The sequence below is a fragment of the Macaca nemestrina genome, chromosome 16 (assembly GCF_043159975.1).
Source record: "Macaca nemestrina isolate mMacNem1 chromosome 16, mMacNem.hap1, whole genome shotgun sequence".
In the NCBI taxonomy this organism is placed as follows: domain Eukaryota; kingdom Metazoa; phylum Chordata; class Mammalia; order Primates; family Cercopithecidae; genus Macaca; species Macaca nemestrina.
Genome location: NC_092140.1, coordinates 32,291,284 through 33,444,716, shown reverse-complemented (window position 1 = coordinate 33,444,716; position 1,153,433 = coordinate 32,291,284). Strand labels below are relative to the sequence as shown.

At 36.6% G+C, this 1,153,433-nt stretch overlaps 1 protein-coding gene, 2 long non-coding RNA genes and 4 pseudogenes across 6 annotated transcripts; 4 read left to right on the top strand and 3 right to left on the bottom strand.

Annotated features, from left to right (window-relative positions):
* Positions 1-176,628: 176,628 nt before the first annotated feature.
* LOC105481698 (sprouty RTK signaling antagonist 2) lies at positions 176,629-181,858 on the bottom strand. Of its 4 annotated transcripts, none has more exons than XM_011741394.2 (2): positions 181,354-181,858; positions 176,629-178,407 (listed from the first exon to the last, which is right to left on the bottom strand). In XM_011741394.2, exon 2 carries the CDS (start codon positions 178,354-178,356, stop codon positions 177,409-177,411), a length of 948 nt encoding a protein of 315 aa, XP_011739696.1. In that variant the 5' UTR covers positions 178,357-178,407; positions 181,354-181,858; the 3' UTR covers positions 176,629-177,408. The 4 variants fall into 4 exon arrangements, with proteins under 4 accessions (XP_011739696.1, XP_011739699.1, XP_011739697.1 ...); XM_011741397.2 differs by lacking the exon at positions 181,354-181,858 and adding an exon at positions 180,592-180,845; XM_011741395.3 differs by lacking the exon at positions 181,354-181,858 and adding an exon at positions 179,421-180,395.
* Positions 181,859-193,266: 11,408 nt separating this feature from the next.
* Positions 193,267-915,372, top strand: LOC105481693 (uncharacterized). The gene is made up of 24 exons (XR_011614711.1): positions 193,267-193,713; positions 194,567-194,652; positions 195,374-195,467; positions 196,092-196,218; positions 223,863-223,989; positions 434,423-434,551; positions 446,152-446,269; positions 491,209-491,318; positions 522,430-522,580; positions 525,366-525,507; positions 534,202-534,380; positions 582,846-583,012; positions 613,634-613,776; positions 613,870-614,080; positions 733,057-733,914; positions 759,928-760,025; positions 829,586-829,638; positions 832,201-832,375; positions 846,864-846,902; positions 860,707-860,907; positions 900,717-900,875; positions 910,677-910,976; positions 912,773-912,959; positions 914,735-915,372. It is a non-coding gene; the product is annotated as an uncharacterized lncRNA (long non-coding RNA).
* On the bottom strand, positions 250,719-251,377 carry LOC105481696 (large ribosomal subunit protein uL13 pseudogene; annotated as a pseudogene).
* Positions 471,741-493,880, bottom strand: LOC139359085 (uncharacterized). Its single transcript, XR_011614712.1, has 3 exons — positions 493,812-493,880; positions 472,118-472,284; positions 471,741-471,808 (listed from the first exon to the last, which is right to left on the bottom strand). It is a non-coding gene; the product is annotated as an uncharacterized lncRNA (long non-coding RNA).
* On the top strand, positions 494,196-501,561 carry LOC105481692 (PWWP domain-containing protein 2A pseudogene; annotated as a pseudogene).
* A 190,643-nt stretch (positions 915,373-1,106,015) lies between the features above and the next one.
* LOC112426657 (U6 spliceosomal RNA) lies at positions 1,106,016-1,106,115 on the top strand (annotated as a pseudogene).
* A 7,488-nt stretch (positions 1,106,116-1,113,603) lies between these two features.
* On the top strand, positions 1,113,604-1,113,892 carry LOC105481774 (HIG1 domain family member 1A, mitochondrial pseudogene; annotated as a pseudogene).
* The last annotated feature ends 39,541 nt before the right edge of the window (positions 1,113,893-1,153,433 follow it).

Here is a 1,153,433-nt window from a genome sequence, read left to right as displayed (position 1 = left end):
CATTGAAAGTTAGTGCTCTTGCACCAAACAGCCAAGTTGTGAAGGCAAAGGAAAGGTTCTTGAAGGAAATTAAAAGTGCTACTCCTGTGAACACATTAATGATAAGAGAGTGAAATAGACTTATTGCTGACAGAGGTGGAGCATCTCAAATCCAAACATTCAAAATGTGAAATGTTCTAAAATCTGAAAAATGTTGAGTGCCAACATTATGCTCAAAGCAATGCTCACTGGAGCATTTGAGATCTCAGATTTTTAAATTTGGGATGTTCAACAGATAAGTATGATGCAAATATTCCAAAATCTGGAAAACTCTGAAATCCAAAATGCTTCTGATCCCATGGATTCCAAATAAGGGATACTCAACTTGTATGGAGAAAATTATAGTGGTCTGGATAGATGAAAGGAACCATGACATCCCTTAAGTCAAAGCCTACTCCCGAGCAAGGCCCTAACTCTCTTCAACTGAAAGTTGACAAAGAAGCTGCAGCAAGTTACCCAACAGATCCAGCTAAGATCATTGATGAAGGGGGCTACACTAAACAACAGATTTTCAATGACGATGAAGCAGCCTTATATTGGAAAAGATACCATCTAGGACTTTGTAGCTAGAGAGGAGAAGACAATGGCTGACTTCAAAGCTTCAAAAGTCAGGCCAATTTTCTTGTTAGGGGCTAATACAGCTAGTGACTTTAAGTTGAAGCCAATGCTCATTTAATATTCTGAAAATCTTAGGACCCTTAAGAACTATGCTGCCTCTACTCTGTGCTTTATAAATGGAACAACAAAACCTGAATGATAGCACATCGATTTACATATAAAACAAAACATTCATTCTATGATATAATTGAAATCCATTTGGAGTTCCTATCTGAAAACATTCTACTAAGCACTACAAGAGACACAGAGAGAAGTAAACACATAGGCAAGCACAGGCTCTACTGAGGTTAGAATTAAAATGACTGTTGTATAAGAAATGAAAATGTTTACTTAAGTCACCATAAGGCCATTAAAACAAAATAATATTTTAAAGGAAGGGATTTGAAAAAAAAAATCCAAAACTAAACCAAATGCTATGGAGAATAAAAGGAAGAGTGGATTATAAATAATTGAGGGAATGTTGCAAGGCTCCATAGAGGAGGTGGTTTGGGATGGCCTTAAAGGATAGTTAGAATTTTTTTTTCTTGTTTTTGTTTTGTTTTGTTTTGTTTTTAATGTCCATAGGTTTCTATTCTCACCATCTTTCTTTTTGTTACAGGCAACAGGAATTTTAGAGAACTTTTCTAATCACAAGTTCTCCAGAGTCCACCTACAATGCCATGTATTCACTAGACCTGATCCTGATTCTATTAAAGTTAGCATACTGCCTAGAAAGAAAGTGCTCATCAGTTTGACGCAATTTTCTCAGATTGGGCAGCTACAATTAGAGTAAATACAATTGTATCCTAGAGACCCAAGGCCAGCTCCCTATGACTTTCCCTTGGTGTTGCCACAACTGCCAAATAGGAATGACTACAAATCTTGCTCCTTCCCACAAAATGACTCTTATGAACTATAATGATAAAATATTGACAAAACATTTTTGAATTTGTGGTTAAGATATTCCTGGAATATCTCAATGAATGCAGAGTTTTGGGTTTAAAGATCAAAGAATGAGGTCTAATAAATGATGTATTTCAGTTTAAGGCTTAAATTATATCTTTCAGCCTCCACGATTCCTGGAATTATTCTTTATATTCAGTTTTCTGCTAACAACTATTTGTGTGGTAGTTTTTTGAGAAACCATATTACTGGATTCTTAAATATCTTGTAAACTGTTCTCTGCCTGCTAGTAAAGTTCTTCAGTGGTGATTGGATTAGATATGTCTGAATATTTAATGTCAGCAATACCCTTCATCGGTGGTAGTGAAATGCAAGGCAGGAGAAAAAATCCCTCTCACTGACTGTACAACTAAGTCTTCTGACTGGTACCAACTGCCCCACTGAAACAGAAACTCAACAGATGCTTGGTAATCTCCATCTTTCTATAATATCAACAAATATATCTTAAAACTTAGATAATTCTTATATGGTTTCTTTCACCCAAATAGCCATCAGAGAACTAGAGGCATATCTTGGAGATATTTAAAGTTCCTTTCCAGTCCACTGGAAGAAAGCAAATATCACAATAAAACATCAGACAAATTTTTATCTAATTCTAACCTCAGTAGAGCCTATGCTTGCCTATGTGTTTGCTTCTCTCTGTGTCTCTTGTAGTGCTTAGTAGAATGTTTTCATATAGGAACTCCAAATGTACTTCAACTATATCATAGAATGAGTGTTAAAGGATTTGGTCTGTCAATCAAAAAACAATTCCCAATTACGTTAATTCATAGTAATTAACTCCTTCTAAGGAGCTGAAAATTTAAAATAGTCTATAAATAATGTTATTAATTTATTTACTTATCCAGCAGATTTTCTTGAACATTTATATAAGCCGGAGAGTGGGAATACAGCAGAGTATAAAAAATAAAAGGTGGCTTTGTTTTGTTTCATTTCGTTTGTTTCCTTGGGTAATTAGAAATCCTAACATAGTCAGTCCAGGGCTCTTCTATGGAGTAAAGCCTTGTCTAATTCAAACTTATAAATCAATGCTGTAGCTCAATGTGTACCATTCATTAGATTGATGATTTGGAATGTCCAAGGTAGAAACAAAATCTGATAGTAGTTTAGCCATTGTGAGGTGTAGATTTTCAATAGGGAAGGCATAACTTAGCAGTGACATCATAAATGGTTCCTAGGCAGAAAAAAAAAAAAGAAACGAAATGACTTTCACCAGTCTAGTCTATGTTTTTTTATTATGAAAATGGTAGATTTCTTGGAAGGTCCTCCCAAGAATATTCCAGTATATCTCATTGCCAGAAATGGATCCTATGGGAACCTGATGTGGCAAAAAGGGTCTGAGGAGATAATAAATTTTCATTGAGTATGTGATTATTCCGAACAAAATTTATTTTTGTTTTGTTTTGTTTTAAGAAAGAAAGGGAGTGGGTAGGGTACAGGTTAAGGTGCTATAATTGAAAGCCTCAAAGTGCAATGGTATAAAAGTCTAGAGGTAAGTGGATACTCTAAGGCTAGTGGCATGTCTGTCTTCTTTAACTTATGGCCCCTACTTGTAGACCTAAGATGGCATTTCAGTCTAATTCTAAGCATCTGGAAAGAGAGAAGAAATCAGGAAAGTACACAAACAGTTATTTTAAGGACAAATCTCACAAATGACACCCATTAATTTTATTTACAAAGTATTTTCCAGAACTTAGTCATATGGCCATTTCTAGCTGCAAGGGAAGCTGGGAAATATAGTATTTAGCTGGGCATCCATGTGTCCAGCTAAATCACCATTAATTTGGAAGAAAGAGAAACATGAAGATGGGGGTGGGAGGACCAGAAGTTTTACCAAAGACATCTCTTTTCCTTTCATGCACTCAGGGATCCTGCAGTCAGCAACCCCTAGACAAAATCATTCAACAATCCAAAACACGATTGTGTTGGCACCTAGCTTCTGGTTCTCTGTCTTATACAAATAAATAGTCAATGAGGAAAGAATAGGCTCATTTGCTCCTTATAGCTAATCATTAAATACTTACCTAGCCCCAAATTCCCAGCTAAAACCCAAAGAACCAAGATCTAAAGAGGAGAACATTGCAGAAAGATGAGCACAAACAGCACATGAAGGTATGAAAGGTCAAATGAACTCAGAGGAGGATAAAATTGGTTTGAGGTCTCCTATGGGGAAAAGACTTAAAGAAAGGTTAGAAACAGCTGTGGGCTGGGTGCAGTGGCTCACACCTGTAATCCCAGCACTTTGGGAGGCCGATGTGGGTGGATCACCTTCGGTCAGGAGTTCAAGACCAGCCTGACCAACATGGTGAAACCCCATCTCTATTAAAAATACAAAAATCAGGCCGGGCACAGTGGCTAATGCCTGTAATCCCAGCACTTTGGGAGGCCAAGGCGGGCAGATCACGAGGTCAGGAGATTGAGACCATCCTGGCAAACATGGCGAAACCTGTCTCTACTAAAAGTACAAAAAATTAGCTGGGCGTGGTGGCAGGCGCCTGTAGTCCCAGCTACTCAGGAGGCTGAGGCAGGAGAATGGCATGAACCTGGGAGGTGGAGCTTGCAGTGAGCCGAGATTGTGCCACTGCACTCCAGCCTGGACAATAGAGCAAGACTTTGTGGCAAAAAAAAAAAAAAAAAAAAAAAAAAATTAGCCAGGAGTGGTGGTACATGCCTATAATCCCAACTACTTGGGAGGCTGAAGCAGGAGAATTGCTTGAACCCAGGAAGTGGAGGTTGCAGTGAGCCAAGATTGCACCACTGCACTCCAGACTGGGCAACAAGAGTGAAACTCTGTCTCAAACAAAACAAAACAAAAACAAAACAAAACAAACTATGGAGTTGGAATTTATTTCTTTAAGCTATACAAAGCTATAAAAATTTTATAAATATGAGACAGCATTATCTGAACATGTGTTTTTGGAAGATTACCCTGCCAGTAGTGCAAATACTTGCTGCTGAGTGGAACTGAGGTTGAGCAGGGACTCATAGCATTACAATGATCCATGTGGGAGGTGATGAGGGACTGCAGTTGGGAGGAAGAAGGCAAAAGTGGGAGATGCATACCAGGGACAGAACTTAGCAACTCACTCTATCTGAGGAAACAGAAGATGAAGCTAATCAGACTGGCTAATCTGTGTGACTTGGGGTCTGGTACTGATACTGAGTAGAAGGTAGAAACACAGAAAAAACAGGTGTATGGCGAAAATGGTGAGTTCAGTCTTTAAGTTTGAGATCTCGTGAGGTGTGTGTGCAATAACTACAATATGTAACTAATAAAAATGAGCATTTTATGCTCTTTCACAGTTTGTAGCAACTGTGGGTATTTTCACATGGTTCTGGGCAAGTCTCCCAACTCAACATTTGCCTGCAGTCATTGTAAGCCCTCGAGAGTCATTCAGGAAATTCCGTGTGCTTATGACTCTACTTTAAAGTGCACACCCAGGAAAAGATATGTCATAATTCACTTTGTAAAGTCAGGGCTCTACTATGCTGACAATAGGCCTGAAGAAGCCTGCAGCCCTCCAAGGACTTGCTCTAGGATACACCATACGTAGGCATAGATTCCGTGAGGAATACAAACAAACCTAAGGGCAAATTTGGAACTTGTACCCAACAGTACAGGATATAGTGACATCCAGCTGAAAGAGAAAAAGGAAGGAAGGAAGGGAGGGAGGGAGGGAGGGAGGGACAAAGGAAGGAAGGAAGGAAAGAAGGAAGGAAGGAAGGAAGGAAGGAAGGAAAGAAGGAAGGAAGGAAGGAAGGAAGGAAGGAAGGAAGGAAGGAAGGAAGGAAGGAAGGAAGGAAGGAAGGAAGGAAGGTCAGTCAAGAACACACCAAAAACTCAGCAAGCTAGTTGTGTCTCTAGGAACCCAGTGGATAGTTTTATAATAATACTGCATCAAATTTCATTAAACTCAAGATCTAAAAATCATCAACAATTTCATCATAATATGGAATTTGAGGCTGGGTCCAGTGGCTCATGCCTGTAATCCCAGTACTTTGGGAGGCCGAGGCGGGTGGATCACCTGAGGTCAGGAGTCAGAGACCAACCTGGCCAACATGGTGAAACTCCGTCTCTACTAAAAATATGAAAATTAGCCAGGCATGATTGTGGGCACCTGTAATCCCAACTACTTGGGAGGCTGAGGCAGGAGAATCGCTTGAACCCTGGAGGCAGAGGTTGCAGTGAGTTGAGATCATACCACTGTACTCCAGCCTAGGCGATAGAGCGAGACTCCACCAAAAAAAAAAAAAAAAAAGATGGAATTTGAGACTCAGCCCCTAAAAGTCAGGAACACTGAACCTATACATAAATGTGTACCATAATAGAAGACCAACATCAAAGAGGATTTATCCTAAATCAACCTTTCTCTTCCTTCATATGTCTTCACATACTGTATCTGACTTAAGTCATGTTCCTTTTGACATTTCCTTGTCTATTCTTCTGTTTTTCCTATCCCTTTCCAACTTAGGCATTTCTGTTTTCCCTTACGGGTGGAGTGGCATTCTAGCTTATCCTGGGTCTTTCTCTGTCTGGTTGGCTGCATTTGGAAGAAGCTTGCTGAACTTGACCTCTGGTTATGCTCTGAAACTGTTCTCTTAAAAAGCTACCATGGAGTGGTCCTGCCAGCCCTGGCAATTTGTCTCCCCACTTGTGCATCAGTGCCAGCCAAGTTGGAAGATAGGATGGATGTCTGCACACTTAAATTTTTAATTGTTGACATCTCTCAGCTTGGAAGTAATTTTGTCAATAATGTATTACAGTTATATAGCTAGATTTTTCTACAGTAAGTCTATGGGATATACTGAGTTTATTTTATTCAACAAATTGTATAATAAACACAGATCCAGAAATGGTGTTGAGCGATGAAATTATATTGATGACAAGACACAGTGATTGCCCTCAAAGAGATCATAACCCAGTATGACAATATTTAAGAATTGCAATACATCGTGTTAAGTTTCATAATAGGAGTTTGCAGTTTTTGTCACCTTCTCACCTTTCTCACTTGCCTCAGATAACAGACAAAACATAGTCTCCAGTAGATTCACTATATTTGTTATAATTGATTAGAAAACTTGATAATGACAGAAGTCCAAACATGCTACTTTTCATGAGCTTTGTTTTTCTAATTAAACATGCGTCATACTATATCAGTGACTAAACCAGCAATTTTTAATATTTGTTCAGAGGCTGGGTGCGGTGGCACATGCCTGTAGGCCCGGCACTTTGGGAAGCTGAGGTGGGCAGATTGCATGAACCCAGGAATTAGAGTCCAGCATGGGCAACATGGCAAAACCCCAACTCTACAAAAATACAAAAATTAGCTGGGTGCGGTGGCTTGGGCCTGTATCCCAGTTACCTGGAAGGCTAACATAGCGGGGTACTCTGAGCCAGGGAGGTCGAGGCTGCAGTGAGCTTGTGCCACTGCACTCCAACCTGGGTGACAGAGTGAGACCTTGTCTAAATAAAATAAAATAAAATAAAGTTTGTTCAGGAACCTCAGTAGGTGCGGGGAAGGGAGTCTTCCAATGTATTTGAGAGGATCTTCAGATCAATACCATTTTCATGATCAGACTTTTTTTTTGACATTTTCTCTCTCCTCCTTAGTGCCATGTTTATTCAACAAATTTTATAATAAATACAGATCCAGGAATGGTATTGGACAATGATATAAACCTGATAATATGTAGCGGTTTTCCAGAGACCATGTGAAGTGTGATATTGTTTAAAAAAAAAATAATGCAGAATAGTTTTGAGACATTACCTATTAGCTAGACAGTAAAGGGATTTTTCAAAAATGTTAATAAGCTTGTTTTCACATAAAGGAAGGAGAGAGAATAAAATTATATTTCTTGACAATCTGGAAAAACTTCCAGGAGGGGGTGAGGACCAGATTCTTTGACCTTTGGTATGTCACTAACTAGATATTATAGTTCATATATATCTACTTCCCTGGAATCAACAGTGCAACATAAGAAGTCTCTAAAATAGTAAGTAGGAAGCAAATGGAGATTCCTTTAAGTTCAATAGTCAAAGGGCAAATAAGAGGTCAATGCTGACCCCCCAGGCAGAGCCCCAGTGAGATGCTTTTTGATCTGAACAATAACTCTATTGTAATTAACACAATTGCTGCATATATTCTTTTCGCAATTTATGGGCACAAGTCACATGAAGTTAAAGGGACTTCAGTGCATGTGTCAAGGGAATACCATAGTAGCCTGAATTATTAACATATATATTTATCAAAGCCTTCTTACAAAGGGCTCTCTATATTTTTTAAATTTGTATAACTTTGCAATTTTATATTTCAAATAAAAAGTTTTATTTGCACCTCTCTATAATAAGAAACATTGCAAATTCTTTTGAAATGAGGTTGTATATTGACAACATTCAGAGTATGCTGAATTTATGCATTAACTCCATAATTGTTCCCAAGAAATCAATAAACAGATATTGCTCTTACATGAAACAGAAATTTCTCATGAAAGCCAGAATGATTTTAACATTCGAATAATGAAAGTTTCTATTTAAATGCCATATTGCAGTTCAAATAGCTCTTTAAGTCTGTAGAAAAACTATGAATATTCATAGCAGCTATATTCACAATAGCCAAAAATAGAAAATGATCCAAATGTCCATCAACAGGTGAATGCGTGAAATATACATCCATATAATGGAACACTACTCAGCAATTTAAAAAGTATCGCTGTTACAACAAATAAACAAATTTCAAAGTCATCATGCTGCATAAAAGGAGCCAGACACAAATAGTACATATGGTATGATTTCATTTATATAAAACTCTAGAAAATGTAAACTAATCTATACTGATAGAAAGAAGATTGGTGATTTCACGGGGGTAAGGGGAGGAGGAGCAGAAGGAAGGATGAACTGCAACGGAGTACAAGGAATCTTTTGGAGTGATGAAAATATCCTATAAATTATGGCAACAGTTTCACAGGTGCAAACCTTGTCAGAACTCATCAAATTATGCTCTTTAAATGGATTCAGTTTATTGGGCATAACTTTGTATCAGGCCATTCTTTCATTGCTATAAAGAAATACCTGGGACAGTAATTTACAAAGAAAAGAAGTGTAATTGGCTCATCCTTCTGCAGGCTTTACAAGAAGCATGGTTGCTGGCACCTGCTTGGCTTCTAGCAGGCTTTCAATCATGGTGGAAGGCAAAAGGGGGAGCAGGCACATAACTCAGAGAAAGCAAGAGAGAGAGAAAGAGAATGGTGGGGGGAAGTGCCATACACGTTTAAATGACCAGAACTCATGAGAACTCACTCTTACGAAGACAGAAGCAGGTCATGAGGGATCTGCCCAGATGACCCAAACACCTCCCAGAGGCCCCACTTCCACCCAGCACTTGGGATTACAATTCAACATGAGATTTGGGTGGGGATAAATATCCAAACTATATCAACTTATGCTTCAATAACGTTGATTTTTTTAATGCACTTTAACACAAATAAACTCATTTGATCATCTAAACAATCCTGTGACATAGGAAAGAAAAACCGTAATCTTATTTTGTGAATAGATAAACTGGGTCTTGAGAGATGCAATGGCTTGGCCACGGCTAATAACTCTCAGAGTTTCAGAAGATAGTTGTAAGAGATGGTGACTTTTAAATGTTTTCATGTGAATTTTTTCTTTTGGTTATTTTTGTCAAGTGTAATATTCTATAGAAACCCACTGTATAAAACAGGAAAAGCTGGGTTGCTCTAATTGGAGCAGAGATGGCTATGAGTGGGGCTGGAAGTGCTGCCCCTTCCAGGGAAGGCAGGGCAGGGATGGTGCCACAGGGTCCTACACGATTTGAACTCCCTGAGGTGATGGAACGAACATGGATTCTGCTCACAGACTTCTACTCTGTCGCTTTCTAGCTGAAAGTCTATGTTTGCAAATCAGGTAAGTGTATTCACAGGATTAGTCACAGAATTTTTCAGTGCTTATGGTATTTTCTTTTTTCTTTCTTTCTTTTTTCTTTTTCCTTTTCTTTTTTTGAGACAGAATCTCACTCTTGCCCCGCCTGGAGTGCAGTGGTGTGATCTTGGCTCACTGCAACCTCTGCCGCCCAGGTTCAAGTGATTCTCCTGCCTCAGCCTCCCAAGTAGCTGGAATTATAGGCGCCTGCTACCATGCCTGGCTAATTTTTGTATTTTCAATAGAGACAGGGTTTCACCATGTTGGCCAGACTGGTCTTGAACTCCTGACCTCATGATTCAGTCACCTCGGCCTCCCAAAGTGCTGGGATTACAGGAGTGACCCAAAGTGCCTGGCCACTTATGCCATTTCCTTAGTTCCTGTTTTATATAGTTTATGTCTTTTATTTTGTCATTCTGTTTTAATTTACTGCTTAACATAATATAATAGTATCTGAGCATTGGATATTTTGAATACTCCCAAGAATGCTGGAGATAAAGAAAATCCCACTCAACAATGTTCCATGAAACTAATTACCTGGGAGAATTCATGAAAGTTGGGCCAGTGGTGTTACATCAGCAACAGTAGGAAAATCACTAAGCAAAATCCTGAACCATATCTTTGACTCCTATGCCTCCCATGTCTAGTCAGTTACTGCAACAAATTCACCCAACTGATTTTCACTTGAGTAGTTCAAATTGTCTTTATCTCCATGGTCATCGCCATCATTTAGACCAAACAATGTCCTTCTTCTCTATGACAGCCAAGGTCCAGCTTCAATCCACATACAGTTTACTCCCTACAGTACAGCGAAAATAATCATTCCAAAAATGCAATCAATTCCTGCTGGTCCTCGTTGTAAAATCTTCTCAGGGCTCTCAATTCCCTTCAGGAAAATCTCCAAGCATTTTCTTAGAGTTTGCAAGGTCCTAGTGAATGAGACTTTACTTATCTCTCAGCAACATCCTTTTTGTTTTTTTTTTTTAGACAGAGTCTCACTCTGTCACCCAGGCTGGAGTGCAGTGGTACCATCTTGGTTCACTGCAACCCTCTGCCTTTTGGGTCCAAGTGATTCTCCTGCCTCAGCCTCCCGACTAGCTGGGACTACAGGTGTCCACCACTACGCATGGCTAATTTTTTTATTTTTAGTAGAGACAGGGTTTCACCATGTTGGCCAGGCTGGTCTCAAACTCCTGACCTTGTGATCCACCCACCTTGGCCTCCCAAAGTGCTGGGATTACAGGTGTGAGCCATCGTGCCCAGCCTCAGCAACATCTTTTATCACATGCAACCTTACACTTTATCCTTCTGGCAAAACGAAACCTTTTTGTTTCCTCAAACATGTGACTTATTGGCTTCCCAACGTGCTACTACTTCCTCCCCAAAACATGCCACCTACCTCCTCTTCATCTGGCCTATCTCCTCTTCATCACCAATTCATGCTTCACCTTAGCTCTCACTTCTTTTGGAGGCCTTCCTTCCTGCCCTTTATCTCAGCCCCAAGCTCCTCCTAAGACTGAATTCTTTTTTGCAGCATAGTATTTATAGCCACATTGTAATTAGCCATTTGTTAATTATAATACTCTTTGTGCCCATGTTATCTCCCTCAGAATTATAAACTCCTCGACAGAAACACATCTTGCTTTTTCATCATTTTCTCCCCAACATCTAGCATAGAACCTGACACAGAGTAAGCACCCAATAACTATTTCTCGAGTGAATTGACTGAATAAGCCATACAAATGGCCAGAGTGGATGACCCTAGACTGCTTGATGGTGCCAGATTTAGCTAACATACGTGCTGTAGATGGGCCACATTGCTTTCTTCCAAAATGAAGGTAACTGAAAATAAGTGTGGGTTCATGATTCAACATCTCTTCTGGCTGAATATTACATGGAATCAGTGAATCTAGTTCAAACCCCAGAGTTTTAATCCTTGTAAGAATATACAGAAACAGTGTCATTTTCCAAGATATTCTTTCCCTGACAAGAAGGATTTTCTGGCACTTTAATCCATAAAGCACCTCTGTGATTAAGTTTCAGATTCACTGTTGGTGAAAAAGGCCCTATCCAAGGAGACTAATGCACCAAGGTTAAAAACGAAAAATACTGGTTAAGTTTTAAGCATGTTAGGGTAATTGGGCTCAACATGCGTAAATTGCTTTCATATGAAAGGCTCTGAGCAATTGTTAAATTATAAACATTGAAAATACATTTTCTGCATCCAATCTAAAAAGAAAAGGTTTCCATTTGTACAGCAAATTAGATTCAGGTATTTCTATAGGTCAGCATTTTCTTTTCTTTTCTTTTCTTTTCTTTTTTTTTTTAAGCAGGGGAAGCTCTTCTGGTACTTGCTGTGTCTGATTCAAAGATGGAAAGGATTTGGTGACTGCGGAAGCCTTTGCCTTGCACTTGTCCCACAGCAATTACGTTGGAAGGGGTCCTAGACTTGTGGGGTGTGGGATGTGGGATAAATTTGGAGAAAGACCACAGTATGTAAACAAAACCTGCCGGTTTTCCAAAATACCTAACCACAAGACTTCACATTTTGGCAGCTTAGAAAGAGTCAAATATGCTTTATTCTGAGAACAAATTTTATTCTCAGCAGGGAGAAATATGAATCCCAGTTCAAGCAAGAAACTACCAATAACCAAAATTAAAGGAATTTAGAAATATAGCCTATGTAGAAAAACTTACCAAGCCCACATAGTGAGACAATATTAATCAAGAAACTGACAACATCAGTAGAATCCTTGAAGTGTGTGTAGATGTTAAAAATCCTTTAGGCTAAAATCTATGGAAGAAGAGCTATTTCTGGACAGATTATTAGCATTAAGCTGATTACTTTATGTTAATGAAATCTTCTAACTTGCAACATAAATCGAATGACAATGTTTGAGTCTTTAATAATATGATTTTTAAGTTTGTAATATTCTTAAAAGATTATATGTCATTGTTATATGGCTTGGCCCATCAGACACTTTAAAACAATTAGAAAGTCAAAAATAGATCATCTATTTGAAAACATGATTATATTTTCCTAGAATTTCAATATTGTTGCTGGTTAGGGAAAACAACTGGTTCAAATCCCAAATAGCTCTAAAGTTGTAGGATATCCATGCCCGTAGGTCTTACTGACAACCCACGTTTCAAGATGGTCAGGAAAAATGTTCATCTCTGCCTTTTGAAAGGAAATGGGCTGCAGGCTCTTCTTCCTGAACTGGAGCTGTCTCCCAGAGTTATCTTACCAAGTCTGGAGATCCAAGGAAAGGTAAAAGTTCAGTTGATTTAGGCATACTGATGGCATTGCTTTGATTCATTTTCAGTCAGAGCAAAGGGGAAGTATGGACTAAGTGGTGTATGGTACCTTTGCTAAAATTTGAGGTTCAGAAGGGGTCCTTTAAAAATCCCATGAAACAATCAGAGGGTAGGAGCATCTCCAGTTACTATCTCAGGAGGGACTTAGGAACTATAGGTTAGGAACTCTATAAATAGTATAGATTTCTTAAAATCCTATAATGATTAGAGATAAAATGCTTTTTTAAAATAGTACATTCATTCGCTGATTCTCCCACTATTCAAGAAATATTTGCTGAATACTTACTATCAGCCCTTGCCTGGTATTAACTCATCTGGCACTGAGGATACAACAGTGAACAAGAATGAGACATTCTCTACCCTCGTGGAACTAGTCACTGGTTTTTTGTTTGTTTGTTTTCTGTTTTGAGACAGAGTCTCACTGTGTCACCCAAGCTGGAGTGCAGTGGCACAATCTCAGCTCACTGCAGCCTCCGCCTCTCAGGTTCAAGGCTCCCACATAGCTGGGATTACAGGCATGCACCACCATGTCCAGCTATTTTTGTATTTTTAGTAGAGATGGGGTTTCTCCATGTTGCCTACACTGCTCTCAAACTCCTGGCCTCCAGCCATCTGCTCACTTTGGCCTCCCAAAGGGCTAGGATTACAGGCGTGAGTCACCGTGCCCAGTCTAGTCACTGTTATTGATGGCAGATGTGTTATATACATGCATGAGTGTATGTAGATAAAGATTTAGAGATAAAGAGACACAAACTCAGAATTTAAATACCCTCCCCTTATTGGCAGAAAACCTCAAAGTGTTGATGAAGAAGAGAGCCATGCTTCCCACCTTCCCACTATGGAAATTAAGGGGAAATAGTCATTCTTTTCCCATCTCCCAGCACCCAAGACCAGACATGCTCTACTCCAGGAATTTGAGCTTTGAGAGTGCATGACAATAGCTCAGAAGCAATAAAAACTCTTCAAGAATTTTGGTACTAAAAGGGTTCTGAATTCAGCAGTCTCAATGGGGAGGTTCTGAACAGACACGAACCCGGGTGTGGTCTGGCTTATCTCGCAGCTGCCTAGACTTGGGCTTTCTGCCAATTTCCCTTCCTTGATTTCTCAGCAATTTCATCCATCTCTCTCCTATACCTTTTAATGATCCAGTTTAACAAAGTTGCTGTTTGATGTTTGCCGCCAATAATAGTGACTAGTAGAAGGAGACATTAAACAAACAGTGATGGCAATATTAATTAATTCTAATAGTCATAAGTGCTATGAAGGAAAGGTGTTTTTGTTTTGTTTTGGTTTGGTGTTGGTAGCAAGCAAGAAGATATCTGAGAAGCCTGAGACCCATGCCACAGAGTGACTGGAGGAAAAGTTCTCCCAAAGGAGGAAGGGAATGCTGGAAGTTACTGAAGGAGAGCAAAGCGTGTAGAATCCCTGGATCCAAGGCAAAGGAAGAAAGAACAGCACTAGAATTCAATTTGAGTCTGCAAACATGGACCACAGGAAGACCTAGATAGGGTTTGGCATCCCTATCATGGTAACCTTTGCTACTCATGAACAGCAATTCACAAGAACCTCAGAAAATATTTGTATTGCTCCCTTAACTTCTACACCAAATGCTGATAGCTTATGACTCCTCCATTCACATGATCATAGCCCAGTGGAGGTCCCATCGCTTCTCCTCTGGAATCCCATCCCAGGTCCTGGCCTTCCACCTTTCAAATCTCTCCTTCTTTTTGCTAACCAAGAGATCACTCTAAAATACCTAGTATGTTCATGTTTGTGATCATGTCAATTCTCTTTCTTAAGTCCTTCAGGGCCACTCAATCACCTAAAGAAGTTCATGCTCCCTAAAAGACATAAAAGCACTCCCTAATGTGGTCCTGACTGCCTCCCCAGTCTTGCTTCTACCTCTCACCACCTGCAACTTTGCATTCTAGCAACATTGCACTGCTTGAAATTCTTCAACAAGACCAGGTGGTTCCATGCCTCTGTGCCTTTGCTCACGTACTAGATCCTCTGGACCTGAAACACCCTTTCTCCTACCCCTCTCCCTTCTCCCAACTAATTCATCTTTAACAAGTGAGCTCAGATTTCATCTTTTCATTCAAGAACTTTCTTGGAGCCCCTGGGTTGAATAAAGAGCTCCTTTAATAACATGTATATACTTCTATCATAACACCACATTTTATTGACAGAATCTTTTTATGTCTTGGACTTACCCATTAAACTATTAGTTCCTGAGGCGGGTGGGAGAAGGTTGTGCCTAATTTATTTTGATATTTCCAGCACCTAGCAAAGTTCCAGCTGAAAATTAGGCTCTTATAAAACATGCTAAACTAAATTATGTGTATAATGTTCTCATTAACCTCAGCTACCAAATTATAACTTCTGGCTTCACTGAGGGACTTGGCTTACATAATATGGATTCTTAGTGTTTCTTCAAGAATTGTCTCTTTCCCCCTTATTCTTTGACAATTTTAATGATCAATAGGATCTTCCTAGAAAAGTTAGGAGACAGAATTGATGGAGAAAATAGCAAGACAAGAAAAAGAAATATGAGGGAGTGATGCTGCTGTAAAAAAAGATGAGTCACAGATGGAGACATTTGCAAAATGCAGAAGGAAAGAGTAGGAAATGAGGAGGCTTAATTATGGTGCATGATTCAACCACAGATTAGACTGCTGTATCTTCCTTCCAGTTTTCTTCACTTCTATTTAAGCTATATAAATCTGGCTTCCTGATGTAATCTATTTCTAGTAATGTATATTTGGCCCTGACGTGTAATTCCTGTCATGGGCCACATCAACCTGTGAAAGACAAAAACCAGATTCCTGACAAGGTTTGGCATGGGAGCCCCTGCCTGAATTCCCTGGGCCACCAGCAAGTAAGCATCACAAAGGCCCTGGAAGAGGAGTAGGTCCCCAGCCAGCCACAAATGCTCAAGACTCAACTCCTTTCTGCACAAACTCTGCCAATAGTCCTCTATCTTTAACAGAGGAAGAAGGATTGAAAAGCCAATAGCAGAGGGTTTTGATACTAGATGTCCCAGAGTTAACCCCATTTGATCACTTCCCACTTTGCTTGACCTTGAGTATGTTGTTTTACTTCTCCAAGCCCAGTTTCCCCATCTCAGAAACAGGGAAGTAACAATGCTTTTTTTTAGTGACAAGTGAACATTGATGTATTTGTGCTGCTCTTAGCACTGTGCCAGGAACCTAATGAGTGCATTCAATAAATGATACACACTCATTAGTTCTTTCCAGCTGAAATAAATTCATTTTGGCCCATGATGACCCACTAGGTCTTGTAACATGAGGCCTGACCCCAATACCCTCCTTTTGTGTACCTTGTACTGTGTCTTTCAAGTAACCAAGGATGCAGCAAGCTCCTCTGCCCTGCCCTGCTCATCTTCCCAGAGATCATGACTCTCTCACTGTCTGGCCCACAGTATCACTGCCCCTCTGGAGCACTGGAATGATACTGCTAACACCTAGGAAGATCCTTCTCCAAAGTATGCTAGACTTACTGCACTTGCACTTTCAACCTTTAAGAGTTTGTATGCAGCTATGTGTGCTGCTACATGGCTCATGTGTAGAAGCAAGTACTTAACCAGTGAGTAAGCCTGACTGACTGTTCAATCTCTACATCTTAATTAGTATTTGTGAACTTACAGATTCTGGAATGTCTCAAAATGTTTCCTTTGCAAATGACAAGGGTACCATGTATGTAGAGCCCAGCCTTCCAAAAAAGCTCCATATGTCAACTATAAACAAATGTATCTTAACTGAATGAAGCTTGGAGGTTCCTGCATGAGGTTTCCACAAATGGGTTGTAGAAGGTCTTGGATTCTACAAGGTCTTGGTTTCTCTTAGGAGACCTTGGTCTCCTAAGGTCTAGTCATGACCCCTTTATGCTTCCTGCTGTTGGCAGATGTCATAGAAACCTAGCAAACAGTCAAATAGCACACTACCAAGACTGCCAGAGTAGGATTTATTTTTAAAATCCAACATTTCTGGGCACATTGCAAATGTCATCTCCTCTGTGACTGTGAAGTCCCCTCGGACTTTTCCCTTTTCTTTTTTTCTTTTCCTTCCTTCCTTCCTTCCTTCCTTCCTTCCTTCCTTCCTTCCTTCCTTCCTCTCTCTCTTCCTTCCTTCCTTCCTTCCTTCCTTCCTTCCTTCCTTTCTTTCTTTCTTTCTTTCTTTCTTTCTTTCTTTCTTTCTTTCTTTCTTTCTTTCTTTCTTTCCCTCCCTCCCTCCCTCCCTCCCTCCCTCCCTCCCTCCCTCCCTCCCTCCTTCTCTTTCTTTCTTTCTTTCTTTCTTTCTTTCTTTCTTTCTTTCTTTCTTTCTTTCTTTCTTTCTTTCTTTCTTTCTTTCTTTCTTTCTTTTTTTCTGAAACAGAGCTTTGCTCTTGTCACCCAGTCTGGAGTACGATGGCATGATCTCAGCTCTCTGCAACCTCCACCTCCCAGGTTCAAGCAATTCTCCTGCCTCAGCCTCCTAAGTGGCTGGGATCACAGGTGCCCACCACCACGCCAGGCTAATTTTTTTGCATTTTTAGTAGAGACAGGGTTTCACCAGGTTGGCCAGGCTGGTCTCGAACTCCTGACCTCAGATGATCCGCCCACCTCAGCCTCCCAAAGTGCTGGGATTACAGGCGTAAGCCACTGCGCCCAGCCAAACTTTTCTCAAATGGTGTTTGCTATTTCATCTCTGTGCTTCCAGAGCACTCCACACACAACCCATTCCAGCATTATGGCATTTTAGCTCTGGGTCTTTTAGTCAGGGTCATCCCAATAAAGACCACAGTGAGTGGATTATTAACAACAGAAATTTGTTTCTCACAGTTCTGGAAGCTGGAAGTCTGAGATCAAGGTGCCAGCATGGTTGGGCTCTGGTGAGGGCCCTCTTTCAGATCTCAGCCTGCCATCTTCTCATTTATACTCATGCTGGGGAAAGAGAACAAGAGAGGTCTCTGGGGTTCCTTTTACTACAGCTCTAATCCCCTTCCTGAAGGCTCCACCTTCATGACTAATTACTTCCCAAAGGCCCCATCACCTAATCACATCACATTGGGAGTTAGGATTTCAGCATACGAATTTGGGGGGAACACAAACGTTTAGTCTATAGCAGTCTCCTTCACCAGCCTTAGTTACTTGATAACAGAGACTCTATTTTAATCTTCATATCCCTAGTGCTTATCTTCTACAGTTTTTGGCATGTGGTTATTTCTTAATAATTTTTTGTCCCATAAGAATGAGCGAGGGAAGGGAGTACTCGCACTGTGCTAGCAATTCTCCAAGTCATACTTCTATGGAGTTGGGTAATACCTGCTAATTCCATAGAACAGAAAGTGGATAGATTACACAGCCCTAATTTTAGCTGCAGAGAGTTTTCCTAGACTCCTCTGCTATCATATAAGGGAATTCCCCCTAACCTTTCCTAGTGCCCCCTAGATTGACATCTCCTAATGTCTTAGTTTCTCTGGCAAAGTTAGTCCACAAGTCATGCTCTCATTATACTTCCTGCTGTGGGTAGATGTCATAAAAACCTAGCAAATGGTCAGGTAACACACTGCCAAGACTGTCAGAATAAGATTTATATTTTTTAAAAATTCTCAAAGATAGGAGCAAAAGCAGGTGTGCCATCCTCTCGTGGCCTGTCACATCCGAGGGCAGCACACGAAGACTCCCAAAAGTCTAGTCTCCAGAGGAAGAGCCTCAGACCTTTAAACTGAGTGACTGGGAAATATCAACCCCACCTCTGGCACAACCAGGGGCTGAGATCTCATAGCTACATGATGGACGAAACCTTCGATCCAACCCTGGTCCATCAACCAAGCACTTACCATTAGGGAAGCAAGTATTCTGGGGTCCAAACTGTATGGCTGCAGATATACAATATGGCAGGTCAGTGGCATGGTTTGTACTGCAGCATTCATGGCTGAAATAGCACCAGCCCCTCCTCTGGCATAATCAGGGAGCTTGAGATCACAGCTTACATGCTGTGGTAGGCAGGTGACCTTTTTGGCCACTTCAAGGTTCATGACCTGAATCACTCAACTGTGGCTGCTTTCACGTAGCTTTGCAGGAGGAAAGCCCAGGGGCGATTAGTACTGGTCAAGTTAAACCCTGGTCGTTCAATGGACTTAGTCAATCCTTGTACGGTCTTGACTCATTAGCATCTGCTAATCCCTCCGAGTTTCAGTAAAATTAATCGGTCAAATTCAGATTGAATTACTTCTTAAAAACAAAGTTATTAACACTCCTGTCTCTAAAATTAAAAGTGATCGTTAAGCCTGCAAGGGCAGCAGCACTGTCTAACAGCCCAATGCATCCCGAGTGCCTATGCTATTGCTTTTGTTGAGTGAATGAAAGAATATTTTTAATTATGGGAATTAGACATCATTTTGGTTTGTCTTTAAATAAAATGGGATTCAGATGTGTTTGTTATTTAAATGATCCTGACAACTATAATAGGGAGTAGTATTTAAAAGGTCATCATTTTTATATCCTACCTCTCTATTCACCCCAGCTATCAAATAGTACCCTAATATCTACTACCTCCTGTGTGTTCAGTTTATCTAGAATAAAGGGCCATGTATTTAGTGAGAATCTAAGAAATGACAGGAGCACACAGGTCCTGCTTCACTAAAGAAAATTCATCTCCAGGCTGGGCGCGGTGGCTCACGCCTGTAATCCCAGCACTTTGCGAGGGCAAGGCGGGCAGATCACTTGAGGTCAGGAGTTTGAGACCAGCCTGGCCAACATGGTGAAACCCTGCCTCTACTAAAAACACAAAACTTAGTCAAGAGTGGTGGTGGGTCCCTGTAATCCCAGCTACTCTGCAGGCTGAGGCCCAAGAATTTCTTGAACCTGGGAGGCAGAGGTTGCCGTGAGCCGAGATCACGCCACCGTACTCCAGCCTGGGTGAAAGAGAGAGAGACTCAGTCTTAAAAAACTCTGAAATTCATCTCCAATCATTGGAGGCACCACTGGAGGGCTTACTTAGGGTAGGAGCCTGCAAGGGGCATTTTCCAGACCTCCTGTCCTGACAGCATGTCCTTATAAGGTGGCACATTAGAATCAGTTGGAGATTTGATAAAAACAGACAAACCAACAAACAACAACCAGATTTAGACCCCATTCCTAAAGACTCTAATTTAATTAGTTTGGGGTGGGGTGGGGGTAAGACTGTAATCTGAAGGCAAACCATGTGTAACGGTGAATATGGTTTGTGCTGCTGCTGAGAATGACACAACACAAAGCATTGCCTCCGTCTTGATGCCAACGTGGGAACTGATTTTCACTGTTTATACAGAAATAAGGGAAATACAGAAACCCAGAGCCTTTGGAAATTTTTATAGCAAACTTACAGTAATTTATGTCTTTTAAATCTAATAAGATATCAAATATTATATTTTCTAGTCTCTTATTTTTCATATTATTTCATTTTTCTAGCAACAAAATTCCTTTGTGTTGTATTTAAAACAATACGAATTCATAATGGATTAAATATTAAAAAACAAAAAACCTAGCCCTTCACCTCAATTTGCTCTATCTCTGTCTCTGTTTCTCTCTCACTCTCTCTCTGTCTCACACACACACACACACCCTTACAGCAGAAATAGCAGGGGAGAGCAATAGTTGCCAGCCTTCCTTGAGAATTTAGTCTGCTCTTTATTGTTTTGTCCCTGACTCCCAGCAAAAACTAAAAAGGGAGAAAGAAGAAAAATAAAAGAGGAACAAAAGAAAAAAAAAAGAAATAAAAGGAAGAAAGGAGAGGAACAAAAGAAAAAGGAAGGAAAAAAGAAGGAAGGCAGAAGACAGGAAGTAAGGAAGGGAGGGAGGGCAGGGGAGGGAGGAAGGGAGTCATCGCACATTGATTGTGGCAATGCTGTGTAAATTGATGTTACAGGCATTTCTTCTCGCAGCCAGGAGAAGTTGCAGTCAATCTACATGCAGCATTTTTAGGGTTCTTATCTTCCCTCGCTCTGCACTTGTATTCTGATAGTTTCAAGTTATACTCCAATATGGTATTGACTCAAAACATTGACTCAGAGAACAGGATTAGAGGAAGTACATTGAACTGGGAACTGAAAGCCTTAAGTTCCAGTCTCACTTCTGCCATTAACCAGCAGTGTGATGTGAGAAAGCTGCCAGATTGGTGAACTCCAGCTTTTTCATCAGAAGATGAAAGAGTAGGGCTTGACCCTTTTTAAGCATTGTGCCACAGCTGTATTTTGTTCCAAGCTTTTACCTACCTTTTGTTTCTTAAATATAACTAATTATGAAAAAAAGAGCAAGATTAAAATCTAATATTGGCCTTCTGCTTTTAATTTATTTAGAATGAGACAAAGGTGAAGTTTTCGTTTTTGTTTTTGTTTTGGTTTTTGCACATAACCTTGGCTTCTTGGAATATAAATATAGTACATATCAAATCCTATCTCTTGAGCATTATTAAATGAGAGAATAAGTATGTAGTCAGCAGAGTGAGTAGTTCTCAATAAGTGGAAGCTATAATTATTATTCCAAAATTTAAAATATTGATTAATTGAATAAAGATTATTTATAAATGAAAAGCATCTAATAGATACCTGTTTTCCACATTTGCATGGTTCTTTATTCCATTAAAAAATTCTGAAGAGGCCGGGCATGGTGGTTCACACCTGTAATCCTGGCACTTTGGGAGGCTGAGGCAGTCAGATCACCTGAGGTCAGGAGTTTGAGACCAGCCTGACCAACACGGAGAAACCCCGTCTCTACTAAAAATACAAAATTAGCCAGGCATGGTGGCACATGCCTGTAACCCCAGCTACTTGGGAGGCTGAGGCAGGAGAATCTCTTGGACCCAGGAGGCAGAGGTTGTGGTGAGCCAAGATCGTGACATTGCACTGTAGCCTGGGCAACAAGAGTGAAACTCTACCTCAAAAAAAAAAAAAAGATTTAGAAGCTCAATGATGGTTGAGGTTGTAGTAATCTGGGAGAAACAGCTTTGGTTTGAGTTTTCAAGAGTTGCTTTGTTGATAAGAATATTTTAATAATGATTTTCCCATTAATCTTTCTAAATTGTTCAGATAATAAACATTGTTCCCATTGAATGTCTAATCAAAAGCCCGTTAGTTCTCTGACTACTCTTTAAAAAAGTCCTTTAGCTGTCTTAAGAGAATTTTACGGTAGAAAAATATATTCCTTTCTGTGCAAGACAGTTTGCTCCTCAGGGGAAGAATTCTTTCAAAGGCAAAACCAGAAACTTTACAATGTTATAGTGAAGACTAATTAACTCAATTTTTTTGTCTTTGTTGTTTTTGAGATGGAGTTTTCTTCTTGTTGCCCAGGCTGGAGTGCAATGGTGCGATCCTGGCTCACCGCAACCTCTGCCTCCTGGGTTCAAGCAATTCTCCCTGCCTCAGCCTCCTAAGTTGCTGGGATTACAGGAGCCCACCACCACACCTGGCTAATTTTTTTTTATTTTTAGTAGAGAAGGGGTTTTGGCATGTTGGCCAGACTGGTCTCGAACTCCTGACCTCAAGCAATCCACCCACCTCAGCCTCCCAAAGTGCTGGGATTATAGGCATGAGCCACCTCACCCAGCCAATTCACTCAATTTCTAATACAATTGTCCAATACAGTGAACCAGGGCTCATTGGAAAAGTAATTTACTATAGGGCTATGGTAGGAAATAAACACGGTAAGCCTCGGGCATTGTGTGGTACCCAAAAGTAAGGAACTGCTCAAAAAATAAGAAGATGAGGACATGTCAAAGAACACAGGAGCCAACTTAGAAGAGCCCCCAGTCTCCAAAGCTGTAACAGTTGGAGTGACAATAACATAATAATGGATGTCTAGCCCAAAATATAAATAAACATATATCAATTCTACAAAAAACTGATTAAATCAATAAGTGGAAGAGACCCATCTTCCTTACAGAAGAATTCCAAATAATATATATGTAGATATGCCCTCCTCCCAGAGATGGAGCTTCATTACTCCTTATCCCCCTCCCTTGAGTATGTGTTGGACTCATGAATCATTCAGTAAATAGAATATGGAAAGGGAAAAATAGTGACTTTACAGTGGAGAACACTGACAAACATTACCTTAACCAACTAATCAAGATTAACATCACCAGTGATTCAGCAGTTTGATACCATATCCTCTGTCTTAGTTTGGGCTGCTATAACAAATCACCATAGACTAGGCGGCTTAAAACACAAACATTTATTTCTCACAATTCTGGAGGCTGGAAATCTGAAATCATGGTGCCAGCACAGTCAGGTTCTGCTGAGGCTTCTCTTCCAGACTGCAGACTGCACAATGGCAGAAAAGGGGGTAAAGAGCTCTCTGGAACCTCTTTTATAAGGGCACTAATCCCATTCATGAGGGCTCCACCCTCATGAGCTAATCCCCTCCCAAAGGTCCCACCTCCTAATTCTGTCACATTGGGTGTTAGGATTTCAACATGAATTTTGAGGGGACACAAACATCTAGCTCATAACACCCTGTGATATACCATTGTGAGAAGGGCACATTACTTCCATGACATTATCTTCAGAACTCAATAACCTCAGTTTATGATAAAACACTGGACAAATACGCATTGAAGGATATTCTACAAACACCTCCCCAATACTCCTAAAAAATGCCAGGTGCGTTGGCTCACTCCTGTAATCCTGGCACTTTGAGAGGCTGAGGCAGGCCGATCACTTGAGTTCAAGATCAGTCTGGCCAACATGGTTAAACCTTGTTTCTACTAAAAATACAAAAATTAGCTGAGCACGGTGGGGTGCGCCTGTAGTCTCAGCTACTCAGATGGCTGAGGCAGGAGAATCACTTGATCCCAGGAGGCGGAGGTTGCAGTGAGCTGAGATTGCATGACTGCACTCCAGCATGGGCGACAGGAGCAAGATTCCGTTTCAAAAAATAAAAAAAAAAAAAGTCAAAAGTCATTACAAATAAAGAAAGTCTGAGAAACTATCAGAGCCAAGAGGAACCTGAGGAGACACGATTAAATGTAATGTGGTATCCTGAAGCAGAAAAACAGACATTAGGAAAAAACTCATGAAATGCAATGAAGTATGGAGTTTAGTTAACAGTAATGAACACATATCTGATTCCTTAGTAGTAATAAATGTATTATAGTAACATAAAAGGTTAACAATAGGGGAAACTGAATGAAGGGTATACAGGAACTCTTTGTCCAGGTACTATGTTTTCAACTTTTCTGTAGGTCTGAAACTATTTGTAAAATAGTTTACTTACTTTTTTTTACAGTGCTACTTGATAGTTTGTGTAAAGGTGTTTATTAGCCACTTGACTGAGAGCAGGCAGGAACACAGCACTGAAAACAAGGCTCATATACAGTAAGCAGTCAACAATCTCCATTGAATAAATTTAATAACCATCAAATATTTATACACAATATAAGCTATAAGCTATTTATTTGCAATGAAAAGGAGTTTTAAAAATTCTTAAATTTTAAGGTTATAGAAGAAATTAACAAAAAGGAGGAAAAAAAAATGTTTTCATTAACTGAAAGTTTCCAAAAGATACTCAAACCAGGGATAATTTAAGGAAAGTTACAGAGGAGGTGGCATATGCAATCAGTTAGGGAGCTGCCCAGCCAAATGGAACATTACTGAAAGGGAAAATGGAGAGGATCTGATTAAAAGTAGGTATGTTTTCTTCTGCGAACTTTAAAAATTGTTACCATTTCCTCTTCTGCCTCTTGTTTGTTGTGGTGAGCTCTAGGATTCTTCCTTCCTCTTGTTTCTTTTGTTTTTTTTTCTTTTCTTTATATGTATATGCATATTTTATAAATACATATTTATATATTTAAACATATAAAAATGTGTAAATGTAAATATATTATAAATATATAACTATAAACTATTTTAAAATATAAATATATTTATATATGTATTTATATATAACATATATAATACTGATTGACTTATATTTGATAACACTTGTCAATTGATTGACAGGTAGAACTTAATTTAGATACTGGCTGTGTCATATAATGGCTATGTAACCTTGGACCAATTTATATACACATTTTTTTTTTCCTTGTGGTCTGTCTCACATTTCATTTTTTTCTTTCTTACTTCTCTGATTTTCTTTTGTCTCTCCTTTCCCCTCCTTATGACCTGGTAGCCCCAGGCTGAAGCTTGCTTCTCTTTCATGTGAATTACTTAGCCCCTGTGTTCTGTTCTCAGGCACCTGGCTTGGGCCGTCCTTTGCTTACCAGCATTTTCTTTAAGGACACTTGCATGCATTTATGAAGTATTTTGCGATTCGCTCTTCATATGTTGTCTACATCTGAAAACAGATGCAGCTCATCGGTCTTGTTAATTCACAAATCTGGGAAACATTGTAGACTTCAGTGACAGAACTTATTTTCTAGGCGTAAAGTGATGTAACTTGTCCTTATTTAAAATATGTGAGAGCAGAATTATTAGGAAAAAAAAATTACTCTGCCAAATATTTTTATCCTTTTCTTTAGAATGTATTTTTTAAAGCTTCATCAGTTTTTACTTCATTTTTTCACCCCCAAAATCAGAAAACTTGACTTCTGGTCTCCTACCAGGGAGATTCTAGACAAGTCATATAGTTTTTCAAGTCTCCATGTACCTAGTTATAAAATGGAAATCATCTATAACACCCTACATGGCAGGAGAGACAGTCAATCCCAATTGACTAGATGGCCCTTCCAGATAGATATAAAATCTATTATTCTAAGTTGGAATTAGAATTTGACGGGCAACTCTATGTACATTTCCATTTATAGGATATGAAGCAAAATAAAATGCAAGATATAATCTCTGCCTTTCAGGAATTTTCCATTTGGTTTGGTATATAAGGCATTCACATAATATAGCAAAATACATTGTGATGAATTATATACTTGAATGTATGAGTTCCACAGATAGTAAGTGCTATAAAATTTGGAGAAGTTAGAGATCACTGAGGACTGAAATGGTTCCTGGGGATCTTTCGGAAGTTGAGAAGCCATCATGTTGCAAAACAATGTAAGCTTTACTCTCAAGTAGAATTAGATTCAGCTACTGGCTCTGTCATAGAATGGTTATATGACCTTGGATAAATTACACTTTTCTTACCTTCATGGAAATACAGATAAAGTCTTAGTGTGTAGAATTGTCATAGGATTAATTAAGAAATACTGTGATAGAACACAAGATTGTTTAGCAGAAGGACTAATAAACATGTTCTCTAGTTGGAAGTGGAGGATGATAGGAGGAATCAAAGATAAAGCAGAGTAGTGTAGATCCTTTTAATGAAAATGGGGAATCTTAAGCATTCAATTAAAAGAAAAGGAGATGAGTTTGATTTTGTCCGTGGTGAGTTTTAGGAAATAATAGGCATCCCAGTATGAGTTTGTCTGAAAAGAGCCAGAGAGATAATTCTGGGCTTAGAAAGAGGAACTCAAATTTTCACTTCATCTAAATTAATTTGAAATGAAACAAATATACTGGCCAGGCGCAGTGGTTCACACCTGTAATCGCAGCACTTTGGGAGGCTGAGGCAGGTGGATCACCTGAGGTCAGGAGTTCAAGACCAGCTTGGCCAACATGGTGAAACTCCGTATCTACTAAACAGTACAAAAATTAACCAGGCATGGCGGCAAGCACCTGTAATCCCAGCTACTCAGCAGGCTGAAGCAGAGAGAATTGCTTCAACCCGGGAGATGGAGATTACAGTGAGTCAAGATCACGCCACTGCACTCCAGGCTGGGTGACAGAGTAGTCTCAAAAAGACTCCGTCTCAAGAATAAATAAATTAATTAATTAAATAATATATATATACTTAATAGTAGTATTCTCATTTGTAAACTAAAAACTATATCCATCATGCATTTACTAAAAATTAAATCTATTAGGTATTTCTGAGTCTGAGCATTTTCTGACCATTTATAAATTGTTTCTGTTTTCATGGTACTTTCTGTCTTTTACCTCTCTTTCTCTCTCTCTCTCTCTCTCTCTCTCTCTTTCAGTCTCTTTCTCGCTGTCTGTCTCTCTCTGTCTCCTCTGTCTTCATTCCTTTCTTCTGATAGTGTTCAAGACATGCTACTTCCAGATATGGGATGTTGGCATCTGAAAAAAGCACAGAAGCAGGAAGGTTACCTTCCTCCACCCTTCTCACCTGAAGTGGGTCTTAAGAACCTCGTTTGAGAAGTATCCTTCCTAGCCCAAGTAAAGAATATCCTTTTTTCTGAAGGCACAAGAATGCAGGGAAGATTCTGAACAAAAGGGGCTTGCTAAATTTTCCCCCAGTTTATTTATATTAGCTCATATTTTATTATCCAATCATTTTTCTACATGACTACCTACTTTTAAAAAATCAAAGCTAGCATTAAAAATAGAGGGTTTACCCATTTCTTCAGGACTTCATTCCCTTATGAAGGTAGTGCCTGTGTTACATAAAACTTACACTAAATAAGCCGGGCGCGGTGGCTTACTCCTGTAATCCAGCACTTTGGGAGACCGAGGTGGGTAGATCATGAGGTCAGGAGATCGAGATCACCCTGGCTAACATGGTGAAACCCTGTCTCTACTAAAAATACAAAAATTAGCCGTGTGTGGTGGTGGGCGCCTGTCATCCCAGCTACTCGGGAGGCTGAGGCAGGAGAATGGAGTGAACCCGGGGGGCGGAGCTTGCAGTGAGCCGAGATCGCGCCACTGCACTCCGGCCTGGGAGACAGAGGGAGACTCCATCTCAAAAACAAAAAACAAAAACAAACAAATGAAAAAATTAGCCAGGTGTGGTGGTGGGCCCTGTAATCCCAGATACTCCGGAGGCTGAGACAGGAGAATCACTTGAATCCGGGAGGCAGAGTTTGCAAGATCGCCCCAGTGCCCTCTAGCCTGAGCAACAAAAGCGAAATTCCATCTCAAAAATGAATTAATTAATTTAATTAAACATATGAAATAAATTTGTATTCTTTTCTCCTATTACTCTGTCTTTTTTAATAAAGGCCTCAGCCATCAGCCATGAAACTAGGATGGGTGAGAAAAAAGACATTTCTAAACCATTACACTTCTTTCCTTTTGTCTTAAAGAAATATAATTCAGGAGAGTAGAGACACCTATCTTATTCCATGAAGCCCCCTAGTACATAGCATATTACCTTACACATGGTAAGCACTCAATAAATTTCTGTGCATAAAGGAATAAATAAATGAATTGTTTATTTTTTGACAAGCTGTTCTTTGACAGGTAGGCGTACTAAATGTTGGAAATTTCAGCAGGCAAGAAATACGAGAGAGAAGGTCCCAGCCTTCCTGACGTTTGTGTACAGCACAGGCAAGAAAATAAGCATGGTTCAGGCAAGTGTGAAGTCGACAGCTGGTTTGAAAGAGCAGCGCGAGTTCTGGGGAGATACAGGAAGCCCTGCTCTGGGAGATGAGATGGAAGGACTGAGCACGCTTCAGGCAGAGAGGTGACAGGAGGAAAGGCCCTGCCCTACGACACAGAATGGCACATTCCAGCATCTGAAACAAAGTCAGTGAAACTGGAAATGAGAGAATGGGAAGAGTGTCACTTGAAAAGGCTGAACACTCCAGCCTGGGCAACAGAGCGAGACTCCGTCTCAAAAAAAAAAAAAAAAAAGGCTGAAGAACTAACTAATCAGGGGACAGATGAAGTGCTTCAGGACACATGTTGCTAATTTTGCACCTTTTCTTAGGGACAAAGAAAAGCCACTAAATTGTTTTTAAAGAAAGAACAGACTCTGGAGTCAGACTGCCCAGGTTCATGTATCTGTCACTACATATTAACAGTGGAACATGGAGCAAATCACTTCCCTCATCTTTTCCTCAGTGTCATTATATGTAAAATGGGGATAATATTAGTACTCACAGCAAAAGGTTCTAAGAATTAAATCAGTGAGAACACACAAAAACCTGAGTTCCTGGGTATCATGAGCCCTATATAAAAGTTGATGTATACACATGCGCACACACACACACACACACACACTCATACATATACTCATACATATTTGTACAATTTCTTTTTCTTGTTTTTTTTTCTTTTTGAGACGAGTTTCGCTCTGTCGCCCAGGCTGGAGTGCAGTGGCGCAATCTCGGCTCACTGCAAGCTCCGCCTCCCGGGTTCACGCCATTCTCCTGCCTCACTGGCTGGGACTACAGGTGCCCGCCACCACACCCGGCTAATCTTTTGTGTGTTTTTAGTAGAGACGGAGTTTCACCGTGTTAGCCAGGATGGTCTCGATCTCCTGACCTCGTGATCCACCCCCCTCGGCCTCTCAAAATGCTGGGATTACAGGCGTGAGCCACCGCGCCCTGCAGTAATTTTTTAACAAAGAGAGGTATGATCACATTTTTATTTTTAAAGACACCACTCTGCTACTGTGGGGGGATCATATTGGAGGCAGGCCTGAGTGGATGCAAAGCTAGGCAAGCATCTAATGGATTGGTCTAGGGAAAGGAGGCTGCTCACTGCTCGACTGGGGTGGGTACTGGAGATGGAGAGAAATAGACTGATTGAAGACTTATATACTGGCAAAACACAAAGAGCATGTGATTGAATTGATATGGTGCAAGGGAAGGGGGAAATCATAGGGAAACAATCAAAACAAAGGTGACTTGCAAATTTCAAGTGATGCCATTGTGATGCCATTTCTGTTGGGAATGAGAGGGGAAAAGCAGAGTTTATGAGGAAAGTCAAGTTCAGTGGACAATGGAGATATAGATATAATATAGATATAGATAGATGGATATTTGGAGCTTAGAAGAAATTATCAGGCTAGAGATATAATTTGAGGGCCATTAACCATATTAAATATACGAGGAACTGAATCTACAAAAACAGATGATGTCATGTAAGTAAAAAATGAAGAATGAGAAGAAAAAAGGGCCTTCCCCTTCTGGGACTCCAACTACAAATGGTCCAAGACAGGAAAAAGGGTCAGACCTGGCAACTGATGTCAGTGTCTGGATCTTGACCTCACTAATACAGGTTTACCTAAAGAAGGCAGTGGTCACCCACCATGCACAAAATTATTGGGCTGTCTCTGTTATTACAAGAAGCGTATGACTTTATCAAGGCACCCAAAGGCAAACTGCTGATGAAACCTTCAAATCAAAGCAAGAATCTTGCCCCAATTGTATTAGCTACACACCATGTGCGTTCCTTGACAACAGGCATTTGTACTCTCAGTTCCATGCAGAAAATCCAGGATTCAAGTAAAAACCTGTTGTTGCTTGTTGAAATCTGGCTGACACCCAGCCCTAATCATAATTTTCAACTCAGTTCCTAGATTTATTTTTGCCTCCTATAAGAACAAATCTTTAATTTCAAGATTTCTGTCAATGGAAAACAATGTGATTTGAAAGGTAAAATCATTTTCTCTAACATAACATCAGGCAGTCAGAAATAAATGTAAAGTGTAATTCAAGATCCACGATTATACAGGTAGCTCCATCTAATATGGCATCTAATTGATAATGCCATTTTTAGCATTTTGGAAACCAAATGATAACTGAATTCTTTATGCATTCTTTCTTTCATTCAGCCAATGTTTATAACGTTATGTGGAGGCTAGGAAGAGAACTAATACAAAGGCCTCCAGGAGTTTATAAAATCAAGGTAAGGAGTAGGTAGGTAAATGAGCCATAATAACATAAAATGCTAATAGAGATAGGAAAAGGGAACTTTGCCTAAGGCCTGGGAGAAACTGATACTGCCTGAAGCTGTCTGAAAAGAGTTCCTAGAGCAAGATCTTTACATCTCAGTACGCAAATAGGTAGGAAAGAACATTCCAGAGATAAAGAATAGTAATGCAAAGTCACTAAGAATAAAGGGTGCAGCATATTCAAGGAACAAGAGAAAGTTTGTTGTAGTTAGAATTTAAAGTGAGAGGAAAAGACAGCAAAGGCCTGGGGATATGGGCCAATTTGTAAAAGACCTCATAGACTACTAGGTTTAAAAAGTCGTGGCTTTTCCTTTTTAGAATGGTTGGCAGCCAGAGTGATGTGATCCAATTTTTCTTCAGGATGACAACCTGAACAGCGTTTGGGAGAGCAGTTTGCAAGAGGAAGAGAATATCGGTAGAGGAACTATTTAGGAAACGTGTAATAATCCAGTTAAAAGCTGATGTGATGCCCATCATGGTGGCTCCCACCTGTAATCCCAGCACTTTGGGAGGCCAAGGAGGGCGGATCGCATGAGGTCAGGAGTTTGTGACCAGCCTGGCCAACATGGTAAAACCCCATCTCTACTAAAAACTATTAGACAGATGTGGTGGCGGGCACCTGTAATCCCAGCTACTCAGGAGACTGAGGCAGGAGAATTGCTTGATCCTGGGAGGCAGAGGTTGCAGTGAATTGCTGTCGATCCACTGCACTCCAGCCTAGGCAACAAGAGCAAAACTCCATTGCAAAAAAAAAAAAAAAAAAAAAAAAAACTGATGTGGCCTTTTCCAAGGCAATGCCACTGTGGGTAGAGAAGAAGCATTTTTCCAGAAAAAGTAGGATTTTATGTTCAATTAGATAAAGAGGAGTAAATAATAATTGGGAGATTCAGGGAGCTTCAGGGCTCCACGCAAATTTGATACACTTAAAGTGATGATACAGGTGTTAGGTCATATCATCCTTGGCCTAATGCTTTGTGCATTTCCTGAGACCAGGTTTCCATCTTAGTGAACGTATTAAACTTTGTACAGTCATGCATCACTTAATGACAAGAATACAGTCTGAGAAACGCATCCTTAGGTGATTCTGTCATTGTGCAAACATCGGAGTGTACCTACACAAACCTAGATGGGATAGCCTGCTACACACACACCTAGGCTACAAACCTGTATAGTGCGTGACTGTACTGAATACTGTGGGCAACTGTAACACAATGGTGTTTGTGTATCTAAACATATCCAAACGTGGAAAAGGTTTAAATACGATATTATAATCTTACGTGACCACTGTCATATATGCAGTCCATTGCTGACTGAAATGCTATGTGGTGCATTACTGTACATGATTATGTCAACTCACTGCTGATCCAGCTTGCTCTTTACCACTGCCTAACCTCTGCACAGGACAAAGCACTTCTATCTTTGGAGAGGGAAATGTCATTAAGAGTAATAGTGAGTAAGAGAGAAGGATTTGAGAGGCAAGGTGTGGTGAGAAGAAGGGAAAGAGATGCTCTTTTTTTTTTTTTTTTTTTTTTTTTTTTTTTTTTTTTTTTTTTAGCTATGCCCTCTCTCTAAAGTCAAGCACCAGTTCAATTGGAGACAGGGCTGACTTGTCAGTGACTATAGACAATGTGATTGTATGTCTCTGAGTCTCACCTCCAATCTGAGTCTAACCTTTGTGCTGATTAGCAATTGATATATTGGAGTCTCGGTTTTTGAAAGACCAAAATGTATGCTCAAATAGCAAGTGCAAATTCAGTTTTGGTCATTTCATGTAATTTACGTTACTATAATGACATCAATCTAAACAGAATATTCAAGAACCATTTATTTGTTTTGTTTTTTTGCTTTTTTGTTTTCGTTTTGTTTTGTTGAGACGGAGTCTCACTCTGTAGCCCAGGCTAGAGTGCAGTGGTGCGATCTCGGCTGACTGCAACCTCCACCTCCTGCCTCAAGTCTCCTGAGTAGCTGGGAGTTCAAACGATTCTCGTACCTCAGTCTCCCAAGTAGCTGGGATTACAGGCATGCACCACCACACCCAGCTCATTTTTATATTTTTAATAGAGACGCGCTTTCACCATGTTTGCCAGACTGGTCTCGAAGTCCTGACCTCAAGTGAGCCACCGCCTGTAATCTGTAAACTGACCTGAACCATTTATTTGTTACATTGATATTTGTATAATAAAGTGACAAGTCTTCTCTTTTATTTTCAGTCTCCCTCCCAAGCAGCTCTGAGGGTACATGGATAACACTTATAATCTCACAATCTGTGATTAAGTCAATAAATAGTGTTTTTAGCAGTCTTTCTCATTTTTAAACAAAATGGTAATTTCTTACACATATTTATTTTGGATAGTAAAGTATATAACTAACAATTGATGCAGTAGAAAGTGGAGAAATGTCTCAATGTTATTATTTCTTCTGTATGCACAAAATGACTTTTATTTTCGTCCTGCTGAGGCATACTTCTTCCTTCCCCAAAGGAGAAATGATCATAATATATTACTTTCCCTCATTGGACTTACTCTTAAGTGTTATTTGATTCAGTTCCCATGCTAATCCTGTGATAGATGGAACAATGCTATTATTCCCATTTAAAATAAGAGGGAGTAAGAATTTTATCTAGAAGCAAGTGATGGGAAAAATTGGAACCAACACAAATATTTAAACTTAAAGTAGTAGTCCACAAATGATGATGATCCATTTATTGGAATACTACACAGCCATTAAAGAGTAGTTCATAGAAACGTATTTGCGACTAATGTATATTTGATATTGAGAGACAGGACTAGCTGCATTTCCTAGGCCGACTAAGAATCCCTAAGCCCAGCTGGAAGATGACCACATCCACCTTTAAACACCGGGCTCGCAGCTTAGGTCACACCTGAGCAATCAGGTAGTAAAGAGAGCTCACTAAAATGCTAATTAGGCAACAACAGGAGGTAAAAAATAGCCAATCATCTATCGCCTGAGAGCACAGCGAGAGGGACAATGATCAGGATATAAACCCAGGCATTCGAGCTGGCAAGGGCTACCCTCTTTGGGTCCCCTCCCTTTGTATGGGAGCTCTGTTTTCACTCTATTAAATCTTGCAACTGCACTCTCTTCTGGTCCGTGTTTGTTATGGCTTGAGCTGAGCTTCCGCTTGCTGTCCACCGCTGTTTGCCACAGTGGCAGACTCCCCGCTGACTTCCATCCCTCTGGATCCCGCAGGGTGTCCGCTGTGCTCCTGATCCAGGAGCCGCGCATTGCCTCTAGGGATGGGGCTAAAGAATTGCCATTGTTCCTGCACAGCTAAGTGCCCGGGTTGGTCCTAATTGAGCTGAACACTAGTCATTGGGTTCCATGGTTCTCTTCTGTGACCCAGGGCTTCTAATAGAGCTACAACACTCAAGGCATGGTCCAAGATTCCATTCATCGGAATTCGTGAGGCCAAGAACCCCAGGTCAGAGAACACGAGGCTTGCAAGTGGCCTGCCACCATCTAGGGAGCTCTGGGAGCAAGGACCCCCGGTAACAATATGGAAAGATGTTTTCAATATATTGCTTAGTAAAAGCACAGATAATAAAATTATATGTCCAGAATACCCTATCTTGAAAATATTCACTTATGTATAGGTATATATGCCTAGAAATAAATACCTGGAAAGGTGTATTGGGAAATGAAACAATACAGCAAATAGATTAAGAGCATAAGTTTGCCATAAAACAAATTAAACTATAATATCCAACTTCACTACATAATAATTTACTACATAATTTTAAATTAGTTACTTGTTCACCCTAAGCCTATGTTCTACCTTGTAAAATATAGATAAAAGTGTGATACCCTCACAACAAAGTAATACAGTGAGGATCTAGTGAGATAATGCATGTAAAACCTTAAGACTAGTTTTCAGCACGTAGCAATCTTTCGATAAACTTTGCAATGTTAACATATATCCCTGGGTCACTGATTATGAATTATTTTAACATTGCTTTCCTTCTATGCATTTTCTTATTCCTTAATGTGGCTTTGAAACTTTTATCTTGTTTTGACATTGAAGAACACAATCAGAATGAGAACTGTGCATCTTGGCTCTGAGTGTAGTTTTATTTCCATATCATCCTGTATTGTTCAAGTGCAAATATGACTAGGGGCCTGGGCAGTGATTAAGAGCTTGGGCTGGGGACACACCTTGCCTGGGTTTTAATGATCACTGCACCATTCTATCTGTGCAACATTAGGCATGTTACCTTACTCCTGTAAGCCTCAGTTTGCTTATCTTTAAAATGGAGATAGTAGTAATCCTATCATACAATTATTAAGAGAATGGAATGGGATAAGACATGTATAGTGCTTAGTTGAGTGTTTGGCATATGGTAAATATTCAATCAAGGTTACTATTATAGTATTTATCTGGGTTCGTAGATGAACCATGGGAATCTGTGCATCTTCTGAAAGTCTAGGCGGAATGTAGTATGCATATGATTGCAGTTTTATATTTACATATTCCGAAGTCAAGGGTGAATAGTCAATGATTTTTCTTTTCTTTTTTTTTTTTTTTTTTTTTTTTTTTTCTTTTTTTTTGAGACGGAGTCTGGCTCTGTCGCCCGGGCTGGAGTGCAGTGGCCGGATCTCAGCTCACTGCAAGCTCCGCCCCCCGGGTTTACGCCATTCTCCTGCCTCAGCCTCCCGAGTAGCTGGGACTGCAGGCGCCCGCCGCCTCGCCCGGCTAGTTTTTTTGTATTTTTTTTAGTAGAGACGGGGTTTCACCGTGTTCGCCAGGATGGTCTCGATCTCCTGACCTCGTGATCCGCCCGTCTCGGCCTCCCAAAGTGCTGGGATTACAGGCTTGAGCCACCGCGCCCTTTTCTTTTCTTTTCTTTTGTTTTTTTGAGACAGAGTCTTACTTTCTCGCTCAGGCTGCAATGCAATGGCCTGATCTCGGTTCACTGCAACCTCCGCCTCCTGGGTTCAAGCGATTCTTCTGCCTCAGCCTCCCGAGTAAATGGGACTACAGGCATGCGCCACCATGCCTGACTAGTTTTTGTATTTTTAGCAGAGACGGGGTTTCACCATATTGACCAGGCTGGTCTCCAACTCCTGACCTCGTGATCCGTCTGCCTCGGCCTCCCAAAGGGCTGGGATTACAGGTGTGAGCCACTGCGCCCGGTCAATTATTTCTGAAAATCAATGATTTTTCAAAATGTTTCGTACACCCAGAAAAAGCTAAAAACCGTCGCTCTTAACCGTGGTATCTACAGGTGAATGGACGTAACTTTCTCTTCATTTTGGGAGAGTCAAGTGTCACTACATTAGGTTGCTCTTAAAAACACAGAGTCCTGGCCGGGCGCGGCGGCTTATGCCTGTAATCCCAGCACTTTGGGAGGCCCAGGCAGGCAGATCACGAGGTCAGGAGATTGAGACCATCCTGGCTAGCACGGTGAAACCCCATTTCTACTAAAAATACATAAGAATTAGCCGGGCGTGGTGGCTGGTGCCTGTAGTCCCAGCTAATCGGGAGGCTGAGCCAGGAGAATGGCATGAACCTGGGAGGTGGAACTTGCAGTGAGCCGAGATTGCAGCACTGCACTCCAGCCTGGGTGACAGAGCAAGACTCTGTCTCAACAAAAAAAACAAAAAACAAACAAACAAAAAAAACAGAGTCCTGTGAAAATTTAATAAAAAGCAAAAAGTAAAATGTATTATTTAATCTTTGCATCATTCCTGTTACTTGTAGGCCCTGGGCAGATGTGTCTGTGCAAACTTGCACGTCTCCTTCCAGGGCTCCTCATTTCCTGTACCTTGTGGCCTGGTTCCCTTTAATCAGAGAGTTTCTTTTGGCAGAAATGGCTGAAGCATGCACAGAGGTCTTAAGGGTTTCCAGAACCCCTGCCTGGGGAAGTTTTATGTAATTTCAAATATTATATAATTCAGGGTTTAAATAGCGTACATTTTGATTCCAAAAGATGTCTAAAGTCTGTTGAGTCTGAATTTGAGTATTGTAACATTATTTTACCCACTAGTAGAAAAAACAAATTTTAAAAATTGGCTTATATAGCTTTTTGTCTATGAGCTGGATGCTTCCTCATGTCCTGCTGCTAAGTTAGTCTTAGTTTTCATAAGGATGCACTTAAACAGAGGGTAAGCAGCATCCTGGATATTTAGGTAACCTGGACATAATTAAATATATGTATTCATGAGCTTCTCTATTTTCACTTTTCTTAGGATAAAGCCCAAACCCCATAGCATTTATTAGAAAACCTTTCTACCTTATCCCCCGCCACTATGCCACATGCAGATCACCACTCCTCCAAAGCTCCAACTATGAGATTCTTCAATATTCTCCAGGCTCCTTCTTGCTTCTGGGTTTCTATACATATTCCCTCTGCCGTGAACACCTTTTATTCATTTGTCTCACCCCACATTCCAACACAAAGCAGTGACTCCTGTTTATGCACAGGTCTCCACTTAAATATCACTTCCTCAGCAAAGTCTGCCTAACCCCAAGTATGACCTCTCTCCTTGTCTGGATCTACACTAACCTATAAATAATGATGGCAGGGTCTGTGTCTATGCCACAGTTGCACATGCTGCTATTACAGCACTTCATGTCATTTTAGGAATCCAGGGAATGAATAGTTATTGGATGAGTTATTTTTAGCTACTTATTTTCCATTGGTTCTTTGCTGGATAACAACATTTCTGGTGGGAAAGAAAGAAAAGAAGAGAAGAGAAAAAAGAAAAGAAAAAGAGACATCGAGGAGGAAGGGAAAGAGGGAGGGAAGTTGGGAGGGAGGGCAGAAGGAAGGAAAGAAGGGGAAAGAAAGAGAAGTAAAGAAAAAGAAAAGAGGAAGGAAGGAAAGGAGGGAGGAAGGGAGAAAAGAGGAGAAACAGAAGGTGGGATGGAGAAAGGTCAGTTATGTACGAGATTGTTTTGTAAGCAGGACAATTCGTTTTTGAAATATTAGGCATGAATTCCATCAAATTGTACTAAATTCTTTCAATGAAAGAATCAAGTACCGTTAATTCATCTTTGCTTCTCATATATAGAATCACAATTCTATAACTAGCTAAAATACTGGTTATATTGAATGTAACAGACTCTCAAAGTAAAAATGATCAAATAAATACATTTTATATTTTATTTATGTACCTCAGAACTGTTGTATAAAGTCTTTGAAGAATAGATTGATATTTCTTCTCCATTGAGGACTATTTTGAAGAGTCTGTACTGTACATAAATGTGTTCATATATATAATTTTTTACAGCTGTCTCATATTTGAAAGTGAACCATTTCCTTTCAAAATTAGACATCTATTCAAGACAGACAACTATTTTTAGTGGTAACAGATTTTGGAGCTATTCTAAAGCACTATTAATGCATTATTGATGCATGACTTGTGAGAAACTATACAAGATTGTTGAAAACACCAAATATCCATTTCCAAGTATAGGCTTTCACAGAACACAGCCTTGCTTTTATTACTAATGACACTTATATTCATCACTGAGACTTTTAAGAAGGTGTGTTTTGAGGAGATCTATGGGGCTTGGGAGTGTACTTCTTTATTGGGAGTTTAATAATGGAGGATTTAACAAGTCCATTAATATAGTTCTATAACTAGGGACATATTTTAGGTAAAATTGTGAAAAATTGTAAATTGACTTTGGTGCTCTTGCACTTCTCTTGCAGATTTAGTGTCTCTCCTAAGTGCTTAGGGCTTCTAGATTCTACTGCAACCCTGCCCCTGGGACCACCTCCCCCAGTCATGATCATATACTTCCCTTCTCCACGGCTAGTCCCTCAGCGTCAAAGCTGATGCTCACAAAAGAGCTACCGCTCCTTATCTCCCACCCCTGTAAAGACAGTAAAATTGTACCAGTGACACTAGTAATGCCCAAGTGAGGTGTACTCTCATCAGTTCCTGCCACCACAGCAAGCACAAAGACTATGAGAATGAGACAGAAACTGGCCTCAGTTACAGGGATCTTTCTGGGTTCTGGCACCTCAAATTTGTTCTCTGAAGATCTTTTTCCTACTTCAGTCCTATGTTTTTCTCTAGGTTCCTTACTGCTCCCTTGGACTTCAAGCCACCAATGTTTGGCCCTATTTCTTGTCTATCTGCTTCCCTTGACTCTGAAGATACTAGATATTGTAATTTGCCCCTTCTGTGCATGTCTCTCTCTTCCAGTCCCATGACCTTAATCAAACATCTGGACTTTATTTCTCAACCCTTGAGTTACACCTTGGCTATGAGTACTTCCGTTTTTATCCTATTTTCCTTATTAGTAACAGGATTAAGGTTGATTCCTTGCCCTGTAAGCCACAGATTACATTAGGCCAGCTAATTTGATGACCTGAGTTTTCTTTTTCTTTCTTTCTTTCTTTCTTTCTTTCTTTCTTTCTTTCTTTCTTTCTTTCTTTCTTTCTTTCTTTTCTTTTTTTTTTTTTTTTTTTTTAAAGAGATGGGGTCTTGTTTTGTTACCCAGGCTGAAGTGTGGTGGGGCAATCATGGCTCACTGCAGCCTCAAACTTCTGGGCTCAAGTGACTGTCCCACCTCAACCTCCCAAGTGGTTGAGACTACAGGCACATGTTACAGCATCAGCTATTTTTTTTTTTTTTTTTTTTTTTTTTTTAATTTTGCAGGCCAGCTCTAGTGGCTCACTCCTGTAATCCCAGCACTTTGGGAGGCTGAGGCAGGTGGATCAGTTGAGGTCAGAAGTTTCACCGGCCTGGACATCATGGTGAAACCCCGTCTCTACTAAAAATAGAAGAATTTGCTGGGTGTAGTGGCACATGCCTGTGGTCCCAGCTACTAGGGAGGCTGAGGCAAGAGAATCACTTGAACCCAGGAGGTGGAGGTGGCTGTGAGTCGAGATTGTACCACTGCACTCCAACCTGGGCGACAGAGCAGGTTGTTTGTTAAAAACAAAACAAACAAACAAAAAATTTGTAAAGATGAGGTCTTGCCATCTTGCCCAGGCTGGTCTCAAACTCCTGGGCTCAAGCAGTCCTCCCACTTTGGCTTCCCAATGTGTTGAAATGACAGGAGTGAACCACAGCACCCCACTAGCCTGACTTTAATATTTTCATGAGGCAATGCTTCAATGCTAACCTCCAATATAATTTCATGCATATTTTCAGGAAATACATGATGTTTTGCTATAAATAAGTTATTGGTGTTATCTGTTTCTACATTGCATATAGGGATGAAGAGCCAGCCATTGTTAGAAAGGCAACATGACTCAGAGGCAGGACAAAGATAAGATCCTTAGTCTCTGGTATTCAGAGCAGTTCCTCAATTTATGGAAATAGTGACATTGTTCCATCTTTCCCACATCCCAGTGAAAGTATTCAAGTGACTGTTTACACACAACTGGTGATGTTCACAATTGTAGCACTTTTGCCCTCAATGTGTTATATCTGTAAGAATTCGTATGTTGAAAGTTAGTAAGTGGAGATGCTTTTGTATTGAAATCCGATTTCTATCAACCAAGCGAAGAGGAAACTGAAGGGCTATTTATTCTAGTTTTAGACATACTCCTAAAATGTTTGGCTATCTGTTGTGCTCACAACACTAAAAACTAACAAATAAGTAGAAATAGTGCCTTAGAGGGAAATAGTGCCTTAGGGGGAAAGATCCAGAAAAAAAAGGAATAGAAGTTTAGGGTCATTTTGTATAAAGACAAAAAGTCTACTACGTCTCTCAAAAGACAATTATAACTTTCAAGTATAATTCCAGGGCATGGAAGCATTGCAAGACAATTCAATAACTGAGAGTAAATTAGGTTCATACTCTGAGGAGATAGGCAAGTTTGCAGTATATTTGAGACTCTTTGCAGCCTTTCTTCTTCCAAGTCCCTCCTCCACCCTGAAACCAGAGTCCTATTTCTAAGACACAAATGTCACCCTGTCATTCCCCTGATTAAAACCCTTCAATGATTCCTTCTCTTTTGTGTACAGGATAAAAATCTCAACTTCTTGGCTTGATGTACAAAGCTCTTCAAAGCCAGACTGTAATTTATATTATTTGTTCGCTGAACTCCTACCACCTCTCCACATGGCTTAGCCTACTATGCATCATGTTGAAGACCTAGAGAAAGCCTTAGAATAATAATCATACTTACATCCACTGACTGTTTGCTGTGTTCCAAGTATGAGGCTAAGAATTTCTTGAACACCATCTCATTTGTAGAATATTTAAGTGATAAATACTTATTGATTGTTTTACAGATAAGGAAACTGCTGCTCAAGTTAAGGTCAAAGTTAACTGACGCGTGTCCTATTTTACAGCCAGTAAGCAGCTAAGTTCAGTGTTACAGCCAGCCAGTCTGATTCCTAGTAGGTAGACCTCAGGCTTTTGCCTGAGAGCCCCACGGACACCAGCAGTCATTCTCTTATAAAAGAATGGCTCCCACCTTGCCATGTGTACATCAGGATTTCAAAAAACAAAATTCAGTAGGAGAGATTAAGATGATTCTGCATACTTCTCAGTAAAATTTAAATTTCATAGAGGCATTAGATAAATGTGTAACAATGTGTGATATCTTTTTGATGGAATAGACAGAAAACAGAGGTCTTGATCCACTTGGGGTAATTAAAGAGTCTGTGACACATCTTAAAAGTGAAGAGGTATGAATTCCGGGGCCCTGGCCAAATTCCAAACCACATAATTATATCTTCCTCTTATACCTAAAATTTTTCTCAGAGTTTCAGCTGAAAAATAAATTCTTTACTTCCCCTAGTAAATGTTACCACTCAAGCAGAAGCTTGTAAGATATCCTTAGGCCCCTTTAAGCAGGCCCTTCCTGTATTTCATTGAGGAGTCAAATTTCCTGGGCAAGATGGCCCAGAATAAAAGACACTGTTTTACATAACTTTCCATATTTTGTTGGATAAATATGGTAAGCATAAGCAACATATTTCAGGAGGGAAGTATAGGTTCACGGACAGATATAGACATTAGAAATATACTAAAATCAAAGTAACAGAATAATAAATATTGAACTTATTTGAATGACTGTTTGAATGCTTTATTTAAACTACAACTCACCTCTTGCAAAAATGGTGTTTCTGACTCCAGGGATGTTTGTAGACATGATGAAATAAAAGCAATGTTTTAACTTTAACTTAACAAAATAAAGCTCAAGGGTCACTTCCATGTGTCTCTCTGAACTGGATTATGCTTTGGGTTTCAAGTATAATTGCAATTTGTCACAAGTAATGATACTGGAAGTGTTGTAACACATAGTAATTGAAGTGGGTGTCTCTTTATTAAAACTGATGGCACCCTTTTTTATTACCACAAACATTCAGTAGAAATCCTCGCTAAATATTCATAGAGATGAAGTACAGAAACAGAAAGAAAGGAATCAGTGTTGGTCAAACTTTCATTTCAAATGAACCACTAATCAAGTTTGTTATAATTACATACTTTATTGAATTAGTGAACTGCTAACATTTATTGAATAATCTCCTCATCACTATGCTAAGTATTTTACATTCATCATTCCAGGAGGAACACTGTGAGCTACCACGAACTACCAAAGTGAAGAAACCACCTAGAGCACCCATATATCATATATTTTGCTCTTGAGGAGAAAGACTCAAGTTATTCCAACATTATTTTTTGAACTAACTGTTAAACATATTGTATAAAGGAATGACTTCAAGTTTTAAATTAATTTTTGGATAAAACACAACATTTCAGAGGAATTTTGCACCCGTAATGAGACTTAGTAGATTAAGAAGAGAAACTGATGGTCAAAATAACCACAAGTTGAATGACTGGTCTGTGTATAATAATTGCTTGAATAGTATAAAGCCATATCTCATTTCAGGTCAAAAAATCTCTAGGCTTTCAATTTTTAAAATCTGAAATATTAAAGTGTTCTAATCCATATTTAATAGAGTAATCCTGTTAACCAAAGTAAGACTCCTACTTGGTAAAAATAGCTTACTCTCTATAAAGCAAAGTAAATGGATATATTGGGAATTAAACTTATAATCTAATAATTATGTAATTATGAGTTCGAAGCCAGCCTGAGCCACAGAGCAAGACCTTCTCTCTAACAAAATAAGTAAAACAAATACAAATTTTTTATAAAAGGTCTACTCAATTCCAGTTCATTATAAACATATGGCAATGCCAAATCAGACTTTTTTTTTTTTTTTTTTTTTTTTTTGTATTTTTTAGTAGAGATAGGTTTTGCCAAGTTGGCCAGGTTGATCTTGAACTCCTGACCTCAGGTGATCCACCCGCCTCGGCCTCCCAAAGTGCTGGGATTACAGGCTTGAGCCACCGCGCCTGGCCGCCAGATCTGCCTTTTTAAAGAGAAGCCAGGATTTGTATTTTTTCTTAAAGTAACCAGGTTGGCAACATTTTCTGATATTATAAATCTACTTTAGGCCAACAGAATATGCCTACCGCCCATTTTTGGTGCATAAATTGCAAATTTGCAATCTCTCATTTATGTCTTCTGTTCTTCCCTCATTTATAAATTTGTAAAGAAATGTTACCTGATAATTACTACTTCCATTGGCTAAGACAGCAAGTGTTCATACTAAAATCAAGGTTATAACCAACTGTTTTTGCCATATTCCTTTCCCGTTTTTTGGTTCAATTTTCACTTCTATCTCCTCTCATCTCCTCCACTCATGGGGTTCATTTGGCAAGAAATGGTTGCTATCATTTAGCCCCAAATGGGCTCATACTTTAAACGTCTTCACCTGATTTGAGATCATCCTGAAACAGCTACTTCCTGTCACCCTGGGTCACACTAAAGGTGATCAAATGCAGGCACCAACCTGATAGAATACCTTCCTCTGCAAGGTTAAGATATTCTCTCTCATCCTATGAGTCATATCAGTAAGATAATGTTTAATTTTCACAAAAGCCACATCATGCTCTCATTTCACCCCCATCACTCAGTTTCAAGGCAATTCATGTGGACTTAGAATGATCTCTATTTTACCTTTTGAACCTTCCTTCTCTTCCTTTGGAGGGAAAAATCTGTGACTAATTCTAATCAACTTTGCCCTAACTCATGTTCGCATTCAAAAACAACATTTTTCTTCCTTTCACAGATCCTTCACAATTGGCATTGGCTATGAACTCAAGGTTCTAAGCCTAATTTCTATTAGGTATCACTCTAAAATAATGACTACATCTCTGCCTGAGCGGTATCCCCTGCTAACCCCACAAAGCATGTCTCTGTTCTTTAGTCCTGGCCCTGAAGACAAAAATGGCCTCTTCAGTGAGTCATTTGCCCCTACTGACCGCAGGTAAAGCAGTTACTGTCAGCATTGTTCATTCACTAGTCCCCTCAAACATTGGCTGAGTTTATATCTTTTTTTCCCCAGCCCTTTATTTCTTCTCCGAGACAAGTCATATGATACCTTTTTTTGTCACTTATATCCCAGGCTTCCTTTATTCCATTGTAAATCGGTTAGCTTTACTGTTGATTGCCTGAGAAATATTTGTGGATTTTGATTATCTAGTCCCTGATACCCAAAGCTGTTTGTGATGATAATGTTGTTTCCTGCGCAAGACTTTCAATGATAAAACTGGATAGTCCCAGGCAGTTGGGGAGAGTTGGTCACCTCACTGTCAGGGAGTTTATTGAAAGAACAGACTAGCAGAGAATGCTGAGAAAGCTTAATAAGGCCTCAGAAAACAAAATCACCAAGTGAGTCTTATGGCCCAGCTTCCTGATCCTCTCTGTGTCTTTCTTTCATGGTGTTCTTTTTCTTTTCCCTTCCCTTCCCTTCCCTTCCCTTCCCTTCCCTTCCCTTCCCTCCCCTCCCCTCCCCTCCCCTCCCCTCCCCTCCCCTCCCCTCCCCTCCGCTCCCCTCCCCTTCTTTCTTTTCTTTTCTTTCTTTTATTTTTTTGAGACAGAGTCTCACTTTGTCACCCAAGCTAGAGAGTGCAGTGGTGCAATCTTGACTCACTGCAACATCCACCTCCCGGGTTCAAGCGATTCTTCTGCCTCAGCCTCCCAAGTAACTAGGACTACAGGTGAACACCGCCATGCCCAGATAATTTTTGTATTTTTAGTAGAGACAGAGTTTCACCATATTGGCCAAGTTGGTCTCGAACTCCTAACCTCGTGATCCACCCGCCTCGGCCTCCCAAAGTACTGGGATTATAGGCGTGAGCCACCGCACCCCGGCCTTTGGTGTTTTTCTTCGTCTATCAACTCCATTCCCCTCTGCCCACCAACCAGTTTTCCTTGTTTAATCTTTGTTTCTCTTCCTGTACAACTTCATGCTAAAAGCCTGTCTTTAGAGGGAGGATACAGATTTGAACTCCAGGTGAGCCATGTACAAGCTATTCTTAGATCCGAATTAGCCATAGCCAGAGGTGGACAGAGAAGTAAGGTCATGTGTGACCAAATACTGGAATTTTGGAGAGCACAGCCTGTTAGTTTGGACGTATTCCTCAGATGAAGGTGTGAGTAGCACAAGTTTTTTCAATCTGTATCTGACATACCATTCTCACTACTACTCACCCTTTCCTCCATCAGTTCAAGTTTAGTCTCAGACGCAAGTTCACATACAAGTGTGAAACGCAAGTATAGAAATTCTCACTTTGTAGCCAAATGCCCTTGATAGACCTTAACTTAACACAACATAGCATATTCCTCCAGTAGACACGTTCAAAGCATCTGCAGCCTTCCTCGTGTCTCCTGCCATCTTGGTTCCAAACTTCATAGTCTTCTCTTAGAGGCTTTCAAACTGCCCTTTTAAAGAAGAAACGTAACATCAGAGCCTGTCCCAAGTTTCGTAATTCATTTATAAGACTTACTCCTTTACCAATAGAGTGACATCATCTGACTTGTTTGTACATCTTAAACTTCTGATTTTATCAAGTAGAAGGGAATCATTTCCAAAAACTTTGAAGAAAGAAAAAGCAACATAGCTTTCAACAGTTAAGCTTAAAACCTTGCATTACTCAAATTATCTCTGTAAAATGTATGATTCATCACTTAAATACTTAAAGGTAAGTGGGACGGGGGGGAAAACACAACTAGAACACCACAATAGAAACTTCTGACTTGGTAGTTCTTTCTGTATTTGAACTATGTAATTAAACCATACAACAATTTCTCTTTTAGCTGGAGAAGTCTATTACTTCCGTCTTTGAATAACGGGATTACCTGTCTTTTTCTGCCTCTCATCCTAGGGTTTTCATTTGCTTTTATTATTACATGGATTGATATAGTAGAATTAAATTTAGAAAATATTGTTTTAATAGAAGTTTATTTCCTTTACATATATATAAGAGACTGTCTGTAAAAAGAAAAGCATTCTCTGGGTTGGGCACAGTGGCTCATGCCTGTAATTCCCTGACTTTGGGAGGCAGAGGCAGGTGGATCACTTGAGCTCAGGGGTTCGAGACCAGCCTGGGCAACATGGCAAAACCCCGTCTCTACTAAAAATACAAGAAAAATTAGCTGGGCATGGAGGCACGTGCCTGTAATCCCAGCTACTAGGGAGGCTGAGGCAGGAGAATCACTTGAACCCGGGAGGTGGAGGTTGCAGTGAGCTGAGATCGAGCCACTGCACTCCTTCCTGGATAACAGAATGACACTCTGTCTCCAGGAAAAAAAAAGAGAAAAGTGTTCTCTGTAATTATATAATCGACAGATTTTATCTTTCATAAATATAAAAATGAATGACACCTTTCTTCCAAAGGGAATCCTTTAAATACACTTAAATTTCCATTTATCAAGAAAATCGGTGCAGCACAGCAACATGACACAAGTATACATATGTAACAAACCTGCACGTTATGCACATGTACCCTAGAACTTAAAGTATAATAATAATAAAAAAAATAGAATTAAAAAAAAAAGAAAGAAAGAAAATCCACCGCTATAGAATAAGCTGGATCCTTGTGCACTTGGTGTAAATTATAATTTCCTGGATTTCTACTGCTTTTCTTAAATAGCCATTGAAACTTTAATAAACGTATGACTTATATTCTGGCCTCCACTTAGAACGTATTAAACTAAGAGAGCTGATGTGACTCATTGATTCACAGAAGACACCCTCGGAAATATTCATTTTATAATCAGCTTGATACATTCAACCTTTGCATGTACTCATCATTAATCACTCAAAAGGGGATATAATTTTAAAAAGAACTTTTATTTATGATAAATATGAACATTAATCCATGTGTTTGTGATGCAGTTTTGTAAGCTTAAATTCACAATTTAAAATAAAAAATCTTCCTGAGCTGATAAATGAAAGTCTCCTGTCATATTAACCTTGTTATACATCCATCTTGTCCTGTTGAAATTTGGTTTCGCTTTATAATTAATATGTGTATGTTTCTCATATTTTTCTCTTCTTCACAGTTCTTACAGTGTTCCTGGTATAGACCTTCATCACTCTCAATTAGATTATTTCCCTCCTAAGTAGCAAAATTCTTTACCATTCCTTGCTTCTATAATTCACATAGTATATTCTGCCATGTCGTTCTTCTTAAAACTGTGTTTTTAATCTGTAATTCCTCCACCAATGGTCTCTAATTTTATGTTCAAAAAAGTCATCTTGAAATAGCAAAATTATGAAATCATAAACATCTTGGATTAGAAAATATCTTAGCAATATTTAGTCCAGCCTCCCAAATGATTCATAGTATGTGATTTGTTCATCTATTCCACAAATATTTATTGTATACCTACTGTATTTCAGACATGAGAACAGGCTGCAAAAATAATGACAGTGAAGATAAAAATACTACAGTTGCTCTCTTAAAATTCTAAGTGACAGAATGTTTTACATTCTAAGTGAGAGAGAAGAAAATAAACAAGAGAATAGACAAAAGAATCAAGTAGCGATGTGTCATGAAGAAAATAAAATGGTGATGGTAACTGCATGACTACTTTAGATTGGATGGTCAGGGAAGGTGTGTTAGTTTCCTAGGACTGCCACAAAAAAAAATTTCACATACATGGTGACCTAAAACAACATAAAAATATCCTTTCACTGTCCTGGAGGCCAGACATCCACAATCAAGATGTAAGCACACTTGTGCTCCCTCCAAAGGCTCTGAGGGAGACCCGTTTCTTGTCTCTTCCAGTTTCTGGTTGCTTAATGCATTTCTCAATTTGTGGCTGCCTGACTTCAATCTCTGCCTCTATCTTCACATGGCCTTCTCCTCAATCTGTGTCTCTTCTCTGTGTGTCTCATAAAGACACTTGTTATTGGATTTAAAGCCCACCTGTGTAATCTAGGGTCATCTTAATATTCTTAATTACATTAGCAAAGACTCCTTTTGAAAATAAGGTCATATTCACAGGTTCCAGGCATTAGGATGTGGACGTATCTTTTTGAGGACCACCATTTCAAACCACTACAGAAGGATTCTCTAAAGAGGTGACATTTCAGTTAAGACCTAACTTTGAGGGTTTCAGGTGACATGTGAAAAAGACCACAGGAAGGCCAGGTATGGTGGCTCATGCCTGTAATCCCAACACTTTGGGAGGCCGAGGTGGGCGGATCACAAGGTTAGGGGTTCGAGACCAGCCTGGCCAACATGGTGAAACCCCATCCCTACTAAAAATACAAAAATTAGTCGAGTGTGGTGGCGGGCCCTGTAATCCCAGCTACTCAGGAGGCTGAGGCAGGAGAATAGCTTGAACCCAGCAGGCAGAGATTGCGGTGAGCCAAGATCACGCCACTGCACTCCAGCCTGGGTGACAGACCAAGACTCCGTCTCAAACAAAACAAAACAAAACAAAACAAACAAAAAAGCTGTTCATGTAAAAAATTCAGGCAAGAGTCACAAGTGGCCACAGGTGGCTTTAATTAGGGAGAATAGTGTACTAATTCAGAATATATGTTACAGACATAGTTGATAGGATTTGCTGGTTGATTTCAACTAGAAAGATGAAAGCCGGACGCGGTGGCTCAGGCCTGTAATTCCAGCACTTTAGGAGGCTGAGGCGGGCGGATCACTTGAGGTCAGGAATTCATGACCAGCCTGGCCAACATGGGGAAACCCCATCTCTACTAAAAATACAAAAAATAGCTGGGCGTGGTGGTGGGTGCCTGTAATCCCAGCTAGTCGGGAAGCAAGGCAGGAGAATCACTTGAACCCAGGAGGTGGAGGTTGCAGTGAGCCGAGATTGCGCTACTCCACTGCAGCCTGGGCAACAAGAGCGAGACTTCGTCTCAAAAAAACAAAAAGGATGAGGAAAAGAGATGAATCATGATGGACCTCTGCGTCTTTGGTAGAAAGTGATACAGTTTCCTGAGATTAGAAAGATGGTGAGAGAAATCTGAGGTGGAAAAATCAAGAGTTTGGTTTTGGCCATCTTCCATGTGGAGATGTCAAATAATTGGATATAGGAGCCCAGCAATGGAGCAAAATGTAACAATTGCAGACATAACTCTGGCAGTTCTCTTACCTCTACTTGGATAGTATTGATGATGATTTAATCTTTAGGAAGTCAATTGTATTGTTAAACTTGTAATTTAGAGCCAGTTTATAAGCCATGAACACTCATTGCTCTCCTTAATGACTGCACACCCCCTGTGCCATGCTGTTCCCAATCAACAAGCACCACCAAAAGAGTATTATGCTAATTTGCCTAATTGATTCACTTTGTATATTACTCTTGTTTTCAATGAAATTACAAGGGTTCTGAAAGAAATTCTAAAAGAGGAATTCTAAATAGTGGGAATTATAGTGTTATAGTCATAATGGCTTATGTGGCTTCCCAAGACATCAAACTCCTCTGTAGAGAGCGGCACTCATTTGAATATTTTGTAAGTTTTAGAGTATTTTTAAAAATATTCTTGTGTGTGTGTGTGTGTGTGTGTGTGCACGCGCACGCCAGGTTCTCACTCTGTCACTGAGACTGGAGTGCAATGTTGCGATCTCAGCTCACTGCGACCTCTGCCTCCAAGGTTCAGGTGATTCTCCTGCCTCAGCCTCCCGAGTAGCTGGGATTAAAGGAGTGTGCCACCTTGCCCAGCAATTTTTCTGAAAATTTTTGGTAGATATGGGGTTTCATCACATTGGCTGGGCTGATCTTAAACTCCTGACCTCAAGTGATTCTCCCGCCTCGGCCTCCCAAAATATTGGGATTACAGGCATGAGTCACTGTGTCCAGCATAAAATATTCTTTACATTCGTATCTTACATAGATTTATATCTATGTATACTATGTATATGTGGTATGTATACATATGTAAACACAAATATACATGTATATGTAAGGCATGATCTAAATGTGCATGGAACAGATAATAGATATAGGTGGAACAGAAAAAATACATCACTGCTTTGAATGAGAACAACGTAGTCAGCAATGTGAAGAGCTTATAGCCTTGCTGCAAGAGTAACAAATGGCTCTGAAGGTTTTCTAATGACTAGAAAGTATGCACATAAACAAACACAAAAAACTCACAGTGCAAATTATGTGCTCTGTTACATGCTCCTGTAACTGCTACTCATTTTTGCCCAGCTTAACCATCCAGAAAACAGCTAAAAGTTCTATTCCAGGCTGGGCGCGGTGGCTCATGCCTGTAATCCCAGCACTTTGGGAGACTGAGGCAGGCGGATCGCCTGAGGTTGGGAGTTCGAGACTAGCACCGCCAACATGGTGAAACCCCGTCTCTACTAAAAATACAAAAAGTAGCCAGGCATGGCAGGGGGGCGCCTGTAATCCCAGCTACTCTGGAGACTGAGGCAGGAGAATCGCTTGAACCTGGGAGGTGAAGATTGTAGTGAGCTGAGATCACACTATTGCACTCCAGCCTAGGCAACAAGAGTGAAACTCCGTTTCAAAACAAACAAACAAACAAAAAAATTCTATTCTGTGTAGCAATATATTATAGCTCTTGGTGCTAGAGTGCTAAACCTCCCCTCCCGACCACCCCCCACCACCAACACACACACACCTTTTATTTTTCACTCTCCCCACATGAAAAGCAGTTAGTTTCAGGGCAAAGCCATGACTTGGAGTTGAGGATAAAATTAAGTTTAGTGATTAAGCAGTCTCTGTTATCTGATTTTGTCTGAGACCCTTCAGTTCCTATTTCTCAGAAACCATGGGATGCGTTGTTTCTAGGATGGGCAAACTGATAATCTAAAATTGCACAAAAGACTCTGAAGTACTAGGGCCTGGCGCGGTGGCTCACGCCTGTAATCCCAACACTTTGGAAGGCCGAGGCGGGCGGATCACGAGGTCAGGAGATCGAGACCATCCTGGCTAACACGGTGAAACCTCGTCTCTACTAAAAATACAAAAAACTAGCCAGGCGTGGTGGCGGGCGCCTGTAGTCCCAGCTACTGGGAGGCTGAGGCAGGAGAATGGCGTGAACCCGGGAGGCGGAGCTTGCAGTGAGATTGCGCCACTGCACTCCAGCCTGGGTGACAGAGCGAGATTCTGTCTCAAAAAAAAAAAAAAAAAAAAAAAAAAAGACTCTGAAATACCGAAGTAGAGAATACTCTGTTATAGAAACAAATAGCCCTGTGTAATTTTGCTGTCCCAGAATGATGACTGGGGTTGGGGGAGAGGCAGTTGCAACCTTCAGACCTACTTTGTCTCTCTGAGACACCCTGTGGTATTTGGACTTTCAACCAAAACACCTGGGTCTGAATCTGACTGTACTACTTAGTCATGTGTGACCTTATGGAATTTGTTTACGTCTCTGAATCTTAATTTGTTTTCATCTGTAAAATTTTAACAATGCCACCCCATGGGGGGTTGGCAAAAGTGATTTAAAGTATATTTGTATTGAATTTTTCTTAATTACCTTCAATATTAAAACCAACTTTTTTATGTTCTTAGAGGATTTGAATACACTGACATCGGTTTTAGGAATATGGGTCAAAAATAACTCTGGGAAGTTTCAGGTGTGTTGACATCACCCAGTCCTTGCTCTCAGCCTGGGGTTTCCTGCAGCATAAAAGTCAGTACACCCCAGAACCACCTCAGCTGCTCCAACTCTTGCTGATTTTTTTTTTAAGTTGAAAATTATATACATTTTCTTTCAGCTAGCATTTTTAGTGAAATAATTCCAGTTTATATTTAAGCTTTTTGATTTGACATGCAAAATATATCATTACAACCATTAAAAACTATTTCATGTAAAACAATAAATAAGTGGAATGACTGAGAAGCATGATGTAGGGAAAGGTGTTGGATCACAAAGGAAGATTAAAAGTCCTCCATGGGGGAGGAAGAGATGAGAAGAACTGTTTGGGACCTTCAGAAGAGAAAAAATGTGGACCTTGAGAAAAGAGAGAGAAAATAAAGAGTTTTAGTGTTAGTGTTAACTACCCTTATTGAGGGTAGTAGCCCTAGAGTGAAGTGGACCACTAGAAAAACAATATATTGAGAAGTCTGTAAATGACAAGTAAAGTAGCACAAAAAATAGTAATATCAAAGGTGAGTTAGGAAAATGAGAAGATGTGGACTTCTCTAAATTGATCAATGTTTTCGACATCATCAATTTATTTGCATAAGTTGAGATGTGTGCTTTACACTTACTTCAAGTATTTCTGATATTTACCACAAGAATTTTTCTCCACTAGATAGACTAGTTGTGAGTTTTTCACTGGCTAATTGTGTATTCTGTAAGATAAGAACACCGTGGGCCAAAGGTACTGCTGAAAAAAAGAAACAGAAAAATGGTGCAAATTAAAGATTATTATGGAGACGACATTGTCCTGATTCTTCATAGCAAGGGATCAACCAAACAACCACGGAAGCTAACTTAACTGTCTTCTGTTTGAAAGACTACCGAAAGGAAGAGTGAGGAAGGCAACTATTCACAGGAAGGAAAATAAAGAAGTTGCTTGAATAGGGTAACACATTTTTGGCTCCCAAATCTTTCACTGATCTATTGCTTTGCTATCCTTGTCTCAGAGGGGAAATCATGATTGCCATCAGCTAAATTCAGTGTGAATGGGGAAGTAGTATTGTGTGTGTTTAAAATTTTAGTGTGCCAGTGCTCCACATCCACTCAATTGAAGTGGAGCCAGTCCTGTCTCAGAAACAGTTCAGCAATTTGAGAAAGGCCAGATGAAGTTTCAAGTGAAATGATGCTCACGGAGGAACAAGGTTGAAACAGATTGTGGCCCACAGACATGCAGATGGGGGTTATTTTTAAAATACCATCAATGAATTCTGGATGCTTATACATCTGAATTGTGCGTCAGCTACTTACCTCCAGTTAATGCTCTGCAAATCATTAAAGAAGGAAAGAAAGTAATCAAATTAATTGTGCATTCATTAGCCCAAGAACTTTTAAATTGTACAAAATGGCTATAGACTATCAGCCTGATTGTATCAGCAGTGGGTTATGCCTTTGGTACCAGGGACTGCAGTCTTCATACTCTCAAGGCTAGATAGAGCATGCCTTCCCTAGAATGGCTTCTGGGAACCTAACTTTTCTTCTTTCTTACCTGAGTTGCTCTCCTCTTGAGGGAAAGCATCCATCTCTTCCTGGGGTGTTGTTCAGTATCCTGATTCATGCTTTCACCTGGTGCCACATCCCAAAGTAACTTGAATGTTACTGTTTTTGTCACCTCTTTTAATTATCATTTAACTTCGATTACATAGAAGAACATGGCTATAGAGTACTTTCTAACTGGACTAGAATCCTGTTTCTGTGCCTTACTACCTATGTGGCTTAGATTAAATCACTTCTCCTTCTCTAGGTCTAAATGGACCTTTTATAGGTGGACTCTGCTGCTTTTATCCCATAGGTGCTCTGTTAGTGATTGTTTCTTTGCTGTGCGGCAAGAACATTGCTACCAGTGGAGAAATTAGAAATAAGATGAACATTGTCTCTGAGGGGAAATCATGAGTTAAGGTTTGGATATGCTGGGATTGAATCAATATGAATTCAACCCATTGGTGTCTTCACTCATGGCTGATGCTTAAGGATCTAAAGCTAAATACCCCTGGGATGGTGTGTACATAACCTAAGCTTGTTCAATTTGTTCAATGCAGAGTGCTTTAAAATCTTCCATGACTCCCCGCTTTCTTCAGGCTAACATCCAAATATGACACAATTTTGTTTTTTTTTTCTTTGCGATGGAATCTTGCTCTGTCACTAGGCTGGACCACGGTGGCACGATCTCGCCTCACTGCAACCTCCGACTTCTGGGTTTGAGCAATTCTCCTGTCTCAGCCTCCTGAGTAGCTGGGACTATAGGTGTGTGACCCCATGCCCAGCTAAATTTTGTTCCCTTAGATTGTGTTAGTAATGTAAGATTTTAACAACTTTTTAGTGGAGGTATTTCTTTTTATCTGAATCTTCCATCAAATGCCAAGTGCTTTATGGGGAATCTAAAAAAGTCAAACTCATAGAAACAGAGAATAGAAGGGTGGTTACCAGGGGTTGAGGGATTCAGAAAATGGGGAGATGTTGGTCAAAGTGTGAGAAATTGCAGTTATAAAATAAATAAGTTTGGGAGACTTAATATACAGCATGGTGACTCTATTTAATAATAATGTACACAAGGCTGGGCGCAGTGGGTCATGTCTGTAATCCCAGCACTTTGGGAGGTGGAAGCAGAAGGATTGCTTGAGCCCAGGTGTTCCAGACATGCCAGGGCAATATAGTGAGAACCCATCTCTACAAAAAATCAAAAATATAGCCAGATTTGATGGTGCATGCCTGTGGTTCCAGCTACTTGGAAGGCTGAGGTGGGACAGTCACTTGAGCCTGGGAGGAGGAGGCTGCAGTGAGCCATGATAACACCACTGCACTCCAGCCTGGTGACAGACAAAGACCCTGTCGCAAATAAATGAATAAATAAAATTATAATAATATATACAGAATACTTGAAATTCCTTAAGTGAGTAAATCTTAACCATTCTTACTACACACACACAAAAAGGCAACCCTGTGAGGTGATGGATGTGTTAATTAACTTCATAATGGAAATCATTTCACAATGTATACACATATCAAAACATCACATTGCACACCTTGAATATATATAATTTTTGTCAATTATACTTTAATAAAGCTGGAGGAGAAAAGTCAAGTTCTATTTTATCACGAAGAGATATTACCTATTACAGGGGAAACAAAAGATGTGAAAACATGTCTTTGTTTAAATAACAGAACGGCCACATCCTGTTAAACAAAACAATATTCTACAGGATATTTATGATCTATGTAGAGTTAGTATTTCTATTCCATGTAGAATCCTGTTGCAATTCTACATCTATTTCAATCCTGCCTTTCAATAAAATGTTAAACTGCCATATTTGTCTTTTTTAACCTAATCTTCATACATTTTAAGAAAGCATCAGCTAACTTTATCTTAAAATCTTGATCTTTGCAGCATTCAAATATTGGTACAGATGACATATGGGTTCTACAGTAATCTTATTGTGGTTATCTTTATTATTTAAAACCAAATTACCTTTAAATGAATTCTGAAATCTTTGAGTACAGGCTGAGAAATAAAAAATAATCTTGTCTGGGAGACCATTGTGATTTCCCCCACAAATGATAGGAACCTCAAGTATGTGTTCAGGTCATTTAGGTAGGCTGTGTGTGTGTGTGTGTGTGTGTGTGTGTGTGTGTGTGTGTGTTTCATAATTCCACTTGACATTGCAGGAGTCTTTATTTTCTCTTTTAAAATATTGACCCTAAATTTGTTTTGAATTGCCTTATATTTACAACACTCCCATTAATATTTTTGACCTGGTCTAGTATTTCAGATAAATTCTTTACCCTGACACAAATCAATAATGAAGTGCAGTTTAGTTAAGGCTTCCATTAGGCCTGATTTTCTTAGGGATAATATGTGATATAGTAAACATCTTGCTTTTGCTTATGTGGTACTTCTGGGAGCGGAACAGTCTGCCCTCGGGCAAATGAATCCCAAGCCAAGGAGGGATGCACCCTTCATATTCTGTTAATTGATTGAAAGGGCAAATGATCTATAGGAAAAGTTGCATCATTAACTTAATTGAGGGCAAAGCCTAATTAGAGGGGAAATGGAGTAGACAGAGCCAGAGACACAGCAGGCCTTCATCTGTGATGTCAACAAACAGACCTTGTAACTAGAACCAGACAGAGACTGCAGGCCTTCATTTACATCTTCAGTTTCAATGTGAAAACATTCACTGTGTGAGTGTATGTGTGACAGTGTGTGTGTGTGTGTGTGTGTGTGTGTGTGTGTGTGTGTGTGTGTTTGGCCAGGGGAAAAGCAAAAGTTTACATACTTAGATAGAAATCAGTTCCTCCCAGGTGGAACTGCCTAGTGGGAATCAATATGTTTTAAACAAGTTAACTGAATTGTATATATTTGAGAGGTTAATCTGAAACACATTTAAGCTCTAAATCTGGAGGGAAGTGGGGGAGTTCCTATTCTTACTCATAGAGTGAATGTAGAAGTAAATCAACCAAACATAAAGATTTTTTTTCCAACTTGAGTATGGACAAATTACAATGGGGATTTATTTTGAACACGATTATATTACTGTAGGAACACATACCAAGTATTTGAACAATTTAAGTCAACACCAATTTATCCTATAATAAGTAGCCATTCCAAAATAGGTATAAAATTATACAGAATTACAAAAGACAGGAGATATTGATTCCATTATAATGCATGTTGCAAGTGAAGATACCCAGGTTGCCCTATATTTTGTAAATGAACTGCTTTCTAGCAACTCCTGGCTCCTTGATTGTCTTCTTAGAATCAGAAGCCACTGTATCATAAACAACAATGATACATTTAGATGCCTCTTAAGTGTTTTAAACTTTGGGTTCAAATCTGAGCTGAGACTGAGACAGGTGGTGATGGTCAGAACATGTGCTTTTTATTCTTTCAGAAAATTCCATGTCCAACTCGCCGATGAGTGCATTTTTCTCTGACTATAGCAAAACAAACAAAACCTTTTACAAGAAATTCCACTTATGAGAAATAAAGAATGTAAGCAGACATGTTTTGGCTACAGCACTAGTTGTTAAAATACATGGGTATTCTTTCAACTGTGGTCATTCATTGACTTTACAAAAGCTGGGCCCCATTTCTTACTTCTTATGAATACACAGATTTCTATATCTAAATTTTTTAAAGTATAGCAATCTTAATACATAGAATGAATGGATACTGAAATATTTCAGCTAAGAGAGAGAAAAGTCGCACATTAATTAACTAGAATTTTATTTGGTTCAGCATACCAACTAGGTGCTATATTTGAGAAATAAAATAAGCCCTTTTGTATATAAGAAAAAATTCCAGTGACTTTGGGTAGGAAACTAGTATTAACATTGTATTAATAGGTTGTCTTATTAGAGATCTGGATCAGTTCATTGTATTTTCAAATTTAGTTAGGAATTTTTTTTTCTATCATTTATTTCCCTGAATATTTATATCTCTTCTTCTCAAGTTTGATTTATCTGCAAACTCCTAAAGATTTTTTTTTTTCTTTTTTGAGACAGAGTTTCACTCTTGTCGCCCAGTCTGGAGTGCATATGGTGTGATCTCGGCTCACTGCAACCTCTGCCTCCTGGGTTCAAACTATTCTCCTGACTCAGCCTCAGCCTCCCGGGTAACTGGGATTACAGGTGCTTGCTACCAAGCTCGGCTAATTTTTGTGTTTTTAGTAGATACGGGTTTCACCATATTGGCCAGGCTGGTCTTGTCCTGACCTCAGGTGATCCACCCGCCTCAGCCTCCCAAAGTGCTAGGATTACAGGCATGAGCTACTGTGCCCAGCCGAGAAAAGGTGACTCTTATTGAAATTATAATTCAGACCTCTGCTAGAGTCATGGTTTTGGATTAACTAACTGGTTCTACATCTATACTGCATTTGCTTCTGGGGAACATGGCTGAAGGCCTTTGTCACCTAAAGGGCCTTGGAGCAGAATAAAAAGTCTAGGTGTCTTTGTGGCAGATATGCTTATATCTGAACTGGTAATAAACACTGCCTGGGACTGGTAAAAGAAGAGAACATGACACAGGTGTTCCAGTCTTAAGACTCAAAACCCTCCCTGTCATGGGTTCCATAACTATAGAATCCCAACACCATTACCAGCAATGCATAAAAAATCCAGACCTTACAGTTTTAAAAACCTCAGATAATAATCTTAGTAATTTGTCCATGTAGTGTTAAAATCTGTATAACTAATATTTTTTCTTCTAAATGCTTAATATTAAGTACTTATTATGTTTATCCTCATATCGAGTCCCTATTCTTGGATCTTAGAGGGAAAAATTGTGATTTTTTTATTAGAAAGATCTGAATTTGAATCCAGGCGTCATCACTTACTAGTCATGTGATCCAGACGTGTCAGTAAAGCTTTTCTTCGTTTTCACATGAAGAACTGGAATAGTAATATTTCCTTTGCAGGATAATTGTAAAACATAATATAAAATTAACAGAGACAGGAGGAGTAGGGGGATAGAGGGATGAACATTTTATTCTGAGCACAAAGTAAGTCTCTCTTAAGTCAAAACCCTTGCCCCCAGACCACATTAAAATGACTCAAAGGAAGTGGGAAAAAGAATAAACCGATAACAATAAAGGGAAGGGAGGAAGTAGGCATACTCACCGGCAGACAAGAGACTTCAACAAATTCTGGGTGGACAGGAGCAGCTGAAAGCTGCAGAGAAACAAAGGGCAAGAACCCACATTCCAGAGAATGCCCACAAGGAAGTTTAGCGGGCCATTCTCTTGGCAGTAGCTCTCTGGGCTCAGAGTTGACAACTAGGAGAGCAAGAGTGAGAAACGAAGCAAAAACAAGGGGCTTAAGACAACTTTCACCTACAGCCCCCCTCCACCCCTCCTGCAGGCAGAAAAACTGACACCACAGCCCAGCATTTATCTCCAGGCTAGTCATTGTAGGGCTTTATTTTCAAACAGCGAGCAAGCTTCCTGTTTAAAGCTAATCCTTCACTACAGACCAGGAGGATAAACTCACCTCACTCTGCAGTGGAGGGCCAAGCTGCTTTCTGGTCCTCTGCAGGTGAAGTCCGTCACTGGAGCTGATATACCTCCTTGGCAGCCTGAGCCGCTTTGGGGAGTGGAGGGAAGCAGGGAGAAATCACTGTGGAAGCTGACTTATGTACAGTACAGGTACCCATATCCACACTGACCACCTGTGATATAGGAAGCCTTCATTTTTCACTAAGAGCAGTTAATCATGAATCACTAGATCCATGTGGAAAACCATTAATTATAGCTATGATTTCTTAGTACTTCCTATATAGCAGATTTCATTCACTGTCTTGATTTTGTTGTTGTTTTTGTTGTTGTTTGTTTTTTGAAACAGAGTCTCGCTTTGTTGCCCAGGCTGGAGTGCAGCGGTGCAATCTCCGTTCATTGCAATCTCCATTCCCCGGGTTCAAGCTATTCTCCTGTCTCAGCCTCCCAAGTAGCTGGGACTGTGGTCACACGCCACCATGCCTGGCTAATTTTTGTATTTTTAGTAGAGACAGAGTTTTCCCATGTTGGACAGGCTGGTCTGGAACTCCTGACCTCAGGTGATCTGCCTGAACTCCCAAAGAGCTGGGATTACAGGCATGAGTCCTGGCCAACGTCTTGATATATTTAATTCATTTAATGCTACTAGGATTAAAATATGCTAAGCAGGTACTATACTTATCAATGTTTTATAATTGAGGAAACTAAACCACATAGAAGTTGAATTACTTGTCCAAAACTACATAGTTAATAAATGATAGGGCCGAAACTGAAACCCAGAAATCTGAGCCTCAGACTCTACATTCTTGAAAGCTATCCCATACTACCTTATATTTATTACTTAAAAAAAAAAAAAAAATTTTTAGTTTCAGGAGTACATAGGCAGGTTTGTTATATATAAACTCATGTCACGGAGTTTTGTTATATAGATTATTTCATCACCCAAGTACTAAGCCTAGTAGTCATCAGTTATTTTCCTAATCCTCTGTCCTCCCACTCTGCACCCTCCAAAAGGCCTCAGTATGTGTTGTTTCCCTGTTTGTGTCCATGAGTTCTCATTACTTAGCTCCCACTTATAAGTAAGAACACACAGTATTTGGTTTTCTGTTCCTGTATTAGTTTGGTAGGGACAGTGGCCTCCAGCTCCACCCATGTCCCTGTAAAGGACATGATTTCATTCTTTTTTAAGGCTGCATAGTATTCCATGGGTGTTCCTGTTCCACATTTTCTTTGTCTAGTCTGCCACTGATGGGCATTTAGGTTGATTCCATGTCTTCGTATAGTGCTGCAATAAACACATGTGTGCATGTGCCTTTATGGTAGAACAATTTATATTCCTTTGGGTGTATACCCAGCAGTGGGATTGCTGGGCCAAATGATAGGTCTGCTTTTAGCAATTTGGGGAATGGCCATACTGCTTTCCACAATAGCTGAACTAATTTACACTCCCACCAATGGTGTACAAGTGTTCCTTTTCTCCGTAACTTCGCCAGCATCTGTTATTTTTTGACTTTCATAATAGCTATTCTGACTGGTATGAGATGATAACTTACTGTCGCTTTGATTTGCCTTTTTTCATATGCTTGTTGGCCGCATGTATGTTTTCTTTAGAAAAGTGTCTGTTCATGTCCTTTGACCACTTTTTAATGGGATCGTTTGTTTGTTATTTTTCTTGTACATTTGTTTAAGTTCCTTATAGATGTTGGATATTAGACCTTGGTTAAATGCAGTTTGCAAACATTTTCTCCCTTTCTTGTACTACCTTGTATTTTAAAAAAGAAAGCCTTTTTTAAAAAGCAAGATAAAAAAATAAACATAATTCAGAGAACAGAAAAAAAGTGTTTTAATTACTATGCTCGAAGAAATTGGAGAGCTTATGTCATGACAGTCATGAAAATAGAAGCAGAAAAAAGAATGAGCTCTTAGAAATTAAAAATAAAATTGCCAAACTTAAAAGAAAAATCAAGAGAATGAGTGGAAGATAAAGTTATAGAAGAATTACAATGCTTTATGAAGTAAAACATCGAAAGAAAAAGATATGCAGCATAGAGAATCATTCCAAAAAGGCTAAAATTCAATTAATAGAAGTTCCAAAAAGATAGGAAATAGAAAATGGATGAGAGGAAATTATATAAGATATATTAGAACACTTGAAGTCTTGGTATTCGGTATTAAAAAGAAAAGGGGAGGAAAAAAAAAGATACACTAGAACAAAATGTCCCAGCACTGAATGTACAACTTTAGGTTGAAAAAGTCTGTCATGTCTTGAGAAAAATGAATTTTAAAATCCATATTCAAAATGTATCTTCATGAAATTTTCAGCACATTAAGTCTAAAGAGACGTGTTGAAAACTTCTAGGGAGAAGGGGAAAATGCCTATAAGGATGAAGGACCACACTGCAGACAGACAAGAGATTTTCCATCAGCTTTCCTGGATGCTAAGGAAACTTTGGGTCCAGCCTTTTCAAGTGCCGAGAAGTAATTTTCTCAAGGTTGAAATGCAGCGCCAATTCAACTATTAAGTCAAGGCTGGGGACAAAAGGGAGGCATTTTCACACTGAAATTGATCAAACAAGGTATAATGGTATAAGCATATTATTTGTATTTATCTATGTAACCACCAGAAAAACTAAACACATCCATAGTTGAAAGTGTAGGCCTGGGCAACATAGCAAAACCCCATCTCCACAAAAAAAATAGAAAAATTTGCTGGCCATGGTGGTGCAAGCCTGTGCTCCCAGCTATTCAGGAGGCTGAGGTGGGAGGATCAACTGAGCACAGGGAGGTCAAGGCTGCAGTGAGCTGTGGGCTGTGGTCACACCACTGCACTCCAGCCCAGGCAGGAGAGTAAGACCCTGTCTTTAAAAAAAACAAAAAAGGTATAATTCTAAGAAGTAAATATGGGGATGAGAAAGAAGCATGAGTCAGGAAAGTATTAATTTTTATTGCATGCCATTTTGTACTCTGATTTTTTAAAAATAATTTTCAAGTGTTAACTTGCATTTCTCTATTAAAATTGAAAAAAAAATAGTATCTAAGGCACCTAGTCATTAAATGCTGGTAACCCATTCTATATCAAGGTTCCATGTACTAAGTCTTGCTCCACCACGTTTTCTCGTTTTCTCTATAAGAGCTTGAATGAATTATTTAACTTTCCTCTGCCTCCATTGTGTCTTCTGTAAAATTGGAGAAAAGTAGTGAGCATTGAACTTAGATGTGCCTAGAACCTACCCACCATTCAATGTACAATAGGAATGATTAATGTTATCTTAGATCATATTAGTACCATGTACTAAACTGGCTCTCTTCTTTATGATTTTATAGAAATTTTACATTAGTTCATTGCTTCACAACTGAATTTAGAATATTCCTTACCAGGCTGGGCGTGGTGACTCACACCTGTAATCCCAGCACTTTGGGAGGCCGAGGTGGGTGGATCACGAGGTCAGGGATTCGAGACCAGCCTGACCAACATGGTGAAACCCCGTCTCTACTAAAAATACAAAAATTAGCCAGGCATGGTGGCAGGCGCCTGTAATCCCAGCTACTCAGGAGGCTGAGGCAGGAGAATTGCTTGAGCCTGGGAGGCTGAGGTTGCAGTGAGCCGAGATCGTGCCACTGCACTATAGCCTGGGCAACAGAGCGAGATTCTGTCTCAAAAAAAAGGAAAAGAAAAAAGAAAAATCCTTACCAGATATGCAACAAGGTCTAAACTAACTAAGAAGTAAGATGTTCAAATGTTAAACATAACCTACTTATAATTTCAAACAAGTTGAAACCATTTAATTTAAAATGTGAGTGTAGTCTGATTATTCAAAATTTTATATTCATACTAATATAGGGATTCCATATTTGTTTTATAATTGTAATAGTCCATTATTTAAAAATTTATGAAATCAAAATCACTGTATTTGCTTTGTAATTTTCCTAAAGATTGTCCCACAGATGTGATTATTTCTTTTTTTTTTTTTTTGAGATAGAGTCTAGCTCTGTCACACCCAGGCTGGAGGGCAGTGGCGCGATCTCGGTTCACTGCAACCTCCACCTCCTGGGTTCAAGCGATTCTCCTGCCTCAGCCTCCCGAATAGTTGGGCTTATAGGCACCTGCCACCACATCTGGCTAATTTTTGTATTTTTAGTAGAGAGGGGGTTTCACCATGTTGGCCAGGCTGGTCTCGAACTCCTGACCTCAGGTAATCTGCCCGCTTTGGCTTCTCAAAGTGCTGAGATTATAGGCATGAGCCACTGCTCCTGGCCGGGATGTGACTATGTTTTACATAAAGGTTGGCACACTGTGGTTTTAAAGTTGTGTTCAGAGGTATATGTCAACCTTGGAAGAAGTTTCGTCACAGGAAACACTTAACTTGGGTCTGCTATATCACTGCTTCAAGGATGATTGTTGAAATATAATGCTGAAGATGTGCATGATCTGAAAAAAGGACAAACCACTCGTCTCCAACAAAGTAGTGGTAATTAGGAAAATCAGATGCTGTTACTTCCTGAAGTTTCTATTTGAAATATGACTCCAAAATTCATTGAAGTCATTACCAAAACCACACCATTTTGTCTGAGACAACAGCATACTAGCTACAATGTTTTGGTGCAATATTGCTCAGTCTCATTGAAATTTGCTTGTAAGAGGATATGGTAAATGTTTTAGCTTGGTACTTATGCTACCAAGTGCCATACGTATGAATGGTAAATGTATTAGCTACTGTAACAGATTACTGCAAACTTTGTGACTGAAAACATTAATTTTTTATTTTACAGTTTTGGAGATCAGGAACCTGAAGTGGGTGTCACTGGGCCCAAATTAAGGTGTTGGCAGTGCTGATCTCCCCTGAAGGTTCTAAGAGAGAATTTGTTTCTTCACCTTTCCAGCTTGCATAGGCCACCCTCATTCCTCGACTAGCAGCCCCTCCCTCCACATGCAAAGTTCATCACTTCGACTTCCACTTCCATTGATTGCCACATCTCTTATCTGCCGCTCATCTTCCTGCCTCCCTCTTATAAGTTCCCCTGTGATGACACTGGGCCCAACCAGATCATTTAGGATAATCTCCCCATTTCAAGATCTTGAATTTGATCACATCTATCAAGGGCATCTTCCTGTGTAAGGTAATAATGAGTGCAGGAAATGCTACCCCAAAATATGGCACTTTGGCATACTGAGTGAGTATTTTAAGCCGAAAGAAATTGAGAAAACTACAGAAGCAGAAAGGTCATTCTCTGACCTTCTTTGCCTTTCTTCCCTGAGGCCATAGAAAGAATTGTTTTACCTACTTCCCCTGTTAGTAGGTTATAAGACCCTCCTTCCAGAGGGGTCCTGCCCTATACCTGGAGGTCAAGGAGAATCTGAGCAAAGAAGCCTTGGTAAATTTCCCCCAGTGTATTACCATTAGGTCAATCCCCCTTTTTTGTCCGATCATACTTCTACATGACTTCTCTCTTTTTTTTTTTTTTTTTTTTTTTTGAGATGGAGTCTCACTCTTGTCGCCCAGGTTGGAGTGCGTTGGTGCGATCTCGGCTCACTGTAACTTCCACCTCCCAGGTTCAAGTGATTCTCCTGCCTCAGCCTCCCAAGTAGCTGGGATTGCGGGTGCCCCCCACCAGCCCTGGCTAATTTTTGTATTTTTGGTAGAGATGGGGTTTCACCATGTTGGCCAGGCTGATCTCAAACCCCTTACCTCAGGTGATCCACCCACCTCGGCCTCCCGAAGTGCATGACTTTTCAATCTTCATCAAACCTAAGCATACAAATATACAGTTTTCCCTGAGTTTGGGGGGGTCTTCTTTTCTGAGGGCTTCCGTTTCCATAATTTTTTGTTTGTTTGTCGCCCAGGCTGGGGTGCAATGGCACAATCTCCACTCACTGCAATCTCCACCTCCCAGGTTCAAGCAATTCTCCTGCCTCAGCCTCTTGAGTAGGTGGGATTACAGGGGTGTACCACCATACCCGGCTAATTTTTGTATTTTTAGTAGAGATGGGGTTTGACCATGTTGATCAGGAAGGTCTGGAACTCCTGACCTCAGGTGATCCACCCTCCTCAGTCTCCCAATGTGCTGGAATTACAGGCACCCAGCCTGTAAAATTTTGTTAAGTAAATTTCTTGTACTTTTCTCTTATTAATTTGTCTTTTGTTTTAGGGGTGTCAGCCATGAACCTTGTGTTGGGTGAGAAGAATTCATTAATTTTTCTCTCCTACAAAAACATACTCAAAACTTTTAGAGATCAAGATGTGGATATCTTGTGGGAAAACATTATTCTGTCTACCACATTGAAGTATGAAATTAATCTCAATAGCCAGCGGGGCGTGGTGGCTCACGCCTGCAATCCCAGCACTTTGGGAGGCCGAGGCAGGTGGATCACAAGGTCAGGAGATCCAGACCATCCTGGCTAACACGGTGAAACCCCGTCTCTATTAAAAAATACAAAAAAATTAGCCGGACGTGGTGGCGGGCGCCTGTAGTCCCAGCTGCTGGGGAGGCTGAGGCAGGAGAATGGCGTGAACCTGGGAGGCGGAGCTTGCAGTGAGCTGAGATCGTGTCACTGCACTCCAGTCTGGTCGACAGAGCGAGACTCGTCTCAAAAAAAAAAAAAAAAAAGGAGAGAAAAAAAGAAAAAGAAATTAATCTCAGTGGTGTAGTAATCTAAGCACAAAAAAAACTTGAAAGAAACCGATAAACTTAATCAAAATGAATAAACCAATGATATACATTGAACCAGGCTTATTCTATTACTAACACCAAGAAGAGAAAACTCTACTTGACATATAGCTATTATATTTGATTGGCATAGTGACTCAGGAGTTCATGTTGTTAAAACTACTTTTACCTTCCTGAATACAATGCATTAATGAATACGTGGGAGGTAGGAGGAGGATGAGGAAGTTGGAGAAGGAGGGAATAAAGCACGAGGCATTTATCATTTTATGTCAAAATGACTCATGAAAGTCATTTTGACATAAAATGGAAACTTTGTTGTCCAATGAAGTCCGTAAAATGGAACCTCTGTTATCCAATGAAATAACTGAATTTTATATACACAAACCAAAGTAAAGGTCAAGGAAAAAAATTTTTTCTTTTTTTTTTTTGAGACAGAGTCTTACTCTGTCGCCCGGGGCGGAGTGCAGTGAGCAATCTCAGCTCAGCTGCTGAGTAGCTGGGACTACAGGCGCATGCTGCCACAGCCGGCTAATTTTTTGTATTTTAGCAGAGATGGGGTTTCACGGTGTTGCCCAGGCTGGTCTCAAACTCCTGAGCTCAGGCAATCTGCCCACCTCGGCCTCCCAAAGTGCTAGGATTACAGGCGTGAGCCACCGTGCCTGGCAACAAAGGGAATTTTAAAATAATAGATAGTGGAAAGAGAAGTTTTGGATCCAAGCTCCATCTCTTACCACATGAATTTGATCAAGTCACCTAACCTCTCTAAGATTTAGATGTGTTTCTGTGAAATGGAGCAATAATAGCTGCCTTGTAGTTTGGTATACCTCCATCAGTCTCGTAATGAACAATGAGTTATCTATAGTCTTCCCAAATCACAAACAACGCATTCACCTTCAATGTGTTATATAAAGTTTATATCTCATAAATTATGTCTCCAGATAACTACATCAGATACTCTTCTAGCTCAGGAGACAGTAAATTGAAGAGCCATCTTTATTATTTTGTATGGTGGTGTTAATTCTCAACAGACATGTCTCAGGTTAATTCTACCCGACCACCTAAGATTAATGTGAAAGCGTGTTGACAGATGTGACACATATGCAACTTTATTATATTTCTGTTTGCAGTGGTTGTGTCCAAATTTAGGACGAAGTGATTTTAAATATCTGCATGGCATCATCTTTTCTTCTGTGAAGTACTCTTCATCATCATTTCCAGGACTCCCCAATCCTCTCATGTATCCTAATAGTTACTTCACTATGATACAATACCTACCACATGTAATGGAATCCAAAGTACATATCGTCTACCTTTTCTCTCTCTCTCTCTCTTTTTTTTTTTTTTTTTTTTTTTTTTGAGACGGAGTCTTGCTCTGTCGCCCAGGCTGGAGTGCAGTGGCCGGATCTCGGCTCACTGCAAGCTCCGCCTCCCGGGTTCCCGCCATTCTCCTGCCTCAGCCTCCCCAGTAGCTGGGACTACAGGGGCCCGCCACCTCGCCCGGCTATTTTTTTGTATTTTTAGTAGAGACGGGGTTTCACTGTGTTAGCCAGGATGGTCTCGATCTCCTGACCTCGTGATCCGCCCGTCTCGGCCTCCCAAAGTGCTGGGATTACAGACGTGAGCCACCGTGCCCGGCCCCTTTTTTTCTCTTTAAATTTTTGAGACAAGTATTTACTTTCTATATCCCACATATTAGTTGGCCTGTATCATTGGTTTTGGCCCCAGAATCTCAACCAGATATTCAAGAAAAATAAATTCACATGAAATCATAGAATCCAGGTATTGGAAGTGCCCCTGGCAATCACTTAGTCTCACCTTTTAGCAATGTTTAAACTTGCCATGTGTTAATGGCACAGAGTATCGGTTTTTTTCTTCAGATGGAGTCTAGCTCTGTTGCCAGGCTGGAGTGCAATGGCGCCATCTCGGCTCACTGCAACCTCTGCCTCTCAGGTTCAAGTGACTCTCCAACCTCAGCCTCCCGAGTAGCTGGGACTACAGGTGTGCACCACCATGCTCAGCTAATTTTTTTGTATTTTTAATAGAGATGGGGTTTCACCATGTTTGCCAGGGTGGGTCTTGATCTCTTGAACTCACAATCCGCTCACCTCCGCCTCCCAAAGTGCTGGGATTACAGGTATGAGCCACCGCACCTGGCCCGAGTATCCATTTTTAAATAAAATGCATGATGATTACGGCTTGTTGGAGACAAGAGCTTCCGATTTTGTCATCTAACACACAGAAAATGTGGCATTTTTGAACTTGTCAAACCATGCTCAACAGATGACATAGCATCTATGTGCATATTTCAAAACTCTAAACTGGGGATTGGCAAACTATGGCCCCAGAATCAAATGCAGCCTGCCACCTTCCTTTATATGGCCTGTGAAACAAGAATGGGTTTTAAAAGTCAAAAGAATATTTTGTGTCACATAAAAATTATGCAAAAGTCAAATTTTAGTGTACATAAATGAAATTTCTCGAAGCACAGCCACACTCATTAATTTCCATATTGTCTATGGCTGCCTTCCCATTACAATGGCAGAGCTGAGTAGCTGTGACAGAGTCTGTAAGTGGTACCCCATTCACTTCACATTGCTGTTAAGCACAGTACTAATAACAATGTCATAGTCACAACTCAACAGATTTTCAAGTGTCATGTATGTCATTGTCCTGTGACATTTTATTTTAAAGTCCAGTTAAATATGACCAGTGCAAATCATGTCAAAACAAGAAAACAAAGTAAAAGTAGACTTTGAGTGTTACACCTTTAAGGAACAGTTGAGTGAAATTAGATGGCAAAGCATCATGTTTATTATGCAAAGACTTTTAGCTGTGCTAAAAGAATACAATATACTTAATTAACATCACTGGAGCTAGCAGTCATCGCAGTATCTCCAACTTGTGGGAGAGCAGCAATGAGGAAAATTAGGAAAGTTAAGACAAAATATATAGCAGAATTTCTTCACAAAAATAAAGAATTAAGCTGAAAACCAAAAAGGTGTTATTTGTTAGTTGTGCAAGGAAACCTGTTTACTAGTGGTTTCTAGTAAACCTGTAAACTAGTGGTTTACTAGTGGTAATTAAATTGTGTTTGACACAATTGCAAAGAAATGTGCCCAGAGAAAATAAATGTACTTAAGACTATTAGCCTCTGGGTGAGAACACTTGCTCAAAAAGTTGAGGACATTGAGAGCAGCATCAATGGTCAATTAAAATACAAGGCAAATAATTTTGAATAGTTTACCTTGGCTCTTCATGAACTGATGGATGTCAGAGATACCACTTGGTTGTTACTTATTCAAGGACACAATGCTGAGTTTAAAGTGATGGAAGAATTAGACTCTATGTATGCATGTAGTAACTACGGACAAGAATATTTTCAAAGAGGATGAGAGAACACTAATTCAATAAAATCTGGAAGGAAATCTGCTAAGATATGTTAAAACTGATAGTGTTAAAAAATACATATGGGGCAGAAAAACATTTAGTTGAACACATTTAGAAAGTTTGTGAAAATACAGTGTTTACAGCTGGTAATTATTTTTTATATTATTCACCAACAGGTGCTTTGCAGAAAGTAAATTAATCTACCATGTGCTTTTGAACTAGTATTATAAATTTCATATCCTCTTGTGAGCTAACCGTCATGAGTTCCATAATTTTATTTGGTCAAAAATAGAGCTAAATATTCCGACTTGCCCTACCACGCAGGAATTTGATGGTTTCGCAGTAAGAAAGTTTTACTGTGATTTTTTTGTAAAGCCCAGGACCAAGATTGACTTTTTTTCTGCAAGAAGAAGCACTCTCAAGCACTGTTATAAAAAGCCGAATAGCTTTGGAAGTTAGCCTTTGCTGCAGACTTGAAGATGTTTCTTAATAAACGCACCCTAACATTGCAAGGTCAAATGGCACTACATAAGAAGTTTATACTTCAGTAAAGACATTTTGACAAAAACTAACATTGTTTAAATCACCAGTAATGTTAAGCTACTTTATACATGTCCCATTCTGTCAAAGGTTAAAATAAAGAGCAAGATCTTCATTCCTACAAAAATACGTAGTGCATGTATGTTTTGACCCCCTACTGCAGTTCCAATAACATTTTCCAAACATAGTACAAGTATGAAGGAAATTTCTATGGTTCAAAAAATCCATTTAAATATATAATTTGGGAGCTTCTGCCTAGTACTCAACTTGAAGTTAATAATCTGCGATGTAATCACATGCTAAAATGCAAATATCAGGAAAAAACGTAATATAATTCTTATATAAATGATTTCCAAGTGATAAATAAGCTCAGTTAAAGTCAGATGCTAAAAATAAACATGTGTCTGTCTAAAAGTACATTTTCCAAGATGAAATAGATAAAATATCATACACGTTTTACAAATCAACATTAACAGATAAACATATGCAATCAATTTTGATCATAGGCAACACTAATTTTGAACCCCAATTAAATAAAATATCCCCACACAAGAATTGTATTCTTCTCATTAGTAGATATATGTTACACAAAAGTTATACTCAATTATTACTATGATATTTAAAATTTGATCAATAAAAAATTCATTAAAAATTTATTTTTTTATTATTCAAGAACAATTCTTCCCTCAGTCTCCACAGGGGATTGTTCCAGGACTCCCGTGGGTACCAAAGTCAGTGGATACTGAAGTTCTTGATATAAAAAGACACAGCATTTACAAATAATCTACCCACATCTTACCATATGCTTTAAATCCTCTCTAGATTGCGTCAAATACCTAATACCATGTCAATGCTATGTATTGTAGTCTGTTTTGTGTAGCTATAAAGGAATACCTGAGCCTGGGTAATTTATGAAGAAAAAAAGGTTTTTTGGCTCACAATTCTGATATCTGGAAAAGTTCAAGATTGGACATTTGCATCTGGTTAGGGCCTCAGGCTGTTTCCACTCATGGTAGAAGGTGGAAGGCAACTGGTGTCTGCAAAGATCACATGGTGAGAGGCACAGTGGAGGTCCGAGGCTCGTTTTAACAATTAGGTCAATAGATTGGTAACCAATGGGTAAGAATGGTCTCGTAATTATATGGCGATTTGCAATGAGTTGAGAAAGAACTTTTGATTGTTATGATGATGATAATTGTTATAATTTTGCTACAGTGTTATATAAGTTACTTTAAGTTACTCTTTAATACTCTTGGAAATAAACTCAATATAAATACATAATACAAGTAATTACAAACAATTTCTAACAAATTAATTCTACCAACTTTTCCATTAAGGGTTTGTAGATACAAGGAACATATGGATGTTAGAACATGTTTGTTTGTTTGCTTATTTGTTTCATGCAAGACTAAATTGTTTTCATCAAGCCTAATTTTAACACTGCATTTTAAATAAGCTTATTTTCTGATACATGTTTTTATTTCTAGTGGAAAATTGTATTCTAAAAAAATCAAAGTAAAATTAAATCATATTGTTAAGAATAATGTCATTTCCTGCATTGTATTTACATAATAGATTAAGCACAATTAGGCCATTTGAAGTACTTGTAAATTATCTGTTTCTCTTGTCTATTTTATACCTATCTATCTCTCTATTTTGTAACTGCCTCTCTCTCCATCCCTGCTTCCACTGTTTTATTCTTTAAAATCTTATTATTTTTCCTTGGAAATGAACTCTGAATCACTTTGATTGTACTCAATAAAGTTTTATTAAATGTTCAATGACTAAATCAGAACTGGGTCACTGTTGGAAGCACAATTATCAGGCTGGCTTCCCTCATTCCATTAACTGAACTCCCATCCATCCAAATATACAAAACGACCTTTCTAAAATCCTAAACAAATCTTGTCACTCCCTGATATAATAATCTATTTTCAGTGCCTTCCATTTAAAACCGTATGTCCTTAACATGACACATAAGACCCTTGTAATACCCAAGCCTACTTCAGCCTCATTTCCTGCAACTCCTGCATGTTTCCCCTGTAGCCATTCTCAGTGTCCCCAAAGCATCAGGATTTTTTTGTTGTTGTTTTTTCATTTGGTGTCTTTGCTCATATGTTCACTCTAGTTTTGTTCCGACCCTCTCTTTTTCCCTTTCACTTTTTGAATAACTCTTCTTTATTTTTAAAGGCCTTGTCATCTGAATAAATTTCTCTCTGTCTACGCTCTCTGCCCCCAATTTAAGTGATTTCTCATGGCTCATATTACACTAATGCATAAGCATATATTAACTCATCTGGCTCCTTTACCAGTTCATAGGCTCCTAGAAGGCATCCAGTCACTCTTTCGTTCATCCATTTATAAGTATTATGTCCCTACAGTTATATAATTCCTGGAATATAATTAGTTCTCAGCTAAATATTTTCTCAGTAAAAAAAATTGTAGTGAATGAGGCATTGGGTTCAGTGGACCAAAAAAAATAACTAATATTTACCCCAAACCTTCTCTGCTTAAAAATGTCTTTTCACAGTTTATCTTCACAGCAACACCATTAGATAGGTAGCATTGCTCCCATTTTACCAGATGAAGTACTGAAGTTGAGTGGTGGACTCAAGGTTACTTAGCAAGGGAGTGTTAGAACTAGGTCCAAAGACAAGTCTGTCAATCATACCTTTCTGCCCCACAAATCCACACACTTGAGCAATGGGCTTTGACAAACCTGTTACTTTTTGCCTTGGTTCCCAAATTCCTAAATCTGACTAATTTCATGAACTCACTTGGACCATGATGTTCATGAGCTTATCTGCTGCCACTCATTATCATTTTCCAGAGAATATGTTTTATCCCCAAGGAAGTATTCTAGGGTAGCTATTTTGAGCCAAATTGGGGATATATTTGGGAGTCGCCATAGTCTTTCAAAGTTCTAGGAATTAGGAAAGAAGCTGCCTGGTTCAGTTAGCAGGAGTCAGATGTGTGATCTTACATAAAAATTAACTCTAAGATTATACATTGGCAGGGCGTAGTGGCTCGTGCCTCTGCAGAGGCAGGAGAATTGCTTGAGCCTAGAAGTTTGAGACCAGCCTCAGCAACATAGTGAGACCTTATCTCTACAAAAAATAATAAAGTAGCTGGAATGGTGGCACATGCATGTACTCCCAGCTACTTAGGAGGCTGAGGTGGTAGAATCACTTGTGTCTAGGAGTTGGAGGCTGCTGTGAGCCATGACCGCACCACTGTACTCCAGCTTGGACAACAGAATGAGATTCTGTCTCAAAGAAAAGAAAATAAAAATTATATATTGACATTCTTACTAATAAATTGATGGCAACCATGAGGAATAGTACACAATCTATATAGCAGGCCCAGAATAAAGACAAGGACCACATCCTCAGACCTTTTTGCTAACGCTTCCCCCAGAAGTAAACAGAAATATTTTACAGAAAAAAAAAAAATTATGGTAACTGCCATTTGTAATATTAATGTCTACTTCATTCCTTATTTATTGAGCACTATGTGCTAGGTAATGTGGTAGGTGTTTATTTTTTACATAAACCTCTACAGGAGGTACTATTTTACAAATTACTTTGAACCCTGGAGTGGTCAAGTTTCAGTTTTAAAATGTGTAAAATCTGTATAATAACACTTCTACCAGGCCAGGCACTGTGGCTCACACCTGTAATCCCAGCACTTTGGGAGGCTGAGGTGGGAGGATCACAAGGTCAGGAGATCAAGACCATCCTGGCTAACACAGTGAAACTCCATCTCTGTTAAAAATACAAAAATGTGTCTGGGTGTGGTGGCAGGTGTTTGTAGTCCCAGCTATTCAGTAGGTTGAGGCAGGAGAATGGCGTGAACCCGCGAGGCAGAGGTTGCAGTGAGCCGAGATAGCGCCACTGCACTCCAGCCTGGCAACAGAGGGAGGCTCTGTCTCAAAAAAGAAAGAATAATTATACCTCTACCAGAGGATTGTGTGGAAGAGAAAGTGCCAAGCGTCACAGTCGATGCCTGAGTTGTTTCCAGTATTCCATGTTATAGGGTCTTAGCATTCCTAGAAAATGAAGCACCATTGATTAGAAATTTTGCACCATGGGAAGAGAAATGGAAGGGAAACATGTATACGGGTGTGCATGCATGTGTATATGTTTATGTGGTGTGTGTGTGTGTGTAGGAGTGAAAGACTACATCACAGTCAGGAGCTCTGGAAGTAATGGAATGTCTGATGGTGGCCCTGAGATGAGGCGATTTTACCTCTAGTTATCCTGCCTTCCTCTAGACCACCATCGTGAATGTGGAGGAGACACTCACATACCCTCAGAGCGTTTCTTGCTGTGGTGGGATGCAGCCAATGCTCTCAGTACCTCTTTCCACTTTTTATTAGAGAGAAATAAGAAGTTAGGTCCCTGTAGGCCGGGCGCGGTGGCTCACGCGTGTAATCCCAGGACTTTGGGAGACCGAAGCGGGCGGATCACGAAGTCAAAAGATCGAGACCATCCTGGCCAACAGGGTGAAATCCCGTCTCTACTAAAAATACAAAAATTAGCTGGGCATGGTGGCAGGCACCTGTAGTCCCAGCTACTCAGAAGGCTGAGGCAGGAGAATCACTTGAACCCAGGAGGCAGATGTTGCAGTGAGCCGAGATCATGCCACTGCACTCCAGCCTGGCAATAGAGTGAGACTCCATCTCAAAAAAAAAAAAAAGAAAGAAAGAAAGAAAGAAAGAAAAAAGAAAAAAAGAAAAGAAAAGAAAAGAAGTTAGGTCATTGCAGACCAGTTTCCACAGAATACCTCAGAGAGATGCAGTGCCCTCAGAAAGCACCCTCTTTCGGGTTTCTAATACAGTAGAATCAATGTATTTTTTTTTTTATTTTTTAGTTTTTAGATACAAGATTTTGCTACATTGCCCAGTCCTGGGCTCAAGGGATCCTCCAGCCTCCCCCATACCTGGGACTACAGGTGCACACCACCAAGTAGTGACACACAGCTTGGTGCCCGACCAAGAACCAATATATTATTGAAGAAATAAAGGATTCGTTGACAAGCATCACAGACTCACATCAAAAATTTGTAGACATAGATCATATATTTTTTAACCTTTTTGTTGTACTCCTCTGCCTTTAATTATAATTTTTAAAAATACTAAATGAATGATATGCTTGGGAAGAAAAGCAAATACTACCTAACTATGTAAGGCTAATGATGAAAATGGCTGCACCACCTTCCTCGTTCCTGTCTCCTCACCTACCACATCCTCAGGAATGGCCACTGCTCATGACCTGGTCCATAGCTCTCCAGCACACCTCTGTGTGTACATGAGCTTGCATAGATTTTTTTTAAATGATACTATTCTATACATATTATTTGCTGCTTGATCTTTTCATTCAAAAATGATCACAATGATCTTTCCTTGCATATAGATCCACCCCGTCTGTTTCTCTTTCCTTTTTCCTTTTTCTTAATGTAGTGCAACTTATTTAACTCTCTCTACTGATGTTTGTTTTATTTGTCTACAGCAGTGGTCCCCCACAGTTTTGGCAACAGGGACTGGTTTTGTGGAAGACAATTTTTCCATGAATGGGGGCAGGAGCAGGGAATAGTTTGGGGATGGTTCAAGCACATTACATTTATTGTGTACTTTATTATTATTATTATTACATTGTAATATATAATGAAATAATTCTGCAACTCACCATAATGTAGAATCAGTGGGAGGCCTGAACTTGTCTTCCTGCAAATAGATGGTCCCATCTGGGGGTGATGAGAGACCCTGACAGATCATCAGGCATTAGATTATCATAAGGGGTGCAAAATCTAGATCCCTCACATGCGCAGTTCACAATAGGATTCACTCTCCTATGAGAATCTAATGCCATCACTGATCTGACAGGAGACAGAGCTCAGACGCTAATGCAAGCCATGAGGACCAGCTGTAAATACAGATGAAGGTTTGCTTGCTAGCCCACCACTCACCTCCAGCTGTGCGGCCCAGTTACTAACAGGCCACGGATCACCACTGGTACGTGGCCTGGTTTTGGGGACCCCTGGTCTGCAGTATTTTATAATTTTAAAAAATCTGAGCAGAACCTATTTGAGCTCTGGATTTATCTTTGGATAAACGTTTCTAACAGGATTTATTGCTAAAAACAAAATTTCATGAACAAAGGATACTTGCAATTGAAATAAGATTTTCAAAGGTTTTAATATACATCTACATAAATGTTAGAAAAGGATCTCTGAGAAAATTTTTAAGTCCATAAGGATTATTTCTGTAAATGTTTACAAATATAATTTTGATAAATATAAGAAAGGTGAATAACAAAGACGTGCATGTAACCATTAGAAACAGAAAAAATATAATATATATAAACAGAAAAATAAGTCCTTTTTATTACCCTCATTTTTTCATTGTCATAATCTATTTCGCTTTTATAAACCAATAGTTTTTATAAACCTTTAAAATTTGATATATAAATCTGAGACTATCTTTAAATATAGCGGCTATATTCTTGAATCGAGTATCACAAATAAAGAATATTATATTTGTATTTTAGAGAGAATAGTATAAGCTATATTTAAGAAGACATTTCAGACAGTTAACAGTATTTATAATTTTATCTGGAGGAAACATTATTTTAAAGGTATTCATTACGAAATTTACTTAAAATGCTCCCAACGTAAAATATTCTAGAAAAACCTAGTCAGGCTTCTACAGAAAGTATTTAGTTTATACTGTAGCTACTATGACGGTTTACACATTACATTTATTTAAGATCACATCCTTACTGAGATGTAAATTGCTGTCACACTTTTTTTGGTCTTATTTATTTTTGCCTCTCCCATCTTCCACCACTGAATGAAATCAAGGCATCAAACATTGGTTTCATATATTTTTTATAACAAGAACTGTAGAAATTGTGTATGATGAAAAGGTCTTAACTACTGTTTAAAGAGAAAAAGAAATTGTGTGGCTTATTTTTAAAGTGTGCACTCACACGCACACAAAGTAATAGGGTTGAAAGGAGAGAAAAAAGAGTAAAAGTTCATTGGAACCCAATGATTTATTGGGAAAGGCTCAGCGAGCTCACATAAAAACCAAAGGGGGGAAGTGGTCGGACATTGGGTCAAATCTCCATTCACATGTTGTGTAATAAAAGGCTGACTGTAGCCTTTCAGCCTTGCTTCTAGTCATAGACAATGGCAATTGCAGAGCAAGACTAATAACAGGATTTAGCATAAATCCACCACAGGAAGTGAACAGTTGTACTGGCAAATAATTAGCCAGGAAACATTTTATAGCAGCATCAGGATGCGTCCGTGAGCTTTCAAACTCTCAATGCATTTGTGATCATGAAAACATAATTAGTTCTCAGCGATTGTAATTTTTGCGTGTGTTTGTTGTAAGATGGTTCCTTTCCCCTCCTTTCTTTTCACAAGCAGGCCTTATTTTTCCTATCCTAATTTAGCAGCCCCAGCGAGGGTTTTGAAGTCTCGAGGGAGGGGTTTAGAATGTTCTCTTTTTTCTCCTGCTGATGCTTTTTTATTGCAAGGTGGATGGTGTTTATTTTGCACAGCTAACAAGTGAGTTCAAAGCAGTACGTTGCTCTTGAACTTTTGCCAGATTCCCAAAGCTGAAAGCTCCCCTGCGTGGTAGAACCGACCTGTACTATCAAAGCCTGACTAATTTACAAAGGAATGTCAAAATGACTGGTGCACTGCATTTTCCACCACCCGCTTCATTTGACACTTAAAGGAAAGCTAAGTGGGAGTGTAAAAGGAAGGAAATTCATTCAAGGAAGCGTACCTATAATGTGTGAACTAATTTCAGAAGAGAATGGGAGCTCATTGCTGAGTACTTGCATTTTCATCTTCTGTGCTCTTTGTTTTAGTTACTGTTTTTGTAAGGGTTGCTAATAAACATTATGCTTCTGTTCTCACATCATCCATATTAGGAGGAAATGCTGTCATTAGACTTGGCTTTGAAATCCTTTGTGTCAAAGTGTCTACATGAAGCTGCTTCATCTGATTTAGTCACACCAGTCAAAGAGCGGCCTCAGGAACACAAACACTTGGTCCAGGGCGATATTTTTCGCCTTTCAACACTCCAAAAAATCATTTCCTCAGAACCAAGAGAATTACATATATGAACAAATATAAATTGTTTTTAGAGAAGACAAGACTGATAAAGTCCTAAACTTCACATTTAAAAGCATAATTCAGAGATATTTGAAAATGGAATTCAGTTCACCTAAAAATTACGCTGAAACAAAGGTCACAGAGAGTCAGATCAAAATAGGAGACTTTGATTGAATTTAGTCTAATTCTAATCTCTGTGTTCTAATAGAATTTTATAATCTCGAATTTTATTTAAAACTTATATTGAAAATACGACATTGACATATTCACCCAAGTAAGTTCATCTGCAAATCATTTCTTGAAGCATTGACCCTAAAATTTCATTACTATTTCTGATTGTTTTCCCAAGGAGTTTGCCGTGATTTATATAAATTGCCATTGTCATCACTCAGGTGAACAGAAATCTCACCTTCGAAGATTGTTTTCCTTGCCTGAGTTTTGACCATGCATTTCTTAATTTCTACCTAACACTGAACTCCATATCTCAACATGACTTTGACCACTAAAAGTGTACCTTATCTCTGTTACCAAAATCTGAGGTAATCTGGCAATGCGTCAGTTGCTTGGAAGTGAGCTACTAAGGTACAGTCATAACGTAGTTGTCTAAAAAGTGAATGAATGTCAAACTGAAGGCCATGCTGCTAAAGGATGAAGGCCAGAGTCAGATGGATCCAGGTTTGCATTACAACTTTAGCACTTACTAGTTCTGTGGCCACTGCTAATTAATGAACCTTTCAAAGGCTTTGCTTCCTCATGTGTAAAATGAGGCTAATTTTACCACCTAACTTGTGGTTTATTGTCCTCTGTACTGTGAATGTCAAACAATAAACACTTAATAAATGTTAGCTATTACAAAATCAAAGCAGTTTGGAAATAATATGCTGCAAGAATCAGGAATTCCCTCAAGTGGGCTTAAAATATAAGAAATATGGCCAAGCTTGGCTCACGCCTGTAATCCCAGCACTTTGGGAGGGTGAGGCGGGTGGATTACCTGTGGTCAGGAGTTCGAGACCAGCCTGGTCAACATAGTGAAACCCCGTCTCTACTGAAAATACAAACTTTGCCACATGTGATGGCATGCTCCCGTAATCCCAGCTATTTGGGAGGCTGAGGCAGGAGAATCACTTGAACCAGGGAGGTGGAGGTTTCAGTGAGCTAAGGTCACACCATTGCACTCCAGCCTGGGCAACAGGAGTGAAACTCCATCTCAAAAAAAAATAATAATAAAAAAATAAAAAAATTAAAAAAAAAATATATATATATATATATATATATATGAACAAAAATCTGGAGGTAAGGGAAACTTCGAGTTTGGTATCATCAAATTTCCAGCTTTGTCTTGCAATGTTCTTGGTCTTTCCTGAGTTAGTTTTGTCTTCAGGATAGTGCCTCTCATGGTTGCAAAATAGCTGCCAGCAACAACCAGAACAACGCATGTCTTTGTTCAAATCTACCAGAAGAGAGAGGGGAGGGAAGTGCTCTTCAACCATAAAATAAAACTCCGCGCAGTATGGCTGAGAAAAACTTAAGCTCCATACCCGTCATATGTGTCATGATGGCAGACACCAGAGAAATATTTTGCGCTGATTGTCTTAAGCTTGGTTTTCAGAGCTAGTTTCTAGCATGGGAGAAGAGATTTCTTTTTTCTTTCTTTCCTTTTTTTTTTTTGTTTTTTTTTTTTGTTTTTTTTGTTTGTTTTGAGACAGAGGCTCGCTCTGTCGCCAGGCTGGAGTACAGTGGTACCATCTCGGCTCACTGCAACTTCTCCCTCCCGGGTTCAGGCAATTCTCCTGCCTCAACCTGCCGAGTAGCTGGGACTAGAGATGACTGCCGCCACATCCGGCTACTTTTTTTTTTTATTTTAATTTTTTTTTTTTTTTTTTTTTTTTTTAGATTTTAGTAGAGACGGGGTTTCACACCATGTTGCCCAGCCTGGTCTCGAACTGAGCTCAGGCAATCCGCCCGCCTCAGCCCCCCAAAGTACTAAGATTACAGGCGTGAGTCACCGCACCTGGCCAGGAGAAGATATTTCTTCTTCTTTTTTTTTTTTTAAGATAGAATTTAGCTATTGTTGCCCAGGTTAGAGTGCAGTGGTGTGATCTCGGCTCACTGCAACCTCCACATCCTGGGTTCAAGCAATTCTCCTGTGTCAGCCTCCCGAGTAGCTGGGGTTACAGGCTCATGCCGCCACACCCGGCTAATTTTTGTATTTTTAGTAGAGATGGGATTTCATCATATTTGTCAAGCTGGTCTCAAACTCCTGGCCTCAGGAGATCTGCCCTCCTTGGCCTCCCAAAGTGCTGGGATTACAGGTGTGAGCCACCGTGCCCGGCTAGGGAGAAGAGATTTCTATGATTGATCTATACCATTGAGGATCTCACTGTAGAGCCGAATTGAAAGTCATCTTCCCCAGAGTCACATGGGCTAGATACAGAAGGGTAGATGCATAGACAGAGTTAGGATGTTATTAGGAAGATTGAAAAAAATTGTGGGGGTCTATTAGTCAGGGTCGCAGAAGAACAGAAATGGTGCATTCAAACTGAATAGTTCAATACATTTCTAATCACAAAGGTAAGGGCAGAGTTACTTCTTTTAGCAACAACAGCCAGGAACTGTTACCAAGCCTAAACCTGAAGGGGTAGGGGAAGAAGTAGTTAGCACAACTCAGGAATCAAATGACTGTGAATGAGGCCACCTGATAGGATTGTGACCTTTATCAGGTGACTCAGCCAGTCCCCTACTCATCCTAAATAACTTTACAGGGGTATTTCAAGGATTGCTGGGGTATCACTCTCCTTCCACCCCCTAATTTCTTCCCGGTGCCTCCTGTTGGTGGAACTCAACCAGAAGCTAGAGGGCTTGAAAGCCTGCGGGTGGAGTTCAGGGAGGTCAGCATCCCAGGCACAGAATGAGATGGGAGAAGAAAGGAAAGATAGCCAGAACAAGAACCTGGAACAGTCCACTTCTGGGTAAGCAAACAACAGAGTGCAAAAGTATGCTCTAAGATATCGCAGAAATAGAAAAGAGAGAAAGAGGGGGAAAACAAAAAATAGAAATATTAAAGAAGGGTAGAAGAAAAAAAAAGTTTTTGCTGAAATAGGTTGGAAACTCAAGATTTAAGTGTGATTGCAAACGTGCAAAGATTGCACATTTTGCTAAGGAGAAGGGGATTAATATTTTCAGAAGCTGGAGAAGGCAATCAAAAACAACCTCCCTGGAAAGTAATGCATTAATTCATCTTGCAAATATTTTTAAGTGCCTACTCAGAAAGGCAATATGGAGGGAAAGAGTACTTAAAAACTGGAATTTGGGGCCAGTTTTTCTGGTTTTGCATTGTGAAGTCACCACTTACTAGCAACCTCAAGCAAATTACTTCAACTCCCTGTGTCTCCACTTCCTCATCTGTCAAACAGTGATATTAATGATACATTTCTGTTGGGAATCTTTGAGAATTAGATGATCTAAAAATAAAACATGTAAAACACTTTGAACCACCCAGTACATACTAAATGTAAAATAGATGTTAGTTTTTCTTATTACACTGTGCTGGGTGCTGTGCTAGGTGTTATTTTAATCTTACCACCACCAAGTTTACTTTCTAGTAGAGACATATAAGACCTATAAATAAGTATCATGACATGCTATAGATGGTATGATAAAAATGTGGCCGTGTACAGATGGGTCAAAGAGAAAAAAGTGGTCAAGGAGTTTGGATAAGAGGTTTATTCAGGGAGTGATCTCTAACTTGAGTCTTGAATGAAGATTAAGAATTTGCTAGGCAGGTTAGACTGGAGAAAAAAGCACTGTAAACAGAGGACATTACATGAACAAAGACATAAAGACTCGAAATGACATGGCTTCTTGGAGCAACTGAGTACTAAAGTTGGAGGAAGAAGGGATAATTCTTTTTTTTTTTTCTTTGAGACAGTCTCGTTGTTGCCCAGGCTGGAGTGCAGCAGCATGATCTCGGCTCACTGCAACCTCTGCCGCCTGGGTTCAAGTGATTTTCCTGCTTCAGTCTCCCGAGTAGCTGAGATTACAGGCATGAACCACCACACCCAGCTAATTTTTGTATTTGTATTGTGTATTTCAAAGTAACTAGAAGAGAAGAATTTTAATTTTCTCAACACAAAGAAAAAAATGAATGTTTGTGGTAGTAGATATCCTAATTACTCTCATTTGATCATCACACATTGTATACATGTATCCAAATCTCACATGCACCCAAAACTATGTACAACTATTAATATGTCAAAAAAACTTTTTAATTCCAGGAAATAAAGATGATGGGTGGTTTAAAAACAAATAAATAATTTTGAAACGACAGCATGTTTAAATATTGCAGAGCCATTAAAATTGGGTGTCTATAAGAATATTTACTGATATCACATACATTGTAATAGCTAATTTTAAAAGTAAATTATAAAATTACATATATGATGTGATCCTTGTTATTAAAAATACATAAACATGTCCACACAAAGGTAATTCCAAGATAAATTTAAAATTGTCACGTACTCTAGTTGGTAAAATTTGGGGTTGTTTTCATTTTCTTTAAACATATACAGTCATGTGTCACATAACATTTTGGTCAACAATGGATCCCATATATGGCAGTAGTTCCATAATGTCACAGGATTCTCGGGGTGTCACTTTTCCAACTGGAAACCTCTTCAGCCAGTGGCTCCTTTGCCTGAGTTTTGCTAGGGCCCGCTGGGCCCGTTTCACCCACTCAGCCTGACAGGCTGAACTGGGCTCACACTACTGGCCTGGAAACCACAACTGCCAAGGGTGAGCCAGGTGTGGAGTGGTGAGGGATGTGTGAGTGAGTGAGCATGGGGTCCAGCCACTGAGCACCGCCAGGCAGCTCCAGATGCTGGTATGGGCACCTGTTCTCTGCAACGCTGTGGCTGGACCAGGAGTACCACAAGCAGCTTCCACGGCTATCAAAGGGAAACGCAATGGCGCCTGGAAGCCTGGAGATGCCAGGAGCCACAGAGTCCCAAAGAGGGTGTCACAGCCCTGGGTCAGAGAGCTAGGTCTGGGATCCCTGAGGGGCCACAGTTCTTCTCTCCTTCTTTCCTTCTCATTGCTCGCAACATGGTAGCACAACATTGTGTTAATGCTGGTATAAACAAACCTATTGCTCTCCCAGTAATATAAAAGTATAGCTCAAACAACTATGTACAGTACATAATACTTGAAATGATAATAAATGGCTGTTACTAGTTTATGTATTTGCTATACTATACTTTTAATTATTATTATTATTATTGTTTTTTGAGATGGAGTTTCACTCTTGTTGCCCAGGCTGGAGTGCAATGGTACCATCTCAGCTCACTGCAACCTCTACCTCCCTAGTTCAAGTGATTCTCCTGCCTCAGCCTCCTGAGTAGCTGGGATTACGGGCATGTGCCACCATGCCTGGCTAATTGTGTGTTTTTAGTAGAGATAAGGTTTCTCCATGTTGGTCAGGCTGGTCTCGAACTCCCAACCTCAGGTGATCCGCCCACCTCAGCCTCCCAAAGTGCTGGGATTACAGGCATGAGCCACCATGCCCAGCCTAATCATTATTTTAGAGTGTTCTCCTTCTACCTATAAAGTAATTAACTGTAAAGCAGCCTCAGGCAGGTCCCACAGGAGATATTCCAGAAGAAGTCTTCATCATAATAGGAGATGACAGTTCCATGCATGTTATTGCCCCTGAAGACCTTCCAGTGGAGCAAGATGTGAAGGTGCAAGACAGTGATACTGATGATCCTGGCCCTGTGGAGCCTAGGCTAAGGTATGTTTGCGTCTTAGTTTTTAACACAAATGTTGAAAAAATAAAATAAAATATTTAAAAATAGAAAAAAAGCCTATAGAATAAGTATATAAAGACGGAACCTATTTCTGTACAGCTTTGCACTATGTTTGTGTTTTGAGCTAAGTGTTAGTATGAAAGAGTTAAAAAGTTAAAAAAAATTAACTTTATAAACTTTATAAACTTTTACTTTATAAAGTTGATAAAGTAAAAAGGTTACAGTATGATAAAGTTAATTTATTATTGAAGAAAGGAAAATATTTTAAAATAAATTTAGTGTAGCCTGAGTGTACAGTGTTTATAAAATCTACAATAGTGTACATAATGTCCTAGGCCTTCACATGCACTCACTATTCACTCACTCACTCCCTCCCTCACCCAGAGCAAGTGCCAGTCCTTCAAATTCCATTCATGGTAAGTGCCCTACACAGGTGTAGCAGTTTTTATCTTTTATAGCATATTTTATGGTATCTTTTCCATCTTTAGATACACAAATACTTACCACTGCGTAACAATTGCCTATTCCCTTCAGTACAATAACATGCTGTACAGGATTATACCCTAGGAGCAATAGGCTATACTACATAGCCTGGGTGTATTGCAGGCTATGCCATATAGGTAAGGACACTCTATGATGTTCCCACAATGATTAAATCACCTAACAAAGGATTTATCAGAACATATTCTTATCGTTAAGTGATGCATGACTGTGCATAATTTCTAATTTTTCTACAGTGAATATGTACAATTTATAACCACAGAAATGATGAAAGTAACTTTGTAAAGATTAAGTTTCTGTTCTTTTATCCGGTTTTCATTTTTTGTAAAATTGTGTGTGTATGTAAGTACACATATATGTAAATTTATATCATGTTTTATCCTTATGATGTTTCTAAAACAATGGGAGAAAAGTTTTCTTCTATTCAGTTTATAAAAAATTAAAAGTCACTGATGCTATTTAAGAGACATTTCAAGAAATGGTTAATATTATAAATCACCAGTTACAACTTAAGTTTCAATTATTTTTAAAATTTATGTAGGTGCAATGGCTCATCTTTATGGTGAGTGATGAAGTGTGATGTAACTGTGGATAACAAGCAGATAAAGTATAATTTCACAGTCTCACATCAATTAATTTCACTCAGTAATAAAGGTGTTTTTAACTGGTCTCCTTTCTAGTTTACCTCTTTTTTCTTTAGACCATTGCAGGGGCTATTTCTCTCATGATTCTTGGTTCATGGGAAAGGATTAACATTTCTGTATGGACCTCTAATAATCAGACCTGGTCTAAATTGTTCTCCTCATAGCTATCAAATACCTAAGTTAGCATTTCTTTTCATACACCCATCCACAGAATTTTACTGAGTTGGTTTCTGCCATATTCAATTGAGTAAGTAATGATTAGATGTTTTTTATGTTTCAGCCATGGAATAAAGGGATAAACAAAACGATGCAATTATCTTTAAAGGGTTCACAAACATGTGAACAAATGTGAACACATAAGTAGATGTGTGTGTACACACACACACACACACACAGTGTTGAACTGAGACTGGGATGAGAATTCAGGAGTCAGAGAATGTTTCAGAACACAGATGGCATCAGAGTGGTACTTGAAGTCTGAGTAGTAGCTCATCCTACAAACAAGGTGGAGAGGGATATTTTAGTGAATGCCAACAGCTTGAACAAAGATATAGAAGCATTAAAAGACACGATGTGTGTAGGAGATAGTGGTAAATTTGGTAAGGACTTGGGCACATGGGAAGGTGCAATTTGAGATGAGTCCCATTGTATTTGATGTTACAAAATCAGATCTCTACATTGTAAGCAGTGAAGAGGCATTATCTGTCTTTAACCACCAAATCAGATGATTATTTGGAGGCCAGATTTTTGTGACAGAAAGAAAATTTTGGTGGTGCTAGAGGAGGAAACTGGGGGCAGACACAATGTCTAGAGGCTCTCGGGAAGAGGGAGATAATAACCTGAATCAGGATCCTGGCATGTAATTATGTAATAAATAGGACACATTTGAAAATGGTTCTTGGTGAACAGACTTATGAGAAAGGACAAAAGAGAAGTTAAGGGCAACACTGCTTTGTCACTGGATCCGTGCTGTCTAAGACATGTCCTCCACTCCTGAGGTCAGCAGTCATATATCTGCTTATATCTCCCAGACTTATGTCTTCAGGACAGACACACATTATCTAGTGTCTGCCTGTTATAACCACCTAGACCTGTACAGCCCATAAGCATTTCAAAGTCAACAAATTGAATTAAAGCAAACATTATAAACTTCTCCTCTAAATAACTTTTCTCGACTACACTCCGTTGCTCAAAAGGTGGCATCTTCCTGGAGTAATTCATGAGTTCTTTTACTCACCTCCACCACCCATCCACTTAATTACTAAGTCTGGTTGATTTTTATCATTGGAATTTTTTTTTTTTTTTCAAACATGCCCATGCCTTTCTCTCAATACTTTTCTCTACCTCAGAGTCATCAATTTCCCTGAAAACTACTCCTACCTTTACTCCACCCAATTCATTAAAAACCCCTGCCAATTTTACCTCCTAAAGGTTTATGTTAATTCCACCTTTTTTCAGGCCATCACCATTTCTCAGTTTGATTAGTCAATTGCTTTACAACCTGTAACCAGTTCAGTTCCTCAGAAATATTCGCCTGACCTATTAGCGCACCTTTAACGGGCTTCTCCACTTCCCATTCAGTTCAACTTCCACCCCTTCCTCCAAGCATGTCGTCAAACACAGATCAGCCCACTTCACACCTCTGTTTATCAACTTTCATAGCCTCTCTGTCACCAACAAGATAAAGGCTAAGATCATCAGCAGAGCTGACAATAAATTTCCTCTCAGCCCCCATTCCCTCCCCCACCATCAATTCCCACCACTCCAGGTTTCACTAAGTAGTTTCTAATTACATATATTAGAATAACCATAAATACAACTTACCAAAATCAAGGCTATTTAGTCATTTCCTGTTCTTTTATGAGCAACCCGTGGTTCTTCAATACCTCTAATTATTGAATTAGAATATATTACAACATTCTCCAAAGGACACACAGTAGTCAAGTAGTCTCAGATAATACTTATAAATGTAGTTCCAGAGCTCTGTATTAAGATATTGAAACTTTAATAGCATTTCCTCAATGGAATTACAAAACAATTACTATAACTCAAACTAATCTGGTTTATTTTTAAACCTAGCAAACAAAAATAACAATAATAATGATAATGATAGCTACCATTTATTGAAGACCAACAATGTCCCAGATGTTGATAATTGCTTCATCTGCATTAGAGGTTGAGTATCCCATATCCAAAATGCTTGGGACCAGAACTGTTTCAGATTTTGAATTTTTTAAGATTTGGGGATATTTGCACATATATCATGAGATATCTTGGGGATGGGACCCAAATCTAAATATGAAACTTATTTATGTTTGACATATGCCTTGTACACATAGAAGGAAGGTAACTTTATACAATTTTTTTTTTAAGATGGAGTTTCGCTCTTGTCTCCCAGGCTGGAGTGCAATGGCACGATCTCAGCTCACTACAACTTCCGCCTTCTGGGTTCAAGTGATTCTCCTACTTCAGCCTCCCGAGTAGCTGGGTCTACAGGCGTGCACCACCACACCCAGCTAATTTTTGTATTTTTAGTAGAGATGTGGTTTCACCATGTTGGCCAGGATGGTCTCAATCTCTTGACCTTGTAATCTGCCCGCCTTGGCCTTCCAGAGTGCTGGGATTACAGGCGTGAGTTACCACACCCGACCACTTTATACAATATTTTTGAATAATTATGTGCATGAAATGAAGTTTTGATTGCATTTGGCTGAGGTCGGGTGGGGGATCTTCCATGTGTGGCATCATGTAGGACTTTGGAGCATTTTGGATTTCAGATTTTCAGATTAGGGATACTCAACCTGTATCTCAACAGCTCTCAAACTATATATCGCTGTTGCCATTTTACAGACAAATATACTAAGTCTCAATAAGACTCAGGGTCTTCCCCAAAATGTTAATGCCAGAGCAGAGAGTCGACCCAAATCTTTCTGATTCCAAGGCTCATCCCCTTGCTACCATGACACACTACTTAATAAAAGAGTATTAAATGTATGAATATGTACATTAATGTTAAAAAGCATACAAAGTTATCTTTCATTCTATGCTTAATTTCATGCTTCGTGTTTACTTATTTTGTAAAAGCTTATAACATTTACAATCATGTTCAAGGGTAGCAACATAGTATCTTTAACTGTACACTTGACACTTGGCTATAGATATTCCCACTTGAATTAGTTGCATATCAAAAAATATCTTTTTTTTTTTTTTTTTTTTTAGACAGAGTCTTGCTCTTTCACCCAGGCACGATCTTGGCTCACTGCAACCTCCGCCTCCCAGGTTCAAGCAATTCTCCTGCCTCAGCCTCCCGAGTGGCTGGTATTGCAGGCATGCGCCACCATGCCCGGGAAATTTTTTGCATTTTTAGTGGAGATGGGGTTTCACCATTTTGGTCAGGCTGGTCTCGAACTCTTGACCTTGTGATCCACCCGCCTTGGCCTCCCAAAGTATTGGGATTACAGGTGTGAGCCACCGCGCCCAGCCCAAAAAATATCTTAAACATTCTTGTGCATCTAACTATGCCAAGCCTCAAGTAAGTCTGAAACAATTAAAAACTTCTCAGGGAAGACTTGGTTAACTTTCCTCTCCCCACACGCATAAGATTAGATCCCCCTTTTATACAACGTTGCAACACTCGATCTTCCTCTTTCATACCATTTTTAGCAATTAGAAATTTAATAAGCTTTTTTTCTTTTACAGTTATTTCTTCAGGAACTTCTTCCACAGAGAAAGTAAGAAGCCCACTGGAAGCAACAACTTGTTTACCTTCTTCACATTTTCTCCTATCATCTAGCCCTGTGCTTGGCACAGTATTTGTGCTTTGCACCTATCCGACGAGTAAATGCATGCATCAAAGAAGCAAGAAATACAGATATGTAAAAATAATCTCAATGTTAGGAGTCATCAAATATGGATTACAGATATTGAGGAAAGGGAGTTATTGAGAGAGGTAAAAATTCAGTTCCAGAAAACCATGGATGACATGAATAAGAGTTATAAACACTAATTAGTAGGCAGTACCATGAATAAAACAGTTTATTGAGTCTTACGATATAAAATAATAGATGATTAGTTTGATTAAGTTCCTAGTTATCTGAGCCTTTTTAAAATAGCTTGACAACAATTTGAAAATTTTCTGATAATTATCACATATTTTTTCATCTACTGGTTTGTCGATTAAAATCTTAACCAAATTTAAGCTCTGAGACAGCATTCACATGGCTCTCTCATATAACTTTTCTAAATCTCTACACCCATGAAATGAAAGGGCTTTGCAATCACAACTCTTCATCTCATAATTCCTGGCTGATACATAAGACAAGACTGGGGAACATACAGACATCATGCGAGAGGCACCACATTCTCTAAATAATGCCATAGTCCAATGTACCGTTGACAGGAATGGTACATTTGCAGTGGGCCTCCTTCATCTGAAAAACTAGCCAGTCATAAATTAAACAAACAAAAAAAAAAAAAAAGAAAAAAAAAAAACCTCATGAAATTCCGTAGCTTGGCTTTTTAAAACTTATACACTTTTATCATCATGTAGGAAGCAATGATTATAGAAAAAAATTGTAAAGAGCAAGAGATTCCGGTAGAGTGGAAAATTTACTGCCACAATTAAAGCTACAAAAGTATGGCTAAGAGCTATAGCAAGTCAGTTGTTTTCCAAGTTCTCAGTTATCTTTATATTATTTATTGCGGTGGCCTCCAAGATGGTTCCAGTGATCTTTACCATTTGGTATTCACATCCTTATGTAGTCCTCTCTCACACTGCACCAGGTTGGTCTGTGTGTTCAATAGCATACAGTAGAAGTAATAATATGTCACTTCTGATGTTAGGTTACAAAAAAGACAGTGGCTTTTTTCTTAGATTCCTCTCTTCTCCTCTCCTCTCCTCTCTCTCTTTCATACACACACACGCACACACACACACACACACACACACACACACAGAGCTGGGGTCACCCAGTTGACAATGACATTGTATCAGTCATTAGGGAAGCCATATGGCAAGAAATGGAAATCTCTGGCCAACAGAAAATGAAGTGAAGCCTGTCAGTAATGATGTTAGTGAACTTGGAAGCAGATCCTTCAGCCTAGTCAAGTCTTGAGATGACTACAACTCTAGCTGATATTTTGACTGCTACCCCGACCCTAACTCAGAACCAACTGGGTAAGCTACTTCCAGATTTTTGACTCTCAGAAATTAGGAGATAATAAATGTTTTAATGTGCTAAGGTTAGGAATAATTCTTTTTTTTTCTTTTTTTTTTAAGACGGAATTTCTCTCTTGTTGCCCAGGCTAGAGCGCAATGATGCAATCTCAGCTCACTGCAACTTCTACCTCCTAGGTTCAGGCAATTCTCATGCCTCAGCCTCCTGAGTAGCTGGGACTACAGGCACCAGCCATTATGCCCGGCTAATTTTTGTATTTTTTGTAGAGATAAGGTTTCACCCTGTTGGCCAGGCTGGTCTTGAACTCCTGACCTAGATGATCCACCCACCTCGGCCTCCCAAAATGCTGGGATTACAAGCATGAGCCACTGCGCCCGGCCGGAATAATTCTTACACATCACCTACTTCACAAAATTGTGATGAGGGTAAAATAAAAGAAAATGCTCAGAAAACTGATGTTTTAAAAAGTACTATCCAAAGGTCAACATATCGTCATGTGTGATTTCATCTCCCACTAACTCTGATGGTGGGCGTCTAAAGAAAGACTTCAGCATAATGAATTCAGCTATAAAAATGTTCTCCTCAAATTTCAGTAAAATAAAAGAACTCTGAAATATCACAAGCTGTGTTCATTGTTATGGATAACCTCCAATTCACTTTGTCCTACCTCACAATGAAAATTGAACTACAGTAATTTGCTTTCATAAGAAATTTTTTAAAAGAAATATTTAGTTTTCCTTATGGAGACATTACTCTTTAACAGTAAGAAGATAATTATCTTGTTGGGATAAAAAATGCCAATGTTACATTCATAATTTCAGCACTCAGTTTAAAATAGATTCAATGTGTGACCATCGCATATGCATAGCCAGAAATATTTCCAAGAGATATCTGTCTTTTAAAGTAGCTAACATTTTGGCATGATTCTTCCAAACTGAAACTGGTAATATCTTTAACAGTCACTCTGTAGGGAAAAAAATACTGTCATTCTCTAAGGTAACTTTGAGATGAAAAATTATAACAGCAGTTAATGCTTTATAGCTTTAAATTCCAGGATTAATATACTTCAGAAATGATTTAACCTTCAGGATTAATATAATTCTAAAAGTAGTTAAAAGAAAGCCATTACTGGCAAAAGATGGTCTACAATAATATATGCCTCATTTATGACTCATTTTCCACATAAAAATGTTTTGACAAATAGATTTAGATGAAGCAAAATGTAATAAATAAATCAAAGAAAAGAAAGTCCTTTATGAAACTGTAAAACACCATATAAATAACAAGTGTTATAATATTGGCAATGTTATTATGAAAGTAAACCAGAAAATGGCATGTGGGGAAAAACGTGGACATGGAGAAAATGAAAGCTAGATGAAAGAATGAGAGAGGAAATTTAGACTGTCATGTCAAGAGCAATGTCCTTCTTAACCCCTGGAGAAAAAAAAAAAAAAAAAAAAAACATTTCCATTAGAAGGGTAGACTTACGTGGTTTCACATTGGAAGACCATCATATTCTGAAGAATGGAAATCCATGAAAAGATCTATGAATAATAAAGGAATTGAAAATAGAATAAAGGGTGGAGAGAGGACAAGGGAGAAAAAACTGAGATAAAGGATGCTTCTTAACAATATGATTTGAATTTAAACCCAGAACATCTGCTTTTTGTAAAAATCTGTGTATTAGCTCATAATAAAGGAACTTGTTGACTTGCATCTTCAATTGCAAGAAAGAAAGAAAAAGATTATTATAAAAAAACTCGCCATGTCGAGGACAATAAAATTTCTCTGACTGAAAGGGAAGCTTCTTACAGGCCAATAGCAGCTGTATGTGCATCTTTCAAAGGACACTCTTGTGAAAGAATTTAAATCAGATTTAGTCCATTCATCTTTAGTAATAAAAAATTGTATCTATAAAGTGACGTTTGTTCTTATTTTTCAATCCTACCATAATTTAAGAACCTAGTGTGGCAAAAAAAAAAAAAAAAAAAAAAAAAGAATTCTTACTTAAAAAGTTAATTTTTGAATTAGCCTCTCCAAATGGGCATTAAGAAATATTTAATTCTTCTTAGTCAGCTGAAAAACACAAATCTAGATTCCAAAGTTTGTGAACTTCAGTTTTCTTCTTCATTCTAGGCAATGAATTCTTTTGGCAATAATTGATAACAGAGTATTTTATTTCTATAAAGGCAACTTTTAAACCATATTTTCTGGGAATTGTGTAATTTAGTTTCATTAATTTCTGGGAATGAAACACATTACTATAAACTTCTTTAAGTTCTGGGAAAAAAAATACCTAAAATAATGTTTACTTCCCGAGAAAACAGTTTTTCCCCTCAGAAAATTCTATTAGCCTCAGATACTTACTGGTTTTCTACATCTGGTTATATTTATCTTTGATTTTGCATCTAGAAAAATTATTATTTTCAAACTTGGCTTTACAAATTACTATTTATATGTTTGAATCCCCTTCCATGTTTCAAATGATTTAGAAAAACAGTCATCTTTCCTAGCATTTGAATACCCTGTGACCACATTACATCTCATGTGCATCAGGTTAGCACATCCTGGAATAAAGAATCTCACTAAAAGGATAGTGCAGAATAGGCACAAGGTGGAGCAACCCAACCCATCAGTTGCAGGTGCATTAAAGTTTTGCAGTTCTTCACTGGCATCATTCCAGCCAGGCCTACAAATTTCCAGCTAGCCTAAGTACTGTGATGGCTTCGATTGTCTACTTTACTGTCCAAATGATTGGCTACTTGCCAAACCACAACTTTGCTTTAGAAAGAGCTCCTCAAGTGAAGTGGAAAGTTAAGACAATCATTGAGATAATTCAGTCCAAAAGAAATGCATTGTGAAAAACCTGCCTTTTTTTGACTTTATCAGGATTGGTATTATCGACATGGATGAAACTCATTGCACAATTGTATTTTGCCTCCAAAGATGCTTTCTTTGTGTGGAGGAGACCCGACTTCATCCCGCCGTCTAATACTGAGCAGTTCTTAATTTAATTGCCTCTTAACAAAGCTTTTCAGAGATATATCTGTGTTAACACTGAAAAGAGATGGCTTTTTTGCTATCTACATAATTCATTGTGAAGTATTTGATGGAGTGGTTTTTCAAAAGCCAGAGTAGCTTGGTTGACTACGATAAAGGCCAGTTATTTTGTTTATATTATATAAAGATTATTTTATTTATTTATTTATTTATTTATTTATTTATTTATTTATTTATTTTTGAGATGGAGTTTTGCTCTTGTTGCCCAGGCCAGAGTGCAATGGCATGATTAAGATCAACCTCACTGCAACCTCCACCTCCCGTGTTCAAGCAATTCTTCTGCCTCAGCCTCCTAAGTAGCTGAGATTACAGGTGTGTACCACCACCCAAGGCTAATTTCGTATTTTTAGTAGAGACAGGGTTTCACTATGTTGGCCAAGCTGGACTTGAACTCCTGACCTCAGGTGATCCACCGGCCTCGGCCTCCCAAACTGCTGGGATTACAGGCATGAGCCACTGCACCCAGCCTTATTTATGGTCTTTTACAAGAAGAGTTAACATTCCATCTACAAAATATTTGGCTCTCTCTCTCTATATATATATATATAGTAATAATTTTATATTTATTTTATATGTTTTATATATAAATATATATTATATATAATTTATATATACATTTTGAATTTGTATGTGTGTGTGTGTTCTCAGAGTGGCAGAATTGATGTTTCTTCTCCAAGCTCTATTTTCATCAAAGAAAGGAAGGCAATGATTTCTTAAATTTGAAAATGGAATAGAGATAGCAACAATTTTATAAATATGGATATGAGCTGGAAATAGAATGATATAAATAAAATATAAAAATTTTACATAAGCCTTCCAGGGGCTATATTAGCCAAACATTGTCTCCATGTAAGTTATTAGTTCTCTAAAAATAATTATAGTATTAATTGATTATTTTTTAAATTTTAATTCATGTAATAGAGCTTACTCTATGCTTAAGTGTTATACAAATTTTCACAATAATCTATGAGGTAAGGGCTTTTATTATAGCTTGTTCCTTCCTCAAACATTCATAGTCACTAGAGATGTCCACAAATATTCTGATGTTTCTCCCTCCAAGCACATGGTAAGCTGGAAACAAACAAATTACCTGTTTGGCCACAGAAATATGTGCAGAAGTGGTGTCTGTCATTTCCATGAAAAAAATTGAAATATTTTTGTGTGATTCTTAACATCGCCTTCCCAATGCCTTGATGATTGCAGAAACACTTATCAAGATGGCATTTTCATGAACCTAAGTATCAGAGTAACCAACAGTAAAGCCCACATGCAAAACAGCTAGAGTAAATTTGGAAATAAAAATGTGTTGAGTGACTGAGATTTTGGAATTGTTTGTTGCTGCAACATAACTGAGTTTTTCCTGACTGATGCACCAATTATTTCTTCCAACTTGCTCTTCTTAGTCTAGAATAGCATAACCCTAATTTGTCTGTTTATTTTAAAAAATGAATGAAAGGAGGTGATGAGCTAAGGAATGGAGAAAAAGCGAGAGAAAGGTACCTTTGGCTGCTGTTGTTAATGCTTCTTACCTTTTTCTTCTTTGATTTTTCCATCTTCCTATGATAAACACTGAGCCACAAAATGGAATTTTACAGAATCAGGGTCAAGAATTGGGGCAGGTCATCTCTCAATACAGAAAATAAACATGGAAGCTTCCCATTTCAAGCTCAGTATAAGTATTCTTCTTTGCTATGGTGGGAAAACTCAGCTGATTCTAGGATATCAAGTATCTTCTCTTGTTCACTATTAAAAACTCTGAAGATTTAACCTGCATCCTGTGAAATTATCATTTTTATTAGTCAAAATGGGTGAATAGTTATAAAACACTTTCAAGATAGTCACCTTTAGCCCCTTAGTATAACATTGGAAAGTATATTAATTTCATAAGATACACTCACAAGTTACCTAGACTGAGAAGCTGTGTCAAGGGCATACTATTTCTGTATACATTTCCCGTTTCTATAATATAATAAGGCCAGAGTGAGGCCTGTTGTCTCAATCCATTGTCACAACAACTCTGTGCTCCATGTAGGACAGGGATCAGTTTCTCCCTCTCTTAGTGTAGAAACTGAGAAAGGTGACTAGATGAAGATTAGAGAGTAGAAAGCAATAAAGAACCGAGGTCATCAGTGCTAACACACAAGACACCTGTAATAAAAGATTGCATGCTTTCTGATGCAACGATGTGTTTTATTTTAAACTATGCATGATGCCAAAGTAACTATTTAATGTAAGCAGTCTCTTCAAGAATAAGAAAATAAATCAATTATTTAAAGTCTAGCTGTTTCAGTGAATTAACTAATTCAGTGCTAGTGATACTGCCACTTAGATACCATGTCAATTTCATAAAACACCTCTCCTTCCTGAACACTTCTAAACTCTCCCTGAAACTGCTTCATAGTTCAAAATTTCCATTTTAATTTTAAAGTCTCCAGGTTAACTTGAAGTTTATGAGGACAACCTAGACCAGGGTCTGGTAATTTGATATTTGTTAGTTTCATCTCTGTCTTACTAATCTCACTTTGTTTACTGATGTCCAGGAGATATGCTGTCTTGATTCTCCTCCTAATTCAAGGCTAGTATTCTTTGCTAGTTCATCTTTCTGACCTTCAAATGTTGAATGATCCCAAAGCTCAGTCCTAGAATCTTTTTTTTCTATCTGCACTCATTCTCTAACTGATCTGATACATTCTCATCTCTTTCTATATTCCAAACAGACTTACAAATTTTAGCTGCCATTTCAACCACTCCCCTGAACACCAAACTTATGTATCTAGTCACTTACTCCTCTTTAAAATTTGCACAGTTAATAAGTATCTCAAAATTAAGATATCAAAAAATCAACTTTCTGATTTCCCACCAAAACCTGCTCCTCCTACATGCTTCCCTATGCCTCCAGTTGCTCAAGCCAAAAGCCTCAGAATGTGCCTTGACTTGCCTCCCCCATCTTATATCCCAAGCCATCAAGGAATTCTGTCAGTTACACTGAAACAATTAATCCAGCATCCTACCATTTTAACAACCCCTCTACTTTTCCATCACTGACACTCTGAGCCACATCAGCTATTATTTGGATGTCTGTAACAGTTTCTTAAGTCCTTGTCAAGTAAGGTTTGGTATGTGTAGCAGGGGCCTGGGCATTACCTGGGAGCTTGTTAGCTGGGAGCTTGTTAGAAATGCAGAATCCGTCCTCATCTTAGGCCTATGAAAATGGAATCTTTCTTTAACATGATTCTCTGTGATTTGTATGCACAGTAGAATGTGAAAAACTTTATCCTAACTGCTCTTTCTGTTCCTTCTCTAGAACCTATATATCTCATTTTCAACATGGTGGCAGCCAGAGCAATCCTCTTAAAGTAGAAGTGATACTCTGTTTCTCTTCTGCTTAAAACCTTCAGATCTTCCTATCTCACTATAAGTAACAAGCAAAGTCCTTCCAGGGGCTACATGAACACCTGCATCATCTGGAGGCTGCTATGACTCAGTCCTCAATGCCTACAATATTCATGCATTAAGAACGTATTGAGTGGGTATGGAAAGTCTCTAAATCTGCTGGTGCACTCCTTAGCAAACATCTCTCAATACATTCTACTTCTACAGATGAGTAACTTCATTCCTGATGTTTTGTTTCTACTGATTTCGGTTTTTCACTGAGAAATTGAGCTTTACTTTTTCTTGTCTTTAAATTCTGGAAAACACCTACAAAATTTCCCAGACACTAACCACATTCCCCTAAATACTGGAACATCTGTAATTTTTTTAGAGACCTTAACTTTTACAGAGTTAATACTAGAATATTTACAAATGTCACTATATTATGGCTAGGATTTGTATCGAAATAATGGAGGTAGAGGTTCAGGAGTAGACAAGAGAAAAGACGAAACAAGCTTGGCCATAGGGCAGCTAGTTGTTAAGTACAGGAAGATTGCTTATGTTTTCCTTTTTTTTTTTTTTTTTTTTTGAGACGGAGTCTTGCTCTGTCGCCCAGGCTGGAGTGCAGTGGCACGATCTCGGCTCACTGCAAGCTCTGCCTCCCGGGTTCACGCCATTCTCCTGCCTCAGCCTCCCGAGTAGCTGGGACTACAGGCGCCCACAACCGCGCCCGGCTAATTTTTTTTTTTGTATTTTTAGTAGAGACGGGGTTTCACCGTGGTCTCGATCTCCTGACCTTGTGATCCGCCCGCCTCGGCCTCCCAAAGTGCTGGGATTACAGGCGTGAGCCACCGCGCCCGGCATGTTTTCCTATCAATTTTTGTATATGTTTGAAATTTGTTATAACAAAATATATTTTTTAATTTTTTACAAATGTGTTAAAATAATTTTCTTCTGTCTTTTGATATCTGAATAAAATTATATGATGTTAACATTTCACTTTGATGGTAAAAATGAATAACTAAGCTGAAATAATACCTTTTTTTTTCTTTTTTTATTTTGAGATTGAATCTCACTCTGTCACCCAGCCTGGAATACAGTGATGTGATCACAGCTCACTACAGTCTCAACCTCCCAGGCTCAAGTGATCCTCTCACCTCAGCCTCCTGAGTAGCTAGAATCACAAGTGTGTGCCACCTCACCTGGCTAGTAATTTTTTTTGTAGAGACAGTCTTACTATGTTGCCCAAGCTGCTTGTGAACTCTTGGGCTCAAGCAGTCCTCCCACCTCCACCTCCCAAAGTGCTGGGATTATAGGCATGAGTCACCATACCCAGCCTGAAGTAATACTTTAATAATTGAGCTTTATGCTTATGACTTTGTGTCTCCCTAACCTTTTCTAAATTGTATATCTTTGATAAAGGCTGTTTCTATTAGGTTTTCTCAACAGCAGAATATCTTAATGGAAAAGTTTGTCCTCCATAGAATTAGGAGAGATAAATAACTGTAACTACTAGTATTAGCCCATTCTCACACTGCTATAAAGAAATACCTGAGATTGGGTAATTTATAAAAAAAGGAGGTTTTACTTGGTTCACGGTTTCATAGGACAGGAAGCATGATGTTGGCATCTGCTTGGCTTTTATGGAAGCCTCAGGAAACTTACAATCATCTCAGAAGGTTAAGGAGAAGCCAGCACTTGACATGGCCAGAGGAGGAGAAAGTGAGGGACAGTGGGGAAGTGCTACACACTTTTAAACAACCAGATCTCATGACAACTCTATCATGAGACAGTACTAAGGGGATGGTGCTAAACCATTCATGAAGGATTCACCCACCATGATCCGATCACCTCCCACCAGGTCTCGTCTTCAATATTGGAGATCATAATTCAACATGAGATTTAGGTAGGGACACAGATCCAAACCATGTCACTCTTTCAGGTAGCACTAAATTTTGAGGAAAATTACTGTTTACAGTTTGTGAAAGAGTAATGATATCCTACCATTTAATGGAAAACATGGACTTTATCATTCACTTATTAGATTGTTTTCCTGGCATAGAATCTAGCACATAGTAGGCACTCAACAAGTATTAGTTGAATAAATTTTTAAAAAGGAATAAATGAATAAGTGAGCAAATTAATGTTGATGACTGTGTTAAGAAATAAAATTTAATTGAATCTTTCCTGCTGTTGAAATTGTATAATGGCCAAACTGAGTTTTCTCAAGTGATTGCATAACAAAGGAAATTTCTATTTCTCATCTGGTTAGGATGGCAAAGCAATGTTTGTTTTAGGTTGTATTCTCAGAGAAAATATTCTTAGATGGAAATTTGCATACAAGAGGTTGGTTGGAAAGTATAAAAGAGAACAGCAGCTGTTAGAGAGTAAGGGAAGCAGGACTGGGCAAAAGGAGATTTTGTACTGTGAAACAGTTGTGCCAGAGGCCTCAGCCACTCCTACCTGGAGTTCCGGAGCTGGAGGGCACTTCAGTTGTTCCAAATCAAGAAAAGGGAAGCAGGACTTTGTATCCCTTTCATAGAGCAGTAATTATGTGTGGACTGCCCCTGAATCTCTCCTCCAAGTGCAATGCCTGGAGAGAGGATGAACTGTGAGCCATCTGCAGCCAAGCTACAATGTCTACTATAATCATCATTTTCATACCCAGTAGAGGAAATTTCACCCAAAAAAGTATCCTATAATTATTTTCTTTTTGGAAAAACAACTTCAGCTTTTATTTTGGATTAAGGGGGTACATATGCAGGCTAATTAAGAAAGAAAATAATTATTGTCTTTCCAAGTATTTCTCAACGTGACCTATTCCCTTGCCATATGCTAAAACATTTCTGTGTAAACAAATATTGAACTTCTTCCAAAAAATGTCCTTCTTCCCTTAAATCTATTATTGTTTTTCCTTTCTTTTAGACCTCTTGTTCCTTATCCTTATATATTATTTTTTGTTTTATTTTACTTTGTAAACTCTTTCATTATGGCTAAAATATACACAACGTAATATTGTAGTATTTATCCTTTTTTTTTTTTTCTTAAAACAGGGTCTTGCTCTGTTACATAGACTGGAGTGCAGTTGCGTGAGCAGGGCTCCCTGCAGCCTCAACCGCTCAGGCTCTAGCGATTCTCCCACCTCAGCCTCCTGAGTAGCTGGGACTACAGATATTCACCACCACATCTGGCTAATTTTTTTTAAATTTTTTATAGAGACAGGGTTTGCTTTGTTGCTCAGGCTGGTCTTGAACTCCTGGCCTCAAGTGATTTTCCTGTCTCGGTTTCCCAAAGTGCTGTGATTACAGGCAGAGCCATTGTGCCTAGACTGTTTTACTTTCTGACTATGAATTTGCCTATTCTAAGTACCTCCACTAAGTGGAATTACACAAACTTTTGCTTCTGTGTTCTATGCCTGGCTTATTTCACTAAGGAAGATCCATCTATGTAACATAGTTTGGCAGTTCAGACAACACCTTCTCATAACTTTCCAGCATTGTGCTGCAGCATGGGAGACAGAGTGTGGAAAGTGTTGTAGAAGGTTACTAGAGATGACAGAAGAAACAGCATACTAGAAAAGTCAAAGTTAAAGATGTTGAAATGCCAATAAAGAGATTTTTTTTTTTTCCAGACTGAGTCTTGCTCTGTCACCCAGGCTGGAGTGGAGTGCTGCTATCATGGCCCATTGCAGCTTCTACCCCTCAGGCTTCAGCAATCCTCCCACCTTATCCTCCCAAGTGACTGGGACTACAGGCATGCACCACCATACCCAGCTATCTTTTTTTTTTTTTTTTTTTTTTGAGACGGAGTCTCGCTCTGTCTCCCAGGCTGGAGTGCAGTGACCGGATCTCGGCTCACTGCAAGCTCCGCCTCCCGGGTTCATGCCATTCTCCTGCCTCAGCCTCCCGAGTAGCTGGGACTACAGGCGCCCGCTACCGCGCCCGGCTCGTTTTTTGTCTTTTTTAAAGTAGAGACAGGGTTTCACCATGTTAGCCAGGATGGTCTCGATCTCCTGACCTCGTGATCCGCCCGTCTCGGCCTCCCAAAGTGCTGGGATTACAGGCGTGAGCCACCGCGTCCGGCCTTTTTGTATTTTTTCTAAAGACGAGGTTTCACCATGTTGCCCAGGCGGGTCTTCAGCTCCTGGGCTCAAGTGATCAATCTGCCTTGGCCTCCCAAAATGCTGAAATTATAAGCATGAGCCACTGCACCAGGTCCCCAATAAGGAGATTATTAAAGTCAATGCTGGGAATAAGAGGCTACTCCTATAACTTCATGGATCAGAGCCCTCTGCTCCCCTGAACTACCCACTATCTTGTGATTTTTGCATGGGAGAGGCAAGTCACTTTTGTTTATTTTGTTTTCTTTTGTCTCTGTTAAAGCAGTCAATTCAATAATTTATTCAGTCTAGAGTGCTGCTGCGTCACGGAAATGGTGTAAAGGTAATTAATGGGAAGAAACAGCTAAAATTCAACCATTGTGGGATTGTTTTTTCTTCTTATTTTGAAATAGAAATGGAAGGTGAAAGCAATCCACATTAAGAGTTTTATATAAGTTGACGCATGTTCTCACTTATAAGTGGGAGTTAAATGCTGAGTACACACCAACATAAAGATGTCGGTAATAGACATTGGGAACTACTGGGTGTGGGGGATGGTGGGAGGGGTCGAGGGTTGAAAAATCACCTATCGGGATCTAAGTTCACTACCTGAGTGGCAAGACCATTCATATAACAAACGTCAGTGACACACAATACACTCATGTAACAAACCTGCACATGTACTATCTGAAACAAAAATAAAAGTTAAAAAAAAAAATCTTAAAAGTTGAAAACAATCGGCTGGGCATGGTGGCTCATGCCTGTAATCCCAGCACTTTGGGAGGCCAAGGTGGGCAGATCACCTAAGGTCAGGAGTTCGAGACCAGCCTGACCAACACGGAGAAACCCCGTCTCTACTAAAATACAAAAATTAGCCTGGCGTGATGGCACGCACCTGTAATCCCAGCTACTCAGGAGGCTGAAGCAGGAGAATTACTTGAACCTGAGGGGCGGAGGCTGCAGTTAGCCGAGTTTGTGCCATTGCACTCCAGCCTGGGCAACAGAGCAAGGCATCTCAAAAAAAAAAAAAAATGTTGAAAACAGTCTTCCTATGAATCATCTGCAAAATAGTTGCTAAGACATCGATTCAAGAGCAGTGGATTTGCCAAGTCATGAGATTCATAACGTGCACTGTCAATCTACTGGACTGCTGAACTGATCTACAGTGTCTCCGCCTCCAAGGAGGAAGGTTCCCTATTCTTCAAACAGAACAATCACACCCCAATCACTGCATTCAGTTCTTGATGCATTCTTTTAATGAGATACTGACATTTTATGGATCCAGAGGACACTAATGGGAGAGTACAAAGGAGAAAACAAAGTTTTTCAGCTTAAACCAAACATTTTTGAAAATATTTCAATCACCTGGCACACGGAAGAAGAAAAGGATTTGGCTCTGTTGCAATAGGGGATTCTGAATAATTCATATAACTTTTAAAATCACATTAGGTAGCTATTTTAATAATATGTAGTAAATAAAACTCAAAAAGTATGAAGTTGTACCTAATAGTCTCTCTCTTTTATTTGAGCCTGGTTTCACCCTGTAGAAAAATCATCAGTAGTTTCTTGTGTATCTTTACAGAAAATCTCTGTGTTTAAATACTAACACATATGTTTACTTCAGGATATAAATGGTGATCATATTATATACACTGTTTTATGTCATGTGTTTTCACTTAAAAATACAGTTTGGCAAGCATTTAATATTTGTATACATAAAATTTATCTCGTCGGGCATGGTGGCTCATGCCTGTAATCCCATGACTTTGGGAGGCCAGGGCGGGCGGATCATCTGAGGTCAGGAGATTGAAACCAGCCTGACCAACATGGAGAAACCCTGTCTCTATTAAACATACAAAATTAGCCGGGCATGGTGTGCATGCCTGTAATCCCAGCTACTCGGGAAGCTGAGGCAGGAGAATCGCTTGAACCCGGGAGGCGAAGGTTGCAGTGAGTCAAAATCATGCCATTGCACTCCAGCCTGGGCAACAAGAGTGAAACTCCATCTCAAAAAAGAAGAAAAAAAATTATCTCAAACTTTTTTTTTTTTTCTTTTTGAGACAGTCTCACTCTGTCGCCCAAGCTGGAGTACAATGGCATGATCTCAGCTCACTGCAACCTCTGCCTAAATTCTCCTACCACAGCCTCCCAAGTAGCTGGGATTACAGGCGCCCACCAACACACCCGGATAATTTTTAGTATTTTTAGTAGAGACAGGGTTTCACCATGTTGGCCAGGCTGGTCTCCAACTCCTGGCCTCAAGTGATCCACCCACCTTGGCCTCCCAAAGTGCTGGGATTACAGGCATGAGCCACCACACCCAGCCTATATCAAACTTCTAAATTTCACATAGGTTTCCCTCATGGGAATGTGAATCAAAGCTTATTTTTTAGGTTGTTTTGAGTGTATTGCTATTATAAGACATCCTTGTTCATGTTTCCTTGTGAAACTCTGTGAATACACTCTTAGCCTAGATACACAGAAGTGGAATTGCCAAGTCATAATGCCAAGTCGCATTTCAACTTAGTAGTTTCATTTAAATTATTATTCAAAAAGTCTCATCAATTTATTCTCCCACCAACTTTGTATAAGACTGTTTCCCCACGTCTTCAGTAACACTATATTTTATCAAAATTGTTTAGACTTTACCAATTATGTTTAATTTTTTATTTTACTTTAATTATAAATGATGTTGAACATTATTTCAAGTTTTTTTAAGTGCCCAAGTCCTTTCTCAATTTTCTGCAATTTGGTCTATTTTTTAATGTTTTGTAGAGAAAGATAATTATCTTTCTCCCCTCTTATATACAATGCATATTATTTTCTCTGACTTCATGCTTGTATTTCCATAAATGGTTTTTTAATTGTTACATAGTCCAATTGATTAATCCTTTCTTTTATTGCCTCTAGATTTGGAGGATCTTACTTAAAATCACTTTCTCCATTCTAAAATATTTAGGTTATCGCCTAGTGTTTTTATGATTTCATATAACACTTTGAGTCATTAACAGAAAAGAAGTAGGATAGGGATCCAACTAAAATTTTTACTGATTAACTCAAATAAAGAAGCTCTTGTTATTATCATATCTAGTTTAAAGGGGAGAAGACAAATTCAGAAAGACTGTGTGTCTTGCCCAAGTTCAAACAACTAGTACTTAAATAAAACAATTAGATTGGGGTAACAGATTTGCCTTAACATGCCACATTTTTTGCATTTTACCATGATTCTTTCCAATGTTAAACTCATATATATATGTATGTTAGTTCCAAATGGGAGAGAAGAAAATCCAAAACTATCCAGAAATAAAACTGACATCACAAACTAGTGAATTCTCTCTAGGTGGTTTAATTCAAGTGAAAGTTGGAGAACTATTGGTTAAAAATATGAATAAAAAATTTTTACAATAAAAGGTATGGATTGTGTCATCTTTAAGGTCATTTTCTATTTTTAAGATTTTACACTCATAAGACTCAAAGAAAATGTAAAACTCTTAAGGAAGATGTCTTCTAAAGAGAAAATACACTAGTATCCTGGGATACCTAATAATTTAGCTTTTAAAAATATATATATCTCTAATACACAGTCTTATTTCATGCTTTAATCTCTACCTTCTCACTCCCCTATTCCCAACATCCCAATTACAGTGAACAGTAAGTTCAGATTAGAAGGAAATGGTTTCTTCTTATCCAAGGTGTATTAGTCCATTTTCACACTGCTGTAAAGATAGAACCTGAAACTGGGTAATTTATACACAAAAGAGGGATTTTGGGTTTTTTTTTTTTTGAGACTGAGTCTCGCCTTGTCACCCAGGCTTAAGTGCAGTGGCGCAATCTTGGCTCACTGCAGCCTCCTCCTCCTGGGTTCAAGTAATTCTTGTGCCTCAACCTCCTGAGTAGCTGAGATTACAGGTGCCTGCCACTATGCCTGGCTAATTTTTATATTTTTAGGCCACCAGGTAGGCCAGGCTGGTCTCAAACTTCTGACTTCAAGTGATCCACCCGCCTCAGCCTCCCAAAGTGTTGGGATTACAGGCTTGAGCCACCGCGCCCAGCCACAAAAGAGGTTTAATTGACTCACAGTTCCACATGGCTCAAGAGACCTCAGGAAACTTACAATCATGGCAGAAGGCAAATGGGAAACAGGCACCTTTTTACAGGTTATCAGGAGTGAGAGAAAGTGTCAACGTGTGAAGAAGGAACTGCCAAACACTTATAAAACCATTAGATCTCATGAGAACTCACTCACTATCATGAGAACAGCCTGTGGGAAACAGCCGCCATGATCCAATTACCTGCCTCCCTCAACAGGTGGGGATTACAGGTCCCTCCGTCAACACATGGGGGTTACAATTGGAGATGAGATTTTGTGGGGGACACAGAGCCAAACCATATTATTCCGCGCCTGGCTCCTCCCAAATCTCATGTCCTTTTCACATTTCAAAACTAATCATACCTTCCCTACAGTCCCCCAAAGTCTTAACTCATTCCACTGCTAACCTAAAAGTCTATTTCCAAAGTCTCATCTGAGACAAGGCCAGCCCTTTCTGCCTATCAGCCTGTAAAATCAAAAACAAGTTAATTACTTCCAAGAAACAAAGGGGGCACACGCATTGAATAAATGCTCCCGTTCCAAATGAAAGAAATTAGCCAAAACAAAGGAGCTACAAGCCCCATGCAAGTCTGAAATCCATCAGGCAGTTATTAAATCTTAAAGATACAAAATAATCTCCTTTGACTCCATGTCTCATATCTAGGGCACACTGATGCAGGAGGTGAATTCCCATGGCGTTGGGTGGCTCCACCCCGTGACTTTGCAGGGTACAGCCCCCCTCCCAGCTGCTTTCACAGGCTAGTGTTAAGTGTCCCCGTGGCTTTTCCAGGTGCATGGTGCAGGCTCTCAGTGGATCTACCATTCTGGGGTCAGGAGGGCAGTGGCCCTCTTCTCACATTTCCACTGGGAGGACTCCACCCATTTCCCTTTTGCACTGCCCTAGTACAGTTCTCCATGAGGACTCTGCTCCTGCAGCAAACTTCTGCCTGGATATCCAGGTGTTTTCATATATTCTCTGAAATCTAGGCACAGGTTCCCAAACATCAGTTCTTGACTTCTGTACACCTGCAGACCCAACACCACATGGAAGCGGCCGAGGCTTGGGGCTTACCCACTCTGAAGCAATGACTCAAGCTGTACCTTGGCCCCATTTAGCCACAACTGGAGCTGAAGCAGTTGGGATGCAGAGCACCATGTCCTGAGGCTGCACAGAGCACAGGGGGCCCTGAGTCTGGCCCATGAAACCATTTTTCTTTTCCCCAAAAGTTATTGCAGTACAAGTGGTAATTGGTTACATGAGTAAGTTCCTTAGTGGTGATTTGGGAGATTTTGGTGCAGCCATCCCCTGAGCAGTATACACTGCACCATATTTGTAGTCTTTTATCCCTTGTCCCCTCCCACTCTTCTCCCAAAGTCCCCAAAGTCCATAGTATCATTCTTATCTCTTTGCATCCTCATAGCTTAGTCCCCACGTATCAGTGAAAACATACGATGTTTGGTTTTCCACTCTTGAGTTACTTCACTTGGAATAATAGTCTCCAATCTCATCCAGGTCGCTGCGAATGCTGTTAAATCATTCCTTTTTATGGCTGCGTAGTATTCCATCATATATATATATGTGAGATATATATATATCTCACAGTTTCTTTATTCACTCACTGAAAGTTCCATGCGCCGTTGAATAGAATGTATGTTCTGCAGTTGTTGGGTAGAATGTTTTGTAAATATCTGTTAAGTCCATTTGTTTCAAGGTGTAGTTTAAATCCATTGTTTCTTTGTTGACTGTCTTGACTGTCTTCATTTTTTCTGTCTCAATGACCTGTCTAGTGCCGTCAGTGGAGTACTGAAGTCCCCCACTATTACGATGTTGTTGTCTCCCTCATTTCTTAGCTCTATTAGTAATTGTTTTATAAATTCAGGAGCTCCAGTGTTAGGTGCATATATGTTTAGGATTGTGATATTTTCCTGTTGGACAAGGCTTTTACCATTTTATAATGTCCCTCTTTGTCTCTTTTAACTGCTGTTGCTTCAAAGATTTTTGTTGTCTAATATAAGAATAGCTATCTCTGCTCACTTTTGGTGTCCATTGCATGAAATGCCTTTTTCCACCCCTTTCTTTTGAGTTTAATGAAAAGAAACAGCTAAAATTCAACCAGTATGGGATTTTTTTCCTTCCTATTTTGAAATAAAAATAGAAGGTGAAAGCACTCCATATTAGGAAAAACTACCTATCGGTTACTATGCTCACTACCTGGGTGTGCTAGGTGAGTCTCCTGAAGGTAGCAGACAGTTGGTTCATGAGTTCTTATCCATTCTGTGGTTCTGTATCTTGTAAGCGGAGCATTTAGGCCATTTACATTCAATGGTAGTATTGAAATGTGAGCATTCATCATCCTCTTTGTTGCCTGTGTACTTTGTTTTGTTTTGTTTTTACTTTTTAACTTGTATTTTTATTTTATAGGTCCTATGTGATTATGCTTTAAAGAGTTTCTGTTTCTGATATGTTTCCAGGATTTGTTTCAAGATTTAGAGCTCCTTTCAGCAGTTCTTGTAGTGTGGCTTGATAGTGGCAAATTCTCTCAGCATTTGTCTGTCTGCAAAAGACTGTATCTTTCCTTAATATATGATGCTTAGTTTCACTGGATACAGAATTCTTGGGTGATAGTTGCTTTGTTTGAGGAGACTGAAGATTGGGCCCCAATCACTTCCAGCTTGTTGGGTTTCTGCTGAGAAACCTGCTGTTGATCTGATAGGTTTTCCTTTATAGGTTACCTAGTGCTTCTGTCTCACAGCTCTTAAGATTTTTTCGTTCATCTTAACTTTAGATAATCTGAAGACAGTGTGTCTAGGTGAAAATCTTTTTGTGATCAATTTTCCGGGTGTTCTTTGTGCTTCTTGTTTTTGGATGTCTAGGTCTCTAGCAAGGCCAGGTAAGTGTTCCTTGATTTTTCCCCCAAATATGTTTTCCAAGCTTTTAGAATTCTCTTCTTCCTCAGGAACACCAATCGTTCTTAGGTTTGGTCATTTAACATAATCCTAGACTTCTAGGAGGGTTTGTTCATATTTATTCTTTTTTCTTTGTTAGATTGGGTTAATTTAAAGACCTTGTCTCTGAGTCCTGAATTTCTTTCTTCTACTTGTTCAATTCTTTTGCTGAGACTTCCAGAGCATTTCACATTTCTAAAAGTGTGTCCAAAGTTTCCTGAATTTTTGATAGTTTCTTCTTTAAGTCATCTATTTCCTTGAATATTTCTTCCTTCACTTCTTGTATCATTTTTTGGATTTCCTTGCATTAGGCTTCGCCTTACTTTGGTCCTTCCTTGATTAACTTAATAACTAACCTCCTGAATTCTTTTTCAGGTAAATCAGGGATTTCTTCTCGGTTTGGATCCATTGCTGGTGAACTAGTGTGATTTTTGGGGGGCGTTAAAGAGCCTTGTTTTGTCATATTACCACGGTTGGTTTTCTGGTTGCTTCTTATTTGGGTAGGCTCTGTCAGAGGGAAGGTCTAGGGCTGAAAGCTGTTGTTCAGATTCTTTCGCCCCACGGGGTGTTCCCTTGATGTCGTGGTTTCCCCCTTTTCCTATAGATGTGACTTCCTGTGAGCCAAACTGCAGTGATTGTTGTCTCTCTTTGTCTACACAGCTCTGGGCTGGTACTGGGAGTCGTCTGCCCAGAGTCCTGTGATGTGAACCATCTATGGGTCTCTCAGCCTTAATTACCAGCACCTGTTCCAGTCAAAGTGTCAGGGGTTGCAATGGACTCCTTGAGGTTTCTTAGCTTTGGTGGTTTAATGCTTTATTTTTGTGCTGGTTGGTCTCCAACGTGGCACTTTTCAGAGAACATCAGCTGTGGTAGTATGGGGAGGAACTGGCAGTGGGCGGAGCCCTAGAACTCCCTTTGTCTTTCACTACCAGGGTGGGTAGGGAAGGAACATCAGGTGGGGGCAGGGCTAGGCGTGTTTGAGCTCAGACTCTCCTTGGCCAGGTCTTGGTGTGGCTCATATGGGGAATGGGAGTGAGATTCCCAGGTCACAGGAGTTGTGTACTAAGGAAGATTATGGCTGCCTCTGCTGAGCCATGCAGATTGTCAGGGAAGTGGGGGAAAGCCAGCAGTCACAGACCTCACTGAGTTCCCACACAAACCAAAGGGTCAGTCTCACTCCCACCGTGCCCCTCCCAAAAGCCCCCAGTCTGTTTCCAGGTAGAAAGCAATACAGGCTGGAAAACCTGCATCAGGCTACCACCTCCCAGCTGTGAAAGAAAACAGCTTGGTTCTCACCCCACCTGTGGAGTCTGCACCAGATTTGCTCCCTCCCCCAAGTTCTGGCCAAGAGGCTTCTCACCCCGGTCTAATTGTTACTAAGTTCAGCTAGAGATATCCTTCTCCCTCTGTAGTTTTACCCCCTGCTCCTCTCCCATTGGATCCCTGTGGTGCCAGGCAGGAATGGCTTGCTAGGGGACCCAGCAAGCTCTCAGGGCCTTTCTGCTGCTTCCTCTACTCCTGTATTTTGTTCAGCTCTCCAAATTGACTCAGCTCCAGGTAAAGTTGGAAACTTCTCCCACAAACAGACCTTCTGCTTCTCCAGTGCGTGTGTGTGTTCGGGAGAGGAGGATCTTCCTTTCTCACTTCCACACTTGGGGCACTCACAGTATTGGGGGGTCTCCCAGGTCCTGCAGGAGCAGCCCACTTCCTTCAAAAGGCCTGTGGGCCCTCTCAGGATTCCTGGTTTTTTCTTGCAGTCTATCTGGAGATAAAATTCACGATATAAGCCCCCACCCGCTGCTCTGCCGGAGCTGCAATCTAGTTCTGCCTCCTGTCCTCCATGATGGCCAGCATGCTCCCCCATGTAACCTTCTTCATCCTAGGCCTCTGGGCCTGTGATGGGAGGGGCTGCCACCAAGATCTCTGATACGTCCTGGAGACATTTTCCCCATTGTCTTGGTAATTAACATTTGGCTCCTTGTTCATTATGCAAATGTCTGCAACCAGTTTGACTTTCCCCTCAGAAAATGGGTTTTTATTTTGTATATCATCATCAGGCTGCGAACTTTCCAAACTTTTATGTCTGCTTCCCCTTTAAACATAAGTTCCAATTTTAAACCATCTCTTTGTGAACGCATAAAACTGAATGCTGTCAAAATAATCTAGGTCACATCTTGAACGCTTGCTGCTTAGAAATTTCTTCCGACAGATACCCTAAATCCTGTCTCTCATGTTCACAGTTCCATAGATCTCTAGGGCAGGGCAAAATGCCACCACTCTCTTTGCTAAAGCATAGCATGAGTGACCTTTACTCCAGTTCCCAATAAGTTGCTCCCTGGACTTTATTGTTTACATCATTATCAGCATTTTGGTCAAAACAATTCAACAAGTCTCTAGGAAGCTCCAAACTTTCCCACATTTTCTGTCTTCTTCTGAGCCCTCCAAACTGTTCTAACCTCTGCCTGTTACCCAGTTCCAAAGTCACTTCAACATCTTCAAGTTATCTTTATAGGAGTGCCCTACTCCCAGTACCAATTTCCTGTATTAATCTATTTTCACTCTGCTATAAAGTTATTGCCTGTGACTTGGTAACTTATGAACAAAAGAGGTTTAATTGACTCACAGTTCCACATGGCTGAGAGACCTCAGGAAACTTACAGTCATGGCAGAAGATGAATAGGAAGCAGGCACCTCTTCACAAGGCAGCAGGAGAGACAGAAAGTATAAAGGAGGAACTGTAAAACACTTACAAAACCATCAGGACTCATGAGAACACATTCATTATCATGAGAATAGCATGTGGGAAACTGTCACCATGATCCAATCACCTCCCTCCTTTGACATGTGGGGACTGCAGTTCCCTCCCTTGAGACATGAAGATTACAACTCGAGATTTTGATGGGGACACAGAGTCAAACCATATCACAAGGTTTGCAAATATATCTGAAATATTGCAGATACAGGTGTGTGTGTGTGTGTGTGTGTGTGTGTGTGTATGTGTCTATAGAACTGCAAAAGGAATATGTTTTTCTAGTAATTTTTTTGTAGGCTGTAGATATAAGTAAAATAAAAACAAATTAAATTGAACAGATAGTAGGCCAGGCATGGTGGCTCACTCCTGTAATCCCAGCACTTTGGGAGGCCGAGGTGGGTGGATCACAAGGTCAAGAGATCAAGACCATCCTGGCCAACGTGGTGAAACCCCATCTCTATTAAAAACATAAAAATTAGCCAGGCATGGTGGCGGGTGCCTGTAGTCCCAGCTACTCGGGAGGCTGAGGCAGGAGAATCGCTTGAACCCGGGAGGTGGAGGTTGCAGTGAGCCGAGGTCATGCCATTGAACTCCAGCCTGGGCAACACAGCAAGATGCCATCTCAAAAAAATATTAAAAATAAAATTAAATTAAAATAAAAAAAATCGAACAGATGGTAATAAAAATTTGGTGCTGAGATTCTACATGTACAAGTTTCATAATTGGTCATTCCACTATTTTCTAAGAATGTCCTGCACTTATTTAAGCAGGAGTACTTATTGCATACTATAAGTGGTGTTTTCTTCAATAGACCCTGAGCTCTGTGGGCCCACCCAGTAACCTCATATCATATGTTCTCAAAGAATATTTACTGGGCTGGGCAAAGTGGGTCATGCCTGTAATCCCAGCACTTTGGCATGCCAAGGCAGTAGCATCACTGGAGTCCAGGAGTTCAAGACCAGCCTGAGCAACACACTGAGACTTTGTCTCTTAAAAGATAAAGTAAAATTTTTAATCATAATTACCAAATTGTTGAGTTAAATTTCACCCTTAATCATGGGCTCCCTAGAAACCCAAACCTCACCAATTATTCCATATATCCATGTAACAAACCTCCACATGTATCCTCTGAATCTATAATTTTTTTTCATTTCACCCTTCAGATAACATTAGTTCTTGTAAGTGATATCCTGAAGGAAAAGTTTTTAATTGCCTTTTGGTTTTCATACAATTTTATTACTCCTTTATGTAGCTCATGGTGTTTGAATGTTATGACTTTGCTTTGTTTTGTACCAGTTCCAAATCTGTAAAGAGAAATTAGTTACTCATTCCATCAGTTTTGCTATGTAGGAACAAATGAAACAAGATTTCAATATTTCAAATCATCTAAATCACAGCTACTTAAACATCTCAACAAAGTCCAATCCAACCAAAACTGCTGAGTTCTTTGCAGTTCTAGTTTCAGTACATGCATAGTCATGAAGTGAAAATTAGTAGTTTCATACAACTCTAATTAGTAACAGCGGTTTATAACTTCTTTGCAAATCTTCTTGCAGCAAGTTTTAGCTCGGTAAGTGGCCAGCTAAATTTCAGCTTGCAAGAACAGGAAGTCTACACTTTCTTTATAAGCCCGATGGTTCTATCCATGTGTGTTACCTATATTCCCCTATTGATGATTATTATCGTTTATACTTCTTATTTTTAAAATAGATTTGCTGTTTTTGTTTGTTAAAAAAAAAAAAAAAAAAAAAAAGGCAGTATAAGCTCACTGCAAAAAGAATAGGAAAATTCCAAAAAATACCATATTACCAAGAGATGACTACAGTAAAGTTTTGGTGAGTACACATCCAGAGAGCTCACAGTCTTTACCTATACATACCTACATACAGCTTTAAATGAAAGCCGTTATTTTATGCATGCTATCTTGTAACCTCTTTTTTTATTTTCTGATAGTTTATGGATCATTTTGTTCATGTCATTATGGATTAACGTGCCATATCTAGAACTATTATAATAAAAAAGGGATCCTTTGGGTGTTTCCCGAGTATTTAAAGGTTCCCTGCTAAGAGACCTAAAGCTTCTGTCCAGCCATTCCTTATTTAAAACAGTGCAGTCATTAAGATTAACATTCTTCACTTACTTTGTGACCACTGGCACAATTACCTTTTTAAGACCACTTCCTAAAAGTGGAACTGCTGTGTCAAAGACTATAATCATTTAATTTAAGGGGATCCCTTAAATTGTCTTTTCTGAAGGACAAAATTTTTTTGTCTTCCAGGAGAATTCACCGTTGTTTTTTGCTTTGCTTTGCTTTGTTTTGTTTTGTTCTCTTCTTTAACCAACTTAGAGTCCCATAAGCAGTCAATGAGAAAACCTGCTTCCCACATCCTTGGCAACTCTAGTATGATTGTCATTGCCATTGCCATTGCCAATCTGATCTGTGTGGAAAGTGGCATCCTGTACTTTTTAAATTTGCATTTAAAAATAGTAAGTGAGGTCTAATTTTTTTGTATGTGCATGCATAAGATAATTATATATCACATTTTGTGGTTTGTTTGTTCATTCCCTTTGATTATGTTTTTAAAAGGAGATAAAATGTTTATTAGCATTTTTTTTTCAGCGTCTCGTTCTATCACCCAGGCTGGAGTGCAGTGGCATGATCTTGGCTCGCTGCAAGCTCTGCCTCCCGGGTTCACACCATTCTCCTGCCTCAGCCTCCAGAGTAGCTGGGACTACAGGTGCCCACTACCACGCCCGGCTAATTTTTTGCATTTTTTAGTAGAGACGGGGTTTCACCATGTTAGCCAGGATGGTCTCGATCTCCTGACCTCATAATCCGCCCACCTCAGCCTCCCAAAGTGCTGGAATTACAGGTGTGAGCCACTGCACCCGGCCTTATTAGCATTTTTAAAAGATATAGATGTTGATTTTTTTCTATTTTTTAAATTTGATCTTTTATACAAATTTCCAGTTTGTCATTAGTCTTTTAACTTTTGTAAGCTTTTTTATGTTCATCTTATAGAAATTTTTATTTTTACTCACATACATATTCTTTTTTGTGTCTGGCACGTGTTTCAGGATATGTGTGACATTTTCTTACATATTCAGCTTACATAATCCCCTCATACTCTTAAGATTATTTTCCATTTATCCATATTAATTCCATACTGACTAAATTGTGAGTTGGAGTATCTAAATATATATATATCCTTTTCTAGAACTTATTTAACTTTCAAATGGCTATGCAGTCATTAACATTTATATAAGCTTTTATGGTAGATTAAATTGCGGAGAGAGACTCTCCCTAAATCATACCATTGCGTTGGGATTACTGCGTTTATGCATGTGTCAATCTCCCCTACTACACATAATGTCTATGTTGTATTTTGGATTAAAAAAGGTTAGATTACTATTTAAAAAGATTCACAGGGATAAATGAAAATAGTAGAAATTTTCTATGAATTTGTATGACACTTTCTGCCAAAAACTCACTGCATTTTTTTTAGTGCATTTAGTTTATCTACTTTTAAATATGCCAAAAATAACTAACACATTATAAAATGTCTTTTTTTTTGGTTTTGTTTGTTTGTTTGTTTCAGACAATGGCTCATTCTACTGTCCACACTAGAGTGCACTGGTATGATCCTAGCTCACCACAGCTTCAAAACTCCTGGCCTCAGGCAATCCTCCTACCTCAGCCTCCAAAAGCACTGGAATTACAGTCATGAGCTAACTAACCCGGTCAAAATCAGTCTTAAAAATAAAGACTACTACCACTGGGTGTGATGACTCACACCTGTAATCCCAGCACTTTGGGAGGTCAAGACAGGTGAATAACCTGAGGTCAGGAGTTTACGACCAGCCTGATCAACATGGTGAAACCCCATCTCTACTAAAAATACAAAAATTAGGCTGGACACAGCTGCCTACGCCTGTTATCCCAGCACTTCGGGAGGCTGAGGAGGGCAGATCACCTGAGTTTGGGAGTTTGAGACCAGCCTGACCAATATGGAGAAAATCTGTCTCTACTAAACATACAAAATTAGCTGGGAATGGTGGCACATGCCTGTAATCCCAGCTACTTGGGAGGCTGAGGCAGGAGAATTGCTTGAACCTGGGAGGCTGAGGTTGCGGTGAGCCAAAATCGTGCCATTGCACTCCAGCCTGGGCAACAATAGTGAAACTCTATCTCAAAAATAATAATAATAATAACAATAATAATACTAAGATAAAAACAAAAATTAGTTGGATGTGGTGGTGGGTGCTTATAATCCCAGCTACTTGGGAAGCTGAGGCAGAAGAATCGCTTGAACCCAGGAGACAGAGGTTGCAGTGAGCCGAGATTGCGCCATTGCACTCCAACCTGGGCAACAAAGAGCGAAACTCGGTCTCAAAATAAATAAATAAATAAAGACTGCTCTCATTTATAATGCTTTAACGATATAAACAGGACCTAATGTGTTTATTCCAAGCCTATAACCTTAAATTTCTAGTTATATGATAAAAATATGCATTTATTCTTTTAAGAATTTGTCAATTTTACTGGAAAATTCTAAGGATACTGTTTTAATAGTTCTTTAGACCACAGACACTGAAGTTTTTTTCTGAGAAAAATAATAATACATGCATATTTGACAGTAGACTAAAGTGGGGCAAACTGACACATTTATATTTTCTAAAGACAGAAGGCATCAAATACCAGATCCTTGTAGCCTTTTCCTTTCTCTTTTAAAAACGTTAATTCATTAAGTTGGTTATGGTGTCTCAAGTCTGTAATCTTAGCTACTGGAGAGGCTGAAGTGGGAGGATCACTTGAGACCAGGAGTTCAAGAACAGCCTGAGCAACATAGTGAGATTCCCATATCTAAGAAAAAAGCAATTAATTTATTACTAATCATTTAGGAGGCCATTGTGTTATAAATTAGATTTCTTCAATACATGAAAGAGAATTTAACTGAGAATTTCAAATGAGACCTCTTATAGGTAACAGCCTAATTTGTCATATGGAAATTCTTGTCACCCTTCTTCCCCTAAAAAGTCATTGCTACACCTTGGGCTTTCTGCAAAACTTGTGTAAACTGAGGCACACTGTTCAAGACTCCTCAATCTTACCAAATGTTTTGTAGAAATATCTTAGCCTTGGATATTTTTCCATTTTAAAGTAATATCAGTAATTTAAAATATCAGAAATATTGTGGAATCTTAATGATAGTGTACCAACTGCACTCAGAAATGTTCAATTCTGCCTTAAGATTTGAGTACTTATACTTCAACGAATTTCTTTATGCTTATCCATTATGAAGTATTTGCTTAGAGTTTAATTATTTTAGTTAGAGTCCTAGGAGGAAATGTAGATAAATCTTGATAGTTGTGAGAGCTCATGGTTCCATAGCAGTCTGATACCAAAACAGTTTTAAACAAATCTCCAAATTGATGAAGAGTCTGTTGTAGAAACCAATCTTTCTCTTGAAGATGTCTTCTAGAACTTTGTATCACAATCATGTTAAACTCTAATAAAGTTTCAATATGAAAGGACATTATAAATTCAAATAACTTAGAATTTCCAGAATAGATAGTAATTTTAACTTTAAAATAAAACGATTTAGTCATCTGCTAAAATGATTGAAACTATATTACTCCAGTTTTATAAATGAAATTTTAAACTTGTTATAAAATAATTGGAAAAGGGAAATAGAATTTCTGTTGATAAGAAGGTGCATTTTTAAGTCTTTTTTTTTTTTTTTTTTTTTTTTTGAGACAGAGTCTCGCTCTGTTGCCCAGGCTGGAGTGCTGTGGCCGGATCTCAGCTCACTGCAAGCTCCGCCTCCTGGGTTCCCGCCATTCTCCTGCCTCAGCCTCCCGAGTAGCTGGGACTACAGGCGCCCGCCACCTCGCCCGGCTAGTTTTTTGTATTTTTTAGTAGAGACGGGGTTTCACCGTGTTAGCCAGGATGGTCTCGATCTCCTGACCTCCTGATCCGCCCGTCTCGGCCTCCCAAAGTGCTGGGATTACAGGCTTGAGCCACCGAGCCTGGCATTTTTAAGTCTTAATATTATCAATTCATGTATTCAGTTCTAAACTATATGCTAATTATAAAATCCCCTAAAGTAATAAAATAGAAATTATGTGTTTTTATGTCTGTTTTCCCTTCACCTTTTCCAAGCTCTAAAGCCTGGTATTTTGATCACCTCTCATAAGAGAGATTTCTTAAAAGTGAGTTATTTGTTTGAGCCTGGTGGGAAACCCATGACCAATTTACTATGACTATTAGCTTCATTCTTCTTGATAGTTGCTTAGTCCAGAAATTCTTTGTAAAGAATATTCAACAGTGCAGAAAAGCAAATCCTTGAGAAAAGGGGCTGTTTGTTACCATAGGATCAATGCCTAGAATGAGACTGGACCAGTAAGTTCTAGTTCTGGTTGCAAACCTACTGTATGTTATGCATATATGGTATGCAACCAGAAGTAGAACTTACTTTGCATACCTACTATATGGTATGCAACCAGAACCAGAACTTACTTCAACAATTTTTGGAGTGTAGATCTGTTGAAAACAAATTCTCTCAGTTTTCCTCTTTCTGAAAGTTTTTATGTTGCCTTCATCTTGCAAGAAATATTTTACTAGGTGTAGAATTCAACATTGACAGATTTGGTTTCTTTTTATCATTTTAAAGATGTTATTCCATTTTCTTCTGGCTTGCCTAGTTTGCTACTGTCATTCTCATCTTTGTTCTGCTGTACATATTTCTTTTGCGTCCTGCTGATTTGAGATATTTTTTCCCATTGTCACTGGTTTTTAGCAGTTTAATTATAAAAAAAAAAAACCACAATTAATCAATGATCTATCTCTTTTTTTTTTTTTTTTTTTTTTGGAGACAGAGTCTTACTCTGTCACCCAGGCTGGAGAGCAGTGGTGCCATCTTGGCTTACTGCCAGCTCTGCCTCCCGGGTTCAGGCCATTGTCCTGCTTCAGCTTTCTGATTAGCTGGGACGACAGGCACCTGCCACCACGCCCAGCTAATTTTTTGTGTTTTTAGTAGAGATGGGGTTTCACCGTGTTAGCCAGGATGGTCTCGATCTCCTGACCTCATGATCTGCCCGCCTCAGCCTCCCAAAGTGCTGGGATTACAGGTGTGAAAGATACCGTGTCCGGCCTATTAATCGATATTTCTTTCTTTTTTTTTTTTTTTTTGAGATGGAGTCTCGCTCTGTCACCCAGGCTGGAGTGCAGTGGCCAGATCTCAGCTCACTGCAAGCTCCGCCTCCCGGGTTCACGCCATTCTCCTGCCTCAGCCTCCCGAATAGCTGGGACTACAGGCGCCCACCACCTCGCCTGGCTAATTTTTTGTATTTTTAGTAGAGATGGGGTTTCATCATGTTAGCCAGCATGGTCTCGATCTCCTGACCTCGTGATCCGCCCGTCTCGGCCTCCCAAAGTGCTGGTATTACAGGCTTGAGCCACCGCACCCGGCCTAATTGATATTTCTTGAAAAGGATTTTCTGTCCCTTGTCTCTATCTTCTACCTTTGAGGCTCCAATTACACCTTTGTTAGACACTTTAGATTACTCGAGGGTAAATGATACATTTTGTTTTTCTTTCTTCTATGTATGCTTTATATAATGTTGAACTAGATTTGCATATCAGGGATAAATCCCACTTGCTTGTGGCATATAATACTTTTTATACATAGTTGGATTTGATTTGCCAATAATTTGCTGAGGATTCTTGCATTTATATTTATGTAAGGCAATTGGTCTGTAGTTTTCTTTTTTGTAAAGTCTTTGGCTGAAAGATAATGCTGATCTCATAGAATAAATTAGAAAGTATTCCCTCTCTATCTATCTTTTGAAAGAAATTGCAGATAATTGGTATTAATTCTGCCTTAAATATTTGATAGAATTTACTAGTGAACCCATGTGGGGCTGGTGTTTTCAGTTTTGGGATGCCATTAACTGCTGATTCAACTTATTTAATAAATGTAGTCTTATTTAGATTGCCTATTTATTTTTGTGTGAGTTTTAGTGATTTGTATCTTTCAAACAATTGGTCCATTTCTTTTAGGTTGTTAGATTTGTGGCCATAGAGTTGTTCATAGTATTTCTTCATCTTTATTATCCTATTAATGTTCAAGGGATCTGTGGTGATGTCCCATCTTATTTCTAGTATTAGTAATTGCTGTCGTCTTTGTTTTTTCTTAGCCTGGTAAGAAACTTAACTATTTTATTGACTTTTTCAAAGAATGAGCTTTTGGTTTCATTGATTTTTCTCCATTAATTTCCTGTTTTTATTTTCATTGATTTCTGTTCTAATTTTTATGGTTTCTTTTCTTACTTTGGATTTACTATCCTCTTTTTTTTTTTATGTTTCCTAAGGTGATAGCTTAGATGACTGATTTTAGATATACTTTTTAACAAATGCACCTAATGCTATTAATTTTCCCTAAGCACTATTTTTAACGGATTCCACAAATTTTGATAAGTTGTATTTTTATTTCAATTTAGTTCAAAATATATTTTACATTCTCTTGAGACAACTTCTGTGACTCATGTTATTTAGAGTATGTTGTTTAATCTCCAAATGTTTTGGAGTAATTTCTTGTTATTAATTTCTAGTTTAATTCCACTGTGGTTTGAAAGCAAATATTGTTTGAAAGCAAATTCTTTTAAATTTGTCCAGGTGTATCTGATGACCCAAATGTAGTCAATATTGGTGAACATTTTATATGACTGTGAAAAGAATGTGTATTCTTCTGTTATTGATAAAGTAGGCTATAGATGTAGATTATGTATGGTTAATGGTGCTGTTGAGTTCAACTGCCTTACTGATTTTCTGTCTAATGGATCTGTCCAATTCTGATAGAGAATTGTTAAAGTTTCCAGCTATTACAGTGGAGTCACTATTTCTCTTCACAGATCTATCAGTTTTCACCTCATGTATTTTAATGGTCTCTTTTCAGGCACAGATACATTAAGGATTGTTATATCTTCTTGGAGAACTGACGTCTTTATCATTATGTAATGAACCCCTTTATCCCTGACAACTTTTCTTCCTCTGAAGTCTTCTCTGTATGAAATTATATATTAATATATATTAATATACATATTATATATAGTATATATTTATATATAATACATAGTATATATAATATATATACTATTAAAAATATATATATACACACACTATATAACTTATATAGTTAGGAGCAGTGGCTCACATCCGTAATCCCAGCATTTTGGGAGGCTGAGATGGGCAGATGACCTGAGGTCAAGAGTTCGAGACCAGCCTGGTCAACATGACAAAACTCCGTCTCCACTAAAAAAAAATACAAAAATCAGTCAGGCATAGTGGTGCATACCTGTAGTCCCAGTCACTGGGGAGGCTGATGCAGGAGAATCGCTTGAACCCACGGGTAGAAATTGCAGTGAGCCAAGATTGAGTGACTGCACACCAGCCTGGGTGACAGTGAGACTCCATCAAACAAACAAACAAATTAATATAACTTTCTTTTGATTAATGGTAGCATGGATATCTTTCTCCATCTTTTTAAATTTATTTTTATTTTTTTTTAGAGACAAGATCTTACTATGTTACCCAGGCTGGTCTCAAACTCTTGAGTCAATTGATCCTCCCACTTCAATTCAGCCTTTCAAGTAGCTGGGATTACAGGTTTGTGCCACTACTCCTTGCTCTCATCTCTTTACTTTTAATCAAATGTCCTTATATTCAAATATTCAAAATGAGTTCATTGTAGACAACATACAGCTGAATCTTGTTTTTTATTTTATTTTATTTTATTTTATTTTATTTATTTATTTTGAAACAGAGCTTCGCTCTTGTTGCCCAGGCTGGAGTGCAAGGGCGCCATCTCGGCTCACCGCAACCTCTGCCTCCTGGGTTCAAGCGATTCTCTTGTCTCAGCCTCCCGAGTAGCTGTGATTACAAGCATGTGCCCCCATGTTGGGCTAATTTTGTTTTTTTAGTAGAGATGAAGTTTCTCTATGTTGGTCAGGCTGGTCTCAAACTCCCAACCTCTGGGTACCCGCCTTGGCCTCCCAGAGTGCTGGGATTACAGGAATGAGCCACCGCACCTGGTGAGTCTCATTTTTTGATTCACTCTCACAATGTCTGTCTTTTAATTGGTATATTTAGAAAAATTTGTATTTAAAGTGAGTATTGATGTAGTTGGATTAATATCTATCATATTTGTTTCTGTTCTCTCTGGCTTGATATATTTCAGGTAAAGTTCATTTATATAGGATAGACAATCAATTTTGCTGACTTAGAGATTTAGGAAAAGCCCTTCTATGGCCTTGGTCTGAATCTTTGCAGGAGAAATTTGGTTAGTTGAAGATCCACTTTAGACTGTATTTTGTCCTCCTTTAGACCTGAGAATAACAGGTGCATTGTGAATTTATCTGAAGAAAAACAGTGATTTAGGCCAGGGTCTAGCCATTCCCTTTGCAATAGTAAAACATGATACTGCAAAGAGAAAAGGTTCTAACTCTTCCTAGGAGCAGATTTTCGGGGTTGACATCCTGCAACTCTTCCAATCAGGATCATACACATGGAAAAAACTGGTCCTTCATGTTTCTTCTCTGTCACAGATGGAACTGGATGAGCTGACCTTAGCTTTGAACAAATATATTGAAGTAGAACCCTAAACATCCAACTAAAGGTCCAGGGAACTTTAGAACTATGAGCAACATGATAAAAGCATTTTGTCCGAGGCTCTTATTTAACAGAGAAGCAAATTGCATTGAGAATTTGAGCTGTTTGTCTCAAATCACCATTTGGTGGAAATGCAGGAACAAGGCTTTCTGGATTTTAGATCCGGGCTTTCTAGATTCCCAGACTAATCTTGCTTTCTATTTTTGTCACCTAAAACTTCAGGGAATAAAGCTTTAGATGAAGGGCTATAGACAAAAATGTAAAGGAGGAAAAATCGTTTTTTTTCAGTGCTTTCCCTCTCACTCTGGTTACTTTTACTTCATTTTCAGTACCACTTTTTTATTACTCTGCTGGCTCCTGTGTTTTCACATTGGTTTATCTCCAGGAAGAGAGCCTAAAAATGAATTTCTTCTAAGAATAAGTGACCTTAACCCAAAGGAATGATTTAACCTAAAGGAATAACTTCATAGCAATGAAGTTTTGACACTGGGTTACCTGGGTAAATAGTTTTTCAAGAGTTAGATGCTCTCCAAGTCTCCCTATAAATCATAGCACAGGGAAATGACTAAGATTAGCTTGCCCTCAAGGAATTACTGTCTCTTGCTCTCAGCTTGTTAGAGCTCCCACCATTTTTCTAATAGCCCTCGCTTCATATCTTGATATCCTTAAGGAGTAGGACAAAACATATTCCCCATTCAAGTCCTCAATCTTTTCCTAAAGAACTACCTTTGACTTCTACTTGGGAAAAATTACAATGACCATATCAAATACTGACTTACTAATGAGAGGAATGGTGACACAGCCGAGAAGTACCTGGCATCATTATCGAACTTCTAAAAGTGGCAAATCAAAGAGAGATGGCTTCAAAATCGGTAGACAATAATAGGCCAATCTGAGCCCTGCTCTAAACTCTAGATATCTAGATTCACAAGCTAAACATAGGCCTCCCCTGCTCTGAGCTCTCTTGAAAGGAAATGTCCATTCAAACCAAATGAAAAAATTCCCTTAACTATGTTCCTTTGAAGATATCATCCAACCTTGAACACTGCCTCACTCCTTTAAAAGCTTCTGCCATGTCCCATATCTTAATGTTAAATTGTTTAGTAAAGTTTATGGCATAATTTCTTCGGAGATTATCAGAAGGTTCCCAAATAACCCAGGGTAATTTAAATTCCTCATGCCTTCTCAATTTTGTAAGATATAACTGTGATCATTACAGTTCCTTAGAACTCTTGTCAAAAATAAATAAATTTAAATCTCATTATAATGAAGGCGTCATTTTTCCCATAAAACTTAACTATACTCTTCAAATTTTGATTTTCAAATTTGTATTTCCCCTAAAATTCATATGTATCAGAAGAATAATCATATGAGATTTCAGTCTTTTAATAAATGTGTTTTAAAATTGTACTTAGAACTTGAGAGTTATGCTTAGGGAAAAAATCACACCCTGCTATAGCATTTGCTGCCAACTATAAATTTCTACTAACTGCTTCTTTGTGGCAATGACCCAAAGCTATAGTTTTCTGGAGAAACTTTTTAGACTTGGAAACTGTCAACAATTTAGAAACAGATATATCAATGACAAAATTGATTATATTTGTACAATAACTCTCAGCTGTTTATTAAATTTTCTTTCATACCTTGGTTACTCATTTTAATTGGTGGCTTTTTTTCCCCTCACCAGACTACATGTTACGATAATGTGATATTTTTCTAAGTACTTCACACATTTGATTATTACCCTAACCTTGTGAAATAAATAAGGTAGTGTCACTATCCTTACGCTTTAGCTAAAAAAGAAGAAAGAAAAACAAAACTAGAGTGAAGAGAGAGTAAAAGACTTGTCCAAAGACAGAGGGTTAGAGAGGTAGCAAATACCATCATTCAAAAATAACTGATCTCAAATTTTATTAGTGACATAAAATCTTTATTTCTTCCTAGTTTCACAATATATCTACAGAGAAAGCCTACTGCATAGCTATCCTTATTCCACTTCTAAAATGCGTGCATTCTCACCCAGGCTGACTCTTCTTTTCTACTTTGCTGTTAGAAAATGGATTCCATGAGAATGAGCCATAAATGCGTGTCATTGGACTGTATCAAAAATAAGTGAAAACCATAAAGAACCAGTTTCCATCCATCCCTGCCCCCTTTCCCAATGCCCACCAGGGGGAAAAAATAAAAACAGACGGGCTTGTAAGCACCTAGCTCTGGCCACAGAGCTGTTTGATTGCTTAAGCCGAGTGGCCAGACAATAGGACCAGAAAGAATGGCCGCTTCCTTCCTTCCTGTTGAGTGTTCTGCCTGAGTGAGCAAATTCAATAGCACTTTGCTTCACAGCAACACTAGGCTCTAGCACGAGGAAAATCAACAAAGAGCCATTCTAGGGCATTTCCAACCCCACCTAAGCCAAGCCTCTGAGCTATAGAACCATGGGGGAGGGGGTGTCCAGATTCAGGTGCTCCTGGGGCGTGTACAAGCATCTAGGTTACTGCTTATATTCAGGGCCACTGTGCATTTGTAATTGTCCAGTTTAGCTGTTATCATTTTCAACTTTCTAATCCACAATTCACTGCAATGTTTCAAAACTTTCCTGAAAGCTGGCTATTTCCTCGTGGCAACACAGTCAACATTGATATGGACAACTGTGATGACTGTAACTCCAGAATCATCTTAAATGCTCCTGCAATAAGTCATCCTTCTCTCCCCTCCACTGACTTTTCGATCTATGCCGAGTACGTACACTAATTTGGTCAATTTGGTAGTTAAGAACAGAACCAGAGAAGACTTAAGACTAAGACACATAGTTTTATGGATTATGTGTCAGACTTTCAGTGAACTTGTAACCCTGGGCTGTGAACTTTGCAAGTGCCTCTCGGCTTTTTTCCTATGCCTTTGATGGGACAGGATAGCTAAATGGGGCTGGAATTGGGTAATTTTCCCCCCAGATTAATTAGGCTACAGTAAAATCCCAATACGTTAGGCTCTGGTAAAATAGTTTCTCTTGAGGGCAAGCCTTGTTAAGAAGAACAGCATGGTCTGGTATTTTTTCAAACTGGTTACTTTCCTTCCCCACCGCAGGAAGCCAGAGGGGATTTTTTCCCTGTTATCCACTATCAGAACCCGGTTGGGCTCTAGGAAATAAAACTCAGACTTCCACTGTGTATGTCCTTCTAGAGTTTTTAACTCAGACTTGTCCACATTGAGTATCCAGAAATTTGCCATTTGCAGTTCATGTTTCCCACCCAGTACTGGTTTCTGGAGAGATTTCTGTTTGAGAGTTTCCTGTGAATATGAACATTTATTTTATCATCATTTGGTGTTGATTTGGTGACATGGTTTCCGCCACTGTAACATCCATAATGTTTGAATATTTCTGGCAGTAAAAGTATATGTGGGCTGGGTGCAGTGGCTCACGCCTGTAATCCTAGCATTTTGGGCGGTTGAGGTGGGTGGATCACCTGAGGTCAGGAGTTCGAGACCAGCCTGGCCAACATGGCAAAACCCCCATCTCTAATACAAAAATTAGCCGGGTGTGGTGGCAGGTGTCTATAATCCGAGCTACTCAGGAAGCTGAGGCAGAAGAATTGCTTGAACCCGGGGGGTGGGGGGTGTGGGACAGGGAGGTGAAGGTTGCAGTGAGCTGAGATCACGCCCCTGCACTCCAGCCTAAGTGACAGAGCGAAACTCTGTCTCAAAAAAAAAAAAAAAAAAAAGTATATGTGTATTTTTATACTCAGACATTTCCACAACTGGAATTTGGTGACATTCAACATGGTTATTAGAGGCATTAGAATACATTAAAACCATAATGTGATTAAACTAATTACATTATTCATCTGATTGATTTGAACCAGCACGTATCTTGGATTCAAAATTGAAAATGACAGATAAGAGTCTTTATTAGGCGATTAAAGAACTTATAATGCTTTATCTTTCAATATGAAAAATCTATCTCTACATGCATTCTAATTTGTAGTAATTCACACATGAACTAAAGCCCTTTATTTTATTCCATAAAAATAAGTGAGGAAAATGACTTCTAATTATTAACACGATTTTTTAACAATCAGAAATTCTATGAAGACCTTTTCAGATTTAAACTTTAAAACAACCCCTTTAAGAAGCTGCTAGTATTATAGCCCTTTCATGGAGAAAACACAGGCAGCTCAGAGAGGTTACAAGAGTTACCCAAGCTCACACAGCTAAGCTGGGATTTGAGCTAAGGCAACTTGACAACAGAATTCCATCTCTTTTTATTTTTAACAATATAAAGTATGATTTTTACATTTTAATTTAATATTTTAAATTTATTTAGAGACTGTGTCTTGCTCAGTCGCCCAGGTTGGAGTACAGTGGTGTGATCTTGGCTCACTGCAACATCCTCGACCCTCCCACCTGAAACCCCCCCAACCCCGAATCATTTACTTAAGAATCTGATCTGATGCCCCGACACCACAGCAGTCACCTCTTATCCATAGAGGATACATTCCAAAACCCCTAGTGGATGCCTGAAACCATAGATAGTACCTAACCCTATATATTACTATGTTTAATTCTACACATGCATAGTTATGATAAAGTTTAGTTTATAAATTAAGCACTGTAACAGATTAACAATAATATTAAAATAGAATAATTATAACAAATGTGGCAGCAGCTTCTTCATTGCCAGACACTGCCTTCTCCAGTAACTTCTACATTTTTCAGTCGAAAACTATTCCTGAATCTATGTAACCATCTCTTACAGCAAATGGCTTGGTGTCACTCATTTCAGGGGCTCCCTTGCTGAAGTTTTTATGCAGGCTTAATGCTTTCTGGTGCAACATATTGCTGTGACTAGAAACACATTTCTGTTCAGCTTTTCCACCCATAAATTTAATAATTTTTCCATCTTAACTAAGCGCTTATCACGCCCTGAGGCTGTAAGTTTTGCAGTTCGAGGTGTGACAGCAAAACTAGCACAAATTTATTTTTCCTTCTTAAAAATTTTATAGATAAAAGATTCATTCTTACCATAGATCTTAGCAACCTCAGCATATAATTTTGTTTTCTTTTCTTATTAAGTCGAGAACTTTCACCTTCTCACTTAAAGGAAGCACTTTACAGCTTCCCTTTGGCATATCTAAATTACCAGCATCACTACTCTTGCATTTGGGGACCATTATCAAGTGAAATAAGAATTACTTGAACACAAGCACTGTAATACCGTGACAGTCTACCTGATAACCAAGACAACTACTAAGTGGCTTATGGGTAAGGTGAGTAGACAGCAGGGATATGCTGGACAAGGGACAATTCACATCCTGAGCTGGATGAAGCAGGATAGCAAGGGATTTCATCCTGCTGCTAACAGTGCATAATGTAAAACTTATGAATTCTTTATTTTTGGAATTTTCCATTTAATATTTCTGGACCATGATTGATTACGGGTAACTAAAACACAGAAAGCAAAACAGCAGATAAGGGGGGATTACTGTATTTTGTACAAACAAGGACATTCTCTTGCATAAGCACAATAGAACCATCAAAGTCAGGAAGTTACCCTGATACATTACCACTATCTAATCCTCAGATTTCATTTAAGTTTTTCTCATTGACCCAATAATGTCTTTTTTATGAGAAATGGATCAGGTTCAGAATCACATATTGCTTTTAAATGTCAGCTCTCTTTAATCTCCTTCAATCTGGAATAGTTTCTCAGTTTGCTTAATTTTCAAAATGTTGGCACTTCTGAAAATTATGGGCCAGTTATTTTGCAGAATATTCCTCAGTTTCAGGGTTTTCTGTGTGGGTTTTGATTGGATTCAAGTTATTAATCTTTAACAGGTGAATCACAAAGCTGATGCTGTGTTCTCATTGCATCATATCCAGAGGCATACATTGATGTTCATGTTAATCTCTTAATTAAGGCGGCGTGTACAGATTTCTCTGCTATGAAGTTATTTTTGTTCCTTTTTAATTAAAATAATTTTAGGAGAGGTTATTTGAAGATATTAAATATCCTTTCTTCATTAAACTTTTAGTTTATTCATTTATTATTTATATCAGTATTATCTCATAGATTTCTACTTTAAGACTTAAAATCCACTACTATCATGATTTATTTCTATGTTTATTTTAGCCAGTGAAAGCTCATTTTTTTTTTTTTTTTTTTTTTTTTTTTTGAGACGGAGTCTCGCGCTGTTGCCCAGGCTGGAGTGCAGTGGCCGGATCTCAGCTCACTGCAAGCTCCGCCTCCCGGGTTTACGCCATTCTCCTGCCTCAGCCTCCCGAGTAACTGGGATTACAGGTGCCCGCCAACTCACCCGGCTAGTTTTTTGTATTTTTTTAGTAGAGACGGGGTTTCACCGTGTTCGCCAGGATGGTCTCGATCTCCTGACCTCGTGATCCACCCGCCTCGGCCTCCCAAAGTGCTGGGATTACAGGCTTGAGCCACCGCGCCCGGCCTGAAAGCTCATTTATGCTGGTTTCTGTGTTCATTTGACATGGTAACATCATTTTTTGGATCACTTTTTTACTGTTTGGTACAGTTGCTTTGAATCCGCCATTTCTTCCAGGTTCTCTGGTTCCTTTGAGTGGAGAAGAATATTTGGAAGCCCAGATTCAAGTGCTAGGTGTGCTCATTACTATTGAGGTTTTGTTCCTATATCTTTTCACAAAATGAGGAATATTGTATATACACTTCCCGAATACCTATTTTCATTTTTACTTTTATCTCTCTACATTGAAATATATCAATTCACACCAACACCTCCAATTCGAATCCAACACCCCAGAGTTAACTGTAATTTTTTCCCTTTCCTTGTTTGTAACTTCCTTCTCAGAAAGTTAGAGCCTATCTCAGATTATCTATTCTTTTGTCTATTTGATCAATCTGTATGCAATCTCCCATCTCCATTACAATCCCTCTCTTCACTCTTTTTATTATTTATTTTTATTTATTTATTTATTTATGTTTTGAGACAGAGTCTCACTCTGTCATCCAGGCTGGAGTGCAGTGGCCAGATCTCAGCTCACTGCAAGCTCCGCCTCCTGGGTTCAGGCCTTTCTCCTGCCTCAGCCTCCCAAGTAGCCAGGACTACAGGCGCCCACCACCACGCCTGGCTAACTTTTTTTTATTTTTATTTATTTTTTTGGTATTTTTTAGCACAGACGGGATTTCACCACGTTATCAGAACCCAACATTTGCCCTGGGACACTTCTCCACGTGAAAAATCTCTTCATCTACCTCAGCTCCAAAACTTCTCCAGGGCTTTTATCCACATGGATAATTTTATCACCTTGCTTGGACTCTACACCTTACACCAAGCTGAATATTCCTCTTGCCCCACAATATGTAGATGCCCTCATCACCACACTTGGACTAAACAAGCTAGCCAGCCTAACATGAATCCCCTTCCTAAAACTGACACCCAACACCAGTACACCCCGTGTGTGAATGCCTTCTTCACCCTGCGCTATGGTGTGAATGTTTGTGTCCCTTCAAAATTCATGTTGAAACTTAGTCTCGAATGTAATAGTAATAAGAGATGGAGCCTTGAGAAAGTGATTAAGCTGTGAGGGCTCCTCTCTAATTTGAATGCAATTAAGGTAAGAAACTTAGTTTTTTACCCTTCCTTCTTCTGCCATGTGGAGGCACAGCAACAAGATGCCTTTTTAGCAGGAGAGAGCAGCCCTCAACAGACACTGAATCTGCTGGTGCCTTGACCTTTGACTTCCTCTTCTCCAGAACTGGGAAATAAATTTCTGCTCTCTGTAAATTATTTAATCTCAGGTGTTTTATGACAGCAACACAAATGGACTCCGACAATCACATCAGACCTTTCTCCTGCAGAAAGTCTTTTTCACACTGGAGCCTAGTTCTTATCCACTCACATGAGCAAGGAGGAAAATGAGCCTATTACACTGAATCCACATTCTAATTTCATTTATAAGTATTTGTACCTCACATGATAAATAAAAGCTGTTATTAAATCTACCTGCCCAGGAAAAGAGAGAAGATTAAGTAATTCATTTTACCCTGATTTCCGAGATACCCTAATCAAAATAAAGCAGGTTACAGAATTCATTTCCCAGTGATTCCATCTTTCCGATCTTGCCCATCTTTCCTGGGACATGATATCTATCTCTTTGAGTAGCTTCTGTAAAGCATCAGGAAGATACAGACTTAATAAGCAGGACAAATTCCATTTTATTCTGACAGAAAATGCTGAAGCATTCAGCCTTTTAGGCTCTTAACTGCTTTAGTATCTGCTAGCATAGAGGATGAATTCCTTTCGTGGTAAGTTCTACTCTATACATAAAAAGACATCACTTTTAAATCAGCCTCCAATGTTATCATAATAGCTAATTATTTCATTTATGCCACTTTGTGCTCCCAACTAATTTAAAAGGTTCAAGAATCACATTGTATTCATCTTTGTATGTGTAGTGCTGAAACAACAACATAAGCACTTAAATTTTTAATGAATGATTGGATAACTGAGTAAATGAGTGAACAGAAGGAGCTATAAAATGAAACTTCTTTCAACCCTCACCATAATGCAAAGCAATGAAGGCTTCATAACCAAACCATCAGCACACATGTAAACACACACACACACACACACACACACACACACACACCCTATTTTGTTTACCAATACATGTTGCTATAAAGGACAAGCATTCTCATATTTCTTATGAAGGAACTGGGGTGACATGTGAGTCATTATAATTTCAAAGCCTTGGCCGGGCGCGGTGGCTCAAGCCTGTAATCCCAGCACTTTGGGAGGCCGAGACGGGCGGATCACGAGGTCAGGGTATCGAGACCATCCTGGCTAATACGGTGAAACCCCGTCTCTACTAAAAAATACAAAAAAACTAGCCGGGCGCGGTGGTGGGCGCCTATAGTCCCAGCTACTCAGGAGGCTGAGGCAGGAGAATGGCGTAAACCCAGGAGGCGGAGCTTGCAGTGAGCTGAGATCCGGCCACTGCACTCCAGCCTGGGTGACAGAGCGAGACTCCGTCTCAAAAAAAAAAAAAAAAAAAAAATTTCAAAGCCTCTTCCTTCTTAATCTTTGAAACATCTATCTATGATTATAAGACAAAGAGTCTCTTTTCATGTCTTCCCCTGTTCCATATCATACATTAGAGCACATAGGATCATCTTCAAGGTATGAGGTTGTGGATAAGCAAGAATTTATGTTTTTGCTTTAACAGACACACACAAACAGTAGTGAATAGGGATGTGCTAATTCTGATCACCAATCTATCAACACCTACGATCCGCATTCAGTATATATATAGTTCTAAACCACATAAATCTGTTCCTGTCTATACAAAATTTTATAATTCTAATACTCACTACTAATATCCAATATAATTTGAATAGCCAGTGAGTGCTGAACAAGAAATCTTTTAGGTCGGGTGCAGTGGCTCACACCTGCAATCCCAGCACTTTGGGAGGTCAAGGCAGGTGGATTGCCTGAACTCAGAAGTTTGAGACCAGCCTGGTCAACATGGTGAAACCCCGTCTTTACTAAAAATACAAAATTAGCTGGGCATGGTGGTGCATGCCTGTAATCCCAGCTATTCAGGAGGCTGAGGCAGGAAAATTTCTTGAACCGGGTAGCAGAGATTGTGGTGAGCCAAGATCATGCCATTGCACTCCAGCCTGGGCAACAAGAGCAAAACTCCATCAAAAAACAAAAACAAAAACAAAAACAAAAAACTATCAGCGAAGATATTACTAGTGAAAAACTTTAAATCAGCTATCTTAAATATGTTTAATTTAGATAAAAGAAACTATGGACAAAAATCAGGAGAACACTATATTAACAAACAAGAAATGCCAATTTAGAGATAGAAATTACAAAAAAAAGAATTAAATAGAAATTCTGAAGCCAAAAAATGCAATCACTGGAATTAGAAATTCACTAGATGGTTGGGGTTTTTTTGAGACGGAGTCTCGCTCTGTCGCCCAGGCTGGAGTGCGGTGGTGCGATCTCGGCTCACTGCAAGCTCCGCCTCCTGGGTTCACACTATTCTCCTGCCTCAGCCTCCCGAGTAGCTGGGACTACAGGCTCCCGCCACCACGCCCGGCTAATCTTTTGTAGTTTTAGTGGAGACGGGGTTTCACCATGTTTGCCAGGATGGTCTCGATTTCCTGACTTCATGATCTGCCCGCCTCAGCCTCCCAAAGTCCTGGGATTACATGCGTGAGCCACCACGCCGGGCCCACTAGATGATTTTAACAACAGATTTGAGCAAACGGTAGAAAGAAGCAGCAAATTTGAAGATAACGAAATAAAAAATTTCCAGATCGAGGAGCAGATAGAAAATTTTAAAATGAACAGAATCTGAGAACCTATAAGACACAATAAAACTTACAAACATATGGCCAGGCGCGGCGGCTCATGCCTGTAATCCCAGCACTTTGGGAGGCAAAGGTGGGCAGATCACGAGGTCAGGAAACTGAGACCATCCTGGCAAACACGGTGAAACCCCGTCTCTACTAAAAAATACAAAAAAGTAGGCAGGCGTGGTGGTGGGTGCTTGTATTTCCAGCTACTTGGGAGGCTGAGGCAGGAGAATGGCTTGAATCCGGGAGGCGGAGCTTGCAGTGAGCCGAGATCAGGTCACTGCACTCCAGCGTAGGTGACAGAGTGAGACTCAGTCTAAAAAATAAAAAAATAAAAAATAAATAAAAAAAACATACAAACATATACATCGTAAAAGTTCTAGAAGAAGAAGAAAGAGGCAGAAAAAATGTTGAGGAAATAATGGCCAATACTTCCTAAATTTGATGAAAGACATGAAAGTCTACCTCCTAGAAACTCAACAAACTCAGGACGGGATAAATGTGAACAGGGCCACATCAAGACATCAATTATTTTCAATTTGTTAAAAGCCAAAGAGAAAGAGAGAATCCTAAAAGCAGCAAGAGAGAAGAAACTCATTATGTACAAGGGGCCCTCAATAAAAATCACACTGATTTCCCATTTGAAATCATGAAGGTCAGAAGGCACTGAGAAAACCTACTTAGTGTGCTAAAAGAAAACAAAACTGTCAATCAGGAATTCTGTATCTGACAAAACTACCCTTCAAGAATGAAGGACAAATTAAGAGATTCACAGATAAATAAATGCTAAGAAAGTTTTTGTTATTAGTGGGCCTGTCCATGAAATTAAGGGACACTAGACAGTAACTCAAAGCCATAGGACAAAATACAGAACATTAGTAAAGGTAACTACTTAGGTATATTTAAGTCTGTATTCTTCTGTATTTGGTGAGTAAACTAATTTTTTCTTTATGACTTAAAAGGCCAATGCATTAAACAATAATTATAAATCTATGCTAATGGCCACACAATATATAAAGGTGTAATAACAATTTTAATATATTGTTACAATAACGATATAAAGAGGGGAAGAGGCAGAGACATGTTGCATACCATTAAAACTAAGTTAGTATTATTCAAGCTAGTTTGTTATAAGTTTAAGATGGTAGTTGTAAAGCCCAAGGTAATCACTAAAAAAAAAACAAAAATAAACAGAAAAAGAAAGAAGAAAATAAAAATAGTACATTACAAAATATCAAATAAGTGAAAAAAAAGTCAGTAATGGAGGAATTGAACAAAAAACAGATAGACATATAGAAAACCAATAACTAAATGTCAGAAGTTAGCCTTTCCTTACAACAACTACTTTAAACATAAACTCTCCAATTAAAATGAAGAAACTGTCAGAATAGATTTTATTTTATTTTTATTGTTTTTTTGTGACAGGATCTGACTGTCACTCAGACTCGAGTGCAGTAGCATGATCGCGGCCCACTGCAGCCTCAACCTCCCTGCCTCAGGTGATCCTCGAACTTCAGTCTCCCAAGCAGCTGGGACTACAGGTACGCACCACCATTCTGGCTAATTTTAAAATTTTTTGTAGAGGCAGAGTTTCACCAAGTTGTCCAGGCTGGTCTCAAACTCCCGGGCTCAAGAGATCCACCCACTTTGGCTTCCCAAAGTGCTGGGATTACAGGCATAAACTACCACACTCAGTCAGCAGAATAGATTTTAAAAATCTACCTATAATTATGTTCAAGAGACTTATTTATTTATTTATTTATTTATTTAATTTATTTAGAGACAGTTTTGCTCTTGTTGCCCAGGTTGGAGTGCAACGGCACAATCTCGGTTCACTGCAATCTCTGCTTCCCAGGTTCAAGCGATTCTTCTGCCTTGGCCTCCCAAGTAGCTGGAATTACAGGCATGTGCCACCATGCCCAGCTAATTTTTTGTATTTAGTAGAGACGGGGTTTCACCATGTTGGTCAGGCTGGTCTCAAACTCTTGACTTCAGGTGATCCACCGGCCTCAGCCTCCCAAAGTTCTGGGATTACAGGTTTGAGCCACCACATCTGGCCTAAGAGACTCATTTTAGATACAAAGAAACAAAGAGATTGAAAGCAAAAACATGTAAAATGATACTACATGCAAAGAGTGATGACAAGCGAGATGGAGTGGCTATATGATTATCAGACAAAATAGGTTTTCAAGTCAAAAAAGATTAAAAGAGACAAAGGATGACATTATGTCTTAATAAAAGATACAATCAATCAAAAAGATGTAAAAAAAGTTTTTTTTAGCATGTACCTAACAACTAAGCCCAAATATATGTAAAACAATAACTGGCAAAATTGAAAGTATAAATAGATATTTTTATGATAATAATTGGAAGTTTCAATACTCAATTTCAATAATTAGTAGAACAACCAGACAGAAGATCAATAAAGAAATAGAGAATTTCTAATAGGTTTATTATAATTTTAGAGCCTACAGACATACCAAATAGTCTACCCGAAAAAGTACCATATACATGTTCTTAAGTTCTCATGGAACAGTATCCACCATAGATCACATGTTAGGCCACAAAACAAATTTAAGTAAATTTTAAAAGACTGAAGTTAAACGAAATATATTTTTAACTACAATGGAATGAAACTGAATTTAAACAGAAGTGGAAATCTCACAAATATGTGGAAATTAAACAACGTATTCCTAAACAACCAATGAGTCAAAGAAATCATAAAGGAAGCTAGAAAATGTCTTGAGATAAGTGAAAATAACAACACAACATATGAAAACTCATGGGACACAGCAAAAGCAGTACTCAGAGAGAAATTTATATGACTATAATGAAAAAGAAAAATATCTCAAATTGATTCCCTAACTGTATACCTTGAAGTACTAGAAAAAGAAGAGCAAACTAAACTCAGAACTAGCAGAAGGAAGGAAATAACAAAAATTAAAGTGGAAATAAATGAAAAAGATAGAAAAACAATAGAAAATCAATAAAATCAAAAGTTTGTTCCTTGAAAATATCAACAAAATGGAAAAACCTTTAGCTAGAATGACTATTAATAAAAAGGAGAAGATTCAAATTACTGAAATTAGAACAAAAAGAGGAGACATTACAACTAACTTACAGAAGTGAAAAGGGTCATAAGAGAATACTGTGAACCATTGGCAGCTGCATGACAAGTTAGATAACCCAAATAAAATAGACAAATTCTTAGAAATGCATGAAATAAAGGGACTGTCTCAAGAAGAAATAGATGACCAGGAAGGGTGACTTATGCCTCTAATCCCAACACTTTGAGGGGCCAAGGTGTGAGGATCACTTGAGGCCAGAAGCTCAAAAGCAGCCTGGATAACATAGTGAGACCTCATTTCTACAAAAAAAAAAAAAAAAAAAAAAAAAAAAATTAGCTAGGTGTGGTGATGTGCACCTGTGGTCCTAGTTATTTAGGAATTTAAGGCAGGAGGATCTCTTGACTGGGAGGCTAAGGCTACAGTGAGCTCTAATTACACCACTGCCTCCAGCTTGGGTGACAGAGGAAAACTGTCTCAAAAAAAAAAAAAAAAAAAGGGAAGAAATAGACAATCTAAACAGGCCTAAAAAATAAAATCAGTAATCAAAATCAGTAATCAAAAATCTCACCAAACAAAAAAGGCTCAGGACCAGACTGTTTCACTGATAAGTTCTACCAAACACTAGAGGAATTAACACCACATAAATTCTTCTCAAAGGCTTTCAAAAAATTGAAGAGGAGATACTTTGTAACTCATTCTATGAGACTAGCATTACCCTGATACCAAAACAACAACAAAAACACCACAAGAAAAAAAGAAAAGCTATCCTTTATGGAGATAGATGAAAAAATACTTAATGAAACAACAGCAAAGTTAATTCAGCTGCATATTAAAAGGACTATACACCATTATCAAGTGGGATTTATTCCATTATTCATGGTTATTTAGCACACTAAAATCAATGTAATATACTATATCAATATAATGAAGAAAAACAAAAACACGTCATTTCAATTGATGCAGAAAAAAAGTACTTGATGAAATTCAACACCTTTGTATGGCAAAAACGCAGAATAAACTATTAACAGAAAGAACTTCCTTAAAATGGTAAAAGTCAGATGTGAAAAACCCACAGCTAACATCATATTCAATGTTGAAAAACTGAAAGTTTTTCTCATAATATCAGGAAGAAGATAGGATGTCTACTTTCACTACATCTATTCAATATAATACTTGAAGGTCTACTCAGAGTAATTAGGCAAGAAAAAGAAATAAAAGGCATTCAAATGGGAAAAAAGTAGTTAAAATGAATTCTATTCATAGATAGTTTAATCTTGTATGTAGAATGTCTTAAAGAATGTACAAGAAAAAAATGTTAAAGCTAATAAACATCTTCAGCAAAGTTGTAAGATACAAAATGAACATGCAAAAATCAGTTCATATACTACTGGTGAACAATCCAAAAACGAATTTTTTTTAAAAAAATCCACATACAGCCAGTTCACCATGGCTCACGCCTGTAATCCCAGCACACTGGGAAGCTGAGGCAAGAGAATGGTTTGAGCCCAGGAGTTCAAGACCAGCCTGGGCAACATAAGTGAGACTCTGTCTCAAAAATAATAACGATCATTATAATGAAATAAAATAAACATATACGTACAATAGAATAAATATTCAAGAATAAATTTAGGCCGGGCGCGGTGGCTCAAGCCTGTAATCCCAGCACTTTGGGAGGCCGAGGCAGGTGGATCACGAGGTCAGGAGATCGAGACTATCCTGGCTAACATGGTGAAACCCCGTCTCTACTAAAAATACAAAAAAAAAACTAGCCGGGCGTGGTGGCGGGCGCCTGTAGTCTCAGCTACTCGGGAGGCTGAGGCCGGAGAATGGCGTGAACCCGGGAGGCGGAGCTTGCAGTGAGCCGAGATCACGCCACTGCACTCCAGCCTGGGAGACACAGCGAGACTCCGTCTCAAAAAAAAAAAAAAAAAAAAAAAAAAAAAAGAATAAATTTAACCAAGAAGGATAACAACCAGCGTATGAAAGCTATAGAACATTGCTTATAGATATTAAATAAGACCTAGAAAAATGGAAAGACATCCCGTATTCATGAATTAGAAGACTTTGTATTATATTAGTATGACAGTATTACCCAAAAAGATACACAGATTCAGCCTGGCGCGGTGGCTTATGCCTGTAATTCCAGCACTTTGCGAGGCCAAGGCAGGTGGATCACTTGAAGCCAGGAGTTCGAAATTGGCCTGGCAACATGGCAAAACCCCATCTCTAATAAAAGTACAAAAATTAGCCAGGCATGGTAGCGCATGCCTGTAATTCCAGCTACTAGGGAGGCTGAGGGAGGAGAATTGCTGGAACCCAGGGAGCAGAGGTTGCAGTGAGCCAAGATCACGCCACTGCACTCCACCCTTGGTGACAAAGCGAGACTCCGAGACTCCGTCTCAAAAAAGAGATACACAGATTCAATATAATATGTATCAAAATCCCAACAACATATTTTCAGAAATGGAAAAATTCATCTAAAAATTCCTATGAAATTTCAAGGGACCCAAAATAACCAAAACAATATTAAACAGGTGAACAACATTGGAGGCCTCACAATTCCTGATTTCATCATTTACTGCAAAACTAAAACTACAGTAATCAAAATAGCATGGTACTGGCATAAGGATAAACATATACACCAACAGAATAGAGTTGAAAGACCAGAAATAAACTCCCATATCAATGATCAATTGATTTTTAACAATGTTGCTAATATCACATAATTGGGAAAAGAACAGTCTCTTTAACAAAGAGTGCTAGAAAAACTGGATAGTCCTAAGAAAAATAAAGGTAGTTGGACCTTTACCTTATACCACACACAAAAATTAACTCAAAACTGATCAAAGACTTAAATTTAAGAGCTAAAACTATGAACTCTTAGAAGAAAGCATAAGGGCAAATATGCATGGTCTTGGATTTGGCAATAGCTTCTTAAACATGATGCCAAATCCACAGAAAACAATAGAGTGAAAAACACAATCCATGGCTTGGGAGAAAATATTTGCAAATCATATATCTGATAAAGGTATAATATCCAGAATATGTAGACTCCTACAACTCAGAAACAAAAAGATGAATGTCACCCTCTCAGCATCTGATGTGCTCACCAACCAGTATGCTCTACTGAGCTTATATGCCCAGAGCTTTTTTGAGGTTTCATTTCTAGGCATGACTGATTAAATCATTGGCTACATGATTGAACTCAGTCTCCAGTCTGTCTCCCTTTCCTGGAAGTTCCATTTGGGAACGTCCCAACCGTTTTATACACATTTCTGGTGTGGGCAGACTCTCTCTTGAAACTATCAGAAGGAGGCCGGGCCTGGTGGCTCATGCCTGTAATCCCAGCACTCTGGGAGGCCAAGGTGGGTGGATCACCCGAGGTCAGGAGTTCAAGACCAGCCTGACCAACATGATGAAATCCCACCTCTATTAAAAATACGAAAATTAGCCTGGTGCGGTGGCGCACACCTGTAATCCCAGCTACTCTGGAGGCTGAGGCAGGAGAATTGCTTGAACTCAGGAGGCGGAGGTTGTGTTGAGCCAAAATCAGGCTTCGGCACTCCAGTCTAGGTGACAGAGCAAGATTCCCTCTCAAAAAATAAAATAAAATAAAATAAATAAAAAGAGCCTGGGCGTGGTGCTCACTTTGGGAGTCCGAGGTGGACTGATCACAAGGTCAGGAGATCGAGACCATCCTGGCTAACATGGTGAAACCCCGTCTCTACTAAAAATATAAAAAATTAGCCGGGCGAGGTGGCGGGCGCCTGTAGTCCCAGCTACTCGGGAGGCTGAGGCAGGAGAATGGTGTGAACCCAAGAGGCAGAGCTTGCAGTGAGCTGAGATCGTGCCACTACACTCCAGCCTGGGTGACAGAGTGAGACTCTGTCTCAAAAAAAAAAAAAAAAAAGAAAAAGAGAAAGAAAGAAACCATCAGAAGGTTCACTAGGAGCCACTGCATTAGCGTAAATTCAGGTATGGTTGTCGGACTTTCTTATAAATAGCAAGTGACACTCCTCTTATTGAGAAGACTCTAAGAGTTTGTATTTAAAATCTCTATGCCTGTGCCACCTGAAACCACAACAAAAAACAAATATTTTTACTTTTTTCCTCTTTTTTCTCTTCTCTCTTTCTTTCCTTCCTTCCTTCCTTCCTTCCTTCCTTCCTTCCTTCCTTCCTTCCTTCCTTCATTTTCTCTTTTGTATTCTTTTTTTTTTTCTGACAATGTCTGGGATCATGGCTCATTGCACCCTCAACCTCCCAGGCTCAAGTGATCCTCCCACCTCACCCCAAGTAGCTGGGACCACAGGCACATGCCACCATGCCCAACTAATTTTTAAATTTTGGTAGAGATGGAGTCTCCCTATGTTGCCCAGACTGGTCTCCAACCCCTGGCCTCCAGCAATCCTCCTGCCTTGGCCTCCCAAAGTGCTGGATAACAGGTGTGAGCCACCGTACCCAGCCTAGATATTTTTATTATACCACATATGTACCACATATGTAAGCAAGTACTTGCAACACTATAAACTAATTCTACGTGATAGAATTATGTTCAGAACCCAAGTCGTTCACTTCTGATTACACTTGATAGCTGATAATTTCCTCATCCTCCACCATCTCCACTCTCCCTTGATGTCTGATCACCCTGGCCTATCTTAAGCAAGAATTCTGTTAGGTTGGCTTAGCCAAAATCCCCCTTACTCTTTTTTTTTTTTTTTTTTTGAGATGGAGTCTCGCTCTGTCACCCAGGCTGGAGTGCAGTGGAGCGATCTCGGCTCACTGCAAGCTCTGCTTCCTGGGTTCACGCCATTCTCCCGCCTCAGCCTCCTGAGTAGCTGGAACTACAGGTGCCCGCCACCACACCCAGCTAATTTATTGTATTTTTAGTAGAGACGGGGTTTTACCGTGTTAGCCAGGATGGTCTCAATCTCCTGACCTCGTGATCGGCCCGCCTCAGCCTCCCAAAGTGCTAGGATTACAGGTGTTAGCCACTGTGCCCAGCCAAAATCACCCTTACTCTTAATAGTAGCTCTTAGTAATTTTCCACCCACTGACCCTCAGTCTGTTCTTTGGCTATCAATTGCCACTTGCACATGCCGTATTTGGAGTTGAGCCCAATTTCTGTCTCCCACTCTTGTGGTCCCTATGTGCAGGACTCTCTAACTGATCCTGAATAAAGTCTGCCTTATACTTACCAACATTTGTGCTTTGATAAGTATAATTGAATAACTTTTACTTTAACAAGGCCCTTGAAATTATGTACAACTGTCTCTAAGACAGTCTTTTTTATTAGACAGGGCTTCATTCTGTTGCCCAAGCTGATGTGATCACAGCTCACTGTAGCCTTGAATTCCTGGGTTCAAAGGATCTGCTCACCTCAGCGTCCCAAGTAGGAGGCTAATTTTTTATAGTTTTTTGGTAGAGATGATGTCTCTTTATGTTGCTCCGGCTGGTCTTGAACTCCCGACCTCAAGTGATCCTCCGACCTTGGCCCCCTAAAGCGCTGGGATTACAGGTGTGAGCCAATGTGCTCAACCAACTTTCTGGCTGTTTTGGAAAATGATGGTTATCAGGTTAACAGGAGACTTCAGACCTGAGCATTATTTGTCTCCATCTATTGTGAATCCCGGTATTTGTTACGTACAGTTCATTGTATTGGAAAATGAGACCATCAAGTGTGTTCTCAGGATGAAAATAAGCAGAGTTTGGGAGGACAGACAGTACTATGTCCAGTTAGTGAAACTGCAGAGAATTGGGAATAAATCAAATAATATGTGTTTTGTACTGTTAGTAGCAAGACAATATTCCCCTTTTTGATACTTTTTTAGTTATTTAAATTTTTAAAAATATTTTTGTTATTCTGTCTCTTAGAGTTAGCCTAATTTTAGAAATAAAGGAATTGAGACAGAGTTCAAGGACATGCCAAGTCATAGTCAATGCTTCCTTGAGAGGTTTGTACCAAATAGATGGATACAAAGTTCAAACAATGATCTCTGATTTCTGACCTTTTACTTCAAAACTCTGTTTGCTAGTTTTCTTTTATTATTATTATTTTATTTTTTCTTTTGAGACAGAGTCTTGCTCTGTTGTCCAGGCTGGAGTGCAGTGGCGCAATCTCGGCTCACTGCAACCTCTGCCTCCCAAGTTCGAGCAATTCTCCTGCTCCAGCCTTCTGAATAGCCAAGATTACAGGTGTGCACCACCACGCCTAGCTAAATTTTTTTTGGTATTTTTAGTAGAGACAGGGTTTTACCATGTTGGCCAGGCTGGTCTTGAACTCCTGATCTCGTGATCTGCCCGCCTTGGCCTCCCAAAGTCCTGGGAGTACAGGCGTGAGCCACTGTGCCTGGCCCTGTTTGCTAGTTTTCTATATGCTGAATTAATGCCTTTTTTCCCCAGGTTTCATTTTCATTCTCCTTCAGAAAATGTGATTAGGATTGCATTTTAATTTTTTTTATGTTGAATGACAGCATTTCCTAATTTTCTTTTTTTGTTTGTTTGAGATGGAGTCTCATTCTGTTGCCCAAGCTGGAGTGCAGTGGTGCGATCTCAGCTCACTGCAACCTCTGCCTCCTGGGTTCAAGCAATTCTTGTGTCTCAGCCTCCCGAATAGCTGGGATTACAGGCCCCTGCCACCACACATGGCTAATTTTTGTATTTTTTAGTAGAGGCAAGGTTTCACCATTTTGGCCAGGTTGGTCTCGAACTCCTGACCTCAAGTGATCCACCCACCTCAGCCTCCCAACGTGCTGGGATTACAGATGTGAGCCGCTGTCCCTGGCCTACTCATTTTCAAAAAGAGTGACACAACTTCTAACAATTGCTGATCAGATAAAGTCAGGGATGTTCTATACTTTCATTAGAAGGCTGAATTTGGAGAGAAAGCTGGGAGAAAAATGAGATTTTCCTGTAGCTCACTGGGTAATAAATATACCTCCAGGTGAAGGGAGTCACAGCGAGTATTTTGGCACCGCTTTTAGTTAATTAAAAGCTAGACTACACATACTAACTATTTGTAATTGGGCTATCTTCTTTGAACTGCTGTTTACTTAATTGTAAACATGAGAGTACACTGGTATTTTGCTTTACAAATGGAATATCAGAAGTATTGCATTCATTTAGTCTGATTGATTTGTGCCCTATGAAACAGAATGAAACATTGGGTAGCACTAAATCAGGGTATTAATATTTGTCTACTATCTTCTAATTAAAATGATTTTCTGTTAACATTTTGTTTCCCATGCTATTAATAGTGAAGGAAAAGACCGGGTGCGGTGGCTGTTGCCTGTAACCCCAGCATTTTGGGAGGTGGAGGCAGGTGGATCACCTGAGGTCAGGAGTTTGAGACCAGCCTGGCCAACATGGTGAAACGCTGTCTCTACTAAAATTACAAAAATTAGCCGGGCCTGGCAGTGGATGCCTGTAATCCCAGCTGCTTGGGAGGCTGAGGCAGGAGAATCACTTGAATCCATGAGGCGGAGGTTGCAATGAGCTGAGATCATGCCAGTGCACTCCAGCCTGGATGAGAAGTGAGACTCAAAATAACAAGGAGGAGGAGGAGTGGGGGAGGGGGGGGAAGGAGGAGAAAGAGAAGGGGGAGGAGGAGGAGAGGGGAAAAAACCGCTTCCTTTATGCTGGTAAAATGTTTAACATTTTTCTTCTTTCCTTCCCCCAGCCCCCAAAAGTCGTAATTCTATCCCTTTCATGATTTATAAGAGCTCTCCTGAGGCATTCATACGCATACTTTGAAGGTCTTGTGTGTTATTGTTCGTTAGTGATTCTTATAAATAATTAAATCATTTTCCTAAATCCAAATTTTACTTTTGACTAATCTATTTGGCTCTAATGTGTATATACACAGGAGTTTTCACAGGGTCCCCTATTCTCAAAATCAGCAACGCTTCTTTGGATGCTCTGCAAGAGGCATTCAAGGTTAAAAGTCAGCATGACTCTCCCAGCGAACCTTGTACCTTCATACCCACCCCCATCCCAGCCATGGAGGAGTTTCCTCCTCTCACTTCCCCCAGAGAAGGAAGCTCAACAATATTAGCACACAAATGCAAAATAACCAGCCAGGATTCTTCCTAGGAATACAAATTAGGGGCAGGTAGTTGAAGAGCTTAGAAAGCTGAAATTGTTCACTATGAAAGGATGAATAGATGTGAGACTGAAAGTGGGGTAAAGTGTTCAGCTTTTGTCATTTAAAGTGATGTATTTAACTCTTTGCCTTCTAGAGACTACCCTTTGCCAAATAATAGAGCTTTACAATCAAGAGTTCCTGGGTTTAAAAAAAAAAAAAAGGGTTTGAGCTTCCTTTTAAAAATTAGATATTGGTTTCACTAGAGCATAAGTCTGACAAAAAAATACAGTAGAGAGCTTTATGGCATTGAATAACTTATTAGCAGATCTTTTAATTTTTTTAAAAAAGAGAGTCTATATTAGCTGATTAGTGCATTTTCTTTTTTTTCTTTTGGCTGCCACTTTTAGCTAAACGCAAATCATGTTTTACTACATTTACATTTGGCCGAGTTTTAACTTGAGAGGTGTGTTTGGCTGAAAGCTTGAATTTTATTTTCTAATTAGATCTATCTTATTTAGTAGTCAATGGCATAGTCTTGCCACAGTTCTTCTGTAATAATTATAAGATGAATGCCCAAACAAGTCATTTTCTAGATTGCTGAAGCTTTGGGTACGTATCCTGGATATCCAGAAAGTAACATTATGGGGAGAGTAATCAACACTGTGCACACACATTCTCAAGCTAAAATCTGACTAGTTCAGCATGACGCTGCATCAGTGGCTAAAAACCGAACTTAAGGGCAGGATGATGCGTTAGTGTCTTATTATAAGACAACGGAGGAACACAAAAGTATAAAGTTAACTAATAGAACTCAGGGTTTCTACAACAACAGCATGTTTTGACCTTGAGCTAAATTTTTTTTTTTTTTTTTTTTTTTGAGACGGAGTCTCACGCTGTTGCCCAGGCTGGAGTGCAGTGGCGCGATCTCGGCTCACTGCAAGCTCCGCCTCCTGGGTTCACGCCATTCTCCTGCCTCAGCCTCCTGAGTAGCTAGGACTACAGGCGCCCGCCACCGCGCCCGGCTAATTTTTTGTATTTTTTTTTTTTTAGTAGAGACGGGGTTTCACTGTGGTCTCGGTCAAATTTTTGTTTGGTTTGCTTTTATTAAGAGAGTATTTCCTAGCTGGGCATAGTGGCACACACCTGTAGCCCCAGGTACTTGGGAGGCTGAGGCAGGAGGATCACATGAGTGCAGGAGGTCAAGTAAACCATGACTGTGCCTCTGCACTCCAGCCTGGGTGACAGAGCAAGACTGTCTCTCAAAAAAAAAAAAAAAAAAAAAGTATTTCTTCTTTTGGAGATACCAACCTTTGCTCTGATAGAGATCATAAATGATGTACGATATTTATGAAATCCCTTCTGTGTACCCTTCAACCAGACTGTGCTCATCTTTGGTAGGACAATTTGCACCAACAAGTTCTAATTGCTGAAGAAGATATAATGTCACTGAAGCACAGAGAAAGTATGTAAGACATAAATCCTAAGATATCCAAAATTGGTTTTTTTTTGGTGGTGGGGGGAGTGTACGGGGCGGCGAGGAAAGAGTTTCACTCTTGTTGCCCAGCCTGCAATCCAATGGTGCTATCTTGGCTCACCGCAACCTCTGCCTCCTGGGTTTAGGCTATTCTCTGACCTCAGCCTCCCGAGTAGCTGGGACTGCAGGCGCATGCCACAGTGACTGGCTAATTTTTGTATTTTTAGTAGAGATGGGGTTTTACCATGTTGGCCAGGTTGATCTCAAACTCCTGGACTCGGATGATCCACCCACCTCAGCCTCCCAAAGTGCTGGGATTATAGGTGTGAGCCACCGCGCCCAGCCTCAAAATAGTTTTTTATACAATGGTATTGGGGGAGGGTAGCTGGGAGATATACAAGTATTAGAGGATGTGGGCAGCCATGCATATAATGAGATTTTACATCTATTATGGCATTATATTTAGAATATTTCTACTGTATAGGAGGAAAGCCCAGAGAGTTATGGTTTTTTGCTTTACTTTTTTTTTTTTTTTTTTGAGTGCAGTGGTGTGATCTCTGCTCACTGCAAGCTCCGCCTCTGGGGTTCACACCATTCTCCTGCCTCAGCCTCCCGAGTAGCTGGGACTACAGGTGCACACCACAGCGCCCGGCTAATTTTTTGTATTCTTAGTAGAGACGGGGTTTCACGGTGTTAGTCAGGATAGTCTCGATCTCCTGATCTCGTGATCCGCCCGTCTTGGCCTCCCAAAGTGCTGGGATTACAGGCATGAGCCACGCGGACTGGCATTGCTTTACTTTTATAATGACACTTTTAACAAAAGCCAGTCCATTACCTTGCACACTTTTTTCTCCTGTTTCTCCAGTGATATACAGTTTTTTGAGGACAAAATGTCCTTTCCTTTCTCAGTGTCTTGAATAGTCCTGTTTACAATATTAGTGCTTAAAAATATCTTTAGGACAGGGTGTGGTAGCTCACACCTGTATTCTCAGCACTTTGGGAAGCTGAGACAGGAAAATAGCTTGAGACCAGGAGTTAGACCAGCCTAGTTAACATAGTGAGACCCTCTCTCTACTTTATATATAAATAAATAACAAAACAAACAAACAAATAAAATAAAAATACTTCTAGTGGCTTAAGGGTACCACACCAAATCCCTATGTCCTCATAGATAACACAGAGGTATTTATCTACCACCTTTGATTTCTGCTCTGCAATCTATCAATAGTAAAATCCACATATAAAATCTAGGAAATGATTATTTATATCAGATACAGTTCTAAGAAAGACACTCTATGAAAATTGTCATGATTTTTGTCACGGGATTTCCCTAGAAGGCTCCTTTGCAGTCTCCTTCTCTTTAGATTGACATTGGGATTGGAGAGTAGAAGCCTCTCACCATCCTTCTTGTTTTGTTTCTTGATTATTTTTGACATTTTTAAAGTAACCTTGTAAAATCATGATGAATACAGGGATAATAGGATGGAAGTTAGCCAACAAAGACTTAACTTTTGGAATTAGATAAAGTTTGAATAGAAGGAGGTTCTGCCGTTTGTTACTAGTTGTGTTATCTTCAACATTCCCTGACATCTTTGAGCTTTGGTAGATTATCTACAGATGAAGAAGAATAATATCTACTTCACAATAGGTTGTGAGGATTAAATGGAATCCTGTTTGTAGGTAGCATAGCCTAGTAACTGCTTAGTGTAGCTGTTCAATCCATGTTAAACCATGTTCTTCCAGAGAATGAGCAGAATTTGCTTGTTGTAGCTGGGTTTTTCATAGGGAGGATGACTTTAGGATGGATAAATCCAGGAGCTCAACCTACTATCAATGTGAGACTAAACTGGGTTTTGAGGAGGAAGCTGTTGAAGGATGCACACTAAAGACTGAAATTCAGAAAAGATCAAGGTAGACTTGTTTGAATAAGAGGCTCTCTGCTATTAACCCATTTTCTCTCTCAAACCCCTAGTTCTACCTTTCAGTAGACTATAAACTCTTGACTCTATCTCATTCCTGGATACTGAACTTCTATATCCAAGAGTTTCTGGACTCTGTTTGGATGTTCTACATACATCTCAAACCAAACATGCCCCAAACTGAATATATAATACAAAATTACATCTAGAAAGGAGAAATAAGTTCTAGTGTTCTATGGAATTGGAGGGTGACGGTAGTTAACAATTCATTGTGTATTTTCAGATAGCCAGAAGAGAAGATTTTGAATGAAGAAGTGATCAATGTTTTGGGTAATGAATATGCTAATTAAATTACCCTGAGTTGATCATTACACATTGTATATATGTACTGAAATATCACACTGTACTCCATGAATATATATTAAAATATATTTTGTCAATTGTGTCAATTAAAAATAAATAACTGAATGTTTGAATTTCTCCATCCAAATCCACTCTACATCTTGCATTCCCTAACTTTGTGATTAGTGTTGATATGTAACCTAGAAAACTGAATTGCATCATTCACTTGATCTTTGTCGAGTACCTTCAATCGGTCATTGGCTCATGTACACTCTTCTTCTTAAAGTCATTTGTTCTGAACCTTTAACATTACTCATATTTTAAACTCGTTCTTTAATGCACTCCTTAGCTTAGATATATACAATTCTCTTCACCTCAAATGCTATTCACTTCTCTTCTCCACCTCAGGAATAACTAGTCCTATTTCAAAAAGCAATTCCACTGTCCCCTCTGTTAAGCTTTTCTCAACCTGTTCAGTGGCAGCTTGCTCCCACTCTGTGATTCAGTAGCATCCATCTAAAGAGAGGAAATTTAGGATGTACTCCATCCTATTGTTTATTATTAATTTTTCATAAATGTCTCCATTTTTAAGTTATAAAACTAATCTTAATAGAAAAAAAACAAGAAAGTATTCATAATAAATGATTTAGCAATGTATGAAGTAAAAAGTAGAAGTCTTGCATATTCATTCCCAGAAAAAATTACCACACCTTCTTCTTTGAAACAGAGTCTCACTCTGTTGCCCAGGCTGGAGTGCAGTGGCACTATCATGGTTCATGTAGCCTTGACCTCCTAAGCTAAATTCATCCTCCCACCTCAGTGTCCCTAGTAGCTGGGACTACAGGCGCATGCCACCACATTTGGCTAATTTTTGTATTTTTTGTAGAGACAGGGTTTTGTCATGTTGCCCAGGCCAGCCTCCTACTCCTGGGCTCAAGCAATCTGCCCGCCGCAGCCTCCCAAAGTGTTGGGATTGTAGGAGTAAGCCACTGTGCCCAGCCAAAATCACCACTCTTAACCATTTGGTATGTATCCTTCTACCCTAAATAAAGAGAAACATACACATACACATTCACACATGTACATGAGTACAAATACACACATATTTGTAAGAATGAGACTTGAAATACAGATGATTCTAGTCTCTGGTTTTATATTTTTATATATTGCATAATATTAATTAATACTTGAATGTTTTAACTTACTCATATGGAATACATTTATATCTGGTAGAGCAATTATGTAACTTCTAAAACTTTTTTGCTAATTTTATGTTCTTACTTATTAGAGTTAGTGAATAAAGCTCAACAAAATTGTATTTTTATTGGGATGAAAACAAACTAATAAATAATTCATGAAGAACACGTATCTTTAAAAAATGTAGGTTTCTCATTCATAAATATGGTGTAATTTTTCACTTGCTAAAAATCTACTTATATTTTTAGACACTTTGAAGTTTTCTTGATACAGGTTTTATATATTTTTATTGTCAGTGCTCAATTTACTGATACTGTGAATAGAATATTTCTTCCCTTGTTTTGTTCTAACTGCTTTCTGCTTTCATAAAGAGAGCTATTGCTTTTTGTTTATATTTCTTATATCAACGTACCTTAATTGAACTGTTACTAAGTTTGAAAGTTATTTATAAGATACACTGATTTTCAGGTGGGGTGCGGTGGCTCACGCCTGTAATCCCGGCACTTTGGAAGGCCGAGGCGAGTGGATCACGAGGTCAGGAGATCGAGACCACGGTGAAACCCCATCTCTACTAAAAAAAAAAAAAAACTCAAAAAATTAGCCGGGCATGGTGGTGGGCGCCTATAGTCCCAGCTACTCGGGAGGCTGAGGCAGGAGAATGGCGTGAACCCGGGAGGCGGAGCTTGCACTTGTAGTGAGCCGAGATCGCGCCACTGTACTCCAGCCTGGGCAACAGCGCCGGACTGTAAAAAAAAAAAAAAAAAAAAGATACATTGATTTTCTCTTCTTTTTTTTTTCTTTTTTTTGAGACAGAGTCTTGCTCTGTCACCCAGGCTGGAGTGCAGTGGCACAATCTTGGCTCACTGCAACCTCCACCCGCCGGGTTCAAGCAATTCTCCTGCCTCAGCCTTCTGAGTAGCTGGGATTACAGGCACATGCCACCACGCCCAGCTAATTTTTGTGTTTTCAGTAGAGATGGGATTTCACCATGTTGGTGAGGCTGGTCTTGAACTCCTGACCTTGAGATCCGCCCACCTTGGCCTCCCAAAGTGCTGGGATTAAGGTGTGAGCCACCGTGCCTGGCCTGATACCCTGATTTTCTTAATAAACAGTCATGTCACCTGCAAATAAATGATATTGCCCCATACTTCCTATCCATTTTTTCCAGCTGAGTACACTGGATAGGATCTCTAGAACAATCTGGAAAAAGAAGCGCATTGGCAATATTCAGGAGGGTGCACGTATGCCCTGAGTAAGATGCTGCAGAACTGGCCTCAAGGCCTCTGTGGACGGATATAAAAGGAAACAGGTTTCAAAGGACGGTGCTCTAGGGCACCGTGTGCTCCATGGAAGACCCTTGTTCCTCGGCTTTGCTGGCATTCACAGTCTCAGATATAGCAACTTTCCTAAGAACCATCTGGAAAAATCCCATCATGTTCTTAACCACTGTTTTTGTCCCAGTCACGAGACATTTAAGACCGCCTGCTCATTCTTTATTCCCCAGACTCTAATCCCCAAAGAGTTTGGTAAAACACTTTTTCTGACCTCATCTCTTACTGTTCCTCATCTCCTTTCACCCTTTCACCATGCCGTCTGGAACTCCACATCATCTTCTGTGAAATTTTTGCCTTCTCACTCTGGAACCTAACCTTGTCCTGAAGCCGCCATTTTCCTAAGGTCCTTGCAAGAGACATCTGTTTTCTCTCTTACAGCCCTACTCTCACTAGGCCTGGCGGTAGATTAGGTATCCTGTGTTCTGGAATAGTTTGAATAACATAGGAATTATAATTTCTTAAAATTATTTTATATATAGAATAGCCTATAAATCTCAGGACTTGACATGCTTCTAGTTGTAAATCTTTAACAACCTTTTCAATGTTTCTGTGTTGCCCATCTATTCATATTTCAGTCTCCTTGAATAAATCTTGCAAATTCATATATTTTTAGGAAAGTTTCAATTTGATCCAGATTTTCAGATTGTTTAATAAACAACCCCAACGTATTAAAAGTTATGTTCTTTAGGCCAGGTGTGGTGGCTCATGCCTGTAGTTCCACTGCTTTGGGAGGCCGAGGCAGGGGGACAACTTGAGATCGGGGGTTTGAGACCAGCCTGGCCAATACAGTGAAACCCCGTCTCTACTAAAAAGGTATGAAACTAGGTGGATGTGGTGGTGCATGCCTGTAATCCCAGTTACTTGGAGACTGAGGCATGAGAATAGCCTGAATTGGGGAGGCGGAGGTTGCAGTGAGCCGAGATCGTGCCACTGGACTCCATCCAGGTCTGGGTTACAGAGCCAGACCCTGTCTCAAAAAAAAAAAAAAAAAAATATATATATATATATATATAAAATTATATATATCATGTTCTTTGAGTGCAGCATCATTAGTTTCCCTTTTCCTTTTTTTTTTTTTTTTTCCTGAGATGGAGTTTCGCTCTTGTTGCCCAGGCTGGAGTGCAATGGCCCGATCTCAGCTCACCGCAACCTCCGCCTCCTGGGTTCAAATGATTCTCCTGCCTCAGCCTCCTGAGTAGCTGGGATTATAGGCATATGCCATCACGCCCACCTAATTTTGTATTTTTAGTAGAGAAGGGGTTTCTCCATGTTGGTCGGGCTGGTCTGGAACTTCCAACCTCAGGTGATCCTCGCACCTTGGCCTCCCAAAGTGCTGGGATTATAGGCCTGAGCCACTGTGCTCAGTCCATTGGTTTCTCTTTAAGCCGATATCAAATTGAGGGAAACCACCTTGAAATCCCCTGTGTATCATAAAATTGAATTTTTTGCTTTATATACCTGATGGAGAAATAGAAGCGCTGAGGTCTTTGAAGACGTTTATGAGGGAGGGGATTGTGACCTATTTCTTTGACTTAGCTTATCACGTGTGTTAGAGGCATTGAACGCTCAAAAGGGGACTATATTGACTGTGCCAGATGGAGTCAGAATTTCTTCATTTCCTGCATAGGTTCGTTGGGTGTCAAACTAGGTACCTCACTTATCTCCTTTATTTTTCCTGTACTACCTACGTTGAGTATACCTATATATCTGTTCAAATCTTGGACAATCCTATATCCTGAAAGTATCAAAACAGGAGTACTCTGCCTTGCTATTATATTAAGACATTAAACCAATTAAATTGAGACCCTAATATGGACAGAATACTATACTGAGAAATATAAAGAAAAATGAGACATGGTCTTTGCTATCCAAGAACTGACAATCCAATTGGGAAAACGTGTGTTGAAGAAGCTCCAGTAAAAGTCAGTTTATAAAATAATTACTGGCTGGGCACGCCTGTAATCCCAGCACTTTGGGAGGCCGAGGTGGGTGGATCACGAGGTCAGGAGATGGAGACCATCCTGGCTAACATGGCGGAACCCCGTCTCTACTAAAAATACAAAAATTAAGTGGCACGTGCCTGCAATCCCAGCTCCTCGGGAGGCTGAGGCAGGAGAATCGCTTGAACCCAGGACGTGGAGGTTGCAGTGAGCCAAGATCGTGCCACCGCCCTCCAACCTGGGTAAGAGAGCGAGACTCCGTCTAAAAAGAAAAAAATTATGAAACATCACTATGGTATTATTCTATTCAATGTCGATCCAGTCAGTTTTCATAATGTCCAGTGCTATACTGGACATTATTTGTACAAAGACTAGTGGTCCTCAAGAAGCTAATGATTTAGCAGAGAATCTCAGATATATAAAATTAGCCACACTCTGATGTAATTTATTCATCTCTGTGATGAATAAAATGCCACGTGAGAGTCCAAAAGAAAGTTATGTCTCGGTAAGGAAATGAGTGGCTGAGAAGATGATGATAAATTTAACTAACACAGGAAATGCAGGCAAAATAGCTCATTTTAGTAGGATGCTCATTTTAGCGGTTGGAGCTGAAGATTAAATTTTGAAATCAGCTTCACTTTAATAATAACTAAAACACTGGGGACAAATGCCCTTGCCTGGGGAAAGAATTTGTAGTAGGATAAGATTTAAAAAAAAAAAAAAAAATCAGGCTAGAATCATGGGAAAAATTCAGGATGTGCTGACGTTCAAAACGGGTGCTGTGAGAGTCTAAGGAAGGCAAAGTTTCATTCTGGCTGAGATCATCAGGAAAGGTATTTTGGAGAAAGTGAGATTCACAATGGAATTTAAAAGTACAGATGAGGAGAGCAGTATAATATTATAGAAGATGGAAATTCTAGATCTAGAGACCTATTTGAAAAATAGTTGATGAATACTGCTTCAAAATGTAGTTTATACATAAGAGTAAAGCTGAGGAGAGTTGTAGAGAAATTGTACAATGATTGTTACAGCTGGTTATTTCAAGGCGTCAACTAGTGGGGGATATGTTTGGCTATGGAAGAATTTTGAGCAGAAGAGTTTCAGAATCAGTTGTGAGTTTCAGAAAGAAAGCTTTTGGAAAGCTCTCTGTGGAAAAGTAAGACCCTCTATCCTTTTGCAGGCCAGATCTCCAAATGGCCCTTGTGTTAGGGAACCAGGGAGAAATCTCTGTCTTTCCTAGGCAGAAAAAGGAGATGGAAGGATATTTTTTTTTCTCCAAGATCCTAGGTAATCTTTAACTCAGACCCCTATCTGACCCATGTACTAGAGAAGTAGACTCATTAATCATCTAATTATGAAAAATCTGGCTTTTAACTTGAGCAAATATATAAACTAGTTATGACAGGCTTTCAGAAGAAAAGTATCTTTCATCATCCCTGTAACTTAAAGAACAGAGTCTTAAATTGTGTATTATTTATAACATTGAAAACTTGGAAATTGTTCAAAAGTTTGTCACTGATGAATAAATTATTTGTGACTTTATAATTACATTTCAGATATGATATATTTGTTCTTACAAGTAGATAAAAAATGATTTTTTATCTATGAAATTCTGTAGCTTCCTTTATTTACACATCTCAGTGATTTATGAAACACATATTTATGCTTTTTTATTAAAAAAGAAGAAGAAGAAAAAATGGTTAAGAATTGTTATTCTTGGAAATAGTTCTGTTTATGCATGGCTTTTAAGTTTTTAAAAATCAATTTAAAGAGGGTCTTCCATTATACTTTACTTTTCATTTCACATTTTACATATTTTTTCCTGAAACACTAACATTGAAATGCTTTCGGTTGTAAATTTCCGGGGGAATATAGAAATGGCATTATTGAAAAGCATAAAGAAGATTAAAAAGAACCAGGAGAGATGCAAATGACATTTCAAATAAGGATGTCGAAAGCTTCTTCATGTCATTTGCTCTTTGCAGGAAGGGTGAGAAGTTTTGCTAGCTAATGTTGACAATTGTTTAGAAAACTTTTTACAAGAATTGGAAGGACACATGACTTTCCCATGAGGAGAAGAGAGCAAGTATTTCGCCAGGTTGACTTTAACCTCAAGTACCAGAGACAGAAATGAAACTTACTCTTCTGAGAGAGTTAGCAGTGGTGTTCAACATTTTGCAAACTCTCCCCAGAGTCTGTTGCAAAATTTGTGCCCAGCAATGTTCATACCTTATTCATGCTCCATAAAAGACAGGTCAAGGGATGTTAGAGTTTGTTGATTTCAACAGCCTGAGAATTTGAGTCCAGTGGGATTAAAATCCCCTCTTACTTCCTTTATGAAGCCACTGTGCTATTATTTGAATAAGTTGTCTGGGTATCTTTTTGATTTCTGTGAGGCACTACAGTAAGGAGAGGTGCCATGATGAGAATCAGAACTCACTTATTAAGCACACGTTTACTCTGGGCATAGACCTAGACACTGGAGGTTTCTATCAGCTAACTTGAACATTAATATTCACGACATACAGGCAGCAGAACAACATTAAGACAAAATATACATAATCGGAAAGGCAGTTTTCCTAAACTGTGTTTTGAGATACGTTCATATACGTTCCTTGAAAATAAACAGGTATAATATCCATTCAAAGTACAAGATGGATTAATAGATTTTCTTGTAATTAAGTATGAAAAGTTCATTGATATGATTTTGGATTCTATATTTCAACTAACCCTTAAGAAACTACCAGATGCTAAATTTCAGTATAGTACTATAGAATAACCACAATTTTCTGAAAATGTTATTTAGAAACTCCTGCTTTTTAAACTACATGTAATACCAGATTTTCTTCAACTACTTCATCCAAAACAACATTTCACAAGACTGCAATAGCAGATAGGAGTATTCAACTCTCTACTTTTAAGTCAGACATTAAAGTGATTTGCACAAATGTAAAACTATGCTACTGTTTTCATTGATTTTTGCTTTTTAAAACAGTTTTCATAAAAATATGTATATTAACACATTAGGGTATATGTATTGTAGCTATTTTATTTATCTATTTTTATTTTACTTATTTTTTTAAGCAGGATCTTGTTCTATCGTCCAGGCTGGAGTGCAGTGGTGTGATCACAGTTCACTACAGCCTTGACTTCCCAGGTTCCAACAATCCTGCCACCTCAGCCTCCCGAGTAGCTGGGACTACAGGTGTACACCACCACGCCCAGCTCGTTTTTATATTTTTACTGGATTCGGGGTTTCACCACATTGCCCAGGCTGGTCTCGAACTTTTTGGCTGAAGTGATCTGACAGCCTCAGTCTCCTGAAGTGCTGGGATTACAGGTGTCAGCCATTGTGTCTGGCTGTAGCTATTTTAAATTAATTAATTAATTAATAGTTTATAAATTTTAAAAATGGCTTTTAGGGTCAAATGCACTTGAGAAATGAAGATAGGATATTGAATGTCTTCAAATAAGAATAAGTCTCAATCGTATTAACAATACAAGAACAAATTGGTTCTTTTTTTTTTTTTTGAGACGGAGGAGTCTCACTCTGTCGCCCAGGCTGGAGTGCAGTGGCCCGATCTCAGGGGTTTACACCATTCTCCTGCCTCAGTCTCCCGAGTAGCTGGGACTACAGTCACCCACCACCTCACCTGGCTAGTTTTTTGTATTGTTTTAGTAGAGACGGGGTTTCACCGTGTTAGCCAGGATGGTCTTGATCTCCTGACCTTGTGATCTACCCGTCTCAGCCTCCCAAAGTGCTGGGATTACAGGCTTGAGTAACCGCACCTGGCCAACAAATTTGTTCTTATTGCAAATAGTAAAACCACCATCACTGAATATACCTGATTTTTAAATTAATTTAATGTTTTATGATACAGTGATTTAAAATTTTGATTCTAGATTTACTTAATATTGATCATTGGTGTGGCAGCTCTAAATGTTGGAAAAAAGACACATCACAATTACATAAAATAATGCTTTAGGTGTTTCATTGCTAACAATAGTAAATATTTCATCTATCTCCCTTCACTCCCATTTCCTCTCAGACTGATCTTTTTCCCTTGTATCATGACTGATAATGAACTTAGGCTTGGAATAGGAATATCAACTGTCATTTTCTTACTTCTCACCTATGCTTACATTATTAGAATTACAATTTTTGGTCTTTATTTAGACTGTGAGTATGAGGCTAAGGTTGGTTTAAACTAGTTGATATAATGGACAAACACACCTAACCCAGGACACATAACTGTCAAATGTTGGTACATACTGAAAGCAAAGTGGTCAGGCATGGTGGCTCATGCCTGTAATCCCAGCACTTTGGTAGACTGAGGCGGGCAAATCACCTGAGGTCAGGAGTTTGAGACCAGCCTGATCAACATGGAGAAACCCCATGTCTACTAAAAATACTAAATTAGCCGGGCTTGGTGGCACATACCTGTAATTCCAGCTATTCGGGAGGCTGAAGCAGGAAAATCACTTGAACCCAGCAGGCAGAGGTTGTGGTGAGCTGAGATCGCGCCATTGCACTCCAGCCTGGGCAACAAGACCAAAACTCCGTTTTTTAAAAAAAGAAAGAAAGAGAGGAAGGAAGGAAGAGAGGAAGGGAGGGAGGGAAGGAAGCAAAGCTTGAGTGAAAGAGCCATGACCAGCCCCTTTCCTCTCCATGAGGTGCAGCTCACCACACATGAATGCCTGGCACAAGGACCAGACCTTGTCATCACTAGTAGGTATCCCTATAATAAATATAATGAATGACACTTTGAGAGGCCAAGGCAGGTGGATCACTTGAATCCAGGAGTCCAAGACCAGCCTGGGAAACATAGCGAAACCTTGGCTCTACAAAACACACGCACATACCCATATTAGCTGGGTGTGGTGGCAGGTACCTGTAGCCCACCTACTTGGGAGGCTGAGGCAGGAGGCTGAGGCAGAGTTGCAGTGAGCTGTGATTGCACCCCTGCACTCCAGCCTGGGTGAAAAAGTGAGACTCTGTTTCAAAACAAAATAAAACAAAACAAAAACCCAATTATTTATTATTATTATTATCATCATCATTATTATTATTATTATTTGAGACGGAATTTAGCTCTTGTTGCCCAGGCTGGAATGCAATGGCACGATCTTGGCTCACTGCAACCTCTGCCTGCCGGGTTCAAGTGATTCTCCTGCCTCAGCCTCCTGAGGCAGGCACGTGCCACCACGTGATTACAGGCACGCGCCACCACGCCCAGCTAATTTTTGTATTTTTAGTAGAGACAGGGTTTCACCATATTGGTCAGGCTGATCTCGATCTCTTGACATTGTGATCCACCCACCTTGGCCTCCCAAAGTGCTGGGATTACAGGTGTGAGCCACCACGCCTGGCATAAACATAATTTTTGACTGATGAGGAAAACAATTTTATTACCTCTTGAAAATTAACAGCACTTTTGAATCATAAAAGGTGTGAATCACTTGAGGCCACGACTTCAAGACCAGTCTGTTCAAAGCCCCATTGCTACTAAAAACACAAACATTAGCTGGGCATGGTGGCTCGGGCCTGTAGACCCAGCTATTTGGGAGGCTGAGGCAAGAGAATTGTTTGAACCTGGGAGGTAGAGGTTGCAGTGAACCAAGATCACTCCACTGCACTCCATCCTGGGTGACAAGGCGAGACCCTGTCTCAAAAAAAAAAAAAAAAAAAAAAAAGGTTTTTTTATGCAATATAAGTTTATTTTGTAAGTAAGAACTATTCACTTGAGCAAATGTTATTCAAATTTACAGTCAGCCTGTCTTTACTCTTCTTTTAATCGTACATATAAATCTGGTGTAATGAACTCCGCAGGATATTTCTTCACTCTGTGTTGAAAATTGAGTTTCCTATGTTCGCAGAGAGCACAGAGGGTTGAGAGTACTTTTGGAATGATGGCAGTGGTTGAAAAAATAGAAGAATTGCTTCTTGGTGATTAGATAGAAAAACCATACAAGAGTTTAGCTATTGCCAAGTTCTACTTTTTTTTTCCTTTACTAAAATCAGAATCCATTATTGCTGGAAAAGACTTTAGTGACCAAGTAGGGCTAATCCAATTCTCCTACTTCACAAGAGGCAAAAATGAATTAAACGGCTTGCCTGCTGTTACACAGAGTGGCAGAATCAGGATCAGAATCCAGTTTTCCTCACTCTCAGTCCCTGGAATCCACATTCTCTCACTGAGGAAGACTGCCCCACAAGTGCTGTTTTTGCAGAGTAATAGTCCTGCAACCAAGGTGCAAACAAAGTACTTGTGCCGCCTCTGTTGTATAAGGCGCCCTTCCTTGAGGTGACATTTGTTGTCCAGAAATTTTATCTGTAAGCAATGTGTCTGCTGAACTGCTTCACAAAACTCCTAGTTTCCCTGACACACATTCTTATTATGCCTTTCAATGAGCCCTTTATACTCAGAAGCTTCAAACTCCTACAGGTGGTAAAAATGAAAACAGTAGCAAAAAGGAAGTAAAGCAGTGGTAATATAAGCAATATACTGACTTAGGATAGGATGTGCTCTAGGAAGAAGTGTTATGATTTAGCTTCCTCATGTTATTGCAGTAGACACAAGTCATGGCAACAGAAGCTAGCATGTGGCAGTGTATAAGAAAACAGGAAAAGCCAATACAGTTATAGAAGCTTCGTTTTAGGCTGAATGTTGCAGGAATGAATGCCCACCTGTATTTTATCTGTAAAATATGTCTCTGCTGAACTGCTTCACAAAACTCCAAGTTTCCAGCTGGCCATGGTGGCTCATGCCTGTAATCCCAGCACTCTGGGAGGCCGAGGAGGGTGGATCGCCTGAGGTCAGGAGTTCGAGACCAGCCTGGCCAACATGGTGAAACCCTGTCTCTACTAAAAATACAAAAATTAGCCAGGCATGGTGGCAGGCGCCTGTAATCCCAGCTACTTGGGAGGTTAAGGCAGGAGAATCACTTGAACCCTGGTGTCAGAGGTTGCAGTGAGTCAAGATCGTGCCACTGCATTCCAGCCTGGGCGACAGAGCAAGACTCTGTCTCGAAAAAAACACAAACAAAAAACAAAAAACAAAACAAAACAAAAACAAACCTGCAAAATTCCCTGATACACACATCCTTACCATGGTCTTTCAATGAACAATTTATATTCAGAATGCTGGTCTGCCATTGCTTTGCATGTGTGGCAGGTCTAATTGTACTAGAGCCTGGTCAATCATCTTGATGGAGCATGTCAAGGTCCTGGCCCCAAGTGTAGGGGAACGTTCTATTAGAAATGCCTCATTTGTCTTTTTAGGCCATACCATGATGATTACATCACAGAAAGGGAAAGGCTCTCATCAACTGGATTTTGCAGAGACTATGCAGAATATTAGGGTTATTAGAGCTTGGAGATCTTTTATCCCAGTGATCAGACCTAAGTTAATGCTGATGTCCTCAGCATCTCAAAACCTGCTTTCCGAGGTCTACCCAGAGTTTGGTCACAGTTGCCTTCTTGGTAGCTGAGCCGCTCAAGGAAATGCTGGTCACTCTGGCAGAGGGAGAAACAACGAGTCCTAAAAAGAGGTAACACATTTCATTATAGTCCTTCCTTCTGAGAAGGTTGAAAGGGGCACTCTAGTGGGAAGAGAATTAAAAGACAACTAACTATTCAGCCAGTACCTTGCTTAACCACAAATCAAAAGCTGACGCACCAAAACCATGGGTATCATGAGAAGCACAGGCTGTCATTTCAAAGGTGAATATGATTGGGGGAAAAGTGGGAGATATAAAGGAAGTAACATTTATCAGCCAGCCACCATGAGCTAGGTGCCATCCTTGGAAATGCATGTACCTTATCACAAATTCTTACAAAACTTGAGAGATAAGTATTACTTTGCCCTACTATAAGGGTGAAGAAAGTCAGAGAGGTTAAGACACTCACCCAGCGTCACATGGTTTGCATATGGTAGAGCAGGGCTCAAATTAGGTTATCTCTGACTCCAAAGTTCGTGTTCTTTCTGGGACGCTGCACCAGTGAATAAGTAGAATAAATAAATAAATGTAACTATTTGTTTTTATAGGATGTAACTCCCTTAGTAAAATAAACAAATAAACTAATGAATAAAATGAGTCAGAGGAGTCTTAGTTATAGGTGAGCTCCCTCCCCACATGTATATTCGCAGCAAAGGGATCAACCTACATTGATGACGTTGACATAATCTATGACAAAACCTAAATCTAATTTGTTCTTGTTCCATGTGGAAAAAGTGAAAGTGAGGAATCACTCAGTGAAGAAGAGAAGGGGAGAGAACTAGGCATCTGGCCCTTCCTTCCTAGATGCCTTCTTAGGCGTGGGCTAAGACACCTGGCAGGGTCATGTTACCTCATGCTTAGAGCAGAGGCTACCACTTGGGCATTGCCAGGGGATCCTGCTCTGAAAGAGATCCCCTAGAAATTTGTTTTAAAAATTTAGAAGTGATTTTTTTTCTGTGACAAAGCTTTTTCTTTCAGCAATTGTGATCATACTACATTTAAAAATGAATAAATATGCCGGGCAGGGTGGCTCACACCTGTAATCCCAGAACTTTGGGAGGCTTAGGGAGAATCATTTGAGTCCAGGAGTTCAAGACTATCCTGGGAAACAAAGTGAAATCCTGTCTCTACAAAAAGAAAAGAAAAATTCGCCAGTCGTGGTGGTGTGCACCTGTAGTCCCAGCTACTTGGGAGGCTGAGATGAGAGGGTTGCTTCAGCCAGGGAGGTTGAGACTGCAATGAGTCTTCCTTGTACCAGTGCACTCCAGCCTAGGCGACAGAGTGAGACCCTGTCACTAAAACAGAGACAACAAAAAAGGAAGAAATAAGCAAAATTTTATCCTCTATATAAATGCTCCATGTTTTTAATACCTGAAAAATAAACAAGGGTCAAAGATTCCAGGCAATGACTGTAGAACTAGTGGTAATTCACATTTGTAGAGAAAGGGACAAAAAAAAAAAAAAATCTCAAAACTCAATTGCCCTATTTAATGAATTATGCAATTAAACTCAAAATTGATAAGATGGACCTTTAGGCAAACCAGTTCATTACTTAGTTACTCTACTCCCATTTTCTTCTCTACTTTGGTTTAAAATAATACCAGCATGCTCAAGATGTGAGAACTCTGGCAAAAGAAGGCAAGGTAATGACAAGGCAGGATCAGCCTGACATCAATTCCTCTCAGCCCTGTCTAAGAACCACTGGGCAGGAAGAATCTGAGTTCTTGAATTCTGCTACAGTGGCTGAGATCAGTCTTTCAATGTGTCTAAATGGGAGATAAATCATTGTTAACTTAAAATGCAACATGGTGATTTAGCATGATTTTAATTGGATTTGGGCAATAAAAATACCCTTTGCTACTAAAAAAGAAAGGCAAAATTTGAAAATGGTGGTTATGTAACCTCTTTATGGCAAAAGAGCAGTCTTTTGAAAGATTGTCCTTCTCACAATAGAAGCTGATTTTATATTCCTAATGAGGCATGGGAGACACAATCTATTCTTGAAACGTTTCAGCTCTCCTCAGTGTTCCCTATTTAATTAGAATTGCTCCCTATACTAATCTCCCTAGCTAGCAATCTAATAGCCATTAGCAGAATTTATTTACTGTTTAAATTGCTACTTAAAGTTTAGGCTTGCTTCCAAGGATTTAAGCAGGTAACCAAGAGAAGGTTTGGCTTTTTAAGTCAAATCCTTGCCTCATTTCTTCCTTCAAATTATGCATAAGAAAATCCCTGTAAAAATAAATCAATAAAATCATAGCCCTAGTAAAGGAGACTTGTCTATTTTTGGGGGTGGGGGCAGAAGAGATGAGGAGGGAGGGTGCAAGCAGATAGTAATTATATATATCTGAATGCACCTGCAAATCTGTTGAAATTGGAAATGTTTATGTATTTGTTTTCTTTTTTTGGTAAGTGCATTTACAGATGTGAATCTTAGAGTTTCATACTCTGTGAGACAGCCAACATATTAAAACAATTAAAACAAATCTACCACACTTACCAGGTTAGCATATTTTACTTTCCTAAATGAGAGAAAAGAAAGTTACAGAAGTAACCAACCTAGAATTTGGGAGGTTCATAATGATAACTCCAGTACATTCCTGGGGAAACCTTACATTAGCCAGTTCTATGGAATTCAAATAGAATGTGAAATTTAGTATTAATAGTTTTGTTTTTAAATTCCTAGCTCTTTTTCTATTTTTAGATTAATCTAATTTAGAACAGCCATAAAATAATTACATTCCATAGTTATTAGGAATAGACATATCAATGAAGATAAAATGATACCTTCCTAAATGATAGTTGACCAGGGAATTAAATGGCAAACTTTGTGTAAAACATTAAATAAATTATTCTTAAATTTAAGGAACATGAGAAAACTCCCACAGATTGTTCAACTACTTTCTCACTTGTGATTCATTAAAATGCAACACATAGAAGGGATAGGAAATATATTTTCATGGATCTCCCTTTAGATATGTTTCCAAATCAAGCAAATTTATGTATCAAAAATAAGAAGGTTTACGTATTCTTTCATTATTTTATAGGATTAGAATTGCTGAAAAGTGGCCGGGCGCGGTGGCTCAAGCCTGTAATCCCAGCACTTTGGGAGGCCGAGGCGGGCGGATCACAAGGTCAGGAGATCGAGACCACAGTGAAACCCTGTCTCTACTAAAAATACAAAAAATTAGCCGGGCGCGGTGGCGGGCGCCTGTAGTCCCAGCTACTCAGGAGGCTGAGGCAGGAGAATGGCGGGAACCCGGGAGGCGGAGCTTGCAGTGAGCCGAGATCGCGCCACTGCACTCCAGCCTGGGCAACAGCGTGAGACTCCGTCTCAAAAAAAAAAAAAAAAAAAAAAAAAAAAAAAAAAAAAAAAAAGAATTGCTGAAAAGTCATTGGATATGATCTGCTACTAATCATTGACTTGAAAGAATAGTAACAATGCTAATAACAATTCCAACAACCAAAATTATAGTAGAACTCACACAAGAAGACAGCTTAGCTTAGAATAGCCTAACTTTTATTATTATTTTTTATTTTTTATTTTTTTACAATTTCACTCTGTTACCCAGACTGGAGTTGCAGTGGCATGACCTTGGCTCACTGCAACCTCTGCCTCCCAGATTCAAGTGATTCTTGCTCCTAAGCCTTCTGAGAAGCTGGGATTACAGGTGCACACCACCATGCCTGGCTAATTTTTATATTATTCATAGAGATGGGGTTTCACCATGTGGGCCAGGATGGTCTCTAACTCCTGACCTCAGGTGATCTGTCCGCCTTGTCCTCCCAAAGTGCTGGGATTACAAGCATCCTCCGTGCCCAGCCTAGAATAACCCAGTTTTAAATAGTACATGGTTGCCCAGGTATAAAAATGACAGAACAGAAATATCATCAGGTAACCAAGAATGCATTTAAGAAATATTTCTCTGTAAGCAGAGATAGAAGGAAACAACTATAAACAATCATAACATTGGTCTTGGAATCAAAAGTCTGGGCTTCAGTCAAAATATTTTCATTTGCATGCTATGTGATTTGGAGCAATTCTGTCACCTACAGAAACTCCAATTTCCTCTTATATAAAATCAGCGTATTAGTATCTGTCTTACATGCATCTCAGAGCCAACTGTGAGGATCAAAAGTCAAAATGAGACAATGGGGTGGACATAGTGGCTCATGCATGTAATCCCAGCACTTTGGGAGGCCGAGGTGGGCAGATCATTTGATCTTAGGAGATGAAGTCCAGCCTAAGCAACATGGCAAAATCCTGTCTTTACAAAAAGTACAAAAATTAGTTGGGCATGGTGGCACATGGCCTGTAGTTCCAGCTACTTTGGAGGCTGAGGCAAGAGGATCACTTGAGCCCAGGAGTTTGAGGCTGAAGTGAGGTGAGATCACGCCACTGCACTCCAGCCTGGGCAACAGAGTGAGACCCTGTTTCAAAAAAAAAAAAAAGCAAAACATAAAGCTACAAGTCAATAATATGGTACTGCGTCATAAAATGTAAATAATTACTATGATTCATACAAATATAGCCTCAGTTTTCATGTTAAGATCTGAGACTAGAGCTCAGAAATAAGATAGATCAAGGAGACATTAATATCCAATGAGGGTTAATCTTAGATGGTTTTATTTATATCCTGCTTCACCCTACAATGAAAGTAAAGTGGCTGTCAACCAAAGCTGCCATTTATGTAGTGCTTTGTTCATTGGCATGTACTCATGCCACAAATGTTGCAATTCAAGGCAGTGCTAGATGCTGGGGATAAAATATCCCTTGCCCTGCAGAGGAATATACAAACCAACTTAAAGAATACAGTAGTAATATAACATAGTTTTAATTATGAGATGTCCTATGAGAAAGCATTTTTAATCCCTCTTTTATATGTGAGTAAATTGATGCTCGGGAAAGTTAAGAAACAACCCCAAGGCTATTCAATAAATGGAGGTGCCATCTATAAAGTTCCAAAGTCAGTTGACTTGGGCTATTATATTTGTATTGTATCAAATCAAAAATTGTTGGTGCCTTTTTAAGAAATCCCTCTAAAGCTCTAATTGACAGTTTGTAAGTTTTCAGAAAAAAGTATATTCAATATGCTTGAATATGGTTTTCTGTTTAATACAAGAGGTTTAGTGTCCCACTTTGTTAAAGTCTCACCCACTTATCATCAGCAGGCAGCTAATTTATAATGTCTTGGTAAATCTAAAGAGATACAAAAACATACCCTTTTTTTTGTTGTTGTTGTTTTTGTTTTGAGACGGAGTCTCCATCTGTCTCCCAGACTGGAGTGCAGTGGCGCTATCTCAGCTCACTGTAACCTCTGCCTCTCAGGGTCAAACGATTCTCCTGCCTCAGCCTCCCAAGTAGCTGGAATTACAGGCACCCACCATCACACCTGGCTAATTTTTTTTTTTTTTTTTTTTTGGTATATTTAGAAGAGACGGGGTTTCACCATGTTGGCCACAATGGAGACCTATTTTAATTAAGAACCAAGTCTTTCCCTGTATCCTTGCTTCCTATGATGATTAATTTTATGTGGCAACTTAGTTGGGCCACGGTACCCAGATATGTGGTCAAACATTGAACATTTTGGGTGTTTCTGTGAGAGCGTGTCTGTGGATGATTTAAATTGGTGAACTTTAAGCAAAGCAGACTGCCCTCCATAATGTAGAGTATCCTCATTCCAGCAGTTGATGGTGTTACTAGAACAAAGACTAAACTCCCCTGAGCAAAGAGGAATGCTGACAGCAGACTGGTTTATTTTATTTATTTTTTAGATGGAGTCTCACTCTGTTGCCCAGGCTGGAGTGCAGTGGCGTGATATCAGCTCATTGCAACCTCTGCCTCCCAGGTTCAACAGTTCTCGTATCTCAGCCTCCTAAGTAGCTGGGATTACAGGAACATGCCACCACACCTGGCTAATTTTTATATTTTTGGTAGAAACAGGGTCTCGCCATGTTGGCCAGGCTGGTCTCAAACTCCTGGCCTCAAGTGATCCACCTGCCTCGGTCTCCCAAAGTGCTAGGATTATAGGCATGAGTCACTGTGCTTGGCCCATCCCTGTCTTTTAAAACCTTACCATCAGTTCAGTAGAAGCATAGATGTGTAAGTAAGAGCAGTAATATGATACAGGTGCCCCACCCAAATGACAATGAATCCAGTACTTTAGAGGAGAAGAAAGGAGAGGTAAGTTTTTCTTTAACTAGTTCTTGCATTTCTATTTCATTCCACCAAAACATTCATCTGAGTTTTTCAAAATAGCTACTTCCTCATATCCTTCCTTTCTTAGATGCCATCAGTATATCTTTACTCTCTGTTGAATTCATTCATTCATTCATTCATCAAATACTTATTGAGCTCTTCCTATGTTCCAGGTGATGGGCATGATCCTGGGAATCCAGATGTAAATCAAATAATAAAGGTCTAATGGAGACAAAGACATTAAACAAATAATCACACCGATAATTAAACTTCATTGCTAATATGTGTCATGAAAGAAAAAGACTGAAGAAGATGACAGGAAACCACGAAGGATTTTATCTAATCTGGACTAGGGGTTGGAAGCAGTTTTCCCGGGGAAGTGATATTTTTACTGAGTTATGGTTTGTTTGTTTGTTTGTTTGTTTTGAGATGGAGTCTCCCTCTGTTACCCAGACTGGAGTGCAGTGGCCGATCTTGGCTCACTGCAGCCTCCACCTCCCAGGTTCAAGCGATTTTTCTGCCTCAGCCTCCTGAGTAACTGGGCGCCTGCCACCACGCCCAACTAATTTTTGTATTTTTAGTAGAGAAGGGGGTTTCATCATGTTGGCCAGGCTGGTCTCAAACTCCTGAACTCAGGTGATCCGCCCACCTCGGCCTCCCAAAGTGCTGGGATGACAGGCGTGAGCCACCACGCCCAGCCTTTACTGAGTTTTAAAGGAAGACTAAGTTTATCAGGTGAATGGATGTGGGATGAGGGTTAAGGAAGGGGAGTTTCCAGGTAAAGACAACAGTATTGGGAAGGACACGTGGAGGAAAGGGATGAGACTTGAAGCTAAGAAATGAGACAGAAGGCAGAGCAGCTGTGGTGAGCATGTAAGGCTGGTAGGAGGATAGTTATTGGCATAGGGAAGAACCGGATCTTTATGGATCTTGAAAGAACTGGAACTTTGTTCAAAGAGCAAAAGGAAGTCATCAAATACATTCTTTTCAAAGGTCTAAATTCTTAGAATATATTCTTAAAACATCCCTCTCACAAACTGATTGAAAAATGTTATGGAAGGGCCAAAAATAGATTTGGGGAGATGCATTAGGATGAAGTCCAGGTTCTTTAGTTTGACTTTCAGGCTCCTTAGAATTGAGGCCAAACCATGAGAATTGCTTGAACCCAGAAGGCAGAAGTTGCAGTGAGCTGAGATCGTGCTACTGCACTGCAGTACAGCCTGGGCAACAGACCAAGACTTCGTCTAAAAAAATTAAAAAAAAAAATAAAATAAAATAAATAAATAAATAAATAATAGTAAAGAATTGAGACCAAACCTATCTTCACAGTTTTTTTGTTTGTTTGTTTGTTTGTTTGTTTTGAGATGGAGTTTCGCTCTTGTTACACAGGCTGGAGTGCAAGGGCATGATTTCAGCTCACTGCAACCTCCGCCTCCCAGGTTCAAGCAATTCTCCTGCCTCGGCCTCCTGAGTAGCTGCTATTACAGGCGCTCACTACCACATCCAGCTAATTTTTGTATTTTTAGTAGAGACGAGGTTTCACCATGTTGGCCAGGCTGGTCTCAAACTCCTGACCTCGGGTGATCCACCCGCCTCAGCCTCCCAAACTGCTGCTGAGATTACAGGCTTGAGCCACCGCACGCGGCCTATCTTTACAATCTTAAAACTTTTTCTTTCTTTCTTTTTTTTTTTTTTTTTTTGTGGCATGATCTCGGCTCACTGCAACCTCTGCCTCCGGGGCTCAAGCAATTCTCCCACCATCAGCCTTCAGAGTAGCTGGGATTACAGGCACGTGCCACCAGGCCCAGCTACATTTTTTTTTTTTTCCCCCATAGAGACGGGGTTTCGAACTCCTGAGCTCAAGCAGTCAGTCTGCCTTGGCCTCCCAAAGTACTGGGATTACAGGCGTGAGCCACTGTCCACCCTAATCTTCTTTTTCATTTCACTTTTACATGAATGTGCACTTCTGCCAGCCTGGTCCATTCACTGTCTCCTGAACAGGATTTTGCTCGATCCTGACTTTTGGCTTTCCAGAACACCTCCTCACTACCTATTTTTTAAGACTCAGACAAAATTTTGTCTGTCCTCAGTATCCAGGTTGACCATCATCATCCCTTTCTCTGAATATCCAAAGTGACTATGTATTTCTGCACATTTAAGATGCAACAGATTATAAGAAACTACATTATTTTTGAACTACGAAGAAAATAAAAGTATTGCCGATAAATTCATGACAAAATCTCAATGTTAGCCATTTGAGATACATAAATTGGTCACGCCAGCTTATCATTGACTTGAAATTTCTCTCATCTATTCATCTACTGTGGGGCCTCTCCCTTTCTTAGGTCCGATAAAGAGTTTAGTTGTTTTTTTGCAAGAAAAATTGGATTGCAATCCTTTCTCCAATAACAGATATTTGTTTTCTTACTGTTAAATTTAAGCCAAATAACCTAATATTAAATATTCTTGACTTTGGGCATATACGTTTACATTTTAAGGTATTTTATTTTATGTATTTATGTATTTAATTAACTAATTAATTAATTTTTTTGAGACAGAGTCTCACTCTTATTGCCCAGGCTGGAGTGCAATGACGCGATATCAGCTCCCTGCAACCTCCACCTCTTGGGCCCAAACGATTCTCCTGCCTCAGCCTCCTGAGTAGCTGCAATTACAGACCATGCCCAGCTAACTTTTGTATTTTTAGTAGAGATCGGTTTCGCCATGTTGGCCAGGCTAGTCTCGAATTTCCAACCTCGGGTGATTCACCCACCTGGGCCTCCCAAAGTGCTGGGATTAGAGGTGTGAGCCACTGCACCCAGCTGAATTGCCCAGTCTTAGGTATTCCGTTATAGTAACAGAAAATGGACTGAGATGATTGTAATATTCAACAGTAATAGGTCCACACACATTTCTTTTTAGACTTCTATCTTATTAATGGATAATCCAATTTAGAATTACTTGTAATATAAAAAATTTCATTGCATTGCCAAAGGAATTACCTATGTCTTTTTTTTCAATAGAAGTGTATTTTAAAGTCAATTACTTAGGTGAGTGGGCAGAAAATAACAAGTTAGCATCTATTAACAATCAAAGATGAGTGAGGAAAGGAAACAAAGGGCTTCTGAATATAACTTTAATCAATAATACAACTTTTAAAAATTGATTGTTACTTATAATGGTTTACATTCATCTGGGTGCGGTGGCTCACACCTGTAATCCCAGAACTTTGAGAGGCTGAGGTGGGCGGATCACGAAGTCAGGAGTTCAAGACCAGCCTGGCCAACATGGTGAAACTCCATCTCTACTAAAGGTACAAAAAATTAGCCAGGAATGGTGGTGCACACCTGTAATCCCAGCTACTTGGGAGGCTGAGGCAGGAGAATTGCTTGAACCCAGGAGGTGGAGGTTGCAGTGAGTTGAGATTGTGCCACTGCACTGCAGCCTGGGTGACAGGGCAAGACTCCATTTCAAAAAAAAAAAAAAAAAAGGTTTATACTCATGTTTGCTCTGAAAGTTTTCAAATAACTTAAAATAAATGAGAATATATACATCACAAATTGGAAATTGGCCAGGCGTGGTAGCTCATGCCTGTAATCCCAGCACTTTGGGAGGCCGAGGCGGGCGGATCACGAGGTCAGGAGTTTGAGATCATCCTGGTCAACATGGTGAAACCCCGTCTCTACTAGAAATACAAAAATTACCCGGGCCTGGTGGCACACACCTGTAGTCCCAGCTACTCGGGAGGCAGAGACAGTAGAATCGCTTGAACCTAGGAGGCAGAGGTTGTAATGAGCCAAGATCACGCCACTGTACTCCAGCCTAGGTGACAGAGCAGGACTCTGCTTCAAAAAAAAAAAAAAATATATATATATATATATACACATATACACACACACACACACACACACCCCACAGATTAATTAAAACTAGGGTAGACTAATAATTTTACTTAGTGGACCATTCTAAAAGTAGGGTTTTCATTTGGTGTTTGTTTATTTATTTATTTATTTATTTATTTATTTATTTATTTATTTGTATAGAGACTGAGTGAGTCTCACTGTGTTGCCCAGGCTGGTTTTGAACTCCTGGCCTCAAGTGATCTTCCTGACTTGGCCTCCCAAAGTGCTGGGATTACAAGCATGAGCCGTTACGCCCAGCCCATTTTGTGTGTTTTTTAGGGAACAAAGGGGTTTTGTGAATTTTATGGGACAGTTGACTAAGTTCTGCTATTCAAAACAAATTTACGTCCAGTAAGAAATATCAGGCCAGGCGCTGTGGCTCACACCTGTAATCCTAGCACTTTGGGAGGCTGAGGCGGGTGGATCACAAAGTCAAGAGATCGAAACCATCCTGGCCAACATGGTGAAACCCCGTCTCTAAAAATACAAAACTTAGCTGGGTGAGGTGGCACATGCTTGTAGTCCCAGCTACTCGGGAGGCTGAGGCAGGAGAATAGCTTGAACCCAGGAGGCAGAGGTTGCAGTGAGCCAAGATCGCACCAGTGCACTCCAGCCTGGTGACAAAGTGAGACTCTGTCTCAAAACCTCCCCCCCCCAAAAAAAAGGAAAAGGCCGGGCACGGTGGCTCATGGCTGTCATCCCAGCACTTTGGGAGGCTGAGGCGGGCGGATCATGAGGTCAGGAGATTGAGACCATCCTGGCTAACAAGGTGAAACTCCGTCTCTACTAAACATACAAAAAAATTAACCAGGCGTGGTGGTGGGCGCCTGTAGTCCCAGCTACCCGGGAGGCTGAGGCAGGAGAATGGCATGAACCCAGGAAGCACAGTTTGCAGTGAGCCAGAGATTGTGCCACTGCACTCCAACCTGGGCGACAGAGTGAGACTCCATCTCAACAACAACAACAACAAAAAGAAACATCAATAAATAACATTTATAACATCAACAAACTCTAAAAATGCACATCTCTTTATATATATGTGTGTGTGTGCAATTACTAGAAGCCATTATTTCAAAACTTAAATCTCTTATAAATAAACATTGATCTGAAATTTATTAATTCTTTTAGCTTCATATCACTTTTTTTCTTTTTTACAAGACCAAATTCCTTTCTCATCCATGCTTGGATGTCTGTGGACTCCTACCTACCACTTCATTTTTGGAAAATCATCCAAGTCCCTTTGTGACATTACCCTAAGAAACTTCCCTGATCCCACTTACCACACCCAAGATAGATAGTCACTTCCCCTTCATATGCATTTTAAGTCTTTTATCATGTTTCTTATACTCTATAGTAAATATGTATGTAGTTATCCTACAGACAACTTCCAGGAACGCAGATGATGTCTTATAATACTTCAGTATTTAAAACTGTGCCTGACAAGGGGAACTGCTAGGGGGTGGAATTCAACTGAAATAAGAAGTTAGAGTTACTGTTTCTTTAGTACTTACTTTGTACCAATCACAAAGGCTAATATTTCATGCACATCTTTTCACCCTTCACAGTAAGCTTTCAAGCAGGAACTATTATCTCTCAGTTGAAGACATTAGCCTTGAGAAAGTTGAGTAACTTGCCTTTGGCCGCACAGCTAATAAGTAACAGAGAAGGACGTTTGTACAGGGGCTTGTCACCAAGGCTAATGAACTTAAAGCACTATAGGAAAATAGGTGTATTGGACATATATTGATATTTTACAGATACAGGTCATTTTTCTTTTCTTTCTTTTTTTGAGACAGAGTTTTGCTCTTGTTGCCCAGGCTGGAGTGCAACGGCACAATCTTGGCTCACTGCAACCTCCACCTCCCAGGTTCAAACGATTCTCCTGCCTCAGCCTCCCAAGTAGCTGGGATAATAGGCATGTGCCACCACACTAGGCATGGGGTTTCATCGTGTTGGCCAGGCTGGTCTTGAACTCCTGACCTTGTGATTCACCCACTTCAGCCTGGGATTTCAGCGTGAACCACCGTGCCTGGCCCCTTTTTCTCATAGAATTTTAGAGGCTTAGCGCTTAGAATGGAAATTCCAAAGTTATGGTCACAGTAATCTCCACCTGTCCTTTGACCTCTTTCTCTCTCACACAGTCGACAGCCTTTCTTGCCGTGTATTGGAAGGATATATGAATATATTACATTCTCCTCACTACTCTCTCAGCTTTCTCTGTGGCAGGTTTCTTCTTCTTTTTTTTTTTTTTTCTTTTTCAAAGAGGGGGTCTTTTCTGTCTTATACTCACCATAACCTCAAATTCCTGGGCTCGGGTGATCCTCCCACTTCAGCCTCTTAAGTATTAGCTAACAAGTAACAGAGAAGGGCATTTGCACAGGGGCTTGTCTCCAAGGCTAATGAACTTAAAGCATTAGAGGAAAGTAGGCATGTTGGACATATATAGATACTTTACAGATATTATCATTCTTCTGATAGAAAAATTTTTCACGTGTAAGCTTACACTTCCAGTTCAAACAAAACTAAATCAATTAAGCTGTATCCTAATGGTGTAGGTCAGAGTCCAGGTGACATCCAGACCTAAATGCAAATGTTGATTGTGTGGTTGCTCATGTTCCTGGAGTCAGTTACTCACTACCAGAGTCATGGGTCAGAAGCAAACATCTCTTGGGGCATCCTAGCCATTAGCTTTGCCAACAGAGCAGGTACGAAATTTATCCAAAGGCTTTCTATGTGCTATTGCTTGATACATGCTAGGCTGCTTGGTCACTACATTTTATAATGTTCACAGTGGCCATTAGATATGCAAACTTTGTGTGTGTGTGTGTTTGTGACAGTCTTGCACTGTCGCCCAGGCTGGAGTGCAATGGCACGATCTCGGCTCATTGCAACCTCCGCCTCCCAGATTAACACGATTTTCCTGCCTTAGCCTCCCGAATAGTTGGGATTATAGGCGCACACCACTATACCCGGCTAATTATTTGTATTTTTAGTAGTGACAGGGTTTCACTATGTTGGCCAGACTGGTCTCAACCTCCTGACCTTGTGATCTGCCGGCCTTGGCCTCCCAAAGTGCTGGGATTACAGGCGTTAGCCACCGCACCCAGCCCAGATATGCAAACTTAAATGCTGTTCTGAACTTATAAAGATGACTTTCTAATAGGAATCTCCAGAGCAGCCTTCTAGTGTGAGTAGCTACAGATATATGTTGGCTATTTTATGGCTACTTTGGAGGAGGAAATCTGTGTTTGAGGCCAGAATGGGTGCACTATGCCTATTAAGAATCTGGAGAAATGAGAGATGATACAAGCATGATATTTATTGGAACGCTGCTTGACTGGAAACACTATTGATGCAAGTCAATTAACTAGATGTTATTTGGAGCAAAACCCATTCCAAAAATGAAAGTTGCATTGGCCTAGGAACTGGAGAGGGTCACATAAGTTTTGAGAGCCATGGGAACCTGAGCAGCCAGGTCTCTGGTGTTTTTTGGCAAGGGCAGAATTGCTCCAAAGCTCAATCACTTCTTTTCACAATATCATTTACACTTTTCTTTTTTTCTTTTTTTGTTTTGCCTTTATTATTTTTTGTTTTGCTCTTATTTCCAATTCATCCTTCTCTAGGTACAGAAGCAAGCTAAAATTACGGTTAATGACAAAAGGTAAATTCCAACAAGAACTGGAAGAACAAGAATAGACAGATCTTTTCAACTTGTTTCTTAGTTCTACATCTTGAAAAAGTATTTTTTTATTTATATTTTTTTAAGGGAAGGTTTTAGTGAGTCATGAATCTCAAAATTAAGAATAAACATAGTGACTGGGCGCGGTGGCTCACCCCTGTAATCCCAACACTTTGGGAAGACGAGGGCAGATCACCTGAGGTCAGGAGTTCCAGACCAGCCTGACCAATATGGAGAAACTCCGTCTCTACTAAAAATACAAAATTAGCCAGGCATGGTGGTGCATGCCTGTGATCCGAGCTACTCAAGAGGCTAAGGCGGGAGAATCACTTGAACCCAGGAGGTGGAGGTTGCGGTAAGCTGAGATCATGCCCCTACACTCCAGCCTAGCCAACAAGAGCGAAACTCCATCTCAAAAAAAAAAAAAAATGAACATAGCAACATACAGGTGTTCACATATTCATTAAACACCTCTACAATTCATTTTAGTAAGTAGTTATGAGGATGGTGAGCATAGTTTTATTTAATGAATGATGCTAATTCTGTTGTAACTGTCTTAGCAAAAATTCTTGGGATATTTAAGATTAATCTGAAACCATTGCAAAGACATGGTGATCAAATCAACTAATGAGACTGTATCAATGTTTCCCTCAATTTCTGTACTTACAGCATTTTGCTTGTACTTCTGTTGTAAGTCCTATCTTGCATTAGAGTTGCTGCCACTTTCCTTTTGCATTAGATCAACTAGCCCTGTAATTTGTAAGCAGTAGGCATCCAAAAACTAAGTTGAAATGCCAAATTTATAGTTCGGTACCCAAATTTTCTTCCAAGACTTAATTTGACTTAATAATAAGAATAATTAAGAATATTAGAATAAACATAGTGACTGGGTGCGGTGGTTCATAAAGTCAAATTATTTATTCTTCTCTGTGTATTAGCAACTGTTTTGAGAAATAAATTCGTAAGTGATGCTGAAGCCTTACATGTCTCATCTAGCCAAGCCACAGGCCAAGGCTTCTTTCTAATCTCCTCTAATAGTTTATTTAAAAAAAAAAAAAAAAAAGTATGAGTTGCCAAATAAGATTGACTTTTAAAAATTATTTAAGTCACTCAAAATGCACTAATAAAAATGTAAAACATTTGCTAGGCATGGAAAAAAGTTTACATGTTAATTTGTTCCTCTTTTGCTATATTTCTATCTCCATTTTTTCTTTGATTGTAAATTAAATGAAAGTGTTAAGTTAAATTTTGACCAGAGATGCAGTATCATCAGTGGTATTCACATTTTGCCTCTCATTATTCACAGTTGTCTCTTGTGGTGAAAGGGGAATGGCAGTGTGGCATACAAATAAAATCTACAGTATAAGACATATACAATCTGACTCTTATCCTCTTGTGAATGGCCAAACCCATGATGAAATACTCCAGATGTATAGCTTGACTCTGATGATCAGTTTTAGGTCAAATCGGACAGGCCTTGTTAAAATTCTAATCTGGACTTCACTCAATGGAGACCCACCCTTAGTATGTCATAAAGAAGTGAAGCATTAGACCAAATTAAAATAGAAATTAACATGACTTTTGTCTTAACGGATATTGCAAACCAGAGACTGGATACTGATACAATAACAATAATGATGTGACTAGTTAATAACCTACTATTGTATGTTTTCTTTGTGAAAATAATGTAAAATATTCTCCATAAGTTGACAGACCTGTTTTTGATCTGTACAATTAAGCCCATTTTCAAAGTTGAAACTTCTGTGTTTTTACCTTGGTCCTTGTGCACATTTAGGAGAGGAAGACAAATGGCCAATTGTGGGTATGACTTCAAGTGAAACTCTAAAACCATTAAACCTTTGAAAATTTTGACCTAAATGCTTAAAAGTTAATAAATTACATCAAACCCATCAACTGCGTATCAAATACCTTGCAGCACTGTGCAAGAGCAAATTCATTTATCTGACATCATCAGTACCTTAACTTACATATCCTGGAGTCAAGTAGTCCTTGAGACAGAAGTATACTGAAGAAAGAAGTTATGCAAAAAGTTTGGTTGGGATTACTTGCCTGGGTTTTGGCTTTCTTCTCTCACAGACAATCCCCAGAGCAAGCTACAACATAGCAGAAGTTTGGCAGGGACTTAAAATCTCCTCCTCAAAACACATAAATGAATGTTTTAAGTAACAACAATCAAGTTGTCATTCTTAAATGAATCTCAAATATAGAGCATCTACAGGTTTAAAAAAAAATTAAAAAGCAAGAAACCACAAAAATGTATTAAAATTCCCCTAAATGCTTAGCAGTTATGTTTGCATTATTATCATACTTCTACTCTATCACATCAAAATAATGGCCATTGGATTACAAATTTATCATGTTATAATTTTTCATGAACTTAAAATAGAGATTAAGAAATTGAGGTTATTCCTCCATATTTTTTCCCAAGTGAGATAATTTGCAACATTAAAAAAATTATTTTTGGCCAAATGTGATGGATCACCTGAGGTCAGGAGTTCGAGACCAGCTTGGTCAACATGGCGAAACACAACCTCTAATAAACATACAAAAATTAGCTAGGTGTGGTGGCGCGTCCCTGTAGTCCCACTTACTTGGGAGGCTGAGGCAGAATGGCTTGAACCTGGGAGGCAGAGGTTGCAGTGAGCCAAGATCCCACCACTGCACTCCAGTCTGGGCGACACAGCGAAATTCCACCTCAAAAAATTATAATAACATAAAAAATAAAATTGCCGGGTGCGGTGGCTCACACCTATAATCCCAGCACTTTGGGAGGCTGACGTGGGCAGATCACCTGAGGTCGGGTGTTCGAGACCAGCCTGACCAACATAGTGAAACCCTGTCTCTACAGAAAATACAAAAATTAGCGGGGCCTGGTGGTGCATGCCCGAATCCCAGCTACTCAGGAAGCTGAAATGAAGCAGGGGACTCTCTTGAACCCAGGACGCAGAGGTTGCAGTGAGTTGAGATCGCACCACTGCACTCCAGCCTGGGTGACAGAGCAAGACTTTGTCTCAAAAAATGAAAATAAAAAAAAGAGATTATTTTTAATGCAGTGAATGAGTGCCAGTTGTTTTTAATCTATTTAGATATAAGTATTTAATCTTCCAAATTTTGAAAGTTAATTCTATGCTGCTATATAGATAAAGCCAACATTTAACAGGTTAGTTGGAAGCTTCTTGAGAAATCCAATTTCCTTTTTTTTTTTTTTGGGAGACAGTCTTACTCTGTCCTCCAGGCTGGAGTACAGTGACACGATCTTGGCTCACTTCAACCTCCACCTCCCAAGTTCAAACAATTCTCCTGCCTCAGCCTCTCAAGTAGCTAGGATTATAGGTGCCTGCCACCACGCCCACTAATTTTTGTATTTTTAGAGATGGGGTTTCACCATGTTGGCCAGACTGGTCTCAAACTCCTGACTATTGGGGGCGGGTCCCACCGATATCCGTTCGGGGTCCCTGACTTCCCGCAACACCTGACCTCAAGTGATCCACTTGCCTCAGTCTCCCAAAGTGTTGGGATTACAGGTGTGAGCCACCATGCCTGGCCTCCCATTTTCTTATATATCTTTAAACAAATTATTTCATAGGACTTAATATACTTAATTCAAATCCTCTTCCAATTTCAGTTGACTATCACTTTATGCTCTATATTCGAACCAATGAGTTATACTTAAGATCAGAGCCCATTAAAAAACTGAATTAGAAAGCAATTGCTAGGTCAGTAGTTGCCATACTGCACATAATCACTTGTAGAATGATTAAAAATGCTAACTCCTAGGCCACACCATCAGATTCTGCCTCAGTAACTATGGGAAGAGGTTCTTACTTTTTCAATAAACACTCAATGGCATCTGATGCAATTTGCGTAAGAATACTTTCAAAGCCACTTATGCAGTGAAAAAAATATATATATATTTAACTCACAATTTCTATACCAAAAAGAGCTCTGTCAATGCACATGGCAGTTTTTGATGAACAAAGCTAATCAGTCAAACTTTTTGTGCTTTACAAATCTTGAAAACTATATAATAAATAAGAAACCCTACCCTATTTTCCAGCAATCGAATTCTTCCTTAGATCACCAGGGTGAAGTTTTAAAAGTGTTAGAATCGAAACATTCAGTAACTCAAAGTTGAAGCTCAGATCATTTCTAAATTAACTTAATCCTATGTTTCTTAGAGGAAGTCAGAGGAAACTGAAGGTCCTTAGAGCAATGTCTTAGTGTAGGAGGCTATATAGTTCCTTGAAAGCCAATTTTAAAAAACAAAACAGAAGACAACCTGTACTAAGACTTAACCTAATAAGAAGGAGCCTCAGAACAGGAAACAAGAGATTAAACAATAATGACAGGTAAATTATTTTCTAGACTTCCGGTGACTCTTGGCAGAAAAAGTTTGCACTTTTGGGAAAAAAAAATCATCAGCCACAAAGTGACTAATCAAGTGACTTAAAACCTAGTATTTGTCAAGATGGGCTTGCAGCAGCTTGCTGTACCTTTGCTTCTAAAAGACAACTCCAAGTACACTGACTCTCATGCTGCATCTTTTTCCCAGAGCAAAATTTAACAATTTTCTGAATAATCTGATTGAATAAGTCAGGGCCCTAAACTGGCTTTCTTTGGCTTGAGTAAGACCAATATTAGATCAAATTTTATGATACCAAATACCAGAATCAAAGCAAGTTCTTTTTTTCATGTCTTTTCTAACATAAGGAATTTGGTAAAATGGTGATGTTTCAGAGTCAAAAATTACATAGACTGGAAAAAACACTGCCACGATCAGCTAAGTCAAGAAAATATTTTTGACCTTAATTGTAAGAACTGATCTGTGGATACTGCATGTCTGAGACACAGGTGACATTCAATAAATGTTTGTTGAGCTAAACTCATTTCACTAGTCTTGAATTATCCTCATGGAATTAATCCTTGATACTGTATATAAAGAAAACACCTAACTGTTAATTTTTAAGGAAAGTCTCCTGAATAAATCAGTTCAAAGATTAAAAAAAAAAAAAAAAAAAAAAAAAAAAAAAAAAAACCTCTGCAAAATAAACACAAGTCAGATAATCTGCAAATATAAAAATAAAAAAAGGGCGGGGGAGAGAAGAACAAGAACAATTACATAGCTAAAATAAGCTCTCTTATAAGTATAGATATTAAGTCAAATGTTGTTAGTTCTGTTGATTGCTACAATTGTCTCTGAAAGTCATCAAATCCAGCTTACTTTAAAGCAGCAATCACAAAATAATTCTACAGAAAAGTGGTTAACTATTTCATTAAAACGTTACCCTTAACATAAAATGCAGTTTCTCACACTTGAAAGAAACAAAAGATAAAAGAAGACAAAACAGCTCAGTTTAATTTCAAACGTTAATATATTTTCTATTTTATATTGGACATATGCATCTGTAACCCCTCATTTGCAGCAACTATCACATCCTCATAAAAGGGGCAAAATTTGTAAGATGCCTCTTAAAATAAATATTCTTTTTTATAAAATAATAAAACTTCAAATAAATATTCTTTACACTAAACAATATGTTGAAAAAATTAGAAAATAAAGGTTGAATTTTACTGTAACTGTACAATATACATGAAGTCCAAAGGGAAATCAGAGTCTTACAATAAAGGCTTTCTGTAAGGCAAAATACAATCTAAAAACATACTGATTGATTCACATTCTTCCGAATGTACAACATATTAGTATAATATTTTGTGACTGTGCCATGTAGTATAGCACAACTTGTTTTTCACAGTTGCAAATATTATTGTATATACAAAAATATAGCACATTCTCTCTGGAGAAAACAATGGAAAAAAGTCATCTGCTAATTTACAAGTTTTGCAAGTACTATTCACAAACAAAAACTTTGCCTAGGAGTGTCTGTGTTGCTTTAGCTTATGCAATACATGGGTCACCAAGTTCTGTATCTCATACTTTGAGCTCCATTAGCTGAGTTCTAACAAGCATATCAGTTAAAATGGCACATGGACAAAAAGCATTTCACTGCAAACAGCAAAGACTATCCCAACTCTATTAACAGTGCCAAGGTTATAACTGTTTAGTTGGTTGCATATGTGTGTTAAAAAAAGAAAGAAAAAATCCTCATTACTGTAATATTCCTGATTAATGATGCTATGTTGGTTTTTCAAAGTTCCTGGGGGGGACAGTGGGAACTTTGCAGCAAACTGTGTTTGAGTTTTTACAACGGCATCCAGGCCTGTTAACCCGGTCATAACACCCCTGGCACAATTTAAGGCAACCCTTGGCTGGAAGGTAACACCATAAACAAGGCAAAAAGAGGGACATGACACCCATGGCCGACCATCGTGTACAACAGTGAGACTGGCTGCAAGAACATGGGTTGTCAGCACAGTTGTCCTCATCATCATTAGAACAGTGATAGAAGAGACCTTTCACACAGCATACACAAGTCCCATAGTCAATCACGTTCTGGGCCGAGCAAAGGCACTGCTTGTCGCAGATCCAGTCTGATGGCAGAGGCCTTGGGTAGGTGCACTCCTTACATTTGCACTTGCCACAGTCCTCACACCTGTAGGCATGCAGGCCCAAATCTTCCTTGCTCAGTGGCTTAAGCTCACCTGGCTTGAGCTCAGATTTGGGTTGCACCCGGATTATCCCATCAGCAACAGGCCCGGAGGAAAAGGATGATCCTAGCAGTCTCTGTTCAGAGGAGCTGCTGCTGGTACTTGTCCTCGTACTGCTCCGCGACCCTGAGCTGACCGTGCTTATGGATCTGGACAGAGGGGCTCGTGCAGAAGAATGGACCTGCGAGTGCTGGAGCCTAGGAGGCTGGCGGTGCTCGGGCAGCCCGTGGAGTCTCTCGTGTTTGTGCTGAGTGGAGGGGCGAGGAGCAGGCTTGAGCCCAGGTCTTGGGACGACAGTAGGCCCCTCTGTGTACTCATTGGTGTTTCGGATGGCTCTGATCTGATCCAGAGACAAGACATGTACCTGCTGGGTGAGGGCGTCTCTGGGGTCGGGCTCCCCACGCTGTCTGCCACCGTCACGGGGCGTCTGCAGCAAGGGCTGTGACCCGTTGCCACTCTGAGCTCTGGCCTCCATCAGGTCTTGGAAGTGTGGTCACTCCAGCAGGCTTAGAACACATCTGAACTCCTGAGGAAGCCAAGAGGAAAGAATGGTTGATACTCTAAGATACTTCCCACTCTCCACCCACCTGAATTGACTCCTCACTTCCCACTTTCCCTAGAGAAACAGGATTTGAAATGGAATGGCAGTGGGGAGGTATTAGCCATATGATCAACAACGCCTGTACCCAAAAGTAAAAATTACGACTGGCTACTGACAATTCTGCAATCCCGTGATGTACAACAACACAAAGCTGATCTTTGAGTCACTTAAGTAAGAACTCCTTATTCAAAGAAACATACAATTTGTAAGGCTCAGGTTCAATGTAAAAACCACAAGAAAGTATCACTGGAATATAACACTGCTACCAACGTTTTCAAGAGTTGAAAATCTTTTCAAAATTTGAAATAGGTTTCCATTTGTCATGGCCATTTTTGCCTTAAGATTCTTTCTGGTTCTTAGTTTTTACTTTTACATCAAACACTTTAACTGTGACGTATCCAGTATTCTGTAACTTTTTCAAACCCGGTAGAATTAATGTGGCATGCAAAAAAGTAAATACCCAAAATAGTTAAAAATTTTATAACAATCATGCCATTTTTAATTAATTGTATAGTAGCACAAAGTTATAGAACTAAAAGCAAATCAAATCCTATTAGGTGCCAGAAACACATTAAAGCAAACTTACACAACAAGAAGACAAGAATTTATTTTCAACTTCTCAACAACTTAAGAATTAAGTATTTTACAGTCTGATAGCCTAGAACACCACCTTAGATTCTGCTGCTAAAAGGTTGTTCTCCCTGTTTTAGAAATGAAGCATGTCAAAAGCTCAACTAATTTTCTGTTTTCAAAAAATTAATTGAGAACACAAACGAAATGATAACCAGAAAAGTGTTTTAAAAATTCAAATGTCACATTTCATATCTAGCATTCTGTCAAGGAATTCCTTAAACTATAGTCCTTCTTCAATTTCAAAACGATCACCCAATTTCCCAAGCCTATACGGCAATAAAAAGCATAAAACAGGCAAAGCGGACCTTTATCCAACCTCCGCTCTTTAGAATAGAGGCCACAGCGAACAAGGCAGGTGACAAACGTCTCCCAATTCGGAGCAAGGCAGCGCTGGAAACCAGGTCTCCTCACCTCCAAAAGAATGGCAGAAGACAACGCTGCCCTTTGCTTTCACTTAGTTCATCGCCTCTCTGTGCCCCAACACCGTCCCCAGCAGGTGGGACACAGCCGATCCCCAGGGTACGTTTCTCCAGGCGGACTGACGCTGTCCATGGGCCAGGCGGCCCCCCTGCTTACGATCCCAAGACTCACAGACAAGACTCACAGACAGGCGGGGGCCGCGGGCGCCTCCGAAGGGGACGTGTCACGAAATGCAGGAGCACACTTCCCCCGCCTCACTCTCCCCAGTCAAGATCTCCCCCAACTCAAGGGAACTGCCTCGCAGCCCCAAGGAGCCACTCCGCCCCGAGGCACAGGTTACGCTGCCCACTTCTAGGCTTTCTGCAAAGCCCCTCGGACATCCGGCACAGGTTTGCCACCCTGACACGGCGAGCACGAAAGCCCTGCCTGAGACACGCAGCCAGGACGCACAAGTCCAACCCACGCACACACAGCGACTCCACGCTGCACTGACCGAAGGGGGCATTGCCTGTAATCTGCACACGCCTATCTCCTTTTGGGTCGAGAGAGACCAAAAAAAAAAAAAAAAAAAAAAAAGATATCATATTTCTTAAAGTGAAAGAAAAATTGCCTTTTTTTTTTTTTTTTTTTTAAAAGGGCATTTTCCAGGGCCCCACTGCTCACTCCGGGCGCGCAGAACCCAGCTCCCGGAGCTGTAAACTTTTGGTGCAGATTTGCTTGCAGTCAAAGTAGCATCTTTGAAAGAAAAGGAGGCTTTTTTATTTTATTTTTTAAGTGATTTCTGCCGATCCGATCCCTGGCCTCCTTCTTCGAAGCTGGACTCCCCACCTCCGCCCCTCTTCTCTTTCCCAGTCCCCCCTCCCCTTTGAAAGTGCTTTGAAACCCCCATTAAGAACAGTGTGTGATCAGACTGAGGATTAGGGGAAAAGAACTTCAGCTCTAGGGTGGGGCAAACGGACACAGAAACTGCTTTGTAAAAAACACACAAGAATCCAAATTAAAACACAGCAACAACAACAATAAAAGGGAAAAAAAACTGCCTCTTTTGCCACCTACTTTCAGGTAATGGAAAATGATCGCGACCGCTTGATGACTTTCTTCCTGCGCTGGGTCAGCCTGAGCTTCCAAAAATAAAATAAGTGTGACCTAGGCTGACCACGAAGAACGGAAAAGAGAGAGAGCTGCACTTCCGAACCGCAGAGACCCGGCGCCAGGCAGGGCGACGCTCCCACCCGCTCCGGGCTAGACCGTCCACACTGAGCAGAGGCGGGGACTCCCTCCACCCGGCACTCTGCCTTTTTCTCACCCTGGGGGTCTCCTGCCCCCGAGGCGAGCAACCCGTGTACCCCAACCCCACCAGCGCCCCGCCTAGGGACAGCCTCTCTCCGGACTTTGCCTTCCACCAAGAGGAGGAACAGGTTAGAAATGCGGGCGCCTGCAAAGGCGACCTGGAAAATACAAAGTGTCTTTCTCTCCCTTTCTCGCTCTCAGCGCCGAATTCGCGGCCAGTGCACGGCTGTGAGCAGGCTGCGAGCTGTCCTCTGTCCCAACCCCCTAGAGCGCGGGCGCGCGGGGTCGCCTGCCGGGGACACTGCACCGGGTGCACACAGAAGTCCCCGCAGAGGCAGGCCGAGCCCGAGCCCCGGGCAAGGCAGGTTCGCGGGGAGCGCCCCGGATCCTCGCGAAGACCCTGCGGGATTTGAGAAGGGGAGGCTCGGGGAGAGACGGACCCAACTCCTGGTCCGGCTGCACCTACTCCATGTTGCCCACAACGCGCCGGCCACGGCGCCAGGAGGAGAAGAGCCAAACGTGCCTCACCGTGAACGCGGCTTTGCACCAACCCCTCTCCCTTGGATTCTCTTCTTTCTGCGATGTGCAAATAAATCCAATCTCGATGCAAACTTTTTTCCCTTTCTTTCCAACCTCTGCTTCAGTCCAACTTCCGAGCAATCGGCGGGAGAAAAAAGGAGGAGAATTCGGAGCCAAATTCCCCGCTGATGAACACTCTGGGGTGCGGGGCTGGAGACGACCCCCCTTCTAGAAGCGCACGCGGAGTATTTCCTCTTTTTTCTCAATGAACAAGAGGCCGAAGCGCCAACGGCAAGTCCCTTTTCCTGGCAGATGAGCGAATGGGAAAAGAAAACGGCCTTACGAAGAACCTAAAGCCAGATCGCCAAGTGGTGCGGCCGCAGCCGCGTCGTAGCCGAGGCTGCGCGGGGGCGCGGGCCGGGCCGGGCGGGCGCGGGGGCCTGGGCGCTGCGCGCTCCGCCGGCCCCTCTCCTCCGCTAGCGCTGCGGCGCGCAGCTCTCGGCGGTGCAGACTGGGCGTTGTGGAGGCGAGGCAGCGAGGCCGAGGCGGGGGCGGTGGGTGCGGAGGAGGAGGAGGAGGAGGAAGAGGAGGAGGAGGAGGAGGAGGGTCTGGGGCCCGCCCGGGGGGGGCTCGCCGTTGGCCTGCGCCCTCGCCTTTCCGGAGGAGGCAGGGAGCTCTGCGGCGGCCGCGGCAGCAGTAAATGGCGTCATGTGGATCCGAGGCGGAACAGAGCAGTTGTTGTCCCAGAGGATATATCGCATCCGGTCCCAGCTCATTGGCTCCGCGGGGCTACATTCACTCACACTCCAGCGCCCGCCAGCGCTCCGAGCCGCAGGAGGCATTCAAAAGGGCAACCGCGCCGCCCCGCGCGTCCCCAGGCCGGTCCTGCAGCTCGGGCGCCGTCACGCGGGGCGCCCGCGGGGCCGGGCTGGGCACTGCAGGGTCAGTTTATCTAGTTTCAAGGAAACACTGACCTTAAGGTTTCCCCAGAGGCAATGAGGACGAGCCAGAGGCTCGAGCTGACTTAGGGAACTTTCTCCTTGCCACCAGGAAAGGGGAATGAACATTTAAGACTAATCCAGGCCACGCAGTGTTAGCATGAAAAACAAGTTGCAGGTTTTAAGACTTTATCCGGAATCCATTTCAAGTCTACCTCTCCCCTTTTCTGTTCCCCTTCGCGGAGGGGGTGACGGGGGCTGGGGCGGGGGGAGAAGAAGGGGGAGGGGAAGGGGAGCGGGAAGTGAGGTGGGAGGGCTATTGGTTTATTCTTTGTCTACTGGATTAACCCGATTATACACCAGGCACTAGCACAAACCGCCTCCCCCACCTCCGAGCCTTGTACGGGAGGAGCGGAATGCAGATTCGAGTTTCAAGTACCTTCTGCTCTTGCTGGGATTGGCTTTTGATTGTGTCGACTTGTAGTTTTTCCGTTTATTAGAATTTCATTTTTAAGGGGGGTTATCTATGAATGGAGGCTTTTTGAAGAGCTTCCTTACTGTTTTGCTTCATGCAATAGCTAAAGTCTACAGTCTAAGCCCTTTAACTTAATTCATTAATAGACAGAAATATGATTACTCAGGGCGACAGCATGGGCTTCTGAAATGGGAGGGAGGGGGAGGGAAGGGTTGGCTCACTGTTTCCCTGCAGATTTCCTTCTTCCCTTAACTAAAAGTCATCCTTCATTTCCCACTTTTCTTGCCACCTAGAACGTTTCTTAAGATCCTGTTGTCCATGTTGAAGGTGTACTATTCTTTCCCATTAAAAAAAAATAAATAAACATAGAAAATGCATACATATGCACTGTCCTAGCTGCCGTTCCATTACTAAGAAATGTGCCTTCACGTGGGAGCACCAGTGGAAAATTAAAACTCGCGCATACACACGCCTAATACTGCATTCTGTCGAGCGACTTACAGAATGCTTTTACTTCACAGGGAATTACCTGCTTGTACGGTCAAAACTCCCGAATAGCACCTGTGATCTTGCCCCATGCGGGGTGTCCTTGAAAGCAGTGTTAGGAAAACATGGTGCTTCATTCGTCCAGCTTTAACCCAATCCATTCGCAGCTACCCTGGAACTAGCTGCCTTCTTCTGAGCTCTCGCTCTAGAACGTCCCCAGCGCGCTCTCTGCCTCGCTGCGCTCTCACCCTGACTTCTCCATGTTTCTCTAAGGCTCTCCTCTTTCTCTAGGGATTTGGAACCAGAGATGGCAAGGGACGTGGCATGCGTTATTTCCGGGCGCTGGCCTACGTCCCCCGACCCCTAAGATGAGGGTGGACGAGGCTACAAGGGCCTGCTGCCGAGCGTCCCGGGGCTGTGGGCGCAAGACAGCTGGGCCTCTACGGCCACAGCAGGACGCCAGACGCCCGAATCCCTTGAGCCGCCAGTGAACGCAGGCGCCGCTGTGCTCGCAGCCCATCTGGCCACCAGGGGTCGCGCGCCCGGCGCGGGCCTGAGGCGACTTTCTTCTCCGGGACTCGACGCTGACAGGCTGGGTTACCTTCCAAAACGTGTGTGCACTAGGCAGGTTGGTTTAAAATGAATACAAAGCTATTAATATAAACGACACAGAAGATAGCTTTCCCTCCTGTCTGCTCGAGAGGGTCAAAGCCTGGTTGTGCAAGGCTAGGCGGGAACGTGCTGCTGGTGTGCGGCCAGCAAGTCTCGAGCAGAGCAGGTGAAAGCAACGCCATCTCTTCGCCTCTCCAAACTCCTGCACTCGATGGCGGCTTTCTAGGAGACACTTGTGCCTTGCTCGTCTCCCAGCGCTACAGGAACTTTGCGAAGACACATTGTTAGGGATCAAAGCATGCAATGGAATTTAGATCGGGAATTTCCAGCTGTTTAGAGAACCTTATATTTTGGGGAAAATCTAGGAATTTATGTTATCTTCCATGAGCTATAAAGAATCTCAGGTCATCTAGCTCTTCCCCCTCACCCCCTTTCCTCACAATCTCCAGTTTGCTGGCTGGGAAAACGTTTAACCTGTAACTTAAGTTCAAGATAAACACAAGAATCCGTTTGATTCTTTCTAATTTACTCCTTAGTCTTTATATTAATTACTGCAATTGTTACTCTTTCTCAGAGAATGAAGTGTGTAAAGCTACCATGTTGTGCCTCCAAAGTTTACTTAGTGAATTATAATCCAAAAGAGGAACTATGTTTTTGTGTATGTGTGATGCATGCACAATGAAATGCCTACTGCAGCTACTGTAATGTGTCCCCAAACTGATTCTCATGTTACATTCCAAAATTATAACTGCGACTAATTTTGGAAGATACTTTAGAAGTATGATAAACCCAGCACTTTGGAAAGCTGAGGTGAGAGGATCACTTGAACCCAAGAGTGAGAGACCAGCCTGGGCAACATAGGGAGACCCCGTCTCTATAAAAAAAATAAAAAATTAGCCGAGTGTGGTATGGCACATGCCTGTGGTTCCAGCTTTCAGGACGCTGAGGTAGGAGGATCACTTGAGCCTGGGAGTTTGGGGCTACAGCGAGCTGTGGTTGCACCACTGCACTCCAGCCTGGGCAACAGAGTGAGACCCTGTCTCAAAAAAAAAAAAAAAGAAAGAAAAGAAAAGAAAAATTCATTGTAACATTGTTTGTTAGAACAAAAGTTAGAGAATAACCTAACTGTCCATCAATAGGAGATTAATAATACAGTTTTTCTCTGTTAAAAAGAATGAACTAAAATTGCATCTGTCAACATAAGTCTCAAAAAGTAGATTGAGTAAAAAAAAAGTACAATCAGTGTATAGCTAATTACTATGTATGTAAAGGTTAAATACATCAAATCCTACTGTATATTATTTGTGTATAAACATGCACGTGGGAGTGATACACTCAGCTTTAGAACAGTGATTGCCTCTGAGGTGGGAAGGAGGAGACAGGGATGAGGTATGAGGTAGATAGGCACTTCAGCTATATCTCAAACACTTTACTTCTCTCTCTTTTTTTTTCTTTTTTTTTTGAGACATGAGTCTCGCTCTGTTGCCCAGGCTGGAGTGCAGTGGCGCGCCTCGCTGCAAGCTCCGCCTCCTGGGTTCACACCATTCTCCTGCCTCAGCTTCCTGAGTAGCTGGGACTATAGGCGCACGCCACCACGCCCAGCTAAAAAAAAAAAAAAAAAAAAAAAAAGTATGATAGAATGGAAGGCAAAACTTCACACACACACACACACACACAGAGCTTATTTTCAAATGTGTTGTGGAAAGTTCTAGAGAGGCAACCCTGACACATGAACAGGTGTTGCCATTTGCCTAATGCTGGAAAATACAGAATCCATGGAAATCCATGCTGCACCAATAATTCACTTCTAAATTTTTTTCTTTCTTTTTTGAGATGCAGTTTCCCTCTTATTACCCAGGGTGGAGTGCAATGGTGATATCTTGGCTCACTGCAGCCTCAGCCTCCCGGTTTCAAGTGATTCTCCTACCTCAGTCTCCCGAGTAGCGGGGATTACAGGTATCCACCACCACGCCGGGCTGATTTTTTGTAATTTTTTCTTAGTAGAGATGGGGTTTCACCATGTTGGCTAGGCTGGTCTCGAACTCCTGACCTCAGGCAACCCACCCACCTCAGCCTTCCAAAGTGTTGGTATTACAGGCATGAACCATCGCGCTTGGCCCCAAGTTTCTAATACTCACCAAGTAACATACCTTCCTAGTACTTGTTAAATAGGATTCTGGTCACACACTGGGATCTGTCATCTCTGGCTTCATTTTATATTCTATATTCATTTATTTATAATTACTTCATCTTACAACTATAATCTCAACTTTTTCAATGAGACAGTACATCAAATATGTGAATTTGTTTTTCCCAATCTTTGGTTGAAGACAGCAATAGACATGTTTCTTTTCTAGTAGGTGTGTTGCGTGAGTTGAAGTGAGATATTTGTAAGATTGCACTTGCTGGCTGGTGTAAGCTTTGGATTTATGTTGTAGTAACGGGAGAGTGCAGCTTTTAGCAACTGTAGCTTGTTTCTTTCTGGGATTGAGCAAGCCACTTGGCCTTAATAGGTTTAGTCCTAGTACTGATATCTTGAAATGATATCACACATTCGTGAGAAAAAGAAGAATGAATAGCTATTTGGTTAGTTTGTTAGTTCTATTACCAAGGCAGTCTATTTGAAGATGGCACAGAACATAACAGTGCATGCTGCTTCCAGGACTAACAGTTTGGGGCTTTCAACCATTATTTCTCCTAACAGCCCAGTTGAAATAGTAAAATTAGTCTATGCATGGCCTCTTCAGGGACCTTCCTAAGACAAAGGGTTTTGTAATGATGGACCTTTTGTTTTGACAACCATGACTCTAGTCATTTCACTTTTGAATTTCCCAAATTCTGTTGATAATGCCTCTCGGAGGGAATTGCAGGGGGGTGAGGGGGGGGGGTTTAACAATAGATGCAAAGGAATTCAAAATAGACCACTTGAGTTCTTATCTAGATTGCTTGAAGGACTGGAAACAGTTATCTCTGGATCTAACCTTCTTTGGAGATATATTCTCCAAAGAAGTTGTTTTTTCCTCCACCTTCATAACTACGTTTCAAGTTATTACAAATCGTGATACTTTTTAAATCTAAGATAATATCAAATACCCTCCGTCAGCTTGCAGTACCTGAAGGGTAAGTACCTCTTCCATGTAGTCACTAGCATCATGGCTCAGCAGGTGTTATAAAAAGAACCAGCTGGGATCAGGAGGGATTTAGTATGCTTTCAGTAGTAGAGAATTTTAACAAAAATCTCTAGTATATTTTAATACCCATTTTTCATCAATTTATACGGAGTACTTTATGTTCCAGAATTATCCAGAAAAAAGTGCACATGTTCTTTTTTTCCTATAATTGCTCTCCAAATGGCAAATGGATTTATTTATCTTCTGAATTATATACTCACTGTATGGGGAAAAAAAAAAAAGAAACTCAAACAGTTCCTAAACTTATAAAAGCAAAAATCCCAGAAAGAATTCTGTAAGTATATTTGAGACATCATAGTGGCATTTCTGGTTAATATTTGGTGAATATTTACTTTAAAATTCCATATTGCTAGTCATTAGATTCCAGACATCTGGAGGTTTGGGGACAGGTTGCTTTGCTAGAAGAAATAGTGTTGTAATAAGCATGCTCCTTTATATTTGCACATGTGTGTTTTCTTAGGATACATTCATGAAAATAGAATTTGAATCAAATGTGTGCATATTTAAAATTTCTAATAATACTGCTAATATGCTCTCCAAAACATTATTCCAGTTTACTTTTCTAACCCGTCTGTGAGAGTGACTATTTCCCCAAACCCTGACCAATAGCAAGCTTTGTCAGAATTTTAAATCATTGCTTACCTGGTATGTGATGCAGAATATCTAATTGTTCCATTTTTTCTTTGTTTACTTCAGAAGTTGAGCATATTTTCTTATAGTCATTGGACATTTGCTTTTTTTTTTTCTTTTTGTGAATTCAAGTTCATATCCTTTTTCCATGTTCTAATTGAGAGGCTTGTCCTTCATTTATTTATTTTCTGATGTATCCTATTTAAAAATACAAATATTCTCCCATTTTCTATTTATCTTTCAAACCTACTTTCAGTATTTTTCCTTTTATTTTGTGTTTTGCCTTACAAGACATTTTCAACTTGTGTGAAAACTCATGCCTATCAATTTTTTCATTTGTGGTTTCTGGCTGTGTTCAGTTGCTTAAAATAGCTTCTTGTAGCCAAATTATAAAAATATTGGCCCTTCTAGTACATTTATAATTTAACATTATCATTCATACCAACTGGATTCCCGATAATTTTAAATTAGTGCTTAGGTCGGGCGCGGTGGCTCACGCCTGTAATCACAGAACTTTGGGAGGCCAAGGTGGGCGGATCACCTGAGGTCAGGAGTTCAAGACCATCCTGGACAACATGGTAAAGTCCCGTCTCTCCAAAAGAAAAAAAAAAAAAAAACCTGGGCATGATGCCAGGTGCCTGTAATTCCAGCTACTTGGGAGGCTGAGGCGGGAGAATCTCTGGAACCCAGGAGGCAGAGGTGGCAGTGAGCCAAGATCATACCACTGCACCCCAGCCTGGGTGAAAGAGAGACTCTATCTCAAAAATAAATAAATAAATGCTTATCTGGTAGATGAAGCAGAATATCTCGTTGTTTCATGTTTTTCTTTGTTTACTTCAGAAGTTTAGCATATTTTCTTATATTCATTGGACATTTGCATTTTTTTTTTTTTTTTTTTTGAGACAGAGTCTCGCTCTGTCCCCCTGGCTGGAGTGCAGTGGCGCGATCTCGGCTCACTGCAAGCTCCGTCTCCCGGGATCATGCCATTCTCCTGCCTCAGCCTCCTGAGTAGCTGGGACTACAGGCGCCCGCCACCGCGCCCGGCTAATTTTTTGTATTTTTAGTAGAGACGGGGTTTCACCGTGGTCTCTATCTCCTGACCTTGTGATCCGCCCGCCTCCGCCTCCCAAAGTGCTGGGATTACAGGCGTGAGCCACCGCGCCCAGCCTAACATTTGCATTTTTTTTTCTGTGAATCATCCAGAATTTATTTGGTATAAATGATAAAGCCAAGTTGCTTATTGGTATACTCTCAAGGCCAAGCGTGGTGGATGGACAAGTTTGGTTGATGAAAGATAATAAAGGAACATGATTTTATGTGACATTTTGATTCAAAGCATGACAATTCTCACCCCAAATTAATCTATAGTTGCCAGAGCTAACAAAAATGTAGAACAATCAGTTACATTTTTATTACAGCTAAACAACAGTTTCTTAGTATGTCTCATACTGTATTTTATCTGGTAACACAAAATTAAGTGGAATAAAAATCAGTGATATTTGAAATGACAGTCAGAAAGTCATTATAAAATTTACTGATACCTTATGAATTGAGATACTTAGGTTATTCAGAATTTTTTTTTTTTTTAGAAAACTATATTATATCCTAAAGATAACCCACATTCTCACTTCATTATTTCTACAGAGCTATTGTTTTTCAATGTATGATATGTTTCTACACAACCAAATAGAACTTTGAATCAAGGTTTATCCAAGACCTAACATATAGTTAATCACATGCAATAGGGATGTTATTATATTTTTTTCAAATAGCAAGGATTCTTGTTTTGTTAACTATGTTAATGGTTCTCAACCCTGGCCATATATTAGAATTACATGGGGAGATTTAAAAAAATAAGATAACAAGAACCTTCACATAGAGTATGATTTATGTTGATCTAGAAGGGGGCCTTTTATACATTATTCAATCTCCCAGTGCATCAGTTTCTTTACTAGTAAAGTGGGGGATAAAAGAATTTCCTATGTCAGAGCATCACTGTGAGGATTAAATGCTTAATGCGTGTGGTGTTTAGAAGATGTCTGACTTCTAATAACCCTTCAATAAATGAAAATCATTATATTATTACACTTTGAATTCATAATAGGGATTCATAGCTCACCGAAAACAAGAATAGAATGTAGACAAGACATGAAACAAAGTATGGATAGATGATGGTGGGTGCTAGAACAGGCTTATACTTGCTTGCAAGAGCTGAATATGTGCATCTCTTCCCATGTTTTTAGTAATGTCAGGTTCAAAAATTAGCCATGGTGGCCAGGCACAGTGGCTGATGCCTGGAATCCCCAAACTTTGAGAGGCTGAAGCTGGTGGATCATCTGTGGTCAGAAGTTTGAGACCAGCCTTACCAATGTGGTGAAACCTTATCTCTACTAAAAACACAAAAATTAGCCAGGCATGGTGGTGGGTGCCTGTAATCCCATCTACTTGGGAGGCTGAGACAGGAGAATTGCTTGAACCTGGGAGGCAGAGGTTGCAGTGAGCTGAGATCGTGCCATTGCACTCCACCCTGGGTGACAGAGCGAGACACCGTCTCAAAAAAAAGAAAAAAAAAAAAAAAAAAGGAAAAGAAAAGAGAATTAGCCGTGGTCAATGTGTTTACAACGTAGACATCCCCAGATGTTGAAATTTGTTTTTTTAATCCCAGGAAGCCAGTTATTAACATACACCACCAAAGAAGAGGATAGAGGTAGCTGATGGGGAAGTCTAAGAAGATACTAAAGGTTATTACCTTCACTTACTTCACGTTTTGACCTGAGCTTGGACTCAGCCAGTTGTGACATCTGTCATTCATGGAACAATTGCCTGAGCTTCAGGTTCCAGGTTCCAAGAGATAGTGGACAGAAGAGCATGGTGAGGCTTCACTTGGCTTTGAATATAGAATAACCAGGGTGTGCTTGAGCTTTCAATCTATCTTTATCCTAAGACTTGGGGTAAGTTATTTAATCCTTTTCTCAAAAACCTAAGGGTTTTTGTGAGGATATGCTCAGGTGGCACAGCAAGCCACAAGATGACATGGTCTATCTAACATTATTTCAATTTACATATACATATATTTATATATATATACACTTAAAATACAGATGAAATTAAATTAATAAATGATAATAATACAAGCCCACTAAAGGCCTACTTTAGGTTAGTGTTGGAACTCCTCAGCTATCTGTTCACTGGCCTTTGCTTTTGTTGCGTACTTAGATGGAAATGAATGGAAAGTACATGCCTCTGCTTCCCCACTGAACAGAACAGAATGGTTATCAGAATGAAAGGAAATCATGGATGTGGGCCATGGAGTAGTGGCAATAGCTCCTCTGTTTTTAGGAAGGTTTGTTGGGTCTGCTCATGGCTTAGGAATTTAGTGATCAGTAAGCACCCAACCCAGGGTCTGAACTTTGACCAAGGCCTCAGTAGCCCTAAGTGCTCCCTGAGAACGCAAATCCTAATAGACTAAACATGGAAAGAGCCAGAGTCTCATTGCCTGAAAAATTATTTTTGCCAATCTCTACAAAAATCAGCATTTGTTATTGTTCAATTATTGCCTTTATTTGACTTGCTTTAATGCAAGAAACATAGTAAAGATTTTCTACAAATGATTGAAAAATTCTTCACTTACGGAATTACATTTATTTATTTATTTTTTTGAGATGGAGTTTTGCTCTTGTTGCCCAGGCTAGAGTGCAGTGGTGCGATCTCGGCTCACTGCACCCTCTGCCTCCCGGGTTCAAGCGATTCTCTTGCCTCTGCCTCCCAAGTAGCTGGGATTACAGGTATGTGCCACCGTGCCTGGCTAATTTTTTATTTTTAGTAGAGATGGGGTTTCTCCATGTTGGTCAGGCTGGTCCTGAACTCCCAACCTCAGGTGATCCACCCGCCTCTGCCTCCCAAAGTGCTGGGATTACAGGTGTGAGCCACCACACCTGGCCAGAATTAAATTTTTTTAAAGCACCTTGTATCATTCTGCTAATTCACAATAGATTGCAAATATGCAATATTGCTATTTCAATTTTTTTCTATGAATCGTTGAACAAAATCATACATGAAAACTTCAATGTGACTTTTAATTGCTGAATTTAAAAAAAGAAAACACAATTTTACTATTTTTGCAAGAAAGATAAATCACATAAGACTTACCTATACAAATAATTCAACCATAAATTTACCTTTTTGCAAATTTTCTTCTTTGGAAGCAGCAGATATGTAAAATCATTACACATTATGTTCATGCTGTATATACATAAAATGGACTAGAGACCCCAAAAGTAAATTCTTTGGAGATTTGGTTCCAAAGGGGGAAAACAAACTCTCTTTTTCTGAACAGGTGAAAGGTACCAAAAAAGAGTGAAAACCAGTTTTCCCCTTTTTTTTGTTTTTTTATTTTATTTCTTTTGTTTTTGTAGGAGAACCAGCAGTGGAAGAAAAGATCACTTTCTTTGTAGACACTTTATAGGGTTTCGGATTCTGTAAACTCTGGCACATAACTCGACCTCAAAGTTAATGAAATCCTGATAGACTTTCCCTGCCCTCCTTCCTGCTTCCATCCTTCAGATTATCTCACCTTTTAAAAACTCAATTTCTATTTGTATACATGTGATCTTCATGTCATTGGCTTTTTATGCGGGCACTTTTCACCTACATCCTTTCCTTCCCTCATCTGGCAGCCAGTTGGGCTTCTTCCTGCCTTGAATACCAGATTCCCTAGTTTTTCAAGCTCAGTCATTAGCACCCTGTCCCCCTACTAAAATTATGAATGAAAAGCCTTGTTGTTCTTTACAAATAACTCAGGCTGCCTCAGTCAGTCAAATTCGAATGGAAGTGACTGCCAGACAAAGGGCCAGGATGATGGACAGTGCTCACAGCAAGTCATCAATGCCCACAGGAAGTTTTTTAAGCCACAATATAGGTAGAGAGGCTTGGGCGTTCCCGGAGGACAAGCTTACAGAAGGAGGCTGGGAGGTGGGGGGAGGGAGACTTTCTGTGTCTGTTGGGAACTTAGAAAAAACTTCCATGAAGCTCAGAGATAACAATGTACAGAGTCAGTTTTGCCCTAGCAAGAACTTAAAATTCCGGCCATGGAGACATCTACACCTTGCAGTAATTCTGGTTTGCACCGACACACACAGACAAAAGTGAAGGCACCAACCATTTACTTGGTTTTGAATGCTGAACGATGCAAGAGTGGGTTACATTCTTGGAGCTGCACAACTCCCTGCTGAGAAGTTGCATTGTCTTGGGCCCCTCTTTCACAACAGGGGAAAAGGTAATTGACAGCCCGATTGTTTGGCTGGGACCCCTGCTGTTATAAAATCCTAGAAGGCCCCAGTCACACGTTGTCAATAATAGCCGTCGGAGGTGAGGAGTGAAGAAGGGCTGTTCAGGAAACAGTTTGAGCCCTTCAAGTGGACAGGCCTCAGTGACTTCTGCACTCTGGCTGCCACAAGCAGCTCATTCAAAAATAACCTTAAAGTAATAAATCAAACTTGTTTCCTGAACTATACAAGGAACAGCTGGTTATTTTTCCTCATTTTTTTTTTTTTTTTCAAAAGCCAAAAAAAAAAAAAAAAAGAGGGAGATTTTACTACAGGAAACCAAGCATGTCAAAATTTGGCAAAGCAATTTGGATGATTTAACAGTTAAACACTTCTCTTTTTAATGTTATGCTTTCATCAGTCTTTTTTATTTAAGCTTTTCAGTTTTGCATTCTGTTTGCCGCAATTAGTGTCCCTTATCTGTTCACCCCCTACTTTTGAAAGGAAAATGAGTCTAGGATCCTGTCTTTAGAGTATTTTGCTGTGTAATTTCTAATGTACTGGTCAAGTAGCTCAACTTATTTTACAGGCAAAATTTGTTTTCTTCCACAGAGTTGAGCTTGGATTTAGATCTACAGCTCCACGTATTTGTTTCTCCTGAGACCCATATATTTTGGAGTTCTGACGACAAGGCAGTTTTTCTTCAGTCTATTGATTTAGGAACCCTGACCTAGGAGTGCATATGCTGTAACTGAAGTAGTCTGGTGTCTTAAGTAAGAACATTTTGCAATTTTTCTGTCTCTTTGGATCTCTGTCTGTGTCTTACTTTGTGTGCCTCTTTCTCTCTTTAAATATGTTGCACTCTAGATTCTGGAAAAAACTATCTTCTCATTGACTTTACAAATAATTAAAATACAGGCATAAATAAATAATATAAAATAATCTCCTTCACTAATGATTCCCTATGTATCTTTATTTTTATAGATGACTAATGTTTTGAACAGAAACCATTTTAAATGAAATTTTTTTTTATCAAAGTGTGCATCTTAGAGATGAATTTTTCACAACTTTTGGACATCTAAAATTAAGAATGAATGTGTCAGATTTTAATGCACTGTGTCTATTTCCATCAATTTAAATATGATTGAACTGGTAATATTAAAATGAAGTATAAGGTTATGTAAAACATCTCTTTTCACAGGATAGTTTGATCACTATAGAAGTGCTGGTCAGTTTAACAGTAAATGGAAAATTACAAGTTATACTTTGAGATATTGTTGTACATGTATGATTAATTTATTTTTCTCCTTTGATCATCCTTTCATAATAAAATGTTTGTAATGAAATGTATGCTTACAGGAAGATAATAAAATCCAATTTACAGTGGAATTAGGTCATGGTAGGCTTCATTTTCTTTTGTATTTGCAGTAAACAACCATGCCATAATAGCACAAGTAAATCTATCTTTATGCTATATGGTTAGACTAACACACTTGGTATACTTACAGTATCTTGGCTGATACAACTGTGAATCCATATGGGTGTGGCTTCCATATAAATGTTTCTTCCATATATGGTTGATATTCATACTGAACCTGTTTTGATACAATTTTTCTTCACTTTCAGCATTTTCAGCTTCAAACATGTGTTACGTGACTAGATGGAATTCCTTGAGAACTGTATTAACATGTTTCAAAGAGTTGAATTAACAGGTTAGTACCATGTCAGAAAAGAGTGTTGCTTGAAAAGCTGCACGGTAGTTATACAGACAGTTCACAATTATAAAATTCATAATTTATAAGTGAATTACACACAGAAAATATCATCTTTAAAGTAAATATTCAGTTCTATAGATGATTCATTTCTTTCTCATTAAGTCTCAGCCTTTTGTGGTGCTAAAGGATACTCAGGAATTGATGAACTAAGTGGACCCTCCTGCAGCCTCCCCTACTCCCTCCCTTGGCTTCTGTGGACTCTGGGCATTAGTAGGGACGAGATAGTGAGTGTAGACTGAAAGTGCTCTGTACAGACTTGCTTTCTGGCCTCCTGTTCAGCTGCCAGTCTCACAGCTTGCCCTGAGAATGGACTTCCTGTGCTGTCATTTACACTCAGTATCACACTAAGGGCTCTTTGTCACTCAGCCTTTGAGACAGAAGGGGGCGAGATAACAAATCTAGACTGCTTGTGTTGACTTTGTGGATAAAGTAAAGGGCTGGAGTCAAGAACTCTGGGTCTTATCCTAACTCTGCAACTGCCTTTCCTGTGACATTAAGTCAGCTTTTGACCTCTCCATTCCTCAGTTTTCCTCATCTATGAAATGAGGATCCCTATACTGTGTTCTCTTATTTTATCACAAATATGTGGTTTTGGAAAGAGTTTCTAAATGCTTAAAGCCCTTAGTAAAAGTTTTTTTTTTTTTTTTTTAACAAGCAGATGAAATGACCTTTTTCTGCTTTGGAGAGATGGGATGGATACTGCAGTTGATTAATTACTCCCTACTCCCAGAAATACTTCTCTTTAGAACCCTGTAAGTAGGGCCTTTCCCGTCTACCCTTGTAAGTTTTTTCTCATTATTTCCTTTTGCGTCCTGTCTCTTCCCTCTGCAATATTTCCTTCCTTTCTGTGTGGGAAACGATAGCCCCATGCTATGGGATCAGGGTACGTAGAAGTTGGTAAAGATGAAGTATACTTCTAAAAGGCTGTGTTCTGAAAGTGCATCTGCAGAGACGTGGAGGAAAATAAGGAGAGCATGCTGAGTGACAGGAATGGATGGGGATACGCAGTAAAGGCCATGGAAGCCTCGGCGAATTTATTGGCTTCAGAAACGTAAATCCACAAAAACAGCTACCACCTGGCTAGATGGGTCTCTGGGTCCTGGGCTCACTAATTTAGAAGGATCTTTTTGTAAAGAATGATGTTGGACAGGGTCAGAACCTATAGTGAAATTCAGGGATTCTGTCTATGGAGTGGGATGAAGTGTCTCCTCCACTGGTATCTGTGGTTATATTCTTTTGCTTATTTAATTCAATTACGTGAATAAATGGAATGGAAAGGGATTTGCTCTACTTCAGTTAGAATTTGTAAAACATTGTGAGGGTTTTTTGTTTGTTTGTTTGTTTTTCTGAGACGGAGTTTCGCTCTTGTTGTCCAGGCTGGAGTGCAAAGGCACGATCTCAGCTCACCTGCAACCTCCGCTTCCTGGGTTCAAATGATTCTCCTGCCTCAGCCTCCCGAGTAGCTGGGATTACAGGTGTGAGCCACCGTGCCCAGCCAGTATTGTGAGTTTTGAAGAATGCATTTTAATATATTTCACTTTTTAAAGCTCCTGAGTGGTTTTGTTGCTAATTTTTTTGTTTTATTTTGTGAGGAGATTGGTAACATAAATTGCAAACAGAAATTAATTCACCTAGTTTTCCTCATCACAGTTTAAGACAGATATTTGTATTCTGGTTTGCTTATTTGTTTTTCCAGGTCCACACATTCACTCGTACGTGTTTAGATTTTTCATTTGGAAGGCAGTGATATAATTTCAGGCCTATATGTTTTGACACTCTGTTCACACATGGTTGTTATATGGCCTGACATTGTGTTTACTTCACATTTCCTAATTTTCCACTGTATATCTGAGGATATTTCATGCTATTTTGTTACCTAAAGAGAGGCTACTCCTACATGGGAAGACATATATACATATATGTAGGAGTACACATATGTGTGCATGTGTGTATATTTATGTGTCTCTCCATGTAGCAGTACACATATATATGTGTATATATAATTTGTTTTTATGAGAAGGATGTGAAAAGATACACAAGTCTGTTTATAATACAGATCTGAAGGAAAGATAGGAAAATATTGATTAAAAAAAATTTTCCCCTGATTTGTTTCACTTCGTACAGCAAACAGGTATTACTTTCTTAATTAAAAGCATCAATAAATAAAATGTTTCAATACTGATTAATTAAAATCAGTTAAAGGGGAAATTTAACAGTGGCAAATAATATTTGTATTTTATAAGGGTTTTACCAGTCTTAACAAAGTATCTAGATATCCACTAAAAGACAATTCCTTTTGTTTTTCAGAGCACACATTTAAAAAAAAAAAAAAAAAAAAAAAAACCACAATGATTGGTGCTCCCTCTGCTGGTTTCCCTGCAACAGTTAGTTGGCTGGTTTGGGAGGATGAAAAGACAGTGAGGAAAATTCTGTTACTTTTGGTCTTTAAACACCATTTGTATAAACAAGTTTTATCCTTGATTGGTAGCAAATGTCAATGTTGTTTCTAAAAATTTATTCTTTTTGAAAATTTAATACTGATTCTGAAGTTGGGCTAGATAATTATAATCCTTTTAAAATTAATTCCTCCTTTCTTGTATCATGAAGTAGGACGCAAAACATAACGATTCTTATTTATTGGGATTTTCTTGGGTGAGAGTTAACCTTATATAACTAACTGTCAGTAACTTGACCTAGCAGTAGTAAAGTTGGCTGTTTGAACACCAAGCTGACACTCTAGTAAGCAAAAGAGAGGTTTGGCATGACATTATCACTGGAGAATTACATTTTGTAATTAAACACTTTGCTGTATCATTATTTTAGCCTACATCATCCTGTATGAAAGATATTTGGAAATTGCATAGTTGATTTAATTTATCTTGATATCCAAACTATAATTAAAGATTCTTAGAATTCTTTGGATTCATCAATTTGCTCTCTGGGAATTTGTACTTTCATTAATCAGAGTATGTTGATCCATATACAGTGTTCATTTAACTAATACTTGTATTAAATCACTTCTAAATGCTTATTATACCCTGTATTATAGTATTATATTCTGAGTCTTAAAGGTGCTTAATGTGAAGATTCTCTCTCTACATATTCAACTCTTACTAACTTTTGGCTTTAGGTAGAAATTAGTTAATGTATTATATGATAAAATAGGAAACTATTTCACTATGGATATTGGTATTCAGTAGGGAGCTTTGGAGACTCTATGAGCTTTTTCAGGAAGCGTTTTTAATAGTAGGTTTTAGGGAGAGTTTTTGTAGTAAGATAAAGTAGATGAGAAAGTGTTGCCTCTAAAAAATCAACAAGCTGGGAATGGGGTGCAGAATGAGGAGAACCCTAAGCAATAGGCAACAAGGAGTAAAATGAAGGAGGTGTCATTCATTGGGAAAGAAAAGGAACCGTATGTCCTCTACTGAGAGCTGCTATCTTCTTAAAAGCCATTTTTGTGAAGGCTGCTTGTTGAATGGTAAAACAGAAAGCAAAGTAGATGGTCAGATCTCCTAAATCAGCCTTACTCATCACTGGTGTGCAAAATACCATCATCAGATCATTTTAACGCTCTGGAAAATACCACAGAGAGGTTTAGTAAGTGACAATTAATATCAGGGAGAAGCAGTTTCTTTTCTTTTCTTTTTTTTTTTTTTGAGACGGAGTCTCACTGTGTCGCCCAGGCTGGAGTGCAGCTCCACCTCCCGGGTTCACGCCACTCTCCCGCCTCAGCCTCCGAGTAGCTGGGACTACAGGCGCCCGCCACCACGCCCGGCTAGTTTTTTGTATTTTTAGTAGAGACGGGGTTTCACCACGTTAGCCAGGATGGTCTCGATCTCCTGACCTCGTGATCCACCTGCCTCGGCCTCCCAAAGTGCTGGGATTACAGGCTTGAGCCACCGCACCCGGCCGAAGCAGTTTCTAATAAGGAGATCCAGCCATTGCTGCTGGAGTTTAGATGTGGAATTTCTAAGCTCTGGAAAGTGTAGAGGCAGAAATGAGGTGATTACTTTCCTCTCCATCATATGGATTATGGCTAACACCCCTGTAACAAAGAAAGGTTATCAAGAGAAAGGAATAATAAATTTATTTAAGCATAGTTTCATATGATATGGGAGGCTTCAGAATGAAGACCCAAAGATGCAGGGAAAACTTCCATTTTATGCTTATGTTCAATAAAGTATGGATAGCCATATAAAATATGATTGGACAAAAAGGATAAAATCTAATGCTCTAATGCTAATAGGCAGAGTCAGGAAACTCAGCAAAGCCTGTCCAGATTTTTCTTGGCCTTTCTATGTAGCATTATTTTGTTGACAAAAAAAGCCTAACTCTGTAAGATATTTGAAGAGGTTTATTCTGAGCCAAATATGAGTGGCAGGGCCTGTGAAACAGCCTCAGGAGGCCCTGAGAACATGCGCCTAAGAGGATTGTGTTACAGCTTGGTTTAATAGATTTTAGGGAGACAGAAGTTATAGGTATGTAAGGTATACACTGGTTTGGGCCAGAAAGGTGGGACATCTCAAAGTGAGGGGGCAAGATGGGGAAGGGGAGCTTCTGGGTCATAGATGGATTCAAAGATTTTCTGATTGACAATTGATTGAAATAATTAAGCTTGGTTTGGTGTGGTGGTTCACACCTGTAATCCCAGCACTTCAGGAGGTCAAGGAAGGTGGATTGCTTGAGCTCATGAGTTCAAGGCCAGCCTGGGCAACATGGCAAAAACCTGTCTCTACTAAAAATACAAACATTAGCTGGGTGTGGTGGCACATGCCTGTAATCCCAGCTACTTGGGAGGCTGAGATGGGAGTATTGCTGGAGCCTGGGAAGTCAAGGCTGCAGTGAGTTGTGATTGCACCACTGCACTCCAGCCTGGGTGACAGGGTGAGACCCTATCTCAAAAACAAAACAAAACAAAAATACTGATAATAATTAAGCTTTGCCTGATGACTTGAAGTCAGCATAAAGAAATGCTTGAGTTAAGATAAGGAGGGTTGTAGAAATCAAGGTTCTTATTTTGTAGGTGAAGCATCTAAATAATAGGCTTCAGAGAGAATAGATGTAAATGTCTCTTATGGGACATAAAAGATGCCAGACTCTTAGTTAAATCTCTCCTGGGTCAGGAAAAGACATGGAAAGGGAAGGGGATTATTTACTGAACGTAGATTTTCTCCACAAGAGACAACTTTGCAGGGCCATCTGAAAATATTTCAAAGACATATATTTTGGGGTAAAATACTTTGATTTTTTGGGGGGCCTGTTATTTGTCATGTGATACTATAAGAGGGTCAGGTTGAATTTGCTGTCTTACTGCTACAAAGAATCTGTTTTTTCAGCCTTATGATCTCCCCTCCCTCCCTCCCTCCCTCCCTCCCTCCCTCCCTCCCTTCCTTCCTTCCTTCCTTCCTTCCTTCCTTCCTTCCTTCCTTCCTTCCTTCCTTCCTTTCTTCCTTTCTTCTTTTCTTTCTTTCTTTTTTTTTTAGATGGAGTCTTGCTCTGTTGCCCAGGCTGGAGTGCAGTGGTGTGATCTCAGCTCACTGCAAACTCTGTCTCCTGGGTTCAAGCGATTCTCCTACCTCAGCCTTCTGAGTAGCTGGGATTACAGGTATCCACCATCATTCTCAGTTAATTTTTGTATTTTTGTAGAGACGGGGTTTTACCATGTTGGCCAGGCCGGTCTTGAACTCCTGACCTCAGGTGATCTGCCTGCCTCGGCCTCCCAAAGTGCTGAGATTACAGGCATGAGCCACCGCGCCATCATGCCTGGTGAATTTTTGTATTTTTGTAGAGACGGGGTTTTATCATGTTGGCCAGGCTGGTCTTGAACTCCTGACCTCAGGTGATCTGCCTACCTCGGCCTCCCACAGTGCTGAGATTACAGGCATAAGCCACCATGCCTGGCCTATGATCTCTATTTCAGTGTTAATGCTGGTCAGTGGTGTCTTAACTCCAAAGAGAACACAGTATAACAAGGCAGGTCAGACCCCACTTCTTGTCATGGCCTGAACTAGTTCTTCAGGTTTCTTTCAGCTCACCTTGGCATAGAGCGGGGTCTATTCTGCCAGTTGAGAGGCTTAGGATTTTAATTTTTGCTAACACATTCTTTTGGGATATGGAGCAGGACCCCTCTGGAATGAGGGTCTAACTTCTTTATGGCCAGGTATTACACACAAAGATGGGGGAAGAATAGAGTTGTATTTTTATTTTTATTTATTTATTTATTTATTTATTTATTTATTTATTTATTTATTTTTTGAGACGGAGTCTCGCTCTGTCGCCGGGGCTGGAGTGCAGTGGCCGAATCTCAGCTCACTGCAAGCTCCGCCTCCCGGGTTCACGCCATTCTCCTGCCTCAGCCTCCGGAGTAGCTGGGACTACAGGCGCCCGCCACCTCGCCCAGCTAGTTTTTTGTATGTTTTAGTAGAGACAGGGTTTCACCGTGTTAGCCAGGATGGTCTTGATCCCCTGACCTCGTGATCCGCCCGTCTCGGCCTCCCAAAGTGCTGGGATTGCAGGCTTGAGCCACCGCGCCCGGCTAGAGTTGTATTTTTAGTCTTTAGGACTGGCTTTAGAGAAAAAGGTTCTAATTTCTATGGCTTGTCTCAGCGAGAATGAGGGGCAAGAGACAGGAGAGCAGAAGGTTGGAGAGAAACTTTGCTTTGCAAGCCTTCACTTTGGAGTTTCATTTCCTGAACCCCAACATTTCTCATTCTGAAACTTCCTCAAGAAGTTTCACAGTCCAAAAATCGATTGATGGATTGTCTCATAAGCCATTGAATCAGTCTCTCAGTCTTGAGAATAGGCCAGTCTAGCTAAACAGTTAACAGTTGTGTCTCATTTCAGGCAATGGTGTTGCAGATGGGCTTCCATGAAAGTCGAGTATCACTTCCTGAGCCCCAACAAAGGACTTTAGAGAGTGCTGGGTGTGGATGTTGTGGAGGGGTTGGACTGAGGGGGCACAAATTCTTGGATTCCAGTGCTAGAGGACCTGGAGTCAACAGGGAGTGAATCACAGCGAAAACAAGACTCAATTTCTATGGCTGGGCTCTGAGGTCAGTAGGACTAATGGTAGGATCCCTGCTCTGGAAAGTAGGATGTGAGTGGCTATGGATAAGGCTGATTTGATACTAGCCCCAATATACTGCTACATTCCTTCATCTTGAGACTGAAGGGGGGTTGCACACATGAATGCATGTTCAGTTTAGGACCTAGAAGCACACAGATAACTGCACCAAAGGGAGGAATTTTAGGAGATATTATTGGATGAGAGGTCATGCCCCTTGCTTCACAAAGCATGATGTATGGGCTAATGCTTACTTAGCCTGCTCATAAAGTCATTCTGCATTAGAGGTTAGAGACTAAAGGTACCAGAACACGCATTCTTCAAACAACTTTTATATTTGCTATAAGGACCACATAATTGTTCTCTAACTTTTCATATATTTGTTTTCAGTTTTTTCTCTTCAGATGATATATTTCAAGTTTGTTCAATGCAGAAACGTTTTTTCAGAGCTTTTGCATTTCCCCAAGTACCTAACTTAAATTTTTACCTAGATTATTCTAAATGACAGAGCTGTTGAAGTTTTTGTTTTGTTTGTTTTTTTTTTTTTTTTTTTTGAGACGGAGTCTCGCTCTGTCACCCAGGCTGGAGTGCAGTGGCCGGATCTCAGCTCACTGCAAGCTCCGCCTCCCGGGTTCACGCCATTCTCCTGCCTCAGCCTCCCGAGTAGCTGGGACTACAGGCGCCCGCCACCTCGCTTGGCTAGTTTTTTGTATTTTTTAGTAGAGACGGGGTTTCACCGTGTTAACCAGGATGGTCTCGATCTCCTGACCTCGTGATCCGCCCGTCTCGGCCTCCCAAAGTGCTGGGATTACAGGCTTGAGCCACCGCGCCCGGCCTGTTTTGTTTGTTTGTTTTCAATGATGTTTCATAGAGCTGCAGGGAATCCACTGAGTTACTGCAGGAGGATGTGAGAGGGGAAAGATCTTTGATTTTACATATTTGGCCTTTGTATAGTTTTTCCCTTGAAGAAAGAATTGTCCTAAAAATTTCAGAAAACTGTAAGTGGATTTTGCTCATAATCCAGCTGATACTTGAAAACAATTGAACATAGGGAACTTTTCATTTAAGGTGTATATATATATATTTTTAAGGCAGAGTCTTACTCTGTCACCCAGGCTGCAGTGCAGTGGTGTGATCTCAGTTCACTGCAACCTATGCCTCCTGGGTTCAAGAGATTCTCCTGCCTCAGCCTCCCGAGTAGCTGGGATTACAGGCTTGTGCCACCACACCTGGCTAATTTTTGTATTTTTTGTAGAGATGGGGTTTCACCCTGTTGGCCAGGTCTCGAACTCCTGACCTCAAGTGATCTGCCCGCCTCGGACTCCCAAAGTGTTGAGATTCCAGGCGTGAGCCACCGTGCCTGGCCTGAAGGCCTGTATTTCTAAGATAGCTTTGTTATGAGCTGATTTCTTCTTTTTCTGAATTGGTTTCTTTATGAATAAATTCTTTTTCCCCTCAAAGTAATAGAGGCCTTTTATTGCATCATTAAAATATCACAAATATTTCTTAGGAATCATCTGGCATCTTGTTTCTATAGCTGGACAACTCTTAGCTCTTATTGCTCAACCTGCTGAACAACTGTTCCTTTTTCAGAGACATAGATACCGTCCCCAAATTTTCTCATATCGTTTTTTTTTTTTTTTTGAGACAGAGTCTCACTCTGTTGCCCAAGGACATGACCTCTGCTTACTGCTACCTCCGCCTACCGGGTGCAAGTGATTCTCCTGCCTCAGCCTCCCAAGTAGATGGGTCTACAGGTGTACACCACCATGACTGGCTGATGTTTGTATTTTTAGTAGAGACGGGGTTTCACCTTATTGGCCAGGCTGGTCTCTAACTCCTGACCTCAGGTGATCCGCCCACCTTGGCCTTCCAAAGTGTTGGGATTACAGGTGTGAACCACTACGCTCGGCCTCATATTGTTGTTTTTAATTGTTGTGGTTTGCTAAATCAAAGCAACTGAATTTGAAATAAGCTCAATGTCATTACCTTCAAGGATTAATGTATCTTTCTGGGCTTGAGATTCTAATCAAGTAACACTTGGCTTCATCCAAACCCTGAATCTGTATTTCTCACTCCAGGAATTTCAGATTTCAACAAGAGACCCATTCTCCTGGATAATGACACTGATAGGGAAGTGAGCCTACACAGACTTTATCTTAGAATAAAAGCCAGTGCAACACCCTGGATCACGTTCTGTACATGACCTCAAATAGTGTAAACAATAGCCAGTTCCTCTCCATTTCTCCAGCATTTGTTAACCCCTCCCCTCCTCTTTTTCTTTCCAACGAGACTGAGTTGTACATTGATGTGGTTGAAGTCCCTCCACAGGTTTTTCTGACACCCTTCACAATGGCTGTGTGTGTCCCTTCAGAGTGACGTCGGGAATGTTGACAGCCTGGCTGCAGAGAGTGGTCTCGATTCTTGCAATAGATGCAGCAAAGAATTATGAATAAATTCTTTATGAATTTATAGTCATGTATGAAACAACTAAAAATTAATTGTTTTTTTTTTCTTATTTTGTTGATGATACTTATTTATTTATTTATTTTTTTGAGATCGAGTTTTACTCTTTTTGCCCAGGCTGGAATGCAGTGGCACGATCTCAGCTCACTGCAACCTCCGCCTCCTGGGTTCAAGCAATTCTCCTGCCTCAACCTCCCGAGTATCTGGGATTACAGGCATGCGCCACCACGTCTGGCTAATTTTGTATTTTTTAGTAGAGACAGGGTTTCTCCATGTTGGCCAGGCTGGTCTCAAACTCCTGACCTCAGGTGATCCACCTGCCTCGACCTCCCAAAGTGTTGGAATTACAGGCCTGAGCCACCGTGCCTGGCCTTTCTTTTTCTTTCTTTTTTTTTTTTTTTGAGACACAGTCTTGCTCTGTTGCCAAGGCTGAAGTGTAGTGGCGTGCTATCAGCTCACTATGAGCTCCGCCTCCCGGATTCAAGGAATTCTGTCTCAGCCTCCTGAGTAGCTATGACTACAGCTGCACGCCACCATACCTGGCTAGATTTTTTTTTTTTTTTTGTACAAAAAACAGAGTTTCACCACGTTGGCCAGGATGGTGTCGATCCCCTGACCTTGTGATCCACCCGCCTTGGCCTCCCAAAATGCTAGGATTACGGGAGTGAGCCACTGGGCCCGGTCACTGATAGCTATTTTTAAAACTACTCTTTACATTGTTAGAAGAACTATTCTTTGAAAGAGTACTCATATGTTCTTAAGACTCTAGGAAATGCAGTTTGGAAAGGGAAAACTTTTATCCACATTCCCTAGGAGATCCACATGGAATAAGTTATGTGTTTAGATGGATGCGTGTGTCCCTCACCCTTGTACCACATGAAATCTGACACTAAGCAATGCATTCATCTAAATAAGGACAGGAAGCATATAAGATCTGTTGGAATTACTTCAAGCCTCACAGCTATCTTTTAGTTTTATTCATATTACTTGAGAAAAAAATGTGGACATTCTTTCTTGACCTCCATACCCTTCTGGTCAGAAGGATAGAGATCCTCCAGATCTACACTATTAATATAGTAGCGACCAGGCGCAGTGGCTCACGCCTGTATTTCCAGCATTTTGGGAGGCTGAAGTGGGAGGACTGTTTGGAGCCAAGAGTTTGAGACCAGCCTGGGCAACATAGCAATACTCCAACTCTACAAAAAAATGAAAAAATAAGCCGTGTGTGGTGGTGCGTGCCTGTAGTTCCAGCTCCTCAGGAGGCTGAAGTGGGAGGACTATTTGAGCCCACGGTGGTTGAGGCTGCAGTGAGCTGTGATTGCGCCACTGCCCTCCAACCCTGGTAGTAGAGCCAGACTCTATCTAAAATAAAACCAAAACCAAAACCAAGATATAGTAGCTATTATGCACATGGGGCTAGTAAGCACTTGAAATGTGCTGAAATATATACTGTGTTTCAAAGACTTAGTGCAAGGCCAGATGTGATGTCATACCTGTAATCTCAGCATTTTGGGAGGCTGAGGTGGGAGGATCACTTGAGCTTAGGAGTTCAAGGCTGCAGTAAGCTGTGATTCTGCCATTGCACTCTAGCCTGGGCAACAGAGCAAGACTCTGTCTCAAAAACAAAAACAAAAACAAAAAAAGGAAAAAAAAGTCAAAGCCTTGGTACAAAGAGAAAGAAAAAAAAAGAATGTGAAATATCTAATTAACTCTTAAAATACTGATGATATGCTGAAATGATATTGTTTGGATTAAATAAAATGCTAGTAAAGTTATTTTCACCTGTTTCTTTTTATTTTTTCACTATTCATAAATTTTTAGTTACTCACATGGCTTACGTTATATTTCTGTTGGACAGAGCTTCCCTAGGCCAACAGTTCTTAATCTTTCTTGATTAAATTTCTTTGAGTATAGGATAAAAGCTCTATAAATCATAAATACTGATAGATACTGTCAGTTCTGCTATACCCAGTATGTGTTCTTAAGATGTGTACTGTGCAATATCGTACAATAGAAACCACAGGACTGGAATTAGGGGAAAACATTCAAAATTTTGTAATTGATACATAAAGGGATAGGAACTTAATAAAAACAGTAGCACGGTAAATGGTGAAGATCCATATCAATGCTGTAATAAATGTAGCCCTTGAAAAGTATTTCATTTGTTTGTGGAATGGACATTTGCTACAACTGCTCTCAGACAGACACATGCCTTCCCTGTTTCCACACCCGCAGCCCTGTGTACAAGAGGAGATAGAAAAAGAATGAGGAAAAGGAGCAAAACAATGGAGAACACAGAGGAAAATGCAAAATAGGCTGAGAGGAAAGAAGGGAAAATTAAGGAGAGGGCAGGTGGCCACATGGCTGGTGTGCAGGATTGCAGCTTGCGAGTTATTGGAAAGTAAGGTGTACCTGCAGACATAGGAGGGTGTAGTCGCTCATTGTCCTTGTGCGGTGTGCGCATGTGAGGATTCCTGCATAGTTCAATTGGGCGCAGTTTTCCGTGTTGGCCTAGTGATGAGATTGGCAGATAAAACTGGCATAAGCAAATGTGAAGTAGCATTGTGCTAAAAGCTTTCCTAATATATCAGTCACATTGGACGAGATTTTCCAAACAAGCATTATAGCAGAACTGACTGTAGATACGTACACATATCACAGTAGATTCCTGCACAGCCCACACTGGCAACCTCCAGACTAGGGTGTCCGAGAAGGCCAAGCATTAGGCATCGATACTGGAATGCCAGCCTTAGATATGTTCAAGGCCTTGTAGCAATTTGTGGAGGCCATGTTGCTATATGTGATGGGGGTGGGATTTATGGCACTGGAAAGATTTGTTGATTTTGGGGGCAGAGAAGGTGAATTCATGTAGTGACCAACTGGGAATGACCCAGCTACACGCTCTTTCTAATCTGTGCCAAAGCTGTACAGAAAAAACTTATTTGTGAAGAGGACTGCCAAATTTGTTCCCAGTGACAGTAAATGAATACTTGGTGAGTAGGGAAATTCCAGTAGGTAACAGAGAAAATGGGCAGGTTCTGTCCTAATTTCCTGCTCCTACTTGTTCTGGGATTTAGTTGCAGTTCATAGCATCTGGTTCCTGTGCATTCACAGAAATAGGCCCAAGTACCTGTCAAAAGGAAATGAATTGAGAGAATCTTCAAGTCATTCAGAACAGTGAAGTAACTGAAAATTAAACCATTGAAGTTGATTGCCTATTAAACATGATAATGATAAGCTAACATTTATTAGACTTTTGGGATACACTAGGAACTACACTATGAGATTTTTGTGAACTATTTTATGTAAAGTTCCTGATATTTTGAGGTAGATTTTATTATTATCTCTTTTTATAGATATAAGTAACTCAGCCAACATCACATAGGTATCAAGGAGCAGAGCTGGGACTTGAACTCGGGAAGTCTAACTCAGGGTTTGCATGGGAACCACGGAACTCTTCGGTTTTATGAGTAGTATTACTGAGGCCTTTCATAGTCTACTGTGTACATATTCCCACTCTTGTTAAGTGTGTATAATGAAATTCTGTTACTTATATTATTTTTTTAAACAGGAGAAAAACACCAAAAATAAATAAATAAATAAATAAATAAATAAATAAATAAATAAATAAATGGATTTAAACAATGAAGGCTACCAAAAATGTTTTTATTGTTGTTTTTGAGATAGGATCTCACTCTCTTGCCCAGAGTGAAGTGAAGGCTGGAGTGAAGTGGCTCGATCACGGCTCTCTGCATTTTTGACCTCCCAGGCACAAGCAGTCCTCCTGCCTTAGCCTCCCAAGTAGCTGGGACACTACAGGCATATACCACCAGGCCTGACTAATATTTTAATCTTCCTGGAGACAGGGTCTCACTATGTTACTTAGATTGGTTTCAAACTTCTGGACTCAAGCAATTCTCCCGCCTCAGCCTCCCAAAGTTCTGGGGTTAGAGGCATGAGCCACCATACCCAGCCCCCAAAATGATTTTAAAGAATGGAAATCAACTTTGAAAGTCTACATCCAGTATTTTATAATGGATGTATTTCCACAGCATGACTTGAAAATGTACCTACTTTATACATGTGTGAAAGTTGCTTTCTACTCGTGTGTAGACTCTTAAGGGAGCTCCCTTTACTATCAAATGTGTGTATTATTACCACCCTTAAATTTCAGTAACTGCTGGTCATATAATCAATTTTAAGTTGATGTTCAGTTTTATAGAATAAATGTTTAATAGGCCGGGCGCGGTGGCTCAAGCCTGTAATCCCAGCACTTTGGGAGGCCGAGGCGGGCGGATCACAAGGTCAGGAGATCGAGACCACAGTGAAACCCCGTCTCTACTAAAAATACAAAAAATTAGCCGGGCGCGGTGGCGGGCGCCTGTAGTCCTAGCTACTCAGGAGGCTGAGGCAGGAGAATGGCGTGAACCCAGGAGGCGGAGCTTGCAGTGAGCCGAGATCGCGCCACTGCACTCCAGCCTGGGCAACAGCGTGAGACTCCGTCTCAAAAAAAAAAAAAAAAAAAAAAAGAATAAATGTTTAATATTAGACTACTAAAATATTGACAAGTGCCATTCATTATTTTTCAGGAATGAGTATAATACTAATTGTTTCACATGTCCAGTTAAATCTGTTTATGTGATGAAAGAGAATGCTATGCTGCACCAAATGTAACACATTGTTCTAAAACCCTGTGGTATATTTGTCAAAACTATTTTCCAGTTTATTATCTTTGCTCTAGAGTCTAATTTATAACTAGTATATGTAGTAAGGTATCTTATATTTAAGATATATCTATTATTAAATGAAAATATTTTTCATCAAGTGGTTATAGGTCATAGCTCATTTTATTTCCTTTGTTTTATAAATCTATTATTTTTCCAGTTACTTTTCCAGTTACTTGGTTCTCATGAGTAGATTTGAAATGGGAGATCTTGGCCGGGTGCAGTGGCTCACACCTGTAATCCCAGCACTTTGGGAGGCCGAGGCGGGCGGATCAGGAAGTCAGGAGTATGAGACCACCCTAACTAACACAGTGAAACCCCATCTCTACTAAAAATACAAAAATTAGCTGGGCATGGTGGCCTGAGCCTGTAATCCCAGCTACTCAGGAGGCTGAGGCAGGAGAATTGCTTGAACCTGGGAGGCGGAGGTTGCAATGAGCCGAGATTGCACCACTGCACCCTAGCCTGGGCGACAGAATAAGACTCCATCTCAAAAAAAAAAAAAAAAAAAAAAAAAAAAAAAATCTTCTCCCCTTTTTAAAACCCCAGTTTCAGATATTACAAGGTTCTAGCATGTTTTGTCACACTGTCTGTTGTGTGAAAGAAAATAAGAATACACATTTCCAAATGAGATTTCCCTAAAGAACTGTCTGCCTCTCTTTTTTAAAAAAGGAATCCTAGTAGGAGTACATTTCTCTTACTTTTGGATAATAAATACCACATGAGGCACTCTTTCTCTTCCTTGGATGCTTCTTCAGATTTTGATGGAGAAGAAACATGAACTGGGTTTGCTCTCTGCATTCCTTTGTCTGATTTCCCAAACGTTCTTGGTTGCACTTCCCAGAAAGATGGAATGTCTGGGACTACCCAGGGGAAAGTGTTAGGTGCAGCTGCTCTCCCCTCCAGTGCTGGCCATCGCTCAGTTCCCCTGAAGGGAATATTCCTACATGGCTTCTCCAGTGGTGTAACACAGCTCTTCTGCCAGCAGCCTCGGCCAGGGGCCAAAGGACCAGAAAGACAAGACAGGGAGGAGGTAGAGTCTCCTTAGCCATCCCAGAGGTATCTTCCTGCCCCGAGGACGTGAAGCAAACTTAGTGCATACCATAGTGTTTTAGACAAAAAGTAAGAGTGGCTTGTGAGAGCTAATCTTTAATAAAGAGCATGTTGTTCTGAAAAAAATGTGATACTAATAGTTTGTGCCAAAGTTTTAAGTTCTAGTGAAATAAAGTTAATGGCCATGTATTTGTGACCTCAAGCAATAGGTGGGCTATTTCCGTTTGAGTCTGGGAGAGTGCTAGCATTTTTCTTAGAGGCTGAGTCAACTTTCCAGTCTTGATCATGAATTGAGGCATTTCTTGGCTTCCCTGGCATTACCATTTAGCTTGTCCAGAGTACTGGGAAAATGGCGCATTACCAAACTCTTTCCTTGATGAGGGAAAACAAAAGTTGGTCACTGAATTGGAGGGATGATTTTCATTGCTCTCCCTTCATCCCTTCCTGCCATTTCTGCCTCTCTCACAGGTAAATATGTTCATGCTCACATTTAGGGTGGATGCCCTGGGACGCAGGCAGACATGGAGCAACATACTCGTGTCTGGCAGGGTTAAGCCTTACAAATCCCAGCACGTGTCCTTACAACTCATCTCGTCCCCATGACAACTGGGTGAGGAAGGGATTTGGGCTTATAGTTTCTTCAATATCTAAATAATGATTGGCTCTACCTCATCCTTTGGACACAAAATTTTATTTTATTTTTTGGAGCAGGGTCTTACTCTCTTGCCCAGGCTGGTGTACAGTGGCACAGTCATGGCTCACTGCAGCCTTGACTTTCCAGACTCAAGCAATCCTCCTGCCTCAAGCTCCCTAGTAGCTGGGACTACAGGCAAGGACTACAATGCCCTTTAATTAAAAAAAAATTTTTTTTGTGGAGATGGGGTCTCACTATGTTGCCCAGGTTGGTCTCCAACTCCTGGGCTCAAGGGATACTCCCACCTTGGCCTCCCAAAGTGTTGTGATTACACATGTGAGCCACCACCCCTGGCCTGGACACAAATTTTGAAACACAATAATAACTCTAGCACTATCTTCCCCTCACTCTAGTGGGTTTCTATGGATGGGTCGGGGGTGGTCGTTTTCCAGATCAACTTCTGTGTGCCCTAGAGAAAATAAGCTGTCATGCTTACAAAGTTATTAGGCATACCAAACATATCAATATATGTAATGAAGAAGGAGGCAATAAGTCCTTGAGTATTTAGGAAATATTTTATCCTACACATTAATCATTAAACAAATAAACAAAGCTCCCACATGAAGTAGAATGTGAGTTTCTGAGGCCAACCTGAAGTTTAGTGCTATTTTAGGGTAGGCAGGTCATGGGCTTCATTTGCTTCTGAGATTTTTCCATTAAAGAAATGTCTGTTCCTCTGAGGAAACCTGCAGCCATGGGTACCTCTGCAAGGTACAACTAAATGGAATACTGTAAAAAGCATAGTCCTCTGTGAAAAAATAATTATGAGGCAATCTCGAATTTTGAACACTGCGTATTAGTGATAATAAGAATTACTGTTAATTTTTTAGGTTATATAAATGTATTGCAGTTGTTTCAAAAAAGTGCTTATCAGCTGGGTGCAGTGGCTTACGCCTGTAATCTCTGTACTTTGGGAGGCAGAGGCAGGTGGATCACTTGAGCCCAGGGAGTTCAACACCAGCCTGGATAACATGGTGAAACCCCCATCCCTACAAAAAATACAAAAAACTAGCTGAGCGTGGTGGTGCCTGTCTGTCGTCCCAACTTCTCAGGAGGCTGAGGTGGGAGGATTGCCTGAGCTTGGGAGGTGGAGGCTCCAGTGAGACCGCACTACTGCTCTCTAGCCTGGGTGACACAGCCAGATCCTGTCTCAAAAAAAAAAAAAAAAAAAAAAAAGTCTTTATCATAATATACCTTAAAATATGTTAAAACTATGAACATATCTCTATATAAGTCTATATATTTAATGTATAATATAATTATACCACATGATTATAATTGACATTGTCATTTAACATATTTTACATTATATTATAAATATATTTATTATGTGTTTAATATATGTACATTTAATGAGTGAAATACTGTGATATCCAAGTTTACTTCAGAGCTATCCTGGTGTATGTGTGTGTGAGGTGGGGGTGGCAGTTAGGTGGTTCTTTTTTTTTTTAATTATTTTTTATTATTATTATACTTTAAGTTCTAGGGTACATGTGCATAACGTGCAGGTTTGTTACATATGTATACTTGTGCCATGTTGCTGTGCTGCACCCATCAACTCGTCAGCACCCATCAACTCGATTAACAGTGAATAGACAGATGGTGAAGTTGGGTGACAAACAGGACAGTTCAGGATAGCATTTTCTCCATTTTCCTATGTATATTAAAATTTTTTTATAATAAAGTGTCTTTATTTTTATTTTTATTTTTGTTTGTTTTGGCTGGGCGCCGTGGCTCACACCTTTAAATCCTAGCACTTTGCGAGGCTGAGGTAGGCAGATTGCCTGAGCTCAAGAGTTCGAGACTGGCCTGGGCAGCGTGGTGAAACCCTGTCTCTACTGAAAATACAGAAAATTAGCTGGGCATGGTGGTGTGCACCTGTAATCCCAGCTACTCAGGAGGCTGAGGCACAAGAATTGTTTGAACTTGGGAGGCGGAGGTTGCGGTGAGCCGAGATTGTGCCACTGCACTCTAGCATGGTTGACAGAGTGAGACTGTCTCAAAAAAAAAAAAAAAAAAAAGTTTTTTTTTTGAGAATAGACAAAGATAATTTTAATGTGTAAATTTGAAATGATTTCTCCAAAAAATGTAGACAATAAATCTACAGTAAAAATCACTGTGATCGTGGCATAATAAATCTACAGTAAAAATTACTGTGATCGTGGCATAGTGAAAACTTCCGTGTAGATGACAACAATTCCAAAAGGCCAACAATCGACAATAAAAACAAAAAGCTTAATCTTATGGGTAAACAGGAAAATGCAAATTAAAACAAAATTCATTTGACTGGGAAACTCAATAAGGCTAACATTTCCTTTTTTTTTTTTTTTTTCTTTTTTTAGAGACAGGGTCTCACTCTGTTGCTAGGCTGGAGTGCAGTGGCACAATTATGGGTCATTGCAGCTTTCACCTCCTGGTCTCAGGGGATCTTGCCACCTCAGACTCCTGAGTAGCTGGAATTACAAGCACATGCCACCATATCCGGCTAATTTTTGAACTTTTCGTAGACCCAGGGTTTTGCCATGTTGCCCAGGCTGGTCTCAAACTCCCGGGCTTAAGCAATCCACCTGCCTTGGCCTCCCAAGGTGTGTAATCACCACTGCTGGGATCACAGGTATGAGCCACCAGGTCAGGCAGCATTTCCAAATTTTGATAACAATTCAGAAATTACTAAATAGCATAAGCTGCTGCTGTGTGCATAGACTGGTAGAATCATTTTGGATAAATATTTGGCAGTATACATTACATTTAAACTTAAGTCTTCTCAAGAAAATGAATTCTTATCCTTGGTATACACGCCAGAGAAACGTGTGTTTATGTATGTATACCAAAAACCATGTAGCCATGTTTATAATTGCAAAAGTCATTGGGAATGAAACAAAAAGCCTTTAATAGGCAAAATATGTTTTTCTTCAAACCATCATAATGTGCTGTATACAAAAAAACAACCTTTTTTCTCCCTATTGTACTGCTTTTACTCACAACACTTTACTGCTGACAATAGATTATGTGGATTTTATTTCCTCACACCAAACAATTCTCCAGGACCAAGTGGGTGTCTAACAATTCAGTTCAATTCAGCTCAATTCTGTCACTAACCAGAGTCAGCACTGACCTCACTGATTAAAGGCTGAATCCCACTAGACTGCCTCCCACTTCACTTGCCAACTACAAGTAGTAGGTTCCCAGGTTACCCACAACTTCTGTCTGACTTGATTACAAATCAGAGGTTCTGATGACCCCCTCCCTTGGGTTCAGGAATTTGCTAGAGCGCCTCACAGAAATCAGAAAGACAGTTTACTTAGGTGAAAGTGGTGAGAAGCAAAATGGAGTCACTACTGTTGAGAAAATCCTGATAAATAGAGCTAGGGAAGGCCTCCAAGAGGGGGTTCTCATGCTTGTTTGCTTGATAACAAAAAAGACTCTGCAAAAACCACAACCTTGCACAAAGGCTATCACAATCTTACACAAAAAAAATACTTCTGCAGGGGCTTCTGCCCAGCGACTGCTTGTCCAGCTTCAGACTGTTGTCATCCTTGTTATTGATTTTTGTAGCCAAGAATAGATATTTCAAAACAATTATATAATCTTTGTGGTTTTTTTTTTTTTGAAGACCTTTGTCTTCCTTTACCTTCCTGAATATGCACATAGTTTACTAAGGCATGAGTGTTCCCATTGCAGTGTTTTATTCCCAGTTAAGTATCTTTCCCTCTAGCGAGGATCTCTCTGTTTGTTATTTAGGTTGACAATTACTATTGTGGATTTATAACACAGGATATTGTAAATAATACAAATGAGCAGCCAGATGAAGCAGGACATTGGACAAGGTCTGGAAGGATTTCAAGCACACGAGCTTCTGTCCCCGTGAAGTTGGGGTTAGTCACCCTCCTAACATGGGAATGTGTTCATCAAACTGAAAGCTCTCCAAATCCCTTACTCTTGGAATTTTTATGGAGGCTACATCATGTAGGCATGACTGATTGTTAACTACATGTCTAGCCCTTCTCCATTCTCCAGAGAATAGGGGATGGGGCTAAAAGTTCTAGGCTTTTATTCATGGCTTGCTCTTTCTGGTGATCAGCCCCATCCAGGAGATGAACAAGAGATGCCTCAGTAAAACAAAAGACACTCATATCACCCAGGAAATTCCAAAGTGTTTAAGAACTCTGTGTCAGATATTCCTATCACTAAGGAAATTTCAAAGGTCTTAGGAGCCATATGTCAGAAGCTGCATCAAAGTTTAACTATTAGAACAAAAGATTCTCCTAGAACCCCTATTTACAAGGTTTTTAGGAGCTCTGTGTTGGGAATCAGGGACAGAGACCAATGTATATATTTCCTGTTATTTCAGTGTTTACTCCTGGTCTCTGATCACAGACCCTCACCACAAAATGATCATATCTACCAGAACATTTACATTTAGTGTAGCATTTATAGAACAGATAGAAAGTAGTACCAATACATGCCTAACATTTGGAAGCCAGTATGGAGAAAGGATAGATTTAAATAAACAATTAAATTGTCCCATAAGGCTATTTCATATGTTTTCGTATTCTTTTTTTTTTTCTTTAAGAGACAGGGTTTGCTCTGTTGCCCAGACTTTAGTACAGTAGTACAATCTTGGCTCACTGCAGCCTCAAACTCCTGAGTTCAAGCAATCCTCCTACCTCAGCCTCCAGAGTTTCTGGGACTACAGTTGTGCACCACCATGCTTGGCTCATTTTTAAAAATTTTTTTGTAGACACAGGGTCTCAGTATGTTGCCCATTCTGGGGTCTGAAGTTCTTGGCCTCAAGTGATCCTCCTGCCTCAGCCTCTCAAAGTGCATTTGGATGTTCTTATAATAATATAATTATTCTTACCCCCTCCTCATCTACACCTGTTTTTGCCTTATGATAAGATTTTATAGATTTATTTAGCACAAGAATGAGCTGATGGTTAACTAGATAAAGTTATTCGACAAATCATTTTCCCTAGGTATTTCATCCTGAGGAGGCTTTAACCCAATCTTCCAATACACTTGATCATCAATATCAGATCATGAAACTTATTTACATGAGGTAGTTTAATCTTACCAACAATGCCAGTATTACATCTTTTTGTATTGTGACGATAGTCTAATTCAATTTCAAAAAACAGCAAGAATTTCAAAGGTATTTGCTCTTCCTTCCCAACAGAATCTACTCTTGCTCACACAAGGGCAAATGTCAGCACAATTAGACAGGACAGTTATTTCTGTAAATTAATTTGGAACAAAGCCAATCACCCCATCTTATCTCACAGGCTCGTACTGAGGTTGATTTCCATTGTGTGTTATTACACAGCAGGGCCCACCTCACACCTATGGGGAGGACACAGTAATATTTACAAGACATTGTATCCTTATTAACTGTCTCATGGGATGTATTTTAATATCAACCAGTTATGGATGTGAGAACAGTCCTGTTACATCTATGTAAATTACAAGTGTCCCCAGAGAACTTCCACATGTTTGGGGAGCCATAAGACTCACACAGGTGTGCCACTGGAGCCTCAGCAGCTAGAATAGAAGGCCATTGCCTCATGCCCACTTCAGTTTTCATTTGAATTAGTCATGAGGCTATGTTGGGTCCCAGCAGAGACCCATTTCCAACATTGGGTTTTAGCAGTGTCCAGCATTGTTTATTGAGTCTGCCTTACCCACTTTGCTAAAGCCTCATTATCTTCCCAGGCTGATACCCTTTGCCTTCTTCCCAAAAGAGCATTCTTTCTCTTCTAGTTAATACATCTTTTTCCTTTGAATGCTACTCCTCGTTAAAGAGCAAACACAACTCATCTTAGTATACCTAGCTTGGCATCTATCTACCCTGTAGCCTGTTTCTGTCTTGTGGGCCAGTGTTGTTTAAGCCACCACTAAACTATCAGTTACTATTGTGCACTAACGACACCAGTGCGATTACAATACATGTTTTGCATCCAGAAAGGCTGGGTCCCTCATACTAGGTGTAGTTGAGCAATCACACACAGAAGTAATTTAGTTTGAGTGTGTCATGAGGCCTCCCAGGATTTCCTTGTCTCAGTTTGGGGCCATTCTTTAGGGGTAATTTAGATCTACCAAGTGATGCCCCCTACTTTAATTCCATCAGAAAACACATCGTTTTTCCCCTTTTTTTCTTTTCTTTTTCTTTTCTTTTTTTTGAGACGGAGTCTCGCTCTGTCATCCAGGCTGGAGTGCAGTGGCGCAATCTCAGCTCACTGCAACCTCCGCCTCCCGGGTTCAAGCAATTTTCCTGCCTCAGTCTCCCGAGTAGCTGGGATTACAGGCACCCACCACCATGCCTAGCTAATTTTTGTATTTTTAGTAGAAAAAAAGAATATGAAAACACATGAAATAGCCTTATGGAACAATTTAATCGTGTATTTAGTTTCACCATGTTGGCCAGGCTGGTCTTGAACTCCTGACCTCAGATGATCCACCTGCCTCAGCCTCCCAAAGTGCTGGGATTTCCTCATACCTATGGGGAGGACACAGTAATATTTACAAGACCTCCTATCTTATTAACTGTCTCACGGGATATATTTTAATATCAACCAGTTATGGATGTGAGAACAGTCCGTGCCCAGCCTCCCCTTATTTTCTCTAATAGGTTTCCATCCACAGAAACAAGGTTGATACATAATTGTGCATGGAACATTGTGGGATATTGGCCATGCTGCATTATATTTCAAAGCCCAGTATAATAACCAGGGCATTTCTAACCATTCGATCATCAAGATTTATAGTTACACAGTGATTACTATGTTTGGAGCTGCATATTACATGGTTTGAAGTCCTAGCAGAAAGCAGTTCTAAGAAATTTCTTCCCAAATGGTATCTTTTGTAGTAGATGCCGTATTGGCTTTCATCCACAGGCCTTAATGCAGCAGCTGTCCAAACAGGATGCCATCCATTCATCTTGGATCCGCCATACTTAAACCAAGTGACTCTGTTGAATTGACAGCTGTTCATAGGGCACTGTCTATGTGGCAATAGATTCTGGCAGCTCCTCAGGTAGTTCCAAGGTCAGTCCTGAGCTGAATCCAGCAGCTCACCAGCCACCATAGGACACTGTGGGCAAAGGGGAGACCTGGGCATGGTGGTCCCTATCCTGGTTGTAGTGCTGGTCACCCTGTGTATTGCTGAGCCTCAGAACCACCTCAGTATGACAAAGGGCAGCAAGTCTGGTGATAAAGATGATGCAGAGCTAAAACAAAGAGTTTTTCTAAAATGTTGACATATCCATCAAATATATGTTGAGGGCAGAGACAAGCAGATTCTACTACATCACTGATTTTAAAAATATATATATTAAAGAATTGAATTTTTTTCATTTGTTCAGAATGTTTCCAATGAGGAATTAATTCTTTTGTAAAGATTTCCTCTTTCTGCATGTTGAAATTGCTAATTTAGTTGGTACAGTGGCTCATGCCTGTAATCCCAGTACTCTGGGAGGACGAGGTGGGAGGATCACTTGAGCTCAGGAGTTGGAAACCAGCCTGGGCAACATAGTGAGACCCCATCTCCATGAAAACTAAAAATAAAAAATTAGCCAGGAATGTTGGTATATGCCTGCAGTTCCAGCTACTTGGTAGGCTGAGGTGGGAGGATCCCTGAAGTCTGGGAAGTCAAGGATGTAGTGAGTTGTGATCATGCTACTGCACTCTGGCCTAAGTGGCAGAGCAAGACCTTGTCTCAAAAAAGAAAAAAGAAACTTCTTATTTAATAGTACTTTTTAATGGATACACTTTAAGATTAATTCAAATATTACATTCTCTGTGAAGTGTTGCTTAATTCTTTAGGCTGAGTTATTTGCTGCCTCTAAATTTTTCTTTTCCTCTGTTGATTTTTTTTTCTCCCATTTTATAACTTTATCCAAGCACTCATTCATTCATTCAGTAAATACTGAAAATCTACTAAGTGTTCATTAAATGTGTTAGATGCATATTTATAGTTATTTGTTTTCATATCTATTTTTTCCATTAGACTATGGAATTCAAACTCCAAGGACAGGATTTGTATTATCCTCTCTTGTGTTTACATTGCCTATAGCATTGCCTAGCACGTAGTAAATGCATAATGAATGACTGTTAAATGAATGACAGATTGACAATATATTGGAAAGCTAAACAGTTAGTTTCTCAATAAAACAATCACCATTTATAGAAACTTTTTGAATCTACCAAATCTTTTGATAGCAGAAATAGCTCCATATCTATATTCATATAATGGAATCGGATGTCACAAAAATATGAATTCTGCTCTGTTCATATAGGTGGGTATGTAATAAAAAAAGGAAGGAAACTTGCAAATGTTGTACCTCTGTACCAAAGCAATAATATTAACATATATTGAGCCTTTACTATGTGCTAGAGGTATTGAAACTCTTTAAATGCATTAACTCAGTTAATCCTCATAACAACCCTTCTTATTTAAGACATTAAAAATTGAGAGGCAGAGAATTTAAATAACTTGCTGAATGTCCCACTTAGTAAGTGAAGGATCCCAGATTTGAGCCCAGGCAGTGTATCTCCTGTTTGCTTTCTTAACTACTATGCTGTAACTATAAAGTATTAGAATGATTAATTATGCTCAACTCTTTCACATGCTTATGAACTCAGCTCCAATGCCTGTCGTTAGTGTAGCACCCCAAGCATTAGTTTAGCACTAAGCCTTGGGGTGTGCTAAGCTAAGCTCTGTGATGCTTGGCTCACAAACCAAGAGGGTGCCAAACTCATCGGGTATGCTGTAGACATCTCTCTCCTGTTTATTTTGTATCCCTATTTCCAGTCCCATACATTAATATGGTCTCCTGTGCCTAAAGAAAACACTTGAAGATTTAATATAAGTTATCCTGATTTGGTTAATATAATAAGCTCTAAAGAAGTCATACCTCAAGCCTAGGGAAAAAAAAGAATTGCATTAATGAGCCTTGAGCCCGACAATGGCCTCAAGATAACTAATCCCAAATGAATAGGTAGGAGATCCAACAGTCTTTACCATGAGAACTGTGGTTAGTTTGCTAGGGCTGTCATGGCAAAATGCCACAGATTGGGTGACTTAAATAACAGAAATTTATTTCTTACAGTTCTGGAGCCTGGAAGTCCAAGATCAAGGTGGTTTTTTTCCTAAGGTCTCTCTCCTGATGACCTCAATTTTTTTTTTTTTTTTTTGAGATGGAGTCTCGCTCTGTGGCCCAGGCTGGAGTGCAGTGGCCGGATCTCAGCTCACTGCAAGCTCCGCCTCCTGGGTTCACGCCATTCTCCTGGCTCAGCCTCCCGAGTAGCTGGGACTACAGGCACCTGCCACCTCCCCTGGCTAGTTTTTTATAATTTTTTTAGTAGAGACGGGGTTTCACCGTGTTAGCCAGGATGGTCTCGATCTCCTGACCTCGTGATCCACCCGTTTCGGCCTCCCAAAGTGCTGGGATTACAGGCTTGAGTCACCGCGCCTGGCCCCCTGATGGCCTCATTTTAACTTAATTACCCCTTTGAAGACCTTATCACCAAATGCAGTCATATTCTGAGGTCTTTTTTTAAATGTAACATTAAGTATAAAACTCCAACGTACTGTATACTGAGGTACAAGAGGTTAGGGCTTCAATGTGTGAATTTTGGGGAATAGGATTCTTTCTCTAAGATGACTAATTTTTCTTTGTTCTTCACTTAGAACACCCAAGCAATAATAGACTTGTACCCCAGGATTTTCTTTTGAAAGGCAGGATGGAGCACAAACTCTGAAGTTAGACTGCTAATGGTGTAAATCCCGACTTGATCACTTACTCCATTTTTTGTTTTGTGTTCTCTGGCACTCAATTTCCCCATTTGTAAAATCTGTGTAATATCTTCAAGAAAATGAGATAATCTGTGTAAAATTAGGTGACATATCTGTGTAAAATCACTGTGGCAACGATGTAGGCGGTAAGGTTAGTTCCATTTCTCTCCGTTCAAGGAGTAGGTTAAGGTTTCTGTTAGAATCTTTGGAAGATGTCCTTTACTTGCTCCTCTAGTGGGAATTCAATATTTTCCCAAGGGAAAGAAAACGCTGAGTATACTTGAGAGTAGTTGAAATACAACTTTTAGGTATACCATGGATTACTTAGGCTTTTGTGGGTTGGACTGGGGACTAATAATTATGTATAGCCCTTTATATTGGGGAATGATACTCAGTTTGGGAATAAGAAATAAGGTGTCAGGAGCTAAAGAAGGGCACAAAAAGATGTTTGGATGGGAAATTAAGGACCCAACTATATGGTTGCTGAATAAACTAATAGAGAAAAACTATCACTAAGATGAAGCAAACATAGAGGTGTTTCAGGGGCAGCTATAGCTCAGTGGGTTTCAAAGGAAACCACATTTGGGGCCACAAGACATGTCTCAGCTTGAACCTATTGGTGGAGCTCAGGCTTATGATATATTGTTAAGATGAACTGAGCAATATTCACTTGCAGTTAGAATCCTATAGAATTTGTTAGAGTAGGACCAGGAAGAGTAAGATTGGATAGTGGTCTGCCATTTGAGGCATTTCTAATAAGCATTTCCTGTGCATAATTACTGCTCACACACTTTGCCCTTTTATCTCATCAGAGAAATAGACTGAATAAGGTATAATTTATAGTTTATCACCATATTTCTTTGGCTTTCAGATCACTTCTAGAAAACATTTCTGATTATATGTATTTGTATGTGTGCATATATATTAGAATAATTATCATAATGGTTTACAGTGGAGCTGCATGAAAAAAAATAAAGGAATAAAGTTAGGTAGAAAATGCCAACATAGGCCGGGCGCGGTGGCTCAAGCCTGTAATCCCAGCACTTTGGGAGGCCGAGACGGGCGGATCATGAGGTCAGGAGATCGAGACCATCCTGGCTAATACGGTGAAACCCCGTCTCTACTAAAAAATACAAAAAACTAGCCGGGCGAAGTGGCGGGTGCCTGTAGTCCCAGCTACTCGGGAGGCTGAGGCAGGAGAATGGCGTGAACCTGAGAGGAGGAGCTTGCAGTGAGCTGAGATCCGGCCACTGCACTCCAGCCTGGGCGACAGAGCAAGACTCCGTCTCAAAAAAAAAAAAAAAAAAAAAAAAAAAGAAAAAGAAAATGCCAACATAGTGTGTACTGGTAATTTTCCACTACTTAGGAGAAAATGTAACTTTTCTCCCAAACAATCAACTTCTTACTCTTATCACCAATGTACATAACATGATTGATATTGCATATCTGCTATGTAAACATTGCTTTAATATTTTTCATTACTTTTGTCCAAATGACCTTGAGTAAATGTAGTATCTGGCACAAGGTGCTGGAGTTGTGGCACTGTTTGAAAGCCAGTGGCTTTGTTGCACAACATGAAACCCTCAGAACTTTGGCACAGCTAGAGTTTTTTAAAATTTTTTATTGGAAATTGCATTTTTATTATCCATGAAGCTCTATTGTCTAGTAATCAGACACTAAAGGCTAAAGGAAACCAAACAATTGATATAATTTTAACTCTCTCATGGGGTAATAATTTTAAAGATGCTATACACATGAATTGTACCCAGTAGTTGGCAAAGTGTTACCATACACACACACACACACACACACACCTTTTCAGTAGAAATAAGACTTTATTTTGACAAGAAACTTACTTTCCAGAAAAGAGGGAATGTTATCTCCTCATTATCTTTCAGTGAATGTCATCATATTGACTAATGTTAACATTTGCAGATAATTTTTTAAATCTCGAAGTCACAGTTGTATTATTGTTCAATGCAGACAATCTATCCACTATCTTCCTACTAAATCAGGTATCTTTCAAGAGTGTTTAGATTTCTATGTTATACCACTTAGAGTCAAAGTAAACAATATTTTTTTCATTATAGTGAGAAATTAAGTAGAAACTGTTCTGACACAATATTTAACAATCCATTTAAAAATAACTTTTATTTAATCTCCATGTCAAAAATGAAATGAGTGTATACACATTGAATGATCCTTTCTATGCTTACAAAGTATTTTATTATAATTTTTTTCTGAATAATTTTTAAAAATAAAAACTTAATGGATTGTTAAAAGAAACCTCTCAAATGTTAATCCATAGTGCTCACAATAAAATCATTAATTCTCTTAAAAATTAAAAAAATACACTAACATTATAAACAAGGTGGATATAAATTTTCATGATTGAAAAGCTAAAGCTGAATTAACAAACACATTGGAAATAATTGACACTTATTTTTCATCATCATCATCATCATCATCATCACCACCACAGCCACAGTCACTGCAGAATTTATTTTTCTGGATTTTGTCAAATACAGTTCTTCAACAGAAGCTTTTTCCCTATAAAAATATTCTGAAATCCTCATAAAACCCAAAGTAGTTCAGTTTTCTTGCCTCATGGAGGAAAATCTGTTTATCAAAAATTTAATCAGATAAAATGAGAAAGAATTTGAATGAAAAACAATGAATAAGCTATTGTTGTAGAGCTAGGCAATGATGTGAGTGCAGAGTTCTAGTTCCTGGCTTCTAGATTTCACTTTGCCACTTGAAAGCTGTGTGATCTTAGGTAAATCATTTAACCCTCCCACCCTCATTGCTTAGGGTCTTGGTTTCCACATCTGTAAAATGGAGCCTCAATACCTTATCCTGCTTACTTCACACTTACTACACTTTAAGATCAAATGAGATCATGCAAGTGAACTGCTATTGGTATTTCCAAGTGTTATGCAAATATAGTGGTCGTTATTATTTTTTTGAGTAAAGGTGGAAAACTTGGTGGACTTGCTCAGAAAACCTGAATCCAAGTTTCTGTTCTCTCACTTACTAGCTAGGTGGACTTGAAAATATTGGTGGAGCTTTCTCTAAACTGCTAAAAAGGACATAAAAATGCCAACTGCACATATAGAATATATACAATTTTTATGAAATTCAAGGTAGTCCAGCTTCTTCCTGGATAGAGGCAAAATTGTCTGTCATAATTTTATTGAAATGAGGTTTTTCTATAAAGCAAAAAAGAATTCAAGTAAGAGGTAATAAAGCATAAGCTCTATAAACTGTAAAAACAGTAAAAAGAATGTGTTTTCAAAACTGTTAAACTCATTGCAATGCTTAAATCCACCTGCTGACAGCCTCTGAATTTTTTTTATAGGATGAACTAGTGGAACGATCAGGCTTAAAACAGCAGCTGAATAGCCCATTACCTGAGAGTCAGCAAATATCCATGGTCCTCATCAAACAGTGCCAGAGAGAAGGCCCAGTAAGAGGTTAACTGGAAGGTACCAACTAACTCCCTCGTGTTGCTACTTTAACCCTTTGTTGAAAGTCAGGCAGAATGGTCTAGAATTTTTTTGAATGAAATAATAGAATCTAGCCCATTAAGAGATGACTTAGAAAACAATGAACATGTACATGAAAATCTTGAACTTTTTTTTTTGTTAACTAGAGCAGACTTTAAGAACTCAAATAGAAATGACTTCTGTGAAATAGAATAGGCAGTTGTTAATATAACCATATAGCAGCTTCAAACTCTAATGATTAGTAAGTTCTTGCTAATATCTCTCATATAGATTTTTATATTAGTAAGTCATCGCTAATGCTGCTTTTTATATGGCACAATTCAAAAGGACTAAGTGCCAGAAATATTTAATAAGCCCCATTCATTTGCATGGCTTTAAGCAGAGTTACGAAACTTCCACTATTTTCCTGGTTGTTTAGTTTTCCTCAGAAAGTGGCTCTCATTGCTCTCCAGTTCTGTAATCTTTCTACTTGAGCTCTTTAAATTAACTTGGTGCCAGCAATCAGTCTATTTGGCTTTTGGGATGTTTTAATAAATGTTACGCAGTTTAGCAATAGAAAGCAGGCAAAGAGTCAGACGACCTTCCACCAGATAGCCTTTTATGGTTATGAAAATACTACAGCTTTCCACACTCTTGCCTATTTCTGATAAAAAATTACTAAAGTGAGGGAAGAATTGCAAAGGACCCAAAAGATTCAAAAGAAGCCCTGTCCCTGAAGGTCAGTGCAACAGAGAAGGAGAGATGTCTGGGTTGGTAGTCATGGAAAACTTCCCTACTTGCTTTTCATAATTAAGTCAATGCAGTGTGCTTGGTGCACTTGCAAGGTGTCTATGGAAGGGGCATCCATCTGAAGCTCTGAATAACTTGTTTTGACAGATTAAAAAAAAAGGTAACATGAACACAGATTGACAGTTGTAGTGGCCAGAGAATAACAAATACTTTTCATTTTTTAGTGTATTGAGCTCTCCCAAGAAGAGTGAGTAGAACAAACTATCAATGCCCAATGCCAGATAGCATTGATACATACGTCTGACTAGAAAAGACATTTCCCAATCAGTTACCGGTTGAGAAAATTTTGTTCAGTAATTAATGTTGCACAACAACCATTGCCCCATCTTATGATAATAGCACTTTAACTTTGAGGGAACTTTTTTCTATCACCTGAGTCAGTTCGTGTGGATTGAGTGGAATGATGCTTCTTTGGAATGTGGAGGTATATTTAACTGAATCCTAGTGAATCAGGGCTTTTTATTCCCCTGGCTAAGGAATTTGTATTCCCCTGGCTAAGAAATGTGTGTACAAAGTAAGCCAAACTAATGAGACCAATTCCAGGATATTCTCTAGAACCACTGGAAAAGAGAAGCTCTTTTTGCTGGAGTTGCTAAGCTGGTAGAATGTAAACCAAGCACTTCTGGAATTCATCATGTAGAGAGAAACTGTGTAGGAAAACAAAGCAAGAGATAGAAAAAGTAACTTGAGTCCCGAGCACCTGGATTCAGAACTGCCTGAAGTGTAATTAATCTGGATTTTGCAATTATATGGGAGAATAAATTCTCTTCCATTTTTTCTTGTCAGTTTTTAAGACAGCTCTAGTGTATGATTTACATTTAAGAGACAGTCCAACTGATTTTCAAAGTGATGTATAATTTTATATTCCCACTAGCCTTGTATGAGAGTTTCAATTGTTCCACATCCTTGTCAACACTTAGTATTGTCTGTCTACTTAATTTTAGTCAATTGAATAGGTGTACGGTGATGCCTCTTTGTGGTTTGAATTTTCATTTCTCTAATGACTATGGATGTCTTTTCATGTGCTTATTGGTCATCTGTATATCTTTGTGGGTGAGAAGTGTGTTCAAATATTTTGTTCATTTCTTTATTGGGTTGCTTTCTTATTATTGAGTTTTGAGAGTTTTTTTTTTTAATATTCTAGATTCAAGTTCTTTAATAGAAATATACCTTGCCAATATTTTCTTCTAGCCTGTGAATTGTTATTTATTCTTTTAACAGTATCTTTTAAAAAGTAGAAGATTTTAATTTTGATGAAGTTCATCAATTTTTTCCTTAATAAATTGTGCTTTTTGTGTCATAGCTAAACCTTTGCCTAATCCAAGGTCACAAAGATTTTTATTATATATTTTTATAAAAGTTTCATAGTTTCAGATTTCATATTTAGGTAAATTATCCACTTTGAGTTAATTTCATATATATTGCAAGTGAAATTCATATTTTTGCATATGAATATCCAATTCTAGCACTATTTATTAAAAAGACTATCTTTTCTATATTAAATTATCTTTGCACTTCCGATTGTCAAAAACCAGTTGTCAATATAAGGGTGGATCTATTTCTGAATTTCCTACTCTGTTCTTTTGATATACTTGTTTATCTTTATACTAACACATTAGCAGCTTCATATTGTAGGTTTTGTTTGTTTGTTTGTTTATTTATTTATTTATTTATTTATTTTTTGAGATGGAGTCTCGCTCTGTTGCCAGGCTGGAGTGCAGTGGCGCAATCTTGACTCACTGCAACCTCTGCCTACCAGGTACAAGCGATTCTCCTGTCTCAGCCTCCCGAGTAGCTAGGACTACAGGCACATGCCACCAGGCCTAGCTAGTTTTTATATTTTTAGTAGAGACGGGGTTTCACCATGTTGGCCAGGATGGTCTCAATTTCTTGACCTCATGATCTGTCCTCCTCGGCCTCCCAAAGTGCTGGGATTACAGGCCTGAGCCACTGTGCCCAGCCCATATTGTAGTTTTTAAATAAATCTTGAAATTTGATAGTATTAGCCATCCAACTGTATTCTTCTTTTTCAAATTTGTTTTGACTATAAAATGTCTTTTTAATTTTCATGTAAGTTTTATAATCAGTATGTCAATTTCTCCAAAAAAAGCCTTCTGAAATCTTGAGAAGATTTATGTGTAACCTATTGATGAATTTGGAGAAATGAACATCTTAATACTGAGTCTGACTCATGAAGAGGATGTATCTCTTCATTTCTTTAGGTCATTACTTTCTTTTATCAGTTTTTTAGAATTTTCAGTGTATGGGTCTTACAAATTGTTGAATCAGATTTATGCCTAAGTACTTTGTATTTTTTTATGCTATTTCAAATAATACTGTTTAAAGTTTAAATTTCTGGCCAGGTGCGGTGGCTCATGCTTGTAATCCCAGCACTTTGGGAGCCTGAGGTGGGCAGATTGCTTGAGGTCAGCAGTTCAAGACTAGCCTGGCTGATATGGCGAAACACCATTTCTACTAAAAATACAAAAATTAGCTGGGTGTGGTGGCACACACTTATAATCCTAGCTACTCTGGAGGCTGAGCAGGAGAATCACTTGAAACCGAAAGGCAGAGGTTGCAGTGAGCCGAGATTGCACCACTGTACTCCAGCGTGTGAGACAGAGCGAGATTCCATCTCAAAAAAAAAAATAATAATTAATTTAAAAAAAGTTTAAATTTCTAATTGTTTAAGCAACTATATAAACATATAGTTGATCTGTATTTATTGATCTTGTATCATGCAACTGTGCTAAATTAATTAGTTTCAACACCTTTTTGTATATTTCATTTTTTCATAATCAAATCACTTGTGAATAAAGATAGTTTCCCTTCATTTCCAACTCCCTCCCTCCCTTCCTTCCTTCCCTCCCTCCTTCCTTCCTTCCTTCCTTCCTCCCTCCCTCCCTCCTTCCCTCCCTCCCTCCTTTCCCTTCTCTTCCCTTCCTTTCCCTTCTCTTCCCTTCCCTCCCTTTCCCCCCTTTCCCTCTTTCTCTTTCTTTTCTTTTCTTCTTTTTCTTTTCTCCTTCCTTCCTTCCTTCCTTCCTTCCTTCCTTCCTTCCTTCCTTCCTTCCTTCCTTCCTTCCTTCCTTCCCTCTCTCTCTTCTTTCTCTCTCTTTCTTTCTTTCTTTCTTTCTTTCTTTCTTTCTTTCTTTCTTTCTTTCTTTCTTTCTTTCTTTCTTTCTCTCTCTCTCTCTCTCTCTTTCTCTTTCTTTCTTTCCTTTTGGCACTGGCCAGAGCCCTCAGAAAATATTGAATAAAACTGATGAGAATAAAAATCTTTGTTTGTTTCTCATCTTAGGTTGAAAATATGCATTTTTAACTCAATAATGTTATCTATATTTTTGGTAGATGGTTTTTGTCATGCTGAGGAAGTTATCTTCTATTCCTAGTTTGCTGAGATTTTCTTAAAAATCAAATGGATATTGATATTGTCACTTTTTTTCCTGCATCTGTTGAGGCAATCATATGCCATTTTTTTGTAGTTGTTGTTAATGTAGTGAATTATATTTGTTTGTATTTGAATGTTAAAAATAAATTTGCATGTCTAGGATAAACATTACTTAAGCATGATATATTATCCTCTTAATATACTATGGTAGGCTGAATAGTAGAACTCCCAAATAACAAAGTCCAAAATCCCAGAACCTATCTATGTTACTTACATGGCAAAAGGGACTTTGTAGATGTGCACAGATTAAGGATACTGGGATGGGGAGATTATTCTGGATTGTCTGTGTGGGCCATACAGTTACTCTTCAGTGTTTTCATAACAGGAAGGCAGAGAAGATATTCTACAGAGAAAAGGTGATGTGATACTGGAAGCAGAGATAAGAGAGTTATGTTTTGAAGATGGAGGAAGGGACCACAAGTCAAGGAATATAGGTAGCCTCTAGAAACTGAAAAAAGCATAAATAAATAAATAAATAAATAAATAAATATAAATAAATAAAAATGGAGTTTCCCCTTGAGCCTCCAGAAGGAATCAGCACTGCTGACACTTTGACTTTAATTCAGTTAAACCGATTTCAGACTTCTGACCTCCAAAAGTGTAAGAGAATACATTGGTATTGTTTCAAGTCCCTAAGTTTGTGGTGATTTATTATAATAGCAATAGGAAACTCATACATATTTTGGGCATGTAGAAGTGAGATACGACTGTAACAAATCACCGAAAATGTAGATGTGGCATTGGAGTTGGATAATGGGTAGAGTCTGGAAGAATTCTAAGGCACATAATAGAAAAAGCCTACATTGCTTTGAACAGACTGTAAGTGGAAATGTAAATGTTAAAGACTCTTGGTGAGAGCTCATAAGGAAATAAGGAACATGTTTTGGAAACTGGATAAATATCTTTATTATATAATGACAGAAAGCTTAGCTGAATTATGTCTTGATGTTATGTGTAAAAATCTTGTAAATGATTAACATGGATATTTAGCTGAGGAAATTTCAAAGCAAAGTATTAAGATATTGTGTGTTTTCTTTTCTTTTTGCTGCTTATAGTCAAATGGGAGAGGAAAGAGATAAATTGAGGAGAGAATTATTAAGGCAAAAAGCAGCTAAGACTTGATAATTTGAAAAATTTTCAGTCTATCCAGATTGCAAAAGATGCCAAAATGAAAAGATTCACTGTCAGAAAAGAGTGCTCTTGAGAGCAATCCAAGAGAGTAAGTGGACAACTTTTTGCAAGTGCTTCAGAAGTATTGCAAGATTAAAGTATTCAGTCACACAGAAGTCTCTTTGAAAAGATGAGTCAAGTGACATATGGGTTCTAATACATACATAGGAGAACCACAAAGTTTTTGAGAATGATATATCAGCAGAAACTCTGTAAGCTTTTACTGAAAGGGACAGAGGGAAGAGGAAATAAAAGAAGGCTGTTGTAGTTCCAAAATTTTACAGGTAGGAAACAGGCTGATAAAGTTATTCAGCTGCAATCACATACTATCATTTATGAAGAAAAAGAAGGATTCAGAGGATGGAAGCTTGAGACACAAAAAGATAGCCTTGAAGTCTAATAGAGTTTGCTCAGTTGGATTTCAAATTTGCTTGGGATTGTGGACCCCTTTATTTCTTCTGTTTTTTTTTTTTTTCCTCCCAATTAGAATAGAAATGCCAGTAACTATTATCCCATACCTGTTTCAACTATTTTGACTTTAGCACAGTGAAACAGATCTCAGAATTCTGATCTCCAGGAATATAAGATAAATTTGGGTTTTTTTAAGTCTATAAATTTTTGGTAACTTGTTGCAAAAGCAATAGAAAGTTTATACAAATCTTGTTGTATTCGATCTTATACTTTGTTTTGCAGTGTTATGGGTACACAGATGGAGGGGGATTATGCTTTAGCACGGAGCATATCTAAAGACTGATTTATACCTAATTTATATAACTTAGATGATGAGATTTGGGATATCTGAGCTGATAATATTATTTACTTATTTGTTTTCTATTGATATATAATGTTTGTACATATGTAAGCAATACATGTGATATTTTGATGCATGCATGGAATGTGTAGTCATAAAATCATGGTATTTAGGGTATCTATTACTTTGAATATGTATCATTTTGTTTGTGTTGGGAATATTTCAAATGTTTTCCATTTATTTTGAAATATATAATGTACTGTTGTGTATCATATATTGTATAGTTACCCTACTATGCTATTGAACACTAGAACTTATTCTTTCTATCTAACTGTACATCTATATCTGCTAACCAACCTTTCTTCATGCCCTCCCATCCCATACCATTCTCAACCTCTGGTAACTCTCATTCTTTCTCTACCTCCTTGAATTGATAATATTTAGATGAGACTTTGGTCTTGAACTGATGTTGTAATAGGTTGAGACACTTGGGGAGGTTGGGATGCATTAAATGCATTTTGCATGTAGGGTGGATGTGAATCTTTGGCAGCCAGAGGGCAGACTGATAGGTTGAAAAATGGTCTGCCAAAATATCTACTTCTTTATCTCCAGAAACTGCAAACATTGTATGGCAAAAAGTATTTTGCAAAAGTGATTATGCTAAGAATCTTGAGATGACAGTAGGGAAGATATCCAGATAAACAACAAAAGTAACCACAAGTGCCTTTATAAGAAAAGAGCAGAAGGAGATTTGATTACACGGAGAAGAGGGTGATGTGATTATGGAAGCAGAGTCTTGGAATGATGCACTTTGAAGATGGAGGAAGATGCCACAAGTTAAAGAATACTGGCAGCCACTAGAAGCAAAAAAGACAGGTGAATGGATTCTCCCCTCAGAACCTTCAAGAAAAATTAACTCTGCGAATATTTTGAATTTAGCACAGTGAAAGAGATCTCAGAATTCTTACCTCCAGAAATATAAGACAAATTTGTGTTTTTTAAGTCTATAATATTTTGGTAATTTGTTGCAAAAGCAATAGAAAGTTTGTACAAATATTATTGTATTCGATCTTCTAAAATTTTGATTGGAATTTGTGCTTCTGTGTTCATTAAAGATATTAGTCTATAGTTTTTTTTTCTTAAATGTTTATTTATTTATTTATTTTTAAAATTATAACAATGGGCCGGGCATGGTGGCTCACGTGGGTAATCCCAGCACTTTGGGAGGCTGAGGCGGGCAGATCACAAGGTTAGGAGATCGAGACTATCCTAGCTAACATAGTGAAACCCCGTCTCTACTAAAAATACAAAAAATTAGCCAGGCGTGGTGGCGGGCGCCTATAGTCCCAGCTACTTGGGAGGCTGAGGCAGGAGAAGGGCATGAACCCAGGAGGCGAAGCTTGCAGTGAGCCAAGATTGTGCCACGGCACTCAGCCTGGGTGACAGAGTGAGACTTCGTCTCAAAAGAAAAAAAAAAAGAAAAAATTATAACAATGTATTATTCCTTCAGTTTCAAGGGTATAATGCCAGAGATTTTTTCCACTTTAATAATTTTATTTTATTGTGGCAAGAACACTTAACATAACATATACTCTTTTAACAAATTTCAAAGTGTACAATGCAGTAGTTTCAACTATAGAAGAATACCTTGGCGATCCTGCTGGTTTTGATTCTACACTATATCAAAAACATTAATATCACAATAAAATATCCTACTGATTTTTTTAAAAAAAACTATAGACTAATATCTTTAATAAAAGTATGCAAATAAAAGTATGTTTACATTATACTGTAGTCTATTGTGTGCAGTAGTATTATGCCTAAAAATGTACATACCTTAACTTAAAAATACTTTATTGCTAAAAAATGTTAAATATCATCTGAGCTGCAGTAAGGTGTAACCTTTGTGCTTGTGGCGGGTCTTGCCTCAATGTTGATGACTGCTGACTGATCAGGGTGGTGGTGTTGAAGGTTGGGGTGACTGTGGTAATTTCTTAAAATAAGACAACAGTGAGGTCTGCCACATCGATTCACTCTTCCTTTCATGGAAGAATTCTCTGAAGCAATGCTGTTTGATAGTGTTTTATTCACAGTAGAACTTCTTTCAAAACTGGAGATAGTCCTCTCAAATCCTGATACTGCTTTATCAGCTAAGTTTATGAAATAGTCTAAATCCTTTGTTGTTATTTCAACAATGTGCACAGTATGTTCATCGGGAGTGGATTCCATCTCAAAAAACCTATTTCTAGGTCAGGCACAGTGTAATCCCAGTGCTTTGAGTAGCTGAGGTGGGAGAACTGCTTGAGGCCAGGAGTTCGAGATTAGCATAGGCAACATAGTGAGACCCCTGTCTCTACTGAAAAGAAGAACAAGAAAAAGGAGAAGAAGAAGAAAGAAGGAGAAGGAGAAGAAGAAGGAGAAATCACTTTCTTTGAAGATTGCAGCAATTCTATCAAGCCTTCAGGCTGCACTTCTAATTCTAGTTCTCTTGCTATTTCCACCACATTTGCAGTTCCTTCCTCCACTAAAGTCATGAGCCTCTCAAAGTCATCCATGAAGACTGGAATAAATTTATTTCAAACTTCTGTTAATGCTGATATTTGGACCTCCTCCCATGAATCACCAATGTTCTTGATGGCATCTAGAATGGTGAATCCTTTCTATCAGGGTTTCGATTTACTTTGCCCAAATCTATCAGAAGAATCGCTATCTATGGCAGCTATGGCCTTACAAAATATATCTCTTAAATAATAAGATTTGACTGTCAAAATGACTTTTTGATCCATGGGCTGCAGAATGGATGTTTGTTGGAGACTGAAAGAACGAGAGTCATGACCAACTCAGTATACCACTGGAGGCTATATGAGTAAATAGCAAACTGTTCTCATGAAAGCAGGTTGTTGGTAAACTGACAAACTGCATCTGCTACCCAGAAGGAAGGCTGAGGGCCAGTCACACCTCAAACACAAGTGTTTCTTGTGATTAGGCACATCTGAAGCCTGTTAGCCATAATGTGAACCTGTGATCAATTAAGCAGCTGATCAATTGTTAACTCGTCCTCCCTGCTCTTTCTACCCAATAAATACGAAGGGATGTAGAAGCTCAGGAAGGCTGCCTTTGCTCACTAGGAGTAGCGAGCCGTTTTCTTTCCCTGGTCCTTTTCTTTAAAAACAGTTTCTTTTAAATTTTCATTTCTGTGTTCGTCCTTCGTTCAGTCCCATGGCAAACCGTGGCAAACTGTGGTAAGTGGCACCTGAACAGAGACTATGGGGACAGATAAGGACAGATGAAGATTAGTAGAGACTAGCAGAGAATTGCAGGGGCAGATAGGGACAAACAGGGACAGATAGGGTCTTATAGGGACATGAACGAAGAAGGTCTGCTGGAGCAGAAGTAAAACCAGATGAACCAGAAACACTGTAACAAGTCTGTCGGCAGCAATATAAGGTCAGTGCTCTAAAGAGGTACAGAGAACAGGAAGTTTTATGAATCAGGGTAACATGGGGAATAATTTGGCTATTTCTTTTCTCTTGTTTGTTTGGAGTTTGGTTTGTACTGTCTTTTTGTCATTATTTCGGGGTTTGAGATAATTTTTTGCCGCACCTACAGCACCTGTCAAGGGTGGTGAACAGGAGAGGGAGGATGAAAATTGGCTTGTACTGTCTTATTTTGTGGCTACAGAAAGGTTAACTTGACTTTTGAGAGTGCAAACATGGATTGTAAACATGCACTGGTACCTGTGAGATGTACAAAAAACCTGTGAGGTTTTCTCAGAGCTTGTCAAGATGTGAGAAGTGAGCTTCATTACTCTACAATGTTGGCTCAAACAATGGCTAATTTGGTAGTTGATAGATCTAAAAGGGGCCAAGGGTCAAGCATTAAAGTGGGAAAATGTTAAAAGTATAGCAAAATTGGACATTTTTAAGAGTGCCATCAGACCTCTGGGCAGAAGGGATCTTATAACACAGTTCCCCTCCAAACAGAAAAAAATGCCAGGACTTTGCCCTCGTTGCAATAAAGGAAATCACTGGGCTAATCAATGCCACTCAAAATTTCGTCAAAATGGCACCCCCCTGTCGGTAAACAAGAAGGCAGCCTGGACTGGGGCACCTCAAACAATGAGGGCACTCCTCGTCCAGGCCACAGCTCCGTTTCAGGGGTGGGTTTCTGCAGGCACATCGATTCTCCCTCTCCCCAGGAACAACTGGAAGCACAGGATCGCATCTCCCAGTCAGAGAACGGGTTACGTTAATTGGAGGAAACAAACTCACTCAGATTCCCGCTGGTGTTTGGGAACCTTTGCCAACAGGATACATGGGATTAATTTTGGGTAAAAGTCATCTTACAGGGCATTACTGCAGTCCCAGGAGTTGTTGATTTTGATTGTGAAGGAGAAAGGTGGTCGTGGTGTCACAAGATCTTTAGGTTTTTGAACCAGGGAGAATATATTGCTCCACCGTTGCTTATTTCCTGTAAATTGCACCCTTCTCCACAAAAGGAGAAACAAGAGAATCAGGGATTTGGAAGTACAACTACACAGGAAATTTATCTATCACAACCCATAGCATCTAGTAGACCCACTTGTGCAGTGCAAATTGAAGAAAAGTTTTGTGGGCTTATGGATACAGAAGCAAGAGGCTGATCTCTCATGTTAATAGATCTTGAGGGTTTTTTTTTTGTTTTTTGTTTGTGGTTTTTTTTTTTTTTTTTTGGCCATACTGTTGCACGAGAAAGATAAGCCTAGATTTGTTTTGTTTTCTCTGTGCTTTCTGTTAATCAGAAAGAGCCTGCCTCTCGTTATCAATGGAAAGTTTTACCCCGCGGTAGTTAACCAAAGAGGAAGAAGCTGAGTTGCAGCTTGTGGAGCAGATGCATTAGCAACAGCATGCCTCCGCCTACAGCCACAAAAGCCTTTGCCTTTGTTTCAATTAATTTGTTAACACGGGGACGAGGGTACGCTTGTGTTTTTGCAGGAGATGAACAAACTCTGTGGGTGCCCTCAGGGTATGCACTACCATGGAATGGGAGACTGGAGGGACCCATGAATCCTAACTGTGGGCCTGATTCCCCTAGTACGAGCCGAATGCAAAGACAGAAAGAACCAGCAATTGAAGGCTGCACATTTTGCAATTGCCTTTCTCAATTAATTCAAAAACACAAAGGGAGAGATGTTGGAGACCGAAAGAATGAGGGTTGTGACCAACTCAGTATACCACTGGAAGCTGTATGAGTAAACAGCAAACTGTTCTCAGAGGTTGGCAAACTGACAGTGTCTGCCACCCAGAAGGAATGCTAAGGGTGGTCACGCCCCAAGCACAAGTGTTTCTTGTGATTAGGGACATTTGAAGCCTGTTAGCAATAATGTGAACCTGTGATCAATTAAGCAGCTGACCAATCGTTACCTCCTCCTCCCTGGTCTTTCTACCCAATACAAAGGGCTGTAGAAGCTCAAGGGGGCTGCCTTTGCTCCCTGGAAGCAGGGAGCCTTCTTCCCCTGTTCCCTTTCTTTAAAACCGGTTAAGTTTTCATTTCTGCTTTTGTCCGCCTTTGTTCAGTCCCGAGGTAACCGTGGCAAACCGCAGCAGATGTTGTGTTAGGTATGAAAATAACTATCTCCTTGTACATATTCATCGGAATTCTTGGGCGACCAGATACACTGTTCATGAGCTGTAATATTTCGAAAAGAATCTTTTTTTTTTTGAGCAGTAAGTGTCAATATTTGGCCCACACTATTCACTAAACCATGCTGTAAACACATGTTCTGTCATCCAGGCTTTATTATCTCATTTATAGAGCATAGGTGGAATAGATTCAGCATAGTTCTAAAGCGCTATGAAATTTTCAGAATGGTAAACAAGCATTGGCTTCAGTTTAGTCACCAGCTGCATTAGTCCCTAACAAGGGAATCAGCCTGTGCTTTGAAACTTTGAAGCCAGACATTGACTTCCCCTCTCTAGTGATATAAATCCTAGATGGCATCATCTTCCACTGTAAGGCTGTTTAACCTACATATAAATTCTGTTTTTTAATGTAGTTACCTTCATCAATTACCTTAGCTCCATCTTCTGGATAACTTGCTGTAGCTTCTACATCAACGTTTGCTGCTCCACCTAGCACTTTTATGTTACGGAGATGGTTTCTTTTCTTAAACCTCATGAACCAACCTCTGCTAGCTTCCAACTTTTCTTCTGCAGCATTCTCACACTTCTCACCTTTAAGAAATTGAAGTGAGTTAGGGCCTTGCTCTGGATTAGGCTTTGGCATAAGGGAATGTTGTGGCTGCTTTGATTTTCCATCCAGATCACTAAAGCTTTCTTCATATCAACGATATGGCTATTTACTTTCTTATTCATGTGTTCACTGGAGTAGTAGTTTTAGTTTCCTTCAATAACTTTTCCTTTGCATTCACAACTTGGCTAAGTGGTTGTTGCAAAGGTTTAGTTTTTGGCCTATTCCTGCTTTTGACATACCTTCCTCAATAAGCTTAATTACTAGTAGCTTTTAACTTTAAATGAGAGATGTGAAACTCTTTTTTTCACTTGAACACTTAAAGGGCATTGCCAGCTTATTAATTGGCCTAATTTTAATATGACTGTTTCTTAGGGAGCAATGAGGCTAGTCAGCACAGCAGCCAGAACACGCATCATATTTATGGTAAGTTTGCTGTCTTCTCTTAATTTTCCAAAAATTTTTTTAAAATTTAAGTTTTTATAAAACTTTTATTTTAGGTTTAGGGTACATGTGAAGGTTTGTTACACAGGTGAACTCATGTCACAGGGATTTGTTGTATAGATTATTTCATCACCCAGGTATTATGCCCAGCACCCAATAGTTATCTTTTCTGTTCTTCTCCCTCCTCCCACCCTCCACTCTCAAGTAGACCCCGGTATCTGTTGTTCTCTTCTTTGTATTCATGAGTTCTCATCATTTAGCTCCCACTTATAAGTGAGAACATGCGATATTTGATTTTCTGCTCCTTTATTAGTTTGCTAAGGATAATAGCCTCCAGCTCCATTCATGTTTGTGCAAAAGACATGATCTCGTCCTTTTCTGTGGCTGCATAATCTGTGGTGCATATGTACCACATTTTGTTTATCCAATCTGCCATTGATGGGCATTTAGATTGATTCCATGTCTTTGCTGTTGCAAATAGTGCTGCAATGAACACACACATGCAAATGCCTTTATGGTAGAATGATTTATATTCCTCTGGGTATATACCCTGTAATGGGATTGCTGCGTTGAATGATAGTTCTGCTTTTAGTTTTTTGAGGAATCACCATACTGCTTTCCACAATGGTTGAACTAATTTACACTCCCATCAACAGCGTATAAGTGTTCTCTTTTCTTTGCCACCTCACCAGCATCTGCTTTTTTTTTTTTTTTTTGACTTTTTAATAATAGCCATTCTGACTGGTGTGAGATGGTATCTTATTGTGGTTTTGATTTGCATTTCTCTAATGATCAGTGATATTGAGCTTTTTTTTCCATATGCTTGTCAGCTGCATGTATGCCTTCTTTTGAAAAGTGTTCATGTTCTTGACCCACTTTTTAATGGGGTTTGTTTTTCTCTTGTAAATTTGTTTACATTCATTAGAGGTGCTGGATATTAGACCTTTGTCAGATGCATAGTTTGCAAAAATTTTCTCCCATTCTGTAGGTTGCTATTTACTCTGTTGATAATTTCTTTTGCTGTGCAGAAGCTAAGTTTAATTAGATCCCATTTGTCAATTTTTGTTCTTATTGCTATTGCTTTTGGTGTCTTTGTCATGAAATCTTTGCCTGTTGCTATGTTCAGAATGGTATTGCCTAGATTGTCTTCCAGGATTTTTGTACATTTAGGTTTTACATTTAAGTCTTTATCGTTGAGTTGATTTTTCTATATAGTGTAAGGTGGGGTCCAGCTTCAAACTTCTGCATATGGCTAGCCAGTTATCCCAGCACCATTGGTTAAATAGGGAGTCTTTTCCTTATTGCTTGTTTTTGTGAACTTTGTTGAAGATCAAATGGTCGTAGGCATGTGGCTTTATTTCTGGGCTCTCTATTCTGTTCCATTGGTCTGTTTTTGTAATAACAGTATGCTGTTTTGATTACTATAGTACTGTAGTTTAGTTTGAAGTTAAGCAATGTGGTGCCTCCTCTTTTGTTCTTTTTGCATAGGATTGCCTTGGCTATCTGGGCTCTTTTTTGTTCCAGATGAATTTTAAAATAGTTTTTTCTAGTTCCATGAAGAATGTCATTGGTAATTTGATAGGAATAGCATTGAAAATACGTTCATTACTTCGGGCAGGATGGCTGTTTTAATGATACTGATTTTTCCTATCCATGAGCATGGGATGATTTTTTCCTTTGTTTCTTTGATTTCTTTAAGGAGTGTTTAATTCTTATTATAGAGCTCTTTCACCTCCCTGTTTAGTGGTAGCCTTAGGTATTTTATTCTTTTTGTGGCAGTTGTGAATGGAATTGCCTTCCTGATTTGAGTCTTGGTTTGGCTGTAGTAGGAATACCAGTGATTTTTGTATATTAATTTTGTGTCCTGAAACTTTGTTGAAGTTGTTTACCAGCTAGCTGAAGGAGCTTTTGGGCCAAGAGTATGGGGTTTTCTAGATACAGAATCATGTCATCTGCAAACAGAGATAGTTTGACTTCTCTCCCTATTTGGATGCCTTTTCTTTCTGTTGCATGATGGCTCTGGCTAGAATTTCTAATACTATGCTAAATAGAAGAGTAAGAGAGGGCATCCTTTTCTTGTGTCGGTTTTCAAGGAAAATGTTTCTAGCTTTTGCCCTTTCAGTATAAAGCTGGCTGTGCGTTTGTTATAGATGGCTGTTCTTATTTTGATGTATACTCCTTCAATACTTAGTTTGTTGAGAATTTTTAACATAGTGTTCAATTTTATTGAAAACCTTTTCTGTGTCTTTTGAGATAATCATGATTTTTGTCTTTAGTTTTGCTTATGTGATGAATCACATGTGTTGATTTGCATATATTAAACCAATATTGCATCCCAGGGATGAAGTCTACTTGATCATGGTGGATTAACTTTTTGATGTGCTGTTGGATTTTGGTTGCGGGCATTTTTTTTTTTTTTTTTTTTTTTTGAGGAGTTTTGCATTGATGTTCACCAAAGATATTGGCCTAAAGTTTTCTTTTTTTGTTGTCTCTTCTAGGTTTCAGTACTAGGATGATGCTGGGCACTTAGAATGAGTTGGGGAGAAGTCCCTTCTCAATTATTCAGAATAGTTTTAGTAGGAATTATACCATCTCTTTGTGCATCCAGTAGAATTTGGCTATGAATTTATCAGGTCCTGGGCTTTTTTTTTTTTTTTTTTTTTTTTTGGTTGGTAGGCTATTTATTACTAATTCCATTTTGGAGCTTGTTATTGGTCTGTTTAGGGAATAAATTTCTTTCTGGTTCCCTGAGAGGGTGTATGTGTCTAGGAATTTATCCATCTCTTCTAGGGTTTCTAGTTTATGTGCATAGAGGTGTTTGTAGTAGTTTCTGATGGTTATTTTTATTTCTGTGGGGTCAGTGGTAACATTCCCTTTAACATTTCTAATTGTTTATTTGAATCTTTTCTTTATTAATCTAGTTAGTGGCCTATCTTAATTTTTTCAAAAAACCAACTGATGGATTTGTTCTTTCAAATGGTTTTTAGCATCCCAATTTCCTTCAGTTCAGCTCTGATTTTGGTTATTTCTTGTCTTCTGCTAGTTTTGGGGTTGATTTGCTCTTGCTTCTCGAATTCTTTGTTTTGATGTTAGGTTGTTAATTTGTGGTCTTTCTAACTTTTAGTACTATGAATTTCCCTCTTAACACTGCCTTAGCTGTGTCCCAGAGATTCTGGTATGTTGTATCTTTGTTCTTATTCATTTCAAATAACTTCTTGAATTCTGCCTTAATTTCATCATTTACCTAAAAGTCATTCAGGAGCATGTTGTTTAATTTCCATGTAATTGCATGGTTTTGAGCAATTTTCATAGTCTCTTACATTTTTATTGTGCTGTGGTCTGAGAGTGCATTTGATATGATTTTGGTTATTTTACATTTGTTGAGAATTGTTTTATGTACAATTATGTGGTTGGTTTTAGGGCATGTGGCAATGAGAAGAATGTATATTCTGTTGTTTTGAGGTGGGGAATTCTGTAGAAATCTGTTGGATCCATTTGGTCTAATGTTGAGTTCAAATCCTGAATATCTTTATTAATTTTCTGCCTTGATCTAATACTGTCAGTGGAGTGTTGAGGTCTTCCACTATTATTGTGTGGTAGTCTGTCTCTTTGTAGGTCTCTAGGAACTTGCTTTATGAATCTGGGCACTCCTGTGTTTCATGCATAGATATTTAGGACAGTTAGGTCTTCTTGTTGATTACATAATCATTATGTAATGTCTTTTTTTGTCTTTTTTGACCTTTGCTAGTTTAAAGTCTGTTTTGTCTGAAATTAGGATTGCATCCCCTGCTTATTTTCTGTTTTCCATTTGCTTGATAGATTTTCTTCCATTTTTTTGAGCCTATGGGTGTCATTACGTGTTATATGGGCCTCTTGAAGACAGCATACCATTGAGTCTTGCTTTTTAATTTTTATTTTTTTGAGATGGAGTTTTGTTCTTTTTGCCCAGGCAGGAGTGCAATGGTGCATTCTCAGCTCACTGCAACCTCCACCTCCCAGGTTCAAGCAGTTCTCCTGCCTCAGCCTCCCGAGTAGCTGGGATTACAGGCACCTGTCACCATGCCTGGCTACTTTTGTACTTTCAATAGAGACAGGGTTTCACCATATTGACCAGACTGGTCTTGAACTCCTGACCTCAGGCAATCCACCCACCTTGGTCTCCCAAAGTGCTGGGATTACGGATGTGAGCCACCATGCCCAGCCGGGTCTTGCCTTTTTACAGAGCTTGCCATTCTATGCCTCTTAAGTGGAGCCTTTAGCCCGTTTACATTCAAGGTTAGTCTTAATATGTGTGGATTTGATCCTGTCATTGTGTTATTAGCTGGTTATTATTCTGGCTTGTTTGTGTGGTTGCTTTATAGTATCACTAGTCTGTGTATTTAAGTGTGTTTTTTTATTAGCTGGTAGCAGTTTTTCCTTTCTATACATAGTGCTTCTTTCAAGATCTCCTGTAAGGCAGGTCTGGTAGTAACAAACTCCCTCAACATTTACTAATCTGAAAAGAATCTTATTTCTCCTTTAAAAAGGTTTTTGGCTGAATATGAAAATCTTGGGTAAAGGTTTTTTTTTAAGAATGTTGAATATAGATCACTAATCTCTTCTGGCTTGTAGGGTTTCAGCTGAGAGGTCAGCGGTGAGCTTGATTGGAGTTCCCTTTGTAGGTCACCTGCCTGTTCTCTCTAGCTGCCTTTAACATTCTTTCATTTCAACCTCGGAAAATCTGATGATTATATGTCTTGGGGATAATCTTCTTGTATAGAATTTTGTAGGAGTCCTCTGTCTCCAGAATTTGACTGCTGTCCTCTAGCAAGTTTCGGGAAGTTTTCTTGGACCATATCCTGAAATAAGTTTTTCAATTTGTTTGCTTTCTCCCCCTCCCTTTCAGGGATTTCAATGCTTCATAGATTTGGCCTCTTTATATAATCCTATATTTCTTAGGTTTTGTTCATTCTCTTATTTTTTCTTTATTTTTCTTCTTTTTTATTTTGACTCTCTTACTTCACAGAGCCAGTCTTCAAGTTCTGAGATTCGTTCCTCAGTTTGGTTTATTGTTAATACTTGTGATTGCATGGAAATTCTTGTGTTATTCAGCTCTGCCAGATTCATTAGGTTCTTTATTATGCTGGCTATTTTATCCTTTAGCTCCTGTATTATTTTATTGTGGTTCTTAGTTTCCCTGGATTGGATTTTGCCATTCTCCTGAATCTCAATGATCTTCCTTCCTATCTACATTCTGAATTTTATTTTTGTCTTTCCAGCCAGCTCAGCCTGGTTAAGAACTCTTGTTGGAGAACTGGTGTGGTCATTTTGAGGAGATACAACACTCTGGCCATTTGAGCTTCCAAAGTTCTTGCATTGGTTCTTTCTTATCTCTACCTGTGGGTGTTCCTTTAACTGTAGGGTAGATTGAGTACAGTCCATAGACTTGTTTTCTAGATATTTTCACTGGGCCAAGGTTTTGTGTAGGGTGTTTATTTGAAGCTGACTTCTCGTCTCTGGTTTGAGAGAGGGGCATGTTAGTGAGGTATTTTTGGTGCTGACACTTTGGGGTGTGATCTAGTAGGTGTTATTTAGGTGTATTTGTCAGTTGTAGACTGTTGCCCCAGTTGTGTGGCCCCTCCCTGTTTCCTCAGAGTTGCAGCCATGTTCCCTCCAAATGCTCTGAAAGTATAGGTTCCCCTCCTCTTTGAGTGCTGGCTGTAGATAATGGCTGGGCACTCCTGGGCTGCCCACTGCAGCTCAGGGGTGATCTTAGTGTTGCTTTTTTTTTTTTTTCTTTTTCTCTTTCCTCAACTTGGAGGCAGCAGAAGGGACCTTAATAGTGGTTTGTGGCCAAGGCTGCTTTGCTTGTCTCCCGCGGGCTCCACCTGGGAGAGATGCAGATCAGCAATCACTCAATGCAATCAGCTCAGAATGGGCCCACATTTGGGGTTCCCTGTCTGGTGACAAGCAGCAGGGGTGGGTGAGATCTGTGGGAGACAAGCTGGCCTCCTGTCCTTGGGTCGACTGCAGCTTGTTAGAGGTGTGGATAAGGCACTTAGGGTCTTTGCTCCTTCATTAGTCCAAGGGTAGCAAGTGCAATTCCACTGCAGAGGCAGTGACAGAGCCATTTAGTTTCCCCTGGGAGATCTGCCCAGGGAGTTGCAGAGCTGCTGCTGGCTCAGTAGCCCTGACAGGGAGTGGTTAGAGGGCCTGCCCAGTGAGGAGATATGAGAACAGACACCCATGTAACAGTCTGGCCACTTTTCCATAGGGCTCTGTGGTATGCTTGGGCTTGCTCCAGTCCTTGGTCACCTCAAATTTTCTAGTACCTGGAGGTATCAACAGTGAATGCCGCAAAACAACCAAGATGGTAGCCTGCTCTTTTCTCTGGGAGCTTGATTCCAGGGAGATACAGACTTGTTGCTGGCCCAAACACACCTGTGGGAGGTGGCTGGAGACTAACTTGGCTGGAGACTAACCAGTGAGGAGGAAAGGGACCAGGGACATGTTTTAAAAAGTAGTCTGGCCATGTTTTAGTACAGTAGCTGTGTTGTGCTAGGGGACTGCTTCAGCCCCTGGTTGGCTTGGACTCTCCAAAGTTGGGAGGCTGAAATGGCTAAATCACCCAAACAGCAAAGATGGTAGCCCACCTGTTCCTCTGGGACCTTCATCCCAAGGAGGTTTCAAATCTGTCAGTCAGAAAATACCAGCAGCGGTGGCTGGAGACCCTGCTTGGAGGTCTTGCACAGTGATTAGAAATGGGATTTGGGACTCGCTTAAAGTCTGGCCACATGTTTCTAGCGTGGCCACAGCTATGCTGTGCTGCAGGACTGCTTCTGCCCCACCTCAGCTTGTACTCCATCTCCAAAATCCAATGGCTCAACAGTTGAAATGGCCAAGTTGTTCTACAGCAAAGATGGTGGTCTGCCCCTTCCCCTGGGAGCTCTGTCTCAGGGACGTGCAACACCACCTGGTGGCTGGTCGGAATTCCAAGCCAGTGGGTCTTATCTTGTGAGGTGCCATGGAAGTGAGGCCTGCAGACCGTGGCTGCTCAGGACCCTGGGTTCAGCCACTTTCATGTGCCTGAGCAGCTGCTCTGCTGAGACTCCATGTAGCTCTGTGTGTCAGACTGAAGGCCTTGGTAGAATGGGTTCATTAGGGGGTTTCCTGACCCAACGGTTGCAATATGTGTGGGAGAAGCGTGGGCTCCTCGGTTCGCACATTCACTCACTGCTTCCCTGGGTGGGGTGTGGGGTTGCAGGAGGTTCCCCTGGTTCTGTGACTCCTGGGTGGGCTGTCATCCTGCCTTGCTTTTCTCTATTCTTCATGGGTCAAATTATTTCCTTGATTAGTCCCAATGGGTATACCTGGGACTAATCTTCATCACCTCCTGTGTTTGCTGTCTTAGGAGTGCAATTAGTGGTGCTCCAAAACAGTTACAATAATAACATCAAAAATCACTGATCATAGATCTCCATAAGACATAATAATAATGAAAAGGTTTGAAATGTTGCGAGAATTACCAAAATGGGACAGACATAAGTGAGCACAGCTGTTGGAAAAATGGTGCTGATAGATTGCCTTCACACAGGGTTGTCACAAACTTTCAATTTGTGACAACTTGCAATTTCATTTCTTGACCCACACTTCACACATTTAAAATTGGAAACAGATTTTTAACTTTTTAAAAAAATATTTCTTGTGTAACATTTGAAAAAGGTATGGAAAAGCACAAGGACAGAAGTGAAAGTACAACTAATCTCATCACCCAGTCTCTTTAATTTTACCTTTCTCCTAGTGGCTATATATTTTTTTCTGACTATAGGAGAAATACATATTCATGATAAAGTTTTCAAATAATAAAAAAAGTATGAGGAATAGAATAAAATTGACATAACTCCATTATCTTTAAATAACTACTGAAAATGAGTGCAATTTGTTTCAGTCTTTAAATGATTTTTGTTTGTTTGTTTTTTTTTTTTTTGAGATAGTCTCAGTTGCCCAGGCTGTAGTGCAGTGGTGTGACCTTGGCTCACTGCAACCTCCACCTCCCAGGTTCAAGTGATTTTCCAGCCTCAGCCTCCTGAGTAGCTGGGACCTGGGACTTATAGGCCTGTACCACCACACCTAGCTAATTTTTGTATATTTAGTAGAGGTGGGGTTTCACCATGTTGGCCAGGCTGGTCTTGAGCTCCTGACCTCAAGGGATCCACCTGCCTCAGCCTCCCAAAGTGCTGGGATTATAAGCATGAGCCACCACACCCAGCCTTGTTCCAGTGTTTTTTACTTACTTGGTCATGCAGTATATATGACCATATGTACGTATTTTTAAATAATCTTTTTATTTTAAGGTAATTGTAGAATCACATTCAGTGTTAAGAAATAATACAAAGAGATACCATGTACCATTTATTTGATTTTTCTTCAGTAGTGTGTATAACTGTAATGGAATATCACAACCAGGTAATGACGTTAATGAAGTGATACAGAATATTTCTATCACCACAAGGATCTGTCATGTTGCCCTTTTATAACCCCCTTCACTTCTTCCACCTTCTATTTTCCCTTAAGTTATAGAAACCAATAACTTCTTTCATTTATATACTTTAGTCATTTCAAGAATGTTATATAAATATAATCCATCTCTTTTAGGATTGACTTTTCACGCAGGATAATTCTCTAGAGACTTAGCTAAGTCTATGTTTATTAATAATTTGTTCTCTTTGTGCTCAGCAATACACAACATTACTATATCACAATTTGTTTTACCATTAAAAGACATCTATGTTCAACTTCTGAAATAAATATGAATAAAGCTGCAGTAAATATTCATGTGTAGTTTTCTTTTTTTCTTTTTTGTAAACACAAGTCTCCATTAAGTCCAGGGTAAATGCCCTGAATGAAATATCTGGGTCATATGATTGTTACACGTATAGTTTCAAAAGAAGCTGTGAAAATGTTTGGCAGAAGGGTTGTACCATTTTAAATTTTCACCAGCTATTTATGAGAAACTCAGTTTCTTTCCATCTTTGCTACCATTTGATGTTATCACTAGTTTGTGTTCTGGCCATTCTGATTAAGTGTCTCACTGGCCACTTGGATTAAGTATGTCACTGTGGCTCGAATGTGCATCTCCCTAAAGGCTCACAATGTTGAATATCTTTGCATATGTGTTTATTTTGCATATGTGTATTCACTTTAGTTAATCTGTTCATGTCTTTGCCCATTTTCTAATTGGATAGTTTGATATTGAACTACTGAGTTTTGAGAACTTTTTACCCATCCAGATACAAGTCCTTTGTCAGATATGTGGTTTGCAAGTGTTTCCTTCTAGTCTGTTGCTTGTATTTTCATCCTCTGAACAAGATTGTTCAGTTTTTAATTTTGATGATGTCAATTTTCCTTTAATGGATTATTCTTTGGTGTCAAGTCTAACAGCTCCTAGCCTAGCCCTAGAAACTTAAGAGTCTCTCCTGTTTTTTTCCCAATGGTTTCATAATTTTTTGTTTTATATTTCAGTTCATATTTCATTTTAAGTAAGTTTTTGTATAAGGTATGAAGTTTAGGTCAAATTCTATAGTTTTCACCTATCAATATCCAATTTTTCCAGGTTCATTTGTTGAAGAGACTGTGTATCTAAATTTTTTTTTTTTTGCACTTTGGTTAACAATTAATTGGGCATATTTATGTGTCTATTCTGGGATCTCTATTCCATTGATCTGTGTCTATACCTCCTCTAATAACATATCCTAATTACTACAGCTATAAATATGGTACACATAACACTGTGGAATACTATGCAAATCAGGTAGACTGATTCCTCCTCCTTTTTTTTTTTTTTTAAACTGTTCTAGCTATTATAGTTCCTTTACCATTTCATGAGCATTTTATAATTTTCTCTATATTTACAAAAATATTTTCTGGAATTTTGATAGAAATTATAAAACTTATAAAATTTTATAAAATTATAAAACTTCCAAATTGGAAGAATTTTCATCTTTACTGTCCTACAATCTATAAAGATGGTATGTCTCCATTTAGATCTTTCACCAGTGTTTTGTAGTTTACACCATACAAGTCCTGTCCATGATATGCCAGATTTACACGTAAATATTTCATCTTTTTAAGTGGTTGTAAATATTTTTTTCATTTTGGTTTCCATGTGTTCATTGCTAAGATGTAGAAGTGTTTTATTTTTCTAAGTTTATTTTCCATCCTGTAATCTTGCTAATTCTCTTATTCTATAATTAAAAAATATTTTCCTTATTTTTAAAAAATTTCTTTTTTTCTGTTTTCTTTTTTTTTTCGAGGGTGAGTCTTGCTCTGTTGCCCAGGTTTGAGTGCAGTGGCTCCATCACAGTTCACTGCAGCCTCTATTTCTCAGGATCAAACAATACTCCCACCTCAGCCTCTCAAGTAGCTGGTACTATAGCTCTGTGTCACTACACCTGGTTATTTTTTGTATTTTTTGTAGAGATTGGGTTTTGCCATCTTGCTCAAGCTGCTCTTGAATTCCTGGATTCAAGCAATCTACTTACCTCAGCCTCTCAAAGTGCTGGGATTATATGTGGAAACCACATATGCCCAATGCCCTCTGATTTTCTGCCTCGTCTGCAACTAGGGACAGTTTAAAAAATTATTTTCCAATCTATGTGTCTTATTTCCTTTTCACAGCTAGGATATTGACATTGATGAAGTTAAGATGCATAACTTTCTGATTATCACAGGATATTTTACCTTATCCTTTCGTAGTCACACCTCACTCCAGTATGTGGCTACAATTTCCAGTGTTATGTTAAATAAATTTGACGTCCTTGATCTTAGAAGTAAGCATTCAGTTTTTTACTCTTAAGTTTAGCATTCATAAAATAATAGCTTTCATTGTTAAAATATATACATTTACATTTGTTTTCAGTATAAGCTTTTAAGATCTGAGTTTAAAATATTACTGATTGAAAAAATAATTTTTAAGAAACATAGGCTAATTAAGGAATCCAGAAGGAAATTTGAATGACTATGAAAATACAGCAAGATAAAGACTTTTGTTGTATTTTTTGCATATGTTATTTAATAAGGTTTCCCTTTATTCTTATTTTCTGGAGAATATTTAGCCTAAATAGCATCAATTGATCATGCAGTTTTTCATCTTTTTAAGCCCTTGTTGCATCAATTGATATGATCATGCAGTTTTTCTTTAGCTTATTAATAGAATGGGTTCTGTTGATTAATTTTTTGAGTAGTAAACCAGCCTTGCATACCTGGAATAAACTCAACTTGCTCATGCAATATAATTTTTTAAACCATTGTTGAATTTTATCTGCTAACTGTTTTGATTTTTATACCGGGTCTTATTCTGTTACCCAGGTTGGAACTACAGGAATGCACCACCAGCCCCAGGCTTTTTTATTTATTTATGTATTTATTATTATTATTATTTTTAGTAGAGTTAGGGTTTTGCTATGTTACCTAGGCTAGTCTCAAACTCCTTGCCCTTGTCCTTACAAAGCACTGGGATTACAAGCATGAGCCACCATGCCTGGCCTATTTAACATTTTCATGAAACATTTTATGTTATATTCTTGAAATATGTTGATTTGTAGTTCTTTTTTTGTGCTGTCTTTGTCTGGTTTTGGCATAAGATTAATACTACATGATAGAATAAATTGAAATTGTCTTTATTTTCTGGAAGAGCTTATGCAGAATTTGTCTTAATTCTTCAAAGATTTGATAATTCTCCAGAACTACACCTGAACCTTGATGTGTATTTCTTGTGGAGTTTTAAAATTACAAATTCAAATTCCTTAATAGTTATAGGGCTATTCCAATTGTCTGTTTCACATTGGATAAAGTAAAATTGTTCGTGCTTTTCAAGGAATTGATCCATTTAAGTTGACAAATTTGTGTATAGAGACATTGATAGTATTAGTCATTTGATGTCTGCAAGGTCCGTAGTAATATCTCCAGTTTCATTCCTGGTATTATTTGTGTGTTATTTCGTTCTTATCTATTAGTCTTGCTAGAAGTTTCCTAATTTTATTAATTGTGTCACAGAATCAGTTTTCTTTTAATATTCTGTTTCTCATTTTTAAATTTTATTGATTTCTGCCTTTGTTTTATCTTCTTTATGATTGCTTTGACTTTACTTTGCCCTTTTTCTAGGTTCTTGAGGAAAGAGCTTAGATTATTTATTTGAGACTTTTTCCTGATATGAACATTTGTTACTATAAATGTCCCTCTCAACATTCTTTAGCTGTGTCCCAGAAATTTTAATATACTGTAGTTAAGTTTTCAGTTAGTTCAATGTATGTTTAGATTTCCTTTGTGACTTCCTCTTTTAACCATGTTATTTAGAAGTGTGACTTTTACTTTCCAAGTGTTTGTATGTTTGAGGATTTTTCTGTCTTATTTCTGTTATTGATTTCTAGTTTTATTCCACTGTGATCAGAGAACATACTCTACATCATCAAGCCTTTAAAACTTGTTGAAGCCTGTTTTTGGGCTAGAATATGGTCCATCTTGGTGTGTGTTACAACAAATCTTGAAAGGATGTCCATTCTGCTGTTGCTGGGTGGAATGTTCCATCAATGTTGAATAGCTCCTGTTGCTTGATGGTGTTTTTGAATTATTTTATATCCTTATACTGATTTTCTGTAGAGTCATTTTATTAACTGTTGAAAGAAGGGTGTTCAAAGGGAAATATAAATCATTCTACCAAAAAGACACATGGTAGAATGATTTATATTTTCATCCCATATGTTCATCACAGCATTATTCATAACAGCCAGGACATGGAATCAACCTAGATGTCCATCAGTGGTGGACTGGATCAAATATGGTACACATAACACCATGGAATACTATGCAGCCATTGCAAAAAAAATAAAAGAAATTATATCTTTTTCGCAACATGGATTCAGCAGGAGGCCATTATCCTAAGTGAATTAATGCAGCAACAGAAAACCAAATGCTGCATGTTCTTACTTATAAGTGGGAGCTAAACATTGAGTACACATGGACATGAGGAGCGGAACAGTAGACACCAGGGCCTACTTGAGAGAGGAGATTGGAAGGAGGGTAAAGATTGAAAAATTGTCTATAGAGTACTATACTTATTAGCTGGGTGACAATCTACACACCAAACCCTTTTGATATGCAGTTTACCTAGGTAACAAACCTGCACATGTACCTCATGATACTAAAAATTAAAGTTGAGAAAAGAAAAGAGGGGTGTTAAAATCCCTAACTATAGGCCGGGCGCGGTGGCTCAAGCCTGTAATCCCAGCACTTTGGGAGGCCGAGATGGGCGGATCACGAGGTCAGGAGATCGAGACCATCCTGGCTAACACGGTGAAACCCCGTCTCTACTAAAAAATACAAAAAACTAGCCGGGCGAGGTGGCGGGCGCCTGTAGTCCCAGCTACTTGGGAGGCTGAGGCAGGAGAATGGCGTAAACCCGGGAGGCCGAGCTTGCAGTGAGCTGAGATCCGGCCACTGCACTCCAGCTCGGGTGACAGAGCGAGACTCCGTCTCAAAAAAAAAAAAAAAAAAAAAAAAAAAAAAAAAAAAAAAATTCCCTAACTATAATTGTCAACTTATCTATTTTTTTATCTTATCGGTTTTTGCTTCAAATGCTTTGCAGCTCTGTTTGTTTTGGTGCATTCACATTTAGGATTGCTATGCCTCCTTGGTGTATTGAATATTTTTATCATTATGTAATGCCCTTCTCTGTCTCTGGTAATTTTCTTTGCTCTGAATTATATTTTAACTGACAATAATACACCTACGCCTGCTTCCTTTTAATTGATGTTTTATATGATATATCTTTTTAATACTTTTATTTTCAACCTACCTATATAATTATATTTGAAGTGGGTTTTTTATTTTATTTTATTTTATTTTTTGAGGAATTAACAGTCTTTATTGGGCTCAGACCAGGAGTCTGTGGGTCTTGAGGACCTGTGTGTATTTGTCAATTTTCTTCTCCACGTTCTTCTCGGCCTGTTTCCGCAGCCTCACGAGCTGCTGCTTCTTCCTGTAGTGGATCTTGTCTTTCTCTTTCCTCTTCTCCTCCAAGGTGGCTGTCACTGCCTGGTACTTCCAGCCAACCTCGTGAGCCAGGCGCCCCAGATAGGCAAACTTTCTTGTAGGCTTCAGACGCACGACCTTGAGGGCAGCAGGAACCACCATCCGCTTTTTCTTGTCGTAGGGCGGTGGGATGCCGTCAAACACCTTGAGGCGGTCCAGGGCGCCTCGCTTGGTCTTGTGAGGCAGCATGCCTCGCACGGTCCGCCAGAAGATGTGGCTGGGGGCCCGGAAGTGATAGGGGCCTCGGGAAGGGTTGGTGTTCATCCGCTTGCGGAGGAAAGCCAGGTACTTCAACTTGTTTCTGTAGAAATTGCCAGAAATGTTGATGCCTTCGCAGCGTACGACCACCACCTTCCGGCCCAGCAGTACCTGTTTAGCCACGATGGCCGCCAGGCGGCCCAGGAGATGGCCTCGACCATCGAGCACCAGGACCTGCACCTCCGCCATCTTCGGCAGCCGCCTGGGAAAGCTGAAGTGGGTTTTTAAAAACATGTAGCATATAGGTGAGTGTGTGTCTGTGTTTACTACTCTGCCAATCTGTTTATTAATTGGTGTATTTTGACTACATATATATTTTCATTATTTTACTTTAATCTACTTGTGTCTTTTTGTTTAAAATGCAAATTTTTTTCATCATTTCAACTTTTATTTTAGATCCAAGGGTACATGTGCAGGTTTGTTACCTGGGCATCTTGTGTGATCAAAATGCAAGTCCTACAGAAAGCATTGTGTTAGATCTATTTTTTGTCTAGTCTGACAATCTTTGCCTTTAATTGTACAGTTTGATTATTTACATTTAATGTACTTATGTGGCTGGATTTTGTTTTATTATCTTACTCTGATTTGTATTTCTGTCATCAATTTTTGTGTTCATTTTCCCCTCTTGCCTTCTTTTGAATACATTTTATTTAGCATTTTATTATATCATCTCTATTGACTTATTGGCTATTTTTTAAAAGTGGCTACTCTAAGGATTGCAATATAAAAATCTGGCTTACAATTGAATTTCAAGCAATATTATATGACTAGAAATAGAATTCTAGTTTGGTTATTTTCTTTAAAATACCTTAAATATTCCACTCTCTTCTTCCATGCACCGTTTTTTAACAATAAGCTCTTGTGATTCTTATCCTTGTTCCGTATAGAAGGGTGTCCCCCCAACTCCACACTGGCTCCTTTTAAGTTGTCTATTTGCTTTGGTATTCTCTAATTATGCCTATGCATGATTTTTTTAAAAAAATTTATTCTTGGTGTTCTCTGGCTGTTTGAATCTGTGGTTTGAAGTCTGTCATTCATTTTGGAAAATTCTCTGCCATTACTTCAAATATTTATTCTTCCCTATTCTATCTTTTCTCTCTGGTATTTTCATTATGCATATGTTATACCTTTTGAAATTTTCTAATGGTTCTTGACTGTTCAGCATTTTTTACTTTTATATTTTGCATTTCAGTTTGGGAAGTTTCTATATTGTCAGACTCAGACTCTTAAGCGGTTTTTAGTCTACTGATGAGCCCATCAAAGGCATTCCTCATTTATTGTACAGAATTTAAAAGAATTTCTGGTATTTCCTCATGATTATTAGAGTTTGTTTCTCTGCTTATGGTACTAATCTGTTCTTGCATATTGTCTCCTTATTTTTATTAGTTTTTTTTAAAATTTTTATTGAATATTGGCAAATTATAATGTATATATGTATAACCATAGTTATGTTTAATTGCTTTTCTAATCTCAACATCTGTATCATGTCTAAGTCTGGTTTTGAAGCTGACTTTGTTTCTTCAGACTGTGTGGGTTTCATTTTTCTTTGACTCGTAGCATGCCTTGTATTTCCTTGTTGAAAGCTGGATATCTGGTAGTGTGGCAAATTTTACTGAGGTAAATAAGTCTTTCGTATGAGGTTTTATGTTGATTTGGCTTAGAGTTAGACTGTGCTCATTGTTGTGGAGGTACATGCCATAGGCTTTCAGTTGCTCTAGTGTCCTTGTTTTTGTCTTCCCTGTTGACTTTGTGTTCCCCTAAGTACTCCTCCTCAGAATCTGTATTTGCAGCTCTTTCAGCTATGACCACTGTTATGATACTGGAACCCTGTTGATAATGGTGGCAAAGGGTTTTGGGGGAGGCATTCTGTAATTTTATTAAATCTCAGTCATTTAGCAGGCCTGTCTCCCTGGGCTGTAACTTCACTATTGTTTCTTTGCTTTATGACCCTCCTTTTCTCCATCTGGTAAGACAGGAAGGTTCCAGGGAGCTGGAGAGGGAGAAATGTCCTTCCCCCAGGTCAAATAAGGCTTTGGTAATGTATTTTTCACAGGAGAGTAAGCCTTTTAAAGGAGAATGCTCTCACTGTATCTCACAATTGTTACTCTTCCCCTTCTCTGAGCCACAAGACAATCTTTGAGAGCTCTTCACTGTGAGAACCTAGTGAAATTACTGGAGGTAAAAACCCATGACAGTGTGAGGGCCTCCCCTAACACCTTGGCTTCCCGGATTCTCTCACTCTCATACCAGTCCATATTCAGCCTCCAGCAATTTGTCAGAATTACTATTTAAGCATTCCTCCTATTTTAGGGCCCTCTTGGCCACTGCTTTAGATAGACAGATCTTAGCAGTGACTCTGGTGTTTCTTGTTTCTCCAGATTTTAGGGTGGCAGTTTTTCCTGTGACCTCAGTGTTTTGATGGGTCTGAAAAAAATCATTCATTTTTAGTTTGTTCAGGTTTTTCTATTGTCATAATGGCAGTGATTACTTCCAAGGTCTTTACATGTTGGACCTGACACCAGAAGTCTGCATCATTTTTGAAAGACATTTTGCTGGGTATAGAATTCAAGTTTGATGTGTTTTTCTTTCATAACTTTAAATGTGTTCTACTATTTTCTAGCTGCTATATTTTCCCATGAGAAATCATGCTTATCTTCATTTCCGTATATGTAGCAGGAGGTCTTGTTTGGTTATTTTTGCTTTGGGCTTTTAAGTTTTTCTCTTTAAGGTTTTGAGCAATTTGATTCTACTGAGCCTACTGTTCCTATTTTTGTTATTAATCTCTTCTTCCCTTGTCGCCTCCCCCTTGTCGCCTCCCCCTTGTCGCCTCCCCCTTGTCGCCTCCCCCTTGTCGCCTCCCCCTTGTCGCCTCCCCCTTGTCGCCTCCCCCTTGTCGCCTCCCCCTTGTCGCCTCCCCCTTGTCGCCTCCCCCTTGTCGCCTCCCCCTTGTCGCCTCCCCCTTGTCGCCTCCCCCTCTTTTGCCAGAGCACACAGAGGTAACCAGAACCTTTGACAAAGAAAAACAGATCCTAGCAGGTAGGCTGTGAACTGTTATAAGATGACAATCACACCAGTAGCCAGAACCACACTTATGAGCAGATTTCAGGGATGTCTTAGAATACAGCCTTAAATAGTTTTTAATGTGCACTTAGCTTTTTCTAAGCACATTAGCTGAAGTGTGATACATTAATTGCACTAGTAGTTTCTATGGCCTCTTGTATCCAAGCTCTTTTAATAGTGTTCTGATTCTGGGCTTGTCCACATGAATTTCTTTGGCCAATAGGATAATAGCAAACATGATTCAAGTAGAGGTTTGAGAAAGTGCTTGCATGATTCTACTTTTTTCCTTGGAAACCTAATATTGTTATGAAAACAAGCCTGTGTAGTTTGTTGGAGGATATGAGGCCATATGAAGCAGGAACATTTTTCCAGTGATTGCTAGTCTAGCTTACCTGACTTTTATGTCTTTAGGTGACTGAAAATCCATGCAGGAACCCAAATGAGAGCAGCTAAGTCCAATCTAGATTTTAAAAAAATCCAGCGGATATGTAGATTTATAAGAAGTTATAAATAGTTCTTATCTTAAGTCTAAGTTTTAGGATAGCTTGTTACACAGCAATAACTGCTACATGGATCAAAGTTCCAGAAACAGAGAAAGAGGGTTCCTTAGAGGCTTCTTAAGAATTTTTGTCCACTTCTCTACTTCCACAATTGGTTCACTTAAACTGTCAGGCAGATGAGATTTTTGGCTTTCATTCTTAATTTCAGACCCAAGTAGTTAGTGCTAGACAGACTCACACAAATTCAGCTGAATCTTTCTGAGAACAGAATAAAAAACACATTGGATAAAGAAATTATTCTGATTCTCATGGCCTGAAACATTGCGTGGGTACTTTCTTCACTAGGCTCAGTTTTAAGAAATATTAGTTACTTCATATTATGAATCTCAAGATTTTTTTCAGTTAAATGTGGAGGTAAGATGAAAACTTAATTAGGAGAACTGGCTTTATTTTTCTCTTAATTTTAAATGCCTAAGCTGTTGTTTAGCAAGGGATAACATCCATTGTGATATAAGGCTGAAGATGCCTGGTCACAAGAATTTGTGGATGCTATCTCAGAGAGAAACTATATTAAGTTTAGCACTGAGGTGAATGAAAACCAAGAGGTTTTGAGTGTGTTTTAAAGGGGGAAACAAGGTATCTCGAATAAAATCAGGAGACTGGAACTGTCTACTGTAAATTTCTATCTTTATAAGAAGCGGCATACACATTAGGATGCTCTACAGGAAAAACCAACCCCCAGTCTCAGTGGCTCTTAACACAACTGTATTAGTCTGTTTGTGTTACTATAGAGGAATACTTGAGACTGGGTAATTTATAAAGAAAAGTTTAATTTGCTCACAGTTTTGCAGTCTATATAGGAAGCATAGTGGCTTCTGCTTCTAGGGAGGCCTCAGGAAACATTCAGTCATGGCAGAAGGCAAAGGGGAAGCAGGCACATTCTACATGGCCAGAGCAGGAGGAAGAGAGAGTGAGGGGAGATGCTACACACTTTTAAACAACCAGATCTCTCCTGAGAACTCTATCATGAGAACAGCCCTAGGGGTAGAATGCTTAACCATTCGTGAGAAACCACCCCTATGATTCAGTCTCCTTCCACCAGGCCCCACGTCCAACACTGGGGAGTATGATCCAACATGAGATTTGGTAGGGGCACAGATCCAAATTGTATTACTCCACCCCTGACCCCTCCAAATCACATATCCTTCTCACATTGCAGAATCCAATCATGACTTCCCAACAGTACCCCAAAGTCTTAACTCATTCCAGCACTAACTTCAAAGTCCAAAATCCAGCATCTCATCCAGGCAAGGCTTGTCCCTTCTACCTATGAGCTCATAAAATCAGAAACAATTTAGTTACTCCCAAGATACAATGAGGGTACAAATACTCCTATTCCAAAGGGGATAAATTGGCCAAAAGAAAGGGGCTACATGCCCCGTACATGTCTGAAATCCAGCAGGGCAGTCATTAAACTTTAAAGCTCCAAAATGATCTTTGACTCTGTCCCACATCCAGGGCATACTGGTACAAGGGGTGGGCTCTAAGGCCTTTGGAAGCTCCACCGCTGCAGCTTTCCAGGGTTTAGCCCCCACGTCTGCCTTCAAGGGCTAGTGGTGAGCGCCTGCGACTTTTCCAGGAAAGGGTGCAAGCTGCTGGTGGATCCACTCTTCTGTTGTCTGAATGTATTAATCCATTTTCACTCAGCTACAAAGAACTACTTGAGACTGGGTAATTTATAAAGGAAAGAGGCTTAATTGACTCACAGTTCCACATGGCTTGGGAGACCTCAGGAAACTTATAATCATGGTGGAAGGCAAAGGGGGAGCAAGGCACATCTTTTTTTTTTTTTTTTTTTTTTAACTCTACTATACTTTAAGTTCAGAGATACATGTGCAGAACATGAAGGCTTGTTACATAGGCATTCATGTCCCATGATAGTTTGCTGTATCTACCGACCCATCTAGGTTTTAAGCCCCACATGCACTAGGTATTTGTCCTAATGCTCTCCCTCCCCTTGCCCCCCACCCCCTGACAGGCCCCTGTGTGTGATGTTCCCCGCCCTGTGACCCTGTGTTCTCATTGTTCAACTCCAACTTATGAGTCACAACATGCAGTGTTTGGTTTTCTGTTCCTGTGTTAGTTTGCTGAGAGTGATGGTTTCCAGCTTCATCCATGTCCCTGCAAAGGACCTGGACTCATTCTTTTTTACAGCTGCATAGTATTCCATGGTATATATGAAGGCACATCTTATATGACAGCAGGGGAGAGAGAGAGAGAGAGAGAGTGAACAGAAGGAAAGTGCCACATTTCAAAACCAATAGCTCTCATGAGAACTCACGCATCACCAGAACAGCATGGCGGAAACCACCCCCATGATTCAGTTGCATTCCACTAGGTCCCTCCCTCAACATGTGGGGATTACAATTCAGATTATAATTTGAGATGAGATTTGGGTGGGGATGCACTCATATCGTATGACTGGAGGATGGTGGCCCTCTTCTCAGAACTTCACTAGGCAGTGCCCCAGTGGGGACTCTGTGTGGGGGCTCCAACCTCATATTTCCCCTTCACACTGCACTAGTAGAGGTTCTTCACGAGGGCTCCACCCCTGCATTAACATTCAGGCATTTCCGTACATCTTTTGAAATCTAGGCAGAGGCTCCCAGGCCTCAATTGTGCTCTGTGTGCCCACAGGCTTAACACCACATGGCGGCCTGCAAGGCTTATGGGCTGCACCCTCTGGAACAGTAGCATGAACTGTACCTGGACCCTTTTGAGGTATGGCTGGAGCTGGAGTGGCTAGGATGCAGGGACTAGTGTCCTGAGGCTGTGAAGGGCAGCAGGGCCCTGGATCTGGCCTGGGAAACCATTCTGTTCTCCTAGTTCTTTAGGCCTGTGAGGGGAGGGGCTGCCACGAAGTTCTCTGAAATGCCTTTGGTTTTTTTTCCCCATTGTCTTGGATATTAGCAACTGGCTTATCTTTACTTATGCAAATTTCTGCTGCTGGCTTGAATTCCTCCTTAGAAAATGGGTTTTTCTTTTCTATCACATGGCCAGGCTGCAAATTTTCCAAAATTTTACATTCTGCTTTCCTTTTAAATATAAATTCCAGTTTCAGGTCATTTCTTTGCTCACACATATGAGTGTAGGTTGTTAGAGGCAGCCAGGTCACATTTTCAATACTTTGCTGCTTAGAAATTTCTTCCACCAGATGCCCTAAAATCATCACTGTCAAGTTCAAAGTTCCACAGATCCCTAGAGCAGGAGTACAATGCAGACAACTTCTTTGCTAAAGCATAACAAAAATATGCTCCAGTTCCCAATAAGATCTTCATCTCTGAGACCTCCTCAGCCTGGACTTCATCATCCATATCACTGTCAACGTTTTGGTCACAAGCATTCAGCAAGTCTCTAGGAACTTCCAAATTTTCCTTCATCTACCTGTCGTCTTCTGAGCTGTCCCTACTCTTCCAGCCTCTGCCTGTTATCCAGTTCCAAAGGTGCTTCCATATTTTCAGGTATCTTTATAGCAATGCCCCACTCCTTGGTACCATTTTTTAAAATTAGATTATTCTTGTACTGTCATAAATACTTAAGACTGGGAAATTTATAAAGGAAAGGGGTTTAATTGGCTTACAGTTCTGCAGGCTGTACAGAAAGCATAGCAGTTTCTGCTTTTGGGGACAGTTTCAGGAAACTTACAATCATGATGGAAGGTGAAGGGGAAGCAGTCACGTCTTACATGGCGAGAGCAGTAGGGAGAGAGAGAGAGGAGGTGGTACACACTTTTAAACAACCACATAGCATGAGAACTTTATCATGAGAACAGCGCTAGAGAGATGGTACTAAACCATTCATGAGAAACTATGTCCATGATTCAGTTACCTCCCACCAGGCCCCACCTCCATCACTGGGGATTACAATTTCACATGAGATTGGTGGGAATTCAGATCCAAACTGTATCACTTACAATCATGGCAGAGGTGAAGGGAGAGACAACCCATCACTTAGAGTGGGAACAACAGAGAGAGGGGAAGGAGGTCCTAGGCTTTTAAACAACCAGATTTTGCATGAACTGAGTGAGAGTTCACTTATCACCATGGGGATGGTGCTACATTACTCATGAGGAATCTGCTCATGATCCAGTAACCTCTCACCAGTACCACCTCAACATGGGGAATCACATTTCAATGTGAGGTTTGTAAAGGACAAACATCCAAATGATATCAACAACTTTACTTTTTTCACTTATCTTATGTCCTGTATGGCTCACATCAGTCTTTTAGGGACATAGCGTGAGAGATGCTGCGCCTCAACACTCACTTCCATAATTACCAAGTCAATAAGTAAATAAATAGGGCCTGTGAATTACATACTAGCTCTTAAAGCCACAACATGGAAAAACCATATGACACTTTCACATTTTTGTATCCTAAAAAAGTAGAGAAAGGGAAATAGAATCCTTTTGTTTGCCTGGAAAGAGAGGGAAACAAAACATATCTTAATATCTTCCACAGTTGTTCCGTGCAATAAAATATTTCTTTTAGTTTCTTTTTATGTGCAAAATACTCTTACTCCCACCCCAAAAGAAACAACCAAGAAGTCTCATAGAGCAGTGACACCAAATGCAAAGCCCAGAATACCTGGTGATATGCTGTAGTCTCTACAGCTGGTCTAGATGTGGTGCTTTTTGGTCTAGAGACTTTAGTAAGTTTTCTCTCCTTTACACATCAAATATACAATGATAGTATTGGATAATTACACTGAACTCTTTCCCACTTGGAAAAGGAACAATTGGGAAATGTACAGTAGAGCAATTCTAAAATCCCACTACACAGACATTTTGAGAGAGCTTTCACTGAGAGCACTGGCCCTCTTTTTATAATGCAGGTACAATTCATGTAATTCATGGCCTCTGTCCACCTCCTTACTCATTCTATCCAGAGAAAGTAGAGTGATTTGTCATTAATAAATTTTGAAAAATGAATTGGGGATGCTTACTTAGGTCAGCTCTGCCTTTCTTACTTATGGGAATGAGCCACCTCAGGTAACGAACATTCACCTGTGCTTCTCCCTGTCCATGATTTAGACTCCATCCTTCTATTAATACTTCTCAGGTGAAATGGTCTACTCTGATTTAGCATTGCCTAATGGATAAGGGAAGCCTGCCAAATACTGATTCAGACAGCATGTCTATTTAGCTGCACAACTAAGCTATATCTTCTGCCTTCAACAATAATGTAATAATGGTGATATTTTGATTTTTTAATCACTGACTTCTTTTTTCAGATGGGAATGATTAAACAGATTTATCTCAGAGAATTAAAGAATTGGGCTTTCTATGTTAGAAATTCCATTTAGCCTTATGTTTGAATGTGTTTTATCAGTATTTTCTCTAATTACTTTGATCCATTTGTTTTATCATGTGTCCATGACTTTTTCCAGGATGTTCTTTAATGTTAGGAGTAATATTTTTTGGATTCCTATTGTTTGTCTTTCTAATTTTTAAGTATTTAATAGTGTCATTTTAGTCCTAATTTTTTAAAAGTTATTTAATAGTGTCATTTTAGTCCGAAATTACTGTTTTTGCAGACGTCTCTTTTATACTGTTTTGCTGATATTTGAGTCACAGTCCAGATGTAGATGAAAGTCTACATTAATTTTTGCAGATCTTGACAAACCGAATAAGAGTGATGAGGGGATGGAAGTGTAAAGATAGCCCTTGAATGTCTGGCTTCAATAATTGGATGGTACTATTAATTGATATCAAGATTTCAGCAGGAGGAAAATATTTTGATTATAGAAAGAAATTTGTTTGCACATTAGACCTGATTGTTTTTCCAGAAACATTAGAAAAATTATACTTCAAAAATCAGACTTATTTTTCTTATACTTGAAAAATTAGACATTTTGATTAGCGAAAAAGGAAAAATGGATCACAGGGCAGAGCCGAGTGGGTTGTCTCTGTTTGGGTAGAGAAACGTAAGAGACCTGTAGACACTGAGTTTCTGTAGACAGTAGCTCTAAAATGTTAGGAAAGAGTGCTAAAAAGTATTGAAAAGGTGATGAAGAATAACTTAATAAGTTTCAGTAATTTATGTCAGTTTTTACAATCCTGAACTTCAGTAAAAAGGAAACCATGTTTCTTTTCATGGTTTCTTATTTGTATATATTATGATCCCAAGTTCCAGAATTCCATACTCTATAATACCATAATTTATTCCACCTTCTAGGTTAGTGGGCTAATATTAGAATCTAGGAGCTATTTATAACATAGGGAAAAAAGCTTCGATTTCCAAAAAGAAAACAATGTATGAGAAAGTGCTATTGAATTGCATGGAAGATAAAACAGGAATTTAAGAAAAAGGGCTGAGGGTTGGCTGTTCTTGGTCTCTCATCTCTACATCTTCCCATGCTTCAAGTCCATCTCCATGAGTTAGAGAACTTGGCTACTATCAGCTTAGGGGAATACTGAGTAGGAGGTTTTTATTCAGTATTATGAAACATAATGTAATATTAAAAAATCACCTAAAGGAAAAAGAAGACAATCACCAATACTTCCATCCCTTTAATGTAGTTATTGGAATGTTTTATTCATTTCTTTCTAGCCATATTCTGTAGATTTATATATATATTTTACATGGTTGCAATCTTAGATTGATTTTTTTCTCAATTAGTAACATAAGCATTTTTTAAAGTGTTATATAGTCCCCATACTTTTTAAAATGGCTTTTAAGTTTGTTTTTGAGGGGAGATATATTTGGACACTAAATTTTAACATTTTTGCCACTTTAAATAATGCTTTTATGATTATACTGACAGTGCTTAGGACATGCTGTCCTGAAATATGGCACCTTGGCTTTTGGAAGAAAAAAAAAAAGTACAGAAGCAGGAGAGTCACTTTGACCGTCTGCCACTCTTTGTCCTTGAAGCAGGCCATAAAACTTAGGAAGGTCACTCTCTGACACCTCTTCCTTTCTCCCCTTGAAGACCTTCATGTGACAAGTATCCTGCCCTACACTAGGAGAAAAGGAAATGTTACACAGGGATGCCAGTGAGAATCTGAACAAACAGATCTTGCTGAATTCCTCCCAGTTTATCACCACTGGACACTACTACCCTTTTGTTCTCCAGTCAACTTCTGGACTACTATTCATAAAAATATGCAATTTCCCATTTCTTTGGGTCTTCACTTCTGCAGACTGGCATGTCACGTATAACATATTAAATTAGTATGCTTTTCTCTTCTCAGTCTGTCTGTTATAAGGGTTTCAGCCCTGAACCTTGTGATAGGTGAGGAAAATACATTACTTTTTCTCTTCTACATTTTCTGGCACATAGAGTGACAGACATGCTACTGGCTCTGGAGTCTGCAAATGAGATCCTGGGAAAACTGACAGAAGGGTAAGAATTCTTCCCAAGGACGGCTCTCTCAGATCTCTGTAGCTCCCTGTAGAGACTGAAAGGTACTGCTTTTGTTTTTGTTTTTGTTTTTTTCCTTGGCTGGCACAATGGCTCATGCTTGGAATCCCAACACTGTGGGAAGCTGAAGTGGGAGGCAAGAGAATTGCTTGAGCCCAGAAGTTTGAGACCAGTCTGGGCAACATAGTGAGACCTTACCTCTACAAAAAGCTTAAAAAAATTAGTTGGGCATTGGCATGTACCTGTAGTTTCAGGTACTCAGGAGGCTGGGGCCAGAGGATTGCTTGAGCCCAGGAGGTTGAGGTTACAGTGAGCTCTGATCTTGCCACTAGAAAAAAATTTTTTCTTGTCCCCCCTTTTTTTTTTTTTTTTTAAGATTTAGATTAGCAGGTGAAATACTTTACACCCTCCACCTCAAATTGTGAAGTGTGTGAAGTATTTCACCTGCTAATTAATTTTTTAACTTTTTTCTTGTTAATCTGTCTTTTGTTATAGGAATCTCTGCCATGAACATTGTGACAGGTCAGAAAAATACTTTTGTCTCCTACAATACAAATATAGATAGGCCCTTTCTATTGGATTTTTACATAGAATAAAATTATCACAAAGGAGAGATTACTTGTAGAACAATGAATGTAATTCTTTTTAACCAAGTACTGGCAAATTGCTTTCCAAAAGTTTTCTTTTTTCTTTTTTTCTTTTTTTTTTTTTTGAGATGGAGTCTCGCTCTGTCGCCCAGGCTGGAGTGCAGTGGCCGGATCTTAGCTCACTGCAAGCTCCGCCTTCCAGGTTTATGCAATTCTTCTGCCTCAGCCTCCTGCCTGTAGTCCTGAGTAGCTGGGACTACAGGTGCCCGCCACGTCGCCCTGCTAGTTTTTTGTATTTTTTAGTAGAGACGGGGTTTCACTGTGTTAGCCAGGATGGTCTCGATCTCCTGACCTCGTAATCTACCCGTCTTGGCCTCCCAAAGTGCTGGGATTACAGGCTTGAGCCACTGCGCCCAGCCAAAACTTTTCTTTAATATATGTTGACATCAACATTGTGTGTATATTTTGTTAGTGTTACATGATCTAATTTTAAAGGCAACAATTATTAGTTTTTATTAGGCAGATGTTATATAATTTAAAAGTCAATAATGATTATTCATCATAAAATGTTACTGTTTTTAAAAATTGCCTATTTTTTGTTACCGGTGAGACCAAAACTTTTAATATTTTGTTTATGCATTGTATTTTTTTGTTAATTGATCATCTATATTTTTGTTCATTGAGCTGTCTGCCTTACCATTTAAATTATTTGGTTGTTCCTCAAAAGGTTTAAGTTTTTGTGGAATTAAATTTGTTAATTATTTCCTTTTGTTGTTTCTACTACCTTTAAACCTTTAAAAGTCATTACCTCTCCAAAGACATGAAAAATATTCTTTCCTAGGTTTTTTTTTTTTCTCTGAGACAGGGTCTCACTTTGTTGACCAGACTGGAATGCAGTGGCACAATCATGGCTCACTGCAGCTTCACCCTCCCTGGCTCAAGCGATCCTCCTGCCTCAGTCTCGCAAGTAGCTAGGACAACAGATGTGTACCACTATCCCTGGCTACTTTATTTTTAGTGGAGACGAGGTCTCCCTATGTTGCTCAGACTGGTTTCAAATTCCTGGGCTCAAGTGATCCTCCCACCTTGGCCTCTCAAAGTACTGGGATTACAGGTGAATCAATGTGCCCAGCCCTTTTCTAGTTTTCTATGATCATTGGATTTATAAAGGCAATGTACTCATTGATCTAACAAAAAATATTTTTGTGTAGAATGTAAGATATATCTCCATACCTTGTCTTTTGCCAAAATTTGAACCATTAATCCTGTGAAAGATTTTTTTTTTTTTTTTTTTTTTTTGAGACAGAGTCTTGCTCTGTCGCCCAGGCTGGGGTGCAGTGGCCGGATCTCAGCTCACTGCAAGCTCCGCCTCCCGGGTTTACACCATTCTCCTGCCTCAGCCTCCCGAGTAGCTGGGACTACAGGCGCCCGCCACCTCGCCCGGCTAGTTTTTTGTATTTTTTAGTAGAGACGGGGTTTCACCGTGTTAGCCAGGATGGTCTCGATCTCCTGACCTCGTGATCCGCCCGTCTCGGCCTCCCAAAGTGCTGGGATTACAGGCTTGAGCCACCGCGCCCGGCCAAGATTTTTTTATAGTAATCAGAGCTGTGCAGAAATGGAGCGGTTCACTAATCCTAGAGGAGGACCATATATTGGGCACTGATTATTGTGTATTTCAAGCTCCAAATGGGTTGAATTGAATTATTATTTACAGATAGGATCTTGCTATGTTGCCTAGGCTGGTCTTGAACTCCTGGCCTCAAGCGGTCTTCCTGCCTTGGCCTCACAAAGTGTTGGGAATTATAGACATGAGCCACCATGCCTGTCCTAGAAGATGTTTTAAGAACTCTTCAAACTTGAAGTTCAAAAAAAAGATGTGTTTAGATGGGAAATTAAATGTGTCTATTTCTCATTTATGAGAGATTTCCTAAGAAAAGTGAATTCTTTATTGCTTTCCAGATGACTAATTGCAGAGGATTGTGATGAAAGTTAATTTAAAAAACTGAACTAATGATTTATTTAGAAAGTATCTTCTATCGACAAGAAGTAATCTGCTTAAAGTCACAAGTCAAACTCCTCACACTTGATCAGTTGTTAGTCTTTACAAATGACTGAAAAATTCTTCCTACTGTTTGATTTGCCACAAAGAAGAGCTAACAATGTATCTTTTGGGTATGTAGAGAGAAAGCTTCTTCGGTCCTGTAATGAATTTGTTCTCTTAGTCAGGTACAAACCCCTCTTAAGTGGAAAGTAGTACTCAATTGTTCACAGTCTGAGTGGTTTCTGATGAAATTTTTTACAACCACTTTATTTTTTATTTTTTTGTGACAGAGCCTTACTCTGTTGACCAGACTGGAGTGTAGTAGTGTTCACTGGTCATCACAGCCTTGATGTCCTGGGCTAAAGTGCTCTTCCTGCTTCAGCCTCCCAGGTAGCTGGAACTACAGGCATGTGCCACCATTCCTGGCTAATGACTCTTCTTCTTTTTTTTTTTTTTTTGAGACAGAGTCTCGCTCTGTGGCCCGGGCTGGAGTGCAGTGGCACGATCTCAGCTCACTGCAAGCTCTGCCTCCCGGGTTCACACCATTCTCCTGCCTCAACCTCCCGAGTAGCTGGGACTACAGGCACCCGCCACCACGCGCGACCAATTTTTTTGTATTTTTAGCAGAGACAGTGTTTCACCATGTTAGCCAGGATGGTCTCAATCTCCTGACCTCGTGATCTGCCCGCCTCAGCCTCCCAAAGTGCTGGGATTACAGTCGTGAGCCGTTGCACCCGGCCTTTTTAATTTTTTTTTGTAGAGACGAGGTCTCTGTTTTCCAGGATGGTCTTGAATGCATGGGTTCACACAATCCTCCCATCTCAGCCACCTGAAGTGTTGGGATCACAGGCATAAGCTACTGTGCCCAGCCTATAGCCACTTTAAATTCTGCATTGACTACTGTTGTTCATTGTCTGCACAATGGCAGGCAAGGTTGTTTTGTACTGTTATTGGTGGAAGGTATCTGAGTTAGCAGCAAACCTATACATGTCTGCAGCAACCTCAGTTCTTGCCTCCTCAGAAGAAAAAATTTGACTAGGGGCATAAGGCAGAAAGAGACTGAGGCAAGTTTCAGAGCATAGAAGTTTAATTTAAAAGACTTTAAAACAAGAAAGAAAGGAAAGTACACTTGGAAGACACCCAAGCTGGCAACTTGAAGGACAAGTGCAATGTTTAATCTTGATCCTAGGACTTTCTAGGCTGTCCCACTTCTGGCATCTTGCACCTCTTTCCTGTGATTCTTCTCTTAAGGTGGGCTGCCCACATGCTTAGTGCCCTCCTTATCCTTGGAAAGTGAGCATGTACAGTGTGCTTAGGAAGCTGTACACATGCCCATCTGAGACTTCCCTTTTCAGGTAGAGTGCCCCCAGAAGGTCATATTCCACCATTTTGACTCTTAATGTACATGCCTGGCTAGTTGCTTCTCCCTGGTATCTATGCTTAATTAACACTTTAGTGCAACAAGTGTGGACCATCAGGAAATGGCCTTTCCCTGGCACCGGCTACCAATTTATCACTTTTAGAAAGGCAATGTGACAATTGCCAAACCATCACCCAACATGCTTGGTGGGTGGGGGAGAGCCCTCCCTTGCCCCACTCATGCCTCTACCTACCTGTAACAGTACCAGAAGTCTTTAGTTTCACAGTAACATATTTCCTTGTTAGACATCAAAATATGCCACACTAAAATATGGCTGAAACTTTTCATAAAACAAATTTACACCTATGAAGGGAATCTTCATTTGTAAGGTTGTCACTCTGTCCCCACACTGGGAAGAGAAGGATGACTAAATCTCTAGAGATTCCAAATCAGTGGTGAAGGTACTGACTTAAATCTGCAGTGCAAGTTTTTCTTTTGTTTAACGTGATTTACCTGCTCATTCTATTTTGATTAGGCATTTTCTCACATCCTTTTTTCTTTGTTTCACAAAATGGTACTTAAACTATACCTTTGAAATCAACTCTAAGGATTTACTAATTTCTCTGGTTATCTTTCATGTATATCTTCCTGGGAGATATACATATTATCAGACATACAGGAAGTGTACATGTTATTAAACTTCTATTTGCTTTTCTCGTGTCAACCTGTTTTTTGTTGCAGGGAGTCCCATTTAAGAACTATGAAAGGTAGACAAAAAATCATTTGTGTTTTCGTACACCTGTATCTGGAAACAGGATGGGGCAAAATATAAGATAGTTTACTCATTGGTGATGTTGGGGCTCACAAAACAGTATCCCACAATATGACAGTTTGTTATACTGAGTACTTTGAATTAATGGCAATTGAAAGGCCTCAGAACCAAAATCTCCCTAACTTTTGCCTGCCCCCATTTTCTTTCAATTCCAAAGTTCAGAAAGGGAGTCTCTCTGAAGTTTCCTTATCTGACAGAAGGAAGTTCCTCTAAAAGGAATGCAATTGTCACAAACCCTCTTTCTGGAATCTACAATAACCAGAAAAATTCTCTTTTATCGCAGGAGAGGAGACTAAAAGGCCTCCATACCAAGGCCCTATGCCCTGACAGACTTTTCACCAATTCTTCTAAGGGCTGCTCAGAACTGGTGAGAAGCCTGTCTGGGCATAGTGACCTAAGAGACTTTAACTGCATAATAAGACAACCTTTGTTCATCATGCATTTCCTTCCCTCACCCTCCACAGCTTGTGTCACCACCTCTCCAACGGAAGTCACCATTTTTTTTCTTTTGGTAGCTCAAAATGCTATTTAAAGTTGAACCATCTGACCCTTCTTTGAGTCTCATATTTTGTAGTACTACCATGCATATACACATAAGTTTGTATGTGTTTTCTTCTATTTAATCTGTCTACTGTCAAGTTTACTTCAGAAATTCAAATTATCAAACTTTCAGAAAATAGAGGAAAAGTTAAAAACATTCCTATGGAGAAAAAAAAGCACTAGTTATTATCTCTATTTACAAACAAAAACTGAATAGAAAAATTAATATCTGATCTATGTTGTCAGTAGAAGGGTAACTTATTTTATTTCACAATTACATAGTGATTATTAGGTGCCAGGTATAATTCAACCCTGTGAGGTTAGCATTATTTTTATTCCCATTTTAAGATAAGGAAGCTGAGGCGCAGAGAAGTTAAGTAACTAGCTCAAGTCAGAGTCTGGCTCCATAGACTGTCCTGTTCACCACTCAGTAAGGCTAGGACAAGAAAGAAAATCCTGACTTGTGGGGTTAATCCTCTTTCCAGTTAAGGTAAGTGCACATTCACTTATCTCATGAGTAATCAAAGCCATATTTATATTTCTGTCCAACGTATTCTTGAAAAAATCTCTTCCTTCTCTTCTAGGTTCATTGGCTTGTCTGTAAATTAAATTAAATTGATGTAAGGCAGATTAACAAGAGAAAAACGATTTTAATTACGTACACATGCATGAGAGTCCCACAAAAATATGAGATTCAAAGAAGCTACATGATTGAGGCTCACATATCATTCTGAGCTGCAGGGAGGGATAGAGGTTTGGAGTATCCTGGGAAATAATGGAGACACATTATGGGAGGGTGAAGAGAAAAGCCCAGTTAAGATGAGATGGCCAAGAAAAGCACCTTAAACAAATGTAAGGTTTCTCTATTCAATTAAGACTCTCTAGGGATTTAGTCATCTGTTTCTTTCTGGTGCAGAGGAGATGTCCTTACAAATGACGATTTCCCTTATAGATACAAATTTCTGACAAAATGGTAACTTTCCTGAGCTTCTGTATCTGCAGTTTATGAGAATAACCAGCTTAAAATAATCAATATGCCAAAGAGGCATACATTTTTTATTTTTTATTATACTTTAAGTTATGGGATAAATGTGCAGAACATGCAGGTTTGTTACATAGGTATACACATGCTATGGTGGTTTGCTGTACCCATCAACCTGTCATCTACGTTAGGTATTTCTCCTAATGCTGTCCCTCCCCTTCATCCCTACCCCCACCCCAACAGGCCCCGGTGTGTGATGTTCCCCTCCCTGTGTCCATGTGTTCTCATTGTTCAACTCCCACTTATGAGTGAGAACGTGTGGTGTTTGGTTTTCTGTTCCTGTGTTAGTTTGCTGAGAATGATTTCTAGCTTCATCCATGTTGCTGCAAAGGACATGAACTCATCCAAAGAGGCATATTTTAGCGGGGTATACTCTGGCCTCCTACCGTCATATTTTGAGATGGCATTTTCTGAACCCTGTCAATACATACTCTATCAATTGTTTCATTAGGTGCAACTACCAATCATGTTCCTTCACTTGATCTAATGCTTGTTTTATGTGACCCCACCATAAAGAAAAAATCAATTCCATTCTGTAATGAGATGAACTACTGGTACATAAGGTTAGAAAGTACTTGCAAATGAAAAATAAAACTCTAAGGCCTCTCAACCATGTGAATGGACTCCATCGTCTTGGCCAGGACACTCTAAAGTTAACCTGAAAGACTAGTTCAGGCCATGACAGAAAGTAGGGGTTGGGCATGCCTCATTATGCTCTCCTCTCCTTTGGAATTTAAGGAAAGCTGACCAGCATTTAATATCAAGACAGACCTTAAGTCTGATAAGAAACATGTATAATCTATTCTCTCAGAAGCCTGCTACCTGGAGGCTCCAACTGCCTGATAAAACTTTGGTTTCCACAACCTCTTGTTGTAACCCAGACATTTCTTTCTATTGATAACAACTCTTTCAACCAATTGCCCATCAGAAAATTTTTAAATCTACCTATAACCTGGAAGCACCTGCTTTGAGTTGTCCTGCCTTTCTGGACTGAACCAATATATATCTTAAGTGTATTTGACTGATGTCTCATATCTCCCTAAAATGTATAAAACCAAGTTGTGCCCCATCCACGTTGGACACATATCAGGATCTCCTGAGGTTGTGTCATGGGTGTCTCCTTAACCTTGGCAAAATAAACTTTCTAAATTGAGACCTGTCATAGATACTTTGGGTTTCACATACTGAAACTTTGAGCTGGAAGCCATATTCTTTAAAGGATACATGTATTAAAGCAGGATGTATTGGTTTGGCTGCTTCAAAGACATAAAAAGGAAATCGGACAAATGTGGTCAGGTTAAAAAGAATGGGAAGATCTTCTTGCATTCTCTCATATAGGAAGTTGGAAGATGACCACACTAATCTTGTTCTCATCACTAGGCTTGTTCACAAGTAATACAAAGGCAAGGATAACCCTTTGTCAACCAAAAGAGATAAGGAGACTATCTTAACATTACATTATTGAACTGACTATGAAATAGGATGCAGATAATTATTACAGTGATTTTCCCCACTTCTATTATAACCTGCATTCAATTGCTACAACTATAAAATATCAACTAACTTTGCTGTGACTCATAGAAGAGAAGGAATCATGAGCTTATAAAAATTATCTTCTATTTTTATTCTGTTGGATCTCTTAAATGAAATATACATTTTGAAGAATTATGCTAAAATGTCTGGTCATTTTGTGTTTCTTTGAAATATCTAATTTTTAGGTTTTCCTGATTTAAAAAATGAGAGAAAACAGAATACAACTTAAAATGTCAATGTTTGTAACAGATATCAATATTTTTATCAGTATGCCCTCTTCTCATAGTAAAATATTTAATTTTCTGTATAATGAACTCAAGAATTTCTTTAACCAGAACTTTGAGCTGCCTGCTTACAAAAACTGCAACAGATGGTTTTCCTCTTCCACTTCTTAATATTTTGGTCTCCAGTGAATCCACATACAAAAGCTTCCTTCCTCTAGCTGGAGTCCACAAATGAAAGGCTTTTCTTTTTCTGATTGTAGATTAGCCTGCCAAGAAACAAACACGAGCTGGAGAACATCACTTTAATTTATTGATGGGATACAGATGACACGGAAGTCGGTCCTCTTCTAGGCTTTTGGGAACACTTTAGGCTGACCCAGCACAGCTGAGTTCATACGGCAACGAGCTTTGGCCAAAAACCAAAGCCAATAGTCATTGCAAACCTCTGAACCAAAACATTCCTTAAGTGCTTGAATTTCCCTATAATTTGTGTAGGTTCCCTTTTTGTCAATGAAGCTAGCAGTGGGTAACTAGCTCAGCGCAATCAGACAAAACAACTGTACCATTCATTCAGTAATTAGATGATAGCTGTACTGCATGCTTTATGGTTTCCGTTCTTCATTCTTTCTTTTCAAGTCCTTGGAGACAAACTGGGATGTTTGGCAAAGCAGAAGTTCTTGTTGAAAAATATCCTGTCTTCAGGGTTGCTAATAAGTCCTATTCTCAGAGGCAAAACATGAGCTGCACACAGCAGGGGAGGATCAGCCAAGTTAAAAATTTGGTTCTTGTGTATATTATTACCTTTTGCCTCACTTTACAGTTCTGCCTTACTCAACACTGAAGAAGATTTCTTATATCTAACGGGATGTAAATGAATTTGATACATGAGCTAAATGCTTAGTCGATTTTACATAAATTTTAAGGTTTTCAGATATAAAAGTTTTAAGCACAAAGATAGAATAATTAAATGGAGAGGAAGGTTGTGTGATTAGAGTTAATCTGCTTTGAAGAGCACATGGCAGATTAAATTACTGCTTGTGAAATTGGGCTAAGAATGGTGAACTAATGCTTTTTCTTTTTTCCAAACTGTTTCTGAAACCACTAGAATAAAAAGGGAGGGAAACTTTCTACAAGACAACAGTAATACACTCTTAGATTTCGTTGCCATTACTGCCTTTAAGAAGTAAAGGTATCACATTCTTGATGCTGCCTGCTGCCTGCACTGAAGATTATCTGGTCTTATTAGTCAGAAGTCTTGGTTGCAAGTGACATAGCTTAAGCTAGTTGAAGGAAAAGAATTACAGTTTTGGCTTTTCTGTCTAAACCAGGAAGGGCAGGAGTGGAGCTGTCTTTAGGAATATCTCGAATCAGCGATCTAGGTCCTCATCAAAACTCTTTCTCCTTCCCTTCTCATCGCTGTTGCTGCTTTGGCTTGACCTCCTGGGGCCATCTGGAGCCATAGCTAGAAATGTGGCTAATGAAATATTCAGCCTCAATTACAGCTCTGAGATCAAACATTTGAAAATTTGAAACTCTTAAACTCCAGATGACCCAGGACAGTCCTATGATTTGCCTGGCTTAAAGATATGTCCCTTCTCTTGAATCTGCCACTTTGGACACTGAGATGAGACGTAACTGGCCCAGCATAGGTTGCAAACCCATCCCTGACTTTGATGCCAAGGGCTCAGGACATGTATCCAGAACAAGGAAAGGAGGACAGATCAAACAAAAATAAGAATCTCTAGAAATTTCTCACTGTTCCTCAGTTTGTCCCCTCAAAAATAGTATTTGATATTTGGAAATGTGTTGAGATTCTTCTCTGAAAACGTAGTATAACTGAGTATACCAAGAAGATTTTACTTGTAATATTGGGAGACAGGAGGTAGTCAACTGAATTGCAAAGGAAATGGTGTTGTAGTCCTTGATATATGAGCATGAGAAAGATTGTATACTTGGACTGAGGTTATGCTTCCCTTGTACTCTAAAGAAACATTTAAAATTTTTTTTCTAAGTTTACTCAATGGGAAAGTAGTACTTACAGTACATTACTGTTACATATAATCTAATTTGTCTCATTATTAAAGTGTATAAAACACATTGGCTTGAAGGTCAGGTTAGCCATAGTGTTCAGGAGAGGAAGGGGTGCATAAAACTGTCACCTTGCTCCAGAACAGGGGTTGTCAATTTTTTTCTATAAATGATCAGGTAATAAATATTTTTGGTTTTGCCAGGCATACAGTCTCTACTGCACCTATTCAAGTCTGATTTTGAAGTAGAAAAGCGGCCATATGTAGATGAATGTGTGTAGTTGTGTTCCAATAAAACTTTATTTACAAATACAGAATGTGGGCATTGTCAACCCTGATATTTATAATATATGTCAACGAGGTGTGCAAAAATATTAAAGAAATTCTATGTATTAGCATTTAAAGGTGTTCTTGAGTGACCTAAGAGTATAGTTATAGAAATAGCTTGATCTGGCCTGGTGTGGTGGCTCATGCCTTTAATCCCAGCACTGTGGGAGGCCGAGGTGGATGGATCACGTCAGGAGATCGAGACCATCCTGGCTAACACAGTGAAACGCCGTCTCTACAAAAATACAAAAAAATTAGCAGGGCATGGTGGCAGGGGCCTGTGGTCCCAGCTACTTGGGAGGCTGAGACAGGAGAATGGCCTGAACCCAGGAGGCGGAGCTTGCAGTGAGCGGAGATTGCACCACCGCACTCCAGCCTGGGTAACCAAGTGAGACTCCATCTCAAAAAAAAAAAAAAAAAAAGCTTGATCAGAAGATTGGCTATTAAATGTAGTAAACAGAAGTTTAAAAATGCTAATTCTTGAGTAAAAACATAATCACAATTAACCTATTTCCATTATTGGGGAGTGCTTGCAGATGAACTGCTTATTTTGTGTTAAAACATTTTTCAAGAATGAACATAGCATTGATTTGAAATTAAAACCTAAATAAATATTTGGAAATAAATGTGCTTTTTACAGTATCTGGGCATACCTAACTCTTCTGGGACAAATAGTTACTGGCAACATATATGGTGAGCAAATTAGTTCTTTTATTTGTAATGCTTGCAGTCATGTGGGTGTACCATTATTTGACATTTGAAATATGTCTCAATGGAAACGTGAAACTTTTTCATGAACTGAAAAAGTTGGAACTCCTTCAAGCAGAGGGTTATTTTTACAATGTAACATTCAATATTTCCATTATATTCCTTTTATTTTTAGGCATTTATTAGGTAGATATAAAAATCACTTTGGGGCCAATTTTGATATACTTCTTAAATATAATTATACCAAATGAGAAAACATTTTTCATATTTCATTAATTCTAAGGTGCACTTTTTTTTTTTTTTTTTTTTTTTTTACACATTTTAAGCTCTTTGATGTCAGGATTCTTCTAATGATGGAAAACAAAAACAACTTACAAATGGCTGTCTGCCAGGTTGCAGTAATGAAACAGTTGTGATTACCTGCATGAAATTAGTCTGAAAACCCTCCTTTGGAACTTTAGTGTAAGATTCAGAAAGTCAACACGAATATTTATGGTATGAGGAACCGGGTCATGGAAGAAAATTCTCCAGACCATGGGGGAGTATTCTTTTAAGGAATGTGCATAACACTGACATTGATTTAGCAGAGGAGAGTTGTGTGTGGAAAGTCATAGACACTGGTGATGCTCAATCAAACTTTGATTTAGAAGAGCAAGTTTTAAATGCAAAGCAGTTTGGAAATGCCTTTACTCATTTATTTTGCTACTATATTCATTATTCATTTTACATATACACAAAAGTAATATACAATAACTATATATAAAGAGGTCTAAAATAACTCTAACAAGTATAATCACTGTAAGTGATACAAAAGCATTCTGTCATTTAATTGGAAGCATTTTTTTTCTTAGTGGTATATAGGAAAATGAGGCTTCCTATAATCAATTATGTATTTGATGCAATGATATAAAGTAATATATACATATATTTAAATATTAAATGCCAACTTTATTTCCTATACTTAGTGACAATAATAAAAATCATATTACTGCTCTTATTAAATAAAATCTAACTTGTTAACAAAAAAAAAAAAACCACTGCAGCATCCATTTATTCATACATATGTCACTGACTCTTCCAAAACACAACTTGAAAAGATCCAGCATGAATGCTTAATTTCAGTACACTGAATTTAAGACCAAATATACGCTGTGTAAGTACCAAGGCTAAATTGTGATCAATACATTAGTTTGATTCTATATCTTTGCTCTTGTGAATAGTGCTACAACAAATGTGGGGATACAGGTATCTTTTTGATATATTGACTTTTTAACCCACTAGTGGGATTGCTGGATCGTGTGGTAGTTCTATTTTTAGTTTTTTGAGAACTCTCCACACCGTTTTCCATAATGATAGTAATTTACATTCCCACCAAAGTGTTTAAGAGTTCCTCCCTTTTTTTTCACATCCTCACCACCATCTGTTATTGTTTTCTTGATAATAGCCATTCTAGCTGGGGTGAAATGATATCACATTGTGGTTTTGATTTTAAGTTCTCTGATCATTAGTGATGTTAAGCATTTTTTCATATACTTGTTAGCCATTTGTATGTCGTCTTTTGAGAACTGTCTACTGGGATTATTTGTTGTTTTTCCTATTGAGTTGACTTCCTTGTATATTCTAGACACTAGTGGCTTGTCAGATAAATGGTTTACAAATATTTGTCTCTATTCAACAGGTTGTCTCTTTACTGTGCTGATAGTTTTCTTTGCTGTGCAGAAGGTTTTAGTTTAATTTAGTATCATTTCTCTATTTTTGTCGTTGCCTGTCCTTTTGAAGTCATACACATGAAACCTTCGCCTAGACTTATTTAAGTGTTTTCCCTAAGCTTCCTTCTGGTAGTTTTATAGTTTCAGGTCTTACATTTAAGTCTTCAACGTGTTTTGAACTGATTTTTGTATGTAGAAAGAGATAGAGGTCCAGTTTCATTCCTCTGGTTACAAATATTCAATTTTCCCAGCACCGTTTCTGGACAAGAATATCCTTTCCCCAATGTATGTTCTTGACACCTTTGTCAAAATCAATTGGCTGTAAATGCATGTATTTATTTTTGCATTCTCTATTCTGTTCCACTGGTTCATGTGTTTGTTTTTATGCTGGTACCCTGGTGTTTTGATTACTATAGCTTTCTAATATTTTGAAGTAAGGCAGTATGATGCCTCCAGATTTGTTCTTTTTGCTTAGGATTGCTTTGGATATTTGGGCTCTTCTTTGGTTCCATATGAATTTTAGGATAGTTTTTTTCTATTTCTGTGAAAAATGACATTGATATTTTGATAAGGATTAAATTGAATCTGTAGATTGCTTTGAGTAATACAACTGTAACAGTATTCTACTGATCCATAAGCATAGAATATTTTTCCATTTGTGTCCTCTTCAATTTCTTTCATCCGTGTTTTGTAGTTTTCTTTTTTTTTTTAAATAGAACAAGTATTAATCATTGTTTAATGGAGTGCCATGTGATTCTTAAAATAAGAATTACATAGACTGTATGAAAACATAAAAAACCTAATAATGATGAATAAAATATTCAAGATTTAATATACTAAAATTTACATAGTTTTATGTAGATTACAAACTTGTCAAACTTGATTCATACTTGGAGATAGTTGATTTACTTATGTAAAATATTCAAGGATCAAGTGCAGAAAATATAAATGTATACAATGTCTTTTGCCTTTTAAATGCTCAATATACATTTGATTGCAAAAAAAAAAGTGACTGAAATAATGGGAGTAATAGCTCAGCTTTTAAAATTGCGTTATAATGAAGCAGTGGTTCTTAACTGGGGGTAACTCCTCCCAACTCCATTTCCAACCCCAGGAACATTTTCAAGTGTCACAACTAGAAAACTGCAAGACAAGAGCTACTACTTACATCTAGTTAAAAGATGCCAGAGATACTGCTAAATATCATTCAGTGCACAGGATAGCTCCATACAACAAAGAATCACCCAGCTCAAAATGTCCACTGTGCTGCCCTTGAGAAACCTTGCAATATGGGTATACTACTCTTCCTGTTCATAGACAAAAGGACAAAGAAAGATCCTTAGAGTAGAACAAATAATCTTATGTTGTTACTGACAGATTTCTCCACAGTGAGCTATTTAGGCAATAAAGGGGAGATATCTAGAGACTTTGTGTCTAGAGTTACGTTGTACTCTATAGAATAGTGGTCAAATACACATGGACGCACATACACACATATACATGCACACACACACACATACATGTTTAACAGACAAAAACTAATCTGCAGGAAAACTATAATCTCCACTTTACAGATGTAGTTTTCTTTTTAGTGGTCTTTCACTTCAGTTAAATTTATTCCTAGTGTTTTACTTTATTTGTAGCTACTGTAAATGAGATTGCCTTCTTGGTTTCTTTCTTAGTTCGTTATTGGTATGTAGAAAATGCTACTGCATTTTGTATGTTGATTTTCTATCCTACAACTTTACTGAATTTAGCTTTTAGATCTTAGAGCCTTTTGGTGGAGTCTCTAGGTTTCTCTAGATACAAGATTACATCATCTGCAAAGGGGGACAGTTTTACTTCCTCTTTTCCAATTTGTATGCTTTTTATATATTTGTCTTGCCTATTGCTCTGGCTAGGACTTTCAGTACTATGTTGAACAGATCTGATAAAATTGGGCAGCTTTGTTGTGTTCCAGCTCTTAGAAGAAAGGCTTTCAACATTTCCCTATTCAGTATTATGATAACATTACATTAGTCATATATAGCCTTTATTATGTGGATGTGTTTTCCTTCTATGCCTAACCTGTTGAGAATTTTTATTATGAAGGGATGTTGAAATTTATCAAATGCTTTTTCTGTGTGTATTGAGATGATCATACGATTTTTGTTCTTCATTCTCTTGATGTGATGTATCACATTTATTGATTTGTGTATATTGAACCATGTTTACATCCTTGAGATAAATCCCACTTGACCATGGTGTGTTATCTTTTTGATGCACCATTGGATTGGATTTGCTAGTATTTTAAGGATTTTTGGATCTATATTCCTCAGTGACCTTGACCTGTAGCTTTCTTCTTTTGCATCCTTGTCTGCTTTTGGTTTTGAAGTAATGCTGTCAGCGTAGAATAAGTTAGAAAGAATTCCTCCTGCTTCAGTCTTTTGAAATAGTTTGAAGATAATTGGCATTAGTTCTTTGTAAGTTTAGTAGAATTTGGCAGTGTGTAAACTGGACAGGGCTATTCCTTGTTAGGAAATTTCTATTGCTGATTCAATCTCATTGCTCATTATTGGTCTGTTCATGCTTTCTATTTCTGAATCAATCTGGGTAGGTTGTATGTGTCCAAAAATTTACACATTTCCTTGAGATTTTCCAGTTTTTCAAGTATATAGTTGTTTTTGTCTCTGATGATCTTTTGTATTTTTGTGGTATCAGTTACAACATTTTCTTTTTCTTTTCCAATTTTGTTAATTTGGGTCTTTATCTCTCATCCCTTTTTATTAGTCTAGCTAGTGGTTTATCAATTTTATCTTTTCAAAAAACAAACTTTTCATTTTATCTATCTTGTGTATTGCCTTTTAGTCTCTATTTCATGTATTTCAGCTTTGATCTTTACTATTTCTTTCCATCTACCAATTTTAGTTGGCTTATGCTTGCTTTTGTCTTTATATTTTTAAATGAAGTCATTTAACCAACAAATGTGCGATCAAGTCTTGCTGTAGGTGAGAGCCAATGTGCTTATTTATGTAAAATCATTATCCATTAATTCTTTCATGTTACCCAGATTAACTTTTTATATGGAATATAGCCCAGTTTCATGTTCTTATTTCCTAGTATTTTTGAAAATATTTAAAATACAGTCCAGGTTTCTCTTGTCACTTAGTTAAAAAAAAAAAATTCTACCTTGGAGTGATAACTTCTTCCTCCACCTTCTCTTCCTCTCCCTTGTCCTCCTCCTCCTTTCTTCTTTTCTTCCTCCTTCTCTTTCTCTTTTCATACACACGCACACACACACACACACACACAAATACACGTACATATTTATCAATAATTGGGTAGACAACAAATATTGGGAGCTTTTCAAATAATTTCAGTGGGAAAAATCTCTCATTTCAGTTGATATAAATACCGAATGTTGTATAATAGTGGGTGGACAGCTTTTTGGTTAGCTATAGATACCTAAACCATTCTTTTTGGGTAAGACTGGATTTGGCACAGAAACACTGGGGTTGTCCTAGATACAGTAACTGGAAAGGATTTGGAGATCACTTCATTTGGTGAGGGAAGGAGTGTACTTCATATAGGCGTGGGTATTTTTGAAATTGTGCATATATAATGAAAAATATGTTTGGATGTTGAATGTTATAACATGTGGACTGAAGTGGGATCACCTTTTGGTGGTCTCCTCAACATCTGTTACATCTTTCCCCCTCATCTCACCAACAGTCTCCAGCAGGGGGTAATCATGAGACCCCAAGGAAGCCTGCCCCACTGCTGACTCTAGGGAATAGTTTTTATTAGAGCAGCAGAAAATTTTACGAGACCATTCCTAAAGCTTACTCTACTTGTGGATCATTTTGTTTTAAAAAGTCAATAAATTCTTGTTTTTTAAGCAATCCAAGTTGGATTTTATATTTGTCACATAAAAGATAAACATATATACTGCTCAACTCTTTCTGAAGAAAGAAAACCTCCTTAGCTTTTATCTCCTTCTAGCTAGCATTTTATTATTACTTTTGTCTTCATAACTGCAGTTGTTGAAATGTAGTGTTTGCTTCATCTGTTTAATTTCTCTTCTCCCATTTACTTGGTAACACACTGTCTTCTGCTTTCTATCCTTGTCACAGTACAGAAACAGCTATTGACAAGGATATGAATGGCTTGATAATAGTCAAATCAGTGACTATTTCTATTCTTATCCAATCTCCATTGGTTTCAGTTGACATAATCTTCCTGTCTTTTCTTTCTTAGTTGTCTTAAAGACCCTGTCTCATTGCTTTTTAAATAACCGCCTTGGTTCTTTTTCTGTTTATAACAGAATATCTGAAACTAGGTAATCTATAAAGAAAATAAATATGTTTATTACAGTTATAGAGGCTGAGAGGTCCAAGGTTGAGGGACCATATCTGATGAGAGCCTTCTTGCTGGTGGGGACTCTGTGGTCCTGAGGTGGTACATAAAACCCCAGGGTGAGGAAGCTGAGTGGGCTAATATGGTAGGTCAGGTCTCTTCTCCTCCTCTTGTAAAATCATCAGTTCCCTTCCATATTAATCCATTAACTATTAAACCATTAATCTATAAATAGATTAGTCAACTTCTGAAGGCAGAGCCTTCATGATCCAGTCACTTCTTAAAGGCCTCACCTCTCAATATTGCCATATCAGGGAATTAAGTTTTAATGTGAGTTTTGGAGGGAACATTCAAACCATAGTCATAACTTCAAACAGCTTCTGTTCAGTCTGTTTTCTTTTCTTCTGCCTATCAACTACATTATGTTTTCCAGAGTTTCACTGATACTATATCTTTTTACCCTTGACTTTACGTGAGCCAAATCTTACTACACATCCTTATATAAATTATAAACACTTCCTAGGCTTATGGCAAGCCCCAGGACTCCTCCAGTTTTCCAGTCCGTTTGTTTCTAACCTGAACTCTTGGCTCTGTGAGTTGAAACTTTCAAAATCTCTGATACTCTGCACTTGGTATCTTACATGTATTTTTAGAATGGCATGTATTCTTAAATGCACTGTAAGAACTTGGTATTCTTACATTTGAATCTCAGTATAATCCTATTAATTTAAGCTTGGCTTATCACTTCCTTTCTCAATTTTTTTTCTGTTGCATTGGTTAGGAATTATCTGTCCTATCTTGGGACTATGGAACACAACCACTTCTTTATTTTTTCTCAGCCCAAAGACAAGGGAAATAGTTTAATGTACGTTTATTTTCCTTCTTACCACCTGTTCTTCACCAACTAGAAGTGGTTTTGTTGAAGCAAAAGTAAAGTCTGAGGAGGCCTTTGGAAACCAAAAGCAAAATAGAAGGGTGGCTTCATAACTCAAAGGCAATTCTTAATGTCAACACTATCCTCCCATGTTTAACCAGCAATGTTTCATTGATATAAGGCAATGAAGATAAAAAAATAATATCAAAAGACCAGGAAGTAACTGGGTTATAGATCAAGAGGCTGACTAGAGACACTCAGCACTTTACTCCTCCACAAAGAAATACCAAAACAACAAACAGATAACCACATGTCAAATAGTGTCTACAGGAACACACTGGAAGAGAGCAAAGTGACAAAGACACCCAGAGGCACAGAGACTTGAGATAGCAGCATAGAAAAAAAAAGCAAAGTACTCAGCCAAGATCAACTTGGAGCTAAGATGTACTCCCCACTACACGGGAAAGGTAAGCAAAGGACATTCCACATTCCCACCACAGATGCCTTCAGCCCTAGCAATAGGAGAGCCCCACAGACCTTGCAGGCCGTGATCCAAGTATAGGAGCTGCCTGGCGTCCACATGACTGCATTGGTCAAGAGAGGGAATTTACACTGTGTTACCCTCCACCCTCTGGGACCCAGGCCACCAGAGCATATTGTCTGTTTTAGAGTTGGGTGATCAACAGAGTGCATCCTGCTCTGGGGCTCAATACCTCCTAATTGCCACATCCATGGGGCCCCCTACCAACATCCTGTCACATTCATCGAGAGGCTGCAGCATTTCAACACCAGCTGGACCCAACTGTAGCCATCATCCTGGTACCAGAACCCCTGCTGTATATTGTACCCTGAGGAACAGGTGGTTCAGTAATGTAGGGAGGCTGCCCCCAGGACTGAGGGAACTGACATGCATGCTGTCTAGAAGCTGAGAGCAACTTGCCTGGGGCCCAGCACCACCAACACTGACACTAACCCTACCCACAGTGGAGCTGGCATCCTTCTGGGGCCTCAAAACCCGCTTGCTTGAGACTTGCTGCCTCTCCAGCGACCCTGCCCTCTTCAGTGGCAGAGCAGCTCTGTTCTCACATGCACCTCAGAGGCCTGATGATCAGCTAGCCTGTGACTTGCCACCACTACCACCACAGGTAACCCTACTCCCTCCAGTGGTAGAGCAGCTGTATACCCACGTGTGCCCCTCAGGGGTATGAGGACCAACCTATTTGGGGATTGTTGCTGCCAGCAACCTCAAACTGCTGAAAACCTCATCGCTTTCAGCAGCGGAGCAGCCACACACCCAAATGTGTTCCTCATGGGTCATGGAACTGGCTCGCCCAGGGCCTACCATTGTCACTGGTGGCCCTACCTTCTCCAGTGGCAGAGCAGCTGTGTACCTGTGCATGCTCCCCAGGGACTTGAGGACCACCCTGCCCAGGATCCATTACTGCTACCAACAATCTTGCTTTCTCCAGCAGTGGAGTCACCTGGCACACAAATACACCACCCCAGTGGCCTGAGGATTGGTTTACCTGGGGCCTGCCTCTGTCACTGCCAGTGACCCTGCTCCTTCCAGAATACACATTCTTATCACCATCAACATTCTCCAGCAGAGACCACATGTTAGGCCACAAAACTAGTCTCAACTTCTAAAAAATCAAAATGATATCAAGTATCTATTCTATGTATTCAGACCACAGTGGAATAAAGCTAGAAATCCAATGACAAGAGGAACATTGAAAACTGTAAATCTATGGAAATTAAACATGCTTCTGAATGACAAGTCAGTGAAAATAAGAAAATTAAAAAAAATGCCTTGAAACAAATGAAAATAGCAACATAACATCCCCAAACCTACGGAATATGGCAAAAGTAGTATTAAGAGGGAAGTGTATAGCAATAAACACCTGCATCATAAATGCAGAAAGATTTCAAATAGCCAACCTAATGATATACCTCAAGAAGAAAAGAACAAACCAAACCCCGAATTAGGAGGAAAGAAAGATCAGAGCAGAACTAACCAAAACAAACTAAAAACATAAAAAGAGCAAAATGAAAAGAAAAAACTATCAATAAACCATTAGCTAAACTAAGAATAAAAAAATACCCAAATCAGAAATAGTAAAGGAGGTATTACAGCTGATACCATGGAAATACAAAAGATCATGAGAGTCTATTATGAACAACTATACACTGAAAAATTGGAAAACCTAGAGTAAATGAATAAATTTCTGGATACATACAGCCTGCCAAGATTGAATCATGAAGAAATAGAAAACCTGAACAACCAATAACAAGTAATAGGATTGAATCAGTAATAGAAGTTCTTTCAACAAAGAAAAGCTCAGCACTGGATAGCTTCTTTGATGAATACTACCAAACTTATTAAAAAGTATTAATAATTCTTAAACTATTCCAAAACATTGAAGAGGAAGAAATTTTTCCTAGCTCATTCTATCAGGCCAGCATTACTCTGATACCAAAAGCATAAAACAACAAAAAACCAGCAACAACAAAAGAAACTGTAAAGCCAAGTCAGCATCACTGATAAACACACATACAAAAATCATCAACAAAATTCTCCCACACCAAATCCAATAGCACATCCAAAAGATTATATATCACAATCAAGTGGGAGTTTTACTAGGAATGCAAGGATGTTTTGACATGTGAATCAATAAATAAGATGCATCACATCAACAGAATGAAGGACAAAAACCATACGATCACCTCAATAGATGCAGGAAAGTATTTCAGAAAAGAATTTCATAAAATTCAACATCCGTTCATGATAAAAACTCTTAAAAATTATATAGAAAGAACATATCTTAACACGAAAAGGCAAAATATAACAAGACCACATCACATTAAACAAGGAAAAACTGAAAACTTTTCTTCCAAGAACTGGAGTGAGACAAAGATGGCCGCTTTCACCACTCTTACTTAACATAGTACTGGAAATCCTAGCCAGAGCAATTAGGCAAGAGAAGGAAATAAAGGACATTCAAATTGAAAAAAGGAAGTCAAATTGTTCTTTTTTCAGATGACATAATCTCATAGATAGAAAAGCCTAAAAACTTCATCAGAATACTCTTAGAGAAATGAAAATCCAAACCACAATGAGATACCATCACACACCAGTCAGGATGGCTATTTTTAAAAAGTCAAAAAATAACAGGTGCTGGTGAGGCTGTGGAGCAAAAGGAACACTTTTATACACTGTTGGTGGGAGTGTAAATTAGTTCACCCACTGTGGAAGACAGTGTGGCAATACTTCAAAGCCATAAAGACAGACCATTTGACCCAGCAATCCTATTAGTAGGTATATAACTGAAGGAATGTAAATTGTTCTATCATACACATGAAACACGTATGTTCATTGCAGCACTATTTACAATAGCAAAGACATGGAATCAACCTAAATACCCATCAATGATAGACTGGATAAAGAAAATGTGGTACATATACACTATGGATTACTATGCCGACAGAAAAGAGATTATGTCCTTTGCAGGGACATGAATGGAGCTGGAGGTCATTATCCTTAGAAAACTAATGTGGGAACAGAAAACCAAGCACATGTTCTCACTTATAAGTGGGAGCTAAATAGAACACACCAACACATAGAGGGGAACAACACACACTGGGGCCTATTGAAGGGTGGAGGGTGGGAGGAGAGAGAAGGTCAGGAAAAATAACTAATGGATACTAGGTTTAATAGCTGGGTAATGAAATTACAACAAACCCCCATGACACATGTTTACCTATGTAAAAAACTGCACATCCTGCACATGTATCCCTGAACTTAAAAAGAATAACACATTATAAAACTGAAAAAACAAAAACAAAAACAAAAAAAAAACCTCTTAGAAATGGCAAATTCAGCAAAGTTGCAGGCCACAAAATCAACATACAAAAATCAGTAATGTTTTGGTTGGGCACGGTGGCTCACACTTGTAATCCCAGCACTTTGGGAGGCTGAGGCAGGCAGATCACCTGAGGTCAGGAGTTTGAGACCAGCCTGGCCAACATGGCAAAACCTCGTCTCTACTAAAAATACAAAAATTAGCCTGGCACAGCAGCAGGTGCCTGTAATCCCAGCTAACTGGGAGGCAGAGACTGCAGTGAGCCGAGATGGTGCATTGCACTCCAGCCTGGGTGACAGAGCGAGACTCCATCTCAAAACAGACAAACAAAAATTAAAAAATCAGTGTTTCTACACGGTAAAAATGAGCTAGATTTAAAAAATCAATCTCATTTACAATAGCTACCAGAAAAATAGATAACCTGGAATAAATTTAACCAAGGAAGTAGAAGACTTCTACAAAAAATACTACTAAATACTGGTAAAAGAAATCTAAGAGAACACAAAAGTTGGAAAGACATTTTATGTTTATGGATTATAAGAATTAATACTGTTAAAATAACCATTCTATTTAAAGGATCTACAGATTCAGTGCAATTTCTATCAACATATCAAAGGCATTCTTCACAGAAATAGAAGATAAAGTCCTAGAATTCATATGAAACCAGAAAATACCCTGGATAGCTAAAGCAATCCTAAGCAGAAAGAACAAAGCTAGAGACATCACACTACCTGACTTCAAAATATACTACAAAGTTATAGTAATCAAAATAGCATGGTAGTATAAGAACAGACACATAGATGAATGAAACAGAATAAGGAACCCAAAAACAAATCCACTATTTACAGCCAACTGATTTTTGACAAAAGAACCAAGAACATTCATGGGGGAAAGCATAGCCTCTTCAATAAATGCTGCTAGGAAAACTGAATATTCGTATGCATAAGAATGAAACTTGACCTCTATCTGTCGCCATATACAAAAATGAACTCAATATGGATGAAAGACTTAAATGTAGGACCTGAAACTATAAAACTACTAGAAGAGCTGAGCACAGTGGCTCATGCCTGTCATCCCAGCACTTTGAAAGGCCAAGGTGGGAAGAGTGTTTGAGGCCAAGAGATTGAGACCAACCTGGTCAACATAGCAAGACCCCATCTCTACAATGTTTCTTTTTTTTAATTAGCTGGGTGTGGTGGTGCACACTTGCAGTCATAGCTACTCAGGAGGCTGAGGTGGGAGGATTGCTTGAGTCTAAGAATTCAAGACTACAGTGAGCTATGTTTACACTGCTGTACATCAGCCTGGGTGACAGAGTGAGACCCCATCTCAACCTCCCTACCCCCCCCCCCCAAAAAAAAACTATTGGAAGAAAACATAGAAGAAATGCTTCACAATCTTATTCTGGGTAAAGATTTAGCTGGACACGGTGGCTCATGCCTGTAATCCCAGCACTTTGGGAGGCCAAGGTGGGCAGATCACCTGAGGTCAGGAGTTCGAGACCAACCTGGCTAACATGGTGAAACCCTGTCTCTATTAAAAATACAAAAATTAGCTGGGCGTGTTGGCAGGTGCCTATAATCCCAGCTACTGAGGAGGCTGAGGCAGGAGAATCACTTGAACCCAGGAGGCAGAGGTTGCAGTGAGCTGAGATCATGCCATTGCACTTCAGCCTGGAGGACAAGAGTGAGACTTCGTCACAAAAATAAATAAATAAATTTATGAGTAAGACCAAAAGCATAGGCAACAAAAACAAAAGTAGCCAAAGACAAATAAGACTGTTTTAAACTAAAAAGCTTCTTAACAAAGGAAAAAACCATGAAGATACAGTGCGTAAAATGGGAGGAAATATTTGCAAACTATACATCTGACAAGAGACTAACATCCAGAATATACAAGGAATCAAACAGCTCTACAATAAGGATAATCCTATTTAAAAATGGGCAAAGGATCTGAATAGACATTTTTCAAAAGAAGAGATACAAATGGCCAGCAGGTATATAAAAAAATGCTCAACATTACTAATCACGTATATATATGTATATATATATATATGCATATACACACAAACACATTGGAATATTATTCAGCCATGAAAAAGAAAGGAATTCTATCATTTGTGACAACATGGAAGAGCCTGGAGGACATTATGTTAAGTGATATAAGTCAGGCAAAAGAGAGAAATACTCTCAGGCATGTTCTCACTCATAGATAGATGTTAACAAAGTTGAACTGATAGAAGTAGAGAGTGGAATTGTGGCTATTTGAGGCTGGGAAGGGAGGGAGAAGAGGATACGGAGAGGTTGATTAGTGGATAGAAAATCACAATTGATAGGAGAAATGAGTTGTAGTGTTCTATAGCACTGTCAGGTGAATAAAGTTAGAATAATTTAGTGTGTAGTTTTAAATATCTGGAACAGAGGATTTTTAATTTTCCCAACATGCACAATTTGGAATGATATGCTAATTACGCTGAAATTGGATCATAACACGTTGTATACTTTTGTCAAGGTTTACTTTGTACCCCACAAATATGTACAATTATTACATGTCAATTACAAACAAAATTAAGAAAAAAAAAACCCTGAGGAGTAACTAGTAAATCTCTTGTGGGTTAAGCAGATCCTAACTGAATGGCTAAAGCAGAGCTCTGCTTCTTTGGAACCCATAAACTCAGGGTGGTCCCAGGGGGAAAGTAGAGAAACTCTGTACTTAGAGATGTATATGGAAGTATTAGTGATAGGCAAGTCTCTTCATATTTCAGATATTGCCTAAAATGCAGAGGGATTTGCTGTTCTTCAAACCTGGAAGACAGAGGTCTTCGGAAAAGAACATAGGGCTTAGATCTTTGGCTAGAAACGTGAGCAAATAATTATTTGAAATTGTTTCTCATAAGCTTCCAAAGACAAGAAATGATTTTTAAGTAGCACTACATGTCCAAGGAAAATTCAGATCATCTCCTCAAGAAAAAAACTGTGGTCCAGAATGATGTGATTTATTTTCTAGGCCTCTCTTCCTAAGCTCGTCTCTTAAATTATGGTATTTTTTAGATGTGTATCCTCGACCCACTGTTCTCATGCTGTGAACTCTTCCAGAATGATCTCATTTCCTTTCATGATTTCGGTTCCTGATGACTTAAATTGTCTATCTTTATCCTTGACATTTCCCACAGATTTATCCATCTGTCTCCCATAGCATTATCTTAAAATCTCAGACTCAGTTTTTATAAAATAGTAATTAGTCCCACCACCACATCTCCTTCACCCCTGCCATCTGCCCAACTCCTTCATTATTATTATTTTCCTATCTTTATTGTGTTTAGAACTATTGACAACCACTTTATTTACCCAGGCAAAAACCATCAACTGAGACTTTCTTCTCTTTATCCCAATATCCAATACATTTTTGTGAATTTTAACTCTTGACTATTTTTCAATCCTGCCTTCCTTTTTCTATCATACTGCCCTTGTTTTAATTCAGGTCACTATTCTCTTTATCCTAAATTATTATAACTTCTTAACTCGTCTGTGTCAATCAGAATTTGCATTGTAAGCAATAGAACATGATTTTGGTTAGCTCAAACAGAAGAGAATGTTTCACCAGGTTTGGGAATACTTACAGAATCAACGAGATAGTTGGACAGTGAGACTCAGAAGATGTGACAGAACCAATGAAGTCTGGTTAGCTGGGGCCACAGCCATCGTGATTCATCAGAACCATCTGCCTAGGACACCACCACTAGCACTGGCACTGCTGAAAAATATTCCATTCCCACCTGTGGCTCTGCTGATGCTTCACCCTCTGGATGGTGTTATTGGTGAGTGAAACAGCTAAATGTTCTTTCACCTTATTTACTACTCCAGATTCAAAGTCCCGAGTGCTTGTATCAGATTGTCTGAACTTAAATTGTATGCTCATGCCTTAGGTACTAGAGGTTGGGGAAGGAAAAAAACCTGTTCTCTTTCAATTACTGTGGTGGAAAGTACAGTCTGCCTCCTCCAAGCTGTGCACAATAGGCCATTTTCTTTTAAGTTGGAAATACCAAAAAATTGGGCAATAAAAACAATAATAATAAAATGAAATTCCAGTAGGTGGTCTTTTCTTTCAGTCATTTTCCCTTTAATCATTTTTCTGCATAGAAACCAAGAAGAAATAAGGCAGAAGTAATTATCAGGAAGCTGCTGCAGAGACCCAGGCAAGAAATGATGGTCTCCTGAAGCAGACTTGTGACAGAAGAGTCTGGAGAAATAGGCAGATCTGAGAGAGATCTAGGAACTAGAATTAATAGTGGTTCAATCTATAGATGTGTGGCCTGACAGGTATAGGGATATGAAGATTGGGGTTGACTTTTCTTTCTCAAGCAATTAAGAAGAAATGAGAGACTTTTAGTTTTATATGTATGTAATTTCTGGGCTTGTGAAGGTGTTGGGTAAGTAGGTGGCTATATTATCTGGTGCTCAGAGGACAGAGCATTACTGGAGATGTGTCTTTGTGAGACACTAACATACAGTTGATCACTAAAGTGGTAGGAGATGTTGAGATCACCCAGGGAAGGTACACAAAGTAAGAATACCAGCTCCAGTGAAGCTCAAACATACAGGTTCAGTCCCCTCTCGTGCCTCCTTATGGCAGACATTCAGAGACATTTGGACCATGTCAGACATCAATTCTTAAAGGATTAGCACTTGATTTATTGCTCCTCTCTTGTGAACATGAATCTTACCAAATTCTTGGTATTTTCAATATGCTTCTGTTGAGTGTATTTCCGTTACCCTGGTCACTCAAATTCAGAACCTCCTCATTTCCAAAGATCTTGTTCTTCACTCCACCACAGCCACCCACTTTCCATGGCCAGACCTGAGATTGCTGTTTTTCAATCACAACATTTTAGCAGATCATGAATCAATGAATTTGTCACAAACATCATTTCTTCTCAATGAAATGTAATAGAAAATATCTTTCTGCTTAGCATATGCTTAGATGTAAACTGGGTTTGTTTTGATCATATCTGATTGTACACAAGATTTACAACTGTTCATATTTGGAAAAGACCAATTGAAAGCAAGATGGCAAGTTTGGGTGATCTTTGAATTTCTTAGTGAATTAAAAGCACAATCTTCAGAAATGAGACAAGGACAAAAATGCCTTTGGGCAAAGGGGAATGAAGTTCAGTTATCAGATATTATTTCTACTGCTCTCTGTTCTTCCTGCATGATTAGTTTTTCTTTTTCCTTTTTTTTTTTTTTTTTTTTTTTGAGACGGAGTTTCACTCTTGTTGCCCAGGCTGGAGTGCAATGGCATGATCTTGGCTCACCACAACTTCCACCTCCTGGGTTCAAGCGATTCTCCTGCCTCAACCTCCCGAGTAGCTGGGATTACAGGCATGCACCACCACGCCTGGCTAATTTTGTATTTTTAGTAGAGACGGAGTTTCTCCATGTTGGTGAGGCTGATCTTGAACTCCCGACCTCAGGTGATCTGCCCACCTCAGCCTCCCAAAGTGCTGGAATTACAGGCATGAGCCACCATGCCTGGCCTAGTTTTTCTTCTCTACAAGGTTATTCTCATCCACATACAAGATGGTATAATATCATCTGTCTGAAAAAGGAAATGTCCAAGTTACTCCACATCCTATATCAGTTTGCTTCATTATTATTATTTCTTCTTCTTCTTCTTCTTCTTCTTCTTCTTCTTCTTCTTCTTCTCCTTCTCCTTCTCCTTCTCCTTCTCCTTCTCCTTCTTCCTTCTTCCTTCTTCCTTCTTCCTTCTTCCTTCTTCCTTCTTCCTTCTTCCTTCTTCCTTCTTCCTTCTTCCTTCTTCCTTCTTCCTTCTTCCTTCTTCCTTCTTCCTTCTTCCTTCCTTCTTCCTTCCTTCTTCCTTCCTTCTTCCTTCCTTCTTCTTCTTCTCTTCTCTTCTTCTCTTCTTCTCTTCTTTTCTTCTTCCTTCTTCTTCTTTCTTCTTTTTCTTCTTCGGCTCAGAAAACAGTATTTCAAAATGAAGGCCTCAGAAGCAAGTTTTTCTCGGACCTTCTTCTGCTCTCCTGTCTCTCAGTCCCATTCTCCCTGGAGACTATCTGTAGAAACTAGAATCTTTCTTCCCCAAGGCAGGCCATAGAAATCAAAACTCTTTCTCCCCGAAGTTAGTTGTAAAACATAAAAAGTATTACTCTAATTTTCCCTCTGCCTTTCTGTGTAAAAACTTGCCGTAAATGATTATCTGACCTACCCTATTTGGAGTGTATGTCATAAGACCTCCATTACAGAGATAATCCTGCCCCATATTCTGAAGGAGGAAATACATGCTCAGAGAGGCCAAGAAGGATCTAGACACACAGGCCTTGCTGAGTTTCCCCACTCAGTATATTAGCATTAGATCACACCCTGTCTGTCAAATCCTATTTCTACATGGCTGTTCGTACTTTGCCAAACCTAAGCGTAAAATGAACAATTTCCCATGTATCTTTGGGTCTTCATTCTAAAGGCTCTCACATGTACATGTCAAATAAGTTTGTGTGCCTTTTATCCTATTAATCTGAATTTTGCAAGTTAAGTTTTCATTGAATCTTTAGCCTCTACAGTTTCTATTTACAGAAAATTTTCCTTAGAATTTTCTGTACTTATTATTTCATTTCTTTCTTTTCTTGCAGCTTCTTGAGCCCATTGCAGATTCTCATTTCCAACATTCCACCAAAGCTGCTCTTATTAACCTCTGTTTTACACACTCAATGCCATTTGATCATACTTGATTCTTCAACAATGTTTGACAGTGTTGATCATCATCTTCTTTTAAAACTCTTTCCTCACTTAACCCTGAGTCTTTATCACCTTTCGTTCTTCTCACACTTCACTGGCCAGTCCTCTCTAGCGTTTTACTATGTTAACCACATTATTTAACTTAAAATAGAGCTTCCGTTGGTTACTGTGACACTGGCCCTTCTGCTTTACTTGCCCACTCTTTGGAGACTACTCAGTATTTTATACAAGGTTCTCTTAATTTTATTTCCTCAGTCCCCAAATATCATGATTTCTTCAGGGATTCCTGCTTGGATCTATTTTTATTCTTTCATTTATTCATTTAATAAATATACAGCAAGGGTTTATTATGGATGGGCTATCATGAGCTGAAATGTAGCAGTGAACCAAATAAGGAAAATTTGTTTGTATGAATTACAATCCAGTGGGAGTAAACAAAAAATATACACATAAGCAAAAAATATAGAGGTAAATGGGAAGAAGAAAAATAAAGCATGATGAGAGGGGTACAAAATGACTTAATAGGGAGGTAATTTTAGGTAGGAATCGGGGAAGTTTTTGAAAGAAGGTTAGAAAAGTTGTAGGTTGTAATTTGAAAATGAGCATTTCAGGAAGTGAAAACAGCAATGTGCAAAAAGCCTCAAGTAGGAGGATGCCTGGTATGTATAGGAAAAACCAAGTAAGCCAGTGTATCTGAAGTGGAAAGAGAGAGAGGGCAGTAGGATTAGAGGCGAGTGAGGAAGCACAGGACTGGATCAAGGAAAGTCTTGTGATTCATGGTAGAAACTTAAGATTCTATTCTGAGTGAGATATAAAACTGTAAGAGTTTTAATCAGCAAGGATCTATGCCTTAAAGGTTTAACTTTGTTAAGTGGAGACTGAATGGCTTCAGTGAAAGTTGGGAAGGAGAGAATGGAACCAGAGATGCCAATTAAAGGGTTATTGATACTGGCCCTGAGAGAAGAGATGAGTCTGCACTTGGGTGGTGGTGGGAAGATGTTGGGAACTGGGCAAATTCTGGATATATTTTAATAATAGAACTTATAGGACTTCTGAATGGTTGGGATGTGAAGTCTAAAAATAAGAAGGAAGTGAAGGATACTCTAAGTTTTGGGGCTGAGCAACTGATAGAATGGAGCTACCATTAACTGAGATGAAGATGACTGGGGGGTGAGCAGGTAGTGGGAAGGTGTTGAAGTAATCAAATATTTGGGTTTGCTCATTTAAAGTTTCATTTACCTTCAGTCATCCAAGTGTATATGTCAAATAAATAAGTGAGTATATGTTTCCAGGGTTTGGGGAGAAATACAAATATCTACAAATAGATATTTGGCTATTGTCAGATGATATTTGAAGTCATGCAATTAGACGAGAATAACCTAGGATGAGAGAGTATTTGGTATAGAATTAATAAGGAGAACCTATCATATACAACATTTTCTGGCAGGGATGACCCCACTTAATTCAGCACTCTTCACTCTCAATTCACCTCTGTTTTGTCTTGAGCTCCGGTAATGTCAGCCATGTTACTGTCATTGACAATACAGTGCGGTCAGTGTGGAGCCCCTGACACTGAGTAGGCATTGGAGCTAAGACTAATGGAATATCAGAAACATTCTAGTTCAGGGGAAAATAAAATGCACTTGGTTGCCAAGAGTAAAAGGCTACCTTTAACAAGCCAGAACTTTGTCATGGCATATTGCCAATTTTTTAAAGAGGGTGCCCTGCCAAGAAGGCAGTTGGAGGACAAAAACTATCAACAAGGCAGGGTCATGTTTGAGTCTTCCTGGAATGTCCACCTCTTTGTGGTAATGCTTGCAGGATTATCAGGCTAGGCTGGACTCATGGTAAGTGAGCATATCCTGCTCACTGGTGGATCTTTTTATTATAAGAAAAGAGAATCATGTGAGGAATATGTCGGAATTGGAGCCTGGAATTATGTACTTTTGGTTTTCTCCACTTTGTCTTGTGGAAACATTAAGTCTTCTCCTTTCATTGCTGTTCCTTTGTTGCCTTTGGCTCGCATCCTTTCTGACGTCGTGTGTCTTCTGGATTCTGACAGTTGGTGCAAGGGGCCAGTTTCTATGTCAGCAGTGTGAGGAGGATCATGCCTGTTGGCATGAATATTATGGAGATGTAAGCTGAAAGAATCGTACTTGTTATTTTGAGGCTTGGAGTCAAATCCCTACTCATCATCTTCTCAAAGATTATAACAGTACATGTGCCTTTTGGGAAAAGAATATGTTTTTATAAATTTTAAGAAGTGATAAAACACAACAAACAGTAAAAACTGAGATTTTTGAATGAAGATATGTCACATAAAGAAACCAATGATCTGAAATATACAATTATGAACTTCCAAATCAACCAACCACATTTGGGGAATTTTCTTCAGTTTGTTGAACTGTTCGGTGAGAGGGGTGTTAAATTTTATGTGGTGATTTGTACCAATAAAAAATGCAGTTGTAACAATGATTTATGTAAAAGAAGTGATTTTGATGCAAATAATGTTAATTTTAGGTAGTACCAAGATTCTAGTGGAAGCCAGTGATACCAGCTTTGGAGTAGGTGCTTCACAAGGGCCATTCAGAAAGCCGCTTAAGTAGTGGGGAAAGCTCAAGCAGTAATATTATCCACTAATAATTTAAGTGACAACTGTCAATTTGCTTTTTGGTGAATAAAATTGTTAGGGATTGGCAGAGAAAAGAATTGTTCGATGTTTTAATCTTGTTCATAATTTAAAGACCCAAACTTAAAAGGTGCATAAAGATGGATAGTATGCAGTCTACCATCTGAAAGGCTGTTGTGAAACCTGTCAATGTTGTCAAGTTTCAGGATAATGGGAATAAACAATGGAAGTAATTATAGTTGGACATCATTATTTTCCCTCAAGACCTTTTCAGCTAAAATAAATTTGGTCATTCAGGAAGAGAATGGCTGCCATTCTTCATTTCTTCATCATTATTCTAATTGAAAATTTGAGTTTTTACCTTTAGAGAATAATCAAGAAGTTATTCAAAGTGTATTTTTATGAACTCCTCAGTGCTCATAACTCACATACAGAGATCTTAGAATTAGATGTCTTCCATGGTTTTGACACTCTGAAAACATTAATCATCTGTGTTTTCCTTTTAAGGGCTCAGTTTTGGATAGGTTCTTGGCAGTGTTACTGGCCTGATTTGCTCAGGTACACATATGCCCCTTAACTAACTGCATAGAATGCTACTTATTCCTAAATTATACCAGGAAATTCAGTATCCCTTCTTGAGCAAAACTTACTTCGCCTACCTCTGAATTGCACAAAAGGAATGTTTTTCTCTGAAACAGAAAAAAAGAACTACAGAATCTGAACAATCCACCATTGCTCTTGATTCTGTTGCCATTCTACAGACTTTATCTAAGTCTTCAGTGATACACTGGCTGTCTTCCAGCTCTGCCTAGGTCATGGTCATGCCCACACACACTTTAACACACAAACTCTTAAAATTCTCACACTTGTTTATCCTTTGTTGTTAAAGAGTAGTTATTATATGAGTAAAGCGTTTTAGTTTAAAGGCCAGGTACAAATGGAAGAAAGAAATTAATTGAAACGATACTGCAACTCCCAGATTTACTGGGAAGGCAGAATAAAGAGGTTTAGATTTAATGCAGCAAGAGTCACAACAACAACAACAAAACACATCATGTAACTGGTCTGGAGAAAATAATAGTGGGTACACTGCTGAGAACTACACCTTCAGATGTGTCTTACCTACACTATTGCTGGTAATTCCTGAATTTGACTCCTGAATTTCAGCCTACTGTTCCTGAAAAGCAGATACTATGCTACCACCACCATCAGCAGAGCACATTTTCAACTATCCTTTCTTTTTGTCATTAGTTCCTTATTTATAATACAGGCTGGGTACATATGATTGATGCTGTGGAAATGTGCCTGTGCCCTAGCTGCAAGAAAGTCTGGGATAGCGAGTATATACCACCTTTTGCTTCTGCAGTAGGATATGTCTCCCATCAAGATCTGTAAGTTGTCAATGTCTCTAAATTTAAGGAGGAAGATCAGATGCTAGACACCCTCCAAAAATGACAAATGTCTATGATAGGATACCACTCTTTGACTGCCTAAAATCATAACATATTTCTTTCTACATGTATACTTCTATTTTTTCAGATATCATAGTAAAATTATCTCATAATAAACATTGGAGACTATGAACAGTGAGAGTATGGGAAGGGGGGTGAAAATTGAAAAACTACCTAATCGGTACAATGTTCACTATTTGGGTGATGGGTACACTGAACGCCTAGACTTCACTACATAATCTATGTATGTAAGAAACCTGTGCTTGTGGATGTGAAGGACCTCTTCAAGGAGAACTACAAACCACTGCTCAATGAAATAAAAGAGGACACAAACAAATGAGAGAACATCCCATGCTCAAGAATAGGAATAATCAATATTGTGAAAATGGCCATACTGCTCAAGGTACTTTATAGATTCAATGCTATCCCCATCAAGCTACCACTGACTTTATTCACAAAATTGGAAAAAAACTACTTTAAAGTTCATATGGAACCAAAAAAGAGAGCCCGCATTGCCAAGACAATCCTAAGCAAAAAGAACAAAGCTGGAGGCATCATGCTACCTGACTCCAAACTATATTACAAGGCTTCAGTAACCAAAACAGCATGGTACTTGTACCAAAACAGACATATATAGACCAAAGGAACAGAACAGAAGCCTCAGAAATAACACCACACATCTACAACAATCTGATCTTTGACAAACCTGACAAAAGCAATGGGAAAAGATTTCCTATTTAACAAATGGTGCTGGGAAAACTGGCTACCCATATGTAGAAAGCAGAAACTGGATCCCTTCCTTACATCTTATACGAATTTTAACTCGAGATGGATTAAAGACTTAAATGTTAGACCTAAAACCATAAAAACCCTAGAAGAAAACCTAGGCAATACCATTCAGGACACAGGCATGGGCAAAGACTTCATGACTAAAACACCAAAAGCAATGGCAGCAAAAGCCAAAGTAGACAAATTGGATCTAATTAAAGAGTTTCTGCACAGCAAAAGAAACTATCACCAGAGTGATCAGGCAACCTACAGAATGGGAGAAAATTTTTGCAATCTACCCATCTGACAAAGCTCTAATATCCATAATCTACAAAGAACTTAAGCACATTTACAAGAAAAAAACAACCCCATCAAAAAGTGGGCAAAGGATATGAACAGACACTTCTCAAAAGAAGATATTTATGCAGCCAACAGGCATATGGAAAAATGCTCATTATCACTGGTCATTAGATAAATGCAAATCAAAGCCACAATGAAATACCATCTCACACTGGTTAGAATGGTGATCATTAAAAAGTCAGGAAACAACAGATGCTGGAGAGGATGTGGAGAAATAGGAACACTTTTACACTTTTGGCGGGAGTGTAAATTAGTTCAACCATTGTGGAAGACAGTGTGGTGATTCCTAAAGGATCTAGAACTAGAAATACCATTTGACCCAGCTATCCCATTACTGGGTATATACCCAAAGGATTATAAATCATGCTACTATAAGGACACATCCACATGTATGTTTATTGCGGCACTATTCACAATAGCAAAGACTTGGAACCAACCCAAATGTCCATCAGTGATAGACTGGAGTAAGAAACTGTGGCATATACACCATGGAATACTATACAACCATAAAAAAGGATGAGTTCATGTCCTTTGCAGGCACATGGACGAAACTGGAAACCATCGTTCTCAGCAAACTATCATGAGAGAAAACCAAACACCACATGTTCACACTCATAGGTGGGAGTTGAACAATGAGAACACATGGACACAGGATGGGAAACATCACACACCAGGGCCTGTCAGGGGGTGGGAGGCTAGGGGAGGGATAGCATTAGGAGAAATACCTAATGTAAATGACGAGTTGATGGGTGCAGCACACCAACATGGCACATGTATACCTCTGTAACAAACCTGCACGTTGTGCACATGTACCGTAGAACTTAAAGTGTATATAAAAAAAGAAACCCGTGCTTGTGCCCCTTAAATACAGAAAAAAAAAATTTTTAAAAAGAAAAAAATACAAAAAATTTCATATAAGTCTGAGGATGTATTCCCAGCTTACCAAAAGGGAGATAACACCAATCCTATTAGTTATCGATTGGCCCAGGCTACCCTCTCTGAGTAATAACAATTCCTCCCATTGTTCTGCCAAAACTTTGACCAGAGGGTCTTTCAACTATGAATTCTATTGTGAAGTTAATTATATAAAACAGTGAGGAAGAGGGAACTGAGAGTTGGAAGACTAGTGAAAGCTAGGTTAGTTAAGCTATAAGCTTATGTGTGATACTGAGAGGAAGATTAAAAAAAAAAAATCACAGAGGCGGGTTTACAGAGACCCCCTTTCACTCCCATTTGATTTTTTTCCTTTCATCCAGCTCCATCTTATACATGCATGAAAACAAGTCTTATTGATAAGGCTTTCTCAGTTTCTCACAGCCTTTTTTACATTTCCTTTCCCCCATAGTCATTATCTTGGATCCAGATGTTGGAGAACTTCTATATTGCCCCGGACATTTTCTTTTTCCTTTCTCCTCCACAAATTCTCTTTATAAAAGCTAGTTATCTTTAAAAATGCACATGTGGCTATCTCCCTGTCAGCTTCCAGTGATTTGTAATTACCCTTTGGAGAAAGTCAGCCGCTCTCAGCATGGCTTAGAATATCTTGCCGGTTTGACCCCTGCCTTCCCCAGCCTCGTCTCCCATATCTCTATTTCTTTGTGCTCCAGTTACATTCCTATGTCAGCTTCTCAGAAACTCCATTCTCCTTCCAGCCTCAGGGCCTTGCCGTGACCTTTCCTTTACTTGGAAATATTCTTGCCAATGCCTTCTCATTCTCCAATTTCTGGAGTCTCAGCTGAATTTCACATCTTCAGGTCCTCATCATACATGCCTCTTCTAAACCCAAACAAGCAAGGTGGCCATGTCTGCTGCTCTTTATACCCCTGATTGTCATGGGCATGACTTCTGTTACTATTAAGTTGACACGAAAGCAATTGCGGCTTTTGCCATTGAAAGTAATGACAAAAACCTCAATGACTTTTGAAACAACTTAATATTTGCTAAGTGCCTGTCTTACTCCATTGCTCCAGAAGGAAATGGGCAGTGTCAGCCTGTGGACTGCTGCCTCCTCAGTGCCTTGGATACCTATGACCTGACACAAGGGAGGTACCCAACAAGTAATTGCTGGACAAATCAGTATGGGAAAAGCTTCTGCATTGGTCATTATCAGGCAAGGCACTATGTTTTCAGGTTTCCATTTTCTCATGATAAAACTTCTTCATAAGAGGAAATCCTCTGATTCCTCAGGTAAATGAGGTTTGAAGATATGAATGGGAAGGTATGAATTCTGTTTGCATTAAGGAATGAAGCTCATATTTGCTTTGGAGAGGTAGAATCGCTTTGCAAGAGGCCAAAGTATCAGTTGTTTCCCAGCACTAAACTTTGGCGAGAAGAGTTCTCTGCTAATTCAAGTGACCAAGAATTTATGCAATTTCCTCTGAAGAAAATTATCCTTTTGAGAGCAGGAAGAAATAGTTTACCCCCCTCACTGAAAGTTAATCATTTTACCAGGATCCGTTTCTTCTTGCACCTGATTTTCTTCTTTCTTACACAATCAACCGTATCTGCTTTGTATAAATCTCTTGAATTTAAAAATTTGCCTTTCAGATGCCTGGTGTCCTAGGATGTGTATATTGAATCACCAGAAATAACTCAGTGACATATTATGCTAGCTTATTTCATACATATTTCCAACTTATGACTCATTGGTTTGAAGAGGACAAATGTGAACTAAGAGAAAACAGAGTACTTGATGTACTTGTGCCTGAGAGGATGAATCACTGTGCTGCTGGCGAAGGATCCTGGGTCATAGTTGTCTGTCTCATGGGTTTGAATGACCCTCAGTGTTCTCTGTCCTGGCCCCACTCATGAACTCACATGCAACCTCACACAAACACACATCCAAAACACCACTCGCTTCTTACTTTGGAAGCCCCACAAAACTATTTCAGGCTGGAAGGCGTGCGTATAATGAAGAAAGTGGTTGTCTTGGAGGCTACAACTTGATAAAGGAACACGTCAGAGGGACCCAAAATGTTCACAGTGGCATTTTCATTCTCAATGTTCAAGGAGTTTTATTTTCCACTCTCTTTCCACCATCTGCTTTTCTTACTATAGCAAATGTCATTTCCTATGGCGTTTAGCAGAATATGAAATGGGATTGTTTTCTATTGAATTTTGATGCAGTTTTATGATTTTCCTTAGAGCGAGCCAGCCTTCATTCCTTCCTTCCTTCTTTCCTTCCATGCTTTCTTTCATTTTACTAAAAAAAAGTAGAGCTAGCTTTAACAGTACATTTATCAGACCAACTTGAAAATAACTCCTGTAGATTTGCCTCTAAACCTGGATTGAAATTTTTGATAAGACAAGGTTCTTAAATATGTTAATTTTTAATCTGTTTATAACAAGCACAAATTCCCGAAGTGGCATAAAGCTTGTTAAGCAGTAAATTCCCATTAAAGTGACAAGCTAAGGATTTAACTTAATTGAGGGGGGAATGTGTATATGGTTTTGTGTGTGAGGGTAGGGAGGTATGTGCCTGTGTGTCTGTAAAAGTAGTAAAAGGAGGATGCAAGGTAGAGGAAACAGTGAAAGAAGAGAATTCAGGAAGCAATAACAGCATGTACTTATATAGCATTTTCTGTGTCAGGCATTGTATAAACTCTACATGTATTAATTTAATTCTCAACATAGCCACACACACATTAATTCTCAACATACCACAACACGTGAGGTATTGTTGCTTTCTCCATTTTACATATGAAAAATGTAAAGTTTAAATCACACAAAAGTTAAGGTCACATAGTTATTAAGTGGCAGAGGTAAATGGTTCACATCCTAAGCATTGTATTATGCTGTTTTCTCTCAACTACGACTCAAGCATAAATTTGTAGCATAATGAAAGAGAATCCTTTGTGAAACATTAGCACCAGATTTATTGTCTGTCTTTGAGGAGAAAAAAGCCAAAGGGTTTTGGAAATCTTTCACCAATAGCAAGACCGTGGTCTACCAGAGAAGGTGACTGTGTAGCTTAAGGGAGTTTGACAAAGAGAAGCCAAGAGAGAACTTAGAATGTCTGGAGTATGAGATGTAATCACTGGGGCAGTATTGACGGTGGACCTTGCCCATGAGGAGCAACGCTGTGATGTCTGTTCTGGAAATATGTCACCACTTCAACTCTTCTCTTTCCATGACTCATTAGGTGATGATTTACTCTCACAGAAAGAATGGAGATTAGGATGGGAAGAAAAGGCTCCCTCTGTTGAGGATGGCTCAACTTTGTGAAGCTGCTAGAGAGGTGCCACAGGAAGATGAGAGTTGAAATTAACAACCTTAGGGAAGGCAGAGATAGGAATAAATTGATTCGTATTTTAGAGACATGTTTTTTAGGGTCGATAATTCTGCATGTCTCCAACTTAAGAAAACAAAGCAAAAAACTCCTCTTATTACAATAGGCTTCCTCTTCCTAACAAGGGCTTCAGTACTTAGATAGGGCTCAATGATGGAATCAATTTCTTGGATTTAGGATTCCACTGCTCTCCATTCCTTCTTTCCTATTCATAAAATCTAATTTTGGTTCTAGACTCCATGTATGTCACTTTCATTAAACAGGAAATAATATTACATTTTGCAGCCACCACAGGAGTAGCAGTTTTGGGAGTCCTCATTCACTCTGAGTTTATAAGAAGGCTCAGAAAAATTGACAAATATATTCTTCAAATTGTCATTAGGGTAAACTTGTTGAGCTCTACACAATTTGGGTAAGACTTTAACCTTCAGAGTTTTTTGGCACACAAATATATTGACTTGCCAACCATTATGGGTTCCATACAGGCAAAACCTTGTTGGTATTTGGAGTATCTGGGAGAGGAAAAGAAAGATAATCTTTTCTTCTCTTGGCTTCAGGTCCAATATAGACAGAAAAAAAGTCAGACAAAATATTATTTCTTGGCTGGGCGCGGTGGCTCATGCCTGTAATCCCAGCACTTTGAGAGGGGGAGGCAGGTGGATCACGAGGTCAGGAGATCGAGACCATCCTGGCCAACATGGTGAAACCCTGTCTCTACTAAAAATACAAAAAAAAATAGCTGGGTGTGGTGGCACGTGCCTGTAGTCCCAGCTACTTGGGACACTGAGGCAGTAGAATCACTTGAATCCAGGAGGCGGAGCTTGCAGTGAGCCAAGATCGCGCCACTGCACTCCAGCCTAGGTGACAGAGTGAGACTCCATCTCAAAAAAAAAAAAAAATTTTTTTATTTGTCATATGCTTTAAAGATAGTCCTAGTATATTCTTCCAAACTGGAAGATAATGTAGTCATAAAATTGAATACTTGTTACCTTATGAAACAAGAACATTGAGAATGGCTACAGAAATATACAAGTGTTGCATTCCCAAATGGAATCGAGCCAATGAAAAAACAGCAATTCAGTAAACAAACAAGAACTGCCCCCCTGCCACCAATTTCAGTAGATTGAACACATTCTGTATGGATGTAGTACAGTAGTCATATATTTTTTATTCAAACTAGATTAACCAAAATAAGGGAGTTCATCTTTTAGTTTGGAAAAGCTGCTGGGAGTAGTTCACATGATTTAAAGAAAAGCTTCAGGTATTAGGACCTTACCAGTTGGTTCTAAAATTCAATACTGTCAAATTTCTTCTCTCCTCATCCTTGCCTTTTACTCTCCTCTCCTTCCAACCTCTCTCTTTCTGCTACTTGTTCAAATTTATATACTTTCCCCCATGGCAGGGACTTCTCACATTCTCCTAAATTAGCAAACCTAGTAGAAACAGAACTTTTCTTCCAAATGTAATTATAACCATTTCAGGCAAGGTCTTTTACTGGCTTGATCGAGTAACATGTCCAACCCTGGACTAAGCAAAATGGAATTCAAGTTATTTGGAGTTTCAGGACTTATTACAAGACTAATAGAACTGCTTATAATAAGCTTATTTATTAAAATAAAATATTACACGTGGAATAAACAGCACTCATTTGACAATGCTTATTTTATCAGGTTTTATAAAATTGACAAACTTTTCTATTATATAAAAATTGAATTACATGTATGGAAGACTTACAGAAGTGCTGAATTTATTTTCCACAAGATAAAAGCCTTCTTTGGACCCCCAGAACTGAGAAGGTTTAAGCTTTTATCATGAAAATGAACTCAATAAAAGCACTGAAGCTATATATTTAATAATGTTGTATTTGAAACACGGGGCACATTAGATTTTTACTTTCCTGTGTTTTCTGGACGGTGTAATTAAGAGTTATTATTGTGCCCACTTTAAAGATTGTTCAGTTGGATTGTTAATCTACATCAATACTCCACATGGGAAACCAAGGAGAAATTATGATTCTTCTTAAAATAAATGCATGCTTTATTTAAAAGTATATAAACCCTATAACACCACAAAGACCAGGAATTTTTTGAAAGGTATTTTTCAGCTCTCCAAATGATGCAGAGATTAAAGACAAGCCCAAATTACCATTTGCTACAGGGTACTGGACTCCAGGTAGTGGAACAGATGGAGAGAATCCAGCTCATGGATCACTGCAGGCAGGAGTGAGTGACTTAGCAAAAACAAATAAATTCATGATGCACAGCCCTGGAGGACAGAGCTACAGTATTTACACAAAGTTTCGTCATGAAACTTGGGCTAGTATTTGAGTTGTATTTACTTAAAAACACTTAGGATAGCTGCTTCAGGAGCTTCAATTATCCTTTTGAGTTCCATTTATTTATTTACGTATTGACAATTCTATGGTATGTATGTACAAAGTTATTAACCATGCCCTACTGTATAAATGTATAACTCCTGAAAATAATTTAAAATTTGCCTAGTCTTTAACCTGATCCATTAACCTCAATCAGACATAGGTATTTTATGGTACCTATATACAATAAAATCTGTATATAGTTTTCTTTACTGGCCCTTCACACAAGTCCTTGCCAGAGACCGGTATGTCTCTGACAAAAAAGTTACCTAAATCTTTGTTTCTCCAAGTGTTGTCCATGTACCACCAGCAACAACATCACGGCAGAATCTCAGGCTCCATCACAAACACACTGAATTGAAACTGGCGTTTGACAGGAACTACAAGTGATTTCAAGTGTCTCTAGGATTTGCGTAAGCAAACAGTAATGGAGAAGGTCATTTTAGAAGGGAGGCTCGCTGGGTCCAGGGGCTCATGCCTGTAACCCAGCACTTTGGGAGACCGAGGCGGGTGGATTGCCTGAACTCAGGAGTTTGAGACCAGCCTGGGTAACACGGTGAAACCCCATCTCTACTCGGGAGTCTGAGACAGGAGAATTGCTTGAATCCGAGAGGCAGAGGTTGCAGTGAGCTGAGATCATGCCATTATACTCCAGTCTGGGTGACAGACTGAGATTCCATCTCAAAAAATAAAAAAAAAGGAAGGGAGGCTCAGAGGAAGCAAGAGATATAGAATTTAAAGGTCCCCAGTGATTGATCTGGATGTGGCTGAAGTTTTTAAACTGGGGAATAATGTAAACCAAGTGTTGAGAAAGAAGAGCCATGTGACTCCACCATGCAGGCAGGTGTGGAGGGAGAGGACGGAAGCACTGAGAACACATCGGGGGGACAATACTGAAGCAAAGACATTATTGGTCTGGTGTGGGCTTTTGGCAATGGGGATGGTAAGGGAAAGACTGTGAAACATTCTGAATTTATTTAATGAGTTAGTTAAGTGACTTCTTGGGATGAGTTAACATTACCCCAGGAAAATGAAACAGGGATTTAGGAGGCATGAAAGTTTAATACAGAGAATATAAGAGCAGTGGTAAATTATAGAGAAAGAATGAAGCCCAGTTCTCAATTTCTCATGTTTGCACTCTACTCAATTACATTTATGGTAGTCCCTTTGCCTGACACCACCTTCATAGCTAAAATATATTTTTTAAAACGAAGATGGTGGTGGTGGTGGACATCTGTGTAGCTTCTAAAACATTGACTTTACCCTGCCTAACAGGAGTTTTGACTTTTACTCCTATATTACAAAGGACAACTTAGATATCTATTTTCTGAATATTAGAAACATTTTATGAATACTGTCTATATTGCAGTGCGACTTTTTCAATATTTAAAAAATATTCTGAAGTATTTAAGTACTTTAGGGCTGTTCAAATTACTATAAAATTTTGAAATTTTTCATGTTTGCTAATTAATGTTTTTTTCTTCACATTTTTCCGTGAAAGCCATCAAAAATATACCTCAAATGAATTTCATGATTACAGTGAATCCAAGAGATTAAGAACATTGGATAGTGAAACCACAGACCTCATTTGCATTTTCTTAATATAAAATGAAAAATAAAGCATATATTGTTCTGACACCATTTGATTCAAAGAAGCCAAATGAAAAAGCAATGAAAACAAGATCCTCCTGACAAAGTGCTCCAATAAACTTAGGTTTTTTGACTGAGACTGATGTTTTTGACATTTGTTATTAAATGGAGTTGTTGCACTCTGCAATGCACATGGCAAATTCTAAATACAAGAGCAAAATCCAAACCAAGTAACTCCCCCTTTCACAGTACATCCCGTCATCTTGCTCCATCCTAGACTGTTCCCATTCACTCAAAATAAGCTTGAGATCCTGCCTTGCAGGGATAACTGCAAACTGTAGTCAGATGTAGAAGCTGCTTAATCAGGTCTCAGAACCAGGCCTTAATTAGAATGCTTGGAAAAGAAGAGCAAATGAAAATTATTAAGCTGCACTGTTCATTCCTGTTTCTAATTTTAAAGAGGAAATCATGCATTAATTAAGCCATGAGTTAATGCTTAGAGGCACGATTTTGAGATATTCTAAAATAACAAGGAGAAATTTTTTGTTCTGTTTTGATAAACCTGCTCTTGACTACTTGCTATATATGGTATGATATACTTAAACATAGAGTGTAACAGAGCACGCTATACTAAGTCTTGGTTACAATTTAAAAGAATTGCTAGACTTAAGGTGTGGCATGATAATCAAAGTTAGGTAGATATTCCCTAAAAGTAAAACAGAAATGTGTAAAACCCATTTTCAGAGGTGAATGGAAGGTAAATTAGATGGTTTAAGAGAAGAGCACAATTCTACAAAGAGCTACATGGGCAGATGATTTCTGATGAGCAGAAAATGGCTTTTACAACAACATATTTTGGTGTTACAGATTTGAATCTGTTGATACCATAATTTGTGATAATCAAACTTAAGAAAAATATAGTGATTGTTTTAAGTGAGAGCAGAAATATTATTTCTGTTTTCTACAAAGCAATGACATATGGATTATGTCTTCTTTAAAAAAGTTTCTAGCAATTCTTTCTCTAATTGTTTCACCCTGATCCAAGTTATGAAAATAACATGCATAGAAATACTCCCTGTAAATTTATCTCCTTACACGACTCTAAAGTAATAATTTAAATTCTTGTTCTTTCTAGCTCCACTGATGTAGATTCTCACTGAGAATGATGAATCCTGGATGCTTCTTTGAAGCATTAGACGTTGTATGAGCATTTTCTTTAAGTGTTACATCAGTGCTCAAAAAGCTTCAGATTTGGGAGCATTTTGGATTTCAGATTTTCAGATCTGAGATGGTAAACCTGTATTTACTCAGAGACTGTCTTTCTGCATCTCCACTATTCCCTCAATATCCAAATGTCATAGAGAGTTGCTTAGCTTATGTTGTCTATCTTCATTCTGAATGTCTTTATGATAAAAATCTATCTTTAAAGCAAAATTTTATTATTAGGTGTTTTGCAGCCTAAAAGCTGTGTGAGGAGAGAGACTGGATCCAGTGTGTGTGTGTGTGTGTGTGTGTGTGTGTGTGTGTGTGTGTGTGCATGCGTGCACATGCATGTGCTTCTTATTTACTATAGAGTTTTAAACACAGTAAGCATGCAGAAGCTATTTGCCACATAACAGAAGTTACAGGTGGGGCATCAGGCATCATTTCGATTAGGGAAACGTGCTTTGGGATTGAGAGATACAATTCATTAGGAAGATGGAAAAATAGTAAGAAAATTATGAAGGTAAAGCTTTTTGGGAGACATTTTAATAGGCAGGGTTTCAAACAGTTGCATTAAGTAGGAAAACTCATTCTTTCCTTGAATCATTCTCTTTCTTAAGATCAGGCCGTTATGTTAACAGGTTTTTGGTTTTTTTCCTCCCTGCTTTCCTAGCACTTTATTTCAGGCACTTGCCTCCTTCTGACATTTTTCTGAGTTCCTTACACTCTGGAGTCAAAAGATCCCACAATTTTCCACCACCCAATTCTGACCTCTCATTCTTCCCAACCACCACTATCATAAAACCAGCAACAACAAACGAACAAAACAGTTCTCCCCTTATAGCCCTTTGGGGCCCTATGACCAAGACCCTGTTTTATCAAAGACTCTTTTCCAGAGCTTGCACTCGTCTTAGACACATAGTGTCATCTCCCTATTTTTTTTTTTTTCATGCTTTTGTTCCTTTAGCTCACTGGTAATAATGTCTGCTGAAAGCAAAGGCAGAACAAGCTGCAACAGGACTTAATGACACCATATCATGGAAAGATAGCCAGCTTTTGGCCTCCCAGTAAAGATTAGCAGTGTAATGAATAACAAGTTATAAACAGACCCTGAGGTTAAAGGATAGCAGCATGGTCTTGGCCTCCACCTTATATACCAGACATTTGTTCCACAGACGTTGGGCCAGAGACATCAGGGCACCCATAGGGGCTCATTCAGAGGTTCTCATTGTGCTTTTCATACTGTTTACTAGCCTGAACTGCAGATTGGGAAAACAGCTAGCCTTCCCTTTGTTGTTCTCTGTTTTCATCCTGTGTAACAAGTGAGAAACACTTGTTTGGAAAATTAGGTATTTTTAGTCATAGTGCAATGAGTGTTAGGTGTTTGTGGTTATCAGGTTTAGTATGTGGAGGCTGACAGGAACAAACATGGTCAGGCTGACGTCCAGAGGTGTGAAAAGATGTTAACAAGAATAAGGCTATAAATAATACATGTCTCTTCTTACAAAGCAAAGCACTGCATGTGTTTCTTCAAAGAACTTGAAAGGTCCTGATACATGAGGATGAGGTTTGCACCATTATTTGAGATGCTCTTTCACAGGGAAATGGGTCTGAAACTAGGTGTTTATATATATATATATATGCGCTAATGAGTTATATAGTTATAGCTATATATAGCATATATATGCTAATGAATTATTTACATTTAACACAACCGTTTATTATCCTCCCATTATGTGCCATTTTGCTCAAAGTCAGGGATAAAAAAAGCAGGACTTTGCCTGAGGGGAACTTTGAGGCTTGGTTGAACAACAGGGTTATAAATATCATGTAACATCCTGATTTTAGTGCTGTGGTAGAAATCATTCTAATTAGTATCTAATGGGCATAGAGGAACGTCCATACTGCCAAGGATTGGTGGGAACTGAGAGTGAAAAAGAAAGATTAGGAGAGAAGGGATTTTGAATAATTTGGAGCAGAATGTTGATGAGGATTCACAGAGATACTGCTCAAGGGGAAAAACGAGTAATTTGTGTACTTTTAGCAATGGTTCTCAAAGTGCACTTCCTAGACTAGCAGCACCAGCATCACCTAAAGCCTGTTAGAAATGCAAACCTGCTCCACCCTAGACCTGCAGAATCAGAAACTCTGGAGGTGGGGCCCGGCAGCCAGGGGTTTATACAGCCTCCAGGAGATTGTGGTGCATGCTATAGTTTGGAAACCACTAGCTTTAGGGCGTGGGCCCTCAAACTTGACTTTGCATCAGAATCACCTGGGAGTTTAAAAATATGCCTCTACCCCATCTCAGAGGATCTGATTCAACTGGTGTGAGGAAACTGAGATTCTGAGAGAGAGAGTAATTTCCCTAAGGCCACATAGTTAATAGGTAGGAATTAATGCCTGCGCCTGTCACCAAAGCCCCGATTTGTTCATTTTGTTGCATAGACCTCCCAACCTGTGCCAGGGCAGAGAGAGAACAGTCTTTCCCATGGACACCTGGGCTCATTATAAATAAGGCGTCTCATTGTTTGTTTCTGTTCTCTCAAAGAATAGAGTCTTTGTGTCAGGCGCCGTGGCTCACACCTGTAATCCCAGCACTTTGGGAGGCCGATGTTGGGGGATCACCTGAGGTCAGGAGTTTGAGACCAACCTGTCCAACATGGTGAAACTTCATCTCTACTGAAAATACAAAAATTAGTTGGGCATGGTGGCACGTGCCTGTCCCAGCTACTGGGGAGGCTGAGGCAGGAGAATCGCTTGAAATCTTGAGGCGGAGGTTGCAGTGAGCCAAGACTGTGTCATTGCACTCTAGCCTGGGTGACAGAGGGAGACTCTGTCTCAATTAAAAAATAAATAAATAATAAAAAAGAGTCTTTGAACAGTAATGGTACTTGAAAATATGCCTTTGTAAGTTGAGAACAAGGTATAAATATACCTTAGCTATATTTGTGTTATGTTAACTTTTAAAAAATGCTAACTAATTTGTTTGCAAACCTATAAACTCTCTAGACTTACTACAATATACCCCCATCCTCAGTAAATCTGATACACAGAACTTTTATTTAGAACCAAAAAATAAAATCGCCCTCAAGCAGAACAATGTATTTACTTTACAAAAGCATTCACACCCAACTATTATGTGAGTAAGGGCTACTGGTGGCCCTTGAGCTTTTTACAGTAGACTTTTTGTGTTAGAGAAGTTTTAGGTTGACAGCAAAATTGAGCAAAAGGTACAGAGATATCCCATATCCTCTCTGCATCCACACATGCACAGCCTCCTCCATTATCAGCATCCCCACCAGAGTGATACACTTGGTACAATTGATGAACCTGCATTGACACATCATCATCACCCACAGTCCATAGTTTACATTAAGGGCTCACTATTGGTGCTGTACATCCTATGAATTTTGACAAATGTATAATGACATGTTTCTATCATTAGGGTATCATACAAAATAGTTTTACTGCCCTAAAAATCTTCTGTGCTCCAACTGTTTATTTCTCCACTGATCACCTTTTTATCATCTGCATAACCTAGCCCTTTCCAGACTCTCATGCAGTTGGAATCATACAGTAGGTAGCCTTTCCAGACAGGCTTATTTCACTTAGTAATATGCATTTAAGTTTTCTCCATGTCTTCTTATGGCTTGATAGCTAATTTCTTTTAGTACTGAATAATGTTCCATTGTCTGGATGTACCACAGTTTATCCAGTTACCCGCTGGACATCTTTGTTACTCCCAAGTTTTAGCAATCATGAATCAAGCTGCTGTAAACATCTGTGTGCAAGTTTTTGTGTACATGGACATAAGCTTTCAGCTCCTTTGGGTAAACAGTAAGGACTTCAACGGCTGAATTGTATGGTAAGTGTAGGTTTAGTTTTGTATGCCCTTGAGATGTTTATTGGTATGCAAATAATATTCAGATGATTTATAGTTAAACATGATTTAAAGGCTCTTCTAAGCAATGATATCCGATCTCTCTGCTAAATGCTCTGCATGGATTATATCATTTAATCTATGCAACCAGACATGAGATACATCATACTACTTTTACAGAGGCTTAGGAAGATCAAATAGCTTTCATTAGCTGTATAAGCTTGCATGTAGTCAGTTCAGGATTTAATTCAGACCAACTGAAAACAGAGCCCATCTTTAAACTGTTTTAAACTCCATGTCACTCTAAGTGTCTGTGTTTCATAGTCCCTTCTTAGCAAAGTAGCCACTAATGGTTCCTATTTACTGCCCTCAGCAGCTACCTGGACACCTGGGAATCTGGTGATCTCGGAGGTGTCCCGGATCTAGAACTCTGCCTTTTAGGAAGGTTCTCTAATGAGTTCTGCCTAATTGAGTATTTTCTTTCAAAGAATTTTGAAATATATTAATCAGATACTATATTGCTTAGCAACTTGAAGAGACGTGAAGAAGCAGAAATCCATCTGACTGCTGCAGAGAAAGAGGGGTGCGTGTGTGTGTGTGTGTGTGTGTGTGTTTGGTTGTTGTTTACCTACTTCAGGGTGTTTTCTTAGAAAAACTCCTATTACTTAGGGAAAACTTGCTGTGTCTTTGTTTAGAGTCATATCAAAGAGCCTGACTAATATAATCCCAGGAGAATCCAAACAGTTATGTATGTATGGGTGTAGAAACTTAAAAATTGAGCCTTGAGCTTCCGTATGAGTCAGAGACTATTTTGTCAGCCTGGAGACATGAATATGGCTCCACCCACCATCTTCTAATTACATGTATTGATACCTGAGATAGGGAGAGGGAAGATTGGAGTTCTTGACACAGTTCTGCTGTCAGGCTGCAAAGGTCTCTTAGGGTACATTTATTTTTCACTACTTCTGCTGAAGCCTTGAGTGACCCTGACATTCAGCATCTGGTTTTCCACAGCACATTTGAGCCATTGTTAGAATCACCAGAATGACAGAAGAAGAATTTCATACCTAAGCAGACTTTGTTAGAAACATAATTTACACATATGTTTCTATCATGTAGTTATTTTACTCTGAATGATGATTCTTCATATACTTAGGTAGAGGCAGATGTGTGAGTTTGTTTTAGCTAGCATATATCATTTTCTTTTGTATCGGGGGATTTCTAGTTCAAATCCAGGTAACAGCTCACCTATTATGCCTAGTGTGTAACAGTTTCACCTCTCCTTTGCTCAAATACTTGGAATCATAATTATCTTTAAAACTTGGCCATAGGCAAAATATTTGCCAGATACATTCTCATTCAGCATGCCAAATCAGAATCGCAGACCACAAGGCAGAGTCTTTGCTAGATTACCATGGTATTGTATGGAGGTGTAATACAACTTCCAATGAACTCCTTTTGAAACAAATGTTATTTCTTAGTGTGTTATTAACCTAACTATCCAAGTCATTAGATTTTTATTACAATAGTACTTAGAATAATTGGTGGAACATCTTCAGCTGTTTTCTACCCATGCAATTTCCTTTGCCACTTCTGTGTTAAAGTACAGCTGAATCTTTTAGGTTATAATTATTAATATATGACTAAATATGAGCATTGTTTTCACAATTATTATATATCCACAGAAAATATTGTCCAAAATTATATAGCCCAAGCCCACATTTATATAATGTTTCTTTTCATAAAGATGTCACAGAGTCCAAAGAAGGTCAAAGAGATTCAAGAAAGGGCAATTTTAAAGAGTTCTTTAGACCATGCATGTTAGAAGGAATGCAGATAGTTTTGTTATTCTATAAACCTCAAGATAAACCTGATAAGAATGCTCTGATCAAAATTCAATTGCTTCTCTGAATAATTTAGATTACTGTTAGAACTTCCATAGAAGAAGATACAAGCGTTTGCTTTTATTTGTGTTTTTGTTTTTAAAGATGGATGTAAGTCATGGAAGAGGGCTGGGTATTGCACAGGGGGCCTGTGTTCATCGCTGTATCTCAGTTAAGCAAATAGTTTCCTGGCTACAAGCAGAAGTGGATGCTCTTGTTATAATAATTTGCTTTAGCAAGAGATTCTTACTCTGTTTTTACTTTTCTTCTTGTTGTGGGTCATTTAAACATCTGTTCTTATGACACAGGAATTTTCCAGATAGATGTGTGTTTGTTGCTCTGTCAGAAAAATCTAATTTTATAAAGGAACTAGCATAATAGCCAAAGTGTTCTTTATTTCCCTCTACACCCTGATATTAATGAGAAAAATCCTTTGGCTATGTCTCCATTAAAGCTAACCAGCATCAGTCTTCCTTGTTACGTAACATGGTCTTGTTATGATCAGGCCAGTTGTCTTTAGCCTTTTTCTGAACACTTGCCATTATTCTCTCTGTGAGTGCTGTACTTTTTTCCCTGTTAATATATTTAAAAATCCATTCATTGCAAGCCTAATACAATACTGCTTTAGTCATTCTATAAAGAAATTTTACTGAGAGCAGTACATTTATAGTAGAAAGAGCAAAGACTTTGGAGCTAGGTGGTTCCAAGTTTGATTCCTGGATTCACTACTGACTAAATGAGAGCCATTGAACAAGTTACTTAATCTTTCTGAATGCCAGTTTTCTTGTCTGTAATATAGAAGATAATGTCTATCTCATAGAGTTTTTGTAAAAATTAGATGAGACAAAATTTACCTGGCGGCCGGGCGCGGTGGCTCAAGCCTGTAATCCCAGTACTTTGGGAGGCCGAGACGGGCGGATCACGAGGTCAGGAGATCGAGACCATCCTGGCTAACACGGTGAAACCCCGTCTCTACTAAAAAATACAAAAAACTAGCCGGGCGAGGTGGCGGGCGCCTGTAGTCCCAGCTACTCGGGAGGCTGAGGCAGGAGAATGGCGTAAACCCGGGAGGCGGAGCTTGCAGTGAGCTGAGATCCGGCCACTGCACTCCAGCCTGGGCGGCAGAGCGAGACTCCGTCTCAAAAAAAAAAAAAAAAAAAAAAATTTACCTGACACCCAAATTTCAGATACCGATGTTATGCCTATTTGGGATAACATTCCCTTAAGCAAAAGAATTTATTTGTATCAAGTTTACTCATGCCCTTAATTGAAATATCCACATTATTATACAAGGTTTGCTTGCTACATACGCTAGTCATTCAACACCTCTGCCTGCCTGTTCTCCCACTGTGGGTAAACACTTTCAATTCTTTTAGCTATTTTTTTGTGTGTCTATTTCCAGATGCCTTAAAAATATCTTATTTTGCAACTTGTTGCTCTTTTGGTTGTAGGTATTATATGTTGATATGGAAGAGAAGAATGAAACTTGCCTCAATAGTGCCTCATTATTTTCAACACACACACACACACCCCCTAATGCTCTCTCTCTTCCAAGGCTGCCTTTGTCTTATTATAGTCATGTAATTTTAGTTAAATCAATATTTAGGATTCACATTATTATGACTATGTAAACACTAACCACAGGTGATAAGATTTCCTATATACTGTAATCGCTTTTCCTTCCAAGAGTGAGTTGTTATTTTCTCTGGAGTTACCGAATATCTTGTTTACTTTTGGGGTTTTATGTATTTTATGTATACTTCTTGCTAGTTGAAGTCCCAAATCTCCATCAAACGTTTAAGTGACATGTTAGCATCATATTATAGAAGAAATCTCTCTTGGAGCTTTCTGACCTGCTTGAATATAGGCGAATTGGCCTCTGCATGGTACACAACTATTCTCTGATCTCCACACCACGATCATCCTAAACATTTTCTTTACCATTTTCCCAGGTCAATCCTCTCTTTCTATACCAGCACATATTATGGTAGAGCATACTTTCCAGTAAGTTTGTGGGTATGGGTTCATGCATGTAATAACCTTGTTGATATTTACATGTTTGATGAGTTTTGTATTTTATCCTCACAGCAATTAATAGTTTTGCTGCATCAAGAACTTTACGTTAGGAATAATTTACCTTTAGGAAATGGATTTATTGCTAATCTGTGATAACTGAAGCCAAGATGACAGAAATTACTTGGTATAATGTAGAAGAAAGATTCTAAAATTGAGAGGTAAGAATGTTGGAATAATTTATTATGTGTAAACTGTTCACTTGTCTCAAGAGAGTCAGAAGACATTACTTTCATTCAGCTATTAGATATAAAGTGATGAGAAAAGAACAAGAATGTGTAAAAAGTACTGTAGAAGACATTCTCTTGGGATGCAGCTGGGATGTGCATGTCTGACATTATCATAGGATTAGGCTTCCTGATTTCAGTGGAAATGTTGAGATTCTGTAGAGGTAGAGACCAAACAGCATTTCTTAGATGCCAGAGGCAGGGTGAATATAGTTACTCTGTTAGCTAGTCAGGTCCACAGTGATCTTTAATGATAACTAAGTGAATGTAGAGTCCTTGGATCAAAAGAGGCGGTGAGGACACTGAAATCCCTCCAATATCTATAAAATTTTATACAACTCAAGTGTGCTGAATAGTAGTATGATTTTCAGCCTTGAGTCATCTCACAGAGCCAGAACTCTCTACTAAATAAATAAGGAGATGGGTACCCTTGAAAAAACATCCCGTATCAATATGACACATTTATTTTGTAGTCTTCCACAAAAGGATTTGAGGAATGTGAAATATCCAGGTCTTTTGAGGGTTGTTACACATAGATTGAGCCCATGACCAATCCCTGGGAACCAAAAGGACACTGTGATTCACTGGTCGGGTGGACGTCAGAGAATAAATGAATTCTACTGAAAGACCCTTTCATGTTGAGTCCAAGAAGTCACTAATCGCATACTGTGATTATTTTCCATAATAGAATCATTCCTGTGTGGACAATTTGATTAAATATATTTAGAAAGTGGTAGATTTCCCAATCTTTCCCTGACACGTGCTGTTAAGACTCTGCAGTGGGAAGAGCAATGTGCGGACCATGCTCCTTCATAAAATGATACATAAAGCAATGCCACATTTCTGGGACTCTTTCAAAGTTGGAACCACCATCAAGAACTTAGAATGGTGATAGTTTCTTGGATCTCCCCATTAAACTTACTCAACGTACTTGTTTGGTTTGTGCAGAAGGCAGATGGGTAGGTCTTATGAAATGTAATGAATTGTAGTAATTATAAGCATATCAGACTCCATTTCAGCTACTGTTTCATATGGTTTTCTTTAAGTGGGCAAATCAACACACATCAGAAAGTTGGTTTACTATGTAGCTGTCAGTGTAGTACTTTTTGGTCTCTATTCCAATAAGTAGAGAATACTATTTGTTATCACTTAATAGGACTAAATGATAGATGTAAGCCTTTAACTTTATCTTTGTTATCTCTATGCCATAATTTAGTGTTCAGAGATTTTGAGCATCTCATAATCATTTAGGATATCACACTGGTCTATTTTTACCATCTTATCCTTTAGGAAATAATTCCTGTATATTATTTATATTGTGTTGCTAAGACCATGTAAACTGAATATAGCAGTAATAGCAAAATAAACATGTTGGTAATACCTACATGTCAGAGGTATCACATAAAATTCAAAGATCTATTTTCATAACATTTCTGAGAGTCCAGTGGTCCTGGGCTTGTTGAGATGTTTCCTCCAAAATAAAAGTCTACTAATAGTCCTTTTTATCCTCTATTAATTAGGAAGAAACATAATGGTTTGTGAACTTACTTGGATTAATATATACCACATGTGGACATGTGGCTCTGACATGTTTACTAAGTAAACTGCTTACACAATTGTTTACAAATTGTGAGATTAGAGCTAGGAAAGCATTCCAGCTGGAATATAAGCAGTTCTTCCTTTGGTCCCTATGAATCAACAGATCCAATGGAGTTTGTGATATCTTTGGCAGATTGGTGTGTTGTATGGAACATGTGGAAGCCCAAGAGGGAGAGCTACAGTAGAGGCCACTAAGGTTTTATTGCAAAGTCATGTCTTCTCAACTGATCTAAGCTTGTTACTGGTTTGGGGTAGAGACTATGAGCAGGTGACTGCAGCCTGAGCTCCTAAAATGCACTGTTATTATCCTCTAAGCATAAAGGCAGGTAGACTCAGCAGTCTTTCATCAACAAATTGAAATGGTAATGTAAAATCCAGATTTATCAGGTTCTGAAGGCACAAGAAAGATGCATGAGCAGGTAACTGATGTCAGTCCACCTGCTCTTATGATTATACATCTGACCCTATAGAATGGCATTAAGATTGTGTTCCTATAAGCAGAATGGCCTTATGATTGTGTTCCTATAAGCAGATGACCTAAAGGAGGGAAATTTTGAATCTATTTTAAAGATAATAAGTTTCTACTATGAGATGAAAGACAACTGCTTTACTATAAACCCAACTGAGGGGGTAGCATTGGAGGGAAAGGGAAAGTGTCTTAGTGAAAAAAAAAAAACCTACCAATTTACACCAATTCACAGATAGTGATTACTAGTTTAAATAGTAAGGGATTTGGATGCAGTAAGACAGGAGGACTGGTAACAAATTGGTCTGGAGAAGATAAATGTGGATGGGTCTCTTAGAATGAGTCCAAAGTATGGGAACATTTGTGTCCTGGCAAAAACTCACCAGAAAGACCCTTCTGTGGAGAAGTCTTTTAATCATAATTTAGACAAGATTACCCCATGAATGTCAATCATTTTTTTTTTCTCACCCAATCCAGTACTTGTTTAATGGGCTCATAAATGAAGTGGTCAGAATAACAGATACGAACGTCATATATGGACTCAACAACATGGAATTCCCCTAACTGCAGCTGCTCTGATTCCTACTACAAATGCTAGCCCAGCTTGTTAGAATCAGCAACAAGATGAGCCCCTGCTATTTTACTTCCCAAAAAGGCTAGATCGTCTTTGGAAATTGATTATATTAGACCTCTTCCATCACAAAATGTGCAGTGATTTGTCTTCACCAGGATAGACTCTTGTTATATACACTGGCCTTCCTCATGTGTTATGCTTCGAGTACAACTTTTATGATCTTATTGAAAGTCTTACATATCGTGATTTCAAACATAATACTATTTCTGACCAAGGAACCCATTTTATGGCAAAAGAAATAATGAGCCAACATTCAAAGAATTCCCTAGTATTATGATGTATTCCATCTCCCAGAAGTAGTGTGCTTTATGGAATAGCCTGTATTGACTGAGCAATTGAGAGATAACTAAGAATGTTCTGAAACCTTCCATAAATAGAACTGCGTCTCTTTAGACTGAACATATGGATCTGGAAACCAAGGAGCATAAATGAAGCTGATACTTCTTACCTTTAGACCTAATAGTTCACTTTGTATCTCCAAAACTTTGTGTTTGGTTGGTTAAAACATTTTGATACCAAAGAGGAACATTTCAATAGGAGACATAAATATGGCACCACATAATCCAGTGTGCCTGCCACCTTTCCATTTTGAACCTCTCATATCTCTGAACAAATGGGCAACAAAAGAAGTAATCATGTTGGCCAGGGCGATGTATCCTGAGTGTCATAAAGACATAGGATTGTTGCTACAGACTGGAGGAAGGAAGGAGTGTGGAACAATGAGTTACTACTAATGTTGTTTTCAGTGTATTAGATATATAAAAATCTAACACTGGCTGGACTTTCAAGGACTTGGACTTCTTATTTAAAGTGACTTGGGTCATTCCTTTCTGTTGAAGACCTTCGAATAGTCAAAGTACTGATAGAGGGCAAAGGATGATAGTGGAATCAATATTCTACAAACAGATCGTCAATACCAACTATCGCCTGGTAACCAGTTAACAGAAATATTTTTTGTCTTTTCTACTGTTCCCTTTTTATTTTATATAACATGTCATGGTGGTTAAATTATAATTTTTTCCATAGGTTAGCATGTGAAGACACTAATATGAGGGAACTAGGAGAGAAAAATGAACATTACTTAAAGATTCTGGATTTAGAGCTAGATTCAGTAATATCTATACTTTGGACTTTCCACTCCTTGAAAATAAGATTCTTAATGCTTGAACAATAACTGCACTATGTTACGTGGGGATAGCTTATTGCTATTCTTGTTGCGTCTAAAACACTTATGTGATGATATAGGGCTGTCTAGAAGGTGATGGATACCTATCATCACTTGCCTATATTTGCTTAAACACTACATTATGCAGAAGTCTGAATGCAAATTTTACTCTCAAATATCAGTCCTACTCATAACTAAAAGTGTGATCATGGCTCTGATGATGAGGTGCATAGATAAAAGATTTCACCCTAGCAGTGAGGCTGTGAAGAGGAGCTTTTATTTTGCTGTTGCAAATATTGGTGGAAATACCTGGCTTTGAGGGCGGCATTGGTTGAAAGACAGGTTTCATGAAGGTGCTGGCGGTAGATATGGTTGTCGTAAAATTCAATTCATATTTAGTATTTGGTGGTAGCAATGGCAGCAGCAGCAGTAGTAGCAACAACATTTATCTCATGTGCCCAGTTCTATGGCACAGTTTTAGGCATCTTCCTTGAAATTTAACCTTAATACTCTTTTTTTATTTCTACCAAAATTTTCTGAGCTATCTAATATTCTTTCCTAAATTCTCTTCTTGCTTAAATTAACTACAGTGCATTCTATCATTTGCAACAAAGAACTCTGATCAAAATATGTTTACCTGTAAGAAATCTGGTTATTTCTTCTCCACTAATTTATTCAAGAAATATGTGTTGGATATCTACTGTAATGATGTAAGGTGACATCATTTGATCGGAGAAAGGAATTAACATAAATTTCTACTTCAGTAGGTAGGAAGTAATGGAGACCTAACTGAGCTAGGATGCTAGATGACCACTGTAAAATGAAGATAGCATGAGTATATGGCAGGCCCAGGAATGAAATCAGCAATCCTAGGAATTAACTTAAAAGTAACAAGTTATAACAGCGTCCTGATCAGACCAGGCAGTCAGAAAGATCAAAGACATACAGTGTGAAATCTGAACATCAGATGCACATCAAGCCATGTCCTGGTAGACCAGGTAGGGAAGATTGCAATCCGAGGCTCCAGTAGGTGACAAGGTGCAGAACATCTGAGTATACCCCCGGAAATTTAGAAGCCCTGAAATCTGGAAAAGAGCTCTGAATGATAGGAGGAATAAGAGATAGACTGGCCATTTACTGGCTAGTCCCGTAGAAGTGACAGAAACAATCACTGAAACTCTAGGAGCCTCAGCCACTAGAAAGAGAGCCTTAGAAGATAGTTTAAAGTTTGTGGATTGAGAAGTACTAATAAAGCTCCTCTGTGTTCAAAGACGGATCTTGTCCAAATTTCACAAAATCAGGAGCTTATTGATAGCAACTAGGACTTGCACAAAGCTCCCTGCTGCGTACTAAGGAGAATTAAAAGAAAATTGTCTCCATTTTTAGCTTTACTTACACAATTTTATTTATTACAGGATCATTTTTCACATATAATATTTAATTACCTATGTCTATTCCAATTAGCTAAACATGATTTTTAAAAAATTATAAATTGATAATTTATAATTATAGAATTATTATATATATGGTATACAAAATGATGTTATGATTTGTGCATACGATGTGGAATAGTTACATCAAGTTAGTGTGCATACAATGTGGAATAGTTACATCAAGTTAGTTGCTATACTCATCACCTCAAAGAGTTAAGATTTTTTGTAGTGAGAACATGTAAAATTTACTCTTTGAAATTTGGAAATGTATAATACTCTGTTATCAACAATTTTCACCATTTTATGCAATGAAACTAAAAAGAAAATATTCCTCCTGTCTGAAATTTTTTACCGTTTGATCATCATCTCCCCTTTTTCCCTACCCGTCAACCTTTGTGACCACCTCCATTCTACCCTCTGCTTTTAAGAGTTTGATTGTTTTAGATTCCTCATGTAAGAAAGAATATGTGGTATTTGTCTTTATGTTCCTGTCTTATTTTGCATACCCTAATGTTTCCCAATTCCATCCATGTTGTCACAAATGACAGAATTTCCTTCTTTTCAAAGGCTGGATAGTATTCTATTGTTTACATATTCCACATTTTCTTTATCTGTTTACCTGTTGCTGGGCACTTAGTTTGATTCCATAATTTGGCTGTTGTAACTAGTGCTGCAATGACATGGGAGTGCAGACATCTCTTCAGTAAACTGATTTCAAATCTCTGGGGGTAAATACCCAGAAGTGGGATTGTTGGAACATGAGTAATTTCTTTTGGAAGTGTCTCATTTGTACCCCTCTCTCTTTACATCCTTTTTAAAATAACCATTTTATTTTGAAATAATTTTTTTTACACAAAAGGACTACAAAGTTAACACACAGGTTGTCTACATATTTCTTATACAGCCTTCCCTAATGTTAACATCCTTAATTTACTGTATTTGTTAAAACTCAAAAAGCAACATTAGTTCATTCTCATTAATTAGACTTAAGACTTTATACTTCACTGGTTTTTATATCAATGCTATTTTTCTGCCCTAGGATCGAATTCAGTATACCATATTATGTTGAATTATCGTTGTTCAGTTTTCCCTGGCCAGTAACAATTTCCCAATCTTTCCTTGTTTTTCATGGCCTTGACAGTTTGGAGGGGTATTCATCAGGTGTTTCGTAGAATGCTCCTCCATTTGGTTTTGTCTGGTATATTTCTCATGGTTAGACTGGGTTGCCGTTTTTGTGTGTGTGTGTGTGAAGAATATCACTATGATAAGATGCCCTTATGATCACATGATATTAAGGGGCACATGATATGAAGATGACATCACTGGTGGTGTTAACCTTGATCACTTAATTAAGGTTAAGGTGTCTGCCAGGTATCCCCACTGTAAAGTGACTACTTTTTCTTTTATTATACTCTATTCTTTGGAAATGAATTAGTAAGTTCAACCCACACTGAATTTCTCCCTCTCCCAACTTTAACAGAACTCAAAATCAAGATTCATTTTGATTTCTGAAAGTTAGACTAATATATCACTAAAAACAGAGAAAAATTATATTTTAAAATAAACTACATTAGAATTCTACTTATCGAAATTAAGATTTAGTATGGTGGATTATCCATTATGTTTTGAATAATTTTGTGAATCATTATTAGACAAAGAAAGTCTAATTTTACTAATAATTTATTTTGCTTCTCCAAGAAAAGTACAATAGATTCGTCACTATTTTTTTCTTCATGATTTTGGAATATGAGAATCAACTTTTTTTTTTTTTTTTTTAAGACAGTCTCACTTTGTCACCAGGCTGGAGTGCAGTGATGCCATCTCAGCTCACTGGGATCTTTGCCTCCTGGGTTCAAGAAATTCTCCTGCCTCAGCCTCCTGAGTAGCTGTGATTACAGGCACCCGCCACCATACCTGGTTAATTTTTGTAGTTTTAGTAGAGACAGGGTTTCACCATGTTGACCAGGGTGGTCTCAAACTCATCACCTCAGGTGATCCATCCGCTTTGGCCTCCCAAAGTGCTGGGATTATATGTGGGAGCCACTACACCCAGCTGAGAATCACCTGTTTTAAGGCCTATTCTAAAAATATATTTCTGGAATGCTAATTTGGGAAAATATAAACCTCAAATGGAATTCAAAGTTTAGTTTTGATTTAATAGAGATTCCGTAATTACATTCATTTTTTCCTCACTAGATACAGTTCTTATTTTTTCTAAGAGTTTCAAAAAACTTCAAGGTATGGAAAATACTGTTAACAGAAATATGAAACTAATAGAAGTAACAGTGATCTAAATTTACAGATATTAAGTTATAGCTTGTATTATCAAAAGGGGAGAACAATGATATTGGCTTGAAATCTTGTGACCATTTTGTGCTTAATTACATTCAAATTGGTTTTAACTTTGATTAATCTGATATTATCAGTAAACATGAAGTCCATTTATTGTCATCATTTGTCTTTAGCTTTCTCAGTCAAAATTGTAGTTTTTCAAAAGTGATGGATAGCTTTAAAGTAAATGTTTCTTATTACTGATAAGATTTAGATTAGCATATTTCCTTGCAAAAACTGTTTTGCCCATTCTCAGTTGGAGGAAAACTGTAAGCTCTTTAGTTGTTGAAAATACATGTCAAATCATTTTTTCTTTTCTTTTTCTTTTTTGGAGGTGGAGTCTCACTCTGTGGCCCAGGCTGGAGTGCAGTGGTGCTATCTTGGCTCACTGCAAGCTCCACCTCCCGGGTTCACGTCATTCTCCTGCCTCAGCCTCCCGAGTAGCTGGGACTACAGGCGCCCGCCACCTCGCCCGGCTAGTTTTTTGTATTTTTTAGTAGAGACGGGGTTTCACCGTGTTAGCCAGGATGGTCTGGATCTCCTGACCTTGTGATCTGCCCACCTCGGCCTCCCAAAGTGCTAGGATTACAGGCATGAGCCACTGTGCCAGGCCCAAATCATTTTGTAAGCTACATTTTAATTTAATCAACATCAAGAGCTCAAAGAAATTAAACTTCAAAAATAATTTACATAGTTTAAGATGATTTGTTATTAACATTCACAAATGTTAAAAAAAAATTGAAGGAAAATTTAAAAAAAAACACTTAATGAGAAAGGCATTTCTATAGTTTAGATGTTTGTCTCCCAAAAACCTCACATTGAAATTTTGTCCCCAGTGTTGGAGGTGGATGTGTCATGGGAGATGTGTTGGTCATGAGGTTGGAACTCTCATGAATGGCTTGGTACTGTCCTCATGGGAATGAGGGTGTTCTCACACTATTAGTTTTAACTACAGCTGGTTGTTAAAAAGAGCCTAGAACCTCCCTCTCCTCTTGCTTCCTATCTCATCATGTGATCTCTGCACACATTGGCTCCTCTGTACCTTCTACCATGAGTGGAAATAGCCCAACACCCTCACCAGAAGCAAATGCTGGTGCCATGCTTCTTGTACAGTCTGCAGATTTGTGAAGCAAATAACCTCTTTATAAACTACCCAGCCTTAGGTATTCCTTTATAGCAACACTAAACTGACTATAGTAAACATAAAAAATAAATTTAGGAAAAATATTTTATTTTCATATTAATAGAGCCATAATGACTTATTATATTATTTAACAACTTTCCAACTTGTACATACATTATAAACATAAAGGAAAGAAATAAATTTCCCTTTAAAGATAGAATACATAAACACTCCTTTGGTTATGTATAGTTATGCATAGGAAAATGTATATATGCAGCTAAACAACAGTTGTTTAAGAGAGTATAGAAAGATATCAAGATTCCACTGTAAGTCAAGTGTACAGAATAATTTGTATAGGAATTTAGAGAGACAGATCACTTCAGACAAGATTGGTCTGGAATGGTGTGCTTTTTATTGGGCAGTCTAAGTATTTGATTCTGAATGTTCTTTCTTTGGCTAGAATAGGTAAACAGGCATCTATTATGGCTGAATTTTAAAACTTTTTGTTTAAAAATATATACAGATTGGAAATTTCAATTTTTAAATATCAATGTAAATGTAAAATAGACATTAAAGTACTATGATTTTAGTTGCCATTAATTTAAATAAAGAGGTAAAATCTGAGGTGTTTAGAAAGAGAGTAAAGAATTGACTCTGCAGGGTGGAAGATCTCTAACTAATGAGTATTCTGGGCATGTGTAACAAAAAGTTCTAGGGTTACTTATGACCTTAGGAGCAAATAAGTCTGTGGAAACAGAGGCATCATACAAGGAAATAGTTGGCAGTGAGGCCAGAAACTTGAAATGTTTTTTGAGGTCAAAGATGAAAGACCTCACATATTCAGACTAATCTGAGGCATAAGAGTGAAAGTTTATGGATCAAGTTTTGGAAGACGGTAACATGGAAGAAAAATAAAAACATGAGATAATAAAGAATGACAGTGTCTCTCAGTTTCCTGACATGTGTTCATCAGTTGTCGTGGGGCATCTTTCTGTGGAATTTCCATCCCAACTAGAGGCCTATCGTTCTAATATAATCATCCAAGGCCAGTTGTATATAGAGGTGAGCATAATATATGAATTGTCTAATTGGCAAATGTGTGAATTATCTCTACCAAGATGATTCATGTCTATCTGAAATGCCAAAATCAAAGATTCCTTTAGTTTAAAATGAAAATACAAATGCATTTGAGAAGGTAATCAATTCAGGAATATCTGTTACTTGCACCTTAGTGTGAATTCTTTCTAGAAAAACTTAAAGAATAAGATTAGATGGTATGAAAGAGAAGACGTGGGGCAAAGAGGGTTAGGTGGTTACAGCCTATTTGTATCAACTAATTCTTCTGCTAATTGCATGTGGGTTAATACAAAAAAAAGAAACGTTCGTGTTAGGGAATGAAATATAAAGGATTATCCTGATCCTAACCATACTGCCTCAATTTCGTCTGGATCTGGCCAAGCACCACTCTTCTGAAATTAACTTGCTAGACAGCTCTTCTTGTAGCAAATGTATCATGGGATAATCAGTTGAGTGATTTCAGGATTAAACTAATCAGATATCTGTTCCCTGAAATGAAGATCTTGAAGAATTTCCAGAAAGATGAAGAGAAGTTTTCATTGTATTGCCAGATTGTCTTTTTCATTTATTCATCTTTATATGAGAAGGGCTGCCAATATTCTCTTTCTAGTACCCTGGGTTTAAAAGTCACTTTCAGAGAGTAATCTTGGGAACTCTGTTATTTATTCTAAGTATAGCCTTGACCCTTAAAGATTCACCTTGCTTTTCATTAGAAAACCTGGCATCTTGTTTTAAACATGCTTTTCTTGGATATGATAGATAAGCAGGCAGAGAATTACGTGTTAGTTCTGAAACTTCTTGACCAAATGTATTTTGAAACATTCATTTTAAAAATATCAGTGCTATCTGGAAACATAAAATGGGCAGTGAGATGTTGAAGTACAAGAGTTTCCATTATTATCTATTCAAAAATACAGCTCTTAGTCAAGGCCTGGGATGATTTATGCAACTATTAAAAATTACACATGGTCTTATTTTGTTAGTTTCTGGTTGTTATGAATTTGATTTTGCCCATGTTTGGTCAAGTTGACAAGTTTCTAAGAATTCTTTGACATTCCAGGCTTAATGCTTGTTAGGGGCCTGCCAAGTCACTGAGCACACAAGGCTGCTCGTGGCAAAGCATTTGCTTCAATATTTAGCATCATATTCTCAAATGGACCAGAAGGGCCAGCTGGAGAACACGAGATACTTGTGGAAGATATTTTAGGCAGCTTTGTAAGTTATGTGTGAAAAACAAGGATAAAAACTTAACTGGCTATAGTGTGATCAATGATGAGATAACTAAACTGATACAGGTATAATCTAAGTAGGGCCTCAATGAAACCCTTTATCAGATTTCTATGGCTGCTGTAAGGCAGTATAAAAATAATAAGTATTTACTTAGCTTCCAAGACTGCAGATCAATGGTTAGTATTGGCTCAGCTGGGCAGTTCTCTGTATTATGACTGGGCTTGCTCACATGTCTGGTTACCAGCAGGAGTGATTAGGCCACAGGGCTGCCACAAGTCTCTTATCCTCTAGCCTAATAGTCTGGACGTATTCTCACAGTGAATGTAGAGAAGGGAGCCTGAGCACAGGAAGATGCACATGGCCTCTTGAAATCTAGGCTGAGAAACTAGCATAGTATTGACTTCTAAAATATTTGACTTACTACAACAAGTCAAAAAACTAGTCCATATCCACGGAATGATAAAATACATTTCTCTTGCTTGGAGAGCTTGCAAAAAAGTTCTAAACTGGGATCATTCGTGCACTAAATCTACCACTAAGCCTTTAACTCCAAGGTCTAAATATTTTATTCCCAAGCTTCCATGTGGTTACAAGTCTGTCCAGGTGATTCTGAACTATGATAATCCAGGTCAGACCCACCTAAGGACATGAGAATTGATTGCTGGTTATTCTCAGTCCAGAGGAGATAAGCAGGTACAATTTTTAGATTTACAATGTTGATAATAACCAGAGAGAACCTGAGATTTATGAGTGCTATCATGATGGACATGAGTAGTATGACATTTATTAAATAAAATTAAAAGTTGAGCATCATGAAAATATGTTGATCTTTTTAAAGAAGCTTGTTAAAAAGAAAAATTAAAAATTGCGTTATTCTTCTTTGCATTCTTGTAGTGCTGTTACACTTGAGAGATTCATTTTTCAAAAAATGTTTGTTGAGTGCCTTTTTATATATCAAGCAGTGCTTGCCACTAAAGATACAAAGTCAAATGAAGGGATAGAGAAGAGAATTGTCAGTGACCGAAATTAACTAGGTGCTGGATATATCCAGGGGTCAGCGCTGCTTTCCATTTCTCTTTAGTTTTGTTATCATATACTCTGTCCCTTAGCATATGTTCTCTCCCAGCTACAGTAACTGGCTCAAGGATGGATATGTGACACAGGACATTAATGCCTTTTCCATATGTTTTTCCAGAAGCAGCTGGATGGTAAGATTCCTTGTTATTTTGGTTGGATCTCGTAGGATTCAGTCCCAGAACTGTAAATACATGATTTCTGCCTCACAGAAAGCTGTCTGCAGAAGAAAACAATGGCGCCTATGCTCTACATGAAGCAGAGATGAAAGTGGTAGTAAGGAATGTCCTGACAAACTTTGAGTCTGTGAATCCACAATATTTTGAGATCAGTCTCACTTCTTACTTTTTTATTATTCGTTCGCACCTGCCAAACACATCTTTCTCTTTGAATGAAGATAGTTTGAATGGACTTTCCTTCACTTGCAAACCAAATGTCCTAATCATGGAAACTATTAAATAGCATCTAGTAAGCATGTTTACAATAATTATAATAATTTGAACAGAAAAATATCACCTTTTGATTGGATAAGGTCTGGTAGAATACCTGACACATGATGATGATGACGATGATGATGATGATGATGATGATGGTGATGATGATAAAAAGATACAGGAAGAATAGTAGGAGAAAAGCATCAACAATAATCTAGCTAATGAATACTGATTTTCTAATTTATACCAAGCATTATTTTTCTTAATATGTTACATATTACTTGTATTAGCTCTTTTAACCTTACAGCACCCCAAGAGATGTGTGCTATTTTTATTCCACATTCACAGAAGATGAAATTGACATAGAAGTTACATAACTCACCCAAGTCACATGACTAGTGAGAGAGGTAAAGCTAATTTTCACTTAAACAGATTCTCAAGAGATGTTTGTTGATGGAAGGAAAGAATGAAAAAGCCACAAGGACACATAATTATACTGCAATGTGATAAAGGTAACACTTAATCTTCAAAATATCAGTATAAAAATCTTATTCTTGTTTCATAAGTGTGGAAATTGAGCTTTTAGAGAGTTTAGCAGGACTCCATAAACCATCCAAAGGCTAGAAAGTGGTGAAGTTGGGGTATATATCCACATTTACTCTAGAGCGCCCTTGGATACTTTTGCATAAAGTGAGTCCCTAAGAAGGGAACTACCTTTATAAAAGACTTTAAGTTCTTTATTTACCAGTTTTTGGAGACTTCTACCTACAAGTTTTCTCTAACTATTTCTTTACATTTTGTGTTAACATGCTTGAATATTACATCCTTTTCAAATGGGTTATTTCTATATTTTTGCAGGATCTTTATCAAAATCAGAGCATTAAAGCATGATAATGCATATTTATTCCCATTTTAAACCAAATCACTTAACAAAACTCCCATAAACATTTTAGATGATTATTGTTATTGGTCATTTTTACTGATACAATGGAGGGCACAAGGCATTTCTGACCAGGGTGATAATTATAAACCATTACCAGAAACTAATATAATTATAAATTCCAAAAGGTCCTCTTCCAGAAATGCCATATTCAATCTCTTTTGATTCCAAGTAAAGAAATCTTTATAGCAAAGAAGACAACCTGGAAAAGAAGTCCACCAACCAGCTGTTTATTCAGATGATCTTGCTGCTTGCTATTCCTCTCACTGACTCATCTATTTTCTTAATAGAATTGTGTGGTTAAAGGATCAAGCACACATCTGCAGATGGCTTATTTAGCCATCCCATTATTGAGTTCTTCCTTAGTTTAGGTATTGTTTTGTGTTGACTTCAGATCAACTCATTAAGCTATTGGGTGAACTCTAATACTGTAGTATGTTTTTAACGCAAAAAGCTGTTGTCTCTACCAGATATTTTATTTCTAATATGTACCCAATATTTTTAGCTTATTTAACAGTGGTATTACAAATTGCAGCTTGCATTTCTGATTATTTTCCCCAAATAAATCTTTGAAAATAAATCAGTGTGCTATTTCCAAAGCTTACATCATACAACCCTGACATTTGAATGATTGAAAAAATGTGTCTTGGAAATATTTCCAGTGTCTTTTCAGTCAAAGTTTCATAACCTAGTCCCTATATGGGCAGTTGCTGACTTCTTTGCATCTTTCCTTGTTTATAAATCTACAGATTTTTTTTTAAGGTTCTGTAATCTGTTCTTCAATATCAAATGAGAGAAAGAAGTAAAGATGTTCTAACATGTCAAAGTATACAATACTTTGACTATTGTCTTTCAAAGGATTTTTCTTTTCCTTTTCCAGGCCTTTTGGAGGAGTCAGTAGATACCAGATAGTGTCCAATGGAAATTTTTCTTTTTCTTGGTTTTTTATTCCTGCATTTTCCTCTTTTCCCTTTTATATATTATTTTTTCTCCTCTCAGGAGTTTCTAATTCTTCCTTCTTTTCCCACCTAAATTATAATAATTTAGATGTCCTGGGTTTTGCTCCCTTAAACTCCATTCCATATTTCATTCCTCTTATTTTCCTTATATCCATATCTTTAGTACCAACATTTTATTCTAATTTGCTTACTTGTGCCCAGTTTTTTTTTTGGTCATTACTACAGGGGTTTTCTTGCTCATTCTCTTCCTTGGTAATTTTCTATGGAATCATCATAGTATGCACTTGAAATTATAAGTAACTTACTATCAATTAGGTATGATATGTAAAGAAACTGAGGACAAAGGCCTGGATAATGTCATAGATAATGCCCGGGCCCGGTCCAGATATTAGAATCCAGGTCCAACTCTTAGTCCAAGGTTGTCTCCTCCACACTCTAGGTCCCCATTCTATGAAAGGGTGAGCTGTGAGATCTTGAGCTCTAACTTTATTTTACTTTTATGTCAGTTCATAACAGTAGCCTCCAAACTTATATTTAATAAGATATAAAATGTCGTCTTCAGGTCTTCCCATTTTAAGTATTATTTCCCACATGATACTGAAGAAGACGAGAGAAGATGAAAGAAGCCAAAGTGCATTGGGTCAAGCCTGTTTGACTTAGCAAATTTTTCCAAATTAGCATGATGATGTGCAAACCCTCCAAGATTCTTTCTTTAATAAATAGCATACCACAACTGATTATAAATGTTCACACACTCAATCATCTTAGGAATCAAATTGCTGCCAATTTGATGGACTTTTATTCTTTCGGTGATCAGAATATTCTCTTTTTCCCCTAGAATCATCTTATGCCAAAGAAATTTCGAAGGGTTATCTTTGGACTCAGATGGAATTAGATGACCTCTGGTTTGTTCATTATGTCTCAGAAAAGTTTAAAAATAGTACATACTTGGTTAACAAAACTGCACTGATAAAAGAGCATATGGGTATAGCAGTGGGTTCTAGAAACAGCACTTATATGTGACTATCTTTCCTTAAGGAATTATAATTTCTACATATGCAGACATTTGGTTAATAAAACTGCACTGGTAAAAGAGCATATGGGTATAGCAGTGGGTTCTAGGAACAGCACTTATATGTAACTATCTTTCCTTAAGGAATTATAATTTCTACATATGCAGACATATTCTGCACATTTTGAGCAATATGCTTTCACTTTTGTAAGCACATAATGTCATTGAGTATCCGTGGACACAAAAGAGGGGAACAATTAACACCAGGACCTACTTGAGGGTGGAGGGTGAGAGGAGAGTGTGAGGATTGAAAAAGTGTTGGGTACTATGCTCACAACCTGGGTGACAAAATCATTTGTACACCAGACCCCTGCAACATACAGTTTACTCCTGTAACAAACTAGCACATGTATGCCCAACCTAAAATAAAAGTTGTAAGAGAAAAAAAAAAAAGCATGACATCACATGAAACCATGGGAACAAAACAGAATCAATTTATAATTTTAGTCAGCTGTAATTCCTTAATATATTCCTGATGTTTGATTCCCAAAACGTCGTTAAACTGTCTGGATAGAATACAATTACTGATCATCCCTATTTTAGGGACTGAATTCCTCATTTTAACAACAGCAACACAAACCTAATTCTCCCTGTTCTCTTGAGTTATTGCAAAGAGATACTTTTGCAAGTACAGGGGAGAACCCTACTTTGAACTAATTTTTGTTCTATATTTGAATATAATCAAATTGACAAGTGATGTATTTGGCGTTGTGGGCTTGGTCATCATTGAAAAAACTTCTACATTACTGGAAAAAGAAATCCAGCTGGCTGGTTTCTTCCTATTTCCATAGTACCTTCAGTGGCAACTACTTTCTTCCTTTCTGCGGTGTCCCAGCTCCAGCATACCTAATTTGGTTCAATAACAAAAATTAAATGGGTTTACCTAGCTACCTAATATTTTGAAATTGTGTGTGTACCTATATATGTGTATGTATGAGGGATACATGTATGTTTTATATATATATATATATATATATATATATATATATATATATATATATATATAAAATCAACGAATTTTTCTGTGATCTTGGCATAAACTTCAAGTAAAATCATATATTCTAGGCAAGTCTTGTGGCCCAATGTTTGTGGCACAGAGGAGTAACCACAGGCATTTGAGGATAGACCTGGGTTTAAATCTCTTCTCTAGCACATATAAATTAGATAGCTTTAAGCAAGTGTGATGGTTAATTTATGTGACAACTTGACTTGGCCTTGTGGTATCCAGAGATTAGCTCACACATTATTCTAGGGTTTCTGTGAAGGTGTTTTGGGATGAGTTTAACATTGAAATCGGTAGATTTAGTGAAGTAGCTTGTCTTCCGTAGTGTGGGTGGGCCTTATCTGAAGGTTTGAATAGAACAAAAAGGCTGAACCTCCCCTAAATAAGAGGGATTTTCTTCTGTTTGATCGATGTAGAGTTGGCACATCGATTTTTCCTGCCTGTAGATTTAAATGGAAACATTGATTCTTCTATTTTCAGCCTGCTAGACTTTGGACTGGAACTATACCATTGGGTTTCCTGGTTCTCAGACCTTCTAACTCAGATGGGAAGTATACCATCAGCTCTTCTGGGTCTCCAACTTGTCAACTGCAGATCTTGGGACTTGTAATACTTCCATAAACACATAATCACAACTTCCAACATAACACTTCCAACTTCCATAATTACATAATTACATAAGCAGATTTCCTATAGTCTCTCTCTCTATATCCCATTGGTTCCATTTCTCTGGGAAGTCTTGACTAATAAAGCAGATTCTTCAATTTTTTGCAACATTGACTTCATTACATGTGAAAGAGATAATATTACCCATTTGTAAGACTGTTGTAAGGTTTATGGGATCAAGAGTATAGGGCATTTTACATAAGGTAGATATTCATTAAATTGTAGCTGTTATTATAGAGATAATTTTGCAGAACACAGAGCTTTCTTTAAGGCCCATTTAAAAAATTTATTTACCTTTTACTTTTTCTAAAATAAAAATATCAACTTCTGCTGCTAAGGAGATAAAAAGAAACAAAACCCAAGACCCTTCTTCCCTTCTCTTAAAGTCAAGGAACATGAAGGAAACTCAGTGGGACAGATGGGAACAGAGAACTAGGAGGGGAAATGGTAAGATAAACTCCCCCAATACTTAAAAAAAACTGTTCAACAGAAACTGTGATAAATACAGTCAAATGCAAGACAAGTAAGAACAGGGAGCAACAGTGACAAGAGACTGTGTTATAGATGTGGTCTTCCTTTTCTTTCTCTTTTCTTATCAGGTCCAAGGTACAACTTACCTGTTCTAGAAATAAGTGTTGCCTCCTTTGAGTCTCCTGTGTTTCACAAGAGGCATTGTATGAGATGCAACCATTCTTTCCCACACATTTCAGAAAAGAAACGAGACAGTGCTAACTCTGCCTTCTACACACACAGCTTGTTGAAATTGTAAGGAGAATGAAACTGAGTCAGAGGGTGTCACTGCTTCTTATCTCTTCCAAGGCAGCAGAAATACCTCCAAATCTGCATGAGGCAAGAAAGCAAGCTGAGATGGAGGCACCAGCCCAATCTGCCTCACAACCTAAGTTGTGTGATTTGTTCCAGCTATTAACACATTTTAAGAACCTTTCTTTGTGTCTTACAAAAATGGAACTTAAGGAGATGTGAAGAAGGTCACGGCAGTAGGGTGGGAGGGAGGATCGAATCTGCTGCCAAGAACCACGGTATAGGTAGTTCAGAGTCACTTTGTGTCAATGTCTTAGAAATAATAGCTTTGAGGCACCAAATAATAAAATTTCAGAAGCCTTTGATATCTTGGCAGAAGATAACAGGAACAGAGAGCAATCAAACGATGTTTATTAAGAGTGGAAGTCTCTGCCTGTCTTCAAGAGCACCTCCTCCCTTGCCATCTGGAGGTGGCCATTGGCAGGTATTCTGTGGGGGCTGCAATTCCCCGATTGGATTGGTCCACGCAAATGGCCCCTTAAACCAATAAACACAAATGGCAAAACTTCAAAATACCCAAAATAAAAAAATAGTTTCTCTGTCATGTAAAAAATTCACAGGTTGGCTGGAAGAAGAATGGAAACTTAAGGCCCTAATCTTGAAGGAGATAGTTCTAGTTAGTCCAATTATTGTTTTCATTTCAAACTTCCATAGAGCTTCCTGCAGTTAACTTCCTTTTCATTTCTCAGAGTACTGTTCATATTTTGATGTCCCTTTAAAAATTTCTGGTCAAAATTATTTCTTACAACGTTCTTTCATTCCAATGCCCAATGGGAATATTCGTGATTTCCATTTCCCGTCTCCCGAGGCTCCAACTTCTTTGGACTCTACCACTTAGAATTGCCGAACCTGGCCTTTCCTCTATGTAACACACATTTTTAGCCATGGACAGCAGGAGATGGTCCTGAGAATTTGGGTCTTTTAGGCCTGAAGTCAGGATCCAGAGATATAGTTGGAAGTTCTAAGTAGGTGGGCTATTTTGGGTCAGATGGGTTATGTCAAATACTGAGTGGAGGGCTATGCACTATTCCTCTGAGTTGTGCTCTTTTGTAGTCAAATTTTTTCTTTATCTTTCTTGACGACTTCTCCCTTACCATGACAAGGACACATGCAATTTTCTGCCCTTTTTTTTTTTTTTTTGCTAATTTGTCATGTTATGTGTATATGTGCAGCAATTGTGCTATGAGTCATATTTTGACAAGTTCTCAACCTCTCTGCTTCCGTTTCATCAATTTTTTTTTGATGCAGCATTCAATTATTTTCATTTAAAAATTGATTTAGGGAGTACATATGCACGTTTGTTACAAAAATATATTGTGTAATGCTGAGATTTGAAGAATGAATGAATCAGTCTCCAAGGTAGTGAGCATAGTCACCCAATGGTAGTTTTTCAGCCCTTACCCTCTTCTTGTATTCCCTAGTGTCTATTGTTTTCATCTTTGTGTCCATGTGTCCTTGATGTTTACCTCCTACTTATAAGTGAGAAATGTGGTATTTGGTTTTCTGTTCCTGCATTAACTGTCTTGGGATAATGTCTTCCAGCTGCATCTATGTTGCTGCAAAGGATAAGATCTTGTTCTTTTTTTATGCCTGCATAGTATTCTATGGTATATATGTACCACGTTTTCTTTGTCTAATACAGAGCTGATGAGTACCTGGGTTGCTTCCCTGTCTTTGCTATTGTGAATACTGCTGCAATGAATATATGTATGCATACCTTTACGGCAGAATGACTTATTTTCCTTTGGGTATATACCCAGTAATAGAAGTGCTGGCTTAAATAGTAGCTCAACTCTTAGTACTTTGAGAAATATTCAAACTGTTCTCAACAATATCTGGACTAATCTCCATTCCCACTAGCAGTGTATAAGTGTTGCTGCAGCATCTGTTTTTTGGACTTTTTAACAAAGGTCACACTGACCAATGTGACATGGTATCTCACTAAGGTTTGATTTGCATTTCTCTGATGATTAGTGATGATGAACATTTTTTCATATGTTTGTTGGCTGCTTGTGTGTCATCTTTTGCCATCTGTTCATGTCCTTTGCCCATGTTTTAATAGGGTTATCTGTTTTTTGCTTGTTGAATTGTTTTTTATAGATTCTGAATGTTAGACCTTTGTCAGATGCATTGTTAGTGAATATTTTCCCTCATTCTATAGGTTGTCTGTGTACTCCTTTGATAATATCTCTTGCTGTTCAAAACCTCTTTAGTTTAATTAGATCCCACTTGTCCATTTTTGTTTCAGTTGCAGTTGCTTTTGAGGAATTAGCCATAAATTATTTCCCAGGCCAATACTGAGAATGGTATTTCCTAGGTTTTCTTTTAGGATTTTTATAGTTTGAGGTCTAACATTTAAGTCTTTAATTCATCTTGAGATAATTTTTGCATATGATGATAGGTAAGGGTCTTTTTTTCCTATTGCTTATTTTCCTTTGTCAAAGATCAGTTGGTTGTAGGTGCATGGCTTTATTTCTGCATTCTCCATTCTGTTTCATTGGTCTATGTGTCTGTTTTTGTACTAGTACCATGCTGTTTTGGTTATGATATGCTTGTAGTATAGTTCGAAGTCAGGTAATGTTATGCCTCTGGCCTTGTTTGCTTTTTGTTTAATATTTGCTTTGGCTATTAGGATTCTTATTTGGTTAAGCTTGAATTTTATCAATTTTGTAAATCTGTAGAAAATGGCATTGGAATATGATGAGAATAGCATTAAATCTGTAAATTTATTTGGGCAGTATGGCCATTCTAATAATATTGACTCTTCCTATCCATGAGTATGGAATGTTTCTCCACTTGTTTGTGTCATCTATGATTTCTTTCAGCAGTGTTACATAATTCTACTTCCTTGGTTAACTGTATACCTGGGTATTTTATTCTTTTTGTGACTATTATAAATGGGATTGTGTTCTTGATTTGACTCTTAGCTTGAACATTATTCATGTATAGAAATGCTACTATTTTTTGTACATTGATTTTGTATTCTGAAACTTTGCTGAAGTCATTTATCAGTTCCAGAAGACTTCTGGTGGATTCTTCAGGGTTTTATAGGTATGGAATTACATTATCTGTGCAGAGGGATAGTCTAACTTCTTCTTTTCCTATTTGGATGCCTTTTATTTCTTTCTCTTGCCTAATTGCTCTTGCTGGGACTTCCAGTACTATGTTGAATAGGAGTGGTGAGAGTGGGCATCCTTGTCTTATTCCAGTTCTCAAGGAAAATGTTTCCAGCTTTTTCACATTCTCAGTATGATGTTGACAATGGGTTTGCTGTAGATGACTCTTATTATTTTGAGGTAGGTTCTTTCCATGACTATTTTTGTTGAGGATTTTTAACATGAAGAGATGGTGAATTTTATCAGAAGCTTTTCCATATCTATTGAGGTAATCATGTGATTTTTGTTTTTAGTTCTATTTATGTGGAGAATCACATTTATTGATTTGCATATGTGGAATCAACCTCTCATCCCAGGAATAAAACCTACTTGACCATGGCGGATTAGTTTTTTGATATGTTGCTGAATTCAGTTTGCTATATTTTGCTGAGGATTTTTGTGTCTATATTCATTAGAGTTATTGGTCTGAAGTTTTCTTTCTTTATTGTGTCTCTGCCACACTTCCTCCACTTTAAATTTGTGCTAATAACACCTACTTCTGAAACTATGCAGAAAATTAAATAACACTCTGTGTATAAAGTGTCTTGTGCTCTGCCTGGTACACATCAGTGTACTATAAATGGTAATTATCACTGTTATGTGACTCAGATAGAATAGGTTGTGCATTCTATGGTGAAGAGACAGAAGGAGAGTGTAGGCCAGGAATAGGTAGGGGAATGCCTATGTGTATCTATCTGTCTGTCTGTCTGTCTATCTATCTGTCATATATCTATCTAAAGATCAAACCAAGTTCAGAGATTGGATTTTCTGTCCAAACAAAGTCAGAAGGCAAAAAGTACTAGAGATAGTTTGTATGTATACAAATGTCTACAAGGGAGCAGAGTGAAGCCTAGTCCACTGATGGCAAGAAGGTGTCAAATCATGGGCAAAGCCCTTAAATATAACAAGCTAGCAAGCTTCAGCAAGAATATGCAGGACTATGGGCACTCAGACATAGGCTGTTTGTTCTCTGCCTTGGTAGCAGCAGCCACCTAGTAAGGATGGATATGGTTGCCTGTTATATGTGGGAATTGACCAGCTTTTTCTGGCTCACACAACTAGCAAGATAATTAAAATTTGATCTCAGAACTTCTAAACACCAGTTAAGTCTACGGAGCAAGCATTTCAACACATCCCAGATTTTTGAAATGCATGCCTTATGACAACTCTTCAGGAAACAGGAGATGTTTGAGCTAACTTCAATGGCATTCTCAGCAAAAGGCCACAAATAAGGGAGCACAGGATGGTTAGAGAAGTTGGAGGACAGGGTGACTGAGTGTAGGCACAAAGTGGATATGATAGTGAACAACGAGCTTCAAAAAAGTGCAATTTGAGGTCTCTTTGATAAAAAATATGAATGTTACTTGAAGTCATGGAATATTTTAAGAAGAACTGACATGATTAGATTTGTGTTTGAATATGTTGTGAATGAATTGAAAAATTAAACGAGGTTAGTAGATCAGTTAGGATATATTTCAATACACGATTTAAAATGTAAATAGGTCAATTTAGGAGGTTTTAGTGATGTTGCAGAGGAGGAAGAACTTCAACAGACATTAAGGATATTTAATGCAGAGGGAGTGAGAAGGAGGGGTCATTAAGTGAGATAATAGATACAGGAGAAGAAATAGCTTTTGCTACCAAGAGATTCTTTCCAGTTGACTTGAGACCTGCTTTATCAGGAGAGTTTTGGCAGATGACATACACCTTGTTAGAACTTTGCCTAATACATATATTTCTGGGAAAAATCCAGTTCATGGCCTTTCTAATCTGTGAAGTAGAGGTATATCCTCATATCTCAGTGAATCATGGTGTTATTCGTCTTTGCAATCTTCTTGCACTTGAATTGCATAGTCTCTGAATCACTGTTTATGTCTCCCTATACAAAGAGTGTTGATGAACTCTAAAGCATATTTGGTGGAAAATCATAGTTACACAACAGGTAATTTTTTTTTCTGATACTAAAGATGAAGCATTAAAAGTATTATTTTGATTAAATCAACAGGCCATCTCAGCATACTGTAGCATGCCTATAGTTACCTGTTTAGTTTACATGTTTCATTAGTATTCTTTACAAAAAAACCCCAGCACCATCTACCATGATACGCCCCAAAACTGATTATTTTTGTAGGTGTTGAAATGGATATACATTTAGCCTTGTCTTCCTATGTGTTTATGGTAAAATGTTATAGAGCATTAAGCAATAACACCCTTCATGGCATTTTTTCCTAAAATTTAATACAGCATGATACCAAACTTAATACCCTAATTGCAAACTAACAAGAGATGTTTTTACAATTACTTTAATGTTTGTAAGGTTATGACTCATGAACAAATTACTTTCATGGTTGGATTGCATTAATATAAGACAGGGTGTGAATTTTTAAAATGGATCAACAAGATGGGACACATTTAGGTGTGGGCATATTTACGTAATATGTTTAAATATGGGCATAAAGAAGCAGAAAAACAAATACATCCTTTGGCATATTCGGTACTTAAAGAGGGATTTGTGCACTATTTTATTAATAAACATTTATGGAGATTGAATGGAAATTGGCATCAGGTAGGATCCTGGCAAGTAATTCTATAGTAGAGCAAGCTGAAAGCTAGTGACACCTTAAATCCTTAAGAACATATGGAATAAGACCACTTGCAAATCCTTCATTTACAACAAATGGAATGTAAGCTCATTCCAAAGGTAAGCTCATGCCCCTCAACAGTGGCAAATGAATTAAAACAGTAATGGTGGTGAGAAGCTGAGAAAAAAGAAAATAGCCATACAATCCAAGAAATTAAAATGGAAGAATACTGTGCTTTTTACCTTGTAATACACCTTACTCACAGGGGACATTCTAACTTACCCTAGCAACTGTTAGACATACTATTTATCCTGTTCTACACTGATTTTGCAAATACAGCCCTTTTATTGCTGTGCATTTTACACACTTTGGAGTCCTGTACCCTTTGATGGATTTTAAGAACAGGCACTATGCCTAATGCAGTTCTCATATACAGTAGCCTCTTTAATGGGCTGACAAGATCTTAAACACCTCTTTCCAGAATATTTGACAAGGTCAAAAACCTGAGTCTTCTCTATGGTTCCAAAACCACACCAAGTGTCTCCTAACCAACTCTGCCCATGGGTAAGACTAGTCTGCTCATAGGCAGTCTCTGAGCAAGTTCAGAACTGTGCAGTAAGTAGAATGCTATGAATTACCATTTATATTACACTTAAATTGGTCTTATTAAGAGATTAACTATAGGACAAAGGATAACTCCTAGAGGCTTAAGAATTCTTTAAAAAAAATGTATCTCTTTGGAGGAACCTAGAAAAAAAGTCATCCAACTAAAAAGATATTTGGTAGGGTGGGGGAGGCAGGGCATAAGGAGATTATATAACAAGGGAAAGAAGCTCAGAGGTACTACAGATATGTATTCTAGCAATGTTTCTCTCTGTCTCTGTGTGTGTGTAGTGTGTATACATGTGGGGTGTGTGTGTGTGACTGAGACATATATATGAATATGTGTTTGAAAGAGACTTTTTTTTGTGGGATCGGTGGTGATATCCCCTTTATCATTTTTTATTGCGTCTATTTGATTCTTCTCTTCTTCTTTATTAGTCTTGCTAGCAGTCTATCAATTTTGTTGATCTTTTCAAAAATCCAGCTCCTGGATTCCTTGATTTTTTGAAGGGTTTTTGTGTCTCTATCTCCTTCAGTTTCGCTCTGATCTTGGTTATTTCTTGCCTTCTGCTAGCTTTTGAATGTGTTTGCTCTTGCTTCTCTAGTTCTTTTAATTGTGATGTTAGGGTGTCAATTTCAGATCTTTCCTGCTTTCTCTTGTGGGCATTTAGTGCTATGAATTTCCCTCTACACACTGCTTTAAATGTGTCCCAGAGATACTGGCATGTTGTGTCTTTGTTCTCACTGGTTTCAAAGAACATCTTTATTTCTGCCTTCATTTCGTTATGTGCCCAGTAGTCATTCAGGAGCAGGTTGTTCAGTTTCCATGTAGTTGAGCGGTTTTGAGTGAGTTTCTTAATCCTGAGTTCTAGTTTGATTGCACTGTGGTCTGGGAGACAGTTTGTTACAATTTCTGTTCTTTTACATTTGCTGAGGAGTGCTTTACTTCTAACTATGTGGTCAATTTTGGAATAAGTGCGATGTGGTGCTGGACAGAATGTATATTCTGTTGATTTGGAGTGGAAAGTTCTGTAGATGTCTGCTTGGTGCAGAGCTGAGTTCAATTCCTAAAATACAAACTACCATCAAAGAATACTATAAACACCTCTATGCAAATAAACTAGAAAATCTAGAAGAAATGGATAAATTCCTGGACACATACACCCTCCCAAGGCTACACCATGGACGAAGTTGAATCCCTGAATAGACCAATAACAGGCTCTGAAATTGAGGCAATAATTAATAGCCTACCAACCAAAAATGTCCAGGAGCAGACGGATTCACAGCCGAATTCTACCAGAGGTACAAGGAGGAGCTGGTACCATTCCTTCTGAAACTATTCCAATCAATAGAAAAAGAGGGAATCCTCCCTAACTCATTTTATGACACCAGCATCATGCCGATACCAAAGCCTGGCAGAGACACAACAAAAAGAACTTTAGACCAATATCCCTGATGAACATTGGTGCAAAAGTCCTCAATAAAATACTGGCAAACCGAATCCAGCAGCACATCAAAAAGCTTATCCACCATGATCAAGTGGGCTTCATCCCTGGGATGCAAGGCTGGTTCAACATACACAAATCAATAAACGTAATCCAGCATATAAACAGAACCAAAGACAAAAACCACATGATTATCTCAATAGATGCAGAAAAAGCCTTTGACAAAATTCAACAGCCCTTCATGCTAAAAACTCTCAATAAATTAGGTATTGATGGGATGTATCTCAAAATAATAAGAGCTATTTATGACAAACCCACAGCCAATCTCATACTGAATGGGCAAAAACTGGAAGCATTCCCTTTGAAAACTGGCACAAGACAGGGATGCCCTCTCTCACCACTCCTATTGAACATACTATTGGAAGTTCTGGCCAGGGCTATCAGGCAGGAGAAAGAAATAGAGGATATTCAATTAGGAAAAGAGGAAGTCAGATTGTCCCTGTTTGCAGTTGACATGATTGTATATTTAGAAAACCCCACTGTCTCAGCCCAAAATCTCCTTAAGCTGATAAGCAACTTTCAGCAGTCTCAGGATACAAAATCAATGTGCAAAAATCGCAAGCATTCTTATACACCAGTAATAGCCAAATCTTGAGTGAACCCCCATTCACAATTGCATCAAAGAGAATAAAATACCTAGAAATTCAACTTACAAGGGATGAGAAGGACCTCTTCAAGAAGAACTACAAACTACTGTTCAATGAAATAAAAGAGGACACAAATGGAAGAACATTAAATGCTCATGCATAAGAAGAATCAATATCATGAAAATGGCCATACTGCCCAAGGCAATTTATAGATTCATGCCATCCCCATCAAGCTACCAATGACTTTCTTCACAGAATTGGAAAAAACAACTTTATAGTTCATATGGAACCAAAAAAGTGTCCACATTGCCAAGAAAATCCTAAGCCAAAAGTACAAAGCTGGAGACATCATGCTACCTGACCTCAAACTATACTACAAGGCTACAGTAATCAAAACAGCATGGTACTGGTACCAAAACAGAGATATAGACCAATGGAACAGAACAGAGCCCTCAGAAATAACACCACACATCTACAACCATCTGATCTTTAACAATTCTGACAAAAAGAAGAAATGGGGAAAGGATTCCCTATTTAATAAATGGTGCTGGAAAAACTGGCTACCCATATGTAGAAAGCTGAAACTGGATCCCTTCCTTACACCTTATACAAAAATTAATTCAAGATGGATTAAGGACTTAAATGTTAGACCTAAAACCATAATAACCCTAGAAGAAAACCTAGGCAATACCATTCAGGACATAGGCATGGGCAGGGACTTCGCATCTAAAACACCAAAAGCAATGGCAATAAAAGCCAAAATTGACAAATGGGATCTAATTAAACTGAAGAGCTTCTGCACAGCAAAAGAAACTACCATCAGAGTGAACAGGTAACCTACAGAATAGGAGAAAATTTTTACAATCTACCCATCTGACAAAGGGCTAATATCCAGAATCTACAAAGAACTTGAACAAATTTACAAGAAAAAAACAACCCCATCAAAAAGTGGGCAAAGGATATGAACAGACACTTCTCAAAAGAAGACATTTATGCAGCCAACAGACACATGAAAAAATGCTCATCATCACTGGCCATCAGAGAAATGCAAATCGAAACCACAATGAGATACCATCTCACACCAGCTAGAATGGTGTTCATTAAAAAGTCAGGAAACAACAGGTGCTGGAGAGGATGTAGAGAAATAGGAGCACTTTTATACTTTTGGTGGGACTGTAAACTAGTTCAACCATTGTGGAAGACAGTGTGGCGATTCCTCAAGGATCTAGAACTAGAAATACTATTTGACCCAGCCATCCCATTACTGGGGATATTATAAATCATCCCATTACTGGGGATATTATAAATCACCCAAAAGATTATAAATCATGCTGCTATAAAGACACATGCACATGTATGTTTGTTGCAGCACTATTCGCAATAGCAAAGACTTGGGAACCAACCCAAATGATCATCAATGATAGACTGGATTAAGAAAATATGGCACATATACACCATGGAATACTATGCAGCCATAAAAAAAGATGAGATCATGTCCTTTGTAGGGACATGGATGAAACTGGAAACCATCATTCTGAGCAAACTATCACAAGGGTAGAAAACCATACACTGCATGTTATCACTCATAGGTGGGAATCGAACAATGAGAACACTAGGATACAGGAAGAGGGACATCACACACTGGGACCTGTCGTGGGGTGGGGAGATGGGGGAGGGATAGCATTAGGAGATATACCTAATGTAAATGATGAGTTAATGGGTGCAGCACACCAACACGGTACATGTATACATATGTAACAAAGCTGCATGTTTGCACATGTACCCTAGAACTTAAAATATAATTGAAAAAAAAAAAAAGAGACTTTTTTTCCATGGGCTAAATCAAATCGATGCTTGCACCATATTCTACTTTTGCTCTATTTCTTTGGATGTTCTGTCACTAAACCTCAGGAAATTAGATAAAATTGTTTTTTGCTGCTTTGAACATTGGTTTACAATTTCTGTAATTCCAACTCTATAGGCCGATAATGGACAGCATCCTTTGGGGAGCTTTTACGGACAGCAGCTTCTTCTGCAGAAATAGTTAGCAAGAGGCTGTAAAACAAATACCCTTGGCCTGAGCTTTCTGGCATTTTTAGGATTCTTCCCTTCCCACTTTGGCTTATAGCTCTCTCTCTCTTTTTTTAATAGCATTTCTAGAGAGCAACTAATACTAGTGCTTTTAAGTAAAAATCATGAGCTTCTCTCAAGGACTAATTTTGCTGTAAAGCTTCTCAGAATACTTGGAGATTGGAGATCATCTACAGGATATACTTTTTTTTTTTTTTTTTTTTTTGTAAGTGAAAGCAAGTTAATTAAGAAAGTAAAGGAATAAAAGAATGGCTACTCCGTAGGCAGAGCAGTGGCATGGGCTACTTGACTGAATATGCTTATCGTTATTTCTTGATTATATGCTAAACAAGGATTGGATTATTTTCTGGGACTGAGGATTCCTCTCCTTTCTAGACCATATAGAGTAACTTCCTGATGTTGCCATGGCATTTGTAAACTGCCAGGGCACTGGTGGGAGTGTCTTTTAGATTGTTAATGTCTTATAATCGGCGAATAATGATTAATGAGGATGACCAGAGGTCATTTTTGTTGTCATCTTGGTTTTGGTGGGTTTTGACCGGCTTCTTGACCACGTCCTACATTTTCCTGATGACTGAAAAGTATTATCTGAGTGATTCCTTAGGATTTATTTTGAAGGAAAAAATCATGCTCCTTAAACCCACTCCTACTTTTTGTTTGTTTGTTTTGTTTTGGGTCTGTTTGTTTGTTTTTTTGAGACAGAGTCTTGCTCTGCTGCCCAGGCTGGAGGGCAGTGACTCGATCTTGGCTCACTGCAACCTCTGCCTCCCAGGTTCAAGTGATTCTCGTGCCTCGGCCTCCCAAGAAGCTGGGATTACAGGCATGTACCACCATGCCTGGCTAGTTTTTGTATTTTTTTTCAGTAGAGAAGTGGTTTTGCCATGTTGTCCAGGCTGGTCTTGAACTCCTGGCCTCAAGCAACCCACCCACCTCAGCTACCAAAAGTGCTGGGATTAAAGGCATGAGCCACTGCACCTGACTGAGTTTTTTACACCCCAAAATATCTTCACACATATTATATTGCCAAGTTTTCCTAACTGGAAGTGTCCAAACTCAGGTACTATCCTGTCAGCTCAGCCTACTTGTGCTAACTCCAACCTGGAAGCCAAGAGTTTTCACAATGATTCAATGGTCAATTAAATTCACTTGAATTCATGATTTATTGCAAGATTTTTCACCAACCAACAAACATGTGAATACATTTGACACACACAGGCAGTAATAAGAGAGAGAAAATTAATGATAATGAATAGCTTAGAACCTGGGCAATCTGAATTTCCCTCCAAATATCAACCAGTGATAAGAGTGGAAGTCACTGCTCTTCCCCAGGCAGAGCTTCCTTGGGCCACTGCCAATGGGGCGGAGGTCTGAGAGTTCCCATGGCAGAGCTTCTGTAGGTGTCTCGATTGTAGTCAGTGTCTTTGCTGTGTTTATGTTCTCTGCAGAAATATCCATGGTCATTATATACTCTGCCTTTTGTCTTCACTAACTTTTCAGGTCTCAGGGGTGCCTGGCCACAGTAGGTGTTATCACATCAGTCCACTGTACATATGGTTATCACTTTGAGGGGTCAACAATTTCACTGTGGGCTGAGGTGTTGTAAATGACAACTTGTCATACATGACACCATTTTGAAAAATTTAGGATTAATAAAACATTACGTATCAGGTGCCCATGATACTTAGTAAAAATTCTGACAGATTTTTCATATGTCTGTGCCATATATGTGTGCATTCTGGACATCACTTTCTTTCTCTTTTATGTCCACATATGTAGTCCTGTTCATTAAACCTTTTTGGCAATCTCTTGAATCTTCTCTCCATCCCAAGCACCATCATCCTAACAGAGCCACCGTTTCTCATGTGGATGTTGTGAAATCCTCTTTGGTTTCCCAACATCCACTACTGATTTCCTCTGATTGTTCTTTATACAATAGTCAAAGTAACTTTATAATAGTAGAGAGATTGTTATATTCTTTTTCTAGTTGAACCTCTTCCAATGACTCCTAATTGTTCTTAAGGTAGGTCCAAAATCTTTAATGTGATCCATAAGGTTCTATAGAGATTGGGACCTGCCTACCTTAGGAACCTCATCTCTTGTACTGTTCTCTTTTGAGCTATGATCTCTGCCCATCTTCCAATATTTTCTCCTGTCTGCCTCAGGAACCTTCATACATTCTCTTTCCTCTTTGTGGAAATAGTTTTCTACACTCCTCCATCCACTTCTTCATCCAGCTAACTCATACTAATTCTTTACATTTTAACTTATATAACTAACTTTGGGGATAATTCCTTGACTCCATTTACCACCTTATGAACAGATAAGATCAATTATATACTCTCAGCACAATATACTTCATTAAGCAATCATCATTGTCATCAGTTGTGTATACATATTTTCTTCTTTAGACTTTAAACTCCAAATGAGCATGAGCCATATCTTGTTCTTTTTACTTGATACCACTGCATTCTCTATGCTTAGCATCCAGTAGATGAACAGTAAATATTTATCTTTCATTTGCTAGTGTCTCTGGAAATGCATGCATAGCCTAGTTCAATAAGGTAAATTTGAACAATGCCTCCAGTGAGTTCCTGATTATAAAATTAATATTTTGGATCACATAAAAAATTAAAATTTTTCTCTTATTTAATATGAACAAAACTTCTCATGTTAATAGCATGTCCCTGAAAAATTATGTCTTTTTAAAAAATCTCATATGCCTGCCCAATATAAAATACATAGTTGGTGAATTCTTAATAATGCTTGGGAGGGCTTTCCGTTGCCTTAATTTTTTGTCTTCTTCCACATCTCCAGGGATTTGTTTATTTCATTTCATTGCTCTTTTAGTTTAATATTAAGTACTGAATTCTAAGAACCTGGTAGAAATTTCTCAAATAACTCAACTGGAAAATTCTTTAAATTATGCATCACCATGTTCTACCCAAAACTATGTCTTTGCTTCTGGAACAGATTTAAGAACTTTTATCCTCTGTCATGAGGTGCATTACTTTCCAATCTGGTACATTGCCTAGAAAAGTGTTGGTGACCATGACTCATCAAGTCATGGGCTACTTTTCACCCCCCAGATTATTTAGTCTTTGTCTCTGCCATGGGGCCCCACTAGTTCTGTGCCATTGAAATTCAGACTTGAGTCATCTTTATTGAATATAATATCGATGCTATGAAATACAACAATTTAAAAAATATATAGGTCAAATCTATGTTTATAACTTTTTCTTTCCCAGGACTAAAATTTTAAATTTACCTGTTTGCTAAATGGTAACATTTTTATGGCCTCTCATTCGGTTTGGAATATATATATGTATGTATTGTATATATTATTTCAAATTTCAATTCTGTGGGGGTTGAGACAGGTGAGGAAGCTGCAGAAGAAAAGTTTGAAGATAATAGAGTATGAGATTAAAGGAAAGATGCCATCTCCATATCATAAAAGGGCAAGGTAAAGCAGTAAGTGCTGATGTAGAAGCTGCAGCAAGTTATCCAGAAGATCTAAGATAATTGATGAAGATAACTCCACTGAACAACACTGTTTTTTTTTTTAATGCGGATGAAACAGCTTTCTATTGAAAGAAGACACCAACTAGGACTTTTGCAACTAAGAGGGGATGTCAGTGTCTGGCTTCAGAGCTACAAAAAATAGGCCCATACTCTTGTTAGGTGCTAATACATCTGATGACCTTAAATTGGAGCCAATGTTAATTTCCCATTCAAAAAAGCATGGAGCTCTTAAAAATTCTTTTTTCTTTTTCTTTTCTTTTTTTTTTTTGCGATGGAGTCTTGCTCTGTCGTCCAGGCTGGAGTACAGCAGCACCATCTCGGCTCACTGCAAGCTCCGCCTCCCGGGTTCACGCCATTCTCCTGCCTCCTGCCTCAGTCCCTAGTAGCTGGGACTACAGGCGCCCGCCAACACGCCTGGCTAATTTTTTGTTTTTTTAGTAGAGACGGGGTTTTACCATATTAGCCAGGATGGTCTCGATCTCCTGACCTCGTGATCTGCCTATGTCGGCCTCCCAAAGTGCTGGGATTACAGGCATGAGCCACCGCGCCCGGCCAAAATATATATATATATATGTATATTTTTCAAAACATTACTGTTTGTTTTGGTTGGTAGGTTTTTTGTCATTAAATATAAAAGTATAGTTTTTCATAATTAAAAGACATTGTTTAAAGCAAAAATAATAGCAATGTATTGTGGAGGTTTTAATATGAAGAAAAGTAAAATATTTGACTACAAAAACACATAAGATGAGAGAGATATTAATGTCATGCTATTTAAAGATTATTTTAAAGGTTATTAGACATTTATTTAGGTGGGTTTTAATAATAGCAATTATAAAAGGACTTCTACTTAAATTATTTAAACTTGAAAACGTGACCCTACAAGTTAGGAATTTTTTTTCCTTTTTTGACTTTTATTTTAGATTCAGGGGGTATGTGTGCAAATTTATTACCTGGGTATATTGTGTGATGCTGAGGTATGGGGTATGAATGGTCCCGTCACACAGGTAGTGAGTATAGTATCCAAAAGTTATTTTCTCAACCCTTGAACTCTCTCACTCTCCCCCTGAAGTAGTTTCCAGTGTCTGTTGTTGTCATCTTTATGTACATAAGTACCTAATGTTTAGCTCACATTTAGAAGTTAGAACATGCAGTATTTGGTTTTCTGTTCACCCATTAATTGTTTAGGATAATGATTTCCAGCTCCATCCACGTTGCTGCAAAGGTCATGATTTTGTTCTTTTTCATAGCTGTGTAGTATTTTATAGTGTATATGTACCATATTTTCTTTATTCAATCCAGCATCCATGGGCACCTAGGTTGATTCCATGACATTGGTTTTATGGAAAGTATTATGATGAACATGTAAGTACCCCCCCCCTTTTTTTTTTTTTTTGGGTAGAATGATTCATTTTCTTTTGGATATGAACCCAGTAATGAGATTGCTTGGGTGAATGCTCTGTTTTAAGTTCTTTGAAAACATCTCCAAATTTCACCGTGATTCAGTGGCTGAAATAATTTACATTCCCACAAATAGTGTATACGTATCTCCTTTTCTCCACAGCCTTACCCACATCTGTTGTTTTTTGACTTTTTACTGATAGCCATTCTGACTACTGTAAGATGGTATCTCATTGTGGTTTTGATTTGCATTTCTCTAGTGATTAATAATTAGCATTTTTATATGCTTGTCAACTGCCTGTATGTCTTTTTTTGAGAAGTGTTTATTTATGTCTTTTGCCTATTTTGTAATACTGTTACTTGTTTTTTGCTTGTTGAATTAAGTTCCTTATAGATTCTGGATATTAGATCTTTGTTGTATGCATCATTTGTGAACATTTTCTCCCATTCTATAGGTTATCTGTTTACTCCTTTGATAGTTCCTGTTGCTGTGTAGAAGTTCTTTAGTTTAATTAGATCCCACTTGTCAATTTTTGTTCTTGTTGCAATTGCTTTTGAGGACTTAGTCATACGTTCTTTATCAAGGCCTGTGTCCAGAATGGTGTTTCCTAAGTTTTCTTCTAGGATTCTTACAGTTTGAGGTCTTACATTTAAATGTTTAATCCATCTTGAGTTGATTTTGTATATGATGATAGGTAGGGGTCCAGTTTCATTCTTGTGCATATGGACAGCCAGTTATCCCAGCACCATTTATTAAATAGGAAGTCCATTCCCCCATTGCTTGATTTCGTCCACTTTGTCAAAGATGAGATGGTGGTAGGTGTGCAGCTTTACTTTTGGATTTTCTATTCTGTTCCATTGGTCTGTGTGTCTATTTCTTTACCAGTACTGTGCTATTTTTGTTACTGTAGCATTATATATAGTTTGAAGTCAGGTAATGTGATGCCTCCACCTGTGTCCTTTTTGTTTAGGATTGTTTGGGCTATTTGGGTTCTTTTTTGATTGTATATGAATTTTAAAATAGTTCTTTCCAATTACGTGAAAATGGTATTGGTAATTTGATAGGAATAACACTGAAACTGTAGACTGCTTTGGGCAATATAGCCATTTTAATAATATTGATTATTCCAGTCCATGAGCAGGGAATGTGTTTCCATTTGTTTGTGTCATCTATGATTTCCTTCAGCAGTGTTTTGTAGTTCTTCTTGTAGAAATCTTTTAGCTGTGATGGTCCATTCCAAGATGGCCAAATAGGAACAGCTCTGGTCTGCAGCTCCCAGTATGATCGACGCAGAAGATGGGTGATTCCTGCATTTACAACTGAGGTACCTTGTTCATCTCATTGGGACTGGTCGGACAGTGGGTGTAGCCCACAGGGGGCTAGCCGAAGTGGGGTGGCGCATTGCCTCACCCTGGAAGTGCAAGGGGTCAGGGGATTTCCCTTTCCTAGCCAAGGGAGGCTGTGACAGACTGTACTGGGAAAATTGGGACACTGCCACCTAAACACTGCACTTTTCCAATGATCTTACTAAACGGTACACCAGGAGATTATGTCCCGTGCCTGGCTCAGCGGGTCCCACACTCACGGAGCTGTGCTTACTACTAGTCCAAGATCGAACTGTGAAGAGGCACGTCTGGCTGGGGGAGGGACATCCACCATTGCTAAGGCTTGAGTAGGTAAACAAAGCAGCCAGGAAGCTAGAACTGGGTGGAGCCTACCACAGCTCAACGTGGCCCGCCTGCCTCTGTAGACTCCACCTCTGGGGGCAGGGCATAGCTGAACAAAAGGCATCAGAAACTTCTTCAGACTTAAACATCCCTGTCTGACAGCTCTGAGGAGAGCACTGGTTTTCCCAGCTGGTGTTTGAGCTCTGAGAATGGACAGACTGCCTCCTCAAGTGGGTCCCTGAACCCCGTGTAGCCTACCTTGGAGGCACCTCCCAGTAGGGGCTGACTGACACCTCATACAGCTGGGTGCCCTACTGAGAGGAAGCTTCCAGAGGAAGGATCAGGCAGCAATATTTTCTGTTCTGCAATATTTGCTGTTCTGCAGCCTCCACTGGTGATACCCAGGCAAACAGGTTCTGGAGTAGACCTCCAGCAAACTCCAACAGACCTGCAGCTGTTAGACCTGACTGTTAGAAGGAAAACTAACAAACAGAAAGGAATAGCATCAACATCAACAAAAAGAACATCCTTACCAAAACCCCATCTGTAGGTCACCATCATCAAAGACCAGAGGTAGATAAAACCACAAAGATACAGAGAAATCAGAGCAGAAAAGCTGAAAATTCTAAAAACCAGAGTGCCCCTTCTCCTCCAAAGGATTGCAGCTCCTTGCCAGCAACAGAACAAAGCTGGACAAAGAATGACTTTGAGGAGCTGACAGAAGTAGGCTTCAGAAAGTCAGTAATAACAAAGTTCTCTGAGCTAAAGGAGGATGTTTGAACCCATCTCAAAGAAGCTGAAAACCTTGAAAAAGATTAGACAAATGGCTAACTCTAGAATAAAGTGTAGAGAAGACCTTAAATGACATGATGGAGCTGTAAACCATGGCACAAGAACTATGTGACGCATGCACAAGTTTCAGTAGCCAATTCGATCAAGTGGAAGAAAGGGTATCAGTGATTGAAGATCAAATGAATGAAATGAAGCAAGAAGAGAATTTTGGAGAAAAGAGAGTAAAAAGAAATGAACAAAACCTCCAAGAAATATGGGACTATGTGAAAAGACCAAGCATACATTTGATTGGTGTACCAGAAAGTGATGGGGAGAATGGAACCAAGCTGGAAAACACTCTTCAGGATATTCTCCAGGAGAACTTCCCTAACCTAGCAAGGCAATCCAACATTCAAAATCAGGAAATACAGAGAACACCACAAAGATACTCTTCGAGAAGAGCAACCCCAAGACACATAATTGTCAGATTCACCAAGGTTGAAATGAAGGAAAAAATGTTAAGGGCAGCCAGAGAGAAAGGTAGGGTTACTCACAAGGGGAAGCCCGTCAGACAAACAGCAGATCTCTCAGCAGAAACACTACAAGCCAGAAGAGAGTGGGGGCCAATATTCAACATTCTTAAAGAAAATAATTTTCAACCCAGAATTTCATATCCAGCCAAACTAAGCTTCCTAAGTGAAGGAGAAATAAAATCCTTTATGGACAAGCAAAGGTTGAGAGATTTTGACACCACCAGGCCTGCCTTACAAAAGAGCTCCAGAAGGAAGCACTAAACATGGAAAGGAACAACCGGTACCAGCCACTGCAAAAACATGCCAACTTGTAAAGACCATCAATTCTAGGAAGAAACTGCATCAACTAATGGGCAAAATAACCAACTAACATCATAATGACAGGATCAAATTCACACATAACAATATTAACCTTAAGTGTAAATGGGCTAAATGCCCCAATTGAAAGACACAGACTGGCAAATTGGATAAACAGTCCAGACCCATCAGTGTGCTGTATTCAGGAGACCCATCTCACATGCAGAGAAACACATAAGGCTCAAAATAAAGGGATGGAGGAAGATCTACCAAGCAAATGGAAAGCAAAAAAAAAAAGCAGGGGTTGCAATTGTAGTCTCTGATAAAACAGACTTTAAACCAACAAAGATTAAAAGAGACAAAGAAGACCACTACATAATGGTAAAGGGATCAATGCACCAAGAAGTGCTAACTATCCTAAATATATGTTCATCCAATACATGAGCACCCAGATTCATAAAGCAAGTCCTTACAGACCTACACAAAGACTTAGATTCCCACACAATAATAATAGGAGACTTTAACACCTCACTGTCAATATTAGACAGATCAAGACAGAAGGTTAACAAGGATATCCAGGACTTGAACTCAGCTCTGCACCAAACAGACCTAATAGACACCTACAGAACTCTCCACCCCAAATCAACAGAATATACATTCTTCTCAATACCACTCACACTTATTCCAAAATCGACCACATAGTTGGGAGTAAAGCACTCCTCAGCAAATGTGAAAGAACAGAAATCACAAAAAACTGTCTCTCAGAACACAGTGCAATCAAATTAGAACTCAGCATTAAGAAACTTGCTCAAAACTGTACAACTATATGGAAACTGAACAACCTGCTCCTGAATGACTACTGGCTAATAATGAAATGGAGGCAGAAATAAAGATGTTCTTAGAAACTAATAAGCAAAAAGACACAACTTACCAAAATCTCTGGGACACACTTAAAGCAGTATGTAGAGGGAAATTTATAGCACTAAATGCCCACAAGAGAAAGCAGGAAAGATCTAAAAATGACACCCTAACATCACAATTAAAAGAACTAGAGAAGCCAGAGCAAACACATTCAAAGTTAGCAGAAGGCAAGAAATAACTAAGATCAGAGCAGAACTGAAGGAGATAGAGACACAAAAACCCTTCAAAAAATCAATGAATCCAGGAGTTGGTTTTTTGAAAAGATCAACAAAATTGATAGACTGCTAGCAAGACTAATAAAGAAGAAAAGAGAGAAAAATGAAGTAGATGCAATAAAAAATGATCAAGGGTATATCACCACCAATCCCACAGAAATACGAACTCCCATCAGAGAAAACTATAAACACCTCTATGCAAATAAACTCAAAAATCTAGAAGAAATGGATACATTGCTGGATACATACACCCTCTCAAGAATAAACCAGGAAGAAGTTGAATTGCTGAATAGACTAATAACAGGCTCTGATATTGGGGCAATAATTAATAGCCTGCCAACCAAAAAAAGTCCAGGACCAGATGGATTCACAGCAGAATTCTACCAGAGGTACAAAGAGGAGTTGGTACCATTCCTTCTGAAACGATTCCAATCAATAGGAAAAGAGGGAATCCTCCCTAACTCATATTATGAGGCCAGCATCATCCTGATACCAAAGTCTGGCAGAGATACAACAAAAAAAGAGAATTTTAGACCAATATCCCTGATGAACATCGATGCAAAAGTCCTCCATAAAATACTGGCAAACCGAAGCCAGCAGCACATCAAAAAGCTTATCCACCATGATCAAGTGGGCTTCATCCCTGGGATGCAAGGCTGGTTCGACATATGCAAATCAATAAACGTAATCCATCACATAAACAGAACCAAAGACAAAAACCACATGATTATCTCAATAGATGCAGAAAAGGCCTTTGACAAAATTGAACAGCCCTTCATGCTAAAATCTCTGAATAAACTAAGTGTTGATGGGACGTAGCTCAAAATAATAAGAGCTATTATGACAAACCCACATCCAATATCATACTGAATGTGCAAAAACTGGAAGCATTCCCTTTGAAAAGTGGCACAAGACAGGAGATGCCCTCTCTCACCACTCCTATTCAATGTAGTGTTGGAAGTTCTGGTCAGGGCAATCAAGCAAGAGAAAAAAATAAAGGATATTCAATTAGGATATTCAAATACATTTTCTCTGGATTTTCTATTTTATGCACACAGGGATGTTTCTAATAGTCTCTGAGGATTTCTGTGGTATTGGTTGTATTGTCACCTTTGTTGTTTCTGATTGTGCTTTTTGGGTCTCCTCCCTTGTTTTCTTTTTAAATCTAGCTAGTGGTCTATCTATCTTGTTTATTCTTTCAAAAAGCCGACTTTTGATTTCACTGATTCTCTGTATGGATTTTTTTAGTCTCAATTTTATTCAGTTTTGCTCAGATTTTAGTTATTTCTTTTCTGCTAGCTTTGGGGTTACTTTGTTTTTGTTTTTCTAATTCCTCTATGTGTGATGTTAGATCATTAACTTGAAGTCTTTCTAATTTTTTTGATGCAGGCGTTTAGTGCTGTTAACTTTCCCCTTAACACTGCTTTTGCTGCATCCCAGAGATTTTGGTATATTGTGTCTGTTTTTATTTATTTCAAAATTTTTTTGACTTCTGTCTTAATTTCATCGTTTACCCCAAAGTCCATCAGGAGCAGTTTGTTTAATTTTTATATGATTGTGTGGTTTTCAGGGATCTTGATACTAATTTCTATTTTTATTCTACTGTCTTCCAATAGTATAGTTGATACATTTTAGATTTTTTTTTTTTTTATTTATTGAGACTTGCTTTGTGGCTGAGCATGTGGTCAATCTTAGAGTATGTCCCATGTGCAAATGAGAACACTGTATATTCTATGGTTGATGGATAGAGTATCGTGTAAATGCCTATTAGGTCCAATTGGTCAAGTGTTGAATTTAAGTTCAAAATTTATTTGTTAGTTTTTTTTGCCTCATTGATCTATTTAACACTGTCAGGGAGGTATTGGAGTCATCCACTATTATTCTGTAACTCTCTAAGTCTTTTCATAGGTCTAGAAGTACTTTATGAATCTGGGTGCTCCAACATTAGTTGCATATATATTTAATATAGTTAAGACCTCTCGTTCAATGGAACTCTTTATCATTATGTGAGGACCTTCTTTGTCCTTTTTTTCTTTAACCATTGTTGGTTTAAAGTCTGTTTTATCTGATATAGGAATAATGACCCCTGCTCTTTTTAATTTTCTATTTGCATGATAGATCTTTCTCTAACCCTTTACTTTGAGCCTATGGGTGTCATTTCATGTGAGATGGGTCTTTTGACAACTGCAGACAGACAGGTCTTATTTTTTTAAATTCAACTTACTGCTCTGTGCCTTTTAAGTGGGGCATTTGGATCATTTACATTCAAGGTTAACTTGATATGTGAGGTTTTGATTCTGTCATTGTGTTGTTAGCTGGTTGTTTTGTAGACTTGATTGTATAGTTGCTTTATAACATCTGTGGGCTATGTTCTTAAGGGTGTTTTTGTGGCAGGAGATAGTGTTTGCAATCTATATTCAAAAACTATGCATTCAATAGAAGTCTTGTATCCAGCATCTATAAGGAACTTAAAAAATTCAATAAGCAAAACTCAACACTATTAAAAAGTGGACAAAAACATGAATAGAACTTCTCAAAAGAAGATATACAAGTGGCCAATAAACAGTAAAAAATGTTCAACATCACTAATCAGAAAAAGGTAAATAAAAACCACAATGAGATATCATCTCACCTTAGTCAGAATTACTATTATCAAAAAGTAAAAAAAAAATAATAATAATAATTGTTGGCAAGGTTGTGGAGAAAGGGGAAGAGTGATACACTCTTGGAGGGCATGTAAGTTAGTTCAGCTATTGTGGAAAGCAGTTTGGAGATTTTGCAGATAACTTAAAACATAACTTCTATCCGACCTAGCAATCCCATTACCGGGTGTATATCTAAAGGAATATAAATCATTCTACCAAAAAGACACATGCACTTGTGTATTCATCACAAAACTATTCACAATAGCAAAACCAAAATCAACCTAGATGCCCACCAACAGTGGACTGGATAAAGATAATGTGGTACCTATACACCATGGAATACTATACAGCCATAAAAAGGAACAAAATCATGTTCTTTGCAGCAACATGAATGCAGCTGGAAACCATTATCCTAAGTGAACTAATGCAAAAACAGAAAACCAAATACCAGATATTCTTATTTATAAGTGGGATCTAGGCATTGGGTACACATGCACACAAAGATTATAACAATAGACACTGGGGACTTCTAGAGCGGGTAGAGAAGAGAGGGCAGCAAGGGCAGAAAAACTATCTATGTATACTCTGCTCACTACCAGGGTGAAGGGATCACCAAGGTTTCAACCCTACCTCAGCATCACACAGAAAACCAATGCAAAAAACCTGCATGTGTATTCCCTGAATCCAAAATAAAAGTTGCAATACATATATATAGATACAAACACACACACACAAAACTATAAATATAACTATAGTTACTGATATATACACTTGTGTGTGTGTATATATAGTTATATATAATAGTATGTATAGTTAAATATGCACTACCATATATAGTTATATACATATATGTAATTATAAATGTGCATTATATATAAAGATAATTGTGTATATATAATTGTGTATATATGTTATCCTATATCATCTTTTCATATTACAATATTTTTTATATTTTCCTCTTTAACTTATTTGGAATATATTTTAATAAATAATGTGAGGTATAACCCTAATATATATCTTTAAACAGAATACATTCTATAATTTTTAAAATTTATTTTTTAAATTGTCATCCTCCAATATTTAAAGACTTGTGGAGGCCAGGCACAGTGGCTCACTCTTGTAATCCTAGCACTTTGGGAGGCTGAGGTGGGCAGATCACCTGAGGTCAGGAGTTTGGGACCAACCAGGCCAAACATGGCGAAACCCCATCTCTACTAAAAACACAAAATTATCCAAGCCTGGTGGCACACACCTGTAATCCCAGACACTCGGGAGGCTGAGACAGGAGAATTTCTTGAACCCAGGGAGGTGGAGGTTGCAGTGAGCCGAGATTGTGCCACTGCACTCCAGCATGGGCGACAGAGTGAGACTCCATCTCAAAAAAAAAAAAAAAAAAAAAAAAAGACTTGTGGAGTAGCAACTTAAAAAACAAATAAAAATATAAAAATTACATCACAGTTATAAAAACATGAGTTAACACAAATAACTACATATTAAACTAAACATGATAAATTTTGTTATTATTAACAAGCCTTTACTAAATGTGAACCATTTTTGTTATCGAATAGGATTCCCTTATAAGGAAGTTATAACATTGTAAAGAAAAGTTTCTAGGAGGAAAAATAAACTTGGAAAAATATATGAATAAAAAAAAGGACAGGAAGTACGTATGACAACATCACTTATTTACAGAATAAATATGATGTTAAAAGTTGTTAATTTGCAGGCAGATGCAGTCGCTCGTGCCTATAATCCCGGCATTTTGGGAGGATGAGGCAGGTGAATTGCTTGAGCCAAGGAGTTCAAGACCAGTCTGGGCAACATAACAAACCCCCCCCCCCGTACAAAAACATACAAAATCAGCTGGGTGCGGTGGCATGAGCCTGTAGTCTCAGCTACTTGGGAGCTGAAGAAAGAGGGCAGCTTCAACTTGGGAGGCAGAGGCTTCAGTGAACCATGTTTGTGCCCCTGCACTCCAGTCCAGGCGACAAAGTGAGACCTTGTCTCAAAGAATAAAAATAAAAGTTATCAACTTATATTGCAGGTAAACAAAGCTTTTTAGACCTTGTCAGCTTGATTTAGATATCTTTCAATAGCACGTATTTATACGACCCCAAATATTTATTTTATCATCCATAAGCATGTACTTGGAAAATAAATGGAGAAAATGACACTTTTTATTTTACAGATATTTTAATAGTCTAAGATCTAGCCCTGTGAACAAAATGAGGTTGGCATTGAAGATTGTGGAACAGTCTATCAGCTCTTGAGGCTTTAAGTGTCCAGCATTTGAAGAACAAGCATGCTGGAGGCAAAGCACAGCGAGTCAGTGACTTGGCCACTAATAGATTCAAGGGAAGAGTTGGTGGTGATAGTTCATAAAAGGAATAGGAGTAGGATATATTTGGCAATGGAGTCTTTGCGTGCTAGTTCAATACAGATGAAGTTGTCATGATTAACCAAAATTGCTCAGAGGAAAATTTCCATGTCATCTGTCTGCCTTCCCGGACCTTTTTCCTTCAGTTAAAAAAGCAATTGTTATCAGTCTGCTTTTCAGAAGACACCATAGTAGCAGGGGTGGGAAATCAGTTGTGATAGAAGAATTTTACCGTATGAAAGGATGCTAGGGGTTATCAGTCTGTCAACCTTGTTTTATCCTTAAGGCTCAGAAAGGTTAAGTGACATGTTTTCAGGTCATACCATTAGTGGTAAAGATGGAGCAATGGACTTCCCTTTTTATTTTCTTTTCCATACTCCCATTAGGTCATATACCCAATAAAATAAGAACCTGTTCCATATGGCTAATTACAGGCACCAGGAACTGCTTCTCCACGTCTCCTCTTGCTCCTTCTATTGCATTTGCCACCTAGCCGTCGGAGTGAAATATATTTCTATTTCTATCTCTATTCTATCTCCTCCTCCTCCTCCTCCTCCTCCTCCTCCTCTTCTTCTTGTTCTTCTTCCTCTTCCTCTCTCTCTCTCTCTATATATGTGTGTGTGTGTATATATATAAAATGTTTGTGTGTGTGTATGTTTAATATAGCTTAAATCAGATCAAATCACTCCCTTGCTTAACACTCTCCAATGGCTTCCCATTTCACCTAGGGTACCATCCATGCACTTCTCCCTGACCTCCAAAGCCCTTCATGATCCAGTCGTTGCCTGTGTCTCTAACTCATTGTGTACACTCTCTCACTTGTTTACTATGATCCAGGCACACTGAATCATTCCATCTCTGTAATATACCTGCCATCTTCCTGCCTCCATCCATGTTCATGAGTCCTTTTCTCTGCCTAAAATAGTTTACATCCAGACCTTCACGTGGCTGGTGACTTCTTACAATTCAGGTCTCATCTCAGATGTCATTTCCTTAGACATCCCTCTGAAGGGAGGCTTTTCTGATTACGATTTTCCCCGGGGTACTTTCCAGCAAATTACCCTGTTTGAATATTCACAGCGTTTGTTACTATCCAGAATTACTTATTTTAAAATGACATGATTATTATCTGCTTTCTGTACTAGAATGCACAATTCAGGAGGGCATGGTCTTTCTCTAACTTGTTCACTTAATTATATCTCCAGTGCCTAGAATAGTGCCTGGCACATAGTTAATTGTTGAACAATAAAGACTGGAAGGTGAAGAATGCTCTATTCACACAATGATTCACACCGAGGCCTTTAAGGTCAATGTAGCTGTGTGTACCTAGTAAGATATGTAAATTTCCTCATTTTTACAGTAATAATAATGACAATAATAGAGTCAGCTTATCAAATTACTGTCAGAATATCAAGTAGGATAATGTGTGCAAAGTGCTTGGCCTTGTGCCAGTCACATAGTAAGTGCTCAATGACAGCTTAAAAAAAAAAACAAAAGCAAAGAAATAAAACTAAGTTTAAAATTTTATGTCAACTCATAAAACTGATTTCTGAGGCCTCTTATTTTTTTTTCTTTGCTGTACTAGCCTAGTATTTCTTCTTAGAGAGGAAAACGGGATTTGGAAAACAAATGTGAGAGAATAGAAAGGCAAAGAGAAATTGCATTGAAAACCAATCTCTTTTCCCTTGTTGTCCTTGGTTTGATCTACCTCCTCTGTTTCACTTTTTTGAAGAAATTCAGGTATGAAGATAGAAAGAGGATCGGGAAGCAGAATACATTAAAATTCCACATTTTATTTACCATATGGCTAACTATGTACTCTTAGTGGAATTCTCCAACTTTATACAGTTTAGTCTACCCGCAATGGGCAATTAGCAAAATTATAAGCAATAAACTTGAACTGAAAACTAAAAGATGGTACATTTGTTAGTTCCAGATTAATGTTTGGCTATTTCTAATACACAGGATTTAAGTTTATCTAAAATTGTAGACAAGCCCTTTCCCCGCCGCCCCCCCCAACCAAATAATCTTCCGTTATTTACAAACAATTGCAATTTGGAGCCCCATTGATGGGAAAACAGAAAGGGAAAGAACTGAAGTTCTTAAAACTCTGCAAAATAAACCTAAACAGTTGACTAATGAGAGGATGAAGACTCTGATAGTTAGGTTATCCCTGGCCCCTTGTTCTTTTACTCTTCTTTTCCTGGACACAAACCTGAATAACATTAATCAGGCTAGCAGGAATTTCTATTGCTTTAAGATTATTTCAAACTAAGATGGAAAGCTATACAAAAATGTTTTCTTCATGTAATTACATAAACTGAAAATATCTAAGTTTCAGTCACTGCTTCAACTATCTACTACAACCCTAGCTGGACCATTGTTGGAGCGAAGTGAAAGGACTTTAATTGGAATAGACGGTAGGATGAGATTAGGTGGAAATGTATGACCCCATGATTTGGAAAAATAAATTTATAGAGTTGACCTCAGCACTTCCAGATTTCAGAAACTATAAACAATATGCAGTAGACTTTTCTATTCCTATTTGTCTCTTAACCAAAACGTCAGTTAAATCCTTAGCTTGACATATAGTCAGGAGATCTAGTTTTATCCAAGGTTAGACTTCTACTCTTGCTTTGTCTACATTCTGGTTCTCTTCTTTCTGTTCCTTGGCCTTTCTGTACCACATTTCCTTTCCTTCCTTTGCTAATAATGTTTCAGTGAGTTCTTAGGCTGAGTGGAGAGTGGAGTCACACGCCGGGAATTGGATCCCAACTCAGTCACTTCCTTTGTACATTTTTACTTTTCTCCTTCTAAATGGGATTTATCTGAAAAGTTCATGGGGTAAAAGTGAATATTAACTGGATTAAAAAAGGAAGCTGTTTAGTAGAGTTAGCAGCACATAGGAAGGACCATGAACATTCTAGCTATTATTATTTCCAGGAGAAGATTTGATTTAGTTTCATCTGCATTTATTCAGATTTTACTTTTATTAACCAGTGTATTCAACAGTATTCTTGAAGAGGTTATTCTCATCATTATATCTTTCCAACTGCCTCTACTAATTGCTTATTGCTCAAGAAACCGTTTCTATCATGGACGTTGGAATTTGTTTCTGATCTACAACCATTCCAGTTTATCTTTTAAGTGGTACTTAAAGTTGCCTTTTGGGGAGTTCTTTCACCACCTTTTGGCAGACTTTTTCAAATAAGTGCTTTCTTCTCTCCCTCCAGCCCAATTGGGCACTCACGGAATTCTGAGAATTTGACAGAATGACTAATAAATTGAAAATGGTTGGACCTCTTCATTCCAGCTGTAGCACCTGGATGAACTTCTCAAGTAGCTCCTTCCAATTTAGACTCTCTAAAAGCTACCTGCCTGTGAGCTTCCCTCTTAGGTCTGGGTGCACCCCCTATATCCATCTAATGAATTCTTTTTACTCAAGCTGGCCAGAGTAAATTTCTCTTACCCAAAATGGATGAATACTATCTGGTAGAGATCTTTTCTCTGTTTGTTAGTGATGCTCCTCTCCAATCTACAGATTCTGTGCTCTCTCAAGTATTTTGCCCTGTTGTATTCTGTGTGCTCTGGCTAGCTTCCTTTGTGTTTCCTACTGCAGGACTTGCAAAAGTATTTCATTCTACTGCATTTGGCATAAAGAATAGTTTCTTGATTAGTATCTGAGTTGAAAATGGTTTCTCAGTTGAGCAAAATTATCAAAGCTGTACTAGGCTTGTTTATAATGGCCTGCTATTTCCGCAGCCCCTTCTAAGGGAAGCTTCTGAGGCCCTTGCTCACTAATGAGTAGGTTTGTTATGGGGATGTACCACATGACCACACCATCTGGCTGATATTTATTGGACTAGGATGTGCATCTACCCCCAAGGCAGCAAGTTCAGTTACAGCAAGGCAGAAACCTATGGCTTGCATAGCCTGGCTCAAAAAAATGGGAAGAAAGCCAATCAGATTCACCTCTTAGGAATTTAGAATTGGGAAACAGTCCTGCTTAAAGCAGTTAACCTTAGGGATATGTATCAAAACGATGTATGAAGAGTTGTTATTGTGTAGAGGGGGTTGAAATAGTCACTCAGAGACATACACAAACTGAAGCTGGAAAGGATCCCTAGAGGAGAGGCAGGCAAATGAAATAGTCTAGCAGAAAAAAATCCCAGAAATGTATGAATCTGTGATTTCTGTAGAGGAGACAGAGAGACTTTGGTTTCTTGATGGTTTTCTTGGTCTAATTCTTGTGAGGCCTTGTTACAGGTAGTTAGGCATAGGCATGGCAGGAGAGGGTTCTCCCCTCACCCACTAGAAATATCTGGTGATGGTTCGGCAATTATTACATTGCCTATCTGAGAGTGATAATCTGGCAGAGCCAGGGAGCAGCCATTTCCTGATGGTCCACACCTTTAACACCAAACTGCTAACTGAATGCAGACCCCCGGGAGAAGAAACTTTCTGGGCATGCATATTAAGAGACAAAAATGGCGCAGTGTGATCTTCTGGGTACGCTCCACTGGAGAAAGGAAGAAAGCCTCAGGTGTGCATGTGTATAACTCCCTAGACATACTGCACATGCTCACTTCCCAAGGGTAAGGAGGACTCTGCACATGTGGGCAGCCCACCCTAAAGGAAGAATCATGGAGAAGAGGTGAGCTTATAAAACTCCTAGGATCAGGATTAAATGGGGCACTCGATCTTCTCTCTTTAACCTTCACATGCCCGCTTGGGTCTCTTCCAAGTGCACCTTCTTTTCTTTCCTGCTTTTAAGGCCTTTTAAAATGAACTTTCATTCTTGCTCTGGAACTTGCCTTGGTCTCTTTTTCTGCTTTATGCGCCTCCGTAGAATTCTTTCTTCTGAGGAGGCAAGGGCTGTAAGTTGCTATGGACTTGTAAGGATAGACCGCCTGTAACTTGGGGTAACTCGGATCTCTTTCACTGGTATGCCTGGCTATGTAACACTACTGCTCTCAAATTTGGGGGATCTTTATGTATCTTTAAATATATCCTACCACCTTTTTTCTATGATTTGTGAAGCCAAATGTTTCTTGATTCAAATAGACGTTATACTTACTTCCTGTGTAACGTCAGTGAATCTATTCTTCAGTAGGAGGCCAGAATTATTTCTGCTAAACCACTCTAGTCATTGTGTCTGAACTACAACAGCATAAGAAATTTGTTATTTTAAATGAAATTATTGGTTTTGCATGTGCTGCTGTTCTTCTTAGATTGCATCATCATCTGATTGTCAAACTCTTACACATTCTTGAAACCATTATTTCCTCCCCATGTGTTCCATGAAGTCACTCTAGATCATTTGTAAAAGTTATCTACTCCCTCCCATTGTGATTACTACAACTTGTCTATACTAATAGTCTTCATTCAGACATCTTATGAATTTCATTCAGTAAGGATTATAAAAAGTTTATGAAATTGGGATAGTTGATACTACTAACTTTTAAAATTTTTTAATAAAAAAAGATTATATATTCAAGGTATACAATGTGATGACTTGGTATACAAACAATTGTATAATGATTACAACAATCAAATTAATTAAAACATCAATCACCATTCATTCTGTACCTTGGATCCCCAGAATTTGTTCATCTTATAACTGAAAGCTCTTACTCTTTGGCCAACATCTCCATATTTATTCTGCCCCCAGAGCCTGGTAACCACCATTCTTAGTTCTGCTTCTATGAGTTCAGCTTTTTAAAATTCCACATGTAAATGAGATCATGAGATATTTGTCTTTCTGTGCCTGGCTTATTTAACTTAACATAATGTCCTCCAGGTTCATTCTTGCTGTTTCAAATGGCAGGACTTCCTTCTTTTTAAAAGCTAAATTATATTCCGTTGCATATATGTATGACATTTATTTAATCTATTCATTTGTTGATAGACACCTAGGTTGACTCCATATCTTGGCTATTGTAAACACTGCTGCTATGAAGCATGGCAATACAGATATCTCCTCAACATCCTGATCTCATTTCCTTTTGTTATATTCCCAAAAGTGGAATGGTTGGGTCATATTGTAGTTCTATTTTTAATTTTTTGAAGACGCTACATACTGTTTTTCATAATGGCTATACTAATTTACATTCCTATCAACTTTGTTAAAATGTTCCCTTTACTTCACATCCTTGCCAACACTTATCACTTGCTTTTTTGTTAATAGCTGTTCAAACAGGTGTGCAGTGATGTCTCATTGTGGTTTTGATTTGATTTTCTTTGATGATTCATTTTGTTGAACATTGTGTCACATACTTGTCGGACATTTGTACATCTTCTTTGGAGAAATGTTTATTCAGGTTTTGCCCATTTTAAAATTGGGTTATTTATCTATTTGCTGTTGAGTTGGGTGCATTTCTTATATATTTTGGATATTAATCCCTTATCTGATATATGGTTTGCAAATAGTTTCTCCCATTCCATAGGTTTCCTTTTCATTTTGTTGATTGTTTCTTTTGCTGTTCTAAAGCTTTTTAAGCCTTTTCCCATTTTTCCTGAGAATACGTGCCAGCAGCACTTACGGCTGCATCATTTACCCCGAGATGCAGGGGTATGCATCTCTTGGCCATGAAATATCTGGCTTTTATTACTATTTCACATCTCTCTAGTATATCGACTTTAGAAACAAAATACATCGCTGTATTTATAGCATTCTGCTTTTAGTAGTGGTATTTCCATTTGCAAAATATAGTGACTCTCCATTGCTGAAAATGTCAAATCCTAGAAAATGCAGCATTCCTACACCTGTTGTTAACATTGTTCTCTAACAGTTGTTGGCAGAAGATTTATTTGATGAATCTGATTTTTCCAAAATAGATGATTCTGATGATTCGGACAATTCCAATGTTAGTTCTGTTTAAAAATAACCCCAAGAACAGTTTTTGTATTTTATTTTCACATTGAAAATTTGTCAGATTTGCTTCAACCTCAAAGAGTGTGTTTATTTAAAATTAAGTGAGGGCTGTAAGTGAGCTATACCTATTTTTTCTAAACAGAAAAAGGATTAATTTTATGTAGTCCTGCTAGTTGATTTTTTTCTTTTGTTGCTTCTGCTTTTGGTGTTATATCAAAAAATCATTGCCAAGATCAATGTCAAGGAGATTTCTCTCTGTGTTTTCTTCTAACAATTTTGCAGTTTCTGATCTTACATTTAAGTTTTTTATCCATTTCAAGTTAATTTTTGTTTAGGATATAAGAAAATGGTCAAATTTCATTGCTTTGCAGGTGAATAACCAGTTTCCCCAACACCATTGAAGAAACTTTCCTTTCTCCATTGTATATTCTTAGTGCTTTTGTCAGAGATTAGTTGACCATAGATGCATGGGTTTATTTCTGGACTCTGTCTTCTATTCCATTGGTTTAAATGTTTATTTTTATGCTAGTGCCACACTGTCTTGATTACTATAGCTTTGTAATGTAGTTTGAAATAAGGAAGTTTGATGCTTTGTTCTTCTTTCTCAAGTTCACTTTGGGTGTTTGGGGTCTTTTGTGATTCCATCAGAATTTCAGAAGTGTTTTTTCTATTTCTGTGAAAAAATGCCATTGGCATTTTGATAAGCATTGCATTGAATCTGTAAATTGCTATGGATACTAAGAACTTCCAATTTGTCTTTTTATCCTGATGTTCATGCCTTGTAAGTGGAAAACAAAATTAGTACAATTTCTTTTTGAACCTTTGTTTTTCTCCTTTCTTCTCTGTTAACTTAAAAATCTTCAATGTATGTGTGCTACACATACTGTTATGTGAGGCAGATAGACATTATTTTGTAAAAGAAGAAAATAAATCTTAGTTTCTCAAAACTTCTAATTGCAAGTCCAAGAGTATAATGTTGCCCTGTAATAAGGGGCCAGAGATTGTGTTTGAATGGATCCTATCTGTCAAGCCTTTAGTGATCTATACCAAGACCCACCATATTATTAGACATTGATACCTATAGTCAGTGCAGTTCAGCAACTCTGTGATTCATTCAAGAGTGGCATAGATCAATGTGATGTTTCAAGCTCTTCAATTTTTCCCTTTAAAATAAAAAGTCAATTCTAATTTTCAATAAAAGTGGAACAGTTGTTTCATTCAGATGTAACTACCCCTACCCTTACTCCATTTGTAAATGCCAATTCCTTTTGATAAACATTGTCAAAATCTTTTGGAAGTTTCTTAGAATCACACTGTTACAATTGTAGAATGGCTTTTATAAACTCTAGCTACTAAGGCAGCAATTGCATGGTGGTCAGTATTATGGGATCTGAAGTCATATTTGGTTTGACTTTAGTTTTTACAGCCTAATAGTTGTTGCTTTGGCAAAGTTGTTTAATTTCCCGTATAAATGTATTTAAAATGGTGATAGTGACAGTGCCTATGTGTACAAGTTAGGGTATAGGGTAATCTTCTATATAACACAATTTTCAGCTACAGTGAATTAAAAATTACAGGAATTATTTCCCACTCACATAATAGTCCAAAACTAGGGAAGTATTTAGAGAAGAAAAGTGGCTCTATGATCCTTATAACATTGCTGCAACTTGTGTATTCAAAATGACTACTTCAGTTTGCATCATGTGCAGGTGGCAGAAAGGAGAAAAAGATGGGGAAATCCTATGACACTTGTTTTCCAGGAAATACCTGGGAATTGTACACACATTACATCTTCCTCATTTACAAAAGATCCCTACTTGCTTTAAGAGGGACTGAGAAATACATTCTTTAGCTGAGCAACCATCTGTCCAGCTTTGAGACTGGTGAAGATAAGAATGGCCAGTAGGGTCATTTAGTTTTCTGTTGCAGTGCCTCACAAGGTTGTTGTGAGGTTTAAATCAGTCAATATAGTTATTTGCAAATGATTTCAATCTCAGAAAATTTAACATTTCATACTGTGTTGATTGTTTATTTAGAAAACTTTTATTTTCCTACCAAAGAAACAGTGCACAACTTTTGGAAAGGAATTTACATGTGACTGAGAGTTTGCTCTGGTTTTCTTTGTTATATTTAACTAGAAACCTCAATTTTCTCAAGGAATATTTAATATAATCCTAGATAGCTAGAACTCTGTACAACACACTTGGGAAACACTAGTGTGTTCTTTTCCTTGTAGGGAATAACTTTAATTGTACCAAGTTCTTCATAAAAGAGAAATTAGGTTATTTCATTTATTTTTATGTGCCTGCACAATTGAAATAGCACTGTAATTGTTCATACATTTAACTTATTTAACTTGCTGCTAAATGTATGTGAGAGGGACAAAGTTTTTTGCTGAAGGCACTTCTTTGAAAACATTGCAGATGCTTCATTAGTTATAGTGTTATTTAATTTCCTAATACTTTCTGAATACTGATCTTCAGTAACTTTCTTTAAAAATAATATAATTAATATCAAATTGACTAGCAGAGAACTCTATTAATATTATAATTAAGAAAAAACTCTTGCAGTTATATCCTCTTTTCAAGGCCTAATACAGTATTTGTTACTTATATTTTCTTAAACTTTTTAGAAGTTTGTGCATTTTATTAGTCTTTTTAAAGAACAAGCTCTTTCTTCCTTTTCTTGAGACAGTGTTTCAATCTGCCACCCAGGCTGGAGTGCAGTGGCACAGTCACAGCTCACTGCAGCCTTGAACTCCACCAAGTGATCCTCTCACCTTAGCTTCCCAAGTAGCTGGGACTGCAGGCACACGGCACCATACCTGGCTAATTTAAAACATTTTTTGAAAAAGATAAGGTCTCACTATGTTGCCCCAGGCTCGTCTTGAACTCCTGAGCTCAAGTGGTTCACATGCCTCAGTCTCCCAAAGTGCTAGGATTACAGATGTGAACCACTGTTCCTGACTCCAATAAGCAGCTCCTGATTTTACTTCTAATTCTACTGTTTCTCTGCTCTATAGCTTGTTAATTTTTGTATTATTATTTTCTCCTGCTTTTAAGGTATTTTGTTCTTATGTTCATGTTTAATTTAATCCTGACTCTAATTTTTGTTATTTCTTACTTAAAAATGAAGCAATTCATGATTATGCATTTTTTTTTCTGAGTAGTACTTGAAAAATAATCCTCGTAGGTAGATAGCATTTGCACTTGGTTATTTTTAAAGTTGTTTTAATTGCTATATTGTAATATTGATTTTTTCTGTGACCCAGAATTATGATGAGGTAGGGTATGTTTGTGTGTGACTGTGTGTGTGATTGTGTTTGTGTGTGTATCTGAGAAAAAGATAGGGAGACAAAAATGGAAAAGCATTCTTTTTTAACAATTTAAACTTTGGCCAATAAGCTCTTATTTTACTGAATTTAGTTATCTTAAGTTTTTGGGGTTTTTTTGTGTTTTTTTTTTTTGTTTTTTTGTTTTTTTTTTTAAGGCAACAGTGGTACAACAGTGGAGAAAGCTGTCAATGTGCCTCTTTGTTTTGGCTTTTTGCTGATAGCACACACATACCTACTTAATTCGCCTCCACCTTACTTTTGGGGGACATTGTTATTAGCAGTCTTGTGTCCTGGTGATTTCAGGTCTTTAAGAATATGGATAACAGTCCTTTTTCAAAAAAAAATTGAACAGTTCATCTTAGATCATTCTAAGTGACTCTTAAATTCTTCTATGGCATAATTTTCTCTACATTTTGGAAACTTTCATATCCATTCCTTTATTTTGTTTCAGAAGTATTTTGCAGATTATTTCCAAAGAGCTTTACAAAAAATCCTCCTATTCTACCACCTCTTAGTAATGTGGCTTTATCAGTCTTTTTTTGTTTTTAAAGATATTTTAATTTTCAGGTTCAGGGGTACATATGCAAGTTTGTTACATAGGTAAACTCATGACTGGAGGTGGGGTTTAATGTAGAGATTATTTCATCACTGAGGTAAAGCATAGTACCCAATAGTCTTTCTTTTCCTCTGAACCTCTCCCTCTTCTCACGCTCCACCCTCAAGTATGCCCCGGTGTCTGTTTTTCCCCTCTTTCTGTTCATCAAGAGATGAAATCTCTTTCCATTCCCTTTGACTCGTGCTGATCCTGTGATCTGCTGTGTGTAATGGAGTACAACGGATATTGCTTCTGACCCTAAGTCTTAAGTGGTCTTGAGGCTTCCATTTTCACCTTTGGAAAGATGCTCAGCCTAGACTATCAAATGATAAGAGCAGATTAAGACTTCCAAGTGGAGAGACACTGACAATATCAGAGTGCCACATATGGGACCCGCCATCTTGAACCCTCCAGCTCCAGTCAAGCCACCCTAGCCAACCCTATATGAAGCAAGAGCTGAGCTGTCTTCTATGAGCCTTGCTTAGATTCCTGGCCTGCAGAATTGTGAGTAATAAAATGGCTCTTGTTTTAAGCCACTAAGTTTTGGAGTGGATTTTTATGCAGCAATAGATGACTAGAACTGGTTTTTCTTCCCCTTGACATCACATTGTCTTTTAAGGCAGGAATCATGTCCACTGCAATTTGTGTGTGTGTGTGTGTGTGCACGCACGCCCATGTGCATGTGTGTTTATCTCCACAGTGCAATGTATTGGTTACATAATAGCTGTCACTGACTGAATTAATTCTGCCTCATATGTCTGGAGAAAATTTTTCAATATTAGGCAGATAAAGTTTAGTCACTCCTAGTGTGTTTTTGAAAAGTAGCTTTCTTCTAATCTGATATTTTAATGTATGGCCATATGCAAGTCAATGGATTGCTTGAAGCCTTGGTACTGTTACTCGAGGTGTCTGAGGCTCTGTCTGTCCCCTAGAAATTTGGTGAAACCACCATCCCGCTATTAGCTCCATCTAGAACCACTAGTAAAATACTGGGTTGGTATAAAGCAATGGCAGGAAGAAAATGTAAATTTAACCATGCCAAATTTAAAGGCAGTTCAATTTATATGTTCTGTATGGTGTACCTTGGTCTCCTATTTTAGAGTAAAATAGATAATATCAAATAAAGCAAAACAAAGAGTATAGGAGTGATAACGTGGCTCCTACAGAACTCTATATTTATTGTAACTCAGAAAAACGCAAATTGAGGAAACAACTATTAAATTACAGCTAATGCAAAATGTGACAATGTACTATAGAAAACCCATGGTCTTCTCTCATAAGAACAAAATGAAAACTCACTTCTCAGTGAAATATATTTCAAACAGATGTGTCGATGATTAAACTTTTAATTCGATTTGGTTCATTCATTCCTCCTTTCCTTCCTTCTAGTGGATGGGCTAATCCCATATAAAAGTATAGAATGGAATGATTGAAAAAACAAGTTTTTGTCGTCTTTAAGTAACAAAATTCAACATTTTGATTGGTTGGAAATGACTTTCTATCTTCCTGTCACCTCTGATAGCTACAAATGGGAAGCTGTTATTTATCTACTTTTATTTATTCCCTAAGTGCCTAAATAACAGCAGCTTGTATTGAATGACTGTAGGGATTGTCTCTCTTTCAAAAGTAAATCATTCATTAGGGTGCCTTACCTTTCCGAAAAGACATATTCTCAGCTGCATGGTGGCTAGCAGCCAGAGAAGCAATTTCCTTTCCTTTAATAAGGGGTTGGAAAGCATCTGATTATATCAGGAAGAGGTATTTCAGTTTTCAAGGTGAAAGAACACTTGCTTCTTTTATAGATAATGAAAGAAATAAGATACATTACTGAAAGACAGAGAGCATAGCAATTAAAAATAGCCAGGAAGGGTGGGACATAGTCTGTCCACAGGTTATCTCAATGTAAATTAGCAGACTAGGGTAACAATACCAGTTTTCTTTTTTACCACTTAGTTCAGCTTTTAAGACAGTTTTATTTCTAATATTTTCTATGCTAAATGAATAGTACAATATTTGTCACTTAGAAAGTCTTAAATTTTGTTTTCCTATCTCAGACAAATATTAAATGTTTATAATAGGATTTACAATATGAAGATAACTTACATTTAACTTATTTTACCCCATATTTTAGAATTCTGTTTAATAGACAGAGAACATCAAGGCTTCTAGAACTAGCAGACATAAGAATAATAGCTAGTGAAATTACCTTTAATTGTTGTGAATCTAAAAGAACATACATGAAATATGTCCAAACTTTATAGGATATTGAAATCATATTTATTGTGTACCCTTTTCCACATATCCTGTATAGCAGTTCTGTCCTATAGAAATATAATATGAACCATAAATGTGATCTGCTTATGATGTAATTTTAAATTTTCTGGTAGTCATATTTTAAAAATCAAACTGGTGATATTAAACAATATATTTTATTTAACCCAATATATCCAAATGATATTTCAATATATCTTTATATTATGAATGAGACATTTTATACATGTTTTTATACTGAGTCTAGATTTGTTATGTACAGATTTTACATGCAGCACACTTCAATTTGGACTAGTCACTTTTTTAGTGCCTCTATAACCAAATGCACTGACTACCATACCAGACAACAATCCTGTGTTCTTTATTCAATTCCCTGTATTGTTTTCCCTGAAGTTTGTTTCTAAGACTATGTCTTCAACTTTTTGTCCTTCTAAAACATTTTCCCATGTCTACTTTGGGAGAAGCACATAAAGCCCCCTTCCCCTGCATATGGAAGTTTTCGTGAATCTTCCTTATGAATATCTTTTATTATTATTATTATTTAAGTTCTGGGATACATGTGCAGAATGCGCAGGTTTGTTACATAGGTATACATGTGCCATGGTGGTTTGCTACACCCATCAACCCGTCATCTACATTAGGTATTTCTCCTAATGCTATCCCTCCCCTAACTCCTCACCCCGCAATAGGCCATGGTGTGTGATGTTCCCCTCTCTGTGTCCATGTGTTCTTGTTGTTCAACTCCCACTTGTAAGTGAGAACATGTGGTGTTTGGTTTTCTGTTTCTGTATTAGTCTGCTGAGAATGATGGTTTCCAGCTTCAACCACGTTCCTGCAAAGGACATTAACTCATGCTTTTTTTTATGGCTGCATGGTATTCCATGGTGTATATATGTCACATTTTCTTTATCCAGTCTATCACTGATGGACATTTGGGTTGACTCCAAGTCTTTGCTATTGTGAATAGTGCTGGAATAAACATACGTGTGCATGTGTCTTTAGAGTAGAATAATTTATAATCCTTGGGTATATACCCGTAATGGATTTGCTGGAACAAATGGTATTTCTGGTTCTAGATGCTTGAGGAATCGCCACACTGTTTTCCACAATGGTTGAACTAATTTACACTCCCACCAACAGTGCAAAAGCATTCCTATTTCTCCACATCCTCTCCAGCATCTGTTGTTTCCTGACTTTTTAATGATCACCATTCTAACTGATGTGACATGATAATCTCATTTTGGTTTTGATTTGCATTTCTCTAATGACCAGTGATGATGAGTTTTTTTTCAAATGTTTGTTGGCTGCATAAATGTATTCTTTTGAGAAGTGCCTGTTCATATCCTTCACCCACTTTGTGATAGGGTTGTTTGGTTTTCTCTTGTAAATTTGTGTAAGGTCCATGTAGATTCTGGATATTAGCCCTTTTTTCAGGTGGATAGATTGCAAAAGTTTTCTCCCATTCTGTAGGTTGCCTGTTCACTCTGATGATAGTTTCTTTTGCTGTACAGAAGCTCTTTAGTTTAATTAGATCCGACTTGTCAATTTTGGCTATTGTTGCAATCGCTTTTGGTGTTTTAGTCATAAAGTCTTTGCTCATGCCTATGCCCTGAATGGTATTGCCTAGATTTTCTTCTAGGGATTTTATGAGTTTGTCATAAATAGCTCTTATTATTTTGAGACACATTCCATCAATACCTAGTTTATTGAGAGTTTTCTTCATCATGAAGGGTGTTGAGTTTTATCAAAGGGCTTTTCTGAATCTATTGAGATAATCATGTGGTTTTGTCATTTGTTCTGTTTATGTGATGCATTATGTTTATTGATTTGCATATGTTGAAAGAGCCTTGCATCCCAACTTGATCAGGGTGTCTAAGCTTTTTGATGTGCTGCTGGATTCAGTTTGCCAGTATTTTATTGAGAATTTTTGCATCAATGTTTATTAGGGATATTGGCCTGAATTTTGTTGTTGTTGTGTCTTTGCCAGGTTTTGGTATCAGAATGATGCTGGCCTCATAAAATGAATTAGGGAAGAGTTTCTTTTTTCTATTGTTGGAATAGTTTTGGAAGAAACGGTACCAGCTCCTCTTTCTACCACGGGTAGAATTTAGCTATGAATCCATCTGGTCCTGGACTCTTTTTGATTGGTAGGCTATTAATTACTGCCTCAATTTCAGAACTTGTTATTGGTCTATTCAGGGATTCACCTTCATCCTAGTTGAGTCTTCAGAGGGTGTATGTGTACAGGAATTTGTCTATTTCTTCTAGAATTTCTAGTTTATTTGCGTAGAGGTGTTTATAGTATTCTCTGATGGTAGTTTGTATTTCTGGGGGATCAGTGGTGATAACGCCATATCATTTTTCTGTTGTGTATATTTGATTCTTCTCTCCTTTCTTCTTATTAGTCTTGGTAGCAGTCTATCTATTTTGTTAATCTTTTCAAAAAACTACCTCCTGGATTCATTGATTTTTTTGAAGGATTTTTATGTCTCTATCTCCTTCAGTTCTGCTCTGATCTTAGTTATTTCTTGTCTTCTGCTAACTTTTGAATTTGTTTGCCCTTGCTTCTCTAGTTCTTTTAATTTTGATGTTAGGGTGGTGATTTTAGCTCTTTCCCACTTTCTCCTTTGGGTATTTAGTGCTATAAATTTTCCCCTAAACATTGCTTTAGCTGTCTCCCAGAGATTCTTGTATGTTGTATCTTTTTTCTTACTGGTTTCAAAGAACTTATTTATTTCTGTCTTAATTTTGTTACTTACCCAGTAGTCATTCAGGAGCAGGTTCTTCAGTTTTCATGTACTTGTATGGTTTTGAGTGAGTTTCTTAATCCTGAGTTGTAATTTGATTGCAGTGTGATCTGAGAGACTATTTGTTATGATTTCCATTCTTTTGCATTTGCTGAGGAGTGTTTTACTTCCAATTATGTGGTCAATTTTAAAATAAGTGCAATTGGATGCTGAGAAGAATGTATATTCTGTTGATAGGAGGTGGAGAGTTGTGTACATATCTATTAGGTCTCCTTGGTCCAGAGCTGAGCTCAAGTCCTAAATATCCGTGTTAATTTTCTGTCTCGTTGATCTAATATTGACAATGGGGTGTTAAAGTCTCCCGCTATTATTGTGTGGGAGTCTAAGTCTCTTTGTAGCTCTCTAAGAACTTGTTTTATGAATCTGGGTGCTTCTGTATTGGGTGTATATATATTTAGGATAGTTAACTCTTCTTGCTGCATTGATCCCTTTACCATTGTGTAATGGCCTTCTTTGTCTCTTTTGATCTTTGTGGACTTAAAGTCTGTTTTATCAGAGACTAGGATTGCAACTCCTGCTTTGTTTTGCTTTCCATTTGCTTGGTAGATCTTCATCCTTTTATTTTGAGCCTATGTGTGTCTGCATGTGAGATGGGTCTCCTGAATACAGCAAACTGATGGGTCTTGACTCTTTATCCAGTTTGCCAATCTTTGTCTTTTAATTGGGGCATTTAATCCATTTACATTTAAGGTTAATATCATTATATGTGAATTTGATCCTGTCATTATAATGCTAGCTGGTTGTTTTGCCCATTAGTTAATGCAGTATCTTCATAGTGTCGATGTTCTTTACAATTTGGTATGTTTTTGCAGTGGCTCTTACTGATTGTTCCTTTCCACATTTAGTGCTTTCTTCAGGAGCTCTTATAAGGCAGCCTGGTGGTGACAAAATCCCTCAGCATGTGCTTGTCTGTAAAGGATTATATTTCTCCTTCGCTTATGAAGCTTAATTTGTCTGGACATGAAATTCTGGGTTGAAAATTCTTTGAGAACGTTGAATATTGGCCCCCACTCTCTTCTGGCTTGTAGGGTTTCTGCCTGTTAGTCTGATAGGCTTCCCTTTGTGGGTAATCCGACCTTTCTCTCTGGCAGCCCTTAACATTTTTCTCCTTCATTTCAACCTTGGTGAATCTGACAAGTATGTGTCTTGAGGTTGCTTTTCTTGAGGAGTATCTTTGTGGTGTTCTTTGTATTTCCTGAATTTGAATGTTGGCCTGTCTTGATAGCTTGGGGAAGTTCTCCTGGATAATATCCTTAAGAGTATTTTCCAACTTGGTTCCATTCTCCCCATCACTTTCAGGTACACCTATCAAATGTAGTTTTAGTCTTTTTACATAATACCATATTTCTTGGAGACTTTGTTTTTTTTTTTCATTCTTTTTTCTCTAGCTTCATCTTAGGGGGCACCTGCCAGATGCCAGCTGGAGCTCTCCTGTATGTGGTGTCTGTCGACCCCTGCTGGGAGGTGTCTCCCAGTCAGGAGGTACAGGTGTCGGTGTCCTACTTTAGAAGGCAGTCTGTCCCTTAGCAGAGTTCAAGCATTGTGCTGGGAGAAATTCCATACACTTCTAATGTGTATCCCAATTTATTTATCAAGGAAGCTATCTGACATTTTGCAACTGAAACTCTCTGAGACTTCGTTCTGAAATTTGTAAAACAATGGAATTTTGTAAAATCCTTTTTACAGGAAATTTGTAAACAAAGGAATGTTAGCCAGACGACCTTAGAGGTCTTCTATTAATTGACTACTCTTTAACTCTAATTTTTGTATTAAAAACTTAGATTTAACATTGTGCAAGTGGTTGCCATACTGTATATCCAGTCTTCCCATTACTCTGGGGTATTTCTATATATGCTGCATATCCTGAGTAGACACTCTTTTATCTAATATCCCACCAAATTCTTCCTTCATCATGTATCACTTATATCTAGACTCCAATCGTCTCTCTAGAATTTTTGTAGGTGTTATTCCATTTTTAATGTTATGTGTCTCTTATGTTTGTTGGATTTTTGATCAACTGTATCTTTGACCACATATTTATGGATGTAGAGAAACAGGAGAAGCCTTAAGTTTATATTTGTAGGGAGTATAAACTAGACACTGGGGAAGCAAGGCTCCAAGTTCATTACTGAAATATAAAATCAATCTAAAAGTGAGAAGTCAATGTTGTCCTCGTTTGGAAAACTTAAGCTGGAGCTAATGTAGACACATAAGAGCTGGGAATTTAATATATATATATATTTCCATCAAATAAATTTTGTACTAATATACAAATTAACTGTCTGATAATGAAGTAGTTTAAATGCTATAACGTTGAATTATATAATCTATTACATAAGTTCTGTCTGTGAAATTTATGTAACTATCAGTGATCATAGAATATTTTCAAAATATGCCGTGTGGTGCCATCTCAAGTGTAGCATAGTGAGGCCCCATGGAGAATTGGAACAACATTCACCCTATTTAGTATATTGTACACAGCAGCTCTTTTAAGCACAGTAACATTGCTATTCAACAGCATCCCATTAGAACCATTCCTTAGAAGGTTCTTCCTCTTCTAGCCATTCCACTACACTTATAACGTGCTGTCTACTGCTTCCACTGTTACTAAAATAACTACGCCTGCTTATGTTGCTTTTTTCTTAATGCTTAACATCGAGAGATAACTAGATGATATAGCCCATATCCAATACAGAGCAGCTTTTCTAATTAGCGTTCTCCATACTGCCACTTAAGGAGACAGTGTCCTTTGTGTCTATTATAGAGATGGCTGTTCATTGGTCCATTTGACTGTGATAAAGAATTCATGGTCACATAACCCAAAGCATAGAAACTTCCATGCAAAGAGCTATCTAGAATTGCTTTCTTTAGGAAATTTTTGGTTATGTTTAGGACATTTAGAACTTAATGCGTTTCTTAAGGCCAACACTGACTACTATTCAGGAACTCTTTAAAACACTAGTACTATGAAACAAATAGGACATAGGCTCTTTCCTAAAAGAGCTCACAGTCCAACATAGAAACGCAAACATTTTTCTTCTTCCAAAATATAATCATACAGAGAGATAAGTGGAGGCACAATGAAGAAGTAGGTAAATTTTGTTGGGAAGTCCAGGAAAGCTTCATAGAAAAGTTGACCTTGAAGAAGAGACTTAATTGGAGATATTCCCAGCTGGGTGTAGAAATGGGGAAGGAGAGGAGAATTCAATTCCAGAACAATGATGCAATATGAATAGATGTACTGATGTATAATCTGGGAGCTGGAAGAAGGGTATTATGGTTAGAGCATGGAGTGTAAATATGATACAGCAATAGATAATAGTGTCCAGATCATGGAAAACCATGTGCTAACGGGTCTGGACTTTATCTGTAAGGAGAAGCTATTGAAAGAATTGAAGCCATTGATTAAAATGTCTCCTAAATATATACAAATATTGTGTTTCAATTAAAACACAAAATAATATTTCCATTTTAAAACAGATCACCATGATTGCAGTATATAAGAGGTATTGGAGATGCAGGAGGCCTGAGGGATGGTACTGGGAATGGGAGTGTTCCCATCGTCTGTGAAACTGATGTTGAGATAATGCTTTGAAAAGACAGCAATGGATGGAGAGAATAGATCAGGCAAGCAAAAAGAGAAGGATTAACAATATACAGGATAGATGACTGGTGTGGATATAAGGTTGAAGGAGGAGACTAGGATTAATCCCCTATTTAGTCATCTGTTTCTATCTGAATCATGATACTTTTCAAGAAAAAAAAGGGAACTCAGAAAGACCGATCTGGGAGAAATTCTGTGCACAATTTTAGCCATTTTAAGAGCTCCAAATCAAGGATATAGTACATGTTGGGCATCTAATTCAGCTAAAGGTATGGATGAAACTGTCAGAGAATGTCTGGAGAAAAGAGGAGAAAACCAAAGACAAAGTTCTCCAATTCTGCTTAAGCTTTACGAGGTAGCCAAGCAGAAAAGACTGAGGGATAGTTAGAGAGGTAGGGAGAGAACTGAGAGAGAGAAGCAAAGATGTTAACAATGACGAGGAGTGCACATAGGTCAAATGAGATATGGACTGAAAACAACCCATTAGAAAATAGCGACATTTACTGGAGCATTTATAGGGCCATGGGAAGGATCGAAACGTATTATGTCATTTGAAGAAGTAAATGTGAGAAAATGGAGATAGCAATTTCAGCCTTTCTTTTGGAGACTTAATTGTGAAGGGGAGAGCTAGTCTAATGTATGCAGTAGGAATCGATGGAGATGAGATAGGGTCTGATTTTCTAGATTAATTCATTAATCTTTAAAATGAGAGAGCCATTCTGAGCATGTTTATAGCCTATAAATTAGGAGCCAAAAGCAGTATAAATTATACAGAAGGAGGATGTAACTGTTGGATCAAAGTAAAAGTTAACTTTGAGGGTGGCAGGGGAAAAAAGACAGCTTCCTGTAGTATTAAGGAGACATGATATGAGTGGATGCAAACTCTCCTACTTAAAATCCGAACATCTTTACCATAGCAATTTCTGAGAACATTACTTGAGAAGATACGTGCAGAGCTGTTCACCACCCATAATGTAATTAATGCTAATTTATCTATTTCCTGCAAACCTTAAAATGTTCTTAGTACTTGAATCTTGCAATTTTTTTTTTTTTGACACCAGAAAATATCCCTCTGAAAAAATCATCAGTATTGATTCTGGTTTCATTTACTACCATTGCCCATTATTTCATCAACCTCAACACTCAACAGCCACAAACCTAGTTAATATTAAGATGGAATTTCTTTCTCCAAGCACAGAACTTTGCCCAAGCTTGTTTCAATATAGCATATCATTTCTCAAAAAAACCTCTAGATTGTAAGTTTAATACAATTATTGCTTAAAGTTGTTTTTAAAATAAATATAGAATTAAGTAAATGTATAATTTTTATAGAAATTTATATTCCAATATTTCCACAAGTCTTTTTATAAAAATAATATCTATTTTCCTTTCCTTTTATCTACCTCTCCTCAAAAATTTAAAAGCTTTCATCCATTGTTTTGATATTTTCCCTGTGTACTTTAGTGATATAGCTGTACTTTTCTAGTTTAAGACATTATGTCTTGACTTGCTACAATGAAAAATGAATATATAACTCTTTTAGATCCCTAATTTTCTTCACTTTTTTTTTTTTGATGGAGTTTTGCTCTTGTTGCCCAGGGTGCAATGGCACAATTTCGGCTCACTGCAGCCTCTGCCTCCCGGGTTCAAGCGATTCTCTTGCCTCAGCCTCCCAACTTGCTGGGACTACAGGCATACACCACCATGTTCAGCTAAATTTTTTTTTTTTTTTTGTATTTTTTGTGGACATGGGGATTCACCATGTTGCCCAGGCTGGTCTGGAACACCTGACCTAAAGTGATCTGCCCGCCTCGGCCTCCCAGAGTGCTAGGATTACAGGCATCAGCCACCACACTTGGGCAATTTCCTTCACTTTGTCCTCTCAAACCAAATATGTTTATTTTTTGTTTGATTTTGAATTTGTTTTTACATTATTATATAATGAGAATGTAAATATTTTATTCACAGATAACTCGCATAAGTAATGTTTATATTTCATTTCTTAGATATTTTCTTTAGTTTTTGAGTTAAAAAATTGTGTGTGTGTGTGTATTTTGGTTGCTCTGTTTTCTATATATCTAGCAATAACTAATCCCCAAACTCTTTGCTAAAGTGTACATGTTTTCTCAATATTTTAAACTTATTTACATTATTATTAATTCCATCTTCATGATATCCTTCTAGGAAAGTTTTTCTTCCTGTTCTCCTCTGGACTTACTGCTTGGTCCTTTGCAGAGCTATTGTTGTTGCGTAATCTCTCTAAACTGGCATCCAAAAAATTCCATGTCTTTCATTTTCTTGGTCTACACCCTCATTTTGGTGGCAAGCCTTTTGTTATTTTCCTGAGAAAGAGTATTTGGGAGATCAATTTTGTGTTAATTTGTAAATACGAAAATGTCTTTATTCTACTCTCACATTTGATTCCCAGTGTAGCTGCTATAAACGTATAGAATGGCAGTAATATTCACTCCTAATTTTGAAGTCATCATTTTATTTAGTTTTTAAAAATAGTTTTGCATCTAGTGTTGTTGCTTACAAGTTTGAGCCCATTCTGATATTTTTATTTTGCAAGTTTTGTCCTGGGCTCTAAATTTTAAAGTGACATACTTATTGTAGGCCTAAAAAGATTTTTTTCCCCCCACAGTATTGGGCATTTCATGGGCTTTTCACTCTGAACTTGTTCCAGTTGGAACATTTGTTGAATAATTTCCTTGGTAATTTCCTTAACATAATTTCCTCTGTTCTTTCTGTTTTCCTATTATTCAGAGAATGAACTTTTTGGATTGATGCTCTATTTTTTCTTCATGTTACATTTTCTACATTTAGATTTTTTATTCTAATTTATTAGATATCTCAATCATTCAAACTTTTCTAGTTTTTTATTCATTTCTGTTATTATATTTCTGATTTCCAAAAACTTTACTGATCTGGGTCTTGATTTTTTAATATCATGGTGTTATTTTTCATTGAAGTAAGATTTCATATCTCTAGATGACCAGAAGCTTAACACACAAACATATACACATGTGTAAAGTCTTCAGCTTTCATTACTCTCTTTTATCCAAATTTGTTATTTCTGTTTGTTTGGTCTGTGTCCTTCATGTTAGAGGCTTTCCTGAAATATACTAAGATCCTTGGCCACCCATAAACACTTAAGAATGAGTCGTTAAATATCTGATTAGAAGCTCTAGGATCGTCAACTGGTATGCCTCCCTATTAGGTGATCTAACCCTGCTGTTTACTGTGAACTCCTGACTCTTAGTGTTTTTCATATGTTTTCTCTTAGTCTGGTTAGACTTCCCATTGAAGAATTATCTAACCTCCTACCAGGAGGGTCTGATGCTGGCTGCTAGTATTCTTAACGTTATGTAAGAGGAAGGATCAGAGAGCTCTCATGGTTCCCCATGTACCTGATTAAAATTAATGTGCCCTTCCGTATGCCCTGTGTTCTCTAGTTCAGCATCCCTCTAACTCATCCTCTATGGAAGGTAAACTTCAGCCCTCTACAGAAGTTGCCTAGCTGTGGTGTAGTTAGGCATCTTATTCTCTGTTTGCAGATGTTCAACAATTCTGATAAATTTTAACCATAATTTATTTTCAGGTTTATGAATACCTGGTGCTGTTAGTTCTGGGGGTTTTCTGAGTTTTGCAGTGTAAATCATTTTGCTTCTGCTTCTAGACTGTCTCCATGGCTATTTTGGGATTTACCTTTTTCAAGGCTAAGTTGCTATTTGTGTATTTGCTTGCTTTCTAGCTTCCAAATGTGTATTGCGGTTGTCGTTTCTAACATGACACTTGTATTTGTGGTTTAGTGCCTTAAAAATCCACTTTGTTATTTTAGGGAGGTGTCAGGAGGAAACAGAAGTAACCGTATGTGTTGATTCTACTGTACAATTTAGAGTACTTGGAATATGTAATTTTTGTTGCAACCTATTAAGATATGGAATTATTTAAAAACACTGATCTAAGCATGGAAGTCACAACTTTAGAATTTTTTGTAAAATTTCAAAAAATATGTTTTTAAAGGGGGATAAAATTAAATCATGAATCCTTTTAGTAACAAATAATCTACATTTGTTTTTATGTGCTTCACACATCTCTTAACCATGAAGGGATTACAGTATTCTCAGTAGATCAATTCCATACTTCTTATTAATCATTCTGACTTTTATAATGCTGAAAGTGCCAAAATATATCCTCATTGCAGCTGCATATTCACGGTCCAAAACATTCTTTCCAGTATGACTTGATTATCCTCATCAACTTTGTAACAACCTTCATATGTGAGGTGAGAGAGTAAAGGAATCAGTCTTGCCACCAATAAGAGTGGATTTGGAGTCTAGTGTGAATTCAGATTAGATACAGAGCACTAGTTGTGAGGAGAGTTAGTTGGAGTGAGTTGCTCATTCTATAGCGAAATACTAACAAAAAAGAGAAAAGAGCAAGCTTCGGAAACATGACTGCTGCTCATTTTCCAAAGTTTGTTTAAATATTTCATAATTTCAAAAAATAAATGCTGAGTTAAAGAAGTAGACATAATAGTAAATGTTAAAACCAAGGCAAAGAAGATGAGAAAATCTGTATCTAGTGATATAAATATGGTTCCAAATCAATATGCTCATAGAAAAGAGTAAACAACATGTAAATTAAGATTGAAGAACTGCCTCCATTCTTGTAAGACGCAGTTTGGGGTTTGCATAACTTGTATGTAAGAGTTAAACTAGTCCACGTCATGGAGTGGTTTTTATAGAAGACTTCTATATGGCAGAAGAAATTGAAGAAGGCAACAGAGTTCCCCTGAGGGCTAACCACCCTTATTTCAGTTAATGGGATATGTGCCCAAATAAGGGCTCACTGAAACATTAAAAGAAAAAAACAACTAAATATGAGGTTAGAGAAAAAAAAATTTTTTTCAAATAGCCTTTCCGCTAATGAGCAGATTGCATTAATTTCCTTAAAAACTTTACATGAATTCTTCCCCCCAAAAAGTCCATATATTTTTATGCCACTTGTCTTTGTAGCAAGTGACATTTTATGCCACTTGTCTTTGGTTCTATTTCCAAATATATGCTCTAAAATTAGTATAGAAATTTATTAAGTGCTTAATGTCCTATAAATCCACTAGATAAATTATAAAGAAAATGAAAGATATATTTATAGTTAAATTCAACTCTGAATTTTAAAACCAGGAGAAAAAAATAATGAAAAATATTTTAAAAAAAGGTTACACAAAAATCTAAGAAAACAGTGCAATGCAGAACGAACTATAAGAAAAAAATCTATGCCAATTAAAAAAATCAATGGAACTCTTTTATTGTGCCTACACATGAACTCAACTTCAAGAGACACTGAATGCATTTTAGTAAATTTGTCAAAATTTGTCCAATTGTTCAATTCCATTTGACCTAATAAGGTAAAAAGTATATAATGTTGACTGCAGTTGAAACAGAGATTTCACTTCTTAAGTCAGTTATATGTCTATCATTCATTCATTGATTTGTTCATCCACTTTACAATTACTTAGTGTTTTTTTTTTTTTTAATCAGCTGTGTGTTAGGACATTGAGGAGGAAAAAACACATGGTCCTCCTTAAAGAGCTCAAACTTGGAGAAGGCATGTTCAAGAACATATAACAATAGAACTGTGTCATGCGATGTTTTTATAGAGGTGAGATGTTAAGTGTTGGGGTAAAAGAAATTGAGCATTTAGGCAGACAGGAAAGTAAGCAGTAATTGTAATAAGAGAGAAAAGAATTATTTTGAGAAATATTTAAAAGTTAGAGCTATGAAGTATTTATCTTTAATTTGATTCAAAAGCAATGGAGAAAGGAACCAAGAATGAGAACCTTGGTTACTGGTTTGGTCAAACGGTAGATGTTGTTTCTATTACTAAAATAAGGAAAGAAGTAATGAAGCAGAGGGAAGTATTAGATACTTGAGCAATAAATAATAAAATAATTTACCTAAATACAAATACAAGGAGAGATTATTTGGGGAAAAGTGGTTAATTTCTCTAAAATAAATAAGACTTTTTAAAATTCAAATTCTGGAAATGTGTTACTAATACCAGTTGATCTCCACATATTCGTGTATCTACTTTCCTCATTCCCGGAATATGGGGCATTATTTAAACTCAGTTTCTCTGGAATGTTGCCTTTGGCAAATAGCCTGAAGAAGTACATAGATTTAGGAAAGTCTTTGCAGATGGAAATTCTGCTTTCCCTATTTTATTACCATTAATGTTCTTCCCTTTTCTTGACCACAAAAAGGAAGAATTCAATTAGAAGACGTTTGTAGGTTTAAGCTTTGCTTATAATAACTAGATTTATTTAGTTATCACAGGACTAACAGATGTGCCTAAAAGCCACCTTATGTTTTCCAACATAATATTGTTGATCTTTTTTTTTTTTTTTTCCTTTTTGGACCAGGGACCAGACAAATGGTGACCAGACGGTCCAGTCTAGAAAAGTATAATTGCCAACTCTGACTTCAGCAAGGGTGGAAAAACTCAGAGGAAAATGGGAATTTAGCCTCGAGATAGTAGTTTCCATGTGTGAGTGGGTTTTAAATTCTCCAAAGGAAAAAAAAAAAGCAATAATAGAAAACTGCAAGAAAAAATTATTTGCAGGATTTAGGGTGATAAGTTTATTTTTGGGAAATCTATTTAAAATATCTATTTCCTGCATACCTATATTTGTGCTAATAGAAATAACTAAACTTGTTTTGTTTTGCAGACTTTAGAGTTTCTCATCAGTACTTTAAAAGGAGTTAACTGAGCTGACAGATTTGATTACTCAAAGTGGTCTGTCTCATTTTTTTATTTCACTTTGACATAAGACTTGGCACAAGACTGTTACAAACTATGCTCTTTTATTGCTGCACTTCTAAGTTATAAATCTGGTTTACATCTATGGAAAATGTAGTGTAGAATTGAAGACATGTCCAATTATCTGGGCAATTTGTTTTATGAACTTATACCAAATTAAATAGAAAGCATCGCCAGTATTTGTTCTTCCTCTGTGGGCTGCAAATCAGTTAGAAAAAAACCTTCTTGAACAGGGGCATTGAAAGTTCTGGCTTTTCAGACTGTTTCCTGAATGGGTTCTGATTAAAACAGGATCTGAAAGTCTGATTGATAGTCTCCATTTCCTTTCTTAATGTAACAAATACATTCAGAATGTTGACTCCTATGAAAAGTAGAGTTGCTGAGCTGGACTGCATTGCCTTTAGCATTTCTTCATAATAGAGGAAATGATTTGGCTAAGGGCTGGGTATGGCTGTTTTCTCAGAAAATAGTTATTGAAAAAGATTTTGTATGTCTCTCATCTATAAAAAAAAGAAATAGAAATTCAGCCTAAGATACGCAATGAAGACTTAGTATTTCATGTATATCCTTTTAGTCTTTTACAAATGGAGTGACTCATTTGATCATCTGTGTAAGTGAAGTATTAAGCATTTGACTGCTGGTAATAAAAAAAGTAGGTATGACACCAGGGATGTAATGCTATGACATTATTGAAAATGCTAGTGGGAAGCTCTATGACATTTTAAAGAGGGAGACTAATGAAAGAAAAGAAGAAAGAAAAGAAAGGAAAGAAGGGAGAAGGAAGGATGGAAGGAAGAGAGGGGTGGAGGGAAAAGAAAGAGAAAGAAAAGGAAAGGAGGAAAGAAGAAAAGAAGGAAAGAAAAGAAGGAAGGAAGGAAAGAGAAAAGAAATAGAAAGAAAGGAAGGAGGGAAGAAGGAAGGGAGGAAGGAAGGAGATATTAAGCCTGTGAAAATTTAGGAAACTTCCTGGACTGAAACTAACATGTAAGTCTAAAGGAATCAGTTATGAACTGATTTGGAGTTATTACTAGGATTTGTTCCCCTTGGGAAGTAAGGCTGATTGATTCTTTTTTTCAATGACAGTATATTTTCGTTTTATAAGTAAACTTATTTCCCTTATTTTTCTGGGAATATTATACTTATTTAAAAGTCTCATTCTGATTGTTTTATCGACACTATTACCTCACATGTAAATTGTTTTGTTGGGTGAATTTATTTCTCTTTCATTGTGTTGCTTTATTTGTTTGGTGATGTGATTCATGAGTGTGTATGTTTGTATCTAAGATTACTTGTTAGAATTTCTGTTGCATTCATTTGCACAACCTGCTTAGCAGAAATGTTGGGAACTTTTACTGAGGCTTATTCTGTACTCTACTGTGTCTTTAAATTTAAGGGAACATATGTGTTTGCTTAGAGATTGTTTTTCTTGTTGTTTCCAGAGGTGGACAGCCCCCTGCAGCTGTGTGATGTCTCTAACATAAACTCCCATACTCTCCTTCCACATCCTACCTTGCTCCCCGGAAGGGGGCAGCTGCAGGGTGGTGGACTTCTCTGCTGTTCCTGGGATGTCCCCGGTGCACAGGTTCCCCTCTCAGGCCTGGAGGGTCATGGTGTAGCCCTCAGTCTTTTGGGTGGCAAATTATCACTAGTATCTCCTTTGTTACACTCTCCTTCTTTCTTTTGTTCCCATCATTGTACCATCTCAGGAATTCTCCATGGTTTCTGATATATGAAGGGTTTATTATCTTATTTTTGTGTATGGTTATATGTTCGTTCACTTGAAGTATGTGTTCTGTTATCTGTAAGAATTTGACATTGCTCAGGCTGATGCTTTCAAACAATCAATAGTTTTCAAAGGCTTATTTAGGCAATTGGGCTTATCTGGGAATTTTTACTGCTCTCTCAGTCCAGATTCATCATGGTAACTCACCGCCATGTGTGAATAATTCTGTGGAGAATTTTTAATTCTCCAATTAATTGTCTCTTTAGTGCAGACATTTACAGTCATGCATATCCAAAGACCTACCATAGTGGAGGACCATTATGTAATTACTTCTATTACTTTTTTAACCATAGCAATTTAGAAATCTCAAAAACACATGTGTTAAATTATTAAACAAAAATTTTTTAGAAAAATATGAAGTGTCCAATTTCTTTCCATTCCTTTATAATTATTCCAGGCCTTAAGTATGACCACTTTTTCTATGAAAGGGGGCAAAAAAGATATCAACAGGAAGAAATATTTTTAAATGGAAAACTAACAAACACTTCAGCTAATGCTTAAGATAATCTATTAATTAAAAAATACTCTCTTAGGTTCAAGTCCACAGTCATCTATGACAAATTGATAATTAGAAAATAGTCTTTTGTGATAATAGCAAAATGTAGTCGCCTGTTAAAACTAAGTTATATTTATGGATGAGGATTCTGCTCCCCAGTGGATGGTCAATGCTCATTTGTATCGTATATGATTATTAAAAACTGTTTCTCAGGAGAGCTATTATGGAAACCTTAAAAAGAATGTCCTTATTCCCATGTGCGTTTTCTAACCTGTTTTTCCTTCTGCTCTTAAAGACTAACTGGATACTGTATTGAAACTTATCCTTATTGCTTCTTATTCTCCACAGAATTATTCACATCATAGTCTATTTTTATGCATTTATTATACTGATTTTCTTTTAATTTGACAGTTTCCTCATGTTTCTGTGCATTGTTTTGACAGTGAGTTACTCATCAAGATTCTACTTGAAAAAAGAAAATGATAGTTCATGTTCACATTTAAACTTAACTCATTTTAGTTCTTCTTTTTATTCCATAGTCCTATGTGCATGACAATGACAGAAACTGTAACTGACAAGATAATAGTTTAAACTTTATAAGTTGAGCTAGCTACAGAGGACTCACTGGATACTAAAAACTGAACTGAAACCATTTTTTAAATAGAGGAATATTTTTAAAAACCCACAAGAGATGGACAATGTAATTTCTTTTAAAAAGCCAATACTTTTCATGCTTTATCAATAATGATTTAACTTGTATACTATTTACTCTCATTCTTTCCCCATGGCATAAATGACATAATAAGTATGCCATGCACTGACTTAGTAGGATTAATATTAGTTTTCCTTAACTTGCATCATGCCTCCTCCCTTTGTTGAGAAGGATGAGCTTTCTTATGGTTGATAAGCTTTTTTGTTTTCACTCCTTTCTTCCTTGCCCTTTGTCTTCCCTTTCAATTTCCTTTTGTTTGTTTCAACAACTTATTTATCTTGCTTTCTGCCTCTTATCTCAAGGATGTCAGTGATAGCTTCTGACATAGTTTTGATGGTGCAATGAGATTTTCTTCTGCACACTTCTTTCCACTTTCCCTGGCCTCCTGTGGCTTACACAGTTTGATAAAGAAGATTGAGTGGTTTAAACTCTTTGAACTAATATTTTAGTTTCTGGAAAAAGCCTTTGGTATGTCAGTGTTTACAAGCTTATTAAGCGAAGGTGCCTCGTAGCCTACAGAAGGTGAGATGCGCAACCGACAAGGACATCTTGCCTCAGGGTATTATACCAGGGGTCATCAACCAACAGTCCTGGAGCTGAACTCTGTTTTAAAGGTAGTGAAAGATGGACCTGGACAGGAAATTCCTGCCCCATTCTGAGCCCCGCTTTTCCCCCTTGGGTAGACAAGCTGAGGATGGAGGCTGGGGTTTTCTCCCCAAATCAAATCAAATCAAATAGTTTCTTAACGTTTTTTTAACCAAAAAGTCCATGTAGGGGTCCATGGAACCAAATCAAATAGTGGCTTCTCTTTTCTCCAGGATAATTAAGGAAAAAGGCTGAAAGCACAATAATTTCTTAAGTGTGAGCTCTATGGGCACAATAGAAAATGTTATTTTTAACTCCATATTTAATTTGTTGTAACCTCTGTTTTTGTGATGATCATTTATTTTTTAATATTTCGGGACTATAGTGATCACACTAAAATCCATGTCAGTATAGTAGGAGAAATGTGATTTTCCTTTGTATAGATTTTTAAATATTTTTTAAATATATACTATCTTATTAAATTTTCATAAAATGGTTTCTACAAATATTACAGAATTTGGATGACTGTAGAACATGACTACACACTAAAAATTATTCTAAATGAGGCCATTATCATATTAAACATGTAGCTGGTATACTGTCATTTCTTTGAAGCATAGCTTTAAACAATAAAAGGAAACATTCATACTCATAAAGGTCAATTTAAATGTGATGGTGTGACCATCCCACTTTAAAGAAAACCACTACATATTTAAAACAGACAAAAATTCATTTCACACGAAGTTAAATACCACTGTTTGCTTTATTACCATTGTGGGAATATTAAATAAATAACAGTGGAAATAGAACAGGATGGAAGGCCTCTTAAGCAGCCTTGACTTTATTCAGCCTGTACTATTGACATTTATGCTCAAGTAACTAAATACTAATTTTTAAAAGACCTGCACATGTGGATGTCGCATTTAACACTTAAAAAATCTGCTTTAAAAAACCCATTCAGTTACACACTAATTTCTTCCTGGAAATACAGAACTTTCGTTTGTCTGCTCAGCAGTCCTAACTTTTCTTCTGGGCCCTGTACCTTACCCCACTCCTTTGCCCTAGAGATGCCATTTTACTACACAATAGTGGATTAGTTTCTAACTGGACAAATTACAGTATCCCACTCTTTTGGCCTCAGATCAGTTGGTCTAGTTATCGGCACGTGGCCCAGATTGGTTAATGCATTCTTTCTCTAGTATTTTCTTCTTATTATATGTATTTATTGGGGCTAAAGTTTTAATATTTAGAGTGGAGCATTTGTGAGCAGATCCTAGGTGGGATGCTGGAGGTGGGAGTAGGGAGACAGAAAGAATAAGAGAGAGGGAGAGAGAATGCCAGGCAAAGAATGAAAAGGTGGATGTGAGAAGAAAGAAAGAGGAGATGTTAAGGTGACCCACAGGTGGAGATGAGAAGAGAGATGATCATCCTGATGGTGTTGGAATTATTTGAATTATTGGTTTGATTTGCCTGTAACTTTGTTGCTCTGCAAGGTACTCAATATTCTTCCAGTAAAAGGGCCATCTTAAAGTTTATTTGTATTGAGTATCTCTCACTGCCATAAAAATATTTTTAGTGAATGTAAATAATATCTTCATTTTTATAGATCTTATTTAGAGAGAGGTCCATTTGAATAAAGGCAAGTTTCCACATACGGTCTTTGTCCAAATGCAGAGAACCTCATAAAACTATTTAATACCTATTATGACTAACTTTTAAATAAAGTAAATAGCAAAAGAAAAATTGTTGAATCTATTGAGAGATACTTAGAAGATTTTTAGGCTTTGAGACTCAGGCTTTCTTTAATGAGTTAGAAAAAGTCAGTAAAATAAGTTTGCGTATGAGGTGTGCTTATTTGGTGTACCTTGTATAGACCTAAATAAGCTCAGCGATTTTTAGTGTCTGAATAGAATCACCAAGTTGTCAAAGTGAAAATTTCCCATTGATCTACATAAATTCAGTTTAGTATTATCTATAATAAAAACTCTTATTATCTAACTCTAAGCTTATTCTCATTTTAGTACTTTCATAAGGGCCTTCTTTGTAAAAGGCAGTGTTCTCAATTCTGTGTTGATATAAAGAAATAGTCCTTGACATACTGCAACTTATATTTAATGAAGGAGGTAAGTAAAATATGTCAGTATAATACTGCACGGCATAGAGAAGGTATAGTTACTATAAGGGTTTAAGGATGCTTAGAATACAAATGAACCGAGCTTGCCTTCTTGGAGGTTATCACCATTTTTTTGGCTTTAACTACCAGACAGCAAACTGGGAAATAAAATCTATTGGGCCTAGCAAGCCATGCTTGTAATTCTATAGTTCAAGGCTTTTGTTTGCTTCCTTGTTTTTGTTTTGAGACAGGGTCTCACTCTGTTGCCCAGGCTGGAGTGCAGTGGCACATCTTAGTTCTCTGCAACCTTAACCTCCCGGATTCAGGTGATTCTGATGCCTCAGCCTCTCAAGTAACTGGGACTACAGGCACACGCCACCACGCCTGGCTAAATTTTGTATTTTTAGTAGAGTCGGGGATTCACCATGTTGGCCAGCCTGCTCTTGAACACGTGACCTCAGATGATCTGTCTGCCTTGGCCTCCCAAAGTGCTGGGATTACAGGCATAAGTTACCACACCCGGCTTTGTTTTTAAGGATAATGGCTATGCATCATGTTTTGTGAAGTTTGCAAATCAGGCCTCTTTAAGACAGGCAGAGGACCACAAATATTGGCAAAATGGCCAGTCTTCCAAAAGAACCCCCATAAGTACCTACTGGATGTTGATGATGCCACTCCAGGCACTCAAAATCATGCCCCAGTTGCCTTGACTTATTTCTCTATTAAATGCCACAGCTCTGTCTCTGATCGCCATTGGAGCTCTGCTTTGCTACTTTGCTTGCTCACTTTTGCTCTGACTTCGCTTTTCTTCTGTTGACCTTTGTTCATGGCTTCTGGGCGATGACACACTCCATTCCCCCTCTGTTTCTAACATTGATTTACACGCAGCTTTGGCATCCCTGATCCTCTCTTTTCAGGGCTTGAGTCTCAAATTGCAATTTGCAATTCAGTTGTCTCTTACTTTAAAAAATGTAAATTCATTTTTAGAAATTTAAATGTATTTTATTTAAATTTGTTTACATTACTTTCAGGAATCTATAGCTGGTTTACAGATTATAAGGAATAATTTGAAGGTTTTCAGTAGATTGGGGAGGGTCATGGTAAGAATATTGACAATGTCAAGGATAGAATAGAAGGCTAGGGAGAGTTTAAGAGAGAAACCACTTGAAAGTAAGGTTATAGGCCGGGCGCGGTGGCTCACGCCTGTAATCCCAGCACTTTGGGAGGCCGAGGCGGGCGGATCACAAGGTCAGGAGATCGAGACCACAGTGAAACCCCGTCTCTACTAAAAATACAAAAAATTAGCCGGGCGCGGTTGTGGGCGCCTGTAGTCCCAGCTACTCGGGAGGCTGAGGCAGGAGAATGGCGTGAACCCGGGAGGCGGAGCTTGCAGTGAGCCGAGATCGCGCCACTGCACTCCAGCCTGGGCGACAGAGCGAGACTCCGTCTCAAAAAAAAAAAAAAAAAAAAAAAGTAAGGTTATAGTATTTCACATTTGCCTGTCTGTTTCTTGCAATATAGACATTTTTTAAAGAGTTCTTAATTGTTCAGTTAGCAAATAGCTGACAAATAACTGATGGCAAAAAATTATTTCAATAAATAAATAATAAATAAAACAGTGCAAGTTTTAACCAAGGTTGCTGCATGATGAAGGGAGCATTATAATCATTTGACTTCTCTTTGGAAGACAGAGGAAAGGAAGAAGCTCAGATCCTCCCTCAGACTTTAGGTTAGCAATTCTGAGTGGTTGGTGCATTATAGACAAAGCAGGGGACATCAAGGAGATAGCAGATTCTGAAGGTGTAGGTGATGACTTTGGTTTTTGTCCTATTTAATTTTTGGTACCTGTAGGACATCCAAAAGGTGTTGTGTAGTAAAGAGTTAGATAACTGGATCTGGAACTTGGGACAGAGATTGAACCTGGAGATCTGGCATAGATAATAGAATTCTTAGAGGTGCAGGACCTCTTATTTAAGGAGTGAGCTACAAGAATATGCTATAGGGGAGACGGAAAAGTAGTAATTCAAGAACTAGAAAGGCAAACAAAAGAATAGTGCCATGGAAATTTAAAGAAGAAAAATTATTAAATGCTATAGGAGATAGTATAAGTAGACTTCGTGCAGTAGCCCTATGATTTGACCGATTCATATGAGAGATTCAGAACAAGGTGATTTACATAGTGCATTGGTAGAGAATCTTCACCACACTGGTACTGCCCTGTGATGCAAACCCACCTCTGCATAGGGTTGACCGCAGAGGTCCTGAAGGCAGGACACAGAGCATGCTGTGTTAAGAGCTTTCCTCTGTCTGTGCATTTAGAGTGCTTGCTTCTGTCTTCTGCTGTGATCTCAATGAAACTTTCACATGTCCCTTTCTCGAGAAAGCATTTGCTTTCTATATTTGAGAAGACGGTCTTTGCTTGAAGTTGAATAACTTAACTTTTGAGTCCTCAAAATAATATATTTAGGTAAACATTTAATCCAACATTCCCACTTTAACTCATAGTTACTCGTTTTGTAAATAGTATTTGAACATAGTTTGTAAGCACAATATTTTGCACATAACTTGTATCCACCCAGAAAATGTCAAATGTGTGAAAAGTGTAGCTATTGACATCTGTGTTTATTGGTCTGTTAATGTTGCTCTTATGAGGCTGATTGCAATGAATGTTTTTACAATATGCATGTGGGCAAGATCACTATTCAGTCTTACACATTTCCAACAAATCATTTTTGATCATTTTAAAGTGGATTCAGTCTTTGAGGTGAGAGTGACAATTAAAGGAAGTGAAAAATAATGAGTTCAATGAGTAAAACATTCAATTCTAATATCTCTTGCTTTTGGTAATTTTAATGAGAGTTTTCTTACTGTTTTTTGTGCTTTTTAGTTTTTGACTCTGGAAAACTGAGTCCACTTGGACTTGGGCCATTGGCCTATTTTGTGTTTCCAGTGTTTGCAAATTGGAACATATATTAAGTTTCATAGTTCATAAGCCAAAAGTCTATTAAAACCCCCTATTTACTCTTTTCTAATGGAAAAATGGAGTGATCTCCAACAGAGAGGGACTCCCTCTTCTGTGGGCTTGCCTGCAGAACAGGAGACTATTTATATGTGAGCTCACAATCATTGTGCCAAAAAGGTGGTGTGTTTTGATGTATTCTATTAATCATTGTGTTCTTTTGTTAAGATTTTTATTTTGTGTTTCATGGAATATAAATCTGGCTTATTGCCTTTAAATATTCATGCAGAATCATATATTAAACAGTTCATGTTTTTGTTGGCATCATTCTTAGATTGGAATTAAGTGCTTCCATAATTTATAAGCAAACCAACTGAGTTTATGAATATAAAATGGAACCAGTCAAGTCACTAGAGTGAAGATGCATAAGTCAAGTTCTTCTGGAAATGAATGTTATTTACTAGTAGTTGAGAACTGTATCCTTATGCTAGAACAAAATAGATTCCGTCTATGAAAGTCATAAAGTAATTCAATCAAATAATCAAGCAATTTTATTTTTGCTGTTGTTTCTACTGTGCTGAAGGGAACCAAATCTGGAATACAGTTGTTATCAACTGAACGTGTGTGTCCCCCCAAAATTCATAGGTTAAAGCCCTAACCCCCAATATGATGGTATTTGACGATGGGGGTCTAGGTGAGGTAATAAGGTTACATTAGGTCATGAGAATAAGACCTTCAGGATGGGATTAGTGGTCTCATAAGAAGAGGTAGAGAGAAAGCTAACATGTGAGGGCATAGTGAGAAGACAGCAGGCAGTGTGCAAGCTAGGCAGAGAGCCCTCACCCAAAATTGAACTGGTCAGCAACTTGGCCTTGGACTTCGCAGCCTCCAGACCTGTGAGAAAACAAAAAGTTATTAGTTCAAGCAGACTAAGACAACTATGGTAATCTCTTAGCTGTTTCATTGTTACTTTATTTTCAAAATTTTTTAGCACCCTTCATATATCAAATGCAGACAAATTGATAAACCTAACATTGTTAGGTATTGCATGGGATATTAACAGAGTACTGTGGTAGAGAAATAGAAGAGTGATCAGAGATAACTTCATGTTGAATATGTCAAGGATCAGGTAGTGTAGTTAATGTTGTGAAAAGTAAGTGGGAGGGAGTGTTTCAGGAAGAGGGAACAGCCATCTCACTGACCCTGCGTATATCCTAGAATTACTCTTTGTGTATTCTAAATAGTAAATAGAAGCAACGGAAAGGAATAGACAAAGTTGACATTTGCTTGGAATTTGGCTGGGAATGTAGAGAGACTGAAAATACGGAATTTCACTAGGCATGTATGGAAATTCTTTAAAGGAAAATAATGGTGAGGTATTTGAAATTGGAACAATTGTCGAAAATGTAGCTTCTTGGCAATACAATCTATATTGTTAGTTTCTATTCTTACTGTGACTCTGTTCCCTACTTTTGCGATGCAAAACAACTTGATATGTGTCTCTGAGTTCTGTAGGATCCATTTTACTATAGTAAATGCCTCTATACAAGTAGACATTAGAAACTATGAATGGAATTGGGAAGTCAGTATAGATTTGCTAGAGTACAGTGTTTTATTTCTATTGCATAAGTTAAAGTTTAACCTTTGGTGCCAGATTTCTGCACTGATTTCCTGGCCGAGGCTCTGTAAATGTGGTTGGCACCATCTCGAGTGGCTCAGGTAGCCAGGAAGTGAGATTATGTTTACCATTTTCATAAATCCTCATGGAATAAATATAGGCTCCTGTCACCCTTTCTTTTGCCACCCACTATAGTCTTTAGCAGGAAGGAAGTATCATTTTCATCTCTCACTACAATGAAAGCTCTGAGAATCTGGTTACAGTTTCTCTTAGCAAATGGAATCCCAGAAGTGTCTGCATGTAGCTAAAATGCACATGTATTCCCCTCTCAGGGATTTTTTTTCAGACCATGGTTGAAAAATATCTGCTCTTTAAATTATTCCATTGCTTTACAGAGGAAGTATTAATTACATGACTGTAAGCATAGATCAGGCTGGGATGTAATTACAGGGCTTACTTTGTCTCTGTTGTCCAACAGAATTAGGCAGGAAGCATTCATGATGCCAGCAATTTAAGGTGTTTTGGAGCCCATTATGTTTCTGGTTCTCTCAAGAACCTAAGCATGGATCAAATGACATTTCTGTTGCCCAGTTGTCTGGAAAAAGAACAAAGCAAGTATGACCAAAAATACATTTTTACAAATTTTATGTTTGTACATTGCTAGAAAATGTTACATACAACCTTAAAAATGTAGTCTTTTGTAGCATCACTCAGGTTATCTAATTTTTCTCTAATTTGTAATAGTGAGTCTATTATTAGCTTTACATTTGGTTATCATATTAAACAATGTAGTTGAGGAGATAAATATGTGGTTATATTAGATAGTTTTATATCTTTTAAACAATATTTATATATAGGATTGTTCTTAAATGCCTAATATCAAATTAGAAAATTAGAATCACCACAAAACTTTCTAAAACCACCCTTTTATCTCATTCACTTTTATATTTTATTTCCTGTGTTGTGATTTTTTCATCATTCTTATAAAATTGAAATCTATTTAAGTTTTTACTTAGCAGTTCCCTTACTCTCAGCTTTTAAGCTCTCTTCTAATTAGTTAAAGATGCTTTTTTACTTTTCTACTATTTTCAGTCACTTGGCTGTACATCTTCTGAAAATTCTCCTCATAGTTACAGATTCTTCTCCCCGTCTTCTCTCATTCCAAATATTTTTCTTCACATGTTTCTTGTCACTCTTGGACAATCTGCACAACATGCCTACTTGTTCCTCAGACCACAGCATTATTTGGTCTCCCTGCAGTCTATCCCAATCATACTTTGAGTGCATGTTCTTCTAGAAGCGCATATGCGTAGAATCACTGTTAGACCTAGTTGCCTAACCCTCACTTTGTTAACTGTTTTTGCAGTCACTGTATCTATTTCCTGTTCAAAGTTTCATTTTTCATATTTTTGTTCCCTTCCTTTGAAAACAGGATGACAATTTCTATCATAAATCAGAGTGGAGAAATGAACTTCCACGGCAGCATTTACCTTCTTTCTCCCTCTCCCAACTCCCATTCCCCCCTCTACCTTAAAAAAATCGCATTAATAAAGGTCATCACTCTCAAGACACAAACTTGAATTTTGACTATCATCTTCATTGTTTGCTATGAGAGTAACACTAAATCTGATGGGTTATCTCATTTCAGAAGGAAATGAACAAATCATATTTAAGGTACTGCAATAGTTGAGAGCTAGTAAAATTTAGATACTGACAGACAAAACAAAAATATGTAATGAGAAGACCTTGTGTTCCAAAAGGCTCCCATAGTGCAGCACGAGGAATAGTGACATAAATTCAAGAGGCCTGGGTGTGACTCTTGGCTCTGCCCCTTACTTGTGTGATATTGCTGGGCACTTTTAAGTCTCAGTTGTCTCACATAAATAGGAAAATGTTATCCCTCTCAAAGAGGTCTCATGTTAAAATCAAATGGGATTACCGATATGAAAGTAGTTACTTTTATTATCTTTTATTATCTTCTGTCCTTTTATTCTGTCTTCGATTCTATTCTTTTATTTTATTTCATTTTTGAGACAGAGTCTCACTCTGTCACCCAGGCTGGAGTGCAGTGGCGCAATCTCGGCTCACTGCTAGTCAGTGCTCATTTTCATTTTTGGCTCTTTGTTAATCTACAGTCAGGCAGATCTGTGTTTGTATCTCAGCTCTTCTGCTCCCTAGTGGTAAGATGCTAAACTTCTTTAGGTCTCAGCTTCCTCATCTGTAAATTGGGAATAATAATGGTATGAGATACTAAATAAAGCACTTGGCACAACAACTGGAACATAATCTGTTAAATATTCATTCAGTATTGGTGATCATGAAAACAACCATCATTTGACTACTACTAGTCAACATATCCACTACAAAACCTCATAATGTCAGTCAGGAATATAGTGTTGCACCTGTTTTCTTGTCTTTAAATATTTGTACACCAAAGTGTTCTAACATCACTTATGCATGCAACCAATCTGACTTTATAAAGTGGGTGTATTTTCCAAAGTAGTTGAAATTAGAGATGTTGGATTTTATTTAAAGACAATGGAAATATTCATATATTTTATATTTAGTTTTCTCAATATAATATTTGTGAATATTTGTGATAAAGATATTTTACTTTATCACATGTGAGTATTTGTAATAAAGATACTATATTAATGCCAATGATTGTTGCTAAATCAATAAAGAGGAAATTTGTATTGGAAAGATCAGTGAGCTTCATAACACAAATCTTGATTTTGTAAACCATTTCTTCCAGTGCCCCTTAGAATGACTATGTACTCTCTTGAATCTAAATTTTGATATTTAAAATTTCTATGATCCCTGCCTCCTTGCATTTATCTTCTCAAACCAGAGAAAATAGATACAATTTTATGTAGGAAAAGGTATCTGTGCAATGGTTTTAATATTGCCCTCAAAGAATATACAAATGTGTGACAGTGGTGAAGTAACAGTTATTATTCAGATGTCACTGTATGTAAAGTATTTGAGTTTAGTTAAGTGACATGGGGGATAATTAATGATATATCTTAATTATAGATTTTTAAAAGGATTGAAGCATTAGACTTTTTATTTCAATTTTATTTCAGAAAATTGAATTATTATTATTATTATTATTATTTTTGATACAGAGTCTCGCTCTGTCACCCAGACTGGAGTGCAGTAGCATAATCTCAGCTCACAGCAAGCTCTGCCTCCTGGGTTCATACCATTCTCCTGCCTCAGCCTCCTGAGTAGCTGGGACTACAGGCGCCTGCCACCACGCCCAGCTAATTTGTTTTTTTTAATTTTTTTTATTTTTTTTAAGCAGAGATGGAGTTTCACCGTGTTAGCCAGGATGGTCTCTATCTCCTGACGTTGTGATTCACCCGCCTTGGCCTCCCAAAGTGCTGGGATTACAGGCATGAACCACCGCGCCTGGACAGATAATTGAATTCTTAAATATGCTTTTGGCAGAAGTTACAAATACATTTTTATAACTAGGTAATACTTTTTTTTTTTTTTTTTTTTTTTTAGATGGAGTTTCACTCCTGTTGCCCAGGCTGGAGTGCAATGGTGCATTCTTGGCTCACTGAAACCTCTGCCTCCTGGGTTCAAGCAATTCTCCTTCTTCAGCCTCCTGAGTAGCTGGGATTACAGGCACCCGCCACCATGCCTGGCTAATTTTTTTTATTTTTTATTTTTCGTAGAGATGGGGTTTCACCATGTTGGCCAGGTTGGTCTTGAACTGAGGTCACCAGGTTGACCTCACATGATCCATCTGCCTCAGCCTCCTGAAGTGCTGGGATTACAGGCATGAGCCACTGCACCCAGCCAATGATTTCTTACTAAGTATATGAATTGCTATGTGCATACATCTTTCTCAAATTCTTGAATATATTTAATTTACTTTCAATTATAATTTCTTAATATTATTAACTTGCTTAGTATATTCATTTTGCAAAAGGCACAGAAATATCTGTTGTGGAAGTGATGGCTATTTATTTCCCAAAAATCAGTATTCTCTCTTTCAAGTGGAGAGGTATCACTGAAAAATACCTGCCTAGTATCCCAGTGGGAATCTTTCCCAGCCCCACTTGTAGTTAAGTACAGCTGTATTGTAATCGATGAAAGGAGAGAAAAATGAGCTCCTCTTCCAGGCTTGCCGTAAGGCCCTTCCATGAGGCACTCCTTTTGCCTTTTTCCTCTTCTGGATGATTAGATTAGGGAACACCCCTCCGACCTTAGAAGCCTTAGAAGCTGGGTTCCTGACTGATTATGTGGGTAGATTCTTCCGCTGAACTGCACTTGTACCATCTGCATTGGAGAGCGAAGTTAAAAGAGTAAAATTAAATTCTAATTAGGATAAACCTTTCAATAGTAGCAGTTATTACAGCAACTTATATTACTCTAGTATATTTTCTCAGCTATGTCTTGACTAGTTACAAATAATGGAATCCAAAGATATAATATTTTACTGTTGATAGCTGTTAAACAATATTTTAGCCTTAACATACCACAGTAGCTGGGCGTGGTGGCAGGCGCCTGTAGTCTCAGCTACTCAGGAGGCTCAGGCAGGAGAATGGTATGAACCCGGGAGGCAGAGCTTGCAGTGAGCCGAGATTATGCTACTGCACTCCAGTCTGGGTGACAGAGCGAGACTCTGTATCAAAAATAATAATAATAATAAAGGTAGTCTCACTTCAATTATCAGAGACCTGTATTTATAGATTTAAAAAATTATTTCTTAATATCAACTTTTAGCCCTTTTCACATTCTGTTTAATTTTATATATCCTTAAGTGATATCTCAAAGCTCTTACACATCTCTGTACCACACAAAATTAAAAAACTGCCACTTCTCTTTGCCCAAGAAATAAAACCCTCTAAATCTTGAACTCTCAGAAAAGAGGTCCCAGAATGATAACGTAACACTATTCTCCTGACTATACTCCATATCTTTTTGGTGGTTTGTGTTTCCTCAGAATCAAACCCTGAGACAAATATTCAAGTTCAAGTTACTTATTTGACAATTAATTTCAGAAAATGCCAGTAGGGGAATGGGAAAGTGTAGTAGAAAAGGAAAGGCAGCCAATAACAAATTCATTAGCAAGCAGGTTGCTACTGAGAATAGTTAGATTTTGTTCTCGCAGAGGAAATCTGGGTGTGCTTCAAAAATACCCCCTAGGTGGGGAGAGCAAGCTGGGACATTCACACAACAGACTCCCTTAGTCATTGGTTGAGGAATATTCTCAAGGGGTGGTAATTCTTAGACATTTCTAGGATTCAGTGGCTTTGGTAGCCAGAGAAAAACACATAGGCAACAAAATGCAGGTGTAGCCAGTTGGAAATCCAAAGAACAGGCATTAAAGCAAGTGTGAGGGGGTTTGAGTGGGGCACCAACAGTGATAATTTCCCACTTTAAAATCTTATTCCAAGAGCAGCCAAGTATACAAATGGAAACTCGAAAATGGCGAAGTTTAGTCACCATGTTATTTTACAGTGATATGCACTCATCTTTTTTAGCCTAATTTTGGTATTTTTACTGCAATAAGATCATAATTTGTATTTCTTCTGTGTGTCTCTTTCTTCTTGTTTCTTATTCTTGTGGTATATACTACCTTATTTGGTCTCCTGGGCATCTGGTTTTCTATTAAAACAAACAAAACATCTTTTAGTTTTGTTTGGTGATTTTATATCAGTTAATTTACCATCATCTTGATTCGGGCAGTTACCTTAATTTGGTTTTCCTAAAAGAATGATGGAGTCTAAATTTAGATCCTAAAGAGGAAGAAGGGAACATAGAAATTATGTTGTGCCTCTGATTCTTCTGGTCAGTGCAGATATTGCAAATGGATTATATGATTGCCTTCGAGACTCTTTTCGCCCTGAGCTTCAAGCACACTGTTGTTAGTTTTGCAAACGTTCACATTCTTTGCCCATAGTTTGTATTTCTTTACAATTTAAACCATAATTTTTAATCAGTTAGCCTACCTTCTCTTCATCCATCTCTGCACTACTGAAGGCTTCTTCAGAAATTCATACACCCAGCAGATGACCACTTTTACCATTTATTTCCCCAAACTTCATTTGGATGCCATAATGGTTTTGGGGAATGCTTGGGTACCTCCCTAGTGAGCACTGTTGTTAATTCTCCACAGAGACGCACAGTTTTTATCATAACCTTTCTATTGCAAGTATCAGAAAAGCAATTTAAATCTGCTTAAGCAAAAATCTATAAAAGGAATATATTAAAATTTTTCTGGGATGTCTCATGAATCGAAGGATGGGAAGAGGACTGATCCTCAGTAACAACTGGAACCAGGAGACTAAATTCCACCTTCCTCCACTTTGTGTTTATTATTTTCTTTAGGAATCTATTTCAAACTTTAGTTTTTTCTGTGCAGATTGTGTCTGCTCTGTGTTCCATATGGGAGGGAACACATGGGAACCACAATGGAAGGACAGTAAGACCTGGCACTTGGGTTTCCATTCTGAAACCCGGGTTACTGGAGAGAGACTGACTTCTACAGCACAGGTCCAGAAATTCTAGTGAACACTCTCATTGGTTACCCTTGAGTCCAGTGCTCAGTTCTGGGCTAATCAACTGTGGCCAAGCAGGCTATTTAGGGCAATAGTTGGGCAGTTCCAACAGAATGATTTGGACTGAAGAAGTTGTATCAAGGAGCACGGACTGGACAGCTAGTGGAATTACGAGGGTGATGGACAAATACTACCAAAAATAATTGAGGCATTACCCTTTTCTACTTTCTTAAAATTATAATCTAACCATCCGTCCATTTTTCTCAAAAAAAGGCCTTATCTACTATTTCATGAAGATGAATGAACATGTGCCTACAGCTGCATTTATTATTTCTCTTTCCAGTCCATCTTTTTGTAATAAAATAGTTGGACTTAATTCCTAAGCTGAATTTCTAGGCCCTTATTATTTATAGTCTGCCATATTCTTTTTGAACTGGTGTCTGCAGCTCTCAGCTTTATTGTCCTTGGTTCAGCCTATAACCTGCCACTGAATTAACCTTCTGAATTAACAGTTATCTCCATAGCACTGTCTTATGAAGACACCTTCTTGGGGTCATTATTTCGATTAAGTAAGGCAAAAAAAAAAAAAAAATCTGCTTGGCTTTTAGGGCTCTCTAGTCCAAAATGTGCTACAACCTACTTCCCAAGCTCTTATTTTTCCCCCATATGTGAATGTCATACTTCAGATGCTTCCATTTATTCATTTAACAGACCCTGAGTTCTTCTAGTTTGGTACCTTTCTCCTTCTGTTGCCAATGTCTGTAATTCCATTTTTACATTTTGAAATCTCCTTCACCTTTCAAGACTCATAAATAACCAGGTCTTTGCAAATGTTTTTCTTCATCTCTCTATTGAAATAATTTCATCTTTGTACAAAGGTTTATAGTCTGTCTCATATTGTGATCACTGGGGTATTTATGCTAATCCATCTATGAATCTAATTTTTTAACCAGACATTACATAGAACCTCTTTATCTTAAAAAATTACACTTACTTGGAATAGAGTTACATAGCCATTTTTTCTTTTCTTTTTTTTTCTCTTTTGAGACAGTCTCCCTCTGTTGCCCAGGCTGGAACGTAGTGGCATGATCACAGCAACCTCTGCCTCACAGGTTCAAGCAATTCTCGTGCCTCAGCCTCCCAAGTAGCTGGGATTACAGGCATGTGCCATCACTCCTGGCTAACTGGCCTCAAGCAGTCCCCACCTTGGCCTCCCAAACTGGTGGGATTACAGGTGTGAGCCCCCATGCCCAGCAAGTTACATAGGCTTTATGTAATCTAATGGGAAATAGTTTTTCTCCTGTAGAATCTACTTGCAAACAATATTTGCCACAAATGGGGGCTTTATTAAAGATTACATATCAGCTTTAGTTGGGGGTTTTATGGGAAATTCACACAGCTTTTGTGGACTCCAGAGGTAGTAATGTTACCATAGAACCTTGTGTCTATCTTGTGGACTCTTCGCTTCAATATCAGTTCTTTTCTCATCCTTTTGTTCTTTTACAGGCGCAAAACAGCAACATCACCTACCCTTCCCATTGCCTTCTTTAGAGTAAGTTCTTTCTTCTGAAGCCTTGACACAGGCTGACATTCTTCTTATACATTTTACTGAATTGCAGGCAGGAGCTTGGTCTTTCTCATCCTTGTATCTTCTTCAGCTTCAGCAATTGTACTTCATCCACACTTGAATTGTCAAGTGGCCTGGAGCTACCATTGCTTCAACACATATGAGTAATACACAAAACTAGAGAAACAAAGCTAGAGAACTATGGAGCACATTATACTTTTAGCTCTGTGTTTTATACTTGTATGTATTTGGCAATTATGAATGTACCCCTCTATGAATTTACACCAGCACATTCTTTTCTCTGTGAGGTAGAGAAAAGTGAAAGAGAATTAGAGGTGATATAAATTAGATCAATAGCTTGTATAGAGAAATATACTAGGGGAATACATTCATATTCATAAGTAATTTTATTATCTCATTTTCTGGTTTCACATACTTATAGTTAAATGTCTTCACTGTGAAGACAATATCCGGGTCTTGAAATAATTTTCATGAATTCTCTTATTTTCTCAAGTGGGAGAAGAATTCTTTATGATGTCAAAATTAGAAAATGGTTCCAATGGTTAGGATTACAAAACTCATCCATGTCCTAATTAAGAACATTGGTCTGTTATGACTGAATTAATTTCAGCATGAATGTGGCTTTCAGAATAATCTATTGGAGGGAATCTTAAGTTTCTAATAATTTAATATTATTTACATTTTACCCATAGAAAACTATTTAAAATAAAATCATTAGAAAAAATAGAAAGTGACAAAATATTAACCTAAAGCATTAAATGTAGAATTTTCTCCTTTATCACTCCAAATTTCAAAGGATTACATGAAATAGTTGTTGGAAAAAGTTATTAAATAGTATCCCTCTGATTATAATAGATATACATATTTTACTAGACAAGTTTGAATCAGAGAGAGCTCCTAGGAATGATAATGACTAGGGGATTGACTATAGGGATTCCAACTTACACATTTGTAAGAGTTGGTTAAACTATATAAACCTGCTTTTTTCTACATTTGACACTGAGACAGAAGTCAGGAAGTCAGGCCATTGGGAAGGAAAGATGGTGAAGTGGGGAAAGAACAGAACACATTGGAACACACAAGAGTGAGCTGGAACACATGTAGGTCTCTTGTCAGCTCCAACTCCCAACATCAGTGCCATTTCTGGCTAGATATGAAACTGGTGTCCTTTCCTATGAAGCTAAACACAGCACTGGCCCAAGAGTCACAGAAGATAAAGGAAGAGACCCAACAGGAATTGGACGAGCAAGTCCTGTTGCTGCTGCAGATGCCACACACACTGGTCGAGGATTTGGAGAAGCTGAAGGAGGAGATCCAGCTGTTGCTGGAGTGACTGTGGGCTGGCCCTGCTCCACTTAGACAAGGTGAGCCGGCCCATCAGAAACAATGTGCCCAATTTGCAATGGCACCTGATGTCTTGCATTGTAATTGCATTAACCTTCCCAGTATAAAAGGGTATGACTGTTGCTGCTTCTCTTCCACTTTTCAAATGTCATCTAAAGTATCTCTTGTAGCCCACAGGAATTTGGAATTATGCTAAAAAGTGGATTCTGAGAATCATGTTTGTAACTTAAATGAGCTTACACAGTACATATCACCTTGCATATGTCAAAATAAAAAATGAAATAAAAATTGACACAATCTCATCTTCTCCCTGGAATAAAGACAGTATCTTTTTCTGAATACTATGTGTTCATCAGTCTTCTCATCACAGCTTCATGCCTGCATCAGATAACATCTTAGGAAGTCTCATCCAGGTCACCCTTCCTCCAGACACACTGGATATGATCTTAATTTCTAGAATATTAAGAGAAGATAATAAGATAAGAAGGGAAGCAGCAGCCTTATGATGTGGTAATTGTGAGTCGGGGACCTGGGAGCTTTACGAAAGATATTGGGTAATAAGGACTTGGAGAATTACATGTTTAACTTCCTTATCCAGAGTGATCTGATGGGTATATTTATTATTATGATGGTAAAGATATTAAGTTCAAATTCAACCCCCATCAGAGAGGACTGGAAGACTATTTTAGTTGTCAGGGTAGCCTGACAATGAACCAGGGCGGCATACAAACCATTAGTGAAAACTGCAAAGATATGTGTAACACACAGGCAAATAAACAAAGAGAACCTTGTATGGAATGTAAAAGAAGCATACCGCCTACAAACTGCTGGAGGCTTTGAAAGTAATTTACTGAGAAAGCTTTTTACAGTGGCCCACTTTGGAGCCATTGATAATTAACAAATAATTCAGAGTGTATACAACTGGTTTCAGCCAATTTCCTTAGGGAGTTGCCATACTTTAAATTCCATATAATAATACTGTTAGATCGGTGTCTTCAGTTGCAGTATGTAAGCACACAAGACTTGATCCATGATCATATGGGTAATAAGATCAATATTTTAAATGATGTAATAGAAAATCAGCAAGGAATCTCTCACAAGTAATAAATAGCAATTGAGCCTTAGTTGTGGGTATATGGAGTCATTATGAATTCTGCCAAGTATATAGATTTATGCTTACACAAATTACTGAGTGATAAAAGACAACATTTCTCATAGTAGCAATATGGTTTCATAACTTATTCAAGAGCATAGGTTTCTTCATGTAGGACACCAAGAAACCAAAGCATTATTCTAACCACTTATTCATAATAGGTCTGACTTTAGCAGCTGATGTTTCTGCCTTGCAGGGACTCTGTTTTTCCCAGTCTTGAGATGAGATGTGAAGTTTGTCTTATTCACACTGCGAGGCATATGGAAAGAAGCTCGGGCTTTAGAGGCAGAAATACATCTGCTCGAGGGATCTGCTTAGTGCTAATTTCTGCTTCTGTAAAATGGGGATGGGGGATGTGTCATTATTTTTCTCTCACAGGGTTACCCTGAGAAAGCGACACAGTAAAAAGCAAAGTGTGTTGCAAACAGTACAATACTATGAAAACAAGTTAATTTCTGACTTGTTATCCCAGGTTTGTAGTACCTGAAGGGCTGATGGCAAAAGGCAGCCATTCATGTAAAAGCACCTAAATGGGAAAATTCTCTTGTTTTATTTATAAAACTCTTTCACTCTCTGCTTTATATCTACTCTTCCTGATACTCTTTGAAAATACACATAATTTCATCTTCCTCATAGCCTGATATTCTTTTCCTTTTTAATGAACTGGAAAACATAAGAACTAGCATCATATTCTCTCTTTCTCTATCCTCTTCATCATTTTAACTACTCATACAACAGAGCCTTCAATTGTGGGTCACATGTCAGTCAGCCATTTCCAGAATTGATTTGAAAAACTATATTTAGGTATAAGATTGCCTTTTCAGTAGATAGAACCGTCTTTTCCACTCCTTCTCTTCCACTTAGCTCTTCGATAAGCTATCCAGTCCCCTAGTCTCTGGTTTATCAGTGGACTTCTACCAGTAATACTTTTTCTATCTGCCTGAATCATTGTGTTAGTTGATTTTCCAACATTCTTTTCCAGCTGATATCAAACCCTGAGTTATTCCATCTATCTGATTTCATTGTTCTTGCTCCAAGGCTGTTAGCTATTCTCTAGCTAATCTCCAGAGATTGCTAGAGAGAATCATCCATCCTATATCCATGCATGCCCTTGTAAATGTCCTGTCTGGACCTAGCTGGAACTCACCTAACCACAGGCAAAATGAATGTAGCAGCCAAATAGCTGGGTTTGCAAAATGTGTTCTGAACCAAGCTACATTGCCCACAGACATTACTCTTTCCTGCACTGCTCAGGCTCTGACTTTTTACCTCCTCATTCCATTTGTGTTTGCCCCACTTCCAATTTTGGCATCTTGGTTTATTCTTACCTGCTTCATCTTCTGGCTTTAAGCTCATCTCAAAGGGTTGTCATGTTCAAACTCATTAGCCAATATTTTGCATACTCTGGCTTTGGCCCAAGACTAAGTTTTATGACTGTGTCAGTCCATTCTCATGCTGCTAATAAACACATACTCGAGACTGGGTAATTTATAAAGGAAAGAGGTTTAATTGGCTTACACTTTCGCAGGGTTAGTGAGGCCTCAAGAAACTTAAAATCATGGCAAAAAGGGAAGCAAACACATCCTCCTTCACATGGCAGCAGCAAAGAGAAGTGCAGAGCGAAGGAGGGGAATCGCCCCTTATAAAACTACCAGCTCTCGTGAGAACTCACTCACTATTTACTTACTGTTTTATCTTCAGAACATGGCAGAAGCCCTTTATCTTAGGCACTCAATAAAAGGTGCCAAATCAATGACTAAATAAACAAATAAATGTGTCTTTGTGCAAAATAAACTGCTACGTAAGAATGTCACTTTCTCAAGAAATCTTAGAGAAAGTCTTGCAATCCTGCATAGGAGACTTTAAAGAGCAGAACTGCTTTTTTTTCAAGCTAAACATTGAAGGAATTTAGTGAAGTAGTAATACCTTGACAGGTTTTCTCATCCATTTCTTGATAATTTCTCTTTAAATCTGGCATTTTATAGCCCAGGTCTCAGTTTTGTCACGGTGCTCTTTGATGGTATAGCTCCTTTATTGAGAGACTCCACTAAGATTTTTTCCCATTCAGATGCCACCTCCCCAAATCTCTCTCCACTGCCAAATCTGTTTGCTGTCCACTTCCTGTTAGCCTCTGTACAAGGCTGTTTGGCTAATCTTACACAGGCTTACATCAGTGTTTGATAATGACTTAATGCTCTATGCTTCAGGGAGAAAAATAGGTATTATAATAAAGTTCTTAGAGTACTTTAATCCCTAAGAGTTACTTTTAATGAATTCCTGTCTTCACTTATCTCATTTCCTCTCTAATTTCCCCTAATTTTCCCCTTTTTAAAAATTTTATAATATTTATTTCCTAAATAATCTGCCTGTTCTAAAGTGAGCTTGGCTTTACAGTATTCTTCACTGTGTCTTTCGTATTATCCTTCCACTTCTCCTTACTATACTTTTGCATAATAGTTGTCTAATGAGTTTTTAATGAAAATAAATTTATTGCAAACAAATGTAACTGAGAAATTATTTGTAAAAAAAATGTAGTAAGCATCAGTCAATGGCTATTTTAGTTGTGATTTTTCTGAAATTTGAGGATCAAAAGAATATGTGGACTAAAATACACACTGACATCACCTGGTATTTTATTGTTGTGGGATGTAATCTCTCTAGACCAGAGTTTTCACCCTCATTTATTAGCTTGATGAATGTCACGATATGTATGTGAAATATATTGAGTAGATATCATTAGTTCCATTTCAAATTGGAAACTGAGGCACTGAGAGGTTAACTAAAACTACATTAATTTTTAGTAATAAGTTGTAAGCATTTTCAGGTCAAAGGTGATATCTTAGTATAGCCTGCCTTTCTACATAAGTGTATCTTCATGTGGTCTGCATCCAGTAACCGATTGTGGACTTGAAATGCCTGGAACTAATCCTAGATTTTATTACCTCCTGCCTAGTGTTCTTTCCATGGCACTATTTTGCTTCATAAAGAGGGCATTACCAATTGGAAGTAGGCACCTAATTAAATTTGACCTGCTACCTGTAGTCATGGGCAATACAAGATTGAACAATTGGCTTTCTAAATAGCTGCAGGGTTAGAATGGGAAGGTACTTTACACCAATCAAATCTCCCTGATTTTTGTTTATGGGACAAGCCACTCCAGATGACTTTTGGCTCTTCTAATTCTTAACAGAATCCAAGCTATAACCAAGGTATGGATTATAACCAACACTGCTGATCTCCCGCCAAATTTGTAGCAGCTAATGACTTTTTTCTGCCACCACGTATTAGTTTTAGCAACTAATCATGGCCAAGTTTCATTTTGCCTCAGGGAAATATGCTAGATGTTGACATGGAAATAGGTGAAGTGGGGGATATGAAGTACAGAGGCCACATTTCAGGGAGTGAAACTCAAGGTCATATATATTATCATGCTATAAAGTAGGGCAAATCATCAAGAACTGGTTGTAAGTTACATGGTTAGAGATGCCAACCATCTGGACATGATGGTGCATTAATAGTGACTATCAAAATACCCAAGTGCAGATGTTCATTATATTTCATTAACATGAATACTAGAAGTTTCTTTTTAATTCTATGTAACTACCCTGATTGCCTGAAGTATATGTACAAAATGGGTTTAATACAATTTTGAATGGGATGATTGGTCATTTATATAAATGACATGGAAAGCTTTTGAATTTTCTCTCTCTGTGCTGTATGTTAAAACAAAACCCATACATTATATGTAATAGCTTAGTACTTACGCATTTATCTTTAGGTTGTAGAATGGGAGAGATAGGTTTTGATGAAATGATGTTTAACCTTCTTGAATAGGGAAACTCTTGAAAACAACCACTGTCTGTTTTCCGAGGCTTAAGGAAAACTAAACATTGGCAGAATCTTTCTAGATAAAGATTCTTATCAAGGCTCTAAAAAATTAGATGAATCATTACAATCATCATTAGTCTAGTTGCAGACTAGTGTGTGGAACATTTGCAGTCAATTTATAATTAGGGTCAAGATACGAGGATTTTAGTGAAATTGAGTCAAATTGATTAAATTGTTGTTCTCAAACCCCATGCTTCATACTATAGCATACAAGGATAAACATTTTGTTTGTCTTCCAACTGAGAAAAAAATGTTTTTCACATAAAATATCACTTTTAATTCATCATCTTAGTATCATTTTTTGTGGCACCATAGCCAATGAAGTTTAAGTGGTTTTGGATTCAGATTTCTCATAATTTGTGCCAGTATTCTTTCTTTACCCAGCTGGCCTTCACAGTTACCAAACATATTATTATCTTGCTAAAGGAGCCACAATACCCTATGACTAGATCATTGAAATATCAGAAGAGGAAATATTGTCACACCAAGAAGTCACAATACCTATCCATTATAAACTTCACATTTTGGAAACCAGGAATCTTTGAGAAACAATACAGAAAATTTACTGAAGACAGAAATACAGGGACAACCAGCAATCCTAAGAGGACCCCACTGACCCTCTGAAGGAAGCAGACTGCTACTGCAGGACCTGGGAGACACCCCAAATACTGTGAGTGCCCCAAATGCAGAAGTGGGAAGGGGAAAGCCTCCTCACCCAAGTACACCCCCCACTGGAGAAACTGAAGTTCTGTTTGCGGGAGAAGTTTCCGACCTTACCTGGAGCTGAGTCAATTTAAAGAGCCGAGTGAAATACAGGGGGTAGAAGGAGCAGCAGAAAGGCCCCGGGAGCTCGCTGGGTCCCCAAGCAGCCCATTCCTGCCTGGCACCAGAGGAACTGATTGGGAGGGTGGCCAGAGAAGCAGGGGGTAAAACTCCACAGGAAGAAGGACATCTCCAGCTGAACTGTGTAACAATTTGAACAGGGTGAGAAACCTCCTGCCCAGAACTTGGGGAGGGCACAAATCCAGTGTGCAGACTCTACAGTCTGGAGAAGAACCAAGCCCTTTTCTTTCACAGCTGGAAGGCAGGTAGTTGGGGGCAAGTTTTCAAGCCTGGCTTGCCCACCTCTGGGAAACAGACTCAGGGCTGTTGAGGGTGCCATGGTGGGAGTGAGACTGGCCCTTTGGTTTGCATGGAAACTGGATGAGGCCTGTGACTGCTGGTTTTCCCACACTTCCCTGACAACCTACATGACTCAGCAGAGGCAACCATAATCCTCCTAGGTACACAAGTCCAGTGACCTGGGAATCCCACCCCATTCCCCCACAGCAGCAGCAGCAAGACATGCCCAAGGAGATTCTGAGCTCAGTCACGCCTACCCCTCCCCTCACCCGATGGTCCTTCCCTACCCACATGGTAGCAGAAGTCAAAGGGCATATAATCTTGGGAGTTCTAGGGCCCCGCCCACCACCAGTCCCTCTCCATACTACTACAGTTGATGTTCTCTGAAAGGCACCGCCTCTTGGCAGAAGGCCAACCAGCACAAAAATAGAGCATTAAACCACCAAAGCTAAGCACCCTCATGGAGTCCATTGCACCCGTCCCCCACCACCTCCACTGGAACAGGCGTTGGCATCCATGACTGAGAGACCCATAGACAGTTTACATCCCAGGACTCTGTGCAGACAATCCCCAGTGTCAGTCCAGAACTGGGTATACTTGCTGAGTGGCTAGACCCAGAAGAGAGACAATAATCGCTGCAGTTCAGTTCACAGGAAGCCACATCTGTAGGAAAAAGGGGAAAGTACTACATCAGGGGAGCACCTCATGGGACAAAATAATCAAACAACAGCCTTCAGCACCAGACCTTCTGTCTGACAGAGCCTACGCAAAAAGGAAGGAACCAGAAAACCAACCCTGGTAATACGACAAAACAAAGCTCTTCAACACCCCCCAAAAAATCACACTAGTTCGCCAGCAATAGATCCACACCAAGAAGAAATCTCTGATTTACCTGAAAAAGAATTCAGGAGGTTGTTATTAAGCTAATCAGGGAGACACCAGAGAAAGGTGAATCTCAATAGAAGGAAATCCAAAAAACGATACAGGAAGTGAAGGGAGGAATATTTAAGAAAATAGATAGCTTAAAGGGAAAACAAAAATTCAGGAAGCATTGGATACACTTATAGAAATGCAAAATGCTCTGGAAAGTCTTAGCAATAGAATTAGACAAGTAGAAAAAAATTCAGAGCTCAAAGACAAGGTCTTTCAATTAAGCCAATCCAACAAAGACAAGAAAGAATAAAAATATATGAACAAAGCCTCCAAGAAGTCTGAGATTATGTTAAACAACCAAACCTAAGAATAATTGGCAGAAAGAGGAAGAAAAGAAATCTAAAAGTTTGGCAAACATATTTGGAAGAAAAATTGAGGAAAACTTCCCCGGCCTTGCTAAAGACGTAGATATCCAAATCAAAGAAGCACAAAGAACTCCTTGGGAATTCATTGCAAAAACATCATCGCCTAGGCACATTATCATGTTATCTAAAGTTAAGATGAAGGAAAGAGTCTTAAGAGCTGTGAGACAGAAGCACCAGGTAACCTATAAAGGAAAAGCTATCAGATTAACATTTCTCAGCAGAAACTGTACAAGCTAGAAGGGATTGAGGACCTATCTTCAGCCTCCTCAAACAGGACAATTATCAGACAATAATTTTGTATCAAGTGAAACTAAGCATCACATATGAAGGAAACATACAGCCTTTTTCAGACAAACAAATACTGAGAGAGGTTGCCACTACCAAGTCAGCACTAAAAGAACTACTAAAAGGAGTTTTAAATCTTGAAACAAATCTCAGAAACATATCAAAAAAAGAACCTCTTTAAAGCATAAATCACACAGAACATATAAGACAAAAATACAAGTTAAAAAGCAAAATAAACCAAAGTACACAGGTAACAAGTAGCATGAGGAATGCAATGGCACCTCACATTTCAATACTAACACTGAATATAAATGGCCTAAATGCTGCACTTAAAGGATACAGAACTGCAGAATGGATAAGAACTCAATCAACCAACTATCTGCTGCCTTCAGGAGACTCAACTAACACATAAGGACTCACATAAACTTAAAAGGGTAGAAAAAGGCATTTCATGAAAATGGATACTAAAAGCAAGGAGTAGCAGCTATTCTTACATGAGACAAAACAAACTTTAAAGCAACAACAGTTAGAAGAGACAATGAGGGACATTATATAATGATAAAAGGTCCTGTCTAACAGGAAAACATCAGAATCCTAAACATATATGCATCTAATACTGGAGCTCCCAAATTTATAAAACAATTGCTAATAGACCTAAGAAATGAGAGAGAGTAACACAATAATAGTGGGGGACTTCAATACTCCACTTACTGCACTAGACAGGTCATCAAGATAGAAAGTCAACAAAGAAACAATGGATTAAACTGTATCTTGGAACAAATGGACTTAACAGATATATACAAAACATTTCATCCAACAACTGCAAAATACACATTCTATTCAACAGCACATGGAACTTCCTCCAACATACACCATATGATAGGCCATAAAATGAGCCTCAATACATTTAAGAAAATTGAAATTATAGGGCATGCCCAAGATGGCCGAATAGGAACAGCTCCAGCCTCCAGCTCCCAGTGTGAGTGATACAAAAGACGGGTGATTTCTGCATTTTCAACTGAGGTACCGTGTTCATCTCACTAGGGCGTGTCAAACAGTTGGCGCTGGTCCGCGGATGCAGCCTGACCAGCGAGAGCTGAAGCAAGGCAAGGCATCACGTCACCTGGGAAGCACAAGGGGGAAGGGAATTCCTTTTCCTAGCGAAAGGAAATTGAAACACACAACATCTGGAAAATTGGGTAACTCCTACCCTAATACTGCACATTACCAAGGGTCTTGGCAAACAGCACACGAGGAGATTATATCCCACACCTGGCCCAGAGGCTCCCACGCCCACAGAGTCTCCCTCATTGCTAGAACAGCAGTCTGAGATCTAACTGCAAGGCGGCAGCGAGGCTAGTGGAGAGGTGCCCGCCATTACGGAGGCTTAAGTACGTAAACAAAGCTGCTGGGAAGCTTGAATTGGGTGGAGTCCACCACAGCTCAAGGAGGCTGGCCTGCCTCTGTAGACTCCTCCTCTGGGGACAGGGCATAGCTAAACAAAAAGCAGCAGAAACCTCAGCAGTGGTAAAAGCCCCTGTCTGACAGCTTTGAAGAGAGCAGTGGATCTCCCAGCATGGAGGTTGAGATCTGAGAATGGACAGACTGCCTGCTCAAGTGGGTCCCTGACCCCTGAGTAGCCTAACTGGAAGACATCCCCCACTAGGTGCAGATCGACACCTCACACCTCACATGGCAGGGTACACCCCTGACACGAAGCTTCCAGAGCAAGAATCAGACAGCAACATTTGCTGTTCAGCAATATTCTATCTTCTGCAGCCTTTGCTGCTGATTCCCAGGCAAACAGGGTCTGGAGTGGACCTCAGGCAATCTCCAACAGACCTACAGCTGAGGGTCCTGACTGTTAGAAGGAAAACTAACAAACAGGAAGGACACCCACACCAAAACCCCATCAGTACGTCACCATCATCAAAGACCAGAGGCAGATAAAACCACAAAGATGGGGAAAAAGCAGGGCAGAAAAGCTGGAAATTCAAAAAATCAGAGTGCATCTCCCCCTCCAAAGGAACACAGCTCATCGCCAGCAATGGAACAAAACTGGATGGAGAATGACTTTGATGAGGTGAAAGAAGAAGGCTTTAGTCGATCAAACTTCTCAGAGCTAAAGGAGGAACTACATAACCAGCGCAAAGAAACTAAAAACCTTGAAAAAAGAATGGATGAATGGATAGCTAGAATAATACAGAGAAGACCTTAAAAGAACTGATAGAGATGAAAACCATAACACGAGAACTACGTGACAAATGCACAAGCTTCAGTAACCGACTCGATCAACTGGAAGAAAGGGTATCAGCGATTGAAGATCAAATGAATGAAATGAAGCAAAAAGAGAAGTGTAGAGAAAAGAGTAAAAAGAAATGAACAAAGCCTCCAAGAAATATGGGATTATGTGAAAAGACCAAATCTACGTCTGATTGGTGTGCCTGAAAGTGAGGGGGAAAATGGAACCAAGTTGGAAAACACTCTGCAGGGTATCATCCAGGAGAACTTCCCCAACCTAGTAAGGCAGGCCAACATTCAAATTCAGGAAATACAGAGAATGCCACAAAGATACTCCTCGAGAAGAGCAACTCCAAGACACATAATTGTCAGATTCACCAAAGTTGAAATGAAGGAAAAACTGTTAAGGGTAGCCAGAGAGAAAGGTCGGGTCATACACAAAGGGAAGCCCATCAGACTAACAGCAGATCTCTTGGCAGAAACTCTCCAAGTCAGAAGAGAGTGGGGGCCAATATTCAACATTCTTAAAGAAAATAATTTTCAACCCAGAATTTCATATGCAGCCAAACTATGTTTCATAAGTGAAAGAGATATGAAATCCTTTACAGACAAGCAAATGCTTAGAGATTTTGTCACCACCAGGCCTGCCCTACAAGAGATCCTGAAGGAAACACTAAACATGGAAAGGAACAACAGGTACCAGGCATTGCAAAAACATATCAAAATGTAAAGTCCATCAATGCTAGGAAGAAACTGCATCAACTAGCGAGCAAAATAACCAGCTAATATCATAAAGACAGGATCAAGTTCACACATAACAATATTAACCTTAAATGTAAATGGACTAACTGGTCCAATTAAAAGACACAGATTGGCAAATTGGATAAAGAGTCAAGACCCATCAGTTTGCTGTATTCAGAAGACCCATCTCACATGTAGAGACACATATAGGCTCAAAATAAAGGGATGGAGGAACATCTATCAAGCAAATGGAAAACAAACAAACAAACAAAAAACAGGGGTTGCAATCCTAGTCTCTGATAAAACAGACTTTAAACCATCAAAGATCAAAAGAGACAAAGAAGGCCATTACATAATGGTAAAGGGATCAATTCATCAGGAAGAGCTAACTATTCTAAATATATATGCACCCAATACAGAAGCACCCAGATTCATAAAGCAAGTCCTTAGAAACTGACAAAGAGACTTAGACTCCCATACAATATAAATGGAAGATTTTAACACCCCACTGTCAACATTAGACAGATCAACAAGACAAAGTTAACAAGGATATCCAGGAATTGAACTCAACTCTGCACCAAGCGGACCTAATAGACATCTATAGAACTCTCCACCCCAAATCAACAGAATATACATTCTACTCAGCACCACATCACACTTATTCCAAAATTGACCACATAGTTGGAAGTAAAGCACTCCTCAGCAAATGCACAAGAACAGAAATTATAACAAACTGTCTCTCAGACCACAGTGCAATCAAACTAGAACTCAGGACTAAGAAACTCAATCAAAACTGCTCAACTACATGGAAACTGAACAACCTGCTCCTGAATGACTACTGGGTACATAATGAAATGAAGGCAAAAATAAAGATGTTCTTTGAAACCAGTGAGAACAAAGATATAACATACCAGAATCTCTGGGACACATTTAAAGCAGTGTGTAGAGGGAAATTTATAGCACTAAATGCCCACAAGAGAAAGCAGGAAAGATCTAAAATTGACATCCTAATATCACAATTAAAAGAACTAGAGAAGCAAGAGCAAACCCATTCAAAAGCTTGCAGAAGGCAAGAAATAACTAAGATCAGAGCAGAACTGAAGGAGATAGAGACAAAAAAACCCTCCAAAAAATCATAGAATCTGGGAGCTGGTTTTTTGAAAAGATCAACAAAATTGATAGACCACTAGCAAGACTAATAAAGAAGAAAAGAGAGAAGAATCAAATAGATGCAATAAAAAATGATAAAGTGAATATCACCACCAACCCCACAGAAATACAAACTAACATCAGAAAATACTATAAACACCTCTACGCAAATAAACTAGAAAACTTAGAAGAAATGGATAAATTCCTGGACACATACACTCTCCCAAGACTAAACCAGGAAAAAGTTGAATCCCTGAATAGACCAATAGCAGGCTCTGAAATTGAGGCAATAATTAATAGCCTACCAACCAAAAAAAGTCCAGGACCAGACGGATTCACTGCCGAATTCTACCAGAGGTACAAGGAGGAGTTGGTACCATTCCTTCTGAAACTATTCCAATCAATAGAAAAAGAGGGAATCCTCCCTAACTCATTCTATGAGGCCAACATCATCCTGATACCAAGGTCTGATGGAGATACAACAAAAAAAGAATTTTAGACCAATATCCCTGATGAACATTGATGCAAAAATCCTCAATAAAATACTGGCAAACCGAATCCAGCAGTACATCAAAAAGCTTATCCACCATGATCAAGTGGGCTTCATCCCTGGGATGCAAGGCTGGTTCCACATACGCAAATCAATAAATGTAATCCAGCATATAAACAGAACCAAAGACGAAAACCACATGATTATCTCAATAGATGCAGAAAAGGCCTTTGACAAAATTCAACAGCCCTTCATGCTAAAAACTCTCAATAAATTCGGTATTGATGGAATGTATCTCAAAATAATAAGAGCTATTTATGACAAACCCACAGCCAATCTCATACTGAATGGGCAGAAACTGGAAGCATTCCCTTTGAAAACTGGCACAAGACAGGGATGCCCTCTCTCACCACTCCTATTCAACATAGTGTTGGAAGTTCTGGCTAGGGCAATTAGGCAAGAGAAAGAAATCAAGGGTATTCAGTTAGGAAAAGAAGAAGTCAAACTGTCCCTGTTTGCAGATGATATGATTGTATGTTTAGAAAACCCCATCATCTCAGCCCCAAATCTCCTTAAACTGATAAGCAACTTCAGCAAAGTCTCAGGATACAAAATCAATGTGCAAAAATCACAAGCATTCTTATACACCAGTAAAAGAGAGCCAAATCATGAATGAACTCCCATTCATAATAGCTTCAAAGAGAATAAAATACCTAGTAATCCAACTTACAAGGAATGTAAAGGACGTCTTCAAGGAGAACTACAAACCACTGCTCAGTGAAATAAAGGAGGACACAAACAAATGGAAGAACATACCATGCTCCTGGATAGGAAGAATCAATATCGTGAAAATGGCCATACTGCCCAAGGTAATTTATAGATTCAATGCCATCCCCATTAAGCTACCAATGACTTTCTTCACAGAATTGGAAAAAACTGCTTTCAAGTTCATATGGAGCCAAAAAAGACCCCGCATTGCCAAGATAATCCTAAGCCAAAAGAACAAAGCTGGAGGCATCACGCTACTTGACTTCAAACGATACTACAAGGCTACAGTAACCAAAACAGCATGGTACTGGTACCAAAACAGAGATACAGACCAATGAAACAGAACAGAGTCCTCAGAAATAATACCACACATCTACAGCCATCTGATCTTTAACAAACCTGACAAAAACAAGAAATGGGGAAAGGATTCCCTGTTTAATAAATGCGCTGGGAAAATTGGCTAGCCATAAGTAGAAAATAAAACTGGATCATTTCCTTACTCCTTATATGAAAATTAATTCAAGATGGATTAGAGACTTAAATGTTAGACCTAAAATCATAAAGACCCTAGAAGAAAACCTGGGTAATACCATTCAGGACATAGGCATGGGCAAGGACTTCATGTCTAAAACACCAAAAGCAATGGCAACAAAAGCCAAAATTGACAAATGGGATCTAATTTAACTAAAGAGCTTCTGCACAGCAAAAGAAACTACCATCAGAGTGAACAGGCAATCTACAGAATGGGAGAAAATTTTTGCAATCTACTCATCTGACAAAGGGCTAATATCCAGAACCTACAAAGAACTCAATCAAATTTACAAGAAAAAAACAACCTCATCAAAAAGTGGGCAAAGGATATGAACAGACACTTCTCAAAAGAAGACATTCATACAGCCAACAGACACATGAAAAAAATGCTCATCATCTCTCGCCATCAGAGAAATGCAAATCAAAACCACAATGAGATACCATCTCACACCAGTTAGAATGGCAATCATTCAAAAGTCAGGAAACAACAGGTGCTGGAGAGGGTGTGGAGAAATAGGAACACTTTTACACTGTTGGTGGGACTGTAAACTAGTTCAACCATTATGGAAAACAGTGTGGCGATTCCTCAAGGATCTAGAACTAGAAATACCATTTGACCCAGCCATCCCACTACTGGGTATATACCCAAAGGATTATAAGTCATGCTGCTGTAAGGACACATGCACACGTATGTTTATTGCGGCACTATTCACAATAGCAAAGACTTGGAATCAACCCAAATGTCCATCAGTGACAGATTGGATTAAGAAAATGTGGCACATATACACCATGGAATACTATGCAGCCATAAAAAAGGATGAGTTTGTGTCCTTTGTAGGGACATGGATGCAGCTGGAAACCATCATTCTCAGCAAACTATCACAAGAACAGAAAACCAAATACCGCATGTTCTCACTCATAGGTGGGAATTGAACAATGGGATCACTTGGACACAAGAAGGGGATCATCACACACTGCGTCCTATTGTGAGGAGGCGGGTGGGGAGGGATAGCATTAGGAGATATACCTAATGTAAATGACAAGTTAATGGGTGCAGCACACCAACATGGCACATATATACATATGTAACCTGCACATTGTGCACATTTACCCTAGAACTTAAAGTATAATAATAATAATAATAAAAGAAAACTGAAATTATATCAAGCACTCTCTCAGACTACAGTGGAATAAAACTGGAAATCAATTCTGAAAGGAACCTTCAAAACCATGCAGATACATGGAAATTAACCTGCTTCTTAATGAACATTTGGTCAAAAATGAAATCAAGATTGAAATTTAAAAATTCTTTGAACTGACACAACCTACCAAAACCTCTGGGATACAGCAAAGGCAGTGCTAAAAGGAAAGTTCATAGCCCTAAATGCCTACATCAAAAAGACTGAAAGAGCACAAACTGACATTCTAAAGTCACACTTCAATGAATTGGAGAAACAAGAACAAACCAAACCCAAACTCAGCAGAAGAAAGGAAGTAACCAAGATCAGAGCAGAACTAAATGAAATTGTAATGATACAAAAGATAAATGAGACAGAAAGCTGGTTCTCTGAAAGATAAATAAAGTTGATAGAGCATTGGCAAGATTAACCAAAAAAAGAAGAAAGAAAATCCAAATAATCTTACAAAGAAACAAAAAGGAGGTATTACAACTGATACCACTGAAATATGAAAGATCTTTCAGGGCTTTGAACACATTCATGCACATAAACTAGAAAACCTAGAAGAGATGGATAAATTTCTGGAAAAAAGATAACCCTCCTAGCTTAAATCAGGAATTAGATACCCTGAACAGACCAATAAAAAGAAGTGAGATTGAAATGGTAATTTAAAAATTACCAAGAAAAAAAGTCCAGGACCAGATGGATTCACAGCAGAATTCTACCAGACATTCAAAGAAGAATTGGTACCAATCCTTTTGACACTATTCCACAAGATAGAGAAAGAGGGAACCTTCCTTAATTCATTCTATGAAGACAGCACCAAAACCAGGAAAGGACATAACCAAAAAAGAAAACTACAGACTGATATCCTTGATGAGCATAGATGCTAAAATTCTTAACAACATGCTAGCTAATCAAATCCAACAACACATCAGAAAGATAATCCACCATGATCAAGTGAGTTTCATACCAGGGATGCAGAGATGGTTTAACATATGCAAGTCAATACCACATAAACAGAATTAAAAACAAAAATCACATGATCATTACAATAGATACACAAGAAGCATTTGACAAAATCCAGCATTGCTTTATGATTAAAACTCTCCACAAAAGTGGCATACAAGGGATATACCTCAATGTAATAAAAGCCAACTATGAGAAACCCACAGCCAACATAATACTGAATGGGGAAGAGTTGAAAGCATTGCCTCTGAGAGCTGGAACAAGACAAAGATGCCCATGCTCACCACTCCTCTTGAAGATAGTACTGGAATTGTAGCCAGAACCATCAGACAAGAGAAATAAATAAAGGGCATCTAAATCAGTGAAGAGGAAGTCAAACTGTCATTGTCTGCTGATGATATGATCGTTTACTTTGAAAACTCTAAAGACTCCTCCAGAAAGCTCCTAAAACTGATAAAAGAATTCAGCAAAGTTTCTAGATACAAGATTAATGTACACAAATCAGTAGCTCTTCTATATACCAACAGCAACCAAGTAGACTCAAATCAATACAATAGTCGGAAATAAAATAAAATGCTTAGCAATATACCTAACCAAGGAGTTGAAAGACCTCTACAAGGAAAACTACAAAACATTGTTGAAAGAGGTAATAGACAACACAAACAAATGGAAACACATCCCATGCTGATGGATGGGTAGAATCAACCATATTGCCAAAAGTGATCAACAAATTCAATGCAATTTCAATCAAAATACCATCATCATCATTCACAGAATTAGAAAAAAACAATTCTAAAATTCACATGAAACCAAAGAAGAGCCCACATAGCCAAAGCAAGACTAAGCAAAAATAACAAATCTAGAGGCATCACGTAACCTGATTTAAAACTATACTATAAGGCCGTAGTTACCAAAACAGAATGGTACTGGTATAAAAATAAGCACAAATGCAATAAAAACAAAGATAAATAACTGGGACATAATTAAAGCGCTTTTGCATGGCAAAAGTAACAGTCAGCAGAGTAAACAGACAACCCACCGACTGGGAGAAAATCTTTACAATCTGTACATCTTACAAAAGACTAATATCCAGAATCTACAACAAACTCAAACAAATCAGTAAGACAAAAACAATCCCATCAAAAAGTGGGCTAAGGCCATGAATAGACAATTCTCAAATGAAGATATTCAAATGGCCAAGAAACATATGAAAAAAATGCTCACCATCACTAATGATCAGGAAAATGCAAATCAAAACCACAATGTAATATCACCTTACTACTGCAGTAATGGCCATAATCAAAAATAAAAAAAACAGTAGACATTGGCATGGATGCAGTGAATAGGGAACGCTTCTACACTGCTGGTGGGAATATAAACTAGTACAGCCACTATGGAAAACAGTGTGGAGATTCGTTAAAGAACTAAAAGTGGAACTACTATTTGATCCAGCAATCCCATTACCGGGTGTCTACCCAGAGGGAAAAAAAGTCATTATATGAAAAAGATACTTGAACACACATGTTTATAGTGGCACAATTCACAATTGCAAAATCATGGAACCAACCCAAATGCCTATCAATAGGTAGATAAAGAAACTGTGGTGTGTGTGTATATGTGTGTGTGTGTGTGTGTGTGTGTATATATATATATATAATGGAATACTACTCAACCATAAAAAGGAATGAATTAACAGCATTTGCAATGACTTGGATGAGATTGGAGACTACTATTCTAAGTGAAGTAACTGAGGAATGGAAAGCCAAACATTGTTTGTTCTCGCTGATATGTGGGAGGTAAGCTATAAGGACACAAAGGCGTAAGAATGATATAAAGGACTTTGGGAACGAGTTGGAGGAGGGTGAGGGATAGAATACTACAAATATGGTGCAGTGTATACTGCTTGGATGATGGGTGCACCAAAATCTCACAAATCACCACTAAAGAACTTATGCAACCAAATACCACCTGTACCCCAATAACTTATGGAAAAAAATGTTAAGTTTAAAAAAAAAGAAATAAGTACAATGCAAAAGTTAGTCATTTAGTAACCTCACTTTCCCAGGAGAAAAACAGCATCCGCTGTCTAATCATCAACAACATCAATAGATCACAGTTGTTCATGAAAGCTGCAAAATTGGTTCAAACAAATCTACATTTCTATAGAAGGAGACTTTTTATAACAAAAAGAAATTGCTTTCTATATGTTCATCTTTATTTTATCATTAATTTATAACAAATTATATTTGGGACTCAGTTCCCAACACATATGATGGTACATGTATTTATCATTTCTCTAATATATCTCCATGTTTTCTTCTTTCTTATGATTTTATTATAAAAATAAACTATGAGCTTTCCAAATATCCCTTTTGTTTGAATATTATCCAGTTGGAAATGTGCTGGTAGCCAACCTGAACAACTAGATATACAGTAAGTCAAGGTGGAAGGCTGGTGAGCAGTTGATTTTCGTGATGCTGAGGAAAAGAACCAAAAGGAGTTAAGGTAACATGGCCTTGGGTGCCTCCTCTGGAATATTCATTTATGAGGAGATCCCACATGTAGCTCAGAAGGCATCAGACTTTCAGGAGATTACAGGGATGGTGATGGAGGATGGAGGGAGACAATAGAACTGAGCAGGTAAATTGCAATAGTGGTTTGGTGAACTTTAGAAAAATACAACTCTATAGAGCTTTGACTCAACTGAAGCAGAGGCGAAATTATTTCACTTACACATTGTAGGATATAAATTGGAGAAAGAAGGGCATAAAAGGATGCCACTGTCCTCTGTGGATCAGCTAATTTTTCCATCTGTGCTTTGGAGATCTAGCTGTAAACACCCCAACCTGAATTAATTTTCAATCTGTTGTTCTGCTTTGCTTGTATGGCATGGCCAGTTAATGACACTCGTTAATGACATTCTGCCCACCCTAATACTTACTTTAATTCCAGAACAATGAAAAATTTCTGCACTAGGTTTCTAGACACCAGGGCATTATTTAATGTGAGTTGTTATAACAGTGCCTGCAGTTCTATTCTCATACATACATATATAATTTACATTTAAATAGGCAAGATGGCCACCCAGGGATGCCTGGCATAAGCACAATGCCACCTGCATAAAGGAAAACACAGTATTTTATGAGATAAAAACATCAGTTATTTCCAGGAATGTGCACAATGTGTAGCACTAAGTAAAACAATATGATTCAAAAGACTTAAACTAACCAGGGGGCCATAGGGGTAAAAGTAAAGGAAGTCTTAGAAGATAAATTCAAATTTAGAAACTTTACATGCAATAATAGAAATAATTTTTTCCAAGTTTCCAACATACCTTCCCAAAGTAACAAGTTAGAGTAGAAAGACTAAACAATAAAAGAAAAATTCATTTAAGCACCTTAAAATAAAAGTATTAGATTGTCTTAGTTTTGTGTATCTTCAGCTACAGCACTTGTTTGAAATAATACTCATTTTAATATAAAATTTAAAAGCATTAGAAGATGATAAAGAGTATACACATATATACAAAATCAGAGGTAGCCTCTTTATGATTTTGGGTATTATATTTCTAGTCATTTTACTTCTCATTATTACAAATTTTTATGTATTTAAGAAAATTTTGGGGCTGCATCCTCCCTGTTTCTCTGAGAAATAGTTTTCAGAATACTAGGGGGCTGTGATGTCTCTCATCAGGATAGGAAATTGACTGCCTTTCCTTAGGCAAGAGATGTAGTGTTTTGAAAGGACCTTCCATTCCATCTTTTACTCAACAGTGAGGAATAGATGGACAACCTTCCTTGGCCACTGTCTCCCTAACCCCCAAACTCGCACCATTCTGCTCCATGACTTGAGCTAATTTGCAGATAATCTTTGCTCTCTGTTTCTCCTACAATTTTTAGTACTACACCCATTCGTGAAATGGAGAAATGCTTTTTTTCTCAGAAATTTTAGCAAATTTCTCTTTTCATATTGCGTTTTTTTCTTTCAGTTTCTCAAGTGAGTGTGGCATTCATGAATTTAGTAGTGATACTGGAAAAACGAACACTTTTTTTTTTTTGAGACACAGTCTGGCTCTGTAGTATAGGCTGGAGTGCAGTGGCGTGATCTCGGCTCACTGTATAGCCTTCTCCCAGGTTCAAGCGATTCTCCTGCCTCAGCCTCCGGAGTAGCTGGGACTACAGGTGCACGCCACTGCACCCAGCTAATTTTTGTATTTCTTGTAGAGATGGGGTTTCGCCATGTTGGCCAGGCTTGTCTCGATCTCCTGACCTCATGATCTACCGCCTCGACCTCCCAAAGTGCTGGGATCACAGGTGTGAGCCACCGTTCCCAGCCCAAAACCAACACTTTTAAGCGAATCAACTTTGCTATTACTCTTAATGGTTTATTGTCTCAAACTGCTTAGATTTAACCATGCAGATATACAATGACTAAAACCTCTGGAAACACTAGAAAATTTAAATAACAATACTGCCTGCTTAATATCTTATATCACTTAGCAGTTTTCTACAAGATGTGTCTAAACTGGAAATACATTTGTTAATTTTCACTACTAGTTCATGCTAGGTGAGTTATAAAGTGATCTTTTTTTAAAAAAATGGTTTTGAAATCATGCTTTCTTAGGAAAGTTGGGGTATATATTGGCAGGCTGGGGAAATTGTTTAGCAAATTTACAAGGCTATGCCATATTGTGTTTAAATGTCTTCTACTTTATATTTTGAGTCCCAGTTTTATTCTTTTCTAAAATTAATACCAGAGTAAGAAATTCTAAAAAGGCAAATCTAAAAATGTCTGTGTTGAACATATGCTAGGAAATTTTGTCCTAAATCTATTATTTTGCAACCCTGTACATTACATATTCTTCATTGTTTGTAAATAACTTTTATGCCTTTATCTGCAATAAGGACTTTAAAACGTCATTTCAGAAGTGTTCCTAGGAGATTTGCAGATGTTTGCTGCTTAATTTTTAAGGAATGTATTATATTTGTACAGTCAACCTCATCATAAATGCCTTGGATTTTGGATCTTAGTGGCTGATTCTTTGTGGCTCTGAACTTTTTCAGTATACCTTGCACAAAACTTAGTCCTCAAAGAATCACCCTCCCCTTCCCTGAGTTTACAAGGCATTATGTCTATTGCCCTCATAACATGCTAATCAGAAGATCACCCTCTCAGGGTTTTTCTAGTGTTCACATCAGATCTAGGTAGAGTTCATATCAGATGTACAGAGGAACTACTCTAGGTGCTAGTGAGTCCTTGGCAAATAAGGCAAGCCAAGTCTCTGTCTTTATATTTCAGTGGGAGACGAAGCAAAAACAAGAGCAGTATATAATATCAGGATGTGATAAGGGCTATGAAGAAAAATAAGCATGGTAAGGAGGTAGAGAGGAGAAGACCTGCCTGTAACAGAGTAATCAAGGAGGTTCTCTTTGAGGAGGTAACAGCTGAGTATAGAATTTATGAAATAAGGAAGTGTATAATGTATGCTTCCCAGTAGAGCAAAGAGCAAGTGCAAAGGCCCTGAGGTGACATGTTCATTGCACGTTTGCTGAGAAGACCAATATAGCTTAAGCACTGGGAGAGAAAAATAGTGTTAGAATTAGTTTTAAAAGTAAATCTGGGACAAGAATATAGAGGGCCTACCAGGCCATGGTGAGTTCAGTCTACTCGCACTGGTACAACCAAACTTATTATTTAAATAGTGAAACATGTTCACACCACTTAGTAAACATCAGCTGTTCGGAGCTTTTTGTTTTCTCCCTGCCTTGGCAGATGCCCTGATCTCTTTCTCAGGATTGATTTATCAGTAGCAGGTGGGGTGATTGACACTATCAAATTTCTTGTTACATGTTTTTAATTTAATCACTGACAGTGAGGATTTAGGTCTCTATTTTAATAAACTGTAGTGGAAAGTTACTGGAAGGTTTTAGATAATGGGCAGCGAGTATATGTCACAAATCTGATTTACTAATTTAAAATATCAGAATATACCAAGGGCATGGAAGGAATCAAAGCAGAGACATCATTTAGAAGGCTATCATAGAAGTTCAGGCAAGAGATGATAGCACATTAGGCCAGGGCGGTAGAGATGGCGTGACGGTTAATACTAGGTGTCAACTTGATTGGACTGAAGGACGCAAAGTACTGTTTCTGGGTGTGTCTGTGAGGGTGTTGCCAGAGGAGATTAACAGTTGAGTCAGTGGACTGGGAGTGGAAAGCCCACTCTCAATGTGGGTGGGCACCATCCAATCTAATATAGACTCCCTGGACAGACACACTTATCTGCAAAGGGACACAATTTACATATGAATTCTATGTTAATACTTAATAAAATCTTATCCTGTTGTGGAGCATGGTGTAATCTAAACAATTTTTAAAAACTACAGGAATATAAAATGCACATGGTAATTTCTTCACCTGAAACTCTTTTGAACATTATGGCTAGTTTATATAATTACAAACTGTAATTATAAACTAATACTTTGGACCTCAAAACAACAATTACTGATTTCACAAAGCAACAAAGATTGTGTGTGTGTGTGTGTGTGTGTTTGAGAAACAAGGAATATGTTTTATTTTTTTGTATGGTGCTAAGTCCTTTTTGCTTATTTATTTAGAGTTAGCTCCAAATTGAAGTGACTTACAAAAATACATGTAACATAATAAGATTTAAAAAACTACTAATGGGGAAAATAGAGTAGAATATTAAGACGATGACAGAGGAAAATGTACACGGAAATCATATATAATAAGGCCATACTAGATATTAACATATAATAATGTATGTTTGCATTAAAAACAATATATAGTTGACGCTGATAAGGTAAGAATAAATTTTACAAATGATACATAGATTGATATGATTGTTGAAATGAGGGTTCTATTTAACTTCCTTAAAAAGGAATCATGTTTTAGAACTTCCTGCTGCCTTGGTTTAGTAATACCGTGAAAAGGTAGTGTCCAATTTGTTTTCAATTTAATTTTAAATAACAGGCACTAAGACAAAAGATACATTCAAGGTGTTATAAAATGATTTACCAGAAGAGTTGTGGGAAAGTACCATTTTAAATCACCAATTATGCGTTTCTATGTTTGCCAAAGCTTATACTTAACACAGATAAAGAGATATGCTCTACTGAGGAAGTGGTTTAAAAAATAAATTTGATAATACATTGAAGTGATCATTTCAAACTGTGTTCCCTTTCTTTTTGCCACTCCTTCGAAGTTGTATCTTGTCTCCCTTCCCCGGCTTTGATGAGCTTTTATAATCATTGAACTTTCATTACCTTCAAATATGATTCCCTTCCTCTCATGGACTTTCAGAAACTCATTTATTATTAAGCAGTTGAATGTATGACACTCATTAAAATTTAAAAAATAGTCATATATGCTCCGTTTTATTTCTACATGATTTCAATGCATTAAGTTCTTTTAGGTTATCCATATGTTTTCAACACTCACAGGACTTGACTCATTTGTGTCTAGAAAACAGTAAAATATATGATCACTTCACAAGGTAAAAGAAATCTTCTCTAGTTCTTCCTTTGTTTACTGTGGTCAAAGTTACTCAAGGTAAACATGTTACTCTCCTCCTTGCCATCTCTCTCATGACTTTAGAAATAGAATAGAAAGAGTGAAATCAGCCTAGTAGTCAAGCCTCTACCCTGGCTAAGCTCAGGCTATTTCCATTTGGGACAGCACAGCTGAGATGTTGTTTACAAAGGTTGGTCCTCTTTGTAGAAGTAAATGCATATAGACGTATTCAGAATGTTCCTGCACACTCTAGACAGGCTGGGTTCTCTGATTCCACAGAAGTCGAGGCCGCCACTCCTACACCAATGCAAAAGTTCACTGGTTATCCTCTTGACTAAATTTTACTCCTAAGCCCCACTCTTTATTATCTCAATAACAAGTTGAAGCACGAACAATAAAATAACTAGTATATACTGAGAGCTTAGTATATACCAAGTTTTATGCTTTTTCTGAACTATCTTATGTAATTTTTGTGACAATACAATGAAGTGTCATTATCAACCTTTTATACATGAGAAAATAAAGCCTAGAAGGCTGAGTAATTTCATGTTTATATGATCAGTAAATGACAAAGCCAAGATTCAAACCCAAGTATAGGACTGCTTCACTTCAGAGGGTTGACTCCTAGGTAACTATACTTAAACATTATTTTTACCGCACAGCTTAACAATTTCTAATTATAATCACGTTTTAATTATAGAAAGTTTAGACACTTCATCCTATTAAAAAATAATAATTACAGCTAGCATGGATTAGTTCCTTACTACAGAGCCAGGTGATTTTCTTAGTTCTTTATGTTATTTTCCAGTTAAAATCACACAACTTTTACATTTTTAATAAACTTAAAAAAAAAATCTAACTTTTAGGTTAGGTCCTTTAAATTAAAAAAAATTTTATAATTAAGGAAACCGAACTTCAACGATATAAAACCATTGTGCAAAAGCACACAACTAAATTATGGACCTGTAATTCAAACTTAGGCCTGCCTATGTCAGCAAGTTACTATTTTCATAATTCTGCACATTTCAGGACTCCTAAGCAAAGAAAACTAGTACCTGAGTTAAAGGACAAGCCTAGGACAAGGAAGTAAAAGATGACTAAATAAATAATGAGCAACCTATGGAGAGAACTGAAGATTTATTTCTAAATATGTTCACTTTTCAAAGCAGGATAAAGCTTGGAGTCATGAAGCCATCTGTTCACATTCCAAAGGACTATAAAACATTAGGGAGCAAAAGCTTCTTTTTCTCTTTCAAAGGGAAGAGGGGATACCATGTAGCCTGTATGAGCTTCCATAATTATAGTTTTAGGCATCCTCACATGTGGTATAAGAAATCCCCTTTGTGCACAGGCAGAGTCTATCTGCTTCTCTGCCGACACTCTGAATGGCATTGGAAACCAAATGGGCATTGGAAACCAAGGTGGTTATTGCTGTAAGTACTAACAGACAGTCCCTTACCCTGACACCTCGGGTTTGCTTTCAGGATAATATAAATAACATAGATATTAAAAGCTTATTTCCCTACTTCATATAACATCCCAACACGGTGCTGCTTTCTTTTGAAACTCTCCATAATTCTACTCTATCCTATGAACACTCCACTATTTTCTACTGTTTCTGAAATGAACTCTAGGTTCTCCTCCTTACTATCACATGAGAATGGGTATTGCTATACCTGAAGCATTTTTATCCCTCTCTCCTGGTTTTCTTTTATCCTTTCTACTTAATGTATGCATCTATTCAAAGTCCATTTTAAATCCCACATTCTGTAAAAATCATGTTTTGTCATTTTGCTTTCGAAGCCCATCGTTAGACTCCATGCAGTTGTCTCCACTATTATTTATTATTGTGCTAGGTTTGATTTTCCTCCCGATGTGCTATCACTGAGTTATTAGCTCCTAAAAATAGAGTACAGAATTAGTTCTGATAGCCAAGAAACAAACTCGTAAATGGATCAGTGGTGCTTACATGGAGGGCATCCAGAGATATGTGTGTGTGTATGAGTGTGTGTGTTTGCCTGTGTGTGTTCACATGTGTGCTCGAGGAGCCAATATTCTGAATGTTAGAGAAAAAGCTGAATTGGAGTTTGTCAAGTATTGAATATAAGAACTAATAGAAGAGAGAGGGATAGACAAATTTGGAAAGATGAGAATGCATTACATAATGGAGAAAACACATGCTTTTTGGCAAGGAAAAACACTGACAGAAATGGTTTGCAATTATTAGCACTTTCGTACACTCTGAAAAAATCTCAATAAGGCAGTAGTTCTTCCTTTCACTACATAAAATAGAAATTGCCTGAGCTGTGATAGAAAAAATTTCCAATGAAGATATGACAGAGTGATACACAGAAAACGCAGACTTGTAAACTGTGCTGTTGGAAAAAGCTACATAAAGAAGACATTAAGTTGTTTTTTTAATTGTATTTTTCCAGAAGTTATTGGGGTACAGGTGGTATTTGGTTACATGAGTAAGTTCTTTAGTGGAGATTTGTGAGATCCTGGTGCACCCATCACCCAAGCAGTATACACTGCACCATATTTGTTGTCTTTTATTCCTCACCCTGCTCCCACTCTTCAACCCAAGTCCCCAAAGTCTATTACAAGTTTGGACCATTGTCCAACCCAGTGGAATCAGGTGGCAGTGAGAGATACCTTGAATGATAGGCACCTTTTGGAACATAGGTGGTGGGAATCTGTATAAAATGAAGTTTAGAGGGGCTCAAATTCAAACCTTTGCACTCTCATTTTTTTTCTAGAACCGACTGAGCCTTGAAGGGGACAACTAAATGTGTCCATGGCACAGTCACCTGTTATTAATTATCTTATGAATTACTCGGTTTTGTCCCTTGTCCCATTTACTATAAAATGCAGAAATTTGGTTCAGAAAAGACTTAGATGATTAATATAAATAAGAGGTTAAGTTTAAAAATAAATAAAATATAAATTGTGTCTGTGTGTGCTATGTGGTATACATTGTATAGTGAGGAGTTTGAATCCAACATACCAGGGTTTGAACTCCAGCTCTGTATTCAAAGCTTATATGTGACCTTGAGCGGGGTAGATAATCTTCCTGATGTTCAGTGTTACATATCTGTGAAATGCAAAGAAAAAATTATTTACATTAAAATGTTGTAAGGGTTATATGAATTCATATGTGCAAAGAAGACAGTCTTGGATCTATCAAATACTAGGTGCTCAATAAATATTATTTGTTATTATTACTATCACATTGTCATACATTATTATAACAACAATTCTTCATGTTACCAATTCTTTATGTTTTTAGAAGGGCGTTCCTCAGTAGTTGTAGAAACCCAGAAATGTTTTCTTTTAGCTGCCATACACATAGCTCTCAGTAAAACTTTAGAAATGTTGTGCATTTCTCAGGTTTCCTCAAGAGTCATTGGGTGTCATACTTCAGGTCCTGGTCAGTCACTGTAATACGCATTTAGTTAATTCAGGAGTTTAGAAGCTAATGGCCTCATTGCAAACCCCTTGACATTTTAAAACAAGCCAAATAAAGCAAGCAGGAGAGTATTTTACATGAACTCTCCAAACAGAGAGGGTTATCAAGTTCATTTACATGTTTACCAAGGCTGCCAGCCATCCTGACTTGTTTGGTTGAAGGCTGTTTTTATATGAACTGAGCTCTGTTTCTGATGGTCTGTTGGCAGTAAAACAGCATGAAATCTCACTCATCATTATTACTTACTCAATGGACCTGTTTTCCATCAGTGAAGTTTGGTATTTAATCAGAGTTTGAGATGCATCATTTCTAACCATGTATACGGTGCTAGAGGCAACAAAAATCATTAAAATTTGGCTCCTGGTATAATGACAAGGTGCATGAATGGGGTGGAAGTTGTAAAGGACTATAAAACGGTTAAATTTGGTGTGTGGGAGGAAGAAATTATTTGTAAAACCCATAAACTTCTTTAGCCAAAATATCTATTACCTGCTAAATGGCACAATGAACTGTTCTAAAATCCCAGGCCACTAAAGTATATATTTGTATCTCTTGCTGTGTAAGTGAATATTACAAAGAGGAACTCTTGGTTTTCCTTACAATTTCTTAAAAAAAACAAACAACCTTGCTACTACAAATTTAAGGGCTAGGCCACATTTAAAAGAAGAAAAGACATTATTAGTTTTAGAAACTGTGACCTCAAAAGCAAGAATTGCATGTGACGTTTTGCAATGATATTTTCTAAAGCATTTAGTTATATTTTATCAATATGTTGAATTTAAAGATATGAATTCTCAAAGGATAAATTTTTTTTAAAATGTTGATAACTTTAAACACTTTTAGTATACCAGTAAATATAAATAAAGCATACCAGTAAACTACTAATGGTTTAAAGAAACTGATGACTTGAAAGTAAATCACCATTGTGTCTGGATCTATATCTATATCTGTATCTACATCCCTATATCTGTATGAATATATATCCATATTTGAGAAGAAATAAATGCAAATCAACTTGTTATCAATAATATTGTATAAATGAATATGATATAATCAGATAGGAAAATAGAAAAGTTCTCTGTCATGATAGAACCAGGCACTTCAGTCATTCACTGTGATATGTTGCTTTGAACAGCATTTATCCAAATTGTAACGTTAGTGAAAGGTAGGATTGATGAGATATAAGATTATAGAGTGCTTAGCTCTTAGATCAGAACCAATATTTTCTTAGTAAAGTTTAATCCACCCATCCAATTCCATTAGTAAATCAGCACTAGTGCAATTCGAAATCACACAGCTACTGCTACTTATGTCAAGTGGGTAAGGATAGCTCAGGCTCTGTTCCAGTAAACTGCCGGGAAACAGATTCCAGATCTTGAGAGGTTGAAGGCTCAGTCAATCAATCTTTATTAGGTAAAAAGTCTGAGCAAGAATAACAGTACCAATGGAAAGAAATTTTAGGAAGGATTTTAAAATTTAATTTAATTTAATATTCCTACTAAAATGGGGAATGATGACAAATACACAAATAAAAGGCACTTTTTATAGATACGTTGTGTTTTACTAAATTCTAATGTGGAAGAATCTTCTATCAATTGGTATCTCGCCTTTCTGTGTTGCTCAGAGAGGACAACTGAAAGTCATATGAACCCATTTTGAAAATCTGTTTCCTGCATCTTTAAAAATAGACTTAGATTTTGTTACTTGCCTTATTTTACCTTTGACCTAATTAAGCTAAAATTATAATAGGACTAAAATTCATAGTCTGGACTTTGTGTGCCATGAAAATTTCATCGATTTGACCCAAATATATTGAGTAACTACTGAGTGATGAGAGCTCTAGCTGCCTGCTAGGTGCCGAAAAGACAGACACATTTCAGTAAAACCACCTCTAATATAGCATTATTTGTATGATAATAAGAAAGTCCAAGTTAGGAGCTCAGACGAGATTTCTGGCAGGAAAACCTTCAAAACTGAAACCCGAAGTATGAGTTGGAATTAGTCACATGAACAGTGGGGGAATATTTCATCCAGGGATAATATGAAAGAGTAGACTTAGAGAATGTGTGGTAATTCTAAAGAATTGGAGAAAGGTCTATGTGGTTGGGGTTGAATTTAGGGAAGAAGTTAGGGATCAGATGAAAAAGGCAAGCTGGGCTCTCTGATTGTAAACACATTGCTAAACCAGGTCAAAGAGTTTGAAATTTCTCAAAGGCTAGGGAGATGCTATTGAAGAACTGTAAACCATGAAAAGTATAATTATAGAAAGGTTGTGTTGCAATGTAGCAAATAGATTGGAAGAAAACAGGGTACATAACTAGGAAACTGGGTGAAAACTTGGACTTAAGTGAAAGATGATAGTAGTCTGGATTAGGGAAGTGATAGCAGAGGTGAAGGTAAGTGGATATGTGTGTTTCACAGGGGGCATAGGGGTGGTCATGGTTAATAATGTACACAGGGCAACAGGTGGGAGTAGACTCTGGTCCTCCTTCCTGGTTTAGGGATTAGAGCAGGACAATAGCTAATGAAAGAACATAATGGATATTTAAACCAGTTTATTTTGAGATGCCTATGGCATAGCTGAGTTGCATGCAGTTTAATATAGTAATGTGAAGCTCAGGAGAAAATGTGGAGTTGTAAATGCGGATTTCTGCATTTTCAGAGTATACGTGGTTATCAGAGCCATGTGGGTATTGAGATAGTCTAAAGGGCAGGCTCTATGCAATGAGAAGAAGGGAGAGTTTAGGTCAGGGACATCACTTCTTTTCTCAGTGACTCATCTTCCTCTTTTATCATACTCCTCTCCCATATGGGTGATGGGAAGAGTCACAAAAGGTGGAAAACATACAATGCTTTAAATTATTTGGAAGAAAAATTAAGATAACACAGAGAAGGAAGTTAAAGGATAGAGACCTGTATTATACACATAACAGTGGAATGGTTTGGGAGACTTTCTAATGAGGTCTCTTTTCAAATTGAGAGTCCTGTCCCATCAAAATAGTTGTATAAGCATGAAGGAGCAATTAATTCTATACTCTGCTAGACATACACTAAAAATGTTCTGGAACTGTTAATTGTTCCCTGATCATCCATAAAAGTAGCCCAATAAGTCATCTGTAAAATTTCTTAAGATGTTCATTCATTCATTCATGCATTCATTCATTCATGCATCCATTTATTCATTCATTTCTAAAGACAAATTTTGCATATTATATGATTTGAGCTAACACCACTACAAATATTTCCAAACAGCTGCATTGTTCTTCACTTCTAGATCAGCCTGTCTCCAATTCTGCAACAGTCAAGCTCCTGCAATAGCTCACCAATTTACAGAAAACTTATCAAGTGCCCTGTGGTTTCTGAGAAGCCTCAAGGCCTTTTATTCTCAGGAAATAGATCTATAAACACTTAATAAATTAATGTTTGCAAGGACAACAGAGCATATGTCAGACAAATGATCACCAAGAACTGCCTGGCACAGTGAATGCATTCAGTGAGAGTGTAATTTATATATTTCACTTTCAAGAAGTTATGATAGAAATAGCTCCTCTGTAGACATTACCAAATGTTACCAGAGAAAGATTTCTGCTATGCTCACACTGTAGCCAGTCAGTTCTGAGGGAATTCGTTTTATCAACGGGGAAGATTTACCCTGCCAGTCAAGCTAGAGGAAGACACTGAACAGCTTGGCCTATATTGAAGTGAAGATCCTTTGGAAGCTTCCAGTATTATCCCCTTTTGTAATCTTTCTGTTCTTCTTGTTTTTGTGGTGTAACATTTCTTATCTCTAAATGGAGTAGTCCCTTCCTCTTTTTCTATTCTTCTTTTAGAAGAAAAAAGAAACCTTTTGTCAGTTCTGGGACATGAAAAGAAAAACCTGTCAGGGCAATGGTAAATGGGTAGTGGGTATAATGGGAAATGATACTGTGTCTTTTTTCAGGGCTTAGAGACAGCAAAAATTGCCTTGGACAAGTCACTTGATGTGTCATTCACTAGCCTATGACTCAGCAGGGGTCCTTGACCTTTGCTAGGCCCCCCTCCAAAAGCCTACTCATGCTAGCTTCTCAGTCGGATTGTCCCTGGACAACTGGTAACTCCCAAACTCCCACCTCAGAGATTCCAATGAATTGAAAGCAAAATGGAAAATATTTCATTAATCCAAGTGAGCATTCAGGAATAAGTGAGGGAAACTTCTTAGAAATGAATTCAGATCTATAAAAATTTCCTCAATTCATTTGGGTCTTTTTTACTTATAAAGAAATATTTTTGAGTTTTTTGTTTTGTTTTGGCATATGTTTTATTGCTTTGAAATATTTGTTTTTGTTTGGATTTGCTGTGGAATAAATTTAAGCATTACAGAAGAAATTAAACAGAAACTGTAAGGAATTGAATGGATACAGAAAGTTACCCAGAGCTGATTTTATATTTGCACAGGTAAGTGAATATTTTAGGTGAAAACTCAAGAGAATATATTTCCTTATACACTGCAGGCTATTTTTTTTTTGACAGTATTAGAACACTTCCCTGAGCAGTATTTACTGTTTTTCTTAGTTTTGGTGATAAAAGCTTTCAAAGAAAAATAAAGTGAAAGCACAAAAAATTACCTAACCAAATGGGGGTGCCAGAAGTGGTTTTATACTTATTTCACCCACATGTGTGAGAAAAGTATCTAGTGTTCAGATAACTAGGTGAAATGAAGAAATAATTGAGAGTTATAATGGAACAATGTGGTAAAGAAAAGGGCAAACTGATGAAGACTTTTGAAGTCAAAGCAAAGGTAACAAATACGAGGAGAAAGCGGTGGGTCTGTGTTAGAATTTGAAGGCTGGTTAAACATCATGACAACATGCACTTTCCTTAGATGGCTAGGTGTGTTTTCATGGAGATAAGCTCCAGCTACGGAGGAAGGGGTACATTTTTGAGAAAAGGATGTAGATAGTCTCGTTAAGGAAAGGCATGGTACCTGCTGTTTAAGTAGCATAAAGGAAACAAAGTATTTTACTGGAATGACAAGTCCTCCCTGGAAAATTTTAGGAGACTTTGTATTTTTTTTGAGACAGGGTCTTGCTCTTTGGTCTGGGCTGGAGAGAGAGAGAGAGAGTGATTGAAGCTCACTGCAGCCTGGACATCCCGAACTCAAGTAATCCTCCTCCCACCTCAGTTTCTCAAGTGGTCAGGACTACAGGTATGCGCCACCACGCCCAGCTTGTTATTTTTATTTTTTTTATAGAGATGGGTTCTAAATATGTTGCCCAGATTGGCCTCAAACTCCTAAACTTAAGTGATCCTCTTGCCTTGGCCTCCCAAAGGTCTGGGATAATAGATATGAGACACCATACCTGGCAAGAAGATATTTTTGATAGTATATATTGAGTGGTTCTAGTGGAATGTTATAATTCCAAGAGCATCTACTCATTCATCTTAGTTTAAAAACATTAACAAAGAGGTGAGTTTATTAACATCTTTCTGTCACACTACATATCCAAGCCCTGTTCATTTTTTTTCTGTATGAGATTCCTCAAACTTTTATGATTCCAACTCCACTGTCATATTCATTGCTTGAAATATTTAAATATTTTATCCTATATGATAAAATTCAAACTTCTTGCTTGATGTAAAATTCATGATCTTTTATCTCTTACTAGTTTTATTTCTCATCTCCCTCTAATTTGTACTATTCTTTCTTACAACCATACAAATCCACATGTGTTTTTTCAACCACATTCTCCTGCCTGGAGTGCTTTTCTACTTCCTGGGGGTATATTTTACTCATAATTAAATTATGTCCCTCTTTTTGTGAAGCTTTTTCTGACCCTTTAATCTGATTTAAAGGTCTCTTTCATATCCTTTCATTATGGGACTTACCATAGCGCATTACAATTTTTTGTTGATTTTTTTTACCTCCCTTATTTTGTTTTTAATGTTTTCATAGCAAGGTCTATGTCGTTTAGGTATTAAATTCTTACACCCACCAAATAAGGTAGACCCTGGTAATCTGTGTATAGAATGAATGAAATTATGCAATAACCCTACGTGGAAAACTAATATTTTAAAAATGGAAGTTTCAATAGTGCTATAAAATGCTTTTATATCTCGATAAGCAAAGATCATAGTGTTTGTAGTATAATTCCTATGCTTTTGCAATCAAGAGGATACTGAAGTGTGCAAGTGCAATGAAAGAGGCTAGATTACACTAATCACATTTTCTTGGAACTACTCTTGCCCAAGAGCTAGTACAAGAGAAATGTTGCCTCTCTTTCCTGATTGACACCAAGTGGTACACAAAACATGGAATGAAAATGTAGTCATTTTTTACATACTATATAGCCTCTTGTGAGTATCCTGAAAGGCCTAATATAAATTTGGTAAAAATAATACTAACAATGTATGTTAATTATAAGGAGGCATTTAATAAAAATGATTATTAAAAAATGCACTGCATTTTCACCGTGTGTATATAAATACACAAGTATAATGCTGTGAAATGCTTTATTTCTAAATCAAATCTTATTGTAGGGATGAGGTATTCCCTTCATTTTCACTTACCCACCCAAAGATTCCCTGAAGAACTTCCTTTGAAACTTTAGTTCTGAAAAGCATAGTTTGAAAAGTGTCAACTAAGAAAAAGAACATGACTATATAAGACATGTCAAGTGTCATCAAACTCTTTTCTTATCCTTATATTCTAGAGATTTTTACAGAATAATAGATTTTGCTTTGCAAAATCTAGGCACCCACAGGTTATAGAAAATCTGAGTGCCTGTAAAAAGTTCAGTTTTCTATAAGAGTATCAAAATTCCATTTTCTGTAGAGGGATGAAAAAATAATTCCTACCCAAAATAAGTGAAGCTATCATTTACATTTTATTTGGGCAGTATAGCTAGATTCTGAATTCTAACTTGATTTATTAAGTTACGGTATTTTGAATTATAAATTTGAGAAATCATGGAACTTCTTTATATACGTTATATAAGCGTATTATTTGTTCATGGAAACATGGAATAATTGGCCCTGTCAGCTTCTTCGCCATGACTCATACAAGGTTCTCCTTGAGCATAATTTTGGATCCCCTTATCAACTATACCTCCCTTTTCTCAAAAGCCTCAAATTCATAGATGTCTCTCTAAAAGCACAGTGCTCAGCAATGATCCGAGTGGAGCGCAGAGGGATTTATAGCTTCCTTGTTTCAAATGTCGTATCTGACTGTTAAGCCCAAGGTTGCTTTAGATTTGTCAGAAACAGCTATTTGACTCAATTAAAACAAATACCTAAGTCTTTACAAAATCGACTTGTCTTACCTCAGGGATGAGCAATACATTGGATTCCTCATAAAATCAGTTTAGTTTAAAAGGTGAAGAAATCCTTTTGAATCTGTTGTAAATACGTATTATAATTATATCAAATATGCATACCCAGAATTTGAGATGATATGCAAGGAAACAATTGAGGGGAAGGATAGAGTCACAAGCTATTTTCAGCATTAAAAAATATATAAGGATCATTAGGTGTTTGTTGATAATAAGGGTGGAAGAAACTAAAATGTTGAGTGTTTTTCCTTTCAGTTGGAATCATATCAACTGACTGTTGTAATAATGTTGCTCATTTTATGCTGTTCTGTGGTCACATGTGTGTGTATATATATATATAGTGTATATTTGCTTAATAAACATGGCAAAGATAAATGAATTATCTTTAAATAAATGCAACATACCAGCTGTAAAAATTCCAGTGGAAAAATTCTGGAATTGGTATCTTCAAAAGGTAGATAATCCAAAAATATGAATAAGTTTTAAGAATATTTAATAAAGTTCCTGATTGGAATTTACAGTGCTGGTTGTTAAATTTCTTTTTTTTTTTAAATTTATTTATTATTATTATACTTTAAGTTGTAGGGTACATGTGCATAACGTGCAGGTTTGTTACATATGTATACTTGTGCCATGTTGGTGTGCTGCACCCATCAACTCGTCATTTACATCAGGTATAACTCCCAATGCAATCCCTCCCCCCTCCCCCCTCCCCCCTCCCCATGATAGGCCCCGGTGTGTGATGTTCCCCTTCCTGAGTCCAAGTGATCTCATTGTTCAGTTCCCACCTATGAGTGAGAACTTGCGGTGTTTGGTTTTCTGTTCTTGTGATAGTTTGCTAAGAATGATGGTTTCCAGCTGCATCCATGTCCCTACAAAGGACACAAACTCATCCTTTTTTATGGCTGCATAGTATTCCATGGTGTATATGTGCCACATTTTCTTAATCCAGTCTGTCACTGATGGACATTTGGGTTGATTCCAAGTCTTTGCTATTGTGAATAGTGCCGCAGTAAACATACGTGTGCATGTGTCTTTATAGCAGCATAATTTATAATCCTTTGGGTATATACCCAGTAATGGGATGGCTGGGTCATATGGTACATCTAGTTCTAGATCCTTGAGGAATCGCCATACTGTTTTCCATAATGGTTGAACTAGTTTACAATCCCACCAACAGTGTAAAAGCGTTCCTATTTCTCCACATCCTCTCCAGCACCTGTTGTTTCCTGACTTTTTAATGATCGCCATTCTAACTGGTGTGAGATGGTATCTCATTGTGGTTTTGATTTGCATTTCTCTGATGGCCAGTGATGATGAGCATTTTTTCATGTGTCTGTTGGCTGTATGCATGTCTTCTTTTGAGAAATGTCTGTTCATATCCTTTGCCCACTTTTTGATGGGGTTGTTTGTTTTTTTCTTGTAAATTTGTTTGAGTTCTTTGTAGGTTCTGGATATTAGCCCTTTGTCAGATGAGTAGATTGCAAAAATGTTCTCCCATTCTGTAGGTTGCCTGTTCACTCTGATGGTAGTTTCTTTTGCTGTGCAGAAGCTCTTTAGTTTAATGAGATCCCATTTGTCAATTCTGGCTTTTGCTGCTGTTGCTTCTGGTGTTTTAGACATGAAATCTTTGCCCATGCCTGTGTCCTGAATGGTACTACCTAGGTTTTCCTCTAGGATTTTTATGGTATTAGGTCTAACATTTAAGTCTCTAATCCATCTTGAATTAATTTTCGTATAAGGAGTAAGGAAAGGATTCAGTTTCAGCTTTCTACTTATGGCTAGCCAATTTTCCCAGCACCATTTATTAAATAGGGAATCCTTTCCCCATTTCTTGTTTCTCTCAGGTTTGTCAAAGATCAGATGGCTGTAGATGTGTGGTATTATTTCTGAGGACTCTGTTCTGTTCCATTGGTCTATATCTCTGTTTTGGTACCAGTACCATGCTGTTTTGGTTACTGTAGCCTTGTAGTATAGTTTGAAGTCAGGTAGCGTGACGCCTCCAGCTTTGTTCTTTTGACTTAGGATTGTCTTGGAGATGCGGGCTCTTTTTTGGTTCCATATGAACTTTAAAGCAGTTTTTTCCAATTCTGTGAAGAAACTCATTGGTAGCTTGATGGGGATGGCATTGAATCTATAAATTACCATTTTCACGATATTGACTCTTTCTATCCATGAGCATGGTATGTTCTTCCATTTGTTTGTGTCCTCTTTGATTTCACTGAGCAGTGGTTTGTAGTTCTCCTTGAAGAGGTCCTTTACATCCCTTGTCAGTTGGATTCCTAGGTATTTTATTCTCTTTGAAGCAATTGTGAATGGAAGTTCATTCCTGATTTGGCTCTCTGTTTGTCTGTTACTGGTGTATAAGAATGCTTGTGATTTTTGCACATTAATTTTGTATCCTGAGACTTTGCTGAAGTTGCTTATCAGCTTAAGGAGATTTTGGGCTGAGACAATGGGGTTTTCTAAATATACAATCATGTCATCTGCAAACAGGGACAGTTTGACTTCTTCTTTTCCTAACTGAATACCCTTGATTTCTTTCTCTTGCCTAATTGCCCTAGCCAGAACTTCCAACACTATGTTGAATAGGAGTGGTGAGAGAGGGCATCCCTGTCTTGTGCCAGTTTTCAAAGGGAATGTTTCCAGTTTTTGCCCATTCAGTATGATATTGGCTGTGGGTTTGTCATAAATAGCTCTTATTATTTTGAGGTACGTTCCATCAATACCGAATTTATTGAGCGTTTTTAGCATGAAGGGCTGTTGAATTTTGTCAAAAGCCTTTTCTGCATCTATTGAGATAATCATGTGGTTCTTGTCTTTGGTTCTGTTTATATGCTGGATTATGTTTATTGATTTGTGAATGTTGAACCAGCCTTGCATCCCAGGGATGAAGCCCACTTGATCATGGTGGATAAGCTTTTTGATGTGTTGCTGAATCCGGTTTGCCAGTATTTTATTGAGGATTTTTGCATCGATGTTCATCAGGGATATTGGTCTAAAATTCTCTTTTTTTGTTGTGTCTCTGCCAGGCTTTGGTATCAGGATGATGTTGGCCTCATAAAATGAGTTAGGGAGGATTCCCTCTTTTTCTATTGATTGGAATAGTTTCAGAAGGAATGGTACCAGCTCCTCCTGGTACCTCTGGTAGAATTCAGCTGTGAATCCATCTGGTCCTGGACTTTTTTTGGTTGGTAGGCTATTAATTATTGCCTCAATTTCAGAGCCTGCTATTGGTCTATTCAGGGATTCAACTTCTTCCTGGTTTAGTCTTGGAAGAGTGTAAGTGTCCAGGAAATTATCCATTTCTTCTAGATTTTCCAGTTTATTTGTGTAGAGGTGTTTATAGTATTCTCTGATGGTAGTTTGTATTTCTGTGGGGTCGGTGGTGATATCCCCTTTATCATTTTTAATTGCGTCGATTTGATTCTTCTCTCTTTTCTTCTTTATTAGTCTTGCTAGTGGTCTGTCAATTTTGTTGATCTTTTCAAAAAACCAACTCCTGGATTCATTGATTTTTTGGAGGGTTTTTTGTGTCTCTATCTCCTTCAGTTCTGCTCTGATCTTAGTTATTTCTTGCCTTCTGCTAGCTTTCGAATGTGTTTGCTCTTGCTTCTCTAGTTCTTTTAATTGCGATGTTAGAGTGTCAATTTTAGATCTTTCCAGCTTTGTCTTGTGGGCATTTAGTGCTATAAATTTCCCTCTACACACTGCTTGAAATGTGTCCCAGAGATTCTGGTATGTTGTATCTTTGTTCTCATTGGTTTCAAAGAACATCTTTATTTCTGCCTTCATTTCGTTATGTACCCAGTAGTCATTCAGGAGCAGGTTGTTCAGTTTCCATGTAGTTGAGCGGTTTTGATTGAGTTTCTTAGTCCTGAGTTCTAGTTTGATTGCACTGTGGTCTGAGAGACAGTTTGTTATAATTTCTGTTCTTGTACATTTGCTGAGGAGTGCTTTACTTCCGATTACGTGGTCAATTTTGGAGTAAGTATGATGTGGTGCTGAGAAGAATGTATATTCTGTTGATTTGGGGTGGGGAGTTCTATAGATGTCTATTAGGTCTGCTTGCTTCAGAGATGAGTTCAATTCCTGGATATCCTTGTTAACTTTCTGTCTCGTTGATCTGTCTAATGTTGACAGTGGAGTGTTGAAGTCTCCCATTATTATTGTATGGGAGTCTAAGTCTCTTTGTAAGTCTCTAAGGACTTGCTTTATGAATCTGGGTGCTCCTGTGTTGGGTGCATATATATTTAGGATAGTTAGCTCTTCCTGTTGAATTGATCCCTTTACCATTATGTAATGGCCTTCTTTGTCTCTTTTGATCTTTGATGGTTTAAAGTCTGTTTTATCAGAGACTAGTATTGCAACCCCCGCTTTTTTTTGTTCTTCATTTGCTTGGTAAATCTTCCTCCATCCCTTTAATTTGAGCCTATGTATGTCTCTGCGTGTGAGATGGGTCTCCTGAATACAGCAGACTGATGGGTCTTGACTCTTTATCCAGTTTGCCAGTCTGTGTCTTTTAATTGGAGCATTTAGTCCATTTACATTTAAGGTTAAGATTGTTATGTGTGAACTTGATCCTGCCATTATATTAACTGGTTATTTTGCTCGTTAATTGATGCAGTTTCTTCCTAGCCTCGATGGTCTTTACATTTTGGCATGTTTTTGCAATGGCTGGTACCCGTTGTTCCTTTCCATGTTTAGTGCTTCCTTCAGGGTCTCTTGTAAGGCAGGCCTAGTGGTGACAAAATCTCTAAGCATTTGCTTATCTGTAAAGGATTTTATTTCTCCTTCACTTATGAAACTTAGTTTGGCTGGATATGAAATTCTGGGTTTAAAATTCTTTTCTTTAAGAATGTTGAATATTGGCCCCCACTCTCTTCTGGCTTGTAGAGTTTCTGCCGAGAGATCTGCTGTTAGTCTGATGGGCTTCCCTTTGTGGGTAACCCGACCTTTCTCTCTGGCTGCCCTTAAGATTTTTTCCTTCATTTCCACTTTGGTGAATCTGGCAATTATGTGTCTTGGAGTTGCTCTTCTCGAGGAGTATCTTTGTGGCATTCTCTGTATTTCCTGGATTTGAATGTTGGCCTGCCCTACTAGGTTGGGGAAGTTCTCCTGGATGATATCCTGGAGAGTGTTTTCCAACTTGGTTCCATTTTCCCCCTCACTTTCAGGCACCCCAATCAGACGTAGATTTGGTCTTTTTACATAATCCCATACTTCTTGCAGGCTTTGTTCATTTCTTTTTCTTCTTTTTTCTTTTGGTTTCTCTTCTTGCTTCATTTCATTCATTTGATCCTCAATCGCAGATACTCTTTCTTCCAGTTGATCGAGTCGGTTACTGAAGCTTGTGCATTTGTCACGTATTTCTCGTGTCATGGTTTTCATCTCTTTCATTTCGTTTAGGACCTTCTCTGCATTAATTACTCTCGCCATCAATTCTTCCACTTTTTTTTTCAAGATTTTTAGTTTCTTTACGCTGGGTACGTAATTCCTCCTTTAGCTCTGAGAAATTTGATGGACTGAAGCCTTCTTCTCTCATCTCGTCAAAGTCATTCTCCGTCCAGCTTTGATCCGTTGCTGGCGATGAGCTGTGCTCCTTTGCCGGGGGAGATGCACTCTTATTTTTTGAATTTCCAGCTTCTCTGCCCTGCTTTTTCCCCATCTTTGTGGTTTTATCTGCCTCTGGTCTTTGATGATGGTGATGTACTGATGGGGTTTTGGTATAGGTGTCCTTCCTGTTTGATAGTTTTCCTTCTAACAGTCAGGACCCTCAGCTGTAGGTCTGCTGGAGATTGCTTGAGGTCCACTCCAGACCCTGTTTGCCTGGGTATCAGCAGCAGAGGCTGCAGAAGATAGAATATTTCTGAACAGCGAGTGTACCTGTCTGATTCTTGCTTTGGAAGCTTCCTCTCAGGGGTGTACTCCACCCTGTGAGGTGTGGGGTGTCAGACTGCCCCTAGTGGGGGATGTCTCCCAGTTAGGCTACTCAGGGGTCAGGGACCCACTTGAGCAGGGAGTCTGTCCCTTCTCAGATCTCAACCTCCATGTTAGGAGATCCACTGCTCTCTTCAAAGCTGTCAGACAGAGTCGTTTGCGTCTGCAGAGGCTTCTGCTGTGTTTGTTATTGTTTACTGTGCCCTGTCCCCAGAGGTGGAGTCTACAGAGACAGGCAGGTTTCCTTGAGCTGCTGTGAGCTCCACCCAGTTCGAGCTTCCCAGCAGCTTTGTTTACCTACTTAAGCCTCAGCAATGGCGGGCGCCCTTCCCCCAGCCTCGCTGCTGCCTTGCCGGTAGATCACAGACTGCTGTGCTAGCAATGAGGGAGGCTCCGTGGGCGTTGGACCCTCCCGGTCAGGTGTGGGATATGATCTCCTGGTGTGCCTGTTTGCTTAAAGCGCAGTATTGGGGTGGGAGTTACCCGATTTTCCAGGTGTTGTGTGTCTCAGTTCCCCTGGCTAGGAAAAGGGATTCCCTTCCCCCTTGTGCTTCCCAGGTGAGGCAATGCCTCGCCCTGCTTCAGCTCTCGCTGCTCGGGCTGCAGCAGCTGACCAGCACCGATCGTCCGGCACTCCCCAGTGAGATGAACCCAGTACCTCAGTTGAAAATGCAGAAATCACCGGTCTTCTGTGTCGCTCGCGCTGGGAGTTGGTGACTGGAGCTGTTCCTATTCGGCCATCTTCTGGTTGTTAAATTTCAAAGGGCATTCGTCATCCACTGAGGCTGACAAGAATATGGGCTGAAAGAACCATCCATACAACTTACTGCTTTTGTGGCTGTCTCTTTATGACTGTGGTCAAGTTTGTCCTTGAGACTCACATACAGACAAAGCCTCTTCTGCATATGCCTCCTGTAACAGCCCCTTGAAAGCCCTCTTTTCAGCTTTTTTAGACATTCATGAACAAACATTATGGTCATTGTTGTGAAAGAAAAGCAATTTCATTTGTCTCAAAAATTTATTTGCTACTCCTCCTCAGTTTAGTTGGTAAGACTAAAAAAAATCCTGTCACACATAATTTAAATTTCAGGTAAAGCAAATAGAGAAACGTCTGAGCTTTCAATTTGGAAACTTGTTTAGCCTTTCCTGGTGTTTCAGAGTACTCATCAAGCTTCAGTGTCTTGGTTTCAGAATGTGTGCTCAGCAGTTCTGGCCACCAGAGAGTTCCCTTGCTCAGGATCCTGCCTCCCCTGGTCGAAAGCCACAACATCTGAAATTCTGTTTTATCATCATACTGGGATGCAGTTATCATCATTCTTTTTCTTAAAAATGACTAAGTTATTTTTCATTTTGTGTACATGTCATCATTCATACAGAAACCGTTCATTGCCATTGGGAATAGCATAGACATTTTGAATTTTTTTCCACTATGTTATCATTAATTACCTGCATCCCAGTTTTTAATGTGGCAATACAAAAGGTTTTACATGTGGGATTCTTAGTACGTATTTCTGAGTATGTTTATGCAGCACCAAACAGTGGATATAATGTTAACAACATTAAGGGGTAACTAAAAGAAATTGTATCTTAACAAATTGGAGTTCTTTTTTAAGTAAAATATTTTCTGAATATGTTTTGCTAGAGAACATAACAAATTTCATTCTATGAATTACGTATGCCTTCAAGCGACTCCTCTGACAGCATCGTCTGGCAACACTTCCCTTTGGTTAAGAAGGGGGTACAACATTCATCATCATTTCAAGTTGTGGCAGGTGAAGGGAAAACGTAATGCTAAGAAGTGGGGCTGAGGGTAAACAAAAAGATAACTGCAAATGGAGTTCACAAGATACCACTATATTTTAATCAATATGATTAGTATTTAATTCTCCCCTTTACCCAACTGTACAAAATTGAACTGGGTCCGTTTAGTTACACATATACGTGATCTTTTGAGATGTTATACTAATGCAGAATAAAATAAAACAAATTCATTAAACGAAAGTCTTGGGGTTAGATTGCAACTTGTAAGTCATCTTCAGGTCTTGAATTCTATCTTAAATCTTTTCAAGTTTGTGAGGCATTTGGTATTCGCTCCTAACTATGTAATAACGTAGATTGCAGAGTGCAGGCACTAGGCACATGTTAAGAATTTTAGGCTGTTCTTTGCGAGAGCAAAGATTTGCAAATTGAAACTATCTGTGCCTTCCACGTATGATAGTGAATTTTTTCAATCAGGAAAGTTAGTTTGTAGGTTTAGGATGGATTGACTTGATTAAAGCAGATCCAGATTTTACTACCACTTCTGATTCTAATTCTTCTGCATGCTTTTATTACAATTTAATTGCTAAAGAAGTGGGATTTATACTTTAAATTTATTTTATGTATGTTATTTATCTATTGTCCCAGAAATGCTGTTTATTTCCTATCATAGAACACACTTGATGTCTCTGTATTCAAGGTATAGGTTGTAGTGTGGTTAGGGTCAGGGTTTAGCATCAGTGATCTCTGATGTAGCTTTGTTAGGTGTATTGAAATTTTTGTGGCAGTTTAAAAAATCATAAATGGATAATATATTCAAGTACTACATTTTGTTTCTTCTTTTTTCCATGTTAGTTTTGGAGAGTTACTATAGAGGGGTACTTTGTAGACATTTCTCTTTCCTGTCCTTTGGTGCTTAAATTATTTTATATAAATTCAGAAACAATCAGATTGGCTGGCTTCATTTTATTTTTTGGAACTGATTTCCTCTTGATTGTAAATTTGTCATTGGGGAATCTTTTTCTCTTTTTAGGCCAAACAGCTGTTTTTAATTTTATTTTTATTTTTTCCCCCATTAAGGAGGTCAAGTTCCTTTGGGGGAAAATCTTCAGTTCATTATGTTCTTTTCTTTTATAGCAACATGCACAACAACAAAATACAAATTGCTTTTGGGCTGAAATTTGCTGTAATAGATTTAGTAGTATTCATTTAAATACCTTGGCATTTCCAAATGGTAGCGCCACTTCCAACCCTTAGACAAAGCAGAATTCGCAGCTTATTATAGCTAATTTTTTTTTTTCTGAAAATATAGAAAATACATTCTTAGCCATGTATTATTGGGTTGTTGAAAAGAATGACATTTGTTTAGCTTTTGTTCCTATTTTGCTGTGCTTTCACGTTCCCTTTATGTATATCCAGGTCTGATGAACACAAACCATTAACCAAAGCCTGTTTTAGATACTGTAGATGTTTTGGCATCTGTTCTTTTTATAGATGCCAAAACATTTATAAAATGCCTATTCTTTTTATATAACATCTTGAATTAAGTGTGAGTTCTCTTGGAATGAATCTATGTAATCACGATTAGTGACTGGCAACATAGATTTTGTTCTATTGTAGATTATTATTAGTTAAATCAGTAAAATATTTGCTTACAGTTAACCTAATGAAAAATAAGTGAAACTTAAAATAGTGAAACTCATAGATGTTTACAATATATTTATGAATGTCAGAATATCATCCAGGCCTAAGTAATCTTTTTTTTTTTTTTTTTTTTTAGATGAAGTCTCGCTCTTGTCCCCCAGGCTGGAGTGGCACCAGCTCAACTCACTGCAACCTCCGCCTCCTGGGTTCAAGCAATTCTCCTGCCTCAGCCTCCTGAGTAGTTGGAATTACAGGTGCGTGCCACCATGCCTGTAAATAATCTTACCTCTGTTCTCTTACTAAATGGAAATAGGACAAATACAGTACTCACTTATAATCAAACAATCTATTTGCTCTTCCTTCCCTCCTTCCCAAGAATTTGAAATATAGATTAATTTAGTCCACTGACATATGTATCATAGAAACTCAAAGAGAGTCAGGTATGTGTTGGGTGGGAAAACGTATTTTAGCTTCCTGTAGCTTTATAATCACGCCTCCAAATTTGAGTATGGTCAGAGAAATCCAAGAGTGTTTGCTATATGAAAGATCTTGCTTTTCTTCTATTTAATGTTTTCTCTTTCTAAAGTTTCAAAGATCTAGATAGTAACTAGAAAGCAGTAACTACTTTCAAAAGCACTGTGAAGAATGATGAAACCATGAGGACCTGTGTGTGGTTTATCACCTCTTTCTCTTCTCTAAAATATAAACTAAGAGATAATTTCCATTTATGATTGAAACCATGTAAGTCATCAAATTGTCAGCAACTTGAGGAGTTTTGGCCAGAAGCAGAGTATGTAAGACCAGGTTAAGGAGAAGGACTTGAAGGCAACATGCTAGTTTGATGTTGTATCACAGGCGACAGTAACAAAACAAATTTGATGCTTTATCACAGGTGGCAGTAACAAACAAAGCCACCTCAGCAGTAGTATTCAGAAGTCAGGAGGGATGGTTTTTCAAGTTGGCAAGTGGTAGCCTCATGCATCTTGGTGACAGGAACTATTACAAGAGATGGCACAAGTATTACAGAGAAACAGTCAAGAGAGTGGCTCCAGTGAACTCCCCTCACAACATAAGCTTAGTCTGAGAGTTGACAAGGCTATTCCTATATCAAGAAAGACAGTTGTTGATGTTGGGTCTGGAATCTGACATTGTACTTCACAAAACTGAACAACAAATGCACATAATAAAACTAAAGAGAAATGAGTGGATGAAGACATGCAATTTTCCATCTTGAATTACTCATCTTTCAAATACTTTCTCTTCTCTCTCTCCCTCTCTCCTTCTCTCTCAGAGCAAAAGAGAGTTCATCAGGATCTAGAAAAACAAAACTAATACAAATAGATAAAAATGTATAGTTATCTTTGTATGGGATTCATAGGAGCCTATTAGTCATATCTCCACCTATTCTTAATTTCTTAGCTAATTGAAATAGATGCAAGAGTCAACTGGGCATTGAAATATAGCATGAGGTTATTTTTTCATTGAAGGAAGCAGTTTAGACTCACATTGAGTGTTTTACAACTTCCCAAAATGAATTCAAGCAAACAGTTATAGATGGACAGATGGAAATAACAGACTTTCCCTTAAAAGGGCAGGACATTCCCTGGTGAGGTTACTGGGCAAAGTAGAAATAGAATAAACTTCATTTTTGAAAGCAGGTACCTTCAAGAGAGTTAAAACAGAGACAGAACAACAAGTAGGCAATGACTTTTCATATATTATTCCTATCTAGTAGAAAAACAAAGGATGCCAGGCTCTCATTAGTCTTCGTAGCTTCCTTTTTGATAAGGCAGTGTGAGAAGGGGCAGAGAATGGCAGAAATTATTTTCCAAAGTGCTTCACTGAGATGGCAGCAGAGCTGGTCAATGCTCCTATTTTATGGCACCATGAAGAAATACTGTGACTGGAGTAGATATATTTCCTTCTATTATCCTGGAGAAAGTCTTGAACTTCAAGTACCCAAGCATACATAAAAAAGCAGGTAACATACAAAGAAAGAAAAATAAGGCTGACTTCAGATTCTGCAGAATTAGATATAGAAGAACAATGAGCAATACAAAGTACAAAAGATTCAAGAATATTGTATTCATCTAAGTAATCCTTCATGCTTGAAAGCAACAAAAAATGTTTGTAGATAGGCAAAGTCTCAGAAAGTACACCATGTACTTCTGAGAGAAAGAAGTTGTTTGAATATAAATTTCAGCATGAAGTTACTGAAATGATCAGAATCATTAAAACTACACTATAATAAACTATGTAATAACTACATTATTATGCTATATAATGTCTTAGAAACAGTGAAAACCTGGACCTAAATGAAAGAGGATGTCGAGAACTAATACATGTCTCTCGAGAAACAATGCATATGGGAAATTTCATTAGACCAAATAAGAAAATCCTGAAGACCTCTAGTCAATTATTCTTTATTTGGAAAAGTGACATCTGCAGAACAAGTTGGATATAATATCCAGGCCCTTACTACAGGGCAGCAGGACAAAGAAAGCCTTAGAAGGGAAGTGCCAGTTTTACTTGCTTTGAGCTAGGAAAAGTGGCCAAGACCTAGAGATTTGTTAAAGGATACTAAATTACAGCTGGAGAGGAGGAATAAGTTCAAGTGCTCTATACCAGCGTTGGATGACTTCTTGTTAATGATCACAGAATTAAATAAAGCACTGTCTATAGAGTATTGAGGGCAAAGGGCTTGACCACAAAATTTTTAATGAGGCACAAATCATACACATGTAAAGAAAATGGAAATGTACTTATAATTATAGTATTCATGCATCTCCCTGAAAAAATTCTTGAAGACAGAGTCATGTCAACTGAAATATTAATCCAAAAAAACCTTGTGAATGAAACATCTTTATGTAAAGACTGGTGTTAAGCATTGTATCCAACAGATAGTGCATCTTTTTGCAAGTGCTCTTGTAACATTTCTGAAAATCATAAACTAGTAATGGGCCAAAAATAAAAGCATAAATGTATTTAAAAATTGAGATAATAAAAAATAAGGTAACTAAACTACAATAAAACTAGAAAACAAAAGCAAAATTAGAAACAAAAGTATCCAACCACTTGAACATTTAAAAAATATTTTCTCTCTTTGATTTCCCCATGGCTCAAAACAAAAAGCCAAAGCAAATTTCAAAACAACGTATCAAAAATATGTGACAAAGGATCAGTTCTACAGGGAGAAAATTCATGGCAGTAAGCAATCGTGAAATTGGAATTAAGTTACTTGCAAAGAATGGAATTAAATTAATTAAACAATTAACCTAGGACTTTTCTTTTTAAGAGCGAGAAAAGCAAAGTTCAGGAAGGCTAAAAGATACTGTGATAGAAATGAGTTTCGGCTGGTGTGCAAGAAGAGAGCTCAGTAGAAGAGAGAGTCTAGATAGAAAAGATTTACAGGATGTAAAGTTTTTGCTTCTGCATCCCAAATAGCAAAGACTGAAAAAGTCATTGAACGACAGGCCCAATAGTTTCTCACTTGAAGAAAATCAATCAGTCCTATAGCAAAGAGAAGTTTGAGGATAGGATCTTCTGGGCCATGCCCATGTTTTTCAGATGGTCTCAAGGGAGCCATGATTGAGATAGAAGTGAGGTATTTAGAAAAGAACTTTGAACATGGCAATTAGTATATAGACCTGACCAGAAAGCAAAAGAATAGAAGCCTAATACACACTTGATGGAAGAACATGAACAGGGACATAAAAAAGAATCTTCCACTGCATAAGTGAAGTGAAATAATCTTTAGTGAAAATAATCTTGAGTGCCCCCCTAATGTCTGCTCAGGAATGTTTAATAATTGCTATGGATTAGTAACTATTGTTTTTTTCATCTTAATTTTTTTCAAATAGTGCTTTTATTTTGTTTTGTTTTGTTTTCCCATGCAGTTGTCTTGTCTGTGGAGCAAGAAATAATTGGTTCTTTTAGTTCATAGGTCACTGAACCCACAGAAACCTCGTTCCAGATCTAATGGAGGGAACTGTCCTTTACTTAGAGATCCTGAATTTTGAGATGAGCATTCTGGTTGTTTTCCTGGAGGAGTGGGTGGATGTATTCTCTGTTTGGAAAGATAGGTACACTTTGCAGATTCAAGAAGAGACTTTGGCAGCTATAGCTTAGTTGTTCACCAAACAGTTTTCTTTCATCCAGTGCATTGAGCTCAGCCATCATTCTCAGTGTCCCCAGGAACAAACTGTGTCAATGTGAATGAGTTCCTACAAATGGAATGTGAACAGAAGGCTCGACACATAACACTTCATACATACGCTACTTCAAGGGCTTTTGCCTTTCGCGAAATGAGACTGTCTTTGTTGGAAGCCATAGACTGGGAATGGCAGAGCCACAGTTAGAAGAAGCATGGTCCTTGAATCACAGATTAGTGGTGAGCGATCACTGTTCAGAAACACCTGTTTTATACTTTATATGCAAAATAAATTATTTTATATTTGAAGCATTTGATCTGGAGGGTTTGCTTCTTATAGAAACTATTGCTCATTTATCAATATATGGTATATAACTTTTATTCTACTATTATTAGAATTAATATTTTTCTTTATTTTCACATATAAAGAACCTATTCTGTGCTGTTCTTGGTCCAAATAACTTACTATTTCCTTAGAGTTTCTACATAAGAATTGGCTGTGTGAAAACACAGAATATTTTTAAAGATTTGATAAACAGTACCAAAATTCTCTCTAGAAAGATTGTGCCAGTTTTTTAATCTCAAGAGAAATGAATAAGGGGAAATAATTTTTTAGACACATATTCTCCCTATGTCCCTGTGGTGAAAAGCTTTTAATATTTTTGTTTTGTTTAAATATATTATCGGCTTTAGGGCTATGGATTCTGATTTCTGTGTTGTCCAGACACAGATCCCCCTCTTCAAATTATTATAGTTTGATCAAATGTCTTAATATTTTGTGGTATGGTATCTCACTCATTTCTTTTTCTAAAATACCTAGCTTATTTCTAGCCACATGTTCTTTCTATGACCTTTAGAAACAATTTGTTATGTTCCCTTAAAAGCTCCATAGGGAATATCATATTAGAGGCATTTGTTTAATAGTTCTAAGAAATTGAGTATATTTTAAATATTTAGCATTTCCAAGCAGGATATTTTCACATTTGTTTTGTTAATCTACAGTAAATTTGTGTACTTTCCTTTGTATGCTTTTGTGCATTTGTTATTCAAATTTAAGTAAAAGTATTTTATAACTTTATTGCAAGTATGACTGGAAGGCATGAGATTTAAACTTACACAGTAAACATGTTTTAAAAATCAATTGTACTTGTAGCATTTTCTGTGCAAAAGATTTTCTTATTTTTAATAAGTTAATATGAAACTAAAAGCATAATACTCCCATCCATTTGGTATTTAGGCTGGTTAATATTGCTATACACTTTAAAATACAGAAATTAATACTTTCATTACATGTTTTACTGGTCCAACTACTTTTGACTACTGTGTCTAGCTATGGATGCTGCACAATAAGACAGGCATATAAGGTAAAATTGTCTAGCAAAGGAAGATAAAGATTGTGAAGATTCTGGGAAATATTCCAAACATGAAATAATTTTAAAAGTTCAGAGTGTTTAGCTCAAAGAAGGGAAGGTTTAACATATTAGATGTTACAAAATATGTTAAGAGTTGTCCTGCTGAAGGAGTAGATTCTTTAGAGGTCTGTTATATGACAAAATTAGGACCAACAGATAGATTCAATGATTACAACTTTGATACAATGTCAAGTGAAACCTTGTAACTTCTAGAAAAGTATAAAAGGGAACAGGTCTCTTTTCTAAGGTGCTGAACTCTGGTTGGAACTGGTCAGGCCATCTGTCAGGGATGCAGGGTAAGACATTCTTAAACTGGGTTGAGGCCTGGCCTCAATGACCTTGGGTCCCGTCCAGCTGTGATTCTCTCATTAGAATGTCACGCAGTGAAGGTGGTCCCTGCAGTTGTGGAGCCTCATTTTAGTCATTTCAGTAGTCATTGCTAGTGCCAACTATGATTTTATTCTTCTGTCAGTTCTGTGCTGTCAAAATTCTGTTTGTGCAGAACAACTCCCTATTCCCTGCACGTGCAGTTGAAAATTTGAGTTTGCAAAATTGGGAGTTTCCTTCTTATATATAAATGGTTGTTCTAACAGTGACACAATTTCCTTTGCCACAGTTTTTCATCCTTTAAAAAAATTCCTACCATATCATGTAGAAATCATTTTAAAATAATCTCAGGTTCTCAGCCCAAAATACAGAACCATTTTTTTTCTCCCAAAATTTGTGGAATCCAGAATGGAAATCATCAGAATAATAGCTCTTTACAATTCAGGGTATTTATTGCATCAAGTCTGTTATACAATAATATCTTATTTGAGGAGAAATCTTATGATATCACTTCTACATCTAAGCTTATGAATTTAAAAAGGAATCAAATCTACATTGTATGCCAGTATCAAATTATCACATGCACCCCATAAATATGTACTTTTATTATGTATCCAAAAAATTAAAAAAGAAATCTAGGCAATAATATATCATGTAGGGATATTATAACTGCTGTAACATTGTATATATGTCCTCATTAGGAGCACAAATAAAATGAAGATCTGAAGGAATTGGCCTTTAAAACTTGATCTAGGTCTTTTGTTGGAGGGAAGGTGGCCACACCATTTACCACAAACTTAATTCCTTTGTCATGTGCTTGCTGTGCTCTGGTGCTCAGGCAACACCATGCTGGCGTTGATTTTCTTAAATTTTCAAATAAGGAAAAAAGCATGAATACTCCTTTTCAGAGCATTCTTGTTTTTATTTCAGGGGTCTTTTTCTTTTTAACAGAATCATTCTCTTAGGGCTCTGAGAGGTCTGGAAACTCTGGGTGATGGTGCATTCCCTGTCTTGTGCTGTCACATTATCTTGGCTCATCGAAGGAGGCTGAAAGCCTGACCATATCCTCCCTGGTGCCTGGACAGCCAGTTTTGTGTAGCCTTCCCTGTGATGTGTCCCTATCCTTTTTCCAATCCTCCTTGCTCTGGGACCTACATCCTGTGTTCTTGTCCACCCTCCACCCTTCCCTTTTTGAGTACATCATTTATTGCCGTCTTAGCTTTGGAGTATAATAAAGTGTATAGACTCACACACAGACCATTTCTGATTATTGGTCCTTGTTCTCATAGTTTATTTTGGTAGTGATCTTCACCTCATTTTACTATAAACTGGCCTTTATTTCATTTTCCCTCTAAAGTCAGACCCTCACCCCAACTACTTTTTACATTGGTGTTTAGCATTCTAGAAGCTTACGTTCCATTCTATACTGGTTTTATACCAGTTTAGTTTGGCCAGATGTCTAGTTCTGCCCTGAGAAAGTTCATTATATATCATTTATGGATACTTAAAAATAGTCATGTTCATAATTTAATCCTATTTTTTTTTACTTCTGTAGCTTCAAAGGATGCATCTCTTTTGAAAATTATAGTTATATTTTAATAAAGTAGCCTTTTATTCCTAATTAATTTCTATTACCTCCAGAATTAGCCTTCCTCAGCATGTCTTTTAATGCTCATGTGATATAGTTTCTAGATCCCACAGCATCCTCTGAAGAGTCTTCACACAAACTCTCCACTAGATGTGTTTCATTTTATCGTATATATAACATTTTTTTTTTTTTGAGATGGAGTCTTGCTCTGTTTCCCAGGCTGGAGTGCAGTGGCACTATCCTGGCTCACTGCAACCTGCATCTCCTGGGTTCAAGCGGTTCTCCTGCCTCAGCCTCTTGAGTAGCTGGGACTACAGGCACATGCCACCACACCCAGTTAATTTTTGTATTTTTAGGAGAGACAGGGTTTCACCATGTTGGTCAGGATGGTCTTGAATTCCTGACCTCAGGTGATCTGCCTATCTCAGCCTCCCAAAGTGCTGAGTTTACAAGCACGAGCACTTTAAGGCTCACTGCACTAAATTCAGTATTCCAGAGAGAGGCCCCTTCTCACTCATGCACTAAGGAATTGTGACGAGTTTACTGTGGGAGGAATATAAAGTGTGAGAATCAAGTTGGGAGGAAATGAGGCTGGAAAAGTAAGCTGGGGACAAATCATGAATCATTTTGAGCCATGCAAAGAAATTTTGGATTTATACTATAGAGGCATAAGGGTTATGATGGAAGGCAATAACAAGAATGGCTTATTATTTGTGTTATTGTTTGAAGTTTAGTATATTATTCCTATATTCACGTGTGAAATCTTAAGTGTACAACTGGATGAATTTTTGCATGTATCTTTACCCCTCTAATCAGCACATAAGTCAAGATATCAAACATTTCTGGCACTCCAGAAGGCTCCCTCAGTCAATAGATAGTTTCTTACCTCGTGGGTTAGCTCCATTCTGACCCCTAACTTATGTTAGTTTTGTCTGTTCTTATATGTGTGTTTTCAGAAACATGCAAAATGTTTCTTATAGTGTTTTTCCATGTGTATTTGTTAGATGAATAAATGAATGAGAGAGAAAAGGACGAGGCAAAGAATCCAAGATTTCTATTCAGGAAGCTAATTTCATTAATCCATTTTTTTTTTTCATTTGTTTAACTGATTATGAACTTGTCTAACTGAACTTCATCCAGGTCATAAGTTTTGTCTTTTACATGAGGATATCATTAAGATACTTAGTAAAATGATATACTGAAATTGAGATAAAGTATAACTATGAAATTTCTCTAAATTGCCATTTTAGGAATTTTGTCAATAAACTACATAATTTTATTTTCATAATTTGTTTATAACAAATCATTTGGGGTCTTTAACGTACCCCTTCAATTACTGATAAATTGTATATATAATGAATGGTGGAAATTTTTCTGAATTGTGTTATTTATATAATAATCTCTTTCATCTAGCAGTGTCTAGAACATAAGAAAAAACTATGAAATATGTTTGATGAAGTAAACTGAACTGTTGCAACTTAATCTTTTTTTATTTGAATTTGTAGTTGACAAAAATGATGTATACTTATGGTGTACAATATGACGTTTTGAAATATATAGACATTGAGCAGTGGCTAAATCGAGCTAATTAACACATGCATTACTTCATTTTTTTTTTATAGTGCTGAGAACACAATCTGCTCTCAACAATTTTCAAGAATGCAATTCATTCATATTGACTATAGTCATGTTGTACAATAGATTTCTTATTCCTCCTAATTAAATTTTGTGTCCTTTGACCAGTATCTCCCTGACCTATCCTCTGAGTCCCCCCCTTACAACCTGTGCCCCTGATAATCACTATTCTAGTCTGTACTGTTTTTTTCCCTTCCAACTTTTATTTTACGTTCATGGGAACATGTGCAGGTTTGTTACATAGGTAAACTGTGTGCTTTGTATACAAATGATTTTATCCTCAGGTAGTGAGGACAGTACTCTCACCTTCTGCCATGAGTGGACGCAGCCTGTGGCCCTTGCCAGGTGCAGATGCCCAATCTTAACCTTCTGCAAGTAATTCCAGAGACCTGAATTGGGCTAAGATGAAAATGAGACAATGCACAGCAGTAATATTTAGAAGCAAATATCAGCGGAAATTGATGGTGTTTTGGGTGCAAGGAGTAAAGTGAGTGAGATAAATAAATAAAAAGATAATAAAAAGACATAACAAATGTCATGATACAGACAAACAGGGAACATTATGTAAGTTCAGGGTAAGGAATTTAATCTATTTCAGGGACACTGGGTATGGCTAAGGAGAAGGAGGCATCAGATTTACTCACTTGAAGGCTGTTAAGAGGTGGGCCAGTTGCAGAATTTTAGTGGATTTTAGAGACATTGAAAGAAAGCTGCTTTTTAAGATCCTGGTTGTAGAAGGAGAGCAATTGCTCTGAGGCAATGGCTAAAAAATCATGAAAAGCCATGGAAGGGATTTTTAATGTAATGGTAGTGAATAGAGACTATGTGCATCCTAAAGTGGAAGAACCATTAGAAAGTGAGAATAATGCACAGAAATGATGGGATCATCTGTGGATCACCATTCTGGAGAAGAAACATTTCAGGGTACAGGGTATGAATAATCCGATTACTGCTTCCTCTGCTCCAGGGTAAACAAGATATGTATAGGTGCAGCTGTTGGTGAGGAAGCAAGAGTTCAGGAATGGGTTCATAAGGGACTCAAACTTTTTCTGTGATATCAGAATAGAAATAATCTTCTGTGAGGTGAGAGCATGTTGAGACAGAGAACATGAGGGTGAGGACAAAATTTTGAAATGGCCATTCAAGGAACTAGGAGTGGGAGCTTATTCAGAATATATAATTGGATGACTAAGTCATTTTGAAAGAACATATGAAAATGTATAATATAAAGTTTTGTTGGGATAATCTAATCTATATGGTTGTGTGAGTGTGTATATATATTTAGATGTGCTGGGCATCCAGAGCAGTTATTTTGCCAGGATACATTGAAAGAAAACAAAAGTAAAGATGTGGAGGGTTATGAACCATTGAAGATGGGGAAGAAGGTGGTACCAGAATTTTTTTGGCAAGCAAAGACAGATAGCAAAATTTTAACGACAAAAAATTGTCTTTTTCTGAAAAAAAATAAAAAGATATTGGGGTTTCGTTGGCTGAAGTGAAACAGTAGTTGCAGGCTGACCATGGGAGCAGTTGTAAAAGTCAAGTGAAAATCATGTCTTTTCAGTTGAGGCAACCAGCAAACTCTAAAGCCATTAGGTCTTAGAAGGGTCATCTATATTATTTGGGGGTCTCTCCAAATTATGACTGCTATAGTTTGGATATTTGTCCCCTGAAACCTCATGTTGAAATTTGATCTCTAATACTACAAATGGGAACTAATGGGAGGTATTTGGGTCATGAAGGCAGCTCCCTCATGAACAGATTAATCCCCTTCCTGGGGGAAGTCACATGAGTGAGATCTCGCTCTCACTCGATTAGTTTCCAGAAGAGCTGGTTGATAAAAGGAGTCAGGCACCTTCCCTCTTGCCCTTGCTTCTCTCTCACCAAGTGATCTCTGCATACGCCATCTCCCCTTCACCTTCTGCCATGAGGAGAAGCAGCCTTTGGCCTTTGCCAGGTGCAGATACCTGAAGGGGTGGCCTGCCCCTCCACACCTGTGGGTGTTTCTCGTTAGGTGGAACGAGAGACTTGAGAAAAGAAATGAGACACAGAGACAAAGTATAGAGAAAGAAAAAGTGGGCCCAGGGGACCCGCGCTCAGCTTACAGAGGACCCACGCCGGCACCGGTCTCTGAGTTCCCTTAGTATTTATTGATAATTATCTTTACCATCTTAAAGATAAAGGAGTGGCAGGACAATAGGATCGTTTTAGGGAGAAAATCAGCAGTAAGACATATGAACAAAAACCTCTGTGACATGAATAAGTTTAAAGGAAAATGCTGTGCCTTGAGATGCATATGCAAACATCTCCATAAACCTTTTAGCAGCATTGTTTCATCGTATCACATGGGAATAAACCTTGGACAATACCTAGCTTTCCTAGGCAGAGGTCCCTGCGACCTTTGGCCATGTAAGTGTCCCTGGGTAGTTGAAATTAAGAGAATGGTGATGACTTTTAACCAGCAAGCTGCCTTCAGGCACTTGTTTAACAAAGACACATCCTGCACAGCCCCAAATCCATTAAACCTTGAGTCACTGCAGCACATGTCTCTTGCAAGGACAAGGTTGGGGGCAGGGTCACAGATTAACAGCATCTTAAATACAGAACAAAATGGAGTCTCTTATGTCTACTTCTTTCTGTATAGACACAGTAACAGGCTGATCTCTCTTTCTTTTCCCCACAGATACCCAATCTTGAACTTTTGCAGACATCAGGATCATGAGCCAAATAAATTATTTTCCTTTATAGACTACCCACCCTCAGGTGTTCCTTTATAGTAAAACAAACTAAGACAATGGTACTGAGGAAAATTTGCTTTTGAAAACTTTTTTTTTAAAAAAAAGACATTCTTTTTTTTTTCAGTGTCACGATTAGCCTATTACATTTAGCAATCAGCAGCATGGGTGCAAAAAAAATCTACATTAAAAATTTTGTTGGAATGCCTTATGTTTTCCACAAAGCAGAAACTAAAATAACCTGGTATACAATTAGTTACAAATATAGTCTTTGAGTCTTTTGCCCATACACATGAGTATTGTCTAAGGCATGTCTTTATGGCAGCTATGTCCTGCCACCACAGGGCTTGGCTGAGTTCACAAATCTGTTGTAAACTGTAGCTTTCCTGTCACTTCTCTGGCTCTTTTCTCCAGCTAAACTTTGTTTCCTGACAGAAATTAAAACCTTCTGCCACTGTGATTAACTACTGCTGCTATTGGAACCATCATTGTAGCCACTATGGTTTTGCGGTTGGGCAAAGTGTTGACTTCCACCATTAAAGGGTCTAGAGCTTCTGCCGCCAAAGTTTTCTCCCCTCGTGGCTTCAAAATTTAAGGATTGCTTATTGTAATTTCCAAAATCCTTGTAGTTTCAACCACCTCTCAAACTGATCCCGTCATTATCAATTCCATTATAGCCATGCCCACTGTCACTATATCCACCACCACCATGATTGCTACCAAAACCTCCTTGACCGCTGTGGTTTCCTCTATGACTCAAGTTGTCATCTCCATCGAAATCACCTCCACAACTTCAACCAAAGCTTCCAGAACTACTTTGACCTCTTTGGCTGGATAAAGCACCAGCCATCTCTTGTTCAGACAGAACTTTTTTACTTCACAGTTGTGGCCATTCACAGGATGGTATTTCCAAATGACAGTCTTATCCTTGGAGGCATGGTCATCAAAGGTTACAGAACCAGAGTCCCTCTTCTTGCCATTGCCTCTGTCAGTCATGATTTCAATCACTTTAATGCTTACATACTGTTCAAAATAATTATTTAGGTATTATTTTTTAGTGACTTCTTTAATGCCACCAATAAAGATCTTTTTTTTTTAATTTTTAATTTTTTATTTTTTTACAGTTAAGCAGGCCCTTGGTGTTTGAGAATCTTCTCTTGAGACAACCCTCTTTGGTTCCACAACTCTTTCATCCACCTGTGTGGCCTTGCATTCAAGGCTGCATCCACCTCCTCCACAGCGGCATATGTGACAAACCCAAAGCCTCCCAAGCATTTGGATCTCTTACTGCTGCACAGTCCAGTAAGCATTCCACATTGCTCAGAATGGCTTCTCAGAATCATTGGTTATTTTAAAGCCCAACCTTCAAACAGATGAAGAGCTTCCTCAGCTGTTTAGGCTCTTTGGGAGGCTCTGACTTAGACATGATGGCAGTGGGAGAAGAGATTTAGAGATGGTTTCTCTGTGGCATTCACCAGTAGAAGGCTTGAAAACTTAAGTGTCAAAAAGTAAAATGTAATGCAACACTCCATGAAATGGTATTGTAAATCTTGTATTATTTGGCTTCCTGTGCCCAAGGTTCTCTTAAGTAACAGTAGGGAAAAATAGATTCCAAAAAAGGATGACAAACAAAAATAAATGAACAAATGAATGAATGAATAATGGTGGGTCTATGAGGGTAGTGGAAAAAAGAGAAAAGAAAGTTTTGAAGAGATACTCCAGGGTTTGTCATGTTTGAATGTCCACTGCAGTTCTGCCAGCTCCTGACCAATGAAATTTGGCCATGCTAATGAATCAGATTGCTCATCAGTAAAATAGAGGTGATATTGCAACTATTGTATATGGTAGTAGTGACAAATATCACCTGTTACATACCTAAAATAGTGTATGGTAGTAAGTGCTTAAGAAATGTTAGTATTTATTATCATTTTATTATTTATCTAACTCATAATTAAGATGACGAACACTGCAAAATGGAAAACAGTTCATAATAAAGCCATATATATGTATATATATACACACAAATATATATATCAGTATTTATAAAAATGTTTCCTTTAATCATGCAAATAATAGGGTCTTGGTAGGCAGTCTCTTTCTATTTTCCACAAATTCAAAGCATTGTTTTGAATAGATTCAAATAGATTTTTGATATCTGCAAGAATCACCAGCAACAGAATCACCAGGACACAACCTAGCATTTCAGAGTTAGAATCCTTCTGCTAGAAAGTGGAAGAAAAGGAAAGATGTCATTTACAATGTTGATTTTAGGGACAGCTCATTCATCTCAAAGAGATTCGGCTCCCTGCTCTCAGAAAATCTTGGGATTAGGCTTTTTTGTCCTCTTTCACAATTGCATCCTTTTAATAAAATGAATGTATCAGGAGAAGAAATAGTTATAACAGTAATTTTTAATTATTTAAGAAATATATTTCCTGGAAATAATTGCTGCCAATTTTTAAGGAAGTTGAGGCTCAGATTTAGATAAATGGAATGAATAGACTGCTCTTAACACTTTCAACAAAGTTATAAATATGCATATTGCTGAAGATCTAAGATTATTTTTAATTCAACAGAAAGAAACTGTAGTGCATTTACTGCCATGACATGCAGTGCATCTAGAATTGGCCTGGATTAGCATGCCTTCCCTAGGCCTGGATTCTTTTCTTAGGAATGTTGAGGGGGATTCTGCTTACTGTGGGAAGAAAATTTTCCTTTAATGATGAATTTATCTACCAGATTTTTAAAAATACATATATATTTTTGGAATTTGTTGAGTAGGTTGTATTCTCACTGTTCTTGGTACACTGACTGTATCTCCCGGATTTAGCCTACCACCTTACCTCTCAAAACAATTGTTACCATGTGCCCAAATAGTCTTTCTCCCAGTCATTATCAGTGTGTAAAAGTCATCTGAGAAGTGATAAAAGGAAGTCTTTAAAAACTTTAAGTTTTCCATTTTGAGAGGCTGAGGCGGGTGGATCATTTGAGGTCAGGAGTTCAAGGCCAGCCTGGGCAACATGGTGAAACCCTGTCTTTACTAAAAATACAAAAATAAGCTGGGCATGGTGGAGAGTGCCCGAAATCCCAGCTACTCAGGAGGCTGAGGCAAGAGAATTGCTTGAACCGGGAGGCAGAGATTGCAGTGTTATGAGATCACGCCACTGCACTTCAGCCTGGGTGATAGAGTGAGATTCCATTTAAAAAACAAAAACAAAAACAAAACTATGTTTTCATTTAGAAAACAGTTTTTCAAGAATGTTGTGTGATTTCTTTTTTTTTTTTTTTGTATTATGAAAGCAGATGGCCTTATGGTATAAGCACATAATCGTGACAACAGAATCCTCCTTCATCACTCATTCACTTAACAAATGTAATAGTACTTATTAAGCACCACCAAATATCAACATTGTGGTAAACACTGGGTTTACAAGGATGGAAAACTTTCTTGCTTTTGAGGAACTTAAGATATGGTTGGCTTCTAGTGTTGTAAGCAGAGAGGAACATTTGCAAATTATTTAAATAGATTAATATTCTTTAAGAACTCATGGCAGATCATCCATATACCTTTTACCCTTAATATTGTAAAAATTACATTATTTGCAATATTAGAGCTAAAAATATTTTTATACCATTGTTTTCTTAAAAAAAGTTATGAATGTACACCTGATTATAATTAATTCAAAATAATACAAAACATACTGGTTAAAGGATGAAAAATCTTGCTTCTTATTTTTCTTTCCTTTTCTCTTCAGCTTTCTTGGCAAAAGGCAAAAACTACTAATGGTTTAGGTGTATTCTTTGCAAGATTTATTTAATGAGAATGAATGTCTTGGTGTGTGTCTTCTCATCCAGGAACATGAGATTTTGCTGCATTTAGATATTTTTTCTACTATATTTTCTAATTTCTTGTTGCCAATGAATGGAAAAGTTATTTTTGGTTTATATATTTCCACCTTTAGCAACATTACTATCTGCTTATATTTTTTCCAATATTTCTAAATTGAATCTCTGTATGTTCTAGAGAAATATAAATGCCATCTATACATAATTATATTATCTTTATTTGCAGTGTTCATTATTTTCTGTTATTGCACCTCTTGGATCTCTGGAACAATGTTGAGAAGTAGTGATGGCATTTCAGTCAAGACTTGGTTGCAAATAGCATATATTAAACTTAGTTAAACAGTGGAAGCTAATATGAGATTCACACAGTTGCAGAAAGAAAAGTCATCGTAGCTTGGCCTGAAGAATAATCAAAATTAGTAACTGAAATTCAGCCAGCACTTGTCTGAATAGCTCAATTTTTAATTTTCCCTCATTTTGGCCTCCGTTTCTACAGCTACTGACTTCCCACCTACTGATGGGGACCACAGATACAGAGCTCTTCATGTGTCATATCTCAAAACTTTTGGCTACCACTTAGGATTGAATGTTTCTTCAGCTTCAGTTTGAAAACACTCCAGAAAAGAATAATGATTTTCTTGGCTTACCTAAGAGTTTTAGCCTTAAACAATGACCTAGAGATTGGTGGCACCCTTTACCCCTACCATATACTTGTCTTGCTGTGGGGAGAAATTCCCCACAGAAAAGAGTTATTTTCTAGATGAAAGGAATAGTGCTAAGCAAACAAACAAAAGATGTTCCCTGTAGTGGATGTCCTCACCTTTTTGATGTCTTTAAAGAGAGGCCAGTCACGATGGCTCACACCTGTAATCCCAGCACTTTGGGAGGCCGAGGTGGGTGGATCATGAGGTCAAGAGATCGAGACCATCCTGGCTAACATGGTGAAACCTTGTCTCTACTAAAAATACAAAAATTAGCTGGGCGTGGTGGCGTGCGCCCGTAGTCCTAGCTACTCGGGAGGCTGAGGCAGGAAAATCACTTGAACCTGGGAGGCAGAGGTTGCAGTGAGCCGAGATCGCACCACTGCACTCCAGCCTGGGCAACAGAGTGAGACTCGTCTGAAAAAACATTTTAAAAAAAATGAAAATAAAACAAATAAATAAAGGGATTGCAGCAAATATATGTTCGTGTAGTGTGATGTGTGATAATTGCTATAATTTTCTGGTTGATACATTTTATAAAATAAGGAATTGGTGTTAAATATGTATATAATGTGTTTTCAGCATTTGTCTAGATCTTTATATTGTACTTTAAAGTCTATTTTGTTAGGCCTTCTTTAACTTACTTTTTAATGATGTTAACAATACTTTTATTTTCTTCATTTTGATGAAGACACTTAACTTGAGATCTACCCTCTTAACAAATTTTTAATTGCACAACACAGTATTGTTAACTATAGGCACAATGTTGTGTAGGGGATCTCTAGAACTTATTCATCTTGCGTAACTGAAACATTATACCCATTGAATAGCAACTGTCTCTTTCTTTCCACCCTAGTCCCTGACAACCAGCATTCTACTCTCTGTTTCTATGAGTTTGTCTATATTAGACATCTCATGTAAGTGGAATCATGTGGTATTTGTTCTTCTGTGCCTGGCTTATTTTAGCTAGCATAATATCTTCCAGATCTATTCATGCTGATGCATGTAGCAGAATTTCCGTCTTTCTTTTTGAAGTCTGAATAATATTCCATTGTATATATATGCCATATATTATTTATCCACTTATCTATTGATGGAACCAGGTTGTCTGTATACCTCGGTGATTGTGAATAGTGCTATAATAAACATGAGAAAGCAGGTATCTTTTTGAGATCCTGATTTCTTTTTTTTTGCTATATACTCAGAAGTGGGATTGCTGGATCATATGGTAACTCCATTTTTAATTTTTTGAGGAACCTCCATATTGTTTTTCATGTGGCAGCATAATTTTATACTCCCATGAGAAGTGCATAAGAGTTACAATTTCTTCACATCCTTGCCAATACTTCTCATCTTTCTTTTTTAATAATAGTCATTCTACAGGTGTCAGGTGATATCTAATGTCATTTTAGTATGTAAAAGGTTTTAAACAGGACCAAGTTTCTCTTGCTTTAATTCTTGCTTCCTCTGCTTTATTTTTTTTTCCTCATTTTTTTTTCCTCTTCTCCTTACTCCTCCCTGTCCTCCTTTTTTTGGCCATTTCCTCCCTCTCCGAAGCTTGACAAACTATAGGTTTGGAAAAAAATCTCTTAAAAGATCTGTTCTGATAGTTGTTGGGGTAAAATTTAACCAGTCATTTCAATCAAAAGGTATGAATAACTGGAACAATTTCTAACTTTTTCAGCTGTAAATTTAGTAGCAGTCAGAGATGAAGAAAGCTGCAACCTGGACCAGAACACGTGGACTCATATTCCTCTTCTCCTCTTGTAAAAGCTGCAATCCTGTTGTGGCTCAGAGTCACCTGTAAAGTACCTGTAGTGCAGGTGCTATAGAAGTATATCAGCTGAATAAAGCTGCTAGCGTCTGTTTAAATCATTTCAACTACTTTTTTTCATACCTGACAAGCACAAATAATATAGTTTATAGTGTTCTGAGATTCATAGTGATGAAGATTATTGGCATTCCGGGAAAAACTCATTATTCTAATTCACAGCAGGACTGGATTTTTTAGACTTTATTTGTATTTTTGTATCTTTTTTTATCAATGGGATGGGACTACACTTTTTTTGTAATACTAACCGTTTACATTTTGTAATACAAGATCTGGCCAACGTTAAAGGGTCTTCTGTATTTTCTGTCTTATGAAAGATTTTTCTATATCATGGGAATTCACTACATTTTGATGTTTTTAAGATACTTGGAAATAAAGCTGTTGGGGGTTGATATATTTTTAAAGAGAGAGTTTTTAATCTTCTGTGATTTTCTGGTCATATTGAGTAAATTTTGTTACTTCATATTTTCTTCAAAACTTGTTTTTGTTTCTGAATTCATAGATAAAAATTGTATGTAGTCTCCCATCATTTATGAAATGTTTTCCCGTGTAGTTATGCTGCTTTTTTCATTTTTAAAGCTGTTTATTTGTGATTTCTTACTTTTTTGTGGAGGCAAACATTTGGTTTGTTACACTAAACTCTTCAAAGAAGCAGCTATTGCTTTTGTCTATTATTATTCTTCTTACTGTTAGATTTTCTACTTGATTTATTTCTGCTTTTATTTTTATTAACTCCTCTCTGTGAGTTGTGCCTTATTTTATTTTTCCTTGATCCTTTAATTTTCCTTGATCCTTGAATTGAATGTCTAATTAATTTTTTTAGTCTTTTTTGTTTTCCAATGTATGTGTTTTGGATTATGCAAATTACTCTTAGTAGCACTTTAGGTCTATTCAGCAGGCTTTGATATGTAGTACTTTTCTAAGTAACTTATAATGTTAAAGTTGATACTCTCTGTAACCCTACTGTTATGTTGAAGTGTATTTTATATATTTAAGAGGATAAATTTATTTTGTATACTCTTTGTTTTTCATTTCCAACAGCCAATATTCTGGCAAGATGTTTGAAGCAAGTGCGAGTCTAGTTTAAATGATCTTTCTTCAGCTTTGTGACACTTTATGTGAACTGTTACTTTGTTTTCTTTTCTCAATTCTCTTTGTTCTCTTTCTCTGGAACTACTATTATATGGATGTCCAAATTGAGTCTAGCTTCCATGAGAAAGCTTCTCATGCTATTTCACTCTTTTTCCTTTTTGACTGCCTTCTGGGGGAACTCCTTGGCACTATTACTAGTTAGCTTTCTAATTCAATTTTAGCTAAGTGCATTCTGCTGTTCACCTATCTATGATTTTTTTTAAAAAAATTAAGCAATAATTTTTGTCATTTTAATTGCTTTGATTATTCCTTTCTAAATGACAATGTTTCTCAGAATGCCAAATTTTATCAAATTTCATTGTGGATACTCACCATAATTACTTAATTTTTAAAAAAACTGGTTATGTGATTATTGAATATAGTAATTCTGTTTAGTACATTCAGTTATTTTATAACTTTGCTTTCCTAAAATACTCAAAGATTCATGATATAATTCATTTTGTATATAAGCATCTATGTTATTAGTTTTGTTAGACTGAATATTTATTATAAGCTCCAGTTAAAATTATGTTTGTTCAGCAGAAAAAATTTTTTCTAAGTTTGTAGTTATGTTATTTCTCTGCACTTAAAGTTGTTTGTTTTCTAACTTTTAAAAAATAAGATTTGGCTTAAAATTTTCTGTGATATTAGACTCTTCAAAGTACCAGTCTTTGCTGAAAAATACCAGTACTTTTAAAATTGCTATTCGATAAAAGAAGCCTGGTTTCTCTCTTATCTCTCTCTCTCTCTCTCTCTCTCTCTCTCTCTCTCTCTCTCTCTCTCTCTCTCTCTGTGTGTGTGTGTGTGTGTGTCTGTATACATGTGCAGTGGTAATATGTCCTCTAGAATGGAGATTTCTAGTCTCTTATTGTGTTTATAAACTACTTGGGGCAATACCCTGACTCTCTAGATCATGCACTTCGTTTATGATTTCCTAGGCAATCAGAAAACTCAGTTCTGTTGATGTCAATATTTATCTGAGGAAATTCTGACATTCGTCACCATTAAGATATATCTTAATTTATATCTCTAGATGATAGCCATGATTCATTCATTTTCCTAACCATCACTGCTTCTGGTCAGTAGTAATTCTGGATTCTGGATATAATCTTCATCATCATCATCATCACCATCTCTCTCTCTCTCTCTGTATACACACACACACACACACACACACACACACACACACACACACACACACACACACATATACATATATATATCTCCATCCATCCATCCATCCTTGGGGGTCTATCTGCTTTGTGTGACCCAGGAATCTTCCAATCTTCCACTCTTCTGGTCAACTGAAGGTACCCTTCCAGAATTTCCAGTTCTGCTGTTGCTTATTTCTGTTTCTTATATGTCTTTAATAATTTCAAAGAGATTTTTGCTAGAAAGAGAAGAAATTCATGTGTTTATTTATCAATCTTGCTAAATGGAACTATACTTGATCTATATTTTTACCTACTAAATATTTCCGTTAGTGATAATAATAGTTTTAACAAGTTCTGATAATACAAACGTTTTCTCAACATTTCTTAAATTACTTAAATTACTGCAAAGATATTTAACCTCATATGACTCTGGCTAAAATATTTATTATTCACTTCACCATGGGAATCCTTCTAAGGTTGACTTTGATTTTCTTAGACTTCTTAAGAAAAGGGGTTGGAGAGATACTAGATGACAAATAAAATGTGAAAACTTTTTTTACTTATAAATGATCCTGAGACTGTCTCGCTCCATCATTGTTGGCCAATGCTATGTTGGGCAAGTTACCAATCTCTGTATGCTTCTATTTGGCCATTGAGTTAGATCAAGCGATGCTCTTCAAAATTTAGCATGACTATGAATCATCTGGGTAAGTTGTTAAAATGCAGATTTTGACTTGTAGATCGGAGATATAGCCTGATCATCTGGATTTCTAGTAAGCAACCAGGTCTTGCTGCTATTGTTCGGTGGGGCACAATTTGAGTAGCAAAGATCTAAGAAATAGGAAAAACTGAAAATAAATGCATTCTATTTCCAATTAAATTGATCACCTAATAATATACAAAGAGTGCGTTAGAATCTGTGACCCTAATTTCTCATCTGCCCATGCTCTCTCTTCTGTTCTCAGGGCAAGATAATCTCATACTGTAGATGATATGGTCTGACTCGGTGTCCCCACCTAAATCTCCTCTTGAATTGTAATCCCCACGTGTTGGAGGAGGGACCCTATGGGAGGTGATTCGATCATGGGGGCGATTCCTCATGCTGTTCTTGTGATAATGAGTGTGTGCTCATGAGATCTGATGGTTTTACAAGGGGCTTTTGCCCCCCTTCGCTCTTCACTTCCCCCTCCTGCTGCCTTGCTTCTCTGTCACCTTCTGTCATGAATGTTAGTTTCCTGAGGCCTCTCCAACAATGTGGAACTGTGAGTCAATTAAACCTCTTTCCTTTACAAATACCCAGTCTTGGGCAGTTCTTTATAGCAGCATGAGAACAGACTAATACAGTAAATGTGACTGGTGATAAAGTAACATTAATGATATATCTTGGACCATAGTTTGATTTCAACTAGACTTACATTATAATTATATTCCTCCTCACCCAAGGGAGATCAGCCTAGATCTTATAGTGACTCTTAGTGTGTATTGGGAGAAAGCAGAAGGTGTGTTATCATTGTCTTATCCCATTGTACTATTGTCAGAGGAGGGGCCTGGATTTCTATGATTCCTCTCCCCCAAGAGGTTGTATTAAAGTAGGAACTTTATTGCCTATGGAGTTCTTACCTCTAAGGCCTCCCAGAAGGACAAGTGTCTTACTTCCTGTTGGCCCAGCAGCTTTAACTTTCTAAGTGACAGATTTCACTTACCTTAAGATGCTTGATGGCCAATTTGGAATTATTATCTGTTTTGTGATCAAAGTACTTGTTGTTAGTAAACTGACAGGATGTTTGTTCTCCTTTTTTTCTTAAATCTCTTAACACCAGGAAACAACAAACAGAAAATTTGAGACATTCCATGTAAAACCCCATAACACTAAAGTCATAATTTGGAGTTTATATATTTACTTCTATATTGATGTGTATTCTTAAGTAATTTTTAGGCTTGTATTTTTTTATTCAGACATGAATTGTGAGTTCTTTTTTCCAGGGATTGTGTCATTGTATCTTTGGTACTACTAATATATTCAGTATATTTTGTATACAGTAGGATTCATTTTGTATTTTTGACTGAGTTTTAAATTTCAGTTTAGTAAATATTTTTCAGGAACACTTCATTGCTACCAAGGTACACAAAGAATGACTAATAGTACCTGACAAATTGGACATGGTGATGATTAGATGATTAAATGATATTGATAGTTTTTCCCTAACCCTAAATGTCACAGAAAAACGTAGAGCATATTGTATGGTAGTTGCTTCTGCTAGGGGTGTGTGTGTGTGTGTGTGTGAGAGAGAGAGAGAGAGAGAGAGAGAGAATTCAAAAGCAGATAACGTCTAGTGAACTACAAGTAGCAGAGCTCTTGAAATAACTCTTCCTAAATTATATATCCTGCTTAAGATGATGAAATAAAATTTAAAATGGAGCCTCCATGTTTGTGGACACTTAAAGTGTGGTAATAAAAGCTAATGTGAGGTATCCAAGGTCATGGCAGTGAAAGGAAAGAAAAATAGCAGATAGCACATATGAAAATTACTTCAAGCAATAATATGAAATAAAAGAGAGAGTGACACATTTTTCATCGGGGAACATAAGAACCTACTAAATCCAGTAAAGTCCTTGAATCTTATCAAATTCAGCTTTCTAAAAATCTACTCAGAATATTTCCACATCTCACATCCTATGATGACTCTTTTGAGAACGCAAAAAAGTGGTTGCTAAAAATGTCATTCATTTGGATAATTCTTTTTTTTCAAGTCCTCCTCTACATTTGATGGCTCCCAAGTAATTGTCACGAGCATCTCTTCTACTATCAAAATGTCACGACAATGGATGATAAATTGGATAAAAACCTACCCTTGGCATAAAAGGAAGGTAAATAAACAGAATAGAATATACATATATCTCTCACCATTAACACCCATATCTGTTTTGTGCTGATTTGGAGCAAGACAGTTTTCTACTAAGCCAGAGTTGTCTGCGCTAATCTAAAGGGCAAGGCAAAGAAAAATGCAGTGACAGGTGGACACATTGGGAACTATAATGTTTGCTGGAATATGTCCTTCAATGAAGGAGTCCTTGGTCAAAGTCTCAGTTCCTGACTCATCAGCTTATTCCTTTAATAGCTTGGAGTCAATGATTCTTTCTGGAGCATGCAAAATCTGTCTATGGAGGTCAGTGCAAATGGAAGCATATGAGGAAATAAACTCCCACGCCTTAATTTTTATTTTTTCTGGCTGAACATTTGTTCTTGTCTTAGAATCAGGAGAGCTAATATCACAGGAAGTAAAAGCTATTTCCTAGACTGGTGTATTGCCCAATACCACATCCTGAAGTGCTGAGAAGAGAAAGAACAGCTGGGAAGGTACTAGTGCCAGCTGCTAGAAACCTATTTCCATGATTTTTATGATCCAGAGTAGGAAATTGGGGATGTAAGAGCTGCATGGAGACTTACTCACTACAGGGACCATATTTTTAAAATATCTCTATAATTTAATCCTTGGTACATTGCCCAGCACACATGAGAGGTGCTCAGTAACTGTTACTGAATGTGAATCGATGATTTTCTATTCATCAACCTGACCTTTCACTACCTGGAACAGCTAATGTGATGATAAAAACATGGAATATTGTGTTGCACACACTTTATTTGTTGTATAAACTCTAGGGACTCTTACTATTTAGATATTTACATCGTAAGAAAAATCTACATCTTCTCTGACCTCAGTATCCTTCAAGGTCAATCTGAAATCTATAAAAATATTTTCTTTTTACATTTTCTCATTTTAAAATAATCTTTCATGTAGACTCATTACAGGCCTTTTGAAAACCTAAGCTAGTCATCTTCATTGATTTCTTCCCATTTATATATTCAGTTAGTTCTGAAAGAATCGGCATCACTCAGAATGATTTTTTTCTCACAGAAACACTTTACCTTGTTCACACTTATTATGTTTGTTTCATTAGTCTGTGTGTTGATACAACTTTCATATATTTGTCAAGAAAATGATATTAATCTATATTTCTCAGCTTTTATGATTTTTTGAATTTGATTCATATTAGCAATTCCACAGTCCTATAGCATATTAGAAGTGGATAATAACTTTTAACCCTTAGCCAAGAGCTTCATATTTACATATTTGTATTTTTCAACCTCCTTTCATGGATATCATACTACTGTATGATAGAGTGAACCTTATACTCAGTCATTTTTTTTTCAACTTCTTTTTATTTTTCAACACATTTTTTTCCATAGTGATGGTGTCTTGCTATGTTAGCCAAGCAGGTTGGTCTCAAATTCCTGGCCTCAAGCTGTCCTCCTGCCTTGGTCTCCCAAAGTATTGGAATTAACAGACATGAGCCACTGCATTCAGTCTATTTTTTAAACCCTTAACAAATATTTAGGAGTAAATATCTGTCAGATGTTTTTCTCAAGAAACACTAAGGCATGAAGTTGAGTACCAGTCTGCACTAGCCTATTCTGCCCATATTTCTTTTTATTTTTTAATGATACACACAAATGTTTGGCATACTAAATAGTTCAGTTACTTTTGTTGTTGGTCCTTCTTCACTGGAATGTAAGGGCCATGTAGGCAGGGACGTAAGACTGCTTTTTTTCATTGATTGTTATATATTATATTCTAGAATCTAGAACAGTGTTTGATGTAAAATAGTCCCACAAGAAATATTTATTTAGTAAATAAAGTTTGTCTTTTTGTTACTTCTATTAATTTCTGAGCATGTCTTCTACATATTGATCATTGAATGTCCCCTGCTATCTTTTTCCTGTTGATTAACTGATTTTTTTTAGATTAGTTTTTGTATCTCTCTGTGCTTCCAGCTGGTTCTTTTCTCCCTTTCTTTTGAATATTTTATAGATTTTTCATAACTTATGTCATTAAAACAAAATTTAAAAGAGACTTGGGACAAAGAAAATAAATCATTATTTTATTTTGTCTCGTGTACCATCAGCATCTCGTAAGATTCAGTAAGTCTGTAAGCCAAAAAGTATTGCTCATTTCAGAAAGGAACTACTCTGATTCCTGGAGTAGAGTACAGTAGAAGAGTAGAGTGAAATAGCTGGAATATCAGCCACTACAGGATTAACGGACTCACCGCTAGGCTTAACATGACAGCCATGCCTTCTCCTTGGGAACTTCTATCCTTTTTTTTGGAGTTTTATGTCTGGTTTGTAACATGTTTTTCAGTCACTGCTGATAGTTTTAGACTGGTTATTTTCAGTTCAAATGTGTCACATAAAATGAAATCATAGTTCTTAAACATTAACATCTATAAAATGGGGGAGATAATTAAAAAATAATGTATATAAATTCTCATGAATATTACAAAATTCTGACTTTTAATGCTTGGTCACTTTAAATGACAGAATTCAAACTTGTAAAAAGAACCCCTTGACTTAATCCATTCAAAATCCTTTAAATATAAATCACCAGGATCTAATCAAATTGGCTTCCTTGCAAATAACTTGAGTTAGCCACTTAAGATTCAGCAGGATTACACTAAACCCTTGATAAGGATTTACACTCCCAAAGCACAGCAAAGACAAATAGTTAGAGTTAGACAAATTTACATGCATACCTAGAAGTAACTGATAATCAGGAGTATAAGCATGGGAAATAGATATTACTATTTGTTTCTTTGCCAATTTCTCACTATATTTCTTCATTCAAGCCAGAATTGCATTGCTAAAGATTCCACTGTGGCAAGTGAAAAGATGAATGGAATTTAGTTCTCTTTTGTGAGCTCTAAGAGGAAAGAGAAAGGACACAGTAAAGCTTTTATTGATCCAACTCCAAATCCAGTGTGTCTAACTAGGAAATTGTTCATTCAGATGAAAGCCAAAAAGCATCTCAGCCTTAATGTGGCTGAGACAGCAAAATCAATTCTGAACACAACAGCTCTGTTTAGTAAATGTTCAAAGGAGAAAAAAAGACCTTTATAAATTCATAAATGATATTAAGAATAAGATATGTAGCTTATACGTTATATCCCTTTTATGATATACCCAAAGTGAAATAAGTGTTTTTGCTGGTAAAATAAAAATGACTATTTTCTTTACCCATTAAAAAGAAAATATTATCTTACAAAAGCAATGATTCTTCTATAATGGTTATTTTGAATATCATAATTTATGCCTGTGACCTAATATTTCTTTCCAAAGACAGGATGGATTTAGTCTCCCTATTAATCATATTTCATCCCATTTCTATAAATTGTTCTTGTGCATATTTAAGAGTAAGTCTTCACCAATGTTTGGGTTTTTATGGGCTGATAATTTTACCTACTGCTAACTTCCAAAAAGAGCATAATGCAATATTTAAATGGTTTTTTTATGACTCGTTCTATGAGTATTTTAAAATGATTGATTGCAAGATGCTATGAATAGAAAACATGCCAATAAACACATATTTCTTAATAGATTCCTTGGACAATGGATCAGAGTTTCTTAGTAATTGTCGATCTTCCATTATTAAAAATACGTTGGCTCCAGATACACACAATATGGCTTGTTTCCATTGTATATCTCTTTGATATTCACATATTGAATACCAAAGAGATAAGATCTTGATTTAGTTCTTGTCAATCAATATAAGCCTTTGAAAATATATTTTTCTAATAATCACTCTTCATATTGAATATGTCATCTTACCTAATTTATGTTTTCATAGTAATGTACTATATTCTCTGATATTCTTCACGCAATGTCTATTAGAGAATGGGGTAATCACAGAAAATCCTTTTCTGTATTAATCGTGAAATAGGTACAGCTTGGTAAGTATTTCAGATTTCAGTATAAGGTAACCAATATCACTTAAATCTTTGTCAGATGATGAGTTTACCTATACTAGCTGGAACTTGTTTTATAGATGCAGATATCTTTTTTATTTCAATGAATGAAGTCTTACAAGCTAGATTCTGGAACGTTGTACCAATAAAAAAATCATAATAACTAATCAAAATGAAACACAGGCTTATATCGTATGCCATATTTATTTGCTTACTTGCATACAAATTTGAAAGAACAGATTATCTTGCCAGCTACTTAATCTAATAGTGTGTGTAAAATCATCAATATAATTGGACTGTATCTGGACTATTCTGAAATGTACATCTTGTAATCATTATTACAGTTGAAAGAACTGATTTGATTGCTGTTACTTTGTTGAAGATTCTGTGGCCAGGTACAATTGTATTCTGAGTCATTATAGAATGTAATTTTGTATTAATCTGTTAGGAGGTATGAAGTACATGTATAAATTCATATTTCTACAAAAATTATTTTTTATTTTTGTGGGTACACAGTGGGTGTATATATTTATGGAATGTAATTTTATATTAATCTGTCAGGAAGTATGACATATAAACTCATTTTTCTAAAAAAATTTTTAATTTTTGTGGATACATAGTAGGTGTATATATTTATGGGGTACATGAGATATTTTGATACAGGCATACAATACATAATAATTGCATCAGGATAAAATGGGTATCCGTCACTTCAAGCATTTATCTTTTGTTTTACAAACAATCTGATGATATTCTTTTAGTTATTTAAAAATGTACAATTAAATTATTGACTATTGTCACCCTGTTGTTATCAAATACTAGATCTTAGTCATTCTTTCTAATTATTTTTTGTACCCCTTAACCATCCTCACTTTCCCTCACCCCTTTACTACCTTTCCCATCCTCTGGTAACCATCATTCTGCTCTGTATCTCCATGAGTTTAATTGTTTTAATTTTTAGCCACCATAAATATAAGTGAGAACATGCAAAGTTTGTCTTTCTGTGCCTGGTTTATTTCACTTAACATAATGACCTCCCATTCTATCCGTGTTGTTGCACATGACAGGATCTCATTCTTTTTGTGGTTGAATAGTACTCCATTGTGTATATGTACCACATTTTCTGTATTCATTAGTCTGTTGATAGACATTTAGGTTGCTTCCACATCTTGATTATTGTGAATAGTTCTGCAATAAGCATAAGAGTGTAGATATCTCTTCAAATATACAGATTTCCTTTCTTTTGGGTAACCTACCAGTGATACTGCTGGATAAAAGGTACCTCTTTTTTTGAGTTTTTGTGAACCCCCAAAGTGTTCTCCATAGTGACTATACTAATTTAGCTTCCTCGCAACGGTATCTGAAGTTTCCCTTTTCTTCACGTCCTTGGCAGCATTCATTATTGCCTGTCTTTTGGGAAAAAGTCATTTGAACTAGGGTGAGATCATATCTCATTGTAGTTTTGATTTGCATTTCTCTGATGATCAATGATATTGAGCACCTTTTTCTGTACCTGTTTTCCATTAGAATGTATTCTTTTGAGAAATGTCTATTCAGATCATTTGCTCATTTTAAAATTAGATTTTTAGTTTTTTTTTTCCTGTTGAATTGTTTGAGCTTGTTATGTATTCTGGTTATTAATCTTTTGTCAGATGGGGAGTTTGCAAATATTTTCTCTTATTCTGTGGGTCATCACTTCACTTTGTTGATTGTTCCCTTTGCTGTGCAGAAGCTTTTTAACTTAATGTAAACCCATTTGTTCATTTTTGCTTTGGTTGTCTGTGCTTGTGAGGGAATACCCAAAAAGTCCAGAAGAACTCTGAATGACCAGAGACTTGATCTCTCTCCTTACTTTCTCCCCAATAAATAGAGTCTCTCCCTTTGTGCTGAGCTTCCTGGAGCTGGGGGAGGATATAAAGTGCCCCTGTGACAACTGCCACTGGGACTGTGCAGGGACAGACCTGAACCACACACAGCATTGGGTCTCACCCAAGGCCTGTTGTAACCACTACCTGGCTACAGTCTATGTCCACTCAAGGTCCTAGGATTCTGCAATCAGCAGGTGGCAAAGGCAGCCAGTCTTGTGTCTTTCCCTTCAGGGACAAGCTTTCCTCTGCCCTGGGTGGGTCCAGAGATGCCGTCTGGAAAGCAGGACCTGGAGTCAGAAACTTTAGGAACCTACTTCGTGCTCTATTCTACTGTGGCTGACTTGGAATCCAAGCCAGAAGACAAAGTCCTTCCCACTCTTCCCTCTCATTTCCACAAGCAGAGGAGTCTTTTCCCAGGGCAACCCAACACAGGCCCATAGGGAGTAAGGCTAACACTGATGTTCACTCAAGGCCCAAGGGCATGAAAGTTACTAGGTCTGGGACTCACCCTTCCAACCCAGGGCAGGTCCAGAAATGCCCTCCAAGAGCCAATACCTAGAATCAAGGACCACAAGTGCTTGCTTGGTACTCTACCCCGCGGTAGCCAAGTCAGTACTTAAACTGATTTTTGTTTCTCATGAAGGTGCCTTTTTTGTGTAGATGGTTGTTAAGTTTGGTGTTTCCGTAGGGAGGACAATCAGTGGAGGGTTCTGTTGGGCCATTTTGCTCCACCTCATGCTCTCCATATATAAATTCATTTTAAACTTCATATTTAAATATTGGCATTTTAATTTCAAAATAAGTACTGTTTTGTTTCTTCAATTTCTACTTTATAGTTCAGTTGTGAGTTCCTATATCACTTCTTGCTCTGTTATTTATTTATTTATATTTTAAAATTTCTGGTTTTGCTCTTGCTTCTACTTGCAACATCCGTTTATACACTCTTTTGGCTTGTTACTTGCCAGTTCAGATGCTATCTTACCCAGGAAATATTAAAGTTCTATACTAGAGCCTCGTACTTTATTAGTTCGAAGTATTTCTGAGTAGCAGATCATATTTAAATGATACATCATTGTTCCTATTTCATCTATCCACTCCTCAAAGCCTGTGACTATTTTAATTAATATATATCTCAGTGCTTATAACAAGGCCTGTCCATAAATATTGTCAGGAACTGTTTTATTAATTTTGTTTTTATTCCTTATTTTAACATCTTTATTATAAAATCAAACACAAATACAGAAAGCCATACAAAACACATATATAACTTAATGAATTATATTAAGTTGGGCACAATTGTAATTACCACCTAGGTTACAAAATCAGAAATGATACCAGCCGACCAAGAAGCTCTTTCACTTGCCCCATCTCAATCACAAAACCCTCATTCTCTCCCAAACTAAACAATTATGGTGATCACCTTTTTGTTTTTCTTTATATGTGGTCACATAACTATTCATTCTTAGACTTTATAGTTTATTCTTGCTAATTTTAATTTGTTATGTTTCTTAATCTACAGGTTCCCCATTCATTTATTTCTTTTCCTGCAAATTATTTGTTCAAGAACCTGGGCTGTTTGACCTATAATGTTTCCCATATTCTGGTTCCGCTGATTTTAAACGTTTAAACATTTAAACATTCTTCTGTTCTCTGGTTCCTGCAAATTGGCATCTGAACCCAGAGGCTTGATCAGACTCAGATTTGAACCCTTTGGCAGGTTTATAGTTGATGGTGTATTTATATGTAATTTCTGGTTTTCACATTTTTGCTTCTTATGTTCACAGTGATTGAGGCCCAATGCCAAGATTTGTTGATTTATCATAGGTTGAAAAGATGGTAGCATCATTTTTATTTGATTAAAATATGTAAAACTGCTTCTCTCTCTGTATATGTTACTCATTGATACATTTCATATAAGAAAAGCAAAATGAATGCTCTATTTTCTTTTTCATAGTTTTCTAGGTAGTGAATTTGTTCCTTATCCTCCAGAATTGGCCAGGGAGATGTTTAAAATGATATTAATAGTTCTACAAATAACTACATATTTAATATCCATCAGTCTTTACATCAAAACACTCTTTTATTCATTATCTAAAGTTCATTTTCTAGTAGATACCTCAGAAAGACCTCACTGCACAATAGTTTCTGAAGTCTTGCATGTTATAACAGATTTTCTGTACTCTTGTTCTTGATACTTAGCTTTTCAGCATGTAAGTTCTTCACTTGCTTTTTCTTTCCTTTGCTATACTGATAGCTTACTCTTTTTTTTTCTTCTTTAAAGCTTTTCTAATGACCGTCTTATTTTCTTTCTCTTATATGTCACTTGATCTTTTCCTATAGATGATCAAATAATTTTTACTGTTTGCCTTAGGAGCCAGTGATTTTATTACAATACATTTGAATCCTTGAAATCGATTTAGTGAGAATTAACACTTTTGAGTTTTATTTCCCATGAACATAGCATGTCACTTCATTTATCTGGGTCTTCTTGATTTCTTTCATGAGTGTTTTATAGTTTTTAGCATGTATAACTTGCACATGTTTTGTTAGGTTTCTATAAATAAACATTTCATAATATTTGTTGTAATTGTAAATGGTACCATTTAAAAAATTCAGTTTCCAATTATTTACTGGTAGTAGATTTTAACACAGTTCATTATTATATATTAACCTTTAATGCAGCAATGTTGCTAAATTCACTGATTAATTCTCTGAACTTTTTGTAAATTCTTTGAGATTTTTTAAATGTAAACTATCACATGCAAAAATAGAATTTTTTCTTTTGAATCTGGGTGATTGGGTTTCATTTTCTTACACTGTTGCATTACCTATGATCTCCAGTACAATGTCAAATAGGAGTAGTAAAATCAAGAACTCAGTCCCTTTCACAATAGCCACAGAAAGAAAAATACTTAGGAATACAGCTAACTGTAGAAGAAAAATATCTCTAGAATAAGAATTATAAACCATTGCTGAAATAAATCAGAGATCTCACAAACCAATGAAAAAACCATTCCATTCTCATGGATAGGAAGAATCAATATTGTTAAAATGGCCATACTCCTCTAAGCAATTTTCGGATTCAATACCTTTCCTATCAAACTACCAGTGGCATTCTTCACAGAATTAGAAAACAGTATTCTAAAATTCTTTTGGAACAAAAAAAAGAACCTGAATAGCCAAAGCAATCTTAAGTAAAAAGAACAAAGTTAATAGTATCACACTACCTGACTTCAAACCATACAACAAGTCTGCAGTAACTAAAACAGCATGGTACTGGTACAAAAATGGACACATAGACCAATGGAATAGGTAGAAAACCCAGAAATAAAGCCATAAACCTACAATTATCATTGACAAAGCCAGCAATAACAAACACTGTTCAGTAAATGGTGCTTGGATAACTAACTAGCCATATGCAGATGAATGAAACTGGACCCCTTCTTTCACAATATAAAATGATCAACTCAAGGTATATTATAGACTTAAATGTAAAAGCTAAAAATATAAAACCCCTGGAAGAAAACCTAGGAAATATCATTCTGGACATCAGCCCTGGCAAATTCATGGCAAAGACTCCAAAAACAATTGCAATAAAAATAAAAACTGACAAGTAGGACCTAATTTAACTGAAGAGTTTCGGCACAGGAAACTACCAACAGAGTAAGAAGACAACCTACAGAAGGGAGAAAATATTTGCATACTATGCATCTAACGAAAGTCTAATATCCAGAATGTATAAGGAACTTAACAAGATAAAGACAACCCTATTTAAAAGATAGGCAAAGACATAAACAGAATTCTCAAAAGACATACACACGGTCAACAAGCATATGGAAAAAAAGTTTAATATCATTAATCTTTAGAGAAATGCAAATCAGTACCATAGTGAGACACTATCTCACACTAGTCAGAATGGCTATTACTAAAAAGTCAGAAAAATAGCAGATGCTGGCTAGGTTGTGGAGAAAAGGGAATGCTTATATACTGTTGTGGGAATGTAAATTAGTTCAGCCACTGTGGAAAGTAGTCTGAAGATTTCTCAAAGAACTTAAAATATAACTACCATTTTACCCAGAAATCCCATTACTGGGTATATACCCAGAGGAATATCAAGCATTCTACCATGAAGATACATGCACTCATGTGTTCATCACAGCACTATTCACAACAGCAAATACATGGAATCAACCTAGATGCCTTTCAGTGGTGGACTGGACAAAGAAACGCTGTTACATATATACCTTGGAATACTATGAAGTCATAAAAAAAGAATGAAATTATATCCTTTGCAGAAACATGAATGAAGCTGTAGGTCATTATCCTAAGTGAATTAATGCAGGAACAGAAAACTAAATACCACATCTTCTCACTTATATATGAGAACCAGCCTTGCATATTTCAGAACAAACTCAACTTGGCCATGATGTAATACCATTTTTATATATTGCTAAATTCAATTTACTAGTACTTTCTTGATTTTTGTATGTATGATTTTGAGAAGTATTGGTCTGCAGGTTTTCTATCTGTTGGTATGTTTGGTTTTGGTATCAGAGTAATTATGACTTCATAATGAGTTGGAAAATGTTCTCTCTGTTCAATTTTGAGTAAAACTTGTAGTACCCATTAAATACTTGATTAAAACTTGTGAAAGTTTGAGTAAAACTTGTATTACCCATTAAATATTTGATAAAATTGCCCAGTAAAGCATCTGTTTTGGGAATTTGTTGCCGTTGCTATTGATAGGTTTTAACCATAAATTTAATTTATTTAATAGATACAAGATTATTGAAATTTTCAATTTCTTCTTGGTAGTTAGAATCTCTCAAAGACCTTTCAATTTAAGTTATTGTATTTATGGTCATAATTTTATCTATAACATTCCTTTATTTATCTCCTATTACCTGTAGAATGTGTAGTGAATGAGGATGTCCCTCTTTTATTTCTGACATTACTATGTCCATTCTCTATTTTTCTTGGTCAGTCGGTCTGGTATAAAGTTAATTGACTTTACTGATGCTTTCAACAGACCAGCTTTTAGTTTCATTCACATTTTTCCTATTTCTTTTTATTTTAGATGTTACTGATTTCTATTTTTATCTTTATTATTTCTGTCTTTTGTTTTCTTAAGTGTAACTTACCTACTTTTTAATTTGAGGAACAATTTTAGATAATTATTTGAGACATCTTTCTAATATAAATGTTTATGCTATAAATTTTCCTCTGAGCAATTCTGTAACTTCATCTCACAAATTTTGTTTAGTTGTATTTTCATTTTAAGTCAATTTTAAACATTTTCTAATTTTGGGGGGACTGCTGCTTTGACACATTAGTTATTTAGACTTATTTTTTATTTCAAAATATTTGACGATTTCCTGTCTTTGTTTATAAATTAATTGTATTCTGATGAGAGAACAAACTTTAAAATCAATTGCATTTTCCTTTTTTGGCCGAAATGATTGTCTATCTTGCTGACTATTTTATATGTACTTGAAAACGATGTACATTTTTCTGTTGGGTGGAGTAACCTAATGTCAAGTAGCTTATTTGTTGTCTACTTATTCTATCAATTTCTAAAAGAGGAGTGTTGACATTGTCTTCGACTATAAATATGCTTTCACTCCTATAATTATTTTTCCTATGTAATTGAAAGCTCTCTTTTTAGATGAGTACACAGTACATTATTTCTTCTTATTGAATTGTACCTTTAATCATTACGGCTTTGAACTGTGCCATTACAGCAGAGAACTGTGGGTTCTCTATTAATTTTTATGTGGAGATTGAAGAACTCTGTACTGTCTTTCCAGAATACTCCAGAAAGGTTTTTACATGAATAAAATGAGCAGGGATATTGTAAGCCTATAAGCTGCCTCTCTGAGAACTAGAGAATATATATTTCCTCTCACTGTGCACACATTTTCAGATACATATTTTTGTGAGAAGATAATTCCTTTGTGTGAATTAGAAACAAGTGCCTCTTTTTCTAAAGTACCCCTCTTCCATGCACACAACTTGGTGTGAAGCATCAGACTAGATATTTGCTCCTGCTCAACCTGAATCTAGGTGCTCTTGTGCTTTAAAGAAACTGCCCAACCATGCATGTCTAAATGCAGTGGCCCTGGTGATTATTCCCAGTCAAGATATGAATAGTTTATGCTCCAATGTTATTTTCTCTGTGACAGCCTCATAATAATGATACATAAAGTATGAAAAGGAACACTAAGAAGTCTTAGGTGGGATCAAGCATAACATAAACAATGTTGTGGCCACAAATGAAATAGTAATTTATGAGAGTAAGAAAAATTCATGTATGGGCTGTACAACCAGCATCCTGTGGTAGTCAGGAAGTTACTCCTGCAGGGTCATATGAAGTAAGTGTTCTAAGTGAGATGGTAGATGTGAGCCAGGCTCACTGCATGAATACAACGATTTGGTTGGCAGTGTTCCCACCTCCCACCTGTGAAAGAAACTTGAAAAAAATTCTTCCAGTTGCTTTCTGGCTCTGTGGGCTACAGGAAATGGTGAGCCTGGGGACATGAGAGGAAATAAGTCAGGATCACCAACAGAATCTGAAACTTATTTGCTGCTGGCTCAGAGACTTGATATCTGCAATACCTATAATGTCATTACATGGCATAAAAGATCACACTTTTATTTTAAAATCTAGTCCTGGTCTGTGGATCTGAGGATGAATTTCTGTGACCCTACAGAAGTGTACTGCTAGTTTCTTCTGCTTGCCTCCAGATGTAGAGTACAGCAAGCTCTTAGCTTATGCTTATTTACCATTTTACAGCTTTATTTTGGGAACTTTGGGAAATTGTGTATGTGAATGGTATATTAAAAAATGATAATGGAATTATGTTTATGTAGGAAAATGTTCTAGTTCTTAAGAGATGCATGATGATGTATTTGGTATCATGTAACAATGACATCAAATGCCATGGTGTCAAGCAACAATGTCATGCAACATGGTGTTATTGCAGACATTGTTGCAAATATGAAACAATGTCTGCAACTTCCAGATGATTTAGTAGAAAAAATTATTATCTGTTTATCTATAGCTATTGGTCTAGCAATATCTATTTGTCATCTTTATCACCATCATCATATATCTTTATATACACAAAGATAAATACAGATGAAAGAATATAGATGTTTATTATAGTATTCTTGTGTAGATTTTAAAATTTTCAAAATAAAATGAATACGATAAGACAAAATAGGACCTGTGAGGTCTCTGAATATACTTTTTTTGTTTCCATTTTCTGGTCACAATCCTACTTTCCAGGATAACCTCATTAAAACCTTTGTAAATATAGTAACCTTCTTTTTCTATTGTCTCAGTGATATGAGAACCCCAAAATGACCAAGTGACCGTTTCAACCTTCAGTTTAATAAAATGGCCATTGTGTCCTCTTGGGCAAGTATTCTCAAGGGCGTGTAGTCCACCAACAGAAGACAAAGTTTAATGAGAAGAAGAAATGCTTTATGAATGGATCATTTGTGATTATAGTTACAGAAATCCTTGGAGCAGTGCAGCTTTATCATGAGAGGAACAACAGTGTACATCAAGAGCTGATTTAAAGCCTACAGCACTAAAGGATCAAGCCCTCAAGGTCATTCTATCCAGACTAAACCATAACTAAATATTCAGTAGACCATTCAACATTTTCTAAGGCCAGCTATTGGGTAAATAAGCTCTACATCAGGATTTTATGGCCTCATTGCTTTTGAGAAAAAATAAATTTCTACATCAAAAATCACGTTGCATAGAACTAAAATAGCAATTAGAAATTCATTGATGGTAGTCTTGGCAGAAGCATTGCAAGCATGGAGTCAAATTCATAACCTGAGTTTTGGTTTAGTGAAGATAAGCTACCAACATTTCCCTGAAGGAAGATGTCCAACAGAATGTAACTGCCTTTGACTAATGCCTTCTGTGAAATTGTGGTTTAGTGTTAATCTCTGTTATTTGGTAGGCTGGATGATCAACAATGGTTGTAGCCAGATATCAATCAATCAAAAAAATCAATATTTTTATTTCCATGTATAATCTCCATCTGTGCCTCCATGGCTACTTTGTACATTAGTCCGTCGAGCAAGTGGCCGGGCTACCTGGACAAAAAGCAAGTTGTTATTCACAGAATATATTTTTCTATCTGATGGATAAAAGCCTTTATTACAGTGGATGCCCATGGGTAAACATCTCACTGGACACAAATATTCTTACACTTTGTGCTCATTCCAAGATTCTATCCACACACTATTCTCCAGAATTCTATGTCACCAATTTGCTAATCTTGTTATTTCCACATCCTTTGATATTTGAAACATTTATTAGCCACTCCCCAATAATTGATATAGATCTATCTCTAGACTTCATTTATTCTAGATGAAGTGAACAATCAGTTATCTATCATCATTTTAGCTCATAAGGAATGTTTGCCTTCACTACTGTCTTTCAAGTCCACCACTGAATAACTGTAATGCTGCAGCTATTTGCCTCTGGCTGGCACCAGCAAAGGATCACAAGGACAAGAGGACATGTTGAGAAGTCATAGGTAATGGTTGTGGCCAAGACGTTGATGCAGCAGAAGTGAGTGCCTTGTGAACCTATAATACCTGCTTATGCAACATGCCTGTGCTTCAAGATTTGCTTGAATCAAGTCCTGTAAATGCCACTCTTTCTTGATAATGGAGGGCTGTTGTGCACATCCAAATTTACAAGTTGGTATTTCAGCCAACATCCAGTTCATAATAGGCATTTTAATTTACATGATTACTTAGTATAGCAGGGCCCACCATTTATCCTCTGTCAGGCATAGAACTTTTCAAGGAGGTGATGAAAACATTTGGAAACCGTTGGTTTTGGAGGATCATAAAGGTCTGAGTGAAGGTACCTTTCACTGAAAACTGAACCTGCTGCAGAGGGTTTTTATTTTTTTTATTTGTACACATTTATGGGATACATGAGAAATTCTGTTACATGTATATAAAGCATAGTGATCAAGTCAGAGTATTTAAGGTGTCCATCTCCTGAGTGTATGATACATTCTTGCTAAGTATAGTCATCTTACTAAGCTATTAAACATTAAATTTATTCCTTCTATCTTACTGTATGTTTCTACCCCTTAACACACTTCTTTTTATCCTCCTTTCTCCCCTCCTTAACCTTGTAAGTCTGTTATCTATCTTTCCACTCTCTACCTCCATGTGATGTAACTTTTAGCACCCACATATGAGTTAGAACATACAGTAGTTATCTTTTTGTGCCTGTATTATTTCGCATGAGAGAATGACCTTTAGTTCCATCCAAGTTGCTGCAAATAACATGATTTCATTCCTTTTGTGGCCAAGTATAATTCAGTTGTGCATATGCCATATGTTCTTCATCCATTCATCCATTAATGGACATTTAGGTTGATTCCATATGCTTGCTATTGTGAATAGTGTAAAAACATGCAACTGCAGGTATCCTTTTGATATATTGTTTTCTTTTCATTTGGGTAGATACCCAGTAGTGGAAATTCTGGACCAAATTGTAACACCATTTTTAGTTTTTTTGAGAAATCTCTATTCTGTTTTCCACAGTAACTGTACTAGTCTACATTCCCACCAACAGTGTATATAAGTTTCCTATTCTTCACATCCTCACCAACATCTATTGTTATTTGTGTTTTTAGTAATGTACTTTGTTACTAAGGTAAGAAGATATTTCTTTGTGGTTTGATTTGTATTTATCTGATCATTAATAATGAGCAGTTTTCCATTTGTATGTCTTCTTTGGAGAGATGTCTATTCACATCCTTTGCCTACTTTTTAATGGTATTACTTGTTTTATTTTATTTTTTTTTCTGTTGAGTTATTTGTATTTCTTGTATGTTCTGGATATTAGCCGCCAGTCAGATGAATACTTTGAAAATATTTTCTCTCATTGTACAGATTATCTCTTCAGTCTGTTGATGATTTCTTTTACTATGTGAAAACTTTTTAGTTTAATTCTTATTTATTTATTTATTTATCTATTTATTTTTGCCCAAGCTTTTGAGGTCTTAGTCATAAGTTCTTTGCCTAAACCAATGTCCAGGAGAGTTTTTCTTAGGTTTTCTTCTAATTTTTTTAATAGTTTTTGGTCTTACGTTTAAGTCTTTAATTCATTTTAATTTGATTTTTGTATATGGTGAGAGTTAGGAGTCCAGTTTTATTCTTCTGCATATGGCTATCCTATTTTCCCAGCACTATTTATTGAAGAGGGTTTCCTTTTCTCAAAGTAAGTTCTTCTCAAATTTATGGAAGATCAGTGTACTGTAAATATGTGACTTTATTTGCAGATTCTCTCTTCTGTTTTGTCTGAATATTGCTTTGGGCAATATGCAATGTGGTCATTTTGACAATATTCTTCCAATCCATGAGCATAGGATAATTTTCCATTTGTCTGTGTCACCTCGATTTCTTTCATCAATGTTTTGTAGTTTCCTTGTAGAGATCTTTCACCTTCTTGCTTAAACTTTTTTCTAAGGTGTTGTTTTGTAGTGATCGTAAATGGAATTGCTTTCTTTCTCAGCTACATCATTATTGGCATTGAGATATGCTACAGATTTATGGATGTTGATTTTGTATTCTGTGTCTTTGTTGAATTTATTTATGAAATCTAAGAGTTTTTTTGGTGGAGTCTTTAGGTTTTCCTTGGTTTAAGATTATATTATCAGCAAAGAGGAACAATTTGACTCACTCTTTTCCTGTTTTTTATTCCTTTTAGTTGTTTCTCTTGCCTAATTGCTCTGGTTAGAACTTCCAGTTCTATGTTAAATAGGACAGGTGAAAGTGTACATCTTTGTGAAGGAACTTAAGGAACTGATTTTACTGTTTTTGTTGGTTTTCTTGTTAAGGAACTTAAGATTGGATTAATTAGGTAAAAAAATTATATTCAAATATAACACACATTGTCTACAGAATTCAAAGAGGTCTACCAAAGACCCTTAAAAATTGAGTGCAAGATGTAACAACTTCTCTTAAATTATTTTACTGTAATAAAGTACATGACTTGTAATTCACCATTTTAACCATATTAAAGGATACAATTTAGTGACACTTAGTACATTCACATGTTATACAACCATCACCACTATTCAGTTCCATAACATTTTATATATCTCAAAGTATTTTCCAATTTTCTTCATGATTTTTAAAATTTGAAACATATGCTGTTTAAGAGTGTGTTGTTTCATCTTTATATATTTGTGAATTTTGTAGTTTTCTTTCTGATCTTATTTCTGATTACATTTGACTGTGATCCATAAAGATATTTTATAGTATTTTAATCTTTTAAAATTTATTGAGACTTGTATTTTGACCTCATATGTAGTATATTCTGAAGAATATTGCATTTGCACTTGACAGGAATAAGTATTCTGCTGTTGTTGGATGACATGTTATATATATGCATATTTCTGTTGGGCCTTATTAGGTTTTAGTACTGTTCAAATTCTATGTTTTCTTAATAAACTTGTCTAGTTGTTTTATCATTTATTAAAGTAGATTATTGAAGTCTCCAACTATTGTAGAATTGTCTATTTCTCTCTTCAATTCTGTCAGTGTTTCTCACATTCATATATCAAAATACACTTTTATATATTCACAGTGGGGTCACCGTTTTAAGTTATATATAAATGTTATATTTGCTTATAATTGCTATATCTTCATAATGGGTTGACCTTTTTATCAATATATAATGCTTGTCTTTGTCCCTTGTTATGACTTTCAAGTTAAAGTCAATTTTATCATAGAATAGTCACCTGAACTCTCTTTTGGCTACTATATCCATCAAATGTCTTTTTCTGTCTTTCACTCTCAAATTATTTGTGTCACTGAATCTAAAGTGAGACATTTTTAGATAGCATGTAATTGGATAATTAAAAATTTCTTCCACTCTCTGCCTTTTAATTATAATCTAATCTATATTTATTTGAATTAGTTACATATAAGAACTGCTATTTTGCTATTTGTTTCCTATGTGTCTTATGTTGTTTCTATTCTTCATTTCCTCTCTTACTGCCTTCTCTTGTGTTTACTTGATTTTTTTTGTTATTAATCATTTTCATTCCCTTTTTATTTCTTTTTGCATATGTTTTTCGTTTTTATCTTAGGAGTTTCTATGGATATTACAAATAACACATTAAGCTTATAACAATCAAGTTTGAATTGATATGAAGTTAACTTCAATACTATACAAAACTGCACTCAAATGGGATTGGAGGTACTACACAAAACCTTTAGTATTCCCTTAGTTTGGTGTTTTGTCACTTATCACATCTGTATTCATTGTGTGCCCAATAATTTCAATTTGTTGTTATTTTATCCTTTAAAAATCATATTGAAAATTAAAAGTAGATGTACAAATCTAAACTGCAATAACACTGCCTTTTATATTTGTCCAAGTGGTTACCTTTACTGGAGATCTTTATTTCTTCAGATGGTTTCAAGTTACTGTTTATTGTCTTTTCATTTCAGTCTCCCTTTATCATTATTTTGTAGTACAGGTCTCTTGGTAACAAACTTCCCCAGCTTTTGTTTACCTACAAATATCTTAATTTCTTACTCATTTTAAAGAAAACTTTGTCAGATATAAAATTCTTCGTTGACAGTTTATTTCAGCACTTTAAATATACCATCCGACTGGCTTCTGTTATCCATGGTTTCCAATGATAAATTGGCTATTAATCTTATTAAGGAATCCTTGCACATGATGAGTCATTTCTATCTTGCTACTTTCAAAATTTTCTCTTTGTCTTTATCTTTGCACAGTTTGATTACAGTGTGTTTTGTTGTGAATCTCTTTAGGTTTATTATGTTGGAATTTGTTGAGTTCATGAATGTGTAGATTCACATCTTTCATCTAATTTCATGTTTTCAGACATTATTTTTCAAATATTCTTTCTACTCTTTTTGCCTCTCTTTTCTCTCTCAGACTCCTATAATGCATATATTTGTCTGCTTGATTGTGTCTTATTGGTCCCTTAAATCTATTCATTTTTCTTTATTCTTTTTTATTTCAGCTCTTCATACTGGATCATTTTTATTGTCCTATATTTAACTGCTACTTTCTTTTATGTGATCAAACCTGCCTGTAAACACCACCTCTTCTAGTGATTTTTTAAAATTTCAGTTTTTGTAATTTTCTACTCCAGAGTTTCTATTTGGCTTCTGTTTATAATTTTCATCTATTTATTTTTATTTTATATTTTGTGAGAAATCCTTCCCTTGTTTTTCTTTAGTTGTTGTCCATGGTCTCTCTTAGCTCCTTGAATTTAGATGTGGTTATGAAACATGCTTTAGACACTCAATGTGAATGGGAGTTATGTGTGACACTTCTAGGCCTCTAAGATCCAATGTACAATGGAAAGGGACAAACCTCACAGAATAATGAGTCGAAGTGTGTGGAGAACAATACACAAAGGAGCTGTGTTCAAGGAGAAGAATTTATCTGTTTATGGAACATTCTCCTCCATCAGGGTAATTGGATTGTAAAGTGTCTGCACGGTATATTTCAGAATTATGCACACTCTAATCTGTTTATTTCCTACCTCTCCTTTTTAGGACAAAGATTAATTTTTGAGGTCACCTTCTTACCATTTATCTCTTTTTTTTTTATATCAGGAGTGTGCAGGCCAAAAAATCATGTCTTCTTAGTTCATTTTTTTGTTGTTGTTTTCATTCCAAGGCAGATGTCATGATGTTTAGTGGTGGGAATAGGTAACATTCTGATCAGGTAGCAGTGCTCTGTGAAATGGGAGACCAGTACTGAATAAGCTCTGCACCTGAGGTATTCTCCAAATAAATTGTGTGGCTTGGCAGTTCACAATTTTGCAAGTCAGGAAAAGCCAGTTTTGAATGTAATATAGAATGCCATGTATCATCTCCTAAGGGAAAGACTATCATGCATCATAAAGAAGGCTTTCTCTGCAAACTTGACGCTATGACTAGATGGGACTTTTAGGCTATCCCCTTTGAGTATATTTTAAATGCAGGAAAGAGTGATCCAAATATTGGGGACTAGAAGCTTAGATTGGGGTTATTATTGTGGCTAATTACAATTATATTCCAGCTTTCCTTTGGTGTACGTGTTAAGATTGCCTTCCCTTTCTATGTGAGTGGAAATGATGTACATCTTTTAGCAGTCATTTCGTTATTCACTATCATCCTATTTTCCTACCAAAATAATTGTGAAAACAAATGTTGAAGTGAGCATCTATCAGACTTATTCTTTGTATGATATGCATTGAATATTTCGTGTAATCAAGAAATAAACTTTTGTAGCATTAAAACAATAAGGATTGATTTATTTTGCACAGCATCTTAAGGTAATACTGGCATTTATAATATTTAAGGGTGAAATCTATTATCCAATAAATGCATCCAAATAAAGTTCTCAGAAAGGTATGGTAAAGGAGCTGGTGGTGAGCAATGAATATATTAAAAAAACAGAATAAAAAATGAATACTGCCAAAATTATGGCTTAAAAGGAGAAAATAAACATTGGAAATCTTGATAATATAAAAATAAGAACATAACATCTAACTAACATGAGATTGAGGAATAGCAAGAGAGTTCCTATCTTAATTTTTTTTTTACAGGAAGTGAAATAATGTATACATTAAACATGTTGCTAAAAATAGCTAACTTTATAATATTTAAGATAATATCTCTTGTGTTGATAAAACATTCATTTAGAGTTTGGAAATTATTTGTTTTTAATTAAGTTCCCCTTCTGTTAATTTCCTATGAAGTAAAACTTAAATAGAATTTAATTTAATTTTTACTGTAATGACATGTGTACTGTATTTCAGGTCTTATAAGACCATGTTTATCCATTCCTTAGTCTTTCCACCTGTCTACATATCTGCTTTCTGCCCATCTGTCCTTCTATTTGTATATCCATCTAACTATACATAGTGATATAGAGATATGCCTGAAATGTTATTTATATTAAACTTATAGGTGGTATAATTTATAGTAATACCTTTTTAGATGTTTGTACTTTTATGTATTGAATGCCTTTTGTCTTTTTTTTTCCCAAGACTATAAAATTTGAAATCTGAAAATAAAAGACAAATTTCTTGACCTCAAGTACCTTACAGAAGTTATATAGTATCACAAGTTCCGGTCATGTTTTAGTTTCTCTTCCATAATTTTAACATGCTGGAAAAAGAGATTTTACAGGGAAGCAGTAAGATCTGTTAGACAGGAACCAGATCTAGTGTTTTGTTGTTGTTGTTGTTGTTGTTGTTGTTTTTGGGACAGAGTCTCGCTCTGTCGCCCAGGCTGGAGTGCAGTGGCGGGATCTCGGCTCACTGCAAGCTCCGCCTCCCGGGTTCACGCCATTCTCCTGCCTCAGCCTCTCGAGTAGCTGAGACTACAGGCGCCCGCCACCTCGCCCGGCTGGCTTTTTGTATTTTTTAGTGGAGACGGGGTTTCACCCTGTTAGCCAGGATGGTCTCGATCTCCTGACCTCGTGTTCCGCCCGTCTCGGCCTCCCAAAGTGCTGGGATTACAGGCTTGAGCCACCGCGCCCGGCCCAGATCTAGTGTTTTATGGTTTGATAGAATACATGGAAATAATATGAGAAGAGACGGAGGGAGAGGTAGAAGCATGTTTGAAACACATAGTAATTCAGACCTTGAAAATAACTATTCTCTAAGGTTTCAAGTTCTCTTCACTTCACACCTAATTTCTCAGTGAATACATCCATATTTTGAGTTATTGGACTCAGGAAATCAAATTATTACTAGTCTGGTGATTAAATTGCTCTATCCATCTGCTAGTATATTGTCATTATTATTTGAGCTTTGCTTGATGATAACAAAAATTATAAGTCACTTGTATTAAATCCAGGCAATGATTGTATAAAATCTTGCAGAAAAAAAATGAATGCTTGAACTTTTTTTTTCTGTCTTAAAAGCAAAACAAAATATGAAATGCAATATAATCAAGTTTAATATTGGAGTATATTTTCAGAAATGGTGTTGTCCAAAGATGTCTCCACACAGCTGGACTTTTTCTTGGATGCTCTTTTGGTTGACATTGAATCCACAGAGATTTCTGGCTTCATGGATGGCCAAACACTGGTAAGGTCATGATGTTCATTTAATTAGTGTGACTGAGTCTACTCCCAGAATAATTTTAATGTTTTAAGTGCACTTGTCAATCTTCTTTATTCACTAAGAGTCTTTGTTATTTTAGGATAGATTATTTCTAAAGTTACAGAACAATAATTGTGGTTATCATCTAAAAAAGTTATTCTAAGTTATTTGTATGATATACACAAAATGATATGGCTGAAATAAAAAATGTGGTGAAGTTATATTAGAATCTTATTCTCCTTTGCTTGCTGTATCATTGTTAAATAATATGAAAAGCAGCCTCATTGTAAAACCAGCCTTTCCACTTTATTAATATAAACAGAATTAAGCTTTATTTAAAAAAATCTTCAAAATATTAAATATTTACTTAATATCTTTAAAATATTAAAATATTATTTGAATGCTTCCTATTTATACAAGGTAACATGTAGAAGGTCTTTCCCTTCAAAGCATTTGCCATCTAGCACTGTTTCTCCACATAAATAACACAAACATGCTTTTTTCAAGCTCTCATAGTATTTTGTATCTTTTTTCAGAATTTATTCACTCTTCATGGTGTACTTATTTTTTAAATAATTTATTTAATGTCCACCTTTACGGCTAGACTCTAAACTCCATGTGGATGAAAAGAGTGTACCTTTTGTTAGTGTCATATTCCTAGTGCCTAACAGAGTGATGAGCACATCACTGACATTCTGCATAGAATTAATTACTGACTCATGCAGACTGTGCGAATTGTTACAAGAGGTACAATCTAAAGAAAGAGTATTAGGGAGGTATACATTACTGTGTGGATTCTGTGTTCATTTGGAAAAGTTGGTTCAGATTTAAATGACTTGAAATTGGAAAAAGAGTGGATAGGCAAAAAAAGAATAGCATGTTCAATGTTTTGAGGCAACTCAGGAGGAATAAATATTTATGAAACAGTGAATTACTCAGGACCACTAGAACCTGTGTTAGTCAGGAAGTGGGAGTGTGGGGTGGCAGTGAGACCTTGAAAAGAACACCTGAGTCAGATTATTAGAAAACTTAAGGAATTTAAAGTTTTTATTTAATGTTGAGAAATTTGGGGGGATTGTATAATTTTGGTTAAGTGGCTAAAATAAATTACATTTTAGTCATATATCTTCCCAATTTAAAGAAAGAAAACATTGTTTAAAGGCAAAATAAACTTTTTTAAGATCAGAAACTGTAAGTTTTAGCCTTGGTAAGTAGAGTAACTTCCATAGTTCCTAGCATGTTTTAGGCATTGGGCATATATTCCTGATTAGATGTTCATTTGAATTTGTTAACTGAAATAATATTCTGAAAGTGATGAAGTGATTCGTGCTTTGTACAACAGGTAGATAAGATATAGGTAACTAAGATAGATAAGAAGACAATAATTTAACAGTCATTAGATGAATAAAAATTAATATATACACATGAACACAAAAACAATGCACACACTTAACCACACACATATAGACAGGAATATACACAGACATACCCACAGAAGTACACATTTGCACATACAAGTACATGCACACGTACACAAACACACAGACATCCACACACATATGTGAGAAAGACAATAGGTAAAATATTAGGATCATGCTGTAGAAAACACAGACAAAACTCACAGAATATCAAGGAAGATGATATCAGAAGGGCAGACAAAGAACAGATGGAAGATAATTTGCAACAAGTTAAAAAATAATGAGTTCATTCTGTGTGATGAAGGGTTCATCCTAAGCAGATTATCACATTGTAGGCAGATTTCCCAAACTCATATTGTGCATTGCCAAATACTTACCCATCACACACTACCTATACTAGAATCTGGGCCTGCGGACAGTTGGCATATATTTACCAAATATTATAATGTTTACTTTTTCCCTTACAGAATCAAATGCCTGTTTTAAAGAAAAGGAAAAATATAGAAAAACAAGAACCACAATCCATTGCCAGAACCCAACATTAAGTATACTAACAGTTGGGTTTTAAAAACATTTTCATTCTAATTTTTAAATCTATACAACAGGTGTTTCATGCCAACTTGTTGGGGCAGTGCTCTCTGAGGTGGGCGGCTTCACAAGTGTGGTCCACTCCAGGTTTTAGAATTTGCCACTTGTTAGAGCCCGGTCAGCCCGAGGTGAAGGAGGAAAAAACGGGAGGAAAATGGCGGCCAAGGCTGCACCGGCGGAGACAGCAGCGTACGCAGGGAGTGGGGCCCCGGCCAGGCCGGGCTGGGAATAGAATCTGTCCCCAGCAGCGAGGCTCGCACTGATCCCCTCCCAGTCACGGCCCCTGAAGTGTCTGTGCCCAACCGTGAGGCCGACGCCCAGGAGCCCGCTCCTAAGGCAATGCCGCTGCTGTCGCTGCGGGGAGCTTGCCCGCAGCCTGAAGGCAGAGGGGCCGGAGCTGGAGGCTGAGGGGAAGCTGCTTGAGAGGGTGACGGATCTGAGGCAGCCGCGCCTCTCAAGAGTCTGACCTTACCCGCCTTTGCCTGCCTCGCCTCCGAAGCATCCCAGCTCCTGAGGAGTGCGAGGAGACTCGGTATGCCTCCTGCCGCAGCACCTGGGGACTCGTGCCGCTGTCGGGCAGGGGCGGCGAGGGGGGGACTTCTTGGTGTCGCAGCTGACCCCGGGCTCGGAGGTGCAGGTCACGTTGCATTGAGGACGTGCTCATCTTGTCGTCCTTCCTCGGGTAGACGCTCTTCTCCGGGGTCCTCGTGGATCTGTTCAAAAGAGACCATGAAACATTTGGTGCCATAGCCCAACTTTTGGTGGGAAACATATACAGCTCTTCTGGTGATGCTGTTTGGGCTCGCATCCCTGTGACAGTATTTCCCAAAAGGGACTATAAAGATAACTCGTAGCCATGTAGCTTCAACCTCATACATTCCAAGAAGGGACGGAAGTCAAGTGTGAAGTGAATGGTACTGTTCCCAGTGACCTTTTTCCTGCCCTACCTCGTGTGCTAAGCTTGCCTGAAAGCCTGTGGACTTCCAAAACATCACCTCTTTCCCATGAAGGACCACCTTATCCTCCCTGCTCTATCAGAATCCATCTAACCAATCAGTACCTCAGCCCCCTCCTCAGAAAATTAAGCTACCCAAACGAAGATATTTGGGGAAGAACCCACTTCAATAATCCCATTAAACTGTGACCTAGGCAAGTCGTATGTGATAAATGTTTAAAAAAAAATGCTGTTGTTGAAAATAAAATTAGAAAAGGTAGTAATGCAAGTGACTGCTAAATATGACAGTAAAAAAAGAAGATATGAAAATGTACCTACTGTGAACAAAAAAGTAAAAACTGGCCATAAAGTGGATGGAAAAACCCAAAATGAAAGCCAGAGAAGAAATTCTGTGGTTATGCTTTCAAATACTGCTCACAGAAGAGGCAGAGTAGTAAATGTTTCTGCTCAGGTAGATAGGTCAAAAGCTCAGTTAAGTACTAAAAATCAGCTCCTAGAGTAAGAACATGGATCATGCAAAAGCTCAGGGAATTGTCAAAAATTGCCAAGGAAAAGGCATAAGAGAAGCAAACTGAAGCCTGTACTCCAAAAATGCACATTCGAAAGTCCATTTCATGGGTCAATATCAGAATCCTAGTCAGGCGCCCTTCTGCCCAGGTTTCATTTAAAAACACAGAGGTACAGGAATGAAGAAAATGACTCTTCTCTGAAGACAGGACTCGAGGAAGTGTGGAGTGCAGAGATGGTCCCCAACTCCAGTCTTGCTGCACCTCTATGCGCTCACCAGGTAAAGGCCTTCTGAAAATCAGAGTCCCTGAAAAGGCCGGGAAGAGGCCAGCAGTGAGAGGTTCAGGACCCAACTGAAATGCATGCTCCTGGTGAACTGGATGAACCATAGACATTGGACAAAAAGGGCAGCAAAAGCATTATCTCTGGACTTAAACCAAAAGATATCTGACACTTCCCATGCATCAGTGTGTAGCATTGATAGCAGAGATGATTTGAAATCATCCAACTCTGAATGTAGCTCCTCGGAAAGCTTTCATTTTCCTCCAGGCAGTATGCATGCACCTTCCAAATCCTTCACTTCCTTCTCGTCAAAGGAAGAGGAAAATTTCAGTAATTCCTTGAAAATGAATCTTCCAAAATTGTCTCTAAATGCATCATACCACATGGCAGGACCATATGTGTTGGGGACATTGTTTGGGCCAAGATACATGACTTCCCTTGGTGCCAGCCCCTGTTCTTACTAAAGATAACGGCCTTTTAGTCCTATAGGAGGACTGTATTTTATGGTTCAATTCTCCAGCATTTTTTTTCTCTCTTCTGTACCTTTCTCACTTTTTAGAAAACTTCCAGACACACTTGAATAAGAAGAGAAGGGGCCTGTATTGCAAGGCTATTACAGAGGCAGCTAAAACTGCCAAGCAACTGACCTCTGAAGTAAAGGCTCTGTTGACTGTTTGAAACATAAACACAGTAAGGTAGGCAAGACCATTGGAAGTCGTCATAGATTTTCAGTCTGTTTAGGAATAATTTCTACTACATAACTTGGCCAAATTGGAGAGAGATTGCACTGAATTGGCTATTTTAAAAAATACTTACCTTATAGCCATTTTTAGACTCAGAAGCTTAAACTGAACATGTAATCAAAATTTGGTCTTAAGGAAGTGAGATTTTAGGAATATTTTTCAGTTTTGAAGTCTAAAACCATTCCAAGGCATAGAAACCATAGCCTCAAATTGAAATTGAATTTTCGTGAGGACTGTTGTTATTTGTACCTAATACCATGTGTATGTGTGTGTGTCTATGTAAAGTATAGCCTGTGACTATGGAACATGGACACAGGCTGCATATTGGGGATTGCTGTAAGGGCTGGTGAGGTGCAGGAATAGTGTGGATATTTAACGACTACTTATTTTTAATGTATTTTTATTTCAGTAGCTTGAGGGGTACAATTGGTTTTTGGTTACATGGATGAACTGTGTAGTGGTGAAGTCTAGCATTTTATTGTGCTTGTCACCTGATTAGTGTACATCAAACTGTTGGGGTGATCAGACCCAACACCAGGTCGTGGGGGCAACAAAGTTAGGCAGAGTCAAGGAATTGAGAAAAAAGTTTGAGAAGTAAAGTGGGACCAGGGGGCCATCACAATTGTGGAGGCTGCGAAGGCCCCAAGCTCTGGGAGTTCATGCTATTTATTGGTAATCCAACAAAGAAACAGGTGGTGAGAATGTGGTGGTCAAAAGGGCAGTTGCACGATCTACAGCTGTGATGGTTTAGCATTTATATGGAACATGTTCTGCTACTTGAGATAATGGGAATACAATTGATCCAAGAGCCTAGGAGGGCTAGAAGCAAGGAGCCAGCAAGTCTAGACACATTCCAGAGGACATTATGCAAGCCCTGCCTTAACTTTCTTCCCAACACTCAGCTTTTTCCCAACATCAAACCCAACATGCAGTTTTTCATTTCTCATTCCCTACCACCTTACCCCCTTCTGAGTCTCCAGTATCCATTATACCAGTCTGTATGTCCTTGCGTACCCATAACTTAACTCCCACTTATGAGTGAGAACATGCTGAATCTGGTTTTTGATTCATGAATTACTTCATTTATAATAATGTCCTCAAGTTCCATCCAAGTTGTGCAAAGACATTATTTCATTATTTTTTATAGCTGAACAGTATTTCATGGTGTGTGTGTGTGTGTGTGTGTGTGTGTGTATGTATATATATACACACATCACATATTATTTATCCAGTCATCGGTTGATGGGCACTTAGGTTGGTTCTGTATCTTTGCAATTATGAATCACGCTGTGATAAACAAACATGTGCTGGTGGTGTCTTTTTGATACAGTGGCTTCTTTTCCTTTGGGTAGATAATAGTGGGATTGCTAGATCAAATGGTAGGTCTACTTTTAGTTCTTTGAGAAATTTCAATACGGTTTTCCATAGAGGTTGTGCTAATTTACATTCCCACAAACTGCATGGAAGCATTCCTTTTTCCTCACATCAACACTAACATCTATTGTTTTTTAACTTTTTAGTAATGGCCATTCTAGTTGGGGTAAGGTGGTATTTTAACGCTTTAATTTGCATTTCCCTGATGATTATTGATGTTGAGGAGTTTTTTCATGTTTGTTGGCAATTTGTATATCTTCTTTTGAGGAATCTCTAGTCATGTTCCTTGCCTACTTTTAAATGGGATTATTTTGTTTTTCTCTTACTGATTTGTTTGAGATCCTTATAAGTTCTGGATATTTGTCCTTTGTCGGATACATTGTTTACAAACATTTTCTCCCATTCTGTGGGTTTTCTGTTTACTCTGATGATTTTTTTTTCTTTTTCTATTTTTTTTTTTTTTGCTATACGAAAGCTTTTGTTTAATAGGCCCCATTTACTTATTTTTATTTTTGTTGCCTTTGCTTTTGGGGTCTTACTCATTAATTCTTTGCCTAGGCCAATGTCCAGAAGAGTTTTTCCTAGGTTTTCATCTAGAATTTTTATGGTTTTAGATCCTAAATTTAGATCTTTAATCCATCTTTAGTTAATTTTTTATGTGGTGAGAGATAAAGATCCAGTTTCATTCTTCAATATGTGGCTATCCAATTTTCCCAGCACTGTTTATTGAATATGGTATCCTTTTCCCAGGTTATATTATTGTATGCTTTGCCAAAGATCAGCCAGTTGTAGGTATTTGGCTTTATTTATTGGTACTCTATTATGTTCCATAGGTCTATGTAACTACTTTTATACCAGTACCATGCTGTCTTGGTTACTGTAGCCTTGTAGTATAATTTGAAGTTGGGTCATGTTATGCCTCTAGATTTCTTCTTTTTGCTTAGGATTTCTTTGGCTATTTAGGCTCATTTTTGGCTCCAGATGAATTTTGGGATTGTTTTTCTAAATCTGTGAAAAATACTATTGTTATTTAACATTTTTATTAGAATTGCATGAATCTGTAGATTGCTTTGGGAAGTATGGTCATTTTCACAATATGGATTCCCCCAATTTATGACCATGGGATGTATTTCCATGTGTTTGTGTCATCTATGATTTCTCTCAGCAGTGTTTTGAAGTTCTCCTTATAGAGATTGTTCATCTCCTTAGTTAAGCATATTCCTAGGTATTTTATTTTTTTCTAAATATTGTAAAAGGGATTGAGTACTTGATTTGAATCTCAGCTATGTCATGGTTGGTGTATAGCAGTGCTACTAATTTGTACATTGATTTTGTAACCAGAGACTTTCGTGAAATCATTGATCAGATCTAGGAGTCTTTTGGAGAAGTCTTTAGGGTTTCTAGTTACAAGATCATATCATCAGCAAACAGAGTTTGACTTTCTCTTTCCCAATTCTGAAGTCCTTTATTTATTTCTTTTTCCTGATAGCTCTGGCTAGGACTTCCAGTGCTATGTTGAATAGAAGTGGTGAAAGTGGGCATCCTTGTCTTGTTCTGGTTCTTAGGGGGAATTCTTTCAACTTTTCTATGTTCAGTATGATGTAGGCTGTGAGTTTTTTATATATGGATTTTATTATCTTCAGGTGTGTTCTTTCTGTGCCTAGTTTGTTGAGGATTTTTATCACAAAACAATGCAGGATTTTATTGAATGCTTTTTCTGCATCTACTGAAGTGATCATATGGTTTTTGGTTTTAATTCTGTTTGTATAATGTACTTAATTTATTATCTTGTGTATATTGAATCATCCATGCATCCCTGGAATGAAACCTACTTGATTATGAAGAATTACTTTTTTGATGTGCTGCTGGATTTAGTTAACTAGTATTTTGTTGAGGATTTTTGCATCTATATTTATCAGGGATATTGGTTTGTAGTTTCCATTTTTTGTTATCTCCTTTCCTGGCTTAGTATCAAGGTGATACTGGCTTCATAGAATGAGTTAGGGAGGATTCCATCCTTTTCAATCTTTTGGAATAGTTTCAGTAGAATTGGTACCAGTTCTTCTTTGAATGTCTGGTAGAATTTGGCTGTGAACCCATCTGGCCCTGGGCTTTTTGTGTGTGTGTTGGCAGTTTGTTTTTTCAATTACTGATTTGCTCTCACTGCTTGTTATTTGTCTCTTCAGGATTTCTATTTCTTTCTGATTCCAGCTAAAGAGGTTCTAAATTTATCCATTCCTGCTAGATTTTCTAGTTTTGCATAGAGGTGTTTATGTATACTTGAATGACCTTTTGTATTTCTGTGGTGTCAGTTGTAATGTGTCCATTTTTATTTGTTGCAGGAAGTCAGGGACTCCGATGGGAGGGACTGGCTGAAGCCATGCCAGAAGAACATAAATTGTGAAGATTTCATGGACATTTATTAGTTCATCAAATTAATGCTTTTATAATTTCTTACGCCTGCCTTTACTGCAGTCTCTGAACATAAATTGTGAAGATTTCATGGACACGTATCACTTCCCCAGTCAATACCCTTGTGATTTCCTGTGCCTATCTTTACTTTAATGTCATAATCCCATCATCTTCATAAGCTGAGGAGTATGTATGTCGCCCCGGGACTCTGTGATAATTGCATTAACTGTGCAAATTGTTTGTAGAGCATGTGTGTTTGAACAATATGAAATCTGTGCACCTTGAAAAAAGAACAGGATAACAGCAATGTTCAGGGAACAAGGGAGATAACCTCAAACTCTGACTGCCAGTGAGCCGGGTGGAACAGAGCCATATTTCTCTTCTTTCAAAAGCAAATTGGAGAACTATTGCTGAATTCTTTTTCTCAGCAAGGAACATTCCTGAGAAAGAGAATGCGTCCCTGAGGGGAGGCCTCTAAAATGGCCACTTTGGGGGCAGCTGCCTTTTACAGTCGTAAACAAAGGGATGAAATAAGCCCCGGTCTCCCGTAGCACTCCCAGGCTTATTAGGATGAGGAAATTCCTGCCTAATACATTTTGGTTAGACTGGTTGTCTGTTCTCAAACCCTGTCTCCTGATAAGATGTTATTGATGACAATGCATGCCCGAAAGTTCATTAGCAATTTTAACGTCGCCCCATCCTGTGGTCCTGTAATCTTGTTCTGCCTCCATTTGCTTTGTGATATTTTATTACCTTTTGAAGCATGTGATCTCTGTGACCCACACCCTATTCGTACACTCCCTCTCCTTTTGAAAATCATTAATAAAACTTGCTGGTTTTACGGCTCAGGGAACATCACAGAACCTGCCGACATGTGATGTCTCCCCTGGACACCCAGCTTTAAAATTTCTGTCTTTTGTACTCTTTCCCTTTATATCTCAGACCACCCAATGCTTAGGAAAATAGAAAAGAACCCACATTGAATATCAGGGGTGGAGTTTCCCCGATATCTATTTCTCATTGAGCTTATTTGAATATCTCTTCTATTCTTGGTTAACCTAGCTAGTAGTCTATCAATTTTGTTTATCCTTTCAGAGAACCAGCTTTTTGTTTCATTGATCTTTTGTATTTTTTTGTTTCAATTTCATTTAGTTCTGCTGTTATCTTTGATATTTATTTTCTTCTCCTAGCTTTGAGTTTGGTTTGTTCTTTTTTCTCTAGTTCCTTGAGGTGTGACATTTGCTTGTCAGTTTGTCAGTTTGTGATCTTCCAGACTTTTTGATGTAGGCATTCCGTGCTGTAAACTTTCCTCTTACCACTGTTTTTATTGTATCCCACAGGCTTGATAACTTTTGTCGCTAGTGTCATTCATTTTGATAATTTTTAAAATTTCTATTTTGATTTTATTTTTAATCCAGAAATAATTTAGGAGCAGATTGTTTAATTTCCATGTACATGTATAGTTTTGAGGGTTTCTTTTGGAATTGATTTCTAATTTTATTCTGCTCTGCTCTGAGAAGATATTGGCTATTATTTCAATTTTTAAAAATTTATTAAAACTTGTTTTGCAACCCATCATATGATCTATCTTGGAGAATGTTCCATGTGCTGGTAAGAAGAATGTATAGTTCACAGTTCTTGGGTAAAGTGTTCTGTAAGTATCTGTTAGATTCCATTTGTTCTAGAGTGCAGTTTAAGTTCAGTATATCTTTGTTGACTTTCTGCCTTGATGATTTGTCTAGTGCTGTCAGTGGAGTGTCAAAGTGCTCCACTATTACTGTGTTACTGTCTATCTCTTTTCTTAGGCTTAGTAGTAATAGCTTTATGAATCTGGGAGCTCTACAGTTAGGTGCATATATAGTTAAGATTATTAATATATTTGTGTTGAATTGATCCTTTTATTATTATATGACTTTGTCTTTTTTTTTTTGCTTAAATAATTATTGTTGCTTTAAAGTCTGTTTTATCTAGGAATAGCAATTTCTGTCACTTTGGTTTATATTTACATGAAATATCTTTTTCCACCCCTTTATCTTGAGTCTGTAAGGATCCTTTACATTTTAGATTTGTCTCCTGAAGATAGCAGATATTTGGTTTGTGATTCTTAAAAATCCATTCTGCTAATTTGTATCTTTTAAATTGAACATTTAGGCCATTTACATTCAATGTTAATATTAAGATGTGAGGTAATGTTCCAGTGATCATGTTGTTACCTAGTGACTTTGTTTCCTTCATTGTGTTATTGTTTTGCAAGCCATTTGCATTTTATGCTTCCAGTGGTTCCATTCTGTTGTGTTCCAACCTTTTGTTTCAAGATACGTAACTCCTTTTAATGTTTATTGTAGGGCTAGTTGGGCATTGACAAATTCCCTCAGCCTTTGTTTGTTTGAGAAAGGCTATTTCTTCATCATTTATGACACTTAATTTTGTTGGATACAGAATTCTTGGCTGACAATTATTTTGTTTATGGAGACTAAAGATAGGACCCCAAATCCTTCCTAGGCTTGTAAGATTTCTGCTGAGAAATCTGTTAGTAGTTCGATAGATTTTCTTTTAGAGATTACCTGATGTTTTTGTCTCACTGCTCTTAAAATTATTTTCTTTACGTCGACTCCAGATAGTCTGATGATTATATGCCTTGGTGATTTCTCTCTTTTTTTTTTGTTTTTGCAACGAATCTCCTAGAAATCATTTGAGCTCCTTATATTTGAATGTCTAAATCTCTAGCAAGACCCAGTAAATTATACTCAATTATTATTTCAAATAGGTTTTCCAAACTTTTTGCGTTTTCTTCTCCCTCAGGAACATGTATAATTCTTAGGTCTGGCCAGTTTACATAATTCCATATTTCTTGGAGACTTCGTTCACTTATTTTCAATATTTTTTTAAAAAATTTTTGTGTGGTTGAGTTAATTCAAAAGCCTCATCTTTGAGCTCTGAAATACTTTCTTCTACTTGGTTTAGTTTGTTTTTAAAACTTTCCACATCATTTCATAGTTTCCTAAATGTGTCTTTCATTTCCAGAAGTTCTATTTCTTTTTCTCTGAAATATCTATTTCTTTAAGAAGTTTTTCATTCATATCCTGAATTGTTTTAAATATTTTTAATGTTGACTTTCACCTTTCTCTGTATCTCCGTAAGTAACTTAATAACCTTTTGAATTCTTTATCTGGTATTTTAAATATTTCATCTTTATTTGGATCCACTGCTGGAGAGTCCAGAAAGATAATTCTGGTAATGTGAAAAACAGGGTTCTGTAACATCCCCTGAAGATCACACTAACTCACCAGCAATGGATGCACTAAGCTTCACAAATATGCTAAAGGATTAACTGAGAGTGACAAAACCAACATTTAAAATACGGATACAGTGGCTCACTCCTGTAATCCCAGCACTTTGGGAGGCCAGGTGGGTGGATTGGATCTCAAGGTCAAGAGATCGAGACCATCCTGGCCTCATGGTGAAACGTGGTCTCTACTAAAAATACAAAAATTAGCTGGATGTGGTGGCACATGCCTGTAGTCCCAGCTACTTGGGAGGCTGAGGCAGGAGAATTGCTTGAACCCAGGAGGTGGAGGTTGCAGTGAGCCGAGATCCTGACACTGCAAGACTCCATCTCAAAAATAAATAAATAAATAAATACACTATTGTTTATTTAAACACATATAAATATAATCAATTCTGTAGTGACACATAAAATACTTCTATGTGTATTCTCAGTAAGAAGGGTGAAAAACTATTTTCTCTGTTTACATAGGCTCTGGCTTGGAGTAGGGAGGACAGTGGGATGCTAAAGACAGTACCTGAGTTAAGATTATTAGGATCTGATATGCAGGGTAGGTTTGAATGTAACAATTTCTCTCTTTTTTTTTTTCATCTGAGAATACCTTGATTTTTCTTCCAGTCCTGAAAAATATTTTGCTGACTATAGAGTTCTGGGTTAGTAGTTTATTTTTTTTTTCAGTTCTTAGAAAATGTGTCACTTCCTTCTAACCTCTGTGGTTTCTGATAAAAAAAATCCATTGTAATTCAAATTATTTTTCCCTAGAGATAAAGTGTAGTTTCTGTCTCACTGCTTTCAAGATTTTTCTTTGTCTTTATTTTCCAAAGTTTGAGCATTATGTGTTTTGCTGTGATTTCTTTGAGTTATACTGTTGTCATTCATCCAGCTTCTTGATTATGTAGATTTGTTTCTTTTGCCAAATTTGGAAATATTTTTCACATATTTCTTTAAGTTTTTAGCTCCACATTCCTTATTCTCTTTCCCTAGAACTCTGATGACACAAATGTTAGCTCTTCTCTTTTTGTCCCACAAGTCCCTCTGACTGTGTTTATTTTATATTTTTAGTATATTTTCTTTCTGTTGCTCACATTTGACAATTTATATTTTCTATTTTCAAGTCCATTAGTTGTTTTGTCTTCCCTCTCCATTTTGTTTTTGAACACATCCATTTATATTTTTAAAAACAATCATATTTTTCATTTCTTAAATTTCTATCTAGTATTCTTTATATCTTCTCTCTCTTTGCTGAGATGTCCTTTTTTTTTTTTCTGCTGAGTCTTTATGTGTTTTAATTGGTCGAAGCATGTTCATAATTGCATATTGAAGCAATTTTATAATGGTTGCTGTAAAGTCTTTGTCAGTTAATCCTAATATCTCTCTCATCAGCGTTGACTTCTATTAATATTTTCTTCATTCACTTTGAGAATTTTCTAATTCTTAAAGTAATCAGTGACTTTTGTTTGAAACTTGGAAGCTTCTATTATTATGTGTGAGACTCTGGATCTTATTTAAATCTTTGTTTTAGCTGACTTCTTTGACACCACTCTTTCAGGGGACAGTTGGAGAGGGGGAATCAGTGCTGTTGCTTTGTAAGTGCTGTTAGGTGAGAGAGGAAATCTAGGCTCCCTACTCAGCCTAATAACATCTGGGGAAAGTTTCTCATTACTGCTGGGCAGAGATGGGAATTCTGGCTCCCCAGGTGAAATCCACTCATACTTTTCTGGCTAAGATGGCTAGGAGTGCCTCTTTACTGCTCCCACATTCCTCTACTGACACCGTGGAGAGAGTGACCTCATTTGTCAAGGAGGTGGTGAGAATACTGACTCTCCACTAACTCCTTCAGGCACCACCCTCAGCAGATAGAGGAGGGGACACCTTATTATTACTATTAATAGATGGGAGTAGATAGCCAGATTTTCTCTCTGACTTTGTTGATGAGGAAGGGGATAAGACTACCATTTTTCTTTTGACGTTTGGCTTGAGTCAAGCAGTTATTGCTGAAGGTTTCTTGCTAAGCTGCCCATTCTGTTTTTTTTCTTTTCTTTTTTTTTTTTTTTTTGTTGTTATTGGTGTTGTTTTGTTTGTTTAGGAAGAGTAAGATTTTTCTGTGGCTTTCATTTTATTTCACTTTTCCCGTGTCTGTTGGATTGCCAGCTTCTTCAGCTCCAAGTCTGGGATACATGTGAGGAACTCACCATCATGGTGTTCTTTGCGCCCTTATGTTCCTAGCTGCTAGCTGTTCTGACTTTTTTTTTTTTTTTTCCTATTTATCAGGTTTGCTCTGTTTGCTTTTGTGTAACAATGCCAGGGTTTTTAGTTGTACATTGTGGAAGAATAGGGAAATGTTTGCCTACTCCATTTTCTCACATGACAGAATTGGGCAAATAGATTATGAGAAAAGAATTTGAGTTTATTAATGGAAAAGCAGAAGGCTGAAAAGTTACTTAGTCTGAACGTCAATTGAAACTCTGTGCAGAGATTGGTAATCAGTCATCTTCATTTTCACTCAGAATTATCAAGAAACAGACTGAAAGCTGTATATTAAATCACAGTAACAATTATCTGACCAGTTTCTTTAAGAGGAATTTGTTAAATAGTCTTTGTCAGCAATTCCTACAAATAGAACAGGTTTTCATTGGATTCTGCTTAAATAATCCAAATCAAGTTGTAACTTGAAGAAGACTTTTAAGATATTTTTCAATCCTTTATTGATATAGGTAATAATAAATCTCTTAACATGTTATAAGTGTTAAATAGGCATTTAGTTGCTTTACTGAAGATCTTCTGTGTGGGTAACATTGCCTTTAAAGTAATAATTTTAAAGGGAACTTGAGTTTATTTTATTTCCTTATATTTCTTTCAAAGGGTAAATAGTTCCAGCCCTAGAATAGAAGTGCATAATTTCCTGGGACTCCTCAGATGAGTCGCCAAAGGGAGAACTGCTTGACTACATAAAATTTAACATATTTTTAAGCAAAATCATACATATCCAAATGTGGGTTCTGGCAGTTTGGGATGTCATGTCACTATGAGGAATTCCCAAAGGGACTCTGAAACGCTTATGGAATTACTGTGTTACAGCAGTAAACACAGTAGGCATAATTTCTCTATAGTCATAACAAAGTATGATCTGTGTGATATACTTTGTGTAGTAAGTAATACGAGTGTAATATAACAAGACTAATTTTGCTTAATTTTTAACTGCACCATGTGATAAAATATAGCCAAATTGTAATTGTTTTCATGAAAATATAGATAAATTCCAACATTTAAAAAACCTGTAATTTGTTGTAAACTTTGAAGCTATGCATGTGATGTGTTCTTGTTTATTATATATAATCAATTATGAGAAAGTTAAAAAATAACCAAATATTCTAGGAAATAATTGTCTTTTTGTGTGTGAAGAAACCAATCATCCAAAAAAATATTTCCAAGAAATATGTCCTGCCATGTTAAACTAAGCATTTGCATTGTTTAATTCAGTAGTTGCAAATCCCAGGTTCATGGACCGAGATTCTATCTGTTGGTGCACCTTAATCTGCTACTGTGTTCCACAGTTATTGAATATACCCTTATCTGACATCATCCCTTAGAAAATGCAGCTTGTGAACACCAGATGAGAAAATATACTTGAATAACAGGAAAATCTAAATCTACTCATACTGGACCAGTAACACTAATTTTATTTTTTATGTCGAGAAAATTTGCACAATTAAATGGAATAGCTGAGGTTTGTATAAATGGTAAATACAATGAGACACTTAACAAAGTCTCTGGTCCTAATCTGTTATAGGCATCTGCCCCCAGAACACATCCACTTGTGTAAGATACTGTTTGCTTAAGTTAGTATCCAAAAGTGTAATACTATCCTTTTAAAAATTTTCCACATTATGTATATTTTCACTTTGCCTAATCCACTTGGCCTTAACTCACAGTTTAAATTAATATTCATTGAGCGCATATACTGTCTAAGACAGTGTACTATTTCTACAAGACATATAGGGATGAAGTACACGCAGAGCCTGACTTCAAGAATTCCAGTAAGTGAGCCTCCAAACCCCACACCACCTTAGTGTACATTTATCTCTCATTCTAAACACAAAAGGAAAGGAACCAGGAAAAATGAAAATCTATTAGCACTAAGAGAAGAGGCTACGCAATAGCTGAGTAGGTCTGGGTAAAGAAGCTGTTTTGGATTGATGAGAATGAGCCCAACTGATTCCCTTACAAGAAAGTCTTAACCACAGATCTTGTTTTAATCGATCTGATAGCCTCAGGGGATTCCTAACTGGGGAATCCTAAACCCCTAATGAAATACTTTCTTAGACTGAAATGATGTTGAGCCCTGAATGGGTAATGCCGTTAGGCTTGAGAATCTATTTGTTGCCATAGCCCATTACCAAGTGAATAATTGCGCAAGGGAGAATCACAAACACAGCTTGGAAGGAAAAAGGAGAAAAAAATAAAGAGAAAGGACACAAGTTATGGCCTTAACTTGACTAGTAGAACCTCAGAGGAAATATTCTTGGTGGTGTGAAATCTTAGACATTTTTCACTTCTTTGGTTAATTCCTAGGTATTTAATTTATGTGTGGCTATTGTAAATGGTATTTAAAAAAAATTCTTTTTCACATTGTTCACTGTTGGCATATAGAAATGTTATTTATTTTTGTATGCTGATTTTGTGTCCTGCAACTTTATCAGTTCTAGTAAGTTTCTTGTGGAGTCTTTTGAGTTTTCTAAATATAAGATCATATCACCTGCAAACAAGGATAATCAACTTCCTCCTTTCTACTTTGAATGCTCTTTCTATCTTTCTCTTGTCTGATTGCTTTGGCTAGGATTTCCAGTACTATGTTGAATAACAGCGATGACAGTGGTATCCTTGTGTTTCAGATCTTAGAGGAAAGGCTTTTAGTTTTTCTCCATTCAGTGGGATACTAGCTGTGAGTCTGTTATATGTAGCTTTTATTATGTTAAAGTATGTTACTTCTAACCCCAGTGTTTTGAGGGTTTTTATCTGAAGGGATGTTGAATTTTATCAAGTGCTTTTTCATCATCAATTTAAATGCTCATATGGGTTTTGGTCCTTAGTACTGTTGATGCAATGTATCATACACATGATTGATTTGTGTGTGTTGAACCATCCTTGCATCCTAGGGATAAATCCCTCTTGGTTGTGATGAATGATCTTTCTAATATGTTGTTGAATTTGGTTTGCTAGCATTTTGTTGAGGGTTTTTGCATTAGTATTCATCAGATATATTGGCCTGAAGTTTCTTTCTTTTTTTTTCTTTTTGATATGTCTTTGTCTGGTTTTGGTATCAGGGTAGATACCAAATTCATAGAATGAATTTGGATGTATTCCCTCTTTTTCAATTTTTCAGAATAGTTTGAGTAGGATTGATATTGGTTCTTCTTTAGATGTTTGGTAGAATTCAGCAGTGAAACCATTAGGTCTTGGGCTTTTCTTTACTGGGAAACATTTTATTATGGCTTCAATCTCATTATTTGTTATTGGTCTGTTCAGGTTTTGTATTTCTTCTTGATTCAATCTTGGTAAGTTGTATGTATATAGGAATTTGTTCATTTCTTCTAGATTTTCCAATTTATTGGCATATAGTTGCTCATAGTAGCCAATAATAATACTTTGAATTTCTGCAGTATCAGTTGTAATGTCTCCTTTTTCATTTCTGATTTTATTTATTTGGGCCTTCTCTCTTTTTTACTTAGTCTGGTTAAAGGTTTGTCAATTTAGTTTAACTTTTCAAAAGTAAAACTTTGTAACAATTTTATCTTTTGTTTTGTATTTTTTTTCAATTTCATTTATTTCTGCTCTGATCTTTATTATTATTTTTTTTCTCCTACTAGTTTTGGGTTTGGTTTGTTCTCGCTTTTGTAGTTCTTTAAGATACATCATTAGATTGATTTTTTGAAGTTTTTCTTATTTTTTTGTTGTAGGCACTTGTAGCTATAAACTTCCCTCTGAGTACTGCTATTGCTGTATTCCATCGGTTTTGGTATATTGTGTTTTCTTTATCATTTGTTTTTAGACATTTTTCAATTTTCTTCTTAATTTTTTCATTGATCCACTGGTCATTCAGGAGAATATTGTAAAATTTCCATGTGTTTATATATTTTCCAAATTTCCTGTTATTAATTTCTGGTTTTATTTCATTGTGGTCAGACAATAGGCTTGATACATATATTTTTAATGTTTTAAGACTTGTTTTATGACCTAATATATGGTCGATCCTGCAGAATGATCCACGTGTTGAGGAAAAGAATGTTTATTCTGCAGTCCTTGGATGAAATGTTCTGTAAATATCTATTAGATCCATTCAGTTTATAGTGCAGATTATGTCTGATGTTTCTGTGTTGATTTTCTGTTTGAAAGATCTGTCCAATGCTGAAACTTGGGGGTTGAATTCTGTAGCTATTATTGTATTGGGGACTATCTCTCTCTTTACCTCTAATAATATTTCTTTTATACATCTGGGTGCTCTAGTTTTGGGTACATATATATTTAGAATTGTTATATCCTCTTGCTGTAGTGACATTTTTACCATTATATGGTGATCTTCTTTGTCTCTTCTTGTAATTTTTGTCTTGAAGTCTATTTTGTCTGATGTAAGTATGGCTACTCCTACTCTTATTTTTGGATTCCATTGGCATGGAATATCTGTTTGTATCCCTTTATTTTCAGTTTCTGTGTGTCTATATAGGTGAAATGTATTTCTCATAGACAGCAGATCAATGGGTCTTGTTTTTTTTATTCAGTCAGTATATGTATTTTGATTAGAGAGTTTAGTCTATTTACATTCAATGATACTGATAAGGACTTACTTTTGCCATTTTATTGTTTTCTGGTTGTTTTGTGGTCTTCTCTTCCTTGTTTCTTTCCTTCTTGTCTTCCTGTGGTGAAGGTGATTTTCTCTAGTGATATGATTTAATTTCTTGCTTTGAAAATTTGTGTGTATCCATTTTGTTTCTTTTTTGGTTTGAGGTTGCCATGAGGCTTGCAAATGCTCTTATAACCCAGTATTTTAACCTGATAACAGCTTGACACTATTTGCATAAACAAACAAGGAAAAAGAACACTAATAAAAACTCCATGCCTTAGTTTTATTTATTTATTTATTTATTTATTTATTTATTTATTTATTTGAGACAAAGTCTTGCTCTGTCGCCCAGGCTGGAACACAGTGGCGTGATCTCAGCTCACTGCAACCTTCGCCTCCTGGGTTCAAGTGATTCTCCTGCCTCAGCCTTCTGAGTAGCTGGGATTATAGGCATTAGTCACCACGCCTGACTAATTTTTGTATTTTTAGTAGAGACTGGTTTCACCATGCTGGTCAGGCTGATCTCAAACTCCTGACCTCATGATCTGCCCACCTCAGCCTCCCAAAGTGTTGGGACTACAGGCATGAGCCCCCATGCCTGACCCCATGACTTAATTTTATCCCCTTGCTTTTTAGCTTTTTGTTGTTTCTATTTATATCTTATTGTATTGACTGTGTCTGGAAAAGTTATTGTAGTTATTATTTTTGATTGGTTCATCATTTAGTCTTTTTACTTAAGAGTAGTTTATATACCACAGTTATAGTGTTATAATATTCTGTGTTTGTAAAATACAAAATTCTGTGTACTTACTATTACCAGGAAGTTTTGTACCTTCAAGTGATTACTTATTGCTCATTAATGCCTTTTTCTTTCTGATTGAAGTACTCTTTTTAGCATGTGTTATAGGACAGGTCTGATATTGGTGAAATCCCTCAGCTTTTGTTTGTCTGGGAAAGTCTTTATTTGTCCTTCATGTTTGAAAGATACTTTCACTGGCTATACCATTCCACAGTAAAAGTTTTCTTCCTGCAGTACTTTAAATATGTTATGCCACTCTCCTGGCCTGTAAGTTTTCCAGTGAAAAGTCTGCCATCAGACATATTGGAGTCATTTTGTATTAGTTGTTTCTTTTCTCTTGCTGCTTTTATAGTCAATTCTTTCTTTATCCTTTACCCTTGGGAGTTTGATTATTAAATGCCTTAAAACAGTCTTCTTTGGGTTAGATCTGCTTGATAGTCTATAACTTTCTTGTACTTGGATATTGATATATTTCTCCAGGTTTGGGAAGTTCTCTGTTATTGTCTCTTCTTTCTACCCCTATCTCTTCCTCTACTTCCTCTTTAAGGCCAGTAACTCCTAGACTTGCCCTTTTGAGGTTATTTTCTAGATCTTGTAGGCTGGCTTCATTGTTTTTTATTTTATTTTATTTTTTGTCTCCTCTGTATATTTTATTTTTCTTTCTTTACTTTATTTTATTTATTTATTTAATTTTTGAGACAGGGCCTTGCACTGTCACCCAGACTGGAGTGCAGAGACACGACCTCAGCTGACTGCAACCTCCACTTCCCACGTTCAAGTGATTCTTGTGCCTTAGCCTCCCAGGTAACTAGGATTACAGGCATGCACCAACACACCTGGCTAATTTTTGTATGTTTAGTAGAGATGAGTTTTCACCATGTTAGCCATGCTGGTCTTGAACTGCTGGCTTTAAGTGATCAGCCTACCTTGGTCTCCCAAAGTGTTAGGATTACAGGCATGAGCCACCTCAGCTGGCTCCTCTGTGTATTTTCAAATAACACTAATTCTTGCTTCTGTTTGACCCATTCTGCTATTGAAGGACTGATGCATTCTTCAGTATACCAGCTGCATTTTTTTCAGCTGCAGAATTTTTGCTTGATTCTTTTAAAATTATCTCAGTCTCTGTTAAATTTATCTGATAGAATTCTGAATTTCTTCTCTGTGTTATCCTGAATTTCTTTGAGTTTCTACAACAGAGCTCTTTTGAATTCTTTGTCTGAAAGGCCACATATCTCTGTTTCTTCTGGATTGGTCCTTGGTGCCTTATTTAGTTCATTTGGTGAGGTTATTTTTTCCTGGATGGTGTTGATGCTAGAAGATGTTCTTGGTGTCTGGGCATTGAAGGGTTAGGTATTTATTTTAGTTTTCACTCTCTGTGCTTATTTATAACCATCCTTCTTGGGAAGGCTTTTCAGATATTTTAAAAACTTGGGTGTTGTGATTGAAGATGTATCTCCTTTAGGGGACACTGGAAGCCCAGTAACACTGTGGTTCTAACAGACTCATAGAGGTACTGCCTTAATGGTCTTGGACAAGATCCAGAAGAATTCTCTGGATTACCAGACAGAGACTCTTGTTTCCTTCCATTTCTTTCTCTCAAATGTACAGTCTCTCTCCTTGTTCTGAGTTGCCTAAAGCTGGAAGTAGAGTGACACAAGCACTCTGTGGCCACCACCACTGTGACTATACTGGGTCAGAACTGAAGCCAGCACAGCACTGGGTTTTACCTAAGGCCTGCTGTAACCACTCCCTGGCTACTACCTATATTCACTCAAGGCCCTGGGGTCTATAATCAGAAGGTGGCAAATCCAACCAGGCCTGTGTCCTTCCCTTCAGGGCGTTGAGGTCCCTTCAGCCCCGGGTAGGTCCAGAGGTGTCATCTAGGAGTCAGGGACTAAAGTCAAAAACCTTATAATTCTATCTGGTGTCCTGTTGTATTGCAGGTGAGCTGACAAACCATATGATACGGTCCTTCCCACTCTTCCCTCCCCTTTCTAAAGGCAGAGGAGCCTCACATTGTAGCCACTAACACGTCAGGAGGAGTACTGCCAGACTACTGCTGATATTCCCTTAAGGCCCAAGGTCTTTTAAGTCAGCTTGTCATGAATGCTGCTGGGCCTTGGACTCACCCATCAGGGCAGTGAGTTTTCCTCTGGCCCAGGGCAGGTCCAGAAATGCAGTCTAAGAGTCATGGAGTTGGGGACTCCAAGAACCCACTTGGTGCCCTACCGTTGTATTATTCAGGGTTCTCTAGAGGGCAGAACTAATAGGATAGATGTATATATAAAGGGGAGTTTATTAAGGAGTATTTACTCACACGATCACAAGGTGAAGTCCCACAGTAGGTCATCTGCAAGTTGAGGAGCAAGGAAGCCAGTCCAAGTCACAAAACTTCAAAAGTAGGGAAGCTGACAGTACAGCCTTCAGTCTGTGGTCGAAGGTCCAAGAGTCCAAAAGCTGAAGAACTTAAGTCTAATGTTTGAGGGCAGGAATCATTCAGCACAGGAGAAAGATGTAGGCTAGAAGACTCAGCCAGTCTAGTCCTTTCACATTCCTCTGCCTACTTTTATGCTGGCCACGCTGGCAACTGATTAGATGGTGCCAACCCAGATTGAGGGTGTGTCTGCCTCTCTCAGTGTACTGACTCGAATGTTAATCTCCTTTGGCAACACCCTCACAGACACACCCAGGAACAATGCTTTACATCCTTCAATCCAGTCGAGTTGACACACTCAATACTAACCATCACAACCCTCCTCTGGCCATGCTGGTACCTAAGGTGAATGACAAAGTCCCCTTTTCCCTCTGCTTTTCTCAAGTGGAAGGAAGTTTTCCCCATAGCTACCACAGCTGGTTATGTGTTGAATCTCACCTGAGGCCATCAAGTCTCAGAGGCTCATCCAAGGCCCTTGATGTAGTCCCTGAGTATTGCTTCTGGCTACTCAGGGTCCAACGCTCTTCAGTTAGCAGGTGATGAATGCTGCCAGGACTTGGTCCTTTCCTTCAAGGCAGCTGATTCCCTTCTGTCTCAGGGAGCTAGGGCCTGAAACAGGAGCTTCAAGACTCCAACTGATGCCCTATCCTGCTGTGGCTCTGCTGTTATTCTAGATGTAAGGCATAGTCCTCCCAACTCTTCCCTCTCTTCTCCTGAGGAGGAAGGAAAGGGTCTCTTTTGGAGCTGAGCTGTGTAGCCTGGTGTTAGGGAAAGGGTGATGCCAGAACTCCCTTCTGTGCCCCACCTGGTTTCTCAGTATATCATGTGTACCCCCAGTCCACTGTCTCTGGGCCTAATTCAGCGATAGGACTCACCTAAGAGTTGCAGTTCTTACAGCCCAGACTGCCTTTCAAGTTTACTTGGAGACTCAGAGTGCTGTAGCCCTCTGTGCAAGGTTTGCAGGCACACAAGTTCAGTCTCCTGGGATCAGTGATTCCCCTCTGGCTAGAGCTGGTTTAAATGCTTCCCCTGTGGGCAGGCATCAGCTGAATTTGGTCCAGTTTCTTTTTCTGCTCTAACAGGACAGAAATGTGTTCAATGCCTCATAATTGCTGTATTCTCCCTCTCCTGGTGCCCAGAGACGCTCTCTGCACCACCCCACCACTGTTGCCGGGGTGAGGGAGGAGTGGCATGGACAATTCAGGACTGCTTTTCCTATCTCTTCAGTGCCTCTTTCAGTAATATGAACTTGGAACCAGGTACTATGTGTGTTTATCTGATTTTTGGTTCTTATGAAGGTGTTATTACTGTGTAGATAGTTGTTAACTTGGTGTCCTCATTGGGGGACAGGCAATCAATGGAGCTTTCTATTCTACCATCTTTCTACTAGTTTACTGTTTAAATGGAAAATAAATAAATTGGTAGCCAAATAAAATCTTTAAAATATTCCAGTTTTAGGCCAAGCATGGTGGCTCACACTTGTAATTGCAACATTTTGGGAGGCCGAGGCAGGGGAATTGCTTGAGGCCAGGAGTTTGAGACCAGCCTGGGCAAAGACAGTGATGCTCTGTTTCTACAAAAAATAAAAAAATAGATGGGCATGGTGGTGTGTGCCTGTAGCTCTAGATACACAGGAGGCTGAGGAGGGAGGATCACTTGAGCCTAGAAATTGTAGGCTGCAGCAAGCCATGATTGAAACACTGCTGTCCAGCTTGGGTGACAAAGTAAGACTCTGACTAAAACAAGCAAAAAAAATATGTGTACACACACACACACACACACACACACACACACGTGGGAGGATTTGGATGATCAAATGAAGTTAGGAAATGCAAAACACAATTTTTTAAAAAAATTTTACTTTAAGTTCTGGGATACATGTGCAGAACGTGCAGGTTTGTTACTTAGGTATACGTGTGCCATGGTGGTTTGCTGTACCTATCAATCCATTATCTAGGTTTTAAGCTCCACGTGCATTAGGTATTTGTCCTAATGCTCTCCCTTCCCTTGCTCCCCAAACCCTGACAGGCCCTGGTGTGTGATGTTCCCCTCCCTGTGTCCATGTGTTCTCATTGTTTAACTCCCACTTATGAGTGAGAACACATGGTGTTTGGTTTTCTGTTCCTGTGTTAGTTTGCTGAGAATGATGGCTTCCAGCTTCATCCGTGTCTGGGCCAAAGACACAAACTCATTCTTTTTTATGGCTGCATAGTATTCCATAGTGTATATGTGCCACATTTTCTTTATCCAGTCTATCATTGACAGGCATTTGGGTTGGTTCCAAGTCTTTGCTATTGTAAATAGCAAAATAAATATATGCGTGCATGTGTCTTTATAGTAGAATGATTTATAATCCTTTGGGTATATGCCCAGTAATGGGATTGCTGGGTCAAATGGTATTTCTGGTTCTAGATCCTTGAGGAATCACCACACTGTCTTCCACAATGGTTGAACTAATTTACACTCCCAACAGTGTAAAAGCGTTCCTATTTCTCTACATCCTCACCAGCTTCTGTTGTTTCCTGACTTTTTAATAATCATCATTCTGACTGGCATGAGATGGTATCTCATTGTGGTTTTGATTTGCATTCCTCTAATGACCAGTGATGATGAGCATTTTTTCATGTGTTTGTTGGCTGCATACATGTCTTCTTTTGAGAAGTGTCTGTTCATATCCTTCACCCAGTTTTTGATGGGGTTGTTTTTTTCTTGTAAATTTGTTTAAGTTCCTTGTAGATTCTGGGTATTAGACCTTTGTCAGATGTGTAGCTTAAAAAAATTTTCACCCATTCTGTAGGTTGTCTGTTCACTCTAATGCTAATTTCCTTTGCTGTTCAGAAGCTCTTTAGTTTGAATAGGTTCCATTTGTCAATTTTAGCTTTTATTGCAATTGCTTTTGGTATTTTAGTCATGAAGTCTTTGCTCATACCTATGTCCTGAATGGTATTGCCTAGGTTTTCTTCTAGGGTTTTTATGGTTTTAAGTTTTACATTTAAGTCGTTAATCTATCTTGAGTTAATTTTTGTATAAGGTGTAAGGAAGGGATCAATGTTCTGTTTTCTACATATGGCTAGCCAGTTTTCCCAGCACCATTTATTAAATAGGTAATCATTTCCCTATTTCTTGTTTTTGTCGGGTTTGTCAAATATCAGATGGTTGTAGATGTGTGGCATTATTTCTGAGGCCTCTGTTCTGTTCCATTGGTCTATATATCTGTTTTGGTACCAGTACCATGCTGTTTTGGTTACTGTAGCCTTGTAGTATAGTTTGAAGTCAGGTAGCATGATGCCTCCAGCTTTGCTCTTTTTGCTTAGGATTGTCTTGGCAATGTGGGCTCTCTTTTTTGGTTCCATGTGAAACTTAAAGTAGTTTTTTTCTAATTCTGCCAAGAAAGTCAATGATAGCTTGATGAGAATAGCCTTGAATCCATGAATTTTTGGGGGTGATATGGCCATTTTCACAATATTGATTCTTCCTATCCATGAGCATGTAATTTTTTTTCCCATTTGTTTATGTCCTGTCTTATTTCCTTGAGGATTGGTTTGTAGTTCTCCTTGAAGAGGTTCTTCATGTCCCTTGTAAGTTGTATTCTTAGGTATTTTATTCTCTTTGTAGAAATTGTGAATGGGAATTCACTCAAGATTTAGCTCTCTTCTTGCTTATTGTTGGTGTATAAGAATGCTTGTGATTTTTGCACATTGATTTTGTATCATGAGACTTTGCTGAAGTTGCTTATCAGCTTGAGGACAAAACACTAAAATCTTATTTTGAAGATTCTCAAATGCTCATTGCAGTGTCTCTCAAACATATTTAACCTTAACCTTATGTGAATGTATATGCGCATGTATACACTATGTAACATCTATCAATAATCCTCTCTGTCTAATTTTCTATATAAAACATCTTGCAAAATGCTGTAAAAATATCTGTGTATATTTCCCTTTTCTGGGATAGAGCTACCCTTCTGTTTTTTATGTTCTATTTGTACACAGTTATTAGATATCTACTTGATATCTTTCTTGATATTGAATCTTAAATAGAAAATACTTGTTTTTCTATACTCATAAGACTTCTGACATCTAATATGTTTATTTTCCACATCAAACAATTCTCTAAATTCCTTTAAATGCCAACTGGATGTCCTACAATTTAATTTAATGCTAACACTAATTACCTGGAGTTAGCACAGACATCAAAGTTTAAGGGTTTAGTCCTATAAGACTGCTCCCTCATGTCAGATGCCAATTTTGATTAGCAGGGCCCAAGGTTTCCCACACCTGTGTCTGATTTGACTACAAGTTGGGCTTCTCACAACCCCCTCTTCACATTTGGTAATTTGCTATAATGTGTCACAGAACTCAGGGAAATACTTTACTTACAATTGCCAGTTTATTATTAAAAAAAATTACAAAGAATACAAATTAACAGACAGATTAGTTGAAGATGTACATAGGACAAGGTCCAGAAGGGTTCCTAGCACAGGTGCCTCTGTTCCCATGGAGTCAGAGTTTGTCACTTCTCAGCACATAAGTGTTCTTACCAACCCAGAAGCTCTCCCAGCCCTGTCATTTAGGCTTTTTTGAAGTTTCATTATAGAGGCATGGTTGATGAAATCATTGGCCATTGGTGATTGACTCAATTCTCAGCCCTTTTCCTCTACCCAGAGTTTGGGGCATGGAGCTGAAAGAGCCAACTTTCTTATCTCATGGTTGGTTCCTCTGGGAACCAGCAGTCATCCTTCAAGAGTTGCTTAATTAACATAAACTATGATTGAAAGAGGTTTATTTTATATGAAAGGCACCCTTACCCTATCTTCCAGAAAATTCCAAAGGTTTTACAAGCTCCATGCCAAAAGCCAGGGATGGAGACAAAATATATATTTCTGATTATATCACAATATTATGGAACCCTTTGTTTTTCTGATGAGACATATTTTTCTACTGAAAGGCAAAATAAAAGCATTCTTTAAAATTTCATTATTTGAAATTTTACAATAACACTTTCTTGAGAAAGGAGAATTGGATTTCAGTGATGTTTCTAATGCTCAGTCCTTTTTGCTTCAACAGAAGAAAAAATAATTATCATGATGTCTCCATAGCAGGCAGTGATTTATTATTGACATTTCTTCCCCTTATAAAGCATAACAGTTATAATCTCATATTAATACCATCTTCTTTGGAAATAAAATATGTATATCATAAGTTTTCTAATCTTATGGAGGTTAATATAAACACAGTGTAAGTCATGGTTTAAAGAAACTGTAGATTTGGTAGAAGCTTTGATATTGTAATATCTATACACAGAGGTACCACTTTACTATTAGTTCTGAAGTGCTAACATTTAGATAGTAATTTTTCTATATGCTACATCACGATTAAATAAAACTGATGACAAAATGAAAGAAGAAAATGTGGAATAACATTGTATTTTATATAAAAGTGATATCTCTGCAATCTTGTAAACACAAACCTTATTTATTTATTCTTTTGCAATACCAATAATCTCTAGGGCATACAGTGACAGCATATTGATACCTTTTGAATATAGTATTAGAGAGAGTTATGGTTTTTCCGTGTTAAACTCCACATCTCATGCCATAGATCTTGAATTTTGTCTTTAATTGTTAGATTTATTTTCTAATTCATTGAAATTTATATGATTTATACATGTATAGATTTTAAAAATCAAATTATTAATAGTCTCATAAAGAGAAATAGCAGTCATTTTCCTCCTCTCTCACAACCCACCCATGTGCCTCTCTTTCTCTACAGAATCAACTACATTTGACTCTTCTACATGTTTCCCTGGTATTTACCTACATATTTCTACATTGTAAATCTATACTGATATTTATTCATTATATACATTTTCAGTTGATTTCTTGCTGTGAAAGATAAGGACTTAATTCCTTCTTCCCATCTCTACTTCTAATATATTTATTCATCAGTATAACTGTATGATACATAGGGGCTAAAACAATAATCAGTCTTTAAATTTTTATTTTTTAAAAAAATATGATTATGCAATATCACTATACCATAAGCCCCTTGAGAATAAAGTGTTTTATTGTTTTGTTTCCTAATGTATCTTAAGCAGTTGAAGAGTACTTAGAACAGAATACATGTTCCATAAATAATGAATGCATAGTTTACTCTTGACCCAAACAATCATCATGATTCCTTTTATAAATAACACTTTGTTTCTCAGATATTTATTTCTTGCATCATATTTTATTGGCATGACTTTCTATACATGTATTTATTTCTTTTTTTAACTTGTACTATTTAATGAACAGATTTTGTTTTTTTTGAACAGTTTTAAGTGTACAGAAAAATTGAGCAGCTAGTACAGAGACCTCTCATATATCCCTCCCTCTTGCACACTGTTTCCCCTATTTTTAACATCTTGCACTAGTGTGGCTCATTTGTTATAATTGATTACCCAATATTACACATTATCATTAATGAAAAACTATAGTTTAACATTGTTTTCTTTCCCTATATTGTACAGTTCTATGTTTTTTTGCAAATGCACAATGTCATTTATTCAGCATTAAAATATCATACAGCATAGTTTCCCCATTCTAAAAATCTCCTGTGCTTCATCCTTGTATTCATCCCTCTTCCCACTCCACCTGAACCTCTGTTAACCATGGATGGACAAACTTTTTAATATTGTTTTATCCAGGATGTCCGTTGAAGTCACACCATATGTACCCTTTTAGATTGGCTTTGTTCACTTAGTAATATGCCTTTAAGTTTCCTCCATGTCTCTTTGGGGCTTGATAGTGCATTTCTTTTGACCACTGAATAATATTCTGTTGTATGGATGTACCAGAGTTTGTTTATTCCTTCATCCATTGGAGGACATCTTGTTTTTTTTCAGTTTGGGTGATTATGAATAAAGATTCTACAAACATACATTCTAGAAGATCTAAGGTTGCTGTTGTTTTTCTGCAGATCTCCATCTCACTATCTTTAATATACCTCTCTAGTAAAAACAATTTTCTTGATAGATTTGCTTCTTCCCATTAACAAAGTACTTTCCTTCCTTTTTTCTTAGGATGGATTCTGTTTCCTGAGTTTTGTGTTTGTGATGTTTAATTTTAGTCTCTACTGGATCAAGGGTTTCCAAGATAATTGGCTAAACATTTCTGAGTGTGTCTGTGAGGCTGTTTCTGGAAAATATGAGCATTTGAAGTGGTAGAGAGCAAAGCCAATTGCCCTTCACAATACAGGTGGACATAGGCACCATCCAATCCACTGAGGGCATGAATAGAACAAAAAGGCAGAAGAAGGGAGATGTTTTTCTATCGCTGCCTGACTGCTTGAGCTGGGACATCAGTCTTCTTCTGTCTTTAGACCGGACCTTACATCATTGGTCCTCTTATTCTTAGTTACACTACGAGCTTTCCTGAGTCTCCTCCTTGCAGAAGGTAGATCATGTGACAGCATCCATAATTAAGAGAGTCAATTCCTTATTATAAATATCTTTCTATATATCTATACATCTATCTGTTTATATCTATATGTCTATCTATATCCTATTGGTTCTGTTTCTCTGGAGAACCCTAACTAATACAGTGTTCTTCTTTTTCCTTTGTTTGTTTTATAAGAGTATATTTTCCAGTAGCTTCCTAAGAAAGTGTTTATGGAAAATACATATTTTTTATTGCATCAATGTCTGAAAATATCTTTTTTGTACTCTTAACAGTTTATCTGGATAATTTTTAGTTTCTTCTCTTCATGTATATTTGACTTGTAGTATTGCTGTTGAGAATTCTGTTATTCATTTACCTGATATTTTGTGATCTCTCATTTTTTGTCTTTGTAAGTTTTTAGGATATCTTTTAATAACTGGTGTTTTGAAATATGTACAATGTGCCTTGCTTGGGTTCATTTATTGAAAAAATTTTCAATGAGAGCCCAGAATAATCTAATAGCATTTCTGGGGAAAAAATGTGTTGTATTCGTCCTTTGATAATTTCTTCCCTTTTTGCTTCTCTATTTCTTTGTATGTAGAATTTAGAAGTTAGAGCACCTGGGCTGATCATCTAATTCTATAACTTTTTATTTTCTATTATAACTTTTTCTGTTAACACTTTTTAAGATTTTGCATAATCTATTTTAGTTTTCTTTTTAAATTTTGGATAGCATATTTTTAATTACCAGGAGTCTTAATTACCTTTGATGTTCCATTCTATAGCTCTCAATTCTTTTTAGTATCTTCTTTCTCTACCAGGTAATTAACAATAGTTTTACTTACCTTTTTGTTCTTTGCCCAGCAATGTCTTTGTTTCATCTAAGTTCTTATTTATTCATGCCCATTTATTTAGTCTTTGAGCTATGTGTGATGAAGTATGCAACAAGTTAATGTGGATCAGGAACTCTGTGCGTGTGAGAAGTGTTTGTTGACTTGTGGGATTCTCATCTGGGTGATTTGGTGGCAAGCTATTTCTTCTACTGGAGTGATGCTAAAATGTGTGTATGTGTTGCTTTTGTTTTCAATTTCTTCAGATAAAAATTGTTTAGCTTTATACCTAGAAGGTTGAATCCTTCTTAGTGAGAGTTCTGGTAGGGTGGGGAAGGAAATTGTAGAGTCTAATATTTAATATGCAAAATTTGTATTTTTTTTTTTTTTCTATTTTGAGAGCTGAGCCACTCCTTCATCTTTACTTTATTTTCCTGTTGTTTAGGTCTCAGGCATGAAATTTCCCTTTCCTCTCCAGCACACAGTAGTTAAAAAGGGGCTAAAAGCTCTGTCTTTTCTTGAAGCCCAGTTTTCACTGAATGTCTTTATATTTTCTGTCTTAACATTCTGCTTTCTCTAGATCTCACTCTTGAGTTTATCTGTAATTCTCTGTACGTTTGTTCAGTGTTCAGTATTTTTTCCCAAGCATCTCACTTTTGTTAATTCACTTGCTACTTGTTTCCCATATTCAAAAGTTTGTTGTAATCTTTGGTCTACTGTTGTCTCTTCTTGTATCCTTTTTGTTCTCGTTAGTTTAAACATTCAAAAATTACTTTACCTTCATTTTAGTTAAGATTCAAGGGTTGAGGAATAAGCACATATAGGACAACAACAATGTTAAAATAAAGGAGGTTTTCTGTTTCTTTTTCTCAGCAGTCCTTTTGTGGTTCCCATCTTTCTTTTCTTCTGGACACAACCACTCTTATTAAATAGACTTAAACATCATCTTTGTCAATAAACTGCACAATAATATGAACTATTTTAAATTGAATGACATTTTCGACAATGAATGAACTCAACTGAATGTTATGAGACAGCATTCGAGGTAATATTTAATTAATGAAAATGAAGTATTGCAATATTGAGGGACTTGAATACATGTTGATGGATATTATGGATAAGAACTATGTCTCAAAGCCAGCTCAGGGCAATTCACATTTTCAAAAAATGAAATGAAGTATTTTCATTGCTTTTTTTTCTTTTTCTCTAGCTTTGCATCTTGATTGAAGCAAAGACATCTGTCTTTTCCCAGATAGCAAGAACTTTGGTTGCTGTGGCAACATATTGACTGGGGAATTTAAAAATAAAGGTGGCTCATTTCCAAATCATTTTTTCCCCCTTCACGAAAAAGCCACACACTGGTAAGAAACTTCTACTGGAGCCTTTATAATCAATAAACCTATTGTTTGCTGAAGGATTATATCCCAAAACTTGCATGTTAAGTAGGTGAGAATGTGTACATTTGGCTTTCATACACTTTTAAACCATAAAACACTGAACTACCTCATTTTTAACAAGTTTTCTTTCTCTCTCCCTCCCCCTTTTCCTTCCTTCCTTCCTTCCTTCCTTCCTTCCTTCCTTCCTTCCTTCCTTCCTTCCTTCCTTCCTTCCTTCTTTCCTTCCTTCTTCCCTTCCTTCTTCCCTTCCTTCCTCCCTCCCTCCCTCTCTATTTTTTGAAATTGTTATGCTGAGAACCTGGGTGGGTACAGAAGGAGGAGGGGCAAAGGCAGTGAAAGAAACCCTTCAAAGGCCTTTGCGGAGGCAGAGCCTGGTTGCTAGGGCTTGAAAAGATTGTTATTTGTAGCTAACACAAAGTTATTCTAAAATGCACTCAGCCTTAGAAGTAAACAAGTTCTAAATTTTTAAGAGAAGCATGGATTGAATCTTCTGACACATAAAAATAATCTTTTGACATTTTGGAATGCACATATATTTGTGCATTAAATTTCATAAAATGCCAGGGAAAAAAGAAGGGAGTTAATTTCTTTAAATTGAGGACATATACCTCAAATAACTAACATGTTTAAAAACACCTGAAGTTTTAGATTATTTATTTCAAAAATTTTATTTTCTTGTGGGTCTTGTAGTAATATAGAACTCATCAAAATCAAACCAGCATGATAGGAAAATAAATGTGTGATTCTACTTTAGACTTATTTATTGACTTGTTTCCAAATCTAGAGCCTTGTGATTTGTTTACTTTTCATTTGTTTCACAAATTTATATAAAATAAATAATATTTGCTAGATGAATTAGACAGTTAAACTTTTTAAGATAGAAATTATTTAAGTTAGTTATACAGTTATTCCAAATTGTGCTAGAGGACTGGGTGGGGATAATTTACATAAAACAAGTAATTTTAACATCACAATAAATTCAGTAAGAAAAGGAAACAAAAATGATGTTGTCTTTATTAACTATTAGCTGTATGATTGCAGTTAAATATTTAATTTCCAAAGCTATTTATTGGCCTAGAACAATATAATTAAATAATTATTTTTGAGAACCTCTTAATTTAAAAACTGGCATTTTGAAGTAATGATTAAATGTTAACACAGTGAAAATATAATTTTAATCTTTCTCCTTTTCACCTTTCTGGTAAGGATATAGGCTGTCATAATGCAATAAAGAATTTGTGATACCTCGTTAGGGATTTTTAAGGTAGAGAAGAATGGCAATATATTCTCCCCTAATACATAAGAATTGTGGAATACTAAACTCACAAGCCCAATCTCAAAACTTTATAATTTTTTTTTTTTTCCAAGAAGTCCCTAATGAGTGCAAATGATAACAAAACTTTTCTCCAGGCAAAGTTTAATGGATATAACAAGAAGATGCTTGCATAAAACAGTAATGCCTACCAATGTTTCTACTATGAAGGAATTTGGTACAAATTCTTTAGGACCAGGAATCCCTGGTTATTGAAGGTATGGAGACCATTTATAATGATTTTCAGAAGGTAGAAAAAGAATTGACCAGTTATCTGGTTTTGCTTTCCTGTCTCTAATTACCTCTCAAGGCCCTTCCTCTTTCTTATGTTCTACCCCATAGGCCCACTGTCTCAGGTCCTTTCTAGAGGTTAATGGCACTCAGAGGATCTAGCTTTATTTCTTTCATATTCACCTCACTATATGAATTTCCCATTAATGGTTTTGTTTTTCTTGATTCTTTATGTTATTAGATCAGGGACCAAGCTGCTAAAGTAAAAGATACCAGGGAGAGAAGTCAGGAAAACTCACCCACTGAAATGAATAAGAGAAAATGTATCTATACTAACTAGAGGTTCAGAAGGTTAAAGGCATTTAAAAAGTGCTGAACTTACTCTGTTAGGAAAATTTTCCAGAATTATAATGGATGGAAAAAAAATAACAAGACAGTCCCTTAAAGAACCTAAACTCTGGTAGCATTGGCATTGGCCATTTTACCAGCCAATCAGCCTCAGGGCATGGTGGAAACATTGGTTGGAAGGATACATTGATGTTTTGAAGACTTCAGGAGACACCAGAGAAGATATCATTTCACCTATACATCCTCCTAGTATAGAAGGCAATGGTAATTGATCAGGACTATTCTGAGTAATGTCAATTCCAAATAATTCTGGCATTTAAAAATTTCCAAGATGTTTTTAATGTTCCAAGAAGCTTCATGTAGAAAGAAATTCTTACACATTTTTAACTGAAATAGACACACATGGAATAGAAAAAAGAAAGACATCCACCTGACAACTGGCAAAATCAAACCAGTTAATCTATGAGTAAATTATGTCACAGTAAGATTACTTTCAAATCAAGCCACATCCTTATTTTTAGTGCTGTATTATATTTATCTTTATTTGCAAAGCTTTTTAAAATAGCATTATTTTCAAGACAGTTAATTTAAAAAATTATTGCTACCTGACATATCTTTGCATACTAGAATGCAAGTTCCTTTAGAGCAGAGAATCTATTCTTTTCTTCTTCTGCCTTCTTCACTGTCTTCTCCTTGTCTCTCTCTTTTTGCATTATGTATTTCCTAGCATGGTGTCTAATATAACTTAGATGTGATTGTTAAATGAGGGAATGCCTTGAGAATGTGAGAAATCATTAAAAACTTCTGTACTCAGGGAGATTATGTATTTCATTTTTATTGATTTAATTTATTCAATAGGTAATAAATGTAGGAGGTGTACAGAAATCAGAAAATATTCTACTCATCAAGAATGTGGCAAGTTGCAACTACAAAATGAAAATAGAAACAGAATAGAAATATCAAGATAAGGGACAACTAAGAGACTAAGGAAATATGACAGGTGATGTACAAAATGTTTTGTATTTATTTGCTATACTGGTGCAAAAATAAAAATGGTTGTCTCACTCCTACCCTGGTATATCATCCATTAGTTGGCACCAGCCCCAAACTAAAAACATGTTTTATTAGTTTCTTGTGTTCCTTTCAAAAATTATGTAAATTCAATCAAGCATAAGTACAATTTATATCTATCTCACATAGTTTGCTTTATTCTGTGTCTTAGAGATCTTTCCAAATTAGCATATCCTTTTGTATGCAAGCTGGAATGTTTCAGTTTATGGATATAACGTAATTTATTTATAAGTCCTGCATTGATAGATACTTAGTTATATCAGTTCATTCTCGCATTGCTATAAAAAATACCTGAGACTGGATAATTTACAAAGAAGAGAGGATTAATTGGCTCATGGTTCTGCAAGCTGTGCGGAAAGCATGATGCTGGCATCTGTTCAACTTCCTCAGGAAACTTAAAATCATGGTAGAAGGTGAAGGGGGAGCGCTGACATCTTACATGGCAGGAGCAGGAGCAAGAGAGTGAAAGTGAGGTGCCCCACACTTTAAACAACCAGATCTCATGAGAATTTACTCAGCATCTTGAGGATAGCATGAAGGGGGTGGTGCTAACCCATTCATGAGAAATCCACCCTCACAATCCAGTCATCTCTTACCCGGCCCCACCTCCAACATTGGGGATTACAATTCAACCTGAGATTTGGTGAGGACACAGATACAAACCATATCATTTGGCCCCTGGCCCCTCCCAAAGCTTATATCCCTCTCACATTGCAAAATGCAATCATGCCCTCCCAGTAGTCCCCCAAAGTCTTATTTTAGCACTGACTCAAAAGTTCAAAGTCTAAAGTCTCATCTGATACAAGGCAAGTCTCTTCTACCTATGAGCCTGTAAGAAAAACAAAAACAACAACAACAAGAAACTAGTTACTTCCAAAATACCTGAGGTTATAGACATTGAGTAAACATTTCCATTCCAAAAGGGCAAAATCAGCAAAGAGAAAGGAGTGACCGGCCACATACATGTTCAAAACCCAGCAGGGCAGTCATCAAATCTTAAAGCTTCAAAATAATCTCCTTTGACTTCATGCCTCACATTTAGGGAACATGGGCACTTGGATGTGCCATTGGCTTGACCATCCCGGGATGACCCAGTGAAGACTCTGTGTGGTGGCTCCACACACATTTCCCCTCCATACTGCCCTAGTAGAGGTTTCCTGTGAAGGCACAATCCATCTCAGCAGGCTTCTGCCTGGACATCCAGGCTTTTCAAATATATTCTCTGAAATCTAGGTGAAGGCTCCGAAGCCTCATCTCTTGCATTCTGCACACCCACAACATTAACACATAGAGGCCTCCAAGGCTTACTGCTTGCACTCTCTGAAGCAGTGGCTGGAGTTATAACTGGACCCATTTAAGCCACAGCTGGGACTGGAGCTGGAGTGTCTTGAATGCAGGGAGAAATTTCCTGAGACTGTACAGGGCAGTGGGACTTCAGGCCTGGCCCAGGAAACCATTCTGTCTTCCTAAACCTGTGGGCATGTGGCGGTAGGGGCTGCCTCTTAGATCTCCAAAATGCCCTTGAGGCCTTTTCCCATTGTCTTGGCTATCAGCACTTCCTTCCTTTTTGTTATGCAAATTTAAAAGCCTGCTTGAATTCCTTCACTGAAAATGGGCTTTGCTTTTGTACCACATGGCCAGGCTGCAAATTTTTCAAATGTTTATTTACATCCTGCTTCCCTTTAAATATAAGTTCCAACTTCTTTATTTGCTCCTGCATCTGTGTATAGGCTGGTAGAAGCAGTCAAACCACACCTTGGACACTTTGCTGCTTAAAAATATCTTCCACCAGATACCTTAGGTCATCACTCTAAAGTTCAAACTTTCACAGATCCCTAGGGTATGAACAGAATTCAATCAAGCTGTTTGTTAAGGCATAACATGGGTGGCCTCTGCTCCAGTTCCCAATAAGTTCCTTATTTCAGTCTGAGACCTCCTCAGCCTGGACTTCATTGTCCATATCATTATCAGTATTTCGATTACAACCATTTAATCAGTCTTTAAGAAGTTCCAAACTTTCCTTCATCTTCCTGTCTTCTTCTGAACCCTCCAAAATCTTCCAAACTCTGCCCATGTGCCTACACCACAAGGGCCCTGGGTTTCAAGAACAAAACTGGGTGGCTGTTTGGGCAGACACCAAGCTAGCTGCAGAAGTTTTTTTTTTTTTTTTTGTACCCCAGTGGTGCCTGGAATGCCAGCGAGATAGAACTGTTTACTCCCCTGGAAAGGGGGCTGAAGCCAGGGAGTCAAGTGGTCTTGCTCAGTGGATCCCACCACCATAGAGCCCAGCAAGATGAAATCCAGTGGCTTGAAATTCTTGCTGCCAGCACAGCAGTCTAACGTCAACCTGGGACGCTTGAGCTTGGTTGAGGGAGGGGAGTCCACCATTACTGAGACTTGAGTAGGTGGTATTCCTCTCATAGTATAGACAAAGTCAGTGGGAAATTCAGACTTGGCAGAATCTACCACAGCACCACAAAGCCATGGTAACCAGACTTCCTCTCTAGATTCCTCCTATCTGGGCAGGGCATTGCTAAAAGAAAGGCAGCAGCCCCAGTCAGGGGCTTATGGATAAAACTCCCAGCTTCCTGGGACAGAGCACCTGGGGGAAGGGGTAGCTGTGGGCACAGCTTCAGCAGACTTAAACATTCCTGCCTGCCAACTCTGAAGAAAGCAGTGGATCTCCCAGCACAATGCTCAAGCTCTGCTAAAGGACAGAAGACCTCCTCAAGTGTGTCCCTGACCCCTAAGCCTCCTGATGGGGAGACACTTCCCAGCAGGAGTCGACAGACAACTTATACAGGAAAGCTCTGGCTGGCATTTGGTGGGTGCCCTTCTGGGACAAAGCTTCCAGAGGAAAGAGCAGGCAGCAATCTTTGCTGTTCTGCAGCCTCTGGTGGTGCTACCCAAGCAGGCAGCAATCTTTGCTGTTCTGTAGCCTCTGGTGGTGTTACCCAGGCAACAGGGTCTGGAGTGGACCCCTAGCAAACTGCAGTAGACCTGCAGAAGAGGGGCCTGTTAGAAGAAAAACTAACAAACAGAGGCAATAGCATCAACATCAGGAAAAAAAAAAAAAAAAAAAAAAAAAAAAAAAAAAAAAAAAAAAAAAAAAAGGATGACAAGCAAAAACTCCGTTTAAAGGTCACCAACAGCAACAACCAAAGTAGATAAATCCACAAAGATGAGGAAAAACCAGTGCAAAAGGGCTGAAAATTCCAAAAACCAGAATGCCTCTTCTCCTCCAAAGGATCACAGCTCCTTGCCAGCAAGGGAACAAAACTGGATGGAGAATGAGTTTGACTAATTGACTGAAGTAGGCTTCAGGAGGTGGGTAATAACAAACTCCTCCGAGCTAAAGGAGCATGTTCTAACCCAATGCAAGGAAGCTAAGAACATTGATATAAAGTTAGAGGAATTGCTAACTAGAATAACCAGTTTAGAGAAGAACATAAGTGACCTGATGGAGCTGAAAAACGCAGTACAAGAATGTTGTGAAGCATGCATAAGCATTAATAGCTGAATTGGTCAAGTGGAAGAAAGGATATCAGAGATTAAAGATCAACTTAATGAAATAAAGCATGAAGACAAGATTAGAGAAAAAAGAATGAAAAGGGATGAACAAAGCCTCCAAGAAACATGGGTCTATGTGAAAAGAACAAACCTACATTTGATTGGTGTTCCTGAAAGTGATGGGGAGAATGGAACCAAGTTGGAAAACACTTCAAGATATTATCCAGGAGAACTTCCCAACCTAGCAAGATAGGCCAACATTCTAATTCAGGAAATACAGAGAACACCACAAAGATACTCCTCAAGAAGAGCTACCCCAAGTCACATAGTTGTCAGATTCACCAAGATTGAAATGGAGGAAAAAATGTTAAGGGCAGCCAGAGAGAAAGGTCGGATTGCCCACAAAGGGAAACCCATCAGACTAACAGCAGATCTTTCTGCACAAATCCTACAAGCCAGAAGAGAGTGAGGACCAATGTTCAACATTCTTAAAGAAAAGAATTTTCAACCCAGAATTTTATATCAAGCCACAATAAGCTTCATAAGGGAAGGAGAAATAAAATCGTTTACAGAAAAGCAAATGCTGAGGTAGGTTGTTACAACCAAGGCTGCCTTACAAGAGCTCTGGAAGGAAGCCCCAAATATGGAAAGGGAAAACTGGTATGAGCCACTGCAAAAACAAACCAAAATATAAAGACCATCAACACTATGAAGAAACTGCATCAACTAATGGGCAAAATAACCAGCTAGCATCATAATGACAGGATGAAATTCACACATAACAGTATTAACCTTAAATGTAAATGGGCCAAATGCCCCAATTAAAAGACACAGACTGGCAAATTGGATAAATAGTCAAGACCCATTGGGGTGCTGTATTCAGGAGACCTATCTCATGTGCAAAGACACACAGGCTCAAAATAAAGGGATGGAGGAATATTTACCAAGCAAATGGAAAGGAAAATAAAGCAGGAGTTACAATCCTAGTCTCTGATAAAACAGACTTTAAACCAACAAAGATCAAAAAAGACAAGTGCGTTACATAATGGTAAAGGGATCAATGCAGCAAGAAGAGCTAACTATCCTAAATATATATGCACCCAATACAGGAGCACCCAGATTCAGAAAGCAAATTCTTAGAGACCTACAAGGAGGCTTAGACTCCAACACAATAATAGTGGGAGTCATTAACACCCCACTGTAAATATTAGACAGATTAATGAGACAGAAAATTAACAAAGATATTCAGGACTTGAACTCAGCTCTGGACCAAGCAGACCTAATAGACATCTACAGAACTCTCCACCTCAAATCAAGAGAATATACATTCTTCTCAGCATCACATCACACTTATTCTAAAATTGACTACATAATTGGAAGTAAAACACTACTCAGCAAATGCAAAAGAATGGAAATTATAACAATCTTTCAGACCACAGTGCAACCAAGTTGGAACTCAGGATTAAGAAACTCACTCAAAACAACGCAACTACATGGAAACTAAACAACCTGCTCCTGAATGACTACTGGGTAAATAATAAAATTAAGGCAGAAATAAATAAATTCTTTGAAACTAATGAGAACAAAGATGCAATGTACCAGAATCTCTGGGACACAGCTAAAGCAGTGTTTAGAGTGAAATTTATAGCACTAAATGCCCACAGGAGAAAGCAGGAAAGATCTAAAATAGACACTCTAACATCACAATGAAAAGAACTAGAGAAGCAAGAGCAAACAAATTCAAAAGCTAGCAGAAGGCAAGAAGTAACTGAGATTAGAGCAGAACTGAAGGACATAGAGACACAAAAACCCCTTCAAAAAAATCAATGAATCCAGGAGCTGGTTTTTTGAAAGAATTAACAAAATAGACCACTAACCAGACTAATAAAGAAGAAAAGAGAGAGTAATCAAATAGATGCAATAAAAAATGATGAAGGAGCGATCACTACTGCTCCCCCAGAAATACAAACTACTATCAGTGAATTCTATAAACACCTCTATGCAAATAAACTAGAAAATCTGGAAGAAATGGATAAATTCCTGGACACATACACCCTCCCAAGACTAAATCAGGAAGAAGTTGAATCCCTGAATAGACCAATAACAAGTTCTGAAATTGAGGCAGTAATTAATAGGCTACCATCTGAAGAAAGCCCAGGACCAGATGGATTCACAGCCAGATTCTACCAGAGGTACAAAGAAGAGCTGGTACCATTCCTCCTGAAACTATTCCAAACAGAAAAAGAGGAACTCCTTACTAATGCATTTTATGAGGCCAGCATCATTCTTATACCAACTCTGGCAGAGACACAATAAAAAAGAAAATTTCAGGCCAATATCCCTGATGAACATCGATGCAGAAATCCTCAATAAAATATTGGCAAACTGAATCCAGCAGCACATTAAAAAGCTTATCTACCACGATCAAGTTGGCTTCATCCCTGGGAGGCAAGGCTGGTTCAACGTACACAAATCAATAGACGTAATCCATGATATAAACAGAACCAGTGACAAAAACCACGTGATTATCTCAATAGATTCAGAAAATGCCTTTGGTAAGATTCAACATTGCTTCCTGGTAAAAACACTCAATAAACTAGGTATCGATGGAACATATCTCAAAATATTAAGAGCTGTTTATGACAAACCCACAGCCAATATCATATGGAATGGGTAAAAGCTGGAAGCACCCCCTTTGAAAACCAGCACAAGACAAGGTTGCCCTTTCTCACCACTCCTATTCAACATAGTGTTGGAAGTTCTGGCAGGGAAATCAGGCAAGAGAAAGAAATAAAGGCTATTGAAATAAGAAGAGAGGAAGTCAAATTATCTCTGTTTGTAGATGACATGTTATATATTTGGAAAACCCCATTGTCTCAGTCCAAAATCTCCTTAAGCTGATAAGCAACTTCAGCAAAGTCTCATGATACAAACTCAGTGTGCAATAATCACAAGCATTCCTGTACACCAATAATAGACAAACAGGGAGCCAAATCATGAGCAAACTCCCATTCACAATTGCTACAAAGAGAATAAAATACCTAGGACATAACTTACAAGGGATGTGAAGGACCTCTTCAAGGAGAACTACAAACCACTGCTCAAGGAAATAAGAGAGGACACAAAGAAATGGAAAAACATTCCATGCTCATGGATAGGAAGCATCAATATTGTGAAAATGGCCATACTGCCTAAAGTAATTTATAGATTCAATGCTATTTCCATCAAGCTACCATTGACTTTCTTCACAGAATTAGAAAAAGCTACTTTAAATTTTATATGGAACCAAAAAGGAGCCCATATAGGCAAGAAAATTGTAAGCAAAAAAGAAGAAACCTGGAGGCATCACATTACCTGACTTCAAGCTATACTGCAAGGCTACAGTAACCATAACAGCATGGTACTGGTACCAAAACATGTATAGACCAATGGAGTAGAACAGAGGCCTCAGAAATAACACCACACATCTCCAACCATCTGATCTTTGGCAAACCTGACAAAAACAAAAGATGGGGAAAGGATTCCCTATTTAATAAATGATGTTGGGAAAACTAGCTAGCCATATGCAGAAAACTGAAACTGGACTCCTTCCTTATACCTTATACAAAAATTAACTGAAGCTGGATTAACGATTTAAATGTAAGACCTAAATAATAAAAAGCCTCGAAGAAAACCTAGATGATACTATTCAGGACATAGGCATAAGCAAAGACTTCATGACTGAAATAACAAAAGCAATTGCAACAAAAGCCAAAATTGACAAATGGGATCTAATTAAACTAAAGAGCTTCTGCATAGCAAAAGAAACTGTCATCAGAATGAATAGGCAACCTAGAAAATGGGAGAAAATTTTTGCAATCTACTCATCTGACAAAGGTCTAACATCCAGACTCTACAAGGAACTTAAACAAATTTATGAGAAAAAACAACCCCATCAAAAAGTGGGTGAAGGACACAAACAGATACTTCTCAAAAGAATACATTTAGGCAGCCAACAAACATGAAAAAAAAAAAAAGCTCATCACTGGTCATTGGAGAAATACAAATCAAAACCACAATGAGATACCATCTTATGCCAGTTAGAATGGCAGTTATTAAAAAGTCAAGAAATAACAGATGCTGGAGAGGATGTGGAGAAATAGGAAGGCTTTTGCACTGTTGGTGGGAATGTAAATTAGTTCAACCATTGTGGAAGACAGTATAGCGATTCCTCAAGAATCTATAACCAGAAATACCATTTGATCCAGCAGTCCCATTACTGGGTATATACCCAAAGGATAATAAATCATTCTACTCTAAAGACACACACACATGTATGTTTATTCCAGCACTATTCACAATAGCAAAGACTTGGAACCAACTCAAATGCCCATGAATATAGACTGGATAAAGAACATTTGGCACATATACTCCATGGAATACTATGAAACCATAAAAAAATGGATGAAGCTGGTAACCATCATTCTCAGCAAACTAAACCAGGAACAGAAAACCAAACACCACATGTTTTCACTCATAAGTTGGAGTTGTACAATGAGAACATATGGGCATAGGGAGGGAAATATCACACACCAGGGCCTGTCAATGGGTGGAGGGGCATGGAGGAATAGCATTAGGAGAAATGCCTAATGTAGATGACAGGTTGATGGGTGCAGCAAACCACCATGGCACGTGTATGCCTGTGTAACCTGCACATTCTGCACATGTATCCCAGAACTTAAAGTATAATTTAAAAAAATATGAGCCCTGATATACTACTTTTTGTCAGAATAATGCTAATAATATACAGCAAATATCTTAGTTGTTGTCTTTAAGCAGCAGAACCTGAGGCAAGTATAAAGGTAAGGATTTGATCTATTTAGAAGATGCAATTCAGGAGCAGTTAAGGGAAGCAAGGAAAGATGAAAAGGAATGGAGTCCATTGCATTACTGTGCTGGTAACTGCCCCTTAATCTACTGCAGAAGCATAGAAAGTCCCTCAACAGACCTGTGGTATGAAGGAATTCACCAAAGTTTATGGAAGAGAAGTTAACAGAAGGAAAAAGGAGGAGGGATTTATCTGCTTTACTGTGTCTCATAAGAAGTTTCCTATTGTTTCATTCTCACCCCATAGGGATAAACTCCCCTTCACTGCACGGACTGCATAGTCACTCACATGGAGGCTACTTGTGAAGCCAGATAACACACACAGAAATGCTGAATTTCTTAGAGTCTGGCAGCAAACAACGAGTTTGCCAGTTCTGAGGTCCTAATCCATGGGGAGAAAGGAGACAATCAGCAGCACCTCAGAGAGTAAGAAAACCCAAAATAATTTTATTCTTTATGTTTGACTGCAGTACATACAAAGAGTTTAGCTTATTAGCTTTTCAGTGATTACCTAATATTAGCAAATCTCTCAGAGTAATTCATTTCAGGAACAAATTACAATAAAGCAATGCGTCTATATCCCTTGAAACAAACAAACAAACAAAAAGAATTTGGAAAAACTTGGTAGCCCTTCTGCATTTTAAACAAAAGTCTGTATGAAGAAAAGTAGAACAAAAGTATATAAACATTATGTTAAAACTACTACAAACCAATAGTAATTAGCTTAATAAATATTAATGGTGTTAAGCTGTACAAATTGAATTGTTTTTGAAGTTATATCTGAATACAACAAATGAAGTAATATAAATCAGATATAAGGATTATTTTAAATTTTATATATTGTTACATACCTATGAAAATCTCTTAGAAATATTTTGAAGTTTATAGGGAGAAAAGCAACTAACTAAATTTAGAATTTATAAGACATTTGTATATCATAGCAGAATACATAATAAATATGTAGAAACCAATAACTTTCCCCAATGGTAGTAATAATCAGTTAGCAATAAAAAAGAAAAAATAAAATTTAGACCCCCACATTAAGGGCTAACAGTTTACAGAGTAAGATGCTGTTCAGTATGTTCAAGGTACAGGGACAGAAGTAACTATAATCAAAAGAATAACATTTTTCACCAATCCTGAGAAGATGAAAATTGTTGCGTTTATTTAGATTTTGTTTACATTGTTACATCTAAACAACTTCTTCATGAGAGTGAATGTACATATTGAACCTTTTTGGGTTCTTTCTTTAATAGCATTAAGTGTATTAACATCATTTTAAACAGCTGAACACACGTATAGTACTTTTTGTTGACCTATACTAACACATGAATACTGCAGAGCAATCCTAGGGTAGTATGGGGGAAAGGAAGTAGAGAAATGCCTTCACTGCTCTCTGTGAAAAATAAATGTCTTCAACGTGATATGTTTTGCTAATTTTTTAAATTTTATAGGCCATAAGAAAAGCTTAGATATTTTCATATTTATTATTGAATAAGTAGGGATTGAAATAGGATAGTAGCCATAATACCAATTAATTGATAAAGCCAATAAATTAATACTGCTAAAAATAGACTCTTACTCCTTTTAGAGTTTGTTTAGGCATTCCTAATTTCCACTTCTACCCTCTCAAATATCTGAATGTTTTCACATTCTTAAATAAGGAGCCAGTAGAAAACCAGAATCCTGCACCATTGAGTATAAAGAAGAGTATTAAGGAATGAAAAAAATTAAAGGCACATATTAAAAGGGTCACAGCATAATCCCTAGAAGTGTTTAATTTTGAGCACAACTGTACCCTGAAGACCCCAGGAAATGATATGCTTTTTCCCACCAGCAACACAGTCACTTGAGTATTTCTTTCACACCTCCATTGAAAAAAAAAAAAAAAAAAAACAGGCATGCAGCTTAATATTGTTATCTGAACCACACAGGGTAGTTTATATTTTGCACAGAAAACCCAAATAATAAGTCAAATTTATTTTTACAAAAGTAATTTATTTGTTCTACTAATAAAAATAATTATTGATCATTTGTGCCAGTCACCATGCTAAGCATTTAAACAAAATGATCTCATTTTAACTCCCAGTGACCCACGACGTTACTGTCCTATTTTACAGATGAGAATAGTGGGGCTTATGGAAGTTGGCTAACTGTATACACAGCTAGGAAGTGATGGCAATACGATTCAAATTTAGATTTAAGTCCAAAGTTTTAAGTTCTAAACTGCAATGCCTCAGTGCCTTTTGCATAGAAGACTTTTGACTCTAGAGAATTTAAGTCAACTCATTTGTTTACATCGTCAAAAATTAAAATTCCAGATAAACTGGAATTTTTAGTATTGATGGAAATTCACTGTATAGATTGATCACCCTGCCAGAAATAGTTCAACAAGCTGACTATTTCTATGAGCTTCTAAAACTGAAGAGAGATCTATTCTTTGTAAGACCCTTTTTTTAAAAAAAAAGAAAAAAGATCCCAATTTTAGGACAATTCTATTAGTGATGGTTAATTAAGAATAAAACTAAATTCTTAGTTACACAGAAATAGTCTGCCCAACTGAATAAAATTCCTGATATTTTTCTCTACTGAAAGAGTGTAAAAAACAAAGCAGTTAGCCCATTTCTTCAGTGTCATTTAAATTGCATTTATATGATAACTTTGGAGTGAAAGCGGAGCTCATGTATTAATATTTGGCCCTATGTAAATTAGACTATAAATTTAGTAAATAAATTATTCACTTTTCACCATAGTTATATTTGTTATGGAAGAGAAATAATAGTGGATAACTTTTTGAAAAAACACTTTTCTTGATTTTTTTTGTATCTCTTGGACACTACCATACTCAGGAGAGCATTTATCTTCCTGCACACTAGAAAACTCATACCCAAAGAGAGGAGAGAAAAGTCACTTATAGCCCTCAAGCTGCAATAGCTGCAGGCTGATATGATGTCATTAATACATCTCAGAATGTCTAGTTTTTAAAGTAATTCTAACATGCCTTGTATACTGTGACTATATTTAAGAAATTGATTTGGACAACTCCAAAATCAAACATCTTGATAAGATGTATAAATCAAGGATAATAGTTATTACTTCTTTGAAAATTTCTTACAACAAAAAAAAAAACTATGTTTTTGGCACAAATTTAGTTAACGTGGCATCATAATTCATTTAGTCAACAGATACTTATGGGTTTTTTGCGCCTTTGTATATTGCATTGCACTATAATTAGGGGTCAAATCTTGATTTTGTGATTGTTATTTTTCATGAAATAAGTAGATTATATTAAATAGTTGTTTTTAGTGTAAATAACACATTAAGAAAAGATAATGATGTAATTATAGAGCTATGACATTTTCAAGCTACTTTTTCAACTGAATATATTCTGTTCTTCTCTGAATCTATTACATTTGAAGCCATTTAAACAATTATTTGCTTTTTTTTCTTGTTTATTTCTTCATTGTAGTATCTGACAAATGATAATAACCAAATTAAAACCACTTGTAATTCCAAGCATAAATTAAATGAATGTATAATTATGAAATGAATGTATTCTTCAGTTTCAGATTCGTTGAACTGAATAGAGGCTTCTACATTTTTTAATGCATTTTTTTTTAGGAGTCTTACTGTTACCAAATTTCCAGTTTCAAATTTATATGTTTAAGTTTTATTACTTAAGATTTTGTTGCCTTTTCTCTCTGCAGCTGCACTCTGAATTACTGTGTCAGTTCAGGCTTATAAATCCCAGATGAAAAGAATGAAATTTTTTTTTGTTATTTGCTTTATGCCAGTAGTTCTTAATCAGAGGCAATTTTCACCCAGGGGATGTTTGATAATGCCTAGAGACATCGTTAATTGTTACTAAAGTTGAGGAGGGAGGGAAGAGTTGCTACTGACATGATATAGGACTGGGAAGCTGCTAAACCTCCTACAATGCACAGAAGAATTTTCTGCATCAAAAATGATCTGATACAAGCATCAATAGTTTCACTGTTGAGAAATCTATATATAATATCCTTGATTTTTCATTCTAAAATTTAGTAAAATGATGAGTTAAATTTAATGATTTTTGTCATGATTAGCATGGTGAGGGATGACATGAGCCTCAAAAGTCAAAGGGCTCTTGCCTTGGAATAGAAAATCAAAAGATGACAATAACACATGTGAAATAGTTTAAGTTTCAGTAAGTTGGAATTAAAACTTTCAGGTATTCTTTAGAACAAAATCTTCGTTGTCTCCACACAACTGCTAGCTAAGTGCACTTAATTCCAATAGCATGAATCCCATGGCATGTGGAAAGATGAGAATGAGCAGTGTCCACTTGACAGGCACATATGTTAAACAAGATCTTAATGTTTTGTAAAAAAGAGGAGATTTTTATTAAGGCAAGGAGAGAATGTGAACATGATTGAAGGGGTAGAGCATACAGATTAAAGCTATTTGAAATGAAAGTAGGTTTGGGGAGAAAACAGTGAGTATTGTTGAGAGAGAAGTCGTCCTCTATAGAAGGATAATAAGAACATATAGCTTATTTGGGGATGGTCTTTCTGTGCTGCTCAGGGTGAGGGGTCAAGGGCTAAAGAAGTTTAAATGTTTCATAACTAAATAATGTCATCAAGATACAGAAAAATAAATTACTTGGATTGCGATACCAGCTTTTAAAAATTAGCTGAATTTTTCTAATTGATTATTTCAGCTCATAGTGGTGGATGACAGCAAATGAAGGACATTTTGGCAAGTGGCTCAGCATGAAAGAGATAATGAGCATAGTTACCTTGATTGTAACCGGAAACCTGAAAGATTCAATGCGAAAGCAACTTGTTCCATAACATATTTCTTGCACAGGTTGGCTTCATGATTTTGGCACCTTGAGGCAAGCAGGGCAGCTTGAGGGTGCTGGGAAGTTTAGGTTTTTTAGCTATTTTTAAAAAATGGTGACAGCTTTATGGGCTGGAAGAAAATGTTTATTGGGTAGATTTCTCCCTAAGTGGTTGAAGAGAATTTTAGACATTTATCTCTTCCTGGCATCATTCAAGTTTTTGATAACTGGGAATGGGGTAAGGAGAAAAGTCCAGTTTTAGGACTTGAATCAGAGACAAAGATGACAAAGGAACAGGGAGGGCTTCACCATAGGAAAGTCAGATTTGATAGCCTCACTCTCAGAAAGAAGAAGAGTGCTTAATAGGAAAAGCACAGGGTTTGTGATCACACATCTAGCATTACATTTTGAACCAGATTATCCAATGAAGTGGACCAGCCCTGAAGCTCTTTCTCATATTGGTAGGATGTGACACTGGAATTAACCTTCAAGTGGTGCTCCAGGGGCAGACTGAACCTTGAGGGAGCATAACATGGGATAGGGTGGTTGGAGAGGGACTGATGTCTTTTGAATACCAATTAATTGCTAGACACTATCCTAAGTGCTTTTGGCATGCTATCAGATTAATGAGATACATTTTTTTAAGAGACATTTTACTGATGATAAAACTGAGAAGGAGTAAATGGCATTATTTACATGGCTAGCTTTTTGAAAAGACTAAGAAACTCATCTCTGGGAAAATAAGGCAAAGACTGACAATGTGTACATTGTTTGAAGGTTTATTCCGCTTTAAAATGCTTCTAATAAGCCTGTTTTTTGTTTTTTTTTTTCTTATCAGGAGGTTAACTCACATGAATTATTTCTTAGTCTGCTAATTATCCAGATAGTTGGTTCCTCTTTTTCTCTTTGTGATTAATTATTAGTATTTCTCTAGAGCTCACCTGGCTAATGTTCTTTTGTTTCTCTCATAGGCATCACGCTAATGTCTCTAAGTGGTCAGGTGATGTGTGGTTTGTGCTATCACCTTTAGAAAATAAATCTTAGCTCAATATTCTCCAAACTTTCAGATGTTTTTCAGGACAAAAATCTTTACTGTTTCAACACAATTGAAAGTGAAGCAAGCTTAATTTTTCTGTTTAAATATATATTCCAAAGTGACTCAATCATATAATAAAAGTGTTTCTGCAGTCATTAGTCATTTAGCAAACAAAAAAAAAAAAAAGAAAAAAGATAGAAAACATACATATTGCAGAGTAAGACATATTACAGCCATCAAATATTAAAAGGTTTGGTGTAAAATATTGCAGTTTCACAGTAAACATTTATATATAGGTAGCTACTATTTAAGACAGCTCCAGCTGAGGGATACATGGATGATCTTATTACATTTAAGTATATTCTTTGGATAAAACACTAAATATGTGATATATGCTTTATGTAAAATACATAACTATTTATTAATACCAGAAAGAAACATGCAATAATTTTAGTAATGTACACACAAAATCTCAAAGAGGAACTATCTGGAGGAGTTTTAAATAACACTTATTGTCTGTCTATCATAATTTGAAGACTGTTAGCATAATTATTGTTGCAGTAATACAATTGTATTACAAAGTTTACTGATTCATTTACTCTTGGGAAAAACTATTCTAGGCACAAAGTTCTATATAGAATGAATTAACTTCATGTATTAGTCTCTTCAGGCTGCTATGACAAAAATAACATAGACTAGAGGTAGTTAATAAGCCAACCCTGTAAATTTGTTTCTCAAAGTTCCGGAGGCTGTAAATCTGAAATCAAGATGCTGGCAGATTCAAAGTCTGTTGAGGGCTGGCTTCAGAGATGGCCATTTTTCATCATAATCTCACATGGCAGGGGAGGGATCTCTCCGGAGTCTCTCTTTTTATTATTATTATTATTATTATTATTATTATTATTATTATTATACTTTAAGTTCTAGGGTACGTGTGCATAACGTGCAGGTTTGTTACATATGTATACTTGTGCCATGTTGGTGTGCTGCACCCATCAACTCGTCAGCACCCATCAATTCGTCATTTACATCAGGTATAACTCCCAATGCCATCCCTCCCCCTTCCCCCCTCTCCATGACAGGCCACGGTGTGTGATGTTTCCCTTCCCGAGTCCAAGTGATCTCATTGTTCAGTTCCCACCTATGAGTGAGAACATGCGGTGTTTGGTTTTCTGTTTTTGCGATAGTTTGCTGAGAATGATGGTTTCCAGCTGCATCCATGTCCCTACAAAGGACACAAACTCCTCCTTTTTTATGGCTACATAGTATTCCATGGTGTATATGTGCCACATTTTCTTAATCCAGTCTGTCACTGATGGACATTTGGGTTGATTCCAAGTCTTTGCTATTGTGAATAGTGGCTTAATAAACATATGTGTGCATGTGTCTTGATAGCAGCATGATTTATAATCCTTTGGATATATACCCAGTAATGGGATGGCTGGGTCATATGATATTTCTACTTCTAGATCCTTGAGGAATCGCCATACTGTTTTCCATAATAGTTCAACTAGTTTACAGTCCCACCAACAGTGTAAAAGTGTTCCTATTTCTCCACATCCTCTCCAGCACCTGTTGTTTCCTGACTTTTTAATGATTGCCATTCTAATTGGTGTGAGATGGTATCTCATTGTGGTTTTGATTTGCATTTCTCTGATGGCCAGTGATGATGAGCATTTTTTCATGTGTCTGTTGGCTGTATGAATGTCTTCTTTTGAGAAGTGTCTGTTCATATCCTTTGCTCACTTTTTGATGGGGTTGTTTGTTTTTTTCTTGTAAATTTGTTTGAGTTCTTTGTAGGTTCTGGATATTAGCCCTTTGTCAGATGAGTAGATTGCAAAAATTTTCTCCCATTCTGTAGATTGCCTGTTCACTCTGATGGTAGTTTCTTTTGCTGTGCAGAAGCTCTTTAGTTAAATTAGATCCCATTTGTCAATTGTGGCTTTTGTTGCCGTTGCTTTTGGTGTTTTAGACATGAAGTTCTTGCCCATGCCTATGTCCTGAATGGTATTACCTAGGTTTTCTTCTAGGGTTATTATGGTATTAGGTCTAACATTTAAGTCTCTAATCCATCTTGAATTAATTTTCGTATAAGGAGTAAGGAAAGGATTCAGTTTCAGCTTTCTACTTATGGCTAGCCAATTTTCCCAGCACCATTTATTAAATAGGGAATCCTTTCCCCACTTCTTGTTTTTCTGAGGTGTGTCAAAGATCAGATGGCTGTAGATGTGTGGTATTATTTCTGAGGACTCTGTTCTGTTCCATTGGTCTATATCTCTGTTTTGGTACCAGTACCATGCTGTTTTGGTTACTGTAGCCTTGTAGTATAGTTTGAAGTCAGGTAGCGTGATGCCTCCAGCTTTGTTCTTTTGACTTAGGATTGTCTTGGCAATGCGGGCTCTTTTTTGGTTCCATATGAACTTTAAAGCAGTTTTTTCCAATTCTGTGAAGAAACTCATTGGTAGCTTGATGGGGATGGCATTGAATCTATAAATTACCTTGAGCAGTATGGCCATTTTCACAATATTGATTCTTCCTATCCATGAGCATGGCATGTTCTTCCATTTGTTTGTGTCCTCTTTTACTTCACTGAGCAGTGGTTTGTAGTTCTCCTTGAAGAGGTCCTTTAAATCCCTTGTCAGTTGGATTCCTAGGTATTTGATTCTCTTTGAAGCAATTGTGAATGGAAGTTCATTCCTGATTTGGCTCTCTGTTTGTCTGTTACTGGTGTATAAGAATGCTTGTGATTTTTGCACATTAATTTTGTATCCTGAGACTTTGCTGAAGTTGCTTATCAGCTTAAGGAGATTTTGGGCTGAGACAATGGGGTTTTCTAAATATACAATCATGTCATCTGCAAAGAGGGACAATTTGACTTCTACTTTTCCTAAGTGAATACCCTTGATTTCTTTCTCTTGCCTGATTGCGCTAGCCAGAACTTCCAACACTATGTTGAATAGGAGTGGTGAGAGAGGGCATCCCTGTCTTGTGCCAATTTTCAAAGTGAATGCTTCCAGTTTTTGCCCATTCAGTATGATATTGGCTGTGGATTTGTCATAAATAGTTCTTATTATTTTGAGATATGTTCCATCAATACCGAATTTATTGAGCGTTTTTAGCATGAAGGGCTGTTGAATTTTGTCAAAGGCCTTTTCTGCATCTATTGAGATAATCATGTGGTTTTTGTCTTTGGTTCTGTTTATATGCTGGATTATGTTTATTGATTTGCATATGTTGAACCAGCTTTGCATCCCAGGGATGAAGCCCACTTGATGATGGTGGATAAGCTTTTTGATGTGCTGCTGGATCCAGTTTGCCAGTATTTTATTGAGGATTTTTGCATCGATATTCATCAGGGATTTTGGTCTAAAATTCTCTTTTTTTGTTGTGTCTCTGCCAGGCTTTGGTATCAGGATGATGTTGGCCTCATAAAATGAGTTAGGGAGGATTCCCTCTTTTTCTGTTGATTGGAATAGTTTCAGAAGGAATGGTACTAGCTCCTCCTTGTACCTCTGGTAGAATTCAGCTGTGAATCCATCTGGTCCTGGACTTTTTTTGGTTGGTAGGCTATTAATTATTGCCTCAATTTCAGAGCCTGCTATTGGTCTATTCAGGGATTCAACTTCTTCTTGGTTTAGTCTTGGGAGAGTGTAAGTGTCCAGGAAATTATCCCTTCCTTCTAGATTTTCTAGTGTATTTGCGTAGAGATGTTTATAGTATTCTCTGATGGTAGTTTGTATTTCTGTGGGGTCAGTGATGATATCCCCTTTATCATTTTTTTTATTGCATCTATTTGATTCTTCTCTCTTTTCTTCTTTATTAGTCTTGCTAGCGGTCTATCAATTTTGTTGATCTTTTCAAAAAACCAGCTCCTGGATTCTATGATTTTTTGGAGGGTTTTTTGTGTCTCTAACTCCTTCAGTTCTACTCTGATCTTAGTTATTTCTTGCCTTCTGCAAGCTTTCGAATGTGTTTGCTCTTGCTTCTCTAGTTCTTTTAATTGTGATGTTAGGATGTCAATTTTAGATCTTTGCTGCTTTCTCTGTGGGCATTTAGTGCTATAAATTTCCCTCTACACACTGCTTTAAATGTGTCCCAGAGATTCTGGTATGTTGTATCTTTGTTCTCATTGGTTTCAAAGAACATCTTTATTTCTGCCTTCATTTCGTTATGTACCCAGTAGTCATTCAGGAGCAGGTTATTCACTTTTCATGTAGTTGAGCGGTTTTGATTGAGTTTCTTAGTCCTGAGTTCTAGTTTGATTGCACTGTGGTCTGAGAGACAGTTTGTTATAATTTCTGTTCTTGTACATTTGCTGAGGAGTGCTTTACTTCCAATTACGTGGTCGATTTTGGAATAAGTGCGATGTGGTGCTGAGAAGAATGTATATTCTGTTGATTTGGGTTGGAGAGTTCTATAGATGTCTATTAGGTCTGCTTGCTGCAGAGATGAGTTCAATTCCTGGATATCCTTGTTAACTTTCTGTCTCTTTGATCTGTCTAATGTTGACAATGGGGTGTTGAAGTCTCCCATTATTATTGTATGGGAGTCATAAAGCTGGGGAAAAGGGCTGGACACAGGTAGATTATTTGAAATTTTTTATTGGAAGAAGTTAGACCTTCAGGTACCTTTATCATATGCATTTAGATTGCTTGCATGTTTTCCTTCCTTAGGAGAGATTATATATTTTATCTAGGGAAATTTCAATTGGATTACCATAAAATCAGTTTCTCTAGACAGAGAGGAGGATAGACATAAATGTCTAAGTAAAAATATGAAGTCATATAAATGTCTATATCCTAAACATTAAGACTTATAGCTCCCATTCCACACCTATGTCACATTTGCTGGTAGCCTGGCAATACTCCAGACTGGTAATTAAAAGGTCCTTCTCTGAAGAAGTTTAATGTTCCAGATAAAATACCTCCACATTCTGATGTTTAGAAGTTTCCAAAACATAGGTTGGACATCAGTTTGTTGCCCATTGACGGCATATTCCATACTCTTAGAACTTGTACTCAGCTTTAATGCCTAATTTATGCATGTAAGTTGACAATAAATGGTCACCAAAAATACGAGAAAAAAGGGGTCCTATCCCTTCCACTCGATCACATTAGAATAGAATGCAGAGTGCTGTGCTTCCAGTGGAGGCCAGATAAGTTTCTACTGGACCAATCTCTCATTGATATAACTATACACTTTGGACAAAATATTTTTAAAGCTATCCAAGGGTATTAGAGAGTAAACAAAAGCAAGAAGATACTACAGAAGACTTCACACTTGGAAGAAAGAATGGTACGAAGTAATCTCCCATTTTTAAAAATGTCTTTGTGCTAATTTCAGGGTGAAGTCTGCAGTACAGGGTGATTACTTAAGACTGTATGTTTTAGAAAGTTTTTTTTTTTTTTTTCTGTGTAAAGATTTTTATTTTTAAGGAAAGGTAGAGTTGAATGCCCTTCAGTGAAGCCAGGAAGTCCTTTTTGATAAGAATTTGGAAGAAAAAAATAAATATAATGTCCTGTAAAGAAACTGTTATGTTTGCATAGGTGTATAAATGATAGAGAAAAGAAGTTAATTTTATGAAAAACTAACTTTATTATTTAAATCAAGTAAACCACTATATATTCCTGTGCACCATACTCTTCTCTAAATGCTTCACAAATATTAAATCATCTAATTAACCCTATGAGTTGGACAATCTTAAATATACATCTTACACATGAACATATGAAAGTACCAAGAGGTTAAATAACATGCTCAAGGTCTCAAAACTAGCAAGTGGCAGAGCCCTCTTGGGTTCCGTTATGAATAGATAATCTAGTCAAACAATACTTCCTTCTCAATTTCTTTCATAATGTTAATATATTGTACAACTTGGGGCCATGGCAATGTCTCAGTGCAAAGATTATGAACAGATTCTCCTTCACTCAAAACTTTGATTTGCCTAGACAAGGCTCTTTTATTTTTTGGCTTCAAAACTACTCAATGCGGGGGCATATGACATTGCTAAAGAAAAATTACCCAACGATACCTGCTAAACCATGGTAAGGGAGACTTCATTCAGGACCATGGGGATAGGTATAGGGACCACTGCAATAGGGTCTTGCAGTTGGGGAGTGTGAGTTCAATTCTGAATATAGTGTGCGCAAGTGAGAATTTATAGACAAGGTGCAGACTCCAAGATCAGTGGATGGAAAATTACTAAGAGGAAACTTCAAGGATAAAGGGGATTCTGGTTAAACTGACCTAACAGGATTTTTGCTGAAAACAGGCTGGAGTGATCAGATGGTGGATATGAAGAACCTGATTAGACGTTGAGGATGATCACATACCAAGGATGGGGCTCTGGGTTTTTTACTAAACTAACTTACCAAGATTCTTTCCTAAAACTGAGTTTTACAAGGAAGTATACAGATGGGCCTAGGAGAAGTTTCAGAAGCCTGACTAATGTATGGCCAAGCAAAGAATCTTTGTTGATATTTAATTAAAATGCCAGACTCTTTTCCATGCTAGGTCTTACCACAAATGTACTCTGCATTTGTTTTGTATATTATCACTTTACACTGAACTTGGGCCAGTGACCAGCCTTGGCAGGAGCAAAGGGTTGGGTTCCTTGCGTGACCTTTGTAGACCCACTAGGCACTTTGCTAGCACATCTGCAAGCAGAGCCCTCTCCCTCATTCATCTTAGAGTTCACCAGCCTTTCATAAGCTTTCCTTTTCTCAGGCCTTAAGAATCTCCCAGATTTCTTTGATTGCTAGTCCCTTTCTGAGAGTCGCTTCTCCACCTCTTCCTGCCTTTTGTCTTTCCCTTTCTGTTTTTTTTTTTTTTCTCTTTTTCTTTTCATCTCTTTCCTCACTACCCTTCACACAGACTTAAAGGTTGCCCCACCACTTGGCCCACTGCCAACTTAGCAGTTCTCGGTAATACACTAGGTTTCCAGACTGTTTGGTTCAACTGCTTTATTTACATGTATATATTTCGCGCCCCCCCCCCGACCCCACCCCCCCCCCTTGGGAGAGCCCTTTGTGGTGAGAAAAGTCAAGTTTATTTTTGTACAGGGTGAATGTTTCACAACCCTCTTGGTAATACAAGATTTGTGTCAAACACTTTAACTCATACAGATTCTATATTTCCTTGGCAGGGAGAAAATGTATAAAATAACAAAGGTATCCTATCCCTCATAATAAACACAATATAAAAATCATGTAGTAAATCACAACAAAATTATAGAGAGAGAGAGAGAAAGAGAAACTTCAGACTAATTTGGTATTAAAGTTATAGATTAACCTTAAGGAAAATTAACCTGAATTTCTGAAGGCCTATAGTCTAATGAGAAAAAGGTCTGACACCTTTTAAATTTTTCCATATAGTCTCACCTTTTATATATTTTTAACACTAAAATACCTCTGGATAAAAATACACATGCATTCTATTTGTATAAAGTATTTTTCCCTTTAATGAATGCTTGCAATCTACAATGATAGGCAAGTCAGGTATAATTTTTCTCTTTGTTATTACACTCAAACACTCATGCAAAAATAGTAAAATGTTTTATTTTTCTTTTTTTCCTTTACTGAAATTGGTGGCTTACATCATACTGAGGGGCCCACATGAATATTTGTTTTAAAATTAGGACCATATTCTCAATTCGCTACACAATAAAGGGATTATACATTTAAAAGAACTGTATGCAATCAAGAAGAAATTTTAATTAATCACAAATAGAACTGGCCCAATGGAAATAATTTGACCCGACAGTTTGAGGTTTGATCAGCACAACACAGAGATTAAGAAGACTTTTGACCTGAACAGAGTCAGAGTTGGTTCAGTCTGGAACTTTAGAAAGGGAACACTAATGGGTTCAAATCACACAATATCATTGTTTCCCATAATGCTACCATCCCATTAGCAACCAGTGAGAAACTTGCTTAGTTTTCTGTAGAAACCATCCAATAGCATATATAGCTCTGGTCCACAATGAAGCAACAGAGATTATGCCACAACAAACTATACTCTTTCTCTCATGTTCTCTATGTGCAAAAACTGAGCCAGCTCCTTTGAAGCACTAATTGACTGTCGGTATCAATTAGGGGCCTGACTGCTTTCTAACTTACATTTATGTCTCCACAGTAACCACATTGGTATTTGGGGGAGATTGGGGGTACTTACTGAAAAGTTCTTAAATATGTACAGCATAAAAGAATAACTGAGATTTTGGAAAAGCTAGTTAGAACAGGGCCCAGCAACTCTTAATTTTTAACAGCGTCTTTGTGTTGAAAGTTGAAAGTTTTACTAAAATGGAATTCTTTATTAGAGTAGCAATATCAATATATAAATAAATGAATTATACAGCAAAATATCAGCCCAAGAGAAAGAAAAAACTTAATAGGAGCACTGAGAGTAAAGAACTCCAATGATGACTTCTGTCATAAGAAGAATGGATAAAGAAACATGACATAGAGTAAAAGACAGAGTATCTGGTGGGAAGAATTTGACTCTAATGCTAGAGAAACCTGAGTTTGCTTCTTGCTTGCCACTTGTTAGCTGGTATAACTTTTAGAAACTGAGTCCCAGTTTTCTCATATATTAAACTGAGATATTGATGTCACCTTTGCAGGTATGTTGGGGGAAATTAAATTAACTAAGGCATATAGAAGACAATGAATCATTTCTGACATAGTAGGTGCTCTGTAAATATCAAGTATTATTATCGTCATCATGTCAGGACCTGGAAAAGAGAAAATACAAGTATAATATAAATAATGCCTAACACTGAAAATAAAAAACTCATCACTTTGAAAAAAAAATTGGTAGACTTATTCTGTTACCTCACATACCAAACTAAATCCAATGCATTGAAGTTATGATAAGAAATTAGAAGAGTAAGTGCTTTTCTAACAATCAGAACAGAATGGAATCTGAAATAAACCTGACTGTGGATAACCACCTATCAGATTGTTAGAGATAGGATGATGCCTATATTGAGATAAAATGGACCTAGAGTTTTTATTAACCAAGATATTTTATAGTTATAGTATTTCTCATTAAAAAGAAATCTCTGGGATTGGTGGACTTCCTGAAATTATTATAGGATAAATATTAATAATTAGTTCACAGCTATATTACAATGACAGAAAATACACTTACTAATCTGTAAGAAATAAAATTGGTATAGAATTACAGTAAACAGGGATTAAAATATCTGGGGTACTTACTATTATAGTTTGATATTTGGGAATTATACATGATAGGCATCAAGGAATAGTAGCAATTAAACTTTCAGCCATCAAAATGATGAACAAATAATATTTAAACATAGAGTTTATACAGTTTCCAGATTACTAAAATGAAGGGATCACTGAAATTTTACTGAAAGCAAATTGTGGCCCTTGAACATTGGTCAATAACAATTTTCATGTTATATTATTAGAGTTTTGGAAAAGATCGTTCTTTAGAAAGTCTGTAAATGGCACAACAATATGTCTATTGTAAACAAGAAAAATACATAATTGCATTCACTCTATGACTAATTGAAAACTTGTGTGATAAGCCTGTTTAATAAAACTTTACATGCTCAGAAACAAGATATATTATTCTATTCTTGCTCTGCTATGAAGAAATACCTGAGACTGGGTAATTTGTAAAGAAAAGAGTTTTACTTGGTGCATGGTTCCACAGACTATACAGGAAGCATGTCTGAGGTGGCCTCTGGAAACATACAATCATGGTGGAAGGCAAATGGGAAGCAGGCACATCTTCACATGGCTAAAGCAGGAGGAAAAGAGAGATGAGATGACAAATGTGCCGCACACTTTTAAACAACCAGATCTTGTGAGTACCTACTCACTATCACTAGAGCAGCACCAAGGGGGAAATCCACCCCCCATGATCCTATCACCTTCCACCAGGCCCCACTTCCAACACTGGGGATTACAATTGACATGAGATTTGGGTGGGGACACAGATCCAAAAACAAACCATATCACAAGATGTTTTTGATCCTGTTGGTAGGAAACAACCACAAGGTACCAGTGCAGATTATTTCTTCACTTCAGAGAGAACACTTCAGTTTAGATTCTGAAATTAAGCATGCCATTTTCATATAACAAATGCATAAGTAAAAATTTACCCTGAACCATCAATGATTCAATCAATGATTCAATCATTAATGATTCAATCAATGATTCAATCATTCACTGATGATTATGAAAGCAAGAGGTAGGATGCTTTAATATATGGATCATGAGACTAAGTGGTAAAAAGTAGGTTCTAGTCATGATTCTGACACTCGTTAGGTCTGACATTGGGAAAAATCACCTAAAATCTTTTATTGCAATTTCTTCATTAAATTATAGCATTGGGCTATATAATTCCTAAGGTCCTCTCAGATTAGAAATTTTTCTAATCTCAAATGAATAAATCTTTGGTTACAATCCGTTATCCTAACTAGGATCAACTGTTATTAATTGTAATATATTTGTACAGAGATATGTAATTTATTAGAACTCCTACTGAAAATTCCTAACTCCAAAAATGTTATATTGTGTTTCCCTGCCAAATCCATGGGAAGGGGATCAGAGCTTGGAAACAATTTCCTTTATAATCAAAAGCTTTAGGTTTCTCTAACTCAGATATTTTAGTTAGAAAATTGGTGAAGCCAAATCTCCAGTCTGATTTCCTTGGCTTTGCCAAAAGGATAAAGAGATTCACTGGGCAAGTCGGTAGTGTCTTTTCCCCAGGACTGCTGTAAAGCATCATGATCTTTGCTATGTAACTTCTCCTGAACCCTTCTTTAAAATACAGAACCTACTGACTTCCTTAAGTTTAAGGTCAACATTACTCATTGAAGCAACTCCAGATCTGAAGAGAGTTTCCCAAATGCAAAAGTTTATCTGGGAGAAGATAGATATTTTTAAACATAATTTAAACATTACCTCTATGTTGTTCAAGACTGTGATATATTGATTCCTTCATTGTACTTTTTTGTTTATGGGTAATAGAGTCATTGAGAGAAAGTATTCCTAAACAAAGAGAAAATCAATAGCAATGCATAATAGCATAGAAAAACTTACTAGTATTTTATGGTTGAAAGATATCTTTTTTCTCTAAAGTTCTGGCTTAAATTTTTCTTAGTATTCATTAATTTCTTCTGATTTAGAATTACTTTGAACTATACTTCACTATAGCTTCCTTCTACAAGACTCAGACAATGCATAAGATTAATAAAAATCTGCTTATTACACTTTCACATGTCCAAACCCAAACCAATTGCGGGTAATAGTAAAGAAACATTGGTATTGACTTAAAAGAGTCATGGTTTACTCTCTGAGTCTGGGGATATTCTCATTGTGTGTGAAGACTCTGGCTTTGCAAAAGAGGGAGGATAATGAATTAAATTAGAAGGGAATAAGATGGGAATAGTTCTTAGGAAATTACCTGATAGATTTGTTTCTCAGTTGTGCAAACCAGAGAAAAAAAACCTGTGGGATAATTGGTATAAGCAAAGAACATTACCATCATCCATCTCCCATTCTGAAAACAATATGTAGTTTCAATGGAAAAAACTATTCTCTAGATCTGTGCTTCTTAAATTAGTTACACAATGATAAAAGAAAGCATGATTCTTTGAAGTTTAGATGAAATCTTCTGATTTCTTAGGATATTGTGAGCCAATTATGCTATTGCTGTTCATATGTCTATAATAGCATAGGATATGCTCTCGGGAACACAATGTATACTATATTTATGTAGTCAATATAATTAGAACCCAGAGAACCACTTAACCCATATTCAATGCTCTTAATGCCTAGAATGTGGTTTCTTTTACTCCTGCAGAATAAAACATAAAAAATGTAGAGCTTCAAATTTGTTTAACAAAGGGAGGATGTGGTTAATCTTTTAAAAATCATGTATGTCACATATTTCCTGAATTTTATAAAGAGTATTAGGCAGTGATTAAATAAAAGATTGACTGCCACTACTTTATACAAATCGAATGCAATTATTCAAACCATTCAGTAACATTAGCAGTAGAATGTCCTGTTTAGAGAGCTTTATAAACCAAGCTCAGGCCAGGTGCTTTAGCCGGCCACGTTCAATTTTCAGCCTCTGGTTGTGCACTTATACAATGCATGAGAATTAGTTGAAAGAATTAATATTTTAGATATTCAATATAGTTTTGTAAGTTGATTTGGCAAAGGACTGTATCACTTTATATTGAATTTACTTGCATTTTGGTATTGTGAAAACACATAAACATCTCAACATATGTTAGTAAAAGAAAAGATAGAAACAATGGTTTTATACCTGGCACTTAGAAGCCATCACATATCTGAATAAGATATCTGAACCCCATTTTTAATGAAATTTTAGCATGTTATTTTGACACTTCATGTATTATCCTCAGGGCCCCCTCCGATGTGAACTGCAGCTGCATTAGAAAAATCCCATATTCGCTGATAGCATCCCACATCACATGATCAACACGTATTTCTCTAATATTCTGCCTCAGGTACTTCTCAGGGTTCTGTTCAGCTCACATGGAAATGCAGTCTGAAAGCTTGGAGGGACAATTTTCTGTAATATTCTATGTGGGTCTCAGCTGACAAGATGTAAAAGGCTCAACCTTGTATTGACTCTTCTGCTGAATCTATCTTACTATCCCTGTTTCTTCACTTATTCTCCCTTAGTTTGCTTCCATATGAACTACGTGCTTGTTTTAAGCTCCATTTTTTTCATGAATGCAAAGGAATATGAAAACTTTTTAAAACTTATAATATTAATTATTCTTTAAACATTTATTGAACCCCTATAATGTGCTAGACCCCGTGGTAATTCCTGGAAATACAAGGAGAAAATGGTCATTTCCTGTGAGATCAGGTAGAATATAGCCCAATAGTAAAACATGATACTAAGTGAAATCATCATTTAGGGCTATGATAGACCCTCCATGGAGGCACACAGGATGGGAGTGCCTTTTTCATAAAGTAAGGGGGAGAATTTAGGTATAGTGGAGACTACATAAAAGGAATTGAGACTTGAATTAATATAATTCTAGGGCATGGAGCAGGAGAAGGCTAGAAAAAGAAGTCAGAGAAAAGTTAGAATATAAAATAATCTTACATGCTTGTCCCAGGAAATTTAAGAAATTTTCTAAGAGTGTGGGAGAACCTAGAAAGGTAATTTGGAAATAGATAATCAAGTATATTATTTCTGGGTTTGTTAGATAAATGAGAATAAGTAAATTAATCTATTCTGTGATCCTAAGTTGTTTTAACTAAAGACCAACATGTATGTTGAATGTATGCATTAAAACCTGTGTACTAAGGTTTATTACCTAATGGAATAAAATAAAGAGCTCAAACACAACTTATTTTGCATTCTGAATGGATTAGGGTAGCTGAATAAAGACTTCAGAGCAGGCACTTTAACGACTTTGGTTTCTATGCACTAATATGTCATGTGGACATAGCTATTAATACAAAAAGAAGACAAACATATCCTTTATAACAGTGTATTTAGGCAAGAACAATTTCCAAGGCTTGATTGCCTTCTAGAGAAGACATTTTTACCTTAATTTAACCATAACGCCTTGGAGAAAAGTTTCTTGAAGATGTATACCTATGTGATGGGCATGTTAGTATGTATGTGTATGTGTGTCTATGTGTGTCCAGGAGAAGAATGTGAAAACTGTAGACCATGGGAAATATGAGATAACATACCTTTACCACACAATGGTGGAGGGACCTCAAAGGGGAATACACTTGGCAGTCCATTCCTCACAAACCTCGATCCCCATGTGTTCTCATTTCAGACTCCAAAACTCAAAACTGTGGAAGTTGTAATACCGTGTGTTTCTGAGACAAGTTTATTTTTCTGGATGAAAAAAGGGTTGTCTGGCCTATGCTGTCACATCTCTGTTGGTAATGCATGGAGTATCCTGAGGGATTTGGAAGTTTAAATCATGAAAAATTGAGGGAGGAAGATTAGAGCAGAGTTCAAGACCAGGAACGCTAAGGAAGGGGCACAGCATTGTGGGAAAGGATGTGAGAATCCAGCTGAAGTGATTAGTACAGGCATGGACCACTGTGGAAAGAAAGGAGTGACAGGGGCTGGGCATGGTCGTTCATGCCTATAATCCCAACACTTTGGGAGGCCAAGGCAGGAGGATCTCTGGAGGCAACGAGTTGGAGACCAACCTTGGCAACATTCTGAGACTTCGTCTCTATAAAAATTTTTAAAATTGACCAGATGTGGTGGCATACGCCTGTTGTCCTCGCTACTCAGGAGGCTTATGTGGGAGGATTGCTGGAGCCCAGGAGTTTGAGGCTGCAGTGAGCCATGATTGCACCATTGCATTCCAACCTGGGCTACAGAGCAAGGTCCTGTCTCTAAAAATCAAAATTAAAACAATAAGAAATAAAAAAAAAATGACAGGCAGGTGCCAAGATATGTGAAGCTCCTTTGATTTTTGGTTACAGTTATTACTCTTAAAATTATATATCTTTATTATTTGCCATGCCAGCTCCTTATTGGTCAGTTGCTAACTCTAATAGACAGGAAAGATTAGAGAATTCTTTACATAAGGCCTCACATATAATTGCTGCTCAGTATATGTTAGTGGCATCAATATCTAGCTTAGTTATTGATTAAAATAAGTTTGTGATATCTACGTGCAACAGATAACCAAAATATTCTTATCCATTTAGCAGCTGGGCCTCTACATTCCTTGTGTCACTCTGTGCCCTTGCAGCCACAGTGTCAAGGCCTATGGCTGCTCGTGGAGTGCTGACAGACTCGCATCCAGCAAGTCTTTGTCCTTTCATACTTAACACATAGAAAGATGTTATTAAATGGATAAATCATATGATTTTAAAATAGCACAAGTCCAGTTTAACAGGGAATGTTTTCCTTGAGGAAGCTTTATTCTTACAAAATTTCAGTTATAGAGCATTCTTTATTGGAACTTACACATTCCTTTCTATAGTTATTTTGGGAACAGATAATTTTCTTTCATCGCTTGAAGTGACTAGGGAATGAAATATTATACTCTATTTAGCATAACTAAATTAAAAGTGGTGGAACTGTTGGAATGACAATAAATAATGTCTATATGTATTGTCCATATGTGATATTCATTAAATTCTGCAAGCAAACCACTAAGGCACAGTTGAATGAAAACACATTTTAATACTTACTCAACTCCTTACTGTTGTGAAGCTGTGACCTGATACCTTCTCTATTATATCCTAACGTTTTTAACACCTAACTCAGAAGAATGCTTTGATAATATAAGGAAACCAGTTTGAAATAGTCATGGTTTAATAAATGATGCTGTCTTCTAACTTCCATTTTTGTTGAATAATTTATTTAATAAGATATCTCTTTATTATGTATTTGTCAATTTTCTTTTACTATGGTAACTATAATTTGGATATCAAAATATGTAAAATTCCTAATGTATTTAATAAGATCTATTGTTTTGCTAAAATCATTTTCAATTTATATATTTCTTATCCAACAGACAATACTACAGCATTGAAATTTATACATAGGTAAAGTAAGGCCAGAATAATAAAATGAAGGTGAATATTATTAAATGAGCAATATAGAATCCAAATTTATTCAATATAATTCCAGAGGACTTTCTTTTGGAACAAAAGATGGCAAATTTTCATGATTTGGTTCATGTTATGTCTTAGACTTGCTAATATAGAAAATTTGAATATATGATTTGTCAAACATTGATCGTATTGTTTTAGCATCTCATAACTGGAAATTTGACAAATTGAAATGGTAGTTGAATATGACTTTGATAATGGATTGATATTTTATATCAAGACTTTATTGACTCTTGCTAATAATTAAACACCTACATGCAAGATACTGCATTAAGCACTGTAGAAGATATTTTTGAAAACCAAACCTAAGACATTAAATAAAATTGAAATGACAAAAATCAAGGTTTAAGGGAAAGATACCAGATTTGCAGAAGTATGGATAATTGTAATCATATATGTATTTAGTATAAATTTTGCTTTCACTGATCTATTTTTTTAAATTTTACTTTAAGTTCTGGGATACATGTGCAGAATGTGCAGGTTTGTTGCATAGGTAAATGTGTGCCACGGAGGTTTGGTGCACCTGTCAACCTGTCACCTAGGTATTAAGCCCTGCATGCATTAGCTATTTGTCCTGATCCTCTCCCTCCCCCCGCCTTCCCCTGACAGGTCCCAGTGTATGTTGTTCCTGTCCCTGTGTCCATTTGTTTTCATTGTTCAGTTCCCACTTATGAGTGAGAACATGTGGTGTTTGGTTTACTGTTCTTGTTTGTTGAGGATGATGGCTTCCAGCTTCATCTATGTCCCTGCAAAGAATATGATCTTGTTCCTTTTTATGGCAGCATAATGTTCCATGGTATATATGTACCACATTTTCTTTACCCGGTCTATCATTGATAGGCATTTGGGTTGGTTCCATGTCTTTGCTATTGTGAATAATGCTGCAATAAACAAATGTGTGCATGTATCTTTATAATAGAATGATTTATATTCCTTTGGGTATATACCCAGTAATGGGATTGCTGGGTCAAATGGCATTTCTGGTTACTTGAGGAATTGCCACACTGTCTTCCACAACAGTTGAACTAATTTATGTTCCTATGGGTAGGATCTATTAAAGCCAATATATAAACTCATTTCAAAGAGGAAAATTCAAGCCTTCAGTTTTCTAAGCGGGAAAGCCACACTTTTAAGATAAAAAAAATTACTTTTTCAGAAATCCCACAGGAGTTGGAGACAGTGATGCTATTTTGGAAGGTATAACAATTACTGTCACAGAGAATGGTTTTAATTCCCAATAGATGTGGCATTAACACCTTCCATGAAACATAGCAACTGTTTACACCAGTGCACAGCAACAAAACACAACAAAAAGCAAGGACTTGCTTCAAGGTCCAGATCTTTTAAACTATTTTAAGCAAGTTGGATTCATGGAAGTCATTTGCTTGGAACAGTTCTGTAAATGGCAAATAAAACACTCAGTACACATTTGAATTGCGTAATCTCAGTATTTGTAGTCTGAACTATGGATTTTATAAAGTAGTTTGGTATTCCCCATCCTACCAGATTCATTGTATCTTTACGGCCAGATATAAATTATTTTTTTCTTTTATTTTTGAAGTCATAATTTTTAACTAGTTTCTAAATTTATATTTGAAAAGAAAATAAACATAAAAACTTAAGGGAAAAAAACATGACTAACTCTCCCCTTTGTTACCAAGTGCGGTATCGCATGGTCTGATGGAATTAATGGCTGTTCATGGTACACACTCCAACCCCATTTACAGCTTATAGGAGGCCTTATGGCTAAAGGTGTCCTGAGAACTGCTTGACAAGGAAAACCCAATGTATCTAGACTAAGGCAGAAAGTTGGATGACCTTTGATTGTTTATTCTTGGGCCATCTTTCTCCTTTCCTCTCTGTTCTGTGTCTTGAACACACCCAAAATTCTTCAAGTTGGCCCTGTGAAGACATTATTGCCACCACAAGTGGACACGAATACTGCAGATTCACTGTGAACCCACTGTCATTAGATGGACTGTGGGCATTGCTTCCGGAACCACTTGGCAATGATGTCAAAACCGGGACATGACTGTGACTGCTGCTACTGGCTTACCAGACTGAGGTCTGTAAATCCTTGGTTTCCTTGCCTTACTTGTTTCTATTCTAAAATCTGTGAAGGGTGACTATCTGGCAGCTGATTTCATGCATTCTTGCCTTCCCTGTGTAGAAAGTTACAAAATATCTCGCATTTTCAATTTCAGTTGTGGGAAGTGTTCTTAGTCTTTTAAGGTTGGGGATTTCCTAGGCACAGAAAAATGCAGCCTAAGATAATAAAAAATGTCCACTCTACCTCTTTTATGATAGAGTGGAAAAGAATACTGGACTGGAAGTCAAAAGACAGACTTTACACCTAGCTTTGGTCACGTCCTTAGTGGTTTAACTATAGTTAGTGTTATTATTTGAGATCTTGTTTTTATTATTATAAAATGAGATTAAAGCACATAACTTTCTAGCTCCCGTGTGATACCCTTCTATTATTGATTCTACCTTATCTTAATCTGATGTGCTTGTGTACTCCTCCTATCGGTTTCTGTGATCTTTAAGAATGACCGTACATTGAGAATTTATCACTAGTGACTTGGTAAGTGAAAGAGTGAAATTAATATTAAAATTAATATACTTACCTAATTCCCATCCATTTTTACTATGGAAATAAATTTTCAGAGTACTCGAGAAATATAATAGACTGTTTTTTTATTTTAAATATTTACCTAAAGCATTTTGTTTCATAGATATGAACAATATCCAAGAAAGACACACCATTGTCTGGAATGAGCCATCAGAATTTAGAAAGAAACAGAATGAATTGTTTTGTACATAAATTTCTATATTTTTTTTTCTGTAATTTACCTATGTAACACTTAGTGTCTGTAAGTGTGATGGGGAAGATGGAGCTTACACTTGTATGTCTATTAGTGTGATGGGGAAGATCGGGCTGAATCTAAAAAAAAAAAAAAAAAAAAAAGACCTTACCACTTCTCTCTGTAATCTTGCTAGGGCCCAAGGATGGAAAATGCATAGAATTTAAGGCAATAATAGTACATACTACTTTGTGCTGCTCACATGTAGGTTTCAAAACCAATAATTATAGCATGATTTTCCTGGACTATCTACTCAGTTTTTCACACATGAATCATTAGGAGATGTGGGGAACCTCCAGGATTTTTATCCTGCCCATCCATCTCCACCTTTGGTTTGCTTTGACAAGATTTGTGAAAGGGACTTCAGAATCTTAAGCCAATATCTTACTTATGCAAAGGTAAATCCTTGCGTTAGAAATAGATTAAAACCAAAATGTCCAATTAATGAGCATCTAAATTTAGTGGTGATAGGAGATTTTTTCTTAGAATCAAGATGACTTCCCATTAAAAGAGGCATACGTTTTTAGATTTTAGATTTTAGATTGGCAGTGTTAGACAGATCTGAGTGTTACAGGACTGGCTGTCCAGATTCTATTTCTTTTCTCCCTTCCTTCCTTCCTTCCTTCCTTCCTTCCTTCCTTCCTTCCTTCCTTCTTTCCTTCCTCCTCCCCTCCCCCCCTCCCTCCCTCCCTCCCTCCCTCCCTCCCTCCCTCCCTCCCTCCCTCCCTCCCTTCCTTCCTTCCTTCCTTCCTTCCTTCCTTCCTTCCTTCCTTCCTTCCTTCCTTCCTTCCTTCCTTCCTTCCTTCTTTTTCTCTTCTTCCTTTCTACCTTCACTAACTTACAGGAGCAAAAAAGGCAGCTTTGGCAGGATAAACATTAGGAAGGGCTTATTGTGGTCCACCCTGAGAATCATTCTATAAATTACTCCCAAATAAACTCTTGTTTTGTGTGTGTGTGTTTGTCAGGGAGTGGGGCAGGAGTGGAGGGCAGTGAGGAGAGGATGAGAAAGGGGATAAATGGAAAAGAATGAAAACTGTAACCATAGTCATCTGTTTGCTTTGTCTCCAGAGCATCTAAAGATGCTTATATGGTTGTCTGTCCTGGCTAAAGACTCCCAAATAGTATTAGGTAAGTGTGAGTTCAGATTTTAGCCACAGGGCATGAATTAACCCACAGGAAGTGCAGTAGAGTTAGTTAACAAACAAAGATAAATGGAAACTCATGCCTGTGTCACATAAATAATTTTCTGCCTTAATATCAGATAGAGGAAAAACTCAACCAAGTTAATACAAACCCCAAAACTCATCCTTCATGGAACCATCCAAATTGGAGTCAAGTTTAATAAGAGACAGGAAAACTGCCAGAAATAAACATGCCAACGTTGTGAGTGAAACAAAAACTATGGTTGAGATTTTTGGAAAGTGGAAAAAAAAAAAAACTTAGTGAGGCACTGGATCATTTTTTTACGCAAAATCAAACATTTGATATTGCACACAAATAACAATCCATCTGGAAGGGAAGAAAAGGGAAGATCAATGGCAACATGTTTGTCCTTCAAATAAAGGAGAAAGACGACCAATTTTAAAAGCATGTTGAAGTTTACAAATACTATCAAGACATCCATTTAAAGAGGTTAGTGGTAAAGCTTTCCTAATACAAGGATATTATTTGCATAGAATAATATTTGCCCTTCAAGTTATAACAGTTAACTCACTACCCAAAATATTCAAATTTGAGGAAATGAAAGATTTATAGAAGGAGCACAGTTAAAGTTGATATTGATCCACACAGAACAACTTGGGCAACAAATACAGGTCAAACTCGAATTTGGACAGGACAAATTTCTACTTCATGTATCTGTTGTAGAGGGTTTACCAGCTGAGCAGATGTGCAAAAAGGTGTTTAATTCAAAGAGAAAAGTTAAAAAAAAAAAAGGCACTATGAAGATTCCAAGTTATAATATTCTTGCTTGTCAGAACAAAATCACTGGTACTGAGCATTGGAATTTACTGTATTGTTCTGAAATTTACCTTAGAAGCTCAAGTGTTAGTTTTAATGATTCAAGTTTAAACCTCTTACATAACTCGTTTGCCCTATCTTGCTGGTTACCTTCTGTCATGAGCCAAAGAAAGTAACCGAAGATGAATGAAGCACCAGAGGAAATTGAAAGGGTCTCAAAAGCTCAAGGAAGAGCTGACGTAATTCTCCTCCTTTCCAATTGTCATAATGCCAAGTTCAGGTTAAGGGTGAAAAGAAGGGCAGAATAACACAAAAACTTGGTTTTAATTTTCCTTGTCAGAAATAAAAATAACTTATTAATAAGGTAATAGTGGGGCAGAGGTGAGGAGAGAACCATGCCATTTAGGTGTTGGTAAGAAGAAATAAGAAAATACAGTATTTCCTAATAATTCATTATACAGGGGTAAAATTTTAATTAAGCAGAATTATTAGAAACTTTTACTGGATTTACATTTTTATTAACTGTGGCTTGGGTAATGTATATGAATATTTTGCATATATTGGCATAGGTTTTTTGGTAGAATTTCAGTGTTACTCTAAGAGTTTCATTAGGTAAAGACTTAGCATTTATAGTTGAAAACACAGGTAATATTTAAAGGAATTACTGACTTTTAAATGTGATACTTTGATAAAATGGAATTCTATACTCTAGAAAAATTGTGTGAAATAAAGACAAGGTGAACATATCTAAGACTGAGAGATTTAAACAAGTGCAGTGGAATCTAATGACTTTTGAGGTAATGTTGAGAAAATTTGTGATATTTCAAAAGCTCCACCTTATTTCACTCGCACTTTTTTTTTAATGTTTACATTCACGGATACAAATCAGTTTTGTTACATAGATAAACTTGTATCACGGGGATTTGTTGTACAGATTATTTGATTATCCAGGTATTAAGCCTGGTAACCATTAGTTATTTTTTCTGATCTTCTCCCTCTTCTCACTCTCCACCCTCTGAAAGACCCAGTGTGTGTTGTTCCCCTCTATGTGTCTATTTGTTCTCATCATTTAGGTCCCACTTGTAAGTGAAAACATGTGGCATTTTATTTTCTGTTCCTGTGTTAGTTTGCTAAAGATAATGGCCTCCAGCTCCATCCATGTCCTGGAAAAGACATGACCTCATTCTTTTTCATGGCAGCATAGTTTTCTGTGGTGCATATATACCACATTTTGTTTATTCAGTCTATCATTGATGGGCATGTAGGTTGATTCCATGTCTTTGCTATTGCGAATAGTGCTTCAATGAACATACATATGCATGTGTTTTTATAATAGAATTATTTGTATTCCTTTGGGTATATATGCAACAATAGAATTGCTCAGTTGTATGGTATTTCTGTCTTTAGGTCTTTGAGGAATTGCCACACTGACTTCCACAATGGCCGAACTAATTTACACTCCCACCAACAGTGTATATGTGTTCCTTTTTCTCCACAACCTTGCCAATATTTGTTATTTTTTGACTTTTTATCAGTAGCCATTATGACTAGTGTGAGATGGTATCTCATTGTGTGTTGATTTGTATTTCTCTAATGACCAGTGATATTGAGCTGTTTTCTCTATGATTGTTGGCAGCATGTATGTCTTCTTTTGAGAAGTGCCTGTTCATTTCCTGTGCCCACTTTTTAATAGGGTTTTTTTTTTCCTTGTAGATTTGTTTAAGTTCCTTACAGATGATGGATATTAGACCTTTGTCAGATGCATAGATTGCAAAAATTTTCACCTATTCTGTAGGTTGTCTGCTTATTCTATTGATAGTTTCTTTTGCTGTGCAGAAGCTTTTTAGTTTAATTCAATCCCATTTGTCAATTTTTACTTTTGTTGCAAATTGCTTTTGGCATCTTGGTCATAAAATCTTTGCCTATACCCATGTCCTGAATGGTATTGTCTAGGTTGGCGTCTAGGATGTTTTGTAATTTGGGGTTTTACCTTTAAGTCTTGATTAAACACTGTCATTTCATAATCTTCTCATTATCACAAATAATAAACATTCTACCTGCATAAAGTCCAGACTTTGCTCAAATAGACCCTTTACTCTGTCTCTTCACAGTTCCTCAAGCCTTTTTCAGTCTTACTCCCTAACAAATCCCCTATCAAGTAGCTTTGTTTTATCCAACATACCAATATTTGATGATTTCTTCAGGCCAGGCAATATCCTAGAGACTGAATAATTTGCTGGAGAAATTTGTGAAGCACAGAGGTAGATTCCAATGAAATAAAGGCTTGCTTATTGAAATGCTGTGAGATGGATGGTAGGAGTAAACCCTGTTTTATAAAGTAAATTAGATGCAGGCAAGTTTGGAATTAAAGAATGTCATAGGAATGAATGGATCCTATTTGAAGACTTGACGGGCTCTTTTTCATTTCTCGTCTTCCTCCCCTACTCTGCAGGATTGTATTTATGTCCCCAGCCCTTCTGTGACATACTCTTTTCCCTTGGTTTCCATGAAGGAACACTCTTCAAGTTCTGCTTTGACAAACTGCATTTAAATAATTTTTTACCTTTTATTTCCTAACTCCTTAAACACATGCATTTCCCCAAGTCTTCTCCTTGCCCATAATCTCATTCAATATTAAGAATATAACTAAAACTCTATCAACTCAATTTGCTGCAATCTTAAATTAAGCACGTAAGTTTTCCAGGCAACCCAACTCTTTTTATTTCCATCCTCTTATTTATCCAAATTCAACTTGAAAGCCTTATAATGTCTTACTCTGTTTGGCTCTCCAACATGATTTAGTGTAGTTTAGCATCAGAATTAGTCAAGTCTGCAAAAAGTTTCTTAAATATTTCTCCTTATCTTCAAAATCCAGTGCTGCACAGTCTTGTTTGGCCTATATTATTTAGTATTATTTTAGGGCATGTCACCCAACATCAATTTCTCTCAATAACCACCCCGATCCTTTGTGTTTCATTTTACTTGTGGTTTTAAAACACTTTTCCTAAAGTTTGAGTCAGATATTGTCATATCACTGTCCCCAGCTAACACAGAACAGACTGTGTAAAGAGATTGGTAAAGGCTAATCTCTTTGGCCCAGCATGTAAGACCCTACATTGCTCTGCCGAAGTTCATGGCATGATATTTTATATCATAGTATTTGTGCACATGTCTTTCATATTCCCAAACTATACTAGTTTCCTGGAAGACATGTTCCATATTTAATTCATCCTTGTTTTTTTCCAGGTAACATAATGCCTGCCTTGGGTTGTTACCTAAGATGCTTGTATATGTTTGTTGAATAAACAATTGTGTTTGAAAGTCTGAGACAAAAGATCCCTCCATGTTCACTTTCTTCTCCCCTTCATTTCAGTAGAAGAGTACATGTCTTAAAGGAGTGTCTTTTTTTAAAAAGGGTAAATTTAGTGATTGTCTTTAATTAAATATATTTCTTTTGGGGGGAGGTGAATGGTAGATTTTTGTGAGATAGAAAGGTCTTTCTAATTTAGCCTTCTAAATTAGAATTTGGAATTAACTTTCAAGTTAGGAAAAATGTATATGTTGGTTAGGTGTAGTTAAAGTAGGGCAATTAGCACAATATTTCAGAGGGGGCGAAAACACTGAGGACTATTCTGAGAACCAAACTACAATTACTGAAATCTCCATAGGGAAATGTTTCCCAAACTTCAAAAGAATGATTAATGATAAGCTTTTTAATTCAACATATACATAACTTGGATTGCTGATATGCAGCTGAAATAGATATAAGGAGATTCATTTTATTACAGTGGATTTTTGGTTTATAAACAAAAATATTAAAAACCTTTGGAGAAAAAAAGTTGCTTAAAATGCTAAAGATTTTATGAATTCAAAACCATTTCTGTCAAATTTTCCAGTATGTGTTATATTAAGGCCAATATCCTTACCTCACTTTCAATTTTCTAAGGTTGTTATATCTAGCTTAAATATAATATTTTGAATTTCTATGACTTAGCCCATATTTAGAAATAGCTCTTTGCCTACAAAAATAGACTAAAAAGGTAATTGTGCCCTTTAAACTTTTAAACAACTCTATCCTGGCTTTTGTTTAAAATTGTGGAAAAAGTCAGAATTAGTACTTTTTTGGTACAAAGCTCACACCTCTTACCCATTTGCTAGTTTTAATTTTGTTTTGTTTTGTTTTGTTTGAGAATATCAGAAATACTTGGCATCAATTTTGTGAATAACTTTCCAGATGTTGCACCACTAGTTATCGGTATAAATGTGCTTGCAGTATTTAATTGGTGCTGTTAATTCTACTCAGGATCCTGTTTATTTTCCTAATTGCTGCCAGACATTGAACGGGTGGTTAATATATTAGAAACCTCCTGTTTTCCTGAACCTTTGCCTTACCCACTGGCAATTTTGTTAGGGAGAAAAATCTGCTTTTCATTTACTTTTCCTACCTTGAAAGCCCTTGCATAAGCTCTGGAAATATCATTTCTGAAGACAGTGCTTAAACAGTGTTTTCCACTTGCATCTTTCTGCATGACAGTACCACCTCACTTCATTTATTGTAAATATGTGATAAACTATTATTACATGCATATTATATAATAGTATTATTCTCATGATAAAAAAGGTACTTTTAAGTTTAATAATTTAACATTGTCAGATATTGACTATGAGCTATCCTCAACAATAACAAAGATTTAGAAAATAAGGGTCCTGTAAGTGGTAGGGCATGAAATATGTGAAGTGATCAATGAAAACACAATAAGATAGATACTGTAGTAGACATGGCCACAGGACACTATAGAGCACAAAAGAGATGAGGCAGAGTGACTCTCAGAATCTTGCATCTTGTAAAATTTAATGAGATTTTTGTTTCATGTTTCACCACATAAATAACTGAGAAATTATGTAAGAAGGGATCATTTTGATATCTTATTTTGAGCACACTACTTATTTCTGTTTATTTTAATGTTTTCTTTCTTTTCTTTTCTTTTTTTTTTTTCAAGACAGAATCTTACTCTGTTGTCCAGGCTGGAGTGTGGTGGCTCCATCATAGGTCATTGTGATCTCAAGCTCCTGGGCTTAAGTAATACTTCTGCGTCAGCCTCCCAAGTAGGTAGGATGATAAGCATGCACCACCACGTCCTGCTAATTCTATTTATTTTTTAATTTTTGTAGAGACCAGGTCTCGCTATGTTGCAACATAAAATATTTTCTAAAATAAAATGATTACTAAAATAAAGCGCTTTCTAATTTTGAAGTAGAACCTCCAATTTTTAAAAAAAATTTTCTTCTGCCTTCCACTCTCTTGCCTCTGCCAGATAGTTTCCTCAGATATTAAAAAATAATAGATCAATAATGTTTTATTTCATATACTGTATTTAATGTCTTTTAGTCCTTTTTCATTCAGGAAAAGGGATAAAACTGTAATTACATACTTGGCTGTACACTTTGTGCATGTCCAAGCTGTACCAGTGGGTTCAGTGCTTCCTCAAGACTTTGGAAAAAGTTGTCTTTTATTAGAAAAATTTAAATAAATTATTAACCAACTTATCACATTTGATTTTTTTTTTTTTTTTTTTTTTGAGATGAACTCTCACTCTCTCGCCAGAGTGCAGTGGCCATGATCTCAGCTCACTGTAACCTTCACCTCCTGGGTTCAAGTGATTCTCCTGCCTCAGCCTCCTGAGTAGCTGGGACTAACAGGTGCGTGCCACCATGCCTGGCTAATTTTTGTACTTTTAGTAGAAACAGGGTTTCACTATGTTGGCCAGGATGGTCTCAATCTCTTGACCTTGTGATCCTCCTGCCTCGGCCTCTCAAAGTGCTGGGATTACAGGTGTGAGCCACCGTGCCTTGCCCACATTTGCTTTCTTAATAATTTATTGTAATTATTTTCAATGGCTCTTTCTGACTTTCTGTGATCTAATATGTTCTCCATTCTTTTATTGTAAGTAAAATGTTTTTGCCACCCCCGTGACCTCATGCCTAATTCTTCACCCAGTTCCCCTTCTTTCTAGGACAGTGATACTATTGCATCCCTCCCCCATTACCACTTACCATTTCTTATTGCAACCCCAAAGATAGTCTCCATTTACTATTGCTAGAAATCTCCCAAACCTATCTTTTCACTGATCATTTAATTCTATGACCTAAGTCCTGTCATCTTTCTGGAATTTTCACTTTTTATTTGTAAGAATGGGGTTGGAATTGTTTGACACCTGGAGTTCATTCTGTATCTAAATTAATCTTCAGGAGAAAAAGGTCAGCAAAATGGCAGAAAAGGACTTCTGGTACATATCCGCCCACAGAAACATCAATTTAAACAAGTATCTATGCAAGAAAATACCTTCACAAGAGCCAGGAACACAAGGCAAGAGATTACAGCACCTGGGTGTAGAACAGAAATCAGAAAAGACACACTGAAGAGGGTACGAAGGACAGTTTTACATTACCTATGTCTCTCCTCTCCGAAACCCAGGCACAACATTGTGGAGAGACATACCTTCCTATTTGGGGAAAGAGAAAGAAGTGAACACTGGGCTATCTATACTTTAATATTGGACTATTCCAATAAAACCTATCACTAGGCAGGCCCTCAGAACCCCAGACTCCAGGCTGATATCAGTGAACTGAGCCTTCAGGTCTGCCCTGGCACCAGCCCCAGCCCCAGCCCCAGCCCCAGTCTCTAGGTCTGCCTAGCAGACTTGATGAAAACTTGAAGGGTTTTTCTTGAACTTCTGGAACAAGACAAAGATGCCCACTCTCACCACTTCTATTTAACATGTACTGGAAGTCCTAGCTGGAGCTGTTAGGCAAGAGGAAGACATTAAATGCATCCAAACTGGAAAGAAAGAAGTTAAATAGTCACTGTTGGCAAACAACATGATTTTATATATAGAAAAGCCTAAGGACTCCCTGAAAAAACAAACGAACAATTAGAACAAATAAATGAATTCAGCAAAGTTGCAGGATACAAAATAAACATACAAAAATCAGTAGCATTTCTATAAACTAATAGTGAACTATCCAGAAAAGAAAACAATCTCATTTCCTATAGCTAATACAAAATAAAATAAGATAAATTTAATTAAGAAAGTGAAAGACTTGTACAATGAAAACTATAAAACATTGATAAAATAAATTGAAGAGGACACAAATAAATTGAAATAAATTTATGTTCATGGATTTGAAGCCTCCACCCCGCTGCATATTAGGCCACACTGGCCAAAACAATCTACAGGTTCAACGCAAGTGTAATCAAAATTCAAATGACCTTTTTCATTGAAATTGAAATAGCAATTCTAAAATTTGTAAGGAAGCAAAAAACACCCTTGAGTAGCCAAAGCAATCTTTACAAACAATAGCAAAGCTGGAGAAATCACATTGTCTGACTTTAAAATATACTACAAAGCTGTAGTAATAAAAACAACATGGTGCTGACATAAACACAGATACATAGACCAGTAGAACAGATTAGAGACTGCAGAAATAAATCCATGCATTTATGGTGAATTGGTTTTTGGTCAAGATGCAAAGAACACACAATGAGGAAAGGACAATCTCTTCCATAAATGTTTTTGAAACAGTTGGATAGCCACATGCAGAAAAATGAAATTAGATCCTTATTTCGCACCACACGCAAAATAAACTCAAGATGGATTAAAGACTTAAAACCACAAACTGTAAAACTACTAGAAGAAAACCTAAGGAAAAAATTTCATGATATTGATACAGACAATGATATTTTGGATATGACCCCAAAAGTACAAGCAACAAAAGCAAAAGTAAACAAATAGGATTGCATCAAACTAAAAAGCTCTTTGCAACATATATCAAAACAAATTGAAATTCCTATGTCAAAGAGGTATCTGCACTCCCATGTTCACAGCAACATTATTCATAATAACCAAAATATAAAATCAACCTAAAGGTCCAACAACAGATGCATAAGTAAAGAAAGTGTGGTATATATAAACAGTGGAATTATTCACCCTTAAAAAAAGAGGAAATCCTGTCCTTGTGTCAACATGGATACACCTGGAGGGCGTTATGTTAAGTGAAATAAGCCTGGCATAGAAAGATATATACCATGTGATTTCACTTTTATGTGGAATCTAAAAAAGTTGAACTCATAGTAGTAGAGAGTAGAATGGTGGTTACCAGGACTGGGCAGTGGGGTGCTTGGAGTGATGTTGGTAAAATGATACGAGCTTTTAGTAAGACAAGAGGAATAAGTTTAAGAGATCTATTGTACACATGGTGACTATAATTAATAACAATGTATTGTATCCTTGAAAATTGCTGACAGAGTATATTTGAAGTGGTCTCACCACAAAATGTAATAAGTATGTGATCTAATGTATGTTAAATAGCTCAATTTAGCCATTCCACAATATTTGAGCTTTGAAAAATGAGAAGATGTCTTAATAGAAATAGAGATGTTTAAAAGAAAGAGTGGAGGAAAGAGAAAACCAGACTTAAACTTTCTATCACTAGGGAGAGAGCACCCTATGTGTGTGGAAATACACATATTTCAAAACATCATGTTGTACATCAATATATAGTCTTTTGTCAATTTAAATAATAAATTAAAGATTATTCTTTATCCTGTGTTACCTTTCATTTCCTCTTTTCCATAAACTCATTCTATGGAGCTAATGTAATGGATACTTCTGTTAGAAATGCTGTCATTTTCAGTAATCTCAATAGCTGAATACTATATTTCCTAATTTAATGAGTGGTTTATTAATATACTAATAATTTATAATTAACATTATTTTAAATTATTTTTTGATTATTTCTTAGTAAACATCAATCCTTTTAAATAAAATATTTCTACTTGATGAAAATAAATACTTTTATCTATTTTTGTTAGGTTATCCTCCCTCCTGTCTTATTTCTAAACTCTTGGTAGAATCCTACCATTATTTCAGAATATAATTTTTATAGGCCTCCTGTTTTTATTCATTGTGCTAATTAGATTTTCAGAGCCCCGTATTTTTGTGTTATGATTTAATAAAAATATACAATCTTTCTCTTAAACACACACATATTATACAAGTCTTACAGAGGCATATTCAGGTTGTGCTTTTTTTTTTGCAACAGTAATAATCTTTAATATAAAATAAATCACTTCCTTTCCCCTGCATATGTCAGTGCTTACCACTTGTGTCATTTTCTTCACACCCTTTCACTGTAGAAACAGATGTTATGTGCCAACTGGAAGAAATAGTGCTAGCAGGCATATGTAGACCACCTGGCTACCTGGACAGAGTTTTACATTCCCATGGCTGCATTTTTTTCCCTTTTGTGATTCACTTTGCCTTGCTTCGTGTTCAGCCCTTTAATAATTTCCAACAGCCAAAATCAATTGACTTCATGCAGAGGAATTACAGAGGGAATGGGATGGATTATATCACAGGACAACAAGCCATGGTGATCCTTCCCCATTGAACATTTAGCCTGAAGGATGTTAAATACCTTTTATGTCAGCAAAGTTCCTTCAGAGTGAATATCTATTTATAGATGCAATTTCAGAATTTTCCAGAGGAATAAGATATCTCTGATAATGTCTTGTGAAAGTTATTTTTAATGTATATGTGTCCAACTTCCTCAATAATGGAATCTATTTGTGTTTTGTATACACAATATGAGCCTCCTCCAGAGCTCCCTCCCTAGTGATAGAAAGTTTAAGTCTGGTTTTCTCTTTCCTCCACTCTTTCTTTTAAACATTCTCTATTTCTATTAAGACATCTCATTTTTCAAAGTTCAAATTCTTAGTCATATTTCAATTATTTCTCCTATGTTCTCCATATCCAATTAGTCACCACATTTTAAAAAATTGTTTTCATTTTATTTCTTACATATATTATTGGTTTTTTTCCAGGCATACACTTGTAATTCTCTAGTAGACCTCTATCCAGTTTTGTGCCTGTTCAGACTACACATTGATGCCATGATCTCAAAGTTCAGCTCTGATATTTTATTGTTTGAGATAGAGATGTACATTGTTTGTGATGTACGGTAATACAGTTAAGAGACTCCAGGGTGTTTGAATTCTGACTCCATTATGTGTACCTTTAGGGGAGTTACTTAAACTCTCTATGCTTCTGCATTCCAAATATAATACAGGAATAATAATAGTGTCTCTCATAGAGTTTTCTAGGGTTAAATACGTTGATATATTTTGAGTTTTTAGAATAGTGCCTAGCACATACTAAGCCCTACATAAGTCATTTCTAGTATTATTTAATGCTATAAATAGAGTCTCATTGGCTACAGGACATCTTAATGGTATAGCCAAGATTCTTTGAGATTTGTACAGATATTGTACTCCAACACACAGAGTTGAGTGTCTGGATTAGGGAAGATGCTGACTAAAAATGAATTGAGTTTTAGGATACCAAGTGGCTATTTAAACAATTGATAGAAAAATATAATGCCAATAAATACTTCTTTGGACTCTAGACAGAAATCTTTCTTGCTAGAATGTGGAAACTGCTCATCGTATTTATAGTGGTTTTTTACTATTGATTTTGGTAAAATAAGGCAGGACTGATCACAGTTTTATTGAATCATGTTTAATATGATAACATAACAGTGTATTTCAAGTATGTATGTATTTGCCTCTCCTACTACATTGTGGAATCTTAAAGATCCTGGCCATATAATGGTCCAGGCCATTTAATAATAGATCCTGGCCATATAATGAAAGAATGTATGGTTAAAAATCATAACAAGAGTATGCTTAAGTAAATATGCAATTCAGTGGTTATGAAAATGTTAACCAAATTTTCATTCTTTCTTTTAGTTAGAAGAAGATTTAAAGCATAATGCATAATGTATAGAGTGCCCATATTGATAATGCCTCTATCGAACATTTGAGGAAGTAGTCATTTATGTCTTACCTTGCTAATTAGCTTTTACTTACTCTCTTATAAAGCATCTTGATGTACACTTATTCTCAAGGTGCAATGGAATTGATAGTGAAGGGTACTGAACTGAAGCTTTTTTTTTTCTTAGTGGGGATTAAAGCAAGATTTGGGAGCAAGGATAGCATAAAGACTATAATTTAAGTTACTGCATTGGTCCTTATGAAGTGCCTGTACATTTAACAGTCCATATGGTAATTACAACTTCCCTAGAATGAGTCAGGGTTGTTTATGCTTTCATAAATCAGGCAGCTGCAGCAGAGCAGACAGATTCCATATTAGCACTTCCTCCTAAGACCACGAATATGCTTAAAAGATTTTAGCAAATTTCTCTTGAATTCAAGTTGTTTGTTAAAAGTGATAGTTTTATGAGACTGCCACATGGAAAATGTCCTCCACTCTCAGATTTTCCATTTGTGATATATATTACCATTTTTAGAGGCATTAAAACTGATATAATAACCCCCAGCTGAGTCTGATAAAAGGAAAGCTTAATTTACAGGTAAGGTATGGTTATATGAAATGACAGCTAGGGAGGTTATGAGTAAGAGCTGAAAAAAATGCACATTAATTGGTTGATAATTTATTTCCTGCACTCAATCTTCTGACTTTACCATGTGAGAAAAATTCTCATTGTAACAAATACTAGCTTTCCAAATACTTCCTTTAATATAATGTTTTCAAATTAAATAAAAATACATGTAATGTTATCTGTGTTTGAACTATCTTTTATTTAAAATAACACATCTTGAGGTGAGTGTTTATAATATTTGAAGTGAAGGGTATATAAATATACATATATGTATTGTCATTGTGTGGGATTTAATCATGTCACCTTTGGGAATTATTTTATATCTCAAGACTCAGTGACATCAGTCATAAGATGAGAGTTTCCAACTATATTATATTTTTTTAGGTAAAAAAACTTAAACAGTTGGAAAGAGAGGTAACAGTGTATATCAGAAAACAAAGATCCCCGTTGAAAGAAAAAAAGAATATGGTTAAAAAGTAAAACATTTAGAGTGTACTTAAATGAATAAGAAATAAAGTGATTTTGAAAATGTTAACCAAGTTCTTTTCTTTCTTTTTTCAACCTGAGAAAGAATCTGAAACACCAACAGTTTGATTTCCCTTCATTTTATATGTGAAAAACTGAAAAGCATAGAGGTTAGGTGAATTTTCTGAGGTCATTTATTGACGAACGGTAAAGCTAGACCTTGAAAGCAGCTCTCCTGACTTCAAGGTGATCGCTCTTTCCATGACTTCATTTCAAGACGTTGGGTCTGTATTATAGTAGATTTGAGATAGGATAAATCACTTCTCTGAGAAATTAGTGAAATAGTGGTCAGAAAAAACTAATAAATAATGTGTGCAAAATGTCAAACTGAATACTATACATTATTACTTTCCCAGAAAAATAATATTCTAACATATATTAACTAGTTTTTAATTTGGTCCATTCTTATATGCTTTATTTTCAAGTACATTGAAATTATCCAAATGTTTCTACCAAGTGCTGTAGTTAAGTATGATACATTCTGATTGAATCAGGCATAACATGTGCTGTACTTAGGATACATATCCTCCTCTGTATTGTCGTGGTCTTACTGAATGTTGATTAAAACTCTAAATGGAATGATTATTTCAGCATTGATATTCTAAATTGACTGTATAGTAAGAAGGTAAGTGAAATAAATGCCTTTAAGGGTACAGAGTTGGCCAGGTGCAGTGGCTCATGCCTATAATCCCAGCACTTTGGGAGACTGAGGCACGTGGATCTCCTGAGGTCAGGAGTTCGAGATGAGCCTGGCCAACATGGCGAAACCCGGTCTCTCCCCAAAACACAAAAATTAGCTGGGCATGGTGGTGCGTGCCTGTAATCCCAGCTACTGGTGGGGGCTGAGGCAGGAGGATCACTTGAACTTGGGAGGCGGAGGTTGCAGTGAACTGAGATCATGCCACTGCACTCTAGCCTGGGCAACAGAATGAGACTCCATCTTTAAAAAAAATACAGAATTTTGGAGGAAGAACTTTAAGGCAAGAGAGAAACTTCTAGAATGCTTTCTAGTTATTGAAAGAACAGTTTGATCCTGTGCTGGTGTGGCTTGTCATCACTTCTTTTCTCTCTTTCTTTCCCCTTAGTCCAGTCCACTTACTGTAGATTCTAAATGTTCATGTCAGGCCATCCATGGAGATAAATGCATCCTTACCAGGGAGCATATAAAAACTTTCTCACTAAAGCAAGGGTTGTTTACCAACCAAGATATTTTTTGTTATTATCACTTTGAATCTATTCTCCTGCTTTCTTTACCTTTCCTTTTTCAACGTGTTCAAAGCTCTGTTTCCCAAAGGACACTGAAAACTTCTTACCCTACCTTGTGGTATCTGTGGACATCTATCTCTTCACAGTCTCCCTGGCTCTGAAGCTTTTCCTGACCTTCATGCTGTATGTATTTCTCTATGTCTAGCTTTTATTCTGGACAACTCTTCTTGTCTCCTTTGACTAAGCGTCTGCAATCCTTGCCCTAAATTCACAACTGGCTGCGTTCCATGATTCAACAAAGCATTATTGAATATTTTTTTCTTAAGGGAGTTGAGAAAATAATTGTAATTGTAATGACCTATATGACATAATAATATTTATATTTTGTAATCATAATATGTTGCAGTAGTTTTACAACTAAGTATTTAGCAGCTTATTTTTTAAAATGACAGTCATTAATTAAGCACTTATCATGTGCCCAGCACAGTACAATTATTTTATGTGTATTTCTTTTTTTTACATGTCATAATAATATTACTTATAGATATCATGATCTTGATATCTCAATTTAGAATAATGAAACTTGGAAGGATTAAATCATTTAGCTTAAGTTTACAGCTATCAAGTAACAGAGCTAGGATTTGAATCCACGTATGCTGAACTCAGCTACATTGGGCTATTGTAAAATATTGTGGTACCACTGATGGAAGTTTCAGTTATAGTACAAATTTACATCTAGATATTGGGCCTAGTTTGAGAATAGTGATTATTAGCGAGCTCTGGTAGCTACAGCGGATCCCTGTATCTTTTTGCTTCATTTTTAGGTGGCTGTTATGACACTCTGTTAACAATATTTATTAATGATTAGAAGTATTCATTCTATGTTTCAAATATTTATGAGTCCATTGATATTCAAATATGTAAAAACTGAGAGAGATGTTTTGGATTCGAGTCCCTGTCCAAATCTCGTGTCAAATTGTAATCCCCAGTGTTGGAGGTGGGGCCTGGTCATTAGATCAGGTCATTAGATCATTAGATCAGGGGGTCATTAGATCAGGGGGTAGATTTCCCCTTTTGGTGATGTTCTCATGGTAGTGATTGAGTTCTCACAAAAAATCTGGTTGTTTAAAAGTATGGGGCATCTTCCCACTCTCTTTTCCTCCTGCTCCAGCCATAAAGGACATGACAGCTTCTCCTTTGTCTTCTGTCATGATTATAAGTTTCCTGAGGGCTCCCCAGCCATGCTTCTTGTACCGCCTGCAGAACTGTGAGGCAATTAAACCTCTTTCCTTTATACATTACCCATTCTCAGGTAGTTCTTTACAGCAATATGGGAACGAACTGATACACTAGATTCAGACTTATTTTCTATATAGCATCTCCTATGAAAGGGTGGATTATTCTCATTTTTCAATTGTTCTTTGATCAAGGATATTATGTGGGGTTTATGAGCCCTCATGAGTTTCAGGTGTTATTTGCATCACCCCCATCCCCAAATATGTGTGTGTATGTATTCTGTGTAAATTTCCAATAGATATATTTATCTGGAGATATGTTCATTTATCTATATGAATATGTGCTCAAATTAGTATATTCTTTGTGTTGATGTATTTGTCAGAATTTCAAAGTGGTCTGAGTTCTCAATTATGCTTTGATCCAATAGCCCAATCTCTAAAAATCTACAATTAGGTAGGGAGAAATAGGTTCCATCATAATGCTTTTTAGGTAAAATCAGTAGTCAATTTAGTAAAAAATAGTATCATTTAGCCCCATTTGTCTTTTTTATGTGCAATCATAGAGTAAGAAATTGCAATAATTGACTTTTGAGATCTTTCTGTGGACATACCTTGTTCAAACATCCAGAAATCTTGCTTAGAGGAAATGAGATTGTGAAAGTGGAAGAAAGAAATCATTTTCTACCTCCTCTACTGCTAGACCTGCGTTGTGTTCTGTCTGTACATTTAATCAGGCCCTTGCAAGTATTTAGATTATTCTTAGCCTCAGTTAAATCTTAGACTGAGCAACAGAAATTTCAGAATTTGATTTATCAGATGTTGAAGAAAATGAAATTGCTCTACACACAATTTTGTTTCTTTTTGCTCCTTCTAGCATACAGTGGTGAAAGAGGAGAGCAGATTTACAGCAGGTACAAAGAAAAAAGAGAAAGGATGATTTTCTCTTTGCTGACAGGCCAAAGGACTTCTATGAATAGAGATTAGATTTTGTTTGCTTTCTTAATTACAATGCAATTATTTTGATAACTAATATTTATTGGGCTCTTCCCTTGTGTCCAGTTATTGTGATAATTCAACATATGTTATTAACTCCCTAAAACAGCTATTTGAGGTGGTGCTATCATTTTACAAGTAGTATAAGCAAGATTGCACAAGCAGTAAGTGGCACAACCAAAGTCTGTTAGGTGTTCTTATCCAATTCTCTTCTTCATATTCTTCTGCAAATCTCTTGACCTGACCTGCTTACAATGTCTGCTATATACATAAACAACAAGTAGTTGTGTGTGTGTGTGTTGCAGGTTTTTTTTAAATGCTTGCTAGCTTAATTTGGTTAAAATTAAGAAAAAGTTTGAGTTTGCTATTTGCATGGATTCCAGTAAAGATATAAAGAATTGCTTTGTGAAGTAAAGAAATGAAAATCATCCTAAGCAGGCAGAATTTGGAGTAAAAAATGCAGAACTAGAGGTCACCATGATAGTCCAGATAGGTTTCAGTATCATGGTCAGTTCCACAGTCTCACCTTCAAGTTTTCTTCACAATGATGCTATTCAATTAGACGAAATATATGAACTTGTTACACTTATTGTAATTTATCAGGAATATGGCTGTCATATATCTATGACTGACTATAAGGAAGATATGAGAAAATTAGTTTTATATATATATATTTTACTAAAGAAAACAATATAGCCTAATTAATAAAGTATGAGTGTTAAAAAGGATGATGCCTGGGTTCAAATCTCTCTTTGACAGTCATTAATTGTGAGAACTTCAGAACTTACTTTTAAGCTCCTATTCTTTTAACCCTCTATTTCTTTGTCCTTAACATGGAAATACTGTAGCTAAATAAACTTAATAGAATTGTTGTAAAGGTTAAATTGGCTGCTGTATAATATGAGTAAGGTTATTCAGGGCACAAAGTAGGAATAGGCTTTGATAAACGGTCATTTTGTTGCTATTATTATTGTTTTCTTTAAATAAATGCACTTTGATATAAATTAGGTAATTAGTGAGTTACATTTGGTTCCAGCAAAAAATGAGCTTCTGGATTTAAATAAACCAGACAATCTTATTTACAGTTTTTGAGATATAAAAATAATTACTTTCTTAATCTAAAAATATAAGCTCTATCATTGACATAAATAATGAGAAGCATCACGTTTGAGTATTTGAGACAGAAGCAAACACTTTGTATCTATTTAAAAATGAATACTTAGTTTCCACATGTAGTTTGATATATGTCTAAAAGCATTTTTTTTTCTTTTTAAAGCTAATCAGAACTTTGATTATAAAATTTTGAAAGCCTTTCTCTGCTTTGAAGGACATTGCCTAAATTTTGAAAAATTATTCTCACTTTGGATATAAAATCTCTCATTTGATTCTCAAATTTTCAGAGAAATGCTTTCTTCCTCTTATTTTTAAATAAGCAATTATACAGAATTTTTTTTTTTATTCTAAGGCCACCCTGAATCAGGAGCAGCATTAGAAAGAGAGGATATGACTCCCTTCCACCAAAAAAACAAAACAAAACAAATATAAAACATGGATTGATGTGAGGGCAAATTCACAGCTACATTGGATGACAGAAGAGAGTGTGGAAGTGCTTCTGAACAGGGAGGTCAGGATGACACCACACACTTGGAACTCAAAAGAGACCCACATTCACTTAGTAGCATTAATCTGAAAACCTATGGACGTCCATGTGTCAGTGGTTGTGGAAGTCTCACTCTTGTCTCACAATGTTTTTCACATAACATACTATGATTTGTGAACTACTTCAAATTCATCAAGCCTATAAAATATCTTTAAATCTCTATAACATGCTTTGATTCCACCGCATACAACTGTGCCCACTTTTTTCTTAAATGTAATGGGGGATAAAATGGAAAAAGAAATACTCTCTCCTTTTGGAAGCAAAAAACTTGAATCGTGACTTTAACCTTTCAGCATGTCAGTTTGTCTCTACGTCAAAGGGTTGGTAATATATCCCATATTTACTTTGTTCTTTTGTTGATGTATGTGCTCTTCAAATGCGAAAAGCTTTTGCAACCTGGATTGTTGCTAATTATCATAATCTCTCAACTGGACAACTTCTAAAAGCTTCCTAACTTGTTCTCTGCCTCTATTCTTTCTTAATTAAAACTATTCTGTACACACAAACCCAGGGTGTTTTTTTTATTATTATTATTTTTTAAACCATGAGTCATACTTAGAACTTTGAAATGCCTTCCCATTGAGAATAAAATCCAAAATTATTTTCCAAGTATTAGGGCTACATATAATCTGAGGTGTACCCACATGCCAAACTTACTGTGTTAAGCTTTGCTTATATGCACCAGCTACACTATCTTTTTGATTCCTCAAAAAATATCTTGGTCACCTTTTATTTTCATGTTCACTGTTATTCATTGTCTATATCCTTCACTAAAATATAAAATTCCCAAGAACAGAAAATGTGTGTGTCTTATTCCGTGCTCTAATCCAAGCACCTAAGACAGTGCCTGGCACATAATAGATGCCAAGTATGTGTTAAATGAACTTGCTTTCTGCATACATTAGCTCCTTTTAGAAATTAAATAAAAAATGAAGAACAAGCTCAAGTATTTAAAAAATTATACATACATTTTAATTTAATTTATCTATTTTGAAAAGCTTTAAATTTGTTTAATGGGTGTCATTCTGGTGTTGTACTATGGTTAATTGCCTTCATTTTATCCATTTGTGTTACACAGTATGATACGTTGATTTGGTGTGCTGCTCTTATTTATTCATATATAAATTGTAACCCCAAAATATCAACAGAATACACAGAAGAAAAGTTATAGCAGAAAGCTAGCCCATAAATATAAGTAGAAATACCACTGAGTTCTATGCCCCAGAGTTCTATGAGAAAGTTCTGAACTTTTGGATGAAGAAAATAAACAGCATGAGCAGAACTAGAGTGGACATTTTACTTGGGTATGCCTGGAGTTCATTCAAATATATACAATTATTATTTTCTATTAACATTTATTTTCTTTTAAGTTTTAATAGTTTTAAGCTTCTTAGCAACTTAGAGCTTTAATTATATCATAAGCTTAGACAAATCTCTTTCCTTTTTCCTAAGAAAAATCATGACATATCTCCAGTCAGGTATTACTCCTGTTTTACATTCACTTTTCAACAAACTGGGATAGAGATGATAGAGAGAAGGAGGGCAGTTGCAATGAGAAAATAGGTGCATTTTGTTCTTACGATTTTCTTTGATTCTCTCTAAAGACAAGATATTAAATGACCTTTGGTTCATATTCTAATTAGTAAACTTATTCAGATAAATAATTGCTCACTTAAGTAAACATTTATAGTTAAAAGTATTCAAAATCATAGCTCAATCAATAAAAGTAAATAATGATATAACAAAATAATATATCAAACACTTATTTAATACTATTTTTAGGATATTCTATAAAGTCCTTTAATTCTTCTATTTAATAAATGAATTTAAATTCACAACAATTCTATGAGAAGTACTATGTTTATTCCTGTGATTCTGTGGAAAAATAAATGGAGCCTCAGAGAGGTTAAATAAAGTTTCTATGCTAGTAGATGAAAGATTGGGTTGCAAATTAGGGAAGTCTTTCTTTCTCAGCCTATAAAAATGAATTTCCTCAGGACTTGATTTTTCCTGCCTTCTCTCTGTATCCTTATTTTAAGACTAATCAGCATGTGGTTTACACCTACTGTGATGGATTGCCATGGTTACCTAATTTAACAATACAGTGAACTTAAAAAGAACATTTCTGTATCCATTCATTTCTAGGTGGCTTTGACTGAACATTTAAAAATATAGCACAGAATAATACTTATCACTGATACATCATTTGTACAAAATGGATCTTTCAGATTTAACATGCATTTATATAAGTAATTGTAGGTGCTGATAAAAGGCAGTTTATCAATATTAAGTCACTTAATCCTTATTACAACATTATGAATGGATACTAATTATTATCCTCATTTCACTAATGATTCCAGCTGATGTTATAGATGCGCATGAGAAAGCTAATGCTTTGGCTTGATTCTAGTCTGAGAATTCTCATCATACTCAACTAGAATTATTCCTCTCGAGGATTTTACTGAGGTATTATCTATGCTACAGTTAATTACTAGATTTTATTCTGATTTGTGCAATTTAAGTCCAGTTAATAATATACATGCATCTTTGAGTAGAAATCACACACTGGAATGTAATTCTAGAACATTTCTACAGTGGAAGCCTTTGGATGTTGAGTAAGAGAGACCTCAAAAAAAAAGCAGTTGAAGTAGTTAACCACTGCCAAGAGTAAAGGTGTGTTCTTATGACACAAACACAGGTTGGGTGCAGTGTGGCTTACGCCTGTAATCTCAGCATGTTGGGAAGCCAACGCAAGCAGATTTCTTGAGATCAGGAGTTCAGGACCAGGCTGGGGAACATGGCAAAACCCTGCCTCTACAAAAAGTACAAAACTTAGTTGGGTGTGGTGGTGTCTGCCTATAGTCCCGGCTACTCGGGAGGCTGAGATGGGAGGATCACTTGAGCTGGGGAGGTTGAGGCTGCAGTGAACCATGATTGCACTACTGTACTGCAGCCTGGGTGACAGAGTAAGACTTTGTCTCAAAAAAAAAAAAAAAAAAAGATAAAAGATACAAATACAGCTGATCATACTTGCCTTGGATCCACATTCCAAGTTACCCAAACTGTGGGCCTTTTTTGCCTTATTTATTTTATGCTACATGAGATCACCAAAGTCATCTTTATTTCAGTGTGTGTATATGTGTGCATACATATACATGCACATACATACAAGAAGGATACATTTCTGAGCATCTCTTCTAATCATTTTGGGCCTTATGACTACTCCTGGCCAATGGACAGAAGTTGAATTTGACATGTATCATTTCTAGATTAAGCAAAATGGAGCAGATTAGAATTACCCATTCATTCTTTTCCCTTATTGCAGTGATTCAAAAGCCAAATGCTCCAAATACATAGGTAAGAGTGTAAGCCACCTGGATCCCTAAACCACTGCTTGGACAGGGGCTGCCTTGCATCAGCACTGTGTACAAAACATGCATTTATGCGTTAAACTACTGAGATTTGAGAGTGCATTGATTATTACAGCATAATTTTATCTGCCAAGGACTCACCGGAAAGCAGTTTAGATTGTTTGAACTAAGTGAATTTAAGGGAGGAAACTGGTTACACAGACTAGACAAAGGAAGGAAATTGGATACACAGACTAGACAAAGCAAACAAGACAGTAAGGCAACCCAGAGATTAGCCACAAGAAGCTGCTACCCTTGAAAGAGAAGGACAATGGGAGAAGACGGTATTGACTCAGAAGCCAAGCCCATACAATGAGAGCTGGAACCACTGCAAGGCCTACCTGATGGAAATTAGAACAATGGAGGAAGGGGCTATCTAGTGGCAACTTGTAACAGATGTAACAGAAAGCAAAAGTGATGGGACAACCACAGTTCTCCCTTCTTCTCCTTCCCTAATCTTCTGTCCGAGCTTTTCTTTGTCTTCTCCTGTCAAGAATCCAGAGGAAAATGGAGCTAGGGAATGTTCATGCAATATAGACCAATGCAGGGGAGAGGCTTGAAGCAAAGTGTGAATCTTAAACAAAATGACTGTTGATTGGCACAACAGCCTAGACTAGTTTGGTTAGTAGACTGGCTTTGTGGGAAAGAGCAAAGAGAAAGTGTGAATTCCTCAGGTCTAAAGGATTAATCCTTCTATTTGTCAAAGTGAGAGTGCCAGTGATGGTACTGTAGATCAATAAACTCACTTATTTCTTGATTTTGGCAAATTCTTGGTGGAGAAAGGAAAGGGAAGAAGAATGTTGGTATGAGCAAAAAGTGGAGTATATTTTAAATGTTTCCTAGGCACCAATAGCTTCCCCAGGTTTTGGTCTTCTCTTTTAAATCAATGGGCTTAATAGTTATGCCTGTAGTGAACTAAGAATGTGGATATTGCTGTTGGAAGAAATTATCAGGGAATCAGAAAACCAGATCTTGAAGGGATGTGGGATTGCTTCCTGTGGCAGAGGCTATTGGTTTGTACCCAGTTTTATTTGGATTGACATTACATTTAGCTAAAAAACACATGTTCCAACTGCCTAGCAGCAAGTTGAGACTGTGTCATTAAATAGTTGTTAGTAAATTTAGGAAAAATGCTTAAAGAGAACTGACTTAGCTGATAGACATTTTTATTACATTTTTTTTTTTTTTTTTTTTTTTGAGATGGAGTCTCGCTCTGTTGCCCAGGCTGGAGTGCAGTGGCGTGATTTTGGCTCACTGCAAGCTCCACCTCCTGGGTTCAAACCATTCTCGTGCCTCAGCCTCCCAGGGATTACAGGTGTGTGCTACCACGCCTGGCTAATTTTATTTTTTTTAAATTAATTTATTTTATTTTATTTCATTATTATTTTATTTTATTTTATTTTTTAGTGGATATAGGGTTTCACCATGTTGGTCAGGCTGGTCTTGAATTTCTGACCTCAGGCGATCCGACCGCCTCAGCTTCCCAAAGTGCTAGGATTACAGGTATGAGCCACCATGCCTAACAACATTTTTATTCTTATATTCTTCCCCTTTCTTGTTATTTGAAATGCTGAATTGACATTTGGAGCTCCAGTGGCCCTGTTAAACTATAACGTGAATCTCACGTATAGGTGTTATGTAGTAGAATGATATATCAGAAAAGGAGAGGAAACCTGGGTGCTAGATGAATACAGAGCCAGAAAAGCTACCTTACTGCATTCCTCTGGAGGTCTGTTATGTGAGCAGTACATATGAATGTTTCAACTACTATTATTATTTTTGTTGTTGCATGCAGCCTAACTTAATCATTACAATTTTTTTTCTTTTTCCTCCTCCAATAGCTTCTATTCATCTACCTAAATCAATGAAGAAAAAGCATAATTCAAGTGATGAAATATTTTACCCAATGTGACTAGACCCACATCTGTGGTGTATGATACCTGCCACCAAGTTGAGGGATTATCAAATGCACTGTATGGATCCTTTGCAGAAAAAAGAATGCAACAGGCTTGCCTTTGGATATTCAGCAGTCAAGTCTTGCATATTAACACTTTTTTTTTTTCCTTTCCACATGTCTCTTCCTGACTGACCCTATAAGAGTTCGGAGATGAGGGTTAATGGACTGACTGGTGATGGAAAAGATAGCTCAGAGATATTTCAAGCAGGCTGCAAGAATCTCCCAATTTCGTCCATCACAAATCCATCATTGATCCTGGATGAAGGCTTCAGCTGGCAAAGGAAAGGAAATACAGAGTTCAAAGCAAGGTGAGGAGGCTCATGGCCAAAAAATCCCATATGCAGAAAACTACTTATGGCCTACCCCAGCCCATATGGAAGTTCACTGCTTTTACCATTTAGAGTTCCCAGGAGACCCTGTCTGGAAGGAGAAATAAATCCCTATCCCCACTAACACCAGATCCTGCTTACTGCATGTGGGATATTACTCAGCAGGCACAGCTGCCTTTGCAGTTTTATATAAACATCTGAGGCCTTTTCTAAAGCATGAATCTCACTCTTTCTTTTGGAGCACTTTCCTCCTAATTCCAAATTCCCTGCACATATATCATCTGCAGAAACTGGGCCAACTGTAAATCATGTTAAAGGGTGAAAAGAGATGGTATTTGGGCCAGGATGCAGGATGTCAAATATTTGAATCTTTCTCTCAATCCACTCTGCCCCAACTGCAATGTGCCTGAGAGATATGTGCACAGAGGGCAAATGAAGTGAAGGCATATTCTTCATCAGTATGTGGCTTTTGCTCTGAATCCCAATGTAATATCACTTCCTCAGGCGGTTACTAAATGGAACTGGCCCCAGACTCTCACCTGTCAAACCAGTGGGAGCAGATCCCACCACTGCAGACTTAGGGTTTAACTTTGCATCACAAACCTTCTACCCATTAGGATGGAGGCCAAATAACAATTTCTGTCTTTGACAATGATCCATTCTTGGTGGAAGAAGGATGAGTGAGGTGAAGGCAGGGGCCAGTCTCATTTGGCTGCTAGATGTGCAAAGAATAGAACAGGAGCATTAGCTTTCTGTAAGAGGCCAATGTGAAGATGTTGTATTAATATTATTTATATCCCCTTCTTGAGGTATGAAATCTATTCACAGTTCATTAGAAAAGCTCCTTTAGCCTGCTTGATATCCATTCTCTTTTACTAGTTACAGTTCCCTGATTTTCCTTACTCCTAGCTTTATGTGGTTAAATAGAATCAATCCTACATTCAGAAGAACAAATATGATCCATGCCCAGGCAATCAAAGTATTTCATTCCTCCAGCTACAGTGACTTAAAGATGGCAATGAGACCCAGTGGAAGCCAATGAGTCTCAATTTTGGAACTTTCATTAGAGCCCTTGAGAAAGCAATCACATTTTCAAGGAGGGTTTCTGCAACTGTTGGCAGACATTTTATCATGGTTAAAGTCTTCCTGAGAATAGTGGCAACACAGTAACAAAATATCCCTAAATCTTTCAGTTTAATGAGGAAATTGTTTCCTTATCCTCCCTCCCTCCCTCCTTCCCTCCCTTCCTTTCTTCCTTCCTTTTTTCCTTCCTTTCTTCGTTCCTTCCTTCCTTCCTTCCTGCTTTCCCTCCTCCCTGTACTATTGTTGCTAAAGCACATTCAAGTTACATTTTTGTTGCATTTGTCTAATAGACTCTTTTTCGACATTTGCTACATGTCATGTTTTCCAGATGAAGTGCCTATTCTGCTTATATGTTAATTGAACATAGCTGGAAAATGTCTTACATCTTTTATTCATATATGCTGTTTTGGGGGTTGATAAGTTATATTGGGCTAATGATCCAGAGTCCAGTCTCAGTAAGCAAAGCCGCTGTGATGAGCTCTCATAAACGTGAAACTGCAGCTCTGCAGCATTAGCAGATTTCAGGAAATTTACTTGGAATCTATTATCCATTTATGGTTTTGCCATTCCATAAAAATAATGTTATCTTTGTTCTTTGAAATTTCTTCTATTTGACAGCAAAACTACCCATGTATTAATGTCATTTATTAATTGACATTTTTTCAACATAGCCCAGAGGATTGGTTTGTTTCTATTAGTGGTACAGCTTTTGCAAGGTGTTTCAGATATTTTGAGGCTCCCTATTGGGTCATTCAATTCAATTCTCCCGTAAATTACAGTTTATTTTACCCACTCTATAAGAAGGTCGGGACCGCGGACAGAGCATGAGTATTCATACTACTTTTCTCAGGCTATTGAACTTAGAGTTGGCAGGACATCTAGCCATCACTTAATAGAATGTCTGCTACTGAAATGTTGCAGATCCATGCTTCGAGTGAAAAAGTGAACCTTAAATATGTGCTTGAAGCTTTTCAGTGAATTGAAACCAAGAGCTCCAAGTTGTAGATGTATCAAGTTTCATTATTTGCTAGTCTCAAGCTGGCAAACTGGAGGGTTCCTGGCAGGCACTGTCTTCTGAATAAAATGCTCTCTCCAGGCTAAGCATGAAGCCATCTGTAACAGCTTAAATTGCTTTCTTAGTCACAAGGACAAAGTAACGGTGTGAGTGAAACAATTATTGCAAACCCTGAAAACTTGCTTTTGCCTCCAGAGCATCCTACCTGCTGGGGGTGGGGTGTTGTTGCATTCTGTTCTCCTTGTCTGAGAGCTCTCCCCTGCCTTCGTTCTGGCACTAACTGTCCCTACAGCATTCTCACAAGGGGTCAGAACTACCCTTTTATTTTGTAGAAAAGCTTTTCCTGCAGACTACCCAAAATTTGTAGTAGAAAATCAACCAAGGCCATATTATTTACTCTATGGCAAACAGTCTGGAAATTTATTAAGCTTTGAGGGTAGGTCTCACACTTTCGAACCCTGACAGATAGGCTAGAGCCATCTCTTAACTCTCCATGAAGCCTGGATTTGTATTAGTAGGCTAAATTACCCATTTCCACTCTTTCTATTCCCAGATACTTCTCAAGGGATCTAAAACTTCATCAGGTTAGAAAAATCACACCAAGCACCATATGACTTTTCCATCCTCTCTCATATTTGTTCATATTTCATATATAAGGTGTCAACACAGCCCCATGTAGCCCCTCATCACTGTATCCAAGAACCCCGAGGATTTACTGTGCTGGTGGACATTTGCATTCTCTATATATGACAGTCCCCTGACAATTTACATTTTTTTTTTGATGTGTGATGTCCTATTATCATCCATTTGCAGACATAAGAAAGCTGGAATCACACATTATTTTAGATGTAGTAAGTTATGCTTCTCTAGTATATTATCTTTTGCAAAACAACACAAGTATAAAGAAATACCAGGACAAGTTTCCTCATCATTGTATAAGTTAGTAATATAAATTTTTTCTTTTATTTCTCCAGGTAATTTCTAATAGAAACTATGTAGGCTTTGCATATTTCTTTATTCCTGCAAAATCTGACCTTTGCTACCCATTCTCTTTTGTCATAGTTTATTGTTAAGATTACATAGCATCCTTCACTTCTCCAATTTGACTCTGGGAAACTCTGTTCCCAAATTACCAAGTATCTGAGTCTACACCTACTTGCCCAATAGCTTATCATGACTAATGACTGTGGATGATGTGCCTGAGGATGAGGTGGGCAAATCTTTTGAAGAGGCCTTTTCCAATTGGCACCTGCCTAAGGCATCTGCTGTGGTATCACTTTTGGATATTTATTGTCAGTTTGCTAGAATCCAGCTGCTTTAAATACTTTGGACTCTCATTGCTTACTTGGATTCTGGGGCTTAACTCACAAATTTCTGTTGGGTGCAAGGGGGATAAATCTCACTAAGATGTATCTCTATTTTTTTTCCTCACAAGCCTGATTTGCTTTCCTTCTTTATCTCTCTGACAAATTCAGAGGCTTTATTTTCCATGCTATCAAAATCAGTGCTGGTCCACAATATTTTCATTCATAGTTTCATCTAGAATATTATCTTGTTTCTTTCTATAGCTAAGATAGCACCAAAGAGGCTTTGTCATAGTGAAGAAAATTGATATCATTGAAATTATTATGCTCAGGTTAGCAGGAGTCAAATTCATTTTATGACTTTGATCTTCACACTTGAATGAAAAGAAAAGGTGCACATGCTCTACAGCTTCAAGTAAGTGCATTGAGTTATATGTCTAAGAAAATGAAAGATTTATCTTTCCTGGAATAAGAGTTACCATAACTTTGGTGCCTATTAAATGCTGAGAGATTGATGTAAATTGGCTAAAGCAATCTTTATAGGAATCTGGTGAACACTGTTACCATTTTGCTGCTGAAGGAGTTGAGATTCAGACAGGCTGATATACCATTGTCACTGCATGACTATTTGTCATCCTCTATTAGCTCATCAAGTCTGCAGATTTAGAAATAACATTTTATCCACAGAGAGAATGGGTCTCAGGCTTTGTTTTTTCTTTAAGTGTGCTTTGATTCACTCATTTTATTCACCCACTCATTCAAATATAGTTACTTAGTGCCTCTTATATAGCAGATTGTATTAGGGCAGATATTCAGAAAAATAGTTCTTAAACTTTAAAGAACATCAAAATCATGTGTTAAAAATGCAAATGTTCAGGATTTAAACCTACTAAATTAGACATTTTTGGGGGAGGAGGAAGAGGTAAATCTTAGATGATTATAGATTACCATTACAGGATAAAAAATATTATAATTCTTCTGTATCAGATAAAATTATTAACATTTTCAAATCTCCTAAACCACTTAATTTCACCACAGCTCTCTGAGAGTATATAAGAAATGTAATATTTCATTTAATATGACATATGAATTCATATTAGTTTCTGACCTTTGTGAAATATATTAGCTGATGGCTTTGGTGTGTCAACCAAGTCCTCTAAAAATATAAAAGCAAGAAGGAGGAAACTACATGTTAATTAAAATTTAGCGAGAATCAGACTAACATCCAACTGAAAAATTCTGTAATACTTGTGTCTTCAGAAGTTTTTAGGGAAAGAGAAAGTTCTCCGGAAAACAAACAAACAAAAAAAACAAAACTTTTTTCCAAAATTTTATGCTTGGCTAAACTAGCTTTTAAATGTCATGGCATATTTTAGACATATTTAGAAATGCAAGGTAAGACAGCTTCCTGTTATCCTTTCTGGGAAAAAATTACTTATGTATGTACTGCATGACTAATAGAAAGAAATCCCAAATTAAGAAAATATGTTACAAAAATAGATGACCATATAAAGAAAGCTTCAGGAGCTACCTGAGTAGTGCAATACTCATCACTCGTTGCATCTCAAGTTTTTCTTCTGGAGGAACCAGACTTCCTCTCAATCAAGGGGCACAGGATTTGTAAACTGACTTACATTAAAAAATAGGTCAAAATAATAAGTTTCCACTATGGTTACTCCACTCATTAGACTTATAGTTTTGCTTGTTTTGATCATATTTGTAATGATATACTTTATTCACTTTTAAATATATTTTATTGTTAGTAATTAACCACAACCAGAGATCCTTGAAAATTAGAAACTCTGTTTCTTCTATTACAGTAGTCTCTTATTATCTGCAGATTTGTTTTCCAGGATTTTAGGTACCTGAGGTCAACTGTGGTTCAAAAAATATTCAATGGAATATTCCAGAAATAAACAATTGATAAGTTTGAAATTTTGTACCATTCTTAGTAGCATGATGAAATCTCATGCTGTCCCACTCTGTCCCGCCCATAACTATGTCCAGCGTATCCACCTTGTATATGTTCCATACCCATTAGCAACTTAATAGCCATTTTGGTTACCAGATCAACTGTTAATGGTATTACAGCCCTTGTGTTCAAGTAAACTTTATTTTCCTTAGTAATAGCCCCAAAGCACCAATAGTAGTAATGCTGGCATATTGTTATAGTTGTTCTACTTTAGTACTGGTTACTGTTAAAGTCTCACTATGCCTAATTTATAAATTAAACTTAATCATTACTATGTATATATGGGGGAAAAAAACCGTGGAATATATAAGGATCCATAGTATCTGAGGATTTAGAAATTCATTGTCTTAGAAAATATCTCCTGGGGATAAAAAGGATTACTGTATCATGATTTTTCCCAACAATCTCTGATGATTGGATGCTTATCTTAGTCTTTTCAGGCCATTATAACAAAATACCATAGACTGAGTAGCTTAAATAACAGACATTTACTTCTACAGTTCTGGAGACTGGGAAGTCCAAGTTCAAGGTGCTAGAAGATCCAGTTTTTGGTGAACTTCCTTGCTTGCAGATGGTCACATTATGGCTGTATTCTCACATGGGGCAGAGAGAAAAAAAGAGAGAGAGCACATGAGAGAGGGAGAGAGAGAGAAAGAAAGAGGTAGTACATTCTGTTTTCTCTTTGTTTTCTCATAAAGACACTAATCCTATCATAGGGGCTCCAGCCTCATGATTTTATCTAAACACAATGACCTCCCAAAGACCTGGTTTTCTAACACCTAATATTGAGGGTTAGGACTTCAACATACAAATTTGGGTGAGGGCATACAAACATTCAACCCATGACAGTGTTGCTGTCTGGACTCTGCCTCTGTAGGGTTCCCTGTTTCTTCTGCAATCAATAAGAGCAATTCCGGATCAGCATTTCCCACTGTCATTTCCAGCTTGTGCAGGATAGCACCACTGACCTTTATAAGGACCCTGATGCTCCCCACGTCAATGTATTTCCAAATGTTTCCATGAAGGAAGTATCCTCTGGTGGGGCAGAAAGCTGTCTCTAAGCTATGGATAAAGGGAACATAGTGGGGTAGAGGAGAAAAGAGGAGCTCAATGAAAGCTGGAAATGTCAAGGAAGGGTCAGTCAGCTCCAGTCAGCTAGAGATTCTGGGCCAGTCCAGAAGAATGTGGGATGGAGTAAGTCAGCCTCTCATTTCCCCTAGCGGCCAAATTCAACCAGAATCTAGCTGACCATTGTTTTCTTAGAACACTGGTCTAGGCAAAGATTTTATGACTAAGACCTCAAAAGCACAGGCAGCAAAAGAAAAATAAATAAATGGGATTATGTTAAACAAAAAAGCTTCTGCACAGGAAAGGAAACAATTAATAGAGTGAAGAGACAGCCTGTTGAATGGGAGAAAATATTTGCAAACTATTCATCTGACAAGTGACTTATATTCAGAATATACATAGAACTAAAAATACTTAATAGTAAAAATACAAATTATTCTATTAAAAGGTGGCTAAGCACATGAATAGACATGTCCCAAAGGAAGACATGCAAATGGCCGCTAGTATATGAAGAAATGCTCAACATCTCACTAATCATCAGGGAAAAATAAAATCAAAACTACAGTTTAATATCATCTTACACCAGTCAGAATGCCAAATATTAAAAAGACAAAAAATAATGGATAATGGTGAGGATGCAGAGGAAATAAAAGTCTTACACATTATTGTTAATGTGATTCTAGAACAGCCCCTATGAAAACAGTGCAGTGAATTCTTAGAGAACTAAAAATAGAACTATCGTACAATCCAGAAATTCAACTACTGGGTATTTATCCAAAGTAAAAAAAAAAAAAAACCCTGCACTTGCTTGTTTATTCAGCACTATTCACAACAGCAAAGATATGGAATCACCCTAAGTTTTCATCAATGAACAAATGGATAAAGAAAATGTGATATGTGAGTGTGAGTGTGTACATACAAGTGTATATATGTGTGTGTGCATTCCCTTGTGTATGTATATATGTACACAAATAGTATTACATTAATAGTGTGTACATATATATACACAAATAGTATTCCCTTGTGTGTATACAAATACATATATATATTATTGTTAATGTAATACTAGAACGGCCACTATGAAAATAGTACATATATGTAAACACACAAGGGAATACTATTTAGGCATAAAAAAGAATGAAATAATGTCATTCACAGCAACATGGATGGAACTGGAGGTCATTGTGTTAAGTGAAATAAGCCAGGCACAAAATGACAAATATTGCCCTGTCCTCACTTATATGTGGGAGCTAAAAGAGTTGATCTCATGTTAGAGTATAGAATGATCTCTTTCAGTGGACAGGAAGAATGTGTGTGTTGGAGGGAGGGATAATGGAAGGTTGGTTAATGGATATAAACATATAGTTAGAAGATGTAAGTTCTAATGTTCAATAGCAGAGTAATATGACTATAGTTAGCAACAATGAATTGTATATTTCAAAGTAGCTAGAAGAGTTGAAATGTTCCCAGCATACAGAAATGGTAAATATTTAAGATGATGGATATCACAAATACCTTGACTTGATCATTACACATTCTATGCATGTAACAAATACATGTTCCCTATAAATAAGTAAAATATTATGCATGAATTTAAAAAATGAAATAAATTTCTAGGCACAGTGCCAATGAGAAATATGTCACATAGACAAATTACACTTCCCCACCCCCACCTCCTGTTAACCCTAATTTTTTTTCCAAAAACTTCCTATTTTTTTCCACAGTTATGAGACAAGAGACAAAACTGTGCTGTTTAATATGCAAGACTTAGTTCACAATCAGATGGCTGTTTTCCTAGTAAATGTTTTTCACTCCCCTCAAACCATTTAACTCTTTCTTGTCAGCTATGTTGAAGTTAAAAATCACAACATCTTAAAAATACCAACTATGTAATTTCTAAAAGTTATTCATGGCACAGCTTGTCTTTTAGATCATAAAAGAAATCAGTTAGTGGCAATTCTGTTACATTCTAGACCTTGGGTTTTGGCCTTATTTAAGTCACAGCTTTTTAGCAATTATTACAGTTCTTTTTCCTATATTCAAGCATGAGATGAGATGAATTTTAATTTCTGGGGCCTGGACAGTTAATCACTTCTGAGGCAGAAGAATAGGATCTGGAGGCAGGGAACCTAAGGCTGTTTCACACCGACTTCCTAGAACTAAAATGAAAGGAAAATCCTAACTTTTCATGCCTAAGTAACAGAAGGACCAGAGGCTACTCCCTTTGACCTTTTCTGCTGGGCAGATGAGAAATTGGCTGTCCACAACAAATCAGACTGATTGCAGGTGTAGTCTTCTTTTGCAATTTTGTAATTTCACTCCAGCTTCTGAATGGCTGCTGCCCACAACCAATCAGACTGATTTCATGCGAGTCTTCCTTTGCTTAGAAGTATAACTTTGTAACTTCACCCTAGCCTCTGACTGGTTGCACAGGAGCGTGACCTTTGTAACTTCACTTCAGCCTCTGGTTGGCTGCTTTCTGCAACCAATCAGACTGATTGCAAGCTACAACTTCATTTACATGAGGTAAGCATGAAGTGGCCAATGGGAAATTTCTAGAGGGTATTTGGACCCAAGAAAATTCTGTATCTGAGTCCTTGAGCGGCTGCTCGCATCCGGTCCCCTCACTGTGGAGTGTGCTTTCGTTTTCAATAAATCCCTGTTTTCATTCTTTTGTTGCTTTATTCTTTCTTTGCTTTTTTGGGCGTTTTGTCCAATTCTTTCTTCAAAATACCAAAACCCTGGACAACTTGCAGTCACGACCCTCTACCGGTGACAACTTCTTTACATGTTCTTTAGATTCTGTGGTAACAGCTCAGTTAAGCTGACGCACCAGTCACTCTTAGGACCTAAGAAGGAGGGAGAGGGAGTTCCCATCCTCAGCTGCTGGGGGCCTCCCCTGGCCGGTGGCACTGTGACCTCTGTTGAAGCAGAGGGAGAGAGAACCATTAGACTCTGTAAGGGACAACTCAGCTGAAACTACTGAGGATTTTATTTGCAAATTCCTTGAGACACACATCCTGCAATAAAATGTATAAATGCCACTGAGGATGTATCCTATTATGGATAGTTATTTTGAATTCACATAAACACTCCTGACCTTATGCTTTTCTGACTAATGTGATGTGTGTGTGTGTCTGTGTGTGTGTGTGTGTGTCTGCTTTTGAGTCCTGGCAAATATTAATTTTGTTTACTTTTTATTTTCACTTTCAAAGAAGAACTAGAAACTGGTTATATGAAAGATATATATTGTTATGTGTTTAGATTAATAATGTGAATATGAGTGGTAAAACACCAAATGAGTAATAAATTTACAATTCTCATCACTGTTGAGGCATTTGCCACATACATGCACTTCAGCTGGTTACTATTTTAGTTTTCTCCTCTGTAAAATTGGAATAATAAGGTCCTTGCCTCATAGGATTGCTATAATTGTTTGGAGAGATAGTGCTGTAAAAATTTTAGCTCAGTATCTGGCACATAGTAATCCTCTACATTATTATTATTTTATTTTTTCTTATTTATTATACTTTCATCATCACATTGTGATTCCAGTTGTGCACATCTTTGTATCAATGAGTATATTTTCTCACACCAGGTTTTATAATCTTTCTTCAAATTTTCTTCACGTTTTTTTCAATGTGTTTATCTTACTACTATTCTAATCATCAAAAACAATAATAACAGATTGTCTTTTTATATAGAACATTTTCCTATTTTCTCTCATTCTCACTACAACCAAATGAACCAGATATTATAAGTTCTTTTTCTTTTTTTGTTTTTGAGATGGAATCTCACTCTGTCAGCCAGGCTGGAGTGCAGTGGCATGATCTCGACTCACTGCAACCTCTGCCTCCCAGGTTCAAGCGATTTAACTGCCTCAGCCTCCTGAGTAGCTGGGATTACAGGCCTGCACCACCATATCTGGCTAATTTTTTTGTATTTTTTATTAGCAACAGGGTTTTGCTATCTTGGCCGGGCTGGTCTCGAACTCCTGACCACAGGTCATCCACCTGCCTTGGCTTCCCAAAGTGCTGAGATTACAAATGTGAGCCACTACCCCTGGCCCTTCTTTTTCTTTTTAATAAATAAGTATAAGTGACTTTAAACATTCATTCTTTATTCTTTCATTTTTAAAGTTTCTATTATTCACATTTTATGAACTATTTTATGGTCTTGCCCAACATTGTAACAAAGATGTGGCATTACTAATATTTGAACTCTTTTCTTCTGACTCCAATACCATACACTTCATTGCCTATTAAATAACACTTGGGCCACTACAAAACTTTGCCAACCCTCTTCTTCATGGCCACATAATCTCAACTTCTTATCAACTTTGGGGTAGATTGCTCATAAACTATTTCAGACCGGTGAGAATCTATGACTTTTTAATTATCTCCCAACATGATTTCACAACTTTTCTAGGATCTGTGTTTTCATATAATGCTTCAGAGCTCCCTCTATGACAAAATGACTACATTCATCTATAACCCTCATGCTTCAGTCTAAGCGAATATGCTATGCCAGATATAGAGGCAGGCAAATAAAGCAGGTGAGATTTAAAAAGGCTGGGGTGTCGAAAGAGCGTTTCTATTTTAGCACCAAAGAAAATGAGGGAAGGGGCCATATAAAAATTGAGAAAGAGAACTCCAGGTGGATGGAACAGCAAGTGCAGAAGCTCCTAGGATGTGTGAAGGGTCGTGAGAAGAGTCGTGTGTTAGGAGCGGAATGGGTGAGGGAGAGTTTTAGCACAGATCAGAGAGTGAAGAGGGAAGAGCAGATTTTGTGGCGTCTGAGGACCACTGGGAGGATTTTTGTCTTTCATTTGGAGATGTGGAGCCTTGGCAGTTTTTGGGCTGAGGAGTGGCATGATCTGACTTTAGCTTTAAAATGTGAGGGCAAGGGTAAAAAGAGGGGGCCACTGTCTCTCCAGGGGTAACTTTCCCCACACCTTCAGCACTTTTGTAAATATCTCATCTTCTAACAATTTTACAAAACAATAGAAACAAAATAGTTGGTGGACTACTCAAAGCTGACATTGGGGCTTTTTAGAAGAGTTTTGGATCAATTCTTTTGTATCTTTATAGACCTCTTAAATCTAGGAAACAGGACTCACACCATTCACTGTTAGTAATTCTTTGATTTTTAAAATATTTTACCCTTATTGCTATTTATTGAGGACATTATTGGCAGATATACACATATACCCATATGTACAATATCTATCTACCTATCTTTGCAATATCTATGCAAAGCATATATATACATATACATAAATATATACATATGTATACGTTTTGTAAGTTAGTAAATCTGCATTTTGTAACAGAAATATATGATAATCTCATAATAGACAGTGAGGTAATTGGAGAAATCCTCAAGTACTGCAACTATCCAATTATAAAGCACTTTGAGAATAGGAATCTTATCTACCTCATTTTTATATTCCTCCTTCTGTAGAAAAGTTCTTTGTACAAGAACTACTTTCAAAACAGCTATGAAAGTCTTTTCATTAATTTGCGAATAAAATCCGGTAATGATAATAAGGACTCAATTTTGTATTGAATGCCTACCAAGTTCACCAGGACTCTCCTTTTTCCAAAAACTATCTCCAATCTGGAGGTATACTCTAGCCCACACCACACTGCCAAGTCATGTTTTGGCAAAATATGATTCTGGCCCCTCTTTATAATTAATTGGGGCCAGGAGTGAGTACCTGAGGGTCAAATGTAGTTTATTTCTCATATTTAGAGTTAAGACCAAAGGAAGACCTATAACATGGAAGATCATGATCCATCTGCACTCTTGGTGAGAGAAGCAAAGAAATTATCTTAGAAAGAAAATAATTGAAGCTACTATCATATAGTAGATGTGCACGGGTAGTGAGTAGTTTGACTTTACGACTTTCTCTTTCTAGAAACTTAAGAGGCGTTGACTTACTCCAAGAGAATTTTTGTATCCTTATATGGAATTATTTCTTTCTACCTAAACTAGCTCTGGCTGATTTCTGCTACCTATCTTAGTAAACATAACTTTTCATTCTTCCAACACATTTAAACATTACTAGGCCCAGCAATATTGGTTTAATGACAGATATGGTACACAGGATTAAATCAAACTTTACTAAAAGCCAAATAGATTTGATTTAGTACTCCTTTTTAAGAGGCAATTTCAATGCATGAATAGTCAATTAATTATAATGCTTGCACTGATTATTTACAAAGACATTTGGTTATTATCCAATACTCTGCCCTTGTCTTTCTGTAGACTGTTTTTTCAAAAATAAATATTATGATCTTACAAGAAGCACTTAAAATATTATGTATTTCTATGCAATTGTTATCCTATTACATTTAGGTAAGAATAAAAAAAAAACACCAAATGTTAATTTATAATACTGTGTTATAAGTGGATTTCAAGTGAAGACTGGAATAATATATCAAGAGTTTTTTATTAGTTCATGAAATCTTCAGTTTAGTGAGGTTTAAATAAGGACATGAAAATATTTAGAATTGTAACTAAGTTATAAACAAATAAATGGTCTACTCCTAGAAATCAGGAGTCTAACTGGAATTATTGACTCTCCATGGAGAGTCAGGCTGCACACATTTTGTTCTGTAGTTACAGGGTTGTAAGCAGTTTCTGTATAGGTTTTTGTCTAGACTTATAAAAACTTTCAATAAAGCCATGGAGACATACATCAATTGCTTTCTGTCTCATGGAAAAAGTTGTAGAACCGAAGTCATGCTACTTGCTATAAAGTGGTTTCTGAGTTTGTAGCCTTTCTTTTGTGCTTAATCTGAATCAAAGAAAGAAAACCAGGAGCTATGACTATTAATGACACAGTGAGAGAGTTGTCTAGAAAACTCGTATTGAGCAAGGTTTTTATCAACTTTGAAATAAGTGAAGTAATTGGTTCATAATAAGAAACATCATTATGGAGCAGACAATCTAGCATTCATTCATTTTGTGGTACTACTTTCATAACTAGGAAAAGTTAAATTTTAATTGCAATAAAATATTGAAAACATGATGAAGAGTTTATCAGTCAACTTAAGAGATCTATTCTCTATAATTTTATTATTGTAACTTTTTCACGATGCATTTTTAACTGATATATTATTGGATTTAAGATAAAACCTGTACGATTGAAACATTTAAAGTAAAAGTTACAGACACAAGAAAGTTATTTCCATATCTTAGAAGACCTTTCACTTTACCTGTTGCCCTTATGCCTTTATTTTGTTGGGATAGTTACAATAGTTATAAAATACTTGAGCCTTACTAGTCACCAGGATTGGTTAATTTGCCATTTTTTTAAAATGCTCAGATGAATGGAAATCAGAGTTCAGAAGAGTTGGCTTTGCTTCCTCTTTGATCCCTAATCCCACAATGTTGGCAGTGAAGACATAACAGAGTTTACAGAAGAACTTAAACAGGCCTTTGTATGAGGGATGAAAACATAAGGATTTGTTTCAAAGAAGGGAAGATCTCAACCAGAAGGCTGTGAATGTTTATGAAGAATTTTCAGATTAAGAACATAGGCAGGTAAAGAATTAGAAAATACAAATTTAAAATTAGGAAAGTAAAAATAGCACAGCATGCAATATAAAATTACTAAAATGGAATTTGCTTCCAAATTCTGGATCAGGGTAAGAATGTTTAGATGGATAGCAGTAGAGGTGAGAATTGAACACCTTATTCCAGATCAGTTTCCTAAACAAGCTCTTAAGGACAAATAAGCAGGAGAAATTATTAAAATCACAACAATGTGTGGACCAATTGTAACGGCCTGGTAAGCTAGCCTCAGTCGAATCCTTTCGGTTTATCTGGATTGGAAGGTGCAAATAAATTTGCAGGACAACCCCTGACAACCAACTTTGCATCTTATATAAATGACTTATTTTCTCCTTTGCCATCCTTTGCACAAGGTATGGAAAAAATATAAATGTAAATATATGTATATATTAAACATAGCTAAAATTCATTAAAATTAAAAAAATATTTCTTGAGTGCCTAACATGTGTAAGGCATTATGTTAGATGTTAGATAAGATTCAAGGAAATCTACTGTGTTGAACAATACAGACTCCAGAGGATGAGCCAGACATTTAAACAAACACTATCACAGACCTGATAGTACAGAGAGCAAAAAAGCCATCAATGAGAAAAATTCAAGAAACTAGTCTTAAGTTTCAAATAAGAAAATGGAAATTCCACAGATAAGACCTTTTTCTTAATGTCACTATAATAGTGTGGTCATGACAGTTCTATTGACAAAGTTTCTGAGTTTGTCACCGGCTGTCAACCTCAGATTATATTTACAAAGTCAATTAAGTTGTCTTATTAGAAAATTCAATCTATCTTAACCATTTATTAAAATGCCTGAAGTATTAGGTAATCAATCATTTCCAATCAAATGGCTACTACCCTTGTGTTGTATAGACTTAACAAAGCTACTGCTGGCAGTAATTTTATAACAACTGATTACAAAATTAAAAAGGATTTTTTTTCTCTTTATAAATTTTTGACATTTTTATTTCTGTGGCTCAGAAAATATTAATCAATAGAAACTTTTTACATGATGCAGACTATTGAAAACTTGATTCAAAATTATAATACTAAAATTATTATTAAGGTCAAAATTATTGACTTATTTAGCAGAGTTCATATGTTGTAAAGGAGTAATCAATTTTTATATCATTATCCCCTATAGGAATTATACATTCTTATATCATTAAGTAACTAATTCAAATAATGGTTTTCCTGCTTTTTCTACACAATACTTTTCAAATATGAGAAACACAATAGAAAGATTGTTATAAAATACGAACATCACCTTATATAGATAAACATAAAGTTAAGTAAATTGTTATGCTTATAGCACTGACATAACTAAAAAATGAAAAAACAATTATAAAAACAAAAGAGTAAGGTTGACAACATTAATTTGTTGACTGATGATGATGGTATGCTTTGTATAAATTACAATGTAGAGCTGAATATAATGCTGACTGTTCCTGTGTGGATATTTTGAATCTGACATACATAAACTAGCACGTAATTCATAATGAATAAATTCTCATACAGCTTTTCTCTCTTCAAATTTCTTTTGAATTTGTGAAACATACTATGGTACTATAATGACATTCAGATATTACTTAGAAAAACATCTAAGTTATCTGGTAAGTCCTTATCTGTTCTTTTATTGTTAGTATAAATACTGACCAAAGCAATTGTATTTATTAAATTCCCATGAAAGTGAGGTTAAGGGGATAGAAAATGACAGAAAAGGAAGCTTTAAAGGAGAGACCAGTGAGACAGGTAGACCAGAATACCGAGAGAATGATGTTTCAGAGTCAAAGCTGTTTTAAGAAGGGAATGAATAATAACATCAAACATGACTGAGGAGTCACATAAGAGGAGGAATGGAGAACTGACCACTGCATTTGTAATAGGGAGGTCATACGGCAAACTCACAGAAATTCTAATCAGATGTTTTGACCTAAACAACAGCCACTGTGGTTGGTGTTTTGGGGTTTGCTCATCTACCTTTTTCAGTACATCTTCAGTTTCTCAAAAGTTTATGGTCTTCAATCTCTATTCTCTAGAATGTCCTTCCTGGCAACGCTTCTCCTCCTAGGAAGGGAGCTGAACCTCACTCCCTTTTGGACACATTGTCTCCTCTTATTAACTGTGATGTTCATTCTTTTGGGTTACTCTGCTTCTGCTCCTCAGCCTCAGGTGTTAGTTATTCTGTCCATTTAGCTCCCATTATGGATGGTCTTACTTGCTTTTACTTTATTTGCTATAATAACAATGTCTTCACTTTCCTCTTTTTTTTTTTTTTTTGAGACAGAGTCTCACTTTGTCACCCAGACTGGAGTGCAATGGCACGATCTCAGCTAACCATAGTCTCCACCTCCTAGGTTCAAGCGATTCTCCTGCCTCAGACTCCCGAGTAGCTGGGATTACAGGCATGTACCGCCTGTAATTTTTTTATTTTTAGTCGAGATGGGGTTTCACCATGTTGGGCAGGCTGGTCTCGAACTCCTGACCTCAGGTGATCCGTCCAACTCCGCCTCCCACAGTGCTGGGATTGCAGGCGTGAAGCACCATGCCTGTCTTATTTTCCTTATTTTTGAGTCACATCATGTGTCTCTTTTTATGTTGCTGCTTTAATTTGTCCATCCTTTGTATGTGTGGTTGTGGTAATGGTCATTTGATGGATTCCATCAAATGCTTAAGATGGTTTTGTGTTTTTAAGGTCTGACATGAATTGGAATACTTGCATGCAGAATCACCTTTCAACACTGACTTGGCAGTTCTTACACAGCTGGTTCTAAAACTTAATCAGCTTTTAAAGAATGAAAGTCTTCAACTGGGGGGAAACATCATTTTTGTTTTTCAGTAAGTCTTGCATTAAGCAGTTGTGTCCATGATGAATCTTATCTGCTTTCTAAGGAGGAACTCAATCTGTCTAGCAGCTAGTTTCCTATTGAACAAGACTCTTTAAAAACCAAATATCAAAGAGTAAACTAATTTGTCTACATTTTAAAAGTCCAAGTTTGCTGAAACAATGCTTATCACCGCTGCTAACATGTTTATAGTGGGGGGTCTTGGGAATGATAGTTGGTTCAACAGTATTTTACTTCTAAAACTACATGTTGCTTCTTAGTCAGAGGTTTCCTGTTAAAAAGAAAAACAGGATGCTACTATTTTTAAAAAGTTTGGAGGAAGAAGGGAAGGGAAAAACTCTAGCCACACATGTGAAACTGTGTGTATGTAACACACAAGACATACAGTGTAGAATTTTTAAAAATTTTTGCATGTATTATCCCATTTTATCCTCATCGTAGTCCTTTACTATAGATATCCGTATAGTTTTTTTAATATGAAAAATGAGGCAAGCATTTATTAAGTTTGTAGTATCTTCCAGACCTTCAGTGGTAAGCACAGTTTAAAGCAGATGCAGATAAAAGGTCACACTCACACGTTAACCAAATTATGTGGAAGTTCAGCGGCAAAGAGATGCAGATATTTACTACAGATGGATAGCTGTCGAAGACAAGGCAGAGCCTTCGCCCAAGTCCTTTACTGTTTTTATGTATGTGGCACATGATGACAAGCTGTATGGATAAAATGGCTCCAAGAAGAAGCGAATCAAATATGCAATTATGTAATTTTTAAATTAATTTGATAGTTAATAATTGAGGACCTCTTTTATGGTAGTAGGCACAGTGCTATGATCTTCACTACTCATTTAAAAGCATATACAGTGTTGTTTAACCAAGGGAATAAGTTCTGCGAAATGCACCATCAGGCGATTTTGTTGTTGTGTGAACATCACAGAATGTACTTACACTAACCTGGTTGGTATGGCCTACCGCATATCTAGGCTATAAGGTATATATAGCCTGTTACTCCTAGACTGGAAACCTGTGGTACCTGTTACTGTGCTGAATCCTGTAAGTGATTGTAACACAGTGGCAAGTATTTGGGTACTAAACATAGACAAGATATAGTAAAAATAGGTATAATAGATTAAAAACTGGTACACCTGTATATGTGCACTGAGCTACAAATGGAGCTTGCAGGACTGGCAGTTTATCTGGGTGAGTCTGTTAGTGACTGGCGAGTGGTGAAGACCTAGGACATTACTGTGCACTACTGTAGACTTTCAAAACACTGTACACTTAGGCTACACTAAATTTATACAAAAACATTTTTCTTTCTTCAATAAGAAATTGTCTTTAGCTTACAGTAACTTTTTAATTTAGTAAAGTTTTTAATTTTTGAAATCTGTGTGACTCTTGTAATTAAGCTTAAAACACAAGCACATTGTATAGCTGTATTTTATAAAAAATAAATTCCAATGTATAGTTTACTTCATAAAATGAAACTATGTTGAGTGACTAAACTGTGCAGAGTGAGGGATGCTGAAAGAATAACTCAAATATATTAACTAATACAGATTAGAAGAATGTTTTATCGATATATAATATAAATGTATCTAAGAATGTGACTCAAAAGAGAACTTCCATCCTTCAAAGATTGGTTTAAACACCATCTCCACTCAGAAGCCTTTCCTGAGCCCACCTGGATTTAATTTCTTTCTTCCTAGTGATTTATCCTACCTCTGGTGTGACAATGACTACTTTTTATCATGCCCTATCTCCCACACCAGACTGTGTCATTTTCTAAAGTACTCTCTACCTTATCTAGAACTGTGCTTTATGCAACAGAAGCATTAAGTACTTCTTTATAATTGAAAACAGTGCATAGACATTTATTTGGTATGTACTATTATTGCAAATAAGATGGTAAAAAATTATTGCTAAAATGTTTCTCTTAATGCAGAAATACATATTTTTAACGTATTTTGCAAAAATTTTTGGTTTTTGCTTCAGCGAGCAAAAAATGTGCAATTAAAAAATTCTATTTTATAATTATGGCAGTAATATTTTAGCCAAATATATAATAAATGGTATCAATATAAAATATAGACATACACTGACTAATTATAAAATATGTCAAAATAAGGCTGGATATAATTAATTATTGGAAGCATAGCACTTATTGATAACAAGGTATCCTCTGTGGAAAGTATATATTAGAATTATTCCCCAGAAGACCTCATAAGTTGACACTTACCAGCTTAATGAAATTATAATAGTGCAGGGTATGACTGTCAGCTCTAAAAGTTCTGACACAGGTAAAATATGTTTTTTTTTTTTTAAAGTACCATACTATACCATAAACTAAGACCTCAAGAGTGATGTATTATATCAGAATCCAAGGAAATTAATTTGTAATGCTAAATTGCAATTATCTCTATTTTCTTGCATGGGCCCTTCCAACCTCAATTTCTCTGACTTTTCCCTTAAATAGAAAACACTGTTGTTATTTTTCTAGGATTGGGGTATTTCACTGGCTAATATTAAAATAAAAAATTAGAATCAATCAGAAAGGTGAATCAAATTCATCTTTCCTTCCCATTATGTAGACTTCCTGGCTTCTCATAAAATCTTCAATGACAATAAGAATTTTGAGATGAGCTTAGTGTAGGTTGAAAAATATATAAAAGAAAACATAATTTAAAGTGTGAATGGAAATTACTTTTTATTGTACAAACAATTATCTTTTTTCGCTATTAAGAAATGGAATTATTTCTGATATTTAGTAATGAGTTACACTACTTGCCTTTATGTGGACTAAATATTGTTACTTTTATGCATATTTAAAAGTGGGACTAGGAAAGATTTGCATTGTAAGTTAGGGTTGATGCTCCTAACAATTTTGTACTAATGTTTTCGTGATATATATATTTTTTACCTTTAACAACTGTGGTGTCAATTTAATCATGTCAATAATCATTTTAAATAATAAAATTTCATTTTTGTTTGTAAGTTAAATAAATGAGATAATAAAAATACAAGATTATCACACCAAATTTACCATATCCTTTGTGTTTTTAAATGATATTTAGTAGTTGCTTCATTTTTTTTCTCCCTTTCTATATTTAAAGAATATAGTTTGGGCTCTGGAGCCTGATGGTTCAGGTTCATATTCAGATGGCTCCACTAAATAAACTAGTGACTTCAATTAAGATACTTAAGTTATTAAGATACTTCATCCTATTTTCCTACATGTAGAATAGGGAAATAATAGCCCTCAACTCACTGGGTTATCATGTCCCAAAAAAGGGTCATGATGGAATGAGGTAAAACTTATAAGCTGTTAGTATAATACCCACCATAATCAATAATAAATATTAAAAATTCTCTATTTCTTATTTGTAAGCTAAAAATAGTAGAAGCAGAAAAAACTGTCCTATTAAATTATTCTTTATATACAGGATAATTTAACAGAGTTTACTTATTTTTCTCTCTCAATATGGTAAAATTTGGTGTATATTCTAAGTAAAGCATTTTTATAATTATTGCATTCTTCATTCATTATTTAAATCACATAGAAGCAACTCATAGCAATCTCATACTGTCCAATCTAATATTTGAGAATTTAAAGATTTCAGTAATCTGTTTTAATTTTTAATCTTTCTTTTCTTATTTTAGTTGATTCTCGGTCTATCCTTTGTTAGGACATAGCAAGCAGAAATTCTCAGACAGTCACACACTTTCCTATTGTGGTTCCTTAGTTTTCTTTTCTTTCTTTCTTTCTTCTTTCTTTCTTTCTTTCTTTTTTCTTTCTTTCTTTCTTTTTTTTTTTTTTTTTTTTTTTTTTTTTTTTTTTTTTTTTTTTTTTGAGGTGGAGTCTTGCTTTGTTACCCAGGCTGTAGAGCAGTGGGTGATCTTGGTTCACTGCAACCTTTGACTCCTGGGCTCAAGCAATTCTCCTGCCTCAGCTTCCTGAGTAGCTGGGACTACAGGTATGCACCACCACATCCAGCTAATTTTTGTATTTTCAGTGTAGATGGAGTTTCGCCATGTGGGTCAGGCTGGTCTCAAACTCCTGACTTCCAGCAATCCACCCACCTCAGCCTCCCAAAATTCTGGGATTACAGGTGTGAGCCACCGCATCCAGCCCCCTTATTTTTCTTATACACTTTGGTTACTTTCCATGCTGTTGTTGGTCCTCTCTATTGTTTTCTGCCCTTTTGAAAAATTTTATTATACAACTATTGACAATATCGATGAAATTTAATAAAAATTTATTTTGGCAAGTTAAAAATCTTTATGAGTACATTGGAGGTCACCGTCATTTGCTTCTATCATTTTTAAAGCTAATCCTTAGAGTCTATAAAAAAACTCATTTGTTTCCAGCTTTTATTTGTGTCATAACAATATTCTTACCAAAGGCAGTGAGTGGTTGCAGTTAAATGGTATGGAGGTATTAATAAGAATAGGTACCATTTATCAAGAATCACATGGTAAGCACTTTGCATTGATGCATGAAATTTTCACTACAACCCTAGCTACTTTACAGTTGAAGGAACTGAGATTCAAGGAGTTTAACCTGTAATCACACAGCTGGGAAGTGACTGAGCAGGGAACTGGACACAGCTTTAACTTAAGATTTCTTTATTAATTAACTAAGCCAGTGATTCTCAAATTTGGAAATTTTCATTCCTTAAACAAGGAGTAAAATTGTTGTTTCTGTGAAAGCGAAACAAACCTTCCCATTTTTGCAGTGTTATTTAGGACACTGGTGTGTGTGTGTGTGTGTGTGTGTGTATATATTTGTGTGTGTGTGTGTGTGTTTATATATATATGTATTTATATATACATATATACCTGTATATATGTGTATATATATACATATATATATGTGTGTGTGTGTGTGTCACTAGAAATCATTGCCAGTGCCAAGTAATGAGGACTGTATCATGATGTAAAGAAAATTTTGTTCCAACTTGGTCTAGTTTCCTCCAATTTAAGTAGTGACACTTGCAGCAATTTGCCCTTCCTCAGTCATTAGAAAAGGGAAAGAAGGAAAGAAAAGGTAGGAAAGGTAAGGAGGTGAAAATGTAAAATGAAATAAATTAAAGACTGAATATGCCCCTTTCCCACCCACTCACCCATTCACCGTCTTCCTTTTTCCATCTATTTTCAGTAAGATATGGTGGTATATTTACATAATTATTTAGATTGCCATATTTCTAGAACATATTTAGATGCAGAATTTCTTCTGTATAAATTTTCCCTGGTGAAGGTTAATGCATGACTTGTTTTCTTAAAGTAAAAGAACTGTGGTTGCAAATTTGTAAGGGTAGGTTGATAGTTAAAAACATAAGCACAATATACTATTTTCTTATGCAACAAATTCATTCCATCTTCACTGAATGTGAGTACAAGAATTGCCACATTTATAGGAATAATCCCCAAACTAAAAACTCTATGTCTATAAATAAATAAGTTTTTTTTTAAGGTAGGCAGAGACTCAGCAAGTATTCTTGAGCATCTGCAGCATGAGGACATGCATGGACACTGATCTGTGTATCTGTGACATTGAAAATCATTGCCAGTGTGTAAGTTAAGAGATCAGGACTATATCATGATTGTAAATAAAATTTTGTTCCAACTTAGCCTAGGTTCTGCTGAGTCAAGTTTAGTGGCACTTGTAGCAATTTCCATCCATCAACCATTACAAAAGGAGAAGCAAAAAAATGTATGAAGGATAGAGAGGGAGGTGGAGATGTATTATAATATTCTGTTAACAATTGATTTGACTGGTTATGCTATTTCATAGGCACATGTAAAGAATCTGTTTATAGAATGTGAGAGCCATTACTTTGAGGTTCCAGGCAAGGTCATCTTTCTCCAGACTGGAAGGGCATCAACTGTTTGCAGAGTTCCTCAGCTCTTTGGTGCCCTCATCACCCCTTGTTCCGTTGTCTTTTGTCAGTCAGTCTGCTAGTCTTTGGTCCTCATCAGCTTCATTTTACAATCTGGGACATTCACAAGAGAAGATGCAGGCATTGTGGAGAGGGTTAGGGGTTGGAGAACATTTGAGAAGACCAAATTTGGGAGTCAGATTTGGCAATGTCCAGAACATAGCTAAATATTCATGAGTGTTTTGGATTTCATTATTGTATTTATTTACATTTGTTTTTTTCCCAACACCTCTAGTCTCTACCATAACAACTTCCAGATGACATCTTCTGACTGAGAGTTTGTAGCCTCTTCACGCACAGGCAAATAGGTAGAATCTAAAGTCACATTGCTTATTAATGACTTAATGTTCGAAAAACAAGTGCTATTAATAAAGAGGATTTTTTTTTGGGGGGGTGGGGAGATGCCACAAGTGGAATGCTGAATCCAATACCCTGACAGGAGACACTTAGTCTTCCACAGTGACCCATTTTGAGTTTTATATGCATTCCTTGAATTGTGAAGTCAAAAAAAAGTTATGTACACATTTCAAACTATTCATATTTTAATTGAGAATTGTGTTGTGATATTCTGTTAACAATTTTACTGGTTATACTATTTCATATATACAAGTAAAAGTTATATAAACTACTGTTTTACATATTTTTATGTATATATGAGGAGGAATAGGTTTTTAGAAGATGAAAATACTGTTTAGAATTCTGCTAAAGTACAAGAGGCTTCTGTCTTATGTAAATTAAGAGACTTAAAGCTGAGTTCATACTGAAATGACTCATTTGACTTGTGCAACCAAATATTGGAGCATGTTATCTACATGGTTAAGGTGTGAACTGAAATATGAAGTTTGACCTATAACTTGAAATGTTTTCATCCATGATACTGAAATTAAGTAGTGTAAATTAGATCAGCTAAGTATTATTCTACTGTATCTATATGCCATAAACATGTGTACACATCTATGTTGAAGACCTATTGTATTTTATAGAAACTGCTATTAAAATAAAATCTTAATATGCTGTAATGTAAGCCACCCTGGTTTACATTTACATTTTTATTTTCCTACTTCCAGTTTCCAATTCTCCATTCATTTAAACACTTGGAGAAAAATAGAGAAATGCAAGATTTTTGTTCAGCCATTATAGCCCAGATGCTTTTTATTTTCATTTTTATTATTATTATACTTTAAGTTCTAGGGTACATGTGCATAACGTGCAGGTTTGTTACATATGTATACTTGTGCCATGTTGGTGTGCTGCACCCATCGACTCATCAGCACCCATCAACTCGTCATTTACATCAGGTATAACTCCCATTGCAATCCCTCCCCACTTCCCCCTCCCCATGATAGGCCCCGGTGTGTGATGTTCCCCTTCCAGAGTCCAAGTGATCTCATTGTTCTGTTCCCACCTATGAGTGAGAACATGCGGTGTTTGGTTTTCTGTTCTTGCAATAGTTTGCTGAGAATGATGGTTTCCAGCTGCATCTATGTCCCTACAAAGAACACAAACTCATCTTTTTTTATGGCTGCATAGTATTCCATGGTGTATATGTGCCACATTTTCTTAATCCAGTCTGTCACTGATGGACACTTGGGTTGATTCCAAGTCTTTGCTATTGTGAATAGTGCTGCAATAAACATACGTGTGCATGTGTCTTTATAGCAGCATGATTTATAATCCTTTGGGTATATCCCCAGTAATGGGATGGCTGGGTCATATGGTACTTCTAGTTCTAGATCCTTGAGGAATCGCCATACTGTTTTCCATAATGGTTGAACTAGTTTACAATCCCACCAACAGTGTAAAAGTGTTCCTATTTCTCCACATCCTCTCCAGCACCTGTTGTTTCCTGACTCTTTAATGATTGCCATTCTAACTGGTGTGAGATGGTATCTCATTGTGGTTTTGATTTGCATTTCTCTGATGGCCAGTGATGCTGAGCATTTTTTCATGTGTCTGTTGGCTGTATGCATGTCTTCTTTTGAGAAATGTCTGTTCATATCCTTTGCCCACTTTTTGATGGGGTTGTTTGTTTTTTTCTTGTAAATTTGAGTTCTTTGTAGGTTCTGGATATTAGCCCTTTGTCAGATGAGTAGATTGCAAAAATGTTCTCCCATTCTGTAGGTTGCCTGTTCACTCTGATGGTAGTTTCTTTTGCTGTGCAGAAGCTCTTTAGTTTACAGATGCTTTACGTATATTAATATTACCTAAATAAATTCTCAAAGCAACTCTGATACAAAAGCAACCTGACTTTTTCAGGTGAGGAAATTTAGACACAAGAAGAATGATAAACATGCTTCTTCATATCACTAATATGTTTACGACTTGGAAATAGGAATCAGCCTCACGTGACTCCAATAATGGTGATATCGTCTACTGATACAATCTTATTTTAAAATCTCTGATCAAAATTTATTTCCTTGATTTAAAAATCTGATGACTCTTAACTCCTTATTGTTATAAAGTTAAAAATCCTTAGCATGAAATTTAATATCCTCCTTAATCCAGCTCCCTCTATATTTTTCTAGTTGTCTCACTTCTTTTCTTCTCCTGTCTTTTATGTATTCAGTATGGACTATTTTGCTAAACAAGACTAGTTCCCCCCGCTCCTTTAACAATCTGTGCTGTTCATTCCCACTGAAATTATTTTCTTTTCCTTTATACATATTTCTTGATATTTTATATCATTCAAGTCCTAGGATCAATGCCACCTCTTCCATGAAGCCTTTCCTCCTGTCTCTTAGTCAAGCCAACTATCGCTTGCATCTCTTGTTTGAAACTTACGCAGTCTGATCCTATGCTATAGTTATTTGTGCATCTGTCTTAACTCCTTTATCAGGTTCTTGGAAAAAAGAAACTCCCGTTTGTATTTTCCACAGTGCTTGGTGTAACTCTTGATACATAGTAGATGTTCAATAATTATCTCTTGAATGAATGAATTAAAGTGATTGACAAATGAAGAGAAAATTTAGATTTTATGCTTTGTTAGCGAGGTTCTTTTTTTGTTGGTTCTCATAGAAATTTTCAGAACTGCTAAAATGAGAGTGGCTCACGATGGAATCTCCAAATGTGATTCTCAGGATAGGTCTGGAATAGTAATAGGTAAAACAACCCACTTGTACACGCATGGAAAGCATTCCAAAATGTCACAGATCCTGGATTTAAGAACAATGACGATGACATTAATATGGAAAACACATGCCGTAATTAAGGATGTGTATGCATGTGTGCATGCACTGTGTTATACTTTTCTATTGGATTGATATAGCTACTTACCAAAGAATAGAACCATTTGTGACACAGAATGTTAAGATAATTTGTCAGTAACACATGCATTGCTACAAGTTATAACAGTAAAAAAAAAAAATTATTATAAATTAAGGCACTCATGGGTCATTCAGCTCAGCTGGCAATACACCTGAACAAAAAAAAGGAGTGCTAGACTTAATCTCCAAGCCTGTCATTTATTTCTTTCGCACAAAAAGTATGGGACACAGGTGGTCAGAAGTCAAAGATCATACTCTGCTTGAACGCTCCATAAGGCACAGTACAAATGTATGAGACCTGCTGGGTGAAATCAAAAAGTCACTGGAATGGGGTGCAATTTTAGTGACCCAGGTCAAAGGTCATACTGCTTTTGGTGTTATACAAATGTTTGACAGATTAAATACCCACCTCCTAGGGATAACAAATAGGCCATGGAGCTAAAAGTATTCATAAGCATTAAAGTTTCATTCAGATTTCTCCTTATGAAGGATGTAGGTCATGTAAGATTAGTAATACGGTTATAATAATTTTTCCCATTGTTGAAAAATTATACCCTGGCCGATGTCTCTGAGTGTAATTGCAGACCTAGAAAATAAAAAAAAAAGTGAAGAAGAAAGGCAACAGTGACTAGAAATATTGAAGATTAGAAAAAGAAAAAAGAGAGAAAAAAAGCAACAGTTATGTCCAGACCCTTATTTTCTTTAAATACAGCAATACCTGTTAAAGCATTTTTTCATGTTTTGTCACTTTTTTTTCTTTCATGTAGGGTCATTTTATCGCTAATCCATGTAAATTATTTTGCTGATATTCAGCATTTTGTATAGTTCAGTACCTCTAGGAAATGAATATGCTTATAAAGATATGTTTGGCAAGTAATCTGGAGGTGTTACCAGGACAATGAAATAAGTAATGTATGGAAAAGTGTTTTATGAATATTGTAAAATACTCTGAAATTAAGCCAGTTTATTATTTAACACAGTTATTCTTTATCCTTATTTTAACTCTTGGAAAAATATGTACACAAAATTAGTTTCTTCTGTAATGTGCTTCTACGTTTTGTAGTACTCTTTTACAATTTGAAAATAATAATTGACCTTCCTTTGTAGTTTTATCTAAATAAATGGTGCAAATTATGGTGGCTCAGAATCACCTGGAGGGTTTGTTAAAACACAGATTGCTGGGCCCCACCCTACCGTTTCTGATTCATTAGGTCTGGGTGGGTCTAAGAACCAGTATTTCTAACAAGTGCCTGCAAGATACTGATGATTGTAGGCTAGAGACTGTACTTTGGAAACCACTGATTTAAGTATTGTGCCATCATAGTAGATTAAAAAGTGAAATAACTCATTTAATCTAGATCTGTTCAAATATGATAATATTTTATGTATTTTATGACTTGTTGATGTAATGGTAATACTTTATTTAGTTTTCACTTTCATCTGGATACTTTATAAAAATGTAGATTCAGAATTTGTCTTTCTTCCCAAGCTATGTATCAACGTCAACATTGTTTTCTTTAATAGTCACTCTTAGAAGATCCCAAAACCATTTCTTAAAGTGTATTAATTAATTTACTTGAAACCTGTTAAGTTCACTATCAATATCATTGTCATTTTTCTTTGACATAGAGATAATGATGATCACATTTCTACCAGAAAGAATGTGACTAGAAATTCCAGGCATTTATTTTATGAATTGAATCATGTTTGTCTGCCTATACACTTACATATTAACTGCTGTTTCAGGATTTTACTATGTGTAACTTCTTTTTTTATCGTAAATGGTAAAAGCTACCTCTGTCTCCAATGTTTAATTTTATGTTTGTTATTATCTGCTTTTATTCTCAGAGGGCAACGCCTTTGTCACATAGATTTTATATCTTTTAACAGTAATCCAAAGTTACTCTGGTTTTAACATATAACATGGAAAGGGCTTAGATAAATTATGCCAAAATAATTTACCTGTTATATTCACCTGTAGAGGTGAGATGCATTGAATCTGTTGTCAATAGTAGACTTTGTATACCAAAATAACTTACTTATGTTGTTTTATACCAAGAGGTAGAAAGAAAGATGGTGGACATGTAGGGATATAGGATGTGAATGTGTAGAGGACTATGTGCTCGCAAATGAGACATTCCTGGTAAGTCCTGCTCTTGCAAAGGAAGCAGGGCGTCCCGGATAAGTCTTGCTCTCGCAAACGAAGCAGGGCGTTCCCGATAAGTCCTGCTCTTGCAAACGAAGCAGGGCGTTGGGGACTTGTTTATGTGTAAACATCTTGAAAATCCAGAAAGTCAGGGAAAGGTCAGAAAAACAACAATGTGTCTTGTGACTTGGCAACATTCCACAAACGACTGTATAAAATAAAGCAGAGCACGCCATTTGAGGCGGCCGCCATGTTTGTCTTGTCTTGTGTTGTCTTGTGTGTTCATTCCTTTGTTTAGGAAACATGCGGACCCCAACAGAATGAGACACAAAACCATTAGCAACATATCAAAATGCTACAGGGAGTGTTAATTTTGGTTTAGTTTGCTATATTGATTTTTCCCTAATTTTCTCCTCTGATAATGTAGTTTAGTTTGAGGCCATTTCTCTGTTGATTTTTTTTTTCTAGGTCAGGAGATAGAGGAAAGCACATAATAGTCTTGGTGCCCATATTTTTCCAATTTATAGTAATTCTCACCACACCTCATTGAAGATGAAAACTTCAAGTTATTTCAATAATCATTTCAATCATTATTCATGTTTAAGATATTGATTTGTTAAATTCTTCTAGGCTTTTTACTTACACACACACACACACACGCACACGCACAGTGCTTTCAGTCTTAAAAAAAGAAGCAGGAAAGGATGACTAACAGACAAGTCAAGAAATATGGTAAATATAAAAATATATGCTAAAAGCACATTGTGCTTAGCTTTGCTTTTTAATAATCCCTTGGAAACCTAGGCATGACATCCATTATTAGATTTTCAAATTTATTTTTATTTTTAGCATAATATATATTTATGTAAAATATAGAGATAATACAAGTGAATATTCATATTGAGAATAAAATAAAAATATTGAGAATAGAGGCAATATAGAGAAAGCATTATGTAGGACATTGGTGTGAGTATGAGAAGTGGTAAAAACAAAGCAAAACACAAAAAGTGCAGATGCATTGTACATTTTTTTCTCTTCTGAAATGTTATCAAACATGATAATTATGACCACAAATATGATAAAAATGTTACTCTCTGAAAATGCTATCAAATAAGACTCTGTATGCCTCAGTTCCCTCAGGCTCACTTTCTTCTGTAAAATTCACATTCAGACCCTTATCCGTCCTGTTGAAACTGTGGGTGCAATCCTATTCTACAACCGTCTGTTAACAAATCGACTGACTTCATTTGAAGACTGAATTTTTAAATAAATCATTTTATTTCATCTTTGCTACTGCCATGACCATGAATTTATTAAAATCCTCTCCCAAATGATTTAAATTTCAGACTTATCTAGTATATTGAAAAAAGTTTTTTCCCATTAAAAATTATGAGAGAGGAGGAGGAGAGTGATAATGATGTGCAGAGGTCTATGTCTGTGTTTGTGTGTTTGTCTGCATGTGTATGTATGAATGCATGTAATCAGTGATACATTCAGTACTATTGGGAGAAAGTCAGGGGAAAATTGCTTGTGAGGAAATTCCCATCGTCTCATGGGAAAGTCTATCCTGAAAACAAATGATCCTTCTTTACCAGTACTATTTATTGATACTGTGTATTTATATTTAACTCTAATATACATCCATTGTTTACATTATAGTTTATTATTCAGTCTTTTTATGCGTTAGTCTGTAATCCCTGATTCATTTTCTTCAGCAAAATAATCAAATTCCACATTATACATATAGGACATATAGGGTCTAGGCAATAAATTTTGACTAACTAAATTGTTATCCCATTTCAGTCTTGCAGTTGTATTCTCTAAAGGGGAAGAGAGTTTGGTATTATATAACGAGATCTCTTTTCCAGGCCAAAGAAATATGTAGATGGGATAAAGTACATGATAGTAATAAATAACATATAAAAATAAATGCAATATTTGGTAATTTTCACACCAAGAAATTTCTCTGGATTCACTCATTTTCCTACTTCCAGTCATTTAAGCAAATGGAGATTTTTTTTAAAAAAAACTGAAAGTTGATGTTAAAACTGACTCAAAAATAGTGTAATGGTATCCAGGTTAAATATTCCTAAGACAAAATAGGGCATTGTTTTATTCAGCACATTACTTAAGATATAGCAACTTCTAATGAGGAAGTTCCCTGTGAATGGGTAAAAGAGATTTTTCAGTTGATGTGCTTTCATAAATCAGCTCTGCAGACATTGAGTTATACTTTTCAAAATTAGGCTAAGAAAATGAAATCTTCCTAAGTAGTAAGTATATTGATTATTGTTTATCTTATGTAATTTTCTGAAACTGCCAAATAGGGTTTAAATATCTGAATCTTTAATTATCTTTTCCTATTTTTCTGCTTTTATGGGTTGTTGCAAAAGAATGCATGCTTTGCAGAGCTGAGGAAAACAGAATTACAGTCACACCAAGCAAGGGCCAAGATGTGGTCAAAACTTTGAGTCAGCACAGCCTGGAGTTGTCTATCTCCAGTTGAATTGTTATGTATGGGATGCATTTTCAAAAGGTAATTGTCTCCTGTTGGTGGTCAGCAAAGCATGGTTCATTTTTTTTTCCAGAAAGATAAAGTTTATAATACTTATATTTCTTTAATCTATAGGATAAAGTTGAAGACATGGTCTATTTACAAACTATGAAATTAACCTGGAGTTATATAAACATGCCAAAAGAGGAAAGAAATTTACACTGGAGCTGTAGTGAGACATTCAGGTTTGGAAGCAGAAACAGAATTAATGCAGAGAGAAGATGCCATTGATAGAGCAGTCCACATCAGGAAATCTCTGCTCTTGACAGCAAGAAAAGTTCTCTAAGTAAGTAAAGACACATATCCTATGTGATCCATTTTCTTTGTGTTTTCCACGTGTCCTGGTTCTGTAGTTTTGGGTTCCTATGAGACCCGGTCCTATTTTGGCACTTACTGTTTTCCTCCTATTCACACAGATTCTGATGTGAAATTGTACATTACTTGGAGTAATTTAATGAAGATTCTTCCTTGCCACTAAAAGACCATAACTACAGCAAAGTTCATTTACTTTATTATCAGTGGTTGCTTTTATAAAAAAGGTGTCAATATTCTGCCTAAGTGCACTTTATTTTAACTTCAATATACTAATAGATTAGTATATTAGGGATATACTAATATACTAATTAGTATATAGTATATAATAGGGATATACTAATAGATTAGTGAACAAAAACAAATCCAAATCCCCTTTTAGAATTATAGTTTATGAATTTATTTTAAATTGTCTTCAAATTTAAAACATAATAATTACTGATTACAACATTTGATCAGTCATGCGAATATTCTGTGTCTCTACATTAACTTTGCAAAGTTTGATTGAAATATCTTATTATAAATGGCTAAATCATTTACACTAACCTGATGAGGCGAATTGTTACGAATGAGCAAATAAAAGACCACAAATAAAGGAACATTAATGTTGATAAAGGAAGGGTTAAACTAAGTAGTCATTGCATAAGGTATGTAAACCCAGAGTTAAGTGAATTGCCCAAGGAGCTTGGCTGAACATCTCTAACTAAAAGGTACCATTGTCTTCTATTTCAGTCCCAGCACCAGAGCTTGTTAATAAGGCCATCAAGGCCCTGAACGCTGAGGGGTGCAATAACATGCAATCTATGGATCAGAAGCGGGAGAAACAGGTCCTTTCTATCTCCTTTCAGGAGCTTTTAGTGTAATTGGATTTAGATTCATACTTACAATCCCTTCACCATATGAAAGCTGCCTGGAAGAGCAATTAAGTGTATGGGCTCTCTTATCTGCTTTAGTGGGGAACAAGCTCTGCCATATAGTGATTTTGTAACTTTAAAACTGTACTTCCTTTTCCATGTCTAAAAAACATGCAGCCAAGAAATAAGCCAATTTGAAGAGTTAAGTAAGAATCAAGAGAGGGAAACGTAAATGTAAATTATCTGATGCATGATAAGCACTTACTAAGTAATATGAGAAAAATATGCAATATATATTCATATTTTATATATATATATATATAATCTATCTAGTTATTCACCCTCCTATTTATCCATCTACCTTCTACCTCATTACAAAAGACATTCAATGTGGACAAAACCATTCCACCAAAAGAAAGCACGTAAGTCTTTTTGGAAGTTATTAGGGTGCTCAGGAATTTTTAGCAACTACCTGAATTTGATGCTATATGTCCTGGACTTTGCTCTAAAAATGACATATACATGACTTCATGTGAAAGCCATGCAGAGATAAAAACACATACTTGAAAACTGGAATAAATTAGAATTTCTTCTCCCTGTGTAATGTCTTCTTAGTGGAGCGGAGCACGTTTTTTTGAGCAACAGCACCCAGGTTTGTAAGACATCAAACTAACTGCTTCATTAGGCCTGTTCTTCTCATGGTAATTTTGGCAGGATTAATATGCCATGAGCTACTCAGGAAGGAAAGTAAAATGAGAAAGTACAAAAATAGCTACATTAAAGTGTGGCTTAAGAAAGAGGTAAAGCCCAATAAACTTGGAGGTTAGTGAGAAGTGGGCAGATGATTCTGCTTGGTGAAAATCATCATTGACTGCAATTCCAAATAGGCATCATGAAATTGTACCTAGATACATTAGTTTAGATATTGAATGAAGACATAAAGTATTGAAAGCAGCAGCAAAATTCCAAAAAAATTTTGTGGATGTAATGTACTGTTATTTTGGGGGGTTTTACATGTTTTTCATGTTATTAGCAACCCCAGATGAATGGATTTGCCTCAGAGCCACACTATAAATCATCATCAGAGTTCATTGTGATAGTTTCTATTTATTAATGCCTGTGATCCATACTGAAATGTCTTTCTGTGCTTACTTACTCGTCCTTCTTTGCATTCCACTGATCATCAATCACAAAAGCAGCTTGGCCATTTCTCTCTGTCTTGCCTCAGTGAACTCCTACTTTCCTTGATTGTTAACCCCTTGCTGGAATGTACATGGCCTGTATGCCTCTCTGGGCTTCTATTCAACTCTCCCAATGGGCCTCTCTTCCTGTTACTGAGCTGCAAGGCAATATTTTCCATCTGTTGAATGAAGAGCATGACACAGGCAGTTTGATATGGTTTCAAAAACCACAGCAAACCAGTGATGCACAACTCACTTTTATTCCACAAGCCTGTGGGAGCCCAAAAGGATGAGAGGCCTTTCTGCTAGGCTGAACACAGAGCTTGGCATTCAGAAACAAATATTCCTCCCTGAAACACTCAATATGCTTCATATTCAAGCCAGAAACATTGTGCGTTAGAATAATCTAAAGATGAATCTAGTCGGAAGTTATCTTGAAATGTGTGAGCAAGCTTCTCTTTCATACACCAGCTGTTTTCTTTCCATCAAGTGTTTGCTGGGTGGGGGATCAGCCTGTGTTTTTTTAATGCAGTAGCAAGAATGTTTTGTGTGTTCTGAAAGAACCTATGATGCCTTTCAATGTAGAAGGGAGAAAAAATGGTTCATCATGAGTTCAGGGAAATTTTGGAGTCTCTAATAATATCACATCCTCAAATTTGGGAGCATATTTTCTTTATAAAGCATGTTGAAAAATTATTTCATGGTTACTAGTTCCCAATGTCAGGCTGTGACAGAATTGTTAAAATAGCATTGCTATGGGTATAAAAGAAAGTTCATAAGCATTTTGTAATGTGCCACAGGATTTATAATACATTTTAACATATATGATTTCCTATTTTATCCACTCAAGGAAAAAATTGTATTGTTGGATATTTTTAATAGGTTCATTAGCCTTAAAAATCAAAATAAGGAAAATAATCTTGGTAATGGGAAAATGTTGTTTAATGATAGTCATTTAATTAAAACATGTTAATTGCTATAAGCATATCAAGAATCAAATTATAATTTCTGGTGTGGTTTTCAGAACTCTTATGAAGTCCCAGACTTACTCTTGTCAAATAGTATAATTCATCCATGTTAAAATATCCAAATATTCTAGCATCTCGTCTACTGTTCTGTCTGAAATGCCCTTTCCTATCAATTTTCTATATTACAATTCTAACCACTACTAAAGATACTTTCTAAAAACTAATTTTAAAGATAGTTACATTTTTAAAATCTTCCTTAGCTAACTGGTTCTTTCCAATCCTCGCCTCCAGAAATAATCACATTTTAATTATTTGATGGTTTGAATAGCACTTACATATCACTTTTGACAATGCAGTTTGAAACTTCAGTGATAGCTACCTCTTATTGAACATGCACTGCTTTTAGACTCTGCTAGATGTGCTACTATCCCTACAATTTTTTTGAGACTACTAGAATATTATCATCTCCATTTACAAATAAGGAAACAGAGTTCAAGAAACATTAATAAATTTGCTCAAGTTTACTTAATACTCGTTGGTGAAACTGGGATTTGAATCCAAATGTACCTGACTAAAAAGCACTTTTTTTTTCCTTTTTCTGTTCTAGTTTTGTGGATGTTCTTTATGGACATGCACTGATAGCAGGGCCTGATCTTAATCCTTCTAGATTTCAACTCATCTACTTCTGCACTGGGCTTTACTGCACTAAGTTGAATCTGTAAAATCCTAGCCTAGTTTATTAGAAAAATGGAAGAAGTATCTATTTAGATACTTGTCTCAGATTCTACCACTTTTACATATGACATAATAATTCTAATATATATATATGAAATACTCAGGCATATGGATTTTATGTATGCATGTGTAGGTGTGTGGTATTAAAATCCACGGATTTTTTTAGACAAAGATAATTTATGTTAAACACCTGTCACTCACATTTTCTCAAATTTACTGAATTCTTAATGCTCATTTTGGTGGTTAAAGCAAGTCAGAATTTTTACCTGTTAAATGTTCTTTATTTTATTTTGGTACTATTTGGTTAGTTGCTTTTTCTTAGAATTTCCTTAATTTTTAAAATTTGTCATGAATTAATTTATAGAAGGTAGGTGTAATTTATTTGCCATGAGCATTGAACTTTGTTTCTTGAAAACAAATAACACTAAGATCTTTGAGATTCTACATGTATTTATGGAAACTATGAGGGTGGTGGGAGTAACTTAGGAACAGTGACAACTATAGCCTTTGAACCAAAGAAATATTTAAAAATTTTCTCTATTCAACATCTGTGCCAGCATGTGTTGCCTCTTAGGCAATAAACAATTATGGTTACATAGACACCTAACACATTATTTATCCTGTTAAAGTTTGGTTTTAAAATCTTTGGCTATGCCAATTTCAATGTAATTTAGGAATGTATATATGTAATATAGGGTATATATATGTGTGTGCATGTGTGTTTGTGTGTACATCTTTAAGAAAAAAAGTTAATTGTGCAAAGTCCACACTATTTTGGTTCCTCTCTTCTTTAAAAAGTGGTAAAACTTACATAGGCCATCAACATTGAGTATTCTTACAAGTATAGATTTATAACAGTGTCATTTGGTAATAAAATTCTTAAGTATAAGATGCAGTCTATGCCATAAAAACATCTACAGTCTATTTGTGTATTTATGTGATTATTGAGAGAGATAAAACATTTCTCCTGGCTCCAGTCTTTCTTGTTTCCAAACCGTCCTTTATTGTCAATTAGAGAAATTTTTCTAAAACACAAACATTAATATAATCTATTCCTGCTTAAAGTTCTTCGTGAACTCCATGACTTCATGATAAAGTTCAGATTTGTTGGTTTAGCAATCCATATTATTTTTGACACAGTTCCTGCCCACTTCTCTAGCCTTAACATCATCCTAAATACACTCTTGATGACAAGACATACTTCCTTTGGTTTCCTGAATTCAACATATTATTTGGGAAAATCTGGAGACATTTAGTGAAGGAAGTGATGTTTAAAAGGGCTCTTAAAAGAGATCTGGAAATTGACAAGTGGAGCAAGGGGCAATGGGTGCAGGTGTGCGTGGTATAAGGTGTTGAGCGTTAGGACTGAGGGCTGGCGCGAGCAGAGGGGAAGATGTTGGTAGTAAAGGGGAGAGTTTCTTAAAAGAGTAAATGGATTGTGAGCTAGAACCTAGATGAGGGGGAGGGGAATTGTTTTCTAACTCACAGATTGCCAGAACCCATTTAGAGTTGGAAGGGGCCTCAGAAATCAAGAACAGGGGATGAAGAATAAGAAGAGAAGAAAGGAGAAGGAGGAGAATAAAAAGAAGTAAAATAATAAGAAGGAGAGGAAACAAAGTAAGCTTAATCCTTTAATAGAATTCACCTTTACAATTTCATTTCATATTAACATTATTTCAGCAAAAATATGTTTCTGTTAATATGAAATTCAGCTAACTTTATTACACTTTTAGATACTAGTTACCTCCCTAAAGGCATATAAATCATTTCACATTTAACATTGTGAAGCAATGATCATTACACATTTAAAACTCAACAGTTAATAAAGTTCCAACTATTTGTACACTTAGTGCTCATGGTTAAATGTGTATCGTAGCAACTGAAAACCACAACCCTATTTTCTTATTTTTAATTGCCGAACAGTGGTTCATGTCACGGATTTCTTCTGCTGATAATTATTTAGTATCGTTGATAGGACATAGTGGAAGTAAATATTTTAAAATATAGTAGCATATTTCTTTCCCAAAGTTATCCTAGCATTACATAGCTCTATACCTCCCAAAACTTCTCCAACACATTTACAAAGAGCTTTGAGAGAGAACAGAAGAAAAAGTTGATTCTCATTACTCTTTTGAAGTTCAGTCTAAAAACAAAAGATGAGTCAGAAATAATTTATTTCTGAGCCAGCTTCCTATCATCATTAATGAAGTTATCTTTCGCTCCATGAGTTAATAGTCCATTATTCTGATTTAATAAAGAAAGTTGATGATTTTAAAGACACTGTTTTCATTTGAGGCTAGTAAAAAGTAGATAATAAAGTATCAATAGACCACAAAAATGAATGTATAAACCTACTGTGCTGTTTTTATTGTGCTTTAGACTTCTTAAATTCTTGATGTATTAATTATGAATTGAATTTTTACATTAAAATACTTTTTCTAGGCTTTGAAATTAAATTAACATTGTAAAATAAACTGATTTTGCTGTTTTTAATTTGAAGTGAATCTTTTTTATATTAAGTAAGATTTTGTTAAATATATCAATTTACAAAGAAAATCTAGAAATAGAGTTTAGTAAAGTTTTGAAATTATGATTTTCATCAACTTTATGTTTTGGATTGTATTTACAAAATGCTTCTTGATAAAATATAAAGTGTTTTTGTACAAAGACTGAAGAGTAGCAATCATTCTCCCTTTTTTACATCTTTGAACTTTTGCAAAATCTCCTTTGATTTTGTCGTTTAGAGTCACCATTCGGTCAGTTTAACTGACTTGGTGCTACATTTTTCTATCTAATATAATAGGCTCACTTCTATTACTTGAACTGAGCAGAAACAACTGAGTATACAGATAATAATATATTATTCCTATGAATTCAAAGGATTGGTATCATTTATACAATAATTCAAAAAATAATATCTCAGAAGAAACTTAAGTCACTCTTGTTATATATTGTGTTTTTAGGCTTTCTTTTTAATTGTTTATGTTTGCATATTAAAACCTTTCTGAAAAACAGGTGCAGGGAATCAAATTCCTCGTTACAAATTTTGTATTCCATTTGCCCTTTTATTCTTTATTTAAGATACATGCCTCCTGCAGAATTGTATGAAAAACCCACAGGCCTCTTGATAAACTCCTTCTTAGATATTTTAAGCAGGAAACTTCTGTGGTTTGAGTGTGCACTCAAAAAGATGATTTCATCCAGATTTTGTTTTTAAAGTATTTATCACAGTGTCTGTAGAGTATAAAGACATAGTTGTCCCTTTTGCTTTATAGGCTTATTATAATTTGTTACATGTTATAATTAATTACAGAAAAAGTATAATTCCTTAGTGGAAGTTTGGCCTTGGAATTGTAGAAATAAAGCATAGCAAACTTGCTTACATTTTGTAATAATATATTCATTTAATACCATGAATAATCCAAAGAGTTAATATTATTTGTTAGGTAGAACAGTTAGCATATCACATCGAACTCACAGGATACTCATGAAACTCATAGGGTGAATCCTTCAACTTATGAAAAAGAATTGGTTTTAGTTTAGAAAATTTACCCTCATAAATGTAACCAGTAGAGTTATTGCATATTGAATTGTCAACTAACTCTAAAATGATAAAACGTCAAGGTAATGTAAAAGCATATTTTTAAAGTCAGTCAAACATGTATTTAATACTATGCTGCCTTCTCTGAAAAACATGAAAATTTGCGATCTCCTTTAAGTGTTAAGTTGTGTGCAGTGAAAATAAGCAGATAACAATATATGACAGTATAACTTCAGGTGCTAAATTTTGTATAACAAGTTGTCAGTTATAAAATAATTGTACTGAAAAAAGATGATAAAGCTGATGCATAGGAAAATGAAATAGTTATTTAAGATTTCTCAGAAAATAAGTGTGAAAGTTAGGGTCAAATTTATTAAGTCCCTTCATTTTCAGTCTTGCCAATATGTCAAACTGTTTTTATTTTTTTAGAAATATAAATTCAAACAATAGTATGCATATTCTGTGGATTATGTCTGGATGACTCCAAAGAAGAGATAGTGCATTTACAGGACTGCAAAGATGGGAACGATGAGTTATTAGCCTAATTCACGTTCTGTGTAAGTCATAAGGAAGGCTAGTTGTTGTTCATATGTTTACATAGTCTCCTTTGAGAGTCACCTAAGGCAACAAATGGACAATTTTTTTTTTCCTGTGTTATGGTATTATTAATCTTAGCGATACAAAATGATTTTTATTACTTCTAAATCCAATATATGTACAGAGAGTTTGCAAATGATCATAATCTCTTTTATTATGTGGTTCATGTGATGATGATTTTAGGTCTCTGTTTTGCAATAGTTTGTGCACAGGTTTCTCCTAAAGCATAAAGTCTAATTAATGACTAGAACATAGACTATTATTATTGAGCATTTACCATATACATCACATGTAAGCACCTCAGTTCTACCTCCCAACACTAAAGAGCTATAACAATGTTCCTACAAGAGCCATGAGACTGAAAGTCATCCCTTCCAGGAATCACACTCTGTAGTCAATGTGACCATTCACAATAACACTTGGATGTGCTTCTTTAAACATCCTACAGAACATCTCTGCTTCAGTTTCCTCCTCTGTTGACTAGACATAAGACCACTTGCTGGTAAAGGGCAAAAAAGAAAAAGAAAACACACATGTGAAGACTAGTAGGAAGATAGACTATTAAGCTACTCCTACAGGTTTGAAACTTTGGCTGATTCATTTTATTGCTATCTTTATTTATATGAACTATATGTCCAAAATCAACAATATGCTAGTTATTGGTATGAGGTAACCTTCCATAATCCATAAAGATTAAGGTCTTCTACAGTGTAATATCTTATACTGCTGCCAAAGGGAGTGTCTGAAAACATAAAACTGATCATGTCATCTCTATGTTACAAATACTTTAATAGCTCTTCTTAGCATAAAAGAACAATTCTAAACTCCCAATCAGGATGTGTAAGGGCCTTCTAAAACTGGATTCTAACTTCATTTGTAATTTTATTTTCTACCACATCTCCAGGTACATGCCGAGTTTCGCTCACACTAATTATTCGTAGCTCCTAACCCAGCACATTTATTCCTTCACTTACATTTCTGAATTCCAAGAGATCAGGGATTATGACGTACCTGTTTTCTTTTCTTCACCCGCCTGAGCAATTCATGGTTATAGAAGACTTTAAGTCGTTGTCTGTTGCATGAACTCTTAGTGTTTGGAGCTCATAAAGCAGTATCACATACATCATCTCATTTAATTCTCAACAACATTGTGAATTAGGAGGGCAGGAATTATATTTTGCAGGAAACTGAGGTCGCTGGAGAGTAACTTGCTCACCTGAAATCTCAAAGCTAGTGAGTGGTGTAACCAGGGTTCTGCCACCTTTTCATTAATTCCAATGCATTTTTCATTAACATTAATTTGTATTAATAACAAAATGCAAACATAGAAAAGTCTTTAATACTAAAATTTTTTTAGATCATTCTGCTTGTTTTAGATACTAATCTTACTGCTAAGGAGATATTCTAAACATAGGTAATCTTGTGTTGGATAATATACTTCAAACAATAATGAGATTTTTCTGGCTTTTGAACCAACAGTGACAAATTCAGCAATGTGTCAATGAAGCTATTAGTGCAGCACTTTTATTTATTCCCAGCTAAGCTTGTGATGAGAACAAATAAACTGCCATTCATTATGGCAAAAAGAAAATTGATGTGGGATATACAGTGTCAGGTTGAATATGGGATCCTTCTTTTTGTCCTAAATTATATTTTCATATATTTTTCAGAAGATTCATGAAGTTGATTTTCAGGGCATTTGCTTATACAATCCCACTTGTGAACAATCATTTCTTACCTTAATATGTCCATAACATGTGACTAGTATGATATCACTGGATATTGGGACATGATGGTTAGTTTTGTATGTCAACTTGACTGGACTATGGGATGCCCAAATATTTCATCAGACATTTTTTTCTGGGTGTGTCTGTAAGAATGTTTTTGGATGAGATTAACAACTGAATCAATAGACAGTAAAGCAAAGTAGATTGACCTCTTTATTGTGGGTGACCCTCATTCAGTCAGTTGAAGACCTGAAGAGAACCAAAAGGCTGACCTTCCATGAGTATGGGCAAACTCTTCCTATCTGACAGCTTGAGCTAGGACATTGGCCTTTTATTGCTTTCAGAATCTAAATGAAACATGGGCTCTTCTTGGGTCTCAAGCCTGCTGGCTTTCAGACTGGAACTTTATGCCAATGACTTTCTTGGTTCTCTGGACTTTAAGCTTGGACTAGAAGTACACCATCAACGCTCTTGAGTCTCCAGCTTGCCAACTGCTGCTCTTAGGGTTTCTTAGCTTCCATAATTGTGTGAGCCAATACCTTATAATAGGTGATGTCCCTTTGTTTTCTCTTTCCTTCCTTCCTCCTTCCTTCCTTCCTTCCTTCCTTCCTTCCTTCCTTCCTTCCTTCCCTCCCTCCCTCCCTCCCTCCCTCTCTCTCTCTTTCTCTCTTTCCTTCCTTCCTTCCTCCCTTCCTTACTTCCTTTTTCCTTTTCTCCTTTTCTTCTTTTCTTTTTTCTCTCTCTCTCTGTCTCTTGTGTGTAACTCCCCTGACCCCACACCCCCCGCCCCCCACACAACACATTCTGCATTCTATTGGTTCTGCGTCTCTGGAGAGCCCTGAGTAGCACAGGGGCTCACTGTTATTATGTTTTACTCCTAAATAGTTCCTTTTCTTGCTCCTTCCTTGCAGTTCTAATTGAGGAAGCATAAACACAAGAGTTGAAAACATAGTGGGACTTTATGATAGCTGGGCAAATTTGGGAAAAAAAATTTCCCTCTGAGTTTAGAACTCTTATTTTTTCCCACCAGTGAATTCTGATCTAGAACGTTCCATAAAGCTGGTATATTAGTTTCTTAGGACTGCCATAACCGAATATCACAAACGAAATGGCTTGAAACAATAGAAGCTTGTTGTCTCACAGTGCTGGAAGCCAAAACTCTGAAATCAAGCCTCAGCAATGTCATGCTGTCTCTGAAACCCATGGAGGAATCCTCGCTTACCTCTTCCCAGCTTCTAGTAGTGTCTATCAGTCTTTGACATTCTTTTTACACTATGTAATTCTAATTTCTACCTTCATCAAAACATAGTATACTTCCTATATATCTTTGTCTTCTCATGACCATTTGCAGAGAGAGAGAGAGAGAGAGAGAGAGAGAGAGAGTAAGTAGTGAATGTGACAACATAGTTTCTACTTAACTAATTTTGAGTTACTATGAGGATAAACTGAAAATTAATTTAAAGTGTTCCCAAAGTGTTTAGCATACAATAACAAGATGTCTATAAATATTACCTCTATAAATGTTATCATTACTCCAGTATCTGTGATGTTGAGTTTGTGTGGTTGTGATCAGTTTTATCATTCATTTGTTTAGTTAGTTCACTAGGGGATTGTTACATATAGATTCTCTCAAGTGGGTTGGAAAAACTACATTTATTCAAGTAAAATCATGGCCTATTGTGAAATGTCATTGATGACTCAATAGAAGGATAAATGCTTGCTGTATTGTTAATTGATCAATTAATTTCACAAAAATTATTTAGCATCTTGTGTTCATTGATGCTATTCATTTACTCTTTCTGCAGACAAATGTTTGCCACCTGCTCTGTGTCAGCAACCCATAAAGTCAGCACCTCTTCCTTCAAGGAACTCTCTATCTCGTGGTATTCCAGATAGAAATTGATTGATACATGAGTAATACATACTTATTGATACATAAGTGAATCAGTAATTATTACATAAGGGGCCACATCTAAATAGAGTGCTTTGAGAGAGAGATATTGTACATGCCTAAAATTCTAAAGGCTTGTTTGAGATAAATAAATTTAAAACAAGAGAAACATGAAGAGTCAAGCAGGAATTTTTTTAAATATGGAAGATTTTTTCTGACATTTATAGACCTTGGAGGCAAAAGGCAAGAATAAAGACTACTTTGCAGTTGTAGTGGTGATTGAAGAAAATGTATGGAGCCAAATAATGCAGCAGATGGAAAGGTGTAAAATCTGATACACAAATGGACAGGTTGATTTTAAAAAAGAAAAAAGATATCTCATTCTCTATGATAGTTGGGAGTATAGATACATTTGTAAAGTTGGGGTAAAATTTGAATTAATTAGGGTAGTGATGATTTAAGTTTTCTTCAAAGGCAATTTTCTATAATGAGGCTAGGAAGAAATTTGAATAGAAGTCTTGAGGAAAAGTTTTGAGTTTTGGAATAATTTTTGAGGAAGTAGAAAGAAAACTGTTTAAGGAAATTCAGTCATTGTTGAGAAATATTAAATCCTCAAGGTGAGTTGACAACTACACTTTTATTTTAAGGCAAATCTATGTATTTAAGAGAATTTCTGAGAAGTGTTCAGACAAATCTGTATATTTGGAATAATTTCTTTAGAAGTATTCGGGAACTGAAGCATGGTAGTATTAAAATTCTAAGATTAGTAAGTCATATTGTATACATTTATATTCTTAGCTTCTTAAAAATATTTGCTGCTGAATAATTTTTGTGATTTTTTAAATTGTTGTTAATATGAAGTTGAAATCTAATTTGTTTTTTCATTTACTTCTGCTCCAGTCACCTATAAGCCATTCATTTAGTTAGAAATTCTCAAAGAAATGTGACTTTTAACCTGTAGGGGTTCTTTCTGTCGTTGTTCAAATGATATGTCTTATGAGCCACCGTCACTGTGTTCAGTATGTGTTGGAGAACTCTTACCTCTAGACCTCTTCTCCTTACTTTGACCCAATCATCTATTGAGAATGAGTGAATAAGAAAGTATTTATCAATATGTCATGAACGTAAAATGATGCAAGCAAAGGGCCCTTTTGTTCAGTGAAACCTCTACCAATTGGCATTGTGATTAGTACATTTTTATCATTAGTTCCATACTTTTAGTCTGTTCATACAATTCAAATACAGAAAAAAATGACTTCAAGTAAATGTTAACAGATGCTTTTACCTTTGTTTGTTCATGTGTGTGTTTGTTTTTGGATCTTTCCCCAAGAGCGTACATTTACAGTAAGGAAAGGTAAGTGAAGCTCTGATAGCTGTACCAGAGACTGGGAGGAGAATAGAGAAGTGAATGAGAACAGAGAAAGGAATTAGAGACTTTTATTATAACTGCCAAAGCTGTAATCTGCTACTTCTTCTGATAGCCATATCTCTAGACAGTGGCTGTTCACAAAAGTAAAACAATTCAATTTGAGGTGTGGAGAAGATCAGTCATAAATTAAATCTGGAATCTGAATTTGTTAGAAGAAATATTGAAGCATGTGACAGTAACTGGAGTGGCAGTAGTGTGAGTATAAAAGGGTATTAGTGCTGTCAGAGCATGTTTAGACATTGGAAAATGTAGGTCAGCAGCTTAGAAAGGCACTAAGTTGGAGACAAGTTTGGAAAGTATTTACATAAAGATAATCTCTGTCATTCAGGTTATGGACTTCTGTTGTTTACCACTGGAGGGAGCGGAGTACCAAAAAAAAAAAAACCAAAAAAAACCATTTAATATAATGATTGAGGGGTGCGGTGGCTCACGCCTATAATCCCAGCACTTTGGGAGACTGAGGAGGGCAGATCACCTGAGGTCAGGAGTTCAAGACCAGCCTGGCCAACATGGTGAAACCCTGTGTCTACTAAAAAATACAAAAATTAGCCAGGTGTGGTGGTGCACAACTGTAATCCCAGCTACTTGGGAGGCTGATGCAGGAGAATCACTTGAACCCAGGAGGTAGAGGTTGCAGTGAGCCAAGATTGCACAATTGCACTCCAACCTGGGCAACAGAGTGAGACTCCATCTCAAAAAACAAACAAACAACAACAACAAAAACATAGTGGTTGAGAACTCAGGCCTCAGACTCTGATTTGATGTCAAATTACCATTTCAAGAAGTTATATTTAACCCTGAACAAGATACGCAACATTATCTTACCCTTGGTGTGAGCATTAACATAAAGATAATAACTATACTTATTTCAGAGAGTTTTAATTGAGGGTTAGATAGTATAATACATATAACATGATTAGCAGATACCTGCCTGACATTTACTATGTGCTCAATAGATGTTAGTTAATATTATTATTAACGTTATCATTATTACTTTATATAATAATGTATCTCCATTGGGTACATAGAATACTTGATAAAAATATGAGGGGAAATTTAATGATTCTTTGAAAAAATGTGCTAGAGTGACACGTCAGCACCTAGTGAATGCTAGTATATTCACGGCATATCCAAAATTCAGTTCAGTGAAAAAAGGAAATCCAACCTCAGTGTGGAACAACTTTCAATCTCCAAAATCAATTTTTGTGAGTATGGAGTGATAATCTTTTACCCATGTTTTTCAGAGTGAGAGCTTTACAAGAGCGTTGTCTAATAGTTAAATCTGTTTAAAAAGATATTTCTGTAAACATGCTAAAGTGCTTCCTGTCTCTGATTAGTTCTTGCTGAATGACATGGTATTGCACAGTGTGACTGCCTGAAACTTAAAATACAGGAAGCTCTAGATCATTCTTAATAAATAAATCATGTCTGTTCCTGCCATCATTTCTGCTAACGCTTTTGTAGAAGCCAAGGTTAGTGTTGTGATAAACTATCAATAATTAGGAACAACCAGGTCAGTTATTTGGTACCTTGATGTAACAGCAATATCTGTTCCTGTATATTTTTCTTTTTTTTAATTAATTAATTAATTAATTATTATACTTTAAGTTCTAGGGTACATGTGCATAACGTGCAGGTTTGTTACATATGTATATTTGTGCCATGTTGGTGTGCTGCACCCATCAACTCGTCAGCACCCATCAACTCGTCATTTACATCAGGTATAACTCCCAATGCAATCCCTCCCCACTTCCCCCTCCCCATGATAGGCCCCGGTGTGTGATGTTCCCCTTCCCGAGTCCAAGTGATCTCATTGTTCAGTTCCCACCTATGAGTGAGAACATGCGGTGTTTGGTTTTCTGTTCTTGCGATAGTTTGCTGAGAATGATGGTTTCCAGCTACATCCATGTCCCTACAAAGGACACAAACTCCTCCTTTTTTATGGCTGCATAGTATTCCATGGTGTATATGTGCCACATTTTCTTAATCCAGTCTGTCACTGATGGACACTTGGGTTGATTCCAAGTCTTTGCTATTGTGAATAGTGCTGCAATAAACATACGTGTGCATGTGTCTTTATAGCAGCATGATTTATAATCCTTTGGGTATATACCCAGTAATGGGATGGCTGGGTCATATGGTTACATCTAGTTCTAGATCCTTGAGGAATCACGATACTGTTTTCCATAATGGTTGAACTAGTTTACAGTCCCACCAACGTGTAAAAGTGTTCCTATTTCTCCACATCCTCTCCAGCACCTGTTGTTTCCTGACTTTTTAATGATTGCCATTCTAACTGGTGTGAGATGGTATCTCATTGTGGTTTTGATTTGCATTTCTCTGATGGCCAGTGATGATGAGCATTTTTTCATGTGTCTGTTGGCTGTACGAATGTCTTCTTTTGAGAAATGTCTGTTCATATCCTTTGCTCACTTTTTGATGGGGTTGTTTGTTTTTTTCTTGTAAATTTGTTTGAGTTCTTTGTAGGTTCTGGATATTAGCCCCTTGTCAGATGAGTAGATTGCAAAAATGTTCTCCCATTCTGTAGGTTGCCTGTTCACTCTGATGGTAGTTTCTTTTGCTGTGCAGAAGCTCTTTAGTTTAATGATATCCCATTTGTCAATTTTGGCTTTTGCTGCCGTTGCTTTTGGTGTTTTAGACATGAAGTCTTTGCCCATGCCTATGTCCTGAATGGTATTTTTCTTTATTTTAGAACACTGAAGCATGTTTTATTAAAAAATTAGTTCCTAGAATGTATTTATTCTTGTAACCGTTGTTTTTTTCTATGAGACAATGGAACATCCATAAAAAGTAAACTCGTTTTAAATAGCAAAGATAATCCTGTTGTTTTAGTCATTAAATTCTCTAATTACTTAGTAATATTTGATTGAATGCCTTATATTGAAAATGTCGTTACTTGCCATACTTCTTGGCTGTATCTACAATACTAGTAGGAAAAGGTGGAATCAGATGGAAACTATAAAAAATTAAAAAGAAAATATTTTTGATTCTTTATATTTTCAAAAAGAATGCAGTGGTCAACTCCATTCTGGGAGATGAATAGGTTATTATTAAGGAATGGACAAATCAAGCATATGATTAGCAGTTTATATTCATTTAATATAAATTTGTATTAACTTAAAAAACATAAATCTCATATATGCACTTAGTAATAGTTTCCCTTAAAGAAATGTAAAATAACTAAATACAAAATTGGAGTGCTTTCACTTTAAAATCACTTTAAGTGCCTATTCTTATTCTCCTCAAAGTCATAAGTTTGCTAAGTGTCTGTTTTAGTTTTGATTTCCACCAAAATGCTTTTTCATTTAGTAAGTATCTATATATTTTTGGGAAATTTTGCTTTGATACAAATGTATTCACATAAAAATTTAATAAACATAGGTATGAAGTAAGCACTACACTTTTTATGGGCATACTTGGCTAAATAATCATGTGATCTTTATCCTAAAGAAATTTTTATTAAACTAGGTAAAACAGATAAGTGAATACATTTTTTTAATAATATAGTGTGATAATAGCTATGATAAACGCATTTATGAGATTCTAGGTGAGCACAGAATGGGACAATAAAATCGTGTAGAGTGGTGATAAAAGTATAATTAGAATAGAGATTTTAAGAAGCAAATAACAGGATATTATACTAGAGTGTTAGGTAGGCACCTGATTACAAATTGCCTTGTTGGTTAAATTAAAGGGCTTGAATTTTAACTAGAAAACTAAGGAAAATGTATTATATAATTTTAATTAGAAGTAATATGCAAACAGAAATGCACTTTTGAAAATTTACTCCCATCCTGGCACATGAGAATGAGATTGCAAGACAGGAGACCAGTTAGGAGGTTGCTGCTATAGGTTAAGTGTGGATTTCTGGGCTTATATTGTAGTTTATAGTGATAACAAATGTATGGAGGAGTTGATATGCTTGACAGATCCTTAAAGTATAAATTCATAAATCCTTGGTAAGGTGGTTGGTGAGGAAGAGAGAAAATATATTAGCAGACCTTCATTTTCCCCAAATTGTTCTTCCTTAAAAATAGAAAGACCCTGGCTGGGTGCAGTAGCTAGCACTTACAATCCCAGCACTTTGGGAGGCCGAGGTGGGCAGATCACTTGAGGCCAGGAGTTCGAGACTTGCTGGGCAACATGGCAAAAACCTGTCTCTACTAAAAATAAAAAAGTTATCTGGGCATGATGGAGCATGCCTGTATTCCCAGCTACTCAGGAGGATATGACATGAGAATTGTTTGAAGCCAGAAGGCAGAGGTTGTAGTGAGCTGAGATTGCGCCATTGCATTTCAGCCTGGGTGACAGCGCAAGACTCTGAAAAAAAAAAAAAAAAAAAAAAAAGGAAAGAAAGACAGATATTTACATATTTGACAAGAATAATTGAAAATTGCTGTATATATTATATTTAAACGAAATTGTAGATAATACTCAATATTTGAGTATGTATGTATTTATTTCCATGACTTTTAGTGCAAACATTATAAATAGTTAAGAACGCTGTATTATTTTCCTGTGGCTGCTTCAAAAATCACCACATACTTGGTGAATTAAAACAACAGAAATTTACTCTTTTATAGCTCTGGAGTCAAGAATTATGAAATCAGTATCAGTGGGCTGAAATTGAGGTGTCAGCAGTGCCATGCTCCCTCTTAAGGAGCTAAGGGAGAATTCATTTCTTGCGTCTTCCAGCTTCTGAATGCTGCTGGTATTTATTGGTTTCTGCCCACATTACTTCAGTCTTGAAAGCCAACCATCTGAAAATCTGTCTTCACTTTGCCTTCACATTACCTCCTCTTCGTGGGTAATATGTTTCCCTGCCTTTCTTTATAATGACACTTGTAATTGCATTTAGGTCCCACCTGACATCCCAGAATAATCTCCCCATCTGAAGATATTTAAAGGTTTCAGGGATTAGGTCCTAATATTTATTTTGACAGTGGTTGGGGGGAAAGCATTAACCACTTACTAAAATGCCTGTTGTTATATAGTTAAAAGAGTAAAATATCTAGACTAGCTATATTTCTTTGCATCAGACATCAAGTATACACTGATAGGATTTGAAAAGAAAGAGCTTGAATTTTTTGGAATACTGTATGAGTCCACTTATAAAAAGCCCCTAGAAGAAGCAAATTCATAGAGACAGAGAGTAGAATAGAGGTTATCAAAGGTCGGCGAAAGAGGATATGGAGAGTTATAATTTATTGGTTACAGAGTTTCTGTTTGAAATGGTGAAAATGTTTCGGAAATGGATGGTGTTTATGGTTGCACAACATTGTGAAAGTACATTTGCCACTGAATTATACACTTAAAAATGGTTTAAATTATAAATTTCATGTTATTTGTATTTTACTACAATTTTTAAAAAGCTTATAGAAAAAATTATGTTTTGCCTTGTTAAGAAAAAGCTGACCCAAATGTCAACACAGAAACACAGTCTTAAGATCAAAAATGACTCAACTTTTTCTCTGCCCTTTGGCTCAGTCTATAAAACCATCAACATTACCCCAAATGGATATTTTGAGAGTTGATTTTGTGTAAGAGATCCTGGGGGTAAGACAGAAACAACTGCAAAACAGTAAGGCAAAAAAGTATGAGTAGAGACAAAAACAAAACAAAACAAAACAGAACTGACACCACCTTCTGCTCCTAGTAAGATTACAAAACAAATTTTAAAAACCTGAAAAAAATATGATGTTAAAAAAGCTAAGGCAATCAATTGGATGACATTACAAATATAGAAAGAACTGAGCAAAAGTAGTTTAAAATACGTATGTGTAGAGGATGTATACTTCTGGCCATTATGTAGTAATGGGTACTGTGTTTGCATTTTCTTTTAAAAGACTAAGAAAAAAAAATATCCACTGATTTTTCAGACATAGGATAACAAGCAAAAAGAGAATAATTCTTAAAGGAAGGGAAATAATTGGGATAGGTAACCCAACATTTTGCTGAGGATGGTTTTCAGGATGCAATGCAGGCAGGGAAAATCAAGTAGAGCCTGTCTGTTCCCTGGAGGTAAAGATCAGAATTTGGAAAGATCAAACTGCTAGAATTTTGGGGGCAGCATAGTGGAGGGAAAAAAAATGAGCTACATCAGCGAGGCTTCAAAGATCTCCAGAAAGTTCCCCTTGAATTTTTGGCTATATACTAATCTACAAATATTAGTGAGAACTATCCAAGGCGAAAGGGAAGAATGACAATAACAAAAATGCTTCATGTGAAGTTGGACGCAGTGGCTCACACCTGTAATCCCAGCACTTTGGGAGACCAAAGCGGACGAATCACTTGAGTCCGAGAGTTCAGAACCAGCCTGGGCAACATGGTGAAACCCTGTCTCAACCAAAAATACAAAAATTAGCCCGACATGATGGTGCATGCCTGTACTTCCAGCTACTTGGGGGGCTGAGATGGGAGAATAGCTTGAGGCCGGGAGTTGGCAGTGAGCCTAGGAGACAGAGCAAGACTCTTACTGGAAAAAAAAAAAAAAAAAGAAAAAAAGAAAAAAGGAAGGAAGGAAGGGAGGGAGGGAAGGGAGGAAAGAAAGAAGAAAGCCTGGCCCCATAGAAAACAGTACACCAAACAGTCCCTTTCATAATGCATTTGGATATTTAGATATTAGGTAAAGTCCTCAGAAGTCTATCACATTAGTTATTCAGGAAAAATCAAGCCAGAAAACAATGAAGCATTATCTTTGAAGTACTGAAAGGGGAGGAAAAACCTGTTTTTTTGTTTGTTTGTTTTACATTTTTATTTTTATTTTATTTTATTTTATTTTATTTTATTTTATTTTATTTTATTTTTGAGACGGAGTCTCCCTCTGTCACCCAGGCTGGAGTGCAGTGGCATGATCTCCGCCCACTGCAAGCTCCACCTTATAGGTTCACGCGATTCTCCTTCCTCAGCCTCCCGAGTAGCTGGGATTACAGGAGCCTGCCACCATGCCCAGCTAATTTTTGTATGTTTGGTAGAGACAGGGTTTCACCAAGTTAGCCAGGATGGTCTCAATCTCTTGACCTCATGATCCACCCACCTTGGCCCCCCAAAGTGCTGTGATTACAGGCATGAGCCACCAAAATTGGAAAAATAAAAAATTGAAAGTGACATAGTTTCCTGACAACAAAAGAAAATTAATCATCAGCAGGCCTATGCTAGTATGTTTATAAATTTGGTCAGGCAAGAAGTAAATAATACCACATAAAAATGTGGAGCTACAAATAAGAATGAAAGCTCCTTTCTTTCCACCAAGAAAGCTAAATATTTGGGTAAGATACAAGAAAACTATGAGTAAATTAATCATACTGTAAGCAGAAGTCAGGAAAAAAAAATAAAGATAACAGAAACAAATGTAAAAGGAATACTGAAAAATGAGAAAAATTAATGAAAACTAAATCTGATTCTCTGAGTAAGAAAGTATAATTAATAAACCTATATTCAGAATAGTTGGAACAAAAGAAGATGACACAAATTACCAATGTCTAAAATAAAAGAGACCTCACAGATAGTAAAAAATTACTAAGAGAATATTATAAACAGTTTGTAGTCGATAAATCTTACAACTTACAAGAAATAGATAAATTCCTTGAAAGAAGTAAACTACCAAATGCCATACAAAAAGAGATAAATAATATAAATAGTACCTTGTCTATTAAATAAATTGAATTCATAATTGAATCCTTTCAATCTAAAATACTCCAGAATCACGTGGCTTCACTTGCGAATTCTTCCAAATATTTAAAGCACCAATTCTACAAAATTCTTCCAGAAAATAGAAATGATGAGAACACTCTGTATTTTTACAAGGACAGCATTGCCCTAATACCAAAATCAGACAAACCCATTCCATGAAAAAAAATTGTCCAATATCTCTAATGAATATAAACATAGAAATCTTTTAAAAAATGTAAGAAAAGCAAACCCGTAAACAACATATTGTGATGGGCAGAAAATTGAATCTCCAAAGATGCCAATGTAATAATCTCTGGGATCTATGAATATGTTACCTTGCATAGCAAAAGAGATATGATTAGGCTGAATTTTTTTTTTTTTTTTTTTTTTTTTGAGACAGAGTCTTGCTCTATCACCCAGGCTGGCGTGCAGTGGCATGATCTCAGCTCTGCTTCCTGAGTTCAAGTGATTCTCCTGCCTCAGCCTCCCGAGTAGCTGGGATTATAGGCATGTACCACCATGCCCAGCTAATTTTTTTGTATTTTTAGTACAGATAGGGTTTCACCATGCTGGCCATGCTGGTCTCAAACTCCTGACCTGGTGATCTGCCCACCGCAGCCTCCCAAAGTGCTGGGATTACAGGCGTGAGCCACCGTGCCTGGCCTAGGCTGAAGATTTTTAAATGGAGAGATTATCTTGGATTATTTGATTGAGTCTGATGTAATCAGAAGGGTTCTTAAAGGGGGGAAGAAAGAGGCAGGAAAGAAAGAGAGATGGGAGCGAGGAAGAGATCAATAGAGAGAGAGAGAGAGACAGAGCTGACTAAAGAATTGTCAGAGAGATGCAAAGTTGTTGGCTTTGAAGATGGAAAATAGAGATCATGAGCCAAGGCATGAGTGGCCTCTTAAAGTTATGAAGGGCAAGGAAATGAATTCACCCTTTAAGCCTCCAGAAAGGAACACAGCCATGCCATTCACCTTGAATTTAGCCTAGTGAAGCTGATGTTGAACTCCTAACCAATCGACAAGTTTGGGTTGTTTTAAGCCATTAAATTTCTGGTAAATTTTAATAGGAACAATACAAAAAATGATACAGAGTTTTAAAAATTATGTTCCAGTCACATATGTGCCAGAAATATAATGTTGGCTCAACATTCAAAAATTAATCAATGTAGTTTATCATATTTACAGACTAAAAGCAACAACTGCAACAATACATGTAATCATCTCAATTGTTATGGAGAAAGCATTTAATAAATTCTAACCCACTGGATATGAAAGTTCTGGGCAGAAATAAATCAATTAAAGGGGATTGAACATCAGCAATGTGGCAGAATAGGGCTTTCTAGAACTTGTCTTTCTGTAGAAATACCGATTTGAACAACTGTCCATGCAAGATAGTTGTTCAAATGGATATTTCTGCAGAAGGAATAAAGAAAATGCAAGAAAATACTTTCACAAGAGCTAAGGAAGCTAGATGAGAGATTATAGCACCTAAGTGTTGCACACAAATAAACACACACATTGAAAAGGGTGGGAGAGACAGTTTCACACTATCTGTGTCACCCCTCCTCCAACCCCATGCAGCACAGCATGGAGCCAGATAGCTTTCATGTGGGGGAAGGAGAGGAATGTGAGTACAGGACTTGGCCTTGAATCCCAATACTTAGCTCACCCCAGTAAAACCCAGCACCAGCCAAGCCTCTACAGTCTCGGGCTCTAGGCCAGTGTCCATGACTTGGCCCTCCATGGTGCCAAGCAGGATCCCCAAGCCTCAGTCTCCAGGCCTGCCTGGGGTATTGGGTCTCCAGGCCCCCTCCAGCATCAGAAACACAATGGAAAAAGATAAACAAAGCTAAGAGCTGTTTTTTAAAAAAATATATAAACAAAATTAACAAACATCTAGCTAAACTTAGCTTTTAAAAGGAGAAGAATCAAATAAATAAAAACAGAAATAAAAGAGGAGTCATTATAACTGAAATAACAGAAATACAAAGTTCACAAGAGATTACTATGAGCAATTACATGCCAACAAATTGGATAACCTAGAAGAAATAGGTAAATTTCTAGCCACATACAACCTATGAAGACTAAATCATGAAAGAAATAGAAAACCTAAATAGGCCATACTAAGGAGGTTTAATCAGTAATAAAATGTCTCCCATAAAAAAAAAAAAAAGATCTTATGACTTCATTGCCAAATTGTACTAAACATTTACAGAAGAAGTAATAACCATGCTCAAATGCTTCCTAAAAATTGGGAAAAAAAGATCAGAATAATTTAAAGAGGTGAGCATTTCTCTGATACCAAAGCCAGACAAGGACACTGTAAGAAAAGAAAATTACAGACCAATATCCCTGATGAACATAGATGCAAAAATCCTCAACAATACACTAGTAAACTGAATTCAACAGCACATTAAGAAAGGTTGCTCACCTTGATCAAGTGGCATTCATCCCGTGAATGAGAGGATGGTTTAACATATGCAAATCTATAAATGTGATACACCACATCAGTAGAATAAAGGGCAAAACAAATATTATTCCAACAGATAAAGAAAAAGCATTTGACAAAATTCAACATCCTTTCATAATAAAAACTCTCAACAAATTTCATACAGAAGGAAAGTCCTTCAACATAATAAAGACCACAGATGACAAATTCACAGCTAACTTCATGCTCAACAGTGAAAAGTTGAAAGCATTTCCCTAAGATCAAGAAGAAGACAAGAAAGATCACTGTCACCAATTCCTTTCAACATCATAGCAGAAGTCCTAGCCAGAGCAATTACCAAGAGAAGATATAAAAGGCATTCAAATTGGAAAGAAATAAGTTCAATTGTCCTTATTTGCAGACAACGTGATCTTATATGGAGAAGATTCTAAAGACTCCACTAGAAAACTCTTAGGAATAATAAACAAATTATATAACATTGCAAAATACAGAATCAACATCATATAAAATCAGTAATGTTTCTACACACTAATGACAAATCACTTGAAAAAATCAAGAGAACAATTCCATTCACAATAGCTATAAAAAATTACTAAGGACTAAATTTAAGCAGGGAGTTGAAAGACATGTGCATTGAAAACACCTATGAAAGGAATTGAAGGAGACATAAATAAATGAAAAAAGTCTGTGTTCATGGACCAAAAGAATTAATATTGCTAAAATGTCCATACTTCCAAAGTGATTTACAGGTTCAATGCAAACTCTGTCAAAATTCCAATGACATTTTTCACAGAAATAGATAAAACCATTCTAAGATTTGTATGAAAACACAAGGGACCTCTAAGGGCCAAGACAATCTTGAGTAAAATAAACAAAGTTGGAGCCATCACGCTACCTGACTCCAGGAAATAATACAAGCTGTAGTAATCAAACCAATATGATACTGGCATAAGAGCAAAAACAGATAAATAGAACAGACTAGAAAGCCCAGAAAGAAAAACCATACATTTATGGTCAATTGAGTTTTGATAAAGCTTCCGAGAACTCCCAATGGGCAAAGGACAGCCTCTTCAATAAATGTTGCTCTTAAAATTGGTTATCCACATGAAAAAAATAAAATAAAATTGGATCCTCATCTGAAGTAAGAACTGAAATTATAAAACTATTTAAAGAAAGCATAGAGAAAAACTCCATTGCATTGGTCTGGCCAATACTTTTTTGGATATGATCCTAGAAGTATAGACAACAAAAGCAAAAATAGACAAATGGGATTATTTCAGACTAAAATTTTTCCAGGCAGCTAAAGCAACAATCAACAGAGTAAATCACATTGCCTTAACCTACAAAATGGGAGAAAATATTTCTAAAGCATACATCTTATAAAGAGTTAATATTCAAAATATATAAAGAGCTCAACTTAATAATAAGAAAACAAATAACCCAATTAAAAATGGGCAAATAATCTTAATAGATATTTCTCAAAAAAAGGCATACAAATGGCAAACCGTTGCTCAGTAGCACATCAGTGAACAGGTGTTCAATATCACTTATCAGATAAATGCAAATTAAAACCCCAATTAGATAGCATCTCCCACCTGCTAGAATGGCTATTATTAAAATGATGAATGATAATAAGTGTTGTTGAGGATGTCGAGAAACAGGAACTTTTGTACACTGTTAGTGGGAGTGTAAATTAGTACAGTCATTAGGGAAAACACTATAGAGATTTTTTAAAAATTAAAAATATAACTACCATATGATCCAAGAATCCCACAACTGGGTATATATTCAAAAGACATGAAATCAGTATGTCAAAGAGATGTCTGCACTCCCATATTCATTGCAGCATTATTCACAGTTGCCAATATTTGAAATCAATCTGAGTGTCCATCCGTTAATGAATGAATTTTTAAAATGTGCTATATATCCATAATGGAATACTCTTCAGCCATCAAGAAAAGGAAATCTGTCATTTGCTATAATATAGGTAAACCTGAGGGACATTATATGAAGTAAAATAAGGCAGGTACACAAAGACAAATACCACAGGATCTCACTTATTATGTGGAATCCAAAAATGTTAAACTCATAGAAGTAGAGAGTAGAATGGTGGTTACCAGGCGTTGAGGTGGTGAATGTTTGGAGAGATTTGGTCAAATGATACAAGTTTTCAGTAAGATAGGAGGAATAAGATCAATATATCTATTGTATTATATGGTGACTATAATTAATAATAAAGTATTTTGTTCTTGAAAATTGCTGAGAGATTTTAAGTATTGTCATAATAAAATGATAAGTATGTGAGGTAATGCATATATTAATTAGCTTAATACAGTCACTCCACCATGTATACATATCTCAAAACATCATGTTGTACATGATAAACATATACAATTTTATCAACTTTAGAAATTAATTTTTAGAAAGAAATAGAAGGGAGTTTTGTCAATTCAGTAATGCACATCTACTAAAAATCTGCTGCTACACTTGGTAAAATGTTGAATTCTTTAAGCTCAAGGTTGATACATAAGGCAAGAATGTTATCTCTCACAACTTCTAATCAGCATTGCACTGGAGGCCATAGCCAGTGCAAAAATACGAGGGATTACAACAAAACATCATATACTTTGGAAACGAAAGGATAAAATTGCCTTTATTCACAAATGACATAGTTATCTATATAGAAAATCCTGAGGAATTTCTTACAGATCTAATAAGTGAGAGTGTAGCAAGGCCAGGGAATATAGGTTAAATGTAGGAAACGGAAGTGTATTACCATATATTGATGATGAATAATTGGAAATTAAAAAACAAAAAAATTAAAAATGGCTAACATATTGGGAGAGATGTAATCACTGAAAATTCTCATTTGAATAGTATGTATTTCAGAAAAAATGAACCATTTACAAATGAAGACACCATAAAAATTAAAAAGTAAGAAATAAGTTAAAACTGATTTTAATATCTGATAAGATAAATATCTAGAATATATTCAGTTACACACACACACAAATTAGAAGGACAAAAGCATCAAGAGAACCCAATACAAGGTTAGGCAGATGATGCAAACATACAACTCATAGCAAATGAATTAAACAAGACCAATAAACATAGTGTAAAATATCCCATACTACTGGTAAACAGATAAATGCAAATAAAAGCAATATAATACCATATTATGCTCATTAGATAGACAAAATTTTAGAAGAGTTGGCATGTATATGAAGCAATAGAAAGTCATGACTCAGGGTGATTATTGGTAGCTTGTAACTGTTGAAGATATTTACTGATATAATTTAGCTTTCTAATTTTACCTATAAAACCCTGACTCTAAGACTCTAGCATATGTACAAAAAAGAACAAGCCATGTGCATGATTACTCATTGAAGGATTGGTTTGGTTTTAATAATGAATGTGAAAATGTATGATATTATACTCCAGATATCCATTGACCACAGAAAGGATAACTAAAGTGTAATATATTAATGCAACACATTAATGTACAGCAATTATAATAAATGAACAAGCAATATGTATATTAATTGGGGCAAATCTTAATGGTATAATATGTAGTGCCAAAAACAAGATGAAAAATAATACATATAATATTACAACATTTAGATATGTTTAAAAGTATTCAGTATGCAACTCAATATTGTTGATAGCCACATAGATATATAGTAAAAATATAAAAAGTACTCTTCAAAATGAGAATCACCAAATTAAGATTACTGAGTACCTCAGAGGAGAGATATAGGGAATTAAAATTATGGAGGAATAGACAATTAAAAGATTATTTAAAAACCCGAAACAAATAAACAACATATAAAGGTGTCCTGAACCTGGGTTGATTCGTAAAATGAAGTTTATAGTATTTTTCTCTACACTTTTCACTATATTTGAACTATTTAATGATAAAATAGACCAAAGTAAAGAGAAACTGATGTTGTCTTTATCAACAAGTTTAAGGTTGATTTTTGGACTTTATTAATTGTGTAATTCATACCAATTACAACTAAGTGAGACAGCATCGCGTGGCAGTGAAACCTATTCCTGTTCAATCTATTATTTAACTGTTTTATGAAATTGGTCCCACTGAGAGTTGTCTAACTGTAAAATTATAACACTTGAGTGTTCACAACTAAATGTGACTATATTAAATTTAAGTCACTTTTTGCACATAAGCTGTTGCAGCTACCTAGCTCCATTTGCACTTATTTTAGAACTCTTCGGACTAAAGTTCAGAACTTTCTGTGAGCCCATCAACTTACTTTCTCCTGTCATGTAAGACAAGGGAACCTGGTTGCATATAAATAGTTTGTTGAAAATTATTTTAATATATGTTATAGGAAGCACTTTATATGTTTATGTTTTTATCTTGAGCCAAGCTTCTGTTATTTTGCTATTTCCAATGATGCAATGTATGGACATTATTAAATTGAGAAAACACTTTTATCAAAATGTAATCTTCATCATAAAATTTACTGCTGGGAAGTTCCTGTTCCAGAAACCAAAAGATAATGACTGCATGTGGAATATGCTTTTTATTTACTTTCAGAATAATTTTTAAGTAAATCAGTTAAGAAATGTAACATTCAGTTTTATCAAGATGTAAGATTGCTATACTTGTTTCATTTGATACCTAGTGACACTACCATGCTCTTTAAAACTTTGGACACTTTTGTTTTAATATTCTTTTATCTCCTTATTCTGGGACTTTTCATCTCTAAGAGGGGGATAATAATATTTACATGATTTTGGAAAGATTTGTAGTATTCTGATCCTCATAATAGCAATCTTCTTTATTAAAAGAAGAAATAAAACAAAAGTGTGAAAGTGTTATCTAGGCATTCATTGAATAATTTGGGCCTTTTGACCTTCCATTTAATAGTAACATATACATCCATAATTAGTCTCTTAATTTGGCAAAAATTTTTTTGTATGTGAGAAATGTGTTCTTTCATTTTATTTTTTATTTATTATACTTTAAGTTCTGGGATACATATGGTATCCCAGGTTGGTTACATAGGTATTAATGTGCCATAGGGGTTTGCTGCACCCATCAACCCGACAACTACATTAACTATTTCTCGTAATGCTATCCTTCCCCTTGCCCCCAACCCCCGACAGACCCCGGAATGTGATGTTCCCCTCCCTGTATCCATGTGTTCTCCTTGTTCAACTCCCACCTATGAGTGAGAACATGTGGTGTTTGGTTGAATGACCAAGTCTCGCTCTGTGACCCAGGCTGCAGTGGTGGCATGATCTCAACTCACTGCAACCTCAGCCTCTAGGGTTCGAGCGATTCTCCTGCCTCCACCTCCTGAGTTAATTTTTGTATAAAGCATAAGGAAGGGGCCCAGTTCCAGTTTTCTGCATATGGCTAGCCAGTTTTTCCAACGCCATTTATTAAATAGGGAATCCTTTCCCCATTGCTTGTTTTTATCAGGTTTGTCAAAGATCAGATGGCTGTAGATGTGTGGTGTTATTTCTGAGGTCTCTGTTCTGTTCCATTGGTCTATATATCTGTTTTGGTACCAGTACCATGCTGTTTTGGTTACTGTAGACTTGTAGTATAGTTTGAAGTCAGGTAGCATGATGCCTTCAGCTTTGTTCTTTTTGCTTAGGATTGTCATGGGTATACGGGCTCTTTATTGGTTCCACATGAAATTTGAAGTAGTTTTTTTTTTAATTCTGTGAAGAAAGTCAGTGGTAGCTTGATGGGAATTGAATCTATAAATTACTTTGGGCAGTATGGCCATTTTCACAATATCGATTCTTCCTATCCATGAGCATGGAATGTTTTTCCATTTGTTTGTGTCCTCTCTTGTTTCATTGAGCAGTGGTTTGTAGTTCTCCTTGAAGAAGTCCTTCACATCCCTTGTAAGTTGGATTCCTAGGTATTTTATTCTCTTTGAAGCAATTGTGAATGGGAGTTCACTCATGATTTGGCTTTCTGTTTGTCTATTGTTGGTGTATAGAAATGCTTGTGATTTTTTGCACGTTGATTTTGTATCCTGAGACTTGCTGAAGTTGCTTATCAGCTTAAGGAGATTTTGGGTTGAGACGATGGAGTTTTCTAAATATACAATCATGTCATCTGCAAACAGTGATAATTTGACTTTCTCTCTTCCTGTTTGAATACCCTTTATTTATTTCCCTTGCCTAATTGTCCTGGCTAGAACTTCCACTACTGTGTTGAATAGGTGTGGTAAGAGATGGCATGCTTGTCTTGTGCCGGTTTTCAAAGGGAATGCTTTCAGCTTTTGCCCATTCAGTATGATATTGGCTGTGGGTTTGTCATAAATAGCTCTTATTATTTTGAGATACGTTCCATCAATACCTAGCTTTTTGAGAGTTCTTATCATGAAGGGGTGTTGAATTTTATCAAAGGCCTTTTCTGCATCTACTAAGATAATCCTGTGGTATCTGTCTATGTGATGGATTACATTTATTAATTTGCATATGTTGAACCAGCCTTGCATTCCAGGGATGAAACTGACTTGATCATGGTGGATAAGCTTTTCAATGTGCTGCTGGATTCAGTTTGCCAGTATTTTATTGAGGATTTTTGCATCGATGTTCATCGATTTCAGGCCAGTGGGCCTGAAATTTTGTTATTGTTATTGTGCCTCTGCCAGGTCTAGGTATCAGGATGATGCTGGCCTCATACAATGAGTTAGGGAGGAGTCCCTATTTTTCTATTGATTGTAATAGTTTTAGAAGGAATGGTACCAGCTCCACTTTGTAGCTCTGGTAGAATTTGGCTGTGAATCTGTCTGATCCTAGGCTTTTTTGTTTGGTAGGCTATTAATTACTTCCTCAATTTAAGAACTTGTTATTGGTCTATTCAGGCATTTGACTTTTTCCTAGTTTAGTCTTGAGAGGGTATATGTGTCAGGAATTTATCCATTTCTTTTAGATTTTCTACTTTGTTTGTGTAGAGGTGCTTATAGTATTCTCTGACTAGGTCAGATTGATAACCCAGCCCTTTCAAAATGCTGAGGCCCTAAGCAGAAAACTAAATAAAGGGATGTACTGCACCTTTATGCACTGTATTTAATGTTTACTGGACACTGATGTTTGATATTTATTTGTCATTCTCGGTAAATCAAACTTAAAACATTTTTATTCTTGTGAACAATATGATTTTGGATTTTTTAATACTCAGAATTGTTGATCACTTTAGTAGCTTTGTCTAGCTTAGAGCAAAATAATTTTCTTGGGATGAAGTTAGACCATTTCTGCATTCACTTATTTATGGAGTATGTAAGTATTTCCAGTACATCTGAGAAATAATAATCTATGTTATTTGTACCCTTTCTAGAGGAAATACTCCCCAGAAAACCCCTTGTTATTAAGGTATATCCCTGTTAAGATGTATCCCTGTTAAGAAATAAGATTTCACATATAATCCACAATTCTCAAGCACAAATATGTGAACTATTCAAATACATTCAAAGGACAAACAGATAATTTTTGGAATAAAGGATTGCTATGAGCCTGTTTGTGTGCCCCCAGAATTCATATATTGAAGCTTAATCACCAATGTGATGGTAATAGGAGGTGGGACCCCTTGGAGGTGATTAAATCATGAAGGTAGAGCCCATGAATGGGATTAGTGCCCTTACAAAAGAGGTCCCAGAGAGCTGTGCTGCCTCTTCCAATACCTGAGGATGAAGTTAAAAGGCATTATCTATGAACCAGGAAATGGGCTCCCATCAGACATATAATCTGCCAGCCCCTTGGTCTCAGACTTCCCAGCCTTTAGAACTGTGATAAATACATTTCTGTTGTTTATAAGCTGACCAGTTTATGGAATTTTGTAATGGCAGCCCAAGCAAATGAAGATAGGGCATGAATAGACAACATAAATGTGGGGTATGAAAAGCAACCCTGTATGAAAAGACCTATTCATAAAAGATAAGTGTCTTTTCAAACAGTGTTTTTCACACTTGGCTTCTATTATGCAGTAAAGATACCTCAAGAGGTTTTTAAAAATGCTCTGAATATGCACCTTACCTCAGACATAGAAGATAAAAATCTCTGAAGTAGAGATAAAGATATTTGTATTTTAAAATACTGTGCCAGCTATTTTGGTGCATAGCCAAAGTTGGGAACCCACTAACCAAATATATAATCTGGAAGATAATCTTATTTTTGTCAAAACCATGGGATTATAAAACAATTCTCATCACAATCATAGGAACATTTCCTAGAAGTCAGTTGCAGTCAGGCCTGTGCCAAACACATTTTGCATGAAAGTGCTTGTGTCTGCTGGGTTTCTAGTATATTGATTGACTCATGTTTGAATAATTAGCAAAAATAATTGCATTTCCATATGTAAAATGAATTTTGATCAGCTGCAGAAAAAGAAATGTATATCAGCAATAAATATAGAATTTTGTAACAATAATAAGCACTATTACTTATGCAGTGTTTACTTTGTGCCAACAATATACTTAAAGAACCTCAAAGGTCACAGTTGGCTGTGTAGGAGATCCACAAAATAGCAAATAGGAATCTGGATTTGTCCAAATAAAATATATTATCTTGGCTATTTCTGGTTATCCACTTCATCTTTTCACCAGTCTGTTAGTGAGATGTTAGTAAACAATAGAATTATGGTGTAGAATTATCATATGTCATTTACAGTTTCAGTATATTTACATTGGTTCTGTAATGGTTTACTCCTGCTTGATTAACTTAACCTTCCTGTAAGTTATAAAGGACCCCAACAGGTCATTATTAAAAAGAGTTATCTAACCTAAGCGGACTTCTCTAGCGTATTAGTCATGCACAGATCCTGATATAGAAAACCAGATAAGAATATTCCTTACAAAATAGTTTCTGAACAGTGCCCACTATCAATTGAGTGTGCTCCATTTTATATCAATAAAGAAACCTTGGGGTTTTCTAAGGAGCAATTGCCTTTCTACCTGTCCCCTTTTGTCTTTCAGAAATCCCAAGCATCCTGAAATGGTTCTTGTTTCCTCTCATGCATAATTCTGAGAGGATTACTAATTGCCATAACCTATAAATGCAATGTTTTAAAAGTTTAGGTAGATGCATCTATCATTGTCATTTATTTTTATAAAATTCCTGGAGACATAAGGAATGATAGGAGGACGATGACAATGTTGAGGATGACGATGATGATCATGATGACTACAAAAAAAGTAGAGAAAGAGGGAGGAAGAAGATAAAGTGATGATCGAGAAGAAAAGGAAGAGAGGAGCATAATCTTAGAATTTTTAATTGATTGGTTATTATGAACCAGGTGTAAATTCAAGCATTTTATGTACTCTATGAAGTAGTACTGCATTACTTCCATTGCCATATGCAGAGCCAGTTATGCAAGTGGCTCTAATCACAAAACTTTAAAAAGGGATGCTAGATCTCAAACTAATATCTGCTCAGATTTCAAAGACAACTTTACTAGAATTATATGCTTTTGGAAAAAATAGATAAACAGGAGTAGAAAGCTCAATTTGAAAAAAAAAATTATATACTAGTAATTTCAGTCTCTGTACAAAGGAATTCTAAGTATCTGCAGTTATGTTCACTTTTCAAGATATTTAGTAGAAAAGTAAACTGATAGTGATATTTGATACTCATTTAACTGCATTTTCAGAATAGTGAATATATGCCTACTTAATTAAAACATTCATTGTGAATAAAAAGATACTAGGTTTTCATTTATTTTTATCATGCAATATTAAGTATTAACATTAAAAACAATACTTATGACACCAAACATCTCACCATGCTGTGTTAAAAGACATTATAATTTGAAGTTAAGAATTAGAACATTTATAATATTACAGCTTTTGGAGTGATAACTGTAGTTTGAAGAATAGTACTAATACTTAAAATTTAAAAAATACTATAAAACAGTCATGATAAGGTTTTATGATTTTTTATCCTTGAGAAGTTAGATCTTATATACTTAGCATGCCTTTTTCATATTTTGAAAAATCCATTGTTCCAAAGAGCACCTCTTTAAGACAAGAGAAACTTTTCCCTCTCAAATAGTTCTAGTACTGTATCATTAAAAAGTAATTGGACCTTAAGTTAAACCTTTTAATTTCTTGACTATCATTAAAAATTTATAATTGGAATTTTTTGTATTATTCTTCCCTTAGAGTCCACAGATATACATTTTGGATATGTCACCTAGAGATGATGTAAGTGTTGTCAAGTTTCCTATCCTGGATTTTATGTTCTTCAGGATGAGAAACAAAGTACATAATTTGTTGTACATCAGTACTCTGATGAACGCTTGAAGGGTCTTTCTACAGATCTCCAGAGCTGTCTCCCTTTGCAGCTCTCATCTCCAACACTGTCTTGTGAACTCTAGAAATCGTGTTCTTCCTGATTAGCAAAGTCTCCTCAACATGGAAAAGTATGCCAAGCTCTACCTAGATTTCCTCTACTTGCTCTGTTGCAAAAAGAAAAGTGATTCTCCTTTTGCCTAAGAGACAAATGTTTTAGTGATGTGCACAGTGAAAACACTACAAATTCCAACTGATATGTGATGCTGTTCTAAATGTGGGAGGTAGGAATGTCTGGGGAAAAGGAATTGTCTGTGGAGGATGGGTGGGTCTGAATGAGTAGGAGTTTGTTCCAGAAATCTAAGAACAGATGGAGTTTGGATTTGAAGCATGACTTAGATTCTAATGTGCATTCAGAATAATCCACTGTTCCTCTATTTTTTAATTTTCCTAGTTGAACTTCCACCTTTGATTTTTTTGTGGGCTAATGCTTTTTCTAGTGCTACTGTTGAACTTTGCCTGAGCCATTTTTAAAAAATAATTATTCCTTTAATTATTTGATTACATAATTTCTTTTTCAAAATACAAGTAGAAATGGAAATGTATCCTTTTTACATGTATAGAAGAGTTATCGGACTTTGAAAGGTCCAAGTGGCACAACATTGCAGCCTGGACTAGCAGGAGAGCCTCATTTTTCTCTGGATCTCACAGAAAGTTGGCAGAGTTTTTAGGGTCAATTTGATAAATGGGCCTATTATAAACTGTGTACACCGAAGTGGTATATGTAACCTTTCAAATCCAAAGAGTGTACATATGTAAGATAAAGTTCAAATGCCACTAACTTTTTTCACCTTGAAACTAACTAACCTACAAGTCTGAACTATTGTTTGCTAACCACTGTACAGAGATATCAGGCTTCAAGATTTATCTCTTTGTTCAGAAATATAATTTATAAAACTCAATAGCCAGTTAAATTACTGATGTATCCACACATGCATAATAGATCCACACATGCATAATAGATCCTTTGCCCTGTGTTGATTTATAATAGGAGTCAACAGCTAATTAAACTTATAATAACTATCTGACATATACTGAGAATAACCATAATCTATACCAGCCAATCAGCAATTTAAATAAGAATGTAATAGGAATCCCAATCCTTGAAGATTTAAAAATTTAATGATAACATTATTGATTCCTTCAGGAATATAATAATTGCTTTTAGTTTACTATTTTAAAAAGCTGTGAATTGTCAGTGGTTCCTTGTATCTAAATTGCTTTGACTCCCCGAATGGAAAAGGCAACATGGGAATTGTGTCAGTACTTAAAATATTTTAGAGAGATTGTTTCTGTCCAATATGGCCAACACATATAGTAAATGTGTAACAAAGACTGGGTATTTTCTACATAAGAAAAATAACTGGACAAAATAAAATAAAAAGATGCTTCTTAAGATATTTGACATCAGACAATAGAGGACAATCCTTGAGAGAGAGGAAACAAATGAGGCAAGCTCTGTGATTGCCTAAGTTTACTGATTTGAGAGAATTTCCAGGCAACAGAGCAAGTAGAGGAAACCTAGGTAGAGCTTGGCATACTTTTCCATGTTGAGGAGACTTTGCTAATCAGGAAGAACACGATTTCTAGAGTTCACAAGACAGTGTTGGAGATGAGAGCTGCAAAGGGAGACAGCTCTGGAGATCTGTAGAAAGACCCTTCAAGCGTTCATCAGAGTACTGATCAATGCAAGTGTATGAAAACTAGCTGAGGCTTGGGTATGAATTACCTGAAAGGATTAGAATAAATAACTTGAGGCGGGATGCGGTGGCTCACGCCTGTAATCCCAGCACTTTTGGAGGTCAAGGCGGGCAGATCATGAGGTCAGGAGATCGAGATCATCCTGGCTAACACGGTGAAACCCCATCTCTACTAACAACACAAAAAAATTAGCCGGGCGTGGTGGCGGGCACCTGTAGTCCCAGCTACTCGGGAGGCTTGAGGCAGGAGAAAGGCGTGAACCCTGGAGGCGGAGCTTGCAGTGAGCCGAGATCGCGCCACTGCACTTCAGCCTGGGCGACAGAGCAAGACTCTGTCTCAAAAAAAAAAAAAAGTATCAAATTACTTCTCAGTAGCATATATGTGTCCCATAACAAATGTTGAGACTATAAGATTACAGAAATATCCAGCACTCAGCAAGGTAAAATTCACAGTGTCTGTTGTCCAAGGAAAAATTATCAGATAGGCAAATAGGCAAGAAAACACAATCCCTAATGGGCAGAAAATTAAATCAGTTGATGCTGATACAGATGTTAGAATTGGTATAAAAAGACAAACAGTTGCTACAACTTTATTTCATATGCTCATAAAGCTAGAGAAAAAGCTGAATATGTTAAATAATGACAAAAAGGATATAAAAATATAATCAAATGTCTAGAGTTGAAAACTATGATGTCTGAGAGGAAAAAAGCACTGGATATTATAAACAGCATATTATATATTGCAGAAAAAACAGTGAACTTAAGACATAGCAACAGAAACTACTTTAAAAAACACATAGGGAAAAATACTTACTTAAAAAAATAAACACAGCATCAACAAACCTTGGGACAACTTCAGACAACCTAGTAACAATTGTAATTGGAGGCATGAAGGTTGTCAGGGAGGTGAGGGGAAGTGTTAGAAAAAATAATTGAAGATATAATATGCGAATTTCAAAATTTTCTGAAAACTATAAATCATGACTGCAAAATGTTAACAACACAAAATTTTAGACATACATTATACATATATAAAGCATAAACAAAATTTTATATATACATCAAATATTTATAAAATTTGTATATTAATTATATATATACACATATATAATGTACCTTGGTGTATGTGTGTGTATACACACACACAGATACAGACACACACACCAAGCTATATCATAATCAAATTGGTTCAAACCAGAGGAAAAAAGCACATTATTTCTAGAACAAAGGTAAGCATGATAGCAGGTTTTTTTGTGGAAGCAATGCAAGCAGTAAAACAACTGAGCAACACATTTAAGTAATTGAAAGAAAAAATCTTTCTACCTAGAATTATATACCCAGCCAAAATATCTTTGATAATAAAAGTTAAAAAAAGTTGAAATAATTTGTCACCAGCAAGCCTGAGTAACAAGAAATCTTAAAGTTTCTCCGTAAGATGAGAAATTCTCTTTTTATTTAAGTTAATGTAGAAAACAATTGATGACTTATTCAAACATAATAATGTATTGTGGGGATTATAAAAATATAAAAATATAGAAGTAAAATATCTGACAGTAAAAAAACCGTACAAAGACTGGGAGGGAAAAAAGGAAGTATATTGTTTTAAGTTACTTGTATGTGGAATGAAATAATAGTACATGAAGTCAGGTTATGAAATTTAAGGTATATAAAATAAACTCTAAAAGGCCCACTGGAGAAACATGACAAAGTTATAGCAAACAAAAGAAATAAAGTAAAATGAAACCACAAAAATGTTAAATTTAAAAAGGCAGAAAAAGGGTGTAAAAAGGCTGAAAAAGAGGGAGAGAGGAACAAAGGACAGAGAACAAATGGAAAATAAATAGAAAAATTTTAGATATAGAATCATCACATTAAATGTAAATGGAGCAAAAATGTCAGATAGTGCCAAAATAGATAAAATGCAAGACTCAACTGTACATGCCTACAAGAAATCTTTAAATAAGGCACACATATGTAAATCGTGAAATGATAGAAAATTATATATCATGATAACATCAATTCAAAAAAATCTGGAGAAGCTACAGTAATATCTGACAAAGAATATTTCAGAACAAAGAATATTACTAAAGATTAAAGACGGTAACTTTAAAATGATAAAGGGATCATTTAAGAGGTCATGGCAAACCTAAATGTTTATGCAACTAGTAGTAGAACCTCAAAATACATGAAACTATAATTGATAGAATTTCAAGGACAAAAACAAAAATCTACAATTATAATCAGGGATATTAACACACTTAAATTGGGATCTCAAAAAATTATCTGGAAAATCAGTAACCATATTTAGGACTTGAGCAGTAGTATTAAATAGATTAACTTACTTGACATTAATAGAATACTTTATCAAAGAACAAGATAATACACCTTTTTAAGTAGTCATGGAATATAATGTATATATTAGGCCATAAAATAAATCTAAATAAATTTAAAAAGATTCAAGTCAGATAAAGTTTTTCTTACCAAAATGAAGTTAAAAATTATTAAAAGATCTCTGGAAAAATCCTGGTACTTGAAAACTATATAACACACTTATAAGTAACCCATTTGTCAAATATATTTTAAGTGGAATAGAGTATTTTTAAAAATCCGGGAATATGAAAATTTGTGGAATGTTGCTTACTTGGTCATTAGAGGGAAATTTGTAGCACTAAGGGGCTGTTTTTATGTCTATATAAATGTCTTGAATTAATGACCACAGCTTCCACCTTAGGAATCTAGAATACAAAAATAAATGATACCTAATGTAAGAAGAAGAAAATAATGAATATTAGAGTGGAAATCAATAAAATGGAAGATAATTTAAAAATACAGAAAAATTATGAAACCAAACTGAATAGCCCTATACCTATTTGAATTTGCAGTTAAAACATTTATATAAAGAAAACTCTAAATGATTTTATTACAACAAAACACTTAGAAAGATATAACACCATTTCTATACAAACTTTTTCAGGAAATTGTTTAGGAAAGAATACGATTTCAGCAATGTCCTCTCTTAAAACTAAAGACATTACAAGAATAGAAACTGCAGACAAATATTCTTTTTAAACATAAAATTGTACAAATAAAATGTATAAATATATTAAAAAGGCACTGGGTGCGGTGGCTCACGCCTACAATCGAAACACTTTGGGAGGTAGAGGTGTGTGGATCACCTGAGGTCAGGAGTTTGAGACAAGCCTGGCCAACATGGCGAAACCCCATCTGTACTAAAAATACAAAAATTAGCTGGGTGTGGTGGCGGGCACTTGTAATCCCAGCTAGTTGGCAGGCTGAGGCAGGAGAATCACTTGAACCCAGGAGGCAGAGGTTGCAGCAGTGAGCCAAGATCGTGCCACTGCACTCCAAGCCTGGGCAACAAGAGCAAAACTCCATCTCAAAAAAATGGAAAAAAAAAAAAAAAAAAAAAAAGGAAAGGATAGTACATCATGACCAAATAAAGTTTATCTCAGGAATGCATGAACAATTTAGCTTTAAAATATCAAGTAATATTAACCACCATATGAACAAATGAAATAAAGTAACACCACATGATTATCTGAGAGACAGAGAAAAAGCATTTGACATTATCAAATACAAATTCCTAATGTAAAACTCACAGCAAAATGGAAATAGAAGAGAATAATTCTCAACTTGATAAAGGGGCATCTTTGAGAAACCTACCGCTAGCAAACACCATCCTTACTAGTGAATGACTGAATATTTTTCCCTTATTATCAAAGGAATGTCAGGATTTCTTCTTTTACTACTTCTATTAAACACTGTACTAGCCATTCCATGCAGTAAGACAAAGAAATATCAATTTTTTAAATGGGAAAAAATGAAATATAACTATTATTTAAGATAATTTGATCATCTATATAAAAAAATTCTATGGAAGCTATGGAAAAAGCTACTAGAACTAATATGTGAATTAATATATTTGCCACATGTAAAAGCAATATAAAAATTTAGTGTTTATCTGTATACTGACAATGACCTATTCAGGAAATTAAATTTAAAAATATCATTTAGAATAGCATAAAAATACGATAAATTTGAGACAAAAATGACCAAAACTATGTGAGACCTATACCATGAAATCTATAAACACTGAAAAGATAAATTAAAAATAACCTAAATGGAAAGATACATTGTGTTTATGAATTGAAAAACTCAGTATTGTTATAGTGTTAATTCTCCCCACATGGATTTATAGATTCAGTGTGATTTCAATCAAAATTATACTTTAAAATTAATTTGTACATTTAACATACAAAGAAGTGGAATTACCAAAATAAATGTTAAAAAGAAGACAGGTGGAGAATGAATACTTCTGATTCCAAAATTTATTATAAGGCTGAATTAATCAAGAGATAGATAAATATATCAATGGAATGGAGTGTCTAGGTCTAGACATATGCATACACAACAGCTGATTTTCAACTAAAGTCCTAAGTTCCTTTAGTGGAGAAATGACAGTATATTTAAAGAATAATATGAAATAATTGGATAAGCATACACAAAAAATAAACTTAGATCTTTACCTCACACTACATAAAAGGTATATCAAAATGGGTGATAGAATTAAATGTATCATCTAAAATTATAAAACTTCTAGAAACATAGAGATAATTTTTTGTAACTTGTTTAATGAAAGATCTCAGATGTGTCAACAAAAGGTCATCTATTAAATTTTAAAAAATGAAAATTCATAAAAATCACAAACTTCTGCTCTGAGACATATTGAGAATGAAAAGATCAGACACAGGCTCTGACAACATTTTGCAAATCACAGCAATAAAGTACTCATACTCAGAAATCTCAAAATTCAACAGTATGAAAACAAAGCAATTTTTTAAATGGGCAAAGCATCCCACCAAGGAAGACATACAGGGGACAAATAAACACGTTAAAATATACACTACATAATTAGTCATTTGGCAAATGCAAGTTAAAACCATAATATGGTATGCTTACAAACCTATTAGACGATCATTTCATACACCTGCATTGTGGGATTGCAGAGAACAACCATCAAAACTGTTTCAGAGAGACTTGCACTGCTTTGTGTAGTGTGCTTCTGTATGCTGTGATGAGGGTGTTCTGGGCTTACCAGTCTGTCAGTGTTTGGATGTATGTGAATGGGTCCCACAAGATGTATCTTCTTGCACTTTTTGTATCTTCCAAATTTGTTTTTTGTTTGTTTGTTTGTTTTGGTATTATTTATTTATTTATTTATGAATGAATGACAGGGTAGTGGTCTTGCCCAGGCTGGAACTGGAGTGGTAGTGCCACAGTCATAGTTTGTTGCAGCCTTGATCTCCTGGGCTCAAGGGATCCTGCTGCCTCAGCCTCCCATGTAGCTAGGAATACAGTTGTACACTACTCTCCTACATTTTTTTTAAAGAAATTTCAGGCATCTCCATTGAGGTCAGGACATGCCAGTAATTTTAAGTCAGGTTTTCAGCCAATCAAACCATTGACTGTTAGGTGTTCAAGTTAGCACACTGAATTCAGAAACGCTGATAATTTTACCTGCATTGATAAATTCAACCTAGTCTAAGATTATATTCCTTGCTTATTGGTCTAACATTCACAGATTCTTTTTTTTACATCTATTTCCATGCTTTTGCTAAAACAAATTGCCAATAATATACACACTTTTTGTGTAGATATTTTTTCCTCTAAGTTTTAATTTGAACTTTACTCCAGGAAAAGGCTGGAATTAGATTCTAGTTATACATGTGAAAATAAAGCAGGGTGGTAAACTGAGGCACAATTATCTTGCTTTCGCAGAGTAAATGCTTTAGGCTTGGTCATTACAGAAACTTAAATAAAGTAAGGACTAACTTATCAGCCAGGAGAGCAATTGTTACTTCTTTCTGCTGGCAAGAGCTCAGTAGAATTTAGTGGTTGATAGTCATTGGTTTGATATAATCTAATCTTATAAATATTCTATTTCTCAGTTTACCCTTTTCCCGAATTTCCCAAGTTCAGCTAGTATGTTTGTAAATATTATTAATAGTCAATTGTTCAACCATTTTGCCTTTTCAGTTCTGCTGCAATTGATAAAGCTTATTATTGAATGGTCTTGGACAAGGGCTTCAATCTTATTTTCATTCTTTAGGCCCCATACTCAGTTATTTAAAAAAAGGAAGCCAGTACTAGAGTCCTAGAATTTCAGGATAAAAATTTTATTCAATCATAGCAGCTATTGAATCAAGATTTATACTTCATGGGCACAGGAGTTCACAGATAATAATGCACTGTTTTGACACTGTAGGTCAGGGACTGTTGTCTTACTATTCTTCAATTGTAGCTATTCCACAGTATTCAGATCCATCCATATCAGATTAACAATCCTAAATTCCTAACACTGAATGTCTAATACCTGCAATGACTTTACAGGATCAATATCCTTTAGATAATTTTGGAAGTTGCAAAAAACTGGTAATTTGCTGGCCAGTTTTTTTTTAAAAAAGGGAGTTCATTAAAGAATACTGAATATCTAACATGATTAGTAGGAAGATTACAGGAAAAACAAAACAAAATTTGAGGCTAAACTTGTAGATAAACATCTAAAATTATGCTGCAAAACCAACTTCATAGGAAAATGATTTCTGGGGCTTCCTCTCAAACGTAAATGTCAAGAAATCAACTGACCACAATGCTTCTATTATTACTACCAGTACCAATATCACCTCTGGATGGCAAATCTGATCTTAGTGCCTCTACTTTCAAGTCTGGAATTCCATATTTCAGGTTTACAGAATGGAAGAGGGTATATGATGTGATTAATCAACCTTTGAAACATGAGCAAGTACTTCAAAGATGGTTAGGAAAAATAAACTTTTGCCACCCTGGTCCCCAGAGCCCACTCACAATTCTCATTTATAAAGTTAAAAACTGTTCTGAGTTCTTGCATTTCCTTCTATAATTTCGTATACAATTAAACACATTTTAAAACATAGGTAGTGTCATATTGTTTTAAAAAAAAGATAGTTTTGCCCATAGTACACCATATTTACCCTACAGATGATCCACTCTATTTTTCTACAAGTAAATAGGATTTCCTTATCATACATGTATTCTTAATTTAGTCGAAAAGTTGTAGAATTTAAGGCTATGACAGAAATAGAGAACTAGTTATCATCTAGAGATTCTGTATTTTAAACCAGTGATAATACGCGATTGGACTTGGTATTGTTTCCCTTTTGTAAGAGTAGGAACATATTTTCGATTGTCTGAAACTTGAAAATATTATGTTAGGAAGAGAGCGCATAACTATTGAGTAATCAAAAGAACAGAGTATAATGGGTACTTGTCATATTTTGGCCAGCTAAGTTCTGAACTACATTCCTGTTTAGAGAAAACCTTTGTATGTTGGTTTTAGTGACTGGAGAGCAGATAATCCTTCCTCTTACTCCCTGGAGCTATGCTTTAGAAACAACCTAGGCTCAGCCAATCATTTGCTCCTGATATGACTTAGAAATTTGAGAGTGCTTAAAATACATAGGAATATTTGGAATTTATTCACAATGACAGAAATGGAGTTGAGATGTTGTTGATCACAGCAGGAAATGTCATCATAAGAATTTTGTAAATGAAGATTTAATAAGTTTATGTGTATAAACCACTTAGAACACTACCTTCCACAGAGCAGATCCTAGGTTACTGTTTATTATTAATAATTGAAAGAATATTTCAGGTTTTACCAAAACTACAATTAAAAGCATTTTACTAGCCTAGGGATTCAAATTTAAAATCTCTCCTTGTTACAGTAATTTTATGCCCTTGTAGCTTAGTTTGTATTTGCTTGCATGTGAAATAAATATTTTATTAAATTGGACGTTCACATTAACCAATGAGTCAAAGTATAACTAACCTTCAGTAATTTACTCTGTGAAGGTCACCACATGATTTATCACTTTGGACGTTTTGTGAGTTTTGAAGGTAGACTTGCAATAATGAACACAGCACTAGTGCAACACACAGACAACTTTGCTCCATTAATCATCTCATTGGGAAGAAAATAAGAGCTGGTGTGTGGTTCTTAATAACCACAAAGCCAAATGCAATAAGTCTGGTTACTCAAATGTAGCTGATCTGTTCAATTTATTTCACCACATTTAGCTCCTGACCTAATTGGAGTCAGTCCTGGAATATTGTGCAATGCTTTAGGAAGTCCAGGTTGGGGAGTGCTGGTCACATAGTACACACCATCTACTGTTTTGCATTTTGTTTCTAGGATTTCTGGAATTCAGTGTACTTGAGTACTGCCAAAGTGTGTCCTCAATTAAGATAAATATATTTTATCCTTTCTCTCTCTTTCTCTTTCTTTGTCTCTCTTTTCCTCTCTCTCTATGTGAATAGTAAAAGGATTTTTTTTTTTACTTTTTCTTGTATGTATTTTATATGTATTTTTTATTTCAACAGCTTTTGGAGTACAAGTGGTTTTTGATTACATGGATGAATTTTATAGTGGTGAAGTCGGAGACTGTAGTGCACCTGTCACCTGACAGGTGTACATTGTACCCAATATGTAGTTTTTTAATCCATCACCCCCTCCCTCTACACTCTTGAGTCTCCAGTATCCATCATACCACTCTGTATGCCTTTGTGTATCCATGGCTTAGATCCCCATTATAAGTGAGAATATACAATATTTGATTTTCCATTCCTGAGTTATTCCACTTAGAATGATGGATTCCAGCTCCATCCAGGTTACTGCAAAAGACAAGATTTTATTCTTTTTTGTGACTGAGTAGTATTCCATGATGTATATATACCACATTTTCTTTATCCAATCAGTTGATGGACACTTAGGTTGGTTCCATATTTTGCATATGTGAAGTATGCTGAGATAAACATATGTGTGCAGGTGGCTTTTGATATAACAACTTCTTTTCATTTGGGTAGATACCCAATAGTGGGATTTTTGGATTGAATGGTAGATCTACTTTTAGTTCTTTGAGAAATCTGCATATTGTTTTCCATAGAGATTGTACTAATATACATTCCTACCAACAGTATGTAACTGTTCCCTTTTCACCACATTCATGCCAACCTTGATTATTTTTTGAAGTTTTATGAATGGCAATTCTAGCTAGAGTAAGGTAGTATCTCATTTTAGTTTTAATTTGCATATTTCCCTGATGATTAGTGATGTTGAGTATTTTTTCATATGGTTGTTGGCCATTTGTATATTTTCTTTTGAGAAACGTCTATTCATGCCATTTGTCCACTTTTTGATGAGGTTATTTTTTTTCTTGGTGATTTGTTTGAATTCCTTGTATGTTCTGGATATTAGTTCTCTGTTGGATGTATAGTTTGAAAATATTTGCTACCATTCTGTGGGTTGTCTGTTTACTCTGATGATTATTTCTTTTGCTGTGCAGAAGTTTTTTAGTTTAATTAGGTCCCATTTATTTTCGTTTTTGTTGCATTTGGTTTTGGGATCTTAGTAACACATTCTTTGCCTACACCAGTGCCCAAAAGTGTTTTTACTAGGCTCTCTGCTAGACTTTTTATGGGTCTGGTCTTAGAGTTAAGTATTTGATCCATACAGTGTTGACTTTTTTAGATGGTGAGATATAGGGATTCAATTTCATTCTTCTACATATGGCTATCTTGTTTTCCCAGCACTATTTATTAAATAGGATGTCCTTTCCACAAGTTATGTTTTTGTATGCTTTGTCAAAGATCAGTTGGCTTTAAGTATTTGGCTTTCTTCTGGGTTCTCTATTCTGTTCTATTGGTCTATATATATACCTTTATGCCAGTGCCATGCTGTTTTGGTTACTACAGCCTTGTAGTATAATTTGAAGTCAGGTAATGTGATGCCTTCACATTTGTTCTTTTGGCTTGGGATTGATTCAGTTATTTGGGCTCTTTTTTGGGTTCCATATGAATTTTAGGACTTTTTTCTAATTCTGTGAAAAATTATGTTGATATATTGAAAGGAAATGCATTAAATATGTACATTGCTTTTGGCAGTATGGTCATTTTAATGATACCGATTCTTGTGGTCCATGAGCATGGGTTGCATTTCCATTTCTTTGTGTCATCTATGATTTCTTTCAGCAGTGTTTTGTAGCTAATCTTGCAGAGATCATTTACCTCCTTGGTTATGTGTATTTGTAGGTATCATTTCTTTTGCAGCTATTGTAAAAGGAATTGAGTCGTTGATTTGATTCTCAGGTTGGTTGTTGGTGGAATAGGAGTAATAACTGATTTGTATACATTGATTTTGTCACCTGAGACTTTGCTGAATTCATTTATCTAATCTAGTAGTCTTTTGGTGGAGTCTTTAGGATTTTCTAGGTGTATGATTGTATCATCAGCAAACCGGGATAGTTTGACTTCCTCTTTTCCAATTTGGGTTCACTTTATTTCTTTCTCTTGGCTAATCTCTCTGACTAGGACGTCCAGTCATATGTTTAATAGAAGTAGTGAAAGTGGGCATGCTTGTCTTATTCCAGTTCTTAGAAGGGATGCTTTCAACTTTTCTTCATTTCGTATGATGTTAGCTATGGGTTTGTTTTATACAACTTTATTATTTTGAGGTATGATTCTTCTATGCCTAGTTTTTTGAGGGTTTTTATCAGAAAGGGATGTTGGATTTTATTGAATGCTTTTTATGGGTCAGTTGAGATGATGATATTATTTTTGTTTTTAATTCTGTTAATGTGATGAATCACGTTTGTCAACTTTTGTGTGTTGAACCATCCCTGAGATGACAACCACTTGATTATGGTGAATTATCTTTTTGATGTCTTAGTATGTTGTTGAGGGTTTTTGTATCTAAGTTCATCAGGGACATTGGTCTGTAGTTTTGTTTTTGTTGTTGTTATGTCCTTTCCTGGCTTGGGTACCAGGGTGATATTGGGTTCATAGAATAAATTGGGGAGGAGTCCCTCTTTCTCAATATTTTGAAATAGTTTCAGTAGGTTTGACACCATTTCTTCTTTGAATGTCTGGTAGAATTTGGCTGTTGTTCCATTTGGCTCTGGCCTTTTTATTTTTGGAAATTTTTATATTACTGATTCAATCTTACTGCTTGTTACTGGTCTGTTGAGGATTTCTATTTCTTCCTGATTCAAGCTATGAGGGTTGTATGTTTCCAAGAATGCATCCATTTCATACTTTATTTACCTTTTCAAAGAACCAAATTTTTGCTTTATTGTTCTTTTGTGCTTATTTGGTTTGATTTCATTTAGTTCAGGTCTAATGTTGCTTTATGAGTCTGGGATCTCCAGAGTTAGGTGCATATATATTTAGGATTGTAATATCTTCTTGGTGAATTGATCCTTTTATCATTATACAATGACCTTCTTTGTCTTTTTTTTTTACTGTTGTTGCTTTAAAGTCTGTCTTATCTAATATATAAATAGCTACTCCTGCTCACTTTTGCCTTCCATTTGCATGAAATATCTTTTTCTTTTTCCATGTCATTTCCTTGAATCTAAAATAATTGTTATGTGTTAGGTGTGTCTCCTGAAGACAGAAAATGTTTGGTTGGTAATTTGTTATCCATCTGGAAATCTGTATCTTTTAAATGGAGCATTTAGACCATTTACATTCAGTGTTAATATTGAGATGTGAGGTACTGTTCCACTCATCATGTTGGTTGTTAACAAGGTATTTTGTTCTCTTCATTGTGTTATTATTTTATAGGCTCTGTGAGTTTCATGCTTTTAAGAGGTTCTATTCTGGTGCATACTAACCTTCTGTTTCAAGCTTTAGAACTCCTTTTAACATTTCTCGCAGGGCTGATATAGTAGTGACAAATTTCCTCAGCATTTGCTTCTCTGAAGTACAATGTATTTTTTCTTCTTTTATGAAATGAGTTTTGCTGGATACAAAATTCTTGGTTGGCAGTTATGCTGTTTAAGAAGGCTAAAGATAGGACCATAATCTCTTCTGGTTTGTAAAGTTTCTGCTGAGTACTTTTTTATATATTTATGAAAGAAAAAAATATTACCATTAGATGAATTCTAAAATTTGTCTCAATTTTTATACTAAATAGTATACTCTTCATTTTATAGATGAAGAAACTGAAATCTAAAATTGGTAGTGACTTGTCCAAGGTCAGATGCATAATAAATGGCAGAAATGTACTAAAATCTAGATTTTGATGCCATAGCTAATGTACCTTTCACAATAGTTACTCGCTTTGTTGCCTCGTAACAATGGACACTTTATAGCTCATCACAATGAAGAGTAATTTCAATATCCTTGAATTTCCAATTCTACTTTTCGACTCCAATAGCAATAAAACAGATATTATTTTATAGTAAAAAACACTATACATGAAGCTCATTGAGCCCTGATAGCTCCTATTTGTCAATGTTAATGTAGATTTATTATGAATATGATTGCCCTAATGAATATCTGTTAATTGTTGTCAAAGCCACATAATGAAGAGCCTGTAATGATTTGTATATTAAGCTGAGTCCAGGTTCAATGAACATGTCTAATTCATTTTAAAACAAACTGCATCAGTAGAGTTGGAGCCATGGATTTTCAATAAAGCATGAACTAAAGCCAGTATTAAAATTTTTAAACATAATTTGTTTATGTGATTGTATAATGTGCCTTTTTCTTAAAAATTATAACTATTAACTTGTTCATTTTTTGAGGGTATACCTAAAGCATTTGCCACATGTAAGACAGGATTTGTAAGAATAATATTATTAAGTATTATTCTAAAATTGTATTTTACTACTCTTCCCAGTTTAAGGATATATTGAGTACTAATTTTATTCCTATAAATTTCGTTTTAGCATTTGGGGGTATTTCTACTCACAAATATTTACTTCAATAATTATGTCCTTGTGTATTTTCTGGTAGTTTTCTGTGACTCAACTCTTTGAAATTTCTAAACTTAAGAACATTTTGAGAAAAGCACCATTTTCAATTTTATAAAGATAAGCACCTGCTTGTTTGGAAACTTATGAAAATCTTACTCAAAACTTTTTGCTTGGTGGAGATGTGGAGCAAGATGGCTAATAGAATCCTGGATTGACCATCATCTCTGCAGGAATACCACATTGAAAAACCCTCCGCACACACAAAAAAAGCACTTTCATAGGAACCAGAGATCAGGTGAGTAGTCAAAGTACCTGGTTTTAACTTCATATCACTGATATAGTCACTTAAAAGAGTAAGAAAGAGAGTCTTGAATTACCAATACCACTCCTTTCCCATCCCCCTGGCAGTGGTTGGTTGTTGTGGAGACAGAATCTTTGTACTTGGGGAAGGGAGAGCACAATGATGGTGGGATTTTGTCATTGAAACTCAGAGTTGCCCCGTCAGAACAGTAGTACCAAGCAGAATTCAGTCGTCCCCCACAGAGGGAGCATTTAGACCAGCCCTAACCAAAGGGGAATCACCCAACTCAGTGGTCAGAATTGATTTTTGGAAAGCCTTGCCACAATGTACTAAAGTATGCTGAGATCCTAAATAAACTTGCCATGCAGTCTGTGCCACATGGTCTGTAATTCCTGGGAGAGTCCAGGTGCTGAGCTGGGCTCAGAGCCTGTGTTCTTGTGGGGCACATAATCCATTGAGACACCAGCTGGGAGAGACAAGGGAGTTCTTGCACCACCTATAACCCAACCCAAGGCAGTGCTGCTTGTAGGTCCAGGAGTTACTCCTCCGTTCTGCTTGAGGAACAGAGAAAGGAGAGTAAAGAGGGCTTTGTCTTACAACTTAGAAATCAGCTCAACCACAGTAGGGTAGGACTCCAGGCAGAGTCCTGAGGCCCCAATTCTAGCCCCTAGTTTATTGGCAATATTTTTATACCCACACTGGGTCAGAGGAAATCTGCTGCCTTGAAGGGAAGTACCCAGCCCTGGCAGCATCATCACTTACTGACTAAAGAGATTTGGGGCCCTGAATAATCCGCAGCAGTACCAAGGATGTACTCATGGTAGTCCTTGAGTGAGACTAAGAAACATGCCAGATTCAGATGTAACACAGAACATTTTTAGCTGTAATGGCTATAGGGAGAGACCTGCTTGAGAAAAGAGCAGCAAGAGTAAAGGGGAATTTGTCTTGAAGCTTAGGTGTCAGCTTGGCAACAGTAGGGTAGAGCAAAAAGAGAACTCTTGAGGTCTCTGATTCCAGGCCTTAGCTCTTGAGTGGCATTTCTGGGCCGCCTTGGACCAGAAGGGAGCCCACTGCCCTAAAAGGAGAGTACAACCCTGGCAACATTCACCATAAGCTTAACGAGGAACCCTATGGCCTTCAGTGGACATTGATGTTAGCCAGGAATACTCACCATAGCTCAGGGGCACTGGTGGTCATGGAGAGAGACTCCTCTGCTTGTGAAAGTGGAGGGAAGAGTGGGAAGGAATTTGTCTTATGGCTTGGATGCCAGCTCAGCTGCAGTAGAATAGAGCACCAGGTGGAGTCCTAAGATTTCTGACTGCAGGCCCTGGCTCCCAGATGGCATCTCTGGATCTGCCCAGTGTCAGGAAGAACTTGTCACCCTGAAGGAAAGGACACCCTGAAGGAAAGCTAGCTAACTTTGCCACTTGGTGATTGTAGATCCCTCAGGCCTTGAACAAACATAAGTGGTAGCAAGGTAGTGATTACTGCAGACCTTAGGCAAGAACCTGTGCTGTGCTGGCATCAGTTCTGACCCAGCATAGTCCCAGTGGTGGTGGTCACAGGGGTGCTTATGATATACTTCCACCAGCTCCAGGCAGCTCACCATAGACAGAGAGACTCTTTTGTTTTTGTTTTGTTTTTGTTTTTGTTTTTTTGTGGGGAGAAAGTAAGGGAAGAGTTTCTACCTGAAGTTCAGAGAAATTGTTTGGATCATATCCAGGACCACAAAAGCAATACCTCTACGGGTCTGCAAGATCCCCAAGTGTTAGTGGGCTTGGGTAATTCTGGGCTTTCTCTAATGCAGAGATGGTGTCACTGACCACAAACTTAGATCACAAAACTCAAGTCACTTTGAATACCTGGAAAACCTTTTCAAGAAAGGAAGGCATAAACAATCCCAGACAATGAAGACTACTATAAATATGTAGTTCTTCAATGCACAGACACTGATGAACATCACAAGCATCAAGTGCATCCAGAAAAACATGACCTCACACAATAGACTAAATAAGTCACCAGGGACTAATCCTGGAGGGACAAAGGTATGTGACCTTTCATACAGAATTTGAAATATCTATTTTGAGGAAACTCAGTGCAATTCTCAATGACACAGAAGAAATTCAGAATCCTATGAAATAAATTTTACAAACAAATGGGAAGTAATTTCTATTTTATTTTATTTCTTTTTTTTTTTTTTTTTTTTGAGATAAAGTCTCACTTTGTCACCCAGGCTGGAGTGCAGTGGCGTGATCTCAGCTCACTGCAACCTCCACCTCCTGGGTTCAAGCAATTCTCCTGTCTCAGCCTCTTGAGTAGCTGAGACTAAAGGTGTGCGACACCCTGTCCAGCTAATTTTTGTATTTTTAGTAGAAATGGGGTTTCACCATGTTGGCCAGGGTGGTCTTGAACTCCTGACCTCAAGTGGTCTGCCTGTCTTGGCCTCCCAAAGTGCTGGGATTACATGAATGAGCCACCACACCAGGCCTGAAACAGTTTTTAAAATCAAACAGAAATTCTGGAGTTGAAAAATGCAGTTGACATAATGAAAAATGCATCAGAATCTTTTAACAATATAATTGATGAAGCAGAAGAAGGAATTAGTAAGCTTAAAGACAGGCTACTTGAAGACAGGAGACAAAAGAAAAAAAACATTAAAAAGAATGAAGCACATAAGATCTAGAAAATAGTCACAAAAGGGCAAATCTAAGAGTTACTGGCCTTAAAGAGGAGTTAGAGGGAGAGATAGGTGTAGAATATTTATTAAAAGGGATAACAACAAACTACTTCCCAAACTTCGAGGAGACTTTAATATTCAAGTACAAGAACGTTACAGAACACCAATCAGGTTTAATGCAAATAAGACTACCTAGGGTTATTTAATAATCAAACCCCAGGTCAAGAATAAAGAAAGTATCCTAAAAACAGCAAAATAAAAGAAATAAATAACATATAATAGAACTAAAATACATCTGGCAGCAGACTTTTCAGTGAAAATTTTACAGGCCAAGAGAAAGTGACATCATATTTTTAATGTGATGAAGGAAAAAAGTCTTTTGTCCTTGAATAGTATAACTGATGAAAATATTCTTCAAATGTAAAGGTGAAATAAAGACTCACCTAGACAAAGAAAAGCTGAAAGATTCACTCAACACAAAACCTGTCTTACAAGAAATGCTAAAGGGAGTTCTTCAATCAGAATAAATAGGATGTGAATGAGTAGTAAGAAATCACTTGAAGGTGCAGAACTCATTAGTAATAGTAACTACACAGAAAACACAAAATATTATAACATTGCAATTGTGGTATGTAAAGTATTCATGTCTTCAGTCGAAAGACTAAAAGATGAACTAATCAATAATAACTATAACTTTTGAAGCCATAGACAGTACAATAAAACAACAAAAAGTTAAATAACAGTGGGATAAAGTTAAAGTATAGAATTTTTATTAGTTTACCTTTGCTTGTTTGTTTGGTTATGCAATCAGTGCTATCATTTGTTCAAAACAAAGGATCTAAGATATTATTTGCAAGCCTCATAGTAACTTCATATGAAAAACATACAACAGAAATGCAAAAATAAATACTAAGATATTTAAACATACCTCTAGAGAAAATCACCTTTACTAAAGGGAAAACAGAAAGTAAGGAAAAAATAAAGGGAAGATTACAAAACAACCAAAAAACAAATAACAAAATGGCAGGAGTAAGTCCTTACTTATCAGTGATAACATTGAATGTAAATAGAATAAACTGTGTAATCTAGGAGTGTCCAATCTTTTGGCTTCCCTGGGCCACATTGGAAGAAGAAGAACTGTCTTGGGCCACACATAAAATACACTAAGACTAATGATAGCTGAGGAACTTGAAGTCACAAAAACTCATAATTTTAAGAAGGTTAAAGAAATTGTGTTGGGCCATATTCAAAGCCATACTGGGCCACATTTAGCCTATAGGCCACAGGTTGGATAAGCTTGCTCTAGTCAAAAGACATAGATTGGCTGAATGGATAAAATGGATAAAATATCAAGACCCAATTAGCTCTTCCAGGCCTTAGCTCTTGAGTGGCATTTCTGGGCCGCCTTGGACCAGAAATTCACTATGAAGATACACAGAGTAAAACGAAGAGATGAGAAAGATATTCCATGTCAATGGAATTTTAAAAAGAGCAGGAGTAGCTATACTTATATCAGACAAAATAGATTTCAGGACAAAAATTTTGAAAAGAGACAAAGAAGACAATGATATAATGATAAAAGGGGTCAATTTAGCAACAGGATATAACAATTTTAAATATATATGCGCCCAATGCTAGAACACCCAGATAGATAAAGCAGAAATCAGAGCTAAAGAGACAGATAGGCCTTAATACAATAGCCAGAGACTTCAACACCCTGCTTCAGCACTGACGATTATCCAGACGGAAAATAAAGAAATACTGAACTTAATCTGCACTATTCACCAAATGGACCTAATAGATATTTACAGAACATTTCACCCAATGTCTACAGAATATGCATTCTTGTCCTCAGCAGATGGATCATTCTCAAGGATAGACTATAAGTTAGGTGACAAAACAAATCTTAAAATATTCAAAAAAATGAAAATTATATTAAGTATCTTCTCTGACCACAACGGAAAAAAACTAGAAATCAGCCAAAAGAGGAATTTTAGAAATTATAAAAACATTTGAAAATTAAATAATATGCTCCTGAATGACCAGTAGGTCAATGAAGACATTGCAAATAAACTTTAAAAAATTTCTTGAAACAAATAATAATGGAAATAACATCCTGAAACCTGTGTGATACAGTGAAAGCACTAAGATGAAAGTTTATAGTTATAAGCACATACATCTAAAAAGAAAAATTTCAAATAACATATTAGTGCATCATAAAGAGCTACTAGAAATCAAGAGGAAACTAAACCCAAAATTAGTAGAAGCAAAGAAATAATAAAGAGCAGAGCAGAAATCAAACTGAAATGAAGAAAACAATAGTAAAGCTCAATGAAATGGAAAGTTGGATTTTCAAAAGGTAAACGAAGCTGACAAACTTTAGCCAGGCTCTATTAGTCCATTCTTGCATTGCTTAAAATACCTGAGATTGGATAATTTATTTAAAAGAGAGGTTTAATTGGCTAACAATTTCATAGGCTGTACAGGAAGCATGATGCTGGCTATCTGTTTGGCTTCTGAGGAGACCTCAGAAAACTTACAATTATGGTGGAAGGTGAAGAGGAAGCAGGCTTGTCTTACATGGCCAGAGCAGAAGGAGACAGAGTGGGAGGTGCCACATACTTTTAAAGAAGCAGATGTCATGAGAACTCACTGAATATATAGTACCAAGGTGGGGTGGTGCTAAACCATTTATGAGAACTCCACCCTCATTACACAATCATCACCCACCAGGCCCCATCTCCAACACTGGGAATTACAATTAGACATGAGATTTGGACAGAGACACAGATCAAAACAGTATCATTCACCCTGGCCCTTTCCAAATCTCATGTCTTCATATTGCAGAATAGAATCATGCCTTCCCAACATTCCCCCAAAGTCTTAACTCATGCCAGCATTAATTAAAAGTCCAAATTACCAAATCTCATCTGAGACAAGGCAAGTCCCTTCTGCCTATGGGCCTGTAATCAGAAACAAGTTAGTTACTTCCATGATAAAATGGAGGTGCAGGCATTGGGTAAATACTTGCGTTCCAAAAGGGAGAAATTGGCCAAAAAAAGGGGGCAATAGGCCCCATATGAGTTTGAAATCCAGCAGGGTGGTCATTAAATCTTAAAGCTCCAAAATAATCTCCTTTGACTTCATGTCTCACATGCAGGGAACACTGATGCAAACAATGGTCTCCCAAGGCCCGGGGCAGCAATGCCTCTGTGGTTTTGCAGATGTCAGCCCCTGTGGCTGCTCTCATGAGCTGTCATCCAATACCTGCAGCTTTTCCAGGCTCATGGTGCAAGCTGACAGTGAATCTACCATTCTGGGGTCTGGAGGATGGTGGTCCTCTTCTCACAGCTCCACTGGGCAAGTGACCCAATGGGGCCTCTGTGTGGGGTCCCCAATCCCACATTTTTCCTCCACACTGTCCTAGTAGTGCTTCTCAATGAGGATTCCACCCCTATAACAGGCTTCTGCTGGGACATACAGCCTTTTTCATACATCCTTTCAAATCTAGGCAGGCTCCAAAGCTTCAGCTCTTGCACTCTGTGCACCTGCAGGATTAACACCACATGGAATCCTCCATAGCTTTTGACTTGCACCCTTTGAAACATCACCCCAAGGTGTACCTGGGCTCCTTTTAGCCAGGGCTGGAGCTGGAGAAGCTGGGAAGCAGAGTGCAGCATCTTGAGGCTGCACAAGACAGCAGGGTCTTAGGCCTAGCCCACAAAACTGTTCTTCCCTCCTAGGCTTCTGGGCCTGTAATGGGAGGAGCTGCTGCAAAGGTCTCTGAAATGCCTTTGAGGGCTTCTTCGCATTGCCTTGGCTGTCAGCCTTTGCCTTCCTTTTATTTATGCAAATTTCTTTAGCCTGCTAGAATTCCTCCCTAGTAAATAGGTTTTTATTTTCTACTACATCTCCAAGCTGCAAATTTTCCAAACTTTTATGCTCTGTTTCCCTTTTCAACATAAGTTCCAGTTTCAAGTCAATTCTTTGCTCACACATATGAAGATAGGTTGTTAGAAGCAGCCAGGCCACATTTGAACACTTTGCTGCTTAGAAATTTCTTCCACCAGATAGCGTAAATTGTTATCTAAAGTTCAAAGTTCCACAGACCCCTAGGGCAGGGGCACAATGCCTCCAGGCTCTTTGCACAACAAAAGTGACTTTTGTTCCAGTTCCCAAAATGTTTCCCATTCCTGTGTGAGACCTTCTCTGCCCAGACTTTATTGTCCACATTACTATCAGCATTTCTGTCACAACCATTTAACCAATCACTAAGGTTCCAAATTTTACCTCATCTTCCTGTCTTCTTCTGAGCCCTCCAACTCTTCCAACTTCTGCCAGTTACCCTGTTCCAAAGCTGCTTCCACATTTTCAGGTATATTTATAGCAATGTTCCACTTCTCAGGACCAATTTTCCATATTAATTAATTACCACAATGCTATAAAGAAATACCTGAGACTGGGTAACTTATAAGGAAAAGAGGTTTAATTAGTTCATGGTTTCACAGGCCTTACAGGAAGCATGATGCTGGCCATCTGTTCGGTTTTAGAGGAAGCCTCAGGAAATTTACAATCATGGCAGAAGGTGAAGGGGAGACAGGCTTGTCTTACATGGCCAGAGCAGGAAGAGGAGAGTGTGGAGGTGCTACCAACTTTTAAACAAGATCTCATGAGAACTCACTCACTATATAGTACCAAGGGGGAATGGTGCTAAACTATTTATGAGAACTCTGCCCCTGCCAGGTCCCACCTCCAACATTGGGGGTTATAATTTGACATAAAATTTGTGTGGAGATGCATATGGATACCATATCACAGGCTAACTAAGAAAAAAAGAAAATCTAAATAAACAAAATCAGAGAAGAAAAAGGAGATATTACAACTGATACCACAGAAATTCAAAGGGTCATTAGAGGCTACTATGTGCAATTATATGCCAATAAGTTAGAAAACCCAGAAGAAATGGATAAATTCCTAAACAAATGCAGCCACCAACATTGAACCATGAAGGAATTCAAAACCTGAATAAATCAATAACTAGAGTTTGAAGCCACAATACAAGATCTTCCAACAAAGGAAAGCCTGGGGCCCAGTGAATTCACTGCTGAATTTTACTAAACATTTAAAGAAGAACTATAAAAATTCTACCCAAGCTATTCTGAAAAATAGAGGAGGGAATATTTCCAAACTCATTCTAAAAGGCCAGTATTACCCTGATACCAAAAACCAGACAAGAACATATCAAAAAAAGAAAACTATAGGACAATACCTCTGATGAACATTGATGCAAAATTTATCAACAGAATACAAGCAAAATGGATTCAACAACAAATTGAAAAGATTATTCATCATGATGAAGCAGAATTTATCCCAGGGATATATTAAATTAGCCATATGTATATATATATGTAGTATTTTGTAGTTGATTTCTTGCACACAGTTGATGTTTGTTGTAGTCTGTTCTCATAGACTGTAACTACCTGAGACTAACTGTGACTGGGAAATCTATGAAGAAAAGAGGTTTAATTGACTCACAGTGCTGCAGGCTGTACAGAAGGCATGGTTGGGATGGTCTTAGGAAACGTACAGTCATGGTGGAAGGGTGAAGGGGAAGCAAGCACTTTCTTTGCATAGCAGAGCAGGAGGAAGAGAGCAAAGGGGAAAGTGCTATGCACTTCTAAACAACCAGATCTCATGAGAATTCACTCACTATTATGAGAACATCAAGGGGAAAATTAGTCCCCATGATGCAATCACCTCCCACAAGGTTCCTCCTCCAACACATGGGAATTACAATTCAACATGAGATTTGGGTGAGGACACAGAGCCAAACCATATCATTCCGCCCCTGACCTTTCTAAATCTCACGTCCTTCACACATTTCAGAACACAATCATGACTTCTCAACAGTCCTCCAAAGTCTTAGCTCATTCCAGGAGTAACTGAAAAATCCAAGTCCAAAGTCTCATCTGAGACAAGGCAAGTCCCTTCTGTCTGTGAGCCTGTAAAATGAAAACCAAGTTAGATACTGCTAAGATACAATGTTGATACAGGTATGTACTTCCATTTCAAAATGAAAAAAATTAGCCAAAACAAAGGGGCTGCAGGCCCCATGCAAGTCCAAAACCCAATAGGACAGTCATTAAATCTTAAAGCTCCAGAATAATCTTCTTTGGCTCTATGTCTCACATCCAGGCCACACTAATACAAGGTGTGGGTTCCCAAGGCCTTGGGAAGCCCCTCCCCTGTGGCTCTGCAGGGTACAGCTCCCATGGCTGCTTTCACAGGTTGACCTTGAGTGCCAGTAGCTTTTCCAGGTGCTTGGTGCAAGCTGTCAGTGGAGCTACCATTCTGGCATATGGAGGATGGTGGTCCTCTTATGACAGCTCCACTAAGCAGTGCCCCAGTGTGGATGCTGCATGGGGTCTCCAGTCCCTCATTTCCCCTCTGCACTTGCCTTAGTAGAGGTTCTTCATGAGTGCTCTGCCCCTGTAGCAGACTTCTGCCTGGACATTGAGGCATTTCTATGCATCCTCTGAAACCTATGTGCAGGCTCCCAGGCCTCAATTCTTGTATCTGTGCACCCACAGGCCCAAGACCATGGGCAAGCCACCAGGGCTTGGGGCTGGAACCCTCTCAAGCATTGGCCCAAGCTGTACTTTGCTGCCACTCCCCCCTCTTTTTTGTGAGATGGAGTTTCACTCTTGTTGCCCAGGCTGGAGTGCAATGGCACGATCTCAGTTCACTGCAACCTCCACCACCTGGGTTCAAGTGATTCTCCCACCTAAGCCTCCTGAGTAGCTGGGATTACAGGCACCCACCACCATGCCCAGCTAATTTTTTTTTTTATTTTTTTGTATTTTTAGTAGAGATGGGGTGTCACCATGTTGGCCAGGCTGTTCGCAACTCCTGACCTCAGGTGATCCACCTGCTTTGGCCTCCCAAAGTGCTGGGATTACAGGTGTTGAGCCACCATGCCCAGCCCTACTTTGGCCCCTTTTAGCCATGGCATCTGGAGCTGGAGCAGATAGAACACAGGGTACCATGTCCCAAGGCTTCATAGAACAACAGAACTCTGGGTCTGGCCCATGAAACCATTTTTCCCGCCTAGGCTTCCCGGGCTGTGATGAGAGGGGTTGCTGTGAAGGTCTCTGAAACACCTTGGAGGCATTTTCCCCATTGTCTTGGCTATTAACATTTGTCTCCTCTTTACTCATGAAATTTTCTGCAGCCATGAATTCCCACCAGGAAAAGGGTTTTTATTTTCTACCACATGGCCAGGCTGCAAATTTTCTAAACTTTTATGCTCTGCTTTTCTTTTAAACATATGATCCAGTTTCAGACCATCACCTTGGGAATGCATATGAGCATGCCCTGTTAGAAGCAGCCAGGCCACATCTTGAACACTTTGCTGCTTAGAAATTTCTTCCACCAGATACCCTCAATTATCTCACTCAAGTTCAAAGTCCCGCAGATCTCTAGAGCAGGGGCACAATGCCACCAGTCTCTTTGCTAAAGCACAGCAAGAGTGACCTTTATACAAGTTCCCAATAAATTCTTCATCTCCATCTGAGACTACCTTAGTCTGAACTTCACTATTCATATCACTATCAGTATTTTGGTCACAACCATCCAAAAAGTCTCTAGGAAGTTCCAAACTTTTCCTCATCTTCCTGTCTTCTTGTGATCCCTCCAAATGATTCTAGCCTCTGCTCATTACCGAGTTCTGATGTCGCTTCCACATTTTCAGTTATCTTTATAGAAATGCTTCACTTCTCATACCAATTTTCTGTATTAGTCCATTCTCACACTGTTCTAAGGAAACACCTGAGACTGAGTAATTTATAATGAAAAGAGGTTTAATTGTCTCACTGTTCAGGCTGTACAGGAAGCATGGCTGGGAGGCCTCAGAAAACTTACAATCATAGTGGAAGAGAGTGAAGGGGGAAGTGATACACATTTTTAATCAACCAGATCTCATGAGACCTTGTTCAGTATCACAAGAACAAGAAGCATGATATCCTCCCCTGTGATCCAGTCACCTCCTACCACATCCCTCCCCCAACACTGGGGATTACAATTCAACATGAGATTTGGGTGGGGACATAAAGCCAAACCATATCAGTGTTCAATAGGTGTTTATTGTTTTATTAATATACCTTTGCTCCTTTACCTACTTTGATAAATAAGCGGTGTCAGACTCTACTTTAGTTGCTCAAGAAAAAAATATGTTGCTTGATACTTATTTCTGCCATAATTTTATTGCCTCTTCATATATAATTAATCACTAAATCCCATGAATTCTAGCTCTTAAAATATTTGTTGAACTTTCTTATTCTCTACACCCCCATCACTAGCACCTTCATTTAAGTCTCCCTCTTCTCTTTTGTGGACAGTGGCCTCATGAGTGATCTCTCAGTACTTGAGGTCAGACTGATATTTTAAAAATAAAAATGTGGCTATCTTCCTAGTCCTTTACTTGACATCTCAAATGATTTTCCTCCCTTTTAAAAAAATTCTTCAATACTCACATGGTTTAGACATTCTTTAAGGTCCTACTTCTGCTTAATCATCTCTTAAACCACTCCCCCCTAGGTACTTATTTCCCCCCTCTTATTTTCATATGAGGGTACTCACACATACTCTTCTTTCTGTCTGTATTCTTCATCTTCCTCTGATTCCCTCTCATGTATAGCTTTTCCTTTAGATAATTTTCAGTGCTACTTTTTTACTCAGTCTTTAAACTAATTCTCATTTTCATTGCATTTTGTCCCTTCTCTTTCTGATATTGATAGCACTTACATTAATTGCTTAATGTGTGCCTTCATATTAGACCATAATCTTTAAGAATTCAGGAACCACTCTGTTCTGCCCACTGCTATGCCCCTAGGTCTATCATAGAGTAGGTGGATGAGCATGAGTTAAATGGTTGTTTTCACGGAATGGTTAAAGTGAAAAGTTACATCGAGGGTTTTAAGAACTATTTGGAAAAGACAAAAGAGCAGCTAATATCAACAACTTTCTTAAGGATACTGGATAACTTTCTTAAGGATACTGGATAACTTTCTTAAGGATACTGGGCAATGAATGGGATGTTATCTTGAATCATGTATAGGGTTAAAAAAGTTGTTTTTCTTTTAAAGAAAAATGACAGCTTGATCATATATAAGGAAGAAAAAAATTATCTAATTAACCAGATTGAAATAAAGATTTAAGAAAGAAAAGTGATAATTGAAGTAGTATCTTACTAAGAAAGGCAACAAGATAATAATTTACTGTCATCACTTTCATCATTATTATTATCATCATTATTAGAATAAACAGGGTCAGAACAGGGTCATTATTAGAATAAACAGAATGAAGTCTTTGGGTTTCCAAATAATAATAGCAATAGTTTGTTAAATGTATATTATCTGACAAAAACCTGCTAATTATTCTTTACTACTCTATGAAGTAGCAATTTTTACCTCCATTTTAGCGATGACGGCATTGAGACTGCAAAACGAGGAAATTCGTCAAGGTCATGCTGTGTCAACACAAATTATCTAAACTTGGTTGTCCTGACTCCAAACCCAAAGCATCAGAGCAAGATGCTGTTTCTCTGGGGGAAAAAAAACAATTCTTCAAAAGCAAAGAAAGAGAAATGCACAGTTTTTTTATTCTTTTGAGTCAGAGAGGAGGACAATTGTGTAAACTTAGGTTGGGATGGTTTTAATTTTCTCAGTAGGAGGTGAGGTTATGTGCTAAGAGGGAGGAAGCAGGGCTGGTATTAGGGACTTGAGCACAACGGAAACATTTGGAACAGCTGCAGGGAGGAATGCAATGGTTAGTCAACAAGTGATAAATAAAAGAATTGCTGAGATACAATGAGGGTCCAGTGAGGTCAGTTGAATCAGTCACTATTGTTTAGTAATTTGATTCAGTTTGTGAATATGGGGGGAGGAACTGGGCAACCGGAGTTATTGAAATGTGAGGATTGGTAAGGTGGAAATCACAGAGGAACAGAGAGAAGGGAGACTTCGTGGCTTGCAAGTGCATTAGTGACCTGATTAATTTTGTGAGTCTTGGCAGAGGGAAGAGGAAGGGTGTGGTTCAGAGTTGAGAAGAGCACATTAGTAAACTACTGGACATCATGATAGAATTGATAGATCACAAAGAAAGGAAGACATGGAAGAGGTAGCTAAACCTCAACCAGAGCAAGATGTTGTTTCCCTAAAAAAAACAAAAACAAACAAACAAACAAAACTCTTCAGGACAATGCAAAAGCAAAGAAGGAGAAATACACAGATTTTTTTTTCTTTTGAGTCGGAGAGGACAATTTTGCAAACTTAGATTGGGATACTATATATAATTCTCTTAAGATATCATGAGTTTGGTATTTTTATTTCCATTTTATGTGTGAGGAAACTAAAAGTTAGGTAAATTTAATACCTAGCAGAGAATTTTAATCCTCCTGGTTGTGAAAGAGAAAAGATTCAGGGACAGACAGTTGGGTAGCAGGGACTATACTCACATCCAATGAGCCTATTGACTTTGATAAGGACCAAAGTACCCTTTTGTAACATGTGTTTAAGTGGTTTATGTGGTTAAATTACTTTATTTAAGATCCGTTAGTAAAAAAAAGATACATATTTTCTTATATGTAATTCTTATGAAATCCAAGTGTACTACTTCACACATTTCAGGTCATGCAAGCTTTCTCGGGAAGGTACACACCTGTTAATTGTTACTAACACCCTCAGACATATTTTATTGGTTAGGCTATAGTGCTGTTGATTTTTAGTTCTTGCAGCTGGATGAAGCTGCACATTTTTGAATGCCTGAAATTTGACCTAAATGGTGTTGACATTACAGTGACTGTGAGTGGTGGAAAAGGAAACAAAAAATCTTGGATTTTTTTCCTCTACAGAGACCTCTTCTCCTCAAATTAATAACAACAACAGACTTAGAAAATATCTCTTGAATTGCAGACTGCAGCCAGCAGTACAGCTGCATAGTTATGAGAGGCTCATGGGGACTCCTGCCTTTCAGGCTAAATCCTTCCACTCATAAAAGTACCCCTGTTGTTTTGTTATAGTGTCCTCTATGCTTGTTATTTTATTTTTTATAAAAGTTAAGTGTTGTGTAGAATATCTCCAATGCCTAACATAGTTAACTTTAGGAATCTAAATTTATTTTGCTGTGATTTAAAAGGAACAGAAATGGGAAAATATAATTGAACTCAATAAGTATCTATTGACAAATACATTAATAAGTAAAGCATTAGGTTTCTAGAAAGATTCCATAGGGATTGAAGCATAGTCTCTCTTCTCAGAAATGGTGTGGTTTAGGGATACATACAGGCATTTAGAGCAATGAGTATAATGCGAATCATGAGGCTGCTTTTTGTGAAAAGCTTTTGAGAAAGGTTTTAGTAATATAAAGAAAGGAGAGATGGTTTGTGATTGTCATTGAACTTATTATTGATACATAAGATAGATTTTGATAGGTAAGTATAAGAATAAAAAGCAATCCAGATAGACAGCATCTCAGTATCATAGGCAGCAAAAAAGTGAAGAGAGTTTTCATGAAGTAATTGAGACTGCTCTGAGTAGTAGCTCATGTCATATTCAAAGAAACGTGAATTGAGGGGAAAAAGTTGCAGGAAACCAAGGAATGGTCAATTGAGGCCACGTTAAGACATCTCTGTAATACATAGTTAAGGAGCAGGAACAGCATTCTGCAGTCAGTGATGGACAGTGAAAGATTTATGAGCAAGTCATGTAACACAGTATATTTCTTTATTTTTATTTTTATTTATTTATGTATTTTGAGACGGAGTCTCGTTCGGTTGCCCAGGGTGGAGTGTAGTGGCGCGATCTCGGCTCACTGAAAGCTCCGCCTCCCGGGTTCACGCCATTCTCCTGCTTCAGCCTCCCAGGGAGCTGGGACTACAGGCGTCTGCCACCAGGCCCAGCTAATTTTTTGTATTTTTTGTAGAGATGGGGTTTCACCGTGTTAGCCAGGATGGTCTCGATCTCCTGACCTCGTGATCCGCCCACCTTGGCCTCCCAAAGTGCTGGAATTACAGGCGTCAGCCACTGCACCTGGCCATATTTCTTTATTTTTAAAGCTCTTTATTGAATCATGATTGATACATAAAATGCTGTCGATATTTCATATATACAACTTGGTATGTTTCGAAATAAGTAAGCACCTGTGAAACACAGCCACAATCAATGTAATAAATGTACCCATTACCTCCAAAAGCTTCCTTTCTCCTGCCTCAGCCTCCCGAGTAGCTGGGACTACAGGCGCCCGCCACCACGCCCAGCTAGTTTTTTGTATTTTTTAAGTAGAGACGGGGTTTCACCGTGTTAGCCAGGATGGTCTCGATCTCCTTATCCTCTTCGTAAATGTTAAGTATACAATACTTAAGACAGAGGTTAATCATAGGTCCTACATTGTACAGTATATCTTCCTAACTTACTCCCTTATCTGAAACGTCGTAACCTTTGATCAACACCTTCTCATTTCCACCTACCTCAGCGCCTGGCAACCACCATTCTACTCTCTGCTTCTGAGTCTGGCTATTTTAAAATTCCACATATGACTGAGATAATGCAGAATTTGTCTTTCTTTTCCTGGCATAATGTCCACTAGGTCCATCTCTGTTGAATAATTGATCCTATTTAATGAAAAAGATTCTGAGTTAAGGAAAAAGAAGAGAGGTGATCTAGTCACCTTGTCACTTCTCCTTCTGTCAATAAAGCAGACCTGGTACCTGACTTTCCCACTAGCAGCAACACAAAAGCTGGTGTGTTGGTGTGTGTGTGTGTGTTCATCGAACACTGATGGGACAAGACCGAACTAATCCCACAGAGAATAAAAATGAAATGAAGAATATCTAGAAGCTATAAAACCATCCAAGGTTGCTTTTGCCTTCATAGTTACTGAAAAACAAAAAAAAAGCCTAAATAACTTGAATTTCTGCTCTAACAGGTGTTTGGGAATGAGAGTTAAGGAGATACAGTCTATGAAGGTTGAGGAGACCAAATAAGAGACTCCTCGTATAAAGCTAGAAAAGTGATTTTTGTTGGCATTATGAAGATAAAAGAGAATAAAACTAAGGAGAAAGTTACAGCAAAATCAAACAAATAATAAAATAGCTAAAACCTCTGTTAAACTTAGCATTTGGAGGAAAGAAAAACAGTCAGCCCTCACTTCATGTTGTGTTCATACAGCTATCTCTATGGTAAGAAAAACTTAGTAATTCAAGAGATTTTAGGTTGGTGGTTTCTTCTTGCAACAAGTGGTCCCAACTTTAAGAAAATAATTCTAACATCTAAAAAAATTTTAAATAATTTTACTCCCAAATCAAGCATAACTTTGATAAAAATGACTAGAGCAGATTAAGAAAAACACATCCCTTTAGGCCAAATAATATCAAAGAAAATTGGCACTGTCTAAAAAAATAATGATTCAGAATGAGCCAATTGCATTTACCCCAGAAATGAAAGCATGAATTAATGCAGGAGATACTTTGTTATTACAAAGGTTGGGTATTCACTGATTTATGTATGCATGCATTCCTTCATATCAGTGTCTGTATCCATAGAGATATTATATAGACATTGAGTACCTATTATCTTTAAGATTCTGTGTGAAATATTTTATCATATATAAAAATGGGTGATTGGACTCTATACTAAAAGATATTATATAATCTAGTAGCAGGGAAAAAATTGATTAGTGTAACTCACCATGCATGTTAGGAGTATTTATTGTTTCCTGATACTTAATTTCTCCTTATTCCATATATATACATTATATATATGTATATATATGCAATTTCTATCTAAACATAGGCATTCCAAGAAGTATATATTTTTAAATGTGGGCATGTGCTTTTCAAGAATAGTACACTACATTCTCCAGACTTGTTTGCAAATACTGCTGCCGTGGGACTAAATTCTGGCCAAAAGCCATCATTCTGAAACAGAATGATGTATATAATATCAGTTTTCTTAAATGATAAGAAGCTTACCTGATTTCATTCTGTTTTCAATTTATGCTTACAGAAATGTTGAAATTATGTATAATACCCTTAGAAACAATATAAATATAAAGCCACAACAATGCAGAAGGAGTCTGGAGCACATTCTGTACAAAACTTGCACTCTTCATACCTGGCCTGTTAAATAAAAGTAAACTTTGATCTTGAACCTGTTCTTACTTAAGACTATTTTATGGTTGCTGAATCTATATCCTAATATACCATATTAGTTTGTCTACTTTATCTACATATAATTTCAGTAGATAAAGTATTTAGAATGTTTCACTAAAAGATTATCAAATTGGGAATGGAAGAAAATTTTATATCCCAGTAAAAGGCATAAAAGCATCTGCAACATCCATGATCATATTATAATTAAAGTGAAATGATGTTAGCATCCTCATTAAGAATTTGATGGATTAAAGATCATCATAAATTGTTAGTCACCCTTTCTATTAAGAGCTGGTTCTTTCTTCTTTCCTTGAATCTCATTAGGCTCTGTGAAGAATATGCCAGAAGTGATGCTGCACTAGTTTCTGAGCCTAGGCCTTAAGAAATTAGCAGCTTCCACTTCCTATTTCTTGCAGTACTTTCTCTCGGAGCCCTGGTCATCAGATAAAAAGTTTAAGGATACTGAAGACAGCTTACTGGGTAAACCATGTGTAGGTACTCACATTGAGTCTCAGATAAGCCCAGCTGTTCATTCATTGCTGGCAAAACTCCAGGCATGTGAAGGAAGCCATTATGGACATTCCAGACTAGCCCATCTAATAGCTGAATATTAATGAGTGGCCACAAATGCAGATACATAGAGCCAAGAATCACATAGTCAAGTCCTCAATATACTCTTAAGAGGAATAGGAAAAAAGTGCCTTTACTTGCCAAATAATTCTTTTTAAAAAAATTCACAGATTTTATTAGTTATCACAGTTTTAGATTCATGGGAAAATGGAGCAGATAGTATGAAGAGTTCCCATATATTTCCTTTTCTGTATGCTTAGTATAGCACATTTGCTGTAATTAATGAATCCATTATTAACTAAAATTCTTTGTGTTGTACAGTTAAATGGATTTTGACATGTGCCTAATGCCATGTATTCACAATGAAAGTATCATATAGAATAGTTTTACTGTCCTACAAATTCTTTCAGTTTCCACTCCCCTCCCCACAACCCTCACAACCCCCACTAATCTTTTTGCTACCTCTACAGTTTTTGCCTTTTCCAGAGTGTCATAACATTGGAGAAATGCAGTATATAGTATTTTCAGATTGGCTTCTTTTACTTAGCGATATACATTTAAGTTTTCTCCATGTGTCTTCATGGGTTGAAAGCTCATTGATATGATTTGGCTGTGTCCCTACCCAATATCAAACTTGAATTGTATCTCCCAGAATTCCCACATGTTGTGGGAGGGGCCCAGGGGAAGGTAATTGTATCATGGTGACTGGTCTTTCCCATGCTATTCTCATGATAGTTAGTAAGTCTCATGAGATCTGATGGGTTTATCAGGGGTTTCCACTTTTGTTTCGTCCTCATTTTTTCTTGCCACTGCCATGTAAGAAGTATTTTTTGCCTCCCACCATGATTCTGAGGCCTCCCCAGCCATGCAGAACTGTAAATCCAATTAAACTGCTTCTTTTTCCCACTCTCGGATATGCCTTTATCTTCAGCGTGAAAATGGACTAATACACTCATATGTTTTAATCACTGAATAATATTCCATTTTATGAATGTACCACAGTTCAGCCATTCACTTATTGAAGGACATCTTGTTTGCTTCCAGATTATGGTGCTTCAGAATAAAGCTACTACAAATTGTGTGAAGGTTTTTGTGAGAACCTAAGTTTTCAACTCAATTAGGTAAATACCTAGGGCATAATTATTTAATCCTATACTATAACTACGCTTAGTTATGGAAGAAACTGCCAAAGAGTCTTGCAAAGAAACTGAACCATTTTGAATTCTCACCAACAATGAAAAAATAGTTCTGGTTGCTCTGCATCTTCACTAAAATTTGACATTGTTATTTTAATTTTTTGCCATTTTAATACAGGTGTAGTGGTATTTCATTGTTTTAATGTATGATTTCCCAATGACATGATGTTGAGCATCTTTTCATGTTTGCTACATACCTAACTTCCTTTGTGAGGTGTTTGTTTGGATCTTTTGCCCATATTTAGATTGAATTTTTTGTTTTTCTTACCATTAAGTTGTGAGAGTTATTAGTATACTTGGATGCAAGCCCTTTATTAGATTAGTGTTATAAATAATATTTCAAAATCTGCAGCTTGCTTTTTAATTCTCCTAACAGCATTTTTTCAGAGAAAAAAGCAATAAAGTTCAAATTGTCAATGTACATTTGTCTATGGTCCATTTTGAATCTTTCTTGTTGGAAAGTATAAAAACTACATCTAAATTCTTTTTTTTTCCTTTTTTATCAGTAGATGTCCAATTGTTCCAATATCATGTGTTGAACATACAATTCGTTCTTCATTGAATTTGTGTCTTGGTCAACAATCAGTTGACTGTATTTGTGTGGGTCTATTTCTGGGTTCTATATTCTGTTCCACTAATCCACTTATATATTTATTAGCCAATATCAATGCTGTTTTGACTATTATAGCTTTATACTAAGTCTTGAAGTTGGTTAGTTCAGTCCTCTGACACTGTTCATCAGTACTATGTTGATTGTTCTACTTCTTCTGCCTTTCCATATAAATCTTAGTGCAGCTTGTCAGTATCCACAAAGTACCTTGCTAGAAATTTGAATGGGATGGCCTTGACTCTACAGATCATTTTGTGAAAAACTGACATCTTAACAGTATCAGGTCTTGATATCCACAACTATATACTATCTCTCTATTTATTTAGATTCTTCATTTCTTTGATCAATTTTGTAGTTTCTTCAAAAAGATCCTGAACATATTTGTAAGATTTATTCCCAAATATATCTTTTGTGTGTGTGTGTTTGTGTGCTAATGAAAATGGTGTTTTATTTTTAATTTAAATTCCAATTGTTCACTGCTTGGTATATAGACAATCGATTGACTTTTATATAATAACCATGGATCCTGTGACTGTGCTATATTTGTTTATTAATTCCAGATTGATTCTTTGGGATTTTCTGTATGGAAAATCATGTTATTTGTGAATAAAGGCAGTTTTTATCTTATTTCATAATCTGTATATCTTTATTTCTATTTTTTATATTAGTGCACTGGCTAGGACCTCTGGTACAATATTGAAAATAAATGGTGAGGAGACAGTCTTTCTTGATCTCCAATTTAGGGTAAAAGCATCTAATATCTTGCTTTTATGTGTGATGTTTGGTGTAGGATTTTTGTAGGGTTTTTTTTGTTTGTTTGTTTGTTTTACTTTAAGAAAATTCTCCTCTGTTTGTAGTTTGCTGAGAGTTTTTCCCCGTCTTTTTAATTGATAAGTAATAATTGTACATATTTGTGGTGTACAAGATTTTGTCTTGATTCATGTATACATTGTGTAATGCCCAAATCAAGCTATTTAACATATATATTACTTTACATGACATTTTTTTTGTGTGTGTGGTGAGAAGACTTAAAACCTATTCTCTTAGCAATTTTCAAGTATACAATATTTGTTACTAATTATAGTCCCCATGATGTACAATAGGTCTCTTGAACTGAAATTATTTTGCCCTTTGAACAGTATCTCCCCAATCTCTCCTGTCTCTAACATTTGGTAACCACCATTTACACTCCATATGTAAATGACATCATACATTATTTATCTTTATGTGCTTGAGTTATTTCACTTAACCCAGTATCCTCCAAAGGGCACCAAGGGCAGGATTGCTTTTCATTTCTTTCTTTCTTTCTTTTTCTTTCTTTCTTTTTTCTTTTTCCTTTTTTTTTTTTTTTTTTGGAGACAGAGTCTTGCTCTGCTCCCCAGGCTGGAGTACAGTAGGGTCATCATAGCTTACTGCAACCTCTAACTCCTGGGTTTAAGCAATCCCCCCACCTCAGTCTCCTAAGTAGCAGTGACCACAAGTGCACACCACCACACCCAGCTAATTTTTGTTTTATTTTATTTTTTTTGTAAGGACAGGGTTTCACTAATTTATCCAAGCTGGTCTCGAACTCCTAGACTGAAGCAATCCACCTACCTTGGCCTAGCAAAATACTGGAATTACAGGTGTGCACCACCACATCTGTCCAGGATTTCCTTCTTTTTGAAAGTTAAATATTATTTCATTGTGTATGCATACCACATTTTAAAATCCATTCATCAATTCATGAATACCCAGGTTGATTCTATTTTTTTGGCTATTATGAATGGTGCTGCAATGAACATGAGACTGTAGCTGTATCTTTGATGTACTGATTTCATATCCTTTAGATACTTATTCAGTAGTGGGATTGCTCTATCATATAGTAGCTCAATTTTTAATTGTTTTGAGGAATATACTGTTCTCCATAATGGCTGTACAAACTTACATTTCCATGGTGTGCAGAGGTTTTATTTTTTTCACATCTTCACCAACACTTATTGTATTTCATCTTTTTAATAATAGCCATTCAAATAGGTGTGAAGTAATATGACATTGTGGTTTGGATTTGTATTACCCCGCTGATTAGTGATGTTACCTGTTAGCCATTTGTATGTACTCCTTTGAGAAATATCTATTCAGGTCCTTTGTCCATTTTTAAAAATTGGGAACTTATTTTCTTACTACTAAAGTGTTTGAGTTCTTTATATATTCTGGATATTAACACCCTATCAGATGTATGATTTGCAGATATATTCTTCCATTCTGTAGGTTGTCTGTTCATCCTGTTGATTGTTTCCTTTGCATTGATGAAGTGTTTTAGTTTTATGTAATCTAATTTATCTATTTTTGCTTTTGTTGCTTGCATTTTAGGGGTCATATACAAAAGAAATCATTGTCTAAACCGTGTCATGAAGCTTTCTTCTATGTTTCCCTCTGGTGGTTCTGCAATTTCAGGTTTTAAATTTAAGTTTTTAATCCAGTTTTATTTGATATTTGTATATGGTGTGAGATGAAGATCTAATTTCATTTTTCTTCATTAAATGGTTGAACGCCATTTATTGAAGAGATTATACTTTCCCCATTATTTGTTCTTGGTATCTTTGTCAAAAAATCAATTGACTGTAAATGCATGAATTTATTTCTGGACTTTCTATTCTGTTCTGTTAGTTTATGTGTCTGTATTTGTGGCAGTGTCATACTCTTTTGATTACTGTAGCTTTGTAGGAGACTTTGAAGTCAAGTAGTGTGAAGCCTTCTGCTTTGCTTTATTGCTCAAGATTGCTCTGGCTATAAGGGTCTTTTGTGGTTTCATACAAATTTTAAGATTGTTTTACCTATTTCTGTGGAAAATGTCATTTAAATTTTGATAGGAATTGCAACGAACCTATAGATTGTCTTGGTAGTATGGACATTTTAATGATATTAATTCTTCTAATCCCTAAAAAATAGGTATGTTTCCATTTATTTGTGTGTTTTTCAATTTTTCTACTCAATATTTTCTAGGTTTTCTTTTTTTTTTTTTTTTTGATGAAGCTCTTTTACCTCCTTGGCTAAATTTATTTGTAAGCTTTTTTTTGGTAGCTACTGTAAATGGGATTGTTTTCTTGATCTCTTTTTCAGAGTTTGTTGTTAGTGTATAGAAATGCTAGCTACTGATTTTTGTACATTGATATTATATACTGCAACTTTACTGATTTGACTAATTAATTTATTAATCTAACCATTTTTGATGGAGTCTTTACAGTGTTATATACACAGTCATGTATCCATATAATATTTCTGTCAGCAACAGACTGCATATATGATAATTGTCCCATAAGATTATACAGGAGCTGAAAAATTCCCCTTGACTAGTGAAATGGTAGTCTTTGTAACATTGTAGCCCAATGCCTTACTCACATATTTATGATGATGCTGGTATAAACAAACCTACTGCACTGCCACTTGTAGAAAAGTATAGTAATTATGTATAGTACAGAACATTTGACAATGCTAATAAATGAATGTTACTGGTTTACGTATTTACTATACCATACTTTTATGGTTATTTTAGTGTGTGCTTGTTCTACCTATTTTTTCAAAAGTTAACTGTAGTACAGCCTCAGGCTAGTACTTCAGGAGGTATTCCAGAAGGCATAGTTATCATATGAGCTATCATCTCCTGCCGGAAGCTCCGTGTTATTGCCCCTGAAGACCTTCCAGAAAGACAACATGTGGAGGTGGAAGACAGTGATATTGATCCTGACTCTGGGAAGTCTGGCCTAATGTGTGTGTTTATGCCTTAGTTTTTAAAACTTTTAAAAGATTTTTTTTTTTTTTTTACTTTGTAAACCTTTAAAAAGTAAAAATGGTTTAAAAAGTAAAAAAAAAAAAAAAAAAAAAAAAAAGAAAAAACTTTTAAAGTAGAAAAACTTTATAGAATGAGAATATAAGAAAATAAACAATTTTTGTTAAACCAGTACAATGTGTTTGTATTTTAAACAATGTGTAATTACAAGAGTAAAAAAAAATCAAAAGTAAAAGTAAAAGCATTACAGTAATCTAAGTCTAACTTATTATTTAAGAAAGACATTTACAAAATAAATTTAGTGTAGCCTAAGTGTACACTGTTTAGAAAGTCTACAGTACTGTTCAGTAATGTCCTAGGCGTTCACATCCACTCATCACTCATTCACAGTAATTTCAAACTCAGAGTAACTTCCAGTCCCGCAAGCTGCATCCATTGTAAGTGCCTTATATAGGTGTTTTAGTTTTTGCCTTTTCGACCATAATTTTACTGTACTTTGTTTAGTTATGTTTAGATACAAAAATATTTACTATCGTGTTATTATTGCCCACACTATTTAGTACAGTGACATGTTATACTATTTTGTAGACTCGGAGCAATAGGCAATACCATATATTCTGGTTGTATAGTAAGCTATACAATCTAGATATGTGTAGGTACACTCTATGATGTCTGCACATGACAAAATCACCTGATGATGCATTTCTCAGAATGTATCCTTGCGTTAAGGTACTGATTATGGTATAAAAGTATGCTGACCATAGAGACAATTTAACGTTTTCCTTTATAATTTGGCTTTTTTTTTCTTGCCTAATTGCTCTGGCTATGACTTCTAGTACTATGTTGAATAGAAGTGAGGAGAGGGTGCATCTTTTTCTTGTTCCCAATCTTAGAAGAAAAGTTTTCAGCCTTTCATCATTGAGTATAATTTTAGCTATGGGCTTGTTGTTTATAGCTCTTATTGTGTTGAGTTCCATTTTACTATAGCTCTTTTGTTGAGAGATTTTTTCCCCCTAAAAGAATATTAAATTTTGTCAAATGTTTTCTCTGCATCTGTTGAAATGATCATATTTTTTTTTCCTTCATTCTGTTGATGTGGTGCATCAATCTATAGATTTATGCACGTTGAGCCATTCTTGTCTCTGTGGAATACATCTCAGTCGATCATAGTGAATGATTTTATTTTATTAATGTGCTATTGAATTTGGTTTGCTAGTATTTTATTCAGGATTTTTGCATCTATGTTACTTAGGGATATTGGCCTGTAATTTTTTTTTTTTTTTTTTTTTTTTTCTAGTAGTTTCTTGTCTGGCTTTGGTATCAGAGTAATACTGGCCTTGTAAAATGAGTTTGCAAGTATTATCTCCTCTCTAATTTAATGAAAAAATGAGAGCATGATTAGTTCTTCTTTAAATGTTTGTTAGAATTCAGCTGTGAAGGCATCAGATTCTGCCCTTGTCTTTGATTTTATGGAAATGTTTTATTACTAATGTAATCTTCTTACTCAACATTAATCAGTTTGAATTTTTTATTTCTTCATGATTTAGTCTTGATATGTCTAGAAATGTATCAGTTTCTTCCAGGTCATCCAATTTGTTGGCATATAGTTGTTCATAGTAGTTTCATGACTTTTGTATATGTGTAGTTTTTATTGTAATGGTTTCTCTTTCATTTCTGATATTTTAAACTTTATTTTTCTTTTTTTTTTTTTTTTTTAGTTTAGCTAAAGGTCTGTCAATCAAGAAAATAATTGTATGTTTTTGATTTAGGCATAACCTTCCCCTTTATCAACATCCCCCACTATAATTGTACATTTATTGCATTGATGAACTTATATTGACACATCATAATGATCCCAAATTTATAGTTTATATTAGGGTTCACTCTTGATGTTGTACATTTTATGGGTTTGGACAAATGTATAATGACATGTACCCACAATTATAGCATCATACACAGTCGTTTCACTACCCTAAAAACACTCTGTGCTCTGTGTATTCATTCCTTATTCTTCATTAGCTTCTGAAAACACTGATCTTTTTATTGTCTCCATAGTTTTGCATTTTCCAGAATGTCTTATAGTTGGAATCATATAATATGCAGCCATTTAATATTGACTTATTTTACTTAGTAATAGGCATTTAAGTTTCCTCCATGTCCTCTGGCTCATGTTTGTAATCCCAGCACTTTGGGAGGACAAGGAGGACAGATCGCTTGAGCCCAGGAGTTTGAGATCAGCCTGGATGACATGGTGAGATCACTGTCTCTACCAAAAAAAAAAAAAAAAAAAAAAAGGTTTCATCGATGTCTCTGATAGCTTACTTTTTTAGTACTGAATAGTATTCCACTGTCTTGATGTACCACAGTTCATTCATTCACCTATTGAAGAACATCTTGGTTGCTTCCAAGTTTTGGCAATTATAAATAAAGCTGCTATAAATGACCATGTTCTGATTTTTGTGTGAACATATGTTTTCAGTTTTTTGGGGGTAAATGCCAAGCAGCATGACTGCTGGATCCTATGGTAATAGTGTGTTCAGTTTTGTAAATAACTGCCAAATGATCTTCCTAAGTACCATTTTGCATTCCCACCAGCAGTGAATGAGAATGCTTATTGTTTCATATTCTCTCTAAAATTTGATGTTGTTAACTTTCTTTAGTTTTAATGGAACATTTTAAGTGATTTCATTTTTGTTCATCTCTTAGTGTCAGTCATTCTTCTTTTTAAATTTTTAGATGTTTGCTCTAGAGTTTTAATTCACATGAGCAACTAATCTAACTCCACTCAGTGTACTGCAGGTACTTCATAACAGAGTCTTTCCAATTTCTCCCTCCTCTCTCTGAAAACATTTCCATCATTTATTTCATGTGTTAAAATTACCTAATACATTGTTACTATTTTTCTTTAAACAAGGGGTTATCTATTCGATTAATTTAGAAAAATAAACATCAAATATTTCAACTTTATTTCATCTCTGATGTCCTTTCTTTCTATATATGAGTACACATTTCTGACCTATATGTTTTTTCTTCCCCTGAATAACCTTTGTTTGATATTTCTTGTACGGGAGGTCTGCTAGTAGAAAATTACCTTAGTAATTCTTTTGAAAAGTCTTTATTTCTCTGTTACTTTTGTGGAATAGTTTTCCTGGATGCACAATTGTAGGTTCATTTTTTTTCTTTCAATACTTTATATTACTTCACTCTCTTTTTGCTTGCATGGTTTCTTACGAGAAACTGATGTATATTTCTTATTCTTGTTCCTCTAACTAAAGTGCTCCTCATACCTCTGGCTCCTTTTAGGATTTTCAGTACTTGGAGTATGATATAACCAAGTGTAGATCATTTGGGCATTTATTCTTCCTGGTGTTCGCAGAGTCCTGGATCTGTTGTATGGTATCAGTAATTAAATTTAGAAAATTTTCAGCCATTATTACCTCAAATGTTTCTTGTTCTTATTTCCCTCTTTCTTTTCCTCTTATACTCCCATATACATGTATTACAACTTTTATAATCATCATACAATATATTATTTTATTTTTATTTCATTGTATTTTTTCTATTTGCATTTCAGTTTGGGAGGTTTTTATTGATGTGTCTTTCAGCAAATGGATTCTTTATTCATCTATCTCCAGCCCAATGCAGAGACCATCAAAAATATTCTTTATATTTCTCACATAATTTTTTATTTCTACCATCTCCTTTTCTTTCGTTGTTTCTATCATTCTACTTACACTGTCTACTCTTGCATACTGTCTAATATTTTATGAGATATCTTAATTTATTATACTTATTTTAAATTTTTTATCTGATAGTTCACAAATGGTATCTTTCCTGATTCTGGTTTTGATGGTTACTTTGTCTCTATAGACTGTGTTATTATTTGCATTTTAGTATGGCTTGTAAATTTTTGTTGAAAGTCAGGCATGGGAACTGAGAAAATTAGGCATTTTGTAATATTTCATGTTACCCTGGCTAAGAGCTGAGCTGTGTTTCATGTGTAGTGTAGCCATAGGTGCCAGAGACTCTAGCTTCATTGTTGTTGTTGCTTTTTCTTCCCTGTTGTCTTTGAATTTCTTTAAGAATTCTTTCTTAAATAGAGTCTGTGTCTTACAGTTCTCTCAATTGTTATCCACTGTTATTACACTGGTGCTCCATTATTGTCTCCAATGTCTTGATTCTGATAAGGTAATCTCAGCTCTGACTATGTGTATTCACCTCTTGCTAAATCTGGAGTCAGTGAATTTCCTGCTAGGCCTATAAAAAGTCATTGATTTTGAGCTTGTTCATGTTTGTGCTCATTGTGAGGATAGGAGTTAGGAATTTCAAGCTGATTGAATGCAGAGCTGAAATTGTAAGCCTCCCCAATGAACATATTTTAGGTCAGCATAACTTGGATACCAAAACAGACTAGCATAATAAAGGAAGGAAATTTATAGGCCTGTCTGACGTACAAAATTGTTAGATATAACAAAATAATTATTATTTTAAGCTATGAAGTTTTAGGATAGTTTCTTATGCAGCAAGAAACAGCCAAAGTATTGCTGGATGCGGTGGCTAATGCCTGTAATCCCAGCACTTTGGGAGGCTGAGGTGGGTGGATCACTTGAGGTCAGGAGTTTGAGGCCAGCCTGGCCAACATGGTGAAAGTCTGTCTCTAATCCCAGCTACTTGGAAGGCTGAGGCAGGAGAATCGATTGAACCCAGGAGGCAGAGGTTACAGTGAGCCGAGATCGTGTCATTGCACTACAGCCTGAGTGACAAGAGCAAAACTTCATCTCAAAAAAAAAAAAAAAAAAAAGAAAAAGAAAAAAAAGGAACAACCAAAATATCAACTACATAAAGTTAAGTTACAGTTTGTAGAAAGTCTGGCAAAATTACTGGACACAAATCAATATAGAAAATCAATTAAGTTAAAATTTTATTTAACAATGATGATGAAAGACCTAATTGATGGAGAAATGCATCATGTTATTATCTGTGAAGATGTGATGTTCTAATGATATTAATCTTCTCAACTTGACCTATAAAATTAATACAATCTCCATTAAAATACCTTCAGTTTTTGGTGGAAATTGCCTTGTCAATTAATAATGTTTATGGAAGAACAATATGAAAAATAAGACTCACACCTACAAAAACAGAATAATGTTTTGGGGCTTTTCTTACTTGACTTGGCAGAGGTGATGACTTTGTATCAGGCTTATATATAACAAGTAATTTATAGGATTGAAGAAGGGAGATCTAGGAAGGAGTTGGCAGAGTACACTTAAAAGACATTGGTATTGCGTGTTCAATTCAGCCAGCAAATTCTCCCTGCCACCCATGTGAGTGGATGAACTTCATCCCACCTTAATTGCTAGGAGAAACCTGAATTTCTACAATTTGTTTTCCAAAACTTGACAAATACAAGGATTTTTTGACCACCAACTTACTACAGTGAATACTCAAGGTCACTAAGAGGTAAACATAGCTTTTATGGACAAGGAAGGAGAAAAACCTTTTTTAAAAACTTTGGTCTTATGAGGTCACATTAATAGCCCTTCCAACCTTAAAGCAGAGATCTTAACTCCTGTCCCAATGCCACAATGTTTTAATATCTTTATAGAAACCTTCATGTAGGAAACTGAGAAGAACCACCTTTTCCCTTTCCCAATGTATTATTTACTGCCTTCTTTCCAAAATGAGGAACACAGTATATACTGCAAATAACACTGAATTGAGACAAGTTGGAATAGTGGAAGGTGGGAAGCAGATTGGTTCTTTCCTAAATGATTTCAGTATCGAGGATTTCTTTTTCCCATTAAATTGTATTAGTTCAATTTTATAGAAACAAAATATTAAGATAATTGTTATGTTGTCAGAATTAAAGAATATACTAGAAGGAAATCATATACTATTTGTATTCAACATTTTAAAGTTGGGCCACAACAATATAGAGAATCTGAATGGCCACATCTGAAAAATGCAACATTTAGAAATCATTTCAAAGGTAGTTGGCTGTTTGTAAAAGAAAGAAAGTAAAATTCACACTCTTCCTTTTTCAGTGTCAGACAATTTTTGATGTGCTGAAAGAAACTAGATTCAGTACAATTTACATGGATTTCTCTGTATTTTACATGATTCTTGTTTATTATTTCTCTGTTGGTTTAAAACAAACTTCACCTATTTGTAGACAGAGTTTTCAACTCTCCTCCACCTGTTTTTTGGCAGATTACCATATTGACATTTATGGAAACTTGCTTTCTTCATTGATATTTGTCAATTTATCACACATCAAGGGCTTTTATTATCATACAATGGTACTGTAATTGAATTCAGTACATATTACTAAAAACACTTTTAAATAATTTTAAGGACTATTTCATAATTTGGTGCTTAGATAATTTTAAAACTGAAAAACACTTGGCAAATGCATTCACATTTGTTAAAATTGACCCCAACCCCATACATCCCTAACCAAGACTGAATAAATATTCCAAGTGTCTTCATAGCAGGTCATGGGGTCATTCCAATTGGAAAATAAGAGTTCAGATGCTATTTCCTTTACCTAAGCTAATTGCAAACAAATGTTCCTTTTGTCAGGAAAAAAAAAAAAAAAAGAAAAAAAATTAAGCCCAGTGGGAAAGGTCTTTCTATGTTTGGTGCTAGTTTTTGGTAGCCTAGGTCATCCAAAGATCTCATTTTTCCTTTTGGTTCTCCTCAGTCAGGATTGCCTGGGCAAAATTTTTTACTCGTAATCCAGCTTCTGTTGTTTAATTTATCTGAAGCATATATAAAACTAGCATTCATTTTTGGGTGCTAGGGATCATAATGCTCCTTATTATAGAATTTCCCATATCTGTTGGCCAGGAAGAAGTAAACACAGCAGGCCCAGAGCTCAAATTGCTAGCCTGATAGGCTTCTAGAAGGACCAAAATAACAATGCAGAAGTCAGAATGAGGAAAATACCGAGTTTTCTAATGGAACTGCCCACACAGAAAAGAAGCCACTCTGAAAAAGTTGAGTTGAGCCCTTAAGCTGTATAAGGAAAAAGGCTCAGCCCACTAAAGAAAGAAAACCCAATAAATGCAAAGAACAAGCTGTTTTATTCTTCATTTCATACTTGCATTACCAAGTGCCTATTCTGAGCTTGCTTTCTGTTTGAAAGACCTTGAGGGTTCAAACACTGTATTAATTGGTAAAGTTAAATCACTTGCCCACTGCCTTTGCTATAACACCCACATTCTCAGCATAACCATTGGCCACCTGTACTCAGCATGTTCTCACACATGGCCATTAACTCTGAAAACTAATGCAAGCCAAACAAAGCCTGAGGAATAAATGGGTTGCCATAAGAAAACAATTAAAAAGTCACCTGTTGTGAAAAGACATATTTAATCAAACCTGAGCAAAGAGACCACCCAAGATTAAACAGAAGTTTTTCTACAAGTCTAGTATTTACAATACAGGTGCATGTTTGTGAATGAGTGATTGTGATGAAAATATATTTACTTGATTTGTTTGAATACTCAGAATAAGTGTTCCTGATGTAATAAAAATTTACCTAGTTTGTTTTTTATAATACCACGGATCTATTTTTTCTTCTTTGAAAACTAAAAGTAGATTACATTTTACACAAATCTGATAATTAATGACATTAATGAGTAAAATATCTGATTGCTAATTAGATAACCCATTGTATTCATTCAGATTTGTGGGTATAAATTATGCTAAAATTTGAAAGATGAATTCTTTATCTACTTAAAAATAAACAATCATTGAGATACCTGTATGTAATTTCCAAATCTTCTAATTGGTTATTTCTTTCTTCAAGATAGGTTTCTTTAAGCAGTCCTTTAGATTTACAACATAGACATTTTAAACATATATATGTTAGAAAAAATAAAATTATTGCATCATGTTTTAAATTTCTGTTACTAAAATTTAAATTTCTAAAATTAATGGAGAAAAGCATCCATCATATGATTCTACAAGAAGGACTAAAATATTATTTGTGTTAAATGTTTTAGGAAGAAAATAATCACATATTTTCATTCATACATGAAAATTCACATTAAAAAACAGAAGATGCATTTGTTACTAAAAGAAGAGTAAATTTTTCATATTTAAAAGTTGTAGGAGTAAAACTGTATGATGAAAATGGTAAATCATAATTGCCTCTATCCCAATAATCTCATTGGTACCTATTTTTAAATACCTTTTCTTGGAACACATATTATGCCAAATTTGAATATTTTGCTTGAAATTTATAGAAACACAACTGAAAAAAATATTTAGACCTGAATTTCTATGTCTGTAAGAAGAGATAAATAAATATTCTTTTGTTTAGAGTCAATACGGTATGCAAAGTGACTAAGGACATAGACAGCCAGGATCAAAACTTGTCTACAACTTGAACTGTGTGACTGAAGGCCAATTTCTTAAACTGTGTCACATTTTATCTGTAAAGTGGGTATATATTAGCAACTACCTGATAGACTTGTGAAACTATATTATTTAATGTAAGTCTAGTTGCCTCCTTAGAGCAGTAGGCAGTGCGTCAGTCTCATAATGTAAGTCAAGTGCTGGCATACATCAAATACGATTTGTTTATTATCAATAATGTTGCTACTGTTTCATATTTCACAGGTTTCTGATGATTTCAGGAGATAAAATATGTAAAATCTCCTTGTTCATTTAAAAGAAGTTCCTTATATAATTCATAATTAAATATTAAAAATGTTTTTATTATTTTGAATTTGAATTGGTTTGTCAAAAGCAAAATATAGCTGTAAACATAATGCTTAATGAATTGTATTATACCAACTAATAAATTTACTACAAAAGAAATAGCAAGAGTTGGCAAATATTTGTTTGTAATTTATAGTATCACAAAAATGCAAATAAATGCAACAGAATAAATGCTTTATAGTTCTACCTCTATTATAGAGCCTTTTTTGGCTACTAGGGTCTTTCTTTTATTTTCCTCCACTTTATATATATAAGACATGTATGGGCATAGTAACATAGTATAGCTATTCCACAGAATTTAAACTCAGTAGGTCCAAAACTGCCTTCATGAATGTTCTTTCTTTTTTTTTTTTTTTTTTTTTGAGACGGAGTCTCGCTCTGTCACCCGGGCTGGAGTGCAGTGGCCGGATCTCAGCTCACTGCAAGCTCCGCCTCCCGGGTTCACACCATTCTCCTGCCTCAGCCTCCCGAGTAGTTGGGACTACAGGCGCCCGCCACCGCGCCCGGCTAGCTTTTTGTATTTTTTAGTAGAGACGGGGTTTCACCGTGTTAGCCAGGATGGTCTCGATCTCCTGACCTTGTGATCCGCCCGTCTCAGCCTCCCAAAGTGCTGGGATTACAGGCTTGAGCCACCGCGCCCGGCTTCTTTCTTTCTTTTTTAAAGAGACAGAATCTTGCTCTGTTGCTCATGCTGCAGGGCAGTGGTGTGATCATAGCTACTGTAACGTTGAATCCCTGGTCTCTAGAGATCCTCTCACCTCTTCCTCCCACAGTGCTGGGATTACAAGTGTGAACCACGGAAACTTGAAGGTCTTAAAACTTTCTTCTTTCAAGTTTATCTACCCGGGCCTTGTTTAGACTAGATTTACCTATTTCTAAAAATTGATATTGTTCAAAAATTACTATTGATTATCTTGTGTATGCCAAAGATATTTCATTCTTCAATTCTTCACATCTACTCAGTTACATGTTCTTATGAATTCTACCCCCTAAATAGCTCTTGAAAATTATCTGTTATTTTCTTCTTCATGCTTTGGTTCAGGCCCTCATTATCCTTTGTACTGAACTATTATAATAATCATAGTTTTGTACTTGTTTTCTCAATCGTTGTTCTTGGCCTCTTAAATGTGCTTTCCACTTTGTCCATTCCCCTCCATTCCTTTTCCTTCCCTTTTCTTCCCTCACCTTCCCACACTCCTACAATAAGAAACTGCTTGCCCTTCTTGGGAAGTGCTAGTAGCTTCTATGACTTCATGCTTTCGGATTGTTTCCTCTGCCTAGCATATAGTTAGTTATTTTTAGAGACAGGGGTCTTCCAAGCTGGAGTGCAGTGGCACCATCATGGCTCACTGCAGCCTTGACCCCCTAGGTTCAAGCAATCCTCCCACCTTCCCTCCCAGTAGCTGGGACTACAGGCATGTGTTACCACAACTGGCTAATTTTTATTTTTGTTATGTTTCCATGTTGCCCAGACTGGTCTCAAACTCCTGGACCCAAGTGATTCTCTTCCCTCACCCTCCCAAAGTGCTGGGATTACAAGCATGAGCCACTGTGCCCAGCCCATGTTCTTCTTTCTTTAAACAATGAATTCTACTCATTATTCTTATATAAGCCAGATCAGTGTCACACCCTTTGAGACTTCTCCTTTGACACCCTGGAATAAATGATTCCTTCTTCCTCTGTCACAAGACAGTGTCATATACTCTGGCTGTAGGATTTACCACATTCAGTTGAAATTGTTTCTATTTTGTCACCGTTGAACTAAAAGCTGTATTTGGTAGATAATTAGAATTTGTGTTTGATTTTTAATATATGTTATCCCACTTCAATTTTTTCCAAACAGAAATTAGTTTTTAATCTACCATTTATTATTACGATTACTTTATTTAAAAATACTATTATTAGGCTGGGCGCAGTGACTCACACCTGTAATCCCAGCAGTTTGGGAGGCCGAGGCGGGCAGATCACCTGAGGTCAGGAGTTCGAGACCAGTCTGGCCAACAGTGAGAAACCCCGTCTCTACTAAAAATACAAAAATTAGCCAGGTGTGGTGGTGAGCACCTGTAATCCCAGCTACTCAGGGCACTGAGGCAGGAGAATCGCTTGAACCCAGGTGGCAGAGGTTGCAGTGAGCTGAGATCGTGCCATTGCACTTCAGCCTGGGTGACAGAGTGAAAATCTGTCTCAAAAAAGAAAAAAAAAATTATTATATCAAAAGTTGGAACTATATACTCAGAGGAAAAAATAACATTTTACCTAATTTTCAGTATGTATAACATTTTGACTAAGTTATTTTGTTTGAGTATTTTTGTTATTTGTTTTCCTTTTTGGTTACTATTTATGAATAATATTATTTTGTTTATCTGCTGTCATAAAGTCATATTTTTCTCTTCTGAAACTTTTATTTATATATGTGGCTCCGTTGCATTTATTATTTAATAATTACAGGAAAGGAACAGGTAGAAATGTCTAACTTCCAAAAGGGAAAGTAAGAAACACTTGAGACGTGAATGGCAGCTGTAGTTCTTACCATGCTTTGGAACACCTATATTCTTATCTTAGTTTTAATGAAGAGTACGGATACTTGTTTGATCTTTTCTTGTTGAAATACATCCATCCATAATTGTGGAAAAATAGAGCTTCTTTTAATTTTGTCAATGATAAGTAATATAAGCTAGTGCATTAAAAGCATTCTGGCCTTTTCAGATGAATCAATAAGAAGAAGAATGATAATCAGAACACTAATAAAAATAGTAGCATTATCATAATATATTGTAGTATTCTACAAAAACCCTGAGTTTAATCAAAATTCATATAAGGTTCAAAGAATAATTTTACACTATTAGACGATTATCTTGTTATTATTAGTTGTAAATACTTCAGAATAAGAGTGTAGTTGAATAGAGCATTTAATAGAGATCAGTTGTGTGTTTTCTCAAATGTGCCTTTTTGACAGAAAAGCTATATTTCAAGGTTTTGGTGTCTTTTTGGAGGATTTTCTACCACATATTTTTCTTGATTTCTAATTTTAAAATACTCAAAGTCTACCAGATAATTCAAAATAAGATAAAAGTTAAAATAAAAGCCGTTGCCTTGCTTTTCCTTTGGCTGTGAGCAGAAGGATCAGAAGTGGCTGCTGAGACCACCAGCGAAGAACAGCTGTCTTATGAAACAGCAGGAAAGAGTGTTCCAGGAAGGACAAGAGGAACCCTAAATAGAGGGTTTAACATGAAAGCGTGTGTGTCTGCAGGGCTAAAGGCAAGATGACTGTGAACTTCTGACACTGGTAAATAAGATGGCATGGCAATGTAAAAGAGAAAGCACACCAAATATAAACCAAACACAGAAATGTTCAAAGGAAATGCAACTGAAATTTAGAATATTCTTTAACTTGAGTATTCCTAACCAAACATTTAGTTTAAAAAAAAAAAAAAATTCAATAAATATTAAAAAGTCACCCAACACTAGTATTTCCTTTAGGTAACATTTTCATTCACACTGGCAGGTAGCAAAATGAATTGAATTTATTAATTTCTTATTTCCAACAGTGGTGCCTGGTGACTTGGACCATCTACATTAAGCAAAATCTCTGCCTCTGCCCACTCTACCCTTGCCATTTAGCTTTTTTTTTTCATCTCTTCCTAAAATGCTGCTCAAAAGCGTCATCTTGGCTGGGCGTGGTGGCTCACGCCTGTAATCCCAGCACTTTGGGAGGCCGACGCGGGCGAATCACGAGGTCAGCAGATCGAGACCACCCTGGCTAACCAAGGTGAAACCCTGTCTCTACTAAAAATACAAAAAAAATTAGCCGGGCGTGGTGTCGGGCATCTGTAGTCCCAGCTACTCAGGAGGCTGAGGCAGGAGAATGGCGTGAACTCGGGAGGCGGAGCTTGCAGTGAGCTGAGATCGTGCCACTGCTCTCCAGCCTGGGCGACAGAGTGAGACTCTGTCTCAAAAACAAAAACAAAAAAGCATCATCTTCCTAATGCTTTCTAAGATGACATTCCTTCTGTTATGGGCAATCCAAGCATTTATTTTTATGTACCTCTGTCCAGCAGCCTCTGGTTCTGATTGTATTTCTAATAAATCCCTGTCTCCCATATTTTCATGTGTGTTTGGGGCTTTTTAAAATCTCCTTTGCTGAATTTCAGTTTGTCATTGGATCAAATGGTTTTATGTGGCCATTTTCCTTGAAGAAATACTGCACCGGGTGCAGTGGCTGAGGCCTGTAATCCCAGCACTTTGGGAGGCAGAGGCAGGAGGATGGCTTGAGCCCAGTAGTTAGAGGCTGCAGTGAGCTATGATTGTGTCACTGCACTCCAGCCTGGGCAAGAGAGCAAGATCCAGTCTCAAAAAAAAAAAAAAAAAAAAAAAGCAAGCAAGAAAGAAAGAAAGAAAAGAGAGAAACAATGCATCTTTTTGTTTGATTTGTGTGGTCCCATGATTTTCCTGAGGCTTCTGCGCCTTTTATAAAAGGTAGGTCCCACAATCCAAAGAGCTTGATGGTTTAGGTTATGGCAGAAACACCTCTTCCGTAGATATATCTTGTCATTGCTTTGTCCTTAAAAAACTGCATAGATACACGCAAATGCATTTTTATCCATTTTGTATTACTTTCACATATACTTATTAGGCAATGTTTATGAATTCTTTCAATAAATATTTATTTTGTCTCTCCCATGTGGCCTTCCTTGGTTACTGCATCCAACAGTAATAGCTCCCTTCACGAAACTACCCTGCCCTTAAGATATGTGCTATGTTATTAGGCAGTAAGATCCCTGACTTGTGTAAGGGAAGAACTCTCAATTCAGAAAGTATGAAGAGCTTTCCCAGGCTCATAGTCATTGAATGAGATGATGTGTATAAAGCCCTTAGTATAAAGCAATGGCTCTGAATGTTAGCTGTTATTATAGGTAATAGTGGTAATTAGTTCTGCTTAATCTATTCATTTGTGATGTTTTTATCTCCCTAATTAGACTCTATTACCCTTTATAGCACTTATTGAATTTTTACTATCTAGTGTTCTGTTTGCAGCTTTGCAAAGTGGACAAAGTATTTGCTAATAGTTTGATTGATGACAGGAAGGCAGAAGGCAGGGGTAAGAGAGGAAATATAAAGAACCAAAAAACCCTAACAAGGCAGAAAGTCTGTGGGATTCAGAAGGTCAAAGGCGGGAATTGGGTGGAAGATGGAAGCTGCTGGAGAAGTTTTCCAGAAATAATATCCTAGAAGAAAGCTGAAAAGTCTATTCTTCTGACAGTTTCTGGCTCAAAGCACAGTTCTGCAAAACAAAACAAAAAAAACCCTAAACATTGTTTAGTCCTAAGACTGAAGTTTTGATCTTTTATTTTCTTATATTTCTACGTTTATATTTCTACGTTTCTTATATTTCTACTACATACAGAAGGATCCATAATTATAATACAAAAGATTAAGTATTATTGTTCTTTTGAAGGCGCAGGGTCCATTACCAGAAAACAATATTAATGGAAACTGCAATGCACAGTTATAGTCCCCAAAAAATCTACAAAATAGATTCCAGGGACATTACAATAAAATGTTAGACAAAGTGGGAACCAGGAAGGGAAATGAGTTTTAACAGAAAGAAAAGAAGTTTACAACCTCTTGTGGCTCAAGGGAGAAAAAGCTCACCCACATTGCTCTCTTTAAGTGTTTTTCCATGTTTAACTAGCTTCATGGAGATTCCCATATGGCTATTAAAGAATTATATTATCAAATAGAAAAATAATAAGTATATTAAAAACAGTATATAATCATGCTATTAGAAAGGAAGGACCAGGCTGTGAGCACATTATATTTAAGAGTTCAGAAGAGTAGGTACTCAATAAACGCCATGCACAGCATAGGCTTTGAGAGCCTACTTTCTAAATCTAATATATAACTAAATAAATAATGCAGCTTTGATAACCTTCAAAACAGAAAGTAAATGGTCCATTAAGAGAACACATTAAGAAATCTTATTGACTCAAGCACAGATCCTTCAAGTGCCCATTATTAGCCAAATGCATGCATCAATAGTTACCCACACAGAAAACAGTCTTGTTAAATACACCTCGGGCCATAAATTGCCATTCTTAGTCAGCTATTGACCAATGTTTCCAATGAGAAACTTTTAAATTCCAATTTTTGCTTTAAACTTGCCTTTTTTACATGGCATAGCTCATTTTTAGAAAGTAAAAAAAATCAGCAATTTTTAAAAAAGCAAAAGCTAGTATCCAGGGGAAACATTCTTGCCTGGGCCACTGCTCACATCCATACTGCCCCTTGTAACTCTCAATAAAACAGCATTCTAAAAGGAATCATTCTAGTCATTTTCTATCAAACTGCAAGGATACAAAATAGATTTTCTTGTTCCCTTGATGTATCCTGTACAAAGATGTTATCTCTGCTTCCTGAATGGACTGTATTTCATACAGACCTGGAAAACACATGATTAATCCAAATGTATTGGTTTTTAACTAGATTCACAAGTGGGCTGCCTAAATTACATTGTTTTCAGCTTCTGATCTTGTAAGTAAGCAAAATTTTTCAGTCTGGGTTTCAGGCACAGCTCCAAAATAAAAGTTAAAACTCTGCACTTGATTGCCCCCAGCCTTGGAAAACAAGGCTGCTCCAACTACTCTGGCTCATAGACTCTGGCAAGAGTTTCCTTAGTCAAACATAGATCACTGGCCACAATCTGTTCTTCTTTCTTTAATTTTACTGATTAAATTTTAGCTCTACCTTTTTGATCTGTGTTTCCTTGAGTTTGTTACAATCTGGACTTCCTTTTCCACCTTCCTTTTCTCGTATTGTTTTTTTCTCCCTACTCCCCTCAAGCCAGCCTTTTTTTCCATCTCTATTCTTTCTCTTGTCGTAGTTTTTCTGCATTCATACCTATCACCACTTCAGGAGGCTTCTGTAGTGTGGATTAACTAGCAATTATTAATACAACTCTAAAAGACAACTTCCAGCTTGTTTCAACTTCAGCATTCCACAACCTCATTTTGAATCAGCAAATAAAGGATGGGTTTTTCTGTGTCTGCCAAAAGAAGGTACATGTAATGCACATTTAATTTGAGAATGATTTAGGCCTCATGTAAGTCTTTATTCAGATGTGGTTGTTCAGCCATTTATACATCTGGGAATGAATTCAGTATGTGTCTTGTGGAACCTGTTTGAAACAAATTTTAATCTCTGAAACTTACTTTTTAAGGAGGAAGTTGAAAATTATCTTTTCTTTTAGCTGAAGGGGCCAGGTTAGGTGAATATTGTGTGAAGAGCATGAAGATAATGTATCTGAAACAATATCCAGAGAACGAAAAGAGGAAAAGGAGAAAATAGAATGGAGGAAAATAAAGGAGAGAAGACAGGAAAAGAGAAAGGAGGAGAGGAAAGGAGGGGACAGGAGGAGAGAAGGGGAATCTAGGAGTAACATTAGTTTTTTCAGGAGCATTGTTAATCATATTTGCTGTACAGGTTATATGTCAAACTTTTTGAAATCCTTATTCTATAGCTAGAGAACTAGAGAAGAGCTTCCTCTCTAACCGCAGAGGAAGGAATCTCTATTTTTATAAGTTAAGGGAGAAAAAAACCTTAGCCAGTGATATGTAATAAAGTAATTATAATTTGTTATGATTAAACCAAACATCTAATTTAATGTAGCTGATTTAATTAAGACATTAATATTTGTAATAAAAGGTTATTGTTTTATGAAGTCTCATAGAAACAAAACAGCAAATAAATGAATAGTCATCAATAGAAAATGGCTGTGTAAAAACAGTCCTTTTGTATAATGAATTATTATGCAGTCACCATATTAGGGTATTTCCATGAGTTTATAATAAGTGAGAAAATAGAGAAAAATTATATAGTAATTATTGTTTTTGTAAATCAATAAAACTACCCCATATATGTGTATGTATATATATGGATAAGAAGATGTGTGCATATATGTGTATATATATACACACACATTATATATATACATTATATATGTAGTGTGTGTGTATGTATATATGCTTATCTATTATTATATATGCCTAGAGGAAAACAGAGAATAATATCTACTAAATAGATTTCCTGATTTGGTGCTGGGTGATGGATATGATTGCAAGAGGATGGGAGAGAGAACAAGAACCAAACAGGAGGTAAGCAGAGAAGAGTTGGGTAGTCATCGGATAAAAACAAGTATGTAGATAGAGTGTAATTAAGCATTTGTTTCCTAAGTACAGTTTATTATTTTTATAAAAAACATATTATATGTAAATGAATTCATGAATGTCTCCGTATAGAAAATTTAGTCTTTTTAAAAAAGAAAGAAGAGAACATTATTCACTGATTCAGTTCTCTTGCCATTCCATCCAACCACTAAAATCAAAATTATGCATTTAGAGCTGTACAAACAAGACATGCACATATGCCTTCATATAAATCATCTCATCTCCTTTCTTTACAACTACACCACGAGATGTAAACTTACATTTTAGTTTGCAAATCTCCAAAGGGCACAAGTAAAGCTAGATGTCAAAACTCTACAATGGCTATTCAAACATATGGGAAATGCCATAGTAACTAGATCATGGGTTTGATGAAGAGGCAGCTCCTTGATTGCAAAAATTAGACTAGCAGTAGGAACATGGGTAAATAATTTTAAAACTTGAAGAAAGAAATTTGTATCAGGTCAACAAACACAAACTATTTTTGTTGTATTAATAAGCATATATTAATCATTAACAGTTTATAATTTTTCAAATGCTTATTAGCCTTTTGCCCTTTTGTACCTAAACAATTTTCTTTATGTTCATCTTCTGTGAAATTATGTGTATTTTCCTTTTGTATGATATTTTTTAATTGAAATTTTATTCTTATTGAATGTGCCCAATTTTAATGCATAATAATTGATGAATCTTAAATCTTAAATAATTTGATGAATCTTAAATCTTAAATAATTTGATGAATCTTAAACTCTAGCAGTCCTTTGTCTAGCTCCTGCATGCCCTGATTTGGGCCACTCTGAAATCTGTTATCTGTGAATTTAGCTGTTAAGTTTAGGATTCACCTCTATATATCTAAATGGTATGTTAGAATGACTATATTTTGAGTTTTCATTTTACACAATATCTAATGAATTCCTATTATACAAGATACATATTTAGTTCACTTTTACCTTATTTCTACCCGGTAAATAACCTAATACTAATTCTCCCAATATTCTTTTTCTTTTTTTCTCTGAAAGCCAATTTATTAAGAAACTAAAGGAATAAAAGAATGGCTGCTCCATAGACAAAGCAGCCTCAATATTCTTATGTAACAACTTTAGTTTGATCAATATTTTATCTTTATATTTTAAAAACTGTATTTTAAAAACTCAAATTTAAACTATTTAAATTTGAGTCTTTCAACATGATTCTCTGGCTTTTACATCAGTCTTTTGTTTCCTCTAAAGTTAACAATTGTTTTTATTCTGCTTGATTTTGCCCGTTCCTGGTGCTAATTTATCAACAAACTCCTCACTGCTGATGTAAAACTTAATTCTATAATGGTCAATTTATTTAGTGCATTTTTTTTTTTGAGAAATCTTTCATGGGTTCTCCTGTCTGATCTCACCTAAACTGATTTCTGTCTGAGCATTGATGCATAGCTTCATCTTGAAGCTTTCCTTTACCATAAATCATTGTCACTCTGTAATAGTGGATCTTCTATTTCCTGAAAACTGTGGCTTCTTCCTTGGTATGCTTCTCTTGGGAGCACATCTTCCTTTAGCCTCCTTTAAAAGAGCGCAAGTGAGATGATCTTTGTTATGCTGACATGTCTGAACTTGATCTATACTTATGATGAATAGCTTGATGGAGTGCTGAAGCTGAGATTGGGGATAGCTTTTCCTCAGAATGTTGATGATGTTTCATTTTTGCTTGCCATCTAGTGTTGTTATTGAGAACTCTAGCATCGTAATCAATCTCCTCATTTGTATGTAAACGTTTTTCTCCTGCTGGGAAGCCTTTGGGATCTGTTCTTTCTACTTGTGGTTCTATAATTTGCCTTGATGTAGCTTTGTCTTCTATTACTATTCTGAGCATTTAGTGAGCCCTTTCTATTTGAAAGCTTATGCTCTCAGTTTGGAAGTTTTCCTCGATTACTTCTTTAATAATTTTCTATTTTTTTCTTTTTCTATTTCTGAATCTTCTTGTAGTTAGATTTTGCATGCTCCATATTGAGGATTTGGGATGCCCTTTATTGGTAATTTTTAAACATTTTTATTTCCTCTTTTTATTTATCACAATACCTAGTTTCTACTATAATTCTTTGACAACTTCTAACCATTTTAGTTATTTTCCAGTAGAAAATCATAAGGCTTTTGTTTTTCTCTGATTTTTAAAATTACATCCTAGTTTTTCAATGCAACTTAAATTTTCCTTATTTCCCCAATAATTTTAATAGTAGCTGGTATTGTGTACAATTTTCTTTTATTTCCAGAATTTCTTCTGTTTTCTCCAATTTTTACTTTTTTTTTCATTGGTATTGGTATGTCTTTCATGCGCATGCATGTCTATCGACCCTTGTGCATCCATTCACTTTTAAGAATGAGGTGCTAAAATGTTACATTGGGGCATTTGTTTGGAGTAGGGCAAAACATTTCAACAGGTGGTTTTCATGTCTACATAGTAAAATAATCAAATGTGGATGTAAATATTTTATTGCAAACCCCACACATATTGGTATTTGTGAGTCACATTTCCTAGGCCAGATTCGCCAAAGAAAACTCCAATTTCCTGCTTGGCGCTTAGAGGAGGGGAAGATATAAACTTGGCTTATAGCATTCAGAGATATCAGAAGGGACAAGTGGCTGGAAACCACTTAATACAGAGCTTTTCCATTGTAATCACTATCCACCTCCACACCCTCACCTAAAACTGGTGACTAATTATTTAAGAATGTTAAATGACTCTGATTATTTAAGAATGTTAGACAATAGCATAGTGAGAACCTGCTGTAAGCTAAATATTTTTAACTACTTTCACACAAATTATCTCAAGTTTCATATTTAAAGTAGATAGGGCCAGGTGCAGTGGCTCATGCCTGTAGTCCCAGCACTTTGGGAGGCTGAGGTGGGTGGGTCACTTGAAGCCAGGAGTTCAAGACCAGCCTGGCCAACATGGCGAAGTCCCATCTCTACTAAAAATACAAAAAAAAAAAAAAAAAATTAGCCAGGCATGGTGACACATGCCTGGAATCCCACCTACTTGGGAGGCTGGGACATGAGAATCACTTGAACTGGGATATGGAGGTTGCAGTGAGCCGAGATCCCACTGCATTCTAACCTGGGCGACAGAGTACAATTAGGTCTCTAAGTAAATAAATAAAGTAGATAGGTAGTTTTTCCATTTTATACATGATGAAAATGATGTTTCATGAAGTTAGTAAATCCCACTATCAGTGTGTTCAATGTGACCCATGAAGCGAATGAAGAAAGTCATTACATGTTTGGTTGCAGTCTTTGCTTATACTTTTGTTACTATGTCCAATGTTATAAATTAAAGCAGAAATCCAAGAGTTTTTACCTATAATCTGTTCAGAAGATATGATCCTAACTTTGTATGCAAATATTAAAAGTTCTTGGATAGAAAAGGAAAAGCTCTTCTCACCTTTTTCAGTCTCATCTAGTCAGATCATGTTTTTCAGTGTAAAGCAGTTAATATAAATATAGGATGATCAACCAAGGAGATATGAGCTGCCACAATATTGATAATCTACATCATTAAGAAATCCTTAATTCAAACAAGTACTTAATGCTTTTTTCAATATTTTAGCCAGATAAGCTTGAGATTTTCCTGTCTTCCTGGAATACTGCTGATTCTGGTCAGGTTTCTATAAGATTCTTCTTGGCCCAATTTCACTACTGGGACTTAGGTCAACCTAATTGTTGTAATTTTAATGATTCTAGTTTACTTGTCTCTGGCTAGTTCAGTGTGCTGTAAATTCTCCCAGAGATGTCAAAATGAATGAAAACTTCTCCAATTATTTTTGTAGACCAAATATATCATTGGCACCCAAATCTGACAAAAATATTACAAGAAAGAAATATTGATGATCAATATATGTTACTAATATTGGTGCAAAATACTAAATATTGTATTAGCAAACAGAATTCAAAGTCACATTAAGAGAATCATACATTATTACCAAGTTGAATATATTATAGGAATTCAAGGTTGGTTCAATATTAGGAAGTCTATTATATCTCACATAATAATAACATACGAAAAAACTTCATAGATGCCAAAAAAAGTTTCCCCAAATTACACTCATTCCTGATTTTTTAAAAAGACTCAAGATAATGGAAAACTTTTCTTGGTGTGATATAATGCCTATATTTAGTTCTAAAGTTTATTACTTAGTGGGGAAACAAGAGCTATTTCCACTAAGATAAGAAACAAGGCAATGATGCTCATAGTCTCCAATAAAATAGTTGAATATAAAATTTGCTTGTTAAATTAAATTTTTGGAATCATATAGTTCCAAAAAATAAGAAAGTACTTAAAAATGATGATGCCATGTCAAAGAAACTCAGGAGCCAATTAATAGCTTTCATACACACAAAAATAACCAATTTGGTGTTATAATGGTAAGAAAAACTTCATTTATATTGGCAAGAAAGGAGAGTAAAAATTTAGGATAAACTAAATGAGAAATAGGCAAACCTATATAAGATTAACTTTATTCCTGAAAGGGTGGACTGCCATTCCCATCTGGCAATAATAAGCTGCCCTGTCCTCTACTTGCTGGAGTGCTAGAGTAAGTCTTGTGGTGAATCAAGACTTTTGCCACCACCCAGCAGGAATGAGGCCACCCCCTTTGTGGTGTCAGTGGAAGCCACACAGGAAGAAGTAACAAAGAGTTTCTGTTCCAGCAAGCCTGAGAGGTATCAGTGATTGCCTGGTTGAGAGCCAGAATTGTCACCACACCCATGAGTAACAAGGAGCTCCCCACAAACTTGTGTATCAGCAAAATCAGACTGGGGAACCTAAACTTTTAACTTAGTAAAGAAGCAGCATTCCTTTTTCTATTGCTGGAGTGGTATCAAAAGAAGACAGCTAAAACAGGTTAAATAAGATCCAGAAATCCATAAAATATTAATCAAAATATATGATTCAATACAAATTACCCATCTTATGAAGAAACAGGAAGATCTCAAATAGAATAATAAAAGACAAGCAATAGATGCCAACACCAAGATAACAGAGGGTTTGGAATTATTTGAAAAAGATATTAAAGCAACCATCAAAAAATTTTTAATGAGCAATTACAAACACACATGAAATAATACTGTAAGCAAAAAATGAAAGATACAAACAAATGAAAGTTTTATAAATAAAAAATCAAAAAACAAATGGGATCAACATTAGAATGGATGGGACAAAAATAATTATTGAACTTGAATACAGAATAATAGAAACCTAATTTGAACAACAGGGAAAAAAATAGACTGAAAAAACACTTGAACAGACCTTTAGAGATCTGTGGCATTACAACAATAGCTCTAACATTTGTGTCGTCAGATTTCCATAAGGAGAGGAGGAACAGGGAAATGACTGTAAAACTGCTCAAAACAATAATGGCAGAAAACTTTCCAAATTTGCCAAAAAATATAAACATACATTTTCAAAAGCTGAGTGAACACCAAACAGAATAGATTGAAATCCACACCAATGAACATCATAGTCAAACTTATGAAAACTAAAGGCAAAGAAAAAAACCTTGAAAGCTGTGAGAGAGAAAAGATACCTTACCTAAAAGGAATCAACTGAAATGAGTGGACTTCTCATCAAAAATCACGGAAGCCAGAAAGCATGTGGCTCAACATTTTCCAAGTGCTGACAGAAAAGAGCATTTAACCACAAATCCTACATTCAGGAAAAAATATTCCGGAACTAAGGAAAAATCAAGGCGTTCTCAGATACAGAGAAACTGAAAATGTGTAACCAGCAGACCAAAAAGAATAGCTAGAGGAAGTTATTTCAACTGAAAAAAATGTAAAAAATGGAATTTTTTAATACCAAGCGGGAAGAAAACTATGGAAAGAGCAAAAATATGTGCAAATACATTCCCTTATCCTCCTAAATGTATTAAATTATGTTTCATGGTTGAAAAATTATGCCACTGACATGCTTTAAAATGTATAAGAAATATTTAAGACAATTATGATCGGAGGAGATAAAGGGAGAGTTAAAAGAATCGGATTTCTATACTTCATTCAAACTGGTAAATATATTGTGGATAATGAAAGCTTATTTCTTGCTAGATGGGGTAGGCATTAAAATAAGGAAGGAGGCAAAGCCAGGATGACCCTTGTGGAATTGTACTGGAACCAAAAAGACCAATATGTACTCATGGTGGTTTTTCTTTTTAATTTAAATATATACAGTTAACTATGGGTCTAACTGTGTATGCATATGCGTGCTTACGTATATTTATTTTTGGGCTTACATTATTCTTAAAAGAATTGTCCCTAAAAAGCCATGTGCAAATCTAATGCTGAGATATTCATTTATAAATACCATTTTCCAGTAAATGGAAATAGGTGATTCTAGGTCTGAGGCAAGAGGAGAAAGCACAGAATGAGTCTGAAACATCAATCATATAGTTCCAGAAAAGAAGAAAGTACTTTAAAATGATGACGCCATGTCCAAGGCACTTGGGAATCGGCTTCAAAAAGCAACCAGTGGCCAACTCTGGAACATTTTTAGCCACAAAATAATGGTGCTAGCAATGTTTTCATTTTTGGTTTTAGGGACAGAGTTGTGCTATGTTACCTGTGAGCCACTGTGCCTTGCTGATAGTATGTTTTATGGCCCATAGACTGAAGTAAATGTTCATTAGATTGCACTGATATAAATAATGAATAGATAAATATATGGTAGAGGAAAAAAAATAACTATTTTCAATAGTAGCATTTCAGTATATAAATACAAAAATAATAATTGAAATTAAAATCACCTTTTTGGCCAGGCAGGTGGCTCACGCCTGTAGTCCCAACACTTTGGGAGGCTGAGGTGGGTGAATCATGAGATCAAGAGTTCAAGACTAGTCTGGCCAAGACGGTAAAACTCCACTTCTACTAAAAACACAAAAGTTCACTGGACGTGGTGGCAGGCACCTGTAATCCTAGCTATTCAGTAGGCTGAGGCAGAGAATTGCTTGAACGCAGGAAGTGGAGGTTTCAATGAGCTGAGATCATGCCACTGCATGTCAGCCTGGGCAACAGAGCAAGACCCCATCTCAAAAAAAATCACCTTTTTTTGTTTGTTTGTTTGCAGACATACACTGTAATCATTGTAGTCAAGAATTACCAATGTGCACCAAATTAGTTGGGGAAGGTGTTATAGAGACAGGATATTTGCAATATTTCAAAGTATCTGCCCATGAGATACTTATTAATTAAAAGTGAAAATACAAATATTATGGGACAGAAACTTGGCAAACCTCATTTTAACAGTTATCAAATGTAATATCACCAATAATGAGACATGTCATCCTATATCTAATATGAGACACTGAGAAGGGTGCATCAAATTTCTGTGGTCCTCTTGCCAAATATGTATGACTCATACTCAAGCTGACTGAGAAGCAATGTAAACTGAATGCAATGAAGAGTACTGGATTAGATATTAGGCCAGTATAAATAAATTAGTGAAACAATTGATAAAGGTGAATAAGATCCAGATGGATCAATATTATTATATCAATGTTAATTTTTAAATTTTGATAATTATACTATGGCTATGCAATGTTTAGTGTTTGTTCATGAGTTGAGGAAAAGGTTTCAGGGAACTCTTCATGCTATATTTGCAACTTTGTATAAGTCTGAAATTATTTCTAAATAAAGTTAAAAAGACAAAATTAAATAAAATAATTAGTATGACTTCTGTCTCCTGATTGTTCATCAGCTATGATTTTAAATTTGTTGGTATAGTATATATTAAAACATTTAGAACTATATATAAAGATAATTTAATACACTATAGAATAAGTTCATTATTCTATGTTTGGTTTGCCCTTAAATGATTTTAAGTTAAAATGTCCTTAAACATTTATTACCATTGTTACATGATTAACTTTTAAATTCAAATTTAGATTTATCTGTAGTCTATAATTTAAAAAATCTGTTACTTTTTCCTGTCTTTTATGTCAAATTTCAATAGTTGAATAAAAACCAAGAACAGATTAGTAAGTACTAAAACAGCATGGGCCCTTATCATTGTATCTTTTCCAAATAAAGTTATCCCAGTATATATAATCTTTACAGGCAAGCTCTGTTTGGCAAAGAAACTATGTCCAAATGTTTGTGATTCAAACATACAGTAAATTATAAACAGTGTAGCAACTTCTCATGATTGGCAAAGAAGAACACATATTGGGGGTTTTTTTTAGCATTCCAATTGTTTTATTAACATTTATCTTCAATTAGGCATTTAGTGCATGAGAAGGCAATATTGCAATTGAGATAAAATATATACACTTAATGTTTTCTGTAAGGATAAGACAAAGATAACATCGTATTTGATCATTTGAACTGGTTGGAATTTGACCAATTAGAATGAATAGCTTTGCCTGAAAATCTTTATCTTGATGGTCAGAATTTAGATGGGTAAGCTGCCTGATTAATTCCAGATTTCAAATATTTTCATTCCAAATTTTCTTCCTGGCAAGGTAATTGCCAGGAATAATATAGATGAGTACAAATGTTTTGGGAAAAATTTATGTTGTTTAGGGTTAAAAATAAGTTCATGATATTTAAACTTGGTCAACTTAAATGATATTTAAAGTATTTGGTAAACTTTGTCATCTTCTAGTTTCTAAACATTTTTGGAAATAATCCTTGCAAGGTTTTGTAATACTCAGTGTTCTTTGGAAGATGAATTCCAGTTGGCTGTGTTTCATAGCACCTGCAGCTTTTGGAAATAACTAAGATTTTCAGTTGACATGTCCTAGATATTAATTTATGTTGTAGGTTAAAATGATTAAATTTGTGTACTTGTGAGGCAAGCTGCCTTTGTTAAGGAGAATATTTAATGATGAAGAACAGATAAAGTAAACCAGTGATTTAAATCTCTATTTAAGAGAGAAAAATATATAAAAGTAATGCTTGGAATTTGACTTTAGCTGTTAAAGAAAAAAATGAATTACAAGAAAATGTAGAAGCATGTATCTTAGCTTATTTCAGTGTGGTTGTTTCATAACCTAAAAAAAAGAAAATACCATATAAAGTATTGCATGTGTAACAAAGTGTTATTTTGTTAAATTATTCTTATGCAAATAAGGTTTGCAACATATACTAAAGCCTCATTATTTCTTGTGTTGTATTACTGAGAGTAGAATAAACAGTGAAAGATTAAACACAGGCTTCAAGTTGCCTGTGGTTTGATCCCAAATTTTAAGTGTTCATTGAGAAAAAGAGTTCTCTGAGGTCAGACACAGGAATGATACAGATTTAATTATGGTTTTGAGTCAGAGTCCCTAAAAGAAGAATGGTCCAGCAATGAGCAGGATAATAAATCAATAAAAGATTGGATTACAGTGTCACAAACCAATAATAATATTTTGCATGTGACCATATACCTAGATCACTACTAAATTTAGGTATTATTTGAATATTCGAGGATATCCAGGGTTGGCCTGGGGGTTTAAAATGCATGTTCCTCATTGAGGGTTTGGAATGGGTTAAGGGTCTTTTAAAAGATATTTGGGGGGTTTGTCAAGTCCTGAGTTTCCCTGAGTTTTAAATGCTTTTAGGAAATAGCAATTGGCTCACTACAGATGGTTTTAGGAAAAAAGCAAAAAACAAAAACAACAACAAAAAAGCATTTTAAATATGTAGATCTTAGACACTAGACCTGCCTTAGAATAGAGGAAAAAATGGCTAAAAATGACAAATTTAAGTGACAAATTTTGAACTTTATTGGCTTGTCCATTTACTGCAAACCTAGAAAGATATAAAAGAAGTTTGCTGAAAGGATGGATAGAAGCATAGATGCTGTTAAAGGGCAATTGTGTCCTTAGAAAAAGGAGCATTAGTTTCCAGAATATTTGTGGAATAAGAGAAACTGAGGAAACACTGAGGGATATTTGAGAGGGACTCATGGAAATAGGTTCTTCCAGGGAGGCAGGCACTGTTTTCTATTGGTCACCAGTCTATTTCCAGAGCATAATTGAGTACTTGCCCTTAGATGGTATTTAGCAAAAATTTGTTTTAAAAAAGAAATGTAATCACTCCCTCCTCAATCCTTCTCTTGCATTTTGCAGCTAACCTCAACTATAGTACATGATGTTATAATATGTTGAATTTTCTCTTTCTTTCTCTTTCTTTCTTTTCTTTTCTTTTCTTTTCTTTTGAAACGGAGTTTTGCTCTTGATGCCCAGGCTGGTGTGCAATGGTGTGATCTCAGCTCACTGTAATCTCTGCCCCCGGGTTCAAGCAATTCTCCTGCCTCAGCCTCCCAAGTAGCTGGATTACAGGTGCGTGCCAACATGTCTGGCTAATTTTTGTATTTTTAGTAGAGACAGGGTTTCACCACATTGGCCAGGCTGGTCTCAAACTCCTAACCTCAGGTGATCCACCTGACTTGGCCTCCTAAAGTTCTAGGATTACAGGCATGAGCCACTGCATCCAGCCCAATATGTTGAATTTTCATGTAGCATGCTGTATGTTGAGAGAGAATGGAATTTGGAGTTGGAGAGATATGGCTTCAGTCAAATTCTATTCACTAATATCTTGATAATTTAGGAAATTTGCTTAACTCCATTGAGCTTCAGTTACCTTATCTGTGAATTAGGAATAATACCAAAATCATATACAAAAAGTTTAGCACAGTACTTAAAGAGGAATGAGTATATTGAATAGCATGAATAATACATTTGGAATATAGAATATAGAATAGAATAGAATAGTTACAAATCTAAAGTAATATATCTGCTGAAAAACTTACCTGAATAAACAGGTTGCTTTAGAAATGAATCAAATGGCAAGTTCACTCATGATTGATGGCAAAATAGGTAGGTGCTGGAATTCACAATTAATGAGTAGAGGAAACTGTTATAGCCCCTAACAATGATAAATATTTAGGAGTTATTTGGGCTAGTAATTTTGAGGTAGGACAAATTCCCTTTCCAGCAATGCTGAACAAAGTAGATTGTCTATGTCGTTGGTTGATGCTTAGTGATCCACTCCTGGGGCAACACCAGAGGCCTAGACCTGGAAACTAGATTGTACCAACACCAAAGCAGAATTTCTGTCCTACTGGTTCTCCATAGACAGGGAGAGAAGGAAAACTAGCAGGAGAAATTTTAGAGTCCAGTAGATCACTGCAGAATCCTGAATCTGAAGAGTGATAAATTGAGAGAGACTCAGAAAACAGTATTCAAATCTAGCAGTCATCATAAGACCAACAGATAGAAAACTGGAGCAAGGATAAGAAATGGGTTTTGGGTGAGAGGGGAAGACGAGAATGGCAGGTAGATCAAGGCTGTTGATAAAGTTCATGGTTCGCTTGTGTTGGGCTCAGGAACAAAAGCGAGAGTAAGTTTGTAAGTGACATGAAAAAGAATTGGAAATACTGTGTAATTAAAATTGCGGGGAAATCAGAAAAAAAAGCAAATTTCTAAACACATATAGAATGCCTTGTAATTTAGTTTCATATTCTCAACACATTTGGCAGAGTTTCCTGCAGAAAGGCAAATCTTAAAAAGATATACAAAATCGGGGAAGAAAATTTATTGTTCAAAGAGACATTTTAAAATATGGCTGGCCTTAAAATGTGAAAGGCACATTGAACTGAATTTGACCTTGGCAATTTGTAATAAAAGATGAATAGTTTTGCAAAGATAGAATTTTTGTTTATCTAAATTAAATGATAAACATTATTCTTCTTGAAGTCTGCCTTATCCTAGATCTTCAATTTTCTGCAATGAAGGATGTCTTCAGATATTTTTATCCAAAGCTTTTTCTTCATTATTTTGAATACTCATTTTAATCTTCATTCACTAAGGAAAATTAATGGAATGGGATGGATTCACTCATAGTTAGATATGTATATGTGCAATCTTTCCTCATTATAATTTTTACAACTTGAGTATGTTTATAACTCACAGAGTATATAATTTTTATTTTCTTGCTATATCTGTTTTCTTTTTGATTATAAAAAATGTCTCAAAGGATAAAATTAAATATGTGTTTGTATATAAAAAGCAATTCTATGCAATGATTAGTCTCCCCATTACCTAGAAACATTTTTTATGCTGACAATTGATGAATCTCATGTTATGGCTCATTAGTAAACTTAGGTTGAGTTCCAAGTTTTCAGACATACTCCCAAAAGTCATTCAGTATAAACATATATGTACTTTACAGCATTTGTTGTGGTAGGTCTGAGGATATTGTCAATGATTCTGGTCTTATTTAAGAAGGCTCTGCAACTTGGTGTGTCATTTGAATCCCACATACATAAGGAGCATAAAAGTCAACCAAGAACATAGCACTGTGGCATATCACATGACAAAGAATGGTATCCCTGGGATTCTCAGCCCTCATTCTATCAGCTGATAGCCCAAACTTCAATGTTGATTTTTAGAAGAAGCCTAATGCAAAATTTCAAAGGAGCAGATAAGTGGAAAGTCTCATCCTATTTGCTACCAAGTCCAGGGCTGTTTGCCTTCCTTTTTGGTCAGCTTGTCCAACAGGTTGCTGTGGTGGGGTATGTGGGATGCTTTTATGAAAGAGGCACTACCAAAGTCAAAGAGCTGTTAAGTGTAAGAACTGAGATATGAATCCAGGCCTCCTGACTCCAGTTCCTTAGCCAAAATATATACTAAAGGTATTAAATAGCTAATCTTTTGCAAGACAGGTAGGTAAATTTGGGTTTGAGTCAATAATCAAGAAAGTACCCAAGTCTGGTTCTGTTTTCAAAGTAAAACTCCCTTTAATGACAATAGAAATGTAACTTTATACTTTGTACTTTGAATTCAGAGTAGGGCTCTGAGTGGGCATTCCTGTTGCCTGATCATATTTCTTGCTAATCTCTTAATATTTATAGATAGAAAGCCAAAAAATGTTAAGTGTGTGCTAATAGGTTCCTAAAAGGATTGGCCCTTAACTTTACGTATTAAGCCTTTGCTTATCTTGTCCAAAACCTCAGTTTTGTTGGAATTCTAATAACTAACCTATTCCCCTGTGCAGATGGTCATGGGAGGAAGTTCTTCCTCCCTTGACCAAAGTAATTTATTAGTTTGTTGACAGATTACACAAGGCTGGGTTTTCTGCTTATCAGAGTTAATGTCTCAAATATGCCTGAGGAGTGTGTATTTTGTACTTGTAAGGTCATCATGTTGCCACAAGCTCTAGCCTGTTTGTTTGAACAGGGGCAAGAACATGCACATAGATCACTCAATAAGCATAATTGTTAAAGGTATGATGGCTAACAAAGATAAACATGGTCCCTGAGGAAGAGGTCATAAAATTCCCAGCATGTCTTCTAATGCCAACACAAATTTTAAAAAACCTATTTGATTGTTTGGCTTTACTTTTATATATATGTAAACAGTTTAGTTAACTTCCTTATTATGCGTTTGTATCACAATATAGTTAATACATACAGAATTGTTTGTTAGTATTAACAAGTGGAATACCTGAAATCATCACATCTACTATTCATGAAATGTATCTAAGTTTTTCTTAAAATTATGTATATATTAATGCCAGTGTAAATAGATGGTTTCAGTATTCCAGAGAACTTGTTTAAATTTCCTATTAGAAAATGAGTATCTACGTCTATATGTCCCAAATCAGTGAAAATTTCTGAGGTCTTTTTTATAGTTTTAAGATTTCAGATTAAATGTTTAATCATGCCTCTTCACAAAAAAATTAAAGAATAAACATAAAAGTAAAAAGAGTAAAAAATTTGAGAGTAAAAGTGAAAAATAAAAAATTTCATCTGATTATAAAATAAATTCAGATAAAAATTCAACTATTATCTGAGTGACTCCAAAAAAATCAATGATGACTTTGTCAACAACTCAAGAATATCAGAGTTGTGAAGACAAAACATAGAAAAAAATACTGATTTTTATATTGAAGAGATATTTCAAGATAACAGATACTAATTATCATTTTTCCTTTTTTAAAAAATTTAGAATGCAAAAATTACGATTGACTGTTAGCCAGAGCTTATTGAAGAATGGCAAACAATGACTTGGTAGTGACTGAAGTAAGGAAGTGCCTCACTTTTTGATCAAAGCATTACCTGTTTTCAAAGAACTATGTGGTCTAGAAGGCACTCAGGAGACTAACTTAGTGACCAGAGCAAAAAAGGTTACTTATGGTTCTGCCTTGTGACTCTTCATTATCAGCACATTCCAGAAACTCATCCCTTGCTTTTCCTTTTTAATTTCCTATATTCTTTCATAGTTTTAAAGAACAAGTCTCACTTTGTAGTTTAAGATTGTAAAGCTATTTTATCTCATTGCTGTGAAGAATGCTATTTGTTGTTCATTTGTTAAATATTATTTTACTTTTTAATAACAAAACTTTAGATTTTTTTTTATTTTTCACTTCTTTCATTTTATACCTCTTCTTTAAATCTTCTCCTTGGAAAATTTGTATTCATTTTACTTTATCTCATTATATTTTTCCTATATTATTTTATTTATTCAATATACTTTTTGTCATCTACTTTACGATTTACCTTTCTTTTTACCTTTTACTGTATTTTCTTTATACTGCTTATGCTCTTTGATTAATTTTATAGTTTAATTTCTGACTTTATATTTTTTTTTATTTTATTGCCCCTTTTTATAATGGCTATAATGGGATAGCAGCAGAGGAAGAAGTAGTTCAGAGCACTTGTTTATTCTTTGAAAAAAAGTTATGTGGCTATAATATACTGGGCACAATATTTGTAAAAAACGTAAATTATTGAAGAATCATTTACTCTGTCTTTAAAACATGAATCTGGTGCAGTTTCTCTCAGCCGTTTCTTTGGGATTGAGTGCCCCCATAAAACCAAGTAAGAGATTGTTCTCTCAGGACCACTTGAGGGCAGGTGGTGCATGCAGAGGTTTTTAAACTGCACTTTCCTGATTGCTGACAGGAGAGCAGATTCAGGAACACCCATAAGGGACCATCGATAAGCCTGCTGACTAGCATGAATTTCCCAACTTGTGTTTTCTTCAAGAGGACTCCCAGGACAAATCTCTTTCAGGAAGTCCTTCATGGAAGTAGTTGTTCTTCTGAGTAATAATTTTGTTTTATATGCGTTGTGAATGACAAAGCTGACAGTTTTCCCTCTTTGTCTTGACTTTTGGAATAAGTACAGCCCAATTTGTGGCTTGCTTCTTGCAATTTTGTAGCAGGAGTTTATAGGATAAACTTAGTGTACTCGAATTCACTTTTAGCTGCCTTTTCTTTCTTCTTATATTCAATTTGCACTAATTTCTTTATTAATAAATATCCCTTATTTTGTTTTTCCTCCTTTATGCATTTTAAAAAGGTTTAAATTAGTTTTAAGAGCAAGGCAAAGGCTTTTTTCTCATACTATAAAAAGATTTTAACAGATTGCATATTTTTGAGCAGAAACTATGCTCCATCTGCCTCCACTGGCACTGAATAGTACACTACCTGTCACAAAAGAGTGTGAATTCTGGTTTAATTGATTCCAGAGCAGTTCTGTGTTTTTATTGTCACATAGAAACCAAGTGTTTAGGATTCATATACACCCCCAAGTCTGATCACAGGCAAATCGTGCAATGATCATTGTTTCTAAGGTTCATATTTATTGAGCTTGTGTGCTCAGGGGGCTACCCTAAAACTGATTATGTCTTCCTTTCCTCTATCTTCTCTAACAGCTAAAGGTCTGATTACAAGGCATTTCTTGCCAAGGCATTGTCTTTCATAAGTTAATAGACATTCACAGGCTTTTTGCCTACTTATGATTGTGGGATTTCCCTACAGCTTACTCTGTTACCTTAGAAAAAAACTGTTAAGTATCTTTCCTAAGACTGGATATTTCTTAGATATACATATAGTAAGGAATAGACTGTTGCAAATTTATGGGAAGAGATGAAAAGAGGGCAGATATTACGGAAGTCTCCATCAAGTTATTTAAACAGTAATACATTTGAACTCTTCTTATAAAGTAAAATTATGTCTTTATTATCCTGCATATACCAAAATGTAGTTCTGTATTTGGGGAAAGATTAGATTAGAACTAAAGGGCACATTCTTCAGGAAAATGTCTGACATATAACCACTTGCTGTTCCTTATTTGTGTATTTCTCTATATAAAATTTAAAGAAAGATACAGAGAAGTTATCCACATAGACTTTGTATAGTGAGGAGATTCCTCCGTTCATCCTGAGCACAGCAGAATGGAGACTGTCAATGGGGCCACAAAGGAACTCTTGGGAATGAGCAGATAAACACTTTTTCCTAAAAAAAGAGTGATACATTATCTATATTCTTCAAAATGCTTTTTAACTTTGGTTGAAATTTTAGAATTTTTAAAATTCTGACAGTAGTAAAATGCCGATTGTTAGAGGTGTTCCTGTTTTATGCGTTTGGTTTAGGTTAATACTGTGTTACCCAATGTGACTAATCTTTGAATTATTAATGTAATGTTCATAATTTTTGCTAGCAACTCACCCAGAATGGTCAACTCTTTGTTATTGTGTACTCTTTATCACCTTTTCTAAGATATTATAGTATTTACTATTTTGATAAATTTTCAAATATAAATGCTAGTCTCTAAAGCAATGTTTATTAAGCCATATCTGTTAGACATTACTATTCTAATATAGATCTTTTCCCATTAGATTCAAAACAACTCGAGCTTCCTTTCCAACAGAAGTCCCCACTACCATTCAAGTTGCCATGTAACTTGAAATGTATTTACTGTTCCTTTTTGATGAACAAAAGAGGTCCAGTTTCACAGATGCTTATCAAGTTCAATGTTAGGTGATATTCTGTATTAGGCAAAGACAAATAAAGTGAGATTACAGTGTACTGGGAGAAACATACGTATACAAATAAATTATAATGAGATTTCTGCTTTGGGCCAAGATGGAGTAAAATAAACAAGATTTACCGTCATGACTAAAACAACAAAACAAGAAACAAAAATTATAAAGCAATGGATCTCGACATTGCCTCTCAAGCACCAACGACAGTTATGTGAGCGAGACAGAAAACAAATGAGGTGAGTTCTATGATTGCTCTAGCCTACAAGTTTCTGGAACTTAAGGCAGAGGGAGGACCCAAGGAGAGCCGAGCAGTCTCCCTGAGTTGAGAAAATGAATCTGAAAACTCAGGGAAGTCAAAACACCTAGAGTTTGCAAAGAAAAGTGTGGGAGAGGAAAGAAAAGCAAAGAGAGAGAACTGCAGAAATTTATCTCACAAGTGTTCAATTGAAGGCTGATCAGTACATGTGTGTAAGGAAACCAACCACCTTAAATCATTAAAGGTGACAGTGTCCCAGACTTGTAAAGGACCAGCAGTAGTGCCAGTTTCCAATACCTACCAAAGAAAACCTCATAATTCACAGAATATCAGATGGTGTCCTCAGAAGAATATGCTTCAGTAGTGGAAAACATTAACTGATGAAAGGCTATGCTCATGCTTCTTAGGAAAGCATTAAGACAAAGACTCCAAAGAGTGAATGCTTTCCAATTAACTTAAACACCTTGTAGAACAAAAGAATTAAAAAATATCCTGGCCCAAATAAGATAAAATTCACAATGCATGTAATAGAAATTATGAAGCTTAATATAAAGAAGCAAGGAAATGTAAGGCATAATGAAAAAGGATTCAATTAAAAATGATTCAGAAAAAAGGGGATGGAATCAATAAAGAGTGAAAGAATAGTTTTTACAATTATATGCAGTATGTTCGAGAAGCTAGGAGATAGATTGGACATGTGAAGTACAGACATGAAAGAGGTAAAACTAAAAAATCTCAAAGTCTAAAACAGATAACAGTCTGCATTGTCTAAAAGAAAAATACAATGAGTAGAGTTAACAGCATTTTGCAGAAGAAAAGCATAGTAAATTTCAAGACATAACAATAGAAACTATTCAAAAGGAAATACAGAAAAAAAGATTTTACAAAATGAACAGAATATCAGTGAACCATGGGACAACTCAATTCAGCCATTGTATGTATACTTACAGTCAGAAAATGACAGGGTAGGGTGAGGTGATGGAAAAAAAATCTGTGAAAAAACATTGGCTTAATGAGAAACATAAATTCAAGGTACAAGAAGTTCATGGAAGCCCAAACACACGTATACACACAAATAAAGAAAATGACACCACGACACATCATAATCGAATTGCTTAAAACCAATGATTAAAGATAGTCTTTAAAGGAGCTGGAAAAAAAGATTCATTATAGAAATAGAAACAAAAATTAAGACATCAAATTTGTCATTAAACAATGAATATTTAATGAGTGGATCAATATCTTTAAAGTCTTTATCTAAAACTAAAAAATAAACACATCAGCCTAAGATTATTTATCCAGCAGAAATATGTTTCATAAATAAAGAGAAAAAACGAAAAAGACTATTTCAGACATACAAAAGCTAAGAGAATTTATAATTAAGGCATCTGCACTACAAGAAATGTTAGAGACCCCAAAGTAGAAGGAAAATGATATCAAATGGAAATCTGTAATGACAGAAAAATGAACAGTAGAAGTGGCAAAGAAATGGGTGGCTATAAAGACTAAGTCTCATTAATAGATAACTGAGTATTCAAAACAAGAATAAATAATGTTTCCTGTTATTTATAACATATTGAAATAAGATGCATGATTGAAATACCTCAAAGACCATGCAGGGTCAAATGGAAGTATGTTGTTTTAAATTTCTTACTCTGGGAATGAACTAGGACAGCATTACATGAGAGTAGAGTGGTAAGTTAGTGAGGTATACTATAAACCTCAAACCACCAACAAAATAACACCACAAACACCTACATCTGCTAAAAGCAGCAGAGATAAAGTGAAATACAAATAAAATTCAGGTATCTGAGGGGCTGGGCTGCTGCATGACTTGGCACAGCTGAAGCGCCAATCGTCCGGCAGGACCTTACCCCACTAATTCCTGTCAAGCAGCTTCATGGGCACGTTGGCCAGTGAGACACCCCTGTTGCTCTCTTTCTTCCTGAGCTGTTTCTCTTCCCTCTGGTTCAGTTTTCTGAAAGCATGGAAAGGAGAGGGTCTGGGGACACCCCACACCCCTTTTGTGTCTGCACATGGCAGGTGCCACTACCACTCTGGGCTTCACCATCCCCTCTATTCCTGTCTTAAGTAAGAGGCAGATGTTCATTTTGCGGTTGAATGGGATGCTGCTGTCAAGATGTTCTTCCGTATAAGGTAAAGTTAGGGGAGATAGTCACCATCCTTCCTACCAATGTTTTAACGTGAAAAGGGTAGAATATAAGAACATTTGTTTCACAGTATGAGAAGGTCAAGATAAAATTAGGCCTCCTTGGAGGCATTACTTCCAGAATACCCAGGCTCTTATTTTTGGCAGACAGCAATGATTATGAAAGAGTTCAGGAAGGAGCAGAAGAGCTACAGAAAATGCTTCACAGAGATAAACTGGGAGATACTGTGCTGTTCCTTTTTACAAACAAAATTTGCCAAATGCTATGGCTATCGGCGAAATGACGCACGAATTCAGTCTCTGTGCAACAGAACACGGTATATTCAAGCCACTTGTGCTACACAAGGCACTCTTCTGAATGAGGAACTTAACTGGCTGGCAAACGAGCTTTCAAAACATTCAATGAAACTGGATAACTAACCAAGGACATGTTTGATAGAATTGAAACTAGGCTTGTTACAACAAAACTAGTTTGCGTCTTGGTTATTATACAGTCTCTGGGATTCCTTAGGCAGACTATTACAGCATTTAAACTTATTTCGTTGCCAATGATTGTTTACCAGGTATAATGTTGCTATTTAGCAATATACTTGGTTTTTAATAAATTCTCCTAGGAAAAAGTATCCTCCTTTAATTTTATAACCCTAAATGCCTGGCTATTGTGAAACCTTTAAATAAACCAATTTGAATGCTTTTTGAGCCCATAGCAATTTTTTATTTTTATTTTATTTATTTTTTTTTTGAGATGGAGTCTTGCTCTATCACCCAGGCTGGAGTGCAATGGCACAATCTCGGCTCACTGCAACCTCTGCCTCCCGGGTTCAAGCAATTCTCATGCCTCAGCCACTCAAGTGGATGGGATTACAGGCTCCTGCCACCACGCCCAGCTAATTTTTTGCTATTTTGTTTGTTTGTTTGTTTGTTTGTTTGTTCTGGTAGAGACAGGGTTTTGTCATGTTGGCCAGGCTGGTCTCAAACTCCTGACCTCAGGTGATCCACCTGCCTCAGCCTCCCAAAGTGCTGGCATTATAGGCGTGGTCACTGCATCCAGCCAATAAATAATGTTTTAAATTATCGCCTTGGTACTTTACTGATACCTTTATCATTTATTAAATGAGACAGTGTGCTCATTTAAAAGTATAGCATTTTGTTTGTATTTATTTATCTCCCTTGCCAAAGAAGATTTTTTTTAAAACTGCTTACACCAGCCAGGAAAATAGTCCAAAACACTATTCAGTTCTCTTGCTCTGAGGAACTTATTTTTTACCGCATATTGACTCCTTACTTCCTTCAGCCAAACTTACTTTGGATTTGATAGCTAATTAGTTCTGTGACGATTGCAAAGAGTTCATATTGAGGTGGTTTTTAATACTCAACAGATTGTGTTCCTTTATATTGTATCTTTTTAATGTTGAATGTTACTTGGTATCAGTCTAACTCTTTGCCTAGTATATGCTAGCTCTGCTGATGTTTATTTTTATTGGCAAATATATCTTCATTAAGAGTTTTCAGAAAACTCATCAAATTCAATAAATACGTTTTCTCATAACTCATTTGGAATTACTCCCAACATAATGATTAGAATATTTAAAAAATTAAAAATAAAAATGAAAGTTAATAAAAAGGAAAGTAAAAAAAAGGTAAGAGCAGAAAGGACAAAGAGGAAACAACATTCCTCTTTGTAGATTTAAATCCATTTCTTTCTTTTCTTTTCTTTTCCTTTTTTTTTTTTTTTGAGATGGAGTTTCACTCTTGTTGCCCAGGCTGGAGTGCAATGGCGTGATCTCGGCTCACTGCAACCTCTGCCTCCCAGGTTCAAGCGATTCTCCTGACTCAGCCTCCCGAGTAGCTAGAATTACTGGCATGTGCTACTACCCCTGGCTAATTTTGTATTTTTAGTAGAGACAGAGTTTCTCCATGTTGGTCAGGCTGGTCTCGAACTCCCGACCTCAGGTGATCCGCCCACCTTAGCCTCCTAAAGTGCTGGAATTACAGGCCTGAGCCACCATGCCCGGCAATCCATTTCTAATAGATAAAAATGTTTATGTTATATTATTGTGTGCACAGATATTTATAAATGTCAGGTTGTGATTGTAGGAGAGATCTTTATAACAATAAATTGTTCATTCTCTCCTGACTTTTAAAGTGTCACTATAATTATATCTACTTTATTTTTCTTTTTTTTTTTTTTCAGTATGTCTTTTCTTATTCCTATATATTCAGGGTTTTTCAGAATCTCACATTCAGAGCAAATGGATACATTTTGTTTTATTGTCTGTTTTTTTTTTTTTTAAATAGCTGACTGGCTTTAAAATTATTATCATGTGTGATGTGCATTTTTTTCTAAACATTCCATATATGACATAGGTTTTCTTTTTTTCTCTTAAAATTTTGTAAGTTCCACAATTTGCCCTCAAGACTGTACTATCAATCTAGTTAATTTTATACAGTATTTATTAACTCTAAATGTCAGCACTGATAATAATAGGATTTTCTTTGGCACATTTGTTTCTCCATTTTTTTGATGAGTTAAATTTTGTTAATTTTCTCAGCATCTCCCTGTATGTCTGTTAAGTAGTCATATGATAAGTAGTTTTAAATTATAGCTTTGAATGCTGTCTATAAGAAACACAATGATAAGTGTTTATATGTCTCATCATTCATTATTTTGTTTAGCCATTATTCTCATATTTATTTCCATTATTAGTTCTACAGTTAAATGTATACTCAATGCTCACCACCATTTGTTTTTGTGTAATTAACCGTTTATTTTTAATTAATTAATTAATTTATTTATTTATTTATTTATTTTTTTATTATACTTTAAGTTCTAGGGTACATGTGCATATCGTGAAGGTTTGTTACATATGTATACTTGTGTCATGTTGCTGTGCTGCACCCATCAACTCGTCAGCACCCATCAACTCGTCATTTACATCAGGTATAACTCTCAATGCAATCCCTCCCCCCTCCCCCCTCCCCATGATAGGCCCCGGTGTGTGATGTTCCCCTTCCTGAGTCCAAGTGATCTCATTGTTCAGTTCCCACCTGTGAGTGAGAACATGCGGTGTTTGGTTTTCTGTTCTTGTGATAGTTTGCTAAGAATGATGGTTTCCAGCTGCATCCATGTCCCTACAAAGGACACAAACTCATCCTTTTTTATGGCTGCATAGTATTCCATGGTGTATATGTGCCACATTTTCTTAATCCAGTCTGTCACTGATGGACATTTGGGTTGATTCCAAGTCTTTGCTATTGTGAATAGTGCCGCAATAAACATACGTGTGCACGTGTCTTTATAACAGCATGATTTATAATCCTTTGGGTATATACCCACTAATGGGATGGCTGGGTCATATGGTACTTCTAGTTCTAGATCCTTGAGGAATCGCCATACTGTTTTCCATAATGGTTGAACTAGTTTACAATCCCACCAACAGTGTAAAAGTGTTCCTATTTCTCCACATCCTCTCCAGCACCTGTTGTTTCCTGACTTTTTAATGATTGCCGTTCTAACTGGTGTGAGATGGTATCTCATTGTGGTTTTGATTTGCATTTCTCTGATGGCCAGTGATGATGAGCATTTTTTCATGTGTCTGTTGGCTGTATGCCTTTCTTCTTTTGAGAAATGCCTGTTCATATCCTTTGCCCACTTTTTGATGGGGTTGTTTGTTTTTTTCTTGTAAATTTGTTTGAGTTCTTTGTAGGTTCTGGATATTAGCCCTTTGTCAGATAAGTAGATTGCAAAAATGTTCTCCCATTCTGTAGATTGCCTGTTCACTCTGATGGTAGTTTCTTTTGCTGTGCAGAAGCTCTTTAGTTTAATGAGATCCCATTTGTCAATTTTGGCTTTTGTGGCCGTTGCTTTTGGTGTTTTAGACATGAAGTCCTTGCCCATGCCTATGTCCTGAATGGTATTACCTAGGTTTTCTTCTAGGGTTTTTATGGTACTAGGTCTAGCATTTAAGTCTCTAATCCATCTTGAATTAATTTTCGTATAAGGAGTAAGGAAAGGATCCAGTTTCAGCTTTCTACTTATGGCTAGCCAATTTTCCCAGCACCATTTATTGAATAAGGAATCCTTTCCCCATTTCTTGTTTTTCTGAGGTTTGTCAAAGATCAGATGGCTGTAGATGTGTGGTATTCTTTCTGAGGACTCTGTTCTGTACCATTGGTCTATATCTCTGTTTTGGTACCAGTACCATGCTGTTTTGGTTACTGTAGCCTTGTAGTATAGTTTGAAGTCAGGTAGCGTGATGCCTCCAGCTTTATTCTTTTGACTTAGGATTGTCTTGGCAATGTGGGCTCTTTTTTTGGTTCCATATGAACTTTAAAGCAGTTTTTTCCAATTCTGTGAAGAAACTCATTGGTAGCTTGATGGAGATGGCATTGAATCTATAAATTACTTTGGGCAGTATGGCCATTTTCACGATATTGATTCTTCCTATCCATGAGCATGGTATGTTCTTCCATTTGTTCGTCCCTCTACACACTGCTTTAAATATGTCCCAGAGATTCTGGTATGTTGTGTCTTTGTTCTCCTTGGTTTCAAAGAACATCTTTATTTCTGCCTTCATTTCATTATGTACCCAGTAGTCATTCAGGAGCAGGTTGTTCAGTTTCCATGTAGTTGAGCGGTTTTGATTGAGTTTCTTAGTCCTGAGTTCTAGTTTGATTGCACTGTGGTCTGAGAGACAGTTTGTTATAATTTCTGTTCTTGTACATTTGCTGAGGAGTGCTTTACTTCCAATTATGTGGTCAATTTTGGAATAAGTGTGATGTGGTTCTGAGAAGAATGTATATTCTGTTGATTTGGGGTGGAGAGTTCTGTAGATGTCTATTAGGTATGCTTGGTGCAGAGATGAGTTCAATTCCTGGATATCCTTGTTAACTTTCTGTCTCATTGATCTGTCTAATGTTGACAGTGGGGTGTTGAAGTCTCCCATTATTATTGTATGGGAGTCTAAGTCTCTTTGTAAGTCTCTCAGGACTTGCTTTACGAATCTGGGTGCTCCTGTATTGGGTGCATATATATTTAGGATAGTTAGCTCTTCCTGTTGAATTGATCCCTTTACCATTATGTAATGGCCTTCTTTGTCTCTTTTGATCTTTGATGGTTTAAAGTCTGTTTTATCGGAGACTAGTATTGCAACCCCTGCTTTTTTTTTGTTCTCCATTTGCTTGGTAGTTCTTCCTCCATCCCTTTATTTTGAGCCCATGTATGTCTCTGCATGTGAGATGGGTCTCCTGAATACAGCAGACTGATGGGTCTTGACTCTATCCAATTTGCCAGTCTGTGTCTTTTAATTGGACCATTTAGTCCATTTACATTTAAAGTTAATATTGTTATGTGTGAACTTGATTCTGTCATTATGATATTAACTGGTTATTTTGCTTGTTAGTTGATGCAGTTTCTTCCTAGCATCAATGGTCTTTACATTTTGGCATGTTTTTCCAATGGCTGGTACTGGTTGTTCCTTTCCATGTTTAGTGCTTCCTTCAGGGTCTCTTGTAAGGCAAGCCTGGTGGTGACAAAATCTCTAAGCATTTGCTTATCTGTAAAGGATTTTATTTCTCCTTCACTTATGAAACTTAGTTTGGCTGGATATGAAATTCTGGGTTTAAAATTCTTTTCTTTAAGAATGTTGAATATTAGCCCCCACTGTCTTCTGGCTTGTAGAGTTTCTGCCGAGAGATCTGCTGTTAGTCTGATGGGCTTCCCTTTGTGGGTAACCCGGCCTTTCTCTCTGGCTGCCCTTAACAGTTTTTCCTTCATTTCAACTTTGGTGAATCTGACAATTATGTGTCTTGGAGTTGCTCTTCTCGAGGAGTATCTTTGTGGTGTTCTCTGTATTTCCTGAATTTGAATGTTGGCCTGCCTTACTAGGTTGGGGAAGTTCTCCTGGATGATATCCTGAAGAGTGTTTTCCAACTTGGTTCCATTTTCCCCCTCACTTTCAGGCACCCCAATCAGACGTAGATTTGGTCTTTTCACATAATCCCATACTTCTTGAAGGCTTTGTTTATTTCCTTTTCCTCTTTTTTCTTCAGACTTCTCTTCTCGCGTCATTTCATTCATTTGATCCTCAATCACTGATACTCTTTCTTCCAGTTGATCGAGTTGGTTACTGAAGCTTGTGCATTTGTCACATATTTCTCGTGTCATGGTTTTTATCTCTGTCAGTTCGTTTATGGCCTTCTCTGCATTAATTATTCTAGTTATCCATTCTTCCATTCTTTTTTCAAGATTTTTAGTTTCTTTGTGCTGGGTACGTAATTCCTCCTTTAGCTCTAAGAAGTTTGATGGACTGAAGCCCTCTTCTCTCACCTCGTCAAAGTCATTCTCCATCCAGCTTTGATCCGTTGCTGGCGATGAGCTGCGTTCCTTTGGAGGGGGAGATGCACTCTGATTTTTTGAATTTCCAGCTCTCTGCCCTGCTTTATCCCCATCTGTGTGATTTTATCTGCCTCTGGTCTTTGATGATGGTGACGTACTGATGGGATTTTGGTGTGGGTGTCCTTCCTGTTTGTTAGTTTTGCTTTTAACAGTCAGGACCCTCAGCTGTAGGTCTGTTGGAGATTGCTTGAGGTCCACTCCAGACCCCGTTTGCCTGGGTATCAGCAGCAGAGGCTGCAGAAGATAGAATATTGCTGAACAGCGAGTGTACCTGTCTGATTCTTGCTTTGGAATCTTCGTCTCGGGGTGTACCCCACCGTGTGAGGTGTGGGGTGTCGGTCTGCCCCTAATGGGGGATGTCTCCTAGTTAGGCTACTCAGGGGTCAGGGACCCACTTGAGCAGGCAGTCTGTCCATTCTCAGATCTCAACCTCCATGTTGGGAGATCCACTGCTCTCTTCAAAGCTGTCAGACAGGGTCATTTGCACCTGCAGAGGTTTCTGCTGCTTTTTTTGTTTGTTTGTTTAGCTGTGCCCTGTCCCCAGAGGTGGAGTCTACAGAGACAGGCAGGACTCCTTGAGCTGCTGTGGGCTCCACCCAGTTCAATCTTCCCAGCTGCTTTGTTTACCTACTTAAGCCTCAGCAATGGTGGGCACCCCTCCCCCAGCCTCGCTGCTGCCTTGCCCTTAGATCGCAGACTGCTGTGCTAGCAATGAGGGAGGCTCCGCGGGCATGGGACCCTCCCGGCCAGGTGTAGGATATAATCTTCTGGTGTGCCGTTTGCTAAGACCCTTGGTAAAGTGCAGTATTGGGGTGGGAGTTACCCGATTTTCCAGGTGTTGTGTGTCTCAGTTCCCCTGGCTAGGAAAAGGGATTCCCTTCCCCCTTGCACTTCCCAGGTGAGGCGATGCCTCGCCCTGCTTCAGCTCTCGCTGGTCGGGCTGCAGCAGCTGACCAGCACCAATTGTCTGGCACTCCCTAGTGAGATGAACCCAGTACCTCAGTTGAAAATGCAGAAATCACCCGTCTTCTGTGTCCCTCGCGCTGGGAGCTGGAGACTGGAGCTGTTCCTATTTGGCCATCTTGCTCCGCCCCTCTCAGATACAATCTTTAAAACTACAGGATCAGAAGTTGGCATAGATGTTTCATGCGGGAAGAAGGGGAAGATAGGAAATTTTTTAAAAAGTGTCTTCTCAAATTTTCTCTGTGAATTCTTAGACAAAGTCATCTTTTGAGAATAACCAGAATGAAAGTTAATTCTGTTAGATTATTGAAGTTTTCTGAGAGGGACGGCAGGGAATTGAATATATATATATATATATATGTGAGTGTGTGTATGTATGCATATAATACATAGTTATATAAACATATATATATATGTGATTTTACTTATAACAAGGACAAAAACAGTCACAATATGGCATTGACCTAATTTAGAGAGATTTCTAAACTAATATAACTAATATAGTGATTCTAAGAATAAATATGTTGGAAAAAATTCCAATAGCCTGTTAACTATTGGCTTGTTAATTTTAAGAACAGGTACCATAAAAAATAGTTATTTTCATACAAACTATTTGTATGACCTTACAAAGACATTCCTGCTCATAAGATTATTTTCTCAGAATGAATTTGAAATCTATATAACATATAAAGTAGAACATACATCAAAGAATCATGTGCATGAGTTTGAATCATTTTATAAATGATCTTTGCATACCTTCAAAATCTTAAAAATAAGAAAACTTACATTTTTTTTTTTCCACAGACCATTTGTGAAATTTAGTATAAAATTCCCTCTCGTGAAGCTATATGATTTCTTCCTGAAAACCTTTCTTTCAAGTCATAGGATGATTCAAAGCTGTATGGGATAAAAAGAAATGATTTTTCCATAGTGCATAAGATTGTAACCATATGCACCCAATAGTCCAATTTCTACTATCGGTTATATTATATAAAAATAAATGACAAAATCTCTGCATGGAAAGCCAATATTACAGGGAAGTAAGTGATACAGTGAAAATAACCAGAGTGTTGTCTGTTAACTGTAACTGGAGTGTACTTTCACTGCGATTTCTGGAATTAGACTGTTTAATGTATGTTAAACAAAATAAAAGAATATTCAAACATATTGAGTAAAGTCAAGAACTAAAAATATGCATTATTTATACATTTCAAACTTTTTGTTTGTGTGCTTTTTGTCTTGTTTTGTGGTATAAGTATTATTTTAGGAGTCATGAAGTGGGAACCATGATTGATTAATTAGCATTGATTAATGAAATTTTGTGATCCAGAGTGAAGTTTTATGATTCCTTCCTCCCTTCAGCCATTTATGTAAGTAAAGTAGTTTCATGCATTGAGACTTCCCATAAGATTAATTTTGATAAGAGAGTTTTCTAATACAAAGTTTCAAAACTGCTGGACACTGTTAGAAAGGAACACTCTTTCCACAGTTCTGGTTTTCTTGAGGAGAGATTTTCCCTAAACATACTGCTATCATTGCCCTAACTCTGTTTCTAAGATGGAGTTATTCAGTTGATCAGTTAGTTGATTGATGAGTGCCAAATATTGGTCTACAAGTCTCGGTGAGATGAAGTTAAGCTCTCAAAAGTCCATTGCATGATATTTGATAGCTTTAATGCTTCTTTCTCTGTTCATTCTAAACAGCAAAATAAGCATGTTAAATCTATAGACAAAATTCCCTGTGTTTGGCTACCCCAAATTTCAGTCTAGGGATAGTCTCCTTAGCATAAGAGTAGGTTATTTGACTCTTATAACAAATTATGTAACCACATTTTATCTGTATAATAGGATATTTTTGGCTTTTATTTTTGTTTTATTTTTGGCTTTCATCTTTGTTTTATTTCTCAAATTGATCAGAATCTGGTCTGAGAATTAGGTTGATAGCTGCCTATGAGATTTCAATTGATTAGGTGATCTTTAAGGGCTTTCTCCTCTATGAGAGGGGAATAAAATTTACTGCCGATTAGTGAGTGATTACTACGTATCATGCTTTATTTTGTGTAATTTTCACACACCTTCACGTCTTCTCTTTTAACTCCTTTACAATCTGATGTGGTCACTATTCTTATGCCTGTTTCACTGATGAGGAAACATAGACACAAGGATTTACTTACTTGCCAAAGGACATAGCTTGTAAGTGGTAGAGTCCAACAGAAATTCAGTGCAGTCTGAATTTAAAGACAATTCCTTTAAAAGATATTTATATCACATTTAACATGAAATATATAACATGGCCTGACTAAATTAACATACAATGTTTGTATTAAGTGAAAAATATAAAATTTAAAAAAGGAAATAAACCACAGGCACTCATAATTTAATCATCTTCTATCTGATTGACTCCCCCACCCCTTTTATTCTTCTTTTCCTCATCAAGTTAATGCTAATAGACTTGTTTATCCCTCCATAACTTTCCTCTTGATCTGACAAACATAGGAATTCACATATGTATGTATAGATGATTTGGGCTTTTTTATTTGTATATTCATAATCAAAATCTACAAATTACTATAACACTTCTTATTTTTTACGTAAATGTATATTATATATCAAATTCTCGTTTAAAATTAATTTATGAATGTTTATTATTTTACATCAATTAGATCCACCCCCTCTTCTTTTTATACTACTGCATACAGCAACCTCAGTGCATACACACATAATGAAGTAAAGTCTGGGTGTACTTAAATATTTTTAAAATGCTTATATATTTCTATAAAATATGTAGATTTATAACTTGAGTTTAGATAAATCCACCTTTAAGAATTCAGCCTTACAAAGGGTTTCATTTACGATTTCTATTTTGTCTTGCAGAACATTTATTATTTAAAAGGATTTTTAAGGATTTTCTTTGCTTCATGAACAGATGGGCAACATCACATGAGAACCACCCACGTCAAAGTTTTATAGTTAATGCATTTTATGGCAAGTTTTCCATTTGCAGGCTCACAGTTTGTAAATTCATACCACTAAAAATATTGCACAACATGCATCTCATGACATTATTTCTTTTGTTGATTATGGTATTGTAGGGGCAGAAAAGGGGTGATCTTTTTCTTCTTCATCATAAGAGCCATGGCCAACATGTCTATAACAGAAGACACGTTAGAGAACACATCACACATTTATTTGATTATAGTTTTCTCTGACATGGGAGCCTCCAGAATGAAGACCCAGAGATACAGGGGAAGATATCCAATTTTATGCTTTGGTTCAATGAAGCAGGGACAGCACAGCCATGTACAAGTGTGATTGAACAGAAAAGGACAGGAGCTATCTGTGATAGCCTCAAAAATGCTAGCAGGGCCTGTTTGTTCAGGTTCTTCTTGGCCTCTCTGTACAGAATTTCTTCCTCCCAGGCATGGGGTAGGACTCCTCTGAAATGAGGGTCTTAACTTCTTTATGGCCAGCTGTTACACAGAAATGTGGGGAAAATTCAGAGTAATATTTTTAGGCTTTATAGCTGACTTTAGGGAAAAGTGGTTTTAGTTTCTATGACTTGCCTCAGGGATGGATGAGGGGTGACAGACAGGAGACAGGAGGGCAAGAGAATGTCAGAGAGAAACTGCTTCTGAGGCTACTTTTGAGGCCTTCATTTTGGGGTATTATTTTCAGAGCCCCAGAAGTATCATTTACATTCTTTTCGTGGGTTCTTTTAGTCTTTATTCTTCTGTTTTTTTCATTAAATGTCAAATTACATAAACTATACACATACACATGGATGTTATTTATGAGTCTCACTAAAAAATGCCTGTTACAAAACAATTTAAAGATAAGTTAGATGGTCAAATAGTAGAATGATTATTGAATTTGTAGGACTATTCAGTTTTTCTTTTTCATTTCATTTTTAAAGTTGTACTTGCCTAGCAATTTATTTCAAATTTGTTGGCATATGTTTATTTATAATATTATCTCATTATCCTTTAAATGCCTGAATAATATTGATATTGGTTATTTGTAACTTGTATCTCTGTTTTAAAACGTTTATCTATATGTTTTGCCACAGATTTATTACTTTTATTATTATGTTCTAAGAAACAGTTTTTGCCATCTTGATTCTCTGTTTATTTTTTTTTGCTTAACTTTTCTTTTATTAATTTTTATTTTTTGGAGACAGGGTCTCACCTTGTTGCCCAGGATGGAGTGCAGTGGCATGATCTCAGCTCACTGCAACCTCTGCTTCCCTGGCTCAAGCCATCCTCCCACATCAAACTCACGAGTAGGTGAGACTACAGGTGTGTGCCTCCATGCCTAGCTAATTTTTGTACTTTTTATAGAGACATGGTTTCACCATGTTGCCCATGAGAGGTGAAGCCAGCTGGACTTCCTGGGTCGAGTGGGGACTTGGAGAACTTTTCTGTCTAGCTAGAGGATTGTAAATGCACCAATCAGTGCTCTGTGTCTAGCTGAAGGATTGTAAATGCACCAATCAGCACTCTGTAAAGTGGACCAATCAGCAGGAAGTGGGTGAGGACAAATAAGAGAATAAAAGCTGGCCACCCCAGCCACCAGTGGCAACCCGCTCAGGTCCCCTTCCAGGCTATGGAAGCTTTGTTCTTTCACTCTTCACAATAAATTTTGCTGCTGCTCACTCTTTGGGTCTGCACTACCTTTATGAGCTGTAACACTCACCACGAGGGTCTGTGGCTTCACTCCTGAAGTCAGCGGGACCATGAACCCACTGGGAGGAACAAACAACTCTGGACATGCCACCTTTAAGAGCTGTAACACTCACTGTGAAGGTCTGCAGCTTCACTCTTGAAGTCAGCAAGACCATGAACTCACTGGAAGGAAGAAACTCCAGATATATCTGAACATCTGAAGGAACAAACTCCAGACACACCACCTTTAAGAACTATAACACTCACCGCGAGGGTCTGCAGCTTCATTCTTGAAGTCAGCAAAACCAAGAACCTACCGGAAGGAAGCAATTCCAGACACATTTTGGTGACCACGAAGGGACAATCACCAAGCGGTGAGTGCCATCGGACCCCTTTCGCTTGCTGTTCTCTCCTATTTTTCCTTAGAATTCACTGGCTAAATACCGGGCACCTGTCAGGTAGTTAAAAGTGACTAGCGTGGCCGCTGGACTAAAGACACAGGTATCAGGCTTTCTGGGAAAGGGCTGTCTAACAACCCCCGACTCTTTGGAGTTGGGAGCATTGGTTTGCCTGGAACCAGCTTCCACTTTTCCTGTACTTCTGGGCTGAGCTGAGGGTCGACAGAGAGGAAAGCCATTCAGTCCCAGGGTCCTGACAACAAGTTGGTTGACCCTGCGGCCATGAGCGGAACTCTCAAAGTCACGTCACCCAAGCGAGGCTTGCCCATCTATCCTATCTATCCTGACCCTTGCCTCTTGGGTGCTAATGCCTGTCAGACAAACTCCCTCCTGCCTCTCTTCTCTGAGACTAGTCCTGCTTCTAAAATCCACTCCCTGTCTCTGGTGCTTTTCTAGTTTCTCCTATAAGAATGATTTCTAATATAAACTCCAGGACTCTATTCCCTTCTTTAGGGACCTGGGCTCACCAATCAGAAAGATATAATTTTTGCCAAAAGCAAAAATTGTCTGAGGATCCCTCCTCAGACAAGCAGGCCTAAAAAACGCTATTCCTGAAGCTAGGATATGGGGAGCTTCAGAAATGATAGCCTTCCTATTCACATGATGAGCAGTGAGGACAAAAGGTGTCACTCTTCCAACCCTAGAGATCCATTCCCTCCCTCAGGGTATGGCCCCCCACTTCATTTTTGGGGCATAACATCTTTATAGGACCGGGGAAAGGTCCAGATACTAGCAGGAGAATGCCTAGGACTCTAACAGGTTTTCGAGAATGTGTCGGTAAGGGCCACTAAATCTGACATTCCTTGGTCCTCCTTGTGGTCTAGGAGGAAAACTAGTGTTTCTGCTGCTGCGTCGGTGAGTGCAACTATTCTGATCAGCAGGGTCCAGGGACCGTTGCGGGTTCTTGGGCAAGAGGTGTTTCTGCTGCTGCGTCGGTGAGCATAACTATTCTGATCAGCAGGGTCCAGGGACCGTTGTGGGTTCTTGGGCAGGGTGGCAGGGTGAGGAGGGGGAGCTGTGGAACAAAACAAACCAAAACCATGGGCGGTTTTTTCTTTCAAATGGAAAATACTCAGGCAGCAACAGGCTCACCCTTGCAGTGCATCCTAAGCCATTGGGACCAATTTGACCCACAAATCCTGAAAAAGATGCAGCTCATTTTTTTCTGCACTATGGCTTGGCCCCAATATTCTCTCTCTGATGGAGAAAAATGGCCATCTGAGGGAAGCATAAATTACAATACTATCCTGCTGCTTGACCTTTTCTGTAAGAGGGAAGGCCAATGGAGTGAAATACCTTATGTCCAAGCTTTCTTTTCATTGAAGGTGAATCCACAACTATGCAAAGCTTGCAATTTACATCCCACAGGAGGACCTCTCAGCTTACCCCCATATCCTAACCTCCCATAGCTCCCATTCCTATTAATGATAAGCCTCCTCTAATCTCCCCTGTCCAGAATGAAACAAGCAAAGAAATCTCCACAGGACCACAAAAACCCCCAGGCTATCAGTTATGTCTCCTTCAAACTGTAGGGGGAGGAGAATTTGGCCCAACCCGGATACATGTCCCTTCTCCCTCTCTGATTTAAAGCAGATCAAGGCAGAACTGGGAAAGCTTTCAGATGATCCGGATAGGTATATAGATGTCCTACAGGGTCTAGGGCAAACCTTTGACCTCACTTGGATAGATGTCATACTATTAGATCAAATCTTGGCCTTTAATGAAAAGAATGCGGCTTTAGCTGCAACCTGAGAGTTTGGAGATACCTGGTATCTTAGTCAAGTAAATGACAGAATGACAGCCAAAGAAAGGGACAAATTCCCTACTGGTCAGCAAGCCATCCCCAGTATGGATCCCCACAGGGATCTTGACTCAGATCATGGGGACTGGAGTTGCATCTGTTGACCTGTGTTATAGAAGGGCTAAGGAGAATTAGGAAGAAGCCCATGAATTATTCAATGATGTCCGCCATAACTCATGGAAAGGAAGAAAATCCTCTGCCTTCCTTGAGCAGCTATGGGAGGCTTTAAGAAATATATTTCCCTGTCACCTGACTCACTTGAGGGCCAATTGATCCTAAAAGATATGTTTCTTACCCAAGCAGCTGCAGATATCAGGAGAAAGCTCCAAAAGCGAGCCCTGGGCCCTGAACAAAATCTGGAGACATTTTTAAACCTGGCAACCTTACTGTTCTATAATAGAGACTAAGAGGAACAGGGCCAAAAGGAAAAGCAAGATCAGAGAAAGGCCGCAGCCTTAGTTATGGCCCTCAGACAAACCAACCTTGGTGGTTCAGAGAGGACAGAAAATGGAGCAGGCCAATTACCTGGTAGGGCTTGTTATCAGTGTGGTTTGCAATGACACGTTAAAAAAGATTGTCCAACAAGAAACAAGCTGCCCCCTCGCCCATGTCCACTATGCTGAGACAATCACTGGAAGGTGCACTGTGCCAGAGGACAAAGTTTCTCTGGGCCAGAAGCCCCCAACCAGATCCAACAACAGGACTGAGGGTGCCCGGGGCAGGCGACAGCTCATGGCATCACTCTCATTGAGCCCCAGGTACGTTTAACCATTGAGGACCAGGAAATTGACTTCCTCCTGGACACTGGCGTGGCTTTCTCATTGTTAATCTCCTTTCCTGGACAGCTGTCCTCAAGGTCCGTTACCATCTGAGGAATCCTGGGACAGCCTGTAACCAGGTGTTTCTCCCACCTCCTCAGTTGTAATTGGGAGACTTTGCTACAGATAGTAAGTATGCTTATTTAATCCTACATGCCCATGCTGCAATATGGAAAGAAAGGGAGTTGCTAACCTCTGGGGGAACCCCCATTAAATACCACAAGGAAATCATGGAGTTATTACATGCAGTGCAAAAACCCAAGGGGTGGCAACAGTGGCATAAGCGACTGACAGAGGCAGGGAAAGACCAGCAGAGAGACAAAGAAAAGAGAGAGAAAGAGAAAGACAGGAAGTCAAAGAGAAGGAGACAGAAACAAAGAAGGCATCAAAGAGAGAAGGAGAGAAAGGAAGAGACAGACAAAGAAGAAGTCAAAGAGAGAGAAAGAGATATAAGTAGTAAAGAAAAAACAGTGTACCCTATTCCTTTAAAAGCCAGGGTAAATTTAAAACCTATAACTGATAACTGAAGGTCTTCTCTGTAACCCTATAATGCTCCAATACCACCTTGTTGTCAGTGTAAACAACAGCATAGCTGGAAAGCACTGAGGCCACTGGCAACCCATAGCCTTCCTATCAAAAATCCTTAACCCAGCAGGTTTCCTAACAGGGGATCTACATCTTAATTAATTACCATACAAACGTCCGACCAGACCTAGGAGGAACTCCCTTCAGGATAGGATGATAGATGGTTGCCCCCAGGCGATTAAGGGAAAAAGACACAATGGGTATTCAGTAAGTGATAAGGAAACTCTTGTAGAAGCAGACTTAGGAAAATTGCCAAATAATTAGTCTGCTCAAATGTGCCAGCTGTTTGCACTCAGCCAAATGTTAAAGTACTTACAGAATCAGGAAGGAGCCATCTATACCAATTCTAAGTTAATATGGACTGAACGAGGTCTTATTAATAGCAAAGAATAATTGAAATCCCAAACTTACAAGGTTTTCAACAAAAGTAAAGTTTGCTAAAAGTTAACAGTGTAACACGTATTATCCTACTGCCACACACTCTCAAAGGATTTCTCAGACAGTTTACCAGAAATAACAGAATCTATCCTTACTCTACAATCCCAAATAGACTATTTGGCAGCAGTGACTCCCCAAAACTGCCAAGGCCTAGACCTCCTCACTGCTGACAAAGGAGAACTCTGCACTTTCTTAGGGGAAGAGTGTTGTTTTTACACTAACCAGTCAGGGATAGTATGAGATGCCACCTGGCATTTACAGGAAAAGGCTTCTGAAATCAGACAACGCCCTTCAAACTTTTGTACCAACCTCTGGAGTTTGGCGACATGGCTTCTCCCCTTTCTAGGTCCCATGACAGCCATCTTGCTATTACTCACCTTTGGGTCCTGTATTTTTATTATTATTATTTTTTTTTATGATTATACTTTAAGTTCTAGGGTACATGTGCACAATGTGCAGGTTTGTTACATACGTATACGTGTGCCATGTTGATGTGCTGCACCCATTAACTCATCATTTACATTAGGTATATCTCCTAATTCTATCCCTCCCCTCTCCCCTCCCCACAATAGGCCCCGGTGTGTGATGTTCCCCTTCCCGTGTCCAAGTGATCTCATTGTTCAATTCCCACCTATGAGTGAGAACATGCGGTGTTTGGTTTTCTGTTCTTGTGATAGTTTGCTGAGAATGATGGTTTCCAGCTGCATCCATGTCCCTACAAAGGACATGAACTCATCATTCTTTATGACTGCATAGTATTCCATGGTGTATATGTGCCACATTTTCTTAATCCAGTCTGTCACTGATGGACATTTGGGTTGATTCTAAGTCTTTGCTATTGTGAATAGTGCCACAACAAGCATACGTGTGCATATGTTTGTCATACACAACAAACATATGTGTGTCTTTATAGCAGCATGATTTATAATCCTTTGGGAATATACCCAGTAATGGGATGGCTGGGTCAAATGATATTTCTAGTTCTAGATCCTTGAGGAATTACCACATTGTTTTCCACAATGGTTGAATTAGTTTACAGTCCCACCAACAGTGTAAAAGTGTTCCTATTTCTCCACATCCTCTCCAGCACCTGTTGTTTCCTGACTTTTTAATGATTGCCATTCTAACTGCTGTGAGATGGTATCTCATTGTGGTTTTCATTTGCATTTCTCTGATGGTGAGTGATAACGAGCATTTTTTCATGTGTCTGTTGGCTGTATGAATGTCTTCTTTTGAGAAATGTCTGTTCATATCCTTTGCCCACTTTTGGATGGGGTTGTTTGTTTTTTTCTTGTAAATTTGTTTGAGTTCTTTGTAGATTCTGGATATTAGCCCTTTGTCAGCTGAGTAGATTGCAAAAATGTTCTCCCATTCTGTAGGTTGCCTGTTCACTCTGATGGTAGTTTCTTTTGCTGTGCAGAAGCTCTTTAGTTTAATTAGAGCCCATTTGTCAATTTTGGCTTTTGTTGCCGTTGCTTTTGGTGCTTTAGACATGAAGTCCTTACCCATGCCTATGTCCTGAATGGTATTACCTAGGTTTTCTTCTAGGGTTTTTATGGTTTTAGGTCTAACATTTAAGTCAAGCTGCAGATGGTCTTACAAATGGAACCCCAAATGAGCTCCACTAACAACTTCTACCAAGGACCCCTGGACCGACCTGCTGGCCCTTTCACTGACCTAAAGAGTTCCCTTCTGCAGGACACTACAACTGCAGGAACCCTTCTTTGCCCCTATCCAGCAGGAAGTAGCCAGAGTGGTCATCACCCAATTCCCAACTGCAGTTGGGATGTCCTGTTTAGAGGGGGGATTAAGAGATGAAACCAGCTGGACTTCCTGGGTTGAGTGGTGACTTGGAGAACTTTTCTATCTACCTAGAGGATTGTAAATGCACCAATCAGTGCTCTGTGTCTAGCTGAAGGATTGTAAATGCACCAATCAACACTCTGTAAAATGGACCAATCAGCACTCTGTGAAAGGGACCCATCAGTGATCTGTAAAACGGACCAATCAGCAGGACGTGGGCAGGGACAAATAAGGAAATAGAAGCTGGCTACCCCAGCCAGTAGCAGCAACCTACTCGGGTCCCCTTCCAGGCTGTGGAAGCTTTGTTCTTTCGCTCTTCACAATAAATCTTGCTGCTGCTCACTCTTTGGGTCCACTCCACCTTTATGAGCTGTAACACTCACCATGAGGGTCTGTGGCTTCACTCCTGAAGTCAGCGAGACCATGAACCCACTGGGAGGAACAAATAGCTCCAGGCACACCGCCACCTTTAAGAGCTGTAACACTCACTGGGAAGGTCTGCAGCTTCACTCCTGAAGTCAGCAAGACCACGAACCCACTGGAAGGAAGAAACTCCAGACACATCTGAACAGCTGAAGGAACAAACTCCAGACACACCACCTTTAAGAACTATAACACTCACCGCGAGGGTCTGCAGCTTCATTCTTGAAGTCAGCAAGACCAAGAACCCACTGGAAGGAACCAATTCTGGACACATCCAGGCTAGTCTCAAACTCCTGAGCTCAAGCGATCTGCCAGCCTCAGCCTCCTAAAGTGATGGGATTATAGGTGTGAGCCACCGTGCCTGTTTGTTTTATTTTCTATTTATTTAATTTCTCCTCTGATATTACCTTCTTTTGGTGTTTTATTTTATTTCAGTGTCCTTTCTGTAAAATACTAATATTAAGATAGATGCTTAGCATCTTGGTGCTAGCCTTTCTTCTCTTTTAGTATGCATTTAAGACTCTAAGTTAAGCTGCCCAACACAAGTCCCAGGACGACTTTGAATGCAGCCCAACACAAACCCATAAACTTTCTTAAAACATTTTGAGATTTTTTTTTTTGCAATTTTTTTTTTTAGCTCATCAGCTATTGTTAGTGCTAGTATATTGTATGTGTGGCCCAGGACAATTCTTCTTCTTCCAGTGTAGCCCAGAGAAGCCAAAACATTGGACACCCCTGCTCTAAGTGCTCCTATAAGTTACTGTTTCAATACATAGATCCGATATTGGTGTGTACAGTTTTACAGTAATTTATTTCAAAACTTTCTTATTGTCTTCTAAGATGTCTTTTCTGATATGTAGATTATTTAGAAAATGACTTTTCATATTAAATACATATGAACATTTTCTAATATTTTTCTTTTGATTTCAAGTAGAATTGAATTATAATCAGAGAGAAAACTCCCTGTTATTTCAATATTTTGCTATTTTTAAAGGTGTTCTGTATTGTATACCATATGATCATCCTTTTTATCAATTTTTGCAAAATGTTTCCTACATATGTACCTAAAATAATGCTTTGCTATATTATGTTTTTGGTAGGTAGCATTCTATGTCTATATCAAGGAAATACATTTTTCAAATTGTGTCTTTATCAATTTGCTCTTTACATACTCTACAATTATTCGATAACAATTTTTACTATTATTGTGAATTTGTCTATCTCTCCTTTAAGTTCTATTAAATTCTGGCTTGTATAATTTAAATCCCTATTATTAAGTATAGATAAGTGTATATTATTATCTTCCTGGAGAAGTGACAAAACATTATCATTATGAAGTGACTCTTCTTGTTTTAAATAAAGATTGTGCCTTAAAGCCTATTTTTTCAAGTATTAAGAAAGCTTCATCAGCTTTCTTTTGGTGACTCATGGTATAATTTTACATCCCTTTATGGTGAAACTTTCCACACTCATATATTAGAATGTTTCTGTGTAAACAATAGAAAGCTGCTTTCTTGCCGCTGTTGTTTTTAAACAGTATTCAATTGAATAAGTTACAAAAGCTAACCAACAATTTGGAGCTGAACAAGGTGTGTTTTAAGTCAGTCTGTGCTGTAGTAATGGGTTCGTTGTATATAATGTAGCTACATGTTTCTTCTGTAGCTGCTGTGGGATTTCCCAAAATCTAGATCTTGAATAACTTATCTGAATTTGTTAAGCACTAGAGGTTTTAGAATGCTGCGAGCAGAGGTCTATGTCTGTTAATATTTTGTTACATGTTTGCTTGAGAAAGCTTGGTTAAATAGTATCCTATATTTGCTAATTACTGATTTCTGTTATTCCTGGAAAAAATTGAACAATTGAAAGAAAAATAAGAAGTAGGAGGAGGTGAAGGAGGAATAAAAGGAGTCATATATATATATATATTTTTTAAGGTACCATTCTCGGGAGAACCTTTCTAAGAGGGACTTCAACAAGAATAGTCTGCTGAACATGTTAGTATACATGGGCAAGTCATAAAGTAATCAATTAAATTGTGGTATTTATTATTTTTAAGATCTTAAATGTATTACTTTGTGAGGTGCAGTGTATTTTCCCATATCTTGCAATACCTCAGGATGCAACTGATGCAGAATTTTTTGCTCCTTAGCTCAGCTAATCTGGGTTCTTTTCTCATGACCAGGAAGAATTAGGCATGTGGACACATTGAAGGGTTATGAGTGTGGAATTTATTAAGTGAAAGGAAAGCTCTCAGCAAAGACAGGGGGTCCTGTAAGCAAGTTTCCAACTCCCAAAATGAATACCAGGGCCACCACATGAGCTGAAGAGGCCAGGCTTCTCCCCTGCATAGGGTACAAATTCCTGGTGACTCCGCCCCATTCCCGCAGTGCATGTGGGCCTCCAGTCTATGGTGGGCATGCCCAGGCAAGCCCTCTGTGCATGTTCCCTTATCTATACAAAATATCTGGTGTATAGATATCTGGAAGGTGGGTTGGAGATTCTCTAGGGAACCTTCTCTATGTGCCTAGACCTTTGTCTGCCTCCTGCCTCTACTAATTTGATAATTTTAAAGCATGGAACAGGACCTTTAGACATTTGTAGAAGACTCTGTGTCTAAGGAAGGTGGTTATGCTTTACTAAATTTTAGGTTGGATGTCTTTCGCCTTCTGGAGTTTTATATATATGTAAACCTGGAGATCAAGCATTGGGCTGAGTTTTACAGATTTTTCTTTGGTGTTTGATCAGAATTCTAACCAAAGTATCTATACATTTCATTATAAAAATTTTTATGTTAGAGATTCATTTAAGAATACAAATTACCTGAAATAACAGCTTAAATTAAGTGATAAATTTACTAGTTACGTGAATATAATTATATCAGGTATTGAATATAAAAGGAACTGGAATTTTGTTTTCTTTGTAAATGGTACTTACTCTAAATCGTTAGAGATACTCGGAATGTGGTATTTTAAAGTGGACACTTTATCATTAGAATATATATCTCACGTGATTATTGGTCCACCTTAATGCTGGTTAAAGATGAAAAACCGGGCCGGTCGCGGTGGCTCACGCCTGCACTTTGGGAGGCCAAGGCGGGCGGGTCATGAAGTCAGGAGACCAAGACCATCCTGGCTAACAGGATGAAACCCCGTCTCTACTAAAAATACAAAAAATTAGCTGGGCGTGGTGGTGGGCGCCTGTAGTCCCAGCTACTCCGGAGGCTGAGGCAGGAGAATGGCCTGAACCCGGGAGGTGGAGCTTGCAGTGAGTGGAGATGGTGCCACTGTACTCCAGCCTGGGTGACAGAGCGAGACTCTTGTCTCAAAAAAAAAAAAAAAAAAAAAAAGATGAAAAACATATTAAGCATTATTAGTATTATATTGTTTTAGGGCATCTGATTATCTGACTGTCCTAGATTGAGTTCCAGTATCCTTTTGGGAGAAACAGAGACAGATTTAGATGATTTTTAAAGCTCAATACACATTTTAACCACAAGTCACTATTAATCATTAAAAATAAAAATTAGTCCTTTATTTGGATGCAAATTCATGCAGCACACAAAAAGACTGGAAAAATGCAGATTAGATAAAAGGGAACAGTCTTAGTATGCAAGACACAAAAGATGTTGAGCACAAGGGAAGCAGGAAATCAGAGTGAAAACACAATAATACCCCAGGAAACTGAGAGAAACCTTACTTAGAATGTTGGGTATTTCATAACACTTGTCATAATGACTTGAGTCAGCTTGATCTAAATCTCAAAGGACAAGGTAACCTCAGCTAATATCTGGGCTAAGTTTTGACTGATTTTCTAAAACATCTATTATCTTGTTTACTTGCGTAAAATTCTCCAAAGAGTTCAAGTTGTACAAGTTTTAGTTATTTAATGTGATAATTTATAGGATGAACTGTTTTAAAAATGGGAAAAATGTTATATAGAATGGAAACATATGACTTAGGAGATTTTAACAGGTTAATAACTCTTTCAGGACAAGTTTGTATTAAAAGTTCCTTTTATTCTCATTTATAAATGCCAGAAAGTATATCTCACCAGATCTCATTTCAGAGCAGGACTAAAAAGAAGGTTATAGTCCACACCTTGTGTAAATGCTGCAGCAACAAACATATACACAGTTGAGACCATGTTCTCAGGTATTTGGAAAAAAATTTCCATAGAGAAAAGTAATTGCGAATGAAATAAATTCATTTCTTTCTCAGAAATATATATATCTTAGATTGTAAAATACTAAAGTACAGCACATGTACAATAAATTATATGTGTATAGCCTGATAAATTTTGCCAGACTGAATATATCAAACAACTGGTAAATTTTCATATACAAAAAAAATTCTGTTAAAGTGATTCAGATTGCATTGACTTCACGGACCAGTGTGGGAATGATAGGCATTTTTACATCATTGAATCCTTCAATTCATGAACATTACATATTTCTTTATTCAATTATACTGTACCTTATGTAGCAAAGTTAATTTTAGTTTTCTTTGGACAGATATGACACATTGTTTATTAGATAACAATTAGATACCTAGTTTCTAATTTTGTATGGTTTTAAATGACATTTTTCAAAATTTAATTTTCTAATTTTTGGTAGGATATATAGGAATCCTTTTATCATATTTGTTCACCTTGTCAGGTTCACATACTAATTCACATAGGTTATTTATAGAATTGTTTTTATTTTCTGTGTACAATCATTTGTGAATAGTGGCTTATTTCTTTTCTTTTGGCTTTATTTTACTGGCTAGATAGTAATACATGTTGTCTTTACCAATCTCAGGTAGAAAATCACACAGTGAAATAATTCGATAAATTACATGAAGTTTGTTGTAACTAGCCTATTGCATGCGGTTAGGAGAAGTGCAAAAGGGGATGCTGAGTTGAGAGACAAGCAGAAGATCATGGACTTTGCAGCCCATACTAATTAGGTTTCCCTTGTAAGTGCAGGGCAATTTGTTCATAATATAGCTAAATGGAGTCCACGATCTTGATTTTAGTAGTTCTACAATCTTTATTAATTAAGAGAATATTAAAACTCAAAAACTAAACACTCATCCTAGCTAATAAAGTTAAGAAAAGGAAATAAAAGTATACATATGAGAAAAAAAATTAAATTATCTGTGTCCACAGATGATAAGATTGTGCATGAAGAAAATCCAAAAGAACTGACTGACCCCCAAACTTCTTGAGCTAGTAAGCAATTATAGCAGGGTTGTAGGGTACAAGGTTAATATATGAAAGTTAATTACTTTCCTACATACTAGCAGCAGACCAGTGGAATTTGAAATTAAAAACATGATTTCATTTATATTAGTATCCCCTAAAATGAAATACTTAGGTAAAAATCTAACAAATATACACAAGATCTGTATAAGGAAAACTATAGAATTCTAATGAAGGAAATCAAAGAACTAAATAAATAGAGGAATATTCCATATTTATAGATATGAAGAATTCATATTGTTAAAATGTCATTTCTTCTCAACTTGATCTTTAGATTCAACTCAATCCTAAGAAAAATGTCAACAAGTTATCTTGTGGATGTCAACAAACAGATTCTAAAGTTATATGGAAAGCAAAAGACCCAGAATAGTCAACACAACATTGAAAGGGAAGAACAAAGCTGGAGGACTGACACTACCCAACTTTAAGGCTGGCTAGAAAGCTATAGTAATTGAGACATATAGTACTAGAGAAAGAAGAGACAAATAGATCAGTGCAACAGGACAGTCCAGAAATAGACTCAAGGAAACAGAGTTAAATATACTTTGGAAAAGATGACAGGAAGTACAATAGAGCAAAGATAGTTTTGTAAAACAAATAGTGCTGGAACAAGTAAATGTCTACATAATTGATAAATAATTGATAAGGTAAACTTCATTAAAATTAAAACTTCTGTGAAAGACAATGTCAACAGAATGAGAAGACAAGCCACAGATTGGAAGAAAATATTTTTAGAAGACATATGATAAAAGACTGCTATTCAAAATATGCAAAGAAATCTTAAAACTCAACAATAAGAAAACAACCTGATTATAAAATGGGCCAAAGACCTTAACAGACACATCATCAAACAAGATATGCAGAAGAAAAATAAGCATATGAAAATATTGCCCACATCATATCACATTAGGGAAACACAAATTTAAACAGCAATGAGATACCACTACATACCTAATAGAATGGCCAAACCCCAGGATGCTGATAACACCAAATGCTGCCAAGGATGTAGACTCTCAAGAACTCTTATTTTTTGCTGGTAGGAATGCAAAATAGTACATTCATTTTGGAAGAAAATGGCAGATTTTTGCAAAATAAAACATACTCTTGTCGTATGACACAGCAATTGAACTCCTTCAAATCTACTCCCGAATAACGAAAAACATGTCCACATAAAAACCGGACCATGAATGTTTACAGAAGTTTTATTCATAATTGCTAAACCTTAGAATCAACCATGATATCTTTCAGTAGGTGAATGGATAAAAAAAGTATGGCACATCCAGACACTGGAATGCTATACAGGTTTAAAAAGAAATGAGCTATCAAGCTATGAAAACATAGGGAGGAATCTTAAATACACATCACCAAGTGAAAGACACCAATATGAAAAGGCTACATACTGTATGATTCCAAATATATGACACTCTGGAAGAAGCACTACTTTGAAAACAATGAAAAGATTAGTGGCCTTCAGTTTTGGGAGGATGGGGATAAATAAGTAGGGCACAGGATAATTTTTAGGGCATTGAACATACACTTATGATACTATTATGATGGATGCATGCCATTATTCATTTTTCCAAACCTATAGAATACACAACTGCAAGAGTGAAGCCTAATGTAAACTATGGACAAGGGGTGGTTATGATGCATCAATGTAGATTTATCAATTATAATAAATGTAGCACTCTATTGGGGAAATGTTGATAATGGGGAAGGCTATGCATGTGTTCGGGGAGTGGGTATATCGTAAATCTCAGTGTATTCCCCTTAATTTTGTTGTAAATCTAAAACTTATCTAAAAAAAATAAGATCTTTTAAAAAAGTAAACATTTAATAACATATTAACTTTATTGAGGGCATAGAATTTCCATATCCTTCATTACTGCCTCCCCACTTCTTAACAAGGTGCCTGACACAATATTAGCATTCAATAAATACTTAAGAATTAATGATAAATGAATGTGAAATGAGAAAAATAAAGCGGAGGCTATGTTTTCCCATTCCTAGGCCTGATATGTTTTTTCCATATAAATAGTCAAAGTCAGACATTTAGCCTTCTTCCTAAGCCTTTTCTTAATTGAAGGTGACATCTCTGCTTGGCATATTTATATTACTTCTTTAAGAGTTTCTCATGTTTTGTTTATTTTGTTGTGATACAGTCTCACCCTGTTGCCCAGGATGGGGTGCAGCAGTGGCAAAAACATGGCTCACTGAAGCCTTGACTTCCTAGGCTCAAGCAATCCTCCCACCTCAGCCTCTCAAGTACCTGGGACTACTGGCATGCTCCACCATGCTCGGCTATTTTTAAGGGTGTTTTGTTTTGTTTTGTTTTGTTTTGTTTTGTTTTAGAGAGAGACAAGGTCTTACTATGTTGCCCAGGCTAATCTCAAACTCCTGGGTAAAAGCAAACCTCTGACCTCGGCCTCCCAAAATGCTGTGTTAACAGGTGTGAGCCATCGCACCTGGCCTCATGTTTTTTATACCACCAGCTGTTAATTCACAAGATCATCATTCAAGTTTAATATCTCAATTCATTTATATCTGCAATATGTAAGCTAATTTCCAAATACTTCTTACTTCCTAATATATACCAACATGTATGAAAGCACATTTCTATTGATTGATCCAGTTCATCCAGCGAAAGATGCCCTGGATCCTTTGATAATTTTAGACAGAGTGCAACTTTTGGTACATAACCCACACAATACTTTTGATTCTCAATGGTTTCCAGTCCTTTTTATTTTGATTCCTGTTCCTTTTTCTTTCTTTCTTTCTTTCTTTTTTTTTCCATTGTGACATAATCTCACTCTGTCACCCATGCTGGAGTGTAGTTGCGTGATCTTGGCTCTGCAACCACTGCCTCCCGGGTTCAAGCAATTCTCTTCCTCAGTCTCCCTAGCAACTGGGATTATAGGTTGTTTTTAATTTAAGCAAAACAGTTTGGGTGTTAGAAAGAGGACTTCTCACTCAATATTCTTTCTAAACTGCTGCATCTAACTTTATCATAATCACTGCAACTCTGTGACATATTTATTCAATTATCAATAGAATTCAATTCCAATATTTAATGCAACCCCAGATATATCCAATTCTAGGTAAACTATACAACTATTGTGCATGTATGTGTGTGTGTGTACACATAGGTATGTGTATATATTTCTTTATTCAGTCATCTAAATTTCAACATATGTGGTAGCTTGCCTTGTTCATTAGCCACTTGATAATATGGATATAGAGATGTGTTAATTTGCTGAGGAGACACTGAGGTACAGAGGAGTTGGGTGCTATGTCCATGCATAAAATAGCTTATTCTTGGAGTCAGGCTCAGTTTTAACAATTTCTTGTCTAACTCTCTTTCTGTTTCAGCTTCTGAAAGGCCCATAATGTCGTAACCATTGATGTGAAATGGATATCAAGATAAAACTCCATTATCTAATAACCTAAAAATATAAACCATTTTTCAGGAGCTAAATGCATTAAGTAGTCTTATAAATTATTAATCTCTAAGGAACATTAAAAAAGAACACTAAGACTTTTAAAATACTTTGTACCAGAAAAAGTTGTTTTGAGCTCTTCTATTAATCCATCCACCTTAATCTTTTAAACAAGAGATAATCATTCATCTGTTCATTCATCAATATCTATGATTGCAGACTCAATCATGGAAAAGCCTGTCTTTTGTTTTTGGGTAACTTTAAGCTGATGGGGTAAATGAGGTATGCATATAAATAACACTGTTGCAGGACATCTCACGTTAAAGATTGAAAATTGCACATATAAAGTAAAAATGAAAGTTGAAGACAATAATTTAAAAAATTAAGAATGGTTTCCTGAAAAAGAAAATGTTTGATGTGGTTCTGAAAGAAAGAACCAAACTAAAAATTCCAGCAAAGGGGAAAGAACATAGTAAGCAGAGAGAGTCTCTAAGTAAAGTCACATCAGCAAAAATACAAGCATTCCATTTCCAGAGTTTTTGTTTCATATGTCTAGAGTCGGGCCTGAGAATTTTCATACCTAACAAGTCATGGTGCTGCTGGTCCAAAGATTACACTTAGAGAAGAATTGCTCCAAAGTAGGTTTTGCCTTGGTGTGGTCAGATGGCTGCTGGGAATCCTGGGACTACCCTGTTTGTTTGTATCTGGATCACATGCCCAGCCCAGACTAATCATTAAAGCCTGGATGTTCCAGATGGTCAGGCTTGGATCATATGCTCAGCCCTGTATCTGGAGACAAGGTCACATGGACTGAGGAAAGCAAAGACCCACAAAGGATATTTTGGATGCTATTACAGAAGAAGGCTGGGGGGCAGCACTGGGCAAACACAAACATCACCTATTCACCAATGTCCTCTAATTCACAGCTCGACTTTGATTTGAAGAGTAGGATGGTTAAGGACATCAGAAAGAATTTCACAGAGAAAAGGGTCGAAACAGAACATGCAAAACCACAAAGGTAAAAATAATCAAGGTGGGGTGTGAGATATATTGTTCCAAAGTAATTTATTATCTACTTAAAAAAGACACTGTGCCATTTCTGGCAACATGAATTAATCTGGAGGACATTATGCTAAGTGAAATAAGCCAGGTACAGAGAGACAAATACTGCATGACTTCTCTTATACGTGGAATCTAAAGTGATGAAACACATAGAAGCAGAGAGTAGAATGGTGATTACAACGGACTAGAAGGAAGGAGAAATGGGGGTGTGGGTGAGAAGGTACAAAGTTTCAGTTATGTAAAATAAACATCTGACAATCTGTACAACATAGATTACATGCCTGGTGATTAGCAATATTATAATTAATATTGTATTAAATGCTTTAAAATTTGCTAAGAGGGTAGATCTTATGTCAAGTGCTCATACCCCAAAAAGAAAAAAATAAATTTGTTTTTAGAAACAGCAATAAATGGGGCTGGGGGAAATTTGTGAAGATACTGGATAAGATTATGACATTGATAATGACAATGGTCTGATGGCCTCACAGGTATACACCTATCTCCAAACACATTATATTGTATATGCTAAATATTTACGGCTTTAGTACATCAATCATACCTTAACAAAGCAGCTACAACTTTATTATTTAAGTGGGGAAGCTTTTAGGAATTAAACGGAGCATCATTAACAACAACATCAGGACAATAGGTGAAACCAGAAACTGTCCTATACAAACCAGAACTTATGGTTATCTCAATCATGGATTTTGGGGGAGTGGAGAGAATTAAAACTAAAAATATCTGCTGGAACCTGTTCAAAAAGAAAACAATGTCTTGCTGAGTGGTTTAGAATTTGTGTTCTGGCCAAAGCATTTTCATCGTCATTCCTATGTTATAGATGGGGTTAGTGAAGTGAGAGAATTACTGCTCATAGGCATGTCAGAGTAGGCATTGATGTAACCTAGAGGACATCTATGTTTAACCACTTAGATGACTTTGACACTAGACTTCAGCCTTTAAGCTTCTCTGATTTATATTTTAAATATAAATGTCTTAGAGTCAGAGACTGTCAATGGGGTTTGATGGGCCATTTTGGGCCATTTTGATTATTTATAGTTTTTTGATAATTAATTTGTGTAAACATTTATTTTTATCAGCATATTTAATTAGTTTGACCACAATCTGAATCCTGAGGAACAAAGTGAAAAAATTTTAAATCCTTTAGATGACTTACCTGAGCTCAATTTCCATCATGGCAAAATCTATTTGTCCTCCGGGCCCTATGGTCATTATATATACACCTGCTTATATCCTAGACAGCATTTTAAAACTATTTTCATTGAATAGTATATGATACTAAGTGCACTCATGTTAATATATAATCACAAAATTTATTGTTATTACTATATATATATATATATATATATATCCCTGTCAATAATAACTTTAAGTGACTGGAAACTTTACTGAAATGTGGCGTTTTGACTTCAAAATGTAATGGTGTCCCTCATAACTTGGAAGAGTATATACATTTTCAAAACCCTTCAATGTATAAAAAACCACAGCGATTGAGAGGAAACTACTGCTATTTATTTGCAAATTACTTGCTGAAAATGTAGTTTGGTATCAACGTGTTGCACAGCTGAAGAAGGGCAGCATTCACTTTGTGTTCTATATGAGTAGAAATCACACAATCGTACAACATGGTTGATCCTCAGTTACATTCAAAATTTCCCAAAAGGTATAGCTCTTTATTGCAGATGCTGGGTTCTTTTTGGTTTTTACATTTTATTAGTCACTGTTACAACAAAATGTTCTTTATAAAGCTTTTTATAAATCTAGAAAATAGTCTTCCTTGGCAAAAATGATGTCTGCTAGTCTAAGTGGAGCCTGCTCTAAGAACCCTGGATGTCGATCTGAATTATTTCATAAGCATCCTTTCCAGAAACACATTGACAAAAGTCCCAGAATGCCTGGATGGCCCTGAGAGCACAGTCTCCCCATGAGACTGTGAAAAAGTTATTCATTTTTACAGCATTAACTTCAGAAGTTATAGGAAAAGACGTTTTCTTCTTTGGACTCACAGTTAGCTATACAACAGCAATAGATAGAAAGCTCCCATTTGCGGGCGGAGGAGTGTCCCACCAGCAAAAAAAAAAAAAAAAAAAAAATGCGCGTGGTGGAAAAAAATACAAAACAATACAACATACTAAAGCACACTTGAATTTTGAGCCTGTGAAAACTTAGTGTCCAAACACAGGTAAAATGATTTCCAAATAAATTGACCATCTGAGGGATATTTTCCACACATTTTAGTGCTATTGGAAATGGATAATTTGAGAACAAGTGGGGAAAACAAAGGAATAATTCTTTAAGCAGGCATGTTCTCTTGTAATCTTGCCCTTGTGAAAAACTGCCCGCAAGCATATTTAAGGGCTTATTGTTCTGTTTTCTGTGTGTATGAGGTATGATCACGCATCTGGGGAATGAGTTATAGAATGGAAAATGTTCCCTGGCCTGAGACTACAGACAGAGCTGTTCCGGCATTGCTTTGGCTCAGTGACAACATGTTAAAATTCCTCTTACTGCAGCAATGGTGGAGTCTCAATTTTTCTCAAACAACAAGATAAAAATTATTCTAGTTTGCACACTTTGCTTCATCGATTTTATGTTTGACCAAAAAATCACAAAAGCAACTTGTATATTCAATTATATAATAATTTTTAAACATTATTTCTAAATGTATTTATTTGCCTCTAAATGCTATTCAATATCTAGCTAAGCAAACAAGTAAAACACATGTGAATATTTGTATCACTGTCCAAAAGACATAGATGAGCAGCAAGGAAATAAATGCCATGACGTTTTACTTGGCTACAGGTTTGTTGATTGTGGACAGATGTTTAATAGGTTTTCATTTTCTTTCCTTTTTTAAAAAAATAATACTATGTCTCAATTATTTGGAGATGATTTATCCAGTTGTCAACACCTTTAATCTAATTTCCTAAAGCTTGGTGTAGATTGTTACTGGGTGGTGTTACCGGGTAGTGTGTAGAAAAGCATGAGGAAGTTTCAGCATAAATCTGCTAGTTTTCTATTGTTACTAACTTGAGTAACTTTAGTGGAAGAGAAAAATATGCATGTACTGACACATTTATGAAAATGGTATATTGTAATATGTCTCAATAGTGAATTGATTTTTTGTAACTGTTAGTTTCTAAAATACTCTAGAGATCCTATTTTGTTTTATTTAGACATGCTTTTCAAAAATTGCTTAGACAAAATGTTAATTTTCATCAGGTTTGTCAAAAACAGCTCACTTTTTTCTACTTGGAATGCTGCTTTCTTGGTTTCTGGAAAATGTTTCTTCATTAATATATTTCTTGAGATATGTTAATTTTAATAAAATTAAATTTAAAAATGCAAATTTAATTTTAAGAAAATTTAAATAATTTTTAAAAATAGAAAAAAGAATTGAAAATAATTTTATCATGTAAACCTCATCCTTTTGCATTTCACATCAGACATATTATCATAGTGTGATACCTGGAACATTTTAAGAATACTTTGTAATTAAAAAATTTATTTGCTAGGAAAATTTATTTTTTACTTTATTTATTTATTTATTTATTTATTTATTTATTGAGACAGAGTCTCAGTCTTTTGCCCTCACCCAGGCTGGAGTGCAAACAATGGTGCATTCTTGGCTCTCTGCAGCCTCCACCTCCTGGGCTCAAGCAATCCTCCAATCTCCGCTTCCCGAGTAGCTGGGACTACAGGTGTGCACCACCATCCCCAGCTAATTTTCTTTGTGCGTGTGTGTGTTTGTGTGTGGAAGTGGGATTTTGCCGTGTTGCCCAGGCTGGTCTTGAAGTCCTGGGCTCACGTGATCCACTGTCTCAGCCTCCTAATATACTGGGATTACAGGCATGAGCCATCGCACCCAGTTGGAAATTTTAAATTTCTATAGCACTTACACAAACTTATGAAACAAGAGAACTCTAATTTTCTAAAATCAAGAGCTAACTTGAAAGCAAAGAGAAAACTATTTATTGTTTGCCAAAATTGTAATAATGTTTGACTGTGGTATGATTAACAGAATTGAGTAATGAATTAGCTTATGTTAGATGATTTTGCATAATTATTTACCCTGCTGTTTTACTGGTTTGTTTTACTTTACATAATATGATATTTAAAACAGTGATTTGACAGTATCTTTTAAAATTTATCTATTTGGCTAACCACTAGCTTGTATCTTAATCTAAAAGACCCTGTATTGACGTTCTCTTTGGTCATAAATTCTCCTTAATTTATTAGATTACTAAGTTTGAAATATCGACATTAAATTTCATAAGCTGAAACATTAAGGAGGTAATTTTTTTCTCTCTCTAGGTAGTTTTTGAAGGTGGGGAAATTGTATGAAACCAGTCTCTGTGACTGATCAACCTGTGCTTCTCTGGTTTGCATATGTAATAGATGTCCTCTTAAAATAATATGCATGTAAAATATAGCACATTTTTAATAGAAAGACGTGTTCTAATATTTACTTTGTGTTTCAAATTATGTTAAACTGTAACATCTCTCATTTCTTTTTTCTTTTTCTCTTATTTTTTCTTTAGGCTTGCTCTCCTTTTTTAAATTGTATATGTAATATCAGCTGTATGGGGGTTTGAAAAAGTCAGGTTAATATTGAACAATTTCACCATTAAAAACAAGAAAGAAACCCTGGATGCTTCTCAGTCTTTGGTAACAGAAAAACTTGCAGCATTTTTATTTTTTAGGGAAAGAGTCATGAACTGTGTTTTGTAGGTAACCTGGAAAAGGGTGTTTTTTTAAATAAATGGTCAAGACAGGGACATTAGTTCACTGACATCAATGCCTATTTGCATTACTTTTGCGAAAAAAAAAGTTGTTGATACCAAAATTGGCACATAATCCACAAAAAGTCAAACAATTTAATATTTTGATGTGTGCTACAACAGTGATGAATAATTTGAGTTTGTCCACATTACCAAAATAATAATAAATCCTTCAAAAATATTAATGTATTAGATATCTTTCTGGGTTTTAAGATTGTGTTTCCTTTTAGTGCACTAGCAATCATGTAGATTTATTCATTCATATTTGTGTTTACCTATAAGACCTCTATATAATATTGTTCATAGTAAAGTATATTTTGCATCTTTTTTTCTTACAAATATTGAGCAACAGCAAATTCTTTTAAGTGTGTGCATTTTTTAAGTATAAAGCCATGATTAATATCTTTCTCAAACTTGTCTTAATTTTGTGCAAAATTCAAATGTGTATCTGGATTTCACAATAGCATTCCTTTTACCTCATTCTGTCAGGTCAAACCTTGTACAAACTAACTCCTTTCCTTAGCTTCAAAATATTAAAACTCAAATGACTCTGGATAGTACTATAGGTCATTTACTAATTATATATACAAACATAGTCGTTATTTTTTAAAGCAGAACTTCCATGAGCTTCTGTTTCTGGTTGAGAATTAAATCTGTGTATCATTTGATATTGCAAAGTCAGAAATGATGTTATAGTCTCTATAATTTAGGCTATCTCATTAGATGTAAAACTGTCTTTAACATTTGTTAATCTAATTACCTGCTTTGTCAAAATATGTAGTGGTCAGTCTACTTTTATGTGTTGTTTTTGGTGATGTTACTTCCTACTTCCCTCATTGTGTTTACAATAAATGTATGATTTGTGTACAGCAAAAGACCATCAACATCTTCCTAGTCAACAAAGTTTAGTCTAGAATTGCTTGCTGTAAACAAAGATGAGAAAAGGATACTTTGTTTACTCAGGAACATGGTCTAGTGTCTGAAGTTTTGCTTTTATGAGCTTAATTTTTTTTTCAAATAAATTCATGTTTTATAAAAAAACTTTAGATATTCTTTGTGATAGCTCAGTGTTACCTAAGGCATACATTTAATTTTGAATTCTTATAAATATTCTACATCATAAGTGATGTAGAAAAGCTATCTGAACTACATAGTGACTGTGGTAGTAGTGGTGATAGTAGTGATGGTAATAATAATTTCACTTATACCCATAACTAGTTTTAAAAGCAATTTTGTTGTGTGAGATAGAATAGTAAGACATGGCATACCTACTTTCAGGGGGAAAAAAACACCTTCATATAGCAAATAATGTACAAGCCCAAATTGAATGGTAAAGGGAGTGCCAAGTAAATATCATAGACATATGAGGAGCATAGAAATGTAAAGAACAAGGAGCTTGAGTCAGGCGCACCTTTATGCCAGTGGTGTGAGTTGCATTGGCAGCGTTTTATATGAAGTGAGCAATAATGGAAAATCCCAGATACATGAATGGATTCAGAATGGTAAAGACTCTAGGATTTGAGAGACTTTTTATGGGACTGCAAGAAAGAGTGAATACAGGGAAAATAGATTAAACAAGCATTCTGAATAGCTTGAACTTTCTTCTCAAGCAATGGGAAGACAAACTACCACTTACTGGAAATCTGCTGTGTTTTCAAGCTTTGTGCTATGCACTTTGTGTGTATTATCTCTTTTTATTTTAACAACAGTCCTTTTAGGTAGATAGAAAAATGACATGAAGAGAAATAGAATAGCTTCACTTTCACAAATGTATTCATTGTGTTAGAGAAATAAAATGGAAAGCATATATTCTGAGTATGTCTGAGGGTTTAGTTATTTTCCCACATTTTAGTCATGTATTTACATTGTGGTGAATAGACTCCATGTTCTAGATACTGAGCTGCAACTTACAGCTGCAACTTACAGTGGTAAGTAGTTGAACTGGTTGTCAAATGAAGTTATTTGTGTTCCAGTCTCTGTGCCTACAGAGCTTCTCAGAGGCAGTAGGTCTGTCATCAAAAAAATGGCAGTGTGAAAGCCCTCTTATGTCACCATCTTAGATTTTGTTCAAGAGAATGGAAACTAAGAAACTGAGATGCTGACTTTGCCAGAGTCATAAAGCCAGGAAATGATGGGTGTTTAACAGCTCCCTTCCCCGAAACAACCTTGAATAGTCCACCAGATGGCTGGCATCAAGGTTCAAGTATGTTTGACTTGGGCTGCCTTTCTGATGCTACTGTGCAGTTCTCATTTTTCTGGCCTTACTTTGTTATTTGATATAGAGACACAAACTAAAGCTTGAAAAGTCCAGTGAAGTAAATAAAAAGCATTAATGTTTCTATTTCCAACTTCCCTTATATATTAAAAATATTCAGTTTAACTTCTAAAGCCAGAGTATTGTTCATTCATGTAGAGCCATTTCTCCTAGAGGCTAAGATAGAAGACAGTTGCAGAATGGTTGGACAATTAAAGATGGAGTTAATCATTCTCTTTTCATTAGAAAGCACATTGCTACATGTCTAAGAAAACAGCAATTTTTAAATGCCCTATTTTGTCAATTAGCATAAAATGTGGTATTTCCCTAGTTTACTAAGTCATAAGAAACTCAATTTTTATTACTCTTTTGGTATTTTTTCCATAACTATGTATTTTTTATTTTTGCCATCACTAGGAATGCATATTTGAAAGAAATGTGTACCCACATTAAATAATCTTATCTGTGAAAGGAGGATAGTAAGCAGCAAAATTAACTAGTAGGCAGCTATTATGAATAGCTGCATAGTACCTCAGGAAATATTTAATAATTGGAGGCTTTAATATTCTAGCACTTCCTTTAAGGTCTCAAGTTAAGAAGGATCACTAAATTTCTGTCTTGAGCAACTGAATATGAAGTACAAATTTATGAGGTGAACAGGAAGTAAACACAGTCATTTTAGGGGTCAAGTGACTTACTGGTTGTGATATCTGGAGAAAGTCCTAATTTTCTCATTTGTTAAAAACAAGTGGTATAAAAATATGTGTTCTATTTAATTCGTTGGTTTGGTATAGAATTTTGTTAAATGTTAGGAAAAGCGAAAGGTTTTTGAAAACTCTAGAACTAATTACAAATAAACACTGTTTTTAAAATGTATCATTCCTGGTTATTATCAGTGTTACTTCCTACCCTTTTGGTTTCCAACTTTTACTGTTATTTTTCAGAATGCAGCATTTCAAACCTGAGGCTCCTTCATGAAAATGTGGAATGGGGGGCTTGTCTGAAATACCAAGTGTCTGCTAGTGTTGAGTGCTCAGTACTCTCAGTGAGGCTGCCCATCATCTCTCAGGGGAAGCCAGAGTGACAGCATCTCAGATCCACACTGTCCTTGAGCAGGGAAGTTGGGGTCCAGTTACAGCTCCTATACTTCTCAGTGTGCTCACCACCTCTCTAGGGTTTCGCTTCCTTCCATGGCAAAAAAAAGGAAGATTGAAATAGCTAATCAATAAACTTCTTTTGATTGTTAAACCCCATGTTACTGTGAACCACAGCTAGAGATGATGATCTTGGGATGCTGACTAAAGTGTTTTAAAACATAAATTTTAAAAAGTTAAAAGTAGAGGTTTTGAAAAAATAACTAAGCCAAGACTTCATTACTTTTTGCTGTAGATTTTCCATTTTCATACTTTGTATTACATTAAAGTGAAGGAAACTTCAACACAAGTAGGTGTGTAGAAGGCCATCTGAGGGAAGATTAAAGTTATGTATTTATTTATCTATTTATTATTTTTTGAGATAGGGCCTTGGTCTGTCACCCAGGCTGGAATGCAGTGGTGCAATCATGGCTCACTCTAGCCTCGATCTCTCATGCTCAAGCAATCCTCCGACCTCAAACTCCTGAGTAGCTGGGACTACAGTTGCACATCACCACATCTGGCTAGTTTTTGTATTTTTTTTGTAGAGACAGGGTTTCACCATGTAGCCCAGACTGATCTTTAACTACTGGACTCAAGCAATCTGCCTGCTGTGGCCTCCCAAAGTGCTGGCTGCACTACAGACTGTACCTGGCCAAGCCTAAATTTTTAGAAAATGTAAGTCAAAATACCTTATTTTAAAAGATTGTATATATTTTATAAGTTTCTCAAAACATTTAATCAACATGGTTTTTTTATACTGATATTTAAGAAAATAACAAATGGTGATTGAGAGCTTGAAATGTGGAATCAGAGACTGGAGTTAAATATTGGCTCCATCCAGTTTTATCACTTACAGCCACGTGGATTTGGTCAGTTTTTCCAACTTCCTTCAGTGCTAGTTTCTCATCAGTAAAATGAGAATAATGTAGCATGTAACTCATAGGGTAGTTATGAAGATTAAATGAGAATATGTGTAAAGAACAAAGTGGAGGTAGCAGTGAATATGTGAATGTGCTATAACTATTCATATGACTAAGGATAATTTGACTGATATATTAACAGTATTTAGAGTTATAAAATTTAGAAATAACATTCCAAAGTTAAATAGCATATTGATGAAAAATATGATAACCTCCTTTTTATGTACTCTATTCCAATCTTTTGGATTGCTATACCAACTTGCATTGATCACTCTTCAAAAGTCTCTCCATAGCTTACAGAATTTTTATAGGGACTTAAGACCAGAGAATGTACTAATATATAAAGTAAAGAGTTGTTCTGGATCAGAAGGAAAAAAATAAGAAATTTATTGTGCCTTTCCTTAGTTCTACTACTGTTTTTGTTTGCTTTAATGGGTGAAATGGAACTGTGACTATTATTAAGTAAAATGGATATTGAAATAAATATTAACTTCAGAATATAAATGATAGAAAAGGCTCTAAATACAAAGTTGCATCTGCAAGATGTGAGAAGTTATAAATATGTTGTTAGATCACCTATAATGTCTGCTTTAGGCACCTACTTCTTGCAGTCTTACATTGAAACACACACACAAAGACAATATAAATAAGTCATCATGAAGCTCTTAATCCAAAGAGAGAAATACACACAGAAATAATTAAAGGATTGCCTAAATAAAGGACTAGATAATGTGCTATTGGACTAAAGTGATGGAACTTCTGAATTCTTTTTCAGAAGATGGAGAAAGGAGGCTTTCCAGGTGTTAACATTACATTCTAGAGTGAAGAAAATAATGTGTAGAATTGTGTAGTTCCTTGTATGGATACAGAATTTTGGGGAAAGCAGCTGTTCAGGAATAAGTCCTGATATTTTCTGTATATGCTCATAAATTAACATGCACTTACATTGTTGCTTAATCCTCACACAAATTTATGAATTATTATTATTATTTTAAATAAATGACATAACTGTGTGATATGGCTTGGCTCTGTGTCCCCACTCAAATCTCATGTCCAGTTGTAATTCCCAGTGTTGAAGGAGGGGCCTAGTGGGAAGTGATTGAATCATGGCGGTAGACTTCCACTTTGTTGTTTTCATGATAGAATTCTCATGAGATCTAATTGTTTGAAAGTGTGCAGCACCTTCCTTTTCCCTTTTCTCTCTCCTGCTAGCCATGCGAAGATGTACCTGCTTCCGCTTCATCTTCTGCCATGATTGTGAGTTTCCTGAGGCCTCTCCAGAAGCAGAAGTCTGTGCAGTCTGCAGAACTGTGAGCAGATTAAACCATTTTTCTTTTTAAATTACCCAGTCTCAGGTATGTCTTTATATCAATGTGAGAACTAATGCACTCAGACTGAGAAAAGTAAGTGACTTATCTAACAATATATAATACCTCTCAATTCAGTTTTCTTATTCTTCTGAGGAAATATTTTAGACACATGTAAGTTTGAGAGTAAAGTAAATTATAATAAATTTAGGCACATTATTATAATAAGAAAAAGAAACGGTAATTGCAATAGAGTTTATGAATATTAACATAGTCTAAAATGTGTAACACACATTCACTTTCTCTAAACCTATTAAATGGAATCAAAATTCTGAACAAAACTGCAATGAAACAATTATTTATATCCAGTGTTGTCTTAAAATGTCATTGTAAATGGTAGCAAGATTATTTATTCCATTTTTTTTGTTGTTTTTTTATCTCATGTTTAGTTGACCAGATATTATCCAAAGATAACTTCCCATAAGAATTAAATATAGAGCCAAAAGTATTGCATTAAAAAATATCATCAGTGAGACAGAAATCCAGGAACTGTATGTGAGAAATCAATCCTTCTCTTCATTTTACAAGTTGGGAAGAAGGTCCAGTAGTATGAATATTTTACTGTATCAGAAAACTAAGAAGTTACTTTCAGCTGTAGGCCTGCCATGTAAAAGCTTTTGTACTCTGAATAAATTATTTAATTTGTAAATCACGCTGTCCTCATCTGCAAAATAAAATATACTAGCCTAAAATAAAAATAATCTAGTCTAAATGCACTTTAAGATCCCTTTCAGCTTTAACTTTACTTTTATAGAAAGCTTCAGAGAGATTTTGACATGTATTAAGGGGTAATGGGGTAATTTCACTAAATGTGTTAGAATGAGGAAAATAAAGTTAGTTATTAGTGTATCAGGAACCTAAAGAAATGTTGAATGGATTTTCCATGGGAGACAACAATGTCTCCATCCAAGGTTATAGGAAAAAAAATAAAGTGACAGAACGTGTCTTTGAAAGTAGCTTTTAACATATGTGCAGAGATTGACACAGCACTAAGATATTTATATTTTAATCTATTACTCTGGTAATGTTGCACAATATGGGGCTTGAATTACATGATATTCAAAAATAGATTTGGTAAATCATTTTGAACTTCATTTTGAACATGCCTGCATGGACATAGGAAATGGAATGTTGAGTCTGTTTAGGAGGTTTAAGAGAGAAGAAGAAACAAGTTAGGAAGAGATTCTAGGGAAAGGGGATGCAGGCAAAGGGTTTTGTATTCACAATGTCATATTACTCCCTTATAACAGGGACTCTTGCAGACTGAGATTACATTTTGGAAGAAAGAGTTGAAATTAATGTTGATTTCTGGAAATCAAGCCTTATAATAGGTCACACATATACCAAAGAAGTACAAATGAAGAAATAATAAATGAAATAATTTATAAGACAGGTTATATGTGTGGAGGGAAACTTTCTGCATCCTGCATAAGTAGGAGTTCTGGGAAATGCCAACTCTTTTCTCATGTGTTACTTTAGACAGCATTCCTCCATTGAGCCATCCTGAACTTGTCCAAGTCTGGATTTTGTGCCCTCTGATAGACCAGGACAAATGTAACCCATAAGGACTTGCATCAGTCACGACTGTCTCTATTCTTGCCTTTCTCCCCACTCAGAAGGTGCACAGGCAGGTTTTATCTTAAGCATTGCTGGGCATTGCACTTAGCTCCATTTTTGCCATGTAGTAAGCCGACACAATGAACTAATGGTCTGTGGTGGCAGAAATTAAGCTTGTTTGCTAAGAAACACAATGTAACAATAACAATAAATACAACAAAAAAATAGGTTGAACATAGAAGTGAAGTGGTTAAAAGCCAGGGTTCTGATGAGAAGGAGTGTTTCTTATACAAGATGCACCTATTACTGTGTCATCAAGAATCAGTATCTTCATGATTTTCAGCCTTAGTGTCCACATTTGTAAAAAGGAGACAACAACCATGTCTATCTCAGAGGGGATTTTGGAGGTTGAAATGAAATCATACATGTTCGTGTATAACCCATGTATATGTAATACAAGACTAAGCGCTCAAAAATATTTACTATTTTTATTAACCATAACTTCTGCTATCAATGTGATTAGAATACAGAAAAACAATGAAGAATTTTGTCACAACAATTAAGTGTGTTAAAAGTAATACAGATTATTTTGTATCAGGAAAAAATTTCATCCAGGATAAACACTTTTCATTTCAAAAAGTATGAGATTAGAAATTGTATTCTTTCAAAACTGTAGTCGGACTGTGTATTTCCAGTGCCTGGCACATATCTGTCAAATGTGTAAAGCCACTTCATTTCATTTTTTAAAATATTATACTTTAACTTCTGGGATACATGTGCAGAATGTGCAGGTTTGTTACATAGGTATACACGTGCCATGGTGGTTTGCTGCACCCATCAACCCGTCATCTACATTAGGTATTTCTCCTAATGCTATTCCTCCCTCTAGCCCCCAACCCCTTGCAGGCCCTGGTGTGTGATGTTCTGCTCCCTGTGTCCATGTGTTCTCATTGTTCACCTCCCACTTATGCGTGAAAACATACAGTGTTTGGTTTTCTGTTCCTGTGTTAGTTTGCTGAGAATGATGGTTTCCAGCTATATCCATGTCCCTACAAAGGACATGAACTTATCCTTTTTTGTGACTGCATAGTATTCCATGGTGTATATGTGCCACATTTTCTTTATCCAGTCTGTCACTGATGGGCTTTTGTTCCCATCAATGGGAACAAGTCTCTGCTATTGTAAATAGTGCTGCAGTAAACATACGTGTGCATGTGTCTTTATAGTACAATGATTTTTAATCCTTTGGGTATATACCCAGTAATGGAATTGCTGGGTCAAATGGTATTTCTGGTTCTGGATCCTTGAGGAATCACCACACTGTCTTCCACAATGGTTGAACTAATATACCCTCCCACCAACAGTGTAAAAGTGTTCCTATTTCACCACATCCTCTCTACCATCTGTTGTTTCCTGAATTTTTAATGATTGCCATTCTAACAGGTGTGAGTTGGTATCTCATTGTGGTTTTGATTTGCATTTCTTTAATGACCAGTGATGATTAGCTCTTTTTTCATAGGTTTGTTGGCTGCCTCAATGTCTTCTTTTGAGACATGTCTGTTCATATCCTTCACCCACTTTTTCATGGGGTTGTTTTTTTCTTGTAAATTTGTTTAAGTTCCTTGTAGATTCTGGATATTAGCCCTTTGTCAGATGGATGGATTGCAAAAATTTTCTCCCATTCTGTACTTCATTTCTATAAAACAACTTGGAATATCATAGTTCTATGCACTAGAAAGGAGATTTCCATTTTTTTCTTAACCAATGAAACTTCATATCCTCTTTGGGAAGTAGATCATTTAATGAGTCATTGGTGGAAATAAAATCTACTTTAAAAACACAATACACTCTCTTTTGTTTCACAGATATGAGTTTCTACAAGATGCATTTCCCTTTACAATTATGATAGTTCTTCTCCTTAGAATCTAAAGGTTAACTACAGTTTGTGTTTCTATGGTGCATGTGCCTGTGAATGTTGTAAGAAAGCCGGTTCAAAGAGATTATGTAATTTAGAAGAATAGATGGTTTGATTTTTTTTTCTTTTCTAAGAACCAAGGTGCTGCCTTTTCTAATATAAGGTTGGGAAATCCTTCTGTAGCTGGGTGGGGATATATTAATATATCATATACTCACAGGGCACATAATGACAGTACAAAAATATGCTTTCATCAAGAACATAAATGATGGAATGGAAGTAATATTTAACAGGTAGAGATTGGTTACCATGGCATCTATTACAGTGAAAGTGCCTAAAAAGCACAATCTGTCACTCTATTTAATATACTAACTATATATTTTTGTGTTTGTAAAGATTTGAAATCTAGTCTAATGGTTTTAATATATGTGATGCTTCTGTATGCCTTAGGAATTACTACTATTTCAAAAAAAAAAAGGTTCCATCTAGAACAATAACTCAAATATAATGAATAAGTTAATGTGTATATAGTATGGAAAACCATTCCAAATGATTCTGATTGCCATTTCCAGGAGAGTATGACTTCCTCTGACTCACTTTAAAATTCACTGTGTCTTTTGACAATATTTCCAGTTGTTCATACAGCAACTAGCAACTAGCCTCCTACTTTTCTTCAATATGTGAATTCTATCTAAACTATCACATTTTTAAAAATTCTTTTATCATTACACATGGCCAAATAATACATATATATAGTGAATGACATTTATTAAAGTCTGGTAGGTATTTTTGAGAAAGTTTTGCTTTCTTGAATTTGGTCCCACCCTTCTTTCTTCTTCTCTTGCCTGGAATTCAATATGAGGCTGAAATGGAAATTATCATCTTGTAACCATGGAGACAAAAGTCACACGATAAGAGTAACTTTTGTGAGGCAAGGAGTCTGGTTCTTCAGATTTTCTCAAGTGCCCAAATCTGTGTGGGAATGTGCTACCTGGTGACTTCTTGTTACTCAAAAGACATAAATTTGTTTCTGACCACAGTAGAGGATTTCAAATTCATATAGATGAACATAAACTTAACTGTTACATAATTAACTGCTGTGTATGGATAGTTGTAGAGACTTAGTCCTGAAGTGATTTTGTTATTAGGATTGCATGATCTATATACTAATGACTCCTGCATTTATATCTCCATCTTGAAACTTCTGCCTGTTTGTCTTGGTCATGTGATTGTCTGGAGTACTACAAAATTAGCAAGCCCAACATGGAACCTTAAAGTACCACTTACTCACCAGCAGAAGTTGCTCATCTAGCAGAATTCCTCATTTCTAGCTGCAGACTATTCTGTTCAGGTTGTTTCCCAGGCCCAAAACCTTGGGATCATCCTCATTTACTCAAAACTCATATGTATCAACTCAACAGCAACTGATTTTGTCTTTAAAATACATTATGGTGTAACCATTTTTCACTGGTTTTATTGCTGTTAAATTAATTCAAACCACTGTTGCAAGTTTCATGAGTTCTCCTAACTGGTCTTCCTACTTTCAGTCTGTCTCTCCTTTTATGTATTGCAACAGAACATCAAAAGCAATCCTATTAAAGAGTGAGTCAGTAGTGTTATTTGTTTGCTCAAAACCATCTCATTCACAAAGTCAAAAATATTTTCTTACAAAGCATGCAAAATTTGTCCTCCAGTCATCTCTCCTAATACTCTCCACCTCTCTCACTCTATTGCAGAGATTTTTTGGTGTGTACTTTTAAATGATTAGAAAATTGTGTCACTCATACTCTCTTGAATTTTCATGTATATACTCATTTCAATTATCTCAGTCTCTCTCAATCAAGGTAGTAATATTGTAGGCTCTAAAATTAACTAATACTATAATATGGCAAGCCTTTTGATAATAATCAGATTTCCTTTTGTTTTCATCAATCTCAGCTTCATACTATGAGGCTTAAGGTATCTTTTCAGCATGTTTACTGACTTCTTATCTGTGCCTTTAGGGACATATGTTGCTCAACTTCGGGATATTCACCACTGCCTGCTATAAGTTGCTATCTTATCTTTTGGTCCTTTGATTCCAAATATTCAATTTCTTCACTATTGTGCTTTGTCCTATTAATTTTCATTCTAGAAAATAAATGAAACAATAAACCATTCTTTCACTTACACTTGAACAGATAATTGAAGATATGGCACATTTTTCTGAGAGTCTGTTGCCTATATCCCATTCTCTTACAGTCATTTCTGATTCATTTAAGGTTGTTTGGTTGCAAGTTTAAGCTGACTTTGGCTAACATTTTGGGGGAAAAAAAGGGAAGATAGTTGAGTTCTAAAAAAATTTAATCAATGACCATAAAACCAGAGGCAAGAACAAAAACTAAGTGGAGAGAACAATAGGATATTCAAAAAATCCTGTCATACAAACCCACAGCCAATATCATAGTAAATGGGTAAAAGTTGGAAGCATTCCCTTTGAAACCCTACTCAAGGCAAGGATGCCCTCTCTCACCATTCCTATTGAACATAGTATTGTAAGTCTTAGCCAGAACAATCAAGCAATGGAAAGAAATAAAGGACAAATAGGAAGAGAGGAAGTCAAAGTATCTTTGCTTGCAGATAACATAATTCTATATATATTAATATAAAACCACATAGTCTTGGCCCTTAAGCTCCATCAGCTGATGAACAACCTCAGCAAGGTTTCAGGATACAAAATCAATGTACAAAAATCACTAGCATTTCTATACACCAGCAACAGCCAAGCCAAGAGGCAAATCAGAAAAACAATCCCATTCACAATTGCCACACACACAAAAATAAAATACCTAGGAATATAGCTAACCAGACAGATGAAAGATCTCTACAATGAAAATTACAAAACACTGCTCAAAGATATCATAGAAGAAACAAACAAATCAAAAAACATTCCAATCTCATGGATAGGAAGAATCAATATCACTAAAATGGACATACTGCCCAAAGCGTTTTACAGATTTGATGCTACTACTATCAAACTGCTAATGACATTGTTCACAGAACTGGGGGAAAAAAAAAAAACTATTTTAAAATGCATATGGAACCAAAAAAGAGCCTGAATAGCCAAAGCAATCTTAAGCAAAAAGAACAAAGCTAAAGGCATCATGTTACCTAACTTCAAACTATATTACAGGGCAACAGTAATTAAAACAGCATGGTACTAATACAAAAACAGGCATATAGACCAATGGAACAGAAATGACAGCCCAGAAACATGACTGCACACCTATGACCATTCAATCTTTGACAAAGTTGACAAAAGCAGTGAGGAAGAGTCCCTATTCAATAAATGTTGCTAGGATAACTGGTGAGCCATGTGAAGAGACTGAAGCTGGACCCCTTCCTCATACCATATACAAAAATCAACAAAAGATCGATTAAAGACTGAAATGTAAAACTCAGAACTATACAAACTCTGGAAGACAACCTAGGCAATACCATCCTGGACATAGGAACAGGCAAAGATTTCATGACAAAGATACCAAAAGCAAAAATTGTAAGTAGGATCTAATTAAACTTAAGAGCTTCTACACAGCCAAAGAAACTATCAACAGGAAAAACAGATAACATACATAAGATCAGACAATTTTGCGAACTAAGCATCTGACAAAGGTCTAATATTCAGCATCTATAAAGAACTTAAATTTACAAGAGTAAAAAAACCATTATAAAGTAGACAAAGGATATGAACAGACACTTTTCAAAAGAAGACATACATGGCCAGGTGCGGTGACTCACGCCTGTAATCCCAACACTTTGGGAGGTCGAGGCAGGCAGATCATGAGTTCAAGAGATCGAGACCATCATAGCCAACATGGTGAAACCGTGTCTCTACGAAAAATACAAAAATTAGCTGGGTGTGGTGGTGCGTGCCTGTAGTCCCAACTACTCAGGAGGCTAAGGCAGGAGAATTGCTTGAACCCAGGAGGCAAAGGTTGCAGTGAGCCATGATCACGCCAGTGCACTCCAGCCTAGGTGACAGAGTGATGAGACTTCATCTCAAAAAAGAAAAAAAAAAAAAAAAAAAGACATACCTGTGGCTAAAAAGCATATTAAAAAGGTCAATATCACTGATCATTAGAGAAATGCAAATCAAAACCTCAATGGGGTACTATCTAACCCTGGTCAGAGAGTCTATTATTAAAAAGTCAAAAAATAACAGATGCTGATGAGGTTGTGAAGAGAAGGAACATTTATACAAAGTTGGTAGGAATGTAAACTAGTTCAACCTTTTTGGAAAGAAGTATGGTGATTGCTGAAAGAGCTAAAAGCAGAACTGCCTTATGACCCAGCAATCCCATTACTAGATATATACCCCAGTATAAATCATTCTACCATAAGGCCACATGCATGTGAATGTTCAATGTAACGCTATTCGCACTATAGCAAATACATGGAATTAACCTAAATGCTCATCAGTGACAGATAAAGAAAGTGTGGTACATATACACCATGGAATACTATGCAACCATAAAAAGAATGAGATATGTATTTTGCAGGGACATGGATGAAGCTGGAGGCTATTATTGTTAGCAAACTAATGCAGGAATATAAAACCAAATACTATATGTTCTAACTTATAAGTGGGAGCTAAATGATGAGAACTTATGAACACAAAGAAGGAAACAACAGACACTGGGGTGTACTTGAGGGTGGAGGGTGGTAGGAGGGAGGAGCATAAAAGATAACTATTGGATACTGGGCTTAATTCCTAGGTGATGAAATAATCTGTACAACAAATCCCCACGACACAAGTTTACCTTCACATGTACCCTCAACCTTAAAATAAAAGTTGAAAACAATAACAACAACAACAAAACAACAGCAAATTTTTTTCATAGTGGAAAGAAGCTTGTTAGGGCTCCAAGCTTATGAAAAGAAATCTAAACATTAGTTGGTATGTGAATTGCTAAATATTCAAAGACCCAAGAGAGCATATAATTGGCTGACCCTCCCTATCTGATTGACTCTGGCTCTGTTCTAAGTGAAAGAAAAGATCTATCTTGTTCTTTGGCATCTATAGTGGAAACATTTACCATCCCATACAAATGGAGGTGAGGATTACACCAAAGGAAATCCACCTGCTCTTTAGATGGGATAGGATGAAAAATGAGCGACGAAGAAATATCAACGATCTCACACAGAGATCCTATCAAATATTTGCTCCCCAAATGGCAGATGTCTACTATGAAAATTATTATTTTAATCTTGCTTGTTGAGAGTTTCCTTGTCAATGTTATATTTACTTCTTAATACTTGAAATTGTATCTATGGGAAAATAAACAGATTTCTTTTTACAGAGACTGAAAGAAGAAAACGTCAAAGCAAACTGCACTGAAAGATCTGTAACATTTAAGAAAATTATTCTCATAGTGAAGATTATAAAGCCTATAAAAGAGCCATTTAAAGACATGCCAGGGTATTATGATGTGTGTTACTATCTCCAACTAGGGAAAGTACTTAATATCAAACAATTTGATGATGAAATTATATCTCATACTAATTAATGGAATGATTGCTAAGCACTTATAGGTTTGTATGTTATTGTGTTATACTTTCACTTTTTTCCTTTCTTTTTTTAAAAATTGGTCTGCTGAATTTCCATAAGGTGAAAATAAATAAGACAGCCCTGATTACATTTTCAGTTTTGAAATGCCAGGAAAAAAATAAATAAATAAAGCCCATGGCCAGTTCATACCACTAGTTTTAAAACAGGAATTGGACTAGTCTAGATAAAAGCTGCTGACTAGTGCAAAGGGAAGAAGAGGCATTAATAGATTTAAATATTAATAGGATCTATAATCATACTAAATCTTGGTTATTTTTACTATTGAACAATTTGTGGAGAGACTTTAAGGACAGTGGGGATTATGATACCTGTAGCCAAACTTAGTGAATGTTCTTTTTCTCAACACCTTTACCTTATTATGAACAAATATCAGGAATAAAATATGAAGTTATATAAAGCAAACAAGATGTTTTCCTTTGTTAACTTTCACCAGACAGGAAAGTATAGAAAATATTCGTCTTGAGAGCATAATTGATGAAATTACAATGTTTTAAAATACCATAATGGTTCTTTCTTATCTTCTTATGAAATGTTAATCTTTTCAAGTTTGCAGATCTTTTATTTAATTTCTACCATTATGAACATATTGCTCATTTTTAACCCTTATTCTACAAGGAAGAAATAGAGTTCCAAAATAAAGTAAAACCAATTTTTTGTTTCATACATATAACTATAAAATATTTAACACCTATATTTAGAATACGAAAAGAGAAACAAATTTATGTAGTAACCCATTTTAATAAATATACTCTAATTGTTGTCTTTTAAAGAGGCTAAATAAAAATATAAAAACATAAAAGACCGATGAATTATCCTAATCATTATAATCGGGTTAGTAATTCAAGATAGGAAAGTACCTCAGTTATTACCTGTGGAGTTTATTGAAAGTTATCTATTTACTTAAACAGATCTATTTTAAAAGTTGTCTATTTAAATATCTTAAATAGAGAAGTAACAAAGTTATTTTTAAAAGTGAAAGTCAGCTGGAGATAAAATTTGAGAACGTAGTGCAAATTATAAAGGTTTGGTTGTATGCAAATTATTTGAACTCCTTTTGTTTCAGTTTCCTTGTAGATTAAATGGAGAAAATTGAGTCATGGTGTTTTATGTACATATAAGACTACATTCTAAATACAGGGGATTGGCTTTCTATTTCCCTTCAAAACACGTTCCAATATGTTCTCTCCAGCAAAGCCCATGAAGTTAAAATCATATTTCTCAGTCATTCTTTAAATTCTGGATATGATGCGTATTTGGCTAACCCAGATGAACTAACCCAGATGATCAATCATGGCAAGCGGAAGTGAGGCAGAGGTCACTGTTTTGCTGCTGGTAAAATTTTGACTAGTGAATTCTATCCTAGAGACACTTGATTTTTTTTTTCTGGCAATATTAGCAGAAGTCCAGTGTACAGTCACTAGCTTTGTATGTGACAAGAGGTAGAGCTGAAACTGGTGACAAAAAGGTGTGGCATGGTCTGCAGCTGGTGACAATAGCTGCTGCTGCAGCTGGTCATGGTGATTTTTTGCTTTTATAGGATTTCTGATTGTGGCAGAAGCTGTGTGCTTTGGGGGCTGGCAGCTAAAAAGATAGCTTCCCAATTCACTGTCCAGTGCTCAATTACAGAAAAGGTAGTAGCTTCTTTGATGGCCTGGTAGTCATTTATGGACACTCAATCTAAACTCAGTTTCTTGTACCTTGGATAATGAGGGGATAATGTTTCCTGAAAAGAAACCACAGCCCTAAGGACAGATATCGATGCACAGTTTATAATTAATGGCAAAATGATCATATAATAGGGACAAAATACACATGCATACAAAATAAAGTACACTTAATATTTTGATCGTAACTAAAGAGTAATATTCTTAACTGTATTCTGAATGAACTTACCATGCTGAAAAAAATTTGCCGAATATTGTTTCCTTCTAACAAATCAAAGTTTACATACTGGGATATAACTGAAAAGTGAATGGGATATAAGTTAATTTTATTCTGAATATAACACTGGCCTCTAATCATTGTACCTTTGTAAGTAGGTATTCCACTTAGCAAATGCATATGTGGAAATAAGTCATCCAGGTAATATTGTGCATTGTCTATTGAAGGTTCTCTGATGAATGCTTGATATGTTGCATTATTGATATAAACATTTAAGTGCCATGCACTGGAGAGTATATGGAGTGAAATAAATTGCATCCAAAACCAAATGCAGTGAGGAAATATAACTTTAATAAAAACATTAAATCAAAGAAATTTATAGATTGTGGCCAACTATGTCCTTTTTCTCAAAAAGAAATTTACGTTAACTTACAGCAACATGTGTGCAGTCTACATTTGATTGCTCCCAAGTTATTTGAAAAGTCTCCAAACAACATTGAATGCATTTAAAAACACGTGTTACTGCTAATGCCTTTTGGAAAAACAGCTATCGTAAGTCACCTTGTGGTCATCAAGAACCAAGTCAGCTTAAATAGCAATAACCAACAGATGTATGACAAAGGCAGGAAAACTGAGTCTTTGGCTTCTGCCTCCAGCAAAGTAACAGGAAATGAACAGCTCAGGACATATGGGCAGACTAAATATTCCACTGTAACTTTTTTTTACTAAATCAAGAACTATTGCACAGGATATGCTTCATACTGTTCAGTCAAAACAGCTATAATCACCAATATTGCAATGTGTTGTTTCTACAAGCAATGTTTTTATATAAAGTTATTAAAAGACAAAAGGGCTTTTATTATTTTATGTATTTTCAAACTGCTACTCAAGTTTTAAATCTTGTAAGATTTAAAAAAAAAGCAGTTATGTAAATTTTGGGTTATTAAATTGATATGATGAAAATCTAATTTAAAATTTCATAAGATTCCATAAAAGCTGTCCTTCTGAATCATAGATGGAGAATTTTAAACAGTAAAGGATGTTGCAACTTGTTATGTCTTGTCCTGCAAACCTCACTACCTCAACAATTATAAAATAAGGAAGCAGTCTCATTTTAGTTAAGAGATTTAACTAAGGTCACATCTACTGTGTATTAATTAGCAATTTGCTTAAATATACCATAATTATGGATATTTATTTTAAAATATACATATTTTCTTTATCTTTCTATCTCTATCTTTAATATCTTTCACATAAGCACATATAATTTTGTCTCATAAGACTAAGAAAGAGCAGTGCATGGACAATTTTTTACTTTACTGTAGACACAGTTTTTGAGGTCAATCCTGAATAATGAAAGAAAATCTTACAGGCACATTTGAAATATGAATGGGTTTTGCCACTGTTCTAGCAAGGGACAGTGCTGGTCTTCCCTTCATCCTCATTTAGACTGCTAAAGGGACAATTAGTCTCGTTCTCCCATCTTTCATCCTGAACTAGAGTAAGCATAGTCACTAAAAAGATGTGAGTAGTTCAGGTAAGGTACTTGGATGGAGATCAGCAGAATATCGGAGAAAAAGCAAGTTCTCCTTTTGTTGGGTAATTTAAGTGTATTAAGAGTGGCTCCAGTTGGAAAACTACAAGAAATAGTAATGGGGCTCTGAGATTCTTCAACACTGGATGGGTAAGAGATGAGATGCAAGCCTTGGCCGGCTTCCACTGGACTTTCTTGTCCTGGCTGGGTAGAGAAGATGCTCAACAGTTCCTAACATTGACCCCAGTCCTCTCTTTGGGACCCTCTAATGGCCAGCTCTTTAATTTTATGGTTTATAATATTTCTAAGGTCATAGCTTCTCTTCTCATCAAGGAGGGTTTCATCTCTTCTCCCCAAGGAATGGGTATGGGTGATTTTTCTGCCTCTATTCTCCTTTAATCGCTTGTTTTGGGTTTAGCTACTATCCTCAACTTTTCTTCAGGGTTTTCCTTTTGATCCTAAAGAGCATACCTGTGAAACATAAAATATTCTTTTTTTCATTTTTATGCCTGCACTAACAATGCTGATTCTTATCCAGACAATGCAAATGATGCTGAATGCCTATAAGGTGACAATTTAAAAAAAAATAAAAGCATGATGTTTAATATGTCACACATAAGTAGAAAGTTAATTAAATATTAATTGATAAATTAATATTTCATATATAAGTAAATTTTTTTTGCTGCTAGCCTAAAGCTACTGAGGCTTATAAAATTCCCACTTCTGCCACAGAATATATTACCTCTTATTTGTAGTCATTCTACAACAGAGAATTTGGTGGAAGTCAGCAACAGTATGTTCATCTTGATGATGTCCACAGATTTCAACAGATTTATGAACAAGCTTATATTAATAACTTAAGGGTTGGAGCATATTTTTAGAAAAATTGTACACTTTAATAACTATGTTTAGAGTAATTTTTGATAAAGTAATGAAAACTTATTCATGACTATTGTACTGGCATTGGCACTAGCAATGTTGATCTTGACAAAGTCTAGTGTGAATAACAGAAATAGGTCAGAAGATACTGCAGAAGGGATTCATGGTTGTAGAAGAAACAAATGAGAACCCCTGAATGCACATAACCATTGCTTCCTGAGCTACTCACCAATATTCTTGTGAGATAAATGTCAAGACCATACCATACCTCCCCACTCTTTCATCCTTCCACATATAGATTGCCTATTGTATCAGATATTAAATTCTTCCTTAATTAAAAAATCTACATATAGCAGTCCCTTCTCTGTGGTTTCTCTTTCTGTGGTTTCAGTTACCTGCAATCAACTGTGATCTGAAAATTATTAAATGAAAAATTCCACAAATGAACAATTTATAAGTTTTAAATTAGGCATCCTTCTGAGTAGTGTGATGAAGTTTCACACTGTCCCACTCTGTCCTGCCCAGAACATTAATCATCCTTTCCTCCTGCTTATCTGTGAGTCCACGCAGCAATCTGAACAGAGCTGGAGGCTGTTATCTTAAATAGAACAACTCAGAAACAGAAAGTGCAATACTGCAGGTTCTCACTTATAAGTGGATGCTAAACAATGTGTACACATGGACATAGAGTGTGGATTAATAGACGTTGAAGACTCAGAAGGATGGGGTCGGGTGAAAGACTAGAAATTACTTAATGAGTATGTGTATTATTTAGGTGATGGTTACAGTAAGAGCCTACATTTCACCAATGTCCAATGTATCCATGTAACACAACTATACTTGGACTCCTTAAATTTATACAATTTTTTTAAAGTAATTACTTTTTCTTGGAATATTCAAAATGTATGGATTATCTGAGTAAAGAATTATATTATTCTTTTATTTATTTATTTACATTTTTAGGCATACAGAGGAAAATCATTGAATTCATATTCACTCATATATACAACTGACTTCTAGTCTATTAATGAATAAAATACCCATGATAAAATAAGGACTATTGATGTTCTAAGGACTGAGTTACTTGTTCTGTTGGAAAGCATTACATTTTCCCCAAAGTTGCTTTGAGACATGGTTTTTATGGTGAGGATGTGGAAGCACTTTCTGCAAGCAGTCAATTGTAATCTGTTTTTCATTAAAGAAGAAAGAGCAATTAGGATTGTCTTAATGTCATTTCAAATTACGTAGTAGCAACTATGCCATAGTTGAGTGAGAAATAATTTCTTTTTTTCTTCTCCTGTTGACATCTTTAAATAACTGGTTTTCTCTTAGCGAAAGAACTAGAGAATTTATATACTGGAGTGCTGGCTGGATTCTACCCAACTGCTTTCTTAAAGTTCAAAAATCATGAAAAATTACTTTCAACTTTCTGAATCTACTACTTTTAGTTCTTTCACATCTGCTCAAAACAGCCCTTTTAATGAACAAATTGGATTAACTGTATGAGATCAGATCAATTATTTTTTTGATAAAGTTACATTGTCTGATAGACGTATCTATGATGGTAACTATGATGATGCTAATTAATAAATTTATTAAAAGTAAAATGATGATTTGTTGTGCACTTACACCTTTTATCTTCAATCAGCTCTTCATTATCATTCAATTCAGTTTTTTCTATTTTATTTGATGTCTCCTAGGCATGGTGGCTCATGCTTGTAATCCCAGCACTTTGGGAGGCCAAGGCAAGAGGATCACCTGATGTCAGGAGTTCAAGACCAGCCTGAACAACACGGTGAAACCCCATCTCTACTAAAAATACAAAAATTAGCTGGGCATAGTGGCGCATACCTGTAGTACCAGCTACTCGGGAGGCTGAGGCTGGGGCTTGAACCCAGGAGGCGGAGGTTGCTGTGAGCGGAGATCATGCCACTGCACTCTAGCCTGGGCTACAGAGCAAGACTTTGTCTCAAAAATAAATAAATAAATAAACATTTTATGTCTAAGCCAATAGTTCAGATAATTCAGGTTTTTCAATAGGGGTCAGCATAGAATATTTTCTCAACATTCTTCAAGAATCGAATGACTCTTTCATTTCAATATTATTTTATTTAAAAACCTCATATTTTTAATTCAAAACCAAATATAGCCTATGGACAATTAAAGGAATATTTAAAATTTTAAACAAAAGCAAATATGGCATATAGGCCATCAATTTACTGTCTCAGTAGTAAGAATGTGGAGCAGTGTACATTTGAATGATCAAATCATATATTTTTACTATAAAATGCTGAATTTGAGTAATTACAGGTTACATTTCAAGAGGACTTTAGCTGATTTACAAATTTAGTGGAAATCATATAAAACGAGGTGGCTTTACACAAATTAGATTAAAAATTTGGGGTGGTTAAAACTCAAACACCAGACAACTCCAAAATCAAATGAATCCAGCAACAAAAGAATAGTTACTTTTTATGTAAGCATCTAGAAATCTCAATTGAATTTTTATATAATGCTTCCTTCATGTAGACTATTTTTCATAAGGGTATATATATATATATATATATATATATTTTTTTTTTTTTTTTTTTTTTTGAGACGGAGTCTTGCTCTGTCGCCCAAGCTGGAGTGCAGTGGCGCGATCCTGGCTCACTGCAAGCTCCGCCTCCTGGGTTCACGCCATTCTCCTGCCCCAGCCTCCCGAGTAGCTGGGACTACAGGCGCCCGCCACTGCGCCCGGCTCATTTTTTGTATTTTTAGTAGAGACGGGGTTTCACCGTGGTCTCGATCTCCTGACCTTGTGATCCGCCCGCCTCGGCCTCCCAAAGTGCTGGGATTACAGGCGTGAGCCACCGCGCCCGGCTTCATAAGGGTATATTAGAGTTAAACTTTTGACAAAAAAAGTTATTTGGAAGGAAATTAGTGATAAGTATTCTCTATGATTTTGTTAATTAAAATTAATCTGTTAATTTCATTTAATGTGACTATATGTTTGAATTAGACTCCACTATGTTGCTTGCTGTTTTTTGTTCATTCCATCTGTTCTTTGTTTTCCCTCTTCTTTTTCCAATTTTTCTTGGGTAATTGTGAATTTTTATAACTTCATTTTATCCTTAATAATGGCTTATTTCTCTTTAAAAATGAATGGTTCCCTGTGATTTGAAATATAATTTTTAATCAGAATGTAGCTCAAAATAATATTATGCCACTATATGTGTGGTACAAGAATCTTATTCTCTCTCACATTGCTAATATTGCTAGTAGAACTATAAAATAATTTGTTTTAAAACATAATGTATCTATACATTAAAAACATCAAAATCCAAAAGCTCAAATCAGAAAAATCTAATCTAAGATATAATTTAAAGAAGAGAAACTTATTATAAAAAACTTTTTAATATAGCATCACTTACTTTATAGCAAAAAAGAAACTGTCTTCTAATAAGTAGAGGAATAATTATGGTTAATTATGCAAATATTATTACAAGGTGTGACAAATTACTTTTTGCTAGTTAAAATCGACATTTCAATGAGAAATGGTTCAGGGTATGCTTAAATCTAAGGAAAAAAGTAACAAAATTATGCATGCAGTAGGATACATATATATAAATAAAAACAGTGTTAGAAAAGTAACCAAGCAAAATGCAAAAACAGTTAAAATTTACAATTTCTTAAATACTAAGGTAATTTTGAATTGCATCTAAATGAGTAAATAAATAAGAAAATCGAATTTTTCTGTAAAATGAGATTAATGAGTAGGTACCAGCTCCACTGAAAGTATAAAACTGTCAAATTGTTTAAAAATTAAAATAATATTTTAGTGGTTCAGGAGTAGATCAATACAAAGAAGATAAAGCTATTAAACTCTTGCATATGCAAGACTTTAGAAAATTGTACAGATGATATCTAATATTAATTTGAAAAAGATAGACTAGCAGAGAAGGTAGAGGTTATAAATAGCTACTTTACAATCCTTGGTTTTTATGCTAAATGTCAAAATTGCTATTTATTCAACATTGTACAGATTAAGTAAATTTGCATACTGTAAGTATCTATACTACGGCTTATTAAGAAAATTGTTTATTGACAAGTTTGACATACTTAATACGAAGCAGCTATTATTATTAGTGTTATTTTTATTCTATTAACGTTCCTGGAAAAACAATTCAGCTCATACACACAGGCACACCTACACATGCACACATGAAGAAGGTCAAAGTATTATGAAAACAAAATCCAAAAAAGTTATTATATATTATATGTCAAGCTATGAATTATACACAATAAACCTTTTCATAAAAGGAAAATATTTGTAGATCAGTATACATACATTTCAAAATCCTTGTCACAAAAATATATGACAATCTTGGCTTACCTTAAAATTGAAATGACCAAATACATTGTTAAAATAGAAAAGAATCTCTATTTATGCAAGAATTTAAGAAAATGTGTATAAAAATTTGCGATACTTCAGATAATGTAATTTAAGAGCAACCTGCCTAAGGGAGGGATGATTTATCTGTTAGATACAATATGAGAAATAAAACTTCACATAGTTAGTTTGACTGCTCCCATAAAAACCTTTTAAAAATAGATATGGCTGTCCTTTCTTCTTCATTTCCTCCCTCTGTCCCTCTCTTTCTTCATTTCTCACTGAATAATTAAGTGAAAAATAATAATAAGAAGACAATTCCAAGTGAGGAAGGGAATTCAGCAGAAGTCAGAATGGTGCTGTGCTAGTAAACATTACCTGAAAAAAAGCACTGATTTGTAGCATTTGCCAATTTCTGTAATGTCAATACACCAATCAGCTGATTTCAAGCTACTGACAATTCAATAACTATCTTGTATCATTTACAAATTCTTAAAAATCAGCTCCTGTGAGCCTGAATAAGCCAACTACAACACATCATGGGGTCAAAGCCCCCGAGAAGGCGAGGAAGGTAGCTGAGTACATAGCCACTCAAAAAGGTCAAGAGATTGGTTATGGATTAGTTGTGGCCTGGAGCTGGTTCCACTGACTTGTGAGAAGTCAGTTGTGTGTATCTCTTCCCAACTGTGCATTCAATGACTTCAAGTTGATAATTTGAAATCAGCTATGGTGGGAATATTTATATTACAGAAAATTGACAAAGATTAAAAATCAGGGATGTTTTGAAGAGATTGGAAATAAAATTCTATAATAACTGAAAATAGATGGGTCTGAAAAGCAATAAAGTATATTAAAATTTCTGTCAAACTTATTCAGTTTGTATGGGTTTATTCAGAAAATTTTTATTAAAGAGTTAGGAATCTTTTACCACTAAATACTATGTTAATGCAAGACTATATATTTTCCTTTGTTAAAATTACCACTGACCAGCACATCACTACATACATGAAAGATGTACAATATTTGGGGTTAGGCTTCCCAGGCTTGGAGGTGAGTGTCACAAACGTATGACGGGTCAAATCTAGGACAAATAAATAAATAAATATGGATAAGCCAGGCAAAGAATAGGCAGGCACTGGGCAACATGACAAAACCCTGTGTCTACAAAAAATAAAAAAATTAGCAGGGCATGGTCTCAAGCACCAGTGGCTCCACCTACTCGGGAGACTGAAGTAGGAGGATCACCAGAGCCTGGGAAGTCGAGGTGACAGTGAACCATGATTGCACTACTACACTCCAGCCTGGGTGACAGAGCAAGGCCCAGGTTCAAAAATAAATAAATAAATAAATACATAAAAACTGAAAATAAATAAAAATTGGAAAATTGGATCCTTTAGTTATAAAATGTAGAATTGGGCAGTTGATAAAATTTTAATGAGGCATCTTGATTAGGGTATATGAGAATTCTTTGTACTATTCTTCTACCTCATTTAAAATTGTTTCTAGTTTAAAACTAGTTGAATAAAAAGCTAAAACCAAAATGAAATTTAAAATATGGTAATTGAAAAGCAAAGCAAAACAAAAATACTTTTGGCCTATGAAAATCTTTGATTTTGTTGATTATCTTGAGTTTATCACATTTTTGGAATCATTTTTGATTTCAATTAAGTCTGATTTAAGAAGAAAATAATTTATAATAGGAGTGTACAAGCACTCACTTAACTTCCATTTTTCAGAGTCATTCTGCTCTGACTCCAAACCCCATGGCATCTTGCAATGCAAAATGTATGTATATGGAGAAAGGTTTTGTTACTGACTTGTGCTTGAACATTATTTCTGTTGATATTTTAACTTACACATTGCCAATATGAGTAATAATAGAGCTTTCCAAATTTGAAGTTATTTAAAACTTTACATAAGTTTAAATGGCTCCCTATTAGAGTAATACAGGAAATTAGAGGCATTACAAAGCAAATAGTTGGTTGAAGCATCAGAGAAATAACAAAAATAACATTCAAAACACAAAAGTCACTAGTCATTCAACCTATATGGGGGAAAAAGGTCTTTAATAGAAAATGAGAGAAGTTAGAAAATAACATTTTCCTTATAAGTACCATTTTATTGTATAGCAAGCCTTCATACTGTGGAAGTTAGGCCTTTAAAATACTAAGTTTCTACAAAAAGTGGCATACTCTTCCATTGATAGTAATTGGATATAATAAAAATAAATTTAATTATAACCTAGACTTTTACACCCTCTGATGGAATTCTTTACTAGAAAATTTTTAAATTTAAATTTAAATTTTTAAAATATTTTAGAGTGTGTACCTCTAATTTACTGAGGAAGAATAGAGCTAATAGTAGTTTTGTAATCTGTCCAAGGCCACACACTATTGAAGCAATAATTCCACAGGGGCAGTATTATCCTCAACAGTTCCCTTAATCCCTCATGGGAAAATATATGCTTATAATAATTTAAAATTATTTTACTTTCTTTTCATTTTTGCATGGATCTTGGTGAGTTTCAGTCATTTTTGCATTACTGGTTTTATATTATATATGTTATTCAACATTATAAATGTGAATTATACCATTAGAACAAATATTAATTTCAAAACATAAAATGTGATACATTTTGAATAAAATAAAAGTTTATTAAGTGCATAGTAGATGTAGAAATTCTGCAGAATTAGATCGTAGGTATTTCAATAAATTATATATATTGTTATATTTATAGTATATAACAACATGCAATATACATTACGGAATATAAACATATACTGGCATTTATATATACTATAGTATCTACTATAGATGCTTCAATATATGGAGTTTAGTTATATGTACATTTAACATGTGTGTTTTTAAAAATAACTGCAATATCAACAGCTTTCTTGAAGGTATAGAAGCAAACAGTGGCCTTAGATAAAGCAGAAAGTGGGTCATCATTTTGTAACTCATCAAGGTTTGTTTGTGGGATTTTCCCACTCCCCTGATGAATAATGTAACACAAAGAAAATTTGATGAGCAGTTGCCTTATTGTTTTTCTAATTGGTGGGGAAACTTCTTCACCCTTCTTCTGAGTCATAACCGCCACTATCTATGTGGCTTGCTACCATCCAAATAGACACTTGCTGAAAAAAATACAATCACACAAAATTTTCCTTTAAAATTATGGTCCATTGGAATCAGATAGAGGCACTAGGGAGATAAACTCTAATCATTATTGAAACAAGACTTATATCTTATTTCCAAATCTGAAATAGAAGAAACCATAAAGAAATCCAGTCATCCTCTTTTATCAGTTACATATTCTTATCAAGAATTTTTTGAATCTTGAGTAAATACGAGAGTTCATCTTCACAAAATAAAGTAGAGATTAAATAATAACAGAAAAAAATCACTTTTTGCTAATGCTTTTGAATTGAATTTTCTCTTCTCTATATTGTTCATTTAATATTGGAAAGTCCAAGATGAATTTACCAGACACCTTGGAATCCTACTGTTTAGACGCCCACCTAAGCAGCTGACATCACCTTTTACAGGCTATGGAAGATAAACTGCATTTGTGAAAGAGCTGTTCTTCAGTTATAAAAAAGAACTGAGGAATCAATTGTGAATGGACTTGGGCAACTTTGTTGGTTCAGTTTATAAACAGTTTGAAAAGTTTTAAAACTTTCCCAGAACACTTTGGCTCAGAGACAACTGTGTAAAACTATATAAAAACAAACTGAGTGCTCACATTGTGCCTAACTGCTGCAGTATGACAGATCTTTTCCTTTTAATATTTTTCAATATTTGTTTTCTGATCCTGATATGCCATTAGATATCCCTGTTTCCCTTTCAGAGTCAGAAGAATCATGTGTACTATATAAAATATTTTTAGTTTAATTTACTTTGAAGAACAAAACACTTCTAAAGAATGTAATTTGTATCATAGTAATTGGTGAGTATATTTTATTACTAAGGCTCTATTATTCAAAACAATTTTAAATTTAAAGAAAAATTGAGAATCATGTAGAGCATGGTCCCCAAACTTTTTGGCACCAGGGACCGGTTTCATGGAAGATAGTTTTTCCACAGACTGGAGGTGGAGGTGGGGATGGGGATGGGAGAGGTGGTGGAGTGGTTTGAGAATGAAATTGTTCCCCCTCAGATCATCAGGCTTTAGATTCTTATAAGGAGTGCACAACCTAGATCCCTTGCATGTACAGTTCACAACAGAGTTCACACTCCTACGAGAATCTAAGGCTGCCGCTGATCTGACAGGAGGCGGAGCTCAGGCAGTAACACAGGCTTACCCGCTGCTCACCTACTGCTGTGCAGTCCAGTTCCTAACAGGACCACTACCAGTCTGAGGCTTGGGGGTTGGTGACCCCCAATGTAGAAAGTTCCAATATAGCCCACAACAAGTTTCTCATGTTAATAATGTTATACATTTTTGTATGGTAAACTTGTCACAATTAATGAACCAATAGTGATTGTTATTAATCGAAGTCCATCATTTATTCAGATTTCTGTAGTTTACATCTAGTGTCTACTTATGATCTGAGATATCATCCTAGGTATCCAGTTTTCATATCTCCTTAATCTTCTCTTGGCTATGTCAGTTTCTCAGACTTTCCAGGTTTTTGATGAACATGAGAGTCTTGTGTAAGTATTTTTTTAATATCTCTTGATTGAAATTTTTCTGATGTTTCTTTCATTATCAGACTGGTGTATGGATTTTGGGGAGTAAAAATCACAGAATTGCCACTATTATCATATTACATCAAGGGTACATCATATTAACATAACTTATCAATAGTTGATATTGACTTTGGTCACCTGGCTGAGATTGTGTTTGCCCAGTTTCTCCACAGTAAGGTTATTCTTTCTATTCCCTCAATTCTAAATTGAAATCTTTGGAAAAAAGTCACTATTGATAGCTTACCCTTCATCAGTGAAGATTTACTCCTTGTGGGCAGAGTGGCTACATTATTAAGATTTCTTCTGCAAGGGAGATTTGTCTGTTCACTACCTGTATTAGTCTGTTTTCACACTGCTATAAAGATACTACTTGAGACTGGGTAATTTATAAAGAAAGGAGGTTTAATTGACTCAGTTCTGCATGGCTGGGAAGGCCTTAGGAAACTTATAATCATGGTGGAAGGAAAAGGGAAAGCAAGGCACACCTTACATGGTAGCAGGAGAGAGAGAGAGAGAGAGAGAGAGAGAGAGAGAGAACAGGGGAAACTGCTATTTTTAAAACCATCAGATCTCGATCACAAGAAAAACATGGGGGAAACCTACCCCATGATCCAATCACCTCCCACCAGATCCCTCCCTCAACACATTGGGATTACAATTTGAGATGAGATTTGGGTGGGGACACAGAGCAAAACCGTATCACTACCATTTGTTCATTCATTCAATAATTTATTGATATCTGTATAAACTCATTAGTGTTTATACCCTGGGTTATAATTTAATACTGCTTTATTTTGTTGCTCAAATTCCTTTGAATTGGGAAATTTTTCAGTGTTCTCCTATGTCCCTTTGACATACACCCATCAATGGAGGGGTAGTGGGCTTTGCTGCTGCTGTTGCTGTTGTTGCTATTTTTATTTATTCATTTATTTTCCTTTATTTTTAAGCACTACCTTTCTTCCTGGCATTATGAGATGCTCCAAGAGTATCGTGTATCATTCGTGCTTCAGTTCTAGAATCAGTTATTTCTCCAAATAACTCAGGATCCTTTTATTGGAGAATAGTATTGGAAATCAAGAATTGGGTACTAGGTATGCTTTTTGCTAGTCAGGTAACATTTCTTCTGTGCGTTCTGTATTAGTCCATACTCGCACTGCTATAAGGAATTGCCTGAGACCAGGTAATTTATAAAGAAAAGATGTTTAATTCACTCACAGTTCCACAGGCTTTAAAGGAAGCATAATGGTTACTGTGGAGGCCTCAGGAAACTTTCAATCAGAGCAGAATGCAAAGGGGAAGCAGGCACATCTGACATGACCGAAGCAAGAGGAAGAGAGAACAAGAGAGGAGGTGCTACACACTTTTCAACAACCAGATCTCATGAGAACTCACTCACTGTATTGTACCAAGGGGGATGGTGTTTAAACATTCATGAGAACTCCACCATCATAATTCAATCACTTCCCACTAGGTCCTACCTTCAACACTGGGGAATACAATTCAACATGAGATTTGGATGGGGACAGAGATTCAAACCATGTCACTTTCCTAATTTACAGAACAACTAATCCATGTATATGCACATATATGTGTAAATATTTCTACAGTATGTACCCCTGTAGGTATATTGACCTAACCATGAGTTTTTAGAATATCTCCAACTCTAATATATTACCATTTTGATAATTTGAGCATTTTCTCCTTGCCTTACTCCAGAATTGCCACTACAAGACTGAGAAACCTGGATCCCACTATTCACAATCCATTTACTTAAATCTTTAATTTCTTTCATTGGAGCTTTGAAGTTTTCTATATACAGAACCTCTACAGAATCTACCACCTGAGTATTTATAATTTCTATGTGTTGAATACATTTCAGGTCCCCTCCTCTAGCTATTTTGAAAACAAACAAACAAACAAAATAGCAATACATCGTTGGTAACTATAGTCACCCGACTCTGCTATGAAATATTCAAATTTATTCTTTCTACCTATCTATATGTTTGTACCCGTTAAGCATCCTGTCTTCATCCCTGCTACACCCAGTATACACCCTTCCCATTTCTGGTATAATTCATTTCACATTCTACCTCAATGTGGTCAACTTTTCAAACTCCCACATATAAATGCTAACATGCAATATTTGTCTTTCTGTGCCTGGGTTATTTCACTTAATAACTCCAGTTCCATCCATACTGATGCAAACGACATGATTTCATAAGTTTTTATGGTTGAATAGTATTTTACTGTATATATGTACCACATTTTCTTTATCCATTTGTCTGTTGATAGACACAAGTTAATTCCTTATCTTTGCTACTGTTAATAGTGCTACAATAAGCATGGAAGTGCATGTTTCCCTTTGATATACTGATTTATTTTCCTTTGGATAAATACCCAGTAGTTGGATTGGTGGATTTTTAAAAAAATTTCTGTTTCATTTAGTTCTGTTTTATCCTTATTATCGAATCTTATTATTGAATTTTTTTCTTGCTTTTACACTCCTTTGATGTGTATCATTAGATTGTTTCCTTGAAATCTTTCTACTTCCTTTTTTTTTTTTTTTTTTTGAAACGGAGTTTGGCTATGTCGCCCAGGCTAGAGTGCAGTAGCGATCTCCGCTCACTGCAAGCTCCACCTCCCGGATTCACGACATTTTCCTGCCTCAGCCTCCCGAGTAGCTGGGACTACAGGCAGGCATCCGCCACCACAGCCGGCTAAGTTTTTGTATTTTTTAGTAGAGATGGGGTTTCACCGTGTTATCCAGGATGGTCTTGATCTCCTGACCTCGTTATCCACCCGCCTTGGCCTCCCAAAGTGCTGGGGTTACAGGTGTGAGCCACCACGCCGGGCGGAAATCTTTCTACTTCTTAATGAAATAGAAAGCTATAGAAAGCTATAGCTTTCCTTTTAGCACTGCTTTTGCTGTATGCCACAGGTTTGGGTATATTGTGTATCCTTTTTCAATTTTTCCAAAAATATTTTTGATTTCCATCTTCATTTCTTCATTGACCCAGTGATCATTCAGAAACATGTTTTTGTTCCAAGTATTTGTATGATTTACAAAGTTACCCTTGGTATTGATTTCTAGTTTTGTTCCATTGTGGTCTGAGAAGATACTTGATGTAATTTTAATTTTTGTTAATTTGCTGGAACTTGTTTTATGTCTAACATATGCTCTATCCTTGAGGATGTTCTGTGTGCTGATGAGAAAAATGTGTAGTCTGCATTTGTTGACAAAATGTTTTTTAAATGTTTATTAGGTCCATTTCGTCTAAAGTGTAGTTTAAATTCAATGTGTCTTTGATGACTTTCTGTGTAGATGTTTTGTCTAATGTTGACAGTGGGGTGTGGACATCCCCAACTATGATAGCATTGCAGTGTATCACTTTTTTTAGATAAGGTGCAATTTGCTTTATGAATATGGGTGCTCAGGTGTTGGGTGCATATATACCTAGAATAGTTATATCCCCTTGCTGGATTGATCCTGTTATAGTTATATAATGACCTTATTTGTCTTTTTAACAGTTTTTGACCTAAAATCTGTTTTATCTGATGTAAGTATAGTTACTCCTGTTCACTTCTGGTTTCAATAGGTGTGGGATATTTTTTGCCATCTCTTTACTTTTAGACTATATGCGTCTTTATAGGTAAAGTGCATTTCTTGTGGCAGCATATAGTTGGATCATGTTTTTTAATCCATTCAGCCAATCTACGTGAATAATTTAATTCACTAACATTCAAGGTTATTATTGATTTGCGGGTTTTCTTTCCTGTGATATTGTTCTATATCATTGTCTCTCTTTTTTTTTTTTTTCTTATTGTTTGTCATTGTGATTTGGTGGTTTTATATAGTGGTACCATCTGAGTCCTTTCTCTTTCTTGCTTTACCAGTGAGTGTTGTAGTTTCATGTTTTTATGATAGTAAATTTTATCCTTTTACTTTATGTTTAGGACTCCTTTGAGAATTTCTTACAGGTCTGGTCTATTGGTGATTAATTCCATCAGCTTTTGCTTGTCTGGGAAAAATTTTATTTCTACTTCATTTATAAAGGATAATTTTGTTGGGTATAGTACACTGGCTGGCAATTTTTTTCTTTCAACACTTTCAGTATATCATCCCATTCTCTCCTGGCATGTAAGGTTTCTGCTTTGGAATCCACTCTTAGTCTGATGAGGGTATCTTTATAGGAAATTAGACATTTCTTCTTGCTGTTTTTAGAATTCTCCTTATGTCTTTCATTTTAGATGGTTTGACTATAATATGCCATGAAGATTACCATTTTGCATTTTATTTCCTTAGGGATTTCTGAGACTCTTCTATCTGGATGTCTAAATCTCTTGCTAGAATTGAAAAATTTTCATCTATTACTTCATGAAATAGGTTTTCTTGCCCTTTTGTTTTGTCTTAGCCTTCTGGAATACAGATTGTTCAAGTATTTGGCCGTTTTGTAGTGTCCTGTGCGTCACAAAACCTTTGGTTATCCTTTTTTATTCTTTTTGTTTAAATTTTTGTCTGACTAGGTTATTTCAAAAGACAAATTTACATTCTGGGTATTTTTTCTGCTGCTTAATTTAGACTACTGTTAAAACTTTCAGATACATTTTGTATTTTATTGACTAATAAATATTTCATTCCAGAATTTCTGTCTGGCACTTTTTAATGGTATCTATCTCTTTGGTTAATTTCTCATTCATATTCAAATTTGCTTTACTGATTTCTTTGTATTGTTTTTCAAAATTCTCTTTTATCTTACTGAGCTTCATTACTATCAACATTGTGATTTATTCTCTCAGGATTTTATGAATTTATGTTTTTTTGTGTCTGTGGCTGAAGAATTATTGCATTCTTTTGGAGATGTCATATTTCCTTGATTTTTCTTTTTCTGTATTCTTATATCGATATCTGTGTGTCTTGTGTATCAGTCTCTTCTTCCAATTTTTTGAATTTGCTTTCATAGAGGAGAACATTTTTTTTGAAGATATATCTGTGAAGTTGGTTTAGCAGGGCACTTTGGTTTTGATTCTGGGTGCGTGCAGTAGTGTAGTCTCTGTATGATTTATTTGCCAGAAGGAGCATCAGTGATGTCTATGAGTATCTTAGTGGCTTAGGGTGTTGTTGTTAGTGGGGGCTATGATGAAGTTTTGCTAGGGACTAGGTCACCAAGTAGGCCAGTCTTTTGGCCCCAGTGGTGGCAGCAGTGAGCTGAACATGCCTGTTCTTGGGACCCAGGTAGTGTACACTAGTACTTGCATTACTGGGTCCAAGTGGACCAATTTTGGGGCCTTCAGGTGGCTTATTTGGGTATCAGAAATGGCAGCAGTGGGCCAGGCAGGTGGGTGGGTTCTTAAGACCCTGGACAGTGGGAGTGGCACTGGTGATGGCAGTAGAAGTAGTGAAACAACTCTCCTTTCGATGCATTGGGGAGTCTCTCCCTGCTCCCAGCTGATCTTGACTGAGCAGGCTGCCTCACTTCCTAGAATGTCTCTTTAGACTCTTAACCCAGTTGTTACCTACGTATTTTTTTATTAATATGCAAATATGTTGGAATTTTTCAACTATACTCTGCTTATTGATTTCAAATATATTTTCCTTGTAGACTGCAGATATCTTTTGTATGACTTTATTCTTTCACCTTTTTAAAGATGTGTTTCATGGCATAGTCTGTACCACTTTTAGTAAATGTTCCTTATGAGCTTGATGAGAATATTTTCCTGCTTTAGTGGATACAGTATTGTATAAATGCCAATTAGACCAAATTGCTTGGTAGAGCTCTTCAGGTCAACTATTTTCTCTTCAATTTTCTGACTCCTTCGTGTATCAATTACTAAAAGAGGGGTTCAAAATCTTCAGATATAATACTGAGTTTGTCTGTTTTTCTCTAAAATTCTGTCAGGTTTTGGCTCATGTATCTTTTATCCTCTATTGTTAGGTGCATACATATTTAAGGTTGGTAAATCTCCTTGGATAACTGGCCTCTTTATTATAATATAATATTTCTTTTCATCACTGATAATTTTTATTATTCAAAAGTTAGCTTTGCCTAAAATCAATGTACTTATGCCAGATATTTTTGATCGATATTAACATGGTATGTGGTTTATTATCCATTCACTTTTAATCTGTCTGTCCTTATATATAAAATGGCTTTTTAATATTTATTTTTAACTTATTTTTAAACTGCTTTATTACAGTACAATTGGCATATGAAAAAGTATTGTTATATAATATATACAACTTAATTTGTTTGGGGATAAGTATACATTCATAAAATTATCAAACTATCATTTCTCAATGCCATGAACCTAACCTACCCATCTGCTCAAAAAGTTTCTTCCTGTTCCTTTAAGGTCACTTGTTTTCAGACTTTATATACTTGTGTATTATTTGTATTCATTCTTTCATTCTCTGTCTTTAACTGGTGTGTTTAGATCATTCACAATTAAAGTGATTATTGATATAGTTGCTGTAACATCTGTCATATCTGTAACTGTTTTATATTATTTGCACTTATCCTTTGTTTCTTTTGTTTTCTTCCCCTGTTTTACAGCTGTTTTCCATTTTTTATTTAGTATGCTATATGATTTCACTTTCTCCTCAGCATATCAATGATACATCTAAAATGTTTTTGTAGTAGTTACACTAAAGCTGACATATATTTAAAACAATCCAAGTTTACTTTTAAATAACAGTATACTGCTTCATGGGTGGTGCAGTTATTTTAAAACAGACTATTCCCAATTATCATCTCCTATTATTTGTAACATTCCTATCATTCATCTCACTTTTCCATATTTGCAATGACACAGTGCATATTTGGAAATATTATTTTGACTAATTATTTCTTCAAAATGAAGGAGAAGTAAGAAGTTTTTTAGATAAACAAAATGTATATTGAGAGAATTAATTGCTAGCAGTACTGCAACAAATGTTGGAAAAGCTTCTCAGGAAGACAGAAAATAATATAGGCCAGAAGCACATATATACATAAGGAAAGGACAAGTGTCAGAAAAAAATAAATAAATGAAGGCAATTTTAATTTTAGACAAAGCTAACTTTTGAATAATAAAAATTACCAGTGATAAAAAGAAATATTACATTATAATGGAGAGGCCAATTATTCAAGGAGATATAACAACTTTAAACATGTATGCACCTGACAATAGAGCATTAAAATATATAGTAATACTAATATTATTACTAATATTATCTATGAGATCAATCAAGAATAAGATAACTATTTTATTTTACCTTCATTTAATTCTCTCAAAATCCATTTGTCTAAGAAACTTCTTGTTTCTCCTTCATTTTGAAGAATAATTTCACTGAGTATAGAATTCTAGGTTGATAATACTTTTGATACTTTTTCTATTTTTTTGGTTCCGTTGTTTCTGACAATTAGTTTTCTGTAATTCTTATTCATTTTCCTCCTTATCCATTTCCTCCTTTATTTAGTTCTTGCTTTCTTTCAAGATTTTTCTCTGTCTTAATTTTTGTCATTTTGAATATGATATGCCTATGTGCATATTTTTAAATACTTGTCCCATTTGGTATTCTCTCAGCTTCCCAGATATATGAATTGGCATCTGTTATAAATTTTAGAATATTCTCAGACATTATTATTTTAATATGTCTTCCATTCTGTTTCCTCTTCCTCCCTCCTCCTCCTCTTCCTCCTCCTCCTTCTCCTTTTCCTCCTCCTCCTCCTCCTTCTTTTCCTCCTCCTCCCCCCTGCCTCCTCCTCCTCCTCCTTCTTCTTCTTCCTCCTCCTCCTACTCTTCTTCCTCCTCCTTCTCCTCTTCTATCTGAATTACACGTATTTTGCATATTTTTTAATTACCCCAGAGTTCCTATATACTATGCAGTGCCTTTTTTATTATTTTTCTCGTTTTATTTCAGTTTGAGACATTTCATTTGACATATATTTTAGGTTACTGATTATTTCATCAGCTGTATATACACTGTTGAAGAGATAATCAAAGCCTTTTTATTCCCTTTTCTGAGCAATTTTCCATTACATTAATGTAGATTATTTTTAATTTATTCAGGTATTTAATTCAGCTCACTGTTATCTTATCCAGTGCTATTTTGACATGGCCTAAGATTTGATACTACATAAGATTTACTGACTAACTCAAGAATATATTACTTTGACATGAAAGAACCCAGGTTCAAGTTAATTCATTTACTAAGTTGGTTAAATCATATGCCTTCTATGAGCCTTCATTTAGTAACTTGGAAAATGGAAATAATAATGCTAGTCATATATATTCTTCACTACTATCATGTGGACAAAAGGGATTATGGATTACAATCACCATCATTCCTGCTGACAGGTATATAGAAAATAATTTCATTAAAGAAAAGTCCCACATTTATTCTTTTCCTAATATCTGCATTAAGTAAACTAATAAATATAGTCATTACAAAAACCTCCTTATTATTATTAGTTCAATGTGAGAACTGCTGCAGAAAAAATATGCTTTATAATTTTTTTGATATACCTAATATTCATAAATTATGAAATCATTGAAATTACCTTAAAATTGGAAAAAATGTGTATTTCTACTCATGTAACAGTATAAAATTCCTATATCAATCTCTCTTTTTTTTTTTTTTTTTTTTTGAGATGAAGTTTCGCTCTTTCACCCAGGCTGGAGTGCAGTGGCACAATCTCTGCTCACTTCAACCTCCACCTCCTGGGTTCAAGTGATTCTCCTGCCTCAGCCTCCTGAGTAGCTGGGGTTACAGGCATGTGCCACCATGCCCGGCTAATTTTTGTACTTTTTAGTAGAGACAGGATTTCACCATATTGGACAGGCTGATCTCGAACTCCCGACCTCAGGTGATCCACCCACGTTGGCCTCCCAAAGTGCTGGCATGAGCCACCGCACCCAGCCCCCTATGTCCATCTCTAAAATACAGGCACTGAATTTGTTTCTTAATGTAAAGAATGAATGAATACATATTATTTTATGGAAGGTAGTTCTTTTTCAATTGAAAAATATTGTTCTTGTATTTCTTCATACATCAGAGAATTTTGTATATTTTCTACAAAATTTATTTTTGTCTTCAGAATTGATCTAGACTATAGAACAAATGTTTTAGCAAAAAGTATGATGATAAAACTAGACCAATGGTTTGTAAAGCAATTTCAACTTAATAGGTTTATTTTTAAGTAAAAATAGTCCAGTGAATTTGTTTTCAGGTGAGCAATTCTTAATTATGGCATTCATTTGAGTCTCAGCCAATTTGAAACTATTAGAAAATTAAGTAATACAAGAGAGTACAATTACTTAAATTCAGGCTTTGTTTCACTCAGTTTTTGATACTATTATAAAAACTCATGTGTTTATGTATTTTTATTATAAATTTAAAATATTTTATATGGTGTTAAATATATAGGGATGCTGATGAATATGCATTTTTATTTAATGTGTGCTTTCCTTGTAATGTAAAATCATTATGTTTAATTTATATTTTTTATATATTTATGTCACCATTTAACTTTGTAGAGTTATTTAATCTGTAAGGACTTTAGAGATGATTTGTATACTTTATTTTTGGAATCTAGTAGAGAATCAATAATTGAATACAAATGTGTGAAGCAATTTCAATAAAATAATCAAAGTTAGATCTCCTCCCACTGAAAAGTTACATTCTATTAAAGGGAAAATCAGTTATCCCTAGAGGAAGTATAAGGCAAATGACTTTTTGCCCACTGGATAAACCTCATGATTTTAAATCAGTCCTTATCTTTTTACTAACAATCAATCCTGCAACCTCATTAAGACGAGTGTGATGAAATGTTAAATTTGACTATTTGAGTTCCTCCTCTTTTCATCAACAGTTTTATCACTTTAACATGTGACACCTATGTGTTTATTATTATTATTAAAAGACATATATGCTTTATAGAAAATGTTTTACTAAACATGAGAAAAGGTAAAATTTTGATACACATATATTTCTTTCAATTTGCATATGCAAGTACCAGGGAACTTAGCACTGTTTATAGTCTATAAACCATAATACACTTGAAACAATTAGTTTCAGACAAGATAATCTCTCTACTAAAACAGGTAATATATGTATATCTTATCTTTGAGAATAACAGTCTTCAATGACATTTTGAAATTTTATTTTTATTCAAGTTTTCCACTAGTATATTTAACACTCAATTTTAGAAGTCAACGTTGTTTTCATAATGAATAGCATAACCAGCATGTAGTAACATTAAAACTATGTTAATGCTTTAAGCAGAGCCACTTTCTTCCAGAAAACATTCTTTATTTTTCCTTCCAGCACTGAAATGAAGATAAAGATCAAGCAACAACCCACACTTTTATTTCTTGTCAATAACAGTAAAAAGATAACTAGAGAATTTCATTAACACTTTTTCAAATATAAGATATTTCTCTGACCTCCCTTCACATAGTAATTTTAAATTTGCCTGGGGGAAGAACTAAAAGATTTTTCTGTTTTAATTATATTTTAACAACTTTGTCCAAAGACAAATGTTGATGTTTCTTTTACTGTTCCTAGTTTAAATAATATGTTTGAAGTTACTATTTATCAATAAATGGTTCTTTTAATATGATGATCTTTATGTTTATGTAATTAACAAAAAAACCTTTCTCATACTCTGAAAATAAACTAATGCTGTGCTTTTCCAACAGTTTTCTAAGCTGATTTATTTTTTTAAATTGGATTTTTGCATATATTCAAATTTCAGAATGGGAGGTTCATAGAAATAATGAGCATTGCACTGAATGTTGCAGAATATATATATAGTTAGATTAATAAAGAGGAACCATTTATACATTATTTAAATTTTCTTAAAATATAGGTAATCATTTATAATTTCTGATGACTCTCAAGAAGTGGGTCAGATAGAATATCTTTAGTACTGATTTTCTAATCTTGTACATAATACACTAATTACCCTGCAGCAGTGAGGGCATTCAGTGCTGGGACCTTTCCCAGGCTCTGAGCCTCACTCTTTCAATGTGCACTGCCGGTCTATTAGCCATTAACAGTGTCTCAAACAGCAACTGCCAGCAACTGCAAACATCCGGCCTCTGGTGAGAGGTATAAAGGGCCAATTGATAGGAACAAACTTCAGGATGCCTAGAATTGCCAGGACAATAGCAATTTCATTCTTTGGGATTTAATAGAGAACACAACTAAAGGAAAAACAGAAACTACTGTTGTTCTTATGTAAGATACCATTTTAATTTGACATAATTGCAAAGATTATTTTTAACGCAGCTTTTCAAAAAATTCCTGAATGCTGGCAATTTCATTCTATGAGTTAAAAAATATTTAATGGAAAACATAAATATAAAATAAGAAATTAAGGGGGAAAAAACCTTGTTGTTGAGCTTATTTAACATTCCAGTTCACAATTGCACTAACATTTTTCATGTGACTTTTTTCTAAAGTTTTTTTTTTAATTCAAGTATCATTGTAGAAAATTTTAACATATTTGACATGATGTTTAATAAACAATCAAGTTGATCTTATAGAAGACTGCAGATTTTTGATGTATCTGTGTTTTCCTGGTCAGAAAGCAGCTAAACAGTTATGCAGCTTCAAAGTTAGTAGGTAATTTAATAGATAAATAAATCTGTTTTTTACAACTGTGGCTTAACACCTTTTTAGGATTACTCATTTAGTTATTCTTCCTGTTTCCTGATCAGTTATAAACTTCCATTATCTCTGAATGACTTCTCTGCTATGATTACTTATATTACTCCCTAATTCAGAATGGTAAAAGAAAACATAAATAGTCTTTTTAATTATGTCATTGTCTCTAACAACATATTAAATCATAGCATGACACAATCTTACAATTTTTGAATAAACTATGAAAATGTTAGGAAAAAAGATAATCTTCATTTATCAAATAAATATAACTCCAGAATATATATTTTAAAAATTGATATTCTCTTTCTATAAAGCAAAACTTAAAAACAAAACAAAGAACTATGGTTTGTCCCAATTTTATGTTTCTAGCTATTGTGACTAAGTAAAACATAGTATTGCATAAGATGCTATGATTAGCTATGGAATCGCTGAAAATTGTTCCTTAGTTTGTGTTCCATTTAACTAGAATCTAACTTTGGTATATCAATGTATTTGATGCCCAGCCACTTGGGTATGCACATTAAGATTGAAGAAATTTAATAATCAGAAGATGTGTTTTGCCAACAATTAACTTCTAGTAATTTGATGTGAAGAGTTGGTTGATTTAAATGGTTTCTTTCTTTTTCAAGCATGAACAGAGCTTAACCTCCTTTTTGTTACATTTCTGATAGATAGAATAATAACAAAAAAAATCCTCCAAAAACGAAAAATAGAGAAACCCTGTATCATATTATTTTAAACATATTCTCAACATTTAATTTGAGATTTTATTGGACTCTTCAAGATTGTATTTGTTCATTAGTTAATGAAAATAAATAATAGATTAAATAACTGCCAAGATGTTTTCAAACAATACATTTTCAATGTAATAATTCTGAAAGATGGCTTTTACGTGATGTAATAATTACTGCAGAGGAAGAAGAATGTGGGTATAAGCTAAACAAAAATATACCTGTCTTTCTCAAAGCTAGAGAGGATTAGAAAATAGAAGGTAAAGAGGAGAGGAAAATGGAAATAACAAAGGAAAACAGCGTGTATATTGTTGATGGAAGACATCTCTCAGAGCATGTCATTTTATTTTTCAGGCTGTTTGTACATGGTAAGGGAAAAATTTTGTGTAAGAATTCTAGTAACTGCAAGAAGATTTGGCTACACCTCTAAAATTTAGAGAAGTAGAGCTGTAACTTTTTATTTTTTCCAAAGAATGTCTCAAACACTCTATATTCCAAATTATCTATAAATAACGCCATCCTAATGATTGTCTCAATCTTTTATCACAAATAAACCAAAAATTTCTCTTGGTTTCTATTTCCTTCTCCATGCAGCCCTTATACCATCAATTGTCGCCTAATGTTTGTAAATGAATAATTTCTGTATTCATTTTTAACAAGCAATAGATAGTGTGATCATTTCAACAATTAAATTATCTCATATATTAAACTTTTAAATTTGATGAATGTCAGAGGTTACTTGTTAAATGATCAGGAATCAACAAATTGTGGCTCATAGATCAAATTTTATCTACCACCTGTTTTGTATAGCTTATAAACTAACATATTTTTTGAAATTTTTAAATGAATGAAGAAAAAAGGAAAATGGAGTTTTGCAAAACATGAAAATTGGCCAGGTGCAGTAGCTTGCACCTGTAATCCCAACACCGTGGGAGGCCAAGGGGGCCAGATCACTTGAGGTCAGGAGTTTGAGAGCAGCCTGGCCAACATGGCGAAACCTTGTCTCTACTAAAAATACAAAAAGTAGCTGGGTGTGGTGGCACATGCTTGTAATCCCAGATACTAGGGAGGCTGAGGTGGGAGAACTGCTCGAACCTGGGAGGCGCAGGTTGCAGTGAGCTGAGATCGGGCCACTACACTGTAGCCTGGGCAACAGAGTGAGACTCAGTCTCAAAACAAAACAAAACAAAACAAAACACATGAAAATCATACGAAATTGAAATTGCAGTGTCCATAAAGTTTTATTAAAGCACAGGCATAACCATTTATTTATCTGTTATGTTAAAATTCTTTCACATTACAAAAGTAGAATTTAGTAGTTGCTACAGGTACTACATGCCTGCAAATTCTAATATATTTGTTATCTGTTGCTTTTATGATCTGGCCCTATTACAGAAAATTTGGCTGATCCCTGGTTTAGATAAATATATTGTAAACATGGACATTAAGCTGTTGTTTGATGACTTGTTCATTTATCCAGTAAACTTATACATATATACTTTCTTGTATAATACCTTTTAAAATTTATTAGTTTCTAGGTCTACATTTTTTGGGACATATAATAATATGCTTCTTGCTTTTTTTTTTTTTTTTTTTAAAGACGGCGTCTTGCTCTATCTCCCAGGCTGGAGTGCAGTGGTACGATCTCAGCTCACTGCAAGCTCCGCCTCCCAAGTTCACGTCATTCTCCTGCCTCAGCCTCCTGGGTAGCTGGGACTACAGGCGCCCGCCACTACGCCCGGCTAATTTTTTGTATTTTTTTAGTGGAGACGGGTTTCACCATCTTATCCAGGATGGTCTCGATGCCTGACCTCGTGATCCGCCCGCCTTGGCCTTCCAAAGTGTTGGGATTACAGGTGTGAGCCACCGTGCCCGGCCCCTTGCTTTTAAGTAAAATAAAATTAAATATACATGAACGTTAGAAATCTTCTAAGAGTTAAAGAGAATAAGACCAACTAATGATAATAATACCTTCAATTTTTAGAGACGTTAAAGGGTTTAATTCAAAATGTAGCATCACATATTTAATATCATTTGATTCCAACAGAATTTTAGTGAAGTAAGCAAATCATATACCATGTCTGTGTTATATGAATGTACACATTGACTGAAAAGTTATGACTTTTCCAAGATAAAGTATCAGAGGTAACTTTACCATGACAAAGTGAATACTTTTCAATATATTACAGTGATGATGGTCATGAAAAATTTCACTATGGTATTTTAATTGGCAGTGAAGAATCTTGCAGTTGGATTCAATACAGAGACATTGGAAGAAGAATACACAGAAGAGGCAACATTGAAATAGCACGAACTGGAGGTTCAAAGATATGTTTTTGTATTTCATACAAAATATGAAATAACACTAAGTGGAGGTACAAAGATTTGTCAGGAAAATGATAAATAATACACAAGTGCTGTTGAAGTGTAGTGTTTAAATATCAGTAATTGTAAAATGATAACAGTTTCAATGACAAATGTGACTATTAGAATTATTAATAAAAATTTGAAATTAAATCACTTAAATATACAATCTCCGATTCAGATAAAACAATTACATTGGGATACCCTGCATTTGCTAACTGTGGGAAGAATAAACATAGTACATGGTGCTGGAGGAAAGACAAAAGTGGGGATCTAGAATGTTAGACATTTGAGGTACTATATGTCCATAATATTTTACTCGAAGCCTTTTGTAACTTTTTTCTTTTGTTTCTTGTCATTTTCTTTCTTGCCTTCATTTATTTCTTTTCCTCTTTCTATCTTTCTTTCTTTCGTTGTTCTAGTTTTATTTTTGTGGCTGCTGTTAATGTGGTACATATGAAGTATATTAAATATGTGGTACACAAATGAACTTAGAAGCAGCACCTTATGATCAAATATGCTACTATATCTGCAACAAAACATACAAATATTATTTCTGAGTGGGACAAAAATGACTAAGTAGTCTAAATCCAATGTAGGTCAGACATTACTTTTAAATGAATTTGCCACAAACATATACGTATTTTTTTTTCTTTTCACGACTATTAGTATATTTGCAATTATGAATAAGAGATTGAGAATTTACACTACATTTTGGAGAAATATAAACTATTAAAGATTTTTGAGCAAAATTTTGGTAGCTTGTTTCTTCACTATTTCCTTTGTTTTTGAATACAAAATAGAACTGAAGTGAGAGAGAAGCTACAGGTAGAGAGAACAATCTATAAATTATAGTATAATTTACACAAAGTGCTATAGGCTTGAACTAAATGCTAAAGATAGAAATCAGAGGAAGAAATTGATCTGAAAGAGGTTGGAATAAATCTGACAGTATTTAATGTCCCACTCAATATACTTGTTGATGCACTTAAATTCCTATACACCCGAATTGCACATTCTCAGAATAATATTTTTTTTAAAAAAATTTAATATTTAATCTCTGTGATGAACATGGAAAGCTTATGAATGGAATCAGTTAGTAACAAGTCAGATCACTAAAGATAGCTTCAGAAAGATCTACCCCTGTCTAGTGTCAGCACAAATAAAAAATAATTAAGACCCTACCATTAAATAAACTTTTATTTAACACTTACTACTTTCCTCATGCTATGTGAGACAGAGGACACAAATGTAAAAAAGACGGTCTCTTAAAAAATAACCCATCGCATTGGAGAAATGAGTATATACAAATAATCCTAATTTAGCGTGATAAATGTCATAGCAGTTGAATGTAAAAGGTAGAAAAGGTGAAGGGAAAAAAGGAGGTAAATTCTTTCTGACGCCCCTAATTATAGAGTATGGAGAGTGAAAATCAGAAACATTTAGATAAAAAATACATGGTTGAACTGAATCCAAAAGAATAATTTCCAGATAGAGAGGAGAGTAAATAATGTTTGCAAACATACAGACCTGCAGAAGATCACAAGGTACATAGCAGGACCAAGTAACTTAAAATGTGTAGAATGTGAGTTAAGGTTAAGAAAGAGCCAGAGATAAAACTGAAGAGAAAGGAAAGGTCAAGGTTTAAATAAAAGGGATACTTGCATTGGGAGTTATACCTGATGTAAATGACGAGTTGATGGGTGCAGCACAGCAACACGGCACAAGTATACATATGTAACAAACCTCCCCGTTATGCACATGTACCCTACAACTTAAAGTATAATAATAATAAATAAATTTAAAAAAAAATCAGAAAAAAAAAAAAAGCTCACTTTGGTTACTCTTTATAGGAAAGAATTGGGTGGGGAGGGTGAAGCTTTGTATCTTAGTCTGAGTCTAGTTTAATAAAAAACTATTCAGAAATTGAGATAATGTATGTATTATGAAAGTGGAAACAGAAATGAGTAGAAGGAGATGGATTCAAGAGCTATTTTGGAATTAGAATCCATAGGAAATGTCACATTAGAGATTTATATTGGGACAGTTGAAAAAATACGTAGACTACCTTCCACATTGTAATTCCATTTGCTTGGAGGATGGTTGACCCAAAAATCTCAATAAGAAATATAGAAAAAACTGAGTTTGCAGTGGAAATTATTAGTATAAGTGTGAAAATTTGAGTTTCAAACACCGATCACACATGTAGATTAGATGCCAAGACAGTATGTAAACAGAGGAACTGATATTATGAATAGGACACGTGATTGATAATCTAGATCAAGTAGGTAGTAAAAGCATGCTGTTGATGCTGGAGCCATTGGGCACCTCTTGCTTTAAAAAAAAAACCTCAACCTAAACTCCATATCTTATTTAAATTGATCTCAAAAAGGGCCATTAAATGTAAAATATAAAACCATAAAAATTTTTAGAAAAAAGAATGGAAATAGTCATCATCATCTAGGCTGAGGGAAAGGTTCTGAGACTTGACCCCCTTAATTATCCATAATAAAAAAAACTGATAAATTGAGTGCATCAAAATTAAAATATTTTTGCTCTACAAAAGACTCTCTTAAGTGGATAAAAAGACAAGCTGTAGACTTGGAGAAAATATTTGCAAGCCATATATCCAACAAAAGGATAGTAACTAGAATATATAAAGACATGTCAAAAGACAATAGTATAAAAAAGAAAAATCAGGTAGAAAATGGGCAAAAGACCTGACACATAGTTAAAGCAAAGAGTACATACAGATAGCTAGTAAGTACATAAAAAGTTGCTCAACATCATTAGCCAGTAGAGAAATGGAAATTAAAAACCCTATCTCACTACAGAAAAGCAGTCTGCATTATACAAAATTAATACAAAGTCACTAATTTCTGCAACTTTCTATTTTATTTGCTTCCATGACAAATTGTTTATTTTTGTGTCATTTCTCCATTTCTTTTTCAGGTTCCTTCCTTCTTCTTCTTCCCTAAATTGAATGTGACCACTACTCAGCAATATTTTTTTTATTTCTGTCCAAAATATTTATTAGAGATTTTATGTTTATGACTTCAAATTCCAAATTTATATTAATGATTTAGTGTGAATTGTTTCTTTAAGTTTTAAGTGAGTAAAAAGTAATACATATCAGAATGGCTAAAATTTAAAAAAAAATAACATCAGATGTGGGTGAGGATGGGAAGAAACTAGATTGCTGGTGGGAATATATAATACTATAGCAACTCTGTGTAAGTTTGGCTGTTCTTATAAAACTAAACATTCAATTACCATTTTACCCAATAATCATTCCCTTGGGCATTTATCTCAGAGAAATAAAAACTAACATTTATGCAAAAAGCTTTACATAAATATTTGTATTAGATTTACTTATAATAGCTAAAAACTGGAAAAATTCAGTTTTCCTTCCACAGATCAATAGTTAAAAGATAACCCCCAAAACTCTGGTACATGCATATCATGAAACATGACTCATCAATCAAAATAAACAAATTATCAATACAATGTGATAACCTGTGTGCATCTATAAAGAATGATACTGAATGAGAAAAGTCAGCTCCAAAATGTTACATACTATGTGGTCCCATTTGTATAACGTTCTTAAGATGAGAAAAATGATAGATATAGAAAACAGATTGTTAGTTGCCAGGGATTAAGATGGTGTGATGATAGGAGGAAAGTGGGTGTCACAGTTAAAGGGCAGCTTGTGTGAATAGAAATGTTCTGTATCTTGTCTATGTAAATGTCAATATCCTGACTTGTAAGATGTTACTGTTAAGAGGGATGAGGTAAAAGGCACACAGGATCTCTCTATATAACATATCATAAATGTAGAACTACAATTATCACAAAAGAAAAAGTTTTAAAAAGTAGAAGTTGATGGATTTGCAGTTGTATCCAGGAGGGCAATGTATGTTATTTAGATAGATCAAGTAGACAAAAGTGATGAAGTTTAAATAATGTTAATTATTAACAAAACTAAAAAATACCATTAATACTTATAAAATATTATTAATTAAATGTTTATCTGAATTATGCAAATACATTTTATAAATGCATGTAAAATATTCTATCATAAAGACTGAACATATAGCCTTTACAAGTGCCCAGAGAACAGTAAAAAATAAACGTATCATAATGCACATATAAATGTTGTGATAAATTCAATAGCACTGCCCAAATTTTTGGACTACAATATTACAAATTAGAATTGTTAAAATTATTAACAAAGTTCTATCAGTTAAAAATTTTAACATAGCCTCCAATAATTCCTACAGTGAAAATAGGAGTAAAATTAGACTATGTAGAAAATGAATGTTTATGCCACCAACAATCATATGAAAAAAGTTCTATATCACTGATCATTAGAGAAATGCAAATCAAAACCACAATGAGATACCATCTCATACCAATCAGAATGGCTGTAATTAATAAGTGAAAAAATCGCAGATGCTGTTGAGGTTGTGGAGAAACAGAACACTTACATGCTGTTGGTGGGAGTTTAGATTAATTGAACCACTGTGGAAAGCTGTATGGCAATTCCTCAAGCAGCTAAAAGCAGAACTGCCATTTGACCTAGCAATCCCATTACTGGTTATATACCCAGAGGAATATAAAGCATTCTACCATAAAGACACATGTATGCAAATGTTCATTGCAACGCTATTCACAAGAGCAAAAACATGGAATCAACTTAAATGTCCATCAATGATAGACTGGATAAAGAAAATGTGGTACATATACACCATGGAATATTATGCAGCCATGAAAAAGAATGAGATCATGTCCTTTGCAGGAACATGAATGGAGCTGGAGGCTATTATCCTTAGCAAACTAACACAAGAACAGAAAATCAAATACTGCATGTTAGTGGCAGCTAAATGATGAGACCACATGGACACGTAGAAGGGAACAACACACACTGAGGCCTGTCAGATGGTGGAGGGTGAGAAGAAGGAGTGGAGGGAGAGGGTCACAAAAAGTAACTAATGGATGCTAGGCTTACTACCTGGGTAATTAAATAATCTGTACAACATACTCCCACAACACAAGTTTATCTATGTAACAAAACTGCACATGTACCCTTGAACTTAAGATGAAAGTTTAAAAAAGAAGAAAATGAATGTTTGCATATACAATTGAAAACATATATTGCATATAATACATGCAGGAAAGAGATATATAATAAAATAATTGGTATTTATATATTTTAATGCCTTCAGAATACTTTGATATCTCTACTTATAGCCATAAGTGCTCCCAAATGAAGCTAAAGGCATTCAAATGTGTAAAGTAAGTATTAGATAGGGATGCCAGAAAATAACATTAAAACAGTCTTAAATGGTAATAAAAATAAAGATAAGATCAAGCATTAATGGATCAAGTAATGGAATTAATAAAACATAAAGCCAGTAGTTGTTTCTTTACAAAAAAAGTTTATGGTCAAATAGAAAAATCAATTATACCTCTGAAAAATATAACCATAGATTCTGAAAAAATTAAATATAAGCAATATTAATGACAACTTTAGTCTTTTACATGAAAATTTCAGCCTCATCACAGTTTTACAAGATAACAAATGTACTAAAACTTAACAAGAGAAAGTTAAGAAACTTGAACTCTCCACTAAATATAAAGAAATATGGCACAGGCTCATATTACTAGTAATCACTTTTAATTTCCCAATATATAGGTAATTGCTATATACAAGTTGTGATATTATTTTAACTTCTTGTTGTTCTCAAATATTATCACACTTAGAAAACTGATAAATATTATACCATTATAGTTAAAATATATGCTCTTTGGAAAGCTGAAGTTATATTTCCTTCAGGCTAAACGATACTAACAAAATCTCCAACCATTGGAAATGTGAGCTGTTATTTTGAGTTGTTAAAAAGTAAAAAAGACAGAGCAAGAAAAAAATAGCATAAGTTATTCCTGATTTATTTTATTCCCAACAAAATTCCATGTAATATGTTTTCAATAGTGATGGACATTATACATAGTCATAAGCAATGTCTCTGCACTTTCCCTGACAAGTTAGTAGCGAGATTGAACTCATCAAGTAAAATGAAGTCAATTGCATTTAGCAGAGATTTGCAGCTACTCACATATCTGCAAAAACTAAAGGAAGAGTTAGCTTTATTTTAACTTTTTGGCAATTGCACCACACGTCTCTTCAAAAAGACCATATTTAAATGTCCTATTACAATGTCACTATAAAGTAGCTTAACTCTTAGTTGGTAGTCACCTTTCACTAAAATTTGCATCAGTTTTCCTCTAAGAGTTCAATATTTATCAGGAAATCTACAGAAAATTAAACTACTGTGTAATTTCCTTGCTGATGAATACATATGTTAAAAGTATGCTATCGTTCAAATAGTAATCAAATATAATCATGCACCAGAGTCTATTTTCCCACATAATTCTGTTAACATAATGAAATTCAGAGGTAAACAGAAAATATTTACATAGGTATAAAATAATTGGCATATATGTAAGATTTTCAGAATATTTTCTTTAATATATATATAGATATCTTTGAAAGGGAGGAAAGTTTTCTTGGTATAATCTTGTGCCCTTTGTCTGCCTCTTTCATTAAACCATCTTAAATCTGTTCTTACATGTTCATATGCCAACTATGTGCAATCTGGCTGTTCCTACTCATACATTTAATACATAGAATACCTTTACTACAATAGGTTCATACCCATTGAAAATAGACTAGAGGGAGACAACAAGCTGGTCATTGCTAGCAAGTCATTGCTAGCTCTGAAATTATCCCTCATCTGATGCTAAATTTGCACTTTACCACCCATAATTTTCTTGGTGTTTGACCAGTAATCCATTTGAAATTGACACTTTTTATATTTATCTTACATTTGTGATTAGCTTCTGAACAGATGTACTTCTCCCTATGATTCATTGTGTGTTTCAATAGGATTTATTTCTGAATTTCTTTCTCTTGTGATGCTGACTCACTAGAAAAACCATATCCTGACCTGTTTCCTCCACTCCAATCAATCTCCTCTATAAGGAAGCAAAATTAAATCATGACTATGTTAATTGCTAGAGATATGCCAAAACAAAACAAAACAAAAAAAAAAGCCAGGAGTCTGACTTCTGACCAGGAGTCAGAAGCCCCACAACTTAGTCTAACTTTAACCTGTTGGTGTAACATAGGCCTTTTCTGAGTCTTAATTTCTTTAGTAAATAGAGAAATGTAATGGTATGAATGGAGCTGGAGGCCATTATCCTTTGCAAACTGCGTTAACAGTAGCAGAAACGAAGCACTGCACCTTCTCACCCATAAGTGGGAGCTAAATGATGAGAACACATGGACACAGAGAAGGGAACAACACACACTGGGGACTATTGGAGGGTGGAATGTGGGAGGAGGGAGAGGATCAGGAAAAATAACTAATGGGTTCTAGGCTTAATACCTGGGTGATGAAATAATCTGTACAACAAACTCCTATGACGCAAGTTTACCTATGTAACAAACCTGCACATATACCCCTGAACCGAAAGTAAAAGTATAAAAAAGTACAAATTGGGTCATATCACCCCGCTATCCCCTTTCTAAATCTAATTAATACCCCTCTTCCTTATTGAATAAAACCTCCTCTTGTCCACATGAACGCCCCCTCCAAAAAAAATTAAAGATTGATATGTTCAAAGCTTTTGGAGTCCCAAAAGTCTTTAGGACTTGAGGCATCAAAGAAATAAGTCTTAAGGATATAATGTTAAGTCAGAACATTTGAGAACATTTTCCTTGAACAAGAGCCCTTGGAATGACATCATTTAAGTAGCTATACATTCAACCTACGCACAAATGTAACATGAAGATATGTTCAATTAAGGCTTGTTGAGTATCTCAATGCAGTAGATAAAATTATATTATTAAGTAATGGCGAAAAGTTAACTGGGTGTCTTGCTTTAGTGCCAACTAAAAGGAATGGTAAATTTGCCCAATCTGATCAGAAGTGTTTTTAAAATATTATTTGATTTCAGTTTTTATTAACCTGCTCGCAAAAATCCCTTTATACAGCACAAGGAGAAAAGATAGTGTGTTATCTTGTTGTTCCACTAAAGACATTATATATTCAAATTATAATTTACTGCCTTGGTGTAATAAAAAGCAAATACATTTTTCCCTAATCTTTTTGTCACTCAGATACAAAGTTTTTCAAAATCAAAATATGTTTATGTTGATCATATGTGGCATTTTACAGCAGGAATATTGAGAATTAGGTTATTTTCAGAGTTAGATTGTGAAATTAAATCTCACAGTTAAATTAAATATTTACTGTTGATAAGAAAGGGTGTAACATACTAAATTTAACATATTATTAGTGGGCACAGCTATCTAATTTGGCTTGTTCTTTTGTTATCTACACATATAATAGAAAAATCTTTATGTTAGATAATTTCTTTTCTGAAAGAATTAGATGTTTCACTTTTATCTTGCAATCTAGGCACACAGAGAATCATGGCTCTCGTGCACTAAAATATTTAGTTACCATCCCGGGAAAGGTAAACAACTGTTTGCCTTAGAAATCCCTTAATGCTTATAGAGCAAAGTACTGTCATTTTAAAAACGCATGTCAGCATAACAGCCATACTGTCTAAGTATTTACTAAAGACAAAGGAAGTAAGCTACAGTTCCTTTTAAATGTAGGTTATTACTTCAGTCTCCAACCCATTAAGTTTTCTAAACTAGGGCTTGTGGTATTTGGCATCAGTTCTCCTATTCTTTTGATAAGTACCTAAACAGGATGTCCTTGAAAATTAAATGAGAAATAGCTCTGGAAGTTTTCCTCCCTTAGAAATAAGCATTAAGATTGGCAGATGGCTTAAGTGGAAATACACAGGAATGCACTTTAGCCAGCATTAGAAAGTGTTCCAGCAGATATTACTGAGGTTAATTCATGAAGGCCCATCTCACTTCCTTCTGAACTGAAATGTTTAAATGGCCTTGAGTTGAAGATGCTTAATTTGTGTAAACTATTCCAAGTTAGTCTCAGAGAGGGGAACTGATATATAACTTGCATTATAAAAATGGTGTCTGATTCTCTACCACAGGAATTTTATTTTTTGATGATGAAGAAAGAAGAAATATCCCAACTTTAACGTTTTCCTAAATCTTGGACTGCTAAGTCATTCTGCATACAATTTAAATTCTCTATCTTTATATTTTTTTCTCTTCTTATTCCCCTATTTAAGCACATAAAGTTAAATTAATATGGCACATATTTCATTATACTCTCAGGATTAAGTGTTCATAACTTCATGAAAAATTTAAGTGCTCGGTAGTAATGTTATACAAACATTTGAAACATTTCAACTAATTTTCCAAGTTAAAGATGTCATGTATTAGAAATAATTGGGGAAAATCCATGAACATGGGAATTGGGAAAATATTAGTATTTGAAAGTAATACCCTATTTTTATTTAATTCAATATTTCATAAGCAGCAGTTATCCCTGTAGACTATAATAATTTTTATGTTGATATTTCTGAAAGTATGAGCATAATATACTCAACAAATAGGAAAAGTCCTAGGAATTAACTCAAATGGGGAAAATGTGGAATTGTCCAGCATACTCCAGCAGTAACATTTTTAGTGACATAAATTTAGCTTTCCTGTGCTTAAGTACCAACTAGGTAAAGCATAGGAAAATGCATACATAAAATATTCAAGGAATATGAAGAACTTTTAAACTTATAGTATTAATTTCTTCCTTCTATCTACCAGCTTAAATTAGCAAGTCAGCTATTCACATTTCATTCATTATGAGGATATATGCTTATTTGGTTAAACTGGAAGTCAAAAAATAAAGAACAATTAAAAAGATATTGATAATTGAGAGATTTAACTTCTAGGATTTATTCTTTATTTAACTCAAATTGTATTACGTAATTTCTTTTCAATCACTCTAACCTTTTATATATTGTATTGCTATCCTGAGAGTGTGTGTACTCTCTTCCCTACTATCTTAACTTTTTAATGGCAACAGAATAGAGTAGAATCCAGCTAAACACTAAATGGACACATTACTATTTTATATACAGCATGCTCAGCTACCAGACATTCCCTACCTCCATTTATCCACTTACTAAATTCTGCCTTGAAATTATAAGTAATATATAAGAACTTGGGGAAGTAAATTCTGTGAGCTAAAATGATCTACGTTCAAATGAATCAATATATTTATAGATTTCGGTATCTTTTTAAAAACTAAACTTTAATAATAAAAATCACAGGAAAATAAATATACTTATAATTCATGTCATTAAAATGGAAACATTAAGAAACATGCACAGTTCTTCATAGGATATTTTCAAAATGTGTTATAATGCTAACTTGCTCAATTTGTGTGTGTTTACGTATGTTTGTGTGTATTTTTCTGTATGCGTGTTGATTTTGGCTTTAGCTGTAAATTGAAATCAGAAAAATATATAGGCAAAGTTACTTCCTTATTTCCTAAAAATACATACTATATTATCTTTTCAATAAGAGGTTGAAAATGTTTTTATTCAATGAACTACTTTTTTAAAAAAGCAAACAATGTTGTTTACATGAGTATGAATTGCTATGGTCGTAGTTCTAAATGAGTCAAAATGTCTCTGAGATAACCCCACCTTTTCCTTCTCTACTCCCAAGAAACCAAGAACTTTGTTTCTCAGTTATTTCTTGTATACATCAAAGCTCCCAAATTTCCAGTCCAGGCCTCTGTCATGAGGCCCAGAAAAGCCAGATTCAATAAAATAAACCCTATACTGAAATCACTATAGTCATTCTCTTCAATCTGGACTTTTCTTTTGTATTCCCCAGGCAATTCCATAGTATTACCCTCTGACTACCCAAAACAGAAAACTCAAATTCTAAATACTCTCTCAAGTCAATTATCCAATCAGTAATTAGATCATGTCAATTCTATTTCTCAGATGGTACTATTTTCCTGCTTTAAAAACAGATTTATTTCAGAGTTATTATAGTAGCTCTATAACTAGTTTTTTATCCTTCCTGGATTACCCCTTCCAATACCTTTTTCATATTATCGTGAGAGTAATCTTTTAAAGCAAATATAATTATGTCATTCCTGCCAAATAATCCTTTCTAGAGCTTCATAGCCTCTATGAAAAAGTAGAAACTCCTCATCATAGCATAGTAGGTCAAGGACTTCCTAATCTGAGATTGTCTACCTTTCCAATTTACACCGTACTGTAAGTAGATTCACACTCACCTGCCCTAATATGCTATGGAATATTTTATTTTTTATTTTTTATTTTTCTTGAGTCAGAGTCTCGCTCTGTTGCCCAGGCTGGAGTGCAACGGCGCGATCTTGGTTCACTGCAACCTCCGCCTCCCAGGTTCAAGCAATTCTCCTGCCTCAGCCTCCTGAGTAGCTGGGATTACAGCTGCCCACCACTACACCTGGCTAATTTTTGCATTTTTAGTAGAGACGGGGTTTCACCATATTGGCCAGGCTGGTCTCTTGGCCAGGCTGGTCGCAAATTCCTGACCTCATGATCCACCCCTTCGGCCTCCCAAAGTGCTGGGATTACAGGCATGAGCCACCGTACCTAGCCGCTATGGTATTTATTATCAAATTTTTCTTTTGCAGTATGTCATACTGAAATCAAAGTGTACAAATGAAATCATGCCAGAGTGGTTGTGTATTTTCCTCTTTCTTTTTTAAGGCCTGTCAGTTTTTCCTGTGTGTGTACTGATCTTAAACATTAGCTGCATTATTACAATTATCATGGTTCACAGTTGCTAAATTATTAAAATTTGTATTGGATTAAGTCATTTATCATTATAAAGTGTATTTTCTTATGTTTGCTATCACTTATTGTCCGAATCCTACTACCAAAACATCACCGCTTCTTTGACTGGTGTTTGAATGCTAATATCCATTGAGTTTCAGCTTAAAAAAATCTTTTTGGTATATTCTATTGTGACCAGTATATTTTTGGATATTAGTCTTTAATCTAGTGTAAGCATTTTTATTTTTATTAAATATTTGATCGATTTATGTTTAATATATTCACTAATGTAGTTGGTTTCAAGTTTGTCATTTTATTATATCTGTCCTACTCATTTTGTGACTTTAGCTGTCCTTCCCTCCATTATTTTGGGTTAATAAGTGTTCTTTCATTATTTCGTTTTTTTCTCAGCTAGTTATACACTAAGAGTGTCCAAGTCTTCTTCCTGTTTTTCAAAAACAATTATTTTTTAACTTTTAAAATTTATTTTTATTAATTTTTTTTAATTTTTGTGGGTACTAATAGGTATATATAGTTATGTAGTAGATGAGATGTTTTGACAGAGGCATGCAGTGTGACATAAGCACATCATGGGGAATGCGGTGTCAATCCCCTTAAGCATTTAACCTTTGAGTCACAAACAATTCAATTACACTCTAAGTTATTTTAGAATGTACAATTAAGTTATTATTGACTATAGTCACCCTGTTGTGCTATCAAATTGTAGGTCTTATTCATTCTTGCTATTTTGTTTTGTACACATTAACCAACCCCACCTCCCGCCAATCCCCCTACTGCCCTTCCCAGCCTCTGGTAATCATCCTTCTACTCTCTATCTCCATGAATTCAATTGTTTTGATTTTTAAATCCCACAAGTAAGTGAGAACATGCAGTGTTTGTCTTTCTGTGCCTGGCCTATTTCACTTAACATAATGACCTCCAGTTCCATCCATAGTGTTGCAAATGACTGGACAGCGTTCTTTTTTATGGCTGAATAGTACTTCATTGTGTATACATGCCACATTTTCTTTATCCATTCGTCTGCTGGTGGACACTCAGGTTGCTTTCAACCCTGGGTTATTGTGAACAGTTCTGCAACAAACACGGGATTGCAGATATCTCTTTGATGTATTGATTTCCTTTCTTTTGGGTATATACACAGCAGTGGTATTGCTGGATCATGTGATAGCTCTTTTCTCAGCTTTTTGAGGAAGCTCCAAACTGTTCTCCATAGTGGTTGTACTAATTTACATTTCCACCAAAATGTAAAAGGATTCCTTTTCTCTAAATTCTTGCCAGCATTTGGGATTGCCTATCTTTGGGATATAAGCCATTTTAACTGGGGTGAGATAATATCTCATTTTAATATTCACTTGGAATTCCCCGATAACTGATGATGTTAAGCACCTTTTCATATACCTGTTTGTCATTTCTATGTCTTCTTTTGAGAAATGTGTATTCAAATCTTTTGCCCATTTTTTTGAGAAGATTATTAGATTTTTTTCTATAGAGTTGTTTGAGCTTCCTATATATTTTGGTTATTAATCCCTTGTCAAATAGGTGGCTTGCAAATATTTTCTTCCATTCTGCGTGTTGTTTCTTCACTTTGTTGATCATATCCTTTGCTTTGCAAAAGCTTTTAAACTTGATGCAATGGAAAGGAATTATTCTAACATTACCAATATATTTGTAATAGGTAGTTAGTGAATAAAATGGACATATTTACAAAGCAAAGAAATTTTCTTCTGGTAATAATTTTAATCAGCTCTAACCTGTTTAATAAAAAGATTTATTGATTAGCAAAGGAAGATCCCTCCTTGTTCTACCACTTTATAGACCGTTTCTCTACATCTTTGAGAAGATCAGACAGTTTTGCTTCTACCTAAAAATGTACAGGTAGAAAAAAAAAATCCAAGGGCTATGCCTGATAGCTTCCATCAGACAGCAAGACTCCAGCCTTGCACTCCTAATACCCGTATTCCACACAGTAGCCAGAGTTACCCTTCTAACGTTCAACTCAGATTATGATTTTCCTATGATTAATAAAGCCTTCCAATTTCAACAGTAATTAAATACATATTTATTACTATGGTGACAAGATCTTAGAGGATTAGTCATCCATCTGATTGCTTGATTCTCATCTCTCACCTTTCTTCTCTTATTCACTATACTTTAGTCATAATGGCCTTCCATCTCTCAAAATAGTCAAGTGCATTTTTATCTCAAGGCCTTTACTTCATCTCTTCCTTTAGTTCAGAATATATTTACGTATCTAGTGATTACTCATCATTCACATCTTACTCCAAATGCAATGGCCTCAGAAGGCCATTTCTTAGTGCTATTTCATCCCCATAAGGTCATTCTTTACCCCATATTACTTGTTTATTTATCATGTGTTTATTTACTGAATTATACCAATTCTTGAACTTGAATACTTAAATACTAGACTCTATCTGAGTACTTTACTGCTATATTCTCAATTTTTCACAGTGCTGGATATACAGTAGGCCAGTATATGTGGACTATTTGACTTCTTTAATTGCATGTCAAAAACAGAATCCATGAATATTCCTATCCCAATTTGCTTCCCTCTTAGCACTTCCCCATTTGAGTAAATGACAACATTACTGTGGGTGTGTAAAGTTAAAACTTAGGAGTCACCTTACTTTTTCTTTTCAGTTCAATTCATTTACTAATTATTCATTCTTTCCACAAAATATATGCTAATACTGTCTACTGATGTCTGTGTATTCTGCAATCATACTATTCCAGGCCAGGGTCATACTTCATTTGTTTGGGTATAAAGGCTCCTTGTGGTGATTTATTATTATTCAGAAATAGATTCTGCCTCTCTCCTGGGAAACCTTGTCTTTCTTCACACTGGTACTCTGGCTTGGCCATGTAATATCCTCTGAACAATTGAATGTGAAGATAAGTGTTACTTCTAGGCAAATTCACTAAGAATCAGAATCTCTAACAGTCACTCTATCCTTTCCTGTTATGAAACCAGAAATTTTTTCAGCCAGAGTCTTCAGCTTCACCCACCTTGTTCTAGAGTGAGGATGAAGTTGAATAGTACTTTAGCCTACAATGCACATATGACTTGTGCTTATAAACCCCTCATCATGATCATCTGTTTATTTTGTTATTGCAGTGATCTAGAAGTAAAATAACTAGGTCAGAATACTTAAGACATATTACTACAGGTGGTTACAATTTTTATAAAAATTCAAAGCTAAAAGCAGCTCTGAGGTCTAGAAATTACATAAATGAAATAGTAGTAAACAAAAAAACTATATTTGACTTATGGGCTCACATAAGATTCATTATATCATCTTCAAGTTACTTACCAAGATGTTACTATTATGCTTAATTTCCTCAGCTAATTTTAACATACTGTATGTTTATATCATTAAATATCTCAGTGACACTTTAGAGTATAAAGATATTATTATTCACCCTTGTTTCCCGAGAACTGGAAGAGTCTTTCTGTATAGTGAATGCTCCATTCATAGGTATTAATAAAAGAAAGATACATAGACAATGAGTAAATGAACAAATGCATATAGCAAAGCAAACTGAAATAATGTATTCCAACATTATATGCATAACTAATTAAATCTTAGATACTGATAAGTGGAAAATTATAGTTGTATCCAAAGACAATATTAAAACTATTTCTTTGATTTGTTTGATGTAATAGGAGATGTCCCTTGTATATCTTCCCTCCAGAACATTTATTTCAATTATACCTGAAATTCCACCATTTGAGGATTGTCCCTTGTTCTCCTGCATAGCAGTTTGGTATGGCTTTCTGTATATATGCAGAAACGATAATATATATTTTCCAGCTACTAAAATGAATTATTACATAATTTATTCATTCATTTAGCATTTATGAAATGTTTAATATAAACAATAATGTTGGATAACTAAACTAAAAAAGTAAAAAGAGACATAAACCCTCATTTTAGTTAACCAACAGTTTAATGAACAATATTTTCCTACATGAATGAGGATAACTGAAATTACAGGATTATTTAAAGCCAGCAAACAAGAAAACAAAGAATGAAAGAAAAATTCTAAGTTATAAGAATGAGTCCATGGTATTGAAAGGTGAGAGAAAAGTGAAAAGGGGGATTTCACAATATGAATTTATATTTATAATTTTAAGTAGTTAAAGATAAAGTATTTGATCTGATACAAAGAGACTTTCTCTGCTATTCAAAACCTTTCTCTACTAATATACTGATTTAGCCCCAGTCTACTCTATCACGTTCAATTCTAGGTGCTTTACTGGTGAAGAAATTGAGACTCAGAATCATTGGTAAATGTTCCCATCTATTGGTCAGTCAGGCTCCAAAATTCATATCTTTTCCCCTACCTAGGTTATTATTCTATAAAGTCAGACATTGTTGATTCAATGATTAAAGTACTATTAGATTTAATTCTTGTAGTATTCATAATCCTTATTTTCCAGAGGTCCAGAAAGGTGAAATAACATAGAAATATTTCTGAAAAGCACTTATCCTTACCAGCGAGTGTTGCTTGTCCTTTGGAAATCAGAGACACAAAGAAAGGTCTAGTGTCCAGCTGTATGTTCTTTAAAAAATCTTATCTACCTTTCCTGTTCATACTCACTATTCTGCTACCTTTCTCACTTATGCCTAATTCTATAGTTTGAGACCTCGTGGTTGGTTGTTCAAACACAAAATATAAATTCTGCACTCCATTCTTCAAAGCTTAAAATACTTCAATGTTCAAAGTCCTTGTTTCCAAATGGTAATATACAGTCAGAATATACTTACATATTTTACTTCAGGATTTCGTTTAAGAATACGTACCAAACAGATAGGATTATTTTAGAAAGCACGCATAAGTGTGATTTTTGTATTTTCTATTTTAAAAGGCTCTTGAAAAATGAAAACCACACTCTGAGTCTAATGTTAGATTACTTTCCCCCAAATGAAAAGACTTTGACTTGAGTTCTTAAATCCAATGACTAAGCACATTTCTTGACATAAAGTGGAGCCTCCCTAAATATGTCTTGACTGAGAATTAATTCTGTGAATAGATATGGCTTTTGATATAGGATCCCTAGAAAAAACTCCAACCCTACAGAATGAGCTGGGGAGAAAAAAGTAAAATAATTCTTAGTAGGCTGAAAGGCAAGAGATCTGTCCTAACATATTTAACTCCCTCTAAGGCATACAGATGTTCTTCTCCCAAAGGGAGGAAAGAAGAGGAAGATGAAATTGAAGAGATAGCAGTATGTCTTGTCAGCAGTTCCGGAACAACTGCCAAAGAGATTCACTATTAGCAAAGAGGTTTCAGAGCTAATGCGGTGTTACAATTGGCATTCTCACACAGGATGCTGGGCTTTTTGAAAGAATCAATACTTTGCTATTTGCAATAAAGTTAAAGGTAGAGTGCACAGAGACAGAGATAGAGGGATGTAGGGAGAGAGAGAATTCAATTATTATACAAACACTGAGAGAACCAGGTACTTTACTAAAATGACAATTCTGTATATTTGCTTCTCTAAGTAAAATTTTGCAAGTTCAATTATTTTAAAAATGAGAAAATGCAGGCAGATGTAATTCTCATGAGACAATGATAAGAAATAGGATGACCTTTTGTCAAATTTACTTCCTTTTCTCATCCTTCGTCTGTCATTTTTGTACCTTTTTCTCTTTCTTTCTTCCTCTTTTTCTCTATTTCTTACTTTCTCTTTTTTTCATTCTCTCCCTTTCTATCTCTTTCTCTCTCTTTTTTATTCTTTCATGTTTCTGTGATTCTTTCATTTTAAAAGTTGTTTATTAAACTACCAGTGGAATTCTTCCCAAGGTCATTAGTGGCAGCATCTGGTATTATTGATGAAAGTGTGATGCTTAGGAGTATGTATGCGGAGGAAGAGCAAGAATTCCCTGGGCCCTGTGAAGAAGTAAGCTTTTCTTCCACCTGGTTGTGAGCAGGATCCCTAAGGGGCAGTAGACAGGAAAGAGACTTATAGGGCAAATTCCTCTGTGCTCCAAGATCTGTACCCAGGGCCAAGTTTTCCCACACTTGGGTGATGAATGGATTTTTCAATTATAATTAGATAAGAAAGAAACTTTGTCATCTATTATTTTCAGCAGCAGAAGTTGGATGGAAATGTTAGTAGCTAGAAAAGAAGAAAAATGAGCTTTAGAGTATGCTACTGTGTCTTACTTGGCTGAAATTATTAAATAAATTGGCAATATTAAAATGAAGTTTGATTCAGATTTTCAAGAGGTATTCCTTTCAGATTCTCAACTTATTCAGCATTTTTTTTAAAAAACTTTTCATATCTTACTACAAAAATACTTTGCATTTTGCATATTGATGAGTAACACAGCACTTAAAAGAATCCCTGTTCTCTGTTTCCACAGAGGAGATTTATATAAAATAGGTCGTTTTTTGATTTAGAAACAGAAAGTTTTCAACTTGCTAGATTCACTTGATACAATAAACACAGCTGTCTATAGAAACATCAGCAGTTGAATTATCAAATACTCTCAAGTAAGTCAGAGTGAGATAAATTTCCTAGACTTTTAAAATTTAACAATCTATGGAATTGAGTGGCCTATAAAAAAAAAACCCTGTATTTTAAAATATTACAATATGTTTATGAATCCCTGAAATCTTATCCATTGTGTAACTGTACTATACAGTCATGCACTGTAATGACGTTTCAGTCAATGATGAACCCCATGCACAAGAGTGGTTCCATAAGACTATAGTGTAGTTGAAAATTTTTTATTGCCTGGTGATGTTGTAGATGCCATATTCTGTAGCACAGCACATTATCTTTTCTATATTTAGATATGTTTACATACACAAATATTTACCATTGTGTTACAATTGTCTTTGTTATTCAATACAGTAATATGCTGTACAAGTTTAGCTTAGGAGTAATAGGCTATACCATATAGCCTCGGGATGTAGTAGGTTATACCATCTAGGCCTGTGTGTACTCTGTAATGGTCAAACAATGATGGAATGGCCTAAAGACATATTTCTTAAAATTTATCCTCATTGTTAAGTGATGCATGACTCTACATATCTCTGTGTGTGTGTGTGTGTGTGTGTGTGTGTGTGTGTGTGTGTGTGTGTGTTCTAGTTCCTGAGACTTAGGGACTTAAAATTATCACAAGTTAATTTATATGTATTCATGTTTTTGTGCATGTGTGTTTGCCTTAGACATTAGGTTGAATTAAGATTTCCAAATAATCATGTATGAAATAGAAATCATTGGTTTAACATTTGTTATTCGTATATAATCAATTTTCAGGGTATTCTCATTACATTGTGGAAAATAATAGAGGAAAAACAGAGACCTTTCATAGACTAGGTCTATTTCAACTTGTAAACAAGAAGGAATTGCTTTTAATCTGAGACAGTGAAACCACTGCAGAAGACAGGCATTGCTCTATGGTAGAGGATGTCAAACCTCAGGCGATTTGACTTTGAAGTGGTACATGTGCCAACAGCTTTAACACAGAGAAAGTGTCTGTGTGTAGACATAAATTTGGCTGCCATAACAATTACCTGTTTGAACAAGAAATGAAACCAGTAATGGTTACCCAAAGATCAATACTTTGAGAGGGGTTACTTCTGGTGAATGGCAAAGAGAAAAATAACCTGTAGACATGAGTAAGTGTATAATCATTTACACAGAGAGCGTCAAGAGTAGAATTTTGGGGGGAAATTTGTCCCAGATCCTGGTAAAGGAAACATAAAGAATCCAGAGATAAACATTACCACATTAAAGTCTGCTTTAGATTGGCTTTTTTGTTCATGCTCTGTACTCAGTCATGGACCCGTAGATCTTTATGGAGCTGGTTATATTCATCATTATAGGGGTAGATAGACCACCTTTAAAAGCCCATTGGAATTTCTGCATGGCCCTCAGTTATTGTATCCTTGCCTAAGACTAATTTCTGTGGGCCAGGAAGTATTTATTAACCAACTAACTAGAAGAAAACTGTAACTTTATACCTCTACGTTAATAAAAATTCCCATTAGTAAACAGCATTCTGCATATTTGCATGCCCCAAACCGTCTCATGAAGTTCTTATCCTAAGTTAAAACATACTCTTGTCTGTACATGAAAGTGTTCTTTTAATCCCTAAGATATAATGTGGCTTTTCTGGCCACTAATATGGCTGGAACTGAATCCAAACCAAGCCACAAATGAAAAAAAAATTCCAAATTACATAGATTACAAGTAAATTTCTTATAGTCATTTCCTTGGAAAGTATTAAAGCAAATTGTTTTATATTGCTTTTTATTATTTTCTGACTTTTGGATTTGCAGACATTTTTCAGTATTGCTGTTGCATTTTTTTATACACAAAGAAGACTCCTTATACTCAAATTTCCCTTTTCATTCTTACATTTCTTTTTATTTCTTCCGTAGATTTGAGTATTTTAAGGCAATTCTGTTTAAATTATAAAATACTAGTTGAGTGCGTGAGACCACTTCTGAATTTAGGATGTTTTGGATTTTTGGAATATTTGCATATACATAATAAGATATCTTGGGAATAGGGCCCAAATCTAAACACAAAATTTATTTGTGTTTCATATATATGTTTGTTTCATATGTATGTTGATATATATGTTCATATATATGTTTCATATATATGTTTGTTTCATATGTATGTTTCATATATATGTATGCTTATGCATATACTTATGCTAGCCTGAAGGTATTTTATACAATATTTTAAAACGTTACATGCATGAAACAAAGTTTGTGTACACTGAACCATCAGAAAGCAAAGGTGTCACTATCTCAGCCACCCATGTGGACAGTCTGTGGTTGTTTGACATCACCATTATTGCTTACTCTGACTTTATATGCTATGATAAGCAATAATTTTCTAACACTTACTCACACATAATTACTTAACAGTAAAAAAGACATATTAACATAGTGAAAAAATAGTATGTTTAGAATAATTTAGCAGCACAATAGTATCAGCAGAATACCTGCATCATTCTTTAAACAACAGCAACAACAAGCAACAGCAGTCTCCACCTTTGATGCTGTGTTTTGATTAAAAGTTTACTGTACGCTGTATTTTTTTTTTCAAGATGAGAAGAAACGTCAGAAGCAGGAAATGTGTCCTCTAGGGATTAGGAGGCATTCTGCTAGATGGGTCTTTTAATGTTATTTCCAGAGTCATTTGCCTCATTAACAAACATTTTTGTCTTAAAGTGCTTCTTTCATTTTGAAAACTGAAGTGATTTCTTGTTCAGTTATGAATGCAGGCTGCTCTAGTCCTTCAATGAGTCCATTGTACGTTTTCATTATATCATCTGCAGGCACTATTTCTGCAGTGTTGAAGGGGTCATCTTCATCATCACTATTATCACTATCTCCTTGATTCAGAACCATTTCAGTTATTTCACTAGTCAATGAATTAACAACGGGAACTTCATTATTAATGTTAAAAACATCTTCAATGTTCACTTCTTCAAGCTTACTAACAGACTCTGAAGGAGTAGTTTTTGCATATGTAAGGAGGTCAGATACAATTTTATTTTCTCTTGACATGTGGAATCCTTCAAAGTCAACATTTTATATTTTATTATCACTGAAAGTAGTCACAGGCCAGTGGTTGCGCCAGGCATGCTCAACTGTGTCTTTAGTCACCATGTTCCAAGCATTGGCAACAGCATACATGGCATCCTTCAAGCTTGTGAAACTTAGTTTTAGGTATCCAATTAATTGACTTAAGGAATACCTAGAAACCTGGTAAAGCATTATTTTTGAGTGTCTTTATGAAGGTGTTTTCAGAGGAAATTAGCATGTGAGTCTGTGTGGACTGGGTGGGGAATATGTGTCCCCAACATAGGCAGACACCATCCCATCTGCTGGGGGCCTGGAGAAAAGAAAAACAGAGAAGAGGCAAATATGTTGGTCTGTCTTCTAGAGCTGGGATACACTCTCCCTCTGCTGTCCATGGACAAGAACTCCAGTTCTGCAGCCTTTAGACTCCAAGACTTAAATCAATGGTTTGGACTGAGAATTACACCATTGGCTCTTCTTGTTCCAAGGCATTTGGATTTGGACTCACGCATGCAATTAGCATCCTGGAGTCTTCAGCTTGCAAAAAGCTTGTCATGTGACTTCTCAGCTTCCACAATCACATAGGCCAACTCTTCTAATAAGTACCCTTTCATTCATATATATATATATATATATATATATATATATATATATATATATATAAAATATAGACATGAACTCTGATGAATACAATGCTAACTTCTTTGAAAGCCTTCTGCACCCTTGCCTTTGTTCATTACTGCTAGCATGCTGCTCAAGAAGGGGTTTTTATATTTATGTGTCATTGATTATAGATACCTTGGTTACATGGTTGAATGAATTAAGTCACTTTTGGAAATATAACTTGTAATGGGTATTTCAGATAATGAATGAGCAGACAAATTTGTCAAGGAATGACAAAATCTCTCATAATAATGAAGTGGTAAGAAACTTACTCCTTGAAAAAAGCAAGGATGCAAGATTTTCCCAAACACAGCTAATTTACACTTATGCTTGCCTGCTGCATTAGCACATCCTAGTACAGTTATTCTATCCTTAGCAGTTTTAATTCCTGTAGTGGTGTCTCATCAGCTGTAGTAAATGTCTTTCTGGGGCAAGAACACCGAAACAGTGATGTTTCATCAGTGTTATGTATTTGGTCTTGTGTCATATTTTCATCAGTAGTGACTTTGGCAAATCAATGAGTTTCTCTGCTGCTTCATGATCAGCAGATGCTTTATTATCACACATCTGAAAATTTAATGCCATGTTTTTTCTTAAATGTTTGCAACTAGCCTGTTGAGTATTTATAGTTTCCTTCAATTTTCAGTTCATTGTGATACACCTTTGCTTGTTTCATGATCAGCATACCATTAAGTTGTATGTGTTTACTGCCACACTGATGGATGCACTCCTTTAATACTTCATCTCATTTTTTAGCTTTATGTAGTTTTTTTCTACTTTTCATTAACTTCTTTTTTTGTTTTTGACAGAGTCTTTAGCAGAGTCTAAGTTGAGCATACCTAATCCAAAAATCTGAAATCCAAAATGCTCTCAAATTTGAAACTTTTGAGCATCAACATGATACCACAAGTGGAAAATTTTACACCTGTCGTTATGTGATGAGTTGCAGTCAAAATGCAGGTGCACAACACAAAGCTTACTTAGTGTCCCCAAGGGGGAAAAATAATCTTTCCAGCCTTCTTCATCTGTGATATATCTTTTCCACACACACCCGGATTCCCCCATGAAGTACACACACAAAGATTAATAAAATGCCATGTGTGCAGGGTGAATATGTCAGTGGCAGCCTCCACACAATGCCCTACATGGGGCCAAGATCCATGTGCATTACTCACTGCTCTTGAGTCGGTTGCCTAGGCTGGAGTGCAATGGCACAATCTCAGCTCACTGCAACCTCTGCCTCCTGGGTTCAATCAATTCTCGTATCCCAGCCTCCCGAGTAGCTGGGATTACAGGTGTGCACCACCACGGCTAATTTTGTATTTTGGGTAGAGACAGTGTTTCACTATGTTGGCCAGGCTGGTTTTGAACTCCTGACCTCAAGGGATCCACCTGCCTCAGCCTCCCAAAGTGCTGGGATTACAGGCGTGAACCCCTGACCTATTTTTCATTAAGTTCTGTTCATCAGTTTCACCAGAGAACTTCAACAGTTTATCCTTCTGTTTCCTTAGGTCACATGTGACGGTTATGCTGACATCATAATTTTCTGTAAGTTGTTTTACGTGCACGTTGCTGTCCAGTTTCTTCAACAGCTTTACTTTCTGTGATATAGACAAGCATAAATTCATCCTTTTCCTTATTACTGTTACCTAGAGGGGCATCATCCAGACCCTTTGGACAATTTCAACAAAATCTTTACACCATACAGCAGAAAATAAGCCAGAGCAGTGGGTAATGCACATGGATCTTGGCCCCATGTAGGGCATTGTGTGGAGGCTGCCATTGACATATTTACCCTGCACACATGGCATTTTATTAACCTTTGTGCGTGTACTTCATGGGGGAATCCGGGTGTGTGTGGAAAAGATATATCACAGATGAAGAAGGCTGGAAAGATTATTTTTCCCCCTTGGGGACACTAAGTAAGCTTTGTGTTGTGCACCTGCATTTTGACTGCAACTCATCACATAACGACAGGTGTAAAATTTTCCACTTGTGGTATCATGTTGATGCTCAAAAGTTTCAAATTTGAGAGCATTTTGGATTTCAGATTTTTGGATTAGGTATGCTCAACTTATCGTACACATTTAAATAATTTGGGGGTGATATAGAAAAAAAGCCATTTGTAAAAATTGTGCCATTGGCAAATTAATTTAGCAAAAACTTAGTACTTTAAAATATGCAGTGATCAATGCTTTTCAGGTCAGTTGTTAAAATTTGAGGAAATATAGAAGCATATCTAGAACAAGAATGTTCAGAAAGATTATGTTACTGTGTTGACCATGTTAGAGTTTGCCTGAGCCCTTGCCATTGGAAAACAACAAAGGATGATAAATTCCCCCACCCTTTCCCCTTCCATGTTCCAAAATGTCTTATCCCAAATAACTACTGTTCCCACATATACTTCAATATCCTTAAGTGACTCAGATAAGATTTCTATCCATCTTGCTCATGATTCCCTTGTTTTATAATATCCCAGGTTTTCAATCTCTTCCTTGAGATGTTCCCCGTTAATGAAGAATCTCTCTGTTGCAATGACCTGAGTAAGATCATCTCCTTAATGGCATGATGTATTTTGTCTTTCACTGTGTTGAATTTATGTTATTACCCCTGGCAACTGTCAGTTAGAGAGACAACATGATGGCTGCGGTTCTGCATTTCAAAACCATCATTCTGGACATGAAATATACTCTTTTAAAGTACTGGTATTTTAAATCCAGTTTTAAAAATCAATGTATACATGTACCCTGTTATAAAAAGAGGAGATTTGACAGTTTTTTGTTTTGATTAGCATAGATCTTCATTCAGACAATTATATATTTGTTGATGGCTTAATTGTGCTCAAGAATGAGTTATGTGACTCACTGGTTATATAACTTACCAGCTGTGTAACCTCAGGGAAATGACTTAGGCTTACTAATCCTTTGTTTCCCTGTATTCCTTATTTCCTACTTCATAGGATTATTGTGAGGATTCAATTAGGTAATATAAAAACTGGCACTGTTGGAATTAGAGTTGGAGTTGGCTATTGTTATATAATCTATCATTTTATTAAAGCTCTAAGATCCTTCTTTATTTATTTTATTTTATTTTATTTATTTATTTATTTTTTAGATGGAGTTTCGCTCTTGTCACCCAAGCTGGAGTGCAATGATGTGACCTCGGCTCACTGCAACCTCTGCCACCTGGGTTCAAGCAATTCTTCTGCCTCAGCCTCTGGAGTAGATGGGATTAAAGGCACCCACCTGTACAGGCATACCACCATGCCAGGCTAATTTTTGTATTTTTAGCAGAGATGGGGTTTCACCATGTTGGCCAGACTGCTCTTAAACTCCTGACCTCAGGTGATCTGCCCACGTCGGCCTCCCAAAGTGCTGGGATTACAGGTGTGAGCCACCGCACTTGTCCTAAGATTCATTTTTTAAAGGTGTGGATTGCATTATTTCAAGCTCCATTCAAGGAGACTTAAGTAAAGAGGTACCAGGAAGATTTCATTACAGACCACCACTCTAAATTCCTATCACAATCCTTAGGAGACTGAGTATTGAAAACCCTGCTCTACATCACTTCTTTGGAAAATAACTAAATATCTGTTTTGTTCTTATAGAATATTTTCAGAATAATCATTTTATTCTATAAAAGTAGATTGTTTTTAGTTTTGTTTTATAATCATGATTCCCCTTTTCTAAGAGCTATATAATAAAAAAATCTACAAAAACTACCTGGATTCTTAGGTGGAGCTATGAAGCATTAAAGATACGGCTCAACAAATAAACAATTGTACAAATTAAATTTTACCCACAATTCTAAGTGACTACATAGATGAGTAAGCAAGTTGGCCATGATTTTCCTGTAGCTGATGGAACTCTCTAGATTAGCAATAACCTCCTATCAGCTTTTATGCATTATTAAAAATAAAAATTATACTTTTGTTGTAAGATAGGGACCATGCATACCCCAGAAATTAAATTATCAGACCTAAGTAGGATTTACTGTTTTGATGAATGTTAGCAAAGTAGCATGAGTAGCAAATTTAGTTGATTGGCTAGATATATGCTAAAAATGTTTCTAGAAAAAAAAAAGGAACAAAAGAAAGAAAAAAGGAAAGAAAGAAAATAAAAGTAAAAAACTATACTAGAAATGATCATATCTTTTAGCTGAGAGTGAATGACTTCAGTATGTTGCCAATTGTAAGTGCTGCTCTTTGTCATTTACGGCATGAGCTATTCTTCTTGAGTTCAGAAGTAAATGGAGGCCGACTGGATATACGGTTGTTATTGCTTTAAAAATATTATTCAACAAAATGTGAACAATATTTAAATGAGTCATTCAGTTTGGAATTGAAGTCCAAATGCATTTTAAAAACTGAACTATAGGCCAGGTGCAGTGGCTCACGCATGTAATCCAGCGCTTTGGGAGGCCAAGGCGGGTGGATCACGAGGTCAGGAGTTCAAGACCAGCCAGGCCAAGATGGTGAAACCCCATCTCTATTAAAAATACAAAAATGAGCCGGGCGTGGTGGTGGACACCTGTAATCCCAGCTACTCGGGAGGCTGAGGCAGAGAATTGCTTGAACCTAGGAGGCGGAGGTTGCAGTGAGCCAAGACAGAGCCTGGGTGACAGAGCTAGACTCCATCTCAAAAAAACAAAACAAAACAACGACAAAAAAGCCTAACTGAACTATATATGAACATTTACAGTTGTATTTATTTGTATTAAATCATACACTCCACAGCTAACTGTTGAGATAGACCTTTTCCACAATTCTTCATATCTGCTTTTCAGGATAACCCATCCTTTAAGATGTGTTTATAAAGAGAGAGTCCCTGGCTACTCCTGCGTATAAGCAGAATAAATTCTGCCTAACTGAATAAATTAGCTCTCTTAGTCCATTTTGTACTGCTATAAAAGAATACCTGAGATTGACTACTTTATAATGAACAGAAATTTATTGACTCACAGTTCTGTAGGCTGGAAGTCCAATATCAAGGTGCTGGCACCTTGTGAGGGCCTTCTTGCTGTGTCATAATGTGGTGGAAGGCTCCGCATGACAGAAGGACAAAGAAAGGGCAAGCAAGAGAGCAAGATAGGGCAAAACCCGCTCTCACAATAATGGCATTAGTCCGTACATGAGGTAATAGACTTCATGACCTAGATGCCTCTTAAAGGTCATACCTCCCAATATCATCACAACAGCAATTACATTTTCACATGAGTTTTGGAAGAGACAAACACACAACCGTAGCTGTCTGCTCCTGGCCCTCAAAACTTATGTTCTTCTCACATACAAAATACTTTCATTCCATGCCATTAGCTCGAAAAATCTTAGCTCATTGCAACATCACTTGTACGTCTAAAGTCCAGAGTTTCATCTAAATTAGATATGGGTGAGACTCAAGGCGCTGAAACCACCTCTGCAGAAGTCGTCACAGTGAGAAAATTATGACAGGGAAAGAGATCTGACCTAACCGACTCCATCTTGCCTTTAACCTCCAAGCCGCCCTTGTTCATTCCTAAGCATTGGCCAAACTAACTTCGGGAGGAATTTAGTTTATACTTAAACTTCAAAACAAAGATGATAACAGCTCCTTCCCAAAACAAACCCTCTCCTGGTCTCAAGACCAGATCGTGTTTATAAAACTAACAAATTAGCCACAATATTAAAAATTATGCAGTCTGAGGCCACAAGATCATTAACCTCCCCAATTGTTCCTATAGCTAACATTAATACTAGAAAACCTGACATTGGTGTTTGAGGTAGTTTTCAGACCCTGGGTCGTGATGGATCAGCTGGCTTCACCCAGATCAGTAAACTCGCTCTTCTGGTCTTGCGGTCCCTACCCAGTAACAGATTCAGCACAAGAGGACAGCTTGACTCCTGGTGATTTAATCCCCGACCCAACAAGTCAGCATTCCGCTTTGCTAGGCCCCTGCCCACCAAACTATCTTTTAAAAACCCTAGCCTTCAAATTTTCAGAAAGGCTGATTTGACTAATAAGAAAACTCCTATCTCCCATTTAGCTGACTCTACATGCATTAAATTCTTTCTCTATAGCAATTTCCCTGTCTTAATAAATCGGCTGTATCTGGGAAGCAGGTGAGAAGAAACTGTTTTTGGGTGGTTACAGCACTATTTATCCTGAGGCAAAATTACCTCCAGCTGTGAGCCTGTAAAATCAAGTAAGTCTTATATTTCCAAATTGCAATGGTGGAGCAGGCATAAGATAGACATTCCCATTCCAAATAAATAAACAAATAAATAAATAAGCAACAACAAAAAAAGATAACTGGTCTCAAGTAAGTGCAAATATTAACAGGACAAACAGCATTAAATCTTAAGGTTCCAGAATAATCTTCCTTGACTCCATGTCCCACCACCAAGACACATTGAACCCCCAATGGCTCATGAAGCCCAGCCCCCAAAGCTTTGCAGGGTGCACTCATGCAGCAGCTCTCCCAAGCTGGAGTTGGATGCTGGTAGCTCTGCGGTTCTGGGGTCTTAGAGGTAACCCCACCATTGTGACTACACTAGGCATTGCCCTAGTGGGAACTCTGTGATGACTCCATCTCTGTGGCAGGTTTCTTCCTGGGCCCTCAGGCTGTCTGACACGTCTTTTAAAATCTAGGTGGAGGCAGCCATTTTCCCACAGCTTGCAAGCTCTGTGAACCTGCAGAATTAGCACCATGTGGACACTGCAAAGGTTTACAGCTTGTGCCCTCTGGAGTGGCAAACCAAACCACACCTGACCTGCTTGAGCCACAGCTGGGACTGCTGAGGAGCACTGCACTGGAATGCCAGGAGTAAAGTGTAAAGGTGGCACTGGGCAGTGAGCCTGTGTAGGACATCCCAACACTTCCCTGAAAACCATTTTGCCCCCTGGGAGCTCTAGTTCTATGACTTTATTTTATTATATCGATAGAGTCTATCGATATATATATGCTATATCGATATATGATATAATACCATGCTGAACACAGAAAACCATTTCCTGATTATAATATGATTCAAAGAAGAATTTAAATCACAATTTGAAATATAATTCTAAAATGAGAAAAAAGAACTGAATCTCATCTACAAAATGTGTTCAGAGAACAACACGTATGAAGACACGGTCACCTATTAGTTCCCTTCAGTTATCAAACAAAAATTCTTGTATTTACTTTGAAAGTATAATACAATACATAATTCAGGATGAAATAGAAGATTCCATGGCTAATAAAAATGTTCTATGGGTGGTATTTATTTACAGTCATGACTGAGTTTAAACATTCTCTCATTTAACTAGATAATTTATCGTTCAGTTAGGATTTTATTTATTTAACATTTATTAAGATATTAATGTGTCAGGCACTTTTAAATGCTTAAATACACTTAAATAGATAACTCAATGTATGTAAAAAATAGTAAAACAAGGTTAATAAGGAAGTTTCAAAAGAAAGGCAGTAAGGGAAAAACAAAAGCCATGATGGAGGAATGGCAAAGAAAATAGAACTTCTTTTATTAACAAGGTAACTTTATAACAACTTTGTATTTAATTAATTAATTTATTTATTTATTAGTTTTTGAGACAGGGTCTAGCTCTGTCACCCAGGCTGGAGTAGAGTGGTGCAGTCACGGCTCACTGCAGCCTCATCTCAGGCTCAAGCGATGATCCTCCCACCTCAGCTTCCCAAGTAGCTGACACTGCAGGCATGTGCCACCATGCTTGGCAAATTACATTTCTTTTTTTTTTTTTTTTTTTTTTGTAGAGACGGGGTCTCTCTTTTTTCCTAGGCTGGACTCGAACTCCTGGGTGGGCTCAAGTGATTCTCCTTCCTATACCTCCCAAAGTTCTGGAATTACAGGTGTAAGCTGCCACGCTTGACCACAGAATAATACCTTTATAACAACGTTTTTTAAAATTATTATTATTTTTATTTTGAGATGGAGTCCCTCTCTGTCACCCAGGCTGGAGTGCAGTGGCACCATCTCGGCTCACTGCAACCTCTGACTTCCTGGTTCAAGCGATTCTCCTGCCTCAGCCTCCCAACTAGCTGGGATTACAGGCACGCACCACCACGCCCAGCTGCCCAGCTAAAATTTGCATTTTTAGTAGAGACGGGGTTTCACCATGTTGGCCAGGATGGTCTCGATTTCCTGACCTCGTGATCCGCCCGCCTCGGCCTCCCAAAGTGCTGGGATTACAGGCGTGAGCCACCGTGCCCATCCTATAACAATATTTATAGTTTCTACAAAGCGTATTTATTATACTACTGTTTACGATTTCTACATAACAGTATTCAGTTAAAAAAAAATAAAATATCGCAATAAAACTTTTTATAATTGAAAAAATGCTTTGATAAATTTCTCCTTTATTTGAGTTTTTCCAAGAATTGTAACAGAAGGCAGTTTATTTGTCCCCTTTGAAGATTATTTCCTTGATTGGAAAAACAGGAGCTTCTGCGGAAAATCTATAGTGGTGACGTTGGCTGTTACTGATTGAAAGACCACTAGAGGGCACTCAAAACACGTGCTCTGGTGATGTGCTTTCTAAGTCATACAACGGGTGTATTCACTGTCAAGTCCTAACCACAAGAAAATAAGAAAAATATTTATAACTAAAATTGCTTTAACACTTGACTTAATGTTAAAGCAATTGAATTTGTTTGAAAGAAAAAAGTACGAGAAAAATTTTGTTGTATAAATAAAAAAGGCTCCACTTGAAAAAAAAATTTCATTTGGAACATTTATGCAAATAGGGATATCTAGGTAAATTTTTATATCTGTGATATCAATAGTAGAATAATAACCATAATGGAATGATCACAGGACTTAGAATCAGAATAATAATGATAGATATCATTCATGAGTGCTTAAGAGGCACTACATGTTATCCCACAGACTTTATATATAATGCTTTATATAATTCACTTACACACACATACACACATATAAAATGTGTTACACTGACTCAAAAATATTGTCAGAAGGGATAATGCAGAGGACCAAGGAATCGAAGGCCTTTAAAGTGATCACCAGACACTATGTTGCTAATTGCGTTTTTATAGAAAGTTGTCAGCTCTATAAATTCATATGAACTATGTTAAAACACCACCATTAGAACACCAATAGAAAACTTGTTTCTATCTAAAATGGCATTTTTCTTGTAAATAACCTTTTATCAAATAGTAAGATGTACTATGTAGTTATTTATGTCTGCCCTTTGTTTAAATTTTTAGCCACCAAGAAGTAAAACTTTGAGTTTTAAAGCTAAAGATTCCAAAACAGATCATGGTAAGACTGGAACCTGATGGAAAAATGTTCACTAAGTTTCCAAATCATAGTTTTTAGTTCAAGTCAGTCATTCTACATTAGTTAGAAATATTGGCTGGGTGTTGGTTCATGCCTGTAATCCCAGCACTTTGGGAGGCCGAGGCGAGTGAATCACTTGAGGTCAGGAGTTCAAGACTAGACTGGCCAACATGGTGAAACCCCATCTCTACTAAAAATACAAAAATTAACCAGGTGTGGTGGCACACGTCTGTTATCCCAGCTACTTGGGAGGCTGAGGCAGGAGAATCATTTGAATCTGGGAGGCGGAGGTTGCAATGAGCCGAGGAGATCACACCACTGTACTCCAGCCTGGGCAGCACAGTGAGACTCTGTCTCAAAAAAAAAAAAAAAAAAAGGAAGGAAGGAAGAAAGAAAAAGAAAGAGAGAAAAGAAAGAAAGAAGAAATAAAGAAAACAGAAAGAAAGAAAGTAAGAGAAAAAAGTTAATTCATGAAAAGGTTTATGGTCAACATTACCTTATTCTGTGGCCCATGAAATAATGTTAAGAATACTCAAACTGTCACTGTCTGTATTGTTGTGAGGCCTCACAACTGTCAAATTTTATCCCCACTTTATTCATGAGAAAACCAAGGTTCAGAAAGTTTAAGTCTCTTAAAAGTAACAAGTATAATGGGTTCAAGTACTTATTAAATGTTATCCTTCATATACTTTCCCTTTTGGCTCAGAGGCATAGAATTTCATTGTTCTTATTCGTTAAAAATCTTCTTGTTATTTTGTTGTGTAATCTTATAAAACTCTTTACACATTCATCCCTCCCCTTAATGGTTAATATTATATTTAAAGCATTTTTTCCCATGATAGCTATGGTTCAGGAAAACTGTACAACATTCACATAACAAACTGAATTGTTATTTTAGTAAGGCAAGAAGGCTCTGTTAAATAAAGGCAGCAAAAGGTGAACAGATGATTAAATCAGTGTGCTGACATTGTGATTTTTGTTCTTGTTTCTTAGAGGCATGGTTCAGAGGGCATTCTTGCAGGAGAACATCTCTGCTAGCTCAAAATGTAAGAGTTGAGTCTCATCAAATAAAAATGTGAGAACTGTTGAAACTGTATTAATATATGCTTCTCATTTGAGGTAAATCCTCTTAATCCCAGATTCCTCACTATGGTCTAGAAAATCATAGTTCTGAAGCCTTAGGCTTTTGCTACCTCTAAGTTATGGTAGATATCTAAACTAAAAGATCCTGTTGAGAAAAATATTGAGTTTTATGGACTCCCTAATGCTTGACACAGCAAATAAATAAATAAATAAATAAATAAATAAATGCTCTAGAAAAATGTATAGAGAGTAATTTGCAGAAAAGTCGTCAACATTGATGAGGGTGGTTAGGCTTACCTCTTCAAAGAGATGACTTTTAAACAAAGTTCTAAATGAAGAGAAAGAGACACCCCAAATAACACCTAAGAGGGTGGTTTTCTAGGCCTAGGATCATTAAGTCACAGCAAAAGCTCAAAAAAGGGAGTGAGCATTGGGTGTTTGAGGAATAAAAAGAATGTCTTTGTGGATGAAGCCAAGCAAATAAGAAGAATTAAAAGAGATAAAGTCCTAATGGATGAGACCAAATCCTGTAGGACCTTGCAAGATATTATAAGCAATTTTGTTTTTAACCTAATTACTCTGCAAGCCATTGGAAGAAAATGATATACTTTGATGTCAATTTGGAGACATTATTCTGACTGCAAATGAACTATTTTAGCTAAGAGTAGAAACAAAGAGACCAGCTAGAAGGTTCACATGCAGTCCAGGGAAAGATTGGAGGAAGTTACTAGTGAGAGACTGCTAGATTTGGGGTATATTTTGCAACTAATGAACAAGAAGTTGAGTATAAGAACTTGAGAGGAATCAAATATCAACCCCGAGGTTGAGCCAGAGCTACTCAGTTGATGGTGATGCCATTTGCTTACCTGGAGAAGAGTAACAGGAGAAGACATTTACTGTGTAAAGCATGGATTGTACCTTATCGATCCACTTTAATCACTACCCTGAATTCAATTGCTTCCTTGTAAATATTTGTTGATATTCCTTACTAACACATCACTGGTGTATACAAAATACAAATATATATTAGATGTGTCCATCATATAGAGTATAAAGCAGTAACAGAGTAAACAGCAAATTCATATTTTGCTAATATTGATAACATTTGTGAGACACATCCAGATTCAAAATTACCTGAAAATAAAATATAATATCATTTAAAGACTCAAAATAAACTTTAATGACTGTATCAATTAGAAAATAGTTTACTGATGACAGAAAAATAGAGGAGGGGTAATTCTTAGTTTTTAAAAATGGAGAAAGTTGGCCTAAAGCACAAAATAACAATGTTAATGATATTGGACAGAATCTCTCAATTTATAAAGAGTAAAAAAAAAAAAGGTAAAATGATCAGATGTATGTACAAAGACTTGAGGAAGAAGAATAGACATGTTAGAAAAAAATTATAACAAACACAAGAGTAGATATAATTCAGGAGCTTTAAAGCTGTGAAATTTTAAAAAATATATCACAGATTCTCTGTCACGATATATTATAAAAGTGAGTGTCCTTTATTTACAAATTTACAAATTTAGTAAATTTGTAATGCCATCACAAATCTTATGATTATGGAAGTTCCTGCTCTTGTAAAACAAAAACAATCAGTGTGAGTCAAAATGGGAAGTTAACTGAGTAGTTCTAAAAAGGGAAGAGTTCTGGAAGTAATAAATAAATCTTAAAGCACTGAAGAAAGGAGTATCGATGCATTAAATAAGATGTGTATGGAAAACTGGAAATAGTCAAGAGTGGCACACAATTGTAAACATCCACCCTGCAAAGAAAGGATAGCTGAATGATTGATCAAATTACCAGGTCTATTTCTCATGTATGCTTTGATCATCCACAGAAAAAAAGAAAGAAAAGAAAACAAAAAGAGAGAGAAGAGGATAGAATTAGAATTGGCACCAACATGTGGGAGAATGAGTTCAACTGACTTGAATTGAGCCGCTTTGAATTGAACTGCATTGAATAAAATTGAATTGAGGGATTTGTACTAATTGTGAATAGCTGGCTGTGTGGGGGAGTGGCTGGGTGACTAGCCAGGAGCTTTATACTAAAGCCAACTATGCGAGATCGCTGCAGAGTAAGTGGAAAAATAAAATGAGGTTTCGCTCGTAACAAGAATTGTATATTATGACAATAAAGTATAATCGTCAGACTAGGAGAAGAAAAAGCTATTTAGAGAGAAGGGAAAAAAAGTTGATACAAACAGATTCCATAAATCAAAGAAAACGAGGACAGAAAAGACATATAGGGATGAGAACTGTTGAAACAGAAATCTATTGAAAGATTTAACGTATTATTTATTATTAGATTTCACTATTTTCTAATTCATGGATATTACCAACTCTAAGTTGAAAGGGCTATTTTTTCTTACAACAGTTGAATGCGACACACAAATCCTCATTCTCAAATGAGAGGAGTCACTAAGGAAGGAATTGTCCACTGATAGCTCTTGAGCAATGGCAGAGCACCTCTGAGTGATCACATTGAAGCTGACAATGTCCCATGTGCTTTCTTTATAGCTTCACATTCACTATTGTTATCAAACCAAACTGGAGTCTGCAAGCCCAGCCCAGGAAGAGCAGATATTCATACCAAGGTTTGCAGTGGGAAAAGGAAGGTGTTTAATTGCAAAGCGTCAAGCTGGGAAAACTGGGCAGCTCATGCTTAAGACTTGAGCTCCCAGATGGCTTACAGGTAAGGATTTTTAAATGTGGGGGAGAGGGGAGGCAGAGGTTACAGGCAAAGTAATAAATTGACACATGAAGGTTACATTGGCTTGACCTAAAAAGGAAGGACATCTAGAAGTGGAGGCCCACAGATCATAAGTGGATTCAAAGATTTTCCAATTTTAATTGGTTAAGGAAGTCAAGATTTGTCTAAAAATTTGAGATAAGCAGAAAAGAATGTTAGCTTCTGCTCATGGGTATGACCTCATCCATGACTCTCAGGAAGAAATTCAGAACAAAGAACTGTGGTCAGAATTTGGTCTTCAGCTTCCCCCATCTGAGGTCTATGTGCCAATAGATCCATTTGGTGTCGGTCTGAGTTTCTGAAGACAACACATGGACATCTATGTTAAGATGCTTTCTTTCGTTTCTTTCTTTCTTTCTTTGAGACAGAGTCTTGCTCTGTTGCCCAGGCTGGAGTCCAGTGGTGCAGTCTCCGCTCACTTTAACCTCTGCCTTCTGTGTTCAAATAATTCTCCTGCCTCAGCCTCTGGAGTAACTGGGATTACAGGTGTGCGCCAACATGTGCGGCTAATTTTTGTATTTTTAGTAGAGATGGGGTTTCACCATGTTGGCCAGGCTGGTCTTGAACTCCTGACCTCCAGTGATTCACCCACCTCAGCCTCCCACAGTTCTGGGATTACAGGCATAAGCCCACCACGTCTGGCTGCTTTCTTTAGTTTCTATAAGGAACACAACATTCATGTGATTCTAACTCTGTATTAAGCTACTATTACCTTCCTGCTTATCAAGTTGCTGTTTTAGGTCTCAAGGCTAGCTAAGTGCCTGGAATTTCTCTTTAAGAAACTTCAGATTTTCCTTTATTTCTATGCTTGGAGGCCTCACAGATCCCTAAGAGCTCCATCCCTAATGCTCCATCCATTTCACTATCTTCCTAAATGCAGAAGAATAAGGATTATGAAAATCTGAGTTAGCTGTCTCATGGGTGTTAACTAGGAGCAAAGCATATTTGCTTAGAAATTTCTTCTAAGCAAATTTCATTATAACAAACAGTCTCTCAGACCACAGTGAAATCAAATTGGAACTCAGGATTAAGAAACTCCCTCAAAACCACACAAATACATGGAAACCAAACAACCTGCTCCTGAATGAGTACTGGGTAAATAACGAAATTAAGGCATAAATAAAGATGTTCTTTAAAACAAACAAACAAACAAAATTTCTTCCACCAGTTAATCTTAAATCATCTCCCTCAAGTTCAAAGTTCCACATATCTCTAGGGCAGGGACAAAACGCTGCCAGTCTCTTCGCTAAAAGATAACAAGAGTCACCTTTGCTCCAGTTCCCAACAAGTTCCTCATTTCCATCTGAGTCCACCTCAGCCTGGATTTCATTGTCCATATTATTATCAGTATTTTGGTCAAAGCCATTCAACAAGTCTTGAGGGTATTCCATACTTTTCCACCTTTTTCTGTCTTCTTTTGAACCCTCCAAACTGTTTCAACCTCTGCCCGTTACCCAATTCCAAACCCAATTACATATTTTTGGGTATCTTTTCAGCAGTGCCCCATTCCCAGTATCAATTTACTGTATTAGTCTGTTTTCATGCTGTTGATAAAAACATACCCGAGACTGGGCAATTTACAAAAGAAAGAGGTTTAATGGACTCACAGTTCCATGTGGCTGGAGAGGCCTCACCATCATGGCAGAAGGTGAAAGTCATGTCTCACGTGGTGGCAGACAAGAGAAGAGAACTTGTGCAGGGAAACTCCCTTTATAAAACCATTAGATCTTGTGAGACTTACTCACTATCATAAGAATACCACAGAAAAGACACACCTTCATGATTCAACTGTCTCCCACTGGGTCCCTTCCACAACACATGGGAATTATAGAAATTCAAGATGAGATTTGGGTGGGGACACAGCCAAACCATATTGCCTTGGAAGACAACCTATGCAGTACCATTCAGGACATAGGAACGGGTGAAGATTTCATGATGAAGACAAAAGCAATTTTGCAACAAAAGCAAACTTGACAAATGGGATCTAATTAAACTAAAAAGCTTCTGCACAGCAAAGGACACTGTCAAAAGTGAAACACACAGCTGATAAAATGGGAGAAAATTCTTGCAAAATGTGCATTTAACAAAGATCTAATATCCAACATCTATAAGGAACTTAAATCTACAAGAGAAAAATCAAACCACCCCATTACAAAGTGGGCAAAGAACATGAACAGACACTTTTCAAAAGAAGACATACATGTGACCAACAATCATTAAAAAAAAAAGCCCAATATCACTGATTATTAGAAAAATGCAAATCAAAACCACAATGAGATACTATCTCCTGCCAGTCAGAATGGCTATTATTAAAAAATCAGAAACTAACAGATGCTAGCAAGGTTTCAGAGTAAAAAGAATGCTTATACACTGTTGGTGGATGTGTAAATTAGTTCAATAATTGTGGAAGATTGTGGCAATTCATCTAAGAACTAAAAACAGAAAAACCCTTCAACTCAGCAATCCCACTACTAGGTACATGCCCAGAGGAATATAAATTGTTCTATTATAGACACATGCACATGTATGTTCATTGCAGCACTACTCTCAATAGCAAAGACATGGAATCAACCAAAATGTCCATCAATGATAGACTAAATTTAAAAAATGTGATACATATGCACTATGGAATACTATGCAGCCACAAAAAGAATGACATTTTGTCCTTTGCAGAAACATGGATGGAACTGGAGGCCATAATCTTTAGCAAACTAATGCAGGAATAGAAAATCAAATACTGCATGTTCTCACTTATAAGTGGGAGCTAAATGATGAGAACACATGGACACTTTGAGGGAAACACAGTGTGGTCTATCAGAGGATAGAAAGTGGGAAGAGAGAGAGGAACAGGAAAATTAATTAATGGGTACTAGGCTTAATAGCTGAGTGATGAAGTAACCTGTACAAAACCCCCCTGTGACACAAGTTTATCTATATAACAAACCTGCACATGTACCCCTGAACTTAAAAATCTTGGTTTTGTCACAACTCTGAGTGGCATCAACATATTTCCAAACTAGGAGTGCAGTGGCGCGATCTCGACTCACTGCAAGCTCCACCTCCCGGGTTCACGCCGTTCTCCTGCCTCAGCCTTCCAAGTAGCTGGGACTACAGGCACCCGCCACCTCGCCCGGCTAATTTTTTTGTATTTTTAGTAGAGACGGTGTTTCACCGTGTTATCCACGATGGTCTCGATCTCCTGACCTCGTGATCCGCCCACCTCGGCTTCCCAAAGTGCTGGGATTACAGGCGTGAGCCACGGCGCCCAGCAGACTTATTTTTTAACTGTAATTTGAGAGGTATAAATTACAATGATTTCTTCCTATTTTAGCTCAAACATTCTCTACATCGCATTATCTTTTGTGTCTTTTTTTGCTCACGAATTATTTCCATTGTTATACTGGTAGCAAAATTAATATTAATGCAGCTTATGTATATTATAAATAACTGGTTCCTGGAATATAAAAAACAGTAATGTATTAGGAAGATAAGCATATCCTACTATAAAATATTTTTGATTGAAGGATTCTAATAACTTGCAGCAAACAAAATATTTTGATCCATTTTGCAGTTTTAAATCATTCATGAAATGTTAGCAGAATTGCAAATATATGACACTTAAGTATCAGTCACAGAGACTGCCATCTATGGCTGTGTTCAAAATCCAGTCCATTGGTCATCTTTGTAAACAAAGTTTTATTGGAACACTACTACATCCATTTGTTTATGAATTGCTTATATCTACTTTTGCTCTATTATGGCAGAGTTGACTAGCTGTGAGAGAGGCCTTATGGTCCTATGGTCGCACAGACTTAAATACACAACCTGATCTTTTACAAAAAAAAATTGCCTATCTTTATTTTATTTGTGAAATAAAATACACCACCATCATTGTTGCTACAATGGGTAATTTTTATTTTAGGATAAAAAGTACAAATAGTTACTGAATATAAAGGCTATAAAGAAAAAGAATACATCATGGTGCAATTTGATAAAATAGACATTAAAAAATTTTGGAACTTTCACCTTGCTTAGTATTTGCTCTGTTTTCTACCCTAAGCAAGTACTGCAGCTGCAAACTCAATCAACGTATTAGCCTTCGCGAAGTAACTTTGTAGGTTTCCCCTTCTTGGTGCGTTGTTATAATTATATGCATTAAATGCCTTAGAGATTTATCAGTCTTAAAATCATAGATTATTTATAAATCTTTGCTTTGTTGTATTTTCTTTGGTATTGCCCCTTACATTTTATTTTAAAGAAAATGAAGTAGTAAAAATTATTTTATTAAAAGTAAATCTAATCGGAGACACTTTTCTTTAAAAATAAAATATTTAAGGCTTGCTCGGGTTCAAATTCTGTTCTTAACAGTAAAGTAAGAAGTGGTGCATTTGTGTTTCTGTGACCCAGTGTCTCTGCTGGGGATCTGGGGTGTGGTAGAAATGAGTTAATGAACGGAAAGGGAAAGTCCAAAGGGAGAAATTTCCCAGGCACGTGGCAAGCCCTGGAAATCATGGGCATAATACTTTCAGAAAATCCAGTGTAGTGTTCTCCCTAAGGCCATAATGAAGTAAAATATTTTAAAGATACATTTATTGCTATCATCTGCAGAAAAAAAGCAATGGTCTTGCAAGGAATATGGGGCCCATGAAGAATTATGCAGCAAAATTTGGGTATATAATTACATTTTTTAATCTTTAAAAATACAAGATACTTTAAATTGAGCATGAGTCTTTATTATGCTGTAATTTATAAGTGGATATTTTGCTACTAATATTTTTTACCTTTGTGCTTAACTTTCTCAATTATTTTTTCCTTAACTTTAGTGTTGACACATGAGATGTCAAATATCAAAAAACCTATACTTAAATCTGATGGTGCATTTATATGCACTTAAGTGTATTTATCTAGAAAGTCCTTAAAACTCACTGATTTCTACAGATAGTTTTTTAAAAGTAATTTTCCCAATTATTCATTAGCTATTTTTTCATTCCTATGGTATAGTAGATAATTCTAAGGCCTTCCTTATTTACTTCTTCAAAAAAAAGGTATTTCCTTCAGTCACTATTAATACTATATTTAGAACACACTCAAATTCCAAAACTATGCAGTAACAGAAATAGATGAGAATTTAACACTTTGCAAAAGTATATAGTAGTTCTTGTGAACTAAAACTAATTGGTATACACAATGACTATGCATTTAGTTATACCTGGCAATAACTATATCACAATTCTTTTGTAGTTAGATCGAGGTAGGACTTACACAATTATCAAGACGGTGATATACAAAACCCTCAAAATGAGTCAGCCTTGGGAAGAATGGGAAAGATCATGTCACAAAGTGGCAACATGTATTTTCATATAAGAGGTCATTATGTTTTAAGATATAAAACATATAAGTGCGCAATATACAGTCATATAATTCGTTGAGTTATACCTAGAGTGGTTGCCTAAGCTTTTCTTGTACAATTGATTAGAAGTTTTAATAAAATTCTTGCAAATCCTCCTTGCAGCCAGCAATTATGGCTACCCTAATTTCATATAATGTTATATCAAGATAAATATTATGTTGATTATTGTGAATGTGAACACCTGGCTAATCTTTGAAATATTAATTCATTGTGCTTCTTAGACACTAGAGGAAACATCTGACTTCAAGGCAGCAAAATTTTATAATTCTAATGCAGGACAAATAATTTTATGATATGTTAAAATTTTTCTACTAAAATAAATCTTTATGTTGATATCAAATTGTGCTATTCAGAGAAAGTAGGTAACATCATTATAGGAGGCCCACTTTCTTGCTGAAATTTTAATTTCCATGATTAACGTTCAACTCTTAAAATCTCTGCAGTTTGATTTTCATTTATACATTTATTCATTTAACAACATACATTCTGTTGGTGACATTCACATAACATTTTCTACTAGGAATTGCTCTTCTAAAGCTTTTATGGGTTTTGTGTGTGTGTGTGTGTTTGGGAAAGTATTTCTCCATGTTTGAAGGATAGTTTTGCTGGATATAATATTCTGGATTATATATATAATATTAAATATTGTAACTCCATAATATTGGAAGAATTTTTCCTTCAGTTCTTAGAATATACCATCCCCCTTTCTCCTCACCTGTAATGTTTTCACTGAATATTCTGCTGCCAGATGTATCAAGTCTTCTTTGTGTTATTTGCTTCTTTTTTGTTGTTGTTTTTGAGATCCTTTCTTTATTCTTGACCTTTGTAAGTTTGATTGTTATATACCTTGAGATAGTCTTATTTGGGTTGAATCTTCTCTGTGTTCTTTGACTTCCTTTCACAAGAATCTCTCTTCTACCCCAATCTCTCTCTCTACCTCTACTTTAAGGTTAAAAAAAAAAAAAACTCTTAGATTTGCCCTTTGGAGGCTATTTTCTATATCTTGTTGGTGTTCTTCCTTCTTTTTCAAATTTCCTTTTCTCCTCTGACTCTGTATTTTCATATAACCTGATTTTGAGCTCACTAATTCTTCTGCTTGATCAATTCTGCTATTGGGAGACTCTGATGCATTTTTCAGTTTATCAATGGAATTGTTCAGCTCCAGCATTTCTGCTGGTTTTTAAAAATTATTTCAATTTATTTGTTAAATATCTGCCATAGGATTCTTAATTCCTTCTCTGTGTTATCTTGAATTTCATTGAGCTTCCTTAGGAAAACTATTTTGAATTCCCTGACTGAGAGCTCACATATATGTCACTCTGGGATTGGACTCTGGTTCCTTATTTAGTCTATTTGGTGAGGTCATGTTTTCCTGATGTGCTTAATTCTTGTGGACATTTGTCAATGTCTGAGTATCAATGGGTTAGGTATTTATTCTAATCATTATAGCCTGAACTTGTTTATACCTGTCCTTTTTGGGAGGGATTTCCAAGAAGGGAAGAATAGAAGCTTTTCAGCTTCTATTTCAAAGCTGAATAGATGCTGTAACCATGCTATTGGGCTTTCCAGCCACCATAATTGTGAGCCAAACAAACCTGTTTTCAAAGGGCATTGAGTGTTGTAACCTAAACCTGTAGTCACTGAAGCCATTTTTGCACTATGGGGTGCTATAAACCCAGGAACACTGCATCTTGCCGTCTCCTCGATAAACAACCTTCATGGACTTGGGAAAGATGGGAAAATTTTCTGGCTTACCAGGAAAAATGTCTAATACTTTTTTTTCCCTTTGACTTTTTGGTGCTTATGAAGATGCTTTCTTGTGTCAATATTTGTTCAATTTGATGTTCTTGGATAGGAATGATAACTGGAGCGATCTATTTGGCCATTTTGTTAAACCCTTCTTCCTCTTTTGTGTATTTTAACTCATTAATTAACCACTGTAACCTATGAGATAAAAACTATTATGAATAGATTAATCTTCTCCACATCAAACTGAAAAGTGACAATGCTAATTCTTGAAATTTAGATGCTGGTTTCATAATTTTTGTTTCATACCATTGCATTATTGGCAGCATATGAAGCATACAAGAATGAATATATTTTAAAATGCACTGGTCCAGTAATAAAAGTTGTATTCATTTACTAAAGTCCTGAAAGACATTTTAGTTTCTAATGCTGTGCAAAATTTTAATATTGTAAACTGTGAGTTTTTTAACTTTGAAATACATCTATGCCCTAGTAAGGCTAACCTGTTAATTGCCAGAGTACTTAGCTCTTAACAATTTCTTACTACAATTCTAACTAATTTTTATAAATTCCAAAGAGAGAAATTCTTATTTCCTGTATACCAGGAGGAAATATTTGGATATTGGCGGGATATTTAGGTAATCATAAGCTACGGTTTGAGTGTCCCCACCAAACTCATGTTGGAACCTTATTACCCATTGCACCAATGTTGCGAGGTAAAACTTTTAGAGGTGTGACCTGCCTAATGGGAGGCATTTGGGTCACGGGGTTCCACTTTCATGTGTGGCTTGACATCACTCTTAAAGTACTGAATGAGTTTTTTGCTCTTTCTCTCACTCTTAAGGGACTCATTTTGTGACTGCACTAATCCGTGGGAGTGGATTAGTTCCTGCAAGAGCAGGTAGTTATAAAGAAAGGATGCCCCTCATGGTTTTCCCCTTCATATGTGTCCACTTTCCCTTTGACCTTCTACCATGTTATGACACAGCACAAAAGCCCTCACTAGAATCTGAACTGATGCTGGCACCATGCTCTTGGACTTTCCAGCCACAAAAATTGTGAGCCAAACAAACCTATTTTCTTTACATATTACCCAGCCTTAGGTATTATGTTATAGCAACACAAAGTAAATGAGACATATATATTCAAATGTTACCCACCTGAGAGGCAAGGTCTGTTTAAAATTATACCTATTTCTGTGAAATACTCTTCAAGTACTTTATATTTCCCAAATAGCTTGATGAGTTGCATTCAATATATCAACACAGGTCCACCCCTGTCAGGAGACAGAAACAACTAGATAGGTTTTTATATGAAGAATTACTAACTAAGAATACTGTTGCTGTTAACTAGGCTATTGAAGAAGCAGCGAACACTAGTTTAGTAGAGAGGAAGTAACTGCAGCTGAGCTAAGACTCAGGAAACAAGGAAAAGAGCTTGGAAGTTTAAAAACTCAAAAATTTAGAGAAGGGGTACTATAGAGCTGAAACTCAGATCTCTGAGGAGTGTGTATTCTCTGATGAAGTTAGAGTTTTTGAGATAACAGAGGGAACTCATGGGTCTGCGATTTTAGGAGGGAGAGGCAGTTGTTGATGGCGTCAGATAGAAGCCTTCTTCCATTGAAAACTAAGATGTGCATTCAGTGCAACTCAAAGTTGAGACTCACTCACTTCCACATCTTGATTTTCAGAGCAATGTAGTCCTGTGCATTCTGGCTTATGGGAGAGACATCTCCATATATTGGTTGCTGATGTAAAGCATATACTGCCACATACATGATACAACTCAATTCTCTTAGAATGTTGTCATTTTGCATGATAGCATCTGCTTCAGGAGAGCTTTCACTCATGGCAGAAGGTGAAATGGGAACAGAAACTTCACATGACAAAAGTAGGAGCAACAAGGAGAGAGTAGAGGAGGTGCCACACTTTTAAATGACCAGATCTCATGAGAACTCACAATCATGAAGACAGAATCAAGCCATGACGGATCGTCTCCCATGACCCAAACACCTCCTACCAAGCCTTACCTCCAGCATGGGAGTTATCATTCAACATGACATTTGGGTAGGGCAAAATATCCAAACTATATCAATGACTTAGTAATCAATGAATATTCTCAAGTTTACCAACCACTCAAAATAAATATATCACTGTGCCCTCATAGTTTGCAATGCCACACACCAACATAACCACTGTTCCTACAGATAAAACTGCAAGAAACCATTCTTGCTGGGCATGGTTACTCACGCTTGTAATTCCGGTACTTTGAGAGACCAAGGCTGGAGGACTGTCTGAGACCAGGAGTTTGAGACCAGCCTGGTCAACAAAGTGAGACTCCAGGTACACACACATGCACAAACAAACATACAAATTAAAAATAATAATTAGCTGAGTGAGGTGGCACTTGCCTGTGGTCCTACTTACTCAGAAGGCAAAGGCAAGAGGATCACTTGAGCCCATGAGTCTGAGGTTACAGTGAGGCATGATCACACATATACATGCCACCCTTGGTGACAGGGTGAGAACCTGTGTCTTAAAAAGAAAAGAAAAAAAAAACAGAAACATTCTGACTTTTTGTTATCACAACTAAATGAAATCAAAACTTTGTAGTTTCCCAAAATGTGCAAATACCTTTTGCTAGGCTTTAATGCATCCCTTAAAGTTCATATGTTAAAACTGAATTGTCAATGTGATAGTACTAAAAAGCAAAACCTTTAGAAGGTGATTAAATAATGGAGTGCTCATGAAGGGAATTAGTAGTATTTTCAAACCTAATAAAGAAATTGGAAGGAACTGGCAAGGCATTTTTTTTCCCTTAGACCTTAAGTCATGTGAGAATATAGTTCAAGTCTCCATATTGGAAGCAGAGTCTGAACCTTCACAAGATGAATCTTGCCAGTGCCTTGATCTTGGACTTCTAGTATCCAGAAATTTGAGAAATAAATTATATTATTTATAAATTACCCAGCCTGTGTGGTATTTTGTTTTAGCAACACCAATGGACTAAGACACACTTTTTTCTTCTCAGATTTATTTTAGTTATAGGAGAACATTCACAGGTTTGTTACCTGAGTATATTGCATGATGGTATGATGCTGAGGTTTGGATTATCAATGATTTTATCACCCAAAGGCTTAGCATAGTGCCCAATAGTTAGTTTTCTAATCCTTGTCCTTCTCCCTCATCTAATAGTTCCATGTATCCATTGTTACAATTTTTACGTCCATGACTACCCAATGTTTAGCTCTCAGTTATAACTGAGAACATGCAGTATTTGATTTTCTGTCCTTGCATTAATTTGCTTAGAATAACGGCCTCCACCTGCATCCATTTTGCTACAAATAACATGATTTTGTTCTTTTCATGGCTGCATAGTATTCCACAGTGCATATTTAGTACATTTTCTTTATCCAATTCACCACTGATGGCCACCTACGTTGATCCCATATCTTTGCTATTGTGAATAGTATGGTGATGACAAGCGAATGTGTGTCTTTTTGGGAGAAAAGTTTGGTTTTTAGGAGGTATATAATGATTAATGGGATTGCTGAGTCAAAAGATCATTATGTTTACAGTTTTTAAAGAAATCTCCAGATTGCTTTTCACAGTGACTGGACTAATTTACATTCCCAACAACAGTGAATGAGCATTCCCTCTTCTCCACAGCCTCACTAGCATGAGTTGTTTTTTGCCTTTTAAATAATAGCCATTATGATGGTGTGAGATAGTATGTCTTTGTGGTTTGTTTTTTATTGTTGTGGGTGCATAATAGGTGTATATATTTATGGATTATGTGAGATATTTTAATACAGGCATGTAATTTATAATTAACATACCAGGGTAAATAGGGTATCCATAACCTCCAGCATTTATTTTTTGTGTTACAAACAATCCAATTATACTGTTTTAGTTACCTTTAAATGTACAATTAAATTATTATTGACAATAGTCATCCTCTTTTGCTATCAAAACTAGATCGTGTTTATTTTCTCTATTTTTTGTACTCATTAACCAACCCTACTTCCCCTCACCCCATCCCCCACGCCCACTAGGTTTCCTAGCTTCTGATAACCACTTCTCTACTCTTTATCTCCATAAATTCAATTGTTTTAATTTTTAGCTCCTACCAATCAATGAAACATGCAAACTTTGTATTTCTGTGCCTGGCTTCTTTATTTTACTTAACATAATGACCTCCAGCTCCATCCATGTTGTTGCAAATGACAGGATCTCACTTTTTATAGCTAAATAGTACTCCATTGTGTATATGTACCACATTTTCATCATCCATTCATCTGTCGATGGACACTTAGTTTGCTTCCGAATCTTGGATATTGTAAAGAGTGTTGCAATAAATATCAGAGTGCAGATATCTCTTTGATATCCTGATTTCTTTCTTCTGGTTATGTACCTAAAAGTGGTATTACTTCATTGTATGGCAGCTCTAATTTTTTGTTTTTTGAGGAACCTCCAAACTGTCCGCCATAGGGGTTGTGATATTTTACATTCTTATTAATGGTGTATGAGGTTTCTCTTTTCTCCACATTCTTGCCAGCATTTGTTATCGTCTGACTTTTGGATAAAAGTCATTTTAACAAGGGTGAGATAATATCTAATGGTAGTTTTGATTTGCATTTATCTTATAGTCAATGATATTGATCACCTTATTATATACCTGTTCACCATTTATATGTCTACTTTTGAGAAATGTCAACTCAGATCTTTTGCCCGTTTTTAAATCAGATTATTAGACTTTTTTCCTATAGAGTTGTTTGAGCTCCTTATATGTTCTGGTTAAGAATCCCTTCTCAGATAGGCAGTTTACAAATATTTACCCATTCTGTGGGTGGTCTCTTCACTTTGTGAATGGCTTTCTTTGCTGTACAGAAGCTTTTCAACATGATGTAGTGCCATTTGTTCATTTTTACTTTGTTTGTGATTGCGGGTATTACTTAAGAAATTTTTGCCCACTCCAATGCCCTCATGAGTTTCTCCAAAGCTTTCTTTTAGTTGTTTCATAGTTTGAGATCTTAGATTTAAGTCGTTAACCCATTTTGACTTGATATTTGTATCAAAGATCAAATGGTGAGAGATTGGAATCTAATTGCATATGGATTTCTAGTTTTCCTAGCACGTTATTGATGAGAATGTACTTTTTCCAATATATGTACTTTTTGTCAAAAAAGTGCAAAGATGCTTTTGACAAAGCTTCCTTGTCAAAAATGAGTTCACAGTAGGCGTATGGATTCATCTCTGGGTTCTCTGTTCTCTTCTGATCCATGTGTGTATTATGCCACAAACATGATGTTTTAGTTACTATAGATCTGTACTGTAATTTTTAGTCAGATAATGTGATTCCTCCAGTTTTATTATATTTCCCTTAGGATATCTTTAGCTATTTGTGGTTCCATATACATTTTATAATTGTTTTATCTATTTCTGAGAATAATGTCATTGGTATTTTTATTGAGATTGCATTAAATTTTTATTGAGGTTGCTTTGGATAGTATGGACATTTTATTAACAATATTAAGTCTTACAGTCCATTAACAGGGAATATATTTCCATTTCTTTGTGACTTCTTCAGTTTATCAAATCAATATTTTATAGTTTTCATTGTGGAGATCTTTTACTCCTTTGCTTAAATAAATTCCTAGGTATTTTATCTTGTAGCTATCATATGGTATTATTTTCTTGCTTTCTTTTTATGATTATTTGCTTTTGGCATATAGAAATGCTACTGATTTTTGTATGTTGTTTTGTATTCTGCAACTGTACTGAATTTATTTATTAGTTCTAATAGTTCTTTAGTGGATTCTTTAGGTTTTTCCAAATATAAGATTATATCATCTGCAAACAAGGATAATTTGACTTCTTCTTCTCCAATTCAGTTGCCCTTTATATCTTTCTATTGCCTGATTGCTCTAAGTAGGACTTCCAGGACCATGTTGAAGAACAGTGATGACAGCGAACATCCTTGTCATGTTCCAGATCTTACTGGAAAGGCTTTCAGGTTTTCCGCCATTCAGTATAATACTAGCTGTGGGGCTTATGTATGGCTTTTATTATGTTGAGAAGAAAATTTAAAAATTTCTTGAAACAAATGATAATAAAAATACAAATACCAAAATTTATGGAACACAATAAAAAGTAATACTAAGATGGAAGATTGTAGTTTTAACATCCTTCATCAAAAGGAAGAAAAACATCAAATAAACAACTTAAAGATGCATCTTAAAGAGCTAGAAAAGCAAGAGCAAACCAAATTCAAAATGAGTAGAACAAAATAAATACTAAAGATAAGAATGGAAATAAATTTGAAATAAAGACTGTAATACAAATAATCACTGGTCATTCAGGAGCATATTTTTTAATTTGCATATGTTTGTATAGTTTCCAAAATTCCTTTCATTATTGATTTTTAGTTTTACTCTATTGTGGTCAAAGAAAGTGCTTGATATTATTTCATTTTTAAAAATGTTTTAAGACTTATTTTTGTGAGCTAAAATATGGTCTATTCTTGTGAATAATGTATGTGCTAAGGAAACAGTGTCTATACTGCCACCATTGGATGGCATGTTATGTAAATAACTTTTTGGCCAATTCGGACTATAGTGCAGATTAAGTCTGATGTTTCTTTGTTGATTTTCTGTCTGGAAGATCTGTATAATGCTGAAAGTGGGGTGTTGATGTCTCTGGCTATTATCATATTGGGGTCTATTTCTCTCTTTTGCTCTAATAATATTTGCTGTATGTATTTGGGTGCTCTAGCACTGGGTCTATATATAGTTACAATTGTTATTATTTTCTCAATAAATTGACTCCTTTATCATTATATAGTGACCTTGTTGTTTCCTGGACTTTTTGTTTTGAAATCTATTTCGTCTGATATAAGTGTAGCTACTCCTGCTTTATCTTGTTTCCATTGGCATGGAATATCTTGTTCCATCCCTTTGTGCAGTCCGTGTGTGCATGCATAGGTAAAATGTAGGCAACAGATCACGGGGTATCTTTTTTTAAAAAAATCAATTTAAACACTCTATGTTGTTTGATAGGAGAGTGACGTGGTTAGGTTCTGTGTTCCCACCCAAATCTCTTCTTGGATCGTAATTCCCAGGAGTTGAGGGAGAGACCTGCTGGGAGGTAACTGGGTCACAGAAGTAGTTTTTCCCATGCTTTTCTTGTCATAATGTGTGAGTTCTCATAAGATTTGATGATTTTACAAGTGTTTGACATTTCCTCCTATACACACTCTCTCTGTTTCTTCCATCAGATAGTGAAGAAGGTGCCAGCTTCCCCTTCTGCCATGATCGTAAGTTTCCTGAGGCTTCTCCAGCCAGGTGGACCTGTGAGTCAGTGAAAACTCCTTTGTTATAAATTACCCAATTGTGGATAGTATTTTTATTGCAGTGTGAAAATGAACTAATACGGTAAATTGGTAGCTCAGAAAATGGGGTACTGCTATGAAAAGTGGGTACCCAAAAATGTGAAAGTGACTTTGGAACTGGGTATCAGGCAGAAGTTGGAACAGTTTGGAGGGCTCAGAGGAAGACAGGAAGATGTGGGAAATTTTGGAAATTCCTAGAGACTTGTTGAATGGTTTTGACCAAAATGCTGTTATGGTCGATGAAGTCCAGGCTGAGGTTGTCTCAGATGAAGATTAGGAACCTATTGGGAACTGGAGTAAAGGTCACTCATGCTATGTTTTAGTGTAGTGACTAGTGGCATTTTGCCCCTGCCTTAGAGATCTATGGAACTTTGAACTTGAGATAAATAATCTGAAACTTAAACTTATGCTTAAAAGGGAAGAAGAGTATAAAAGTTTGCAGCCTGATGATGCAAGAGAGAGAAAAACTCATTTTCTGGGGAGAAATTCACACCAGCTGAAGAAATTTGCATAGGTAATGGGGAGCCAAATGTTAATAGCCAAGACAATGGGGAAAATGTCTCCAGACATGTCAGAAATCTTGGCGTCAGCCCTTCCTATCACAGGCCCAGAGGACTAGGGAGAAAAATGATTTTGTGGGCCAAGCCCAGGGCCCCTGCTGCTCTGTGCCACCTCAGGACATGGTGCCCTGTGTCCCAGCTGCTTAAACTCCAATCGTGGCTAAAAGGGGCCAATGTACAGCTTTGACCATTGCTTCAGAGGGCACAATTCCCAAGCCTTAGTGGCTTCCACATGGCATTGCGCCTGCAAGTACACAGAAGTAAAGAATTAAGGTTTGGGAACCTCTCCCTAGATTTCAGAGGATGTATAAAAATGCCTGGATGTTCAGGCAGAAGTCTGCTGCAGGGGTGGACCCTTCATGGGGAACCTCTGCTAGAGCAGTGCAGAAGGGAAATATGGGGTTGGAGCCCCCACACAGAGTTCCTACTAGGGCATTGCCTAGTGGGGCCGTGAGAAGAGGGCCACTGTCTTCCAGATCCCAGAATGGTAGATGAACTGAAAGTTTGCACCATGCACCTGGAAAAGCCACAGATGCTCAATGCCAGCCATGAAATCAGCTGTGAAAGCAGCTATGGAGGCTGTACCCTGTAAAGGCATAGTGGCAGAGCTACCCAGGGCCATGAGAGCCAATCTCTTGCATCATCTTGATCTGGATGTGAGTCATGGAATCAGAAGAGATTATTTTGAAGCTTTAAGATTTAATGACTGCCTCACTAGGTTTTGAACTCACGTGGGGCCTGTAGCCTTTGTTTTGGCTGATTTCTCTTATTTGACATGGGAGCATTTACCCAGTGCCTGTACCCCCATTGTATCTAGGATGTAACTAACTTGCTTTTGATTTTACAGGCTCATAGGCAGAAGAGACTTGCATTGTCTCAGATGAGACTTTGGACTGTGAACTTTTGAGTAAATGCTGAAATGAGTTAAGACTTTGGGCAACTGTTGGGAAGGCATGATTGGTTTTAAAATGTGAAAAGGCATGAGATTTGGAAAGGGCTAGGGGCAGAATGATATTGTTAAGCTTTGTGTCCCCACCCAAATCTCATCTTGAATTGTAATCCCCAGGTGTTGAGGGATAAACCTGGTGGGAGGTGATTGGATCACTGGGGGAGTTTGCCCCATGGTGTTCTCATGATAATGCATGAGTTCTCATGAGATATGATGGTTTTATAAGTTTGACATTTCCTCCTACACACACTCTCTCTGTCTCTCCTGCCACCTTATGAAGAAGGTGCCTGCTTCCCCTTCTGCCATGATTATAAGTTCTCTGAGACCTTCCCAGCCATCGGGAGCAGTGAGTCAATTAAACCTCCTTTGTTTATTAAATTACTCAGTCTTGGGTAGTGTCTTTATAGCAATGTGAAAACGGACTAATACAGATAATTTAGTCCATTTACATTCAGTGTAATCGATAATAAGTAAGGAATTACTCCTGCCATTTTGCTATTTGTTTTCTGGTCTTTTCTTCCTTTTTTCTTTCCTTCCTGTGTTCCATTTAGTGAAGGTGATTTTTCTCTGGTGTTAGAATTTGATGTCTTGCTTTTTATTTTTTATTTTTTTGTATCCTTTGCATGTTTTCACATTTGTTGTTACCATGAGGCTTGTAAATACCATCATATAACCCATAATGTATGCTGGTAACAACTTAACACTGTTTGCATAAACAAATAGAAAACTAATACAAATTCTACATCCTATATCCCCCACATTTTAGCTTTTTGTTGCTTTTACTTATATCTTTTTTTTTTTTTTTTTGAGTTGGAGTCTCGCTCTGTCACCCAGGCTGCAGTGCAGTGGTGTGATCTCGGCTCACTGCAAGCTCCACCTCCCAGGTTCACACCATTTTCCTGCCTCAGCCTCCCGAGTAGCTGGGACTACAGGCACCTGCCACCATGCTTGGCTAATTTTTTGTATTTTTAGTGGAGATGGGGTTTCACTGTGTTAGCCAAGATGATGTTGATCTCCTGACCTCATGATCCACGTGTCTCAGCCTCCCAAAGTGCTGGGATTACAGGTGTGAGTCACTGCGCCTGGCCCTCTTTTACTTATATCTTATTGTAGTATTTGTGCCTTGAAAAGTTATTGTAGTTATTACTTTTGATTGGTTCAATGTTTATTCTTTCTACTTAAGAGTACTTTATTCCTCTTCCTGTGTCCAAGTGATCTCATTGTTCACAGGAAGGGGAGCATCACACACTGGGTCCTATTGTGGGGAGCGGGGAGCGGGGAGGGATAGCACTAGGAGATATACCTAATGTAAATGACGAGTTAATGGGTGCAGCACACCAACATGGCACATGTATACATATGTAACAAACCTGCAAGTTGTGCACATGTACCCTAGAACTTAAAGTATAGTTAAAAAAGAGTACTTTACATACTAGAATTAAGTATTATATTATTCTGTATTTGTCTGTGTACTTACTATTACCAGTGAGATTTGTACCTTCAGATAATTTCTTATTGCTCATTAATGTTCTTTTCTTTCTAATGAAGTACTCCCTTTAGCATTCCTTATATGATGCACCTGGTATTGAGGAATTTCCTCAGCTTTCGTTTATCTGGGGAAGTTATTTCTTCTTCATGTTTGAAGGCAAGTTTTACCACATGTACTGTTCTAGGATAAAAATGGATTTCCTTCAGAATTTTAAACATATCCCAGCACTCTTTCCTGGCCTGTAAGGCTTTTCAGACTTTTCTACTGAAAAGTCTTCTTAAGTTGTATTGGAACTTTGTAATATGTTATTTGTTTATTTTATCTTGCTAGTTTTAGGACCCTTTATTCTTGATCTTTGGAGATTTGATTATTAAATGCCTTCAGGTAGTCTTCTTGGGGTTAAATCTGCTTGGTGGTCAATAATCCTTTTGTATTTCAATATCGGTATCTTTCTCCACATTTGGAGATTTCTCTGTTATTGTCTCTTTGAATAAACTTTCTAGCCCTCTCTCTCTACCTCCTCTTTAAGGCCAATAACTCTTAGATTTGCCTTTTTGAGCCTATTTTCTACATCTTGTAGGTGGGCTTCATTGTGTGTTTTTTTGTGGGGAGGTTCTCTATGTATTTTTAAATAGCCTGTCTTCAAGCTCACTAATTCTTTCTTCTGCTCGAACAATTCTGCTATTAAGAGAATCTGATACATGCTATAGCATGTGAATTGTATTTATCAACTCAATAATTTCTGCTTGATTCTTTTTCATTACTTCAATTTATTTGCTAAATGTAATTGGTGGAGTTCTCAATTCCTTCTCTGTGTTATCTTAAATTTCTTTGAGTTTCCTCAAGACAGTAATTTTGAATTCTCTGTCTGAATGGATTGGTCCCTGGTGCCTTATATAATTTATTGGTCGAAGTCACGTTTTTCTGGAAGTTTTTGATGCATGCTAACTTTTTTAGTGTCTGAGCATCGAAGAGTTAGGTATGTGTTGTAGACTTAGCAGACTCAGCTAGTTTGTACCTGTCCTTTTTGGGAAGGCTTTCCAGATATTTAAAAGGACTTTGGTGTTGAGCTCTAAGCTGTATCTGCATTAGGGGAAACTCCAAGCCCAGTAATGCTGTAGTACTTGCAGGATCATAGAGGTAACGGCTTGATGGTCTTGGATAAAATTGAAAAAAAATTCTCTGCATCACCAGGCAGAAACTCTTCTTGTCCTTCTTTACTTTTTCCCGAACAAATGGATTGTCTCTCTGTTTTGAGCCATCTAGAGTTTGGGGTGGGATGAAATGGGCACCTCTGTAACCACAGCCTCTGGGACTGTGTTAGGTCTGACCTGGCGGCAGCACAGCCAAAACCCACTGTAACAACTACTGGCTACTGCCTGTGTTCGCTTATGTCCCTGGGTCTCTACAAGCAGCAGGTAGTGAAGCAAGCCAGGCCTCTATCCTTTCCTTCAGGGTGATAAGTTCCCTTAGGCCCTGGGAGAGTCCAGTATTACCTTCTAGGAGCCAGGGACTGAAGTCATACAGCTTAGAAGTCTACCTGGTGTTGTATTACAGTGCCGCTGAGCTGGTACTCAACTATGGGAAAGAATTCTTCTCACTCTTTCCTCCTTTTTCCACAGGGAGAAGCACTTCACCTTATGGTAACCAACACCACAGGCTTATGGGGAGTACTGCAAGGCAATGAGAGCTGTTCCCTTGAGCCCCAAGTGCTCTTCAGTCGTCTTGTGATGAATGCTGTCAGGCCTAGGACTCACCTTTCAGTGCAGTGGACTCCTCTCTGTCCCAGGGCAGGTCCAGAAATGCCACCCAAGAGCCAAGGCCTTGAATTCAGGACCCCAAGAGTCTGCTTGGTGTTCTGACCTATTGTGGTCAAGCTGGTACGTAGGATGCAAGACAAAGTCCCCTTTATTTTTCCCTCTTCTTTTCTCCAGCAGAAGGCGTCTCTCCTAGTAGCCAACACAGCTGGGATTGTGCTGAGTCTCACATGAAGCCTACATGTCTTGGAGTCTCACCCAAAGCCCACAGCATATGACATGAGTATCATTGCTGGTTATTCAGACCCCAAAGGCTCTTTAGTAAGTAGGTGATGGATCCTGCCAGGACTAGATTCCTTCCCGCAGGCAATGGGCTCCCTTATGGCCAGGATGTGTCTAGAAATATTTTCCAGGAACTAGGGCCTGGAAAGGGGGCCTCATGGCTCTGACAAATTTCTCTGGCCAGTATTCCAGTGATATACTGAATAAGAGTGCTGTTGGATTCAGTTTGCTATTATTTTATTGAGTATTTTTGCATCTTTGGTCATCAAGGATATTGGACAGTTGTTTTCTTTTTTTATTGTGTCTTTGCTAGGCTTTAGTATCAGGGTGATGCTGGCTTTTTAGATAACTTGGGAAATAGTCCATCTTCAAGTTTTTTGGAATAGTTTTAGCAGAATTGGTACCAGCTCTTCTTTGCATGTCCTATAGTATTTGACTATGAATCCAACTGGTACAGGGCTTTTGTTGATTGATTTTTTAAAAATACTGCTGCAGTTTCAGAACTTGATTTTGGTCTGTTGGGTTTCAATTTCTTTCCCGTTCAATCTTGGGAGGTTGTGTGTTTCTGAGAATTTATTTTCTCTATATTTTCTAGTTCGTGTGCATATAGGTGTTCATAACAGTCTCAGCATCTTTTGTATTTCTGTGAGATAGGTTGTAATGCCACCTTTGTTGTTTCTGATTATGCTTATTTTAAACTTTTCTCCTTTGTATTGATCTAGTTATTAGTCTATTGATCTTGTTTATTCTTTCAAAGACCCAACCTTTGGTTTCACTGACCTTAAATTTTGGGTCTCAATTTCATTCAGTTCTGCTCTGACTTTAGTGATTTTTTTTCTGCTACCTTTGGGATTACTTTGTTCTGTTTTTTTTCTAGTTCCTGTAGGTGTGACTTTAGATCATTAATTTGAGGTCTTTCTAACATTTTAAGATTGGTGATTTATACTTTAATCTTTCCTCTTAACACTGCTTTTCCTACAGTCCATAGATGTTGGTATGCCATTTCTCTGTTTTCAGTTATTTCAAATAACTTCTTAATTTGTGCCTTACTTTGTTGTTCACCTAAAAGTCATTCAGGAGAAAGTTGTTTAATTTCCATGCAATTGTGTGGTATTGAGAGATCTTCTTGGTAATCGTTTGTATGTTTCTTCCACTGTGGTACAAGAGTGTGGTTGGCATGGTCTTTCTTTCTTCCTTTCTTCCTTTCTTTCTTTCTTTTTTTTTTCTTTCTTTCTTTCTTTTTATTTCTTTCTTTCTTCTTTCTTCCTTTCTTCCTTTCTTTCATTATTGAGGCTTGCTTTATGGGAGACTGTGTGGTCAATCTTGGAGTATATTTTGTGTGCAGATGAGTCTGACAGGTGAAGTACTCTGTAGAAGTCTATTAGGTTCAATTAGCCAAATGTTGAATGTAAGTCCAAAATTTCTTTGTTAGTTTCTGCCTTGAAGACCTCTTTAACACTGTCAGTGGGGCACTGAAGTCCCTTAATATTATTGTGAGGTTGTGTATGTCTTGTTGTGGGTTTAGAAGTACTTACTTTATAAATCTGGGTGCTCCAATGTTGGATGTGTATATATTTAGAATAGATAAGCCTTCTTGTTAATTGAACACTTTATTATTACATAATGCTATTCTTTATCATTTTTTATTATTGGATTAAAGTCTGTTTTGTATAATATAGTCATAGTGACCCCTGCTCATTTTTGTTTTCTTTTTCTTTTTTCTTTTGAGATAGAGTTTCACTCTTTTTGCCCAGGCAGGAGTGCAATGGCATGGTCTCAGCTCAATGCAACCTGCGCCTCCTGGGTTCAAGTAATTTTCCTGCCTCAGACTCCCAAGTAGCTGGGATTACAGGTGGCTGCCACACCCAGCTAATTTTGTATTTTTAGTAGAGATGGGGTGTCACCATGTTAGTCAGGCTGGTCTCAAACTCCTGACCGCAGGGGATCCACCCGCCTCGGTCTCCCAAACTGCTGGGTTTACAGAAGTGAGCCACTGCACCCGGCCTTGTTTTCTTTTTATGTGGTAGATTTCTTTTTTTCTCAGTTTACATCAACCCGTGTGAGACAGGTCTTTTGAAAATAGAAGATGGATGGGTCTTGTATTTTTATCCATCTTGCCACTGTGTGCCTTTTAAATGGAGGCATTTAGAGTATTTACATTCAAGGTTAATATTGATATGTGAGGTTTTAATCCTATCATGAAGTTGTCACTGGTTCCTCTGTAGTTTCTACTGTGCCATTGCTTTATAGGGTCTGTGGGCTATGTATTTTAGTATGGTTTTGTGATAGCAGGTTTCATTCTTTTATTTTCACATTTAGAACTCCCTTAAGGATCTATTGTAAGGCTTTTTTCTTGGTAACTAATTCCCTTAGCCCTTGATTGTTGGGAAAAGGTCCTATTTCTCTTTTGATTATGAAGTTTAGTTTGGTAGGATATAAAAATTCTTGGATAAAATTTTTCTTAAAGAATGATGAAAATAGGCCCCCAATCCTTCCTGGATTGTATGATATCTACTGATAAATCCACCGTTAGCTTGTTGGGGTTCCCTTTATACATGATCTAACCTTTTTCTCTAGCCGCCTTTAAGAATTTTTCTTTTACATTGACTTTGGAGAGTCTGATGACTGTATTCCTTGGTGATGTTTGTCTTCTACAGTATCTTGCAGGTATTCTCTGGATTTCTTGCACCTAGATACCAACCTCCCTAGGAAGAGTTGGAACATTTTTTTGGATTATTTGTTCACAGTATTTGTTTTTCTCCTTCTCTTTCAGCAATACCAAATAATTTTTAGGTTTGCTTACGTTGTATTACCGCAAATTTCTCAAAGACTTTGTATATTTTTAAAAATTGTTTAAAAATTTTTGTCTGATTGTATTCGTTAAAAAGACTCGTCTTCAAGCTCTTAAATTATTTATTTTTCTTGGTCTGACTGTGTTAGTTTAAAACACTGGTCTTCAGGCACTTAAATTGTTTCTTTTTCTTGGTCCAGTCTATTGCTAAAGCTCTCAATTGTATTTTGAAATTCCTTAAGTGAGTTTTTCAGTTCCAGATGCTCAGATTTATTTCTTTTTAGAATGTTTATCTGCTTCATCATTTACTAGATTGCTTTAGAAGTTTCTTCATGTTAATTTTGTTTGTGTTGTCTTGGATCTTTTTGAGCTTCCTTGCAATCCATGCTTCAAATATTTATCTATGATTTCTCAGTTTCCATTTTGATTACATTGCTGGAGAGCTCCTGCAATCCTTTGGTGTGTCATTACATTTAGCTTTTTCATGGTGCCCAAATTCTTGTGCTGTTTCCTTCTCATCTTGGGACATTAACATTTACAATTTTGTAATTATTTTCATACAGGTAGAATATTTTATTTTGGTTTTATTCCCTATATATTTTTTTTCTATTCCTTTCCCTCTTCCCTATAGGATGTGACTCTTGAGAATACTGAGCAGGGTCTTTTGGCTTTGTTTCTATAGCCCTATGCATGTCTGTCACCAGGTTTTATATTGGGCTGTGAAGTTTGACCTACAAGTCAATAGATGGTACTTATAGGTTAACAGCCAGCTGCAGCCAATGTGGCTGAGATATACTTGATCTTGTTACTTAGATAACCTCTCTGTTTCCTCAGGAAATGGGCTGATTCATGAAGTACACAGTGGTCTTAGCTCTCTGCTTAGTCTTGGGGGACTGGGGCCAAGATAGGCAGGGCTGGCCTAGGCAGGTTCACCTACAGGTCCCCCAATTGCCAGCATAAGCACCAAAACTGAGGAAGAATTCAGTGGGTGGGTACCAAGCACCCACAAATGTGTCTAAATGTGGATCTAGGAAGCCTTTCTGGCCCCAAGTTCTCTCCACTGGGATGGTAGCTGGTCTAAACTCCTAATTTTAGAATAGTGAGTGCTCCAGATGCCTGGAGATCTGCCTGTATATCAAGGATAGAGTCCCCTCCATGCACCAGGATTTCTGCATGGGAAGTGTGGGGTAGCTCAGGCCACTATTTGAGGCAAACAGGTGCTCTAGATGCCTAGAGATGGGCCTGGGTTGGAGTAGAGAGGGCCTCTATGCAAGAAGATTTCTGCATAAGAAGAGTAGGGTGAGAGAGGCTGCCAATCCCAGTGAGTAGGTGCTCTGAATGCCTGGATCTCTGCCTGGGCTCACTGCACCACGATGCCGTGAGAACCTCACTACCCCATGATGTAAGCTCAGGAAGAGTGGGGCATATGAGACTGATGAACCAGATGAAAGATTACTCCAAATACTTGGAGGCCTGCCTGGGCATGAAGCAGAAAGCTCCTCCCTGAACCATGATCTATGATCTATGTCTAGGAAGGGTGGAGAAGATGAGGCTGTCATCCAGGCAAGCAAGTGCTCTAGATGCCTGGAGGTATGCCTGGACATGGAACAGAGAGAACCCTACTCACTGCGATCTACATCCAGGAAGGGTGGGGTGAGTTGGGCTAATACAGCTGAGTGGTTGCTTCAAATGCCTGGAGATCTGCCTAAGCATGGAGCAAAGAGGGCCCCACTATACCTTGATTTATGTCCAGGAGGAGCGGGGCACCTCAGGCTGATGGTCTAGGCAAATGATGCTCCAAATGCCTGAATTTCAGCCTGGGGTTAGAGCAGAGGGGGTCTTGATGCACCACTATCTCAGGGAAGCAGGCTGGTAAACCAGTAATAGCACATGCAGACCAGGTCAGCACAAGCTAACCCTGGTGGCAAGTCTTGTTGCCCAGCCAAAATTGCAGCTGTAGCAGCTCCCTTTTGCCCTACGTTTCTGATGAGGGAGAGCAGAATTCAAAGACACATTTCATGTTAGTTTATTTGTTCTTATAATACTATATTTTATTCTATATTAAATGAGAATGAAAATAGTAAATAATGACTCAATGTAGTATCAATTAAATATTGTAATGAAAATGCTTACACAAGTGATCGACAAAAACAGACACTAAATAAATATTGGCAATTATTATTTGCTGGGTCCTCACTGAATTTTCAACTTTTGTTCTTTCCTCTAGGCCCAGTCTTGCTTACATTCTGTTTAAAACTGGGTTAACCTAGCAGTAGTGTGCTATTCATTTGAGAACATAGAAAATAGGAATACACATTCAGTGTATTCAGTATTCAGTACAAATAATTCCTAATCCTAAACACAGAAATTTACGATAAATTATACTTAATAAACACCACGAGTCATGCCAAACCCAGCCTTATTTTTGTTCCCTATCATGACACTAGGGAGACATCTGGCTCTTGAATAGCTCAGTGACACTGACATTTCTGGCTTAGAATTCATTTCCATTAAAAATCATGTTCATATTATTTAAAATAATATGCTGTGACTTTTGGGATCAGCAAAATTATTACTGGTTAAATACAAAAGCGAGCCCATAAAGATGCAAAATAAAATTAATATTATTTTTACATGGCAATCCTTTATGATATTTCCATGGCATATAATTTAGAAGCAGAGGACATGTTCTAACAGAAGGAAAGGGTGCCCTCTTGTGTTTTAGTTAAAAGTGAACAATTTGCTAACATATCTCTCCAACTTATATTTATTAGATTCTCAACTGAAAATAGTTTATAGAATAAAGATTAGACTAAGAAAAAAAGAAAGAAAAAATGAAAGCTACTAGTAGTATAAGGTGTTAAGAAAGCATACTGTATTTATGATGCATTCTTCTTGAGTTTAAATGTAGAAAAGTGTTGGATGAAATACTGTCAATCGATGATCATCTCCTTTTCTATCACCTAATGAAATACGGTTAATCTATCTGTGGAGTTTGCCTCAAGCTTGGAATTGCTAAACATTTATAATAATATTACAGATGTCATTGTCTAAAAATATGTAGATATGAAAATTTTATCACAAAATTTTGATTGTATACATTTCCTTCAAACTGATTTTTTCAATATTTTTAGTAATAATTTTAGCCAGATTAAATTAGAACACAATATAAATTACTCTTTATGCATTTAAAATATTTCACCAGATATTTCATGCATTTCTATGTCCCATTTTATTCAAATCAATAATAATATAATGTATTGTCAATTTTCTCCCTAAATTGAATATATTTCTCTGCAGTTTTCTCCAGAGGGATTTGCAGAGACAGGATGCTATGAAATTACCTCTCCCATGCCCTCCTCAGTACTAAGGCTGAGGTACCTGTCTACGTCAAAAGATGATTAGTACAAATCAGATGACTTAGCCAGGTGATTCTTTACACCATCTCCTATTATGAGTTGAATTGTCCCTTTCCCCAAATTCATATATTGAGTTTCTAACATTCAGCTTCTCATTTAAAGATAAGATTTTTTAAAAGGTGATTAAAGTAAAATGAGGTCACTGATGTGGGCCTAGTCCAATAGGACTGATATTCTTAGAAGAAAAAAAGATTATGACACAGACAGAAGAAAGACCATGTAAAGGCACAAGGAGAAGACAGCCATTTACAAGCCAAGAAGCGAAGTCTCTGAAGAAACCAACCCTGCTGACACCTTGCTCTTGGACTTCTGGCCTCCAGATCTATGAAGAAGTAAATTTTTGTTGTTCAAGCAACCTGAATTGGTTTACTTTCAAATGGCAGCCCCAGCAAACTGATAGGTCCGCAGGGTTCTTTTTCTTTCCACAATGTAAAAGTTTTAAATTCATTTTTTCAGAAAGCATTACTTCCACCTCAATTTTGAGCTCCAATAAACAAAATTTAAACATCAAATGGTGATAAACAGTATAAACTTGCATCTAATACATGATAAACTAATATTAGCAATAACTTTTTTTTTATTGTACTTTAAGTTCTAGGGTACATGTGCACAATGTGCAGGTTTGTTACGTGTGTATACATGTGCCATGTTGGTGTGCTGCACCCATCAACTCATCAGCACCCATCAACTCGTCGTTTACATCAGGTATAACTCCCAATGCCATCCCTCCCCCCTCCCCCCTCCCCACAATAGGCCCCGGTGTGTGATGTTCCCCTGCCCGTCCGGTGGCGCAATCAGTTAGCGCGCGGTACTTATAAGCAATAGCTTTTATTAGCTGGGTCAATGGCTTGCTCTTTCTTCACCATTAAAGTGTCCCTACTATATCTTCTTTTCTCCTGTTTTCTTCAAAGCCAGACAAATTGGCTCCACTTTCCATCAAAACAGTGGGTCCATCTGTCAGTAGAGTACAAAAAGAACAGAAAATCCCATACTTCTGACTGTATTAATCCGTAGCTACATGCAATTTTCACAGTCAATCTCAGTGTGCACATGTAACAACTCACATCTCACTTGCACTTGTAACTATAAATCATGGTGTCAGGGGAAGCAGGCACGAGTAAACCAAAACAGATAAAGATATGTACTCACACACAAATTAACATTCAAAAATCACTTTTTGATTACATAGTTCATAATTTATAAAATTCTTTACTCAGTTTTGATTGTAAAACATAGGGATATCTCAAATAAATTGAGCTCTCTAATTAAATTTCTTAAGTCAGTATTTTAAAATACATTATATTAACTGTATGGGAAGTAAAATAGAAGTATTCAATATTTATTCATTCATTCTCCTATTAATTTGTTGTATTTTCAAAACAAAATTATTGAGCACCTAATCTCTGCTTTACATTAGTAAACAAAAATAGTTAAGTCAAGGAATTATCACTGGGTTGGTCTTAGAGAAAAGCAAAAGAAGTGTAGTCCTTGGTCAGGTAACTCTCTGATGTAAAATGTATTTTCTGCCTGTGTGTTTATCACTCTGTCTGTATGTGTATTTCCCTAACTGGTTGTAGCCATAACATTAGGTAACATGTATAAAATGCTTAGGAATGTTCCTGGCACAAATTAAGTATTTGATAAACTAAGACAGTTAACTCATTAGCATATATAAATTCCACTTTCTACATCCATGAGAAAAAGAAAAATATATTTATTTGATACGGGTGTTGTCGGGATTGAATGAGATAATGCATGTAGCCCAAATTTTATATATACAGTTTAATTAATACTAACCCCACCCCCTAAAAAACTGCATATGATATGAGCATAGGATGATTTCCACAAATTATGTTAACATTAACTGAAAAATTATTCATTTAATTCTCCTTTGCAATTGATAAACTCTGAAGTCTCAAATATACTTTGAATATAAACAACACTGATTTATCAAGCTTTCTGATTATCCTATGGGATGAGAGCTCTATCTAATCCTTTAGAAAAGTGAAACTTTGAAAAAGTGTCTAGTTAGTGGTGAAATGGTATTTTGACAAGACAAATTATTTCTTTTTTTGAGGTAAATTTTAATGCTGAATCAGTAGATTTATTGCACTGATTTTTTATAAGTAAAATTATTACATTCAAACTCATGCACAGAGTATTTTACTGAATGACATTCTGCAGTAAGACCTGTCATGAATATTGCTGAGAGACACAGAGTATAATTCCTACTTGAAACTTAAATTATAAAACTCTCAAGGATCTTCTCAAATGGCATTCAATAAATCCATGCTATGTCTTTGGAAGGGAAATATTTCTAAAGTATATTACACTGATTGTCACTGTTAAATACTTTTTTATTTGTGTGTATGTGTAAGGGTTGCTTTAAAACTAATTTCAGAATAAATGAAAACCAGAATAAATGAAATTACTTTTACCTTAAAAGTTTTCATAGTTTTTTTCTCTTTTTTTTTTTCTCAAGTTGGCTGACTATGGATGTTGGATGCTAGCTCTCCTCAGAAAGATCAAAGTTACAGGCGAATGGCCATGATTTAAATGGAAATCTGAGGGAGTGGAGCAAAGACCTGTTGGAGCATCCATGGGAACAACCTGGGGCACAAAAGAGGAAAGTAGCAAGAGACTGGCAAAGATTGTCTCCCTAGAAACCTGGACCATGAAAAGGGTAAGTCATGGCTTCTCTTGTCTCCTCACCTGTGTGACAATCTGATCTCCAAAGTGTTGGGGAGCCCCTCTGCCCTCACAATCCAGACAAGGATGTTAGTGGTGATGGGACCTTGCTAAGGACAATAAATTGGGTGGTCAGTTCGTGCAGGTATTCCCATACACAAATTGAACTGGCAGGTGCCACACTGGTTGTACATGTACTATAGGCCACTGTTCTCCCCAGGGGACTTCAGCCCTTAGGTTGCCACATCACCAGATACCTCACAAACATAGCCCATGACCTGCTCTGACTTTGACAACCATATGGTGCCAGCAGATCCCTGAAGAGCTGTGGGTTCCTTAAAGATCTAGCCCTCAGTGTGGGCTGCCTTTAGGGAAGAGGGGAGCACAGCCCTCCAATCTGCCTTTGGGACAAAGGAAACATGGACATGGAGTCAATCGATGAAGGGGGTGGAATTGACTGCTGGAAATAGAAATGAGAAAGAGGTTATCTCCTGTTGCCCCCATCCACTGTTGCAGACACAACAGAGTGAAGGGTTGGGCCCATCTCCTGCTCATTACATAAGGCAGTACTATCCTGGCCATAAAGGGCAGACAAATCACAGAGCTGTCTGTCTGCTCTGGACTGGGGGAAGAGGCTTAGCCCTGAAACCTATTTTGTAGTAGCCACCAGAAGGGAATTTCTTTGGTTCTTCATCACAGATAGGAGGCAGAGGACAATGATTATATGAACTAAAGGTCACAAACCCTGCAACAGGGCCCTGATATGAAAGCAGAGCATGTTCCTACTTGCCCAGGATAAGCAGCTAGTGCAGTGCCTCAACCCTGCCCCCAATATCTCAGCATACCCCAATATGCTGATTCCCTCCTTCTCCTATTAGGGTAGGTTCCTCCCCTCATTCACAGGGTCCTGGAGAGTGGGTGGCTTTTACTCTTAAGTGACACCTACTGCATGGAATACTGAACTGTACCACCAATAAAAAACTGCTGTCAGAAGGTCCCAGTGCTAGTGAATGAGATAAGCTTTATGAGACCTGTGCAGTCTCAGCCCTGTAGAAGTAAGTGCATCAACTCATATGTCCAATACATCACTACAACAAGCAGCATGTGAGAAAACCACAACAGAGAGGGTATCCACAACCAAGAAACCTATATAGAGACGTGGCCCCCTGAAAGCACCCAAAAATGAAGCCAAATATTCATACTCAATACACACCACAGTCATATCCTCAAGGGAAAAAAGAATAAAATGTAGAAAATTCCATTCAAATGATAGCAAATAAAAAAAATAAAAGCAACTGTTGCTTCAGATGAGAAGGAATCAGTGTGAAGACACTAGCAGAACAAAAAACCTGAGTGTTGACACCTCTGAAGGAAGACACCAATTCTTCAGCAAAGGATCCTAACAAAAATGAAAATTCTAAAATGACAGATAAAGAATCCAATAGGAAGTACAATGAGATTCAAGAAAAAATTGAAAATCAAAGCAAAGAATCCAGAAAAATGATTCAGGATATAAAAGACGAGATTGCTATATTTAATGGAAAAACAAGTAGAAATTCTGGAATTGAAAAATTTACTAAAGAAATTTCAAAATATAGTTGGAAGCTTTACTAATAGACTAGACCAACCAGAAGAAAAATTTTCAGAGCTTGAAGATCAGTTTTTTGAATTAACCTAGTTAGACAAAAATAAAGAAAAAAAAATTGTTTTTAATTAAACTAAGCTTTAGAGAAATATGGGATTACCTAAGTTGACCAAAGCTATGACCAAAACTTATAAAACATTCTTGAGAGAGAAGAAAAAGTAAGCAAATTGAAAAAAAATATATTTGAGAGAATAATTCAGGAAAATTTCCCTAGTCTTTCCAGAAAGGTAGACACCCAGATACAAGAAATTTAGAGAACACCTGTAAGATAATGTACAAGAAAAACTTCACCAAGACATATGATCATCTGACTATTCAAAGTCAACACTAAAGAAAAAATCTTAAAGGCAGCTAGATAAAAGGGTCAAATCACCTATAAAGGTACACCCATCAAGCTAACAGTGGATTTCCCAGCAGAAACCTTACATGCCAAAAGAGATTGTGAGCCTACTTTTAGACTCCTTAAAGAAAAATAATGCCAGCCAAAATTTTATATCCTGCCAAACTAAGCTTAATAAATAAATGAGTAATCAAGTCATTCCCATACAAGGAAATGCTAAGGGCAATTGTCACAACTAGACTGGCGCCATAAAAAATGCTCAGAGTAGTTCTAAATATGGAAATGAAAAGATGAACTTGCTACAACAAAAGCACTCATAAATGCAAAGTACACATATCCTATAAAGCAAATACACTATTGAGACTACAAAGCAACTACCTAAAAACACTATGACAGGAACAAAACTTCACGTGTCAATATTAACTTTGAATGTAAATGGCCTAAATGCTCCACTTAAAAGATATAGACTGGCAAATTGGATAAAAATAAAAACCCAACCATCTACTGCCCTCAAAGGACCCCTAATGAATAATGACACCCACAAGCTCAAAGTAAGAGAAAAATATGTTATGCAAATAGAAAACCAAAAAGACCAGACATTTTTATTTTTTACTGTATAAAACAGACTTTAAATCAACAACAGTAAAACAAAACACAACAAATCAAAGAAGGGTATTATATAATGATAGAAGGGTTAACCAGCAAGAACATATAACTATCTTAAATATATACACAACCATCACCGGAACACACAGGTGTATTAAAGAACCACTGCTAGACCTAAGAAAAAGAGATAGATAGCTATATACTATAGTGTGGGAATTCAACACCCCAGTGACAACACTAAACAGATCATTAAAGTAGAAAACTAACAAAGAAACTCTGGACATAAATTAAACTCTTGACCAAATTGACCTAATATATAGCTATAGAGCATTCTACTCACCAACTGCAGAATATACATTTTTCTCATCTATGCATGAAACATTCTCCAAAATTGACCATCTACTTGGTCACAAAGCAAGTCTCAATAAATTCAAAAGAATCAGAATCATATGGAGTATTTTCTTAGACAACAGTGTGGAAAAGTAGAAATCAATACAAAGAGGAACTCTCAAAACTACACAAGGACATGGAAAATAAACAGGTTGCTCCTGACTGATTTTTGGGTGAATAACAAAATTGGGGCAGAAATCAGAAAAAAAAAAATTGAAACAAATGAAAATATATACACAGCATAGACACAGTAACCTCCAGGATACAGCAAAAGCAATGTTAAGAGGAATGTGCATAGTGCTAAATGTCTGTATTAAGAAGCTGGAAAGATCTCACATTAACACAAGAAAGTAACATTGCACTTCAAGGAACTAGAGCATAGGAAAGGTAGCATAGGAAAATAAATAACAAAGATCAGGGCAGAACTTAATGAAATGGGACCAAATAAATCATACGATGTATCAACAAAATGTAAAGTTGGTTTTTTGAAAAGGTAGATGGAATTGGGTGTTCTGAAATATGAGATGTAGTCAGCCAACAAGAAGACTTGGGGAAGAATCTCTCAGGTAGAGGGAGAACAAATAAAAGTCTTGAGGTGGGCATTCATGAGCGACTATGAAGGAAGAAACAGGAACCAGCATGCCTAAGAAGAAACAAAATTGATGGACCACTGCCTAGATTAATGAAGAACAAAAGAGAGAATATTTTAATAAGCTCCACGAGAAATGACACCCATGATGTTACAACTGATACCACAGACATATATGTAAGACTATCATTGAACACTATGTTCACTAACTAGAAAACTGGGAGAAAAAGGATAAATTGCTAGATACAACCTCCCATGATTGAATCAGGAGGAAATTTAAATCCTGAATATAACAATAATGAGCTATGAAGTTGAGTCAGTAATAACAAATCTACTCACTAAAAGAGCCCTGTATTGAGTGGACTCATACCTGACTTCTACCAGCTCTGCAAGAAAGGTTTAGTACCCATCTTACTGCAAGGGTTCAAAAAAATTGACAAAGAGAGACTTCCTGATACCAAAAATCTGGCAAGGACCCAAGAAAAAAAAAAGAGGAAACCTCAGACAGAAGTTCCACATGAACAACCTCCAAAAATTTTCAACAAAATACTAGCAAACTGAATCCAGCAGCACTTTAAAAACATAATTCAATAATCAAGTGTTTTATTCTGGGATCACAGGGGTGTTTTAATACAGATTAATAAATCTGATTCATCACTAAACAGAATTAAAAACAAAACCATATGATTATCTTAATAGACACAGAAAAAGCATTTAATAAAATCCAACATCCTTTCATGATAAAAACCTTCAATAAACTAGGCATTGAATAAATATAACTCAAAATAATAAAAGCCATACATGACAAACCCACAGCTGGTATCACATTTAATGGGAAAATGTCAAAAGCATTTTCTCTAAGAATTGGAACAAGACAAAGATGTCCAGTCTCACCACTCCTGTTCAACATAGTACTGGAAGTATTAACCAGAGCAATCAGGCAACAGGTAAAAATAAAAGGCATCCAAATTGGAAACGAGGAAGTCAAATTATCTCTGTTTACTGATGACTAGATCTACCTAGGAAACTTTACAAATTCTTCCAAAAGCCTCCCAGACCTGATGAATAATTTCAGTAAACTTTCAGAAAACAAAATTAATGCACAGAAATCAGCTGTATTTATATACACCAAAAATGCTCAAGCTGAGAACCAAATCAAGAATACAATCCCATTTAAAGTAGCCACAATAAAAATTCCAAGCAATTCATTTAACCAAGGAAGTGAAAAACTTCTACATGGAAAACTACAAACACTGATTTAAAAAATTGTAAATGACACAGACAAATGGAAAAACATCCCATGCTCATGGATAGGAAGAATCAATATTATTAAAATAAATATATTGTTCAAAACAATCTAAAAATTCAAAGCTATTACTATCTAATTCCAATGCCATTGTCATTTCCAAATTAGTACTGAACATAGATGCATGACTGCCCTTCTTAATCTGAGTCATTTACCAGTAATACTGTCATTCTTTTTACTTTCCCCTTATGCATTTTTTAAGCTTTAAATAAGACAAATTAATCCTGCTTGCTTTCCCCAAAAGCCATTATATGCAATATACTTGTGTATTTAGAATGATTATCCTGAGGAATTCCACCTGTTTTGTCTGCTAGTGACATTTTAAAACTCACTCTGAGTGTATCTTCTTGAGATTCTTTTACCCACCACAATTATTTCTCCACTCACTTGATTAAAAAAAAAATAGAGAAAGTTAAGGACCTCACATTACTTAATATATTACAGGCTTCATATATGAATGCACTCCCACTACTGGATTCCTACCTCTTAATTTGTCATCTGTGCCCTTAGTATTTTGTGCAGACCCATGAAACTGTACTCTTTATTATCAGCACCAGACTTTTAATTGCCAAAAGGCAGATAGCCTTAATTTGCTTGTTCCACAGCATATTAGTCCATTTTCATGCATCTGATAATGACATACCTGAGACTGGGAAGAAAAAGAGATTTAATGAACATACAGTTCCACATGGCTGGGGAGGCCTCATATGGTGGAAGGCAAGGGGGAGCAAGTCACATCTTACATGGATGGTGGCAGGCAAAGAGAGAGAACTTGTGCAGATCTCATGAGACTTACTATCATTAGAAAGACCCACCCCGATGATTCAATTACCTCCCAGTGGGTCCCTCCCAGTACATGTGGGAATTGTGGGAATCACAATTCAAGATGAGATTTTTGTGGAGATACAGCCAAACTATATCACTCAGTTTAACACAAAAGAAAATGAATAAGTACAGAAGAAAATAAATGGCAAAATGTATAAAGGGAAAATGCTGTGCTAATAATCTATCTATATCAACTTCATTGAATTAAATTTCTATGGAATAAATTATCTTTCCTAAGTACATAGCTTAGTGAGATTGACAAATGTGTGCAGTCAAGTTATCATGACCACAATCAAGATTTAGAATATTTTCATCATCTTAAAAACTTCCCTCATGCCCCTTTGTCATCAATATCTGTAGACTCTTTTGATCTCAAATGCTACTTTGTTTAACGTGATTATAGTTGGGTCTTTTCTAGGATTTCATATTAAGGAGAATATACAGTATATATTCTTTTTGGGCTTGGCTTATTTTACTTAGCATAGTGTTTTTGAGATTCATCTATGTTGTGGTGTGTATTAGTAGTTTGTTTCATTTAACTGTGTAGTAGTGTTCCTTTGGATGGCTATATCAAAGTTTACTTATCTACTCACCGGTTTTAGACAATTATGAATAATACTGCTCTGAAATAAAGACCAGTCTTTGTGTGGGCATATATTTTTATTTCTCCTGAGTAGATAACTAGGAGGGAAACTGGTGGTTGTATGTTAAGTATGCATTTACCTTAAAAAAACAACCAAACCAAAAAACATACAAATAGCCAAAAGGTATATTAAAAGATGCTAAACATCACCAATCATCAGGAAAATGCAACTCAAAGCCACTCTGAGATATCTCCTCACATGTTTTAGCATGACTGTTATCAAAGACACAAAAGATAACAAGTGTTGGGAATGTGGAGAAAATGGTACAATGGTATACTTGTGCTTCAGTGTTGGTGGATATATATTCATAATTATATCCTCCTGCTGAATTGACCCCTTTATCATTTTATAGTGACCTATTTGTCTCTTCTTATACTTTTTTATCTTGAGATTTATTTGTCTAAAATAAGCATAGCTACTCCTAACACTTTTTTTTCCCATTGGCATGGAATGGTTCTCAATTTTTTTTATTTTCAGTCTATGCTTGTCTTTATAGCTGAAGTGTGGTCGTTGTAAGCAACAGATCACTTGGTCTTGTTCTGTGTGTGTGTTTTTTTTTTTTCATTCGGCCACTCAATGTGTTTTGATTTGATAATTTAGTCCATTTTTACTAATCTTTATTATTGATAAGTAGGGACTTACTCCTGCCATTTTGTTATTTGTTTTCTGGTTGTTTTGTAATCTTCTCTTCCTTCCTTCCATCCTGCCTTCCTTCCTTCCTTCCTGTCTTCCTTTTATGTTTGTATTTTTTCTTTCCTGTCTTCCTTTTAGTGAAGGCATTTTTCTCTGCTGGTGTGTTTTAACTTCTGACTTTTTATTTTTTGTTTATCTATTACATGTTTTTAGATTCGAAACTTGCACTTATCTTATAGCCCATTATCTTAAAATGATGCCAACTTAATAGTGATTGCACAAACAAATTACCATGTAAGCAAAGAGAAAACTAATAAAACCTCTACACTTTAAGTTTGTCTCCTCATTTTTTATATTTTTGTTGTTTTTATTTATATCTTACTATGCTGTCTATGCACTGGAAATTGTAGTTATTATTTTTAATCAATTCATCTTTTCATCTTTCTACTTAAGATAGGAGTAATTTAAATACCACATTTACATTTTTATAATATTCTGTGTTTTCTGTGTACTCACTATTCACAGATAGTTTTGCACCTTCAGAAGATTTCTTATTGCTCATTCACATCTTTTTCTCCAGATTGAAGAAGTCTCTTTAGCAATTTTTTTGTAGTACAGATCTGGTGTTGATCAAATCTCTTAGCTTTTATTTGTTTGGGAAAGTGTTTATTTCGCCTTCACATTTTAAGGATATTTTTCCCAGATACACAAATTCTGGGGTAAAAGTTTTTTCCTTCAGAATTTTATGTCATTTCTCTCTCTCCTGGTCTGTAAGGTTTTCACTGAAAAGTGTGCTGTAAATTGTATTGAAGCCCCATTTTATGTTATTTGTTTCTTTTCCCTTGCTGCTTTGAGGATCCATCCTTCAGCCTTTGGGGATTTGATTATTAAATGCCTTCAATTAGTTTTCCTTGTGTCACATTTGCTAGGTGTTCTTTAACCTTCTTGGACTCGAACACTGTTATTTTTCTCTAGGTTTGAGAAGTTCTCTGTTATGTCCCTTTGAATATAAGTTTTAGCCCTTGCCGTCTACCTCCTCTTTAAGGCCAATAACACTTAAATTTGCCCCTTTGAGGCCATTTTCTAGATCTTCCAGGTGTGCTTTATTCCGTTGTATTACTTTTTGTTTTGTCTTCTCGGACTGTGTATTTTCGTATGGTTTATCTTCAAGCTCACTTATTTCTTCTGCTTGATCAATTCTCCTGTTAAGAGAATCTGATGCATTCTTCAGCATGTCAGTTGCATTTTCTTTCTCTTTTAAGTTTTTTTTTTCTTTGAGAAATGGTCTTACTGTCTCACTCAGGCTGGAGTGCAGTGGCATGATCATGGCTTATTGCAGCCTCTACCTCTCAGGCTCAAGTGATCGTCCCAGCTCAGCCTCCCAAGTAGCTGGGACTACAGGCATGTACTACCATGCCTGGCTAATTTTTTCTTTTCTTTTTTTTCTTTTTCTTTTTCTTTTTTTTTTTCTTTCTTTTTTTTTTGTAGAGATAGAGCTTCACCATGTTACTTAGGTTGTTCTCAAACTTCTGTGCTCAAGCAGTTCACCTGCCTTGGGCTCCCAAATTGTTGGAATTACAGGCATGAGACACTATACCTGGCCATCAACTGCATTTTCAACTCCAGAATTTTTGTTTGGTTCTTTCTAATTATTTCAATCTCTTTATAAAATTTTTCTAATAGAATTCTGAATTACTTCTCTGTGTTATCTTGAATTTCTTTAAAGTTCCTCAGCACACCTATTTTGAATTCTCTCTCTGAAAGGTCACGCATTTCTGCTTCTCCAAGATTGGCCCCTGGTACCTTATTTATTTCTTTTGGTGAGGTCATGTTTTCCTGGATAGTCTTGATGCTTGTGGATGTTTGTTGGTATGTGGGCATTGAAAAGCTAGGTATTTATTGTAGTCTTTGCAGTCTGGGCTTGTAGGCTTCCCAGGTATTTGAAGGAACTTGGGGGTTGTGATCTCAGTTTTTGGTCACTGCAGCCTTACCTGCATTAGGGGATACCCCACAGTAGGTAATGCTGTGGTTCTTGCAGATTGTAGAGGTACTGCCTTGGTGGTCTCGGAGGTCTTGGATAAGATCCAGAAGAATTCCCTTGATTACCAGACAGAGACTCTTGTTCTCTTTCCTACTTTCTCCCAAACAGAGTTTCTGTGAGCTGAGCTTCCTGGAGATGGGGGAGGGTTGACACAACCACCTCAGTGGTCAGCACCACTGGAACTGCACTCTGTCAGACCTGAAGCCCGCACAGAACTGAATCTCACACCAAGCCCACTATAACTACTACCTGGCCACTGCCTATGTTTGCTTAAGGTCCTAGGGCTATATAATCAGCAGGCTCTATCATCAGCTAATCTTATTCCCTTCTCTTGAAGAGAAGGGATTATGGGCAGGTTCAGAGACGCTGTCTGGGAGCAAGGGCCTGGAGTCAGAAACCTAAGAAATCTACCTGCTATTCTATTCTAGTGCATCTGAGCCGGCACCAAAACCACAAGACAAAGTCCTTCCCACTCTTCCCTCTCCTTTCCCCAGGCAGAGGAGGGTTTTCCATGTCCAACCACCACAGGCCGTTGTGGAGGCCTGCCAGGGTACTGCTAACATTCACATAAGGCCCAAAGACTCTTCAGTCAGCTTGTAGTCGGGAAGTGATAAATCCCACTAGGACTGGGTTCCTCCCTTCAGGGCAGTGGGCTCCCTTCTGGCCCATGGTGTATCTAGAAATACTCTCCAGAAGCTAGGGCCTGGGGTGTGGACTTCGCAGCTCTGCTTTGTGCCCTGTTCTAGTGTGGCTGAGTTGCTCTTCAAGTTGCAAGACAAAATCCTCCTTAATTTTATCTCACCTTTCCTCAAGCAGAAGGAAGGAGTCTCCTTTGCAGCTGTGAGCTGTGGTGCCTTGGGTTGAGGAAAGGGTGGCACAAGCACTCCCTTGGCCACCCTTGCTGTGTCTCACTAGGTCATGTGACTCCCAAGTCCGCTGGCTCCAAGCACAACACAGCACTAGGACATGCCTAGGAGTTGCAGTCCGTGTAGCCTAGACTCCCTTTCAGGTTTATTTAGGGCCCCAGACTAATTTAGCCCATGGTGGCCAGCATTGCTGATATTTAAGTTCTGACTACTGGGATGAGCAATTCCCCTCTGGATAGCGCTGTTCTAAATATTCCCTCCATGGGCATCAGCTGAGTTCTGCCCAGTGTTGGCAGCACTGTATTCCCATGCAAAGTCCCACAAGTGCACAGAATTTCTGTCAGCACCATGTTGTCACTACCAAGGGATGGGGAAAGGGTGATGTCAGCAATTCAAGACTGTCTTTCCTACCCTTTTCAGTACCTCTTTAAGCAATATGAAGTTACACCCAGGTACTGTGATTGCTTACCTGATTTTTGGTTCTCATGAAAGTATTTTTTTGTGTAGATAGATGTTAAATTTGGTGTTCTTGTGGGGAGGAACGTCGATGGAGGCTTCTATTCAGCCATTGTATTAGTCTGTTCCCACACTGCTATAAAGACATACCTGAGACTAGGTAATTTATAAAGAAAAGAGGTTTAACTGACTCACAGTTCTGCATAGCTGGGGAGGCCTTAGGAAGCTTATAATCGTGGTGGAAGGTGAAGGGGAAGCAAGGCAAGTCGTACATGGCATAGGAAAGAGAGAGCGAAGGGGGAGGTACTACACTTTTAAAGTATCAGATCTTGTCAGAACTCACTATCATGAGAATGGCAATGGAGAAATCTGCCCTCGTGATCTAATCACCACCCACCCTGCCCTTCCTATAACACATGGGGATTACAATTTGAGATGAGATTTGGATGGGGGCACAGGGCCAAACCATATCAAGCATCTTACTCTGCCTCTTGCCTCCACTTCTCAGTTTTCAAATGTGTTCTCTTTGTTTTCTGAAGCCACATTATCTGGGTTTCTTTCTGATCTGCTGGCCCCTTCTTAGTCTTCTTTAATGTGTTTTGTTCTTTTTTGTGAATTACAGTGTTGGGGTATCCTTAACTTCAGTCTTAATCTCTGCCTCTCTATCCACATTCCTTCACTCTTGGAAAATAGCTTAGTTTTTTATAACATTTGTACATTGACAACTCACACATTTCAGCAGCCAGGTCTGACTCAGAATTTAAGTGGAACATATTTTTAGCAGTCTCTTGATACCACCACTTAAATAACCACTCTGTATCTCAAACTTTACATATTCAAAGAAAAATTTTGGTTTCTACGCTTGTAACGCTGTTATTTTCCCAATGTTGTCCCCCCAATAATTACATACTTTACTACATATTAGATAAAAAATTTATTAATTATCCCTGATATTTTTTCACCTTCAGCTCTCTCACAGATTGAATTCATTAGCAATTTCTAACAGCTTAAAATCCAGAAAATATGCTAAATTCATGCACTTCTCTTCATTTCATACTACTGTCCTTGTTTATATCATTTCCAAAGTACTTCACCTGCTACATAAACTACTTCAATGCCTTCTGACAGATCTTACTGTTCCCACTTCCACCATCCTAATCTATTCTTCATTCAGAGACATAATTATCTTCTAAAGTATCAGAATTATTTCATAATTACCCCCAATTAATTTGAGAAACTTCAAAGAAAAAATGACTTGAATCATGAATTATTTTCCTATTTAATTTTTCCATTCCAATGAATCTCAACAAGAAAAGTCAGTAATAAAATACTTGTCATATAATAGGTAATCTCAAAAATTAATTTTAATAATATCAAGTTGATGCATTCCTATCACAAAAGACCATAAGGAAATATTTGGAAATTCATATTCTCTTAAGCTATTTTATTAAGTATAGCATATAATGTTATTTTCTTTTGATTTGTGATGACAATGTTTGAACACTAGAAATCATGATTCAGTTGAAAATTTTCTTTTCAATAAATACTTATCCATGTATTGCACAAAATGTTATAGCATGACTTTGGCAGAAATCCCTTGGAAACATATCAGAGATATATCTCACTTTTCCAAAGATAAAACAATTACATAAAAACAATTGTTTTTATTTTAATGTATGGTTTATTAGAGTTAGAATTTTTATGTTACCATGGTGTGAAAATGTTGTTTTTACTTTATCCAAAACGTCAGAGTGTTTCATGAAATTGAACCAATAATGTGTGAACCTTGATAGCTATGTAAAACTAGTTCTTGGGCTACTAAGGACCATTCTTCTGTCCTTTCAAAAAGGTAAACTACTTCATTGTATACGCCAGGTTTTTATCAAAGTTCTTTGCTCCATTTATAATGTTAGCAGAATTATATTTAGAAGAGTATTTTGCCTGAATCTTACCTTCATCCCTAGAAAAATCAGCACGTGGGTGCTCATGTACTCTACCTGTTTTTTAGAGATAATAAATGTGAGGTGCAACAACTTGCCCCTAATATCAGAAAGCACACTCCAGGCCACTGGACCACAGCATCTTCGTGGATGTAAAAGAACTTGACTCTTCACAGGTTTTCATCTCCTCTCTGGGAAACATTTGCCTAAACAGAGCCTCTAGGATACTTGTTACTTCCAGCCCAATATAATTACAATTAGTAAAATATCACCAATTCAATAGTACAATATTCTGTGGAATGCAAGATAATAATGCGCCCATCAGACTAATTTATGGTAAAGAGCAGGAGAATAAATATTGTCCTGGGGCAATACAGAGAATATGCATTGTCCTGTAAAGACAAACAGGTTTTTATTGTTTTTATTGATGGAGACTGAAGAGAATACATGTGTTAGGTCAATAACCATATTACAAATGATAAAGGCTATGTTGATCTGCTCCAGTAAACACACAACATCCAGCATGGTGGTTTAGGATTATCATAGCCCATTGTCATCTGCCACAATCCATCTGGTTTTCAAAAGGGAGGCGAGACAACCTATTTTTTAAGTCTTTTAATAAGTTTAGTTGCATTAACTTCTTCAACTTTTTCCAGAATGTGATTTTTTTTTTAAATTACTATTTATTCTAGTGGTACAATCCTTCTTGGAACCATTAAAATTAGGCTGCTTTGTAGGGCTACATGTAGGGCTAAATTTCAGTGCAGTCTTTTTTGTGGCTGTAAGAGACAATATATTACAGTCTGCCTAAAATCCATGGATAAGAACTACTGACTTTTCACAGTATGAAATGAGTTGCCCAGTGGCTTTTTCATTTTGCAAAAATTTCAATGTCATTTCAATTGTCATTATGTTTCGATTCAAAACTACTGACTTGACAGTATGAAATAAGTTGCCCAGCAACTTTTTCATTTTGCAAAAATTTCAATGTCATTTACAGAAGCCAACCATCTCCAAAATCTGTATAATTATCATTGCCATCATACAAGTCAACTGCAACAACCACTGCTCTTTCCAACACCTCAGCTTCTGCCTGCACCCTCTCCCAATTAAGCGTGTTAAAGCCTCAGTAGTTTTACTGCCACTTTATGACAGAGATTATCACCATCTCACCTCTAAAAGCCAATGGTGTCCTTATTACTATCAGTCCATTAAATTATTCTGCTCCCAAGTCCTATTGAAAGTAACTATTGCTTAAGATGAATTTATTAACAACTGTCCTAACTGGTGTTCTTAGAAAGAAAAACGTATTTTCTCCTAAACCCATTGTCCAAAACTTACTCCTTTGAAACGCTAACTGTGCATCAGGGTGCTGAACAGAACCAGGGAATTTTAGAGTTTAGGAGGCAGAAGATATGACATGTGCAAGGCAAAGAACTGTGGGGTTTATACACATAGGTGGACATCACCTAGAGTTGAAATATACATCAGTTACTGAAGTGAAAACAAAATTGCTGAGGATCCATGGACAGAAGCCAAGAGATCTAAGGTGACCCATTAAAAGTTTTCTGATACATATACTACTCAACAGATTTTAAAATCTCAATCAATCATGATCAAGATAAGTGAAAAGAAATATACATCTGGAAATAGTAAAGTAAAAAAGCAAAACACAGATAAAAAAGAAAAGATCAGAAAGACACCCTGAGAGATAAGGCTAACTACCATAGAAGCAACAGCCACTAAAAGGACAATTCAATTTCATGGCGGCATAAAATGCTAAATGAGAATGAAATACCATCTTCAATATTTTTAGAGGAATGAAATGCCCAGCTTTAATTTTAGACATATAAAAGATCTTTTAAGAATGAAAATACTTTTAGATCAAGCTTAGAGTATTTGCATTATGGTATCTTCAAAAAGGAAATTCTAAGAGATGCTATTTCAGAACACAGAGAAATATTTTAAAATGGAAGATTTTAGATAGAATAGGAATAGAGAGAACAAAAATATAGATGTGTTCAAGAATCCAACGAAATATTGAAGGTAAAATAAAGTTAGATTGTCGTATGTAAACTGAAAAGCAAAACTAAAATATAAAGCAACAATAGCATATCAGAAGGGGTTGAAAGACAATTTCCTTGTATTATTATATAAAGACAAAAGTCCTTCTACTATTTGACAGATATTGATTAGTTTTAGGCCTTACTAAGTTAATTATTTATACTGTAGTTCTTGAGATAACCATTCAAATTAGAAATGTTCATTATTCCAAACCAGGAGGAGAAAAATATTAAAATAAAATAAAATTAGTTCACAAAAATGAAAAAAAAAGAAGAAATGGGAAAATAGAACACATAAATGAGTTAATAGGTATAAACTCAAATATGTAAAAAAAAATGATAATTATCAGTAACACAACTAGTATTTCTAGCAAACTTATATTATATACACTCTTCTTCCAAGCAGGGCTTAGATGCTCCCTTTGGAGACTGATACTAAATTTCATGCGTAAGTCACATTTAAAACTCAATTGTTTTCCAGTGTTACATAGCAAAATCACTTTTGCCAACAAACACATTCAATTCTTTCATCTACAGCTGCCTTTCAGTTATGTCCATGAAAAAATATACATCTTTAAAAGTGAGTCTTTGCCAAACTTGTGTATTGAAAATCACACTATACTTTAAATTCAGGATTGTTATTAGACAAAAATAACACACATCTGGATGTGCAAGAACTGGAAGTTAAGCATGCATTTAGTTCAATGGTCTAAATAATAATTTTATCACATACTTGGAATAAAGTAATCTCATACTGTCTGAAGGAAGAGCAAACTGGTAATATCTTCTAGAAGGTGATCAGAAAATATGTATAAAAGCCTTTAAAATGTTCATGCCCTTTGACTTTGAAATCCTTTTATTAGGATTCTACCCCAGTATGATAGAGTTACAAACAAACATTTGTAAAGAATACTATATTGTAATATTCAAGAAGCTTTGAAAACCATTCATAAATATCTTACACAAGTTGTATTACATAAGCACCATTAAAATCATGTAAAATTATATCACATTTAAAAAATATTTAATTATTTAAGTTATAAAACATGCTCCAGTGAAGCATCCAGATATATAAAGCAAATATTATTATAGCTAAAGAGAGAGATAGGCCCCAATACACTATTTATTGGAGACTTCAACACTCCACTTTCAGCTATGGAAAGATCTTCCAGACAGAAAATCAACAAAGAAACATTAGACTTAACCTGCATTATAGGCCAAATGGATCTAATAGGTATTTAAAAAATATTTCATCCAACAGCTACAGAGTATACAATGTTTTCCTCATCATATGTATCATCCCTAAGTATGGGTGTTAATATGTTAGGTCATGAAACAAGTCTTAAAACATTCAGAAAAATGGAAATAGCATCAAGCATCTTCTCTGACCCCAATAAAACTAGAAATTAATTACAAGAGGAATTTTGGAAACCATAAAAATACATGGAAATCAAACAATATGCTTCTGAATAATCAGTGGGTCAATGAAGAAATCAAGAAAAAATTGAAAAAATTTATTGCAACAAATAATAATGAAAACATACTAAAACCTTTGAATTTCTGTAGTTTCTGTTCTAATGTGATATGGCAAAAGGAATACTAAGAGGAAAGTTTATAGCTGTAAATGTCTACATCAAAAAAGAAAAAAAGCATCAAATGAACAATCTAATAATGCATCTTAAAGACTACAAAAGCAACAACAAACTAGCCCAAAATTAGTAGAAGAAAATAAATAATAAAGATCAGAGCAGAAATAAATGAATTTGAGATGAAGAAGACAATGCAAAAGATCAATGACATAAAAAGTTGCTCTTTTGAAAAGATAAACAAAACTGAAAAACCTTTAGCTAGACTAAGAAAAAAAGAGAGAAAATACAAAGAAATAAAATTAGAAATGAAAGAGGAGACATTACAACTGATACTACAGGAAATCAAAGGATCATTGTGGCTACTATTAGTAACTATACGTCAATAAATTGGAAAATCTAGAAGAAATGGACAGATTCTTAGATACGTACTACCTAGAAAGATTGAACCAGGAAGAAATTGAAAACTTGAATAGACCAGTAACAAGTAATGAGATGGAAGCTGTAATAAAAATTCTGGTAGTAAAGAAAAGCCTGGGATTTGATGTCTTCACTGCTGAATTCTAGCAAACATTTAAAGAACTAATACCAATCCTACTCAAGTTATTCTGAAAGATAGAGGAGGAGGAAATACTTACAAACTCATGCTATGAGGCCAGTATTACCCTGCTAGCAAAAGCAGACAAAGACACATCATAAAAAAGAAAATGACAGGAAAATATCTCTGATGAATATTGATGTAAAAATCTTCAACAAAATATTAACAAAGTAAATTCAATAATGCATTACAAAGATCATTTATCATGACCAAGTGGGATTTTCCCTGGAATGCAAACATGGTTCAACATACACAAATCAATTAATATTCTACATCATATCAACAGAATGAATGATAAATATCATGCAGTCATTTCAGTTGATGCCACAAAAGCATCTAATAAAATTCAGCATTTTCTTCTTAGTAGAAGAAAAGATCAGAGTATGATAAAAATCCTTTAAAAATTGGGTATAAGAGGAGCATACGTCAAAATAATAAAAGCCATGTATTACAGATCAACAGCTAGTATTGTGCTGAATGAGGAAAAATCGAGAGCCTTTCACCTAAGATCTGGAAAACAACAAGGATGCCCACTTTCCCTACTGTTATTTCACATAGTACTGGAAGTTCTAGCTAGAGCAGTCAGACAAAAGAAAGAAAGAAAGGACATCCAAAGTGGATGGAAGACATCAAATTATCCTTTTTTGCAGATGATATAATCTTGTATTTGAAAAAACCTAAAGACTCCATACAACATTTGTTAGAACTGAAAAACAAATGCAATAAAGTTGGAGAATGCAAAATTAGCATGCAATAATTCAGAAATTCTATATGCCAATAGTGAGCAATTTGAAAAAAGAAACAAGAAAGTAATTCCATTTATAATAACCACAAATAAATTTAATACCTAGGAATTAATTTAATCAAACACATAAAAACTCTCTGTAATGAAAACTATAAAACACTGATGAAATAAATTGAAAAGGATTCCCCAAAACTGATAAATTTTATATGTTCATGGATTGGAATAATCAATATTATTAAAATGTCCATACTACCCAAAGCAATCTAAAGATTCAATGCAATCCCTATCAAAATACCAATGACATTCTTCAAAGGAATAGAAAAAAATTCCTAAAATTTAGATAGCCAAAGCTATTTTGAGAGGGAAAAAAAACTGGAGGAATCACATTACCTGACTTCAAATTATACTACAGAGCTATACTAATCAAAACAGCATGGTACTGGCATAGAAAGAGACACAGAGGCTGATGAAACAGAATGGAGAACCCAGAAACAAATCCACACACTCACAGTAAACTCATGTTTGACAAAGCCAAGAACCTATGCTGAAGAAAACACAGCATCTTCATTAAATGGTGCTAGAAAAACTGGATATCAATATGCAAAAGAATGAAACTAGATCCTTATCTCTTGCCATATAGAAATGTGAAATTAAAGTGGATTAAAGATTTAAATTTAAAACCTCAAACTATGAAACTACTACAAGAAAACTTTGGGGACGATCCCCAGGACATCGATCTGGGCAAAATTTCTTGAGTAATACCCCACAAGCACAGGCAATCAAAGCAAAAATCGACAAATGGAATTACATCAAGTTAAAAAGCTTTTGCATAGCAGAGGAGACAATCAACAAAGTGAAGAGACAACAGACAGAATGGGAGATATATCTGCAAACCACCCATCTGACAAGTAATTAAGAACCAGACATATAAGGAGTTCAAACAATTCCATAGGAAAAAGGTACTAGGGGCAAAAGAATTGAATGGACATTTCTCAAAGGAAGACATACAAATTGCAAACAGGCATATGAAGAGGTATTAAACATTGATCATCAAAGAAAAGCCAATCAAAACTACAATGAGATATATTTTCTCCCCAGTTAAAATGACTTATATCCAAAAGGCAGGCAATAGCAAATGCTGGCAAAGATGTGAAGAAAAGTGAATCTTTGTACACTGTTGGTGGAAATGTAAGTTAGTACAACCACTATGGAGAACAGTTTGGGTATTACTGAAAAAACTAAAAATACAGCTAGCATATGATTCAGCAATCCCACTGCTGAGTATATACCCAAAGAAAGAAAGTCAGTTGATTGAAGAGACATCTGCACTCCCTTGTTTGTTGCAGCATTGTTCACAATAGCTAAGATTTGGAAGCAACCTAAATGTCTATCAACAGATTAATGGATAAATAAAATGTGGTACATATACACAACGAAGCACTATTCAGTCATTAAAAAAAAAAAAAGAATAAGATCTGTCATTTGCAACAACATGAATGGAACTGGAGGTCAATGTGTTAAGTGAAAGAAGCCAGGCACAGAAAGACAGTCTCCACACATTCTCATTGATTTGTGGGAGCTAAAAATTAAAACAATTGAGCTCATCAAGATAGAGAGTAGAAGGATGGTTACCAGAGGCTGGGAAGAGAGGGACAAAGGGGTGAGGATGGTTAATGGGTATAAGAAAATAGTTAGAAAGAATGACTAAGACTTTGTATTCACTAGCACAACATTGTTACTGTGGTCAATAATAATTTTATTGTATATTTTAAAATAACTGAAAGAGTATAATTGGATTATTTATAACACAAAGGATAAATGCTTGAGGTAATGGATATTCCATTCATCCAGATGTGATTATTATGCATTGCATGTCTGTATCAAAATATCTTATTTACCCCATTAGTATATATGCTTATTATGTACACATAAAATTAAAAATAATAAAATAGATAATAAAAATTTTTAAAAAATGAAATTCATTTTGGAAAGGAAGAGGTCATGATTTATCTCTACTTATTAATAAGATGACCTTCTATATATAAAATCCTAAGAAATACACACACAAGCATAAGCAAACACGCCCACAGCTGATTATGTCTAATATGACTAATAAATTCAGTAAGACAACAGAATACATAATTAGCATACAAAAACAATAGTAATTCCCTATACTAATAGTGAAGAATATAAAAATTATGTGAAGAAAACAATTCCATTTCCTATAGTATCAAAAAATAAATAAAACAGAGAAATAGATTTAGCAAAAGAAATTCAAGGCTTGTGCACTGAAAATTACAAAATATTGTTGAAGGTGAGACAATATCTAAACAAACATAAAGCAATTCCATGTTCAGTGATTGGTCAACTTAATATCATTAAAATTGAAATACTCCACAAACTAATCATATTGTGGATTCAAACAATCTCAAGAAATTCTCATTTTTTATGTCTGTGGAATGTTAGAAGCTAATACTAAATTTTTTACAGAAATGTAAAGGATGCAGAATATTTTAAACAATCTTTAAAATTAGAACAAAAGTAGAAGATATTTCTCCTAATGTCATAACTTAGTAAAACATTTTCAGTAATAAGGACTGTATGGTACTAGAGCGGAAGAGATATTTACATCAATGGAAAAGAAATGGCATCAAAAAATAAACCATTATGTTCATAATAAAAGTATTTTTGACAAGGGTACCAAGGCAACTCAAGTGGGAGAGTAATAGTCTTTTAACCATGTGGCTGAAATAATTGGTTATCCATGCAAAAAAAAAAAAAAAATGAAGTTGGACTCCTACCTCACACTATGTATGAAAATGAACTTAAAACTGACCATTGACCTAAATGTGAGAGGTAAAACTATACAAATCAAAAGAAAACATAGGAGCAAATCTGTGAGCTTGGGTTATACAATGATTTTCTATATATGACATCCAAAGTACAAGTAACCAAAGAAAATATATAAATACTTTAGATTTCATCATAATCATTTGCAACAACATGGAAAAACATGGAAGACATTATGCTAATTGAACTCAGCTAGGCACAGATTGACAGATTCCACATGAGCTCATTGAAATGTGGAATCTAAAAATGTTGATGTCATAGAAGTAGAGAGTAAAACTGTGGTCACCAGAGGTTGAGGTTGTTGGCAGGGATTGAGTGACTAGATGATGTAGATCCACGGATACGTAATTACAGTTAGAAGAAATTAGTTCAAGAGATGATTTGCACAAGGTGGCTGTATGGTGACTAAAGTTAATGATGATATCTTGTGTTCTTGAAAAATGCATAGACAGTAGATGTTAAGCATTATTATCCCAAAACTATAACCAGCTAAGGCCAAACATTATTAATTAGCTAGATTAAACTATTATATAATATATACGTACTTTAAACTGTCATGTTGTACATGACAAATACATAACAAAATTTTGCATTTTAAGAACACCATCTGGAAAGTGAAAAGACTGCCCCCTTAGAATCCCAAAATAGAAGCAACTTAAATATGCGTCAACTGAAGAAAGGATTAACATATGTTGCATATCCATATACACTGTAGTATACCACAAATGTTATTTGGATATAAAAAGGAATCAAATACTGATACATATGACAACATGGTTATACCTGAAGAACATTATGCTAAGTAAAAGAAACCAATCACAAAAGACCACGTACTATATGATACCATTTATAGTAAAATCTAGACTAGACTAATCCATTGAGACAGAAAGTACACTACTGGCTGCCTATGACTGGAGAAGTGGGGACTGAGGAGTAATTCATAATGAGTATGGGGTTTCCTTCTGTAGTGATGAAATTATACTAAAATTAGGTAGTGATGATGGTTGTGTAACTGAATATACTGAAAAAAAAGATGAAATGTAGACTTTAAACTGATGAATAAAAAAGACAAAATAATTACTAATTGTAATATTCCTGTTTATCTGTGCTTGAAATTAATACGAGCTGAATATTTCAATTTCGTGGTAATAAATTTCCATCTTATTTAAGGCACTTTTGATAAAATTTTCAGTCATTTGCAAAAAAGGGTCCTAAGTTTTTTGTGTTGCTCATAGACATAAAGGCAGAAGCAATAGATACTGGGGACTTCAAAAGGGAAGAGAGAGGGAGTGGGGCAAGGGTTGAAAAACTACCTACTGGATCCAATGTTCACTATTTGGGCAGCAGGTTCAGTAGAAGCCCAAATCCCAGCATTATGCAACACATCTATGTAATGAACCTGCACGTGTGCTCCATGAATCTATAATTTTAACAAATGTCTTATGTACTGCATACCTAACTTATATAAAGGTAGTTAGGTAATGCCCCAAGAACAAATACCAGATACTTAACTAAAAATAAAGTTAAGCCATGCTAGTTTTTAATCCCAATGTTATCTCCAATTAAGTTTGATAAATTTTTTTAGACTACTGAAACAAGGTACACCAAACTAGATTTTTGTTTTTTTAGCATTTGTGGACCATTTTTTTCATAATGCAGTAGCAAAAAAAGAAATAAACAAACAATTCAATTCCAAACATCCCTACAGCTTTCATTTGTAAGAAAAAAATGTCATTATTTTTTTCAATACACTGTATAAAGATCAATTTACTTTCATGAATGCGTTGGTAAGGCTGAAATTATATTTTCATTAATAGAGTTCTAGGCCTGAAGTTAAGATTTAATATATTGAAGAGAACAGCAATTTTCAATAGCATATCCCTTAAAATTATTGTCACTTTAATGGCTTGAGCTAAACAGAGTTATTTAAGATATAAAAGGCTATTTAGATCATTGATTCAATTAGAGCAATTCACCATGTTGTCATTCTTTATGAACTCTTCAGTATACTTGTCACACAAGGTGAACCAATACAGTAAATGAGTCATTCCAAAAATTTCTATATTAGACAAGTTTCATTATCTAGGACAAAGCAGTTACTTAAATATTATTAAAACAGGCTTAAAAGAGGAATAAAAGTGAGGGAAAGGCTGAAATAGAAAGAGAGCAACACAGAGAGAGAAATAGTGATTTTAATAACTATAAAATATTTCTTCCTTTGATTTGCTCAGAGAAGAAGTGATAATATATCTTTCTTAATCTATTGGACTTAAAACATAACTTTGAACATAAAGCTATGATACTTGATAATCTTTTCTGATATACTACTTTTTTGATATTCTTGTATAAAGAATATTCTACAGGTGGGGAGGAGAGGACACTATGCTAAATATTACTCCTGGAAAAGTGCATTTGCTTCAGAGAAATCTTTATCATAGGTCTATAACAGGAAGGAACAATAGCATCTCTTATGTGCTGAGGTAGCACAATAACGAACTCTGTTCAAGTGGATCAAAAGCCATCAAGGTCAAAATTAGGCACAGGTAAGGCAGGATATTTCTGATAGAATTATATATTAGTCCATTCTCACGTTGCTGTAAATACCTGAGACTGAGTAATTTATAAAGAAAAGAAGTTTAATTGGCTCATGGTTCCACAGGCTGTACAGGAAGTGTGATTCTGGCATCTGCTTGGTTTCTGGGAAGGCCTCAGGAAACTTAAAGTCATGGAAGAAGGCGAAGGAAGAGCAGGCATGTCTTACATGACCAGAGCAGGAAGAAGAGAGAGAAGTAGGGAGGTGCTACACACTTTCAAACAACCAGATCTTGTGAGAACTCTGTCAGGAGAATAGCACTAGGGGAATGGTGCTAAACCATTCTTGGGGACTCCATCCCTGTGATAAAATCACCTCCCACCAGGCCCCACCTCCGACACTGAGGATTACAACTCAACATGAGATTTGGATGGGGACACAGATCCAAATCATATTACATTTTCACACCTTCCAGTAAAGCTTTATATTTTTTAAGGATATTTAAGTACTTGGAAATAGAAGTAGAGAGTAAGGGGAATATTGTACAGCCATCACAGCCTTTGCCTACTAAAGAAGTCAGTTCCATGTGACAAATGTTCATTTTAACATTCGCTTCTTCAATCCATCTGGGGGTGTTTCCTTATTTCTATAAGACACTGCTTTTCAAATAAATTACCAAAAGCATTCTGGAAATCCAAAAGTAACTGTACGAACTATAAGCATTAGAAAACACAAACGTAAGTTGAAAATATTTATGAACCTAAATAGATGTAAAGCTAGTGACTCATATGTTATAATGTATTCACAGATATTTCTTAAATAAAGTAGGCATTTCTATAAAATAAAAACCCTAATAATATTTGTTTTTAAGAAGAAAACTAGAAAAGGAAGAAAAAAAATGATGGTATGTTTGGAAGATGCTGAGGTGAGCTGGTGATAACATTTTATCCACTGAAAAAGCAATACAAAGAACAGAAATTGAATAAGCCAGACAATGCCTGAGTTTTTTCCAAAACCGCCGTGCCGTTTTAGACTTTGACCTGATTTAATTTTCACCTCTGTTCTCCCTCCCCCTTCTTCTCTTCCTTCATCTCATCATTTCAGTTAATTTCAAAGAATTTGAAAATTCTTTGGAGAATTTTCAAAGAACTTAAAAACGGGAGAATTCTGTCCCCATGATTTAATCACCTCCCACAAGGCCCCACCTCCAAAGTGCTAATCTTGCCTCCCTGTAGTGGGTAGGACAGGGGATGAGGGATGATGTGAGGGAAGAAAAACAAAGGGCTGTATGTATAGATAGCTATGCATATTTGAGAGATAACACATAATATTATACCTAAGTATTTTATATATGTAGGTATATAAATATGTCAAAATTGATTATTCAAAGACATGGTCTGGAAGATCTTATGACCAAATTAAAACAGAAATTTTATTTTGGAAGACATTAATGAGCAATTTCTTCTTAGATTTCCATTGTTTCAAAATCATGTCTGTAATAATAAAGGGCAATTTTTCAAAAGAATAAAAAGGATAAAAATCCTAAATCAGAAGAGTGCCAACAATGCACTAGAGATATCTATACAGGATCTGAATAGATATGAGCTACCAATACAAAGAAAATATTTTTTATATGTGTTATGTTTCATTTTGCTTTTAAACAGTAAATGAAATTATCCAAAAGCACTAGAAAACTCCCAGAGTTTGATTAGCAGAAGCTTAGATCAAGACGAAGCAATGGGATTGTTGGTAGGAACAAGCTGAGCTGTTCAGAAAATGGTGACAGGGCTACCTCCGTGATGTCCTGGGCACAAAACTCATCTCTAACCAACACTTGGCATGAAATGTGGCCCGAGTAAAATGTAGGCATTGTAGTGGGGTTTGTAAAAGGGCAATTGTATCTTTTAGAAAAGAGGAACTGTGCACCAACTATCTTTGAGCTAGTACTGAAACACAGAGCAAAGCAAACAAAACCTTGAGCAACGGTGTCTTGTGCCCTACTCTACTTGCCCTGCCTGGCAGTTCATTCCAGTAGAATTCTGACTTGGCATTGATCCTTGTTAAGCTCCCAATCTGGCAAAAACTGAGGATGCTGTCAAGCTAGTAAGTGTGGTGGTTACAGGGGAGCAGGTGCCCCTAAGCATGACTCAGAATCTACAGTTACCAGAGTTCCTGCCTGGAACAACTCAACAAAGTTCAGGCCCCCGGCCTAGTTTACAGCTGCCCACATGATTAACTAAGCCTGCACGCATTATGGCAAACTGGATCAGCAGAATACAAAAAAAAAAAAAAAAAAAAAAAAACAGAGTCAACACAAATTTCTTCCTTCTCCCTTTATCTGTCATACAGGTATTTGAAGAAGGGTCTGCAATATATCTGACAGAACACATTTAAACTTCCAAAAAGAATGTATTAAAAGAGAGAATACAGAAATATCATTAGGCACATTAAATGACTCCATGGTTGGAAAAAAAAAAAGGATTATTTTAGAATTTTGAAAAGAATATGGTAATTTGTAAAAGGCATCCTGTCTTCTTACAGTATGTTGTACATAGTGCCTACAATATTTGAAAACAAATGTCATCAATATGAAGAAAACAAATTGAGTTTGGAGAATATGCTTTCGAGTGACAAACAAAAATAGCATATTAAAATAAAATACTATCAAGGGGGCAATGATTATAAGATTAAACAGTAGAGAAATCGAGATCAAGATATTTTCTTTTTCTTTTTTTTTTTTTTTTTTCTTTTTTTTGCGATGGATTTTTGTTCTCGTTGCCCAGGCTGGAGTGGAATGCCCCAGTCTCAGCTCACCGCAAATTCCACCTCCCCGGTTCAAGCGATTCTCCTGCCTCAGCCTCCCGAGTAGCTAGGATTACAGGTGTGGGCCACCACCCCAGCTAATTTTGTACTTTTAGTAGAGACGGGGTTTCTCCATGTCTCGAACTCCCGACCTCAGGTGATCCGCCCGCCTCAGTCTCCCAAAGTGCTGGGATTACAGGCATGAGCCACCGTGCCCAGCCATATTTTATTAAATTTAGAAAAAATATGATTTTGCAAAAAGATCAGTTACAAGAGGAGCAAGCTGGAGAATGGAAGTAGGTCTGATATACATGAATTAGGAAATACAGAAAAAATTGAAGATAAAAAGGAGAAGAATAATCAATTAAATAATAGAAGAAGCTTTCTTCTACATAAAAGAGGATATGCATCTTCATAACAAAATGATTAATTGTTGATCAGGCAAAGGGACTGGAAAAATATTTGTTCATATATTAGTGTATGTGTGCATGTGAAATTTTATGTTGTCTGATAGCAAAATTCAAAATATTACCAAATTGCTCTCCAAAACAGATTGCTCTGATTTATACTCAAAATTCAGTTCTCACAGTCCTAAAATACGATGAATGTTTTTTCCAAATTAAAAAACTTCGAAATTAAATTACACAAATTAATAAAAATGTAGACATTAAGAGTTTCCTTAAAAGGTGGTAAGGCTTGAGATGAATATGGTGAAAAATATCAACTGTGTGTATTTCCCGGTAAAAGCAATTCTGTAATTAAGTACTTGACAGGGCTGGTGTGATGACACTTTAGTAAGAGTGATATCAAAGTGACTGTGGCCAAATATTCTATTTCATCTGAAGATGGGCGCTGGCTTGTGATTTATTGGTCACAGATCAAAGGCAGAAATATTTCTCCCTGCTACAACATATATTTGACTTCCAAAACTCTGAATTCTAGCCGTTAATTCTAGTATGTTCTCTGACTCAATAAATACAGTCTAATAAAGTAGGCAAATGGCCAAAAGCCTGCTTTAGAAGTGTAGGAATATGTCCTTACCCAATTTTGCAACATTTTAGCTAAATATAGATCTGAAATTGTATCTAAGGCCACAGTTCCATCTAGAAAATAACTGAGTTTTTGAAAACGGTTATGACTATTGCAGCCATGCCATATGGCCATCTTTTAGTTGTATTAACTAAGATTACTTGGGAATTTCTAAGTTCCTTATTTTTTTTAATAAATTAGTTTATTCAGTAAAGAATTTGTGACAAAATGAATTTCATTAAAGTTTGCCTAACATACATAAGGTTAGGTAATTATGATAATTATAACCACAAGATTGTAACCTTTAAACTATCAAAACCACAATTCTTCTTTAATGATTAAATAAATAACATAAAAATTATTTTACATTAAAAAAGTGATTATAAATTTTTCTTTCATTCAACATTTCTTATTCTTGACCTTTGATTAAGTATCTTTAAGAGCACCGTGGTCTTCTTGGGTTGTAGCAGCTTAAGCCTTTTAAAATTGTATATATATTTTTACTCTAGTGCAGAGAATGCAGCCAATTGATATTTAAAGATCATGGCATGGGCTGGGTGCAATGAGTGGTTCACACCTATAATTCCAGCAGTTTGGGAGGTGGAGGCAGGCAGATTTTTTAAGCCCAGAGGCTTGAGATCAGTTTGGGCAACATGGTGAAATTATTGTCTCTACAAAAAATTAAAAAAAAAAATAAAAACTTGCTGGGACTGGTAGCACATGCCTCTAGTCCCAGTTACCTAGAAAGTGGAAATGAGAGAATCACTTGAGCCCAGGAGATCTAGGAAGTTGTAGTGAGTTTTGATCGTGCCACTGCACTTCAGCCTGTGTGGCAAAATACGACCTTGTTTATAAAAAATAAATAAATAAATATAAAAAGACCATGGCATGGCATGTTCTATAAAATTCATAGTATTTCTGTTGCTGTAATTATGCAAAAGTTTATTTAAAAGACTCATGGGCCAATTATTGCAAAAGGAAATACCATATTAAAACTTATAGAATATAAAGGATGGGATAATCAATTTTTGTGAATAATTTCAAAACACATTACACATAAACTTATCTGACATGTTGTAATATAGAGGCAGTGAGAGCCACATTTACCCGAATATAGAAAGGAAGACTCAAATCCATGCATTAACACTAACTCAGTTTGGAGTTTGAGCACTGAGGAAGCATGTCCTAAAGGTAATAAAAGCAAAAAACCAAAACAAAACCAAAATAAAACCAAAAGCTTATGACTGCTTCCTACTATAGATTTCTCATTAATGCGGAGATTATGTCTGTTCTTCAGAGAAGCACTGTCCTACAATACTCTATAAAATAAACAAAGTCTAATAAAATAGTCTAATTGTCCAGTGCTCCTAAGTTAATGAAAGGACAGTAGTATTAGTTTAGCACACACACTTACCCCATTTATATGCATCTTACATTTTACCAGACATCATAATTCATAGCTTATTTAATTAAATCTTTACAATAAACTTGAGGTAAGGAGAGAAACTATTATAAATATTTTACATTGGATAAAACAATTATGAATATTTAAAATGTTATCAAATGTTTCAGTGTGAGAAATAGTATGTTATATGCGTAAACTGTAAACATTAGTTGCAAGCAATTCAACCTGGTGTTATTGTCTTTGTTCTCTATATTTGGAAACCAGGAAATTGAAGTCAATATGGTGTCACACATTGCATTTGATGGAGCTAGAAATGAAATCTACATCTGTGTATTTCCAATGCCCTTGACCGTTGTGCATTAAGCTTTTTTACACATTAAGTGTCATAGAATTAATATCTGCTTTTGGCAGAGGATGCTCCAAAATAAAACCAAGACACTTAAATTTGAAGAGGAAGCCATGCTTTATCAATGTTAAGAGTTAGGTGGGCAAAATGTTGTTATACTCTCAGATTCGTGAGTATGTATACAAGATTGGCTGTCCCTACATATGTAAAGTATAAGCAGTGGAGCTCTGGCACCCTCTCCTGACCCTATAGAAAGTGAGTGCTTCTGCTGTCTCTTATCCCTTTCTCTCTAACTTGTTTTCACCTAGCTTTTGTCTAGTTCCTGCCTGATCAGGTAGCCACTGGTAAAAATAGAGACTTACTGTGAGCTTTCAAATTTTTAAATTTACCTCTTCTTTGGATATTTTGAAAATGTAAATTTCTTAAAACTCTATCCCAGTGGAATAAATCTTTAATAGTGAGATATCAGTCAGCATGATATGTGCAGTGGGTATTTAGATGTTTGGGGCGCACTGCCCTTCAAATTATACCTATCAATCTTGAGTTCCTTAAAAGGTGACATTATAAAAACATAATAATGATCAATTTAAATCCCAATAACTTTGAGAAAAAGGCTTATGGATGAAAAATATTTGTACAAAGTCATTTTAGTCATTATTTGCCAAAGTGCAAGTTGTCATCCTTATGAAAAAAGATTGGGTAATTTCTCCTTATGTTATAGTGAAGTTGCAGACACTGAGAATAACACAATAAACGCACTATCTCATTAATGTCATCTATCAGTATAGGCAGAATTGGACATTATTTTCTTGAATTCTGCTTTAAAAAAGGAAACTAGTTGAGATACTTTATTTTTAATACACATTTTTTCATAGCCGTATGGAGTGAATTTTACTTCAAATGTAACAGTTTATAAACATGAATATCCAAAAATATTCATATGAAATACTTATACATAATACCTATTATATTTATTATATTTAATGCACATGTGCAGGTATGTTTAATCTAAATCCCATGTGAAAACCCTTTAAGGTATACACAGTTGACCATATAGGTGTGAAGTGCTATAGTTTCTAAGTGGTTCTTTCATATTATTCAGAAGAATATATAAGCAATCACACTTTGCAATTTGTTTTATGTGCCAGTAAATGTATGTTGTAGATTCAGTGGTAGCTGTAATTATTTATTAGAATACTAATAAATGTAGAATATTTTAAATGTTTATCCCAATGACTATGCAGACTGTTTTGAAGAGGTTACAGATATCGCAGACAGTTAATTAAATGCTCAGGAGAGGTACACATAAGAGACTACCCCAGCTGTTTCATGACCTCAATGTAAACTACTCTAGGTCCTCCTATTTAGATGTAAGGCCGGATGTCCTTGATCATCTGCAAGCGTAGTGAAAGGAGTTGTTTCACGTATCGCCATATAGGGTACAGGCCGGTGACACCATCTGTGAAAAGGAATATCTAGCTCGGTTTTCACAGAACAATCTGAAAGGAGGTAATTCATAGAGTTTTAACACTAGAATTGCTATATTATTTGGCTTTGTATCAGAGCAGGACTGAAGGCCAGCGCTAACTTTTGCCATACAAAATGTCATTTACTGTACCCCAGACTATTATTTTCATCATCAACATATATTACTAGGTTTATTTTTCCAGAAAACATATAGTTTGATTAATTCCCAATCTTATAATTAAGGAGATTTAAAATCCTAATACAACTAAACAAAAGAACGTAGAGCAAAAGAAACTCATTTATTATTGGTGGAAAACTAAAATTGTACAGCCACTTTGGTAGACAATTTGCAGTTTCTTACAAAACTAAACCTCGTCTTATGGTAAGATCTAGTAATCATACTCTTGGTATGAGTATTTACTTAAAACATATGTCCTCACAAAAACCTGCACATTAATGGTTATAGCATTTTTTTCTTAATTGCCACAATTTGGAAGCAACCAAGATGTAATCTTGTAGGTGAATGGATAAATGGACTGGTAATCCTTGCAATGGAATATTATTCAGTTATAAAAAAATGAAGTATCGAGTAACAAAAAGACATGGAGGATACTCATATAAATATTGTCAAGTATTAAATAAAAGTAGCTAATCTGAAAAGGCTACATACTAGACTGATTCTAACTATATGTCTTTCTGGAAAAGATAATAAAAACAGTAAGAGCTGTGGTTTCCAGTGGTTGGTGGGAAGGGAGGGAGGGATAAATAGGTGGTTATGATACTCTAATGGTGGTTACTTCTCATTATGGTTTTGTCAAAGCCCATAGCTTGTACAATGCAAAGAGTGAACCCTAATGGAAACTATGGAATTTCGTTAATAGTAATGTATCATATTTTCTCATCGATTGTAAGAAATGTACCATAGTATTTCAAAATATTGATAATAAGGGAAGCTGTGTGGAAGGAGTGTTAGGTGAGGGAAGCACAGAGGAGCTTACTGTAGTTTCCACTAATTTTTGTCTACAAACCTGAAACAGCTCTAAACAATAAAGTCTATCAATGTTTTAAAAAGTATATTATGTCCAGAAGTAGATCCTCATATATACAGTGATGAACGACTGATTTTGTTACTATATAATGCCAAATGAATTGGAAAACTGTATAGAAAATAATTTTCTCTTGATCTTTAATTGCAAGGATAAACATAATCAGTCCATATTAATTGTAGATCTAAATGTACACAGGTAACCAATAAAGTTGTGAGAAGAATACACAGGAGGATATTTGTATGTCCTTAGAGAAAGGCACAAATCTTTATCTAGGACACTGAGAGCACTCAAATAAAAACCTGGAAACTAGTAAATTAGACTTCATTGCATTTAAGAAATCGTGTATCCCAAAATATGAGAAAACATATTCACAATAAAGATATTTAACAAAGTATTATTATCTATAGCATATAAAAATTACTATAAATATTAGTAAATATATAAATAAAGATTTATTATAAATCAATTTCAAAAAGATTATTCTAGCAGAAATAGACAAAAGAACAAGCATTTCACAGGAGACAATGTATTACCTATTGTTGTTAAAATATTTTTAATTAAATACAAAATACTGGCAAAAACATTTAGCAATCAGAAAAGTCACAGAATATTGGTGAAAAGAGAATATCGGACAAACACCTTAAAAAAGTCTTTGCCAGTATCTGTTAAAGATGAACATCTGAATACCCTCTGATACAGAAATTCCATTTTTAGGTTTAAACCCAGCAGAGGCACATAAATATGTTCATTTAATGGCCTTTAGTTAGCTGCTGTTACCAGCTCTATTCATCACAGTCCCAAATTGAAAACTCATAAATTATCAGCATAATGGATATATAATATTTCATACATTTATGGAATGAAATGCTATGTAACATTCATTACTAATGGATCACTCTCCTATTTTAGTAGGAGAGTGCTGATATCACTCTCCTAATAGTTTTGAGGATCACAAAATATTTTATACTCTTTTTATGTAGAAAGTGTGTATATATATACACATATACACTATATATATATATTCACACATATATACACAGTCTCATATATTGAACTCCTCTATTATTAGGGAATAGACTTTTTAACTAAATTAAAAATAATATTGTTATTGACTGTATCTTAGGCTGTACTAAAATAATTCTATAAATTATAAAAATGAAAATCATATAAAAATATTGGAGCAAAATGCAATAAAATCAGAAATTAAACACAACTGGAAAAAAGCTCCCATCAACATGGCAAAAAGAAAACATGCCTTTATATATGTTTCTGCCTAGGAGAGACACAAGTATACATAATTACAAAACATTGAAAATAGCAATAAAGATAGTCCAACATACTAGAATCTGTGTATTCAATCTAGAAAAATCCACAGAAGAAAATCCATAAACTTCACTTCCCAAATAAAGAAGAAAAACAAGAGAATTAAATTTCAGTCTAGAAAATCTATGACAAGTACAGCACAGTATATTAAAATGTATTGAAGAAATAAAGAAATACGAAGGCATAAAAATGGAGTAATAATAAAAAGTAATATATATATAAATTGCTATCAAAAATAAATTTAAAAAGTTGGAAATTGACAAGGCAATACTTTGTGCTATTCTTTTAAAGTTGCTTCTCACCCCTTTCTTAATCCATATCAATCACTAGTACGTTCTCCATATCTCTGATTTTGTTATTTTGAAAATGTTATACAAATGAAGCCACACAACTTTTTAAGATTAACTTTTGTTCACCCAGCATAATGTTCTTGAGATCCATCCAAGTTGTTGCATGTATTAATCGTGTGCTACTACATATTTTTGGGTATTATTATTTTTTTTTTATTTTGGGACAGAGTCTTGCTGTGTCGCCAGGCTGGAGTGCAGTGTCACAATCTCAGCTCACTGCAACCTCTGCCTCTGCCTCCTGAGTAGCTGGGATTAAAGGTATGTGCCACCACGCCCAGCTAATTTTGTATTTTTAGTAGAGATGGAGTTTCACCATTTGGTCAGATTGGTCTTGAACTCCTAACTGCAGGTGATCTGCCCACCTGGGCCTCCCAAAGTGCTGGGATTACAGGCATGAGCCACCGCGCCTGGCCTCATGAGCAGAATTTTGTGTGGAAATAAGTTTTCATTTCTCTGAGATCAGTTTGTATTTGTTCTGTTTCTTTTTCCAACTTTTTAAAAAATTTCAGTTGGAATAACTTTTAACTAATTGTCTTCAAATTCAATGATTCTTTTCTCTGCTGTGTTCAATTTGCTGATAACCCACTGAGGACAGTTTCATTTCTTACACGTATGTATGCATGTGTGTTTATTTGTGTGTGTATACGTGCATGTGTTTTCATTAATCTCATTTTTAGAGTTTCCATTTCTGTATATTATAATATTCTATATCTGGTCATGCATATTTGATACCTTTTCCACTAGATTCTTTACAATGCAAAAGTTATTTATAAGTATTTTTTTTCCTGGTAATTCCAACATTTGGGCCCTTTATGTATCTTCTTCTTTTGATATCTATTTAATGTGGATGATTTATATTCATAGTGTATATGTGTATTTCTTTATTGGATTACAGACATGTTATGTATATAAACAATAAAAATTGAGATAAATAATCTTTGTGTCCAGTAATAGACATGCCTTTTCTTTTTTAGATAGCTAAGGGTTATGTCAAAAAGACTCAGGTGTCATATTGAAGAGGCTGCCACTGTCAAACATTTTACAATTTGAGCTCCAAAAGTGATGATATATAAGACTAACTTAGATTCATCAAATATGTTTAAAGTTATAATTTCTTAATAATAATAGTTAGCCAATTTTAGGAAAATAATAGGGAAGCAAATCATTATCCTTAAAATAAGATACAAAAGGAAAAGATTTATCCTGTCCTTCCAAAGGAGTTACATTACTATGAAACCAAATAGTAGTTGCTATGGTCTGAATACTTGTCTCCCCAAAATCTCTGTTTTGAAATCCTCACTCCCAAGTTGGATGGTTTCAGGAGGTGGGGCCTTTGGGCAATGATTAAGTAATAGGTTGGGCCCCTTGTGAATAAGATTCATGCCCTTATAAGAGGTCTGAGAGACATTCCTCATCCCTTCCACCATGTAAGGACACAGAAACAAGGCACTGTCTATAAGCCAGGAACTGGGCTCTGATTAGACACTGAGTCTGCCTTGGCCGTGGACATTCCAGCTTCCAGAACTATGAGAAATAAATTTCTAGTTTGTGATTATTTGTTATAGTGGCCCAAGTGGACTCAGGCAGTAGTTGAACCGTATTTTTACCTTTAATTTGACTATTGCCATTTGCTACTCACTAGGCAGCAATTGATTTAGTCACGGAAGGTCAACCACTGTTTATACCACAAGACATGCCTCTTGATAAGACAAGACAATACCTATAGTCTTGCCAAAGGAATTGAAAACGAATCTGATGAAAACTCTCTGTGGCCAACTGGCAATTTGCAAAAGGTGTAAATGACAGAGGAACATCCTGAAATGAGTATGCGATCAGCAAAATCCAGACTGCAAAAAAATCTAAAGGTCAAACACCACATGGTTTTCAACAGATAAGTTACAAGGAAACAAAAAGGACAGAAGGGAATCTATAGATTAAAAAAGACTGAAACGTAAAATTAAAATAAAGTTGGCAAGACTAAATTGTAATTTGTGAAGCACACCTGGAGGATAAAATGTGGATAAGATGAAAGGAAAGGACTAATATACGAGTCAGGATGCCGGCTGATCTTGAGGGAAAGGGTGGTTTTGAGACTGAATCTGAGCCCATGAGGAGTCTCTATGTTTGTGACTTTGTTATATTTCTTGGATTTTGTAGTTTTTACCTTATTAAAATTTATAATAATTTACTAAGCCATGTGAAGCTGTTTATAGTTTTCTTGCATCTGTATTCTATTTTACATTTAAAGAGTCTTTTTAGAAAGACAGAAAAGATCATTTTAGGTATTAAGCCTTAATAATTCAGAAGGGCACAATGAAACTGTACTGAGATACTAATAGAAAAGCAAACACATTTTACTTTCTTTTTTTTTTGAGACCAAGTCTCACTCTGTCACCCCGGCTGGAGTTCAGCGGCATGATCTCGGCTCACTGCAACCTCCCCGTCCCGGGTTCAAGCAATTCTACCTCAACCTCCTGAGTAGCTGGGATTACAGGCAGGTGCCACCACACCTGGTTAATTTTTGTATATTTATAGAGACGAGGTTTCACCATGCTGGCCAGGGTGGTCTCGAACTACTGACCTCAGTTGATCCTCCCCCATCAGCCTCCCAAAGTGCTGCAATTACTGGCGTGAGCCATCGCTCCTGGCCCACATTTTTCTTTATGTGAAAAGAATCAAAGAACAATAATATACTCTTTCTTGTTAATAGTTTCCAAAAAAGTCATTTATCTGATGACGGGATAGATCTCATTATCTAACTATTTTGAAAAGTACATATTTTATTTTATTCATGAGTTGTGGTCATTTTAAGAGTTTGGATTTCACCTGAACTGAATTGTGGTTTATTTTAACATTAAATGAAATAATAGATCAATTCAACAAACTACACATTTCACACTTGCTTTGAGATAAATTGACCTTCGCCGAATTAACTTCTCTTCACAAGGTAACCTACATAAAAATGCCAATTTGCATAAAGACCTTTTAAAAGACAGCAGGAGTTCAGTACAAGCTACTGAGAGTTTTCTTGTTGCCTAACAGAAATTTGCTCCATAATAATGAAAAGTGACTTTTTCATGCACCTTCCTTTATTTTTGTGCCTGAAATCACAGATTGTACACAAAGGGAATGTGCTAAGCTGAACATAGGCAAGAAGCAGCAATGGCAACAACAACAAAAGTTAGTGATGCATTACAATCTATATATCGTTACGTAGTCCCTCCCCATATATATACAGAGGGGGACTACATAACAATATATAGATTGTGTATATATATATATATAGAGAGAGAGAGAGATATTTCTATTTCTTGATTATATATTATATAATATGCTATATTATATATTACATAATATGTAACATTCTCTCTATTTCTTGATGACATATTACATACATATATAATCAGCAAACTGCTATTCCCAGAAAAATTATTTAAGCAATACCTCTTTCACTTCCTTAAGAAAAAGCAATACTGGATTAGAAATATTTTTAAAAATTTAAACATTCTATGAAAGTGACCTGTGAATGCACAGTCAGTGCTTTTGCTCTTGTTATATATGCAAGGAGGTGTGGAGAGTGGCTTTAATATATTTACGACATTGAACATAAAGGTCAATCATCTAAAAAGAAAAAGGCATCAGCAGTTAGAAACTGCATTCCAACACTACATTTGCGGCCAAAGAATTTTATAAATGAGACACAAAGAGAGCAAATAATTTTCAGATGCAATTTATTTGAAGATTAGGTATCATCTGTATAACGAAAAGAAGCAAAGATCAATATAGTCACATTTTACTCGTTTTGCTGCTAAACACGTGTCGATTTATTTTTGTAAATATTGTCTTTTTGTTGTTATTACCTCTATGATCTACAATAACAAGGTTAGTAAAAAATCTTACTGTTGATGGTGACTTTACACTATATATGTATATATATGCGTGTGTGTGTGTGTGTGTATATATATATATATATTTTTTTTTTAATTTTTTTTGAGACGGAGTCTTACTCTGTTGCCAGGCTGGAGTGCAATGGCACGATCTCGGCTCACTGCAACCTCCACCTGCTGGGTTCAAGCAATTCTCCTGCATCAGCCTCCTGAGTAGCTGGGACTACAGGCGCCTGCCACCATGCCAGGCTAATTTTTCGTATTTTTAGTAGAGAGTGAGTTTCACTATGCTGACCAGGCTGGTCTCGAACTCCTGACCTCATGATCTGCCTGCCTCGGCCTCCCAAAGTGCTGGGATTACAGGCGTAAACCACCGGGTCCGGCCCTTTACACTATTTACTTGGCATAATTTTGCATTCTAAGTATGAAGAATTCATTCTAGTTGAATTTTTCTCCCACTGGGTGTTAGGATTCTTAGTTTTCCCCTAGATGGCAGAGTAGTATTCTAAATGTAAAAGATGTCCTTTGTGATAAACATTTTAAACATTTATGTTGTATTTGCCAGTCTGGTTGAAAAATAGTTTTCCCCTTTTCTACAGTTAAAACAGGATACATTCATGTGGTATATTTTGAAATTGGCATATATAATGAGATAAGGAGCAAGTAAGTACAATATTTTTAAAATTAAGTGATCACATACAGAAAAGTGTAGTAATGTTTGATATATTTACATTCACCAAATAACCTATAAACAGTCCAACAGGCTTTAACATACCATATCTTACCCTAAGAGTATTGCTTGGCATTCTGTTTTGCAGCTTTTATTACTTGTCACAGGGTCCCTGATGAAATAACTCTAAGAAAAACCCCTTGTGGTAGTTTAGCGCAACTTTCAACAAGAGAAGTTCCCATCAAACTTTCAGGACAAATATGTCTAAGAGCAGTTCTCAGTCTAAAATGGAGTTTCAGCAACACTATTGTGAGCTCTTCCAAATGTCCAGTATTCCCTTTCTCCACATGTTCTTAAGCAATAGATTGAAGAAGCTTACAAAGTCTCTATTTCCTCTGCAAACACACAGGTGGTTGCGATTCTCAATTAAGACACTTAGAAACTGAGGAAGCCTCTCACTTTTTCCCCATTTCTAGCCTCATTGCCATAAGAATATTTGTATGGCATTTGCAGCTTCCAAGCAGCATTTTTGGTATTTCGCTGATGGCATCATATGTAAATTTGATTTTTATGTGGAACATCTATATCTTCCCTGGTTTCCTATATAGACCCCAAAATATAGAAGCACAAAGTATGACAGATAAACAAAAGATTTAGTAAATAAGACAGTGGTATTAAACTTAATAAGAAGAAATAATGTCAAAGCTGTCCTAGTATGATAAATGTGTGAGATATATAAAGAATAACATCACCAAAACTTATAACAAGGGAATTATTTTAAATATTTTCCTCCTGAGTCAAATATATCATTTCAGTTTTTCAGTACCTGGGACATGCAAATAAAACAAGGGCAATAATTATTAATTGGGAGGGAGATAAGCAAGTATTTCTCACTAGAATCAAGTTAATTATTGGAAAGCAGGCATTCCAGAGACAACTACTTAAAATGCAATGCTTTTGGCCTGGAATGTTGTACTCCCATATGTCAGAGGGAAGATATTATTCAACTCTTCTTAACTTAATTCAATGAAAATATAATTTTATGTAAATATGAACTATTCTTCATCTTTTGTGGAAGTATAAAGGTAGCATTGCAATTCTACTTTATTCTTATCTTCATTCCAATGTTCTTATTGATTAAGAAAGACTGGGACTTACTAAATGGAAAATGAAGCCATATTTTGCAAAAATACTATACAATGTGCTAATATATCTAGTCAAATTATAAAAATAAAATTATATGGTAAAGACATCATTTCAACAAATAAGATAAGAAGGCTTTTACTTTAAATATTCAGATAGCTAAGATTTAGCATTTGATTCTGATTACATTAAGAAAAATTCTTGTATTAGTCTGTTCTAATGCTACTAATAATGACATACTGGAGACTGGGTAATTATAAAGGGAAGAGGTTTAATGAACTCACAGTTCCACATGGCTGGGGAGGATATATTTATTTTGTCTCCCTTATGTATTTAATTTTCAATTATTTATCCAAACCACATGCAATATTGTACAACCTATATTTTAGGCCTCACAATCATGGCAGATGACAAAGGAGGAGCAAAGGCACATCTTACATGGCAGCAGATAAGAGAACATGGGCAGGCGAACTGCCCTTTATAAAACCATCAGATCCCAGGAGAATTATTCACTCTCATGGGAACAGAATGGGAAACACCTGCCCCCATGATTCAATTACTTCCTGCTGGGTCCCTCCCACAACACATGAGGATTATGCGAGCAACAATTAAAGATGAGATTTGGGTAGAGATGCAGCCAAACCATATCAATTCTCTGTTCTCATCTTCATTTCACATATGCGTTGGGAATAGGCCCCCAAAATCTGGCCATAAATGGGCCCAAAAACTGGCCATAAACAAAAATCTCTGCAGCACTGTGACATGTTCGTGGTGGCCATAACGCCCACACTGGAAGGTTGTGGATTTACCGGAATGAGGGCAAGGGACACCTGGCCCACCCAGGGCAGAAAACCGCTTAAAGTTGTTCTTAAACCACAAACAATAGCATGAGTGATCTGTGCATTAAGGACATGCTCCTACTGCAGATAACTAGCCAGAGCCCATCTTTATTTCAGTCCATTCCTTTATTTCACATAAGGAATACTTTTAGTTAATATATTATCTATAGAAATGATGTGTATCACTGACTTGCTGTCAATAAATATGTAAGTAAATCTCTGTTTGAGGCTCTCAGCTCTGAAGGCTGTGAGAGCCCTGATTTCCCACTCCACACCTTTATATTTCTGTGTGTGTCTTTAATTCCTCTAGCACTGCTGAGTTAAGGTCTTCCCAGCCAAGCTTGTCTCTGCACATATGTAAGCATGAAAGTGATATATTTATTTTGTTTCCATTATGTATTTAATTTTCAATTGTTTATCCAAATCACATGCAATATTTTATAACCTATATTTTAGGCTATGATTTTTAAAATGTATAAGTATGTATTAACTATATAAGAACTTTTATATATGCTGTTACTTTAATGCCCAAGAATCTTGAAATAAATATATATTTATTTTAGTTTACAAAATATGAAAATTTTAACTCAGAAAAATTAAATAACCTGATCAAGACAATAAATAAATAACTGGAATTTGCCTCCTGTAGCTTCAGCCTGATGTTTTAGTTTGTTTTCTATTATTCATTATATTTAATTAATCTAGTATTCTGATATTCAGTATATCTCCTTCAGGCTCCAATATTTGTATTCGTCAAACTTGCTGGATCTGATTAAATTAGTAGAGTTTCCAAATTAAGAATGCCAAGTAATTTTATTATGTTTGCTCTGTTTCTTAGGACTGCTTTCTCTCTAATCACTTGTCTTATTAGTTGGTCATTGACTGTGAAAAAAGAAAGCCTTCCAGTTTTATGAGATAGAACTTAAATGGTCCTTTGGAGATTGTGAACTTCACATCCTTAGAGAAAATGTCATGAAAATTGAAGTCCTCATGGTTTGTGAGTAGCATGACCTTTGCATTAGCTTTTCTAACTGTTTAAATTGTTCCTAATCTGTGTTCTAACTCTACTTATGATGACATTTATGGCTGCCCTCTGAAATCTTCACATTTCACTTAACTTTATCATATTAGAAATGCAGGTAAACTCTTATGCCTTATATACATTTACTTGCTAGATACATTCTCCAGATAGGCCTAAAAGAAAAGCCAGTACTCTTCCTGACCTGTGATTTTTGTAATGTCTACATTGCCAATGATTCTCATTCAGCTTTCAATCAATAAATTGTCTCAAAAGTTATTTTAATTATGATTCATTTAAACAAAGAAAGTTTTTACTCTTTTTAAATTGCTTAAGCATCAGCTAAATTGATTTTTATTTTTTTAAATTCAGTTTTCATACTGGTGAAGCAAAGGAACTAAATTATTTCATTCTTAAAAACTTTTCCAGCTTTAAAATTCAATGTACTCTAAGATTCAATTATTTTTACTTACTTATAATTAAGCTACACAAGCATTCAGTAAAATTCCCTTTGAGGATCTATTTATCTATCTCTCTCTCTCTCTATCTATCTATCTATATCTATGTATCTATCTATCTATGTATCATCTATCATCTTTCTTTGGTGAAAGTTTAAATGCTATTTAATTCATATACTAACACACACATTGATATTCACAGTTACATTTAATTTTATTACTTTCTTAGTGTACCAATAACTTCAATATTCTTACTGTATTTATAAAGTATGATTCATCTACACTTAGAGGCAATATAATTCTTTATTTCTAGTCTTTGTTAAAAATTGATTTTAGAACCTCAAAATATAGATTAATTGTTACCCTTGAAAATACTTTTTTTTTACTTTAATCCTTACAAGAAGATAAAACTTTCAGAAGCATGCATGGTTATTCTTTGCTTTCTTTTTATACAGAGAGCTGCAATTGATTTTCATTTTCTCTCTTATGTGAAAAGCAACATTTTGAGTTGAGTTGCTTTTACCTTGAGAATACCATCTCATGTTTTCAGATCCCTAGGCAATGGTCATGGCGTATTTCCAAAAAGTGAATCTCTAAGTTGTCAGAAAACATTTCCTGTGGCCTGGTTGCCATCCCATCTGGATGCCAAAATCTCTTCCACTGTGAATTGTGGTCTTTGATCCAGAAATTGAAAGAATAGAGTGAAGAACAATGTGGCTTCTCATCACCTGCAAATAGCATATCCATTACTCAAACATGGGTTATGAATTTGTATTTTATTATTGCTGTTATACATAAGAGATAAAAAGAAAGAGATATGTGAGAAGAGAAAAAATGAAATGAAGCACAAATATTCATTACCTAGGTGGTCACTTTTATGATGATGACAGAATTGGTAACTTAAATTTGAATCATTTGGAGCCTGTTTATATAGTGACTTTGTATGATGAAATATTACAGAATCATTTAAAAGTCATGTTTATTAATACTCATATTGACATAGAAAATTTTATATGTTGTTAAATAGAATACTAATATAAAATGCTAAGACATGCATGCAACATTGTCATAATCCACAGAGACAGACACACGCACACAAACACACACTGCGTGTATGAAAACCGTGAATATTTTTAAAATTTGACTAATGTGAAAAAAAGACGCAAGTATTGTTGCAATAGTGCGAGGTCAACACAAAACAGGAGTTACAGCAAGAAAGCATATACTCCTCTAAAAACATCTTTAGAAAACTATAACCAAACTCTGAGAAATGTCCAGCGTTAAAATACCCTATTTTTATGATTCTGAGAAATAAATATGGAAAAACTACATACAGAATATTACTGCCACTAACTGATCCGAGCTGAAAATATGTGATCCGAGCTGAAAATACACCACTTTATCTTTTCTTTCAACCAGTGCCAAATATTGTTTCTGGCAGAAAATAGTAAGTGCTGCTCTTTATTGGAAGCCTTTCACTGAAAATGCACCTCATGCCTAATTCAATTCAACTAGTCAATTTTTATTGAATAGACTCTGTGTTTAGCATTGTGGTTAGGCACATTCACAGAAGAGAAAACAGCCCTGAAGTATGTTTCGGTGCTAAAATATATAATAGAGAGATTTAGTTCTGCGGGACACAGAGAAGGTCAGGACTATCGTCACCTGTAATGGTTGGAAAATAGTTTTGAGGCCCATGGCAGTGTTTATCATATTTACCATTGCATGTCAAGTGCCTGGGACAATGCTTAGAACCTAAGGGTGCTACTCCAAAGCACCTGCTCTTAAAAATAGCACAGTAATGTCCCTAAACACATCAAGGTTAATAAGCCATAATAAAAATAATGAATACATATTATAAAGCATTCATTTCTGAGGACTTCTCATAAAATTTAAAGCATTCTAGATCTTCATAAAATCGAATTCCCCCATGAAATAGTCAATCAACCTAAATAATTTTGAATCTGAAATCTATTTAACTTATTGAGAGAAATGAGAAAAATCTAGAGCATGCTTACCGCAAACCCCTTGCCTAGGATGTATTCAGGAAGTACCTAAGAAATACTTCTTAAATGAATGTTTACTCAATACTTCTTAAATGAATACTTCTTAAGTGAAATACTTCTTTTTTTTTTTTTTTTTTTTTTGTGAGACGTAGTCTCACTCTGTCACCCACGCTGGAGTGCAGTGGCGCGATCTTGGCTCACTGCAACCTCTGCCTCCTGGGTTCAAGCGAGTCTCCTGCCTCAGAATCCTGAATAGCTGGGACTACAGGTGCCCGCCACAATGCCTGGCTAGTATTTGTATTTTTAGTAGAGACAGCATTTCACCATATTGGCCAGGCTGGTCTCAAACTCCTGACTTCATGATCCGCCCACCTTGGCCACCCAAAGTGCTGTGATTACAGGCGGAGCCACCGTTCCCAGTCTGAAATATTTCTTAAAGGAATACTTCTTAAATGAAATACTTCTTAAATGAATGTTTACTTCCTAAGCACTCCAGCCTTGGCGTTATCATTGGACACTTGAATCAAAAGCTGAAGTTTTTATGTTTACAAGTTTTCATTGGGTTGTATAAAAAGTTTACTTAAAAACTCAAATCTTGGGCCCGCCAGCCCATCCTGCACACTGCAGATTTTTGACTCACTAGCCTCCATAATTTCATGAGACAAGTCCTTATAATAAATCTTCACACACACACATACAGACACATACATACATACACATTCTATTGGTTCTGTTTCTCTAGATAAATGTGATCAGTATATCTTCCTTTTTCCGATTTCAAATTTCCATAACATATTTTAGTGAGCATTGTCAGAGTTTTCACAACGAGGTTAGATTAAAGATGAACAAGCCTGTATCTGTCCTGTCCAAGATACTAGGACTGATTTGTGGTGAAAGAAAATTATTATAAGCTCTACAGTTTTTAATGTAGAAATTACAAATTCTGGACTTTTTGATTTGATCCAGACTAAGATAATTGCAGTGAAGATAGAGACCTCATCTTCTAGTTAGAGGTTGTTAGTGAATGAATATTAGTAAGATAAAAGAAGCTGTGCAAAGATGCAGCAAGAAAAGTAATTTGTTTTTGCATCTATAAAATGAACCTGATATTGCATAATTCATAGGAATATTGAGAGCATTTAGATAAGCAATAGAGATACACATAAAAAAAAACTTCACATGAACATTCAAATGGAGGATATGATTTTTATTTTAAATTCAGATTATTTAAGACTATTCGGCCGGGCTTGGTGGCTCAAGCCTGTAATCCCAGCACTTTGGGAGGCCGAGATGGGCGGATCACGAGGTCAGGAGATCCAGACCATCCTGGCTAACACGGTGAAACCCCGTCTCTACTAAAAAATACAAAAAATAGCCGGGCGAGGTGGCGGGTGCCTGTAGTCCCAGCTACTCGGGAGGCTGAGGCCGGAGAATGGCGTGAACCCGGGAGGCGGAGCTTGCAGTGAGCTGAGATCCGGCCACTGCACTCCAGCCTGGGCTACAGAGCGAGACTCCGTCTCAAAAAAAAAAAAAAAAAAAAAAAAAGACTATTCATTTTCTATTATCTGACTTTATTTATTCTAGGATACAGACATATAGTAGTGAACAAAACAAAATCTTCACACTAATATACGTATATTTAAAACAATCTTTTTAAAAAATTACTGTTTCAGATACATTTCTAATAATTGAATTTAAACACAATGATTCACAATAAACAGTGCAGTTACTAAAATGCATTAAAGGAATGGTATTAACAATTGACTTTAAATATCTATAAATAATTAAATATTCTATTTTAGTGTAGATATATTCTGTATTCCAGTAATAGGAAAACAACATCTAGCCTCCATCTTTAAAATATGGATTGAATAAAATAGTATTTTCGGAACGCCCAGTTAAATTGGGGTTCCAATACCAGATTAGCTAACAACCCTGCCCTAATGAAAATATGGAAGTGGAACATTTGTGTTTAGTGGACTTCCTTGGGATACATTTTTAACCTGGTGGATGGGTTAATGCCTATTTGTTGGACCTGTGATCACGAGGTTCCCTCACACGGGAAACTTGTTTATACTGGGAGGTATACTGGGACTTGTCTTATGAAATTATGGAGGTTAGTCAGTATACTGGTCCGGGACTCTTACCCAGACTCATGTGCTGTTTATGCCTGCCTGACCATTACTCTGTCTCTGGCAGCCTGCCTTTGTGTTCTCCTCAGCATCCTTGGGAAGCCCATAGTTCTTCAGATAGAAGGCACACATTCAATACACCACCACAATAGAAAACAAGCTCAAAGACTTTGTGCTTACACATCCTGAGTAAAGAGAGTACGATCAGTAAGGAGGGCATTCGTTCATCTGTCTGGGTCAGGAAGAGCCTTCAGGAGCATACGGAGAGAGAGAGAGAAATAGCAGCATTGAATATATATGGGAATAGGGAGGGTGTGGGTCACTTTGTGCAAATGTCTGAATGATTCCTTTAAAGGAGCTGGCAGGAAAGCAGGAGCCCAGTGGACTAGACAGAAGAGATGCCTCTAAGTTCTTATCTCTGGCTAGCAGGCTTGGGCCATTTGAGCGTGGTGTAGAACTGGAAACTTTGTCGATGGTGACCAAGCCCTGCCTCTCATAGGAGAAAGTTAAACTTGTACTCAAAATGGATGCTGAGGCAGGAAAATTGTAAGAATTAACAACAATTGGTTACACGTCTTTATTAACTTCTATTTTCCTTCAAAAGTTAGGCCTGGGTATCTGTAGAATTAAACTTCAAGATTATGTTTATAGGGGTGTTAGTTTTGACCCATAGTTTCACTAATGGTGTGCTGGTAAATGTTCAACAACTGTTCTCCGAAGCCGATTTGAAGCTGTTTGCAGCTTTCTGTGGTATAAATATACAAACTATGAACAATTTCAAGCAACAAATGTATCATTGCTGAATGTGGTGTTGGGAAGAGAAGCATAAAATTTGCTTCTGTGAGGCTGTATGAACTGGCTTCAGGATACCACCCGCTTTTTCTATCTAGAGGCCATCTGAAATATAAACAGATATATAAGTACACAATTTATATTAAAGTAAGCTGGATTTATTATTCATATTAGGTTGCTGCAAGAATAATCGCGTTTTTTGCGATTATTTTTAATAGTATGTATTTTGTTCAATGTAAATTCCTCTCGGGAATTAATTGCCTGCTTCTTGTTTTAGTAAATTCTCAAACCCTCTATGTTCCACATGTAAAAAATTTCTTTGTTGCAAACTATAGGTTTCAACACAGATACAAGAATCTAAGGGGCATAAGTAAAAAACAATGAGTGAGAGATGGTACCAAAGACAATACATTTATCTTTGTAGAAGAGATTCTAAAAAGCAGAGCCTGAAACAACAGATGAGAAAAGATCTGAGCGTATCTTTAGAAAAAAGTGTTTAAAAATCTGTCATTTTCTTTAATGTTTTAATATAAAACCTTGCTGTGAATAAAAGCATAAATACATTCCTCCAGATTAGTAAATTTTCCTAAGAGGTATCATCAATCACATTGTGCTCTTTTCAAGAAATAATTAGATTATCTTATGTAAAGTGAGTAGAAAAGTCATTTTTTTTCTGCCTGCAGTCAGTATATGCCAATTATCACATATTATACATGATTATATTGAACTCAAGAGGTTTTAAGACAACAGAGAATAATTAAGATTTGGAATTTGGAAAGAGAAGGAAAAAATCTCAAGTTGCCAGTTGTATTGGAAGTTCACTTTATAACTCCAACTTGATTTAATTTTGAATATCCTTGTGCCTTGGAATTGAATTCAGAGGCAAGAAAGTTAGCAATTTACATAATGGAATCTCTCTGGATAAAATCCTTGAGGACATGCTATATTCTAATTGTCACTTCTCTGTTGAAATTTCTTTTTACTATGCCTCAGATGACAGTTATAAATGCAAGAACAATTAAATTGTTTTAAGGAAGAGGCACAGAAGCTGACATTTGATTTAGAATCACTGAGAATTAAGAAAACTCACCTGGTGATAATATGTCCCCTAGTAAATTGACCAGCAGTAGATCCCCAATATAATCTGGTGATTAAATTTTATTGACACCTCGGGGGATACATTTGTAGGCATCTAGACATTATCATTGTTAGCTCACAGGTGTTTACAACTATTATTTTTAATAAAAATAATATAAAGAAACATGGCATTACTCATAAAACTCCTGTGATTCTCTATTCCCATTTCTTTCCATTTTGCATTGTCATAGAATGTCTGAGAATTTTATGCTTTAAAAGGACTGAACTAGAATTATGCTATTATTAATTTTAACAATCAAGTTTAAAGTGAATATTTTGTGAAACCCAAAGCTGTTTCAAGAGTGGGTAGGAAGAAATTTTAATGTCTGAAGCCATACATAAATTAGGCCATACCCAACTCAGACTCTTGCACTCTATATAGATAGCCTTGACCTTTGAACTTCTATCTCTACAATAAGAGCTTTTCTATTTACTTTGAATTAGGTTTGGCTCAACAAAGCATTATTGGGCACAATTTTTTGTGCTAAGATGCATGGCACATAAACCAACCTATTTGACAGAGAATAACAGCACTACAGTAATACATTTTCTTACACTTAATAATATAAAACTTCTGCAGGGTAAACAGGTAATTCAGAAGGCAGGTTGATTAAATTTGTGTGTTTGTGTGTGTGCACAAGTGTATCTGTGCACACATGTTAAGATTCAATTGAAAGGGTAATGCCAGACAAGCCTTTGGATGGAGAAATAATTGTACTGACACACTTATTTGGTGAAGAGGTGTGGAGGATAGTATATACATTACTACATTAAGTACCTCATGGAATCTTTTCCCTTCTTTATAATATGGCTTATTCTTCTTCTGCAAAAAGTTTATTTAAATTTATTTATTAGGGTTTTGGAGAGGCAAAATAATTCCATCTGCACATTTTTATGAAAAGCCTCACTACCTTGGTATTTCTTTACCCTTGAAGATTGTCTTAGGACCAAATCCAAAAACATATGCATAAATAAAATCCGGTGACCCTCTGTGCCCAAAATAAAATAAGCAACAATATTTTTTTCAGATATATCTTTGTAGTCATTTTTTCAAGAAACAGGAATTTAAGGGAGCAAGATATGTATACAAATGATGGTCACACTTATTGGGGAGACATTTTATAGAAAGAGGAAACTACATTTTTCTCCATAAAATTAAACTTCAATTAAGTAGTCATACTAGAATGCTTTCATTTAGTGACAAATAGTCTTATAAAAATAATAATGAGTACATTTGTCAAGAGCTTACCATGTGCCAGGTGTTGTTCCATTGTTACATAAATTCACTTATTGAAGCTTGATGGCAACCATTTATATAGGTCTTATTATTATTCCCCATTTTTAAAGAGGAAATCAAAACATAGAAAAACATAGAAAGGTGAACTGATTTGCCCCAGGCCCTACAGGTGATACATAGCAGAGTCCAGATCTCAGACTCACAGATTAACCACTCTGCTATCGAATGTTTCAGGACCATATACCCAAATGTCCTTGCGTCTTCTGCTGCAATCCCAAGAGTGGAAAATCGACTCTAGGAACATGATTAATAGCATCTTTTTAATTACATTTAAAAAGTTAAAATGTTGGCTGACCTTTAAATTATAATAGATACAACATTTTTAGGCAAATACAATTAAAGTACATGCAACACAAAAATGTCTGTATTTTTTTTTTTAACACTTGTATAATCAGCCTTTGCCTGCCATATGGAAAGTGTGTGATTCTTTTTTGCTGAATAAATGAGATGGATGTCATGTTAATCCCACATTGATTCATTTATTTACTGGTTATTTTTTAACATGCTTGTTGTTCATTGAGTCTCAGCACAGGTTAGGTATTATACTATGCACTGAGAATGTGGAGACTAATATATGAACCAAGACTCAAGGAGCTCAAAATCAAGTGCAAGTAGACACAGATGTCACCTAAATGTGATAAATACTAAAGTTATTGAATACGTGTTTACTGACGCTTCTCAGAGAAATATGAGTCTCCTGTGTGAACATGTTGGGATGTGAGCCTAGTTTTTCAATGTTAGAAGTGTTTCAAATAAGTGAATAAAATCATATAGGAGAAGAGGTATATTCCTAGTCAATGATGACATTACGTTAAGACCAAGACTACATGATAGTGAATGAACTTTACAAAGAACTCTGAATAGTTGAGCAATCAACAGAGTCCTAAAGACTGTACCAGAAGCCATGGAAGAGTTAAAGCAATTTCTATAGTAAATAATTTAAGTGCAACATTTTGGATTGGTATTGACCATCTAGAAATTTGTGCAGTATTGCATTTCCTTTGGTTTGAAATTAAAGTATTATTTCCCAAACCAGTAAATATTAAATTATTGAAATAATTAAAGTAAAATTGAGCAACCTGACATGCTCCGGAGAAATTTGAATCAAGGAAGTAACTCCATGATATTTCAAAATATGGCATAAAGTAAAGATGATATCTTTGTGTATAAGGGAAAATAGACTAAAATTTTCTTTTTTTTTTTTTTTTTTTTTTTTTTTTTGAGACGGAGTCTCGCTGTGTCTTCCAGGCTGGAGTGCAGTGGCGTGATCTCGGCTCACTGCAAGCTCCGCCTCCCGGGTTCATGCCATTCTCCCGCCTCAGCCTCCCAAGTAGCTGAGACTACAGGTGCCCGCCACCACGCCCGGCTAGTTTTCTGTATTTTTAGTAGAGACGGGGTTTCACCATGTTAGCCAGGATAGTCTCGATCTCCTGACCTCGTGATCCACCCACCTCGGCCTCCCAAAGTGCTGGGATTACAGGCTTGAGCCACCGCGCCCGGCCAGGCTAAAATTTTCAATTTGTTCTCTGACAAGAAAATAATAATAAAACACTGGATAACAAATGAGGCCATTTTTCTTCAAGAAATAGTGTTTTTTTCCCCCTCAGATTATCTTGTGTAAAACTGACTCCTAATATGTATTAATGATGCCTCATAAATAAAATATACCAGGAGAGAAATGAAAGCAGAGCTTCTTGTAGAAGCTCATCTCATCTTCTATCCTAGCTAGTGAGCTTTTTCCCCTCCGCATTCATCTCCTGTGATTCTAAACAGAATAATAAAATGCTGTTCTCTAATTAGGGAAGGTTTTTAAAATATGTTTTGAATTACTGTGAATGTGAGGTGTTATATTTACTGTACCTGTAGTATACAAGGCTAAAATTCCCTCTAGCATTCTTGTTTATGTCTCCCCTGTTGTCTTTGGGTTTTTAGCAATTCCTTTTTTTTTTTTTTTTCAGACGGAGTTTGCTCTTGTTGCCCAGGCTGGAGTGCAGTGGCATGATCTCCACTCACCACAACCCCTCCGCCTCCCGGGTTCAAGATATTTTCCTGCCTCAGCCTCCCGTATAGCTGGGATTACAGGTGCGTGCTGCCACATCCGGCTAATTTTGTATTTTTAGTAGAGATGGGGTTTCTCCATGTTGGTCAGGCTGGTCTCGAACTCCTGACCTCAGGTGATCTGCCTGCTTTGGCCTCCCAAAGTGCTGGAATTACAGACGTGAACCGCTGCGCCCAGCCGAGACTCTTTCTTAAATAAGGTATGAGAGGCTTGCAGTTCTTTGAACTGTAATATAGTTGTTCATTACCTTCTCTTATCTGTCTTTTGATGTCAGCACTTGTCTGCAGTTATAGCCCTTACTTCTGATATTACTAATTTGTAAGCTTTTTATTTTATTTCTCATGAACGGTGCTAGATATTTCCAATTTTATTGAACTTTTCAAAAATCCAGATTTTTGTTTCACTGATTTTATGTATTACTTTTCTGTTTTTTATTTCATTTATGTCTGTTCTTTCTTTTATTGTTTCCTTCCTTCTGCTTGCTCATGGCTTATTTTGCTCTTCTTTTTCTAGGTTCGTGAGATAGGAGTTTAGATTATTTATTGGAGATATTTTCTATTTTCTAATGTAAGCATTTAATACTATTAATTTTCCTCTCAGCACTGCTTAAATTGTGTTTCATCAGTTTGGATATATTGTATTTTTAGTTTATTTTACTTAATTTGATGCATATAATTTTTTAAAAGCATATTGTTTATTTTCAAGTGTTTAGAGATTTTTCTTTCTTTTTTTTTTTTTCAATTGCTGGTTTGATTTTATGGTGGTTAGAACATGCTCTGTAGGACTGTAATTTTTAAATTTATTGAAGTGTGTTTTATGGCCAAGAATATGACCTGTTTTAGTATATGTTTCATTAGTGCTTTAAAAGATTATATATTTTGTTATTATAACATGTAGTGTTCTGAGTGTTCTGTAAATGTCAATTAGATACTGTTGACGGATGGTGTTATTGATTTCCTCTACATTCTTGCTAATTTTTATCTGGTTCTTCTATCTTGAATCCTCCATTACCACTGCCTTGTGATTTAGGAAAAAAAATTACCTAATTTCTGAAACTCACTTTTTTTCACATGTAAATGGGTCATAGAATATATAGCTTTTCAGGATACTTAAGAAAAGCAGATAAATATAATATATGTGGCATATACAGAGACTTGAAATAATTATAGACTGTATTATTTTCATCTCTAGGATTTGATAAATAAAGCAATAACTATCTTGAAATGGATTTACTCTCTGATATATTCTCCCAATCTTATTTCTGTAGATAGGCCATCACACTCAATTTCTCCCAAAAGTTAGTTAAAATACTACTAGTAATTACATATTACTGTTTGGAACAATCTTTTTGGAAGTTCTTTACATTGGCTTTGGTAATGATTTTTTGGATGTCACACAAAAAACTCAGACTGCAAAAGCAAAACTAAATTAATAGGACTACATAAAACTAAAAAGCTTCTCCACAGCAAAGGAAATCGTCCACAAAATGAAAAGCATTCTATGGATTTAGAAAAAATATTTGTAAATCATATATACAATAAGAGGCTAATACCACAAATTTATAAAGAACTCTTAAAACTCAATAGCAGGAGAACAAATAACCTAGTTAAAAAATGGGCTAAGGATATGAACTGACATTTCTGCAAAGAAGACATAAAAATGGCCAGCAGGTTTATGGAAGGCATTTAACCTCATGCATCATAAGGCACATGGAAATTAAAACCAATATAAGCTATTACCTCACACCATTAGGATGGCTATTATCAAAAAGACAAGAAAAGACAAATGTTGGCAAGGTTGTGGAGAAAAGGGAACCCTCATATGCTGTTGGTGGGAAGGTAGACTGGTACAGCCCTTATGAAAAAGTCCATGGAGATTCCTAAAGAGGTTTAAAAAAGAATTGCCATATGACGCAGCAATCCTTCTTATGCTTATATATGCAAGGGAAATGAAATCACTATGGTAAAGATATCTGTACTTTCATGTTCATTGCAGCATTAATCATGATAGCCAAGATATGGAAACAACTTAAATGATCACAAATGGACCAACGGATAAAGAAAATGTGCTATATATAATCAATAAATATTATTCAGCCTTAAAAATGAAGGAGATACTGCCATTTGCCACACTGTGGATAATCTGGAGGACATTATAGGTGAAATAAGTCAGAAACTCAAAGGTAATGCATTATCTCACATATATGTGGAATCTGGGAAACAAAGAATTTCAAATATACAGAGATAGACAATAAAACAGTGGTTATCAGTAGTGGAGGTTGGGAGGAAGGGCATGAAAATGAGGAGATGGAGGTCAAAATAGTAGATATGTAGCATAGATAAGTCTAGAGATCTAATGTGCAACATTGTAACTATGGTTAATACAACTGTATTATGTTAGAGATTATTGTTAAGTAACTAGATTTTGCTGCTCTTGTCACAAAAAAAGTAACTATAAGATGACAGCTGTGTTAATTTCTTCACAATAATAACCATTTTACTATCTCTATGTATCCCATAACATTATGCTATAAAGCCCAAATATACACAATAAAATTTATGTTTTAAAAAATATGTTAAATCAAATAAAGGCAAAAAAAGAAAAGAAGATAAGATTTAAGAAAATGAGAGATGTAAGTTTTAAACCCTGAGTGACTTTAATGTATCTGGCTTTGGGGAAAGCAAATATTTTCTTTGAGCCTTATTTTCCTCACCTTTCAAGTGCAGAAATTAATACTTTCTCTCAAGGTAGGTATAAATATCAAGAAAGAATGTGTTATGATATATATCATTTTTTTTTATCATTGGTAGTTAATTCTCTACATAGTTTTTGCAACATTTTTACTACCAGTGAATTTCTTCTGTACCACATTAATGATCTACATTTTGCTGAGAAAAGGATAGTTCTCTTTCTTGCTGCTGAAATGACTGGTCCAATTATTGCTTTACTACTTTCTAGTTGTGAATCTCGAAAATTTGAGACAGGTCTCAGTTAACTGAGAAAGTTGACTTTGCCAAGGTTGAGGACACGTGCCCATGACATAGCCTCAGGAGTTCTGACAACATGTGCCCAGGGTGGTCAGAGCACAGTTTGGTTTTATACATTCTAGGGAGACATAAGACAGGAATCAACATATGCAAGATGAACATCAGCTTGATCTAGAAAGACTGGCAACTTGAAGCAAAGGTGGGAAAACTTGAAATGGGGAGGCGACTTCCAGGTCACAGGTAGATAAGAGACAAACGGTTGCATTCTTTGGAGTTTCTGATTAGCCTCCAAAGGAGGCACTCAGATATGTATTTATGTCAGCGGGCAGAGGGGTGACTTTGAATAGAATGGGAGGCAGGTTGGCCCTAAGCAGTTCCCACCTTGACTTTTCTCTTTAGCTTCATGATTTGGGGGCCCCAAGATTTATTTTCCTTTCACATAGTTTATAATTTTGACATGTTTCTCATACTTCATTTGACCATGTTTCTTCTAACAAATATATTCTATTTTTATTTCATTATTTGGCCTATATTTCATGTCTAAATGATAATTTTTTCAAAACTGACCAAGTGGCTATAACCAATAAATTAGTGATTCTGTCCTCCTATTTTAAGCTATTCTTGAGCACATTCCCCTTCACCTTCAGGTACAGGCTGTGATACACGTGGATCAATCTTCTTAGACTCACAGTGTCTTCTGAGCAACCGGAGCAGAATTCTCATTCTCCTCATCCACGTGACCTTCTTTGGCATTCGGGCATTGGCTGTACCCTTCCGCTTACCTATGCCCATGTGCCTGCCCTTCAGGCGGGCCAAGGTGTTTTTCTGGCATCGCGCCCAGGAATGGACCGTCACAGGCTTGCAGTTGATCAGCCCATCTTTGATCAGCTTCTGGATCTGCTGACGGGAGTTGGCACTGGCTATTTCATTGGTCTCACTGGTGTCTAACCAGACCTTCTTCTTCCCACAGTGGAGGACACTAGAGGCGAGCCTCTTCTGAAGCCTGAGCATACTCACGGCTGTGGCCACATATTCTCATGGAACACATCCACAAGCTGAAGGCAGACAAGGCCCTCAAGAAGCTCCTGGCTGACCAGGCTGAGGCCCGCAGGTCTAAGACCAAGGAAGCAGGCAAACGTCATGAAGAATGCCTCCAGGCCAAGAAGGAGGAGATCATCAAGACTTTGTCCAAGGAGGAAGAGACCAATAAATAAAAGCTCCCCCTTTGTCTGTACATACTGGCCTCCGTGATTACATAGATCAGCCATTAAAATAAAACAAGCCTTAAAATAAAAGCTGAAATTGGATCCCTTCCTTACTCCTTATACAAAAATTAATTCAGGATGGATTAGAGACTTAAATCTTAGACCTAAAACCATAAAAACCCTAGTAGAAAACCTAGGCAATACCATTCAGGACATAGGCATGGGCAAGGACTTCATGTCTAAATCACCAAAAGCAATGGCAACAAAAGCCAAAACTGACAAATGGGATCTAATTAAACTAAAGAGCTTCTGCGCTGCAAAAGAAACTACCATCAGAGTGAACACGCAACCTACAGAATGGGAGAAAATTTTTGCAATCTACCCATCTGACAAAGGGCTAATATCCAGAACCTACAAAGAACTCAAACAAATTTACAAGAAAAAAACAAACAACCCCATCAAAAAGTGGGCAAAGGATATGAACAGACACTTCTCAAAAGAAGACATTTATGTAGCCAACAGACACATGAAAAAATGCTCATCATCACTGGCCATCAGAGAAATGCAAATCAAAACCACAATGAGATGCCATCTCACACCAGTTAGAATGGCAATCATTAAAAAGTCAGGAAACAGGTGCTGGAGAGGATTTGGAGAAATAGGAACACTTTTACACTGTTGGTGGGACTGTAAACTAGTTCAACCACTGTGGAAGACTGTGTGGCGATTCCTCAAGGATCTAGAACTAGAAATACTATTTGACCCAGGATCCCACTACTGGGTATATACCCAAAGGATTATAAATCACACTGCTATGAAGACACATGCACACGTATGTTTATTGCAGCACTATTCACAATAGCAAAGACTTGGAACCAACCCAAATGTCCATCAATGACAGACTGGATTAAGAAAATGTGGCACATATACACCATGGAATACTATGCAGCCATAAAAAAGGATGAGTTTGTGTCCTTTGTAGGGACATGGATGCAGCTGGAAACCATCATTCTCAGCAAACTATCGCAAGAACAGAAAACCAAACACTGCATGTTCTCACTCATAGGTGGGAATTGAACAATGAGAACACTTTGACACAGGAAGGGGAACATCACACATGGGGGCCTATTGTGGGGTAGGGGGAGGGGGGAGGGATAACATTAGAGATATACCTAATGTAAATGACGAGTTAATGGGTGCAGCACACCAACATGGCACATGTATACATATGTAACAAACCTGCACGTTGTGCACATGTACCCTAGAACATAAAGTATAAAAAATATATACTTATTGGAATATGAAGTGCACATTCAGATGTGAACAGCTTTTCCAACTTCAAGCCAAAAATCTGATTCTCTACAGGATATTTAAAATTCCAAACTAATAATCTTATCAATCACATATTAGGAACTATATAAAAAGAAAACTTAAGCAAAACTTTAGCTCTGAAATAAATTTCCCAATTCACCACTCCCGTCTGCTATGATCCTATTTTTTATCCTCTTTGTTTTGGTTGTTATTTCGGTTTTCTGGTCTGTCTTTATCCTTGATTCTTGGCTGCATTTTTCCCAGCAATGAAGCTAGCTCAGGTCAGTGTGGACTTGAGTTGCATTGTTTCCATTCTGTCTTTTCTTGTCTACAGCTAACAGCTGTAGATCTCTGTAGTCCTAGAATAGTCTGATCCTAGCAAACTACCTTATGCAAAGCATTGTTAATGGGTTACCTTACCTGCATGAACAATGACCACATAGCTCTAAAACCACCATGCCATTACTTTCTTTTTGTTCCATGCATCAAAGTTATGGTGATGCTCTGTTGTTTATCGTACTACTAAGATAGCTTTTCTTTATTTACTGTTTATAGGCTTTAACATATGCTAAATTTAGAGAATCGTTTTTCTCCAATTTACAGAAATATCTCTGATACAAATGCCTGGGTTTGAGGAAAAATTCTCCATCAATGCCCAATAATATTTCTGTAAGAAGTAAATCTGTTTTACTTGCTGGTTATTACTTCAGTATAAGTTTGATACTTTATATACAGAGAATAATGAAGCTCTATATTTTTTTGCTTAATGTTATAATTCTAAGTAGGCATTGTAGGAAATCTGAACAGTGTAATAAATTTAGTGCTCTTTATTATATTTATTTATCATGATTATCATTTATTGTTCATCAATTGCAGTGCTTTGAAAATCTCACAAGGATCTTTGAGTGATCTGAGTGATGATTAATTAACAAACATAACTTACATTGCTTTAGGGTTCATAAAACATTTCAGATACATTATTTCATTTAATTTGATCCTTTGAAAAACACTGCCAGAAAAGAAAGAGAGAGTAGAGAGAGAGTATATATTTAGAAAGTTTATTTTGCCAAGGTTAAGGACATATGCCCATGCCACAGCCTCAGGAGTCCTGACAGCATGTGTCTAGGGTGGTCAGAGTACAGTTCGGTTTTATACGCTCTAGGAAGGGTATTCTTATAAGAATATATGCTCTCTCTTCTCACACACACACACACACACAGACACACACACAATATGTACACACACACACATACACACACACATACACATATATATACACATACATATGTATATATAAATTGAAACTCACTGATAATTTTACCAAGGTCACTCAGTTAATGAGAGAGGAACTGATAAATATACCTACACTCGCCAATTTCAATTCCAGTGTTTTCCCAATATTGCTATATTTCATTATGTAAGAGATAAGGAAGCATTGTAAGGTGCTGCAAAGGCCTTGCTAAGTTGTGCTAAGTTGGTACAGTTATAAACTGGGCTTGTTTATCCATTTGTGGGTTGCAAAGCTAAGTCTTTTCTTCTTAAAGACGTTTATGAGTTTCTCAAATATATTCTAGGAGTCAGTCTGTCTTTTGGGACAATTCACACACATGATGTCTTTGTCTATACCGATGCAATGAAAATATGAACCTCTGTACAACTTTCAGTATAGAGGTAATTGAGCTGAAATAACCTTGTTCTACTCAGCCACGTAAGTCCAACTTATCCTCAGAGTCTAATCATTAGACTTCTACCAATAAATATTGGTCACTTGTGTTATAGTCAAAGGTACAGGGCCATTTAAGATTTATTTGAGGTGGCTTTGGTGGAGATTCAGAGCCAGTTATCCAGTGGCCAAAGTGCCAGCAGCTATTCCCTGGGAACATTTTTCTGGTTATAGGATCTTGACTCTACCTTTTTCCCTTGGTTCTAGATCAAACCCACTTCTGTGAATTACTTAATACCCTTTCATAAAAATATATTTTAATATAAATTAACAGTTTCTGGTTCTACTTTTTTTCACCAAGAAATATAATACAAACAGTCTTATAATGGGAGAATTAATGAATGACTAAAATAAAAACTTTATACAACTTTCCAGTTGTTTTTTTTTGAGACGGAGTCTCGCTCTGTCGCCCAGGCTGGAGTGCAGTGGCGCGATCTCGGCTCACTGCAAGCTCCGCCTCCCGGGTTCACGCCATTCTCCTGCCTCAGCCTCCCGAGTAGCTGGGACTACAGGCGCCCACAACCGCGCCCCGCTAATTTTTTGTATTTTTAGTAGAGACGGGGTTTCACCGTGGTCTTGATCTCCTGACCTTGTGATCCGCCCGCCTCGGCCTCCCAAAGTGCTGGGATTACAGGCGTGAGCCACCGCGCCCGGCCACAACTTTCCAGTTGTTTTTAAATATTTGTTTTACTTATCTTAATTATTGCAAGGTTATTGTATGGTACATTTGCTGAACCATCATTCTGAATGCATTATTTCCTACTATGAGAGAAGATACAGTAAACTAACACAGTAATTCACTTACTTTAATTCAGTTACTTCAATATAGTTGCCTTTTGTTGTTGTTGTTGTTGTTGTTGTTGAGATGGGGGCTCACTCTGTCACTCAGGCTGCAGTGTAGTGGTGTGAATGGCTCCCTGTTGCCTCAATCTCAGGCTTCAGCCATCTTCCCACCTGAGCCTTATGAGTAGCTGGGACTACAGATGCACATCACCACACCCAGCTATTTATTTATTTATTTATTTATTTATTTATTTATTTATTTATTTTAAAAGCAAGACCTCGTTATGTTGCTCAAGTTGGTCTTGAACTCCTGCGCTCAAGCAATCCTCCTACCTTTGCTTCTCAAAGCACTGGACTTCCCAGTGTGAGCCACTGTGGCCTGCCAGTTTCCTATTTTAATCCTGTCAATTACCATTATTTATGTAAAGTGTATTGGCCTGTAGCTTAATTTCTAGGGATAGCGAGCAGTTCAAATACATAAGATAATGTTAAACCTAAAAGCTTATAAATTAAAGTCATGTAGAATTAAGACAGTAAGATTATGTTTATTAAATATATCACAAAATACATACAGAATTTGAGAAGATAATCTGTGCATACTACTTGCTATGTAGACAAATGGACACGTGCCATTGTCACAAAACTGAAATAACTGTATTACTGCTGAGACTTGTAAAGAGGAAAAATATTCAGTTTTACAACTGACCTTTAAGAAAATTTTATAGCCTAGAAACAATGAGCTAAATTTCTGCTCCCATGATAGTAGTCTTTGCCGAGACAAGTTTGAAAGTAGCTATAACTTATATAATGTCAAGACATTTAGAATCTATTCTCATTATAGATATACTTAAAGCAAGTATAATAGACCAAAAAGTAATTGAAAAAGATTTTACATCTCTATTGAAGAAATTCAAAATGCCAAAAATGTGCTTTTAACACAGAGAAACTTCTTAATTCTTCTTCATATTATATATACTACATATACTAGAGGGTCCCCAAATTTCTCTTTCCTTTTCAATCTCCTCTAAATTTTCCATCTATATCAGCCTGGACTGAATTTTAAATTTTTAGTCTATTCAACTAACACTTCTAGATCTGTTCATTTGTTTTCTGTTCAGTAATATTCCCTACTTAAATAAATTCACCAAGTGAGCCTTAGAAATCTTCAATTCATCTCTTCAAACATTATCTTGATTTTGCACATCAAAGGTTTACAGAGAAAGCGAAAAATAATTATCCTTAATCAGTACAGGAATAGACGATACTGAGAAGTCTTGCAATAATATTGTTTTGTCATATTAGAAACAACAAATATTAATATAGAATAATGATTTTTATTGTTTTACCAATAATAATGGGTTAAAATCATCTAGAGCAAGAACCACAATATAGGTCATCTAGTCCCTTCATAAATATAAAGAATTCTGTCTTCTCCGTGTGTGTGTGTGTGTATTTGTGTGTGTGTATTTCAATCTATTTAACTATCACTTCTGGATCTCTTCATTTGTTTTCCTGCCACTAAATATGCCCTACTTAAAGAATCCATTAAGTGAGACTTAGAAATCTTCAACTTATCTCCTCAAACGTTATCTTGATTTTGCACATCAAAGATTTCAAATAGAGAAAGCAAAAAATAATTCTCCTTAATCAGTACAGGAATGGAAGAGACTGTGAAAAGTGATGCTGTCATACTTGTTTTGTCATATTAGACAATAAATATTAATATGGAACAATAATTTTTATTGTTTTATCAGTATTCATGTGTTAAAATTATTTAGAGTAAGAACCACAATGTAGTGTCATTTAGTCACTTTATAAATACAAAGAACTCTTTCTTCGTGTGTGTGTGTGTATGTAGGGTTGTGTATATACACATACACATATATTTTAATAAACAATTATATTTTATTTAAAATGGTTTTAGGTTCAGAAATAAGTTACAAAGATAGCAGAGACATATATCCAAAGCTTAGTATAAGGTATAATTGTCGCTATTAATAAACAAATATGGATACATTTTATTAACAAAAGTCCATACTTTTTTTAGATTACCTCAATGTCTCCAAATATCACTTTTCTGTTCTAGGATCCCATCCAAAATACACATTACCTTCACTTGTCATTCTCCTTTGGCTTTTTCTGACTATGACTATTTTCTCAGACTTTCCTTATTTTTGATGACCTGGAAAGTTTTGAGGAGTATTGGTGAATATTTTGATGTTTCTCAGTTGGGATTTGTTTGGTGGTTTCCTGATGATTAGGTTGAAATTATGAGTTTGAGGGAAGAAAACCACTGAAATAAAGTGTCAATCTCATCACATCACATTAAGGATACATGCCATCAGTTTAATTTGTCACTTTTGAAGTTAAATTTCATCACCTAGCTGAGATAGTATATTTGTTAGTTTTCTTAATTATTCAGATTCTCTTTCACTCTGTCCTTCCATGCTGTACATGTTGGAGCATAGTCGTTATACACGGTCCACTATTAAGGAATGGAAAGATATGCTGTGTCTCATTGTGAAGGTAGAATCTCTCTCTCTCCCTCTCTCTTTCTGTGTGTGTGTGTGTGTGTGTGTGTGTGTGTGTGTGTGTGTGTGTGTATCTCCCTCTCATTCACTGGGCTGGATTTAGCCATTGCGACTGTTTCTGTTGGCTCCTCTGTTTCTTTGAAGTACCCCAGTAATTACATTTTTTAATTTTTGAGTACTTCCCTACTTTCTGATACTACAAGATACTCTAAGCTCATCTTGTGTATCCCTGCTGAAGCCCTAGATTGAACCACTTCTTTAAGGAGCTCAGCTTCCTTTTCTCAGCAAATGTTATTAGAAACCAGCATCTGGGCTCCGGATGTGTTAATTGCTACTGAGGGGTTATTGATTCTAGGACTTTCCAAATGACAGCAAGGAAATTTATAAAACTCATGTATATACATATACTCATAAAAATTTCTGTGGATATCATCTGTATCTACATTACAATAATAGTTTCTATGGATGAATTGATCCAGTATTACATGGTTTATTCCAGCTTTTCTCTCTTTCTTGTCTGTAATCTCCTATTCCAGAAGTGAGAAACTTGCTCCTACTATCCATCATGCATTTACGTCAATTCTGTTATATATGTATGTTTCAGGATTTTTAACCGAAATCATCACTGGGACAACTTTACCAAAACTTATGTATGGATCTTTTTGCTTTTAGTCTTTGAATGTTCGCTTATTTCCAAAGATAGTTTGGTCAGAACCTTCTTCCCCAACCTCCTTAAAAGAGGTTATTTCATGTGTTTCTTACAGTGTTAGATTCTCTACTATTGTCTGTATTCCATCCTTGAACCTTCCAACCCCTTGAATGATTTTTTTTTTAATTTCACTCTATGAACGCTTCCTCTTTGTCCTGTGAAATTCTGTGAATTTTGACCGTTACAGTTTCATACACAATACATTTACTACCCTAAAAAATACACTGTACGTCATCTACTCAACTGGCCTATACAAAAACCTCTGTTAAACACTTATTTGTTTATTATATCAATTGTTTTTGTTTCTGCATAATGTCATAAAATTGTGTGAGGTTTCAATGTGTGGTTTAATAGCTGATTCTTTTAGATCATTAAATAATATTCTAAAGTTTGTTTAGCCAGTTACCTATCAAAGAATATGTTGGTTGCTTCCAGGTTTGGAGCTTATGAATAAATTTGATAGAAGCTTTAGAATGCAGACTTTTGTGTGAACATAAATTTTCTGATTGGGTAAATTTCTAGAAATGCAATTGCTGGATTATGTTGTAAGATAATTTTTACCTTTGCAAGAAATTGCCAACTATCTTCCGAAGTGACTGTGTCATTTGGCATGCTTGGTAGCAATGAACAAGGGTTCTAGTTCTTCTGTATTCCTGTTAGAAATTGATAATAATTTTAGTTTCTTGGATTTTAACCATCGTCATAGATGTAGAGTAATACATTATTTTTGTTTTAATTTGCATTTTCTTAATGACAAAATTTGTTAAAAATCTTTTTATATGCAGCTGGGTGTGGTGGCTCACGCCTGTAATCCCAACACTTTGGGAGGCCAAGGCGGGCAGATCACGAGGTCAAGAAATCGAGACCATCCTGGCTAACACGGTGAAATCTCATCTCTACTAAAAATATAGAAAGTTAGCGGGCGCCTGTAGTCCCAGCGACTCCGAAGGTTGAGGCAGGAGAATGGTGTGAACCCAAGAGTCGGAGCTTGTAGCAAGCCGAGATCGCGCCACTGCACTCCAGCCTGAGCGACAGAGCGAGACTCCGTCTCTAAATAAATAAATAAATAAAATCTTTTTATATGCTTATTTGCCAACTGTGTATCTTCTTTAGTGAGATGTCTTTTAATCTTTTGTCCTTTATTCATTGTTTTTGTTTTGTTTTGTTATGTTTTTTGTTTTGACTTTTAAGAGTTCTTCGTAAATTTGGATAAAAGTCTTTAACTGCTATGTACTTTGCAAATATTTTCTCCCCGTCTGTGATTTAATGAATGATTCTCTTAACAGTGTCTTCTGCGCAGTGGCTCATGCCTGTAATCCCAGCACTTTGAGAGGCCGAGGAGGGTGAATCACCTGAGGTCAGGAGTTCCAGACCAGCCTGACCAACACGGAGAAACCCCGTCTCTACTAAAAATACAAAATTAGCCAGGCGTGATGGCGCATGCCTACAATCCCAGCTACTCTGTAGGTTGAGGCAAGAGAATCCTTGAACCCAGGAGGCATAGGTTGGGGTGAGCCGAGATCACGCCATTGCACTCCAGCCCGGGTGACAAGAGAGAAACTCCGTCTCAAAAAAAAAAAAAAAAAAAAGAAAGGAAAAGAAAAAATGTTTTCTAATTTTAAAAAAGTCAAACATCATTTCTTAAAAAAAAAAAATCATGGGTATGATTTGGGTTATATCTGATTACTCATTTTCAAACTCAGTCCTTTAGATTTTGTTTACATTTATGATTTATTCAAGTTAATGTATTTATAAGTGGTAAGCTATGTATCTAGATTCTTTCCTTAAAATATGGGCACCCAAGCACTGAAGAACTATGTGTTGAATGACTATAATTTAACCATTAAATTGCCCTGCACTTTATAAAAAACACTCAGTTGACTGTGCTTGTTTAATTCTATTTCTGCATACTCCATTCTGTTTCATTGATCCATGTTCCTATTCCTTTGCCAATATCACATTGTCCTCCTTACTGTAGCCGTTTGGTAAGGCTGAAAATCAGGTGGTATGATTAATCTAAATTAGTTTATCTTCAGTGTTTTTATGGTTGTTAGAGATCTTTGGCTTTTAATACATATTTTAGAATCAGTTTTTCAGTATCTATAAAACAAATTGTTGGAATTGTCATTGACAATGCCTTCAACCTGTATTTTAAGCTGAGAAGAACTGACATCTTAATATTGAGTCTTTCAATCTATAAACAGAAATATCTCTCTGAGTTTTTTCATCAGTATTTTGTAGCTTTCCAAATTCAGATACTGTACATATTTATTAGATTTTAATTTAAGCATTTTGGTTTCCATTGCTATTGTAAATAGATTTTTTAACTTCAAATTCCAATTTCTCATAAAATAGCAATTCACTTTTATATATTCACATAGTATCTTTGTATCATACAATCTTGTCATGCTTGCGTTTTAGTTCCAGCATTTTTTTCGTTAATTCTTTGGGGTTTCTCCACATAGACAATATTGTCATCTGTGAATAAAGAGTTTTATTTCTTGGTCTCCTCTCTACTCTGTATATTTTTGATTTTTCTATGATCAACTACACTAGTAAGGACTTTCAGTACAATAGTGGATAGAAGTTTTGGGAGAGGCCATCCTTCCTTTCTGATCTTAGGGGAGTAAGTCTTCAGTCTGTCTCCATTAATTATGATATTAGCTGGAAGTTTTTCCTACATGTCTTTTATTAGATTAAGGAAATTCCCTCTTCATAGTTTTTTGAATGTGTTGTATTTTTTGAATGACTTTTCTCTGTCTAATAATATGGTCATTCATTTTTTCTTCTTATCCAGTCTGTTAATATGATAAATTGCATTTCTTGACTGAAATGTTGAACCAGTCTTGCATTCATTAATTAAACCCCATTTAGTATGGTGTATTATCCTTTTACATATTTTCAGATTCAGATTGCTAGCATTTTTTACGCTTGTTTTATGTCTGTGATCATGAGAAGTATTGATCTATAGTTTCCTTTCTCATAATACATTTATCTGTTTTTGCTGTTAATACAAAGCCAGTCTCATAAGATGAGTTGGAAAGTAATCTCCGTTGCTCCTGTTTTTTGAAAAAAGTTGATGTAGAATAACCATTTCATCCTTAAATATTTGGTAAAATTAATCAAAGAATCCTTCTTGTCAGCACTTGTCTCAGCACTCAGATATGTATTAACTTAATTTCTTCGCCTGATGTAAGGCTATTCAAATCATTTCTTTCTTCTTGAGTGAGTTTTGGTATTTTGTGTCTTTCGATAAATTGTTCCCTTACTCCTAACTTTCCAAATTTGTGGGCATAGAGTTGTTCATATTTTATGCTTATTTTCTTTCTAATGTCTAGGTATTGTCAGTGAAATTGTATCCCTGATAAAGATATGTTGAAACCCTAAATTCTTGTACGTGTGAATGTGACTTTATTTGGAAATAGTGTCTTTGCAAATGTGATAAAGTCAAGATGAAGTCATACTGGAATAGGCTGATTCCCCAATTCCAAATGACTGCTATCCTTGCAAAAAAAATAAAATAAAATAAAAAGAAGAAGAAGAGCTACAGAGACAGAAATCCACGGGAACACACCATATGATGATGGAGATATAGATTTTACAGTGATATATTTACAAGCCAAGGAACACCAAAGATTTACAGTAATCCTGGAAGCTAAGGGAAATGCCTGAAAGAAATTATCCTAGAGCCATCACGGAGAGGGTGCTGGCATCTTGTTTTCAGACTTCTAGACTCAGAACTGTGAGAGAAACAAATTTCTGTTGTTTTAACCCGAAAAGTTTGTGGGACTTTATTACAGAAGCTGTAGGAAACTAGTAAACCACGTAAAGGTACTTTATAAAGTGCTATGCAAGCAATGTTAATACAAAATGAGATTCCCTTATCATGTGTTTAAAATAAAACTAGAAAGTTAAAATACATTCATAAAATGTATTTTAGCCACTTTTTATAATATTGTGTTTTGTTCTCTCCACTTTTCCTTTTTTCTCTTTTCTTAATGAGCCATTCATAACTTCTTGATATATGTATTTCTGGCCATAATTATTTTACCACAAATTCACAGTGAAATAAAATACTATCTAGTAGTTAAAATGATTAACATATTTATAGATCTTCACAGACTTTAGAATACTTTTAATAATGACCCTATCATAAAACCCTATGAGATAGCAGATTGTCAGAAGTAAAATTATGCATCCTGAATCAGACCGTTGCTTGCAGAGGTGGTATTCAAACTCAGATCTTGCCTGATTCTAAGCCTAGTAGTTGTTGTATTTTGTAATTTAGATTCTTGTTCACTTTTATTTCATTAAGAGAACATGTCCTTGAATGTTTCTTTTAATAATAAAAAATTGCATTCCAGTTAATAACATTAGTCACTTAATAATATATATTTTTTCTACCATCCAACAAAAATAACTTCCAGGTAAAATGTGTAATGCTGACAGAGTTGTTTTGGATTAGTAAGGTAACTGCATAAATATGTTTTATTTTTAAAACACCTTAGATGACAGTTTGTTGAATCATTTAATTTTGAAAAGAGGACTGATTTTTGTTTGTTTGTTTGTTTGTTTTTGTTTTTGGAGACAGAGTCTTGCTCTGTCGCCCAGGCTGGAGTGCAGTGGCGCGATCTTGGCCCACTGAAAGCTCTGCCTCCCGGGTTCACACTATTCTCCTGCCTCAGCTTCCCAAGTAGCTGGGACTACAGGCTCCCGCCACCACGTCCCGCTAATTTTTTGTATTTTTTAGTGGAGACGGGGTTTCACCGTGTTAGCCAGGATGGTCTCAATCTCCTGACCTTGTGATCTGCCCGCCTCAGCCTCCCAAAAGTGCTGAGATTACAGGCGTGAGCCACCTCGCCTGGTCTGAAAAGAGAACTGTTAATAAATTATACAATTATAGATATTTTAGACAAAATATTGGGCCACATATTTCCTACCCTTGCTACATATACACAGTAATACACTGAAATTAACATTATGATGTTTAAAATACATGTTCAGACATGAATGAAACACAGCAGAGTCGCTGGGCATCAGAGAAAAAGAAGTAACTTGAAACTGGTGCACAAAGTGAGAGCTAACAATTTAGGAGCTAATAAGACTAGCAGACAGTATATTGGTCCTATGGGATGAGATTCAGGTTTTAATACAGGAAAGACTTCTCCTGAGCCTTTAGCATAAAGTCCAAACATCAATGAGATGGCTAGTCATGAAAATGGGATTAGATCAACATCCTCTTTTGGCCAGTGATATGGCAAGAAATTTGTGACTGAGAAAAGAAATCGTTGCTTAAAATGTTGTCTATTCTGTAAGAAATTTTAAAATGCTCATGTCTTAATTAAATTCTAAATTATGAAGACTGATCATGAAAGCTGATCCCACCATAGTGAAAACTCTGGAGCCTTGGAAAAGTCAAAAATTTATTGAATCCTCAATTATAGAGCACACATTGGACTCCACAGGAAAGTAAATGCTTACAGATGGTGAGCTCAGTATCAAAACTTATAAAACATGCACTGAAAGAAACCACCACGAGAAAGATTTAGCATATGAAAGAATAACGCCTATGAGTGAGGAGATAACACAACAATTTGGAAGGTACACAAATGTATTTAAATGAATAAAAAGATAAAGAATAGAAACCATAAAACAGCAAAAAGAGTATGAATAAAAAAACAAATTTGGATGAAAAATAATGAAAACTTCTTGTTATGAATGTATGTTGTCATAAGATGCAATATGCACTGAAAAAAATAAGTGAAGGTTTATAAAGAACCGATGAACTTATAAACTTCAGGAGATTTTTACAGAAATGAAAAAAAGAGCCAAAAGAATAACACAGAATACAGCTGAGAATTTTATGTGATAAATTTTATTTTATGAGATAAAATTAATGAAGATAGAGATAAAAGTAATGAAGCAGTTTAAGAAAGTTGGGTAACAGATTTAAAGAGTCTGATAAGATATCCTGAACAGAGTGATAGAATAAGATAATATTTGTGATGATAATGACTGTACATTTTCGGTTATTAAAGGAAGACCTGAGAACCACAGACCAAAAAAAAAAAATCAAGGTCAAGGAGCAAATATGTATCATATACACATTTGGTCCACCTAGAAGTAGAATATTAAGGGTATATTGCATACATCAAAAAATTAGGAAGTAGCACAACGTAAAAGCAGATTTACCATGTGTAATCAGATATTATAGGAGGAAATTAAATGAAATTTTTTGTTTAAAGAAACTCTGAATATTAACTTTAAAGGAGTGATACTAATATTTTCATCTCTTTGCTATGCAAAATTGAGTGTCTGCGGTAAAATGATGTGATTGGTAGAAATTGCTTTAAAATACTGCAGCGAAAAAGGTGGGATGAAGAATGGACCAAAAATACTGATAAAAATCTGATGATTGCTGAGCATGGGTTCAGTTTACTATTCTTTCACTTTGGTATGTGATTGCAGATGTTCATAAATATCTGTCAAAGTAAAATTCTGCAAACTTTGATTATAAATTTACAGAAATTATTTGTTGCTGGATTACCAAAACAAGCTAAAACTAAAATAACAAAGAAATATGGAGGATGGAAAAAACCAGAATAATGTTATTTTGTGCATTTGTTCTTTGGTAGAAAAGAGATAACAACATTGCACTGTGACAAATCTGTTAAAATTTCAAAGGGTTTGCTGCAAAAGTAATATAAAAATGAATACATTTCAAAATTGTAGAAGAAAATTAGGTAACCAACAGAATCTGGTAAATTTTATGGAAGAATGAATGAGGAGGAAAATAAAAGGAAAGCATACCAAGTAGAAAACAAAATAAAATGAGAGAAATATTTTCCATTGTATTTATAACTAAAATAAACTGAAACATTAAAATTGCCTGTTCAAAGCAGAGATTATGATGGTTATAAAAGCTGTTACATAAATTTTAAGTATATATATAGAAAGCATGTAATTAAACAGAAAAATAAAGTAAAAATATAGAATATATATCAGGAAAACACTAACAAAGAATGATGTTAATTATAAGATGTACAAATAAAATTATTTTTTCCTTAATGATAAAATGTAGGAAAATTATACATTTAGGAAAAAAATATAATCTGAATCTTTTTGTACGTGAAAATATCTAAACTGAAAAACATGTCAAAAAAGTATAAAAGTGCAGTATTCTAAATTTACTCTCTCAAAATTTCTAGATCAAACAGTAGTTAAGATACAGAGATCTAATACAATAAACACTTAATGTAATAGACATCCATAGAATTCTGCAAAAAATAGAGAACACATTTTTTAAAACCACACTTGAGACATAAAAACAGTCAAACAAAAATCGTTGACCATGTGTTAAACCACAAAAGGAATATCAAGAAGTACAAAGTATCAATAAATTAGAATCTAAGTTCTCTGAGCACAATGCAATACAATCCATAACAATTACACTATCCAAGGCTCCTCAGATGACACAATGAGAGGCAGTGACAAGTAAAAACCCCCAATACCTCTTTAAATTGCAGATTCATGAACAAAAATTATTACTTTAAACCACTAAATTCTGGAGTGGTTTGTTATGTTCCATAAATAATCACTAGTCAAAACATTATAATAATGGCTAACACTTTGAATATCATGTGCAAGACATTGTTCTATGCACTTAAAATTAGAATTCATGTTAATTTATTTAATGATCTGAGTTAGGCTCCATTCAAAACTCAGTTTTGAAAATGAGGAAACTGAGGTGCAGATGAGTTCTGTCACCTGCTCCAGGTCTGAGCTTCCAAGTAGTGGCGCCAGGCAAATGCACTCCAGAGCCCTTAGTCTCAAACACTACATATCAGAATTAAAGTGTTTTGAATAACATTGAGTTGAAAATGGATTTACCAGGTTCTGACGAAAAGCAGCCTTACGTTAAGAATCAGGAATTCCACTTATGGCTGTATCTTTGCCACTAATTTTCTAGGGGATTTTGGAGAGTCATTTAACTTCTTGGTGGTTTATTTTTCTACTCTGTAACATCAAACTACTGCAAAATAATCATCCTTTTTTATTTTTATAAAGCATTAAACCACCAAAAATATGTCAGATATTATGTTTCACTTGTAGAGGAAAAGTCTATCAGACTGATGGACATTTATAAGAAAATGGCTCAAGCAGTAGTGACCAAATAATACAAGCTTTAATGCATCACTGCTTTTGTAAAGTCTCTCTCTTATTATAGTCAAATACGGCACATTGAAAATCACTGTGTTCTCCATTCTTATAATTGCTTCAATAATTTATAAAGATGGCATGTAAAGTGACAGGAAATTGATATTCAGACAAATATGTTTCCCCAAACCACTGTCAAATGAGCTGGCCTCTGGATGTGTCCTGAATGGTGTGACAGTTGAAACAGTCCCTAAAGAAATCAGAAAGCTTTGACAATTTGACAAAACGACTATGCAGAGCCTGCAACCTTTACAAATTACCCTTTGTTTGAACACTGAAATGAATAATATCATTTCCAAAGAGCATATGGGGGTAATGCAGTATATCTTCTACTCCCTCTGGATCAAAGTGTATCTATCTATTGTTGTAGAGTAAATTCTCATTTACTCAGTTCTTGGGGAAATGCTCTCAGAAAAAACAGACGTGCTACTCAGCAAATTTTGTTTCACAAAATGTTAGCCTTGCGACAACTTTTTAAAAAGTCATTATGATTAAACTCATGCAGAAACTGTTCCAAGAAACGTATATAGAAAGTTTTCCAACAAGACGTTTAACTATTGACAAACAGCATATTGTGTTATAGAAATATCTATTATATAAACCAATTTTAATTATTTCCTTTTTTTAATTTGTTAATTGTCTTCCTTTCTTTTCTCATTTCCTTCTGTTCTCCTTTTTCTCTTTGTAACTATAATATCTAAATGTTAAAAAATAGTGCATGATGTGGAAGTACAGACATAAGCCACCAGTCTTCAAGGTACACAATAGGGAACATATGACTACATAAAAGTGGATATATTTACTGATAGTCCCATAGCAATGATTTTGGGGGAATAGTTTCTTAATATTTTTAATTTTTAATTTCTTCATTTGTAAATATACTATTATGATATCTACATTACTATCTCATAGGATAGATATGATTACTAAGCAAGTTGCTGAATGTGGAAGCTTCTAATAGGTTCTAAAATTCTATTCAAATATAGTGCCAGATTTTTTAAAAAAGTGTTCTAACTCTTAGAAGAAAAGGAAAATAAATATTACCTATTTTGACAGCCATTCCTGTTCTTAATGCTATGTATATTCTCCATGAATTTGAAATAAAAACTTATTATACTTTTTTGTTGTATAGCTAGATGCAGAGTCATTGAGAAATAGTAATTTGTTAAATAACTCCTCCTCTGAAAAGGGATGCCATAGTAATCAGTGGTTGGATCAGTAGGGTCTTTTAAGAGGAATAATTATTTTAATAACTGATCATTATCAAGAGTCAATAATTACTGCAAGAAGAAATTACTCTTCTGTATGAACAATCAAATTATGTTCAACTCTTCATGGGACAGTCTAATAGATTAAAACTAATTATCTCTAATCAAATGACTGAAAGTTTTCTAACAATCATCATGTAAATTTTGAATCTAAATATATCTGGATAACAAGTAACTCTAGTGATTATTTTAAACTTTTAGCTTTATAAACTTTACTTTAAATAGATGATTCTTATAATAGTAAATATTCTTCATTCTCTTACAACTTTGTGGTGCCTTCTTTCACAGGTAAAATGAGTAAGATGCTACAGGGCTAGTGGAAACGAGGGAGACTTTGTATGGAATGTTTACTCTTAATTTCTACAATCCAAAAGTTAGAAAAAATAAAAGGAGCAGTAAACAGACTTCAGGACCAGCACTATTCAGATTTTGTGCCAGAAGTTTTTGCTGAATTTCTGGAAGCCCATACTTGAACTGCTCCTCAGACCAGAGCTTTCCTTCTGGTCCGCTATGGCCTCAAAGAGTGCAATACCTTTGTTTTTAGCACCTTCCTTGGTTCTTGATCCTTTCTTTTTACTTCTGTGCACATTTTGCAGGGAAAAATATTCTGGTGATATTCAGGACACTCCAGTAACACAATCACAACCTTACTCTGATAAACTCTGATGCATGTATTTGCTTTACGGTTTTTATTACCAAACCAAATTTTTCTGCCTCCAGTTAACTAACTTTGCTTCCCCACCATATGTGGGCTCACATGCATGTGCGTGCGTGCACACACACACACACACACACACACAGACCATGTACTTATTGAGACATCTGCATCTTAAATTATTTCCTTTCTATGTGGTTTACATAATTCATCTTTCAAGCTTTATTTATTACAGCAAAACATAATCTCTCAACATACTGCAGAATATACACATATGTTGTGGTTCAAACTGGTGGAAAAAATATTAAAGATCGTTATAGTAATAGCCAAAAACTCTCTTGGAAGGCCTAAAAGTTTGCATAGCTTCAGATTGCTTGGCTGAAGAGAGCCAGGGTCTCTTTGCAGCAGCCAGAAAGATTAGGGTCCAAGTACAAAAGAATGTGGGAAATTTATATTACCAACCTGTTTACTTACATGGGCTTAAGACTGACCTTTGTCCTACTGTGGGTACATTACCGCCTCCTACTCAGGGGTTGGCAGAAGTTTATTACCAGCAAATAGTGTTTGCTTTAGGCCTCAGAACCTGGCCTTTAATCTCTACCCTCTAGTGGTGTTTACTCACAACTTTTGTTAATTCCTCTTACTGAATACATATGAGACTCAATAGCTGATCAGGGCCCAGTCGCAACTGTTTACAGGACTCTGCTAGCAGGGAGCCTGTAAGCAGCTGGGACCCTCAACTGGACTGGCAAAGCAGAATATCTTTGTGTTAGTGTACTTTATTCATCCATTGCCAAATCAAGGGTCTGCAGGAACAGACCCCCTGCAGCTAGGGCCCCCGTGAAAGGAGCACTGCCTCACACATATATCTTAACACAGTCTGTGACCTTACCACAGTTTGCTTCTCTTCTGATTGGCTTAATGTATCTATAGGTGCACTGGTAAATGTTTGACAACCAACTTTTTAAAATGACCCTGATTTATAATATTTTCAGATTTCTGTCATTTAAATATCCCCACCATGGATTATTTCAAACTGTCAACATGATGCCATTCACTTAGAAAATTCTTGGAAATTTAATAACGTATTCTCAGTAACCAGTATAAGCTGGCGTTCTCATTTTACTAAAAAGTAAAATATTTAGAATGTTTTATATATAAAATACTAGGAGTGGGTTAGCTCAAACCATGCTCAGAATCCTGCCTCCAACACTGGTAAGAATTTGGGAAAGATTTTTAGCCACTTTATACCTCAGAAAACTCATTTATCTAATATGGGTTATAATATACTTTCTTCAGGTTGCTGTGAAGATAAATTAAATAATCCATGTAAAATCTTCCCCACAGCACTACGGATATCAAAGAAATCAACAAATAGCTTTTAGCCACATAAAGAACACACTTCGAAGAATGCCTTTGTGCCTCTCAGTTATTATAATCATTATGCTCTTCTGCTGTTATTCTATTGAAGCCATATATCTTGGACACATTAGAAGCTACAATGCTCTTTTCTGGTTCTGTTCGTATATATGGCATTATTGTAAGAGTGTATATGTTTTTACTTTGATGATACTACTCATGATTATGCCAAATCTTATCTCTACAGCTTTTCTTTTGATGTTGTTGGATATTATTTTAATACTTAAACTAAACACTTATATAGAAAGATTGGAGTTATTCCTTATATATAAAAGACAACATACTGTAGTTATTAATTTTAGCTGATATTGAAGACCATTCTGACTCATCAAGTGTAATATTCATGCTCTTTACAACTTGACCACAGATGACATTCGTGTCACTTTTTTGTCATTTTTTATAATCTCTATAGACAATTCTTTACTCTCTTGAACGAGCCCCTCACTTACCCATTTGGATGGCAGCACTCAAGTGGGTCCCCCAACTTGAAGCCTAGATTATTCCTCTAAAAATGAAATATTGTAAATTATTTACCAACTTGAATATTCAATGGATTTTATAACTATGAATTTATTTGTGTTTATGTCGATTGGTACTTAAGTGGACTATACTCCTCATCTGGGATACAGTAATATTTGTTAATGTGTCTAAATTTGTAGTGTGTGTAATCATGAGCTGGGTCAAATGTGGGAAGAAAATTGTGAAGCTATTTTCCAAGTGTAAAAATTACAGATGAAGCAATCCAGCCAATATTCAAGTTCTGAATTTGGCTAGTCACTCCACAAGTAAAATTTAATACACTTTCTATGAGTATGAAAAAATTATCATTAAGACTTCCAGATTAATTTTTATCACTTTTCTCTATAAAAACTATGAATTCCTTTTCCTTTCCTTAAAACAAGCTCTACTTTACAAAATGTTTTAGTTATTGATTTGTAATAATCTAGTCCCCTTGTAGTGGATAATCTCTAAGAAGTTTATCTAAATTCTATAAAGTGTTGTGCCTCCTCTAATCACTACCTCACACACTATTTATTTCACCTGGATAATTTTCCCAACCCCCATATTCATAATTTTTACACCCCACAATGTATCCACAATTTTCTTCCCACATTTGACCCGGCCCCTGATTACACATGCCTAAGGCATATCCTCCCACATCTACAAACTCCTTACCTTGCTACCTCCTACTCACGCAAGTGTAGATCAGAATCACTTAAACTTTCTTTGATGTTTTTGGTTGAGTTTTGTCCAGTCATACCTTTTACTTACCTAGTCAATATATCTGTCTCACGTTGTAGTATTTTCTTATTAAATCTTTTGCTTTCCCCACTTGCCTATTCGGCCTGCTACAACAGAAAACATGTTTATATTGCTCTCTTTTGTACTTTTAACAGATAGAGGTTGACTGTGACATAGTAGCTTATCAATAAATATTTAACAAATGATAAAGTGAATAAATAAGCTCTCCAACGTGTACCATTGGTTTCAGTGAGAAGGTCACTTAGTTTTCAAGTATTGCGTAAATGGTGTAATAGTAACACTAAGAGAAGAAAGAAAATCGCCACATTGTCGTCTTACATCATGCAAGAGAGACTAGTGCAGATTGGGACTGTATAACTTGCTGTACATAAGTCATTACTTTGGAATAGGATGTCACTTCTTTCATTATGAGATTGCCAAATTACAAGATATGTGGGATGAAATATCAGCAAACAAAAGACCTTCACTGGGGGGTTATAACATGAGGGAAAAGATAGTCACAGAGTGAGCAAGAGTTTTATGAGTCTGTCAATTGACTGATTGGCAGATCTCTCTGTAAAATGAGCCTTGAGGGATTTGGCACTTGAATTTTAATTAAACCAAAATTATTCATTGTTCAGTTCTAAATCCCTAAAGAGAAACTGAAAATCTTGCAGAGGGACTCCCAACAGTAATTACATGTTCTGCTGAAATTTAATTGACTTGCATTACCCCGATAGACCTGACAAACAAAGAGCTATGTCATGGCATAGATTTTTAGAGGAATTACATGAAAGGCAAAAATCTACTAAACATATAAAACAATGACCAAAACTCTGCATAGATGCTTTAATACAAGAGAAGAAAAAGAAATCCATTCTGTAATGTGAATCATCTAAATATTTATAGTAAATTAAATATACTGTTTCGCATTCCTTTATTTCTTCTACTCAGCAATGTGATTTTTAATACAAAAATGCCTTTGAAAATTATATTCTGCATGAAAATTTTAGGCAAAGTACCATATTAATCTTCAAAATAGTATCTAAAGTAGCTCATTTTTTTTTAAGTAACAGTGGTATTGGTTGAATTTCTCCACTGATTTTTCATGTATTTATGAATGTATTAACCCTGATACTATTCTCCAGGTAGGAAGATGACATTGTTGATTAACCATCTGTTAAAATGTTGCTTTGAGTGTTGGATTTTTTTTTTTTTTCTTATTGTAGTAGTTAACTGAGTGTATTCATTCCCTTTCCTGCTTCAGCTTTTCCTGGACCTCTTACCATTTAGGTCATGCCTAAATCAAAGCTTATTAGTCCCACAGGCATAGAATCTACCCAAGGGTAAAGAATGTAAAATCATAAAATTATGGGCAGTCCCATTATACTGTCTCCACTATCCAGTTCTCTGATGAAGCCTCATACCTTTCTTTCATGTTTCTTTTTATCATTGGATGATCTTTTCTGTGTACCTCACAGTGTCTGTTGTACATTTTCATATGCCCTTTGCCCTTATGCCAATCTATGTCCTATAAGAGGCCCTTGTATGAAATACAGAAAATGGAAAAGCAGTTAAAGTCATGTTTGTTGAAGACAGTTACAGTCAGATGCATGCAAGGATGGCAGACAGGTGGTTCTCAGTTGCTTCTAGGTGAGCTTTGGAAATCTGTGCTGGTGGTATAGAAGCTGAGGTTGTCAGTGCCAGATCCAGGTACCTCATTCCCTTAGCCTTTTCTTTCAAATATTTCACATGTCTCTAATTCTCTGCATTAAAGCATCTGACATTTGAGGTATATAAAGTGACTCCTTTTTTCTTCATTAAACCCTAATAAAATATCAACTTCTAAATTTTTTTAAGAAGACCATTAAAACTTGAATAGATTATAACCAAGGGGTCAGTTGAACACAGTTATCTAAGACTGATCCTTCAGTGATGTCACATGTCTGACAATTTTTCTGATGGGTTTCTTCAAAACAGATAATGCTTATACAGATTACTGGAATCACGTCTATGAAATAATGAGAAGATGTTCATTTCCTTTATAAATACAATAAGTTCCAATAGAAATAGGAAAAATAACACTTTTTAAATGAAATGTAAATATTCCGACTTGTGGCTGAAAACCTAGGGTTATTTTCCAGGCCCAACCACAGGCAATTACAAAGACTTCACCACGAAGGCCTCATGGGGAAAGTTGCCCTCCCCACACCAGACTTGGGGCATAGCCCACCGATTTCAGACTCTTCAGGAAGGGGAAGTCAAGGATTCAGGCACCGCTGCATTCCCAGCTTAGGTGCTTCTATCTGGAAGTATCTTTATGGGGAATTGGGGTTCCATTGAGGCCCTCTCTCAGGTACCTCTGGACTTATCATAAGAAAGGGAGGTAGCTTGAAGACACTTTTCTCCACTCTACTCAGTTCTCAGTACTTTTCAATTCCTAGAACTTCCCCTTCTCCTAGTCCAGGATCTTCGGGCCAAAAAACTGCAGGAGCCTTTTGTTGAGAGCTCCCTCAGCAATGGGATGATCCCCTACCGCTGTGCTGATTCACCTTCGATGTTTCACGAAAAGATGATTTTTTTCTTCATTGATCTCCAATATAATGCTTAACAGGAGTGGTGAAAGTGAACATCTTTGCCACGTTTCTGGTCCTAGTGAAGGTACTGTCTTTCACGATTATGTTACGGTGTTAGCTATACATATTTTGTAAATACTATTAATCAGGTTGTGGAAGATATGTTTTATTCCGAGTTTTTATAATAAATGGAAACTGAGTTTTCTCAATTGCTTTTTCCGTATTTCTGAAGATAATCAAATTATGTTTTTGTTTTTGATATTGTTAGTTACCTTGATTGATTTTCGTAGTTCAAATGTTGATGCAATCTTGCTTGCATTGGGTAAATCTCACTTTATCATCTTTCTTGTATACTATTATATTTAATTCCCCATATATTTTGAGAAATTTTGCATCTGTGCTCGTCAGGGATGTTAGTTTACTGTTTTCTTTCCCTGTAAGTCTTTACTAGTTTTGATTTCAGGATATTCCAAGTATCACAATATGGGTTGGAAAGCATTCACTCCTTTCCTACTTTCTGAAATTGTTTTTATGGTAAAATGGTATGTTTTTCTTAAATTTTTAATAGTTGGTTAACATATCTTGGCTTGTAGTTTTCACCGTTTAATTTTTTTAACAATGAGTTTAATTTCTCTAATAGGTATAGTACTATTCTGATTGCCTCTTTCTTTTTGAGTAAATATTGGTAATTTGTATCTTTCAAGGAATATGTCAATTTCATCTCAGTTACAATTTTTTGGCATAAAGTTGTTTATAATGTATACTTGTTACCCTTTTACTTATCTCAGCTATGTGGTGGCATACTGATATAATTTTTAACTTGATAATTTGTGTCTTCTGTTTCTCACTTTGTTATCACTCTGGCTATAAATTTATCAATATTATTGGTTGTATCAAAAACACATGTCTTTTAAAAATTTTCTGTTGTCTTTCAGTTTCAAATTTTTTTAATTGTCTCTGTTTTTATTTATTTTTTTATTTAGTTTGGATTTACTTTGCTTTTGCATTTCCACTTCAAGTCAAATTTTAGATCATTGATATAAAAGCTTTCATCTTCTCTAATACAAGCATATGATGCTGTGTGTTTCTCTTCAAACACACTGTTTTAACTGCATCCTACACATTTTAATATGCTGCCATAGCTCTCTGGACATTGAGTGATACAATTCTGTTTTCATTTCACTCAATTAAAAGTACTTTAAAATTTTTCCTCCTCATAGATGCATAAATTTTTGTAGAAATATCTTAGTAAAGTATGTTGTTTAGTTTCCAAATATTTGTAGATTTTTCAAATACTTTTTATGACTGATTTCAGGGGTAATAACATGTGAGTAGAACTATAAGTTGTATGTTTTCAATACTTTCAACATCTGAGGTTTGTTTTATGTACTAGAAAATAAGTTTTGGTTATTAATATTTTATGTGACATAAAAAATGAATATTTTTATCTCATTTGGTGAAGTGTTCTATAAACGTCAATTCCGACAAACTGACATTTGATAGTGAAGTTCTGGTCTTCACAACCTAATGATATCCTGTCTATTTGTGTTTTGATTACTATAAGAGAAATGTTAAGTTTTTCCAGCATTGTTATACATTTGTATAAATCTTCTTTCAGTTACTTTTGCTTTACATATGTTGAATCTCGGTTGTAAGGTGCATACATATTAAGGATTAGTATGTCTTTATGGTGTATCTACCTCTATGGTTATGTAATGTTCTGTTTTTCCATGGAAATATTTCTTGTCTGAACTGTCGTGTTCCTAACATGGATAATGTCTTCCAGCTTATTTTGATTAGTGTTTTATGATATGTTGTATTCCATCCTTATTTTAAACTACGTCTATTTCCTATTTTTAACCTATTTCCTAATGAAAGGGTAACTTCTATCATTGAACATATAGTCGCATTGTGTTTTCTAATATAATTGCTATCAATAATTGATGTATAATTTTAATATTAAAATTATACAAAAGTAAATAAGTATGCACAATTTACTCTGCAGAATATCTATGATGGTCCCTCATATTCATGTGGCTTGTTTCTCCTTTTCATTCTGATACTGTTTTTCTTCCTGTCTTCTCTTTTTTGCCTATATTTCTTATTTCCTTCCACTATTATGTGTTATATATTAAACTGATTACTATTGAGTTATGTGGTCAAAATTATAAGCAGGTTTTATTACCTGAATGTTTTACCAGAACTCTTTTGTCTTCATTGTTTGTAAAGGTAAATAAAGATGTCAACTTTATTATTTTGCACATTTGTTTGTGACTGAAAAGTTAAAACATAACACATCAGAATTTTCTTTTATTGCAATTCAAATTTTTGAAAATCAGAAAATCTAATTGATTATTATGCTCTTGTCAAACTACCCAGTGTTTTATTTATATTATTTCCCCACAGGTTGCTTTCCTTCATTTTTATTTTGTTTTGTTTTTGTTTCTGTTTGTGTTTTTGAGGAGTCTCGCTCTGTCACCCAGGCTAGAGTGCAGTGGTGATATTTCCGCTCACTGCAACCTCTGCCTCCTTGGTTTAAGCTATTTTAACACCTCACCTCAGTTTCCTGAGTAGCTGGGACTATAGCACACACCACCATGCCTGGCAATTTTTTTAGTAGAGACAGGGTTTCACCATGTTGGCCTGGCCTCAGGTGATCCACCCACCTCAGCCTCCCAAAGTGCTGCGATTATAGGCGTGAGCCACCACGCCTGGTCTGTTGTCTTGTTGAGACTGGGTCTCAATCTCTCACCCAGGCTGGACTGAAGTGGTATGATCACAGCTCACTGCAACCTCAACCTCCCGGACCTAAACGATCCTGCCGCAGCATCCCAAGTAGCTGGGACTACAGGAACATGCCACCATGCCCAGCTGATACTTTTTGTAATTCTTTTTAGTAGAGACAAGGTCTCACTATTTGCCCAGGCTGGTCTTGAACTCCCGAGCTCAAGAAATTATCCCACCTTGGCCTCCCAAAGTGCTGCAATTAAAGGCCTGATCCACTGTGCCCAGCCTGCTTCAAATTCTTGGTGTTGGGCCCGCCTTCTAAAGCACATGGGAGTACATGAGACCTATTGGTACTCCTTTGGGTCATATCAAAAAGTTGAGCTAAAGTGTATTGAAGTTACTAAAATACATTCAAACTAGACAGATCCCATATAAATTACCGTTATTAAGATAAGAAGGAAAAGATGCTATAAGAAAAAGACATCATTCATCATAGGTTATTAAAATTATGAGTATACAGCCTCTCCTATCATAGAGCTGCTTTCTCAACCTGCTGAATAAAATCACCAGCAAGAAAGAAACATACAAGAATAGGGTTTATGCTTCAATGGACTTGGCGTAATTCCCTATTCTAGAATTTTCAAAAGAATCTCATCATGATAAAGACAGGAACTTCAGCCACATTTAAATGGTCTACTTCTTCATTCATTCTTAACACCGTTAAGCTCAGTGTGTGTTAGTTGTCTTTCAAACCAAGAAAATCTCTTGAGTAATGGATATCTCAAGTACCATCCTTTGTTTCCCTACAGATAACAATAACAATGTCATTACTCCTGTCCTTCTGCAAAGCAAGTGATCTCTGGTGTTTTGAAATATCTTTTCTCTTCTCCCCTGTTGTTTGGGTAAACTTTCTGGTAGAGGGGTAGGGGATTTGGTACCAGAGTTGAGAGTCAGGTTGGGAAGGTTCTTTATTAACATTTCAAAGCAGAAGTTATGAGAGGTCTACATTGTCCTGGGAATTTTTTTTCAGTGAGCATTTGTGAAGACTCTAGGATCAAGGTTGGGTTAAACATTTCTGATGTCTCCATCAGTGGTCTAGTCACAACTCTAAGCTCCTGAATCTTTGGGTCTCATTGGAAAGTGATGCTGAACTCCCAAATTTCTACAAGGTAGCCTGGAGAGAACTCTATAGTTCAGAAAGAGGCTGAAAACCCAAACACCAACTTATTTTCACTCCAAAGATCTTATGCATACAATTTTTAAAAGCTCACATTATGAAGACCCAGATGTTGGGCATTATTCTCAATGTTTTCCCAGCCTTAGTTTCCTCCACTGTGAAACAGCCATAATAAAACCTAGCTATACCACAGAGTTGCTGTGAAGATTGAGCTAATATTGGTAGATAAACGGATGGTGCCTGACTCATATGAGTGCTTTAGAAATGTTTGTTTTGATTATTATTCATGAATAATGTTATACTGTATGTACAATTAGAGAAAGCAAAACTTTAAAAATGCAGCTTAAAATTTTGAGGGTATTGCTTTTGTTTTGAATTCAAAGGACATGCCATTTCTTAGATTTGGCTACAGCTACTGTACTGATTCAGTAATAGAAACTCTGATTCAGTCAACAATTCAAAGGCAAACTGCTTAATGTTCTTAGGTATCAAATTTGTGATAAATCATACAACATTAAAACACGTGTATATAAGGTATTTGAGATATTTCTGTAAAATATATTTGTAAAACATTGAGATGTCTATCTTTATTATTTTTAAACAGAATTTTTGATGTGTCCACAATAGACAGTACAAAGCTATAATTAATGATACAAAATAACAGTGAATTTCTTTTGTTCTATGGAAGATTAGGATCACATTTATTTCATTTGAGTATATATTAAAACTGTGCTCAATCTATTTATTGATATTAATCATATTAAATACCAATGGGTCTCACTGACAGACAAAACACCTATATTATCTATAACAGAAGACCTGAAAAATCTTGTGATATTTGAACTGAAAAGTGATTAAAAACTGAGAACCAGAAAATGTGTATGCCAGGCTTTCAAGTTGACACAACTTTATCAATACTGAACTCTCGAATCTCTGCATTGCCACACAATTGCAACTTTCTTAATTATAGCTACTTGCTTTTATGATGAATTTGGTCAATCAATTATTTTCTCATATTTTGTTCAGGTACATATAAATAATAATTTTTAATGTCTAACCCCTTTAATACAATTATTTCAATTTGGGATACATTTATATAAATTCAAAGAATCAAGAGAACTGAAATTTAATTTTTCTAAAAAAGTAAAACAAAAAAAGAATGCTGGACATGTGACCAGAGTTATGAATAGACACATATTAAATACATTATCATATGATACTGAGTCCATTGTAGTACACACTGTTCCTGTAGGCAACACAAATGCTGTGGCAACACTATAGCTAGCTAGCCTGGTCTCAAATTGAACATAGTCTTGACAGGAGAAAACCAAAATGTAAATCAATATATGTTATTCTGCCTAACACTTATAATAGAAGTGTGACCTGGTTTTAAATTGAGCAAGATGGTGGGAGCAAATAGTTCACTTTACCAGAGACCCAAGGAAATATTTTTTTTCATGATGACAGAGAACATCTTACTTTCAATTTCAGTATTGTTAGAATTAAAGAAATGTTTTGTTAAGACGTTCCTAATAGGCATATGCTAGAGGAAAGAGTTTTAGAGAAATATTCTGAAAATTTAGTGATTACTAAATATCCATGAGCTACACAACATTTACCAGTTGCCCTTGTAGTTAGTCAAGAGTCGCCTAAATAGTCTGGCTACAGTAGGTGGAGAGGACTGATGCCCCAATGTGGCTTATCAGCTCTGTGTCATTTCTATAACTCCAGAGGCCACAGCACAAAACCTGAAGAAAACTATTTTTTGTTGATAAGAACTACCTTGTAGATCCCCAGAAGTTTCATCGGACTTTAGATAATCAAGGAACTAAGTTTTGATGTGGTAAGCCATTGAGCTTTGGTGGGATGTTATCACAGTGAAAAAAAAAAAAAAAAAAAAAAAAAAAACTCGTCTAATCTGACTAATACAGATATTGTGGAGTTCAGATTCTTTATTTCTAAAGTATGCCTGTATTGCTGACTGCTATAATGCAATTCCTTTTGCCATATTTACGAATGATTATAAATTCATTCTTCCTAGTGCGCAATAACAAAAGGCTTTGTGAGACAGTACAAGGCTGATGTGACTATCAAACGAACATTATTTCAGCCTTTAAAAGTTTAGTACTCTAAAGAGTATAAAATGCAGCCCATTGCTTATGTTTTGCTCCTTCTATCCCACCAAACAAATGGTGACATGCCTCTTGGCTACAATCTTATATACTTACTGGAGACTCTTCAACATTGCAAAATTATCACTGCAAAACGGTCTGAAGAAATGTCTCTTTTGTTATTTATTTGAATTAACCAAACAGATATCCTATGTCATCAATCCTAAAAACACCTTTTTCACATTTTAACATATATAAAAGTGAGATGCATGTAACAATCAGTAGGTCTTACAATTATACTATTTCTTGTGATATATAAAATCATGTTGTGCCTTAAAAATCAATGATGTTGGCCGGGCGCGGTGGCTCAAGCCTGTAATCCCAGCACTTTGGGAGGCCGAGACGGGCGGATCACGAGGTCAGGAGATCGAGACCATCCTGGCTAACACGGTGAAACCCCGTCTCTACTAAAAAATACAAAAAACTAGCCGGGCGTGGTGGCGGCGCCTGTAGTCCCAGCTACTCGGGAGGCTGAGGCAGGAGAATGGCGGGAACCCGGGAGGCGGAGCTTGCAGTGAGCTGAGATCCGGCCACCGCACTCCAGCCTGGGCGGCAGAGCAAGACTCCGTCTCAAAAAAAAAAAAAAAAAAAAAAAAAAAATCAATGATGTTTTGCATTTCTCTGATGGCCAGTGATGATGAGCATTTTTTCATGTGTCTGTTGGCTGTATGAATGTCTTCTTTTGAGAAATGTCTGTTCATATCCTTTGCCCACTTTTTGATGGGGTTGTTTTTTTCTTGTAAATTTGTTTGAGTTCTTTGTAGGTTCTGGATATTAGCCCTTTGTCAGATGAGTAGATTGCAAAAATTTTCTCCCATTCTGTAGGTTGCCTGTTCACTCTGCTGGTAGTTTCTTTTGCGTGCAGAAGCTCTTTAGTTTAATGAGATCCCATTTGTCAATTTTGGCTTTTGCTGCCCTTGCTTTTGGTGTTTTAGACATGAAGTCTTTGCCCATGCCTATGTCCTGAATGGTACTACCTAGGTTTTCCTCTAGGATTTTTATGGTATTAGGTCTAACATTTAAGTCTCTAATCCATCTTGAATTAATTTTCGTATAAGGAGTAAGGAAAGGATCCAGTTTCAGCTTTCTACTTATGGCTAGCCAATTTTCCCAGCACCATTTATTAAATAGGGAATCCTTTCCCCATTTCTTGTTTTTGTCAGGTTTGTCAAAGATCAGATGGCTGTAGATGTGTGGTATTATTTCTGAGGACTCTGTTCTGTTCCATTGGTCTATATCTCTGTTTTGGTACCAGTACCATGCTGTTTTGGTTACTATAGCCTTGTAGTATAGTTTGAAGTCAGGTAGCGTGATGCCTCCAGCTTTGTTCTTTTGACTTAGGATTGTCTTGGAGATGCGGGCTCTTTTTTGGTTCCATATGAACTTTAAAGCAGTTTTTTCCAATTTTGTGAAGAAACTCATTGGTAGCTTGATGGGGATGGCATTGAATCTATAAATTACCTTGGGCAGTATGGCCATTTTCACGATATTGATTCTTCCTATCCATGAGCATGGTATGTTCTTCCATTTGTTTGTGTCCTCTTTTATTTCACTGAGCAGTGGTTTGTAGTTCTCCTTGAAGAGGTCCTTTACATCCCTTGTAAGTTGGATTCCTAGGCAAATCAAAACCACAATGAGATGCCATCTCACACCAGTTAGAATGGCGATCATTAAAAAGTCAGGAAACAACAGATGCTGGAGAGGATGTGGAGAAATAGGAACACTTTTACACTGTTGGTGGGATTGTAAACTAGTTCAACCATTATGGAAAACAGTATGGCGATTCCTCAAGGATCTAGAACTAGATGTACCATATGACCCAGCCATCCCATTACTGGGTATATACCCAAAGGATTATAAATTATGCTTCCATAAAGACACATGCACACGTATGTTTATTGCAGCACTATTCACAATAGCAAAGACTTGGAATCAACCCAAATGTCCATCAGTGACAGATTGGATTAAGAAAATGTGGCACATATACACCATGGAATACTATGCAGCCATCAAAAAGGATGAGTTTGAGTCCTTTGTAGGGACATGGATGCAGCTGGAAACCATCATTCTTAGCAAACTATCACAAGAACAGAAAACCAAACACCGCATGTTCTCACTCATAGGTGGGAACTGAACAATGAGATCACTTGGACTCAGGAAGGGGAACATCACACACCGGGGCCTATCATGGGGAGGGGGGAGGGGGGAGGGATTGCATTGGGAGTTATACCTGATGTAAATGACGAGTTGATGGGTGCAGCACACCAACATGGCACAAGTATACATATGTAACAAACCTGCACGTTATGCACATGTACCCTACAACTTAAAGTATAATAATAATAAATAAATTTTTAAAAAATCAATGATGTTCTATATTAAGTTAAAACCTTGGGCTGGGTACGGTGGATCATGCCTATAATCCCAGCACTTTGGAGGCTGAGTCAGGAGGATTTCTTGAGCACAGGAGTTTAAGATCTGGGCAACAAGGCAAGACCTTATCTTTACAAAAACTAAAAGAAAAAGGTAGCCAGACACATTGGTATGTGCTTGTACTCCTGGCTACTTGGGACGCTGGGGTGGGAGCATCCCTTGAGCCTAGAAGTTTAGGTTACAGTGAGCTATGATTGTGCCACTGCACTCCAGCCTGGGTGACAAAATGAGACCTTGTCTTAAAAAAGTTATGCAATATTGTTTATACATTAAGGCTATTATTTTTTAGTTTTTTAAAAACATTGAGAATTAATTTAATAATTTATTTGAAAATGTTTTGTTGTAAACAGTCTAACAGCACATGAAAGAGAAATTTAATTCCCTAGGGATTCCTACATCATTAATAAAAGGCAACACCAAAGAAAGGTAACAAGACCTGGAGATAATTCAAAGTTTCATATTAACCAATTAAGAACGCCCAATCATGATCCCAGCTTCTCTAATATCATTTATGTGATGGCTGCATTTTCCTCAAAAAATCCCAATGTGCTTCTGTGGGCTATTTTCCTATTTGATTTATGCACAGACTAAAAAGATTAGCTTGTATTCTCTGTACCGGCATATTTGTGATTTAAAGTATTCTTTTATAATTTATATAGTAGATAAATACATACCTATTAGTCCTTTTATTTTAAACATTAAATTAGCAAAACCATTTTTTCTGAAATAAAATATAGCAAAAAGTGTGGACACTGTTACTGTTATATAAAATCGAAATAAAGAGGAGTTGAAAATAAATCACACTAAAGCAAAGAAAGAAAGAAAGCCTTTTTTTTTTTTTTTTTTTTTTGCTCTAATACCAATGCTAAACATGTCAAACTAAACTAATGGTTTTTATATCAGTTCATTAGAAGCTATATTCTGAACAAATCTCCTCTGCTTTTACCGTGTGGACAATTTTAGATAGCAAGAATGTTTATTGAAAATAAACAGGTTGATCTTATTTCTATATTAAATTGTTTCATTTCAGATGTAGTTTTATCATGTAACTGTTTGAATATCACAAAAGTATGCTAACCAAATCCAGGAATTGTTATATTTTTCAAAGACAATTGTATATATCCCAGGATAGATGAAACAATATTTTAATCTCAATTTACTATCATCACAACCAAAATGATAATTGCACTAACGCTTATAAAACTTACTTTAATTTCTTGATCTCCTTTTTACATAAAGAAAAATAAGTGTAATGGTTATTATCTCATCCCCCGTACATTATCCAGCTGCTGAGAAAGAGATTAGAGCAGAAGAAAGGAACACTGTACTGAGCATCAGGAAGTCTGGCTTCTGATGCTAGCTCAATGCCTGTACTAGGCGTGGATGCCGACCAAACAGCATATTCATTTGACAAATCAGAAGGTGGTTCCAGGAGCTAGTAGCATTTTCAAACTCTATATAAGTTGTAAAATGACTTACACCTAGATGCTAGTCAAATGTTAATGTGTGCCCAGAACTACACATGAGAAAGGATAGAAATGAATGGGCTAGGATTGTGAAAAAATATGGCAGCCAGTGTGTAAACCTGCATTAAACTACATCAGGAAATATCTTGTAGGAATGACCTTTATTCATCATGTATAGGAGGTTACAGAAAATTTAGAAAGCTCATTTTACATAATGCTAAAGAAATATACCAAACCTCCTTCTTGCTCGTCTCACATGTTAGGTCTTAAGATCTGGAGATGCTCTCAGCTTTTCTTTGTAAAGCTAGTAGTAAAATGTATATATCTGAGAAACAGAATGAGAAATCCAGCTTTCTTTCTCAGGATATAGTCTTTAAATTGAATGATTTGGTCTAAAACACGCAAGTCATCTTTCATTTTCTTTTTTTAACTTTTATTTTAAGTTCAGGGGTACAAGTGCAGGTTTGTTACATAGGTAAAATTGTGTCACAGGGGTTCATTGTATAGATATTTCACCACCCAGGTATTAAGCCTAGTACCCATTAGTTATTTTTCCTGATCCTCTCCCTCCTCCCACCCCCAACCCTCCAATAGGCCCCAGTGTGTGTTATCCCCCTCTGTGTGTCCATGTGTTCTCATCATTTAGCTCCATTTTATAAGTGAGAACAGGTGGTATTTGGTTTTTTGTTCCTGTGTTAGTTTGCTAAGGATAATGGCCACCAGCTGCATCCATTGTCCCTGCAAAGGACACAATCTTGTCTTTTTTATGGCTGCATTGTATTCCATAGTGTGCATGTACCACATTTTCTTTATCCATTTTCTATTATTCCCATACAATTTTTGTAGGTGACAATAAAAGACACAATATCTCCACTCCTTATGTGATATGCCACTTGATTAATGGGACTTTTCATGATTGGATGTTGGGGTGCCTTTACAATTCACCTTTTGTCATGCAACCTCAAACTCAAGCTCATGTTCAAGTATAACTGTGACTAGGCCATAGTTATACTTGACTGTGAATTTCCTAAATACAACTTCATGTTAATTTCATCTAGGTTTATGGAAATGTACTTCTCTCTACTTAGAAAGCTTTCTTCTTTCTTATTACCTAGATAAATGCTACCGTATTTCTCACCTCAGCTTGCAGGTCTCTTCCTTCAGGAAGCTTTTCCTGGCCCTCCGTACGTGCTCCCATTGCACTTTGGGTTATACCTGCCCTTCCATAGCACGTGTCACACTCTAGTGAAATTTGCCTTTTGGCTTTTCAGTTTTACCCCTCAAAAACCATGTGTCACCCTGTCTACATTGCGTGCCATGACCATAGTGCAGTCGGTTTTTGGGCAAAGTGAAGTCTGCATAAATATTATTAAGTAAATGTGTGAGTGAATGTCCTTCATGTGCTGGAAGGTGTCATTGTTCTCCAATGACCCTCGACAGATTGATATGGTGCTTTGACAGGATCGATCTAGGTTCCAAGAGGCCAGATCTTTTTCACGTATCTGCACATTCTAATGGGCAATGCAGACTTATGAAAGTGCAGGCAAACTGTAATAGCATGATGAATGACATGAACTATGCTGTGATAGATAGTAATTAAGCAGAGGCATTCAGAGGAAGGCTCTCTAGGGAGGTGGAATTTAATCAGAGAAATAAAAATGAAAACTAAATATCATGAGAAGAGTCAATAGGAGTGGTTAGGGCAAATATAAAGGCCCCAAAATAACAAAGAGAACCATGTCACGCAAATGCCACATTCTCCAGGCTCAACTCTTGAATATTGCGTTAAATTGCTTAAGAAAATAAAAATATAAAAAGCAAAAGCACATTAACTATTATTTCCAAAATAGAGATAAGATAAATATTACCTTATTGCAGAATGGAGACACATATCTCAGAATATGTTTCATTTTAAAAATTGTCATTTGGCTATTTTAATAATAATTGAAATAATAATTTCCAAAGTTAAAATAATTACTTTTCACAGGTAATTTTCACAAGCAAAATCTCAGTATACACGAATCCTGCAATTGTGATACAAACTCTTAGAGACAGAAGAATATGTATGCTTCTGTTAAGCAAGACCACACTTTCTGAATTCAAGGTTTTTGGGCAAGTCTTTCTCATACTGTCACGAAAATGCAATTTGTAGGTTCACTCTTACGGATATACATATAATTATAATAAAAGCATAGAGAATGATGAGAATGAAAAACTTTAAAGCTGATAGTTTTGGATTTTCATCATTGTAATTGTTAGCATACTAACAAGATGATAGGAGAAGTCTTACCAAAAGTTTCTGAAGATGAAAAATCCAAGCCAGTTTTAAAATTAATCTACTTATGCTAAAAATCAGGAATAAATATGGTTTTTCACAATAAAGATATGAAAAGGTACTATTTGATGGCATGTACTTAGTTGAAAATTCATGACAGGAAGTGGTTTTGATGTGGGCCAAGGGAACAATAAATGAATAGGAGAAAGAATGGTGTCTATAGCCAAGAATTTCAGGAGAATTTCTGATAAGGCAAGAAGACATAGGGATCTCCAGTAGAGATATTAGAGAACATTTATTACTCAAGCAGTTACCATGAACCTGCTGGGCGTATTTCAATAGGGAAACAAATGATATGTTGAAGAGTAATGTATTTTATTAAAGTTCTTTTCCCTGTGAATCTTATAAAGGCCCACATACACTTCAAAACAAGGGCATGCATAAAATTTGTTACAAAATTTTACATCTATACTTAAAATAAGAATAAATGCTAAGTTCCTGACATTTTCTTGTCATTTGCTCTTTATACATCTCAGTATTAAATTTGCTTCTATTTTCTTGATGTTTTATATTCTTACCCAGCATCAAGACTCAGATCATTGCAAACTTTTCTGAAATTGGCTGCAAAGGCCAAATTTATTAACATTATAGAGACTGACAGTATGACTGATAGCCTAATAGTTATAATTATCATTTAACTTTTATTTTCTATCAAAAGTATGAGAGCACTAGTTTTATAGTTCTTGTTTCCCTGGGAAACCAGGCTAAGTGCAAATGATAAGACTGTTATTTTTGTGTAGTCCATTAAACTGCAGTCTTTTCATTTTATATTTTTGCACATGATTGGTGTCCTCATTGACAGGGTATAATGCTATGCTTCATTATCTGCATTAAATTTTTACGAATATGCATTTTGGTTACAAAATAAGATAATGAAATGGGTTTTTTGGAGAGCTGAAAGGATTATTTTCAGGGCTCTTTAAATAATTTTTCAAAGGGAATAACATTAAAATGGTGCTATACCTACCCTGCTGATCTTTAGAAATAAATATATTTTTTGAAATAAAACTTTTCATATATATTATGTATTATTTGCAGTTATAAATACACTTATTTCTAAAATGTGTATATATACATGTTTGGGAGAGAAATATATATATTTTGACATGGGCCAAGGAAACAATATATATATGATTGTATATATCTATGTAATATATTCATAGATGTATATGAATTGTAAATTTATGATACCAAAATAGGATTAGACAATATTTCAAAAACAATTTGAAAAAAGTGGTCAAAAAAGCCAAAGAACAAAGTCTGCATTTTTTTACAAAAAGGAACCTCACACGTTAAAAATAAACACACACACACACACATATAATCTAATTTAATTGGTCTACTACATGCAGTGTCCTAGACTCCAAGATCTCCTTCATTAAAAGCTAAAAGTAATGAATATGAAGCTATATGCTTCATTTTCAAATAGATATCATCATAAATATTTGATTTCATTGAATTGACTACATATAATAGCAATGTGAACTTCCTTCTTAGAGTGGATTAACATGTTAGGGAAAGCAATGATCAATACAATAAATAAAACGTTACGTTTTAAGGCTGAATAATATTCCATTGTATGACTATGTCACAATTATTTTATTCAGCCATTGATAAGCATTTGAGTTGTTTCCGTATTTTAGTTATTGTGAATAAATCTGCAATTAACATGGAGTGAAGCTATTTCTTCAAGATCCTGATTTCACTTATATTATATATGTACAGGTAGGGTTGATGGTTCATATGGTAGTTCTATTTCTAATTTTTTGGGGAACCTCCCTGTTGTTTTCCATAGCAGCTGCACCATTTTACATTCCTGACAATAGTGTACAAGTGTTACACTTTTTTTCACAGCCTCACCAACACTTGTTATCTTGTGTGTGTGTGTGTGTGTGTGTTTTTTAAAGGCCCTCCTAACAGGAGTAAGGTGATATCCTTTTGTGGTTTTGATTTGCATTTCCCTAATGATTAGTGACATTAAGCACTCTTTTTGCATACCAGTTAGCTATTTGTAAATATTCTTTGGAGAAATGTCTATTGAAGTCCTTTCTCCATTTTTAAGATTGGGTTATTAGTATTTTAAGTTCATATTTTTATTTTTTGCTATTGAGTTGTAGGAGCTCCTTACATATTTTGAATACCCCTGATCAAATATAAGATTTGCAAATACTTCCTCTCATTATGTGGGTTGCACTTTCATCCTGTTGAATGTTTCCTTGTCATGCAGAAGCCTTTAGTTTTATATGGTCTGACATCTATTTTTGTTTTTGCTACCTGTGTTTTTGGTGTCATATCCATTACGTTATTGCCAAATGTCCAGAGACTTTTATGTTTTCTTCTAATAGTCTTAATTTGAAGTATTACTTTTATAAGACTTTAATCCATTTTGAGCTAAGATTTTTGTCTGTTGTAAGATAGAGTCCAATTTCATTCTTTTGCATGTAGACATCCAGTTTCCCAATATTTAAATAAAAACAGTCCTTTCCTAAATGTACACTATTGACACTCTTGTCAAAGATCAATTGACCGTATATGTGTGAGTTTATTTCTAGGCTTTCTGCTCTGTTTCATTGTTATATGTGTCTAGGTTTATGCCAGTACCATACTGTTTTAATTCCTGTAGCCTTGTAATATATTTTGAATAAAGAACTATGATTTCTCCAACTCTGCTCTTCTTTATCAAGATTGTTCTAGCTACTTTGATTTTTTTTGTGGTCACTTATAAATTTTAAAATTGTTCTCTTTCTGTAAAAAAAATTGTCATTTGGGATGTTGATGGGAATAGCATTTAATCTATAGATAATTTTAGGTAGTGTGTACATGTCATCAATATTAGGTCCTCCACCTATGAACACAAAATGTCTTTCCATTAATTTGTGTCTTTAATTTCTTTCATTGATTTTTTTTCAGTTTTCAGTGATGAAGTCCTTCACTTCCTTGGTGAAGTTTGTTCCTAAGTATTTAAATCTCTTTTATGAAAGATAAAATTGATTTATTTCTTTTTTGGATATTTCATGGTTAGTGTACACAAACAGATCTGATTTTTGTGTGTTGATTTTTAAAATTTAATTTACTTTAATTTTTAATTGACATAATAATTATATTTTCATACATGTATATAATGTGTAATGATCAAATCAGGGTAATTAGCATATCCATCATCTCAAATATTTATATTATTTATTATTGTTGGGAACATTCAAAACCATCTCTTCTAGCTATTTGCAAATATATCATAAATTATTGCCAATTGTAGTCACCTGACAGTCCTTTAGAACACTAAAACTTATTTCTCCTATGCATTAACCAACCTCTCCCTATTCCCCCACCCTGCTTCGCTTCCCAGACTCTAACAATTACAATTCTACTCTCTACTTTTATGAGCTCAATTTTTTTAGCTCCCACATATGGGTGAGACATTCTACTGTTTATGTCTCTGTGCTTGACTTATTTCAGTTAACATAATGTCCTCCAGGTTCATCTATGTTGCTGTGAATGACAAAATTGCATTATTTTTATAGCTGGATAGTATGCCATTGTATATATATGCCACATTTTAAAAATCCATTCATCTAGTGATGAATATTTAGGTTAATATCCTGGCTATTGTGAATAGTGCTGCAATAATTATGGGAGTGCAGGTATCTTTTGATATACTGACTCTCTTTCCTTTGAATAAATACCCAGTAGTGAGATTGCTGGATCATATCATAGTTCTATTTTAGTTCTTTGTTAAACTTCTAAACTGTTTTCCATAATGGCAGTAGCAATTTAACCTTCATACCGACCACAAATAAGAATTCCCTTTTTCTCTGCATACTCGCTGGCACTTGTTTTTGTTTGATTTTCTTTTGTTTTTGATGAAAGTCAGTCTAACTGCACTGAAATGATGTCTCACTGTGCTTTTGATCTACATTTCTCTGATGATTAGTGGTGCTGAGCATTTTTTTCATATATTTCGCCATTTTGTACCTTCTTTTGAGAAATGTCTATTTAGAGCTTTTGCCCATTTTTTAATCACATTTTTTTTTCCGTTAAGTTCCTTGTCTAGTCAGGATATTAAAATCCCTTGTTGAATAAATAGTTTGCAAATATTTCCTCCCATGCCGTAGGTTATCTCTTCACTTTTTCAGTTGTTTCCTTTGGTGTGTAAAAGCTTTTTAGCTTGATGAGATCCCACTTGTCCATTTTTGCTTTGGTTGCCTATGCTTTCTTTTGTGATCTTACTCAATAAATCTTTGCACAGACAAAATGTCCTGGAGAGTTTCCCCAAAGTTTTCTTCTAGTAGTATCACAGTGTTAGGTCTTAGATTTAAGTCTTTAATCCATTGTGACTTGATTTTTGTATATGGTACCAGAAGGGGTCTGGTATCATTTTTCTGCCTACGAATATCTAGTTTTTCCGGCATCATTTATTGAAGAAGCTATCATTTTCCCAATGTATATTATTGGAACCTTTATTAAAAATGAGTTGACTATAAATGTCTGGATTTATTTGGGATTTTCTATTCTGTTGCATTGTTATATGTGTCTGTTCTTATGTCAGTAGTGTCCCATTTTGATTACTATAGATTTATAGTACAATTTGAAGTCAGATAATGCAATGCCTCCACCTTTTGCTCAGGATTGCTTTTGCCATTTGGGGTCTTTTGTGGTTCAATTAAAATTTTAGGAATTTTTTTTCTATTTCTGTAAATATGTCATTGTTATAGTGATAGGAATTACACTGAAACTGTTGATCACTTTGAGAAGTATGATAATTTTAACAATATTATTTCAAGTTGTGATTTATGTTGATAATTTTTGATTTTTGAGACAAGACATTCAGGTTGGAGTGGAGTGGCATGATTCTAGCTCACTCCAGCCTTGAACTCCTGAGCTGAAGCAATCTTCCAGCCTCAGCCTCCCAGGAAGCTGGGATTATAGGCATGCGCCACTGCACCCAGTTGATTTATATTTATTTTTATTTTTAGTAGACACAGGGTCCCACGATGTTGCTCTGGTTGGTTTTGAACTCCTGGCTTCAAGCAATCCTTCTACCCTGGCCTCCCAAAGCACTGAGATCATAGACATGAGCTGTAATACTACTGGGTAGTCCTTATTCCTACTGGGTATTTATTCAAATGCCAGATATATGTTGATATTTTATTCTACAGCTTTAATGAATTGGCTTACTAGTTCTAAGAATTTTCTTGTGGAGTCTTTAGGAATTTCTACATATACTATCATGCCATTTTAAAATCTACTTTTATACCTCAAGAAACCACTAAAAGAAAAACCAGTTCAACCCAAACAAAGTTAGCAGAAGAAAGGAAATAATAAAGATTGGAACAGAAAAAAATAGAGAGTAGAAAAGCAATTTTTTAAATTGACAAAACTAAGGTTGGTTTTTTAAAATGATAAGCAAAATTAATGAACATTATACTAAGAAGAAAATGCTCAAATAAATATGCTTAGAAATAAAAGAGTAGACATTAAAACTATACACATAAATGAAAAGTATTATAGAAACTACTGTGAATGATTATACACCAACAAATTCAAAAACCCAGAAGACATAGATTCATTTCTTGAAACATAATCTACAATGACAGAATCACGAAGAAATAGAAAATTTGAACAAACACATAATAAGTACAAAGATTTAACTGGAAACAATAAATATATGATTAATTTACATTTATTACAATGTCCTAACAATGTAAAGTCCAGAATCAGATGGTATCACTGGTAAATTCTACCAAATGTTTAAGAAAGAATTAATGTCAATTAACGCTTCCACAAAATTGAGGAGAAGGGAATATTTCCAAAGTTATTTTATGTGGCCAGCATTACCCTGATACCAAAGCCAAAGACACTGCAAGAAAAGAAAACTACAGACTAATATCCCTGATAAACACAGATGCAAAAACCCTCAACAAAACACTAACTAAACAAATTTAACATCAAATTAAAGGGACCATCTACGACATAACTAAGCGGGAGTTATTCCTGGGAAGTAAGGATCATTCAGCATACGCAAGCCAATTAATATGATACACCACATTAACAGAATGAAGCATAAAAATCATGTAATCATCTCAATTGATGTCCAAAAAGCAATTGACAAAATTTAGCACTATTTCATAATAAAAACTCTCAACAAACAAGGTATAGAAAGAATTAACCTCCAGATAATAAATGTCATGTATGACAAGTCCACCCGTAACATCATACACAACAGTGAAAAAATAAACACTCTTCATTTAAGATCAGAAAGATGACAAGGTTGCCGACTCTTGCCACATTTACTCAGCAAAGTACTGCATGTCCTTGCCAGAGCAATTAGGCAAAAAAGCATTGAAATTGGAAAGGAATAAATGAAATTACTGTTGAAAATATTAATTCTCTTAAAGCATATATTCAAAAATAGCTTTTAAATCTTGTATTTCAATGGTGAATAGTTATAATGAACATGTAGGTATTATTTTGGATTTTATATTATTTTGCTTTTCCCAGGATTTGGTCCATTCTTAATGTTACTTTTTTTTAGTGGAATGAACATACTCCTGCAGATTTTTATTCTTAAGGCCAATTTGTGGTGACTGCCTCTCACATTGGAAGCCAAGGAAATCAAGTTTTCACCTCTCCTTTCCACTTACATAATCAGATTTTAGGCAATGAAACTGAGTGTATCCAATTTGAGTAATTGGATGTTTGCCCCCAAAACATCATGTTGAAATTTGATCCCCAGTGTTGGTGGTAGGGCCTAATGGGTATTTGAGTCATGTGAGTGGATTTCTCATAAACAGATTGATTCCAGCCCTGGGATGGGGGACAGGGAGTGTGAGTGAGTTATTACTCTTAGTTTCCATGAGAGCTGTTTTTGAAAGATCACTTAGCACATCTTTCCAATCTCTCTTTCACCATGTAATCTCTTCACATGATGAATCACTTTGCCTTCCACCATAAGCGGAAGCAGCCTGAGGCCCACACCTATGCCAAATCTTGAAACTTCTAGGCAGGAGAACAGCGAGCTAAATAAACCTTTTTTCTTAGTAAATACATACAGTACATATATTATATCATAAGTTGTAAATTACCAGGATTCAAAGAAAAATTATCAACATAACTTTTATACAGCAACACTAACAAACTAAGACACCATCCTAACAATCTTTAATAGAATTCTGACTCTTTAGCCAACAATGCAAGAGCTACTTTGAAAACAAACCGTTACAACTTTGGGGCAACAAGGTTAGTGGCTGCAGAGTCCAAAGCAGACCATCTTCACTTTGAGATACTGTATTTTCTGCATTCTCCCTCTTGCCTGCAGAAACTTCCTTGCTTTCTGTCTTTTCCCACACTTGGTTAGCTAGTATCCCATCTATTCCATCATCTCAATAGATTTCCAGTTTCTTGCTTAAGTAACTAAAATACAATATGGTTACTATTATTTGAAATCACCCATTCATTCAACTATTGAACAAAATTTATTGAATGTCTATTCAGTGTCAGCCTTGTGTCTGTCAGTCAAGATATATCAATGAAAAAATAAAATATTCTAATGTAAGCTTATGTTTTAAAAGAGAGAGATAAACCATAAACAGCAAACAGAGTATGTATATTATATCATGTGTTAGCAGTTGATCAAGATGAAGGAAAAATTAAACAAGGTAAAGAAGATGTGGAAGATGGACAGGCAAGAGCAGAAAGAAGAATGAAGTTTCTTATTTTGTCATTGATGTATCCAAAAGATCTATTGTGTTCTCAACATTCTGAGAAATTAAGGCATCTTAACATTTAATAGAAACCTGAACTTTTCCTCATAACAAAAATAAATGTTCAGATAAAGTTGAGTGGAAAAAGTATTTTACAAAATATTACATATTACTTCATTATATAAATTATATCTGTAATAGAGAATTTTAAAAAGTGAATTGAATTGTTCTTAGGATTACTTTCTAGTGGTAAAGGTGTGAATTATTTATTTAATTTTCAATTTCTTCACTGTCTCAGAATTCTCACATTTCCATGTATAACTTGTTAATAAGAAACTAAATTGAGAAAATTTAACTTCCTGGTAAAATGACAGGAGTTTATGAACTCTTGTGTACTCTAACCAAACTTGCAAATAAAGCTTTAGGAATTCACTAAACAATACAAAAATTTCTGACAATATAGATCAATGAAGTAAATGACCTGTATATCAGAGACTGAGAAATTTCAACTAACTGAAACACTCAGAGGAATTGAATGCAAACAAAATCAAGATCTAGTCAAGCATCAATTTTGAACTAGAATAATGATAAAAGTACAACACTAAAGTGAGCAATTACATACAGGCACTATTCTGAGAACTTGCATACGATTTTTATATACTTTATTTATTAGTTTCATTTGATTTTTTCATGAAATAACTTCATATTATTGGTGAATAAACCAGTAGGCCTGTTACTTGAAGGAAGGCCTGACTTTCATCAAAACCTCATCCCAATTGTCTACTCATAGCTCATAGTCATGGGAGTTAGATACACAAACAACTCCAATCCAGCACTCTCCCCGTTATTGGAAAAAGTTATTCTTCCAGTAACCAGATTGGTCTTTGCCACCCTCATTTCAATCTTGCCCAATTCAAACAATTATGTATATGTGTGTATGCATGTGTGTCCACCTCAATCCTGATAAGCAACAGGTTTTTTTAGAATTTGATATGGTTTGGCTCTGTGTCTGCACCCAAATCTCATCTTGAATTATACTACAATAATTCTCATATGTTGTAGGAGGACACAAGTGGGAGATAATTGAATTATGGGGGTCAGAGAAACATGCTGTTCTCATGATAATGAATGAGTCTTATGAGATCTGATGGTTTTATAACGGGGAGTTTACTGGCACAAGCTCTCTTCTCTTGTCTACTGCCACGTGAAATGTGCCTTTCATCTTCCACCGTGATTGTGAGGCCTCCCCAGCCATGTGGAACTGTCAGTCCATTTAACTTCTTTATTTTGTAAATTGCCCAGTCTCATGTGTGTCGTTATCAGCAGTGTGAACATGGGCTAAAACAGTAAATTGGTACCAGTAGAGTGAGGTGCTACTGTAAAGATACCCGAAAATGTGTGACTTTGGAACTGGGTAGTAGGCAGGGGTTGGAACAGTCTGGAGGACTCAGAAGAACACAGAAAGATGTGGAAAAGTTTGGAACTCCCTAGAGACCTGTTGAATGAGTTTGGTTAAAATGCTGATAATGATATGGACAATGAAATGCAGGCTGAGGTGGTCTCAGATGGAGATGAGGAACTTGTTGGGAAAAGGACCAAAGGTGACTCTTGTTGTGTTTTAGCAAAAAGACTGGTGGCATTTTGCACCTGCCCTAGAGATTTGTGGAACTTTGAACTTGAGAGATGATTTAGGGTATCTGGCAGAAGAAATTTCTAAGAGGCAAAGTATTCGAGGGGTGACTTGGTTGCTGCTAAAGGCATTCAGTTTTATATGGGAAGCAGAGCACAAAAATTCAGAAAATTTGCAGCCTGACAATTTGATAGAAAAGAAAATCCCATTTTCTGGGGAGAAATTCAAACTAGCTGCAGAAATTTACATAAGTAATGAGGAGCTGAATGGGAATCCCCTAGACAATCAGAAAATATCTCCAGGGAAGATATATCAGAGGCCTTCACGTCAGCCTGACTCATCACAGGCCCAGAGGCATAGGAGGAAATAATGGTTTTGTGGGCCAGGCCCAGGGTCCCCATGCAGTATGCAGCCTAGAGGTTTGGTTCCCTGCCTCCCAGTCACTCCAGATGTGGCTAAACGGGGCAAATGTAGAGCTTTGTGTGTGGCTTCAGAGAGTGCAAGCCCCAAGCCATGGCAGCTTCCACATGATTTTGAGCCTGAGAGTGCATAGAAGTCAGGAATTGGAGTTTGGGAACTTCTGCCTAGATTTCAGAAGATGTATGGAACCAACTGAATGCCCAGGCTGAAGTTTGCTGCAGGAGTGGGGCCCTCATGTAGAAACTCTGCTAGGGCAGTGCAGAAAGAAAATGTGGGGTCGGTGCCCCCACACACAGTCCCTTCTGGGGTACCACCTAGTGGAATTGTGAGAAGAGGGCCACCCTCCTCCAGACCCTAGAATGACAGATGTACTGACAGCTTGAACCACACATCTGGAAAAGCTGCAGACACTCAATGCCAGCCTGTGAAAATAGATGGGAGGGAGGCAGTACCCTTCAAAGCCACAGGGGCAGAGCTGACAAAGACCATGGGAACCTACCTCTTGCATCAACTTGACCTGGTAGTGAAACATGGAGTCAAAGGAGATCATTTTGGAGCTTTAAGATTTAACTGCTGCACTAGATTTTGGACTTGCATGGGGCCTGTGTAGCCTCTTTGTTACAGCCAATTTCTCCCATTTAGAATGTGTGTGTTTATCCACTGCCTCTACCCCTATTGTATCTAGAAAGTAACTGACTTTCTTTTGATTTTACAGGCTCATAGTTGGAAGGGACTTACCTTGTCTCAGATGAGACTTTGGACTGTGGACTTTTGAGTTAATGCTGAAATGAGTTAAGACTTTGGGGGACTATAGAGAAGGCATGAATGGTTTTGAAATCTGAGGACATGAGATTTGTCAGGAGCCATGAGTGGAATGATATGATTTGTCTGTGTCCCCACCCAAATCTCATCTTGAATTGTACTCCCATAATTCCCCAGTGTTGTGGGAGGCATGCAGTGGGAGATAATTGAATCGTGGTGCTGGGTCTTTCCTGTGCTGTTATCATGATAGTGAATGATTCCCATGAGTTCTGATGGTTTTATAAACTGGAGTTTCCATGCACAAGCTCTCTTCTCTTGTCTGCAGCCATGTGAGACGTGCCTTTCACCTTCCACCATGATTGTGAAGCCTCCCCAGCCACATGCAACTACAAGTCCATTGCACCTCTTTCTTTTGTAAATTGCCTAGTCTCAGGTATGTCTTTATCAGCAGCATAAAAATGGTCTAATACATGGGTTGAACTCTGAGATTTTAGTCTCTTTTAATTTGTGAGTGGGAAAGAACTTCATTGACAGTCTTTAAGAAGTAGACTTAAATTATAGGAGAATACAAATAGCTTTGCCTTCTCATAAAATGAAACACACACACAAACACACAGACAAATTTTTTCTATATCAATAGAAACAAAAAACCAAGTCTTTCAATAAAGTTTAATGAATAAATAGGAGATTAAGATCTTTAGTTATGTATACCTATCTCAAGTCAATTTCAAAAAAAAAAAAAAAATTTAGTCTCTATTTTGTATAGAAGAAATCTTCCAATTACATTAGCACTAGCTTAAAAGATTCCAAACCAGAGCATTTATTTTACCACAACTGGTTCTTAGCAGACATAACTGATAAAGAACCATGAATTTTTGTGACCTCAGTGTGCCAAACTCTTTCTGGACCTAACTGTAGACACAATCTTGACCAATCAACAATGGTACTTGCTTTAACCAGGTGGACACAGACCTATGGACTCATTCTCACATAGTTAGAATAATATTTTCTTTTTGTTCTTAATGAGTCACTTCCTTTCTTTTTAGCATATACAAGCCCTTTAACTTTTTTCCTAGCAATCTGGTCAGTGAATTTCTTCACTGTTACATGTTCCCTTGTCTGGAGAGAGGAAAGTGCTTTTATCTTTGTATTGCAATCTGAATGAGCAAAAACCAGCATATGTTTCAAGAAAACGTTAAATACCAATGACATACAAATTTAGCTAAGCTACACACTTACTAATAATGAAGTAAATAAAAATAAAATAAGAATAATATTGTATTCACTCAAGTATTTGTTATTATATGGGGGATGAGAGTATATGGAAGTGAATAACAAACATAAAGTAAGTGTCTTTAAGTCTTTGATTGTATTTTTAAACACTGAAAAATAATAAAAATCTAAAGAATGGTAAAATAGGTGCTATCATATACAACTTCATGTATACATTGATGCAACAATTTTGAAAAGTAGTTTGGTAGGATACAACAATAGCTATAATGTGTGTATTAAACAATTTCACCACTTGAGCCTCTATCTTGAGAAACTCTATATTAAACCTTATTTGCAAAATTTTTGTATACTTATAATGATGAGTTAGAAATAATCAAAAGATTACAGTGAAGGAAATACAAAGTAGATTATGCCAAATCTGTGTAAATTATATTATGAAATACCAAAAAAGATGCTTATGTAATATCTACCAAAATATAATAAATGACTCAAAGTAAATGATACTTATAAGAAAACAAAATTAAAAGTTGTATAATAATATAATCTTGTTCATGTAAAATACACTGAGAAAAAAGTGAATGTTAATAAATAATAATATTTAAAATTATTTGTCTTTAGGTGAGTCTTTAGGTGATCCTTTTCTTTATATTTTTCTATATCACACACATTTTCCAAAATAAGAACATTTTCCTTTCTAACATTTTTTCAACTTTACTTTGCTGTTTTTATGTCATTTTGTTTTGACAGTGAAATGTTAGGTTATCAGGAATTATAAAGACTTTGAAGTAATTTATTTTACTTTTTTTTCTTTTTAGAAATTCTGTGGAGTAACACGTTGCTCTCACATTGGGTTTTTAAAATATATGTTTATATTTGAAATACACACGCGGCCGGGCGCGGTGGCTCAAGCCTGTAATCCCAGCACTTTGGGAGGCCGAGACGGGCGGATCACGAGGTCAGGAGATCGAGACCATCCTGGCTAACACGGTGAAACCCCGTCTCTACTAAAAAATACAAAAAACTAGCCGGGCGAGGTGGCGGGCGCCTGTAGTCCCAGCTACTCGGGAGGCTGAGGCAGGAGAATGGTCTAAACCCGGGAGGCGGAGCTTGCAGTGAGCTGAGATCCGGCCACTGCACCCCAGCCTGGGTGACAGAGCAAGACTCTGTCTCAAAAAAAAAAAAAAAAAAAAAAAAAAGAAATACACACGCATACAACTAAGTTAGATTAATCCACCTTTACTAATAGAAAACTATAATGTAGTGTCTTAAAAGGAGAAGGAATTCTGTTTCTCATGGTTCAGTGTGAATGAGTGCAGTATTCAAAGACACGAAGTCAGAGGCCAGTATTCAAGTTCTGTATCACTGAACTTTCTGTGGAAGGCCACCAGTCAAAGACCAGCAAGAGCACACCTAAATTAGGATTATTAGCTTGCTTCAGCTAAGGCAAAAGTTCTTCATTAAAGCCATCTAGCCGCTTGGAATCAGTTCAATAAGTGGTTGTCTCAGGAAACTTTTATCAGCGGTCAGAAGAAATGAAGCTAATCTGGACATGTCTTTGCTCAGAAGAAAAAAATGTTACCATCTTGCATTAGCTTTGTGGTCTTTTTGCATAATAATTACAATATTACCAAAACAAGAGAGAAAAAGTAAAATATCTATAGCATTGCTGACATCTACTGTATGTAATTTGTTATATTTTTTATTACGTATAACAAATAAATGTTATTCAGGCTCTTCTCAATATTACATGCTTACATTTCAACTAAGAAAATGGTAAATTGTATTCCATGGGACATATAACTTGTAGAAAAATCATTAATTTAAAAAGAGCCATAGCCAGGCACTGTGACTTATACCTATAATCCTAGCTATTTGGGCTGCCTAGATGGTAGCATGCCTTGAGTCCAGTAGTTCCAGGCTGCAGTGAGCTATGATCCTGCCACTACACTACAGCCTGGTAAACAGAGGGAGTTCCCCATCTCTTGGGGAAAAAAAGTGGCATCAATATTGTAAGTATAAATTATTATTATTTGTCTAAGTTTTGCCAATGCACTTTATTATATAATATTAAATATTGATTAAATTTACATATGGTATACAATTAGCTATTTCTTTCCTAAATATAAGAAATCTTCTTATGTTTTTATGTTTCTAAGAAGAGGGAAACTAACCTGAATCTTAAACATGTTTCATGTATCATACATTTCCTATATTACTCTTATAAGACAAAGATGACATCAGATAAAGAAAATCTTGACAATTATGTAGCCATAAACTTTTAAACAAGAGCCAGATAGATACTGGATGAATTTTCTCCTTTGGATATAAAAAAGACTGAAGATCTAGTCATTTTGGGCAGCTGCGTTCCATATTTAGGGAAAGTTATACCCTATTTTTTTTCAAAAAAAGTTAAATATTATTAAAATATTGAAAGAAAATGAGATATGTTATGCATGTTCCTAGTATATCCCACACTAATAAATGCATTTTTACAAAACTTTATGATATAATAGATATGTAATGATGTATTTATATAATGTGATTATTTTCTAAAAGCAGTAAAACAAAAAAATGTTCAAAGTCTATTTATATATATTATATATATTATCTATAAATATATATAAATGTTTATATATGAGTCTTCTTTGTGCATATCCCCAAAGTATTTTTAACTAGTTCCTGTACTTCCTTCTGAGAAGCACCCTGTATCTACATCATTTTTATTTTTCTATATTAAAACTATGTTTTATACTCCATTGTATTTTACGGACCTGTTTCATCTCAGCATTTTTTTTTCTTTCTCCTCATATTTTACCTTAAGTTCTTTTTAAACAGTGGAGTTGATATTGCCTATTGATAACTTAAGGTTTTCATAAAAGACACTCTCTTAATACCCAGCGGCTCATTGCTCTGATATCACAAAAACAACATTACACACACACAAACACACACAAATCCACTCACCGAGGCAGTGTAACTAGTCATTTCCTATATTATCCTTTATTTTTCAAAGTCATCACCATAAGTTTCTTGACAGTATTTTAAAACTGTTTTAAAAGTTCAGTTAAAAGAAAAAATTTACAAAGTTGAAATAGTGCATGAAAGAGGCTAACCCAGGGAAAGTTCCAACTCCTACATTGTTCCATTTTTCCACATGTAACGGTGTATAACTTTCCCTAAATATGGAATGCAGCTGCCCAAAATGACTAGATCTTCAGTATTTTTTATATCCAAAACATTTACAAATGTTCAAAGTCTATTTATATGTATTATATGTAAATTATATCTAATATATTAATATATAAATTTTATATTATATAGTATATATAATTTATATGTTTATATATAATATATAATATAATTTTTATATATTATATATAATTTATATATATAATATATTTATTACATTATATCTAATTTTTATATATAATATATTTATTAAATTATATCTATTAAATTATATACAATTAAAATATATATAAATAATCTATATAATATATAAATTATATATATTAATATTATGCTTTGTAAATTTTTTCTTCTAACTGAACTTTTAAAACAGTTTTAAAATACTGTCAGAAACTTATGGTGATGACTTTGAAAAATAAAGGATGATATAGGAAATGACTAGTTACACTGCCTCGGTGAGTGGATTTGTGTGCGTGTGTGTGTGTGTGTGTGTGTGTGTGTGGAATGTTGTTTTTGTGATATCAGAGCAATGAGCCGCTGGATATTAAGAGAGTGTCTTTTATGAAAACCTTAAGTTATTGATTGGCAATATCAACTCTACTGTTAAAAAAGAACTTAAGGTGAAATATGAGGAGAAAGAACAAAAATGCTGAGATGAAACAGGTCTGTAAAATAAATGGAGTATAAAACATAGTTTTAATATAGAAAAATAAAAATGATGTAGATACAGGGTGGTTCTCACAAGGAAGTATAGGTATTAGTTAAAAATACTTTGGGGATATACACAAACAAGACTGATATATAATCATGGAGAGTACTTGCAATATTCAAATGATTGATTTGAAATGCATAGGTTGGATTTAATAGATGTAATTTAATATTAGATAAATCCCCATTTAAAACCAGTCATCTTTAAAATCAGCTAGATAAGTGTAAAATTTTTTCATATTTTAAAAAGCTATGATTAACTTTATTTTAATTTCGAATTATTTTTAAACAAATGTAAATGTAGTAATGCTATTTGTCAAAAGTGCAAATGACTCGACAAAAGTCTACATGTTAATAACATGAGCATTCTTAGTAAGCCAACTAGTCAGACAGGTGATATGATTTTCCTTACACTATTAAAAAATTATGTCAAGAAAATAAATAGCTATAATAAAAATATTCTGTCGAATGGCTATACTTTTATAAAATCACATCAAAACATTGGATTTACTTCCTGATTTCTTTTAGCAGATAAATGCTACTCAGGTGAAAGAAGGCAATACCCCCGCCCCCTCCTCTGGGGATGAGGGGTGAAAGGAATTGTTTGGAAATGTGTGAATTTTGGAGTTTATAATAATGACTGCAAAGAGGGAACAGAATTTCAACCACGGAGGTCAACAAAGCAAACTGTTTTCCATGACCCAGAAAATTTCTTCACAGCATAGATGAATCATGCAACCAAAATGCCAATAGTGGCTTTGTTGATAACAAGTAAAATGAGCAAACAGAACTGCTAACTTTGTACTCAGTTTGGATCACTGACAACGTCATGATTAATCAAGTGAAATGTATCTTATATAGCTCACGCCTGTAATCCCAGCACTAGGGTAGGCCGAGGCGGGTGGATTACTTGTCAGGAGATTGAGACCAGCCGGACCAACATGGAGAAACCCCGTCTCTACTAAAAATACAAAATTAGGCGGGCCTGGTGGCACATGCCTGTAACGCCAGCTACTCTGGAGGCTGAGGCAGGAGAATAGCCTGAACCCAGGAGGCAGAGGTTGCGGTGAGCCAAGATAGCGCCATTGCACTCCAGCCTGGGCAATGAGAGCAAAATTCCATCTCAAAAAAGAAAAAAGTAAATAAAAATAAATAAATAACGCAAAATAAGATATAATACCTTAGATTTCAGAAAATCTAGATGATTCTGTATTATAATGCAGAAAAAATATATTATGATACAATTGTATTATAATTCTCTATTATTATAGAATAGAATTACCAAGGGAAATTCTTTCTTTCTATACCTAACTCCATATTTTTTTAAAAAAATTATCAATGCAATCCATGTTTTAAAGCTTTTTCGATTGTGGTAAAATGCACATATCTGAAAATACACTATTTAAAGTGCACAATTCAGTGGCAGTTAGCTAAAAACCTTACTCCAGGCTAAATCCTTACCTGTGATTTTTTTTAGGCACAAGTATAGGCAAGTACGAAGGGTTTACCTGGCAGGCCTCAAGGAGAAAGGCTGCCCTCTCCACGCCAGACTTGGTGCATGCACAACACACTGCCGTCTCTGAAGAAAGCTGTACTCCTCGAGGACTCAGGCTCCTCAGGCCAGCCACGTACTCAGGCATAGCTGCAATTCTAGCCCAGGTGCCACCGTTCAGATGGTGGTCTTTATTGGACAAAAAGCCTTTCTTTATGGTCTTTATTGGACAAAAGCCTTTCTCTACTAAGATCTCACTATGGGTGCAGGAGATTTGAAGACAGTGTTCCCCACACTGCCTGGGGACTCAGCAATTTATCGTTCTTAGCCCTTCCCCCTCCCACTTCCTCTGGCCTCTAGTCCATAAAGCAGCTGGGGCCTTTTGTTTACATTCCCTTGGCAGTGAAATGACCCCCAAGCCTGTGCTGATCCACCTAACCCTTTTATGACACCGTTACATGTGGAAAAATGGAACTGTGTAAGAACTGGAACTTTCCCTGGGTTAGCCTCTTCCGTGCACTATTTCAGGAAAGGATTAACAGACCTGGCTGTTAATTTCATTTTGACTTATCTAAAAGGACAACTTTGACTCATGACATGTCAGGTCTCTCAGGTACTGACCACAGGTTCTCAGACCCTCAATGTGTTAGAAATAAATGTGAGGCAAAAAGAGTTTTGCCCAACAAGGCTTTACTGGAGTTGATGTCTGGGCATAATGGAGGCAGCACAAGACAGAGAGAATTCTCTGGCTGACTCCCCAAAGATAGTATGGAGAGTAATTTTGAAGAGGTTAAAGCAAGAAAGGAGTGACGTTTAAGCATATAGAGGCAGGGAGTGACTGGTACCTGCCCAGTTTAGTGACAGGCTTCTTCAGGCATTGCATGTCTCATTAGCATGTGAAATCTCCACCCTGGGGGTGATCTTGGTATTATAATGAAGCTAAGGTAAAGGTTGATCTTTCTGGTCTTGTGCCTATGGGGAAGATAGGGCTAACTTTCTTAAGTAAATTTTATGTTGGGAGCTGTTTATTTTAGCTTCCTCAAAGTCTAGCAATCAGTGCGTATGTCACCTTAGGCAAGATTTAAGTTGTGAGCGTCAGATGGTCACGGGGCCCTGCTCCCCACCAATTGCAGTAGATACCCTCAGTGGGGTGCAAGATGGTGGGGATGAGTCTTGTCTCTACTCTGTCTCACCCCCAGCTGAGCTCCTGACATTGGTACATTCACAATATTGTGCAACCATCACATTGTCTAGTTCTAGAACGTTTTCATCACCCGAAAGAGAGATGATAGTGGAATAAATATTTCTCAACAGGTGGACAAGTGGGAGGGGTGGTCATCAGAAACTTCTAGCATTATATAACACACATATTTTCAATTCAATGGATTGAATTCTTTAAAAGTTTTCATTAAGGGACACTAAAATATTGAGAGCTATGAATGGAAATGAATTAAGGTCTTAGACTATAGCTGTGTTCAAGCATTTAAAGAAATATCTGTCATTTAATTATCATTTATTCAAATCCAAAGGATAGGTTAAGAAGTGATGATTAGAAATTTCAAATTAATATAAATAAGCAGAATTTGAGAATTTTTAAAGCTTCTAATATTTTAGAAAATATTTTAACAGTGGAGAATAAACTTTTTCAATTAGAATTTTATGAAACTTTCTAAACGATGGAAAGTTGAATTAGTTGATACCAATTTTCATTTCTATAGGTAACTATTGCTGAGTTAATTTGCTTATCAAAACAGAGAATTCCAGAGGTAAAAATTAAAAACAATATCACTAAGATTAAAACTATTTTAGCATATTCCAAAATATTTTCATTTCAGTGTTTTCTATCTGAATCTATTCTTCTGTAACTCAATTAGTCTGTCTTGACAGTAAACATAAATAGCAACTATGTCAAAGAGAGGGAATTTAATACATACGTGAGTTACACAGATGAGATTGAAAAATCTGAAATAGCAAGAAAGGGGTGATGAAATTATTCAAAGATTAATAACTGTAGGAAGCAGCTACCATTTGTATAGCTGAGGAAACAATAAAGGAATAGATGATGTCACTAGAATAAAAGAAAGAGATGGTGTTACTAGAACAAAAAGGCTCAGATTTTTTTGATTTATATTATTCCAGCCTGCAGAATATGTGTGGGAATCAATTCTAAGGATGTCTTTTGAAAGAGTACAGAATGTACCATTGGACAGGGCCAAATGTGTTGATATAGCTGCACTTCTCAGAGACTCTGCATTTAATATGTTAAATCTGCTCTAATAATTTGCTAGCTTTGCTGACTGAAATCTGGGCTTAATGGTTGCCAACATTCAGTGAGGCTGAAATATCAGACATTCTCTAACATAATGTAGAGGGAAAAAATCCAAAAGCTTAGGAAAACAGGAGTGTTGGAATAGATGTATCATGTGCCATCTGCTTCCCCATTATATAGTATAAGAGGCCTGAAAGGATATCCCCTTCCCTAAGGCAGTGATAATACATGACCAGAATGGAGAGAGACACATCATTAAAATGCACTGTGGCAGCAGTCCTCTCTAGGCTGGGGAAGATGATGGAAATGAATCATTCACTGAGATGGGCTTTCTTTTTACAATGATGATGAAGGATCCCGGAAGGGTGCAAGCCCAACAAAATATTTATATGTTAAAGCAGAAAGAAGGGGAATACGTTCTATAATAAACAGCAGAAACAAAGACATAACAGGAGTTCTGTGACTCCCATGGATCTTTGACAGATGCTAATTAATAACAGAATCCTAAGTTTGAGTAGAATGGCAGTCAGTTAAAGTATTACTTGATTTTTGTAACACAAACTCTGGATTTGGTGGACAGAAACCTTATTTATTGAAGCACTTGTCAGAGTCCCTTCAAAAATATAAATTATAGATCTTCCTCCAGTCTTTCTCCAAAAAGACTTTCAGTCTTTTCTGTGTTTACTGTGTATCACGGAAAGGGAAAATTTGGTAGATTTCCAGTCATTGATTCTGGTTTTGTGGCAGGTCATGTCTCACTAACGCAGGCTTCCATAACAACTGTTTCAGTACTGAGTGGTTAAGTGAAATATTAAAAACTGAAAGAGGCAGCGTTCTTATACAACGGCTGGAATGTAACAAAAGCCCACCAAGAGTTTTGCCTAGGTCTTTCCTGGGCCTTAAAACCTGACAAAATAACGAAGGAATTCTTAACAGAACCCATTTGGGATTAAACAACTTTTATTAGGGATCTGAAGAAAATCCCCAGGTCTCCACAAACAAGTTTACCGGGGGTATGAAGGAATTCCCCAAACCTCCCTGATTTAGCAGGAGACAAGATAAGGGTAATCACCTCAGCACCTGGACCCATTTAGATTAAGTAAATTTACTGAGACTCCAGAGGACAGTCTTGAGGACTCAGATCTTAGTTATAGATTAAAAGAAGTTAACGACTTTTGTCTTTAGATGAACGCACACTTACACGTAGACATATAGCTTAGAATGTAGATAAGCTCTGGAAGACTTTGTAATTTTGAGTTGGTCTGGTGATATTTTCCAGGTCTTTTCCAACCAATTACAGAAATAAAAACTCTCTTCCTTCCCAGTTCATCTTCATCTCGTTATTGGGCCGTGAGAGCATCAGTAACCAAAAATGGCATTAAGGATTGTTGGTCAAACTGGGGATTATGAAAGTCAGTCCAAATAAGTAGTCTTGATTCAAGTTCTTCTTCAATCAAGTTTATCTACATAAATATCTTATAGTGTGTACTTAGTTTCTAATAATAAAATTACATTCAGTAACTGACAGAATACCCACCTTCAGTTCTCTAACTGGCGAGGTGAATTATTATCGTAAGAATAACCACATGCAAGTCCATGAAAATGTTTCTCCCTATTTGTTTGTAATCCAAGAGCAATACTACTTCCCTGTGAGTCTTGCAGAGATTAGTGTCACTATAAAAGACTTCAAAGATGCAGAGCTAGTAGTTCTTATCACAATGTTATATAAATAACTCCTTTATCCATGCTATACGAGAAAAGATCTTGAGAAATTATTATGAATTAACATGAACTTCATTGGGGAAGACGTAAATTGCAGCTGCTTTTCCAGCTGTGGTAAATTAAGGAAACAAGTCCTTATATTCTCTAACACATGACATTCGGTTAATGATTTAGCAGATGATTTTTTCTATACCAGGAGTGCCATGGGATGAAATGTGTCCCCCTGAAATTCCTGTGTTGAAGTACTAACCCGCAATACCTCAGAATGTGATCTTATTTGTAAATAGGATCATTGAAGATGTGATGAGTTAACATGAGCTCATACAGGAGTTTGGTGGAATATAATTGAAATCCTTTATAAAAGGGGAAATTTGGACCAGACGCACACACAGGGAGAACACCATGTGAAGACTGGAGATATCCTGCCACGAACCAAGGAACTATTAGAAGCCTGAAACAGGCATTTTCCTAGTGCTTTCAGGGGGAACATGGCCCTACCAATGCACCTTAATCTCGGAGTTCTATGGAAAACTAACACAAAGGGTCAGAGATGTTGTATTTTGTTGCTGTTGTTTTTGTTTTTCTGTAAAGGGACAGCTAGTAAATATTTTAGGCTTTCTAGACCATTTCGTCTCTAACACAAATACTTAGCTTTTGTATAGCACAAAACTGTGGCAGGAAAATGGGGTCTGGAGGGTGGGAACATAAAGTCAGTTTACACTTCAGCTATAACAGGAAATATCCTCTCCATAGGTCATGGGCCGTAAATGACTTTGTAACTTTACTTATTTCTCTCCATTTACACAGGGTGTACCTGAAGTAACCAATGGAATCCACTAGGGGGTATTTAAAGTCTCAAAAAATTCTGTAATGGGGCCTTCGAGCCCCTGTGCTCGGCCTGCTCTCACACCGTGGAGTGTACTTTATTTTCGATAAATCCCTTAGTCCCTTCCTTGCTTTGTCTGTAAGTTTTGTCCAATTCTTTATTCGAGGCGCCAACAACCTGGACACCCTCCACCGTTAATAAAATCAGCCAGAGGCAATATGTAAAGAAATGAATATGACAGGATTCCAATAAAATTTAAAAGCACACACATAAGCAAAAAGACAGTGGGATGAATGTGGTCCGTCTGGTTGCTCTGGTTTGCAGATCCTTATTTCAGACCAATTGGCAGTGCAGTGCCAGCAACATGTTTGTTCTCACCTTGCAGCAACAAATGTGTATCTTCATAGTTTTGCCTCAGAGTCATGCCAACCTTTCCGCCTTCTACCACATTTTAGTCAGTCTAGATCTTGATCATCTTGGCATCCCATGGAATAACATGCTGACCCATTACATTTCTGATATCATATTAATTGGATCTAATGTGCAAAGGTTGCAACTACCTGAGACCCTTTAGTGTGTTAGAGGGTGAGGAATAAAACCTGTTCCCACTATCAAATACTTTGGCAGTCAGGGTCCATTGAAGACTATTGAACCCACACTAACTATTTAAACAAAAAGAATTTCAAACAGGGAATTAGTTATACATGTAACAAAATTGGAAGTAAAAAAAGGTGATGCTCAGGTAACAAAGATATTGCTTGCAGGAAGCAGTTCCCATATCTAGGCTGAGGGGAATAAAAAAACGTGGTTTACAGTAATATAAACCTGTCTTCATTGATTTGGGCTGCTATAACAAATATGATAAACTGGATAGCTTGTAAAGATAGAAATTGATTTCTAACAATTCTGGTGCCTGGGAGGTGAAAGATTAAGGTACTAGCAGATTTAGTGTCTGATGAGGGACACCGGAAGTTGTCATGTTGCTGCCTCCTCACTTGGCAGAATTGCCAAGAAAGCTCTTCAGGCCTCTTTTATAAGAGCACTAATCCCACTCATAAAGGTTCTCTACTCTCATGATCTAATCACCTCCCAAAGCTCCCACCTCCTAACACCATCCCATTAGGGATTAGGTTTCAACATATGAATTATGAGGGGACACAAGCATTCAGACCACAGCATGATTGATTTCAGGAACTGATCATTATGCTATGTGATCAGACGTCTGAGGGGCATACCACATAGTTAGGGTTCAGACCTCTGGAAAACCACAGAACGGTTGGTGCTTAGACCTAAGTTCTGGAACTCAGAAATACAAAACAACGTGGTTGGCTGATGTAAGTACCCCTGAGGGACATGGAATGGCTGTTGCTAGCAACGATAAAGGAAGCTGAAATCTGTGGTCTACAATTGGTATAATACGGACTTAGACTAGAGAACAGAAGATTTTTCTCTTCCCCAAACGCAAATTATAATTTGATTATAATTAATATAATCAAAAATTATTTTACTAGTAGGATACCCAAAAGAAATAAATATTGTGAATGTAGTATTTTGGCAAGAACGTTATTTGCCTATCTCTCCTTATATACGTCTTCAACTGCCAGATTCATAGAAGAAAGCAACTGGCAATGTGTTGCAAATTCAGCCCCAGAAACACAGAAAACCTCTAAAAGAAAGGCCTTAAGGCCTATAGAATATTGATAAAGAATAAGCAACAAATACAATGAATTGCTCTTTTAGATATTTTAATTCAATTTCTAATTTTTATGTAAATGACAGTTTTCTGAAACTAGAGAAAATATACCTCTTGATTACATTCTAGGTGTGCATAATTTCCAGGGGACAGAGTAGAACTGTAGAGGACAAATACTAAATATGTATGTTTTTATAGCTTGACAAAGCACAAAAAAGGGAATAATGTTCAGTCTGGCTTTCACCTGTGATGGTGTATCATAAACAAGTAGGAAAACATACTGCCAAGTGTAAAGGCGTGGGAACGGTTTCTGTACTTATCAGCTTAGAACACACATATTAAAGAGATTTTCTATTAAATGTCATTATGCTTGAGAAAAATACCAAAATAAGTTTTGTAGAGTAATACAACTCACTGTGTTATCCAACCTCAACGTGTAACTAAAATGACCCAACCAATGTTCAAAAAGAAAATAAAAATGTATCTGTGTTGAGGAAACCGTCCACAAATTTATAGTTTCTACAAAATTATATCCTATAATATGTTCAGTATAATTATAAAATAACATCCAAAAATTGTATTGTCAGTTAAAAGTAATACTAACAATATGAAAAACAAATCAGAATGGATAACATGCAGTTTAAGAGACAGAGCGATGTGTGGAAATTTTAAAAATGCGTATTTATTACCAACAGAAACCTAATTATATATAATAAATGTAAATATAATTAATATAATCAAAAATTATTTTACTAGTAGAACATCCAAAAGAAATAAGCATTGTGAATGTAGTGTTTTGGCAAGAATGTTATTTGCCTATCTCTCCTTATATATGTTCCAAAATATTTATTGTAAACATACATTAAGTTTTGTCAATTCATGCATTTATATTTTAAATTTGAGATATGGGTTTTTCAACGTGAATTCATGAAACAATTAGACAATAATGAACTCATATTAATAAGTGAAAACTATATGCATTTTATTATAGACCTAAGTAAATGGTAAATATATAGTGTACGTACATAATAACATCTAAAGAGTTAAACTTTTGAATGTCTTAATGATATGAAATTTCATGTGCCAGTTTGAATTAGAAATTAGTTTTACTTCTATTTCTGACTCCTTTTTTATTTGTGCATCATGTATCATCTTTGGATTCTTCTCAGTGTCCCACAGTCTTATTTTACCACATTCTTTTTTATTGTGATGGCATTTTCTGTTTCTTGGCCCATATTACTTTTCTTAAATGTGCACTTATGTTCCACCTTAATACATTGTTGTATCAATGGTCCTTTCTTAAAAAGCCTTGTTTCCCTTCAGGTTTTCTGCATATAGGACTGGTTGTTGCTTTTGCTTCTGCATCCTGCTTCTGTATACTATGACCCTGCTGTCTTCTAGGTGTATCTCTGCTGTCTCTGGAGTTGCAGATAGGAGCACCTGGGCACTTTTCTATTGGGAAGTGACAATCTGATTAAAATAAGATCTGGACTTCAATTTCATAGAGGACACAGAGAAAATAAGCGTAAAGGAGATAGAGAAAAAGGGGGCAGCATGGACAACATCAAGGGCAAGGGGAAAACTTGAAGAACATGTTTCTATAGATGTGAATAATATTAATTATAAAGGAATTGTATGATTGACCAAGACAAAACTTCCAAATAAAATTTCTTTAGAATAAGTTTAGTTCTTCACAAACAAATACTTTGAGTGTAACACATTAACTTGGAGTGGTAAATTCTCGCTCATTTGCCAAAATGAATCAATATGTAGAAGTCACTTTTCTTGCCAGTGGTCAGGATCTGGTCTGCAAGCACCTTTAGTGTGTCAAAAATAGCATTAAAATATGAGCATCACTGAAAATGTTAAAGTAAATTACAAAGTAATCTACATTTCCACTACTTTATTTACAATATGTTTACCTTCAATTTATAGAGTAATTGACTAGTGATCAGTTATCCAAATAAGAGTTAATTTTCTCCCACAAAAAGGTTCATAGTGAAGATACTGTTGCTATTGATTTAGCTACTCAACAGTATTGATTCCAGTGTCTCAAGATGGATATTGAAGCTCCAAAGATCACATATTCTTTAAGTAAGGAAGAGGAACAAAGAAGATGCTAGTCACATTGATCATCTTTTATGAAGAGAACAAAAGTGTTGTCGTAGTCCTAAAACCCACTACAGCTGATTTACTTTTTGATTCACAATTGATTCACATAGACATTCTTAGCTGAAAGGAAGACCGGAAATAACCACTGGAGTTAGATACTTGCTGTCTTTCCAGAATACTTTTTTTTTAATTCACAAAGAAAAAAAGAACAGATTTGGAGCAGGTAGCACACAATGTCAAACATACCGACATACATACTTTGTATGTACCACATACAAAGATAAGAAGAACTGGAAACGTAGGACCCCGTTTCTACATGGCATCAATTGGCTGTAATTGGAAGCATATTCTTTCCACCAGATGTCCCATTAATTTTTTTTTCTTTTTTCTTTCTTTCTTTTTTTTTTTTTGAGACAGAGCCCCACTCTGTCGCCCAGGCTAGAGTGAGTGGTGAGATCTCGGCTCACTGCAAGCTCCGCCTCCTAGGTTCACGCCATCCTCCTGCCTCAGCCTCCCAAGTAGCTGGGACTACAGGTGCCTGCCACCTCTCCTGGCTAGTTTTGTTTTGTTTTTTTTTAATTATTTTTAGTACAGACAGGATTTCACCACGTTAGCCAGGATGGTCTCGATCTCCTGACCTCGTGATCCACCCGCCTCAGCCTCCCAAAGTGCTGGGATTACAGACATGAGCTGGATGTTCCATTAATTTTATTGCTTGTGAGTCTCCTTTAGGAATTTCTGATTATGATTCATGTATTTCTGTATATATTAGTCTGTTTTCACATTGCTATAAAGAAATACCCAAGACTGGGTAATTTATAAAGAAAAGAAGTTTAATTGACTCAGTTCCATGTGGCTGGAGAGGCCTCAGGAAACTTATAGTCATGGCAGAAAGGAAAGCAATGACCTTCTTCACATGGCAGCAAGAGAGAGAAGTGCAAACAGGGGAAATGCCAGATGCTTATAAAACCATCAGATCTCATGAGAACTCACTCACTATCATGAGGGCAGCATAGGAAAAATCAACCCTATGATCCAATCACCTCCCATCAAGTCTCTCCCTAGACATGTAGGGATTATGGGGATTACAATTCAAGATGAGAGATCTGGATGGGGAAACAGTCAAACCATATCCCTGTAGTAACAAAGGACTTGACTATTTATCTTAGAGCATGTAATGGCTCTATTTAATGAATAGCCATTCTTTAGGGTGGACAGCTTCTCTATTTTTTCAGTCTCCCTTTATACTTTGCTTAATTTCCCTGTTTTTCTCAGATTTTTTTTCTTCTTACTACTCTTTTTTGCTTCTACCTCCTTTCTCTACTTTTTCTCTTCTCCAAATTCTGCTTTTTGTTTGTGATCAGATCCATTTAATAACACATTCTTTTTGTTTCCAATCCCCTGCATTACCTTTTCATCGAAATATGCTCTCTTCCTCCCTTCTCTCATACCACATTTTGTGCCCCCAACTCATTTCATTTTGTTTCTCTCTCTCACCTTCCATTGTGCTCCTTCTGTTTACATGTTATATTTCCCTGTTTTCCTCATTGTTTTTTATAGCTCATTTGTTTTCTTCTTTGTAGCTGATTGTTTTCCTCCACTATTTCAAGGTCATAGGCCTGAGTTTCTCATAATTGTCTCTATTAAATTCCTGCTTTTACTTCCAGCAGAAATTCATGTAAATTTGAGTGTGATGTGAGATTTTCAAATAATTAAACAAATTATTTTACTAGTGGAAGATTAACCAAATTATTCCCAATTATGTAAGCATCCAATACACATAAAACTGAGTTTGAACACTTCCTTAAGGAAAAAGAGTATGATCTCATCAGTTTCATTAGGGTTATATAAAGTACTTTGCATCAAGTGCAGACTTTCTTATGTCATAGAAAAAGTCTTAAAAAAGTAAACTGAGAACTATAATGGTAAGATAAAGAAACTGAGAGAGGACATAAATGGATGGTAGAATGATTAATGCTGTATCTACACAGTACAGGTGTTTGGTACTTAAGCAAGTGGTTAGAAAACAAATTGAACATTTATTCTTCCTGACAAAGGGATTAAGAAATGTGGTTGATTATACCTTTATAAATGAAGATGTGAGTAAACTGCTGTCTTGATTGATTTCTTTGGTATTTGCTAACACTGCAATTGAACATTCTGTTGGGAATTCTTTTGTTTGTGTTTGCTTCCTGAAGGTGTGAATTAACTTTTAATTAATGGGATTAATAAAGACATTATAAAACAGCAGGGATTGGTTTATTAACAACTATACTGGATCTAAAATTGTTTACCTTCAATTTATAGAGTAATTGACTAGTAATCAGTTACCCAAATAGGAGTTAATTTTCTCACACAAAAAGGTTCATAGTGAAGATATTGGATCTAACCAAATACAAAATATTTCAAAGGCAATGATGATGTTTGCATAAGACTTTCTCAACATTAAAATGGGAAAGCTTAGAGAACATTTCACTAGCACTTGATGGTAAAAATAATCTTACAGTGGAATTTAATTATGAGTCCACCACAGTCCCACCCTACTGATTATTTGAAAGTAAAGAGCTAGGTTTTTTCATTCCAATTTATTCAAACTAGATTTCATCACCTATCAAGCATTTTGAGCACTTTCTACTTACCGGACACTGTAGGGATTCAAAGTTGAATACAACAGCAGGGGCGGTTAATACATTTGAAGATCTGACAAGGTGGTATTAAAAGCCATGATGAGGATTATAAACAAAGCAGAATGATGCTCTGAAATGAAATAATTTGGGTGGCGGGAGCTTCTCTTGGATATATTGGTCACAGAAAGCCACACTGAAAAGTTGCTACTTAAAAATGAGAGCTGAAAGGTGACAAATGGCCAGCCACGTAAGGAATGAGCAGAAGAGCATTCAAGACGAGGGATTCCAAGCAGGTCAAATCACCTCAGGTAGAAATCACTTGGTTTGTCAATAAGCAGAAAGAATTACCAGTATAGTAGTAGCACATTGTGACCATTGGACTTTGGCAGATAGGTCAGTTAAGAAGTTTAGATGTTGTTCTAAGTGCAGTGGGAAACAGACTATTAATGTGGCTTTCAGTTCCATAGTTTGTAATGAAATATATATTTGTTGTGAACTTTTTAGCACTTATAAAACCATTTATTACAAACAAATGCAACTATATGTTAAAGAGCGAAGTATAATAAGCCCTCATATATCTGTCACTGAGATTACACTATCAATGTTTTTGTAAGTGTTCTTACCCCTTCAAGTGATTTATCTCCACACTCAAAGGGCTATCGCATGCCATTTTTACATACCTGATATTTGGAAAGAAGTATACATGTCTTTTCTCTAACACATGCCTCTTGAGAGACTGCAATAAATGATATACTCATTTTTTGTAGATGTAACTGTATAAGGGGAATGTTACTGAGCAAACAATGGGCTCGTTCCTGCGCCACACACAGAGGTCAATACAATGGCACTGGCTTTTGAGAAAAGAAAGGTGGTGTTGTTTTTGAGACGGAGTCTTGCTCTGTTGCCCAGGCTGGGGTGCAGTGGCCAGATCTTGGCTCGCTGCAAGCTCCACCTCCCGGGTTCACTCCATTCTCCTGCCTTAGCCTCCCAGTAGCTGGGACTACACGCGCCCGCCACCACCCCGGCTATTTTGTATTTTTACTAGAAACGGGGTTTCACCATGTTAGCCAGGATGGTCTCGATCTCCTGACCTCGTGATCCACCCACCTCGGCCTCCCAAAGTGCTGGGATTACAGGCGTTGAGCCACCAAGCCCAGCCGAGAAAAGAAAAGTTTTATTGCAAGTCAACTGGCAAGGAAATAGGAGGAAAAGCTGTCTCCCTGCGCTGGGGCCTGGGGGGAAGGTTGGATAGACAAAGGTTAGCTATTGGGAAGATAGGAAGTTATGATGAGGCGTGATCTGATTGGATTATGCAGAGATGGAGTGACAGGTTCTTGCCTCTTAAGTCCATACTGCAGCAAAACAAAACCACTTTGTTTTCATTGTGAGTCTTATATGTTCTCAGGAGGAGGAGCTAAATGATGAGAACACATGGACACATAGAGGGGAATAACACACACTGGCGCCTTTCAGAGGGGGGAGCGTGGGAGGAGGGAGAAGATCAGGAGAAATAACTAATGGGTACTAGGCTTAAACCTAGGTGATGAGATTCGCCCACCTCGGCCTACCAGACATCCTGGTTACTGGTCCATCTTTTCCTGATGAAGTCTGGTGGTTCCAGATAGTATTTATGAAATTTGTCAATTTTTCAATATTTATACATTTGTAACATCTTGCGATTTCTTTTCTCATTTTAAATATTCACTTTTATACCTAAATTGTATTTCTCATATTGAGGTTTTTTTTTTTTCCTTACAGAGATTCTACCAAATTATGTAAGTTAATAGCCCACCAAAACCTGGATCCGCTCCAATCCCAAGCAGCATGGGAGGTAATCATGACTTGGGATGAGAGTGTCACCCAAGGAATAGATGTAACTAACACGTTATCTCTGGCTTAGGCAGCTCCTCAATATCTCTTTCAGCTGAGAATCAGGTCTATTTTCTTGGTTTTAGAAGCTCACCTACCAGGCCAGCATGAACTGGGCAGGGCAGATGTGCCATCGGAGATATTTAAACTATCAAATGCTGAGCGTTTGTGTGCCCTGAGTTTGAAATAGATTTAGTGGACTAACCTGTAGGTCAAAGTCTTACAGGAAGGTGGGCCCTGGAACTTGTGTCACTGGACTGGCAACTCAGTGTCTGATCCATCCAAATGGAAGACTCCAGTTGTCATGGCAATTGACAAAGCTATATTGCTAAAATACCTACCTCAATTACCTAAATACCTGCCTCAGTTACTTAAATACCCAAAGTCTCTCCATTAAAAACTCCTTCTTTTGGATCTTGAAAAAAAAAAAAAAAACCCATGGATGATGAAATAATCTGTAAAACAAACCGCCATGACACAAGTTTACCTATGTAACAAACCTGCGTTTGAAAATCTGAACTTAAATAAAAGTTAAAAATAAGGAACAAAGTGGTTTTAAATATCCCACATTCAGAAACAAAAACTTAAAATTATTGTGGGAAGATACCTTGTTGGGATTTATTAAACATTAAATTCTTCTTAACTAGCCAGTACCCATTCCTGTAGTCTTTATCAGCAAAAGACTGAGGCAAGAGAAGGCATCCGTGACCATGAACCACCCACAGAGGGTTTGAGTGTTTCTCTCCACACACACATCTTGCAAATCAAATGAAGAGTCAGGATAGGAGGAGCATCAACCCAACATTTTAGAAATTGAGGACTTTGCTGGGGCAGACAATCTCAGAAGCAAGAGGGTTTGGAGTGACCACTTTCTACAGGTTGTCAGAGGTGTAATCAAAGAAAATGTCCTTCTGTAGCAAACTCCTCCATCTCACCACAGGATCCCTGAAATACTTAAACCTTTGCACCACCAGAGTGCCATTGTATAGATGCCATTCATAGCAGCCGGTTGTTGTGAAATCAGGAAACATAGTTAACCAAGAGCAATTAATGATATTCCCTCAGAAGATGACCTGTCTCATTTATTTTTTCTCTTTCTCTAACATGACCAAAAAAAAATGATTTGGAGTGAAACTGAGTAACAGAGAATATTTTAATACACGCAACTAGTCAGAAAGTTGTAAGATCTTCTGCCATGTCATTTTATCACTCAGGAGCCTAAGAGAAAATTGATGTTATACTCAATTTAGTATGATTTCAGGAAGAGAATTCAATAAATGGGCTATTAACAAGGGTGTGAACAGGTCATCAAAAAAGACACAAAGGATAGTACAGTAGTCAGAGTTAGCAAGAGCAGGACTGCAGCTTCCTTAAACCTGAAGGAGAGAATGGTTACTGGATCTCAAAGGAGAGTCATATGGCCAAATCATAATAAGAGGACCTGTGACCTCCAGTCACAGGTGAGCTGGAAAATAAATGTGCTGACCTAATTCTCCTCTTCTGATCTCCTGCCTGGCTTCGCATTAGCCAGTCAGACTGGAAGCCAGAGGTTAAGAGACATCTCTATTTATTCCATACAGGTCAACTCCCTGGGGAAGAGATCAGTGTGGGGAAAGGGTGGGAAGTGCATTTGGAGAGACAAGAACATTTCTGGTACATTATTAAAGAAAAGGAATTGAATACTCAGCAGAGCATAGCTGAAGTAAGTAGAAAAAAGCATTATGTTTTAACCCACCAAGGTCAGACTATAAATTAAACTAATATCTAGACTTCTCAGAAACATGGTTCTTGAAAGGTACTGCCAAGAATTTAATTTTAGTTTCTAGAATGTCCTTCGCATTTTTCAGATTAGATTTAGAAAAGAAACAATTAGGTATTCTTAGAGTAAGAAGGAAAACATAATTCAGTCAAATAAAGAAGAAATCTAAATTTCTATTTTCAAGACAAGCTTTGCTGTAGAGTTCTTAGAGAAACAGTAAGAGACATGTAATAGTAATAGAAATGAAATTGCCTTTGTCATCAAAGAGAACTGAGTTTGGTTCTTGGCTCTGTAATTTAATAGCTGAGCATTATTAAAGTCACTTGTTCTTTTGGAGCCTTGATTTCTTCCTTCATTAGATATTATTATCCATCTACAAGTTGGCTGTGAAGATTAAATGAGACATAATAACAGTAAGTATATTATCATTTTTAGTAGCCCATGGCTCACCTCTAATATTCATTTAAGAAGTTAAGTAATTTTTTCAAAGGGGGAAGAAAAAGAAAGTTGGTGTATCAAAGTAACGTGAACACATTGTAATTGAATACTTCCAATTGTTTTGTATTTTTAAGGAATTTGAACATTTTGGTCTGACAAAGACAAATGAATCACTATCTTCAAATAGGCTTAGACATTTTAAGAAGGGATTTATTGCTCTAGGATTATGATTTCCAAAAATTACCTGTGACTAATTAAGGCTACTGTTTTCTAAGATTCTTGTATATTTTGTCATTAAGAGAAAACAAACTGATTATCTCAACAGTCATCCTGAGTGACAAAGTCAGGAGAAATTTGGGAATTGGGCAAAGGGCTCGAATCAAGATACGATTTCTGACAATGAGAATAAATCTTCCAAAGTAAAATTACCTAGGAAAGGTGGAGCACAAAGCGCTGGTGGCCTGCCTTAAAATAACCAGAGCAAAGCATCCTTGTAAAAGATCTGCTTTACAGGCACTATCTATTGATCCGTGCTTGACTTGTACTCCAACAAACGCTTCATGCTGTTACCAAAGTCATATATGCAAAACGCAAATTAGGTTACAGATTAAACATCAATTCATTTCAAAAATATGTAGGAAATGATTCAAATGTCTTCTTTAGGAATAAAAGTACTACCATCTTCTTAATCATATGTACACTGCTCTTAAGACATGCCAAAATAATTGTTAGTTCCCTGGATTTATCATGTTCCTTCTCACTTCTGCCTCTTGACCTTTTTCCTGTTTGCAATTTCATATCTTTTCTTACCACCTCTCCTTCCAGGGCTAGTTCCTAATTTTTGGTTATGACTTAGCCCAAGACTTGCCTTTGCTGAGCCTCCATCTGAATTAAGTGTGCCAGCCCTTAGCAGAACATTGCACTATACATTTATCTCTCATAACTTTTACCATACTATGATATTACTATTAGATTCCTAACAAAACTGTAGTTTACCTGTTACATAATATTTTTTTTCCTAAATAAATGCATGAATGACTGAAAGAATGGATAAATATTAGAGGCTTGATAATATCTTGCCATTAATGAAGGCATTGATAGAGGTTTGGTTAAGAGGTACAAAAATACTGTTAGATAGAATGAATAAGTTCTAGTATTCAAAAGTACAGTGAGAAAATGATAATTAACACTTGTTAATTTATTGTATGTTTCAAAATAGCTAGAAGAGAAAAACTGTAATATTCCCAATGCAAAGAAAAGATCCATGAGGAAATTCATATCCAAATTACCCTGATTTGATTATTACACATTGTATACAGGTATCAAAATACCCCATGAACCCCCAAAATATGTTTAATAATTATATATCATTTTTTTAAAGTCATGGTTAACCTTGACTTGATATCCAAAAGATATGACTTAAAGTCTTCAAGCTACTTAGTAAAGTTCATATTCTCTTTACTTGTGTTATTTCCTATTCTACTATAATTTATTTTAATACATATTCAAATTTAACTTTTTATTTAATCTAGAAACATTTCACAATTTTTTCTCTAAAAGAAAAATATTAGCTCATTTAGCAAGCTTTATGATTTAATCAGCCCTATGTTGCCTTCACCAAGTATGGAACACTTGGTTAAAAATAAACGCTTAGGAGCAGGCCAGGCACAGTGGCTCACGCTTGTAATCCCAGCATTTTGGGAGGCCAAGGCAGGCAGATCACCTGAGGTTGGGAGTTCGAGACCAGCCTGACCAACATGGAGAAACCACGACTCTACTAAAAATACAAAATTAGCGGACATGGTGGTACATGCCTGTAATCCCAGCTACTCGGGAGGCTGAGTCAGGAGAATCACTTGAACCCGGGAGGTAGAGGTTGCAGTGAGCCAAGATCGCACCATTGCACTCCAGCCTGGGCAACAAGAGTGAAACTCCATCTTAAAAATAAATTAATTAATTAATTAATTAATTAAATAGATAAAATAAATGCTTAGGTATTAATGAATAGGTTAATGCTGACTCAGATTCTTCCTTTCTTAAGTACATGTTAGACAGGTACAATACTAGGAGAAACTTGAGATTCTAATGTTGTTTGGCATTAACTAAGGAGGATTATCCTTTATATCATTCTTGAAGATGTGAATTAATTTCTAATTAATGGGATTAACAAAAATATTACAGAACAGTGTGATGGTGTTATTAACTACACTGGATCTAAACAAACACAAAATATTGTTTCATGATATCAATTGTGTTTATAGTTGCTCTATTTTGGTACAAATATAAGAGATATGTTGGTATAATAATTACAGTGTACCTGTTATGGTTTTCAATTACTTACTTGAAATTATTCATTTGTGTTATGTTTTTCCATTATTTACTTTTTATTATGGTAAGTACTGTGGTACAAATGTTACGCTTTATCATTTATTTATTTATTTATTTTTATTTTTTTATTTTTTGAGACGGAGTCTTGCTCTGTCGCCCAGGCTGGAGTGCAGTGGCCGGATCTCAGCTCACTGCAAGCTCCGCTTCCCAGGTTTACGCCATTCTCCTGCCTCAGCCTCCCGAGTAGCTGGGACTACAGGCGCCCACCCCCAAAAATTTTTTGTATTTTTTAGTAGAGACGGGGTTTCACCGTGTTCGCCGGGATGGTCTCGATCTCCTGACCTCGTGATCCGCCCGTCTCGGCCTCCCAAAGTGCTGGGATTACAGGCTTGAGCCACCGCGCCCGGCCTCATTTATTTTTTAGATAAACATTTATGTAGTATTTAAATCATTTTATTTATATAAAAATACTATTTGTTTACAACAGCTTGTAAAGAAGCACCTTCCCACCAATAAAAAATTATTTAGATGAAACGAACCTGAGGTATTTCTTGAAACATTCCATAAAAGTTGTTTCCACGTGTGTATAAAGAATGGTGACACAATAAAAATAGGAATAAAATCACTAATATGAGCATTGACTACTAGGTAATCAAAAGATTGGAAATGGAAGTGTATTGAACTAAGGTGCAATTGTTAAGAGATGCTATTCTATGAATGTAATTTATGGGGAGACTGTGTGACTTGAAGAGGCAAGATTCCCCTTCATAGGCTTGGGAGTGAGGGGAAGGAAGAGATGGTGTGTAATGTTCTTGCAGACATAAAAAAGATGCACAAAATCAGAAAACATATAACCACCTTCCCTATTCTCCCCCCAAAAAACATTGTCTAAAAAAATTACATTTTATTGTATATATACTAAAATGGGCATCTTGAACTAAGCACACCAGTAAGAGACCTTAAGCCTTCATCCTATCTGCGTTGAAATGTTATTGCTGATTCACAAAAATAATGTTACAAAATAAACAGAAAATAGAAGAAAACAGTCATAAACCACTACTATAAGAAAAATGACAATGAGAACTCAATTTTATTAATAAAAATCTCCTTCAAACCATAAAGCAAAAAAAAAAAACTCTTATTCGAATTACGTATCATTAAACAAAACTTCTCGGTTATGAAGTAACTCCTCCAATCACAATTAAGATTGATGGACAGACTAAAGAAATAAATCTTAGTGAAAAAGTTCATGCCGCCAAGGGCTCATTCCATTCAATTAAAATAAAGATTTAATTTGCTTGAAAAGTTTTTATAATTACACTAATCCAAAGTCAGCATGGGGTCATTGAATCTAACATTAATGTTTAAGCTATGTTGTTATATCAACTTCATTTCCTTCGGCATAAAATGATACCAATTTGACTTTTAATATGTGTCCTAAGAATTTTAAAATCAAGTTGTTCATGTATTAGAATAGAATTACCTCCCACTACCTTAAAATGAGCAAAAATTAATAGATTTAGTGAGAAAATAGTTACAAAGAAGGGTGCTTTCTTTGAGAGATCAAGGGCCAGAAGCAACAGAAATATTATTTTGATCTTACATTATTTAAGACACACATGGATTAATTTGTAAATGGGATATTTTAGTGTTTACCAAAGATATAGCAGAGTAGTCCTAAAATATTTTCCTAACACAAATATTAACAATGATTGACAAAACTGATAGTAAGACTACATCATTCATATCCTGTGGTGACCTTTTGCTTCAAATATTTAAAAAAAAACATGAAAACACTATATCTTATCACACTCATTTGTCCAATCATGTTTATGTCAATATATCAAGAGTTTGGATAGGTTTTCCAATAACTCAAAATGCCAGAGATTGAGTGAATGTATTAATCTTTTAGAGGAACAGTTTGCCTTGAGAAAGTGCTGGCTCTCAAACTATTCCTTGATGATTAGACTGGCTGATAAGAAAGTCTAATCAGGATAAAACAGGGGTATCACTACTTGCTGGAAAAGGAATGATAGAATGTCAAAACTCAGAACACCACAGAAAAATATTGTGTCAAACTCAGAATATTACGACTCAGAAAATAGGCTTCCAGTATGATTTCCAAATAAACAATTTTGGAATCAATAGTTTTCGGAGGTAAGTTAGAGAAACTGGTCTTACCATATTGGTGGGTAAGATGAAATAAGGAGGAGAACAAAATGAACAGTTTAGAGAATAGTATAGTATTTAGAGAATAAGATTGTATTTGTTTTTAATTATATTCAAGGCTTGCACACACAAAGAAACAAGCTTAACATATAATGATTTGAGAATGTAATTTTCACTCTAATAACATTCAGAAATATGTGATACTATTCTGAAGCTTTTGTCTATCATTTCACAGGGCTGGGTACATTCTTTGAGGCATTAGTTAATGAAATGACCCCAAGTTGCTGGAGAGAGTCGGTCTTCATCCCCCTTCCTTCTGGAGGAAATAAAAGTGTTCAAGGCTTTTTAAAAATCAGGGCAGACATATTTCATGAGTCTTCTCATAGAACAAACTACCCTATGAAATCATAACAATGTTTTATATTTGGAATGATTTTCTTTTAACAATATTCTGTCAACTTTAAATATGTGTATTCTATTATTAGTGTTGACTTTTCAATAGGGACATTTTTCAGTTATCCTAATTCCCTTTTCAGATAAATGAGATCTATTTTTAAAGAACAGATGTATAGACTTTTTAACATTTTGTATTGTCTGTGCTTTGTTAATTAATTCATTCAACTTGGTTTAGTGACTCTTTAAAAGAAGTAAAGACGATTGTCATCCTATTAACAGGCAAAGTCATTCTTGACTAGAAAATCGGTCCAAAGCATGCACTCCATAATTAATATAATCTATGTTTAAGTAAACATGACACTTAATCTTGTCAACTTTAAAAGCATAAAAACTAATTTTATGCATATTTAATCTTCTTATCAATAATATTCTTTCTACTTTTAGACAATGTGATTAACATAGGATTCAAGAAGGCAAAATAATATATAATTCCTATTTTATCATTAGGCTTCCCTCAGGATTAGAATTGGGCAAATTTAAATGTCTTTCTAATCTGCTAGTAATTAGGAAAATATGTTATTTTTTAGGAGTAAATTCAGGGAAAAGACAACACTTCAAAGTTAGATTTACTTGTTTTATTTGATAAAACTTGTTAAATGATTTATTTTTCTTAGAATTATTCAATGTTTATAACCTTCTGCTTACATGTTATACTTCTAATAGACATTTAAAAATATACCTTTTTTTTTAAATTAACAGACATTTTTAAAGTACTGAAAAAACACAGATTATACTTAACCAAATATGTTGCAATGATACAATGTATTTATTTGACCAAAATGGTAACTAATCTGTTTATTTCTAAATTAAAATCACAACATTCAAACATTATCATTATTTAGGTTAATTTTTTATCTTCTGAAAATTGACCAATTTATCTTATTATATTATTACTATTTTAAAAGTTTGAATAGCTTTTTACATTATAATTATATGGTTTCTACAACTTTTGAATCTCCCTATATTAAAATGAACGAATGAGCATTTAAACATGTATGCAAGCATAAAAATACATATACATAAAATATACATATACATAAAATACATACATATACATAATATACATAAAAATGCATATACACATGTAGATAATGTATGTGTCTATATACACCCATACATACATATATACACACACAAATAAGTACCTGCACATATATACATATATTATTAAAATAATATATTATCTTAAGATATATGTCTTAAGATAACAATATATGTATTATTTATATACATTTATGTGCATTACTTATTTTATATGCATTTATATATACATGTACATATATATGTATACTCACATTTATCCAAAGAAGGAGGACGTTTAAAATTTATAGGAAGTAAAAGGCAAAACAGTACAGAAACCACAAAAAAAGATAATGAGAAAAAACTTTCTAGTATTTGTATTGATTTGAATAGACCATAAAATTATTCTAAATATATTTTGTTTTATTATCTTTGGAGTTATGGAAATAAGTTAATATTTTAAATTTTTTGAAGTCATTCCTTATAAAAACAATTCAGAATTTACTATCATTGGCAACACTGAGATTATCTTGATAACTGATCATTAGGTAAGTGTCAATAATAGTTCTAAGTAAATATCTTGGTCTCTTAGGGCAGAATTTTTTTCTGTTCTTGCATTCTTTTGTTTTTTGCACCTAGCACTGATACTGGCATAGGCTGGGAGTAGGGGTGGGGGCAGATTACTAAACATCCATAAGTTGGAGGGCAGAAGCCTTGCTTTAAAAACTCGTCTTATGAAATACATAGCAGGAAAGCAAATGAAGCAGGGCATCACAAAAAATAATGGAGCAGGGTGTTTCAAAAAATTGGTCAGCAATTGTTAACAAACTTGGTTTATGTTTTCATAATTAAAAAACTTTCTTGGCCAAATGTTGAATTCAGTCTTTTTCTTAGAACCTCTTTACATGATCACTTTCATTGCTGTAAAAATATTTTTTAAAAAAAGTCAGAAGGCAAGTCTGTCATTTGTCTCCTTTATAAATTTCCCATTAAATATGGTCTTTTGCTTATCAAATTTTTCTAATCTCATCTCTGAAATTGGTTTTGTGCAAACTCCAATTTTTTCTATTATATTTATACACTCCCAACACTTGCCTATTAGTCATTATATTTCATTGCTTTTACTTTGCATGCAGAGAAGAATTTTATTTAAAATCATTTTGACTGATGATATACAATCAATTCTCTAAAGAATAAATCACAATATTGAGTTCATACTCATCAAGTATAAGTAACATGTTCTTTTGATTAATCTTTTTTCTATAATTATTTACTAATTAACTTGCTATGTAAATGATGTTAGCTTTGCAAATCATATGAAACATTTTATAATAAATGTGTACTCCCAGATCAGTTTATTCAGTTGAAACATTTCCCTAAAAGGTCAACCTATTGGAAATATATTGTTCCTATAGATTAACATCAGCTTTTAAAGCAATTACCATTAAAATTTAATTGTAAGCTCTAACTATGGATCTAACTTTGCCACTTATATTACTTTAAAAAATAATGTTCTACTTCAGTTTAAATAAATTATAATTTAATGTAACGACATAGATAGTAATTATAATAAATTCATACAAAATTTTATGAGTTTTGCTTAAAAACTGTGATATAGTTTAAGATATTTAAGTTGCTTATGATAATTATTCTATTATGCAATTATAATTATAAAAGCTCAAAAGTATAAATTTATATGAGTAATATACATGTGTACATATATATGCAATATTCATTTAATATACACCTTGAAATGTCTACTATATTCCAGGAGCTACTTTAATTAGTGAGAATATATCTGTGAACAAATCAAACAAAACCAATTGCCTTCTTCTTTAAATTCTAATGAAGCATTTTCTGATTATAAACTAAATTTCCCAATGCAAATAGAAAATGAACAAATTTATAATATATATTATTTCAATTTAACATTGACAGATACAGAACACAATGCAACATTGCATAAATGGATTCTATATGGTATTATCTACGCTGCTTTATCTCTCATATATATAGCTTTTCAGAGAACATAATATGATATTTATACATATATCTGTGATATTGTTTGGATCTATGTCCCTATTCAAAATTTCATGTCAGAATGTAATCCTCAGTGTTGGAGATGAGGCCTGATGGTAGGTGATTAAATCATGACGGCAGATTTCCCCTTTTGGTGATGTTCTCTTGATAGAGTTTCTCATGATACCTGGTTGTTTAAAAGTGTGTGACACTTCCCTCTTCTCTTTCTCCTCCCTGCCTGCTTCCGCTTCGCCTTCCACCATGATTGTGAGTTTCCTGAGGCCTCCCCAGAAGCAGAAGCTGCTATGATTCCTATAAAGTCTGCAGAACCTTGAGCCAATTAAACCTCTTTTTTTAAATAAATTGCCCAGTGTGAGGTATTTCTTTACAGCAGTGTGAGAACAGACTAATATAACCTGCCAATACTTTGCATATATAACTGTGAAAAAAGGACAACTCAGGGTATAAACCTTGAAAAGAGTCATAAACAATATTGAAAGAGAAAAGTAGTTTTATAGCTCACAGATGACAAGGATATGACTAGGTCCAAAATTCTAATGAAAATGTAGAGTCCTGAGCTGCGAATGACATTTAGGTCAACAGTGAACTGCATATACGATGGTGATCTCATAAGATAATATAATACTTTATTTTTACTGTACCTTTTCTATGTTTAGATATACAAATCCTTACCATTGTGGTACAGTTGTGTATGGTATTCAGTACAGAAACATGCTATACAGGTTTGTAGCCCAGGAGCAATAGGCTTTACCACATAGCCTGAGAGTGGAGTAGGCAATACCATCTAGGTTACTGTAAATACACTCTATGATGTCCACACAACAACAAAATAACCTAATGACTTATTTCTCAGAGCATTTCCCTGTCATTAGGTGATGCATGATTGTACTAGAAATTATTGGCTAAACTGTGCAGTGAAATTCATGATTTTGAAATATAATTGAATATCTGCTGTATTAGTTCCCTAATGATGTTATAACATTCTACTACAGACATAATGGCTTAAAACAACACAGATTTATTCTCATGTAGCTCCAGAAGTCAGAATCTAAAATGGATCCACAGGGCTTTGTTCCTTTTGGAGACACCAGGCAGGAATCCACTTCCATGGATTTTAAGTTTCCAAAGTCTCTCTGCATTCCTAGGCTGGTAGCCCCTACCTCCAACATTAAAATGAACAAACTTAACATCTGTTCGTGACCTCATAAGCAAGAAATTCCGAGGACTATATGCTTTGTTGATTAATTCTACCAAACAACTTACAAAGGCACGCATACCGATCATTCTTTTTTTTTTTTTTTTTTTTTTTTTTTGAGATGGAGTCTGGCTCTGTCGCCCAGGCTGGAGTGCAGTGGCCGGATCTCAGCTCACTGCAAGCTCCGCCTCCCAGGTTTACGCCATTCTCCTGCCTCAGCCTCCCGAGTAGCTGGGACTACAGGCGCCCGCCACCTCGCCCGGCTAGTTTTTTTGTATTTTTTAGTAGAGACGGGGTTTCACCGTGTTCGCCAGGATGGTCTCGATCTCCTGACCTCGTGATCCGCCCGTCTCGGCCTCCCAAAGTGCTGGGATTACAGGCTTGAGCCACCGCGCCCAGCCCATTCTTAAACTATTCCAAAAAATGTAAGAGAACATTTTCAAGCTCATTCCCTCAGTTTAGCATTACTGTTAAGAAACCCAGACATAATACTATAGTACTGTAAAACAAAATTACAGACCAGTTTTCCTTATGAATATAGAGAAGAAACTTGTTTACCATTTAATCCAGCAATCCCATTACTTGATATATACCCAAAAGAAAATAAATCATTCAACAAAAAAGATGAATGCACTCATATATTAATTGTAGTCCTATTCACAATAGCAAAGACATCGGATTAACCTAGATGCCTATCAATGGTGGATTGAATAAAGAAAATATGATATAGATACCCTATGGGACACTATGCAGCCATTAAAAAAGAATGAATTCCTGTACTTTGCAGCAATGTGGATGCAGCTGGAGGCCATTATCCTAAGTGAATGAACACAGGAACAGAAAACCAAATACCACATGTTCTCACATAAGTGGGAGCTAAACTTTGAGTACACACGGACATAAAGATTGTAATAATACAAACTTAGGGCTACTAGAAAGGTGAAGGAAAGAGGTGGGGAGTGGGCTGAAAAACTACCTATTGGGTCCTATGCTCACTACCTGGATGATGGGATTATCCATATCCCAAACCCCAGCATCATGCAATATACCCGTGTAAGAAACCTGCACAGATACCCTCTAATCTAAACAAAAGTTGAATCTTCTAAAATCCTCAATAAAACACTAGCAAACAAAATCCAACAGCATATTTTAAAAGATTATACACCATGAACAAATAGCATTTATCCCAGGAATGCAAGAGAGATTCAATATATAAAAAGCAATTATGGCTAGGCCCAGTGCCTCATGCCTGCAATCCCAGCACTTTGGAAGGCTGAGGTGGGCAGATCACTTAAGCTAAGGAGTTTGAGAGCAGCTTGGGCAACATGGTGAAACCCTGTAATTATAAAATATCCAAAAATTAGCCAGGTATGGTGGTGCAAGCCTATGTTCCCAGTTACTCAGAAGGTATAGGTTGGGGGATTGCTTGAGCCCAGGAGTTCGAGGCTGCAGTGAGAGATCGCACCACTGCACTCCAGCCTGGGTGCCAGAGGGAGCTCTATCTCAAAAAAAAAAAAAAAAAAAAAAAAAGGCATTCAAATTGAAAAATAAAAAGTAAAACTGTATTAATAACAACATGAATTTATATATAGAAAATCCTAAAGAATCCATAAAAAGCTATGGGCACTAATACATTCAGTAAAGTTACAGAATACACTGGAAATGAGGCTTATTTCTATATACCAGCAATGAACAAGCAAAAAACGCATTAGGGAAATAATTTCATTTACAATTGCATCCAAAAGAATAAAATAAAAATAAATGTTAAAAGCTGTCAGGCTTAGACACTGAAAACTACAAAACACTGGTTAAAGCAATTTAAAAAGAGCCAAATAAGTGGGAAGACATTCTATGTTCATTTTTAGAATATTTTACATTTTTAATATGACAATATTCCCTCAAATGACCTACAGATGGAATACATGTCCCATTTAAATTTCAATGTCAATTTGCAGAAATGGAAAAGCTAATTCTTAAATTTACAGGGACTCTGAACAGTCAAAATGATCTCCAAAAAGAATAAAGTTAAAGGACTCACACGTCTCAATTTCAAAACCTATGCAAAGCCACATTAATCCAAACAAGGTGGTACTGGCATAAGGATAGGCATACAGATCGATGTAATACAATTCAGAGTTCAGAAACACATCTATTATTTTGTTTTTAGAAATATTATTATTATAAATACATCTATGGTCAATTGATTTTCAATAAGATGCTATGAGTACTCACCAAGGAAAGAATATACTAACAAGTGGTGCAGGGAAAACTGGATATCTACAGGCAAAAAAATGGAAGTTGGACCCTTATTTCACACCACATACAAAAATTAATTCAAAAAGGATAGACAAACTAAATAGAAGAGCTAAAACAATACAACTCTTACAGAAAAGATAGGGCGGATCTTCATGATCTTGAATTGGTAATGATTTCTTAAATGTGATAACAAACCCACACACAACAAAAGAGAAAAAATTGAACTTCATCAAAACTTTTAAAAATTGTACATTGAAGGACACTATGAAGGGAATGAAAAGGCTGGGCACACTTGTAATTAGTGCTTTGTGAGGCTGAGGTGGGAGGATCACTTGAGCCCAGGAATTGGAGACCAGCCTGGGGAACATAGCAAGACCCTGTTTCTACCAAAAAAAAAAAAAAAAAAGAAAAGAAGAAGAAAGAAAAGAAAATTAGCCAGGTGTGGGGGTACATGACTGTAGTCTCAGCTACTTGGGAAGCTGAGGCAGGAGGATTGCTTAAGCACAGGAGTTGGAGGCTTCAGCGAACCATGATTGCATCACTGCACTCCAATCTGTGTGACAGAGCAAGACCCTGTCGCCAAAAAAAAAAAAAAGAGAGAGAGAGAGAAAAGAAAAGTGAATGAAAAGACTACTGTACAAAATAGAAAAAAATTTGCATGTCATACATCTAATACAAGTTTTGTAACCAGAGTATATAAAATATCCATATAGCTCAACAACAGACAAATAAATAATCTAATAAAAATGAGCAAAGTCTTCTTTTCTCCAAAGAAGATATATAGATGGCCAACACAAAGAGGATTCTCAATGTCTTTATTAGGGAAACAGAAATCAAAACCACAGAAATATACCATTGTATATGCAGTAAAATGGCTATAACAAACAAAAATTGAAAAATAACAAGTGTTGGCAAAGACGTGGAAAAATTGAAACCCTCATACATTGTTTTGGGGACTATACAATGGTGAAGCTACTGTGAAAAGGAGCTCACTGGCTCCACAATAAGTTAAACATAGAATTACCACGTCCCAGCAATTCCATTTCTAAATATATACCCTTCAAATTGAAAATAGGTGTTCAAACATAAATGCCTTAACAAATGTTCATAGCAGTGCTATCATCATAGCTGAAAGGTGGAAACAGTTGATCAGTTGGTAAATGGATAAAGAAATTAGGCCATATCTATATAATCAAATATTATTTATCCACAAAGAGAATAAAGCACTAATACAAGTTGCAACATGGGCGAACCTTGAGAACATTATCCTAAGTGAAAAAAGCCAGACACAAAAGACCACATACTGTACAATTTATTTTATGTCAGATATCCAGAATTAGCAAATCCATAGGGACTGCAAGCAGATAAACGTTTGCCTGGGAGTGAGTGATGTTTGCCAAGATGAGATTTGGATAGGGACACAGCCAAACCCTATCATTCTACCCCGGCCCCTCCCAAACCTCATGTCCTCACATTTCAAAACCAATCATACCTTCCCAATAGTCCCCCAAAGTCTTAACTCATTTCAGCATTAACTCAAAAGTCCGAAGTCCAAAGTCTCATCTGAGACAAGGCAAGTCCCTTTTGCCTATGAGCTGGTAAAATCAACAGCAAGTTAGTTACTTCCTAGATACAATGAGGGTACATGCATTGGATAAATACAGTCATTCCAAAAGGGAGAAATTGGCCAAAACAAAAGGACTACAGGCCCCACGAAGTTTGAAATCCAGCAGGGCAGTCAAATCTTAAATCTACATAATAATCTCCTTCAACTCTATGTCTCACATCAAGGTCCACTGATACAAGAAGTGGGTTCCTATGGTCTTAGGCAGCTCCCTCCCTGTGGCATTGCAGGGTACAGCCTCCCTCCTGGCTGTTTTCACAGGCTGGCGTTCAGTGTCTGTGACTTTCCAGGAGAATGTTGCCAGCCGTCAGTAGATCTACCATTCTGGGGTCTGGAGGAGGGTGGCCCTCCTCTCACAGCTCCACTAGGTGGTGCCCCAGTAGGAACTCTGTGTGGGGGCAATAATCCCACATTTCCCTTTTGCACTGCCCTTCTGCACATTTCCTTTCTGCACTGCCCTAGCAGGGGTTTTCAATGAGGGCCTTACCCCTGCAGCAAATTTCTGCCTGAGCATCCGGGCGATTCCACACATCTCCTGAAATCTCGGCAGAAGTTCCCAAACCCCAATTACTGACTTCTGTGCACTCCCAGGCTCAACACTACATGGAAGCTGTCAAGGCTTGTGGCTTGCACTCTCTGAAGCCACAGCCAAAGCTCTACGTTGCACTCTTTTAACCATGGCTAGAGCAGCTGGGATGCAAGGCACCCAGTCCCCAGGCTGCACACAGCTGAAGGACCCTGGGCCTGGCCCATGAAATCGTATTTTCCTCCTAGGGGTCAGGGCCTGTGATGGGAGGAGATGCCTTGAAGACCTCTGACATGTCCTGAAGGTATTTTCCTCATTGTCTTGGTGATTAACATTGGGCTCCTCGTTACTTACGCAAAGTTCTACAACAGGCTTGAATTTCTCTTCGGAAAATGGGATTTTATTTTTCTATTAAATTGTCAGGCTGCAAATTTTCTGGGCTTTTATGCTCTTTCCCTTATAAAACTGAATGCCTTTTACAGCACACAAGTCGCCTCTTGAATGCTTTGCTGCTTTGAAATTTCCTCTGTCAGATATCCCAAATAATCTCTCTCAAGCTCAAAGTTCCATAGATCTCCAGGGAAGGGGCAAAAAGCCTCCAGTCTCTGTGCTAAAACCTAACAGGAGTCTCCTTTGCTCCCAACAAGTTCCTCATCTCCATTTGAGACCACCTCAGCCTGGACTTCATTGTTCATGTCACCATCAGTATTTTGGGCAAAGTCATTCAACAAGTCTCTATGAAGTTCCAAACTTTCCCACATGTTCCTGTCTTCTTCTGAGCCCTCCAATTTGTTCTAACCTCTGCCTGTTATCCAGTTCCAAAGTTGTTTTCACATTTTTGGGTATCTTTTCAGCAACGCCCTACTATACTGGTATCAATTTACTGTATTAGTCCATTTTCACATGCTGATAAAGACATACCCAAGACTGGGGGAAAAAAGTGGTTTAATGGACTTACAGTTCCACATGGCTGGGTAAACCTCACAATCATGGTGGAAGGCAAGGAGAAGCAAGTCACATCTTACATGGATGGCAACAGGCAAAGACAGAGATTTTGCAGGGAAGCCTCCCCTTATAAAATTATCAGATCTCATGAGATTTATTCGCTGTCAGGAGAACAGCATGGGAAAACCTGCCCCCATGATTTAATTACCTCCTATTGGGTCCCTCCCACAACACATAGGAATTCAATATGAGATTTGGGTCAGGATACATCCAAACCATATCAAAAGTTTCTTGAATTAGATGGTAATGATGGTTATATAACTGAATTTTACACTCTGAAGTGGTCAAAATGGTAATTTATTGTGCATGTTTTAGATAATTAGGGACATACTGAGTATCAACATGTGGGAAACTAATTCACAGATTAATTCAAGGAAAATTAACCTTCTCCAAGTATTAAGTGACGTATTTGTTTATTAAACGTATGATTTTTTTTTCTCTTTCTTAAATAAAAAAACTTGTTTACAAAAGCAATGGCTGACTAGTGGGCTACTACTATGTTCACTAGTGAGCATGCCTTATTTGCCAAAAGTCTCTTCTTTTTTTGCTCTGTTTCATGTTAATGAAATTCCACTTATAATTATTTCACATGCTCATATCTTTGATTAAGAATGCCTTTTGAATGGAGACACTTATTATCAGTCCATCTCTTCTTTGAATGAAAAGTTTAAACATGAGCATTTTTAAATATAACTAAAGCATTATTTTAAGAATATTGCCCTATCAATAAAAATAATTGAATATAATATTTTCACACATAATTTTATCCCTGTCTCATTTTTTACCCTACTTACATCAAGTCCCTGATTTCATCATGCTTTTAATTAAAATATGTCTGGATTTTGTTTCTTTCTCATTCATTGATCTATCTGCCTTAACCCTAAGGTAGACTCTTATCTCACACTAGGATGATTGCATTAGTTTCTTGTTCTCTCTGATTTTAAGGCCTTTAACATTTCAACCCGTTCGATAATAATTCTGCCAGATTATGCTTCCTAAAATATAGCTTTTACATATTTTTTTGTGTTTTAAATTCTGCTGTGATCCTCCATGCCCTCATGATCAAGTCTAATTTCAGTTGTGTGATATCTCATGTATTTTAGCAAATTACTGTTCTTACCTATATCTTTTTACTCTTTTTCATTATTTGTTCTCATTTCATGATGACTAATTTAAACATAAGACTATTGTATTAGTTCATTTTCACACTATTATAAAGATATACCATAACTGAAACTGGGTTATTTATAAAGAAAAGAAGTTTAATTGACTAACAGTTCCATATGGCTAGGGAAGCTTCAGGAAACTTACAATCATGGCGAAAAGGGAAGGGGCACATCTTACATGGTGGCAGGCGACAGAGAAAGTGAGCAAGAGCAGGGAAAACTGCCTTATAAGACCATCAGATCTCATGAGAACCCACTCGCTATCATGAGAACAGCATGGGGAAAGCTGCTCCCATGATTTCATCACCTCCCACCTGGTCCTGCCCTCAACAGGTGGGGATTATGGGAATTACAACTGAAGATGAGATTTGGGTGGAGACACAGAGCTATACTACATTGACTATGCATAGCAAGACATGCACCATATGTAAAGAATCTGGTTTGTCTCTTGAGACAGAAGAAATATAATTGAATTCTAATTTTAGGATTTATTTCTTGAAATACTGAGAAAGTTACAAATTATTGGAGTTAGTTTCCATATCTATACAATGAAAATTTAAAATGTCTCTTTTCTATCACCTATAGTTTTTGTGAAGTCACAAGAGGTACTACATGTTAAACGCATTAAAAATAAGAGTTGATATTAGTTTGCATATAATGCCAATGATACCTTACTCATGACAGAACAACAAATGTAGTACTTTCTACCAAATGTTTTTAAGATAGGTATAGCTCTGTCCTTTATTATTGTTCTTTTTCATTATGCTGCGTAACTTTATTGAAGAGGGGAATGAGTGTGAAGAATTGGCTTCATGTGAATACCCCTCAGGTCAGTGGAGAAGCAGCATTATTTGTATTCCTGATTATTAGCTACAACCACAGTCTGGCCCTAATAAAGCCAGCACAAAAGATGACTAATTTTAGAAAACGGCTACTCCTAAAATAAAATTATACTCTAAATATGCTTATTATTTTATCCTTAGATAAACTGAGGGTTGTCTCTAAAATATAAAATATAGTATTAGGAATACTGATCTTCTTGCTTAGCAACTTTTAATAAGAATAACTCAATGTTGAAAATTTCCCATACTAGTTAACTAATTTATTTTTAGAAAACAGCTATATCTCTAACTCTGAAAAAAAAAATCTTACAATTACTTATTCCAAAATTCTACTTGCAAGAAACAATTATGTTGAGCCAGTAACTGGTTAGTTTAATATGGACATATTTTTGTTTTAAATTTGATATTTTTTCTTCTTTCACTGAATAAGAGATATGCTGAGTATGATAGCCTCACTTTTTTTTCTTTCTTTCTTTCTTTTTTATTTTAAACAGAGTCATGCTCTGTCACCCAGGCCGGAGTCCAGTGGCACTATCTCAGTTCACTGCAACCTCTGCCTCTGAGGTTCAAGTGATTCTTGTGCCTCAGCCTCCTAAGTAGCTGGGATTACAGGGGTACACTACCATGCCCAGCTAATTTTTTGTATTTTTAGTAGAGATGAGGTTTCATTATGTTGACCAGGCTGGTCTCAGACTCCTGGCCTCAAGTGGTCCATGGGCCTCAACCTCCCAAAGTGCTGAGATTACAGGTATGATACACCATGCCTGGCCAAGAGTCTCACTTTTAATAATGAGAAAGTAAAACTGAAGACTTGATTTTCCATGGCTGAAAATATGTGGTTTGCCAGTTACAGAGGCAGAGACAAATCTATCATATTCCCGAAATCCTGTTTATCGCTTTTGTTGCTAGTATAGTATACGTAAAAACAAAATCTTGTCATGGCTTGAATGTAATTGTAGTTGGAATACTTTTCTGCTTAACCCTTTTTTCTGTATGAAATTATAAAAACAGTAGATGAATGGATGAAATATTTTCTTTGTGCTCATGATAAATGTGTGACACTAGAAGAAAGACTACATTGAGTTCCCAAATGTTATGCTGCCTCATTCAGGAAACTGCTTTTGTCACTTTTCCCAGTTCAAAGTAATTTTTGTGTGTGTGCAAATTGTTGTTTCGTGATATATGCAACGAAACTGCAGATATAGAATTAAAATGAAAGAAAAATTGGAATTAGAAAAGATCTGGCTTTATGTGTAAATAGAAAAGGTCAATTCATATAGAAAGTCATCAGGAAATTTGAGACCTAAATATTTTCCATTCTAGAAAGAAAAACAACAACAACAACTTGAGGTTGATTTCAAGTTCCACACCTGTTCAAGTTCTATTTCATTCGCCCTATTGAAGGGTAAAATTCTAGTCTTTCTTCTTGTCCTAGTTAAGCCTCAGGTGCAAAAGCTTGAGTTAATCATACTCCTTGAACATACACATTATTGCCATCGGTCTAAGGCTTTTTGTTATTTATTGACTTGTTTATATGCTTGTTTGATTGTTTCCTTTTATTCCCATTTTCACTGTTTTGTGCAAATCCTTATATTTACATATTTCTATAGAAAATGTATTATTGTGCATGTGTATTTTAAGTTTGAATACATAATGCTATTTTATAGATTACTTTATTTTTCAACTGCATTTTCCAAAACCATCAGCATTTCTGTATCTTCTGCACGGTATTCTATGATATCCATCCACCACTTTCTATAAGCTTACTCAAGGAAGGACACAGAGGTTGCCTCAACTCCCTAGCAACTAAACAAGTATATAATGCCTATCCTTTTATATGCTCCTTAATGGAAATGTTGACCATTGCTTTGGTATATACACCCAGTAAAAGAATTGCAAGGGCATACCATGGCATAAACTTAAAAAAATTAAATTAAAAAAATAACTATACATACTGAATATCAACATGTGGGGAATATACCACATGTACAATTCATAAATTTATCAACATAAATTGAGCCACTGAATAATTTAATGCATTGCTTGCAAAAAAGGTAAAACAATATACCGTGTTCTCCCTCTACTTTTCCCTTTTCCTACTTCTACTCAAGCTGTTCTTCCCAATTTTTTTCCTCTCTTTATTCAAATCGTGGTTTTCATATTTCCAATTTTTAAATTGATCATTTTTCAAAATTATCTTCAGCAGCAGAGTATGTCTTCAAAGAAAATTGGATGTATAGAGCAAATTACATGTGCATGTATGTGAGTGCATGTGAGTGTGCATACATATGTATACACTCACACGTATATCAGATCAAAGACTTCCTCTTTCATTGAGTTGGGTTGGGAGCTGTTCCACTGCTGCCTGCTACTCCCTCCCCTTAGGGGAATCCTGGGAATTTTCCAGAGCAATAGCATCAGGTTTAAAAAGTCTTAAATCTTTGAGATAAATTTGTATAAGTTGGGAGGAATAATAATATATATTACTCTTTAATAGATATTCCCGTATAATTTACATCTCAAAGCATCAAATTTAACAAGGAGTACAAGGAAACAGAGTTTCATAAAGTCACCAAAACTCAATGATTGTATAGCAAACAATCTCTTTTCCCCTTTTACTAATATAAAGTGTTTTATTTGGGTAGTTTAGCAGAGTCGGATCGATGCAAGTCAAGCTTTGTCACTGTGACTGACCAAACTAGACATTTTACTATGTTAAGAATGTTAAGAATGATCACAAATGTTCCTGTACTCAGTATGCATGTTAACCTTGAGTACTGTAGGAATCAAGAATTGCATTTCTCAGAATTAAGGATACATTTGTGGTTACTGTGCAAAAACTAAAACAGAAAAATCTCCTTCTCCTGTTGTTTTCACTTTTTACAATATTTCCTCCAGCTGTGGTTTCCTCACATTTTATTTGTCTGTTCTTTTTCAAATGCAAGCCCTCTTTCAAATTCCCTTCTACTCCAAAGCCTTACCTTCATTTTTTACTTAAAATATGCATCTGAAACACCTTTAGCTAAATTTTCTTTAGTGTATATATTTGTTCAATTTGCAAACTTCAAGCTAAGAACCATTTTCTATTTTTTTCTATTGTCTGTCTCAAATACCAAGTTTTTGTTGGATTTTTGTTGAATTTTGCAGCACAAATTACATTCAATAAACCAATTGTGCAGAACATTGATTAAACACTGAGATCTTTGATATACAGCATACTTTAAGTAATTTAGTGAAAGCTCTAAAATGATTTTGCCTAAAGCATTTCCCTTTATTCTGTATAATCTTTAAAAATCATAATTCATGACAGTGTTGGATTCTATTTATTTCTTAGCTTAAATGACCTATCTACCTTCAGGAATATCTACATCTGTCAGGTGTACCTGGAAAACCCAATACATTCAGATGTCAGTCATTACAATATTGCAACACATTAAACCAGTAGATGGCAGTATCACTCAGCAAAATCTAGAGTTGATTTTTTTTAGGCCTTTGTACAATAATCATACTATCCTAAAAATTCCCCAATAGTATGAGCTGACAAAGGTCTTGCTTAACCATAATCAATCTTTATTCTCGGGTAGATTAAAAATGGTTAAATATACTTGATTATATCAAACTCAGGATAAAACTGCTTTTTTTTTTTAATATGTTGAACATTTGTACCTTTGGCTTATTGCTATGTTTTGTGTTCATTTTACAAATATATAATCCTAGAAACACTTTGCATGTTTTTTAAACATTTAATTTCATAATTTAAATTACAATTCTGTAAGTGATATTCTCAATTTAGAAAAAAAGTTTATTTTAGCTATTTTATGTGATTGTAAGTGCTGCATACTGCTATATTAAACCCTCAGAGGCGTGAGGGCTCTGATAGACTTTGCCTATACTGTTGAAATAAGTTACTAGGCTTTTCCTTATCTTTCTAGCTAACTTGTTTGCTCAGATAACTACAAATATACCTAGTTTTGTGGATCTGTATGTCTTTACTGGCACTGCAATGCAGTTCATAGTATCATTTGTCTTACTGGGTTAAGTAGCAGATGATGACTCATACAATTGCAAGAGATAAAATGCTAAAAGTAGCATAGGTTATTTTACATTCCAGACAATCGTAAGTCTACATTATTAGGTTTTTGTCTATAAAAATTACTTTAATTCTTACAATACAATATTTTAGGATATTAAATAGAAAAAATAAAGTTCCTATTAACGTGTTTGGAATTTAATGTAGAAGCGCTCATATGAAGTGAATTAGAATTTGGAGTGGTTGATGTTATTTCACTTGCTCTGTTTCTCCAATATTCTTAGGACAACTGACTGCATAGTAACAAACTATTCTTACATTTAATATCTTGGTTTTTTTAACAAAGGGCAAACAATTATAGCATTTGTATGAAAATATGCCATTAAGTAGAAGCAATGTTTGTACTGTATACTTAGAAGTAAAGATGTGACTATGAAACACAGTGAATTGCATAGGTCTAATAAGTCTGGTGAGTCAGTTGCTTAATGAAAATGAATCCAATTGAGTAAAGCTCCAAGTGTATCCACTGGAGTAAATGAATGTTCTAAATTCTGTAGAAAGCAACTGGAGTGTGTCACACAAGCATCCAAAGAAAACAGGTGGTGATTTCAGATTTCCCAGGTGAGGATTACAATCAAGTTGCAATTGTGGATCTCTCCTGTGTAAGAGCAAGTACGGATTGTTCTTTAAAGTCATGCTCTGCTGGTGTTCTGTTTGCTGCAGACACTGCCTTTTCAAGCGATGTCTCGTTTACAGGCAGATAAATTCATCCTTTTGCCAAGGACATTCGTAATTGTCAGAGCCTTTGCTGTTTTCTTTGACTGGGGTGAATCAGCTGTTTAACTAAACAGTGAGTACATATGCTCACACATTTCTTCCTTCTTTTCCTAGCTGTACCTTTCTTTCATACTTTATGAAATGCCCCCTGCTAATCAAAGTCAAACAGTGCATGATGGACTTTCATGAAAGCTGAAATGTATTTATTTCAAGTGCGGAGCGTTTGAGCAGGCTGTGATTTAATCTTTGCTATTTGTTTTTCCTTATCAAGCGATTGGCAGGAGGAGGCAAGCACAATCCATTTTTCTGATTAATACACTGCCATGCACTTTGATTTCCTCCACATGAAGGTTACAAAGACTGCTGGTGCCATCAAGGAAAAGATGAGTTCTCATAAAGGAAAATGTCAAATGCATCCTGTTTTGTGAAGATAGCTGAGGCTGTGAGGTTCAATGGAAGAATCAGGGGCTTTGGAGTCAGAGAGGCCCGGGACTAGATTCAGCTCACCAACTTATTTGCCTTACACAGGTGCTTTACTACCTGGCATTAATCCATGGGGCACCCAACCCATCCTACCAGGATCCTTTACCCACATAAAACCTACCATAACAACAATTTTGAGTCAGTACCAGTCTACAGATAAGTCTTACAGTCATGTTTGGCAGCATTTTCTGTTTCTCCTGGCATTAAGGTGATACATATCTTTCAATGAATAGGATTGGTTTTCAATTCAATGAAAGATTATAATCCTTATGAATTTCCACTTCGTCACAGGAAAACAAATTTAGCAGTTCTTACTTCAAGCAGTTGTGTTAAGTATTGACTCTGGTGCATATGTAAAGTACCTGGTGAATAATAGAAGTTCATTTAACACTAATCACAGTCTTCCATCATTTTTCAAAAGTAATCACTGCAAAGGTTTTGAATAACAAATTGTTATAAGAAGGAATTTTTCTGTATTTCCACAAATGGAAATGAGCTATTTCATGGATTTAATGTGAGCTAATGTCCCAAAATTTCCTTTCTTCTCTTAAATTACTCTTTAAGAGAAGGTAAGGGGACATTTAAAGGAAGGATATTTCTTTAATTTGCCAATTTATTTTCCCTATGTACGTAAAGTTATTGATTATAGTATTTCCACAACTCATAAGTCAATTAATTATCATTTAATATATTACTGATAATATATTACAAAATAATATTAAGCAGTTACTATATTTCCTAAAGGCACATGACCACTAGTTGTGTCTTAAGCAATTGACAAAATAGATTCTATTCATTATCGTAATATTGAATTGTTATTGACACCCATGGTCAAGCAATTTAACATGATATACTCACTGTAACAGACTTAAAATGAGAAGAAAGACTTATTTAATTTGGGACTTAATGGCTAAAAGCAACTTGAATTTGAAAATATTTCACTTTGTCAGTGTCTTCACATTATGAAGGTCTATGGGTTGAATACGGTGTTGAGGTATAAACATTTCTTTGAAGTTGAGATAAGGCAGATTGAATTATACACTTGTTGGAGTACTTGCAACGTGAACTTCTAAAGTTCATTTCAACTCCTGCTTATGTCTCACTTAAGCCCATATTTCCAAAACAATTAACCTCTTGAAGAAGAGAGCATGTCAGGGTGATTTTGCTTCATATGTAGATAAAATAAGCACCTCTGTGATAAATGATTTATCTACTTTCTTAATTTTAAATAGAAGCAACCCTTTATGTAATTCTAAATAAATTTTCAAATTCAAGAAATACATTTTTAATATACTGGTATTAGGTTCTTCTAATATTTTTAATATTGGTGATAGTGATGCAACTAACAATTACTTCTTGGTAAAACATACATGGTTAGTAACAATACTATTTTTTCTCAACTAGTGTGTCTGCTAAACATTTTTTAAGTGTTTGGAATCCTAAGTACAAATTCATTTTGATATTAGACTTTTTTTCCATATAACTGGGGATAAAACAAGAAGAGAAAGTATATACTTGATAATAATAGTTGTCTTTAAAATCATAGGATTTTAGACTAGTTCTTTAAAAAAAAATGCCTTAAAATAGTGCATCTTAGTTTGAAAGCTTAATCCTAAATGAATGAATTGCACAAGATAGCTACACAATTGGAAAAAAAAGAGACTGAAAAAAGGGGGGAAGTAAACAATTTCCTCCAAAACAAGTATTTAAATTGGGAAGGGAATACAAACAAAAACCCTAATCTAATTTATATTAATTACATAATTTACAGTTTTCTTTTCCCTATATCTTCTCTCTCCTCCATTTCTGCTTTTTCTCTTTCTCTCTCTCCCTTACTGCATCAGGTCTTTGTTTAGATTTGGAAATTTGCTGATTATTTATGAATATAATTTGTTCTTTTAATTCACGGGTGGCAGGTGGAACCCTTCAAAATAACCATTAAATTGACTCAAAACAGGTATTTAAGGGGGTTTAAATTGCTAGACAAATGTAGGATATTAACTGCCTTATAATTCTGAACAGTTTCATTTATCTGGCATCATATCTGGCAACACTGACCTACCTGTTCAGACGCAAAATTAACCCCTTGGCCAGCTTACGCACACACATACACACACACGTGTCCATATATATGTACATATACAGACATACAACTTGTCTCTATGGCATATGTGCACTTTAGAAAAGAACAATCTCACGTGAAGAGTCTAATGTTCCTTTTTTCTATTTTTGCAGTAGAAAATAGTCATTTGAAGTAAAGAAAAATAAGTACGTTTTGTTCACATGTCTGGTACTCATGGTGATTGACAAGATTTCAAATAAAGGGTGCTGCATCTCAGATTGACTGCTACCCCTACAATGTTAGAAAATGATAAGGAAATGGCCACATCCCAATGGATAAGCCAATGTATAGAGAATGCATAACTCTCGGAAGTAACTGATAGTAAGATAAATCTGAAAAAGGTTCTAAAAATACTGGATCTGAAATAGTACAAACAATGCTTGAAGTTGGTTAAGGAGTTACCAGTTACTTGTGAGAAGGAAGTTTGCTAATGCACACAGCATGATTTAGTGATTTCATTCCGTGATATATATACCACAGAAAAATTCTTGTCCAATGTACAAAATTGTTCCAAGTAAAATAGTAGGTAACAAAATTAACCTGGAAAATGTTGCTTAAAAAATAATGAATAAATAAGTTGTGGCCTATCACCAGAATATAACATTATGCAGCAATCAAAATAAATGAAGGTAGGGCCGGGCGCGGTGGCTCAAGCCTGTAATCCCAGCACTTCGTGAGGCCGAGATGGGTGGATCACGAGGTCAGGAGATTGAGACCATCCTGGCGAACACAGTGAAACCCCGTCTCTACTAAAAAATACAAAAAACTAGCCGGGCGAGGTGGCAGGCGCCTGTAGTCCCAGCTACTCGGGAGGCTGAGGCAGGAGAATGGCGTAAACCCCGGAGGCGGAGCTTGCAGTGAGCTGAGATCTGGCCACTGCACTCTAGCCCGGGCGACAGAGCGAGACTCCGTCTCAAAAAATAAATAAATAAATAAATAAATAAATAAATAAATAAATAAATAAATGAAGGTAGTTGCATAACTTAAATTAATAAGTATAATATTTAGCTAAAGATTATATAATAGAAAAATATAGCATTTAACCTTTAATATAAGTTTCAAAAACTAGCAAAATGAAAAATATATTGTAAAATACATTGATTATATATTTATATGTACATATATGTGGGGTTGTGTGTATACATAGATAATATATGTAGAAAAATGAAAATAAATGCAAAGAAAATGACAGCAATTTTTTTGGGGGGGAGATGGAGTCTTGCTCTGTTGTCCAGGCTGGAGTGCAGTGGTGCAATCTTGGCTCACTGCAACCTCTGTCTCCTGAATTCAAGCAATTCTCCTGCCTCACCCTCCCTAGTAGCCAAGATTACAGGCATGTGCCACCACACCTGGCTGATTTCTTTTTTTATTTTTAGTAGAGACAGTGTTTCACCATGTTGGCCAGGTTGGTCTTGAACTCCTGACCTCAGGTGATCCCCCCACCTCGGCCTCTCAAAGTGCTGGAATTACAGGCATGAACCACCGCGCCCTGCCAACAGCAAAAATTTTAAGACCTCTGGAGAGCAAAGCAAGGAGCACCAGTGGATTTCAAAGGTAAGTGAAATTCTCAAATTATTAATGTAGTTACTGAAAGTTCGAATTTGTGTTAGTAATTATTTCAGCTATCATATATATTACATATATTTTTGCATGCATGAAATGTAAGAAATATTTTAAAATAGAAATCAAAAAATAAGTAACATAAACACCTTTAAAAATAAATATTATTGTGAGTAGTCACTTGCCCTTTATGGAAATAAAAATTGGAGTAACCTCTTCAAAAACAATTTGTCAGTATGTATATAAGAAATTAGAAATATGTATACCATTTGCCCCAGCATACTACTTTCAGAACTTACTCCTAAAAATATACTTATGGATGTATGCAAGGTCGCAGTTATAAGGATGCTTTACCCCCTGTACTGTGATTTATGATAGCAGAAATTGTGGCTAAAGCAAATGTTTGACAATTAGGGAACAATAATATAAATAAGGGTATGTACACATAATAAATTATGCCATAATTATTCTAAGTAAATAAAATAATGCTGCATGTCGCTATTGTCCATTTCAATGTCCACATTCTTTCTAAAGTTTTCACAGCATGTTTAGTGTTCAAAGACGTTCCCTCTACATTTTTGTCATTTCTTTCAAAAATTTTTTTCAATTATAAAATCTTTTATTATTTTTGCCAAGTTAATTTTAAATTTTGCTTTGTTTTATCTGACAAAATATTGCATATATTTATTGCATAAAATATAGTTTTAAAATATGTATACATTTTGCAATGGCTAAATTGAACTAATTAACATATACAATACCTCACATAATTATTGATTGTGGTGAGAATACTTAAAATCTACTTTCTGAGCAATTTTCAAGAGTATAATACATGTTATTAATTACAGTCATTATAGTTACTTATACAATAGATCACTTGATCTTATTCTTCTTCACTAATGGAAAGTGTGTATTAGTTGACCATCTCACCCAAAAGACAGGTACAAGCATTCCTTGTTTGTACTTAAGTACTTATATATTTTTTATATAGTGGGGGCATATATAATGTCAATTTTATGTCTTCTATTTTTGTTTCAATTATATATACATTTAAAACTTCTATTTAAAACACATTGCTTCAATTATAATTGCTTATTTTTATCACATATAGTAGGAATTATCATAAATGTTTGTAAGTGACTGAAAGTCACTGATGAGCTTTGGCTTGTGAGCATCCTAAAAAATAATGCAATGCAATGTCTCTTTACACCTTTGTAATAGGCATGCCTGAGAAAGCCGGGTAATGCAGAGAGCTGGTTGTATGCAAGACAGGAAATCACTCCCACACTTCAGATGGGCAGGTGAACTAGTGCAGTCCATTTGTAGATCAATTTGGAAAAGTCTAATCAAATAAATATATGACCCAAACATTCAACTCCTGGAAATAGGAGCCAAAGGAATGTCTACATATAGAAGATTGTATTTTACATAGTATTAGGGAAGTGATCTGTGTTCATGGCTGGGTAGGGCATAGCAAAATGTGGTAAGAGCACAACAGGAAGCACTTCACTATAGGTTGAATCAGTAAACTACATAAAGACATAGAGAGACATGTACCAAATATGCATACAAAAAGTAGATTAATCTTAGAATTTTAGAGCAGAGTAAAAAGAGTTGAATAAAAAACACAAAAAATGTACACTTCCACTTTCCTTCTAACTCAGGTTCCAGATTAAGCTGCTTTAACAATAAGACCCAAACGTTTGTGTGATATGCCCAAGGTTACCATAGTTATTATATTCTTTATTGGTCTATTTTTATACAATCTGCATGCTAGCTAAGCATGGTTTTTAACTTTGTAAATGGTTGTTAAAGGAAGTGAAAGAAGCAGGAGGAGTAGAAAAGGGAGGATAGGAAGAAGGAAAAGAGGAAGTAGAGAAGGAGGGGAGAGAGACCCTAAGTCTAAGATATTTACTATCTGAAACTCTAAGGAAAAATCTTGGCTGGTCTTTGCTATTAACAGTCATTTAGGGACCCATCTCCTTTGTCTTACTGCTGCTTGCTTCTCAATCTGCAGCAAGTATCAATATCACCTATAAGGTTGTAAACCGGATTGCGGGCCCCATCTCTGAGTTTCTGACTGAGTAGGTCTGGTACACAGCCAGAGAATTCACAATGCTGAAACTGACAGTTTCTGAGGGGAGGCTGATGCCACGTGCCTGGGAAGAACACTCTTGAGGACCAGTGCCTTGGAGCGCTGCTGTTAACTCGCCTACTTGAAACCACATCACCCCCACATCTGTGTAGCACAGAGTAGGAAGGAAGAAAAACAACACATTTAGTATTCTGAGGCTCAGACCTGGAAGTGTTTCATATCACTTTGCTTTCATTCCACATGGACACACCAAACTGCAGAAAATTCTGAAAAATGTAATTTATATTTCTATTACTATTGAATAAGGGGATAATGAATTTTGGTAGAAAATTAGGAATCTCTGCTACTGTAGTATTTACATAAATTAAAAGAGCATGAAAATGAAGTAAAAAATGTCCATTATAAAAGAACATATGGAAATGAAAACATGCATATTAAATCATGAAATTGATTGCCTCTGTGGGGAGGGAAATGTGTGCTTGTGTGTGTGTGCTTGTATATGTGTGTGCATGTAATTTTTCACAGATCAATTAATAATGTAAACTGAGTAAAATAATTAATTCAATTCTCTGCACTCGAGGTTAAAATAAAAAATCAGGGCCAAGTGCTGTGGCTCACTCCTGCAATCCAGCACTTTGAGAGGCTAAGTGGGGTGGATTACTTGAGGTCAGGAATTCGAGACCAGCCTGGTCAACATGACAAAACCCCGTCTTTGTGAAAAATACCAAAAATTAGCCAGGAGTGGTGGTGTGCGCCTGTAGTCCCACTTACTCAGTAGGCTGAGGCATGAGAATTGCTTGAACCAGGAAGCAGAGGTTGTAGTGAGCTGAGATCATGCCACTGCACTCCAACATGGGTGAAAGAGCCAGATTTTGTCTCAGAAATAAATAAAAATAAATAAAATATCAGTCATCCTACAAATAAGCATATATTTACTTCAGAAAAATACATACAAATTTGTCTTGGAAATTTAATTTATTTTTATACATTGATTATAACTTAAATACCTAAGTTTTGGAGTAATTATAGTACTTAATTTATTTAAAATTTGAAAAGCCTGCCATAAGCAACATGAGAAACAAACGCTGGTCAGCGCTTATTCAGACTTATTAAAAATGAAAACTAAAATGATTTGCTACTACAGCTCTTTGTCATAGAAAAAACAAAAGCCCGTCTTGGTTCAAAGCCTATGACACTGAAAAGCTTCAGAAGATTTGACAATTTCTCATCACTAAGAAATATAATAATAATAACATAGCTGACATTTACCAAAAGCTTATAGTACAATGAGCATGCTGTACTAACAGTTTTGCATGTACCTGCTCATTTAATCACTGAAATGACTGAATGAGATAGGTACTACTACAATTACCACTTATGTACCAGGAAACTGAAGTACACACAATAAAATAAGCAAGATCGCTAGTTAGTAACTAAGAGCCAAGTTTGAAATTTCTGTTGTCCTTCTTTCTGAGCCTGCATTTTTCAGCCACTACCTTAAACTTTCTCTTTGTAGAAAGAGAACATTGTTAAACACTGTAATAATAAGGGAGCAGCACACACACCCAGTGTGTGCACAAACACACAGAACATCATTAGTACATGAAACAAAATGTTTTGCTGTGATGTTTTCAGAGAAAGACAGGATAAAGTCGCAGTCACAGAATTAGTAAGAATAGCTTCTATATTCTTCCTAGTCCTAAAATAAGCTCTGCTGTTATCTACTAAGATAGAGAGAACTGTTGTTTAAATAGTGGAAATAATGATATCTCTTTTGGTCAGAGGTGGGCGAATGACTTCTTTGAAGGTAAAACCTTGAAAATGAAGTTAAATTCCTCAGAGATGAATTGACAGGTCCTGGTATCTGTATTTTCCACATCTTGAAGAGGAAAAGAGCGTTGGTGCTTTCTTAGCTCCAAGGGGAGGAGAAGTTGATGGTGATTATTCCAATCCAGGGTTGGTAAGCTACTGCCTACCCTCTGGCCAAATCAGCCTAGCTGCCTATATATGCAAATGAAGCTGTATCGGACTCTAAGCACACTCAGAATTTAGATAGCTGGTATAGTTGATTTCCTGTAATTACGGTGTAGGGATTTTTCCTCAACCCCCAAAAGTTCATAGTTGGAACACATCCCTATTACAGAAGACAGGTTAACAAGAGAAAAACAAGTGGCGGGGCACGATGGCTCACGCCTGTAATCCCGGGAGGCCGAGGCTGATCACAAGATCAGGAGATCGAGACCATCCTGGCTAACAAGGTGAAACCCCGTCTCTACTAAAAATACAAAAAATTAGCCAGGCGTGGTGGCGCTCCTGTAGTCCCAGCTACTCGGGAGGCTGAGGTAGGAGAATGGTGTGAATTTGGGAGGCGGAGCTTGCAGTGAGCCAAGATTGTGCCACTGCACTCCATTCTGGGCAACAGAGAGAGACTCTGTTTCAAAAACAAACAAACAAACAAAGTATATTAACACATATATTTCATATACACATGGGAGACTCTCAGAGAATGAGTAATTCTAAAACGGTGGCTTTGAATTCCAGCTTATATAGCATCCTCAACAATGAATAGTAAATTTTTAGAGAAGGAATAAGACAAAGGAAGAGGACTTTGAGTTTTCACAGGTGGTCACTTTGGAGAAGGGTAAATAAATGGCAGATAAAGACTGGTTAGAAAGCCCATTAAGGTAGATTCCTCTGGTACCATCTCCAGGTCCATAAGGGTCTACAGGTGTCATCACTGGTTAATTTTTGCTCTCCTTGGTTGAAGGCGGAAGGATACCTTTTCTTTGTAACTCTGTTTTCTACTTCTAGGCAAATAGGGAAAGGACAGACACTTTCCTGAATCTACTTCTTCTTGATTTCTGCAGCTCAAGAATCCTTCATATTTGGGGGCAGCATATTCTAGTCCCCCACAATGGCAGGATTGAAAGGCCTTCGGGACCAGATATCTTTACTACGTCAATGATTAGGAAAAAATTGCTAAACTGCATTTTAATTCAACAAAATATACTTGCCAAGATGAGGTTTGGGGAGCTAAAGTTTTTTTTTGTTTGTTTGGTTGGTTGGTTGGTTTTGGTTTTGGTTTTTTTGTTTGTTTGTTTGTTTTGAGATGGAGTCTCGCTCTGTCACCCAGCCTGGAGTGCAGTGGTGCTATCTCGACTCACTGCAAGCTCCGCCTCCCGGGTTCACGCCATTCTCCTGCCTCAACCTCACGAGTAGCTGGGACTACAGGAGCGCCACCACGCCCGGCTAATTTTTTTTATATTTTTAGTAGAGACGGGGCTTCGTCGTGTTAGCCAGGATGGTCTCGACCTCCTGACCTCATGATCAGCCCGCCTCAGTCTCCTAAAGTGCTAGCATTACAGGTGTGAGCCCCCGCGCCCGACCAGGTAGCTCAAGTTTAAGTCAGTCAGTGCTAACTAACGACACTCTCCTAGCCAATTGGATTAGGTTGAGAATGGGCATGTGACCTAATTCAATGAGGCAAGAGGGGAGGTTTTCAAAGCGCATATAGAAAATATTTCTCTAGTAGCATGTAGCAAAATGAATAGTGTCACTCCCAAATTATTGTTTGTCTGGAACTCACAATATAATCTTAATTGGAAGTAGAGTTTATGCAGATGTAATTAGTTAAATATGTTTGCAATAATATCCTGCTGGGTTTAGGATGGTCCTTAAATTCAATGACTTGTGTCTTTATAAAAATAGGAAACAGCGCAGAGACATACAGAGCAAAGGTGTCAAAGCAATAATTGCAGTGGTCAAAGCTAAGCAGGTGAAAAAGACTTTATTTGATTATATTACAATAGGATAGAGAGGCTGAAACTCAGGCTGAGATCAAATCCACTGACAAAAATGGCAGATATTTTAAGAGCTGGGGCGAGGGGATTCTAGGCCATCTGTTTTTGTTAATTAGCTTTACCCAAAGGAAAATAAACTTTCTCATCCTATCTTCTTGAAAAACTTCCTCATCCTACCAATCTTCTTGACAGGAGGTAGTGTTACTACTTGGAGCAAGGTGCTCACTTTAGTTAGGTTCCTACTCTCCCGGATAGACCAATTTTCCTTGATAATTACATTTCAAAATATGGCGCTCAAGTATTTGAGAAAGATAACTCAGGATTTTAAAACTTTGAAAAAGATTTATATGTCAAAGGGGCAGAGAACAAATTTGCAATTGTGTGTTTTCTCAAGTAAATGCTCTAAGAAAAGGGAGGAAGAGCAACCTCCCTGGTTAGGTCACCCGGATTCTGCAGCGGCCAAGGTAGGAGGGAGGTGAGGTCTTAGAGGCAGAAAGAAGACTGTCTAAGGTTTATTCAGCTGAGGGAAACCTTAAGGCTCGCTTGAGCAAAGCCCATGTGTTGGCAGAGATAGGATTTATGCTGCCGCAAACTAAGGGTGTGAGGACCTACAAGAGGCATAAGAAGAATACTTCCTTAGAGCCTTCAGGGGGAGCATGACTGCCAGAAACTTGATTTGGGCTTCTGGATGCTTGATCTGTGAGAGAATGCATTTCTGAAATTTTAAACCACCCAGTTTGTTGTGATAGGTGATGGCAGTCATAGAATATGAATATACTATAGGCCATAAGTCTTCTTTCTCCCTGTATTTGGATGTAGCCCTGGAAATAATTGGTAAAAATCTTACCTTGGGATTAATTACACCCACTGTGGAAACCTGAGAATTGAGAAAAATTGTCCTAGTAATATCCATGAAATGCAAAATCAAGGCAATATACGTTGGTCCTCTATTTATCCAACTTGTTTTGTGAAGCAATAAATGCCATTTAGGTTGATACAGTTTTGAGAAGGAACCTTGTTACTTGGAAACAAAAACATCTTAATTTGGTGTATGCACTGCACAACTTGGGAGAGCAGCCCCACATAGATTACCGTGTGAATGGCACTTTCTGGAATTATTGAAAACTGCAATTCTACCTACTTCCTTATGGTCATTTTGTGTCCTTCAACATTATACCAAACAAAGCAGTTTGAATGCTCTGTGAGTCTCGGGGTTACCACTAATACCTTTTGGGAGATAAACTGTGAGAATTAAATAGCAGCATATATGAATTATTTTGTAAATTACTTCATCTTTTAGAAACTTTATTTGATTTATGAAATGTATATAATGATATGTACGTTGCATAGTTATAAGGATTGCATGTGAAAGGAAAAATAAAATCACACATTATGTCACACATCAAAAAGTAGTACATTTACTAAGAATCTAAAATTTGCTAGTGCTGTTACTATGATGATGACCACAGCAGTTTCTCCTTCTCCTCTTACTGAAGTTATAAAATCATTGCAGGCTCCACAGACAAAAGAGGTTATAGTTGTATAAAAGAACACATCTGCAGCACAGCACTTTATTCACTTCAATACTATAATCATCAAATCTGAGTACAAAACACATTTATACTTTTTTGATGAAAAATATGCTTAGAAAAAAGCTAATATGTAATAAGTGGGCAAATGTGACCTTGAGAAAGCAAATAATGAACTAATATCAATCTAATCATATTTAAGAGGAGCAAATGGAAAATCTTACTTTTACAAAATAATGCACAATTTTGGAGGAATTACATTACTTGATTTATTGGCCTGTTAGACACTATACAAATGAAGACAATAAAGAAGAGACTGGTCTAAAAATTGACAAATAGATCAAACAAAGTAAATATACAGCTCAGAAATTGACCTGCCTGTGTAACATAAAAATAAAATTCTAACCAGTCACCCAAACTGACTAAAGGGACCCATTCTTGGCCAAGGAGATTGCAAAACAACTTGTAAACCAAAACTACAATTCTAAGCTCCCCCAACTATCTGAATGGACACCTCTCAGGCAACAGCATTCCAAAGTTAACCTGAAAATCTAGTTAAGGCCATGATGGGAAGTGGGGGATGGACATGCCTTATTAGCGTTAACATCAACACAGACCTTGATAAGACTGACAGAACAGCCTCTTTAAGTCTGTCAAGAAATATTTACTATCTATTCTCTCTGAAGCATGCTACTTGGAGGCTTCATCTGCATGATGAAACATTGGTCTCCACAACCCCTTACCATAACCCAGGCATTCCTTTCTATTGATTCCAGGTCTTTAGATAATAACTCACCCAATTACCAATCAGATAAATCTTTGAATCTGACTATGACCTGGAAGCCTCCCACCCCACCCATTGCTTCCTGTTGTTTTGCCCTTCTGGACCAAACCAATGTACATCTTACATGTATTCATTGATGTCTTATGTTTCTCTAAAACGAATAAAACCAAATTGTAGCCTGACCACATTGGGCACAAGTCTCGTGTGCCCAAGACCTCCTGAGGCTGTGTCACAGGCATGTTCTTAACCTTGGCAAAATAAACTTCTAAATTCAATCAGACTTACCGCATATTCTTTTGGTTTACAAAGCTTAAAAACGGAATTCTCAGTCATGATTGGAAGAGAAGTTGGACATGCCTCATTATACTCCCTCCCTTTTGAAGTTTAAGCACAACCACTGACCAGCAATAATGTTAAACTAGAGATTATAATACTGACAAAATAGACTCTTTGGGGCAATAAGATACCAAATTATAAACAAGACCTAAGGTCATGCCAGGCAAAAGTTAAGTTACACCTGCAGGCCATCTATCTTGCTACATAGCATCTTTGTGTTCACTAAAACATTGGTTCCTGTTGACTCCAAGTTTTAGGCACAGCCTTACTCCTTTAACCACTCGCAAATAAACGAATCTCTGAATCCATCTATAGCCTATAAGCCCTCATTTCAAGGTATTCTTCCTTTGGGGGCCAAACTAATTACACCTTCCATGAGTTGATTTTTGTCTTTGTCCATAACTCCTGCCTGCCCAAAAGATATTAAACCAAACCGTGATCTGACCACCTCAGGGCCACTTATCAAGGATTCTTGAGTTTGTGTTTTCTCTGGGTCTTGGTCATGCATATTGACTCAGAATAAAGCTCTTTAAAATATTTTACAGAGTTTGATTTTTCTGTTAACACATATATGCATTCATATGACACTTTAAAAATGAACCAAAGTAATCCAATGGGGATAGGATGCTTTTTCAACCAACGGTGTTGGAATGTCTCAAACCCACATGAAAAAAAAAATACTGTATCTTTATACACCAAATGTAATTCAAAATGAAGCATAGATCCAAATGCAAATGCTAAAATTATAAAACTTCAGAGAAAAGCACAGAAGATATCTGGTCATGGGAATAGGTGAAGGTTTCTTATATTAGTCATGGAAAGCAGCACTCGAAAAGGACAAAATAGTTAAATTAGGCTTCATTAATATTAAAAGACCTGTTTATTGCCAGGCACGGTGGCTCACGCCTGTAATCCCAACACTTTGGGAGGCTGAGACAAGTGGATCCCCTGAGGTCAGGAGTTCAAGACCAACCTGGTCAACATGGTGAAACCCCATCTCTACTAAAAACTACAAAAATTAGCGGACACCTGTAATCCCAGCTACTTAGGAGGCTGAGGCAGGGAGAATCGCTTGAACCCAGGAGGCAGAGGTTGCAGTGAGCTGAGATCACACCACTGCACTCCAGCCGGTACAACAGAGACTCCATTTCAAAAAAAAAAAAAAAAAAAAAAATTGTTTATTAAAAGACCCAATTAGGAAAAAGATTTGGCAAGATGCAAACTGGAAGAAAATTTTTAGAAGACATGTATGGCTTAAAAACATATATTTAAGAAATGACTGATACCCATAATATGTAAAAAAAAAAAAAAAATTCACTAAGTGATAAAAAGATAAACTACCAAACGTTTAAAAAAAAGAATGAGTTGAATAGAAACTTCACAAAGCAAATAAGATACATACATACAAAAGGCCAGGAAGCACATGAAAAAATTTTAATATCTTCAGGCATCAGGAAAATACAAATTATAGCCAGGAAATAATACTAGCCCACATCCACCAGAAGAAAAATAAAAAGACTAATGACACATTTTTTGGCTATTCAATGGACTCTTTTTGTGAAACAATGCAGGAATGCAAAATATGTGCCCCTTTAGGAAAAAAGTTCTGCCAACATTCTTTAAAACTAATTATTGTTGTTCCTGGTACAATGCAAATAATTAGTAGAAATGTAAAATGTATAGCCCCTGGGGAAAAAAAGCTCTGCCCAATTTCCCTTAAAGCTAATTGTATATTTACTCTACATTCCAGAAATTGTATTCCTTGGCATTTAACCAATGGAAATGAAAACATATTTTCTCAAAAAGAATTTGTACGAAAATTCAAAGCAACTTTATTTTTAAAAAGACCAAAAAAACCCACAAATTTTAACTATCAATTGTAGAAGAATGGATAAGTAAGATGAACTCATTTATGATTTGAGATGTGGTAAATAGATATGCAATAAAGCATCTATAACAAAATATCTTGATGGTAGTTACATGGGTTTTCATTTTTAAATTCTTTGTTTATTTATTTATTTATTTATTTATTTTGAGATGGAGCCTCACTCTGTCACCCAGGCTGGAATGCAATGGCTTGATCTTGGCTCATTGGAAACTCCACCTCCTGGGTTCAAGTGATTCTCCTGCCTCAGCCTCCCAAGTAGCTGGGATTACAGGTGCCCACCACCAAGCCCAGCTAATTTTTGTATTTTTAGTGGAGACAGGGTTTCACCATGTTGGTCAGGCTGGTCTCGAACTCCTGAACTCAGCTGATCCACCTGCCTCGGCCTCCAAAAGTGCTGGGATTACAGGGGTGAGCCACCACGCTTGGCCTCATTTTTAAATTCTTTAATCATTGTTGTATAAGTTTTTATTATAAACTAATAGCGAGAAAACTACCAGGTGCAGTGGCTCACACCTGTAATCCTAGCACTTTGGGAGGCCGAGGTGGGTGGATTACCCGAAGTCAGGAGTTCGAGACCAGCCTGGTCATGGGGTGAAACTCCATCTCTGTCAAAAATTAGCAGGGCATGGTGGTGGCTGCCTATAATCCCAGCAACATGGGAGAGTGAGGCAGGAGGATTGCTTAAACCTGGGAGGTGGAGGTTGCAGTGAGCAGAGATCATGCCACTGCATTCCAGCCTGGGCTACAGAGCAAAACTCCGTCCCCCCTCCAAAATAATAATAATAAATAAGTAAAAATAAAATATTAGGGAGAAAGCTGTTCAAAAGAGGAATGGCCCACTTCTAATAGCCACATATAACATGCCAAATCTTTTGGAACACTCCAGAGGATGATCTTATGAGTTAGACAGGTGAGAGGTAAGGAAGAGTCACTGTTAAACAGGATCAAAGGCTTCTTAAAAGGTCCTTAGTGAAATCAGAAAGCAGCTTACAGTGGCGGGTGGGTGGCATAAATGGAAGAGGTCAATAAAATAGAGCACCTGGCCGGGCGCGGTGGCTCAAGCCTGTAATCCCAGCACTTTGGGAGGCCGAGACGGGTGGATCACGAGGTCAGGAGATCGAGACCATCCTGGCTAATATGGTGAAACCCCGTCTCTACTAAAAATACAAAAAACTAGCCGGGCGAGGTGGTGGGCGCCTGTAGTCCCAGCTACTCGGGAGGCTGAGGCAGGAGAATGGCGTAAACCCGGGAGGCGGAGCTTGCAGTGAGCTGAGATCCGGCCACTGCACTTCAGCCTGGGCGACAAAGCGAGACTCCGTCTGAAAAAACAAACAAACAAACAAAAAAAAAAAAAAAAAAAATAGAGCACCTAGGAGTTTAGTGTGCTCATTTGGGGGAAGCAACAGATTAAATCATCATCAGCTGCCGTGTAGAGGAACAAGAAAGATAGTTAAGTATTAATTTCACAAATACTGGATAAAAGTATTCACATATATAATTAGTGTAAAATATATATGTCGCTCTTTCCTTCACTCAAATTTTAAGAAGGTTCTTTGGGTGTCCTGCTTGGCACCTGGGTGTTTGCCTTTCGCATTTGTGCGTTGAGTGCCTGTGTGAAGTGGAAGAAGTTTAAAGAGGCTATGTTAATTTTTTTGTTAGTAAGATTATCTTTTTTTTCTCTCCAGATCCACCAATTGCTTCTAATTTCAGTTACATAAAGTCTAAAGCCTCAAAATATCTAGAAAGATCTGGTCTCTGTGAGTGATCTCGCTCAACTCATTTCTTGCGGCTTTTCTTCTCACCTACTGCATTACAACAAATAGTGCCCTTGCCACTCCTGGAGAAATGGAAGGCCTTCTGCTGCCTTAGAACCTTTTCATTTACTGCTCCCTTCGCCTGAAATTATTCTTCCTCAGATACAGCCGTAACTAAATTGTTTATTTCCTACAGGTCGTTAGTGTAATGCTACCTTATGGGTCAAGCCTTCTCCAGTCACACTACCTAAAAACTGCAATCTTCACTTCTTTGTTACTACTCCATTCCCATATTTAATTGTCTAACACCTAGAGCAATATAATGCACTGTATATTTTGCTAACCAAAATTCCTATTTGCCTTTCTGCTGCATTACATTTTAAGTCCCATTAGGGCATATAATTTCCCTTGTTAGTGTTCACTGGTAATCTTGAGCACTGAGAAAAGTGCAGTTCATATAATTGATGCTTGATAAATAATTATTTTTTGAAATAGTGATACATGAGTGGAATGTTTGTAATTACTAATATTTTAGCACATATTATATGTGAGTTTTTTATTCTAAGTGTATTGCAAGATAACTCATAGAATTCTCACAACTCTATAAGGTAGATATTATTGTCCCTGTTTAGGGAAACTTACACAGTAATCATTTCAATAACTTTCTCAGGGTTAAAATAGCTAGTATGTAATGAAAGCTAATTTGTAATACAGGGTAGAAATAAAGGGGAGTCATCTTAAGATTGAACTCTTTAGGCATAAGAGAGAAAAGATAAATTCTAGGGACCAATGCTGTGATCTGAGAGACTTTGAGAGGTAGGTATAAGACATTGAAATGTTTTTAGGTTTGTTTTCTTTGATATATGATATGGAAATAATATTGCTACCTCTATAAATATTGCAGCAAAATTTACATAAATTTAAAGCTATTTGACTCATATTTATGAAAAATAAGATTAAGATTACAAATTTATTTGGGTTATATGTAAATATAATCTTTATTAAACATAAGGGCTCAGGCTGTAGAGAGATGGGCTATTGCTCAAACCATTTCAATAAGGGTGCAGAGTAGGATGCATAACTTAAGAGCTTCATTAATTCATTTGAAGCTTGTATCTGTAAAATAAAATCCATGGTTAAACTTTCATAATTTTATGAAAGAAAGATATATATGTCCATATTACTATATTATAATTTATATTGTAATTTGTATGATAAAAATTATATTAGGTCTTGTCTCACATTATTTAACATACTTTATGCATATGGCATTTTATATTAAGCACAAGTATAAATTTACATTACTTCATAGTGTCACTGTAAAGTTGAAATCTTAGAATTGCCTTTCCTAATCTATTTTGTGCCATGAAAATATAGAATGAACTATTGACCATTCTTCTGTTGTAGAATATTCACAAGATTTCATTTTAAATATGAAAAACACACGCATCAGTTAACATTTCTAATTAATTTTATCTTCAAATGTCAATAAACTAAATTAACAAAAAGTAGTATCATAACAAGTAGAGTTATAATCATTTGGTAATGTTTTTAATTCTATATTTAGGATGGAAATATTAAAGATTTTTCAATAGATTATTTTATCTTTTCTTGTAATTTCTCTTCCCTTGAACACAACCAAGACTAAAGCTTTAAAACTTTCATTTTACTTTGATTTCTAAGATTCAAACTTCAGTTCTACAGAGATAGAAATTGCAAGTTTGGCTGGTAGCTATTAACCAGGTGTTAGCTATTCACTTTTTTGTTTCTGCCAAAAAGCTAGAAGCAATAAAATGAAATGTCTGTTTTCAGGGGAGAACTTATAAATTCAATCACAGGGTAACACTATAAAATTGAAAATCTATTTTTAAAAATTCAAATATCTATGGTAATATTTTGGTAATGTAACTTTCTGTCGTACACACATCAGAAATTTTCAGGCTTCCTATTCTGTGTTTGATTTTACATTAAAAGACATGGCTCAATAAGGATGTTTTTTAAAGTTAAATATAAAAAGTCAATTTTAAAAATTGGTTTATTTGGAAGAAATTTTGTGCAGTGTATGAAAATGTAATTGTTCTCAAACAGTTAAAAGATTTTGTGGCTTAATATTTCAAATAATCTTGTTTCATAATTCTCAAATGTCAGTTACTCTTGGGGTATCACTATCAGAGGTCACAGGATAATCTGTACACACAGTGGGATGTCGTGTAACAATTGTTAATGAAAGGAGCTAGGCACATTCCTCAGCCCCGGGCTCAAAACTCCCTGAGCCTAGCACAAACACATCCCATCCTCCCATCCCACCACCATATATCTCTCAAACTCCCTGAGCTCAGTACAAACACCACCTGGAAAGTCTCCGATAAGGAGACAGCCGTACAAGGTTACTGAAAGCGCAGGAATTTCTTTGTTCCCCTACAACTTTCGGGCTATAAAAAGCAAACGCTCGCATTGTTCGGGGCCCTCTTGTATACTGTGTAAAGGAGGGACCAAGTTCGAACTTGTAGTAAAGATCCTTGCCGCTTGGCTTTGACTCTGGACTCTGGTGGTCTTCTTTGGGGAACAAACAGTCTGGGCATAACATCTGGGGGCCCGTCCGGGATTCCCCAAGCCCACCAGACCCCTGGTCAACGGATCTGCTAGGATCGATCTACTGATAGGTGAGCTGGCTCGTCTCCGTTTGTCTGTCTGTGTCTGTGTGTCTGTTCTGAATCTGAATCTCTGACTCGCGAGGTCTGAAACTGAGGCTGGCACAGTCCTGGCGGACGCGCTATAGGACAGCCAGTGGAGACCGGTGGGAGACGTCCCCTGGCTCTCTTCTGATTTAAATTGCGATCTGAGTTGCCGGAGCGGGTTCGCGATCCAGGCAACAGTCTGAATTGCCCCGGTCCCCGGGTGCGCGCCTGCTGTCTGAATTGCCCCGGTCCCCGGGTGCGCGCCTGCCGTCTGAATTGCCCCGGTCCCCGGGTGCGCGCCTGCCGTCTGAATTGCCCCGGTCCCCGGGTGCGCGCCTGCCGTCTGAATTGCCCCGGTCCCCGGGTGCGCGCCTGCCGTCTGAATTGCCCCGGTCCCCGGGTGCGCGCCTGCCGTCTGAATTGCCCCGGTCCCCGGGTGCGCGCCTGCCGTCTGAATTGCCCCGGTCCCCGGGTGCGCGCCTGCCGTCTGAATTGCCCCGGTCCCCGGGTGCGCGCCTGCTGTCTGAATTGCCCCGGTCCCCGGGTGCGCGCCTGCTGTCTGAATTGCCCCGGTCCCCGGGCTCCCGGCTTCCGGCGCGCGCTCCCGGCCCGGTCCCCGGGCTCCCGGCTTCCGGCGCCACACTTCCGGCCCGGTCCCCGGGCTCCCGGCTTCCGGCGCCACACTTCCGGCCCGGTCCCCGGGCTCCCGGCTTCCGGCGCCACACTTCCGGCCCCGGTCCCCGGGCTCCCCGGCTTCCGGTGCCACACTTCCGGCCCCGGTCCCCGGGCTCCCCGGCTTCCGGTGCCACACTTCCGGCCCCGGTCCCCCGGCTCCCGGCTTCCGGCGCCGCACTCCCGGCTAGCTATCAGTAATAAGTCAGATCAGATTTCCTCTATTGGGATTCTAACCCACATTCCTTTACAGGAAAGGACTACAAATCGTTACAGGATGGGCAATACCCAGAGTACTCCTCTATCTCTCCTTACAAATAATTTCAAAGAAGTTAGAGCAAGGGGCCATGATCTTGGTATGGAAATCAGGAAAGGAAAGCTAATTACTCTGTGTCGCTCCGAGTGGCCTGCCTTTGATGTGGGGTGGCCACCCGAAGGGACCTTCCGACTTGCTGTCATCACTAGGGTAAAATCCAAGATTTTCCTACCTGGACATGCGGGCCACTTAGACCAAATCCCATACATCCTCATATGGCAGGACCTTGTTGAAAACCCGCCTCCTTGGCTGTCCCCTTTCCAATTAGCCTCTGAACCCTCTAAGGCACTGGTTGCTCGACCACTAAAAACCAAGCAACCAACTGCCCCCTCCCATCCTGTTCTACCTGATAGCGGGGACCCACTGTTCACAGAACCCCCTCCGTACCCCTCCGGGCCCCAGGTTCCGGCCCCTCGGGCTGAGTCGCGGGAGAGAGCAGGCGGAGAGGAGGCGGCCGCCACTCACGGGCCTGCTGAAAGAGAAAGTAACTTTGAGGGGCCGGCGGGGCGGACGCGAGGGCGCACTTTGCGGACTAGCCCCCCCCAGCCGCCTGACTCCACGGTGGCTTTACCCCTCCGGGAAATAGGACCCCCAGATGACACAGGAATCCCCAGGCTCCAGTACTGGCCATTCTCCACCAGTGATCTCTATAACTGGAAGACTCAGAGTGCTCGGTTTTCAGACAACCCCAAAGATTTACTGTCTTTACTGGATAGTGTCATGTTCACCCACCAGCCCACTTGGGACGATTGTCAACAGCTCCTCCGAATCTTGTTTACCACGGAAGAGCGAGAGAGAATACAGGTAGAAGCTAGAAAGCTGGTCCCGGGGGACGACGGTCAACCGACTGCCAACCCCGACCTCATAAACGCGACCTTTCCTCTGACCAGGCCGGCATGGGACTACAATACGGCAGAAGGTAGGGGACGGCTACGCCTTTATCGCCAGACTCTAATGGCAGGTCTCCGGGCAGCTGCTCGCAAGCCCACTAATTTGGCTAAAGTATATTCTATTCTGCAAGAAAAGACAGAGAGCCCAGCCACCTACTTAAAAAGATTAATGGAAGCTTTTAGACAGTACACCCCCATAGATCCAGAGGCTCCAGGAAGTCAGGCAGCTATTGTAATGTCATTCGTAAATCAGGCAGCCCCAGATATTAAAAAAAAACTCCAGAAATTAAAAGACTTGGAAGGAAAGCGGATTCAGGACCTCCTTCAGATAGCCCAGCGGGTTTACAATAACAGAGATACTCCAGAAGAAAGGCAATTTAAGGCCACTGAAAAAATGACCAAGGTCCTGGCAGCAGTAGTACAGAAAGAGCATCTACAGCCAAAGTACACCCAACCCAGGCGGCCCCCCAGGCATGATAATCTGAAAAAAAACCAATGTGCCTACTGCAAGGAGGCTGGCCACTGGATAAGAGACTGCCCCAAAAAGAAACAACGAGGACAGGGACCCCCTAGGTCTACACCCGTACTAGTCACTCAAAATGAAGACTAGGGAAGACGGGGTTCGGATCCCCTCCCCGAACCTAGGGTAACTTTGCAAGTGGAGGGGTCCCCAGTCCAGTTCTTGGTCGATACGGGAGCACAGCACTCAGTCTTAGTTAAAACTAATGGAAAATTATCCTCCAAGTCCTCGTGGGTACAAGGGGCCACAGGAGTTAAGAAATACCCATGGACAACACAAAGAACAGTAAACCTCGGAGCCAAGAATGTAACCCATTCTTTCCTGGTTATCCCTGAGAGCCCCTGTCCCCTATTAGGGAGAGACCTGCTAACTAAAATGGGAGCACAGATCCATTTCCTCCCTGAGGGGCCCATCGTGACCAACTCCCACAATCAACCCGTGTCCGTCCTAACTATAACCCTAGAAGATGAGTACCGGCTCCACCAGGAGCAACCGGCCCCTGACCAGGACATAGCAACCTGGCTCCAGCAATATCCAGAAGCTTGGGCGGAAACGGGGGGCTTAGGACTAGCAAAACACCGTCCTGCTTTATTTGTTGAACTTAAACCTGGGGCAGACCCCGTGCGGGTACGCCAATACCCGATGCCCCTAGAGGCCAAGAAAGGAATTGCCCCGCATATCCGCCGGCTCCTTGACCAAGGAATCCTCTGCTCATGTCACTCACCCTGGAATACTCCATTGTTGCCGGTACGAAAACCTAATAGTGGAGAATACAGACCTGTACAAGACTTAAAAAAAATCAATAAGAGAGTTGTGGACATACACCCAACTGTGCCTAACCCATATACCCTCCTAAGCACCCTAAACCCTAAACATCAATGGTACACTGTTTTAGATTTAAAAGATGCTTTCTTCAGTTTACCTTTAGCCCCTCAGAGCCAAAAGCTCTTCGCCTTCGAGTGGAATGACCCTGATAGAGGCATAAGTGGCCAACTGACATGGACCAGACTGCCGCAAGGATTCAAAAACTCTCCTACCCTGTTCAATGAGGCCCTCCATGAAGACCTGGGTGAGTACCGACGCAAACACCCTGAAATAACCTTACTACAGTATGTTGATGACCTCCTGATTGCTGCTGAGACCCAAAAAGCTTGCATCCAAGGGACCAAAGGTCTCTTACAAGCTCTGGGAAATCTAGGATACCGAGCCTCAGCAAAGAAAGCTCAAATCTGTAAATCAGAGGTAACATACCTAGGATACCTGCTTAAAGAAGGGCAGCGCTGGTTAACAGACGCCCGAAAACAAACTGTTCTGCAGATCCCCAGGCCGCAATCCACCCGACAAGTGAGGGAATTCCTGGGGTCAGCGGGGTTTTGCAGACTATGGATACTTAGGTTCGCAGAACTGGCTAAACCCCTATATCAGGCAACACGGGGGCAGCAGCCATTTAAGTGGACAGACGAAGCCGAGTCGGCTTTCCAACAGATTAAAACTGCCCTACTCTCCGCGCCTGCACTGGGACTACCTGATGTTACCAAGCCCTTCCACTTATACATAAATGAAAATAAAGGTATCGCTAAGGCAGTAATAACTCAAAACTTAGGCCCCTGGCGGAGGCCAGTTGCCTACCTGTCAAAGAAGTTAGACCCAGTGGCTGCCGGGTGGCCCCCTTGTCTCCGAATGATTGCAGCCACGGCTCTGATGGTGCAGGATGCTGATAAGCTTGTCATGGGGCAAGAATTGCGGGTCATTACCCCACATGCCATCGAAGGTGTACTCAAACAGCCACCCAATCGATGGATGAGTAACGCCCGACTCACCCACTACCAAGGATTACTACTAAATCCTCTCAGGATAACTTTCCTGCCCCCAACGACCTTAAACCCTGCCTCGCTGCTGCCCAACCCGGACCTGGACGCCCCACTCCATGACTGCACCGAGATACTAGCTCAGGTGCACGGAGTTCGAGAAGACCTGCAGGATCGCCCACTTCCTGACGCCGACCTCGTCTGGTTCACTGATGGGAGCAGCTTCATGCATCAGGGCCAGAAGTACGCTGGAGCGGCAGTGACTTCAGAGACTAAGGTAATCTGGGCGGAACCCCTGCCCCCGGGGACATCGGCCCAGAAGGCCGAATTAATAGCGCTCACCCAAGCTCTTACCTTAGGGGCGGGGAAAAAGCTGACGGTATATACAGACAGCCGATATGCTTTTGCAACAGCGCATATACATGGGGCCATTTACAGGGAGCGGGGGTTACTAACGGCTAAAAGAAAAGAAATAAAAAACAAGCAAGAAATCCTAGCCCTGCTAACAGCCCTATGGAGGCCAGAAAAGTTAGCCATTGTGCATTGCCCAGGGCATCAGAAACTAACTACTCCAACTGCTCAAGGCAACTTTCTAGCGGACCAAACTGCAAGAAAGGTGGCGAAGGCTCCCAGCCAACTCCTTGCACTCCAGCTCCCTGACCCGGGCCCCCGGGACTTGCCATATTTCCCTGATTATTCAGAACAAGATCTCCAGTGGATTGACAAGCTTCCCCTGAAACAGATCCAGAATGGGTGGTGGACTGATACTAATGACCAAACCATCCTACCAGAAAAATTAGGACAACAAGTGTTAGAACACATCCACCGAACCACCCACCTGGGTGCTCGGCGGATGATAGACCTGATCAGACGCTCTAAGCTCAAATTCAGACATACAGCCGAGATGGCCAGCAACATCGTGACAAGTTGCAAAGTCTGCCAGCTTAACAACGCCTACCCCCAATCCCAGGCTGCAACGGGAACAAGGCTCAGGGGAACCAGGCCCGGTATCTACTGGGAAGTAGATTTTACTAAAATAAAGCCAGGAAAATACGGGTATCGGTACTTACTTGTCTTTGTAGACACTTTTTCAGGGTGGACTGAAGCATTCCCCACCAAGAAAGAGACTGCTCAGGTTATAGCAAAGAAAATCCTGGAAGATATCCTCCCCAGGTATGGCTTCCCCGTCCAGATAGGGTCAGATAATGGGCCGGCCTTCGTCGCTAAGGTAAGTCAGGATTTGGCTTCCATCCTTAGAACAAATTGGAAACTACACTGCGCTTACAGGCCCCAGAGTTCAGGACAAGTAGAGAGAATGAATCGGACCTTAAAAGAGACCTTAACTAAATTGACTATGAAGACTGGCGCTAATTGGGTGGTCCTTCTCCCCTACGCTCTGTTCCGGGCCCGTAACACCCCTTACAGACTAGGCCTTACTCCTTATGAAATTATGTATGGCAGACCCCCACCCTTAGTTCCCGGCCTAAAAGATGATCTGCTCAAGTCCGAAACAGAAAATGTCTCTGAACTCTTGTTTTCCCTACAAGCCTTGCAGAAAATTCATCAAAAAATCTGGCCCAAGCTGAAAGAACTATATAAGACCGGTCCCCCGCCGACACCCCATCCGTACCAGCCGGGAGACTAGGTCCTGGTCAAGCGACACCGACAAGAGACCCTAAAACCCAGGTGGAAAGGACCACTCCAGGTACTCCTAACCACACCCACCGCCCTGAAAAAAGAAGACATCGCATCGTGGATCCACTACACCCACGTCAAGCCAGTGGACCCAACCTCTGATCTTCTGGGACCAATCACGGCGGCGGCTGAAGCACCGGACACGTGGACTGTGGACAGAGCTAAGAACAACCCCTTAAAACTCACCCTGCGCCGACAACATAGCTCACTGCAAACATGCAGTTAGATAGTCTAACCCTAATGTTAGTCGCCCTAGTGGCCGCTGGAGAAATCACAAAACCAGCTCATAATCCCTTTGTCTGGAGATTCTGGCTTTATGAAAACCGAACCCACCCTGGACAACCTCATAAGCCCGGAAAATTATTGGCCAGTGCTGATTGCCCTTCCTCAGGGTGCAACAGCCCAATTCTACTAAATTTTACCGGTTTTCAAATAGCCAAACCTATGACACCAATAATATGCTTTAAGTTTGATCAGACTAAATACAATTGTAAACACTATTGGTGGCACCAAAATGCTGGCTGTCCTTATAACTATTGTAACATCCACAGGCCCCGTTATTGGGGAGAAAAAAAACAGTTAGACCCTAAATGGCCCTTCTATCGTAAACGGGATAAAGACTTTCCATATACATGGATAGTTAGAGACCCCTAGAACTCCCGCTGGACCACACCTCAACATGGGGCTGTATACTACTCCCCCTCCTCCACATGGCCTAGCAGTCACCTCTATCTGTGGCGAGGCCTAGTGCAAGTACTGCCCCTGGTCCACGGGAATATCCAACGACAGGAAAACAGACTAACACAAGACTTACGTCCTTTCTCCTGGTTAAAGTTATTACAAGAAGGACTAGAACTTGCTAACCTTACAGGACTTCATAGCCTGTCTGGCTGCTTCCTGTGCGCCACTCTAGGGCGTCCACCGCTAACAGCTGTCCCTCTGCCATGGGGACCCTCTACCTTTGCCCAAGCTAACAACCTCCGAAACCACTCATATGCTCCTATCCTGAACGTGCCCCTATACCTAAACCCCAGTCAGGAGAAGTTTCCCTACTGTTTCTCAGGAACCAATTCCAGCCTCTGCAGCATCACTGCAACGCCCCCTAATATTACCTTAAGAGCTCCATCAGGCATATTCTTCTGGTGTAATGGAACCTTATCTAAGAACCTACCTAGTCCTTCTGTTAATAACCTACTATGTCTCCCTGTCACATTAGTTCCCCGGTTGACTCTACTAACTGCTGGCGAGTTCTTAGGGTATACCGGTAACTGGACTAGTGCTATTATTCACCCAGACCCTAGACCAAGACCTGCACGAGCCATATTTCTCCCCCTCATTGCAGGAATCTCCCTCACCGCATCCTTCATTGCGGCCGGACTGGCGGGGGGAGCCCTAGGTCACACCCTCATAGAAAGTAACAGGTTATACCAACAATTTGCCGTTGCTATGGAAGAGTCGGCTGAGTCCCTTGCCTCCCTTCAGCGGCAGCTCACGTCCCTAGCTCAGGTAACCTTGCAAAACCGGAGGGCCCTAGACCTACTCACTGCAGAAAAAGGTGGTACATGTATATTTCTAAAAGAAGACTGTTGTTTCTACATAAATGAATCAGGACTTGTAGAAGACCGGGTCCAACAGTTACGCAAGTTAAGCACTGAAGTAAAAACACGGCAGTTTGCTTCAGCTGCAGACCAATAGTAGAATTCCTCTATGTTTTCTCTGTTAGCCCCCTTCCTTGGACCCCTGCTAAGTCTACTATTTCTGCTTACCGTAGGACCTTGTGCTGTTAACAGAATTTTACAATTTATTAGGGAGAGATTTGACACCATACAACTCATGGTCCTCAGAGCCCAATACCAACCTGTAAACGCTGAAACAGAATCAGACTTATAAGACCCAAGATTGGCTCTGAAGATACCTGAAAAAAAGGGGGGAATGAAAGGAGCTAGGCACATTCCTCAGCCCCGGGCTCAAAACTCCCTGAGCCTAGCACAAACACATCCCATCCTCCCATCCCACCACCATATATCTCTCAAACTCCCTGAGCTCAGTACAAACACCACCTGGAAAGTCTCCGATAAGGAGACAGCCGTACAAGGTTACTGAAAGCGCAGGAATTTCTTTGTTCCCCTACAACTTTCGGGCTATAAAAAGCAAACGCTCGCATTGTTCGGGGCCCTCTTGTATACTGTGTAAAGGAGGGACCAAGTTCGAACTTGTAGTAAAGATCCTTGCCGCTTGGCTTTGACTCTGGACTCTGGTGGTCTTCTTTGGGGAACAAACAGTCTGGGCATAACATTAAAAACAGATCATTTAAATCACGGCATGTTGAATTACGATCTCTGCCCTTACAGGTTTTGAATTACAAGTGCAAACAACAATTGATATCTTTTAATATTTCTTCATACAATAATGCCCTATTTTTAAATTACTGTACCTATGTGAGGCTAAGTAGCAGGATGAGTTAGTTATACATGGTAATTATTTCAATATGTATCTCATATTTGAATTTTTGGCTAATTTTTGGCTAGTTACCCATTGGATATACATGCAACCTAATTTATTGCTATCAATAATTATTCACAATCATTATATCAATTATCAGAGAAAAAAATTAAGGTACTCTATAGGACTTGCCATTTGAACTCTACTCCCAAGTCGTCATCAACTGCCAGTGGTACTTGGTAATCAGAATGTAGTTGCTTTCTTTTCCATCAAACCAATCCCATCAAAACTCTATCTGACTATTGTTAAATGGATTTCTTCATGAAGAAATAAAAATCAGAGTGATAACCTTTTCCTTTGACTGTATTTTGGGTCTGTGTACAACTCCATCAATGATACCAGTCAATCAACAATGACTAAATCGCAAAATTACCTGCTAAACAACTAAAGACTAAAACCAACTAAGGACTGAAATAGATTTCATTATAGCTGAAAATCACAGAAGCTAGGAAATTGCGTATCTTTCCAGAAAATAAAATACTAGAATGAAATCTAGAGTAAGTGTGAGCCTGGATCCATTACTAATAAAATCATCGAAGGGTTTCATTGGACTCTGGTATTTTAGCTATTTCCTTTCTCTAGCTCATATAAATAATACTGTTTTCTTCTGCTTTAGTGAGAACACGAAGGTATTATGATAGCATGCATGTGCATCTAGCACTGACTGCTTCCTATTCCAGACCTAAATTTGTCACAGCCAGCTGGGCTATTACATTTGAATATCCAAAGACAATATTGAAAGTAACGTATGTAAAACGGCGTTAGTGATATTATCTATTCTCACAAGTAGTTCTCCTTTTCAGTTACCTTTCTTGCTGTTGCTAATATTTTATTACTGTTGCATAATGTGAAAACATCTGAACAATATCTGCCTGTACTCTCTCAAACTCCTTATAGACACTTGTAGTGACTCCTTATAGTCACAAGTCCTATTCTTTAGCTCATGCTTACATTATATTAATGCAAATGACAACTTCTTGCAGAAGACATAGAATGCTGGAGAAGGTAGCAAACTGAGTCATTAATCCGCAATTGCATCTGGAAATAAAATGGCTCTGGAAAACATTAGCAGAAGAAAGGTAGTAGTTATTCAGGCAACCTATTTATTCCCCATTTTCATATCCACCTTCTCCCTCATCAGAAATACACCTACACACACATCACAAGCACACAAACATCTACATACACACACACATGTTCACCCTCACGTATGCACATAAACTCACAATACAAAAGAGAACTAATCTATGGATGCTTTATATTCATAAATTTAACAAATATGAATATCTCTCTTATGCCAGGCATTGTCCTGACACTAGCAATATGAGCTTTTGATAAAACAACAGTGATTCTACCATCGTGAAGCTTATTTCCTTCATGGTCTGCTAGGCAAAACAAAATTTAAAAGGCAAATAATAAATGATAGTTTTCAAGTTGTAACATGTTCTTTGGATAAAGCACACATGGGAAGAGATAGATAATGATGTAGAAGGAAGATGGTTTCTTTCACAATTTTTCAGAAGTGACAAGATAAAACTTGAAAGGTAAAAAGAAATAATACAAGCAAAGAGTGTGAAAGAAGCATTCCATGCAAAACTGCAAATATGCCCAAAGCTCCTACCATAGGAATGAGCTTGTCATGTTCAATAATAAGTAAGTAAATAAATAAATAAATAAGCTGAAATAAAACTAGGTGATATGGTTTGGATTTGTGTCCCCACCCAAATCTCAAGTGCAATTGCAGTCCCCAGGGTTGGAGGTAGGGCCTGATGGGAGGTGACTGAATCATAGTGGGGGGTTCTCATGAATGGGTCAACACCATCCCCTTGGTACTGCTCTTGTAATAGTAAGTGAGTTATCATAAGCTCTGATTGTTTAAAAGTGTGTGCAGCTCCCCCTTCTTTCTTCCCTCCTTGCACTCTGGCCATGTAATATGTACCTGCTTTCCCTTCAATTTCTATAATTGTAAGTTTCCAGAGACTTCGCCGCAAGCAGAAGCTACCATGTTTTCTGTACAGTCTGCAAAACCATGAACCAATTAAATTTATTTTATTTGTAAATTACCCAGCCTCAGGTATTTCTTTTTAGCAGTGCATGAGTGGACTAATACAAAAGATTGGTACCGAGAAGTGGGGCATTGCTAGAAAGATTCCTGAAAATGAGGAACAGCATTAGAATTGGGTAACTGGCAGAGTGTGGAATGATTTGAAGGGGTCAAAAGAAGACAGGAAGATGAGGAAAAGTTTGGAATTTCCTAGAGACTTGTTGAATGATTGTGACCAAATTCTGACAGTGATTTGAAAAGTGATGTCCAGGCTGAGGAATTCTCAGGTGGAAATGAGAAACATATTGGGAACTGGAACAAAAGTCACTTCTGTTATCATTAGCAAAGAGCTTGGTTGGATTGTGCTCCTGCCCTATAGATCTGTGAAACTTTCAACTTGAGAGTGATGATTTAGGGTATTTGGCTGTATTAGTGTATTTCATGTTGCTAATAAAGACATACTCGAGACTGAGCAATTTATCTTATAAAGAAAAGAGGTTAAATTGATTCACAGTTCCACATGACTAGGGAGGGCTCACAATCATGGCAGAAAGAGAATGAGAAACAAAGTCACATCTCACATGGTGGCAGGCAAGAGAGCTTATAGTGGGGAGTTCTCATTTATAAAACCATCAGATCTCATAAGACTTATTCACCACCATGAGAACAGTATGGGGAAAACTGCCCCATTATTCAAGTATCTCCACCTGGCCCCACCCTTGAAACATGGAGATTATTATAATTCAAGGTGAGATTTGGGTGGGGACACAGAGCCAAACCATATCATTCCACCCCTGGCCCCTCTCAAATCTCATGTCCTCGCATTTCAAAACCAATCACGCCCTTCCAACAGTCCCCAAAGTCTTAACTCATTCCAGCATTACACCAAAAGTCCAACCCCAAAGTCTCATCTGAGACAAGGCAAGTCCCTTCCATTTATGAGTCTGTAAATGCAAAGGCAAGTTAGTTACTTCCTAGATACAATGGGACTACAGGCATTGGGTAAATACATCCATTCCTAATGGGAGAAATTGGTCAAAATGAAAGGGCTGCAGGTCCCATGCAAGACTGAAATCCAGTGGGACAGTCAAATCTTAAAATTCCAAAATGATCTCCTTTGACTTCATGTCTCACATCCAGGTTATGCTGATGCAAAAGCACAACCCATGATCTTGCACAGCTCCACCCCTGTGGTTTTTTTGGGTATAGCCCCCCTCCTAGCTGCTTTCACTGGCTGACATTGAGTGTCTGTGGTTTTTCCAGGTGCATAGGGCAAGCTGTCAGTGGATCTACCATTCTGGGGTCTGGAGGATGGTGGCCCCTTTCTCACAACTCCATTAGGTGGTGCCCCAGTGGGGATATTTTGTGGGGGCTCCATCCTCACATTTCCCTTCTGCATTGCCATAGAAGAGGTTCTACATGAGGGTTCCACCCCTGAAGCAAACTTATTCCTGGATATCCAGGCATTTCCATACCTCTTCTGAAATCCCAAATCTCAGTACTTGACTTCTGTGCATCTGCAGGCTCAATGCCATGTGTAAGCCTCCAAAGCTTTGGGCTTGCACCCTCTGAAGCCATGGCCTGGGCTACACATTATCGCCTTTTAGCCATGGTTGGGATGCAGAACACCAAATCCCGAGACTGCACACAGCAGGGTGGCCCTGGACCTGGCCCAGGAAACATTTTTTCCTACTAGGCCTCCAAGCCTGTGATGGGGAACCTACCATAAAGACTTCTGACATGCTCTGGAGACATTTTCCCCATTGTCTAGGTGATTAACATTTGGCTCCTCATTACTTATGCAAATTTCAGTCTATTTCATTTCTCCTCAGAAAAATGGGTTTTTCTTTTCTATTGCATTGTCAGGCTGCAAATTTTCCACAGTTTTATGCTCTGCTTCCCTTTTAAACGTAAGTTCCAATTACAAACCATATCTTTGTGAATACAAAAAACTGAATGTTTTTAAGAGCACCCAAGTTACCTCCTGAATGCTTCAGTGCTTAGAAATTTCTTCTGCCAGATACCCTAAATCATCTCCCTGAAGTTCCGAGTTCCACAGAGGTCTAGTGCAGGAACAAAATGCTGCCAGTCTCTTTGCTAAAGCATAGCAAGAGTCACCTTTATTCCAGTTCCCAACAAGTTTCTCATCTCCATCTGAGGCCATGTCAGGCTAGACTTCTTCGTCCATATCACTCTCAGCATTTTAGTCAAAGCCATTCAAGAAGTGTCTAGGAAGTTCCAAATTTTCCCAGATGTTCCTGTCTTCTGAGCCTTTCAAACTGTTCCAGCCTCTGCCTGTTACCCAGTTCCAAAGTCACTTGTACATTTTCAGGTATCTTTATAGCAGTGTCCCACTACTTGGTAAGAAACTACTGTATTGGTCCATTCTCATGCTGCCAATAAAGATATCCAAAACTGGATAATTTATAAAGTAAAGTTTAATTGACTCACAGTTCTGCAGAGCTGGGGGGTCCTCAGGAAACTTACAATCATGGTGGAAGGGCAAGCAAACACATCCTTCTTCTCATGTCAGCAGGAAGGGGAAGTGCCGAGCAGAGGGAAAAGCCCCTTCCAAAACCATCAGATCTCATAGGAACTCACTATCACAAGAACAGCAGGAGGGTAACTGCCCCCATGATTCAATTACCTCTTACTGGATCCCTCCACGACACATGGGGATTATGGGAACTGCAATTCAAGATGAGATTTGGCTAGGGAGACACAGTCAAACCATATCAAAGTCTCTAGGAAGTTCCAAACTTTCACACATCTTTCTGTCTTCTTCTGAGCTCTCCAAACTGTTCCAACCTCTGCCTGTTAGCCAGTTCCAAAGTCGCTTCCACATTTTCAGGATCTTTACAGCAGTGCCCCACTACCTGGTACCAATTTACTGTATTAGTCTGTCTCATGCTTCTGTGAAGAAATAGCCAAGACTGAATAATTTATAAAGGAAAGATATTTAATAGACTCACAGTTCAGCATGGCTGAGGAGACCTCAGGAAACTTATAATCCTGGCTAAAGGCACCTCTTCACAGGGTGACAGGAGAGAGAATGAGTGTCAAGTGAAGGGAAAGACCCTTACAAAACCATGAGATGTGAGAACTCATCTCACTATAATGAGAACAGCACTGAGGGAACCACCCCCATGATTCAGTTATCTCCCCTGGATCCTACCCCTGACATGTGGGGATTATTACAATTCAAGGTGAGATTTGGGTGTGGACACAGATCCAAACCATATCACTGGGGATTGTTTACAGGGGTGTATGTGTGTTTGTGTGTGTGTGTGTGTGTGTGAATGCCTGGAGGAAGACAGTTGGTGTGTGTATCCACATTAGTTTGCTAGGGTTGCCATAACAAATATCATGAACTGTGTCTGAACAAATATTTATTTTCTCAAAGCTCTGGAGGATAGATGTCTAAGTCAAAGTGCAATCAGGGTTGATTTTAATTCTAAGGACATCCTCCTTGGCTTGTAGATGGCTGTTTTCTTCCTATGTTTTCACATGGTCTTCTTTGTGTGTGTGTCTGTATCCAAATCTCCTCTTTTAATAACACCAACTGTATCACATTAGGGACTACCTATATGGCCCTACTTTACATTAGTTACCTCTTTAAAGGTCATATATTCAAATACAGTCAAATTCTGAGGTGTTAGAGGTTGGGACATCAATGTATCAATTTTAGGGGGGCAAAATTTAGACTAAACAGTATGTACTGGATATATACACGTTATGTAGATAAGTATAAGTGTTTTTGTGTGTGTGCTGTTTGTTTGTATGTGGAAGGAAATAGGTATATTTGTGTATGTGTAAGTATGTATGATTAGGTACATGCACGTGTATGCCCGGGTGTGATTTGTACATGTATGCACATGCAGCAACTTGGAATGGCAAAAGTTGAGATTGGAGGGACATGTAGAATTTCTGTGATATAACCCAGAAACCTATAGTTTTAAAGAGTTCTCAAATTGATTCTTACACACAATGGTTTGGAGCACACTAAGATTTAGAGTACAAGTAGAGGACTAAACCTTTGATAAGAGATAGGAGTTGTGGAACATTTTCCATTATAAGGGAGGGTAGGGGAAAATGCATAAAGGATGCATAGGCTTTTGTATTTGGCAGTAGTAAGAAGGTGCCTCATCTGTTGGCTTCCATTTTCAAAGTGAATTATGCAATGATGTTATCAGACATGAGTGAAAAAAGAGGAGGAATATGCATAGGAAAATTTTTAGAATGGAAGATAAAATAGTAAGCAGATAGTATTTGAGGGAGTATGAAAACAAATGTAACCAAAAATTACATAAGAGTTGCTGTGAAATAGCTGATGTCAATTTACACCATAAATTTATAAACAAAACCAACGGACATTTATGTCTTTTTCTCCAGCAAATTTCAGAAGAAGAGGCTATGAGTGTTAGAATTCAAAAAGCTTGGGGTCTTGTAGGGTGAATAAAAAGAATGGAAAGATAAAGATGGTGATGAGGATATTTATTAAAAAAGTAATAATAATAATGGGCTGGGGAATTTCTACCAGAAAAGATGACATTGAAGCCAAACTATTTGGGGATAAATGTTGCAGTCTTTCTCTTCACAGCTGTGGTACCTTGCTGTCACGATTTTCTTAAATGGTGTTAGCTGACTGATAATTATCTGGTCATGTGTCTCTAGGTTTTTCCCAGATTTCCCAAGAATCACTGGTCTTTGTAGCATTATGAACTACTACCAACTTCACAGTGTTTCCTTTTGGAATATGCTATGTACTGTATGGCACTGCATTTTTTCTTTCAATGTAGTACACACACACACACATTAAGCTAATATTCATAACTGTAGATGACAATGTGACTAAAAGAAAATGCGTACATATAAAGGGAAGTTGAATATAAGCTAGCAAAAAAAAAATAATCACATGGACTTAACATTAGTTTCATTACTGTGATCTTGGCACTGTGAAAAAGCCCTATAAATTTTGAAGTAATATTTTTATCCTTACGTTTTTCAGATAAGGCTATGAGTAATTAGATTTGAATCAATTTGTCCAAGGTTACATCCCTAGCAAATGATAGCTGAAATTTAGAGCTGGTCTATCTACTTTAAAAATCTAGATTTTAAAAATTCATTATATTCTACTATTTCCTGGTACCATTCACATACACCCTAAAACAATATAAATATAACTTACATATTTATATGGTGCTGCTTCACAATTTCTCATATTATGCTCTGTACACATAAATTTAAAGTGTTTCACTCCCAGAAATAAATCATTCCTTTAACAAATGTTCATAAAAATTTAGTATTTTCCTAGCTTGCTTCCTCCAAGTACAAGAATCAGATAAGCTTTTCCTCGTTCATATATTGGCTTAGAACAATTCATTTTGGGGGATTTTGATTGAGAAATTTATTACTAAAGAGATTACTCCACCATGACTGATAATATCCTATGGAATGGAAATACATATAATTTATGATATAGGTAATTATTTTATTGTTTGCATACAATACTCAGTGGGACTCGTGCATAATGGTTTAATTCTTTCTGAACAAACAACTTCTTGAGGATCCTCATCTTGATCTGTGTACTTACCCAATCTAGAATTCTCCAATTTCTTATTTTCTACGTGTCTTATACTTAATTTTCTTTGTAGTCATTTATTTTATAATTTGCAGTACATTCTCAGAAAAATTTCTGCTTACTTTTCCTTAGGGAAAGCAAATCCGAGACATTTTCTGTTTATAATGTACATAAATCCAGTCTTAAATAATGATATTTGAAGATTTGGAAGTTTGCTTCCTTTTTATACAGCAATCAAAGGGCCTCTTGACAGCAATTTGTTAGCTACAGAATTATTTTCCCCTACCTTTTTTTTAAAAGTTGGCTCTATAGCTGTTATTTTGAAAACATAAATAAAAATAATCGCCTCTCAGGCTGAATAAAAATGGCACAATGCTCTACCTTTCATTCTCTTCCTCACCCCCATTTCTCCTGCTCCTCCTTCACCTCCTACTTCTTTACCATGTTGTATGCACTCTCTGATGGCTTAAAAATTATTCGGTGTAGTGCTTCAATCAGGATGCCATTTGACAAGCAGAATCACAGCAACATTAGGGATATATGTAACGTATAGTAAATACTTGCCTTATGTAACTGTGGCGTTGACTAAGCAATCCCAGTCTTCAGCTTAGACAGTCAGGGAGGGAAGTTGAGCAGGCTAGACCCCCACATGATCTGAAAGTTGACCATGGGCAACAGTCAGAAGAGAAGATTCAGGGCTGGGGCCCAGGGGGTGGTGCAATTACAATGCCAGGGGCTATTCAGAGTTTTTTCCTCAGGCGAGACCTAAGACCTTTTGAATTGAATTTGCAACTGCTTAAGTCAGTTCCCTCCTCCCCCTTCCTCCAGGATGGTCCTCCTTTTGACTAACTCGAAATCACTAATTAGGGACTATACCAACATCTGCAAAATTGCTTCACAGCAGCATCTAGATTTGTGTTTGATGAATAATTGGGAGGAGGAGTGTGTGTGCTACAAAATGGCCACTACTTTTTTCTCTTCTTTCAGCTCTCCTTAAGGAATGTCTCTTATAGCTCATCCTAACAGGAATCATACTAGAAAGAAAATTCTGGGGACTGTAGTTCAGCCTAGGCAAGATGCCATATTAAAAAGCTATCATAGCTGGAATATATCAACTTGGCTAGGCTGAACTATAGAATAGTTCCCAAATTCAGTTCTTTTTTTTTTTTTTTTTTTTTGAAGATATTGATTTGGAATAGTGCAATGATTCAAAGAAATATAAGTAGTTTTATTAATATTTACTTAAGAAGTAACAAATAAGCATTGGCAGACACTGTGAGTTGCACATAGACTGTCTCTTCTCTTCTCTCTCACGAATGCCTTGCTCCTCCTGTGCTACACTGTTTTGCATGTAACTACTGCCAAAAGACCTGGTTTTACTTCGCCAGTGAGAAGTAAGAGAATATTTTTTTTTTTTTTTTTTTTTTTTTTTGAGATGGAGTCTCGCTCTGTCGCCCAGGCTGGAGTGCAGTGGCCAGATCTCAGCTCACTGCAAGCTCCGCCTCCCGGGTTTACGCCATTCTCCTGCCTCAGCCTCCCGAGTAGCTGGGACTACAGGCGCCCGCCACCATGCCCGGCTAATTTTTTGTATTTTTTAGTAGAGACGGGGTTTCACTGTGTTAGCCAGGATGGTCTTGATCTCCTGACCTCATGATCCACCCGTCTCGGCCTCCCAAAGTGCTGGGATTACAGGCTTGAGCCACCGCACCCGGCCTAGAAAAATTATTTTAGAGCGTTCCTAGAAATACTGTTGCGTTGCCTTTTTCATTTAACCCTGGCTTTCCTGTTTATTCTTCTCTTAAACACAAGCATAAAAGCAGAAGTTGGAAGAACTTGCATGTTTTCATCATGGAAGGATGATAATGAGAGATTTCAGTTCTGGCATGCTGAGGTATGGTACCTCCTTATCTGAAAATAGTAAACCATATTTAAAATTAGTATAGTCAGGATTCCTATTATTGCTGATGAACACCTATTTATCTGTATCATATACACACTTTTACCTATAAATCTTCCCCTTGAAAATATTGAAGAGAATTATCCTCACCTATGTGCACATAAACATATGTGCAGAGTTGCTGATTGAAAAATTAATAGTTTATAATAGCAAACATGGAAACCAGGCTACATCTCTTAATATATTAGAAATGGATAAATTAAGTTATATGTAAAATATAGAATCATGTAACCATAGGTGAATAAAAGTTAAGTAATGCATACTGTGGTAATAACTTGTGAATAAGTGAGCCAGGATGCAACAACGAAATTCTCCTTAATTGATTATCGGGTTGTTTAATTCCTGTGTTGTCTATCTTTATCCAAAGGCAAAATACACGAGCTATTAGAAAAAAATTGAAATACTCTATTCAGATAATTGTTTTCCTGTGTTAAATTTCAAAGTCATCCACCTTTGTAATTCATGGTCTTAGCATCCACACTAACCTGATTTTATATTCATAAAAATAGAAATATTTGATAACAAATTATTAAGTATAAAAACAGATGATAAAACTATGATTTACACACTTATTTTACCATAACAACATATTCATACAATGTACATATGTATTATTTATAAATATATTCACTTTATGCATACATGAGGTATGTATTATTTATCTCTATATTCTATTTTTAAAAAGTATGTATAAAATTAAATTCTGTTGAATTTTCTTTTGAAATTTAATATGTTAAAGTTATGTTTTATGTTTTTACTTACATAAAACTTTTGCAAGAAGGAATGTATTCAAATAATATTTTTAAAAAACTAAGAGAAATGAGTAGTTCTTATAGACTGAGTTAATGTTAACAAATACAGTTTCTGAGAAAATATTTTAGAAATAAACTTTGAAAAAAACTATAGTCTTAAGTTTACAAACTAATGAGAGGTAATTATTAAAAGTAATCTTGAATACTTAACATTAAGTTTTTTAATCTTTTTGGAAGCCTACTTAAAACTCACTTTATGATAATGAGTTATACGATAAGTATGCAATTTATTGTAATTGGTATTCTAGATTTTTCAAAATATCTGCCATTTGTTTCTAAATGAATGATATCTAACTACTGTTTTACATTATCTAAATAACTTGGATTAATAACTCTTTTACTGAAAGTTTCTCCATATGAACTTTGCCAGTGAAACTATCATTTTTCTCTTTCTTCATAATGAAGCCCACTGGCTCCAACCATTTATTCTATACCATTATTTTCCTAACTTTAGTTTTCTCGGTGGATATTTTAACCCTAATTTGCTAAGGTATCTCTGAATAGCTGACATATATAACTGAACCCAGCACTTCTACAAAGTCTCTCTTCTGTATTTCTGTAACATCTTAGCATAATATTTTAGTACTTACATGTTTACAGGCCTTCTTCCCTCAATTACAATAAGAAACAAAAGAATAAACATTGTGCTCTAGTCGACACTATAGGAGAAACTCCTGGTACATAGTTGGACTTTATAAATATTTCATAAATTATTTCTAAAACAAATGACATATCTTAATATAACACAATACTTTATTTTATATGTTACCTTTCATTAGATTGGAAAGTACAATTTCTTTCAGCAAGAAAATGTGTGGCACATACCAACATTATTTATGTTGACCTCACCTTTATTTCTGACAGAATACCTTCAGTCACTTCTTTCCTACCAAAGTTCATGCGTCATCATGTAGGCATTCTTTCACTGCCATGCACCATTTCCAAATCACCACTTTTCAACTATATATATTATTTTGAAAAATGTCTTTCTTTTAATCATTACTCTCAATTCATAACATTGCAATGATACCTATTAAATCATAATCATGTCTCTATGTCAGAATTTCCAGATTACTTTGTTATTTTAATTAGGAGCAGTGTTAAATAAATCAGCATAGGCAAATCAGCAACAAACATCTTCTGTGTCAACATCCCCATGATATCACTTCTGAGAAATATTTTCTTATACAGGCTGGCTTACTTACCTTCCCAATTATATGTTTCACTTGTAATAGAGCATTAGCCTCTCTCCTGTTCAAATACAAATTTGATTTAGTTGATGATTTTAATAAATTATATGTGTGGTTTGGTTTGATTTGGTTTTCTTATGAGGTGAGATATTTTTGCTAAAGAAATAATAAAATTCTTCTCTTGGATATCAATATATTATGTATTTGTTCAATTCCTTTGTCATCCATTTTGCCCAAGGGCAAAATGCTTCAACTATTAGAAAAATAATTGAAATACTTTCCCCAGGTAATTATTTTCCTCCCTTAAATTTCAAAGTCATCCAAGATATATTCCACATAAAACTAATGAGAATTTTCATCAGATGTTTGATGATTCCTTTGATAAGACAATGTTTTACATAAATCACTTTTATCTGGTATAGTTTGAATCTTCAAATTCTATTGTGATTTCTTTTTTATTGATATGGTAATAGTTTTCCTTTTATTTGATTATCCTATTGATTCTTTCAATAATTAAAAAAAATAATAGAATGCAAACAAAATCAACTGCAAACACGGAAAACCATGGTTTTCTACTGATATTCTAATCTTAGCTAGTTTTAGACCTTGAACTCACCAGTTAAAGGGAATGTCGTGTGCCTTGAACATAGATTCTGCAATGTCACTGAAAGAATATAAAATGAGCATTCCTCAAATCCTTTTCCTAGAAATACCTACAGTCATTTGCCAACATAAATGTACACTGGGGAAAGTTATGAGGATTGTTGGATACAGGGTGTGATCTGACACTTATAATCTAACATGTTATCATGATCCTTCAGTTAGAGTAATTCCATAAAGAACCAGTGATCAATGAAATCTTGACTCAAGTTGATCTCACAGTCATAGAATAATGTAAGGATCATAGATAAACCCTTAGGTTATTCCTCGTACTTGACAACAAAATTAGGATGGTTACACCAAACAGCTGGCAGTACGCTTACAAGTTTACCTAATTTGTAGTGTAAGAACTTTTTTGGTAGCAAAGAACAAGTGGCAGTGCTTGAGAATTTCTCCTGTTGCTCCGTCAGCTATGACTGTGTATCAGAAGTCATGCTATATATATATCCTTGGTAAAATATTAGAGATGATCAACGCCCTCACATACATAAAGGAGATAGGGTTTATTGTCCCACGGTATCTGCTTTTATCTTATTTTTGTGATTCCTGAGGGGAAAAGATGGAGTATAGTAGATTATTCTGCATCATCTTCTATTTGACCAAGTGGCAGGCTCAATTCCGTTTGTTTTGCAATGTGGCATCTTTATTGAAACAGATCCATGCAGTCTCTGGAGGCTGTTATGCAGCTTTTCATCTAGAGAATGCATTTTTTTTCAAACCCCATTAGTAAATAGGATCAAAATCAATTTGCCTTTATGAGGGAAGAATAGCTATGCTTTATCACTTTCTTGTCCCTAAGCCATATCAATGTTCCTTCAGGTCACTGTCAACCTTGATCATCTTGACACAAAGAGCATCTTGCTAATACCATATACCCTGTCATACAGACAGTGCTACACAGATAGAATGGTGGGATGGCCTATGAAAGGCTTAACTAAGTTTCCAGCTTTGGGATCAATTTATGTGGGATTGAGCCATTATCCCCTAGGAGGCATATATGCTTCGGTCAGATGCTAATATAGGTTACTTTGTCTCTAATATCTGGAATACTCATGTCTGGAAACAAAGGGTCAGCCCCTGTCACTCACTCTTAGTAGCCTAGTTGCCAATTGTATGCTTCTTGTTCCATATATATATAGAGAGAGAGAGAGAGAGGACAGAGAGAGAGAGAGAGAGAGAGCTGTTGCCCAGGCTGGAGTGCAGTGGCACAATTTTGGCTCATTGCTACTTCTGCCTCCTGGGTTCAAGCCATTCTTCTGCCTCAGCTTCCCGCGTAACTGGGATTACAGGCATGCCCCACCAATATTAGGTCCTCCTAGAGATCCAATATTAGGTCTTCTTGGAGATTTTTCTTCTTGAATTTAGTGCTGGAAGGTTCACACTGTCAAGGAAATCAAGAAGTGTTACAATGAACAGGAATCTGTGACTGTCATTTAGCCACTTTGGCTTGTTATTCCTGTGGATCAACAGGCATGGAAAGGAGTTAGTATACAATCAGTGACATTGACACTGATTACGGTCAGAAGCTGGGGATGCTGATACAAATGAGTTAGGGAGGAGTATGCCTAAAACCTGTGACGTTCGCTGTGGCAAATCTTGTTTGTTTGTTTGTTTGCTTTTGTTGTTGTTGTTGTTTTTGAGATGAAGTCTCACTCTGTCACCCGTCACCCAGGCTGGAGTGCAGTGGTGGGATCTCTGCTCATTTCAACCTCCGCCTCCTGGGTTCAAGCAATTCTCCTGCCTCAGCCTCCCAAGTAGCTGGGACTACAGGCGTGCACCACTATGCTCGGCTAATTTTTGTATTTTTAGTAGAGACGGGGTTTCACCATGTTGGCCAGGATGGTCTCGATCTCTTGACCTCATGATCCACCCACCTCGGCCTCCCAAAGTGCTGGCATTACAGGTGTGAGCCACCGTGTCCAGCCCCAAATCTTGTTTTATAATACTAGTAATAACTGTGAATGGACAATTGCACCAAATTTAAACTAACCAAAACAATTAAGGGATAAAGGCCTGGTTTGCCCTTACCAGGCAAGCAACCTGGACCAACTGAACTGCTGAATGAGGGTAAAGGAGTTCTAGAACAGATGGTTGAGGAGAAAAATGATAGAATACCTATTATGGAACATGGATGTGAGACATGATGTCAAACGAAATCATTTTGGAACTTTAAGTTTTAATATCTGCCCTATTGGATTTCCGACTTGCATGGGTACTCTAGCCCCTTTGTTTTGGGAAATTTCTCTCATTTGAAGTGGGTGTATTTGCTCAATGCCTGTACCCTCATTGCATCTAGGAAGTATATAACTAACTTGCTTTTACTTTTGCAGGCTCATAGGCTGAAGGGACTTGCCTTGTCTCAAATGAGACCTTGGACTTGGACTTCTGGGTTAATGCTGGAATGAGTTGAAACTTTGGGGGACTGTTGGAAAGGCATAATTGTGTTTTAAAATGTAAGGACATGAAATTTGGGAGAGGTCAGGGGCAGAATAATATGGTTTGACTGTGTCACCACCCAAATCTCATCCTGAATTATAGTTCCCATAATCACATATGTGGTGGGAGGGACCCAGTGGGAGGTAATTGAATCATGGAGGCAGTTTCTCCCATGCTACTCTCATGATACTAAGTAAGTTCTCATGAAAACTGATGGTTTTATAAGGGGCTTCCCCCGTTGCTCAGCTCTCTTTTTTCTCCCTCCTGCTGCCATGTGAAGATGGACATGTTTGCTTCCCCTTCTGCCATAATTGTAAGTTTCCTAAGGCCTCCCCAGCCATGCTGAACTATGAGTCAATTAAACCTCATTCCTTTATAAATTACCCAGTCTAGTGTATGGCTTTCTTATTAGGAGTGTGAGAATAAGCTAATAAAATTGGCTACAACAGTGGGAACTATAACTTACGGAAAGAGACTCTGAGATTAAATGTATTTGCATTTAGGGTCTCAGAAAAGTAGTGTAGACTGAGTTTTCACGAAAGCAGAGGCCCATGTTGCAGAACTGGATATTGGAAGAGGATAATAATAATTTGGTCTTGTCAGTGTAGACTACATCAGTTACTCTTAGATACCACTTTAGGTTCTCTTGCACTGGGACACAGCATATTGTGTCATCCTTGCTACCATAGAGAATGGCGTCCTGTGTGCACAACCACCACATTTTGTCTCTTGCCCATGCTCTACACCATTCAGCTGCAATGCTAGGTTTTCCCTTTGGCACAGAGTCCTAAGATGCCATCAAATTTGCATTGTGCTCATGTGTGTGCAACCAAAAAGTGCAGGTTAATATCTTACAGAGAAAAGCCTTTGATCAATGTAATACTGGAAGCAAAGATAAATTATTTCTTCTTTCTTCATGTGGAGGAATTTCCAGAAATTAATATAGTTTCCCAGATAAGATTTCTGAGAAGCCGAGTAATAAATTATACCAGATAAAAAATGGTAGCTAATTCAATATGCACCTCTAAAATTGTTCTCCTTTCTCAATCTCATTACATTTTTAAATCAATACTGTATTCTTGGGATTGTACCTTTTCATCAAATATTAATGCACAATATTTTTCTCAGATTATATTTCCTAGGGCACCTATGCTAAGACAAATGTAAATAAGTGGACCAGTTCTGTTACTGAATAAATGTCTATCTTACATACATTTTTAGGCAAATTTTGGATACCCTTACTCTCTGCCTCCTTTTCCCCTTTCTAAGTAACTTAATGTAACTACAACCCTAGCTATCTTCTTCGTAAAAATTCCATCTATTCTTTAAGGCCCTAAAGGATTCCTGTTCTAATTGCTTGTATTACTATTTTATAATGTTTTTCAAGATGAATTTTTAAAATTTTATAAATTGTGTTCATATGCTATGTTTCTAATAATATTTTAAGTTTATTCATGCCAAAGATTGTGTCTATTTTATCTTTCTAGTACTCATCATGCCTATTACAGTCTTGTAATAAAGCAGTATAAATGTTTACTTTGATGGTAATTTATGTTTTCTTTTCTGTGGTAGTTTTTATTTTTCTCTCTCTACACCTCCTTTTAATAAGTAGCCAGGACTCTGATGCTCTCATACCCCACAAATGTTAATGTTTCAAGGTTTAAAGCTTTGTACAAACTACCTTCTTACATTTTTCTTCTTAAATTCTCATTTTGTGGGACATTAGTCACAAAAAAAATGAGGGTTTTTTTTTTTTTTTTGAACACCTTTTAGAATAGCAGCTGAGAGGATGGTATTTTGCCTTAAATATTTTTTCTTGAGAGATTATTGAGATCAGATGGGTTTGCTGATATCAGTGACTCATGCCCTGTTGGATATTTGCATCCTCAAAGGGTAGTAAGGTCTCAGAGGGAGAATGGTTACATAATGCATCCAGGAATACTGGACATTAAGCTTCAGGGACAATGTAATCCATCAAACATTTTGTGCTTTAATTGCCTCACTGAAGCAGTACCTTCTGAATTATTACACAGGCCTCAGCGGGGTCAAAGGAGATCGAATAATGAAGTAATATTAAGTTTTCCAGCAAGCATACAAAACTGCAGTTCAAAGTGAAGTTTTATTAGATTAAATAAAAAAATTATAATTTAAAATTTATTTTTTCCCCTAGCTTGTGGACTAGGATTCATGGCCATCAGACTCAAAATAAGCAATGAATTCAATTGATCATACGTCCCAGATATCTGAGTGAACAGTCATTCTCCTGCCTTTTTTTTTTCCTCCCTTGAGGTTATTCTCTTTAGCAGCATTAATGAAGTATTTGTTTGCTCCTAGGCTCTGGATAACATGAAGTCTTTTCAGTCATTCCCTTTAAGCACCAAGATCTTCTTTCTTCCTTAAAATGTGCATTTACTTTTACCCTTGAGTTTTCTATTATCTTCGTATCTGGTTGGGTCATGTAAGTCTATTTGTCATAGCTATAAATGAAATCTTGATTAGTTAAGACCATTTTCCAGCCTCCACAGTCCCTATGAATAGGACTTTAAAAGCCAGTCAAAAGCAATCATGTAGCTTTTTTCTTTCTTTCTTTCTTTTTTAATCACTTCTCTTTATTGGTTATTTAACTAGGCCAGTCTCTTATTTTTCAGTACCAGTATAATTACTTCTTAAAGCATATAAAACCAGATGGCTAATGTGGACACAGAGAATGCTTTCAACTTACCAGCATTTACAATGTTTCATTCAAGATAATCCAACAAATTATTTTAGTTGATACATTTTATTTTAATTCATTGTTTTCAAATAGGTATTTTTGTTTTGTTCTGTTTTTCTCCTTTTGAGACAGAATGGATTATTAGTCTCTGGGATTTGCTCTAAGTATTTATTATTTAAATTTAGAAATCGAAGGAATCAAAAAGTAAAGTGTCTTTTTTTGAGATTGAAAATTGGAAATCCATGTGATGTTAAACTTTCATTCTTTATATGGAAACACTGTATTGCCAAAATACTTACAGGTCCATTTCTATCAGGAATTTTGATTCTTATTAAAATTATTAAACTATTCGTTTGATATTTCTTCTGGGTTTTTAAAATCTGTGTTCGTATTTGTTAAATATATTTTAAAGTTTTTGAGAACTCGGGCTATGAGGGTGATGGCAGGTCTCAGGAGGTATGCAAGTTTATGTGTCATCATTGGGAAAGACGAAAACTGGCATCATGCAAGTAATTTGCATCAGTTACCTCTTTCTGCATGACATATTATCCTAAAATTTTACAACTTAAAGTAACAGACATTTACTATACCATAGTTTCTGTGTATCAGTGGACAAACCTCAGCTGACTGAATATCTGTGTCTCAAGTTCTCATACAGGGTTGTGGTTAAGCTTGCAGCCAAGGCTGCAGTCTCTTCTGAACACTTGGCTAGGACAGGATCCACCTCCAGGACTTACTTATATGATTTTTAGTATTCACCTCTTGTGAACTGTTAAACTGAGGGCCTCTTTTTCTCTCTGGTTATTGGACAAAAGCCTCTTACAGTCCTTGCCACAAGGGCCTACCTATAGGACAGCTCAGAACATGGCAGTTGGCTTCCCCTGAAGAAAGTCTGTGTGAGAAAGAGAAAGGGTACTAAGAAGTATAGTCTTTGTGTAACCTAATCTCATTAGGAACATCCCAAACTTCTGGCACATTCCATTCATTAGAAGTGAGTTAATAAATCCAGCCCATACTCAAGGAGAAAGGATTACAATGAGGCAAGGCAAGGAACGTTGAAAGTAGTCATAGAGGTCCCTACACGTAACTATTGGTCAGCTCCTGTGGATATATGCAATAACACAAATAATAAAATAAAATTAAAGCAAGAAAGGTGCATATTTTTTAAAATAATATATTATTTAACCTCCAGACACAGCACTATCTCAACTACAAATTCTTGTTATCCTGTGAGAACAAATTCTTGCTATCTGGAGTTAGGAAAGCATAAGTGAAAAGAATATAAGTGCTGTAAATATTTGACATTTACAAAAGTTGTGAAGTGAATATGTGGATTGTGAAGTCGTGGTTCAATTTGACTAGAGTACCTCTAAAGGGAGACAAAAACCTACCTCTGACATATTTGCATATCTGGTATTCTATGATCTGTTCCCATACAGACTCAATAGCAAAATAATGAACCTATCTGCATTGTTATTTTTAGGTTTGAAAATCGTTTATCCTTTGCTAATTAACCATTGAAATACAGCTTCTGGAGACTATAAATAATTATGAACATCTTTAACAAATACCATTGCAAATTTCATATAAGAGATGTTGTCAAACTTTGCTGAGTGATTTACTGAAGGGATCCCCACGGAGTTTCTTAGCATGGATCTTCTAATACTTCAGTTTATCTCAATGCAACTCTTCATGTAAAATAATTATTATAAGCCTTTTTTCCATATAATAAAATAAAGTCATATTTAGGTTTTTCTGATTTTCCTATAGTTAAATAGTTATTTATTCTGTGGAAAATGTGGGGCTATAGCCTGATTCTGAATGATAATTTGAACATAAAATTGGCTGAATAAATATTTTTTTCTGAACCATTAGACAGCTTCCAACTATTTAAATGAATGTTGATGCATTTACAATAAGGAAAACAAATATTTTTTAAAAAATTATTATTATACTCATTGTAAGAGCATACACTCAAATCTAACCAATAATACCATAGCCAAATTATCTCTGCCCTAAAATGTTTGTTCCCTGTCTCTTACATGATTTTGTTAATTGGTATTTGCTCTATGCCCAGAATCTCCAAGTTCTGTTATTTTCTGTGTAAATGAGCCGTGGTGAATTAGGTGGTTTTCGTCTTTGGTAGATGTCTACACTCATAGAGACATGAGTAGTCTCTTAAAAGATGTTTGAATATCTTTATTAAGGGCCAAAGTAAACATCGTTTTATATTTATGTATCAATATTTGCTGAATAGAATTTTAAGAAATCCTGACAACATTGGGGATTTTTTGGTATCTGAATGCAATTATTTTGGCATAGGGATTTTTTCTTTGGTTTAAATACTATAAATTTATTTAGAACATAAAATCATAATAGAAAATATGAGATTTTAATATAAAATCATAATCTATAATATGTTTGTTATCAGGAAGCGATTTTCAGTCATGTTCACATTGCTTAACCTGGGAGCATATCTTTTTAATCACATATATTCTACCTTTTCAGTTGTGGAGGAAGGATCTTGAAGACCCTGCACCTTGTCCTTAAGATAACTTAAGGATATGGTGTAAACACTAAATTATTTGCTTCCTACACTCATTGCCCAGCCATTCATCTTTTCTTCTCCCCTGCTGACCTTCAGGACCATTAATGCTTCAAGATCTGATGTGAGTTATGAGTTCCTAATTTATGTTCTGTGAACTCAATATATTCTAAGAAAAGAGGAGTAATCCTGTGACTCATTCTTTGTAAAATTTCAAAACCAATTCAAGAACAAACAAAACATTGCCAACGTTCTCTGAAATATGAAAAACTTGGGGATGATTAAGACTTCTTTCTGTACATGTCATATTTGCTCTTTTATTGACTTACGTATCAATACCCATGGCAGCTGGAAGTCACTCAGTTTGGACTAAAAGATAAAATTGGTGTCCGGGCGCGGTGGCTCACGCCTGTAATCCTAGCACTTTGGGAGGCCAAGGCGGGCTGATCACGAGGTCAGGAGAACGAGACCATCCTGGCTAACACAGTGAAACCCCGTCTCTACTAAAAAAAAAAAAAAAAAGTTAGCGGGGCGTGGTGGCGGGCGCCTGTAGTCCCAGCTACTCAGGAGGCTGAGGCAGGAGAATGGCGTGAACCTGGGAGGCAGAGCTTGCAGTGAGCTGAGATCCGGCCACTGCACTCCAGCCTGGGCGACAGAGCAAGACTCCGTCTAAAAACAAACAAACAAAAAAGATAAAATTGGTGTGAGAAATAAACCCCATCTACTGTACAGGCACCTTTGAAGTGAAGAAGTTGGGGTTTCCATTGTGAATCCAAACCAACAAATCCAGCCTTCAGAATTCTCTGGCAGGTTTGTTTTCAGTGATTATGCATATTCTGATGACATAATTGCCGCCAGCCTTCCTCTCCATAGCACAGACAAAGCTTTCAGACTTTACCTATTCCTATTCTTAGATATTCTTTGGTCTTCTGTCAGGAAAAAATGTCAAAAACATCTCTGCACTAACTTTTAATAGGTACTGCCTCATGAGAATACTTCAATTTCAGGATAAGATACCAGGAGTTGGGCGAGAGTGCTAAAGCATGTACGTTACAAGGCAAAATGGCGATCTTAACAGGTATATGCCCTTCTGCTAGGAACACTCATTGGTAAGGGGAAAACACCTCAAATGAGCATGCGCAAAACTTCAGTAAACACGCACATGAAGCCCCTCCCAAGTGCTGGAGGCCACTGAACTTGCGGACAGCCTGACAGCCCACTCTGGCTCTAAAGCTTGCCTTGGTCTCTCACTCGCCTTATGCCTTTTGGACAAACTCTTTCCTTTGAGGAGGCAGTAATCAAGTTGCTGCAGACGTGTACGGATTCGCCATGCCAACATACTTTGGTAGTGATGTTAAGGAAACACTTTTATAAAAAAAGTTCTGTCTTCAATTAATAGACATTCAAAATATTATAATTGGCTTGGGAGAGGTGCCACTCAATTTAAGTTAGAAATGTGACCGCCAAATTCCTTATTTCTAAACTCCATATTTTATATGCACATAGGAATGAATGAAGCAATTTAGCACTAAAGACAGGCTTTGAGGTTGCCTTCAATATATTTCTGAAAATCAGTCTGCACTCTGATATTTCAAAATTCATTTTTTACATTGCAATGAAGCTTCATTTATGATTCCTAAGAACCTGGTCTCCGGGTTTGGAGTATTGCTGTTGTCTCAAGGATTTGGCAAGCTGCCTTCTCCTTCCTGTGATTGTTGTCTACTGAGTTCCATTTTTCTGTTTCCTTTCACCCAGAGTGAAGTATTAGCCTTTGCATGAGTAAGAGTCTACTCTTGCTTTATACTTTTGAGAGAGACTATAGTGAGATCTCACCTAGCAATTGTCGCTCAATACACTTTCTGAAATGGTGTGGTTGAGGAGCAGTGTGCTACAGGAGTACTGCATTTTACTCCTGGTGGTGGTCTAGCCCTCTCCTAAGAATGTCATTAGAAAAGGATCTCAGTAATCCATGCAGAAGCCATGAGCAGCCTCACCAATCCTCTCTACTTGCCTCTCTGGATCACAGAAGGATGCAGTCATTCTTATGCTTCTTATGCTATGTGACATGCTATGCTTCCTTAGTGATGCCTGATCACTAGTCCATGAGTCCTATATCATCCTACAGCCTTTCTCCTTGAATCTTGCAGTCAGCAACAAACGCTTTTGCAGGCTTCTGATTAGCATATGAAAATCTGTTTGTGGCTATATGCTATGAATATCTGCCTTTCGAAGCAGACAATCTGAAGGGGTGGCCTGCCCCTCCACACCTGTGGGTGTTTCTCGTTAGGTGGAACGAGAGACTTGAGAAAAGAAATGAGACACAGAGACAAAGTATAGAGAAAGAAAAGCGGGGGCCCAGGGGACCGGCGCTGAGCTTACAGAGGACCCACACCGGCACCGGTCTCTGAGTTCCCTTAGTATTTATTGATAATTATCTTTACCATCTTAAAGATAAGGGAGTGGCAGGACAATAGGATCATCGTAGGGAGGAAATCGGCAGTAAGACATATGAACAAAAACCTCTGTGACATGAATAAGTTTAAAGGAAAATGCTGTGCCTTGAGATGCATATGCAAACATCTCCATAAACCTTTTAGCATTATTTCAGCCTATCACATGGGGAGAAACCTTGGACAATACCTAGCTTTCCTAGGCAGAGGTCCCTGTGACCTTTGGCCGTGTACGTGTCCCTGGGTAGTTGAAATTAAGAGAATGGTGATGACTTTTAACCAGCAAGCTGCCTTCAGGCACTTGTTTAACAAAGACACATCCTGCACAGCCCAAAATCCATTAAACCTTGAGTCACCCGCAGCACATGTGTCTTGCAAGGACAAGGTTGGGGGTAGGGTCACAGATTAACAGTATCTCAAATACAGAACAAAATGGAGTCTCTTATGTCTACTTCTTTCTATATAGACACAGTAACAGGCTGATCTCTCTTTCTTTTCCCCACACAATCCACCTAGGGCCTTAGGATCTGACATATTATTATATCATCTGAAATATTTTGTCTAGTTAAGATACACATATTAATTCTGTAACATTTTTAAATTTTGAAAATATATATATTTTAAAATTTGAATATATATGTGTGTGTGTGTATATATATATATTTCCTTAACAACAACATGTAAATGGTTGATAACTGGTGTCCCCAACCAAAGACTGGATGATGGGCAAATAGTGTAGTTGAAAAAACTTTAGAGTTAGACATAAGTCATTAATATAAAGCTCCTTTGGGCAGATTATTTAATCCATCTGAGTTTTAGTTTTGCTATCTATAAATCCAGAATAATTATTTTTCACAAAGTTGTTAAATATGTTGATGCATGTTAAAAAAAAAAAAAAAAAGCACAGTGGAAGAACCATTTTGAGAGATAAACTTGTTTGTCCATATTTTCTTTCAAACCTTCTAGATTGGTTTCATGGTAGTTTCAGTGGATAGAGTCCTTAGCACCACGTAGTGTGCACTATTTCAATCATTATTAAGCAAAAAATTCAGGTTACAACACCCAGAAGGGATGCTCAACTACTCTGCTGCCTTTTGCCTTAGTGTTTATTTTCCTGATGAAGTTTTCTCTTCTTTTTCTCTCTCTTTTCCTGGATGAACTTTTTTAATTCCCTTTTTCTTCCTTTTTTCCCCCCCATTTTTAGTTTTCTCTTCCATTTCTCAAGAAATAACTTCTTATTCTATCTCACTCACACCAAACGCTGACATTTGGGAATCCCAGATCTTATCTGTCTCTTTTCTAGTTCCTTCCACACATTCTAAAACAAGTCCAGATCTATGTACTTGTAAGTAACAGATGCTTCATTTGTTTATTTCCTCCCTCCACCCTTACATTTGATTTCTTGTTTGAGGAAAAATGACCATCTAGACAGGACATGAAAAGTGTCTGCACTTGCCTGTTTTGTTACTTGGTAAATAATGTTTTGGAAGATCTGTACCCTACCCTAGGTTACAAAAAGCGTAAAGTTCTGGTGGACAAACCTTATTTTAGTTCTTAACAACTTCATGTACATAAAAAACGTTTTCAAAATGTAAATGTTAATTGTTACAAAATCATCATTAATATCTTCTGGTGACTAGTTTAAAACTATCTTTTGGGTAGGTGATAGTTTACTATATTCTGCATCTAAGAAACTTTTTCCCTTAATTTAACTTCAGAAACATGTTTCCATAATTAAACTACTCCAGATCATTTGTGTTTAATTCTTCTGAGAGCTTGGATTAACAGTCTTCTATTAAAAACAAAGTAAAACAAAGATAAAAACCAAAAACTTATCCTTAAGGTTTAATGGAAGATCAATATTGTTTTGATTCTTTTTTTTAAACACCTGCTTTCTGCATTTTAGTTATCTTTATAAAAAATTAAGGAATAAGAAGATTAATCATTATTATTGCTCTGTAGTGATTCACATGTACACAGATATCACATTTTAAAGCATTTAATAAATTAACTTTCCTAATTTCAAACCAAAAGGCAAAAAGAATGTCTGATACTCTTGGTGCTATGTATTCGGAAGGTGCCCTCAGTGCTACTGTCAGTGCTCAACAGACTTCACATTGTGTAAGTATGAAGTACACTGAGTGTTGCCTTTTTCTTAAATTCAAATGAAACCATTTTAAACAGATAATCTGCTATGTGATCAAATGAATGCTATGGAGACAAATAGAAGGTTGAAATCGAAGGTAGTTCATATATTTCACACAGTAATAATAGCGTTTGTAAATTTATTGCAGGCAATATTTATCCTAACCCATCAATTTTTTAGCAATGAAGTTTGTGAGTTACATGAATACTATATACATGTAATACTAGTAAATTTGATGTACAGCATGAAAATGTCTCGGAACCCAATGGATTAAGAATGTGATTCATGAAGTAGCACTCCATCAAAAGGACACTTGCCTTCCAGCAAAGGCTGGGCGAATTTAGTCACATCTATTAGAAAAGAGTTCAGGTAATCACAAGGTAGTGGTTGATTTTTAAACAGTTCTCTCTGGCCTATTTTAAATTACTAGAGGAATAAGAAACTTCTGACTTGTGATGGATTTAAACATTGAGCTTTATCATGCTTTTTGGAAATAGTTTTTTCAGCATTCTTTTAAAAATCTATAATAGTTTTAAAGAGGAACATACTCTAATGAAATGTGCTAATACAGATAAGGTGACTTTTGAGCTAATTTACATTAAATGAAAGTATAAATAATTTATTTGTGGCCTGAAATAAAATTGGTATGTGTAGCTTCTCTATTATATAATCAGCACATTTCTAGTTTTAGACTAGTAGTAAGCCATTGTGGACTAGTCAAAAAATATACATATTAATCCACATTAGTTACTCAAGAAATCATTACTGGAAAGACAAGTGGATGTATGGGTTATTAGATAGATGGATCACTGGATAAACTGAGTGGTGAACAGAAAAACGAATAACCGGCTGGGCATGGTAGCTTACACCTGTAATTCCAGCACTTAGGGAGGCCAAGGTGGGCAGATCTCGAGGTCAGGAGATCGAGACCTTCCTGGCAAACATGGTGAAAGCCTGTCTCTATTAAAAATACAAAAAATTAGCTGGGCGTGGTGGTGGGTGCCTGTAGTCCCTGCTACTTGGGAGGCTGAGGCAGGAGAATGGTGTGAACCCAGGAGGCGGAGCTTGCAGTGAGCCGAGATTGTGCCACTGCATTCCAACCTGGGCAACAGAGAGACACTCTGTCTCAAAAAGAAAAAAAAAAAAAAAGAAAAAGAAAAAAAAAGAGAGAAAGAAAAATGAATAACCTAGTAACTAGTTAGGTTTTTAATTTTTAAAGACTAGTAAGATAAATAGTCAATACTCAAAGTTTTCTTTTAAAGCCTAGGGATCTGGAAGACTTTTTTTGAGAATACATGAATTTTTGTTTCCTATTATTAGTGTATAAATAGTGAGAACTTGCACAGTCCTACTAAAATTTTTATTCATGTCATTAAGAAGATAGCTTTATCACAAACAAAAACACTTAAGCAAGAAAAAGATTATGATAACACATCCCCTTCTTTAAAAGTATTTTCTTCTTTTAGTTAATTCTAAGAATTTATCTGATTTGAGTTCTCCAGAATTAGTACTGTGACAAGGATTTCAATACTCATAGTTTCTTTGTGATATAATTCCAAAAGATGACAGCATAAAAGAAGTGAACCTGAGAAAAGAAAAAAGCAGAAGCCAATAAAGGAGGTGTGACCCACTAAATTTCCTCTGTGGACAGCTGGAACTTAATCCTACTGCAAACTCTGCCAATTAATATGAAGAACAGTCATCAGAATTAGACCACTAGATGACAAAGAAGCTTGGATATCTACCCACCAACCTCGTGATATAGTTATTGAGGGCTGTTCTCAGAAGGGAACATTTTTCACATAGCACTTTATTCCTTCTTATTTGTGCAGCAGACACCTATGGCCAGAGAGAATCCTTACATAGGTTTAGTCATAAGTGCTGTGAGTTGGAATCTGAACAGAAATGCATGAAAATGTGTGATGTGGGGATCTTGGTGTGGCAGAGACAGTAGCTGTCACATCACACTCCTTTCTCATTTGGAAATTGAGACATGCCATTGTATACAGTGAAGATCATTTATTCATTAGACAAGCGTCTACTAAATATGGGTCATGTGCCCCTCCTCTCAGTTAAGATCTGGAAATAAAGTGGAGATGAAGGACAAAGAAGTTGTTTTTTTTTTTCCCCCTCCACTAACTTGTAGTATAGTAGGCAAGATAAAAGCAGAATTTCAAAAGTAGTACTACTTTACAAATGTGATAAGTGCTAGGAAGAAGTAGATGGTTTATGAAACATGTATGTTCTCTTTTTTTTGAGACAGGCGACTCCTGTTGCCCAGGCTGGTGTGCAGTGGCTTGGTCCCGGCTCACTGCAGCCTTTACCTCCTGGGCTCAGGTGATCCTCCCTCCTCAGCCCCCTGAGTAGCTGGGACTACAAGTATGCAACACCACACTTGGTTAATTTGTTGTAGTTTTTGTAGAGATGGGGTTTCGTCATGTTACTTAGGCTAGTCTCAAACTCCTGGGCTCAAGTGATCCACCCACCGCAGTCTCCCAAATTGCTAGGATTACAGGTGTGAGCCACCATGCCAGGCCCATATATGTTCTTAATAACTGAAAATCTGTGCTACTGTTATTCAGTCATCAAATAAATAAAACATTCTACAAAATAGTGAAATGTACTAAATCATCACTATCATACATTGATTTTTCATGTATTCTACTCCTTAGCAACTAATTTATTATTTATTATTATCTTGTTTCTTGATTTATTTAGGAAGCACAGTTTTCCGTCTCATCAAGCCACCAGCTCTATGACAATGGCTCTCATTTGGGTAGGAAGCAAAGCAGATACTGAAAATCAAAAGAACATTAAGAAGAGAAAAGTTGTCATGGAAAGAGCTCTGACCCCTAATTCAGCTGAGGCTACCAGAGAAGGAGAGTCTCTGCCTCTTTTTTGTCAGGCACTTAGAAACTCACTTATGGGGAATACTAGCGATGTAGTTTGCTTGTACATAAATTTCCTACCAAAATGTATGAATTTTATACAATTTGATATTCTTTGTTTGAATGAATGAATGATCTCAAACTTTACTCTTTATTTTATTTGTCTGATTACATGCCTGTGTCACCAAAGCTGTGAAATCCTGTAAGGCACAAAAAAAAATGTTTTCACATAGCTATACTTTAAGATACCAACATCACCTGGCGTATGGCAGGGCACAACACATATTTGATGACTAAATGAAAAGAATATAAAATATCACCTAGCTGTACACCAATAATTTGAGACATAATTATCATATCTGAGATCTGCGTGATTTTTTTTTGGAGACGGAATTTTGCTCTGTTGCCCAGGCTGGAGTGCAATGGCACAATCTCAGCTCACTACAACCTCTGCCTCCCAGGTTCAAGCAATTCTCCTTTCTCAGCCTCCCGAGTAGCTGGGATTGTAGGTGCATACCACCATGCCTGGCTAATTTTTGTATTTTTAGTAGAGATGGGGTTTCACCATGTTTGCCAGGCTGGTCTTCAACTCCTGACCTCAGGTGATCTGTCTGCCTCAGCCTCCCAAAAGGCTGGGATTATAGGATTGAGCCACTCTATTGTACATATTGTTATATATTAACACAACATCACATGTTTTAATCTTACCACAGAACCTTAATGAAACACTGAAACTGTTTTTATTTCCAATTCAAGCATGAGTTAAGTAAAACACATAAAGTTAATTGAGTTGGTAGAGTCAAAAAGATAATAAGTGGCATAATTCCGATTTGAACTTCATTCATGACGAGCCTAAATTCGGTGTTGTTTCATGTGACTGAGCTATCAGCACCTCACTTAGACTATGTTAAGGAGTCTATTTATTTTAACCATGGCCAATGATTTACTTAGCAGAACTTTATACAAATGATATTACAGAGTTTGTGAGTGAATGTATAATCCCAACAATTATGCAGTTCTCAATCCTCAGTAGCACCTGACTGTACGTACTCTGTGAGAAATTTCACATTATATTTACTGCACTTAAAGCACAACTGGCTCCATTTGTTTGTTAATGCAGGAAAAAGTGCCTTTGTATAGATTTTTTTAAATAATAGATTAAAAATAAAGTGCTCTCTATTTTAGCTTTTCAAAGTTTTTAGATGGAAACCTTTCTCTGATTGCAATCAGTATTAAAATTTTTTTCTGAGTTATAAGAATGAATATAGAAATTCGCCTATTGCATATTGATGCCATAGCAAAAAAATTTTTCCTAGTCTTTCCTCTTCTCTTTGGATATTGTGAAGAGGTCAATACAAAATTATATTCATTTAAGAGGTAATAAAATCAAAGTATAGAGAGTTTAGTTGACTCACACATATATGTGTGTGTGTGAATCAGCCTTATTAAAATTTCTATGTCACAAATCTAAAAAGAGTCCTTTAAACCCTGCCTTATAAACAATTGTATATAGTTTAAGTTGAATGCTATCAGACATCAAAGAGAAGTGGCTCTCTAGGAAAAAATAATAAGAAAACAATTATCAAAGAAGTATCTTCACTTCTGGATGTAGGCACTGTAACTGAATTTTACAATCTGAGTTGATACAGACATTGGTCTTTATTGAGTTGTGATTTTCACTTCAGTACAATAAAAATGTATTACCTTTTCTATAATTTTTACCCAGGGTAATCTTGCTTTAAATGTGTTTCTTAGTTGCCATAGCAACCAGCATTCCCTACCTTGCCATTTACACTTATTTTGAACACTTACTATAGTTTTTTGGTCCTTTTTCTTTAAACAATGACCTAACTATAAATATGTGCAATATCTGCAAAAGTTATTAAAAATGAAAATTTCAAAAATTATTCTTGACTCAGTAGTAATTTCATCTTTATTAATGGTATTGTTCATCACAGTCACCTACTATTTCACTTACTGAGTAAACATTACTAAAAGAAGAAATAAATGTATGGTTATGTAGAATAATTGCAAGTAATCTTCTACCTGTCTAGATTGACTTAAAATATTAGATGAAAATAAATATGTATATCTATTAAATAAAAAGATACTGATTAAAGTACCTCAAATCTGGCTGTATTTTAGAAGCCTTCTTTAAAAGGTATAAAGAGAATGAACTAGATAATTTATTAATATTTTCTCTTAACATCTAAAATTGTGTGCATGTGTGTCTCACTAGTGAATGTTACTGCAGGGTGAAACACAGTTAAAAACAAGAGGTGAGAAATTAAATATATATTTTGTATGTGTTATAACTATAAACATATGCACACAATTTGTTAGAGATCAAATTGTTATTAGTGATTTCATTATGCTCATTTTAAAGAAAAAGATAAAGTTAAGAGTTGTAAAACTTAATTGAAAATATTTAGAGATTATTGGTCAAAAATACATCATTGATAATAACTGTATTTTCCCAGTTATTTGTCATACAAGAAAGAGAATTGATTAGCTTGAGTTAAATACATTCTTGTTCAAGAATGTATTTAACGTTTCAGTGTTCAGGGCAATAAATTTGTAGGATAATAACAGCTCAGAGAGAGATTTTCTCACTTCATATCCATTGTTGAAGCAGAGCTAAGGTAAATATACAGTCAATATAATACAAAGGTCAATGAATATAAGTACTATGGGTTTAGTCTACATCAAATGTCATGGACATTATATATGTGTGGATGGCTTTTGGAGATCAGATTTTATGCAGAGAATAACATATAAAATAAACGGGAGAATAAATGAGAAAATAGGAAGAACAGCTCATTTTTGTGAAAGAGAATATGAAAGCAGATACAACCAAAGACATAGAAATTGAGTATTTCAGTGCAAAGAGGAATAAATTATATGATTAACGAAGATAATCTCCTTTGTTATTGAAAATGTTTAATGCTAATATGAAAAAGCTGTTCATAGTTTGAAGTGAAATAGCCACTGAAAGATGAATCAAGATAGCCATTTTTCTTTAAGTAACTAACCATAACTTGAATAAGTATAGAAATAATTTAATTAAGACTTATTACAAAAACGAGGTAAAAATTAAGTAATTTTAGTGTTCAAAGGAAACATAAAAAGTTTTACCATAAAAAGAGTACAAGCCCAAGTGAGGTAGCATATTGAGAATTGAGATTGTTAACAAATCGTTAAGGGTTTTTGTTTGTTTGTTTGTTTGTTTGTTTGTTTTTTAGTATTCCCTTCATTGCCAGTAACGATTATTGGCTTTCTCCCACAGTCTCACTAGAAATACTTACAAATTTCATAGTGTACTTTAAGATATTTGTATGCCTTCATTCTTATGATATCAGAAGAAACTCATTATCAACTCTCAGATACTGGAGCCCAGAAGGGAGAAATGCTCAAGAACATTTAAGTGAGTGCTCCTCATTTCACTTACTGTCTCACACATCATCTAAGGAAGATCACAAATCTCTCCTACAAAGAGAAAAATAATGAATTTGTTTACTCTTTAAAAGAGTAGGACAGGTATCAGTGTGACATTGAAAATCTCCTTAGGTAAAAGATAAAGATCCAGAAAATGATGGGACTTTGAGGAGCCAAATTGTTATTTGACATCTAATATCACATGTGGTTGTTTTCATATTGGTGAACTTAACATATAAATTATGTTCTGGCCGGGCGCAGTGGCTCAAGCCTGTAATCCCAGCACTTTGGGAGGCCGAGACGGGCGGATCATGAGGTCAGGAAATGGAGACCATCCTGGCTAACACGGTGAAACCCCGTCTCTACTAAAAAATACAAAAAACTAGCCGGGCGAAGTGGCGGGTGCCTGTAGTCCCAGCTACTCGGGAGGCTGAGGCAGGAGAATGGTGTGAACCCGGGAGGCAGAGCTTGCAGTGAGCTGAGATTCGGCCACTGCACTCCAGCCTGGGTGACAGAGCGAGACTCCGTCTCAAAAAAAAAAAAAAATAAATAAATAAATAAATAAATAAATAAATAAATTATGTTCTGCATATTATTCATAGGAGTTTCTTAATACTCATATGCTTATATATTATTGATTAAACATTCTAATGTATTTACTTAGGAAGACAAAGTTTAATTGCTTAGTTCTTTTTTCCTGAGGTTCATTGAGTCATAACTAACAAATAAAAATTGTATATATTTAAGGTGTACAGTGGGATATTTTGAGATACGTATACATTGTGAAATGATTACCACAATCAAGCTAGTTAACGTATCAATCACTTCACAGAGTTACCGTTTTTGTATGTGTGAGAATACTTAGGGTCTACTTTCTTAGCAAATTTCAAGTATACAAGATACAATTTTTAACTATAGTCATCATGATGGGCATTAGGACTCCATAATTTATTCATTTTACAACTGGAAGTTTGTCCCTCTGACCAAATTTCCCCATTTACTCCATTCTTCTACCCCCAGTAATCATCCATCCATCTACTCTTTGTTCCCATGAGCTCAACTTTTTAGATTCCACATATAAGTGAGATCATGTAGTTCTTGTCTTTCTGTGTCCATTCCAATTCTTATCTGTTTTCCTATGTAAAGTAATTTTTTTAGATGATTTTATAATCTGTTCTGTTTCAAGGCTTTCTTTTGTCATTTGTTTTCTGCAGTTTGAATATGATATTCTTTGGTATAGATTTTTTGAGTATTTGTTTTGTTTGAAGTTTCTGAATCTGTGGTTTGGGTTCTGAATCTGTGGTTTGGGTTCTTCTATCTGTTTTGGACTATTCTCTGACATTATTATTTCAAACATTCCTTCTTGTTTCTCTCTTTCTTCACCTTCTGGTATTCCAATTTTGTGTATTATGTGTACCTTGAGAAGTTGTTCCACAGTTATTGAATATTCTGTTCTACTTTTCTCATCTTTTCTCTATGAATGTCAGTGTGAGAAGTGTCTATTGACATCTTCAAACTCACTGACTTTCCCATGGCTATTTCAAGTCTACCAATGAGCCCATCGGAAATATTTTTAAATTTTCTGTGATAGTATTCTTTATTTCTAGTGTTTTCTTTTGATTATTTTTTGGTGTTTTCATCTGCCTGCTTACTTTAGCCATCTGTCCTGCTTGCTGTTTACATTTTTACATTAGAATTTTTATCATATACTTCATAGTAATTTCTATTTCCCTGTCTGATAATTACAAAAGCTGTGTTATATCTGAGTCAAGTTTGATGCCTGCTTTGTCTTCTCAAACTATGTTTTTGTTTGTTGGCTGGGTCAGTCTATCTATCTATCTATCTATCTATCTATCTATCTATCTATCTATCTATCTACATGTTAACACACTTCACTTTAGGCTGCAGTCTGAATGTTTGTGTTCCCGACAATTTATACGGTGCAATCCTAACCTTCAAGATGGTGGTATTAGGAGGTAGGGCATTTTGGGAAGTGATTAGGTCAGTGAGGTCAGAACACTCACAAATGGGATAAGTGAAACCAGTGGAATTAGAGTTCTTATAAAATAAGCCCAAGAGAGCTAATTTGCCCCTTCCACCATATAAGGACACAGCTAGAAGGTAACAATTATGAGCCAGAAAGCCACCCTCACCAGACACCAAACCTGCTGGTGCCTTGATCTTGGACTTCTCAACCTCTAGAACTGTAAGAAATAAGTTTCTGTTGTGTATAATCTACCTGGTTTATAGTATTTTGTTATAGAAGCCCAGACTAAGACACCTTCTATTTTGTTGTTGTTGTTGTTGAAACCTAGACATAACAGGAAACAAAATAAATATACTTTCAGTATGAGATTTCATGTTCACTTGGGAAGGAGTTGGGCTATGTTGAATATTTGCTGTGGCGATAGGTGTCAGAGTCAAATTCTTTTAGTATCCTTCTTTTTGTTTCCTCTGTTGTCTTTGGGTTTTACTTAAAGAAAAAAATCAGCAACCAAAAGAAAAAAAAATCCTTCTTATATGTATGCCTTGTAGCTCGTTCAGCTATAATCCACTATTATTACACTGGAGCCCTGTGTATGTGGTGGGAAGGTGTGGGTGAGGGGTAGAAATCTACAACATTGTAATTAAATCTCAATGCTTTAGTAGGTCTTTGTTCTTGGCTTGACTTTCACACATTTTTCTTAGCTTCCACCTCCCCCTCACCTTTTCTGAGGCAGTTGGGCTAATATAGCTAGATTTGTAAAATTGCCCTTCTCCTGGGTATTAGAGTTGTAAAATTGACCTTCTCCTGGGTAAGATATAGCTCTGATAAAGTCTTTTTCCCTGCAGAGTAGGCCTTTGTTTTACAGGAAGATCTGAGTGTTTTTCAAAATAGTTACTTTTCCCCTGAACTTCCAGAACACAGGAATTTTTCTTTTCTGTTCACTGTTATAACCTATGAGTTCCTATGTGTAAATTCCACAAAATTGTGGAGGACCATGCAAAAGGAAGGCCTCTAGGACTTTGCTCATCTCATGCTAATCCACATTCAGCTTCAGAAATTCACCAAAGTTATAGTGACGATGTTGTTCCCAGACTGAGTGGGTGTCCAGCTGCTGGTTCTCACAGACCAGTAACGAGATGCAGACTGACTGGGAAGGAAGGGAACTTATTTCTGCAAACTGTTACAAACAAAAGCTCGGAGTAACTCACCAGCCCAACTCAAAGTTACAAGTTGTCTAGTGCTTATATACATTTAATACACCGACAAGCTGAAAGCCAAAGTGTTTCCCTCTATCTATTCTTTATCTAGGGTCTGGGATCTAAACAACTGCTGCAGAGCCTTGGAAAAAGCACTTAATTTAAAGTAGGTCCTGGTACAAGGTGTGCAAGAACGTCTGGATTGTTTTAATTAAACTCTAAGGTCTGAGAAAGCCCTGGAGGGGTCTTAATGGACTTGGTTTTATATTCTAGTCTTTGTACTAAGGCACTGGTTTTGTTGGAACCGAACTGTCGATTCCCTCCTGGGCAGGGGTCGCCGCGAAGGATCACCGACACGAGATTCACAGCAGAGAGTTATTTATTACTAGCGCGCTAGGGTCCCAAGCTCTAAGTTGGCCCTGGGACCCCGACTGCTTGTTACAGGCTGTTTATATAGGCAAACACAAGTTCAAACACAGCTTATGGAGCGAAATTCAAACAAAGCTTAAGGCGCCTGGTAATTGGGTCTAGCTATGGCCTGAGCAAGGTGTCTTGTTCTAATTGGTTAGAGCAGGACCTTATGAGGCTTTTTTCCTGGAGTTGTTGATTCCGGGAACTTCGAGGCAGGGTGGGACCCCCGGAATTGGCAGGGTGGGACCCCATGAGGTTGTTTCCCGGAATTGGCAGGGTGGGACTATCAGGGTGGGTCCCTATCGAGGCAGGGTGGGACCCTATCCAGAGCCACCTGGTGTTAATTTTTTTTTTTTAATATGAGGCCTAGTTTCAGTTTCTCCCGCTCTTTAATGTTTAACTTATATATTCATTAGAGTTACAGCAAGGTGTTGGTGAAAACTGACTCCTCTGGAAATGGAGACCTGGTCTGTCACATGTTTTGGTCAAAAATGGAGGTTTTGATCAAAAGTGGATTGTATATACATGGTAGTCCCTTATGATTAAAATGAGGCTGTAAAATTCCTATGGCATAGTGGCATTGTAGCCATCATACTGTGGCTGTGCAATGCATTACTTGTGTGTTTGTGGGGACACTGGTGTAAGCAAACCTCCTGGGCTGCCAGTCATATAAAAATATCACACACATAATTATGTGCAGTACATACAATGAGATAATGAAAATAAACTCTTGTGTTATTTGTTTCTATGTTTTATGTAATATACTTCTTGTCATTATTGTAGAGTATACTCCTTCTACTATTAAAATAATTGTTAGTTGTACAATAGCCTCAGGCAAGTACTTCAGAAGTGCTCCAAAAGCTATTGTTGTTATTATAGGAGATGATGAACTTATCCCAGTCATTAAGTGAAATATGACTGCACTTGTGTTGGCCTACCAGTTTATGACCCCAGGGGCTTCAGCCCCAGGTAAGCAGATCTCTGATATGACTGTCTACATTCAACTGTCTCCAGATTTTGGAGTGGTGGTTTACCCTGGGAATCACGACTCTCGTGAGTCAAAGAAAATTATTCATTTTCAATTTGCACAACATTTTTTCTATGTAAAGACAGGAGTGGCTGTACCCAAGGTATGTTCACACTGGAACTGGAACTAATAGTTGTAGATGGATTTTTAAATTTAAAAAAACCTCCATGTTTTATTTTTCAATTCACTTTGCATTTTATGTGATTATGCTATCTGTATCAGCTAAGCTTAAAATCTGCATGTAGTTGGATTTGTTTGAAGAACAGATAAGGGGACTAAGGAGAAGAGTTTTCTGTTTTGCCAAAAGTAGAAAGAAGGAGAAGCAACGATGGAGAAGGGGGCCTGGTGACTGAACTGTCCTATCCGATGGAGGGCTGGCTGAGCCCTATTGAGAAGTGGATGAACTTACTTTTCTAAGAAGAAACTCTGATAATAGAGTTGGTGCTTAGACTCAGGTGACAATATGCAAAAAAGAAAAAAATGAGGGCGTGAGCTCTTCAGTTATGTTAGTCATGTGGAGTCACTTTAGTACTTGGATAACAGATTTGGAAGCATGAAAAAGATTACACTCTGGTGTTGATTTCATACTCACAAGAAGATCAGAAATACTGGTGGAAGCCAAGGCATTTATGTAGTATCTCCATCAGAGTTTAGCAATTAACAGGTTCAGAATAGGAAAAGGAGAAATGGCCATAGCAAAGTGATTATTACTGGCAATTTTTTAAGCACATGTGTAATATTCCCTGGAGACTAACGGAACATTCCCTGGAGACTAACAGAAATGAAAAACAGCTCAATGAGGGACTGATTTTCTGTAAATGCAAGTGAAATGAGAAACAACAAAATTTGTGTTATAACTTTTACTCTGACTTAAAATACTCACAGCACGGCACAACTTGAGAAAATTTAAATTACACATTTAAAACCCTTTCTCAAGTTAACCTCTACATAAAATCCAGTTTTACTTAGACATGTGTATATTAAAGCCTGAGTCAGAAAATGAAATGCATTAGATTATCCTTAAATGAAGCATCTGTTTATGATACTGTTCTTAATTTCTTTACTGGTTACAAAGATATGTTACTAATTATAAGTGCAAACTAAAAAATTTTAATAATACGAAACAGCTACTCTTATTATTAAAAAAATACTATTAGAGTACTTGTCTTCTGAAACAATTTAGATTTGGTATTGAGAGCTAAGTGATATTTTTATTTTCCAAGTTTCTAATCTTAAGAAAGGAAGACAATTTAGAATGAATGCGGGTACATAATTGATTCTGCCAGGCTAGAAGGGGAAAAACTATTTTTGTCAAAAATGTCAAAAATATTTTTCCTTGTTGGTATTAATTGCAAAGCCCTAATTAAATAATACCTGAGAACTCTAAATCAATGACAGATGACTTTGTCCTTTAGAAGGAGCAGATGGGAAGATGTCAGTATAAATTTGAATTATAATATTAAATTAAAGGTATAAAGAAACATTATTATCATAAAAATGATGTGTCAAAATACATTTTAAATAATATTTTTTATACAATTTGTCACTCTTGCCTTTTTTAACCCTTTGACCAACATCTCCCCATTTACCTCCAATTCAAGCTTCTGGCAACCTCTGCTACACTCTCTGCTTCCATGAGTCTGACTTTATTAAATTCCATCTACAGGTGAGATCATGCAGTATTTGTCTTTGTCTGACTTATTTCACTTAACTAATGTCCTCTATTTTTGCCATTCTATCTCATCTGTTTGTCCTTTCTTTTCATGAAATGTTCTATAAAATATTCTAGGATATCTTCGAAATGTTTTTAATCTTAGATGATTAAGGATAAGTTCCAATTAAATTTCTTTCTCAGAGAATGCTCTCTCAGTTTCCCATTGCTTTATTCTGTACTTGTATTGGAAAATTAAATACCAATTTTTATTATTATCAATTTGAAGAAAATCAGAAAAGAACAAATACTGCCTGTTTGTATATCACAATACATAGGATCATTTTCAAAAGAAATCTTTTCTTGCTTGAATTCAGTGAGGTAGTTGAAAGACTTTATATCCCTGTTTCTTTACGCAGAATTTAACGTGATACTGTTCACTAAACAGAAAAATTAGTATAGCAATTTCTAAAACACAAGTACGCTCAGTGCACATTAATAAGAACATAAGAGTGAGCACAGGTATTGCTGCTTTTCTATATTTATTAAGCTTTTCAGTTTTAAAATATTTACTATTTAATTCTCATGATTTAGAGAAAATAAAGTTACAGGACTTTGTTTACCTTTGATAACCTGGTTAAGAGTAAAGGCATTTAGGGAAGAAAAGCCAGTGAAGTATATATTAGATATATGCCCATACTTCAAATAACATTAAATCATTTGCTGATCCTTGGAGAGAAGTTGTAGAGATTTAAGAGATTTGAATTCTATCTCCAATTGCACAGCTATTGTTATGTCTGTACTTTTACTGCAAATGATTAATAATGTGAAATTAGTCGCTGTCAGGAACTAACAGTATGATAAGTGTCCTCTTCAAATTAGCTCTGAGGAAGAAACATTAATGGATTTCTATTGCTTCAGTTGATTTTTTTTTTCAGTTCTCTATACAGGTTGAAAGGCTTTGAAGGCGCTAGACAATACATTCAGTCTTAGAGGTAAAAAATTAAATAACTGGATAATTATACTTGGAAAAGTTAAATGAAGAGATTAACTGAATATTATAATTTTATGCATCTCTGCTATCAAACAATGACTCACCCCTGTTGATAATTCATAACATTCTGTCATTTGCATATTTTCTTATGGTGTTTTCTTCCAGAAATGTCATACTATTGTGGAAGTATTAATAATTTATTAGAAGGTCCAATTTAAAAATCCTTAAAGGACTAAGACTTGACTATAACAATGATGTACGTACCATAGAGAGCTGAAATATACCATCTCTGTAAATTTGTATTATAATCTAAGGTAAACCAAATCTTAGAATACAGAGATCTTAATGTATCGCACAGTCCAGGTGCTGAGCTAAGTAGGTAAGTTTGTGAATAACACAATGTCATTTGACTTTGAATTGCAAATTTGAACATTAGTTTTTTCTGTGATTTTGAAAAACACATAGTACATGGAAATAATAAATTTAATTTAACTTAATTTAAATTGCAAAAAATAGAGTTGTGCATTAATCCGGTTATCACACCTGTTCAGAATTTATTATTACGAGTTCTTCATTTCACACTTGCGTTGAACATTATTACCTCGTGGGAGAAAGACAAAATATGCTCCTTACTTTGCATTTCCCTTGGAAGGTATGATATATGAACTCACTCATGAATTAAATTACCACCCTTGGGATATGCAACTCTGTAGACTTCATACAGGTTTCCATATAGTAATCCCTACTTGATTATTCTCATTTTAAAAAAGTAACTTTTAGTGATTCAGGCACATTCGAAGGAGGGGAGAGGGAGTAAAATTTGTATTGATTGTCTACTAGAAGTTATTTCATGTATCTAGCAAAGCAATCTTAAGCCTTTTTATTTCCATTTTGCCAATAATGCTTGAAAGAGAATTTAAAACATATTATAAGCTTCTTAAAGATTAAAATTAATTCAAACACATTTATGTTAAATCAATTTTCTGTCATATTTCTCCTGACCTTGATGTTTTTAACAAAGGCAGATCGCCTCCATAAATGAAATATCTGTAAATTAAATCAAATTTTAACTCATAATCAGAATCATTTTTATAACATAGAAATGGCTTAATAAGTTACTGATTGACATTGCTATATTTTAAATGCAAATGTTATGTATTAATCTAACTGTATATATTTTATGTCCCATCTTAAAAATTTGAAGTTAGAATAAGTACACAGATCAAGCTTGAAACTAGAGAACTTTCCATATATTATTCTAGTGATCACAATGTCTTCTATAAAAAAAGTTGTCAAGTTGTTTTCTTTAGTTCAGATTAAGTCATTAGTCTGAAGAGTTTTTCAAGAATTGTTAAGAGAGCTACACATATCTTAGAGTATATGAATTTTTTTTATCCTAGAATCTCTTCGGCCAACTCAAATCAACAACAAAAATTAAAAAATAAAATCCAGTAGAAGATAAGGGACTTCCTGTCTCCCTCTATTTTGTAGTAGTTTGTGTTGTTTGTTTAACATATGTATTGATACCCCCTACAAAACCTCTTTCTATGCAACCCTTTCATTAGGGAAAGCTGTCTTTCCCACGCATTGACTTCAGGCTTGCCTATGTGACTTTGACCACTGGGTTATAAACTTTAAAAGCCATAATACAATTTGAAATACCCACTTTTCAGGTACTAATTTCTTTCTGACTTTAGGTTCTAGAGTCAAGAGTTCATGGTGTTTCTATCAAACAACAAAAACACATGGAACAACAAAAATTAAACCTTTGTTGAAAAAAAACCCACTAAAATTTGGTATTTTTTATAGTGGCGTAACTTAAGCTGATTTATAAAATATTCAATTTATTTTATTTAACAGCATATATTTGCATTCTTTTGACTATGTTTACTGACATAAAATAAAATTCCAATGTCTTTAATTGGAAAGCAAGATGAGATTTACACATTTACTTTGGATAATACAACTAATTAAAAGCTAAAATGCACTTGCTGATTTGATGGCAAATTTAGTTATACATGATTTTGTTCTATTTAACTTTGGATACATTGTGATAAGAAAGAATTGACCACAAACTACATTATTCCCAATATATCCCTGAATCCTAGAGCATTAGTAGCACTCCTTAATTTATCGTTCCAATCTAATTTCACAGAGCTAGTCTATCAGCACACTCAGTTTAACGATTTTGAGCTACAACTATAGCAATTCATTTATAACATTCTCCAAACAAATTTCAATTTCACTAACAGATTGTGCTTGACTGGGGCTGTTTGTGATCTAAAATAGCTAGGATCCTAACATAAGCTTATAATGAAATGTCTGACAAGACTTTAACATGGGAGTCTCCTAATGATTTTGTAATGTTTTGACAATCTTGAAAATATGTTTTTAAAAGAGCTAGCAAATGCAAGTTTTCCCCAAGCAAAATATCCCATCTGTTCAAAAAAATGTTTTAAGATACCAAAAGTACTAACCACAGTGCAGGAATAAGCAGTTATGTGACTTAATTTCTTTAAATAAATGATCCTTTTATTAGATAAATAAGAGGAATTATAGAAAACTTTAAAATCTTGAGTTTATAATTCAACTGCCTGGTAATCTTTTAAGGTATCTGACTAAGAGAATTATCAAAGATCCTTCAACTGTAGCAACGTGTGTCCTGAATGCTCCTATTAGAGGAGCTAAAAAGGATGTTTAAAATCTTATTAGTTTAAAGTACAAAGAAAAAGGTGAGTTTTATATTAAAGAGTACTGAATATGCTCCTTTAGACAACTATTATGAACATTCATCATTTATTGCTCCAACTGAGCGAATTTTGACAATTCCCTTTACAAGTCACCTTTAAAGCTACTCTGCCAAGCTGATGAGGCCAAAATATTGATTTGAGTTGTCCACATGTTAGCTCAAATGATTGCAAGTCAGCTTGAGTTCTTTGTTCTATTTTGAGTTTTCCATCTGTATTACTTCAAGAAGGTTACAGTGAACACTTTCCTTTTGTATATGACACATAGGTTTTTTTCAAGCTTTAGTTATTTTGCATACTTTATTTCATGTTATAGATATACAATCCTCAACTTATTCATTTCAAATGTAATAAAACTGAGGTCCTGGGAAATAAAATAACCTATATGGTTAAAATAACTGAAAATGTGTAGAGTGAGAATTTCTAATGTCAGTTTACAACAATGTCTTGCCTGCCTGCCTATCTTGCTTTCATTCTTCCATTTGTCTCTTTTTCTATTTCCTTCTATAGGAATGTCTACTTTTTTGTTATAATCTAATCTTTAAATGCTAGCAGGCCAGGTGAGGTGGCTCACACCTCTAATCCCAGCATTTTGGGAAGCTGAGGCCAGAAGATCACTTGAGGTCAGGAGCTTGAGACCAGACTGGCCAACATGGTGAAACCTCATCTCTACCAAAAATACAAAAATTAGCCGGGCATCATGTCACATGCCTGTAAATCCCAGCTACTCAGAAGACTCACTTGTACCCAGGAGTTGGAAGTTGGAGTGAGCCGAGATTGTACCACTGCACTCCAGCCTGGAGACAGAGGGAGACTCCATCTCAAAAAACAAAACAAACAAAACAAAATGCTAGCAAATAAAAGTGTACCTATGATCATGAAGTATAAAATAGACACATAAAAGTTTATTTTCATTTAAATTTATCTCTATTTTTACCAATTTAAGAAAAATTTGAATATATTTGGATGTCATGTTTATTAAATTAAAAATAAATATTTATCTAATATTTAATGCTTCATTTTAGCCAATATATTCAGGAGGTTTAATATTTTTGCTTACTTTATATGTTCGGGGACAATCACGTTTGGATTTTAGGCTCTCTCTAATCATGTTAACAATATTACAATGAGAAACCTAAGTAAATAGCAAATACCATATTGCCATTGGTGGTTTTGCATTGGTAGTTTCTGATTGCTGTTTCAGATACAACACTGACGTTCAAAGGTAGATTTACCATTAAGTTAATGCATCCCGAGCTACAGGGTCCCTCACTTATTAAGACTGCTTCTAAATTAACAATTTTTTTCTTTTTTATTTTTTGAGATGAAGTCTCGCTCTGTCGCCAGGCTAGAGTACAGTGGCCTAATCTTGACTCACTGCAACCTCCACCTCCCAGGTTCAAGGGATTCTGCTGCCTCAGCCTCCTGAGTAGCTGGGATTACAGGCATGAGCTACCACGCTCAGCTAATTTTTGTATTATTATTAGAGATGGGATTTCACCATCTTAGCCAGGTTGGTCTTGAACTCCTGACCTCAAGTGATCTGACCACCTTGACCTCCCAAAATGCTGGGATTACAGGCGTAAACCACTGAACCTAGCCTAACAATCTTTTTTATACCTAATTTTATGATTATACATTATTCTTATTCTTAAAGAAGTTCCTCAAATTACAATGTTTCACACTCCAAAACTTGAATATCCCTTTAATTATCCTATATATTAATAAAAATAAAAAATCTTTAAAACCTGTCTACTGTGTACCCTTTCTCTTACAGTTATGATCAGTATCTGGTTATTTTTAAAACTGATTCCAAAAGAGGAATGGTCATGTAATTTACAGTTTAAATCAGGTCACTTTTAAGAGATAGGATAAGCTAGGTTTATACCAGACAAACCAGAATATATAATCTCTTGAAATAAGCTAGAATGTGAAATGGTGAATATCTTTTAGTTCCTTTGGAACTAAAAATTGTGTGAAAATCCAGCATTTGATTGTATCGACAAACAAATAAAGAAGTTTCAGGAGGGCCTGACAAATGATTTCAAATATTTGAACGTTGTATGAATTAAAGGTGCACTTGTGTTTTGTCTCTTGTAAATAGTAAATAAAAATCGAGAATTAAATTTGAGTTCAACATAAGAAAGAACGGCCTATTCTCCTTTCTCCTATTTCTTTTCAGAATTAAAACTACCCAACAGCAGAAAAATCTTTCTTGTGAACCAGCATTTACTTTGTTACAGGAAATATTTTCACAGAAATAAGATGACCCATTAAATAATGGTGAGATAACTGCATTGGCTGGAAAGGTCCTGTGAATTCTACAATTGGAAGTAGACCACATAGTGCTTGATAGCTTTGCCTCCACAGTCAAACACACTAGATTTGGATTTCAACATTTTACTACAAAGTCCAGATTTCTGAAAGGACACAGAAATTAATGTCTACACAATGCTTACACTTTATTCATATCATTATAATATTATTTCAAACTGTTAAAATTAACATTTTATTATTTAGACGTAAATAAAGTGCAAGAACACTCACACTTATGGATACTAAAAATGATCGTTTTCTATCTAAGAAGCAAAATTTTGGAAGGTGTATCCTTAAGTTTGCTTTGGGAAAACACACACACACACACACACACACACACACACACAATTATCTGACTTAAGAAAATAAAGAAATGTCTCATCTCACATGAAAGAAATGTAAAGCAAAGGCTCTAAAATAATTAGCTCATTTTGGATTCCTGGTCAGCTTTCATAAAGTCATCTTCATCTATATCAAAAATTATAAGCTCCTGTTAACCATCGGTCAGATGTTTGATCATGTCGGTTTATACTGAGAAACATGAACACGTGAGTCGTTAATCTGTAGTATCAATAGGCACCATAAGTACCTGGTATAGCCCCTCTCATTAAGGAGAAGAAAGCATGTTATGAAAATGGAAGAAAACATTGAGATTCCAAGGCTGTTCACATTGCCCAAAGGTATTTTAAATTTGGTAGTGAAATTTTCTTAGATAATACAGTATCTCTTTTGTAATTGAACATGAATGTGTTTCCACAATCCTGAATAAAACTCAGAAAACTACTGCTATATTTACTATCCCTAAAATCTATCCATATTAGTAACATTAACCTAAGTTAGTTTGAGCTTTACATTTTCATTTTATAGCATTCCATATATTGTAAGCTCAATAAATAAAACAGATCATGCCAAATGTTTGAGCTAATTAAGATTATTTGGAGCCTACCATCATTCCTCTTGTATGCCTACATACTCTTGAGTCTTAGGTTGCAAGGCCAAGAAGGAAGCCTCTGGTGTCACACGGCAGATATGTGGAAGATGCTAAAAATATGTGGGTATAAATGACCCCTTGCTACTCATATTATTCTGAATTGAAACACAATTGTCAGATCATAGCACACGTCTTCAAGAAGGAAATGAGCCATTTATTTAAATAGTCATTTATATGTTTACATACATATGCATTAGCATGCTTATGTATGTTTGTATGTGTGTGTGTAACATAAACATGAGAATTTTCACACCTCCAGAAATGAAGCATCATCATTGTGATTCTATTTATTTTCACAATTTTTGTAATTACAAACTATTTCAAAGCTGCATAAAAGTATAAAAACAAGTAGATCTATTTGAGAATACAAATTCAGAAAAGGTGAAACACATACAATTTGCCATCTATGTAAAATATGCAGAATGTAAATAATCACTTTATTACTACTGTAACTTGACAGTAAACTGTAGATTATTTCTCATTTGCATCATTTTTCTTCTTTCTATTAAGTATGTTTTTAATTGACATACATACCTTGAAGAGTATGTATATATTCAATATATGTTTACAGATGCAATTATTCTATACAAAGATTAAAAACTACATTACTTAAATCTTTACAATATAATCCATTTTCAAGTTATTATAGTGTCTTTACAACATTGTACTGACACAAAATTTAAATGTTTTGAAAAAGCAATAACTGTCTATATAAGCAAGTTTCTTTGGAATTTATGTATAACGGTCTGTATTTTCTTGATGATTTTTACCCTGTTTCAATCACATTGGAAACAAGACAATTATGAATTATCTCTTATAATTATATAATTATATTTTAGGGACAGTGAGGCAATTACATTCGCTATTAAAGGGGATACAATTTTATTTTTATTAATTTCTTTTTCTTCATTCTCTTTTTGCATGCTGTTTCTTATTGTCGTTTTATTATACTGTAGCAATTCATTTGAATTCTTTTTTTTTTTTGAGACGGGGTCTCACTCTGTCCGCCAGGCTGGAGTGCAGTGGCACGATCTCGGCTCACTGCAAGCTCCGCCTCCCGGGTTCCCGCCATTCTCCTGCCTCAGCCTCCCAAGTAGCTGGGACTACAGGCACCCGCCACCACGCCCGGCTAATATTTTGTATTTTTAGTAGAGACGAGGTTTCACCGTGTTAGCCAGGATGGTCTCGATCTCTGATCTCGTGATCCGCCCGCCTCGGCCTCCCAAAGTGCTGGGATTACAGGCTTGAGCCACCGCGCCAGGCCCCATTGAATTCTTAAAGCAACAACATACTTACAACTGAATGGGAGATAGTTCGGGCACTCTCTGATGATTTGATTGGTGTTAGAAGCTGAGGGAAAATTTAACAGAGAAACAAGATGGCTCTACTCTGAAATATATTCCGTGCTACCCAAATTGTGATTATGGGAAGTGAAATATGAAAATTCCTAAAAAATATTTTCTGTTTTTATTGTTTTGTGTTTCTTTTTTGTTTTTTGATTTTTTTTTTCTTAGGACCAAAGTAAAAATTTAATAACTTGTCAGAAAGAAAGAAATACGTCATGCCTCAGAATTTTGGAACCATTAGGAATTTTAGGCATTATCTATAGAATCACTTTATTTGTAAAGTAAGAGGACTGGAGTGTCCAAGAGTATCTTATATCTGACATTCATCATACCAGTGGAGCTCTTCAAAACAACTTTTGAATCTGACATTACCCGTCGTTTTAAAATATATTTTTTCCCATTCATTCCTCAGTTGAAATGCTACTTAGTTGATTGACACAATTCTATCACTATTAAAGGAAATGAATATTTACACTCCACCTTGAGATGGTTATTTATTTCTTCCTCTAAAACATGAGTTAACTATACTCATAGCCTCATGGTTATTAACTGTGGTTCTTCTCTCTTGAGTAGCAAAGCAGACAGGATTTTAAATAAGGCAATTGTTTTCATTCTTGTTTGTTGACTAATAGAATTAATTCATCAGACTCAGTATTATTAAGTATAATTTTAATAGTTATATTTATTTAATCCAGTTAAAAACATTTATCAAAAGTCTGGATTTATATTTTTTAAAAAAAGAGAAAAAATTCATTTTTAATACAAGTAAACCACATGGATTTCCAAATACTGCTAAAGAACCCATAAAGTGTATAATTATACATGCTTGGTTTACTTATAATTTTCTCATTAACCTTTCTTGTCTCAGCCCATTATAATTGCTTAGATGTATTTACAGTGGTTCAGTATACTTACTTTGTTTCTACTTGGGAATTTCCTTTTTATTTTGTATGAAATGTTTCTGGTCTGAAAGTGATCAGCCTCCACTGTTTTCCACTCAATTTGCTTTTGAGCAACATCTTATCTGAGTCCTTGTGAATGCATTCAATTATTATTCTATTTCTAAGACACTGGTGCATACTTTGTTCTTTGCAATGCCTCCCATTGTCCCCTCTGGCTTCACTGAAGCAGTTTCTTTCACCTAGTCTCTTCCCTGATTTTAGTAGCCAGACCTGTGATGCCAAGATATCTGTTCTAGAAATTTCTCATTATGCTCAATCCACAAAATATCATTTCCTGAAGGTTTAGCTATGCATCATCAGCCTTAAAATTTTAAGGATGGTCTTAACACTTAGACTATAACTAGCATATGCCTTTAAATGTTAACATATGTAATAAATTATTATTAGTGCAGAATTAACAGATAAATATGAGTTCTTCATCTTTGTATCCTAGTAATAAGCACAATGCCTGGAATGTAGTTGATATTTAGTAACGCTTGTTGAAAGAAGGATGCATTGAATGAGCCATGAATCACGTGGTGTTTTTATTCACATGCAAAGATGATATTTCATAATTCTCTTCTAGCAGATATGTTTCACTTTAAGATTCGTAAGTTTTTCTTTAAACTGTATCCTTAAGCTTATGATTAAGTGATGCTTCAGAGTTTAAATGTGTTCATATTAGCTCCCATAATATATAGACCTGTCTACCATGAATATTTAGGAATCTAGATACATGAAATGGCAGTTACTGTTATTTCATTATGATATATTTCATTTATCCAGAGGCAGTAGAATAAAAGCATTCCATCTTGTAAAGCAGGCTTATAAAACCATCTATATTATTTTGCATTTTTATTGCTCTATTCCTCTAAGGAGCTCAAGATGCTCTATCAAAAGGTTTTTTACTCTAATGATAAACTGCCCAGAATCCCTTTGAAACTCAGGTAAATATGCATAAAGTCACACCTAAGGCCACTTTCTCTATTATGAATTTATTCTGTGTTAAGGGAAAAAAATGGGAGCACTTAATCACTTGAAAGTCTAAGGCAAAACTGTTGAATTCATCATAGAATGTCCCTTACAAAGTCAATATCAAAGAACATTTCTTACTGTTTTACACTAGCAATAATTTGTTTTTGTTTTTTTGACCTTATGGATTTACTGGAAAGGGGGTAACGATGTCTAGTTCAATTTTGGTATTGTAAATTTGCCCAAATTTTATTAATCTTTACATAAAAGATACAATAAATATGTTAAGAGCTCATAAGTTCTAATATTTTATAAAATATGTGCAAAGTAATTTTAAAAGTAGATTTATGCAAAAATTATTATTATATTTGTTATTTCATATACTATTGGTACTTTATGATACTATTCCTATAAACACTAGGTAAACAAAAGTAATCTTTTTAGCAGCCATTTTTATTTAAAAAGGTACAGTACAGATAAAAACTTTGAAAATGCTGGGTACATGGAATTTTTATGCAGTACTGTAGGAAAGCAATATGGGAATTTAAAAATCATAAAACTATTCAAAAATTATTTTCCTCATGCACACAGACATTTTTCAAATTTTATAAAGGTGGAAAAGCTAAAGATAAACCAAATGTTCAGCAATAGAAAACTGATTAACTAAATAAAGTATACTCACTAAAATAGTATGGAAGTTATAGTAATAACAGAAATCTCAAGAATGATCAGAATACATACTGCTAAGTGAAAAAAATAGAAATTATACTATCACTAAAGTATTGTGGACATTTTATGTGCCCACTAACACAAATTGAAAGAAATTACTCTATTGCCCAATCTGACAAATTACAGAATCAATCTTTTCTATTAAACCCCATATCCATTTGGCTACCACGCCATATAAATTCAATAATGTCTCTCTAAATAAACTGCTTTTGCTATAGTTTTATACATTTTAAATTCTATAGCTTGAAATGAAGTCTCTCCACTTGCTCTTGTTGCCTACTTCTCTAATCTCTTTCCACTTCAACAAAACACTTCAATTATAATAAATAACTTGTGATTTCATGAAAATACAATCTTTTTTTACAATTTGGGGATATTAGGCATATTATATTTGCTCTTTGCAGTACTCCTCTTTCCTCTTGAGTGAGCCGACACTGGTGATATTCTAGAATTCTACTCAAGTGTTTACCTCCACTTGGCAGCTTTCTTGCCCCATACTTTCTAACACCCTAGTTGTTAGATATTTCATTAGGAGCTACAATGACATTTTGGAAAGTTGTTATATCATTCCATATATTTCTAAGGTCCGGGATTGAAGCAGTATTTAGCAACCACCAACACATTTTTTAGCATTGTTAAGTAAAATAGCAACAAACAGAAATAGTTGTATGTCTTAGTATAGTGCATTATTTCTAAGAGGTTTTTTTTAGATGTACCAGTTATGCTATGTTTATAAAAAACTAAAAATTTAAACTTAAGCTTCAGTGATGTATAAATGAAATATTATTTAACTACGAAAATCAAACTGGTCAGAATAGAAGGTCAAAATGAAAAAAAATCTATATAGTCTGAAGGAATTATAGAGAATATTCATTTTGATAAAGTATCAGCTTTTTTATAATATACCAAAGCCATTAATAATTAGGTGTGAACCAAATGTGGGCATGATACATACAGACAATTATAAAATGTTGATGACAGAAATTAAAGAAATCTTAAATTAATGGAGAAATATACTACATTCATAGACTGGAGAAGTCAAAATTGTTAAGATGTAACTCCTCCCCCAAGTTGATCTACAGGTTAAACACAGTCATAATTTAAATCTCAGAATGGATTCTGGTAGAAATTTATAATTTAAACGTAAAATTTACATGAAAAACAAAGGATCTAGACCAATCATTTTTAATAAATGAACAAGGTGGATAACTCATACTATTATTAAATAGTAAGTGATTTCAAGGATTACCATATGGAACCACAATAATAAATATACAATGGTTTTATCCTAAAGATTGATGAATCTATCAATAAAGCAGAGTTGAAATACTTCCACATATATATGGGCAATTGATTTTTGACAGGAAGGTCAAATGGAGAAAGGATGAACTCTAGAAAAACATGGTATATGAACAATTGGATATCCATATGCAATGTGTGAGAGAGAAAGAGACAGAGATTGACGCTTGCTCAACCTATTCTGGCCACCGTGTGTGTGTGTGTGTGTGTGTGTGTGTGTGTGTGTGTGTGTGTATAATACATATAAAGTAACCCAGTGTGAAATGTAGGACTAAATTTAAACATTAAAACTTCTAAGAAAAAAACATAGTAGAAAATGTTTGTTACTTAAGTACAAATCCCAAAGCAGAACTGATAAAAGAAAAATTTATAAGTTGCCCATCATCAAAATTAAAAAGCAAATCGTTGGAATAGAAGAGTTAAGAAGGATAAATCACATAAAGACAGTAATAAATGCAAACATGAAATTGTTTTGTCTATCTCTAAATAAATGAATAAAACTTTTCATTTATTTTATGACCTTTTTAAAATTCTACTGTTATAGTGTACAATCAATGATATCAGATTATATTTCAATATATTTAGTAACTGGTTATTCTAAGTACAAAGGCTTAGATCATATGTTTCACTATCAAAATCAGGGATAAGCAGTATTTTTCTTAATGATCCAGATAGTAATTATTTTAGGCTTTGATGGCCATACATTTCTGCTACAATTCAACTGTGGTTGGAGCTCAGAACAACCATACAAAACAGGTAAACAAATATATTTGTCTAATGGATCCCTATTAAACTTTATCTATGAAAACAAGTGGCTAGTCTAGCCTCATATTTTGTCAAATACTGATATAAAATCAATCATAGTCACGGAAAATCTTTTTTAGGTTACCGCTAAGTAACATAAAATCATAAAAATGGCTTGTCACTTTGAATATTGAAGGTTTTTGTAGATATTCTGTTTGTTCATGGGTTTCTGGTTGCCAGATTGTTTGCTTTTGTTCTTCATGTATTGTAGTGAAAAGATGCTAAACCCTGACTTTAGTTTTACATTCTCATTCTCCTACTTATTAAATTTGGTTTGAATCACTTAAATTTTCTGAATGTCACTTTCTCCTGCAAGTGTAAAATGTAATAATCATGAGGATTAAAGGAAATTCAAAGATCACTTTGAATGCAAAATTTATTATATGTATATAGCATTGCTTTAGCTGCCTCATTCCCTACCCACTCTTCATGGTTGCTTCACTTCCAAGTTTGACTAAACTCTACTGAAGATCCTGACCAACAGTGCTACCTTGCATCCACCTTTTCTTTGAAGAGAGGACATTCTGAATTGATACAACTGTGATCCAAATGCTAATGTTTTCTAAGTTGATTTCTCTATTCTAAGTGTTTCCCTTTGGTTGAAGCAATTGTTTCCTCCCATACTACCAAAGTTGTCTTGCACAAACTCATTATTCAACTGCTTTTAAAATGTAGTGATTTATTACTGCCTGTGCATAGAAACTCCTTTCTGTGGTACATAGGAGAACACTTTGCTTTTCAGTCAAGTGCTCAGTATAACCCCTACCATTTCATGCTCTGGGCACTCCACATGGAGAGGTCTCATCTGGCATACAGTCGTAGGCCTTGCCTCTACCTTCCTCCTTCTCTTGCCACTACCTGCCTCTTTCTCTTGCCACTCAGGAGAAGCAGCCAGGCACAACTCCTGTAAATCCAATTCTTTGTGTGTTTCTGTCTACACTCTATAGGTGTCACACCGAAGACCAGCCTTCTGGCCTTGACAATGATTTTTGAAGCTTCTATGGCCATGTGTATGTTGGTAACAGATGTATATATAAAATCTCTTTATTACTATTGTACCCCCCACAAATAAACATTATTTTTTATTAAAAAGAAAGTGTATCTTGGCTGTGCACTGTGGCTCATGACTGTAATCCTAGCACTTTGGGAGGCTGAGGCAGGTTGAACCATAAGGTAAAGAGATCGAGACCATCCTGGCCAATATGGTGAAACCCCACCTCTACTAAAAATACAAAAATTAGCTGGGTGTGGTGGCGCTGGAATGTAGTTCCAGCTACTCAGGAGGCTAAGGCAGGAGAATCGCTTAAACCCGGGATGTGGAGGTTGCAGTGAGTCAAGACTGTGCTACTGTGCTCCAGTCTGGCAACAGAGCAAGACTCTGACAAAAAAAAAAGAAGGAAGGAAGGAAGGAAGGAAGGAAGGAAGGAAGGAAGGAAGGAAGGAAGGAAGGAAGGAAGGAAGGAAGGAAGGAAGGAAGGAAGGGAGGGAGGGAGGGAGGGAGGGAGGGAGGGAGGGAGGGAGGGAGGGAGGGAGAGAGAGAGAGAGAGAGAGAGAAAGAAAGAAAGAAAGAAAGAAAGAAAGAAAGAAAGAAAGAAAGAAAGAAAGAAAGAAAGAGAGAGAAAGAAAGAAAAAGAATTTTAAGGTCCTTAAAGATAAAATCTTAAGCTCTTTCTCATCATACATAGAATCTTGGCACACAGTAACTTAAAAATCTTACCTCCTACCATTTTTCCCTTCCCTATTTCATGTTTGTGTGTCCTATATTCTGGTTACTCCAATATACTCCTCATTCTTTAAATAAGCCATGGTTATTTATGTTCACTCCGTGCAGTTCCCTATGGCCTTCAGATTTCTTCCTGTCTATTACAATGTTATTTCTTGTGGAAGACTTATTTGTATATCTCCTTGGAGTGAATATTGATATTTTCTCTTCTATGTAACACTTTGGACTCATCTATAAATGAGGACTTTCTAATATACTCTCAATTTTATGATCTTACATCCACCACAAATCTATTATCTTCTTAGTTCAGCCCGATGTAGTCTTCTTTTTATCTCCATTTTCTCCATAGCCTGGAATAGAGTGGAAATTCAGGAATATCTGGTAAAAGTGAATTAAAATTATGAAAAAGACATGATTTTGTCTCATAGAAAAACACTACTGTAGCATTTTCACCTTTAACATCTTTCTCTACATTTTCTTGATTTATAAGAAATGATTGCTAATAACTTTATTGAAACTTTTAGTAACTATATATATTCTAGCCTTGATATCACTGGAGCTGTGAATTTAAGCATATTTAAATAGTTCAAGTTATCCATTGCTCACATGTTCTTTATTCTCCTTAGAAATTGTGCCTTCTTATTCCTTATATATCTTCCTTGGGTTTTCTTATATGAGTTGACAGTTTAGATAATGACAGAAGGAAAAAGAAAATTGAAAGTTACTGCCTGTTTAGTGCCATCTGCTATTATATTTCTTTTTGCTAGTTACTCAAGGAGCAGCTTTTTAAAATTTAATTTTGGCAATGCCTTTCTATACTTTTTCAGCACCCTTCCCCCTTCCTTTTTTATATGCCACATAGCTCTGATTTGGCTTCTCAACTATATTGCTACATTTTCTACTCTGAAAAAGGTTTACGATTTCTCTAATGCCAGTCACTTGTCAACTTTGATAGGAATCTAGACCTATATTTGAAAATGTTTAAGAATTAGTCTAGACAAATAGGTCAGGGTAATTGAGATGCCTCTGCTTTCTGCATCCTTTCTGACATCTTGATTTCCAAAGATTTAAAACACAAAGGCCATTAGAGTAAGAATTACTGGGAACATCATTTTCCTTGAATCCTTTTATCTTCCTATCCAGTACCTTAGCTGTATTATCAAAAATGCCCCAAATTTCACAGCCCTAAATGACCACAGTATCCCTGAGAGCAATGACTATCAGCCAAATAATGCCATTTTGCTACTATGGTTTCCATCTCCATTTTTGGATGACTTAATTTAGTAAAAGTAGAAAACAAAAAAGTATATATGCTAAAATATTTATTGTAAATTATATTTTAATATTTTCTGATCTTTTCTAAGATATAAGTTACACACACACACACACACACAATTTGTTCCATTGTACATTTTCCCCCATTATTTGCTTGGCTAAATTTGATCTTCTATAACAGATCTCCACCTGCCCTGCACCTCTTTCCTCCATTAAAATGGTAAATTCTAGAAGCCCAAGAGGACTCTTTGTAGAGGAAATTGACATGTGGATAAAAGGGAGTAAAGCCAATTCATAGATAACTTTCAAAACTAATTCAGGAATTTCAAACTTCTTCAGAAAAGAAATGAAGAATTATCAAGTATTTGTTCAGAGGAAAGGATTGATTTGTTCAGTTAGATTAGGGGTAGCTATATGAGATGAAATAGTATACACATTCTATCAACAGCTATAAGAATTTTAACTAGAATGATGATAGGTAAAAGAAAATGATAAAGGGGCTAAATATGTTTAAAGTAATTTGGAAATTAATTAAATGTGAGAGGAAAGGGGCAAGAAGAGATAAAAGATGCCTCCTAGAAAGAAAAAGGGAGCTATTTTTTTTAGGTTCATTTTGTGCCTTATACTGAAATAAAAGAGATTTTTCTAAGCCATTTCAAGATCTATTTTTATTAAAACAAAAGCTTACTATAATCTGGATCTAAACAGAAATACTTTCAAGAAAGATAATTAGAATAATATAGGTTTGAACAACGTACAGATAGTGACATAAGATGTAATTTGAAATGGTTAAAATTTTAGGTAAATTTGAAGAAAGTTGATTTAAACTTAGGGCTGCTTTTCGTAAAATAAATTATAATGATCATACTGTTATGGGTTACAAAAGTAATACCACTCAAATGTGCATTTTACAATACAGATGATTTAGAAACATTTTAGCATCAAGTCTAAAAATACAATAGCATTTTAACAGTTTGTATAGTAATAATGTGCACACACTGACACAAGGCACCGGTCACAAGTAAAGGTTGCTTACTTGTCACACAATCAATATATCTAGATAATCAGCACCCGGGTCAAGAAATAAAATGTTATCAGCATACCAAAAGCACTCTTCAGGCCTTCTGTCCATAACTAACTTCACTCCTTTCTCTAAAGGTAATAAAATCCTGCCTTCTATTGTATAGACTTGTTTTGCTTATTTCTTTGAAATTCATACAATTAGAACCATTTGCTCTTTATTTATTTCGAATTACATTAAGTTTGTGAATGATTCATGATACTGTATGTAGCTATAAAAATTATTAAAGCTAAAATAATAAAAAAAAGATGACTTTTAAAACTTACAAATATCAATGAGACAAGTTATGGCTATATTTATATGTGTGCATTGGACAAGGGTACATGTGTTTTTATTTTAAGATACACCTTAGTCTGGGCCAGAAATGATGACTCAAACCTCCAAATTCCAGCACTTTGGGAGGCCGAGGTAGGAAGATTGCTTGAGACCAGGAGTCTCAGATCAGCCTGGGCAACATGGTGACACTGTTTCTTAAAAAAAATTTAAATATTAGCTGGGCATGGTGGTGCGTGCCCCTAGTCCCAGCTCCTCTGGAGGCTGAGGTGGGAGGATCTCTTCATCCCAGGAGTTTGAGGTGGCAGTGATCTTTGATCGCACCCCTGCTTGCCAGCCTGGGTGACAGAGCGAGAAAGTGAGACCCCATCTCTTACAGAAAGGGGGAAAAAAAGGAAGAGAGAGAGATACGCATTACTCTGAAGTGGATTTTGTTGGGTCTGTTTATCTAAGCTGGAAATACATTATGCGTAATTTGCTTTCCTGCAGCGTTCTGGATTAGAGTCAGCCACAAGAGACGTGCATGCATTACGATTTGGAAGGCAAAAGTACACCAGCACTTATTTTCTTGTCACACTCAGAATGTTGGTGCGAGGCACCAGGCACAGTGTGACTGTTCAAGCATATTGTTGCTGATATTCTGACTCCTTGTGGAAGTGGAGCGGCATCCAGCCATCGAGCATCAGCCAGATCTTTTTTTTCACTCTCTCTGAATCACGGGCAGGCAGGTGCGGCTGCTGGAGCAGGGAATGGGCTGCATGCAGTTTATTTAGCTCCTGTCAGATTCCTAGCTCCAACTGCTCTCATTGCAGGGCTAGGTGTATGTTTAACTTTATGGCAGGAGGTGCTAGCTTCTCCTGCATCTCTCAAACCGCATCAAAAGCTGGCAGCTTGGAGGGAGTGAGACACAGAGGTGCACAGAGGTGAGACCCAGTTCAGCAAGGCGAGTTCCAGTTTGTCTTTGCTGTCTCCTAATTCATGTCTATCCTTCCTTCCCCACTGCTTGGCCTGCTGATTTTAGGCCTGGCCTCAGATGCAGACACCACAGCCGTACACACACACTGTATAACCAGTTTCCAAAATTACCTGAGGTCAAATCCTTGTAATAAATGTGTTACTCTGTAACACTCCTAGTTAGTGGTCCTGCTTCTTTAATTACTTACTATTCTGGGGCAATTAGTTAATTATCTCAAAACAAAAAAATTTTTAGACATAATCACACCATTACAATCAACTAAGTATACTAAAATATTTCAGATTACTTATTTCTGAATGATAAAATTTTTGTAAGTTTAAAGTACAAGGAAACATTTATATAGATAAACCAATTAAAATTCAAATGTCAAAATGAAAACTTGTGAACATTTTTTTAAATGTCATAAATATAAATGCCAGCAACAGTTTACAAAAATATTGGGATCCTATCTGACAGACAGACCTTAATGTCCTCAGTATGCAAGTTGGATTTGTAAATCAATACAAAATATGAATATCATTTGCTGTACTTATTAGAAAAGCAAAAATAAGCTAACATTTAATAAATATAATTTCACGTGTTAAACTCATTCATTCTAACGAAATTGCAAATTAAGATTTTTTGCCAAGCAATTACAAAAAGATTAGGTTAGGAGACAGATGGTTTCTTTGATTGTAGACAAAGTAGTATTAAAGTATATATAGTCATGTGTTGATTAACAGCAGGAACATGTTCTGAGAAATGCGTCATTAGGTGATTTCATCATTATACAACATCATGGAGTGTACTTACAGAAACCTAGAAACCTGCTGCACACCTGGGCTATACGGTATAGCCTATTGCTCTAGGCTACAAACCTATACAGCACATATTGTGCTGAGGACTGTGGGCAGTTGTAGTGCAATGGTATTTGTATACTCAAAACATACCTAAAAATACAGTGTAGAAGACAAAACATGGTATACCTGTAGAGAGTACTTATTACAAATGGAGCTTGCAAAAACTGGAAGTTGCTCTAGGTGAGTCAGTGAGTGAGTGGTGGGGGAATGTGGAGGCTTAGAACATTATTTTACACTACTGTAGACTTAATAAACACTGCATATTTAGGCTTCCCTAAATTTATTTTTTTAAATTCATGTTTTCAGTAATGAATTCACTTTAGCTTACTGTGACCTTTTTACCTTGTAATTTTTAATTTTTTAAAATCTTTTTGACTCTTTTGTAATAGTTTAAAACATACATTGTACAGTTCTATCAAAATATTTACTTTCTTTATACCCTTATTCTGTAACATTTTTACTATTTTTAATTTTTTTTCCCTTCTTAAATTTTCTTAGTAAAAGCTAAAACACAAACACACCTGTTTGCCTAGGCCTACACCGAGCCAGGAACATCAATATCATTGCCTTCCATCTCCACATCTTGTCCCACTGAAAAGTCTTCAAGGGTAATAAAACCCATGGAGCTGTCATCTCCTGTGATAACAACGTCTTCTTCTGGAATTCCTACTGAAGGACCTGCCTGAGACCTTTTCAGTTAACTTTATACATCAGTAACAGTCATTTATTATTATTATTATTATTATTATTATTATTATTATTATTATTTTGGAGACGGAGTCGCCCTCTGTCTCCCAGGCTGGAGTGCAGAGGTGCGATCTCGGCTCACTGCAAGCTCCGCCTCCCGGGTTCACGCCATTCTTCTGCCTCAGCCTGCAGAGTAGCTGGGATTACAGACACCCGCCACCTCACCCGGCTTTTTTGTATTTTTAGTAGAGACGGGGTTTCACTGTGTTAGCCAGGATGGTCTCGATCTCCTGACCTCGTGATCTGCCCCCCTCGGCCTCCTAAAGTGCTGGGATTACAGGCATGAGCCACCGCGCCCGGCCTATTATTATTTACTACACATAATTGTAAATGTGTGATACTTTTATGCAACTGACAGCCCATAGTTTTGTTTACACCAGCGTCATCGCAAACACATGGGTAATGCATTGTGCTGTGACATGACTATGGCTATGAAGTCACTAGGCAAAGGGAATATTTCATCTCCATTATAATATTAATGGATTAATGGGGTCACTGTTAGATAAAGGGTCATTCGCTTATCAACACGTCCTTATGCTGCCCATTACTGTAGTTTAACTTAACACCAGATACAGGAAAGAACATCAGCAATGAGTGGCCTCAATAAATTAATACCTTTCTATGATGTGCAAGCCATAAGTGGGCTCAAAAATTAGCACATATATAACACTTCAATGTTACCATCAAGAGTGAGAGCTGTAGCATCTCAGAAAAAAGCATCATCTCAGAATGTCCCTCTGTCCCCTTGTAATCACTGCATTCTCACTCCACCCAAGATACCACTCTCCTAACTTCTAACATCGTAGGTTAGTTTTCTCCTTTGGATAACTTGACATAAATGTAGAAAACCTATTACTGACACAAAAGAAGAATGAAAGAAGATTCTTTATTGGGGAAAGTTGTACAGGTTCAACAAATCACTGCTAAATTATGGAAGGAAGTTCAATTATTTTTACATTTGTTTAGGCCGAAACTGTCTCTTTCATGATTTATGGGAGACAATCCTGGCGATGATTGTAGTACATTTAACAATGATTAAGTAGATTTAAATTTCCATTTTCTTACAAGCTCTTTTGGTTGTTTCCAAGGGTATTGGAGGCCAACATCCACATGAAATGTGTCCATCTGTTTAAGCATACGTGCCAGGCAGCTAAACTTAGAGAATGACCAGTCAGGCTCCCTCAGGATATGTATGTAGTTATTTTTCTTTTAAATAAGAAAATCAGACTTCTAGAATATCTTGGTGGTTAATTTTATGTGCCAACTTGACTGTGCTAAGGGATGTCCAGGTAGCCTGTAAGACATTATTTCTGGGTTTGTCTATGAGGGAATTTCTGGAGGAAATTAGCATTTGAGTTATTAGGCTGTATCTGAAAGACCTGCCTTCAACCAAGGTGGGTGAACATCATCCAAGATTAAATAGCACAGTATGGCAGAGTTAGGGCTCATTCTTTCTTTTTCTTCTTGAGCTGGAAGATCTATCTTCTCCTGCCCTTGGACATTAAGAGCTCCTGGGTCTTGGGCCTTTGGGCTCAGGGTTTATACTAGCAGCCTCCCATCCTCACCCCCACCCCCTGCTGGTTCTAGAATCTTCAGCCTTGATCTGGGTATTACATCATTGGCTCCTCTGATTCTCAGACCTTTTAACTCAGACTGAATTACTCTACCAGCTTTCTTGGTTTTCCAGCTTGCAGGTGGCAGATAATGAGACTTCTCAGCCTCCAGAATCATGTGAGTCAATTTTCATAATAAATCTTTTCATATATGCATATATTTATAAATATATATTATATCCCTTAAATAGATGACCTATAGACTGAAGATCTCAATTTTTGGTTTTATTTCGCTGGAAAACTCTGACTAATACACATATAAAGCCTGGCTCTGGTGTGATTTATTTTTTCTTCCATTTTAACATGAAATTGATTAGGAAGAATGTTACATTGAATAAAACAGTTTTATTATACAATGAAAAAGAAACACTGTACTTGTAAGTATCAATTGTAAGGTATGCAATTTTAAAATAGTTAAAATAGAAACAAAGGTTAATATTCTTTTCAGTTAGATGAACTAAAAGGAACCTGGTTCACTCTCCTATTTAAAATAAATAAAAAAGGGACAAAATATAAAGCAACAGTTTTCAAAACACTGGGTATGAGGCAATGAAAGACAATGATTCTTGAGAGAAGAGAAACCAATGAGGGGGTCCTTCAATCTGCCAATGTCTACTACTGTGTTGGGGTATTTTCTGGCCATGGCTCAGTGATGGTAAATTTAGGTAGTCCACATCACAGAAGAGGAGAGATGGAGCTCAGAGTCTGAGGAATCCAAGGCAGCTAGCATTCACAGAAGAAAATATTGAAGAAGAGAGAATTGTGCAGATAAAAATCTTTGGAGGTATCAGAGGGTTTCTCTTAATTACTTAGCTGAGGAGAGATCAGTGCATGCATTTGATCTTTCCCTGAGGCCAGGGAAAGAACCACCTGAAGGATTAAAGTTAACAGTGCTTCATATTCACATAGGGCCAGTAAAGCCTGGTCTTATCATTCAAGCAGGAAATCCCCAAGATTCATGGGGCACTGGGTAGTGTATCAGAAGAACTTGACTTCAGCAGTGAGAATAATTGGTCCTAGACTGACCACTACCGTCTAACAAATCTTAAAAGAAATAACCAACATGGTCAAATTGTTTCACATGACTATCTCATAAAGATGAAGAAAATGTATGGGAGTACAGAAGTACTGAAGATCTAAAAAGGTAAGATTCACAATGTCTGGTGTCCTATACAAAATTATCAGGCATGCAAAGAAGCAGGAAAATATCACCCATAAGAAGAAAAACCGTTCATTGTAAACTAACTCAGGACTGACATAGATGTAGAATTAGATAGGATATTAAAGGTTATTGTAATTATACTCCACAGGTTTAAAAAGTCAAGCACTGACACAAGATATTTTTTAGAAAACTCAAATCATACTTACAGGGAGCAAAATTACAGTATGTGAGATAAATTGTCCTTATTTGCAGACAACATGATTATCTCTGTACAAAATTCAACAGAGTTTACAAAAAAGCTGCTAGAAATGAGTTTAGCAAGGATGAGAGATAAAAAAAATCAATACATAAAAATCAGTGGTATTTCTAGGCACTATTAATGCTACTTGGGAAAAAAGTAGCATTTACGAAAGTATAAAACATGAAACACTTCAGGATAAATACAATAAATAATATGATAAACCTGCATATTGAAAAATACAAAACAATTTAAGGTACATAAAGAAAACGTTAATGAATGGAGAGGTAAACCATATTAAAGATTAATGAAAAAACTCTTTATTGTTAGGATACCAAGTGTCCCCAAATATATCTGTAGATTTAATACAATACCAATCAAAAGCTCAGTAGACCTTTTTTTTTTTTGGTGTGGAAATTGACAAACTGAATCTAAAATGCATGTGAAAATTCAAAGGAATTAAAATGCCTAAATAACTTGAAAAGGCAGAATAAACTTTAAGGAGAAACACTACCTGATTTCAAGACCTAATAGAAAGCTAAAACAATCAAGAAAATATTAAGTAATTGGCATAAAGTTTGAAAAATATTGTCTGGAAAGAAAAGAGCTGTGATAAAAAGGATAAGGATGTGTTATAGAATTTTTCAAGGGGAATATCTTCTCCAAAGAAACTAAAATACTAAAAACGAATATTAGGTTCTGCCTGGACAGCAGTAGACAAAACAGTGATAATCTTGGCCTTACGGAGCTGATAATGTAATAGAGATAACACTGCACAGCTCAGGGAAGTGACTATGATTATACATGAAAAAAAAAAAAAGGAAACAAACTCTTTGCACACAATGGTGTATCGTTAATTAAATAAAAACTTGAATAAATAAAAAGAGTTTATCAGTCGTCTTTGGGGATGGAAATTTTTGGAAAAGATTACACTTCCTTTTATTCAAATGGATAGAAAAAAAAACAATGTATTGATTATCTGGTAAACCCTGGGAACTATTTATTCTTTATGTAAATTGTAGTGCCATCATGTATATTATTGCTGAGTTTTGTGACTATCTAGATGAGCAGAGGATTAAATTGAATTGCATTTATTGATTTTATTCATGAGTGGCTAATAGGTCGTACAGCATAGAAATAGTCCATATATGGTGAAATTAAAAAAAAAAGATAGTATTTTGCAGCTGCATAAAGTAGTATTAGTATTTTGCATGCATAAAATGGTTATAAGTCTCTTTAAATTAATATTTCATTCTTCAGTGTTTTAGCCAGTTTAGGCCGCTATAACAAATGTCATAGATTGGGTGGCTTAAACAACAATTTGCTTCTCACAATACTGGAGCTGGGGAATCAAGTTCAGTTCCTCATGAAGGCCTCTTCCTGGTTTGCAGTGGGACTACATACGATTTTCTGTATTATCACATTAGAAGGTGGTGGGGAGAGAAAGATCTGGGGTCTTGAATCCCATCACGGGGCCTCACTCTCATGATCTCATCTAAACTTAGTGACCTCCTGAAGGTCACATCTCTGACCACCATCACACTAGGGGGTTAGACTTCAACATTTGAGTGTTTTTTATTTTTATAAACTTAAGGGGTACAAGTGCAGTTTTTATGTTTTTTTGTTTTGTTTTGTTTTTCTTTTTGTTGTTGTTTGTTTGTTTTGAGATGGAGTTTTGCTCTTGTTGCCTAGGCTGGAGGGCAATGATGCAACCTCGGCTCACTGCAACCTCTGCCTCCCGGCTTCAAGCAATTCTCCTCCCTCAGTCTTCCAAGTAGCTGGGATTACACGCACGCACCACAACGCCCAGCTAATTTTGTATTTTCAGTAGAGATGAGGTTTCACCATGTTGGTCAGGCTGGTCTTGAACTCCTGACCTCAGCTGGCCCACCCGCCTTGGCCTCCCGAAGTGCTGGGATTACAGGCCTGAGCCACCGTGCCCAGCCCAGTTTTTGTTACATGAACATCTGGTGTGTTGGTGATGTCTGGGTTTCCATTGTTACTACCAATCGAATAATGTATATTGTACCCATGAAGTAATTTCTCATCCCTCACATCCCCTCCCCCACCCTCCCACACTCCATGTCCCTGTTAGCTCCCACCTGTAAGTGAAAACATGCAGTTTTTGACTTTCTGTCTTTGAGTTGTTTCACTGAAGATAATGGCCTCCAGTTCAACATTCAGTCCATAGCAGGTTTCTATAATCGCTAATGATAGTTGCAAATACTCAAAGCTGATTTGTGTTACGTATTGGGCCTCCTGTTGTGGTATTATCCCAGTTCCTAACTGTACCTCTTTCTTTCTTTCCTCTTTATGTTGTAGTTTTAATGAGTAAAACTTGTGGAAGGCTCAATATCTTTTACACCGTAATTAAGATAATCCTACACGTGCTACAAGTTGTTAATAAATTACATTAAGTAAGGGAAGGGGCCATTGTGTGTCAGATATGAAGTAGATAGCCTTAAATATAAATTTACTGTTGATTTTAGAAAATATTTGACCATATTACTGACAAAGCACCTCAAGCTTTCTTTAGAGGTAAAACCTTAGCATTACTAAAATACAATATGCATTCTATTTGCTGTAGAATTTTCCAATTCATGATAAATTATTAGTACACACTTTGCATTACAACTAGCATGGATATGAAACCCAGACCCAGAAAATCCTTCCTGGTTCGTGGATCTGCCTTTTTTTTTTTTTTTTAAGTCACTGCTGTTGAACACACACATTCCTTTGTTGGTAGTGCCATCCTCACTTCCATTCTCTAACTGATGTTTTCCTACTCATCTTCACATATTTTATTTATTTTGTTTCTAGAGAAAGAAAATTACACTTATCTATTTGCTTCCATTTTCTTTACAAATCATTGTTATAATACTTATTTCATGGTTGTAAATTTTTAACAGCATTTTAATGTGTTGGGGGCTACATAAAGGCAGAACACTATGTTTTGTTAAGGTGTGTTTGCTGAAACGTCAAAAGTGTTTCTGGGCCGGGCGCGGTGGCTCAAGCCTGTAATCCCAGCACTTTGGGAGGCCGAGACGGGTGGATCACAAGGTCAGGAGATCGAGACCATCCTGGCTAACATGGTGAAACCCCGTCTCTACTAAAAATACAAAAAAACTAGCCGGGCGAGGTGGCGGGCGCCTGTAGTCCCAGCTACTCGGGAGGCTGAGGTAGGAGAATAGCGTAAACCCGGGAGGCGGAGCTTGCAGTGAGCTGAGATCCGGCCACTGCACTCCAGCCTGGGCCACAGAGCGAGACTCTGCCTCAAAAAAAAAAAAAAAAAAGTGTTTCTGGCACAAGAAGTTAGTCATTCAATGCTACTAGTAGATGGAAATACTGGCTAAATGATAACTATTGTTGGATGATGTTTGCTAAAGAAACAGTTTGGTAATAAGATTGTTTTTAATACGTGTTTAGATAAGCAGACACATTCCACGTATTTTGAGGGGAGAAATGTCTACGCTTTTTGGAATATATAATTTTGAGAAACATTTTGTAATTTAAAGAAGTTATTTTTCTGTTTTAGAAATACCTACCAGAATCTTATACATGTTCCATCTTCCTAACAACTTATTATGCAATTGTCCTCTGAGGGATAGAAAACATCCTTTAAAGATTAGAATCAGTTTATATATTCAGGTATTTCAGGAAGTTCAGCAAGAAGGCAGAAAGTAGTACATTGATTAGAGAACTATAGTCATTTCTAGGAGTTTCAGGTAGATAATATTTTTATAAAGCAGAATTTCATAAAAGACAATATGAGACTTCTGTGTAAATAAAAATGATCAATGAAACCAAAATACTTTTTACAGTGTAGACCAGAATGTGTATTCAGTGTAATTACCCAAATATAAACAACCGAATGGAACCAATTTCCAAAACTTATTCTGCAATTCAGTCAGCATTTATGCACTTTCCTAACAATCATTATAATAGTCCCACTTTCATTATATAATATTTGCAAAGGGATGTCTTTTGTGCAGAACATGATTGAGCTATTTAGATTAAAACTATAATTACAAATTGCTTTATCAAGTTTATAATCCTCTGATGAGAAGAATGAGTTATTTACTAACCATTCTAATGACCTCACTGCTCACATAGACATTTTTGGCAAACCTTCAAGGTAAGATTCACCAAAATTCAGAAACACATAATATTGTAGTTAATAAGCAAACTAAGCCTGGAATATAAATATATCCATCCAAATAGCAGAATTTTACAGAGATTATGGATGTCTCTGGTTTTATGAGTAGATTCTTTTATTAAAATATTTCTTTTTACATTGAATTCTATTAATATTTGAACCATATTTTAAAAATCAAAAGATGATTTAGCCATGTAATAATCAACTTCAGTGTTTTATTATTTCAACTGCTAGTTTTTCTTCCTCAAAGATGTCAAATTTTAATTATGCCCAATGTATTCTAAACATAGGAAGAAAGATAAAGGATGAAAATAGCTATTACATTAAATAATGCCTATCCTTCCCAATTAAATGGAAGTTATTTGAAGTAATGAATCCTTTTTTGTTTGACTTGATATTCATAGTTTTGAGAACAATGCCTGGCACATAGCAGGTAATTAGTAAATGCCTTGTTTACTAAGTGAATGACTGCATTTTTATCAATTAAATTTCAAATGAAATACTCAAGCAAAATATATAAATGGTGTTGCTAATGGAAACAAATATTTTAGTTTAAAATTGTAATGAAGCTTTGTGGACTCCAAATCATTTTATTACTTGGACAAAATAATTAACTATAGAAAACACAAAAGTCTATAGAAAGTAGAAATGGCAGAGTGCTCTTTAATACAAATCTTGTCTTTTATGTAAAACCACTTAAATCCCCAAGACTTACAACATAGGTTTTGTTAAATGGTCATAACATGTGTGAATCCCTCATTAATATTTGGAAATAACTCTGAAGAAACATATTGATTCTATTTATATATGCATTCACATTGAGTGTGCCATTCTTTCCATACTACTTCAAAGAGAACATAATTTTTTTTTTTAGAGTATTAATGAGCTTCTTAATACTTATTAAGGAGTAAGCAAAATTGGATATCTGAAAATAATGCTTTTCCGTTAAAAAGTTTGGTTCAGCAAATGAGAGTCTACTTTCTTGTTCAGTTCTGCTCAGTTTTGCCTGTTACAGAACAAACACATTTGGGTTTTAAATGTATTTTGTCTAGAATACTTTTAAGCAGTCAGTGATCATCTCCTTGCAATTATCCTCTTCTGTATTTCTAACAAAGTAATTTCAGGTTTCTTTGAAATGTTGTCTGGCCTTTTTTTCTTCTATTTAAGTTTGTGATTTGAATTGCGTTTTCTGGCTAGGCTGATTCTATTTCCCTGAGTTCAACTCTCCAGTAACATTTTTAAGTGTATCTAAGCTTACATTCCAAGGTGAATAAGATTACTGTTGACAGTCTAACTTCTATGTTAAAAATTTCAGACACAATAGAGAATTGGCATGCCATAGTTTTAGCCTAAAGTTGTGTTTATATAGTTTTTTATTCAGATGATCAATTATTTTGAGCAAAATATGCCTTTGAAGAAAGTAAAACAGACATTTCATGAATAAATTAATAACCTTATACCGAGAACTTTCATTAACTGATTTTTACTTGTGTTATTATGCTCTTGCATTGCTACAAAGAAACATCCAAGGCTAGGTAATTTACAAATAAAAGAGGTTAAATGGGCACATGATTTTGCAGGCTTTAAAAGAAGCATGATGTTGGCATCTGTTTCTGGTGAGGCCTCAGGAAGCTTACAATCGTGGTTAAAGGTGGTAGGGAGCCAGAATCTCACGTGGTCAAAGGAGGGGCAAGAAAGAGTCAGGGGAGATGCCACATTCTTCTAAATAACCAGATCTTGTGAGAACTCACTATCTTGAGGACAGCACCAAGCCATTCATGAGGGATTTGCCACCATGTCCCAACACCTCCCACCAGGCCCCACCTCCAACATAAGCAATTACATTTCAACAAGAAATTTGGAGGAGACAGATATCCAAATGATATAACTACCATTTTGATTGTGAAGCTCTTCTTTGTTTGACATTAGATGAACAGAAAGATGAATGAGAAACTGTCATTTTCTTTTCTTTCTGGGACAGTGGCTCCTTCCTGTAGTCCCATCACTTTGGGAGGCTGAGGCAGGAGGATTACTCGAGGCCAGGAGTTCAAGGCCAGCCTGGTAAAAATTGTGAGACTCTCCCTCTAAAAGAAAAAAAAAAAAAAAAAACCAGCCAGGTATGGTGTCGTGCAAATGTAGTTTCAGTTATTGAGAGACTGAGGTAGGAGGATTGCTTGAGCCCAGGTGTTCAAGGTTGCAATGAGCCATGATCACATCACTACACTCGAGCCTGGGCAACAAAACAAGACACTGTCACCAAAAAGAAGACATTATCATTTTTCAGGATAGGAATACACATAATGGAGAAAACTACATATTAACAACTGACTACAGTAAAATGTGTTTCACTATGACGTATTGAAAATTAAAATTTACTGTAGTCTCTCTCAGAGATGGCAAGAGGAAAATCCTCAGAAAGGTGGTATGATGACTTTTTAAACTTGGATTTCAAAGATAAGTGCATATGCCATCTGTTTTCAAATATTTTATAGACTATACATAACTTAGCACTTGGTCACAAACTCTGTATAAAGAAATGTTTCCATTCATTATATCAACATTCAGTGCATTAGAGAAAAGGCCAGCATTACATACAATTTCCCAGTCATGAGTGTATAACGTTCTAACGACTAGCAGTTAGGGGAGTAATGGCCTCTCCATATTATAAGGATATGAATGCCCAGTGGAGAGGGAAGTTTCTTGCAGTTTACATCTTGCATGTTTTAATGATGCTTTCAGCCCAAATTGACTCTAAAATTAGCTTTCATTAAAAAAACCAACTAATAGGAAAAAACTGGGCCCAATATTGACAAGCCATGATTGAACAGATTTATTAAAATCTCAGATGTGACCAGACACACATCTTGAGACGTGATTTACAGGTCCTAGGAGCACAATCCGCTGAGCAGTGATAGGGCTTCAGGGAGATATGAATTTGCTGCCAATCCTTTCTCCTTTTTTCTCTTGTGCACTAAACTCAATAAATACTGCTGTTTTACTTGTACATAAAGATTCATGGTACATAGAGTTTTCAGACATGTTGAAAAATACAGGAAAGAAAGAAAGAATTTTAATGGGATGTGTATATATATTGATGGAGCTAGTTCTGAAGCCATTTGTTGTTGTTGGCAAGAGGATAAAGTAAGAGCGGACTAAGTTTAATATATTGTTTCTACTTCCTTGGGCTCTGAAAAAATAAGATCTTGGATAAGGGCTTTAAAAATAAGCACAGCATTTAATTGCTTTTGCAAAGAAAATCTTTCATGTTGATAGCCATAAATATTAATGAGTTATAAGAATAGAAAATGAGATAATGAGAATAGAAGCCTTCATCAGAATAACAATGCATGAAAACCAATTTTGGGACTTCAAATTCCAGCCCCATTTGGGTAACTTTTACTTTGCTAACCTCCTACTGAAAGCAACTATGAAAGCTGGATAAAGAACATAAAACAACTGCTTGAATTCTTCATTATATAATCCAGGCAACCTGAACTTTAGTGGTCAAAAGAACAGAGAAAACGGAAATGCAGTATGTTGAGATTTTCAAATTAGTCTCTTTGACTCTTTCGTTGGGTAAGTTCCTTTTTTTTCTTATTTGCACATCAAATAGGGCAATTGCCCTTTTACCTTGCTTTAAGAGGAACATGGTAGTCTAGAAACACGAAATATTTGTTCTAACTAGAAGACAGAGACTGGCATTTTGGAGTTCCACGGACACCAGGAGTTGTTCAGAAAGATCCTGAACTACAGAGTGAGGCTAACCTACTAAAATTCACAGAGGTAAAAATTTAAAACAAAGAAATAAACAAAGTGAAATTCTATATTTTTTCCAGATAGAAAACTCCAAACACAGATAGTTTAATCAGTTATATTTACCAACACTTTAAGAAAGAATTAACACCCATCTTAAACTCTCTAGAGAAGACAAATTAAAAAATAAAGCATCTCTTAATTTTCTTTAAGAGGTAAGTGTAATAATGACTAAAACAATAAAAACACTGTAAGAAAGAAAAATTGTATCTTAGCATTTTACTTGAAATCAGATGCACAAATGTCTATAGAAGTTTTAGCAAATTAAATAAAGTAGAACATAAAAAGATTATATATCATGATGAAGGTGAGTTTATCCCAATTCATTTTTCATTTAATTTTCAAAAAGTCAATAAATTTTAGTATACCCACAAAATAAAGGGAAATCTATCAATAAATGCAAAGACATTTGACAAAAATCATGATAAATCAAAAATTGGTTTACTCATGATTAAATATCTTAGAAAACTGAAAATAAAATTGAACTTTTTAAATCTAATGAAGTATAACCAATAGCTAATAAGGCAAAACTAGCATCAGTGATTAAAACCTGCAAATCTTTCCTCTGAGATAAATTACATAAATATGTCCACTACCACCAATTCTAGTCAACAATGCAGTTAGGATAGCAAATAAAAGACACATATAAATATTGAAATGGAATAAATTAAACTATCCACATTCAGTTAAAATCTCCAAAGGAAAATGAAGACAATCTATAAAAATTTAAAATAATTGTATTAGTTGTTTGATTAAAAGTTAATATACAAAAAATTAATTGTATTTTCACATTTTAGAAAAATCAGATAAGCCATTGATCATACCATTAGAAGCATAAAAATTTACATTGCCTTTATATGGAAAACTGTAAAACATAATTGAGTGACTTTAAAATTATAAATAACAAGATGAAAATTTTACACTTATAGATCAAAAACTCTATATTGTCAAGGCTTCCTGAAATGATCTGTTGAACAAAACCTAATGAAAACAGTGGCAGTTTTTTCAAAATCATTTTAAATGTACATAAAAGTCAAAATGGCTAAGATTGCCAAAATACTTTTGAAGACAAACAAAGCTTAATATTTACACTGCCAAATTTCAAGTCCTTTGGTTAAGATGCAGTAATTAAAGAACTGTCTTACTAGTGAAAGAATACATAGATACAGGTATGTAACAAGATGGAAAAAACAACCTAATATATATGTCATCACCAATTGTATAACAAAGTACGGCAATGACACCGCCATGGCTTGAAGCAGAAGTGTTATTTTCAATAAATCTGTGATTTTTAAGTTGAATTCTAGGATATCAAATTAAAGGGACTCATGGACTTGAGTGGGAAAAAATTACAACTTAACCTCTGCTAATCTCTAAGCAAGGTTTATTATTCCTTTCACATATGAATATAGGCAGCAAATAGATTTAGTACTAGCAGTACTTGGAAATTGTCACCAATAAAAATCACAGATTTTTCAGTTCTTGAAGAAATCTTGAAATGCCATTTCAACTTATGGTATTTGAAAAGTTAAATTAGCTATCAGACTTGCTGCTGAATATTTCTACTATTTAAATTTTCTTTCCCTCCCTTCCTTCCCTTCCTTCCTTCCTTCCTTCCTTCCTTCCTTCCTTCCTTCCTTCCTTCCTTCCTTCCTTCCTTCCTTCTTTCTCTCCTTCTCTCCTTCTCTCCTTCTCTCTCTCTCTCTCTCTCTCTCTCTCTCTCTCTCTCTCTCTCTTTCTTTCTTTCTTTCTTTCTTTCTTTCTTTCTTTCTTTCTCAAAGTCTCAATCTGTTGCCCAGGCTGGAGCGCAGTGGTGCGATTGATCTAGGCTCACTGCATCCTCCACCTCCCATACTCAAGCGATTCTCCTGCCTCAGCCTCCCGAGTAGCTGGGATTATAGGTACGGCACAGCCACACTCGGCTAATTTTTGTATTTTTAGTAGAGACATGATTTCACCTTGTTGGCCAGGCTGGTCTTGAACTCCTGACCTCAGGTGATCTGTCTGCATTGACCTCCCAAAGTGCTGGGATTACAGGCTTGGGCCACCATGCCCAGCTAATTATTTTTCATATTTAAAAATCTTATTCTACTAAGACATCCTTTGCTTTCTTTTTATTTCCAATAGATTTAATGTTACAAATATATATGAGGATATTGGATCAATTTGGTATACTTAAGGTAAACAAACAAAAGACCAAAAATATATATTTCCCTAATTAACATGGTACACAGAAAAGTGTTTCCAGATGGACTTACATCTTTTTTTTTTTTTTTTTTTTGAGACAGAGTTTCACTCTTGTTGGCCAGACTGTAGTGCAATGGTGCGAACTCGGCTCACTGCAACCTCTGCCTCCCGGGTTCAAGCGATCCTGCCGCAGTCTCCTGAGTAGCTGGGATTACAGTCATGCGCCACCAAGCCCGGCTAAAATTGTTTTTTAGTAGAGACGGGGTTTCTCCATGTTGGTCAGGTTGGTCTTGAACTCCCGATATCAGGTTATCTGCCCACCTCTGCTTCCCAAAGTGCTGGGATTACAGATGTGAGCCACTGCGCCTAACCTTGGATTTACATCTATATATAAAATTAGATCAATAAAGCTTTTAGAAGATAACATAGGGTAATATTATAAGGAACTTGCCAGTGGCACCCTTTTTACTTGAACAGAAAAAAAAAGCACTATACAAAAAAACAATTACCAGTAAATTGGACCATTTTAAAGTGAGTAGGTCTAGTCATCAAAGGGCATATTAAGACTGCGAAGAGTCAAGTCAGAAGATTAAAAAAATATAGACAACGTAATATTTGATATTTAATTTTTCTCAGAAAGTATTTAAAAACTTTTCAAAATAATAAGTAAAAGAAGACAAAGAGCTCAATAAAAAATGGGCAAAGGGTTTGAACAGGTGTTCATCTAAGTGTCTTCCCAACGGGTCCTAAGCTTACCAAAAGATGTTCAAAGTTATCAGTCATCAAAGTGCAAATCTAAACACAATGAGACATATGCCAGCAGCATATCTACTATTACTTTCTTTTTCTTTTTAAAGTACTATAATAATCAAGCATCAAAAACATATGGAGCAACTTGAACTCTTCAAGTCCTATTGATGAAAGGGGAAGTTAGAAAAAAAAAATTAGAAAAATGTTTTGCAGTATCTCCTAAATTTGAACTATGCGTTTTCTATGACCCAGACCTTTTAGTCTTAAATAGAAATGCTTACATGTGTTCAACAAAGGACATTGACCAGAGTGTTGATGCTTAATTCATTATATATCTAAACTAGAAAAAAATAGTCCATCATAGCTGAATGTATAAATAAATCCGATTATATTCATATAATGAAAATTAGCTTGATAATGGAAACCATTATTTGAATCACTTAACAATTAAAAGAAGTTTTATTGATAAACTGGCAAAATGAGCTAGACACACAAGAAACTTTATGATTTATGTTATGTAAAATTCAAAAGCAGACTTTTTTTTTTTTTTTTTTTTGAGACGGAGTCTTGCTCCGTCGCCCAGGCTGGAGTGCAGTGGCCAGATCTCAGCTCACTGCAAGCTCTGCCTCCCGGGTTTACACCATTTTCCTGCCTCAGCTTCCCGAGTAGCTGGGACTACAGGCGCCCACCACCTCGCCCGGCTAGTTTTTTGTATTTTTTTGTAGAGACGGGGTTTCACCGGGTTAGCCAGGACGGTCTCGATCTCCTGACCTCGTGACCCGCCCGTCTTGGCCTCCCAAAGTACTGGGATTACAGGCTTGAGCCACCACGCCCGACCGCAAATTTTACTTATTATGTTAGAAAACTGAATTATGGTTAACTCTGGAATGGAGTTGGCATGAAAGAAGTTTCGTAGATGTTCCATATCATTCTATATCTTGACCAGTGTGGTCACTATAAGGGTGTATACATGTGTTTTAAAATAAACATTAAGTTTTACAGTAAGGTTTGCAAACTTACATGCAGTAACAAACATGAATGTTTGTTTCAATAAAAACATTTCATCTACTTAATACCAGCCAATATCCGTTTATATGAAAACAATAGAAAACTTACCAACTCATTTTTCATTAAACTGCCAAATCAAGATGATCCTATCAGACATATATTCTATAATAAGAATGTAATAAAATTTTCTACATTTTTAATGAAAATGGAGTAAGTGAACAGAGCTTAAACTGTCGATAAACAAATATTCTTAGAAACTAGGTAAAGAGTTGGAAGAACTGTTATGTCTATAGAAGCTGAAACTAAACAGAAGGCAAATTAAGAGATTGCCTACTGCTTTAGTTGCAAATTTACTGTGCTTGTAGCACAATAAATTATTCAATTTACCCCAAATTATTGACTGATTGTTGTGTCCTTAGCACTGTTAGGTACTTTAGATCAGCACGGTGCCTTCTGATTATCTGGCAAGACTTCAGTCCCAATCTGTTATCTGAGTTCAGAAGGGACAGGTCAGGCTACAATTTTTAGACTACATGTACCAATTTCAGACTCAATAAAAAAGTGACTCTTTCAATATTTTTATTAACTGTGTAGAAGATATCTAAAAGACCTTGAACCCAATCACTGACACATCAGATATGTAACAAAAGAAACAGAAATCCCAATTCAGAAAAATAGAGAGTGAGTCAAGGATTATTCAGGCATAGACAAATAACCATTGAAAGTATTTTTCATGCTGGGGTTTCCATTAGATCTTAGAAACTCCTATTATCAGTTAGATTCTCAAACCTCTGAAGTAATAACATGTATTTTCTTCAATCAACTCTTCTGTGTAATGTGTGAGCAGAGGATCCTAACAGCCTATTTCATATTGGGAAAGAAGGGCTAAGGAAGAAGGATCTACCTAGGTTATGGCAAATGCCAATACTAAACCTGTCACTGGTCTTTAAACAAATACGTACATGAAAGGAGAAAGAAAAGAGATATGAAAATTTAGCAACATAAACAAAGAAGAATATAGAACTCGAGGTATGAAGTACAATGCACTTTTGAAACAAAGATCACAGGAATGTGGTGTATAAACTTTAGCAAGCATCTATGTATACTTTAAAATTTTACGTAAAGTTGGATTCTAAAAGTACGTGGGTAGTATAAAAAGAGTTTATTGAGATCCATGAAAATTTTAAAGAAATACAAATATCAGAATTTTATTAGAAATATTAAGGTTCAGAATCAATTATGTAAAGTATCAGATGATAAATGTGGGACAACACATTTCAATTTGCTCTGATAATAGTATAATGATAAAGAACAAAACAGATGAAAAATAATATATAAAGTCATACATCCTCAAGTAGACATTATGAGAAATGGCCTACATCATGTGAATCAGAAGTAGTAACAGAGGCAATAATCACATTTAAAATATGACAAAACTATCTTGAAACAGTCTGTGACTTTCAAAGGTTTGGTGCGGATCAGGCAATATAAGGAAGAGGTATAGTGTGGTTAACTTTTGTGAATTTCAAGAAGTAAAGAAAAAAAGGCAGAAAAATAAAAACTCCTTCTACATAGAATGAAAAACCATGGAGGCCTCCGAATTTTTATTGATAATATTAAACTTTGGAAGATAAAATGGTAAATCACTATGTTTCTTGAAGGATTGGATTGGTAACCAAGCACTTCTATGCAAGAAAACTAACTAATATGGGAAGAAGCCAAACAAATGAAATATTAAGTGTGTGTCTACAGGAGTGGCTGCAGGCATATGCCCCAATGTAAAAGGCAGTTTTACATTGTAAAGACATTTACATTTAATGTAATGTAAAAGTTTTACATTTACATTACAATATAAGAGCTGGATCACAATAAGAACTTTAGAAAGTGATAGTCATAGAATACATTTTTTCAATGAATTATGAAATCAGTTCATGTAAAATCACATGTAGACAATTATAAAAATAGTTATGAAATAAGTCAAATATAAATATAACTAAAACAAAAGCTATAAAAGAGTAATAGTAATAGCAATACTAGTGTAACGTTCCTTAATTGTGATATGTTGACATAATGTAGACAATTCTTAGAAAATCAGTACACAGAAATAATAAAATTGAATTTTGTTAATCTACCTTGGTATGTGTCAGTATATACTTTATTTCCTTAACTGGGTTATTTAAGAAATATGGACATTTTTGAACTTAGATTTTAAGTTAATACATTTTTAAAATAGTATGAAACTGTACATTTGCAACAAATACAGTAATATAAAAACATATGCTTATGAGAAACTTAGAGAAAAACAATCAGCAACAAAAAGGAACAACAGCAAATGAAAAGCATAAAACAACAGAACTAAGACCAAGTAGATTATTTTGATACTAGTACACTGAGAAAATCATTACCCTGGGTCAAAAATTAATATCTACGTGTACGCTATTTACAGAAAATAAATGTAGAACATATCTGCTTTGAAAGTTTAAGGCAATAATGTGGAGAAAAAAATGTGTCCAATAATTGCAAAGCAAAAGTATACTTAGATAATAAATGCTAGATAATGTTAAAGTTAGAACAAAAATATTAACTTAGTCAAAGAAGATCTTGTATTTTTTTAGAGTGTGAACCATAGTGATTATGATGAAAACACACTATAGATTAAATAGAACTCTAGCAGATACAACAAAAAGTGTTAAAAGTTTTAAGAGAAAACCTTAGAAAGGCATTAATATTGAGTCCAGTTTAGCACACATCTCATAAATTGATAGGTCCAGCTCTCAAATATAAACATAACATTGAGTTTCTGATAACAATCAAAATGTACTGATCTATACTTTTTGTTTCCACAGCATTAATAGAAGATTTGTTTCAATAAGATCAATGTGCTTGCCTCTGTAGCACATATACTAAAATTGGAAGGATGCAGAGAAGATTAGCATGGCCCCTGCCCAAAAAACTAAAAATGAAAATTAAAAAAAAGAAGATCAACTAATACAAACCAGTGGTAACCTCACGAAATTACAGAATTATATAGCCAAATTTTTTGATTGGGATACATACCACTATACATTAATAACAAAGATGAAAAATGATCACAATGATGTCTATGAATTGATATGGAGGGATTCTCAGGATATACGGTTAAATAGAAAAAAGAAATGTGTAAAATAGTATCTACAGCATGCTACCTTTTGTATATACACTCGTGAAAGTCCTATGTGGCATCTTCTTTCAATACAAGGCTATTTGTCTACCTTGAAAATTTGTCGTTTAGTGTAGCCGCTTTCATCAATTATGTTAGCTGGATCTAAGTAATTTGCTGTACCTTCTATATCAGCACTGTTGCTTCACCTTGCACTTTTATGTTATGAAGATGGCTCCTTCCTTAAACTTCATGAACTAACCTCTGCTAGCTTCAAACTTTTCTTCTGCAGCTCACTTCTTTCAGCCTTCATAGAATTGCAGAGACATAAGATGTTTCTCTGGATGAGGCTATGGCTTAAGGAAATACTGTGGCTGGTTTGATCTATCCAGACAACTCAAACCTTTCTCTATATCAGCAATAAGGCCATCTTATTTTCTTATAATTCTTGTGTTCACTGGAGTAGCACTTTTAATTTCCCTAAGAACTTTTCATTTGCATTCATAATTTAGGTAACTGTATATCCAATTGTTTAAAGACACAAACCAACATTTTCTGATCTGCAACAGTTCAATGATTTTTGAAAAATAGAGCTCCACAGATATGAATTTCTAGATGTAAGTGGACAGTACTGATATCTCCTGATTCAACGCTTTATTTGCTTTCAATACTATGAAAAGGAAGACATTACTTATTTGGAAAGTTAGATCCGACTTATGTAGCTCCTCCCACACCTCATGTTTGGCTGTTCCTCATTGATTTTTTTTTTTTTTTTTTTTTTTTTTTTTGAGACAGAGTCTCGCTCTGTCTCCCGGGCTGGAGTTGCAGTGGCCGGATCTCAGCTCACTGCAAGCTCCGCCTCCCGGGTTGACGCCATTCTCCTGCCTCAGCCTCCCGAGTAGCTGGGACTACAGGCGCCGCCACCTCGCGCGGCTAGTTTTTTGTATTTTTTAGTAGAGACGGGGTTTCACCATGTTCACCAGGATGGTCTCGATCTCCTGACCTCGTGATCCACCCGTCTCGGCCTCCCAAAGTGCTGGGATTACAGGCTTGAGCCACCGCGCCCGGCCCCTCATTGATTTTTATATCTCTTTCCCCCTTAAATACCACTGCTTTTGCCTATTTTTCCTCTTTTTAAATTTAATTTTGAACCATGCGAACACACTTCAAAAATGTCTTATCGTATATCTATAATTTTAAACCATTGCATTAATTTCATTTGTTCTTATGCAGTTTGCAATTGGTATTCATAAAAATTTAATTTTCAGCCATCTACAGAATTGTGAGAAAACTGGATATCTTGACTGCTGGAAAGAGGATATTTAAGGAGATAATTTTTACTCCCAACTGTGTCAACACTGGCTTCATTTTTCATCTATAGCAAAAGTTCTACTTAATATGATGAGACTCATTGAAAGTAAGAAAGAAAAAAAAAAGATTCATAGAAACGCTAACATTGCAGAACTTGATATCATTTTCTTAAAGCAAAACCTTGATTATTTATAATTACAGCAATGAAGCAAATCATCATCCTTTTATCTCTTTATAATTTATTCACATGTCAATGGTCTACAACTTAACATTAAAACTTTTATTTTTCTAAGAAGCAAATGTGGTCTAAAGTTAATTTCCAATCAATGCTTTTCATAGCTTTTTGGATGCAAACATGCGGAGTCATCAAATTCACAGTTCAGCTTTTGTTCTTTGCTCTTGAATTCTCACATTGTCTTTCTGTGTTAGAGGATCAAAGAAGATTTCTTCAAATAAATGTGCCACATTATAATCCTTTAGATTTAAACCACAGGTTCCCTACTCTGTAGCTAAAGCATCTACTTCTATAGTAAGCTCTGCTCATTTGGATACAACTTGAAGAAAATATCTATTAGCCTTTTTCTAAGTGCATTCACAAATTGTTTTTAAACACTTCTATAAAACAGAGAAATAATAACTAGTCTTTAACATTTCTGAAAGAAAACACTTTTGATAATATAAAAATTGTATATTCATGAAAGAAGCAGTGCTAGAGAGGTTAATCACTGCAAAAAGTTTAATTTAAGATGCAATTATGGATCACTCAGTTTGCTTCCTGGGAACCATGAGAATTCTAAATTAAAGTGAGTATAAATTACAGCTATATTGTGTCCTATTTAATTTACTTATATCATAACAACTTTTTCATATCTAATGTGATATATTATTCAGTCATCTTAGTAAAATGTTGCCTTTTTGTTTGCAGTTTCATGATAATAAAATTGTCTGTTTAAAATTTTTAATAAAAAATAAATTCTTTGTACTTTCTGAAAACAAATGCAACATTAATGTATTACTAAGAAAAGATGCCACAAAATTATTACAAATGTTTAAACCCTGTTAACGAAAGACATCTAAAATGACTGTTTCTTTTTGAAAGATCAATTTTAAAAATGAGTATTTTCATAATTTGTTTGATGATGAGCAATTGCTACACATTCTATATATGATTTTCTGTGATAATGGGCAAGGATGCCCTATCTACATAACTTTCTATCTGGTGGTTAGAATATTCTGTCTTACAACTGGATTTTCCATGTAGATTTAAAACAATTACCAAGTTTTAAAAGTGACCATTTCCTCAGAATGAGACATATCTTCACAATTTTAATCCAGGACATTACCAATAGTACTACCAGATTTCTCAGCCACTAAACCAGCTTCTCCTCCATCCCCATTGTTTATGCTGCTATTCTAGTTAAATAATGTCTGCCTTGTGGACAGAGAATTCTGCCTTATCATGCTTTTTATGGTACATGCACAGCAAAGGTATTCATCTGGGCACAGAAAGAACAAGTAAAATATAATATTAAAATATTTCTTTAAGTTTCTAAACATATAAAATCAGACTTCTAAATGAAAGCAGTTCATTTATTATTCATTAAATTTACTTAATTAACCTCTCTACTGAGTGAAATAAAGTACTCATCTTTCTGAAATATAGTAATATCTAAAGAAAAGAAGCATATATGAGACAAATTTTTTTCTGAACTTATTAATTTAAACTTGCATGTTTCATGTCTAACTGAATGTGCAGAGACTATTAAAATCAATTCAACCACATTGATTACTAGTGTAAGTATACCATAGCTTTTTCTGCAAGCTATATTTATAATATACATGATTCATATGCCATATTTTAAATAAAACTACACCAAAATGCTACACTTTATCTCTTTTATTAAAGCCTTATGGGAGGTATATCTTTCCTTGTGAATATAGTGGTTTATCAAACGTATTCTATGTGCTTATATGGATATCCTAAAATTCTCTGAATTAGACTCAAATTTTTCCATAAAGCTTCAGGAAACTTAATCATTTTAAAATATGACATTTTCAAGGATGAATCTTGAAAATACTTACAATCCATTTTGATACATGATTTCAGTGAGTGGGTCAGACTAAATAAAATACTTGACACTTGGCATGAACAATGAGATTTGTTGTGGCTTATGAATATTTGAAAATGTGGCTTTTAAAATGAGTTGATCAGTTGTTTCTATGAAGATGATTCATCTGGCAACTTTGAACAGATATGATTTTTTAAAGTAACAAATTTCAGGTAATGTAAACCCAGATTAATTTAGTCAATTAATCACAAAAGTGATTCATATAGCAAATATTTATCAAGTCAAGGAACATCAGAATATGATGATTAGAGTACACACCTCACTTTTAAAAAATAATATGTTTAACAACTAAATTACAACTGTATTGTCAACCATGTTTAAAGAAAGCTTGATAAAAATGTGAAAAAAAAGGAATTCAATAGGTAAGAGATGTCAGAAGTTGCACACTCTGTTATCTGAGATACCTGATATCGCTGTGCACCTGGAAATAAAAAGGATGTCCATTTCACAAATTCCCTCCTTGTGATCTCAGACATATACACCGGCTTTATCCTAGAGTGTCATTTGATGGACAGCCGGACTGTCATCCCTCAAGTGACAGTTCATTCTGGTTTTCTGTGTTTTTTGTTCTGACTTTTCAGGTTAGGTTGGTAGCTAGGAGCAGCAATGATACAGGCTCGAGTTGTAGAAGTGTACTGACAAGAAGTTGTTTATTGCGAATAAGTGCAGAAGGTCAACAAACCAGAAGTCCAGAAGTAAATTGAGTTTGGAAATCAAGCATAACAGTAAGGCAACTGTCAGGTGATGAACTCAAGGTAGATTGTTATGGAAGGATGAGCTCTCAGGTCTCTCATGAGTGATACCAGAAATGAGCCAAAGCTATTTAGGGAGACGAAAACTCAAGGGTTGGAGTTCCTGCATGCTAGAAGTAACCTAAGTCAAGTTCTAGTCAAGTTTCTATCGGGTCACTGGGGACATCAAATGCCCTTAAATAAGTCCTAGTACAGAAAATTTCTAGGCCATTAGAAAAGAAGTCTGTAAACTAAAATTATAGCTAGAATGGCTCTGAAATTCTGAATAATAGATACTATAAAGGGACTTTTATTTTCTTTAAAAATGACAACATTTGGGTAAATCAATTTTTTAAAAGATGAAATAAATTAAAAATACTATAAATTTGAAATAAATAAAATTTTCTATATCATGGCATATCTAGCTCATAGGCTGGCTCCTTTCATTTAGCCACAAACTCTGGAGGACCTTTATCAGCCATTGAACTAAAATCTATGATAGGAAGCAGTCGTCTTCCTTACTGATATTTTAAACATTAAAAAGTTAAATTTCAGAAAAGTAATTTAAAATTAAACTTTTAGAAATTATATTATAATACCATTGCATATCTGCTTTTGATAATTATTTAATTAAATTAATTTGAATCCAAAGAACTTGTTCTCATTAAGTCCTTTGGAAATTTCATGTATTTGTACTATTTATACAACCTAGGGTGAAGCTTTTCTCTTTAGTTATGATTAAGCTTTTCTAGGTTTTAATGATCAAATGTGTTTTTAAAGGAAACGTAACCTATTCGCCCATTCAAGTTCACACACACACACACACACACACACACACACACCCTGAACCAAGGGAAAAAGATCAGATATTTATTGTACTTCAATTGCTCATGGCATTCTAGTGATAGCTAACTACCTGTCCACCAACCCAGTTCTCCCATATTTTTTATCTGCTAACATTTAAAAAGCAAATGGAAATATAATAGAAACAAAAATTGAAATCTGATCAATAAAATCTTAAATTATCATCATTCATGTGTAATTAATTCCATAAATCAATTGGCATACTATCTAAAAACTGTAATCCAATTAATTTAATCCAATTTTATATGACTAATATTGACCAAATAATTAACAATTACTAAAAATAAAGCTCATGACTCATATGCTCTTCTTAGTTATGCTGTATGACAGACCTATTAAGACAATTAACAATTAAATCCTGCCTATCACTCAACCTTGTGTTTTTATTCACTTATTCATCAATTCAAGAAGTATTCTTTGAATAACTAATTTATGTCAGGAGACACAGTAGTGAAAAAAACAGACAAAATTGTGGCCTTTCTAAAATGAGCATTCTACTGGAAGAAGACAGACAACAGGTGAACATTATAACACATTAGACATAAAATATACAGCATCTTTGGTGGTGATCACCGCTTAGACAAAGGAGAATAGGGAATGCTGAGGTGGAGACCGCAATCTGAAATAGGATTATAAAAAAAGGCTTGAGTGAGAATGGGATTTTAGAGCCTAAAGAAGGTGAGAAAATGAGCCTTGCAGATATACTGGAGAAAAGCATTCCCGACAAAAATAACAACTGTAAAGGCCCATTGGCAAGAACTCTGCAACTGAATTCGAGAATCAGCAAATTGTCAGGTTGGAAGAGCAAAAGCGGTAAAAGCACTAAAAATAAAAGAAGGTGAAGACAGCGAAGTAGGAGGAAGGCAAATCATGTGTGGCACATTTTGGATTTCACTCTGGATGATATGAGAAGTTATTTGTGGGTTTTGACTCTAGAGAGTCTAATTTCATTTAACTTTTTTTTGTTGTTGTTACGGAGTCTCGCCCTGTTACCCAGGTTGGAGTACAGTGGCGCAATCTCGGCTCACGCAATCTCTGCCTCTAGGGTTCAAACGATTCTCCTGCCTCAACCTCCCTATTTTATTTGTTTATTTATTTTTTTGAGACAAGAGTTTTGCTTTCTCACCCAGGCTGGAGTGCCATGGCCTGATCTTGGCTCAGTGCAACCTCCACCTCCTGGGTTCAAAGAGATTCTCCTGCCTCAGCCTCCTGAGTAGCTGGGATTACAGGTGCTCGCCACCAAACCCAGCTAATTTTTGTATTTTTAGTAGAGATGGGGTTTCACCATCTCAGCCAGGCTGGTCTTGAATTCCTGACCTCGTGATCCACCCGCCTCAGCCTCCCAAAGTGCTGGGATTACAGGCGTGAGCCACCGGGCCCGGCCTCATTTAACTTCTTACAGTTAAGTGCAAGATAATCTTGCCTCACATTTATAGATGGATAGAAGAATGGGGAATAGATGGATAGATAGATATTCCTTAATACTAATATAATAATATGTATTATGAATAATATGTGATTTATATATTGATATGTATTTTACTGAAGTGTATGCATATTAAATTAATTTCATTTTAGTTTCTGAAAAAATCTTAATAAAAGTGTTTTTACACACATACAAATTCCTCTCAGACCTATGCCTCTTTAAAAAAAGGAAACATTAACACAATTTTCACAAAATACATATAGAAAGCATTTATCTCAGCATAATTGAGGTTATGTATGAAAAACCTACAGCTAAAGTCATAATCAAAGAGGAAAGGCTGAAAACTTATTCTCTAAGATCTGATACAAGGCAAAGATGCCTCTCTCTTGCCATTTCTAGTCACCATAGTACTGAAAGTCCTAACCAGGGGAGTTAGATAAGGAAGAAAAAAAAAAAAAAAAGACGTTCGAATTGGAAAGGAGAGTAAAATTCTCTCTTTTTGGAGATGACACGATCATCTATGTAGAGAACCCTAGGAACTCAACAACAACAACAAAAAAAACTGTTAGAAATAAAAATCAAATTCTGTAAACTTACATGATCAAAATCAACACATCAATTTAGTGAAATTTATGTACACTGACAACAAACCTTTCAGAAAAGAAATTCAAAAAACAGTCCCATTTTCAATATTAACAACAACAAAAATACTTAGGAATAAACTTATCCAAAAGGTGAAGGACTGTTACACTGAAAACTGTAAAACACTAATGGAAGAAATTAAAAGAGACACAGATAAAAGGAAAGACGTGGAGTGTTCATGAATTAGAAGAGTTAATATTGTTGTTTTCTCACTTTAGGGAGATTCTTCAAGCAATTACTATGCCAACAGACACAGATGTTTCCCTTTCTTCATATGATGAAGATCAGGGACCGAAAAGTTAGAAAAGCTAATGAGGCACCATTTGTCCCCATTGGAATAGCTGATTTCCCAGCAATTGTTGCACATGTGTTATACAAACTGAAAAGCAGGACTAAAGTATCCCTTCATCTGATCCACATGTGGGTGGCAGCTCAAGGCTTTGTTGTGGGAGCAATGACTGTTGGTATGAGCTATTCCACATATCAGGAATTCTGGGAGAAACATAAGCCTTAGATGAAGAGATGCTGTCTTGATCTTGTTGGAGGAGCTTGCTGTAGTTAGACATCTATCTCATTGTTGAAGTTACATGTTAATGTTGAAAATAAACTATTTGAGTGTGTTCAGATTATAACATGGTATTTTGAATACTGAATTCCTTTCTTGCAGGCTAAACTTGCCTGGTGACCAAATTACTAGTGACTAGTTTACTCGCGAGGTCATTCAGGGGAGTCAAGTTAACACAAAAGAAACCCATCACCTAAATGCAATTGATGGTGTTAAAGTGTCCATCTCCTTAAACTGTTAAGATGAAATTCATTCTAAAAAACATAGCAGACCAACCCTAAACCCCAGTTTGCTGAAGAATCTTGTTTTGGATGTTATATAAGAGTCCTATTTGCCTCAGTTAATCTACCTTTTCTTCTGTCTGTGTTGTGGACTGGCTGGCTCTTTTAAAACTCCGTCAAAAAAGTGCATGGAATATAACTTGTAAAGCCTCCCACAGTTGCAAGTATATATATGTGTGTGTGTGTGTTTAAAGCAAATCTAGAAAGTTTACAGGAGAGCTGCACAGTAGCAGTATTTATTGAAGAATCACAATTGCCAACATAAGAATAATTTAATTATGGGTTCTATTTTTGTTCTTTTGTAATTGCAGAATTACATGTTTGCTTCTGTTAGAATAATTTTTAAATGTCATATTGAAATAGAAATATGCATTTTAAGTGTTCATGCAAAGGTACATGAAGAACACTTTTAAAATGTGTGCACTGTTTATTTTCTCCATAAGAATGTTTAATGTTTAGTTGTAAACATTAAACGAATTACCCATAATGGAATTGCTTAATGATTTGTGAGCAAGTTGATTTGATCACACATTATATGCTAACTTTGATATAATATAGAATGCTTTATTGCACTTGTGAAAAGCTCTTGTCTAACCTGAATTTACATATTTACATTTCATGGTGATAACATGGTATATGTATTGTTATTAAAGTTAGTGGCCCTAAAAAAAGAGTTAACATTGTTAAAATGTCCGTACTACCCATTGATCTAGTTTCAACGCAATCCCTGTCAAAATCCCAATGGCATTCTTAACAGAAATAGAAAAACAACTCTAAAATTCATGTAAAAGAACAAAATACCAAGAATTCAAAAGCAATCCTGAGCAAGAAAAATAAAGCTGGATACATGACATATTCTGATTTCAAAATATATTAGAAAGCTATAGTAATCAAAACAGTATTGTCAGTCACAAAAGACACTTGTAGACCAAAGGAGCAGAACAGAGAGCCCAGAAATACATCCATACGTTTACTGTCAACTGATCTTGGATAAGGGTGCCAAGACACCCTTATCCATAAGGAAAAGGATAGTCTCTTTAATAAGTGGTGTTGGAAAAACTGAATATCTAAATGTGAAAGAGTAAAAGTGAAACCTTATCTTGCATCATATTCAAAAGCCAATTTAAAATTTATTAAGGCTTAAACATAACACATGAAAATGTAAAATTGCTGGAAAAAACGTAGACAATAACCTTATTGACATTGGTCTTGGCAACAGATTTTCGGTCATAACACCAGAAGTACAGGCAGCAAAAGCAAAAATAGACAAGTGGATTGCATCAAACTAAAAAGTCTTTAACACAGCAAAAGAAACAATCAACACGTAAAAATGAAGCCTATAGAATTAGAGAAAATATTTGCAAACGAAATATCTGATAAGGGGTTAATATTCAAGATACAAAAGGAACTCATACAACTCAATAGCAAAACATAAATAAATGAAACAAACAAACAAACAAAAAACAAGAGCAACAACAACAGAATCAATGACCCAACTGAGAACTGGGCAAAGAACCTGAATAGACATTTTCCAAAAGAAGACATACAAATGGCTCAAAAGTATATGACAAGATGCTCAGCATCACCAAGCATCATGGAAATGCAAATCAAAATCACAATAAGATATCACCTCTCACGCTAAAATAGCTATTGTAACAAAGATAAATACAGATAATAAGTGGTGGCGAGGATGTGGAGAAAAGGGAACTCCTGTGCGCTGTTGGTAGGAATGTATATTGGTGCAGCCACTATGAAAAACAGTATAGGGATTCCTCAACTATTAAAACATCAAACTACCACATCATCCAGCAATCCCACTTCTACATATCCAAAGAAAATCACATCTAGATCTTGAAGTAATATCTGCTGTCTCATTTTAATTGCATCATCATTTAAACTAGAAAAGACATGGAAATAACCTAAATACTAATGAATGAATGAATGAATGAAGAAAATTTTATATTATATGCATTATACAGTTATATATAATGTAGTAACATGTAAATATATGTACATAATATATAAATATGTATATATAATGTATATAGCTTATATTATATAAATATATAATATATATTTTTATATATAACGGAATGCTATTTAGGCTTTAAAAAGAAGGAAATCCTGTAATTTGCAACAAAATGAATGAACCTAGAGGATATCATGCTAAGTGAAATTAGCCAGATACACAAAGATAAATACTGCTTGATATCACTACTATGTGGAATACAAAATAGTAAAACTAGAAGTAGAGAGTAGAATGGTGGTTGTCACGGTTGGGGGTAGAGAGGGAGGAGGAAATGAAGAAATGTTAATAAAATGGCACAATGTTTCAGTTATGTAAGATGAATGAGTTATTGAGTTTTAATGTACAGTGTGGCAAAAATAGTTAGCAAAATTGTATTGTATATTTGTGGTTTTTGAAGAGAGTGGATCTTAAGTACTGTCACCACACAAAAAAGTAACTATGTAAGGTGATGGATAAGTTAATTAGCTTGAGTGTGGTGATAATTTCTCAATGTATGCATATATCAAAGTATTAAGTTTACACCTTTAATATATGTAATTCCTGTTTGTCAATTATTCAATTAAACCGGAGAAAGAAAGATTTGTATTGAACTGCGTTTATTTTAGATCCCAAACAAACTTGTCATAAAAGGTACTTTCAATTTTTAAAGATAAATTTGACTTCAGAAATAAGCGTTACTAAGTTTAAAAATCAACAAATAACATAACGCTATTTTTAACAGAAATAATCCTTATATTGAATAATGTTAAAATCTTTGGTAGCTCTTTTCTATAATCACTATTAATCTGACTGACTTTAAAAGTGTTTTTGGAAACCTTCATAGTGAGCTCTGAATTTCCTGGGTATTTTTTTAAAGCAGCTGCAATATCCAAATGTTTCCTTAAGAGTGACATCTTATTGCAAGTGTCAAATATTTAGAAAATTAATGATGTTGATTCTGTGTCTGAAAATCAATATATTAAATATATAAATTATATTATAATATTTTTAGAAATAACTATATTAATATGCCTTTTACTGAAAAAATGCATTTAAAATGTTTTCTTTAAATACTTTTATTCATGATTGGATATGAAATTTAACAATGATATATTAAAATGGCTTTGGGTTTAAAAAAAACTACATCATTATAAACTGTCCATATTTTGTCTAATTAAAGTTATTTCAGTTTAAAAATCAAATAAGGTGACAAATGTTTATAGAATATGAAAACTATAAAGGCTGTGAACCAATAATCATATTCAAGAACATATGAATATTTCTTCTTTGTCTAAGAAATGAAAGTATAATTTGCAGAAATCTAAAATACTCCGAGAACTCTCTGTATTCCCCCATCGAAGATTATGAAACACAAATCGTATCAGACCTCTGTGGAGCTGGACTCATCATAATTCCCAGGCAAATAATTAAGCCTCAGCTGTACATACTTCAATGTTGAAATATTCTTACACAAAGGGACCCATAAACTTCTTCCGATTGTCATGTGAGCATTATAACGCTTTCAATATCCTTGAGAACACCAAATGCTCCTACCGATACCACTACATGCTCAGACAGCTTGAAGGTGTTCCAGCAAGACAACACTCTCATTCATCTTCTTGAGAAACTGAGATCTGAGAAAATAAGTATGTGATCTTTCATTCTGGATAAACCAATCCTTGGAAACAAACTATAGCTATAATCCCTGAAGATCTGTAAGTAAGTATCGAAGAAGTACAAGTCAAATTTAACTCCAAAAAGTGTACTCTTCTAATGTTGTTTCTCTTCTAATGAACTAAAATGTATCTAGTTAGATTATCTTGTTTTATTATAAAAATGTAATTATCATCAGATGTTACATTTTCCTGGATACAAATTCCACACCTAAGAAAAAATGAAATAAAAAACCAAATCAGTATTTTCAAAAAAATTAATATCCAAAGTAATTCCGTCATAACCTAAATTCTTACAATTTTTAATTCTGTTGTTTTAATCAAAAAGCATTCCAAAAGAATACTGATAAGTGAACAGTAAACTCTGGGATTTAGAAACCCCCTTGCATACACAGTCGTGGTTCTCTCAGTTGCTGAATCCTATATTACTCCAGTACTAGTAAAGCATTTTGATGAAGGGGCAACTTTTCTTAAATTTTGAATCCTATGATATAAATTAGAATAGCAACACTCACCTTTCTTCCAACGACAGACTATTCTGACTTACTCTGATATTAACTAGTGCTCACAAAAGGGCATTCAGACAGGCTATGCCTACCCACATTTCTCTTTAATCTCTAAAACTATAAATATATCTGCTATTGCCTGCCCAGGAACTTCATTTACTTAGCAAAATCTGGTCAACTAATGTCCTTTCCTACTTGAAAGGTAACTCCATTGTGGAATGCAATACTGAAGCTTTCGCCTGATTTAACACTATATACTATAAAGGCTGCCAATTCACATGAAGAGAGACCATACCAGGCATTAATAACAGCAACACACCTTCCTAATAGCGTGAGAACTTGGATGTGGGGATGCGGAACAAGCCAACGGGATAAGATCAACCAATCTGTCTCTTTGTCTATTTAACAACTAATCTTTTTACTGTGTCCAGCATGAAGGACTTTCAGATTCAAATTGAAAACCTGGCTTTAGTAACCACACGATATTAAGTAAATAGTGATTATAGGCTAGCTATTCAAGAAGGATAGTCTGTTTAAATAAATTAAAATACATATGGCTTCATTGCTCAGGAAAAGTGCATTAAAAACAAAATAAGCAAAGCACATATGGTAAAAATTCTGAATGTTAAAGCTTTCCATTCCAAACCCATCTCACAAATCCACATATAGATGCCAGGACAATAAAGGAACTGAAAATGCTTCTCATGTTGGTTTTACGTCGTATTTCCTCATCGTTGTAGTAAAGTGTTACCCTATAATCTATGTGCTCCTAGAAACCAACAAGGCAAACCTAGACAAAATAACAAGTTTTCCAGATAAAATATTAAATCAGAGAACAACAACTCGATACTTTTATATAATAAATATCTAGTTATAAATGAACACATCAATTTTATTATACTTAAACCTTTACATAGTGACTAATAGCTAGTATGAAGAAGACTTTGCTTATTCAAAAGTAAGATTTCCAAGATTTTCACCAAATGATTAGATGTGGAAGGTAAAGAAAAGATCAAAATAAAAGACAAGAATTTTTTTTTTTTTTTTTTTTTTTAAGACGGAGTCTCGCTCTGTCGCCCGGGCTGGAGTGCAGTGGCCGGACCTCAGCTCACTGCAAGCTCGGCCTCCCGGGTTCCCGCCATTCTCCTGCCTCAGCCTCCCGAGTAGCTGGGACCACAGGCGCCCGCCACCTCGCCCGGCTAGTTTTTTGTATTTTTAGTAGAGACGGGGTTTCACCGTATTAGCCAGGATGGTCTCGATCTCCTGACCTCGTGATCCGCCCGTCTCGGCCTCCCAAAGTGCTGGGATTACAGGCTTGAGCCACCGCGCCCGGCCTACAAGAATTTTTTAATATTCTAATGTTGGTAAGAGAGTAAATTATATTTCACCAAATGAGATGGAAAGTACAGGAATACAAGCCAGTTTGGAGGAAGAAATATGAATTCACCTTTTGCAATAATGAGTTTCAGGTGCCATGGAAACATCAAAGTTCAGGTGTTCAAACCACGTTAGGCATTCATTTTTAAAGCTCAATGGAGAAGGCTCAGCTGGAAATTTATTTCTAGGAGTCCTTATTATATAGATGGAAAGTGAAACCAGGGGAATAAATGACATCAATTTAATACAGTAGAGAGAATAAGAGCAAAGCTGGAGATAGAATCTTGAAGTAAATTAACATTTTTAGGGACCAGACAAAGGATGAAAAAGAGTTTTGTTTCCCAAGTTACCCAGACAATATTGGTATGGGAATACTGTATTTGAAAAAGGATGCATAATCAATTATATATTAGAGGTAAAGTTGTAAGTAATCTTGAGATTCAATCAGAACTGGTCAGCGACTGAAATATAGTTAACGTGGATTATTAACAATGGGTCACAAACAAGGGTCATACTTATCCCACTATTAACAATGGGTCACAAACAAGGGTCATACTTATCCAACCCTGAGAAATATGTGAGGTCATTTTTAGGTGTCTCAATACCAGGGAGTACTACTTGCATCAACAAGCAAGGCCCAAGGATGCCAAAATTGAGCTGGACAGCCCCACACAATAAGCAATTTGCCCTCTGAAAATGTTTGGTTCTATATTTAGGAAGATAACTGTTGGAGCCCTTCTCACTGGAAGGCAGTGTTGTCTCTTGTTTTTTTCTCTCCTTCAAGGGAGAAAACTGAGGATGGTTAACTGTTTATAATGAGATTTATCACATAGCTGGGTGATTTCCATTTCTTAATTGTGTTTCTTTTACCACATGGAGTACGCATAGGAACATGATACTGTCTTTTGTTCTGAAAATTCCTAGTGTATGGTTAGCCCCTCAGACAACAATGTCCTCCCAGGTCACAGCTTTAAAGTGCAGGCCTGTCCCTTGACTGCCAGATCTAGATAAATGCCATATTCCTGAATCTCATAATCAGGAGATATTCCTGACTTAAATGAAATATCACACTGCAGGGCATGAATTATCCTGCCCCAGTGACCTCTCCAGGGTTAAGAATCTGGCATAAGCAGCCACAAAAGCAGCTAGACATTCCAGAGGCATTGAGTCCACCTGGGGTAAATATAGGACAATGGAGAGCAAGAGACAGGAAATACCCAGGCAGATACATGTTTGCAGGCAGCACTGCAAAGCCTAATTTCCATGTTGTCTAGTCCAAATCAGTTTCGTAAGTGAGTTATTGTCAATCACCACATGCAGTGTCTAGCACAACAATGCATTCTGTTGCATTGCTTCACAACCTTCCTTGCCTCACTTCATTTTCTCACCTTTGCTACTGTGGTTTTTTTATTTTCTTAATTAACTATGAGCACTTTTAAACCTTGCTTTGGACTCCATTTTCTTGGAAATGTGGACTAAAATTATTGGGCACCTATTATTAGAGTTATGCCACTCTCTGTCTTTACTGGAGTTTACCGTTCTTTTCTTGTGTATTTGCATCATCCTGTGTGCTTGCTCTCCCCCTCCAGCCCTCGCCACACAGACGCATATGCAGTTGACACTTGAACAACACGGGTTTCAACTGCATGGGTCCAATTATACACAGACTTTTTTCAGTCAATCTCTCCTGTCTCCGCTTCCACCTCTTTCACCTTTGACACCCCTGAGACAGAAGACCAACCTCTCCTTTTCTTCTTCCTCTTCAACCTACTCAACATGAAGATAATGCGAATGAAGACCTTTATGATGAGCCACTTCTACTAAATGAATAGTAAATATGTTTTCTCTTTTTCTTAATAACATTTTACTTTCTCTAGTTTACTTTATTGTAAGAATAATTATATAATATGTATAGCATACAAAATATGTGTTAATTGACTATGCTTTCAGTAGGACTTCTAGTCAACAGCAGGCTATTAGTTGTTAAGTTTTGGGGAGCAGAAAATTATATGGAAATTTTCAATAGCATGGTGGTTCTGTGACCTTTACCCCCACATTGTTCAAGGGTCTACTGTATACCCAAATATGCAAGCTATTCATTTCTTCATATACATCCTAATTTATGAGATAAAGATAGAACGTATTCTCTGTGTAGATGGATAAACTGTTCATTTTAAAGGAATATAAGTATGTAGAAAATAAAATTTCCTGTGGAAACTCTGACCTCAAGAGCGGAGACTATCTGATACTAAAGCTAAAGAAGTAAGTGGGAGTAAACTATGTACAACAGAGAGAAAATGAATTGTAGATAGAGGCAATGGGTAGGGGACTATAAGGAGTCGAGAGAACAGCAGGGATTTGTTAAACGGTAAAGAGTGTTCAATGAATGGCATTACCCGTCACGAATTTCCCTGTGAGTTTCAATTGTCCATGAACAATTCCAGATGTTTGATGTGACTGGATTTTCTGTAGTATCAGGTACAAATGCTGACTTTCATGTTTGGATAAATATAGGCTCAAACAGAAGTGAAATTCAGGGATAAAGGATGGCAGGATGGCTACCAAATCACATATGATGACAGAGATTTGACTTTTCTATGGAAGCTAAAATTCAACCCTCACCTGTATCTCAGATTTTCTCACTATAAAACACATCAAACAGCACCCCTTTACAATGCTTGCTAAATGTTTGGATCTGTGTGCAGAAAAGAAAGGTAAATATTGCTCAACTCATGGGATCTTAGAAACATCAGTGAGTCTTGGAATAGCTATAGAAAACTATATGAGATTTCCATTTTATCCTGTGCAACAAATATACTCAAAGATATCATTTTTTAAAAAAAAAAACCCTCTGTATTCAGATCATCTACATTTAGACACCACTTATGTGACCTTAAGCAAAGTATATAACCTCTTTGTGCCTCAATTTCTTTATCTGTAAAATAGGTATGGTAACGTTCCTTATCTTACAGGATTGTTATAAGGTATAAGAATTATTATTTATACTGAACTTTGTTCCTAAAAGTGTGGCTGGAACATGTAAACTAAAATGGAAATAAAAGAAGAAGGGGAAAGATGAAACCAGGAGAGATAGAGAGAGGGATAAAAAGTGGGAGTGAGGGAGGAAGGGAGTGAGGGAGAGAGGGAGAGAGGGAGAGAGGGAAAGAATAATAAAGAAAGGGAAGGAGTAGGAGGAGAGGGAGGAAAGGAGGGGAGGAGAAAGGTTGAGAATGTAATGTACGGGTACTAGTGGCATTGAACCACTGGATGATTTCATTTCTGGATATGGTCCAACACTTTTTGTATCTTAACAATATTTATTATACTACTTAATCTATTATAAACTCAATTTCTGCAATCTCTAATTTACCAAAATTGTGTCACAAAACAAAAAAGAATGGTATGAGAGAGTTTTTGAAAAGGAGAAAACTTTCTCAAAATGAATGCCACTTGCTTTGCTTTGTTGAAAATACTGGGTAGTAATGACCTTTCCTATATATAATCAGGGGAAACAGCCAAGAGAGGTTCTGCAGCCTGACATCCAGCACTGTTTCTATTTGAAACTACTTATAATATATTTGTTTTTGCCCAAATTCAAACATTTTTATTTGGATTATATAAAGGAATCTCTAAAGTGGGAATTTCAATTTCTTTCCCTTGTTATGATAGGTAAAAAAGAAGTTAGAGAGCAGTGTGGTTATCCCTAAGAAGATTTTTTTCTTTTTTTGAGACAGTTTCGTTCTTGTTGCACAGGCTGGAGTGCAAAGGCGTGGTCTCAGCTCACTGCAACCTCCGCCTCAGGTTTAAGCCATTCTGTTGCCTCAGCCTCTCAAGTAGCTTGGATTACAGTTGCCCACCACCATGCCCAGCTAAGTTTTTGTATTTTTAGTAGAGATGGGGTTTCACCATGTTGGCCAGGCTGGTCTTGAACTTCTGACCTCAAGCACCTGCCTCTGGTGCCTGACCTTGAACTTCTGACCTCAAGGCACCTTGAACTTCTGACCTTGAACACCTGCCTCAGCCTCCCAAAGTGCTGGGATTACAGGCATGAGCCACTACACCAAGCCAGAAGATTTTTTTTTTTTTAAGGTCAGATCTGAGCTTGGTTATCTAGGGGTGTTCAGAAAATCAGTTGAGTCTCTCACTTGGAAGTCAGAGCCCACAAAGACCGTTCATCCTCTGACAATAGGATTATTTTACAGAAAATCTCAAAGCACAGAGATATATCTCAATTTCGTAAAATGGTATATAAAGTTAATATACATTTTTGTATACTTCATATGATTCAGACCTATGCTAAAGACAATATGTATCATCTCACTTAATGCTCAGAACAACCTGTGATTTTGACTAGCTTCTATCACCTCACATAGTTCGCAAAACATGGTTAGAGAGAAGCGACTTCTCTAAACAACCCAGCTAGTCAGTGACAGACTAGAACTTCAGCTTCGTCATGTCTGGTGGCAAACCTCGTGTTCTGAAACCATCAAACTGGGATGGAAAAATCTGACCAGTTACCAAAAATGACAACTGTAATTTCACCAGTGGTACTTTATTCTTCCACATGGCTCCAGAGAATGAAGAATTTAGAAAACGTTTACAGTATTTCTTCATTGTTACTTCTTTACTATATTTTGGTGTAATACAGTCATATACAGATACATTATTTGAATGAAAATATTAATAAAACATTTATGATTTTACTTACAATCATCTAAGAACAATCATAGAACAGGTATGGTTGAAAAACATCCCTTTTCCCACGTACTCAACAACCAAAAAACAAATGTCATATAATTAATTTTAAAAAGATTATTTTGTAGAAGAGTTTTTTTAATCTAGTGAATGGAATATACGTGTGCATTACATATGTAAATATACATATGCGTGTGTGTGTATATATGTATACACACACACAGTAGCAGTTTTGAATATTAATCTCAAGCATTCACAGCACAGTATTTGGGTGTTTCTTTGTCAGACAAATACGAGTGCACATCACAGCAAATGAACTGATCTTTCAATGTGGTGATTATGAAGTTTTCTTCATGGTATTGGTAATGATCCAGAACCAATTATGACTGATAGATCTAGCATTTGTCATCACTCAGCAACTTTGTGCCAAATGAAAGTTTAAAATATGTTTTGTCTTCATAAAACGCGATTTGATTGAGCAGCTATCAAAGATGGACAGTACAACAGCATTGTTTCCACTGTCAATTTCTTTAGTTAAACTGCAAACTCTCTGCATGATTGGAGAGGGTAAAGGGCCAGAGGTTAGTATTTTCAGTTAGCTCATCATGGTACTCAAATGAGTTTTATTAGCATTTTTTTTTTTTAAAACAGTACAAATAGAGAGGAGGCTTCGCTGCATGCACTTCATTTAAAATAACACCCTGACAAGTCATGCTTGGTGAAATTCTCTGGAGAGAATTTAAGTCCAAAGGACCATGAATATGGAAAAGTAAATTTAGTTGTTTTTATATTAAATTATGCTGCCTCTTGTATTGGTTCATATTTGAATTTGTACATGCAGTGTTTTCTTAACTGTAGATTTTAAAAAGTGTATACTTACAATTAATTTTACTACTAAGGAAAATCACCAAAAACCCAGCAGATCTCCAAAGACATTGTAAAGAATCTTGTCAATCAGAATTCATATTTCAAACATCAATATTTTATAAGCAAATGTGCCAAGCACAAGTAATGCCCATAGGTAAAAACTACAAAAGATTCATGGCTTCATAATTAACATAAAAGATGAAAGCTCACTAAGAATGAAAATAGAGATGTGGTAAGTATTGAAAGCAGCAGGAGGCAGTCAAAAGGCTAGACAGATAGACCCAGGTCCCCAGTGAAACCCCACCTACAAGCCAGAAACAGTTTAAAGCCTGAAAGCCAAGCTACAAGTTAAATCCTTGGACCAGATTAAGAACCTGTCTTTCTGTTTGGTGTGCTTTCCTCTGATTGATCCACACCTGTCATGTATTTGACATATACCTACCCTTTCCTAATTTGTTTTCTACTCTGTCATGTTCACCTTTGAGTAGTATCTTTGCTTTCACCTTTTTTTGCACACTTACAAACCAATCAGCACATACTCCTTTTTCTGAGCCCATAAAAGCCCCATGGTCAGTCTTATCAGGGAATTTTTTCTGCTTTCAGGTAGGGGATCCATCCCCTGCATTCTTTCTTTGCTGAGAACTTTCCTTTTGCTTAATAAATTCTACTCCACTCACTCTCTGGTATCCACACACCTAATTCTTCCTTCTTGTGAGACAAGAATTTGGACCTAGTTGAGCTAAGGAGCAGAAAAAAATCCTGCATCAGTATCAAATGATTGTTATATTCAATCAATACAAAAAAGAATTTGGACAAGGAAGAGATCATGGGTGGCTTTACTATTGAGACAAATTTATAGCAAGATAGCTATGAAGCTGAAATTTAAGGAAAAGAAGGACAAACAAGAAGTTAAAAGTATTAAAGCTAGGGATAATAATTAGGAAAAGACAGAGGGCAGGAGAATGCCTAATATGTGTGGACAGAGTAAGGACATACTCTGAGTACAGGGATCAAAATACCAATGCTGTAGGAACATCTGGAATTTTAAATTTAAAAGTATAAACTCAAAATTGATTTGTTTTGTTTTTCTATAAAGAAAAATATTACGTTAATACTTTTAAAAAATACAATAAAGCAAAAATTTTCTAGTTCTGCTTTATAAACTTAGTGTCTTCCTATATATAAATGTGTTTTGCAGCAGTTTCAAGTTCATAGCAAAATTAATCAAAAAGTATTCAGAGTTCTCATATACCCCTTACCACCACACATACACAAGCGCTCCCACTTTTAATATCCATCACCAGAGTGGTAAATTTGTTGCAATCTATAAACCTGCATTGATACATCAATATCACTCTATGTCCATAGTTTGTATTAGTGATCACTTCTGGTGTTGTACTTTATATGGATAATAACATATATCCACCATAATAGTAACATACAGATTATTTTTACTACCCTAAAATCCTCTATGTTCTCTTTATCCCTGTTCCTCTTTTACCCCTGGCAATCACTGATCTTTTTACTGTCTCCATAGTTTTGCTTTTCCAGAATGTCATATACTTGTGTTCACACAACATGTAGAGTTTCACATTTTCTTCATTCATTTAGTAAAATGCCTTTAAGATTTATCCATGTCTTTACATGGATTGATAGCTCGTTTCTTTTTCATACTGAAAACAATCCTGCTGTCTGGGTATAGTAGAGTCTGCTTATCCATTCACCTATAGAAGGATATCTTGACTGTTTTCCCGTTTTGCCAATTATGAATAAAACTGCTATAAACAACTGTGAGTAGGATTTTGTGCAGACATAAGTTTCCAGCTCCTTTGGGTAAATACTAAGGATCATGATTGCTGGATCACATGTTAAGATTATGTTTAGTTTCGTAAGAAACTGCCAAACTGTCTTCCAAAATGTTTGTGTATTAGGGTTCTCTTAGAGGGACAAAACAAATAAGATATATATATATATACACACACACAGGATATATATAGGCTATATATACACACACATACTTAATAAATTCCCCTATATATTTTTATTATATATTTATTATATTTTATATTATATATTGTTATATATTAAACATAATATATAATATATATTATTATATGTGATATAGTATATATATTATTTATTATATTTTATATTATACATTTGTTATTTATTATATATAGGGGAATTCATTTTTTACATATTTTATATATGTGTGTGTGTATATATATATATATATATGGGGGAGTTTATTAAGTGTTAATTTACAAGATGAAAGATCCCACAATAGGCTGTCTGCAAGCTGAGGAGCAAGAAGAGCCAGTCTGAGTCCCCAAACTGAAGAAGCTGGAGTCCAATGTTCAAGGGCAGGAAGCATCCAGCACTGGAGAAAGATGTAGCCTGGGTGCCTAGGCCTGTCTCTCCTTTTTATGTTTTTCCACCTGCTTTATATTTGTTGGCAGCTGATTAGATTACACCCACCAGATTAAGGGTGGATCTGCCTTCCCCAGCCCACTGACAAATGTTAGTCTCTTTTGGCAACACCCTCACAGACACATCCAGGATCAGTACTTTGTATCCTTCAATCCAGTCAAGTTGACACTCAGTAGTAACCATCACAGTCTGTATCATTTTGCATTCCCACCAGCAATGAATAAGAGTTCCTGCTGCTGCACATACTCACCAGCATTTGGTGCTGTCAATGTTTTGCATTTTGGCCGTTTTAATAGGTGTATAGCGGTATCTCTTTGTTTTCATTTTCAATTCTCTAATGACATATGATGTTGAGCACCATTTCATATGCTTGCTTGTCAACTGTATATCTTCCTTGGTGGCATGTTTGTTCTGGTTTTTTTTTTCCTATTAAGTTTTTATTTTCTTAATTTTCTTTTTTAAGACAAGGTCTGGCTCTGTTGCCTAGGCTGGACTGTGATGGTGTGATCTGGGCTTACTGCAGCCTCTGCCTCCCAGGCTCAAACCATTCTCCCATCTCAATCTCCAGAGTAGTTGGGACTACAGATGCATGCCACCATGCCTGGCTAATTGTGTTTGTATTTTGGGTAGAGACAGGGTTTTGCCATGTTGCCCAGGTCAGTCTCAAACTCCTGGACTTAATCAATCCTCTTGCCTTGGCCTCCTGAAGTGCTGGGATCACAGGCATGACATTTTCTTATTCTTCGATTTTAAGAGTTCTTTGTATATTTTGATTAAAATCCTTTATCAAGTATGTTATTCGCATATATTTTCTCCCAGTGTGTGATTTTCTTCTCCTCTTGAGAATGACATTCATAGAGCAGAAGTTTTTAATTTTAATGAAGTCTGACATCAATTATTTCTTTCATAGGTGCTTTTGGTGAAAGTCAACACTTTAGCCAAGGGCATCTAGATAATCTCTCATGTTATCTTTTATAAGTTTTATGAGTTTTATTTTTTTGAAGAGTATAAGATCTGTATCTTTTTTTTTCTTTTTGCACATGGATGTCCAGTTGTTCCAGTACCATTTTTTGAAAAGGAAATCTTTTCTCCATTATATTTCATTTGCTCCTTTGTCAAAGACCATTTGGCTATTTTTGCAAGTCTGTTTCTCAGCTATCTATTCCGCTTTATTGAACTCTTTGTCCTTTTTCTCCTCACATCATCTTTTGTTAGGTTGCATTATAGTGTACTCATCTAGCAATTCTCGTAACTTGAAGTCAACTTGTGAGTCCTTTTTACTGATTTTTCCCCATAGGCACATTATTTACTAAAATTTCCATCTTCTTACTTACTCCAGACTATCATGATGATATCTTTTATTGTAACTTAAACTACTTTAAGAATGTATGTTTAACAAAGTGTGACATTGTTTTTTATGTTCCCTGATTTATTAACAACAACATGTAGCCAAGGAAAGTACTAATTGGCTTTATGCCAAGGTAGACTTTAATGAGTAGCTATTTGTTGTATAAAATAATATTTTGGAGACTAAGAAAAATTGTTTTGTTAACCACATATTATTATGATTACCTGTAAAAAAAATAGATAAACTGAATTTTAGAAATTAGAATCCATGATACCAAACCATAACAATGACATCTTTGAAAATATTCTGAGAAAAATATTGTAGGTCTCCCAGTATTCTGTTTAAGCTTCATCTTTAGCTACAGTGTCTTCTGTATGGTAATTAATACTGTTTATGTTTAAGATAAGCTCCAATAAATACCTCTTTTCTTTGTCTTAGGGCTCAGAAATTGAGCAATAAGCCCCAAATCAAGGCAGATAAGAACCAAAATACCATTTTAAAAACTGATGAATATGGTTAATATCTGCTGCCAAGCAAATATTTAGTGCCAAGTAGACTCTTGGCACCCCAAATTAGCTTCACAAGCTGTTTACACAACCACAGTATTATTAGACAAAGACAGGACTTCCTGTATAAGTCCCTGTCCGTTTAACACTCATGGAGACATGGCTTCAGGAACACGTGACCTAGGCAATCTCACAGTGCCTCACACTTAGTTTATTGTTTTCATGTATCCATCTTGAAATTTTTAATAATTTTTTTCTTTGAATTTGTGCTTGGTAATAAAGGCTGATGGGGCAAAGAATCATGAGTATGAGCAGAGGAGAGATACACAATGCTCGTGTCCCCCATCCTTGGCTTCTCTATTTGCATATAGCATAGGTGATGTTCCTGAATAGAGAATTTCAGCGAACCCACAATACATGGACATTTGGGAAGACATAAGAGTATAAGGTAAGCATCTTACTTCTGTGTCTGAGTAAGAGGGAAATTGACAGTTCCTGGAAGCCATATTTCTTATTTAAACTAAGTTGTTTTTAATGTAGAAAGGAGACAGTGGTGTTCTAGAAAATATAAACAACTGAAGAACCCTGTTATAGCTTTTCTTATTCATGTGATTTCCTTGAATAAGCCAACAATTTACACTGAAAGTGATAACATATAAGAAGTGAACGTTATTTTGTTCACTAGTTCCTATTCTTCAGAAACTGAAGGTTGAGTGTAGAATGTAGGCATCAAGATGTGAAATAAAAGTTTTTAATTAGTTCTGTGTATCATTTCTACTGTTTTAGTAAGAATGAAATGCATGTACAAATATGAGCTACAGGATACTGACTGCGTTTTTCTATTAAAAAAGAACATTACACAATATAAAGATGAATGGTAACATTTCTGTTAATAATTTAAAATTTTACTTTTTCTTTACTTAGAGCATTACACAACAAAGAAAAAAAAAACACCAAGACAAGTGGAGAAAGAGCTCGTAGAACAAATGAAAAACTTTATACTTTAGTACCTTTACAACACATTTTCCCACCATTTTCATCTTGCACAGAGACCCATAATTTAGGGTCTTTGCTCTACAAAGATGCTCTGTGTACATGAATAAGCACGTAAAAATGCATACTTCTTATGTGCACTTGGCTCCGAAGAGTGGAAGAAAAGAGTATAAAACAGCTACACCTGCAGTTCCTATTTCTAAACTCATCAGTTAAATTAAGTCGTTCCTCTCAGGTTAGGTGTGAGTGAGAAGTTGAAGGAAAAAACAGAGGCTTACACTAATGAAACTTCCACCTCATGAAAAGAAACATTAAGAGTGGAAAAAAGCACTGACAATGAAATTACTGAAGTTTTGTTTTGTTTTTCTTATACCCCATTGGGTTTAACCCATTTGGTTAAGCTACAAGTCCATGTTGGCATAGTATGACGAGAAGATACTGGAGAAGATGAGTAGTCTATAATGGCCAGTTCTGCTCCACTATCACTCTTGGTAAATCCTTTTTGAAAAGGTAAATCCTTTTTGAAAAGGAATTACAATATTATGTGTTTGCTGCAATTTCTGAAATGAGTAAGGGTATGATATTCAATAGATCAACCCTATGAGTATATTAACAGCTGAAAAGTCACTCTTTATTCCATTTTTGTTTCCAAATAATGTTCCTCTAAGTTTTACAATAGAGTTTATCAGTATTTTTGAAGTGATATGGAATAAAATATTAAAAATCAAATGATAAATGCATAAAGATACGTCAGAAATAAAATTCCATCAACATAGAAATAATCCAAATTTAAATTCAAACCCTCTTCCACTATCAAATTCTCACTGAGACATTATGGTCCAAAGATTTAATTTCTTTGCAATCCAAGTCTCAGTACATTAAAACTCAAAGAGTTTAAGTCCTAAATCAATTACCTCACCTTTCAAAATTAAAAGTCCCGAGAATTTAAAGTCTTCTTTAATGTCTTATTGTATTTACTACTTATACAGAAGGTATTTATCCTTGGTAAGGAGCTTGCTTTTCTGGAGTTACAGACTGGGCTATCTTTTATTGGAATGGTATAATTTATTCAGTCAGTTCCTCAAAACTTTCATTGGCATAATAACATAGATCTCAAGATCTTACTTATAAAATATGTAACAATTACAAACACAGAGAATAGTACACAAGTCATGTGTGTAAAATTTGAAGTATTTGGGTAAAGTGAACATCCATATGTCCACCCTTTTTGTTAAAAATCAGGATACCCATGGCATCCAGTACCTCCCAGCTCTATGTTCTTTCTCAGTAATTACCACTTCCTCTTCTCTGAAAGTAATCACCCTTTTGACTTAGGTTATTATAGATTATTTTTGTTTGGTAAGGTTATTAATGGAATATTTTGTGTTTGTCTTCTTTCACAAAGTGTTTTATTTATAATATTCATCAATGTTTTTGCATGTAATCGTAGTTTGCTCATTTTTATTACATTCCACACATGAATTTAACACAACTTACCCATTTTAATGTTGAACAAGTGTTATTGTTTTCTTTTTGTGTCTATTCTGACACTTTTCTCTCAGTGAACATGTATATTCATTTCTGTAGGGTATATAACTGTGAGTGGTCAAAGTTATGGCCCACATTTAATTGATATTGCCAAATACTTTCTCACTTTTATGTACAGGGTTACTTTCCCGTCAGTAATGTGTGAGAGCTCCCTTTCCTCCTCTACAGCATTTGATTTTTTTTTTTAAGTTCATGTTTCTGGTGGTGTGGTGTTATCATACTAAATGTTTTACTTTAATTTCCACGCTGACTAATCAAGCTGAACCATTTTGTATTTTATTCTATGCACCAGCTTTCCTTTTTTTGGTTTATGTTTTTGTTTGTGTTTGTTTGTTTGTTTGTTTGTTGAGACGGAGTCTCGCTCTGTACCCCAGGCTGAAGCGAAGTGGCACAATCTCAGCTCACTGGAAACTCTGCCTCCTATGTCCCAGTTTAAGCATTTCTCCTGCCTCAGCCTCCCGGGTAGCTCGGATTACAGGCACCTACCCCATGCCCAGCTAATTTTTGTATTTTTAGTAGAGACGGGTTTCACCATGTTGGCCAGGCCGGTCTTGAACTCCTGACTCATGATCCACCCTCTTCGGCCTACCAAAGTGCTGGGATTACAGGCATGAGCCAGCTTTTTTCCTTTTTTTTTTTTTTTTTTTGAGATGGAGTCTCACTCCGTCGCCCAGGCTGGAGTGCAGTGGCGCGACCTCGACTCATTGCAAGCTCCACCTCCTGGTTCACATCATTCTCCTGCCTCAGCCTCCCGAGTATCTGTAACTACAGGTGCCTATCACAGTGCTCGGCTAATTTTTTTTTTATTATTATTTTTAGTAGAGAAGGGGTTTCACCATGTTAGCCAGGATGCGTGCACCAGCTTTTAAGGTAATAATCAAGTTATGTCAATGAAGACAAGGGAAAACAGTTACAGAGTAGGCTGCTAACATTATCTGTCAGCCTTTTAAAGTTTTAAGGTATGATATAAGTGCACTCTCTTATCCCCAATTAAATCATTTCCTCAACTAAATCTGCCTATTAATATCTCTGTTGTTCCAGTCTCTCTTGATACCCTTTATTTCTGAGAATCCGAACAAGTATAATTTAAGGTTGAATCACGCAACTGACACCTTTGGGCCAATTGAATAAGCTAGCAATCTTCAGAGTCTATGCTTGCTTGAGGCTCCGTCAACTCTATATGTTTGCTTGGCTGACGTGGTCATGTAGGTAGCATTTTTACTTACCCGCTGAGATCTGCTTGGTCAGTGTTTCATTTCAGTTTATGCTGGCTTTGATACTTTGTTAAAGTCCAATCATTCATGTTGCTTTATTGAGGGCTTCTTGCCTTTGCTGTAGGCTTTAGGCATGCAGACCATTCAGCAAGTCACTCAGCCTCTGCACAGTGCTGCTTCTATAAAAAGAGACTTTGCTATAGATGAACCACTGTGAGCTGTTCTATAGATGTGAAAAATACTGAAAAGCATCACCAAAGTTAAAGTCTCCCATCCTGTGAGCACCATAAATCTTAGTAACTTCACAGGTATTTTGTTTTATGAAGCGAGACTTCCAAATTAAGCTTGTCATTTCCTTGTAGGAATTTATTCCAGAATTTAAGAGTTATGTAACGAAAACTATCATTCTAGCAAAATTCTTCCTCACATCCTAGAGTTCAAACATTCATGGGCATAATTTAGACAATGTAACATTTAGTCTTATTTAGTTATATTGGTTGATTAATTTTTACATTTTACCATAGCAATAATTCACTATATTTTACAACCTGCCAGCTTTGGATAGAGGTGTCAAACCATACTTCCATAGGGTTGATATTCAAAACCTGAGTACAGATACTGACCACAACATTGAAACAGAGTTCTAGAGGATGCCTGTAACTCTAGGCATTATTGGATTAATAAGGTGGCTCATGGAGGAGGCTCAGGGATCCCAGAGGAAGGAACCAAGGAAGCCAGATCAGGATAGTATAGAGGAAGTTTTGATCAAGAGATAGTTATTAACTAGCACTGATATGTAATATTTCACATTCTATGCATTCATTGCATTTAAACTGAATGTCATCCCTGACCCTAACATATTTCAACTCATCCATTACCACAATTTACAGATTTCATATGTTACGTCCCACATCCTGGTAACGGTTACCACATAAGTTTTGTCAGTAGAAGTAAAAACTGTCAGAAGTTAGCATTTGTATCAGTCATTATAGGCTAGACAGTGCTGTGAGATAATCTCAAAATCTCAGTGGTATGGAACAATGTATTCATACTTAATGTCCCTCAGTAGTCAACAGCATTCCTTACCTGAGGTCACAGGCCAATGGGCCACCAACATAAAGCACATCACCAGTCCCTATGGCAGGGCTAAAGAGCACGGTGACTACGGCACTTGCATTCACAATCTTCTTACATCAATTTAACTTATATTTTACTGGTCAAGATAAGTCTAAGCTTGCCAAGGACACAGTTAAATTCAAGGTAGCAGGAAAAACCAGAAATATTTACTACCGAAGAATGGAAAGTGGCCTAGGAAATCTTACTTCTCAGTTATTCAGGGAATAAAAATTCTCCTCCCTTTCTGTCATCCAAGTAAAACTCTTTGCATAGGCAACAGGTGGACTTTTCCTGAATAACTTGTGTCTCATCCTCATCAATGGAGCTGGATTCTTTAACTTAGAATGATTAAATGTGGTTCAGAAATAGAAAAATAATTAAAGTATTGTCAACCCCAAAGATACTCCAAGCAGACAGAAACAGCATATATCCATTACACCTGATAACATAGACACCAAAACATATGATCACATAATTCTCTCAAATTTGTTGGGTGTTTTAGATTCATATTTAGATAATGTGAACTGCCTACTCTATAACTGTTTTCCCTTCTCTACATTGACATAACTTGATTATGAGACTACAGCAAATAAATTACACAGTTAACAGACTTTTTGCCAGTATCTGAAAGTGATGATACACTCCAAGGGGCACTTTATTCCTTGTAATATAAACTCTTTGTAAATAGGCTTTATTTTGATTTGTTTTGCTATTTTTGCTTGGGAAGGTGGTGGCATTTTGATTTCAAATGGCTTATCATTTATCTGTTTGCTCATCTATTTTTGTAATGGATAATATTTTTTGCATTACTTATTTTTAACATTAGCTGCTTCTAGATTGTCAGTACTCAGAGTAGTACTTGATTGTTTTTTCAGCTGTCAGAAAAAAATTAGTAATGTTATATCTATTACCTGCCAGATTTCTTTAAAAACTGAAGTGATAGTGTTGCTGTTGATTTAAAAAAGACTAGAAGAATGCCATAGTCTCAGGGAAACTTGCATTTGTGACATACTGATGTGACTCTGATAAAATGAGATATATCGGTTGGAGAGGTGTTTTCTGAAACTCTGAGGCGTATCATCATGTGGAGGAAGTGGAAACAAGGGAAAGGTCATTAGCTTTATCAATGGATTTTCAATGTAAATTACATTAGCCTATTTTGGGTTAAGTAAAAGATGCTCAGATAAACATATATCAGCAAGGGCAGAAAGAGATTGCTTAGTCAGGAAGCTTTCAAAGGCTCAATAATACTGCTTGTTGAAAATTCTTTTGAGCCATTGAAGCTTTAAGTCCTTTTTCTATTAATACTTTTGGCTGATTAAGCAAAATTGACTTAAAAATTGTTTTCTCAGAATCTATGAAAGGGAATTCCCTTTAAATTCCATAAGTTGATGTAGATCATATTATATTCTAGGAATTCTGATAGTTAAGAATGGCTGAGTTAAGAACGGTGCTGAGTGCATGATATATGTGTTGAAAGAAATAAAGAAAAGGAGAATGAACTGGAAAAGTTGTCAGAAACCTTGAATAATGCCTTTTTGGGGTTACTGAGAAGTAGGTCTTATACTTAAGAGAGTGCAGTATATAGAGTGTTTACAATTGAGCATTCAAGTGATTTATTTAGTGCTAAAAACAAAATAAATACATGCATATATAATATTATTTGGATGTTTAGCTAGACATGGCATATTGAACACAAGTAGGTAATTCTTATAGCAGCTAGGATTGTTGGTTTAGAATTTTCATTTCCTGGCCGGGCGCGGTGGCTCAAGCCTGTAATCCCAGCACTTTGGGAGGCCGAGACGGTCGGATCACTAGGTCAGCAGATCGAGACCATCCTGGCTAATCCGGGGAAATCCCGTCTCTACTAAAAAAATACAAAAAACTAGCCGGGCGAGGTGGCGGGCGCCTGTAGTCCCAGCTACTCGGGAGGCTGAGGTAGGAGAATGGCGTAAACCCGGGAGGCGGAGCTTGCAGTGAGCTGAGATCCGGCCACTGCACTCCAGCCTGGGCGACAGAGCGAGACTCCGTCTCAAAAAAAAAAAAAAAAAAAAAAGATTTTTCATTTCCCTGTATTAGTGAACAGCACCCATTACAGACGGCTCATAGTCATGCAACTTGCTGTCACAATGGGATATTAATATACTTGGCAAGAACAGAGTTTTGACTTGTTTTCATGTGTATCTGTCATTACTTCTTCATTACAAGGGATGCTTTGAGTTTCACAGAGTAGAAACAGCTCTCAGACTATAGATGAGCCTGTCAACTGACCTGCAGTTGTGTGCACGAGAAATATATATATTCTATTCTATTCTATTCTATTATTATTATAACAATTATATATTATTACATAATATAATATTATATATATACAGTTTCCATTGTGTGATTGTTACTCAAGGAATGTTGACTGATACACCTCCACTTCTATGTTTTTCTGATATACTATAAAAATGGTGGTAAGGAATAAAAATGAAAGTCTATACCTACATATGCAAAAAGAATCAGTGAGAAAATAATCAACTTTTTAAGAAGCATGAAAACATATTAATAATAGATGAAGCTGAAAAGCAAAAGTTCCATGGAAAGTCTGTAAGAAAAACAATCAGATTTCTAGATCTCTGTCACTATCCCAAATAATAAGTCAGATCCTCCTTGACCACCTGGCAGTAGATTTAGTAGCTTTAACCAAAGGAATCGACAATGATAGGAGGAATAGGAGAAAAACAATTGAAAAACAAACAAACAAACAAAAAATGGTGTTACACTAAAGAAGCTTAGAAGGATTGTTTCTAGAAGAAAGGAGTGTTGAACAATGTCATATGCTATGCAGAGGTCAAATAAGTTAAGGACTGAAAAGTGTCCTGTGGGTTTATTTAATGTTGGCTCTTTGTAACCAGCAGTTTTTCAGTGAGATCAAAGTAGAATTTACCTTGAGGTAATTTTAAAAGTGAACTCGATTGAGGAAATGAATACGGTGACTGGTTTGAGGCCCACCCTGAAGCCTCCAAGCACAGGGAGAATAGAGAAGCCATGTTGCCTAGAGAAAGCCAGGGAGTCAAAGCGTTTCTTACTTATTTATTTGTTTTTATATAAAAAAAGAGATTCTTGGTACATTTAAAAGTTGAAGGACAGGAAACAGTAGAAAGAGAAATTTCTGATGCAAGAAAAAAAAGTAGGAAACTATTGATCCATTCTTTCTTTTCAAGATTTCCATTTTTTGGTGAAAGACTTTCAGTGTGATTCCTTTTAAGTTTTTGATAAAAAAAAATCCTGCTTTTTGATAATTTATTGAAAAAAATTAAATTAGGCACAAATTTTATTTTGCTTTCCTTTAGCTAATATTTCAAATGCTTTTTTTTTTTTTTAAATTTCATGAGTAACCCGTTTTCCTTTACGTTGCAGAATATTTCTACAAGTCCCCTGTCCATAGGAGAGACAGTGGATACTCCCATCTACAGGTTTCCAGGCTTATACCTCAGTGTGTGTAGAATTCAAACTGCCAGAACTGCTTCTCTTCGTCTCAGGGCTTTTCCCAAACATTAGTGTTTGAGCCTCAAAAGAGAGAGGCCAAGAAATTAACACTTAACACCCCCTATCCCTAAACCAAGAATGACAAGAGTTGATGTGTGATTTCTTCAATTTCTTGGCTAGCATGGTCATATAACATTGAGCTAGGTGTTTTAAACAGTTTCCCAGGCAGAATTAGCCTTTAGTCACTTGCTGCTGTAATTAACTTGACAACACACTTACCCCTTACATTTCCTCACTCCTCTATCAGCCTTTGCTGTACCTCTCAAATAAAATACCTGAGCTAGCATCCTTGTCTTAGGGTCTATTCTTAGAGTAGGTACTTTCTCTTGATATTTTTTCTGAATACTATTATAATATTTGCCCTTGATTTTAAGGGTATAAATGAATATGGTGAATTAATTTAACAGGTCAGCAATACTACCACCTGAAAGGCTTAGATAGAGAAATGGACCTGTGGACAATCTATAATTTATCTTTGATCTATGGGGTATGTGTGTGTGTGTGTGTGTGTGTGTGTGTGTGTGTAAGTCACTGTCACTCAGTTGATATCCTGATTGACTTATTTGGTATATCCAGCTGTAGGAAAGCCCAGTTTGCTTATTCCCCACAAACATACTGTCAAGTTAGAGACAACCTTACATTATTCTATCTTGTGTAGATACTAAGGACCTTGCAGCTTTTTGTTTCACTATTTTAAATGGCTACTGACTACAGCAGTAAAAATACGTGCTCCCAACGTACTCCATGTGTCATCTCTATTTCCTGCCTTTGCTACCTCCAATTAGGTGATAATAATGATGTTTATTTGGCATTCCTTGTGGACATATTACTTTCTTTTAGTAGAAAGTTATAATTAAGTTCGGAGAACCTTCCTGCAAACTTGTCCTGTGTGCATTATGCCTAATATACACTCTTTACAACTTATGAAATGCAAGCACTAATCTTTCCTAGTTCTGTGTAGCTCCATAGAATTTCATTTTCCTTAAATTTTTCTAAAATTGTAAAAAATTCACTGGGAGTCTTTGAGGGAAAGCTATGTAACTTTATTCTTACAAACAGAAATTGGAGGATGTCAGAGAAAGCAAAAGCAAAAAACCCAGGAGGTGCAGATTTAGAAAATCATGTCATACATGTCAAAGTGTTGAATGAACCACATTAGCTGTGGTTCAATATATGAAGCTGAGAATAAATCACGGAAATCCTCAAATGCAATGGTAAGTAATTTGGACTTAGCTTATTAGAGATAAAAAAGCCTTAGAAATTTTGGAGTAGAACAGTCATGACGAGTAGTTTAGACATAATAGGCTGAAAACTAAGCCTATTTGGAAACATGAGTTAAGATTGGAAAATAATTTTGATACTTTAAAATAGCATATGTAAGATAAAATGTTTTCTAAAACCAAGTTAATGGCAGTAGGAATAAACATGAAGTATTGAAGAAACAAACAAACAAAAAAATCACAAAATTCCCACCTATGGGGTAAAGTTTGCAGTTAGTCAACCCTTTAACAGATCTTAACCCAGAATAATTGGTGGAAGTAGGCTGCAAGTTCCCTTTGCTGGCTCTGTGAAACAGAAAGATACAAGGATTTCTGTGTTCTGATAAGAAGTAAATCAGAGAGTTGTATACTGGGCTTTATCACTACGTTTACCAGCTGATGGTTGAAAAGAGATGTTTGGAAATCATTATGATAAATGCAATTACTCTTATAATGTTCAGCAGTCAATTCAATATGTGACCTATGACCTGCTGTAGTGTTTAGGAACACAGACGACATTAGAGAGTCGAATTCTTTAGCTGGTCATATAAAAATTACTTTCCTGAGCTTCATTTCCCTCATCTTTTAACAGGAACAATAGAGCATATACCACAGAATTATCATAGAGATTAAAAGAAAAAAAGTGCACTTGAAGAATTTAGCAAAGTGCATTTTACCTGACAAAAACTCAATTCATGTTGATAATAGTGATGAAGTTAATAATGAAGATGATCATTATAGTGATGATACTGTGGATGATGGTATTGAACATGACGATATTTATAATGATGTCAATGGTGATCAGGAAGATAATTTCTATTTTCTCTTTAATTGGATAAAATGTCCAACTTTGAAGGGATAAACAACAGAATATTACTCTTTGAACCAAATGCAAATAACACATTTATGGGCCTCTCACTATACTCTTCTTATGTGGTGATATGGTTAGGCTTTGTGTCCCCACCTAGATCTTATCTTGAATTGTAATCCCCATAACCCCCCTAACCCCACTTGTCAAGGGAGAGACCTGGTATAGGTAACTGAATCATGGAGTCAGTCTTCCCCATGCTGTTCTGGTGATAATGAGTGACTTCTCACAAAATCAGATGGTTTTGTAAGGGGCTTTTCCCCCTTTGCTCAGCACTTCTTGCCTCCTTGTGAAGAAGGTGCCTTGCTTCCCCTTTGCCTTCCATCATGATATTAAGTTTCCTGAGGCCATGCTGAACTGTGTGCCAATTAAACCTAATCCTTTTATAAATTACCCAGTCTCAGGCAGTTCTTTAAAGCAATATGAAAATGGACTAATACATGAGGCTTTCTAAGCATATAATTCAATAGAATGCAAATAGTTTTCACCATAATTTTGACAGGCCACATTTCTTATTCTTAAATGATGAAGAAGGCCTTCCCACTAGCAGTTTTACAAGCACCACATCTGCCACACACTGGTAGCAGTAAGTATAATATTCTACAACGTATCTTTAATCTATGTCTGTCCTTAATTGTGATTAATTTGAAAAACCTGGTCACTGTATTATGTCCAACATAATTGATGACATACATGTATTATATTTAGGATATTTTTATGTGCATTTAAATATATATTTCTTTAAACAACTTATCAATATTGGTTAGTCATTCTTATATTTCTCCTTGAATGATACTGACTTTCCCCTCACCCTTAGACACCTTTTAGAATTCATGTCAAAGATTTTCATGGTAGCTACACACTTTTTAGTTCTTTTATAATTAGTAAGTTTATGAGGGCATAATGGCCTATTATTCCTTACGGATTTGTTTGAAATTTGTTCTGACTTTAAAAAGTAGAACTTTCAAAGTTAATGAACATTATAGGCAGGAATTATAAACAGAATATTAATAAGAACTGATAATTAAACCAAATAGGTCTTTTCTGTGTTTAAAATCATCAAATAAATGTGCCTGGCATTTGCATTATTTCCGTCTATTTGACGTTGTTTTGTATTGCTATAACAGAATACCATCGGAAGGTCCAAGATCCAGGGGCTCACATGTGCTAAGGGCTTTCCTGCCGTGTCATCCCATGAGGAAAGGCAGAGGGTAAGAAGGCAAGAGAGAGCAAGAGAGGGCCTAACTCACTTGCATAACCATCCGCTTTCATGATGAGGGTCAGGCCTCTTCTGTGACAACGACATTAATCCATTCGTGTGGGCAGAGCCCTCATAGCCTAATCACCTCTTAATAGTCCCACATTTTTTTTTTTTTTTTTTTTTTGAGACGGAGTCTGGCTCCGTCGCCCAGGCTGTAGGGCTGTAGTGCTGTGGCGCCATCTCTGTTTGCTGCAACCTCCGCCTCCTGGGTTCAAGCAATTCTCCTGCCTCAGTCTCCTGAGTAGCTGGGACTACAGGCACACGTCACTTCGCCCAGCTAATTTTTGTGTTTTTAGTAGAGACGGGGTTTCACCACATTGGCCAGGATGGTCTTGATCTCCTGACCTCGTGATCCGCCCGCTTCGGCCTCCCAAAGTGCTGGGAGCACAGGCGTGATTTACCGTGCCCGGCCAATAGTCCCAACTTTTAACAACATCACAATAGCAATTAAATTTCAATATGCGTTTTAGAGGGGACATTCAAACCATAGCACCTTCAATGTAAGTAACAGAATAACATACTCCATCTTAAATTATTGAGTGTAAGTTTTATTTTAGGAAATTATTTACCTTGTCAGAAACTATTTCCAGAGATTTGTATCCATTGCTTCAGTGACAAAGTAATAGCTACTTAGAATTGTGTGTATATTTATAGAAAGAGTATTTTATTTTAATAGAACCATATAACTTTCCAGTAATATTAGTGAATATTTTCCAAAATGAGGGCAAGTGATTGCATTCTTTTCTAATGCATTATCTTATTAAATATTTGACTTTAAAGCACCATCTCGCTTTACTCCTGATAATATACATTTATTACATATACTATATTCCTTAATGATAATACTTAAATCCAAATCATATCTGAAGTTGATTATGACCATCTGTCTAGGAAGATCACCTATGAGGTGTATTGAGTAATGGCTATTACCATACACTTTAGTTTTCTAAATGCATCACATAATTTATTTAGGTGCATATTGCTGCAATTGATTTGAAAGTAGCCTAATACATTTTCACTTACTTTCTAACTGTTGCCTATGCTCTTTTGCACAACATAATGTTTTAAATTAGTAACTTGAAGCCATTTCATTGAATGATATTACATACATAGTCTATCCTGCAAGGCAAAGTTGTTGTCTCCAAATTCATACTTATTGCACCAATGGAAATTGTAATCTAAAGGAAAACACCTTCTAGTAATTGAGCCTAATTTTAAAGTACCTTTTCAGAAGTTTTTATCTATAAACGTATGCACACCTCCTTCACATTAAAATACCCAAGGGGTAGAATTTTGAATAAAAACGGCAAAATAATTAAGCTACTCTTCAGGTTAATCTTTTTTTCTGAGAAATTCTTAATAGGACTTACATTTATACCTATTCAGACTGTCCACAATAATAACCGTGATCCTTGTTAAGAATGTGTAAACAGAAAAGAATTAAGTTTGTCTTCCATTTTATAGTCTATAAATTAGAAAGTGTTCTCTAAATATAAAACTGTCTCCAAATTAAGTTTCTATTTACAAAACAACTCCAGGGATGTCAAACTCCATTACCGATGTTAGGAATGATGCTCTAAATTAGCCTGAAAATAACAAGTGGGAAATAAACATATAAAATTACTGATCCAAAGAATCACAACAAAAATACACTCTTTAAAAATGCATAGAAGCATAACAATTCCCAATGATTTTGCACAAATTTGCAGTCAATTTAAAATGTTTTACTGCCAACAGAGAAAGTGAAATGCTTTTCTGAAAGGAAGGAAATACAACCAAAATTGTCGTGTTATTCTTCTGTTGTAATTTGACTGCCAGAGTATTGCTATCAAAATTAGTACTAAATTAATTATAAGTAATTATCGATTATTATATGCACAAAGCCAATATCACATTACTTAGTAGAAAGTCAAATAAGGGCAAGTTTTGATTTTCGATAACTAACACATAGTTTAGAAGAATAAACACATTCGAAATCTGTGTATCAAAAAAGTGTCAAACAAATGAATATTTAGCACTATAGTATAACTGATGCTAGAGTAAGTTGATCAGTCAGAAGCTTAGTCAAATTTTGGGAAAAAAACATGGAGGCAAAATGTTCAAAAGATGCAGGCTGGAGATTGGGAAAGTGCGTAGTAGCTTAGAAAATATTCAAATATGCAAAAATAATAGGTGCTGACGGTAATGAAATTAAGACAGTTTAAATTTAACAAGAAGCATACTTATTACCCCACTTTCAAACTTCATATTTTGCATCCACTTGGTTTATTCAAATTTATTCTTACCTTATTTCTGGGAGATATAAAAGACATTTTATTTCTAGAAAAAATATGACCTAAGTAGAGTTTAATTTAAAAGATCACATGTATATAGATAAACGTTGTGTGCTAATCAAAAGTTGTGGCATGTTGGAGCTAAGAATAAACGGAATTCAGAGACGAAAGTTTCCATTAAAGATTTCTGAAAAGGTATTTGCCTCATTCAAAGTGACTCTTGTGTTCATTAAATCTAGATACAAGTTTCTTAAACGTGAACCTCACTTTTACCTTGACAAACTTATTCAAAGTTAATGATAGAAAAAATAAATTATTGTTTGTCATCCAATTTCTAGAAGGAGACTGGCAACTGCCAAAGGATATATCAAAAAGCTTGCAGGTAAAAATTATTACCAAATCCCACGATTCTAGAAGCTACATTTTACAGTTCTGTCTTCAATAAAAGTGACAAGTAAATCTATTGTCCATTCTGCTTTATAAATAAATCCCTCAGAGTAATTTTTAGAATAGTTTTGGTTGTTTGCATCAAGTTGCACTTGAGCCTAGATTTTAGTAGTAGTGAATATTTTATCCAAAGGGAAATAGCAGTTTCCAGCCCATATATTATGCCTTAAAAATATTGACTTGTGTTTCTCTTCAGATTACTATAATGTAAAGGAGTTCAGTGAGCTCTTTGTTTCCCATAGGATCCTGTTCTCTACGAATGCAAACAGTTCTTTTATTACAAGGCTTTTTCAAGGGGAAGAGAAAACTCATTTGGCAGATAATGTTAACCTTTTAAAAAATCAAGTGTGTTAAGCTCAATGTGACTATGCAGATAAATCATTCATATGATTCATATCTCCCCAGACTGAAATATATTATTTTGTATTTATATTAGTATGCTTATTGCTTGTACTAAGATACTGAAATCTAATGGAAACTAAACTCGTATTTTTTCCTAGCAAGGGGAGTCAGATCCAGCGAAAAGTGACACCTCTACATACAAATCCTAGGATCTTCCTGCCTTTCAGTGTCATCACTGCTTTTTCACTTTGACACTAGATGAACTTCTAGGTTTCGTATGAAACATTCTCTATTATTTTCAGAAAAAAAAGAAGCTTCATACAAGATAAATGGCTAAGATGGCTTAACCTGTGTAAAATGCTACTAGAGCTTCCCAACTCATCTGAACTTACACCCCCTACCTCTAATTCTTCTGATAAAGATGGAAACTAAAAGGTGGGTTAGGGCCTTATTATTTGTGGTTATGAGGTAATGAAAAGGATTGTGCAATAAATATAAATATAACCCATGTGGGTTAAGAAATAAATGTCTTTTTTTCATCACTATCCTTAACATCAATGTGTTAAAAGAAAAACCTTAGCCAAAATAAATTTATCTGAGTTTAATTGAGCAAAGAACACTTTACAAATTGGGCAGCCTCTGGAGTCAGAGGAAGTTCAAAGACTCCAGTGCAGCCACATGGTGGGAGGAGATTTAAGGAAAAAGATTTAAGAAAATGGAAAGTGATGTACAAGAAATGGAAGTGAGGTACAGAAAGAACCAGATTGGTTAAGCTCTGTGTTTGCCTTATTTTTGAACATGATTTGAACAGTTGGCTACCTCTGATTGGCCCAAACTCAGCGACTGGCATAAGAGTAGGCTACAGCCTGTTTACAACTCCCTTTAGGTTATAGTTCACGATGTACAGAGACTTAAAATATGTAAGGAGGCAGCTCTAGGCTACGCTTGATTTAACAATAGCAAACATTATATCACGCCTGGGTAAAGCACTTAAATTAACAACTTATTCTATTTTAATTACTCTATGAGATGATACAATAGTGGGCCACTTATCCAAGACAACTCATATTATGCTTTATAAAATTTGTAAAATCAAATGCTTAATTTAAAAAATAGATGTAAAAAAGATTACAAAAGCTGTATATTTACCTTAGCATTTGAACCTTATGAAAAGTTACTATTACTTTCTTTATTTTATATGTTAGAAACTGAGGTTGAGAACCTGCCAACATTCACACGAAGAGTAAGTTCAGGAATAAGAATTCAAACCACAGGATGTTTGCCCCCAGCTCCACATGGAATGGGGGAGGATGTGTACTTCTCCCACAGTGGGAGAGAAGGGAATGCAAATCACAGGATGATAGATGAAAATGCACACGATGCTTACACTAAATGGGATGGCTGCAAATAATTGGAGAGGATAATACTTTTTGACATATTATGTTTTCAAGAAATTTCTTCCATTGGAATACAGTAATTTGTGGCCTTATAAATTCCTTCTAGTGTGAGAAAAAATAACTTATGCAATTGGTAAATATTAATAAATTGTCATCCATTGGTACTCATTTACACATGGATGGAGTTAATGTGTTAAAAACTTTTCTCCTGGCCAGGTGCAGTGGCTAATGCCTATAATCCTAGCACTCTTGGGCGGCCGAGACAGGTGGATTACCTGAGGTTAGGAGTTCGAGACCAGCCTGGCCAACATGGCAAAAACCCGTCTCTACTAAAAATATAAAAATTAGCCAGGTGTGGTGATGCATGCCTGTAATCCCAGCTACTCAGGAGGCTGAGGCAGATTACTTGAACCCAGGAGGCCGAGGTTGCAGTGAGCCGAGATCGTGCCACTGCACTCCAGCCTGGGAGACAGAGCAAGACTACCTCTCAATCAAATAAATAAATTAAGTAATAAAATAAAATAAATAAATAAATAAATAAATAAATAAATAAATAAATAAAGACTTTTATCCTGTATGCTCTTTCTCTACTCTGCTATCATGGGCAGTAGCTTAGTATGGTACAAATTAGAGAAATTCAGAGAAAGTACATCTGCTCTACAAATTGTCAACATTCCTAGGCCTAAACTAGTAAGGAAGTACCAGGAAGATCTACACAGCGAAAAGTCAAAGTCATGCAGTGAGAGTAATTAACATTTTTTAGTTCTCACACTATGTTGTTGCTTAACTCAGTGATACACAGCTTTTCCCACCGAATTTGAAGGCATGCACAGTTCTTCACTTTATTTCTGTTTGGTTCCTTTGTCTGCAATTCAGTTTATTCAAAACTAGAAGGACTGAGGAGAAACGTGATGAATGACCTACAGGTTATTGATAACCACTCCTGTCAGTGGTAACGAAATTGCATCTTCAGTATGGGGGATGAGGCTGCAAAATTATCCACTTTGGGAAATCGCATATTTCGAGAAACAGTAAGTTAGAAAAAAATGCCTCTCAGAGGGAAAATCAAATATAAAAAGTCTATTTCTGAGTCTCAATTTTGAGCCTACTTCTCAGGATATTGGACCTAAAGTGCACTTGGAAAATGTCATCACAATAGAGAGAAACAAAGGTGTATATTTGCTGTAACAATTCATCCATGCAGTGACTAAAGTCAACTGGACATGAGCCATGATGAACCTTGGAATAAGTCTACAAATTAAGGGAAATAACACTATTCTGATGTGAGCTTTATAGTTCGGGGAGAATATATAAGTGGAGGCTAGATGTATTTAACACAAAGAACTATTTGTACATAGAATTTCATGAGCTCACCAGAGGATGTCTAATATTGGCTAGTTATGATAGAGACGGGAGACAGCCAAGGGTCCCCAGGGAAACCCTGCCTTCAAGCCTAAATTGGCCTGAAGTCTGAAAACCTGGACTGCTGGTCCCGGAAGAAGCCCACCTTTCCGGACTGATCCTCTCAGAACAATGCCCACCTACACACTGGAAGGACGAAGGGGAGCCTCTGGTAGTTCACGCAGTTTGCATGGGGGAGGAGCCTGGCCTCTTCAGTTCCTGTGTGGTGGCCTACGATTCAATTTGCGAGGCAGGACTCTCTCTGGCTTTGCCGAGAGTTATTTTTCCTCTCCTTTTTGCCAATTAATTCCACTCCTCACCTTTCTGTGTCCACAAGCCTAATCTTTCCTGATCTGTAACAAAAACCCAGTTTTAGCTGAACCCTGGAGAAAGTTCTGCAACAGTTGGAAGCTATCTTTAAACATTTTTATAAGTACATTTTTTTTCAGGAGGAAATATATATTTGCTCTTGTCACTGATTCCTGTCACAGAGCTAAAACCTTTGTAGTTTCCTGTGTTATTGGGGTGATAGGAGGAGATTTTATTCTAATCTGATGGCTCTTGCCAGCCTCTAGATAGCTTCAGGATTGGGGGTTGGATGCCAGAAACCTCAAGCCTTGATTAGAAGCCTGAAACTTTCCCCTCCAACCATTGGGGAGAGAAAAGGAGCTGGAGATTAAATTAATTGATTATTTCAATGTGATGAAACCTTCATGAAAATCCCTAAATAATGGAGTTCAGAGAACTTCCAGATGGTGAATACTACCATCTTCCCACAGAGATTGAAACTACCGTGCTTGGGAACCTATGTGCCTCTTCATCTGCCTGTTCATTTGTATCCTTTATAATAAACCAGTAAAGTGTATTTCTGAGTTCTGTGAGTTATTCTAGCAAATTATTGAACCTGAGGAGATTGTCTTGGAGCCCCTAATTTATAGCCAGGTATAAGAGACCCAGGACTTATGACTGGCACCTGAAATGGGATCTGGCAATCTCGTGGGATCGAGTCCATAACCTGTAAGCTCTGCATTAATTCAGGGTAGTTAGTGTCAGAATTGAATAAAATTGTCGAACACTTGGTTAGTATCCAGAGAACCAGAGAACTGGTTGTTGATGTTGAAAAACACTATAGAATTTCAAAAAACAAAAGAGAGTGGTGAATGTCAAACAAGACTGTAATAGATCCAGTGGTATTTTGTTAACCATAGTGAGTCAAGGCATGAATTGTCTTTGGAACTAGTAATAAATGCAAGAGTTATCACCAAGAAAATAGGCACATCCTTTTGCCAGAGATGGAGTGAAGGAACGTGGAATTGTAGTTAGACTATCTCACTGACATGATCCAGTTTTGGCAAACTTATAGGCAAACAAATGCCGTGTTATCAGAAGAGTGCTAAAGAAGCAGAATTGAGGTGGGTGTGTCCTAACCTCCCAAGAGTACCTCTAACAAGCAAAGTCCAAGAGATGGGGAAAATTGGTCTCTAACTCCAGATAGGACTCCTCAGAGCCATCCTGAACTTTGATAATACCCTGCCAATCAAAATGCTTCTTTGTCATCAAGACACGTCACAAATTTGCTTTGACAACTCAGAAGCAATATGATGGTGTTTCATACTTAGCAAATATTTAAGAATTATTTGATAAAATCTACTGACACCTAGAAGTTTGTTTTGCTTTAGTTATGGGACACATTTGCTTCAGTTTGTGGACATGGTGATACCTGTGTGAACTGGGATAGCATAGGTTATACTGCAGTAACAATGCCAATCACCACAAACACAAGAAAAAAAAAAATCTCACTGACATCAAACAACAAAGGTTTATTTCTTGCTCATTGTACGTTTCCACATGGGCTGCTTGGCCACTTGGTTTCATCTTGTTCTCCTCTCTCTGAGACCTGGAAAGAAGGAAAGAGTACTATTGTGGGAAAGAGAAAAGATAATATGAATAGTTTCTCATCAGGAATTAAATGCAATCAGCTAGAAATGGCATGTGACTTTCACTTATGACTGACTGGTGAGAATTAGTTAAAAGCTCCAATAAATCACAAAGAATCAAAAGGTAGAATTTTACTGTGTGTTTAGAAGAAAGAATAATTGGAATTTGGTCAAATAATGTCAATGACACTGAGATATTTTCTGCCTTCTACCTATGCTTGTTCTAGTTACTCTTCTAAGCATTTTATTCTCTCTCTCTCTCTACACATACACTCACACACACACGTGTGTGTATACATATATATATGTATTCATTATGACTTTCTTAAAATAATTTTTCACCACCTGTAAGATAAAATATGGAATTACAAGGCTGCAGGGGGGAAAATAATATCTTTTTCTTACCAATTAAAAAGTTTATGACTGAGACCCTATAACAAAAGACAGATTAACAAGAAAAAAACACATACATCTATTTCTTAAAAGTTTTATGTGACATGGTAGCCTTCAGAAACAAAGACCTAAAAGAAACAAGATAAACTGTGTATTTTCATGCTTAAATTTGATGGAGAGCAGACAGTTGTGCATAAGTGTAATTGGACAAAGAGAGTACACTCTTGTTACAGTAGGTAGTTAGGGATGCACAGGGCAGGAGAGGGATCCCCCACCCACAAGGAAATGTCAGGTGACAATCAGGTGATGGTCTGGCAGTTATTACACTGCCTGCCTAAAAGTGATCATTGGTTGGGCTGGTGCCAGGGAGAGGCAATTTCCTGATGATCCAGCCTTTGTCACACTAAAATGATAATTGGTCTCAGGCACCAGGGAGAGGGAATTTCCCATGAGATAAAAACATTTGAAATTGGTAGTCAGCAGCTTCCAATAAAATCTCAGGAACTGGGTGAGTGAACTCCAGCGTGTGCATTAGGAGACAAAATGGCAGAGTATAACCTTCCAGAAGCATTCCACCAGAAAAGGGAAAAATGCCTCAGGCGATCATGCACACAACTCCAGCAAACACTGTGCATGTTCACATCTCAAGTGTTAGCAGGCCACCTTGCATGTGGGCGGCCCACTCTAAGGGAAGAATCATAGGGAAAGGGATGCAGGGTCCTGGAAGTATGCCAACATATAAAACCCCAAGTCAAATGCCTCACTTGACCTCCAAAGTGCCTGCTTTCAAGTGCACTTTTCTTTGTTTCCTGCTCCAGAGTTTTTTAATAAACTTCTACTACTACTCTGAAACTTGCCTCTGTGTCTTTTTCTGCCTCATGCCCCTCAGTCAAATTCTTTCTAAGGAGACAAGAATTGAGGTCGCTGCAGACCCGTAGGGATTCACAACCATAACTCCGTTGTTTGCCACCACTAACTATCTGATGGTAATAAACTCCAGAGGGAGAGACTTAGCACAGCCTGTTTCTTCAGTTTCTTCTTGGCATCCCTGTGTCTTCATTGATCGCCTGTAGGTATGGAGAAGGATACTCATGAATGAGGGTCTTATGATTTTCTTTAGAGGAAGGTCAGGTCAGAGAATTCTTCATAGCATGCTTCGGGGAAGAAAGGCATGGGGAAAGTGAGTTATCCTTTTGTTTCTGTGGTTTTCTCAATTTCTTTTAGCTTAAAATACTTCATATGCCAAGATGCCATATTTTGGGATTACATGCCCTGAACCCCATCAAGGTCTTTCATAAAGTGGACCTACATCTCCTGCCTCACATCTGGTCAGCTCATAACACTCTATGTTACAACTGTACCAGATTAATCAAAAATCCTTGTAATGCTCAATACAATTTCATATATATTTCCCAACTAGAATTCTTCCTTTCCCCTTGTCATCTGCTTCTCAAGATTCTATTCATTCAGTAAGAACCAAGGTAGTCATCAACTTACTTCAATTGAGGCACCTCGCACATTCTTGGGTCTGCAACATGCTGCAGACTCGAGAGCTCCATGAAGGCATTGAACACCTTGTGTTGTAATTATTATTTGTCTACATAGATGTCTTCTTTACTAGACTGTAAGCTATACATGATTTATGCTTTTGTATGTCTGACACTAGGCCCAGTACCAGACATAGAAACCATTCCATAGATACCTATTGCATTAATAAAATGATTAAATGAACTAATATAGCACAAATTGTCTTGTGTTATAGTTTATATTAAATGAACTAATATAACACAAATTATTTTGTATTGCTTCATTCTTTATAAGGTAATTAAAGCAAATCCCTACACTTTACATCTCTTAATGTTCAGGATCTGAAATAGGATTTAGCAATAGATTCTCAAAAATTGTTTTCAAATGAGCTAATGAATAAATAAAATTTCTGGACTAACAATAAATTTCTTTCTTAGTTACATTATTTTTAAATGAGCACAAAAATAAATGTTTAATTGTAACAAATATATAGTGGAGAGAAATCCTAGGCCAAATCCGGCCAAATTATTTTTATTGGAAAAAAAAAAAGTACATTCACTAATACTAGCCTTAAAAAGTAAAATCCTTTTATGAGAATGTCCTGAACCATTGATCTGCTGTCAAGCACTCCAACCAAGGTGATTAGTCTTTCATAAATAGCTCAATGTTTGTCTGTCCTCTTAAAAAAAAATGGTTCATTTTCCATTATTAAAAGCCACAGGCAAAGCTGGAGTTTGTCTGAATTTAGGGTACCTGGGGAAGATTGGAAGTCCCTATGCATAGGAAATTCGTTTCCAAAGAGGAGTTAAGGAACAAATATTTTCAGCTTAATAGTTTATTTCTTAGAGCTTTACAGATTGTCATCTAATTTCAACAAACTCATAAATACTATTCAGCCATCACTATTCATCTATTCACTCCAAATCATGAAACTAAACAAATAGATATAGAAATAGGTTTTGTAATAAATTATTCAGGCCCTGTAAGATTTCAAATCTCAGATAATACTCTCAGATTTTAATGTGACTTAAATATATCATTACAAATATACCTGTGGCATATTCTGGCATCTACAGTGCATTTCAGGATTTTAATAAATAGGCAAATATTCACAGATAAAGTAAGATATGAACAAAAATGGGAGATAAACAATGATATTGAGAATTATATATTAAACTTGAATGTCATAAGAAACTGAAATTCATGTCATTTCATGTTTCCCAGCATTCAAACCGAATCATGTTTTTTAGACTTTTCTACTTCTATTTGGAATCTCATTTATTTACATTTTCTGTAGTTGTTGCCACTGAAAAATAATATAGTCTTCTTGCTTTCTTGTTTAAGGAAATAACAACTGTTGGAGACTGAGGATCTCTGTTGCAAATTTCAGCTACAAAGATCTAAAGCCTTCAAAGTGTGTTTGTAATGGAAATTCCTATAGAATTTTTAAATGACATGGGACATTGAAGGTTTAAACATTATTTCATAAAAACCTCTTTTTTCTTCTTTGATCACTAACATTTAAGAGTGAAAACTGTTTGAAAACCAAGGATTTATTTTACTTTAGAGTTTGCATATGATAAGAATTTTATCAACAAAAATTCTGTCTCAGCACTTAACCCACTTCAAATACAAGTTACACCAAAGATTCCTCCATCTCATACACAAGGCTCTAAAGTAGCTTGGTAATCGAAAAAGTTTGCAATTTAATAAAACCTCTGTCATTGTTTTTTTCTATCATAAAGAATTCCTATATTGCCAGAATATTCTTATTTTTTTAGATACCTCTGATTTTTTTTTTTTTTTTTTTTTTTTTTTTTTTTTTTTTTTTACCTAGTTAGATACTAAACTCTGTCCTGCGGTAATATGGAGCTATGCTGACAAGTGGCCACTTTAAGCAATTATTGAATTGCAAGGTGAAATGGAATAACCCTGCTATCAAGTAGCTTCTTAATAATATGCTATAACTGAATGAAGACATCAATGAAATATATTTTAAAATAATTATCCTTCATGAAAAACTTACTAAAATTAATTTCAAACTAGAATTATAACAATAATATAAGTTTACTTGTAAGCAAAAGTAAATTGACAGAGTCAAGAAATTAGATTAAATGTACCAAAATTTATCTACTTTTAAATTTAAGGCATATGTTTGCATGATTTAGGATATTGTAAAATTACAGGAAAAAAAAGCAGAAACCTTTAAGAATATATAAACAGGTGTCCAAAACCAAATTGCAAATGAGAGGACATTTGATTTTAGACATAAAAATGAATACACCCAAA

Bases quoted from the DNA above. Each gene is read 5' to 3' on its own strand.
- LOC105481698 (XM_011741394.2), bottom strand. From the start codon at position 178,356: ATGGAGGCCAGAGCTCAGAGTGGCAACGGGTCACAGCCCTTGCTGCAG.